This window comes from Rhinatrema bivittatum, chromosome 3, assembly GCF_901001135.1.
Source record: "Rhinatrema bivittatum chromosome 3, aRhiBiv1.1, whole genome shotgun sequence".
Lineage (NCBI taxonomy): Eukaryota > Metazoa > Chordata > Amphibia > Gymnophiona > Rhinatrematidae > Rhinatrema > Rhinatrema bivittatum.
Window position 1 is genome coordinate 198,081,022 of NC_042617.1, and position 1,153,433 is coordinate 199,234,454.

At 44.8% G+C, this 1,153,433-nt stretch overlaps 5 protein-coding genes across 8 annotated transcripts; 2 read left to right on the top strand and 3 right to left on the bottom strand.

Moving 5' to 3' along the window:
• Positions 1 to 7,428: 7,428 nt before the first annotated feature.
• PLG (plasminogen) lies at positions 7,429 to 264,954 on the bottom strand. The gene is made up of 19 exons (XM_029594095.1): positions 264,828 to 264,954; positions 251,246 to 251,381; positions 225,770 to 225,876; positions 155,941 to 156,055; positions 144,180 to 144,319; positions 116,749 to 116,869; positions 114,903 to 115,021; positions 113,555 to 113,717; positions 94,519 to 94,643; positions 92,799 to 92,970; positions 80,056 to 80,243; positions 62,430 to 62,578; positions 52,392 to 52,488; positions 49,518 to 49,638; positions 39,231 to 39,305; positions 35,824 to 35,964; positions 24,644 to 24,750; positions 19,076 to 19,221; positions 7,429 to 7,889 (listed from the first exon to the last, which is right to left on the bottom strand). Exons 1-19 carry the CDS (start codon positions 264,874 to 264,876, stop codon positions 7,725 to 7,727), a joined length of 2,436 nt encoding a protein of 811 aa, XP_029449955.1. The 5' UTR covers positions 264,877 to 264,954; the 3' UTR covers positions 7,429 to 7,724.
• A 56,486-nt stretch (positions 264,955 to 321,440) lies between these two features.
• On the bottom strand, positions 321,441 to 539,551 carry PRKD3 (protein kinase D3). The gene is given in 20 exon segments (XM_029594096.1): positions 321,441 to 322,015; positions 331,584 to 331,669; positions 334,928 to 335,195; positions 347,769 to 347,867; positions 354,408 to 354,569; positions 379,825 to 379,931; positions 387,359 to 387,409; positions 387,412 to 387,430; positions 394,776 to 394,828; positions 400,592 to 400,868; positions 403,152 to 403,229; positions 418,479 to 418,602; positions 434,047 to 434,230; positions 464,127 to 464,204; positions 469,339 to 469,531; positions 487,450 to 487,607; positions 490,579 to 490,710; positions 506,757 to 506,895; positions 536,563 to 537,434; positions 539,319 to 539,551. Coding segments are annotated over 19 exon segments (2,646 nt in total). The 5' UTR covers positions 536,827 to 537,434; positions 539,319 to 539,551; the 3' UTR covers positions 321,441 to 321,841.
• Positions 539,552 to 539,762: 211 nt separating this feature from the next.
• On the top strand, positions 539,763 to 665,682 carry MOCS3 (molybdenum cofactor synthesis 3). 3 transcript variants are annotated; one of them, XM_029594098.1, is made up of 18 exons: positions 539,763 to 539,971; positions 558,404 to 558,577; positions 560,924 to 561,051; positions 570,516 to 570,573; positions 582,976 to 583,064; positions 583,715 to 583,909; positions 602,886 to 603,027; positions 607,926 to 608,018; positions 619,086 to 619,206; positions 621,981 to 622,055; positions 623,810 to 623,927; positions 630,344 to 630,452; positions 631,997 to 632,059; positions 637,801 to 637,967; positions 638,103 to 638,150; positions 654,693 to 654,789; positions 659,598 to 659,705; positions 664,523 to 665,682. In XM_029594098.1, exons 3-18 carry the CDS (start codon positions 560,965 to 560,967, stop codon positions 664,678 to 664,680), a joined length of 1,728 nt encoding a protein of 575 aa, XP_029449958.1. In that variant the 5' UTR covers positions 539,763 to 539,971; positions 558,404 to 558,577; positions 560,924 to 560,964; the 3' UTR covers positions 664,681 to 665,682. The 3 variants fall into 3 exon arrangements, with proteins under 3 accessions (XP_029449958.1, XP_029449957.1, XP_029449959.1); XM_029594097.1 differs by lacking the exon at positions 558,404 to 558,577 and having other exon boundaries at positions 539,764 to 539,971; positions 664,523 to 665,681; XM_029594099.1 differs by lacking the exon at positions 558,404 to 558,577 and having other exon boundaries at positions 539,765 to 539,971; positions 637,804 to 637,967; positions 664,523 to 665,680.
• A 15,195-nt stretch (positions 665,683 to 680,877) lies between these two features.
• QPCT (glutaminyl-peptide cyclotransferase) lies at positions 680,878 to 796,885 on the top strand. The gene is made up of 7 exons (XM_029594100.1): positions 680,878 to 681,066; positions 713,604 to 713,750; positions 730,925 to 731,206; positions 757,898 to 758,071; positions 761,750 to 761,849; positions 779,244 to 779,360; positions 796,602 to 796,885. Exons 1-7 carry the CDS (start codon positions 680,953 to 680,955, stop codon positions 796,745 to 796,747), a joined length of 1,080 nt encoding a protein of 359 aa, XP_029449960.1. The 5' UTR covers positions 680,878 to 680,952; the 3' UTR covers positions 796,748 to 796,885.
• Positions 796,886 to 829,408: 32,523 nt separating this feature from the next.
• NID1 (nidogen 1) lies at positions 829,409 to 1,030,997 on the bottom strand. Of its 2 annotated transcripts, XM_029594102.1 has the most exons (20): positions 1,030,665 to 1,030,997; positions 1,018,362 to 1,018,661; positions 999,052 to 999,290; positions 980,132 to 980,604; positions 976,814 to 976,963; positions 955,781 to 956,032; positions 949,769 to 949,969; positions 947,382 to 947,615; positions 945,264 to 945,407; positions 926,104 to 926,232; positions 914,372 to 914,515; positions 912,127 to 912,249; positions 884,012 to 884,239; positions 882,742 to 882,914; positions 872,983 to 873,109; positions 870,692 to 870,863; positions 863,623 to 863,780; positions 856,246 to 856,369; positions 840,298 to 840,410; positions 829,410 to 831,600 (listed from the first exon to the last, which is right to left on the bottom strand). In XM_029594102.1, exons 1-20 carry the CDS (start codon positions 1,030,884 to 1,030,886, stop codon positions 831,479 to 831,481), a joined length of 3,828 nt encoding a protein of 1,275 aa, XP_029449962.1. In that variant the 5' UTR covers positions 1,030,887 to 1,030,997; the 3' UTR covers positions 829,410 to 831,478. The 2 variants fall into 2 exon arrangements, with proteins under 2 accessions (XP_029449963.1, XP_029449962.1); XM_029594103.1 differs by lacking the exon at positions 912,127 to 912,249 and having other exon boundaries at positions 829,409 to 831,600.
• Between the last annotated feature and the right edge of the window lie 122,436 nt (positions 1,030,998 to 1,153,433).

Below are 1,153,433 nucleotides of genomic sequence, written 5' to 3' on the forward strand. Positions count from 1 at the left end.
TTGTGAGAGACGTAAAACTGGGCAACATTAAGCCTGTAGAGAAGTGTTAAATTTGTGGACAGTTGAACTCCAAGGTGGCGGATAGAGTCTCCAGGCTAGTGTAAGGAAAAGGTATCACCCCAACACTCCTTAAGAGCATATGGGAAGGCCAAAGCTTCAATCCCGATTTAAGCGAAGACCAGAGAAGGCTCTGTACTCCTGAAAAACTAATAGTAAACGTGATAGGGAGCACTGAGGGCCCATCAGGAATACTAAGATATCGCCAGCAAAAGCTGCATATTTTAAAATTGTGTCGCAAAATTTGACCCCTCTTATCGAGTTAGTAGACTGGATCAAAAGCAGGAGAGGCTCCAGAGTTAAAATAAAAAGCAAAGGGGAGAGGGGGCACCCTTGTCTAGTTCCTCTGTAAATTGGGAAAGGGCTTGAGTGTACTCCGTTCACGGCAATAACAGCCATAGGGTGCTTGTATAACCGTTGTATGGCATCATAGAACAGCCCCTTTATACCCATATCTCTCAGGCAATGGAATAGGTATTCCCACTCAACCCTGTCAAAAGCTTTTTCTGCGTCGAAGCTGACCACTAAATAGGGTTCTTCAGCTCTCCCGCATAGTGCCATTGCATTGAGCACCTTACGGATGTTGGTTAACGCATAGCGCTTACGGACAAAGCCAATTTGCCCTGGGGCAATTAGCGAAGGCAAAATGACAGCCAGTCTGTCTGCCAATATTTTTGCCAGCAATTTTTGGTCAAAATTTAGAAGGGAGATAGGACAATAAGAGACAGAGGATAGAGCAGGGGTCGGGAACCTTTTTGGCTGAGAGAGCCATGAACGCCACATATTTTAAAATGTAATTCTGTGAGAGCCATACTAACTACAACCTCCCACCCTCCTGAACCCCCCAAAACCTACCAAATTAATTTACTACAACCCCCTACTCTCCTGACGCCCCCCAAGACCTACCAAATTAATTTACTACAACCCCCCCCCCCCCAAGACCTGCCAAAAGTCCCTGGTGGTCCAGCGGGGGTCCAGGACTCGCAGACAAATCTTTAATAAAATAGTAAAAATCTAAGAAAAACCCCCACCCTACTGATGCCCCCCAAGACCTCCAAAATTAATTTACTACAACCCCCCACCCTCCTGACCCCCCAAGACCTGCCAAAAGTCCCTGGTGGTCCAGCGGGGTCTGGGAGCGATCTCCTGGACTTGGGTTGTCGGCTGCCAGTAGTCAAAATGGCGCCGACGGCACTTTGACCTCATTATGTCACTGGGGTCGACCAATGGCAGCGGTAACCCCTGTGACATAGTAAGGGCAAGGGGCCGTCGACGCCATTTTGAGGTCTTGGGGGGCGTCAGGAGGGTGGGGGTTTTGTTAGATTTTTACTTTTTTATTAAAGATTTGTCTGCGAGCCAGATGAAGCCATCAAAAGAGCCACATCTGGCTCGCGAGCCATAGGTTCCTGACACCTGGGATAGAGGGTCCTTCCCCAGCTTGGGAATAAGCGTTATATGCGCCGAGTTTATATGGGGCAGGTATTCCCCTGTTAAAAGTAGAGTGTTAAATGCTGACTCTAACGACATGCTCAGGGGTTCCCCAATGCTCTTATAAAATTCTGCAGTAAACCTGTCCGGCCCGGGGACTTTGAGATGTTTTGCCTGCTTAATAGCTGCTGTGACCTCTTCCGCGGTGAAAGGCACATTCAGCCATGCGCGTTGGTCTGCACTAAGGTGTGGCTTGGACGCACACTTATCCTGTGCGCACAAATTGGGCAACGTTTGTTTGCGCTTAAATTGAGACACCTAGCCTTGCAGCACCTATCTCTTGGACACCTGAATTTTGTATGCCTAAATTTTGGGTGCATATAGAACTATATATTGACACCTATAGCTAAGAAGCCTAAGCATCTTGCCTTGTGCACCGCCTGTCATATTCAGATTCTGAGCCTAGCATGCCCTCTAATTTGTGCCAGCACTGTTTAGAGGCTCAGGGAGAATTATCTTCCTTTGATTTTACTAAGTCTGGTTCTTCACAGCCTGATGAGGTTATGGGTAAAGATGTGTCAGGAGAACGCCTGATATTGAAACTCCCTTGACTGGTTCCTCAGCAGGGGACAGCAGCTCAGTGGGCACCACACACATGACTCCTGGTTTTGGCATGGATCCTTCTGCTTTTTCTTAAGAAGAATTCTTTCAGGGTTTGCAATCTTTCTTCAGGCACAGTCCTCAGCCCTGTCCAATCCTGTCAGGTCAGTTCCTCAGGTGGTGACTTCTCCCTCTTCTGGTACGTTTAAGTACCAAAGTACTCCTCAAGCTACAGGTGTTCCTGATTGGAATCTGGAGGGCACCGATGATGAGGCAGATCTGGATTCTCTGGAGGATGGGGCAATTCCTCCGAGATTAGAACCATATAGGACTGTGTTTTGGTTCTTTCATAGAGATGAATTGCTGACCCTGATTTCCCAGACAATGAAAATGCTGGGAGTTCCTGGAGCAGATTCCATGTCTGAGCCAAAGAAAAATCCCATTTTGGTTTCTTTGCATAAAGCCTCTTGTTTTTTTCCCAGTTATGGAGGCTATTCAAGAATTGATTGATCTTGAATGGGTCACCCAGGAGCCAAATTTTAAACGGGGTCAGACCTTGGAAGGCCTGTACCCCCTGGATCCAGTGGTGAGAGAGCATCTGCATTTCCCAGAAGTGGATGGGCTTGTATGTGCCATCTCTAAACAGACTACTGTCCCTGTGGCCTTGAAGGATGTGCATGATAGGAGAATTGAGGCCATTGTTAAGCATTTGAAGCAGTGACAATGACTTTGCAGATAGCTTCCTGTTGTTCCATGGTGACTTGCTTTTTTTTGCTTCTCTCTCAGGAGGTTGATGACTTATGGTGATGAGTTAAGGAACCCGCTGTCACCTTCTTGGTAGATGTGGGCTGCGATTTGGTGTGACTTCAATAATAGCGGCCAGATGCCAGTTATGGGAGAGTCTGGTCCCAGGAGAATGGGGATTGTTGGATGAGGCATTCCAGCTGATAGTGGAGTGCTGGGGCCTTCCATTTATAGCCTATTAGCGACTTCTCGCAATGCAAAAGTTCCTTGATTCTTCAGTCGCAGGAGAGATCCAAAGTCCTAGGGTATCGATGCTTTCATGCAGGTCTGATTGGAAGACTAGCTGCTGTATGCCTTTCCCCTGTGGCCAGTGTTGGGCAGAATAGTTTAAAGGATCAAAAGCCACAGGGGGATGGTGCTTCTGGTAGCACCGGATTGGCCCAGAAGACTATGGTATGCAGATCTGTGTAGACTCCTGGTAGAAACTTCCCTTCATCTTCCGCCACACAGGGCGCTATTAGGTTCGGCGGGTTGGACGTGTGTTTTCGGCCCCTTACTGAATAAGGGGTAAGGGAAAAACACGCGTCCAATGGCAGGTTAACAGTGCGCTCCATCGGAACGCACTGTACTGTATCGGCGCGATTGTTAATAGTTTTCGTCTAGACAGGACTGAGGTTATCAGCTATGCATTGACTATCTTATCTCGACAATCAAATGCCGATATGGAATTGGTTTGATTGAGATCATGGATCTTATTTTCTATTGCTTCAGCAAGTACTTCCATCTCTATCTTTTTCCTGAAGGTAAATTAAGCTTATTATCTATCCTATTATGAATTTGGTTGGTGAAGGCTATATCCACTTTTATTAATAGGTGGTCAGACCAGGGCAATATCGTGTGTGAGGAATTGATTAGGCAATTACTTGTATTAGCAAATATTAGGTTTAGAGTGTGGCCCGCTTTATGAGTGGCGACCCTCATGGCACCGGTGTCTTGCTGTATATGCTGGAGGGGGGGGGCAAACCTACCTCCTCATTGTTTTGTGTTCATCACCCATCCAGTGATTGCGGCTGCCGCTCTGCTTATCAGCCTGGCTTGGAGGTGCTCCCTGCGGCGTTGCTGCCACTCACAGGTAGGCCCCGGTGTCGTCAGTGGGCAGGCTGTAGGCGGGGCAGCCCTCACCGCACCAGCATCTCACTGTGTATGCCAGATGGGTGCTCACCTACCACCTTGTTCTTTTGGTGTTCGTTGCCTGTCCGGTGAAGGTGGCTGTCCTTTTGCTTCTCGGTCTGGCTTGGTCGTGCTCCCTTCAACGTTGCCGATGCTCGCAGGTAGACCCCAGTGTTGCTCCCAACACTCAAGAGTGAGTCACATCCAGTACTCAGTGCACATTCTCCCAGTCTTGTTCACCCTAGGGATAAGAGGGAGACTGGAAGGACTCAAAGAAGGAAGATCAGGAGGGAGAAGATAAAGTACTTTGTGAAATGATGGTACTGCACAAAGCTGGGCCCAGCTGTCTGTTCCCTGCATACTACTGATTAATTACCACATTCCGTGGCTCATGCTATAGTTAGATAGAGGAAGCATGCATGTTCTCAGAAAGGAGGTCTTACATATTTAAGAGCCACCAATGATGGTTCTTGTTGCTGTGCGGTGCTGAGAGCACAGCCCAGGTAATGGCCTGGATTTGAGTATCAGGCTGTGGTGACTTTTCTTCACATACCTGATCTGGTATGAAGGCACACCACTGAATCATGTTACATTGGTTGATAAACTGGTATAGAATATTATGTACCCTGAAAAATAATTTTAGGAGTTTTTGTTATGATTGCTGAAGATTCTAGATTTTTGGAAAGAATAAAAATGTTGTTGAAGATACTCATTTGAATGAGGATATCCTTTATTCCAAGACATGGGCTTGAGAGAGGCATCTTCAGAACTGGAGGAAGTTGGGGTCTAGTCAGAGGGGTAACAGAAGTAAAAGTAGTATTCGTGGGGTTTTCCTTGTCCAGTTTAAGAGATACAGGCCTTGTCTCTGTGCCAGGTCTACTGTATCATCTGTTTAACCATTTTTTCTAATTTGAATCCACAGAGACTGGTGCTTAGCTTACATTTTGTGTACCCTAATGGGTGATTACATATGAAGCAAGAATCATCCTTTCCTGTTCTCACAATTCATATGCCTCTGAGTTGTTAAACAGTTAAACCTCTTTTCCTTTCCCAGCTTCCAAATATCAGAGAGAACTCAGTTCTTAGAGTGTTTATTATTCAATGACAGCCCGATTTTAAAAGGGCCACATGCGAGAAAATGGGGAGTTACACGTGTGGCCGGGCCTTGCGCGCGCCACGCATATTTTAGAACAGGCCCGGCCATATGTGTAGCCTCCTTTATGTGCAGAAGTGCTGGGCCCTGCAAAAGGGGCGGGCAGGGAGGGCTGGGTGGAGGTGGGCCAGGACAGCGCCATTAGCACTGTTCTGAGGAAGCGCACACCATCAGCCAGCCAACACGTGGAACTTACTACTGCTCAAAGGAGCAGGTAAGTTCAAAAATAAAAAAAAAATAGGTTAGGGTAGATTTAAGGGTCGGGCAGGAGAGGGGAAGAGGTAGGAAGGGAAGGATTAGGGATAGGAAAGTTCCCTCCCTGTCTGCTTCTTAATTGGAGGTGGCTGGGAGGGAACTGGGGGAGGCCTGATTGTGTCGCCGCACATAGTTTGCTAAAATCCCCTTCCTCCACGTGTGGAACAGGTCACCCGCCAGCACATGCATGTGCGGATATTAAAATCCAGGACGCATGTGCGCGCAGGACCAGTATTTTATAACGTGCACGCGCCAACGCGTGCACGTTATAAAATAGCTGTGCCCATGTGCGCACGCCGGGAACCGTGCACACATGAATGCACGCGCACATTTTTTAAAATCTGCCTTTAAATGTTTTTGTATTAACTCACTGCAAATGGCATGGAGAGACGCACTGATAGCAAACCTGGTACAACTTTGATGAGAATCTCTGAAAACTCAGTCCTAGGGAGACAACCGCAGCTGTGTAGGAAGCTGTATATATTAGAAACATATAGAAATGACGGCAGAAGAAGACCAAATGGCCCATCTAGTCTGCCCAGCAAGCTTCATACATTTTTTTCTCTCATACTTATCATTTTCTCTTAACTCTTGGTTCTATTTCCCTTCCACCCCCACCATTAATGTAGAGAGCAGTGATGGAGCTGCATCCAAGTGAAATACCTAGCTTGATTAGTTAGGGGTAGTAGGGGTAGTAACTGCTGCAATAAGCAAGCTACACCCATGTTTATTCCCTTTACCCAGACTATGTCATACAGCCCCTATTGGTTGTTTTTCTTCTCTCCTGCCGTTGAAGCGGAGAGCCATGCTGGTTATGCATTGAAAGTGAAGTATCAGGCCCTTTTGGTTTAGGGTAGTAACCGCCGTAACAAGCCAGCTACTCCCTGCTTTGTGAGTGCGAATCTTTTTTTTTTTTTTTTTTTTTCTTCTTCTCCCCTGCAGTTGAAGCTATTCTGGATATGCGTGAAGCCTCAGCTTTTCTTATTCCCCTGCTTTTGAAGCAGAGAGCTATGCTGGAAATGCTTGATGTATCAGCCTTTCTCCCATGCCATGAAGCAGAGAGCCATGCTGGATATGCATCGAATGCGAAGTATCAGGCTCATTTGGTTTGGGGTAGTAACCGCCGTAATAAGCCAGCTACTCCCCGCTTTGTGAGTGCGAACCCTCTTTTCTTCTCCCCTGCCGTTGAAGCAGAGAACTATGCTGTATATGCTTGGAAAGTGAAGTATTAGGCTTATTTGGTTTGGGGTAGTAACCGCCGTAACAAGCCAGCTACTCCCCTCTTTGTGATTGCAAATCCTTTTTTCCACATTTCCTCTTGCCGTTGAAGCTTAGAGCGATGTTGGAGTCACAGTAAGCATCTGTATGTTTATTTAATAAGGGTATTGTCTCCGGGCAGTAGCCATCGTTCTGGTGAGCCACCCACTCTACATTGGCGGTCTCTTGACTTTATGGATCCACGGTGTTTATATTAGTGTATAGCAAGGACTAGCAGTGGATGAGAAACAGATAAAGAAAGGAGTGAAAATAGCAATGCCTCTAGGAGCCTATAGAATATAGGAGAGCTGTTAGTTTGCCCTGAATCTTTTTCCAACTGAACTATCTGCAGCAAACAGACTTGTTCAGGCATCCCTAGGGGCAAAGGACCAAAAGGAAGAAGCAAGAGAACAGACCGATGAGAAGGAGCAAACAGGAATAGATCCAATATGGAGCTCAGAATCTTTAAAAAAAATAACCAATGAATAAAAGGAGTTCTACACATGCGAAGACTCTAAACTAAGCAATATTATACGTTGATCCAGGTGACAGTGTAACAAGAAAACATATGCATACCCTGAGGAGGAAGAACACACTCTTATACAACCGTATTCCAGTGATGGTCAACCATTTTCATCAGACTCAATAGATTACTTCTATTAACACCAGTTCTCAGTTATGGTTCTCTTTCAATTAAATCATTATGAAATCAGGAGATAACTGACATGAATCTGATGTAAGGAATGAAAGACAAAACACAAAAATTTCCTGGAAAACGTTTTTCTTTCCTTTATTGTATTTAACTGCACACACTTATCTCTTTCAGGGTTGACTTTAGGTACATTTGTCTAGATTAACATTGACAAAAGCCAAACAATTGATTCTTTTCATTATGGAATATTTCGGAATATGTGAAAGAGAGGTTCAGATAAACAGGCCTGTAGGGATTGTTGTTTCTTCAAAATTTAATAGCTGATTACATTTTAAGAGTCCTCATTAATTTTTGCAGGTAATTTCAAAATTATCATATCCACTTTGAGTTGAAGAGTTGAATGAGCCCTCAGGAATTTTCCTTCATTGTTTCTTGAATCCAAGGAATAAACTTGGAAACTCGAACATAAACACCGGGTTTCATAGGCTGAGCACAGCCAAGACCCCAGGAGGTCACTCCTTGCAAGGTATATATGCCTCCATCAGGACAAACCAGGGGTCCTCCACTGTCACCCTGAGGGAGAAGAAAGAGAAGAGTAAAATAAAGTATGTGTCCCTTATAGCAGGTTCTACCAAATTAATTGTATATCAACTGTACAATCATATTTACTAAATAATTGGTTGGGCTGAGAAAAGATTAGCGATCCATCAAGCCCAGTTGTCTTCTAATTACTTAACAGCATTTGTTGTAATATAGAACATTTAAAAATAAAATCTCTACAGCTGTTTATAATTAAACAATACAGAGACAAGACATTCCTTCAGGATCCCAGATATTGTTAGTAGTAACCCACCCTCCCTCTCCCAGGGGAAGAGGAGAAAGACAGAGCATGCTACCATTGGAATAAAATCCAACAGAAACAGACACTAATATGAGCTGTCAGCCTAGAAAAATCATAACCAAGCTGAAAAGGTGATCAGGTCCCTACTATGAAGGCGACCAAGCTACTATTGTAGAGGTATGAGAGAGAGTTTCAGATTGATAATTTGCATAGAACCATCCTCTAAGCCTTAATTCACAAACAAATAAAGGCAAAGTCCTAAATTGCAGGTATAACCCATGGTTACTAAGAGCATGGTACCTCAGTGGAATCTAGTGTTAAAGATTTAGTAATTTTGGCTTCTATAAAAGGGCATACTCCGTTTTGTGTGAGGGCACTCCTTGAAATCATAAGAGCAGGCAACATCAGCTGTTCCAGCATGCTACTCTAGGAGAACCCAGCTCATTGTAGACCAACTCAGGACTCTGTGGAGGATCATGCCAGCTATTTTTCTAGGACTCCTGCTGCCAAGGCTTAGGTAAATCCTCAGAGAGTAAGCACCAGTGGGTTACTGCAGTTCCACTGTTAGTGAATTCTCTAACATATGAGCAGCATTTTTTGATGTAGGACTGAATAAATTGCATCAGGCAGTAAAAGTCATCTACTGATGTGCTGGCAGTTTGGGGATTCCTTTGAATGTATTTATCTACCTCATGTATGGAACCTGCATTCTCTGTGATTGTGTGCCGAGAAATAAACGAGATGGTTGGAAAAGTGAGTGAATTCTGTAATTTTATTTGAAGTTGCATAAATGCATAGAGGGTGGAATGAATGGACAAAGAATGTACTCCCAAAGCTTACCCCTGTGAAATCCTGATAAGTTTGGAAGGTCAATGTACTGACAGGTACATAGAACTTTCACTAATAGAAGAATTAGTGTTGGAAAATAATTGAAAGACAGTTTTATCAAATGGATCCTCACCCTCAAAAACAATATGTGGTCAAAGACCTTGGGCGCCTGGTTTTCAGTGCTGAGAAGGCCATGCAGAATGACAGACATTGCATTATTTCTTTTCCTATATTTTGCATAGGTCTTGGCTTTATGGCTGAGAAGAGGAGTTCCTTCTAGTTGGGTAAATGTGATTAGCAATCCATGGACTTAACCAAGTTGGAATCACTGAGAGCTATAAATACTTAACAGTGGACAAGCCATGAACCTAGATGAGCTATAAACCTTAGCAACAGAAACCCTTCCTACTGATGAGAGAGGCTAGAGGACATTGGCAGTGCAGCAGCAAAGACTTGGTCTAGGAAGAAGACCCAGCAGCTAATCAAGAGGTGGCGATTGATCCCCTAGGAGAGGGCTGACCACAGTGGTGAATTTGGAGGTGTAGTCCACCAGGAGGGCGAGGACCCAGAAGAAGGTGGAGTTTGGTTCTCCAGGAGGGTACAGACCCCAGTAACAGATCAGTAGGCAGAGTTCAATCCACCAGGAGGGCACAGACACTAGTGCTATAATCAGAAGAAGGAGATTTGTCCCTCAGAAGGATTTAGACCATGACAGATCAGGAGGCAGAGTTTGGTCCCCTAGGGAGGGCATGGATCCTGGTATCAGATTGATTCGGTCCCTCAGGAGGGTACAGACCCAGTGGCTGATTGGGAGCTGAGTTTGGACCCCCAGGAGGGCATGGTCTGACCAGCAGAGCAAAGAAAAAGCAGAGAAGTCATTAGCAGCAATCTGAATGCAATAGATCCCCCTTCTTATGACTAAAAGTACCCACTGGTCCAGTTGCATTTCTTCACATAGGTGAGACTTGAGGTACAGTGGGAAGGGAAAAAAGAAGAGGTTAACTGTACTAGTTCAAAAGGAACACAAGAGGTTCTTTCTTTTCTATATGGTGATACCTTGTGGAAACTAATACCTCCAAGTAGCTAAATATGCTCTGTGATAAAAATGTATACTGTCATGTAATCTAATAAAACCTGTACATACTTATAAATACTGCCAACCCTGTTTACAGTCCCATCTGTTTTTCGAGTTTTCCTTGTATAAAGGAAGGGAAATCCCACTCACTAATACTTTCTTCCCCAGGTAGAGACATTAAGCACTCAAGGATCAGTAGAGCCCAACCAACGGCATGGTAGGATTTAAAATAATGAGACCCATAAGCAGAGGATCTAAATAAGTGATTCAAGCTTTCCCTCCTCCTAGAAAGTAGAGATCAGCAGGGGGGAGTCCAAGCTTTTTGGCATCTTCCAAATTTGACATCTAAGGCACGTGCCTATGCTGCCTATGCCTAAATCTGGCCCTAGCCAAGGGGTGGCTCTTGCCAGGTCTGTCTTGGAGCCAGGAATGCCCTGAAAGGTGACTGGGCATGGGGATATTACAGTAGGTTTAAAGCCAAATTAGAGTTCCAGACAAAAAAAGGGCACAAAACAAATGCAAAAAGCCTGTCTGTCAGTTTGCTTGCACAAATTTGAAACAGCATAACTTTCTGACCAAGGATTTAATGTCCTGCTTTTTCGATAAAGGAAAGAAATGCCACACAAAAAAATTGCAGGAGCAAAAAATTCAGCAAAAAGTGCTGTAAGGACCTTTGCCTGAATGCACTAAATTTAAGACAGCCCTAGTGCAAGTATGAATGAATTGATTCCTGACATTGTAATAGATGGATTCATTGTACTATAACGCCAATAAGATATGGCTGATGTTTTAATATCCATGCAGTACTGCCAGCTTTTCCTTACTGGATGGAATAGAGATTCCCAAATGTGCATGTGAGTGCATGGCTGGCCAGATTTATCCTTGCTCATGCTGGCCTGGTGGCTCAGTGGCAATGCAGTGCATTGTTATATGGAAAGTCACTGGTTTGATCCCAAGTAGGGTCTTAAACCATCCCTCCTCTCCTCTCCCCACACTGGATCATTTACTGTTGGGGATGCTGTGGAGGCAGTATCCTCAGGGCAGGGAGGGAGTTGTAGTCATTGCTTAAAGGCAATGCCTAGGGACAAGATTTAGATTACAGAGATGCAGGGTTCTTGGAAGGAGCCCTGTGCATAGTGCCTGGCCCAGGCTAGGAGAGGGAGGGAATAAAATAGGGGGAAACTCCCCATGTAGTTGTGAGTAAAGGCTCATGGTTCCAGCATCCCAGTCCTGGTTCTGACTGAGCTGGAAGTACAAAGGAACAGGAAAAAATGCCTGGTCAAAAAAAAAAAAAAATATATATATATATATATATATATATACATCCCTGATAGTTGTATGAGTAGTGAACAGGACAAAGAGGAGCCATAGGTCAGCCAGAACCATTTTGAATTTCAGCATTAATGGGGCAGGAGTGATTGGGGATCACTCTGAAGAATTCACTCTCCCTTAGGTTGGAGACAGAGGAGGACTGAGAGGGCTAATATTTTTTTCTAATTCAGTGAAGGGCAGAACTCCCAAATATCTATTTTCAGGAGAGTTTATGGGAGGAAGGAGGAGTTATGTTCGGTTGACGGAGGGCAGCAAAGACCACTTTGTTTTGTCCATAAGGATTTGGTGATGGGGTAATCTTGGGCTATATGCCCCTTTACAAATCTTGAGAGTTGCCAAGAGAGCATCGGCAGGTGTGTTAGCCTGCTGATCCTCTTGAAGAACTGTTAACTACACTGCTTGAAGTGTTTCAATGGAATAACACAGATCACAAAGTTTATTGTGATCTGCATTACTATATTTTAATAGTGAAAAAATCTGCTTTGCATGCATTCCCAATCAACACAGCTCATTAATATTTTACTATTGTTGCTCCTTTTTTTTTTTTTTTGCAATATTAGCAACGCTCACATGAGCATTACCAATATCACACATCAATGGGAATTTAACATGTGTAGCATGTAGTATTGTTGTTCAAGTTAGTTGGGAAGGGAAAAAATGTATCAATGTGTTTGAAACTAATGCTGTGACCACTTGCCGTAGAAACATGTGAACCTTTGAAATCCAATTGGGTGTTCTAAGTTCAATAGTAACATCTAACTGCTGGTAACCTCAGAAAATAAAACTTGCTAGAATAAATCTATGGAGTAAATCCCTACTTTATCTTCTTGTGGGGATTCCTGGGGATCAGAATGGGCTCATAGAGGGGAGATCTATCTGGCAAGGTCCCCTGGCTAGCCAAGGAGAAAGAAAGCCTGGCTTATGGGCCAGGCTCCATTATATCATCTACTTGACCCAAATTGTGATTGAACCCCCATAGACAAACTGGCAATCCACTCAGCTACCACATCCTCTTACTTTTTCTGTGCCCTTCCGAAGTGGGTCACATGTAGAATAACAAAGCCCTCAATTCAGCAAAATTTCTTAGCAGTGTAAATAAATATTTGTAAGGAATCTTTGGTTTCCTTACCAGAAAGAGTGTAATACCTAGCTGGAGAGATGCAGAAAGATCTAATGAAAAGATGTTGGATTTTGTCGTCGTCGTCCCCCCCCCCCATAAAGGAAACTGAGATGGTGTTGCCTTAACCTTTTTAACCACCAGGCACCATCTTAGGGTGTGGGAGTTTTAGTTAGATTTCCTGAAGACAGTAACTCTCTGTCTTCTGTCTGTTAATTTTACTAACTTAATAGAGAGGGCTTTGCTGTTTTGGCCCTTTCAAGTCAGCCTGTTAGAATGACTTAATTCTGCCTGTGTTTACACATTTTGATCCATTTTTTTGAGACTTTTCCCCTGTGAGTTTCAGAGAGGATTGGGGCGTCCCTGTGTAAGGATAGATCAAGGGAAGATTCTGCAGAGTTCTATCACTCCTCCAGGGAATAGACCTGTCAGTGACCCAATGCAGAGGAGTTTCAACCTTGAGCTGTCTGTTTTTAGTGATTATCCCCCCATTTTTGAGACAGAGAAGTTTTTTCCATCCTTCTTGCCTCTTGTTTGTTTTTCCCCTTTTTTGAGTCAATGTCTATTTTTGTTCCACCTGGAACTGAATGATCTTGGTATCAGGGAATCAATTTTCAATCTACTGGGAAACAGGTGTCTTTCACCTAGGAAGAGCTTGAGGAATGAAGGTTTCATCAGAGAAGAACTGGATTCCTGTCGATTGCCAGAGGGAATGGTCTGAAGGTATTGTTTAAGAAATATGTTGCTGCTGACTCAAGTGCACTGCATTTGACAGGAGAGTGTCCACTGGTACTTTTGGAAGGATATAAGAACATAAAAACATGCCATACTGGGTCACACCAAGGGTCCATCAAGCCCAGCATCCTGTTTCCAACAGTGGCCAATCCAGGCTATAAGTACCTGGCAACTACCCAAAAACTAAGTCTATCCCATGCTACTGATGCTAGTAATAGCAGTGGCTATTTTCTAAGTCAACTTGATTAATAGCAAGACTTCTAGAAAGGTATGAGAATTGGAACTTAATATATGTTCTAACAAGAAATTAGGACTAAATTCTAACCATTCTACAGCAGGAAGATCTGTGATAAATTTGAGGAAACTGGAAGACAGCTTCACTTTCTTCAGTCAGAGTAATTAGAAAGGAAAAAAAGAGACCAATTTGTTAAGGAATTAGCTTTCATAAATTCAAAGACTTTACTAGAAGAGTGAGGTCACAAATTTATGAATTTTTCTACTGCCTTACTGTTTGTTAACTTTATTTAAATCCTGATCTAAGTGCTGTAAATATTCTTCAGCCAATATAAACTATCAGTAAAGAAGTTGAAAACCACATTGCTCCCAATGTGATTTTTTTTATGCCAAAGACTATGTAGATCATCAATGTGGTGTACAGTGAGAGAGAGGGCCATGTACTTTGGTGAATGCAAAAGGGCCTTGAAGGTACGCTTCCTTCAACATGGAGCCGTGGGCCTCTGAACTAGAAGCTATCCGTGGAGCATTGGGTGCAGATAGAGTCCATCTTTCTTTCTATGTGCCCCTGGGTCCAATCTAAAGGTTCCATCCCACCCAGGGCTTACATATTTGTTTCACAAGCATTTCTTCTCTTTCTGCAAAAAGGCATTTGGAATAACTTTGGGGGATATTTGACTTTGCTAGAGATTTTCTTCTCTTCATGAATTTTTTACTCTCCATTTTGCAGAACAGAATCCATAGACTGTAGTAAAATGCAGCCAAGTATGACAAATTAACCAGACTCATATCAGATACTGCATATGAGTATGTGAGAAATCTTAAGGGTGAATTTTCAAAAGTTGTGCGCATAAAAAATAGCATTTGCATATGAAAAATAGCATTTACATGAGTATATGCTATTTTAAAAACCTCAACATTCACATGTAAATCAGGGTCCATGAGTAAATTTGCACATGTAAAAAAAAGGGGAGAGCCAGGGGCATTCTGGGGAGGGGCCTACATTTATGCAAGTATGTTATTTTATAAGCAGTTTATATGTGTAAATATGGCACTTACATATATTTACTCCTGCTCAATATCAGGCATAAATGATCATAAACATCTTAAAAGTGAAAAAATAACTGGTTAAGGGGTCTGCATGAAATGGGGGGAACTTCAAGTGGAAGAACCAGGAGGGTCTTCACAAGCTGCAGATGGACTGGGCAAACTGGTAGATTAATTGATAAAACTGGTTATTTCATTTGCTATGCACATGTTAGAAAATCCCCTGATTTACGCATGTAAAAGCTGACTTACATAAATGTGTCTAATCACACTAGTAAAATCTACTCATGTATCCCTTTAAAATCTGAAGTACAAATAGGCAGATATATCATTTGCGCACACTTATCACGCTATATTCCGATTTATCTGGCTAAGAAGCAGCAGCTGCTACATAGCTGGATAAGTCTGATGGACAAGTAGCATATTTCATACGTATTCACAGAGAGGGGAGGCATAATTTTGCTTGAAAAAGTGTTCACACAAATAACAGGTGCAGATCTGTGCGTGTACTTTTTTTCAACCTAGTTTTCAAAGGGAAAGTTTTCACTTTGAAAATTGATGGAAAGTATTCAGGCAAAAAGTACCCGCAGTCTTTAAACATAGTTTAAAATTTGCTCTCTTAGGAGGTCATTTTCTAAAGCTAGCACCTTTTTGCGTGCGATAGCTAGATCGGGGAGGAGTCGGAGAGGAGTAGCCACCGGAAGGGGAGGAGTCGGGGCGGCAACAGGGCGGACACCGCAAAGATAGCATGGACAGCGAAAAGGTAAGAACCCTTTTCGCTGCCTATTTTGCGCCCAATAGCACCACCTTTTATGATGACGCTATTGGGTGCAAACGCCGGCAGGCCCACCCCCTGCTTCACCCCCCCGCCCCCCATTAGCGTGTGATTCAGGGAGCCCTGCGACATAGGAAAGTCTATCCCTTAGTGTCATTTCATAGGGCTTCAGGTACAGACTTTGCACCATTTTAGTAATTCTTCTCTGGACCACTTCTACTCTATCTATATTATTTCAGATATGTTCAAAACAGAACACAATAGTCCAGATGAAGTCTCATTAATGATCTGTATAGAAGCCTTATCATCTCCTTTTTTCTACTGGCTATGACTCTCCTTATGCACTCTAGAATTTCTCTTTCTTTGGACATCCCCTTATTACAAGGTCCATTACCTTGAAATCATCAGATATGATCACCTCACAGTTTCTCTCTTGCTTGGTACATATCAACATCTCTCCCCCATCATGTACTGCTTCCTTGGGTTTCTGCAACCCAGATGCATGACTCTAAACTTATTTGCATTGAATCTTAGCTACCAAGCACTTGACCATTCCTCAATCTTTCTTAGATCACACCTCATTCTGTATACTCTTTCAAAGATGACCACTCTACTGCAGACCTTATTGTCATCTACAGTCCCTTGTAATTATATCATTTACAAAAATAAGTAACAGAATTGGACCCAGGAAAGATTCCCGAGACACTCTACAAACTCTTATTTCCTTAGCATGAACTCTATTTCCCATTACCTTCTGCCACTGTCACTCCTCACAAGTGGAGGGGCATTTTTGTTTTTATTCTTTTTGGTTTTATTGTATTTTATGTTATTTTTATATTTTGTATTACTTTTGTACACTGCACTGATCAGATTTCTGGGTGTGCAGTATATAAGCCTCTAGAAATAAAATAAATACACAAAATAAAAGTAATACAGAAAGGGTAGGCATGGTTAGGACCTGCTAAAGGGAGGGAAACGAGGGGTAGGAGGTGGTGGACAGATTGAGATATTTAGCAGTAGTGTTGTGTTTAGAAAACACAGACTTGGATCTCTTATTATTTATTTAAAACATTTATCAACCACGCTATCCCTTATTCTAGGTTGCTTACAAAATGACATTCATAAATAACAAAAAATAATACACTGGAGTTAATAAAAAGGCCAAGCATCAACATCTGCACTGCTTAATATAAGGTACTCCAAATCTTCCTGATTAAATATTCGTGTAATAAGGAGGGACTCAGAGGATGGTCCAATCTGCTGAATGATGTTAAAAATCAGAAAGGCCAATGTTTTGTAAAATATAATCAAATTACCATGAACTTGCAGATCAAACTAATGATATTTACCCAGCCAACAGCTAGCCCCTTGTCTACCCAGCCAACAGCTAACCGCTTGTCATCCCCAACAACCAATACCAAGCAGAACCTTAACCCCGCACATATCCCACAATGAGAACGCTCAATAGTCAATTCAAATGTTAGCTTTATATTGTTAAGATAACAAATCACTTTATTTTACAATGTTATAATTTAAGCATCACAAAACCTCACTTGCTGTAATTTTACAATGTCTCAATGTAAACCGACGTGATACCCTTGGGTGAATGTCGGTATATAAAAAAAAAAAAAAAAATATATATATATATATATATATATGGGCCAGTGTAACACATGACAAAGATATGGAAATGAACGATTAAAAAAAAAAAAAAGTTCACATACAGTTAAGCTGACTTCAGTTTGAAGTTGAATGCTTCAGTAAAAAAAAAGTTTTCAGCTGCTTCTTAAAAGTTGAAAAGCTTGATTCCTTCTGAAGCTGCTCATGTAGGGAGTTCCCAAGTAGTGGGCCCATCACTTCAAAGGTATTTTCCTGAAATTCTGAGAGCCTAATTGACTGTATTGAAGAAACATTCCATAGGCAACGTTTGAGTGATTTTAGGTTTCTAGTTAGTATGCATATCTTCAGAAGACATCTGATGCATAGTAGGACATCATTGCTTAGTGCTTTATGCATTAAGGTTAGAATTTTAAATTTTATTCGCCTCTGGACTGGAAGCCAGTGGAGCGACTGTAGTACTGAAGTGATATGTCCATAATGAGTTGAGTTGGTCAATATCTGTGTGGCAGAGTTCTGAGCCATTTGTGGTGCTTTCATAGCAGACATAGGAAGGCTGAGATAGATTGAGTTGTTGTAATAAACTATGGATAAAACTAGTGACAGTAAGACAGTTCTGAAATCAGATGCATTCAAATAAGGTTCTAATTAAAATAGCAATCGCTTGTAATTTACATGCTTTACTTGCTTTAATGCAACTGTGAAACTTCTATCAACTGACTCGTACTTTAAGATCATCTTTCCAACATCTCCTCTCTATCTTATCAGCTAAGCAGGTACGACTGGCGGAGTCTAGAGAGCAAATATTCCATGTAGCAGGATCCTGTTTATGGAAAGAGCTGCCAAATGAAATTAAAACAGAGACCTCAATTGTCAGATTCTATAAGGTATTAAAAATCTATCTATTTCAACAAGCTTATGGATAGGAAATCCTTCAGGCAATACCTGCAAGAATCATCTGGCTCCTGCTACAGGGAACGCATGAAGAGTTACTGTTTGTAGTTATTCGGTCATGATATAAACGGGTTTAGGGATGCTGTAGGCTTTTGCTCAATAGGTACTAGAACATATTTGTCACTAAGAAACTTACAAGACAGTATGATATTTGCTGGTTATAAAGCCAAATTGTGGTAACAAGTGCATTGCTGTTTTGTGATTTTATAGTTTGTCATAATATTTTTGGTGTTTTTATTCAATTTACCTCTGTTTTATCTATTTTGCTATTTTTAGATGTATTTTTTGTATTAATTTTATGTTGATAATATATTAGTCCTTAAATTTGTTTTATGTTTTTGAAATTCTGAATGTTTTTATTGTTACCCACCTAGTATCGATCATAGGTGAGTTATAAATATTCTAAATAAATTACGTGAGGTGAGGTGTGTGGAGATCTATGCCATACTCGCAGAATGTTGAACCAGGGATGGGGAATTTGTGGTCACTTCCTCTATATTACAAGTTTGTTACGGTCTAATCATTGTGGAGAAGACTAATAAGTTGTCTTTAAATATCCCAAAAATTGAAATTATATTGTAAAGCCTCCTACCACTGAGCCCCAACCAGTTTTCTATTTGATAATATTGCTATACTGGTTGTGGCACAAGTTAAAAACCTCTGGGAGTCATGCTTGAGTTAAAGTTGTTCCATCCTTTATGACATGCTTAATTTGCGTATGGAGCAACTTTAACTCAATCATGACTCCCATAGATTTTTAACTTGTGCCACAACCAGTATAGCAATATTATCAAACAGAAAACTGGTTTTAAGGCAAACCACCCAGTTGCTCAGCTTTTTCTTGGATTCATAAGGATTCTTAATCCCCTTGTTTGTATATTAATTACCTGTAAATTTATGCATGTACCTAAATCTACTGTAAAATTACCACATCTTCAGCAATAATTCCTGGAAATTTCTAGTATAGCTCTGGCAAACCTTGGAAGATCAATTTGGGGTGCTCAGTATACAGTCGTCCCCCATGGCCTGCCATGTATCTAATTATTGTGGAGAAGACTAATAAGTTGAAGTTATTATATTGTAAAGTCTCCTAAGCAGCATTAACTTAGCAATATAGTGAGCTTTTTTCAGAGGAGTTCTATATAAAGACAGAATAAGAGGAAGCCATCTGGTAATAGTCAAGGTGTTGCATGGTCTCTCTTACCTGACAGCTATCAGTACCACCATGGATATTTCCAGCACAGAGTTCAGTAGACTTGACTTTTCCACTCAGAAATTCAGGTCGATTGCACACTTTATTTTCAATCACTGGGAAACCAGTTTCTTTCAGTATGCCTTCTCCACCAGTACCTTTTACCAGGAGAAACAATGCATGAGATACATCAGCTTTTAAATTACAAGGTCATGGGGGAAAGCTGACAGATGCTCAGGAATGCATGGTTTGGCATGTGATATCTTTATAGGACACTGTTAAAATAGGGAAAGCAGAGTTGCTTACCTGTAACAGGTGTTCTCCCAGGACAGCAGGATGTAGTCCTCACATATGGGAGATGTCAGCAGTCGGAGCCCTATCAAGGAAAACTTTTCTGTCAAAGTTTCTAGAACTTTTGACTGGCACCCTGAGCATGCCCAGCATGCCATAATCCCTGAAGCCTCAGTCTCATTTGTAGCAAAAGGTGCAAGCGAAAAAACAAAATAAAACATTTCGGACCCAACTCTGCGGGGTGACGGGTGGGTTTCATGCGGACTACATCCTGCTGTCCTGGGAGAACTCCTGTTACAATTAAGCAACTCTGCTTTCTCCCAGGACAAGCAGGATGGTTGCATCTGTCCTCCTATTCATTGGTTGGACAGTACAAGGATGCTCCCAGAAATGATGTTGGAGATCCACGAGTACCTCGTGGACAGGGATAGCCATAACTTTCTTTGGAGCATCAACAAATTGGAGAACTTCCAATGTTTATGGCATGTGTCCTCCTCTGTAATCAGGTCAAAGGGGATTGTCTCTGACATTTCTTTTACAAAATTTGCAAAGGAGAGGTCTTCTGGGGGAGATTGTCTCCTTTGTTCCGGAGGAACAAAGGAGACAATCAAAGGAGGAGATGGTTCTGATAAGATGTCCTCCTTAGATGTGTCAGTGTCAACATCTTCCCATGTGTCAGAAAAGGTCTCTAGCTGAGATCCTGAAGGAGGGAGGAAGGTTGGTACTGTAGGATGTGTTGGCATTGATGGATCATTCGATGGAAGATGCAGTGGCACCGATGTGGATTTCGGTGGCACTGAAGGCATCAAGGGGAAACATGGGCATCTCGGTCCCAAGAGCCCCAATGGACCAGGCATCAGTTCCGGTAGCAATGGACAGGAGTCTGTGCCTTCATCTTCTGAGGACCCTGGAATGGGTATCGGGGCTTTCAGAGACTTTGTGGGTTGCTTTGCTATCGGTAGCCTAGGTTGTGTTCGAAGGGCACCGATGAGTGTATCCAGTCGGTCGAGCAGCGGCGTAAACATCGATGGCTCAGATGTCGGTGCCAGTATGGGGGCCGGCATTGATGGCTGTAAGTCTTGGAGAGCATCGAGCATTGCCTGGCGGATGAGACCATCCAGTTCCTCCCTGAAAGCTGGTGTAGATATCGTACCTAAAGGGGAGGCAGGCTAGGTGCTACTGGCACCTCCACAGGAATTTGTGGAAGTGCCATATGTCATACAGGCACCCGTCGCCCGTATGACATAATGAGGGCAAAGGTAGCGCTGGCGCCATTTTGAAGATTGGCAATACGGCCCGCGTGCAGGAGGTCGCTCCCGGACCACCGCTGGACTTTTGGCAAGTCTTGTGGGGGTCAGGAGGCCCCCCCCCCCCAAGCTGGCCAAAAGTCCCTGGGGGTCCAGCGGGGGTCCGGGGGCGATCTCCCGCACGCGTGACGTCGGGAGCCAGGAAACAAAATGGCGCCGGCGCTACCTTTGCCCTATCACATAAGGGTAAAAGGCCACGGCGCCATTTCTCAACGCAGCGGTGGCCAGAGAGCGGGAGGAGATCGCGTCGGGACCCCCCCACTGGACCCCAGGTAATTTAAAACATTTTGGGGGGGGGTTTTAGGGTTTTTTTGCAATGCCGGTTTTCCCGCCCTCCCCTGATTTACGATTTTTAGAAAAAAAAAACAACTCGACGATCAGATTTCCCTCCCCCCCAGCCAAAATCGATCGTTAAGACGATCGATTACACGATTCACACCTCTACAGCACACAGACATCATGCGGGTCAGTAATCAACATGGTACGGGGACACTGGGCATTTTCTAAAACCTGTTGCCATGATACAAAAAAGGGAGGCCCAAAAAAGATCGATGGCCTGTGGACACTGAAAAAAGGGGAGGCAGGAACCGACCAAAGATGGTGGAATTCACTCACCGAGTGACGAATACCAATGTCATGATGGGAGACCTGTGTGAGGGAAGTTTTTGGAGAAGTAAACTTCAAGTATTCCGTGAAGAAAAAATTGTGAGAAAATTCTCTAACTGCGAGGCAAACTGCAGCACGGAAAAAAAGAGACTGAAGGAAGATCCCTGTGGTAACAGGGATTATGGCATGCTGGGCATGCTCAGTGTGCCAGTCAAAAGTTCTAGAAACTTTGACAGAAATGTTTTCCGTGATAGAGCTCTTTCTGCTGACATCACCCACATATGAGGACTACCATCCTGCTTGTCCTGGGAGAAGTTAGTATATTCTTCTTTTATTTTTTTAAATCATTTTATTAGATAAGACAGGGAATGCAAAGAGCAAATATCATAACAATGATAAACAACAAGAGTAAATCAAATATAGTATATCCCTGCCTTATATTATTATGTGAAATAAAACTAAAACAACAAAATTCCTAGCATAAAATAACCCCTCCCCTTACCAGCTCTCACACCGATTCACCCACATTCACACCCTCCCCCATCCCTCCTCCAAATCTGTTACGATTCCTCCCGTAGCTGTGCCATGGGAGGCCTCTCACCTTTTCTCTAGTGGCCGCACCAAAGCCGGGGCCTTGCCTGGACAGTCTATCCTGGTTTTGCTCCATGGCCTGGAAGGCCGCCGTTGCCATCTGGGCCTACCTGAGGCCTGCTCTGCTTCCTCCTTGACTTTCTGGTTTGGGCCCCACCCCTTCTTCCTAAGGGGTCAGACCGCAGCTCTTCTCTTTAGTTATAGGGCCAGCTGGGTGTGGTCCATTTAAACTCCTCCCACGGTGTTGCCTGCTTCCTGCTTTATAAAAGGACTTCTCTTTCAGTTCTGCTTTGCCTTGCATTGAAGTTACTTGCTCCTGGATGTCTCGCCTTCCAGTGCTCCGTCAGGCCTTCGTTCTTCATTGGAGCTCCATGTCTTGTCTTGATGTCAGTAATCCCGTCTGATGTTCCTCGCCTGTTCCTGATGTCCTGTACCCCAGGTTCCTCGACGCCTCCTTTCCTGGCGTGCCATGTCGTGGTCTGTGACCAGCCCATGGGTAGTGGCTGTGTAGGGCGCTCATGGTACAAGGCCATCTTAACCTGCGCAGTACATCTTCACCTGCGCAATACAAACCTCCGGAAGACTTCTGCTTCAGTCCTGAGTTGTCTTTGAATCCTTGCTTGCTTCTATCCTGGTCTTCAGAGTTCCTTTCATTGTGTCCTTCCATGCCAAAGACTCTGACTGAACCTGTGCCATTCCAGTGTGGTCTGCGACCAGTCTAAGATGGGCTATGTAGGGCGTACCTTGGTACAGGCTTCCACTGAATCTTCGCCATGTTCCAGTTTTTATCTATTCCACACCTCGTCTAGAGCCTGCTTCGCTTTCAAGCGTGGTTCGCAACCAGCCCATGGGTAGTGGCTGTGTAGGGCGTGCTGCGTCGCAGTCTCAACCCAGTACTTGATCTTGCTCCTGAATACCTTTGCCTGCAGTACCTTGCTTCTGAACCTTCGTCCAAAGTCCTTGCACAAGTCTTTGTCTGCACCTCCAAGTTCCTCGTCTACGTCTAGAGTCTCTATGTTCCAGAGCCTTCGTCTGCCCTCGTCCGTAGTCCGGCCTGCTGCTTCTTGTCATTCCTTTTGGCAGGTCCGAAAGGGCTGGGAACGATTGGAGGACTGTTCAATAACCAACACCATATGTTGCTCCAGAAGCATGCAGGTCCGGCAGAGGGTCAGACTGTCCATCTCCACCCATGCTGGGACACGTCTTGCCTACCTCGGTGCTGTCTTGGAGTCCTCTGGGGTCATGCTAAGGCCTAAGGGCACACTATCTCCACAAGTTGGGAATGCTCTCCCAGCGCTCCCTAACAGAATGCAAGGCCTCTCAAGGCCTCCCGAAACATAACAGAATGCAAGGCCTTCCGAGGCCTCCCGAAACATAACAAAATCCAATCAAGTCCCATTCCTCTTCACTGTTTTCCATTCCGAAACATAACCCATATCTTTCAGCTTCATTTTTTCATTGACCCATTTAAAGGCTGCCATCCATCAGCCAATGCAGAACTCAAGGGCAGAGCCTCAGACTTATCAAACTTTTTAGTAAGCTCAGCAAAAGATTTAAAAGTAGCAAAAAGACTCATAATGGGCCCCATGGCTTGTATGGCATTGTCTAAAAACAGTAGAATGTAATTTGCAAAAAGACATATCTTATGTTCTTGTCTACCAATTACTATCCCTTTAATACTTGTCATCTGCTGGATCCCAATTGCGAACAGTTCCAAAATTAAGACAAAAAGCAGTAGGGATAGGAGGCACCCCTGCAGCTGCCTCCTATCCCCACTAAAGCAAAGTCTCTAGACAGAACACCATTAGCCAGGATTTGTGCTTTAGGATTTGTATATAAAAATGTAATCCAATTTAAAAAAGGGCCTTCTATACCATATTTAACCAAGACTGAAAACATATATTGCCAGTTCACCTTATCGAAAGCTTTTTCAGCATCTAGGCTCAGGATCATTCCTGTCCCACCAGATTTTCATTTTGTTCCCTAAATCACCAATGCCTTCCAGATATTATTAACTCCATGCCTACTAAGCATGAATCCTGGTCGATCAACATGAGTACAATTGTTCTGAGTCACATTGCTAGGATAGAGACTAACATCTTATTATCTACATTCAAGAGTGATATTGGCTGATTTGAGGCAAGATCACCAAAGTCCCTTCCCTTCTTTTGAAGAACTATTATAGTAGCCTCATTCATGCGTGGGGAGGCAAAACCATGTGGGTAGATTTTAAAAGGGCTGCGTGTGCGCCCAGAAATGCGCGTACCTCACCATGTGAAAAGATACGTACTATTTTATAAAGTATATGTGTAGGTTTTAAAATACTCTTCATGTGTGTATTTCTGCAGCTTTTACATGCATATCTTGTGCTGAGTGAGTGAGAGAGAGAGAGCATGCCTCTTTATAGGGCTCAGCCTGACACTCAATATATGCACCATAGTAAGGGGGGCACTTCATTTGGGGTGAGTTGGAGTTTGGTGGGGTGGTCTTACAGAAACATTCAGAGGTATTCATTGTAAAATTGACATCATTAACAAAACCCCAACCCACCTCCTAAAAATTCATCCCGAATCAAGTGCCCCCATTACAATGGTGCATATATTGAGTGTCAGGCTGAGCCCTGAAAACCTAACTGGTTGAAGGGTCAGAATGACAGAATTGGGAACCACTAGTTACAAGCATGAGAGATTGGGGATAAAAGGAATTGCAGATTTGCATCTGACTTTATAAAAGGTGTACGTTCCTAGAATATTTTCCATACGTTCCTGCATATAGACTCTCTCACCTTGTGTTTCACCCCATCCTGTAACATAACATTGGAATCTATCCGGTACCATGTAATTTTCTGTCGGCAAGCAAGCAGGAAGTACTTCTTCAGTGATCAGTACTGGGCTGAAATAAAGAAAGACAGTTTTCCAAGGTTTAGTTTAATTGCTTGTTACCTTTAGCACACACTGGGACTTATTGAGAAAGGACTTTTATCCATTCTGTGCCTAAGTTAAAAAAATGAATTGAATAAAACCCATTGTCCCTCATAATAATTATAATGATCTGTGTTTAAGGCAGAAGACCTCCAGTTGTGGTTTTAAAAGTGGCAGCACTCTTCAGCCTTTATTTTTTACTCCATTTAGTTTAGAAATAAAAACACTTTCCAGAGACAGCAGGTAGTGCAGTAGATCAATGGTGCCCATGCTGAGGGCTGTGACCTTGGCTATGATATACTAGTGAGTTGCAGTTGATGTCTGAGGGGAAAACAAAACTTCTCCAATATTAGCAAAATGTTTTCTCTCCTCTTTTGCCATCAACATAAGTGTGGATTTCAAATAAAAAGTAGCTCCAGAGGATTCCAGAGGGAAAATTCTCACCCTTAACCGAAGGGAGGAAGGCACCAGTGAATGGTAGATATGAAGCCTGGTAACGTGTGTAAGCGACAGTACCGTGATCCAATACAAGCTTTCACAGAGATGCAGAAGGGGCAATTTTCAAACTCTTCACACTGGGGCAAAGTCAGCAAGTTTGGGGGGGTTTTTTGTACTCATAGGCTTTGCTCCAAGTTTGAAAGTGGGAGTACTCCTGTATTTTCACATTGAAAATTGCCACAGGTACAAATGGATGTTTCCAACTCCTGTTTGTGCAGGTACTTTTTGAATGGGAAAATAACCCACGAAGATTTGGAAATAAAATCTACATGTGTTCTCTTTTTCCTTTTTTCAATCATGATATGTCCTCCCAGTGTAACATTTTGACTGGCTGCAGGACGGACCTGCAACAGGCCACACTTACTGCTGCCGATCCAGCCAGCATGCGACCATACCGCTTCACCCTTAGCTCTTCCTAAGTGCGCGCATGCACAACACTTCACCTCTTGAAAGTCCTGCGATGGGAAGCTCCTTGCCAGTGCCTAGTTATTACATCACGGGGCTGGGTACTTAAGCCCCAGCCACACTACTACAGATGCCTCAGCAACGGGTCTTCTGCCTTGCAATACATGTTGCTATGTGTTCCTGCTTCGTGCCTCATCTTCGCCTTGTCCAGCCTACCTTGTCCACACCTCGTCCAGCCTGCCTCATCCTTGCCTTGTTCTGCTTGCTCTGCTTTGTCCAGCCTCCTCCTACCTTTTCAGTCCACCCTCTTTGCCTTCATCCTGCCTCTGCCTAGGACTGTCTTCTCAGATTTGACTTCTTCTTGGACCTGGACTTCCCTTTTGTCTGCTGCCAGTCACTGACCTTTGCTCGGACCTGGACTACCCTTTTGCCTGCTGCCTGCCTCTGACTATTGCTGTGGAACTGTACTACACTTCGCTTGCCACCTGCCCCAATCCTTGGCCTGTACCTTGTATATCTCTGATTGCTGCCTGCCCAGACCTCAGCTTGGCCCCAGACTCTCTTTTACTCTTTGCCCTGTGGGACCATCGCCTAAGTCCTGCCAGCTCCCAGAACCCAAGGACTCAACCTGCGGGAAAAGGGATAGGTAAAGTTGAAGCTGCTGTTCAGTCCCAACTCAGGACGTGTTCACCAGCTGTCAGTGTGGGCCTAGGAGTTCACTCACTACTAGGCTGCACTTACCACACCACAGCACAAGGGTCCACTTTACTTACACCCAGGAATATCTCCTCTTAATGCAGCTAACAGTAAGCATGTTGTGAGACAAAGAAATTCAAACGTGACCTTAAAATGTGGTTATTTCAAAATACATTTAACCATCTTAACCTTTTCTTAAATCAATACTTGCTTCTACATGGACACATTCATTATGATCCTAACTAAAGAACTCATTACCACTTTCTTTCCAACCCACCCCAAATAAATATTTCTGAAACATCTTCTCTCAACCCCTACCTTTATATCCCTCCGGCACCTTGTGCTAAAAGTGCTACCTCATCCCTGTATATCTCACCAACTCTGACTCATCCCTGTATATCTCACCACCTCTGACCACCCTATTCAATGCATGTGTCTTTCACTAAAATGTATGACATATAAACACATCAAGTGAATGTAATTAGCTACCTATAATATTTTTGTCATGATGTAAACCATTGTGATCTTCACTTGGAACGACAGTATATGAAATTGCTAAATAAATAAATATGCATATTTTTAGCTGAATTGAAAGAGGGCAATTTTCCAATGGATGATTTACATGGGTAACTTTGAAAATTGCCTTCTAAATGTATAGACTTCTTTCCTCTTTACGACGGAGGTGGTAAAATTGAAAACTACCCTGTATGTCCACAAAACTGACAACCATTATATTGAAACTTCCTCTCGCTTTGTACATCACCAGGTCAATAGGAGGTAGAGATAAAGCTGAGATGCCAGGAGTCATCATTTAAGAACATAAGAAGATAAGAAATTGCCATACTGGGTCAGACCAAGGGTCCATCAAGCCCAGCATCCTGTTTCCAACAGTGGCCAATGCAGGCTACAAGTACCTGACAAGTACCCAAAAACTAAGTTTATCCCATGCTACTGATGCTAGTAATAGCAGTGGCTATTTTCTAAGTCAACTTGATTAATAGCAGGAAATGGACTTCTTCTCCAAGAACTTATCCAAACCTTTTTTAAACCCAGCTACACTAACTGCACTAGCCACATCCCCTGGCAATAAATTCCAGTAATTGTGCGTTGAGTGAAAAAGAATTTTCTCCGATTAGTTTTAAATGCACTACATGCTAACTTCATGGAGTACCCCCTAGTCCTTCTATTATCTAAAAGAGTAAATAACCGAATCACATTTACCCATTCTAGACCTCTCATGATTTTAAAGACTTCTATCATATCCCCCCTCAACTGTCTCTTCTTCAAGCTGAACAGTCATAACCTCTTTAACCTTTCCTCATAGGGGAGCTGTTGCCCTTCTCTGTACCTTCTCCATCGCAACTATATCTTTCTTGAGATGTGGCGACCAGAATTGTACACAGTATTCAAGGTGCGGTCTCATCATGGAGCGATATAACTTAATATATATATAACCTGGCTTTTCAAACAAGCATTTTACAAAGAGAACGGAGACATGAAAAAATAAAGCAGCACAGCACATAATTTTGTTATATTTACTATTTCACCATTAATTGTAAATAAAATATACAGTACAAAAATTATACATATAAGGTAAATCTTTCCAAGTATAATTGGACAAGATTCATAACATTCATCTAGATACTTTATTTTTGAAACTATGTAACCGGACTTTTACTGGCACTCTGTTAGAAGTATTACCCAATGCAATTTCTTTCATTGCTATACGTGCCTATATGTAAACCGTTGTGATGGTATATAACTTAACGACGGTATAAAAAAAGATATTAAATAAATAAATAAAATAAATAAATTCCTCTGAGCCCCATGGTGACAATCTTTCTAGCAAAGGGCTTCTAAATGAGGCTCCTTTTTAATCCATAGTTCAGGTTCACTGTGCATGGTCAGTACCAATTACTTGTGTAATGCTGCAGACTCCTTCATTTGCAGATATTACTGTATCAATTTTCTGTTGATAAGCAGATTGAATTAGTTATGACAAGTGGGTGGTGTCTTCCAGCAGCACAGAATGGACTCATCTTCCCTAGCTACTAGAACGTTTAGCTCTACTGAACATGTGTGGTAATTTCTGCTCAGGAGTTGCCTCGTGAGCTTCTTCGGTCATTTTATGTCCAAGCATAGCACAGATGTGTACTCAGTCTCTCTGTATACTTTTTCAAAAAACTTAATTTTTTCATTCAGTTATTCTTCTTGTCCATTGCCTCACTGCTCCATTAGCACTCACAACCACACTTTTCAGTGCTATAAAAAAAAACCTAAAACTTGTCTCTTCAAGATGTCCAGCAAGAAGAAGCCCGCAGTGAGCGGTTTTAAAAACTGCATCTGCAGTAAGATAACATAGTAATGATGGCAGAAAAAGACCATCTGGTCCATCCAGTCTGCACAGCAAGTTTCTTATGGTAGTAACCGCCACTCTGTGCAGGTTACCCCCATGTTTCTGTTAAGAATAGTAACTGCCACTCCATGCAGGTCACCCCATGTTTCTGTTAAGGGTAGTAACTGCCTCTCTGTGCAGGTTACCCTCATGTTTCTGTTAGGGTAGTAAATGCTGCTTTGTGCAGATTACCCACAAGCCTTATGATATCTCTTACAGATGGGCACAAATTCTGTTATCCTTGCCTGAGTCCAGACCACAACCAGGCAAGAAGAAGCCCAGAGTGAGCTAACCCCACCCCAATGTGCCTGTCCTGTTTGGGTGGGGCCATAACAGAATTTATAGTCTCTTTGGGGCAGGGACCCTGGCTAGTGGTAGACATAGTCTCTTTCCTCTCCAAGGTATGGATCTTTTGTTGGATGGGGGAGGGGGGCGGAGTTATCTTCCAAGACCCTAAGTGCTAAGGGTGTGTTTCTGGAATGTTTGTGTGCCCCTGGGAGGGGAGCATCCCGAGATAAAGTTCACACTGTGGGCCCATTTTGCAAAAAAAAAAAAAAAAAAAACCCTTCCAGACTCTGAAGTGGTATCCAGAAATAAAGTTTACTTGCAGATAAGCAGTGGCAAATGGGCTCAATTTATTCAGTCTCAGTCCCATAATTAATCTGTGCACTTTACAGTTCTTTCTCTCAGTCTGTGTAGAAGTATCCCTCACAAAGACCCAAGGTGTCCCCACTTCCAAGGAGTAAATGGAGTGGAGGCCCTGGGTGGAAAAGGTGCCTGCTTTTGGTTGTGTGGCATGGATTCCCATCCAACTCTGCATAAAAATATACAAAATAATCTTGGCACAGAGGGTTGCAAAATTCTCTCCTTCTCACCAGGGCGAAGACTCCTGTGTGGTTCCTCAGTGCTCTCAATTTATTTGTTACTCACAATTCATTGTTCTCTTGGTGCTTGGAACCTTTAAGTGCAAGGTGATGCATATAGGGAAAAATAACCCATGCTATAATTACACAATGTTGGGTTCCATATTAGGTGCTACAACCCAAGAAAGAGATCTAGGCATCATAGTGGATAACACATTGAAATCATCGGTTCAGTGTGCTGCGGCAGTCAAAAAAGCAAACAGAATGTTGGGAATTATTAAAAAGGGAATGGTGAATAAAACGGAAAATGTCATAATGTCTCTGTATCGCTCCATGGTGAGACCGCACCTTGAATACTGTGTACAATTCTGGTCACCGCATCTAAAAAAAGATAGAATTGTGATGGAGAAGGTACAGAGAAGGGCTACCAAAATGATAAGGGGAATGGAACAGCTCCCCTATGAGGAAAGACTAAAGAGGTTAGGACTTTTCAGCTTGGAGAAGAGACGACTGAGGGGGGATATGACAGAGGTGTTTAAAATCATGAGAGGTCTAGAACAGGTGGATGTGAATCGGTTATTTACTCTTTCGGATAGTAACATAGAAACATAGAAGTGACGGCAGAAGAAGACCAACGGCCCATCCAGTCTGCCCAGCAAGCTACGCAGTTAATCCATTTTTTCCCCCCTTTTTCTCCCTCCCACCCGTCTCTATTGGCTTGGATAAGTTGGATAAGTTGGCTTGGATAAGTTCTTGGAGTAGAAAGCCTAGGGGGCACTCCATGAAGTTAGCATGGGGCACATTTAAAACTAATCGGAAAAAGTTCTTTTTTACTCAATGCACAATTAAACTCTGGAATTTGTTGCCAGAGGATGTGGTTAGTGCATTTAGTATAGCTGTGTTTAAAAAAGGATTGGATAAGTTCTTGGAGGAGAAGTCCATTACCTGCTATTAAGTTCACTTAGAGAATAGCCACTGCCATTAGCAACGGTAACATGGAATAGACTTAGTGTTTGGGTACTTGCCAGGTTCTTATGACCTGGATTTGCCACTGTTGGAAACAGGATTCTGGGCTTGATGGACCCTTGGTCTGACCCATTATGGCATTTTCTTATGTTCTTATGAATCCAGATGAAACAGCAGTTTCTGGGGTTCCCTTCGTGTACGAAGGGGCAGTCACACACTTCCTCCTGAGTCTCAAACACAAAATGTATTCCCTTGTAAACCAATTTAACAACAGAGGGTCCTGGTACTGGGTCACCACCTCCTCCATCCTTATCAAGGTGTATAGGGGCAGGTCTTCCCTAACCTGAGCAACCCCAAAAACAGGGTTCCCCAATCCTCGATTCCAGGTGCTGCACAGCGTTTCACCAGGCCTCCTACCAAGAAAATGTAAAAGCCTAAACTATACCCAGAGGGATATCCCAACCAGCTAGTAAGTAGACTGGATGGAAACCCTCTAACCCATGTCAGCTTCCACAGGCTGGATTAGCCTGCTTTTTATGACTGGATCAGAAAATTAAAGGGTAAACTCCTGAACTTCCTCCTAACTTCACAAAACCCATAAAGGACTGCCCACAGACACCTCTCCCCCACCCCCCTCCCCCAGGGAGCTGCTTAAAAAAAAAACTCTCAGGGGATGGCCATTCCAGACCCCTCAAAAGGAGGGGCTGCTTTTGAATGCTATCCTCTCCTTTACAAATCTATAATACTCTAGCTGGAAAATAGGACTTTCCCTGGGCTTACTAGCAACTGAAATTGGCTATTGGTCACAAGCGGTTTTAAGAACTGTATCTGCGGTAAGGTGATATTCTTTACAGATGAGCATAGATTGCGTTATCATTGCCTGAGTCCAGCCCACAACCAGGCAAACTATTATGTCTGTGGACAGATATCCCTATAGATTGAACATCCTAGGTTGTATAAAACAGATGAACTGCATAAGTCTCTTAGAAGTCGCAGTCGGTCCTTTTTCCATTTGCCTTGCCAAAAAAAGAGTTAAGTAGGAGCTCCTCAAAAATTCCCAAAACCTTGGGGGTCAAGTAGTGCTGACCATCCTGCATCGAGGAAAAAGCAGATTCATTCTTCGGGGCTATCAGAGCAACTGGCACTGAAAAAACTTGTCTAAACACAGTGCATCTGTGCCTTTGATACACAGTGTACCAGCCCCCTCAATGCATGGCACAGTGATGGTGTCTAATGATCTGAAGTCAGCGAAACAATGTGACAAGGCGATAGCTAAAGCCAGAAGAATGCTGGGCTGCATAGAGAGAGGAATATCGAGTAAGAGAAAGGAAGTGGTTATCCCCTTGTACAGGTCCTTGGTGAGGCCTCATCTGGAGTACTGTGCTCAGTTCTGGAGACCATATCGTCGAAGGGACAGAGACAGGATGGAGACGGACCAGAGAAGGGCGACCAAAAAGGTGGAGGGTCTTCATCGAATGACTTATGAGGAGAGATTGAAGAATCTAAATATGTACATCCTGGAGGAAAGGAGGAGCAGAGGTGATATGATACAGACTTTCAGATACTTGAAAGGTTTTAATGATCCAAAGATAACGACAAACCTTTTCTGCTGGAAAGAAAATCAGCAGAACCAGGGGTCACGATTTGAAGCTCCAGGGAGGAAGACTCAGAACCAATGTCAGGAAGCATTTCTTTACGGAGAGGGTGGTGGATGCCTGGAATGCCCTTCTGGAAGAAGTGGTGAAGACCAGAACTGTGCAGGACTTCAAAGGGGCGTGGGATAAACACTGTGGATCCATAAAGTCTAGAGGATGGCTCACGGGAATGACGGCTACTACCTGGAAATAATACCCTTATTCAATAAACATACACACGGTTAATGCGACTCCAACATTGCTCTAAGCTTCAACGGCAAGAGGAAATGTGGAAAAAAGGATTTGCATTCACAAAAAAGTGAGGAGTAGCTTGCTTGTTACGGTGGTTACTACCCCAAACCAAATAAGCCTGATACTTCATTTTCAATGCATATCCAGCGTAGCTCTCTGCTTCAATGGCAGGGGGGAATGAAGAAACGTGGATCTATATACAGACAACAACCAACAAGGACTGAATTACATAGTCTGGGTAAACAAATAAGCATGGGTGTAGCTTGCTTGTTACGCGGTTACTACCCTGAATCAATTAAGCCTGATACTTCACTTGAAATACATATGCAGCGCAGTTCACTGCTTCAACGGCAGGGGGAATGAAGAAAAGTGGATTTATATTCAGACAACCAATAAGGACTGAATTGCACAGGATGGGTAAACAAATAAGCGTGGGAATAGCTTGCTTATTGCGGCGGTTACTACTCCTAACTAATTAAGCTAGATATTTCACTTAGATGCAGTTCCAACACTGCTCTCTACATTAATGGCGGGGGTGGAAGGGAAATAGAACCAAAAGGTTATTAAGGGCCATATGTATATAACCCTTTCCTTCCTTACCCTCTCTTTCCTTCCCGTTCCAATTTGCTCCCCATCCCTCCTATACCCCCAGTTTTTCGCCTTGATACTAGATTAAGTTATGCAATCACATTTATTTTACTCTATATTTCTACCTAATATTCCGTTAATTAAGTTGTTCTTGATATTGTATTTTACTGTTTTAATTTTTTGTGGAATTCAGATATTATTATACTGTTATATGTACACGCAACTGCGTATTTTTGTTCTATGTACACCGACGTGATATCTTTGATGAGCGGCGGTATATAAAAACCAATAAATAAATAAATAAGAGTAATAACAAGTAAAAAACAAGGGCCAAGAGTAAAAAACAAGTGCGAAAGCTTGCTGGGCAGACTGGATGGGCTGTTTGGTCTTCTTCTGCCGTCATTTATATGTTTCTATGTTTTTATGAGATCTTTTCAGACCCAAGGTACTTTGTCTCACAAGGAAATTCACTATCAGATAAATGTACTGGAACTGAGAGCAATCAGATCTTCTCTGACGACTTTCATGCATCTTCTCCAAGGAAAAAGCATTTTGATTCAAAGCGACAACCAAGTCGCCATGTTTTATGTTAGCAAACAGCGATGCACAAGGTCATGGACTCTCTGCCAGGATGCGCTAAAGATTTGATAATGGGCAAGCAGGAATCAAGCTGTCTTACAAGCCACTTATTTTCCAAGGATCTTCAACACACTAGCGGATCATCTCAGCAGAGTTTTCTGACCACACAACAATCAATAGCCAACACACTATTTGACTTATGGGTCTACCAATAGTCAACCTATTTGCATTGGAACAAAACAAAAAGCTGGAGATTTTTTGCTCGATTCTACTCAGCAAACTCAGATTAGATCAGGACACTTTCCTGCTCGGTTGGAACACAGGTCTCGTATATGCTTTTCCATCAATAATACTGATCACCAGAACAGTGTACAAAAACAAGCTCGCCTGATCCTCATAACTCCAGTGTGGCCCAGACAGATATGGTTTGCATATCTTGTACAGTTTTCTAGCAGTCCTCCCATCTCTCTGGGGACAGACCTTGCCTTGTGAAAATACGGAAGAACAATGTTCTATCCAAACCTTTGATCCCTTAACCTGGCATCTTGGATGTTGAATGCTCAGTAATAGATGATTTCTCTTTGCCTAGAGAGATTGAAGACATAATAATTTCAGCCAGGATGCCATCAACTTGTAAAGCCTATGGTTTTAAATGAAAAAAATTTTCCCCATGATATCAACTAAATGCTTTGGACCTATTTTCTTACTAGCCTAAACAATTGCTGACCTATTTGCTCTTTCTGTCTGAATCAGGCATTGCTACATCTTCTGAAAGGGTATATCTCAGAACCATAGCAGATTATTTTACAATTGATAATAAACCTCTCTCAACTCACCCATTGGGGTAGAGATTTATGAAAGGCTTATGGCACATTAAACCTCTGGTACAGAAACCTTCAATAACATGGGACCTGAATGTTGTCCTCTCTCAATTGATGAAACCTTTTGAACCATTAGGCTCAGCTTCCTTTAAATTCTTCACATGCAAAGTAGTGTTTCTTGTGACAGTAACATCAGCCAGAAGAGTCAGCGCACTCCAAGCACTGGTATCCAACATATATGCAACTTTTCCACAATAGAGTGGTTTTATGAACTCGCCCAAAGTTTCTCCCAAAAGTCATCTCAGCTTTCTATAGCAATCAATCCATTGTATTGCTTACCTTCTTTCCAAGATCACATGCATATGAACTTAAGAAAACCCTTTAGTACTTTGGATTGCAAAAGAGCCTTAGCCTACTACAAGAAAAGAACTCAACTGTAACATCAAGCCTCAAAACTATTCATATCTTAATGATCCTAATAGGCTGGGCATAGCAGTCACCAAAGATACTTTTTCCTGCTGGATAGTGGACTGCATTCAGCACTGCTACACAATTACAGGCCTACAAATTATAGACTGTCAAAGCTCATCAAGTAAGAGCTATGGTCTCTTCAGTTGCTCACCTCTGAGGTGTGACACTGGAAGACATCTACAAAGCTGCAACGTGGTCATCAGTACACACTTTTATGTCCCACTACTGTTTGTACAATTTCTCGAAAACTGACAGTAAATTTGGACATACAGTTCTCGCGGTAGTCTACACTCCATGGTAGAGACCAGGTTGCTTATTGAGTAAATGCTCCACTGCAACCCTCAGCTTGGGACTCCCAACATGTCATGGCTAATTCAGCCTGCTTATCGACAGAAAAAGCAAGTTTGCTTACCTAAAACAGTGCTTTTTGTAGATAGCAGGATGAAATAGCTATACTAAATACCTGCCGACCTCCCTGGAGAGATTGGCTCCATTATCGACTGAGGAGACTCATGAGGCAACACCCACGTGGGAATTCCTGCATATGCTCAATACAGCTAAAAGTTCTACTAGCTAGGAGAGTCAAGTCTATTCGATGCTACCGGATGACATCATCCACTTGTCTTAGCTAATTCATCCTGCTATCCATGGAAAACAACATTTAAGATAAGCATAATTCTTTAAAGGTTTTCAAGTTTGCATTTAATTTTTTGGGAAATAGTTGTCAGTAAAAGCTCGATAACTCCTATTACTTAAAGGCCCATTTTGCCTCTTCCCAGGTATAACTCATATTAGTACCACATTTAAAAGTAAATCAAGACACAATATGGGTTCCAATACTCAGAAAATTGGTGAGAAAACAAATTATATTATCACCTGCTTAGTTTCAGTAATGCAATATCTGCCCTGTTGGGCCCCTTAAACATTTGCACTACTTGTCTGATTTGCTTGGATGCCTCGTTGCCAGTTTCTCTGTGTATTCCAAGGTACACTTTGTATGAAGAAGGTCTATTTGATCTGTTAAAAAAAAAAAAAGGTTATTACTCGGTGAGATCAAAACAATCACAGTTACCCCCTTTTCTCAGAGTGGGATGTACACACTGCATTGAAAGCCATTGGCAGTGCATGCTACATTCGCAACAGGACTGCCACAGTTCTTAATACTTTATGTGTGTATGTGTGTGTGTGTGTGTGTGTGGGGCATATTAACTGGACTTTGGTATGGTAGATATTCATACCAAGGAGACTATGATGCGATAGTCATAAACTAGGAACAGTGTACCATCAAATAATGACCACAGCAACTGTATAGAACATGGGGGGGGGGGGGGGGGGGGAGAGAAAATTGAAATTTTCAAAAGTCATTTATCCAGGTAACTAAGTTGTCTGACAATTGCCCACTCTACACACAGGTAACAGTATGTATGGGAAATCAACACACATACTTTTACCTGCAGGAAAAAAGAGGTGAGCTCAGAAGTGAGATTAAGCCAGGGGAGGCAATGATACTCCTAATTTTTGTATTTTCAAAACCACCTGTATTGTTTTTCAGAAGAAAGATATCTGCAAAAAAGAAAAGAAGGTGCAAATCTCTATGGTTACTTTTCCCGCTAATCAACCATCAATGGGAGAGTATGATGCATATACTTTCTCCTTGAGAACTGTTGCAAAGTCTGTGGGTAAAGGTACTCATGTGGTTTCTGCAACTATGCATGGGTATTTGAAAATTGCCCTGTATAAGGGTGATTTTGAATAGCCTTTGTTGTTTGCAATGTATGCAGGCATTGTTTAGCCTGTGTGCAATGCAGCAAATTTCAAAGGGAAACTGGCAGTCGCAAACGGCTTGCACTTAAAGTGGCCATGTACTTCACACTTGCTACTTGTGCAGCCAGCTGGAGAGGTGAAGGGGCCAAAATAGTACATGCAGATTTGAAAATCACATGTACATGTGTTGTTTTCCGTGCCCACCTCTGGGAACGTGTCTCTTTTACCCGGCTAAATGTGCACATGCTGTGGAAGCCCGTTCATAAATGTAGTCATTCAGAGGCAGGGCAATCTTAATCCAAGCCACATTTTGCCCATGTAAATAGCTTTGAAAATTGTCCTCTATACAAGCATGATAGCTGATGACAGAAAAAGAACTAGTCCAGTCAGTTTGCTCAGTTATTCTTGTGGACAACGCCAAAGATATATCACAGCTGCCGCTCCCAGAGCTTGATCATCTGTAAGATGTCGATGACAGTTTTTGTAGTCATTCTCCTATCTCCTTTGTACTGCATCCCTCTGGGTAGCTGAGCAGGAAAGATCCCCTCATTAGTTTACACTCACCCCTCTCTGCCCATGTCCAACCACAAGCTCACACAATAATTCAAACAAACACCAACACCAGCTTGACTGCAATCTAAACATCTGGCCTCCTAACCCTTTTCAGACAGCTGTCTGCGTCAGCTCCTCCAGGTCTGCCACTAGCCTCCAGAAATAGGTCTCATTCTCTGAGAGACAGAAGCTCTTTGCATCAGATGCACACATACAATTTCTCACCGGCAGGTAAAAAAAATCATACATGTGACACTCAATGCAAAAGACTGGGAAGCCCCCCTCTTGCTGCTGGACTGCTGCCTTCATCTTAAATTTGTTCAGGTCCTAGTTAAATTTTAGGTTGCTATGGGAGTAGGATTGTGTACAATTAGGGTTCCTTAAAAATATTAGTGTATTGACACTTGCCTATAAATTAAAGGATGAGCTAGGGTTGGGGGGAGAAGGGTGGGAGGGGGTAAATATAAACACACAAACTTCTGTTTGTTGCCTGCCTTTCTGACTACCTATTTAAAATGAAAATACTGAAAATACTAAAAAAAAGATCCATGGACAGATGAAACACCATAGATTTGTATTAAATAAAAAGTATCATCTGATAAGTAATCCAAGCAAACAAAACAATAATAAAGTGCATGTGAGGGATAATCCTCAAAATTTTAATCTACCAGTAACACTTTTACTGATTAACCAGCATTGCCATCATCGCCCCCTCCATCCATGACATGAAAATAAAAAAAAAATTGTTGAGATTTTAAAAATGCTTTATCATGATGATTAAAAACACAGTCTTATAGATAGATATAATAAACGTTTCATTAATGATAACACAAACTTTCATTTAAACAAAGTTATCTGAATCAACATGGTATTTGCTGATCCTTAAAGTACCCAACACAGGCCGTGTTTCAAAATTGAAACCATTTGTTAGCAGTGATATAGCAAGAATAATGTTAATTTCCCCCTGAAGATGAAATTTTCAGTTTTGAAAAGCAGCCCGAGTTGGGTACTTTAAGGGTCAACAAACACCACATGGATTCAGATAAATTTGTTTAAATGAAAGTTCAGGTTATTAATAATGAAATGTTTATTATCTCTATAAGACTGTGGTTTTTACCATCACAAAATAGCATTTAAAAAACTCATCTTTTTTTTTTAATTTTCTTGGCATGGATAGAGGGGTGCGATGATGACATTACTGTCTGATCAATAAAAGTGTTACTAGTAACTTCAAATTTGAGCATTATCCCTCACATACACTTTATTGTTGTTTTGTTCACTTGGATTACATATCAGATGATATTTTTTATTTAAACAGAACAGTGCCATCTGTTGGCCTATCCCCTGGAAGATTTGAGGGAAAGAGAAGATATGAAAGAGACATTTAAATATCTCCAAGGAATAAATGCATAAGGCCTGATATTCAAAGCACATTCCGCGCTATTTAGCAGATAAGCGGGATTATACAGCTAAGTAACAGCTTTTAGACAGGAAAACAAGGAAAGGATGATTTCCTCTTTCTCCCAAACTCCAACTCACTTTTGCAGAACTCTAGAGCTGTCTCTTGAAATGTATCTTCTAAAATACTGGATTAATTCAATAAAGGGAATGCACTAGACAATGCTTTAGTCCACTTCTTATTACTCACCACTCTCAATAGAGAAATCCACATACTGTATCTGGCAAGGATTCTTTAAGTCCTTCCGTATATGACATTTTTTCATTTACATACGCAAACATGCTAATTTTAGCATGATCATGCCAATATCTTTCTAAAGCACTTTAACATGCATGTTAAGGCCTTTTTGCATAGCATACTATTTTTAACATGTATAGGAGGGCCTTACGTGCACATAAAAGTTTATTGTATACGCCCCACAATGTCTATATATAGTTTTCACTCTCGTTCTCAGTTGCAGGGTGCATCAAATCTTTACACATCAATTCAACAGAAATAAAAGACTTACCGTGTTAAGCAATGATCAGCAGTGAGAACCCATTCTGGTGCTATCAAAGTGCCTCCACAGAAGTGCAAGTCAAAACTGGAAAAGAAAAATATCAGGCTCAGAATATTCCAGTATTATATTGCTGGGTACCTTTCCTACCTTTTCACACCCTCCTTAAAGAAAGTGCCCTTTTATTCTTACCAATATGCCAACATGAAATCACTGGGAAGGGGAAGGGTAGTATATTCAAGCATTTTTTGATACATTTGTGTTGATGTTCATTCTTTGAGGAATAATCATAAGATTTAAATAGAGAACACTGATTGACTTTATCACAAAAGACTTTGCAAAACCTTATCAGGGAAGAAAAAGGGAAATAGTCTTTGGCCTGGTCTCAAAATTCATGCATGCATGAATCCACATTCTTACTATTTGACAGTTACTTACACTCTACACAGGTAAAAGAAAAGGCAGAGTTATGAGAAGAGAGATGTTATCAGTGAAGATTTTTTCCATATGCTGTGAACTTTTCATATATCTTCTATATATATAATGCACTTAGGAGGGAATGGTTTCTGCATGCAGTAGAGGACTGGAAGGCTCATCTGCATACTTTTCCCAGCAGCCCTAGCAGAAGACTTCAGAGGATACCACGCACAGTCTAAGCTTTAACTTTCACAGCTCCCACATGGTTTCCTGCAGCAGAGAACTGGAAGGCTCATTTGTATACTTTTCCCAGCAGCTCCATCTGAGGACTCCAGTGGACACTGTGAAATCTCTAGGATTAGCTTTCGCAATGCCCATGCTGTTTCCAGCTGCAGAAAAATAGAAGTCTTATATCTTCCAGCAACCCCAGCAGAGGACACAACACTGCACTGTTTAAGCTTTCACAGACCTCTCATTCTTTTTAGCAGGAAGAGACCAGAAGACTCATCTGCATACTTCTCCCAGCAACCCCAGCAGAAGACTCTAAAGGACACTACAAGCAATCTTGGCTACAGCTCCCACAATCCAGTTTCCAAAACCCTCTTCTTTTCAGCAGCAGAGGATCAGAAGGCATGTGCCAAAACACCACTTCCTATACATTTTCAACAGATTTATATATTTGATATAATTACAGGGAATTAGTTCAAAACAAGCATTAATAATTAGAGATGTGCAGTCGTTTATCACGAATTAGGCAATTACAACGAAATTGCCTAATTCGTAGTGGTTCGGGGGCCCCGAAACCCGAAAAGGATTTTCCCCGAACTTCGGGGAAATTTCGTTTTTCGGGTTTGCATGGGGAGAGGGGCACATTTTTTTTTTTAAATTAAAAACCACCCCAAACCACCCCAAACATTTAGATTTACTATAATACAACCCCCCCCCCATCCTGATCCCTCCCCAAGACTTACGAACATCCCTGGTGGTCCAGCGGGGTCCCGGGTGCCATTTGTTCCTCCGTGCCCATGTGCGCCATTGCCAGCCTTGCTCAAAATGGTGCCGAATAGCCTCTGAACTACTATGTCACAGGGGCTACCGGCGCCATTGGTCAGCCCCTGTCACATGGTAGGAGAACCGACCAATGGCGCCGAAAGCCCCTGTGTCATAGTATGGGCAAAGGCTATCGGCGCCATTTTGATTACTGGCAGCCAACAACGAAATCGTTCCCGGACCCCCGCTGGACCCCCAGGGATTATTGGCAAGCCTTGGGTGGGTCAGGCTCGGACCACCAGGGATGTTCGTAAGTCTTGGAGAGGGATCGGGATGGTGGGGGGAGTTTGTATGTATGTACGAAAATGATTTTAAATGCTTGGGGTGGGGTTTTTTTAAGCTTCGTTTCCCGCTTCGTTTTTTGGCCCAGTTTTGGGTTTCCTCGTTTCGTTTTTCAAAAAAACTAAACGAGAAAACCCGAATTTTACTACGAAGTATCCGAGTCAAAAAACAACCCGGTAGAAAAAAACGAAGCACATCTCTATTAATAATGAGTGTAACTGGGGTGGTTATAAGTAGATTGATTATAGCCTCTGGAAGATCACTGACAAATATAAAATAAACCAATAGATTAAAAGTACTTTAGATTAGTTTACACATCCCTGATCCACTGCTAACAGCTGAACAAAATTAAGATGTAAACAGTATTCCAGTAGTGAGAGGTGGGCTATCTAGTCATCTGCACTGAGTGCCATATATATGATTATCAACCAGCTGGTGAGAGACTGTATGTGTGCACTCGTGCAAATAGTTCCTAGCCCTCAGAGAATGAGTCTGATATCTGGAGGCTAGAGTGGCTGGGGCTTGAGCTGGTGGGAGGGGAGGCAGGCTGTTCTGTGCCTGGGGGAAACAGTTCAGCCTGGGGGAGCAGATTGTGCTGGAACTGGAGGAGAGGAGCTTGACCTAGAGGAACTGGCTCTGCTGGGGCTAGGAGAGTTCAGGATGTGCTGAGGCTGCTGAGGGAGTGGTGAGGGCTGGCTATGCTGAGGCTGCAGAACATAGTTCCCTCTAAGATGAGTGCATGAATGATTACTCTTACATTTTGGAGCATCGCTCACAGGTTTTACATGGTTGCTCACATGCTTATTTTCTTTGTGCTATATACAGAAATAAAATGCTAATACTGATGCTCAAAAACTGTTGGTTTAAAAAACTTGTTGCTCACATGAAAAAAAATGTGCACATACCTAGTCACTCCTTGGAGGGAACATTGCTGCATGGTTGGGGGCAGAGCTGGAGGTGGAGGGCAATAAATTGGAGCTTCCTGGGGATTGAGAGGCTGTGCTGAAGTCGGGACTGGGCTGGAGGGGGGGGGGGGAAGCAGACTGTGCTGCTACTGGGATTGCAGGGATGGGAGGGTAGCCTGTGATGGGCTGACTATGCTTTGCTGGGACTTGGAGCAGGAGGGTAATAATTTATAGGGGCCTCTGAGGAATTTCCACAGGTGTTAGCTAGTTATAAAATAATGGCCTTCTCCAATAGCTGAAAGCGTGTGTAGGGAACTGGCATTCAATTTCTAGACCTGGGTTTTTGTTCCTGAGGTGAAGAAAGCTCCAGGCATCATTAATGGGGCAATACCAACCAGCCAATCCAAAAGCACTCACAGTTCATGCCCCTTGGCAAAAGAGCTGTCATTAACTTGCTTGGCTGAGGAACATAGGAATGCTGTGAATGAATGCCCAGTGTCTCCACTACAGCACTTCTAGCACCACTATCTCCTGGGTGACAGTGAGTGAAGTTCAAACAAGCTCTGATTTGCCTGAATGCCAGGAATCAGAAGAAGTTAACCAATCCAAAAAAACCCCCAAAAACCTCAGTAAAAATAAATAAAATAAAAAATTACAAAATGGGCAAAAGCATTTAGTAAATACTGTATGCCCCTAAGTTTGTAAATATTGAGAGATTGATATTCAAAACCCATTTAGACGGATAACTGAAAAGTTATCCGTCTAAATGGCAAAACCGGCATATTCTAGCCCAGGGGTGGCCAACTCCGGTCCTCGAGAGTCACCAATTGGCCTGGTTTTCAGGATATTCACAACAAAAATGCATAAGATAGATTTGCATACAATTGAGGCAGTGCCAGCAATAATTTAGCCACAAGTCGGGGGTGTTCCAGGAGTGGGCAGGAGGTGTTTTGGGGAGGAGCGGAGTTAGCCGATGAACTTATGCAACTAACTCTGGTCATGCCACTGACCTCTCCGAAAGTTATCTGAGTAAACATATTGAGCTAACTTTAAGATAGCTGGGTATATTCAGTGGCACGACTGCATTGCTGAATACACCCTGCTAGTTAGCTGGATATGCTTATCTGGCTAACTAGCCAAGCCGCTCAGCGGCTGAATATTGCCCTCTGAGTTTTTCAAACTTTGAACTCATATATACTACAAGGCGCAATAGCTGCCTTTATAGTGATCATCTTTAAGATGAGGTCAATATTCAGCCACTGGATCTCCAGGTAAGTTATCCAGCTAAACTTGTCCAGATAACTTAAACTGAATATTTTGCAGTGCAGCCATAATACTGCTCATACCTGAGGTACGACAGGACTTACCCAGATAACTTACCAGGTACGCTGAATATCAGCGTCATCCAGCTAAGTTATCTAGGTAAGTTAGCACTGTCCTGGAATGCTACCAAAATACCTCCAGTTTATCCAGATAAGTTTTATCTGGCTAAAAACGTATCCAGCTGAATCAGCGGCAATTGATTTGCGCATCCAATGGCGGGTTAACAGTGCGCTCTGTTAACCCGCCATTGGATGCGCGTTTTCAACGTGCTAGCATTACCCCTTATTCAGTAAGGGGCCGAAAACGCACGTCCAATCCCCTGAACCTAATAGCGCCCGCAACATGCAAATGCATGTTGATGGCCCTATTAGGTATTCCCTCGCGATTCAGAAAACAAACTGTACAGCCAAGCCGCACATTTTGCTTTCAGAAATTAGCGCCTACCCAAAGGTAGGCGCTAATTTCTTCGGGCACCGGGAAAGTGCACAAAAAAGCAGTAAAAACTGCTTTTCTGTGCACCCTCCGACTTAATATCATGGCGATATTAAGTTGGAGGTCCCGAAGGGTAAAAAAAGTACAAAAAAAATTAAAAAAAATATTTGAAGTCAGCCCGCGGCTGTCGGGTCGAAAACTGAACGCTCAATTTTGCCGGCGTCCGGGTTCCGAGCCCGTGGCTGTCAGCAGGCTCGAGAACAGACGCCGGCAAAATTGAGCATCGGCTGTCAAACCTGCTGACAACTGCTGCTCCGGTCCAAAAGGAGGTGCTAGGGATGCGCTAGTGTCCCTAGCACCTCCTTTTGCCTGTTTTTACCACCAGGTCTCATTTAAATACAGAATTGCGCGCCCAGGAGAGTGGCCTGTGCGCGCGCCGGGAGAGTGGGCGTTCGCCTGCTCTCCCGCGGACTTTACTGTATTGGCCCGTTAGTTTGTCCAGCTAAATGCCAAACTTAATCAATATGGACCCTCACTGTGTCTATGATTCTGCCTGGTATGTTAAGCATTATTCAATAGGGGCAACTGATATGACCAGAGAATGCTGACAGTAGAACCTTCATCTGCTCATAGTAAGATGAATTTGCTGGCAAAGAGCGCTTAAATCTTGAGAAAAAAATTCTTGGAGGGTTAAACTATTACTGGCTGTTTATATTGTGTGTTAGTTTTAAGGCTGGTATTTGTTTGCCAATATTAGAATTGTGTGCGTATGGAAATTGATTTTGATTAATTCTGTGAGCTATTAAAGTTAGTATTTGTTTATCAGTGTTAGTCCAGAGAGAGAGCTGACTGCAAAACCTTCATTTGCTGGTGGTAAGCTGGACTTGCTTGCAAAGTATGCTTAAATTTTGAACATAAATTCTGTATGACAAAAATCTTAACTTCTTCCACTGGATGGTTTTTTCCCAGCCATTTTTACCAAACCCACTGACAAGAATAATTCACTGCATTTTATTTTTATTTTTATTTATTATTTATTTTAAAAGATTTCCATTCCACCCTTCTTACATTCTGTTAGGTTTTGTGTGTGTTTGTGGGCCCTTGGCCCAAGGTAAGAGATGGTACTGCCCACAGGGAGAAGCCGCACTGAACCTCACCGTCGGGAGGCGAGGTCTGGCAGCTGGATACATAGCACAGCAGAGCTGGTGAGAGAGAGAAGAGAGAGGGAGAGAAAGGGCCCGGATGGAGCTGGTATGAAGATCCCGGAAGGTGGAGCCACGGGAGCGTCAGCAGGTAGCTGACATCAGTATTCCAGCACAGGAGGTCTTAGAGTCTCTTTAAGTATAAGTAGGCGCAGCCCGCAGAGCGGGGTGCGCTGGCAAATCACACAGTCACAAAAAAGGTGCCTTCCTCTTGGATCCTTTGGCCTCTTGCGAGCGTTCACGAAGGTGGCAGTTAATGCGGCCAGCGAGGTCTATGAGAGAGTCCAGAACCTCCGGAGGTTCTCATGCCGCTAATTCGTCTTTGATACGCGGGCTTAATCTTTCAAGGAAGATGGCCCGTAGGCAGCCAAGGTCCCAGTGCAGCTCGGACGACAGAGTCCTAAACTCAAAGACGTAGTCGGTCAGGGTTCTGGAACCTTGTTGCAGATGAAGAAGTGTAGACCCAGAGATGGCCTTTCACCCTGGATCGTCAAAGACGGAGTGGAAAAGGACAAGGAAGCAATTTCTTATGTTCTTATGAGTCTCACACCAGTGAAGCAGGAACTGGAGGAGAAGCAATGAGGGAACTCGTTGCCAAGTCGTTAAAGGTCAGGGCCAGCGGGCTTAAGAGGCTGAGATAGATGACATCATCTGAGGGAGACGCCCCCGAGGTTCCCACCATGACGTGCTTAAGGCTGGACCAGGAGCGCGCGCATGCGCCTAAGGGACTCCGAGGGTAAGATGGCAGTCAGCAGCATCCTTGCTGCTCGAGGAGGTCCAAGAACGGAGGCAGGAGGGTCAGAGGTAACTGGCGGATGCCGTAATTCTACCCGAATGAGACAGAACAGTGAAACAGAAGGTGAGCAACAGCGGTCGCATCCATCTGTGACCGACGGGCATAACCTCCGGAAGCGGGCCCTAAGAAGGGGGTTCTTAGGGCCCGCTTCCGGAGGTTTGGGCTTCCTTGAGTGAGAGACTTGGAACTGCTTGATTAGGTCTTTGTCCAGAATATTGGCTGCCAGCTCCCAGCTATTCTCTTCTGGCCCAAGCCCTTCCCATGAGAGAAGGTATTCCCTTCGCTTCCCATGCTTTCTTATCTCCAGGATGTCCTGTAGCTGATAAGTAATGTCCTCCTCTGATGTCAGAGGTTGGGGTTCAGGTGGTTTTTTGGAGAACTCAGACAGAGGGTAGGGAAGACTCCAATGCTCTCAAGTCCTTACAAAGGGGGCTGGACCAGAGGTGACCTGTGGCAGGGGAATTCCAGATCCTTTTGCCATTTTTGTGAAGATTTTTTTCTGAGTTCCCAGGAAGAGGTTGGGGCCATCCTTACTTCCTGAAGAGGGGACATCTGTAGAGAGATCCTGTGCTCCCTGCTACTGGACCTTTCCTAAGAAAATCCCATTGTGACAACTAAAGAGGAGAACTATGAGTAAGACCTACAATTCTACTTTGAGGACACCCATCTGGCATCCACCCTGGGAGAGAGACACTTTAGAAGACTGTGCACTTTTTTGCCATCAGTATTTTTGGAAGGGGTTTTCCATTCAAAATAAGGATACCCTGTCCAACTGGGGACCTTTTTCTTCCCAACCCTGGGGGTTTAGAATTTCCAGCTCAATACTGAGAGACACTTGCACAGACAAAATGAAGAACTGTACATTTGTTGCGAAAATGCCATTTCTACTACTAAAAGAATTCTGACAATAAAGATTTCATTTGGACACTCATTTTGAGCCTCCAGTGCATTTGGTTGGCACTCATGTTCTTTAAAGTTGAAAGAGAACAGTTTCACACCCCCCCCCCCCCTCTCCAGGGCAACAACTACAGAGCCACCCCTGCCATCTTGGGCCTTGGAGGATTTAGTCCTCCCTCAATAGGAAAATGAACTCCGTCCCGGGGCCCCAAACTGTGTCAGAGTGGGAGAAAGCTGAGAATTGAACCTGAGACCTTGGTGTGCCCCTACCCTCTTGGCCCCTAAACCAGAGAGAGGGTTACAAAATGATCACTAGATTTTAAATTTTCCTTGGCCCTGAGGTCAGTGATGTTGTTTTCATTTGTTAATTCCAGCTTCAATCTACCTCCTCAAACGCACTTTTATATTTTTTATATTTTTATACTGGGTGCCAAAGGAATCCCCCTTGTAGAGCATCCAGGACTCCTCTACTCATAGCTCATGTTGTAGCTATTAGGCTCCAGTCCACATCCAGTAGATTGAAGTCCCCTACAGAGGACCTCCTCTGGTAATGCCTCTTACCTTGTCTGAATCCACTCCATTTCCTTATGCAAGAGGTCTGTATTATATTCCCTTGGAAAATTCAGCTTCTCCCTACTCTCCCTTGAGTTCAGTGCCTACTATTATGTATCTAATATAAGTGCTACTTCTCTCCCCATTTTCTCTATTATTTTTGCTGAAGAGAATATTGCTTGGGATGGACACATTTAATTCAGATCCTCATTTCCACAGTGAATACAATTATATCCAAGTCTGCCTCTGCCACAGTGGCCTATGAACCTAAGACTTTGTTAACAAAAAAATGTCAAGCATTTCTGCACATGAATCTCCAAGGCAATACTCTACTTTCCTCTCTGTTTTTCTTTGTTCTCTTATTTTTTTTTTTCCATTAATCACTTTACGAGCTCTTTCAACTTTTTCTTGCTTTTGCATCTACTGTATTGGTTGATTTATTTTTTTATTTTAGCCCTTCGGGACTTACTTTGTGAAAAAAGTTTTACTATTTGATTTATGAAAGATGGATTTGTTTTGGATATACTGTATATATGTGAGGCTCTGCAAAGATTCTTGCTGTTTTATCACCACTGTAAGAGATATAATACTACAAGCTGCAGTTTCTTTGGTTTCATACTAGTTATGGAAGAGTTAATTTATAGAATGCATGGTTACTGGCTCCTTCATGAGGATGAAGGAAAACATGACTATCATCAGCTACCTTTCTGTGTCCATATGTGTCAATTCCTTTACAAATAATATGGTTGCTTTACCCTAGTACTTTCATTATGTCTGTACTGTATATGAGCCATGACAAATATTAATGGGCTTATACAAGAAAGCTTACTTTTTCAAAGTGAAATGAGCCCAAAGTTGGCCATTCTTTCACACTTGCCCCTATGCTCTATGCATTAACCTATCCTTTGTTATTTATTCTGTACTGTTCATTTCACAGCTATCAAGACATAATAACCTAGGGGCATTGAAAGAGAATATGAGGATTCCCAGTTGTCCAAAGACTTGATGTGTTGTTTGTGAAGGGAAGGGTCCATCTTCATGTGTCATGTTGCTTGTATTGGAGTTAACAAGGTAAAATGTACATTATACATGAAGCTGTATTTTTGCAGTATGGGGGTGGGTGGGGAGTGGGTTCCACTTGTATTCATAGGTAACATTTCACAAGCTAATGCTGAACATTCTTTGTAAGTTTAACTTAATTCTTAAAGGAGCTAATATTCAAGCACTGCTTAGCTGGATTAATCAGACTTATCTGGCTAAGTGGCAGCTGCTAAATATCCAGCTATGTTCAGCGGCCACCACTTATCCGGCTAAGTGGATACTGTAGCTGAATATGTTATGGGTGAGCAGTGGACAGATCGGGGTGGCACTACTTATCCAGTTAACTTAGGGGGTCATTCTCCAACGCTATCGCACGTGAAAAGGGACGTTTCGCACGCGAAAAGTCCCTTTTCTCGTGCGATAGCTAGCTTGGGGCGGAGTCGGCTCCGGAATAGGAGGAGTCGGGGCGGCACCAGGGCCGACACTGCGGACACATCGCTGGCAGCGAAAGGTAACATTCCTTATCGCCGCCAGTTTCGCGCCAAATAACTACACCTTTTATGGTGTAGTTATTCAGCGTGAAAGCCGGCAGCGATCGCACTGCGGAGATGCGATTGCTGCCGGCTATCGCAGGACCTTAGAGAATCCAGGCCTTAGCCAGATAAGTACTGATATTCATACTTATCTAGTTACATTAACCGGATAAACTAAACCTGCTCAATAGCAGTTCTAAACTTAGCTGGATAACAGCTGTGCTGCTGAATATCCCATGTAAGTTAGCTGAGTAAGTCTTATCCTGCTAAATTAGGGCCTCATTTACAATGCATGTTTCCCAAAGACACAGAATGGGAGAAAAGCCGTAGTAAATCAGGCCCTTAAATAGCTATTCAGCTTTGAATATTGGCTCCAAAGTATTTTTGCACCATCTATTACAAATGCACATTTTTCTTTTAATGTTCCTTTCTCTTCATTGCTTCCTACAGAATAGGGCCATATTAGTGGTTTTGTACTTATTTAAATGAGGCACTGTGGTCATGGACATGTGTGTAAGAACTTTTAGCTTTCTCCTTAATTTGAGCTGATATCATAGCAGGAGCATGCTCTTCTCCTCATCCCTATTCCAAATACTGAGTACAGTTCCACAGTGGCTGTACATATTGGGAAAGGAACAATAAGGGACACACCTACTGTGATGAAACCCACAATCTACTGTTCTAGTCCATGTGGAATTGATCTAATAAGGTGCATAAAAAGTACCTGTGTATTTTTACTTTGAAAATTAGTGCAAGAAAATGGATAAAAAGTACTCGGGGATTCTGCAATTATGAGGGCAGTATGAAAATTGCCCCCTTAGACAATCTAAAATGTCTACATGTATAAAAAAATGAAAAGAATCTCATACCTTGTCCTGAGGCTGATTTGCCAGGGCCAGGAATGTGGATTTGAAACACATCCACCTACAATCCTTCCAAAGCATTTTTTTGGAGATCTCTTGGGTTTCCCACATTCAATTTCAGTCGGAGCTAAATGGAAGGAATTGTGAAAAGGGATGTTCAAATGAATGAAGCTCTATTTTTTTTTTTTTAAATGATTTCCTGAATTGAAAATACGGCCAGAAGGCCAGGATCCCTAGATAATTTCCCATGCTACATGTCATGGCAATTAACTCAGAGAATTCCTTTGACTTTCCCAAAGGATTGGAGTTTCTTCCGTTGCCAAAAACATCATGAACAACAGAAATGTTGAAAGTTGACATTTATTGGTTGTGCATACTGTCTGGATTCTTCATGTGCAAAGTGAAAATTTAATAAATACAGGGAGAGGGAGTGGAGAGGGCAGATTTTCAGCAAGCCAGCTAGATGCGTAACGTAAATGGGTACTTGGATAGTTTTTCTTTGAAAATGTGCTCATCACACACACACACACAGGTACTTTGTGCTTGCATTAGAATCGACAAAGGAATAGGGGCAAAACTACATATGTACATATGAATATACAATTTTATGCAAGTTGTTTACTCTCCTGACCTAAACACGCCTCAGAAATGCATCTTTTGAATTCAACTAAAAGTACACATGTTGTTAAACTACAGATATATTTTTAGTTGCTACGTGGGATACAATTTTCACCCCAGAGGATCTAGCCAGGTAACTTGGGAATTACCTGGCTAGATCCCTTGAAAAAACTGGCCACATAATAGAAAATAAAATCCTAGCAAAATAACTATAGAATTGAAAATTATTTTCATAAGTACTATTATATTTTTGAAATATCAAACATTATGTAAGATAAATGCATAAAATCTAATAGCACCAAAGCAGAACATTTTATTTTAGCTGAACGTGTACCAGATTTGCAAACTGCAAAAACTGCAGCATGCTCAACCCACAGTGATGCTGAGAGGAACTACACAATGTGCAATGAATGAGCAAATGCAATGTGCACAATAAAAAATAGCCTTTTCTGCATGTGTTTGAAGCTACATAAGATTAAGAACACATCTTCAGTTCTTTATAATATTCCAGAACTGTTCAGATAAAATTCCTTGAATTTTAATGTTTCTTTTACTCTTTTCTATATATATTATTTTGTGGTGATTAATTCTTTGTAGGATGAGCTCTGCTGTACCACTGGCTATAAACAAATAATAACATTCCTCAAAATAATGGGGTAGATTTTTTTAAAAAGCGCGTTCGCGTACTTTTGTTTGCACAGCAGGCGCAAACAAAGGTACGCTGGATTTTATAAGATACGCACGTAGCCGCACGTATCTTCTAAAATCCTGGATCGGCGCGCGCAAGGCTGCCGATTTTGGGCAGCCGGTGCGCGCCGAGCCGCGCAGCCTGTCTCCATTGGAGGGAACTTTCTTTCGCCCTCCCCTCACCTTCCCCTCCCTTCCTCTACCTAACCCACCCCCCCGGCCCTATCTAAACCCCCCCTTACCTTTATCCACGGATTTACGCCTCCCGGAAGGAGATGTAAATCCACATGCGCCAGTGGGCTGCTGGCGCGCCGAGACCCGACCCAGGAGCGGTTCCGGAGGGCGTGGCCACGCCCCCGGAACGCCGCGGGCCGGCGCCACGCCCCCGAAACGGCGCACCCTGCCCCCAAAACGCCGCGTGGTTTGGCCCCGCCCCGACACGCCCCCGACACGCCCCCTTCCAAAAACCCTGGGACCTACGCGCGTCCCGGGGTTCTGCGCGCGCCGGCGGCCTATGGAAAATAGGCGCGCCGGCGCACAAGGCCCTGCTCGCGTAAATCCGGGCGGATTTACGCGAGCAGGGCTTTTAAAATCCGCCCCAATATGATCAATCACAAAGAGAAAAGTCTTCAAAATTTCAAAGATTAGTTTAAGCAAAACTGTAACATATCATGTTATGAGTTATATTTATTACTCAATTAGAACACAGAATTTTCTGTATGGCTAAAACATAAAGGGGTAGATTTTCAAAGGGTTACACGCGTAAGATATGCATGTAACCCCTGAAAAACCAACCCCTGCGCACGCCCCAGGACGCACATATGTCCCGGGGCTTCGAAAAATGGGCAGTCCAGGGGTGGGGCCGTGGTCTCGGCCGCGGTCTGAGGGTGGTCGAGGGCATGGCTGTGTGCCCCAACACAGCGGTCTGTGTTGGGGCCTGGCGCGCTGGCAGGGAGCCGGCGCACGCAAGTCATGCCTGCCAGAGGTAGGCGTAACTCTACAAAACAAGGTAGGGGGGGATTTAGGTAGGACTGGGGGGGTGGGTTAGATAGGGGAAGGGAGGGAAAGATGGGGGGGGGACCAAAAAAAATGTTACCTCCAAGGCCGCTCTGATTTCGGAGAGGCCTTGGAGGGAATGGGGAAAGTCATCGGGCCTCCCTTAGGGCTTGGCACACGCAAGGTGCACAAGTGTGCACCCCCTTGCGCGCGCCGACCCTGGATTTTATAACATGCACATGGCAGCGCGCGCATGTTATAAAATCGGATGTACATTTGTGCGCGCCGGGTAGCACGCATGTTATAAAATCCAGGGTTGGCGCACGCAAGGAGGTGCACACTTGTGCACCTTGCACGCGCCGAGCCCTAGGGGAGGCCCAATAGCTTTCCCCGTTCCCTTCAAGGAGGCTTGCGCATGCGCAGGGGTAGGTTTTCGGGGGTTATGCGCGTATCTTACACGTGTAACCCTTTGAAAATCTACCCCAAATATTGTAAACTTGATTTATGCATTCTGATGACTGTTAAAAAACATCATAGCCAAATGAGGTGAAACTGAAGAAATCTGAAAAGAAAAATTACCACATTGAGGGATGTCACAATATTCCCAGTTTGTAGTACTAGGAATTGCTATGAAGCACCAAGGTCCATTAATATCTCCATCAGGATTTCGGCAATACTGTGACAAAAGGAAAACGACAAAAGAAGAATTATTATATAAATGAAATCATAGATTACTCAGACTTGATATGTACCCTTTTACTCCCACTGAAGCATGTAAAACATAGATCCAGACCTTGCTGACATGTGCAGTCTGATGTGTTCTGTTTGAGTATCCACCATAAAATGAAAAAAAAAAAACAAAAAACCAGACTCCTCTGCACCTTTCTGTCTTCTTCTTACTGTTCTTACAGATTCAAACTATGTGCAAATTTGCAGAAATACAGGTCAACAAGCAAATTATAGTTGATGCCTTATCAGACTAAAAACTCTTTACAATTTTGAATAAAAACACTGAAGGGTAAATTTTCAAAAATTTACATATGAAAAAATGGACATACACACCGAAAATGTGGAGTAAATAGCACACATAAATATAAAACCCAAAATAATGCGTGGCATTACAATATTAACTGTTCAATACATGTATCAATTGCTTTATTTGTTTAAAGGCCAGCAGGCAAGGACACTTGTTTGAACAATATATTCTTATTCTGAAAAGGTACAAACACCCCGACACGGCCGTGTTTCTCACCAAGGCTGCGTCAGGGGGAGCCGTGAATATTCACATCTACAAATGAGAACAGAATTAGGAGAACAGGAGAACAGAATTAGGAGAACAGGAGGCAGGCGTAGACAGTAATATAATGTTTCAAAATCAATGCGGACGGTCATAGAAGACATACCAATAAAGGCGAAGAGTGTTTCCCTGGCCATCACAGCAGCTCAGCACTGTGAGAGCTGTATATGATTTCTTTAATGCAAAAAGGGGAAATTAGAACTGCTTATTTGAGGGTTAAAAAAAAAAAGGCTTCTCGAGTTATTAAGCAAGCTTTTAAGAGAGCTCTTTATATTAACCATGATCTTTTATTTATACCATGCAACAAAGATAGATTCCCATCTCACATGTATACTGCCATTCTCCTTCCACAGTAGTAAGGTTATTTCTATTATTAAGGATCATTGGAAAATACTGTCACCCCACTCTGCTTTTCAGGAACAGCCCATTTTCTCGTGGTAAGAATCTGAGAGATCTGCTAGTGACTTCTGAACTCAGACCAGAACTTTCTCCGCAAGATTCCCTCAATAGAAGCCACTTTCCATGCTCTCAGCGCTCTGTATGTAACCATCCAGCAATTCATACAATTTTGAAGCACCATACCGCTTGCGCCTCCAGTGGTGTATTATACGCAATCTTATGTCCGTGCCCATTGATATATTATATGTGGGCAAAACTACTCGCCAGCTCCGGGACAGAATAATTGAACACCGGTCTTGTCTCAAATTCGGCCCCCTTGAAGCTCTGTTGGTTGGGCACTGGCAATCCCATAGTCATGATTTGATGTCTCTTAAATTCTTTGCGCTTGAACAGCCACACTGGCTCCACACGTAGTGGCAATTTCTCTACAATCCTAGTCCAGAAAGAACAGTGCTGGATCTTTGAATTAAACTGGCTTAAATCGGGAGATTGAATGGTTGTCTTTCTTCTAGCAGTTCCCTCCGTTAACAGCGGTTAATAGGAGCATCTCTTATGCCCAACCATCTTAAAGCTTTCATTGAGGTAGTGTCCCTCTTCTAACTCCCTCTCACTTTTCTCCCCCCCCCCATTTCCCCCTTTTTTTTTCTCCCTCACACCCTCCCCCTCCCCCCGCACCCCCACCACCCCTTCTCCCTCTTTCTTCCTCTTTGCCCTTCCCTTCCTTTTTTCCAAACTTTCCCTCCCTTTTTCCCTCTGCTCCCAACTCCCCTTCATTCAGCCCCTCCTCTTTTAAGTATTAAACGTATGTACCTTTACACATTCTTTCCCTGCATTTGGTTGGCGCCTTCTTCTAGTTCTCATCTAGCCCTACATCATGTACCTCTAAGAAATTGTGCCTCGAGTATCGCTGCAGGAAACGCTGCCGATGCTAATTTCTTAAAAATAAAAGTAAGCTTCTTTCTTGTTGTATGGACTCTTCATTTTATTTGCTAACAGCTTGGTGTTTTACCCTCTCCACAAAAATTGTTTTACTTACAGTACATATTAGCTGGCTTGCGTTTGCTTTCAGATTTCCGATCCACCTTGTGCAAAGGTATTTATAGTGACCTCCGGCGTGCCTTTTATGGTTTCTGTCCTTGGTACTGAAGTTTTGCGTTACAAACCCAAGCCTTTCACTTACTGCTATCATCTCGCTAATGGCTACTTTACATTTTCTCTCCAGCATTTGATCACCTAGCTCGCCTCAGCAGTTTAATTCTTATACAGGTTCACTGCCTCGTAGCCTAAGATATCATAAGCTTCTGCTCACTTTTTACGGTCACTGTTCCATCTCAAATATTGATGCACACCTTTTTGCTAGTGCATGAATACACTGGTCCATCTTAATAAGCAAATCTATTTTTCTTGCCAATTAACAAGCTGCAGTTTCCTGTGGTTGTCATGGCTTTTCCTTGGGTTTCAAGCAGAGATCCTGCCTTTTAAACATAGAAACATAGAAATGACAGCAGAAGAAGACCAAACGGCCCAGCCAGTCTGCCCAGCAAGCTTTCACACTTATTTTTTTCTCATACTTATCTGTTACTCTTGGCCCTTAGTAACTAACTTTTCGGTTCTATTTCACTTCCACCCCTGCCATTGCTGTAGAGAGCAGTGCTGGTGCTGCATCTGAGTGAAGTATCTAGCTTAATTGGTTAGGGGTATTAACTGCCGCAATAAGCAAGCTACTCCCATGCTTATTTGTTTACCCAGCCTGTGCAATTCAGTCCTTGTTGGTTGTCTGAGTATAATTCCACTTTACTTCATTCCCCCCTGCCATTGAAGCAGTGAGCTGCACTGGATATGTATTCCAAGTGAAGTATCATGCTTAATTGATTCGGGGTAGTAACTGCCGTAACAAGCAAGCTACACCCATGCTTATTTGCTTATCCAGACTATGTAATTCAGTCTTTGTTGGTTGTTGTCTGAATATAAATCATCTTTTCTTCATTCCCCCTGACATTGAAGCAGTGAGCTACGCTGCATATGCAGTGAAAATAAAGTATCAGGCATTATTTGGTTTGGAGTAGTAACTGCTGTAACAAGCAAGCTACTCCCCTCTTTTTTGTGAATGCAAATCCTATTTTCCACATTTCCTCTTGCAGTTGAAGCATAGAGCAATGTTGGAGTCGCATTAACCATGTGTATATTTATTGAATAAAGGTATTATCGCCAGGTAGTAGCCTTCATTCCCATAAGCCACCCCATGCCTCTTCTCTTCATTCACGTCGTCTAGACTTTATGGATCCACAGTGTTTATCCCACACCCCTTTGAAATCCTTCATAGTTTTAGTCCACCACTTCCTCTGGAAGGGCATTCCAGGCATCCACCACCCTCTCCATGAAGAAATACTTCCTGACATTGGTTCTGAGTCTTCCTCCCTGGAGTTTTAAATTGTGACCTCTGGTTCTGCTGATTATTTTGCAACGGAAAAGGTTTGTCGTTGACTTTGGATCATTAAAACCTTTCAAGTATCTGAAGGTCTGTATCATATCTCCCTTGCTCCTCCTTTCCTCCAGGGTATACATATTTAGATTCTTCAATCTCTCCTCATAAGGCATTCGATGAAGACCATACACCTTTTTGGTTGCCCTTCTCTGGACTGCCTCCATCCTGTCTCTGTCCCTTTGGAGATACGGTCTCCAGAACTGAAGGCGGAGATGGCATCCGGAGACCACTGCTTGGGGTTCACCCCTTTTTTAGTGAGGGTGGTGAGTGGCACCACAAGCTAAGAGTAATGTGGGATAAAGTGCCTGTAGAAATTCGCAAACCCTGGGAAGCGTTGTAGGGGTTGGAGGCCCGATGGTTGAGGCCACTTCTGGATGCAAGCCATTTTTTATGGGTCCATGAAGAATCCACTACGGGAGATAATGTATCCCAGGAAGGGGAGAGACTCACGCTCGAACATACATTTCTTGAGTTTCGCGTAGAGTCTATTAGCCCTAAGGCGTTAGAGTACCAGTCAGATGTCTCGATGGTGAGACAGAAGATCTTTAGAGAAGACTAAGACATCGTCGAGGTACACCAGCACTAAGGTTTGCAATAGGTCGCGGAAGACCTCATTCATCAAGTGCTGGAATACAGCAGGGGCATTACACAAGCCGAATGGCATGACCAGATATTCGTAGTGGCCATCACGGGTATTGAACGCGGTCTTCCATTCATCACCAGGCTGGATTCTGACCAGATTGTAGGCCCCCTGGAGATCCAGCTTGGTGAAAATCTTCACCCCTTGCAGGCCATCCAGGAGCTCAGGGATCAGGGGCAAAGGATAGCGATCCTTCCTGGTAATGGCATTTAAGCCACGATAGTCTATACAGGGCCGGAGTGACCCATCCTTTTTTGCAATGAATTAAAACCCGGCTCCCGCCCGGGAGGTGGACAGCAAGAAGAAACCCCTTTCCAGGTTTTCTTTGATGTATTGGGACATCACTCTGGTCTCGGAAAGAGACAAGTGGTACACCCGACCCCTGTAAGGCATGGTATCGGGGAGTAAGTTGATGGTGCAATCAAAGACACGATGCTCAGGAAGGGTCTCTGCCATCTTTTTAGAGAAGATATCCTTGATGTTGATGTACTGGGGAGGTAGGCCACAGGAGGTGGTGGCCAAGGACCCCGGAATATGTTGGACCTAGCGGAGGCAGTTGGAAGGACACTGGGCCCCCAAGAGGTCAGCTGGAGGGTGCTCCAATAGATGAGAGTAGAATGGGCTTGCAGCCAGGGTAGTCCCAAGACGATAGGATGAACGGATCTCTCCAGAACAAGAAAGGAAATTTCCTCATGAAGAACTCCGGTGCATAAGCGGACCGGGGTAGTGATCCGTGAAATCCGGCTGGGAAGGGGCTCCCTATGGAATGAAGAATCCGAGGTGAAGTGGGCAAGTCCAGTTGGGCCACCATTTCACTGGAGATGAAGTTTCCTCCGACTCCGGAGTCCACCAGCATGAAAGTAGGGTGGACACACTGGGGGAGAACAACAGAGACTGGCAGAGTGCATTGGGGAGCTGAAGAGGCACAACCTAGGGTCATCTCCCCACTGACACCTAGGTTTGACAGTTTTCCTGCTGTATTGGGCACTGGGCCAAGAGGTGGCCCTGCCCAGCACAGTAAAGGCAGAGACCCAGAGAACGTCTTCGTTGTCATTCTTCCGGAGAGAGAAGGGTGCGGCCCAGCTGCATGGGCTCTTCTGAGCGTTGGAGCCCTGGATTTGGAGAGGGTATTGGGCCCGGAGAGCAAGAGAAGGAGGGAGACAGTTGAACGGGTCAGTGGGGCGGTCGAGCTTCTCAAAGTCGTTGCTGCAGACGATGATCGATTCTTCCTGTAGGTCTATGAGGGCATCCAGGCTGTTAGGGAGATCTCGAGCAGCAAGCTCATCTTTAATCCTGGGGGAGAGACCCTCCAAGAAGATGCTTTGGAGGCTGTCTTTCCGCCAGCCCAACTCTGTCACCAGGGTCCGGAATTCTATAGTGAATTCAGCCAGGGTCCGGGAGCCTTTCTGGAGATGGAGTATGTCCGAGCCGGCCATGGTTAGGCATCCAGGCTCATCGAAGACCTGCTTGAAGTTTAGCATGAAGCGTTGTAGGTCCTGCAGTATGGGGTCCCCTCACTCCCATATTGGAGAGGCCCAAGCCAGGGCTTTCCCATCCAGCAAGGAGAAGATAAAGGTCATCTTGATGGAATCGTTGAAAACCTGAGCGGGTTGAAGAGAAAAATGCATAAAGCATTGATTGAGAAAACCTCGACACTGCCTAGGATCTTTGGAGTACCGAGGGGGAGCCGGAAGATGGATAGACGCTGTGGCCGATGCAGATGGAGTTGATGCCATGGGTGCGGAAGCACTGGAACTGGCTTAGGTGGTGGCATCCAAGCACTCCGCGAGGTGTTCAATGGTGTTGGCCAGCATTTTGAGGCAGTGCTACTGCTGCTGCTGAATCTTTTGGGCCAGACCCGGAATGACCTGTAGACTGGGAAGGTCTGCCAGGTCCTTGGCCTCGGCAAGCTGTTGTTCGGTGAATCCCTGGCCGAGACAAGGTTAACTACCTCCAGGGGAAGGCCCCTGCAGCTCCTCATCGTCGGAAGGTGGCTGTGAAGAGCAGACCCAACAGGAGCTTCACCTTTACCAGCCCTCATTCCCCACAGGTTGAGCCCTTGAGTACCGGGGCTTGCAGGACTTAGGGGTGGGTCAGGCGGGAATAACTCTCCCAGAGGAGAGGTGAAGAAGCAGGGCCAGATGTACCAGAGGTCAGGACAGGCAGCAGTCAAGGAACATCGGAAACAGGCAGATGGTCGAGGCAAATGGCAATCAAGAGGCTTCAGGTCCAGGCAGGTGATCGAGGCAGGTGGCAGACGAGCGGAATCCAAGGGCCAAGCGAGGGTCAGAGCCAGGAGATCAGTCCGAGAGGGCAAAGAGCAAATGGAAGCCAGGAACGGAGAACAGGAACACAGGAACCAGGAGGAGGAATCAGGAATGCAGGAGCAGGAACCAGGAATCAGGAAAGCAGGAGCAAGAACCAGGAATCAGGAACACAGGAGCAGACAACCAACACTCCAGAGAGAGACCTGTTGCCGAGGCGAGGTCCCATGGGCTGGGCAGGTTAAATAGGCCCTAAGCCCTGATGTCATCAGTGGTCCGCTGGAGTTTTCCCGCCTCCGGCCCTTTAAAAGGTGGGGCAGATCGCGCACGCACCTGGGAGGGCCAGAGGGACGCCGGCGTTGAGGCAGACACACCAGCTTGGTCGGGCGGGAGGCCGCGCAGAGGACAACATGGGAGACTGGGCTCCCAGGGCCAGAGGTAGGGCTGCAGTAAGCACAACATGGTGTAGATGTTCAAGGTAAATCAGGGGTACAAGTGTGGAATACTTCGGGATCTGATTAAGCACTATGGGGTAGATTTTAAAAAAGAGCGCGATGGCGTACTTTTGTTCGCGCAGCAGGCGCAAACAAAAGTACGCTGGATTTTATAAGATACGCGCATAGCCGCGCGTATCTTCTAAAATCCTGGATCGGCGCGCGCAAGTCTGCCGATTTTAGGCAGCCTGCGCGCGCCGAGCCGCACAGCCTGCCTCCATTCCCTCCGAGGCCGCTCCGAAATCGGAACGGCCTCGGAGGGAACTTTCTTTCGCCCTCCCCTCACCTTCCCCTCCCTTCCCCTACCTAACCCACCCTCCCCCGGCCCTATCTAAACCCCCCCTTACCTTTGTCCCTCGATTTACGCCTGCCAGAAGCAGACGTAAATTTACGCGCGCCAGCGGACTGCTGGCGCGCCGTCATCCGACCCAGGGGCTGGTCCGGAGGCCTCGACCACACCCCCGGGCCGGCACCACGCCCACGGTCCCACCCCCAAAATGCTGCATCCCGCCCCCAAAACGCTGTGTCCCACCCCCAAAACGCCGCGTCATTCGCCCCCCGCCCCCCGACATGCCCCCTTAAAAAAAACCCCGGGACTTATGCGCGTCCCGGGGCTCTGCGCACGCTGGCGGCCTATGCAAAATAGGTGCGCCGGCGCGCGAGGGCCCTGCTCGCGTAAATCCGCCCGGATTTACGCGAGCAGGGCATTTAAAATCCGCCCGTATGTGCCTAATTGGAGTCTACGCTCAGCACAGAGTAGGCTGTTTATGAAACAACCTTCAGGGAGGTTTGTGCAGTGTTCTGCAGGAAGAGGGCTTTCTCAGTGGTTGGTCTAGAGATGTGGAATTCAGTCTCTTTGGATATTAGGCTAGAGACTAATTATCTGGCATTTAGGAAAAAAGTGAAGGCATGGTTATTTCCCAGCACCTGAGTCCTATATATTCAGGGGTTTTGCAGATGAATTTAGGCATCCTACATCTTTGAGGGTTTTGGGTGTACAGATGTCTTTATGTTTTAATGTTTTGTTTCATGTTGTTTTATTTATTTTAGAATTGCTGGTTTTGTTATGTTTATTGTTATGATTTTGTTGTTGTATTCCACTCTGGTCAGAATTTTCTGGGAGAGTGGTATATATGGAAATAAAATAATAATAAAGAGCCCTTAATTTAGAGTTCTGATCATGACAGCAGACTTAAAGGTGAGTTCAGGATTCTCATCTGTGGAGCAGTCAAAGTGAGAGTTAAAAAGAGAGGCTGGAGCATTCCATCTGCCTCTTTCAAGAGAGAGATAAGGAAACTCCTCATGAGCCTTGCGATTTGGTCAAATGACTGTTGTATCATCTGGCCTGGGGTAGGCAGAGGTACATCCTCTTTCGACACTAAAACAGGTTCTTGCATTGTAACAAGTGCAGTGTCAGTCGATGCATTGATTTTCAGGCTCATGGATGCATTGTGGATCAGTGTACCATGTGTTGGTGCACTGTGTATCAGGTGCATCAATGCACTGTGCACCGTGGAGAAAGACAGAATCTGAATTCAAGAAAGCATGGGATAAATACAGGGGTTCTCTAAGGAAGTGATGAGAATTATAAAGCTAAATTAATTAAACAAATGGGCAGACTAGATGGGCAATATATGTTTTTTCTGCTGTCGTGTTTCTATGTTTCTATGTGCATCAAGTGCATCAATGTATCAGTTTTCTAGTACTTCAATGCACTCGGCTTTGAATGTGTCGATTAGAGATGTGAATCGTGTCCTCGATCGTCTTAACGATCGATTTCGGCTGGGAGGGGGAGGGAATCGTATTGTTATCGTTTCGGTGTTTAAAAAATCGTGAAAATCGTGAAAATCGTGAGCCGGCACACTAAAACCCCCTAAAACCCACCCCCGACCCTTTAAATTAAATCCCCCACCCTCCCGAACCCCTCCCAAATGCCTTAAATTACCTGGGGGTCCAGCGGCGGTCTGGAACGGCAGCGGTCCGGAACAGCCTCCTGCAATAGAATCGTGTTGTCTTCAGCCGGCGCCATTTTTCAAAATGGCGGCGCAAAATGGCGGCGGCCATAGACGAACACGATTCGACTGCAGGAGGTCGTTCCGGATCCCCGCTGGACTTTTGGCAAGTCTTGTGGGGGTCAGGAGGCCCCCCCAAGCTGGCCAAAAGTCCCTGGGGGTCCAGCGGGGGTCCGGAAAACGATCTCCTGCCGCGAATCGTTTTCCGTACGGAAAATGGCGCCGGCAGGAGATCGACTGCAGGAGGTCATTCAGCGGGGGACCGGAACCCCCGCTGAACGACCTCCAGCATCAACCATACGTAAAAGTTAAATCAGTCTGCTGAAAAAAAATTTAAAATAAACAAAATAAAGTCCAGTGATCCAGGATTGCATTCTAATCGTAGCTTCAGCGACCAAGTTTTAGAACTTACAGCATACATCGTGGTTGGTTTTCAGAAGAAGCGTAAACCCAGTGTAGCCTTTCTCAACTTCTTCTCAGCATATGACACGGTATGGATTTAACCAATAATAAAGCATGACCTTCTGGGAATATTTCTTGTGAGGTGCCCAGGACAGCAGGGCTCAATAGAAACAGCGAAACAGAATATGATGGCAAATAATGACCCCCCCCCCCCCCCAAAGTGCCATCTAGTTTGCCCAATTTCATTCCAAGTGGGGCTCCACTGATCTCTGGCTTATCCCTCACATCTTTGCATCCAGGGTAAATATCATAAACAAATAAATAAAAATATTATTTTCAGCACTGAATTGGCAAACCAGTCTTTCCTCTAAGATAGTATCAATCGTAGATCACTCCTCAATGAGAATTTGATTAATGACCTGAAATAATTATACCCTGCTGGAAACAGCAATTTTGTTCTTTTGAATAAACTTAAAAGAATAAGAAAATACCTGTGCATATTTACAAGCATATTCAGTTTTAAAAGGCTATCGCTATCAGCAATGTTAAAGCCATTTTACTGGAGAAAAAGAAAGCCTAGCTGTATCTATTTTAACTGCTATCAACACTAAAGCAGGTGCTTACATTGCCATCCAAGCCTGCTTGTGGATGAGTCACAGGGGTATAGCTGGTGTGCTGGTGAGGTGACTGTGAACCCCAGGCTTGGCACTTGTGGCCATTTACTGTTGTTGATTTTGTACCACGATAATCTTCACCTTTGCCAGTCCTGCAGTCTGCATGGGAACAAAAGAGGGTGATTCGGGGACAGGAATGGCAAAGGTCTGAAATATCTATTTATTTATTTATTTACAAATACTTTTTATCACCATTCCGTCCAGTGCTCTTGGCGATTAACATATAAAACACATCAATCATAATATCATAATCCCTCAAATTGAGTTTATACGTGTACACTTCCTTTTAAATATGCATAGTGAAAGATCATTGCTATTTTGTACTGTTTACATTGACATGCTCAACTCTGGATGTACATATAAAGGGGTACATTTTCTGTAAGAAGCCTAAGGTACACAAGCACTTGAAAGTCTGCACAAAACAAGGCGATTTTCAAGTACACGGTACTCGCTTACACTAAGTGGTCTGGTTGATACAGTCAAACACTTTTTAGGTATGCAGCATATCTCGTTAGTGGACAAGGATTTCAGGAACATGGTAAGACATCTTCAAGATGTTACTTTGGTTTGATATTCAGCTCAACAAATTATGATACAAGTTTAATAAATTGTGCCTGGTTGGAACATTGCTTATATTATTATTATGTTATACATCTCTTAGGAAGATGTTTATCAGTTAGGTGATTATGAAATAGTTTTAAATAAATAAAATAAGTATTACAGACAACTAAAAAGCCACAGATAGTTAAAGAAACTGGCACATAGCATTCTGTCTATCCAAACACTAGCCTCTACTCCATTCCTCCTCCTCCTCCTCCTCCACCCAAAATGAAATTATGAAACTAAAATATTAGCATTTCTTGGACATTATGGGGTCAGGGGGCATTGTTAGGTGTGGTCAGATAGACCTGTGCCTCAAGTATCTCTCTCAGTGCCCTGAGTCCACCAGAGTCATCTTTAAGCTTTTTATTCCCCTCACCTCTCTCCTCCTTGCTGCTTTCAGATGCTTGTAATCACCTTGCTGCTTCCTTTACACAGATGTGGTTCACTGACAAGATATTTGAACTGCAGGGCTCTGTATCTATGGAGACCTGTGCAGTTCAAGCATCTTGTCATTGAACCCTGTAATATGCCATTGACGGCAGGGTTCTGCACTGCAGTCAGCTTCCTGTACCTCATGGTCCCGGGCTTAGCACTGTGGCCTGCGACATGCAGGGGGGTCTCCCCGCATGGCTCCTGGCATCCTGCTCCTTTGCTGCATGCTGCTGCTCTGAGTAAGAGCCCATAGCAGCTCACCAGCTTTATAGGGCCAGCTCCCAGGATTTCCTGTGGCATGGATTGATAATATCAGCACTGCCCTAACAATAAAGGAAGCTCATTCCTCTAGGCAAGTGCCTGAGCAACAGGTCCTGATTCTTTGTTTCCTTGTGTCTGGCTGTTCCTGACTGACTTCCAATTGAGACCTAATCTGGTTCCTGACTAGCTTCCATCTGCTGCCAGTCCAGATCCTTGCTTGTCTCCAGCTTCTGATTGGACTCTGTCTGCCTTGACCTTCTCTGTCTGACCACACCTCTGCCTCACAGTTCTGTACTGTGCCCTGGCCCTGTCTGTCAGCGCTCCCAGGGTCTACTCTTCCAAGCTCATGACAAACCTTACCTGTGCTAAAGAAGCAGCAAGGCAGTTACAAGCATCTAAAAGGGGCAAGGAGGCGGGAGGTGAAAGGGATAAAAGGACTGGGGAAGCCATATTAAAAAGTTTAAAATTAGCTCCAAGAGACTTGAGAGAAAATAGATTTGGAGGATCCCTCAGATTTCCTGAGTGGGAGGGGAAGAGGGGAAGAATGGAGATGATGAGTGTGGGGGATTCCAAGATATAGTAAGTGGGAAGGAGGATAGAGTGAGGACACCGAGACTGTTATGGTAGTGGACCCTTGAGCTGGCTAGGAGATGAAGAGAGGCCGCTTAGGGGTAGGCCGCAGCAGAGTCCGTAGCCGGGAGGCAGATCAAGCCAAGAGACCAGCAGGAAAAGAAGTCTGACGAGAAGTCCAGGTCGAGGCAGGCGGAGGAGAAGCGGAACCAGAGAAAGTCCAGAGGTCGTGGCAGGCAGCAGTGCAGCGTAACGAGCAGACAGACCAGAAGTCAGGGCAGGCAGCAGATCAGCAAGGACTTTAGACAAGCCAAGGATCAAGACGGGCAGCAGACACGGAATACCAGGAGCCAAGCCGAAGTCAGGAACCAAAAAGCCAAGCCGAGTAGGAAGCAGGAACTGGAACAGGAACACGGAGGCAAGAGCGAACAGGAACTGGATCAGGAACACAAAGGCAGGAACAAGCTGGAACTGGAGCAGGAACACAAAGGCAGGAACAAGCAGAAACTGGATCAGGAACTCAGGAACAGCAACTAGTAGCTCTGAAGAGTGAACCCTGTTGCAAGGCAAAGAAGTGAGGGAAGATGCTGGGTTTAAATACCTGCCAGCGTCTGATGTCATCCAAGGGCCAGGCCGAGGTTTCCCACCACGGCCCCTTTAAATCTTGGCCCCTTGCACGCGTGCGTGTGCCTAAGGGGCGGGTCTGCTGGTGGAGCTCAGCGGCATCTGCCTCATGGAGACGCCGCCACGGAGAGGCCCAGCTGCGGCCCAGCGAGGAGCGAGGAAACGCCGCGATCAGCCCAGAGCTGGCAGGGATAAGGTGAGAAACCAGCTGTGGAGTCTCACAGCCGGGATTTGTAACAGTACCTTCCCCTCTTATGCCTCCTCCTCGTAGGTCTGGGTTTGTTCGGCTGGTCCTGATGAAATTGATGAAGGAGGGATTTGTCCAAGATGTTGACAGCAGGTTCCCACGTGTTGTCCTCAGGACCACATCCTTCCCAGGATAATAAATATTCCCACCTACGATGGTGGAAGTGTACATCCAAGACCTCCCGTACCTGATAGATGGTGTCATCTTTGGCAGCTGCTTCGGAAGGATTAGGAGGTTTTTGATGGAATCTTGAGAGAACCAAAGATTTGAGAAGAGATACGTGAAATACATTATAAATCCTTAATGTGCTGGAAAGACGTAGACGGTAGGAGACAGCGCCAATCCTCTCAGAAACCAGAAACGGACCAATACATTTGGGTGCCAGTCACATAGAAGGGATGCGAAGACAGATATTCTTTGTGCTTAACCACACTTTGTCTCCAGGGTGACACAGGAGCTGGACGACGATGTCTATCAGCGTTCTTAGCAATGGCTGCCGTTTGCTGTAGTTTGAGTTGTGTAAACTCCCAGAGGGAATGAAGCTGCTGAGCAGACATTTGGGCAGCAGGGGATGGCACCGACAAAGGAAGTGGTAAGGGTGGTCTGGGCTGTTTACCATAGATGAGCTGAAAAAGAGCCTTCCCTGTGGCTGAATGGATATGGTGGCAGCAGCGCAGCGTAACGAGCAGACAGACAAGATGTCGGGGCAGGCAGCAGATCAGCGAGGACTGTAGACAAGCCAAGGATCAAGACGGGCAGTGGACACGGAATACCAGGAGCCAAGCCAAAGTCAGGAGCCAAGAAGCCAAGCCGAGTAGGAAGCAGGAACGGGAACAGGAATACGGAGGCAGGAGCAAACAGGAACTGGATCAGGAACACGAAGGCAGGAACAAGCTGGAACTGGATCAGGAACTCAGGAACAGCAACTAGTAGCTCCGAAGAGTGAACTCTGTTGCAAGGCAAAGAAGTGAGGGCAGATGCTGGGTTTAAATACCTGCCGGTTTCTGACGTCATCCAAGGGGCCAGGGAAGCAGTCTTTAAAATTTTGGAACAATAGGTGAAAATCAGACCATGCGTCCCATTTCTGCTAAAGGGTTCGTAAAGCGCTGTCTGGGATGGTGTTGTTGAGAATTTTTCGAATAAAGGCTATAGAAGGTTTCAAATCATTCTTTGGGACCACAAGAATAATCTTGTGTAGAATTAAGGAGGATTGAGGTTCTTGAAACGAAATTCCAGTGGAATCAATAAAGTGCCGCACCTACAAATAGCCATAAAAATGATGGGAAGGCAACTGACATACTTTTTCTAATTCTTGGAAACTATAAAGTTGCTGGTATCAGGGGAAAACAATTGGTAGAGGCTTACCAGACCTTTAGCCTTCCTGCTGCTAAACACCATTGCTCCCAGTCCTGGCAGGAACAAGGGATTCTGACCTATATGTTGTAGGGTAGAAGTGGTGCCTGGGTGATCCACTATCTGACATAGAAAAGCCCATGCTTTTCTACAAGAGAGAATCAAGAGGTGGGCTTTTAAGTACTGGGATAGTGCTTTGGGGGGGGGGGGGGGCAATGTATGATGAAGTTCAGGGATGGGATGCGGTACCATCGCTGGAGATGAGAATAGGGAATGGATCTTGAAGATTCAAGGAGGAAGTCCTGGACCCATTGAAGCTAGATTGTATATCCTCAAGTTAGGACATCCCATCCTCCCATGGGCCAGCGGTTTAGTTAAAAGCTGGAGAGAAATACGAGTTTTTTTCCCACTCCAGAGGAAGAGACGGAACAATTTATCTATTCCTTTCTGATCCTGCTTCTAGATCCAAATAGGCGCCATCTGTAGAAGTTGTATTTACCCCATAAGGATAAAGGTAATGACTTCCAATGAGTAAGTGAGTTAGCAGTTGCTTTTACCAAGGGGCGGATGATGGCATCATATAATCATGAAAGGTTGGCCGGAATCCTGACCCCTAAGTATTTCATTTCTCCATTTACCCATTTAAGAGGGAACGTACCAAGCCATCCCGATCGGACATTCCCACAGACAGCTAATGCCTTAGACTTGTCCTGGTTAATTTTAAGCCCTGAGAATTTACCAAAGGCTTCTTGCATTTTCAGTACGGGTAGGAGCGAATTAATGGGGTGAGTTAGAAAAATCAGCACATCAACTGCGAATGCTGCAACTTTGAAATTAAAAACCTATGAAATTCGGGGTCTGAGCTTAAGAAACTAGGAAATTTCCAAAATTGTGTCTGTTCCCCCACTGTAAGGGGAAAGAATTCCAACCAAATCACGGCATGGTCTGATATCACTTGCTGTCCCATGTCTACTTTTTTGATTTGAAATAAAGATGCTTTGGATGCCATGATATAATCTTGCGAGATAAGGTGGCATGGGCTCTAGATATGTGGATTTAATTTCTCTCCTCCGAGTGGAGTACTCTCCACATATGCTGAAATTCAATGCCAAGAAGTGCAAAGTCATGCATTTGGGGAGTGGAAATCCGAATGAACTGTATTCGATGGGGGGGGAAAGGCTGATGTGCACGGAGCAGGAGAGAGACCTTGGGGTGATAGTGTCTAATGATATGAAGTCGGCGAAACAATGCGACAAGGCGATTGCAAAAGCCAGAAGAATGCTGGGATGCATAGAGAGAGGAATATCGAGTAAGAAAAGGGAAGTGATAATCCCCTTGTACAGGTCCTTGGTGAGGCCTCACCTGGAGTACTGTGTTCAGTTCTGGAGACCGTATCTACAAAGAGACAAGGACAAGTTGGAGGCGGTACAGAGAAGGGCGACCAGGAAGGTGGAGGGTCTTCATCGGTTGACATACGAGGAGAGATTGAAGAATCTAAATATGTACACCCTGGAGGAAAGGAGGAGCAGGGGTGATATGATTCAAACTTTCAGATACTTGAAAAACTTTAACGATCCAAAGACAATGACAAACCTTTTCCAACAGAAAAAAATCAGCAGAACCAGAGGTCACGAGCTGAGGCTCCAAGGAGGAAGACTAAGAACCAATGTCAGGAAGAATTTCTTCACGGAGAGAGTGGTGGATGCCTGGAATGCCCTTCCGGAGGAAGTGGTGAAGTCCAAAACTGTGAAGCACTTCAAAGGGGCATGGGATAAATATTGTGGATCCATCAGGTCCAGAGGACGCATATAAAGAGCAGGTAGTAAAATACTGCACGGAGCGGCAGTAGCCACAGAGGCATTCACGGAGCGGGATGCCAGTGGCCAGTGGTAGGTGTCCACCTTCATGGAGCGGAAGGATGTAGGGCTGTCATCTCCCAATTAAATAAAAAACAAAAACAAAAAACAAAACAGGGATGGGATCCATCAGGTCTAGAGGACACATATAAAGAGCAGGTAGTAAAATACTGCACGGAGCGGCAGTAGCCACAGAGGCATTCACGGAGCGGGATGCCAGTGGCCAGTGGTAGGTGTCCATATAAAGAGCAGGTAGTAAAATACTGCACAGAGCGGCAGTAGCCACAGAGGCATTCACGGAGCGGGATGCCAGTGGCCAGTGGTAGGTGTCCACCTTCACGGAGCGGAAGGATGGAGGGCTGTCATCTCCCAATTAAATAAATAATAAAAAAAACCCAGGGATGGGATCCATCAGTTCTAGAGGACGCATATAAAGAGCAGGTAGTAAAACACTGCATGGAGCGGCAGTAGCCACAGAGGCATTAACGGAGCGGGATGCCAGTGGCCGGTGGTAGGTGTCCACCTTCACAGAGTAGAAGGATGAAGGGCATCCATCTCCCAATTAAAAAAAGAAAAGAAAAAAAGAAAAAAAAACAGGGATGGGTTCATGGGCTTATAGGTATTACCAATTATTAGGCTTTTCAATATTTGATGATAGTTAATGTGACTTTCAAGGCATTCTTCACTTTCGGTGCATGTCCGGCATGACTCCTTGCTTCAATGACAGGGGAAAAGAAAAACTGATACTTCACACATTTCCAGCATTGCCCTCTGCTTCATGGCAGAGAGCTATGCTGCCGCTTACCCAACTAATCAAACTTAATATTTCACTTGGAAGCAGCTCCAGCACTGCTCTCTACATTAATGGTGGGGGTGAAAAGGGAATTAGAACATAAGGTTACTAAGAGCCAAGAGAAACAGTTAAGTATGAGAACAAATGTGTGAAGCTTGCTGGGCAGACTGGATGGACCGGTTGATCTTCTTCTGCCGTCATTTCTATGTTTCTATGTTTCTATGTTTCTATATCCAGCAGTCCCAACTTTTGACATAGAAAATTAGGGCATTTTATCTTAAGGAGCATCCCCCTGCGCTCTGCCAGTCATTTATCAATTGATGGATCAATTGCCCAGTTGAAATCCCCCATTACAAATAGGTGGCCCTGCGAATGGAGCACCAGCAGATTAAAGAGTTTAAGAAAAAATGAATGCGAATATTCATTAGGTGCATATACTGTTGCAGTTGGACACTGCTGGCGAGAGAGTGGACCCTTGGGCCGGCCTACCTAGGGTGACAGGGCAGGCCGGGGGGCGGAGCCACAAGCAGAAGGTGTTCACCCGGGAACCAGGAACCCCCCCGGAAGGAGCCCGTAGGGCACCAGGTCCACGGGACTCGGTATTGAGACAGAAAGTCCAGGAACTCAGATAGGTTAGACCGGGACCAGAGCAAGCAGGAAGGATAGGAAGTCCAAGGTACCCGGGAGACAGGAGTCGGCTGTACAGGGCCGAGGGCCGGCTGAAGGCAGGGCAGCGGGCAGCAGCGGAGTCTGTAGCAAACCGAAGGCAGAAGCAGGCTGTAGGCTGAAGCGGAGTCGGTAACAAACCGGAGGCTGAAGCAGGCTGTAGGTTGAAGCGGAGTCGGTAGAAACCGGAGGCTGAAGCAGGCTGTAGGCTGAAGCGGACGTAGGCCGAGGTCAGAGGCTGGCTGCAGACTGAAGCGGAGTCGGAGGCAAACCGGAGTCGGAGGCAGGCAGCAGGCAGAAGCGGAGTCAGAGGCAAACTGGAGTCGGAGGCAGGCAGCAGGCAGAAGCGGAGTCAGAGGCAAACCGAAGTCAGAGGCAGGCAGCAGGCTGAAGTGGAAGTCAGAAGCAAACCGGAGTCAGAGGCAGGCAGCAGGCTGAAGCGAAGTCAAAAGCAAACCGGAGTCAGAAGCAGGCAACGTGGAGATCACCAGGAACGCAACTAAGAACAACTATGGAGTTGTGAACCTCGTTGCAAGGCGATGAGAGAGAGTTTGAGCGCCGGTTATATCAGGACTTGGGCGTGACGTCAGCCGCACGGGCGGGGCCAGGCTTCCGGGGGTTGAGCGCTCAAGACGGGTGTCCTCGCGCACGCGCGAGACCGAAGAGAAGCAGGCACGTAATGGCGGCCACCACATGGAGTGAGAGAAGCCCCCGGGGTCCGGAGCGGGCGGAGCACGGTGATTCCTGAAGCGGAGGTAGGCAGGTTTGGGCCTTAGGCGGAGGGAAGCGGTAGAGACCGCAACAGTACCCCCCCTTTACGACCCCTCTTGAGAGGACCGGGTTTCTCTGGATGGTCACGGTGGAACTGTTGCAACAAGGACTTGTCCAGGATGTTGCGGCTGGGTTCCCAGGTGTTGTCCTCATCACCGCAACCCTCCCATGCGAGTAGATATTCCCACCTGCGGTTGTAGAAGCGAACATCCAGGACCTCTTGTACCTGGTAAGTGGGATCATCGTCGATGGTAGTAGATGAAGGATCCGGAGGTTTTCGGTGATAGCGAGAGAGGACTACGGGCTTTAGCAAGGATACATGGAACACATTGTGGACTCGAAGAGAGGACGGCAACCTTAGCCGATATGACACTGAACCCACTCTCTCGGCGACCTGGAATGGACCACAGAATCTGGGCGCAAATCTTCGTGAGGGGAGACGGAGTCGAATGTTTTTGGTGCTAAGCCAGACCCGGTCTCCTGGCTGATAGGTAATGAATATTCGCATTCATTTTTTCTTAAACTCTTTAATCTGCTGGTGCTCCATTCGCAGGGCCACCTATTTGTAATGGGGGATTTCAACTGGGCAATTGATCCTCCTTGAGTTGATCCTCCTTGAATCTTCAAGATCCACCTGTTTGGCCGAAGCGGCTGAGCGGATCAGTTTGTTCTGGGTCTTCTGCCACAAAGTCTGTAGCTGACGCGCCGTCAGCTGGGCGGCTGGAGATGCGCTGGGAGTAGCAATGGGAAGCGGAGGTCTCAGCGGTTTCCCGTAGACTAGCTGGAACGGTGAGAGCCCAGTGGCGGCATGAGCTTGATTGTTATAGGCAAACTCGGCCCAGGGCAGTAGTTCTGACCAGTTGTCTTGCTTCTCATTGGCGAAGGCTCGAAGGTAAGCTTTCAGAGACCGATTCATCCTTTCGGATTGTCCGTTACTCTGCGGGTGGAAAGCTGTAGAGAAGCTGAGCTTTACCTTGAAACACTTGCAGAGAGCTCTCCAGTAGCGGGCGACAAACTGGGGCCCCTGGTCGGAAACGATGTCTTGTGGGAGGCCGTGTAGCCTGAAAATATGCTGGGCAAAGAGGAGAGCTAATTCAGGGGCAGAGGGTAATTTAGTCAAAGGGACAAGATGTACCATCTTAGAGAAGCGGTCGACGGTAACCCAGATAACCGTTTGACCGCAGGATGGGGGCAAGTCCACCATGAAATCTGTAGCGAGATGGGTCCAGGGCTCTGTGGGGACTGGCAGAGGCTGTAGAAGACCGCACGGGGGTCCAGGACTGGGCTTTTGCCAAGCACAGGTGGGGCAGGAACTAACATACATGCGCACATCCTTTCGCATGTTGGGCCACCAGTAGAAGTGGTTAAGAAGTTCCAAGGTTCTTTCACGTCCTGCATGCCCTCCAGTGAGGGAGTCATGAGTCTTTAAATGGTCTCATCGGGAGACCACGGTTCTATCTTGGGAGAGGACCGTCAGGGCGGACAGGCGAACCTTACTAGAATCGAGAATGTAATGTGGGGGTTCTTGGTCCTCCTTGGATAAGGAGGTCCGAGAGAGAGCATCAGCTCGGAGATTCTTGGATGCCAGCCGGTACTGTAAGACAAAATCAAAGCGACTGAAGAACAGGGCCCAGCGGGCTTGGCGAGGGTTTAGGCGTTGAGCCTGGGACAAAAACTCTAAGTTTTTGTGATCCGTGTATACAGTGTTCGTGTGACGGGCCCCCTCGAGCCACTGCCTCCATTCTTCAAACGCGAGTTTGATCGCCAGCAGCTCTTTGTCACCAATGGAGTAATTAGTCTCGGCGGGGGAGAACTTCCTGGAGAAGTAAGAGCATGGCAAGAGTTGTCCGGACTCGGAGTGTTGACTAAGAACCGCTCCTACGGCAATACTGGAGGCGTCGACCTCGACGATGAAAGGTCTGGTAGGATCGGGATGACGGAGACAGGTGTCCGTGAGGAACGCCCCTTTCAGGTCGGTGAAGGCTGCGACTGCAGCGTCAGGCCAGTTCTTGGCGTCGGCTCCCTTGCGGGTCAGAGCAGTAAGGGGAGCGACCCGATGCGAGTACTGTGGAATAAAATGTCTGTAAAAGTTAGCGAAGCCCAAGAATCTCTGAAGGGCCTTGAGACCATTGGGTTGAGGCCATCTAGTTATGGCAGCTACTTTTTCGGGGTCCATTCGGAATCCTGTAGAGGAAATGATATACCCCAAGAAGGGCAGGGCCTCAGCTTCAAAAACACATTTTTCAAGCTTGGCGTAGAGGTGGTTGTCTCAGAGAGCTTGCAGGACTTGTGCGACATGGTGACGGTGAGTATTCAGGTCTTTGGAGAAGATGAGCACATCATCAAGGTAGACAATCACATGGGAGTGGAGCATGTCGTGTAGGACCTCGTTCATAAGGTTCTGGAAGACGGCTGGGGCATTGCAGAGTCCAAAGGGCATCACTAGGTACTCGTAATGCCCGTCCCTGGTATTAAAGGCCGTCTTCCACTCATCCCCGGGGTGAATACGAACGAGGTTATAGGCCCCTCGGAGGTCCAGCTTGGTGAAGATGTGTGCTCCCTGAAGGTGGTCCAAAAGCTCTGGAATCAGGGGGAGCGGATACCGGTCTCATTTGGTGATGGCATTCAAGCCACGATAGTCTATACATGGACGGAGGGAGCCATCCTTCTTGGCCACGAAGAAGAAGCCAGCTCCGGCAGGCGAACGAGAGGGACGAATGAAGCCCTTGGCAAGGTTCTCAGTCAAATACTGAGACATAGCAGCAGTTTCTGGCAAAGACAAAGGGTACACCCGGCCACGGGGAGGCGTGGTGCCCGGCAGCAAGTCAATTGGGCAATCAAAAGGCCGGTGCTGAGGGAGTAACTCCACCATCTCTTTGGAGAAGACGTCAGCAAAGTCTCTATATGGTTCGGGCAGCAGAAGCTAGAAGCAGAGGTGCAAGGCTTTCAGTGGGCGTGGGAGACGTAAACAATGTTCAGAACAATAGGGACCCCATCGAGTTAGCTGAAAGTTGTCCCACTGAATAACGGGTGAATGCTGTCGTAACCAAGGTAGTCCAAGAACCAGGGGGTGCACAGCTCGCTCCAAGACTAGCAAGGAAATCTCCTCCGAATGAAACAGGCCAGTCTGGAGAGTCAAAGGGGTTGTGGAGCAGGTGATGGTACCAGGGAGCAGCGTGCCCCGGATAGAGGAAATCCGTAGCAGAGGGACCTTCTGTTGTGTGGGGAGAGACAGCTGATTCACCAGATCGGCCACAATGAAATTCCCCTCAGCGCCAGAATCGATGAAAGCCCGGATCTGGAGTTCCCCACCGGGGTATTTCAGAGTCACTGGCAAGGTACATAGAGGAGCTGATCCAGTAGCGCCTAGGTGTAGCTCCTCGGTATAACCTAGGCACGGTCGTTTCCCGGACGTTCCGGGCAATTGGTGAGGAAGTGCCCCTTGCCTCCGCAGTAGAGACAGAGGCCCAGCGAGCAGCGCCTCCTCCTTTCTTTGGGAGTTAGTGGAGATCTACCCAATTGCATGGGTTCTCCACTGCTGACAGATGCCAGAAGGACCTTAGGCGCCGGGATTCTGGAGGCAGAGGATGACTGTGGTGATGCTTTCCGGTAGGAGCGGGTCTCCTTATCCCGCTGCTGCAGGCGACGATCCACCCTGCTGGCGACATCAATTAAGTCATTTAAGTCATCCGGGAGGTCCCATCCTGCTAACTCATCCTTGATGCGACTAGCAAGTCCCTCCAGGAATATTCCCCTAAGGCAATCATCCCGCCAGCCAACTTCCATGGCCAGCGTGTGAAAGTCTATGGTATAATTGGCCACCGAGCGTGCCCCTTGCCTGAGGTGCAAGAGCTCCGAGGCAGTGGTGGTCTGGCGTGCAGGATCATCAAAAGCGAGGCGAAAATTGAGGACAAATTCCTGCAGATTCTGTAGCAAAGGGTCCTGACGCTCCCACATGGGTGAAGCCCAGTCAAGGGCCTTACCATCCAGTAGCGAGAATATGTATGCTACTTTAACTGCATCTGAGGGGAACTGTGCAGGCAGGAGGGCAAAACGCACGTAGCACTGATTTAAAAAACCACAGCATGTCTTGATATCCCCGGCATACCGGGTCGGCGTGGGTAGCTGAGTTACTGAAGCTGAACTGGGTGCTGGAGTCCAAGCCACATGATGACCCATGCAGTTTAATATGAGGCTGTGAGAACTGCACAGAGTAGAAAAAAAACGCCACTGTTTGCTTGCCACATCAAACATCTGACATCACTGTACAATTTGCTGGTACATCCCGTACATAGACTTGATTAGCCATGGCATTGGAGAAGCTTTGTATCGAGCCATGAAGTGAGCATTGTTTGAGAGATGTCTCCTGATATACCTCATTATCCTACATGTGATTTTACATATACTGTACATACAGGCTAAGATGAAGTCATATCAGGATTCTACCAATCCCATGCCTATTGATAGTAGTAACATCCAATCAAGATCAACGTTTGGACCGTAAGCATATGAACATGAATGAAATTCAGAGCAGAGAAATGACTTTGGAATTTACAGACTGTAATCTATTTCCCTATTCCATTGCTGCCATTCATGTGAACTTTGTCCGTTAACTTGGCACATAAGACTCTTTTTCACAAAGCTCTAGCTAAGCTTCTAGACTGGCTTCAAAACTTGGCCCAGCCCTTCTCCGTTAACTGTGGAGTACTTGCCACCAGCCTAAAGCCTACCAAGTTAAGCTATCTTCACTTGTTCCTGCCTGCATAGCTAGCAGAGGCATCTATAAGCATTCTGGGTGCTGCTCTGAGACTATAGTATTAACCTGCCATTTGTTGTTGGAGCATCAACTGGCTGGCTGCCCTTTGCCCTGAGACAGGATCCCTAATTCTCCAGGAGTGTGATCCTACCATTGAGGTGAAAGGTGAGGCAACTGGCTTAATTACTTCTAAAACTGAGGAGTTCATTGGCAATGCAATTTTAACAAGTGCAAGTTAATTTTGAGTTAATGCAGGAATGTTTACATAACTTGTACTATAAGAGTGTTTTGCTCTGTTCAGAAACTTAAAACAAAATTATATCTACCACAAAAATCATTGTATGTGTGACTGGGGCTTTGCAACTCGTACTAAACAATTTCCTTTCTTCACCTGTTTGGAGGGTTTTGCATTTTGGGAATACTCCCCCTAGCTTTTGAATTTCCCATTTTTGGGGTGGACTCAGTGGGTATTTAAGTGTATACTGAGCATGCTCAGCAGGTTCTCCCTTTGGATCCTTAAGTTGCAGAGGAAGGAGTATTGAGGTGATGGTTTTGGTGGGCCTCATGGTCCACCAGTGGAATATAGTGGAGGACAATGAAAATTTTGAAGACTTTTGGGAGGGTTTTCGAAGTATTTTTGCTATTTTGACCAGTCTCTAGCAGGAGAATCAGCTCACCCCTTTTCTGAGAGAGATGGATTTTTCACATCCTGCAATCAGTAATACTAGGGCAGAGACTACTGGAAAGAAGAAATTTGCAACCAGTGATTTTTGACCAGTTGTCAATAGTATGGACCATACCCCATGCTGGAGGGATTGGATATTGTCAGTCACTATGCCCAAGCAAACCAGTAACCTGTGGAGATAGAAGGCGGCTGGGGTTTTTGAGGAGCTGAGTTTATTGTTTGAAAGGAGGATTTTTTTTCCTTTCGTGCAAGTTTTCTCCATCTGCTTTATTATAGTGGAAGAAGAGAAATTTCCTACCTTCTACGGGGAAGGAGTACTGGACACTGATTCAATAGGGAAACTAAAAGCAAGGTTAGTATGCACCATGGATAAAGAGACTGTAACTTCTACAATCATGGTTTTCATTCTACTATTTATGATTTTTGCAATATCAGAATGGACTTTGTTTTTTAAATTAAAGTAAATATTTTTTCCATTGAACATAAATAATGACTCCTTATTGCATTGTTTAGTGCCTTCCCAACAAATTGAACTCTTCCACAGTGATAGTGCCTGAGAAGTGGGTGAGACTGAATGAATGTGTTGTTGATTCCCAGCACCACACTAAGGACCCTGTGTTGCACTGGAGGTGGACCCTTGGCCTGGTGCAGGATTGGTATGGCCCTCTGGTTGGACCCAGAGAGCGCCTGCCACCAGGAGGCGGAGGACACAAGGAAACAGAGTCTAGCTGAAGCTTCACCAATAAAAGTCTGGGGTTTCCGCAGGTTGAGCCCTTGGGTACCCGGACCGCCTGGACTTAGGTGGGCCTCAGAGGGTCTCCCGGAGAGGTAGCAGAGAGGTGTGCCCACCACGAGCAAGGGTGTGCGGCTGATGTATGGAGAGTGGACCAGACCCAAACTGGAGCCTCCAAAGACCTCAAGGAGGTAACAGTTCAGGAAGGTCCTCCAGGCGAGATAGGCAGAGCCTGTAGGTCTGGTCAGACGAAGGCTGCAGTCAGTCCAAGCCAGATGGTCTGGTGGTCGCTAAAGGCAGAAAGAGAGTGTGTCCAAGTGAAGCGCAAAGGTCAAAGCCAGGGTATCCATCCAGAAGTGGTCAGCCAAAGCAAGGGTCAGTTCCAAGGTCAGTCCGAGCATAGTCAAGGCAAGCGAGGGTCAGTTCCAGGCAGCGGTCAATGTAGTCAGGCAGGCAGAGGTCAGTTCCAGGCAGCGATCAAACATGGTCAGAAGGTAGGCAGAAGTTAGATCCAGGCAGCGGTCAAACGTGGTCAGAAGGCAGGCAGATGTCAGGTCCAGGCAGCGGTCAGTAGTAGTCAGGCAAGCAGAGGTCAGTACCGAGAATCAGTCCAAAGGGTACTACCAGGGAACATGGAGCAGGAACAAGACAGATGCTGGAGACACTCAGGACCACGGGAACACAGGAATGCTGGAACAAGGAGATGCTGGAACAAGGAAACGCTGGAAAACAGGATCAGGCAAACTAGAACACCACGGTGTCGACCTGATTGCCAAGGCGAGGTTCTGGGGACAGGGCCTCGCTATTTATAGGGCTACTAAGTGATGTCATTATACTGCGTCCGAATCGGTTTTCCTGCGCTTGGCCCTTTAAAACTCAGGACGTCGGCCGCGCACACACGCCTAAGGGCGAGGCTGAGGTGGCTGAAGACATGGAGCCCCGACGGGAGCTCCGCTGCGAGGCCTGCGGTGTGGAGGAAGCCAGAGAGGGAGCTGGCAGCAGCGGCAAGACCGGAACTAGTAGAGGGCAGCGCAAAGTGAGCAGGCCTGGTCGCGGCACCCACACGGCACATCCTGGAGGTTTATACCTCCTCCCCACCAGTAAACCCAACATCCCAGGAGCTAAGGTATGTTAAAATGGCAGCGCAAATTAGAAGTCCAAGATGTGGATAGCATCCTGGAAATTGCATGGCCCCTGAATTCAGTCCATAAAATGAGCCAGGGATTATATATACTTATGCTGCTATAATAAAACCAATCATCTACTCCAGAAGCTGTAAGTTCTGCTCCCTCAAACCAATGAACTCGTGTTGTATTGTAGGGATCCTGTTATTCCCTTACTAATATTGAATATGGAATATACCATGTAGCATGAGGAGAGATATATTGATGATTTGTTGGGTTGCAGTTCCCCATGTAGTAGCAGTGTTTTCTAGAGAGATCATATTATCCTCATAGATCTTTTTTGCTTTCAAGGAAGCAGCATGTCTTAAGCTGTGCTCTCATTTTTCTAAGTCTTCACTTTAAGCTACATGGAGACTTTTATTTTGGATGAGAGTTTCTTTCCACCCTCTCATACCACCTTTAACATATTTGAGTTTTGGAGTGCTAAATCCTTTTGGACTAAATTAAGTTGTTTTGAGTTTTCTCTTCTAACCAATGGAAGAGGTTTCCTTCTTGCAAGAGGAATCTGAGATCACCAGAATCCAAGGAGAGGACAACTTGTAGCCATCCTGTATGAGAGAAGCAAGGAGAAAGGGGAGAGAAGGAGAGGAGATGACCACATCAGTGGCCCATGAATATCTACTGAAAATTGGGAGAAAGAGGAGAAAAAGGTTATCTCCCTTGACACTACAGGAGAAAGTAGGATACAAAAGACTTAACACTTTAAAAGTACCTTTCTGATACTTCATCTATATTGGGAGGGAAGCATCACAACTTGCCCTATATTCTAACAGGAGAGAAGAAATCAAATAACTAAAGAACTAATTAAATTGGAGAGATCTGAATTTAAGAAAGTCTGTAAGAAGTCAAACTTAGTAAAAGCACTTGTATCAATCTGTAAGTGAAGTACACAGCTTAAATCATCATTGAACTTTATCAGTAAAAGAGATATATTGGAAACCACCAAACAACTCTCATGTGTCTTATTGAGTAGTGATATTGTTATCCTCTATGCTGAGATTATCAGTGATTTATGCAAAGAAACTTAACTATGGGAAATATAGAGAGCAATGTGAGGGCCTTGAAAGGAATCTTTCCCCCTATGCAGTAAACCTTGGAAATAAATCTAATGGCATAGCCACAGTGTCCATCTAAATAGAAGTGTGAGACGTTAGCAAGTAGCACATTTAAAACAAAGTAAAAAATGATTTCTCACTAACATATCATTAAGTTCTGGAATTTGTTGTGAGAGGATGTGGTAAAGAAGTTAGATTATCAAGTTTTAAAAAAGGTTTGGACAAGTTCCTGGAGAAGTCCATAAACTGCTATTTGTCAAGTTGACTTGGGAAATAGCCACTGCTTTTTACTGGCATTAGTAGCATGGAATCTATTTAATGTTTGAGTACTTGCCAGATACTTGTATCCTGGATTGACCACTGTCAGAAACAGGATGCTGGGCTTGATGGACCCCCAGTCTGACCCAGTATGGCATGTTCTTATGTTCTTATATGGCCTCTGGAACTGTTATCCGGGTTCACGGTATGTTATCTTGTTTTTATATCAGGTACTAACTGAAGCCATTCCACTACCCAGGAAAGGTTTGGGGACCCCTGCTTTACTTATGCCCGTATATGCCGAGTTATGCACACTGTTGAAAATTACCCTCCCTATTTGTTCAAGATCTAACTGGAGAATAGTGTTTTGTTTTGTACACAAATTCCCATGTAGCACCCTCTTCTTTAACTTCCTAATATTCTTGGGTTACAAATCATAATTGTGATATTTCTGTATACTTATGTCCCCAGAGGCAACTGATCTCAACCCAGTCCTTGGGGGATTTAGGATATCCACAATATATATTTATGAGATATATTTGTATACAATGGAGATAATGTGTGCATATACCGTACATCTCATAACATATTCATTATGGGTAACCTGATAGTCCCTTAGGACTGGGTCGAGAGGTTAAGGTAATGCACCACATAAAAATGAAGATCATAGGTAATAAAGGTTCATTAAATGAGGATAATAACATCTTTAGAATAAAGAGGGATCATAACCTGGTGTGGTTTCGGGTTTTGCAGGACCATTTGATTCTTCTGGTATCTGAACTGGTATTTGTTCACTAACTGTTTGATCTGGGCATTTCAGCAGATTGCAGTACTCCCATCTCACACTAGGATCCATTGTATAACACCAAGGGCTTTTATCACCATCTGGGTTTCTGCAATAGTTCCTTGTCAAGTCTCTGTGGAATTGCAATATAATACAACATGTATATAATCATATCACTGAAGAAGTAACGGAGATTCTAATACAAAATTCTCTAGGTAATACATGTATGTAACTCAATAATCCTATTCAACAATATGCTTACATTGACTTTTATGGAAGAAATTTTGAATAGCCTGCTTGTTTACATTGTATGCAGGCATTTTAGCCTGCATACATTGCAGAAATGTTTCAAAGAAAATCTCATGAATTGTTTCTTGTTGAAAATTAACAACTGCAAAATGTTCAAGTTACAAGTGGCTGTGTACTTTATACCTGTTATTTCTATAGGCAGTGGGAGAAAAGTGGGGGGAGGGAGGGAGGGTAATAGGACAAGTATGTTTATATGTTTAAACTGTTTATTAAATGAGTCATAAACCACAAATACTTGATATACATTGAGTCCTTATGCACATCAAGCCACCACTAATTAAACAGTCACAAACAGCATGTATTTTTGGAATATACATTTTGCCCCCCCTCCCCATCTACATAAAATGCAATGGGGACTGAGTATCTAAATAAGCAAGAAGACAGTTATAATAACAATTATTATAATGAGGATGAATAGGATTTAAGTATCCTTCATTCTTATATACTCGAATTAAAAGAACCATCTGAAGCTTAAGCAGAAGTCATGGTTAGTTGATACTGTGTGCCCTCGGAAAAAGCCCTTGCCAGTATATATCCCAAACTTCAATAAAGGGTCATTTCTGCAGATAGAGCATTACTTTACCCACAGAGCTCCCTTAGAAAATTAATCTCATAGGGAGTAAGTGTCAGGATTAATGGGGCTTTAATCAGCGACCCTAGAATGAAAAGGCTGGAAAGTTGCAGAAGTGTCACAGGAGATTCAAAGGCAAAGAAAGGCCAGGGCACATTTATCCTCCAATTGTCAGGTAATTGGAAGGTCCTAGTAGTTCAGGGTGTACCCTGATTGGTGGCACAATATAGGGAGAGCAACAGAGGCACAACTGACTCCTGGGCTATGCCCTCTGGAACCTCTGCTCATCTGGCCTTGTGTTTCTACTTTGCATCCAGCTTTGCAGCCTGCGCCAGTGTTCCTACTTTGGTTCCAGGCCCGCTTCAGTATTCCTGTTCCATGTTTTTCTTTCTTAGGTTCCTGATCCTGAGCCTCCTCCAAAGTTACAGCTGTATGCTGAGACACCTCCCAAGCTAGGTCTGGTTTTACTGGCCTTAGCTTAACCTTCATCTGGCTACATAGCCTCTTCAGGTACGCCTCTTCCTCACATCCCATTTGCCAGTAACCAGATGTACCCCAGCCTAAAGGCTACGTTGGGATAAACAGACAGCAAGGACATCTGATGCTTTGAAGGAGTAATAAATACTGTTCACGTAATCCAGACCCAATTCCACAGCCTCCAGTAGGGAGGTCAGTAACCTTCAGGGACCTAATATGGTCCAAGCTGAACTGTTGTACCTATTCGTTCTTTCACTCATGAAGTTTTGAATGTCGCTCCCAGAACAATTTGATGGAACAAGAAAGACATTTCATGGATTCCTCAATGAGAATAAACTTTGATTCCAACTACATACACATGTTTATAACATGGACTTTCTCAAGTTGGGCTTAATTATCAGTCCACCTTCAAAGAAGGCATTCATATGGGTCATCCCACTGCTAGAGAAAGATAGTTTGATCCTTGATCATGTGGACCAATTCATAGCCACCATCTCTCCAGCTTTTGAGGAACCAAAAGAGGTCCAACCAGCAGTCAACAGTCTTATGCACCTACCCCAAGGTCAACAGACAGTGGTAGAGTAAGCTGCAGAGTTTCAATACTGTGCCACTGATCTGGATGGTTGGAACCAGCACTTCTAAAGCACTTTGGAGAGAGTGCTGCAAGCCACAGAAAGAATAAGCTGGTATGGCTGGACCCTCCAGGGAGTCTAGATTCTCTTTCATTCTTTATGCCTGAACTGACAGATGCTTGACAGAACAGAACCAGGAGAAAAAGGAAGAAGAACCTTATCCTGAGAGAGTTACAGCAATATCAAAGCTAACTTATGTATATAATTTTGCTTTGAAAATTATCCAGGCAAATCAATGTGCACACAGTTAGGCTGGCTATATGGCACACATAATTAAGAACATAAGAAATTGCCATGCTGGGTCAGACCAAGAGTCCATCAAGCCCAGCATCCTGTTTCCAACAGAGGCCAAACCAGGCCACAAGAACCTGGCAATTACCCAAACACTAAGAAGATCCCATGCTACTGATGCAATTAATAGCAGTGACTATTCCCTAGGTAAATTTGATTAAAGCCGTTAATGGACTTCTCCTCCAAGAACTTGTCCAAACCTTTTTTGAACCCATCTACACTAACTGCACTAACCACATCCTCTGGCAACAAATTCCAGAGCTTTACTGTGTGTTGAGTGAAAAAGAACTTTCTCCAATTAATCTTAAATGTGCTACTTGCTAACTTCATGGAATGCCCCCTAGTCCTTCTATTATTCGAAAGTGTAAATAATCGATTCACATCTACTCATTCAAGACCTCTCATGATCTTAAAGACCTCTATCAATCCCCCCCTCAGCAGTCTCTTCACCGAGCTGAAAAGGCCTAACCTCTTCAGTCTTTCCTCATAGGGGAGCTGTTCCATCCCCTTTATCATTTTGGTTGCCCTTCTCTGTACCTTCTCCATTGCAACTATATCTTTTTTGAGATGCGGTGACCAGAATTGTACACAGTTTTCCAGGTGCTGTCTCACCATGGAGCGATAGAGAGGCATTATGACATTTTCCATTCTATTTTTATTTTTTTTTTTATATTTAAATTTTTTATTGATTTTCACCGATGTTACACATCATGAAACAGGAAAATAAATGATATCATACAATGAATAATAATAAGAAAATACAACATTTATAACATAAAAAGGTAATAAACTACTATTATTCATTTGTATGTCTCTTCATGACCCATAATAAGGGGGAGAACACCAGAAATATAAAGATTACTCAGATATTAACATTCTGAATATAATATAGGAGGAGGAGTTATCATTATCTTTTTTAGGCTTCAGTCTCTGATCTTGATACTTGATTTTTATCTAAAAGGAAAGTATCTAACTGCAAAGGATCAGTAAAACCAATTTTTTTTCCGTTCTATTAACCATTTCCTCCCTAATAATTCCTAACATTCTGTTTGCTTTTTTGACTGCTGCAGCACATTGAGCCGACGATTTTAAAGTATTATCCACTATGATGCCTAGATCTTTTTCCTGGGTGGTAGCTCCTAACATGGAACCTAATATCGTGTAACTACAGCAAGGGTTATTTTTCCCTATATGCAACACCTTGCACTTGTCCACATTAAATTTCATCTGCCATTTGGATGCCCAATCTTCCAGTCTTGCAAGGTCCTCCTGTAATGTATCACAATCCGCTTGTGATTTACCTACTCTGAATAATTTTGTATCATCCGTAAATTTGATAACCTCACTTGTCGTATTCTTTTCCAGATCAGTTATATATATATATTGAAAAGCACTGGTCCAAGTACAGATCCCTGAGGCACTCCACTGTTTATCCTTTTCCACTGAGAAAATTGACCATTTAATCCTACTCTCTGTTTCCTGTCTTTTAACCAGTTTGTAATCCACGAAAGGACATCACCTCCTATCCCATGACTTTTTAGTTTTCTTAGAAGTCAAACGCCTTCTGAAAATCCAAACGCCTTCTGAAAATCCAAATACACTACATCTATTGGTTCACCTTTATCCACGCCTTCTGAAAATCCAAATACACTACATCTATTGGTTCACCTTTATCCACATGTTTATTAACTCCTTCAAAAAATGAAGTAGATTTGTCAGATTTGTTAGCAGATTTACCCAAGGGAAGGCAGGACTTCCCTTGGGTAAATCCATGTTGATTGTGTTCCATTAAACCATGTCTTTCTATATGTTCTACGCCAATGAGAATCTACAGGCATTCCTTTTAAAATCAAAAATTATCTGAACAAGTCCAACCCTGCCCAGACTGCACCCCCTGAAATGCATCTCCCTTATGCACAGTTTAGATGCACATAATTTTATAAAAGGCCACAGCTACGGGTAAAGCATTATTTTACCTATAGATGTTCCATGGAAAATTACCCCAAGAGACCAGTAATGAAAGTCTCTGAGATGGTTGCAGCCCCACAGGAGTCAGGACTGTAACCTCACCTTCAAATAGCAACTTCTATTGGAGTTTCCCTTTGAAAATTTGTTGGTGCTCACAGGGCTACTCTTAGTTCTCTTTTAAGAGGACATGTCTTCCTTGTGGGCTTCTTCAGGTGTGTTCTCCGGGTTTTTTTTATTTTTAGGCAAATGTCCTCTTTTTCATGGAGGAAGAATCTTTTTATGTGTCCATGACCAACATGGAAAAATTTAACCCGAGTCTACGAATACCACTATCAATGAAAACTGTACAGTTTAAAAACTATACTCAGTATGATGTTTCTTGGATCCTTTGTAGGCTCTTCAGTGTTTTTTCATAGCATTGATAAAATATTGCTGTACAGTGTAGAAAATTACAGGCTTCATTTAATATCAGAAACCAATGAAAAGAAGCTAATTTTACAAATTTGGCTTAATTTTTTAAGAGTCCTTAGTTCTCAAGTTCTTCTGAAAATTTGTATTGAGCAAGAATAACTTGTTGCATAATTTAAATTTTTCCCAGGGAGAACACTGCACTTTTGTTTTTGGTGTACATGGAAGAGGAAGAAAGGTCCTTTACTATTTCAAAAACTAGAATTGGTGTTTCAGATTTAGGATTTCACTAAGATTCCAGAACATTTCAAGGTAAAGAGAAAGAAAATATATGGAGAGAGAAAGAGGGAAAAAAAAATATGGTTAATGCCTACCCTGCTTGCACTGATGTGACATTGATTTGACACACATCTGATAAGACAAGACACTACTATCTTATTCAAGATGAAGTTAGCAGCTCCTACTTATAGAATGTAGTTTGATTATGTATTTTTTCAATTATTGTGAACTACAACAGGTGGTCCTTTGATGGACCAGGAATGTAGTATACAAACTCAAGATTAAATTAGATTACCGATTCTGTCTTGACTTTGGGAGCGGGTCCCAATGGACTTCCTTGTGGAGCAGAATAACTCCACAGTGTTAGTAGTCATTGATTTACTTACTAAGAAGGCCCTTTTCATTCCAGTTACAGGACTCCCTTCTGATAAGTCTTTGTTTTGGCTCTTTATGAAAGAGGTAATAAAAGTACACAAACTTCCAATGGTCAACATTTCATATTGAAGTTCCCAATTTATCTCCAGGTTTTGGCAGAAATTGATGTCATTCCTGTTTGTTGTTTATTTCATTTAACGGAAATAAAGCAAAAACAAATAAACAGCAAAATAAAAACCAAAACAAAGTTCTTGGCACACCTCTCATGTGATGGGGTCTCTATTGCGAATTTCCTTGTTGATACAAGAGTTAAAAAGTAAAGTTTTTGGATATTGTGTACTTGGGGACTATTGCCCTGCAGTTTTCTTGTTTGGAGAAATTTTGCTATCTTTTCATTATTTTTATGCTGGAACCTTATTCCAGTTATCCCACATTACAAGGGGAGAATTTTTTCTCCATGGATAATGGTGCAAGGGAAGTGAGAAGGGACAAACACCTAAGATGGTTGAATTGACCATCATATTAACTGCTATTATATTTTTGATGCTGTTTTTTATTTTGGGCTTTGTAGCCTGGATTATCCTCTTTAAGTTACAGTAAAGTTTATATTATTTGAACACCACTCCTGGACTCCAGTGAATATTTTTCCAGATTTTCCAGCTTTAATTATCTACTGCACTGTATGACTGGACATTGGTGTGAATCCATTTATATACCTTGTTGCTGTTATTGGCTTCATTGCTCCTTCTCAGGACTGTTTGGCACCTATTGGAGTTCATCTACCTCCAGTGTGAGTGTTAACAGTGAAGAGTCGATCGAAATGCCAGGGGCCCCGGAAGATTATTCTTCCTCCCCGTCTGGCCTGAACTCGGACCTGTAGCACACCAAGTTAAGGCTAACGCACTGAGAACAGGGGACCCACTACACTCATATTTACAATACTTTTATATCTTCCACCAGTACAACTTGGTCACTTTGCTACCTACAGTGGAACCTGCATACAATAACATAACTAAAGTCTATATTCAGAAATCCCAAATCTTTGCTAGTTACAGATTTTATCTTTTGTTCTAAGAAGTAAAGATACAGTAATTGGATGTCCCTGCAGCATTAAACTGCATAAAGCATCTTCATTCAGCTAATGCACTGCCTAGAGGAAAAATAGAAATTTCAAAAGAACCAAATATATTGCTTTTGGTGGACTGATCCTCAATTTAAGATGGACACAGGGTCCAGCTACCAGTTTGACATCTGAAGACTGGCAGTTCTTCAGTCAAGCTGAATCTAAAAGTTATGGGTATATTTGAGAATACTAAACAAGCTAACTTAGTGGACCTTAAAATCCCACCTTCCTAATTCATTCCAAGTCTATTCTGTCTTCCATGAAGCAAATCCATTCCCATATCAAGTCACACCTCCATCTCCAGTAATGGTCCAAATTCAGGAGGAACCTAAGGTGAAAGAAATCATCGATCATAGTTAGTTTGAGGCTGCCTTCAGTACCTTGTGGATTGGGAGGGGCATGGCCCAGAGAAGTGCACATGGGAACCAGCCGGAATGTTCACACCCATGATGTGGTCAGATGGTTCCGCTAAACCCATTCTTAGAAGTCAACTTCATGGGCCCTGGAGTTTCCTCTTAAAGAAGAGGGTAACATGAGACCCAGCCAGGGTCAAACCAGCAACCCATGGATTAGCTGGCAGAGAGCCTATACATGTATCCATATAATATTCAGTCCTCTCTGATTATTCTGGTTCCATCCAACTGTCCGTTCATTATGTCAGCCAAGGTTAGCTCTGATTAGTTGCATTATATAAATAGGTAAATTTTCAAAGGAGTTACACACGTAAAATTAGCATATATGCACATAAGTAGCTTATGCCTACATACCCACTATTTTATAAATATAAAAATACATACATATATTCACTTTCACATGCACTTTAACCTGCACAAAAAAGGGATGGTCTAGGAGTGTTCTAGAGTGGGGCTAAGAGGTATGCACACAGAAATAGATTTTAAAAGTGAGCAATGCGGATTTTACAAAGCAGCAAAGTATGTGAGTGTACACCGGTGTGTGTGTCAAAAATAAGAGGGCAGAAACAGGGTGGGGCATGGGTGTTCTGGGGTGTGGCCAAAAGTTATGCGCAAAACTCCATATTTTAAAACCGGACACTGCGGCATGCATTGGCTCGTTATCCGTGCAACCTTACTGCTGCTCCAGATGAAGAGCAAGTCTGTAGATCTCGAGTTTTAGGGTGAGGGGTCTGGATCAACTGGGGGGTGTGCAGGATGAAGAACCAGAGGGATCTGGAAGACCTCGACATTAACTGGGCAAACTGGTGGACTAATTGGAAAAACTGGGTTTCTCTCTCGCAAGCATGTTTTAAAATTCGCCTATATGTACGCATAAAATCTGACAAAGTTCTATGGACGGCACGCATGCTAGCTATGCTCAAGTAACCTCTTAAAATTAGGAGCATATTTATATGCAGTTAGTGTATTTTAAAACATATGCATGCAAGTGTGTGTACAATTTAAAATTACAGCATATCTTTGCTTACATAACAATACGTGGATGGGCGCACATGTGTTCATTTTAAAATTTGCCTGTTTAATTGCTATTTTATAAGAGACTTAAGTGAATACATGTGGTACTGTATTCATGAAATATGACACTTGCTAATTATCTTGCACAATTGATATCAGAGTGGTCTGTTATCAAGTATGCAGTTGGGAGGGAGGTGTGGGTGAATTAGGGGGAGTTCAGGCCGAAGAACTAGACGAGTCTCAAAAACCAGGAGGAAGACAGGATGAACTGGTGGGGGAATCAAAAAATTGGTGATTTCAATTACATGTGCATGTTTTAAAAAATATGTAAACATATTTTTTTTAGCATGTAAAATATACACACATATATTTATAAAACAAGTAGGAAAGGTATGTGCTTCCAGTGCATTGAAATACATGCTTTTGATGCATTGCAGGTATTTTATAATTTGCACGTACCTAATATGCATAGGTTATAAAATAGTGAAGCAGATTTCTGCTCAGCTATATGCATGCACATATATGGCTGTGCGGAGTTCTTTGAAAGTTATCATACCTAGCTTTTGCAGCTCTGGCTTCCTGCTGGTACAACAGACATTCTGAATATGCTTCTTTTAGTTCTTTACTTGGTCTGGTCCTGCAACTTTGAAAATCTGAATCTTCAACTGATCCTCCTTTCCCTGTTTATTTGGAATGCCTGCTTGGTATTTGTGTCTGTGGACCCTTGCGCCGAGGTACAAGTGGGTCTACGTGCAGGGAGGAGCCCTGCAGGTTCTCACCATCGGCAGGCAGACCCAGGCAAAGCAGAGACTAGTCAGGAGCCTCACCTTTACCAGTTCACGTTACCATTAGGTTCAGCCTTTGGGTGCCGGGGCCAGCAGGTCTTAGGCGATGGTCTCTATTGGTGACTGGAGATGTGGTCCAAGGCCAGGCTAGTGTCATAGGCAGGCAGCGGTTAGGCATATCCAGAGTCCAGGCAAGTGTCAAAGGCAGATATCCATCTCAGGAAAGAAAAAGGAGCAGATAGGGCAGGCAAGGCTTGAACAACACACACTATAGAGTAGCTGGACCTGTTGCTGAGGCAGTGAGGGAGAGGCAGAGAGAGCCCTTTATAGGCTAAGCTTGTGATGTCATCAAGTTGCGCTGTGAGGTTTTTCCCGCCGCAGGCACTTTAAGCAGGCTGATATCGGGTGAGCGCGCATATAAGGAGAGGTGCAGCACGTGTAGCTGATGGCGTCCTGCTGCATAGAGCTCGGCGGGGTTTGCCACATCGGGAGGCAGTGGGACTGGCCCAGCCAGGGAGGAAGGATGGCGGTTCGTGGGAGCAGCCCACAGACTGCCAAACACAAGAGTACCCTCCTCTTAAGACCCCCTTGAGGCTTTGGGTTTCCTGGGGTACCGGTGATAAAAGTCCTTCAAGAGGTTGGGGGTCTAATATGTTGGAAGGTGGCTCCCATGAATTTTCCTCCGAGCTGTAGTTCTTGCAAGAGATTAGATACTCTCTTTTGCCACTCTGGTGGGAATCCAGAATTTCCTCGATTTTCTATATTGCGTCGCCATCAGCAGCAAGATCCTGAGGTTCGGGCAGCACTCTGCAGATCCAAGAAAGCAGAGAGATGTGAAATTCTTGTGGATTTTTTGAGTAGGCGGCAGATTTAGCTGGTATGTGACAAGGCCCAGTTGTCGTAATACTGGGCAAGGCTCAATGAATAGCAGAGTCAAACGCATCAAGAGGAATCGCAGGCATAAGTGTCAAGTACTTAGCCAAACCTTCTCACCCATCTGAAAATGGGGGGCTGGCCTCCTTCAGGCATCTGCTGTCCTTTTGTCTCACTTGGAGGCCTTTTTGATCAAGAGATTGGTTTGTTCCCAACAGTCATGTAAATTTTGGGCTGAGAGTTGAGCCACATGTGGAGGAACTGTTACGGGAAGTGGCAGCAGAGGCAGGGGCTCTTTTCCATAAACTAGATGGAAAGAGGAAGAACCAGTATCTACATTAACGTGATTGTTATTGGAGAATTCGGCCCAAGTTATGAGGGCAGCCCAGATGTCCTGGCGCTCATTGACATGAGCGGAGAAATATTTTAAGGGTTCGTTTAGTTCACTCTGATTTCTCGTTGCCTTGCGGGTGATAGGCCATCATATAGTCAAGCGTCATACTAAATTTCATGCAGAGAGAGCACCAGTACCACATGTTGAACTGCACTCCTTTATCTGATAGGATGTGTTTTGGTAGGCCATGTAAGTGGAAGAAATGGAGGGTGAAAAGACATGCAAATTCTGGAACAGAAGGATGACCAGGCAATGGGATGAAATGTGCCATCTTGGGAAATTGATCAATCACCACCCATATCATGTTAGAGATGGGGAGGTACATAAGAGCATAAGAACATGCCTATACTGGGCCAGACCAAGGGTCCATCAAGCCCAGCATCCTGTTTCCAACAGTGGCCAATCCAGGCCATAAGTACCTGGCAAGTACCCAAAAACGAAGTCTATTCCGTGCTACTGTTGCTAGTAATAGCAGTGGCTATTTTCTAAGTCGACTTAATTAATAGCAGGTATTGGACTTCTCCTCCAAGAACTTATCCAATCCTATTTTAAACACAGCTACACTAACTGCACTAACCACATCCTCTGGCAACAAATTCCAGAGTTTAATTGTGCGTTGAGTGAAAAAGAACTTTCTCCGATTAGTTTTAAATGTGCCACATGCTAACTTCATGGAGTGCCCCCTAGTCTTTCTATTATCCGAAAGAGTAAATAACTGATTCACATTAACCCGTTCTAGACCTCTCATGATTTTAAACACCTCTATCATATCCCCCCTCAGCCGTTTCTTCTCCAAGCTGAAAAGTCCTAACCTCTTTAGTCTTTCCTCGTAGTGGAGCTGTTCCATTCCCTTTATCATTTTGGTCGCCCTTCTCTGTACCTTCTCCATTGCAACTATATCTTTTCTGAAATGCAGCGACCAGAATTGTATACAGTATTCAAAGTGCGGTCTCACCATGGAGCGATACAGAAGCATTATGACATTTTCTGTTTTATTCACCATTCCCTTTCTAATAATTCCCAACATACTGTCCTCCCGGACTTTTGTCAGGTTTTGTGTGTGTTGTGAGGGACTGGGAAGTAAATAAATTTGGCATGTGTGTGGGGGGCGTGAGGAGGGTGATGGGTGTATTTATCTGTAAAGGAAATAGTTATCTTCCGGCGAAAAAAGTGCATGAATGTGTTAAAATGGAAGTGAAACGTGGACCTGGACTGGTAAAATTATTAGTGTAGCGTGTGTTAGTGTAAGGTGTAACAGATGGCACTTACGGCCAGCAGATGTCGCTGTTTTCTGGAAAAAATGTTTAAATCTATTTTACCTGTCACAGGTGTGACATATCTGTAATGTAAGTACAGAAGAACCTTCCTGTATGCGAAATGAAGGATGTGTCCAAATTTGAAAGCAATCGGTTCAGTGGTTTCTGAGATTAGCGATTTTGTCCAAACTATTTAACATTTTTATTTATATAGATATTAAAAAAAATAGATTTGTGATGATCGCCAGGAATTAAGTTGCACTTATACAGTATTATTTGACCGATGATTATAAAGAAGGCTGAGCCATATGGGGTTCACTCAAGTTGATGAAGCCTAGTATGATGGTCAATTAACTAGTTTTGCATCTGCTTCAGTATATGTGTGTTATCCGAGGTAAGGAGGATCATTGACAGTTTGGTGTGTTGCCATTCTTTGAGAGCCAACTTGACTGCTAAAAGTTTGTGATCTCCAATGCTGTAGTTGCGCTCAGCCGAAGAGAACTTCTTAGAAAAGAACGAACATGGATGAAGTGGCCCTTAAGAGCTGTGTTGGCTGAGGACAGCCCCTACTCCAAGGGTAGAAGCATCTACCTCCAGAATGAAGGGCCGTCCGGGATCCAGGTGGCATAAGCAAGGTCTGTGAGCAAAGGTGCTCTTTAACTTCTGGAAAGCCTCCGTAGCTTCAGGTAGCTAATCCTTTGGGTGCTGGGGCTGGCAGGGCTTAGGTGATGGTCTCTGTTGGTCAGGGTAGGGTTGTAGGCAGACAGTGGTTAGGTGTATCCAGAGTCCAACAAGAGTCAGAGGCAGGCAGCGATTAGGCATATCCAGAGCCCAGGCAAGAGTCAAGGGCAGGTATCCGTCCAAGTAAAGGAAAAGGGGCCGATGGGCAGGCAAGGCTGGAACAGACTTGGACAAAAACTGGAACGAAGACTAGAACAGGCTTGGGCGAAGACTGGAATAAAGACTGAACGAGCTTGGGCGAAGACTGGAATAAAAGACTGAACGAGCTTGGATGAAGACTGGTAGCAACATGCACTACAGAGTAGCTGGACATGTTGCTGAGGCAGTGAGGGAGAGGCAAAGAGGGTCTTTTATAGAACTAAGGTTGTGATGTCATCAAGGGGTGCCATTGGGTTTTTTCTGCCACAGGCCCTTTAAGTAGGCCAACAACGGATGGGTGCACATGCGCCTTAGGAGATGTGCATTCTGTTGGCGGCATCCTGCTGTGTGGAACTCAGTGGTGAGTCGGCGGCATTGTCGGGAGACAGAGGGGCCAGCCCAGTCAGAGCAATAAGGACAGCGGTTCACAGGAGCAGCCTCAGAAATCTGATTGCAACAGTACTGATCTGTACTTGGACCTGACCCTACTTTCACCTACTGGATTAACCTGTGACTAAGGTAGTGTTACCTACTTGTTAAGTATTTATTTCATCAGTTGCTTATGTCTCTACCACAACTAAAAAAATCCTGGGGGGGGGAACAGAAGAAAATTAAAGTAGAACAACAATAAAAATACATACGCATTTGGATATGCTGATGGTGTTTTGGTATGACTGTGTGGGGTCATGGAACTCCAAGCTTGACACTTCTTTCCTGAGATAGTCATGCTTGCTGGGCCACGATATGTTGTACCGTTGTCTATATAACATTCAGGATCTGTACCTGAAGGGATTTGTTCAGGCATGGATTCAACTGAAAAAAAAAACCCAACAAATCATCATTAGAAGATATTTTCCAAATGAAGAACTAAATTATATCATAACTATGTAACTCCCAGCTAGGTCAATTAAATACATTCCTGGTATCATGGAATTTCTGTGCATTCAAAAAGTGGTCAGACAAGATGCTGGTCTGGATCGGGCTCAGAGGTATAAGGAGTAGGAATCTCTAGCTGGACAGAGAAAGACAAAAAAAAATTTTCCCCTCTGTGAATATGTACTGTAACTGCCCCCTAGTGGAACTCATGTCCTCCTCTTCAGGCACTCCTTTGGTTGCCTTTGCTTCATCAAACCCACAACTCTGGGATCCAACATATGAAGTATGAAAAATTAGATTTATGCTTCCAACTTATTAATCTTTATGTACACTTCTGGGGTACCAGCAGCAATCAACATAACAAAGTTGAGTCACAGGATCCTAACAAAAAAGAAATTAGCAGACAGGAATATGCAGAGCCCAAATCTTGATAATAGCACAGCAATTATAACTCCTTCAGCTCTAAGAAAACAGAAAAAAACCCTCCAGTTTACACCCCCTGATAAAGCAGGAATTACTCATTCATCAGCCCTGAATACTTTCAGGCCAATGCAATATGGACACAATAAACACGGGTGTCCAAACTGGGCACCCATTTTCCTAACACGCGCCCATCCTGGGTGAACTATGCGATATGCAACTGAACAGCCACATTAAAAAGGATGCGCTAGGGGAAATTGTGCATCCTTAAAACATCCTTGGTATCGGACGCACAGGAGACATAGCTGTATACACAGCCACGGTTTAAGAAAACACATACTGGTAAATTGAGCATCTGTTTTGCTAACCTAACCACTGTCGAGACTTTTTTTTCTTGCTTTCTGTGGACACTAGCTGATTAATTAGTAAATTCACCTGTAAATTTAAAGTACTCTAATTCCAACTCCCTTAGTATTCTAAACTTAACTAGGAACTCAATAAAATTATGAAGAAGGCAGCAGTCCAGCAGCAAAAGGGGGGCTTTCCAGTCTTTTGCATTGAGTGTCACATGTATGATTTTTTACCCACCGGTGAGAGATTGTATGTGTGCACTCGGTGCAAAGAGCTCCTGGCTCTCAGGGAACGAGTCCAATCTCTGGAGGTTAGAGTAGTAGACATGGAGTAGCTGAGGCAGACAGAGAGGTACATTGATGTGACCTTCAGGGACATAGTAGCCAAATCGCAAATCCAGTCTGGCAGCCCCAGTGCTGCCTTGGATCAGAAAGGTCTCCCAGTAGGAGAACATCACCCTGGTGTAGCAGGAAGTGATCCTGTAGCAAGGACCTGCTCTGCAAGTGATGTATTGTCCAGATTTGTACAAAAAACTTTACACTAAGGTCTTTTGGGGACATTTTCTTTCTGCAGTTTCACATCTGTGATGGGGATTTTCATTCTACCAGTATGATTATTGAGGAAGATAAAATGAAATGTTGAAAGTTCCATAATTCTAGGTCCAGAAGAAACGTTTATTGCTCTTTCATGATCTGAAGAGTTTATTTTTCTTACCATCAGGAGCTGAGCCATCGCAGCTGGGTATCTGGCAGTATTCCCATCGTGTATCGCTGTCTGTGGTATAACACCATGGCCTTGTCTCCCCATCTGGATTTCTGCAGTAGTTTTTATCTAAATTCCTGCAATGGAAATATTTCAAGGCTGAAACCATGAGCAGTTGCATTCCAAAGGTGCTTACAGTTGGGTCTTTCTTAGGTATACAGGTTATATAGAACACAGCATATTAGTGGTTAGAGCAGTACCACAAAAATGTAATACAAAGTGAAGAGTGTTGCAATAAAGATAGACACAATGTCCAAAATTCAATCCAAAAACAGGAAAGCTTTAATGTTCAAAAACAAATGATTCAACAGAGTGAATCTCTGATATGGGCTGTTTTTCGCTGTAGCTGTGTCGGGAGGTTACACACTGATCTAAAAATAAACATAACATATTTAGAGGGACAACCATGAAAAGGCAAAAACAGCAAATGTGAAATCGCAAAACATACGAAGTTACCAAGAAAGATCGAGTAAATATACTTGGAGCTCTCAGAGTCGACTAATAGCATCAATATGTCAGAAGAAATTCATAGGCATTTAAAACACAAGAAAATGGTGCCAAAAGGTCATGTGATAAGAACATGAGAACATAAGTGTTGTCATGCTGGGTCAGACCAAAGGTCCATCAAGCTCAGTATCCTGTTTCCAACAGTGGCCACTCTGGGTCACAAGTACTTGGCAGGATTCCTAAATTCAATAGATTGATTCCATGCTGCTTATTCCAGGGATAAGCAGTGGATTTTCCTCAAATCCTCCTTAATAATGGTTTATGGACTTTTTTTCTAGGAACTTGTCCACACCTTTTTTAAATCCAGCCACACTAACAGCTTTTAGTACACCCTCCAGCAACAAATTCCAGAGTTTAATAAAGTATTGAGTAAAAAAATATTTTCTCCTATTTGTCTTAAACGTTATCACCTAGCAACTTTATTGCTTATCCCCTAGTCTTTGTACTTTTTGAAAGCATAAACAACCGATTTGCGTTTATCATTTACAATCCACTCATTATTTTATAGACCTCTATCATATCTCCCCCAAGTCGTCTCCAAGCTGAAAAGCCCTATTCTCTTTAGCCATCTTTCACAGAGGAATCGTTCCATCTCCTTTTATTATTTTGGTCACCCTTCTCTGTACCTTTTCTAATTCCGTTATATCGGTGTAACCGGGGGGGGGGGGGGGGGGGGGGGGAAGATCCATTCATTGGCAGTCCCTCCTAAGGTGGGTGCTGTAATAGATATCCCCTGCAGGATGTTTTATAGCAGAAATCCTCAAACGGCTCTGGGGCAGTCTTAGGAAAAACTCCAACCTTCCTCTCAAGCTTTCAACTGAGTTACATTTTGGGCCTACCTGGAGCCTTGGAAGCCCTCCGAGATCCTCCAGTACTGGTCAGGACTGCACTGCTGCTCTCTCCACACGAGGTGCAGAATGGTTGTCCAAAAGCTAATGTGGATTTTTGGACATTTTGCTTGAAAGGAGCCCTGCTGAACACCTGGGCCTGTTTGAGGATGCCCAGGGATAGGGAACACCTGCCCCTGAAGTGGTGGCTGTGACCCGTTGCAAGGGAAATCTGGTATTGTTTACTTTTGGGGAACAGAAGAAATCAAGTTCCAAGACCTGGGAGGAAGGGTTTTTCTGCCCCTCTTCCAAGCCATCAGTAGACCTGTGAGACCTGCAATTCCATGCAGGATTCCTTCCATCAGCAATCCCCATCAAGATCAAGGACATCTAAGCGTAAGAAAGAAAGCATCTGTAATTGGAGGACACCCAGTTGGAGTCTTCAAAATCCCTGGGGAGAGTAATTCATTCTCCTTGCAGAGACAGATTTTTGACATCTGAGAAGGGTTTTCCCATTCACTAAAGGGCAAGGGGACCACTGCTCAGCCTAAGCCAGGAGGGTGGTTCATTTCCCGGCCTTTCTGATGAGACTCTTGCATAGATAGAGGATACAGCATTGTAATTAAAGAGAGATAAAGAAGAGTGAACTGTGGTGCTGGACATTCACATTTATTGTGCCATCAATTCATTATTGTCTTCAGTAAAATTATTATTTGGGCACACAGCACATAGAGTGTAAAACTTCACCTCGCTCAGGGAATTTAAGAGAGAAGGTCAGTCACACTGCACTGGGACTTGAGAGAACCCCTTTCAATCCCTAGTAAAAAGGACCAGCACCTTGGGAGTTAAGGGAAGAAGAAGAGCTAATCAGGGTCCCTGCCCCAAAGAGTCGATAAATAACTTTATGTACCCACCCGTGCTGGACCTGCACACCGGGGTAGTAGTGATCAGAACTGCACATCGTATTCAAGGTGCGGTCACACCATGGAGCAACGCATTATGATATTCTCTGTTTTATTCTCCATTCCTCTCCTAATAATCCCTAGCATTCTATTTGCTTTCTTGGCCACTGCACACTAGACAGAGGATTTCAACATATTATCCATGTTGATGCCTGGATCTTTTTAACTGGGTAGTAACTGTCAATGTGGAACCTTGCATTGTGTAACTATAATTTAGGTTCCCCTTCCCTAAGATGGTAACTTTCAAACCGACATGCAGACATACATTTGCATGCGTACATCAGCCTGCGCCCAGGAACACGGCTATTTTATAGCTTGTGCACGATTATTCACAAAATAAAATAGCCTGGCCACAAGCACATGTACACCAAATTTTAAGTGGGCGCACACATGGGCACGCAAATCCCGCTTCTACCATGTAAGTTGGGGGATTTTAAAAGGGGCACATGCCCATGCCATTCTCAGTTCACCAGTTCATCCACCAGTTCACAGCTAGGTCCTCCAACCCTCCCCCTCCCCTCCATTGTTTGATAGCCTACACTCCCCCAGTTACCCCCAGACACTTTAAACCCCTCAGAAATGACTCGATCCTTTTATTTTCTGACTTAGATGGCATCCATAAAAAAAGTAAAGTTACTTGGCAGGGTGTGTAAGCATTTACGCAAATATCTCTTGGACAGACCATGCCCATGCCTGCCCCTTTTTGGAAATTTCTGAGACGTGCACTCCATGACATTTACACGTGTATTTCAGTGCTTTTTAAAATACAGTTGGTGCACACGAGCCTGACTTATTTGCGCATGCTTCAATTATGTGCGCGCCAGGCTTTTAAAATTCACCTTTATGTGTATCACTGTTGCGGTCTCCACCGCTTCCCCTCTTTTTGCTGAACTTAGAGCTCACCTCCGATGCCGGGAACGCCGCTTCCGCGGCTCTGCTGGGCCCGTGGGGCGTCCGCCATTACTGGGTCATCTCGCTGCTGCCACGCGCATTATGGACGCACGGTCACCGGAAGTCTGGCCCCGCCTGGGCTAACTACGCCACGCCCCAAGCCTGATTTAACCGGCGTTCATCTGCCTTCTCATTGCCTTGCAACGAGGGTCGCTACTGTTAGTAGTTCTTAGTTGCGTTTCTGCTGTTCTGCTTTCCCGGTTGACTTCAGCTCGTTCCTGACTCCGCTTCTGCCTGCCGCCTGCCACTGACCTCAGCTTGTTCCTGACTCCGCTTCTGCCTGCCGCCTGCCACTGACCTCAGCTTGTTCCTGACTCCGCTTCTGCCTGCCGCCTGCCACTGACCTCAGCTGTGCCCGACTCCGCTCCCGCTTGCCGCCAGCCTCCGATCTTGGCCTGCACCTGAGACTGCATCGACTGGCTGTCAGCCTGACTCGGGTTTGTCTTCCTTACTCTCTGCCCGGTCTGGCTCTCTGCACGCTACTGACCCCGGTCCTGCCTTCAGCAGGTCACAGCCTACGTTCCACTACAGACTCTGTTCCTGTTACCTGTCTGCTCCGCTCCGCGGCATACTACGGATCCCGGGCCTGCTCTTTACTGCTTGTTCAGCAGGCTACAGACTCTATCTACTGCCCCGCTCTCGCCGGGCCTTCCTGTTTCCTGCTGCTGGACTCTGTGGATTACTCTTGCCCAGGCCTTCTCTATAGAGACTGCCTGTGGCTCTTAAGTCCCAAGGTTCTAGGACCCTACGGGCTCCTCCTGGGGGGTTCCTGGTTCCCGGGTGAAGACCTGTGCCTGTGGCTCCGCCTCCCGAGCTACTCTAACCAGGGTAGTTCGGTTCAAGGGTTCACACCTGGACTGCAGCTTCCCAGACAGCAACAAACACTTTGCGCTTGCCCACATTAAATGCCATCTGCCAATGCCATTTGGATTCCCAATCTCACAAGTTCCTCTTGCAATTTCTCACAGTCCTCTTGTAATTTAATAACTTTGAATCATTTTGTAACAGCAAATTTGACCATCTCACTCATTATTCTCATTTCTAGGTCATTATAAATACTTTAAACAGCAACTGTCCCAGTACAAATTCCAGGGGCATTCCACTAGATACTTTCTCCAATGAAAAAAAATTAATTTAGTCCTATTGTCTGTTTTCAAGCTTTTAACCGGTTCTCAATCCACAATAGAACATTGTCCCATGACCTTTAATTTTCTCAAGAGATATTTTGCCCAATGCTTTCTGAAAATCCAGCTATATTATATAAACTAGCTCACCTTTATCCATATATTTATTCATGCCTTCAAAAAAAGTAGCAGATTAGTGTGGCAAGACTTCGCTTGGCTAAATCCATGTTGGGCTTATCCTATTAAACTGTGACTATCTATATGTTCTGCAGTTTTGTTCTTTATAATAGTTTCAATCATTTTCTCCTAGCACTGACATCAGGCTCACCTCACCAGTCAGTAGTTTCCTGGATCACCTCTGGAAGCTGTTTAAAAAACTGGCAGTACATTGGCCGCCCTCCAATCTTCAGGTACTGTAGCTGATTTTAATGATAGATTACAGATTAATAATAATAGGTTTGCAATTTCATTTTTAAGATCTTTCAGTTCCCTGGGATGTATACCATCTGGTGATTTACTACTCTTTAGTTTGTCAATTTGCTCTATTACATCTTCCAGGTTCACTGAAATTTATTTTATTTTCTATGAATCATCACCTTTAAATATCACTTCTCACATGGGTATCTGCCTTGCATCTTCCTCAGTAAAAACTGAAAGAAATTGGAGAAATTACTTACCTGATCATTTTGTTTTCCTTAGAGTAGACAGATGGACTCAGGACCAATGGGTATAGTGTACTCCTGAGAGCAGTTGGAGACTGATCAGATTTCAATCTGACGTCAGCCCCTAGTACATATACCCCTGCAGGAAGTGCAGCTCTTCAGTCTTCTCCTCGAAAAGCATTTTATTTATTTATTTATTTATTTATTTAAGATTTTTATCTACCGACATTCGTAGGTACATCATGCCGGTTTACATCGAACATTGTTAACAGAAAACGAAAGTTACATAAAACAAGGGCAGAGGAAACAGGGGATTTAAGGAAATACAGGCATTTCAAGAAATACAGGAAAAAGGCATTGTTTAACGGCAATAATAAGAGGAAAGTTTATATCCAGGGCTTCCTTGCAGCATGAGAAGAGTGGTTGACATATTCTTCTGATCCAAAAATGCATCGTGAAATGTATTCATCAAAACGGAAAGCTTATGTTTTTCTGAGCCTTTTTCTAATGAAAGACAAGTCAGGCCATGAGTAGTTTCCTTGATGAAGAATTGTACACATTGGGTCCACTTTTCCTTTTCTTTTAAACTTTTGGGAGGGAAGAGGTGCAGAGGAGGGCTCTCCCATGTGTGCTCCTCCTTTACCGTGCAATTGCACGGAATGGCATACCTGGTCATGCCGGGCCTGGATCCTCCTCTTTGCCATCGTGGGGATGGGATCCCGAGACGGCCTTGTAGTTCCGGCGCTTCTCTGCCAGTTCCAGTTGGGTGGGCCTGGGTCCAAATTAGGTGGGAAACTGTCCACCCAGGCCCACCCGTGGCTATGCCACTGTGCTGATGACATAGAAACATAGAAACATAGAAATGACGGCAGAAGAAGACCAAATGGCCCATCCAGTCTGCCCACTTGTTTCAGACTTGCTGTTTCAGACTTGCTCCTTGTCTGAAACAGTCCCAGAAGTAACACGATCTGATTGCACTTCTTCCTCCGCTAAGTTGGGTAGGTGTCTGCATCTCTATAGAGGCACTTGTGCCCTTTATTTTACTTCTAATTTACTGTTTGAAAATTTGTTGTGTGCTGATGACATACTTGCTCCATGTCTGAAACAGTCCCAGAAGTAACACGATCTGATTGCACTTCTTCCTCCTAAAGTCCCTGGTGGTCCATCAGGGGGCCTGGAAACAATCTCTCACTCCTGTGCTGTCCACTGCCAGTGATATGTGTGACTGACTAATTTGATCAACTTGAATAACTTCATAACTTGGTTAAACTTTATAACTTGATTAACTTGAACTGGTTGATTGACTATAGCTGGAGACAGCCAGTGTACTCAACCGGAAAGCGTTGACACCCAGTAGGGTGGGTGCCCTAAGTGAATGAAAAGCATGGCTTACCCTTGAATCACTCGAAATTCCATGCGTGACAGTAGCCAAGGGTGGGATGCTGAGTCCATCTGTCTACACTAAGGAAAACGAAATTATCAGGTAAGTAATTTCTCCATTTCCTAGCGTGTAGCAGATGGACTCAGGACCAATGGGATGTATAAAAGCTACTACCGAATCAGGTGGGAGGCTGCCCGTGACTCACTTAGTACTGCCCTTGCAAATGCCGTCTCCTCCCTAGCCTGAACATCCAGGCGGTAGAATCTGGAGAAGGTGTGTATGGAGGACCATGTCGCCACCCTGCAAATCTCGGCGGGTGACAGCATTCTGGTTTCTGCTCAAGATACTGTCTGGGCTCTAGGAGAATGGGCCTTGACCTGTAAAGGCAGTGGCTTGCCTGCTTCTACGTAGGCCACCTTGATGACTTCCTTGATCCAGCGGGCTATGGTTGCCCGCGAGGCCGCTTCCCCTTGTCTCTTCCCGCTGTGGAGGACGAAAAGGTGGTCCGTTTTTCGTACGGGTTCTGACATTTCCAGGTATCTGGATAGGAGTCTGCGATGTTGAGGTGGCGTAGACTACGAGCTTCTTCCGAATTCTTTGACTCATCCGGCGAAGGTAGCAAGATGGTTTGGTTAAGATGGAAGTGTGACACCACTTTGGGAAGGAACGAAGGGACCGTGCATAGCTGGATGGTTCCTGGGGTGAGCCTGAGGAATGGCTCCCAGCAGGACAGTGCTTGTAGTTCTGAAATGCGGCGGGCTGAACAAACTGCCAGCGGAATGCTGTCTTTAAAGTTAACAGGTGGAGGGACAGACCTCGGAGGGGTCCGAAGGAGGTTCCTGCTAGAAAATCCAGGACCAGGTTGAGATTCCAAAGAGGTACCGGCCACTTTAGAGGTGGGCAGATGTGTTTGACACCTTTCAGGAAGCATGACACATCCGGGTGAAAGACTATGCTGTCGCCTTCACTCTTGGAGCCGTAACATGACAATGCGGCCACCTGCATCTTGATGGAGTTGAGGGACAGCTCCTTCTGTAGCCCGTTCTGCAGGAATTCCAGGACCACGGGAACTTTAATTGAGCGTGGTATGATGTTATGGTCTTCACACCAGGCTTCCAATACTCTCCAAATCCTTACGTATGTTAAAGATGTGGAGAACTTGCGTGCTCGGAGTAGGGTGTCGATCACAGCCCCCGAGTATCCGCTCTTTCTCAGGTGAGCCCTCTCAATAACCAGGCAGTAAGAGAGAATTGAGCTGGATCCTCGTGGAGGATCGGTCCTTGTTGAAGCAGGTCTCTGTGTGGAGGCAGTGGCAGGGGGTTCTCTGCCAGAAGTCTTCTCATGTCTGCATACCACAGTCTTCTTGGCCAGTCCGGGGCCACCAGAAGTACTAGTCCCCTGTGTAGCTGTATCTTGTGAATGATTGTGCCCAATAGAGGCCATGGTGGGAAGGCGTTTAATAGGGTCCCCTGTGGCCAGGTCTGTACCAGGGCATCGATCCCCTGGGACTGAGGTTCCTGCCTGCGGCTGAAGTACCTGGATACTTGGGCGTTGGACCGGTTTGCCAGAAGGTCCATGTCCGGTGTCCCCCACCGGTTCACTATCATTTGGAATGCTGCAGACGACAGCTTCCATTCTCCTGGGTCTAGACTTTCTCTGCTGAGGTAGTCCGTCGTGATGTTGTCTTTCCCGGCAATGTGGATGGCTGAGATCTCCTGGAGGTTTACTTCCGCCCACGCCATTAGGGGGTTCTATTTCCAGAGACACCTGCTGGCTTCTGGTTCCCCCCTGCCGGTTGATGTAGGCCACTGTTGTGGCATTGTCTGACATTACTCTGACCGCTTTGTCTCGGAGTCTGTGCTCAAATCGTAGGCAGGCTAGTCTGACCACCCTCGCTTCTAGGCGGTTGATGTTCCATCCCGACTCTTCTGCATTCCATTGCCCTTGGGTGGTTAACTCTTCGCAGTGTGCTCCCCATCCTCGTAGGCTGGCGTCTGTGGTGAGTAAGGTCCAGGTTGGGGAAGATAGTCTTGTTCCCCGGCTCAGGTGGCTGACCTGTAGCCACCACCGGAGCTGGGTCCGGACTCTGCCCGAGAGTGATAGACGTACGGCATAGTTCCGAGACAGTGGATTACATCGTGATAGAAGTGAACGCTGCAGGGGTCTCATGTGAGCTTGCGCCCATGGCACTACTTCCAGTGTGGATGCCATCAGACTGAGGACTTGCAGGTAATCCCATGCTGTGGGACGAGGTTTGCTCAGCAGGATTTGTAACCGGTTCCACAGTTTTGATCTCCTTGTGGGAGTCAGGCTGACTTTGTCTTCTTTGGTGTTGAATCGTACTCCTAGGTATTCTAGAGACTGTGAGTGCTGCAGACAACATTTGTTTGTGTTGACCACCCATCCTAGGCTCTCCAGTAGAGTTTTGACTCTGTTGGTTGTTTGGCGGCTTTCCTCTGGGGATTTCGCCCTGATCAGCCAATCGTCTAGGTAAGGGTGTACGAGGATTCCTTCCTTCCTCAGTGTTGCCGTCTCCACCACTATGATCTTGGTGAACGTCCGGGATGCTGTGGCTAACCCGAAGGGTAGTGCCCGGAACTGGTAGTGACGGTCCAAGATTTTGAAGCGCAGATAGCGCTGGTGTTCCTGATGAATTGGGATGTGTAGGTAGGGCTCCGAAAGATCCAGGGATGTGAGAAACTCTCCTGGTTGTATCGCCCTTATGACGGAGCATAGGGTTTCCATGCGGAAGCGGGGAATCCTCAGGTAGCGGTTGACCGACTTGAGGTCCAGGATGGGCCTGAACTTTCTTGGGGACGATAAAATAAATGGAATAATGCCCAGTATTTATCTCTTGTGGAGGCACTGGGGTTATGGCCTCGAGGGCCAGTAGTCTGGTCAGTGTAGTTTCCACTGCCGCCCTCTTGGAGAGGTTGTGGCAGGGGGACTCCACGAACTTGTCCGGAGGGGTTCGCAGGAAATCCAGGTAGTACCCTTCTCGGATGATGGTTAGGACCCACTTGTCCAAAGTTATCTCGACCCATCTGTGGTAGAATAGGGCTAGTCTGCCCCCTATGGCTTCTTCCCTTGGACAGGTCGGCTGAATCTCATTGTGGGGTGCGGCTGGAGCCTGGACCCGAGCTGGTTCCCCTCTTGTTGTACTTGTTCTGAAAGGATTGGTTCCTGCCCGTAGGACGGGGCGCTTGATAGTTGCTTCTGTATGGATTGAAGCACTGTGAACTTCTGCCTCTGGAGGATCAGGGGAAGGGTCGCTGGCTTCTCTTATTCCTGTCCTCCGGTAGGCGCGGCAATGGGGACTCGCCCCATTTGTTGGCCAGTTTCTCTAGTTCGCTGCTGAACAGGAGGGATCCTTTGAAGGGCATCCTTGTGAGACGTGTCTTGGAAGATGCGTCGGCCGACCAGCTTCAGAGCCAGAGTTGTCTCCTGGCAGCCACCGCTGATGACACTCCTCTGGCCACTGTGCGCACCAGATCGGAAGCAGCTTCCGCAAGGAATGATACTTTTGGTTCCATGGCCTCCCCAGGAGTGTTGCTCCTGGTCTGAGATGGGCAGGCACATGTCACTACGGTGCAGCAGGCCGCTATTTGTAGGGACATAGCAGCAACGTCAAAGGACTGTTTAAGGATGGATTCCAGGCCTCGGGTCATGAGCATCTTTGAGCGCTTCTCCTCCCTCCACTGTGATAGTAGTGCACTTCGAGACCACGCAGACCATGGCAGCCACTTTTGGGCATGTCAGAAGGCCTTTGGCCGCCGGGTCCAGGGGGTACATGACTGCCATAGCTCGTCCCCCTTTGAATGTGGATTCTGGAGCACTCCATTCCAGGTCAATTAGCTGCTGGACGGCTTGTAACAGAGGGAAATGGCGGGAGGTCTGGCAGAGGCCCTCTAGCAGGGGATTCGGTTTAGGCTCCCCCGAGGCACTTGCGCCCGAGATAGCGAGCTCCTTCAGGCTGTGGGTGACCAGGTCAGGGAGCTCGTCCTTGGTGAAGAAGCGTCTCATGGTTCGGTGAGGCTTTGTCCCCGGGGGGAGTTCCCCCTCTTCTAGGGGCTCTGCTTCCTCTTCAGAGTTGTCTGTGTCCCCATAGGTGGGGCTTCTGGGCAGTGGGAACCTCTGTCTAGGCCTCGAGGGGCCTGGGGCATAGAGGTCTTCTGGCGGACGTTGTGGCTGATCAGCCAGAGGTTCCGATTGCATGTGAACAAAGGTGTGTAGCCCTTTGAAGAACTCCACCCATGAGATAGACGCTGGGTGCAAGCTAAGGGGCGTTGAGTCCCTGGGGGTCCCCGTCTGCGGGGGTGTACCGCTGGAATTTGCTAGGTCCGGGATACCCACTGAGGAGCTAGTGCTCGGCCCTGGGTGGGACTGGCCCTGGGCTGGATATCCCAGGGCCTACTCGCACTGAGCGCACAGGGCGTTGGCCTCCTCGCTTTGTGCGGCTCTGATATGGCATGCTGGGCAGAGGCCATGAGCCTTGATCTCCGTTTCCGGTGGTGCCATGGTTATCGGCACGTAAACCCTTATGCGCTCCGGTGCGTCTAAGATGTGCGTGTGGGTTGCGTGCGCAGTTGTGCGCCCAAGTCACGGATATGCGCTCAGCCCGACAGGCACACGACGCACGTATGTCTTATGCGCACGGCCCTTGTGCATGTAACTTTATGCGCACATGAATTCTGTGTGCATAACTTTATACGCACATGTAATTTGTGCGCCTAGTTAGCCTTGCGCGCCCAGGTCGAGACGGCGAACGGAGCGGCAGATAGGGCCAAGATGGTGATGGCGACCACGTGGGCAATATGGCAACCACCTCAGAGGGTCTCCACGTGGGAAGACCCTTGGAACTAACCGGGGCCTGGCCCTGCTAGGGCAGATCAACCTGGCGACACTGGTCCCAGCCGGCGACCTGTGCGACTCCTCGAACCTCGGAGACCAGAGTCTATTCTGAAGATTTCTATCTTACCTTGTCTTCGGCACTTCCCGGTTTCGTTCCGGGCGGTCTCCAGCTGCGGGGGGAGAGGGCAAATACCTTCACCGCTGCACTCGAGGGTGCACCCGCTGCCTCTCAGCCGTGCCCAGGATCAGGGGCTAGGTCCTCACCGCCGGACCGAGGCTTACCTCTGAGGGACCACAGAAATCACCTCGGGAATTCTCAACTGGGGGAGGGACCCGAGGGTATCACCGCAGGAGAGCAGGGCTTGTCTGTAGAGGTAAGTTTTCTTCCGAATTTGGGTTTTCTCCGTTGAATTTGTTCTAATGCTGTGAGAGGGTGCAGATAGCTCCTAACTGCTATGGAGACGGAAAATACTGAAGAGCTGCACTTCCTGCAGGGGAATATGTACTAGGGCTGACGTCAGATTGAAATCTGATCCATCTCCAACTGCTATCAGGAGTACACTATACCCATTGGTCCTGAGTCCATCTGCTACACGCTAGGAAAAAATCATTTAATCTCTCTGTTATTGTCTTGTCCTGCATTAGTACACCTTTTACTCCTCAATCATCTAATGGTCCAACTGACTCCCTCGCAGGCTTTTTGCTTCAAATGTACCTGAAAAAGTTTAAATAATTAATGTTTGCTTCTCAAATTCTGTCATAGCCGTCCTTATCAATGCTTTGCATCTAACTTGCTAGTGCTTATGCTGTTTTCTGTTTGTTTTTTTTATTTGCATCCCTTTTCCATTTTTTGAAAGATGTCCTTTTTGCTATAATAGCCTTGCTCACCTCATCTTTAAAGCATGACAGCAGTCATTTGGCCTTCCTTCCAACTTTTTTAATGCACGGAATACATCTGTTCTTGGCTTCCAAGATGGTTTTCTTAAACAGCATCCATGCCTGATGTAAAGTATTAACTTTTGCAGTTGCTCTTCTCAGTTATTTCCTAACCATTTTTCTCATTTTCTCATAATTTCCCTTGTGAAAATGAAATGCTATTGTGATAGATTTCCTTAATGCCCTTCCTCCAGTTTTCAAGTCAAATTTAATCATGTTATAATTACTATTGTCAGGTGGCCCCAACATTATTACATCTCGCACAAAATCATGTGTTCTACTAAGGATTAGATCTAAAATAGCCCCCTCTCGTGTCGGTTCTTGTATCAGTTGCTCCATAAAGCAGTAATTTATTTTATCTAGAAACTTTGGCTCCTTGGCATGTCTTGATGGTTCATTTACCCAGTCAAAGCTAGGGAAACTAGATTCATCATTTTATGATAAATATATCAAGAATAGTGCACGCAAAAAAAAAGGGGAGCATGGTTAGGGTAATTTTCCTGGCATGGCTATTTTACCGCAACAAGATCATTTCAGTTTTAAATTTAATGATAATGTATTGAGAGAATGTAATGAAAATCTTTCTCCATGTGAAGATCGTGTGCAGAGTTAAATTGCAAAAAAAGCGCAAATCTGATTTTGAATGGTGTGCAGGGGGACCTCACTGCGGACATGATGGACATACCTGTTTTTTTGCATACCTATGTTTGATTGGTTGTTTTCATCACATCAGCATTTGGCACAGTTTTCTAGTGTTTTAAATGCCTGTGAATTTCTTCTGACATATTGATGCTGCTAGTCGACTCTGAGAGCTCCATCTAAATGTGTTATGTTTATTTTTAGATCAGTGTGTCCTTCTATCACAGCGGAAGCCGATCCAGTTGACTGTACAGCAGTAAAAAAAGGGCGTTTCCAACTACCGATTCCCTTTGTTTTTACTTCTATCATAGCTACAGCAAAACATGGCCCCTGTTGGAGGACCATTATTTCACTCTTTTGAAACTGTAGAATTATATACCTTTGAACATTAAAGCATTCCTCTTTTTGGACTGAATTTTGGACACTGTGACTACCTTTATTGCAAAATCCTTCACTTTATATCAGGTTCTATGGAAGACACTATCCAAATCCATTTTCAGAAGTACCTTTCATAAAAAATGATCTTTCAAATGCTTTTTGCAAACACAAGCAAAGCTGGGGCAACAATTCTGTATGTACCGGCTAGTGCATGCCCATGAGAGCTGAGCAAACATAACTCAGGGAATAAACAAAAAAGCAGCCCCACATCTCTTCTGAAGATTTTTAATGGCACTGTTGTGTTGTATTTTCTTTACTTTTATGATTGTTTTAATATTTTAAACTGCCATGATCCTTGGAATGTGCGGTAAACAAATTATTTAAATAAATAAAATAATTAAATACTCAGTATCCTACTGACTTAGGGCCTCATTTACCAATATCGCATTGGTAACGCATTAAGGGGCGTGTCCCATGCAAATGATGCTTTTTCGTGCAGTGGGGAAACATCGCATGCGGCGATGCTTGATAAAACCAGAGAGAGAGAGAGAGAGAGAGAGAGAGAGAGAGAGAGAGAGAGCACCTTGCTGTAGATCTTACTCCCTAGACAGGTATTTGTATCCCCATGGTAGGCCCACCTAGTAACTCGAGGTGGGGATTAGGTATGAGCGTAGGGGGTTGGGGGCCACTTTCACATTCAACATGAGACGTACGAACAGAACAGTGGTCTCTTGTGAAGATTTGATGACCTTCGGAGTGAGGAAACTCACTCCAAGAAGAGATTTTGGCAACGTTCTCTCAACCTAGCTTGTTGTTGCCCAGGTAGAGTGTCCATCAAACTAGGTTGAGAGAACATTGCCCAAATCTCTTTCAGTTCTTTCAGTGTAGCCTTCCAGCTGTGACACTCGCTGTGGGCCTCCGCAGCATACCATCCACTGTCTCAGCCAGCCCAAGGGTCCACAACCGTAACAGGAGGGGTAAAAGAGGGGATAAAATAATAGGAACAAAATGAAATGAGAGAAATTTAAATTGGGATGAAATGCGATAGTTAGAGAGAGTAGCAGTCAACTAATATAAAATGTAATGGAAAATACAATGATAATATAAGTTAAGGTGATGTAACAGTCAAATAATACAAAATGTAATGGAAAATACAATAACAATATAACTTATGGTGGCTTTTAGGGAGCCAAGGGTGTTGCAGGGATGTGAGGTGATGAGAGGATCACTATTCAGGGAATGCCTGTTTAAAGAGCCAGGTCTTTAGGTTTTTTTTTTAATTTTTGGGTGCATTGCTCTAGACGTAGGTCAGGGGGCATGGAGTTCCAGATAATGGGTCCTGCAATCGATAATGCTCGTTCTTTTGTAGAGTTGAGGTATGTGGTCTTAGGAGAGGCAGTATGTAGAGTTCCTTTATATGCTGATCTAGTGGGTTTGTTGGAGGGTTGGTGTCTGAGGGCATCGATTAGCCAGTTCATATTACTGTTGTGTAGGGTTTTGTGAATGATTGAGAGATTGTTGTAGAAAATTCTGAAGGAAATTGGGAGCCAATGAAGGTCTTTAAGGTTGGGGGTGATATGATCCCTTTTGTGGGTGTTCATTAGAATTCTAGTGGAGGTATTTTGCAGCATTTGTAGAGGTTTGATGGTGGTGGCAGGGAGGCCTAGGAGTAGGGAATTACAGTAGTCAATTTTAGAAAAAATGCTGGCCTGCAGGACAGTACGGAAATCATTAAAATGAAGGAGGGGTCTCAGTTTTTTGAGGACATGGAGTTTGAAGTAACACTCTTTTATAGTTGAGTTAATGAATTTTTTCAGGTTTAGTTGGTTGTCAATAGTGACGCCAAGGTCTCGTACATGTTGCGAGAAAGATATAGGAGAGGTAAGGGGGATGCTATCAGTGGGTGGTGTTGTATTGTGGTGGGTAGAAATCATGAAGAGTTCAGTTTTGGAAGTGTTTCGGGCTAGGTGATGGTTTGTTACGAGATGGTTAATTGTGGTAAGGCAGTTTTCCCATGTTTGGAGGGTTTTGGAGAGGGATCCCGTGATGGAGATGAGGATTTGGACATCATCCGCGTAAATAAAGTGCGTAAGGCCTAGAACATGGAGGAGTTGGCAGAGGGGCAGGAGGTAGATGTTGAAGAGGGGAGATGAAAGGGAGGATCCTTGTGGACCTCCTTGCGTTAGTTTGATGGGCTTGGATTCCATGTTTCCAATTCTGACTCTGTAGTGTCTGTTCTCAAGATAAGATTTAAGCCAAAGTAGAGCTGTTCCTGTGATGCCGATTTCAGTGAGGCGGCTGATTAGAATGTTATGGTTTACAGTATAAAAGGCAGAGGAGATATCAAGTAAGGTGAGAATGTAGGACTGGCCATGATCTAGTCCCTTGAAGAGGGTGTCAGTGAGGGAGATTAGAAGGGTCTCTGTACTGAAAAATTTACGGAAGCCAAATTGTGTAGGGAATAAGATATTGTGATTTTCTAAATGGTCTGTGAGTTGTCTGTTAATGACTTTTTCCAAGATTTTTGCTAGGAAGGGCAGGTTTGATATGGGCTGGTAGTTAGCTGGATCAGCGAGGTCAAGGTTGGGGTTTTTTTTATAATGGCTTTGACTATGGCCTGTTTTAAGGAATCCGGGACTATACCATGGGAGAGTGAACAGTTGATTATCTCGGCTAAGGATTTAGCTATTGTGTTCGGGATCATTAAGAGAGCTTTGGTGGGGATGGTATCAGAGGGGTTTGAAGAGGGGTTCATTTTCCTTAGGATGGTTTCTATTTCAGTGGAGGAGGTAGTCTTGAGGGAGTCTAGGATGGCGTTTGGGTTTTTAGGAAGAGAACTTGTGTGGGCAGGGGGGAAGTGGGGAAGCGTAGCATGAGTTTTGAAATGTTGTCTTTAAAGTGGTGTGCGAGTTCTTCACATTTGATTTTAGAGTCCTCATCTGGAATGGGGGGCGGTGAGGTTTTGGTGAGGTCAGTTACATAGGAGAAAAGGGCTTTGGCATTGTGTTGATAGCTATGGATTTTGGTGGCATAATAGTCACGTTTAGTGTTTAGGATGATGGTTCCGTATGAGTGTAGAGAGGTTTTGTATGTGGCTAAGTGGTTAGGAGTGGGGTCTTTGCGCCATTTCCTTTCTTTTATTCTGAGGTCATGTTTCAGTTTTTTAAGCTCTGGCGAATACCAGGATTTTTTGTTGTTGTGTGAGTGGTTTATTTCTTTGGAGGTAAGGGGGCATAGTTTATTAGCGATTTTGTTTGTGAGAAGGTTCCAAGTGGAAAGAGCAGATTCTGCACTTGAAAGGTCAGTTAAGGGAGTTGTTGAGTGCGGTGATTAAATCATCTTTGTGGCAGGGTTTCCTGAATTGTATGGTGTTGATGTGTATTGGACAAGGAGTGGAAGTTTGCTTTATGGCTAGGTTGGCTTTGATGAGGGAGTGGTCTGACCATGGGACGGGTGTGCAGAATGGTTTCTCGGTGGAGTGAATGCATGAGTTAACGAATATTAGATCAAGTGTGTGCCCGGCTTTGTGTGTAGGGGAAGTAATGATTTGATTGAAGCCCAGGGCTTTAAAGGCATTTAACAATGTTTCGCAGGAAGAGGTAAGGGGGGTGGTGTCCACATGGAGGTTAAAGTCTCCTGGGATGTCTATGTCTAGTTTGTGTGTTATAAATTTGATGAGGGGGGAGGGGTTGTATTTGAGTAGACCACGGGGGGTGTAAACTAAGCAGATTTGTAGTTCTTGTGATTTAAAGAGGCCAATTTCGATTTTGGGTGGGGTGTTAATGTTTAGGGATCTTTGTTTAAGGTCTTTTTTGGCCGCGAGTAGGAGACCACTGCCTCTTTTTTTGGGACTTGGAATGGAATAGAAGTCATATGATTGCGAGGGAAGTTGGTTTAAGAGAACGGTGTCTGTGTGTTTCAGCCAGGTTTCGTAATAGCACAAAAGTCAGGTTTGGAATCTAGAAGCAGGTCATGGAGGATGGGAGGTTTTTTCACTAGGGATTGTGAGTTAAAGAGTATAATTGATAGGGCGGTGAGGCCAAGGAACTGAGTGAATGGAGATATCATGATTGGAATCAGGGATTTGTGGTGTGAGAGTGGGTTATGGAAGTGGGGTTTGAGATGTTGTTGAGTGAGATGTTTGAGAATGGGGATGGGGTGTCCTATTATCGCTGGGTGGGGAGGGGTATTGGTGGTGAAGGAGGTGGTTAGGACGGGGGGAGGTTGTGTAGTAAATGGGTGAGAAAGCGAGGAGGTCAGCACAGTATAGCAGTGTGGTATGGTCGCGAATAAGACTGGAGGAGGGAGGGGGTATGGGAGTTAGATGTGGGCAGCAGGTTCTATAATGGGAGGGAGTTGAAATTGTTGTTAAGGTGGGCGATGGTTGTGAGGTGGGTGGAAAGACTTGCTAGGGACTGCGCAAAGGGATGTGCCAAGGGGCAGGTTCCTTGGTCACGCTCCTTAGGCGCGCAACGCCCGGCACGCGGCGCCAGAGGCCTGCAAGCAGTCTTAAGGCCTGCTCTGGAGTCTCTGCCCCTCCACTGATGTTGAGGGCAGGCTTTCGGGTCGCGTCGGGAACGGCAGGGAGAGGCCGCGGCTGAGGCCTAGGGCAGCATGGGGGCTCTTACCCCGGTAGGTTGCATTGACCGTGCAAGCCGTGTCTTAGCGGGCCTTGTTCGATGGATCCGGGAGGGCCTCGATCGCTGGATCCGGGAGGAGTCGAGGTGTTGCAGTGGAGAGCGCTGGTGTAAAGGTCCATATTGGCGGCCTGCAGGCAGTCTTAAGGCCTGCTCTGGAGTCTCCACCCCTCCGCTGACGTTGAGGGCAGGCTGCCAAGTCGCGTTGGGAATGGCAGGGAGAGGCCACGCCTGAGGCCTAGAGCAGCGTGGGGGCTCTTACCCCGCTAGCTTGTGCCATGCGTGCAAGCTGTGTCTTAGCGGGCCTTGTTCAATGGATCCGGGAGGGCCTCGGTCGCTGGATTCGGGAGATTCGAGGGGTCGCGGTGGAGAGCGCCGGTTTAAATGTCCAGAATGGTGGCCTGTGGGTAGTCTTAAGGCCTGCTCTGTCATCTCCGCCCCTCCGCTGTCGTTGAGGGTGGGCTGCCGGGTCGCATCAGGAACAGCAGGGAGAGGCCGCGGCTGAGGCCTAGGGAGCGTGGGGGCTCTTACCCCAGTAGGTTGCACCGACTGCACGAGCTGTGTCTTAGGGGGCCTCTTTCGATGGATCCGGGAGAGCCTCGGTCACTGGATCCGGGAGGAGTCGAGATAGTCATATAAGGCAGAACAGTGAGTAGCTTGTCACAGATCATCATGGCCTCTTTCTATCATTTCAAAACAGCACAAATATGAAGGTAATTTTTTAACAGCTCGTATAACTTAGGTGTTGCCAAAATTCCTAAGTTACACCAATTTTCAGAGTCAACTTAGGTGGATGAGTTTGCATTGAAAATTACACCTAAGAATGAGCACAAACTCACCCCAACTCGCCTGCTCTTTGCAGGGCGTATCTTGCATGGGTTAATTTACTTGAATACTTTTAAGAATCAAAAGTATATGCATAAATCCCAATTCCGCTCCCAGAACACCCATGAAAATATGCGTAAAATTGAGATACACACATAATTTTATGCACACAACTCCAGTGCTATTTATTAATAAGCCATTTACCTGCATAAACCCATGTATTGTTGCGTAAATGGCTTTGAATATTACCCCCAATGTTGTCAGTCTTCCCAAATACTTTCAACGGCAACTGAATGCATGTAGCTTACTTGCAGGGATAGTTCTCCGGAGTCCTGTAATGCTTGTGTGGGGTCTGAGCGGTCCATTCCTGACAAACTTTTCCCGATATTGTCAGAGCTATTTTGCCTATGTAAGACTCTCCATTTCCTGAAAGACACTGAAGTCCTGGGCTAGTAGTTGGTGGATCAGTAGCTGTGTAACAGGTGAGACAAAAAATGAACTTGATCAATAAGGCAATCACAATGCACAACACAATCAGAGTCTACCAGCAGCTCATGGGATTTTTGTTTTAGAAAGTCTAATCCAGCAAAGTAATTTGTTGATTGTGTTTATCAGCATCCAAATAGGTCACACCAACCTTCTTATTTATTTATTGCTTGGATTTAATTCCCGCTTTTTGAATATGAGATTCACTCACAGCGGGTTACAACATATTAGAAATGTAGCTTATAAACAGGTCATTTGCAGTTTCATATTACAAAGTTGTAAACAGTTTTGAGTAACAGCAATATCACAATATAATTTGATAAGGCCTAACTCTAAATAGATCAACATTCCTGACTGAGCTTTAACAGCTTTAACTGTAAGAATAGCAAAATAGTCAATTTAGCAGCGTTGGGCTCTTGGATTACCATCACAGGCTTGATAGAAAAATGAGGCTTTTATTTGCTTCCTAGAAACTTATTGCAATAATCTGCACAGAGCACTGGTTACAACCCTAAACAGCAGTGGTATGGTTACATTAGGCCTCCAAGAAAGCACTGGGGTAACTTTCATGGAGCCTAAACAGCAATGGTACAACAACATCAGGCTTCTCAGAATGCAGGAGCAACCTGCATGGAAGGACTATGGTTAAAATCCAAACTTCAGTGGGTATGTGGAGAGCAAATCCTCCCTAACTTGCTGACTGTGGGGATTATTACAACTTGATAACAAGTCGTAGAAGGCGGCCTGTGTGTTGGGCTTAAGTATTGGTCTTGTAAGAAGCAATGCTAGATGATAAGGCTTGAAATGGCTTACCAGCAGAGATGGATTTTAGACCATTCATGGGATAGATATGGAGAGCAGTGGTGGGCAAAGGGTTGAGAGGTCAGGTAAAAGACATGGGAATGAGGGGAGGTGGTTTTGAGTCACATATGGGAATTTATATGCACATCTAATCAAAGTGGATGAACATCAACCAGGCAGACTGGAGGGGCCATTTTGGTCTTTACCTGCCATCATGTATTATGTTAGTATGCTAGGTGAATCACAAACTATGATTTTCCAAAGCTCACAAAACTAAAGGATTAATTTTTTTCTAAATTGTACCCATCTCTACTGTGCTCTGATGGAGGCTGTAAGTCAGTACTGTTTATTGATGACAGTGGTGCTTACAGCAGCGAGGAATAGTGCAGAACTCCCAGCGTTTGGAGGAGTTAGTCGTGAAACACCATGGTCGTGGCTCCCCGTCAGGATTACGGCAATAATTCATTTTCAGATCCTTTTCTGGAAAGCTATACAAACAAGCAATAAACAAAGAGTTACCGAGAGAGAGAGAACGACAATTTTGCTGTAGCGGTTTGTTTTCTTTTCTTGAAAGTCATTTCCAGCAAGACATTAGACAGGGAAACTGTAACAAATAATGGCTGAAATCTTGTTAAGGAAAGTTGTTGAAAGCCCTCTTGGTCTCATATTATCAAAAATTGTCTTCAAATTATTATTGTACTAAAAATCAAGTTATCCATCCCATAGAAACCTGATGGGATTTTTTTTTAAGGCCTTATAAATTTGAATTTTTAAGAGAGTCAGTGAATGCTTAATACTACAACTAATACTTGGATGTCCTGGCTTCAGAATTATAGGCTTTTCACACATGCAGGGAACATCACATAACTATATATTATGTTGTACAAAACAGTTTTTTAGACCACTATCTCTAATACATCTTATAGTACCTCATAAGCAAATCTCATATGAGCATTATATATTTACATCACTTTATTAAACTCCATCATTATAAAATATAATTTTTTACATATATCTACATCATATCAAATTTTCTCAAACTTTTCACAAAATGGACATGCCAGTGTTACCCAAATACATTTTAATAAAACATACCCCAGTTCTGGTGGAGCGCACTGTTAACCCACATTTGGACATGCGTTTTTGATGCGCTAGCTTTACCCCTTATTCAGTAAGGGGTAATAGCGCGTCGAAAACGCGCGTCCAACCCCCCCCCCCCCCCCCGAAACTAATAGCGCCCGCAACATGCAAATGCATGTTGATGGCCCTATTAGTTATTCCCGCGCGATTCAGAAAGCAAAATGTACAGCCAAGCCACACATTTTACTTTCAGAAATTAACGCCTGCCCAAAGGCTGGCATTAATTTCTGTCGGCGCCAGGGAAGTGTACAGAAAAGCAGAAAAAACTGCTTTTCTGTACACCCTCCGACTTAATATCATAGCGATATTAAGTCGGAGGCCCCAAAAATAAAAAAAAAGTAAAAATTAAAAAAAAAAATTAAAAATCGGCCCGCGGCCCACGGGTCAGAAGACGCATGCTCAATTATGCCGGCGTCCATTTTCCAAACCTGTGGCTGTCAGCGCGTTTGAGAACCGACGCCGGCAAAATTGAGCGTCAGCTGTCAAACCCGCTGACAACCGCCGCTCCTTTTACCGTGGGCCCTAATTTGCATAGGCCACCCTCCTGAATCGCGCGCCCAGGAGAGTGGCCTGTGCACGTGTTGGGAGAGCAGGCGCTCGCCAGTTCTCCCACGCGTTTTTCTGTATCGGCCTGTTAGAGATTAATAATATAACACAGCATGCCAGATAAACTGTCACGGACATTCAGTGGAGCCCTGACAATTTTGTGCTCTGCTGATTATAGCCATGTAAAGTCATTGTTAACCAGATAAATTTATCCAGCTAACTTTAGAACTGTTCTCCAGCATGACAGACTTAGCTGGATTAGTTATCTGGCTAACTGTAACTATCCAAATTTGCTAGATTAAGTTATCCAGCTAACTTAATTCTGTCTCAGAATACATCAGTTATCTGGATAAATAATTGGCCTGGATAAGTCGATGGTGTTTCGAGCAGCTTGTAATTTAAAACTCATAGTTTGCCCAGCTAAGTCTCAAATTTAGCCAGACAAACCAAATTAATATGGACACCCTCTCCTCCCTTTCCCACTATTATTTGCTGAACCTTTCAAAATATATCCTTTCCTTGAACTTACTTTAATGGGATATATCCATGTCCATGAGGTTTCTGCAGTGCCCAGTGTTGGCACTCCAAACCAGACTCTGTTTTTGAAATGTTGCCTCTGTAATTTCGACCACTGCAATGCATGCAATCTTCTGTAATAAGAAGAACCAAATTTGTGATAGTACAGAGGATAAAGTAAGGTGCTACAGCAGTGACTCCTAATTTGTTCCATTCAGAACCCTCCAATTGACCTTAAAAAAAAATAAGCGCACTCGCCACAAAAGGAAATGTTGTTAAAATCTGGATTCTAAATGTTGACACTCACATATTTTACAAAGTGCCATCTTGCCACCCTGCTTGCTATTTTGCTTCTCCTGGTTGAGGATCACATTGATATGAAATGTGGCTGCCAATATTGACTCAATCCTTAAGAAAAAAGGCGCACAAAGCTAAGGCAGTGTCCTTCCTTTTGCTAGAGGCACTGTGTGTTCTCATTATAACGGTGACTTTACAAAGTGAGATACACTTGGAGGAGGATTTTAAAATAGCTCACATAGTTACAAAATATGCAGTTGCTTTTCCCTTGTATGCTTTATGCTAATTTCCAAAGTGGACTCTGTCCTCAAAAGCTCATGCCTCAATAAATTGGTTAGTCTAAAAGGTGCCACCCGCCTCATGTCATTTTTGCAAGCCAGACTAACACAGCTATCCCTCTGAATATCCACCCCACTCATGATTTTATAAATCTCAGTCATATCCCTTCTCAGCCATCTCTTCTTCAAGATAAAGAACCCTAATCTGATTAGCCATGAGGGAGCTTTCCCAACCCTTTTATCCATTTTGTCAACTTTCTCTGTACTTTTTCTACATCCGCTATGACTTTTTTATGATGGGGTGAGACCAGAACTGCACACAATACTCAAGGTGCAGACGCACCATGAATCTATACAAGAGTATTATGATATTCTTAGTTATTATTTTCCAAATAATTCCTAACATTTTATTAGCCTTTTTGAAAGTCACCGCACATTGAGATGAAGATTTCAAGGTATTGCTCACAAGGACTCTTAAGGTCCTTTTCCTGGTGGTGACTTCCTCGTGTAACTATAATTGGGTTAATTTTTGCCTATGTGTATTACTTTGCACTTGTCCACATTAAACTGCATTTGCCATTTGGATATCCACTCTTCTAGTCTCACAAGGTCCTTCTGCAGTTCCTCACTATCCACTGCTATTTTAATTGCAAACCAATTTTGTATCATCTGCAAATTTGGTCAAGTCACTCAATGTTCCATCTTCCAAATCATTTATGAATATGATAAATAGCACAGGTCCCAGTACAAACCACTGGGGTGCTCCACTAGCATCGTTTCTCCATTTTGAAAACTGACCAATTATCCAGTTTCCAATCCACAATAGGGCACTGCCTCCTATTCCAGGACCTCCCAATTTCCTGAAGAGTCTCTCATGAGGGACTCTGTTGTGTCTGTGGACCCTTGGACTGGGGTAAGATTGGCTCCACCTGTGGGGAGGGGCTCCACAGGTTCCCACCGCTAGCAGACAGACCTTGGTTTGAGATGAGGCTTCACCTATACCAGCCCTCATTCTCCTGGTTCCAGTCCAGTACTACCCTCAACACCAGCCACTGTTTAAGTCCTGCCAACTGCCAGAACCCAAGGGCTCAACCTGCGGGGGAGGTGACTGGTGTAAGCCGAAGAGTCCCTAACTCAGTTCTGACTTGCCCTGTACTGTTCCTCAACCACTACAGCAGGGAGCAGAATTGGGGCAAACTTGAGATTTATGCACATACTTTTGGTGTAACCTTTTGCAAGTGCTCTCAGGGATCATTTTCAAAGTGATTTATGTGCGTAAATTATTACACCTGGGGAAACTGGCATAGCTTGTGTGCATAGGCAATGCATAGCTTATGAAAGTGGTTATATAATTGCCTTTCTAGCAATCAAACTCAGTGTGCAGGAGAAGGGAGTTCCAGGGGGAGCCATTGGCCATAGATCATCACTGTACTCTCTGGGCAAGCAGTACAGGATAGAATTAAAAATGGGAAAGAACCCCAAGCAGTTATGAATGAAGGCTTAAGGTTCCATAGCCACAGTACAGACTGGTTCCAATTGAAACAGAAGCCCAAAAAGGAACAGAAGGAAACTGGTGAAGGAAGAATAAAATGTTACTAGAGAATATAATGATATAATACTAAAGGACATGAATCTGCCAAATTCAGGTGTTTGGGTTGGGGGGATACTGTCTAGATATATTCATCAACCTTAGCAAGCTTAAGATTCCTATGTTTTTCCATGCCAGAGTATGATCAAAGTTTTTCACATCTCGATCATATTGCTAGTGGCCAATCTTGATTAGAATCCTGCATGTCCACAAACTCAAGAGATCTAAAATAATCAGTAGAGGAGGATCGGAAGGCTCATCTGCATACTGCACCAGCATCCCCCGGGAGACGCGTCCAGAGGTCACCGCAAGCGATCCAGGGATTGACTTCCACAGCCCCAGCTTCCAGAGGCCCCGCACTCTTTGCAGTAGAGGAGGATCGGGAGGCTCATCTGCATACTGATCCCAGCATTCCCGGGAGAGGCGTCCAGAGGTCACCGCACACGATCCAGGGATTGACTTCCACAGCCCCAGAGGCCCCACACCCTCTGCAGTAGAGGAGGACCGGAAGGCTCATCTGCATACTGCTCCCAGCATCCCCTGGGAGAGGCGTCCAGAGGTCACCGCACGCGATCCAGGGATTGACTTCCACAGCCCCAGCTTCCAGAGGCCCTGCACCCTTTGCAGTAGAGGAGGACCGGAATCTTGAGCCTTTCAATTAACTGAGTGAAGATTAATTTAATGGTGGTTAGAAAGGATTGGTAAGTATAGTTTTCGGAAATCTTTGGACTTATAAAAGTAAGGTGAAATAGAGGGATATATTTTTTACAGTTTGTGTGTGTCTGAGCTAATAAGCAAACCAGAGATAGTTAATTCTAGTGTCTGTCTTTCCCACACACTCAACCCTTGATTTTTAGGCACGAGACACTTTCTCATTAAAAATCAATCAGGGTCTTATCTAAATCATACTATTGTATCAGCCTTTATTAAAAGTTTAATCATCCCCTTGTAGGACACTAGCTGATTAATTAGTAAATTTATCTGTAAATTTAAATTACTCTCATTCCAACTCCCTTAGTATCCTAAACTTAAATAGCAGATTAATTAGAAAATATTCCTGTAAATTTAAAGCACTCTAATTCCAACTCCATTAGTATCCTAAAACTTAACTAGGAGCTCAATAAAACTAAGATGAAGGCAACAGTCCAGCAGCAAGAGGGGGGCTTTCCAGTCTTTTGCATTGAGTAGCACATGTATAATTTTTTACCCGCTGGTGAGAGATTATATGTGTGCACTCAGTGCAAAGAGTTCCTGGCGTTCAGGGAACGAGTCCAATCTCTGGAGGCTAGAGTAGTAGACTTGGAGGAGCTGAGGCAGACAGAGAGGTACATTGATGAGACATTCAGGGACATAGAGGCCAAGCCCCAAATCCAGTCTGGCAGCCCCAGTGCTGCCTTGGATCAGAAAGGTCTCCCAGTAGGAGAACATCACCCTGATGTAGCAGGAAGTGATCCTGTAGCAAGGACCTGCTCTCCAGCATCCCCCGGGAGACACTGTCCTCGCACTGAGGACAAGACTCCCAGGGCTACTGCCCAGGAGGGAAGGATTAGGCCGGCCAACATAGTTGGTGATTCAATTATTAGAAATGTAGATAGCAGGATGGCTGGTGGACGTGAGGACCGCCTGGTAACTTGCCTGCCTAGTGCGAAGGTGGCAGACCTCACGCGTCACCTAGATAGGATTATAGACAGTGCTGGGGAGGAGCCGGCTGTCGTGGTACATGTGGGCACCAACGACATAGAGAAATATGGGAGAGGGGTTCTGGAAGCCAAATTTAGGATTTTAGGTAGAAAGCTGAAATCCAGAACCTCCACGGTGGCATTCTCTGAAATTCTCCAAGTGCAGGTCCCCAAAGGCAGGCAGAGCTCCAGAGTTTCAATGCGTGGATGAGACGATGGTGCAGGGAAGAGGGATTCAGTTTTGTAAGGAACTGGGGAAACATTTGGGGAAGGGGAGACTTTTCCGAAAGGATGGACTCTACCTTAACCAGAGTGGAACCAAGCTGTTGGCACCAACTTTCAAAAAGGAGCTAGAGCAGCTTTTAAACTAGAACAAGGGGGAAAGCCAACAGTCACTCAGCAGTGCATGGTTCAGAGAAATGTATTCTTGAAGGATATTAATGAAACAGGAGATTTAGGGCATGCCAACAGAGAGGTTCTAATAAAAGCAAACGTAGTCCATGTATCTATATGTAAAAAAATCACCAAAGCTAATGATTTCCAAATTATCCCTAACAATTGAAAAGCAGGTTGTTAATACAAACAAAAAAATACTTTGAAATGTCTGTATGCCAATACCAGAAGCCTAAGAAGTAAGATGGGAGAGTTAGAGTGTATAGCAGCAAATGATGAGATTGACATAATTGGCATCACAGAGACTTAGTGGAAGAAGGATAACCAATGAGACAGTGCTATATCAGGGTACAAATTATATCGTAATGATAGGGAAGATCAACTTGGTGGAGATGTGGCACCTTATGACCAGGAGGGTATAGAGTCCAACAGGATAAAGATCATACAAGAGACTAAATGCTCAGTAGAATCTATATGGGTAGAAATCCCATGTGTGTTGGGTAAGAGTATAGTGATAGGAGTATACTACCGTCCACCTGTACAAAATGGTCAGACAGATTATGAAATGCTAAGAAAAATCAGGGAAGCTAACCATTCTGGCAGTGCAATAATAATGGGAGATTTCAATTACCCCAATATTGATTGGGAAAATGTAACATCTGGACTTGCTAGAGACAAAGTTCCTGGATGTAATAAATGACAGCTTCATGGAGCAATAGGTTCAGGAATCAACAAGAGAGGAAGCTATTTTAGATTTAATTCTTAGTGGAACACAGGATTTGGTGGGGCCACTTGGCAATAGTGATCATAACATGATCAAATTTAAACTAATAACTGGAAGGGGGACCATGAGTAAATTTACAGCTGTAACACTAAACTTTCAAAAGGGAAACTTTGATAAAATGAGGAAAATAGTTAGAAAAAAACTGAAAGGTGCAGCTGCAAAGGTTAAAAGTGTTCAACAGGCATGGACATTGTTTAAAAATACAATCCTAGAGGCGCAGGTCATATGTATTCCACGCATTAAGAAATGTGGAAGGATGGCAAAACAATTATCGTCATGGTTAAAAGGTGAGGTAAAAGAGGCTATTTTAGCCAAAAAAAAATCCTTCAAAAATTGGAAGAAGGATCCATCTGAAGAAAATAGGATAAAACATAAGCATTGTCAAGTTAAGTGAAAACATTGATAAGACAGGCAAAGAGAGAATTTGAAATGAAGTTGGCCATAGAGGCAAAAACTCATAATAAAAACTTTTAAAAATATATCTGAAGCAAGAAACCTGTGAGGGAGTCGGTTGGACCATTAGATGACCAAAGGGTTAAAAGGGCTCTTAGGGAAGATAAGGCCATTGTAGAAAGACTAAATGAATTTTTTGCTTCCATGTTTTCTAATGAGGATGTTGGGGAGATACCAGTTCCGGAGATGGTTTTCAGGGGTGATGAGTCAAACGAAATGAACCAAATCACTGTGAACCTGGAAGATGTTGTAGGCCAGATTGACAAACTAAAGAGTAGCAAATCACCTGGACCGGATGGTAAACATGCATCCTACGGTACTGAAGGAACTAAAAAATGAAATTTCTGATCTATTAGTTAAAATTTGTAATCTATCATTAAAATCATCCATTGTACCTGAAGACTGGAGGGTGGCCAATGTAACCCCAATATTTAAAAAGGGCTCCAGGGGCGATCCGGGTAACTATAGACCAGTGAGCCTAACTTCAGTGCCAGGAAAAATAGTGGAAACTATTCTCAAGATCAAAATCGTAGAGCATATAGAAAGACATGGTTTAATGGAACATTGTCAACATGGATTTACCCAAGGGAAGTCTTGCCTAACAAATTTGCTTCATTTTTTTGAAGGGGTTAATAAACATGTGGATAAAGGTGAAACGGTAGATGTAGTGTATTTGGATTTTCAGAAGGCATTTGACAAAGTCCCTCATGAGAGGCTTCTAAGAAAACTAAAAAGTCATGGGATAGGAGGCGATGTCCTTTCGTGGATTACAAACTGGTTAAAAGACAGGAAACAGAAAGTAGGATTAAATGGTCAATTTTCTAAGTGGAAAAGGGTTAATAGTGGAGTGCCTCAGGGATCTATTCTTGGACCGGTGCTTTTCAATATATATATATCAATGATCTGGAAAGGAATACGACAAGTGAGGTTATCAAATTTGCAGATGATACAAAATTATTCAGAGTAGTTAAATCACAAGCGGATTGTGATACATTACAGGAGGACCTTGCAAAACTGGAAGATTGGGCATCCAAATGGCAGATGAAATTTAATGTGGACAAGTTCAAGGTGTTGCATATAGGGAAAAATAACCCTTGCTGTAGTTACATGATGTTAGGTTCCATATAAGGAGCTACCACCCAGGAAAAAGATCTAGGCATCATAGTGGATAATACTTTAAAATCGTTGGCTCAGTGTGCTGCTGCAGTCAAAAAAGCAAACAGAATGTTAGGAATTATTACAAAGGGAATGGTTAATAAAACGGAAAATGTCATAATGCCTCTGTATCGCTCAATGGTGAGACCACACCTTGAATACTGTGTACAATTCTGGTCGCCGCATCTCAAAAAAGATAGTTGTGATGGAGAAGGTACAGAGAAGGGCAACCAAAATGTTAAAGGGGATGGAACAGCTCCCCTATGAGGAAAGACTGAAGAGGTTAGGGCTGTTGAGCTTGGAGAAGGGATGGCTGAGGGGAGATATGATAGAGGTCTTTAAGATCATGAGAGGTCTTGAACGAGTAGATGTGAATTGGTTATTTACACTTTCTAATAATATAAGGACTAGGGAGCATTCCATGAAGTTAGCAAGTAGCACATTTAAGACAAATCGGAGAAAATTCTTTTTTACTCAATGCACAATCAAGCTCTGGAATTTGTTGCCAGAGGATGTGGTTAGTGCAGTTATTGTAGCTGGGTTCAAAAAAGGTCTGGATAAGTTTTTGGAAGAGAAGTCTATTAACTGCTGTTAATCAAGTTTACTTAGGGAATAGCCACTGCTATTAATTGCATGAGTAGCATGGGATCTTCTTAGTGTTTGGGTAATTGCCAGGTTCTTGTGGCCTGGTTTGTCCTCTGTTGGAAACAGGATGCTGGGCTTGATGGACCCTTGATCTGACCCAGCATGGCAATTTCTTATGTTCTTATGTTCAGTAAAACACAAGGAAAACCAGTTAGGAGTTATTACATTCCCTCCGAAGTACTATGTAATTTTTGTTTCTAAGGACATTTCTCCATTGTTAAAGAGTAAAACAAAAAAAGTGCACTAAATCCATGAGAAATCAAGCTGATGAAAAGCAACTTGGATAATGGAAAGCATTCATAATGGGGTAAATATTCAAACAGAAAGGTGCCTTTAATGTGAGTATAAATAGCAGTAATGTACCTAAATAGGTCATAATACAGCACAGTGAATTTTTAGCTGTCAGAAAGTAGGTACATAGTTTCATAGCATGTATATGTGGCAGACCCTCCTGGTCTGGCCACTAGATGCCACTATCCCTGTCCTTAACATTTTTTACACAGGAGCCATCCACACCCCTTAGTCCCCCCCACCAGGAGGTTCTGGATTGGATGCCTCAGGGCTAGTTAGCTCAGCCATGTTAACACTCGGGGGATTCAGTTTGAGGAAGTAATCAGAGACTAAGGATGTATTTTTTTCACACTATGATAGGGCCTCCTGGCCTTGCCCTAAGGAGTTTTCTTTTAGAAGAAACACCTCACCGTGCACTCCTTGCCAGAGGGTTCTTCTTGCCATAAGCAAGATAGATTGTTGAGCCTGATACACTTTAGGAGCAAAAGGGCTCTCAGCAGGGGACTAAATACCTGCGAGCCTACTCTAACCCCTAGGTAGGCAAGTACCAGTGATGGATCCTGCTGCAAGAGATTTTGAAGGCTAGAGGAGTCCTATTTTTGGAAGGAACTGAGTTCAGCCTGCTTCTTTGGGGAAAGTCATCCTTGCTGGCCATACTCAAAGGACAGGAGATGAAGACCAGTGAGCCCATTCACACTTTGATTGTGGCAAGCACCTGTGACAGTATCCAGTTAAGCTTTAAAGTATTTTTGGACTTTGAGTTAAGTGGGGAATGTTTTTGAATCCCCTCTTACCCACTGGGACTGCAGTGCTGAGAATTAGTCTGATCCCACAGATCCCCCTGAAATTATAGCTAAGGATAAAGGAACAACTGAATCACAAGAAGAAAAAACAAAAGAAGGAGATCCCATCCAGGCCTCTGCACATCAAGGCACAAGGACAGGCTGGGTGTCCAAGAGGAAGAAGATGTCTAAAGGTAGGATTTTTGCAATGCAAGGGGGACCCCTCCACTAGGATTCTCACACAGCCACTAGGAGAGTTATGCACATTTAAAATCATCATGGGCTCTACCCAGACGTCTGTAATAAGGACATCTACACACCAAACATGAAAAACCTGTTTCAAGAGTCAGATGTACACTTGTCAATTTGGATAAATGGACTTTATTTAAAGTTATGAATCAGTAAAGTATTGTTTTACTCCCAGTTCTGATCTTGTCTATTTATTACAGCTTTGCACCCCATGGGAAGTACTCAAAGCACAGGACACATTGACAATCTCTTTTCATTGTCTAGGCCATAAACAAGAGCTTTCTCCCATAAAAAGAATCCCTCCCAGAGACTGAGAGTTAAGCTGGTGACAATTCAGCTAGCTGGAGCAGCCCTGAAGAAATAAATTGTATTGAGACTTAACACACCTCAAATAAACGTTACATATTTTTTTGACCATATAGAAGTGTATTTTGAAGGCATGTTGGAAGGTACACATGTATTATTATTATTATTAAAAATTTTATATACTGCCTATAAATTGCATTAACCAAGCAGGGGTATAATAAAAGATAAATGGAGTTAAAATCAAAATATAATAAAACAAAACAAAATGAAATACTGTATAAATAATTAACAAAGAAAATCATAACAAATACAATCCAAAAATACATTTACAAAATTTAAATTTGAATTAAAATTCAGAGGAAGTGACGTCACCACAAGCAATGGTCACTTGAGATATGAGCTCTTCTCTCAGCCGGCTAAGGGAAGCGGCTGAGGGAAGCCTCTCAATTTCTCACCTCTTCCAGAATCATGCTAAATGCCAGGATCACAAATAGGATGACCGCAAAATGTAAGTCAGTTGACTTTAAACAATTTTCATATCGGAGGAGAGAGGCAACTGAGAGCGAGGAGAACTGTTATGGCGCCAGCCCTGAAATCCTCGTGGATGCCGCAAACCCGGATGATGATTTCAATATCCCCTCAGAAGAGCCCATGATTCGTACTGAATTCAGACTGTTTTGCATTCTCAGGAAAGATGTAAAAATTTATAAATCCGAGATTAAAGGGATGCTCGAAGAATTCCATGAGGAATTAGCCACAGTGGGTTATAGAGTGGACAATATTGACACTCGCCTGGATGCCCAAGCTGAATCCTCCAAACAGCTTCAAGAAACCTGCGCCGAACTTAAGGAGGAAAACTCCAAAATAAAAGGCCAAGCTTGCGGATTTGGAAAACAGAACTTGGCAGGGAAACATTCAGTTTAGGGGGTTCCACGAATTGCCTGCTAATGCGGACTGTGTAGCCATAGTAGGCTGCTTTTGTAAATTCCTCCTGGAGGCTAATAACGCAGGTGAGGGAGAACCCACTCCTGATATTGAATTCTACAGGGACATAAAAGCTTTGTACACCTCTAACAATAACAAGGTGTGCGACATAATTGTTTACTTCCATGACTTCTCACTAAAAGAAAAAATGGCTGCTGCGGTGAGAAAACAAGCTATTTGCACCTGGGAAGGCCAAGAAATAGCAGTTTTTGCAGATCTTTCTCAAGCCACATTGCAGAATCGCCAGGAACTACGCGAAGTCACCACCTTTCTATCAGGTCTATCCAGTACCGAGCGGTAGGAAGAGCTGCGTTAGTGCCCACGGCACCCGCGGTTGCCGCAAGCACAGTGCAGCTCACCTACCGCTCGATCCTGAACAATAATTTTATGCAAATGAAAACCGCGTCTAAGAAGGGTCCATGAAGCCTTAGGCCCGCACAACCCATTTTACTGGATAGAGCGCCTATACAGTATCCTGGGTGCGCGGGCCTAACGCTTCACGCCACACTGGTATCTGTCATTTCAAATGTCATTTGAAATGACAGATACCTCTCCCCTCCTCCCGAAGCAAAAAAAAAAAAAAAAGCGAAAAAAACGTAAAAACAAAAAGTAAGTCGCTTCGCTGCTTCACTGTCAATGTCTCTTCTTCCCTCCTCCCGGAGCAAGGCTGCTTTTCGCGCCCTGCTCCGGGAGGAGGGGAGAAGAGACACTGACAGCGGCGAAGCAACTTACTTTTTGCAACCCCGATCGGAGCTCTCCTGCCTCCCGCTGGCGACTAACTTTTTTTGCAGCCGTCCGGCCATCTGGAAGAAGGTATCGTGGCTCCCCTGCCTCCCGGGAAAGATGGATGCCAGCACGGGGGAAAGCGGCCCCTGTGCATGCAATTGGCTGCTCAAGACGTGACATCATGACGTTTGGCGTCACGGCATGTGACGTCACGTCTTGAGCAGCCAATTGCATGCACAGGGGCCGCTTTCCCCCGTGCTGGCATCCATCTTCCCCGGGAGGCAGGGGAGCCACGATACCTTCTTCCAGATGGCCGGACAGCTGCAAAAAAAGTAAGTCGCCAGCGGGAGGCAGGAGAGCTCCGATCGGGGTTGCAAAAAGTAAGTTGCTTCGCCGCTGTGTCTCTTCTCCCCTCCTCCCGGAGCAGGGCGCGAAAAGCAGCCTTGCTCCGGGAGGAGGGAAGAAGAGACTGACAGTGAAGCGGCGAAGCGACTTACTTTTTGCTTTTACGTTTTTTTCGCTTTTTTTTTTTTTTTTTGCTTCGGGAGGAGGGGAGAGGTCTGGGGCTGCCCCGGAGACCGGCACCCATGATCGCGGCCGGGGCAGGTGAGCGGGGCTGGGGGAAAGCTTGCCACCTACCCTTACCCCTGCCTCTACCGCAGGGGTAAGGGTAGGCGGTAAGTTAGCAGGTTAAACGCGCGACAAAACGGCAGGAAAGATAGCGATAGTCGGGGCGCGGGTTACGGGATGCTAGGGAATAGCTAATTCGCTCGTTTGCATGCAATATACATGCCGCGTGCGGAAGGGGGTGGCCGGGGATTTTAGGACGCGGTAGGAGTAGGTTAAAGTGGATTCGGGATCGCAGGAAGGGATAACGCGGCCGGAAAGTGAGTAGAATGCGGCTTAGGAGCAGGGTAAACGCAGCCGCACTTTACAGGATAGACCTGTATGTAAAGAAAATGTGAAATATCGGTGGATGCAATCTTTTGGCCTCTCATTTACATGGGATAGAGTTAATGCCAAGATTTCTACCATCTCTGGAGCATTATCTATCTTAAAGGATCGAAGCTTCACTACTTCTACTACACTTACCAATACTACCAAAGGGCTGGTTGCAAGAAACGCATTTCCAAAATGGCAGAATGGGTGCATGGAATATCTAATTGAAGAGAAGCTCTGGAGCACATGTGGTGGTTAAAGATGCCCCATGAACTTTCCTGATTATGGTTTACTTGAGTTCCTGGTATGCAGAAGTTTTCCTTACTAGACTTTTTCATTTTGACTTGAACTTTCGCTCTATGCTGGTTGGAGAGTTATATGTGGGGGGTTTTCTACTACATATATAGCTCCCTATTATGTCTGCCCATTCTTTGAGGCAGCTCTATCTTATGAGGCTTGAGAGAACCTCCCTGTTGGATGTTTTCTTTTCCTCCTAGACTCAGAGGATGGAAAATGTTAGATTTGCATGGAGATTTCTGCAGATCTGATGAACTTTATGGGGGGATGGAATTGGGTTTCCTTTGGGTGGGGAGATATGCACATCCTTTTTGGCTGGTTTTTCAAAAGTTGCTCCTCTTTGCTTTTCTTGGCATTATATGCAGCTGTGGATGGAAGACAAGGCTCATCCCACGCTATCTGGTTGTTAATACATGCAGCTCCTTTCGCTCGCTATTTGTACCTTCATGGCACTGCCTGGGCTACAGATTTTGTAATAGCCATTACTAATATTCTTTTTTCTATTTGGCCTCTTTTCGTTTAATTTCTCTAAATGTGATAGGGGTTACTTCTCCTTTCAAGAGGCATCTATTTTTTAGAGAGATGGGCCAGTTGAGCGCAAATATCATATATGCCCAAGAAACTCACTTGAGAGGCAGATATGAAGCCTTGTTGAAGTCCAGCAAATACCCCAAGCAATATTTTTCTTCTTGTAGCAAAAATATCAAATACACTGGGGAGTGCATATTATTCTCAATGACTTTTGTGTTTGATTGCCAATTATGTGTTAGGGGCACTTTGGGTAGGTTTTTTTTCTGCTACAAATCATGGTCAAAGGGATAGCTTACACTGTTGTCAATATATTTGCTCCCAACAAGGACCAGGGTACGTTTTTGGAAACCCTGCATCAGTTATTAGTTTCTCATGGAAAATGGAAACTAATTATTGGGGGAGACTTTAATCTTGCTAGATTACCCTCTCTGGATATGTCCAGGGGGAGTGCATATGCAGCCCCCCCCCCCCCCCATTGACTCAAGCTGAGGGAGTTTCTAGCAGAATGGCATTTGATTGATGTATGGAGGGCAAACTATCCCTCATCACGATCCTATACCTATTATTCGCATTCCCATGATTCATACTCTAGAATAGATTATTTCTTGCTAGATAAAACAGCTTTCAACAATGTCGCTCAGTCGGGTCTGTTGTCTAGGCCAACCATGCTGCAGTTTGGATGGACATCACCCTAGATCACTATGACAAAGGGATGAGGTTCTGGAAATTAATGATTCTTTACTGTCTGACATTGACTTTAACACCTCCCTGTCGGCCAGTATTCAAGATTTCCTCACCAGGAATGACACAGGAAACACCCCCCCCCCTTACAATTATTTGGGATAGTTTGAAAGCAATACTGCGAGGCCTCTTAATATCTGGAGCCTCATTCCTTAAAAAACAAAGAGAACAAGAGAGACAGACCTTATGCCAGACAATCCAAATGTTATCTCAGAAACACCAAGCCACTGCTTCACAAAAGACATTATCCCTGTTTTCTAGAGCTAGGGAGGATTTAATGAGGCTAGAATCAGCAAAGATGGTGCATATGATGGAGATTACTAAGCAGGAATATTTCGAGGGGGGATAAGGCAGTGAAATTACTAGCTAATAAATTGAAAAGAACCCTTGCTCAGAATAATATTTTGAAAATCAAAGAAGAAACCGGTGTCATTCTTACTAGTAATTCTGATATCCGTAAACATTTCCTCCAATTCTTTGGGATTCTGTATGGGGCAGAAAAGAATATCTCATTTGAAATGATAGATGCATACCTACAGGACCTCCCTCTTCCTATCCTAACCGAGGATACGTGAGAGGAGCTAAATAAGAAAATCTCGAGTGCAGAGATCCTACTGGCAATAAAGACGTTTATATCTGGAAAAGCGCCTGGACCGGATGGTCTAACAGCTAAATTTTATAAGCAGTTTCGCCCATATATCGTCGCCCACCTACAGAAGGTTTTTAATTATTTAAGAGATGGTGGGTCACTATATTGTAACTCAAATATAGCTAGAATCACTGTCATAGCTAAAGCTGGCTGTGATCCAACATTATGTGGCTCTTACCGCCCCATTTCCTTAATTAATATAGACCTTAACCTACTAGCTAAAATTTTAGCAGGCTGTTTAAATAACTTAATTGTTCAACTTATCCATCTGGATCAAGCAGTCTTTATACCTGGCAGGCTTGCTGGCAACAATGTTCGCAAACTGATCAACCTTATGTGGTGGACCCATTGAGATAACATTGAATCTATCTTTCTTTTATTGACGCCAAAAAGGCTTTCAACATGGTCCATTGGCCTTTTCTCTTTTGAAACCTGTAGAAAATAGGCTTTGAGAATTCTTTTTGTTCTTGGATACTCAAGCTCTATGAACGATTGAAGGCTTGTATTAAAGTTAATGGGGGCTATTCTGATTATTTTTCTGTGGAAAGAGGCACGCGCCAAGGATGCCCTCTATCCCCCTTATTGTTTGCTCTTTTTTTAGAACCCTTGGCTATCTCCATTCGCAACCATCCAGATATTGCTGGTTTTCGATTGAATGTCCATTCTTTCAAACTTTCCCTCTTTTCTGATGACATCATGTTTACACTCAGCAACCCACATAGGTCTTTGCCGGCTGTTGAACACACACTTAATGTATTTAGTCAGGTATCTGGCTTTAAGGTCAATTGGGACAAATTGGAAATCCTAAATATTACATGCCACCCGGATTTGGTTAAGTTTTTGCGGGAGGCACATCCCTTCAGGTGGGCACCTAATAAACTTAAATATTTAGGGATTCAATTGAGTGGACACCTGAGGGATCTGTTTGCCCTAAATTACCACCCATTGCTAAACCAGATTGGACAGGATTTGGAAAAATGGTCTCGCCTCCCCTTATTGTGGTTGGGACGAGTCACCACGTTTAAGATGAACCTTCTCCCATGTTTCCTTTATCTTTTTCAAATAATGCCCATCTCTATAGCCTATAACATCTTGAGAGGATGGCAAAGGGAGGTCTTTAGTTTCATTTGGAAATGTCACCCGCCCTGGATTAGCAGAGCCACCCTGTATCAGTTTAAAGTAGAGGGAGGACTGGGAATACCTAATCTTACATGGTATTATGTGGCCGTGCAATTGAGAGCTCTGATTGTCTGGCATAATGCACAAGACATCAAACACTGGGCGATCATTGAACAATCACAGATGTTGGGCATGCCTTTGATGGCGACCCCTTGGCAGGTGAAAAGCACATGGAGAACCTGTCCCAACATGATGCCCACTACTCGCCATACCTTAAACATTTGGGAGAAGTGGAAGACTAAGCTGGTGGTGTGTAGTTCATATTTTTCTCTCACACACCTATTTCACGATGTTGGTTTCCTCCCATTTCATCTCCTTCAATCCTTTACAGCATGGAAGGATTGTGGTATTACTCATTTTGAACAAATTTGGGAAGGGGACCACATGGTTTCATTAGAATCTCTTCATTCTATTAAGCAATTATCTGTATCTGAATTTCTTGCTTACCAGCAGCTACACCACTTTTGTTGGAGCAATAAAATCCGTAAACACCTGGATTTAGGCAAGTCACACTTTGAAGGATTTTGCTCCTCACTCGCTAACTTCAAAGTCCTCATCTCCAAAATTTATAAATTATTGAATAATAAAATTGAGAGTAACCAGCACACATTCGTGCTTGGGAAAGGGACCTTACTGTGGAAGTCTCAAGGGAAGAGTGGCTGTATATTTATGAGCGTGTAGGGAAGGCATCTATTGCTTCTTCTCTAGTCGAGAATTGCTACAAATTGCTATATAGATGGTACCTCTCCCCTAATAGATTATTGAAGATGTATCCAACTTCCAATGGGTTATGCTGGACAGGCTGTGCTATTTCGGACTCCTTTATCCATATGTGGTGGGAGGGAGGTTGTATATCCCCCTTATGGCAGCATATTGTGACAACTCTCTCTGAGATCCTTTCAGACACTGTACACTTACAAATGGACATGGCACTTTTGAATAATCCTGCACATTGTAAGATACTAAACTCACAACCCCTTATTATACAAGTGTGCATTGCAACCAGAGTGGAGATTGCCAAAGCGTGGAAACAGAAGTCTGCCCCATCTCTAGTGAAAGTACTCTCCAGAATTGATAATGTATGCACCATGAGTAAACTAACTGCAGAAAAACACCATAGGCTTCAAAGATTTAACTCTATTTGGACCCTTATTTAAATTGGTAAAAGTCTCATGATTAACCAGCATGCTAACTCTGTAATCTGTGATCCCTTGCTCGCTAAGTTTATTTTCTCTATTTGGCTATTGTGCTTTTCGATGGTTTTTGTTGCTGGTCTTTTTATTCTTACCTGGGATGAGTCGGATTTTATGCCAAATTTTCTGTCTCTACAGTTTGTAAATGTTATTGTTATGCGCCCCATCCACTCCCAGCTTGCGCACGGGCCTGCTCACCTCGCTAACTCCTCTGCAGGTCAAGGGTCGGCCTCCCCAGCAGCAGCTACGAGCTCCTCCAGGCCTTGGCATCCCGCGGCAGCGGTCGCCGGGCCTTCACAGCGCACCAGGCCTCACGCCAGAGTTCGGCGCCTCCAGTGGTGTTGGCCATGCCCCTACGTGCACGCTCCGCCTGGTCTCTTGTAGGGCCAGGGGCGGGTCCTAGCTCCGCGGCTCGCACTCATCGAATGTTCAATATAAGGAAGTTCCTGCCTGCACGTCCTTGCCTTGGCAATCGGGTCGGCACTGTAAGTGTACTAGTTTGCCTCCGCGTTCACAGTCTTATTCCAGTCTTGTTCTAGGCTTGTTCCAGTCTCGTTCCAGTCTTGTTCCAGTGTCCGTCTGTCTCGTCTCCCCAGTTAGTACTCTTGGACTGTCTCTCTGGTACTGACCTTGGCCTGTTCCTTGACCATGAATGCTGCCTGGATCCCTGACCTCTGCCTGCCTTGTGACCTTGTCTGACCTCCGGAACCTGACCCCTGCCTCATCAACTACTCCTCGGACTGATCCTCGGATTCTGACCTTTGACCACGTCTCCTGATTCTGGCTCTGTCCCTTGCCTTGTCATCGCTTACACTGTTCTGGTCTTCCTTGCTCCATCTGACCTTCAGCCTCGAGTCCGACCACGCTTCCTTGCTGTCCTTAGGCACGCCCATCTACTACCTCTCCAGGAGACCCTATGAGGCCACTTAAGTCCAAGCGGCCCAGGTCCTTACGGGCTCCACCCGGGGGGGACCGCGGGTTTCCAGTGGTGAAGTTCATCCTAGCCTCTGTCTCCCCCTGGGGGCAGGTGCTTCCTGGTCCCTATCAGGGAGCCGTTCCCCACTGCTCCAGGACAAGGGTCCACCCCCGATTGCAACAGGTTGCCAAGGCCATGAACTCGGCGGAGTATCCCACCTACAGGGCCCTACCGAGTTTGGCCACCACAGTCCAAGAACATTGCAGGGCTTTGGAATCGCTAGCCTCTTCGGTGGAAGAGATTTGTTCACAAGTGCAAGATACAGCTCTGGCCAATCCCGTGGGCCTATCGGCTTCTATGCTACCCAAAGCATCATTGGCATTTCCTGCCCTTCCTCGATTCAATGGAGACCCACGCTCCTGTCGTGGCTTCCTCAATCAGTGCTTCATGCAATTTGCACTGCAACCCTCCTTGTTCCTGAAGGAAACCACTAAAGTGACCGTCATCCTTTCCCGCCTGGAAGGCAAGGCTCTTGCATGGGCCTCTCCCTTATGGGAAGGCTCTGATCCCGTACTTTCCAAGTTATCCACGTTTGTTGCTCTCTTCAAGCAGACCTTTGTAGACCCAGGCCGCCAAGCTGTAGCCAGCCATAATCTACTCCACCTCCGTCAAGGGTCACAGACCCTCTCTGAGTATACGGTGGAGTTCAGGACCCTGGCCACTGAGCTCGGGTTGCAAGAAGATTGTCTGCAAGCCATCTTCCTAGATGGATTCTCCAGCGCTCTCAAGGATGAACTCTCCGTCCTTGAGACTCCCACGTCTTTAGAGGACCTGATTTCCCTCACTGGGAAGATCGACCATCAACTCCAGCAAAGGCGCCTAGAAGTAAAGGCTTCCCGCTCTCCTACACCACATCCCATGTGTGTCCAGAGTCCTCCAGCCAAGACTCCAGCACCACCGCCCTCTTCCTTGGTGGAACCTATGGAGGTGAACTGTGGGTGACTGTCTCCGACCGAACATCTCCATCGGAGGGTCTTTGCCTTTACTGTGGCACTTCCAAACATTTTTGGCAGTCCTGTCTGGCTCATTCGTAAAACTGCAATGCCTGAGCCCGGCGGGGGTCCCGAGCTTAGGTGCTACTGTCACCGGCTCCCAACTCCTGCTTCCCGTCTCTCTCTGGGCATCAAGGCCCACTCCTTCGCCACCACTGCTTTTGTCGACACAAGAGCAAATGGAAGCTTCATCATGGATGACATTGTCAAGCTTCTGAACATTCCTCTTCAGCCATTAGATTTGAGTCTCCACATCGCCTCCATTCAAGGAGAACATCTTCCAGGACTCATCACCCATCGAACAGTAGCTGTCCGTCTTACCGTGGGCACTCTCCACGAGGAGGAGATGTCCTTCTGTGTGTTGAAACGTTCTACACATCTAGTTATCCTGGGGCTGCTCTGGCTCCAGGCCCATGAATCCCAATTCGATTGGCATTCCCTGCAGTTGGTGCAGTGGGGCTCCAAATGCCAGAAGACATGTCTACGTCAAATAACTCCAGTAGTCTCTGTTCTGAAGTCTACCACTCTATCTGGTTTGCCTACTCAGTATGCTGACTTCGAATACGTCTTCTTGAAGCAGAAAGCAGATGCCTTGCCTCTGTTACGCAAATTCAATTGCCCCATAGAGCTTCTGCCGGGCACTATGCCTCCCAAGGGCAGAACTTATCCATTGTCTCATCCAGAAACCTTAGCCATGTCTGAGTATATCAAAGAGAACCTAGAAAAAGGGTTCATTCGTCCCTCTGATTCTCCTGCTGGAGTGAGCTTTTTCTTTGTCAAGAAAAAGGACGGCGGTTTACGCCCTTGTATTGACTACAGAGGGCTCAACGCCATAACCCGCAAAGACCGATACCCACTGCCCCTTATCAGCGAGCTGTTTGACCACCTTCAAGGGGCACGGATCTTCACCAAGTTGGATCTGAGGGGTGCATACAATCTGGTACACATCCGACCTGAAGATATCTTGAAAACCACATTCAACATGAGGGATGGTCACTATGAATATACCATGATGCTCTTTGGGCTATGCAATGCCCCAGCAGTCTTTCAACGCCTTATGAACGAAATACTCCGAGACCTCTTGTACTCATTTGTAGTCGTATATCTTGACAACATCCTGATCTTTTCCAAAGACCTTGAATCCTGTTGAGATCATGTTTGGATTATCCTCCAACATCTAAGAGAAAACCATCTTTATGCCAAGTTAGAAAAGTGCCTCTTCGAGCGAAATCGCTTACCCTTCTTAGGGTACATCATATCCGATCGAGGTTTCTCTATGGATCCAGATAAAGTCCAGGGGATCCGAGACTTGCCCCAGCCAGTAGGCCTACAGGCCTTACAACGTTTCCCAGGCTTTACTAATTATTACCGGAGTTTCATTTACAATTATTCTTCCTTGGCTGCTCCGCTCACCGCCATGTCCAAGAAAGGAACTAACACTCGTGTGTGGACTCCCAAAGCAGAATCCGCCTTTCAGACGCTCAAAGAAGCTTTCTGTTCCAGTCCTTGTCTTCAGCATCCAGACCCAAGATGTCCATTCATCGTTGAAGTAAACACCTCTGCAATTGGAGCAGGAGCCGTCTTAAGCCAGTTTTTTCCCAAGGGTAAATTGATACCTTGCTCATTCTACTCACACAAGTTCTCTCCTACAGAGCAGCGCTACACCGTTGGTGACCGAGAACTTCTCATCATCAAGTTGGTATTCCAAGAGTGGTGCCCCTGGTTGGAAGGGGCGCAATATACTTGGATTTCAGCAAAGCTTTTGATACGGTTCCGTACAGGAGACTGGTGAATAAAACGAGAAGCTTGGGAGTGAGTGACAAGGTGGTGACCTGGATTGCAAATTGGTTGACGGACAGAAGACAATGTGTGATGGTAAACGGAACCTTCTCTGAAGAGAGAGCGGTTTTAAGTGGTGTACCGCAAGGATCGGTGTTGGGACCGGTCCTGTTCAATATCCTTGTGAGCGACATTGCGGACGGGATAGAAGGTAAGGTTTGTCTTTTTGCGGATGACACTAAGATCTGCAACAGAGTGGACACGCCGGAAGGAGTGGAGAGAATGAGACGGGATCTAAGGAAACTGGAAGAGTGGTCGAAGATATGGCAGCTGAGATTCAATGCCAAGAAGTGCAAAGTCATGCATATGGGGAGCGGAAATCCGAATGAACTGTATTCGATGGGGGGGGAAAGGCTGACGTGCACGGAGCAGGAGAGGGACCTTGGGGTGATAGTGTCTAATGATATGAAGTCTGCGAAACAATGCGACAAGGCGATAGCAAAAGCCAGAAGAATGCTGGGCTGCATAGAGAGAGGAATATCGAGTAAGAAAAGGGAAGTGATTATTCCCTTGTACAGGTCCTTGGTGAGGCCTCACCTGGAGTACTGTGTTCAGTTCTGGAGACCGTATCTACAAAAAGACAAAGACAAGATGGAAGCAGTACAGAGAAGGGCGACCAGGAAGGTGGAGGATCTTCATCGCATGACGTACGAGGAGAGATTGAAGAATCTAAATATGTACACCCTGGAGGAAAGGAGGAGCAGAGGTGATATGATACAGACTTTCAGATACTTGAAAGGTTTTAATGATCCAAAGGCAACAACAAACCTTTACCATAAGAAAAAAATCAGCAGAACCAGGGGTCACGATTTGAAGCTCCAGGGAGGAAGATTCAGAACCAATGTCAGGAAGTATTTCTTCACGGAGAGGGTGGTGGATACCTGGAATGCCCTTCTGGAGGAAGTGGTGAAGACCAGAACTGTGAAGGACTTCAAAGGGGCGTGGGATAAACACTGTGGATCCATAAAGTCAAGAGGCCGCCAATGAAGAGTGGGTGACTCGCCAGAATGATGGCTACTGCCTGGAGACAATACCCTTATTCAATAAACATACACATGGTTACTGTGACTCCAACATCACTCTAAGCTTCAACAGCAAGAGGAAATGTGGAAAAAAGGATTTGCACTCACAAAGACGGGAGTAGCTGGCTTGTTACGGCGGTTACTACCCCAAACCAAATATCCAAATTACTACCTCCACCTTCCTCTATTCCTGATGCCTTTCAACTAGCTTGATCACTCCATTCTTATACTTCACTTTCAATGCATATCCAGCATAGTTCTCTGCTTCAACAGCAGGGGAAAAGAAAAACTGTTACTTCACACATCCAGCAGAGCTCTCTGCTTAAACAGCAGGGGAGAAGAAAAAAGGGTTCGCACTCACAAAGCGGGGAGTAGCTGGCTTGTTACGGCGGTTACTACCCCAAACCAAATGTACCTGATACTTCACTCTCGACGCATATCCAGCATGGCTCTCTGCTTCAACGGCATGGGAGAAAGACTGATACATCACGAATTTCCAGCATAGCTCTCTGCTTCAACGGCAGGGGAAAAGAAAAAACTGATACTTCACGCATATCCAGCATAACTTCAACGGCAGGGGAGAAGAAAAAAGGATTCACACTCACAAAGCGGGGAGTAGCTGGCTTGTTACGGCGGTTACTACCCCAAACCAAATGTGCCTGATACTTCACTTTCGATGCATATCCAGCATAGCTCTCTGCTTCAACGGCAGGGGAGAAGAAAAAAACTGATACCTCACGCATATCCAGCATAGCTCCCTGCTCCAACGGCAGGGGAGAAGATAAACAACCAATAAGGACTGTATAACATAATCTGGGTAAAAACAAATAAGCATGGGTGTAGCTTGCTTATTGCGGCGGTTACTACCCCTACTACCTCTAACTAATCAAGCTAGATATTTCACTTGGATGCAGCTCCATCACCGCTCTCTACATTAATGGCGGGGGTGGAAGGGAATTAGAACCAAGAGCTAAGAGAAACAGATAAGTATGGGAGAAGAAATGAGGGAAGCTTGCTGGGCAGACTGGATGCCATTTGGTCTTCTGCCGTCATTTCTATGTTTCTATGTTTCTATGTTTCTATAATACAAAATTTACCATTTTCACCAACCATAAGAATCTTGAGCATCTTAAAGAAGCTCAACTCATGAATCCTCGACAAGCCCGATGGGTGCTCTTCTTTCAATGGTTCAACTTCATTCTATGTTATTGCCCAGCTTCCAAGAACTTCTGTCCTGATGCATTATCAAGATCCTTTGAACCTGAGGATGTTCCTGAAGTTCCCAGATACATCATAGATCCTGCCTGCTTATCAATTGCCGTGACCACTACAGTTCCAGCTGGGAAAACCGTCATTCCACGGAGATTACGTGAACGAGTTCTGAAATGGGCTCATGATTCCAAGTTGGCAGGACACCTGGGTCGTGCCAGGACCCTAGAGATGTTGTGGAGATATTACTGGTGGCCCAACATGGTGCAAGACTCTCGTAACTATGTAGATTCATGACCCGTCTGCACCCAACAGAAGCCGCCTACCAGACGGCCTTGGGACCTACTCCAACAGCTTCCAGCACCTACCGAGCCATGCTCCAGCATCTCAATGGACTTTATCACAGAGCTTCCTCCATCCCAGAACAATACCGTAATCTGGGTCATCATCAACCGTTTTTTGAAAATAGTTCACTTCACTCCCTTGCCGGGCCTCCTATTGGCCCCAGAATTAGCCAAGTTGTTCCTGAAACACATTTTACGTCTCCATGGACTCCCAAAGGAAATTATATCTGACAGAGGACCACATTTTGCCTACAGGTACTGGCGCTCCCTATGTAAAAAGTTTAACATCGCCTTGAGTTTCACGTCAGCCTATCAACCTCAGGTCAATGATCAAGCTGAAAGGACCAACCGAACCTTAAAAATGTTCCTCCGTTCCTACGTGAATGATCAGCAGGACAACTGGTCTGATCTATTACCCTGGGCTAAGCTGTCACATAATACCCATGTTGCTGCTGCCACCGATGTATCTCCATTCTCTGTGGTATTCGGACGATAACCTCGACTGCCACTTTCAGTTCCTCTGTTTCTTCTCCAGCTGCACAATCCATGGCCCACACCATTCGTCAGGTGTGGAATCAAGTCAAAGAAAGCCTTACCTAGGCCGCTGAATGTTCCATGCGTACTTCTGATGCCCATAGACGTCCCGCTTCACTCTTCCATCCTGGTCAGAAGGTGTGGTTAAGCACCCGACACATAAGGTTGAGACTTCCTTCTCATCGCCTGGCTCCCAAGTACATCAGCCCATTTCCAGTGCTTCAAAGAGTGGGAGCAGTATCTTATCAGCTCCAGCTACCTATTGCCATGGGTATTCACAACACATTCCGTGTCTCTTTGTTGAAGCCTTGGTCCTCTCCTGGCCCTCTCGTAGAGACCCTTCACCTCCACGGATCTCTACCGAACCAGACTCATCTCTCCAGGTAAGAGAGGTCCTCAACGTCCGTCGGCATCAAGGTAGATGGGAATACCTCTTAGCCTGGGAGGGTTATGGGGCCGAGGAGAACTCATGGGAACCCTCCCACAACATTCTCGATAAAGAGCTCCTCAGAACCTTCCATAGGACTTATCCTGATAAGCTTCAACCGCGTAAAGGGAGGCCTAGAAGGGGGGGTACTGTTTCACGCCCCATCCCAGCCCGGCCCACACCCGGGCCTGCTTACCTTGCTAACTCCTCTGCAGGTCACCGGTCGGCCTCCCCAGCGGTAGCCGCGAGCTCCTCCAGGCCTTGGTGTCCCGCAGCGGTGGTCCCGGGCCTTTTACTGCACGCCAGGCATCACACCGGAGTTTGGCATCTCCAGTGGCGTTGGCTACGCCCCTACGTGCGTGTGATCCACCCAGTCTCTTGTAGGGCCAGGGACAGGTCCTAGCTCCGCAGCGCGCCATGATTGAATGTTCAATATAAGGACGTTCCTGCCTGCACTTCCTTGCCTTGGCAATTGGGTCGGCTTTGTAAGTGTACTAGTTTGCTTCCGCGTTCACAGTCTTTTTCCAGTCTTGTTCCAGCCTTGTTCCAGTGTCCTTCTGTTCCAGGGTCCTTCTGTTCCAGTGTCCATCTGTCTTGTCTCCCCAGGTAGTACCCTCAGACTGTCTCTCTGGTACTGACCTCGGCCTGTTCCTCGACCATTCTGTCTGCTGCCTGGATCCTGACCTCTGCCTGCCTTGTGACCTCATCTGACCTCCGGAACCTGACCCCTGCCTTGTCAACTACTCCTCGAACTGATCCTCTGATTCTGACCTTGGCTGCCATTGACCATGTCTCCTTATTCTGGCTCTGTCCCTTGCCTCGTCATCACCTAGGCTGTTCTGGTCTTCCTTACTCCATCTGACTTTCAGCCTCGAGTCCAACCGCACACCCTTGCTGTCCATGGGCACGCCCATCTACTACCTCTCCAGGAGACCCTGCGAGGCCCACCTAAGTCCAAGCGGCCTGGGTTCCTATGGGCTCCACCTGGGGGGACCGCGGGCTTCCAGTGGTGAAGCTCATCCTAGCCTCTGTCTCCTCCAGTGCTCCGCTTCCCTGGGGGCAGGTGCTTCCTGGTCCTTACCAGGGAGCCGTTCCCCACTGCTCCAGGACAAGGGTCCACCCCCGAGCGCAACAGTTATAGCAGGAGAATATGATGTGCATAGGGAGAAGGGGGTGGGTGGGGATACTTAATGTTAAATTGCTGGTTGTTTCCTCAATGTGGTAGAATTCCTAGTGTATGTACATTTTTCTAACGAAACACCAATAAAATACCAATTAAAAAAATAATAATTTTGAATTAAAATTCAATAATCACAATGATATATATAACCTAAAAAATAACTGTGGCCACCTAGTTGTTACAAGATGCTATCAAATGCCTGAAATAAAAAACAAAGTATATACTGCCCTTCTAAACTTTACATAGTTTGCTTCTGAATGAATATCAAATGGTAGTGCATTCCACAATAGAGGAACCTGGTAGCTAAAGGACCAATCCCTAGTTGAGTCAAGACAAATCACAGACAGTGGAGGAAGAGATAATAGACCCTTCTGAGAAGGACATAGGGAATGTAAGGTAGTATAAGGAATTAAAAGTCTAGCAAAATATGATAGATAACCAGTGTGTAAAGCTCAAAAAGTAAGACATCAAATTTTAAATCTAATACGATAGATAATTGGAAGCCATTGCAATTGTAACAAAATAGAAGTAATGTGATAAAATTTCTTAAGCCTATAAATTAATTTAGCTGATGTATTCTGAAGCAATTGTAATCTTTTTAATTGAAAATTTGGTAAGCCTAACAATACAAATTGCAATAGTCAATTCCTGTTGTTATAAAAGCATGAACTAAAGTTTTCAAATCATGAAACGCCAAAAAAGGTCTTAAACGACGAGTGAGATAAATGAAGGCTTTCTGCACAACAGATGAAACTTGATGGACCATACTAAGTTGAGAATCAAGGATAACTCCCAAGGTTGTTACAGTATTTTTCAAAGGAATAATAGATCCTGCCATAACAGGAGTCAGTAAAGAAAGAGATGATCAAATATTGAACAAAAGTACCTAGGACTTTGCAGGATTAACTTGCAGATGATGATCAAATAACCAAGAAGCAACATGATCCAGACAAGAATTAAAAATATTAAGATCAAAATTTGATTGAGTTTTAGCAAACATGCAGGGTCATTCAACAAATTGCATTAGGGCTCTAACATCCATGATAATGCTATAACACATGCATTATTTATCACAGTGTATGCTGCATATGCAAATGTTATTCAGATGGGTGGGTTGAAAGAGAGAGAGAGAGACAGACAGACAGACACTATCTGTCAGGAACACATAGTAGCCAACTATTTATACCACTATAGAAGGGCCAGCTAGTAACTCGAGGTGAGGTTTTGGTGGTAGTCTAGGGTTGCATCAAGCTAGAGCGAGAGAACATTGTAGAGATCTCATCTTTGTGTACCTTTCCTCATGCCAAATCATGTCAAATCTTCACTGATGTGTAATGTGCTGTTCGTACATCTGCCTGTGCATGTAAAACTGGCTCCAAAACCCAACCACCACCAAAATCTCACCTCATTACTAGATGACCCTCCTATAGTGATATAAATAGTTGACTTATATGAGAGCCAAGTCTCTGTCTCTCTCTCTGTCTCTCTCATGCTCAAAAATAAGGAAATGACTGTCTGGGCAAACATGTGTTGTGATAAAATACCTATGTGAAGCACTAAAATAGTGCACAGTGCAGTAACTAAAAAATTAACCTAGCCTCACCCCTTTTCCTTATCGCGAGTATTATCCATGCAAAATTTATAGCATTTTGATGAATCTAGGGGATGGTGATCTGAATATCATTTGCAGAAAATGAAGGTCAATATCCATGATCCTGGATAAGAGTAACCAATGGTGAAATGAAAATGTTAAATAAAAGTGCAGAAATTATGGATCCTTGAGGAACTCCAGTGGGCAATGACCTAACATCAGATGTCTGATTAGCCCAATCTACTTGAAATGACCGATCTGTAAGATATGATATAAAACAATTTAAAACTCCATATGTAAGATCAATTTCTATCAAAGGATTAATGAGTAATGAATGATCAATGGTATCGAATGCTGCGCTCATGTCAAGAAATAGTGTTTGGAGCATCATCTAATTCTAAATGGTCTAATGACATTTGTTAGAGAGAGTAAAGCGGATTCCATACTATGATTAGTGTGAAATCTGGATTGATTAGGGTGTGAAATTGTTTTCTGAACAAAATCTTTAAGTTGGTTGAAGCCTACTTTCCCAGTGATTTTTTAAATCATCTGTAAATTAGAAATCTGCCTATAAATGGCCATTGTTTGCATCCAAAGATTCTTTTTTTAAGATTGGTTTTACTCTTGCAACTTTCAGTTGATTGGGAAAACAACTGTTAGATAATGAATTATTGACCACAAGAGAAATAAGTTCAAAAAGAGAAAGAGATGGTTCTAACATTCCAATTAAAAAAATATTTATGTGTGTTAGGAATGTCTCTGACATGCATACTTTACTTGATGCTGTTATTTGACATGCATGGACTTTCAGCTGCATGACAAGCCAGTATTCAAACACAATGTACCCCTATACCTTGAGTTTGAAAATCAACTGGATTTGCACAGGCTGCTAAGTACATGCATGTGCTGCCAGTTAGATGCTCTAATGAAAATTTCCTCCCAGCCCACCTCCCGCAGCCCCATCCCATGATTAGATGTTACAATGTTACAATGTAACGATAATATGACCGCTGTCACATTATCACTCAAGTTCTCATGTAAACCGATGTGATACCCATGTTTGAATGCCGGTATATGAAGAAAAACGAATAAATAAAATAAATAAATAAATTAGATATCTGAAAGAAATAATGACGTACAAAAAAAAGATGTCTTATCATAAAAATGAAAAATTACTACACAAAGCCTTACCTTCACATTCTTGTATGTTACAGTAGTCATATCTAACCAGGGGGTCTACAGTGTAGCACCAGGGACCTTTTGGGTCTCCATCAGGATTTCTGCAGTAGTTTGACTCTAACCCTGCAGCTGGAAATTTAGTAGGTGTAACGCTATATCAAAAAACAAACAAAGAAAAAAAGATTCATTGAGTAGTTGAAAAAAAGGTAAAGTTACATTATAGAGGCAATTCCAACCAGTCAAGGCTTTTCATATAATAATCCAGATTTTTTATATCTACTACAGTACTATTCTTTGAATATATGTGTTATTCTATACTACAGAATACCTTGCTATTTTTTTCTAATTCATGGTTGGATTCTGGTTGATTTCTTCCCTGTCCATCGAGTCAGCAAGATAAAAGAATTTATTAGCCTGCAGGAGAAAGTAGAAGTCTACGTGTAAAATGAAAGTAAAGGTTTTCAGATAATAAGAAAATACAAATATTGTGCCTCATCTTTTCTTAGAAACCCCACAGCCCCTCTCACCTTTCTAATGGTTCTGTTGTGAGCACTCAGTAGTGTCTCAGCAATCTCTTGTTCTCATGCATCTCAGCACAGTCCGTCCCTTTCCCCAGTTATTGTCTGACCTTTTGCATGCTATGATTCTCGTTTGAATCTTGCCTGGTTCAAGTCAAATTTGATGGTCCTTGCTGATTAATTAACCCTTGAATAGAACCTTTAGCTTCATATAGCCCATAACTTTAATGCCCGATGTACAACTGACATTATAATTGATAGGTAACTCATGTTATCATCCTGCTTTTAACACATCTTAGTAAATATTTTAGATTTAGTTCACACCCCTTTTCATTGGTAGCTCAGCAAGTTACATTCAGGTACAGCAGTTATTTCCTTTTCCCCAAAGGGCTTACAATTTCAGGAGGGTTATTTACTATACTGTGGTATTTTTCCACTGCAGGATTTACCAACGTAGTACTAAGTCTCGCAGGTATGTGAATACCTCAGTATACCACAGCATGGCAACACTGCATGATGGCAACCCCACATCTGAAGAACACCATCTTCTAAAGGGTCCAAATGGCCCCAGACCACCCTCCCCCCATGCATTGTATACAAATGCCTGGGGGTCTATTGAAACATACACACACACACCCAGAAAAGACCAAAATGTAAAACGTCAAAATAAAAGTTTTAATGTGCTGGCCCAGCCCTGTTCCCCCAGTGTCAAACCCTGCTCCCTTTGTTTCACAAAAGTAACTTTCCACACTTGCTGGCCCCCCCCCCCAGCACTCATTTTATGTGCCTATTAGGTGACGTGGGCAAAGGTGAAACATTACTCCTCTCACTGACAGATACAATACTTCGCAGCTTTGATAACGGGCATCAATATGTACTTATTTTACTAGCTCTATCAGCCGCTTTCAATACGGTAAACCACGACATACTATTACAGAGATTGATTGAGATTGGACTAAAAATACGCTTTCATGGTTTAAATCATTTTTATCCAATAGATTTTAATCAGGGACAGATCGATAATAAATTATCAGAAAAAATTGAATTAACAACTGGAGTGCCACAGGGTTCAGCACTATCAGCCACACTTTTTATTATTTATATTTTACCACACTGTCATCTTTTATAAGGTCTCGGAATTTTATACTTTATATATGCGGACGACATTCAACTAGTGCTGCCAATCGAGGATTCTATAGAAAAAACACTGGAAGTAGCACATCTATATCTAGATATAATTAAGCAACTCTTAACACAGATGAAATTAATAATCAACATCAAGAAAACTGAATTTATACATCTCGAGAGGAAGCAAACAAAAATAATACAAACACCAATTACACTAAAAAAACAACTTAAAAATTGAATTAACAGAGTCTGTACGGAATCTGGGAGTGATAGTGGATAGGGAACTTAATTTTATACAACACATATTAAAAGTAAGAGAGGGCTATGCAAAACTGATGCCTCTAAAAAATCTGAAACCATTACTGTCATTCTCAAATTTCAGAGCAATACTACAAGCACTAATATTTACAAGTACAGATTACTACAACGCTCTGCTGCTCGGACTACCAAAATCAGCTATCAGACCACTACAGATAATTCAGAATACAGCAGCCAGAATTTTAACAGGTACCAAAAGGTCAGACCATATCACCCCAATGCTGGCAGATTTACACTGATTCCCAATTGAACATAGAATCCAGAACAAAATTTTATGCACTATCCACAAAATACTATATGATGATAATATTGAGTGGCTTAACACAACCATACAAATACATGCCCAACAAAGAAATTTGCGATCCGCAAATAAAGCTCTCCTACTAATTCCATTGTTAAAATCTGCGAGGCTTACACAAGTGAGAGATAGAGCGTATCATTAGCAGGCCCGACATTGTGGATTTCGATGCCACAAGAATTAAGAGTCATCACAGATCATAAACATTTTAAAATAGATCTCAAAATGTGGCTGTTTACACAGGCATTTGCGTCAGAGAGTAATGACAATTAGAATCTTTATGTTATTTATTTTTATTTTTATCTTTATTTTATCTTTTTATTTTGTGTAAAGTTATTCTTTTAAGATTGCTAGATATTATGTTATAGACAAAGGATTTTAGAAATTTTAATAGTTAACATTTTAATGTTTTATTTATTGTGATTATTTGGTAAAATTGTATTTTAACTGAGATGTTTGGCACTTGATACATTTTTATTATTTTTATTTTATTTTTATTAGGCATCTTACAGAAAAACTGCTCTAAATGACGGTATACAAAATCTACTAAATAAATAAAGGATGTAACAAATCAGATTGACAGATTAAAGAATAACAAATCACCAGGACTGTATGGTATTCACCCCAAAGTTCTTAAGGAACTCAAACATGAAACCTTTGCAACCTATCATTTAAACCAACCATGGTACCTGAAGACTGGAGGGTGGCCAACGTGACTCCAATTTTTTATAAAGGGCTCTGGGGTGATCCAGGAAACTATAGACCAGTGAGCATGGTGTTGGTGCCAGGGAAAATGGTAGAGACTATTATTAAAAACATAATTACTGTCCACTTAGATAGTCATGGTTTAATGGGGTGGGTGGGGGTTTTAACATGGTATATGCAAAGAAAAGTCTTGCCTTACCAATTTACTAGATTTTCTTGAAGGTGTAAAATGCGCATGTGAATAAAGGTGAGCCAGTTAATGTAGGGTATTTAGATTTTCAGAAAGCATTTGATAAAGTCCCTCAAGAGAGACAGGAATCAGAAGGTAGGATTAAATGGTCAGTTTTCCAAATTGAGAAAGGTTGTAAATGAAGTGCCCAGGGGTCTGTCTGCTTGTCCTATGCGTAACTTAAACAAATAGCTTAACTCGGTCTTTACTCACACAAAGAGGAGGCTGCATCTTCAACTTCAAACTTCGTTAACAGACAAAACAAGTAAACAGTGTAGCCCCTGTTGCAGCAGATGGGCCTGGAAGGCAAAGGTCACAAGGAGTCCAGGACAAACTCCTCTTTTGCTCTTTCACAGCCCCAAGGTCTCGGGGTGTCAGGTTCTTACCGACAGAGGAAGGAATACTCCTCCTGGGCCCAAGCTGTTGGGTGTGACTCTCAAGGCATCTATTCTGGGGAGATCTCTGACCACTTTCAATAGAAAGAATGTGAATGTCAACAAACACTCTGGATGCTTGAGTTGGGTATCCAAACAAAGCAAATAATGGCATTTTACACTCCAGTTCTTGGCGCAAACAGCTTAGTAGCATAGTTTCCAACTTTCTTTATCTTTGCAAGTGTTTCTCAATAAATAACTCCCACAATAACACCCTAACGTGATTTGATGAATGATCCTGTGAAAGGGAGATGTGGTTTGGTGCACATATTTCCCTCCCAGCCCCCACTTCCCAGCATAGTATTTTTTGAAAATTATTATTATTATTTTTAAAGAAAATCACCATGTTAGTGTGATCTTAGCAGGGGTCCAATGACAGTCTACACCTGACTAGTACCAAATTTCATATATGCAGAAACAGGACAGCCCCGCTCATAAAGCAAAAAGCATTGCTACAAACATTTTGCACCATTATTGCAAGGTGCTGGGCATGCATCTCAGTGGCATCTCTAAACAGAAGAAACTTCTAAGTAACAAAAAAAACCCTGGCCAGTTTCAACAATTAAGTAAAACTGCTACTAAAATTATTCGAGTATCAATCAAAAGTTCTTCTGTATAGGTTGGAACAAATCCCAATATAAAACCAGCACCTCATGTTCTATAATACCGTGTTCACAGAAACTCCTCCAACAAAGGGGGCAGAGCAGAACAAGGATATTTTCTCTTACCATTCACCATAAAAAAATATTCAAATTCCGTTGCCACCTCAATAACAGCAACACAAACTCACTCCACTACCAGGAACAATGTATAATACAAAATCCTGCAAATAATGTACTCAGAATTTATAGGAATCCTACCATAGCCTAACAATCAGATTCAAACAGTAACCATCTTACCTATGAAAATACAACTCTGCAAATATTACACCAAGCTCTAAAACACCAGTACTCCTATTAGGAAAACAGAATAAATCAGGCTACTATAGAACCCTAAATGCTAACAGAATACCTCATCTAAGTCACATATGCAGAACACAGACAAACACTCACTAAATACAGAATACAGAGACCAAAGAGTAGATTTTTTTAAAAATACGCACACGCCTCCATATGCGCGCAATTTTATAACATGCGTGCACCGCCGAGCTAAAGTAAGTTGCGCGTGCGAGACTACAGGGCGGGCTCTGTTCAGGCCCGCCCTGCCCAAAACAAGCCCTCCGGCCTGCCCCTTCCAGCCTTTATGTGTGTGGCCAGGCCTCTTGGAAGTTTCGCCCGGAGTGCGTAAGGCCCGGCCACACGCATAAAGGCCGGAATTTACGCGCACCAGGCATTTAAAATCTGCCCTCAAAAGAATAAATATGAATATGCAGACAAAAACTGAACTGAAAACTTCAAGAAGCTCGACTCTGTATGCATTGCAACAATGGAAAAACAGACATCGCTGTTCCTTATAAAACATCAAATAATACAATCCAGAAATATAAAATATCAATAATAGTAAAACCATGCTAATAAAAAGAATACGTCAAAACAACTGCCATATAGAACATTCAGTATTTAAAACTCATATAAATTATTTTTAAATTTACCAAACAAAATATTTCAAAATATTAGACACATCAAATAACAGCTAATAATTAAAACTAATAAGGATTTAAAAATCTCCATTCTGCATACCTCAGAACTTTTTATTTGTAGTCACCCTGAGATTGCCGTGGATTAGTAGGGATGTGGAGGAGGTTTCACAAACTTTCTCCTCTCTCTCATACACACACTCATGCTTTCTCTCTCTCTCTCTCTCACACACACACACACACTCCATCTCTCTTATACTCACACATACACTCCATCTCTCTCTCACACACACATGCTTCCTCTCTCTCATACACATATTCTTAGTCTCTCATATGCACATGATCTTTCTCTCACACACAAACACACACACTCTCATTCACATGCTTCTTCTCTCTCACACCCACACATACACTCCATCTCTCTCATATACATGCTCTCATACACAAAAACACTCCCTCTCTCTCTCACACATGTTCACACACAAACATTCCCTCTTTCTCAAAAACACATGCTCTGTCTCTCTCATTCACACACACAAGCTCTGTTTCTTTCATACACATAAGCTCTCATATATACACAAACACAAGTTCCCTTTCTTTCATTCTCATAGGCTCTCTCATACACACATGCTCATACACCCTCTCTCTTACAGAGTCCTCTCCTTATCTTTTTCCTGGAGTCTGCAGGGTGAGAGAGGGTCCCGCAGCTTCCTCCTTATTAAGGCTGCTGACAGCCCTACAGCTTTCTTCAGTATTCGGTCACTAGTGAGATGGGATGCACCAGAAATCCTGTGGTCTCCGTCATACCTGTCGCCACAGTGAGATGGGGGTATGCCAGTGGCCTGCAGCTTCCTTCACACTTCAGCTGCTGGCGAATTGGGAGTGTGCCAGCAGCCCATGCTTTTTTTCACTCTTTAGCCACCGGCGAGATGGAATGTGCCGGCAGTCTCTCAGGCCTTCTCTTTCACAGCCGCCACAGAATAGAGTCCACCAGAGGCCTGTTGGGCCTCTTCTTTGTGCTGGCTTGTCTTCTCCCACAGCTGGCAGACCCCCTGCTATGGTCTGGTGGACCCCTAGGGGTCTGCGAACCACAGGTTGGGAACCACTGTGTCAGATAAATCAGCACATTGTCCACATTTATTTGATTTATTTGATTTCTATTCTGCTTGTTCCATCATTTAAAGCAGATTCCATTCAAAACATGCATAAAAAAATATCACATCCTATAATACAATACAAAAAATAGGGACTGTTACACTCCAGTTTCCCAAAGCAATATTGTTGAATCCCTTTGGCCTACCTAATACTCAGAGCTAAAAATTCTAATGAATAAAAATTCAAAAGGAGCGGTGATAGTGGTCATCCCTGCCAAGTAACCTTACCCAAGGTAAAGGAAACTGAAAGAATATTAGTAACCAGTACCCTCGCTTGTGGAGCTGAATGTAACATCTGTATCATCCTAATAAAATTGTCTCCACTTCCAAATCATTTTAAAAAATAATATTTAAAAAATGTCATTCTACTAGCATATATTTCAATTGTCAAGCACCTAGATTTATGCCTTTTGATTTAGAATATCTCAAGGATTTTTCCCCTAAGTGATTTATAATACATATCAGATTAAGTGGAGAACAATTAAATGTTCCTAAAAGCTTGAACTCTCTAGTTTGGGAGGGTTACAGTTTCATGGAAGAGAATCTTAAAATGTCCCATATATTTAACTTAGTAAGGAGGTCCCACTGATAAAAGTCACTGTGTAAATAAGTCGATTTTAAAAGGCCCGCTTGCGCAAATATTTATTTTATTTATTTTTAATTTTTATATACCGGAATTCCTGTATACAATACAAATCAATCCGGTTTACATTAAACAATAAGTTGCCCTGGTTGGGACAGTCCAGCCTGGGCTTATTACAAGGAACATTGAGAAGTGACCATAATAAATTAACATTAAACATTAAACAGAACGTGTGTTCAACTTTTTTTACAAAGAACTATAGTAGCGACAACCGGGCTACCAAACATTATACAAGAATACAATTATATATTATATGATTTGTCTATGTTAAGATCAAATTGCGATTAAGAAGGTGTAAAATTAAGAGTCTGTGATGTTAGTGATACGCTGCAATGAAAGGATCTGAAAGTCAGGAGGAAGTGCTTAGTTACACTCTGGTGATTGGAAAGCCTGACTGAAGAGCCAGGTTTTTAATCTTTTTTTGAACTCTGGTAGACTGGGTTCGAGGCGTAGGTCTGGTGGGAGAGCATTCCATTGATGTGGTCCCGCAGATGAGAGTGCTCTTTTTCTTAGTGTTGATTTAACTGGGGCTGCGACTAAGGTGCCTTTGTAGGCATTTCTGATGGGTCTGGAGGATAAATGTGGACGAAGAGGAGTTAGTAGTGATATAGGTGCGACATCATGGATTGCTTTATGAATAATGGTTAAGGTTTTATATAGGATTCTCTGTTTGATGGGAAGCCAGTGGAGACTGCTCAAGATGGGGGTGATATGGTCTCTTCTATTCGTGTTAGTTAGGATTCTGGCAGCGGCATTTTGTACCATCTGTAGGGGTCTGATGCTGTTGGAGGGGAGGCCAAGTAGGATTGAGTTGCAGTAATCGAGTTTAGAAAAAATAATGGATTGTAGGACGAGGCGAAAGTCATTGAAGTGAAGGAGTGGTTTTAGCTTTTTTTAGGACTTGAAGTTTAAAGAAGCAGTCCTTGGTGGTTGTGTTTATGAATTTTTTTAGGTTAAGTTGGTTGTCAAACCATGCTCCTAGATTCCTGACGTCTGCAGAGAGATTCTTGTTTGAAGATGTGGATTGTGAAAGGCTAGGTGTAGATTGTGCCATGCTAGTAGTGAGGGTGTTTGGGTTATGTGAAATAAGAAGCATCTCTGTTTTGCTGGAGTTTAGAATCAGGTTCAGGTTGGAAAGTAGTTGTTTAATTGGTTGAAGACAGTTCTCCCAGAAGGTGAAGGTTTTTTGGATTGATTCTGTGATGGGGATGAGGATCTGGATGTCATCTGCATAGAGGTAATGAGTAAGCTTTAGTTGTGAAAGCAGATGGCAGAGGGGGAGGAGGTAAATGTTGAAGAGGGTGGGAGAGAGGGATGAACCTTGTGGGACGCCTTGGTCTGATAGAATGGGGTCAGATTCCTTGTTGTTAATTCTGACCTTGTAAAACCTGTTTGATAGGAATGACTTGAACCAACTTAGGGCTGTGCCTTTTATTCCTATGTTTGATAGTTGGTCTAGGAGTTGTGAGTGATTTACCGTGTCGAACGCTGAGGATAAGTCTAACAGAACCAGTAAGAATGACTGTTTTTTCTCAAGGTTCAAAAGTATTGTGTCCGTGAGAGAAAGCAAGAGGGACTCTGTGCTTAGTGATTTACGAAAACCGTATTGTGCAGGGGAAAGAATGTTGTGATCCTCGAGATAATCGGAAAGTTGTTTATTTACAGCTTTTTCCATCAATTTGGAGATCAGTGGCAGGTTTGCAATGGGTCTGAAGTTAGATGGGTCCGTGGGTGAAGCAGTTGGTTTTTTCAGTAGTGGTTTGAGGATTGCTAGTTTTAGCTGGTTAGGAACTGTGCCTAGGGCTAAGGAGGTATTAATGATATCCGCAATGGGTTTTGCAACTGTGCTTCGGATGGCAGTGAGCAAATTAGTAGGAAGTGGGTCTGAGGGATGTGCAGATGGTTTAATTTTTTTAAGTAAGTTTTCGATCTCCATGGCGGATGTGGGCTCGAATGACTCTAGTCTAGCATTCTGGGTGAGTTGATATGTGCTTGGAGGTGTTGGTAGAGTGTGATGGGTTGTAAGAGGGCGAGTAAGGTTGGAGATTTTTGTCTTAAAGTAGGTGGCTAATTCGTTGGCCTTGCTGAGTGCTTGTTGGTCTGGAATGGATGGGGGTGTTGGTTTGGTGAGGGATGCGACATAAGAGAATAAAGCTTTGGAGTCAAAGATGAAATTATGAATTCTTTTTGCGTAGAAGTCCTTTTTTGTTTTGTGAATAGCGTTTCTGTAGGTGTTAAGTGTAGCTTTGTAGTCCAGTCTAGAGGTAGGTGAGGGATTGTTTCTCCAGCTTTGTTCTTTGTTACGTAGTTTTTGTTTTAGGGCTTTGAGATCTGGGGTGAACCACGGTTTTCTGTTGTCTCTTGCTGGTTGGATTACTTTTGAGGAGGTTGGGCAGAGTTGATCTGCTATTTTGTTTGTGAGTTTGATCCATGAGGTGGTGGCTGTGTTGGCGTCTGAGAGGTCTAGTTGTTTGAGATCTTTGGAGCATTGTTCGTTGAGTATGTCCAGAGGGCATGGTTTCCTGAAATGAATGGTGGTTTTGGAGATGTTTGGAGGAGTTGAGTTTTTCATTTTGAGGGTTGTATCGATGATCTGGTGATCTGACCAGGGGACTGGTGTGCAGGTGGGATTGGTATGGATGGAAAAGCTATCGTTGATAAATATGAGGTCTAATGTATGACCTGCTTTGTGTGTGGGCCCGCTGATTATTTGTGAGAAACCAAGGTGACTAAGGGAGGTAAGGAAGGTTTCGCAGTTGGAGGATTGAGGGATGGAGTCTACGTGGATGTTGAAGTCTCCCAGTATGATGGTTGGCTTGTCTGAATTACAGTGTTTGGCTATCATTTCTATTAAAGGGGAGGGGTTAGCCTCTAGAGTTCCTGGTGTGGCGTAGATGAGGAATATTTGTAGATGTTGAGATTTGAATATGGAGCATTCAAGTTTTGAGGTGGAGTATGATTGTTGTAGGGTTATGCCCAGTTGTTTTTTTGCAGCAAGTAGAGTTCCTCCTCCTTTTTTTTTTCCCGGTCTAGGTGTTGAGAAGAGGTTGAAGTATTGTGTAGGTAGTTGATTTGTTAATGTTATGTCCGTGGGTTTTAACCAAGTTTCTGTTATTGCACATATGTCTGGGTTGTTGTCAATGAGGTAATCATTGAGTAGGTGCATTTTTTTGGATAGTGACTGTGCATTAAATAAGGTTAAAGTGAATAATGAGAGGCCTAGAAATTGTGTTATGGGAGATGTCATGATGGAGATGAGTCTTTGTTGTCTGGGTATCTGAACAGGGTCTGGTAGATTGTTGTTCCTGGGTTTTCTCTTGATAGTAGGGATATGGAGGCAATGCATTTTTGTATGTTGAATAGCTGGTGTAATGAGGTGGGGTAGGCCTGAAAAAGGGTACGTTTTGGGTGAGAGGTCTTATCCCTGGAGAAGGGAGGTCTCTCTGGCTGCACTCGGGCTGCACGAAGGGGCTCACAAAGGGGCAGGCCCCTTTGTTGCGCTCCTTCGGCGCGCGACGCACGGCGCGCGGCGCCTGGCTGAAGACTTTTTAAATCCCCTCTGGGCTGGCTCCTATTGGAGGGCGGGCGGGGCTTCCGATCGCGGCGTTCTCGGCGCTTTTTTTGAATTTGGGCAGCTGTTTAGAAATCTGCCTTGCTGTTAAAGAAGCCGTGCTGTCGGCGCAGGGACTGCCTGGTGGGGAGTGTGTTTAATTTCTTACCTTCCCCCGGCGGGGCTCGGCGCCATACCAGGGATCACGCGCCTGGCTGGGCCCTGCGCACGCTGAGTACATTATAGAAAAGACCAAGCCACGCACGTAACTCCTGATATGCGCAGAAGTGCCGGGCCTGAAGAAAAAGGGGCAGGGCTGGGGGGGGGGGGTGGCAGATTGGGATAGCACCATTTGATGCTGTCCCGGGAAAGCGTGCGCCAGCACGTGGAGTTTACTTCTGCTCTGGAGGAGCAGTAAGTATAAAAACAAAAAAATTGGGGATAGCTAGGGTAGGTTTAGGGGTCGGGGAGGAGAGAGGAGAGGGAAGAAAGATAGAGTTAGGGTTAAGGAGGTTCCTCCCAGTCCGCTCCTTTATTGGAGTGGACTAGGAGGGAACTGGGCAAACATCTGATCGCATCGCCGGGCGTTTCTTTTAAAATCCCCCCACCCCCCATGCGCGAAGGAGGCCACCCGCCCTCACATGTGCGTGCAGACATTAAAATCCAGTGCGCACAAGCGAGCGGGAATCCCATTTTATAACATGCATGCGCCAATGTGCACATGTTATAAATTAACCACGTCCATGTGCGTGTGCCGGGAACTGCGTGCACATGGACGTGATTGCGGGCCTTTTAAAATCTACCCCTTAGTGAATTTAGGGGATCTGAAATAGTCAAAATCATGGGGGTTATTAGTGTACACTAATTTTGAAGATATAAAATCATCGGCTTCATATTTACAATAGTATTTAAATAATGGCTCACTGGCAGGATATCCCACCAGCAAATGAGATGGTTAATGAAGAGCAGAGAAAGAAATTAATTTTGGTATTTCACTGGTATTAAGTGTGTGAGAGGAACAAGAATCTTTTAAAGCTTGGTGACCACATGACTAAATACTGATTAGGACTAGTAGTAAAATCCATTTTTATATTTACTGTTGGACCTGGGATTTCTGAACACCGAGCGCAGGGTTTATAAAGTTAAATATATATATATAAAAATGTTAGTAACAAGACATGCAAAGAACAGCATGCTATACAAATATAAAAAGATCATACTTGGGAATATGTGGATGAGTGCTTGACCAGCTCTGGCACACTATTCCATTGGCTGTTTTAGACTCCGTCCCTCGGTAATCGGTTCCAGTGCCCCTCTTGCACTCTAAAAAGTAAACTGAACAACGGTATTGGTTTTAATTAAACAGTTTCATGACATGGCATCTGTTATAGAAAACTACTATGCCAGTATAGTATTACAGTTAAATCTTAGTCCAACTCATCCATATACCTGCAAACGTTTATGGATTACTCAACCCTGAGATTAGTAAATGAAGAGGAAGGGGATGGGGGTTCTGAAACATATGAAATCTCCAGATAGGCACCGATGTCCCATACACCTGCAGGAAGGTGATACCAACAAGGTAAGAGGTTTGCTCAAGACTGCGGCAGGCTTGCAGTGATTAAACAATAAGGTAAGCAGAAGGAAACTGCCTTGGGTATTCTACTGAGCGCTAGGGAGATGGCATAACAATTTCTTTTAGAAATAAACCTACCTGAAAAACTAGAAAAGCCTATACCTGCATGGCTATTTTTATTTAACTTTTTATTTAAACAGACACAAGAAAAAAACATATATAACCTGGTGCGTTCTTACTTTTTGACATCCATTTAAAGAAAGCAGATGGTGGAAACTGTTAATAACATCAAATACAAGAGAGTGTCTAAGCAGAAATTAGTCTATAGAGCAGGGGTGGCCAACCCAAGTCCTCAAGAGCCACAAACAGGTCAGATTTTCAGGATATCATTATGAATATTTGCATGCACTGCCTCCATTGTAGGTAAATCTATGTCATGCATATTCATTGTGGATATCCTGCAAACCTGACTTGTTTGTGGCTCTTGAAGATCAGAGTTGGCCACCCCTGCTATAGAGCATAACTGCACCATGTCCAACACAGATCTGTGTTGAGATGGTACTCTGACCACCCTTAAATGTCACCATGGACACTTGAAGCTTCTGTAAAGGGATGCCAGGAGTCTGAGGTTTTGTGAGTCACAGGTTTCTAAAGCTTGGTTTAGTCCCTGTCCATCCTTGTTCCTCTTGTAACAACACTTCTCTTCCTCTAGAGTCTAGACAACTCCAGTTGAGTGGGGCAAGCCAGTCAGGTTTTCAGGATATCCACAATTAATATACATGAGATGCAATAGAAGTAGTGCATACAAATGCATCTCATGAATATTCAATATGGATATCTTGACAACTCAACTGGCTGTTATGCGCGCCAGCCGGAGCAGGGCTGCAGCTCGGCCCCCTCATCTCTTTCAAAGTAATCCAGCATATGGTCCCTCATCTCTGGTGGCTGTGGGCCACAGGCTCCGTCCTCAGGCCGCCCCTGGAGCCTCCGGCTCTGCTGTAGCTCCTGATGCTCTGCATTGGGCCTCTCCGCGTGGCCTGTGGAGAGACGCCATCCTGACCAGCGCTGCGCCCCTCCCTAGGCATGCGTATGCGCACAGCTAGTCTGTAAATTGGGCCTGCGGTGGGAACCTAGCCACGGCCCCGGATGATGACATCAGCAGAGCTCCGGTGTATATAAGCCCAGAGTCCGCTCTCTCAAATTGCCTTTGCAACAGGTCCCCTCGCTAGACGAGTACTCGTTGCCTCTTCAGTTCCTGGTTCCCGATCCTGATTGCCTTTGTTCCTGTATCCTTGTTCCTGTGTTCCTGTTCCTTCGTCTCTCCTTCGGATTGCTGACCTGGTTTGACCTCTGCATTGCCTAACTACTCCGTTGCCTCTCTCCAGCCCCGGACCTCTGCATTGCTTGACTATGCCGTTGCTTCTCTCCAGCCCTGGACTTCTGCTTTGTGTGACCATCCTTTGACTTTCTCCTCGTCCAGACCTCAGCCTTGCTTGCCACTGCTTCCAGACTGCCGCCAGTCCTGAACCCAGCTTGCTTAAAGACGCCTTTTCAGCTTTTGTCCTGACGTGGTTCATTCAGGCTTCAGCCTGCTTTTGCTCGGGCACCCTCTGTCAAACTGTGTTCCTATTGGTACCCGGGTCTCCGGGACTCCGCCTCGTCCAGTACAGACTGATACGTACACTAGTTTCTGCCTCTGGGCTGACCTCGATCCACCCATCCATGACCACCAACTGAGGCCACCTTAGTCCAGCTGGCCCCGGCACCCAAAGGCTCAACCCGTGGGGAACGAGGGCTGGTATTGGTGAAGTGCCAGCCGGCCTCTGTCCATCAGCCCTCTCTGCCTGCTGATGGTGGGGACCTGTAGGATCCTTCCTATGGGTAGCGTCAACCCCACCTCGGCCCAAGGGTCCACCTCCGGCGCAACACTGGCTTGAGGAACTTGAAGAATGGTGTTTGCCTACATCTGCTTTAATCTTAGCTAGCCTATATGTAGGTCACCATTCTGGTTTCCTCTGTTCTCTGCTTGTTCACTCTGAGTCCTCATCATCAATTTCCAGTGTTTTGTAATGTTCTGCTTTATCTAGGTTCCAGGATATAGCCAGTTTGTGTGAAGCTCAGTCCCTTTCTTGCCTGAAACTCTCCCAGGGTCAACCTTTTCTTTGTGTCTAATTTTTTTTTTCTTGCCCAACTTTATTCCTGCCTGTTTGTCTGTCCTGTGTCCTTAGGCTGTTGTGATATCTGGTTCCCCTGGTGTTTATTCTTCTTATTACACCAGATATATTTGTATTTATAGGACCTAAAATCTGAACTTTTCAAGATCTCCTTTAAGGGCACACATGAGACTTTCTGTGCTAGAAATGTCTACCACGTGTTGATGCCCTTCAGTGACATCTCAGCTGGAGGGGTAAGGAACCAGCCCAATCCCAGAGACATGAATGCGTGCTCTGCTGCTCAATGTTCTGGGAGGAATGCTAGCACAGTATTTTCCAACCCTCTCCTGGAGGCATACCTAATTAGTCAGGTTTTCCGGAAACCATGATGAATATACACGAAATTGATTTGTACACATTGTAGAACCAGGATATGCAAATCTACCTCAAGAATATTCATTTTGGCAATTCTGAAAATCTGACTTGTTAGGTGTGCCTCCAAGAGAGAGCTTGGAAACACATTGCTAACACCTTGCCACTAATTTCCCAGCTCCACAGAGCTTTCCAGAAGCCTCCTTCAGCTAATGCAGCAGTTTTCTGGAAACAACCAAAGCACCCCCCTCCCCTCCACTGATGTCATCTCAGCCAGTTGGGTAAAGGACCAGCCCTGCCCCCAGAGGTGTCATGCCAAACTAGCTGATTACTTTGTACACTCCTAAGAAGTCGAGATGTTAGCTGATGCTATTTTAAATGGTAACTGAGTTTTATTGTTTATGTTTTGTTTGTGTAATATATATCATATGATGGGTGCTTTTAATGATGAACATTATTACATAGATGTTATATCCAGATGTATTCCACGCATTAAGAAAGGTAGAAGGAAGGCCAAACGATTGCCAGCATGGTTAAAAAGTGAGGTGAAAGAGGCTATTTTAGCCAAAAGATCTTCACTCAAAAATTGGAAGAAGGATCCATCAGAGGAAAATAGGATAAATCATAAGCATTGGCAAATTAAATGTAAGACATTGATAAGACAGGCTATGAGAGAATTTAAAAAGAAGTTGGCCATAGAGGCAATAACCCATAATAAAAATTGTTTTTCAATATATCTAAAGCCGAAAGCCTGCAAGGGAGTCAGTTGCACCAATATATGATCAAGGAGTTAAAGAGGCACTTAGGGAAGATAAGGCCTTTGCGGAAAGACTAAATTAATTCTTTGCTTCAGTGTTTACTGAAGAGGATGTTGGGGAGATACCCATTCCAGAGATGGTTTACAAGTGTGATGATTCAGATGAACTGAACCAAATTATGGTGAACCTGGAAGATGCAGTAGGCCAGATTGACAAACTGAAGAATAGTAAATAACCTGGACCAATATTTCAGACTTATTAGTAAAAATTTGTAACCTATCACTAAAATTATCCATTGTACCTGAAGACTGGAGGGTGGCCAATGTAAAAAGGGCTCCAGGGGAAATCCAGGAAACTATAAACCGGTGAGCCTGACTTCAGTGATGAGAAAAATCATGGAAACTCCCAGCATAGATTTACCCAAAGGAAATCTTGCCTCACAAATCTACATTTTTATTGAAGGGTGAATAAACATATGGACAAAGGCTTCTAAGAAAACTAAAAAGTTATGGGATAGGAGGTAATATCCTTTTGTGGATTGCAAACTGGTTAAAAGACAGGAAACAGAAAGTAGGATTAAATGGTCTGTTTTCACAGTGGAAAAAGGTAAACAGTGGAGTGCCTCAGGGATCTGTACTAGGATCGGTGATTTTTAATATATTTATAAATTATATGGAAAGAGCTACGATGAGTGTAATGCTTAAATTTGCTGATGACACAAAATTATGCAGAGTAGTTAAATCTTAAGAAGATTATGATAAATTGCAGGAGGACCTTGTGAGACTGGAAGATTGGGTGACCAGATGGCAGATGAAATTTAATGTGGACAAGTGCAAGGTGATATATCTTGGGAAAAACAGCCCTTGCTGTGGTTATGCAATGTTAGGTTCCACATTAGGAGATACCAACCAGGAGAGAGATCTAGGCATCATAGTGGATAATAAATTGAAATCGTCAGCTCAGTGTGCTATGGCAGTCAATAAAGCAAACAGAATGTTAGGAATTATTAGGAAGGGAATGATGAATAAAATAGTGGATGACATAATGCCTCTGTGATAGCACATTGAGTACTGTGTGCAGTTCTGGTCACCACATCTCAGAAAAGATATAGTTGCACTGGAGAAAGTACAGAGAAGGATGACCAAAATAATAAAGGGGATGGATCGGCTCCCCTATGAGAAAAGGCTAAAGAGGTTAGGGCTGTTCATCTTGGAGAAGAGACGGCTGAGGGGGATATGATAGAGGTCTACAAAATAATGAAAAGACTTGAACATGTAAATGTGAATCAGTTATTTACTCTTTTGGATAATACAAGGAGTAGGGGGCACTCCATGAAGTTAGCAAGTAGCTCTTTCAAAACAATTTGGAGAAAATTGTTTTTCACTCAATGCATAATTAAGCTCTGGAGTTTATTGCCAGAGGATGTGGTTATGGCAGTTAGTGTAGTTGGGTTTAAAAAAGGTTTGGATAAGTTCCTATAGCAGACGTCCATAAAATGCTATTAATCAAGCAACAGTAGCTCATGATTTATGTAATGTTTGGGTACTTGCCAGGTATTTGTGACTGTTGGAAACAGGACGCTGGGCTTGATGGACCCTTGGTCTGAACCAGTATGGCATATCTTATGTTCTTATGTTCTATCTGGCCATTGCCTCTACAATAGCCTCAGGAGGTGAATAGTAAACTTTTCATGTTCCTCATGAATATTGTTTAGTTTATCCAATGAGTCGTGCTGTTAAAAACAATGATTAACATGCAGATGAAATTAAGTCAGTTTAAGACTAGTGGTTATATCAATGCTCAATATTTTAGAAACAAGAGTCTTCAAGTTTTTTATTTGATAGTGGATTCTACTTTGGATGCTCTCTGTGTCACCAAGTTAGCACTCAGAGATGGATATTTGCTTCTTAATCAAATGTGTCTCCCTGATATTTCTTATGAGGTTCAATCTTCAGTTTGGAATTGTGGTGGCAAGGTATTTATTATATTTGGAAATACTTTAAAGCCGTCACAGCTTGATTTAAGCTTAGATTCTGGGTAGAAGGTATTTAATTAAAATTTTAAACTTGGTCCTAGAGAGGTCCACATTGAGCCACCATGCAACTCTGCTAGTTAGCCAGTTACACATAACTGGCTAACTAATGCTGTATATTCAGATACCCAGCTATCTTAAAATTAGCCGGTTATATATAACCAGCTAACTTTAGGACAGCCCTTTGAGCCTGACCAAAATTGGCTGGATATATCAGCCTACTAATTCTGAATATCAACTTAGCTGGTTATTTTATCCAGCCAACTTGACTCCTCCACAAATCACTCCTGACTTGTCTGGCAAAATCTTAGCCAGCTAAACCACTTAGGCAGCTAAGTGGCACCCACTGACCATAGCCAAATATTCAGTGGTGCCACTTAATCGGCTGAGTGCCATTTTGAATATCAGGCTTTGAGTTTATTTTATTTTATTTCTCCTCCCCCCCCCCCCCATCTATTAATGTCTTATACTTATTTATTTAATTTTCCCACAAAGTGTACAAGGTGGAGAACAAGAGTTACATACATAATAAAAAAAAAACAGACAAGCTTGCATACAGAGAAATAGCAACAACACTTAAAAAAGGAGGAAACTGTGCTTCATAGGATGAAAAAAACTCAGTTCACAGAAAATCACCTAATGTGGGTAAAATCTGTTGGCAATTCAGTGGCATATATTGTAGCAATTTTCAAAAATCGGGGTGAGATCTTTGCAGCTTTATTATCCCTCAGTCAGGCCGATACAGTACAGTGCGCGTTTTCCCTTACCCCTTATTCAGTAAGGGGAGGAAAACGCGCATCCAATCCGCGGCACCTAATAGCGCCCTCAACATGCAAATGCATGTTGAGGGCCCTGTTAGGTATGCGCGCGGGATACAGAAAGTAAAATGTGCAGCCAAGCCGCACATTTTACTTTCAGAAATTAGCGCCGACCCAAAGGTAGGCGCTAATTTCTTCCAGCACCAGGAAAGTGCACAGAAAAGCAGTAAAAACTGCTTTTCTGTGCGCCCTTCAACTTAATATCATGGCGATATTAAGTCGGAGGTCCGAAGAGTAAAAAAAGTAAAAAAAAAAAAAATTGAATTCGGCCCACGGCTGTCGGGCAGAAAACTGGACGCTCAATTTTGCCGGCGTCCGGTTTCTGAGCCCGTAGCTGTCAGCGGGCTCGAGAACTGACGCCGGCAAAATTGAGCGTTGGCTATCAAACCCACTGACAGCTGCCGCGCCAGGCTAAAAGGAGGCGCTATGGAGGCGCTAGTGTCCCTAGTGCCTCCTTTTGCCCGATTCTACCGCACCACCTCATTTGCATACTGTATCGTGCGCACCGGCGAGTGGCCGGTGCGCGCGCCGGGAGACCGGGCGTTCGTCCGCTCTCCCGCGTTTTTACTGAATCGGCCTGAGTATTTGCTATCACATTTGTGTGGATGACATTCAGTTTTGTTTGCCCTATAACCCAGATGGTAGTCTCCCTTTTTCCTCTCTTGAGAATTGTTTTGAAACTGAATCAATGGATGTCTTCAAACAGTATAATTTTGAACTTTCAAAAGACTGTAGCTTTGTGGCTAAGTAAATTCCTTTACATGAGAATCAAACTCATCTTACTGTAAGAAATTTTAAAGGGACTATTTTAACTGAAGTTCATGAGTTAGGAGTTCAATTAGACTCAAGACTATCTTTGAAGCCTCGAATAAAAGTGGTACCCAAGGAAGCTTTTTTCAATCAGACAATTATAATGCAAACTACTAACACTATTGACTATGGCAATGCTCTATAATTAGGTCTTCCCAAGGTTTTAATAAAGTCTTGCAATTAGTCCAAAATGCATCATCTAGCCTTCATGCATTGGTGATAAGATTACTCCAACATTAAGGGCCCTGCTTTGGTTAAACTCAGTTTAAAATGTTAACAGTCACCCATAAAGCTATTCGTGGAACTGGTCCCTGCTGTTTTATTAAATACTTGCTACCTTATGTCTCTCAATGTCTTTTACATTATTCTGGACAGAACCTGCTCATTGTACCGTCTTTTTGAAAGTATAGACTGCAAGAGACTCATACTAGGGTCATTTTGATTGCTGGTCTTATTTTATGGAGCTCATTCCTTGTGGACTGTGGAGCAAAATGAACTATTTAATTTATTTATTTATTTATTTTTTATAATAGTGACAAGAATAACAAACGTTTCAAACATTACAATTCAAAATGTCACATTTTCTTGTTTGTTTGTTTTTTTACAAATGTTCCAGAAGTACAAAGCATGTAATACATATGCCGTTGTCCAGCCAAACCCATATAAGCCGGAAAAACAGCTTAAAATGAATTCCAGAACTAAACCTACAGCTAAACAGTTCCCCATCCCCCCTCCCGACCCAGGACATCGGTTCCTAGCAAGCAAAGAACACAAAGAAACTAGGGCTGTAACACTAAAAGCGAAAGAAAAAGAAAAACAGACATATGCACATTTTAGCATATAGGCAGATCATTAAGAATTAAACTCCGTACTGAGGGAGACAAAGAAGAGAGGTAAGTCTCCCATCGATTTACAAAGTGTGTACAGGGGCGAAACCATTCCACCTTGGTTATATATTTATCCAGTAGACAGGTCTGGTGAATAAGATTACGCAATTGCGTCAAAGTTGGGGAATCCATGGTCAACCACTTCTGCAAGATACATTTCTTATCTAACAAGACCACTAGTCGGAACCACCACCTTGTAGTCGATTTGGCAAAAAAGATGCCTCTACTATCATCCCAGAGAAAAACATTAACATGGAAGGCAAATTGGATGGCACATTTCTGTTGAAGGTAACTATGTACTTTTCCCCAAAATAATCTAATTATGGGGCAAGACCAAAACTGATGACCCAGGGTACTTCGAGAGGCTCCACATTTTAGGCAACATCCAGTACCACCTCTCCCCAACCTACTCGCCTGTGCTGAGGCCATGTAAAATCTGTGTAAAAATTTAAATTGAAGCTCCAGTAAGGGAGTCGGTACTGATAAAGAGAGGGCTCTAGAGAAGCATTGTCTATAATCTAAGTTACCCTGCAAGGGCAAAAAACGAGTTACAGCACGAGGAAATTGAAAACGCTGACAAGCCCACCGCCAAGCAATGTAGGTAGGCCTGATTAACACACTAGTGCGTAGGTAGGCTGGGAGCTTGCACAATGGCTTATGTAGAACATAGGCGAAACTCAAAGGCTTCACCTGGATTTGCTCAGCCATCAAGGGGGTATAATAAGACGTTGTCATTAGCCAGTCCGCAGCATGTCTTAGTTGACAGGCAACGTTATATACCTTAAGATCCGGTAGTCTCCAGCCTCCCCGTCTCCTAGACAATCAAAGTACTTGTAAAGCTATCCTAGGTTTTTTTACCTTGCCATAAAAATTTGCGTAGCTGAGCATCCTGGGCCTGTAATTCTCGCCTAGTCCAAACAATAGGAAGGAGTTGCATTGCATATAACCATTTGGGGAAAATAAGCATTTTATAAAATGCAATTCTTCCCACTAGCGTGAGAGGAAGGTGAGCCCATCTAGCAAACAAAGTGGCAGTCTTCTGCATTAGTTCCTTGTAATTAATCAGTTGAAGCAAATGTGGGAGCTTAGGTATGAGTATGCCCAAGTACTTTATATGATGAGTCGCCTATGGGATGGGAAAATCCACCGGCAACCATGTTTGGGAACCAGGCATGGTCAGTAAATACAGTGACTTATCTAAATTTAACTTGAGACCGGCTAACGAACCATATCTATCCATTTCCCCCTTTAATGCCTCCCAAGATGATTGTGGGGAACTTAGATGAACTAAGAGATCATCGGCAAAGGCCACTAACTTGTAAGGGGCTGACACACCAGGGCGAGGAGAAATACCCCTAATAGACTCATTACCCCTTATATGATTCAAAAGGGGTTCCAACGTAAGAATGAACAGAAGAGGAGAAAGTGGGCAGCCCTGGTGGGTACCACGATGTATGGAAAATGGTGTCATCAGTGTGCCATTAAGTAATATTGAGGCCAATGGCTCATGATATAATGCATGCACTGCCGATCTAAAATATCCAGTGATACCCAAGGAATCTAGGACTGCGAACATAAAGGGCCATCCCACCCTATTGAACGCTTTTTCAGCGTCAAAACTTATTAGGATGGATGGGATTTCTTGCCAATGACAAGTTTCTAGAGAAGACAGTATCTTTCTAACATTTGAGGATGAACTACGATCCTTCACAAAACCCACCTGATCCTCATGAATTAGACCAGGTAAGAGGGTCGAGAGACGTGTAGCCATAACTTTTGCCAAGAGCTTCATATCAAAATTGAGGAGGGAGATCGGTCTATAAGATGCTGGTAAGGTGGGATCCCTTTTATCCTTGGGTATTACTGTTATATATGCCTGATTACGATACAAAGGGGAAGTCGGATGTTCTATGACATCATTGAGCATTTTTGCCAAAGGTATAACTACTTGTGTTGAGAGAACTTTATAAAACTCAGTGGGGTAACCGTCTGGGCCCGGTGCCTTCAAAGGTTTGGCCCTCTTTATTGCTAATTGAAGTTCCCTCGGTTGAATTGGCCGATTTATAAGTCCAATTGATCATCATTTAAACGAGGTAATCCGGAATGAGCAAGATAGTCCTCAATGGCCTCCGGATTTACCGATTCAGCTTGATATAGCTGACGGTAATAGTCACAGAAAAGGTCACCTTTGGCCTTAATCGTATTAGTTAGAGTACCAGTGGGCGTTTTCAATGCTGCTATGTGTGTCTTTCTGCTCCAAGATTTGGTCATATTCGCCAAGAGCCTGCCGGATTTATTTCCCTGATGATAGTACTTGGCCTTAAAATAAAAGGCAGATTTCCTCGCTCTATCATATAGTAGAGAATTCAAATCATGCATAACAGTATGCAATAATGATTTATGAAGTTGCGTAGGAGACTTTTCATAATCGCGCTTAGCCGTCTGTAGGCGGCTCTCTAATGCCCGAATCTGCATCAATTGGGCCTTGTGAGTGCGAGCGGTATAAGCAATCAAAGCACCTCTAAATACCGCTTTCGCTGCCTCCCAAAAAAGCAAAGGATTCGACTCATGCTGCTCATTATGAGTAACATAATCTGTCCATTGCTGGAGTAGGTAGGTCCGAAAGGGTCCGTCTCCAATTAAACGACGGGGAAATCGCCAGAGTTGTGGGAAAGAGTCCGACGTCTTTACCAAAAAATCTAAAAGGACGGGAGTGTGGTCTGAGATCACTAGGGGTCCCAGCTCCACCCGTAACACACGGGCAAAATCTACGCTCCTATTGAGGATACAATCAATTCAAGATCCCGTTCCATGTGCCCGGGATAAATAGTATATTCCAAATCAGAAGGATGGAGCATCCTCCAAGCATCAAGTACATCTAAAGCCTGGCATACCAATGAAACTCCCTTAGATGGAGCATCCCCCGGCCCAGCTTTTTTAGTGGAGCAATCTTGATTGGGATCTAAAACACAATTAAAGTCACCCCCAAGCAGTAAGTGACCCTTAGTGTGGGTAGCCAGTAAGGTAATCAATTGTGTATAGAAAGCATGTGTATAGGCATTAGGAGCATACAGGTTACAAAGAGTAAAGTCCTGCCCCTGTATTTGACATTGTATTATTAGATATCGCTCCTCATCGTCTGCTATCATACGTTCCAGATGAAAGGAAAGCTGCTTTCCTATCAATATGGCGACACCAGCCCCTCGTGAGGAGCTGTGTGCTGAAAAGACTTGTTGTACCCACATTCTACGAAGTTTCTGGTGTTCAGAGGCATCCAATTTCGTTTCCTGTAGGAAAGCAATTTGGACTTGATGGCGTTGCAATGCTTGCAGAATTTTGTAACGTTTTATAATGGAGCCAATCCCAGACACATTCCAGGACCCAACTCGCATTACTGACTGGGACATAACAAAGCATGTAAAAGGAAAACAAGTAAGCCAGAACAGTAGGTAGTTCCCAGAATTCGGGTCTCCCAGCCCAAACCCGAATTCATTGTTCCAATAGAGCCTCATAGCAGCACATAAATAACAGTCCTAGTGTCAAACAATAACCTAATGTCCTGAGTCCCCAAACCTCCCCCTCCGCAAAAATACCCTTTCTCTAACCATAGAGAATTAGACTTCCTTCCGCATGGATCACTACCCCCCCCCCCCCCATTAAGATAAAGAAGAGATAGCATTATTAGGAAAGATGTTCCCCAGTATATCCAAACCAGAAATAGCTTGGCAGTCGTAGTTGGTCACGTGGCATAGTCATCTGACAATTAGTTGAGCCAGGTCGGAGAAAATCACCCGCCTCTGGAGAAAGATACAGTTTGTAAGTCATTGGACGTGGAGGCTGGCATAAAAACTAAAAGAAAGAGTCCCAATCAGAATAATGCCGAAGTCAATCATTCCACTGCCTGGCAAAAATAGTCCCTAACGTTCAAAAAAGGAAAAAAAAAAAAAAGGGGGGGGGGGGATTAATGGTGCGAGTAGACCAACAAAACCTCTATAGGCCATATTCTACTCTTCGTCTTGTGACAAGGCGTTCAACTAAAGATTCCTCGCATTCAGCCACTAGACAGGTGACGTGTATTCACAAACTGTTGCGCAGAGTCAGCCGACTCAAAAAATTGAGACTCGTTCTGCCAAGTGATTTTTAGTCTAGCAGGGAATTGAAGCATGAAAGGTACTTTGTGGCGGACCAGTTGAGTGCAGACTGGAGAAAACGTTTTTCTTTGAGATGCTACCAGGGCAGAATAATCTTGAAATATCAAAATCGAGGTTCCCTGATAGTCTATCTTTTTCTTCTTCCTGTATGCCAGCAAAACGTCCAATTTATGAGCTGAGTTCAGGAACTTTGCAATGACCGGGCGGGAGCGTTGAGAATTAAATTGTTTTTGCCCTAATCTATGTGCTCGTTCGATTCTCAGGGTGCCATGGGTTTGCGTCAGATCTAGGGCCTGCGGGAGCCAAGATTCCAAGAGGCCCGGTAGTTCACTGTCCTTGAGCGACTCTGGAAAGCCAATAAATCGAAGATTACCTCTGCGGGAACGGTTCTCCAGGTCATCGATTTTCCTTGCCTGTTTTTCAGTCTCCGCTTTCAAGTCTGTAACTTGGCTCTCAAGGGTGTGTAGTTGATCTTCCACCGACGGAATCCGGGTTTCTGCCTCTTGCAACCGCTTAGTAGATTCCGTAAAAAGCTGGCTCATGTCTTCAAATTTTTGATATAATTTGTCGAATTTCTCATCTAAGGCAGCTACCATGGCTTCAACCACCTCTGTGACCTTACCATCCCGACTTTCTGGGGACGAGGGGGAGCCAGCTGCCGGCGCCATCTTTAGTTCAGTTTGGCGGTATTTTTCCGGGCCCCTGCGCTGAGGTTTCGCCGCCATAACACCGGGCTGCAACAGCTTCAGATCACTAGAAACTCAAAATAAAGGCACCAAGGCTGCGAGTGGATAAATATCAGCGTTCAATGGGAAAAAACGCCAAAGAGAGCACAAAAAGAAAAGCTAGGGGGGGGAGGGAGGACGGAGCTCTGCAGAAGCACGTCCTATTCCTCCACCATGCTACTGGAAGTCCGAACTATTTAATTTTAAGATAAAAGATGAAAGCCTTGTTTTTTTATTCCGGGTTTTAGTGAAGATTAGGCTGTAGTTATAATTATTAGGGATGTGCAGCAGGGACAGATTCATCCCATTCGGTATTCGTATTCGTCAGGACCCAAATCCTTTGCATCCATGCTTGGGGGACCCTGATCCATTCATTAGTTACATATGTATTTGTTTCCCAAAAAAAAGCCCATCCCAACCCTTTAAATTGAATTAACTATAACCCCCCACCCTCCTGAACCCCCCCCCCCGAAGGCCAAAAGTCCCTGGTGGTCCAGCGGGGGTCCTGGAGCGATCTCCTGCATTTGGGCTGTTGGCTGCCAGTATTCAAAATGGCGCCGATAGCCTTTGCCCTTACTATGTCACAGGGGCTACCGGTGCCATTGGTCGGCCCCTGTCACATGGGAGGAGCAATGGATTTTGTGCTCCTACCATGTGACAGGGGCCGACCAATAGCACCGGTAGCCCCTGTGACATAGTAAGGGCAAAGGCTATCGGTGCAATTTTGAATACTGGCAGCCGACGGCCCGAGTGCAGGAGATTGCTCCAGGACCCCTGCTGGACCTTCAAGGACTTTTGGCAAGTCTTGGGGGAGTCAGGAGGGTGGGGGTTTATTCGTTAGTGATACGTTGTATTCGTGGGGGTTCGCCATACGTTTTGTGACCCCCACAAATACAACAAATATGGCATTACGTTGCGGATTGCCAATACGTTGCAAACGAATGCACACCCCTAATAATTATCCTGTATTTTGCCATGATTGAATTCATATGTCATTCATAACAGTGCTCTGATGACTACTTGCCTCTGTTTCTAATATTTTATAATATTAGAAACAGATTATACCTCTGTTTCTAATATTTTATAATGTATGTCATGTTCTATGTACTTGTGCATGTGGGCTGGAATCCACATTGAACAATTTTGTTGGATATTGTGGAATGTAAGAATGAATAATAACACCAGAAACAATGTGAGATTCAGATTTCCAAAAGTAGATTATGGGGAGGCTGGTTCACCACATGAAGCAATTGGTCACTTAACTTTCAGAAATGAGAATACATGGTATTCTGATCCCACATTCCCAGTAAACACAACATAGGCATAATAGACTGTTGCGCCTGTCGGTCGCAGACGGCTGCAACCTCTCATGCTCACCTCTGTTCTCCCTGCTCCTTCAATTCTGGGAAGAATGGCAGCCTCTGCCAGCGAAAGCCGACCTCCTCGGCATCCCTGGGACGGCGTGGGCACTGCCGACTGCCATCTTACTTCCGGGATCACCTAGGCGCGTGTGCGTGCACAAGGGCCGCCTCTTGTCTACATCATGGAAAGTGCCATTCCAGCTACGAAGTCGACTTCCAGGATCTGCACCATCTTCACGACAGACATCCACGGCGTACCCCGCTCCGCGGGCCACTACCAGATCTGAACATCTGAGGTATCTCTATTCCATCTACAGAGACTTCCTGGCATACCCCGCTCTGCGGGCCACTACCGGATCTGCACTTCTGAGATAACTCCACTCGTCCAAGGGACTTTCTGGCGCACCCCGCTCCGCGGGTCACTACTGGACCTTTTCATCAGTGACATCTCTCTGGGTATTCCCCATCGCTCAGAACTATTGTGGCAGTCCCCACTCCGTGGGCTCTGCCTTCTTTCTAGCATAATAAAGACTCTATCTAACAAGCTGTGTCCTGCACTGCTGAGGCCATGCCTACTGACAGTGAGGCTCACAGGGCTCCTCCCTATGGGCGGTGACACCTCTCACTTCGGCCCAAGGTTCACATCTATACAAAAACATAACATAGGCATTATACCCAGGTTTCCTAGCTACAGACACACCTATCATTAGTCTGCAGACAGAGTCAGTTTTTGAAGGCTGGAAATGCTTTGCCTCTGAGAACCTGAGGATACTTGTAAATATATTTGCCTTGCTTCCTGTTTAATGCTGACATGAGACTGTATTCGGTATTCTGTGTTCTGTGTTCTGATTTATTTGCTGAGATGAAGCTATATTTCTGCTCCTGCTTATTTTGCTTTTTAAGAAGCTGAGTGTTTTTTGGGCCTACCAACCACAATAACTTATTTGAACTGTTTTCTGGTGAGGCTGCATCTGGCTGTGGCTGTCAGCAATGTAAAGAATATAATTGCTTTAAAGAAGACGCTCTGTGAGTTGCAGTTTATAATAGCTAAAATTTCACCCATTTGAGAGTAGAACAGGGATAAGGTGCAGTTTGCTTGCCAGGGAAGCAAAGGATACTGCACAAAGGAAAACTAATAGGAGAGATGACATAAAGTCACTATAGCCAGAAGGTTGTTGACTAATGTAGCTCTAAAGGAACAGGAGCAATGGAAACTAGTGGGTCCAATTAAGGTATGGTTTCAGCAGAAAGAAAAGGTCCCTTGGAAAAGCTAAAAAAAAAAAAAGGCAACTCATGAGCAGTGGGTCAAGGAGCTGTTAAGGGGAAGGAGTCTGCCAGGGAGGCAAACCAGCCAGAAAAGCAAAGGCCGGTCAGAAAAGGACCATACTATGCTTGATGCTATCATTCCTGGAAGACAGAGTCCTGTAGGGAACCTGGAGACCTGTGGCTTGAGCCCTGGCTTAGACAGTAGCTGTTACAGCTGTAAAGGGCATTTCAGATTGTTGCATGGACTTTTATATCAGCCTGTATATAAATACCTGCTATCATGTAGGGAATATTAATATCTCAAAGAAGAAAATATGTTCTTTTGTGTGAAGTAACAAATCAAGAAAAGGAATAAAGGACACTTTCTGCAAGTTTGCCTTGTCATTCAGTTGTTTGGGAACTTTCTGGCAGCAGTCAAGGACAGTGCATGAGCAGAATCCTTTCACACTAAGCCTTAACTCTCATCTCTTACAACATATGTAAATTTTGTGAGTGGCCTGCCAAATCCCATGCCAATTATCTACTCTCAAGTTAATCTGTAGCTCTGCGTTCTTCTTTTGTATAATCAAAGTTGGCGCATGCATGCTTGATCCACCTCTGACAAGACTATGGTATAATAATGACATCACCTTATGAGTAGAATGCGGGCACCGATGTATCAGTTGTTCAGATGTAGATATACTGTAGATAATCGGTATGACTAGGTATTTGAAATTTGTCATCCTGAAAGGTTCTGATAACTGGACCATGTCTAAATTGTTCAATAATTTAAACCCATGTTCCACCAGATAAACATATCCAAGGAGAGAGTGGCTGGAGACAGGACAGGTAGTGGAGATAAGGGTAAGAATGGGTAAGTGTGTGTGTTTGGGGGGGTGGGGGGTGTTGTGCCTAAGTTAGCCAAAAACAGAAAACATAGAAATGTCGGCAGAAAAAGACCAATCGGCCTATCCAGTCTGCCCAGCAAGCTCCCACACTTATTTTCCCATCCTTATCTGTTTCACCGACCACCAAGTTCAGGGCCCTTGTTGGTAACTGTTTGATTCAAATGTCCTGCCACCCCCTGCCACTGATGCAGAGAGTAATGTTGGAGTTGCATCAAAGGTGAGCAAAAGGCTTAATGGTTAAGGGTAGTAACTGCCGCATCAAGCAAGTTACCCAGATGCTTGTTTACCCAGACTGCCCAGATCAATGCCTTGTTGGATGTTGTCTGAATGTAAATCCTCTTTTCCACATTTCTCCTTGCCGTTGAAGCAGAGAGCAACGCTGTATATGCATTCAAAGTGAAGTATCAAGCTTAATTGGTTTAGGGTAGTAACCACCACAATAAGCAAGTTACCCCCACGCTTATTTGTTTACCCAGATTGTGTAGTTCAGTCCTTGTTGGTTGTTGTCTGAATGCAAATCCTCTTTTCCACATTTCCCCGTGCCATTGAAGCAGAGAGCAATGTTGGAGTTGCAGTAACCTTGTGAAGGCTTATTGAGTAAGGGTAGTAATCACCAGGTTGTAGCCTCTATTCCAGCAAGCCACTCCCATGGCTCTTCTCTTCATTCCCATCCTTTAGGTTTTATGGATCCACAGTGTTTATCTCATGTCCCTTTGAAATCCTTCACAGTTTTAGTCTTCACCACTTCCTCTGGAAGGGCATTCCAGGCATCCACCACCCTCTCCGTGAAGAAATACTTCCTGACATTGGTTCTGAGTCTTCCTCCCTGGAGTTTCAAATCGTGACCCCTAGTTCTACTGATTTTTTTCCAACGGAAAAGGTTTGCTGTTGATCATTAAAACCTTTCGAGTTTCTGAAAGTCTGTATCATATCACCCCTGCTCCTCCTCTCCTCCAGGGTATACATATTTAGGTTCTTCAATCTCTTCTCATAAGTCATTTTATGAAGACCATCCACCTTGTTGGTCTCCTTTCTCTGGACCACCTCCATCCTGTCTCTGTCCCTTTGGAGATACGGTCTCCAGAACTGAACACAGTACTCCAGGTGAACTTTTCTAATAAGAGAAAGGAAGAGATCATCACTTCCTTTCTCTTACTAGAAAAGTTCATTTTCAGTCACAAAGTTCATTTTCAGTCACAAAAAGGTATGCTGATACTCATAAAGTGCACTAAATTGGTCACATAAAAAAGAGGCATTCCTGGGTGACAACTAAGGGCGAGGAGGGAGGAAGATTTGAGAATGTGTATTAGATTTATGGATAGGGAGCCCAATTTAACATAGTAATATAGTAACATAGTATTGACGGGAGAAAAAGACCAAATGGTCCATCTAGTCTGCCTTGCAAGTTTCCTGTGGTAGCAACTGCCACTCCATGCAGGTTACCCCCAGGCTGTCTTACTCAAATTATTAACGGCCTTATTCAAAAAGGTCTTTTCCCTTTCTGTCCCAATGAGAAAAAATATCTTTACTGCATAAAGCTCTAAGGACCTGATTTACTAAGGCTTTTCTCCCATTCTGTACCCTTTTGATACAGTATTTGTGCAACTAAGGTGGTCAGTACCAAAAAGGTAAGGCATGAAAATTCATATCCCTATATTTTCAGTGTCTTGCAACACATTTGTTTGGAAAATAAAATTGCTTATATGAACCTGAACCTGATATTACACATATGATTTTGCTATATTTATATATAAAAAATGACCATGTGGTGCAACGTTTGACAAGAAGCTGTTTGGACCCTGGGGCTAGTTTTGCAACATACTGTCAGCTCACAGAATGGAAGAAGCCAACACCAAAGAGTAGAGCGCTGACTCAAAAAATCGTTTTGTTTGCCTTAACTGCTAACAGTTTATATAACCTTCAGATTTTTGTTCCACATACTTGCAAATAGCCAGGTTTCAAACTTTAATCTCAAATACTCAGTGTTCTTTTGGTTAAAAATTTACAAAGCGATGGCCAAATGCAGTTGATGTTGAGCATACAAACATTTTCTCTTTTACAAAACATTTTTTTTCAAATAACTCTGAAGTACAAACTTACACCTGTGCTTATTAGCTTACAAAACCATTATATATTGTATTGATAGGGTGCTGAGTTTGCCCAATATTTCACACATTATTGTTACATTTTATTCTAAATTTGGTGACAATAAAAAAGTTCCAGATTAGAAGCACTGAAAGCTGAAGTCCTTCCTTTATCCATTGGAGAGCATGGGCACTGGTACATCTCATGTTGTTCTATGTTGGGAAATCTGGCTGTGGACAGCCGTGACCAGGCCCCTCCCTCTTACCCGCAATAGTGGGGGCTCTTGGCCGGTTCCACCATGCCGGTTCAACCCGCGGCAAGGCCTTCCTGCAGTGCTCTCCCCACGAGGGAGACGCCGCCGATCTCTGCTGGGGACTCCATCCCTTAGGCGCATGTGCACGCTGAAGCCCAGGATTTAAAGGGTCCACAGCAGGAAACCTCGGCCTGGCCCCCAACCTGACGTAAGCTACAGAGTCCTATAAACAGACCATTTCAGACCTCCTTGCTTTGCCATAGCAACAGGTCGTACACTTTGAGTAGCTAGTTGCTGTCTCTGCAGTTCCAGCTCCTGTGTTCCTGTCTCCATGTTCCTGATCCACTTCCTGCTCCGCTCCTGCCTCCGTGTTCCAGTTCCTGCTCTGCTCCTGCCTCCATGTTCCAGTTCCTACTCCTACTTCAGCTTGACTCTCTGGTTCCTGACTTCGGCTTGTCTTCTGGTATTCCTTGTCTGCTGCCCATCCTGATTCTTGGCTTGTCTCCTGTCTCTGCTAGTCTGCTGCTTGCCCCAACTTCCGGTCTGCCTACTCGTCTTGCACCACTGTTGCCTGCCATGACCACTGGACTGTCTCCATCTCCTCTGCTCTTCTGCCTGTCTTGATTCGGACCACCCGCCGGATTCCTCTTCACCAGGAGACCTCCGCCTAAGTCCTGCCGACCCTGGCACCCAAGGGCTCAACCTGCGGGGAACGTGGGTTGGTATAGGTGAAGGTCCTGTCAGGTCTCCTGGTCCTGTTCTGCCTCCTGGCTACGAGTCCCACTGTGGACCTTCCTTCAGCGGATCCACTATGCACTCTAGCTGACTCAAGGGTCCACGTTCACAACAGTTTGCTAAGGCCATGGACCCAGTGGACCACTCTGGCCTCCAGTCTATCCCAGGCATGGGCCAACGTCTGCAGCAGCAGTATAATTGCCTGGACCTCTTAGCAGCCACCGTTGAGAGGCTGGCTAACCGCTTGGACACTACACCTCCAGCAACAGCTCCATTTCCGACTCCCGTTCCAGCTCTGGGACCCGCCGCATCTCTACACTTGCCTGTGCCACCACATTACGCAGGGGATCCCAAACAGTGTTGTGGCTTCCTTAACCACTGTTTTATGCGTTTCGCCCTGCAACCTGCGCAGTTCTCGTCGGACCAGGTGAAGACAACCTACATATTGTCTTTGTTGGACGGTCGAGCCCTGGCCTGGGCATCACCACTTTGGGAGTGAGGAGACCCCTTGCTCGGGGAAAGGCAGTGGTTTGTCCATGCCTTCAAGCAGGTATTCGACGAGCCAGGGTGGCAATCTACTGCAGCTACGGAACTCCTGCACCTTTGTCAATGTACTAGGCCTCTGGTCGACTATGCGGTCGAGTTCTGCACCTTGGCGCCGGAACTGGGTTGGCTGGAGGATAGCCTCAGAAGCATTTATCTCGAAGACCTATCTTCCAGAATTAAAGACGAACTCGCACTCCGAGACCTCCCGGATGATCTTGAAGCCTTGATTGATCTCACCGGGTAGATTGACTACCACCTACACAACGGACCAGAGAGTTGAAACCAGCTCGAAGACCTGTCTCATTGGCACCATCCTTTGCTTGCCCTCTGGCACCGCCTCCTGTACCCCAAGCTGCTGGAGGGGAGAAACCCATGCAACTGGGTCGCAGCCCTCTCACCCCGGAGGAGAGGTGTTGGCGGCGCTCTTTGGGCTTGTGTCTCTATTGCGGGGGCAAGGGGCACTTACTAGCCCAATGCAAGGAGCAGCCGGAAAACTCCCGAGCCTAGGTGTCACCAGGGAGCTGACCCTAGGCTGTGTGACACCTGCTCCCCAATGCACGGTTCCAGTATCACTCTCCTACTCGGGGGGTTTGTTCTCCAACATGGCTTTCATTGACTCTGGGGCTGGAGGAAATTTTATTTTGGCAGATGTGGTGGAAAAGCTCCAACTTCCTACCCTGCCGTGTACTCCACCACTGAGGATCTCTTCTACTCATGGCATGCCTCTTCCAGGCCAGGAGTGTACCACCACTGCTCCACGAATACCCCACGAGAAGAAAATCTCCTTCTATATTCTTGAAAAAGCAATCCATCATATTGTCCTGGGTCTACCCTGGCTCCAGAAGCACTCTCCACTCATTGACTGGGACACTCTGCAAATCACTGTTTGGAGCTCTACTTGCTTCTTGGAATGTTTACTCAAGTTGCCGCATCCCAGTGTCCCTCTGGCATCCACCTCCTTGACGCTACCTAAGCACTACATGGAGTTCGCAGACGTCTTTTCTAAAGAACAGGCCGAAACGCTCCCAGAGCACTGGCCCTTTGACTGTGCTATAGAGCTACTACCTGGTATACCTCCTGTCTCTACCAGAGATGCAAGCTATGGTGCAGTATATCCAAGAAAACCTGGACTGAGGATTTATTGACCCTCAAATTCTCCAGCAGGGGCGGGGTTCTTCTTCATTGCCAAAAAGAATAGTACGCTCAGACCCTGCATAGACTATAGAGGCTCAATGCTATTACTCGCCAGGATAGATACCCTCTACCACTCATCCCAGAGCTCCTTGACCGCATGCAGGGGGCTAAGGTCTTCAGCAAGCTAGACCTCCAAGGAGCATATAACTTGGTACGAATCAAGCCAGGTGATGAATGGAAAACCGCCTTCAACACTCGTGATGGGCATTACGAGTACGTAGTAATACCCTTTGAGTTGTGTAATGCCCCGGTGGTTTTTCAAAAACTCATGAACGAAGTATTCAGAGACATGTTCCAGTCCTCCATAATTGTTTACTTGGACGACATGCTCATATATTCCAAGGATCTTTCTACACATCAGCGTAACGTATGTAGGATCCTACAACGTCTTCAGGAGAACCGCATTTTTTGCTAAAGCAGAGAAATGTTTATTAGAAAAGGATTCTTTGCCATTCTTAGGATACATCATATCTACGGCAAAAAAACAGAAGGGACTACCTTACACCGTGGAAAGACTTTTATTAGAATTGCTCAATTCTAATAAAAGTCTTTCCACGGTGTAAGGTAGTCCCTTCTGTTTTTTTGCCTTGGCTACGTGGGACCACCTTCCGGTTTGTTTCATTGGACCTTATTACATCATATCTACTACAGGTTTTCACATGGACCCCGAGAAGGTCTCTGCCATTCGAGACTGGCCACAACTTGTAGGATTTAAAGCTCTTCAGCGCTTCCTTGGCTTTGCAAACTTTTACCGCCATTTTGTACCTCACTACTCCCAAAAGGTAGCTCCGCTTACCACCCTAACCAAGAAAGGAGCCAATGCCAAGGAGTGATCACCAGAAGGTATCCAGGTCTTCAGAGACTTGAAGCAAGCCTTACATAAGAACATAAGAACATGCAATACTGGGTCAGACAAAGGGTCCATCAAGACCAGCATCCTGTTTCCAACAGTGGCCAATCAAGGCCATAAGAACCTGGCAAGTACCCAAAAACTAAGTCTATTTCATGTTACCGTTGCTAGTAATAGCAGTGGCTATTTTCTAAGTCAACATAATTAATAGCAGGTAATGGACTTCTCCTCAAAGAACTTATCCAATCCTTTTTTAAACACAGCTATACTTACTGAACTAACCACGTCCTCTGGCAACAAATTCCAGAGTTTAATTGTATGTTGAGTGAAGAAGAACTTACTCCAATTAGTGTTAAATGTGCCACATGCTAACCTCATGGAGTACCCCCTAGTCTTTCTGTTATCTGAAAGACTAAATAACCGATTCACATCTACCCATTCTAGACCTCTCATGATTTTAAACACCACTATCATATCCCCCCTCAGCCGTCTCTTCTCCAAGCTGAAAAGTCCTAACCTCTTTAGTCTTTCCTCATAGGGGAGCTGTTCCATTCCCCTTATCATTTTGGTTGCCCTTCTCTGTATCTTCTCCATCGCAATTGTATCTTTTTTGAGATGCGGCGACCAGAATTGTACACAGAATTCAAGGTGGGGTCTCATCATGGAGCGATACAGAGGCATTATGACATTTTCCGTTTTATTCACCATTCCCTTCCTAATAATTCCCAACATTCTGTTTGCTTTTTTGACTGCCGCAGCACACTGAACCGACAATTTCAATGTGTTATCCACTATGACGCCTAGATTTCTTTCTTGGGTGGTAGCACCTAATATGGAACCTAACATTGTGTAACTATAGCATGAGTTATTTTTCCCTATATGCATCACCTTGCACTTATCCACATTAAATTTCATCTGCCATTTCGATACCCAATTTTCCAGTCTCACAAGGTCTTCCTGCAATTTATCACAATCTGCTTGTGATTTAACTACTCTGAACAATTTTGTATCATCTGCAAATTTGATTACCTCACTTGGCGTATTACTTTCCAGATCATTTATAAATATATTGAAAAGTAAGGGTCCCAATACAGATCCCTGAGGCACTCCACTGTCCACTCCCTTCCACTGAGAAAATTGTCCATTTAATCCTACTCTCTGTTTCCTGTCTTTTAGCCAGTTTGTAATCCACGAAAGGACATTGCCATCTATACCATGACTTTTTACTTTTCCTAGAAGCCTCTCATGAGGAACTTTGTCAAATGCCTTCTGAAAATCCAAATATAATACATCTACCGGATCGCCTTTATCTACATGTTTATTAACTCCTTCAAGAAAGTGATTTGTGAGGCAAGACTTGCCTTGGGTAAAGCCAAGCTGTCTTTGTTCCATTAAACCATGTATTTCTATATGTTCTGTGATTTTGATATTTAGTATACTTTCCACTATTTTTCCTGGCACCGAAGTCAAGATAACTGGTCTGTAGTTTCCGGGATCATCCCTGGAGCCCTTTTTAAATATTGGGGTTACATTAGCCACCCTCCAGTCTTCAGGTACAATGGATTATTTTAGTGATAAGTTATAAATTTTTACTAATAGGTCTGAAATTTCATTTTTTAGTTCCTTCAGAACCCTGGGGTGTATACCATCCGGTCCAGGTGATTTACTACTCTTCAGTTTGTCAATCAGGCCTATAAAATCTTCCAGGTTCACCATGATTTAGTTCAGTCTATCTGAATCATTACCCACGAAAACCTTCTCTGATACGGATATCTCCCCAACATCCTCTTCTGTAAGCACTGAAGCAAAAAAATCATTTAATCTTTCCGCGATGGCCTTATCTTCTCTAAGTGCCCCTTTAACCCCTTGATCATCTAACGGTCCAACTGACTTCCTTACAGGCTTTCTTCTTTGGATATATTTTAAAAAGTTTTTACTGTGAGTTTTTGCCTCTACAGCCAACTTCTTTTCAAATTCTCTCTTAGCCTGTCTTATCAATGTCTTACATTTAACTTACCAACGCTTATGCATTATCCTGTTTTCTTCTGTTGGATCATTCTTCCAATTTTTGAATGAAGATCTTTTGGCTAAAATAGCTTCTTTCCCCTTCCCTTTTAACCATGCTGGTGATCATTTTGCCTTCTTTCCACCTTTCTTAATGTGTGGAATACATCTGGACTGTGCTTCTAAGATGGTATTGTCTAACAATGACCACGCCTCTTGCACACTTTTTACCTTTGTAGCTGCTCCATTCAGTTTTTTTTTAAACTATTTTTCTCATTTTATCAAAGTTTCCCTTTTGAAAGTTTAGCACGAGAGCCGTGGATTTGCTTACTTTCCCCCTTCATTCATTAATTCAAATTTGATCATATTATGATCACTATTGCCAAGCGGCCCCACCACCTTTACCTCTCTCACCAAATCCTGTGCTCCACTGAGAATTAGATCTAAAATTGCTCCCTCTCTTATCAGTTCCTGAATCAATTGCTCCATAAAACTGTCATTTATTCCACCCAGGAACTTTATCTCTCTAGCATGTCCCAATGATACATTTATCCAGTCAATACCAACCCCGTCCCCGCAGGTTGAGCCCTTGGGTTCGGGGGCCAGCTCGTCTTAGGTGGGTCCCTGTGAAGACAGTAGAACAGCAGCCAGAGGGATAGTCCAAAGTCAGTCCAAGATCAGAAGCCAGAGGATCGCCGATAGCCAGTCCTTGGTAGGAGCCAGGAGAATCACCGAAAGCCCATCCTAGGTCCAAAGACAGAAGAGTCGCCAAGAGCCAGTCCGAGGTCAGAAGCTAGAAGAGTTGCCGAGAGCCAGTCTGAGGTCAGAAGCCAGAAGATCCATCCGGGGCAACCAGAGGAAGGAACCGTGGCAGGAGAAGGAGACGGAAGGCAGGAACAGGACTCGGAAGGCAGGAACAGGATGCGGAAGGCAGGAACAGGAACCATGGCATCAACAAAGCACAGAAGACCTCACCAAAGCGAAGCAGACTCATTGCCAAGTTGAGGAATATGAAGAGGAGGCTGCAATATATAGTTCCAGTCTCTAATTCGTGCTGGCCCTTTAAAAGTGCCCATGGGGCACAGCCGCACGCCTAGGGAGGGCCCAAACTGGAAGGACTGCCGGCGGTGTTGGCCAGTGGCAAAGAGCCGAGAAGATGGGGCCAGGGGGGGTGCCGGCCACGGCCGTCCATGGCCGGTACATCTAACAACAAGAACCTGGCAAGTACCCAAACACTAAGGAGATCCCATGCCACTGATATCAGTAGTAGCAGAGGCCATTCCCTAAGTCACCTTGATTAATAGCAGTTAATATACTTCTCCTCCAAGAAATTATCCAAACCTTTTTTAAAACCAGCTACACCTACTTCACTAACCACATCCTCTGGCAACAAATTCCAGAGCTTAATTGTGCATTGAGTGAAAAAGAATTTTCTCCAATTAGTTTTAAATATGCTACTTGCTAACTTCATGGAGTACCCCCTAGTCCTTCTATTATTCGAAAGTGTAAATAACCAATTTACATCTACCTGTTCTAGACCTCTCATGATTTTAAAGACCTCTATCATATCCCCCCCTCAGCCGTCTCTTCTCCAAGCTGAACAGCCCTAACCTCTTTAGCCTTTCCTCATAGGAGAGTAGTTCCATCCCTTTATTATTTTGGTGGTCCTTCTCTGTGCCTTCTCCAGTGCAACTATATCTTTTTTGAGATGCAGTGACCAGAACCATACACAGTACTCAAGGTGTGGTCTCACATTAGAGCAATACAGAGGCATTATGACATTTTCCGTTTTATGCACCATTCCCTTGCTAATAATTACTAACATTCTGTTTGCCTTTTTGACTGCTGAAGCACACTGAGCTGACAATTTCAATGTATTATCCACTATGATGCTTAGATCCTTTTCCTGGGACACCATTATTTGTGTCCTTTGTCCAGGAAAGAGATAAGGAGTTCATATTTGAGAAATCCCTAAAAAATTGTGAGATATTATTTTGTGGGCAAAAGGTATTTTCTTTTCCAGATGTTTCTAAGGCTACGCAAAGCCGTAGAAAACATTTTCTTATATTGAAAGCTAAAACATTGGAGATTGGGGCAACTTTTTATTTAAAGTTCCCCTGCCGATGTATTGTTAATTACCTCTCACCCCTCACCTGAAACTTGAGACAAGATGGTGATTGATATGTTGATGGCGATAACTTCAATCTTAAAACATAAATTTGAAAAGCACTGTTCCACATTTGAAGAAATTCACTCATTGATGTCTGACGCAGTGAAACAAGTTCAGGAAGTGGAGAAATGAGTTTTGGGAATGGAAGATCGGGTAGCCTGCCAGGAAGCAGAGGTGGTGTCTTTAAAAGCTGCTCGAGATCAACAAGAAGATCTTGAGAATACATGTCGAAGAAGTAATCTTTGTAGAATTCACAGAAACTATACCAGATAGTTTTGGAAAGATGGTTGCCATGTGTTTTGCCACTTAATTCCCAATATGGCGACTTGCATATTGAGTGAGCACGCCATCTGGGGAAAGCAGCTTCATTGCAGCAGACCACGACTAGTGATAGTGCAAGTGCAAGTGCAAGATGGACAAGAGCAAGTTTGGGCAGTGCTCGAAGACAAATCCTGCCGGAAGAGGACTCTGGCCACCAGGAAAGCAGACACCGGATAGGAACGGATTTACTCCCAGGAGACGATCAGCAGGAGATGATGTCTGGGGCGAGCAAACTGAACCCATAACTTAACTGACGGAAACTCAGGATCAGGACAGGACAAAGGACATCAAAAGCGAGACTTGGAACATCAGGGTTGGAAAGTAGGACATCGGATAAGAATGGACACCAGTACATCTATGGCATCTGGACATCTTAGGACTTCTGGAGAGGAGGACCATGGGGATGACTGGAACATGACGGACAAAGACATCAGGAGACTTGAACATCTGGATATCCATCCGAAGACAAGAGGACGTCAGGACATCTGAAGACAAGAAGACATCTGGAGACATGGACATCAGGACAACCGGAGACATGGACATCAGGGCATCTAGAGATGAGAGCACGGGATCTGTCGAGAGACCAGGACATGGAACAAAGATCAGACGAAGGTTCAAGAACAATGGATGAAGACAAAGAGGACCAACAAGGAACAGAATGCCTTGAAGAAGCGATGATGAATCACGGAGGACTTTCGGAGTGAAGAGCAGGAACTGGAGATCCAGGAGCAATCAGACTACATGACTGACTCTGTGATTGGCTCCTTGCGAAGGCAACGCTGAAATGAAGGAAGGCCCTCTTTATAGGGCTGGAGAGGAATGCCTTGATAACATCAACAGGAGGAGCCTAGGAAGACAGTCCACTGATGGCCCTTTAAGAAGAGCAGAGTGGCGTGGCCCCACGCCTAAGGAGGCAGGACCAAGGACAGCAGCCATGCTGTGAAGAAGAAGGAGCAGGTCTGAGTCATTGGGAGTGGCTCCTGCCATGAAGAAGAACTGAAGATAGCTCCAGGCTGCATGAAGGAAGAACTGAAGACTGAGACTCCCCGCGCAGGGGAGGAATAGGCATCGGCGGCCTTTAGGCCATGAAGAGGAGCTCTGGGGCGGCCTCTTGGCTGCAAGAAGAGGAGACTGGAGGCGGTGTTAGGATGGAACTGCCCAGAGGGAGGAGCCCTGCTGAGCCTCACCATTGGGAGGCAGAGTCTTGGCTGTGGGATGGAATACAGCAGAGGTAGAGAAAGAGAAAGAGAGGATGACCCCTGGAGGCGGGCCACAGAGCAACAGCGCAGATGCTGACATCAGACTCAGCTCGGATGACTGGAGTTAGGCATTAGCCACGGCACTACCCGAGGAGTGGGGGTGCCAGGAGATAGTTACAGTCACTGACGTTATACTGGGACCGTAGAGATGATACACAAGAGGATTCCTCGGTGGGGGATCATGGTAATGGTCCGCAGAGTGGGGTACACCGGCGAGGGTCCCTCCAGGGATATCGTGGCACAAGTCTGCAAAGCAAGGTAGACCCGGGGATGGCTCCTCTGATGAGATTATGGCAATAGTCCGCAGAGCGGGGTACACTGAAGAGGATTCCCACGTAGATATCACAACAGGGTTCCACAGCGTGGTACTCACAGCGACTGAAGACAAGTAGTAGTTCCATAGAAAACCTCGAGAAGCGAGGCAGGCAGGAGTCTGGGTGAAAGGCCCTCTGAGGAGGGATAGCCAAGAGACAAATAAGGGCCCCCAAGGAGTGGGTACCTGAAAGTCTCACACCATGGAAGCAGGAACCAAAACAACGCTGAAGTGAGAGTAGTTAGATACAGGAAAGTGAACTCATTGCCAAGTCGCCCACTGTCTGGGCTGGTGAGCTTAAATATTGAAGATGAGTAATGTCATCTGATGGGGATGCCCCCGAGGTGCCCACCATGACGTGGTTAAAGCTGGTCGGGGAGCACGCGCGTGCACCTAGGGAACCCCAAGGGAGAATGTGGGAAGCGTCCATGCTGCTCAGGTAGGCCCCGGAGCGGAGGCCGGTGGTAGCTGGCAGAGGCCGCAAGTTCGCCCAAAGGATCCAAAGCAGTAAAAAAAAAAAAAAAGAGGTGAGTAGCAGCGGTCACAGCTGGCTCCCCCCCTTCTTAGGGCCCCTCCCCGGAGGTTTGGGTTTCCTTGGGTGAGAAGTATGAAACTGCTTGATCAGTTCTTTATTGAGAATGTTGGCTGCAGGCTCCCAGCTGTTTTGTTCAGGCCCAAAGCCCTCCCACGAGATCAGGTATTCCCATCGTCTCCCTTGTTTCCGTATATCGAGGACATCCTGTACTTGATATGTGATGTCCTCCTCCGATGCCAGAGGTTGAGGTTCAGGCGACGTTTTGGAAAACTCAGATAGAATGAGAGGCTTAAGTAATGAGACGTGAAAGGCATTATGAATCGAGTGACGTGGGCAGGCGCAAGCTATACGTGACTGGGCCCAGATGACGAAGTACGGGAAATGGGCCAATGTATCTGGGAGCGAAGCAGACTGAAGGTAGTTTCAGATGAATGAATCGAGTATTAAGCCATACTTTATCCTCAGGGCTGAATTGGGGGGCTGCCCAATGATGGGCGATATAGCATTTCTTGGACTTCTGGGCGGTTTGTTGTAAAAGTCGTTTAGTGTCTTCCCATATTTGATGCAACTCTTGAGCGGTGGCTTGCGCCACAGGAGAGGCCACTGACAGAGCTAGCAGAAATGGAGGCAGGGGCTGACGTCCGTATACCACTTGGAAAGGTGAGGAACCGGTGGATGCAGAGAGATGAGAATTGAGGGCAAACTCAGCCCAAGGTAGTAACTCGGACCAATCATTTTGTAGTGAGTTTACGTATGCCCAGAGAAACTGCTTCAAGGTCCGGTTAGTCCGTTCCATCTGACCATTGGCCTGTGGGTGATAGGCCGATGTGAGGTCCAAGGCAATGTCAAATTTCTTTCATAAGATCCTCCAGAACCTGGCCGTAAATTACACCCCCCAGTCGAAGAGTATATGCCTTGGGAGTCTGAATATGTGGCGGATGAACAGTCTTGCCAGTTCCAGGGCAGAGGGAAGGCCAGGTAGAGCCACAAAGTGAGCCATTTTTGAAAACCGGTCCACTGTGACCCAAATGGTATTATTGCTGTTGGAAGGAGGAAGATCCACTATGAAATCAGTGGCAATGTGTCCACGGTTCACTGGTTGCGGGCAGTGGTTGCAAGAGACCCCAGGGTGAACCCGTTGGTGGCTTCTGATGGGCACAGGTGGACCATGACTTCACATACGCTTGAGCTTCCTTTTTCATGGTTGGCCACCAGTAGAACCTCTGGAGTGACGAAAGGGTTCTGGCTTGACCTGGATGGCCCCTCCAACAGGGATTCTTGTGCCCATTGAAGGATCAATCTATGAAGAGGACGGGGAACCACAGTCTTCCCAGGCGGTACAGTGAATGTGGCAGAAAGAAGAACTTTGTCTGGATCGATGATGTGATGCAGAACATCCAGAACATCCTCAGTGGTGAAGGACCAGGAAAGAGTGTCGGCTCAAGTATTTTTGTTGGCTGCTCAGTACCGTTAACACAAAACTGAACTGAGTAAAAAAGAGAAACCAGCGGGCCTGCCGGTGATTAAGGCATTGAGCATGGTGCAGGTACTCAAGGTTCTTGAGGTCTGTATATACTGTGACCTGGTGTTGAGCCCCCCTCAAGCCAGGGGTGCCACTCTTCAAAGGTGAGCTTAATTGCCAACAATTCTTTGTCCCCAATTCCATAATTGCACTCCGCAGGTGAGAAGTGGTGAGAGAAGAATGAGCAGGGATGTAAAGTGTGATTGACAGAATGTTGGCTCAGAACTGCACCAACTCCAATATCAGATGTGTCAACTTTGACGATGAAAGGTCGTCGGGGATCTGGGTGGCATAAACATGGTTCTCTAAGGAATGCGTCCTTAAATTTCTGAAAGGCCAATATGGCCTCGGATGACCACTGCAAGGGGTTGGCTCCCTTGCGGGTCATTGCAGAATAATGTTGAATGAATGACCGGTAGTAATTCATAAATCCCAGGAACCTACAAAGTGCTCTGAGGCCCATTGGTTGGGGACAGTCCTGGATGCTCTTGGTCTTTGGGGAATCCATCTGGAAGCCCTGGCTCAAGACCATGTAACCGAGAAAAGGAACAGTCTCTTGTTCGAAGGAACATTTCGCCAGCTTGGCATACAAGCAATTGTCCTTCAAGCGCTGAAGAATTTTGCTGACATCTCGGCGATGATTGTGAAGGTCACGGGAGAACACCAGGATGTCGTCCAGATAGACTACGACACACTGGTAGAGCATGTCTCTGAATACCTCATTCATCATATTCTGGAACATCGCTGGGGTATTACAAAGGCCGAAGGGCATTACCAGGCATTCTAAATGGCTGTCATGGGTGTTAAAAGCAGTTTTCCATTCGTCTCCCTGGCGTATCCGGACCAAATTGTAGGCCCCTCTCAGGTCCAATTTGGATAATATTTTGGCCCCTTGGAGCCTGTAGAACAGTTCAGAGATTAGCAGCAATGGGTGTCGGTCCTTCTGGGTAATTTCGTTTAAGCCGCGGTAATTTATATACGGTCGGAGGGAACTGTCTTTTTTCCCCACAAAAAGGAATCCCGCTCCTGTGGGAGACTTAGAAGGTCAAATGAATCCTTTTGCCAAATTCTCTTGTATGTAGTCCGACATAGCCTTAGTTTCAGTTACCAAAAGTGGGTACACCCTTCCACAAGGAGGCTCTGAATTTGGAAGTAAATTTATCACACAATCAAATGAGCAAAAATACATCAGTGTAAGTGGAGTTCTGCAGCGAAAGACCCAGGAGAGACATTGTGGTAGTTAAGCAAGGCAGGGTTGACATGACCTCCAAGCAATCCTTATGACAGGAGTTGCCCCATTGGGAAAGTTGCAAGGTGCCCCAGTCGAATTGCAGAGTATGAAGTTTCAACCATGGTAGCCCAAAAATTACTGGATGGATGGCCTTGTCTGGTACCAGAAAAGAGATTTATTTATTTTATTTATTATTTTATATACCGACATTCATCTCAATTGAGATATCACACCGGTTTACATTCAGGTACTGTAGGCATTTCTCTATCCCCAGAGGGCTTACAATCTAAGTTTTTGTACCTGATCCATGCACACAGAGATGGTCTCTGTGTGCATGGATCAGGTACAAAGTCTGATGGGAACTGTGGAGCTAGTAACTTCGCCAGTTAGTGGCTCACCGTGGATAGAGGAGAGCAATAATGGCATGGGAATGCGGACCTTGGGGATCCGGAGATGCTCCACCAGCTGTCGGAGGATAAAATTACCACCAGCCCCGGAATCCACTAAGGCTAAGGTATGAAATTCCAGGGTACCTGAGTTGATGGAAACAGGTAACGTTAATGGAGGAGAGGGTGATGTCAGGCCTAGGAGAAGTCCTCCAGCAGAATCTAGGCCTGGGAGTTTCCTGTACAGAGTGGGCAGGCAGGTACTGTGTGTCCAGGTTGACCACAGTACATACATAGCCCTGAGCGTAGGCGGCGATGTTTCTCCTTCGAGGATAGGTGGCTGTGACCCATCTGCATAGGTTCCTCTTCATCAGTATCTTGTGGAGCAGCGGTCTTCATGGAACATGTAGGGTGGATGCGGGGAGTGCCATTAGCCACCCTCTTGGGTCCTCTGGTCTCATGCGAGCGTTTACAAAGACGGCGGTCAATGTGACCTATGAGGTCCATGAGAGCATCTAGGGTGTCAGGAAGTTCGAGCTGCTAGCTCATCTTTGATGCGTGGACTCAGCCCTTTGAGAAAGATCACACGCAGGCAGCCTAAATCCCAATGCAACTCAGACACAAGGGTCCTAAACTTGATGACGTAGTCAGTAAGGGGTCTGGAACCTTGATGTAGGTGTAGTAGTGTGGAACTGGTGATAGCCTTACGAGCGGGGTCATCAACGATAGAGTGGAAGAGGGCAAGGAAGCCTGGCAGATCTTGCAGAATCAGGTCTGCTCGTTCCCACAGGGGTGGTGCCCAGGTCAACGCCCGTTCCTTCTAGCAGGGATAGAATGTATGTTGTCTTGGTAGCTACGTCGGGGGAAGAATGCAGGTTGTAAGACAAAGTGCATGTTGCACTGATTCAAGAAGCTCCTACAGGACAAGGGGTCGCCTGAAAAACGAAGAGGTGCCGGCAGGGGCAATGGTGGCCGAAACGGGAGCATCTGTGGAGCTAGGCCCAGCTTGGCAGACATTGAGTCAGTGTCCAGCTGGTTATTTAAAATATTTATGGCGTTAGCCAAATTCTCCAAAACTTTCTGCTGATCAGAAATTTGCTGGGCCAGGCCAGGAATGGACTGGAGGGCCAAGAGCTGTGCTGGGTCCATGGACTTGGCAATCTGTTAGGATTTGTAAGTATGTGGGCCCTTTGGCAGAGGTGAGGGATGGAACCACCCAGGGGGAGGAGCCCCGCTGAGCCTCACCATTGGGAGTGGAGTCTCGGCTGCACAATGGAATACAACAGAGGTAGAGAAAGAGAAAGTGAGCCCTGGAGGTGGGCCACGGAGCAACACAGATGCTGACATCAGACTGATGACTGGAGTCAGGCAATAGCCGCGGCACTACCCGAGAAGCGTGGGTGACAGGAGATAGTTACAATCACTGAAGTTATACTGGATCCATAGAGATGGTACACAAGAGGGTTCCTCAGTGGGGGATCACGGTAATGGTCCACAGAGCGGTGTACACTGGTGAGGGTCCCTCCAGGGATATTGCGGCATGGGTCCGCAAAGCAAGGTAGACCCGGGGATGGCTCCTCTGATGATATCATGGCAATGGTTCACAGAGCGGAATATACCGGAGAGGATTCCCACGTAGATATCACAACAGGGTTCCACAATGTGGTACTCACAGCGACTGAAGACAAGTAGTAGTTCCATAGAAAACCTTGAGAAGCGAGGCAGGCAGGACTCCGGGTGAAAGGCCCTCTGAGGAGCAGATAGCCAAGAGACAAGGAAGGGCTCTCAAGGAGCGGGTACCTGAAAGTCTCACACCACAGAAGCAGGAACCGGAACAACACTGAAGTGAGAGTAGGTAGTTACAGCAAAGTGAATTCGTTGCCAAGTCGCCAGCTGTGTGGGCAGTCAAGCTTAAATACTGAAGATGAGTGATATCATCTGATGGAGATGCCCCAGAGGTTCCCGCCATGATGTGGTTAAAGCCAGTCGGGGAGCGCGCGTGCCTAGGGAACCCCTAGGGTTAGATGGCGGTCAGCAGCATCCATGCTGCTCAGGTAGGCCCTGGAACAGAGGCCGGGAGGCTGGTGGTAGCTGGCAGAGTCCGCGAGTTCGCCCAGCGGAGCAAAAGAGGTAAAAAAAGAGGGTAGCAGCAGTCACAGCTGTCTGCGGCCGCGGAGTGTAACAGGCGGCTCCTGCTCTGGAAGATGGCGCTGATCGGCAGCAGCCTCCAGGCCACGAAAAGGAAGCAGCAGCAGCAGCTCCCGGGCTGAAGAAGAGCGTCGAAAGCAGCAGCTCTCTGCCGCAGGAAGATCTGGTGGCGGCGGCTCTTGTCTGCCGAAGAGGAGACTTCAGTGGCGGCTTCAAGGCCGCAAGAAGAGGCCTGGTTGGCGGCAGCTGGCCCGCTGCAAGGAGGAATATGGGCAGTGGTTCCCTGCTGTGAGGAGCGGCAGAACTGGCGGCGGCCTCCAGGCTGCAAGGGACTTCGACAATGTCGGCAGCGGTGGCCTCCGGGCCCCGCTGCAAAGTAAGAGGCTGCATGAGGCCTAGCCCCAAGCAGCATTGTAACACACAGCGCACACCTGTGCACATAAGTATTTGCATGCACATCTCTTGGCCCTCCCAACATCCCATGCCCCATCTAGACAATGTGCATGCTCCACCCCTTTTCAAAATTTTTGACTTGAGTGTGTAGTGGTAGATAGATACAGGTGTACTTGGGTGGCTTATAATATCCACTCAGCACATGCCGGCCCAACTTGTGTTAATTAATGTCTTCTGGCACTGGTGCACACAGGGCTTTTAAGATTCACTTTAACTTTCTAAGCCACATCCTCTGGCAATGAATTCCAGAGCTTCATTGTGCATTGAGTGAAAAAGAATTTTCGCTAATTTGTTTTAAATGTGCTACTTGCTACCTTCATGGAGTGCCCCCTAGTCCTATATTATCTAAAAGAGTAAATAGCCGTTTCACATTTAGTCATTCTAGTGCTCTCATGATTTTATCGGCCTTTATCATAACCCCCCTCAGCCATCTCTTCTCCAAGCTGAACAGCCCTAACTTCTTTAGCCTTTCCTCACAGGGGAACCGTTCCATCCCCTTTATCATTTTGGTCACCCTTCTCTTAATTTTTCCAGTCCAACTGTATTTTTTGTAGATGTTGCAACCAGAATTACACACAATACTTAAGATGCTGTCTCATCAGAGAGTAGTGAGGGTCTCCGGTGCCAAGGCATATGTTGTCTCCCTGCAGGGCCTCCACTTTCTCCCCCCCCCCCTCCCCCATAATCTGCCAGCACTTCACCACATAGCACCACCATGTGAGGTCTCTTCACTGGGGAGGGATGGGAACCCCATCAGAGTGTCAGCACAGGGTATTGCCATGCAAGGCCAGTGCTAACTCTTCTGCAGCCCTATGCAAACAATTACTGGGCTGGCCCCTCCTCATTCTGTTGTTTTTTTTAACATTTAATTTCTATTCTTTTACTAATCAATGCCAGTGCAAGGGTATTAGGCACCCTATGTGAATCTTACAACTTTGTGCCCAGCCTTCCCCCTTACCACAGCCTTCTCCACACACAATTTCAAATTATAGAAACAGAGAAACATAGAAATGACAGCAGAAAAGGACCAAATGGTACATCCAGTCTACCCAGTAAGCTTATGGGAATATCTGCTATGCCATGTAGGTTACCCTATGCTTACCATAAAAGTCAGGGCCCTCTTTAGTTGCTGTTTGAATCCAATCCCCCTTTATGCCATGCCATTAAAGCAAAGAGCAATGTCTGAGTTGCATTAAAGTATCAGTCTTATTGGTTAAGGGTAGTAACCGCTGCATCAGCAAGTTACCCCATACTTGTTTCCCCAGACCGTAAAAGTCAAGGCCCTCATTGGTTGCTGTACAAATCCAGTTCCCCTTTTCCCCTGTCGTTGCATTTAAAATAAAAGATTTTATATGAAAAACACACTCAAAGTACAGTCTTTTGAAGTAAAAATATCACAACAGCATGTATATAATATTTACATGCACAGCTGCGGTGTCAACCAAAAAATCCTGCATAAAAGCCCTAAAGACCCTTGTAACAGATATGGTATTAGGATTTTTGTAGCATGTTGGATATGAGCTTTGTCCTCAGAAAACCATGAGCAAAGTAAATTGCAATTACAATATAATAAGCCTCCCATTCCAAAACAGCACTAACCGCCAGCACTCAAACAGTTACAACCCTATGAAAAGGTGACCCTTGCAAACATTACACCAGGCCCTAAAACAGCAATATACCTCCTATTAGGAAAACAGAACAAACCAACTATAGATACCTACAAAGAAATGACACATTAGCAGAATACTTAACCTCAATCATACATGCAGACCCTCACCAAATACAGAATAAAGTAATCATAAAGAAGTAATACAAACATGCAGACAAAAACTGAATTGTAAACCTTAACAGGCCACACTATGTATGCAATGCAATAATGGAAAAACAGAAACATTACAATTCCTCATAAAACATCAAACAATAGTGCAGGGGGGAGGAGCCAAGATGGCGGCGTGTGAGTAGTGTCGGATGACCTGCTTGTTTTCAACTTCTCTGAATTTCTTGTTTGAAAGTTACAAGATGCCTCCTAAATGGTAGGGGAGAGTTAGGGTATTTCTGTCTGTGCCCTCTGTCCCTCCGGGGCAGCGAATGATCCTCGAGCTCACTACCAACTACCCGGGAATAGAGGCGGCATGCCCCACCGAAGAGACCGGAAGAGGAGCCTCTGTCTCTTTAGGGGAAACTACTCTCAGCCCTCCGAGCCTAAGAATACCTACGGCACCATACTCCCAGCTGTCCTCGAGTCCAGCGAATGCAGCTACAGAGCCAGTGAGCTCTGGAATGGCAGCAGAGGGAATTGTCATGGGGACAGGGAATGTTCCAATGGTGCCTGTAGAGGGACGTGTGGTGGCAGCGATCTCAGGAGTGTTACCCCAGATGGAGTCTTCTGGTGGAGGTGAGCCTGTTAGAACACTGACTTTGAGTTCTTTAAATGTTATAGAACATAATGGCTCACTCGGAGCAGGGTATCTTGATTGCTACACTTCCCAACCCAACTGAAGTGACATTGGATTCCCTTTGGGAATTAATTGCCAATCTAGGATGTTCCCAGCAAATTTCAATGATTGCATCAAAGTTGGACACAGTAACCCAGGATTATAACTCAGTTTATGGATCATATCAACAGGATTCAGAACCTAGAAGCTCAAGTGAAAAATGCTCAGAACACATAGACAACCATAATACAGGAATGTATGGTACTGAATAGGAAAATTGAATCTAAGGTTTCTAAATTTTCCTAAAGTCAATGGTGAACAGCCAAATGTTACTCTTTACAAGTATTTTATTGAGATTTTACATATCTCTCCTGAAAATATTCCTTCTTTCAACAAAGGATATTTCCTGCCATATGCTCATTCAAGAGAGAATGCTGTTCAACACCAAATTGATTTTGGAAACTTAACGGACTTCCTGGAAACTTCTACAATAGAGATATGTGAAAGAGCAATGCTGTTAGTATTAGGGATGTGAATCGTTTTTTCACGATTTAAAATATCGTCCGATATATTTTAAATCATCAAAAATCGTTAGGGCCACGATACAATAACAATTCCCCCGATTTATCGTCAAAAAATCGTAAATCGGGGGAAGGGGGAAGGGGGAGGGGAAGGGGGAGGGCGGGAAAACCGGCACACTAAAACACCCTAAAACCCACCCCGACCCTTTAAATTAAATCCCCCACCCTCCCGAACCCCCCCAAAATGCCTTAAATTACCTGGGGGTGCAGCGGGGGTCCGGAATGGCCTCCTGCAATCGAATCATGTTGTCTTCAGCCGGTGCCATTTTCGCCGCCATTTTGCAAAATGGCGGCGCAAAATGGCGCTGGCCATAGACCAACACGATTCGACTGCAGGAGGTCGTTCCGGACCCCCGCTGGACTTTTGGCAAGTCTTGTGGGGGTCAGGAGGCCCCCCCAAGCTGGCCAAAAGTCCCTGGGGGTCCGGGAGCGATCTGCTGCCGCGAATCGATTTTTGCGATTCGCGGCAGCAGATCGCTCCCAGACCCCCAGGGACTTTTGGCCAGCTTGGGGGGGCCTCCTGACCCCCACAAGACTTGCCAAAAATCCAGCGGGGGTCCGGAACGACCTCCTGCAGTCGATCTCCTGCCGGCGCCATTTTCTGTACAGAAAAAAGATTTGCGGCAGGAGATCGCTCCCGGACCCCCGCTGGATCCCCAGGGCCTTTTGGCCAGCTTGGGGGGGCCTCCTGACCCCCACAAGACTTGCCAAAAGTCCAGCGGGGGTCCGGAATGACCTCCTGCAGTCGAATCGTGTTGGTCTATGGCCGGCGCCATTTTGCGCCGCCATTTTGCAAAATGGCGGCGCAAAATGACGCCGGCTGAAGACAACACGATTCGATTGCAGGAGGCCGTTCCGGATCCCCGCTGCACCCCCAGGCAATTTAAGGCATTTTGGGGGGGGTTCGGGAGGGTGGGGGATTTAATTTAAAGGGTCGGGGGTGAGTTTTAGGGTGTTTTAGTGTGCCGGTTCACGATTTTAACGATTTTCACGATACTTTAAACACCCAAACGGCAACAATACGATTCCCTCCCCCTCCCAGCCAAAATCGATCGTTAAGACGATCGAGGACACAATTCACATCTCTAGTTAGTATCATTTATTAGGGATGTGAATCGTTTTTCAACGATTAAAATTATCGTCCGATAATGTTTATATCGTCTTAAATCGTTATAGAACACGATACAATAGAAATTCTAACGATTTATCGTTAAAAATCGTTAAATCGTGTTAGTGCGCACTAACTCGAGTTAGTGCGCACTAACTCCCCGTTAGTGCGCACTAACTCGATTTAGTGCGCACTAACTGAAAATGATACAAATAAACACTTTCCAGGTCACTGAAGGTCAGTTAGGAATGAATATGTGTTCCTATTGGCTGGCTGCCCTCTTATCTATTGATGTTACCAAGGTTACCACTGAGGTGATGGTTGGGGGGATGGGAAATGGAACTGGAAACTAACGAACACCAACAGAAAATGAAACAAAGTGTTCACACTTCCCAGGTCAGTAAAGGTCACTTAGGAATGAATATGTATGTATGTATTCCTATTGGCTGGCTGTGCTCTTATCTATTGATGTTACCAATATGGTTGGGGGGATGTGAAATGGAAACAGTTGGAAGCTTGACAAAAAAAGTAATGTAATGATCAGCACTCACCTGACTAGAACTTGTTTGTTTATTATTTTTGTTAGCAGGCACCTGAAATGCTAGTGCATGTTGAATTTGCCAATCACTGTGCATTTTAGAAAGGTGGTCCTGGCTGGAACTGTACACAGTTCAAATATATGTAATTGATTGTTGGTAAGTGTATTTTTTAAGTAGCCACACTGGCACCAGTATGTTTACTTTTCCTCCTACTTAACTCACTAGCTCAGCTTTGTAAGAAGGGCTTCTCTGCTTGTGTGTTGTTTTTGTTTGGTGTGAGGAGAGCAGAAACATCAGATCTTTATTCAATCTACTACAGTCATCTCTTACAGTGCCCTATCCCTATTAATACCAGGAGTGTTGTGATCTTCCTGCACACAGTGCCCTAACCCTGATACCAGTCTGAGACAGCTCCCTCCCTGCATTACTAGTGAGAGGCTGGCTTCACAGACAGGGGGGAGCTGCCTGACCCTCACTCCTGACTTCCCCCATGTCCCAGCTAGTGAATGGTGTGTGGGTGAGGGGGGGGGGGAGGATGGTGAAGTCTGAGACAGCTCCCTCCCTGCATTACTAGTGAGAGGCTGGCTTCACAGACAGGGGGGGAGCTGCCTGACTCTCACTCCTGACTTCCCCCATGTCCCAGCTAGTGAATGGTGTGTGGGTGAGGGGGGGGGGGGGAGGATGGTGAAGTCTGAGACAGCTCCCTCCCTGCATTACTAGTGAGAGGCTGGCTTCACAGACAGGGGGGAGCTGCCTGACCCTCACTCCTGACTTCCCCCATGTCCCAGCTAGTGAATGGTGTGTGGGTGAGGGGGGGGGAGGATGGTGAAGTCTGAGACAGCTCCCTCCCTGCATTACTAGTGAGAGGCTGGCTTCACAGACAGGGGGGAGCTGCCTGACCCTCACTCCTGACTTCCCCCATGTCCCAGCTAGTGAATGGTGTGTGGGTGAGGGGGGGGGGGGGTGGATGGTGAAGTCTGAGACAGCTCCCTCCCTGCATTACTAGTGAGAGGCTGGCTTCACAGACAGGGGGGAGCTGCCTGACCCTCACTCCTGACTTCCCCCATGTCCCAGCTAGTGAATGGTGTGTGGGTGAGGGGGGGGGGGAGGATGGTGAAGTCTGAGACAGCTCCCTCCCTGCATTACTAGTGAGAGGCTGGCTTCACAGACAGGGGGGAGCTGCCTGACCCTCACTCCTGACTTCCCCCATGTCCCAGCTAGTGAATGGTGTGTGGGTGAGGGGGGGGGGAGGATGGTGAAGTCTGAGACAGCTCCCTCCCTGCATTACTAGTGAGAGGCTGGCTTCACAGACAGGGGGGAGCTGCCTGACCCTCACTCCTGACTTCCCCCATGTCCCAGCTAGTGAATGGTGTGTGGGTGAGGGGGGGGGGGGGAGGATGGTGAAGTCTGAGACAGCTCCCTCCCTGCATTACTAGTGAGAGGCTGGCTTCACAGACAGGGGGGAGCTGCCTGACCCTCACTCCTGACTTCCCCCATGTCCCAGCTAGTGAATGGTGTGTGGGTGAGGGGGGGGGGGAGGATGGTGAAGTCTGAGACAGCTCCCTCCCTGCATTACTAGTGAGAGGCTGGCTTCACAGACAGGGGGGAGCTGCCTGACCCTCACTCCTGACTTCCCCCATGTCCCAGCTAGTGAATGGTGTGTGGGTGAGGGGGGGGGGGTGGATGGTGAAGTCTGAGACAGCTCCCTCCCTGCATTACTAGTGAGAGGCTGGCTTCACAGACAGGGGGGAGCTGCCTGACCCTCACTCCTGACTTCCCCCATGTCCCAGCTAGTGAATGGTGTGTGGGGGGGGGGGGGGGGGGGTGGATGGTGAAGTCTGAGACAGCTCCCTCCCTGCATTACTAGTGAGAGGCTGGCTTCACAGACAGGGGGGAGCTGCCTGACCCTCACTCCTGACTTCCCCCATGTCCCAGCTAGTGAATGGTGTGTGGGTGAGGGGGGGGGGGGGAGGATGGTGAAGTCTGAGACAGCTCCCTCCCTGCATTACTAGTGAGAGGCTGGCTTCACAGACAGGGGGGAGCTGCCTGACCCTCACTCCTGACTTCCCCCATGTCCCAGCTAGTGAATGGTGTGTGGGTGAGGGGGGGGGGGGAGGATGGTGAAGTCTGAGACAGCTCCCTCCCTGCATTACTAGTGAGAGGCTGGCTTCACAGACAGGGGGGAGCTGCCTGACCCTCACTCCTGACTTCCCCCATGTCCCAGCTAGTGAATGGTGTGTGGGTGAGGGGGGGGGTGGATGGTGAAGTCTGAGACAGCTCCCTCCCTGCATTACTAGTGAGAGGCTGGCTTCACAGACAGGGGGGAGCTGCCTGACCCTCACTCCTCCGGGGTATTGTGATCTTCCTGCACACAGTGCCCTATCCCTGATACCAGGGGTGTTGTGATCTTCCTGCATGCAGTGCCCTATCCCTATTAATACCAGGAGTGTTGTGATCTTCCTGCATGCAGTGCCCTATCCCTATTAATACCAGGAGTGTTGTGATCTTCCTGCATGCAGTGCCCTATCCCTGATACCGGGATGTGTGCAAGAAGATCACAACACCCCCGGTATCAGGAATAGGGCACTGTGTGCAGGAAGATCACAACACCCCCAGTATCAGGAATAGGGCACTGTGTGCAGGAAGATCACAACACCCCTGGTATTAGGGATAGGGCACTGTGTGCAGGAAGATCACAACACTCCTGGTATTAATAGGGATAGGGCACTGTGTGCAGGAAGATCACAATACCCCTGGTATCAGGGTTAGGGCACAAGTTCTAGTCACATTGACTGATCACATTACTTGTTTTGTCAAGCTACCAACTGTTTCCATTTCCCATCCCCCATATACTGTCAGTAGGAAACTTGGTAACATGAATAAATAAGAGGGCAGCCAATAGGAATACATATTCATTCCTAAACTGACCTTAACTGACCTGAAAAGTGTCAAATTGTATCATTTTCAGTTAGTGCGCACTAACTCCCAGTTAGTGCGCACTAACTCCCGTTAGTGCGCACTAACTCGAGTTAGTGCGCACTAATCGGAAAAAACGATTTTTAACGATTTTTTAACTAAAAAATCGTGCCTAAGACGATTTTCTTGCCCTGCCACACGATTTCTATCGTTAAGACGATATGGAAAACGATTCACATCCCTATCATTTATATATGAGCAAGATCTAGGTCTTGTTATGCGTAATTATTTCCAACATATGGGGGTTAATTTCCTGGGTCAGGTTGTCCAAATTGTTCCAGTCCTAGCTAAGGCCACCCAAGAGAGGAGAAAAGGGGTCCTGGTCATGTGTCAGGAAAACCGAGCATTAGGTGCTACCTTTCAGTTGAGATATCCTTGTAAGTGCATAATAAAATCTGAGAATGATACATATATTTTCTTTGTTCCAGAGTCTCGTAATCGGTTGTTGCCTACTCCCTCTCTTCAAGAAAGTCCTATACTTAGGTAAAAGTGATGGGTAGCAATAACATGCCATGCTGTTTCTTTATTTTAATTATCCTTATTTGCTCCACTAAATTATATCCTCCCTCCTAATAGTAAGATTTGAGGTCTGAGTATTATTTAATTTGTTTCCTCATTAAAAGCTGATTTGGTAGGATATTTCTAAATGTTTCTGTACAAAGAGTCATGCTTTGTAATTTTTGTTAAAATTAATAAAAATCAAATAAAAATCAAACAATAAAATCAGGAAATATAAATCAATAGAAGTAAACCATATTAATAAAAAGAATATTTTAAAACAGCTGACAAAAAGAACATCCAATAATATAAAATTCATATACATTTTCCAAAGACCAATAAAATATTTCACAACAGCAGACACATACACCTCTTAAAAACTTTTAAAAAAAAAGTTTCCTTTAACCTTCATCTTGTCTATTTCCCACAATTAATTTAGCTATCCCTCACAATCAGTACTTAAGAGTGTGTATCTAAATATGCTTGTAGCTGATCTGGGTAATTGAAAATATCCAAATGCTTTATATAGCACCTACAAGGATATCTTAAAGAAATTGTGCACCTCTTTCTTGCAATTCCTTACGTAGTGCAATAAAGTTCCTATGTCTTATCTGTGTTGTACATACAACATCGGGAAATATTCTTATAGGTGCACTGTAGAAGTCCTGCTTTTGTTGTCTGAAATGTAGTTTTAACACTGCATCTCTCTCAGAAAGCGATAAAAATTGAACCAACAAGTGGCCCTTGTGTCAATTTTTAACTGGTAAGATTTTTCAAGGAAATCTGTTAAATTTAAATTTTCCAAACCTTTCTGATTCCCCTCATCTTGGGATTGTTGTAAATAATACATCTTAGATAATTTGGGTATTGAGGTTTCTGAATACTTTAAGATGATTTTTAAATAGCTATTAAATAAATCTATTGGAGTTACCAGATGGATTTTTAGGAAATTCAATAATCTTAAATTCAATTTCCTATTTTGATTTTCTAACATTTCAATTATCCCTTCATACTCTTGTGCTGATTTTAATAAATTCCCTTGAATTGTTTTAATTTCTCCCAATTTCACATCAAATATATTAACATTTTTTTCCAAATTATCTATTTTTTCTTGTATATATACATTCTTTTTCAAGGCTTCTTGAACGGTCATATTGAGATTATTTATTGACTTTTGCATACTGACCATCATCAATCCTAATTCAATTGAGAATTTCTTAGGAATGATAATAGGAATATCCTGTAAACCTGACATTTGTACATCATCTCTTAACTGTTGAAAAGTCCCACTTGTTCCTTCTGCCACTGATGAGAGCCCATCTTTAGCTTCTCCAGGCCTTTGTTCTTCAATGCCCTCTGAGTTTTTTGTCGAGTTCCCGACCTCTCCTTGGGGACTAAGGGAATCTTTTAAGGATAAATTAATTTTCCCAGAGTTTGCAGATGGTGGGGCTGGTTTCTCTGGGGCACCGGGGGTTAAAGATGTTTCACTGGCCAAGTAGACCATCTCCTGTTCCTGAGTTGATCTACTAACGGCCCCTTGCAGTGTTGATGTGGGAAAAGTTTGAAAGCAGTCTGCTATAGTTGGCCGAAACATTTTTACAGGAGTAGAGGTTGAAGAAAGTTCTCTTAATGTTGCTGTCCTCTTGGTATGAGGCATAGCAACAAGTACTATATAATTAACCGGTGGTATAGCTCCAAGTTAACTTAACTTTTAATGTTCTCTAATTTTCTTATTGATTTTCCTATAATTCAGGATAATATGAAACACAATATTGTATTGTTGGAAATTCTTGAAAAATGTATTGTGATCATATAAACCTGACTGTCTTTAAAATTGGGTGTACATTTGTATGTGCCGGGTGGCGCGCATAAATGTACCCCATGCGAGTAACTTTTAAAAATCGGTCCCCAAATATTTAAAAATAAAAAAATACCAATCATAGCCAACCAGAATGTTTTTAAATTATAAGAATACTGTAAAATCAATGTCTTAATTCAAACCGGCTGGAGACATTGTATTCAATTTAAAAATTAATCTTTGCTCTGTTCTTAAAAGCACCTTGTCCAAGTCACTTCCTTTCCATGACAATTTAGGTTTGCACAGTACACAGAATTTGTAATCTTCAAATTTATGGCTAGCGAGCACAGAAGTGATTGCACTTTTATGCTCTACTATTCTTTTGGGTAAGGGACATATGGTTTTCCCTAATGTACCACTTGTCACATGGGCATGTGGCAGCATAGATAATGCCCTCAGTTTTACAATTTGTAAAACTTCTTAATTTGAAAGGAGTGCTTTGACCCTTAATCAAGATACAATCTGTCTTCATATTTACACAGCAAACAGAACAGGAACCATATGGGCAATATCCAGGTGGTCTAATGTCTTTAACAGATGGTCGTGGGAGGGCTGAAGGTACCAATATTTCATTTAAATTACATTCCTGTTTGTTAGCAATGATAAGCCTACTATTCTCAAAGCAATTCAAGTTTTTAAAAATACTCCAGTGCTGTCTTAGAACTTTGGTGATTTGATACGACATATGGTTATAATTCAGGGGACAAAGAATAGTATCTAATTTTGGCTTTTCCTTTGTTTGCAATATTTCTTCCCTGTCCTTTCTAAGAGCCCATAAGTAAACTTCATTGATGCAATTTTCTGCATAGTTCTTTTGTTTAATCATACTTTCATATCTTTCTTTATATGTTTCATGACCTGCAGGAGGCGCCTGCGCCCCACCTGATGTTTGCTGCTCAGCCTGATCCCACCCTGGCTCCCCCCCCCGGACTTCTTTGAAATTCCTGAATTCTTCTGTTCTCTTGTTGTTTCTTTATTGCTCTGTTGTCCTTTGCTCTGCTGTTTCTTGCTCTCCACTGTTTCCTGTGCTCCACTGTTCTGTTCCCTGTGCTCTGTTCTCTTTTGCTCCACTGTGTGCTCTGTTCTCTTTTGCTCCACTGTGTGCTCTGTTCCTCACTTTGTTTCGTGTTCCATTGCCTGTTCTATCTCTGCTGTTTGTCTTCTTGCTGTTGTTTTGTTCTTGTTTCCATGTTTCTTGCTCTGTTCCCTGTCATTTCCTTGTTTCGTTTCCTTGTTCCTTTGTGCGTTCCCTGGTTCTGTGGGCCCTTCCATGTTTTTTCCTATGACCTGCAGGAGGCACCTGCACCTTGCTCCTAGCTCCAGATGTCTTTCCTGGATCTTCGAACTCCCGAAGGAGGGAGGGGCACACTTTGAGGAGGGGGTGCTGTTGCGATGCGGCCAGTGGCTGTAGCCACGAGCCGCCTCTTACCTTCACGGCCTGGAGGCTGCAGCAGCCTGGGACCTCTCCAGCTGGCCTGTCCGACGCCATGCCAGGCTTATCTAACACGGCAGGAGGCCACCGGCGACTCTGTTCTCTTCGCAGCACAGAGCCCGCAGAAGCCAGGGCCTTTCCCGCGGCAGGTGCCTCCCCCCGACCTTCTCTTCACGGATGCCGCCAATGTCGTCAGGGCCTGTTCTGTCTTCCCCTGCTCCTCTCTCGCAGTGTCCCATCGTCAGCACAACAGTTACAGTATTGGACATAGGGTTTAGACCAATGTTATGACTTGCATGTTGCCGATATAATGAGCCACTAAATGTTGGCACACTCCAGTTTTTACAACATTCTGTAATCTTTATTTTTAGTTTTAAGCTGGATACTGTTGCAAACACGTAATATTAAATAGTTGTTTATGTTTCAATCCTGAGTTGGGTACTGTTGCAAACCTGTATCATTAATCTCCTGTGAATGTTGTCTTCTTAAGCGGAATCATTTATATTTTTATGACAGATTTTGTGGTGAGATTTTCTGCTGTGAGCAGTTAGAGTGCTGCAGTTTGTTTTGCACAAATTTTGGATAGAAAGATTTTCCTGATGAAACTGCTTGTTTCTGTTTTGGTCATACATAATCTACAGAAGGTTTGTTCCTCTTTGATTGTTATTACTAAATTGTTCTGCTGAACTGTATGATTTTATAAATCACTAACAGGCCGATACAGTAAGGAGCGGTAGGAAGAGCTGCATTAGTGCCGGGCGCACCCGCGTTTGCCGCACGCACAGTCCAGCTCACCTACCGCTAGATACTGTATTAAAATCGCATGCAAATTCAAGCCGCGTCCAACACACGTCCAACGCGTCCATGAAGTGCAATCCATTTTACTGTATAGGCGCTTATATACAGCACCTATACAGTATCCTGGGTGCGCTGATACCTGTCATTTCAAATGACATTTGAAATGACATTTGCAATGCCCTCGCGACTCGACATGTAAAGTGTAACTTACTTTTCTTGCAGCCCTCCTCCGGAGATGGACCGTGGCTCCCCTGCCTCCTGGGGGCTGCCCCCTGCCGGGCCCTCTGCCACGATCGCTCCCGGGTGAATTCTTTACCAAAGCACGGCCTCTCCTCTGAAGCTTCTTTGCTCTTCAGCCGTGACATCAATTTGGGCGCTCAAGCCAAGCGCACGAACGGGCGTGCGTGACATCACGGGGGCTGGTCCAGAGGCCTCGACCACGCCCTCGGAACACCCCCAGGATGGCACCACACCCCCGACATCGCACCACCCCCGAAAAGCCCCCCCCCACGCCCAGGACTTAAGCGCATCCCAGGGCTTGTGCGCGCTGCTGAGACTATTCAACATAGGCTCAGAGTGCACAGGGGGAGCTTGAGGCAGGTTTTCGGGGGGTACGCATGTATCTTACATGCGTACCCCATTGAAAATCTTCCCCATAGCCAGACATGATTTAATAGGACACAGTCAGCATGGATGTAGTCAAGGGAATTTTGCCTCACAAATTTGATACATTTTTTGAAAGGAGTTAAACATGTGGATAATGGTGAGCCTGGAGATTTAATGTATTTGGATATTCAGAAGGCATTTGACATAAGTCCCCAAGAGAGACTCCTAAGAAAACTAAAAAGTCTTGAGATGAGAGGCAATGGGCCTCATTTTCCAAGCCGCTCACAGCGATCCCAGGATGGGGGTGGAGTCGGCCCCAGAAGAGGAGGAGTCGGGGCGACACCGGGGCCGACTCTGTGCCGACGCCGTGGACAGAGAAACCGTAAGTGGTGGGGCCGCTTGGCAATAGTTGTTGCGATTCCGGGTCGGCCCCGGAATCGCCGCCTACCTCGTCGGGTTTCCGGGTTGGTCCCGCGCTCCTCGGGCCTCCGGGGATGTCTGCCGCCGCAGGCCCGGCGCCTGCCCACCTCGCCCGGGCCTGCAGCTCCCTCTGCCACCGCGTCTTCGCTGCGTCGGAGCAGCCGGCGTCCTTCGGCGGCTGGCCCCGCCCCCTAGACGCGCGCGCGCGCGTCCCAGCCAAAGATTTAAAGGGGCCAGCGCGGGAAATGAGTGAGGACGCCCTCTGATGACATCAGACGCTGCAGGGTATTTAAACCCTGCAGCTTGACTAGGACTTTGCCTTGCAACGAGGTTCCCAGGTTTCCCTGTTTCCAGTTGCTGCGTTCCTGTGCTCTCTTGGTCTTCTTGGTTCCTGATCCCGGATTGGCTTACGGTGTTCCCTGGCTCTTGACTCTGGACTGGCTTACGACGATTCTCTGGCTTCTGACCTCGGTTTGGCTCACGGTGATCCCCTGGCTTCTGACTCTGGACTGGCAAGCGACGACTCTCTGGCACTCGACTCTGGACTGGCAAGCGACGACTCTCTGGCACTTGACTCTGGACTGGCAAGCGACGACTCTCTGGCACTCGACTCTGGACTGGCAAGCGGCGACTCTCTGGCACTTGACTCCGGACTGGTGAGCAACGACCCTCTGGCACTCGACCTTGAATCCCATCTGACTCTGCCCCCGCGGGCTCTCCTAAGTCCCAGCGGCCGGGTCCCTACGGGCTCCTCCTGGGGGGACTCCGGCTTCCAGGGTGAATCTCCTAAGTCCCAGCGGCCGAACTCCTACGAGCTCCTCTCGGGGGAGGCTCGGCTTCCAGGGCGAAGACTTCCTCACCACTGTGTCAGCTCCATCCGTTCCCTTCTTCCTTGCCAAAGCCCTTGGTCGCAAAGGGCTTCTCAGGGTCTTCCTCGGGCCAGCCACATCTCCGTCCTTGCCGCCTCCCGGTCGGGACCACTGCTGCTACCTTGCAGCAGTTCACCTTTCGGTTCTGATCGGCCCAAGGGTCCACGAATCCAACAGATTGCAAGGCCATGGACCCGGCGGACCTTGCCGGCCTCAAGGCTATTCCGGGCATAGCCCAGAAGCTGCAGCAGCAACAGACTTGCCTTGAGACCTTGATGTCGACCGTTCAACGCCTGGCAGATCGGGTTGAAGGAGCCTCTGCAGTTCGCTCCGCAGCATCCTCGTCTCAGGCCAATGCGGGTTTCTCTGCCCCGGTACAGATGCCATCACCACCTCGGTATTCTGGAGATCCGAAGGCGTGCCGAGGATTCCTCAACCAATGCTACATCCGCTTTGACCTCCTGCCAGCGCAATTCTCCACGGACCGGGTCAAGACGACCTACATTATTTCCCTCCTTGACGGGGGACCCTTGGCCTGGGCTTCCTCCCTTTGGGAGCGCCAGGATTCACGATTGAATAACCTTGTGCAGTTCGTCCAGGCCTTCCGGAGGATTTTTGACGAACCGTCCCACGCCTCCACGGCCGCCTCTGAATTACTCCAGTTGAGACAAGGCAGTCGCCCCCTAGAGGAATACGCAATGGAGTTCCAGACCCTTGCCTCTGAACTGGCCTGGGGTGAAGACAGCCTACATGGAATATTCCTGGAGGGTCTTTCCCCACGACTTCAGGATGAACTCGCAGCCCGAGACCTACCGGACAATCTGCAAGAGCTTATAGAGCTAGCCGGGCGAGTGGACCGACGCATCCAGCGCCGCTTCCGGGAGCGAAGGACCGCCCAGGGGGCAGGCCGCTCATCGAATCACGCCGCCTCGGGTCCGAGCCCCACCACCGGCGGCAGCTGCCCTCCCGCCTGAAGAGCCCATGCAATTGGGTCGGGGTCCGCTATCCGCCGAAGAACGGAGGCGCCGCCGCTCGCAGGGGTTATGTCTCTACTGCGGTGGTAAGGGGCACTTTCTGGCTCGCTGCACAGAGCGTCCGGGAAACGGCCGAACCTAGAGTCGAGTGGGGAGTTGATTCTAGGCAGTACTTCTTCGAACTCCCCATGTACCGTCCCAACGAGACTCTGTTTTCCAGGAGGGGGATTCGATACCTTGGTACTGATCGACTCCGGGTCCGGGGGGAATTTCATCCTCCGAGATCTGGTATAACAACTGCAGCTTAAGGTCGTGCCTCAAGAAACACCTTTGCGGGTATCGTCCATCCAGGGGATCCCTCTCCCAGGGACCATTACCACTCGTACACAACTACTCCAGCTTCAGGTCGGACTTCTTCATAAAGAGCAGATCTCTTTTCTCATCCTGGAGAAGTCCATTCACCCACTTGTTTTAGGACTGCCCTGGCTCAGGAAACATTCTCCAGTGATCAACTGGGACTCGCTTCAGATCACGTCTTGGGGGCCAGGCTGCGCCCGTCGCTGTCTTCCTGCTCGTCCGCTTCAGACGCTTCCGCTTCTGGCAGCCTCGCTGACGGTGCCACCACAGTACCAGGCCTTCCGGGATGTCTTCTCTAAGGAGAAGGCTGAATTACTACCTGAGCATCGCCCCTTCGATTGTGCGATTGAGTTGCTGCCGGACACTACGCCTCCTCGCGGTAGAGTTTATCCTCTGTCCCTGCCGGAGACCAAGGCCATGTCTGCCAACATTAAGGAGAATCTAGACTGAGGGTTTATAAGACCATCCAAGTCCCCGGCAGGGGCCGGCTTCTTCTTTGTGGCCAAGAAGGATGGGTCTCTTCGGCCCTGTATCGATTACCGGGGCCTGAACCAGATCACCCGACGAGACCGCTATCCGTTGCCCCTGATTCCGGAACTCCTGGATCGTTTGCAGGAGGCCCGCATCTTTACCAAGCTGGATCTTAGAGGGGCGTATAACCTCGTACGGATCCGGCCGGGAGACGAATGGAAGACTGCCTTTAACACCAGGGACGGTCATTATGAGTACCTCGTCATGCCATTCGGTCTCTGCAACGCCCCAGCCGTGTTCCAAAACCTAATGAACGAGGTGCTTCGCGACCTCCTGTGTACCTCAGTCATTGTCTACCTCGACGATGTGTTAATTTATTCCCGGGACCTTGAGGAACACCGTCAACATGTGCGCCAGGTTTTGCTAAAGTTAAGAGAGAACCGACTATATGCTAAACTGGAGAAATGCCAGTTCGAGGAGGCGTCTTTGCCCTTTCTGGGATACATCGTCTCCTCTACCGGCTTCCGCATGGATCCCGAAAAAGTCGCTGCTATCCGGAAACTGGCCGCAACCTCTGGGAGTAAAGGCGCTCCAGCGTTTTCTAGGCTTCGCCAACTTTTACCGCCACTTTATCCTGCATTACTCCTCCTTGGTGGCACCTTTAACAGCTCTCACCCGCAAGGGTGCCGATGCCCGGAATTGGCCTCCAACTGCTGTACAGGCCTCCCACGATCTTAAAGAGGCCTTCCTCCAGGACACCTGCCTCCGACACCCGGACCCTCTACGCCCGTTCATTGTGGAGTTGGATGCCTCCAATGTAACCGTGGGGGCCGTCCTGTCCCAGACTTCCAAGGACGGTAAAACTCGGCCATGTTCCTACTTCTCCCGCAAGTTTTCACCTGCCGAGAAAAACTACGGCATCGGAGACAAGGAGCTACTGGCCATTAAGTTGGCCTTTGAAGCGTGGCGCCAGTGGCTGGAGGGGGCCCAACATCCGATCGTAGTTTACACGGACCACAAAAACTTAGAGTTCTTGTCCCATGCGCAGAGGCTTAATCCCCGGCAGGCACGCTGGTCCCTCTTTCAGCCGGTTCGATTTCACCCTTCGGTATCGACCGGCGGCCAAGAATACTAGGGCAGACGCCCTCTCACGCACTACTGAGATTGAGGACACCTCCGAACCCCCTCAATACATTTTGGATCTGGCTAAAATCCAACTGGCAGCCACCGAACTTGCACCGGCAAGGAGGATGGTAGTCCCGGTACGTGCAAGAAGGAAGGTCCTAGCATGGGCACACGACTCCCTGACGGCGGGTCACCCCGGGATCGCCCGGACTCTTCAATTACTGACGGAGTTCTATTGGTGGCCACGGGTGAAGGAGGATGTCCGCCTATACGTACAATCCTGTCCCATGTGCGCGCAACAGAAACCCCTGCCTGGTCGTCCCTGGGGGCTCCTCCAGCCACTCCCTGTACCCACAGAGCCGTGGACTCACATCTCCACGGACTTCATCGTTGACTTGCCTCCGTCTCAGGGGAAGACTGTGGTGTGGGTCACGGTTGACCGCTTCTCAAAAATGGCCCATTTTGTGCCACTTGCCAAGTTGCCCACGGCTCCCGAGTTAGCTGAACTCTTCGTCCATCATGTCTTTCGACTGCACGGCTTGCCTCTACATATCGCCTCGGACCGAGGGCCCCAATTCACGGCAAGATACTGGCGGGCGCTCTGCAGGAAGTTCGGGATTCAACTAGAATTGACCACGGCGTTCCACCCCCAGGGTAACGGTCAAGCTGAACGCACTAATCGAACTCTGAAGGCATTTCTCCATGCCTTCGTAGGGGAGCAGCAGGACAACTGGGTCTCTCTTCTTCCGTGGGCCGAGTTCTCTTACAATCTCCATCGACACTCCGCCACGCTACAGTCTCCCTTCCAGCTGGTTTATGGAAAGGTTCCCAAACCTCCACTACCGTTACCGGTGTCTACCTCCTCGCCAGCAGCACAACTGATGGCCAGCCAGATTCATCAGCTTTGGCACACCACACAAGAGAGTATCCACCGCACCGCCGCCCGGTTCAAGGCTTACGCGGATAAGTCTCGGCGACCCGCTCCAGTGTTTTTGCCCGGATCTAAAGTATGGCTCAGTACTAAGAACATCCAGCTCCGGATCCCTTCCATGAGGCTAGCCCCTCGCTACATTGGACCCTTCCGGGTAGCCGAACGTGTTGGCGCGGTTTCCTACCGCTTACGTCTTCCATCTACCCTTCGGATACATGACGTCTTCCATGTTTCCCTCCTCAAGCCGGTGGTCCTCTCTCGCTTCCGACCTCTGCCTCCGGAGCCCTCCAATGTCGCTTCTGATCCTGGGGCCACATACACGGTAAAGGAGGTGTTGGATGTCCGGTTCCGTCATCATCGCTGGGAGTATCTTCTCTCTTGGGAAGGATACGGTCCTGAGGAGAACTCGTGGGAGCCCTCCGCCCACATTCTGGATAAGGATCTCCTTCGCCACTTCCATGTGGCGCATCCGGATAAGCCGCGGCCCCCTGGGAGGGGGCGTAGGAGTGGGGGTACTGTTGCGATTCCGGGTCGGCCCCGGAATCGCCGCCTACCTCGTCGGGTTTCCGGGTTGGTCCCGCGCTCCTCGGGCCTCCGGGGACGTCTGCCGCCGCAGGCCCGGCACCTGCCCACCTCGCCCGGGCCTGCAGCTCCCTCTGCCACCGCGTCTTCGCTGCGTCGGAGCAGCCGGCGTCCTTCGGCAGCTGGCTCCGCCCCCTAGACGCGCGCGCGCGCGTCCCAGCCAAAGATTTAAAGGGGCCAGCGCGGGAAATGAGTGAGGACGCCCTCTGATGACATCAGACGCTGCAGGGTATTTAAACCCTGCAGCTTGACTAGGATTTTGCCTTGCAACGAGGTTCCCAGGTTTCCCTGTTTCCAGTTGCTGCGTTCCTGTGCTCTCTTGGTCTTCTTGGTTCCTGATCCCGGATTGGCTTACGGTGTTCCCTGGCTCTTGACTCTGGACTGGCTTACGACGATTCTCTGGCTTCTGACCTCGGTTTGGCTCACGGTGATCCCCTGGCTTCTGACTCTGGACTGGCAAGCGACGACTCTCTGGCACTCGACTCTGGACTGGCAAGCGACGACTCTCTGGCACTCGACTCTGGACTGGCAAGCAGCGACTCTCTGGCACTTGACTCCGGACTGGTGAGCAACGACCCTCTGGCACTCGACCTTGGATCCCGTCTGACTCTGCCCCCGCGGGCTCTCCTAAGTCCCAGCGGCTGGGTCCCTACGGGCTCCTCCTGGGGGGACTCCGGCTTCCAGGGTGAATCTCCTAAGTCCCAGCGGCCGAACTCCTACGAGCTCCTCTCGGGGGAGGCTCGGCTTCCAGGGCGAAGACTTCCTCACCACTGTGTCAGCTCCATCCGTTCCCTTCTTCCTTGCCAAAGCCCTTGGTCGCAAAGGGCTTCTCAGGGTCTTCCTCGGGCCAGCCACATCTCCGTCCTTGCCGCCTCCCGGTCGGGACCACTGCTGCTACCTTGCAGCAGTTCACCTTTCGGTTCCAATCGGCCCAAGGGTCCACGAATCCAACAATAGTGATCATAATATGATCAAATTTGATTTAATGACTGTAAAAGGAACAGTGTGCAAATCCAAGGCTCTCGTGCTAAACTTTCAAAAGGGAAACTTTGATAAAATGAGAAAAATTGTTAGAAAAAAACTGAAAGTAGCAGCTACAAAAGTAAAAAAATGTCCAAGAGGCGTGGTCATTGTTAAAAAATACCATTCTAGAAGCACAGTCCAGATGTATTCCACACATTAAGAAAGGTAGAAAGAAGGCAAAACGATTACCGGCATGGTTAAAAGGGGAGGTGAAAGAAGCTATTTTAGCCAAAAGATCTTCATTCAAAAATTGGAAGAAGGATCCAACAGAAGAAAATAGGATAAAGCATAAACATTGGCAAGTTAAATGTAAGACATTGATAAGACAGGCTAAGAGAGAATTTGAAAAGAAGTTGGCTGTAGAGGCAAAAACTCACAGTAAAAACATTTTTAAATATATCCGAAGCAGAAAGCCTGTGAGGGAGTCAGTTGGACCATTAGATGATCGAGGGGTTAAAGGGGCACTTAGAAAAGATAAGGCCATCGCGGAAAGATTAAATGATTTCTTTGCTTCGGTGTTTACTGAAGAGGATGTTGGGGAGGTACCCGTAATGGAGAAGGTTTTCATGGGTAATGATTCAGATGGACTGAATCAAATCACGGTGAACCTAGAAGATGTGGTAGGCCTGATTGACAAACTGAAGAGTAGTAAATTACCTGGACCGGATGGTATACACCCCAGAGTTCTGAAGGAACTAAAAAATGAAATTTCAGACCTATTAGTAAAAATTTGTAACTTATCATTAAAATCATCCATTGTACCTGAAGACTGGAGGATAGCAAATGTAACCCCAATATTTAAAAAGGGCTCCAGGGGCGATCCGGGAAACTACTAGGGGTGTGCATTCGGATTGACCGCATTAGTAAAACGCAACTCATATTTTTTTTTTACTTAAAAAATTGATTCGACATAAACGATCGGATTTCCCACATATCGAACATAGATATGTTCGATATGTGGGAAATCGCGATTGTTGAGCCAAAATAAAAATATAAACCCCCTCACCCTCCTTAATCCCCCCCCCCCGACTTACCACAACTCCCTGGTGATGGAGCGAGGAGTGAGGACGCCATTTCTGCAATCCTTGGCGAGAAGCATGTGACGTCGGCGGCACGTCGAGTGAAGCCAGCGTCACGTGATTCCCGGCTCGTTCGCGCCGGACGGCTCGTTCGGCCCAAAAAGAACTTTTGGCCAGCTTGGGGGGGTCAGGAGGCCCCCCCAAGCTGGCCAAAAGTTCTTTTTGGGCCGAACGAGCCGTCCGGCGCGAACTCGCCGGGAATCACGTGACGCCGCGTCACTCGACGTGCCACCGACGTCACATGCTTCTCGCCAAGGATTGCAGAAATGACGTCCTCACTCCTCGCTCGATCACCAGGGAGTTGTGGTAAGTCTGGGGGGGGGATTAAGGAGGGTGAGGGGGTTTAAATTTTTTTTTTGCACATATGTACATATACCCAACTCATTGGATTTTTTTTATGTCCATATTGGCCGCGAGTGGGACCCCCTTTCGGACATAAAAAATATGAACATAAAATTTTGCTCTGCACATCCCTAGAAACTACAGACCGGTTAGCCTGACTTCAGTGCCAGGAAAAATAGTGGAAAGTGTTCTAAACATCAAAATCACAGAACATATAGAAAGACATGGTTTAATGGAACAAAGTCAGCATGGCTTTTCCCAGGGCAAGTCTTGCCTCACAAATCTGCTTCACTTTTTTGAAGGAGTTAATAAACATGTGGATAAAGGTGAACCGGTAGATATAGTATACTTGGATTTTCAGAAGGCGTTTGACAAAGTTCCTCATGAGAGACTTCTAGGAAAAGTAAAAAGTCATGGGATAGGTGGTGATGTCCTTTCGTGGATTGCAAACTGGCTAAAAGACAGGTAACAGAGAGTAGGATTAAATGGGCAATTTTCTCAGTGGAAGGGAGTGGACAGTGGAGTGCCTCAGGGATCTGTATTGGGACCCTTACTGTTCAATATATTTATAAATGATCTGGAAAGAAATATGACGAGTGAGATAATCAAATTTGCAGATGACACAAAATTGTTCAGAGTAGTTAAATCACAAGCAGATTGTGATAAATTGCAGGAAGACCTTGTGAGACTGGAAAATTGGGCATCCAAATGGCAGATGAAATTTTATGTGGATAAGTGCAAGGTGATGCATATAGGGAAAAATAACCCATGCTAAATTACACAATGTTGGGTTCCATATTAGGTGCTACAACCCAAGAAAGAGATCTAGGTGTCATAGTGAATAACACAATGAAATCGTCGGTACAGTGTGCTGCGGCAGTCAAAAAAGCAAACAGAATGTTGGGAATTATTAGAAAGGGAATGGTGAATAAAACGGAAAATGTCATAATGCCTCTGTATCGCTCCATGGTGAGACCGCACCTTGAACACTGTGTACAATTTTGGTCGCCGCATCTCAAAAAAGATATAATTGCGATGAAGAAGGTACAGAGAAGGGCTACCAAAATGATAAGGGGAATGGAACAACTCCCCTATGAGGAAAGACTAAAGAGATTAGGACTTTTCAGCTTGGAGAAGAGACGACTGAGGGGGGATATGATAGACGTGTTTAAAATCATGAGAGGTCTAGAATGGGTAGATGTGAATCGGTTATTTACTCTTTCGGATAGCAGAAAGACTAGGGGGTACTCCATGAAGTTAGCATGGGGCACATTTAAAACTAATCGGAGAAAGTTCTTTTTTACTCAACGCACAATTAAACTCTGGAATTTGTTGCCAGAGAATGTGGTTAGTGCAGTTAGTATAGCTGTGTTTAAAAAAGGATTGGATAAGTTCTTGGAGAAGTCCATTACCTGCTATTAAGTTCACTTAGAGAATAGCCACTGCCATTACAATGGTTACATGGAATAGACTTAGTTTTTGGGTACTTGCCAGGTTCTTATGACCTGGATTGGCCACTGTTGGAAACAGGATGCTGGGCTTGATGGACGCTTGGTCTGATCCAGTATGGCATTTTCTTATGTTCTTATGCCTTTTTGCGGCAGCTTTCGCTCCCAATAGCTGCACCTCCTATGGTGGCGCTATTGGGTGTGAAACCAGCAGTGATCGCACCGCGACAGTGCGATCGCTGCCGGCTAGCGCAGGCCCTCCCCCCGTTTCGGCACCCCGCCCCTCATCTTCTAAAGTATCGCAGGCCTGCGATACTTTAGAAAATGAGGCCCAATGTCTTTTTGTGGATTACAAACTGGCTAAAAGATTGGAAATAGAGAGTAGGATTAAATGGTCAGTTTGCTCAGTGGATAATGGTAAACAGTGGAGTGCCTCAGGAATCTTTACTTGGACTAGTGCTTTTTAATATATTTATAAATGATCTGGAAAGAGGAATGAGTGAGGTGATCAGATGACCACAAAATTATTTATGAGTTGTTAAATCACAAGCTGATTGTGATAAATTGCAGGAGGATTTTGCAAGACTGGATGACTGGGCATCCAAGGCAGATGAAATTTAATGTAGACAAGTTCAAAGTGATGCACATAGGGAAAAATAACATCATGTAACTACAACATGGGTTAAGTTTCATGTTAGGAGTTACCTCCCAGGAAAAAGATCTAGGTGTAATAGTGGACAATTCATTGAAATCAGTGGCTCACTGTGCTGCAGTGGTCAAAAAAGCAAATAGAATTTTAGGAATTATTAGGAAAGGAATAGCAAATAAAGGGCCTCATTTTCTAAAGTATCACAGGCCTGTGATACTTTAGGTAATGAGGGGCGGGGGGCCAAAACGGGGGGTGGTCTTGCGCTAGCTGGCAGCGATCGCACCGCCATGGTGCAATCGCTGCTGGTTTCGCACCCAATAGCGCCACCATAGAAGGTGTAGTTATTGGGCGCAAACTAGGACGTGAAAAGGGCCTTACCTTTGTCGTCCACGGCGTCTTCACAGAGTCGGCCCCGGTGACGCCCCGACTCCTCCTCTTCTGGGGCCGACTCCGCCCCCATCTTAGTATCACATGCGATAAGGAACTTTTCTCGTGCGAAACGTCCCTTATCGCGTGCGATCCGTCTGGAAAATAAGGCCCAAAATGGAGAATGTCATAGTACCTCTGAATTGCTCCATGGTGAAACCCAGTGGTATAGTGAGGGCAGGGCCAGGAGGGCCAAGGTCTCTGGGTGCCAGGCTGTAGGGAGTGCGCAGGGGCAGGGCATCCCATCCTGCCCAATCAAGAAAATGATCTATATCAAAAAATACACCTTTGCCGCGAACTGCTATACTGAACAAAAACAATCAAGAGCGCCGCTCTGTCGCTAAGCTATTCAATAAACTTTTGAATGAATAATGTGTGTGTTAGAATTATTTTAAATAAAGTAAATGCCTACACTACCAATGTGGAGAAAATTTTTTTTATCATGTGTGTAAAATTGAAAATGTTAAATGGAGTCAGAGAAAGGTTTCATACATAGTGTAGGTGCCCCGCACCTCCGTAAGGTGAACTTATAATCATCAACCCTCCTCCTCCTCCTAGGTGAACTTTTAACAATTATTTTTAAAAAATTTTTGTGTGAACTTGTGTTGTCCCTAACAACACGTGAAGGACTCTTCCGTGGCAATAAAATTTTTAAATGCGTGACCGCAGAGATTACTCCATTATACTCAATGAGAATGTCAATAAAGGGTAAAAAACAGACTTCCCCGATTTAGGTTGGTGTGTCCATCTTCTTCTCCGTTATCCCAACATGTTTCAGACAAAAATGCCTTTCCTCAGGGGATTCGTTGATTACAAAAACCAACTGCACGGAGTCTGCGACCCTCTCCTCGACGGTTTCTCCTGAGCTCTCGACGTTGTGCCACAAGGCGATCTGTCTCTGTCGATCGCCTGGAAGAATAACCTTGCAAGTGAACTGACTCCTTATATATGTAACTACTGGGACTGAATGCAACCAATGAGACACTTCAACGTTGCAACAAGATTAATGACGTGGCAATCGGACCTGCTAGAGAACTTTAGGTGTTGGTAATGCGATACGCGGACCTGAAAGAAGCACTCTGAGCTGTCAAAATTGTAAACAACGGTGACCCGCCTCCAAACTTTAAAGATACAGACGTTTTTTTTAAGAGTTAAAGCGAAATGGTTGGCATGATCACTATGCTTTACTGATCCTTTACAAAAGGGTATTGAAATTGAGCTCATCGTTCATGCCTCGGGGTACTGATGTTTTTAATGTAAATATCCAGAAGGCTTCTCGTGTGTTGAGTAGCAATCGTGTGTCCCCACCACGAGGTGGGGGTTTATTTTCTCAATGATCGTCCATTTTAAATCCAAAATGTTATGACCAGAGTCCACTAGGTGTTGGACCATGGGCGCAGTGAGTTTCAATGTGGTGAACCGTGATTTGTGTTCCCCGAGTCTGACTCGAATCGGTCTAGTTGTACGTCCGATATATAACTTGGGACATGTGCAGATAATCGCATACACAACATTATAAGACTGGCAATCAGTGTTACTCTTTCTCCAAATCTTATATCCCAAGGGCGGAGCTTCCCATAGAACACCTGTGATGGTCTGTGTACACCAGGAACAATGGCCACACATTTGATGACCCACTAAGGGGTCCCCACTATCAAGGCCATCTATCTGAGCATGCACTGTCTGGTCTCTGATGTTTTTCCCCCGTGACATGGCGAATGTAGGTGGTTCCGAAAAAATGTCGTGCATAGACAATATATGCCAGTGTCTGTGAATGGCTGCCTTAATTGTGCTTGCTGCCGTAGATTGTTGCAGAACACATGTCAACCGAGTTTCCTCCTTAAGGGGTTTGTACTGTAAAAGTGACGCGCGGGTACTAAATTTTGCTCTTTTATAAGCGCAGTTGACTGCCTTCTGCGGATATCCCCGCTGTTGAAATCTGCCAGCCAAAATCGCTGCCTGTATCTCAAAGTCCTTCTCAGTTGAACAGATTCTCTTGGCTCTAAAATACTGACTCACTGGTAGTCCCATTTTGAGACTCCGGGGATGATGACTCGTGAATCTTAACAAATTGTTACGATCAGTCGGTTTACGGTGAATAGTGGTGTAAAGTTCTCCATTGACTATTGTAATCAAAACATCTAGAAATGTAATTTGTTGTTTTGAAACATGGGAAGTGAATTGCAAATTTTCATCCAAAGTGTTAATCCATTCTAAAAAAACTTGTAGTTGTGTCTCTGAGCCTTTCCAAATCAAGAAAATATCGTCTATAAAACGATACCAGCACAGGAGGTATTGCCACCAATGAGACGTGTACACCCTAGTTCTTTCAAACTGAGCAACATACAGATTTGCCACCGATGGGGCGAGGGGCGATCCCATCGGGATACCATGTATCTGATGGAAACAATTTTGACCGAACCAAAAGAAATTGTTATGTAACACTATTTCTGCTAATTCTAGCAGCATGTGGGTTTTGATCCTTTCTGTATCACTACGATGACCCAATGTGTTTTCCACAATTTCCAATGCTGAATCTTGCGGTATGTTGGTGTACAAAGAATTTATGTCCATGGTCACCATAATGACTGATTGCCACTGAACTTCCAATGCTTCTAGGTTTCGTAAAAAATGGGATGTGTCTTTAATATATGATAATGACTGTACCACATGTTGTTGCAAAAACGTGTCTAAAAAAATCGCAACCGGTTCCAGAACTGACCCATTTTGAGACACTATGGGTCTAATCGGCGGAGCAACTAAGCTCTTGTGTATTTTTGGTATCGAGTAAATCACTGGACGCCTTGGATAAGGGACCACAAGATATGCTTTTTCTTTAGAGGTGAGTCTTAAGTCACTATCAACCACTTCACGAACCATAGATTTCAGGGACTCCGTGGGATCTATTGAAATTGGTTTATAATATTTGGAATCAGTCAAGTGTGCCATGAGATCTTCAATGTACTTGGACCGGTCTTGTATCACCACTGCTCCCCCTTTATCAGCAGGTTTGATGATGATCTGCGATTCTTTTTTTAAACTCATTAGGGCCTCCTTCAATGCTGGAGAAAGATTCTGTGGTATTCTATGAGTCTTAGATTCAAACGTGGCTAGGTCCTTAAGTACCAATGCCTGCAGACATCGGGAGAGCCCATCTTGCCCGACAGCAGAAGAACAGGAGGCCCGCGGCCGCAGGGGGAGCTCATCCCACCCGTGGAAGAAGAGGAGGAGGAGGCCTGCAGTCACCTAGAGTGCTACTGGTCTGGGCATGGTGACAGCATGGTCTCTCCTTCCCACCCATGCAGCCCAGAAGAGGAAGTGATGAATCTGTGTGGGAGGAAGAAGAGACCATGCAGTCGCAGCCAGAGGAAAGAATAGTGTATCCTCTGTGTGCTACTCTGTCCCTCCCCACAGATGCAAAAAAAAACAGTGTGGCATCGGCCACCCGCGGCCTCAAGAAGAGGAGGCAGCCTGCTGGACTTCTGCTTCTGATGGGGAGGGGGACGGACTGAGCATATCTGTGTGTGTGTGTATGTATGTGTGTGAGAGCATGTCTGTTTCTGTTTGTGTGTGTGTGTGAGCATGTGTTTTGAATATGTGAGAGAACATGTCTCTGTGTACATGTGAGAGCATGTTTGTGTGTGTGTATGTATGTGTGTGACAACATGTCTGTGTGTGTACATGTGAGAGCATGTTTGTGTGTTTATGTATGTGTGTGACGTGTGTGTGTACATGTGAAAGCATGTTTGTGTGTGAATGTATGAGTGTAATAGCATGCCTGTATGTATTTGAAAGCATATCAATCTCTGTATGTGTGAGAATGTCTGTGTGAGTATAGGTGTGGGAGAGCATGTTTGTGTGAAAATGTGTGTGAGAGTATATCTGTCTCTGTGTGTTTGAGAAAGCATGTCTGTGTGTGTGTGAGAGCATCTCTTTGTGTTTGTGATAGCATGTGTGTATATATGAGAGAGAGGAGAAAGACTGTGAGCAATAATCCCTCTCCTCTCCCCTGCTAGTCCACAACAATCTCAGGGCATCTGGAAATCAAAAGATCCCAGTATGGACAACAGAGGTTTTATCTTTTTTTTTTTTTCATCCTTCGTGCATAAACGTCGTAATCTAAGAAACTGTGAATAAGGCAAGTTATTCAACATGTTTCGTTTGTGGCAACTGGAATAATCTAGAAATGTATTGGTGTTAGTAGGCTTCCTGTAAATGTCTGTGGTAAACGTGTTCTCTCTTAGGGTTATCAATATGTCTAGAAAAGGAACTTCATTCTTTGAGGATGCTATATTGAATTTCAAATTTACAACTATAGTGTTAATCCATTCAAAAAAGCTGTTCAGTTCTGTTTCATTTCCTCTCCATATCATAAATATATCCTTTATATACCTTCGCCATAGAACAACATTTTCCTCATAATACTTATTTTTCTGTAATTTATCTTTAAGTTTTGCCACGTATAGGTTTGCTATTGATGGGGCCATTTCAGTCCCCTTAGCCACTCCTTTGCATTGGATAAAAAATCATTTTCAAATCTGAAAAAGTGAGGACTATTTCTGCCAGTTCTAGGATGAACCAAATCCGAATGGGTTTATATTGGTACCATGTATGTAAAACTTCTTTGATAATATCAAGTGCTTCTGATTGCTGTATGTTTGTGTATAGTGATTCAATGTCTAAACAAACCATGATAATATCTGCATCCTTAATTTCAAACTTCTCTAGTATCGTAAACATGTCGCTAGAATCTTTTGGGGTAGATTTTTAAAAAATGCGCGTTCGCGTACTTTTGTTGGCACACCAGTCGCAAACAAAAGTACGCTGGATTTTAGTAGATACGCACGTAGCCGCGCGTATCTGCTAAAATCCAGGATCCGCGCGCGCAAGGCTGCCGATTTTGGGCAGCCGGCGCGCGCCGCGCCGCGCAGCCTGCCTCCGTTCCCTCGAGGCCGCTCCGAAATTGGAGCGGCCTCGGAGGGAACTCTTTCGCCCTCCCCTCACCTTCCCCTCCCTTCCTCTACCTAACCCACCCCCCCAGCCCTATCTAAACCCCCCCCTACCTTTGTCCGGGGATTTACGCCTCCCGGAGGGAGAAGTAAATCCCCGCGCGCCAGCAGGCCACTGGTGCGCCGAGACGCAACCCGGGGGCGGTTCCTGAGGGCGCGGCCACGCCCCCGGACCACCCCAGGCCGAAACCACGCCGCAGGGCCCGCCCCCGAAACGCCGCGTCGATCGGCCACGCCCCCGACAAAAACCCCCGGCCTCAGAGGAAACTTTCCTTCCACCCCCCCCTGCACCTTCCCCTCCCTTCCCCTATCTAACCCACCCCCCAGCCCTAACTAAACCCCCCACCCGACCTTTGTTGGAGAAGTTGCGCCTTCCTCCGGGCAGGCATAACTAGTGCACGCTGGCTCTCCAGAGGCCCCTGGGCCGGTGCCCTACCCACTGCCCCGCCCCCAGAACGCCCAATTTTTCAAGCCCCGGGACTTACGCGCAGGGGGAGGCAGAGGGAGGTTTTTGGGGGGTTGCGCGAGTATCTTATGCGCGCAACCCTTTGAAAATCTACCCCTATATTTTTATCGTTTCTTAAATTTTCTATAGCCAATCTTTCTTCTTTTCTGATATTGTATGTAACATGATGATTTTTCTTTTCAATTGTCTCTAATTCTTTCATTACTGAGACTTGGTATGTATGAATAATTGGATTTGTGGGGCCCATTGGAACCCACTTACTTGGTTTTTTCCCAATAGATTGAGTGGAATTCCCAATTTTATTATTCGAGAAGGTGTCAATGATCTTAAGTTTGCGGATAAATTTAAATAAATCTACTCTTGTCTGAAAAGCGTTATATCCGGGTGTGGGAACAAATGATAGCCCTTTTTTTTTTAGAATACCAATTTCCTCCTCTTTCAAATCTCTTTAACAGGTTTATAATCCTACTGTCACATTATACCATGTGATTTGATAGTGTTGGTTGTAAAAAAGTAATGAAAGAATTAGAGACAATTGAAAAGAAAAATCATCATGTTACATACAATATCAGAAAAGAAGAAAGATTGGCTATAGAAAAATTAAGAAACGATAAAAATACAGGGGCAGATTTTCAAAGGGATACGCGCATAGGATACACGCGTAACCCCCAAAAAGCTGCCCCTTCCATCCCCTGCGCACGCCGAGCCTATGTTGCATAGGCTCGGCGGTGTGCACAAGCCCATGTTGCATAGGCTCGGCGGCGTGCACAAGCCCCGGGACGTGTGTAAGTCCCGGGGCTTTCCTGGGGGGGGGGGGGGGCGTGTCGGGGACATGTTGTGTTGGCGCATCATCCGGGGTGGGGCCGTGGGCATGGCTCCTGCCTGGGGGTGTTTCGGGGCATGGCCGAGGCCTCCGAAACTGCTCCCGGGCTGGGGAATCACGCGCCAGCAGCCGCCCAGCGCATGCGAGTTTTGCCTGCCTCGGGCAGGCGTAACTTTTACAATAAAGGTAGGCGGGTTTAGTTAGGGCTGGGGGGTAGGTTAGGGAGGGGTAGGTGGGGAGAGGCGGAGGGAACGGGGTTAGGGAGGGGTAGGTGGGGAGAGGCGGAGGAAACTTGCGCATGCAAGTTGAACAATTGTGCACCCCCTTGCATGCACCGACCCTGGATTTTATAACATGCGCGCGGCTGCTCGCAAATGTTATAAAATCTATGCCCGCGCGCATGTTATAATATCCAGGGCTCGGCGCACGCAAGGTGCACAAATTTTCACCCCCTTGCGTGCACTGACCCCGGATTTTAAAAGATACGCGTGGCCACATCGCCAATGTCCTCCAGAGACTGAGAGAAAACCACCTGTATGCTAAATTAGAGAAATGCTCATTTCATCAGGAGTCCATTCCTTTTTTGGGCTACGTGGTATCTAGCTAGGGGTTCCAGATGAATCCGCAAAAAACCAAGAGTATCCGGGACTGGCCCCAACCAAGTGGTCTCAAGGCTCTGAGGGATTCACCAACTACTACCAATCCTTCATTCATCACTATTCAACCTTAAACGCGCCTCTTACTGCCATGACGCGGAAGGGAGCCAATCCCTCTCAATGGTCTCCAGAAGCCGTAATCACCTTCCATAACCTCAAGGAGGCATTTCTCCAAGAGCCATGTCTACGCCACCCAGATCCCCGATGACCTTTCACTGTCTAGGTGGATGCTTCGGACATTGGAGTTGGTGCTGTCCTTAGTCAACTCAGTGGCATTCACACTCTACATCCCTGCTCCTTTTTCTCTCGGCACTACTCCCCTGCTGAGTGAAACCATGGGATAGGAGACAAGGAGATACTAGCATTCAAATTGGTGTTTGAGGAATGGCGCCCATGGCTCGAGGGTGCACAACATCAGATAATGGTCTATGCTGACCATAAAAACCTTGAATATCTGCATCATGCACAGCGCTTGAACCACAGACAAGCCTGTTGATCCTTATTTTTCAACCATTTCAATTTCCTATTGAAGTATCTCCCAGCGGACAAGAACACCCGTGCAGATGCTCTCTCTTGTTCCTTTCTACCTGAGGATGTCCCTGATACTCCGTGTCATATCATCGACCCTACTAGGGTGCTTCTCTCAGCTACACACATGGTTCCAGCCAGGAAAACTGTGGTTCCTCAGACACTCAGGAAAAAGATCCTCAGATGTGCCCATGACTCCCTACTCACAGGTCATCCTGGGCAATCCAGAACGTTGTTAACCCTGCAGAGATATTATTGGTGGCCATCTATGAAAGAGGATGTACAGGCCTACGTGGAATCGTGTTCTACCTGTGCTAGACAGAAACCACCGGCCGGTCGTCCCTGGGGACTCCTCCAGCCTCTACCCACTCCCAGCGAACTGTGGATACACATAGCCACGGACTTTATCGTCAACTTGCCCTTGTCCAACGGCAACAACACCATCTGGGTCACTGTCAACTGCTTTTCTAAAATGGCTCATTTTGTGACATTACCTGGCTTACCATCCACTCCAGAATTAGTGAAGTTATTCATCCGACACATCTTCCATCTGCATGGCATGCCTAAGCATATCCTCTCCGATTGAGGGGTTCAATTTACTGCGAAGTTCTGGAGATCTCTCTGCAAAACGTTTGATATATCCTTGGATTTGACTTCTGCTTACCATCCGCAAGCCAACGGGCAGACAGAGAGGATGAACTGTACATTAAAACAATTTCTCCGGGCTTATGTCAATTCCAGACAAAGCGAGTGGTCTGAGTTGCTCCCCTGGGCCAAATTTGCTTGAATTCACATCCTTTAGTTTCAACTGGATCATCGCCATTTCAAGTCATCTACAGACGCCAACCTCTACCTCCACTACCGATGCCTTTGTCAGTATCATCTCCTGCAGCCCAGGCTTCAGCGCAAGAACTACATCAGCTTTGGGAACATACGAAAGAACTTCTCCAGAAAGCTGGCCAGCGAGCTAAGTTCTATGATGCCCATCAGAGAGCAGCTCCACAGTTTCAACCTGGAGACAAGGTATGGCTCAGTACCCGCTTCATCTGCTGAAAACTGCCTTCTATTCGATTTGCGCCCAGGTACATTGGGCCTTTTGCCATCCTTTGCCACCTGGGTCCAGTCACATACAGTCTGCAATTACCAGGATCTCTTAGAATCCACAACACCTTCCACATCTCCCTTCTCAAACCGCTCATCTTGTCTGAGTTTTCAAAGAAGACACCTGAACCACAACCTCTCTCTGCCAAAGAGGGTATTACATATCTGGTGGAAGACATACTTGATGTGAGGAAACATGGAAGACGCTGGAAGTACCTCATATCCTAGGAAGAATTTGGACCCGAGGAGAATAGTTGGGAGCCTGCAAGCAACATCCTTGACAAGGATTTGATCAGACAATATCACATCTCAATGGAGTGGAGGGGTAGCCTAGTGGTTAGAGCAATGGGCTAGAAACCAGGAGTCCAGTGTTCAAGTCCTGCTGTTGCTCCTTGTGACCTTGATACAACTTGGGCCTGGATTTGTCAAAATGCGATAAGTATCGCATGCGATAGCAAAAGGAGAGAGGAAACTCACCCAAAAGGAGAGAGGAAACTCACCCAAAGATGAGACTGGTGCAATGTTCTCTCCACCTAGCTTGATGTTACCCAAGTAGAGAGTCCATCAAGCTAGGTGGAGAGAACATTGCACCAATCTCATCTTTGGGTGAGTTTCCTCTCTTGGAAGGTCATCAAATCTTCACAAGAGAGCACTGTTCAGTTTGTATGTCTCACGCTGAATGTCAAAGTGGCCCCTAACCTCCTACGCTAATACCTAAACCTCACCTCAAGTTACTAGGTGGGCCTCCCATAGGGATACAAATACCTATCTAGGGAGAGGGCATCATGGCTAGTCTCTCTCTCTTCCCCCCCAGATAGCTAGGCTGGTGTTCTGGGAGCTTCACACCTACTAAAACAGGCCTTTCAGGAGACATCATGAAATGCACTAACACCTTACGGCCCCGTAACACAAGCTATTGCACTGAAAAAGGTGTAGCAAAAATTGGCATTAAGTCCGTGCAATAGGACTTCACAAACTGGTAAGCCCAGCCCACTCTGCCCCTAACTCCTCCTCTTTTTTGGATTTGCATCTCACCATATGATATGGTGCTATCACATGCGTTAACGGGGCTTTTCACATGCGATAAGCCCTTAATGCATGCAAAAACACCTTAGCACATTTTGATAAATGACCCCCTTAGATTGTAAGCCCTCTGGGGATAGGGACATACCTACAGTACCTGAATGTAATCCACTTTGAAGTGCAGAAAAAAAAAAAAAGCAAAAAAGTGGAATATAAACAACATATCACATCCTAGGAAGCCAAAATCCCTGGGGAGGGGCCCTAAGAAGGGGGTACTGTTGCACCCATTGGTCGCAGATGGCTGCAACCTCTCATGCTCACCTCTTTTCTCCCTGCTCTGTCAATCAAATCAGGCGTACATGTGTGTGAGCCGGGTAGTGCACTCACATGTACGCCGCGCGCACTGTTTTGAAAATCTACCCCTATGGGTTTCCTGAAAACCCGACCATCTGCGAGGTTCCCAGCACAGGTTTGGGAAGTCCTGGGTAAAGGAGTTATAGCAGCCTTTGTCCATTCTTTGTTTGAATGTAGGATATATATATCCGGGGTAAACAATTCCAATTCTTCAGTGCAGCAAGTTGGTCAGATTTCCAGGATATCCACAGTGGTGCATATTCAGGAACATCTTGAAAAATCAACTGGCTTGTGGCACTCAAGGACTAGAATTGCCTATTGCTGATGTATATAAATGAAAGATTGGCAAGGAAAACTACCCCATTTAATCACAAATCAGACTCGATTAAGTTTTGCACTGGGCAGTTATGTTTTTTAGCAGCTCACAAGATGGGGTAATTTGATATCCCAGTTTTAAAGAATTATATATGGATATTTTAAGTTACAGTAGAAAATTAAAATTATCATATAAATAGGGCTTCTGTTCTTAGGTGTTTATTCAGTGTCAATTTAGGTGTTTATTTTCCAGCTAATTAGGTGTTCTTTGAGGGTACAAAAAAATCCATATTTATCTGTGTTTTGCAGCAGAGGGACTATTGCTGAGAACCTTTTCCAGTTGAAGACTAGTCAGCACAGAAAAGGCATAAAAACAGAGTGGAGGATCCAAAGTCAGGCAAAAGGAGGGGTGAGAGTACTAGAGGAAGTTGTGTTTTTCTAGTGTTTATCCAATAAACCTCTATTTTATTTATTGTGTTGGATATGTATTGGTTAAAACCTAAAATCAGAAGCCCTACATATAGATTACATATGGTATAAGGTACATTCTAAGGTATAAAAACAAAGTACAATAGACACAAATGTAAGCATATCAATAAAAAAAAAATAATAATATAAAGTACATTCATCTAAAGAACCATGCCAAAAAATGGAATATAAATCAAATAAATAAATATGGGAGGATCAAATAGAAAAAAAACTGGAGGCAGGTACTGAAGGCAAATAGTAAAAGGAAGATTTTTACTCATGTCCTCTGATAACTCAAGGTGTTTTAAAAAAAATCCAATGGATCTATTATAGTCTAGATCCTAAACTTGAAGAGCCAGCAATCTTTTTTACATTCAAGGAATACTACAATTGGAACTAAAAAAAAATTTCACATTATCAATTATATCATACATCACAAGACATCAGAATTTGCTTTTATAAAATAAGAAGATTGCCTGAATAGTTGAAGATACAAAGTAGCAGTGATCACTACCATCATGTAATATCCTTTATATTACATGCCTGTCAAGTCTCCAAATTTCAATGATAGATGATTGCTCTTTTCTACCTCCCTCATTTTCCCAGTTGTGCTAGGCTCCCACATCTTCATTTGTCAGCCAGACCATGCCAATCCTGTTGCTAACTTTAGATGTCCCTGGTGCTCACACAATAATAAAATACTTAAGTTGTACGCCTTTGTGCTTGTGGTGACTTATAACCTGCCTCATAATAACCCCTAATGCTAAAGTATACAAGGTAAATGATAGGGGATCTAAATTTTGACATAGCAGCATAATGGTAAAGCACATCTCACAGACGAGCAAAGACATATTAAGCAAAACTAAACATTAAAAAAATAGAGCAATAAAAATATTATCTACATGGAACACACTCTGGGAATGCTTGATGCATGACGCGCAATGCAGTGCAAGGTAATCATTTAATATGTATACATACTTCTCTTCTCATACAGAACTGCATTTGTACTTCTGATTAATGATTCAGTCTTGCTGTTCCCGGTCAATGTAGCACACTGCTGATTTTTTGTGCTATATATGAAGGACCTATAAAAATCAGAAACATAAAGTTAGTTTTAATCATTTTGTTAGTCTGCTTTTGCTTGGTTATGCTACATATAATGCCTCATCTTCTGAATGGCATGCATCTCAAACCAATCAATAAGGGCAGCAGGAGGTGTTTAATGAGATATAGTAAAATCCTATCACACAGAGCAATGAAATATATATACCAGTAGCTTCTATGTGTGTATGATATATATTCTCCTTCACTCTGTTTTTTTCAGCCTATGCTTTTGGGTAACGTTTGCAATTACCACCTGGAATATATGAGAAATATGGTATCAGTCTATTTTACATCATTGTTGGTAGCTGACAATTTATTGAGTTTATATTTTTCTCTGTTGCAGGATGTGAAAAAAGAAAACATTTTCCTCTTCAAAACTATTCTATGCCAACTCTGACTTGCAAATGCATCTATAGTCTGGCACCTCAGTAGCTTTCTTTTTTTGTTCAATGCCATGCTGTATCTTGTTCATGGACTCATACTCTTCTTTCTATTCATCATGTGGGAGAACAAATTTCGAAGGGATTTGCTCGGGCAACTAAACAGATTCTCAGGTAAATACCTGTGAGTGCAAGCTACTGTCTCCTCAATGGGTTTAAGAACGTATTTGTAGCCACAGGTGAAATGGGCTGACACGGGGAGAGGATTATAGTTGGGGGTTGACAATTGGTCCCTTTTTTCAGGACAGGCTGATCCAGTCCTGGTCTTACCCCTCTGTATGCATAGGGTTGTTTCTTAGGAAATCAATGGGGACACCAGAACTACAAGTCCCTTCATTCAATAAGGTGAAACCAGACTGGATCAGCCTGTTCTGAAAATCTGGAGTCAGTGGGCAACCCTAATTAGGTCAGGGAGAGGAAAATATGCTCAATGCTGTCATTTTCAAATCCCCATGCATGCTTTCCCATCTGGTAGAGCAGGTGCAAGATCTGTGGGTACTTTTGGACTCGCAGTCTATGCTGGACCAGATTTTCAGGCAGAAACTCTGCCGTAGTAAATCAGACCTGTGATGCTTTCAAGTCAAAACTAAAAACAAGTGTAACCCCCTGGACTAAAGTCCCCATCGAGGAGTCCAAGGGCCTACTAAGAAGTCTTGTTGTCTCTATACTGTGTCTCTTCCCATAGTTATTTAAGAGCTCTAGTTTACTTCTAGGATTTCTTAATAGGGGGAGAATATTCTCCAAGGATCTGGGCATTTGCTCACAGTCCATTTGAGTAAAATAATAATCACACTGGAGTCTAGGAATAGGTTCCAACATAATTTTTACTGAATTGATGGCCTGATTTGGCCTCTGTTGGGAACAGGATGCTGGGCTTGATGGACCCTTGGTCTGACCCAGCATGGCAATTTCTTATGTTCTTATGATGTACTTTAATATGAGCTCCTGTGATAAATCAATTATTTACACAATTTGAAAGATGATAAGTCTGTGACTGTAGCTTATTGTACTTGGTAGTCATCCTAGCCAGATTTTATCCCTCCCAATTGTTGCGTCCATCTGTCGCAGATGGCTGCGACCGCTCTGCCTTACCTCTTTTCTTCCTTTTTCCTCCTCCTTGGGCAAGATGGCTGCCTCTGGTGTCGAGTGCTGAGGGCCTCGGCGTCTCCAGCTCAGCATGGGCGTTCCAGTCCGCCATGCTCATTCCCAGGGCCTGCTAGGGCGCGCGCACGCATGCTGCCTACACTCAAATACACGTCATGGTGGGAACCTCGGGGGCGTCCCCACTGCATGACATCAATACCTCTGGGTATTTAAAGCCTCCTCTTCGCTACCATCGTTGAGTTAGCAAGGACTTCGGTTTAGCTACTCTGACCACTCTAAACTGCACGCTTAGACGCCTCTCTACACGCCGGGCCTCACTCCTTAAAAAGCTCTAGGCACCCGCTCCTTGGGGGTCTCTCGCTTCTAGCTACCCTTCGGGGCCTCTACTAACAAGACAACCACTCCTCGGGGGTCTCTCTCTCTCTTTCTATTTCAGGATCTCTGGACTGTCAGGTACTCGCTCCTCGAGGGCCTATCTATCGGTATATCCTGCACCTTGGACCTTTGGTCCCACCATCTTCATTACCAGGAAGTCGCCTACACTACGCTCCTGTGAGTACCTCTATGATCTTGTGCTCCAACTCCACCCACCAGGCTCAGCGTTACCCGCACTGCAGGCTCCCACCTATCTTGAACATCTGGGTGAGACTTCTACAACTGAGACTGTTGAACATATTGGCATCTCGCAGACTGCAGTGCCTTACCTTCCTGCTTAATACCATCTATATACAGCAGTACAATAAGCCTTCCATCTACTACATGTCTGCTATCTGAGTTTAGCCTATAGTTGTGGTTCCCCACAGGGCCCTTCCCCATGGGGGGAGTCATCTCCACAACGACCAAGAGTCCACACAATGCCACAAACACAACACCAATTTAGGGGAAGTATTGAAACTTCTCTACTGAGTGGCAATATTAGTGGGTAGTTAGTCCAAAATTAAGTTCCCAAATATCAATATCTTAAACTGATGCCTTGAAACACAGCTTTACTCTCCTCTGATGATAGTCCATGTGATTCTGAAGAGATACATTTCTCCTCCTCCTTGAATATCTGGATGAAATATACAAGTTCCTCCCATGAACTAGAAGGGTATCCCTACTTAACATCTAATGGGTCAATGAATCTCTTTGGTTAAGAGAATCAACTTTAACTCCAAACCTTCAACAAAATACAGAAGAAAGTGTAGATGGTAACTTTTTTCAATAAATGTGCTAACTAAAGCCTAAAGAGTGAATTTTCAAAGGAATTACTCATGTAGAAGAAGCATATATCATAGCAATTTTCAAAATCCCATTTACATGCATAAAATTCATTTCACACTTAATCTTTTGAAACTTCTGCACTAAGAAGTGAATTTTCAAAGGAGTTGCATGCGAAAAGTGGCAGTTTTCAAAAGCCCATTTATGTGCATAAAACCCAGTTTTATATGAGTAAATGCTTTTGAAAATTAACTCCTACTTGTCTTCTCTTGCAGCGGGAAAACACAAATAAAAAGTTTTGTAAAATAATTTTACTTCTAAGAAGAAAATTAATAAAGAGGGAAAAAAAGGGAATAAAAATATGATTCCTTCCCCTTCTAAAACTGAACTAAAAATCCACACTCTCTCTCTAGGTGCTTCTCCCTTTTGTAGGAACAGATAACCTGCTCGAAATGGCAGTTACTACCCTTAACAGAATACATGGGGGTAACCTACATGGAGCAGCAGTTACTACCATAAGCAAATTGCTGGGCAGACCAGATGAACCATCTGGTCTTTATCTGCCGTCATTACTATGTTACTATTTAACCAACACAGCAGCTTATATGGGGGAACTGGAAACCACTTGGTATACTTCTCCTTGTCCTCTACCTACACTAATGGTACATTCCTCTGAGTAAAGATTCAGTTGGACTCTACTCAACCTTTCAAAGGCTGCTTGTCCTGTAGAACTAGAGGTCATGATATGACCTTCAAGGGAAAAGACTCAGGAAAGGGTGGTGGATGCATAGAATGCTTTCCCGAGGTGGTGAAGACAAGAACAGTAATGGAATTCAAAAGGGCATGGGGCAAACTCAGAGGATCCTTAGTGGTTACAGGATGAAAATAAAGAAACAGTAACCTGTGGTAACATTTGGTATGAAAGAAACATCAATATAGGAAACCAAATAATAAATAAATATAAAACAAATGCAAAAATAATTAGATACAATATGGGAATAGCTAAATTAGTAGGAAAATAAAAACACATTTTATTTGTACAATATCAAATTAAAATGCATAACCAATGACATATACCACATTGCTTGGATTACAATTACATATTGCTTCAAAAAGTATTTGGTGTTATCTTGAAGGTGGACCCTTGTCCTGGAGCAGTGGAGAACGGCTCCCTGGTAGGGACCAGGAAGCACCTGCCCCCAGGGGGCGGAGCACAGGAGACAGAGGCTAGGGTGAGCTTCACCACTGGAAGCCCACCTTCCCCCCGGGTAGAGCCCGTAGGGACCCGGGCCGCTTGGACTTAGGTGGGCCTCGCAGGGTCTCCCGGAGAGGTAGTAGAGAGCACAGTCAGTCACTAGGCTGTAGGTCTGGAGAAGCAAGGAAGGCCAGTACAGCATAGGCGATGACAAGGCAAGGGACAAAGCCAGAATCAGGAGACGTGGTCAATGGCAGCCGGGGTCAGAATCCGAGGATCAGTCTGAGGAGTAGTCAACGAAGCAGAGGTCAGGTTAAAGAGGTCAGATGAAGTCACAAGGCAAACAGAGGTCAGGATCCAGGCAGCGAACAGAATGGTCAAGGAGCAGGCCGAGGTCAGTACCAGAGAGACAGTCCGAGGGTGCTACCTGGGGAGACAGGACGGACAGAAGCTGGAACAGAAGGACGCTGGAACAGAAGGACACTGGACAAGGCTGGAACAGTAGGATGCTGGAACAGTAGGATGCTGGAACAAGACTGGAACAAGACTGTGAACGCGGAGGCAAACTAGTACACATGCAGTGCCGAGCCGATTGCCAAGGCAAGGAAGTGCAGGCAGGGACTTCCTTATATCGTACATTCAATCAGGGCATGCCACGGAGCTAGGACCTGCCCCTGGCCCTACAAGAGGCCGGTGTTCCGCGCGCGCGTAGGGGCATGGCCACCAAACTCCGGTGTGAGGCCTGGTGTGCAGTGGAAGGCCCTGCAACCGCCGCCGTAGGACACCAAGGCTTGGAGGAGTTCGCGGCTGATGCTGGGGAGGCCGATCCGTGACCTGCAGAGGAGCTAGCAAGGTGAGCAGGCCCATGTGCAGGCTGGGCGCGGATGGTCTCACAACATTTGGTACCTGTTAACAAGATATATAAAACAATTTGTTATTATAGCCTAGGGGCATAGACTGAATTTGCCACATGTGTGTTGCCCCATGAATCTTACATGAATCTCACTGCAGGAATTATTATTTTCTTCTTTTAAGGCAGACAGAACAAATCTGTTTCTGAGATTGTGTTCCCTGGTAATTGCCACAATAAAATTTTTCCCATCAAAGCAATTCAGGTTTTGAATAATGTGCCAGTGTTTCTTTACCATGTTCCTGATATCTGATGCCAAATAGGAGAATCGTAATGAATAAACCTGTGGCATAGCCACAGGATGGCCTGGGTGGCCATGGCCCACCCACTTTGGGCTCAGGCCAACCCAACCAGGGCTGCCTGACACCAGAAGAAATGCTGTCACAGGATCCCATGCCCATGATGTCGAAGAAGAAGGCCAGAGTTGCAATGCCGTCGCAGGATCCCATCACCGCAATGGTGAAGAGAAGGGCTGGAGCTGCAATGCCGTTGTGGGATCCCATTCCCGTGATGATGAAGAAGAAGAACGGTTCTCCATGAACAAGCAACAAAACAGCCCCACATTCTCAGAGTGACATCACCAATGGCACCAAGATGGACCAATCTTGTACTTCCTAGCTCCGATTCTTTTAGAAAAGACTTTTCGGAGCATTGAGGAGGGTTCCCTGGCTGGTGCAATATTCTATTTCCTCAGTCTAGGTTTTCTGCCGGCTAAATCGGACATCTTTCTTTCACTTCCAAAAATTTCCCACGTTTAAAAAGAAAAAAGACATTTTAGGCTATGCTAAGATATTATAAAAAACGAGACCCTAGTCTCACTTGAAGTAAGTATGTATTGTTTAGATCCACTTCAGGACTCAATGCTGTGGCCATATCTGTGATAAATTTTCTTTACATAGATTAAGGAGCGCTAAAATATCTATTAACTCACTCAGCATAAGCATCGCTCTTCCTCAGAGGAAACCATAAGATCTCAATAAGGCATTGTTCTCCCTCAGGGAAGCCTTAAGCCTTTATACATCAGATATCATACCCAAAATCCTCTTTATCGAAAGGCTTACTAAGGGTCAATGATTAAAAGCCTTCATCTTCAGCTAAAAGATCCACCAAGTCATCAGGAATCAAGCTGAGGGATTCATTATCTGAGCCAAGTATTTCAGTGCTGTTTTCAAGTCCATAACTATATATTCGTCGCGGATGAAGCAAACTTCTTTGGTGCACATCAGATGTTGGTGCTAAAGAAATGAGTTATGGTGTCATGTTCTTTGACTATGCCAAAACTTTTACTTTGCATACATGCCCTCTACTGTACTGACTCTACTATTGTCTGCGCTGAAGCGTGATTAGATGGTGCCAATGTTTTGCTCATTGGCGCAGGTGCATACATCAGTGATCCTGAGTAATCTCTCATCAGCGCTGGGTCAGTCAGTCAATGCATTTTGGTGTGGTGCCAAAACAGCCTGAATGGGTGGCTTGGCATCCTTCTTCAGTGGACAGGACCTCTTCCAGTCATGGAAGGTATTGCTGTGGATTTTCTGAGACTCCGTTTTTTCGCGGAGTTCAGATTTTGTGTTGGATCCAATTGTCCTGGGTTCAGACTGGAAGTGCCAGCCTCTGTACAGTCATATATCTCGGGATGGTTCTCTAGTATCTGCCTTCAAGGACAGTGTCTCAAATGTAGGGCTTGTCTTTGGCTTGAGCGCGGTTCATTGGTCTATTTTCTTTGGCAGAATTTGTGTGCCTGTTAGATTGACAGGATCGGGATGTTTCCTCTCCTCTGGGTGTTTGTGACTTCCAAACAGTTGTTCAGAGAGTTGGCCCTTTTTGCCATCTTTGTCTTCTTCTTCAAGTGAAGAGGTACTGATTTTCCTCTGGTGATTCTGGTCTCTCTTCTGCTTCTTCTGGAAACAGTGGTATGCATTTTCTCTGTCTCCAACCAGAGATCTACCTCCATATCGTCTGTCTGCACATTCTCTTAGGGCAAGGTAGATAATCAGTGCCTATTGACTCAAATCCTCCATATCATGATGCACTTGGGAAAGTTCAAATTTCTTCCATACTTCCTTGTTCCTGGACATCAATATACCCTTTGCTGTCAAGACTCAAGAGAGTCAGATTTAGCATTCTGAATAGTGAGTTCCTAAAATCTGGCTTCTCTGGTTCAAGACACTTCAAAATGTATTTACTTTCTTTTATGTCCTACGTTTTGGCCACTTCATAGCGGATTACATTCAGGTACTGTGGTTATTTCCCTGTCATCAGATAGCTCACAATCTAAGGGGGTCATTTACTAAGCGGATCACACGCGATAAGGGACATTTCGCATGCAAAAAGTCCCTTATCGTGTACAATACCAGGATGGGGCGGAGTCAGGCGGCGTCAGCCCCGGAAGACGAGGAGTTGGGGCGGCACTGGGACTGACGCTGTGAAGACTGCGCCAACAGCGAAAAGTAATCACCTTTATCGCTGCCAGTTTCACGCTGAATAACTACACCTTTTATGGTGTAGTTATTCGGTGCGACATCGGCAGCGATCACACCGCGAAGGTGCGATCGCTGCCGGCTAGCGCAGGACTGTCCCCCCATTTTGCCCCCTCCCCCCATTACCGCGGGATTCACTATGCCTTGCAGCATTAGTGAATCCAGCCTTAAGTTTGTACATGAGGAAATACAGGGTGAAGTGTCTTGCCCAAGATTACAAGCAGTGTCAATGGGATTTGATCCCTGTCTTTCCTCATTCATAGCCCACTGCTCTAACCAATAGACTCACACTGGACAATGATGGCATTCCAGGTTTCCTAAATGCATTCACCCTATGTAAACGAAAAGGTCAGCTCCAGTCCACAAAAGAAGACACAGAAGATGTTATGGACTATCTCTTACTTTAAAAGTATAAATTCCAAAGAAGTCCAGATTTTCAGAGGTCTCAATTACCTCATCATATGCTTTTAGTAAAATATGCCTTTGAGGAATCTTACGGATTGGAGGCACATTCTCCAGTACCACTGGACAGGGATTAAACTTATCAAACTCATTGGTTTTAAATATATAAATATATTAATTAATTAACAGTCCTTGTCCTCTGTTGGCACTGAGACCTGGCAGCCCATCAATTTCAAACAATCCAATAATTTTTTAACATCTTATAAATTTAGATCCCTCACATTCTAAAAATGTTATCGGAATTCTAAAGTGTCATATAGATCATCTCTATGAGGCACTAAGCATCTTACAGAATCTGCGTTTAAGATTTTTAATCAATTTCCAGTCATCTAACAGATGAAGTCTGAAGACTTCAAATTTAAGAGAGTATACCATGCCTCGGTGATTTCTTGTTTGGCACTAACGGGTTGAAGCTTGATCTCCATGAACATGAATTATACAGCTCTGTGGTCATTGTCTGCATCCTCCTTTAATCCATTTAATAATGGAGAACAGTTTAGTTCCTACTCAAAAAAATAATATCATCCTTATTGGTGTTTTACACAAAAGAATTATCAACAATTATCCTTTCAGCAAGCTTCATCCCTACCTTTCTCAAAATCAATGGGAGAAAATGTTGCATTGAAAGAGAAACATCAGCAACAATTACTGCACAAACTGTAGCAGTGTTTTTGACCAACAGATATAACCCATTACAGTGAAGGCAAAATAAGGCACTCCTTAAGGCATTGTGTGAAATTACATCAGATTCTTTGCTTCAATAGGATCTAAGAAATTGAATATTTCCTAAAATTTTCAAGCAATCCACAGGACTACACTGTACAACCATTCATCATCTTCCAGAGAAGATCAAACAACTGCAGGAAGAGATACATTCTTTATTCAGCAGGGAGGCCATATAGCCGGTTCTAAACAAACAAACAGCATTGGGCTTTCTATTCCAAAATATTTCTTATTCTAAACAGATCCCTGCAGGAGTATGTCCTACTCTAGATCTCGGAAAGTTAGTCTAAACACTTAAAGGGGATACGATTCTAGAATTCTTTGGTTACAATCTTTCCTGTTGTTTTCAAGAGTTCGTAGCTCATCCAAAATTCAGGTATTATCATCTCTTCCAGTTTTCAAGATTTCCATTATCAGTACAAAATCTTCCCCTTTAGCCTTGCACTGGCACCAAGATTGTTCACAAAATGGCAAATGCACAACAGTAGTAGCAGTTCAGGATTACTTGGTTCCCTTATCTAGATGTTTGCCTTTTAATGAGTTCTTCAAATCCTGTACCATGCCCAGTTTACAGATTATATCTTGCACCCTGCAGATATTGTTTTTTTATATCAAGCTGGTGTAGGTCTCATTTGATTCCATTTGCAACCTAGAATTTATGGCTACAACCCTAATTATAAAGACGCAAAAGTCATTTCTCTCTAAGAAGAGGAGATCTTCCCTGAAAACATCAGTGGGCAGAATTCTAGCATCCAAAGTAACATGGAGAAACATTTAAATAAATTATTAAACAAATAAGTAATCAATTAAATAAAGAAAAAGTTTTGTTTCACAAATTGGAACTTATGTCAAGGCAAGTTAGGGCTTATATCAATGCAGAATGTACAAATACGTATGGGAAATGGCCAGAGGGTCTTAAAATGCAATGCATTTATTTCCTGCAGTCAGTGTTGCACACAGCTGAATTGATAATGATAGAAAGCAAGCTGTCATTGTGAAGATATTTCGCCTACAACTACAAGATACCTCATAAACAATGCTGCCTTAAAAATATACAGGGCACATCTCACAAATATAACATTCAGATCCCTTTGAGCAAGTCAGAAAGACTTCTCCGCGTGAGCATACTGCAATTCATATCTATATGCACAGAGCTTATTCCTTTTCTTCCACAATTGAAGATTAGACAGAGCAAATTCTGGCCCACAATCAAGCTAACATGTACTACTACAGCAAACAAACATGGTGTGTTTGCTAAGTCTGTATGTATAGCAGAACAAAAAACAGCATTGGCAGATGGGGTTTCACTTACAAAAGTGTACTTCCCACTGGGATACAATCTGTTAGTGGACAAACTCAGTCAGTAGATATGTATGACCATACAAGTAGAAAATAGACACCCAAATTCTTCACAGACTATTCTCTCATGGGGGAAGCCATCAATGTTCCTATTCATCCTGACAATGAAAAGAACTGTACTTGTTTTTGGTTCAAGCAAGGCTGCCAACCTCAGAAATGGCATCAACTTATGCATTCACAATACACTGGGGTAGCGAACTTAGGTACAACTATGCACCAATACCACACATTCTGAAAACTCTAAAAAGATCTAACAGAGTAACAATGACCTTTATAGCTCCAGATTGACCCAAACAAATCAAACAAAACACAATGCTAGACTTAGTAGAGGAGGTGAAATTCAAATTGCCACTAATCCCTCATCTTGAAGGTCAGGTTCCCGGGGCAATGCTTCACTCAGGGCTACATTTTACTGTTACTGACACCTATGCTTCTTAAGGGCTAGAAGACATTGTTCCACCTGTGTGGCTTATATATTCATCCATCTAGGAAAACTCTCCCTGGATAAGCATATTTCCTCAAGTGGGAAGGTACAGCTCTTGCTGTATCAACATTGGTCTAGACCCTATCAGTTTGCTTATTCTACTATTTTAACTCATGTACCTCTTGAACTCTAGTTTTAATTCATCTTCAGTTTAAAACCATCTAAGTACTTTTGTTGCATATCATACAAAAGTAAATATTAGATCTTTTATTATCTCTTAGGGATGTGAATCATTTTTTGACGATTTAAAAAAATCATCGATATTTTTTAAATCGTCAAAAATCGTTAGAGTGCGCGATACAATACAAATTCCCCCGATTTATCGTCAAAAATCGTTAAATCGGGCACGGGAATTATTTGGGGGGAGGGCGGGAAAACCGGCACACCAAAACAACCCCTAAACCCACCCCGACCCTTTAAAACCAATCCCATACCCTCCCCCACCTCCTGAACCCCCCCAAAATGTTAAATTACCTGGTGGTCCAGTGGGGGGGGGGGGGTCCCGGCGTGATCTCCCGCTCTCGGGCCATCGGCGCCATTTTGGCTGCCACTAATATAAATGGCGCCGATGGCCCGATAAAAAAAACCCCACCCGACCCTTTAAACCGACCCCCTTAGCCTCTCCCACCCTCCCGACCCCCCCAAAACCTTTTAAAATTACCTGGTGGTCCGGGGGGGGGTGCGGGGAGCGATCTCCCGCTCTTGGGCCATCGGCTGCCACTCATAAAGATGGCGCCGATGGCCCTTTGCCCTTACCATGTGACAGGGTATCCGTGCCATTGGCCGGTCCCTGTCACATGGTAGGAGCACTGGATGGCCGGCGCCAGCGCAGCTGATGGCCTGGGAATGGGAGATCGCTCCCCGCAGCCCCCCTGGACCACCAGGTATGTGTAAAAATGTTTGTGGGGGGGTCGGGAGAGTGGGGGAGGCTAACGGGGTAATTTTAAAGGGTCGGGGTGGGGTTTTTTTTATTGGCGCAGACCTCACTAAAAAAAATTAGTGATGTGAATTGGAATCGGAACCGATCCCAATTCACATCTCTAATGATCAGATTTCCCCCCCCCCCCCCCCAAGCCAAACCCGATCGTTAAAACGATCGGGCACACGATTCACATCCCCATTATCTCTTGATACCAAGAGTCATGAAAGGTCCTTCCAAAATAAATCCAGTCGATAAATCTCCTGTCCCACAGTGGGATTTTGTCTAGTTTCTGAAACTTTATTGAAACTACCTCTCAAACAGTTACAAGATTTCTCCTTCAAAGTATCTCATGATAAGCACTATTTTTAGTAGCGACAGCATCGGCCAGCAGATATAGTGAAATCCAGACTTAGATTCTTTATCCTTTGCATACAAAAATTTTTCCAGATTAAGTTCTATTGAGAACGAACCCTACTTTTCAATCATAATTAGTAACACTTTTTCACCTCATTCATTTTCTAAAATTACTAACTTACTTCTCAAGGCCTCACACATTTTCAAACCATTAAATATTTCTCTATTCAGCCTGCAGAAAAATCTTTTTTCTTTTATGTAAATAGATCTGTTGGATAGATATGATGTGAACCAATTGATGGTGGTGTTACATAGTCCAATTTCTTTTAATCTTTTCAGAAGGATATTGTGGTTTATGGTATCAAAGGCTGCAGATATGTCAAGTATGAGGATGAATATCTGGCCGTTATCTAATCCTCTGAGGATGGTGTCAGAGAGAGATAGTAGAAGGGTTTCAGTGCTAAGAGTGCTCCTAAATCCATGCTGTGCTGGCAAAATAATTTTATGGTTTTCTAAATGATCTGAAAGTTGCTGATTGAGGATTTTTTCTAGTACTTTGGCGATGAAGCGGAGGTTGGAAATAGGTCTGAAGTTGGTGATGTCAGATTGATCAAGATGAGGTATTTTGAGTGTTGGTTTAATCACAGCACATTTTAATTTGTCTGGGAAGATGCCTTCATTTAATGAGAGATTTATTATGCCTGCAATTGGTCTGGCGATGATGTTGGAAACTATTTTAAGTGTTTTTATTGGGATGGCATCAATTGGGTGTGATGCAGGATTCATTTTTTGGATGATATTTTGAACTTCAGTGGAGACTGTGCTTTCAAAAAGTGACCATTTGGAATTAGGTTTGTTTGGAAGGGATACGGTCTCTTCATCAGTGGTTAGGATTTTCATGGTGAGGTTGAGGATTTTGTCTCGGAAGAAGGTGGCAAAATTGTCGCATGTGATCAATTGGTTGCCTGTAGGTGGGGGGTTTTGTCAGGCTGAGTAAGGTCTTTGATATATGTGAAAGGTTCTCTGGGATTAAATTGGTAAGAACATAAGAACATGCCATAATTGGTCAGACCAAAGGTCCATCAAGCCCAGCTTCCCGTCTCCAACAGTGGCCAATCCAGGATACAAGAACCTGGCAAGTACCCAAAAACTAAGTCTATTCCATGTTACCGTTCCTAGTAATAGCAGGGCTATTTTCTAAGTCAACTTAATTAATAGCAGGTAATGGACTTCTCCTCCAAGAACTTATCCAATCCTTTTTTAAAACACAGCTATACTAACTGCACTAACCACATCCTCTGGCAACAAATTCCAGAGTTTAATTGTGCGTTGAGTAAAAAACAACTTTCTCTGATTAGTTTTAAATGTGCCACATGCTAACTTCATGGAGTGCCCCCTAGTCTTTCTATTATCCGAAAGAGTAAATAACCAATTCACATCTACCCGTTCTAGACCTCTCATGATTTTAAACACTTCTATCATATCCCCCCTCAGCCGTCTCTTCTCCAAGCTGAAAAGTCCTAACCTCTTTAGTCTTTCCTCATAGGGGAGCTGTTCCATTCCCCTTATCATTTTGGTAGCCCTTCTCTGTACCTTCTCCATCGCAATTATATCTTTTTTGAGATGCGGCGACCAGAATTGTACACAGTATTCAAGGTGTGGTCTCACCATGGAGCGATACACAGGCATTATGACATTTTCCGTTTTATTCACCATTCCCTTTCTAATAATTCCCAACATTCTGTATGCTTTTTTGACTGCTGCAGCACACTGAACCGACGATTTCAATGTGTTATCCACTATGACGCCTAGATCTCTTTCTTGGGTGAAGCACCTAATATGGAACCTAACATTGCGTAACTATAGCATGGGTTATTTTTCCCTATATGCATCACCTTGCACTTATCCACATTAAATTTCATCTGCCATTTGGATGCCCAATTTTCCAGTCTCACAAGGTCTTCCTGCAATTTTTTTTTAAATTTTTTATTTATGCATTTCAAATAATACATAGAAAATTAAATTTAGATACAGTAATCACACTCATCTAACATAGCAGAAAAAATTTGGCAACATTAACAATATGTATCAACCTTAAAGTAGTTTGGTAATACACTGGAGGTTAATAAAATAAACGAGTTTGTGATTTAACTACTCTGAACAATTTTGTATCATCTGCAAATTTGATTATCTCACTCGTCGTATTTCTTTCCAGATCATTTATAAATATATTGATAAGTAAGGGTCCCAATACAGATCCCTGAGGCACTCCACTGCCCACTCCCTTCCACTGAGAAAATTGTCCATTTAATCCTACTCTCTGTTACCTGTCTTTTAGCCAGTTTGCAATCCACAAAAGGACATCGCCACTTATCCCATGACTTTTTACTTTTCCTAAAAGCCTCTCATGAGGAACTTTGTCAAACGCCTTCTGAAAATCTAAGTATACTACATCTACCAGTTCACCTTTATCCACATGTTTATTAACTCCTTCAAAAAAGTGAAGCAGATTTGTGAGGCAAGACTTGCCTTGGGTAAAGCCATGCTGACTTTGTTCCATTAAACCATGTCTTTCTGTATGTTCTGTGATTTTGATGTTTAGAACACTTTCCACTATTTTTCTTGGCACTGAAGTCAGGCTAACCAGTCTGTACTTTCCCGGATCGCCCCTGGAGCCCTTTTTAAATATTGGGGTTACATTAGCTATCCTCCAGTCTTCAGGTACAATGGATGATTTTAATGATAGGTTACAAATTTTTACTAATAGGTCTGAAATTCCTTCAGAACTCTGGGGTGTATACCATCCGGTCCAGGTGATTTACTACTCTTCAGTTTGTCAATCAGGTCTACCACATCTTCTAGGTTCACCGTGATTTTATTCAGTCCATCTGAATCATTACCCATGAAAACCTTCTCCATTACGGCTACCTCCCCAACATCCTCTTCAGTAAACACTGAAGCAAAGAAATCATTTATTCTTTCTGCGATGGCCTTATCTTCTCTATGTGCCCCTTTAACCCCTCGATCATCTAACGGTCCATCTGACTCCCTCACAGGCTTTCTGCTTTAGATATATTTTTAAAAGTTTTTACTGTGAGTTTTTGCCTCTACGGCCAACTTCTTTTCAAATTCTCTCTTAGCCTGTCTTATCAATGTCTTACATTTAACTTGCCAACGTTTATGCATTATCCTATTTTCTTCTGTTGGATCCTTCTTCCAATTTTTGAATGAAGATCTTTTGGCTAAAATAGCTTCTTTCACCTCCCCTTTTAACCATGCTGGTAATCGTTTTGCCTTCTTTCCACCTTTCTTAATGTGTGGAATACATCTGGACTGTGCTTCTAGAATGGTATTTTTTAACAATGACTAAGCCTCTTGCACACCTTTTTACTTTTGTAGCTGCTCCTTTCAGTTTTTTTCTAACAATTTTTCTCATTTTATCAAAGTTTCCCTTTTGAAAGTTGAGCATGAGAGCCGTGGATTTGTATACTGTTCCTCTTCAAGTCATTAATTCAAATTTGATCATATTATGATCACTATTGCCAAGTGGCCCCACCACCGTTACCTCTCTCACCAAATCCTATGCTCCACTGAGAATTAGATCTGAAATTGTTCCCTCTCTCATCAGTTCCTGAACCAATTGCTCCATAAAGCTATCATTTATTCCATCCAGGAACGTTATCTCTCTAGCATTTCCCGATGATACATTTACCCAGTCAATATTGGGGTAATTGAAGTCTAAAAGTCCACAGAAGCAAACCTTGCACATAAGCAAGTACTCAGAGACACTGGTGCAGGTAAAAGGATAAAGTTCCATTCAACGATTCAAGATATTTTATTGTTGAAAATCACAATTTATTCAATATGGCAACTCCATTCAAGGTGACAGTGAATCATTTAAAGTCCCCCGACACGGTCCCGTGTTTCGCGGTGGCTGCATCGGGAGGGACCAGATAAGATTATAATCTGCAATATAACAACATTCATAAGAAATGGAACAAAAGGGCTGCTAGACAAAATATACTAGAACTGTTCACATACCTTTTAGAAGAACCACAGGAGCGCGAATGCCCTCAAATTTTGACAGCCATTTAAAGAGCAAAAGGCGCGAAAGAGAAACTCTCGCGAGATGCTGTTACTGACAGGACGACACATGTGATACTAATAACATATTAACAGCAAGTGCTAGTAAAATAAGAACCATTCTATATCTTTATTAAGTCCATTGGGGGAAACTGTATTGAGAGTGAAAATCCATCGTTGCTCCCTCCGACCAAGTATACCGGCAAAATCTCCTCCCCGCTGGGGGCGCGAGACCACCTCTAACTCTAAGAAGGAGAGAGCAGCGATGGAATGTCCAGCCTGGAGCCAATGAGTTACTAGAGGTTCATCTATTCTAGAGGATCTGATGTTAGAACAGTGTTCAATAATACGTGTTTTGATCATACATGAGGTCTTGCCCCCATATAATAATGAACAAGGACATTTAACCACGTAAATGTAAATTGGGAAATGTTTCTACCATGTTACTCTCTGCAGTTATTCACATTGTTAATTGTAAACCGGGTTGATGTGATTCATATCATGAAACTCGGTATAATAAAAATAATAAATAAATAAATAAATGACTCCTCTAGTAGTGCAGTCTGACTGAGAGTACAATTTGAACACACGTCCTGTCCCAGGATGTATAAATTCTGTCAGTGACTCCGTGTGACTGCACATCGTGCAGTGGCCACAGGGATTGGGCTGACCACTCAAACGTAATTGATTGTGAGAGGGTAATAAAGTTGTGTGCATGAGTCGGTCTCTTAAATTTGTACCTCTTCTAAATGTGAAACGTAGGGGGCCATGCATTAAATCTGTGAGGGACAGGGCTGACCAATGCCGTTTAATCATATTAACTACAGTCCTCCCTACAGTAGAGAAGGGGAGGATACAGTTATGGGTAACTTCATCAGAGTCTGTGGGTGATGTAAAAAGCCAATCCCGGTGCGTATACAGTGCCCGTTTAAATGCTTTTTTAATAACCCGCAACGGGTAACCTCTTTCAACGAAACGGGTGAACATACCACGGGCTTGAGAAAGAAATTCCATACGTGTAGAACAAAGACGACGAAGTCTCAAAAACTGCCCCATAGGTATGTTATCTCAAAGTGCCCGGGGATGGCAACTGTTATAAGAGAGCAAGGTGTTCCGGTCTAACTTCAATTAGTCATCCAGAGTGACTCACTGCTCTCTTGATTATCAAATGTTGGTACCTAATCAAACCAAATCACACTACCTCAACACCTTTCCAAGCTGAGTAACTGAACTGAACTTTTCAACCTTTTTACTTAAGTATACACTGCTCCTAGCTTATTTCTAGCTTCTGGCTACTTTTTTTTTTTTTTTTTAATACAAACACTCAGTTCTGCTTACTAGCTGCCTTACAGACTTTTAAAAATAAACACACTACCTACTGCTTACTAGCTGCCTTACTGACTGACCATTTAAAAATACAAACAGTCTAACTTGTTTATTTGCTGCCTTACTGACTATTAAAAGAACACACAAACACACTAAATAATATTCCCAAATAGTTAACTTTGCCCCAATACTTTTGAAAAAGACAATGTCCCAAGCAAAAACTTACTGATTCCTTTCAGCCACCAGCAAAGTGATACTCTTCCTCTCAGTGCTCACACTGGAATGTGGGTTACTGAGCTCTTCCCTTTCACAGAAATCTTTTTTAGCTTTATTGATATCCATTTTGTATGTGGAGAATAGTTTTGTATTTATCTTTTAATTGATCTATCGGTTTTTTTTCTCCAATTTGTTTCTGTTGATCTAAGTATGTTTTTGATCTTCTGGAGTTCTTGAGTGTACCATGGGGCTTTGTACTTGGATGTTGGTTTAATTATCTTCTTGATGATTGGGCAATTATTTTTTGCTATTTCTGAAGTGATGTCGAGCCAGGAATTCACAGCAGAGTTGGTGTCAGAGATGTTTAAGGTTTTTAAATTTTTAGGTAGGACTTCAATTAAATCATCACTGGAGCATGGTCTGTTAAATTCGATACACTTGACTTGTGACCTTCAAGATGTAAGGGATTTAGATGAAATGACATGGCATGACATGGAACTTGGACAAATACTCGGAAGACTCAAAGGACTTGGAACTTGAAACTAAGATTTGGAACTGAGACAGAAACTCAAAAGACTTGGAACTGGAGATGAGGACTCAGAAGACTTGGAACTGGAGATGAGGAGTCAGGAATAGGAGGAGTCCAGCCTCCCAGGGCACTGCACCTCAGTGTGCCTTACACAGCCCCCCCCCCCCAAATGGGCTGGTCGCGGACCACGCTGTCCCACTGCATGCCCTACACAACCCACCACAGGTTGGTTGTGGACCTCGCGGGGAGCAGGACAGGCTCAGGACGACTCAGAGGAAGACAGGAGTCAGGATATCACTTGGAACTCGGAACAAGGCTTGGAACAAGAAAAGGTGATGCACAGGCTGGTCAAGTTCCATGAGCCCAGAATTAGGAACAGGAACAAGAACTCGAGACTTATCTTGGAACTTGAAACTCTAGGAACAGGAATGAACTTCGAGAACTTGATCCAGCGAAGACAGACATGGACCAGGCCCTATGTCAGGAAGCGTCCTACACAGCCACCCATGGCTGGTCATGGACCACGACGCTGGCACACCTGGAGAAACAAGGAAGGAGAATCCAGAAGACTGGAACATCAGAAGCTTGATTGAAGAGTCGGATGAGATAAAGATTCAGAAAACTAGATGAGAAACCAACGAGAGATGAGGAACACCAAACAGGCAACATGATGGAGCTCCAAAGGGTCAAGGAAACCAGAAACCATGACTGGAACAGGAACAGGAACAGGAGGATCAGGAACATCCAACGAAGAACATGGAACCATATAAACAGGAGCAAACCATGGGAGACCTTGCCGGATGAGGAGATCATGGGCAACCATGAAGATCTGATGCGAAAGCATCGAGGAGTGGAAACAGAGCCCTTTTATAGGGCTATAGGAGCGATGAGGCGATGACATCAGCAGTTGGGGGTGTGGGGCTTTTCCCATCGCTGGCCCGTTAAATGTTGAGAAGAGGCGCGATGGCGTGCCTATGCAGAGACCCGATACAGGACAGAGGCAGCAGTGTTGGCTGTGGCCCTGCCGTGAGATGAAGGCCACAGCAGCTCCAGTCGCAAGAGCAGGAGGCCCAGTGGCAAGGCTAGCGGTTCAAGGCCATGAAAAGCCAGATCGGCGGTGATCCCTCCTGCTGGAGAGGACCACATCAACGGTGGCTACCCTGCTGAGCAGGAGACCAGAGCCGGCGCACCGCTGGCAAGCAGCAGTGGCAGCAGCAGATGGTGTCGAGCTGTGAAAAGCAGCAGGGGCAGCGTCGGACCCGGATCACAGGCCTGAGAACAGCTGGCCGGGGTCCGAGAAGGTGAGGGAGCTGCTCGCAGGCCTATCCCGCAGCAACGAGCGTAACAAATATTGCTTAGTTATATGTAATAATCTGTTTGTATGTCCTTATTATCTATCTAATTTTTTACCCTTCAGTTTTAATATATGCACTACTCTGTTATCTTCTTAAAATGGTCAAGTAACAGCTCATGTCCTGCAAATTTTATATCATTAGAATATAAATGATACCTAATACCTGCTTCCTTCAAAATTCCACAGCGTGGTTGTATGTAATAGTTGAACAAATAGGGGGTAGTATTGCACTTTGAGGGACTTCATATGAGAGTTCCATGGCTTTGATTCACATTTCCCTACTGCCACCCATTGAGTCCGGTTACTAAGGTATAAATAAAATTAAATTACATTAAATAAAGACATAAACCATTTCAAGACAGCTCCTGCTAATCCAACTGCCCTTAGTTGGTCAGCTATAAAATAATGGATGAAGGGCTACCAAAATGATAAGGGGAATGGAAAGACTATGAGGAAAGACTAAAGAGGTTAGAACTTTTCAGCTTGGAGAAGAGTCGGCTGAGGGGGGATATGATAGAGATGTTTAAAATCATGAGAGGTCTAGAACGGGTAGATGTGAATCGGTTATTTACTCTTTCGGATAATAGAAAGACTAGGGGGCACTCCATGAAGTTAGCATGGGGCACATTTAAAACTAATCTGGGAAAGTTCTTTTTTACTCAATGCACAATTAAACTCCGGAATTTGTTGCCAGAGGATGTGGTTAGTGCAGTTAGTATAGCTGTGTTTAAAAAAGGATTGGATAAGTTCTTGGAGGAGAAGTCCATTACCTGCTATTAAGTTCACTTAGAGAATAGCCACTGCCATTAGCAATGGTAACATAGAATAGACTTAGTTTTTGGGTACTTGCCAGGTTCTTATGGCCTGGATTGGCCATTGTTGGAAACAGGATGCTGGGCTTGATGGACCCTTGGTCTGACCCAGTATGGCATTTTCTTATGTTCTTATCTACTATATCAAAGGCAGCTGATAAGTCAAGCAGGACAACCTCTGCATTATCTCTCCCTCTCAACTATCTATAAAGATTATCCAATAGAGATACTGACACTGATTCCATGCTATGTTAAGCATGAAAAGTAGATTGGAATGTATCCAATAAATTCAAAGTCTCCATAAAATCAATTAACTGAATTGCCACCAATTTCTCAGTTTCTCTATGTAAGGCAAATTGGTGAATGGTCAAAATTTTGCCTTATCTTGAAAATCTAGACCTGGTTTATTTAAAAGCAGGCATATAACCATTTATTTTAACCTTTGCAGGTAAAAAAAAAAACCCTTCTTTTAAAGGGAATTCACCAACATTAATAAATGATCAATATGAGTCTCTTTTGCCCTTCAGATCAAACATGAAGAGCATGTGTCCAATTTGCAACAAGTGGGATTTAACCTAGTTAAGGCTTCTTTTAACAAAATAGGTCCTGTGAGAGTAAAGTGGTCTCATAATTCTCCCTTATCCTCTTGACATTCCCAACTCTCCATAATATCACCAATTGGTTGAGTACATCCTACTGACTACAATTTTCCTAAAGTAACCTGATTTTCTTTTGGTAAAAATCAGCAAACCCATTACATAATTCAAATGATGATTCTGATCTATCTTGGTTCCCTTTTTGTATAGTAAGACAATTCACTAATTCAATTATGTCTCGTGGTCTGTTCAAACTCTTTCTCAATTCTTACACAAAATACCTCTTCTTAGCTGCCATAATGGGTCTTAAATATTCTGTAGCTTTATTTTTTTCTAAACTAACCTATTTACTCTTGTTTTTCTCTCCCTCCATTCAGGTTCTTTCTGTCATCTTTTGTTTCAAATATCTAAGATCACTTGAGAACCAGAATTTTTAATATGTCCTCTGTATCTTGACCTTCAATTGAGATGCAGTCATCTAATATATTCTGCATTTTTGTATTCCATATTTTGACTAACTCCATAACTTATTTTCTCTCATAATCAACTGACATTGAGCCTATAATCTCAGCAAAATCAATCAGGTTAAACTTTTCTTTATATCAATTAATCTTATTGTTCTTTTATATCGCTAATTTGTAACCCCATATCAAAAATGCAATGTATAATAATCCAACCATGGGACGGGTGTATAATTAATACCTACAGCCCCATTAGTCTAAACTATCTGCCTGATGAGTAAGAAGTGTTATAATTTGATTTAGAATTAACAAGTCACTTGACTCACTAAATCTGTTGCAAAAGGGGTGCTTATCCATTTCAAAAGGGAAATTATAATCACCTAAAATAAGATCATTAAAAGTTAAAGAAATCTCAGCCCAACAAATTTAAAAAATTCAACTGCAAAATCATGGATGCTTTTTGAAGCTCAGTAAATCAGAAGGATTCCCAGAAAATTCATTTTCACTCAACACACAATTAAGCTCTGGAATTTGTTGCCAGAGGATGTGGTTAGTGCAGTTAGTATAGCTGTGTTTAAAAAAGGATTGGATAAGTTCTTGGAGGAGAAATCCATTACCTGCTATTAATTAAGCTAACTTAGGGAATAGCCACTGCTATTAATTGCATCAGTAGCACGGGATCTTCTTGGTGTTTGGGTACTTGCCAGGTTCTTGTGCCCTGGTTTGGCCTCTGTTGGAAACAGGATGCTGGGCTTTATGGACCCTTGGTCTGACTCAGCATAGTAATTTCTTATGTGCTTATGACCCTCCTGACATTAACAGATTGGCCCACTAGGATCCAGACTCAGCGCTGCCATTTTCTAAAATGCCACTGGCTGATATCATGACTTTGCCCCATTGTGTAGAAAATGGTTGCGCAAAGTCTGGAGCCTTGGTGGCACTATGGGCCCCCACTAGACTACTATGTCAACTTTGTTAAGGCCCAAAGGGTTAGAAGAGTGGGCTAGGTTGTGAGGGCTGAGTCTTGGGGGAGGTATTTTTTTGAAAAACTGGAGGGGCAGGGTCCGCACCACAACCTCAGAGAGTTATAATTATATTTTGTGACTTTGACCACCTCAATAAACGAAGGGTTGGGTTGGGGTGGGGGGGGGGGGGGGCAGGAGATCTTGAGAGACTCCAGTGGAATTTTCCATCCTTGGGGGGGATTACTTTAGGTGAATGAGCTGGTTTAAAAGATAGCCCTTCACAATTCTCTTTTGCTCTATATGTTTGTCTTGATTATATTGTAAGCTTTATTAAAAAGGGACTGTCTCTTAAGTTTTGTTTGTAGAGCACTGCGAACATTGAATGGCACTATAGAAATGTTAGTTAATTATTAGTTAATAAGGCTGAAAGTGGACAATCAGGCTTAATATTTAAAAGCTACCTCAAAAAGGTGGGTTTATAGAAGGGCTTTAAACAAGGTGAGAGGTGGATAGCAAGGAGTCAGGAATTGGCGGTAGAGGAAAAGGGTATGGACAGGAGTGACTTGTCTGATGAGCAGAATGCACTAGAGAGAGATAAGAGAGAGGTAGTGAGGAGTTGCAGAGTAAAGGCACTTGTAGATGAATAAGAGGAGGCTGAACTGTGTAGGGGAATGGATAGGGAGCCAATCAGATTGGTAGTGCAGTAATAATGGGAGATTTCAATTACTCCAATGTTGACTGGGTAAGCATAAAATTTATTTCATCCAGAAATGTTATCTCTCTAGCATGATCAATTGGTTCAGGAACTGACGAGGAAGCAATTTTAGATCTAATTTTCAGTGGAGCACAGGATTTGGTAAGAGAGGTAATGGTAGTGGAACCACTTGGCAATAGTGATCATAATATGATCAAATTTGAATTAATGACTGGAAGGGGGACAGTAAGTAAATCCATGGCTCTAGCACTAAACTTTCAAAAGGAAAGCTTTGATAAAATGAGAAAAATAGTTTAAAAAAAACTGAAAGGTGAAGCTACAAAGGTTAAGAGTGTGCAACAGGTGTGGACATTGTTAAGAAATTCCATCTTAGAAGTGCAGTCCAGATGTATTCTACACATTAAGAAAGATGGAAGGAAGACCAAACGATTGCCACATGGTTAAAAAGTGAAGTGAGAGAGGCTATTTTAGCCAAAAGATCTTCATTCAAAAATCAGAAAAAGGATCCATCAGAAGAAAATAGGATAAAGCATAAGCATTGGAAAGTTAAATATAAGACACTGATAGCATAGGCTAAGAGAAAATTTGAAAAGAAGTTGGCCATAGAGGCAAAAAATCATAATAAAAACTTTATAAAATATATCCAAAGCAGAAAGCCTGCGAGGGAGTCGGTTGGACCATTAGATGATAGAGGGGTTAAAGGGGCACTTAGAGAAGATAAGGCCATTGTGAAAAGAATAAACGAATTCTTTCCTTTGGTGTTTACTGATGAGGATATTGGGAGGATACCCATTCCCGAGATAGTTTTCAAAGGTGACAATTCAGATGAACTGAACCAAATCATGGTGAAACTAGAAAATGTAGTAGGCCAGACTGACAAAGTGAAGAGTAGTAAATCACCTGGAACAGATGATATACACCCCAGGGATCTGAAAGAACTCAAAAATGATATTTCAGTCCTATTACAATTAATTTGTAACCTAACGTTAAAATCAACCATTGTACCTGAAGATTGGAAGGTGGCCAGTGTAGTCCCGATATTTAAAAAGGGCTCCAGCAGTGATCCGGGAAGCTATAGACCTGTGAGCCTGACTTTAGTGCCGGGAAAAATCATGGAAACTGTATAAAGAATAAAATCACAAACATTTAGATAGACATGGTTTGATGGGACACAGCCAGCATGGATTTATCCAAGGGAAGTCTTGCCTCACAGATTTCCTACATTTGAAGAAGTGAATAAACATGTGGATAAAGGTGAACTGGTAGATGTGGTGTATTTGGATTTTCAGATGGCATTCAAGAAAGTTCCTCATGAGAGGCCTCTAAGAAAACTAAAAAGTCATGGGATAGGAGGAGATGTCCTTTTGTAGATTGCAAACTGGTTAAAAGACAGGAAACAGAGAGTAGGATTAAATGGTCTATTTTCACAGTGGAAAAAGGTAAACAGTGGAGAGCCTTAGGGATCTGTACTTGGAGCTGTACTTTTCAATATATTTATAAATGATGTGGAAAGGGGTACGAGGAGTGAGGTGATCAGATTTGCAGATGACACAAAATTATGCAGACTAGTTAAATCTCAAGCTGATTTTGATAAATTGCAGGAGGACCTTGTGAGACTGGAAGATTGGGCAGATGAAATTTAATGTGGACAAGTGCAAGGTGATGTATATAGGGAAAAATAACCCTTGCTATAGATACCCAGTGTTCGATTCCATCTTAGGTATTACCACCCAGGAAAGAGATCTAGGTGTGATAATAGTGATAACACTGAAATCGTCAGCTCAGTGTGCTGTGGCAGTCAAAAAAGCAAACAGAATGTTAGGAATTATTAGGAAGGGAATGGCAAATAAAATGGTGGATGTCATAATACCTCTGTATCGCTCCATGGTGAGACTGCACCTTGAATACTGTGTGCAATTCCAGTCGCCACATCTCAAAAAAATATAGTTACATTGGATAGTGTGCAGAGAAGTGCAACCAAAATGATAAGGGACATGGAACAGCTGCCCTATAAGGAAAGGCTAAAGAGGTTAGAGCTGTGTTTGCTTAGAGAAGAGACGGCTGAGGGGGGATATGATAGAGGTCTACAAAATCATGAAATGACTTGAACAGGTTAAGGTAAATTGGTTATTTACTATCTCAGGTAATAGAAGGACTAGGGGACATGCCATGAAGTTAGCATAAATTTTCCATAATTTGTTTTAAATGAGCTAGCATGTAGTTCATTTAAAACAAATTATGGAAAATTCGTTTTCACTCAACGCATAGTTAAGCTCTGAAATTTATTGCCAGAGGATGTGGTTACATCAGTTAGTGTAACTGGGTTTAAAAAAGGTTTGGATAAGTTCCTAGAGGAGAAGTCCATAAACTGCTATTAATCAATAAGGAAGAGTAGCTTGGGATCTATGTAATATCTGGGTACTTGCCAGGTACCTGTAATTTAGATTGGTCACTGTTAGACACAGAATACTGGGTTTGATATACCCTTGGTCTGACCCAGTATGGCATATATTATGTTCTTATGTTCAATGAAGTGACTTCAGAACAGGGGTCTTGGAATACTGTTATCTTATATAACTCTGACAGAAAACATATGCTGTTGTATACTTGGATACATTGACTGCATACTCTGTGCATTACTAGAGTAAAGCAGATGTTACCTGCAGAGGAATTTTGTTTCAGTCTCACATTTCAAAGCACATTTCTCTTCATCATCGGTTATATAAAAATTCATGTTGGTATCAAATATCCAGGCCCCTTCTGTTTTCACATACTCATCTAGTGGATGACTTTCCACTGCAGGGAAAAAAAAGAGAGAGAGAGACCATACCAATCAGACACTGCTTTTTGGAAAATCTTTCATCCTTCTCCCTCCCCACTCTTCCCTCATTCTACTCCCTTGTTACCCCTCCCCTCTCCTCCCTTCACTCATCCCACTCTCCTCTCACCCTACTCTCTTCCTTCCCTCTCATGTCTACCTCTCCATTCCCTTCCCTCTCTCACCCCACTCCCCTTCCCTACAGTATTTGAATGTTATGTGCTGTGAAGTGTCTGAAAGATGGAAATTAATTCAATAAATAAATAAAAATCCTGTGAGAAAGTGCCTGAATTGCTGATGTTTTTACCCTCTAGAACTGTACATATCTTAGATTTTTCTGTACCCATCTGCTGTGTGAAAACATTTTCTAATCAATTTTTTAGTAATTTTATCATTGATGGTTTTGGTTGTTCTATGATGCTTACTAATTGTTGTACGAGACTGTTGTACCCCACCTTGAGCAATTTGTAAAGATGGTTTAGAAATGTGATGAAACAAGGAAAGCCAATAAATAATGAAATGTGATTACAGTTGTTTATTTTTTACATAAAAGGGACTAAACACAAACGTTTAATGTCCACCATAGGAAAATACCTGTGTAGGGTGTACTCTGAACAGGTCCCCCATTTAAATTAAGGATTGTCACATGCTAATTAGGCTTTAGTAAGGACATGAAAATAGCATGGTACACTGCCCACCACCCATTTTCTATGCGCCTTCAATTTAACATGTGCCTCGAACCAGGGGTTAATGCAGCTTGCCAGCAGAGCCAACAGAAAAGCTGTTCTGATAATATCATCCTGACACCTACTTTGGCCAGCCTGCTACATTCACTAGTCTTCAAATCTCATGTTTTATGCCTCAGCTAATGTACCCCATCCCAAATTTTGGAGGGGTGGGAAATAAATGGTTTTAAATAAACTAAATAAATATAATCAGTCTTTGTGAGCAAGAGCGGTCACACAGGCATCTTTCATTTAAATCCACATATTGTGAAGGACTGTCAGTGTTGTTGGATTTTCAGTAAAGTCTCATGGTGACAGACATATGAAGGATACCACTAGAAGTGCCTAGCCTCAGACCTGCACGCAGATGGCTTGGGTGTGTTGTCAACAACTTGGGTATGATACTACAACAACTGCAATGTGTTACGCCTGTCGGTCACAGACGGCTGCGACTGCAAGTGCTCACCTCCTACACTGCCTTCTTGCCCTCCCCGGGGCTGCTCATTGCAAGGGCTTGTCTACAATGCTGTGTTCCGCGGGACTCTCCTCGGCGGCATGGACGCTGCTGCTCCCTGTTCTGACACTGGGCCCTCCTAGGCACGCGTGCACTCACGTCACAGGCTCCACCTATGAAGCCTCTTCGGCGGGAACTTCGGGGGCGTCCCGCTGTGATGGCGTCATCGGCCTTCCCTTTTTAAGCGCCGCCATCGCCCCCAGGAAACTGACTTGGCAAAAAGTTCCATCCTTGGATTCAACTGCTGCGGATACGCCAGTCGTCGTCTGCTGCCTTCCTTGGACCCTGTCTGGCACCCGCTCCTCAGGGGTCAGTGTGCGCTACCCGGAGACTTGCTCCCCCGGCCTACCCCGCATCTCAGGCTGGCCCTTCGCCTTTTGAGCTACATCCTGCCTAGCTCCAGCTACTTGAGTCTCTTCTGGATTCGCAGTTCCGTGAGTCCCTCATTGGGCCTCCTCGCTCCTCGGGGCTGTGCCCGCATCCATGTTTATAGACTGGCAGCGCTTGCATGCTCCTTGGGCTATGCTTACTCTACGCTCAACCTAGTCCTGCCCCACTCGTCGGGGTTGGATCCCTGCTTGTACCAGCTTGCCTCCTGTCCCAATCCTTGGGTCAGCTCCAGCTTTCTCTCTGGCTACACCTCCACTCTCCGGGGTTCTACCATCATCAACTGCCTGGTCCAGGACCGGACTACCTCACCCCATGGGTGGCCACGTTCCTAGTCTCTTCCTCCACGCTGCAGCTGCGCCCCCTTGAGGCCGACTTTCCAGAACCTCCTACAGCATACTACCCTGCGGGGGTTAGCTACGGGACCGTGGGACCTCTCCATCACTTGCCAAGAGCTTTCCGCTGTGCCGGTATCCCGCCTCCCGACGGCACGGACCTGTGGGGCTCCTCCCCACAGGCAGTAACAACTTGTGCCTCAGATCAAGGATCCACCAACCCACAGATCATAACAGATTGCCATGGACCTGGCAGAGGTATCGACTCTCCAAGCCATTCCTGGCCTGGCACAACGGATCAGCGAACAACAGAAATTCTTGGAGTCCCTAGCCACGCCATAGACAATGTGAACTCTCGTTTAGATGCCACTGTGGATGCCACTACCACATCTATCAAGCTCAATGCCTCTACCTCTTTACCGGCTACTCGGCTCACTGTGCCATTGCCGGCACCTTCACGCTTCTCAAGAAATCCTCTCATGTGACGAGGCTTCCTGAATCTCTGCAACATGCATTTCTGCTTGCAGCCCACATACTTCCCAGATGTGATCACCAAGACCACATACATTCTGGCCATCCTGTATGGCAAGGCTCTGGAATGGGCTTCACCTCTCTGGGAACAAGCAGATCCTATTCTTCGGGATCTTCCAGAGTTCCTCGTCCTGTTTTGGTCCGTCTTTGAAGACCCCGGCCAGCGTGCCGTCTCTGGGTCAATGCTGCTCCACCTTCAACAGGGCTCCCGCCCTTTAATTGACTATGTCATAGAGTTTCAAACTCTCGCGTCGGAGTTGCATTGGGACTCCGATTGTCTGTGCTCTATCTTCTTGGAAGGGTTAAGCCCTCGCATAAAGGCCAAATTGGCTGCTCGTGAACTGCCCACCTCCTTGGGCTCCCTCATTGACCTTACTGGGTGCATCAACCGTCGATTACAAGAACACTCTCATGAGTCCAGAGCATCCAGGAAACAGGCTCCCGGACCACCTCGAGCTCGTCATTCCTCTTCCCCGAGACCGACCAGTCCACCTATCTCCACAGAGAGGAACCCATGCAAATGGGCAGGAGTAGACTCTCTCTCAAGGAACGTCGTCGTTGACAGCAGTCTGGCCTTTACATATAGTGTGGCCAGTATAGGCATGCCATTGACTCATGTCCCATCTGTCCGGGAAACTGCCAGACCCAGGTTCTGCTGGAGGACTCCTCCTAGGCCTGACTTCACCGGCTCCTATGCTGACTGTTCCCATGTCCATCCGGATGAACAATCAGGAATTCCACACCTTAGCCCTGGTAGACTCTGGGGCTGGAGGGAACTTCATCCTGAAACAACTCACCGAGCATTTGCGGATCCCCACTATCCGCTCTCCGGTTCCTCTATTACTCTAGTCCATCCACGGGGAACCTCTGCCTGGTGGGGTTACCCATACTACTGCACCCATTCAGCTACGCACTGAAACCCTACATGTGGAAACCATCTCATTTCACATCTTGGATAAGGCCATCTGGGGTTACCCTACAGTGTTGCAGGGTTACCCTGGCTTCAGCAGCACACCCCACAGTTTCTGGACTACCCTACAGCTTTCCCAGTGGGGCCCGGCATGTCACCAGAATTGTTTGGAGCCCGTCACACCTTTGCTTTGCATGACAACTGTACCCACTCTGCCTGGTTTACCACTGCAGTACGCATCCTTTGCTGACGTTTTTTCAAAGAAAGCTGCAGATACCTTACCGCCTCATCGCTCCTATGACTGTGCAATTAACCTACTGCCCAATACTGAGCCTCCACGGGGTAGGACTTACCCTCTCTCTCAGACAGAGACCCAAGCCATGTCTGAATACATTCAGGAAAATCTGGCTAAGGGCTTCATCCAGCCCTCCAAGTCTCCAGCTGGGGCAGGGTTCTTCTTCGTAGGAAAGAAAGATGGCTCACTGCGCCCCTGCATAGACTACCAAGGACTAAATGAGATTACTGTCAAGGATCACTACCTTCTGCCACTCATCTCGGAGCTCTCTGATAGGCTTCAAGGTGCCAAGATCTTTTCTAAATTGGACCTCCATGGTGTGTATAATTAGGTCCGGATCTGGGAGAGCAATGAGTGGAAAACTGCCTTTAACATACGTGACGGCCAATTTGAATATTTGGTAATGCCGTTTGGCTTGTGAAACCACCTGTGGTGTTTCAAAACCTGATGAACGAAGTGTTCAGAGACATGTTGTACTGGTGTGTAGTCATATACCTTGACGACATCTTAATCTTCTCTCAAGACGTCCACAGTCATTGTCAAGATGTCTCCCAAGTTCTACAACACCTAAGAGACCATCAACTCTTTGCCAAGCTCGAGAAGTGGTCTTTCGAGCAAGAGTCTGTTCCTTTTTTGGGATACGTGATGTCCAGTCTAGGTTTTAGGATGGATCCCCAGAAACTAAAATGTATCCGTGATTGGCCACAGCCCACAGGGCCCTCCAGAGATTCCTCAACTTCGCCAATTACTACCACTCATTTATCCACCATTATTCCACCCTGACTACCCACTCACAGCTATGACTCACAAGGGTGCCAACCCCTCTCAGTGATCACCGGAAGCCATGACCACTTCCTGGATCTTAAGTTGGCCTTCTTAAAAGAACCATGTCTCCGACACCCGGACCCCACACATCCGTTCGTGGTAGAAGTCGACACCACTGAAGTCAGAGTTGGGGCGGTGCTGAGTCAGTTCTCCACCAACCACAAGCTCCACGCCTGCTCATTCTTTTCTCAACGTTTTATACCTGCTGAGCTAAACTATGGCATCAGGGATAAAGAACTGTTGGCCATCAAACTGGCATTTGAAGAATGGCAACCCTGGTTTGAGGGGACACAACACCAGATTACAGTATATATGGACCATAAGAATCTCCAATACTTGCCCCAGACCCAGCGTCAGAACAGCCGCCAGGCTCGCTGGTCTCTCTTCTTTACGAGGTTCAACTTTGTTCTAAGATACCACCCTGGTGATAAGAATGGTCGTGCTGATGCCCTCTCTTGATCATTTGTAACTGAGGATCTGCCGGACTCCCCGCAACATATTATTGATCCTGCAAGGGTCATTCTGTCTGCGACCTTTCATGTGCCTCCAGGTAAGACAGTGGTTCCTTGCCCGCTGTGGCCGAAGGTTCTACAATGGGCCCACGATTCATTGACCTCAGGGCATCATGGTCAGTCCAGGACTCTCTCCACCTTGCAGCACTACTACTGGTGGCCCACCATGTGAAAAGACACCCAAGCACAAACCTCCGGCAGGGAAACCTTGGGGACTTCTACAGCCACTCCCAGTTCCCAGTGAACCCTGGACCCATATAGCCACTGATTTTATCGTGGATCTGCCCATCTCCAACGGAAATAATACCATTTGGGTCACTGTCGACCTCTTCTCTAAGATGGTGCATTTCGTGGCTCTACCTGACCTTCCTACAGCACCTCAATTGGCCAAATTGGTTTTTAAACACGTGTTTTGGCTCCACAGCCTACCCAGCATATTCTCTCAGACCATGGGGTTCAATTTAATGCTCGCTTTTGGAAATCTCTGTGTAAGAAATTTGACATTTCATTGGATTTTACCTCGGCTTACCACCCTCAAGTCAATGGTCAAACCGAGAGGACTAAAGGAACCCTTAAGCAGTTCTTGCAAGCCTACGTGAGCCTGTAGCAAGACGATTGGGCTAGTCTGTTTCCCTGGGCGGAGTTCACCCTGAATTCTCATGTATCCTCCTCCACAGGATCGTTGCCTTTCCAATTAGTCTATGGACGGCAACCTTTGCCACCATTTCCACTCCTGCTGTCCGTCGCTTCTCCAGCAGTGCAGGCAACTGCCCAGGAACTACATCAACTGTGACAAAGTACTCAACGATTGCTTGAGAAGGCTGCCCAAAGATCAAAGAAGGCTTTCGACACTCATCATCATGCTGCATCCCAGTTTCAACCTGGAGATAAGGTATGGATAAGGAAACACAATCTGATTTCCTTATAGATTCCTCTATCTTAACTTTGTATACATGCATGAAATGTACAAATGCTGCCAGCTCTTATAAGATCTCTAAGCTACTTAATAAATGTTATGTTTTGAAACTGAAAGTCTGTTTCATCACTGACTATCTCTGGGAAGTAAACCAGGCAGGGTAAGTTTCAAGGTTTTTAACATTTTTGTAGCAAAGGATGGTTTGAACTCTCTGAGTGACACAGCCTTCAGGTAATGAACACTCCTCACAAGCAGTAGCAACTTGCGCCTTGGGCCAAGGGTCCTCCAACCCACAGATCATAACACAATGTTTGCATCCTGCCTGGATGCCAGAGCAGCCCTATTTATACTGTTCTCTTCACATAAATAAGGGTAAAGAAAAATATCCCTAAAAATCATACTTGTTGCAGCTGGATATCCAGACATGCAGTCGCCATACTCAGTATCAGTACAGAGACTCTATCTCACAATCTGGAATATATGCACAATCCTGATCACCTTACACAGAGTTACAGAACTGGTGTGCAACAACATTGATGTAGCAGCCTTCAGCGGAACATGGTTATCTGGCCAATCACAGCTTACTGAGGCTGGAGCTGTTAGACATATTACTGTGCTCGATACCCAGAAGGTTCCCCCATGACAAGCAGGAGTCTGTTTTGCCATTAAGATGTCAGTGGTAAACAAATTGGAATCTTCAGCGCTTGATGACACTGCAGCTTAACCTTCCCCATGAAGGTGCGCCATCCTTAACAGTGTGCAAGGGTCTTCCTTAATATAGGCATCAGAGTCTTCACTGATACTGGAATATGATGAAGAGGGTATAGTGGTTTTCAAATATTCCCTGGTCAGCGCTGTCTTACAGAGAGAACTGTTCTATAAAATTGGAGAGTCCATTTTAGCCCTCCCGTTCTTTCAGTTTTCTATCCTAGAAGACTGACGGAGACTCAAGGATGGAGTTCTGAGTCTCCAGGACTTTTGGAGAGTTCTTAGGGTCTAAAAGGATCCTGAGATGAGAGAACCAGAAGGTGATCTTGTGTAGAAGGGGAGTTAACTCCATAATTTTTTCTCCTTTGGGAGATTACCTCAGTTGGTTCAAAAAAGTGAATTCTGCCTGCTTGAAGTCAAAGGAGGGGGAGGGGCTGCTGTAAGTGTGAACATAATGAGGAGTTTCTGTATAAAGAATGTCTACAGGAACTTAGCACCATCTAATACAAAAGAATTTTCTAGTTCCACCTGCTGAATTCTGGAGTTCTGTAGCATATTGATCAAGTTAGCCAATCAACTTTGTTCCAGCCCTCCACAGCCATAAGAACATAAGAACATGCCATACTGGGTCAGACCAAGGGTCCATCAAGCCCAGCATCCTGTTTCCAACAGTGGCCAATCCAGGCCATAAGAACCTGGCAAGTACCCACAAAGTCTATTCCATGTTTCCGTTCCTAGTAATAGCAGGGCTATTTTCTAAGTCAACTTAATTAATAGCAGGTAATGGACTTCTCCTCCAAGAACTTATCCAGTCCTTTTTTAAACACAGCTTTACTAACTGCACTAACCACATCCTCTGGCAACAAATTCCAGAGTTTAATTGTGCGTCGAGTGAAGAAGAACTTTCTCCGATTAGTTTTAAATGTGCGACATGCTAACTTCATGAGTGCCCCCTAGTCTTTCTATTATCTGAAAGACTAAATAAGCGATTCACATCTACCCATTCTAGACCTCTCATGATTTTAAACACCTCTGACATATGTGGCTAAATTTTTACCTGGCTAAGTCAAGGGCAGTCAAATGGGCAGGAAACACAACCTCCCCCCCCCCCCCCCCGTTTATCCACCTAAGTCCAAAGTTAACTGGACAAATACTTTTGAATATTGACCTCATGATCTGCATGCATTATTTCTGATCCTGCTCAGACTGTGATCCTGGAAACACTTCCCCCCAAATGCAGCTGCACTTTGAGGAAACCTACACATACTTTTAGTTGGATTGAGAGAAGGCAGTTTTCTCATGAGCTTGTTCACTTAATGCCCTTATTCATGTAACCCCCTTTCCCTGGGGTCATCATCCCAGCCTTGGGGAATATTAGGGCAGCTCTATCAAGATGGGGTACACTTCATCTCTGAGCATGGACTGGGGATAAGTTTCCCTGTAAGGCTAAAGATGGCTGAGGACCTCTCAAAATAATTCCAATATCCATGTAGCTCTTGTGCTCCAAAAAATAAAACATTTATTTTTAAACACAGTAAAAGAGCAATAGAGAAAATTTCAAAGTGGAATTACAGTCCATTTCCTAGCCAAATATCACAGTCCAAATTCGACATCTTCTCAGTTACTCCCAGAACCTCTGAGGCTCCAGTTCAATTCCCCACAGTCTCTTTTCATACTTTTCTCACGTCTTCCACTTCTTAATCTCTTCACAAAGTCTTTCCTCTTTAGGACCCTTGGAAGACCCAAGATGTATCTCCTTTCCACCACAAAACTCACCCAAAACAGTACTCGCACTTCGGAAGCAGTTTGTAACTTCCAAATTTCAAATGTCTTTTACTTCTCCACTCAGCATCACAATATCTGATAAAACTCCTTTCTCTCCGGAAAGCTGTTGGGAGCTTTAAGAAGATGCTGTAATCCACCACTCGTCTCTCCCATCATCTCTGTTACTCCACACTCTCCAAAGTCACTACCATCAATAAACTGTTCATCTCAATGGGAGATATATATTGCTTTTCCTGTCACTCCTATGGCATGGTTCCTCCAGAACCCCCCCAAACTCCTGAGATTCCTTCCTTAGTTGACCACTCCTTTTTATATCACTAAAACTCACATAGCCATTGGCTACCACCACACAAGCCACTCATACCACTAGTATACACCTACTGGCGCCATCCCTTAAACCACTCTCTGGAACCTTCTCTGTTTTAACCATAAGATAAACTTTTAACCTTTTAGAAAAATCCCACAAGAGAAACTGCCTATAGGAAGGGCTATTTTGTTTCTCCTCCCATTAGCCATCCTCTTTTTGTGGCTTCAGGATGAACTCTTGCAACCAGAACATTCCCCAATGTAAAATATAGCACAACCTTTTAACCTTCATATTACACATAAACGCAGTAAAAGCATAGCCCCAGTAAAACGGAGCTACTATGCCATCTAGAGGCTCCTGGACCACATTCATAAGAGAAAAATGAAACTGTGATTTCAAAAGCTCCTGCTCATCTTTCAATAATCCTAATGTTGAGCCAGTAAAACATAGCGCAACCTGTAAATTATCCAGATCTTTATCTCTCTCACTTTATTTTGGTCTCACAGTACGATACTACACGCAAAAAGGCACACACTACTACACTAGGAGACTTTATTGTAAGCTATCATTGTAAATCTCAGGGCTCCATTATCCTGACACTGAGATGAGCAGCATTTAGTTGTTTGTTTTCAGTTTGTATTTTATTTTCCCTGGGAATTTATCAGTGGTTTTCATGACAAACAGAAACGGGAGAAAAATCAGTGGAAAACAATGACTCATTGTTTTCCACTGATTATTCTCCCATTTTTGTTGTTTTTATAATAAACACTTAAATTTCCAGGGAAAATAAAATACAAACTGAAAATGAAAGTCCCAAGTTATGGGGCAGATTTTCAAAAGGTTTAACCAGCTAACCTCAGGAGTTAGCCAGTTAAAGCGAACAAGTAAAAAATATCATCCCTCTGACAGGCTGTTATGGAGTCTCAATTTAGTGGACCCTTAGGCCGACCTGCAAGAGACTAGGAAAGGTGGTCAATGTCTCTGGTACGCTGCAGGCCGGGAGGCAGATGTACAGGCAGGACGTAGAGGTGCTCTTCACCCTGGAAGCTGGTACTCCCCCGGGAGGAGCCCGTAGGAGCCCAGCCGCTGGGACTTAGGTGGCTTCACCTTTGGAAGCCGAAGCCCCCCCGGGAGGAGCCTGTAGGGGCCCGGCTGCTGGGACTTAGGCGAGTGATGATCAGGACTGGAACCAGACTAGAACAGTCGACAGGAACTGTAGCAGGGCTCAGATACTGGAACCCGACTAGAACAGTTGACAGGAACTGTAGCAAGACTCGGGTACTGGAACCAGACTAGAACAGTTAACAGGAACTGTAGCAAGACTCAGATACTGGAACCAGGCAGGAACTGTAGCAGGACTCGGGTACTGGAACCAGACTAGAACAGTTGACAGGAACTGTAGCAAGACTCGGATACTGGAACCAGGCAGGAACTGTAGCAGGACTCGGGTACTGGAACCAGGCAGGAACTGTAGCAAGCAGGCAGGAACCAAGCAGGTACTGTAGCAGGCAAGCAGGAACGGAGCGAGCACCAAGGCAGCTCACTCCGGGGCACAGAGCAACAGGGATCCAAGGTAAACCCGTTGCAAGGCAAAGACTGAGTGTCCGTGGCCTGCTTATCAAGGCTGTGGCGTCTGACGTCAGGAACTGGGCGGAGTCACCTCTGGCGGGAAACGGCCTAGAAAAGCGCCCAAGTGGCACCCGTGCACACCTAGAAGCAGGGCGTCCATGGGAGGCTTCCCAGCGGCGCGGCCCCAGCGGGGACACCGCCAAACAGGTCGCGGACTAGGCCACCCGAAGTGGGAACAGGTCCAGGAACACAGAGGTAAGGGTCTGGTCGCGGCACTCGCGGCCAGAACCGTAACACAGGCTACCTTTAACTGGCTATATGCATAAGGCATCTCGGTTTAGCCAGTTACACAGAGGTGGGGTCAGGGCATAGTCAGTGCCGGTGGATGAGTGTCCAGCCTCCCTAGGCAGTGATGTCATGTGATCTTTCTCTCTCTCTCTCTCTTTCTCTCATTGCACAAGACAAACGACCTCAGCTCCTCAAAGAAATGCATACCCAAGAGCAGAAAACACTCTTCAGCTCTGAGTTTTACCTGTGCCACTTTTCATCTCGTCCATTATTTCAAAACTGCCACCTTTACTGGCTACTCTGTCACCCTGCCCACTTTCAGCATCCTAGGCCACCTCCTACCCCACCTAATGTTTCCACTGGCCCTGGGCGTAGCTAGCTCAGGGATGGAATTTGTCCAGTTAATGCTTATTTTCACTGCTCGGTGGTTAAGTTACTCATCTGACTCTTGAGCAGAAAAATTTCAGTCTTCAGTCTAGCCAGGTAAATTTTGTTCAGCTAGATTTAGATGAATTTTCAGCCAAAAACCTATCCAGTTTAGGTTTGGCTGAAAATCTGGCTAATTACGCTCAGTGGCATTTTTTTTTTTAATTCATGATTGAGGGAGATGGGTACGGATTCTGGCTCAGATCTTGACATCAGGACCCAATTTATCTGAGGTTAGGGTCATATGTTGGATTCTAGAAGGTCGTGATTTAGAATGGATTACTTCTCTCACCAGCACTACCCTTTCTTAGTTACATGATGAGAAAAAATGAACCAGTAATGAAGTAGCCAATAGATCAGTTAGAAGAAATTAGAAAAAGCATTTCTATGAGATTCAAAGTATTGCAAATACCCGTGCACAGGAATAAATCACAAGAGGAGGAGGAGTAGCCTAGTGGTTAGAGCAGTGGGCTACAAACCAGGAGACCAGCGTTTGTCGCTCCTTGTGACCTTGGCAAGTCACTTTACCCTCCATTGCCTCAGGTACAAAAACTTAGATTGTAAGCCCTCTGGGGATAGAGAAATACCTACAGTACCTGAATGTAAACCAGTGTGATATCTTGATTGAGATCAATATCTATTTGCAGTTCAAAACAAAAATGTCACAGGTTGAAAAGCCCCACATGTCACTCAATTATGAGGCTTTAGGTATTCTGTAGAATGGGGGCAGCGTTCAGACCCTCCACTTTGGTGCAAAGTCTATGGGTACTTTTTACTCATGGACTTTGCACCAAATCTCCAAAGGAGATCTCAAAAACACATTAATATTTTCTCTTTGAAAATTGCTGTGGGAACAAAGCACCCATGGCCTTTGGCACCTGTTTTCTTTTTTTCTGCGGGTAGAATTTTTATGGAAACTAACCAACAATAATTTGTAAATACAATCTATGTGCATTGTTTGCTGATCCCACCAAAGTCCTGCCCGCAGGAATGCCTTCCTGAGAATGCAGCTAGAAGTACGCGTGTACTTTTAAAAAGCAAGACTGAAGGAGGCTGAATTTCAGACAGGGAAATCACTGTTTACCTGAGCAAATGCCTTTCAATATTGTCTTTATTTGCTAAAAATCACTTTATATTTATTTCCTGCCTTATCTTCTTTCCAGCTTGTTACAAGCTTCCAAGTTCTATTTCCCTGTTGATTGTAACTTTGACTTATTCCTTCCTATTGTTTATTTTGTTTAACTGAATTGTTACCACTGTTATACCATTGTTAACTGTAAACCGATCCGATATGGTTATTTACTATGAAGGTCGGTATAAAAAACTGTTAAATAAATAAATAAAAAAAATAAAAATGTCCTTTACAGCACTGGAAAAATATAGCACTTTATGACAGAACTATATTATGTGTTCATATAGAGCTTTCCAAATTATAATCAGTGCACATTATTCATTTCAATAAATCATCTTTAACTATTTGAAACTTATTAAACTGAGGCCAAATTTTGTAAAATCTTTCAAGTTCTGTGAGCTGGGGGGAATTAAACTTTCCAGCTGAGTTTTCATAAATACTCCTGCAAGAGCTGTGGTTTGAGCCCAGTTCAGTTTCCCTTACCCCTCATATACCAGGTAATCAAATCTAAGTCACTTAAACTCCCTGTAGTCAGATTTAGATTATGAGTTCTGGAGCTCTGTGAATTCTCTTTTAAAGTGCTATGTTTGCTGATGGCATTATAAAACCATTAGTGCACATCCTGTAAAAAGGCTTTAGTGTTCAAACAACTGGTACATAGTTCACCTGAAAGAAGGCCATCTTCATCATCTTCTACCTTCAAATTATTTAGGTTTAGGGAATCATTTATGGTTTGCAGCAATCCAGGAAGCAAAAAAAAAAAAACAACCCCAAACACTTGGGGCCTGATTCATTGATATCTTTTTTTCATAGACTGGAAGAAAAAGCCTTTGTGAATCAGGTCCTTAATATTATTTGCCAATTTTGTTCCACTGATAAAAGTAATTCCTCCTGATATCAGTCTGAGAGCAGATCAGTAGATTGGAACCTAGAAATTAGAACTTAGCATGCCTGAATATCCTGTGTCGTCATTAACTTCTAGAAATGTATTTTATACGCTCAGTGATGGGGTAACATTGTCAGCAGTGTACTCTAAATTGTAAAACCCTACATCAAGACCACTTTCCTTTAAAAATTAGGGTGTATCATTACTATTTTAAATGATTTACTGCTCATTTAGCATTTTCTTCATGTCATCACCATGGTCCTAACTATAAGCAGCCCAGTGCTTCAGTAATTTGAGTAACATAGTCATGCATGCTAGCAAATAAAACAGCTCCTGATTAACAATTTGAAAAAGACATTAAAACTGGCCTTACCTGAATAGAGAAATAAAGAAAGCATGCACACTATCGTACTAGCCCTCATTGTAGCACAGGATTGCTTGTGTGCTAAAGCTCCCTGTGTGAATGGGCAAACTTTATGGAGAGACGGGAAGGCTGTACTTCATCAAATAAACAAGATTCACAGATTAAGTCAATCATTGCCCAAGTGACCCACAGGGCTTATGATGCAAATGTTCAAACATTACCTTGAATTGGTATCAAACAAAATCATCTTAGATGACAGGAAATGTACTCCCCCACTTCATGATCACTATTTACCCAAAAACACACAACATCACAAAAACCTTTAACAGATGGAGCCTGACTAGGGATCTCACTACAGTACTAACTGGGGAAAAATGACCCATGCTTTCAGTTTCAACCCAGAATGGCAATGGAAACAAACTATAGAAGGACTCTGTGCACACAAGAGATGCATCATTATTATAGGTAAAAGAAAGGCTCTGTTTTCAATAGTGAACATAGTAAGCTATTGAGCTAATGATCAAGTTGCATATTATCACAGTCTTTTGAGCTCCAGTATTTGTCAAAGTACAGAGACTGTGCAATTATTGACTGGGATTCATGTGCAGCTTAGAACAACTACCCCAGTTTTCGTTTTCTACTCTTTTGAAAATAGATCCCCCATGCAATATGGCCCACAAAGCTTTCTCTAGGAATGCTGGGTAAAGGAGAAAAAGTATTTTTGATGGAGAAAAAAAAGCACCAAGCTTTAATACCAAGCTTTTAATGTGAAGGAAAGTGCAACAGTTTGGAAGATATTAGAAAAAGACAGTAGGAAATGAAAATTAACATGGGAATTAACATACATTTGCACCTGCTGCCTCCATTGTATGCAAATCTATCTCATGCATATTCAGTGTGGATATCCTGAAAGCCTGTGGCTCTTGAGGACTGGAGTTGTCCATCCCTGACTTAGAGCTTTATTACCATAATCTTGCCACTAGGGATCCTCTGTGTTTATCCCATGCTTTTTTAAATCTGTATTGTTCTTGTCTCCACTACCTCCTCCAGGAGGGCAATCCAGGCATTCACCTTGGAGCTTCATGTCATGATCAAATAAGCTTTGCTTCTTGTGCATTAATACCTTTTAGGTATTTAAATGTTTCTATTACATCCCCCAGCATCGGTGCAAAGGTATTAGGTGCCCTAGGCAAACCTTCAGTCTTGGCTCCCCACCCCCTTTTACATAACTGCTTATCAGTGGCAACTGGCACAGCATCCTCTCTCTCATGCCCTGCTCATCATCCATCTCTCATTCTCTTCTCACCCTCTGCCAAGACCTGAATCCTCCTCAATTTGTCCCCTATTCGCAGTGTCTATTATCTGTTCTGTCTATTCTCCTGTCCAACATCTCTACTTACTTATCCTCCCCCCCCCCCCAGCATCATCACCCTAAAAAATGTGTCCCCTTTTTATAGCTCCTGGCATCTTTTTTGTGTCTACCCTCTACCTGCCTGTCCATCTGGCTTTCTTTCTGCCTCCACCCCTCTACATCTACCCTGCATCCATTCCCTTCTCTCTTGTGATGCCATGCCTTGAAAGTGGATAGATATTACCTGGAAGTTTCAAGGGGTTTTGCCACCCCCTCCCAATTTTGTCTTCCTAGGTAGCTGCCTAGTTTAACTAATGGAAGAACCGACCCTATGTGTCAGCTCTCTTCTAGGGCAGCAGTTCTCAACCAGTGTGTCGCGAAGCACTGGCAGGTGTGTCGCACACCCGCTGCTCTTCTATCCCCCCCCCCCCCCATCACTTCAATGAGACAAGCACTGCTGCTGGTCCTGCCCGGGCTATCCCGAGGGGAACGGCAGCAGTGTTTGTGGATGCCGGCATCAGCAACATGACCTTTTCTTCTTCCCACCCCCGTGGCCCAGAAGAGGAAGTGATGTTTACCGGGCATGCAGGAAGAAGAAAAGGCCATGCAGGCATGCATGCTGCTGCTGCAGAAATTGCACCCCAAGGCTCTCCCCAGCTCCGCTACACTCAGCAGTTTGCCTGTGCTGCGATCATCACGGCACAGAGCAGTCAGCTGAGAATGTGGCCACTAGGATTTCCTGCCGCACGGCTGTTGGGGAAACCGTCCATCAGCTGCCAGGACCCGGAGCTGAAGATCGATGCTGGCTGGCCACTTTGCCAGGGGCTGCAGGAGTACGGTGCCACTGCCCCCCTCCCCCCAACCCCTTGGCCTGGCTCTGATCTCCCCTTCTCTCACCAGTGCAACACCAGCAAGAAAACATAAAAATAATAATAATAATCAAATTGCAAAAAAAAAATAAAAGGCTGGGGTGGGAAGAAGAAAAAGCATAGACTTACATTCTAGGCTGACTGCACAAGCAATCAGCTGAGTGCTGCCTTCTTACCACTGCGGGGTGGGGAAGTCATTCCTGCTGCAGTTTCTATCTTGTCAGGACTCTGCTTTTAATAGCAGCATATTGGCTACCTTGTGCTATAGCTGCCATGTGTGCTGTGGGTGGGGGTGGGGGTGAGAGAGTGAGACAGAGAGAGAGTGAGCCAGCATGTGTGTAAGTGTATAAGAGAATGTGTGTGTGTGTGTGTGTAAGAGAGAAAACGTGTGAGAGCAAGATACTACTCAGGAAAGTCACTGGTGTGTGTGTGAGAGAAAGAGATTGATCAGGGTCCAGACTGGTGTCTGTGTGTGTGAGAGAGAAAGAGATTGGTCAGGGAGGTGACCGGTGTGTGTGTGAGAGAAAGAGACATTGGTCAGGGAGGTGACTGGGGTGTGTGTGTGAGAGAAAGACATTAGTCAGGGAGGTGACTGGTGTGTGTGTTTGAGGGAGAGAAAGATATTGGTCAGGGAGATGACTGATATGTGTGTGTGAGAGAAAGAAATGTTGGTCAGGGAGGTGACGTGTGTGTGTGAGAGAAATAGATTGGTCAGGGAGGTGACGTTTGTGTGTGAGACAAAGAGATCGGTCAAGGAGGTGATGTATGTGTGAGAGAAAGAGAGATTGGTCAGGGAGGTGACTGGTGTCTGTGTGAGAAAGAAAGATTGGTCAGGGAGGTGACTGGTATGTGAGAGAGAGAAGGGGTGTGTGTGTGTGTGTGTGTGTGTGTGTGTGTGTGAGAGAGAGAGAAATAGACTAGTCATGGGCCCTAAGGAAGAAGAACGTGAGGACAGACCTTCAGCAGCCCTTGCTGCTTCTGGTATGTGCTATTGGCCTACAAGGGAAAGGAGTAGGAGAGTTACTGGAGAGGGTAAGTAAAGGTGGCTTTTTAAGTTTATCTTTCTTGATTGACTGCCATTTTAATTATTGGGGATTATGTGATGTGTCTGCTGTTAGAAATATTTTATTGGTGTTTGGAGAATTTTTAATAATTTTGAAAATTTTTAAATGATTGGATGTTATTCCATTTATCAGTTGTTTTGAAACATTTATTATGTTCTAGTTTTAAAATTATTTTATATTTCTCGAGGAATGTGTAAATAAAAATGTGGAGACAAAAACTGAACTGGAAATAGCAAGAAGCCAAACTCTGTATGCAGTGCAACAATGCAAAAAACAAAAACATTAGCTTTATGGTCACTTTATTCTGCATTTGGTGAGAGTGTCTGTGTTCTGCATGTGTGACCCAGCTAAGGGTGTTCTGCGAGCTTGTAGTTTCTTGGTATGGATCTATAGCAGCTTGGCTTGTTCTGCCGCAGGAGAGAAGCTTGGCTTATTCTGCCACAGGAGAGAAGCTGGGGGGGCAGCTCCATGCCGCAGATGAAACCACGGCAGTGACTCCAGGCCACAAGAAACACCGGTGGCGACCTCTTGGCTGCAGGGCTGAAGGGCAGCGGCTCTGGCTGCGCAGAGACAGCATCAGCAGACTCCTAGCCACATGGAAGCACGGCGGCAAGGCCCGCCGTGCAGGAGACAAATGTGGCAGCCTCTGGGCCACGGGGAAACACTGGCAGCGGCCTCCATGCCACAAGGCTGAATAACAGTTTTTCTGAGCACCGTGGAGCACTGAAGACGGCGTCGGGGACAGGCAGCAAGGAAGTGAGAGGCTGCTCACTGGCTGACCATGAGCAGAATCGTAACAGGATCAGATTGTAACCCAGCTAACTGACCTCAAAAAAGATCATGCTACTCTATATGATCAGCTGGAACATCAGGAATATAGAGCTAGATGGAATAATTTACAGATGATCGGTTTGCTGGAACAAGTCAATGAGGAAGAACTTATGCAGTTTATACAAGTCTGGCTTCCAGAAACCTTGGGCCTTTCAATGGAAACTGAGCCAGTTGTAGTGGAATGGGTGTGCCAAATTGGCCCTATGAGAGATAATACACAATGTTCTAGGCCGGTCATTGGCCGTATACTTAATTTTGCAGATAAAATTCAAATAATGCAAGAATATAAAAAATGGTAAAGAGTTCTGGAAAATGAAGGTCAGAAACTGATTCTTTTCAATGATTTCTCTCAAAAGATATCAGAGGCTCGCAGGCAAAGACACCTACTTGTTCTGAACTGTATCGACGAGGTATTCTATTTTCCTTTATTTTTCTAGCCACTATTCAAGTCATTAGTGGCAATAAAACAGTTTGCTAAGTCAAAAGATCAGGCAAAGAAATATCTGGCTGCTCTGGGTGACTGAGTCTCGGTCCTGATGAGTTCTTCCGTTTTGTGGAATAAAACGTCCCTTTTTAGTTTTTTGGGGTATTTTTGCTACGTGGAGAACTTTTGCATTGATTGATTTAGAATGTTAATGATAGCCCGGGATGGGCCGAGGCGTGACACATTTTAATATACTGGTCTTCCCAGATGTCTGGAAGCTTGCAGATATTTCTTATTTTCTTTCTGTTTTGTTTTACGTTGACTGTCCATTGAAAAATCTTACCTGCATGGATTGTGGAGTAGACAGTGTCAGTTTTGAGGATGTCATTCCTTTGGGAGACCTATGACTTTGGACACCTCTTACTATCATATTCTACAGGGGGGTGCACGACGGCCAACTCAACCTGAGTGTCCTAGCTGCTGGATGTTTGGCTATATTCTTTCTTTTCTGGAGTTCTGTATACTATGTTGGGAAGCATATGTTCATATTGTTTATCTTTAGTACTGATTTACTAGCTACTATTGTTTGACAAGTTTTTGTAGCCTTTATTGTGTAGCGTTACATGAATGTTGCAGAGGTACATGATACCATCTTACTTGAAATCTGTTTCATAGTTTTCAATATAGATCCAGTACACGAACAGGGGATACTTTGCTTGCCCTCATCGGTTGCACCTTCCTAAAAGAAGACGACCAGGGAAGAAGATGCAGCCCCTTGAAGTAATCCTGGACTGGCTTCTGTTATTGTTTCTTATGTGTTATTTCAGTGTGTTTCGTATGACTGTGTGGTTTGGAAGGTGTGTGTGTATGAGTGTTCTACCTCAGTGGATATTGGTGTTCATTTTGGCACAGTAAGCAGTTATTATTGCAAAGCATTTTTTGTTTTGTTACTATCTGGGCTGAGGGTGTATATGTTTTTTTGGGAGAGTGTTTAGGCAGGGGAACACCTCCTTTCCTTCTCAAATGCAAAGGGTTGTGTTTTTTTGATTACTATTTTTCTCCATCTATTTCTGGATTCTCTAAAAGTTAGCTCACTGAATGTTGATGGGGGCCATTTTCCCATAAAAAAAGGAAAAAGATTCTAAACTTTTTTTAAAAATCTGCTCCTCAAATAGGGGTAGATTTTTAAAGAAGTGCGCGCGGGGTACATTTGTGGTAGCACAAATGTACACCTGATTTTATAACATGCGCACACTGCTGCACGCATGTTATAAAATCCGGGGTCAACGCACACAAGGGGGTGCCTACTTGTGCACCTTGCATGCACCGAGCCCTAGGGGAGTCCCGATGGCTTTCCCTGTTCCCTCCGAGGCCGCTCCGAAATCGGAGCGGCCTTGAAGAGAACTTTTCTTCCTCTCCCCCCACCTTCCCCTCCCTTCCCCTCCCTTCCCCTATCTAACCCACCCCCCAGCCCTACCTAAATCCCCCCTAACTTATTTCATATATGCAGGCGTATCTTGCGTGCACCGGCAAGTTGGCCTGCGCGCCATCCCCCGGCACAGCTGCAGTGCCGGAGGCCTCGGTCCCGCCCCCAGACCACTCCCGGACCTGCGCCACGCCCACACCTCCACCCCCTTCCTGCCCCTTTTTCAAAGCCCCGGGACATACGTGCGTCCCAGGGCGTGCGCAGGAAGGTTTTTAAAGGGTTACGCATGTATATTACGTGCATAACCCTTTGAAAATCTACCCCATAGTGTTTTTGCAGAAAATGCATTTGACATTGAAAGAACATCTTAAGTTCAATTGAGATTGGATGGGACAAATAGTTACTGCGTCTTTCTCAGCGTGCCAAAGAGGAGTTTTGATTTTGATACATAAAAATCTCCCATTTCAGCTGGAGAAAGTGGTTGCAGATGTTAACAATCGATATGTACTTGGGGCAGGTTCATTGTATAATATTAGAAATATTAATTGGGACACTATATATGCTCCCAATTTATATAGTCATGCTTTTTTTTCTGAATTGATAACAATTGCCAATACATTTTTGGATTATGCATTGATAATAGGTGGGGATTTCAATGAATTTTTGGACCCTCACAGGGGTATTCATCATTCCGTGATGATTAGAGCGGAATGATTGGAGGGGGGTGGAGTCAAGATGGCGTCGCAGTAAGCAGCATTGTGAATTTGCTCCGGCGTTTTTTCCTCAATTTTACTTCGTTTCTTGAATTCTAATGGCTTCTAAATGAAAGGGGAAGCAAGAGAACTTACCCCTCGACGATCTCGCTACCCCCGGGGCAAAAAAACCATCTCGCAATGCGTTACCAAACCATTGGAACAGGGTTTGAGTAGTCCGGCTGCAGGCTCTGTGGAAGGAGACTATGAACCTGCCTCGGAGTTACATTCTCTCAGCCTGGATCAGAGATTACCTCCTGCCAAACGCAGAACCTCGACGCCTCGCCCAATCGGCAGTCCCGATGAGGAAGTGCGTCTTGATCGTGCAGAGGGGGCGTCGGCGTCAGAGCAAGGCGCTCGAACACCCGATGGAATCGGAGAAAATGCCGCTGGAGGCCCAGGGCTGGAAATGGAGGGGAATTTAAACAGCCGAAGAGGTGAGAACCTGCCTTCTATTACCCCCATTATACCCAGCGAAGTTATGAACTATGAGAAGCTGGAGGTAATCACTTTAGAGGCTCCTTGGTCTCTGACTTCAAGTCTTGAAGTCAGAGACCAAGTCTTGCAAAGTCTTTGACAGAATGTTCCACAAATATTGGTGTCCTATCTTCTCAAATGTGTTTGCTTAATGATAATTTTGGGAAAACCAAATTGGAAGTAAAAGCAAACTTTCAGAAAATGGAAGAAGATATTAAGTATGTAAAAACGGTTCAGACAACTATGGTACAGAACATTGGGGCCATTAATAGGAAAATTGAAAATCTAGAGAATGCTGCGAGACATTTAAATTTGAGGCTATTAATTTTCCCAGAGTGGTAGGAGAGTTACCTCGAATGACTATAAAAAGATACTTCACTGAAGTTTTGGAAATTTCCACTGAAAGAACTCCCCCTCTGGATAAAGACTTTTTTCTTCCTCTACGCAATACTCAAAGACAAATAATAACCCCAAATGTTCTGGAAAATTTAACAGAATTTCTAGAGTCTTCAGCGTATGAAATTGCTGAGAGATCTACTCTCCTAATTTCCTTTTTTAATGAAAAGGACTTGGGAGATATCATGCGGGCCTATTTTAACAAGGCCAGTAAAAATTTCATGGGAGCTGCGGTAAGAATTTACCCAGATGTCACTAAAATAACACAACAGAGAAGAAAAGCATTTTTGGATTTAAAATCTGAGGTGCTTGCTTTGGGATCGACTTTTTTTTTACGCTTCCCATGCAAATGCATCGTGAAATATAAAGAGGACACATATATCTTTTATCAACAAGAACATTTGAAAAGCTTGTGGAAGGGAAGAAAGCTATACACCAACTAAGCATCAATGTTACTGGTCCTGAGTAAAAATATGGTTATACGATGCAATTGTTGAATATAATAGTATCTCTTTGATTTCTCCTTTTTTTTTTGCTGTACTCACCCCCCCCCCCCCCCCAAATAGCTAGAGGTCTAATGGGTGTTACATTTGGAGAAATTGTTATATGATTTGTAATTTGTCTTGAGAACTTATTTTACCTTATCTGTATGTAATGCCATATTACTATTTCAAAGTGGATACTTTGAGTGTTTTTGTTAAAAAAATCAATAAAGAGGTAATAAAAGAAAAGAGCAGAATGATGACATGTGAAACCAAAAGGGGCGGGGAGGATGATAGTGTGCAGCCGGCTGCATCGTGGCGGTGCACTTTCACCCACCGTGGTTGCGTCCATGCCACACACTTTCACCCCCATAGCACCACAGCAAAAGGTGGTATTATTACCCGCGCTACTGCTAGCAATAATGTCCAAAACATTATCGTCCGCAGTGCTGTTACCACCTCATCTGCTTTAACTCCATCCAAAATCCACCCCGTCCCCTAATTTAAATTCTAGTAATCGCATGTGGTAGGTCATAATCGTGTGCGATAACGCTCTAATGCACACAATAAACCCACATCGCGTTTTGATAAATGACCCCCAAAGGTAGATGCAAAGCCATCTAGGTTACAACGCCTAGTGGGTAAAGGGATGGGGATTCCATTTTTATTAAAGAACTACAGTTAATGGACATTTGGTGGGTTTTGAGCCCAGAAGCCATTAACTTCACATTTTATTCAGCACCTCATAGTTCTTTTTCTAGAATTGACTATTTTCTTTTATCTGAATTTTTATTTTCTAGAGTTAAATCAGCTATGATAGTAACAATAACCATTTCAGATCATGCCCCAGTCACCATGGAATTAACTTTGCTATTTAATGCTGTTCCTCCTAGATAGCATTTTCCCCTCTGATTTATATCAAGATAACAATTTTAAATTTTTCTTAGCGACTAAGTGGCAGCAATATTTACATGAGAATGCATCAGTGGAAGTTTCCCCTCAAATTCTGAGGGAAGCAGTGAAAACTGTTCTACAAGGTGAAATTATTTCATATATGAGTCATCAGAAAAAAAGAAAAAGATGCTTTTATCTTAAAGTTACCCAACAATTGTCTGTAGCTACAAAATGTCATATCTAATCAAGTTTGGAAAAAGATGTTGGATATGTTAAATATTAAAAAACCAATTAAATCATCTATTATTTCAAAGGGTGCAGAGGTTGATTCAATGAAGGCAAAAATGTTTCGTATGCTAACAAAGCCAACACAGTGATGATTAGATTAATAAAAAATGTCAAATCTAAATATTCCATAAGATGATTGAGCAGCAAAACAGCAGAAATGGCAACTGATACTGAGGGAATATTATAGATTTTATTAGATTACTTTCAGGCTTTATATATGGGCAAGCCAGCATAAGAGGATATATATAAAAAAATTTTGAAATCATTTCTTTGCTTTCTATTTCTGATCTTCAAATTGTTAATCTAAATAAACCAGTCAGTCTGGTTGAACTAGATAATTTGATTAAATAGTTAAAATTGGGAAAAGCCCCAGGCCTAGATGGCTGTAGTCCCGAATTTTATAAGATATTATGGCCAATAGTGAAAACTCCTTTATTACAGTTCTTCAGCTATTCATTGGAAGTGTGAACTTTCTCTGATTTAACTAATCAAGCTTTAATTATAGTATTTCCTAAAAAGGGTAAAGACTTAACTAAACAGGAAAGTTGTAGACCCATCTCTCTTATAAATGTAGACCTTAAATTGTTGGCCTCCATTTTAGCTAGCAGACCCAGCATTCTTGTTCTTGAACTGATAGTTCCTGACCAGGTTGGTTTTATAAGATTATTAGTCTAGATTCTAATAAAGCATTCAATAAGGTGCAGTGGCAATACATATTTTGGGTACTAAAATGTTATAGATTTAAAGGTAATTTTTTAAGATTGTTAAATTATTGTATACCAGCCTTAGTTCGCAATTGACTGTTAATGGTCAGATTTTAGAGGGTGGGATATGCCAAGATTGCTCTTTATCGGCCCTTTTATATGTCTTATCTGTTGAATCATTGGCAGTTAAATTACATGCTAGTAGTGATTTTCACAGTATCTTTTTCGGAAAATCTAAACAGAAGATATGTTTTCACGCTGTTTAAGAGGTTGAAAGCTCAGGTGGTATTTTTGCAGGAAACCCACTTAGATAATAAGGAACATGTTAAATTGAGAAGGGATTGGGTGGGACAGTGTTACTATTCCTCATACACATCGCGTAGGAGAGGGGTTGTCATCCTCATACATAAAAATCTACCATTTCAGTTATCGCGCACAAATCAAGATGTGAAGGTAAGATACCTCATAATAGTGGGAACGTTATATCAACAAAAAGTAGTATTTTGTAGTTTGTATGCCCCGGGGCATACAGCGTGAAAAGATTTTGCCGTTTAATAGGAGAGTGAATGTCATCCACATTCAGCGAGACAATCTTAACTTGTGCCATTACCCTTAATGTTTAAAGTAGCTCTAGGAGGAGCCCCAACCTGGAACTCCCAGAAAAGAGAAGAAACATCCGCAAGGCCTCCCAGCCTAGACCCCGGAGAAAAGGGAAGCCATATCCTAATTTGCTTGGTCCTAACGTTTAGTCTAGATCTACAAACAGCCCTCTCATCCTCCCCCCCACCTGATCCCTACCCCACACCTAGTATCCACATCCCCCAACAGCCATACCATTCATACACCATACATCCACAGAAATCATACACACCAGCGCTCCAAGAGGCTCAAGGCATGCCCTATCCCCAGTTAGTACTCTGGATGTTAGGGCTTCCCCCCTCCAGCCCCCTTCTCCTCCCATGCCATGCATTCCGGTGAGCTGACAACCATCAGGATCCTAACTCACCATCGGCCATTGTAATCAAGTAAAAGGTGCATCCCATGGACTCCAGGATAAGTGTGTCCGTTCCCTGCTGCTCCAGTTCCGAAGAGGTAGAGGTCTTCACTGATACCCTAAGACTACAATCCTTGTTATGAGGAGTATGTTTGAGCTGCTATGGTCTGGAACAGAAGAGAAAAGGACAAATCCACTGGGGTGCAGGACACGACAGCTCACAATGCAATTCCTGAGGCCTCATCCCAACCGGCTTTCGACCGGTTATATATCTGTCTTGGCCACTGAAGAAACAGTCTGAAAATAGAGCTGCGGCTCCATAACTCAAAACTTAGTAAAACTGCATAATTGAGAACCAAAAACAGTTCAGATCTACTGCTCATTCCCCGCTGGATGCTGGCAAAGATTTTAAAAAGCCATCTGCTTCTTCCTTAGAGTGGAAAAATAAGACTTAGCATAATAGACTCACAGCTTCGCCGGGTATAGTAAAGTGAAGTTGATGCCACATTTGTGCAGCTCAGTATAAGCCGGGGTGAGGACCTTCCTCTGGGCAGCAGTGCTAGCAGAGAAATCATTGAACAGCAGCAAACGATGACCCTGGTATTCTACCATGGCTGTCTGCCGATAGGCTCTCATCAATTGTGTCTTATGGGCCCAATTCAAGATGCGTGCCATTATAGGCCGTGGCTGGGTATTTCCCTGCCTTTGCGGTCCGATCCGATGTAGTTTGCTTGATCCTTGTTCCAGCATTTCCTTGTTCCAGTGTCTCCTTGTTTCAGCGTCTCCTCATTCCAGTATCTCTTAGTTCCTGTGTCTTTACTCAGGTAGTACCTTCTCGGACTATTCTTTGGTACTGACCTTGGCCTGTCTGACTACTCTCTTCATCTGCTGCCTGGAACTGACCACTGCCTGCCTGCCTACTCTCTTTGTCTGCTGCCTGGAACTAATCACTGCCTGCCTGACCACTCTCTTCGTCTGCTTCCTGGAACTGACCCTTGCTTGCCTTGACTATGCTCGGACTGACCTTGGTATTGACCCCTGCTTTGGCTGACCACTTCTGGATGGATACTCTGGCTTTGACCCTTGCGATTCACTTGGTCACTCTATTCTGGCCTTCCGTTACTACAAGACCTTCCTGCTTGGATTCCATCCACGGCCTTCACCTGACTAGACCTGCAGGCACTACCTGCCTCGCCCGGAGATCCTTCCTGAACTGTTACTTCCCTGAGGTCTCCAGGGCTTCCAGTTCCAGTTCCAGCAAGCCTCTGTCTCCTCATGTGCTCCGCCTCCTGGTGGCAGGCGCTCTCTGGGTCCGACCAGAGGGCTGTACTAATCCTGCACCAGGCCAAGGGTCCACCTCCAGTGCAACAGGTTGCCAAGGCCATGGAGTTGGCGGAGTCCCCTGCCTTGCAGGCCATCCCTGGTATGATCACTCGTGTCCTAGAACAACAACGGATCATGGAAGCTTTGGCCTCCTCCGTGGAAACGATGCATGCTCAATTGGAGGAATCTGCCATGGCCAACCCAGGGGCTCTTGCCCATACCTTGTCCTCAAGGGCACCGCTGGCCCTCCCAGCTCCATCCCGTTTCAATGGGGATCCTCGCAGTTTTACTGCAACCCTCGTTTTTTCCAGATGAAGCAACAAAGATTACTTTCTTCCTCCCGCATCTTGAGGGGAAGGCCCTGGCATGGGCTTCCCCACTCTGGGAGCATTCCGATACAATTCTTCGCTAGCTCCCTCAGTTCATCTCTGTCATCCGACGCACCTTCGAGGACCCAGGTCGACAAGCGGTCACTGGCCACCATCTACACCTCCGTCAAGTTTCACACTTGCTCGCTGAATATATAGTGAAGTTCAGGACTCTAGCTACTGAGTTGGGTTGGAAAGAGGACTGCCTGCGGGCACTCTACCTCGAGGGACTGCCTCCTGCTCTTAAAGATGAGCTAGCCACTCACGAAATCGCCATATCCCTGAAAGACCTGATCTCCCTGGTCAGTAGAATCGACTACCGTCTGCAGCAATGGCATCAGGAGGTAAGAGCTCTTCGGGCTTTGCTATGCCCCTGCAGTCTTCCAGCAGCTAATGAACGAGATTCTTCGGGACCTCTTGAACTCATTCGTTGTAGTGTATCTGGAAGATATATTAATCTTCTCCAAAGATCTGAAGTCCCATCCTTCCCACGTTCAAATAGTCCTCCAGCATCTCAGAGACCACCATTTCTATGCCAAATTGGAGAAGTGCATTTTTGAGCAACCCAGTCTCCCATTCCTGGGCTACATCATCTCCAACCGCGGGTTCTGCATGGACCCCAACAAACTCCAGGGATTCGAGATTGGCCTCAAGCAGTGGGCCTCCGAGCCCTACAAAGATTCCTTAGATTTACAAATTACTATCGAAACTTCATCGCCAACTACTCCACGCTGGCCGCTCCACTCACTGCCATGACAAGGAAGGAATATGATCCTCGAGTATGGCACCCCAAGACTCAATCAGCATTCCATGCCTTGAAAGAGGCCTTTTGTACTGGCCTGTGCTTACGTCACCTGGATCCTAAACGTCCCTTCATAGTCGAGGTCGATGCATCTGCTATTGGAGCAGGAGCGGTCTTGAGTCAATACTCCACCAAGGGAACCCTAGTTCCATGTTCCTTTTATTCATACAAATTCTCATTCTATACCATTATACAAAACTATACCATAGGGGACCGCGAACTCCTAGCAGTGAAACTTGCTCTCCAAGAATGGCATCCCTGGCTTGAAGGGGCACAACACAGATTCACGATATTTACCGACCATAAAAACCTGGAACACCTAAAGGAGGCCCAGCTACTTAACCCAAGACAAGCCCGTGTGGCCCTATTCTTTGAGCTCCGCTATCGCCCAGCGGTGAAAAATCTCCATGCAGATGAGCTCTCTTGCTCCGTCGAGCCAGAAGACACACTCGAGACTCCCAGGCACATTATTGATCCAGCCTGCATATCTATTGCAGTCACCATCACAGTACCAGCCGGGAAGACGGTGGTCCCCCACCGTCTCCATGAACGCGTAATTCGTTGGGCTCACCCCGGCCGAGCCCAAACTCTCGAGATGCTCCAAAGGTACTATTGGTGGCCTAGTATGACAAAGGACTCCTGTCTGGTTTCCGCACAGCAAAAACCCCAGACTGGCAGCCCATGGGGGCTTCTTCAACCACTTCCTGTGCCCACCGAGCCCTAGTCTAGTCTGTCCACAGACTTCATTGTGGATCTGCCTCCTTCAAATAATAGACCGCTTCTCAAAAATGGCCCACTTTGTCCCCTTACCTGGACTCCCATCGGCTCCAGAACTAGCTTAACTATTCTTAACCCACATATTTCAGTTACATGGACTACCACAAGAAATCATCTCTGATCGTGCCCCTTAATTTGCCGCTAAATATTGGAGGTCTCTCTGTAAAAAGTTCAATATCACATTAAACTTAACATCAGCATATCACCCGCAAGCAAATGGCCAGGCCGAGAGGACTAATCAGTCTTTGAAAACCTTCCTGCGATCATATGTCAATGACCAGCAAGATAACTGGGCTGATCTCCTGCCATGGGCAGAACTATCCCATAACACCCACATCACCTCTGCCATGGAAGTTTCCCCCTTTGCTGTAATCTTTGGCCGTCAACCTCACCTAGCCCTATCGGTTCCACTCAGTGTATCTTCACCTGCAGCCCAATCTACAGCACAAACCATACGCTGGCTCTGGAACCAAGTAAAAGAGTGGCTCTGCCAAGCAGCTGACCGGGCCAAATGCATCACAGATGCCCATTGTCGGGTTGCATCTCTGTTCCTGCCTGGACAAAAAGTCTGCTTAGTACTAAGCACAACCAGCTACGCTTGCCTTCCCAATGGCTAGCTCCCAAATTTATTGGTCTATTCCCGTACTTCGACACATAGGAGCAGTCACCTACCAGCTGTAACGTCCAGTTTCCATGAGGATTCACAACACGTTCCATGTGTCATTACTCAAACCCTTGATCCTGTCCTGGCCTTCCCGAAGGCCTCCTCCACCAATGCAACACTCAGCAAAACCTGAAAAAACTTTACAAGTTAGAGAAGTCTTAGACGTCCAACGCCGTCGGGGACACTAGGAAAACTTCCTTTCGTGGGAGGGCTTCAGCCCAGAAGAGAATTCATGGGAGCCCTCTCATCACATTCTCGATAAAAGCCTTCTTCAAGAGTTCCATCAACAACACCCAGAAAAAGCCAGACCGGTAAGGGAAAGGCCTAGAAGGGGAGGGTACTGTGGCTCATTCCGGCAGCATGGGTGCCGCGACTGGGCCTGCTCACCTCGCACTGCCCTCCACTAGCTCCGGTCTTGCCGCTGCTGCCAGCTCCTGACACCCCTGATGCTCACTGCAGTCTTCTCCATTTCCTCCATGCTGAAGGCCTTACAGTGGAGCTCCCGTTGGGGCTCCATGTCTTCGACCACCTCGGCTCTGCTCCTAGGTGCTAGCACAGCCGACGTCCTAAGCTTGAAAGGGCCAAGCGCGGGGAAACCGATTCGGACATCGGGTGATGACATCACTTAGTAGCCCTATAAATAGCAAGGCCCTGTCCCCAGGACCTCGCCTTGGTAATCGGGTCGACACCGTGGTGTACTAGTTTGCCTGATCCTGTGTTCTAGCGTTATCTTGTTCCAGAATCTCCTTGTTCCAACGTCTCCTTATTCCTGCATCTCCGTGTGTTCCTTCCTGTGTCCTTCCTTAGGAAGTACCTTCTCTGACTGTTATCTGGTACTGACCTCTGTCTGCCTGACTACTCTCTTCATCTGCTGCCTGGGACTGACCACTGCCTGCCTGACTACTCTCCTCGTCTGCTGCCTGGAACTGACCCTCGTTTGCCTTGACCACACTCGGACTGACCTTGGTATTGACCCCTGCATTGGCTGACCACTTCTGGACATATACTCTGGCTTTGATCCTTGCGCTTCACTTGGACACTCTCTTCTGGCCTTCCTTTACTACCAGGCCTACCTGCTTGGATTCCATCCACGGCCTTTACCCGACTAGACCTGCAGGCACTGCCTTTCTCACCCTGAGATCCTTCCTGAACTGTTACTTCCCTGAGGTCTCCAGGGCTTCCAGTTCAGGTCTGGTCCATCATCTCTGCATCAGCCGCGCACTCTTGCTCGTGGTGGGCACACCCCTCTGCTACCTCTCTGGGAGACCATCTGAGGCCCACCTAAGTCCAGGCGGTCCAGGTACCCAAGGGCTCAACCTGCGGAAACCCCGGACTGTTATTGGCGAAGCTCCAGCTAGCCTCTGTCTCCTCGTGTTCTCCACCTCCTGGTGACAGGCACTCTCTGGGTCCAACCAGAGGGCCGTACAAATCCTGCACCAGGCCAAGGTTCCACCTACAGTGCAACACATGGAACTCTATTGGTGTCTTTTGCCTTTCCTATGGACAGGGATAATGTATGCTGTTTGTTTGTTTTTTCGTAACCGTTTACTTCAGTTTTACGATCAGAAGCTGTGGATGTACCCTGATTTAACTAGGGTTAAACACAGCTTCACCGGAAAACATTTCTTTCCTTACTTCTGGACGTTATCTCCAAAGGGGGTCAATTTACGCTTCAGTATCCTTGCAAGTGTCTTGTTAAGATTAACATTGTTAACTATTTCTTCTTCAAACCCTCTCAACGGAGGACGCTTCTTGACTCTCCCTTATGAAAATGCCAGCTTAGTTAATATCAGGCTTTGTACTGTTTTTCCTTTTTCATTGTTTCTATTATCCGCTCCTTTTCTTGTTTTCCCCCCGTTTTCCTTTTATATAATGTGAGGTAATATGATTTTTGTTAAAAGAAGTATTGCCTAATATTCTTTGTTTCTTTATGTCTCATGATTCTTTGCAAGATAGTTTTGTATTATATTTTGAAATTGCATAAAAATAAAAAAAATTTACAATAACATTTTACAATAAAATAATTTAAAAGAAACTAAGAAACACTAGAAGTACAATAAGCTAAGCAAAGCAAAAAATATGAGCATATGCATTTTGGCACAAATGGGTCTTTAATGGTCTTTTTAAAAACTTAGGCCTGGATAGAGAATCTGGTGGTAACGGGGGGCGGTCCTGTGATAGCCGGCAGCGATCTCACCTCCATGGTGCGATCGCTGTCGGCTTTCGAGTCGAATAACTACACCATAAAAGGTGTAGTTATTCGGCGCGAAACTGGTGGCGATAAGGAATCTTACCTTTCGCTGCCAGCGATATGTCCGCAGCGTCGGCCTGGTGCCGTCCCGACTCCTCTTCTTCCGGGGACGACTCCGCCCCGAGCTAGCTATCGCACGCGAAAAGGGACTTTTCACGTGCGAAACGACCCTTTTCGCGTGCGAGAGTGTTAGAGAATGACCCCCTTAGGTTCTTTAATGGATCTTATTTCATTTGAAGGGAATTCCAAAAGAGGGGGCCAGCAATAGAGAAGGCTTTCTCCCTTTTCTCCTCCAAGTGGGCCACCTTCAGAGAAGGCACATCCAGGAAGCCCTGACTTGAGGATCTTAATGCTCTTGCTGGGGTGTAAAATTTTAAAACACTAAAAACAATAGAAGAATAAACATGAAAACGTATGGGGTTTTTCCTATCGTTTCATTGAGAAAACAAGCAAGAAACAACATAGAACAAACATAGAACAAATGCACATCTCTAAAAATTGCCCTTCCTATAGGTTGGTAAACCTCTCTGCATGTAAGTTTACCCACAGTGACAAGAGATATTTCTCTCTGGAAAACCACGTGCACAAATTAGCAGAATTAAATGTGTGTGGGTAGTTTTCCTGGAATAGTTTTCAAATTGAAATTATATGCATATTTTCATTTTCAAAACTGGCACAAGGTTTGTGGCTAAAACGTAATCTGCAGACTTTGCAATAATGTGGCCAGGCTTAACATTTCTCCCATAGTTGCAAAGTATGAGGGTACTTTCAGATTTGCATACATATAATGAATTTCAAAGCGAACCTACATCATTCCCCCTTTGAAAATTTGCTACACATTGCACAGGTAATAAGGCCAGCTGCACACTATCGCTCCCCTGCCACCCCTTTTCTAGCTGCAGGCCATCATTCTGCTCTATCATATATTTACAGCAGAATGATGAATTTAGGCTACAGCTTCTAAAACATCCTAGTAAGCAGCATTTTATGCTACTATAGGAGGTCCACCTAGTAACTCGAGGTGAGGTTTAAGTAGTAGTGTAGGGCTCAGGGGCCACTTTTACATGCAGAGTGAGACGAACGAACAGAACAGTGCACTCTTGTGAAGATTTGATGTCCTTCGGAGTGAGGAAACTCACAGAAAGATGAGAATTGTACAATGTTCTCTCAACCTAGTGTGATGTTACTCAGGTAGAGAGTCGATCAAGCTAGGTTGAGAGAACACTGGACAAATGTAATCGTTATGTGATTATCCTCACTCCGAAGGACATCAAATCTTCACAAGAGTGCACTGTTCTGTTCGTATGTCTCACTCTGCATGTAAAAGTGGCCCCTAACCCCTACACTACTACCTATTAAACCTCACCTTGTGTTACTAGGTGGGCCTCCTAGTGTATCATAAATAGCTAACTACTACAAGGGCCTTGTAGACAGTCTGTCTGTCTTTTCTCTCTCTCTCCCCTCCCCCTCCCCCCCAGTGGTGAAATGAGCAGCAAAATACAATTATGTAGGTATTACTAAAAAGTTAATACACTTTCTAGTAATACCTATGCAAAGCACTAAGATAATGCACATCCCAATAAATAGGCTATCACCATAAAACATGCCCCTTTTCCTATCACATGCAGTGTGATAAATCTAGGACTCTGTTGGTCAGCTCAGTGATTCAGACTAACAAAAGTGGAATGATAAATAGACTACTTATCAGTGCTTTGTGACCCTGCTTGTAAAGGCAGGCTCACCAGAAAGAATACAATCAATTCTCTCACATAACCATAACTGTAAATTCATTTTCTTTCACAGCTCTGTGCCATTACTTATTTGCTTTGGCTCAGTAGTTCCTTGTTTCTTCCAGCTCATTTGGGGATAGTGCTGGGATACTGGTGCCATAAACCTTCATTCACAACTACCCTGGATTTTTCCCCCTGTTTTAATAGAACCCTTTCTCCCGCTGCTCCTAGTTTGGTCATTGCAGCGACAGTTCCGAGGCTGGGAGCCATGCACCAGGGCTTCTTCCGGAACCCTGTACTCTGGGCTCTAAATCCAGTCACCAGGTGTTGCCCTTGTTGATGACCACAACTTCCTCCCATTCCCAGGGGCTGAGAATGGTGTCTCTGCAGCATCTCTGGCCCTGGACAACATGGGGTGTAGAAGACCCAATTTGAGAATCGAACTAAGTCCTTCCGCATGGATGTGTAGAGCGCCGAGCCACTGAGCCACCAGGCAGGCAGGTCTCTATCATGTTGCTTCTAAATAAATCTGAACTGCAACCTAGGTTTTACAGGGTTTCTGTCTGGATTGGGCTTCTGCAGAATATAACTACCTACAGCAATGAATCCTTAAAGTTCATCGTTGCATGTTGCTCAAATGTTTGCTATAGTTTGTTTGACATCCTGCAGGTTTTAGCTACTGGAGTCAGAGGTTTATCAAACTTTATAATCAGGTTGTGCTGCACAGTTAGCACAGTGGTTAAAATATAATTAGACAAGTAGCACTTAAAACAAAAAGTTCAGCTCATACTCTAGTAAAAATTGTAGTCGCTTTCAATGAATTTTAATGATGTATAGCCCTCTGTTTCCTGTTATTCTAAATAAATTGCTTAAAGAAGATATGTCTGCTACTTCTTCTATACCATCTATTGTACCCCACACTTTCTCTTTTCCCAGCCCCACACATACCGTAACAGATGATCATGTAATTCATCTGAAGTCCCTTGAATGAAATCTTCTTCCAAAGTGAACTCTTTATTATAAGAATTGCTCATAGAACCTGCAATTACCCCAATGCTCCTTTTATACTGGAGATTTAGACATAGTTCCCTTCAACTGTTTATTTATTTAATGTTAACAAAACGTTTTGGGGGCTGGGAGTCCCACCTCCCCCACACCCTGCTCCTACTTCCCCTTATACTTAAAAAATTAAATTTCATGGGCTCCAGATTCCCCCACACCCACCTCTATTGTAGTTGTCTAGCAATGGCAGAGACATGAGCAGAGGGGCCAGTTCCAGACTGTGGTAGGAGGCTACTGCGATCCTGGAGACCAACTTCAAATAAAGGTATGGCGCAGGGAGAAGGGGGGTATAAGGGAAAGGGTTGGGGTGGACGTGGGGAATCTGGAGCCTGTGAGATTTAATTTTTTTTAAGTAGAAGGGGAAGTAGGAGTGGGGGGTGGGGGTTTACATAAGGGAGCTCAGAGATGAACTGGCAGGTCCACTGAAAGACCTGTTCATTAGATCCTTGGAAATGGGATTGTTGCCGCAAGATTGGAGAAAAGTGGTTGTGGTTCTGCTTCACAAGGGTGGTAGCAGAGAGGAAGCTGGAAACTACAGGCCAGTTTGCCTGTGGAGGGAAATTAATGGAGACTCTGCTGAAGGAAAGGAGAGTTTACTATCTACAATCTGGTGGGTTGCTGAACCTGAGGCAGCATGGTTCACCAAGGAAAGGTCCTGTCAGACAAATCTGACTGACTTTTTTATTTTGGTGACTAGAGAACTTGATCAAGGAAGAGACGTTAATGTAATTTACTTGGATTTCAGGAAAGCTTTTGATTCGGTCCCGCATAGGAGGCTCATGAATAAAATGAGAAGCTTGGGAATGTGTGCCAAGGTGGTGGAGTGGATTACTAACTAGTTGATAGGAGACAACATGTAATAGTAAATGGAATCTATTCTGAAGAGAGAACAGTGTTAAGTGGAGTGCCTCAAAGATAAGTTTTGGGACGGGTTCTGTTCAATATCTTCATAAGCAACATTGTGGTGGGGATAGAAGGGAAAAATGATGTCTATTTGCGGATGATACCAAGATCTGCAACAGAGAGGACACACCTGAAGGAGTAGAGAGAATGAAAGCTTGAAGAGTGGTCAAAGATTTGGCAGCTAAGATTCAATGCCAAGAAGTGCAGAACCATGCATCTGGGGTGGGCTGTATGCGATGGGGGACGAAAGTCTAATATGCACAGTCCAGGAGAAGGATCTTGGGGTGATAGTATCTTGCAATCTGAAGGCTGTGAAGCAATTGACAAGGTGGAAGCTAAAACTAGAAGGATGCTGGGCTACATAAAGTGAGGAATAAGCATCAAGAAAAACAGGTAACAATGCCCTTATACAGGTCTTTGGTAAGGTCTCACTTGAAGTACTGTGTTCAGTTCCGGAGGTTGTATCTCAAAAAGGCTAGAGACAAGATGGAAGTGGTCCAGAAAAGAATGACTACAATGGTATGGGGTCTGTATCAGAAGACCTTTTAGGAGAAGCTGAAGGATCTTAATATGTATACCCTGGAGGAGAGGAGGTGTAGGAGAAATATGACGCAGACCTTCAGATAACTGAAAGGAATTAATTGTGCACAAACATCAAATCTTTTCCATTGGAAAGGAAACTGTACAACTAAGGGTCATGATATGAATCTCCTGGAAGGACAACTCAGAACCAACATCAGGAAATATTTCTTCCTAGAGAGTGTGGTAGATGCCTGACATGCCCTCCCAAAAGAGGTGGTGAGGACAAGAACAGTAAATTAATTCAAAAGGGCATGGGATAAACACCGTGGATCCCTAAAGGCTAGAGGTTGGACATAAAGAAAGGGGGTAATCTATATTAACTTTTAGGTATAACATCTCTGCATGGTGGTAATCTGCTTGAAATGGCAGTTACCGCTCTTAACAGAAGCATGGGGGTAATTTGTATGGAGCGGCATTTACTGCCATAAGTGACTTGGGCAGACTGGATGGACCCTTTATGTGCCATTATTACTGTGTTACATGTTTATTATTTAAAACAATCCATTGTGAAAGTTTTGATTCTGTGTACTCACTCACTAGACAATCACAAAGATGTGTATGAAAAAAAAAATAAAGCACAAAAGCAACACTGCTGATATTTTGCCACGAGTGCCTGCTTTGGAGGTAGTTTGAAACCAGATTCCATTTCATATTTAAACAGCTGAAGACCAAACCAATTATATAGACCTCATGTTTCAATGTTATCTTGTTCAGTAATCTTTAGGCCATTCACTCTTCATATATTCTGTAACCCGAGCTACTAAATCTCTCATTGGAATTCATTGGGCCATTTTTCCTGCTCTTTTTTATTTGCTACCCTTTGTAAATTTGGTCTCCCTGATAATGTCATAACTTGTATTCAGTTTCTGTATACTTGGTGCTGACTTTGAGGGTGGTGTGAATTGGGCAATAGTTTGGGGCCCCCATGCTTTGCGGAGTCCTGCAATAGGATACAACATCAGCGATGCCATAAAAAGAGGCAGTGTCATCAGCTGGCACCATGCTTGACAATCTTCCCCACCCCCATAATCATCACGCCCATGGGTAAAGAAAAAAATGCCATGCATCTCCCCCAACCTGCTTCCCAGAGTCTTCAGGCCCATGTCAGTGCGCTGGATTCATTAGCAATGGAAGGCTCAAGAAGGAGGTGGTGTTATTGGATCTCATAGGCCAAATACATAGGAAGCACTAAGCAATCAAAGAGGGGAGGGAAGAGAGGAAAGAGAGAGTACTTAATGGGATTTTAGGAGAAGTAGAAGAAAGGGGAGAGTATTTGCTGGGATCTGAGGAGGGGGAGACTGCTATTCAATCTCAGGGAGCCAAAACCTTCCCTCATTTTTAAAGCACATGAGAGCCCCACACACCCTTAGGGTCAATCCTCTACTTTGTGTTATGCCAGGACAGGGGCGGTTCTGTCATAGGCAGGATGAGGTGGAGACTTCAGGTGGCAAAATTTTAGAGTGGAAAAAGTGCCTCTCAAAACACTCCTGTGGCAGCTGCCTCACCCTGCATCCACACCCAGGCAAAGAAAAATCACCAGCCACCCCAAAAAATGGTGCTACGGGATCCCAGGTGGCAGGCCCCACAGGCAGAAATCAAACTTAGCACCGGCGGTGCAGAGTTCTGACATGCCCGTGGGGGTTCCTTGATCCTGCGGGCAGAAATCATTAGTGACTGAGCACGGCGCAGGATTATGACATACTTGTGGGTAGGAAAAGATCCCTGAGCTGGCAGTGCAGGATTATAACATACCTGTAGGGGGTTCCTTGACCCTGCAGGCAGAAACCATTAATGACGGCGGCACGGGTGTTGCAACCGTGGCTGCCCGACGTCTCCACTCCGCCCTCCTTACCTCTTTGGCGACTCCCTCCTGGGTTGATAGAAGTTTGGCTGCTGCGGCGTCATCTTGCCAACCTCCTCCGGCGTTCCCGGACTGGCTAGACGCTGCCTTCCGCCATGCCAACTCAAGTACCAGCAGTGGCGCGAACCTCAGGGGCATCCCCCTGAGATGACATCATCATCTTCGGATATTTAAAGGTCTTTCATTTCGCTAACTAATCGAGTTAGCAAAGGGTTTCCTACCTAGCTGCCTCCAGGTATCGCTGCGGATGGGATTCGCTCTCCGCATACCTTGCTACTCTGCCTCCTCGGACTTTACCAGGGGTACCTGCTCCTCGGGGTGCCTCGCTCTCTCTTTTACTTTTCAGGTCTCAGTCTGGAACCAGTACTCGCTCCTCGAGGGCCCATGTTCCCGGACCTGCTACTGAATATAACTTCTGCCAGGAAGTCACCGCTGCCTACAACACCAGTGAGTTACCATCTCTCTCAGAGCTTTCCCTGGAACCAGGTACTCGTTCCTCGAGGGCCTACTTCATTCCAGTTCCTGGGCTATTCTAAGAGACTACAGTGTGAGTGTTACCATCAAGGTTCTGTTCCTGAACTCTGCATACTCTGCCTACTCACTATCTCAGTTTCTCTACAGCTCAGCCTTCCTGGGATTGCTGTTCCAGTGCCCGAGGGACTACAGCCCAGCCGGGCTATTCCAGCTCACTACTGCCACCTCTGGTGGTTCTCAAGAACTGTTTAATAAAAGAACTTGTGTGTGTCTATCTCCCAACTCTGAGCCTGACTGGTGGTCCCTCTCAGGATCTTCCCCCGAGGGCGTGGTCATCTGCCACTGGCCCAAGGATCCACCCACAACTATCACAAATAATAACAACGGGATTATGACGAGAATGAAAAGGAGGGGTGAGTATGTGAGATGGAAGGGATGCAAAAGGGGCTGAGTAAGTGAGAGGAGATGAAAGGAAAAGTGGGGTAAGTGAATGAGAAGAAAGGGAAGAGAAGTTTCTATGAAGGGATCTATAGCAGTCTATCTTGTTCTGTTTTCTTAATAATAGGTGTATTTGTGTTTTAGGGCCTTATGTAATATTTGCAGTGCTGCATTTCATGGGTAGAGTTCTTACTATTTGAGTGCTGGCATTTAGTGCCAATTTGGTATGGGATGTTTACTATATTGTAATTGTAGTTCATTTTATTCATGGCTTTCCACGGGCCAAGCCCAAACCCAATGCACTTTACAATAGGCCTAATACCACATGGGCTCTAAGTGTCTTTTTTGCAGGGTTTCCTTGTTGTCACCACAGCAGTGCATGTAAATATAATATCCATGTTGTTATAAGTGATATTTTTACACCCAAAACTGTACTTTGGATGTCTTTTTTCATATTAAATCTATTATAAATGCATAATTTTCAATTGTGTGCATAGTGAGGACTGGAGGTTGTAAGGTTTGCTGAGCACCTAATACCCTTGCACTATTTCTGAGAGAGTGGCTATGCACAGACCCTCACCGTTCACTCATCTCTCACATCCCCAGGGTGCGAATGCTGGGGAAGGATGGGAAACAGATGGTAGAGTTCCCAAATTCCTAGTAATATTATTACCACTCCCCTGGGAACTCTGACCTCTGCCTGCACACTTGCCCAGTATTTCAAATCACCAAAAAGGCAGACTCCAACTCCCCCCCCCCCCCAACTGGCCATCTTGGTGAATTGACCTGTGCCATACTTTTGGGGAGGGGGGGGGGGAGTGCCATCTCATCTTTCGCCTCAGGCAGCAGATTCTCTTGAGCTGCCCCTATCTCAGGAGTGGAAAGTTGTACTTTTTCCAAATACACTAAAAAAAAAAAAAGATCACTGAATACAGTGGCAAACACTTTCAATCCTTGAGGGCTACAAATGTATTATGTTTTCAGGATATCCCTAATGAATATGCATTAGATAGATTTGTATACAACTCATTTGCAGCCCTCAAGGACTGGAAGTGAATACCACTGACTTAATACATGCTGCTAGACATAAAATTGCATTTTTTTTTAACTCTGTTTATTGGGTTTTTTCAATTTGAACCATAAACATACAACAGCAGAATGATATAAGATAACAGACATTACATATTGAAAAAGAAGAACGTTACATCAAAGGTCCGCAATGTACAACGTCAGGTATGACTGTTCTTTCAGCCCCTAGGGGCCATCAGCAGAAAATATCGGTAACTGTAACCCTGATTCTCATAGTCAACCTGTAGGTACCACTGTTGACTTAACTTTGTCCCACGTCTCTTCCCCCCTCCCATTTCCCCCCCCCCCCCCATCCACTTTTCTTCCATTCCCCCCACCCCTCCCCCCCCCTCGCTTGGGTGCTTTTTCTTAGCGTTACCAGTCCCGCGTGCAGGAAGCTCCTTGGCCAGACGCCTAAATCTACACTGTTGTTTTAGGTTGCAGATAGGTGAGAAAGGGTGCCCAAACTTGCTCAATGTCTAATTGTTGAGAAGTATATTGATGACGATAAGCATACATTTCGTGAGTATAGAGCCTGAGGAACAATTTAAACCAGATATCCCATGTTGGGGCAGAGCTCTCTAGCCACTTAGTAAGTATCGTTTTTTTCCCCAATTAGGGCCGCTTTAGTCAGAAATGCTTTCAATGGTTTTCGACGAGGGCCTGAGAGAACGTCCTTTCTCATAACCCCAAATAACCAGAGTTCAGTGTCAGAGGGAGCTTGCAATGCCAGATGCGCATACAAAAAGAGCTGATCTCCAGCCATAGATTTTGAACAGTCGGACATGACCAAAAGACATGAAAATATGTACCTGGGAGGACTCCACATTTTTTACAAATAGGGGAGTCACAGAGTTTTGATTTAAAAGCCTGGATAGGAGTTATGAACCCCTGCCATAAAAATTTATATTGGGTCTCCCGCATGTCCTCGTTAATGGATATGTCAGGAATTGATGCAAAGCAGCGTAAAAAATCATCATAAGCAATGGTAAACCCACTCCAACCTGACCATTTCTGATAAAGGGATTGTAAGTGTTGTTTCCCTGTCGGTTGAGCTAGTTCCTTATAAAAGACTGAGATCTTGGGGCGTTTATGAGGCCCAGTATTAAGAATTTTTTGTAGTGCTTCGGTGCTAGCTGTATTGTTCCAGTGCGACCTACAGGATTGCATAAAATGGCGAATCTGCAAGAAGGCATAAAAATCTGTACGTGGGATATTGTTGTTGAAGATCTGTAAAACTGTATAATATCCCAGTGAGCGGATCAAACATTTGGAAGAGAAATTTTAAACCCTCGTGATACCAACGCCTGAAGGGAGTGTCCCCAACGCCAGGCAGAAAATACCTGTTGTTATGTATAACCGAGAACGGTGTAATTCCCTGTGCTTGGTGGGTCATTTTACAGAGGGTTGCCCAAACTGATCTACACGTTTTTACTAAAAGATGAGTTTTGAGATGTGGCGAGACATCAGCTGACTTTGCATGAATCAGAAAATTTAAAGATGGCACTTCGTACCACAGCTGTTGAACGGTGTTGGGGAGGTAAAAAGAAGAGCCAAAAATCCAGTCCCGGATATATCGCATGTTACATACTAAATTATAAGTCTTTAAATTAGGACATCCCACTCCGCCCTTCTGTTGTGAAAGGTATAACATTTTTAACGGTATGTGAGCTCGTTTGCCCCCCCATTGAAAGCGAACGAGAGCTCGTTCCAATTGGCTTAAATCTGGTGTGGAGAGGCAAAACGGCAGCATTTGAAGGGTGTAGAGCCATTTTGGCACAATCACCATTTGGTAGAGACATACTCGGCCCCTTAATGATAAAGGTAAACTCTTCCATTTATTTAACATATCAACCGTAGAGTGCAGTTTCGGGTGAATATTTAATTGGTAAATAGAGTCCAGTTTATTGAGTATAATAATCCCTAAATACTTGAGAGCATCAGGCGCCCATTTTAGCGGAAACACTCCTGCCCAACTCAAACGTAGAGTTTGCCCTACATCCAGTGCTTTTGATTTGTCCCTGTTAATTTTGAGACCTGCAAATAAGCCGAACTGTTCTTGGACTTGTAACAGGTGCTGTAAGGAGGTCTGTGGATGGGTCAGGAACACCAGTACGTCGACAGCAAAAGCCGCCACTTTGAAAATCTGACCTTGTTTGTCGAAACCATGAATGTCAGGATGAGACATTATTTTGTGTAATAGGGGGTCAATGGTTAGAATGTACAGGAGAGGGGACAGAGGGCAGCCCTGACTTACTCCCCTTCGGATGTCCACTGGATCCGACAACGAGCCATTAGTCATGATATGAGATTGTGGATGGTGATACAAAAGTTCTAAATAAGACACAAATTCGCCCGACACGCCATAGCGCTCTAGCACAGAAAACATATACTGCCATGCTACCCTATCAAAAGCCTTTTCGCTGTCAAAACCAATGGCTAACGCAGACAAATCATGTTGCTAGCACAACCTCATTGCTGATAGTAATTTGACAATATGCCCGGTGGCAGAGCGATCTTTATCAAAGCCCACTTGTTGTTCCGAAATTAAGTGAGGCATCAACAGAGCAAGTCTGTCAACCAAGACTTTCGCCAGGATCTTTAAGTCGCTGTTCAACAAAGTTATGGGCCGGTACGATTCTGTTTTTTGCGGATCTTTCCCAGGTTTTGGCAAGGCTATAATATGTGCAGTATTAAAGGCCGATGGAAAACTATGTTTGATAAGGCCGTCAACAGAGAAGTTGGTCAGGGGGCCATCAGGTGGACCCTCAACATTTTATAAAAATCGTACTAAAAGCCATATGGCCCTGGTGATTTACCCGAAGCCATGGTATTGACAACTTTAAGTACTTCGTAAGTTTGAATGGGGCGATTAAGGAATTCTCTTTGAGAGGTAGACAAGCATGGGATGTGCAGGTCAGAGAAAAAAGCCTGTTCTTCCACCCCGGAGGGGACCGGGTCCACTGCATAAAGAGTAGTATAAAAGGAATGAAAAACATTCCCAATGGATTTGAGATCCTTGACTTTTTGTCCTTGTATATTTAACATTGCCTGTATCGCAGTTCGGGATTTGGACACTCGCACCAGATTAGCCAAGGGTTTCCCCACTTTGTTACCATAGCGAAAGAAGTTATGTTGGGCCACTTGTAGTGCGTTACTGGCACGGATGTGAAACGCCGTATTGAGTCAATGGAGGAGGTGAAAGTAAGCCTGACGGTGCATTTCCAACGGATTGGTGAGAAGTGTCTTCCTTGCCTGTTTGGTTTGAATGTCTAGTTGGATAATGTCATTATTAAGACATTTATACTGGGCGCTAACAAAGCCGATTATTTCGCCCCGCAAAACAGCCTTACCCGCTTCCCAAAACAACTAGGGGTTGTTAACACGTTGTGCATTATTCTTTGTATAGTCTACCCATTTGTCCATCAAAAACGTTTGAAACTCCTTATCCCCCTTCAAATTGTTTGGGAACCACCACCAGTTGGACCCTCCCGATTTAGGTCCTAGGTTTATGGACATCGAAATAGAGGAATGGTCTGAAATAACTGGGTTTTCAATATCCGTCCAGACTACGTTTCCGAAGGCTTCCTGAGCAAGTAGGATATAATCTATCCGGGAGAAGGTCTGATGGGGATTCGAGTAGAAAGTATATTCCCTATCCGTGGGGTGCATTACTCACCAGATATCTAAGATTCCTGTCATATCACAGAACCCCCCTAGTCCTTCCCCCCATTTCCCAGGTCAGGTCCCTCCTGTTGTAGATCTGTCTAATGTGTTGTCCATCACACAGTTAAGGTCACCCGCAACACACAAGAGGCCTTCTCGGTGGGATATTATAACGTCTGCAAATTTTCGTAGATACTGCTGTGGGTTATCAGTGGGTGTGTATACATTGGGGTAGATTTTAAAAAGCATTTACTCGAGCAAAACTGGTTTTTGCTCGAGTAAATACACTTTACTCAAGTAAGTGGGCTTTTCAAAATTGCTACAATATATGCCATTGAATTGTCCATAGGATTTACTCAAGTAAGTGCACTTTACTCGAGTAAATAGCTTTTGAAAATTGCTACGATAGTATGTCACATTTACATGCGTAACTCCTTTGAAAATGACCCCCATTACCAATAGTGACCAATTGGCCTTTCCACCTCCCTATTACCAGCACACGGTGGCCGTCAGGATCAGTAATAGTACGTTCCACTACAAAGTCTGTAGTCTTGCTAATCAATATGGCCACTCCCGCCTTACGGCGAATGGCCGCCGCATAAAAGCAATCTTGTACCCATTCCCTTTTCAACTTCTGGCTTTCAACGGTGGTGAGGTGGGTTTCCTGTAAGCAAGCAATATCCCCATGTAATCTTTTTAAATGAGATAAATTTTTTTTACATTTAATGGGAGACCCCATATCATGTACATTCCACGAAATCAGTTTCAGCATTAGCCTACAGAGAAAGAAAATAGCATAACCAGTGAGATCCAAAACAAAAACTGAGGTAGAGGGTCCTAGCTGCCCTCCTCCTCATGTATGCCCCGCCCGAACACTCTCCTTAAGAGCCGGCCCCTGGCCTTGTGTACAAGGAATATAGTTACTAGGCACTTCACAGTCGTACCTTCCCCTTCACACATTCCAGCACGCACACATTATATTGTAGCACCCCAGCATAATCCCAGCCCTCCCCTCCCTCCCACTCAGCCCCCATATTCCCTCTTCCCATCCCCCCTCCCCCTTACCCTTTAGAACTCAAAAATATAGTACCAATCGGGCAATCAAAGGTATACCCAATCAGGAGGGTCCGCTTAGGATGTCCGGGTGCCACGGACAATGATGGAACTTAACCAGCCCCTTGATATGGGCAGTGTCCAAACGAAAGTCAAACATTAAGTTCAAGATCACTAGGTGCATAACTTGCCAGGCGGCATCACCCTGCTTCCCAAAGTACTCCAAGTTCTCAGGGGAATAATCTCCCAAAATAATCTGCCAACACGATATAGCTGAAGCCCACTCCGGTTGGACCAGCTGTACCCAAGTTGGGGAGAAGTGCTTCTTCCGATGCCATTAAGCTGTGCCCACTCTGACTCGGCTCGCCACAGTCACAATGTGAATGATACCTGGGTGTGGAACAGTGTCATGGAGTCGATGCGTGTCCTGTGTTCAGGGTGCTCAAAAATTTCTGCGCCTCCTCTGGAGTTTTAAATAGGTGGGTTTTTCCTTCCCACGAGACCTTTAACGTGGCGGGGTAAAGGAGGGCAAATTTTATTCACTTCTCAAAGAGCTGTGAGCAAATCCCCGAAAATTTTTTCCGCTGTTGTGAGACATGAGCTGAGTAGTCCTGCGAGATTCTCACACTGTGGCTTTTGTATTTCGCCTCCGGGTTTCGCCGATAAGCTAGCCAAATTTTTTGTTTAATGGCTGAATTAAGTATCTTCGCAATAGCTATACGAGGGCACTTATCCGAATATCCCCAATCTGTGCGCTCTTTCAACTTTTAGCGTGCCTTGCATTTCAGGGAGGCCCACCGCCGCCGGTAACCAATCCTCTAAAAAGTCAACCAGACCTTGGTCGTTCACGGTCTCTGGCAACCCCAAGAATCTTAAATTGTCCCGCCGTAGCAGATTCTCCAGGTCGTCCATCTTCTGCAAACATTCTTTGAGGGCCGTGTCTTGCGCGCTGGTTTTCTCCACATTGGTGGTGAGCCCCTCCTCCAACTCGACAATCCTCTCCTCTAAGCCTTGAGCCGCGGGTGAAGATCCGCTAGTGAGGATTTTACCTCCTCTAGTTGTTGAGTGATCCCGGCTAACTTTGCATCCAGCGTGGAATCTAACGTGGCTTTCAGTGTTTCTACTGTGAGCGGCCTCGTGCGGCCATCGGTTGTGGTGATTTGCTCATATAATGCACGATCGACATGAGCTGTACCAGAAAAAGCTCGTCGCACACCAGATTGCCGGTTCAGGGGGATGATATCGATGGATTTAAGTCCGTGGCACCCGGAGCTCAGGGAGAACGTGTCCTCCCTAGCAGATCATCCCACGTGACCCCCAAAATTGCATTTTTAATGGAAGTTTGCTCCCCAGAGATTCCAAGTAGCTGACATAACAATAATATAAAATCATACATATTCACTTAAAGGAGATTTGGGGGAATATGATCACATTTGGACCATTTATTGGAAATAGTACAGTAGATCTGGAAACCTTGATACCATTTAGAAATAGTTTGGATGGGCTAATCTTTTCAAACATAAACATTGCAAATGTAATTAAATTGTAACTTGTTATATGTGCTTTGTCATTTAATAAGCTTTTCTTCTTTTATGTACCTGCTATCTGTGCTTTGAACAAATATAAAGATTTTTTCTTAAAAAAAAAAAAAGCATTCAAGAATGGCAGTGTGGAACCCTGAGGCTAATGTCAGAGCAATGAGTAAATACAGATCTGTATTTTGTATTTGTAACTGGGCTGCTTGCTGACCAGGCCCCACAAGGATCTGATTATTTGGGTGGGAACAGGCCCCTCCACGCCTGTGTTGTTACAGGAAGGCCAAAGAGTGCTAGGGGTGAAGGCTAAGATTCGCAATAAAACTGTTAGGTTCCCAACTGGGTTTACCCAGAGGGGAGTGATCAGAGCCTGGGATTAGGATCAAACAGTCTCTTGGTCAAGATTATGCAATGATCCAGAGTTCATAATATCAGTTCACAAAATGAGTAAGCAGGAACTCCTGCAGAACAACTCACTACTAAATCAACTGAAGTCAGGGCTGCTGAGAAAGATGGCTGGAAAAAGGAACAACAGAACATTTGAAATAGGCATTCAGGACTTACTGAGGTCAAGCACACTGAGAGTACCACCAACAGCATCATGAGTGTTCTGGAGACAGCACAACAAGATCAGGTTCTGTAGTGGAGATGACTAGGCAGTCTTACTTCCTTGTTCCCAGCCTGCCTTTATGACTGGGCCAAGGACCAATCTGGTTTTGTGGGTCACGGTTTCTTGCTCTGATATGTTCATTCCTCCCAGATCCCGAGCCTTCTTGCTGCTTTGGTCAAGCTGCACTAGCTGCCAATTATGACACTTCCTGAGCAATGTCCCTTGTAGGGCACAGTCCACTGCATCTGTCAAAGAAATACAGTTTTCTTCAGAATTTATGCTTTGAACTTGAAAGGAAGAAAACAAGCACCTGTACTGCTGATGACATTCAGGTTTTTATATCTCTGCTTCACAGAAATCTGAAAATAGACCACCTCCATCAAATGTAAGCAAAACCCCATCAAAACAGAGATACTAACCTTAGGTGCCCCCTCTGCTTCTCTTGACAACTTACAATTTACTTTCAATATCTTCCCCTTGCAATGAAACCTAAGGTCCACAGCCTGGGCGTACTCCTAAACACCAACCTATACATGGCATCCCAAATCACTACAGTTGCAAGGAATGACTTCTGCCACTACCCAGAGCCATAGCCAGGCAACTTGTCCCCTATCACCACATGGAAAAATGCACCCTCACCCTAGACATGACACCAAAACGTAGGAGACTCGGTTTAATGTTTTTTTAATTTAAAACATAGCACTTATTATTTATAATCTATAAGTAGACACAAATGTGATGTTGGTCCCAAACAAGGGATCCTTAGGTCTGTATGGATGTGATCCATAACCTCTACCCAACTGATAACTAATCTCTACCTTTTTAACTGTAAGCGTTGAAAAAAAGTGTGAAAGCCTAGATCAGAATGGAGTTAGGGGAAATTCATTGGCTCTTTTGGAAACTCTTAGGAAGCTTTGGGAAATGGATACCTATCTGGTTTAATAAGATAATTGTAAACTTCACAGGACTTCTCAAAATTACCATCAACTATTTTGAATAAGTAATTTTTGAATGTGACAAAAATATTTGATATTAAAGGATATTGGTAGAAATATATGAACAATTTAAAAAAGCTAGCCATTTCAAAAGTCAGTTAAAGAAGTAATGATTAAATTGTAAGCCAAGTGCTCCTGATAGCCTTTATCAGTAGGCTTCAGTGAGCATGCAATATTCCCTTCTATTGAATTAGAAGATTTGCTAATATATTAAACTAATTAGGTTCTAGGTCTCATCAATAGCAAAGCAAACTCCCTCCAATACCAGGCACATCATGATGCACAACAAAAAACACATTCAGAACCTATGTAGCAAACCTGCAATACCATAATAGCACTAACACTGTTAAGATTATGGACCTTTGTGTTGGAGTTAGGTTGATGCAACCTACAGGGAAGACCCTGTAGGTCCTCACCGCCAAATGGCAGAGCAGATGGTACAGACACTGGGCTGGAGCTTTGCTTATACCAGATCCTTTCTCCTCGTGTTGAGCCTTTGGGTTCCGGGGATGGCAGGTGGCAGTCTCTGAGGCATGGGCAGAAAAGTAGTTTTGGTGGTTGGATGAGGTCTTGGTGGGTGGTAAGCAAGAAGAGTCATGGCCCAGACAGAGGTCGAGTCAGGCGGCAAGTAAGAGTAAATGAGGAACAGGCTATGGTCATTTCTGAGAGATCAGTCCAAGGACAGGCAGGTTAGGGAAGAGGAAGGTAAGGCTGAAGACACAAAGGCAAGGTTGGAGGGCGAAGATAAGGCTGAAGATGAAGGCAAGGCTGGGCAGGCTAATGAGAGTGAGGCAAGGCTGGGCAGGCTGAAAGCAAAGCTGGAAGGCAGAAGATAAGGCTGGAAGGCTGAAAGCAAGGCTGGAGACATGGAGGAAGCAGCAACTTGCCCTATCTATCAGGCCGATACAGTAAAACTCGCGGGAGAGCAGGCGAGTGCCCACTCTCCAGGTGCACGCACAGGCCACTCTCCTGTGCGCATGATTCAGTAAATAAAATTATTCAAATTAGGGCCCACGGTAAAAAGAGGCGCTAGGGACACTAGCGCGTCCCTAGTGCCTCTTTTTTGACAGGAGCAGCAGCTGTCAGTGAGTTTGACAGCCGACGCTCAATTTTGCCGGCGTCGGTTCTCAAACCCGCCGACAGCCACCGGTTTGGAAACCAGACGCCGGCAAAATTGAGCGTCCGGTATTCAACCTGCGAGCCGCAGGCCAATTTAAAATATTTTTTAAAATTTTTTAATTATTTTTAGCTTTTGGGACCTCCGACTTAATATCGCAATGATATTAATTCGGAGGGTGTACAGAAAAGCAGTTTTTACTGCTTTTCTGTACACTTTCCCGGTGCCAAGAGAAATTAACACCTACCTTTGGGCAGGCGCTAATTTCTGAAAGTAAAATGTGCGGCTTGGCTGGACATTTTACTTACTGAATCGTGCGGGAATAACTAATATGGCCATCAACATGCATTTGCATGTTGCGGGTGCTATTAGTTTCGGGGGGGGGGGGGGGGGGGTTGGACATGCATTTTGGACGCGTTATTACCCCTTACTGAATAAGGGGTAAAGCTATCGCATCAAAAATGCACATCCAAACACTGGTTAACAGTGCGCTTGAGCAAACATACTTCACATATCCTCCTTAGTACTTTACCGGCTTTAACACACGTATGTACAGTGGATTTTAAAACATGCTCAAACTAGGAATATTCCCAGTTTATCCAATCAGTCCACCAGTTTACCCAGTCAATCTCGAGGTCATCTAGACCCTCTGGTTCTTCATCTTGTATGTCGGACCCCTCGTCCTGTCGTGTTAAGTTCTAACGTGATTTCTGCGAGTCTTGCTCCTCAACAAGAGCAGCACTAAATATACTAGGCTAACAAAGCCGCCACTGTTTTTAGATACAGCTGCAGCCTACTGTTTTTAGATACAGATTTACACATTATAGCACCCTGGGACGCCCATGTCCCACCCCTTTTCGTCCCCTTTTATTTAGCTTGTGCACGCGGATATACACAAGTAATTAGCAGCTTTTAAAGTCCACGGTGCTCACACACGGCCGACATACTCACATATATGGGCATTTTAGCAAGTGCAATGCTTTTAGGATTGACCTCTTAAATTTTTTAATCATATTGGCCCCTTCCTCTTTTTTTTTCAGGTTTCCTCTTGTTGATCTTCCTCTAATACCTTTTCCAGGGCACTCCTTCCCATTTTCTCTTTCCTCCTGTCTTCTTCACTTCTTCCCCTATATATGTCCAGGACTGGATTTAAGCAACCTGTGCTCATAAATAATTGAGGAAGGGGGAGGGGAGACCTCCCTCCCAACTGCCCCTGCCCAGTCCTTCACTCTGGGGGCATTATCCTTCACCTTGAAGTTGTGGTGCCGCGTGTCCTGTCTGGTGGTACTGGCCCTGCAGCAGCAGCAACTGAGGACAGAAAATTCAACAGGGGGTGTGGGGGGGAGGGGGGAGGACTTGTGCATCTGTGGCATGCTGACAAGCCCTGCAATGTCCTGCCCCCTCTTTCCACACAGGCTTCATGTTACCATGGAAACCTGTGTAAGGGGAGGGGCACAGCAGGGCCTGGCCGCAGGAAGTTCTGCACTGAAGTTTCTATCCCACTTCCTGCTGCTCTGGAGCTGATGCTATTAGGGAGGACAAGTTGTATCTAGGCTGCAGGCCTGGATACTGGCAGTGGTTCAGTTCTCCAGCACTTATAAAAATTTGGTGCTGGAGGCAGTTGCCCACGTAGCCTATGCCTAAATGTGGGCCTGCATCTGTCTCTAACATTGATCATTCCTTCTGCCCTAAATCTGTCTCTTACCCTCACCCACTGTACCTAGCATCACTCCTTTCTCTCCCCTTACATCGTACACAGCATCACTCCTTTCTCTCCTCTTACCCAGCATCAACCTTTTCTCTCCCCTGCCGCCTTCCCAGCATCTCATCCTCAGCATTACATTACTTTCTTTCTCCATCTTTTCCCCTGGCCCCTATCCAGCAGTCCCCTTCTTTCCATCCCCCCTGCCTAATATCTCCCTATCATTCTACTTCTTCCCCATTCCCCCACCCTGGCCCAGCAACACTCTTTTTCCTCCGCAATATCCAGCCCAGCATAAATCCTCTCTTCTCTTTCCCCTTCCCAGCATCTCTACTCACTCTCTTCTCTGCAATCTCATGGCTCCAACCCAGAATTCTTCTCTATCACCTGGCTTGGCTGATCCAGAACTCTGGGACCGGGTGAGGGGGTCATGATTGGTACCCTGCATAATTCTGCACTGTGTCTGAAGAAAAAGGAAGTGAGCATAAGGCCTGTCTCTGAGCCAATGCAACAGTGGCCAATCCATGCCATAAGAACCTAGCAAGTACCCAAAAAGTAAGTCTATTTCATGTTACTGTTGCTAGTAATAGCAGTGGCTATTTTCTAAGTCAACTTAATTAATAGCAGGTAATGGACTTCTCCCCCAAGAACTTATCCAATCCTTTTTTAAACACAGCTACACTAACTGCACCAACCACATCCTCTGGCAACAAATTCCAGGTAGGGGAATTTGCATGTCACAGCCCCGCTGGACTACTGTTGATAACTTGTAGTGAAATATCACTTTAATCATATAGAAATATGACTGGAAAAGCCCTACATTGGAGAATTCTGAATGGGAAAGGAATTTATAAGAGAAATGTCCTGAAAAAACAGTCCTAGGAGGCAAACAGATTCTCACCCTGACTAACAAGGGGAGTCAAAACTTTGGGTACCCAGTTCTCAGCCAACAGAAAATAAAAGGCCAGATACAATGGAAGGGTATGCACATATTCTCTTTCCATGGTCCTCCTAGGTCTTGGCCTTTTGGCCGAGAGAAGGTGATCCATCTAGACTGGGTAACAGTGAATGACTAGCCATGAGATTAGTGGAACTAAAAATCAATAAAAGCTGAGACTATGGAGGAACATAAGAACATAAGAAATTGCCATGCTGGGTCAGACCAAGGGCCCATCAAGCCCAGCATCCTTTTTCCAACAGAGACCAAAACCAGGCCACAAGAACCTGGCAATTACCCAAACACTAAGAAGATCCCATGCTACTGATGCAATTAATAGCAGTGGCTATTCCCTAAGTAAAATTGATTAATAGCCATTAATGGACTTCTCCTCCAAGAACTTATCCAAACCTTTTTTGAACCCAGCTACACTAACTGCACTAACCACATCCTCTGGCAACAAATTCCAGAGCTTTATTGTGCGTTGAGTGAAAAAGAATTTTCTCCGATTAGTCTTAAATGTGCTACTTGCTAACTTCATGGAATGCCCCCTAGTCCTTCTATTATTCGAAAGTGAAAATAACCGAGTCACATCTACTCGTTCAAGACCTCTCATGATCTTAAAGACCTCTATCATATCCCCCCTCAGCCGTCTCTTCTCCAAGCTGAACAGCCCTAATCTCTTCAGCCTATCCTCATAGGGAAGCTGTTCCATCCCCTTTATTTATTTATTTATTTATTTATTGGTTTTTATATACCGCCGCTCATCAAAGATATCACGTCGGTGTACATAGAACAAAAATACGCAGTTGCGTGTACATATAACAGTATAATAATATCTGAATTCCACAATACATTAAAACAGTAAAATACAAAATCAAGAACAACTTAGTTAACGGAATATTAGATAGAAATATAGAGTAAAATAAATGTGATTGCATAACTTAATCTAGTATCAAGGCGAAAAACTGGGGGTATAGGAGGGGTGGGGAGCAAATTGGAACGGGAAGGGAAGAGAAAGGGTAAGGAAGGAAAGGGTTATATACATATGTACAGAGGGCGAGATCAAAGGTTATAAGAGAGTAACAATAGAGCTAGAATGCCTAGAAGAGGAGGGCATAGTTAAACTAAAGTTGAGAGTAATAGTTTAGTGAAAAGATGGCATTTTGGTTGCCCTTCTCTTGAATCACTGAATGATAAACAAGCCATATGCCTAGTGGAGCTGTAAGCCCAAGCCAGGAAAAACACTCCTACCAAGGGAGAGGAACTGAAGGACAGTGGCAGATCTGGAGATCAAGTGGTCACCCAGGAAGAAGGGGAACCCAGGGGCAGATCGAGTGGTCCCCTAGGAGGTTGTGTACACCAGCAGCAGATCAAATGGTCCCCCCAGGAGGATGTGGACCCCAGTGGCATATTGAACAGTCCACTCAGGAGGGTGTGGACCTCAGTGGCAGATCGGGAGGTGACCCTGATTCCCCCTTGAGCATTGGGGCCCCAGCAGCAGATTGAGGTCCCCTGGATGGTGTGAATCCCAGTGGTAGTTCGGAGGAGTTCCTGGGTCCCCCTTGAGCAAGAGGACCTCATTGGTAAATCGAGTGATCCCCCAGGAGGGCGTGGACCTCAGCAGCATCCCAGGAGGCAGGGTTGGGTCCCCCAGGAGAGTATGGACCCCAGCATTGACATGGACCTTTCAGTGGAGTGGAAGCAGAACCAAGGAGATGGCAGCATTTTAGATACAATGGACCCCCCCAGGCCAACACTCCCCACCAACCCAGTTGCATCTTTTCAAATGAGTGAGACTTGGGAAAATAATAGGGAGAGGATAATGATTAAGTGGGAACTCAAGAGGTCCCTTCAATTCTATATGGTGGTATACTGTGGGGGCCAATAACCCCAAATAGCCAAATATTAAATGTTCTTGCTCTCTTGTAGAAATGTATATAGTTGTGTAGCCTGAGACTACTACCATGAGTAGATAAGTGTGCTGTTTGACATCCTATTAGCAATGTACATAGTTATGTAGAAATGTATATACTTATATAGTCTAATAAAACTGTAAATATTTGTTGTTGTGATGCCACTCGCAGGGCCATCCATGAGCAGCTTCTCATCTCACCGGCTCAGCGCCATCTCTGCCACTCTTCGTGGGATGCAGTGCAGCCGCAACCGAGGTCCTGCTTCCCGCAGCATGGAGGCCACTGTCACCTGTCCCTTTGCGGCTCTTGCCAGAGCCAGAGTTCTTCGCGACTGGGAGCCACAGCTGCTGCTTGTCTCTGTGGCCTGAATGCTGATGATGCTGCTCCTATGCGGTCTGAATGCCGCCCCACCAATGCTGTCACTCTTCATGGCAGGAAGCCACCATCGCTCTTATTCTTGAGGCAGGAAGACGCTGCCGATTTCACCTTCTTCGCGGCTGGGACGCCACCATTGTTGCTACTCCTGCCTGATGCCTGTCTTTCCTCTAGGTGTGCATGCATGCCACTCTACTGGATTTAAAGGGGCCACAGTGGGGAAAGCCCCATGGCCCTTACTGATGATGTCACTTCCTCGTCCTGCCTTCAGCTCTATAAAAGGTCTCTCCATTAGTTCCTCGGGGCTTTGCAAGGAGTGTACATCGGTCCATGGGGTGACTTTCTTCAAGGTCTTCTGTGGTCACCTCTCTCTCTGTCTTGATGGTCTTCATGTTCCTCGTTGGATGTTCCAGATCCTCTTGTTCCTGCTCCAAGTTATGGTTCCATGTTCCTGGTTTACTCATCCCTTGTCGGAGCTCCTTCATGTTGCTTGTTCCATGTTCCTGGTCTTATGTTGGTTCCTCGTCCAGTCTTCTGAATCTTCAATCAAGTTCCTGATGTTCTGGTCTTAGTTCCAAGGTCAGCCTTCTGGATTCTCCCTTGTCCTTCCTTCAAGCGTGCTAACATCGTGGGGGGGGGGGGGGGGGCTGTGTAGGGCACTTTCTGGCACAGGGCCTGTTTCCAAGTCTGTCTTTGCTGGATCAAGTCCTGAGTCCATCCTTGTTTTTAGAGTTCCAAGTTCCAAGTCAGGTCTCCTAGTCATGTTCCAAGTTCTGGGCTCGTGGAGCTTGTCCAGCCAGCGGATCTCATTCCAAGCCATGATCTAAGTGATGTCCTGACGCCTGTCCGATTCTGAGTCTCAGTCCTGAGCCTGTCCCATTCCCCATGTGGTCTGCGACCAACCCTTGGTAGGTTGTATAGGGTGTGCAGTGGGATAACATGGTCCACAACCAGCCCATGGGGGGCTGTGTAGGGTACGCTGAGGTGCAGTGCCTTGGGAAGCTGAATTCTTCCTGTACCTGAGCCTTTGTTCAAGTTCCAAGTCTCCAGAGTCTCCATCTCAAGTTCCAAGAGTCTTCCAAGTCTTCGTCCAAGTTCTATGTCATGCCATGTCCTGTCCTCAGCCTTTGTCTGTCCTGACGCACAAGCCATTTCCAAGTGGCAGATCAGAAAGGGCTATCGAGTGGCCAGAGGGTTACCCCAGAGACCAGCATTGCGCTATTGGGTCTCACCCCGTGCATATAGGCTCAGTGGAGGCCCGAGTGTGCCTTGTTACTGGTTCCAAGCTACATTCCAAGTTCCAGCCTGCCTGAATCACTCTCCTCCCACAGTGCCTTTCTTGGAGCCTTGCCCTGAGTTGGCGCTGTGGTTAAAGGGCTCACTCTTTCTCGAGCAAGCGATCACATTCCCCACACGTGCAATATTTGTATATACTGCCAGCCTTGTTCTCAGTCCCATTTGTTTTTCTAGGGTAAAGGGAGGGAAATCCCACCCACTAACACTTTCTTCCTCAGAAAGAGGCACCAGGTGCCAAGAACGTGAGGCCCAACGGAATCTGCCCTAGGGGGGGCTGCCGCCAGGTTGGTCTTGGACTCAGGAACACCCCACAAGGTAAGAGATCAAGGGGGCATTACATCTGCATGTGATGGGACTGGTGGTACGGTGCCCTTCAGCACTGGCACCTATGGCCAAGGGCATATTGGGCATATGGCTCTGCCACCTCTAGTGATAGAGCAGATAAAACCATATTTGGAGAGAGACAATCTGGTCGCTCTATTTGTGCATTTGGTTTTATCCTGACTAGAGCACTGCAATACTATGTATGTGGATTTCCTATCTACAGTTAATGCAGAATACTGCAGCGTGACTGTTATCTAACTGTGGCTACAGAGATCACATAACCCCAGTCCTTCTGAACTTATTGTCATTATTCTGCCTCCTACACATCCTCCGCACCAGTGGAGATGCAGTGTGCTATAATTTTGCTGGGAAGAGCGTCTCAAGCCCTGTGATTTTAGCCAGAGTTGAACTTTCCTGGTTCCCCTCAAGGAACTAGAGAAGCTCTCTGCCTTTCATTCAGGTACAAAGACCCACAGCCAGCTTTTCACACAGCTCAAGTGACAAGAATCTTCAAAGTGGTGAGACTGTAGTTTAGTTCCTGTTATGTCTGGGCTCTGGTCATTTAGAATTGTTTATAAATAATAAGCAAGTTCCAGCTAAGAGGATGTGTCTATGCTTCTGCTAACTTATTCATACTTATTGAGTTCTTCACCATAAGTATATTCTTTGCTAAAAACTCATCATAAGTTTCTAAGGCCTAGATTTTTCATTCCACGGCCAGAAAAGGGCCAGGGGGGATGATAGTGTGCACTCGGCTGCATGGTGGTGGTGCATTTTCACCCACCGGGCACACTATTGCCCCCATAGTGCCCCTGCAAAAGATGCAGTTATTTCTGGCACTACTGCCGGCAATAATGTGTAAAACATTACCGCCCGCAGCGCAACCGGACCCAAAGTTTTTTAAATCCCACCCAAACACCTCCCCTTTCCCTCATTTAAATTTTATCATCGCAATGCGGTTGTTATTGCATGCGTTAAGGCATTAACGCACACGATAACAGCCCATCGTGTTTTGAAAAATGACCCTGTAAGATTGCTAAAGTTGTTAGTGTTTGTTTTGGTAACCTAATGCCTAATATATGCTGAGACAAATGAGTGTGAGTTCCTAGGCTGATCGGATCACATAAGTAAGGTAAACTAACTATTAATTTCTGTACCTGCTAGTTCCCTTGGGGAGGGTGGAAGAGGGAAAAGTCCAGACTGCAGTTTATGCTTATTAAATTCCCTATAGATCTTTAGTATTCTGTAATAACTGCCTGTTTCAAATGCAGAGAAGCTTGGAAATCTCATTTTCTAGTTCTGAATATGTAGGAGATAGATTTGCATACAATGGAGACCGCACTTGTAGATCTATCCAATGCACATTCATTATGGATATCTTGAAAACCAGACTTGCTGGGGGTAGTCCAGGGCTGGTTTGAGAAACACTGATTTAGCGGGTACTAGAGCTTATTTTATATAATTTAATGACAACAGGGAAAGAGGCTATTTTACTTGTATTTATCTAATCAAGTTATTAGATAGAGTGCTCATTACCCTGAGGCATAAGGCCTGAGTGATTGTGTGTGGAATAAATCTCACAAATATATGTTGTGTCTGTGGACCCTTGGCCTGAGGTGAGATTGGCTCTACCTGTAGGGAGAAACCCTACATGTTCTTACCATCAGCAGGTGAACCCAGGTGAAGCAGAGACGGGTTAGGAGCTTCACCTTTACCATCCCACATTCCCATTGGGTTAAGCATCTATCCTATCTTGCCTCAGCAATCTCTTCCTCAAGCTGAAGAGTCCTAACCTCTTTAGCCTTTCTTCATAGGGGAATTGTTCCATCCCCTTTATCATTTTGGTCGCCCTTCTCTATACTTTTTCTAATTCTGCTACATCTTTTCTGACATGCGGTGACCAGAACTGCACATAATATTCAAGATGAGGTTGCACCCTGGAGCGATACAGAGGCATTATGATATTCTCTGTTTTATTTCCCATTCCTTGCCTAATAATCTTTAGCATTCTTGCTTGGCTGCTGCTGCTGCACACTGAGCTGAAGATTTCAATGTATTTTCAACAATAACGCCTAGATCCTTTGCTTGAGTTGTGACTCCTAATGTGGAACCTTGTATTGCACAGCCATAATTTGGGTTACTCTTCTCTAAGTCAGTCAAGGTGATCCAAAAAATAAAACAGTTCACATTCAGCTTGTTCAACAGAAATTAATTGGCACCAAGTACAGCTGCTCCTTTTCACATCCATAACCACAGCAATAAGTCCAAAATGATCTTTGTCTGGGGTCCCTTACTCTTTTTCCAGGATCCCTTATCTTCTCTTGGATGGAATGTAAGCTGCCTGAGTTGTACTGAAAAGGGGTTTCCTATCCCTTAAGGATCTTCCTTGCACAATGTCTGGGGCCAATGTTGGATCTTCTTTCTCTAAAACTTTCCTCTCCTGTTTGGTTGAAACTCTGGGGTGTGGTTCCAGTATCCTCCTCACAACTCTAGATTCATGTTGTTATCCACTCCTTTTTCTCACAGGTCTCTTAGGTGACACAGGGATGTTTCAGTCTGAAGGATGCAAAATAATAGCAAATAAGGAAAAATCTTTTTTGTTTCTACACTTCTCTTTCTTGGGCAGGAAAGGTCAATAAAAAACTTCCTCCCAATTAAATTCTAAGTACATTCAAAACACATAAAACATTACCGAGACCACGGTCACCAACCATTGCATACAGGCCAGCAAATTCTCTTTTTCTTCCTATACTTTTCAGCAATAAGGTTCAGCCAATACTAAATAAGAATAGGGGAATTATAAAAATCAGACTTTCTTCTTCAGATTCCAAAACAAAATGTTACACTGAATTTAGGGGGTCACCTGCTAATATTATGCAGGCAGGAATCAACCATTGCAACAACCTCCTGTGGGGGTGCTGTGGCAAGATGGTACATTCCTCTCCTCTACACTGCTTGGCCCTAACCACTAGGCCAAATCCTCTAGCAGAGATTCCAGTGGGACTTCATATTACTATTACTACTACCACTTGTTTTTAAACTGCAACTATGTAGTGTATTTTTAAACTCACTGCACTTTATGCGCCATCTCATTTCTATTTGCTTTATTTCTGAACTTTAGGAATTAGCTAGGGAACCAGTACATATAAAAGATTTAAAGAAGAATAGGAGCAAGTTTAAGGCTGCTATTCAAAAGACAATAGTCAACAACTTTAGCTAGATAGCTCACAAGTTATTTGGCTAAATGGCATCTTTTTAAATACTGTGGCACATATCCGATTAGATAAATCATTAACTGGCTAAAATGTAGCTAAATAAAAAAAGAGCGTTCTGGGGTAGATGATTTTTAGTGGTATCCAGCTTACTTGCCACTTAACCTGGATATATTCAAATTACATCTGGTTAAGTGCTGCCATATTGTAAAAATAAAAGTAGTTGGACCTGCATCCCTATTCCTTCCCCCAAATATTTAAAAATAGCCTTGCTGAACTGAAACCACCCAGCCCGCCAAATGCATATTAAAAAGACTTGTGGGCTGTGCATGTCCACCTCCGGCCCCAACTCCTTTTCCTCATTCCTCTGAAATGCCCTTTCTTTCCTTCTCCCCCAGATTTAACCCTCCCACCTACTCAGTACCCTCTATTGGAATCACAGTTCTCTAGTGCATTCCTAGCCATGTTCATTATTGCTATGAAAGAAACACTGGAAGCATAAGCTACAAGCAACCCTGGTAACTTATGGCGGCGAAGGTGGTTTTCTGGTTCATACTAGAGAACTGCAATCCTGGCAGAAGGCCTTTATTTCTAAAGGCCTTCTTTCTAAAGCGTCCTGGGTGGGTGGATGGGGGTGTGTGTGTCCTGGGTGGGGGTGTGAGTGTCCTGGGTGGGTGGATGGGGGTGTGTGTGTCCTGGGTGGGTGGATGGGGGTGTGTGTGTCCTGGGTGGGGGTGGGGGTGTCCTGGGTGGGGGTGTGAGTGTCCTGGGTGGGTGGATGTGGGTGTGAGTGTCCTGGGTGGGGGTGTGAGTGTCCTGGGTGGGTGTGTGTGTGTCCTGGGTGGGTGGGTAATTTTGGGGCATTTTGAGGTATTTTCAAAGGACCTGGAAAGGAGGTGTGGTGGGGGCAGCAGACCTGTGGAGCTCAAACTTTTTAACATGCATTCAGAGAGATTTGGGAAGGTGGGAGATCTTGGCCTGGAAGGGCCATTTATTAAAGATTGGGAGGGGGAGACAATTGGGTTGTATACCCACATTTAACTTTTTTAAAAATGAAAACAGTACCACTTAAACTGGATATCTTTTGAATATATCCAGGTTAAGTGGTGAATTATCCGGTCAAACAAGGCCAGATATCGTTAGTCCTGACTTGGTTATATGTTGCCAAGTAGGTTTATAATTTATCCAGCTAAAGATGGATATTCAGTGGGATGTTTATCCCACTAAATATCTGAGACATGGTATCTGGCTCCCCTAAACTTCTGAATTTAAAAAATTTGCTGGCTCTGAATACCCAAATTTAGGTACTTTAAATCACAGGGCACCTAAATTTAGGAGCTTTGAAAGAGGGTGGAGCTAGGTGGGGTTGGGTAAGAAAGGTAGGAGCCTAGCACTGATTTTCAGCACTTGGCATCTAACTTGAGTAGCCAACGCTAGGCATTATCAGAGCAGGCCTGAATTTGGCTGCCAGGCATCCCACATGCCTCCTGAGATAAAATAAAAAGATCTGTGCTGGGGGCTGATACAGACCACCTTTTTTTAAAATCTGTGTCCAAGGAAAGCAAAGAGGTCCAGTAGAGAGAGAGCTGTCAGCCTTCCCACATCACTGAGCTGGGAGGAGAGGGTCTTACTTCCTGCTGGCTGGGCTGAATACTTAGTGCAGTAGCTTTGACATTCATTTATTTACTCCACTCAGTGAAGCAGTCAATCCCCATACTAGGATCCATATTTTGATAGATAGAAACTGATTTAATAATCGGAGAACATTTAACTGAAAGAGAAAGTTGGGGAAAGAGAAGTTTATCAATGTTCTATGCTGATGTACAGGTGAATATCTTCATGGGGGGCTGGGGAGGGATGTGCTGGGGATATAATTTTTGCTAGTTAGATTTTTGGATATAGGATTGGGTTTGGGAAGTTGGGTTGTCTTTGGAGGAGGATGGGATACAGGATAAGAAAATGAATGTGGATAATATTGTTTGTCTTTATTATAGATGCAAGATTATGGTATAGATAATGTCACAGTTTTGCCTGCTGTACAGCCTCTCTCTATCCTGGTTTTACCTGCTATGATGCCTCCCTACCAGCAGAAGTCTCCAGTGAGTTTCACTCACAGTTCTGCCAATCATATCCTCACTGGTCACATCACACCTCAGCCTTAGTCCTATTTAACTCAGTCTGCTCAATACCTCAGTGCCTTTTTATCGAGTGACTTTGGCTTTCTGACCTGGCCACCCTGTCTTGCCTTGCAGCTTACCCACACTTCCTTGCCTTGCTCTGTGGCCTCCCAGGTCTCCTTGCTTTGTACCCCCCTGGACCTCTTTGCTTTGCCCTGTGGCTTCTGAGCCTGCTAGGTTCTCCTAGCCAACTTTGTTCCCTGTTGGACTTCTTTGTTTACTGTTGCCTCTTCTATCTAATCCAGTCCAGGCCTGCTCAAAGTCCTGTCTTGGTTCCTGTCTTTGCTGTGTATCTTGTATCCAGCCCCAGCCAGTCCCAGTACTCAGTCTGTGTCTGTATCCAGCTTCAGCCCATACTCTGTATCCAGCTTCCAGTTAGTATTTGTGTCCAGCTCACAGCCTGTACCTTGGTGTATAGCTGGAGACAAGACCTACCGACCCCCAGCACCTAAGGGCTCAACCTTTCGGGGAGGGAGTTGGATAGGCAGAAGATAAGCTCCAGTACTGCCCTGCAGGCCTGTACTGCCTCTGTGGGGTGCTCCCGTTCTCCAGCCTGCCAGTCCATGACAGAATGAAGAGGCCACTCAATTCCCACAGGATCCTTAAATACAAATGTGACTCATTCACCCACTGGCTCATACTGGCCACTCACCACACATACTGCACACTCCTCCAGGCCCTACACACAAGCTAGAACCTTCCCTGTTTTAAGAAATAGAATAAACATTTAAACTCTTGTGAAAAACACCACTGTGCACACACCTTATAGGAAGGGCTACTGCTGTCTCCTGCTACTAGCCATCCTCCCTAAGATAAACTTTAGATATCCTCTGTTAACCAGAACATTCTCTTTTTAAGGTATAGCCTGAACTTTTGAACTCCCTGTTAAACGCTGACAGTAAATACATAGCCCTAGAAAAGAGAGCTAAACCATCTGGTGATCCTTTGGGGTTACATCAGCATTGGTTGTAGTCCAAAAAACTGATCACAGCCCCCATGGTAAAGGGGACCCAAGAAGAAGGGGTCCTGAAAGGGGAGGTTACTGTCATAGTTTCACCTGCAGTGCAGCCTCATCATGCCCTTGTTTCACCTATGACACCTCCCCACCAGCAGAGGTTTTGCTCACAGTTCTGCCAGTCACATCCTCACTGGTCACACATCTCAGCCTCAGTCCTGTTAAACCCAGTCTACTCAATACCCTGGTGCCTCTTCAAGTTACTTTGGCTCCCTGACCTGGCCACCCTGTCCTTGCCTTGTGGCAAGGACAGGGTGGCCAGGTCAGGGAGCTCTCTGGTCTCCCAAGCATCCTTAACTTGCTCTGTGGCCCCCTGGGCCTCTCTGCCTTGCCTTACAGCCTCCGGGCCTGCTAGGTTCTCCTAGCCATCTTTGTGCCATTTTGGGCTTCCCTGTTTACCGTTTCCTGTTCTATCAAGTCCAGTTCTGTCCTGGTTCCTGTCTTTGCTGTGTATCCTGTATCCAGTTCCTGCCAGTCCCTGCATTCAGTCTGTATCTGTATCCAGACCCTGCCAGTCCCTGCATTCAGACTGTGTCTGTATCCAGCCCCAGCCCATACTCTGTCTCCAACTTCCAGCTGGTATCTGTATCCAACTCACAGCCTATATACCATGATGTGCAGCCAGAGACAAGTCCTTCTGGCCCCCAAAACCCAAGGGCTCAACCTGTGGGGGAGGGGGTTGGATAGGCAGAAGACAAGCTCCAATCCTGCCCTGCAGCCCTGTACTGCCTCTGAGGGTTTGCTCCCAGGCTCCAGCCTGCCAGTCCATAACAGATGGGACTTGCACTGATTTATTAGACCATTTGGCCTATAAAGGTACTCTATAAATAATTAAATCTCCCATTCTCCCCCTACCCAGTCCTCTCCTTCTTGTACTCCTCCTCCAGTCCCTAGTCCTTCTACCCCATTCCTGTCATTCTCCCTCCACTCTTCCCATCCTCTTCCCCCCTCCCCCTGACTTTCTCCTCTCCTATGAGATCATACTTATGATCTATTCACTTCAGCCAATAAAAAGAAAATAATTTAAATGGGACACAAGGAAAACTATTTTTTCAGAGTGTAATTTTTAAACAGTCTGCCTAACACTGAAGTCTGTGTGCACACTGTACATTCAAGCTTTACCAAGTGTTTCCATAGCACCAAACACGAGTAAGCTTGCTCTGAAAACACTTGGGTAGCTGGCTAGGTCTGCACACATTTTTACTCATGTAAAGTTCCATCTGCTGCCCCAGTTCTGTCCCCGCAATTCCTCTCCTCTGCATGCGTAAACATATAAGCTAAACCGAGTTACACATGTACTTTAACACACACCAAGCCCAGGTTAATTTTAGAGCAGCCATTTACCCACACAAAACCAGAATTTTATGCACGCAAATGCTCTGAGAATTACCACCTAATAATAAAATTAGCCAAAAATGTCCACATTTGTATGCATCATTCCTGCTGCAGAATCTGTGGGACTGCACCTTAGACCCTCCGCTTCCTGCTGTCCAATCTTATTTGGGGGGGGGGGGGGGGTGATGGCAAGGAGCTACAGCATTAATAGTGCCAAGAACAACTAAAACCGAAACTCATCAGTAGGAGTATGCTCTGAAAGTTATTCTGCCAAAGCTACCCTCACACGCTTACACCTGCTGAAACATGCGTAGAAAGTTTTCTTGAAAACCCACATGCACGATTTTTAAAAATCCCAAATTATGAGCATTAAGTCGAAACGCTTCCTTGCCTCCAGCCTCAGGAATGCCTTTGCTCAGTCAGGGTAGATCCGAGTGAGTATGATGTACACATGCACGTTTACCTGCATATCAGGTGGGCAATTTTGTAAAAGGTCATTTGAGTGCAGAAACACTTTTGCCTGCAGAAGTCCCTTTAAAAATTCCCCTCTTTAAAGCCAATGAATTGTGAATTTATGATGTTTATGCATTAACTTCTTTGAAGTTAGAAGGAATGAAAAGTGTACCTGTTGGAATACAAATATTTTCTTTTAATATTCCATGCCAATTGTTTCTAATTTTTAAAGAAACTTTAAGGTAACTGTAATGAGTTATCCAATGTAAAAGTAGATTTTAATTTACCTGTTCAGTCTGCACAGTGTGATTGTTTTCCTTGTTATACTGCCATCTTGTGTTCTGTTGTGATATGGTTTGGCTTAGATTGCAAGGTATTTCTTTTACCCTGACTGATCAGTTAGCTTTTTGAGTTTTTTGAACTTCCTAATTGGACTTGTTCTGTTCTACCTTTCCTTTCTTTGTGTGCTTGCCCCCCCCCCCCCCCCCAATTGGTCTTTTGGTCCAAGGCAGCCTGAGACCATTTTTTAGCCTGGGAGGATTTTTCATTTGGGAAAGGCTCTTGGCAAGCTAGTTGCTACTTCTGAATCCGTTACCCACAAACCTCTTGAGCAAAGCAACGACTCTTACTTGTTTAAACTTCTATCAGCTGCAATTTGGCTTCACGTAAACTCAACTCCTGCATCAGAGAAACTCTTGGCTGCTACAGCTCCTGAAACCTGAACAGTTACTCTTCACTTCCTTTCAGCTCAGCGAGTACTTTGTTTTATTTCTTTCAATAAATATTATGAAGTTAAAGATCTGAATCTATTTGATATCTGAGGCTGGGACAAAAGATTAACTGGCTGTCTAGAAGCATAAGCAAGACATTCTGTTTTGAGGACAGCACATTACCCAAGTCCATTATTTCCATATGATTCGCTCCAACCGTTCTCCCTACCTACCAATTATTTTGTAGGAAGTTCCAAACTGCTTAGTAACATAACTGAAAGGTGGAGAAGTTTTGCAACTATTACTAAGAAAAGGGGAGTGGAACACTTAAGTAAAATAACATCATAAGTAGTCTGTTGGCCACCGAGAAAAGGGAACCTTCAGCTATACCTATCCTGAGTAAACCAACTTTCATCAGCCAAATAAATCAGAAGCATAACGGAATATTGGTATGACCATTACTTAGTTTATAATATCACCAGAATCCCTCAATATTTGTTTTCATACTATGGGGCAGATTTTAAATCTGTTACACATGCGGGGTACATTTATGCGCGTTGCCTGGCGCATGCGCATATTATAAAATCCGGGGTCGGCGCACGCAAGGGGGTGCACACTTGTGCACCTTGCGCGCGCCGAGCCCAAGGGGAGCCCGATGGCTTTCCCCATTCCATCCAAGGCCGCTCCGAAATCGGAGCGGCCTTGGAGGGAACTTTTTTTTTTTCGATCCCCCCCACCTTTCCCTCCCCTCCCCTATCTAACCCACCTCCCAGCCCTAACTAAATCCCCCCCTACCTTTTTTCCGGAGTTACGCCTGCCCGAGCAGGCGTAACTTGCGCGCGCCGGCCAGCTGCCGGCGCACCATGCCCCGGCACAGGCCACTGTGCCGGAACACTTGGGACCACCCCCGGACCGCTGACACCCCCCGGATCGCCCATTTTGGAAAGCCCTAGGACATACGCGCAGTCCCAGGGCTTGCGCATGCCGCCGAGCCTAAGCAAAATAGGCTCGGCGTGCGCAGGGGTAGGTTTTCGGGGGTTACGTGCGTAACCCTTTGAAAATCTACCCCTATATATTTTCCTTTTTGTTTAAATGCTACTGGTGATATAAGGGCTTTTCTTCATCGGGTTCAATTCTCTTCTGCTTTTCTACTCAATGATATATTTACATCACTAGATGAATTAATCCTTTGTATGCATATGAAATCATCTGATTATACCATAGACAGCATCTCTATGCACTGGCTTCCATATTATGTATCGGAAGGATAATCAGGTTAACTTTATGAGGGAAAGTTTCAACTGTTTCAGCTAGAACATAAGCACATAAAAAATGCCATACTGGCTCAGACCAAGAGTCCATCAAGCTCAGTATCCTGTTTCCAAGTGGCCAATCCAAGTCAAAAGTACCTGGCAAATACCCAGACATTAGATAGATCACAAGCTACTATTCATTATTAATTACCGAAATAGCAGTTTATGGATTTAAACTCTAGGAACTTATCCTAACCTTTTTTAAACCGAGCTACACTAACTGCTGTAACCACATCCTCTGGCAATGAATTCAAGAGCTTAACTTTACGATGAGTGAAAAAGAATTTTCTTCGATTTGTTTTAAATGAGATACATGCTAACTTGTACAAGTCCTTTCAAGATTTTGTAGACTTCTTATCATATCCCCCCTCAGTCTTCTCCTCTCCAAATTGAACAGTCCTAACTTCTTTAGCCTTTCCTCTTAGGGCAGCTGTTCCATGCCCCATATCATTTTGGTCGCCCTTCTCTGCACTTTCTCCAGTGCAACTATATCCTTTTTGAGATGTGATGACCAGAATTGCACACACTATTCAAGGTGTGGTCTCACCAAGGAGCGATACAGAGGCATTATGACATCCCTCTTATTTGCCATTCCCTTCATAATAATTCCTTACATTGTTTGCTTTTTTGATCACCACAGTACACTGGGCAGACGATTTCAATGTTTTATTCACTATGATGCCTTGATCTCTTTCCTGGGTGGTAACTCCTAAGATGGAACCTAACATTATGTAACTACAGCAAGGGTTATTTTTCCCTATATACAACTCATTGCACTTTTCCACGTTACATTTCATCTGCCATTTGGAAGCCCATTCTTCCAGTCTTACAAGGTCCTCCTGCAATTCATCACAATCTGCTTGAGATTTAACTACTTTCCATAATTTTGTGTTATCCACAAATTTGATCACCTCACTCGTCGTACCCCTTTCCAGATCATTTATAAATATATTAAAAAACACCTGTCCAGGTACTTTTTCCACTGTGAAAATTGACTATTTAATCCTACTCACTGATTCCTGTCTTTTAACCAACTTGCAATCCATAAAAGGACATCGCCTCCTATCCTATGACTTTTTAGTTTTCTTAGAAACCTCACATGCGGGACTTTGTCAAATGCCTTCTGGAAATCCAAATATACCACATCTACCGGTTCACCTTTGTCCACATGTTTATTCACCCCTTCAAAAAAATTTAGATTTGTGAGGCAAAACTTCCCTTGGCTAAATCCCTGTTGACTGTGTCCCATTAAACCATATGTATCTAAATATTTTGTGATTTTATTTTTTTATAATAGTTTCCATGATTTTTCCCGGTACTGAAGTCAGGCCCACTGGTCTCTAGTTTCCCGGATCGCCCCTGGAGCCTTTTTAAATATAGGGGATAAATTGGCCATCTTCCAATCTTCAGGTACATCAGATGATTTTAATGATAGGTTACAAATTTTTACTAATAGTTCTCAAATTTCATTTTTTTATTTCTTTCAGAATTCATCTGGTCCACATGATTTACTACTCTTCAGTTTGTCAATCAGGCCTACCACATCTTCCAGATTCACTGTGATTTGGTTCAGTTGATCAGAATCATCACCCATGAAAACCTTCTCTGGAATGGCTCTCTCTCCAACATGCTCTTCAGTAAACACTGAAGCAAAGAAATCATTTAATCTTTCCCTGATGGTCTTATCTTCTCTAATTGCCCCTTTACCCTATGATCATCCAACAATCCAACAGACTCCCTTGTAGGCGTTCTGCTTCGATTATATTTAAAAAACAGTTTTTATTGTGAGTTTTTGCCTCTGTGGCCAACTTCTTTTCAAATTTTTTTCTTAGCCTGTCTTATCAATGTCTTACATTTAACTTGCCAATGCTTATGCTTTATCCTATTTTCTTCTGAAGGATCTTTCTTCCAATTTTTGAATGAAGATCTTTTGGCTAAAATAGCCTCTTTCACCTCACCTTTTAACCATGATGGGTTTTTTTTTTTAACAATGTCCATGACTGTTGCACACGTTTTACCTTTGTAGCTGCACCTTTCAGTTTTTTTTCTATTTTTCTCATTTTATCAAATTTTCCCTTTTGAAAGTTTAGCGCTAGAGCTGTGGATTTGCTTACTGCCCCCCTTCAAGTCATTAATTCAAATTTGATCATATTATGATCACTGTTGCCAAGTGGCCTCACCACCATTACCTCTCTCACCAAATCCTGTGCTCCACTGAGAATTAGATCTAAAATTGCTCCCTCTCTTGTCAGTTCCTGAACCAATTGCTCCATAAAACTATCTTTTATTCCATCCAGGAACTTTATCTCTCTAACATGCCCTGATGTTTCACTTACCCAGTCAAGTCAGCACATAAGCTGGTGCATCTAAACAGCTGCAGTGTTTATAAAACGAATGTGTGCGCCAGTACTCATGTACATTTGTAATGCAGGAAAACATTTTCTCTGCCTATTTTATACAATTACATGCATATATTTTACACCTGTAATAACTGTTACATATGTGTGTAATTAATCTGAGTTACAGGTGGAAGCATTATCTTATAATCTGTGTATGCCACTTTTGAAAATATCATCAGTTCGCCCAGTTCCTCCAGCACTTCATCCTGAACCCCATCGTTTAACCCAGACCTTCCACCCAAAAGCTGCAGACACAAAACAAGTGCAGTTTCACTGCCACAACTTAATAAGCAGGTGTAAATGCATACAGCGAAATTTGGTAATATATGCACATATACTGCTTATGAAGAAGCAACTTGTGCATAGACGGGCGGATTTTAAATGCCCTGCTCGCGTAAATCCGGGTGGATTTACATGAGCAGGGCCCTCGCGAGCTGGCACGCCTATTTTCCATAGGCTGCCGGCGCGCAGAGCCCCGGGACGCGCGTAAGTCCCGGGGTTTTTTTTAAGGGGGCGTGTCGGGGGCGGGGCCGAATGACGTGGCGTTTAGGGGGCGGGATGCGACGTTTCGGGGGCGGGACCGGGGGCGTGGCGCCAGCCCGGGGTATGGTCGAGGCCTCCGGACCAGCCCCCGGGTCGGATGACGGCGCGCCAGCAGTCCGCTGGCGCGCGTAGATTTACATCTCCTTCTAGCAGGCGTAAATCGAGGGACAAAGGTAAGAGGGGGTTAGATAGGGCCAGGGGGGTGGGTTAGGTAGGGGAAGGGAGGGGAAGGTGAAGGGAGGGCGAAAGAAAGTTCCCTCCGAGGCCGCTCTGATTTCGGAGCGGCCTCGGAGGGAATGGAGGCAGGCTGCGCGGCTCAGCGCGCGCAGGCTGCCCAAAATCGGCAGCCTTGCGTGCGCCGATCCAGGATTTTATAAGATACGCGTGGCTATGCGCGTATCTTATAAAATCCAGCGTACTTTTGTTTGCGCCTGCTGCGCGAACAAAAGTACGCGCTCGCGCTCTTTTTTAAAATCTACCCCAGAGATTGTATGGAATTATATGTTACCGGTTATCTATTGGCACCTCTGCTTAGTACTAACATTTGTTTTGCCTAATTGTGCCTGCCTGTAAACCGTTATGATGGTAAATAACTTAATGATGATATAGAAAAGATTTTAAATAAATAAATAAATGTACTTCTGAACCTCACCCCAAACATTCATTTTCTTCCCCCAGTACTTGTGATGTTTGCAAAATAGCATATGTGCTTGTACATGCTACTTAAATGCATATATGACAATTTTATGTAAGTAACTCTCTAATTGCCCCCTAGGAGGAAAATTGTGGTTTTGCTTGGAAAATTTGTGGCATGAGAAGGTCTGCTAAACTGTTTTTTTTTAGTCTCTATCAATTCAGAGGTAAAAGGCTCTCCTCGGTTGCATTTTGCTTTTCTGTGGATCCTCTAAAGAAGACCTATGCATTTATGAGGCATTGCTGCTTGCTGCCCATGCACCTTGTGAGAAGGAAGGAATATTTCTTTAAAAGATAAATACTGAAACCCAATAACAGTTTTCCAGTGATTTGTTTTACCCCAATCAGCTGCAACATGAACCTTCCAGAATGCCAATAATAAATATTTTCTCTTTATTACCTCAAAATATGAATAAATATCACTAAAAGGAATAGCCAAGTTATACAAACTGATGTAGATTTTCTTTAGTCTCTTTACAAACAAATGTGCAATATTTGTAACATGAAACATATGAATAGTAAATTGTTTTCTATTATTTCTGTGTGTGGCATATATTTCAGAAACAGAATGTAAAAAACAGATAAATGGATCAAGACAGATGTTATATTTATACATGATTGTAAAAAGGAATCATATCTCAAAATACTGCAATTGTCTCTACAACTTTCCATTATTATTTATGCATTGTCCTTGTATAATATAAATGTAACTACTTAGTTCAACATGAACTAATATTTACGTAGCATCCTGTATAAATTAATGGTGTAATTTTATGTAACCTAAATTATCTAATAATGTCTTAAACCTATGACAAGTCTTCCATTTTTTAATTCACCAGTTTGCATTTAAACAGCTGCTAGCATCTTAAGAGTACAAAATGGATTTTATTTCTTGACAAGATAATTAATTAAGCGTAAACTCACAGAAAAATTCCAGTTACTTTTTGTCTACCACAAGCTGCTTTAAGAGAAAGCCTGGCTTTTTGATTGTTAATCTAGGAAGAGCGTACACTGCAGTGCTACTGCTCCTTACAGGGAACATATTTCATACTGGATTCTTTGCTGCAAAGCCTACAGGTACTTGCACCAAATTTAACAGGGAGCGTATTGTGGTCTTTCCTTTTAAAAACTGTGGAAGGTGCAAAATATCCAAAGACATTTGCACCTGCTTTTTTGCATAGGGAGATTTGAGAGTTTTTTAAAAATAGAAAATATCTTCTATGTGCATTATATTCTGATCCCACCCAAAACATGATGCCTGGTAAAGCCTCTCAGATGTGTCTAAAAGCAGGCGTGCTATGAAACACTGTGCATGCTTTAGGACTGAGGGAAGGCAATTATCAGTAAGTCGCTATTTCCCCATAGAGAAGCATCTATAAAATACCTCTGGACTATTCAAAAAAATGAAAAAAAAACCCAAAAACAATCTTACTAATAAGAGGTACAGATATGCTGACATTGAGGATAACGCTTCTATGGCCAAGTCCAAAAGCAAAGGACATCTAAGCAGCATGGTCAGAATTATCAAGAAGGCTGCTCACCATGTAAAAATGTTGCGGTAATTTTGTGATGGGTTTGACAGTTGCTTGGTCTTGCTTGTAAGTACACTATTCTTAACATAAGGCATGGGGGCGACCTGCACAGCGCGACAGTTACTGCCCTTGGTAGACACTTGGGGGTAACCTGCAAGGAGCAGCAGCTGCTGCTGTAAGCTCACCAGGCAGACTGGAAGGATAATTTGGTCTTTTTCTGCCGACAATAGTATGTTACTATGTTATGTTATGTATGAAAGAGTCAGTGGTGTTTTCTGCTAGGTCTCCAACCTGGACCTTTCTGAACGGTTTCCTTTTCCCCATTGGCAAAAAGTGGAAGGGGAAGGCCACTGCTGGACTCAACCCGATACCTTTTCTTGTTTAGAAAATTACCACTGACAACAGTAAACAGCTATATTTCTTTCCATTATTTTCCATTTCTCGTTTGACAAGACAGCCTTGAGTGAGCCCTGAAACCAGCACTTCTCTTTAGGGTTTTTTTTTTTTTTTTAACTCCTTCTGACTTCATTTAGCAGGTCCTCTTCAGAAATGACCATTTAAAGTTAGAAAGGAGAAAATGAAATACTATAAAACAATAGCATATGGCTTATTGAGAAACAGTAAAATGTGAATAAAACGAGGAACTTATTTTGATTCCTGCATACACTACAAAAGACATCAAAAACGTTTTCAATCTAGGCACATTATTCCTTGACACCTACACATGCATGCATGGCTGGTTACAAACTCATGTTTGCTTTATTATTCAAATCAGCTAGACAGCAAGATCAATGTGTGTGCCATAAAAGGTGGATGTGACGTTTCAGAAATAAAACTCCTTTCCCTAGTGAAGTGGCTGGTTAAGGGTCTTCTTCCATATCATCAGTATTAGGGGCCATAATGAAATGTTTTGGGTATGTTAGGTTGTGTTCATCCGCATATTCTTCCCAGCGGGCATCATCACTCTCATGAGTAATGTAACGTTCTCCAATTCGTGTTTCAAACTCTCGAAGGTCAAGCCAGGTTTGATAATCCTAGAATAAATGAGACATTACAGTATGGAAATGTTAGGTGTAAGTATTCAGTTGGAGTTTTTGCTAAAAGCCAAGCCATAAAGCCAATAAAATTTGTTGTATTATATGGAGGTAATTTTGTAACAGCCCATATAAAGCAGAGTTGCTTACCTGTAACATATGGGTGACAGCATAAAAAACGTACGTCAAAGTTTCTAGAACTTTCACTGAGCCTCTCTGAGAATACATTATACCACGCATCCACATGGGCTCTGCTCAGCCTTGAGGATTAAAATAATAAAATAAAGTAAGAACAAAACCCACGAAGTGGAAACCCAGTTCCGCAGGGTGGCAGGTGGGTTTCGTGAGGACTGATAGCCTTCTGTCCTCAGAGAACAACTGTTACAGGTAAGCAACTCTGCTTTCTCCAAGAACAAGCAGGATGGCAGTCCTCACACATGGGTGAATCCCTAGCTACAGACCGGCCCCTCAACAAAAAAGGAGACAAACAGAACAAGTGCCAATGGGCACAACAAGAACAATGTTTTGTTGGTAACAAGAGGAGGGCTGCCTGAACAGAAATAATGGACACTAGAAGGAAACAGAGTTGGGTTCTAACCCTGAAACAAGTTCTGAAGGACAGACTGGCCAAAACTGCTGTCATGTCAGCCATCCCTATTCCAAAAGTAATGAGATGTGAATGAGTGGATAGAACTCCACATCACAGCTCTGCAGATCTCCTCCATGGGAACTACTCACAAGTGTGCCACCGACTCTGTCATGGCTTGAACTGTGTGAACCTTGACATGGCCCCATGGTGAAATTGCACCTGGGCATTACAGGAGGAGATGCAGTCTGCTAACCAACTGGAAAGCATCTGCTTGGCAATGGTGATCCTCAATGTATTCTGATCAAAAGAAACAAAAAGTTGGGTGGCCTATCTTTGGGCTTTAGTTCTCTCCAGACAGAAGGCTAAGGATCTTTTGCAGTCCAAACTGTGCAGGGCTTGTTCGACTTGGTGTGAATGGGGCCTAGGAAAAAATGTTGGCAGGATGATGGACTAGTTAAGATGGAAGTCAGACACCACCTTAGGCAGGAACTTAGGGTATGTGTGCAATACCACCCTAACATAGAAAAACTTTGAGTAGGTGGATAAGTCTATAAGGCTTGGAGCTCACTGACTCTGCTTGCTGAAGTGACCACAACCAAAAACATGACCTTCCAGCTCAGGTACGTCAGGTCACAGGAGCACGGTGGCTTGAAAGGAGCTTTCATCAGCTGAACTAAAACCACATTGAGGTCCCAAGACACAGTGGGAAGCCTTAGGGGAGCCAGATACATGGTCCTGAGCACCATCCCATTGGAGAGGGCCCATAACCATATCTGGACCACTTCCTGACAAAGGAGGTATGAATCTGTACTTCCCTGCTTGATGACATACCACATTGCTACTTGGTTGTAAGGTCTGTATCTGCTCAATTTTGTTGGATGGTCGATATGAAAACGCCCAGAGTGTACCTGATTGCCCGGTGCTCCAGGAAATTGATTTGACACAGTGGTTTCCGGGTGAACCATAAATTCTGGGTGTGGAGCCCATGGACATGAGCTCCCTAGCCCATGGTGGATGCACAATTTGGACCTAAGGACTTTGAAAGGATACTCCGCTCCCCCCCTCCCCCATTCCAGATTGGAAGTTATCCACCACCAGGACAAGAAGTCCCAGAGAGGTGGGATGACTCATATGCAGTCCTTGCAGATCCTGTGTGGCTTGTCATTACAGAGACCTTATGAGTCCATTGGGCTTTTGGCATGTGCAAACGTTACAAGGGAGTGCCATGTACTGTTGCTGCCATGTGGCTCAACAGTCTCAAGATGTACCATGCTGAAACCTGCTGGTTCGCTTGAATCTCTGCTGCGATGGTCATCAAACTGATGGCCCGCTGCCAGCGCAGGAAGGCCTTTGCCTGAGCCATTTCTAGCAGGGGTTCAATGACATCCAAGTCCAGTGACAGGCTGAGGTAATTGATGATGAACCCTAGTGACTCCAGCACTTGGATGGTTGAGCACATGGTTTCTATGGACAGTGTCCAAGAGCTGCTCTTGACCAGTCAATCATCCAGATAGGGGAAAACGTGGACTCCGAACCTGCAAAGGTGTGCCGACACCATGGCTAAGCATTTTGTGTTGACACATGGGGCTGATGCTAACCCAAATGGCAAAAAGTGGAACTGGAAGTGCTGTTTTCCAGTCTTCTGGAACTACTCCAGACTAAAGAAGTATTGAAAATGTCAGCCAGCAGAGCTTCCAGGACATCTCTAAGTTCCCTTAGTACCCCCAGATGTATCCCATCTGGCCCCATTGCCTACAAGTAAGAATCCCAGCAAAGTTTACATTCCCACAGACAAGAACAAACTACAAAATGTTAACCATCATCCCCCAAAAGTGTATGAGCCCATGGGTCTCAGAATATCAAAACACCCCAACAAATCTACATTTAAAAATTGATTTAGATGTCAACAGGTACCCTAAAAATGTTTACAACATTTTGCTGGATTGTAAAAATTGATGAACTTTGCCTCAAAATGATCTGTATATATCGAAAAATTGGATATATCAATGGCAGATGAGATCCTGTTGAATAGGTTATAAGATCATGGATACGGATTACAAAATTAATTGGCCAGTACTTTCTACTTGCTATCAAAGCAATGGACTAGGAAATTACAGTGGATGATAAACCAGACACGAACATTCCAGTCAAGCAGCTGAGTGATAAAGAAGCTCTCTTGTCACTTCATGGTCGCCAGTAGGCCACAACTGGCGTGTATGAGGTGTACTCTGGCCTCATGTTTGAGGAGATAGATTAAGGAAATAAAATGCAAGAAAAAACAAACTGAACTATTTAAAGAGACAGAAGGCTTTACCATATAAAAGGTATCAGAAAATGCATCATTTTCTTAGGGAAAATTTGAGGATCCATGATTACATTTTAAAAACATATTAAAGGGGAAGTATTTAACTTCAAAGCACCTAATAAAACAGACTGGAGAGTTTTCATCAAGTCCACAGGAAGAAATTATTTTTTATTATTATTATTTTTTTATTTTTTAACGGTGTGGTCAAGTTGTGGAAGTGCTTCTATCACTTGGGTTTCCAACTCTGGTCCACAAGGGCAGACATGTCTGATTTTCAGGCTAATCAAATTATGGAAATTAGTCTTGTTTTTAGAACAGATATTTACAAATATATCTGATTCATTGTCGACACCTCAAAATTCAGATCAGTTTGCGGCCCTTGTTGGGAAAATCTTATTCTAAAGGAAGTTGTCATTTAGCTATAGCTATTGACTTGTTTTTCTTCCTTTGTCTTTGTGAGTTCCCCTCATCTATAGCCACATCACCCCTTCCTCTTTTTGTAACCAAACCATCACAACAATCTTTAACCAGGGCCTGGTAACTGTGTATCCGGAATCTGATCAGTATGCGTTGCTTGTTGTGCAATGACTGGGGAGGGGTAGGGCTTTGAAAATCCGGCCCAATGATTTTGTTTTAGTTTAAATATATGTATACGTTTGATTTTAATTACAAATGTGGTGATTGTTTTGATGTTTAGTAATTGTAATTGTAATATGTCATGGTTGTAAATCAGGCTGAGCAGTTCTGTAGAAGAGACACATAAGTGTAATCACATTTTTAAAAAATTAAATAAATATTAACATACACATTTTGAAGCTAGGTAATGGCATCTGGTGTTTTCATATGAATGTTGGTCATGTTCCTGGAAAATATTGCAGAGGGCAGTCAAAGACATGCCCATTGTTTGACTTTTGCTGCTATAATCATAACTAGTAACATATTAACATAGTAATGACGGCAGAAAAAGACCAAAATGGTCCATCTAGTCTGCCCAGCAAGCTTCCCAAGGTAGTAACTGCCGCTCCATGCAGGCTACCCCCATGTTTCTCTTAAGGGTAGTAACTGCTGCTCTTAAGGGCAGTAACTGCCACTCAGACACTTTTCGTGTCACTAGAGGTACTCGACAAGGCTGCCCGCTCTCCCCTTTTCTCTTTCATCACCGCTACTGTCTATCCAGTTGACTGAGGAGGTGAGGGGAATACAGTTGCACTCTGAGAAGCAATCCAAGTTATTTAAATATGCAGCCTTTGCTGATAATATATTAGTCTTTCTTACGGACTCCAAATGGTCGCTGAATTCTTTGCTGTCACTTTTTAATTCTTTTAGAGTCTTTTCTGGATTGCGGCTGAATCAGGACAAATCAGAGCCATTGGCCTTCCCAGAGGCCCTTAAAGAGTGATGGGGGAAATCTTTCCTTTTGCAGTGGGCTGGGGACTCTATCCAATATCTTGGTGTCCGTCTTTCTACTAATTGCACTGCCATCTATGGTCTCAATATACCAGGTCTGTTAAATCTCACCCAGGACAAGCTGCAAGCATGGCAGGATTTGCCGCTTTCTCTACGGGGCAGAATTAACCTATTTAAAGTGTTCATTCTTCCCAAATGACTTTAGGTCTTGCAGAACTTGCCGCTCCATGTCAAACATCAAGACCTCTTACATCTTGATAGAGTTTTATGCATTTTTATATGGCAATGCTATACCAAAAGAGATCTCCCCCAAGTGTATACTTAATATCACTCTCAAAAACGCCAGGCAAAAAGTCACGTATTCCCCTAGTTTGGTTGAAAACAAGATGGGGGTCAGAAGGTTTGGGAGTCCCTGACCTTGTCAATTACAATTTAGCGGCCAACCTACGTATTGTTCGGGAATGGCTTTTAGGACTTAAGTTTCCATCAATATAAAAGTTAACCACATCTTCCCTGTTTGGTTAATATCCAGTTCAAAGTTACCCATCTCTCATACGGAGGATCTAGTCCAGGTACTGGACGTGAAACTTTATTTGGGACATTACTGTTGTTCTATTGAGATCTCCATTTTTCCTCACTATTAAAACAAGGTATATCATTTGAATCTTTCCCATGCTGGTTTCCTTGATTTTAGTCACAATCTTGGCAAACCTTCCATCCTACAATGTATAAGATGTGACAAGTTTTTAAAGATGTGATTGGCAAAATGGGTGCCTGAGGCATCCTTTCTGATATAAGGGGAAGCAATGTTCACCAGTGCTGGAAGCCAGTCAACAATCCAGTTGACTTCGATGCTCTTGTAATGATAAGCATAACTATGTTTAGTTGCACATCTTGCAACTTGGTGTGGTGACTATCTCTCCTGCAGGACCATACACCAGAGACATACAGACACAGCCTACTGGTTTTCAAGGGGCTAATTTACCTCAGAAAAAGAAATCAATTTATTATATAATTTAGGGGTAATTTTTCTAACAGCGCATATAAATGTATGGATTAATACATGCATAATGTAGAATGGAGTAACATCCTAGTAGCTAGAACAGTGGGTTGTGAACCAAGAAAGCCAGGGTTCAAACCCTGTTTCTCCCACAGATGCTCCTTGTGACCTGGGCAAGATACTTCACCTTTCATTGCCTCAGGTACAACCTTAAAGAACTATTTACTAAGCTGGAGTATTTTCCCTGGAGGGCAAAATATTGCAGGATTCAAGATTTCCCTGGAGGGCAAAATATTGCAGGATTCAGGATTTTTGCTGGAAAAAATACCACACCCAAGTAGCTACAACCCAGTACTACATGATGGCAGCCTCATATTCTGGGCCAATGTGACTCCAGAGTCTCCCCATTCTCCCATCCCATGGGTGAGCGTAAAAATTGGTGGGGTCTATTGAAACCTCTACTCCTATCTTGTAGCCTCCCCACCCCTCCCCAATAGGCTGCTAAATGTTCAGAATTTTAAAAACTACTCGAAAGGTAGCCCTGCCCCCTTGCCTTAAAACCTCTCAATTTTGTAAAACATTAATACAATTATTCCCCTCCCTTCTAGCCCCCATCTCCCTGGCCCTTTGTGATCCTCCCAACTTTCTGGTATCCTGGAGCACTTACATTAATGATCTGGTGGTGATATAGGGTACAGCCTTGGAGCACCCATCATGATCTGGGGCAGACAATATCTAAAATGGCACTGGCCAGCCTCAAGATAGGCAAAGGAGCACGTGAGGCTGACTAGAGCCATTTTGAAAATAGTGTTGACCCCTGAACACAGGGGGGTAGATTTTATAATTTTGTGCGAGCGCGTACTTTTGTTCGTGCACCAGGCGCGAACAAGAGTACGCGGGATTTTAATAGATACGCTCGTAGTCGCGCGTATCCATTAAAATCCGGGATCGGCGCGTGCAGGGCTGCCGATTTTGGGCAGCTTGCGCGTGCCGAGCCGCGTAGCCTGCCTCTGTTCCCTCTGAGGCCACTCCGAAATCGGAGCGGCCTCGGAGGGAACTTTCTTTCACCCTCCCCTCACCTTCCCCTCCCTTCCCCTACCTAACCCCCCCCCCCGGCCCTATCTAAACCCCCCCCTACATTTATCGCCGGATTTACGCCTGCCGGAGGCAGATGTAAATGTGCACGCACCAGCGGGCTGCTGGCGTGCCATCACCCGACCCGGGGGCTGTTCCAGAGGGCGCGGCCACGCCCCCGGGCCGAAACCATGCCCGCGGCGCCTCCCCCGAAACGTCGCGTCACCCGCGTCACGCCCCCGAAACGCCGCGTCACGACTGCCCCGCCCCCGGCACGCCTCTCCATGCAAGTCCCGGAGCTTGTGCGCGCCGCCAAGCCTATGAAAAATAGGCTCGGCGCGCGCAGGGGGGGTTTGGGGTAGGTTTTCAGGGGGTACGCGCGTACCCCTTTGAAAATCTACCCCCAGGGAACGCAGCTTGCTTCTACACTAAGCCATTAAGATATTAATGTAAGTGCTCTGGGGTACCAGGGAGGGCCAGAAGGGGGTCAAAGGGGGTGCAATATTATTTTTTACAAAGGGGGGAGGGAATTTTGGAATGGGGAATAGAGCTATCTTCCAAGCACTTTTTTAAAAAATTTGGAACATTTATACACCTCAGGCAGCAGAGGGGGTGGCGGTGGGAGAGGGGGGATCTCAATAGACCAACACCAATTTTTATACCTTGGGGGGCTAGGGGAGATTCCAGGGCTGCACCAATCCTTTTAAGGCCTGAGCGTGGGAGCACTGAGACATGTGTTACTGTGTAAATTCTCTCTGAAGATTACCCAAGCAAAGTTACCTGCACACAAGTACACCTGCTGATTGGTGCAGATAATTTTGTTATGAAAATTTATAAAATCAAAAAATATATCTGTACATGAAAACAAACTTAGACCCCGCCCCTAGAATATTTCTCTTGAATAAGGGTAAAAATGCACACCTATAGGCCTCATGCGAGGACATTTATACTCATATTGGGCAGGCAGGTAATTTTATAAAAGGATATTTCTATGGGAAAAACACTGCTTTACCTGCAGAAATACCTTTTCAAAATTACCCTCCTTATGATGCCAATTCCTAACTTGCAGTATTTTCTATGGGAAAGCAGCTGATTTGCACACAATTTGGTACAGATGCTAATAAGGTTGGAGCATGTATAGCAACAATGAACATTAAATTTATGGCAATGAGCCAGAATCCATAGTCATGCAGAATTAAAGGGGCCCTGCACCCTGTGAGAGCACCTCCTGCCCCTCCATAGTGCAGCAGAAATTCCCTGGTGGTTGTAGTGGGCCCCCTACTCCCTGCCTCTCCCCCCCCCTCCCCCACTCCGTTATGAACCAAATACGTTTATGGCACTTCTCCATGGTCACAAGACAAGAATACAGTACTTAGATTTTGTAGAAAGTATAATTTTTTATTAAGCAATAAAAGTATTCTTGGGAGATGCTGGATGCCCGTTCTCTGACAAACTGACCATCAGCATCTCGTTGTATATATGAAATGATCCTTCTTTTATAGGTAAAGTATAATACAGTACTAGGTCAGAAATTCTTAAGTTGCATGACCACCTGGAGTATTATTTACATAGGTTGTCATGTTAACAGCATGATAAATTATCCCTAAGTTACCCTGACCAGTTCTGCAAGTGGGGGCCCATTTACCATCACTCTTTAAATAAGATTTTATTCTGTTAAAATCTTGCTGCTCACAGCAATATTCATATCTTAGGCTGTGTTTACAGATGCCCCTGTAATCGCCATTCTAGCCTGCGGTTCTGACCGTTGCCATCTGTTCTTGTGACCCTATAATTAGGCATCACAAATTGTCTCCAGCTTCAACTGCTGTCCAGATTTCCTTAGAATTCCTCCAGGTCAGGCTCAGTAGGGCATTTAAAGTTCACATAACCAGAAAGGCTAAGATAGCAGAGGATACTGGGTCAGTTGCCGTCTCCATGTTGATCTCAAGCTCAAGCACACATATCATTCCCAAGACTGAAAATGTTACATTTAAACCCCTTAGGGAAACTCCACTTCTTCCTGTCCATCCCCTTGTCCCCTAAAATCCATGAAAAGCTCTATTGGGGTCAATTCTCCAATGTGCCTCCAAAGGATTACCCTATCAAAGGGTTGATCTTCTGGGGCAGGAGATACCTAATTATTCCTGCCCTGATGGTGCCCAGGTTTCAGAATGGCACCGGCTGACTGCATGAGCTCCTTTACACGTGTCAGAGTTGCTCCTGAGTTCAACTGGTAGCATTATGAAACAGGGCACTGGTGGGTCAGGAGCAGTGTGACTCGCTCCGGCCCTCAAAAGGCCACCTGTTTGATGGGATAAGTTTTAGGAGGTACAAGGAGGGGTGGGGCATTAAACCCTAATGGTGATTTTGATGGATTCTGGGGGACAAAGGAGGGAGTCAAACTTTCTTAAGGGGTTTAAATTTAATATTCACTATCTTTGAGGGACTTGGGGTGGGCCACGACAACCACCAGGGAATTTTTGCTATACTGTGGGGGAGCAGGAGAGTATTCACACAGGCCACAAGGCCTCTTTAAACTTGAGCAGAGGTTCCTGTGAATCGCTGCTTCCTGAGTCCATTCTAAAAAAAATGTAATTTATTTATTTATTTGTTTTTCTTTAGCAAAAAAGGGCCCACAAAGCCTTTTTCGTGCATCGATTTTCACAAAATTCACCAGAAATGGGCTGCTTTGCATAATTTTGCATCATAGCAGTTCATTAGTTCGGAAGCTGAATAAACTTTCACATGTAGCAGACTATGCGCAAATGTTTACTAACACAAAGCTTTTGCAAACTTTTTTTTTCACAAAAGGGGTTTTTGCAAAAAATGTTAAGCAAAAAGCTGACACTTTAGTGATTTTGTGCTTTTCTGGGTGTTGCGCAATATTTTTCACGCAAAAATGTCTTTTGCAAAAAATGTTTACTTTTGAACATCGGCTTCTATGCACGTAAAAGAAGAATTCAGATCCTTGATAATTTTTCAGAAAATGAAAACAAAAATTCTAAACTATAAATTCCATTTTAACCAGCAGTGCAGCAATCACTGAAATAATTTGAAGATTTATTTGCCCACTGAACTGGTTGAAAGGGGCACTTCAATATGAAATACTGCTTTAATACAAATTAATGTGGCCTGGTATTGCATTTTAGGTTTTAGGCTGTAGCATTTACAGGTTAACCCAAAGTCTACTTACTTGTAGCCAGGGATGACTAAGTGATTTGTCAACACTGAAACGTTTTCTCATCTTCACTTGAAGCAAATTGTTTATTAAATCAGTAGCTGAAAAAAAAAGTCCTTAGAAGTTATTCATTTGTTTAAATGGCAATTAATTACCAATATTTTTTTATTCTATTTGCAATAATAAAAAAAATGCATCTCGTGTGATTTCCTTTGTTGTGTGCATTAAATTATCTTAAGTACTATTTTTAGGTTTTAGGTTTCACTTTTCGGTTTGTCTGCTCTGTCCTTCATATTTGGAACACAGGGTCTCCTTCAAACCGACATCTCATCTATCAAATCCCTCCTGAGAACCTGTATCTTTTCTGGGGCATTTCCTCTCTTTTTCCTTATCCTACTGGCTCATAAAGAGGGAGCAGAGAAGAGCATAAATGATTTCATTTGCATCTGTGTTTAATTGTTGTTGTATTTTATTATTTGTTTTTAATGAATTATGCTTGTTATTTTGCACACCGCCTTGGGTAATTTTTTTAAATCGGGAAGGCAGGTAATAAATATGTCAAACAACTAAATAAATTTTCCTTCACATCTTCCCTTACTATCTCTCTGATCTCCTATTACATGAAACCGTCACTGATGTGTACTGTACGCTTTTTTCCATTAATGTAGCCTACACAGACCTACTACTTTTTGTTTCTGTCTCTGCACTGCCTTTTCAAAGACAGTGCTGTAATTCTTGTTTTTCTGGAGATGTTACGGCATTCGGTGTTAATGCGCACACAAGCTTTAGGACCATTTTTCAAAGCACGTACGTCTGCTCTGAAAATGTGCATGCATGCGCAGAACCAGTACCAACATCCACTTGCACATTTACATCTGCTCCTCAGTCTGAGGTAAATCTTCAAAAAAATACGCGCGCGCGAACAAAAATATACCAGATTTTATAAGATACGTGCGTAGCCGCGCGTATCTTATAAAATCCGGGGTCGGCGCGCGCAAGGCTGCGCAAAATCGGCAGTCTGCGTGCACCGAGCCGCGCAGCCTGCCTCCGTTCCCTCCGAGGCCACTCCGAAATCGGAGCGGCCTCGGAGGGAACTTTCCTTCCGCGTCCCCCCACCTTCCCCTCCCTTATCTACCCCACCCCCCAGCCCTACCTAAATCCCCCCCCTACCTTTGTTAGGCAAGTTACGCCTGCTTGAAGCAGGCGTAACTTGTGCACGCCGCCCCAGCATAGGCCGCAGTGCCGGGGGACTCGGGCCCGCCCTCCCGGCCCGCCCCGGAACCGTCGCCACGCCCCCAGACCCACCCCGGACCGCCCCCTGCCCCCGGACACGCCCCCTCCCGCCCCTTTTAGGAAGCCCCGGGGCTTTGCGCGTGCCGGCGGCCTATGGAAAATAGGCGCGCTGGCGCGCGAGTGCCCTGCGCGCGTAAATCCTCCCGGATTTACGCGCGCAGGGGTTTTAAAATCTACCCCTCAGTGTAGTTGGGTACATGCAGATTTACACGTGTACTTTTGAAAACAGAAAATACGCGTGTAAATGGTTTTCCCAACCCAACTCCAAACCCCTGACCCTCGGGGGATTATCGCATTGTTTATATATTAATTCAATTAAAGCTTCTGTAAAATTCCCTATCCTGGCCTCCTAATATAGTTGAAAAGTTTGCAAAGGGCCAACATTTCCAAAAAGGCCTTGCAAAAGTCAAGTGAACACCCATCTGGCCCAGGACCTTTACTAGGGGCCACAGCCTAAATAGCCTTGGCTACATTTGCCACAGTGATAGGATAACTAAGCTCCTCAGAAACCTCCAGCGGTAGCTTATGCATTCCCACCTCTTTAAAATATGCATAAAAGTACGTGTGAAACTGATTTATGCACGCATACTGGTCCCAAATTGATTTCAAAATGCCACTTACATGTATATAACAGGATTTTATGCATGTTAAGCTGTTTTGAAAATCAAGCCCTGAAAGTCAAGGGAAGGGAAACTTTATTGTAGACTTTTATCTAGTTTAATTCTTACCTACTTTTATTTACATTCCAGTAACATGAGGATGATCTATGAATCAGATGGTTGCAGAAACACTGCAATCAGAATCAAAACTGGTAATTCATTCCATCATGCTTCAAGATGATGGAATGAATTTTGTAATTTTAAATTTTGTAATTTTAATTAAATTTTAATTAAATTTTAATTAAATTTTGTAATTTTAATTAAATTACGAAAATATTTAAGGATTTATTGTTATTGTTCAATGTTCTTTGTATTATGAATGGATTATATGTTATTGTTCAATGTTCTTTGTAAAAAAACCCTGATCTGACTTCCCAGACCAGGGCTATCTTTTCGTTCCATGTAAACCGGACTGATTTGTATTGTATACAGGAATTCCGGTATATAAAAATTATAAATAAATAAATAAATAAGATCATCTGCTATAAACAAACCTGGGCTGTTGATGGAAGATTGATGATTTCTCAAGAACTGTAAACTTAACGCCTATTTTTTTTTTTTACCTGATTTTGAAATGGAAAAGGAGTCTAACAAGATTAACGGGATTAATTAACTGTAATCTTTTATTTTAGAGTGTTATGTATTTCAAAGCAGAGAAAAATATTGCTTAACGTGATTCAAAACAAAAAAGTATCATACACAGTTTCACAACAAATTTATTCACAAAAAAATATCTTTCTTAGAAAAAAGAAGCATCAAACGGTCATTTAAGATTAGCAGTTTTCAAATTTAGATTTGCGCCCTGACCATTATCATCTGTTCTAAGTCTTTTTTTTTTTTTTAGTATAAAATTTCTTTTTATGTGAAACAAATATGTGTCCAAACGTTATCTTGCAGGAAAAACCGTGAGTCAGAATATCTCGGAAGCAAGATTCACTGAGAGGCTTTTTCATAAGCTAAGTGCTTTCTTGAATTTGAGTGTTATGATCCATTTCCTGCACGACTGTTTCAAGTACTGATAAAGTTTGGACACGAATTTGTTTCACATAAAAAAAAAAAAGCAATTTCTATATTAAAAAAAAAAAAGACAGGGCAGATGATGATGGTCAGAGCAGGAAGCTAAGTTTGAAAACTGATGAGCTTAGCTGCCCATTTGACTTTTTTTTTCTAAGAAAGATATTTTCCTGTGAATAAGATCTGTTTGAGACTGTTGTACGATTTTTGTTTTGATTCAGATTAAGCAATATTTATTTTGTCTGCTTTTTTCAGTACCATTTTTAATTTTTACAGACATTGGTTCTCTTTGTGCATTTAAAAGCAACGTAATACTGAATATTAATGTAACATTCCTGCATACTAATGTGCTTTTTCTGTAACAAACAATTATAGAATATTAAGTCCTTTCACCTTCTCCTGAAATTTCTTTCCATGGGCTGGGTGGATACATAAATGCTGCATTTTGAATTTGGTCATTAATGTCTTCATCTTCATTAAATGGAAATGTACCACTAAGGCTCACATAGATGATGACGCCCACTGACCACATATCCAGAGAACGATTATAGCCTTTGCTCCTAAGGACTTCGGGGGCAAGATATGCTGGTGTTCCCACCACAGATCGCCTGAAAGATTTTTCACCTATGATGCGTGCAAAACCAAAGTCACACAGCTTAACCTGAAAGAAAGGAAAATATTCCATGTGAAAAGACAAGCTATTCGGTAAAATGCAAAAATGGAGGATATTTCCTTAAACCAGATTCTGCAAAAAAAAAAAATATATATACACACACACACACACACACATTACATATGGAAAGATAAATGTGGCAGGAGAATGCTGAAGGGCCTGATGATTTGTAACATAAGCCAGTGCATTGACTGAAGTGAAAAACAAAATCTTTGCAGTGGCACAGTAATATCATTGTTTATTTTATTTCTGCATTCATCATAGCGTTCTACAACAGCATGTATTACAACTAATTAAATACAGGTAAAATAAGCCCCTTGTCTAAATAGCTCACAATTTAAGTTGCTATATGAGGCAATGTGAGCTAAAGAAGACTTATCCAATACATTTTAGCATATTACTGTTCTATGCAGGAAGCCTTACTGTACAAAATAAGTGTCCTGAAAAACATTAGCAAGGTCACAGTGACATGTGCATGTCTGTACATGCAACTGAAGAAATGTCATATATACACATGAAGGTTTATTATATGCTTGGTAAATAATGTGGTATGCCCATCCTCCATGCTATTTATCAAGTGCTCAATAACTGAACACTATATAATATCTGCCTTGGTCTGCTGTTAACTTACTAACATGCATGCTATTGAAAGAGATCAGCTAGCTGTAAACAGAGGGCCTGAAAAGTGAAGGCCATGGACAAGAGATAATACTAAACAACTGTACTACCTACAGGCCCCCGAGGATGAATATATTTCTCTTTACCAAAACAAAACATAACTAGCATTCACTCTTATTTCTTTTTCTTTTACAAATTTTACATACATAGGGAGTAGATTTTCAAAGGGTTATGCGCGTATTTTGCATAGGCTCGGCAACGCGCGCAAGCCCCGGGACGCGCATATGTTCCGGGGCGGGGCCGAGGCCTCTGGCACAGCGGCTGTGCTGGGGGTTGGTGCGCCGGCAGTTGGCAAGCGTAACTATTGAAAACAAGGTGAGGGAGATTTAGATAGGGCTGGGGGGGAGTGAAAGGAAAGTTCCCTCCAAGGCCGCTCGAAGGGAACGGGGAAAGCCATCAGGGCTCCCCTAGGGCTCGGCGTGCACAAGTGTGCACTCCCTTGTGCGTGCTAACCCCGGATTTTATTACTTGCGAGCGGTAGCGTGCACAAATGTACCCTGCGCGTGCAGGTTAGAAAATCTGCCCCATTATACCACAAATATATTTTCTCAAAGAAAACAGTGCTACATCAAAAAGACTCTTCAAACATTGCTCCATACCTCACAATGTACAAGGCACAGAGGTTTCACCGTGCTCTGTAAAGGGACAGTCTCTAAACTACTGTCATGATTCTCTGGATCAGTGCGATCACTGCTGTGGATATAATTTGGCCACTAGTATTTAGAAAGAAACTTCATCTTGAACAACAATGTTTGTTGCGGGTTGGGCCCCACCTATTGGCAAGTGACTACCCAGTGAGCACCTGCAGTCCTTCCCCCACATACTGTCCAATGTGAAAAAAAAGTTTTCAGAGAATACCAGCAAGTCAGAGGAGATATGGAAGAGGAGAGAATGCTGGAGAGAAGGAAGTGACATTGAAAGATACACTGACACACATTTGAGCACTTCAAAAATAAATTTGCCTTTCTTTACATAAGGCAAATGTATTTCCAAACAGGTTACAAGAGGACAAAGTTCTCTGCTGCCATTGACATGATTACTGTGGACTAAGATCGCTATAGGCATTCAGAGGCTTGAGGCTGAACTGCAGTTTGAGCTTCAAAAGCCTTTTTAAGCTGATCAATTGTTTTGGTTTGATTGCACAGCTCATTTTTGTGAGTTTTGAGGTAGTAGCAAACTGTATGGTACAGTCATTGTGGTGCCTGCATTGCAAGGTGGTTGTAGAAGGAGGAATGATCAGATGCTGGTGCACTTCTGAGTTAGGATGACTAGATTCTCCCTGGGTCTTCTGCTTTCATGTTTTCTTCTGTCTCCAACCACTTCCTCTCACACTGCAATTTGAAAATCCTTACTGACACAGAAGATGGATGGTTCTAAATATGCACTCATATAAAATTTCTGCTCTCTCTGATCTCTTCTCCTACAGTATAATAGTCTCCCAGTTCTTCACTCTGCACTGACAAAAAAAGCCCCAGAGAAACATATAACACATTGGCAGATAAAGACCATAAAGCCCACCTCCATCTTTTATCCCATTTTTCACAGACTTTAATTAATACTTGGCATTTCAATTCTCTTCATCACCACCACCAGAGATCTCTTGTGCTTATGTCCCACTTTCTTGAAATCAGACACTTTTTTTTGTCTCTACCAACTATAATGGGAGAATGTTGTATGGATCCGTCACCATTTCTGTGAAAAAATAGTTCCTTGAATTGTTTCCAAATTTTACTCATTTCATCCTCATCCAGTTCTTTCCTTCCTCTGCAAAAGGTCTGTTTCATACATATTTATTCCTTAGAGATATTTGAATTTATCTATCATATTTCTCTTCTCTCTCATTTTCTCCATGGTATACATGTTTAGGAACTTAAGTCTCTCACTATATATTTTATGGTGAAATCACTGATCATGTCAGTAACTGCCTTCTGAACAGCATCCATCTTGCCTATATCTTTTTGTAGGTGAGCTCCAGAATTGGACGCAATACTTTAAATGAGGTCTCACCAGAAATTTAAACAGAGGTATTATCACCTCATGTTTTCTACTGGTTATTTCTCTCCTTATTCCAGTAAAAAGGTATCCTTTGTCCAATAAAAAGGTGTAGCAGAGTTGCTTACCTGTAACAGATTTTCTCAGAGGACAGCAGGATGTTAGTCGTCACACATGGGTGACTTCTTCAGATGGAGCCCCAAACACGGAAAACGTATGTCAAAGTTTCTAGAACTTTTAGTTGGCCACACTGAGCATGCCCAGCATGCCCTATACCAGGCATCGAGATGGGGTCATTCTTTATTTATTTATTTATTTAGAAACTTTTATATACCGGTATTAGTGGGGACATCATACCGGTTCACATATTAACAAAAGATTTAGAAGTACATTTCAACAGGGGAGGCGAACTGGGCAGGGGGTTAACCTAGAGCAGTAGGGAAAATAGATTAAACAACAAGAAATCAACAAGAGGTCATAACAAGAAGACAACAATGTACATTGTGATTAGATTCCTTAATATAAGGAAAAGGGCGGTCACCTAGGGGGTATGAGCAATAGAGGGAAGGGAGGGTCTATTCTGTGTAGGCTTGGTTGAACAGGAATGTTTTTAGTTTCTTTTTGAATTTGATGGCGCAGGGTTCAAGGCGCAAGTGGACGGGTAGGGAGTTCCAGAGGGCGGGGCCGGCAATGGATATGGAGCGGTCACGGGTGGATGAGAGATGAGCTGCCTTCAAGGACGGTACATGTAGATTACCTTTGTTGGCAGATCTGGTGGCTCGGGAGGACAGGGGCGCAGTGAAAGGGAGGTCAAGCCAGTTGGAGTTGTGTGTGTGGATAGATTTGTGTACTATGGTCAGGGTCTTGTAATGTATACGGAAAAGGATGGGAAGCCAATGTAGATCCTTGAGGACAGGGGTAATATGTTCGTGTATGCGTGTGTTGGTAATGAGCCTTGCAGTGGCGTTTTGCAAAAGTTGAAGGGGTTTTATTGAAGATAAGGGGAGCCCTAGGAGGAGGGCATTACAATAGTCCAGTTTGGAGGTAAGGGTGGCTTGGATCACTGTGCGGAGATCTTGGGTGTACAGCAGGGGTCGGAGTTTCTTAAGAACGTTGAGTTTGAAGAAGCCTGCTTTGAGGATAGATTTGATTTGTGGTTTCATGCTAAGGTTGGGATCAAGGAGAACTCCGAGGTCCCTAACAGCTGGTTGACCTGAGAGGAGGTTAAGTTTAGGGTCATTAGGTATGAGGTCAGGCGGTTGCGAGGAGATGTGGAGGAGTTCCGTTTTGTTTGCGTTGAGGGCAAGCTGGAGGTTGGTGAGGAGGGAGTTGATGGCTGCAAGGCAATTTTCCCAGTGCTCCAGGGCGTCAGATATAGAGCTATGAATGGGAATGATGATCTGAACATCATCAGCATAGAGATAGAATTTGAGTTTAAGGTCAGTGAGGAGCTGGCAGAGGGGGGTGATATAAATATTGAAGAGGGTTGAGGAAAGAGATGAGCCTTTTAATCTTTTAATCTTATAATCTTTTAATCTTTTAATCTTATAACATGAAATTAGACATAAACCAAAAAATAGGAGAAACCCAACTCCGTGGGGTGGAAGACAGGTTTAGTGAGGACTAACATCCTGTTGTTCTCAGGCAACACCTTTTACAGGCAAGCAATTCTGCTTTCTCTGAGGACAAGCAGAATGGTAGTCCTCACACATGGGTGAATCTCTAGCTATAGGCTATCCTTCAGTGAAAAACAGGGGACCAGCAATCACCCAAATCAGGTGCCAATTGTGCTGTTGGTAACAGAGGGGGAGACAGCCTTAACTCAAACAACGGGCCCTAGGTGGGAGAGAGTTGGGTTCTACACCTCAAACAGATTCAGAAGGACAGATTGGCCAAAACTATCATCATGTTGGCCATCTCTATCTAAGCAATAGTGAGATATGAATGGGTGGAGAGAACTTCACATCGCACCCTTGCAGATTTCCATCAGGACTGCTTGCAAATGGTCCACATAGACCGGACAGAATGAGCCTTGACATGGACCCCAAGATGCAGTCCCACCTGTGCATAACAGAAGGAGATGCAATCTGCTAGCCTATTTGATAGTATCTGTTTGGCAGTGACAATACCCAACCTATTTCTATCAAAAGAAACAAAATGTTGGGTGGACTATCTATGGGCTTCTGTCCACTCCAGATAGAAGGCTAAGGCTCTCTTATAGTCCAAACTGTGCAGTGCTTGGTGCAAGCAAGGCCTAGGAAAGAATGTTGGCTGGACAATGGACTGGTTAAGATGGAACTCGAGGAGATCACATGATGCAGCGAAGGGAGCGGATGTAATCCCCCTTCTCGGATCCCTATTCTTGCATCTGACCTCATCCACGGCAGTGAATTTCACTGTTTTTGCCTCGTTACATTTATTGGACTGTGAGACTTCTTTGCTTCTTGAATGGGTGACCACAATGTCCTCTCGAACGGCTAAAAAAAATAAAGAAAGGGAGAGAGGAAGGCCTAGGCCTCTGGATGCGCCGCTGGAAGATGTCGGTGCTGCCGAGCTGACTCCCACTGAGGCCTTGGCTGACATGAAAACAGCCGTCGTGGAGGCTTTAGCGCCAGAATTAAAATAAATATCTACACTTTCAGCTTCTGGGCTTTGAGTGACGCTTCATCGACCTGCAGCAAAGGGTGTCGGACGTCCAAGATGGCCTCCACTCCTCTCAGTCTGAGATCTCCGTGCTGAAATCCACTCTGGCCAAGCATGCAGAGTGCTTGGAGGACCTCGAAAACCGCTCGCGGCAATCTAATCTTAGGTTTGTGGGCCTTCCCGAATCTCTAGAGGAAAAAGACCTTCCACAATTCTTAATCGTGGCTCATGCGGGAACTTGGCCTGTCACGCGCTCATGGCCCCCTGTGAATTGAACGTGCGCACCGGCTAGGCTCCAAACCAGCTGGAGAGGCCTTGAGTGGTGATCTCCAAAATTTTCAACTTTGCGCATAAAAATGAAATTTTGCAGGTGATATGCACCGGGAAGTCCCTCACCTAGGATAACAGGAAGGTCCTTGTTTTTCAAGATTTTTCAGCAACCCTTGCTGTGCAGCGCCATAATCTCTCTCCTCTCTGTGCTAAATTACATGCACTAGGAGTGCGGGCAGCAATTGTTTACCCTGCCTGGATCAGAGTGATGGCGCCCGGGGGCCTGCGCTGGTTTACAGAGGAGGCTGAGCTCCAGCAATACATTGATACCTTAGCTGTGCCCTCGGTAGCCTCCCCAGGAACTCCCAGGGACAGCAGAAAGTGATTTTTGGCAGAATCAGTGGTTCCTGTACTTAATGGAGTTTGTCCAGTGCCCTATGACCGCTACTGTCATTCAGTTGCTCTGCGACTCCAAGGCATATTTCATCGTTATTGACTGTGCTAGAAAGTCTATATAATTATTTTGTTGGTTGGGGACGTAATGTCCAATTTTCCCCTTTTTTTTATGAGGCCATAGTGCCTTTTCCTGACTATTGTCCCAATATAACTTTTGTCTTGTTAGTGGGAATTTTTGAAGCCATAGGAATGCACATTTGTGTTTGGCAGACCTAGTAATCAGTTTGTTCCTATATCTCCAATTGCATATTAACGCTAGATTTGAACCGCTTGACAGTTTTTCAACCGACATATAAACCTTAATTAACACATAGTCTTTTCTTATTAAAATATGTTACCGTATTATGTTGGCACATGAATAATTTGTAACCTATACCAATTATAGTTTTTCTTATTGTGCCTTTCTGTAAACTGTTGTGATGGTGAATTAACTTAACGACGGTATAGAAGAGTTTTAAAATAAATAAATAATTAAATACATATGTTTCACTCCTTTTCACCCTAAAAGTTCCTATCCGTGGTTGAGGTTGGATCGGAGATGTGGGATCCATTTGTATGGTAGTGATCACACCTTAATGATTTTGATTCAGGGATTTTGGGGATCAGGGGTGGGTGGGTGGGATGGGCAGTGGAGGGGTAAGGCAGTGGGGGGGGGGGGGATAAGGGAATTATGTATTGTGTGTTGCTGGCTGTGTGCGTGCTGTGTATTTAAGTTTCTATTGCACTTGAAGTCATACTGTACTATGCCTTGCAATTCAGTCCAAGGGGGGAGCCTATGCTGGGTGGGCTTCCCCCCTACCACATCTTGGCGAGTTCCTTCATTCTATCTGTTTCAGGTATCTGTAGATGGCTAGCCAAGGAACCCGCATATTTTCCTGGAATATCTGTGGCATTAATTCTCCCATTAAAAGGTCCAAGATCCTCCTTACTTCAAAAATAAAAAAAAAAAAATCATCAGACCTGTGTCAAACCTGTGTCAAAACTGGATGAGACCCTGATCCATAAACCCTGATCCATAAACCCTGATCCATAAACATTTGCCTATTTCCGTTAAGGCCGAAATAAAAGATCCCCAGGGCCGCTATAGCATCCTTGTTGTGGATTTCAATCACTCTACTCTTGTCCTATGTAACCTTTACACCACGAACCTACAGTTCGGCTTTTTTCTGGGAAATTTATTTATTTATTTATTTATTTATCTAAAGTTTTTCTATACTGGCATTCGTGATTAAAAACCACATCATGCCGGTTTACATACAACAAGGGGGTGTGAACAAAAAACGGAACATAAACAAGTGCAAAGAGTTCATAAAGTTACATTACAACAAGGATCATATAACTGGGGAGAGAATTCTTCTCCCTTATCTGGATCAGGATATTGTAATAGGAGGTGATTTTAACGCGGTTTGAGACCCTCAGTTGGATAAATCTCATTCTAATCAGAGGGATGGTGCGTCCAGCAAAAGTATTTCCTTTCTGGAACATACTTGGTGGACGCTTGGAGAACACTATACACAATGGACAAAGATTTTACCCACCTATCCTCCGCTATTACTAGCAACGGTAACATGGAATAGACTTAGTTTTTGGGTACTTGCCAGGTTCTTATGGCCTGGATTGGCCACTGTTGGAAACAGGATGCTGGGCTTGATGGACCCTTGGTCTGATCCAGTATGGCATGTTCTTATGTTCTCATGTTACATATTCCAGGCTAGATTATATCTTGGTAAACAGTCACCTCTTTTTTAAAGTTACAGACGCAGCTGTTACAAGTAAAGGCTGTACAGAGATGGCAGTACCATCTACATCATGGTGGTATGCACCAATTGCACTCAGATGAACCCAAACGGTCTTCAAGTCAGCTTTCAATAGGTGTAGAAGGTAGTCAAGCAGTTTTTGTGGGGGGCAGGAGAAAGGATCTAAAGCCTTCTGCTCACATCACCTGGAAAACCTCCTCCACTTCAGCCCATAAGGTCTTTCTAGGGGAAGGATTTCTAGAAGCCATCAGAACCCGAGAAACATCATCTGAGAGATCAAATGGTTGTAGAATTATCCTCTCAAATCTAGATTGTGAGCGACAGGGCCTGAAAGTTGGTATGCTGCAACCTGCTCACACCACCTGGAAAACCTCCTCCACTTCAGCCCATAAGGTCTTTCTAGGGGAAAGATTTCTAGAAGCCATCAGAACCCGAGAAACATCATCTGAGAGATCGAATGGTTGTAGAATTATCCTCTCAACATCTAGACTGTGAGCAACAGGGCCTGAAAGTTGGTATGCTGTAACCTGCAGAAGATCCCAGAATGATTGATTTCTGGATGGATAATTTCCGCAGGAGTGGAAAACAGATCTGTCTCAGTCAATGAAGGGCTAAGAGGATCATAGTCCCTTTGTCCTCGCAAAGTTTCAAGAGAGTCTTTGCTATCAGTGAATGTATAAAAGTCCCTTGCCCCAATTTTGGCTGAGGGCATCTGAGGCTATTTTGTCGTGTGTCCTGCACAGACAGCAGAACTGAGGAACCTTCTAAGGTGCTGTGAACAGACCTATATCTGGGCTTCAGATGTTGAAGATCAGATTCAGGACCCCTTGGTCCAGAGACCACTTGTGGGGTCTGAAGGTCCGCTAATACATTCTCCATTCAAGCCAGATACATGGCCCCCAGTAGCATCTCATGAGAGAGGGCCCAGGGCCATATCTGAACCACCTCCTGACACAGGAGGTATGAGCCTGTACCTCCCTGCTTGTTGACATACCACATCGTTACTTGGTTATTAGTTTGAATCAGGACAACATTTTTGGTCAGCCAGTCTCTGAAAGCCCATAGCACATATCTGATCGATCGAAACTCCAGTAAGTTGATTTGGCAACAGCGTTCCTGGGCAGACCAGATACCCTGAATGCTACATGAACTCCCCAATCCAGGTCAGACACATCTGAGGTTAGGACAATTTGGATAGGAGGGCTTTGAAAGGAAATTCCCTGTTCCAGATTTGAAATTATCTGCCATCAAGACAATGTGTCCTTGAGGGGCTGAGTGACTCGGATGCATTCCTGGAGGCTCTGCATGGCTTGACACCACTGAGACCTCTGGGCTGTTCTCATGTACAAGCATGCCAAGGGAGTGACATGAACTGTTGCGGCCATGAGACCCAACAACCTCAACATGTACCAAGCTGACACCTGCTGGCTCTGTTGAATCTCTGCCACAATGGCCATCAGGTTGATGGCCCTTTGTCAAGGCAGGAAGGCATTGGCCTTAGCTGTATCTAGCAGGACTCTTATGAAGTCCAATTGTGGTGACGAGCTGAGCTGGGACTTTGTTAGTTGATGACAATCCCTAGTGACTCCAACACCTTGCCTGAGAGGTGCTCTTGACTAGCTAATCATCCAGATAAAGGAAGACATGTACTCCCATCCTGCACACATGCGTCACAACCACAGCCAGGCATTTTGTAAAGATGTGGGGCTGATGCGAGCCCAAACGGCAGCATGTGATACTGGAAGTGCTGTTTTCCCACCATGAATCTGTGCTATTTCTGGTGACTGGGGAAGATCTCGACGTGGGTATACCCATCCTTCAGATCGAGGGAGCTTAGCCATTCCCCTTTTTGCAGTAAGGGGATCAAGGTGCCCAGGAAACTATCTTGAACTAATCTTTGGAGAAATTTGTTCAACGCCCTCAGGATGGAACAGAATCCTGCTTTCTTTTGAATCAGGAAGTACCTGGAGTAAAATCCCAGCCCTCTTTACCCTGGTGAAATGGAATCGGTAACCCTGATGAACAATGGACAGAACCCACTGGTCTGAGGCAACTGGTTCACAAAGACCCATAGCAGATCCCCCAACTGGGGGATCCATCGCCATGGTTACAGGTGATTGGGCTATGCTCCCTACGACCCAGTCAAAACCTTGTCCCGGGAATTGACTGAGACACCAGCTGGGCCTTTGGAGCTTTTTGCTGCCTGGAACGGCCGCGATAGCTTTGATGTTGTGGACTGGAGCAAGAGGGCTGAGGATAGTACTTCCTCTGGTGAAAGAAAAACTTCTTCTACCCTGATCTTGCAGACCTCTTAGATGAGGACGACGAGTTTGGAGTGCTGGTGGAGAGTTGTTGAAGGGTTTCATGGTGGTCCTGGAACTAGGCCACTGCATCCTTCACCTTATTTCTGAAGAGATTCTCTCCAGTGCACAGCAAGTCAGTGAGTCTTTCCTGTATCCAAGGCTTGCAGCTATGCCATTCTGTGGGCGCTGATTCCCGCTGCAGAGACCCTCAATGTCATTTCTAAAACATCAGAGGTCACGTGGACCTTTTGTTATTCACACTCCAGGCCTATGCACCAGTGACATGAGGGTGTCCTGCTACTTTAGAGGCAGCTGCTCGGCCATCTATTGAACCTGCTTACAGATGTCCTATGAGTACTGGCTCATGTAGAGCTGGTATGAAACTATGTGGACAATGAGCACAGCTCCTTGAAAAACCTTCCTCCCAAGAGCGTCCAACGCTCTATGATCCTTTCCTGGGGGTGCCGAGGAATGGGTCCAAGAATGCTTGGCTCTCTTGAGAGCAGATTTGACAACCTCCGATTAGTGGGGCAGCTGACACTTGACGAATCCAGCAGCCTCCTGGATGCGATAAACTGCGTCCACCTTCTTGTTCATGGAAGGCACTGTGAGGGGGTGTTTCCAGATCCTCAACAGCAACTCCTTAAGGATGTTGTGCACTGGGACCACCATAACCTCCTTAGAAGGCTCTACAAACTGGAGGATCTCCACCTTTTGTTCTGGGCATCCTCTTCAGTTAACAACTGAAAGGGGATGGACTCTGCCATCAACTGTACAAAACCTGTGAAGGTAAGGTCCTCAGGCCAGGACCTCCTTTGCTCCTCTTGTAGAGGTGGTCCTGGACCACTGAAGGCACTGTCTGAGACCTCCACTGAGTCAATCTCCCCCCCCCCCCCCCCCCCCCGAGATCATAAGTCTCCTCATCCTCTGTGTCATTGGACCAAGGATGGGGCCCTGGGCACTTGGCGTTCGTCCAGCAGTGCAGGCACCGAAGACCCTGGATGGAGGGTCACAGACCTTGGTGGCTGGGCCAGCCTAGGGGGAGCTTCCTCGGAGGAGGAACTGGCCATGATAGGAGGAGGCTCCAGTGCCCCACTGGGGGTAAGTGTCATCCTGGGAACCAATGCCAGCTGGAGCGTTGATGAGAATGTGTAGAGACTCCAGTAGCGGTTTCAAGACAGATTGTGCCTGTGCTGGCACCATTTGTGCCACGGGGACGATGCTCCACACTGCACACTTGACGGCCAGCTGCAGATGTCTCCCAAGATACTCCTCAAACACTGCTGATACCAAAACCAACTGGGAGGGAGGAGGCATGACCAGATCCTCTTCGGAACCAAGAGGAGGAACGGTGGCTGGTACTGGGATCAATGGAATTCATGGTGCATGCCAGCATTAGTGGAGAACTGGCTATCCTTGCCACGGAGTTGCTTGAGGGGCATCACAGCATGAGCAGGTGCATCACCATGCCTGGCACAGTGAATCGACAGAGACTGGTGCTGATGCTTTGTCAGCTTCCCTTAGTGTTCAGCATGGTCCTTCCTGGTGCCAAAGCCAATGACGAGGAACCAGATATCCTTGGCCTGGAGGAGCTCAACAATCGTCAGTCTCTGGCGCCCCTATTAGCGATGGCACAGACAAAATTGTTGGCTGTGCCAATGTCGATGGCTCCGTGTTCATCGGTGTGGCTCTGTGGTTCCTCGATGCCGATGTCTCAGACTTCTTTGACCCGAAGAAACGCTGCACCTTGTTGAGTCTAAGTCGATATCCCTTGGGGCTCATCCTAGTGCACCTGTGGCAACCCTGGACATCATGTGATGTTCCCAGCCAGAGGACACATTTATCATGGGGGTCTGTGATGGACATAGTCCTCAGGCACCAAGGGCATCACTTAAACCCACATGAGGCCATGATGGGACGAAAGTAAAGGAACAAAAAATCAAACCTAAAGGTGATGGCCATCGATGTCCGATGGGCACCGTCCACACCGCCACCCCAGTGGATCGACATGAAAGGAAACTTACCAGTAAAATGATTAAGACGCTAAAGGGAGAATGAAGAGGGACCCAGTGTCGATCGATGTGACAGCACACCAAGAAAATGCGAAAAAGACCGCAAAGAATGTTTTCCACAAAAGGCCAAAAAGTAGGACAAAACCATGAGGCACACTGCCGGCAATGCTTCAGCTTTGTGGAAAAGAAGAGTCTGAAGAGGGACCTCTATGTGGATGTGTGTCATAGGGCAAGCTGGGCATGCTCAAAGTGGCTAAGTCAAAGTTCTAGAAACTTTGACATAAGTGTTCTGTGTCAGGGCTCCATCTGATGATGTCATCCATGTGTGAGACTACTATCCTGCTTGTCTTTGGAGAACCTATGCAACTTGGTGTTGACCTTTATTTCTATGGAGAAAGTAGAAATTTACTGATATATGTGCAAAACAAAACTGGTTAAAATACTACTTACCTGAGGGAAAGGTTCAGCTGATGCAAGCAGCACATTTTCTGGCTTTAAATCACAGTGCACAATATTCTTAATGTGTAAATGCCTCAATGCAACTAGGACCTAATAAAGAAAAGGAAAGCTATTTTCAAAATAATTATCTACAGATGGTGATGGCCACGTCGAAAGTGATGATCAGTCCCTTCTAAACTAGAGTCACTGGGGCAGCTATTTAAAATGATTACATGTCCCAATTCCAAGAAATCAGAGGTCCATATTCAGCTGCAGGTTCTCCGGGTTAAGTTAATCAGATAAACTTACCTAGTTAATTTAAAATGGATATTCAACGGCAAAGGCATGCCATTGAATATACCTGGTTATATCAATGTTAGCTGGATAAACTTATCTGGCTAACTTAAAACAGCTTCATTACAACTAAAGTTATCTGGATTGGTTGGCCAGACAGCCCTGGAACACCTCTGATTTATCGGGATAAGTTTTAGCTGCTTAAACATTTACCCGGTAATCAGAGGCAGTGAGAATGGTAGGATTTTTAAATCCTGTGGTTTGTCCGGCTAAGTCCCAAACTTAACACATCATTCATCAAAATGGGTTATGGTGTTAACACATGTGATAACGCATTAATGCCATAACGCATGCAAAAAACATTGTAGCGCACGGCACAAATGCAAATGTTTGAGGGGAGCGGGATTAGGGAGAGGTTTTGGGCGGGAATTGTTAAATTAGGAGTGATATCGCACGGTTATAATGCCGGGAATAACTGCACCTTTTTCCCTGGTGTTAAGCTGTGCAATATGCCCGAAATGGCTATAAAACACAATTCACGATAAATTTTGGGAATTGCATTTTGGCCATTTCTGGGCTTGGGGAGAGGGGAGAGGGGGAGTGGAGTGAGAGAGAGCATCTGGGGGGGGGAGGGGGGGCTCACTGTGTGCACCTATTTGTATCTCTATAGGAGGGCCACCTAATAGGTCGAGGTGAGGTATCAGTGGTGTTTTAGGGGCCAGTTTCAAATGTAGAGTGAGACGTACGAACAGCACAGTAAACCTTGGTGAAGAAATTTCATCTTTGTGAGACTTTTCTCACTCCAAATGATGTCAAATCTTCACCAAGGTGTACTGTGCTGTTCGTACGTCTCACTCTATATGCAGAACTGGCCCCTAAACTCGACCTATTAGGTGGCCCTCCTACAGAGATATGAATACTTAACTCTCTCTCTCTCTCCTACCTTTTGAATATGGACCTCATACATACTGAAAATGAATGCTGTTGGATTCACACTGAACCACTGAGGGAAGAGTAGGAAGACCAGGTGCACAAAAGGACAGGACATCTGCTAGGTCAAAAACTGCCTAAGGGCCTGATTCACCAAGGCTTTTCTCCCATTCTATGTACAAGAGTAAAATAACTTGGTGAATCATGTCCAAAGCAAATGTGCAAAACATCAAATAATAAATTAAGTGTAGGTACATTAAACACAGCTAAAAAATACTTGTGGAGCACAGCAAATATTCATTTCAGAAAATTTTAAGTGGGGCAGTAACATTTAAAAGTCAATTTATACATTTTGCAGTAAAAACCTTCCATCTCCTTTTCTCTCCCACCATCCTTGCTCCTTACTTTCTTTCTCCCCCATCCTCGTTGCCACTTCCATTTTTATCATGCCCCCTCCATCTCATTTAGTCCTCTAAAATCCCATTTCTTTTTCAATATTGTCCTCTAAACTCTCTTTCTTCCTGGCCTCATCACTCTCTCTCTCTGTTTTTATGTCTTCCAGTTCCCATCTCAGCCACCCACTGCTTATAGCCTCATGCTAAGGCCATAGGTATGAATCTGTTCAGCTTGGAAAAGAGACAGCTGAGGGGGATATGACCGAGGTCTATAAAATCATGAAAGGACTTGAATGGGTAAACGTGAATCAGTTATTTACTCATTCAGATAATACAAGGACTAGGGGGCATTCCATGAAGTTAGCAAGTAGCACATTGAAAACAAATCAGAGAAAATTATTTTTCACTTAACACACACAATTAAGCTCTGCAATTCATTGCCAGAGGATGTGGTTAAGGCAGTCAGTATAGCTGGGTTTGGAGAAGTTCCTGGGGGAGAAGTCCATAAACTATTAATCATGTTGACAAAGGAAATAGCCACTGCTTATTACTGGCATCAGTAGAATGGGATCTATTTAATATTTGGGTACTTGCCAGGAACTTGTAACCTGGATTGGCCACTGTTGGAAACAGGATGCTGGGCTTGATGGATCCTAGATGGAAACAGGATGCTGGGCTTGTTGGACCGGTCTAATCAGTAAGGCAACTTCTTATGTTCTTATGTAGAAGCATGGGGACAGTGAAAAAGCTATGCCATTGCCCACATAGGTGCTGCTTCTAATCTCCTCCCAGCACATGCTTCTGCTTTTAAAAAGAAAACAACTGAAACAGTTCCAAACATAATGTGGAGGTAGCGGAATATAAGAACTGCTAAATAAAAAATAAAATAAGAAGCTATGGGACAGCAGCACAGTTATTTCATTCTCCCCTATGCAGCTGGTGCAGATGCTCTGGGGACCCAGCAATTCTGATACTTTTGATGCTCCAGTAGTGGTTCACTGCAGGAGAACTGGAATTTGTGGCTGGGGAATCAGCAGCTGAAAGAGAGAGCAGACAGCTCAGGAGTCTCCCAATCTGGGCTGTCTTGTACTTGCATGACTGAGGAAAAGGGGCAACTGTTACATAGTAAAGCTCTGTACAGAGAAAGGATCACCTTCTTTTTAATTTATAGAACAGGTCATTAGTCAGACCTCATCAGGGATATTATGTAAAATTCTGGAGGCCACACTTCTCAAGGGATATAGACAAAGCAGAATTAGACCAGAGAAGGGCTACTAAAATGGTGCAGCGTCTATACCAACAGTCATATGAGATGAGAGACTAGCGACCTGAATACGTATACCTTAGAGAGAAGGAGAGAACAGAAAGAACAAACATGAGAGACACTGAGGGGGTAACTTTCAAAGGCTTAGGTAGAGGTTGTATGCATAAAATCAGCATATACACATGTAAGTAGCCTCGATGCACGAAATGCACATTTTTAGAAAGATGGGAGTATGCCTGTATTTTTGTTGCCACTCAGAAAAGTATGCATGCACGAAGAAGATGTTGTGAGGGCGTTCAAGGACAGGGTTTGAAGTACGCGCATACTTACATATTATATAAACCGTGTCCACGTATACATCATCAAACTCGCGTGCATGATTTTACACCTGCTAATCAAGTCTCGGAAATTAAACTTGACTTCTCTTTTGGCTGCAGTTTTTGGGTGGGAAGTCTGGGGCAAGTGCTGGAAGGTGTGGGTAAACCAGTGCTTAGAAATATGCGCACAACTATTTTCATAAGCAAGATACGTGTATATAAAATATCCACCTCTGCTCATATATTAAAGAATACACGTACAGATTATAATTATTTAACATGTAAAATATGGGCCGGATTTTCATAAGATTTACGCGTGTAGGGGGGGGTTACGTGGGCCGGGCCTATTTTATAAAGGCCCAGCGATGCGAGTAAAGCCCCGGGACACGTCTAAGTCCCGGGGCTTCGATAAAGGGGCAGGGAGGGGGCGGGGCCAGAGGCCTCTGACCCAGCAGCCATTTGCCGCTGTGTCGGAGGATCGCATGCCAGCAGGCTGCCAGCGTGCGCAATTTGCTCCTGCCCAGAGGCAGGCACAAGAGGTACGATAAAGGTCTGGGGGGGGGTGGTTAGAATAGGGCTAGAGGATGGGAAGGATAGAGTAGGGGGAATGGAAGTTCTCACATAGGCCGCTCCTAAATTGGAGTGGCTTGGGAGGGAACGGGTGAAGGTCATGGGCATCGGCGCTCGCAAGATGCACTAGTGTGCACCCCCTTTGTGCGCGCCGACCCCCGATTTTATAACATGCGTGCACCTGCACGTGCATGTTATAAAATCAGGCGTCCATGAGTGCGCGCCGGGTAGCGAGCGCACATGGACGCCCGCGAATATCTTTGAAAATTTACCCCTATATGCCCATATTTTTATAAAATAGGAGATCCATATTTAGTAACTATCCAGATAGCAAAGTTAGCAGTATAAAATTATCTAGCTAACTTTGGTTATATTCAATAGTGCAGCTGGCTATCTTTAAGTTAACTGGCTACATTATCTGGATAACTTTAGGATGGCTCTTTGGTGCAACCAGACTTAGCCAGATAATTTATCCAGCTAACTCTGAATATTGGGATAGCAGGATAAGTGCCCAAATATTCATTTAGCTGTATAATTTCTGAGTTATCTGGCTAAATGCCTCTGATTATGGACTTCTAGGTATATAAGCCATGGATCCCTGCATTAAAAATATTTGCATGTACTGTGCCCTCTGTTATCTCAAAATAATGCACAAAAAACAAACAGAGAGGGCACAGTACATGCATATATATATTTAATGCAGGGATCCATGTAGTTTATACACCTAGAAGTCCATAATCAGAGGCATTTAGCCAGGTAACTCAGAAGTTATACAGCTAAATTATATTTTCAGAGGAACAAGAAGTCACAATTAGAGAAAGTGCGACATGCATGGAACAGCCTCCTAGTGGAGTTGGTGGCAAAAACAATAACAGAATTCAAGAAGCCTGGGATAGGTACGCGGGCTACTTATGTTCATATGTGAGGATGCTATTGATTCAGCTTGCTGTAGGGTGAACATCTTCTCCGTTTGTTCTTTTTAAGTCTCCTCGAGAAAGCCTTTTTCAGCAATTCATGGTCCATGTAGGATGGCTTTAACTTGTGTATGGATTTCATCTTGAGCTCCTGCAGCTGCCACCATCGTCATGGACATTGCTGCCGCAGTGGACACCATTTCATAGACTGTGTTTGCTTTTATCAAGAATCCACCATTTCAAGTTCTTGCATGGAATTCCTTCCTTTAAATACACTACAGCGAAGTATTTTTGCAAATTTCGTAACACTTAAAACTTTGTAACTATAACTTTTTTTTTTTTTTTTGCTTTGTCATGATCAGACAGCTTTCTAGGGATTGGGAGCATATCTAAACAAATAATTTAATTTTTTATTTTTATGCCACCTTTCAAGACTGAACAGCCTTCTCTTATTAATTGCCTGAGTCTCTTCTAGGTACTGAGAATTTTTATTTTGATTCAGGTTTTACCATCGGATCTTTTATTTTTTTATTTTCCATTGTTTGGTTTCTGGTCTTTCTTTGATTGTTCTGCCCTTTGATGAGCCAGCCCAAAGGAAAAAAAAATCCAATGAATAATTTTAAAGTAACTGAAACCAAGGAAAAACAACAAAAGAACTATATAAGACAAATTACAGTACAACAAATTATTTTGATAAACACCAAGATCCCTATTCAGCCACTGTGCGGATAGCAAAGTTAACTTTGGAGGTATATTCAATAGAGCAGCCTCACTATTAAATATAGCCAGCTAACTTTAGGACAGCTCTTTGCCCAGACCAGACTTAGCTGGCTAAGACGGTCATTTTTCAAATCACGTTAGGGCCTTATAGCGGGCGTTAGGGCCCTAATGCCCGCGATAACGTCATAATGCATGCAATAAATAACACATCGTGACATGTGTATGCAAATTAAAAAATGTAGTCAAGTGGGAGGAATTTATGAAAATGAGGGGTGCTTAATGTTGCATGCAATAGCGTAACACACACTATTGTGGGATTTAACACCAGAAATAACTACCCCTTTTTTCCTGGCATTATGCTGTGTGGGGAGAGGAGAGGAGGGTGGGAAAGAGAGAGAGAGAGAGTCAGATAGACAGAGAGAGCCTCTGGGGAGGCACTCATGTTAGGCAACTTTTTATACAGCTGTAGGAGAGGCCGTTCTGAACGCGGGGTGAGGTTTTGGTGGTGGGCTAGGTTTTGGGGGGCAGTTTTACATGCACAGTCAGAGGTACGAACAGCACAATGTACTCTCTACCTTTCTGCTACAAGCTAGGTCAAGAGTACAATGTACAAATCTCATTTTGTGTACCTTTCATCACTCCAGATCACAGAAAATCTTCACTAACGTCTACCGTGCTGTACGTACCTCTGACTGTGCATGTAAAACTGCACCCCATAATCTAATCCACCATCAAAACTTCACCCCAAGTTACTAGTTGCCCCTCTTACAGTGGTATAAATAATTTACTTATAAAGAGTCTCTCTCTCTCTCTCAGCCCAAAATGTGATAAAAGCCTGTCTGGGCACTTCTCAACTTGCTTTATCTTGGATGCTATTTTTCACAATTTTATAGCAAAATGATAAATCTAGGGTTAAATTAGCTGGCTAACTCTGAATATCAGAGTTAGGCAGTTAACACAGCCAGATAACTCAACTCCTCCCAGTTACACCCCCGGAATGCCTCTAATTTATCTGGTTAAATTCTAACTGGTTAACTTATTAGCCAGCTAGAATTTAGTTGGATAAGTGCCCAAATCTTCAATTAATCAGATAACTTCTGATTTATCCAGCCAAATGCATTTGAATATGAACCTTATAATTATACAAGTTAAGTTTATAGTAATGAGAAGTCCAAAACATATAAAAATGATGATTTGACCTCTCTGATTTTAAACCATTAGGCTGAAGTAAGTTGATGATGGAATACCTGCGTGACCATGAACTTTGTGATGCGCTCTGGCAACCTGCTTTTCTCACTGGACAGAATCATCTCCAGCATATCTCCATGCAGCTTTTCCATTATTACAAAGACCCGCTCTTGAGTTTCAAACATACATTCCAAGTTTACAATTCCAGGGTGGTACAAATTCTACAGAAAATCATAAAGCATAAACATGAGGAAAAATATTTATCTATTTATGTCATTTTTATCTGCCTTTCTAAGAATGCTCGAAGCTGGTAAGAACATCATAAAATAATTACACAATGTAAAAACAAAACAAATAAAATGTAAGTAAATATCAATGAATCAGAAAAAATAAAATAAAATGAGATAAAACCATTAACAAACATAAAGGCATAAAATAAACATAAAATTAACAATACATCAAAACAGTAAAGCATAAAATAGCCTTAATGAATGAATAAAAAAGCAGGGCAAAAACTGAGACCTTGTATAGAATTAATTCAGCTATGAAGACCTGTAAAAGTGCAAGGTTTTCACTTGTCACCTAAAGAATAAGTAACCATTCAACAAACAAACCTCTCTTGGAAGCAAGTTCCACAGTTGAAGAGCAACTCCCAAGAAAGCCTGTTAATTTGATCTTGTCAAAGGATAGAATATCTAAGAGGTTCATTTCCTAACTATCTACATTGGTGCAAAGTTTGCACGTAACTTTTAGAAATGGATTTTGCACTCAAGAATACCAGCCATACCATTACACCTGCTAATTTGTATGAGCAGATCTTCAGAGAAATTCAAAGCAGAGGCACAAATACAAACCTCTCCCTAGCTCCACCCCCTGGGATACCTCTTCTCACTTCAGGTAAAATTGCATGTGCAGTGGCAATATATATATGCATATTTCCAACAAACACAGGGATGGTAATTTCCTTATAGCCCATTTCAATGGATAAAACGCTGTTCTATTTGTTGAAATGGCTTTGAAAATTACCTTTCTTAAGAACATTTTGAAAAGACTTTAAGAACTAAGGGGGTCATTTTCAAAAGGAATTACGCCCTTAAATTTAACTACATTTGTAGCAATTTTCAAAAGCCATTTACTCGAGTAAAGTGCCCTTGTGTGAGTAAATCCTATGGACAACTCAATGGCAGATATTGTAGCAATTTTCAAAAGCCCACTTACTAGAGTAAATGCTTTTTAAAATCAGGCCCTAAGGGAGGAATAAAAATATTGGGGCTGATATGCAAAAAAAAGCTGAGCTCCTAAATTAGGTTTAGAAGTTAGATGCTATATTCAGCTGAACTTAGAAGTCTTTTCAGCTGAAAATTGACATACATTTAGGCTCCTAATGTAGGCCTGCTATCATTTGCACAGACTGAGGTGCCTAGTTCTGAAAATCAGTGCCAAGCTCCTAAATTTTGCTTTCTTATCCTCATTCTGCCCTGAGGTCACCCACTTTTTGGAATCCTAAATTTAAGATCCTAATGAACCTAGCAGCCTAAATTTAGGGACTTCTCTAGTAAATTTTCAAAAGGGCCAATTTAGGATTCTATCTCCAAACGTTAGGAGCCTAAACCCTTTGAAAATTAACCCCATAGAGGTGGATATTCAGTGCCATATGACCAGCTAAGTTTGGACAGTCTGATAAATGGCAGGATTTGAAAATTCCCACTAGTTGATCACCTCCGAGTTATCCAGCTAAGCAATTAGCCAGGTAAACTGGAGGCGTTCTGAGTGGAGCTAAGTAAGCTGGATAAGTTATGCGGTTAATTCTGATATTCAGTTAGCCAGAGAAGTTATCCAGCTAACTCTGGTTGTGCCGTAGAGCAGTCCTAAAGTTAGCCAGATAAACTTATCTAGCCAACCAAGGGGGTCATTTTCTATTGGTATTGCATGCGAAAAGTCCCTTTTCACGTGCGATAGCTTGATAGGAGCGGAGTCGGGGCAGAGTCGTGACCGGTAGAGGAGGAGTCGGGGTGTTGTCGGGGCGGACGCGGTGCTAACTTTGCTGGCGGCGATAAGGTAAGACCCGTTATCGCCCCCAGTAGCGCTCCCAATAGCGCCACCTTTTACGGTGGCGCTATTGGGTGCAAAAGCCGGCAGCAATAACACTGTGGTGGTGCGATCGCTGCCGGCTTTCGCAGGCTCGCCCCCCGCTACCGTGAAATTCTGTAAGCTGTGCGCCGATAGAAAATCCAGGCCCAAGATAGTCAGGTATATTCAATGGCGCAGCTATGTAGTTGAATATATTGGCAAAGTTAGCCAGGTAAGATTATTTGCCAGCCACCCAGCTGAGTATGGACCCCATATAACACAGTAACATAGTGAATGATAGGAGATAAAGGCCAAAACAGCCCATCTAGTCTGACCATTTGATTTTCATGCGCTTGAATAGATGCGCATCTGAATTCCAAAAATGCAACTAACACCACTCCCTCTCCCCACATCTTTTACCTGACCTCCTCACTCGTTTCCTGTCAAGCATACCAAAAATCTGTTACAGTGATGGCCTCCCACCATCTCTGCTAGTAGGCCCTTTCTATGTTAAAATCTGACCTCCCTATGTTCATTTAAGTTTTAGTGTATCCATGGTCCCTCCAGGCAGGACTCCCATCCTTCTTGGAGGCACAATTCAAATATGTCACTGCTGTCTAGGATTATAACTGCCACTCTGTACAGGTTACCTGAATGACTTCTAGAAACTAGGTCTCTCTTCCTGATAAATAACTACAACGACATGCGGTATTAACACATGCAAACAAATTGAGCTCTTATGATCTGCAGACTTTGACTTATTTATTAAAATATTTGTTTCACTTCTAGCATAGAAGTACTAAGCAAAGCACAAAAGCATAAAATCAATTATATGTAAGCTAAGACAATCCAATAAAACAAGAAATTACGGTAATTCAAAACAAAAATAATATCAACAATTAAAATTAAATTAAATAAAAGCTCCCTAAAATAGAAGTGTCTTAAGCTGTTTCCTAAATTGTGAAAGCTCAGTGATCTCTCCCATGGCAGTGGGAAAGGCATTCCAGCAAATAGGCCCAAAACATAAAATGCCCTCTGTCTGTAATGGACCAGGTGCGTAGTTTTTGTGGAGGGAATCAGGAATAGATTTTTTTCCCCTAGAGTGACGAGACCATCTTGGAACATAAGGGGTTAACAAAGAGTTAAGATACTCTAGTTCTTTATATTTCAAAATCTCAAAAATTAAAACTTTAAATTTAACCTGCTGTGGTACAAGTAACCAGTGAAGGTCTTTCTGTATTGGAGTAATACGTTCATTCCTCCGTTTGACCGTAATCAGTCAGGTAGCGAAGTTTTGCAAGATCTGAAATGGTTTTAAACTAGATTTTGGCTGCCCATGATAAAGTGAATTATTATAATCAATAAAGGATAAAATGAAGGCTTGTAAGAGGTTACAGAAATCTTTTTTGGATCACGTATACATTTAATGTGTCTCATTAACTGCAATTTATAATATCCCACCTTAAGTTGTTGCAACTGGGGTTTAAAAGATAAGGTGAAAGAAAAAAAAATCCCCAAGTTCCGGACAGCTTTTAAAAATGATATAGAGTCACTATTACGATCGGCAATCCGTGGCCTAGCCACATGGACCGCCACTCTCACCTTTCAATGCGGTCGCACATCACCACCCAATGCGGATGAGATGCTGCTGACGCTTCACACTCAGGTGTGTCCTTCTTAGGCGTGTGCGCACCTTCTGGCTGAATTAAAGGGATCGCAGCGAGAAAGGACCTGCAGCCCCACTTGAAAACCTCATTAGTTTTGGCCACAAAAGGCCCTTGCTCTCTGTAACCTGCGCCTCGGCAATATATCAACTACTGTATAGTAGAACAAGTTGCCTCAGGATTCCTGGTCTTTGTTCCTGTGTTACCGGTCTTCAGTCCTGTGCTCCTGGTCCTTGTTCCTGACTTCCTGGTCTTTATCTTTTTCTGTGGTCAGTCATCTGCTCTTTGTCAGGTCTTCATCTTGTGGTCAGTCTTCAGTTGTCTTCTGTTCCTGCCCGTCTGTGCTGTTCCTTGCCTCCCTGTCTGCCTATCCATCCCACCTTCCTTTGGACAGGTCTCTGGTCCTGACTTCGGCTAACTTAACACTCGACTATGCCTGATCTCCACCTGCCTCTGACCTCCACCTGAACTCTGCCCTCCAATAACAACAGCCTGACTAATGACCATGCCTGAACACAGCCTGCCACAGACCACTGCCTGAATCCTGATCACGTCGGAACAGATCCTGCCCCAGACCCTGGCCTGTGACTCGTCTCCACGGACATCCTGCTCTTCTGTAGAGGCCCCCACCTAAAACCTGCCAGCCCCAGCACTCGAGGGCTCAACCTAAGGGGGAACGAGGACTGGTATAGGTGAAGCTCCAGTTGGGCCTCTGCCTCAGTCAGCTGATGGTGGGGACCTGCAGGGCTCCTCCCTACAGGTTACGCCAACTCCACCTCGGTCCAAGGATCTACGCCCGCAACAGTCATCTAATATAGAAAATGTTGTGAGATTATGATCAGTTAAAAAGGTTTTTGATCTGGAGAAACAAATAACTTGTTTTACTAATATTCAATTCTAATTGGTTATTGCACATCCAAAGATTACTAGTTTGAGAAGAACCTCTTGGGCATAAGCAAGGTAGCTGAAAGATTTCCTTTGATTGGAAAAAATAACTGCATATTATCATCATACATCCAAAATGAACTCCAAGAGAATCTAAAAGAGAACATAATGGACGCATTAAAGACTGCAGCAGCAAATACAGACCCCTGCAGTACTCCTGTAGACATTACATACCAATCTGAGGCTTCGCCATTAATGTGCACCTGCTGAGAGCGAGATGCTAGATAGGAGGAGAATCATGATAGAATATTTCCTTGACTACCCAATTGCTGAAGATGACACAGAAGAATTTTATGAGAAACAGTGTCTAATGCTGAGGTTACGCCCAAGAAAATCGTAAGAACTGACACCCCCAGAGTCAAATTGCTGGAACAGATAATTGGTCACTGAGAGGAGTAGTGTCTCAGAACTATGCAATTTACAAAACATTCCTTAAATGGATGAAATATTTGATTATCTTGTAAAAATTTGCTAGTTGCCAATACACCACCCTCTCCAATAGCTTGCCCAAACTGAATAAATTAGAAATGGGACGAAAGCTAGCAGGATCCTGTGGTGATAAATTACCTCGCTTATAAACTGGGTGAACAACTGTTTTTAATAGTGAAGGGACTCGCCTCAGAGGGGGACAAATTAATAAGAGTAGTGATCACACTCAAAAAGTCAGTGCATAAAATACATACAAGTGAAAAGGAACAAGGAGTTTCTTAAGTGACACATTGGAGAATCTATGGTTGAAGAAGCAATCAAAGTAAACTCAGACCAGGACTCAGGATCCTACTTAGTTAAATCAAAAGATAAGATAAAATCCATATGTCATTATTTTCAGTGGGTTCGGGATTCTTTGGATATCACACATATGGAGATTTCAGTCTCTTAGCCTGAAGGCAAGAAGAACCTGTGCTGTTTAGCAATAATGCCAATTTAATCCAAACCTGCCTCACTTCCACTTATTTTTCCACTGAAAAACATCTTTCAAGATCTATATTTTAGTCCATATTTGGGCTATAGAGATAGTTTATATGCAGTAAGAAATCCAAGACCTCTAGGAACTTAAAAACTCTTCTAAATGGCCAGAAAGGATAACACCCGGTATAACAGACACAGGTTCTCATGTGATGTTGCCTGTTTTATTAATAGCTCCAGATTTGCAGGAACATCCAAAGTTTCAATGTCGGAGAGATCAATGTGTTTGCCAAATATGTTAGATGACTTTCTCTGCAATCCTTGGTTGATCACATAGATGCTGGACACTTGTAGAACTCACAATGACTTCTGTGCACTTCTCGTTGACCAGAAAATCATCTTCACTCATGTCTACTTTCTTACCAAAAATTAAATAATCGTTCTCTTCTGAACAGAACAGCAACAATTCTTATGACTATTCCCTGGAAATCAGTTTTCCAAATAATAAAAATACATAGGCTCTTAAATCTAGATTTTTTAACTAGCAAGTATGTTATACTCCTTGGTCCATGTTTCAAAGACAGATCAGATGGATCACTGAATAATTTCAGGTCCCTGATACGGGCCTCCCTGCCTGGTGTTGCAAAGCAATCAGGATACACTGAGGACAGTTTGCTCCAGTTGACAGTCGTACAGGGAGCGAGGGGCCCTGTCCTGCTACCGTCCATCCTATCCCTTACAAAGGAAAGGGCATTTCAGAGGAGGCTGTGTGGGAGGTCATCTCCCTCAGGCCCAGGAAAATAATAACATTGCTGCTGGGGGGATTATAACATGTGCCATCAGAACAGTGAGCCACCTGCTCCTAGTGGCCTTCCCAACTGACCCGGAGCTGATCATGCCATATCACTGTGGAGGAAATATGCCCTGCAGGGGCTGGAACCATCCAGCAGGCGTTCCCACTAGGGGTTCCACTGTCCTGGTCAGACAAACCATCCGCTGGGTTGAATCCTCCAGGTAGACTGCACAGACCTCACCCATCTACTCTTAACAGTTTCACACCCTCTTGAACTCTCTCTTCAAAGTTCTTTTCAATTTTCCCTTACAGTACTTGTTGTCTATTGGTCTAGTGTGATATTTAGTCTTAGAGGGAGTTTACCACCTGCTTTGGGCTGCATTCCAAACAACTGAACTCCGAGAAGACCTGATCCTGACATGCCAGTGGCTGCTACCAGCCTACCACTATCCAAAGACTGAGCCTCAATCAAAAGTACTTGGGCTCCTGAGCGGTGTTGTGGAGGCAGTCTTCAGTATGCCACATTTTATGCGCCCACCAGATGGGTGGGGATTCATCGCTGGGCTCTTCCCTCTTCACTTGCCATTTTTGAGGGAATCCTGGTTAGTTTCTTTTCAACCGCTTAGTAATGTGCTTAAGTTCATTGGCATGCCACAAATGATCTGAAATCATAGTCAGAGAGGACAGGAGGTGCCTCCACCTGTGTGTCGCCCCCACTGCTGCACCTCACAAAGGGAAAGGTGGGTAATTGGCTGGGGGAGGCCTGAGAGGTGGAGGGGGATGACATCCTGGCAGAAGGATATAGCAGCAGCCACAGAGAAGGAATAGGGCCCTTTTCCCCGCACATGCCTGTCTGACACAGAGGACAAGACTCATATAGCAAGGGCAGCTGTGCATTTTATACCAGGCCCTTAGAACTCCTCATTGGGTACAGGATGCAAATATGATCTCATCCAGTCGTCTAACCAATTCTCCAGCCATCTGTTATATTTTTCCATTTGTGATGTTTTTAAATGTGTTCAAAAAGCACATAAAGTATTTGCATTATGAGAGGACATATTTACAAAGCATTTACAGGCTACAATTGGCTGTCCAGGGGTTTCCAGAAATCAGTGGAAATTCAGATCTGCTGTTGACCAAGTGAGACACACTGTGCTTGTCTCTAAGCTAGCATCTCTCCACTTAGCTTGATACACGCCTCGTAAAACCAACCAATACATGATAGCGAGACCTGTTATTGTGAAATGTCGTGTGTATGATTTACATTCATTCCTCCATCCATTTGCATGGAAATTCATGGAAACCCAAGAATAGGAGGTTTATTTAATAAACAAGCTGTTCTACCAAGTCTGGCACCAGATATGACTGATGGGAACTCATACTCACTAGGCACACTGGAAAATGCTGAGTGATTTTCATGAGGTCTGGCCAGTATGGAGATTTCTGTACCTAATATGCCAAATGCTTGCCAAAGTACTTCCTGAAGGCACTTTTTACAGGGAGGTATTGACAGAAGCTTCTGCGGGGCAACTGCTGAAGATATGGCCTTTGTCAGGAGATCCCATCCTATGGTGGCGATGAGGTGGAGGCAGCTGAAGTAGGTGGCCTCTGACTGGGAGCCTATTTCCTCCTGATCCGCAATTTCTCTAGGACTCTTATGCTCCCATTCCATTACTCTAGTCACTGGCTTCCCTTTCCAGTATAGACCTTCACAATCCAATCTTGTGAGGGGTTTCAGATGATCTTGAGGTTGAAAGTACAAGGTTTCCTGTTAACAAAGATTACCTGTGCAATTTTCTGCCCCTTCTGAAAACTCTGGAGGTCTCGTCCAAGATGTGGACAATAGGGATAATTTCATCAATGTTGGCTAAGGCTGAATTCAGGGCATCCATGGCATCCTTAAAGGGCTTCAGAACATATAACAAATGCCTCTTATGTAACCAATCCTGAGCCGCAAGTGGGTGCTCCAAATCAATATCAGTCTCTAAAGACAACTCCTGATGGTGTGTCTGCTGTTAAACTAATCTCTGAAGTTTGTAGTAAGTAGTATTCCACTTGGTGCACACACCCTGGTACAGCAGTTCTGAGGTGTCTCTATCAATGCCTGCTTCTCCCTTACCTGTTGACCAGCCTTCACATGTTGGTGGAAATCAGTGGCTATTTTCTGGCACTAGTCAGATTACAAAGGAAGGGGCTACCACACTGTTTGCTACCCATATCAAGGACATTGCTCATTATCAGGCTCAGTAAGAGAGCAAAGCATCAAAAGCCTGTATAGTACCCACTGCTGAGAATATGTTCCACTCACAACAAAACCAGTAACAGCAATATCTCTTTGGCCCAGCTGGCCCTCCATCCTCCATCTGATTGCCTCGAAGATGTTGGAAGAGATATGGCTCTGGTCCATCACCTGGGCATGCAACACAGCCCATCTGTATCCTGATGGTGCACCTCCAATAGAGATGCTTTTTGTGCTGGTCTCATCCATCTTCCACTAGTGTGCTGTAATAGACAGGTAGCAACAAACAATGATTTGGCTAAAGAAGGAACTCTATATATGTTCTCTAGCAACCATCATACATGGCCACAGTGAGCTGAGTGGCTTATATGTACAAGCTCGTATGGCTACTGGGCTTGAATAATCATCGGTTGTGGAGAATCTTAAAAAGTGCTGCCACTAGGTGCCAAACAACTACCGTGTGAGCACTTATCTGATTCCACATGTAGAAGATTTATGCATATAACCCTGGAGGGCTGCTCCAACACTGCGGTGTTTCGGAGTGTTAGACTCCTTCCTCAGGGATCCTTCAGGATATGCTTATGGTACTGTGTGGAAACAAAAAACAGTTCTTAAATATGCCTACGGAGCTAAAAGAGACAATGGAACAATATCAGGCTGGTGAGGAAAACTTACTGAGCTTTTTAGTTGCAGTCAATACGCATGCTCGTGGGAGTTCACTAAGGACACAAGATATAAATGCAATAAGTGTCCAAAAACTGGTATTAATGGTGTGCCTAACATTCAACATAGTTTTTATAAAAGACCTCAGTGGAAATGCAAAAGGCATCTGTCAGTTTGTTGTGCTGTCTGCTAACACTGTGCTCGAGGATAGAGCAACTTTCAAAGAAAATTAAACTTGTATGTGCTAAGGACAGCCTCAAAAGATGTGCTGGAAAACAAACCAACTTTAAAACAAAAAATTTTGCTTAAATGCACTAAATAAGCTTCCATAGAAGTACTTACAGGCACTTGAATAGTGAGACCTCGCGGCGGCTGTGCTGCAGGATGACAGGCAGAGCGCTGAGGAAAAAACGCCGGTTTTAAAGGTAAATCCTCCGTGTGGTAATGACAGAGAACGGAAATGACGCTGAAGCGCTGATTGCAGGAAGAAAACTTTGAGCTCCGTATAAGGGAAATGACGTCAGAAAACGGCCATTTTGAGGGGGAATACGTGTGGGGAATACTGTGCTTTGGATGACTCACCTTAAATGGGTAATGACGTCTGACAGGCGGCCATCTTGAAAAAGACTCACAGGGGGAAACTAGTACGTATATGTGGGCTTGCTGAATGTGAATACTAACGTGTAAAGGGGCTTTAATTTTAAAATGAAACTTATCGATGTTCAAAGGAACTATGCATAGTTCAAAGGAACTATGCATAACAGAAACCATCTCTACAATGTATCATTCTAATAATAGGATTGGAGATTCAGTGTATCAACTCTACAATCAATGTATCAACTCTGCAATGTATCATTCTAATAATAGGGTTGGAGTATGAGCTGTATTAGTCAAATCAGGGAAAACCATTCCACCTTTTCATTGAGACCTCGGGGTTCAGTGGAATGTAATTGAAAAATCCAGCGGTTTTCTTTATAATTCAATTGTGAGACTCTGTCCCCTCCTCTCCAATGTGGAGGCACGTGTTCCAAAATAAGCCACTTGAGATCTTCAAAAGTGTGCGTTTGTGATATGCAATGTGAAACGACCGGAGCTTTAACATCTCTGTTGTTGATTCTGCTGCGATGTTCTATTAGGCGTGTCCGGATCTTACGCCTTGTACGTCCAACATATATTTTGTTGCAGGGACACAAAAGTGCATAAATCACAAAATCAGTATTGCAATTTACTGTATGTTTATGTGTGATACGATATCCTGTTTGGGGATCTGTCCAATGAGAACCAACGATGGCTGAAGAGCATACAGAGCATCTGCCACACACTGTAAAATTCACCAGATGTGATCGTGGAATGGGGTTGTAATGCAGCTCTGACAACTCTTTGCTTAATATTAGTGCCTCGTGAATAGGCGAACATAGGGGGTTCATGAAAAACCGAGAGTGGACTCAGAACATGCCAGTTGGAAATAATGGCCTGCTTAATGTGAGATGTGAGCTCTGTATGTCAGAGAACACAAATTAGACTCGGCGTCTCATTCCGTTGCTTATATTGTAATAATTGGGTTCTATCCGAAAATGTAGCTCTCTTGTATGCCTTGCGGATGACAGAAGATGGATATCCTCTTTCTGAAAATCTATTCGAAAGGAGACGTGCTTGCAAATGGAAGTCACTATTATCTGAACAGAGTCTTTGCAGCCGAAAAAATTGGCCAACTGGCAGTCCCTCCTTAAATTTCCTGGGGTGATGACTTTCAAAGCGTAGGTAGTTGTTACGATCCGTAGGTTTTCTAAAGAGAGTCGTGGTGATGCCTGACTGATGTTTGTTGATTTGAATGTCCAGAAATGAAAGTTGATCCTGGTGATATGATATGGTGAATTTAAGGTGTGGATCAATCTGATTGAGCCATTGGTGAAACTGAAGTAATTGTGTTTCTGACTGCGTCCAAATGAAAAAAATGTCATCGATGTAACGAGACCACAGCAGAACAGATTGAAAATGTGGTGAATAATAAACATGCTCTTCTTCGAATCTTGTTACATAAAGGTTTGCGACATCAGGGGCTATAGGAGAGCCCATTGCAACCCCGTGGGTTTGCAAATAGAATTTCTGTTCGTACGAGAAAAAGTTGTTGTGTAATATAATCTCTGAAAGGGCCACTAAAAAATCGGATGGGATCCGGTGTGGTCTCATTCTACATTCGACCACCTCCTTCACTAGTTGAAGTGCATCTGATTGGGGGATATTTGTATATAACGCCTCAATGTCAAGGCTGACCAAAAAATGTGCTCTAGATGTGTCTGTAAGTGTGGAAAGTTTATTAAGCATGTGAGAGGTATCTTGAATGTATGACGCTGCATTTGTAACTGAAGTGCGTAAGAAGAGATCCATGAATTTTGCCAGAGGTTCTAGAATGGAACTGTTGGCTGACACTATGGGGCGACAAGGGGGATGTGTTAAAGTTTTATGGATCTTGGGGACCCCATAAATAACTGGGATCCGCGGGGAGGCCACCTTTAGAAAATTGAACTCTTTGAGGGTGAGAAAGCCTTGTTGGTGTGCAACATTGAGCAATGCATCAATCTTGGTGGTTAGGGTGACAGTCGGGTCATCCTCTAATAACTGATAGTATTTACTATCATTTAATTGACGCAGTATTTCTTGACGATATTCATCGTGGTCCAAGATGACAATGGCGCCACCCTTGTCAGCTGGTTTAATGACAATTTCAGTATTGTCTGCTAGTGTCTTTAATGCTAGATTCTCTGCGGCTGACAGATTAAAATATGTATGATGATGTCTGGATTCGATCTCAGATACTTCCTGAAGGACAAGTGTTTGGAAAGCCTTTATCTGTTCATCTACGATCCCAGGTGGTATCCAACGGGATTTGGTTTTGATGATCGAACAGTCTTGGGTGGTATCAGAATTTTTGGAAAAAAAATGTTTGATCATCAATGTTCGAAAAAATTTATATAGTTCTATGCGGCAAGAGAGGATCCCTGAGGAAGGAGTCTAACACTCCGAAACACCGCAGTGTTGGAGCAGCCCTTCAGGGTTATATGCATAAATCTTCTACATGTGGAATCAGATAAGTGCTCACACGGTAGTTGTTTGGCACCTAGTGGCAGCACTTTTTAAGATTCTCCGCAACCGATGATTATTCAAGCCCAGTAGCCATACGAGCTTGTACATATAAGCCACTCAGCTCACTGTGGCCATGTATGATGGTTGCTAGAGAACATATATAGAGTTCCTTCTTTAGCCAAATCATTGTTTGTTGCTTGCTGTGGACTTTTGGCTTCTACAAGAGTATTCCAATTCTATAGTAATAGACAGGTAAGCATATGCTGCATTTTGGTTTGTCCAGAGGTCAATAGTGAAATGCCTTGGGCAGCTGTGCCTGCATGCCGGCATGGTATTAAGCCTACATGGATTGCACATGCAACTGCTATATGTTCTCCTGCTGGGTACCTTGTAGCTTGGGACTAAAAGAGTGAATAGCTATCTAAAGCTAACATCCTCAACCATCTACAAGGACTGCTCATCAAGCACTATCATTTCCTTGATGTGGCATGTGAGCATTCTGGAGGTTGCCTACCTCCTGCCCAAGGACAATAGAGCATACCTCTCACCATCTTCTTCTAGGAAGCCCTGGTGCTGCCTTTATGACCTAGACTGCCCATCGGTGCCATCAAGGGTTGAAGAGGAAAGGAGATCAGGGTGTGATATGGGGTTCACCTATCCCATGACTGTGCAGTCTTTTTTTGTGTGGTGGATGGTGTCTCCAGACTACCAGCCTCTGCTAGATGTTTTCTTGTTATAGGATAGTTCATGGAAGTGTTGGAGAAATGTCTGACTTTCTTTCCTCGTGTGACATACTTCCCAGTTAGGAACATAAGAACATGCCATACTGAGTCAGACCAAGGGTCCATCAAGCCCAGCATCCTGTTTCCAACAGTGGCCAATCCAGGCCATAAGAACCTGGCAAGTACCCAAAAAATAAGTAAAGTCCATGTTATTGTTGCTAGTAATAGCAGTGGCTATTTTCTAAGTCAACTTAATTAATAGCAGGTAATGGACTTCTCCTCCAAGAACTTATCCAATCCTTTTTTAAACACAGCTATACTAACTGCACTAACCACATCCTCTGGCAACAAATTCCAGAGTTTAATTGTGCATTGAGTGAAAAAGAACTTTCTCCGATTAGTTTTAAATGTGCCACAAGCTTACTTCATGGACTGCCCCCTAGTCTTTCTATTATCTGAAAGAGTAAATAACCGATTCGCATCTACCCGTTCTAGACCTCTCATGATTTTAAACACCACTATCATATCCCCCCTCAGCCGTCTCTTCTCCAAGCTGAAAAGTCCTAACCTCTTTAGTCTTTCCTCATAGGGGAACTGTTCTATTCCCCTTATCATTTTGGTAGCCCTTCTCTGTACCTTCTCCATCGCAATTATATCTTGTTTGAGATGCGGCGACCAGAATTGTACAAGGTATTCAAGGTGTGATCTCACCATGGAGTGATACAAAGGGATTATGACATTTTCTGTTTTATTCACCATTTCCTTTCTAATAATTCCCAACATTCTGTTTGATTTTTTGACTGCCGCAGCACACTGAACCGGCGATTTCAATGTGTTATCCACTATGACGCCTAGATCTCTTTCTTGGGTGCTAGCAGCTAATATGGAACCTAACACTGTGTAACTATAGCATGTGTTATTTTTCCCTATATTCATCACCTTGCACTTATCCACATTAAATTTCATCTGCCATTTCGATACCCAATTTTCCAGTCTCACAAGGTCTTCCTGCAATTTATCACAATCTGCTTGTGATTTAACTACTCTGAACAATTTTGTAACATCTGCAAATTTGATTCCCTCACTCGTCGTATTTCTTTCCAGATCATTTATAAATATATTGAAAAGTAAGGGTCCCAATACAGATCCCTGAGGCACTCCACTGCCCACTCCCTTCCACTAAGAAAATTGTCCATTTAATCCTTCTCTCTGTTTCCTGTCTTTTAGCCAGTTTCTAATCCACGAAAGGACATCGCCACCTATCCCATGTCTTTTACTTTTCCTAGAAGCCTCTCATGAGGAACCTTGTCAAACGCCTTCTGAAAATCCAAGTACACTACATCTACCGGTTCACCTTTATCCACATGTTTATTAACTCCTTCAAAAAAGTGAAGCAGATTTGTGAGGCAAGACTTGTCTTGGGGAAAGCCATGCTGACTTTGTTCCATTAAACCATGTCTTTCTATATGTTCTGTGATTTTGATGTTTAGAACACTTTCCACTATTTTTTCTGGCACTGAAGTCAGGCTAACCAGTCTGCAGTTTCCTGGATCGCCCCTGGAGCCCTTTTTAAATATTGGGTTTACATTAGCTATCCTCCAGTCTTCAGGTACAATGGATGATTTTAATGACAGGTTACAAATTTTTACTAATAGGTCTGAAATTTCATTTTTGAGTTCCTTCAGAACTCTGGGGTGTATACCATCCGGTCCAGGTGATTTACTACTCTTCAGTTTGTCAATCAGGCCTACCACATCTTCTAGGTTTACCGTGATTTGGTTCAGTCCATCTGAATCATTACCCATGAAAACCTTCTCCAGTACAGGTAACTCCCCAACATCCTCTTCAGTAAACACCGAAGCAAAGGAATCATTTAATCTTTCCGCGATGGCCTTATCTTCTCTAAATGCCCCTTTAACCCCTCGATCATTTATTTATTTATTTATTTATTTATTTAGCATTTTTATATACCGACATTCTCGATACAAATATCAAATCAGGTTGGTTTACATAAAACAAAACTATTGCGGTGAGGCGTTACAATAAACGGAGTTTCAGAACATGAGAATAAATATTAAATAGACAACAGTGACTAACGGTCCAACTGACTCCCTCACAGGTTTTCTGCTTCGGATATATTTTAAAAAGTTTTTACTGTGAGTTTTTGCCCCTCGGCCAACTTCTTTTCAAATTCTCTCTTAGACTGTCTTATCAATGTCTTACATTTAACTTGCCAACACTTATGCATTATCCTATTTTCTTCTGTTGGATCCTTCTTCCAATTTTTGAATGAAGATCTTTTGGCTAAAATAGCTTCTTTCACCTTCCCTTTTAACCATGCTGGTAATCATTTTGCCTTCTTTCCACCTTTTTTAATGTGTGGAATACATCTGGACTGTGCTTCTAGGATGGTATTTTTTTTAACAATGACCATGCCTCTTGCACATTTTTTACCTTTGTAGTTGCTCCTTTCAGTTTTTTTCTAACTATTTTTCTCATTTTATCAAAGTTTCCCTTTTGAAAGTTTAGCATGAGAGCCATGGATTTGCGTACTGTCCCCCTTCTAGTCATTAATTCAAATTTGATCATATTATGATCACTATTGCCAAGCGGCCCCACCACAAAATATTGGTTCTCCATTGGTAGAAAGTACCTCCGCACTAACAATCCCTCATGGAATCCACTTTGAGCGGATGGTAGATGACAAGGCAGGGGTATCTCTCCTGCCCACAATACCATGGCAATGCTCCCCCTTGAACATGCTTAGTCACTGAAATATGATTTACCTCTGAATCTATGAGTCCCTGCTTGTTCAGCAATAGCACGGAGCCCATGGGCCCTCTGCATTTTTCTCTGATGCAATAGGCAAAGTCCTCATCCAATGTCAAAATCCCAAAAATGTCTCATCAGAATCATTGGATTCAATGAAATCAATTTTCAAAAAGCACCTAAAATGGATAATTTATCTGACTAAAGTTAGATTATCAGTGATATTTAGAGGGATAAACATCTTGCTGAATATCTTTGAATAAAATTGTTCAGGTCGTAAAACTGGCTACGTTTGCATATCGCTAGTTAGTTTTCAAAGTTTTCCAGGAACTTTAACCTTAACCGGCTGTATTCAAAGAACAGGTAGCAATTCCTAGTGGAAAAAAAAAGAGCAGGTCTGTTGACCCGATCCCTCATCCCTACCTCAGTGAAACAAATGTCGATCCTATCAGTCAATGCCTCTTTCTCCTAAAACCCCAAAAATAGAAATTATTGTGGGACTATAGGCCCAAAAAGCCACATTCCTTGCTCACACCACAAGGTGTAAAAATATACTAGAAACAAAGGTCCCTTGCAGAAACCTACCCTTCTCTCTTCTCCACGCCAACCAACCCAATCAAGACCCTCCCATCCCACTCTAATGGGAAGTGTGTTTTGGGTATGTAAGTCAGACTTCTGAATGGAGATTCAGGGAGAGAGATACTATGAGAAGATGGACCCATCCTGAGTTCTGGGTTATCCCAGGTTTTGTCAGTCCACAGGTCCTTTCAGTTACAACGAATGCTGAGGGGTCAAAGTAATACTCCAAGGAACTAGCCTAGTGTACCTGGGAGGGGGCACAGGCACAACTACTTATGGGAGATCATTGCTCTTCTCTGCAAATTTCCTTCTTTGAAGAACTCAGTTTACCTGTCTGAGTACAGATGAGATTATTTTTTGAGGAATGGTTAATGCATATGGTCTGCTGCAAGAAGAGATACTGATCCTAATGCACAGCTAAAGGAAAAGGAAAAGTGAGCGTTTGTTATGCAGCTGTTATCTCTGCAGTCCATGGTTCGGAGAAATGTATCCTTGAAGGATACTAATGAAACAGGAGAGTTAGGGCATCCCAACAGAGAGGTTCCAATAAAAACACACGTAGTCCATGTGCCTATATGTAAAAAATCACCCAAGCTAATGATTTCCAAATTATCCCTAACAACTGAAAAACCGGTTGTTAATACAAACAAAAAACACACTTTGAAATCTCTGTAAGCCAATGCCAGAAGTCTAAGAAGTAAGATGGGAGAGTTAGAGTGTATAGCAGTAAATGATGAGATTGACATAATTGGCATCACAGAGACTTGGTGGATGGAGGATAACCAATGGGACAGTGCTATATCAGGGTACAAATTATATCGCAATGATAGGGAGGATCAGCTTGGTGGGGATTTAGCACTTTATGTCCGGGAGGGTATAGAGTCCAACAGGGTAAAGATCATACAAGAGACTAAATGCTCAGTAGAATTTATATGGGTAGAAATCCCATGTGTGTTGGGTAAGAGTATAGTGATAGGAGTATACTACCGTCCACCAGGACAACATGGTCAGACAGAGGATGAAATGCTAAAAGAAATCAGGGAAGCTAACCAATAACAATGGGAGATTTCAATTACCTTACTCACACAAAAGAGTCAGTGGTCAACCACAACAACAAATCAAACAACAAAAATGTGGAACCCAAAATATATTTTAAATTATAGCCTAAGAAGGTGTCAGCAAGCCTGACGTTATATGTCTCTTAAAATACACTCTAACCGGTCTTTTCAATCATCCACCTTCATCATATTTTAATACATCAAATTATTTTTTTGAAGTTTTTTCCTTTCTTATTCTTTAAAATAGTCCTCCATCCATAATAGCAAAGATGACTCTAACTCTGACTCTTAACAGCCAAATATTGACATCGCCCTTCCTCAGGGGCATGTAAGAATTGATTTAACAAGAGTCATTTACCCATTCAGACAGGACCAGACGTCTCAACCATCTTGTCAGGAGAACAGGAGGAGGAGATTTCAATTACCCCAATACTGACTGGGTAAATGTAACATCAGGACTTGCTAGAGACATAAAGTTCCTGGATGTAATAAATGACTGCTTCATGGAGCAACTGGTTCAGGAACCAACAAGAGAGGGAGCTATTTTAAATTTAATTCTTAGTGAAACGCAGGATTTGGTGAGAGAGGTAACGGTGGTGGGGCCACTTGGCAATAGTGATCATAACATGATCAAATTTAAACTAATAACTGGAAGGGGGACAATAAGTAAATCTACAGCTCTAACACTAAACCTTCAAAAGGGAAACTTTGATAAAATGAGGAAAATAGTTAGAAAAAACTGAAAGGTGCTGCTGCAAAGGTTAAAAGTGTTCAACAGGCATGGACATTGTTTAAAAATACAATCCTATGGGCACAGTCCAGATGTATTCCACGTATTAAGAAAGGTGGAAGGAAGGCAAAACGATTACCATCATGGTTAAAAGGTGAGGTGAAAGAGGCTATTTTAGCCAAAAAAACATCCTTCAAAAATGGGAAGAAGGATCCATCTGAAGAAATATGATAAAACATAAGCATTGTCAAGTTAAGTGTAAAACATTGATAAAACAGGCGAAGAGAGAATTTGAAATGAAGTTGGCCATAGAAGCAAGAACTCATAATAAAAACTTTTTAAAATATATCCGAAGCAAGTAACCTGTGAGGGAGTCGGCTGGACCATTAGATGACCAAGGGGTTAAAGAGGCTCTTAGGGAAGATAAGGCCATTGCAGAAAGACTAAATGAATTCTTTGCTTCTGTGTTTACTAATGAGGATGTTGGGGAGATACCAGTTCTGGAGATGGTTTTCAAGGGTGATGAGTCAGACGAACTGAACGAAATCACTGTGAACCTGGAAGATGTAGTAGGCCAGATTGACAAACTAAGGAGTAGCAAATCACCTGGACCAGATGCTATGCATCCTAGGGTACTGAAGGAACTCAAAAATGAAATTTCTGATCTATTAGTTAAAATTTGTAACCTATCATTAAAATCATCCATTGTACCTGAAGACTGGAGGGTGGCCAATGTAACTGCAATAATTAAAAAGGGCTCCAAGGGCGATCCGGGTAATTATAGACCAGTGAGCCTGACTTCAGTGCCAGGAAATATAGTGGAAACTATTCTAAAAATCAAAATTGTAGAGCATATAGAAAGAAATTGTTTAATGGAACAAGGTCAACATGCATTTACCCAAGGGAAGTCTTGCCTAACAAATCTGCTTCATTTTTTGAAGGGGTTAATAAACATGTGGATAAAGGTGAATCGGTAGATGTAGTGTATTTGGATTTTCGAAGTCCCTCATGAGAGGCTTCTAAGAAAACTAAAAAGTCATGGGATAGGAGGCGATGTCCTTTCGTGAATTACAAACTGGTTAAAAGACAGGAAACAGAAAGTAGGATTAAATGGTCAATTTTCTCAATGGAAAAGAGTAAATAGTAGAGTGCCTCAGGGATCTATACTTGGACCGGTGTGTTTCAATATATATATAAATGATCTGGAAAGGAATACGACAAGTGAGGTTATCAAATTTGTGGACGATACAAAATTATTCATAGTAGTTAAATCACAAACAGATTGTGATACATTACAGGAGGACCTTGCAAGACTGGAAGATTGGGCATCCAAATGGCAGATGAAATTTAATGTGGACAAGCGCTAGGTGTTGCATGTAGGGAAAAATAACCCTTGCTGTAGTTACACGATGTTAGGTTCCATATTAGGAGCTAGCACCCAGGAAAAAGATCTAGGCATCATAGTGGATAATACTTTAAAATCGTCGTCTCAGTGTGCTGCAGCAGTCAAAAAAGAAAACAATGTTAGGAATTATATGGAAGGGAATGGTTAATAAAATGGAAAATGTCATAATGCCTCTGTATCGCTCCATAGTGAGACCGCACCTTGAATACTGTGTACAATTCTTGTCGCCGCATCTCAAAAAAGATATAGTTGCGATGGAGAAGGTGCAGAGAAGGGCAAGCAAAATGATACAGGGGATGGAACAGCTCCCCTATGAGGAATGGTTGAAGAGGTTAGGGCTGTTCAGCTTGGAGAAGAGACGGCTGAGGGGGATATGATAGAGGTCTTTAAGATTATGAGAGGTCTTGAACGAGTAGATGTGAATCTGTTATTTACACTTTCGGATAACAGAAGGACTAGGGGGCATTCCATGAAGTTAGCAAGTAGCACATTTAAGACTAATCAGAGAAAATTCTTTTTCACTCAACACACAATTAAGCTCTGGAATTTGTTGCCGGAGTGTGTGGTTAGTGCAGTTAGTGTAGCTGGGTTCAAAAAAGGTTTGGATAAGTTCTTGGAGAAGAAGTCCATTAATTGCTATTAATCAAGTTTACTTAGGGAATAGCCACTGCTATTAATTGCATCAGTAGCATGGGATCTTCTTGGTGTTTGAGTAATTGCCAGGTTCTTGTGGCCTAGTTTGGCCTCTGTTGGAAACAGGATGCTGAGCTTGATGGACCCTTGGTCTGACCCAGCATGGCAATTTCTTATGTTCTTCTTATGTTCTTAGGAGCCTGTGGCTCATCATTTTATGTATTTTAATGCTGATACCACAGAAATATTAAAGTTGTTATAAATTTGAATTACAGGCGATTGTGCGAACTCCGATTACTGAATCTCAGGTCTCTGAGTTCAGTGTAATGATATATGTGAGCCTAAGTCTGAAATCAACATAGAGACTTTGGCTCAAACTATGGCTCACTCAAAATCCTCTGCAGCCTAGGCCTGTCTGCAATTCTGGCCATGAGAACCTCAAACTGACCCCAGTTTGGAGAGATTCTGGGAGACATCTGGACTGCATTTGGAGCTGTCCAAAACTTATGATGGAGGGTCATGAGGTCACAAAGGGCAAATGGACGAGGTCAAGTTCTTACAGAATAGTCTCAACTTTAGGGACCCAGCGAAACTAGAGTAGTGGAAAACTCCCTGTGGGTGAAGGCCTGAGAGTGAAAATCTGACAGGAACAAATGACTAACAGAAGATTGACGTGAACATCGGGCAAGTGGGCCTCAAGTTGTGTTGCATTTGTGCCTGCTTTCGCCCTCGCTCCACCCTCTCTACCTGTGTGGCGACTCCCTCCGTGCCTGATGGACGGCTTGATGCCGCAGCGTCTCCATGACGCTTCTCCCCTGCATCCCCTGACTGGCTCAATGCTGCGGATCCGCCTTGTTCCTGATGACATAAGGTGCGCGCGCTCCGAAGTATGTACCAGCAAGGGCGCGAACCTCAGGGCCGTCCCCCTGTATTGACGTCATCCGCTTCCAACATAAAAGGTCTTTTCTTTTGCTAACAACTCGAGTTAGCAAGGACTCCGATTGGACTAGCTTCAGCTGTCCAAAGACTACCTTGCACCACAGGATTGTTTGCGGGATTCCTTCGGACCCACTTCACTCTTGCAGCATTGCCTCTCCGGACCTACCAGGGGTACCCGCTCATCGGGGTCCTCATTCTCTTTCTCTATTTCATATTACAGAAAGGAACCGGTACTTGCTCCTTGAGGGCCCATGTTCCTAAACCCTCTGAAGACTCTCCATTGCCTGGAAGCGATCGCAAGAGATGGACACTGTGAGTTATTATTTCAGACTACAGACAGGAACCGGTACTCGCTCCTCGTGGACCTATGTTCCTGAACACTCTGAAGATTCTCCTTGCCCAGAAGTCATTGCAGGTACAGACATTGTGAGTTATTATTTCAGACTACAGACAGGAACCGGTACTCGCTCCTCGTGGACCTATGTTCCTGAACACTCTGAAGATTCTCCTTGTCCAGAGGCCATTGCATCTACAGACATTGTGAGTTACTATTTCAGATGGTAATTAGGAACCGGCACTCGCTCCTCAAGGGCCTTGGTTCCTGAACACTCCGAACATTCTCTATTTCACTAGAAGCTATTCCAGATACAGATTAGTGTAAGTGACCACCGCTCTCTCAGAACTTCCCTGGAACCATGTACTCGCTCCTCGAGGGCCTAACCCTTTCCAACTACTGAGCCCTATCAAAACCTTGTGTGAGATACCATCTAGTACTGGCTATGTATATCTGCATATCCTGTCTATTCACTATCTACAGTCTCTTTGCAGCTCAGCAACCTGGGAATCGCAGTTTTAGTCTCTGAGGGACTTCAGCCCTGCCAGGCATACCAGCTCACTACTGCCACCTCTGGTGGTTATACTGCTTATCTAATAAAGAACTATCTGTGTCTGTCTCCATACTCCAGCCTAGCCGGTGGTCCCTCTCGGGACTCCCTCCTGAGGGCACTGTCATCTGCCATCGGTCCAAGGATTCACCTATTTACTTTCTGTCCAGCTGAGCACCATCTCCAGTACTCCGCTGGTACAGATTGCCAACTCTGCAGTCTACATTAACATTGCCATTCCTTAGCAGACCCATAGGAGGCAGTTCCCTACAGATTGCTATTCCTCCCTTAGGGGAGGGATTTCCATCGCTATATCGATGACATATTTTTTCTTTGGCATAGCGATGTTCCACATCTCAATGATTTTTTACAGTGGTTAAATACTCTAGATTCTAATCTTGTTTTTTCAATGCAATTTCATCACTCTCATATTTCTTTTTTGGATATTTTCATTACCTTAGACAATGATCATTTTACTACTACTCTGTATAAAAAACCTATGGACAGAAATACACTTCTTCATTTCTCTAGTTTTCATTCATACAGCTTAAAGAAGAGCCTTCCAATTGGCCAATTTCTACGCCTCCGGCGACTCTGTTCTGAGAAAGCTGAGTTTAACATTCAAGCTCAAGGTTTGGCATCCAGACTACTACATCGTGGATATCCCCCGGCTGTGATTAAAAAAGCGCTAAAAAGATCATTTAATGCTCACCGAGAATGGCTACTGTTGGAGCCTGTAGAAGGACGGCTGGATCCTCCTTTGGTATGCACGATTCGATATTCCTCTAGATCTCATGATATTGTTAAGATCATATGTGAGCATTGGTATATTGTACAGACCCATCAAGTTTTCCAAGAGTTTCCGCTTATTGCTTTCAGCAGAGGAAAGAATCTATGGGATCTGTTAACTCAAACCCGGACACATGTTGATGTACCTGCAACTACAGATGAACCTCTTGGTCATTGGGCCTGCAGGAAGTGCACTATGTGCGCACAATCTCTTGATGGTCCGAATTGGATTGACAATGCTGGCATAATGCATGAAGCTTATTTTCATTCTACCTGTCTTACTTCCCATGTTATATATATTATTATATGTCCATGTTTTAAAATTTACGTGGGAAGAACGAAGCGCAACATTAAAACACGATTAATCGAACATCGTAGTTGCTTGAACACAGGCAAAGTTAATGCACCTATAGTCCAGCACTGTCTTGACCATCATCATCAGTTTACAGACCTAAAATGGCGGATTATCGATCGTATATTTCCTACTAAGAGAGGGGGGAGACCTCCAGAAACTCCTTAATACCCGTGAACAACGTTGGATATTTCAGCTCCAGTGTACATACCCAGACGGACTCAATGCGGCCATCGAATGGTATTCATTGTTATGAATTGCCTAGTAACCATTACGTCATGTCTTGGGTGGAGTCTCCTTTTGTTAGGAATTGCCTAGCAACTATTACGTTACGTCTTGGGTGGTGTCTGCTTTCTCATTGGTCATAGACACTTGAAAAATGGCGCGATTGCGTCCTTTCCGGCAGAGGAGAAAACGCTATCATCTGAAGATGCTGTTCTTTTATCTTCCCGTTGGTATCATTGCTGCATAAAGTGTATATATAGTTGTTGAGTTGTTACTATGCTTTACTATGGATGTGTTTAAATTGCAGATATCATTGGCCCTTGAAGAAGGCTTTTGAAGCCGAAAGGGCTTGACGCTGTGCATGTCCTCACGTCCATGTCTCTGCTATGTCCTCGATAACAAAAAAGCTAAGTGCTAATTTTGCAATGCTATACAATTTTTGATGGGCCAATGGGCCATTTTAATGTCTCACTTGTGCATAAGAAAAAACTTTAAAAATTTTTTGATGGACACTATCTGACCTATGATTATAATATCGGTATACTTATGCTACTATGCTAACTAGCATCAAATATGTATACCTTGTATGAGGTCTGCTGATGAATAATATCACGCTGTGTATTTACACTAGTATTGAGCCTTATACGTTGGGATTCTAGCTGTTTTGATTTATTTCCTTCTAGGTTTTCCATGCCAGGCTCCTCCCTTGGAGTTGCTAAGGAAGTTCTATTTGGACTTTCTCAGGGTCTCCAAGGAAGTTATTCCTGATTTTGTAAAAGTATATTATTTGTCTGATAAAAGTTCTTCTCTTGAGGTCAATTTACAGGTTTCCTCTGGTCAAGCTAAGGATATCTCTTCTTTTTTAGAACAAGCCAGTTCTGAAAATTTAGAAAGATCTATTCTCTTGGTAATTTTCATCAAGGAAATGAATAAACAATGGACAATGAAGCTTTTCTTTCGTATTGCTAATACATCTTTTTGGATCAAAACAATTCCCTCTTTCCTGATGTGGTGAGGGAAACTAAGATTAGGACAAAAGTTTTTCTTTTAAAGAAAGCTAGAATTTTTTCTCTGGGCACATTTGTTTTGCATTTTCCCTGTAAATGTATAATCCATTTTCAAGCTGCTAAATATGTTTTTTTAGATCGCATTTATTTTGAAAGATTTTTGCAAGCTAGTTATATTACTACTGGCCAGGGAAATGTAGTCTCATGAAGATTCATGGGGTATAGTTGTGAATTTTTTGAGTATCTTTTCCTATTTTCAACCTCTGCTTGATATAGTGTAATGAATGGCTGGATATATTTGTCTGGTTAATTTATCTTTAATAATATTTTCTTTATTATCCACCATGTGTTTCCTACAGCACGGTTCATATTTATTATTTTTTTGGAAATCAATAAAGAAAGCTTTAAAAATAAAGTAAAAACAATAACACCAAAGCTAAAATCATTCAGAACAGAGGAATACCATGGTACATTAACACAAATTACTTGTTAGAACAGTGCCGCCAGACATCTGAAATGTCACAGTCAACCAAACAGAAGGCCAGCAGCAAACAGAGGACACTAGAAAACCTTTGTATAATCACTCTGTGGCAAAACAGGCCTGAAGTTGTACAGGAACTTTCTCATGACAACAAAGGTTATTAAGTTTACACCTATAACATCCTGCAAGGAGTTGTGGCAAGTGCAACCTGGAAATCTTGCCGCAGGGCTGGACTATTCAGAAATCTTCAATCACTTCTGCATGTCCAGAGTCAACAGTAAAATGGCCTGAAATTGTTGACGGGCAGACTATGCAATGCCTTTTGGTCTGCTCATTGTTCAAGGATGGCTCTGCATGAAGCAAACTCAGAAGCACTGAAATGTGCTCAATAGTGGAAAAAAGATAACTGGTGGATAGATACAAGAAGAAGAATGGTACAGTTACTCAAAATCTAGATAACCCTAATTCAAACACAAGCACATACTATAACAAGCTGAACGGTAGATTTAAAAATATAAAAGTAGAAAATTCTATTTTACCTGCAGAATAGCTACTTCATTACGAAGTTGACTTTCTTGTTTTGTTGGGAATCTCATCTTGTCAATTATTTTAATGGCTACATCTCTTCTAGTCTTTCTGTGCTTTCCTGTGCAAATGCAGTACAGTTTTTATGGTAAATATAAAATTAGGCAATTAATTTTTCTTTAATTGACATTTCTATACTGCCAACATATAGCTATAATTATCAACACATACTGCAGAATGCTGATTTCACATTTCAGAGGTCTTGCTCTTCATAATGTTACATAAGAACATAAGAAATTGCCATACTGGGTCAGACCAAGGGTCCATCAAGCCCAGCATCCTGTTTCAACAGTGGCCAATCCAGGCTATAAGTACTTGGCAAGCACCCAAAAACTAAGTCTATCCTATGCTACTGACGCTAGTAATAGGAGTGGCTATTTTCTAAGTCAGTGGTATACTACGGCTATAAAACCTCTCGTTAACCATAGATATTATTAATTTTTCCAATAAACTTAGATGCACATGGTGAGGTTAATTTTCAAAAGATTTCTGTGCATAAATTAAACATTTACATGTGTAAGTAGAGCGCATAAGCAAATATTGTTGGATTGCTGGGTCAGATGATGACGCACCGTGGGAAGACCCACAGTGGATGTCGAAGCCGGGAGGCAGCACAGGGCAGGAGACCGGAGGGATCTTCACCATTGGAAGCCCGAGGTGCCCCCAGGAGGAGCCCGTGAGGACCCAAGCCACTTGGACTTACATGCGGTCTCCTGTGGGCCGATGTCTGAAGAGGAGTTCCAGAGAATTGAAGAGAGGAGAAGCTGGAGTCAGGAGGCCAACTGGAACTTCACCACTGGAAGCCCGAGGTCCCCCCAGGAGGAGCCCATGAGGACCCGAGCCGCTTGGACTTAGGCGAGGCCTCCTGGATGTAGTGGAACAGGACACCGTGAGCCAGCTGAAGTCATGGACCAGAAACAGAAGCTGAAGTCAGAAGCCAATGGACGAGCCGAAGTCAGAAGCCGAAGTCAGGAACCGGGAACAGCAACTAGCAACCTCTGGGACAGAGAGAACCTTGTTGCAAGGCAAGGAGTAGATCTAGTTGCAGGGTTAAATACCATGAGAGCGTCTGACATCATCCCAGGGCAGTGCTGTAATATCCTGCGCTGGCCCCTTTAAATGTCGAGCCCCTGTGCGCGCCTAGAGGGTGGGGCCAGCTGCGGAGCATCGACGGCATCTTCCTCAAGGAGGGAGCGCCGCAGCAGGGGCCAGGCAGGCCCAAAAAGGTGTTGCAGCGGCCCGGACCATCCCCGAGGTAGGAGAGGGACTGGGGCATGGCCAGGGATCGCAACAGTACCCCCTCTCCTATGCCCCCTTCCTGGGGGCTTGGGCTTCGCAGGGTGGTCCAAGTGGAACTGGCGAAGAAGGGTCTTGTCTAGGATGTTCGAGGCCGGCTCCCACGTATTCTCCTCGGGGCCTACCCCTCCCAGGAGAGGAGGTACTCCAATCTACGATGGTGGAACCGCACATCCAACACGTCCTTCACCTGATAGATGACGTCTTGTTCAGCTGCTGAGTTGGTGGGTTCAGGGGCTTGTCGTGGAAAACAGACAGGATCAAAGGCTTGAGGAGAGATACATGGAAGACGTTGTGGATCCTCAAGACAAAAGGAAGGCGTAGATGGTAGGAAACCGTACCCACTCGCTCCGCTACGGCAAACGGGCCGATATACCTGGAAGCCAGGCGCATAGAGTGAGTCCGCATTCAGATGTTCTTGGTGTCAACCACACCTTATCCCCAGGAAAACAGACAGGAGCAGGGCGCCATAGCCTGTCGGCATATTTCTTTGCCATAGCGGCAGTCTGTCGAAGCTTCTCTTGAGTGGATCCTCAAAGATCACGTAACTGTCGTGCTGAAAGTTGCACAGCAGGGGACAGAATCATCAGAGGCAAAGGCAAGGGAGGTCTAAGGCGTTTCCCGTAGACATGTTGGTAGCAGAATGCTTATGGTGATTGTAGGAGAATTCTGCCCACGGCAATAAAGCCACCCAGTCGTCTTGGAGGTCTCCCACAAAGGCACGGAGGAAGGCCTTTAAGTTCCGATTTGTGCTCTCTGTTCGGCCATTGCCTTGGGGGTGAAAAGCCATCGTAAAGTCTAGTTGGACCCCAAATTTCTTACAGAGAGCTGTCCAATATTTAGCCATGAACTGCGGGCCTCGGTCTGAGGCAATATGGAGCGGGAGCCCGTTTAAGTGGAAGATGTGTTGAGTAAAGAGACTTGCGAGTTCGGGTGCTGTTGGTAACAGAGAGGGGCACGAAGTGAGCCATTTTCGAGAATCTATTGACCGTGACCCATATCACAGTCTTCTGAGGGAGGTAAATCCACAATGAAGTCTGTGGACAGATGGGTCCATGGCTCGGTGGGTATGGGTAATGGTTGTAGAAGCCCCCATGGATGGCCAGTCAAAGGTTTCTGTCGAGCACAGGTAGGGCAGGAACTGACGTATAGACTGACATCCTTCTTGACTTGAGGCTACCAATAGTATTCAGTCAACAAGTCCAAGGTCCGAGCGACTCCCGAATGACCCGTGGTCAATGAGTCGTGAGCCCACGACAAAAATCTTTCTGCGCAGGAGGGCCAGTACTACCGTCTTGCTCGTAGGAACCAAGTCTGAAGCAGCAAGAAGGACCTTGGCTGGATCGAGGATATATTGAGGCAGGTTAGGGTTACCATCCGTCTCCGTAGTGCAAGAGAGGGCATCTGCCCAGATGTTCTTGGAAGCTGGTCTATACTGGAGGAGAAAGTTGAACCGGCTAAAGAATAGGGACCATCGAGCTTGTCGGGGGTTGAGGCGTTGGGCTCGACACAGGAATTCCAGATTTTTGTGGTCGGTATAAACAATCATGGGGTGTCGGGCCCCCTCCAGCCACTGGCGTCATTTCTCAATTGCCAGATTTATGGCCAGAAGCTCCTTGTCCCCTATACCGTAATTCTTTTCAGCAGGCGAAAGCTTCCAGGAGAAGTAAGAACAAGGCAAGGATTTGCCTTTGCTGGATATTTGGCTTAGGTCAGCTCCTACTGCAAGGTCGGACGCATCTACCTCCACAATAAATTGATGCTGGGGATCAGGATGACGGAGACAGACATCTAGAAGAAAGGCTCTCTTCAGTTCCTGGAAGGCCCTTAGCACCGCTGGGGCCCAGTTATTTGCATCAGCTCCCTTCCTGGTAAGGGCAGCAAGTGGGGCCACCATCTGGGAGTAATGGGTATGAACTGGCGGTAAAAGTTGGCAAACCCAAGGAAGCGTTGGAGCGTTGGGTTTGCCAACTTGGAGCGTTGGGTTTGCCAACTTGGAGCGTTGGAGCGCCTTAACCCCCACTGGTTGAGGCCAACCCTTGATGGCCGCTACTTTGGGTACACATGGCAGCCCATGGAGGAGATAATACATCCGAGGAAGGGCAAAGACTCTTGCTCAAACTGGCACTTCTCCATCTTGGCAGAGACGGTTGTCTCGAAGCTTCTGTAGCACTCGAACGTGTATGCGGTGTGTGACCATGTCCTTAGAATAAATCAGTACATCATCAAGATATACTATGACAGAGGTGAGTAGCATATCCCTTAACACCTCATTCATTAGGTTCTGGAAAACCGCAGGGGCGTTGCAGAGGCCGAAGGGCATGACCAGGTATTCATAATGCCTGTCTCTTGTGTTGAATGCGGTCTTCCACTTGTCGCCTGGTCGTATCCTTACCAGGTTGTACGCCCCCTGGAGATCCAGCTTGGTAAAGACCTTGGCTCCTTGTAGTCCATCTAACAGCTCGGGAATCAATGGCAAGGGATATCTGTCGCGTCGTGTAATGGCGTTGAGACCATGGTAGTCTATACAGGGTCGGAGTGACCCGTCCTTCTTCGCAACAAAGAAGAATCCGGCTCCGGCAGGGGAAGTAGAGGGCCGAATGAAGCCCCTGTCTAAATTCTCCTGGATGTAGGACGACATGGTCCAGGTTTCTGGAAGCAACAAAGAGTATACCCGCCCCTTGGGCAGTGTAGTGCCGGGGATCAAGTTTATGGCACAGTCAAAGGGCCGATGTTCGGGGAGAAGTTCAGCCTTTTCCTTCGAGAAGACATCCTGGTAATCCAGATATTGTGGCGGAATTGCCACCGACGTGGTCAGAAGTGGCATGCTGGGCCGAGGAATAGTCGCCAGGCAGGAGTCGAAACAAGACGGATTCCAAAATGCGATCTGGAGCGTATCCCAGTGGATAACTGGGGAATGCTTCTGAAGCCAGGGCAAGCCCAAGATGATAGGGTGAATGGATTTCTCCAGTATGAGGAACGAGATCTCTTCGGTGTGTAGCAGACCGGTACGTAGAATCAAGGGCTTAGTGCAAGTAGAAATGCTCCCCGGAAGAGGAGTACCGTGGATCGAAGATACTCGGAGTGGAGGAAGTCGATGTTGGACCTCAAGCTGCAACTGTCGGACGAGATCCATGAGGATGAAATTCCCTCCTGCTCCAGAGTAGACCAAAGCCAGCATATCAAAAGTACCTCTGGGGTAGACAATGGTAACTGGTACGGTGCATGGGGAGGCAGAATTTGTATTACCTAGGGTCAGCTCCCCGATGGTTCTGGCGTTTCCCAGCTGCTCACCACATTGAGCAAGGAAGTGCCCCTTGTTGCCGCAGTATAGGCACAGGCCCTGGGCGCGGCAACATCTTCTCTCCTCGTGCGAGATCGGGCCTCGTCCTAATTGTATGGGTTCTGCCCTTGGGTGCTGGTAGAAGAAGAGGAGGAAGGCACAGGTGGGGGAAATGTAGACCCCGGGTTACCGGGTCTGCGACCAGACTTCCCTTCACGGAACCGATGTTGGATTCGGTGGTCGACCCTTCCTGGCAGGTCGATCAAACTATCCAGGTCATCCGGGAGGTCTCTTGCCGCAAACTCGTCCTTGAGACGTGAGGACATTCCTTCCAGGAATATACTGTGAAGACTGTCATCCCTCCAGTCTAGTTTGGCGGCCAGTGTGTGGAATTCAACCGCGTACTCGGCAAGGGAACGGGTGCCTTGGTGTAACTGGAGTAACTCGGCAACCTCTGTGGGTCTGCGGGCAGGCTCGTCAAAAATATGTCGAAAGGCAGAAACAAACTGTTCCAGGTTTCCAAGAATGGGATCTTTACGTTCCCATAATTGGGAGGCCCAGGCCAGGGGCTTCCCGTCTAGCAGGGACACGATATAACTGGTCTTTACTAGGTCAGTCAGAAACTGAGAAGGCAGCAGGGTGAAGCGTGTGTAGCACTGGTTGAGGAATCCTCGACACTGCTTTGCTTCCCCAGAGAATCTGGGTGGCACTGGCAGTTGGGTAGAGGTCGTAGGAGCAGGACTGGGCATAGAAGCCAGTGCTGGAGGTGCTGCCGAAGACGTGGTGTCCAAACAGTTAGCCAGCCTCTCTACGGTCTCCGTCAGGATATCTAGGCAGTGTTGCTGCTGCTGCTGCCATTGGGTGATTCCGGGGATGGCCTGAAGGCCAGCCAAGTCCGCCGGGTCCATGGCCTTGCAAACTGTTGGATTTGTGGACCCTTGAGCCAGCTGGGACAGATGACGCACTGTGGGAAGACCAACAGTGGATGTCAAAGCCGAGACGCGGCACAGTGCAGGAGACCGGAGGGATCTTCATCACTGGAAGCCCGAGGTCCCCCCAGGAGGAGCCCATGAGGACCCGAGCTGCTTGGACTTACGTGCGGTCTCCTGTGGGCCAGTGTCTGAAGAGGAGTTCCAGAGAATTGAAGAGAGGAGAAGCTGGAGTCAGGAGGCCAACTGGAACTTCACCACTGGAAGCCTGAGGTCCCCCCAGGAGGAGCCCATGAGGACCCCTAGCCGCTTGGAGTTAGGTGAGGCCTCCTGGACGTAGCGGAACAGGACACCGAGAGCCAGTTGAACTCACGGACCAGAAACAGAAGCTGAAGTCAGAAGCCAGGGATGAAGCTGAAGTCAGAAGCCTGTGGATGAGCCTGAAGTCAGAAGCCAGTGGACGAGCCAAAGTCAGAAACCGAAGTCAGGAACCGGGAACAGCAACTAGCAACCTCTGGGACAGAGAGAACCTCGTTGCAAGGCAAGGAGTAGATCTAGTTGCAGGGTTAAATACCCTGAGAGTGTCTGATGTCATCCCAGGGCAGTGCTGTAATTTCCTGCGCTGGCCCCTTTAAATGTCGAGCCCCTGTGCGTGCATGCGTGCGCCTAGGGGGCATGGCCAGCCGCGGAGCATCGACAGTGTCTCCCTCAAGGAGGAAGCGCCGCGGCAGGGGCCAGGCATGCCCGAAAAGGCGTCACAGCGGCCTGGACCGTCCCCGAGGTAGGTGGGGGGACCGGGGCACAGCTCGGGACTGCAACAAATATGATATTTTGGAAAACATCAGGAATACACTACAGTGATGCGCATAAACAGGGAACAAAGGTGTTCTTTAGGGGTGATCCAGAGTAGGATGCTGAAGCATGCACATAAATTGTTATTTTGTAAGTGGTATTCACCCACTTTTATACCTACTAATTAAGCTGTGGAAGTAAAGCTGCACTTGTCTGCAGGGTTTTGGGTGGGAGGATTGAGTTAAGTGGTGGGGTGTCAGGAATACAACCTGGGTCCTTGAGGGTCACACACAGGTCTGGCTGTATGGGTAAGAAGCTATGCAAATTAACCTGGCTCTCAAATCAAATATATAGTAAATATGTCTGATGTCCGTGGCCTTCAAAGACCAGGCTTATGAAGCTTTGACTTGGAATATATTTTAGCACATAGTATGTGCTGCCATTGGTGGAATATTTGAAAATTCAGAATGAGAGCATTTTCACTCATATGCAGAAGTTACTTCATGAACAACAATGTGAACTGGAAAAAATCTGCATAAAACAGATTAAATTTCAGGCATTTATTGAATCATTTTTTTCCAAACGTGTTTGAATGTTCTTTGTTTTCAGAGCTAAAATCTCTGTGCCTTGCCTCCTCACAGATGGCTCGTCAGTTTCCCCACTTAAGACTATTTCATCTTCATGAAGGACGTGCAGCTTGGAGTTTAACTCACATAGAGAAGGCAACACTGCAAGCCATATCGAGGGTACAAAAAGCATTTTGAAAATCGCCCACCCTTAATGAACATTGTCGGTAATTTTGCCCACATTGTTTGGAGGTGTCACTTGGGGATAGAACAATGCATGAAATGGTTTATAACCAAAACTGCATGTGTTTCCGACGGAAAACGTACCCGCAAAGAAAGTAGGTGCAAATCTGTGCAGTAGTTTGATTATTGGAGCACGCTCTACAGATAAAAAGTTCCCGGTGTGGACAGTTTGATTTTTGCCCTTACACTAGGTAAATAAACATACCAGACCTATTAAGTTCCAATAATTATTTATTCATTTATAAACCCAAGGGCTGTGGGAGGTGACAGTACATACAAAACAGAATTTAAAAAAACAGAGAATTACAACATACCTTCTTAGAGTAACATCATAAACAGCTAATATGTGTATATAGTTTCAGACATAACTTGGGCTTACCTCCATATACGATGCCAAATTGGCCAGACCCCAGCACCTCATCAGCAAAATCTGGTACAGTGAGCTGATATCCTATTGCCAGAGAAAAACAGCACTAAGCATTAATTAGCAATAGACTCCATGATTTAAAAAGTCAAATGGAATGAGAAAATAGCCAGATTTATTAAATATGCCATCTGAACTCAAGGTGTCCTTGGTTTGCTAGAGTCTAGGATTTATTATCTAATTACTCAACAATACATAATTGACAGAACAATTTTCAAAAGGTATTTAGCTGGGCTCTCCATAGTACACATACTTTTAGCCGTATTAAAAAGGTGTTCCTGTGGGTTTGTTTAGGTCAGGGGAGTAAAAGAGCATAGTTTGTCTATAGATGGTTCTCAACTGTATACATGCTATTTTGCCCTCAACTGGCCACGTACATGGTGCCAAGCAGACAGACTCTTTTAGCATTCCTACTCTGCAGCTGCTGGTCTTCAAAGGGAAACAGTGCAGATTGTTTCCCTTTAAAAATCTGGGTAAACTACATGCGTTAAAAGTGCCTGAGTTTAATGATGATACTGATAATTCAAATACACTATACCTAGTTAAGTTATTATTCCATATTAGTAACTCCTGTTCTTGCCAGTCTTCTTTATACTTGTTTTGATAGAGTAGACTTCAGGCTATAAAACTGACCATTGTATTGTAGGCCTGATTTTCAAAGCCATTTAGGCACAAAAAAAACACAGATTTATGCCTGTAAATGGCTTCTTATAAAACTGCATGGAGTTTGTGCACATCAGGGTGTGCACATAACCCGATTCTGCATGCTTTTGTATGTACATAAAAAAAAAAAAGGTGTTCCAGGTAGCAGAATTGAGAATTATATGCTTACTTTTAATTTTATCAAAATTCTTTTATTGAAGGGAACATAACCAATATACATACAACTAAATCAGCAAAATTTAGCAGGCTCAGGAAACAGATCCAGAATAAAGAAAACTGATACGTACATCCTACAAGTCCCATTACCATATCCCCAAACCACCCCCTAACCAACTCCAATACTCAGTCAAAAATGAAAAGAATTAAGCACTAACAACTTTTAAAAAGAAACTAAAGACATGGCTGTTTAGCCAAGCCTTCCCCACTACAAACCCCACTGCCTGATTTAGAATTGTCCACCACCCACATATGTAAATAAATTTTCAATTTTCTCATACATAGTATCTATTAAAGAGGTTGGCTCCTTGCCCCCTCTTCTGTATATAGTATTTATTTTAATTTAATTATTTACTTTCCGTTCACCCCTTCTTTATTTTCTTATTCCAAGTTAAGGCTTCCTTGTTATAATGTAACTGTATGCTCCGTACCTCTTGTTGATTGGTTAATTATATTTTTTGCTTAGTTCATTGTAAACCGAGTTGATTTGATTTGTATCAAGAAAGTCGGTATATAAAAGCCTTTAATAATAATAATAATAATAATAATAATAAACTGCATATTCCAATGGTCAGCGAATCCAAAAAACATTTCCAAATTTGAAAAAACGTCTTCCTTCTTATCAGCGTCAATTTCAACATGGACAATTTCTCCATAGTCATCAAATTATGCATCTGTATCTTCCACATAGAAATGCATGGTGGCTCTTTATGTATCCATTGCATCAGGATGCATCGTTTTATGAGTGGACAAGATTTTCATACAAATAAGAGATTGTCATCATCTAAAACATAATTACCGTATTTTTCGCTCCATAAGACGCACTTTTTTCCCCCCAAAGGTGGGGGGAAAATGTATGTGCGTCTTATGGAGCGAATATAAAAAAAAAAACCAAACAAAAATCTAACAAACACCCCCCCCCCGACTCCCCCAAGACCTGCCGACTTACTTTCCTACAAACCCCCCCCCCCCAAGACCTGACAAATTAATTTCCTGCAACCCCCCACCCTCCTGACCCCCCCAAGACCTGCCAAACGTCCCTGGTGGTCCAGCGGGGGTCCGGGAATGATCTCCTGGGCGTGGGCCGTCGGCTGCCAGTAAACAAAATGGCGCCGACGGCCCTATGCCCTCACTATGTCACTGAGACCGACCGCTGCTATTGGTCGGTCTCAGTGACATAGTGAGGGCATAGGGCCGTCGGCGCCATTTTGTTTACTGGCAGCCGACGGCCCTATGCCCTCACTATGTCACTGAGACCGATCGCTGCTATTGGTCGGTCTCAGTGACATAGTGAGGGCATAGGGCCGTCGGCTGCCAGTAAACAAAATGGCGCCGACGGCCCTATGCCCTCACTATGTCACTGAGACCGACCAATAGCAGCGGTCGGTCTCAGTGACATAGTGAGGGCATAGGGCCGTCGGCGCCATTTTGTTTACTGGCAGCCGACGGCTCACGCCCAGGAGATCGTTCCCGGACCGCTCCTGGACCCCCGCTGGACCACCAGGGACGTTTGGCAGGTCTTGGGGGGGTCAGGAGGGTGGGGGGTTGCAGGAAATTAATTCGGCAGGTCTTGGGGGGGGTCGCAGGAAATTAATTCGGCAGGTCTTGGGGGGTGGAGGTTGTTAATTTAAAGGGTTGGGATGGGGGGGGGGTTTTGGGGGTTCCCACAGAAAGAAAAATTTTCTGATCTGGGGAGTGGACCGAAATGGCCCTCCCCAGACCCGAAAACAAAATGGGGAGAAAAAAAAAACTATGCACTCCCCTAATTTGCTCCATAAGACGCCCAGACGCAGAGCCGGTTTAGCACAATTTTTTTTTTTTTAAATTTTCCCCCTCTGAATCCTAGGTGCGTCTTATGGTCAGGTGCGTCTTATGGAGCGAAAAATACGGTATCTAACATATCCAGCAGACAGACGTCAGAAGATAACACCAAATCAGAATGGGCCTCTTCCCAGAACCTAGGAATATGAGAACACTCCCAGACACAATATAGGTAAGTACCCTTTACAGCTCCATGTTTTAAACAGTTCCCAAACTTAATGATCTAGGCTTTGTGAGCACTAAGGGAAATAAAAAACATTCTATGTACAAACTTGAATTGGAATTCATGCAAATCAGAGCTCTTAGTTAATTTAAAAATCTGCTGTAGACTATTTTTAAAATCATCAACTAAAAATTCTTGACCTAAGTCTGCACTCCAGTTGACCAGCACATCAGAAACCAGGCCCACCTCATTTTCATAAACCAAATTCTTATACAATCTAGAAATCAATTTAGGCCCAGCCTTACCTTTCAGTATCTCAAAATTAAAGAGGCCAACTAAAAAGCCCCCTGGCCTACCACTGAATATAATATTGAAACAGTGACGCAACTGCAGATACTCATAAAAATATTTATTTTTCAAATCATTGGTATCTTTTAACTGCTGAAAGGAACATACCATATTGCAAGTCTCCAACAGAATCTGATCAATGTTCTAAAAACTTTAGCCTCCCAGTTATAGAACACCACATTATTGAAACCTGGTAAAATATCTTTTATCATATCTGTATTTAACAATCGTAGAAAAATAGAAAAATACTGTTAACACCTTATTCATCTCATTGTAGCTTAAATACAAAAATTGCTCCAAAATACTTACAATTACAGAAAGTTTTAGACTGTTAAGCCCTCTTTTCACACATTCCAATACTCATTCCACACTATGTTGCAATAATATCATTCCACTCACTTCCATACATACTACCTATATAACTACCTATATAACAATCCAAATAACAATGAGCCAGTCCTATGCATCTATTCCCTTTAAAAGCAATGATACAGCAAAAACAACTCTGGGTAAAAAAATTGTATGTTTCAGATTATTGGAGAAAAATCCCAGAACACAACATGTCTAAAGTCACTGTCCACAACTCTGTGAAATTCTTCTGATAATCATCTGTAAATACTGAAAAAAGTCACAAAAAAATGACTTATCTTGTGTCACTGTCCATAGCTGTGAAAAAAATCTTATGATGGTCATAATCAAACTTGTGTCCTGTGCAAATATCTGCGCCATACAATTATTCACCGCCAAATGTTCATCGCTAATATCGTTGTAGAAAGAAACTCTAGTCAACTAGCAAAACGTACACAATCTCAGTTGCAAAGGGATCCAGAACGATCTTTTGGCTCTCAGATGTCTCCCAACCTGTATTAGAACTTAATCGTGAAGGAGCGCTATCCATTAACCCTCCCTTTGCAACTGGTGGCTCTTGTGGCAGAGGGAGGATGGGGCTTTCTTGACCTTAAACTTTATAATATGAGTTTTTACTATGGACCTTGGGAGAATGGATCTGTAAGACTAATATATATTCAGATATTCAACTGCAACAATTTTTGGTGAAGCCCTTTGACATCAGATATATTTTGCATGCACCAGCTGAAAAACTTCCCAGTTCAATGAGTAAACATATATTGATACACAGTATGCGACTAATATGGAAATTTTTGCGTAACCATATCTCTTTATCTTGGAAAATATCCTTATGGTTACCAATCTGTGGTATTCTGGATTTTACACTTGGTCAACAGACCAGATGCTTTCAAGTTTTGACCAAGAACAAAATGGATACTAAACAATTCTTTCTAAATCCTCATACGAACAGTATTTATGAGTTCGCCCACTGTCAGGCACATCTTGGTTTCAAACCCTCTGATTTTTTAGCCTATCACCAACTAGCCAGTTATTTTAGATCATTTATCTCTAGGAATGTCGGTCCTTTCACTTCTAAAGCTTTCCAAAACCTATTACTAATTTACCAGCGTGGAACATATAAATTATCTACTGAGCATACGTTTTTACAAACCCACACGAAATTTAAGCTGTTATCTGAAATTATGAATAAGTAGAAACGTGATATACACATGGAGACTGAGGAACGTGATATACACATGGAGACTGAGGAAGCCGACTTTTAGTGAGTGCTTTCTTGCTAGCTATCATAGGAGGTCATTTATCAATGCGTTAAAGGTGCGAAAAGCACCTTTAACGCATGCGAAAACATCTTAACGCATGCTGCGATGCAAATTAGGAAAAGGGGAGGAGTTTGGGGTGGGATTTCTGGCCAAGTGGGTCTCACCATGGAGCGATACAGAGGCATTATGACATTTTCCGTTTTATTCACCATTCCCTTTCTAATAATTCCCAACATTCTGTTTACTTTTTTGACTGCTGCAGCACACTGAACAGATGATTCAATGTGTTATCCACTATGACGCCTAGATCTCTTTCTTGGGTGCTAGCTCCTAATATGGAACCTAACATTGTGTAACTATAACATGGGTTATTTTTCCCTATATGCATCACCTTGCACTTATCCACATTAAATTTCATCTGCCATTTCGATGCCCAATTTTCCAGTCTCACAAGGTCTTCCTGCAATTTATCACAATCTGCTTGTGATTTAACTACTCTGAACAATTTTGTATCATCTGCAAATGTGATTACCTCACTCGTCGTATTTCTTTCCAGATCATTTATAAATATATTGAAAAATATGGGTCCCCTGAGGCACTCCACTGCCCACTCCCACTGAGAAAATTGTCCATTTAATCCTACTCTCTGTTTCCTGTCTTTTAGCCAGTTTGTAATCCACGAAAGGACATCGCCACCTATCCCATGACTTTTTACTTTTCCTAGAAGCCTCCCATGAGGAACTTTGTCAAACGCCTTCTGAAAATCAAAATACACTACATCTACCGGTTCACCTTTATCTACATGTTTATTAACTCCTTTAAAAAAGTGAAGCAGATTTGTGAGGCAAGACTTGCCTTGGGTAAAGCCATGTTGACTTTGTTCCATTAAACCATGTCTTTCTATATGTTCCGTGATTCTGATATTTAGAACACTTTCCACTATTTTTCCTCGCACTGAAGTCAGGCTAACCAGTCTGTAGTTTCCTGGATCGCCCCTGGAGCCCTTTTTAAATATTGGGGTTACATTAGCTACCCTCCAGTCTTCATGTACAATGGATGATTTTAATGATAGGTTACAAATTTTTACTAATAGGTCTTAAATTTCATTTTTTAGTTCCTTCAGAACCCTGGGATGTATACCATCCGGTCCAGGTGATTTACTACTCTTCAGTTTGTCAATCAGGCCTACCACATCTTCTAGGTTTACTGTGATTTGATTCAGTCCCTCTGAATCATTACCCCATGAAAACCTTCTCCGGTACGGGTACCTCCCCAATATCCTCTTCAGTAAACACCGAAGCAAAGAAATCATTTAATCTTTCCGCGATGGCCTTATCTTCTCTAAGTGCCCCTTTACCCCCTCGATCATCTAACGGTGGAACTGACTCCCTCACAGGCTTTCTGCTTCGGATATATTTTTAAAAGTTTTTACTGTGAGTTTTTGCCTCTACGGCCAACTTTTTTTCAAATTCTCTCTTAGCCAGTCTTATCAATGTCTTACATTTAACTTGCCAAAACTTATGCATTATCCTATTGTCTTCTGTTGGATCCTCTTTCCAATTTTTGAATGAAGATCTTTTGGCTAAAATAGTTTCTTTCACATTACCTTTTAACCATGCTGGTAATCATTTTGCCTTCTTTCCACCTTTCTTAATGTGTGGAATACATCTGGACTGTGCTTCTAGGATGATATTTTTTAACAATGACCACGCCTCTTGGACACTTTTTACCTTTGTAGCTGCTCCTTTCAGTTTTTTTCTATTTTTCTCATTTTACCAAAGTTTCCCTTTTGAAAGTTTAGCACGAGAGCCATGGATTTGCTTACTGTCTCCTTTCCAGTCATTAAATCAAATTTGATCATATTATGATCACTATTGCCAAGCGGCCCCACCACCGTTACACCTCTGTCATCAAATCCTGTGCTCCACTGAGAATTAGATCTAAAATTGCTCCCTCTCTTGTCGGTTTCTGAAACAATTGCTCCATAAAACTGTCATTTATTCCATCCAGGAACTTTCTCTCTCTAGAATGTACAGATGATACATTTACCCAGTCAATATTGGGGTAATTGAAATCTCCCGTTATTACCGCACTACCAATTTGGTTAGCTTCCCTAATTTCTATTAGCATTTCACTGTCCGTCTCACCATCTTGACCAGGTGAACGGTAGGTATACTCCTATCACTATAGTCTTCCCCAACACACAAGGGATTTCTATAAAGATTCGATTGTACATTTAGTCTCATGCAGGATGTTTATCCTGTTGGACTCTATGCCATCTCGGACATAAAGCGCTACACCGCCTCCAAGGTGCTCCTCTCTGTCATTGCGATATAATTTGTACCCTGTCCCATTGGTTGTCCTCCTTCCACCATGTCTCTGAGATGCCAATTAAGTCTATGTCATCATTCACTGCTATACCTTCTAATTCTCCCATCTTTTCTTAGACTTCTGGCATTAGCATACAAACATTTCAAAGTTTGTTTTTTGTTTGAGAACAGCATTGATAAATTAATATGAATTATATACTCACCACATTCTCTTGAATCTGCGAATTAGAAACAGAGATGCTGATGGATACTTCTTCTATGATAAGAAACAAATAAAATGGTCTGATACAATAGAAAGGTTAAAAAGTTTCCTATTTAATAAACTACTGAGATGCAATTATATTTGACAAACATTACATTTTCAATTGTAGCAGACAATCCTACTTAGCTGGGGAATGAAGCCAGGTTAGCCTGCTGCCCATGCTAAACAATCTGACATCTTCCTTGATTAAACCTGAGAGCAATCCAAGGTATTACTGCTATTCCATGCTGGTTGACCCTGCCAACTCTCCTTGAGAGATCAACGCTGATGTGTCAGATTGCCCAACATGGGCAGCAAGCGGACTTGGCTACTCTTCCTGACTAAGGGCAGAAAGGATAAAGAAAGATCTCCTGCAAACAGTTAAGCTTCTACACCTGACAGCAAGGAGATCTCTTTAATGCAGTGAGTGATGACAACAGCAACAAATAGTGAAGATCAGAGCTGGAACAGTATATGAGATCCGGACTGCATGACTGATTAGTTCTCCTCAGAAGAGCATCAATAAATCATTCAATACAGTGAGATATGTCAGACTGGCTAACCCCTGTGATGTCACTAACAGCAATCTGAAAATTGCATGTAGCTAAGAAAGCTAAGGTTTTATTTATTTATTTGAGTTTTTTATATACCGATATTTGTTTGCACATCATATCAGTTTACATGGAACGGCTGTAACAAAGTGAGAGAGAATTACATGGAACCGGTAGAACTAAAACAAGAGCAGGTAGAATCACAACAGGTAACAACAATAAAAATAAGTCAACAGAGATGAATTATTTACAAATTATTTACAATTTCACAGTAGGCCAGATGCAAAAAGTGAGGCAGGCGTTGGGGGGTGGTGGTAGGAATTGTAGCAGGGGAGGGAATTGAGAAAATGTGAAAGGTGGACGATGTGCAAGGTGGTGTTATACGAAAGCCTGTACGAAGATCCAGGTTTTTAGGTTTTTCTTTAAATTTCTGTATGCAGTGTTCCTGGCGCAGGTCGGGGGGCATGGAGTTCCAGATTGAGGGCCCTGCAATGGACAATGCACGTTCTTTCGTGGAGATGAGATGAGTAAGGATAGGAGAGGGCGTTATAGGGTTCCTTTGTAGGTGGATCTGGTGGGTCTGTTAGAGGTGTGAAACTGTATGGAGTTATTGAGCCAGTGCATGTCCTGGTTGTGTAGAGTTTTATGTATGATTGTGAGGGTTTTGTAGAGGATTCGGAAGGAGATTGGGAGTCAGTGAAGGTCTCTGAGGATAGGGGTGATATGGTCTTTCTTGCGAGTGTTGGTAAGGATTCTAGCTGCGGAGTTTTGGAGCATTTGAAGGGGTTTAATGGTAGCTTTGGGGAGGCCTAATAGTAGGGCGTTGCAGTAATCAAGTTTAGGGAATATAGTGGCTTGAAGGACCGTGCTGAAGTCATTGTGGTGTAGTAGTGGTCTTAGTTTCTTGAGAGTGTTAAGTTTGTAATAACACTTTTTCATGGTTGAGCTGATACATTTTTTGAGGTTAACGGGACTGTCTATAGTGATTCCTACGTCTCGTACATGTTGCGATGTGGATATTGCAGCGGGGAGATCGTTTATGTGAGAGGTGTTGTGGTGGGGTGAGATGATAAGGAGTTCAGTTTTGGATGTGTTGAGTGCAAGGTTAAAGTTAGAAAGAAGATTGTTGATTGCTGAGAGGGCATATTCCCAGGTTTTGAGGGAGTTGGGTAATGAGTTGGTGATGGGGATGAGTATTTGGATGTCGTCCGTGTAAATGAAGTGAATGAGACCTAGGTCAGAGACGAGTTGGCATAGGGGGAGAAGGTATATATTGAAGAGTGTGGAAGAAAGCGAGGAGCCTTGGAGAACGCCTCTGGATAGATTGATAGCTTTGGACTCTCTATTACCTATTTTGACTTTGTAGTTTCTGTTGTCAAGCTATGATTTGAACCAACTAAGGGGGATTCCTGAGATGCCAATTTCTGTGAGACGGTTTAGTAGGATGTTGTGGCTTATGGTGTCAAATGCAGATGATATATCAAGCAGGACGAGTATGTATTAGTGGCCTTTGTCTAAACCTTTAAGGAGAGTATCTGTGAGAGAGATTAGTAAGGTTTCAGTACTGAAAACTCTGCAGAAGCCAAATTTGGATGGGAAAATGATATTATGCTTTTCCAAGTAGTCAGAGAGTTGTAGGTTTACTACTTTTTCAAGAATTTTTGCTAGGAAGGGTAGGTTTGAGATTGGTCAAAAGTTAGCGGGGTCAGCCGTGTCTAGATTGGGTTTCTTAACAATAGGTTTGACAATAGCTTGTTTAAGGGGGACAGGGACCTTTCCAAGGGAGAGGGAGCAATTGATTATACCAGCTAAGGGTTGTGCTATTATGTTGGAGATGGACAAGAGCAATTTGGTTGGGATAGTATCAGATGGGTGTAGAGCGGATTTCATTTTCTTTAATAGAGATTCTATCTCAGAGGAAGAGATGGATTCGAATGTGTTCATGGAAGCGTGTAGGTTTTTGGGGAGGGGTTTGGCAGGTGGGGTGGTAGGGATTATCACGACTTTTATGCATGATTTCTGATCACTGGGTTCTCCAAATTTCACTTTAACTGAAAGAACTAAAACAATGAAATGTCAGACCTATTACAAGTAATTTGAAACCTATAATTAAAATTATCCAGAGTATCTGAAGACTGGAAGGTGGCCAATCTAACCCCGATATATAAAAAGGGCTCCAGAGGTGATTCGGGAAACTACAAAAAGGTGAGCCTGACTTCAGTGCTGGGAAAAATCATGGAAACTATTATAACGAATAAAATCATAGAACATATAGATAGACACAGCCAGCAAGGATTTACCCAAGGGAAATCTTGCCTCACAAATCTGCTACATTTTTTTGAAAGGGTAAATAAGCATGTGGATAAAGGTGAATCAGTACATGTAGTGGATCTTCAGAAAGCGTTTGACAGTCCCTCATGAGAGGCTTCTATGAAAACTAAGAAGTCATGGGATAGGAGATGTCCTTTGGTGAATTGCAAACTGGTTATAAAACAGGAAACAGAGCGTAGGATAAAATGGTCTATTTTTCACAGTGAAAAAGGTAAATAATGGAGTGCCTCAGGGATCTGTACTTGAATCAGTGCTTTTCAATACATTTATAAATGATCTGGAAAGAGGTACGAAGAATAAGGTAATCAAATTTGCAGATAACACAAAATTATTCAGAATTGTTAAATCACAAGAGGATTGTGATAAATTGCAGGAGGATCTTGCGAGACTGGAACGTGGACAAGTGCAAGGTGATGCACACAGGAAAAAATAACCCATGCTGTAGCTACACAATGTTTAGGTTCCATTTTAGGAGTTACCACCCAGGAAAAAGATCTGGGCGTCATAGTTGATATTACATTGAAATCTTTGGCTCAGTGTGCTGTGGTGATCAAAAAAGCAAACAAAATGTTAGGAATTATTAAGAAGGGAATGGCAAATAAAACGGAGGATGTCATAATGCATCTGTATCGCTCCATGGTTAGACTGTACCTTGAACTCTGGTCACCACATCTCAAAAAAGATTTAGATGCACTGGAGAAAGTACAGAGAAGGGTGACCAAAATGATAAAGAGTATGGACAGCAACCCTATGAGGAAAAGATAAAGAGGTTAGGGCTGGTCATCTTGGAGAAGAGATGGCTGAGGGGGGGATATGGCAGAGGTCTACAACATCATGAAAGGACTTGAATGGGTAAATGTGAAATGGTTATTTATTCTTTCAGATAATACAAGGACTAGGAAGCACTCCATGTAGTTAGCAAGTAGCACATTCAAAACAAATCGTACAAAATTCTTTCACTCAATGCCCAATTAAGCTCTGGAATTTGTTGACTGAAGATGTGGTTTAGGCAGCTAGTGTAGTTGGATTTAAAAAAAGATTTGGATAAGTTCCTGGAGAAGTCCATAAACTGTTATTAATCAATAGGGAATAGCTACTGTTTGTTGTCGGCATTAGTAGCATGGGATCTATTTAATGTTTGGGTACTTGCCAGGTATATGTGACTTGGATTGGCCACTATTAGAGACAGGATACTGGGTTGATGAACCCTTGGTCTAACTCAGTATGGCATATCATGTTCATATGTTCACTGCTGCGACTGGGACATTAAATTGCAGAGCACAGTCAGATACTTTGGGAGCTTTTTCCAAACAACCCACATATTTGGGAATGATGTGTGCGTGTGCTTTATCTGGATTTTCAAAAGGGAAAGATGTGGGTACTTCCCCTTTGAAAATCTGTGTAAAGCGCACACTTTAATATCACCTGTGCATTTTGTACCTGCTGTTTTGTGTGGGAAGCTGGGGGTAGGAGGAATAGCACACATACTTTGGAAAATGTCACATATGCATGCTGTTTTCCTCCCCTCCCTATCCCGACCTGTACATGCATGAGGCACTCCCCCTTTTAATGCGGCTTAAATTACGCACATTGTGAACATAGAATTTTAAAAGCTGGGCGTGCACCAAAATTGGGAGATGCACACGCATGTTGGACATGTGCGCATGTCCCAAATTTTAAAAGCTGCCTACATGTGCATTCATCTCCTGATATGTGAATCCGATTCAAAAAGGGGCGTGGTGTGTGCAAGGCATGGGCATTCCGGGGCGGGGCCAAATGATGTGCACGCAAATAGTTATGTACAGCATAACTTTACTTCTGCTCTGGTGGAGGTTTAAATTAACCCCCCCCCAGGCATTTTTGAGGGGTTTTAAGGGTCTAGCTCTACTCTGAGTGAACTGGTGGATGAACTGGTGAAACTAGTCAAGACGTGGATGTGCACTGGTTAGAAAATTCCCCCACTTATGCGGCTCAGACCTGGATGTGCACGGCTTTGTGCGCCTAATTACAAAACAGGGCGCACACATCCCCACACCTATGCTATTTTATAACATACGCGAGTATTTGCACATATGTCATAAAACAGCCATGTCCCTGGGCAAGCGCCAACACACAAGCATCAATGTTCACCCACGCACCCCTTTGAAAGTTACCAGCCCTGCGTACTTTATAGCTATTCTAAGGGTGTTTTTCAGACAGGCCAATTTAAACCAGTAAATAACTTTAACAATTACCCTCCTAAGGTCTATGCGAGTTTAGCTTTCACACCACCTCCAGGACTCCCTTCTCTCCAAACATTTTTCTTTACCACACTTTCACTGCTCTTTCTGATGGTTAGCTTTTCTCCATTCCTCACTTTGTTGTCTCTAGACTCTCTCTGAGGGAATTTTAAAACAGTCCTCACAGCAGTAGAGTCTGCGTGTACATCATGCATGCAGACTTTACAAAGGATTTTCAAAGCAAAGTTTGAAAATTCTCAAGTAATTGACTGAGTATGGACACACATTCACTCGTAATTTACCCCCCCCCCCCCACACTACATACTGCTCTTCCCCATGCATCTACATACAGATATCCCTCCAAACCCCCCTCACTCACATTATCCTTACCCCCAGGAATAAACAGAATAGATGGTTTTTGTTACTTCTGCTTGTTGCACTTTGCATGAGCTACCTTGAGCTTGGGAATTTTTATCCTTCTTTTGGAAAGAAGGTGGCTTATACATGTGTGTGTCCCTAATTACTTTTGTGCTTAGTCTCCTATCCACACCAAATTTTCTGTACATGAGGCTATGCACATATGTTCTAGAAAGTAGGCTCTATTAGCTCTGTGAAGAGCTTCTTGATATTTTGTTTGCCTTGTTGTTAGCAATGCTTATATAAATATGCCTACTTACTGTGGTCTTTTCCTTGTCCTGCTGAAGTACAGATACTGGTTTGAGGAGTGACAGGCATTAGAGCCTGACGAATGGCCTTTTCCCAGACTTGAGCAATATCAAATCCAACACCTGTGGCAGCCAGCACAGGATTCTGGGAGTAGCTTCCATTGTTCTCACCAACATAGTATACCACAGTATCAGTGATGATCTCAAAGCAGTGTGGGTTGCTTCCTTGTGCCAAATTTGTAAAGTCTGAAGCCAACAGCACTTGTAGAATTTCAGACAATGGAATTTCCTAGGAAAAATATCAATACTCATTGAGAATGGGGGTGAATAGAAAGTACCCTCAGTTTCTGCAACTCTCCATCTTCAAACCATAACCCTTCTGCCCCTTGATCCCACAGTTAGGTTAACCTGGTGCTCAGAGGCTCCCTAACCTGTTATATTGTTTTTCTATCTCTTGCATCTCATTAGTTGTAAAACCTTGTACTATCCCAGTTTGCTGTGGGTTAACCCCATGAAGTCCTTTGGTTTTATTAGTTATCAAAGATCTGGCTTTTACCTTCTCATCCTCCTCACTCCCCTCCGTCCACACCTCCTCACTTGAGGATTCCTAAATATCCCCAACCCAATGCTCTAGATCCCAGGACAGGTTTGGCATGCACTGGAGCCACATTGGGGGGGGGGGAGGGGGTATTTTTCTTAATTTGTTTTCTATATTTAACTGTTTCCAGCCTCACAGCTGCAGTGCACACTTGCTGCTTTGTTGTTTGCTTCTACTGCTGGAGGTACTTCCTGCAACATATCTCCTCTCCCTTTCAAATCCACATTCTCTTCTTCTAGCCAATACTCTACTGCTAGCAGCATCTCTTCCCACAACTTTCTTACTATAGGCAGTAAAACTCAACCTATCTGCCCTAAGGCTACCATACAGCTTTTTGGAAAACCAGCTTTCTCCAGACACCTCACTAATCAATGTTTGTGTCTTTCGCTAAAATGTATGATATATGGACACATCAAGTGAATGTAATTGGCTACCTGTAAACCATTGTGATCTTCACTTGGAATGACGGTATATAAAATGGATAAATAAATAAATGGATAAATAAGGTAAGGCAGATGTTCAGTTGTATAAAATCAGCTTCTCAGCACTGCAAATACGTAGCCTTTACCAGCAACTGAGCAGCCCTTTCACACCTATCAGCAAGAGGCCAGCCCAGAATCTGAGAGTTGTCAGCTTCTGTCTTTTTCTTCTACATTGCCAGTGAATAAATCCTGCTGACTATGCCAGTTGTTGTGGTACAGAGTGATTAAGGCGGGCCAATTAACTAGCAAAGACAGGAAGAAAGAGACAACACCTCAAAAAAGATATAGTTGCGATGGAGAAGGTACAGAGAAAGGCAACCAAAATGATAAAGGGGATGGAACAGCTCCCCTATGAGGAAAGGCTGAAGAGGTTAGGGCTGTTCAGCTTGGAGAAGAGACGGCTGAGGGGGGATATGATAGAGGTCTTTAATATCATGAGAGGTCTTGAACGAGTAGATGTGACTCGGTTATTTACACTTTCTAATAATAGAAGGTCTAGGGGGCATTCCATGAAGTTAGCAAGTAGCACATTTAAGACTAATTGGAGAAAATTATTTTTCACTCAACGCACAATAAAGCTCTGGAATTTGTTGCCAGAGGATGTGGTTAGTGCAATTAGTGTAGCTGGGTTCAAAAAAGGTTTGGATAAGTTCTTGGAGGAGAAGTCCATTAGCTGCTATTAATCACGTTGACTTAGGGAATAGCCACTGCTATTAATTGCATCAGTAGCATGGGTTCTTCTTAGTGTTTGGGCAATTGCCAGGTTCTTGTGGCCTGGTTTGGCCTCTGTGAGAAACAGGATGCTGAGCTTGATGGACCCTTGGTCTGACCCAGCATGGCATGTTCTTATGTAAACTGTGTTATTTTGACCAACATAACGTATGCAGAATTTTGCAGAATTTTAAGTTTTTGTGTACAGGAGTAGTATGCTATTTTATTGTAACTCCTCTAGGTTTTCGATTGTGTGGGCCAAAAATATTTAAAATAAATAAATAAAGGTTCTCTATCACTTCTTGTTCTGTATAGCCCAGTGGTATTTACTTACAGTCTTGAGGGCTGCAAACAGGTCAGGTTTTCAGGATAACTAATGAATATGAATGGGATAGATTTGCATGCATGCTACCTCAGTTGTATGCACATCTGAGAGTCCAGTAAGTAGAGGTCCAGATTTTCCCCATAGTTTCTATACAGTTGTATTTTATGTGCTTGGAAATAGCATTGAGCCTTGAAAAGTCTGACTTACTACCAGGCACTCCAAGTAAGAATCCTATAAAAGTGGAAGTAGGGAGAAGTGTTCAATTTTCAGGCTTCCCAGCCCACTTCCACAGAAAGAAACAGAAAGCAGTACAGAAAGTGATTATTGTAAAGCAACTGTTTTGATTACCATTCAGAAGGAAGAACCATATTGCATGTTGGGCCCTTTCTCCTCTCTAGATCAAAGGATAAAATTGGGTCCAATGAGTTTTTCAATATATATTACACTTGCACTTACTTTATAATACTTTGCCCCAGATTCATTTTGAAATAGTGAAAGGCATTTGCTGTCCAATCTCCAGTAATGTCTCTTTCTCTGAAAAAGAGAATATGTCATCAAAACAAGCTGAGGAACCGCCTACTTGTTGTGTAGCCCAAATTATGCATGTTCGTGCTATATGCACGGCCTTCGTGCACATGGACAGATGGATGGACAGGCATGGCAAAACTAATAGGTGAGTTAGCTTTATTATGAAATATCTAAAAATAACAATGTAGCTATTGGGGTAGATTTTCAAAGGGGTACGGGCGTACGATACGCGCGTACCCCCCGAAAACCTACCCCAAACCCCCCCTGCGCGCGCCGAGCCCAAGCCCCGGGACGTGCGTAAGTCCCGGGGCTTGCATGGAGGGGCGTGTCGGGGGGGCGGGCCGCGAGTGAAGCGGCGTTTCGGGGGCAGGCCCGGGGGCATGGCGCCGGCCCGGGGGCGTGGTCAAGGCCTCCGGACCAGCCCCTGGGTCGGGTGATGGCGCGCCAGCAGCCTGCTGGCGCGCACAGATTTATGCCTGCTTTCCGCAGGCGTAAATCTGCCAACAAAGGTGGGGGGGGGGGGGGTTAGATAGGGCCGGGAGGGTGGGTTAGGTAAGGGAAGGGAGGGGAAGGTGCGGGGGGGGTGGAAAGAAAGTTCCCTCTGAGGCCGCTCCGATTTCGGAACGACCTCGGAGGGAACAGGCAGCGCGCGCCGAGCTCGGCGCACGCAGGTTGCACAAATGTGCCCCCCCTTGCGCTCGCCGACCTCGGAGTTTATAAGATATGTGCGGCTACGTGCATATCTTATAAAATCCAGCGTACTTTTGTTTGCGCCTGGTGCACGAACAAAAGTACGCGCGCGTGAAAATTTATAAGATCTACCCCTGTGTGTATACATATAGACTGTATTACAGAGTGAAGGACATTAGTTTACAAGTATAGGACATGGGTTTGGGTTTTTTTTATATTTTGAGGTCCATATTAAGTGTGTTTCTCCAGCTAAGTTTGGCACTTAGCTGGACAAATGCTGGGATTTAAAAAGTCCTGCCTATATGATTGCCCCCGACATAGCTGGAAAACTTGTTATGCAGCTGCTTATCCAGCTTCATCAGGGGCATTCTGGGGCAAAGTGCCATTCTGGGGCAAAGTGCCATTATCCAGCTGTTAGCCAGATAGCCCAATTTTCAGCATTATAAAGCTGAATAACCAAGGATAACTTTCAAAACTGCTCACATGCACCCATATACATGTGTAAACAGACTGAAAAAAATGTACTACTGTATTTTATAACCTATGCACACTAAGGGGTAGATTTTCAGACGAGCGCGAACAGCCTACTTTTGTTTGCGCTCCAGGCGCAAACAAAAGTACGCTGGATTTTAGTAGATACGCGCGTAGTCGCGCGTATCGGCTAAAATCCTGGATCGGCGCGCGCAAGGCTATCGATTTCGTATAGCCTGCGCGCGCCGAGCCGCGCAGCCTACCCCCGTTCCCTCCTAGGCCGCTCCGAAATCGGAGCGGCCTAGAAGGGAACTTTCCTTTGCCCTCCCCTCACCTTCCCCTCCCTTCCCCTACCTAACCCACCCGCCCGGCCCTGTCTAAACCCCCATCCTACCTTTGTCGGGGGATTTACGCCTCCCGGAGGGAGGCGTAAATCCCCGCGCGCGAGCGGGACTCCTGCGCGCCGGGCCACGACCTGGGGGCGGGTACGGAGGGCGCGGCCACGCCCCCGGGCCGTAGCCACGCCCCCGTACCCGCCCCCAAAACGCTGCCGACACGCCCCCGCAACGCCGCGCGCTCCGGCCCCGCCCCCGACACGCCTCCCGACACGCCCACTCCGAAAACCCCGGGACTTACGCGAGTCCCGGGGTTCTGCGCGCGCCGGTGAGCCTATGTAAAATAGGCTCACCGGCGCGCAGGGCCCTGCTCGCGTAAATCCGCCCGGTTTTGGGCGGATTTACGCGAGCAGGGCTCTGAAAATCTGCCCCTAAATATGCACAGCTTGTAAATTTGAGTATGTATGCATATGAGTGCACATATATAAAACTCACATTGTGTGCAAGTTCGGACTTATCCGGAAAAGTAGTATCACTTAACCAGATAAATTCTGATTTATGTGCCTAAGTAGCAGCACTTAGCCAGATAAGTCTAAAAAGCGCTACTTGTCTATCTAAATAGCTCTTTCTGGTCTTATCCGGGTATGTAAGATAGCTGGATAAGTCTAAAAAAAAAAGTGCTATTTATCTGGATAAGTTCTCATTTGTCCGCCTAAGTAGTGCTAAAGATGCTACATAGCCAGATAAGTTGGAATTTAGCCAGATAAGTGTTCACAAATGATATACATGCATAGTTTTACATAGAATTTTGAAGGGATACGCACGTTATTTACACACATTTACCACCTGTAAGTCGGCTTTTACATGTGTCAGGGGACTTTATAACATGTGCATGGCAATGAATTTACAAATTTTACCAATTAGTCTACCAGTTCATCCAGTCCATCTGGAGGTCATTGAGACCCTTCTGACTCTTCAACCTGAAGTCCCACCATTGCACCCAGACCCTTTGCCCAGTCATTTTTTCACTTCTGAGATGTTTACAATCACTTACACCTGATACTGAACAGGAATAAATATACGCAAATAAAAGACTTAAGCGCGTCATTTTGGCAGGTTTTAAAATAGTGATATATGCACATAAGTTGGCCCCTGCCTTTTCTGTACATGTATTTTTACTGGCGGTTCCTGATTTATGTGCATAATTTGCCATTTTTAAAATAACATATACATGTATGCGTGCCATTTTACACACATGTATCTTTTGAAAATCTATCTCTTTATTTATTTAAGGTTTTTATATACCGGCATTCATGATAAAATCACATCATGCTGGTTTACATTAAAACAGTGGTGCATAGAAAGAAAAAACAAACTGGAACTGTAGTGCGGAAGAAAGCAGTTACAAAAAACAGGGATGCTTAAACTGGGAGAGGAAGGAAAAAGAAAAGGTTAATAGCATTTTAAATCTTTATGGTCATTCATACTTGATATATTGCTTATCTAGAAAAAAAAGCATACATAATTTCATAATAGTCCTATAGAAGATATTTGAGACACACATTTCCAAAACATATTCAAAACTCATGCTGCTAATCCATCTTAATCCTTTATAATCTATATTTGGCTAATAGTCTTACTTAGGGCCTGATTTAAAAAAGCATTAAACACTTAAAATTGGATTTTAGATGTGTAAATGCACTTTTCCCATGTAAGTGGGCTTTTGAAAATTGCTATAATACATACCATTGAATTGTCCACAGGATATTCACGTGTAAGTGCACTTTATGGGCCTAAATAGCTTTTTAAAAGTGCTACAATAGCATTTACATTTATACATGTAACTCCTTTTAAAATTACCTCCTAAATTATTAAAAAGCCAAAAAACAGACCTAAAGTTAGCCAGATAAATATTTAAGAAAGCCGAGTATATTCAGCAGTGAACCTGAGCCACTGAATATTCTGGTTAAGTTAGCTGGATAAATTTCTCTGCCCCACAGCTGATCTCTATTACTGTACCTTGCCTAGAATGCTTGGGCATTAAGGCAAGTAAAAGCATTTAATAAATATATTATTTCAATTTATGCTAGCAAAAATATACAATAAGTAAGGCTAGAATTTAAATTGTAAAATGATACACTATCTTAAGGATCACCAAAATTAACATTTATTGGTTTATTTTTTTTAAATCATAAATTCCAGGAAATTAATATGAGAGGGCAAAAATTCTTATTGTGAGGCAATAGTTAGTAAATAGCTATGAGGAGAGAATAATGATTTGCCTTCCACGGAATTCAGTTTGTAGAGATGGGAAGAGTCCACAAGTTATCTAGAGAAATGTGAAAAGATGGTGTACTGGATATTATTGTGCATCTAGGTATAAATGAACCAACTGAGTTGGTAAAGATTCAAAAGAAGTCCAAGGAGTCAGTGAGGGATCTTGGACAGATAGCCAAACCTGTGACCTGCTTGGAAGTGCTACTTGCATGCAACAGAATATAAGAATGGTTCTCACAAAAATCATCAATTCATGGTTGAAAGTTGGGTACAACGGTGACTAGGGATACACCTGGGAGGATAAGGATATATACAGAAGGAATGGTTCACGAACATCCTAGAAAAAGTACTAAAATCCCTAGTCATTGTTTAAAGTCCTGTCTACACTAGCATTTAAACAAAGCAAGGGGAGTGGGGAGGGCAGAAAATTTTATCCCCCCCAAGCAAAAGCAGTTGCGACAAATAGGGGAAGCACTGAAGAGATTAAAAGGCCAATACCAAACCCTGCAATAAAGTATTTGAGGCAGAGATCAGACATACAGGAGAAAGAGCTTATAAAACAGTTAATGGTAAAATAAAAAGCAAACAAAAGGAAATACAAAAAGAGATAATGGCAGATAAGGGGCAATGGGCCCAGTTGTCTTCCTGTCTGGTTTTGGGTAGAGGCGCATATAAATTCCCATACTTAAACCAACACCAGCTCTCATTAACACCTCAGCTTTTACCCAGCTTTTAACTCTGTTCCAATAATTGCCCCCTCTGTATCTGTGCCAAGAATGCCCAAATTCTGACAGCACCAGCCTCCTCCAACTCTGTCAATAGTCTGTCAGCTTCTTGTTCCCAGCTGAATCCCGGTAACTCTTTACACTTCTTTCTCTCAGACTTATATGCAAAGCAGGGATCTTGGAAGACCTTCTTCAGTCCTGAGTTCAGTGGAAATTAGTAGAATATAAATACAAAGACAACTATTCATACAATAAAGGATTTTATCCAAGAAATGAGCTTGGACAGGTACACAGATTAAGCTAGCACACAGAATACCTTTTTGACTGAGAAGGGAGAAAAGACAACTCCCTCTATTGCTCTCTTCTTCTTCTCTTACAAAAGGAGCTTACAGTTGTTTCGAGTGGGTGAGGGGCTGAAGGAAGGGAGCAGAATGAGTGATGTAGGTGGTCTGGCCAGCAAGGCTGCCAATCCAGGAGGAGGGAGCAAAGCATCAAGGTGCTGGGGATTACAATCCTGTGAGGGAGTATATCCCTCAGACTACATTAAAGAACCAAGCACAGTTGTCTCAGTCCTTCTTAAAATCCAAATCCATAGGGAATCCCTGGTGAAGGGAGGAACCCCTCACAGAGTTTAAGAACTGAGGACCTGGAAGGTTTAAACAGGTCCTGGGTGGCAGGCAGGAACCCAACCTACGCTAAGACCTGCTACATTTAAGGATTGAGAGTTACCTGAAGTTTAAGAGCTGCTATGTTTAAAAAGATTGTTAGATACCTGAAGAAAAGGTGAACTATGTTGTTTGTTTTTGGTTTGTTTACTGTAAATAATCCCACTTCTTCAGAAGGTTGATGTAGTAGATTTGAGTTTTCTTTCGTTTATCTGGCTGGGCTATTTTGTAATCCAGGATGTTTTCTCCAAACATCATAGGATCCTTGCCAACAGGCTAACAACATAACTTTCCAAAGATGGGAGAAGGACAAGTATGCGGTACCCTGGCTGAAATACTCTTTGGACCATGGGGCGATTATAACTTTGGGCTTGGGTAGCCTGAGCCTTCTCTGGACATAGGAGGGCCAACTCCCACAAAAGGGAAACATCCAGTCTGCCTCCTTATTCTTTCCGACTGTTTTCAAGTCGCTATCGCCCAAGTTACCACATATGGTGGCAGCTGTGGGATTTCTTGCCTAAGTGGGAAGCACAGGCAAGAGCCCACAGCCACATTAGAAAAAAAAACATACACATACTCTTGCAGAGCTTTTTTTTCCCCTGTTTTTCCCCTGTTTTTCCCCTGTTTTTCTCCCCTGTTCCACTCACCCTCCCTTTATACAACAGGCCAAGGGAGCTAGCCCTGCCTGTAGTGTCTGTATTCAAGAAGTGAGTCAGGATCAGACAAGCCAGCAGGTTTTTTTTTTTCTTCCCCCCACTCTTCCTTTACCCAGACAGTGACCCAGTTTGGGAGGAGGCTTGGAAAGAAGCAGAGAGAGCAAGTGATCCAGGCCCTTGCTACAGGGCAGCAGAAACTACAGAACACCTTAAAAACCCAAATTAATCAGCAGCAGGCACTGCAAGAACAGGTAGTGCAGCAGAATACGATACTAACCCAGATAACACAAGCTGTACAAACCGCAATAACTATTCCTCCAGATGACACCAGGAGAAGACCCCAATGGTTTCCTAAAATATTCTGATGCACAGCATGACTGGCAGGCTGGCCAGAGAACAGGTGGGCTACTTATCTGGAGAATCTACTCACCAGGAGTAGTCAAGATGCTTTCGAAACTGCTAGTCCGGAAGGGAGGGCAACATAACAGGAAATCAAGGCTGCCATCTTAGAGAGAGCGGGACTCACCCCAGAAGCCTACCAACAGTGATTTCAGGTGGGAATTATTCAGGCTGGTGAAAACCCTAGGAATCTCTTCCACAGATTAAAGGATGTTGTTTGGAAGTTGCTATGCCCAGAAAATAAGATCAGGCTGCTGGAACAGTTCCTAGACAGCCTAGAATGGCCTATACGACAGTGGGTCTGCCAATGCCAGAACTTTATGCTAAAAAAGGCGCTGGAAGTAGAAGGCCCATTACCAGGCCCAGACCATGCCCAAGTCACCACGGTTCCCAGAGAGGCCACTCAACTCAAGTAGAGGACAACAGAGTCCTAAGAGCCAGATGCCCTGACAGCTAGTAGTGCAGACCTAGCTGGACTTTACACCTCAAGTGAAAACCTCACCCAGGTCGCCACCTGCGGAGAAAGGGGCCATTTTGCCAAGTACTGTCTCCGCAGTGAAAATGAACTCATGGACGTTCATGCCATGGTCCCACACTTTTGTAATTTCATGGTTGTCCTCAGCCAGAAGTCTTTACTGTGACTGTGGTTGAGCTAGATGGTGTTTCAACCCAAGCATTGGTGGACTCTGGGAGGGTGAAAACGCTCATTCAAAGAAAGTTACTGAGGTGAATCCAGATTGACAATGACAGAGTAGTAACCCTGGCATGAATCCACAGCAGTATCCAACAAGCCAGGTACAACTAAAGACTCAAGTCATCCAAGACCAAATTGAGGTGGGAGTTCTTTCTTGTCTATCTTACACCGTGGTGATTGAATGGGACTGTACAAACTTCAAGAGCCTATGGAACCAGCTCACAACGGGCTTGTTTTCAATTAAAACAATGAACTGGAGTTTCCTGAACTCTTCCTGTTGGAGGATCCGGATCTGTATTATAAGGTCTCTAAGAGTTTTAAGTCCCAAAAGCAACGCTGATAGGGCAAATACAGTTTAATTTAGAGGCAGCTGAGGAGGCAGGGTCGGAATCCAGAGAAGAACAGCAATTCATCCAGAATGTTTTACCTGAACCCTTTGAGTGGGACAAAGGGGGTGACCTGGGAAGCTTCAGGCGGGCCCAGAGAGAGGATGAGTCCTTTAAGAGGTCCCAGGAGAATATGTAGAGGGTGACAAAAGCTAGTCCTTGAAGCACAGATAACAGACCCCTTATTTTGTGATGAAAGTGGATCTACTTTACTGGGTTAGAAAGGGAAGTGTGGAGGGGGAATTGATAGAACAACCCCTAGTTCCCAAACCATATCATCAGAAGATCATGCAACTAGCACACAGCCAACTTCTAGGCAGTCACCTGGAGAAGGAAAAGACCCGAGAGAAAATATCGACACATTTCTATTGGCCAGACCTACATAAACAGATCCAGTTGTATTCCCGGTCCTGCCCTACATGCCAATTCACAAAGCCTGCCAGTGTACAGGCAACACCTCTCATACCAATGTTCATAATAGAGAGCCCTTTTGAAAGGATGGGCATGGACCTTTGGGGCCACTAGAGAGATCTACTCGAGGAAATAAGTACATCCTTGTTATTCTGGACTATGCCACAAGATATCCGGATGCAGTGCAGCTATGAAATATGAAGACCCCCGATGGTAGCGACCATCCTAAAGAAAGGCTTTTTCACAACTTGGGCTACCCAAGAAGATCCTGATGGATCATGGAACCCCATTCGTCTCCAAAGTAATGAAACAACTCTGCGCCTTGGTTTCCTGGCCCTTGAAGGACTCAAGGGCCAGAAAACCACCTCATCACCCTCGCATTGGACTCTTTATTTCTATTTAGAAATAGGAGCAATTGGTGATCCATTATGAGCGTGAACTGCCATCCCAGCAGGCAGCAGCACAAGGCCTTTAAGGCCCACTTGACTGCCAAGGCCTCTTTCTCAGCTGCTGAGTAACGCCTTTCTCTTGACATCAAATCGGCCTTGTGCTGCTGCCTGCTGGGATGGCAGTTCACGCTCATAATGGATCACCAATCGCTCCTATTTATAAATAGAAATAAAGGGGCGGATTTTAAAAGGAGCGCAAATAGCCTACTTTTGTTTGCGCTCCAGGCACAAACAAAAGTACGCTGGATTTTAGTAGATACGCGCGGAGCCGCACGTATCTGCTAAAAACCTGGATCGGCGCGCGCAAGGCAATGGATTTTGTATAGCCGGCGCGCGCCAAGCCGCGCAGCCTACCCCCGTTCCCTCCAAGGCCGCTCCGAAATCGGAGCGGCCTTGGAGGGAATCCTCTAACGCCCTCCCCTCACCTTCCCCTCCCTTCCTCTACCTAACCCACCCGCCCGGCCCTGTCTACACCTCCCCCTTACCTTTCTCCGGGGAGGGAGGCGTAAATCCCCGCGTGCGAGCGGGCCTCCTGCGCGCCGGGCAGCGACCTGGGGGCGGGTACGGAGGGCGCGGCCACGCCCCCGGACCGCCCCGGGCCGTAGCCACGCCCCCAAAACGCTGCCGACACGCCCCCGAAACGCCGCGACGACCGGGCCCGCCCCCCCGACACGCCCCCCTCGGAGAACCCCGGGACTTACGCGAGTCCCGGTGCTCTGCGCGCGCCGGTAGGCCTATGTAAAATAGGCTTCCCGGCGCGCAGGGCCCTGCTCGCCTAAATCCGCCCGGTTTTGGGCGGATTTAGGCGAGCAGGGCTCTTAAAATCCACCCCAAAGAGTCCAATGTGAGAGTGATGAGGTGGTTTCCTGGTCCTTGAGTCCTTCAACTACTGAATACATCAAAGGACAGGATAGGAAGACGCCAATACAGATTTCCTGTCCAGAGAAGTGTCCCTTGTATAGGCAGGTGCTCATCCTGAAGGCTGAGCTGAGGGGGAGGGTATGTGAGGGAGTATACAGAGAACTCCTTCAATCTACCTTAAAGGACTGGGCACAGTTGTCTTGCTGGGTCCTCCTTAAAATCCAAACCCACAGGGAATCCTGGGTAAAGGAAGAAGCCCCTCACCAGAGTTTAAGAAGTCAGGGCCTGGAAAGTTTAAGCAGATCCTGGAGAGCAGGTAGGGACCCATCCTACGCTAAGACCTGCTATATTTAAGGATTGTGAGTTACCTGAAGTTTAAGAGCTGCTACACTTAAAGATTGTGCTACGCTTAAACACTGTGAGTTACCTGAAATGAAAGTGAGCTACACTGTTTGTTTTGGTTTGTTCACTGTAAATAAATTGCACAAAAGGGAAACAGAGTCTGCCTCCTTATTCTTTCCAGCTTTTTCCAAGCTGCTAATTACCCAAGTTACCACAAACCCCTTGTTGCAACTCTCAGCTGTAAAAATTGCTTTCGGCCCATGTATGACCCATTCTCCTTTCCTGATTATTATAGTTTAGGGATATCTGTAAAAACGGGGATCTTGTCACAGCAGGTGATGGGGGGTGGGGGGTGAGAATCTATCTCCATCCATGGGAGTAGCGGGTATAACAGTATTACCAAATGAAGAAAAAGGTAAAAATGTATGTGGGTCTTAATGACCAATTTTGCTTTTAAATATCGATGTGAAAACATATTAGCAGATCGGTTGACTGCAGTTGTTCAGCGGCTGTTCATCCTGACCAGTCCAGGGTTATTCCTGGGAGACATGTGTCAGACAATATTAGAGGAGTGTTTAATGTCATCTGGGCTGCTCAGGAGGGCAAGGCTGCATCGCTATTATTAGCCTTAGATGCTGAGAAGGCTTTTGATTAGGTTCACTGCACCTTTATGTTTATTTATTTAAAATATCTCTAGGCCGCTCCATCCCATGTTCTGGGTGGCTTACAATGCTTATATTCATAAAATAGCACAAATCAACAAATCAACATAAAACTACACAAATTAAAAAAAAATAACATGCAGAAGGCACAGCCTTAAATAAGTGATGCAATAAACTGTACATGCTGTATGGATAAGCAACTTCCTAAACTTGGTTTCATAGCAAGTGCTTACAACTAATGACTGCCTTTTTTAAAGTGTTAAGCAAGGTAGAATTTGGGCATAATTATTTGACCTGGGTAAAAAAAAAAACTATGCTCCATGAGCATGAGTGAAAGTTAATGGTAGCTTCTCTGAAGCATTTGGACTGGATAGGGGGACCAGACAGGGTTGCGGCCTCTCTCCATTGCTTTTTGCCTTGGGGATAGAGCCTTTCACTCCTCTAAGGAGTTAAAATATTTGAGTGTGAAAATAGTGGTTGATAAACAGTATGTGATAAAAGCTAACTATCTTCGCTTTTGGCTGAAATTTTGTGGGATCTCTGAGCTTAGGAGTCAGCAAATCTTTCATGGGTGGATAGGACTGCTGCCATAAATGTAAATGCCTTGCCAAAATTATGTTATGCATTTCAAATGCTGCCTTTTACATTACCAAATTAATTGCTTAATAAAATACAGAAGAAATGTTTGCACTTCATCCGGAGACAAAAGGTTCCTAGAGTCCATAAGACAGTCTTGTTTTGGTTACAGTGGGATGGGGGATGGGAGTTCCCAAAGTGGAAGCCTATTATAAAGCTGCTCAATTAAGGGTCCTTGAGGATTGGCAGGATAGAGTAAAACTTAAGCAATGGGTGGTAATAGAGCAATTTTTTTTTTTTTAATGATATGGCTTTGGCTGACTGCCCCTGGATCCCAAAGGAAACCAGAATGCCAAAAAAAAAAAACCCAACCCACTTAATCCTTTCATGGAACGCATAATTCAGCTATGGGATTCTGTTAAGGACAGTATTTATTTATTTATTTATTTATTTATTTATTTATTTAACTTCTTTTACTATACCGACACTCAAGACCAGGTCTTATCGTACCGGTTTACATTATGGTGTCATGGTATAAATGTTCTTCCTTACCTCTTATAAGAGGCATTATTGACTTCCTTCTAGGTAAGGAATTTATAGTATTTACAAAATGGGAGAAGGACCTGGTTAACGTTTTTCAATTTTTAGAAAAGCAGGGGTGTACTAACTTTGCCTCTCTTAAAGAAAAGTATGGGCTGCTTAATAGTGAATTTTTTGCATTTCTCCAAGTGAGGCACTCCTTACTGCATCAAACTGAAACTCCGATCATACAGAGAACCCTGTCTCCTTCTGAGAGGCTATGCAGTAAATCGCTGAAATCTAGGGGGACCAATATCTTATTTAAATAAAATTCTATTATCTGGCCAATGGGGAAATTAAAGCATTACTTGGCCTGGGAGAGGGATCTTGGATTTGTCATGGAGGAGGACTGGGAGGAAATTCGGTCTAGATTAGTCAAGGTCTCCACTTCTGCTCATTTGACTGAAAATGTATAGAAAGTTTATTATAGTTGGCATCTTACACCATATCGATTACATAAATCACCTCTGGGAGTAACAAATACATGCTGGAGGTGATGCAGGGGCATACATAAGATGGAACATATTTGGTGGGATTGTCAAGTGATTGCCGTGTTTTGGAAACAAATGCAGAAATTCATTTTTGATGTTACAAATATTCATCTTTACTGGCATGCCGAGTTTTTTCTCTTTAATACATTGATCAAGGAAGCACCCTCAATTATTAATAAGCTGATTAAGCAAAGTGTGAAGTAGCAGAGCCCCCCTGGAGAAGATCCCATCCTCCTAATTTGCAGGCTTTCAATAAATGCATATGGAGTATTTACATTATGGACCGATTGATGGCGATTTGCCATGATGAATTAGAAACTTTTTAAAGAACATGGAAATTATTTGAGGCATGGGACAAGTCCTCACAGACAGTGTGACGTAACTAAAACAGTTGGGGGTGGGAGTAGGGAGGGATGAGGAAAGGGGTGAGAGGCAGTTGTGGGATGTAATATTTGATTGAGATATCTGTTATCAGCTGTTGCTGTTTCAATGCTTGTGTAATAACCTTTGTTTATTAAACATTAAATAAACTACAAACAAATTAAAAAAAGAGGAAACAGAGTGGTGCTAAAGAGTAAGTTTTCTCAGTGAAGGAAGGTAAACGGCAGAGTGCCCCAGGGATGGGACAGGTGCTTTTTAATGTATTTATAATTGATATGGAAAAGGGAATGACAAGCAAGGTGATCAGATTTGCAGACGACTCAAAATTATTCCAAACTGATAAATTGCAAGCGGATTATGAGAAACTGCAAGAGGACCTTGCGAGACTGGGGCATCCAAATGGCACATTAAATTTAATGTGGACAAGTGCAAAGTGATGTACATGGGCAAAAGTAGCCCACACTGTAGTTACACAGTATTAAGTTCCATATTGGGGATTATATCAGCCAAGAAAAGGAAACAAGCATCATCATGGACAGTACGTTTAAATCCTCATCTCATTGTGCAGTGGCAGTCAAAAAAGCAAACAGAATACTAGGGCTTATTAGGAAAGGAATGGAGAATATCATTAATACCTCCGTATCACGCCATGGTGCAATCACACCGAGAGTACTGTGTGCGATTCTGGTTGCTGCATCTCAAAAAAGACATAGCGGATCTGGGCAAGGTACAGAAAAGGGCAACCAAAATGAAAAGCGGCATGGAACAACTCTGTTATGAGGAAAAGCTAAAGAGGTTAGGGCTGTTCAGCTTGGAGGGGAAATATGACAGAGGTCTATAAAATTATGAGTGGGGTGGAATGAGTTGTTTACTCTTTAAAAAATAAAAAAGCAGACTAGAGGACACTCCATGAAGTTATTAAGCAGCATAATTGCAACAAATATGAGAAAATATTTTTTCACTCAATGCACAATTAAGCTCTGGAATCCATTGCCAGAGATGTGGTTAAGGCAGTTAGCATAGCTGAGTTTAAAAAAGGTTTGGATAAGTTCCTGGAGGAAAAGTCCATAAATCATTATTAACCAGATAGACTTGGGGAAAGGTACTGTTTATTCTGGGCATTAGCAGTATGGGATCTATCTACTGTTGGGATCCTGCCAAGTACTTGGGACCTGGACTGACCCACTGTTGGTGTTATGACCATCGGTCGCAGACGGCTGCGACCGCGTCTACTCACATCCTGCTTCCCTCTCCAGGTCTGCTCGCAACGTGGGCTAGTCTCTGCTGCTGCGTTCCCCATGGCTCCTCGTGGCAGTCAAGACGCCGCCGCCTCCCATGCCAACTCTGGGCCTTCCTAGGTGTGCGCGCACGCGCGCCACCGTAGACTCTTTTAAAGCCCCTTCGGCGGGAACCTCAGGGGCGTCCCTGTTTGATGACATCTTTGCATCAGAGTACTTAAGCTCTACCTTCGCCCCCAGCTAGCCGACTTGGCAACGAGTTCCATTACTATTCTACGAGCTCCTGTCTCTATTGTTCTTGTGGTGACGTTACTGGATCTTCTTGGAATCTGGACCCTGCCTGGTACCCGCTCCTCGGGGCCCAGCATGTGCACTCTACGGGGACTTGGTCTCCTGGCCTCCTCCGCTCCTCAGGCTGGCCCTGCACCTTCCAGAAGTCCTTTCCCGCTGGCTCCCCGCTCTTCAGGGCCGCCTCTGCGAACAACTTCACCACTTGGGAGTTCTACCTCCATGCTTCCCACTCCTCGGGGCAGTGCCCACGTGCCATACCAAGACTCTCAGTGCTTCCCCGCTCCTCAGGGTAGCGCTCACATTCTTCATTTGAGACTGCCAGTGCTTTCCCACTCCTCGGGGCAGTACCCTTGATTCTACCACCGGTCATTGCCAGGACCTCCCGCTCCTCGGGCTGTTCTACATCATCATCTGGAGACCTGACTCAGGATTCCCCACTCCACGGATTGGCCTATGTCATCGCATCAGTACCTCCTTTGCTGCGCAGCTCTGCCTCTCGGGGTTGCCTCTTCGGAATACCTCCTGCACGCGCTCCCGCTCTGCAAGCCTGCCTAGCACCACCCCCTTCGGAGGTCTCTGCCCAGGTACTGACCTCCAGCCAGCCTATGAACTGTGGGAATCCCTCCTAGCTGCATTCTACCCCGCTCCTCGGGACCTCTCCAGAGTTTACCACTGTGCCTGACTTCACCTCCCGATGGTGTAGACCTGTGGGGCCCCTCCCCACAGGTGATAACAACTCTTACCTCAGGCAAAGGGTCCACAAACCATTACAGTTGGAAATAGGATATTAGGCTTCATGGATCCTTGATCTGACTCAGTAAGGCAGTTTTTATGCTCTTATGTAATTAAAGTTCATCAAGTAATCCTAACTATAATCCATCTGGTTTAGGTCTTCCTAATTATGCTCTCACTGTTTTAACTCAAAGCCTCTTATTTAATTTTTGGCAGCATGGCTTGACTAGACTGTAATCTCCTAGCAGCAGGGAGTCTCTTTTATTTTGTATAGCATTGTGTACGCCTGGTAGTGCTAAACAAATAACTATTAATAATAATACAGTAAAAGCCCCATTGTCTGACACTCAACTATTTGGCATGCTCAACTAACCAGCATCTTACCCAAGCAGCACCTTGTGGGGAGGAGGGAAATTACAAGAGGGGAGGGGTTGGATTACGGTGCAGAGTAGCACCACTTCCCTCCTGTTTCCTGCAAGGGAGAGGAGGGGAAATGACAGGAAGGAAAGGGCTGGATCTGGAAGCAGAGTAGCTTTTCTCTGCTATGCTCTGCCCACTTCAACATCACCCTCTCACCTTCTGTTCCCTGCAAGAGATGGGAGGAGGAGGGGGAGGAGGGGGGAAACTGCAGGAGTGGAGGGATTGGATTAGGGAACACAGTAGCTTTTCTCTGTCCACTATGGCATCACCCCCTCCCTTTCTCTGCAAGAGAAATGGACAGAAAGCAGAGGACTCTCAGATAATAAGCATATTTTATTAACCGGCACTGGCTATTCCTCATGCTTGCCGGATAATGAGGCTTTCACTGTAACAACAATTCAGATCAGGACAGAGCTAGAAACTCAGCCCTCAAGTAAGTAAAAGCTGAATAGATATAGAGATATATGTAAGTAGTAATTTAAAAATATGTTTATCCACAAAGCTGCATGTGAAAAGTTACTGACCAAGTTGTCTCTGTTGGTGTAGTGAACCATCCACCCTTCTTTCACCATTGTGCTGCTCTTCCTCTTGGTATGCTTGATTGACTGTACGACTCTCATAAGAGGAATGTTATTGCTCGTTGAGGGGCTGGAATTGAAGAACAAAAATTGTTATTCTTATAGACTTGCAATGTAATCGTTTGTAATTCTGGGGGGTTAATGGCATTCACATTAGGATCTGATTTATTACGTTTTTTTTTCTCATAGATATGACGGTCCATATTCAAAAGCCATTTAGATGGATAACTAAAAAAAATTGCCCATTTAAATGGCAAATTTGGCATAGTCAGCCAAATAGTTATCCGGCTATAATTTACCCAGATAAAAAAGGGGCAAATATCAGGTATATCCGGCTTCAGAGGAGGCCTCATGTGGCCAAATAACTAGCTACGTATCCAGATATCTTCAGAAATATCTGGGTAAGTACTACACCTGTTAAAAAGGTTGTGGGCCTCCCAATCCGATGCCCACCCCATACCCCAAGTCACAATCCTCCTCTCCCCGACGGCAAAGAAACACGCCCCCAACTTCAATAAATTAATTTTAAAATATCGCAGATGGACTCAGGCTGCCCTCTACTAACACACACCCCCCCCCCCCCCACCATCCAGGCAGACACCCATTACCTATAGTGGGGCCCCTGTGGTCAATGCTGGGATCGTTGTCCTACGCGATACTGATGCTTCCAGTGTTACTTAGGTAATAACGCTGGAAACGTACATTTACCCTATACAGTACACTTCTAACATTATTACCTAAGAAACAATTAGAGGGTCTTAGGGTCCATATCTGTTGGCATATTCTCTGTTTCTATGTGTCTTGAAGGTGTCAGCTCTCCTCTATCCTATGGTTCCATTAATTCAGTTTCAGGCTTGCGGTGCAAGCAGGTCTTGCAAAAACAGCCTCTTTTCTGCCAAACTGTAGAGCAGAGTACCGTATTTCCACGACAATAACCCGCCCACGTATATAACCCGCCCACACACATAACCCGCAGGTTTTCAAGATTTATGAAAAAAAGTTTTAATATACCCCGCCTCCTCATATAACCCGCAATTCAAAAAAAAATAAATTTTTAAATACCTGTCGGAGGGCCGCGTGGGTCCAGGCGGGCGGCGGGAGCCGGGTGGTCGCGTGTTAAATCTAGGCCGCGGGCGGGTGGGCGCTTGTTCCAGGCGGGGGCGGGTGGACGCGCGTTAGTTCGAGACGGCCGGCGGGTGGTCGCGTGTTAAATCTAGGCCGGGTCGCACAGGCGCGCATTCATTCACTGCCGGTGGGGGCTGCGGCAGCCCCCACCGGCAGTGAATGAATGCGCGCCGAAAGCAGCTTGTTCCAGGCGGCGGTGGCGGGTGGACGCGCGTTAGTTCGAGGCGGGTGGTCGCGTGTTAAATCTAGGCCGGGTCGCTCAAGGCAATCTAGGCCGGGTCGCTCAAGGCAGTCACATGCCGTGACGTCACGGCATGTGACTGCCTTGAGCATCGAATCGCAGGGGTCGCATTCATTCATCCAGGCGGAGGAGCCGGCTGCTTTCGCCGCTACTGCCTTGAGCGCCGAAAGCAGCCGGCAGCGGCAGCTGAAAGCAGCCGGCTCCTCCGCCTGGATGAATGAATTCATTCACTGCCGGTGGGGGCTGCCCCAGCCCCCACCGGCAGTGAATGAATGCGACCCCTGCGATTCGATGCTCAAGGCAGTCACATGCCGTGACGTCACGGCATGTGACTGCCTTGAGCGACCCGGCCTAGATTGCCTTGAGCGACCCGGCCTAGATTTAACACGCGACCACCCGCCTCGAACTAACGCGCGTCCACCCGCCACCGCCGCCTGGAACAAGCTGCTTTCGGCGCGCATTCATTCACTGCCGGTGGGGGCTGCCCCCATCGGCAGTGAATGAATGCGCGCCTGTGCGACCCGGCCTAGATTTAACACGCGACCACCCGCCGGCCGTCTCGAACTAACGCGCGTCCACCCGCCCCCGCCGCCGCCTGGAACAAGCGCCCACCCGCCTGCGGCCTAGATTTAACACGCGACCAATCAGGAAGCGGCCGGGCGCAGGGATAGGACGGACTCCTCTCAGCTGCAGCCTATTCAGAGTCGGGAAACTTTATTGGTTGTAAAATTTTTTCTGGATAACCCGCCCACGTTTATACCCCGCGGGGGGCATGCGGGGTAGGTAAAAACGCACATTACCCGCGGGTTATATGCGTGGAAATACGGTAAGTGCACTGAAGGAATGCCACTCTCCTATTAGAAAGGAGGGAAGAGGAATGGAAGGGCAGGAGCATGGGGAAAATAAATGAAAAAGTGTGATTAATGGGAAGGCAAAAGGATGAGGGGAACCAAATGAGTGAGGAAGGAAAGGGGAAGCAAGAAAGTTGCAGGGGGAGGGAAGAGGGGAAAGGGTGAGCAGGGAAAACAAAAGGGTAAGAATAGGAAAAACAGCAAAAGGGCAAGAGGGAGGGGATGAGAGAAGGGGAAGAGAAGAAGAAGGAGAAGCAGGGGTAATGAATGGGAGACAGGGTGGGTTGGGGAAGTGAAGAAAATCTGAGACACAGACATGGGGCTGGGTTGAGCAGAGTTGCTTGCCTATAACAGGTGTTCTCCGAGGACAGCAGGGTGTTAGCCCTCACACATGGGTGACATCATCAGATGGAGCCCGATGTGGAAAGCTTATGTCAAAGTTTCTAGAAACTGAGCATGCCCAGCTTGCAGTATACCACACGTCCATGAGGAGTCCCTCTTCAGTCTTGTATCATAGAATTATGACAAAATAAAACAATAAAAAAATTAGGAGAACCCCAACTCCACAGGGTGGTGGAAGGGTTTTGAGAGGCTAGCATCCTGCTGTCCTTGGACAACACCTATTACAGGTAAACAACTCTACTTTCTCTGAGGACTAGGATGGTAGTCCTCACACATGGGTGAATCCCTAGCTACAGGCTGTTCCCCAACACAAAAGGGGATCAACAGACACCTAACCTGGTGCCAACGGGCACAACACTACCGGTGGTGTTGGTAACAGCAGGGGAGACAGCCTGAACCCAAACAATGGGCACTAGATTGGGAGAATTGGGTTTTACACCTCAAAATAGGTTCTGGAGGGCAGACTGTCCGAACCTACTGTCGTGTTGGTGATCCCTATCCAGATAGTAATGTGATGTGAATGTGTTGAGAGAACTCTATGTTGCAGCCTTGCAGATCTCCTCCATGGGAACTGCTTGCAAGTGGGCCACAGACACTGCGATGGCTCTGACAGAATGAATCTTGACATGACCTCCAAGATGCAGTCCTGCATGGGCATATCAGAAGGAAATGCAATCTGCTAGCCAATTGGATATTGTCTGTTTGGCAATGGCAATGCCCAACCTATTCCTATCAAAAGAAATAAAAAGATGGGTAGACTGTCTATGGGCTTCTGTCCGCTCCAGGTAGAAGGCTAAGGCTTGCTTTCAGTCCAAACTGTTCGCCTTGGTGCAAATGGGAACTGGGAAAGAAAATTGGCAGGACGATTGACTGGTTAAGTTGGAAATCCATCACCACCTTAGGCAGGAGCTTAAGGTGCATACATAAGCCCACCCTGTCATGATAACATTTAATATAAGGTGGATAAGTAACCTAAGGCCTGGAGCTCACTGACCCTGAGCACTGAACTGACTGCCACCAAAAATATGACCTTCCAGTTCAGGTACTTCAGATTACAGGTGCACAGTGGTTCACAAGGAGCTTTCATCAACTGAGCCAACACCACACAGAGGTCCCAAGACACAGCGGGAGACCTTAGGAGAGGCTTCAATTGAAGCAGGCCCGCATGTTGTAGGCTGTACAGCCTACAACAATAGGCTGTACAGAGAAGGGCGTACCATCTACACCATGGTGGTATGCGCCAATCGCACTAAGATGGTTTTTAAGCCAGCCTCTGAAAGGTGCAGAAGGTAGTCAAGCAGTTTTTATGTGAGGCAGAAGAACGTATCTAGGGTCTTCTGCTCACACCACACGGAAAACCTCTTCCATTTCAATCCATAGGACTTCCTAGTGGAAGGCCAAAGTCCTAATGCAAGCCACCAGGACCCAAACACATCTTCGGAAAGTTCAAGTGGCTTCAGGATTAACCTCTCCACATCCAGGCTGTGAGCGATAGGGCGTAGAGGTTGGGATGCTGTAGCCTGCCCTGATCTTGCGTGATGAGTCCCCAGACTGATCAGTTTCCGGATGGAGAACTCTTGCAGGAGTGGAAACCAGATCTGTCTCGGGCAATGAGTGGCTATGAGGATCATAGGCCCTCTGTCCTCACGAAGCTTCAAGAGAGTCTTTGCCACTAAGGGAATTGGAGCATATGAATACAGAAGACCCTTGCCCCAATAACAGGCAAGGGCGTCAGAGGCTGGTTTGCCGCCTGATCTGAACAGGAAGCAGAACCGAGGCACCTTCTGGTTGCAGGGGGACTTGAACAGATCTTCATTTGGGGTTTCCCAGAGGCGGAAAATCTGATTCACTACCCCCTGGTAAAGGGACCACTCGTATCGTCTGAAGGCTCGATTTAGCCTGTCCACTATTGTGTTCTCCGTTCCAGTCAGATGCATAACTCTGAACACCATCCCATGGGTCAAGGCCCAGGACCAAATCTGGACTGCTTCCTGACACAGGAGGTACGATCCAGTGTCTCTCTACTTGTTCATAGCACATGGCTACTTGGTTTTCGGTCTGGATCAAGACAATTTTGTTGGACAGCCAATCTCTGAAAGCCCATAGCGCAAACCTGATCGCCTGAAGCTCCAGGAAGTCGATTTGATAAGAACATTCCTGAGCAGACCACAATCCCTGGGTGCCGGGCCCATATACATGAGCTCCCCACCCCAGGGTAGATGCATCCATAGTAAGCACAATTTGAGTAAGGTGACTTTGAAAGGAAATCCCCAATTCCAGACTGGAGAGAATAGGCCACTAGAACAAAGAGTCTTGGAGAGATGCGGTGACTCGGATGCAATCCTGAGGCTCTGAGTGGCTCAGGATCCACTGGGCTCTGCACATGTGTAATCGTGCCAAGGGAGTGATATGGACTTTTGCGGCCATGTGACCCAACAGCTTCAACATGTGCCAAGTTTATATTTGCTGGCTCTGTTACACCTTTGACGAAATGGTCGCCAAAGTGACAGCCAAAGTGACAGCCCTCTGGCACGTCAGAAAGGCTCTGGCTTGAGCAGTCTCTAGCAGGGCTCTGATGAAGTCCAATTGAGGTGATGGACTGAAATGGGACTTTGGGTAGTTGAGAATGAACCCTAGTGACTCCAACACCCAAAAATCCGAGATACTTCCTGTGATGGGGAAGATCTTGATATGGGTGTATGCATCCTTTAAGGTCGAGGGAGCATAGCCAGACCCCTATTTGTAAAAGCGGGATCAAAGTGCCCAGGGAAACTATCTTGAACTTTTTTAGAAACTTGTTCAAGTCCTTCAGGTCTAGGATAAGACAGAGTTCACTCTTCCCTCTAAGGTGTGCACATGTGCGTGCACCCACAGGTCACGAACCTTGCGCACATGGCAAACATAGTGCGCACAAGAAATCCCAATATTATTTGCATTATGGTGGTTTGTAGCACACACATTTGAATGCGACATAAAAACTTGCACAAATAACAGCAACTTTTGTGCTCATAGCCTTTCCAAAATTTGAGAGAACATTGACAGAGTCCTCCTATTTTCTTTGGAATCAGGAAGTACTGGAGTAGAGGGAGGACAGCTCCATCCTGTAGTACCTCCTGATGCCCTACCAGTCCCCAAAATGGGCACGGAAGGCAATTTGGCGGGACACCCAATAGGTTAAATTGGTACCCCTGTCAGACGATGGACAAAACCCATCGCTTTGCAAAGAATTGCAGCCTGCCACTGACCAGAAGGTCCATTGACCTGGGTATGGGCAACTGTCTTATGCTCCTTATGGCCCAGTCAAAACCCCATCCCGGAGTTGACTGAGGAGCTGGCTGGGGTTTGGAAGCTCTCTGCTACCTGGAACGGCTGCGGGAGCTCTGATAATGTGTACAAGATCGAGGAGGCGGAGGATAGTACATCCTTTAGCAAAAGAAAGACTTCCTGGGACCGTGCCTCAATGGCCTCGTGGATGAGGAGGACAGGTCCTGAGTGCTAGTGAAGAGTTGTTGGAAGGTTTCATGGTGGTCCCAGAGCTGGGCCACAGCATCCTTCACTCTATCTCCAAAGAGATTCTTTCCAGTGCATGGCACATCAGCGAGTTATTCCTGTACTTAAGGTCTGAGAACCGAAGCCCGCAGCCATGCCTGTCTGCAAGCACCGATTCCCACTGCAAAGACTTGATGTCATATGTCGCATGGACCTTGTGTTTTCCACACTCCAAGCCCTTGAGCACCAGCAACATGAAGATGTCTTGCTGCTTTTGAGGCAGCTGCTCAGCCACCTACTGCACCTGCTTCTAGATGTCTCGCAAGCATTGGCTCATGTAGAGCTGGTAGGCAGCAATGCAGGCAATAAGCATGGTGCCTTGGAACACTTCCCTCCCAAGAGTGTCCAATGCTCTATGGTTCTTCCCTGGGGGTGCCGAGGAATGGGTCTGAGAATGCCTGGCTCTCCTGAGGGCGGATTTGACCACTACCAATTGGTGGGTCAGCTGACACTTATCGAATCTGGCAGCCTTCTGGATGAGGTAAACTCCATCCGCCTTCTTATTCACGGGAGGCACTTTGTTCCTAAATCCTCAGCGGCAACTCAATAAGGATCTCGTGTACTAGGACTGCAACAATCTCCTCCTTAGGAAGCTCCATAAACTGAAGAATCTCAAGCATTTTGTGCCTGGCATCTTCTTCAGTCAAAACCTGGAACAGGATGGCCTCTGCCATCACCCTGATGAACCTTGTGAAGGTCAAGTCCTCGAGGGGGGACCTCCTTCACTCCTCTGGAGAAGAAAGGTCTGACGGAAGACCATCCGAATCCTTGGAGGAGAAATCCATCTGATATTCCCCCCCCCCCCCCAGGGATCATAGGGACCCCTGGTGCAGGCACCAATGGAATTGGACGGAGGACTATCTGCCTTGGTGTCTCCGCCAGCCTTGGAGGAGCGTCCTCAAAGAAGGAACTGGCAACGACCACCGTATCAGTAAGGGGAGGCCTTGGTGCCCCGCCGGGAACCAATGCCAGCTGGGTCGGTAAGGCACCGATGAATATATTGAGCTTCTCCAGAACCATTACGAGCATGGGTGGCACCGGCTCCAGTGTCTTTGGTGCCGCAGGACATAAGCCCTGCTCGTGCCCACTCCACCGCTAGCTGGGTTTGACGCTCCAGCTCCTTCTCGGATGTTGCCAATGCTAACACCAAATGGGAGGAAGGAAGGGTGGCCAGATCTTCCTCGGAACCGCGAGAGGGATCGGTGACTAGCACCAGGACCGGTGGCGACTGTCGCGGACCCTTGGCATCGATGGAGATTTGGTGCTTCTCTCCACAGGGTCACTTTGGGGGCATCATGGCAAAAGCCGGTGTGTCCCCGTGCCTGGCATTGTGCATCAAAAGTGACCGGTGCCAATGCTTCTTGGTCTTTCCACGTTGCTAAGCCTGGTCTTTCCCCGGTGTCAAGGTCGAGGACAATGGACCCAACATCCTCGGCCTGGAGGAGATCGACAATGGTCAGTCTCCTGTGCCCCTATCCATTGGTGACCTTGACTAAACTGATGGTCCCACAGATGTCAATGGCATGGTATCCATCGGTGCAGTTCCGAGGTCCTCCGATGCTACTGATGTCTTGGACTTCCTCAACCCAAAGAGGTTGTTCATCTTGTCGAGTCAAAGCAGATGTCCCTTCGGGGTCATCTGGGTGCACAGAAGGCAACCCAAGATACCATGCGATGACTCCAAGCAGAGGATGCAAACCTCATGAGGATCAGTAATCAAAATGGTCCTCTGGCACTGGGGCATTGGTGGAAGCCAGATGCGACCATGATGGGTGAAATAAACAGGAAAAAGACAGAACTTTGGCAGCAGGCATTGATGGAAGACAGGCACTGAGGTGCCGCCACCATAGGGGGACCGACAATGAAAGAAAACTTACCCGAATGCCAAAAACCCTGATTGGGATCACTATGGGGAGGCATCGAGAGGGACCTGGCGATGGACTTTAGAAGAAAGAAGCGAAAAACTGCAAAAAAGAGATGTTTTCCACGAGGTAAAAAGCCGAAAGTTTTAGAACTCAATCCAATCACAAAGCTGACAGCTCTGTGGTAAAAAAGAGACTGAAGAAGGACCCCGCGAGGTCATGTGGTATAGAGCATGCTCAGAGTGCCTAGTCAAACTTTGATATAAGTTTTCCACATCGGGCTCCATCTGATGTCACTCATGTGTGAGGACTACCATCCTGCTTGTCCTCGGAGAATGGAGTGAAAGGAGGGCAGTGAGAGATTTGGAATACCGAAGGAGAAGGAAAGTATTTGGCTGCAGCAGCTGATTGTATTGCAATGTCTGCAGAGTCCAAGAAAAAGATGGGATCTACACTATACTGGAAGACTTTTGGCACTGACCAGTCATCGAGTCTCTGTATACTGACAAGCCATGGCACTGGTCCTTTACACAAACGTTTTATACCACTGTAAGAGGGGGCATTATGAACTCAGGGTGAGGTTTGGGGGGTGGGATAGGTTTTGGGGAGCAGTTTTACATGCACAGTCATAGGTACAAAGAGCACAGTTGCCATCAGTGAAGATTTACTGTTATCTGGAGAGATGAAAGGTAAAAGAAGAGTAGATCTGTACAATATTCTTTCTACCTAGTTTGATGTACTGTCTACCTAGCTGCAATCAATCTAGGTAGAGCGTGCATCTCTCTCCCCCCCCCCCGCCCCGAATTGCAATAAAAACCTTTTGGGTTGATAATGCGCCTTCGTGAGATGTGAAAATAACATGTATTTATTTATTTATTTGACACTTTTTTATACCGACATTCGAAGGACATCACATCAGTTTACATGGAACAAATTTGGGAAAGAGAAATACAAAGAACTCAGTAACTTTACAGAGATAATAACAGAATAAAAGGAGGAAATACAGAACAAATCTAGATAAAGAGCAAGGGTGTGAGGAATTAGGACGGGTTACCCTGGAAAACTTGATACGAATATACTCTTACTCATATATACAAGTTGGTGCCGGGGAGGAGAGGGCGTGCAAGGTAACTGGGGGGAGGGAATTATGGAAAGGCCTATTTGAAGAGCTAGGTTTTAAGTTTTTTTTAAAATTTTTGTGAGCAAGGCTCCAATGGCAGTTCAGGAGGCATGCAATTCCAGTTAGTGGGTCCTGCGATAGTTAGTGCTCTCTCTTTTGTAGCAATAAGACGGGTAGGTTTTGAGGCGGGTATGTGCAAAGTACCATTGTAGGCAGATATGGTGGGTCTGATGGGTATATGATAATGTAGGGAGTTGTTGAGCCAATGTACATCTCGGTTGTGTATTGTCTTGTGTAGGATAGTGAGGCATTTGGAGCAGATTCTGAAAGGGATTGGGAGCCAGTGGAGGTCTTTTAGGATGGGGTAATATGGTCTGTTCTGCGTGTGTTGGTGAGTATTCTGGCTGCGGCATTTTGTAGCATCTGGAGGAGTTTGATGGTGGATGCGGGGAGGCCTAGAAGGTGGGAGTTACAATAATCTAATTTGGAGAATATTAAGGCTTGAAGGACTGTGCGAAAGTCGTTAAAGTGGAGCAGAGGTTTAAGTTTTTTTAAGACGTGAAGTTTGTGGTAGCATTCCTTCATAGTGGTATTTATGAATTGTTTAAGGTTCAATTGTCTGTCTAGGATGACTCCTAGGTCTCGAACTTGTTGAGCAATAGGAATTGAGGGGGGGAAGGGTGTTAATGTTTGTGGTGGTTGAAGTGTTGGGGTTGTGAGAGATGAGGATTTCGGTTTTAGATGTGTTAAGGGCGAAGTCGAGATTGGATAGGAGGAGGGTGATAGATTTGAGGCAGGTTTTCCAGAACTCAAGGGATTTGGAGATGGATTCTGTAATGGGGATAAGGATTTGGACGTCGTCCACGTAGATGAAGTGGGTAAGTCCTAAACTGGATAGGAGTTGGCATAGGGGTAGCATATATATATTGAAAAGGGTGAGGAGAGGGAGGACACTTGGGGAACGCCCAAGTTAGGTTGATGGGTTTAGATTCATTGGTTCCAAATTTGACTATATAGTGTCTATTGTTGAGGTATGATTCAAGCCATCGGAGGGCATTGCAAGTGATGCCAATTTCAGTGAGGCGGTTTAGGAGGATCTCATGGCTGATAGTGTCAAAGGCGGAGGAGATATCTAGCATGGCAAGAATGCAGGAATGCCCTTTGTCAATACCTTTAAGGATCGTATCGGTGAGGGAGATTAGGAGAGTTTCTGTGTTGAAAAATTTGTGGAAGCCGAATTGAGAAGGGTATAAGATATTGTTTTTCTCTAGGTGATTGGAGAGTTGGATGTTTATTATTTTTTCCATGATTTTAGTTAGGAAGGGTAGGTTAGAGATGGGTCGGTAGTCGGCAAGTTCAGAGGGGTTGAGATTAGGTTATTTGAGGATGGGTTTTACGATGGCTTGTTTTAGGGATGCGGGGACACTACCAAAGGTGATGGAGCAGTTGATTAAATCGGCTATTGGTTTGGAGATTAGGTTAGGAGTCGTTAGGGGATGTTTGGTGGGGATAGTGTTGGTGAGGTGTGATGCAGGTTTAATTTTTTTGAAGATGGTTTCTATTTCGGAGGAGGATGTAGTTTCGAAGGAGTGTAGGATCACATGCAAAATGTTAGGATGTTGATGGGGGAGGTGGTGGGGGGGGGAAGCTTGATGCAAGCTTAGAGATTTTGTCATGGAAAAAGCGGGTGAGGTCATCACACATGGTCTTATTGTTGTCTGCATTGGGTGGGGGGGGTAGTTTTGGTAAGGTCAGATACAAAGGAAAAGAGGGCTTTGGCATTGAATTGAATGTTATGTATTCTTAGGGCGAAGAAGTCACGTTTGCTATTGTCAATAGTGGTTCTGTAGAGGGCACGTGTAGATTTGTATGAGGCCTGATGTGAGGGGGAGGGGTCATGCACCATTTCTTTTCTAATTTTCGTAGGTTGCATTTGAGTGTTTTTAGTTCAGGTGTATACCATGGTTTTTTGGAGTTGTGGGAGGTATGGAGTACTTTAGTTGATAGGGGGCAGATATTGTTGGCGATTTTGTTGGTAGTATTGTTCCAGTTGGAGAGGGCAGATTCAGGGTTGGAAAGATCGAGATCATTGAATGCATCAGTGAGAGAGAGGATTAGGTCGTCTTTGGAGCAGGGTTTTCTGAATTGGAAAGTTGTTGAATGTGAGGTTTGGAGGGTGGAGGATTTAGTTATGGCGAGGTTGGTTTTGATGAGGAAGTGATCGGACCAGGGGATGTGGGTGCATTTCGGTGTTTCAGGGTGGAGGAAGTGGGAGTTAATGAAGATGAGATCTAAAGTGTGGCCTGCTTTGTGTGTAGGTGTGGTTATGGTTTGCATAAAGCCCATGGCAGTCATCGTAGCTAAAAATGCTTCACATGAAGAGGAGGGGCGTTGGCGTCTACGTGGAGGCAAAAAGCCTATCAAGTTTATGCTCACAGCAACCCAATCCTTAAAGGGAACATTGGCTAAGTCCATCCCTTGCTTAAAATAATCACCTAATATCTACTAACAGCAGTGAAAATAAAATGTGTATGAAAAAAATATTTCTGCATGCAAGTGAAATTAATAAAGAGCAAACTTTTGTTAAAATAGAAATGAAGAAGTAATGACCATAATGCCATAAAAGTCAGTGATGAGAAGTACCATCATTTTCACAGCAAGAATTAAAGTTACATAAGACAGACACTCCCCAAAACAAAATAGAAAAGCCACAAAATATAAATAGAAATGTGCCAACAAAAACTGAACTGGAAACCACAAGCCCGATTGTATCATGTAATGCAACAATGGAAAAACGGAATCATCATCATTCTCACAAAACATCAAGTAATAAAATCAACACACAAAACATTCATAATATTAAAATCATAATAATAAAAAGAATAAATGTTAAAACAGCTGACAAACATCCAATAATTTAAAAAGATTTGTTATAAATTTCCCAAAACACTAATAAAATAGTTCAAAACAGCAGAAATACCAAAATTTAAATTAAAAGGATTTTAAAAACTCCTGTTCTCCATACCTGGAATCTTTTGATTTCTAATCACCCTGAGATTGTTGTGGATTGGGGGAGAGGGCTTCACAAACTTTATCTTCTTTCTTACACATACAATAGCACATTCATTCTCTCAAACACTCCCTCTCACATATACAGGCTCTCTCCTCCTCACAGAAACATTATGTGTGTGTGTGTGTGCCTGTGAGAAACTGTATGTGACACATAGGGGCAGATTTTCAAAGGGTTACGCTCATAACATACGCGCGTAACCCCCAAAAAGCTGCCCCAAGCTGCCCCTGCGCGAGCCGAGCCTATCTTGCATAGGCTCGGCGGCGCATGCAAGTCTCGGGATGCGCGTAAGTCCCGGTGCTTCAAAAAAGGGGCGTTCCGGGGGCGGGATCGAGGCCTCCGGCACAACCACTGTGCCGGGGGATGGCACGCCAGTAGCCAGCCGGCGCGTGCAAGTTACGCTTGCCCAGAGGCAGGTGTAACTTTCCTGATAAAGGTAAGTTGGGGGTTTTAGATAGGGCGCGAGTTAGATAGGGGGAGGGAGGGGAAGGTGCGGGGGGGGGGGGGGGCGGAGGGAACGGAGGAAGGTTGCACGGCTCGGTGCGCACACGTTGCACAATTGTGCACCCCCTTGCGCGCGCTGACCCTGGATTTTATAACATGCGCGCTGCAGCGCATGCATGTTATAAAATCGGGCGTAGATTTGTTCGCGCCAGGTTGCGCGAACAAATCTAAGCCCATGCACAGGTTGAAAGATATGCCCCTCAGACTTTCACAGGCATGCACGCTCAATTGGGCACATAAACACAGGCACGCACACAAGCAGGCTCCCAATCTCTCTCTCTCTCTCACAGGCACACAATAAGCAGGCTCCCAACCTCTCTCTCTCACACAGGCACACACACACAAGCAGGCTCCCAATATCTCTCTCTCACACACACAGGCACACACACATACAGGTCTCCCGGCCCTGCCCTGCCCGGCCTCTTTCATCTTTGAGCACGATCAGGATGGGCTCCGCTCACAGCCTTTTCGAGAATTTTTGTTTCACTTCAGCTGCGAGAGGGTGGGCTCCATGCGTGGCCTCTCTGGGCCTTTTTTTTTTCTTTTGCCATGAGCAGAATGAGCTCCACTTGCGGCCCAGCCAGGCCTTTTTATTCTTTGGCCATGAGCTGGATGAGTTCTGCTCTCCGCCCCACAAGGCCTTTTTTTCCTTCTTTGAACCGTGAGTGGGATGAGCAACGCACGTGGCCTCTCCGGGCCTTTTTTTTTCCTTCTTTGGCTGCAAACAGGATGGGCTCCATTTGCAGCCTTTCCGGATCTTTTTCGTCGGCCTTGAGCAGGTGGAGTCCCGCTGGTTTGTGGGGTGGCGGTAGCAGGAGTCGCATTTAGCCAAACATCATCTCCTAATGCTGCCAGGCTGGTCTTATGATAAGAGCTACGAGACTTGCCCACGGCAGCAGATGATGTTTGGTTAAACGTGACTCTTGCTGCAGAGGGAGTGGGGTTACGGTAGGGAGGTGTATCACTATTGATCGGATCGGGCTGACTGTTCACCGAATTCCTTGAAGGCCCTGACCACATGCCACCTCAAGCAAGGTAGCAAAACTACAGTTGGGGAAAGGAGGGAGGAAGGGAGACCACGGAACAGTAGGGCTCTTCTAGTGGCACACGAGTGTGCCATGGCACAGTGGTTAAGAAGCTCTACTATATAATATTGTATGAGGTGGTTTACAAGTTGAATGGGAGGCAACAAAATGTATTGATAAAGGGAATTCACTCTGAGGAAGGGGGCATTATTAGCGGTGGCCACTGGATTGGTCCTTGCACCAGTTTTTTTCAATGTTTTCATGAAAGACATTGCAAAAGCAATGTCGGCAAAGGTTTGGATTTTTGTCGATGATACCAAAATCTGTAATAGGATGTTGACAGCCAGGAAGGTGTGGAAAACATGGAAGGATTTAGTGAAGCTTGAGGAATGGTCTAGGGTCTGGCAGCTAAAATTTTATGCTAAAAATGCAGTTATGCATTTTAGATGCAATGATTCAAAGGATAAGTACAGTATAGGGGATGACATTCTCCTAAGAATGAAAGAACAGTGGGATTTGGGGGTAATCGTATCTTATGGTCAGAGGTAAATAAAGTGACAGCAAAAGCTAGAAAGATGCTTGACTGCATAGAGAGAGAAATGGTCAGCAGTAAAAGGGAGGTGATATTGCCCTTGTATAAGACCTCATTTGGAATACCATGTACAATTCTGGAGTCCGTACCTTCAAAAGGATATAAATAGGATGGAGTCGGTCCAGATGTTGGCTGCTAAAATACTCAGAGATCTTTGTTCTAAAGCATATAAGGACAGACTTAAGGATCTAAACATGTATAACCCTAGAGGAGAGGCATGATAGGGAAGATACGATAGAGACATTTAAATACCTCCAAGGTTTCCATGCACAGGAGGTGAACCTCTTTCAACAGAAAGGAGGCTCCAGAACAAGAGATCATGGGATGAGGGTGAAAGGGGGTAGACTCAAGAGTAATCTAATGACATATTTCTTAACAGAGATGGTTGCAAATGCATGGAACAACCTCCTCATGGAGGTGGTAGAGACAAGAACAGTATCTGAAATCAAGAAAGCATGGGATAAACACAGGGGATGTAAAAAGAGTGGTAGAGATTGTAAAGCTGAATTGGTTGGTATAACTAGACAGAATAGATAGGCTGTACGGTTTTTTTCCCCCATCATGTTTTATGTTTCTAAACTGTTAGCTGGATAAGTGAGGGGCAGGATGTGAACATTCCAAGGTGGAATTTCTTATCCAGCTAATTTAAGAGACTCATTTACTAAGCATTTTTCTCATACACACAGAATGGGAGTAAATCACTCTCTTAGCTAGATAAGTGCAGATATTCGGCCTTATCTGGCTTAGTCAGCAGGATACATCTATTTGGCTGTCCTATAGTTAGCCAAATATGCTTATTGGGCTTACTAAAAGATAGCCGAGCATATTCAGTGGTGTAGTCTTGCTGTTGCATATCTCGACCAAGTTAACTGGAATATTGGCCTCTGTATTTGTTTTTTTAATGCAATGAGAGAGGAGAAATCAAAATCAGCTAAATTTCACAATTATGAAAGATTTTCATAAATCATAATTTCTTAAATTTTCACAAAACATTATTAATGTGTTATTATTAGCCAACACACAGCTCTAGTCAAACCATACTGGATACCCAAAACAAGAAAAAGAAAATGCAGCATTGTATAAACTGCAAAATTAAATGGACAAAAAGATTTTGAGATTATATTCATAGACAAGGTTTCACTGGACTCGCAACTACCCTGAAATTCTGTTTACCTGATAGTTTTAACGGCTTCTTCATCTTTCTCTCCATCAAGATCAGAAGGGTCCATAAAAAAGATTTTGTCCTCTGGAGGAGAGGGCTCTTCTTCATCATCCAGGCCCCGACTGCCATCACTGCTCATGTTACTGCTATCCACTTCCATGGGTACGTCTAAGTCTGGGCCTGGACTTGCAGGCTCTAGCAAAAGAGAAGTCTGAATTGAACGTCAAGCCACTAGCACAGAAGAAACACATGCACAACCAACAATTTAAAAAAAAATTATTTAAAAGTTTCAGTTAAAAAATTATTCAAAACTCTTTTCTGACTGAAAATAAATTAGCACTGCTAGTTGCTACAAGTTTTTTTTTTTCTTGCTCACTGAATTTCTGTGTCTAGTGACTAAATGAAATTACTTTGTGTTCCAGTTTACAACTGACAGGTGGACAATTAAATATTTTATTCCACTCATGCATCTCTGAAAGGGCTCTCTTCTTAATCTTTTTCCATCTGTCTATTATCAGGATGCCATTGTATGTGATCCATTATTATCATTCCATTTTATAGCATGTTTTATAAAATAAAAGCGCTCTTGTTTTCAGTTTGTCTGCCCGTCACGCTGATGTTGTAGATGGAGAGTGGCAGAAGGCAAGCAGACAAAATGCTTTACAGCCACAGTGGGGGAAGACAACAAAATAATATGACAAGGAGAGAGTGAAAAAGAATGGAGATGAAATACAGTAGGGCAGAAAGAAAGAAAGCCTGAATACTAGACTGCACAACAATTTTGATGATGGTAATGCACAAAAAGGGGAGAAAAAAAATGTTTTTACTTGAGAATTGAAAATAGAGAGAATCAGTCACCTGAAAGGAAGAGAGGGAGTCTGTTCTAGAAGCAAAGGAAGAAAAGGCTCTTCCAACAACAGTGGCAAAGTTGAAGAATGGAGTAATAAGGAAGCAGGAGCCAGAGGAGCAGAAGGGGGGAGCAGTGAGTGATGACGTTGGGTAGGTATGCAGGAACAAGTCCATGGAGAAACTGGAAGACCAGTAGGAAAATTCTGTATTGGATCCTGAAAGAGACAGGGAGTCAGTGAAGTTTTCTGGGAATAAAACAACATGTAAGCAGAATGAACAAACTTACCAACTCTATAATAAATACTACTACTATGTATAAATAAAACAGATCCTTTAGGGCTGGATGATTTAGGTCAGATTAGATCCAAGCACCTTCCAAAATCATGGAAGTCTGGTTTATCTGAGGTGATCTGCAATGCTTCTGATCCCAAAAAACATGGTTCTGATTAAATTCAAGCCCCCTTAGCCAGCTTGCAAACACATAGGTCAAATGCAGCCTATCTTGATAGCCAGTCACATTCTAGCTTTCTATCCGGTGCTCAAAATTCTTCAGCAGTTGTAAGAGCACAGACTTATAAACAAGGAGTTCAGCTGTGCTGTCCTTCGGCAGTAGACCAGGCCTACCACAGTTTATTGGCAAGGCCTAGCAAGCATTTATCAACTTAATATCAGAAAAAGCGGTGAATGGGCTCCCAGGAAGCCCAGGTTAAATTGATTTATGAAAAGAGCAAGTTACCCAGGTAACTTAACTCAGGTACTGAGTGGCACTTAGCCAGAGAAGTCTGCTGATGAATTTACCTGTCTAAAGCTACCCAGCTAGTTATCCAGGTACCTTTAGGACAACTCTCAACCAGACTTACCTGGTTAAGTTTATCGTTCTGGTGAATATTGGTGTGAGCTTGATACATTCTAGCCACATCCCCCAGAGCACTCCCAGCTCCACCTCTGTTTATCTGGGTACATTTTAGCCAGATAATTACTTACCCAGATATAATTTTGCCAGTAGAAGGATAGAAATTCAAATCTCAGGGTTTGTCCGGCTAATTTAAAAGGTTAGCCTCATTATGTCCTCACCGAGTGAAGCAGAGTTAAAGCAAGCAACTGGCAGCAATTAGACCAATTTGGTAGTAATTTGGCACCATAAGCCTGCAGAAGAGGGCCAACAACATTGCAAAAGCTGAAGAAACTGCAGCAACTGCTATTTCCATCAATGACGTAGCATATGCCATAAAAATAATGACAAAAGCAACGCACAAAAATTAATTATAGGGTGCAAAATTCATCCTCAACAGTGCTGGTATTGTTTCCTAAATATAAATATAACATGACATAAAACCTATTAAAGCAAATATGATATTATACAATCTACCTCAGGGGAAATTGTATGATTTTTACAGAAAGCAAGTTTGCTTACCTGTAAATAGGGTTCTCCACAGACAGCAGGATGAAATAGCCATGACATATGGGTGATGCCAAAGCTCATCAAAGTTTCTACTGAGCATATATGGTGGCTCCCACATGCATGCCTCTTTACAAGTCCCCCAATCTATTTCAGGGCTTAAGCTTTAGCAAGGTAGTCAACTCTCCAGAGAGGTGGGTGGGAAATAAGCATGGCTTATTCATCTTGCAATCTATGCAGAACTCTATTTACAGGTATGCAAACTTGCTTTCTCTGTGAACATGCAGGGATGAATTAGCCATGACAGGCGGGAAATCCCAAATTGAGATTTACACAGCAGAACAATACTAAACAAGCAACCCGACCTCACTGGTAGAGAGTGGACTACTGAGAGAAAAGGCAGCACAAAACTGCTTGTCCAGAACTACTGTCCAGACAGTAGTGGGATGTGAAGATGTGAACAGACAACTAAGTTGCAGCTTTGAAATAGACCTAAGGTGAGCCACTGAAACAAGCTGCCATGAACTTCAGTTGACGAGCCTTGACAGTGTGTGTAAAATCTGTAAGCCAGTCAGCACATAACAGTGTGTGCAATATAGTCCATTACTCAATTTGATTGTTCTCTTGACCACTGCCTTTCCGAGAATATTAGGATCAAAAGAAATAAACAGTTAAGAAGTCTGCAAATGAAGCTGAGTCCTTCTTAGATAGTAGCAAGGGCTCTCTTAACAGTCGAAAGAGTGAAGACCTTCTCACCTTTATGCGCATGACACCCTGGAAAAAAGATAGGAAGAAAAATGGTTTGATTGATGTGAAGACGATATCACTTTTGGAAGAAACTTAGGGCAAGTATACAGAACCATCCTGTTGTGGAAGAACTGGAATTATGGTGAATAAGAGACCAGTGCTTGTAATTCATTGACTCTCTCAGCAGACATGGCAACTACCAAAATCACCACTTTCCATGTGAGGAACTTCAGAGGTTCAAATGGAAACTTCATAAGCTGAGCTAAGATGACATTATGATCCCAAAGCACAAAAGATTTAGTGACACTTGGTTTCAAATGCCACAGTCCCTTCATTAATTTGGAGATTGGTGCTCCTTCCACCTGGTGATGGGAAGTTGGATTTTTAAGTTCATTAAAAACCAGGTCAAGGTTTTACCTGTGGTTGTTGAGCACCTTCGGTGGATGCTTTTCTCTTTGGCGATCACTGGCAGGAAGGTATTGCAGGACAGTAGTGGTCCGATGACTCTGGTAAGAGAGGAAGGGGCCTCTCTGAAAAAACACTCGTCTATACGAGAAGTATTGATGTCTGGAGAACTGAGGCTGGTCTCTTACTCCAGCCAACATAAATTGAATAGTAGGTTGATGCTCCTTGATCTGAGCTACTCATGTAGTTTTGCTTTCATTATTGCTAAAAACTCAATGAATTAAAATTACCTGTGAGGTTTGCAGGATCCCACAAAGACAGAGTGCCTCCTTAAGTTAGTTTTTTATCTGGTCTTCTAAAAACACCCAGGATGGGCCACAGTAGGACATAAACACATTCCAAATCAATTTAAAACATACACAGGTTACAAACAATCCATAAAATGCAGCCCAGACTGAATACATCCCTCATGAGAACAACTTGTGAGGGAGAATTTGGAAGGATAATTCCTTTGTCAAATTGGAATGGAAAAACCACAACAGGGATTCTCTAACTTACTCCAAACACACATGGAAACCTGACAGCTTGTTTCCACTGAGCCTTCAAGGTCCATTGGGCCTGCTTAAGGTGGATACTACCATAAGAGTTAATTAAGCTTAAGTTGGAGACTACCATTAAAACAGTTATTCTTAACATAGTTGAAGTCAATGTCTGCAGCCACATTGTCATTGGCGTTGTTTAAGAACATAAGATATGCCATACTGGATCAGACCAAGGGTCCATCAAGCCCAGTATCCTGTCTCCAATAGTGGCCAATTCAAGAGTATTTGCCAAGTTTGGTAGCAACGCCGAGTCCCTCCTCAACCTGGCCCCCCCACAGGTGGCGCTGACCCGATTGTTCTGTTTCCCCTCGTGCCTTGATGATATCACACTGCCAACTGCTTCGGCGTCGGGAGGAGCCTGTATAGAGCCAGCAAACCATAGAGCTGGTAGCTGGTCTGCTAGGGGAGCTGAATTCCTGCCTGTTTCTTCTTCTCCTGCCCTTTAACAGCTGGGACTGTTTTCAAAGAGGTAACATTTACTCCTTTGATTAACCCCCTAGCATTTCACTGAACATAATCTGGGAAGCTAGCTAATCTTTCTAACCAGATTTCCCGGTTTGTTTTACAACAGCGTGAGCTGACTAATTAATTTCAAGCCTCTCAGTCTCAATTACTCGAAATTAATTTGTAAGTGGACTCTTGGGAGACCAAAGGGTTGCCTTGCAAAATTCTGTTGAAATTATCTCAGTTGGTCATCTGTTCCTGCAGAAAAAGCTGGAAAATCTAGAAAATGTTGTATGTCATTGAAATATCAGGATTATTAATTTTCCTAAACAAAAAAAGGTTTACTACTCCTGTTGAAATGTTACGCAGATATTTTATGGAAATTTTATCTATCAAGGAAAGTCTGCTTCCACCTATTTCTAAAGCCTATCATCTCCCTGTGAATTTGAAAGTTCCTCAACCGAGTGATATTCCTGCCTGTGCTGGTCTTGTTGATTCTTCTCATCTTTCTTCTTTTCTTGAAAGTTCAATGGATGAAGCTGTTGTGCCTTCCACCTTACTTGTCACCTTTGCCTTGGACTCTGACCGGGAATTTATTTTGAAATTGGTTTTTCATAAGAGAGATATTGCTTTTTTAGGGCTTAAGATTCATATGTTCCCAGATGTTGTTATACCTGTCTGTTGCAGATGGCTGCGACCGTGCGTACTCACTGCTTGCAGCATGCTCCTGCCCTCCCCAGGTCTGCTTGCTATGCGGGCCTGCCTTCACCGCTGCGCTTCTTGGGCCTTCTCACGGCAACATGGACGCCACTACATCCTACATCGATGTCGGGCCTTCCTAGGCACGGGCGCGGCAAAGGCCCTGCCTTTGAAGCCTCTTCGGCGGGAACCTCGGGGCGTCCCTGATTGATGATGTCATCGGACTCCTGTACTTAAGCTCCACCTTCGCCCCCAGCAAGCCGACTTGGCAACAAGTTCCCTACGAGTTCTCTACTCTTGCCTCGTGTTCCTGAGACACCGCTCCTGCCTAGCTTGGGACCCTGTCTGGAACCTGCTCCTCGGGGGTCAGTGTGCACTCCTACGGGGACTTGCTCTCCTGGCCTATCACGCTCCTCGGGCTGGCTTTGCGCCTCTTGGGTCCTATCCAGCTACCTGCTCCTACCTTGGGTCTCCCTTGGAACTATTGCGGCAACTCATGAGTTTCATGGCTAGCCTTCTCTGCTCCTTGGGGTTGTGCCTGTGTTCAGTAAAGACTGTTCCCGTTCTCCCACTCCTTGGGCCGCACTCCCCACTCTGGAGACTACATTGAACTCCCCTGCTCCTCGGGGCCTGCTTCAGGGTATATCACTACTGTCAGCTGTCCCGCTCTTTGGGCCTGCTTCTCTACTGCTCAGCCGGTTCTCCTCCGACCTCCGGGTATCTGTCCATGTAAGCTGCTGAGACCGAGCTTGGGCTTCCCTGCCTTGTGGGATGGCCTGCGCCTTCTAGTCTACGCCCATCACACTGCAGCTTCGCCCCTCGGGTCATCTTCCCGGAGAACCTTCTGCAAGGCTATTCCTGCGCCTACTGCTCTGCAGCCTGCCTGGCGCCCCTCGCTCTCCAGGGTCTTACTCCAAGGACGGCTTACAGCCTACCACCCTACAGGGGTCACCTCCTGGTCTCTGGGGATCTCCCCACTACTGTGCTCAGAGTCTCCTACTATGCTTATACCTCATCTCCTGACGGTGCGGACCCATGGGGCTTCTCCTCGTGGGCTGTAACAACTCGCACCTTGGGCCAAGGGTCCACACACCCACAAATCATAACAGATGTCTCTAAAGTAACCCAGACTAAGAGGAAATGATTTTTGTTGATGTGTCCTGCTGTCTTGAATTTGGGGGCTTTTTTTTTTTTTTTTGCTTTATTTTCCTTGTAAATGTGTTAAGTTCCAGGGGGTTAAATGTCTTTGACCCTTCCCAGCTAAATGTTTTCCTTAATGATAAAAATCAGACAGGATATTATACCCTCAACTTCTAGCCCGTAACTCCTGTGATTTTTCTGGCACTCTTTACATTTGAAGATTCTTGCCCTTAGCAATGCTTGGCTTTTTTCCTTGTAATTTTTTCTTCTCCTCTTATTTGCATTTGGATCTCTCCTTATTTGTGGTCTGACAGTGTACTATTGAGATCTTATATTTCCTATTATTTTATTTCCTTATTTTGTTTAATCTGATCTCTATTGTTCCATTTCTGGTCAAGTTGTATTAACAGATTTAAAAATTAGTTTAAAAAAAAAAAGGTACTTGGCAAGTATCCAAACATTAAATAAATCTTTGTGGGAAACTAGGCCAAGGACTTAGTCTTATTTTGCATCTCTCCAATGAATTCCAATTAAGATGATGGACTTGGATGAGACTTGGGTAGTTGATGACAAATCCTAACAATTGCAACATCAGTATGGTGACTCAGATTGATTCATTTACTCTTGACTGAGATGTGTTCTTGGTCAGTTGGGATACAGTAGTGAAGACAGTCTGAAGCATGGAATGGTAGTTATTAATGAGATCCACCACTTCCTTCATTTGATCTCCAAAGAGAATGTCTTCATTGCACAGCACTTTAGCAAGGTCATTCCTACATGTCTTCATGAAAAAGTCTAAAGCTCACACCCATGACAGTTTGAAGGCATCAATGGCCATTGCAGAGGCTCTAGATGCTATATCGAAAAAAACATGTAGACAGATTTCAAAGGGATCTAGGCACCCAACCATGGAGTTAGGTGTCCAGAATCCTGTGTTTGAAAAGTACCCTAAGCAGAACACTTAAATAAAGCCACATTTTGAAACCATGCAGATATATTTAGCAGCTGTTAAAGCAGATGTTCCCAGGAGCATGTTTGTTTTGGGGGAGAAAAAAGTGAGTTTGCTTACTGTAAATGGTGTTTTCCGTAGATAGCAGGGTGAATTAGCCATGCTGCCTGGGAATGTCCTCCAGGTGGTGGAGCTCCTCGGAACACACAGAGCTCCACTCTGAGTGCCTGGGTGTATCCTCTCCCATGTGGCTCTCAGCTTGCCTCAGTCTGTTATCCAAGCTTATACTGCACAGTTAGGAGACTTTCCGGAGAGGCGGGTGGGTTAGCATGGCTAATTCAACCTGCTATCTACGGAAAACACCATTTACGGTAAGCAAACTTGCTTTTTTCCCCCGCAGATAAGCAGGCTGAATTAGCCATGCTGCCTGGGAGTCCCCAGCTGGAAGGTTGAGCGCCACATGGTCTCTGGAAGTGGTGCGCAATCCATAAGAACATAAGAAAATGCCAGACTGGGTCAGACCAAGGGTCCATCAAGCCCAGCATCCTGTTTCCAACAGTGGCCAATCCAGGCCATAAGAACCTGGCAAGTACCCAAAAACTAAGTCTATTCCATGTTACCATTGCTAATGGCAGTGGCTATTCTCTAAGTGAACTAGCAGGTAATGGAGTTCTCCTCCAAGAACTTATCCAATCCTCCAAGAACTTATCCAATCCTTTTTTAAACACAGCTGTACTAACTGCACTAACCACATCCTCTGGCAACAAATTCCAGAGTTTAATTGTGCGTTGAGTAAAAAAGAACTTTCTCCGATTAGTTTTAAATGTGCCCCATGCTAACTTCATGGAGTGCCCCCTAGTCTTTCTACTATCCGAAAGAGTAAATAACTGATTCACATCTATCCGTTCTAGACCTCTCATGATTTTAAACATCTCTATCATATCCCCCCTCAGCCGTCTCGTCTCCAAGCTGAAAAGTCCTAACCTCTAGTCTTTCCTCATAAGGGAGCTGTTCCATTCCCCTTATCATTTTGGTTGCCCTTCTCTGTACCTTCTCCATCGCAATTATATCTTTTTTGAGATGTGGCGACCAGAATTGTACACAGTATTCAAGGTGCGGTTTCACCATGGAGCGATACAGAGGCATTATGACATTTTCCGTTTTATTCACCATTCCCTTTCTAATAATTCCCAACATTCTGTTTGCTTTTTTGACTGCCGCAGCATACTGAACCGATGATTTCAATGTGTTATCCACTATGACGCCTAGATCTCTTTCTTGGCTTGTAGCACCTAATATGGAACCCAACGTGTAATTATAGCATGGGTTATTTTTCCCTATATGCATCACCTTGCACTAACCCACATTAAATTTCATCTGCCATTTTGATGCCCAATTTTCCAGTCTCACAAGGTCTTCCTGCAATTTATCACAATCTGCTTGTGATTTAACTACTCTGAACAATTTTGTGTCATCTGCAAATTTGATTATCTCACTCATCGTATTTCTTTCCAGATCATTTATAAATATATTGAAAAGTAAGGGTCCCAATACAGATCCCTGAAGCACTCCACTGGCCACTCCCTTCCACTGAGAAAATTGTCCATTTAATCCTACTCTCTGTTTCTTGTCTTTTAGCCAGTTTGCAATCCACGAAAGGACATCACCACCTATCCCATGACATTTTACTTTTCCTAGAAGCCTCTCATGAGGAACTTTGTCAAATGCCTTCTGAAAATCCAAGTATACTACATCTACAGGTTCACCTTTATCCACATGTTTAGTAACTCCTTCAAAAAAGTGAAGCAGATTTGAGAGGCAAGACTTGCCCTGGGTAAAGCCATGCTGACTTTGTTCCATTAAACCATGTCTTTCTATATGTTCTGTGATTTTGATGTTTAGAACACTTTCCACTATTCTTCCTGGCACTGAAGTCAGGCTAACCGGTCTGTAGTTTCCCGGATCACCCCTGGAGCCCTTTTTAAATATTGGGGTTACATTTGCTATCCTCCAGTCTTCAGGTACAATGGATGATTTTAATCATAGGTTCTTGTAGGAGGTGCGCGCAACCTGATACACCGATGCAGATAGTCTCTTCAGTTATTCCTACTGGAAGGATGGTTCGACCCACCACAGCATCTGCAGCTGCCTGCTAGTTGAGGCAGTAGTGTGAGATGAAAGTATGCAGCGACGACCATGTGGTGGCTTTGCATATGTCTTGGATATGCACCTCGCTTAGGTGAAGAGGCCGCCATTGCTCTGATTTGGTGGGCCTTTGGTGAGGTAGACAGGGTTTCTGACCTTTTGTTGTAACAGAACAGGATGCAATGGGAGATCCAAGATGCTAGGGTTCTCTTAGAGACGGGGAGCCCGGGGGCATTCGGGTTGAAGGAGACAAAGAGTTGGGAGGCCCTGGACTCGGAATGTGTGCGCCTCTTGTAGTAAGCTAAGGAGCATTTGCAATTCAATGTGTGAAGCTGTCTTTCTGTTTCAGATTTATGCGGCTTCGGGAAGAAGGTCGGCAAGGTGATTGTCTGATTAAGGTGGAATGCTGATACCACCTTAAGGAGGAAGGAAGGATGAATTCTTAATGTCACCTTATCGTGGTGGAACTCCAGGTATAGTAAATAGTGTCCATTGCTTGCATTTCACTAACCCTCCTTGCTGAGGTGAGGGCAGAAGGAGAGTTCATTGCTGAGGTGAGGGTGACCAGGAAGATACAAATGTAGCTGAAAGAATTCTCATAAACACCAGAAAATTTTATCATATCACACCCATTTTGAAAGAAATTCAATGGCTACCAATTTCTTTTTGAATACAGTTTAAAATACTGACACTAATACATAAAACATTATACATTGAAAAAACTGAATGGCTTAATGCCACATTACATTTCCACACACCACAAAGAAACTTGCGTTCATCAAACAAAGGATTACTATCAATACCGTCTCCGAAATTGGCTCACCTAAACACAGTCAGAGAGCGAAAACTTTCCCAAACAGGGCGAAAACTATGGAATTCCATACCAATTGATTTGAGAGCAGAGGCCAATTCTCAGACTTTTAAAAAGAAACTAAAGACATGGCTATTTCAGCAAGCTTTCCCCGATTGAATAATGCTTCTCTTTTGCCTTGTTTTAGTATTGAGTATCGTTTTATATTTTAATTTATTTATTATGTGGTACTTCCCATTTAACTTTTTTTTTACTGATGTATTTTATTTTACTTGTAAATTGTATTTGTATTTTCTGTAAACCGACATGATAGGTTTTTTATATACCGATATTCGAAAATACAACAAACAAACAAATAAGAGGACTTTTCAGGAGAGATACATCATAGGACTACTGTCCAGAGGTTTGAAGGGTGAAAGCATCAACTGCTCTAGAACTAGGCTGAGATCTCACAGAACTGGTGGCTTCTAAACCGGTGGGCTCAGCCGCATAATGCCCTTCTTGAATCTGGAGATGAGCGGGTGGCATGACACAGGGAAGCCATCATGAGGGAGGTGGTAAGCTGCGATAGAACTGACACGTACTTTGACAGATGCCGTTGCCAGTCCTGTCTTGTATAAAGAGTGGAGGTATTCCAGCAGGCATTCCAGAAGGTAGGAAAATGGTGTTGCGTCCGTCAGTCTCAAGACGGCTTCGACCTTTGTGCCTCACCTTTTTCTCTGCTCTCCCCGCTAGCCTTAGGAAGATGGCTACCGCCGCGTCTGCAAGCTGCGCTCTCCAGCGTCCCCGGAACGTCTATGGCGTTGCCTCCCGCCACGTTTCTCCCAAGGGCCTCCTAGGGTGCACGCGCACGCCTTACCCACGTCTTTATTCCAGCTATGGCGGAAACCTCGGGGGTGTCCCCCTCAAGTGACATCACGCCATCCGGGTATATAGCCTGTACTTGTTTGCTAGCTCTTCGAGTTAGCAAGGACTGGACTCATCTGGTCTAAGCTACTCTGCCGCTTCCATGCTGCCGCTGGAAGCTCTCTCTCTGCCCTTCGGGGTAATCTCTAATCTTGGTACCCGCTCCTCGGGGGCCCTCTGCTTTATTTCAGGTGCCTTACAGGGAACAGGTACTCGCTCCTCGAGGGCCTGCTCTCCCTGCCTCGGTGCCTGTACCACAGAGATGGCTAACCTGTGACACGCCGAGACGTTTTTGCTGACACGCACAGCATTTCAAGGACTATCGGGAATTTTTTTTTTTTTTTTATCGGCTGTGCCGAGCCTTTTCTTTTTCAGCTGCGCCGACCCTTTAAAATTTGTTATTTAGTATCCCCCTACCCTCCGGCCCCCTCCACCCCCGGGCGCAGGGAGGCTCATGCGGCGCAGCGATGAGGCTCAAGACAAAGATCGCATTTAAACGAGCTGATGCTCCTCCTCCTTCCTGCCCGTGCGGCCCCGGAAGTAAATGTTGCTGGAGCCACGTGGGCAGGAAGGAGGTGAAGCATTAGCGCGTGCAGAAGAGGAGCAGCATTTGCGTTTACGGGCCACCGCGAATTCCAAGTCGCAGCGGCCCGAGAAGAGGAAGAGGCCAGGTAGCAGGGCCGCCGTGGCCTGAGAAGATCAGGGCCACTGCAGAGCCCATCCTGCGGCAACCCGCGAAGAGGAGGCCCAGTGGTGAGAGAGAGGCTGAGGGTCTGTAGAGTGTGCATGTGTGCGTGTATGAGATGAATTGAGAAATTGTGTGTGAGAGTGAGGACCTGAATGTTTGCAGAGACAGCATGTGAGAGCTGTGTGTGTGAGAGAAACAGCATGTGCCAGTGACAGCCTGTGTGTTTGAATGATTGTATGAGAGAGAGCATGTGCCAGTGAGAGCCTGTGTGTATGAATGATTGTATGAGAGAGAGCATGTGCCAGTGGGAGCCTGTGTGTATGAATGATTGTGTGAGGGAGAGCATGTGCCAGTGAGAGCCTGTGTGTATGAATGATTGTATGAGGGAGAGCATGTGCCAGTGAGAGCCTGTGTGTATGATTGATTGTATGAGAGAGAGCATGTGCCAGTGAGAGCCTGTGTGTATGAATGACTGTATGAGGGAGAGCATGTGCCAGTGAGAGCCTGTGTGTATGAATGATTGTATGAGAGAGAGCATGTGCCAGTGAGAGCCTGTGTGTATGAATGATTGTATGAGGGAGAGCATGTGCCAGTGAGAGCCTGTGTGTATGAATGATTGTATGAGGGAGAGCATGTGCCAGTGAGAGCCTGTGTGTATGAATGATTGTATGAGAGAGAGCATGTGCCAGTGAGAACCTGTGTGTATGAATGATTGTATGAGGGAGAGCATGTGCCAGTGAGAGCCTGTGTGTATGAATGATTGTATGAGAGAGAGCATGTGCCAGTGAGAGCCTGTGTGTGTGTGAGAAAGAGAACCTGACTGTGTGTTTGAGGGAAGAATATGGAGAGAAAAGAAACAGAAAAAAAGACAACATAAAAGGTATTGGCAAAAAAATAAGAAAGGGAAGGTGGAAAAAAAAAAAAGCCTGTGACCAACCAATTAGAAAACTAAGATCAGACAGCAAAGGCAAAAAAAAAATAAATTACTTTTTAGTGATTGGCACATGCAATCTTTGGGAACGTGCAAGAATAGCACTTTCTCTACGGATCTCACAATGTACGAGATCAGCATGGAGAAAGTGGAAGCCCACGGGGTCTGCACAGAGGAGGCAGCAGAATGGGCTTCAGTGTCAGTAGCAGCAATCGGCACCTCCCCAATAGCCAAGCGGCAGCAGTGACAGTGGCAGCAGAGGAATGAGAGAGGTTCCGAGGTTGCTGGCAAAAGAGAGGGGGGTCTGCCTGGGGGTGTATTTGTGTGAGAATGAATGTGTGCATGCCTGGGGGATGGGGAGGGAGTGGTGTGAAAATGAATGGGAGCCAATAAAAGAAACCAACTGACAGATGAAGTTTGTAACTCTTGCTTGGACTTGAAGTGTACGAAATACCAACCTTCAATTGAAGATTTAGCCAATGAAATTCAGCAACAAAAAACTCATTAAGCAGGTAAGGTAAAGAATTATTTGTTTTTGCTTTATTAATAAATACAGTACATATATTAAAATTATAACTTTTTGTTATTGATTAGAGCTACAAATATCACAAAATCATGGTTTTTTTCTAGAAGTGACACACCACCCGAGTTATGCTTGGTTTTTTTATGAATTTTGACACACTGAGCTCAAAAGGTTGGCCATCACTGTTGTACCATCTACTTTAGCCTGGTGGAATTGTCAACCTACAGCTATCATCTAGTGCAGTGCTTCTCAACCGGTGTGTCGCGACACACCAGTGTGTCGCCAAGCACTGGCAGGTGTGTCGCGTGCTCCCGGTCTCTCCCGCTGCTCTTCCTTTCCTACTGCTGTTGCCACCAGGCTATCAGTACGTTCAAGACCAGTGGGAACGGCAGCGGTGGTAGAAGAAGCAGTGGGACCTGCAGCTGGCCTTTTCTGATTCCCGAGCCCCCCCCCCCCCATGACCCGGAACAGTAAGTGATACGCGGTGCGCGGGAAGGGGAAAGAGGCGTGCCGCGTGGAAAAGTAGCAGCAGCGGTTGCAGCATCGGCCCCCGAGCAATTGAAACAGCCGGTAACCGGGAAAGAAGATAGCAGCATGAGCCTCCCGTGGCCGATGTGATTCTTCTTTCTTGGCCTGCGAGGGCTGGAGGAGGCGGCTGCTGCAGCTACCATTTGTGCTCGGGAGTGGGGGGAGGGGGCGGCGGAGGGAAAGAAGAAATGAGTGAGAGAAAGAGAGAGAAGCAGCCAGCCAGCCTGTGTGTGATTGAGAGCATGTGTGTTATTGAGAGAAACTGGTCAGAGAGCTGATGTGTGTGTATATGTGAGAGACAATGAAAGTGACTGATCAGGGAGATGACTGATGTGTATGTGAGTGTGAGACATTAGTCAGGGAGGTGACTGATGTGTGTGTGTGAGAGAGAGAAAAAAGCATGGAAGTGAGAAATCTGGGTATGTGAGAAAGCATGGGCCTAAGAAGCCTGGTGTTGGGGGGGGGGGGTGTGAAAGAAAGCATGGGAGTGAGAAGCCTGATTATGTGAGTGAGAGCATGGCAGTGGGAAGCCTGTGTGTGTGTGTGCATGCATGAGAGAGAGAGAGACTGGTTGGTAAGGTGATGGTTTGTGTGAGAGAAAGAGACTGGTGTGTGTGAATGTGAGAGAAAGAATGTGATTCAGGGAATGAGAAGCCTGTGCACGTGGAGAGCGAGCATGGAAATGAGAGAGAGACTGGTATGTGTGTAACAGAGAGAAAGTGATTATGGGAATGAGAAGCTTGTGCATGTGAAGAGAGTGAGCATTGGAGTAAGAAACCTGGGTGTGTGTGAGACACAGCATGGGAGTGAGAAGCCTGTATATCTGAAAGAGAACATGGGAGTGGGAAGCCTGGGTGTGTGTATGCATGGGAGAGGTCAGGTGACTGGTGTGTGTCTGTGTGTGTGTGAGACAGAGAAAGTGATTATGAGAGTGAGAAGCCTATATATGTAAGTGGAACACAGGAGTGGGAAGCCTGTGTGTGTGTATGGCATGAGAGAAACTGTTCAGGAAGGTGAATGGTGTGTGTGTGTCAAAGACTGTTTGGAAGATGATTGGTGTGTGAGAGACAGAAACTGGTCATGGAGGCATGACTGGTATGGTGTGTGTGAGAGACATGGGCACTAAGGAAGAGGACCATGAGTATAGAGCTTAGCTTCTACTGCTGCTTCTGGTGTGTGCCATGGCCTGCATTGAAGGGGAGTAGGAGAGCTGCTGGAGGGGGTAAGTAAAAGGTGGCTTACCTTTTTTGTAGGGTGAATTGTATGGGGAATGTCATAATTCTGCTTTACATCCATTATTGTGGGTCAGGGGGGTTCCCGTGGATGCAAACTGTACTTTTACATCTAGCCCCGTGACGATCATGGGTCAGTGTGTCATGCATGTGAGAACCATCTGTCAGGTGTGTCCCGTCAGAAAAAAGGTTGAAAACCACTGATCTAGTGAGTATTCTAACTCTCAGTCTGTCTCACCTACAGCATTACCTTGCTGGGAAACCTACACCGGAATCCCCCTATACCAACGTGGTGAGACGGGTTCCCTCTGCCGAGGGTCCTGAGACTGCTACCTCTGGATCACCTCACTACTGCCACCTCTGGTGGTACACATCAAGCTGTACAATAAAAGATCTAATTCTGTGTTTGTGTGTCCTGAGTCTAGCCCAGTACTGTGGCTCCCCACGGGGCTCCTCACCGTGGGAGTGGGCATCTGCCACAGTACCCAAGAATCCAACCAAACACCGCTAAACCATAACAGATTTCTAACTCCATAGATTCGGCTCAGCTCACCGCATTGCAGGCCATTCCAGGCCTGGCACAGCGAATCTCCGAACAGCAGAATGCGCTGGAGAATTTGACTACTGCATTCAACCAACTGCAAGCACAGATGAACTTACCCACCGCCACAGGTAAAGAAGTTACACTGCCAGAAGTGACGGTCAAGACAATTGTACCTCTATCTGCTCCAACACGCTTCTCGGGGGAAGTTTGGAAATGTAGAGGTTTTATTAACCAATGTTGCATGCACTTTTCCCTGCAACCTAGCCATTTTCCTACAGACTATGCCAAGACCACCTACATCTTGTCTTATCTGGACGGAAGAGCGTTGCCTTGGGCCTCTTCGCTGTGGGAGCGCGATGATCCTATCCTACATGATCTTGCCAGATTCCCTGAACTGTTCAGATCAGTTTTTGATGACCCTGCCCGGCATACCACTGCAGGATCTTCGTTGGTTCACCTGAAGCAAGGTACTAAACCTTTATCAGACTTCGCTATAAAATTCAAGACACTGGCGTCTGAATTACATTGGGACCCAAAATGCCTGAGGACCCTTTTCTTTGAAGGACTGAACTCTCGTTTGAAAGACGAGCTGGCAGCTCATGAGATGCCTGAGATCTTGGCTGAACTGGTGAAGTTGGCAACAAGGATTGATCACCGACTTCGTGACAAGGTTCAAGAGACCAAGACTTCCAGAAGACCCCTTCAGGGCGAAGCTCGAGTGAAGTCCACTCCCAGGGCTGTTCCCTCGGGTCCAGTTGCTGGCGAAGAAAAACCAATGCAATTAGGCTGCAGTCACCTGACGTCAAAAGAGAGAAGAACGCAGAAGAAGCTGGGGCTATGCATGTTTATTTTATTTATTTAACATTTTTTATATACCGGTATTCGTTTGGGACATCATATCGGTTTACAGATAACTCATTAACAATAGAGAAATTACATTGAACGAGGGGCAGGTAACAGTGAGGAGGTGAACAGAGGTTATAAATATTATATAGATCAGTCAAACATAAATACAGTATTATATATAAACATAAATACAGTATTATATACGTGCCTCTTATGTACATTTTTATTTTTTATAACATGCAATTTCACCTCCGGGCTTTTTTTAAACGGCAGACGGATTAGTTTTATTAGTGATGCGTTTATTAGTTCTAAATCACCATACATAACAGGCACAATATTTACAGTATAATACAGTGGCATGTTTATATTCAGTTTAAAAAAATGGCGCGAAAAAGAATGAATAAGTAGGCTGGATGACGCGCTGGAAGCCATTTCCGGTGCAATGCTGACCGACTGTAAGCTGTTATTCTCGGCGTGGTGGTTGACTATTTATTCATGTTTGATCAAACCATCAGCCAACGTGAGACACTGACTCATTTGTGGTGGTAAGGTTTTAAAGGTTTTGCTTCATTTAATAACGGGCATTTTTTATTATTCCATAATATTATATTAGAACATAGCATGACATCACCGTAAGGTGTATGACTGAGTCATCAGTTGGTTTGATATGCTTGGATTGCGTATGGCGTTTATGTTTTAATCTATTCTGATGGGCATAGATTGTTTGATGAATTGTCTGCATAACCGCGGTGTCAAAGTAATTTTACATTCTTCATATTTTTTCTCCTCAACTGGTTGTTACATTGGGTAAACATATTTATAGATATCAGATTAGAGCACAACGTTGCATGCTCTCTTGCTGAATTAACGGTTGATGTGGAACGCTATATAGTTCTGGTTAATTAGTTTGAATACTTAGTCAGACAAGTGTTAAAAAATTTCTTCTATTTGTTTTTTACTGAGAGATAGTAGTGCTGAAAAAGAACACTGCTGATAGTGCAATCTTTCAAGCAAAGAGCAGTCAGAAACAGACTTGATACTGTTTCATTCGGACTATATATTGCCATTAGATTAGAAGACTTGTCACTTTGTTTCCATATAAGTGGAATGTGTCTGATGCTAACTACCTCTGGTCTTTCAGCATATTTACAAAGCTCACCAGACACATGGAGACTAACTATCAGCAATAGAATGAATAGGTAAAATTTTCTGTGTCACATATTTTTGATATCATAGAAAGCACCAATGGGTCAGTTTGATAGCACATTTTTAAGTATGCTCAATATGGGAACATATAATAATTATCGCACATAAAAATTTAAAAATTTTATAATTATGCTTGATTGACGTATGTCTGTCTTAAGTCTTTTTTTAATGGTTCTTATTCATTTTTATTTCATATAATTTATTTATGTATGGTGTATATGTTTTTAAATGTTTTTATTTGTATTTCTATGTATTTACATGTCTTCATAATTGTCTTATCTCTGTTAGCCCCTGAAGCAGCTCAATGAGCGAAACTCGGCCTGAGTCGGGCTTTAAATCCGTTCTGTCTCAATAAAGATTTCCTGGTGTCTATTGATCCTTTTTCTTCTTTGGTTACTGCTGCAATATTGGATCAATTTTCGATCTGTTTCTTTGGGCCTTCTTGAGCAAGCCGTGCCTCCGACATCCGGATCTGACTCAACCCTTCATCGTAGAGGTCAATGCCTCAGATGTCGGCGTAGGGGCCGTGCTAAGCCAGGCCGGTGACTCCAAGACCTTACACCCATGCTCATTTTTCTCCTGTCGCTTCTCGCCTGCAGAGAACTACAGCATAGGAGATAAAGAGCTCCTGGCTATAAAGATGGCATTCGAGGAGTGGCGCCCCTGGCTTGAAGGAACGCAACATCAGATCACAGTCTTTACAGACCATAAAAATCTGGAGAACTTCCGCCATGCACAGCACCTAAACCATAGGCAAGCGAGATGGTCCCTGTTCTTCAACAGATTTGAATTTGTGGTGAAATGCTGCCCTGGAGAAAAGAATGTCAGAGCAGATGCCCTATCTTGCTCATTCCTCTCTGAGGACGTTCCAGATGAGCCTCAGCATATCATCGACCCGAAAAGAGTTATCTTGTCAGCTACTCACCCACTACCTGCAGGTAAGACCATTGTACCCAAGAACCTAAGAAAAAAGCTGTTAGCATGGGCTGACTCTAAACTGGCTGGACACCCTGGACAAAGTAGAACTCTGACAAAACTGCAGACGTATTACTGGTGGCCCACCAAGAAGGAAGATACTTTCTCCTACGTTGCTTCTTGCTCAAATTGTGCCAGACAGAAACCGCCACCCGGTCGTCCTTGGGGCCTACTCCAACCCTTGCCAGACGAGCCATGGACACACATTGCTACAGACTTTGTGGTAGGCTTACCACTCTCAGGAGGAAACAACACGATCTGAGTAACAGTAGATCGTTTCTCAAAAATGGCTCACTTTGTGGCTCTCCATGGCTTACCCACAGCCATGGAGCTTGCGAAGCTTTTCATCATGCACATCTTTTGCCTACAAGGCATGCCTAAGCACATCGTCTCTGATCGAGGAGCCCAATTCACAGCTAAGTTCTGGAAGGCATTGTACATGAAGTTTGATATCTCTCTCGACTTCACCTCAGCATACCATCCACAGTCTAATGGGCAAACGGAGAGAATGAATAGGACACTCAAGCAGTTCATTCGTGCTTATGTGGGCACTCGCCAAAATGACTGGGCTGAACTGTTGTCCTGGGCTGAATTCGCCATCAACTCTCATCCAGCAACATCTACTGGATCAACATCATTCGACGTGGTCTATGGACGACTACCAGCACCACCACTACCACTTCCACTGTCGTCCCCGGCAGCTCAATCTACTGCCAATGATATTCAACAACTATGGACTAAGACCAAAGAGATGCTTCATAAAGCAGGACAACGAGCAAAGAAAGGCTATGATGCTCATCACTGCAAGGCTCCAGAATTTCAGCCTGGTGATAAAGTCTGGCTTTCCACAAGACACCTCAGACTCAAGCTACCATCAGCTCGTTTTGCTCCACACTTTGTCGGACTCTTTCCCATTCTCCAACGGCTAGGTACTCTTACATACAGTCTGAAACTTCCACCAGCATTGAAGATTCATAATGCGTTCCATGTCTCACTATTGAAACCATTAGTCCTTACTGAGTTCTCAACCAAGTCACCTGAACCTACACCTATTGATGCAGAAGAAGACATCCAATACAAGGTAGACGCAATCCTTAATGTGAGAAAGAGAGGCAGAGTATGGGAATACCTCCTGTCATGGGAGGGTTATGGACCTGAAGAAAACTCTTGGGAACCTTTGGCTAATATCATGGATAAAGAGATGCTTCAGCAATACCACAGAATGCATCCCAAGAAACCAAGACCTGGTAGGTGGTCTGGAGGGGGCCCTTTGAAGGGGGGTGCTGTTGCGTCCGTCGGTCTCAGATGGCTTCGACCCTTATGCCTCACCTTTTTCTCTGCTCTCCCCACTAGCCTTAGGAAGATGGCTACTGCCGTGTCTGCAAGCTGCGCTCTCCGGCGTCCCCGGAACAGCTATGGTGTTGCCTCCTGCCATGTTTTTCCCAAGGGCCTCCTAGGGTGCACATGCGCGCGCAACCCACGTCTTTATTCCAGCTATGGCGCAAACCTCAGGGGCGTCCCCCTCAAGTGATGTCACGCCATCCGGGTATATAGCCTGTACTTGTTTGCTAGCTCATCGAGTTAGCAAGGATTGGACTCGCCCAGTCTAAGCTACCCTGTCACTTTCGTGCTGCCGCTGGAAGCTCTCTCTCTGCTCTTCGGGGTAATCTCTAACCTGGGAACCCGCTCCTCGGGGGCCCTCTGCTTTATTTCAGGTGCCTTACTGGGATCAGGTACTCGCTCCTCGAGGGCCTACTCTCCCTGCCTCGGTGCCTGTACCATCTACTTCAGCCTGGTGGAATCGCCAACCTAAAGCTACCATCTAGTGACTAATCAAACTCTCAGTCTGTCTCACCTACAGCATTGCCTTGCTGGGAAATTTACACCATAAGCGGGTTTCCTCTGCCGAGGGTCCCGAGACTGCTACCTCTGGATCACCTCACTACTGCCTCCTCTGGTGGTACACATTAAGTTGTACAATAAAAGATCTAATTCTGTGTTTGTGCGTCCTGAGTCTAGCCCAGTACTGTGGCTCCCCAAGGGGCTCCTCCATGTGGGTGTGGTCATCTGCCACAGTACCCAAGAATCCACCCAAACACTGCTAAACCATAACAAATGGGTCTTCTCTGTGCTCTCAACACCACTTTGAGTATCTGATCCACTTGGCTTGATAGCTTTTTCTAGTGGAGTACTTCCTGGAGGACACCAGTACATCTTGAATTGGTAGTGGTAAGTTTAGGTATGTCAATACTGTCCTTTCAGTCTCCACTGTTATAGATGGAGGGAAGAGCATATGGGATGAAGCAGAGACCCTCCGTCCTGCAATAGCAAGTTCTGAGTGAGCCCAAAGGGCACTGACTGCCTGGTTGTTAGGCGGACTAAGTAGGCGTACCATGGTTGCCAGCTATGACTAGGTAGGTGTACCATGGTTGCGGAGCTATGAGAATGAGATCGGCTCTGTCCATGATGCACCTCTGGATGGTCCTCGATATGAGTGGGATGGGGAAAGGCGTATATAGTCTTCCCATCCATGGGATGAGGCAAGTGTCCTGTGCAGGGCGGTGTTTACTGGGGTAGACAGAGCAGAACGCAGGCACTTTCCTGTTGTTCTCCGTGGCGAAGAGGTCTATGGAGGGGTGGGCCCACACTTGAAAGAGGCAGTCTGCCATATCTTGGTTGAGTTCCCATTCATGGGGATGGAAGATCCTGCTGAGTCTGTCTGCTCTTGAGTTTCCTATACTGGGGAGATAAGTTACTTGGAGTGCAATGAACTCCCCTTCCGTCCATTCCAAGATGCGTATGGCTTCTCAGCAGAGCCTCCATGAACAGGCCCTGACCCCCTTCCTTGTTTATGTAAATCACTACCACCTGGTTGTCTGTGTGGACCATGGCTGTCTTTCCCCATAGGACATCCCTGAACGTGTGCAAGACATACTTGATCGCTCGCAGTTCCAACAGTTTTATTTGTTGCGTTCTCTCCCAGTCTGACCATCAGCTTTGAGTTTGAAACTGATCTATGTAGGCACTCCAGCCTTTGCTCAAGTCATCTGTGGTCAAGATGACCTGATGAGCCAGCTGTTGAAAGGCCATTCCCATTAACAGTGTCATAGGGTGCAGTCACCACTGGAGATCCCTTTTCATGCTCATGGTGACCCTGACCCGTCATGACAGGGGGTGCAGATGCTGTGTCCACTGTGTTTTCAGGCCCCACTGTAGTCTGCGCATATGTAAGCACATTTGTGGCACCACATAGACTGATGCCTCCATGTGCCTGAGGACGGTCAATACTTGTCTGGCTGGGGTGTGTGTGTGACTGCCAGCAGTTGTGTTGCCAGGCTCTGCAGGATTCCAGCAGGGATGCCTTGCCTGCTTTCATGTCGACTACTGCCCCAATAAACTGAAGGGTCTGGGTTGGCTGTAGGCTGGACTTTTCGTAGTTGATAAGCAAGCCCAAGCTTCCATGCATCGGATAGTAATTCAGAGGCTGCGTTGCAGGGAGGACGGTCAATACTTGTACGGCTGGGGTGTGTGCGACTGCCAGCAGTTGTGTTGCCAGGCTCCACAGGATTCCAGCAGGGATGCCTTGCCTGCTTTCATGTCGACTACTGCCCCAATAAACTGAAGGGTCTGGGTTGGCTGTAGGCTGGACTTTTCGTAGTTGATAAGCAAGCCCAATCTTCCATGCATCGGATAGTAATTCAGAGGCTGTGTTGCAGGGAGGGTGGGTCTGGGGCAACCAGCAGCCAGTTGTCGAGGTAAGGAAACAGCTGTATTCCCTGTTTCCTGAGATGGGCCACCACCACTGCTAGGCACTTGATAAAGACTCTCGGGGATGATGACAGTCCATTTGGGAGTAGTTTGTATTGGAAATGGTGCCCCTTGACCTGAAAGCAGAGGTACTGCCAACAGGTACAGTGGATGGGGATGTGGGCATACGCATTTCTTAGGTCTAGAGCACTCATCCAGTCATTGGGCCGTAAAAAGGATAGGATGGACTTGAGGGAAGTCATCTTGAACTTTCCTTAAAGATGAATTTGTTGAGCAAATAAATAAAAAGTTCTGAATGGAGTATGAATTTTTAGTGTTGCTGCAATCCATGGTGAAGGAATATTATGAATGAGGATATGAATAGTAACTGCGAGCTTATATTGTATCCGAAATGAAGTTGGGAGCCAATGAAACATTTGAAAAACTGGGGTAATGTGTTCGTGTATGTGGGTTCCCATTAATGGCCTGGCAGCACAATTTTGGATAATCTGAATAAGCAGGCAAACCAGTGAAAACTGCATTGCAATAATCCAAACCTGAGATACCATTAGTGATCCAGGCTGTGGTCTCTCCCATCTGAACTGTTGTAATACCTTTTATTTAGGTTTTCTATCTTCATTTCTACATAAACCCTACTTTTCGCATCCAGTGGGGGGGGGGGGGGGGGGGGGAGAGAGAGAGATAGAAAAAGAAAGGGAAAGAGAGAGAGAGAGAACACTGTACAAATCTCATCGTTGTGTAAATTTCCTCACTCCAAAGGACATCAAATCTTCACAAGAGTGTACTGTTCTGTTCAAACATCTCATTCTGCATGTAAAAGTGGCCCCTAACCCCTACTACTACGCGTTACAAGGTGGGCCTCCTACAGTAGCAAAAGTAGCTGCTTACTATGGTAATACCCCCAGAGGCTCTCTCTCTACCCTCAGGCCCTTCCCCCACTCTCCTCCCACATCTCAGGCCCTTCCCCAGCCTAAAAATGCCCAAAATAGAATTTGCAAAAAAATCGCCAATTGTATTATAAGCATAACACGATATCGCACAGCTTAACGCTATTGAAAAAAGTGTAGTTATTTTCGGCGTTAAAACTGCGATATTGTGTATTATGGCTTCACACTTTGCAAAGCCAGCTCACTTTTTCAGAAATCCCACCCCCGACTCCTTCCCAATCCCTCCTTTTTAAAAATTTGCATCGCGCCATGCGTTATGGTACTTATCGTATCTGTTAAGGCGTTTTACGCATGCGAAAACACCTTAATGCGTGCGTTAACACCAAAACGCATTTTGAAGAATGATGAGGTATGTTTGTTGTGTTAACATAAGAACATAAGAATTACCATACTGGGTCAGACCAAGGGTCCATCAAGCCCAGTATCCTGTTTCCAACAGTGGCCAATTCAAATCACAAGTACTTGGCAAGTATCCAAACATTAAATACATCTCAAACTACTATTGCTTATTAATTAATAGTAGTTTATGGATTTTTCCTCTAGGAACTTATCTAAAACTTTATTAAACCCAGTTACACTAACTGCTGCAACTGCATCTTCTGGCAATAGATTCCAGACATTAACTATGCAATGAGTGAAAAAGACTTTTCTTCGATTTGTTTTAAATGAGCTACTTGCTAACTTCATGGAGTGCCCCCTAATCCTTCTATTAACTGAGAGAGTAAATAACCGATTTACTTTAGCTTATTCAAGTATTTTCATGATTTTGTAGACTCTTCTCCAAACTGAACAGCTCTAACTTCCTTAGCCTTTCTTCATAGGGCAGCCATTCCATACCCCTTTATATTTTGGTCGCCCATATCTGCACTTTCTCCAGTGCAACTATATCTTTTTTGAGATGCAGTGACCAGAATTGCACACGGTATTCCACATGTGGTCTTACAATGGAGCGATACAGAGTCATTATGACATCCATCATTTTATTTGCCATTCGCTTCTTAAGAATTCCTAACATTTTGTTTGTTTTTTTGATTGCCTCAGCACACTGAGTCAACTATCTCTCTTTCTTGGGTGGTAACTCCTAAGATAGAACCTAACATTGTGTAACTACAGAAAGGGTTATTTTTATATGCATCACTTTGCACTTGTCCACGTTAAATTTTATCTGCCATTTGGAAGCCCAATCTTCCAGTCTCATAAGGTCCTCCTGCAATTTATCACAATCCACTTAAGATTTAACTACTTTGCATAAATTTGTGTCATCTGCAAATTTGATCACCTCACTTATCATACCCCTTTCCAGATCATTTAAATTATATTAAAAAGCACTGGTCCAAGTACAGATCCCTGAAGCACTCCACTGCTTACCTTTTTACCCACTGTGAAAACTGACCATTTAATCCTACTCTCTGTTTCCTGTCTTTTAAACAACCTGCAATCCACAAAAGGATATCGCCTCCTAACCCATGAGATTTTAGTTTTCTTAGAAGTCTCTCATGTGAGACTTTGTCAAACACCTTCTGAAAATCCAAATACACTACATCTACCCGTTCACCTTTGTCCCTTGGGTAAATCCATGCTAGCTGTGTCCCATCAAACCATGTCTATCTAAATGTTTTGTGATTTTATTCTTTATAACAGTTTCCACAATTTTTCCCCGCACTGAAGTCAGGCTCACTGGTCTATAGTTTCCTGGATCACCCCTGGAGCCCTTTACAAATATCGGGGTTATATTGCCCATCTTCCAATCGAAAGGTACAACAGATGATTTTAATGATAGGTTACAAATGAATTGAAATAGGTCTGAAATTTCATTTTTTAGTTCTTTCAGGACCCTGGGGTATATGCCATCAGTCCAGGTGATTTACTGCTCTTCAGTTTATCAATCTGGTCTACCACATTTTCCAGGTTTACCATGATTTGTTTCAGTTTATCTGAATCATCACCCCTGAAAATCGTCTCCGGAATGGGTATCTCCCCAACATCCTCTTCAGTAAAAAACTGAAGCAAAGAAATCATTTAATCTTTCTGCAATAGCCTTATCTTCCCTAAGTGTCCCTTTAACCACTCAATCATCTAACGGTCCAACTGAGTCCTTCGCATGTTTTCTGCTTCGAATATATTTTTAAAAGTTTTTCCCTCTACAGCCAACTTCTGTTCATATTCTCTCTAAGCCTTTCTTATCAATGTCTTACATTTAACTTGCCAATGCTTATGCTTTATCCTGTTTTCTTCTGATGGATCCTTCTTCCAATTTTTGAATGAAGATCTTTTGGCTAAAACAGCCTCTTTCACCTCACTTTTGAGCCATGCTGGCAATCATTTGACCTTTCTTAATGTGAGGAATACATATGGACTGTGCTTCTAGGATGATATTTTTGTATCAATGTCCACGCCTGTTGCACACTTTTTACCTTTGTAGCAGCACCTTTCAATTATCTATCTATCTATCTATCTATCTATTTATTTATTTATTTATTTAAAACTATTTTTCTCATTTTATCAAAATTTCCCTTTTGAAAGTTTAGTGCTACAACTGTGGATTACTTATGTCCCCTATCCAGTCATTAATTCAAATTTGATCATATTACGATCACTACTGCCAAGCAGCCCCCACCACTGTTACCTCTCACCAAATCCTGCGCTCCACTGAGAATTAGTTCTAAAATTGCTCCCTCTCTCATCAGTTCCTGAACCAATTATTCCAAAAAACTGTCATTTATTCCATCCAGGAACTTTATCACTCTCGCATTTACCCAGTCAGTATTGGGGTAATCGAAATCTCCCATTATTACTGCACTACCAACTGGGTAAGCTTCCCTAATTTCTCTTATCATTTCACTGTCCATCTCACCATCTTGGTGGACGATAGTAAACACCTATTACTATAATCTTCCACAACACGCAAGGGATTTCTACCCATAAAGATTCAATTGTGCATTTAGTCTCATGCAGGATCTTAATCCTGTTGTACTCTATGCCACCCCGGACATAAAGTGCCACACCGCCTCCCGGATGCTCCTTTCTGTCATTGCGATATAATTTGTACCCTGGTATAGCACTGTCCTATTGGTTATCCTCTTTCCACCAAGTCTTTGAGATGCCAATTAAGTCTGTCATCATTCGCTGCTATACACTCTAACTCTCCCATCTTACTTCTTAGACTTCTGACATTGGCATACAAACATTTCAAAGTATATTTTTTGTTTGTATTAACATTCTGCTTTTCAGTTGACAGAGATAAACTGGAATCTTTTAGCTCAGTTGAGTTTTTAATTATAGGCACTTGGACTATTTTTTTTTATTATTGGAACCTCTCTGTTGGGAAGCCCTAACTCTAATACTTCATTAATATCCTTTGAAGATACCTCCCTCCGAACCATGCGCTGCTGAGCAACTATCGGCTTTCCCCTTTGATTTAGTTTAAAAGCTGCTCTATCTCCTTTTTAAAGGTTAGTGCCAGCAGCCTGGTTCCACCCTGGTTAAAATGGCATCATCCCTTCAGAAAAGAGTTCCCCTTCCCTAAAAGGTTCCCCAGCTCCTTACAAAACTGAATCTCTCTTCCTTGCACCATCGTCTCATCCATGCATTGAGACTCTGGAGCTCTGCCTGCCTCTGGAACGCTAGCTACCCTGGAGGTTCTGGATTTCAACTTTCTACCTAAGAGCCTAAATTTGGCTTCCAGAACCTCCTTCCCACATTTTCCTATGTTGTTGGTGCTCACATGTACCATGACAGCTGGCTCCTACCCAGAACTGTCTAAACTCCTATCTAGGTGATGCGTGAGGTCCGCTAACTTTGCCTCAGGTAGGCATGTTACCAGGCAATCTTCACGCCCACCAGCCACCCAGCTGTCTACATTCCTAATAATTGAATCACCAACTACGATGGCTGACTAACCCTTCCTTCCTGGGCAGCCTCTGTGTGGAAGAGTCTGTGGCATTAGCAGAATCTCCATTAGAGCTGGGCTCAATTTAAGCCTTGACATCTGCTGTTTTTGGCTCTTGACAAGAGACTTTAGAGTGTTTGCTCACTCGAGTGGGAAGATCAAGACTTTGCTCGTCTCTCTGGCCTGTCCTCAGAATAAAGTGATGAAAAGGTTGAGAATGTCTTAGGTAAGGCCTGCCCACCAGTGTGATCATAGTCTGTTTTTTAGGCAATATGTTGAGCCTTCAAAGCCAGAGTATTAGAGCTGAACATGTTCACCGGCAAGAAAGGGATGGACAAAACTATTTGAGGGGACATCTTAACACAGATCTCACAGCCACCAGAATTATGAACCATCTCAACATATAGCATACTTTGTGATGAATGGTGATGAACATTTTTGTGTGCACCCATAACAAACTTTTAAGTTGCTGACCTGCTTTATTGCCATGGAGAGAAAAATCGACACAATTAAATCAAAGTGGAAGACATGAGAGAAAAAAAAACAAACTTGAAAGCTTGATACTCCAAACCTGCTGAAAAAACAGGGGGTGGGGATTGGTGTTGAGCAGCAAGGCAATGAAAATGCAATAAAAATACAGAAAAACCTGACTAGGAAATGAAAAGGGCAGAAAGCAAAATAGTATTTAACCATATGATAAAAACACAGCACAAAATCACTGAGGCAGCCATAGATCCTAGAGGAGAACATTCCTAAGAAGACTTGTAGGGGGTAATTTTCAAATTGCCTGTGTATTTGCAAAGTACAATGCGGCTTTTAGTGTGCATACTTTATGTTAATTTTCAAAAGCACAACTAATCACGGTATTTTTTATTTTTTTATTTATTTTTTTTAGAGTATGCTAAAAGCACCCATCTACTTTGCATCTGATATTGTGTGTGTGCATAGATAAGGAGAGTAAAGTGTGCATGTACTTTTAAAAATGATATATAATGTGTGATATTTTCCTTCCCTGACCAAACAGGCCTCCAGAAATGCCTCCTCACAATCCATGTCAAACAATGTGTATCTCCACCTGCTCCACTGATTAGAAATTAGCAACAGGCCATAAATGAGATGGGGGGGGGGGGGGGGGGGTGGGCGGCATTTCTGAGCCTGTAATTTTCAGCTTCTTCCTGGCTGCTGCTAAGGTATAGTCCGGCCCTGTGACTCAGGCCTTGGTGTCCTCAGTTCCCAGATGGAGTCACTTCTCATGCTAATGGGTTCCTCTCAGGGTTACAGATCACTCCAAATTGGAAAACGGTTCTGCTAATTTTATGGAATCACTTAGGAAAGTCACTGCTGGTCATTGGAACCTCTCTTGCATTTTCACAGGTAGGGCTCTGGTCACACAAAAAATGTCCTATATCTAGTTGGCTTAGTTTATCTTTACTTAGCTTGTTATCTCTCACTAGCTAGCTATACTTACTATACTTAGCCAGCTATCTTTAGCAGCTAAGCAGCTAAGTTGAGTCAGGTAATTCCAGCTGCACAAATAGCGGTCTTACACCTAGCCAGTCAAAATTTGAATGTATAGGTTTAGGAAAACATTCAGTTGAAAACCTAACTAATTAGGTCAGATGAAAACCCACATAAAGGTAACCATATAAAATTAGCCAGATATCTTACCCATTTAGCTGGTCTTTGGCCCCATAGGGCTAGATTTTAAAAGCCCTACGCACGTAAATCCTCCCGGATTTACACGCGCAGGGCACTCGCACGCCGGCGCGCCTATTTTGCATAGGCCGCCGGCGCGCACAAAGCCCCCGGGACGCGTGTAAGTCCCGGAGCTTCGTAAAAGGGGCGGGAGGGGGCATGGTGACGGTTTGGGGGCGGGCTGGGAGGGCGGTCCCGAGTCCCCCGGCACTGCGGCCTGTGCCGGGGAATGCGAGGCGGCGCGCGCAAGTTACGCCTGCTTCAAGCAGGCGTAACTTGCCCAACAAAGGTGGGGGGGATTTAGATAGGGGAAGGGAGGGGAAGGTGGGGGGGACGCGGAAGGAAAGTTCACTCCGAGGCCGCTCCCATTTCGGAGCGGCCTCGGAGGGAACGGACGCAGGCTGCGCGGCTCGGCGCGCGCAGGCTGCCAATTTTGCGCAGCCTTGCGCTCGCCGATCCCAGATTTTATAAGATACGCGTGGCTACGCGCGTATCTTATAAAATCCGGCGTACTTTTTAAAGATCTACCTCAGCGTGAATAACAGAGGATCAGCACAGTGATACAAACAAATTAGTCATGGCAAAACAATGAAATTGGCAGATATAGGGCCCTGAAAATCCTGGCAAATGATGTACAGTGCCAGTCTGAATCAATAGCTGGAGTAATAGTTGCTATATTAATATAATGAAGTATGCTTCTCAGTAAGAATACAGTACAACAGAGATTACACAGTAAGAAATTATGACAGTAAACTTATCTTAAATTACTTTCTATGCATCACACATGAATCCAGCATCTTTTGATTTAATATGCATTTAAAACTTTTATGGCACGCCTTATCACTATTTGCACTCAGGATATGGTACAACATAATTTATGGGCACATCATGTATTTTCTTTCAAAATACATTTATGTTAGCAAACAACAAAAAACATTCCATCTCACCCATGTTATTTATTAACACGTTCTACACAACATACAGCAAGCAGTTTCCTAATATAATGCGCCCAGATGCACTATTACTTCACAAGCAGAGCACCCCGCCTAGTCTCTTTCTAGTGCAAGTCCCTTGTATCTGTAAAAACCTCATCTCACTTCCCTTGTCAACTTCTAAGTTATTTACACAGGAAAACCTGTCTGACATTCCCCATATTATGTACTTCCATCAAAATGTTTAAAAACCTGAGAATCTTGTTCAGCTTTAAAAATCATTTATCTTACCTCCATTGAAAACTACTTCTCCAAGACAGTCTCTAGGCACTTTGGATGCGCAACGCTTGTGACAATTAAATTTGCAATCTGAAATGAGAAAACTGTAGCTGAGGAAAGTACACAGCTATAATTAAACATTTGTCATTCACAGTAACAGTTTATAAATATACAAATAGAAAATATGTGTTGTTGTTGGTTTTTTTTTTTTAATGTATTACTCGCTCTCTTCAAAGATAATAGCAGTAAATTTTGCCAGGATGTAAATATTATGATAATAGCTGAGTGCAATGTCATAAATTTGAGAATCTGAATGTAAGAAGAACAGTTTACTGCCATTGGCTGAAAGAGCTCAGTCAGATTTTATACAATTTCTCCTACATTTGAGAATCCTGCTTTCAAGTTCACCGAATGAGGATGGGCTTAATGGCATTACAAGCAGGATAAAGCTGGGGGGTGAGCCACCAGGGAGAGATGTCATCACTGCTGTGGTCTGGACAGCTGACAGGCCGCTAGAAAGAAAAGCCTCTCTCCCAGGCAGCCGTCAGGGAGAGCAGCTCACCCGGACAGCTGCCGGGCCACTCAGCAGAAAGATGCTGCTGCAGCCCAGGCAGCTGCCAGGGTCACTGAGGAGTAAGGTTGCTGCCAGGGTCACTGAGGAATAAGGTTGCTGTCGTGGTCTGGGCAGAAGCTGCAGGGATCTGCCAGGAAGCTAGGAGAGAGGCTGCTGCTGTTGCTAGAGGAAAAGGCTGGAAGGGAAGCGGGCAGAAGGGAAGAAGCAGCTTGAGGACGAAGGGCTGGGAAGGAGGAATAATGGGAGAAGATGTTGCTGAAGGGAGGGACAGAGGATGGGAAGAGGCAAGAGGAAGAAGTAGGAAATAGAGGAAAGAGGCGGGAAAGTGGGGAGCAAAGAAAGAAAATACAGAAAATGAGAAATGAGGGTGGTGTACAAAGAAAGGAAGATGCACAGTAGGGCCAGCACTTCATGCTAGTACCGTTTGAGTTATTACTAGCAGGGTATTGGTGGAATTCTTGAGAGAGATATACATATTTATCTCCTATGTAAGCAAGCATCAGTTACTTATATTTGTTTAAACATTTGATTTTCCAGTATCTCTTGAGAAAAGGATGCATCCAGAGTTTTTAAAAGTAATTGCTCTAGTCAGCCTAAAGATGTTTCAGCCTATACCTTAGAACCCTCTTTAACCCTGGAAGCTAGAGTGGATGACCTGGAGAAGCTGAGACAGACATAGAAGTGCATAAAGGAGACCTTCAGGTACATGGTAGAGAAGTCCCACCTTCACTCTGGCAGCCTCTGTGCTGTGTTGGAGAAACAAGATCAACAAGAACTCCGGGAGACAGATGTATATACAGTAAATGAGACTTTCAGGGACATTGTAGAGCTGTCCTATCTCCATTCTGGCCCAGGAAGGAGAACATCACTTTTCAGTGGTAGGAAGTGTTCCTATAGCTGGGGCACTTTCTCCAGGTAATGTATTATCCTCTAGTACCAAGGATATATCTTCATGGCAGTGTTTCCAGGAGGGCAGGGATAGGACTGCCTTTGTTACTGGTGATTTGATCAATTGGAATATAGATAGTTGGGTGGCTGGCAGCCAGAAGGGTTGCTCGGTAACTTGACTGCCTGCTGCAAGTTCTAGCCAGTAATGCCTTTAGCTTTTCTCACGTCACCGGGTGGGGTCCAAAGTGCCTTCCTGCTCACCTGAACTATCCTGTAGACAGGATGGATAGCCTTTGCACATCACCTACACAGGATTTCAGAGGGTGCTGGGGAAAAACTGGCTGTTGTGGTCCATGTGAGCACCAATGGCATAGGAAGTTGCCTTTAGGGTAGTGTTCTCAAAAATGCTACCATGCAGGACCAGAGTCAGGCAGAACTCCAGTCTCAATGTATGGATGAAGCAATGGTACAGGAAGAAGGATTTTATTCATCAGGAACTGGGGAATTATTTAATAAAGGAAAAGCCTATTGCGTTGGGATGCACTCCATCTTAACCAAAATGGAACCCGGCTCCTGGTGCTAACAATTAAAAAGGAAACAGAACAGTTTTAAAACTAAATCTTGAGGGAGATCTGAGAGTCACTCAGGAGAGCATGGTTCAGAATGAGGTATCCACAAAGGATACTTGTAAACAAGAGAAATTAGATTATCATGACTATGAAGATGTGGAAAAAAGAATGATCCCAAATTACTAGGTAACTATTTTTAAGAGGAATGTAAGAATACATTTAGATGTCTGTACGCGAGTGCCAGAAGTCTGAAAAATAAGATGGGAGAGTCAGAGTGTATGGTATTAGATGAAAACACTTACATAATAGGCATTTCAGAGACCTTGTGGAAAAGGACAATCAATGGGACATGGTGATACAAGTGTACAAAATACATCGAAATGACAGATCAGATAGATGTGGTGATGCCATGGCACAGACTCCACAGAATCAAGTAAGATACAGACTTTGCAGGAAACAAACTGCAGTCATTATGGATAGAAATTCCATGCAGGATGGGTAGCAGTATAGCACTGTGGCTTTACTATCGTCCAACCTACCAGGATGGTAAAACAGATTGTGGAATGCTAATAGAGATTAGACAGGCTAATAAGCATTTAAACACAATAATGGAGATTATCTCAATATTGACTGGGTGAATGTCTTTATCTGGGCATGCCAGAAAGGTTACGTTCCTAAGCTCCATGAATGACTGCTTCATGGAACAACTGGTCCTAGAACCAAGTGAGGGGAAAGAGGGGGCTACATTAGATCTCATTCACTGGTGCAAGATCTGGTGTAAGACATAACAGTGGTGGAGCCACTTGGCAACAGTGATCATAATACAATCAAATTTGAGATAGTCACTTGAGATAAATGAAACAACTACAATATCTCTCTCTCTCTCTCTCTCTCTCTATATATATATATATAAACACCAAAGCCCTCACTGACTCACTCATTCATCACTAATTCTCCCACTTTCCGAGTACCTACAAGGCTGAAACTTGGCTCCGTCATTCTCTATCATGTCCTTGGAAAAACTAACCACTTCTCACTTTCCTACATTTGATGGTTCGTTCCAGCCTTCGAACGCAACATCCCGCCAGGGTCACATCGGGGTCACCAAAAAAAATGTTGAGTACTCCTTTTCAGCTCCACTACTTGCTACATGTATACGATAGAGTGGCAAAAGCGAGGTCTTCCCCGCGTCCACAACCTCCTATGGCTGCGAGATCAGATCAAACCGGATCTCAGTGATCAGGTGATCACTGCAGAGATTCCTGACCCTGAAGTTGAGCCGCTACTCCACCAAATCGTTAAGTCAACGATGCTTCATGGACCGTGTGGACTCCAAAATAGAAACTCCCCTTGCATGGTAAGCGGATCCTGCAGTAAGAAGAACCCCCGTACGCTCATCAAAGAAACTCAGACAGATGACTGATACCCCCACTACTGATGGCACGCTCCTTCCGATGGCGGCCACACCATCACCATCAACGGAGTCGAACTAGACAACAGATGGGTGGTCCCTTACAACAGTGTACTCTCCCGAAACTTCTATGCTCATATTAACGTTGAGCTTTGCAATTCTGTAAAATCAATCAAGTACATTTGTAAATACATCAACAAGGGCAGTGACCAGGTCATATTTGCCCTGGAGAAACAACATGACGAGGTATCAAAGTATGAGACAGGGCGTTACATCAGCAGCTCTGAAGCAGCCTGGGGCATATTCTGTTTCCCTATTCATGAATGTTTTCCCCAAGTTGTTCATCTCGCTGTTCATCTGGAGAACCAGAGGATTTACTTCACAGCTGACAACATTATAGAAAAAGTACACAATCCTCCCCAAACAACCTTCTTGGAGTTGTTCGATCTTTGCACACAGGATGATTTTGCCAAACAGCTCCTGTACTCTGAGGTTCCAGCCTACTACATTTGGAAAAATAACCAATTTGTTAGGAGGAAACAGGGACAGCATGTACCAGGCTACCCAAGAGTAAAAAAGGACCAAGCCCTCGGCAGAGTGTACACAGTCCACCTAAACAATTCGGAGTGCTATCATCTCAAACTCTTGCTTCATGAGGTCAGAAGGCCCACGTCCTTTCAATATCTTAAAACTGCCGCTGGTGTGCTACAACCCACATTCCAGTCTGCCTGTCGAGCACTCAGTCTGTTAGAAGACGATACGCACTGGGACAATACTCTCCAGGAAGCTGCACTCTCAGATTCGCCACCTAGGATCCGTCAGCTCTTCGCTATTTTGTTGGTGTTCTGTCAAATGGCAAACCCTTACCACTATGGGAAAAACATAAAGATAGTCTTTCAGAGGATATTCGTAGGCAGCTGCAGAGGGAATCTCCTTCACAACCAAACCTGATGTAGCCAAAAAACTTCATTCCAAGGTCATTAACACAGAAATAAGACTATTTATTCATTTTTTGGTTTTTTATTTGGTTTTTTATAAAAATGTCTGGAGACATTTTTAAGACTGTTAGATGAGAACATTTACACAAGAAGAGTTGTTCTTTGAATAAAGTACTGTGAATTACTAGACTTTTGTAAGGATCTTTACTGTATTCACACTGTGCTGTTTTTTGGATTGACTGACTGAGTGTGGGATTTCACTCCATTTCTTTCTTTTGGAATTTAGGAAAGGAATGCCATATGGACATATAGATTACAAATAGATGCTTTCAAATACCTTTTGGGGGTAATTTTGTGTATGCCTTCACAGATTTAAATTCAATTACCCATGGACTTTACACCAATTTTCAAAGGAAAAAAACCCATGTACTTTCACTTTGAAAATTATGCTACCAAAACTACCCACACACATGTATACCTGCTAATATGTGTACATAGGTTTTTCAGGGGAAAAAAATGCATGCATATTTTTGAAAATGCAAAAAGTATGTGCATAAGTGCAAACCCCTCCCCAACCCTGACCCCGGGAATGCCTCTGCCCACTACGGGTAAAAGTATACACATATCAGGCAGGCAATTCTGTAAAAGCACATTTCTGTGGGTAAAGCACAATTTTCCCTTGGGAAATGATTTTGAAAATCACCCTCTCTATGTTCCCATATATGCATATAAAATTATGAAGTAGCATTTGGATAGCAGAGATATAAAATTCAACATTCTAAAGTAAATAAATAAATTAATAAAATCCTACTTGATCTGCTACCTCAATAGACTAAACACTTACCTTTACATTGCATTCCTTGGCGAAAGAGGCCTTTGAGGAGTCGTTTGCAATACTGACATATTGTGGGACGCGTATAGGAATGAATGGCAAATGTATGTGGAACCTTCACCCTCCCTAGCACCATCTTCTCCATCCAGATAGGACGGCCACTCCATGAAGGAATCCTTCTGCTTGGTTCTTGATGAGAGTACTGCTGCAATAAAGTTTCCAATAAGAATTTGTCAGTTTTAGAAACAATGTATTGCATCAGCTTGCATACTAAGCTGCTTACAAGAGTATAAATTACTACATTTTGGGAATCTATGGAGAAATTTAATCTTACCTGCTAATTTCCTTTCCCCGAGTCCAGCCAGACCAGCCCAGAGGCATAGGTTTATGCTCCCCTACCAGGAGATCAGGCTTGCTGATATCACCCAACACAGAGACCTATTTAAGCCGGCCTTAAGCTTCTTACAATGTATACTGGAAGGCTAGGAAGTGTTAACATTTTCCCAAAGTCCCTCTAACCTAGGGATTCCAGGATATGCAATCGAGATTCACCTCCATAAACAAGGGAGGTCAATTACAGCCAAATGCATCCAATAGTTAATTGAAAATAGGATCATAAGCAACCTTGCAATGATGGTAGAAAAAGACCAAATGGTCCATCCAGTCTGCCCAACAAAGTTTATGTTAGTTACTACTGCTCCTGTGCAAGTCACACCCATGTTTCTATTAAAGATAGTAACTACCGCTCTGTGCAGGTTACCACAAATCTTATGTTAAGGGTAGTGATATTTACAATCAAAACCAAGCAACTGTAAAACCCATAACAAAATTAATGCTAGCAACATTTTTAAAGGGTGAGCAGCTTTCTTAAGAACAAAAGAAGATGCCATACTGGGTCAGACCAAGGGTCCATCAAGCCCAGCATCCTGTTTCTAACAGTGGCCAATCCAGGCCATAAGAACCTGGCAAGTACCCAAAACGTTAAATAGATCCCACGCTAATAATGCCAGTAATAGCAGTGGCTATTCCCTAAGTCAACTTGATTAACAGCAGTTAATTAACTTCTCCTCCAAGAACTTATCCAAACCTTTTTTAAACCCAGCTACACTAACTGCCCTAAACCAAATCCTCTGCAACAAATTCTAGAGCTTAATTGTGCGTTGAGGGAATACTTTGCATAATTTGGAATTTGACTGCAAGGAATTTTTCTTAGTGACATTTGATGTCACGTCACTTTAAACATCAATACCGCAAGACTTACTTTCTATTTTGTAGTTATTGCCTTGATATAGCCAGAGTGCGAAACGTTAGCTAACGTCGGCATTGGGCATGAATGGTTGCTGACAGCGATCTTCATTATTGAGTTACACATGTAACGGCTCATTTTGTGGTGATATGCTGAAGCCTTACAAGCTCTGTGATTTGTAAAATATCAAGAAGACGACATGCGAGTGTTCTACAGTAAAGTATCTATAAGATAAGTTTTTACTTATTAAACTCAATATTGTCAACGGGACATCAATATATGAAACATTCTTTCATTTGGTTAAAATTGGAATGGCTTCAGATAACTAATCACCCACAATAATGTTTTTCAGAAACACACTGAGAAGGATAAAAGATTTTTTTATATACATAATAAAAAAGAAAAATTGAAGAAATAGAAAAAATAGTAACTAAATAGTTAATAAATAATTGTAGTGGGAGGTTTTTAAGACCAATGATTGGTTTATCTGAAACGTGCATTTGTTCTTGAAAGAACTTGCATTGAGGTTCTGAGGTCTTTTCCCTCCTTGCAGTAATATCCTGTGAGCTTTACATTAATGTATGATGGCGTAAAAACATTTTTTGTGTAAAGCAATTTGCTTTTGGATTTGTATCTCAGAACTTTACACTTTCAGCTGACTTGCCAGCATATCTCTAAGCTCCCTTAGTATTCTGGGATGTACTTCATCTGGTTCCATGGCCTTGTCCACTAGGATGGCGCTGCTCTCTGCATTGGTGGAGGGGTGGAAGGGAATTGGGGCCGGAGGGTGCTGGAAGCCAATAGAGACGGGTGAGAGGGAGAAAAAGGGGGAGAAAAAAAAAGGGATAAACTGCGTAGCTTGCTGGGCAGACTGGATGGGCCGTTGGTCTTCTTCTGCCGTCACTTCTATGTTTCTATGTTTCAGTTTTCCTAGTTTTTCCTATACTCTTCTGTAAATGGAGTTTTATCTATCCTACTCCCATCTATGGTCTTGTCATCAGGCAATGTCCTTTCTCCAGGGCTGTCTTTAGTGAATACTGAACTGAAGCATTTGTTTTAATATTTCTACCATTTTTTCGTCTCCTACAAATTGCTCATCTCCTTTCAATTTCACTATACCATTTCAGGCCTTCCTTATTTCTCTGAAAGAAAAATCTGAAAAATGTTTTGCCACCTCACTTTACCTCTGACAAACTTTTCTTCTGCTTGACCTTTTGATTCCTGATCGCTTTCTTCTTCTCCCTCAGTTTCAACAGGTATTCTTACTTATTTATTTGGTACTTTTATATACTGACATTCATGATATAGATCATATCATATCGGTTTACAAGGAACAGGGGGATTTAACATTAACCATAACATTAATCAATCACAACGAAGAGGCAAAAAGTTACAATAAAACAAAGGTAATGGAACTCGGAAGAAGAAGAAGTAATAGTAGATAGGAAATTCAGTAACTATAGTAGATCATTTACAATGTTTGAGATGGGGTGCATTGATCAGTTACAATGTCTGAGATGGTTTGAGTTAAACAGAATGCCTTAGTACATGATTTGAGGTATAGCTAATATGGCATAGTTGATGTATGTCTGGGTTAGGGGAAGGCTTGTTGAAAGAGCCAGGTCTTAAATTTTTTTCTGAATGACAACAAGCAGGGTTCCTGTCTGAGATCGGGGGGGATAGCGTTCCATATGGTAGGTCCCGCCGTTGAAAAGGCCCGTTCTCTAGTGGTTGATAGGTGGGTGGCTTTGGTAGGGTGGGCATGCAGGGATCCTTTGTAGGCTTCCCTGATAAATCTTGAAGAGGTGTGTAGTCTGAGTGGGAGTTGCAAGTCAATGGGTTCCCGGTGGTGAATGGTTTTATGAATGATGATGAGGGATTTGTGAAGAATTTGTGAAGGATTCTGAAGCTTATTGGATGGGCGGAATGTGCTCTCTTCTGTTGGTGATTGTTAGGATTCTGGCAGTTGAGTTTTGGAGCATCTGAAGTGGTTTGATGGAGAAGGCAGGGAGGCCTAGTAGAATGGAATTGCAATAGTCCATCTTGGAGAATATGATGGCCTGGAGAACAGATCTGAAGTCGTGAAGGTGTAGAAGGGGTTTAAGTCTTTTTAGCACCTGTAGTTTATAGAAGCAGTCTTTAGTTGTGTGGTTTATGAAATTCTTTAGGTTTAGATGGTTGTCAACTATTACTCCGAGATCTCTTGCATGTGTGATTAGTGTGTTGGGGTGAGCCAGCAGGGGGGGTATCGCTGTGTTCGGGCGATATGAGAAGGAGTTCCGTTTTGGCGGAGTTAAGTACCAGGTTTAGGCTGTTGAGTAGGAGGTTGCTGGTTTGGAGGCAGTTGTCCCAGAACTTGAGCGTTTTTGTAATGGATTCCGTTATAGGGATCAGGATTTGTACATCGTCGGCGTAAAGAAAGTGTTTTAGTTTTAGGCTTGTAAGCAGCTGGCAGAGGGGGAGGAGGTAGATGTTGAAGAGTGTGGGAGATAGGGAGGAGCCCTGGGGTACTCCTAGAGAAGAATTAAAGCATGGGGACTCTTTGTTATTGATTTTGACTTTATAACCTCTGTTACTGAGAAATAATTTGAACCATTTAAAGGGCGTTCCTTTTATCCCAATGTCGGAGAGGCGATTTAGGAGGATGGAGTGGTTCACCGTGTCGAAAGCCTCCGAGATGTCGAGGAGCACTAGTAAGAAGGAGTGTCCTTTATCCAGTCCCATGATGAGGTGGTCCGTGAGGGCCTGTGTTCCTCGTTTTTGGATCCTTTATACTTCCTGAACGCTGTTCTTTTTGCCTTTATTTTTTCAGCCACCTCCTTTGAGAACCAGATCAGTTTATTTATCCCTTTTACTTTTGTTTACTTTTCTAACATATAGATTTGTTGCCTTTATAATGGCTCCTTTTAATTTGGCCCGCTGCTGTACCACCTCACCTATTTTCTCCTAGTTCTTTCTCCAGGAATATTCTCATTTTCACAAAGTCTTTATTTTTGAAATTCAAAACTTACATCTTTAGGTGGCTTCTCTTTATCCTCTTTGTGATATTAAACATTACAGTCTGATGATCACAGGTGCTCAAGTAGGCACCTACCCAGACATTAGAGACATTATCTCCATTATCGAGTCAAGTATCACACCCTCCCTCGTGGGCTCCAATGCCATGTTTGAGCAGAGCCCCTTGCAGGGCATCCACTATCTTTCTTCTTTCAGAATCCACAAAAGGGTTACTCCAATCCACATCCAGAAGATTAAAATCTCCAAACAACCAAAACTTCACCTTTCCTTCCCACCTTTTGGATGTCTTTGACCAGATCACAATCCAGGTCTTCAGTTTGGTTTAGAGGCCTGTAGACTACATCAGTGTAAATGGAAGAACCATAGTCTTTTTTTAGGTAGTCCATAATCCTTCTTCCCTACCCCATGTCCCTTACATTTTGGTTGTGTTGCTATTCTTTTTACATAAAGTGCTTATTCTCCCCTTTTCTGTCCTCTCTGTCCTTCCTTACGTTATAGCTCATGATGGTCATATCCCAATCATGAGACTCTGTGAACCAAGACTCCATAATTGCAACAATGTCCAAGTCTGACTCCACCATTAGGGACTGCAAATCTGGAATTTTGTTGCCCAGGCTATGAGCATTTGTGTACATACCTTTCCAGTTTTCCTCTCCTGCCCCGGGATTCATCATATTTATAGTGGAATGATGACCCATGAGAAAAATGAAGGGGTTGGGGGTGAAAGCATGCAGTCAGCTGCATTGCAGTGGTGCGTTTTCAGGCCACTCTCTTTCGCCCCTATAGCGCCACGGGAAAAGGTGTTATTTCCTGCAGTACTGCCGGCTATAATGTGGAAAACATTATCGCCCACAGAGCTGCCAGGCCATAACCCTGCCCACATTCCTCCCCTTGCCCTGATTTAAACTGTACCGCCATGATGCGGCTGGTATTGTGTGCTTTACGGCCTTATTGTGATAAGGACATAACGCACGCGATAACGCACATCGCAGTTTAAAGAATTAACCTGTTGGTTTGCTGCTCTTTATAATCATCTTCTCTGCTCTTTTACTTACGTATGGAATGTTGATCTGATTGATTTTGTTATCTCCTCTCACTTCCTGTATTACTTGGGAGTGACATTTCAATTTCAGTGGCCATCCTCTGCCACCCTCATCCTTTAGTTTAAATGCCTCTGTATGACTGGAATTTCTTGCTTAGATTCTTTTTTTCTGCCACTGTTAAATATAGACCATCCTTATTCTATAGTCTTTTACTGCTCCATATACGGCCCCAGCCTCCAAGGTATCCAAATCCATATTCATTACACCATGTTGAGAGCCATATATTGAGTTTTTCTATCTGGCTTATCTTTTCTTTTCCCTTTCCATGAATAAGTAATATTTCAGAAAAGGCGATATTCTTTACCATGGGCTTAATCTTCTTTCCAGGACACTGGAAATCTTTCATACTGCTTGGATATTGTTTCTAGTGAGGTCGTTGATCCCCAGATGTATAACATTGATAGTAGAGTCTACTTTCTTTTATAATTGCATTGACTACCTGGTTTGTGTTTCTACCAGCTGAGGAACCTGAATGTCATTTAATTATTTTGTCTCCTTCAAAATGAGACCCCAAATTAGTTCCTTTAATGACTGAGTCTTCTAGCAGAAGGAGCTTTCTTTTATGAGGTTTGATAATGTTAAATGGTTTTCAGTTGCATTGGGTGTCTTCTTCCTTTTCAGACATCCCTTCATTATCTATTGCAGGAGCAACTTCAGTTTCCATTGCAGAAAAAGCATTATATAAGGGTATCAACGTGGACAGCAGATGTCCCTTCACCACAGGCCTTGTTCTACCAGACCCCACTGTAATCTATTACTGGATATTTGTCTCCTCTGTGGGAATGGGGGCAGATATCCAGGATGTTTCTCAGTTGAGGACACTGGGTGCCTCTGGGTCACTGTAATCCATTTTTTCCTGGGTTTCAGTGGGCTCTGGCAGAACAAGACCTGTGACCCAGAGATCTGTCTTGCTGTTCAGTGACATGCAGGTCTTCCTCTGAGCCAGGGTGTTCCAAATGCCAGCTGGCTAGAGAAGCAGTAGCAGAGTCCAGGCCCAGGACCGAACCTGGGTTTCCTGCCTGGAACTATTCGACACCCAAGAGTTATTCTGAGATGTGCAGGGCAGAATTGGGTTTTTTTTGTTTTGTTTTTTTTTAATGCGGGCTGTTACAAAGTTACCCATTACTTTAATTTATTTCACTGAAGCAAGGAGTCACATTCCTCTGCCTCACTGAAATAAATTAAAGTGAGGGGTAACTTTGTAACAGCCCGCATTAAAAAAAAATTTCTGCAAATCTATTCATAAGTTATTTTCAAAGGGAACTTACGCTATGAAATTTACCCCACCAAAACTACTTGGATACAATTACACCTGTTAATTTGTCTTCAGAAATTTATTGGGACAATGTATGCGCATATTTTTAAAAATGCAAAAGTATGTAAGTCCAATCTCTTTCCCAGATTTGCCCCTGGGAATGCCTCCTCTTAGTCCGGAGAAATGTATATGCATACAGTACACAGGCAACTAAGTTTTTTTTCCATTGGTAGCTCAATGTGAGTTACATTCACATACAGTATATTTCCCTGTCCTCCAGAGGGCTTTTATTCTAAGGGGATGATATTCTAATTTGCGTTATGGCTATACCGCATGGTAAACAGTGTTTACCGTATGGTAAAGGTCTTTACATAGCGATAACTTGTGGATTTCAAATAAATGTTATCCCCCTTCTAAAAACCCAGCACAACATGGATGTTATAATGCTAATAAAATTAAGTAGCTTACATCAAAATTCGCAAGCTGCATTAATTTTACAGAAAATTAGCTACTCCTCTCTAACACTAACACACGTCCCAGTGCTCTCAGAAGTTTCCTTAAAGTGCCTGAGCAGCCTGTATAGTGCAGCCTGTTTAGTGCAGCCTCCTCCCCCCCAATTCAAGGTAAAATCCCTGTGGTCTAATGAAATCTTCTATTCCACCACACCCCCATCCCCAGTGCCCCTTGAGGAGTCTGACTTAATAAAAATAAAGTTTAAAGGGTCTGCGGCTGGCTCCACCTCTCCCTCACAAAGTCCAGAATCTTGTGGCCTAAAGAAATTATCCCCCTAAACATGCCCCTCACCTAAATTATCCCCCCTAAACATGCCCCTCACCTAAATTATCCCCCCTAAACATGCCCCTCACAGACCTCTGTACCTCCTGACACCCCCCCCCCCCACCCCCGTCCATTACCTTGATAGCCCTGGTGGTCCAGTGGAGTCTAGAGCAAGAGTCTACATGCAGCCATTTTGAAAATGGCAGACATGGGTCCGGAGCCCTAAGGGGCACTCAGGCTCCACTAGACCACCAGGGCTTTCAAGATAATGGCAGGGATGGGCTAGAGTTGGGGGTGGAGAAGTCTGGGGGGATGAGGGGGGAATTTTATGGACCTCAAGGAGGCAGAGTCTGGGAGGGCAAGGGAAAGCAGGATCCTTTAAACTTTTTTTTTCTTTTATTGTACTGTGATTTCCCTCAAAAAAAAAATGTGCAGCAATTGTAAAACGGTCCAGAATGTGGCAGCGCAGCTCCTTACTGGATCCAGTCTGTAGGATCATAAGTCCTCAGTGTTAAATTTTGCACTGGCTTCCAGTAAACTGTCACGCTAAGTTTAAGGTTTGTTGCCTAATACTTAAAGCTTTCAGGGGTATCAATCTTGGTTACCGTCAGGATAATATTACTGTATGTATTCAAAATAATTTGCTACACTCTCATTGAGAGGGCTTGTTGATGGTCCCCATGATAATTTGCTTAATGTCAGTTTGTCAAAGGGCTTTTTTTGTGCTGGCTCCGACTATTTGGATCCAATTACCATGAGAGTTAGGACTAACTCAGGTTTGATGGTTCTTTCACAAACAGCTAAAAACATGGTTATTTTCACAAGTATTGATTTTATTTATCTCTGGGAAGGAATATTGGATACTCTATACTTTTTATTTTTAATTGTATTATTGGTTTGTTATTTGCAATGTGGATAGGTACTTGCTTTATCTTTTTTATACTGTAACTCGCTTAGAATTTGTTAAAATCAGAGTGTAAAGCAGAGTTGCTTACCTGTAACAGCTGTTCTCCTAGGACAGCAGGATATTAGTCCTCACACATGGGTGACATCATCAGATGGAGTCTGGCATGGAAAACTTTTGTCAAGTTTCTAGAAACTTTGGCTGGCGCACTGAGCATGCCCAGCATGTCACTATCGACAGACCACGCAAACAGAAACAAACAGAAGAAACCCAACTCCGTGAGGTGGCGGGTGGGTTTCGTGAGGACTAACATCCTGCTGCCCTAGGAGGATGGTAGTCCTCACATATGGGTGAATATGTTGCTACAGGCTTCTCCCGAACTTTACTAAACCCACAGGCACCTAAACCTGGTGCCAACTACACTGCTGTGGAGAACAGATGGAGGCAGCCTGAACCCGAATAATGGGTCCTAGGCTGGAAGAGTTGGGTTTTACAGCTGAAAAGGATTCCAAAGAACAGACTGGCCAAAGCTGCTGTCATGCCGCCCATCTCTGTCCAAACAGCAATGGGCAGCGAACGTGTGAAGAGAACTCCACTTCGCAGCATTGCAGATCTTGGCCACGGGAACCGCTCACAAGTGGGCCACCGAAACTGCCATGGCTCTGATGGAGTAAGGCTTGACGTGGGCTCCAAGCTGAAGGCCCGCGTGCACACAGCAGAAGGAAATACAATCTGCCAGCCATTTTGACAGTGTTTTCTTGGTGACCGCAACTCCCAGTCTATTGTTGTTGAAAGAGATGAAGAGCTGCATGGACTGCCTGTGGCCTGCTGTCCGCTCGAGGTAGAAAGCCAAGGCCCTCTTGCAATCCAAGCTGTGCAAAGCCCCTCTTTCCCTGGTACGAATGAGGCCTGGGAAAAAAGGTGGGCAGGACAATTGACTGGTTAAGATGAAAATCAGTCACCACTTTAGGCAGGAACTTAGAGTGAGTATGGAGAACCACCCTATCATGAAAGAACTTTGTGTAGGGTGGATACGTCACCAACGCCTGAAGCTCACTGACTCTGTGCGCCGAAGTAACCACAACCAAGAAGATAACCTTCCATGTCAGGTACTTCAGATCGCAGAAGCACAGTGGCTTGAAAGGGTCTTGCATGAGTCCAGCCAACACCACGCTGAGGTCCCAGGACACAACACGAGGCCGCAGGGGAGGCTTCAGCTGAAGCAGGCTCCACATGAACCGGCCCACTATGGGCTGCACGAAGACAGGCGAACTGTCAACACCTTGGTGGTAGGCCCCAGTGGCACTCAGGCATACTCTGACCAAGTTGGTCTTCAGACTAGCGACAGAATGGTGCAATAAGAAGTCAAGCAACGTCGGAGTGGGACAAGAGAACGGATCCAAGCTGTGACTCTCACAGACAGAAAACCTCTTCCACTTCAGGTTATAAGACTTCCTATTGGAAGGTTTCCTGGAAGCTACCAGGACCCGAGACACACTGTCAGAGAGGTCAAGGGGCTGCAGGACTAGCCTTTCAACATCCAGGCAATCAGAGATAACACCTTGAGGTTGGGATGGCACAGTCTGCCCTGATCCTGCGAGATCAGGTCAGGGGCGGTCCCCAGACTGATCGGTTCTCTGACAGAGAGATCCTGCAGGAGTGAGAACCAAACATGTCTCAGCCAACAAGGGCAATGAGAATCATGGTCCCCTTGTCCTGCCGGAGCTTCAGGAGGGTCTTCATAACCAGAGGAAGCAGAGGATACACATATAGAAGGCCCTTACCCCAATGGCGGGCAAAGGCATCAGAGGTTGGTGTTCCATCCACCTTGTACAGGGAGCAGAAGTGGCTTACCTTGTTGTTGTGGGGGGGGGGGGAGGGGGTGGCAAAAGAGGATCATGTCCAGGATCCCCAGAGGCGGAAGATGCGATCCACCACTGCTTGATCCAGGGACCACTCGTGGGATTGGAATGCTCGACTCAGGCGGTTCGCCACCACATTCACCATCCCGGCCAGGTATATGGCCCGGAGCAGCATGCCCTGGGACTGAGCCCAAGACCAAATATGGACAGCCTCCTGATACAGGAAGAACGATCCTGTATCTCCCTGCTTGTTGAAGAGCACATTGCCACTTGGTTGGTGGTCTGTACCAAGACCGCCTGGTTGGAAAAGCAATCTTGGAACGCCCAATGCACATACCTGATTGCCTGAAGCTTCAGGAAGTTGATCTGGCATTGGGTTTCCTGAGCAGACCACAGACCTTGTGTGCGGAGGCTGTCCACATGTGCACCTTAACCCAAGGTGGAAGCATTTGTGGTAAGCACAACCTGGGTCAGGGGGGCTGAAAGGTAACCCCCTGCTCCAGATTGGACAGATTCTCCAACCACAACAGGGAGGTCTGGAAAGGTGGCGTGACGCGAATGTGCACATTGAGGTCCTGGGTGGCTTGCATATGCAAGTGAGCCAAAAGACTAATGTGGCCAGATGTGGCCATGTGACCCAGTAAGTGAAGCAGAAGAAATCAGGCCGACAACTGTCGGCTTCAGCAGACTAGACTCGCTAGAGAGGCCAGAGCAAGCACTCAATCATGAGGAAGAAAGGCCCGGGCCTTGGACGTGTCCAGGCAGGCACCAATAAAGTCTAGCTGAGGCGGTGGGGTGAAATGGGACTTCAGGTAGTTGATAACAAAATTGAGGGACTCCAACACTTGAATGGTCAAGCATAGGGTGCAAAGCGCCCCTCGCAAGTGGTGCCCTTGACCAGCCAATCATCCGAGTAAGGGAACATGTGCACCCCCAGGTGGCAGAGGTATGCACCCACTACTGCCAGGCATTTGGTGAAGACTCGTGGGGCCGAAGCCTGGCCGAACAGTAACACCCTGTACTGGAAGTGGCTGTCGCCCACGAGGAACCACAGATACTTCCTGTGACTGGGTAAGATCTCGATGTGGGCATATGCATCTTTGAAGTCAAGGGAGCAAAGCCAGTCCCCTTTTTGCAGGAGGGGAATCAGAGTGCCCAGCGAGACCATTTTGAACTTTTCTCTTCGCAGACATTTGTTGAAGGCCATCAGATTCAAGCTAGGGTGGAGCCCCCCCTGTTCTTTTTGGAATCAGGAAATATCAGAAGTAGAATCCCTGACCCTGATGATGCAGTAGAATGGGTTCTTCTGCTCCAGCCATTACAAGGGCAGAGAGAATTTTCTGATGCGGGGACTGGCCCCATGACGTGCAGGGGGTAGAGTCCACGGGGACACCCAGGAAGTTTAACCGATACCCTCTATGAAAGATGGATAGGACCCATTGGTCCGAGGTGACCTGTGGCTAGTGGTCTTGAAAGCACCATAACTGACCCCCAACCGGAGGGTCCTAATGTCGCGGGTATGGTCACGGGGCTTATGCTCCCTTGCAGCCAGTTAAAACCCCATAGCAGGGCTTTGCTGGGGAATCGGCTGAGGTCTGGGGGTCCCCTGCTGTATAGAGCGGCCCCTAGAACCCACACGTGGCATACGAGCACGTAGGCCAGAGAGTAATATTTTCTCTGACAACAGAAGACCTCCTGCCATGCTAATGTGAGAATTTGCTGGTGGAGGGTCCAATGTTCTGGCTGAAACATAGAAACACAAGAAAATGATGGCAGAAAAGGACCACATGGTCCATCCAGTCTGTCCAGCAAGCATATGGTAGCATCTGCTATGCCATACAAGTCACCCCCTTTTTTTTTTTAATTTAAAGTATTTTATTGAGACATGTACACATACATAATACAAACTGTACAATTGACAATGAGGCAAATACGCAAAGAAACTACAATAAAGAGCAGTACGTATCCTCGACATGTGTCTCGTACAAGTCACCCCCTTACTTAGTTTCCCAAACTGTCAAAGTCAGAGCCCTTATTGGAGATGCTGGAGGGTCTCATGGTGATCCTTCAACTGAGCCACAGCAACTCTTACTTTGTCCCCAAACAGGTTCTTGCCAGTACAGGGCAGGTCAGCAAGCTTTTCTTGGACCTCTGGCCAGAGGTCTGATGCTCAGAACCACGCCATTCTATGGGCACCGATGCCCGCCATGCCACCCTAGCTGCTGTTTCAAATACATCATAGGTGGAATGCACCTCGTGTTTGCCACACTGCAAGCCTTGCTGGGCAACTGCCAAGAAGGCTTCCTGCTGTTGCTGGGGGAGGCACTCCAACAACTCTTGAACCTGCTTCCAGAGGTTGCAAGTGTATTGGGTCATGTAAAGTTGGTAGGAAGCGATCCAGGCAATCAGCAAAGCACCCTCGTACACCTTCCTACCTAAGGCATTCAATGCCTGGAGTTCCCGACCAGGAGGCGCAGAAGTGTGGGTGCTGAACGCTTGGCCTTCTTGAGGGCAGACTCCACTGCCACTGACTGATATGGGAGCTGACGCCTCTCAAATCCCAAGGCCTAATGTACCAAGAATACTGCATCCGCCTTCTGATTCACCGGGGGCACCAAGATGGGATGTTCCCAAATCTGAAGGAGTAATTCCTTAAAAATATCATGGATGGGGACAGCCACGACCTCCTTTGGGGCATCAATGAACTGGAGAACTTCCAGCATCTTGTGACAGGTATCCTCCTCCATAAGGAGCTGGAAAGGAATGGACTCTGCCAAAAAGCCCGCAAAGATGAGGTCCTCCGGTGGGGACAGACGCCTCTCATCTGGAAGAGATGGGTCCAAGGGAAGATCATCTGAAGAAGACTCTGTGGAATCATCCTCCCAGGAATCATATGGGGCATTCTCCTTGCTGAAGCACCCTGGGGATCCTTGTGGAGGACCCCCTGCCCAGGCTCCTCAGCTTTGTCACTAAAGGCACCAATGTAAGGGAGTGCACTGTGGGCATCGGTGGTACCAGGGGCACAGACGGCATCAAGGGCACCTAGGACCCTGAGGATCGGTCTGGGCAAAACTGGGCACAGTACCGACGGTGCCCTTGGTCATAATACATTTTTCTCCTCCAAGGAAGCCACAATGGGGATGACTCCGGAGGGAAGAGGACCCGGCAGCCACTGGGGTATCGAGGGACCCCCGAGTGCCGGTAGCTGCTGCATGGGCAAGATGGCCAGGAAGATGTCAAGGCGCTCCAGCCTCGGTACTAACATTGCAGGGGCAGGCTTCAACACCAGGGGAGGCACCAATGGAGCCGGCGGTTCGATGCCCTGAAGAGTTTGGAGGACTGCCCATTGCACCCTAGAATCCAGCACCTTCTGAAAATCCGTCGAAGATAGAATGGATGGAGGAGAAAGCGGTGTCACCCGAGCTTCTTCGGAGTCCAGTACTGATATCCGTGGGGAACACCTGGGATTCGCACGCTCGATAGAGGTCGATGCCTACTCTCCACGCAATCGCTTCAGGGGTGCAATGGTGGTCACCAGTGCCGACCCGAGCCTGGTATCATGCGATAACAGTGACCAGTGACGATGCTTCCGAGGTTTCCAATGGTGCTCGGCCCAGTCTTTCCTCGGTGCTGAGCATGGAGCTCACCAACGCCGATGACAGTCTATCTCCTGCCCCTTTTTCCCAGGAAGGCCCTGATGGGGCAGTGGACAATGATGAATTCACATCGATCTGTACCCCCTTGGCCCTTGGGTGTTGAAGCGCCTGATGCCAGAGTTGAAGGATCAGACTTTCTAGATCCAAAAGAGCTTCTCCATCTTGTCTAACCAGGCCCAACGTCCCTTGGGGGTCATTTGATCATACAAACGAAACCCCTGGATGTTGTGTGACATCCCCTTGCAGAGGATACAGACCTCATGCGGATTCGTAATGGACATGGTCCGCGGGTAATGGGGGCATCGGCGAAACCCCAGCGACTCAATGAAAAACAGCCGGCGAGCAGTCGATGACCAGCAGCCAATGAAGAGGGACACTGTCGGGAATCGATCACAAAGAAGGGAAAAAAAAAAAAAAAAAAAACTTACCACGCCTCCCTACAGAACACTGACAGGGAAGAAGGGGGACCCCACACAGATACGTTGCGAAAAGAACCAGGAAAACACTCTGAAGAGAGCAGAGCTTCACAACTGCAAGGAGAAAGCTGCGCAGAAAAGAAGAAACTGAAGGGGGACCCTGCATAGATGCGTGGATAGTGGCATGCTCAGTGTGAAACTGTGACAAGTTTTCCATGCCTGGCTCCATCTGATGTTGTCACACCCATGTGTGATGACTACCATCCTGCTTGTCCTAGGAGAATAAATATTTCAAAATAAATAAATACTACTTTGGCCATATTAAGAAGTGATGGGTGGGGGAGGAGAAAACACAGGGTCTCAATAGACCCCCCCCCCCTCCCAGGGGTTTACCTTGACTGGGCTACACTATGCAGGTCACTTCAGTCCTTTAGAAGACTGTGGCCCTGAGCTGTGAGGCCACCACTGCGCACTAGTCACTAGAAGGACTTCGCCATTATATTTATCCTAACAGGATCTGCAAAATTGTAGTATAGATTATCACAGCTTAGTGAATCTTGTGGTATTTTTCCTCCAGTAATGCAAGAAACAGCTTAGAATGCAGACCCTAAAATATGCACCTGAAGCCCCAAAGAGTGAAGTGACCAGCACCTTGTCATAAAGAATGTTGGCGGGATTTGAACCCTGGCTTTTCTTGTTTTTGAACAATTAAATAAACTTTTCAAAAAATAATGTGTGTTTTACAAGTGATTTTAAATAAAGTAATTACCTACACTGTCAGATGGAAAAATTTTTTTGTTTGTTGATGTAATTTATGAAAAATATTAATGGAGTCAGAGAAAGGTTTCATACTAGTGTAGGTGCCCTGCACCTCTGTAAGGTGAACATATAATCATCAACCTTCCTCCTCAATTGATTTTTAATAATAGTTTTTTTTAAAAAGATTTTTTTGTATGTATGCTTGTGTTATCCCTGAAAACACCTACAGGATTCTTCCGTGGCAATATAATTTTTAAATGCAATACTGCAAACTATTTACTAAATGCTACTCAACGAGAATGTTAATAAAGGGTATAAAAACAGACTTCCCCGTTTTTGGTTGGTATGTCCATCTTCTTCTGTGTTATATTAAAGATACATCTCACTTCTTACGAAACTTAGAATCTTTGACAGTTGAGTGGCAATCAGTCATTTTGGTGACCATGGACATAAATTCTTTGTATACCAACATACCGCAAGACTCAGCATTAGAAATTGTGGAACACACACTGGGTCATCGCAGCGACACAGAAAGGATTAAAACCCATACATTGCTAGAGTTGGCTGAATTAGTGCTACATAACAACTTTTTTTGGTTCGGTCAAAATTGCTATCATCAGATACATGGGATTCCGATGGGGTCCCCCCTCGCCCCATCGGTAGCAAATTTGTATGTTGCCCAGTTCGAAAGGACCAGGGTATACACGTCTCATTGGTGGCAATACATCTCATGCTGGTATCGTTTTATAGACGATATTTTCTACATTTGGAAAGGTTCAGAAATACAACTACAATCTTTTTTGGAATGGATTAACACTCTGGATGAAAATTTGCAATTCACTTCCCATGTTTCTAAATGGCAGATCACTTTCTTAGATGTTCTGATCAATATAGTCAATGGAGAATTACACACTACCATCCATCGTAAATCGACTGATCGTAACAATTTGTTAAGATTTTCAAGTCACCATCCTTGGAGCTTCAAAATGGGGCTCCCAGTGAGTCAGTTCTTTAGAGCTAAAAGAATTTGTTCTACAGCGAAGGACTTTGAGATACAGGCAGCGATTCTGACTGGCAGATTCCAACAAAGGGGATATCCACAAAAGGCTGTCAATAGTGCTTATAAAAGAGCAAAATTCAGTGCACGTTCGTCACTTTTACAATATAAACCCCAGAAGGAAGAATCCAGGTTGACGTGTGTTTTGCAACAATCAACAGCAGCAAGCGCAATAAAAGCAGCAATATACAGACACTGGCATATATTATCTATGTATGATATTTTTTCAGAACCACCTACATTTGCCATGTCACGGGGGAAAAACATTAGAGATCAGACAGTACACGCTCAGATAGACAGTTATGACAGAGAGGACCCTTTAGTGGGTCATCGAAAGTGTGGCCATTGCTCTTGGTGTTCACAGACCATTACGGGTGTCCTATGGGAAGTTCCACCTTCAGGTTATAAGATTTGGAGGAAGAGTAATACAGATTGTCAGTCTAATAATGTGGTGTACGCGATTATCTGTACATGTCCAAAATTATACATAGGACGGACCACCAGACCCATCCGAGTGAGACTTGGGGAACATAAATCACGGTTTACCACGTTGAAACTTATGGCACCCATGGTTCAACATCTGGTGGATTTTGGCCACACAATCGTAGATTTGAAATGGACGATTATTGAGCAAATACAGCTCTCACCCCGTGGTGGGGATATACGATCATTGCTCAACACACGAGAAGCCTTCTGGATTTTCACTTTGCAAACTTCTGTACCTCGTGGTATGAATGATTAGCTCAATTTCAATATCCTCTTATGAACGATCAAATGGAGTAATAGCGACAATTCACCGGATATGCCAGTTATCTCGTTACCCGATCGCTCAAAAGACTGAAATATCCGGACTTTTAAAGCCCGTGGGAAGGTTTCCTCTGTTTACAATTTTGACAGCTTGAAAAGCCTCATTTAAGATTCTTGGACCGCAGCATCAGCCCATAGAATGAGTTCTTTTGCAGGTGTGATACCGACGTCATTGATTATGTCTTGACAGTTCAGAGTGCCTCTTTCAGGTCCGAGACTCTTACCATCAGTCCACAGAGCGAGTTCTCTTGCAGGTCCGATAGAGACGTCATCAATCACGTCGTAATGTTGAGATTTCTCATTGGTTGTTTTGAGCCCCAGTAGTAATATATATAAGGAGTCTGTTCTCCTGACAGGTCATTCTTCCGGGCGATCCAGAGAGGAAGATCGCTTTGGGGCACAACACATTGAACTCAGGAGAAACCGTTGAGAAGAGGGTTGCAGACTCCGTGAAGTTGGTTTCGGGAAACATCGAACCCCCTGAGGAAAGGCATTTCTGTCTGAAACATGTTAAGGGATAACACAGAAGAAGATGGACATACCAACCAAAAATGGGGAAGTCTGTTTTTATACCCTTTATTAACATTCTCGTTGAGTAGCATTTAGTAAATAGTTTGCAGTATTGCATTTAAAAATTATATTGCCACGGAAGAATCCTGTAGGTGTTTTCAGGGATAACACAAGCATACATACAAAAAAATCTTTTTAAAAAAAACTATTATTAAAAATCAATTGAGGAGGAGGAGGAAGGTTGATGATTATATGTTCACCTTACAGAGGTGCAGGGCACCTACACTAGTATGAAACCTTTCTCTGACTCCATTAATATTTTTCATAAATTACATCAACAAACAAAAAAATGTTTCCATCTGACAGTGTAGGTAATTACTTTATTTAAAATCACTTGTAAAACACACATTATTTTTTGAAAAGTTTATTTAATTGTTCAGCGACAGAGCTTTCGCTCTTGATTGTTTTTTGATTAACAGCAGTTCGCTGTTTTGGTGTATTTTTGGATATTCATTTTTCTTGTTTTTGGCCAGTTCCTCTATTCACTAGGCTACCTGCAAGGCAGGCAGATGAGAAATTTTATAAAACAGGCAGTTTCCCTGGGAAAGCACCATTTTATTGGCGGAAATGCCTTTGAAGATTACCCTCCCTGTGTTTTAGAGGAAAAACAAAAATTGAATTTTAAAAAAAGTAATAATTATGAACCATCCCTTCCAAAAGTTATCATCATTGCCTCCTCGAGCAGTTACACACCTCCTCATTCACAGAAGCAGTGCACTCAGTTTGTATGGGTCTCGAAACAGAGAATACCGGTCCTGGCAGCGAAACATTGGACAAACGCCTCTTCTTCACTCCACTACAGTTATTGGGAATCTTGAAGGCGCATCTCTTATGGTAGTTTAATCCACAGCCTGCAAAGGTTGTGAAACACATTATAAAAGGAACAAGATTTCACTACTGAGCATAAAAGTGCATTTTATATACATTTGTGTGCATTTTCTGCAACCTTGACAACTATTCCTAATTGAAACAAAATGCTGGTCCACTGATTGATAACCAAATTTGATTTCCCTCTCCTATACAGGATCTCTCAACTTCAGATTACTTTCTCTCTAAGCAATAATGATTTACTAAACATCTAAAAATAAGAGGATTCAGCTGCATACTATAAACATCTGTAAATTATATTAACTCTCCCTCTTCATTTTCTGTCCACCTCTACATTAGGAAACTACCATACCAAACTGCTAGCATTTTTGGCAGAAGTTCATTTGCATGCGTCCATCAACGTATCCTGTGGATCCAGATTTTCCTGAGCACTTTTGATTGCTGCTTTAAGTAAGTCAATAAAGTGAAGTTGCTTACTTGCATTATGTGTTCTCTGGAGACAGCAGCTCCAAGAGTCGCTCCAGAGGATCATACGACCCCCCACGTATCAGTGGCGAGTAGCCTAAAGCTTCCAGAGCGCCCTGGAAAGGCAAAAGCCTTTATCTCTGCTCACACGCGGCAAGCAGGTCCCATGTGGCTCCCCCTCAGCTCTATTTAGACAGCTCTGGCTGGGGGAGGTGAATAACTAGTGGACTGCTGTCTTCAAAGAATACCTGTTACATGTATGCTGGTGAACTTACTTCTCCTGGATCCCAGACATTTAAAATCCCTGCTTACACAGTGTCTCTCAGAAAATAAAAGACTTTTTTTTTTATTCTGGAGCTCAATTCTAATTCAATTCTGTGCAAAAGTGGGGAAGAGTAAACAGAGCGCCTGCTAGAAGCAGTGCACAACAGCACATTTTTCCTTCGGGTTGCCTCTCCCAGTCCCCCCCTCCCCCCTTCTCGAAAGTACACAGGGTCGGAAGAGGTGGGGACCAACGTCGTTGGGGGACATGGACAGCTGCTGTCGCTCCTGCTGTTCCTCCACTGAAACTGCTCCCAGGTCAGAGATGGGGAGCAGTGGTGGTGGTGGTGGCGGCAGCAGCAACAGCAATCACAGAGCTGGCACTAATTCTTAATGCTCAGCCCGCACTACTTCCAGGTCCTCGCTCCCTGACAAATAGTGTGCCGTGTGTGCAGTTGTTTCAGTAAGGCCCTCAGCCGTGCATGCGCAAACTGATGCATATGAATGGATGGACAGACAGATGGACAATGTGTAAAGTATTTTTTTTTCACTCAATGTACAATCAAACTGTGCAATTTGTTGCCAGAGAAAGGGTTTAAAAGAGATTTGCACAAGTTAACTTCAGGTGGATTGTAAAAAACATGAGGATGTGCCTGAAGTTATGAGGCCTGCATATATTTACACCTGACATTTCTGCAGTTCCTTAAGGGGTAAAAACAATGGGGTGGATTTTAAGAGCCCTGCTCGCGTAAATCCGCCTGGATTTACGCGAGCAGGGCCTTGCGCGCCGGTGCGCCTATGTTCCATAGGCCTACGGGCGCGCGCAGAGCCCCGGGACTCGCGTAAGTCCCGGGGTTTTTCGAGGGGGCGTGTCGGGGGCGTGTCGGATCGGCGTGGCGTTTTGGGGGCGGGACGTGGCGTTTCGGGGGCGGGCCCGGGGGCGTGGTTTCAGCCCGGGGCAGTCCGGGGGCGTTGCCGCGCCCTCCGGAACCACCCCCAGGTCGCGTCTCGGCGCGCTAGCGGCCTGCTGGCGCGCGGGGATTTTCTTCTCCCTCCGGGAGGCGTAAATCCCCCAACAAAGGTAGGGGGGGGTCTAGATAGGGCCGGGGGGGGGGGTGGGTTAGATAGAGGAAGGGAGGGAATGGCGGCAGGCTGCGCGGCTCGGCGCGCGCCGGCTACACGAAATCGGCAGCCTTGCGCACGTCGATCCAGGATTTGCGCGGCTACACGCGTATCTACTAAAATCCAGCGTAATTTTGTTTGTGCCTGATGCGCCAACAAAAGTACGCGAAGGCGCGCTTTTTGAAAATCTACCCCTATGTGGGCATATTGGAAAATCCAATATATATGTGTCATTTTCTCCACTGACATCAACCATGCCTTCCAGAATGCCTGTGAAACCAGGCAGTGATATTCAGCCACTCAGCGAGAGAAGATTTTCACCCTGATGGATCTCGCCGGCTAAGGAGTTAGTCAGGAAGATCCTTCTAGAAATCTACCCCCATATATTTTGTCTCCTTTCTACAAATTACAACCTAATCCATTAGACCATTTATTTATTTATTTAGCATTTTTATATACCGACTTTCCAATAACAGAATTACTGATCAATTCGGTTTACATTTTAACAGAACAATAACATTGACAAGTAAATGTCTTACAAAGAACAGGTCGATATAACTTGGATAAGTAAATATGGGGTTAACCAGTAAAGATACATTGCCTAATATAGGTATAAGTAAAAGATACAGTGCCTAATGTAGGTTAAATAAACAGTTGCTAATTATAAGGGGAGGCCTAAGTTAAATAAACAGTTGCTAAACAGTTGCTAATCAGTCTCTATTAGAAACTGGAAGTTTTTGGATGATATTTTATACATTTTGGATTGCATCTTATGTTTGTTGTTGAATAAAAAGAATAAAAAAAACCAAACAAACTGGAAGCCTTATCCAAACATACTCCTGGGGGAATTCTGCGCAAAAATAATATTTAAAATTTTGCACACAAAAACTTAAAATTCTGCAAAATTCTGCAGGGAGAAAGAAAAAAAAGTTGTTTATAACCCACTTGGCAGTTACTTTCCACCATTCGGCAGTTTGATTCATCCTCATAATATTTTTTGAATCTTCATAAAAAAACCCACAGATACAGTTCTGAGAAGAAGACAACTACATCAGATGCTGTTGTTTTTCTTACAAATCTCTGACTGTAAGGCTACTAAGATCATCCGGTTACAAGTTGTCCAGAGGCAAAACTCACAACACTCACCTTCACATTTTAATCCTTGCCGTACCAAGCCCCAAAGCATCTCACCGCAGTAATCACAGAAAGTGGGGGCCTTGTAAGAGTGCACAAAAAGCGCATGTGGACGGATCTGAAAGTCTTCAACTGTGGCCAAAGCTTCAAAGAAAAAAAAATATACATCAAAGCATACATAAAGAAAGCTTGTTTTAAAAGACGTCGTAGAGTGCTATACAAACTGTTTTATGATCGGTTTGACTGAAAGAAGCCAGTCTACTGTGTCTAGTATTCTTCAGACTAACCATGTTTGGGCAATTATTTGCTGAAGGGGATCCAGCAAAATATATGAACAAGAAATCCCAGCCAGAATTAAAAGAAGCCTGCTTTCTGGGACATGTGCATTGCAGTCCACAGATATGCACAAATAAAAAAAAAATCCAAAACTCACCATGTGTCTCCCAAAATCCAGAAAATTTGGTATAGATAAAACATCAAACAAAAAAAAGGTTATTGGGGGCACATGCACAGCAACCTCATAAGCCTTCTTTTCCTTCAGAAAATAGGCTAAAAAAGGCTTGCAGAAAACCAGTCAATTATGTTCTTAAGGTAAATGTGTTCCTGATCGAAGGTAGTGTTTCAGAGATAATCTCCAGATAAACACCCACAATATAAGTGAGAATCTCATATTTGAAATCTCATATTTGAACACCCAGGAATACTATTAGAAGAGAACTGCCATCTATGCAGGCTACAATCATAAGCCTCATTTTCCCACAATTCTATAGCCATTGCCTTTTCTACGGACATGCAGGAAATGGGCCTTCTCCTTCTCCATCCCAAATCCCTAACACCAGCCTCCTCATCCACCCCTTTCTCTCTCTCTGGTTGACATAGCATCCCTGCCCTTTCTCCCTTCCAAGACCAATGGGTTCTCTCATCTCCACTCTTCTGCTCTCTCTCCTCCTCACTGCACCACGCTCTCACTTCTGGCTGTAAGTGCAGCATCAGTTTAAAGTGAGAGAGACTGCTTCCAGGAATGATGGGAAGAGGGGGAGTAGAAAACGCAGTGGTTTTGCAGAGGCTGGTGCCTAGAGGGTAGAAGACAGATATTGATGAATGCATAAGGAGGAGGTAGGGATGGGAGGGAGGAAAGAGGCTGGTACTTGGGTGGGGGAAGGTGGAAGGAGAAGGGGGACTGATATTTGGAGGAGATTTTGAGGCAGGAATGAAGCTATTACCAGATTCTAAGTCTCAACTCATTTTGCTGCAGACTCAAAACCATTTTGGTAACCCTTTGCTGCAATGTCTCTATTCGGTCTATATTCTTGTCAGCCTCCAGAATTGGATACAATACTCCAGATGAGATCTTTAACTAATAACCTATTGTGGGAGTCTCAGTTTAGTGGACCCTTGGGCCGACCTGCAGGAGACTGGGAAAAGATGGGCAATGTCTCTAGTAACTGGCAGGCCGGGAGGCAGATGTTCAGGCTGGACGAGAGGTGCTCTTCACCCTGGAAGCTGGTTCTCCCCGGGAGGAGCCCGTAGGAGCCCAACCGCTGGGACTTAGGTGGCTTCACCCTTGGAAGCCGAAGCCCCCCCGGGAGGAGCCCGTAGGGGCCTGGCCGCTGGGACTTAGGCGGTAGTGGATCAGGACTGGGAACTGGAACCAGACTAAGACAGTAGGTCAGTACTGTAACAGGGTTCGGGTTCTGGAACCAGGCAGGAACTGTAGCAGGACTCTGGTACTGGAACCAGGCAGGTACTGTAGCAGGACTCGGGTACTGGAACCAGGCAGGAACTGTAGCAGGTAAACAGGAACCAAGCAGGTACTGTAGCAGGCAGGCAGGAACCAAGCAGGTACGGGAGCAGGTAAACAGGAACCAGGCAGGTACTGTAGCAGGAACGGAGCGAATAGCAAGACAGGTCACTCTGGGGCACAGCGCAACAGGGATCCGGTAGGTAAGCCCGTTGCAAGGCAAAGACTGGATGACCGCAGCCGGCTTATCAAGGCTGCGGCGTCTGATGACAGGAATTGGGCGGAGTCACCACTGGCGGGAAATGGCCTAGAAAAGCGCCCAAGTGGCGCGTGAGCGCGCCTAGAGACAGAGCGTCCATAGAAGGCTTCCCAGCGGCGCAGCCCTCACAGGGACGCCACTGAACAGACCAGGAACCAGGCCAACAAAAGCGGGAACAGGTCCAGGAACACGGAGGTAAGGGTCTGGTCGCGGCGCTCGTGGCCAGAACCGCAACATAACCCGTACAGAGAGATTATCACTTCCCTTTTTCAAATGGTTATGCCTCTCTCTATGCACTCTAGCATTCTTCTAGCTCTGCACTGTTGTACGGTTTGCTATCTTGAGCTCATCAGATATAATTATCCTGAGGTCTCTCATCTATTTGGTACACGTATTTCACCCCCATGGATTCCTGTTCCTCAAATGCATGACTATGTGCTTTTTTGCACTGAAAATTAGCTGCCAAGCACTTGACCACACCTCAAGTTGTCTGTCTACTGTCTCAAGAATATCCACCTTATTTCAGATCATAATGCCATCTTCAAAAGTTAAATCCTGGACTTCAAGCATACCAGTTTTGTTAAGATGGGAGAGCACCTTTGGGAGGCAATGGCAGTATGGAAAGTTATAGGTTAAGTAAAAGAATAGTGGCCCAAACAGTGGTTGCTGTTCCAGAAAGATAGCTACTTCCTTTCTCGAACAGCTCCTATGCCTTCATAGGATAAAAATTTGTTTTTTGAAAAATGTACTGGAAATTGCCCTTAAAACTATTTTTTTGCTTTCGATTCTAGATTCTATCAGCAAATTTGCGGGACAGTAATGGGGGCCACTTTGGCCAATCGCTACATGGGTTCTTTTAAGACACAGTGGCTCGCTCATCATCCTTTTCAATCTCAAGTTGTTGTGGAAATGTTCTGAGGCGGTCTTTTCTGAATTTCTGATTTGGCTTAATTCATTGAACATCCAGCTCAAGTTTACAGCAGACATACAAAAAGAAACAATACCATTTTTGGACATTTTGTTTTCATAAAACCTCAAGTGGCTTTTTGACTTCATTGCTCCGTAAAATTATTAGTTCTAATACATTATTACATGTCCACAGTGTGCATCCTAAGGCCTTTAAGGAAAGTTTACCAGCAAGCCAATTTTTTCGACCCCAAATATTATGCTCATCAGTAACAGATTTTCAAATTCAGAGAAAATCAATGACATCTTATTTTTTGGCATAAGGCTATTCAAAATTGTGCACATGCAAAGCTTATCTGTGAACCAAATGTTGTCACTGTGAATGGTTATTTCTTCCATCACAATGCGATAGTTCACAATGTGTCACTTGTGTTCTGCCATTCTCTCCCAGAACTCAGGAAGTATGTTCCTCAATTATGCAAAATTGGAGAGTTTTATAAATACATGAGACCTTCAGGGAACCTCCTAGAACTGCATTCACTAGGGGCAATAACTTGCGTAACCATTTGGTATATTTTGATTTTTCCAGGAATCAACAGGTGAAACTGACAAACACAACTTGCTTCCACCACAATGGGGGAATTGTTCTATTTGACATGTATCTATGAACACTAGCTCCATTATTGTCCCTTCCACAGGGTTGACTGTTTTTTTGAAAAGCAATACAACATATCTCTCATCATGGGTCATTTATCTTATTCAATGCCCCTGTGATTTTATGTGGGCAAGACAAAGCGCATGGTGAAAACCAGGATGAGAGAACATCGCTCAAGTCTATCTCTCCAGCATGAAAACGCATCCTTGGTTTTGCACTGTGAAGAGTCATCTCAGTCTTTTGAAGATCTTCATTTTTGTGTCATTTTCAACTGACAAGGGGGCAATTTGGATCTACAGTTGTTACGTTTAGAACAATGCTGGATCTATAAATTTAAAACTTTCATTCCGGGGGGGGGTTGTCAATTCTAAGCTGGATTTTAGTGTGTTTTTAGGTTAACTCCTGAAATTGAGCTGTTTCAGGAGGGTTTCTCACTACTTTGGATTAATGCCATTATGCGGTTGAAACAGCCCCAGTTACAAGAGGTTTCCTTTTTTCACCTCAGATGCCCATAATACTGGAGCTTTCCCACAGTCATGGACTAATGCCATCACACTGTTTTAAAAAGGGCAGTCCCTATCACAGGATGATTCCCTATGGTCATTAACTGTCATCATTAAGCTTGAAACACGTAATCAGCTGTTAACCAAAAAGAGTCTAACTTGGACGTGTTGACGTCTTCATCAGCCTTGTAGGTTTGACACTTAATAAAGAACACTGACTTTGGTACTTCATCTTGAGGGTTCGAAATGCGGTGGTTGTCTCTTTAAAGACTGGTATTTCTGATTACAGATAAGTAGATTTTATTAAAATATTTCATGGTTTCTCATTACCATTTAAAATATATATATATATTGTTCAGCCAATGGTCATACTACTCTTCTTTTTGTGATATGCACAAATTAGCCCCTGAAGCAGCTTACTGTGAAACTCGGCCATGTTGGGCTAGGACTTGACACTGATTTGAGACCGGCTGTTTTCAAATGGACATCAATTTGAGAATATTTGTTTTCAAAATAAGATTTTACTTGCAAAAATATTTTTTTAAAAAGGAACTTTGAAGGGTTTTTTGTTCTTTATAGTTCTATATGTGAGAATAAGTCATTTTGCTTGTATTCTGTGTTTGTTGTTCCCTTTTTTTTTTGTTTTGTAGATACACTTTTGCGGGATACAATGGCTCTTTTAGTAAATTGATTTACAGATGTTAGAAAAACATAATCAAGTGGGAATGCTTTTCCTGAAATTCTGGCAGCTGGCCACAGGAGGGGGCTCTAGAGAAGACATTAGAAACAAGAAAGGAGGTAATATTAACCTCTACGGAAAAAACTTGCTGGGAAATGTAGCTCCAAGGGAATCTATCTGGGAGGCTATGTAGACATAATTAGGAAGCTGAGAGAGAAACAGAAAAAAATAGATAGCTGGCAGAAAAGAGATCAGAGAGACAGAAGCTGGAATGCTGTCAGAAAGGCTAACTGGAGACTGTAGTCAAAATGACTGTGGGTCCACTGGATGGAGCCAGAATAACCTGAGAGCCATTATACTAGTTGGAAACAGCTAGATGAGAAATCAGGTTAATATTGTAACGGGGAAGCGGTTGCTTTCTCATTGCATAGAGTTATACTAGATTGTATTTAGTATCTCAAGTATATATGCCTGGAATGTCTTGATGACAGTCTGTAGATCCAACTGATTCCTGTGAATAATAGGCTTTTGAGTGAATATAAAGAGAAAAGACGAGATGAAGGTATAATCTATCTCTGGGAAGGGAAAATGAGGGTCTTCACCCCCCAAAGCTTACTGAGAACTCAATTTCACAGAAAATAATCAAAAGTATTAGGAAAAGGAGATCAGTATAGTTTTCAAATGAGATGGTCAAAAGGTATCAGAAAAAAAACCCCTTAGGAAAGAATATCTGGAAATACTGAGAGAAGTAGGAAAGGTAGTCAAGACAGCAAAAGCATGCATAGGAAAAAAATTGCTAATACAGAAAAACAAGGTGACAAGTGTTTTTTCAGATGTCTCTGAAAGGAAGAAATAGAGAGATGGGATTGAAAGCCTGAGAGGAGAAACAGAGGAATGTATGGAAGGTGACAAAGAAAATGAATATTTTTGTTCATGGGTCAGCAAAGAGGGAAATCAAGAAAGACCACAGATGGATGGCAGGGGTACATATGGTAAGAACATAAGAACATAAGAAATTGCCATGCTGGGTCAGATCAAGGGTCCATCAAACCCAGCATCCTGTTTCCAACAGAGGTCAAACCAGGCCAAAAGAACCTGGCAAGTACCCAAACACCAAGAAGATCCCATGTTACTGATGCCAGTAATAGCAGAGGCCATTCCTTAAGTCAACTTGATGAATAGCAGTTAATGGACTTATCCTCCAAGAATTTATCCAAACCTTTTTTAAACACAGCTACAATAACCACATCCTCTGGCAACAAATTCCAGAGCTTAATTGTGTGTTGAGACTCAATTGATGCTGCCAAGAAATCCTATTCTTCAAACCATATTAGAACCTCTATGAACAACAGTAAAGATATATTTCATACACGAATGACAAGATTTATAGACTAACCCAGCGATTCTCAATCAGTGTGTCGCCAAGCACCAGCAGATGTGTCGCATGCTACCTACAGGCGGCAGGGCCGAAGACCGAAGCCGCTGGCGGGGCCAAAGACTGAAGCTGTTGGTCGCAGCCAGAGACCATGGGGGTCATTTATCAAAGTGCTAAAATAGTGTTTTCGCATGCAAAAAATGCCATTAACACATGCAAAAGCACCATAACACATGATGCGATGCAAATAACAAAGAGGGGAGGATTTGTGGGCTCACAGTTTTGCAAATTCCTATCGCACAGCTTTACGCAAATGAAAAAGGTGTAGTTAATTAAAATTCGCGTTAAAGCTGTGCGATAGGGCTTTGCAAAACTGTGAGCCCAGCCCACTTGGCCAAAAATCCCTCCCCAATATCCTCCCCTTTTTCTTATTTGAATCACACCATGCGTTATGGTGCTTTTGCATGCGTAATGGTGTTTTTTGCATGCAAAAACGCCATTATAGCACTTTGATAAATGACCCCCCATGCTTGCAGGGCCAAAGACTGGAGCTGATAAGCTGCGGACCGGTGTGTATGTGTGTGTAGTGTGCATGTGAGATGGGGAGGGTGCTTGTGCGTGTATGTGGCGTGCATGTAAGAGAAGAAGGGTGCTTCAGTGTGCGTGTGTGGTGTATATGTGAGAGAGGGAGGGTGCTTCTGTCAGTGTGTGTTTAAGAGAGAGATGGAGCATGTTTCTGGCTGGCTGTGGCTGAGAGAGAGAGGGGGGCATGTGTATGATTGAGAACCTGTGTGTGAGATAGAAAGAACATGTGTGTGATTGAAAACCTGTGTGTAAAGAGAGGGCGCATTGAGTCTTTGAGATTGGTCAGGGAGGTGACGTGTGTATGTGTGAGAAAAACTGATCAGGGAGGTGACTGGTGTGACTGTGAGAGCGAGAGAGGGAGAGAGAGCGAGAGAGACTGGTCAGGGAGAAGATTGGTGTGTGAGAGATAGAAACTGCTCCTGAGGGTGTGACGTGTGTGAGTGTGTGTGTGTGTGAGAGAGAGACTGGTCGGGGAGAAGATTGGTTTGTGAGAGACAGAAACTGGTCCTGAGGGTATGATTGATGTGTGTGTTTGGGAGTGAGAGAGACACACACAGATACTAGTTGTGATCCCTAAGTAAGAGGACTGTGAGGACAGCTTCAGCAGCTACTGCTGCTTCTGGTGTGGCCTGCAAGGGAAAGGAATAGGAGAACTGCTAGAGAAGGCAAGTAAAGATGGCTTTTTAAGTTCATTTTTCATTTGACTGCCATTTTAATTATTGGGTATTATGTGATGTGTCTTTTTTTAAATATTTGATCGGTGTTTGGAAAATCTGTAGTAATTTTTAAGAGCTTTTAATTGATTTTAATTGTTAGATGTTATTCTGTTCATCACTTGTTTAGAAACATTTATTAGTATAGTATTAGGATTATTTCTGTTTAGGGATCTATAGCAGCTTGGCTTTTTCTGTTTTCCTAATAGGAGGTGTATTAGTGTTTAGGACCTGGTTTAATATTTGTAGTGTTGCCTTTTCATAGGCAGGATTGTTCCATTTGAGTGCATGCCATATTGCAGGTGTAACTTTGTGTGGATTAGTTTGTTTGCATTATTGCAGATCTTGGTACTATGTTAGATGCTACATTTCTGTTTCCATTTCTCCAGGTTCGCACTGCATGCAGAGTGGCTTTTTTGGGTTTCCAGTCCAGTTTCTGCCTCCATATTTGTAATCTGTGGTCTTTCTGTACTTGGTGAAGGTCAGTTCTGTGTGTGTGATCGAGGTGAGGTATTTAACTAGCATGTAGACTAGGAAAATACCTCACCTTATTTGTTGTGTTTTCTCAATAGAACATGCAATGGTGGTGAACTGCTGTCTTTTTATAAGTAGGACTATTGCACCTGGTAGTAGAGGGAGTTTGTGTTGCTGTTATTGAGATAACACCAGAATATATTTTTTGTATGGTGAGTTGTACGGGGAATGTTCTAGTTCTGCTTTATACCCATTGCTGAGGGTCAGGGGTGGGGGGTGGGTTTCCTGTGGATGCAAAGTGGACATTTACATTTAGCCTTGTGACTATCATGTGCTCAGTATGTCACACACGTGAGAACTATCAGGTGTGTCCAGACAGAAAAAAGGTTGAGAACCACTGGACTAACCAATTTATTGATGCATGAGCTTTTGAGGACAGAGTTTACCTCGTCAGATGCATGAAGTGTAGTATAGAGGTGGGTAAAATATATGGGGATGGGTGAGGGGGTTACAGAAAAAAGAGAAGGCAGTGAATTAGGCAGGCAGGGTGTGGAAATACTAAAACTATTGTCTGGTGCCCCCTCAAAAGTGACTAATTAGCCTCTGCACACTCTTCTCCTATTACGATTGGCGGCCCCGGGATAGTCCTGTAAGACCTCACCAGACAAGACTTGTGGCTGGAACGTTGCCTCCTGTAAGGAGGCAACGTTCCAGCCACGAGATCATCTTGGATCATCTTGGATAGATCATCAATGGATAGATCATCTTGGATAGATCATCAATGCCTCGCTATCACAGGGCCTAGTCCCGGACCCTCTCAAACTTGCTATCTTAAAACCATTATTTAAAAAACCTAATCTCTCTACAGATAACCCAGCAAATTTCCGTCCCATTGCTAATCTTCCGGTCATTGCCAAAATCCTGGAAAGAATTGTCAACAAACAGCTCTCGGAATTCTTCGACAATAACGATATCCTCTCCCCGGCTCAATTCGGCTTTCGCAAACTCCGTAGTACCGAAACTCTTCTTTTATCTCTGTCAGATAACATTCTCATGAATCTAGAAAACAAACATCCCTGTTTACTCATCCTCCCTGATCTCTCGGCCGCATTTGACACGGTCAACCATGATTTTCTCATCGAAAGATTATCAGAGATCGGCATCAAAAACAAAGCCTTAAACTGGTTCAAATCCTTCCTCCAAAACAGAAACTACAAAGTCAAGATCAATAGCAAAGAGTCTCCACCATTCAGTTCCACATTAGGGGTCCCTCAAGGCTCTTCGCTATCCCCTACGTTATTCAATATCTATCTTCTCCCGCTTTGTCAGCTACTCTCAAATCTAAAGTTAACCCATCACTTATATGCCGATGACGTCCAAATCCTTATACCTATCACCGAATCACTACAAAAGACCTTACTTTTTTGGAACTCCTGCCTCCTCTCCATCAACAAACTACTGTCAAATCTCAACCTGATTCTCAACACCGACAAGACAGAATTCCTCCTGATCACTCAAGACGGCACCCTTCCATTGAACAGCTCTCACCTCACACCACTCCCAGTCTTCTCCACACAAGTCAGAAACCTTGGGGTGGTCATGGATAACCAACTAAGCTTCACTGGTTTCATCAACACTACGATCAAAGAGTGCTACTACAAACTTCAAGTTCTAAAAAGGCTTCGTCCCCTCCTCCATTTCCGTGATTTCAGAGCAGTGTTACAATCCATCATTTTCTCGAAAATAGATTACTGTAACTCACTTCTACACGGTCTCCAAGTCTACTCCCTAAAACCCCTCCAACTGTTACAGAACGCAACAGCAAGATATCTCACCAAATCCAGCAAAAGAGACCATATAACACCAATTCTAAAAAAGCTCCACTGGCTTCCAGTCAAATTTCGAATCCTCTTCAAACTTCTATCAATCACCCACAAAGCCATTTTCAATAACACCCCACTGGACCTCAGAATCCCTCTCCAACTCCACACATCTTCACGACCAATAAGATTAGCACAAAGAGGAACTCTACACGCGCCTCCCATGAAAACATCATTAAGTAAAAGAGCTCTATCTACAGCAGGCCCTAAACAGTGGAATTTTCTTCCTCCGGAACTAAGGTTGATACACTGCCACAGCACATTCAAAAAAAGACTCAAGATGGGGGAGCAAAGAGAAGGGAGGAGGGGTTTGCTTACCCTCTGTGTCTGCCGGTAAAATCGCCGAGAGAAAAAGCTGAAGCAGGAAGAAATTGCCTACTCTTCCTGGGTTCCTGAACCGGCCAATCAGTGGAGGAGCCCTGACCACGTCACCCGGACCCTCAGCTGAGTGACACCAGCTGAGGAACACTGCCGATATAAAATCAGCGGCAGGGCAGCACTAGTCGGGGAGCAAAGAGAAGGGAGGAGGGGTTTGCTTACCCTCTGTGTCTGCCGGTAAAATCGCCGAGAGAAAAAGCTGAAGCAGGAAGAAATTGCCTACTCTTCCTGGGTTCCTGAACCGGCCAATCAGTGGAGGAGCCCTGACCACGTCACCCAGACCCTCAGCTGAGTGACACCAGCTGAGGAACACTGCCGATATAAAATCAGCGGCAGAGCGGCGCCCCGCAGCCGCCGGCGCGTCGCCTAAGCCGCGCGCGCCGAAGGGGCGCGCGGCTTGGACCGGCTTAGACTGGGGGAGACCGGGAGCCGGCTAGAATTCTTGTGTATCATCTTCAATGGGTAAGAAACGGAAGGCAAAGATCATCATTACCTCCTCCCCATTGCAGCAACAACGTATAGGCCCCATGGATCAACACGTCGTGAGGGGCAGTGACGTGTTGGAAACGCCAAAAGAGGACAGTTTGGGAGGTATGTCGTTAATCTCCCTTAGTCCTGGCGCAGGACATTTAACCCCGCCAAAGCCTTTTACATCTCCTGTAACATCCAATGAACTGGTAGGGGCAGCCCAGGGAGGTGCAGAAATTGAAATTCAAATGGCACCTCCTCGGGCCGAGAATGGAAGTACTCTTTATTCTGGTGTGCAATTATTACCTCCAGTTCATTTAGATAGTAATATTTGTTCGATGGTAGTACCCGACAATGTTACTATGGCTGACCTTGGTAGAATGATAATGAGATTAGATAATAATGTTATAAAAATGAATGAATCATTGATGACTGCTATTAATACTAATAGGAAGTTAATTGATGATCAAGTGAAAATTGTAGAAAAACATGAGAAAGATATTCAGAGTTTAACTAATAAGATCCAGTTAACTCAGAATTCTGAAAATGTATTTATACGAGATAGTATTACAATGCATAAGGAAATAGAGTATATAGAAAACTTGTTGCGCTCTAAGAATATGAGAATTATAAATTTTCCAATCACTCGGCTGATGTCCCCTTGGGAAATGTTTAAAAAATTTCTCAAGGAGATATTGTTATATCAAGATGAGGAAATACCCAAAGTTTCAAAAATTTATTACCTAGAGAAAAAGGCTCCCAGAGTCACTGGTGAGCAGACTGGTATTGGGGAAATCCCATCTTCAGTGGGGGTGTCGACCTTCTTAGAGGAGTCAATCGACATCATTAATAAAAGAGCAACTCTCTTTATATCATTTATAGCCGAGCAGGATAAAGAAAATATATTTAAGAAGTTTTTTAGATTAAGGAATATGTTATTTTGTGGGCACAAGTTACAAATATTTCCAGATGTGGCTAGGGCCACACAAGCAAGAAGAAAATACTTTCTTTCATTAAAAATGCGGGTACTTGCAATAGGTGCCACATTCTTTTTGAAATTTCCGTGCCTATGCTTAGTTAACTATCAAGGTAATAAATATGGTTTTGTGGATCCTACACATTTAGAAACATTTTTACTAGATAAAAGTCAACCTGAGGTATAGAGGGAATAATGTCCAGAAAAATAATCAATCTCCCTTCTCTTTAAATTATTTTGTATACATATTAGAACAAATAGGTAGAATACCTTTTGTTATTATATGTAAGATTGCTTAAATATTTGAATGGTATAGATCTCCCCCAATTATGGGATATGTACTCAATGCAAATAATGATTTAATATGGGTTTTTGTAAAGTAGTTGTGTTATGTTGAAGTACACATTTTCTAATTTTCATGATGTATATAATTGTGAAAATTCAATAAAAATTAAATTAAAAAAAAAAAAAAAAAAGACTCAAGACATGGCTATTCGGTCAAGCATTCCCATAACTTACTAAGTACTCCTCAATTCCCACAGACTATCGACACCAATAGCTAATCTCCCTCTCCATGGACTTGTTTCGCATTAATAGTTTGTAATGTTCTTGTTCCCAGTTATGTTATCCAAGTTGTCTCTCCCTGTTCTCTATAACACACTTGTTGTCATTGTTTAATATTTATATCTGTTGCAATGTAAACCAGAGTGATAAGTAACTCTGTTACCTGAACTTCGGTATAGAAAAAGTAATAAATAAATAAATAAATAGGGCTGCTCCAAGCGGCATAAAATGCCGCCCGCCACTGCTCCCCATGCTAGTCGTTAGGCACTCGTGCGCCCGATGAGAGCTCTCTTAAAGGGCCCGCAACTGGAACAGAGCCATGGCAACCTTGGATGGGATGACATCATCAGTCATTGCCCTCTTAAGGGCCCTTCTGCCAGCCTTTCCTTGTCTCAGCACCAAGTCTCCTGGCATCCTTGTGTCCTAGTCCATGTGGCTCTCCTTGGGTCCTTGCCTTGCTTGTGCTTTTGACTTATTGTTCCTTGGCTAGGTCCTGCTCATTTCTTGCCTCCATAGTCCCTAGCCTTGCCCAGTCCCTGTGTCTGTATCGCTGCCTTGTCCCTCTGGTTTAACCTCTGTTCTGGATTAGACCTCCCTTGCTTGCTGCCTGGACCTGACCTCTCGCTTCGGACCTGACCTCGTTTGTATGCTGACTGCCTTGACCTCTGAACTGTCCACCATCTCTGCTGTATGCCACTGACCTCGAGCGATGCTTGCTTGGATACATCTTGGATAGTCCTAGAGACCCATCTAAGCCTTGCCGGCCCCTTGACTCAACCTGCAGGGAACAGGGTTGGTATAGGCAAAGCTCTAGTCCGTCCCTCCTCAGGACCTCCGCTAGTCGGCACAGTGAACCTAGTGGGCTTGCTCGCTAGTGGCATCAATCACCCTTCAGTAACAAGGGTCCAGGCTATACACTTTCTAACCTATGCAACCTATTCACCACTCATTTTGCAGGAAAAATCTCTAACCTCTGTGCTTCCTTTCCTACTAGTGACATCATTCAACCAACGAATAACCCTGCTACATTTAGGGGCAGATTTTCAAAACCTGCCCCAAGCTCCCCCTGCGTGCGCCGAGCCTATGTTGAATAGGCTCGACGGTGCGCGCAAGCACCGGGACGCACGTAAGTCCCGGGGGCGCGTCATCCGGGGGTGGGGATGTGGGCAAGGTTCCGGCCCGGAGGCGTTTCGGGGGCATGGCCGAGGCCTCTGAAACCGCTCCTGGGCTGGGGAATTGTGCGCCGGCCGGCGCAGGCGTAACTTTTCTAACAAAGGTGGGGGGGGGTTTAGATAGGGCTGGGGGGGAGGGAACAGAGGCAGGCTGCGCGGCTCGGCGCGCGCAGGCTGATAATTTTGGGCAGCCTTGCACGCGCCGACCCCGGATTTTAAAGGATACGTGCATATCTATTAAAATCCGGCATACTTTTGTTTGCGCCTGGTGCGCGAACAAAAGTACACACGGGCATAGTTTTTAAAAATCTACCCCTTAATATTAGTATGAATTTGAACATGTACCTCAAACTGAAGTTCTGCAGGCCATAAAAATTCTAAGTTCCGCTACTTGTCCACTTAATCCCTGTGCTACAGTACTTCTCAAAGTAGCATGAAATGAAATTGGGAATCCAACCACAAAAATAGTCATCCTTTCCTTCTCCTCTGGGAACATACTTTAACTCTAAAACAAGCCTCAGTAAGACCCATTTTTAAAGAAACCAAATACATACATGTCAGACTTATCATACTTTTGACCCATATCTCCCTTCCTTTCCTAGCTAAAATCATCAAATCAAAAGTTTTAAAACAATTCACTCTGTTCCTTGACTGCAACTCAGTCCTAGATCAATATCAATTCGGATTTAGGAAACATCACAATACAAACTCTACTTTTTTCCAGTACTGATACTCTACACCATGGTTTCAAGTCAGGTATCTCTTACATTCTCATTTTTCTTGACATTTCCTCTGCCTTCGATTTCCTGATCCACAACATTCTTCTCACCCATCTATCTGACACTGGTCTCTCTGGGGTTGTCCTCAAAAGGTTTAGATCATATCTCTACAATTGCTTCAACAAATAACCATTGACAACTGCATCTCCTCATGGTCCCACATCCCTACCGGTGTCCCTCAAGGCTCAGCCCCTATGCTGGCTACTTTCCACCCTTGGTCTTTTATATAGATTTTATGCCAACCACATTCAGATCTTTTTTCCCTTAAAGTCCTCCTGGTCAGTCACTTCTCACTTCATTACACTGTCTTTCCCACATCAAAAGCTGGCTCTCTCATAATAAACTATCACTAACTATATAGAAAATGACATTATCATTCTTGGCTGTTTCCCCCATGGACCCTATCCCTACAGAAATAATGGTCGAGAATCATGTCCTCCAAATTTCCAGGAAATTATGAAATTTAGGAATAATTTTTGACCCTAACATACCCATGCATCTCTAAGTTCAATAAGTAGTCAAGGCCTCGTTTGCAAAACTCAGGATGTTACGTTGCCTGAAGTCCACCCTCGATCCTCAGACTTCAGAACTGTACTGCAAGCACTAATTCACCCTGCATTGGATTACTGTGAATCCCTTTACACTGGCTTGCCTCATTACATAACACCGCTACAGCTAGTACAGAATGCAGCCGCCTGGTTACTTACTGGAACCAAATACCATGAGTACATCTCTCTGGTCCTTAAACAACTCCATTGGTTTTCTATTCATCAACAAATACTATATAAGTTGGCTACAATAACACATAACCTCATTAATCTCCACTCCCCCTAGATCTTCAACACTTAAAAACACACACCCCTACTAGAACTCTATGGTCCTCATCTCATTTCATGCTGGATATCCCTTCCATGCGGTCAACACAACTAGCCATCAAGAATGAAAGGTTCTTTTCAGTCACTGGGCCATTTTTTGGGAACTCCCTACATTGTCTAATAGAGCAAAAAGAATTTTAAAAAGCACTAAAGACATACCTAATTAGAACTGCTTTTCCCCTAGACATTTTATCTCCTACCTCAGCACCCAGATGCTCTGCATTTCGAGTTCCTTGCCTTACATTATTTTTATGTATATGATTTTGTTTTGTTACATGCTAAATTAATGTCTTCTATTAATTCCAATTGTACTAATGGAACCCCTCTGAACTATAGGTGCAGGATATAAATGCATTTAAATAAATTCATAAATAAATAAATATGAATTGATACCACTCCATTTACAGAAGAGGTTTATTTATTTATTTATTTGTAACTTTTATATACCGAGGTTCAATTAACAAGATTAATTATCACTTCGGTTTACATTACAACTAGCGAAATTAACAGAGCCAGAGTCTTGTTTTACAATGAACAGGGTAGAAATAACTTGGATAACCTGGGTGAAAACAATGAACAGGGAAGGAATAATCTGGAATAACATATTCTGGGATACATAAAGTGGGTGAAGCAAAAATAGAGAATTGGGTCTGCATAACATGGGTGAAAAACAGGGAAAATTGAGTAGGGGAAGGCTATGAGGGCCTAACGTTGGTTAGTGTACTCATGATGTGGATAAGAAAAATGGCTGAGGTGAGTAATTATGGAAAGGCTTGCTTAGCCTGAAAATAGGCAGGGCAAAGGGGCCAAATGAGATACATTCTAAAATAGTATGTAAACTCACAGTAGTTGTGACAGCTCCACTAACATTTCTGTTCAATCATCTCCCTGACAGTTTTGCTTTGAAGACAGGAATGGTTCTAGAGGAGCACAGACGGACAGAGCTGAACTGCTGAACAAAGGATCATTCCCATGGCCATACTCTTTTTAACGTGGCCTAAAAATCTAAAAACGGACCTCAACCAGAGGACTCAGGGAGAGCCATCATTCTGATTTAAGAAGACAGCCACTTGGAAAAAAAAAAGGATTATGAATGCTTTATAATTAGTTTACTGTACACAAGAAAGAAAATCATTTCTTTCTATTTCTAAAACAAGAAGAGCATAATTGCTTCTTCAGTGATTTACTGTTTCACCATGGTTACCTACCAGAGAGAACAACCTCCACCAGGTCTCCTTCATGGATCTCTTCTACTGATGTAATTCGCTGCAGAATATTTTCTGAGTTCAGGTCATGGCGAAAGAGGAGAATTTTGTCATACATGCCGAAGAAACCGCACTCCGGGAACTGAAATAAAAAACAGATTCTAAATTAGTGCATGCCAATTTTTTTATTTTTTTTAATCTTCGAGTATTTATCCTGTTAACACTTTATCATCTGGGAAATCTGGTTATTTTAATTCAATTTAATTTGAGGTATAAAAGTGCAAACGTAGAAATAAAATCATGCAGTCTAATAATGATGATCTGCTATAAAAATCATACAAACACAACACAGAAACGTTTACAATTTTTTTTATATAAACATAATTTCCTTGCACTAAAACTACTAAAAGTATTAAGAACAACACATATTGGATGCTTATAGCTCATTGTGTCAGAAGAGGGACTGCACCAATTTTAACTCCAAAACATTTTCTCCCATTTCACAATTCTATCTGAAATCTATGGAGCACTGGTGCAGGAAATGGAGGTAAGAGGGTTTCCTAAAAATAAATTCCAAAGTCATTTTTAATCAATAAAAATCAAATCACAATCCAATAGTGTGTGCAGCAGTTAAACACAGCATAAGCCGTTCAGAAAAGGAGCACAGTTTAGAGTAATATGTGGCATGCTTGGTCTTGCTTTTAAAATTATCAAAATGATCAAAGTGCAAGCTAAAAGAAACTTGCAGATTCCTCTCTCTGAAATCTTTATCTGTATTTGAGGGAATGTTTCCAATAAAGAAGAAAACATATGGGGTTCTTTTTTTTTTTCAGGCTAGATTCTGCATTGGCAAAAAAATGGGAACTTTCCCTCTTTCAGTCCCTGTTCCATTAATTCTGATAGCAAGGCAATAGCCCACATTATTGCACCACACCAGAAGCTGCATCATAGCACTTCCTGTTCTGTTGCCTCTTCCTCCTGCACTAGAACTTTCTACCCAATCTAAGTCCTTTTCTAGCAAATGCACATTTCAATAGTTTTTTTTTGGGTGTCATATATTAGCCAATATAGTATACAGATCAACATGTCCTTTAAAGGTAAGCAGTGTATCCAAAATGTTCATGGTGGCATCAGTCCTTCAGGAGTTAATAGAAAAGGAACTGGCAATAAAGAAAATCCTCATTCTATTGTACACCCCCAGCAGTCATGACTTGTGGCCTGTAAAACAGCAATCCCTCATAAATGCACACCACGTTGAAGTACCTAGCTCCCAAATATCGCATCAGCTGATGCCTATGCATCCACCTTGTGGTGTTTGGTGAAGGTGTGAATGGAAGTCCAGGTTGCAACCGAGCCTTCTCTGGATACAAAGCAGAGACTGCTCTATTTGACAGTGCTCGAAAGAAACTTAGAGGAGTACTACGGACTGTCCTGTTTCAGTGAAATACAATTTAATTCATCTTGAGGTGAAAGTCTTAAAAGTTGGTAATACTTTAATATGTTCTCGAGATCCAGAGGGTAAAGTCTCATCGTTTTGGGTTCGGGCCATGGGAAGACCAAATTGCGAAGCCATTTACCTAGGTAAATAGTCTGTCTGGAAATAGCATTCCTCAGAGCAGTTAAAAAGGTTCACAACGCAGATACTTCTAGCTTCATTAAACAAGGGCATGTGTTTAGTCTGGGGGAATAAAGTACACACACAGAATGGCATTTTTAAATCTAAGTGCACAGTTTTCCCCTTCTGTCCTCGGCCTGCAGAAAAAAGTACAAAGTCCTGCGTGGGAGTTTTGTGCCCGTGTATCTGCACAAGCAAATTTTCAAAAAGAAAAACTTTGAAGGTAATTTTATAATTGCATGCATAGGTCTAAAGCAAGCAAGTAAAAAGTACTTGCTTATTTTAACCCAAACTTCAAAAGCAGACTTGCGCGCATAAATCTGCTTTGAAAATTCGGGTAATAATGTTGATTTTCAGATGTGCACACGTAAAATGTACAGGCGCGCATTTACATGTCCACGCCTCCAAAGACTCCCCCCCCCCCCAACTGTTTTGTGCACATAAAACATATGACAGTAACTTTTAAATAGGCGCGGGGCGCACGTGTGCACATTCAACGGCCCGCACCCCAGGGTCATTGTATAACATACGCACATATATGTGCGTATGTTATAGAATAGGCTGACTGCGCACACATGTGCACAGGATTTTAAGTGAGCGCACACCTATGCACACAACTGCTGCTTCCACCGCGTAAGTGGAGGGATTTTAATAAACACGCTCGCCGATACCATTACCAGTTTTCTCAGTTTGCCCACATAAGGGATAGGGACTTCCTAACCTCTCCAAGTTAAATAGCCTCCCTTCTCTCATGTTAGCCCCAAACTTTAAAACCCCGCTGATCTGGTTTTTTTTTTGTAGTATGACTTACACGCCATCCATAGAAAAAGTAAATTTATGCAGCAGGAGACACCAGTATGTACTTGTGTGCGTAAGTATTTACACACTGGTTTCACTGTGAAATCCAGAAATGTCCATGCCCTGTCCCAACATATTCGCATATCTTCTGGTTTTGGTGCGTGTTGGGCTTTTAAAATTCACCTTCATGTGCGTGAGTTATGTGCATACTTTTACACATACACGCCCACCCACCCCCCTCCGTGGGCAATTTTCAAAATCATATTTATGCAACTAAATCCTTTTGAAAAATCACACCTTAGGGAGTGAATTTTTAAAAACATTATGCATTTAAAAATTAGCATTTTCGCACATAAATAACATGCACTCATAGGGGCGGATTTTAAGAGCCCTGCTCGCCTAAATCCGCCCAAATCCGGGCGGATTTAGGCGAGCAGGGCCCTGCGCGCCGGTGAGCCTATTTTACATAGGCCTACCGGTGCGCGTAGAGCCCCGGGACTCGCGTAAGTCCCGGGGTTTTCGGAGGGGGCGTGTCGGGGGCGGGACCGAGCGCAGCGCCGTTTTGGGGGCATGTCGGGAGCGTTTCGGGGCGGGTCCGGGGGCGTGGTTACGGCCCGGGGGCGCGGCCGCGCCCTCCGGACCCGCCCCCAGGTTGCGTCCCGGCGCGCTAGCGGCCCGCTGGCGCGCGGGGATTTACGCCTCCCTCTGGGAGGCGTAAATCCCCCGACAAAGGTAAGGATGGGGTTTAGACAGGGCCGGGCGGGTGGGTTAGGTAGGGGAAGGTGAGGGGAGGGCAAAAGAAAGTTCCCTCCGAGGCCGCTCCGATTTTGGAGCGGCCTCAGAGGGAATGGAGGTAGGCTGCGCGGCTTGGCGCGCGCCAGCTATACAGAATCCATAGCTTTGCGCGCGCCGATCCCGGATTTTAGCGGATACGCACGGCTCCGCGCGTATCTACTAAAATCCCGCTTACTTTTGCTTGCGCCTGATGCGCCAGCAAAAGTACACCTATTCACGCGGTCTGAAAATCTACCCCATAATATTCACTATTTTATAAACATCGAAAACACCTGCATAATTTATGGTTCATGTGCACATATACACGTGTAAAAAAAGGGCATTCTAGGGGCAAGGACAACATTTGTGTGCATAAATTCCAATTATAAAAGAGACGCACATAGATTTGCCAACTTGCTCATGTAATTTTACACAGGTTAATTATCTTACATAAGTGATATCAAATGTGTTTACTGTGTACTACTGGTTGGATGGGAGGTTTGGATGAACAGAGGGGAGTTCAGACTGAAGAACCAGGAGGGTCTTGATGACCTGCAGAAAGACTGGGAAAACTGGTTGAATAATTAGTAAAACTGGTAATTTCATTTACACGCGCATGTCTTAAATATACCAACTTATGTGCAAAAATCAAGATTTACGTGTCTTACCTTATTTTCGCATGTATAATATTTATTTATTTATTTACTTTTATATACCGGTGTTCGATTTTACATATCACATCGGTTTACATTTAAACAAAATTTGCAGGAACTTATGCGTTACCTTTGTCAAATACATTAAACATTTAAATATGGGGATTGTTAACAAGGGATATAAAAGAACATGGGGGATGGCTAACACTACGGGATGCACGAAGGGAAGCACAAAGGGGAGTGCCCCTTTGTCGTGCCCCTTCAGCGCGTGACGCCTGGTGTTATGGCGCCGTTTAACGTCAGTCACAGTCCTCAGTGACATCAGAGGGGGGGCGGGTCTCTCAATCGAGGATCACACACCGCCCCTCCCCTCTCAGTTCCAGATGGATTCTTTCACCTTTTTTTCTTTCCTTCTGTCTTTCTCATCACAGTTAGTTCAGGGAGCTCGCTGGTGATGGTGTGTGGCATCCCTGTGCGTAGGCACCGGGTGTTCTGGCGCCGTTTAACGTCCGTCACAGTCCTCAGTGACATCAGAGGGGGCGGGTCTCTCAATCGAGGATCACACACCGCCCCTCTATACATATATATAATATACACGTGTATAGTTTTTAAACAGACAGGAAAAATATGCATGTTCAATGCACTGAAATATTCGCTTTCAATACATTGCATGTGTTTGTGCAGATACATACGCATGTGTCTGAGATAAAAAGCAAGCCAAAGAGAGCTAATTCTAGTGATCCTATAGAAAAGATCTGCTCTCCAGGTGATGCACTGTGCTCTCACACCTAGCACAAGTCTCCCAGGGCTACTGCCCAAAAGAGAAGGATTAAATCAACCGTCATAGATTTGATTATTAGGAATGGAGATAGCTGGGTGTCTGGAGGATGTGAGGACCTCCTGGTAACTTGCCTGCCTGGTACAAAGGTGGCGGACCTCACGTGTCAACTAGATAGGATTTTAGACAGTGCTTGGATGGAGTCGGCTGTTTTGTACATGTGGGCACCAACATCATAGGAAAATGTGGGAAAGAGGTTCTGGAAACCAAATTTAGGATTTTTGGTAGGAATAGGAAGCTGAAATCCAGAACCTCCAGGGTAGCATTCTCTGAAATGCTCCCTGTTCCATGCGCAGGTCACCAGAGGCAGGCAGAGCTCCAGAGTCTCAATGCATGGATGAGACGATGGTGTAGGGAAGAGGGTTTCAATTTTTCAAGGAACTGAGCAACCATTTGGGGAAAGGGGAGACTTTCCAAAAAGGCAGGTTCTACCTTAACCGGAATGGAACCAGGCTGCTGGTGCTAAACTTTAAAAATGAGATAGAACAGCTTTTAAACTAAAACAAGGGGGAAAGTTGATGTCGCTCAAAAAAACGTGGTTTGGAGGAAGGTATCGTCAAAGGATACTAATGAAACAGAAGAGTTAATACATCTCAACAGAGATGCTCCAATCAAAGCAAAAATAATCCATATTAGGGATGTGCAAAGCCTGAACCTTTTGGTTTGAGCTTCATTTTCAGCCCCCCATGGGAAATATCATATATCCTGCATGTTCAGCCATTTGAAATTTGGGGTGACCCGAATTTCGGATTAGTGCGCACTAACAGGATTAGTGCGCGCTAACATTTTAACATTAGCGCGCACTAATGGGAGTTAGCGTGCACTATCGGAAGTTAACGCACACTAATCCGAAAACAAATTTTTCCCCAAACTTTCAGGAAAAATTTGTTCGGGTTTCGGGGTCCTGAACCAGGATGAATGCACACCCCTAATCCATATGCCTATAAATAATCACCTGAGCTAAAGAAGTCCAAATTATCTCTATCAACTGCAAAGCAGGTTGTTAATCCAAACAAAGCACACATTTTGAAATGTCTGTATGCCAATGCCAGAAGTCTAAGATGGGAGAGTTAGAGTGTATAGCAGTGAATGATGACATAGACTTAATTGGCATCTCAGAGACTTGGTGGGACAGTGCTATATCAGGGTATAAATTATATCACAATGATAGGGAGGATCAACTTGGTGGTGGTGGTGGTGGGGGGGTGGCACTCTATGCCCAGCAGGGTATATAGTCCAACAGGATAAAGATCATACAAGAGACTAAAAGCACAGTAAATCTTTATGCGTAGAAATGCCATGCGTGTTGGGTAAGAGTACAGCGATAGGAGTATACTACCGTCCACCTGGAAAAATAAGATGGATGATGAAATGCTAAGAGAAATCAGGGAAGCTAACCAATTTGGCAGTGCAGTAATAATGGGAGATTTCAATTACCCCAATATTGACTGGGTAAATGTAACATCAGGACATGATAGAGAAATAAAGTTCCTGGATGGATGCCTCATGGAGCAATTGGTTCAAGAACCAAAAACGAAAGAAGGAGCTATTTTAGATTTGGTGAGAGAGGTAATGTTAGTGGGGCCACTTGGCAATAGTGATCATACATTGATCAAATTTGAACTAATGATTGGAAGAAGGACAATATGTAAATCTACAGCTCTAGCACTAAACTTTCAAAAGGGAAACTTTGATAAAATGAGGAAAATAGTTAGGAAAAACAGAAAGATGCAGCTGCAGAGGTTAGGAGTGTACAACAGACGTGGACATTATTTAAAAATACCATCTTAGAAGCACATTACAGATGTATTCAATGCATTAAGAAAGGTGGAAGGAAGGCCAAACAATATCCAGCATGGTTAAAAGGCGTGGTGATAAAGGCTATTTTAGCCAAAAAAAATTCTTCAAAAATTAGAAAACGTATATTTCCGAAGAAAAATAGGAAAAAGCATAAACACTGTCAAGTTAAATGTAAAAATTTGATAAGACAGGCTAAGAGAGAATTTGAAATGAAGTTGGCCGAAGAGGCAGCAAATCATAATAAAAACTTTAAAAAATATATCCAAAGCAGGAAGCCTGCGAGGGAGTCGTATGGTTCGTTAAATGATTGAGGGTTAAAGGGACACTTAGGGAAATAAGGCTATTGTGGAACAACTAAATTAATTCTTTGCTTCAGTATTTACTAATGAGAACGTTGGGGAAATATCCATTCCGGAGACGGTTTTCGAGGGTGATGATTTGGATGAACTGAACCAAAATCAGGGTGGACACCTGGAAGATGTAGTAGGTCATACTGACAAACTGAAGAGTAGCAAATCACCTGGTCCAGATGGTATACACACCATCTGGACCAGGTGATTTCAGATCTAGTAGTAATAATTTGCAACCTATCATTAAAATCAACCATTGTACCTGGAGGGTGGCCAATGAAACCCCAATATTTACAAAGGACTCTGTTGCGCTCGGGGGTGGACCCTTGTCCTGAGGCAGTGGAGAACTACCTCCTGGTAGGGACCAGGAAGCAACTGCCTCCAGGGAGCAGAACACTGAAGGAGACAGAGGCTAGGAAGAGCTTCACCACTGGAAGCCCGAGGTCCCCCTGGGAGAAGCCCATAGGGACCAGAGCCGCTTGGACTTAGATGGGCCTCGCAGGGTCTCCTGGGAGAATGGAAGTCCGGCGTGCCCACAGGCAGAAGGGGAGCGCGGTCAGGTTCGATACTGGAGGTCAGATGGAACAAGGAGGACCAGAAGAGCGAAGGTGATGACAAGGCTAGGAACAGAGCCAGAATCTAGAGACGTGGTCAAGCAGGCAGAGGTCAAAGTCCGGGAGTCAGTCCAAGGAGTAGTCAGCAAAGCAGAGGTCAGGTTCTGGAGGTCAGATGAGGTCACAGGCAGGCCAAGGTCAGAAGGCAGGCAGCAGGCAGGCAGGTCGAGGAACAGACTGGAGTCAGAAGGCAGGCAGCAGGAAGGCAGGCAGGCAGGCAGAGGAACAGACTGGAGTCAGAAGGCAGGCAGCAGGCAGGCAGGCAAAGGAGAAAGCCGAGGTCAGTACCACTGAGACAGTCCGGAGGTAGTACCTGGGGAGACGGACAGATGAACAGGAACAGAAGGACGCTGGAGAACTAGGATGCAGGAACAGAACTGGAACAGAAGGATCCTGGAACAAGACTGGAGCAAGTAACAAACGCCGACCCGATTGCCAAGGCAAGGAAGTTCAAGCAGGGACTTCCTTATAACAGGGAATCAATCAGGGCGCGCCACGGAGCTAGAACCCGCACTTGGCCCTACAAGAGGCCGGGCGGTCTGTGTGCACGTAGGGGCATGGCCAACACAGCCGAGGACGCCGAGCTCTGGCATGAGGCCTGGTGCGCAGTGGAAGGCCCGGCGACTGCCGCCACAGGACGCCGAGGCCTGAAAGCACTTGCAGCTGCCGCTAGGGAGGCCGACCTGGGACCTGCTGTGGAACCATGAAGATGAGCAGGCTCGTGCACAGACGGGATGCGTAACAGGCTCCAGTGGTGATCCTGGAAATAATAGACCAGTGAGTCTGACTTCAGTTCTGGGAAAAATTGTATAAACTATTCTAAAGAACAAAATCACAGAACATATAGATAGATATAGTTTAATGGGACACAGCCAGCATGGATTTACCTAAGGGAACTCTTGCCTCACAGATCTGCCACATTTTTTGAAGGGGTTTACGAACATGTAGATAAAGATGAAACAGTAGAAGTAGTGTATTTGGATTTTCAGAAGGCATTTGCTAAAATCCCTCATAAGAAGCTTCTAAGAAAACTAAAAAGTCATGGGATATGAGGCAATGTTCTTTTGTGGATCGGATATTGGTTAAAAGACAAAAAAAACAGACAGTAGGATTAAATGATCAGTTTTCTCAGTGGTCAAAGGTAAACAGTGGAGTGCTTCAAGGATCTGTACGTGGACTGGTGCTTTTTAATATATTTATCAAAAATCTACAAAGGGGTACGAATGAGTGATCAAATTTGCAGATGATACAAAATTGTTCAGAGTAGTTAAATCACAAGCAGATTGTGATAAATTGCAGGAAGACCTTGTGAGACTGGAAAATTGGGCATCTAAATGGCAAATGAAATTTAATGTGGACCAGTGCAAGGTGATGCATATAGGGAAAAATAACCCAGGAAAAAGATATAGGCGTCATAGTAGATAATAAAAATGTGCTTCGGGTAAAATTTCGTGTCTGGCTTAGTTTTTCCCATGGTTCGGGGGCCCCAATTTTCGGGTTAGGGCGCACTGATTACTGATAGTACGCACTAACCTAGCAGAGTTAGTGCACACTATCGAGAGTTAGCGCGCGCTAACTCAAAAATGAATTTCGGAAAAAATTCAATCGTTTTTCGGTTCTCCCGAACCATTCTGAATTAGGCAATTTTGTTGACATTACCTAATTCGGGAAAAAGAATTGCACATCCCTAGTAGATAATACTTTGAAATAGTCGCTCAGTGTGCTCGAAAAAGGAAACAATGTTAGGAATTATTAGGAAGGGAATGGTGAATAAAATGGTGAATGTCATAATGCATCTGTATTGCTCCATGGTGAGATTGTACTTTGAATACAATTCTGGTTGTCACATCTCAAGAAAGATACAGTTGCACTGGAGAAGGTACAGAGAAGGGCGACCAAAAATATTAAGCAAATGGAACGGCTACCTTATGAGGAAAGGCTAAAGAGGTCAGGGCTGTTAAGCTTGAAGAAGAGACTGCTGAGGGAAGATAGGATAGAAGTCAATAAAATCATGAGAGGACTAGAATGGCTAAATGTAAATCGGTTATTTACTCTTTCAGATAATGGAAGGCCTAGAGGGCACTCCATGAAGTTAGCCAGTAACACATTTAAAACAAATTTGAGAAAATTCCTTTTTCACTCAATGCACAATTAAGCTCTGGAATTTATTGCTGGAGGATGTGGTTAAGGCAGTTAGCGTAAAAGGGTTTTAAAAAGGTTTGGATAAGTTCCTGAAGGAGAAGTCCATAAACTGCTATTAATCAAGTTGACTCAGGTAACAGCCACTGCTATTACTGGCATTCATAGCATGGGATCTATGTAATGTTTAGGTACTTGCCAGGTGATTGTAACCTGGATTGGCCACTGTTGGAAACAGGATGCTGGATTTGATGGACCCTCAGTCTGACTCATTATGGCAACTTATGTTCTTATGATAGAGATACAAGTATTTTATAATATTTGTGTATGAGATATGAGTGGGTTGTAAAAATATGATCATAAATCCACATGCAATTATATACTTGTGTATTTGCCACTGAGGACAGTGGCAAATACACTGTCCTCAGTGTATTTGCCACTGTCCTCAGTGTACAGTTTGAAAGATATCCTACCAGTGTGTAGTTTCCTTTGAAAACTGCCTTCAGATCCACAGATTCAGACTACACACAGACTTTGTACCTAGAAAGGCTACTGAAAATTGCCCACAAAACAGGCAAAACAATGTAGTAAATCTAAACAGGAGAATTATAAGCAAGATCAAACCTTGGAACAGTTCTTACCATCACCTTGTCTCGAGAAAAACTGACAAACAATAAGTCTGAGTACCAAGCTTTCAATTTGCTCACTCTCTTGGCTGAACAAATTTAAAAAAAAAGAACAAAGAATGGTGAGAAAATAAAGAGAAGTTGAACTCATTGTAAAAGAATATGAGTACGACTTGTAGCAATACAAGCAGAAGACTAAAAGATGAATTTTCAAAACATTATGCACGTAAAAATTAGCATATATGTGCGTATGTAGCCTCCTACTTGCATACTGCGTATTTTATAAAAGTCCAAAATGTGTGCACACTTTCACTATTGCATGCACATATATGTGTGAAAAAAGGGGTGGTCTAGGGGGTGTTCTGGGGCGGGACCCAACAGTTACAAATGTAAGTTCCTATTTTTAAAAAGACATTTACACACATTTTCCAATTTACCTGCATATATTTTCACCTGATAATTATCTGGCCTAAGTAATATTGAACATTTAATTGGGGGAAAGTTCATGCTGAAGAACCAGGAAGGTCTTGATGACCATGAGAAGGAGTGGGCAAACTGGTAGACTACTTGATAAAGCTGATAATTTCATTGATGCGCGCATGTTATCAAATAGGTGACCAAGTCTACTTTACTTTTATGCATAAACTATATGTACGCATATTTCTAAAATAGGTGAGTAAAGTACATGCACTTAATATATTGATGTATATGGTTTCAGTGCACTACATGAATTCACGCACAAGTCTCTATACACGCGTATTTTATAAAAATGCGCATATATCATACGCACGTGTTTTAAAATACTACAGTAAATCTATGCGTGACCATATACATGTGTATATTCTGCTTCACGTAGCTGTTAAGTTTATCCTCCCTAGCTTCGGCTAATAAAGCTCGGCATAAGATCTGCAATGAACAGAGAAAGATAACAAGAAGAGTCTGGCTGAAATTAAGAACACAAGAGAAAAGAGCATGCCTAGATATGCAGAGACAAAAAGCATGCTAGCTTATGGACTACTGTTATTTATACATATTAACTTTACTTTTGTGTGTCTATTTTATGCATACTCATTGTAATCTGCACTGAAATATAGTTTTAGAAACCATGCACTATAAGAATGCACAAATAAAAATACAAAGAATTCCTGTATGTAAAGAATTTCATTTTTTTCAAAAGTAGCAAGGGGGCTAAAACATAAAGAGAAACTCCAAGAAATAGTTACACTGGAGGAAAACTATTGAACTGATATTTGTTCAAGGACTCTGTGTTTGTCTCAAAATTGCCAGTAGACTCTGGAAATTCCTACCATAGAAGAACATGCAACATGACTGGGAAAAGAAGCAACTCCAATCAGGTAAAAGAAAGTGGACACTACATAACGAACTATATAAACATGAATATATAAAGAAAGTGTGAGAGAGGCCATTTTCAGAAGGTATTGAGTAAAAAGTCCTGACTGAAAATCACCCTCCTCAAAATATGGCTAAATGTATCTGCAGGCTCCATAGCGCATGCACTTTTAGCTGTGTGATAAAGAGGTTTCCTGTGAGCATTTAGGTCTGGGGTGGGAACAGTGTGCATATGTTCCATCTTCAAAATGTAGACGAGTTCATGTGCACCTCCCCCACCTCCTCCCTTAAATAGCAGGTGCAAGATATACGGTCACTTTTCGTGCACATTCTTTGTACCTGCTAATTTTCAAAAAGAAACAATGTTTGTAGTTTATCCTTGAAAATTTGCATGAAGTATGTGCAAGAAAAGCAATTACACAACTTATTTGAAAATTGGCTCCCCACAATAATTGCCTGAATTACACCCCTCCTGCCATTTTCCACTTCCAGGGCCTACACCTGAGGAAAAAGTCTGGACACGGATAAGAGAATTTGGCTGACCATCGGCTCCTTTACAGTTTGGAAATTGTAAGTCTGTTAGTGAAATTTACGAGTGTTTATGCGTATGTTCAATAAAGCCAAATAAGACCGAGCAGAAAGGGGACATTGTGGTCTTTCATACGCACCTCCGTGGTAGACCCTTGGTATCAAGCTATTGATCCAATGGAGGCAATGCCACAGGTTCAAATGAAGGCTCCAAATGAGAATTCAATGTAATATTCATGCTCCCAGAAAGGAGCATCTTTAATCTGGGCATACTGTTGGAAAAACTTTAATTCACTTTTGGAATGAAAGAAGAAACTGTTTTTAATACAAATGTACCTCGTACAACAAGTGTACGCCCACTAACAGTACACATGGGCATAGCATTCTTAGAACATTTCATTTTTATTTGGTTTCATTTTCGTTTAGCAATTTATTTTGTTTACTTTTTTTTTGTGGTTTTCTTGTTTTTCATTTTGGTTTCACTGCGTACTAAAATCACAACTCGACTCTACTCCAGTTGCCATTTTAAATTAAATCCCATGCTGTCCAATTAAAAAAAAAAAAACCTCCCTGGGTTTTATTTTAAACTCGCCCTCCCCCCCCCAACTTACTTGCATTAATAGTATCCCAACAAGCGACAGCAGTAATTTCCTGTTGCTTCTGCCCTGTCAGTGCAGCAAATCAAACTGGTGCCAGATGACCTGAGACGTGCACCATTATGATGTACAGACCTCCAGTCAGCTGGCACCAGTTTGATTTGCTGCACCCGCAGGCGGCGTGGGTGGGCACAAAAACCAAAACAAAAATATGTTATTTTGCTCATCTCTCTTTCATTTTTGTTTCAGAAATGAAACATGGGAAACAACAACAGCACATACTCTGTATTTTTTTTTCTTTTCAATATAGACACAAGCATACCGTTACAGAAAAAAAACTGAGGAAGTTCAGCAGCAAAGATTTAGCAAATAAACACATAGGGGCGGATTTTAAAAGGGCCGCGAGCGCCGGCGCGCCTATTTTGCATAGGCCACCGGCGCGCGCGTAAGTCCCGGGGCTTTCGAAAAGGGGAGGGAGGGGGTGTGTCCGGGGGGTGTCCGGGGGCGTCCCCGAAACAACGTGGCATTTCGGGGGCGGGCCGTGGTGCCGGCCCGGGGGCGTGGTCGAGGCCTCCGGACCACGCCCCTTGGACCGGAGGACGGAGTGGGGCTGCCGGCGATGCGCGCAAAGTTACGCCTGCTTTCAGCAGGCGTAACTTTGCCGACAAAGGTAAGGGGGGGTGGGTTAGGTAGGAGAAGGGAGGGGAAGGTGGGGGGAGGGCGAAGAAAAGTACCTCCGAGGCCGCTCCGAAATCGGAGCGGCCTCGGAGGGAACAGGCAGGCCGCGCTGGGCTCGGCGCGCGCAGGTTGCACAAATGTACACCCCCTTGCGCGCGCCGACCCCGGATTTTATAAGATATGCGCGGCTACGCGCGTATCTTATAAAATCCAGCGTACTTTTTAAAAATCTGCCCCACAATATATTGCTGAAAAACCCCACATTTTGCAGGAAATTAGGGGAGAGACAAGACCAAATTAAGTGAAACAAAAAGGAAAAGGAAATAAGATATAATAGAGAGAAAAGCATACAAATAAAAAGCCTATCAATGAGAAGTTGATTAACCATGACTAGCATGAGAATTGAAATAACTTCTTAAATGGCAAGGTTCAAAGTAAATACATTTCATATCAGACAATTTCATAATACATTTACAAAAGGTAAATGTATTATGAAATTGTGCACCAAGAGCCAAAACTTCCTGACGCATTCCCAGAAATGTTTTTCTACGTAACTGTGTAACTCTGGTACTATCTGGGAATACCCAAATCTTCCGGCCATAGAATAAGCCTTCTCTGTTACAAAAAAAACCTTTTTAACACAGAGTCTCGATTTTGAAGATACACAAATTTGATCAATAAAATTCCAGAACTTAAAACCTGAGATTCTGTAGAAGATTCCAAAAAAAATCTGATCAGGTCTATATCTGTTTCTTGACCCTGGTCATCTGGAATTTCCTTGGAGAGGTAGTATGCCTTAGCAGTAGGCAGAATGGCAGGAGAAGGAAATTTCAAAACTTCAAGCAAATATATTTTTTAAAAGTTCTATAGATGATATTAATTCAAGAATAAGAATATTTAAGACTCTCAGGTTTAACTACTAAAGTGAAATTTCAATAATTTCTATCTTCTCTATGAATAAAATTTACTTGTACATTCTGTAATATATGCACACATTGTTCTGAATCTTCAAATTTTCCTCTTCTGAGATGAAAGCATGGATTTTGTAATTTGTACACGAATATTAATATCTGAAGTAACATCTACTAAAGAGGAAATCGACTTTTCCAAAATAACAAGGGCAGACCAGAATCTAATGACAACTTGTGGTTTCTCAAGCACAGCACAGTGAATAGTTCTTACCACAACTTCTTTACTTGAAGCGAGAGAAGGAGAAACTCTGCCAGTGGCCTCCCTTCCATCAGCTGGGGTTGAGGTCTGAGTCTATAAGCTCACCCCGGAACCTCGACTCACTGAGGGACTGCCAAGTTCTTGTAAGGAGGACACTTCCTTATCAGGGGAACCCAAGAAAAGATTCCCTTCAGTGTGTGTTGGTGTTTGAGGTAGTTGTGGGTGGATCCTTGGGCCGGTGGCAGATGACCACGCTCCCAGGGGAAGATCCCGAGAGGGACCACCGGTCAGGCTCAGAGTATGGAGACAGACACACACTAGTTCTTTTATTAAACAGTATATTGAACCACCAGAGGTGGCAGTAGTGAGCTGGAAGTGCCCGGCAGGGCTGTAAGTCCCTCAGGTACTGGAACAGTGATCCTGGATACTAAGCTGTAGAGAAACTGAATATAGTGAGTAGGCAGGGTAAGCAGATTTCAGGAACAGAGCCTTGATGGTAACACTCACACAATAGTCTCTAGAAGTAGTCCAGGTGTTGGAATAGGTTAGGCCCATGAGGAGCGAGTACCTGGTTCCAGGGAAAGCTCTGAGAGAAGATAACTCACTGGTGTAGTCGGCAGCGATGACTTCCAGGCAGAAAGAGTATTCAGCAACCAGTCCGGGAACATGGGCCCTCGAGGAGTGAGTGCCGATTCCTGACCGTGACCTGAAAAACAAAGAGAGAGCGAGGCCCCTGAGGAGCGGGTACCCCTGGTAAGTCCGAGGAGGCAGAGTAGTTTAGGGAGAGTGAAACTGGTCTGTAACCAACTCCTATTCAACTCCTTGCTAACTCGATTAGTTAGCGATTTCTAAGACCTTATATATCCGGTACTGATGATGTCATCTCAGGGGGACGCCCCTGAGGTTCGCACCACTGCTGGTACATCAGTCGGGGCCGTGCCACGCTGCGCACGCACCCTTAGGCCCTTGTGAATCATGGCAGATCGCAGCATTGAGCCGCTCCGGGGACGCTAGAGGAAGACGGCAGAGAGACGCCGCGGCAGCCAACCTTCCACTTGAGCAAGAGGGAGTTGTCAAAGAGGTGAGGAGGGCGGAGTGGAGACGTCGAGCAGCGACGGTCGCAACAGTATAAAGTTAACTTCCCCAGATGCAGATACCTCAGGACACAGCAGTGGCGAGGTGTCACCCATTGACAATATCCAGCAAGGAGAAAGGTGTTCTCAGCGTTCTGGGGCTCAGCAATGACTTGGTGTCGTGGAGTTTCCACTCACTCATAGACCTCCCGCAATTGATCCGGCCCCAAGAGAAACATCGGAGGCTTGGGTTAATAAGCCCTCAATTTTTGGATCTGACAGATCAACCACGGGAACAGCTGGGGTCCCCTCTCAGATCTGGCCCTTAAGCTTTGTATACGGCATGTAATTACGAGCAAGAGGAAATAATGAGGAGCTCTGAGAACCATGTGCTCTCTCTAAGCCACCATCTTGTTCTGTTCCTACTCTCTGCATTTTATCTGTCTGAAATGAAGTGCTCTGATCCTATTTATTTAGGCAACACATCTCTGATCTGCTCTGCACCTGCTATGTTCCTATGCGCATTGTTCCACTGGCATCTCTCGGCTAGCATGCAGCCTCTCTCTTGGGGCTATGCAGTGCTTTCCATGGTGACATCGTTGTCTTCTTCTCTCCTGTGTGGTTCTAGCGCCTCTTGCTTCCATTTACCGCTAACTCTGCATCTTTCCAGTCCAGCCTCTCTGACATTGGAACAAGACACCCACAGGGCCAATAACCTTCAAAATCAAGATGGGGCACTACTGCATTATATAGCTTCAACCCTCCGAAGTGCAAGGCCATGGCTGTTGTAGTCTTGCATGTGATATTAAGTCATGGACAGACTGACAGATGGACACAATCTCTGCATAAAACATTCCTGCTTTATTCCATACAAGAATGCCTATAAATTGGTTGAAAAGGGGAAGATGACAAGATTAAACTTGCTAACTCTCCTCAGTAAACAAATAGATAAAAGAAAAAAATGTTGAAAATAAATATAAATACAATGTATAGAACATATTCAAATAGTGATACAATTGGGGCTCTTACAACCAAACTGAGATCTCACATTGCTATAGGTAAGAAAACTGAAGGTCTGGCAAATTTTGATGCTCTTCCAAATGACATATCTTCATGGGTTAATAGTTCTCTCTCATCCGTAAGAGCTCTTACTATAGAAAGGGTTCTAAGCTAACAATGACTGTAGATTAGACTGGTGATCCTAAATCAGAGCCACTATCTCCTTTACCTTGTTGCTGAGCAAAGCTATCCCCTGTACAAGGTACATCTGCCAGAAGATCGTGCACATCTTCACAAAGGCCACTTGCAACCATGTGAGAATTGAGCTCCTACAGAAGCACCTGAAGTCCTCGCCCCTGTGTCAAATGCTCCATACGCAGATTGGATCATATGCTTCTCACATTCCTCCATGTCTTCCATGAAGCCCATCTGTCTTGAGTCTGATGATTTTGTCAAAAGATTTCAGCTTTTGCACATATTCATACAATACTGTACCATATACAGCTGATGAGCTGCGAATCAGAACACTAAGCATGGATCTTTGAAAGTTTTTTTTTCTCCAAATGCATCCAGTGCTTTTGGATCCTTCCAAGGAGGCATGTCTGAGTGATTACAAGTGCACTTTGCATGCTTCAAGCCTGACACCACAATCACAAAGTGGTGTGGCACCTGTATTAACACAAAGCTTGGAGAGGCTTGAACCCTATACTTTAGGTGAAGTATTTGGGCCATTGAAAAGCATGATGTTGGTGTCTGCCACATCCTCATCTGCAAGTCCCTGAGGTGTTTGTGCACCAGAATAGTCACAAAATCCTCTTGAAGAAACTGTTGAAGAAACTGAAGTAGCCGCTTGCTCCTTCCTGACACTGATGGACAGTGTCTTAGCCAGCTTATCCAAAAACTGTGAGTAGCAGATATCCTCTGGAGAGGAATTATGCTGAGGCAAGTCCAGTAGGGTATCTAAAGAAATCTCCATGGAATCTTCCTTCTCCCTCGACCATAGGAGTATGCTGAGCCATGACCTGACGATGATGATGAAGAAGGGAATCTCCATTTGGACCAAGAGGAAAATTTCTGGTAGGAACTCAGAGTGAACTGAAGGAAAATTGGTTCTTAACTGCTAATTTTCGTTCCTGTAGTACTACAGATCAGTTCAGACTCCTGTGGTTTTGCCTCCCTTCCAGCAGATGGAGACAGAGAAGTTTTACTGACACTGCCATATAACCTAGTGTGCCACCTGCAGCCCCTCAGAATTGACCTGTACCAAAGCCAAGATAGCAGAAAAACACTAATACCAATCACTAATAATTGACCCCTGAATGAGCAGCGGGACGTGGAAACTTAGAACGGATAAACTTGCCCCATTAAGAAAAAACATGAAGGACCAAACAAAACCTGGGCCATTCTTCACATTAAGTACCATAACAGATTGAGCAGACTCTCTAAATCTACCTCTCCTAAACTGGGCGGGACTCTGGACTGATCTGTGGTACTACAGGAACAAACATTAGCAGGAAAGAACCAATTTTCCTTTCCCTGTATGTACACAGATCATCCAGACTCCTGGGATGTACCAAAGCTTCCCTAAACAAGGTGGGACCACAAAAGTCCCACTCAAAGTACACTCTCACCAAAGCCTCTGGGGCTTGGACAGCCAAACGATAATGGGTGGGCCTGAACCGAATAGACAGAGCCCACCAATAACCGATGCGCCGCCCCTCTCCCACAGGGGACGGTGCTCCCTCGAAGGGGGAAGGAGAGGTGCGCACCGAAGCACCAACTCCGGCGCGCGATCAGGACCATCACCCGCTCCTCCTGCGCGCGAAAAGGAATGGGGCTAGGCCACGCCCACCATGGACGGCGCGCAGGAGAAGACGAAGCTGCGCGGGCCGATGACGTCAACGGCCCTTTAAAGGGCCGCGACGAGGACAGGACCCCCTTTTCGAGCCCCAGCACGCGCCCAGAAAGGTGAGCTTTGGCGTTTCGTCCGGTGGGGACTGCTGGGCTGGCGGTGCCTAGCTGGTAGGAGGGGGAGCTCGGACCGGGGGGCTTGAGCGGTGCGGCCGGGGCGGGGGGCGCCATTGAGTGCCTCGACCTTGTACGCCGGCCTCCGGGCTGGCGGAGGGGGGGGGGCTTTCCTTTCCCGCCTGGGAGGGCCTGCCCGGTGGTGGGGAGCGGGTCGTGCTCCCGGGCCCCAGCACCTGACCCCCAGCACCTGACCCTTTCCGATGCCGGAGGCGAGGGGTGGCCTTTTCCACCGCGGCGTGCACATGGGAGTCCCTGGGAGTCCGCACGCGCCCGAGGCCGGGATCCAGCGCTGGCTCGGGGCTCAGGGGGAGCCACTTGTAGACCGCGGGTCTCACAGTTTGCATTCGGCCTCTGTTCTATTTCAGCAGACTTCGATTTGATTATTACAATAAACTTAAAAAAAAAAAAAAAGAGGGAAGCGGCGGCCGGGTGGAGTGGCGCTGCTGCGGGCAGCGGTGGTTTGCGTCGGAAGGGACTGCTGGACCGATTTGTCGCGGGGGGAGTAGTGTGGTTGCTTCGGGGTCATTTTGATCCACAGATGGGACAACCCGCCCCCGTTCCCTGCGTGGGGGTTCGTCGGGGGGGGGGGGGGAGGGTGGTTCCACCCGCTTTTTTCATGGTCGGCGGGGGCGAGTGGGGCCTGTTGTTTTTCCTGCCCTGCAAAATAAAAATGAAGGCAACAAAGGTTAGGGAAGTGAAAGCATGCCGGCTCTCCCTGAGGGCGAGCCGGCATGCCGGCTCTCCTTGAGGGCACTGCCCCCCCTTTCCATTTGGTCGGCGAATAGCAGAAAGATCAGGGGGCACTCTATGAAGTTAGCATGGGGCACATTTAGAAATAATCGGAGAAAGTTCTTTTACTCAACGCACAATTAGATCCTGGAGTGTGTTGCCAGAGGATGTGGTTAGTGCAGTTAGTATAGCTGTTTTTAAAAAAAAAAAGAATTAGATGAGTTCCTGGAGGAGAAGCCCATTACCTGCTATCGAGTTCACTTAGTGAATAGCCACTGCCATTGGCAACGGTAACATGGAAAGGGGGGAAATGGACTTAGTTTTTGGGTACTTGCCAGGTTCTTATGGCCCGGATCGGTCATTGGTCACCTGGAGCTTTTTTAAGCATGGATGAGCGGTCCAAGGTGATGGATTAAGGTTCCAGTCTCTTTGCCATTGTCCCTCTTTTCTTCACTGGCCATGCGGCTTCCATGCTTCCCGGTGGGATGGATGGGGGCTTTCGTGCTAGCCCAGTTTCCCTTTGCCAAAAAGTTGCAGGCTACTACACACTTTGTGCTGCTGCACAGCTCATGGAATGCAAGACCCGGAATATCCCCGTTTGGGGAAGCAGAGCACGGGAGAAGATGGAGATCAACCCCGCTGACAGGAAAAAGCAGTAGATGTCCTGTTCCTGGGTTGGGAAAGGGTGGCGTGAAGATCGGGGACCATGCAGCCCCATCACGGACCAGAGACTGCACTAGCGCGGTGAGTATGCATGTGGGTATGAGTGGATGAGCCGTGAGGCTAGGAAGGTGCAGCTCCTGGGGGGGGGAAACAGTTCCCCTCTTAGGAATTTAGCTCTGCAAGCGGGCCTTGGAGTTCTACTAACAGGATTACCCCCACCCCCGGTTGGAAAGCAGTTACTGTAGACTGCAGGATTGGGTATCCGCGCGTGGCAGATGGATTTGGCATGCAGGGGCGTGGGGATAATGCATGGGGGAGGGATGGCCCTAGCTGCTACTACATGACATGATATGTGGTTCGTGGTGGGTGATCTGCCACTCAGGAGGGAAGTAGGATTGGTCTCGGCACAGTGTGTGCCGCGGTGATAAAAATAAATAAATAAATAAATAAATAAATAAATAAAATAAAAAACCCCAAATCGGGGAGTATAATGGCGAACAGGGAGTAGATCATCGTTCCTCCATATCGCGCCATGGTGAGACCCGACTAGAATACAGTACGTTCCTGGCCATCGAATCTCTAGGAATGTACAGTTGCAATGGAGAAAATACAGAGAAGAGCAACAAAAAAGGGAGGAGAACAGATACCAAATGAGAAAAGATTATAGGAGGTTAAAGCTGTTCTGCTTGAAGTGGCTTAGTTGTTTGAAGTCACGGGACGGCTAGATCGGGCGGACGTGAGTCTGTTATTTACGGGTGCAGATAATGGCAGACGTTTTTTTGAGGTTGAGGAGTAGCACATTTAAAACCAATTAGACAAGTGCTTGGCACTCAACTGGCATTTGTGCTCCGGAATCTTTTGCCAGAGGCGGTGGCTGGTGCGGTTACGGTAGCTGGGTTCCGCGGGGATTCAGGTGGGTTCTTCGAGGAGAAGTCCATCGAATAGCTATTAATCGGGTTTATTCTGGAATTGCCACCGTGGGTTAGCATTTCAGTGTCATCGACTTTTCCGGTGTTTGAGTGGGTGCTGGGTGCCGGCTACCCGTGTTAGCCGTTGTCGGAAACAGGATGCTGGGTGTCATGGATCCTCGCTCTGACTCTGCATGGCAATGTAGGTTATTAATTATACGAAATAATCCTCGCATGGGGCTGTATTCTCATCTCTGAACTTAACAGATACGTTTTAAAGTTTACTTAGCAATCAACAGTAATCCCCAGATCTTTCAACGAATCCGAAAGTACTAATCTGGTATTGCTCGATAACACAAGGGGTTTGTCAGTACTTGTAATATTACCTCCTAATTGTCTATCACGAAGAATAATTCTGTCTTCTCCATATGTAAGGCTAATATCATAGAGCATAGTCATTGATTAATGGCCCTAAGAAAAACACTTATTAATTTAAATATTTGCTCAGAGTGTGCCTGAAAAGCGTCAGCATTGATATTGAAGTTAAACCTAAGCCTGCTGACACAATGTCTTATATTGCAAGGAGTCTTAGCGATTAGGAACAAGGGCACTCATGGAGCGCTCACCAATCACTATCTACAATAGAACTCACTGGGTCAATGTCCGCGCTCGTCATTAGCCAGGAATGTAGGCCATCGACAAACGAGTACCGGATCACGTCCAGCAAGCTGGAATCAAGAAAATTTGAGAACGGAGCCCCCGAGGAACGATTCTCCATTTAAGCTTAGGGAGGCAGAGGAGATTGGGGAACCGTACCCAAAGAGAGAGGATTCGAGTCCTTGCTAGATGGATTGTAGTAGCAATCAATGAGGAGAAGCAGCAGGAGGACACCACAGCCACAAGCCATCCATCAGGCCAAAAGGGAGTAGCCACAGTGGACAAGAGGGTCGAGTGAGGCAGAGAAACAGGCATGAACGCAATAATTTTGAGTGGGCACGCACAGACAGATGCCCCAGAGAATACGACGAAAGCAATACAAAATTTTCCAGGCTTTCACGGATGGTGCACCTCAGGCAACCGAGGGACTGCGGGAGATGGAGCGGTTACGACGGCAGGGGGCCACGACGCCAGCCAACGAGCGGGGCCACTCCCGAGCCCCACCCCAGCAAGACAGATGTCGATAGACCCGGAAGTGGTCCAGAGCGGGTCAACATGATAATCTAGTAGGGTGACACTGGGAGAGATGATGAAGAGCGGAGGAGAGAGGATGAAGAGCGGAGGTACTCACAGAGTGAGAGGCCGGATGGTGAAGGCACCTTAGTAACTCGAACTGACGGCATTACCCCCACTGTAGAAAGTGACCCGAGTACAGGAACCGGAAGACCCATACCCAAGAAAGTAGGCTCTCGAGGTGCGCATTTAGGAACAGTAGGCACCCCACCCCCCCCCCCCCCCAGGTTGTTAAAGCGAGAAAAACCCCGGAGGGTCGGTAGACACAGAAGGGACCGGGGGAGTGGGTACCCAGGCGTTCTGATATCCGCGAAGTACCAGGTAAGGCTTCAGTAGGTATTCCAAGCAGGGGGAGAGCGAGTTCCAGGGCTCTCCGATACCAGCGAAGTACCACATTCAGGCGGGAGGAGGTCTCCCAAGCGGGCGACCGAGAAGCGGTAAGAGGTAATGAGACCTAATCCAGGCTACCCGGTAGCATGGATAGCGAGCACCGATTTTGAGCGCCGATTTTGGCGACAGTAGCTACCGGGGCCACTAAGAAGTTCCCGCCAGGATTTAACGCACGCACAGCCTTATTACGATGGTCCCAATAGGCGGATGGGGGGTAGACATAGTTTGTTGTTAATCAGTATTGTCAGATACCAGGTTTCGCACTTGACAAAGTTACATAACCAACAAAAGACTAATTATTTCTTCCAGATACTCCAGGCATGAAGGTATAGATTGGTCCAAAAAACGGTTCTTACCATGACTATGGCGCCCCAGAGACTGGGGGTGGCTGCACAGGTAATTGCAATAAGGATATATCTGGGATAAGGACGTGCAACACAGGTAATAATAATAAGTATACTTCGACCCGAAAAAAGCGAGGGACTCACAGCTATGTGAATGAGGGTTCGATAATTGCCAGGGGGAGGCAATATTCATGGATTGGTTAAAGTTTATCAGTGGCAATATCCATGGACTGGTCAAAGTTTACTAATGCGAGACAATAACGAAGGACCGGAACCTCGAGGAGGGAAACATATTTAATCACGCTCTTAGCGATGCCATTGTTGGCAGTGCATGTTACAATGTTCCACGGGATTTCAGGCCGCAGCATTATTTAGGAAGTGGGGGACACGAGGCAAGGGTTCACCCTACCTCGTGTTTTGGCGAGGCAAGGGTTCACACCCTACCTCGTGTTTTGGCGAGGCAAGGGTTCACCCTACCTCGTGTTTTGGCGAGGCAAGGGTTCACCCTACCTCGTGTTTTGGCGAGGCAAGGGTTCACCCTACCTCGTGTTTTGGCGAGGCAAGGGTTCACCCTACCTCGTGTTTTGGCGAGGCAAGGGTTCACCCTACCTCATGTTTTGGCGAGGCAAGGGTTCACCCTACCTCGTGTTTTGGCGAGGCAAGGGTTCACCCTACCTCGTGTTTTGGCGGTTACCCGGGCCGGTAGGGCATTTTGCAAGTGATGCCGGTGACATCACAGGACGGCGTGGTAGCCGGGTCAGCGCCTTGGGAGGCGAAAACGGTTGTGGCGCGGAACGTGCCGATGGTTGGGGCCCCCTGGCTGGTGGACAAGGCAGGGGGCCCAGGGTGCAAGACTGCCTGGCTTGGTACCTACGGCGGGCAGCGGTGGAGACATCACACCGGCTCGGGTACCCAGGGAAAGTTTTAATTGATCTGTGAAATAAAAGCTGCGGCCTTATTATACCAAAGACAGCTCTCCGTGTGGTCAATGAGTATAAAGTGAATGTTTACAGGATTAAGGGAGTAACGTAACAAAGGGGGGGGGGGGGGGACCCGGGGGTAAAGTGGCGGCTGCTAGAGTTAATGTCTGGTGAAAGTGTACACAGACTTCCAAGTCACCGCCCTGCAAATCTCTTGCAGTGACACTTGCTGACTTTCGGCCCACGACACCGCCCTGGAATGAGTAGAATGAGCTCTTAAACCCTCCAGTACTGGATGCCCTTGACAAATATATACAGAGCCAATAGCTTCCTTCAATCACTGCGCAATCGTGGCTTTTGACGCCTTATGCCCTTTCTTCTCACCACGCCACAGTACAAAAAGATGATCCGATAACCAGAAGCTATTGGTAACTTTAAGATACCACAACAATGCGCGCTTGACATCCAAAAGCCGTAACTCTCTCGCATGAGGCGCCGTAACCTCCAAGATTGGGAAAGCCAAGAGCTCCACTGACTGATTTACGTGAAAAGACGAAACCACCGTCGGCAGAAAGGCTGGAACTCAAGGAGACCCCCCGAAACCAAAGTTCTCAAGAATGACAAAGGCACAATCCGAGGAGCGGAAAGGCCAGCCGAGGATTCACTGGTTGCTGCAATAGCCAGGTAGAACCCAAGAGACGCAGGGCCAGCCCGAGGAGCGGGGTAGGCCAGGGGAGCGAGTCCCCAACGGAGCGTACACTGACCCCCGAGGAGCGGGTGCCATTCAGGGTTCAGGCAGGCAGGAGCGGCGTCTCAGGAATCGGAAGCAGGTATAGGACTCGTATGGAACTTTCCCTCGTATGGAACTTTCCCTCTCCCCTTTCCCTCTCCCCTCACCCCTCCCCCCAACGTTGTAAATAAGTTCACATATGTAATATGTAATTTTAAACCCATATCTTTCCAATTAAGTTATCCATGCTTGCTTTCTCTTTTCTCTCGTTCTTCGCTTTTTACCTTGTTCCTTTTATCCAATTATTATCCAATTCTCCCAGTTAAACCCCCCTTGTTCAATGTAATTCCTTTCTCAGTTAATTGTGAACCGACATGATGTGTCCTACGAATGCCGGTATATAAAAATGTTAAATAAATAAAATAAAAATAAATAAATAAGTCAGCTGGCTGGGGGCGCCGATGTGGTTTAAATACAGGAGTCTGATGACATCATCAACTGGGGACACCCCCGAGGTTCCCACCACGGCAGCCTCAAAGGCGGGACTTGTGACGTGTGCGCGCGCGCCTAGGAGGGCCCGACATCGGAGGGAGAGATGATGGCGTGCTTGCCTCCGCGCAGAGGCCTGAGGAACACGATGATGCAGGCAGGCCCGTGCAGCGAGCAGACCCGGGGAGGGCAGAAGTGCAGAGCAAGCAGTGAGTACTCGCAGTCACTGCCGTCTGCAACCAACAGGCAATAGTGATCATAATATATATATAATATACATAATATATAATACTCTTGAGTTCTTATGTATAATGTTCTCGAGTTCTTATGTATAATGTTCTCGAGTTCTACTGTATACTGTTCTTAAGTTCACATGTATAATGTTGTTCAAATGTAAACCGGAGTGAAGGCCAACACTAATACTTCGGTATATAAAAACAAACAAATAAAATAAATAAATAAATAAATAAATAAATAACGATCAAATTTGACTTAATGACTGGAAGGGGGACAATAAGTAAATCTACAGCTCTAACACTAAACTTTCAAAAGGGAGACTGATAAAATGAGTAAAATAAAAAAAAAGTGATAGGTGAGGCAACAAAGGCTGAGTGTAGAACAGGCGTAGACATTGTTTAAAAATACCATCTTAGAAGTGCAGTCCAGGTGTACTCCATATATTAAAAACAGTGGCAAGAAGACCAAATGACTGCAAGCTTGGTTAAAAGGCGAAGTGAAAGAGGCTATTTTAGCCAAAAGAGCTACCTTCAAAAAGTGGAAGAAGGACCCATCTGAAGAAAATAAGATAAGTCATAAACATTGGCAAATTAAATGTAATGAATATAAGAAGTAACCCAGGTAGACAATATATCTCCAATATAAACAGTTGTTCCCACTTATTAATCTCGTTGACTCCTGTTACCCTTCCTCATCTGTTGTTTTATATTTCCCATTTATAAATGTTATGCAATTATCCAGCATATAAAAATGTATTTTGTATTCTTGTAAATTATGTTCCATCTCTCTCCTTTCTCGCCTTTACTAGTTGCAATGTTGATTGGCTTGCTGTTCCTGAGCCTCATAGTTCATACTTAACTGTTGTCCTCCGCCCCCTCCCCTGTTCATTGTACTTTCCTCCTTTTTGTTAAAATGTAAACCGATATGATGTGTATTTTAATGTCGGTATAGAAAAGCTGTTAAATAAATAAATAAATAAATAAATAAATAGTAGCACACCAAAAGTAGTTGGACCAACATAATAAGCACTACTGGTCAACCAACCTTCTTTGCTTTATACATAATCATCAGTCCTTACAATGTTCATTTTTTCTTTTGTCATCCTTTTCACACTTATATGCTGCCATTAACTCTCTCTAGATCCTCCTGACACGTGCCGTGTTTTGAGTGTTTATTTCTACATCAAGGGAAATTCATCATTTTTTAAGCAGTGTTTAATCATCCATTTTGAGACCTCACATCCAAATGGCAGATGAAATTTAATGTGGACAAGTGCAAAGTGATGCACATAGGGAAAAGTAACCCTTGCTGTAGTTACACAATGATAGGTTCTATGTTAGGAGCTACCACCCAGGAAAAAGATCTAGGCATTATAGTGGACAATACATTGAAATCAGCAGCTCAGCTTGCTGCAGCGATCAAAAAAGCAAACAAAATGTTAGGAATTATTAGGGAGGGAATTGTGAGGAAGGGAATTGTGAATAAAACAGAGAATCTCATAATACCTTTGTACCAGTCCATGGTGAGACCACACCTTGAGTAATGTGTGCAATTCTGGTCACCACATCTCAAAAAAAGATATAGTTGCACTGGAAAAGGTTCAGAGAAGGGTGACCACAATGATAAAAGGGATGGAACATCTTCCCCTATGAGGAAAGGCTAAAGAGATTGGGACTGTTCAGCTTGGAGAAGTGACGGCTGAGGGGGGGGATAGGATAGAGATCTATAAAATCATGAGAGGACCAGAATGGGTAAATATGAATCAGTTATTTACTCCTTCAGATAATGCAGGGACTAAGGGGCACTCCATGAAGTTAGAAAGTAGCACATTTAAAACAAATCAGAGAAAATTATTTTTCATTCAATGCACAATTAAGCTCTGGAATTCATTGTCAGAGCATGTGGTTAAGGCAGTTAGCATAGCTGGGTTTAAAAAAGGTTTTGATAAGTTCCTTCCTATCTTAGGGAATAGCCACTGCTTATTACTGAAGTTAGTAATATGGGATTTATTTACTGTTTAGGTACCTGCCAGGTACTTGTAACCTGGATTGGCCACAAGATGCTGGGGTTTGATGAACCCTCAGTCTGACCCAGTATGGCGTTTTCTTATTTTCTTAAGAAAACATGGCCGCCACTGGGCCATCAAAGTGATTTTAAAAAGTAAGGAGAGGGTACATGGGATGGGCTAGGGTGAGGGTCCACTGGATCACCAGGGATCGTTTTGTGTGTGGGGAGGGGGGTTAGGTCCTGGCCTCTGGGGGCTGGATTGTTTTTTTTAAAGGGAAGAGGTTGGGGGCAGGACTTGCACCGATCTTAAAATTTATTTACACAACAGGTTGCCTCCAAAGGTGGTGGTGGGGGGCAGAAAGAATATCTATGCAGACCCCCCAGGGTTTTGCACTACTCTTGGGGGAGGGACCCACAGGTCCCAGGGCTGCCAGTAAGTGCTGTTTGGGGGGCTTTTGCCTACAGTATTTTCCTGCAGGGAAAAATACTGTGGGAGTTACAAATCGGCAAGGTCATTTACCACAGTTTACTGACTCCCGTGATATTTTTCTCCTTGGGGGAAAAATACCGTGGCTTAATGAATGAGCCCCTTGGAGAGTAAGCCTTCTAGGAACAGGGAAATACATACAGTACCTGAATGTAATCCGCTCTGAAGTGTCACAAATAGCAGAACATAAATATTTTAAAAAACCCACTCACCCATCTACAAGTCTGCATGCTGTGAAACCCGTGGGTACTTTTTAGCCAGACAGAGAGGAACAACTTTCAGACAAGTCAATTTACTAGGTTTGAAAGTCGTCCTCTAGATGAACTTGCTGTTGTCTCAGGATGCTGATCGTTGGTACAATCACAGCAGTGGAACTAGATACAGAAGAGACTCCATTTAGAAACAAACGGCACCTGCAGAGATAAAGAAGCGCTAGGAGGATAGCGTTTCCGCTTCAGTCTGACATTAAACCCTGAGACTAATTTGATGTCATTCTCCTGCCTGCTTTCCCTACAAACTGCGGGGTTCTCTGCCCCACAGCGTATTCATATGGAGCACTGGATGACAAAGATGCAGCTGTCAGCAACCATTTGAATACAATGTTACGAGGATGAACTTGTAATTAATAAAACCTGGAGCTCTTCACCGCCCCTTCAGGGAGGGATGCTTAGGCTCTGCCACATTTGGGGTTCATGCTAGCCGGACTTTGGCATGAACTGCGGTTTGTGGCCCCCAGTCAGTCATCCCTGCGCCAGCTGGGCAAAGCCGAGAAAGAGAACTAAAAACAGGGAAAGAAACCCCAGGTAGCTGTGAAGGAAGACTCGTGGTGCTGTTGGCTACTAGAGGCCGATTCTGAATGAGCTGGAAGCACAAAGGAGAAAGAAGAAACCGCCAGGGCAAAACCAGCAGGGAAAGAATAGAGAGGCAGGGCTTTAGGAAGGCTTTTCCACAGAGATTTGCAGAAGGGAGGGGGCACCTGGAAGTTATGGATGTTTCTGAGAGATGGGTATGTGGGGAATATATATGGCTGTGTCTGTGTGAGGTTGTGCACATGTATAAGGTGGCTGTGTGGGTGTAACAGTGTGTGGATTGTGGGTTTGCATGGGGTGAGTGTGGGGGTGTAGAAATGTGTAGTGTGCATGTATGTAAGCAGGGGTGTGTGTGGATGTATATATTTGGGTGGGTGGTAAGTGTTTGGCTGTGTCTATGTAGGCATGTGTGAGGGGTATGGGTGGGATTGTGGCAATGGTGGATGCCATGATGTATGTGTGTGTACGAGAGACATTTTGGAAGCACAGGGGAGGAGACTGTTAAAGCACCTTTTGCTTTCATCCATTGCCAGCTACTTCAGTTATTTTTCCCTGTCTCTGTCTGCCTATGTTGCTCTTGGCCAAAATGCTGAAGGGGTAGCAGGGAGGAGGGTGTAAAGGGGGGAAACCTTTGGCATGGAGATGGGTGGGGCAGGGGTCAACCTTCTGATAGTTCTGATAGAAAGCAATGGGAAATGTTTTGGGGATGTTTGGTTAACCCGATGTTTCCAGTTTTCAGACTGATCTGGGATGTTCATATTTTCTTCCTGCATTCCAAATTTGGTGAATGTCCATCCCTATCTTGGAGAGTAATTGTGCCTAAGGACATTGATCCTTTTTATATAATTCTTTCCAAAATTCTGCATCTTGAAAAGCATTTTTTTTTTAATTATGCAGTTCAAATTTGGTGTGTATTCAGTTTCAAAACAGCCTAAGAATATATGTTTCTCCTATTTAGCTAAATGTATTGTAACTATTTAACCAAGCTCCAGCTAACTGTAATATGAAGGAAGTCATTGAAGTTAACCATAAACTACACCAGTTACAGACATTTTAGAAGAGAGCCTCATTTGTATCAAAACATGTGTCATGCTACAAAACATTATCAAAGGAACTACTGCACTTTTAGATAAACCTATATACTATACACCTTACTTCTATTCTACTAACTTTTATTTTGTTTCCAGAATGTGGGGCAGTAGTGAATTTATAACACACTCGTTAGCACTTACTGTACCTTCTGGTCCACAATGGAACACACCAGATCCTTAACAGCGGAAAGCGAGAGGTCATGCAGTTCGATGGTGACAGTCTCCCGGGTAAGACCAATCTGCAGCAGGAAGGAGAGGCCGGGCAACGATCCTCGGGACTGAGCAGGGCTGGGTGCGCCCAGGCTGTCATTGGATATCCGATCCAGAAGCCCGGCCACAGTACTGGGTGCTGAGGTTGAGGGGAAAAATTGTTGCAGAGAGGGTGGAGAGGAGCTGCTGTGAGTGGACATCAGGCCTCTATCTGGGAAGAGAAGGGGGGGGGGGTTCGTCACTGGGAACAAACCGGCTCCACCTTCCAAAGCCTGAAAGGATACGTCCTGGGAGCAGGAGCTCTAAGGGTCAAGACCTGGTCTCAGGGTTGCAGGACTGTCATATCTCCTGCTTCCCATGTGCAATCACTCCAATTCAGGCGTTGCTGTCAGCGACTGAAGCCTGAGGACAAAGCTAAGCGTCGGTAGCACAGTTGGAATTACACCAGCGCCTAAGATGTTACTTCATAGCACATCATCTACAGGACTTCTAGATCCAGATCCTTGATGTAAAAATCTTACAGGAAAAAAAAAAGCTGCTTTTGAAATTCTCTACCTCTCCTGGCATGCAAATGCAATAGATCTTGAAGAAATGTCCTCTTCTCAATGTTAGGAGATGCTTGTTAGTCACAACTTCAATGTTATTTAAAGTCTAAAAATTTAAATATTAAGTATTGGCGAATGATTTTCAAAGCAGTTCACTTAAGTCACTTTTATGATGTCCTTTGCATCCACTCCACTCAAACTGAATTAATTTTTTCTAAATGGTTTACCTCCGTTTCTTCCAACCTCCACCAAAATCTGTCAATCTGAAAACAGGGACAACAGAATAGATCAAATTCATTTTCAGCAGAGTAAGTTAAATATATGTGCACTTAGAAAACATGCAATTTACTTGCAACATTCACTGCCCATCTGGGCATTCCCCAACTTGTGAAATGAGAAAATGTCACTTTAAATTCATTTCTGGCCTGTAGTCAACATTCACATGTTTACTAAAGATCTTTGTCTGCTTCTCCAGCACTCAAGGACAGGGCCAAAAAAAAAAATGATACAGTAAAACCCTCAGCATCCATGTTTTCATCGTTAATAAATGCTTTTGATCAGGAGACCAAACAGTAAGTTTTGTAAATTACAGTCACATCATAATACAAAAATAATCATAAAGTAACGCACCAGTTCTTGCATTTTTTTTTCAGTTGGCACTCCAAATAAACATTCACTTTATAGTTCTGATTTGCATGTCATTTCAAGGAAGATATAGACTTTTTTTTTTTTTTTACAGTGTCTGAAAGTTCCTCCTACTTTGCTATTCCCACTTTAAGTAAGTCTTATGTGGATTTTTGGCCTTGAAAGTTTAGGTCTACAAAGGAGTCATCAGCCTCTGCATTATGCTTGCTGCTATAGCCCCTGTGAAAGTGTTCTTCTACATTCATCCCTACTAGAACTCCACACAAGCAGCATACTAGAGCTTGTGTATGTTGCACAGTACCATTAAAAATGAAGTGTGGATTTAAAACAATGAGCATCAGAAAAAGGTTGGGCCCATTTTATTGTAAGAGTGCAAAATCCAAAAAAAAAAAAAAAAGGAGACTCAAAAATAAGGCAGATGAAGCAACAGAGCCAAAGAAAATGCTAAATTATGTTTTCACAAATCTATCTATCGGTAGTGCTGCTGTTAAAAAAACAAAACAAAACAAACAAAAAAAACACATTGATGCTGCTGCTGCTGCTGCTGCTAGGGGATCTCTGCTGCCAGGCATAATTCTTTGCTGTACCTGGTTCCCACAGCAATCACTGCCTGTGCAGACAGCTCAGCTCTGCAGCATCAAGAAATGAAATCGCTTTTGTCCTGTCCATTAATAAACTACGCACTAACTGGGCTGCGCTAAAACGTCTCACACATCAAGGGGCCAGCATGACCCATGGCATTATCATGTGCCAGCCGGAAACAGATGGCATTATTGGTGGCCTTGCAGTAATAACTGCCCACTGTAATTCTCGACTCCAGTTAATTCTTTGCTAATATTTATAACTGAACAGAAAACGGCCATCTGAAAATGCTGACATGTTCACAAATACCAATGTTTTATCGCCTAATAGAAGACTTTTTGTTTGTTTTTAGACCGGCAACCAAACAACAGACACTTAAAATGCAGCTACTCTATTTCTGTAACTGAACACTCATGTTTGCCGTTTACAAACAGAGTTCATCCAAATATCATTAAAAAATAACGGGCTTTGGTGGTTACGAAGGGCATTAAGCTACAAAATGCAAAATAATCAACATGCAGTTCACAGGGGAAAATAAAGCAAATATATATATATATATTATATGTATACAGTTTTGTTGCTGTGCCAGGCACAATTTTGAAACAGTTATGTAAACACGTGTTGACCCATGCCGCTTTGAAAATTGTTCTGCCCTATGTTAGATCTGCCCATGTGTATCAAGTAAGAAATCCAGTTGAACTTTTTTCCGTGTGCGGCCAGACTGAAAAATAGGATAATTGTGCCTCCTTAAGGAACAATTTCTTTAAAAATCAGGAATGTCCTGTATTTATAAAGTAGTAGGACATCTGGCCACCCTGAGCCCCACCCTCATGGATATCTAAGGAAGACCTTACTGGTTCCAGGTACTTGACACTTGTTTTCGTGCAAAACATTAAAAAAAAATAGAATAAAATAATGACCTTCTATCTTTCTGCAGAAAAAAAAGAATGCTTGAATTAGCTCAAGTTTGAAACTTGCCAGCAGCAGCATCACTCATCAAAGCGTCATCCATCGCACATCCATCAAGCATCCACTTCTGTGCATCAATACATCGTACAAAGCGAACTGTTTTGCCGGAGGGTGAAACTTCAAACCCTTACTCCTAAGCAGCACTACCATACGTCCAGGTTTTCACAGACACTTCCTCTTTTTTTAACAGCATCCGGGGGTCGCTCGGCGCCGCTGCCTATTGAACCAGAGCAAGGGGGCAGGCAGGACGCGCAACTCCCTCCTCCTGCCGCTCCCGCCGCCAGTTTGCTGTCGCAACCGGAGCTCACCAGTAGGGGGCGCACCTACACAATGCTGCTGGAGGCGTCGGGGACCCACGGCGTCCCTCCCCGATAGCGCCTCTCCTCTTTGGAGCGCCGCGTGCCTGCTCGCTCTGCCTCTTTCTCGTCCCCGCCCCTGCTACTCTCGGAGCTGAAGAAGTTTGAAGCCGCGCGGCTCCGGTAGTTCGGCGCAGGCGCGGTGTTTCGCGTCTCCTCCTGCAGCCTTCGGGAGAAAAGAGGGGGCTTGTGGAATACCGGAGCCGCGCGGCTCAAACTTGCGCCTGTAGTGGTGGGCGCGGGATTCGGTGAGCCGAGGAGATCGGGAAGGGGGTGGGGGAGGTCTGGTGCAAGGCCTGATCACCTTTGCACTCCTTTGTATTTCTCCGAGCAAGGTGCTGATACTTAGTTTTTCCTTTAGCTTCTCTGTGTGCCCCGAGATGCTGGTCCTTTTACGGGGTTATTTTTGGAGTCTCCCATTTTATCATCTTTTTCTCAACCCTGAGTTTTCCTGATCACTACATGAATCGTTAGTGATGAATGATGTAAAACAAATCCAGCAAGAGGAGAATAGCCATAATATCTGTTTAGTCCTCCCTGCAAAAGAGAGGTGAATTTAAGCCCCAAAATGAAGGGTTAATATCTGCACAATAGACAAAATGCACATTTCGTATCACAGTCCTGGTCTCCTTATCTTATGGCTGGGTGTGATATGCTGATCTCGGGAGCCCTGTGTACAGAAAGGTACAATGAGGTAGTATGGCTCATCTACCAGAAACTGTAAACAGTATAACCACTGCTCCCAATTACCTGTGACAGATTCTGTGGCAAGAATTAGACAATTCTGCAGCACGTTTGCATATATTTGAAATTTATACCTAATACGTTGTATTATACAGCGGAAAACTACACAATTTTTATAATCCTACTTCAGAACTTTACTTGGTTTTATAATGTATCTTACTTTTTTGGGAGGTGTTCTTGGGGATGGGCAGAGGAAGAGAGGACCAGGCATGGATGGGGAGAAAACTGGGGACAAATGGCTCCTTGTTCTGCAGGTTGGGATCTATCTGGGATGGAGATATATGTATTTGGTCAGCCACCACAGACTCTTTCAGGATCCTGGCTATTCTAAGGCAAGGATCAGATTTTACAGCCCTTGCTACAGAATCACCTGGGACAGACCTGTACCAGCACATACAAAAAGCTCTATGCCAGAAAATCCAGTAAAGGAGAAAAACACAAGAATGGCATTGCTAATGAACATTTGTGCCAAGTGACTATTCTTTATTAGATAGAGAGGCAAAAGATCATCAAGTACCAAAAGATGCAATTAGAGCTCAGGAAAATGTGGCAGAAAGATATATTAATTGTCCCAATTGTCATAGATGTTGCAACCTAATTTTTCTATGGAGTTCTTCTTTTCTCAGTACTATTACATCTTACAAGTTCCACAAGGAATGCTCAAAATAAGTACTGAGAAAAGCAGTAAATAGACTGAGATTGTACACATATCCTGGCTGATATGTGTGACTCACTCCTGTCACAGTATGTGCAAAACAAACCCATTTGTTTTGGAGACACTAATGCAATAGACTTTCTGTAGAGAAAAGGTAGAAGATACCTTGAAATTTCCTCGCTCGCCTGACCTTAAGCTTTCATGTAGGAGAGCCAGTGGGAGAGCTTTCTGGATTCCCCATCCATCCAAATGGGACAAGCCAGGCCACAGAGGTGGTGCATTCATGCTCAGTGAGAGAAGAAAGATGGCTGCTGCTACGATGATTGGCCCTGCCAAACAACAAGTGGCTCTGAGAGTGCACCACAGAGGAGGTGCCACTTAGCCATCAGGCCAGGAACAGTCCTTGTAGCTGCCCAGAAATACCATCTGGAGAGGGAAGAAGACAAAAAAAAAAATCTTTAGTTCTTCCCAATAGCAACACCGGCCTTATCCGAAACAGTGCATACAAGTTTTCTAAGTTTCATGCTGCTACAAAAGGCATTCAGTTTTTGCTTAGTGTCAAATTTGATTGTTTTACATCAGACAGGCTTTTGCTGGCTAATCTCATCTGAGTGATTATGCTTGTGTAAAGAACTTTAATTATGTTTCAAAGATAGTATCCTAACAATTACATAGCTCATCCACCTCTTGGGAGTTGTCCGTTTTCCCCTTATTGCTGTCAAACAGGAGCTAGGAACCATTGGTTCCAACAGGTTAATAACACCTAGTAGCAGATGAAAGCTGAGAAAGTTTTAAAACTTGACAAATTTCTTTTTGAACCTGCAAATAAATCATGTGGCCCTCTAGTATGATTTGATGATGATGATGTCTTTGGAGAACAGAACTACTGGGAAGTAATTACAGTATTCATGCTCCCCCTGTGTTCATCAAGACGTAGGGCAGCCGTTCTAAAATCTGAAACTTGAGAACCTCCAACAGGTCTGCTTTTAGGATATCTGCAAGGAATATTCATGACATATTTGTATATTTTTGCTCTGATTATCAGGTTCATTTTGCATGTTTTAGTTACCCTGAAAAATAGATCTGTTGCAGTTTCTCAAGGACTAAATTAGCGTATGGGCACATAAGATGCGAGAGTATCTTTAACATTTTTAATAAAGTGATCAAGAATAACAAATATAAATAATAATTGTCAACTAGAGAAGCAAAGAGACAGCAAGGGTTGTGGCTCTCCAGACTCTTGGAGGAGAACGGCAAGTTTGTCTTTCTTTCCTTTGTGAGACTGTGTTGCACTCTCAGGCGGTTGGAGTTGGTTCCAGGAGTGACTTTTCTGCCCACAGTGCCCAGAAAAGCATTTATCTCTGGTATCAGGTGTAAAGTGGTTTGTCTAGAGACTAAAGGCACCAACTTGGTACTTGTTCAGTATATCAAGGGGGAGAAGAGGACTTGTCTAAGTTGTACATAGGGTTGAAGAAGAAACAGCTGAGGGGGATAGAGGTGTTTAAAATCATGAGCGGTCTAGAACGGGTTAATGTGAATCGATTATTTACTCTTTCGGATAATAGAAGGACTAGGAGGCACTCCATGAAGTTAGCATGTAGCACATTTAAAACTAATCGGAGAGAATTCTTTTTCATTCAGTGCACGATTAAACTCTGCAGTTCGTTGCCAGAGGATGTGGTTAGTGCAGTTAGTGTAGCTGGGTTTAAAAAAGGTTTGGATAAGTTCTTGGAGAAGAAGTCCATTACCTGCTATTAATCAAATTGACTTAGAAAATAGCCACTGCCATTACTAGCATCAGAAGCATGGGATATACTTAGTTTTTGGGTACTTGCCAGGTACTTGTAGCCTGGATTGGCCACTGTTGGAACAGGATACTGGGCTGACCCAGTATGGCAATTTCTTATGTTCTTATAGGGGAAAAAGAAACCCACTGGAAGCAAGAGATGGGCCGTTTCCTGTCAGCTTACTGAGAATGTGCATTTTTGTGCTTATGGACTGTTGAAACTTGAGCAAGTATCTCTTCCAGTTTTTATACTGCAATATCTATTTCTTTTGTCTTCAGTAAAAGTTATTTTTCGTTTTAGAACACCAACCTTTAAGTATGGGCTGAGCCTTCCACCCTCCTACCCCACCCCTGGCAAATCCTGATCTGAAAATGCCAGTTTTTCCTTACTATGCAGGGTCTGTGCATAGTAAGGGAGTGTCCTGAAAAAGGGGGATTATAAAAGAATAAGTAAAATCAGTGGTCTTTTACTAGATGTCTGAAGAAGGGGATTGGGTAGTTGTGAGAGCTTACAGACAAGCCGATGCAACAAGACGTGCATTAAAAAAGGCGTTTCCCTGTACTTACCAGGATCAGTCCAGGACACCTGGGTTGTGACTCCGCACCAGTAGGTGGAGACAGAGCAAAATTTGTCGGTGTGAGTCATATATGACCCTGTGCCAGTCACAGCCCCCTCAGTCTTACTCTGTCTCCAGTAGGTGGTGCAGGTGCAGTCACAGCCTCTGCCTGCACTGATTCTGGTAGTTAGTCAGGTTTTTGGGATTTTTCCTTTTAAATTTGGTTTTTTCTTTTAAATTTGTAATTTTTAGTGAGTGATGTCCTGTCCGCCCTGCCTCCCAGGGGGGTTGTGAGGTTCTGAGGGGACCACCCCCCCCTGGTAGAGGCCGCTGCTAGGGTCGAGGACCCGGCTTTCCAGTAGCAGCGCCAGGGGTGACACCGGGGAGCCTGGTTCACTCACCCCTCCTGCAACAGGGCTCCAGGACCGTGGACAGCGACAAGCGGTAGTAAAAAAAAAAAAAAAAAGTTTTGTTTTTGTTTGCTGTGCCGGCTCTCTGTTACCTCGCGCTGCCGCTCCGGTTTCGCGGGGGGGGGGGGGGGGGGGTCGCCGCTTGCAGGGGGGAAGGCGCGGATCTATTTTCTCTTTTTTTCAGTCGCGTTTTTTCCCGGTTTCGCCACCATGCCACGTGGCTCCACTTGTTGGGCCTGCGGCTCGGCTTGGCGCGCGCACGCCTCTCGTGGGACGGCCTCTGCGCGGCTTGTGTCCCGGGAGGAGAAGGGTCGTCGGGGGCGCCTCGGGGGGCCTGGTCTCGAGCCGCACGATTGCCGCCGCGCGTCGGGGTCCCAGCTGAGAGGCCTCAGGACCTTTTCCCGCTCAGCGCGGGAGTGGCGGCCATCTTGGCCACAGGCCGTGAAATCGCGCGGGAGCCGGCAGGGAACTCGGCCCTGCCTCCCGCGCTTTCCCCGCAGCCGGGGCTTGCGGGGGGGGGTCGCTCCGGAGGGGTCTCGGTCCCTGGAGGGTTCCGGAGTCGATTCCTCGGACTCGGGTTCAATTTCGACGGACTTTGCGATTTTGTTGCTCAAAGTCCTTAAATGTAAACGCAGCAGGCGCAGATGCAAAGGAGCCCCTGGGGGGGGCCCTGGCACGCACGCCCCGAAGAAGCGGAAGTCTAAGGAACCTGAGGGGTCCTCACGACGGCCTCCGCGGGAAAGGCGGCCTCCGCGTGGCGTCCCACAGGAGTCGGATTCGGAACTTTCATCCGCTACGGACACGGGGTCCTCCGAAGAGCCCCTGAAGGGGTCCGAGGAGATGGCGGCGGACGGCTCCTCCCAGCCCGGAGCAGGCAAAGGAGCACAGACCGTGGACGGGGATGATCCCAAAGTGGTCCGCCTCTTCCGTAGGGAGGAACTGTCCCCTTTAATTCCGGCCATTCTCCAGGAGCTAGGAATCGAGGCTCCGTCGGTGGTGGTCTGTCAGGAGGCCAACATGGATCCGGTTCTCCTCGGTCTCACAGGACCGGCAGTGGCTTTTCCTTTTCACTTCTCGTCGACGGATATTTTGTTTAGAGAATGGGATACGCCGGTGCTGGGACTGAAGGTCAGCAAGGCCATGGATAAGCTTTATCCGCTACCTGAGGACGCGCTGGAGCTGCTCAGACTTCCGAAAGTGGATTCAGCAGTCTCGGCGGTGACGAAGAGGTCTACCATCCCGGTTACGGGAGCGACGGCTCTCAGGGACATACAGGACAGGAAGCTGGAAGTGCAGCTTAAGAAGATTTTTGAGGTGTCCGCCCTGGGGGTGCGGGCCGCCATCTGCACGAATTTCGCAATGCGGGCTAGCTTGCGCTGGGCTCAGGTCCTTCAGGCGAATGCTGGTCTGTCACCGGAAGAAGCAGCTCAGGCTGACAGGTTAGAGGCGGCGATAGCGTATGGAGCGGATGCTCTCCATGATCTATTGCGGACCTCAGCCAGATCCATGGTGGCGGCTGTCTCGGCGCGTCGCCTCCTGTGGCTGCGGAACTGGGCAGCGGATGGCTCGTCTAAGGCTCACCTCGGGGCGCTGCCGTTCAAAGGGAAACTGTTGTTTGGCAAGGAGTTGGATGACCTGATGGTTTCTCTGGGGGAGAACAGGGCTTTTAAGCTTCCCGAGGATAGGTCCAGGGCACGGTCCTCTTTTTCCGCCAGGTCCCGGTTCCGCAGTTCCAGGAAGTCGCGTCCTCCCCGTTCTTCGGGACCCTCGTATAGGTCTTCTTCCTCCCGGACCCCTCAGTGGCAGCAGTCCTTTCGGGGGAAGCGGTTCGGTAGACAGGGAGGAACCCCGGCCGGGGGGGGTCCCAAGGGTTCGCAATGAAATGCGGTCGGCCCATTCCTCACCGCAGCCTCTGCACGTGATCCCAAATGTCGGGGCGCGGTTAATGTTGTTTTTCGAGGAATGGGCCAACGTTACGTCGGACCAGTGGGTCCTCGACGTGATAAGACACGGCTACGCGTTAGATTTTGTTCGAATCCCAGCGGATAAGTTCCTCGTCTCTCCTTGCAAAGCTCCGGAGAAGAAGGCGGCAGTGCTAGGCACCATCCGGCGCTTGGAAAGCTCAGGAGCTATTGTTCCGGTCCCGATCCATCAGCACGGCGAAGGCCGTTACTCCATTTACTTCATCGTTCCAAAGAAAGACGGCACTTCAAGACCGATCCTGGACCTCAAAGGCGTGAACAGATGCCTGCGCGTTCCTCACTTCAAGATGGAGATGATTCATCCGGTGATTGCTTTGGTGCGGCCGGGCGAATTCTTGGCTTCCCTAGATCTCACGGAAGCGTACCTTCACGTGGGAATTTGGCCGGCGTTCCAGAAATTCCTGAGGTTCTGCATTCTGGGGCGTCACTATCAATTCCGGGCGCTGCCGTTTGGTCTCGCGACAGCTCCCCGCACATTCACGAAAGTGATGGTGGTGGTGGCGGCGCAGCTACGCCGGGAAGGTTTCCTGGTTCATCCTTACCTGGACGATTGGCTGATTCGCGCAAAGTCCGAGGCTCAGTGTCGACGGGCGGTGGCCCGGGTTCTACAGATCTTGCAGTCTCTAGGCTTTGGAGAGTATTCGAAGCCTGGTGCGAGGACCGAGACATCATACCACGCTCAGTCAAAATTCCTGCGATTTTGGAATTCCTGCAGAACGGCCTACAGAAGGGATTGTCTCTCAACTCCATCAAGGTTCAGGTGGCCGCATTGTTATGCTACCGAACCAAGAGCGAGAGCGGCAGCATAGCCTCTCACCCGGATGTCTCCCGCTTTCTGAAAGGAGTCAAGCAGATCTGACCACCCCTGAAGTGGCCTGTGCCTCTTTGGAACCTCAACCTGGTCCTAGATTTCCTAGCAGGAACCTCCTTCAGACCTCTCCATGGCCTGTCTCTCCAACTATTAACACTGAAGATAGCCTTCCTGCTGGCAGTCTGTTCGGCCCGTCGTATATCCGACCTAGAAGCACTGTCCTGCCGAGAGCCGTTCCTCAGACTCACCCCACGAACCATCCAGTTACGCACAGTTCTGTCGTTCCTCCCCAAAGTGGTGTCTCACTTCCATCTCAACCAAACCATCTCGCTACCATCGCCAGATGAGCATAAGGATTCGGAAGAGGCTCGAAGTCTACGCCATCTCAATGTCGGCAGGCTCCTAGTCCGATACCTGGAAAGGTCAGAATCCGTACGAAAGACGGACCATCTATTCATCCTTCACAGCGGGAAGAAGCAAGGGGAAGCGGCCTCGCGAGCGACCATAGCCCGCTGGATCAAAGAAGTCATCAAGTCGGTCTACGTAGAAGCAGCCAAGCCACCGCCTTTACAAGTCAAGGCCCATTCCACTAGAGCCCAGGCAGTGTCCTGGGCAGAAACCAAGATGCTGTCACCCGCCGAGACCTGCAGGGAGGCGACATGGTCCTCCATCCACACCTTTTCCAGGTTTTACCACCTGGATCTTCAGGCTGAGGAGGAAACAGCATTTGAAAGGGCAGTACTAAGTGTGTCACGGGTAGCCTCTCACCCGGTTCGGGAGTAGCTTTTATATATCCCATAGGTCCTGAGTCCATCTGCTACACGCTAGGAGAAATTACTTACCTGATATATGTGGATCAACAGTGGACCAATCTAAAAGGAGCAATCGCCAAGGCAACTGCTCTATATGTTAGAAATGTAAAGAAAAGCAAAAGAAAAATGAAACCTATCTGGTTCTCAAAGGAGGTGGCTGACAAAATTAAAGCTAAAAGAACTGCATACAAGAAATACAAAAGATCCCAAAGGGAGGAGCACAAAGAAGAATATCTGATTCAACTGAGGGAGACTAAGAAATTAATCAAGTTGGCAAAAAGTCAAGCAGAAGAGAGGATTGCCAAGGAGATAAAATATGGTGACAAAACATTTTTCAGATACATCAGCGAAAAGAGAAAAGTCCAAAGTGGTATAGTGAAATTGAAAGGTGGAAATGATCAATGTGTGGAGGGAGATGAAGAAATGGCAGAAATATTAAACGAATACTTCAGCTCTGTGTTCACTAAAGAAGACCCTGGAGAAGGACCATCTTTACACAACAAGAAACTGGAGGGAAGCGGAACAGAGGAAAATCCATTTACAGTAGATAATGTATGGGAAGAGCTAAAGAATCTGAAAGTGGACAAAGCCATGGGGCCTGATGGGATTCATCCAAGGATACTGAGGGAGCTCAGAGATGTGCTGGCGGGACCGCTGTGCGACCTGTTCAATAGATCCCTAGAAACAGGAGTGGTACCGAGTGATTGGAGAAGAGCGGTGGTGGTCCCTCTTCACAAGAGTGGGAACAGAGAGGAGGCTGGTAACTACAGACCAGTTAGCCTCACTTCAGTGGTGGGAAAAGTAATGGAGTCACTGTTGAAAGAGAGAATAGTGAACTATCTACAGTCCGGAGAATTGATGGACCAGAGGCAGCATGGATTCACCAGAGGAAGATCCTGTCAGACAAATCTGATTGACTTTTTTGACTGGGTAACCAAGGAATTGGATAGAGGAAGAGCACTCGATATCATATACTTGGATTTCAGCAAAGCTTTTGATACGGTTCCGCACAGGAGACTGGTGAATAAAACGAGAAGCTTGGGAGTGAGTGCCGAGGTGGTGACCTGGATTGCAAATTGGTTGACGGACAGAAGACAATGTGTGATGGTAAATGGAACCTTCTCTGAAGAGAGAGCGGTTTTAAGTGGTGTACCGCAAGGATCGGTGTTGGGACCGGTCCTGTTCAATATCTTTGTGAGCGACTTTGCGGACGGGATAGAAGGTAAGATTTGTCTTTTTGCGGATGACACTAAGATCTGCAACAGAGTGGACACGCCGGAAGGAGTGGAGAGAATGAGACGGGATCTAAGGAAACTGGAAGAGTGGTCGAAGATATGGCAGCTGAGATTCAATGCCAAGAAGTGCAAAGTCATGCATATGGGGAGTGGAAATCCGAATGAACTGTATTCGATGGGGGGGGAAAAGCTGATGTGCACGGAGCAGGAGAGGGACCTTGGGGTGATGGTGTCTAATGATCTGAAGTCGGCGAAACAATGCGACAAGGCAATAGCTAAAGCCAGAAGAATGCTGGGCTGCATAGAGAGAGGAATATCGAGTAAGAAAAGGGAAGTGATTATTCCTTTTTACAGGTCCTTGGTGAGGCCTCACCTGGAGTACTGTGTTCAGTTCTGGAGACCGTACCTTCAAAAAGACAAAGACAAGATGGAGGCGGTACAGAGAAGGGCGACCAGGAAGGTGGAGGATCTTCATCGGATGACGTACGAGGAGAGATTGAAGAATCTAAATATGTACACCCTGGAGGAAAGGAGGAGCAGAGGTGATATGATACAGACTTTCAGATACTTGAAAGGTGTTAATGATCAAAAGACAACGACAAACCTTTTCCGAAGGAAAAAAATCAGCAGAACCAGGGGTCACGATTTGAAGCTCCAGGGAGGAAGATTCAGAACCAATGTCAGGAAGTATTTCTTCACGGAGAGGGTGGTGGATGCCTGGAATGCCCTTCCGGAGGATGTGGTGAAGACCAGAACTGTGAAGGACTTCAAAGGGGCGTGGGATAAACACTGTGGATCCATAAAGTCAAGAGGCTGCCAATGAAGAGTGGGTGACTCGCCAGAATGATGGCTACTGCCTGGAGTCAATACCCTTATTAAATAAACATACACAGGCTTACTGTGACTCCAACATCGCTCTAAGCTTCAACAGCAAGAGGAAATGTGGAAAAAAGGATTCACACTCACAAAGAGGGGAGTAGCTGGCTTGTTACGGCGGTTACTACCCCAAATCAAATAAGCCTGATACTTCACTTTCAATGCATATACAGCAAAGTTCTCTGATTCAACGGCAGGGGAGAAGAAAAGAGGGTTCGCACTCACAAAGCGGGGAGTAGCTGGCTTGTTACGGCGGTTACTACCCCAAACCAAATGTGCCTGATACTTCACTTTCGATGCACATCCAGCATGGCTCTCTGCTTCAACGGCATGGGAGAAGAAAAACAACCAATAAGGGCTAATAACATAGTCTGGGTAAAACAAATAAGCATGGGTGCAGCTTGCTTATTGCGGCGGCTACTACCCCCTACTACCCCTAACGAATCAAGCTAGATATTTCACTTGGATGCAGCTCCATCACTGCTCTCTACATTAAAGGTGGGGGTGGAAGGGAAATAGAACCAAGAGCTAAGAGAAACAGATAAGTATGAGAGAAAATATGTGTGAAGCTTACTGGGCAGACTAGATGGGCCATTTGGTCTTCTTCTGCTGTCATTTCTATGTTTCTATGTTTCTATATGATAATTTCGTTTTACTTAGTGTAGACATATGGACTCAGCATCCCATCCACGGCTGCCATTACTCATGGAATTCTCGGGGGACATCCCCGGGAGCGAGTGATTCACGGGTAAGCCATGCTTTCCTTCATCTAGGACACCCATCCTACCGGGTGTCGACGTTTCTCGGTTGAGGGCACTGGCGGTCTCCAGCTATAGCCAATTCAGCCGGTTCAAATTAATTAAGTTAACCAAGTTATAAAGTTAATCAAGTTATCTAAGTTATAAAGTTAATCAAGTTATTCAAATTATTCAGTCATGCATATATCCACAATGCTTTTCGAGGAGAATACTGAAGAGCTGCACTTCCTGCAGGGGTATATGTACTAGGGCTGATGTCAGATTTAAATCTGATCCGTCTCCAACTGCTATCAGGAGTACACTATACCCATTGGTCCTGAGTCCATATGTCTACACTAAGGAAAATGAAATTATCACGTAAGTAATTTCTCCAGTGTGCCACCTGCAATCCCTCAGTATTTCTCTGTCTCCAGCAGATGGTATAAAACCTTCAATCTGGAGAGAGAGAGAGAAAAAAACAAGATTAAAAGACAAAATTTCTGGATCCTCCCAGGGGGTGGTAAGGTCCTAGTGGAGCCACCCCCCCTGGTTTGAGGTGGATGAGCAAGGGGTTGGTGACCTTTCTGATAGCTCCGGAGGTCCGTGGGATGGACATCTGATGGTTCAGATCCCTCATCCTCCATGAGGCAGTGATGGAATCTGCTGGCAGTTCTGCACTTCAAGTCCAGTAGAGTAGGGAAGTATCCCTAAAGTTTGACAAAAGGAAACTGTCATATGGCCTGCGCTCCTGGAACCTGAACCTCTGCACCAAATAAAATATTGGTTTATATGTATCTTTATTTGTTATCAGAGAATAAAAAAAAAAAAAAAAAGAACAAGAAACTAGTTAGAGGAATTTGTGCAGCAGTGGGCTTCGGGGGGTGGGGGTGGGGAGATACCTTAGCAGCTCAGGGAGTTTAGCGATGGGGTTTTTCAGCAGATTCTCTGCCTGTGGAGGAGACCAGATGTTGGCTTCGTGGCGCTGAGGGACTGTTCCCCTGCTTGACGTTGAGGTGCTGGTGGTGTTGCGGGTACGGGGAGAAACAGCGTGTGTGCAGAAAAAGCGGCATGGCATTCCAGGGTCTGTGTCAAGCATGACCGCACCAGTAGAACAAGCATTGCGGGTGACAGGGTCTAGCACTGAGGCTTTCCCCATCAGTGCAGAAATGGCAGCCATTTTCGATTCCCTAGCAGCGTTGGCAGGAGAGGCAGGGGAATCCCCTACTCATCTATCAACAGCAGTTCCCTGTCCTGCAGAAGTGCAGAGAGGCACTTGCACTGAGAAGGAGTCTCTGGTTCTGGTTGATGTCTTCTGCCGGTTTTAATTTGTTTATGCGCAAAGTGTGTTTAGCGGGATCCTGGCTCTTGGCCCCAGTCTCCATGAATTCTCGGCCAGTCAAGAGAAGCTCTTCAGGCCGATGATTTTTGGTGCCGGATGTTAAACGGATTCGGGCCTAAATGCGTTGAAGGTGCAAGCAGGCTTTGCTTAGCTGTGTAGTAGGCCACTGTAGTGGTTCTTTTCCCGCGTGCATAAGTGTGTGCGCACATTCTCGCCGTGTGGTGGTTGCATGCGCAGGGACCTGTGCGCATAAGGCTGCGGCCTAGATTTGAGCGCGACATCTGCAACTGAGACTTGAGCGCTTATTTGAGCAGTTACTTGTGCGCATAAGGCCACGACCTAGACTGGAGCACGAATTTGCACAGGTAATTATGTACATAAGACTGCAGCCTAAACTGGAGCGCATATTTGTGCAGGTACTCGTGCACGTATGACCATGGCATATACAAGTGTATATTTGCGCCTGTACTTGTGTGCGTACAATCACGACCTAGTCTTGAGCGCGTATTTGTGTGCATCCTGGAGGGGTGTGAATGTACGCCTGGGTGGCATTGGAATGCACACAGGAGGCCACCTAGAGCCAAAGTTCAGGAGAGCAAGATGCCGGGGATGAATAGGTCCAAGCGCCTTTTTATCTGTGAGGCTTGCCATCTGATAGCATTTCAGTCCTCACTCTCTCTTCGTTTGTGTCAGTGCTGTTTAGATGCTCAAAGCAATTTGACTACTACAGCTTTTGCCCATGTTGGGACATCCTCTTGGCCTATGGTGTCTCTGGAGGGAAGTGGAGTCGGAGGCAAGGCAACAGTCAATTCTTCTCCCTTGTTCCTGAAGGTAGAAGCTTCCCTGAGAGAGAGATTGGAGAAAGCAAGTTTCGGCCTATGGGCTCTAGTATAGATCCATGTTCCTCCTCCTCGGTGGAATGATTCCAGGGCCTGCAGACCTTTCTGCAGGGGCACCCAACGAAGGTGAAGCAACCTACTATATAGGGATTGAATGCTCAGGCCTCCTATTTGTCAGTCACTGTGGGCAGATGCTGTAGGGAGGCTGTCCCTGGTAATGTTCAAGGGAGTGTGGATCATGAGACATTGGAGGATTCCAATGGGGAATTGGCTTTCTCACCCCTAGAAGAGAGTAAAATTGCATATGATTGAAAGCTGCTTCAGACTGTGCTCAGATTTTTTTTTCTTTTTTCACAAAGATATCTTGCTGAGTTTGTTGGCTGAGATTCTGAATATACTCGGCATGGCCCAATTCTGTTGGCTCAGACCCTGAACATGCTTAATGTGACCAGAGATCTATTTTAAGTTAAGCATCCTTTTTCTTTTTTCCCCATATCCAGTTCAAGAGATATTGAAGTTAAAGAAGTTAAATGCAGCTCTCAAGATTCCCTGTTTCCACATGGAAACTGAGGTCCCCTATAGCAGCGGTAAGCAAGGGCGACTTCTTAGCATCTCTCGCTTTGATAGTGTTGTATGTCCCATCCGCTGCCAGGCCTACTCACCCTTGCAGTGCTGCTCCTGGACCATCTTCGCTCGCGGCTGTGGGCAGCCGCCTATGCCCCCGAGCACCTATTGCCTCCTCAGCTGTTCCTGACTCCGCGGACCTCCCCAGCTCCCGGCGGATCTCCCGCATGGGCCGCGGGGAGATGCTGTCGTCCGGCCTCCTGCGGGCCCTGCATTAGGCATGCACGCATCCCCCGTTCCTTTAAAGTGGCTGTGGCGGAAAACTAGCCCGCGGCCCCGGATGATGACATCATCGGGCCCTGGTATATAAGACAGGGCTCCGCCACTAGTTCCTTGTTTTGGCAACAGGTCTCCACATTTGATGGTGTGCTCGATGCCCATCATTCCTGGTTCCTGATCCTGACTTCATTCTTGGTTCTTGATCCTGACTTTGTTCCTGTTCCTGACCCATACCCTTCCTTGTTTCACTGAACTGCTTCCCTGGCTTTGACCCTTGCTACGTTGGACCACGCTCAGGATTGCTTCTCTGGCTTTGACCCTTGCTACGTTGGACCACGCTCAGGATTGCTTCTCTGGCTTTGACCCTTGCTACGTTGGACCATGCTCAGGATTGCTTCCCTGGCTTTGACCCTTGCTACATTGGACCAAGCTCAGGATTGCTTCTCTGGCTTTGACCTTTGCTATGTTGGACCACACTCAGGATTGATTTTCTGGTTTTGACCCTTGCTTCGTTGGACTATGCTCAGGACTGTCTCTTTGGCTTTGACCCTTGCTCTGTTGGACTCTGTACCTTGCCTTGCTCAGCCGCCTGCACTGACCTCAGCTTGCCTTGACTATGTCTTTGGATTCTACTTGGACTTGGCCTCTAGGCTTTGGCCTCTTTTACTTGGGCGCCCTCTGTCTCTGCTTTGTTCCTATTGGTGCCTGGGTCTCTGGTTCCCTGCCTTGTCCGGACCTATGTCGGTCCCCTGATACCTCTGCTGGTTCCCGGCAACCCTTGCACCACTACCACTGGGAGTCGTCACACGGAGGCCCACCTAAGACCAGCCGGCCCCGGCACCCAAGGGCTCAACCTGCGGGGAACGAGAGCTGGTATTGGCGAAGCTCCAGTTGTCCTCTGCCTCCTAGTCAGCTCCGCCTCCTGATGGTGGGGACCCGTAGGGCTTGCCGTATGGGTTGTGCCTCAGGCCAAGGGTCCACCACCAGTGCAACAGATAGAGGCGTATCTGCATATAGCCAGGCTGGAACACCAGAGTTTCTTGGGATTCATGGTCCTAAGGGCACATTTTCAGTTTCAAGCCCTTCGCTTCAGCTGGTGACGGCTCCATGTACCTTCACAAAGATGCAAAAGGAGGATATGTTGGTGTATCTGCATCTGGTTGACTGGCTCATTCGTGCAAAATCAGATGACTTCTGTCAACAATCAGTACAAAAGGTATCAATGTGCTTGAAGTCTTTAGGATGAGGGGTGAACCTAGCAACAAGCCATTTAGTGCTCTTACAATCTGGAGTATCTGGGAGCTCAGTTCAATACACTGGCGGAGAGATTGCTGAAATTGCAGAGTCAAATTAGGTTTCTGCTAGAGCTCTCGGTGCCCAGGGTCTGGGATTATTTACAGGTCCTGGGTTCTGTGGCATCTTAATTGGAATTATTGTGTTGGGCATTTGCACATATGCTGCCTCTGCAGGGGCCTCTTCTCTCCCGCTGGAATCCGTTATTGTTAGAGTTTCATCTTTCTCTTCCATTAGAGGGAGACACCAGGGACAGTCTTTCGTGGTGGCTTACTTGCACCAATCTTGAGCGTGGTATGGAATTGGAGATTCCAAATTGGATAATAGTCACCACCGATGCAAGCCTCTCCAGATGGAGGGCAGTATGGAAAGATCAAGCGACGTAGGGCCAGCGGTCAAAACAGGAAGGCCTCATGGCCTATCACTCAGAGACGACAGTGGTGCATTTTGCATTGCTTGCCTGTCTGCCAAGGTTACGCCGCCATCCAGTACGGATCCTATTAGATAGTGCGATGACAGTGGACTACATCAACTGTCAAGGTGGAACCAAGAATTAGACAGTGGCTCGAGAAGCCCAGGAGTTCATTCTCTGAACAGAGCAGCACTTGGAGTGACTGGCACATCTCATATTGCCAGAGTAAACAACGTTCAGACGGATTTTATGAGTCAGAGAAAGTTAGACCCCAGGGAATAGGAGGCAGTGATATGTCTCATTCATAGAAGATGGGAGTATCACGACCAAAGAGAACACCAAGGCATCTCAGTTTTACAGCTGCTGAATAGAACATGGTACAAAGGAATCAGAACTCTGGTGCTGCCATGGACTTGAGGGATTTTTCTTTGTCTTAGCTCCCGTGGCTTCTGGTGGACAAAGGATTACGGCGGATAGAGAAACATCCGAGCAGCGTAATCCTGGTAGCTTCAGAGTGGCTACCTTGACCATGCTTCCCATATCTGATCAACATGGCCATAAGGGGCCCCTGAAGTTTGGACATCGGTCGACTGTTTTCCACCAGAGCCCAGTATTTTTGGGTCAGGTGGCTCGCTTCTCTCTCACAGCTTCGCTTCTGAGAGGAGATGACTGAGATGGAGGGGATATTCTGAAGTGGTTATTTCCACCTTATTGCAGGCTAGGTGACCTTCTACATCCTTGACGCATGTGCGAATTTGTAGGATCTTCGAGTCCTAGTCTGCTGTTAATGGAGTGCAGTCTCAGTGTGTTCAGGCTATGGGGTCACATATTTTGGCTTTTTTACGGAAAGGTCCTGGTCAAAGGACTGGCCTTTAACTCTCTGAGAATCCAGATAGAGACATTTGGTTGCTCCGGGGTAAGGTTATACAGTTCCTTTGGGGAGCTAAGACTTGCTTCATCAGGTGCGGAACATTTGTCCATCTTGGAATCTGAATCTAATCCTTCGAGGATTGTATGAGGCTCGGTTTGAACCACTAAAGAGGGCTATGGTTAAGAACGTGACTCTTTAAAGTGGTTTTCTTGGTGGCTATTTCTTCAGCCAGGAGAATTTCGAAGCTCCAGTCACTGTTGTGTCGAGATCCCTTCCTTTAGTTGTCTGATTCGGGGGGTATCTTTATGCATGGTACCTTCTTTTCTGCCTAAGGTAGTCTCGGTGTTCCATGTTAGTTAGACAGTAGAGCTTCCAGCTTTTATGGATTTTGATTCTTCTATGTCTCACACAGGGGAGCTTAGGCTCTTGGATTGGAGGCATGCATTATTGAGGTATCTAAAGGTCGCTTATGATTTCCGTAGATTGGACCATCTCTTTGTACTGTGGAGTGGTCCAAAGAAGGGACATAAGTCGTCTAAGGCTACAATTGTGCTGTGGCTGAAGGAAGTGATTGAGGTGACTGACATTTCTAATGAAGGTCCAATAAAACAAATCGGAAGGCGGTCCCACGTAGCCAAGGCAAAAACAAAAATGAGACAACCTTATACCGTGGAAAGATTTATTATTGTTTCACAAAGCCCGACTCCGGCCGAGTTTCGCCAATTTAGGCTGCATCAGGGGCTAAAATTAAAAAACATTTTTTTATTTAGAACATTAATAATAAAAAAAGACATCATATCTATATAATTCTCTTAAAAAATTGTATAAAACACTCACATGATTGCTGATATCAAATAGAACTACAAAAGTAGATCCTTTTATCAAGTTTCAATCTAAAATCAAAAGTTATAAAAATTATAATATAAATCTTACACATTTATATCAAAACTCAATTATACCAAATATCTAATATTCATCAATTGGAACTATAATCACAGAATCATTATAAATTTAAACCAGATGCCATAGCTTCAAAAAATAAAACTTAATCTCAAATTACAGAATTCCCTTCTTTATAAAAATCTATTATACATATATATAATAATATATCTTTGTCAGAAGTCACTTATTTTTCAAGGCAATATTGATAAATAACAAGGGGACACTTCAAAAATTTTTTTACCTTAGTCGTGCATATAATTATCTCCGCTTCTCAGTCTATTAACGTGTCACTCTCAAAATCGTACTGAACAAATCAGACGGTACATTGATGCATCCAAATATTTTGTATCAAAAACATCGGGACAAGTCCTCATTTCGCTAAAAAAATCCGTCTCTGTTCTTAGCTCTGTTTATATACGTTCCTTTTCAAAAAACCGCGGGAAAACGAGTCTGACGTCAGACCTTCGTCAATTCTACACAACTTTATTGTCAATGAATCGGTTCAGACTGAACATAAGGTCTTGAATAATGAGAAAACTTCATAGCATCAATTAATATAAGCCAAGAAACATCCCTCTATTATTCTTAAGGTTCAATGAAACAATATATAAAAATATATAAAAAATTAGTATATTCACTGTTTCTTCTAAACACTACTTTATACCAATATCTCCTAAAATAGATAATAAATACTATAAAAACCACTATAATTTATATGCACGACTAAGGTAAAAAATTTTTTGAAGTGTCCCCTTGTTATTTATCAATATTGCCTTGAAAAATAAGTGACTTCTGACAGAAAGATATATTATTATATATATGTATAATAGATTTTTATAAAGAAGGGAATTCTGTAATTTGAGATTAAGTTTTATTTTTTGAAGCTATGGCATCTGGTTTAAATTTATAATGATTCTGTGATTATAGTTCCAATTGATGAATATTAGATATTTGGTATAATTGAGTTTTGATATAAATGTGTAAGATTTATATTATAATTTTTATAACTTTTGATTTTAGATTGAAACTTGATAAAAGGATCTAGTTTTGTAGTTTTATTTGATATCAGCAATCATGTGAGTGTTTTATACAATTTTTTAAGAGAATTATATAGATATGATGTCTTTTTTTATTATTAATGTTCTAAATAAAAAAATGTTTTTTAATTTTAGCCCCTGATGCAGCCTAAATTGGCGAAACTCGGCCGGAGTCGGGCTTTGTGAAACAATAATAAATCTTTCCACGGTATAAGGTTGTCTCATTTTTGTTTTTGCCTTGACATTTCTAATGGGAACCCACTGCCGATGGGTTTAGGGCGCACTTGACACATTCTCAAATGACTTCCTGGGCTGAGTCACAACAGGTGTCTCTGCATGAAATTTGCTGGGCAGCTACTGGGAAGCTGTTATACACCTTTGCTAAGCATTAGGCTGGGACTATTGTTAAGCTATTTCAGGCTTTTTACAGATCATGAAATCTTCATAATTGAACATTTCTGCAGAGCATCTGTATCCTTACTGAATTTTGTTCCTTCAGTAGGTAGTTGGCTTATTCCTGGAACTGGATCACTTTGCCCTCCTACTCCCCACCCTCAGTTTGGAGCCCCTCTTCCACTTTCCTCTCCCCACAGGTGTGACAGATATTCATCACTGAGGAATCACCGCTCTGCCCCCTATCCTAATCCATATTCTAACAGAAACAATTCTCCCAGTAAGTATTCATCCTATCAAGTGTGGTGTTGGATGTGAATATTCATATTTTTTTGCAGGGCACTATTGGTACTAATGTAGTGTACTTGGGTAAAATGTTCCCTCTAATTTACAGGCTGTGTGCACAAAACGTCTTTTCTGCAACTTTCTAAACTGAGCTCAGATTTGGGCACTCTGACCAAGTATGCCTGAGCAAATCTAATGCGAATATTGGGATTTAAATTTTTCAATAAAATTCTACATTAAATTCAGCTTATTTTGTTAAATAGAAAACATCAAATGTTTGGCATATCTTTACTATATCATTATGCTTATACCATTTTATGTGTGCATAGCTTAGTGGGAACAGTGCTTGAGCACTGTAAGATACACGAGTAAGAGTAAGGATTAACATACATATGCCTGTAGTAAGGCATTCACTTACTAAATCTTGTTAAAATTTCACTGAATGGATTGCTTGTAATAAACTCAGTGGGGCTTATTTACTAATGCTCATTAGAAAATATATCTGAGTTTAGCTGACTTGCAAAGCTAATAGCTTTAAGAGTATTGCCCTAAGATTGTTCTACATATTCATCTCTGGGACACTTCCTTTGTATTTCCTTAATAAGAATGTTGCCACTTTAGAATTTTGTCTCCACGTTGCTGATACTGTTATGCAATCTTCCCCTGTATCGTTCTAAGACTTCAGAGTCCTTATGAAATCACAATTAGCAGAACAAAGTAAAATACCTAAAGTACCTGAATGTAATCTGCTTTGAAGTGCCTGAAAAGCAGAATATAAATCTAAAGTTAAAACTTGCTTTCTTAGCATCCTCAAAGATCCCCTGGCCTTGGTATTCATAAAAGGGCACTGAAATAGTGTTAGAATTTTGAGTGATGCATGGATGAATGTCTAGTGACCTATACTAATTTTTCATTATCGCTTGGATGTGGGGGATCTGGCTTCCATGTGCTTTAGGGAGAGTGTTCTAAGAGCGGAACTCTCCACGTCCCACCCGAGTTAAGGGGAGCTTAGGAGTCTGGACTGATCTGTGGTACCACAGGAATGAAAATTAGCAAGTAAGAGCCAATTTTCCTATAGCCATCTTGCATGGGCGCCCAATGTTATATTTTAATGAGCTGCTGTATTAAAAAGGATGTACTAGGGAAGAATTATGCATCCCCAGCGCTCAAAATGCGTCAGGCACCCAAGAGACTTGGCTGTGCACCCACAATTGCAACCGGCGCTCAATATGAGCATCCATTTTATCCCACTAGGTCGATTTCTGGACGCCAAATATACACATAAGGGACGAAATCAGTCTGGAGTGTGTTTATTAGGCATGCCTATTATGCATCCAAATTTTTTTTTTCATCAAGCCTTTAAATTATACTTTTATTCTTAAACACCACAAGCAGTAGGTGTTTAAGAATGAAGATAGGAACCACACAGGACACTATTTTTTAAATTTCTCCTTGACTCGCGGATTGATTTAACACCAGTTCCAGGGTTGGAGTTAAATTTGCCACATTAAAAAGAGCACTTTGGGTATCCAGCTATTTTCTGCTTCGGGGGTAATAGCTAATAGCTTCATCTACATGGATTTTACATGTGATGAGCGCTATTGGCTATGCAGTTGGTCGCATGTTTTGGACGTGCTTATACCCTTATTGCATCGGGTGCTAATCTACTGAGCGCACTTTATTGTATCAATCCCCACAGAGCAGCATCTTGGCAAAAACCTTGTTTTGGCCTAATGAAAGGAATTGCTAAGAATAGTTTTCACTAGGCTGTTTGCAGTACAGAATGTCCTTTTACTAATCTGAAAAGATTTGTTATTAATGACATAAAATGGTGCTCCATGCTATGTAATCTGTATAGCAACCTGAAACATAATATTTGCAAATGGAAAATGTCATTCGATCTCAGCTAAGTTGTAATTACTTTAAACAGCACACAGGATAAAAGAGTATCAAACAATTTCTCATTTGATAATAATTTACTGCTATGCCTGAAATGTAATATACCATATGTGTGACACTTATTATCTATGAACACAAGGAGCTGCACCAACAGTCTGTGCACGTCCCAAATGCATGTGTGTTTTCAGTTGCTTCCAGTTTTTCCGTGGATTCCTCATCACCAGTGTTTGCCTCTTCTATGCAAAATATCCTTTCCACATTCACACCCAAATAACTGACATACGCATGTACAAAATCTGCTATGGAGAGTAGTATTTGCCAATAAAAGAAAAAGTAATTTGAATATAGAAGCAAAATATAAATAAGTAATTATTTTTTCTTTCTTATTTTCTACTGTTGGTTCTCTTGCTCATGATTCTTACATTTGTTGACTCTTTGACAGTGGATTGGTCCCTGATGGTGTCTGTATATTATTAAAACAAGATGTTTGCAGCAGGAGATATGAAACTTCAGGATCTGTTAATTCAGAACCTGGAAAACAACCTGGAAAACAGCCTTCATAAAATCAAGGTGAGATGCTCGAATGCAATTGCTATCATTTTCTTTCTCAACCTTCTCTTGTTATAGTTTAGCTGTTCTTTAGTTCTCAAGGAAGTTGGTTTAGAGTAGATGCTCCTTGGCAATAGAATCATAAGCAGCCTTTGGTGATTTTAATGCCACGAAGGAGGAAGGGGTGGCCTAATGGTTAGAGGAATGGGTTGCAAACCAGGGAACCCAGACTTCAAATCCCGCTTCTTCCACTGCCATTCCTTGTCATCTTGGGCAAGTGTACTTTCCCTGTACGTACCCGGATCAATCCAGACAGTGGGTTGAGCCTCCTGTCCAGTAGATGGAGACAGAGAAAAACTGAAAGGGTATCCTATATCAGGGCAGTGCTCACCCTGCGACCCTTCAGTATTTCTCTGTCTCCAGCAGATGCAGGCAGTTGAACCTGCGGTTCCCTAGCATTATCTACCTTTCTTTCTCTGTGGTGATTTCTTTGCTCTTCTTCCCTCTTGTTATGGTTAAGCGGTGTTTGGGTGGATTCTTGGGTACAGTGACAGATGACCACACCCACGGGGAGGAGCCCTGTGAGGCACCACAGTACTGGGCTAAACGCAGATGCATAAACACAGAGTTTAGTTCTTTTATTAAACAGCTTTTAGTGGACCACCAGAGGTGGCAGTAGTGAGGTAGTCTAGAAGAACCAGTCTCAGGACCGTCGGCAGAGGGGACCCTTCTCACCCCGTTGGTATAGGGTGATTCCAGTACAGGTTTCCCAGCAAGGTAGAACTGTGGATGAGATAGACTGAGGGTTAGATTACTCACTAGATGGTTGCTGTTGGTATGCGATTCCACCAGGTTGAAGAAGTTTGGTAGCGGCACCGAGGCAGGGAGAGCAGGCCCTCGAGGAGCGAGTACCTGATCCCTGTAAGGTACCTGAAATAAAGCAGAGAGCCCCCGAGGAGCAGGTACCCAGGTTAGCAATACCCCAAAGGGCAGAGAGAGAGCTTCCAGCAGCAGCACGGAAGCGGCAGAGTAGCTTAGAACCGGCCGAAACCAATCCTTTGCTAACTCAACGAGCTAGCAACCAAGTACAGGCTATATACCTAGATGGCGTGACGTCAGTAGGGGGGAACACCCCCGAGGTTCACGCCAATGCTGGAATAAAGATGTGGGTGGCATGCGCGCGCGCACCCTAGTAGGCCCTTGAGAGGATCATAGTGGGAGGCAGCACCATAGCCATTCCGGGGACGCCGGAGAGGTCAGCTTGTAGACACGGCAGCAGCCATTTTCCCAAGGGATGCGGAAGGAGCCGTGAATAAGGTCAGGCAAATGGGGCAATGCCGTCTAGCACTGATGGATGCAACAGTACCCCCCTTCAAAGGGCATCCTCCGGACTTCCTACCTGGTCTTGGTTTCTGAGGATGCATTCTGTGGAATTCTTGTAGCATCTCTTTATCCTGTATATTAGCCAAAGGTGTCCAAGAGTTATCTTCAGGTCCGTAACCTTCCCATGTAGGAGGTATTCCCATACTCTGCCTTTTCTTCTTACGTCAAGGACAGCATCTACCTTGTACTCGATGTCTTCTTCTGCATCTATTGGTGTAGGTTCAGGTGTCTTGTTGGAGAACTCACTAAGGATCAAAGGCTTCAATAGTGAGTCGTGGAACACATTATGAATCTTCAATGTAGGTGGTAGCTTCAGACTATAGGTGAGATTGCCTAGTCAGAGAATAGGAAAAGGTCCAACGAAGCGTGGAGCGATGCAAGCTGAAGGTATTTTAAGTCTTAAGTGCTTAGTGGATAGCCAGACTTTGTCACCAGGCTGGAAATCTGGAGCCTTGCAGTGGTGAGCATCGTATCCTTTCTTAGCTTGAGGTCCTGCTTTGAGAAGCATCTCTTTGGTCTGAGTCCAGAGTTGTAGAATTTCTTTGGCAGTGGATTGAGCTGGCGGGGCAACACGGACAGTGGAGGTGGCAGTGGTGGCAATGGTAGTCATCCGTAAACCACTTTGAATGATGTTGATCCAGTGGATGTTGCTGGATGAGAGTTGATGGCGAATTCAGCCCAGGGCAACAGTTCTGCCCAATCATTCTGGCGAGTGTTTACGTAGGCACGAATGAACTGCTTGAGTGTCCTATTCATCCTCTCTGTTTGACCATTAGATTGAGGATGGTATTTGAGGTGAAGTCGAGAGAAATGTCAAACTTCTTGCACAATGTCTTCCAGAATTTAGCTGTGAATTGGACTCCACGATCAGAGACTATGTGCGTAGGCATACTGTGTAGGCGGAAGATATGCGTGATGAAGAGCTGGGCTAGCGGGTAAACCAGGGAGAGCCACTAAGTGAGCCATCTTTGAGAACCGATCTACAGTTATCCAAATCGTGTTATTTCCTCCAGAGAGTGGTAAGTCCACCACAAAGTCTGTAGCTATGTATGTCCATGGCTCGTCTGGTACTGGTAAGGGTTGGAGTAAACCCCAAGGACGACCGGGTGGCGTCTTCTGTCTGGCACAATTTGTGCAGGAAGCAATGTAGGAGAATGTGTCTTCCTTCATGATGGGCCACCAGTAAAGCTTTTGTAGTTTAGACAGAGTTCTGCGTTGACCAGGGTGTCCAGCCAGTTTAGAGTCGTGAGCCTATGCTAACAGCTACTGAGTGAGTAGCTGCCAGAATAACCACAGTGTTATGGTTCCTCTAGAATATCCTCAGAGAGGAATGAGCGAGATAAGGCATCTGCTCTGATGTTTATATCTCCAGGGCGGTATTTCAGCACAAAGTCGAATCTGTTGAAAAACAGAGACCATCTCGCTTGCCTGTGGTTTAGGCGTTGTGCGTGGCGGAGGTATTCCAAGTTCTTATGGTCTGTAAAGACTGTGACTTGATGTTGCGCTTCTTCGAGCCAAGGGCGCCACTCCTCGAATGCCATTTTTATTGCCAGGAGCTCTTTATCTCCTATTCTGTAGTTTTTCTCTGCTGGAGAGAAGTGATGAGAGAAGAATGAGCATGGGTGTAAGGCCTTAGAATCACTGGCTTGACTTAGCACGGGCTCCTACGCCAACGTCTGAGGCATCGACCTCAACGATGGAGGGCTTCGTGGGATCCGGGTGTCAGAGACCTGGCTTGCTTGAGAAGGCGTCTTTTAGTTTCTGGAATGCAGATATAGCCTCCAATGACCAATTGGCAACATTGGCACCTTTCTTCGTCAATGCTGTAAGTAGAACAGTGAGCGAGGATGAAAGACCTATAATAGTTCCTGAACCCTAAGAAACATCTGAGAGCCTTCAGACCCGTGGGTTGAGCCCAATTCTTTATGCTCTCCAGCTTCTGTGGATCCATTTGGAACCCATGGTTGGAAACAATATAGCCCAGGAAAGGCACTGATTCTTTGTTAAATTCGCACTTAGACAACTTAGCGATGATTCTCACAAAGTCTTTGCAACACTCTTTTGACATCCTCCAGATGAGTGGTCATGTCTTGAGAGAATATCAAGATGTCATCTAAGTAAATGACGACACATTTGTAGAGGAGATCTCTGAAAATGTCGTTCATTAAATTTTGAAAGACAGCCTGGGCATTGCACAGGCCAAAGGGCATCACTAAATATTCAAAGTGACCATTCCGGGTGTTGAAGGCCGTCTTCCATTCATCGCCTGAGCGAATGCGAAGTAGGTTGTAAGTTCCTTTAAGATCAAGCTTGGAGAAGAGCTTGGCTTCTTGTAGTCTGTCAAAGAGCTCTGAGATGAGAGGTAGCGGGTAACGGTCTTTCACAGATATCTCGTTGAGACCTCTGTAATCTATACATGGACGTAAAGTTCCGTCCTTCTTCCCCACAAAGAAGAAGCCTGCGCCAGCAGCAGACTTGGTGGGTCTTATGAAGCCTTTTTGAAGGTTTTCCTGAATATATTCGGACATGGCTTTATTCTCTGCCACAGAGAGAGGGTACACCTGTCCCTTGGGTGGTTCAGTGTTCGGCTTCAGATTAATAGCGCAGTCATAGGATCTGTGAGGTGGTAGTACGTCTGCAGCTTCTTTAGAAAAAACATCTTGGAAAGATGCATATTGAGGCGGCAACTCCGGCATCACTGGGGTAGTTGGCATGCAGGGAATAGGAGTTACCTCCATCAGGCATTTGCCGTGACAGTCTGGGCCCCATTGTGACAGCTCCAAAGTAGCCAAATTGAACTGAGGCATATGCTGCTGCAGCCATGGTAACCCCAGCACTATAGGGTGCATGGCCTTCTCTAAAACAAAGAAGGAGATAGTTTCAGAATGGAGAGCACCAGTCTGCAGACATACTGGTTCGGTGAGCTGGGTTACTTCACCCGGCAAAGGCTCTCCATGAATTGAAGATAGGAATAGCGGAGACTTCACAATGGTAGTGGGAATCCGCAAGTGCTCCACTAATCATTGAAGAATGAAATTACCTCCTGCCCCTAAGTCCACTAGGGCAAAAGTCTGATACTCCAAGGGTCCGCAGATCAAGGATACAGGAAGAGAGAGCGGAGGAGAGGGGGCAGTAAGACCTAAGAAGTGTCCTCCTGCAGGACTTAGGTCTGCCAGTTTCCCGGACATATAGGGCATGTTTGAACAGCATGGCTAGCTTGTCCATAGTACATGCACAGCCCCAGATTCTTCCTAGTTCTTCTCTCTTTAGCTGTCAGATGGCTGCGGCCTAATTGCATTGGTTCTTCTTCGCCAGTAACTGGAACCGGAGGAACAGGCCTGGGTGTGGACTTAGCTCGAGTTTCACCCAGAAAGGGTCTTCTGGGAGCCTTGGTCTCTTGAACCTTGTCACGAAGTCGGCGATCAATCCTTGTTGCCAACTTCACCAGTTCAGCCAAGGTCTCAGGCATTTCACGAGCAGCGAGCTCGTCCTTCAGACGAGAGTTCAGTCCTTCAAAGAAGAGGGTCCTTAGGCATTTAGGGTCCCAATGTAATTCAAACGCCAGTGTCTTGAATTCGATAGCGAAGTCAGCCAAAGGTTTATTACCTTGCTTCAGGTAAACCAACGAATATCCTGCAGTGGTATACCAGGCAGGGTCATCAAAAACAGATTTGAATAGCTCGAGGAATCCTTCAATGTCATGTAGAATAGGATCCTCACGCTCCCACAGCGAAGAGGCCCAAGTCAATGCTCTTCCGTCCAGATAAGACAAGATATAGGTGGTCTTAGCATAAGCTGTGGGGAAATGGCTAGGTTGCAGGGAGAAGTACATACAACACTGATTAATAAAACCTCTGCATCTCCAAACCTCCCCCGAAAAGCGTGTAGGAGCAAATAGAGGTACAATAGTCTTGACCATCACTTCTGTCGGCGTAGCTTCTTTACCTGAGGTGGTGGGTAAATTCATCTGTGTGTGCAGCAAGTTGAATGCAGTAGTCAAACTCTCCAGCGCACTCTGTTGTTCGGAGATTCGCTGGGCCAGGCCTGGAATGGCCTGCAATGCAGTGAGCTGAGCCGAATCCATGTAGTTAGCAATCTGTTATGGTTAAGCGGTGTTTGGCTGGATTCTTGGGTGCTGTGGCAGATGACCATGCCCACGGGGAGGAGCCCCGTGAGGCGCCATAGTACTGGGCTAAACGCAGACGTACAAACACAGAGTTTAGTTCTTTTATTAAACAGCATGTAGTGGGCCACCAGAGGTGGCAGTAGTGAGGTAGTCTGGAAGAAGCAGTCTCAGGACCCTCGCTAAGATCTTTCAGGTAGCCACTGGGCAGGGTCCTAGAGCCCCAGATTTGCTGGGCACAAATAGGGTCAGGACCGTGCCGGGCATACTGGATCCTCCAGACCCTTCTCAACTCTCTCCTCTGCCAGATCCGGATCCAGACACAGATTTGGCCCTTCCAAATCCGCCAGTCGACAGGGACTATCCCCGGGTTCTGCGACTGTTTCAACAAGAGGAGCTTGACCCGCTCATTCCTTTTGTTTTGGACGAACTTGGCATTGAGGTTCCTCCGGAAGAGCTCCCCGCTGCCTCAATTTCATGCACCGTGGACCCTGTCCTGGCGGGACTGAGGGCTCCGCCGCATACTTTTCCATTCCACCCCATGCTTATGCAGCTCCTGCTTCGAGAGTGGGAGTCTCCCGAGTCAGGCCTCCGGGTGGGCAGGGTAATGGATAAGCTTTACCCTCTGCCAGACCAATGTCTTGAGATGCTTAAGGTGCCTAAAGATGATGCTTCTGTGTCTTAGTCACCAAATGCACCGATCTTCAGGATCAGAAGCTGGAGCTTCATCTCAAGAGGATCTTTGAATTTCTGGGTCTAGGAGTTAGGGCGACAGTCTGTAGCAGTCTCATGCAGCGGGCAAGTCTCAGGTGGGTTCAACAATTACTCAGCACCCAGGACCTCCCGTCTGCAGAGGCGGAACAGCTGGAAGCTGCGGTGGCTTATGGGGCTGATGCTCTCTACGATCTCCTCAGGGTGCAAGCCAGAGCCATGGTCTCAGCGGTGTCAGCCAGAAGTCTCCTCTGGCTGAGGAATTGGGCTGCAGACTCCTCTTCTAAGTCGCAGTTGGGCTCTCTCCCCTTCAAGGGTCAGTCGCTTTTTGGCGAGGACCTGGAACAGCTTATCAAATCCTTAGGCGACAACAAGGTTCATAAGCTGCCTGAGGACTGCCCCAAATAGTTCAGGTCATTTTTTCCGTCACACTCTCGCTTCAGGGGGCAGCGCAGGGCAATAAGCCGCAAGGAGCTTTTCAACGAAACACCTCCACTAGACCTGAAGCATGGTCCCAGTCCTTTTGGGGCGACGACCCTTCCGAGACGGTACCCACCAAGGCCCCGCCGTAAAGTCCTTGCAGTGAGATACAGCCGGCCCATTCCTCCTTTCTAGACTTAGGTGGTCGGCTGTCCCTATTTCTCGAGGAATAGGTCAAAATTACTTCGGATCAGTGGGTCCTCGAGGTGATCGAAAGAGGTTACATTTTTTCCGTCATGCTCTCACTTCAGGGGGCAGCGCAGGTACCTCTGCTTGACTCACACTAACCTCCTCGAAAGTTCTCCTCTCTCATTTCTCACCTGTCCAAATCTCTCACCCATCCATGGTCTCCTAATGTTGTAGCATTTTTTAGATAATAATAATTCTTATCCCCTCCGCCTACCGAACTCGGACTCTCCCCTCAGTCCCATAACACCCATACACGAAAAAGCTAGATGCACCCTATGTCCGATGATGAACGCACCTTATATTCGACAATGTACTATAGTTACTACGTAGCCTACATAAAATTATCTTATGGTCCTCTCATATACATGTTCAATTCGTGTGTTGTTAGAAATGTTCGTTTCTAGATTTGTAATAGTCATTCAATTAATAAGTCTCTCGTTCAAATGCACATTTGCTGTAATAAGTTGTTCTAATGTTCATACAATGTATTAAGTTGTTCTCATGTAAACCGGAGTGAAGGCAGATTGCTATACTTCGGTATATAAAAGACTTGAAATAAATAAATAAATTTAGAATTTGCTCTGGATCTCCCAGACCTCTACTTAAACTCTCCCTGTGAAACGCGGAAGTGGTCTGCCAGTCTCTCGACAGGCTTCAGGCACTCAGAGCCATAGTCCCGATCCGGCCAGTATTCCATCTACTTCGTTGTCCCCAAAAAGGACTGCTCTTTTCATCTAATCCTGGATCTCAAGAGAGTCAACAGGGTGTTCAAGGCCTCTCCAAAGGTTTGTCTTTCAACTCTTTGCAGGTACAGGTTTCGGCTCTCGGTTCCCTCTTAGGAAGTATCGATGGTTACGTGGTGGCGGCCCATCTGGATGTCGTTCGATTCCTCAAAGGGGCCAAACATTTGAATCTGCCTGTCCGGGCTACTTGTCCTTCGTGGAGCCTTAATTTGGTTCTTCGAGTTCTTTGCAAGGCACCCTCCGAACCCCTCCGGCGGGCCACGCTTAAGGACCTAACCCTTAAGACTGGGTTTCTAATTTCTATTTGCTCCGCCAGGAGAGTATCCAAGCTCCAAGCGTTGTCTTGTAGGGAGCCTTTTCTTCGCTTTTCTGATTCAGGTGTCTCCCTTAAAACGGTACCATCATTCTTGCCAAAGGTCGTGTCTTCCTTTCACGTCAATCAGTCGGTGGAACTTCCTGCCTTTCCTTAAGAGGACGTTGCAAGCACGCCTGGTGGTGACCTACAGTGCCTTGATGTAAAGCGAGTACTACTGCAATATTTACAGGTTACAAACGAGTTTCGAGTCTCTGATCATCTCTTTGTCTTATGGAGTGGCCCAAACAAGGGAAACAAGGCTTCTAAGGCTACGATTGCACGCTGGCTAAAGGAGGCGATTGTGTTGGCTTATATCTGTCGGGGCTGGATGGTTTCGGAGGGCTTAACGGCCCATTCTTTGCGTTCATAGGCTACTTCTTGGGCAGAGAGCCAATCGGTCTCTCCGCAAGAAATATGCAGAGCAGCTACTTGGAAGTCTCTGCATACTTTTGCTCGTCATTATCGCCTCGATGTACAGGTGCCAGTGTTTGGCTCCTTCGGAAGGCAGGTGCTTCAAGCAGGACTGTCTCGGCCCAACCCTATTTAGGGAAGCTTTGGTACATCCCACTGTCTGGACTGATCTGGGTACGTACAGGGAAAGGAAAATTGGTTCTTACCTGCTAATTTTCATTCCTGTAGTACCACGGATCAGTCAAGACTCCCGCCCTGACTACATCTACTTTGGATACATCCACTCGAAGTTTTCTTTCACAGAATTTTGGATCTGTCTACTTCCTATCTGATATATAAGGCACCAGAGGTATTCACTAGTGTTCTTTATGTAAGAGCAACTTCTTACCTGTTTGAATTTCCTGTTCCATTTGAAAGTTACAGTTTTTTACTTGCTTGATCTTATTCTGGTTCACTTTTTTCAATGCTTTTTGTCTGCTTTGATAACGTTTATACTGAAGGGACGCAGGGTGAGCACTGTCCTGATATAGGATACCCTTTCATTTTTTTCTCTGTCTCCATCTGCTGGACAGGAGGTTCAACCCACTGTCTGGACTGATCCATGGTACTACAGGAACAAAAATTAGCAGGTAAGAACTAATTTTCCTTTATTTCCCATTGTCTCAGGCACCCACTTAGATTGTAAACTCTTGGAGGCAGGGATTTATTGCACCTAAAAAATGTAAACCCCCTTGATCCAAAATTGGAAATAACATCTAGAAATACAAAACTTGTTGTTACTATAAAAATGTTTGTGCAGAGGTAATATAGCCCATCTGCACTACCTCCTATCAGTGAATTAGACTTGAGTGAGTGTTAGCTCAAACCACCAGGAAACATGCAAGGATAAGATGAGCAGACAAAACCTGAAGCTTATCAGTAGAAGCACATTGGGAGATGTTTAACTACACTGATTGTTCAGCAGCTCCCTGCTAATCATTTATGCTTAAAGGAAAACTAGTTGTAAGTATTCTGGGAATGAATGATTCTGGTTTTAAGTTTTCCCAGCATCATTGTTGCATCCTATTTATCTCTGCTTTTCATTTTGCAGCAAAACAAAACCCCACTTGTCAGTGAAAGTTTCCAGAAGTTTTTAAATACCAGAAACGGTAAGATTGTGACTGCTTGTGAAATTCAGTGATGTTACTTATTTTTTTTCCCCAAATTCTTACTGGAGAAAGGTAGGGAGAAAGCGCTAAATTCATCCCTACAAGTTTGGGCTGGGTGAGTAGTATCCAGATATTGTGTTTTCCCATATATCTGCTGTTTAACAGGATAACCAACCACTGTTTAGAGTTTTGAAACACTTCAAATCTTATTTGGAAGGGCCCTAAAAATGTATTTAGAGCATGCACGACACGGAGCCAGATTATATTCTCCATTATAACACTCTGCTGTGGCTTTGCCCTTGCCCCAGGAGGTTTATTCACCCACCTAAATATGTGGCTTGTATTAGGCTCCCTGAGGCCTCCAACTCTAATAGCTTTTCTCTTGTTCAGAGCAAAATTAATTCCAGGTGGTCTCCCTTTTGCCCTGTTACCTCCATTTTTTCCTATAGAAGCAAAAATGGAATTTTCTTTTCTTTTTCTTTCACGAACAATCATTGAAACATATTCTTATGGGAACCAACCCGTGCCATTCTTTTTTCTTTTACTCTGTCCGTTCCATTAGAATGGATTCAATGTTTTTTCTCTGGGAAAATATTGGAAGAAAATCCTATTTCTTTAAAAATGGCATGAAACGGCTCTGAGACAGCTCTGCAATTGCTGCATCACATAAAGGCACTTATCTCTTACTAGACCCTACCTACTGCACAAGCATTCAATACACTATCCACAAGTGCCTCTTCCTCCCTCTCCTCCGCCCCTTACAATTAATACTTTTGTCTCACAATCACTCTGAGACTACCCTGTACACAAGCCCTCGCATGCCTGCACTCAGACCCATCATTCATGTGCGCATATCACCAAGCTTTGGAAAAAACCACTACAGGCACAAAATAAAACCAAGAATTATGCTTCATTGTATTCACAAAAATACATTTTAATTTCTATTAACATTCCTCCCTTCCTGGGAAGGTGGGATTAAGGTTAGGGTGAGAGCAATCTCTGGGGGTGAAGAGGGTGCTGCCTCTTCCTTTTACTGCTCCTGGAGGTGGATTAGCAGCCTGTCAGAGTGATGCTGAAAGGCAGAAAAAGGACAGACAACACAAAACAGATGCAAATCAGGAAAGAAGGAAGTACATACCAGTACACTGGGGGCATCTCTTCATAGCCAGAGTAAATCCCAGAGAATACATATATGCCTGAAGGACATTAACCCTTTGCAGAGGGTGTGAAGAAATTTACAGGCTGATACAGTACAGTGCGCTCCGGTGGAAGAAAATCCGCTCCGGTGGAGCGCACTGTTAGCCCAGGTTTGGACGCATGTTTTCGACGCGCTAGCTGTACCCCTTATACAGTAAGGGGTAATAGCGCATCAAAAACGTGCATCCAACCCCCCCCCCCCCCCAAACTAATAGCACCCGCAACATGCAAATGCATGTTGATGGCCCTATTAGTTATTCCCGCGCGATACAGAAAGTAAAATGTGTAGCCAAGCCGTACATTTTACTTTCAGAAATTAACGTCTGCCCAAAGGCTGGCATTAATTTCTGCTGGCACCAGGGAAGTGTACAGAAAAGCAGAAAAAACGGCTTTTTCTGTACACCCTCCGACTTAATATCATAGCAGTATTAAGTCGGAGGCCCCAAAAGTTAAAAAAAAAAAAAAAAAAAGTAAAAATTAAAAAAAAAAATTAAAAATCGGCCCACGGGTCGGAAGACGGACACAGTTTTGCCGGCGTCCGTTTTCCGAACCCGTGGCTGTCAGCGGGTTTGAGAACTGACGCTGGCAAAATTGAGCGTCGGCTGTCAAACCCGCTGACAGATGCCACTGCTGTCAAAACGGAGGCGCTAGGGATGCGCTAGTGTCCCTAGCACCTACTTTTACCGCGGGCCCTAATTTGCATAGGCCACCCTCCTGAATCGCGCGCCCAGGAGAGTGGCCTGGGCGCTCGCCCGCTCTCCCGCGCATTTTTCTGAATTGGCCTGTTAGACACAACGTGGTAAAAATTGCACATGAGCGTGAGAAAAAAATAAAAAAACAGAGCACACAAAAGAGAGCAGACAGTGTAACCAGAAAAAGTCAAGCGACATGATACACTAGTCATGGAAAACAAACAAATCACGTCTTTCCATTCCATATAACAGAGGATTGTAACTAAAAAGCACAAAAAGGAAACCAGGGCACAGTGCATGCATACACAGGACCAACAGAGAGAGAGAGAAGGCGGGCACTGCACTCTGGGAAAAAGTTGGCCCAAATAATACAAAAACAAGATAGCAGATCTCAGAAGGCACCACACAAGCATGACTCGCGGATACAGACAACCAATGAAAAAGTCTTACAAACACACAGACAAGGCAACATGTTTTGCAGCAATAGACATGTACAGGGAAATAATGGGTTCCAGTACATACCCAGATCAGTCCAGACTCGGGTTTTGCATCCCTGCCAGCAGATGGAGACAGAAAATTTCACTGACACGGTACATAACCCAGTGTGCCACCTGTAGTCCCTTAGTATTTCTCTGTCTCCAGCAAATGGTAGATGGTGCAAAACCTGCAATCTGGAAAAAAAAATTTGAAAATCAGGAGAAGATTCCTTGATCTTCCCAGGGGGTTGTGAAGTCCTGGTGGGGGCCATGCCCCTGATTTTGAGGCGAATGAGCAGGGAGTTGGTGACTCTTCTGATAGCTTGGATCTGAGGTCCGTGAGGTGGACAGCTGGTGGTCCAGATCCCTCAGCCTGCACAAGACAGTGTGGTGACCTGCTGGCAACTCTGCACAATAAGCCCAGAAGGATGTTATGCACCAAACACGCTTATGACGCTTCTCCATGGGCACAAGACAAGAATACTTAGATTTTGTAGAAAGTATAATTTTTTATTGAGCAATATAAGTATTCTTGGGAGATGCTGGATGCCATTTCTCTGACAAACTGACCACCAGCATCTCGTTTTATATATTTATTAAGTTTTTTAAGTTTTTTTTATATACCAACATTCAAGACAGTAGTCCCATCATGCTGGTTCACAAGAAACAGGGGTGCAATAAACTTTACAATTTGAACAATGGTGCAGAAAAGCAGTTACATGTAACAGGGAATCAATAACTAGGAGTAAGAAGGAAAATGAAGATCAAATAATTATATATATATATATATAATAACATTATAAGAGGTGGCTATTAATGCTATTACTAGCGAAGAATGTTGATTGGCTATTAATGCTATTACTAGCGAAGAATGTTGATTGGAGGAGGTTAAGTAATGTTGGAGTTAGGAAAGGCCTGCGTGAACAGCCACGTCTTGAGTCTTTTCTTGAATGTTGAGATGCTGGGTTCCATTCTATATGAAATGTTGAGATGCTGGGTTCCATTCTATATGAAATGATCCTTCTTTTTTAGGTAAAATACAGTATTAGATCAGAAATTCTTAAGTTGCGTGACAACCTGGAGTATCTTTTAAGAACATAAGAACATAAGAAAATGCCATACTGGGTCAGACCAAGGGTCCATCAAGCCCAGCATCCTGTTTCCAACAATGACCAATCCAGGCCATAAGAACCTGTCAAGTACCCAAAAACTAAGTCTATTCCATGTAACCAATGCTAATGGCAGTGGCTATTCTCTAAGTGAACTTAATAGCAGGTAATGGACTTCTCCTCCAAGAACTTATCCAATCCTTTTTTAAATACAGCTATACTAACTGCACTAACTACATTCTCTGGCAACAAATTCCAGAGTTTAATTGTGCGTTGAGTAAAAAAGAACTTTCTCCGATTAGTTTTAAATGTGCCCCATGCTAACTTCATGGAGTGCCCCCTAGTCTTTCTACTATCCGAAAGAGTAAATAACCGATTCACATCTACCCGTTCTAGACCTCTCATGATTTTAAACACCTCTATCATATCCCCCCTCAGTCGTCTCTTCTCCAAGCTGAAAGTCCTAACCTCTTTAGTCTTTCCTCATAGGGGAGTTGTTCCATTCCCCTTATCATTTTGGTAGCCCTTCTCTGTACCTTCTCCATCGCAATTATATCTTTTTTGAGATGCGGCGACCAGAATTGTACACAGTATTCAAGGTGCGGTCTCACCATGGAGCGATACAGAGGCATTATGACATTTTCCGTTTTATTCATCATTCCTTTTCTAATAATTCCCAACATTCTGTTTGCTTTTTTGACTGCCGCAGCACACTGCACCGACGATTTCAATGTGTTATCCACCATGACACCTAGATCTCTTTCTTGGGTTGTAGCACCTAATATGGAACCCAACATTGTGTAATTATAGCATGGGTTATTTTTCCCTATATGCATCACCTTGCACTTATCCGCATTAAATTTCATCTGCCATTTGGATGCCCAATTTTCCAGTCTCACAAGGTCTTCCTGCAATTTATCACAATCTGCTTGTGATTTAACTACTCTGAACAATTTTGTGTCATCTGCAAATTTGATTATCTCACTCGTCGTATTTCTTTCCAGATCATTTATAAATATATTGAAAAGTAAGGGTCCCAATACAGATCCCTGAGGCACTCCACTGTCCACTCCCTTCCACTGAGAAAATTGCCCATTTAATCCTACTCTCTGTTTCCTGACTTTTAGCCAGTTTGCAATCCACGAAAGGACATCGCCACCTATCCCATGACTTTTTACTTTTCCTAGAAGCCTCTCATGAGGAACTTTGTCAAACGCCTTCTGAAAATCCAAGTATACTATATCTACCGGTTCACCTTTATCCACATGTTTATTAACTCCTTCAAAAAAGTGAAGCAGATTTGTGAGGCAAGACTTGCCCTGGGTAAAGCCATTCTGACTTTGTTCCATTAAACCATGTCTTTCTATATGTTCTGTGATTTTGATTTTGATGTTTAGAACACTTTCCACTATTTTTCCTGGCACTGAAGTCAGGCTAACCGGTCCATAGTTTCCTGGATCGCCTCTGGAGCCCTTTTTAAATATTGGGGTTACATTTGCTATCCTCCAGTCTTCAGGTACAATGGATGATTTTAATGATAAGTTACAAATTTTTACTAATAGGTCTGAAATCATTTTTTTAGTTCCTTCAGAACTCTGGAGTGTATACCATCCGGTCCAGGTGATTTACTACTCTTCAGTTTGTCAATCAGGCCTACCACATCTTCTAGGTTCACCGTGATTTGATTCAGTCCATCTGAATCATTACCCATGAAAACCTTCTCCATTACGGGTACCTCCCCAACATCCTCTTCAGTAAACACCGAAGCAAAGAAATCATTTAATCTTTCCGCGATGGCCTTATCTTCTCTAAGTGCCCCTTTAACCCCTCGATCATCTAACGGGCCAACTGACTCCCTCACGGGCTTTCTGCTTCGGATATAGTTTAAAAAGTTTTTACTGTGAGTTTTTGCCTCTACAGCCAACTTCTTTTCAAATTCTCTCTTAGCCTGTCTTATCAATGTCTTACATTTAACTTGCCAATGTTTATGCTTTATCCTATTTTCTTCTGTTGGATCCTTCTTCCAATTTTTGAATGAAGATCTTTTGGCTAAAATAGCTTCTTTCACCTCCCCTTTTAACCATGCCGGTAATCGTTTTGCCTTCTTTCCACCTTTCTTAATGTGTGGAATACATCTGGACTGTGCTTCTAGAATGGTATTTTTTAACAATGACCACGCCTCTTGGACATTTTTTACTTTTGTAGCTGCTCCTTTCAGTTTTTTTCTAACAATTTTTCTCATTTTATCAAAGTTTCCCTTTTGAAAGTTTAGCATGAGAGCCTTGGATTTGCACACTGTTCCTTTTCCAGTCATTAAATCAAATTTGATCATATTATGATCACTATTGCCAAGCGGCCCCACCACCGTTACCTCTCTCACCAAGTCCTGTGCTCCACTGAGAATTAGATCTAAAATTGCTCCCTCTCTCGTCGGTTCCTGAACCAATTGCTCCATAAAGCTATCATTTATTCCATCCAGGAACGTTATCTCTCTAGTGTGACCCGATGATACATTTACCCAGTCTATATTGGGGTATTTGAAGTCTCCCATTATTACTGCACTACCAATTTGGTTAGCTTCCCTAATTTCTCTTAGCATTTCACTGTCCATCTCACCATCTTGACCAGGTGGACGGTAGTATACCCCTATCACTGTAGTCTTCCCTGACACACAAGGGATTTCTACCCATAAAGTTTCAATTTTGTATTTAGTCTCATGCAGGATGTTTATCCTGTTGGACTCTATGCCATCCCGGACATAAAGCGCCACACCTCCTCCCGAGTGCTCCTCTCTGTCATTGCGATATAATTTGTACCCCGGTATAAACTGTCCCATTGGTTATCCTCTTTCCACCATGTCTCTGAGATGCCAATTAAGTCTATGTCATCATTTACTGCTATACATTCTAATTCTCCCATCTTACTTCTTAGACTTCTGGCATTAGCATACAAACATTTCAAAGTTTGTTTTTTGTTTGTATTTTTATTCTGCTTTTTAATTGATAGGGATAAGTTAGAATTTTTTAGCTCAGGTGAGTTTTTAGTTACAGGCACTTGGACTACTTTTCTAATTATTGGAACCTCACTGTCAGGATGCCCTAATTCTAATGCATCATTAGTATCCTTTAAAGATACTTCTCCGAACCATGCGCTGCTGAGCGACTGTCGGCTTTCATAGGTTGTCATGTCTACAGCATGATAAATTATCCCTAAATTACCCTGACCAGTTCTCCAAGTTGGGGCCCATTTACCATCACTCTTTAGATAAACCTTTTTTCTGTTTAAATCTTACTGTTCAGGGCAACCTTTATATTTTAGGTTGTGTGCTATGTTTACAGATGCCCCTGTAATGACATTCTAGCCTGAGGTTCTGACCATTGCCTTCTGCTTTTGTTATCCTATAATTAGGCATCACAAATTGTCGCCAGCTTCAACTGCTGTCCAGGTGTCCTTGGAATTCCTCCAGGTCAGGCTCAGTAGGGCATTTAAAGTTCACCTAGTCAGAAAGGCTAAGATAGCAGAGGATTCTGGGTCAGTTGCTGTCTCTATGTTGATCTCAAGCTCAGGCACACATATCAAGTAGCAGGGAAGCATCCTTTTAAGTTGATTTCCCTGTGCTGCTTGTTAAAAAAAAAAAAAAAAAAAGAGAGAGAAGGGCTCTTTGTTTTCTCTTATATTGCCATGCCTTGTGCAGTCACTCAGGCATGCAGGGCTGGTGACCGGCAGATTGACCGAAGAAGGGAAAGCAGGTCAGGTCTCCGAGAGCACACAGTGGTGTGAGTGAGATCTGCATCTTGATGTGCGGCTTCGGACCACATGGTTAATATAATGGCGCATATCAGTGCATGCCTCGTCTGCAGGAGCTTGCAGTCACACCTAAACAGTGCTTGTGTTCCGGGTGTGCTTCAGATGGGGAAGTCACATCGACAGTGCTTCCCTCTCAGTCTAAGCCTGCTTTTTCGGCACGGACAGCCGGGCCCGCTCCAGGGCATTCTTGCAGCATGGGAATGGTGGCCATGTTGGATTCTACCATGTGACTGTCTGCTTCACTGGGAGAGGCTGGGGGTTCCCCTCCGCTTCTGTCTCTGGCTGCGGCAGGCAAAGGGATGGACCAGGGGAATTCAGATAGGGAGGATTTCCCTCTAAATCATGAAAGCTCTGATGAAGTGATTTTCTCCAGGATCAGGACTCTGAGTCCCAAGCCTTTTCTTCAGAGTTTGTTCTCATGTACAAGGCCTTTTTGGCCAAGAAAGCATCTGGAGTTCGCCTTTCTTCCTGATCTCGGTCCCTGGGTGAGCCCGGACCAAGGGACCGAGCTGGTCCTCCCAAGAGGAAGCGGTCTGATGGAATTCAGCATGTTCTGGGCCTTCCCTTGCAGGCTGGTGGTCCACAGGAGGACACTGATGAGTCTGAGGCTCCAGATGCAGCGCAAGGGGAGTTCCCGTGAACAAAAGAGTTGCAGGAGACTCCTGACTTGGTGGGGGACTCCTCCTTGGAATCATCCCCTATGGCAGAAGGGGATGATTCCAAGGAGGTGTGCCTTTTTCACACGGAGGAGCTCTGGCCATTGATTCTGCAGGTCCTTCTGGAGCTAGGGATCAAGGTGATGCAGGAGGAGTCAGATATGGAAGGTGCAGATCCCATGTCAGATAGTTTGTGTGGTCCAGCGAGGACTTTCCCCTTTCACAAGTCCAGTAAAGAAGCTGGTAGTTTGGGAGTGGGACACTCCAGAGTCCAGCCTGAGAATTGGCCAAGCTATAGCTAAGCTTTATCCTTTAATGGAGGAAATATTGGCGCTTTTAATGCTTCCCAAGATCTATGCTTCAGTGTTGGCGGTCACTAAGAAGACCACTATTCCTGTAGCAGACTCAGCCACTTTAAGAGATGTGCAGGATTGTAAGTAGGAGCTTCATCTTAAAAGGACTTTTCAGGTTTTGGCTCTAGGCATAAGGACTGCAATTTGCAGTAGTCTTATACAGAGGGCATATATGCTTTGCGTCCAGCAATTGCAGGAGTCACAAGCTGCATCGGGGGGCTGCAACACAGAAGGCTGAACATCTGGATGCGGCTGTGGCTCTTGGAGCTGATGCCTTCTATGACCTTACCAGGATGTCTTCCAGAATTATGTCTGCTGTGTTTGGTAGATGGTTGTTGTGGTTGCCCAACTGGTCAGCGGATGTGTGCTCCAAATCTCAGCTAGGTGCTCTTCCTTTTAAGGGAAAGCTTTTGTTTAGAGAGGACCTGGAACAGATAATAAAAAATCCAGGAGAGTCCAAGGTACATAAGTTGCCAGAGGATAAGCTAAAGGGGAGTAAATTTGTTCCTGCGCGGGCTAGATTTCAAGAAACAGATCTTGCCAAACCAAGGGTTCTGCAGAGACAAGCCACGATCAGAACTCAGTCTTGGGGTCAGTCCTTCTGGCGTGGCAAAAGACCGACCCGGGACACTTTTGGTACTGATGTAGGAGGAGCGAAATTCTCGCAATGAGGCGAGTCCAACCCACTCTTCGGTTCCTGCCATTGGAGGCGTCTGGCACTCTTTTTTGAGGAGTGAGTGGAAATTACCACAGACCACTGGGTCCTAGGGGTGCTAAAGATGGCTACGTGTTGGAATTTGCTTGTACCATTCAAGACACTTTCGTCATGCCCCCTTGTGCTCTTATCTCCAAGCAGATAGCTGTGCGAAGAACATTGGAGCACTTGAGGCAACTGGGAGCTATAGTGCCAGTTCTGCGAAAGGAGAAATGAAAAGAGAGGTAAAGAAAGTGGAGTTGTTTCAACTAATTCTGGATGTAAAAAAGGAAAATGCAGCCCTCAAGGTTCTGTGTTTTCACATGAAGATTTTGAGGTCAGTCATCATGGCTGTGTGCAAAGACAAGTATTTGGCGTCTCTAGATCTGACAGAGGCTTATCTGCATATAGCCATCAAGGAGGAGCACCAGCAGTTCCTTAGATACATGGTCCTAGAGGAGCTTTTTCAGTTTCGATCCTTTCTGTTCAAGTTAGCAACGGCTCCCTGTATGTTCACCAAGGTGATGGTGGTGGTGGCATTAACCTTAAGATGGGAGGGGGTGTTGGTGCATCTGTACCTGGATAATTGGCTCATCCGAGCAAAGTCGGAAGACCTCTGTCAGCAGTCAATGCAGGGAGGGCTGCAGTGATTACAGTATCTAGGCTGGGTGATGAATTTGGCGAAGAGTCATCTCGTTCCCTCTCAGACCCTTAGCAGATGTAATTGTGAGCTTGTGGTTTTGGTAGTGTTAATTCACTTTGAAAATGGGTGTAACTTGTGCTTGTATTTGCTGTCTGTCTTATGCGGGCCGTTACAGAATTCCTTCCAGTATGTTTAAGGGAAAGGTACATGGCTAAATTCCCTTGACGGCTGACTTTCTAGAGCCAGGACAATTGTGAGTGAAGGATGGAGAAAAGGGATTTTTTTTATTGTGCTGAGGTTTTTATTTTATACTCTAGAGTGCTGGTGGGTTTCCCGATGGAGTCCAAGGGAGCCAGGGCAAAATAATTGTGTTTCAGAGAGTATGCAGATGAGGTTGTAAGTTAATCGACATGTGGACAGGTGTTTTTGACTTCTTGCCCTTTGTTTGTGCTGACATCGTGGCCTGTGAGCATTCGATATGGGTTTCCCTGCCTTTTTCTATCTGGAGACCAATGCCATCTGAGCAACTCTGCATGTCCAAAAAGAGAGAACTAGAATCCTGCATACAGTAGTGAGGTAGCTAGTGCATTCCATGGCTTGGAGCACATATACCGTCTACAAAATCATAAAAGGACTTGAAGTTAATGTAAATCGGTTATTTACTCTCTCAAATAATAGAAGGACTAGAGGGCACTCCATGACGTTAGCAAGGAGCTCATTTTAAACAAATCGAAGAAAATTCTTTTTCACTCAGTGCATAGTTAAGCTGTGGAATTCATTGCCAGAGGATGTTACAGCAGTGAGAATAACTGGTTTACAGCATTGAGTATAAGTGGGTTTAAAAAAGGTTTGGATAAGTTCCTAGACAAAAAAAAACCCAAAAACTGCTATTAATTAGGCAATAATACCTTGAGATTTATGTAATGTTTGGGTACTTGCCAGGCACTTGTGGTTTGGATTGGCCACTGTTGGAAACAGGATACTAGGCTTGATGGACCCTTGGTCTGACCCAATATGGCATATCTTATGTTCTTATGTTCTAAATTCTCCTTTGTACACTCTATAACTAGTTTGTTATGGCACAGCCTCTGGTCTGGCTTTGAATAGCTTTTAATTATTTTGGGGGGGAGGGGGCAGGGGCACTAGGGGGTTATTTGTTAACCTTTGTAAATAACGATACACCATGACCTTCTTTCCTACCTTAAATGGATGAATCAACCCAATGTAAATACATTTGAACTATGACTTGCTACAGTATCTAAACATATTTTAGAATAATGTAGTTTCAACATTCATTTTGTAAGAAAATATATGATTAAAACCTTTTGCTCATTTTCTGGACTTTAGAAGAAAGGGTTCACAATTGCAAAACACAGAAGTAAAAAGCCTTTTCTTCTTTTTTAGGACTCTTATGGCTTAATATTCAAAGGGCCGGATTTTAAAAGCCCTGTGCGCGTAAATCCGGCCGGATTTACACACGCAGGGCACTCGCGCGCCGGCATGCCTATTTTGCATAGGCCGCCGGTGCGTGCACAGCCCCGGGACGCGTGTAAGTCCCGGGGCTTCGTAAAAGGGGCAGGGAGGGGGCGTGTCTGGGGCGGGACCGGGGGCGTGGCGCCGGCCCGGGGGCGTGGTCGAGGCCTCCGGACCAGCCCCCGGGTTGGGTGATGGCGCGCCAGCGCCTGGTGCGCGAACAAAAGTCCCTGCTCGTGCAAATTTATAAAATCTACCCCAAAGCATGTTCAGTGTTATTTAGCTGGATAAGTGGGACTTATGTGGCTAAGTAGCAGATGCTGAATATGCACCCATGTTCAGCGGCCGCCACTTAGCCGTACAAGTCCCTTATACTGCTAAAATGTACGCACAAAAAAAGTGGGTACTCGTTGGGCGGATTGGGGGCAGAGCAAGTTAGGCGAATAATTTATATATTTATCTACTGATATCTGGAGTTAAGCGTACAAGTATACAACTTAAGTTTAGACGCCGCATAGAGCAGGTCTAAGCTTAGCCGGATAGGCTCATCCAGCGAAGTGTGCACATATATGTGTTTATTCAGCGGCGTAGCCGTGCCACTGAATATACATAGTAACTTCGCTGGATTAGTCATATTCAGCTAAGTTACTTAAAACAGCCAGCTTTGAGTATTGGGCCCTTAGTATTTTGATAATGCTTTGACAAAGAAATAACATTTTAAAGAGTTGTTACATGGAGGCAGGAGGGCATGCATCTGAGATTACAAGAGTCTCAAGTTATTGTCATGCATTGTAGCTGCACAATGCTGGAGGAAGCCTATTTGAATGTTAGGCACAGATAGAGTGTAGTGGAAATACTAATTTAGTATAGTAACTTGTATAGAATAGCTATAAATCTTGGAAATAGATAATTTGGGTATTAGCTGAGAAAAAACAGTCTGCAAATCTGTAACAGATATTTTTATGTCTGAGCAGGCCACATGTGGAAAGCCCCACATAACTGGTCTGTCACTACTTGTAGAATGAGGCACATGGGCCCTAGAAGGCAGGAAAAGAGCCACTGCAGGCAGGATAGGAGTATGGATTAGGAGGAAACTGCTGGGTCAGAAGAGTTTTACAATATTTCTACTTGAAAATTGCCCCCTCATGGAAGCTTCTTCAGCACTTTTTGTTTATCTTTTAAAGAAAAAGATTTCTAATTCAGAGGTGCTTTAAAACATATAAAAGATGAGCAATAAAAATAAATATCTTGTTTTTAAAAAGTTCTTGTTACTTATTATTTCTGACTTGTTTTATTTTTTAGGTTATTTGATATCCAATCTTGTTACGGAGTTCCTCCAGTTCTTCAGTCTTGAATTTACTTTGGCAGTATTTCAGCCTGAGACCGGCACAGTAAGAGGATTTCAATTTTATTTGTAGTCATGGAGGTTGACTGTTCAGTAGTTAAAATCCAAACAAAATCTTTTTCTTCTGTTGCCATAAATATCAGTAGATAACACATAAATGTATTGTATTTTTTAAATCTATCCAGTTACCGTATTGGGTTCCATTTTCATACTTAAAATTTTTTTAGTGAAAACATGTTTCTTGTATTCACTACAACTTTATAGGCATCCACACTGTTTCAAAGTTTGTTTAGCAATTATTTATTTTTGTAAGAATTCAGACAGCAGGAATCTTAATTAAAGTTTTTGTACCTAAAAAGTTTATTTTTATTCGTATTGCATTAATGAGCATTGTCCATGTCCATCCAAGTAAATCAGTACCGTAAGGGGCCTGATTTACTGAGTTTTTCCTCACAAGGAAAGGATGGGAGAAAAAGCTTGGTAAATCAGGTCCTTAGTATGTTGAACAACTAGTTACTGTAGTTTCATGTACTACAACATAAATTATTGTCCCTTTGTCACTGGCAAGTTTAGAGGTGATAAATTAGTATTTCTCATTATTGTATCCAAGTTCCTGGTGTTGCTGAGGGGTTAAACTGCAGTTCCACATGTTTCCATGCATTTCCCATTAATACATATTTTGTGTTTTTTTACTAGCTCCGTGGACCAGATCGTGGGAATTTAGCTCAGGATTTAGGGATTGCAGAAGATGAGAGCACGAAAGCTGGACCGTTATTATTAGAGGTTATGAAGCAATGCCAGAGTCCCAACAGCAGAGAATTAAGTCCTGCATTTGCTGCTCTTAAAAATGATCTAGGAGTTAATCACAATGGGAAATATAATCATTATACGGTAAGGAAAAGGGCTAAATGGTTTAATGAACACTAGCATAGAAATACAGATTATGGGTTCAAATTCATCCCAGACTGCTGTTGACCGAAAATCTGCCATCTGACTGTCACTGAGTTGCCTACATATAAAAAAAAATGCTCATCTCATTCCATTTCCCAGTAGATGAGTTTTTGTGAAAATACTGGATTAATTTTTTTATTTTTGATTCGTTGTTTTCGACATTTCTTTTCTTGTCTACTTATGGGTGTGTATTGCTTTCATACAGATGATATGGAGCTAATCTGCAGTTATCTTACACGCTGCCAAGCCAGAGACTTAGGTTTGATTCCTGAGCCGGACTGGGGATGCTGCAGAGACCCAATGCACATTCCTATGGCAGAGGGAGTCCTAGCAAAACCTAGTTGCCCATCTCAGTGTGCACACTTGCCAGGTTCCAGAGGAAGCTGCAGTCTGTGACCACCTAACCAAGGAGTATTGCTAAGATTAGTGAACTAGATGGGAGGGGAAGTGAGTAAAGCATATGGGGGAAACCCCAGATAATTGCAAATAAAGGATCATGGAGCAGTAACACAACAGAGCTGAAAGCTCAAAGAGGGCAGGAGAAGACTGTGGACCAAAAACACGTAAACAAATAAAACCCCAAATATTAGTTTTCCTCTGGTTTTCCTCTAGTTTTCTGTGCCAGGGTGATAATCCTGGTTCTACCAGTACAGTACTGGTTTTCTTCATTCTCTGAAGGCAAGCAGTTTACCTATCACAGAACTGGGTTCACATTACAATGGTGCCAAATAAAATTTCCTGTTCATACCCGGATCAGTCCAGACTCCTGGGTTTTACTTCCCTTCCAGCAGATGGAGACAGAGAAAGTTTCACTGACACTGGCATATAACCTGGTGTGCCACCTGTAGTCCCTCAATATTTCTCTGTCTCCAGCAAATGGTAGAGTGCAAATCCCTGCAGCGAAAAAAAAGAAAAAAAAAAGAGAAAAGGGACAGGGTATTTTGAATAATTCTTCCCAGGAGCTTGTGAGGCCATGGTGGGACTATCCCTCTTGGTTTTTGAGGTAGACGAGCAGGGGGTCGGGGGCCCTTGCCTGGCTCAGTCTTTTTGCTGCTGGGGGTGCATAGCTGGTGGGGGCCAGTTCCCTCCCCTCCAGGAAAACGTTTGGAGTCCCACAGCTCTCCTGCCGTACAGAAAAGTATTCTTGGCTTTTATTAAAGTTTAAAGGGGCCCAGCAAAAGCCTTCCCCTTTCATATGTTGGTGAAGAAGCTGGTGACCAGGGAGTGGGATACTCTTGAGACAGGCCTGAAAGTAGGCCACGCAATGGCGAAATTGTATCCGTTGCGTGAGGACTCGCTTGAGCTTTTGACACTCCTGAAGGTAGATGCATCGGAGTCAGCAGTCACTAAGAAGACCACCATTCCTGTAGCCAGTTCAGTGGCACTGAAGGATATGCAGAACAGAAAATTGGAGATTCATCTCAAAAAGATTTTTAAAGTTTCTGTGGTCGGCATAGGTGCTGTTGTTTGCAGTAGCTTCATGCAGAGGGCCAGTCAATGCTGGATTCAGCATTTGCAGGCTACGAGAACGCTATTTGTATCTGAGGCTAAGCAGGTGGACTGCCTAGAGGCTGTGACGGCTTATGTCTCGGATGCCTTGTACGACCTCATCAGGACTTCTTCGAGAATTATGATGTCCATAGTCTCGGCCAGAAGTCTCCTTTGGTTAAGGAACTGGTTGGCGGATGTGTGGTTTAAGCCTCAGTTAGGAGCATTCCTGAACATACCCAGATCAGTCTAGACGAGTGGGTTTTTCCTCCCTACTAGCAGATGGCGTCAGAGAAACAAAACTTTGAGACACTCCTACATAATAGACAGTGCTACCTGCAGTCTCCCCAGTATTTCTCTGACTCCACCAGATGGTAGAGGTGCAACCCTGCAGTCTGAGATTAAGAAAGAGAGAGAAATTGAAGTAGGAGAATTTCGTAGGAAGCTCCCTGAGGTGTTAGACTCCTTGGTGGACCATCCCTCAGGTGGAGCCAGGCGTCCGGGGGTTAGGAACCCTGCCTTGTGCTCGTCCGCATTGTGCCGGGGGCCCTGAAAGCCAGGGGACTGGTTCCCTAATGGCCTCCGAGGCCTCTGTCTGTTTTTTGCCTTTGTATCTGTGATTTTAAAGTTGAAAAGAAAGAAAGGAGCTGAAAGGCAAACAGCTGGTTGCTGGGGGACGGAAGGTACAGCCATGAGGCAGCGAGGGCTGCAGGCCTCAGCAGACAGAAGGTAATTACTGTGCCAGTCCACATGTGTCCTAGGGGGAGTGGCATTAGCCGCCAGGCCTGTAGCGGAGGAGGCACGGCAGCGGTTGGTGCGGCCGCGTTTGTTTTCCCGCCCATCTCTGGGAGCCATGCTGAGGCCTGAGAGCAACAGTCTTTTCTACCGGTGCCCAGCTGATTTTTCCGCACCGAGGGAAATGGCGCAGCGTGGTTAAGAAAAAACAAAGGCGTGTGCCAGAGTGGCGATTAAGGCCAGCGGTGTTTGTAGGCTGCAGGGCAGCCATCGGTGCGGGAGCACATGTTATGTCACCCAAACCGCGCAGAGAAGTATGACATGCATGTGATCTGGAGTCTACACGCTTGAATTCTTGCTCCCTCTGTCCTGGTTGCGCATCAGAAGAGTCCCCCTGTGGTTCAGGAGGACTCTGATGAGGGGGGACTCCGATGACAGCCTGAAGCAGGGGACGGATGGTCCTGAGGGCTTTTCACCGAAATGTATCCTCTTGATGCATAAAGTCTTCCTGGCAAGGAAGGAAGCGAAGGGGAAGTGGGCAAGAGTCGGGCCTCTCCTATCATGCCATCAAGCCTAAGAAGGCCGCAGGCAGGTCTGGGGACCTACTGCATCTTCTGGGACTGCGTCGGGATGAGTCTGAGGTGGACCCCAGGGATGGGGGGACTCCATGGATGATCCGCAGGATGTCCCTTTGGACCACCAGGGGGTGGTTCCAGATGCTGACGTGACTATGGCACCAGGTGTGGACCCAGATGTAGCTAAGGATGACTCGGATCTGGATGAAATATTGGAGGGGAATGATACTTGAGTTGTCTGATTATTTAAGAAGGTGGAACTATGCCCGCTTATTCCCCAGGTCTTTTATTTATTTATTTATTTATTGTTTTTGTTATACCGAGTTTCATGATAGGCATCACATCAACCCGGTTTACAAATAACAAGGAGTGTAAAGCATAACGTAACGTAAAAAACAATATTTTCAATAAGAACCTTGAACTTTAAATACAGTGAATCAGAAAAAGGGAGAGGGAAAGTTACAAAAAACAAGGAAAATAAACTTGGGATGGAAGGGGAGAAATTGAACAGCACAATATTTACATTTCAGCCTATTGATACATTAGAATAGCAAGTGAAAAAATAAGACTATGAAACGGTACATAGGTAATCAAATGAATAAATATGACACAGTTGTGAATGGTAATAGTATGATAAATATTCAGCAGGAATTAGTGAGAGAGGGTTTGAGGTTGGTTGATTCGTGTTTACATTCCATTATTGCATACGAGTTAGTGCTAGTGAGAGGAGGTTTTATTCAAGGCTTGGAAATGCTTTTTTGAAAAGCCAAGTTTTTAGTCTTGGAGGAATTGGGGATTAAAGTGACTCAGGAGGAGTTGGATAGCGAGAGGGTGAGTCTGTTCCTGGATAGGCTGAGGGGCCCTCCCCCAAGTGCCTTTCCCTTACCTAAGAGGATCAGGAAGTTGGGAAGCTATATCCCCTATTGGAGAAGACTTTGGAGATACTGCGGGTACCGAAGGTGGATGCTGCAGTGTCGGTGGTCACTTAAAAGATGACCATCCCAGTGGCGGGGGCTGCAGTTTTGAAGAATGTGCAGAACCACAAGTTGGAGATTCACCTAAAGCGGATTTTTGAGTTCCCCGTGCTGAGTCTTTGGGCCGCTGTTTGTGCTAGCTTGATGCAGAAAGGACAGGATCTGGCTTCGACAAGAGATGGTGCCTTGCAGTCAGCTCGTTTAGAGGTTGGGCTGGCTTATGTAGCCAATGCATTCTATGATTTGGTTTGCACGTCAGCCAGGAGTATGGTATCGGCGGTGGTGGCCTGCAGGTTTTGTGGCTGCGCAATTGGTCAGCTTTCATGTGGTCGAAGGTTCAGCTATGTAATCTCCTTTTCAAAGGGAAGCTTCTCTATGGGAAAGATTTGGATCAGCTGATGAGGATGTTGGTGGAATCTAAGGGGAACAGGCTACCTGAGGATAATTGCACTAGTAAGAAGGTGTTCCCACCTTGAACCCGGTTGAGGGATTCGAGGAAATTTCGGTCTGGTAGGACCACCTCCAACGCGTTTGTGAAGCTGACGGGCAACCTCCGGCAGTCCTTTAGTGGAGGCTGTAGAGGCTCCAGGGATGGTGCCGGTCAAGGGGCCGATAGTAGAAAGGAAGCCATGGTGTCCCACTCCTGCATAGAAGCCATAGGGGGCAGCTTGTCCAGCTTTTTCGTGGAGTAGACCAGGATTACCTCGGACCATTGGGTGCTAGAGGTCATAAGAAATAGCTTCGCTCTCAAATTTTTGTGCCCGGTTAGGGAGGCCTTTCTCGAATCTCACGTGGTCTTGCAGCAAGTGGGAGGCTGTGTGGTGGACGCTGCAAAGGTTACTGGATCTACGTGCCATAGTGCCCGTGACACAGAAGGTACAAGGGCAGGGCAGGTACTCCATTTACTTCGTGGTTCCCAAGAAGGAGGGTACCTTCCATCCCATTTTCGACCTGCAGAAGGTGAACAGGGCCCTTCGGGTGCTGTGTTTTCATATGGAGACACTGTGTACGGTTGTAGCGGCAGTCCACAAAGGAGAGTTCCTGGCATCCCTGGACTTGACGGAGGCTTATCTTCATATTCCGATTTGGATGGACCATAAGAAGTTTCTTCGTTTCATAGTGCTGGGTCAGCATTTTCAGTTTTGGGCCTTTTCCTTTTGGACTGGCGACGGCGCCACAAACCTTCACCAAGATGATGGTGGTGGTGGCTGCGGCCCTACACAAGGAAGGAGTTCTGGTTCATTCATACCTGGACGTTTGCCTCACTCAAGCAAAGTCGGAGAAGCAGTGATGAACACCTTGCAATCACTAGGTTGGGTCATAAATATGTCAAAAAGCCTTCTGGTTCTGACCCAATGCTTGGAGTTTCTGGGGGCACTATTCGATACTAGGAAGGGCAGGGTGTTCTTGTTGGAAGATCGAGTGAGGAGGTTGTAGGCACAGGTGACATGCCTGGTTCGTCTTACGTTGCCAATGGCTTGGGATTACTTTCAAGTGCTCAGTTCCATGGTATCCACGTAAGATTTGATTCCATGGGCGTTTGCACCATGGGACGTGTTATCGGGACAATATCATCTACTGTTGCCCTGCTGCGAGAATCCAGGTCTACTCTCTATTGGTGGTTGTCTCAGCGCAATCTGATGAAGGGAATTGACCTGAATCCCTCCTGGTCTGGGTGGTGGTCACCATGGATACAGATTCATGTGTTTTTGGACAATACGACAACAGTGACGTACTACAACCGTCAAGGTGGGATGAATAGTCAGGCGGTAGCTCTGGAGGTACAGTGTATGTTCGTGAGGGCAGAGCGCCATCTCGAGGGCATAGCAGCCTCGCATGTCGCAGGGGTGGAAAACGTACAGGCAGACTTCCCCAGCAGGCAGCAACTGAACCCGGGGGAATGGGAGTTGTCCCACGAGGCTTGGAACCGCATTCATGCCTGTTGGGGTGTTCCCTAGCTGGCCTCATGGAGACATGGTTCATCGCAAAGACAGAGAGGTTTCTCAGTTGCAGAAGAGAGATCGGTTCGGTGGGCTTGGATGCTCTAGTGTCCCCTTGGCCATCGGGGATACTGCTGTAGGTGTTTCCTCCTTGGCCTCTGGTCGATCGAATTCTGAGGGTTATAGAGGCGCGTTTCGGTTCCATGGTATTGGTAGCGCCTGAGTGGTCATGGTGTCCGTAGTTTGCATATCTGGCGCATCTGGTGATGGTTGGATCCCTTCGGATGGCTCATCTACCAAAGTTCCTACACCAGGGGCCCATATTTTTGGATCAAGGGGGTCACTTTTGTCTCCAGGCTTGGCTTTTGAGAGGTGGCGGCTGCACCTGGATGGCTATTTGGAGCAGGTTATCTCAACGTTTCTCCAGGCTCGTCGACCTGCCACTTTGGCGTATATTCAGGTCTGGAGGGCATTTGAGTTTTGGTGACTTCGGAGACAGGTGTATCCCCTGTCAGTGGAGATTCCTCTTATCTTGGAATTTGTGCAACAGGGCTTTTCTAAGGGTCTCGCCTATAGTTCCATTCACGTTCAGGTGTCAGCGTTGGGCTCTCTTAGGGGCAAATGGCAAGGGAGGTTCTTGGCCTCGCATCAGGACGTGGTTCATTTCTTAAAAGAGGTCAAACATTTGCGACTTAAGATCCAGGAGTTATGCCCAGTTTGGAGCCTTAATTTGGTCTTGTGAATTTTGTGTGGGGTTACGTCTGAGCCTTTGAGGAGAGTGACGATGAAGGCTTAGACTCTGAAGGCAGTGTTCCTGGTGGCCTTCTGTTCAGCCAGACAGGTTTCAGAGTTACAGGCTCTGCTTGCAAGAATCCCTTTCTGCGGATTTCCCATGACAGGGGAAATGTTCCAAGCAGATTTTCTCAGTTGCCAGAAGCTGGATCCGGGAAGAGCAAACTGTCGGAGGAGGTGATGACTCTTCTATGTCACAGGTGGGTGTAATCCCCGCCTAGACTTGATAGCGTCGCAGAGGAATGCCCTGGTGCCCCGTTTCTTCAGTTGCAGAAGAGAGCACAGAGCAGAAGGGGTCAATGCCCTGATCCTACCTTGGCCCCGAGGGATTCTTCTTTACATGTTCCTACCGTGGCCTGGTGGTGGATGGTCTGTTGCGGCTTGTCTGTTTGCTGAAGCTTCTTTGTCAGGGTCCAATATTTTTGAATCGGGTGGATTGCTTTTGTCTCGCTACTTGACTTTGGAGAGGAGGTGTTTCAGAGAGAAAGGATATCCGGAGGATGTCATTTCCACTGTGATGCAGGCTAGAAAGACTTCCAATTCCTTGTCCTATGTGAGAATCTGGAAAGTCTTTGAGTCCTGGTGTATGGGTCAGGGAGTAAGATCTACTCAGGCCTCAATAGCTCACATCTTAGCCTTTTTGCCAAAAGGAGTGGTGAAAGGCTTGGCCTTTAACTCTGTTAAGGTTCAGGTTGTGGCCTTGGACTGTCTTCGTGGCAAGGTACATGGAATGTCTTTGGCTGCTCACCCAGATGTGGTTCGCTTCCTTCGAGGGGCAAAACATCTACGCCCTCCAGTGTGGAAAATATGTCCCTCATAGAATTTTAATTTAGTCTTAAGAGGGATGTGTGTGGCACCTTTTGAGCCTTTAAAAAGGGCAACAGTAAAGGATCTCACTTTGAAACTGTTTTTTCTGGTAGCAATTTGTTCAACCCGAAGAATTTCGGAACTACAAGTGTTGTCATGTAGAGAGCCTTTTCTGAAGATCTCGGATTCCAGGATCTTAAGGATGGTGCCCTCTTTCCTCCTGAAGGTTGTGTCAGGGTTCCATCTGAATCAGATGGTAGAACTCCCGGCTTTCCCAGATTTGGACGTGTCAACGCCATATGCTAGAGACCTGCAATTTTTGGATATGAGACGGGCTTTGTGCATTACCTCAAGGGCATCAATAGCTTCAGGATGTCTAACCATCTCTTTGTGCTATGGAGTGGGCCTAAGAAAGGGCAGAAAGCTTCAAAGTCCACAATAGCAAGGTGGTTGAAGGAGGCAATAAGCTTGGCTTATATCTGTAAGTGGTATCCTATCCTGATGGGACTGAGGGCTCACTCAGTTCAGTCACAGGCAGCTTCTTGGGCCGAGTGCCAGCAGGTGTCACCGCAAGAAATTTGTCAGGCAGCTATTTGGAAGTTGATGCACACTTTCGCCAGACATTATCATTTGGATGTCCAGGCCCCTGAGGCCAGGGGTTTTGGTGAGAGTATTCTTCGAGCGGGACTATCATAGTCCCACCCTAATTAGGGAAGCTTGGGTACATCCAGGAGTCTGGATTGATCCGAGTATGAACAGGAAAGGAAAATTGGTTCTTACTTGCTAATGTTCTTTCCCGGAATACCACAGATCAGTCCAGAGTCCCACCCTGCATGAGGAGAAGAGAGCACTTGTATTTCTATCGTATTCCTATTGTGTATAGACTGCAGAGCTGCTCAGGATTTCAGGTTTGTTCTCCTGGTTTGGAGTGGTAAAGAAAAGATTTTTCCAGGGTGGGGTTATGACTTTTCTCCTCCTCGTTGTGGGAGGTTGTTGTCTATTTTGTTAAGATTGTTATAGGCTGAATCTTGGCTTGGGTACAGGTCAATACTGAAGGACTGCAGGTGGCACACCAGGTTATATGCCAGTGTCAGTGAAACTTTCTCTGTCTCCATCTGTTGGAAGGGAGGCAAAACCCAGGAGTCTGGACTGATCCGTGGTATTCCAGGAACGAAAATTATCAAGTAAGAACCAATTTTCTTGTATCTTCCAAACCTTTCTAGTAAAGGCTGAGAGTTTGAGCAACAAGTCACCAACAGCAGATTTATGTCATTTCAAACTGAGTGGACTCGCTGAATGTGCTGAAAACCAGGCTGCTTCAGCACATTAAAACATTATCTAAGCTACTCACTCCAAGATTCACGCGAACAACATAGTTCTAGGAATTTTAACAGCTTTGGTACCAGGAAGATCGGACCAGAGATCAAGCTCATTGACACTCAGCTTTTGAGTTAGTGCCATCCCTAGTTCCTTATTTCTGAGGAATACTAGTGCTCTGAACCTTTCTATATAATCCTTGACGGGATTACTCTCCATATCGCCCTTTGGAACCTTCTCTGTAACAGCAGGAAGTACATTCTACATAAGAACATAAGAAATTGCCATACTGGGTCAGACTAAGGATCCATCAAGCCCAGCATCCTGTTTCCAACAGTGGCCAATCCATGCTACAAGTACCTGGAAAGTACCCAAACACTAAGTAGATCTCATGCTATTGCTGCCAGCAATAGCAGTGGCTATTCCTCAAGTCATCCCGATCAATAGCAGTCAGTGGACTTCTCTTCCAAGAACCTATCCAAACCTTTTTTAAACCCAGCTACACTAACTGCACTAACCACATCCTCTGGCAACAAATTCCAGAGCTTAATTCTGTGTTGAGTGAAAAAGAATTTTCTCTCATTTGTTTTAACTGTGCTACTTGCTAACTTCATGGAGTGCCCCCTAGTCCTCCTGTTATCCCAAAGAGTAAATACCAATTCACATCTAGCCATTCTAGACCTCTTATGATTTTAAAGACCTCTATCATATCCCCTCTCAACCACCTCTTCTCCAAGCTGAACAGCCTTAACTTCTTTAGCCTTTCCTCACAGGAAAATTGTTCCATTCCCTTTATCATTTTGGTCGCCCTTCTCTGTACCTTCTCCAGTGCAACTATATCTTCTTTGAGATGCGGTGACCAGAATTGTACACAGTACTCAAGGTGTGGTCTCACCATGGAGCACTACAGAGGCATTATGGCATTTTCTGTTTTATTCACCATTCTCTTCCTAATAATTCCTAACATTCTCTTTGCTTTTTTGACTGCCACAGTACACTGAGCCGACGATTTCAATGTGTTATCCACTAAATCTTTTTCCCGGTTAGTAACTCCTAATATGGAACCTAACATTGTGTAACTACAGTGTGGGTTATTTTTCCCTATATGCAACACCTTGCACTTGCCACATTAAATTTCATCTGCCCTTTGGATATCCAATCTTCCAGTTGCATCCGTTGGTTGCAGACGGCTGCGACCACTCTGCGTCACCTCTTTTTTGCCCTTCTCCTCCTCCATGGGTAAGATGGCTGCCTCCGGTGCCGAGTGCCGAACCCTCGGCGTCTCCAACTCAGCATGGGCGTCCCCATCCGCCATGCTCCTTCCTGTGGCCTCCTAGGGCGCGCACGCTGCCTACGCTTATCTACACATCATGGCGGGAACCTCGGGGGCGTCCCCACCGCATGACGTCAATACCGCCGGGTATTTAAGTCTCCGCTCCGCTCTTAACAAACAAGTTAGCACGGACTTAGGTTTAGCTACTCTGACTGCTTCTAAGCTGCACGGACTCCTCACTACCCTCCGGGGTATCACACTCCTGAAGAAGCTCTGGGCACCCCTCCTTGGGGGGGCCTCTCGCTTCCAACTACCCTTCGGGGTTTCTACTAATTTAGACAACCGCTCCTTGGGGGTCTCTTCTCTTTTCAGGATTATCTGCACTTCCAGGTACTCGCTCCTCGAGGGTCTAACCAGCTCAGGGTATCCTGCACCACGGACCTCGGGTCCCACCTTCATCATCTACCAGGAGGATTCCTACACTACTCTTCAGTGAGTACATCTATAATCCAGCTCTCCATTTCCACCCACCCGGTTCGGCTTATCCCGCTCTGTGAAGCAATACCAACCTTGTACATTGGGGTGAGACTTCTACATCTGAGACTGTCTAAGTGTATTGGCACCTTGCTGGACTTCAGTGCCATCTCTTCCTGCACAATTACCATCTATCTACAGCAGTACAATAAAGCTTTTCATCTCCAGCGTCTGCTCTTTGAGTCTAGCCTATCGTTGTGGTTCCTCATGGGGCTCTTCCTCGTGGGAGGAGTCATTGCCACTGCAACTAAGAGTCCACACTATGCCTCAAACCCAACACTAGTCTTGCAAGGTCCTGCTACACAATCCGCTTATGATTTAACTACTCTGAATAATTTTGTATCATCTGCAAATTTGATTACCTCACTCGTCGTATTCCTTTCCAGATCATTTATAAATATATTGAAAAGCACCAGTCCAAGTACAGATCCCTGAGGCATGCCACTGTGTTCCACTGAGAAAACTGACCTTTAAATCCTACTCTCTGTTTCCTGTCTTTTAACCAGTTTGTAATTCCCGAAAGGACATCGCCTCCTTTCCCTTGACTGTTTAGATTTCTTAGAAGCCTCTTATGAGGGACTTCGTCAAATGCCTTCTGAAAATCCAAATACACTACAAGTACCGGTTCACCTTTATCCACATGTTTATTAACCTCTTCAAAAAAATGAAGCAGATTTGTTAGGCAAGACTTCCCTTGGGTAAATCCAGCTGACTGTGTTCCATTAAACCATGTCTTTCTATATGCTCTGTGATTTTGATCTTAAGAATAGATTCTACTATTATTCCCGGCACTGAAGTCAGGCTCACTGGTCTACAATTTCCCAGATTTCCCCTGGTGCCCTTTTTAAATATTGGGGTTATGTTAGCCATCCTCCAGTCTTCAGGTACAATGGATGATTTTAATGATAGGTTACAAATTTTAACTAATAGATCTGAAATTTCATTTTTTAGTTCTTTCAGAACCCTGGGATGCATACCCATCCGGTCCAGGTGATTTGCTACACTTTAGTTTGTCAGTCTGGCCTACCTCATTGTCCAGGTTCACAGTGATTTGGTTCAGTTCATCTGACTCATCACCCTTGAAAACCATCTCTGGAACATCCTCATGAATAAACACAGAAGCAAAGAATTAATTTAGTCTTTCTGCAATGGTCTTATCTTCTCTAAGAGCCCCTTTAACATCTCGGTCAACTAGCGGTCCAACCGACTCCCTCACAGGTTTCTTGCTTTGGATATATTTTAAAATGTTTTCATTATGAGTTTTTGCCTCTACGGCCAATTTCATTTCAGATTTTCTCTCACCCTGCCTTATCGATGTTTTACACTTAACTTGACATGCTTATGCTTTTTCCTGTTTTCTTCAGATGAATCCTTCATCACATTTTTGAAGGATTTTTTTTTTTTGGCTAAAATAGCCTCTTTCACCTCACCTTTTAACCATGCTGGTAATCGTTTTGGACTGCGCTTCTAAGCTTGTATTTTTAAAGAATGTCCATGCTTGTTGTGCACTTTTAACCTTTGCAGCTGCACCTTTCAACTTTTTTCTTACTATTTTCCTCATTTTATCAGTTTCCCTTTTGAAAATGTAGTGTTAGAGCTGTAGATTTACATATTGTTCCTCTTCCAGTCATCAGTTCAAATTTGATCATGTTATGATCACTATTGCCAAGTGGCCCCACCTCAGTTACCTCTCTCACCAAATCCCGAGTTCCACTAAGAATTAAATCTAAAATAGCTCCCTCTCTCGTTGGTTCCTGAACCAGTTGCTTCATGAAGCAGTTGTTTATTCCATCCAGGAACTTTTTGTCTCTAGCAAGTCCTGATGTTACATTTTCCCAGTCAATATTGGGGTAATTGAAATTTCCCATTATTACTGCACTGCCAAATTGGTTAGCTTCCCTGATTTCTCTTAGCATTTCATCATCTTCTGACCATTTTAGCCAGGTGGATGATAGTATACTCCTATCATATACTCTTACCCAACACACATGGGATTTCTACCCATATAGATTCTACTGAGCATTTAGTCTCTTGTATGATCTTTATCTTGTTGGACTGTATACCCTCCAGGAAGTAAAGTGCCACACCCCCTCCAAGTTGATCCTCCTGTCATTGCAATATAATTTGTACCCTGATAAGGCACTGTCCCCTGAGTCATGCACTGCTGAGTGACTGTCGACTTTCCCCCTTGTTCTAGTTTAAAAGCTGAAACTGACCCTTGGGTTTAGACGTTGCAGGAGAAACCCAGTCAGCTTTTATTTGATCTCAAATATTTTGACATCCTGAAGGAGTTGGAGACACTGCCTGTCCACATTCTCCTCCAGGATGTTTGTAAGAAGATGTTAGCCCCCTCATAAGTTATACTTCCTGTGGGGAAAGGAGGAGGACACAAAGTATCGTATCTAAGCCCCAGTTGCTGCATTACAATGTGGTTGTCAAATGCACTCTCATAAAGGCCAAAAGCACTAAGACCGTATGCCTTGGTACCTCTGTCACATGAGTCTAAGTCATTAGACCTTGTTGGGATGTGTAATTTAACACTATACTTCAATCATGAATAGTTTCTTATCGCATCTATGTGGTTGAATATTTGTATCTACAAAGAAAGGTGTCTAAAAAATAATAGTAATTTTTTTTAATTCACTACCATCAAATATATCTTCAAATAAGGAAGTGAAAAACGTATGCTCATACACTGAGTCATATACCATGACCACAGACAGATTTTAATAGTCATTACGTACCTGAAAAACACTCCCATACAAGTCTTTTTATCAGAAAACTTATATATTCAATTAGCACTCATACAGGTTTATAAAAGTGAAAAAAAATGTAAATAAACTTCTCATATATAGCAAAGAACAATCCATATAATAATCCATATAACTCATCTAGGCTGTACTTGCAGCATTATGATGACAGAAAAGCTGGCGGTTAATATACAATAATTTCCACTCTGAGATGCAGCATGTTTCATCTTAATGGACTATTTCAAGGAACAAATATTATCAGTCCCAACACAACTGTAAAAAAGTTGTTGCAATTTCAGAGACATGGTTCAGTGAGTTTCATGAATGGGATTCGGCCATACTGGGCTATAATCTGGCCAAAGATATCCAAAAGGTAGGAAGGAAGAGAGAGTTGTTGCTGGTTGGAGATTTAAATCTCCTAGATGTGGCTTGGAGTATCCTGCAGAATTAGTAAGAAGTAGAGAGATCGTGGATGCCTTTAAGGCATTCAGCTCAAACAAACTGTGATGGAGCCCACAAGGGGAGGCACAATACTGAACCTCATATCACAAATGGTAACAGTATTTCTAATGTCCAGCACCATTGATCCGAGGGTATCGTGTGATATAACAGCTAAGACAGAGAGAAGTCACACACAGCACAAAGTCTTGATTTCCAAAATTCTAACTTTGGTAAAATGGGCAAGCTGGGAGAAGATGGGAGAAGATAGATGAAGTGGAACAGTGGGCCAAATTAAAAAGATTTATAACAATGGCAACTGATCTTTATGTAAGAAAAGTAAATAAAAGTAAGCGAAAACGGAAACTGATTATGGTTCTCCAAAGAGGTGGCTGAAAAAAATAAAGGCAAAAAGATCAGCATTCAAAAAATACAAAGGATCTCAAAAAGAGCAAAACAGGGAAGAATACTGGTGAAGCTGAAAGAAACAAGGAAAATAATTAGGAAGGCAAAAGCTTAAATGGAAGAAAAGATGATTAAGGATGTAAAGCAAGATGACAAAATATTTTGTTGGAGGAAGGGCCAGATGTGGAATTGTAAGATTGAAAGATGACAAGCAGTGAGTGGAGACAGAAGACGAAAAAGCTGAAATATTAAAAAATTACTTTTGTTCTGTGTTTGTTAAACAAGAGCTTGGAGGAAAGCTGCTGCTGGTTGGCAAGAGTACAAATGGGTGTGGGATAGATACTACCCCATTTACAAAAAAGAGTGTTTGGGTGGAACTAGAAAAACTGAAAGTAGACAAGGTCATGGGGCCTGATGAGATACCTCCTAGGATCCTAAGGGAGCTGAGATGTGCCAATAGACCCACTGTTGTGTTTGTGGCATTGTGTGGACCATTAGTTGCAGTAGAGATGACTCCTCTCACCGGGAGGGGCCCCATGGGGAACCACAGTGAAAGGCTAACCTCAGAGAGCAGGCACTTGTAGGTGGAAAGTTTTATTGTACTGCTGTAGGTAGATGGTATGAGGCAGGAAGGAAAGGCACAGAAGTCCGCAAGGTGCCAATACGTTCAGACAGTCTCAGATGTAGAAGTCTCACCCAGATGTTCGAGATAGCTAGGAACCCGCAGTGCGGGCAAGGCCAAGCCTGGTGGGTGGAGTTGGAGCACCGGATCGTAGAGGTACTCACAGGAACATAGTGCGGCGTCTTCCTGGTAATGAGGATGGTGGGACCGAAGGTCCGTGGTGCAGGATACACAGACTGGTAGGCCCTCGAGGAGCAAGTACCCGATAGTCCAGAAGATCCTGAAATAAACAGAGAGAGACCCCCAAGGAGCAGTTGTCTAGTTAGTAGAAACCCCGAAGGGTGGTTGGAAGCGAGAGACCCCCGAGGAGCGGGTGCCTAGAGCTTTGTAAGCAGCGAGATCCCCGGAGGGTAGCGAGGCGTCTAAGTGAGCAGCTTAGAGCGGTCAAAGTAGCTTAATCCGAAGTCCTTGCTAACTCAATGATGGTAGCGTAGTGGAGGCTTTAAATATCTGGAGGTATCGACATCATGCAGTGGGGACGCCCCGAGGTTCCCGCCATGATGTGTATTTGAGTGTAGGCAACGTATGCGCATGCGCCCTAGAAGGCCTCGGGAAGGAGCATGGACTGGGACGCCTATGCTAAGTTGGAGACGCCAAGGGTTTCGGCACTTGGCACTGGAGGCAGCTATCTTGCCCAAGGAGGAGGAAAAGGGAAGAAAAGAGGTAAGGCAGAGCGGTCGCAACCATCTGCGACCGGATGCAACAGTACCCCCCTTCAAAGGGCCCCCTCCAAGACTTCTTCCAGGTGATCTGGGTTTTCGCGGGTGTGCCAGGTGGAATTGACGTACCATGTCCTTGTCTGTGATGTTGGCCAGCGGTTCCCATGAGTTCTATTCTGAACCATAGTTCTCCCATGAGATGAGATACTCCCATGTCTTGCCTCTCTTACGGATATCCAAGATGTCATCCACGGCATATTCGATGTCATGCTCAGTGTCCAGACTAGTAGGTTCTGGGGTCTTTTTGGAGAACTCAGAGAGCATATCACGGGTTTTAACAGAGAGACATGGAATGCATTGTGTATCTTCATTGATGGAGGTAGTCTCAGACTGTACATCAGATTCCCTAATCGCCGAAGGATAGCAAAGGGTCCAACATAGCAAGGTGCAAAACGTGCTGAGGGAAGTTTATGGTGAATATCTTTGGTATTTTGTCTCCAGGCTGAAACTGTGGTGCCTTTCGATGAGGAGTATCGTAGGTTCTTTTTTATTTTTTTCCTGCTTTGAGGAGAAGCTCCTTCGTTTGCTTCCAAAGTTGGGATAACTCTGCTGCAGTGGTCTGCGTGGCAGGGGAAGCCACTGATAGTGGAATTGGCAGAGGAGGCAGCGTTTGTCGTCCGTAGATGAGCTAGAAGGGAGAAGATCCCGTAGAAGTAGCAGGATGCGAGTTGATAGCAAATTCTGCCCAAGGCAGTAATTCAGCCCAGTCATTCTGTCTAGAATTGACATAGGATCGCAGGAATTGTTTCAGTATTCTATTCATTCGCTCAGTCTGACCGTTAGACTGAGGATGGTAGACGGAGGTTAAGTCCAAGGTGATGTCAAATTTTTGACATAAAGCTCTCCAAAACTTTGCAGTAAATTGCATTCCTCTGTCAGATAGGCTATGCTTAGGCATCCCATGAAGGCGGAAGATGTGTTTAATAAAGAGTTTTGCTAACTCTGTAGCAGAGGGTAATCCTGGTAACGCTACAAAATGTGCCATTTTGGAGAAGCGGTCAACAGTGACCCAAATAGTGTTTCCGTTAGAAATGGTAGAATTGTGCGCCCACTTCAACAGTTTCTTCCTTAGATTTCTGGCCACCACCGTCTTCCCGGTGGGTACTGCATGAGTGGCTGCGAGGACCACTCTTTCAGGATCAATGATGTGACGAGGTTCATCTGGCACATCCTAAGGGGAGAAGGATCGTGACAAGGCATCAGCCCGAGTGTTCTTCTCTCCCGGACGATACTTCAGAAGGAAGTCAAATCTGTTAAATAACAGAGACCATCTTGCTTGACGGTGATTGAGTCGTTGAGCATGTCTGAGATACTCCAAATTCTTGTGATCGGTGTACACTACTATTTGGTGCTGTGCGCCTTCTAGCCAAGGACACCACTCTTCAAAAGCCAGCTTGATTGCATGTAGCTCTTTGTCTCCAATTCCATAGTTTCTTTCGGCAGGCGAGAACCGCCTTGAGAAGAAGGAGCAAGGATGGAGCACATTAGATTCTCTATACTGACTTAGAACCGCTCCTACACCAACGTCTGATGCATTGACCTCGACGATGAATGGACGATGTGGGTCAGGATGGCGGAGGCACGGCTTCTTTTGAAAATCCTCTTTGAGCGATAGGCTGATATGGCTTCTGGAGACCAATTGGCGGGATTGGCTCCCTTCTTGGTTATAGCAGTTAGAGGTGATGAGTAGTTTTTAATAAAGGATCGATAGTAATTGGTGATGCCCAAGAAGCGGCGCAGAGCCTTCAGGCCTGTAGGTTGAGGCCAGTCCCAGATACGCTCTAATTTCTTGGGGTCTATCTGAAACCCGTTCTTAGAAACAATGTATCGCAGGAAGGGTACAGACTCTGTGGAATTTGCACTTTTCAAGCTTTGTGTATAGGTGGTACTCACGCAGGCATCTTAAGACTTTCTTAATATCCTCCTGGTGAGTTTGCAGATCTTGAGAGAAGTGTAGATATACTACGCATTGATAAAGTAAGTCCCACCTGTATTTTTCTTCCAATCCACCCCCTTCCTTCCCTACCTTTTGCAAAGAATGCCGCAAAAGATCACCTTCAACTATCACAGGTTCGAAAGGGGTTCTCAAGCATCTAAGGCCACTATTGCACGGAGCTCAAGGAGGCCATTGGTTTGGTGTACATAGCTAAGGGTCATCTGGTTTCCGTTGGTTTGAAAGCCCACTCAACGTGCTCTCAGGCGGCCTCATGAGCGGAGGCTCAGCAGGTTTCTCCGCAAGAGATTTTCAGGGCAGCAACTTGGAAATCTCTGCATACTTTCGCAAAGCACTAATGTTTGGTTGTTAGGGATCCAGCATCTAGGTCTTTTGGTGAGAGTGTTTTGCGAGTGGGACTCTCCAGGTCCCACCCTAGTTAGAGAGCTTTGGTACATCCCAGGAGTCTGGGCTGATCTGGGTATATACAGGGAAAGGAAAATTGGTTCTTACTTGCTAATTTTCATTCTATAGTAACACATATCAGTCCAGAACCCGCCCAATCTGTGAAGGTGGAGAGTTGTCCACTCATTCTTTTTCTTGATATGAAATACAGACTTGTTTATTAAAAAAAAATTCAGTATCAAGTTCTTAGGTTTTGATATACAGTTTTTAAGCTTGGGTACAGGTCAATACTGAGGAACTGCAGGTGGCACTCGGGTTATGTAGCAGTGACAGATAAACTTTCTCGGTCTCCATCTGTGGTACTACAGGAACGAAAATTAGGTAAAAACCAATTTTCCTTTCTCCTCCACTGCCAGTTCCTGACTCCATGCGTGGCTGCACCATGTGCTTGGAATAATCTTCCTGAACTGGTGTGTGATGCTACTCCTCTCGCCGTGTTAAAGATCCACCTTTTTGAAGCTGCTTTTAAATCTTAGGCCTGATTGTCTGCTTTTAGCGTCAAAAAATAGCTTTCTTTTATTTTTCACCATTCTCTTGCTTTATGAAATGCCCCAAGTCTCTTGCCTTATATGTTTGGCTTATTAGATTGTAAGCTCTATTGAGCAGTGTCTGTCTTTTTTGTGTGTTTGTACAGCTCTGTCTATGTCATGTGGGACTATAGAAATGTTAAGTAGTAGTAGTAGAACCTATGTTTGTGTATCTAAGCTTAGGACAGTGGTGGCAGCTGATTAAGGAATGACAAAAGTGGACATGTTAAAAGAACTCTTAATAATTCCCCTTAATGATTCCTTTGATGCAGGCATTTTGCCAATTTGGCCCTGTTGTGTGTGTTTGTCTACTTTTTGTTTTGCGAGTCCTTGAATGACTGATTGTTTTAATAAACCTGTTCAATGAATTCTGGCTTTAAGAGTTTCTTAATTGTTCATTGCCACAACTCTCCTTGCTGCTTTCTAATTTGTGGTTGGTCTTTGCCTCTTGCATGCTAGCAATGTATTTGATTGTTTTTTTGAAATGCTACTGACTTTGAAGTTTCAGTTTCCTTTAAGGAAAACAGATCTCATCTGGGTCTCTCTTTCATGTTTTCACTAGGATGGACCCTGTGATTCTACACTGCCAGTGTTACATAATCTAGTGATGGAGTTGCCATTATTGGAGATAAAACCTTTCCTCACTAACAGAGCCATACTAAGGTACAGCAGGCAGCTTGTTCTTCCAGAGCTGGGTGTCAAAGGTAGATATAACAAAAGTGCACTTCTATTTGTTGTACTTTTGCAAGAGATAATAAATGTCGGTGTAAATGTATTTATTTATTTATCTGTTTATTTATTTAGACATTTGCATCCCGCTTGATCATAAATTGGCGGCTAAAATATGGCAAAATTTAGAAAACTTGGGTGCCAGCCAAAGCAATAAAAAGTCCATTTTATCTATTGCTCTTTTTTTTGTTTAAGTTGTCGAGTTGGGGAATTCTTTTTGTTTTGTTTTTTCTTTTGTGTATTTTTCATTTCCTTTTTTTTTTTTTGGCTTGGGTGTTTTGTTTTGTTTTCTATCTTTCCTTCTCCAGCATTTCTCCCTCTTTCACTCCTGCTAGTTTTTCTTTTACTCTTTCCATCCCGTCCTCTCCAGACCTGAGCTACCACAGCACCTCTTGTGCTCAGGCTGGCCGCAGCAGCAGCAACTCCAGGCTGGTCAATTGCAGGTACCAAATTTAGATTTTCCTCTCATGTACTGTAGCTCTTTGGCTCACTGAAATATTAGTATGCCCTAGGATCAACCCTGGGAGAGAAACCCCATGTGGCTTGGTTCAGGCTGTGAGTGATTGGTCTAAGGAAAGAAATAGAATCTTTTCTGAGAAAAAAGGAGCAGCATCTCCTTTCCTAGCGTGTAGCAGATGGACTCAGGACCAATGGGTATAGTGTGCTCCTGATAGCAGTTGGAGACAGAGTCAGATTTCAATTTGACGTCAGCACTACATATACCCCTGCAGGAAGCTCTGCTCTTCAGTATTTCTCTGTCTCCATAGCAGTTTGGGACTCTACACACGCTTGCACAGCGTTAGAAAATCCAAACCCAAAGAAGAAAGAAAATTCCAAAATCTTACCTCTACAAGATGAGCCCCGCTCTCCTGCGGTGATACCTATGGGTCCCTCCACCAGTCGAGAATTCCTGAGGTGATTCCCATGATCCCTCAGAGGTAAGCCTCGGTCCGTCAGCCGGTTCCCAGTGTGGCCTTAGCCCCCAGGAGGGAGCGGCTGAGAGGCAGCAGATGCAAGACCGGGAAGCGCCGAGACAAGGTAAGGTAGAAAACTTTCTTAAGTCTCCAGTCTCCGAGGCTTGGATAGCCGCACAGATCGCCCGATGGCGTCTGTCCCATTGGGTTGAGCAGCCCCTTCCAGGCTAGACCTCAATTCAGCTCAAGGGTCCTCCCACGTGGAGACCCTCCGGGGGCGTCGCAATCTTAATCTTTACTAATAGGTCTGAAATTTAATTTTTTAGTTCCTTCAGGTCTCTGGGGTGTATACCATCTGGTCCATTTGATTTACTACTCTTCAGTTTGTCAATCAGGCCTACCACATCTTCTAGTTTCACCGTGATTTGGTTCAGTCCATCTGAATCATTACCCATGAAACCTTCTCCAGTACGGGTACCTCCCCAACATCCTCTTCAGTAAACACCGAAGCAAAGAAATCATTTAATCTTTCAGCGATGGCCTTATCTTCTCTAAGTGCCCCTTTAACCCCTCGATCATCTAATGGTCCAACTGATTCCCTCACAGGCTTTCTGCTTAGGATATATTTAAAAAAGATTTCACTGTGAGTTTTTGCCTCTACGGCCAACTTCTTTTCAAATTCTCTCTTAGCCTGTCTTATCAATGTCTTACATTTAACTTGCCAACACTTATGCATTATCCTATTTTCTTCTGTTGGATTCTTCTTCCAATTTTTGAATGAAGATCTTTTGGCTAAAATAGCTTCTTTCACCTCCCCTTTTAACCATGCTAGTAATCGTTTTGCCTTCTTTGCATCTTTTTTAATGTGTGGAATACATCTGGACTGTGCTTCTAGGATTTACTTATTTATTTATTTTAACATTTTTCTATACCGTCGTTTGGTGGGAGCCGTCACAACGGTTTACATTAAGGCACATAAAAAGAAGCTAACGTATCTTAAGTTACATAGGTGCCATTTGAGGGTCGGTAACATTTTAACAATGTCAGTTCATTTTAACAATGACCATGCCTCTTGCACACTTCTTACCTTTGTAGCTGCTCCTTTCAGTTTTTTTCTTTGTAGCTGCTCCTTTCAGTTTTTTTCTAACAATTTTTCTCATTTTATCAAAGTTTCCCTTTTGAAAGTTTAGCACGAGAGCCGTGGATTTGCTTACTATCCCCCTTCCAGTCATTAATTCAAATTTGATCATATTATGATCACCATTGCCAAGCGGCCCCACCACCGTTACCTCTCTCCACTGTGCTCCACTGAGAATTCTGTGCTCCACTGAGAATTAGATCTAAAATTTCTCCCTCTCTTGTCGGTTCCTGAACCAATTGCTCCATAAAGCTGTCATTTATTCCATCCAGGAACTTTATCTCTCTAGCATTTTTATTTATTATTTATTTATGTGTTTTTATATACCGCGGCACGTTCAGAACATCACCTTGGTTTACATGTAACAATAATGCAGCAACAGGCTTTGCAAATAACACATAGGCAGAATAATATAGAAACAGGGTTTGTACAGTAAACAAATAATGTAACAGGGAGAGACTAACCGGAGGATTTATGTATATGTTCCAATGTCCCGATGATACATTTACCCAGTCAATATTGGGGTAATTGAAATCTCCCATTATTACCGCACTACCAATTTGGTTAGCTTCCCTAATTTCTCTTAGCATTTCACTGTACGTCTAATGAAACAGGAGAGTTAGGGCATCCCAACAGAGAGGTTCAAATAAAAGCAAAAGTAATCCATGTGCCTATAAATAAAGAATCGCATGAGCTAAAGAATTCCAAATTATCCCCATCAACTGAAAAGCACTTTGTTAATACAAACAAAAATCACAGACACCTCAATCTGGGTACATCTGAGTGCCATCAGCGCCTACTACTGCAGAGTGGGCGACACTCCGATCTCGGTGCAGCCCTTTGTGGGGCAGTTCATGAGAGGCTTACTTCAACTGAAGCTTTCACTATGTCCTCCTGTTGAGGCCTGGGATCTCAACATAGTGCTAGAGTGGCTCATGTGGCCTCCATTTTAGTCCCTGTGCTCCTGCGAGTTGAAGCAGCTTACTTGGAAGGTCATCCTCCTAGTGGCAGTTACTTCCACTTGCAGAGTCAGTGAGCTGCAGACCTTAGTGACCTATCCACCTTATACGAGTTTCTTCCATGACAGGGTGGTGTTGTGTCCTCCCCCTAAGTTCCTGCCTAAGGTGGTGACTGACTTCCATCAGTCCATCGTGATGGACTGATGGAAGTCCATCACGATGGACTTATTCCTGAGGCCACACTCTCACCAGGTGAGCGGGCTCTGCACACCTTGGACTGCAAGCGTGCTCTCGTCTTTTATCTGGAGCGCACCGCATCCCACAGGCAGTCCACCCAACTCGTCATCTCCTTTGACAAAAATAGACTTGGGGTTGCAGTGGGCAAGCAGACCCTGTCCAGCTGGCTGGCGGATTGTATCGCTTCTGTTATGAGCAAGCAGGCCTTCCACTCAGAGGCCGAGTGAAAGTGCACTCAGTGAGGGTCATGGCAGCGTCAGTTGCCCACTTCCGGGCGGTCCCTATTGCCGAAAGCTGCGACGTGAAGTTCCCTCCACACCTTCGCAGCCCGTTACTGTCTGGACAAGGATGGTTGACAGGACAGCGTCTTTGGTCAGTCTGTCCTCTGAAACCTATCCCAGTGTGAGAAACCAACTCTCCCTACCTAGGGCCTAGTATGTGGTTCAGTCTGCCCGTTGTTGCCAACAGCCCCCTGTTGTTGTGCCTGCTGCATGTTATTGGATGTCTGTTGGCCCTATATGTTCCGGGGGCAGCCTGCAACTTGTTATTCTCCCATCTGTGAGGACTACCATCCTGCTTGTCCTGGGAGAAAGCAGAATTGCTTACCTGTAACAGGCGTTCTCCCAGGTCAGCAGATTGTTAGTCCTCAACAAGACCCATCCGTCACTCCGCAGAGTTGGGTTCATCTGCGTTTTATTATTTTATTTTTTCGCTCGTCTTTTTCTGCTTTGATACGAGACTGAAGGGGGACCCCGTGTAGCTGCGGGGTTAGTGGCATGTTGGGCATGCTCAGTGTGCCAGTCAAAGTTTCTAGAAACTTTCACTAAAGTATTCCATGCAGGGCTCCATCTAATGATGTCACCCATCTGTGAGGACTAACATCCTGCTGCCCTGGGAGAACACCTCTTACAGGTAAGCAACTCTGCTTTATGCCATAGGTATTATAGTGGAGGTGGTCAAATTATGTTCTGTGGGCTATATCTGGTCCATGGGAGGCTTCCATCTAGCCCACGGTGGTATGGGTCTTCACTAGGCTGAACAGAAGTCAGGGGAGACACCCTTCTACTCTCGGTTCTCAGCTGGAACTTGAAAGGGGACCCTATATCATCTTGATTCATACATCAGAGAACTAAAATGTCTGTAACATATGTTTCACAGTGTATTGTGGAGGATACATGTGCATACTTTCATTTCGTTTTGCTTCTTTTTAGTATTGCATGCTAAGAATGTCAATAAATGTTGACAAAATAATTGCAGCTCTCATGCTGTGTATGTGATGCCATTATTTCACTGACCACTACCAGTGGCCCTACAAGAATAGTGCCATGTTGGGAACTATGGACAGGAGGGAGATAGAACTACATTGCGAAGACATTTAGAAAAAGAAATAGTGAGGGGAGAGGCCAACAAAGAAAAGAGGGTTCAGAAAATACCCATTAGCTGAAAAATTGCAGTCAGAGTAGCTTTTTTGATTAACTGTATCCTGTTAATTGGAAAAGGAGATATTGTAAGGGAGGCTAAGTAAAAGTTGTTTTTTTTTTCTTTAAACTTCAAATGACCATGGTCTTATATTTCTTATCTATTTTCTGCACGCTGACATTAACAGAGTACTTTTGCAATTTTAGGTCAGCTAAATCTGTCAAAATCATCAGTTCTGATTGTGGGCTGTGGAGGCCTGGGATGTCCTCTGGCACAATACCTGGCTGCTGCTGGCATTGGTAAGCTGGACTTTTGTTTTCTTAACCAAAAAATGTCTCCATCCTAGGCAAATAAAAGCACATGAATGCTGCTCAATTGCTTTAGCCCTTTGTTTGGATGAAGGCATAAGTTGATCAAATTCAGCTGCCTTCACTTTTATCAGGGGCAACCTATTGTTTCTAAGTAGTCGCTGATTCTTATTCCTGTAGCCCTGGATTCCCTTCCGTTTCTAGAGAATCAGCTCAATTGCTTTTTCAAATGTTGACTGGTTTCACGTATCACATCCTGTATGAGCATTCTGCAGCATCTTATATCCATCACATTATTACTGCAACCTCTGCACTGCCTTCCCAAGGCAAAATGGGCTAAGCCTAATGTTACTTGAATGTATAAGTAAAGTGATGGTTAAATTTTCATCAGTATTTGTTTTTAAAATCATAAATAGATTGCGTGGAACATTTCAGAGAGGAAGTTGATATGATAGCAATAATAGGCACTCACAGGATTTGCTATGGAGGCCTTTTAAAAAAAATTGTTTAGATTTCACTGTGGCTGTATCTGAATTGGTCTAAAATGTCAACTTTGAACTCGCCACGGTTTATATTCTTTTGGCGAGTTGGGCTTATAATAAAGAGACCCAACTTTTGACAGAATTAATGTAGACATCTGGCTCAGACACTAAATGGTGAGATCATGTCTCTAATGTTCGTGAGGGTCCCACCGGAGCATCAGTGAACATCAAACGATATGGTTTGATATTGCAAATAGGATACAGAGAAGTCGCATGAAGACCCAAGTTTTGAATTTAAGAAATATAGATTTTGTCAAAATGGGGATGTACCTGGAGGTAGATCTAGAAGACTGGAAGAAAATGAGAGAGGTGGAACATTTATTTATTTGTTTGTTTTTATATACCGACATTCGATTTGGCATATCACATCGATTTACAGATTTACTCTTGGAATAACGTGACAACGATGTCATATTATTTTTACATAGTAACAGAGAAACTTATTTAAAGAATTGGAACTCTCGTTTGATATACAATGTAACTAACTTATTTAACACTTTGGAGCTCTCGTTTGATATATAACATCAGTGGGCCAAACTAAAAGGAGCAATTACAAAGGCAACAAATCTATATATTAGAAAAGTAAACAAAAGTAAGAGAAATAAGAAACCGATCTGGTTCTCAAAGGAGGTGGCTGATAAAATAAAGGCAAAAAGTCAAGCATTCAGGAAATTTAAAGGATCCCAAAAAGTGGAACACAGGAAAGAATTTCTGGTGAAACTGAGAGAGATGAAGAAAGAAATCAAGAAAGCAAAAAGTCAGGCAGAGAAAGGATTGCCAAAGAGGTAAAGCAAGGTGACAAAACATTTTTCAGATATATCAGAGAAAGGTCCAAAGTGGTATAGTAAAATTGAAAGGTGACAAAGATCAATGTGTGGAGAGAGACAAAGAAATGGCTGAAATATTAAATAAATATGTCAGTTCAGTGCTCACTAAAGACCCTGGAGAAGCACCATCACTAGTTGACAAGACTGTGGATGGGGATGGACTAGATGAAACGCCGTTTACAGAAAAGAATGTATGGGAAGAGCTAGGAAAACTGAAAGTGGACAAGGCCTTGGGACCGGATGAGGTACATCCCAGGATACTGAGGGAGCTCAGAGATGTGCTGGTGGGTCCGCTGAAGAAACTTTTCAATAAATCCCTAGAAACCTGAGTGGTGCCGCAATATTGGAGAAGAACTGTGGTGGTCCTGCTTCACTAGAGTGGGAGCAGAGAGGAGGCTGGAAACTACAAGCAAGTTAGCCTCACCTCGGTGGTGGGAAAATTAATGGAGACTCTGCTGAGGGAAAGGATAGTGAACTATATACAATCCGGTAGGTTGCTCAACCCAAGGCAGCATGCATTCACTAGGGGAAGGTCCTGTCAGACAAATCTGATTGATTTTTTTTTTTATTGGGTGACTAGAGAATTGGATTAGGGAAGATTGCTTGATGTGATTTACTTGGATTTTAGTAAAGCTTTTGATACAGTCCCACATAGGAGTCTCGTGAACAAAATGAGAAGCTTGGGAGTGGGTGCCAAGTTAGTGGCGTGGATTGCAAACTGGTTGACTGCAAGGAGACAGCATGTAATGGTAAATGGAACCGACTCTGAAGAAAGAACAGTGTTAAGTGGAGTACCACAGGGATTGGTTTTGGGACGGTTCTGTTCATTATCTTTGAGAGCTACATGGTGGAAGGAATAGAAGGTAAAGTTTGTCTTTTTGCAGATAATAAGATCTGCAACAGAGTGAACATGTCTGAAGGAGTAGAGAGAATGAAAAGTGATTTAAGAAAGCTTGAAGAGTGGTTGAAGATTTGGCAGCTGGAGTTCAATGCCAAGAAGTGCAGAGTCATGCATCTGGGGTTCAGCAATCTAAAAGAGCTGTATGTGATAGGGGGTGAAAGACTAATGCACATAGACTGGGAGAGGGACCTTGGTGTGATACTGTTTGATGATGTGAAGATGGTGAAACAATGTGACAAGGCGATACCTAAAGCCAGAAGAATGCTGGGCTGCATAGAGAGAGGAATAACCAGTAAGAAAAAAGAGGAAACACTTTGTGGAGGAACAAGAAAATCAGTTATGGATTTTGGGATTACAGTTGTTTTTATATTTTCTCAGCACATCCTCCCCAGGAGAACTGCTTGATCTCCTTGCTGGCCAAAAGCGGGAAGGGAAGGCCACTTTTGAACCACCAAGGTCCTCTTGCAGGGACTCTTATTCTCTCCATACATTTCAGATTTTATTATAAGATGTTATATAAATTGAACTTCTGATTTGAAAATACACCTCGTGGCCCATTTAAGAAGAACTCCTAGAAATCTCCTGTGCTTCACATCATTTCTGTGACATTTTGTTATGCTCTGGGCTCTGTGTACATATGCAAAGGTTAAAAGTGTTCAACAGGCATGGACATTGTTTAAAAATACAATCCTAGAGGCGCAGTCCATATGTATTCCACGCATTAAGAAAGGTGGAAGGAAGGCAAAACGATTACCGTCATGGTTAAAAGGTGAGGTGAAAGAGGCTATTTTAGCCAAAACAAATCCTTCAAAAATTGGAAGAAGGATCCATCTGAAGAAAATAAGATAAAACCTAAGCATTGACAAGCTAAGTGTCTTCTTAGATAAGACAGGCGAAGAGAGAATTTGAAATAAAATTGGCCATAGAGGCAAAAACTCATAATAAAAACTTTTTAAAATTTATCCAAAGCAAGAAACCTGTGAGGGAGTCGGTTGGACCATTAGATGACAGAGGGGTTAAAGGGGCTCTTAGGGAAGATAAGGCCATTGCAGAAAGACTAAATGAATTCTTTGCCTCCGTGTTTACTAAAGAGGATGTTGGGGAGATACCAGTTCCGGAGATGGTTTTCAGGGGTGATGAGTCAGACGAACTGAACGAAATCACTGTGAACCTGGAAGATGTAGTAGGCCAGATTGACAAACTAAAGAGTAGCAAATCACCTGGACTGGATGGTATGCATCCTAGGGTTCTGAAGGAACTAAAAAATGAAATTTCTGATCTATTAGTTAAAATTTGTAACCTATCATTAAAATCATCCATTGTACCTGAAGACTGGAGGGTAGCCATTGTAACCCCAATATTTAAAAAAGGCTCCAGGGGCGATCCGGGTAACTATAGACCAGTGAGCCTGTCTTCAGGGCCGGGAAAAATAGTGGAAACTATTCTCAAGATCAAAATCGTAGAGCATATAGAAAGACTTGATTTAATGGAACATAGTCAACATGGATTTACCCAAGGGAAGTCTTGCCTAACAAACCTGCTTCATTTTTTTGAAGGGGTTAATAAACATGTGGATAAAGGTGAACCGGTAGATGTAGTGTATTTGGATTTTCAGAAGGCGTTTGACAAAGTCCCTCATGAGAGGCTTCTACGAAAACTAAAAAGTCATGGGATAGGAGGCGATGTCCTTTCGTGGATTACAAGGTGGTTAAAAGACAGGAAACAGAGAGTAGGATTAAATGGTCAATTTTCTCAGTGGAAAAGGGTAAACAGTGGAGTGCCTCAGGGATCTGTACTTGGACAGGTGCTCTTCACTATATATATAAATGATCTGGAAAGGAATACGACGAGTGAGGTTATCAAATTTGCGGATGATACAAAATTATTCAGAGTAGTTAAATCACAAGCAGATTGGGCATCCAAATGGCAGATGAAATTTAATGTGGACAAGTGCAAGGTGTTGCATATAGGGAAAAATAACCCATGCTGTAGTTACACGATGTTAGGTTCCATATTAGGAGCTACCAACCAGGAAAAGATCTAGGCATCATAGTGGATAATACTTTAAAATCGTCGGCTCAGTGTGCTGCAGCAGTCAAAAAAAGCAAATAGAATGTTAGGAATTATTAAGAAGGAAATGGTTAATAGAACGGAAAATGTCATAATGCCTCTATATCGCTCCATGGTGAGACCACACCTTGAATACTGTGTACAATTCTGGTTGCCGCATCTCAAAAAAGATATAGTTGCGATGGAGAAGGTACAGAGAAGGGCAACCAAAATGATAAAGGGGATGAAACAGCTTCCCTATGAGGAAAGGCTGAAGAGGTTAGGGCTGTTCAGCTTGGAGAAGAGACGGCTGAGGGGGGATATGATAGAAGTCTTTAAGATCATGAGAGGTCTTGAACGAGTAGATGGGACTCGGTTATTTTCATTTTCGAATAATAGAAGGACTAGGGGGCATTCCATGAAGTTAGCAAGTAGCACATTTAAGACTAATTGGAGAAAATTCTTTTTCACTCAACGCACAATAAAGCTCTGGAATTTGTTGCCAGAGGATGTGGTTAGTGCAGTTAGTGTAGCTGGGTTCAAAAAAGGTTTGGATAAGTTCTTGGAGGAGAAGTCCATTAATGGCTATTAATCAATTTTAATTAGGGAATAGCCACTGCTATTAATTGCATCAGTAGCATGGGATCTTCTTAGAGTTTGGATAATTGCCAGGTTCTTGTGTCCTGGTTTTGGCCTCTGTTGGAAACAGGATGCTGGGCTTGATGGACCCTTGGTCTGACCCAGCATGGCAATTTCTTATGTTCTTATGTTCAAGCCATCCTATTGCTAGAATTAAAAACTGCATATTTTCAGCTCATATATTACCTGCAGCGATTGTATAGTGTCAAAGATCCCCATTTACAAAGAAATGTTCCCTGTACTTACTCGGATCAGTCCAGACTCCTGGGTTCCCCCCCCCCCCCCCCCAGCAGATGGAGATAGAGCAGTTACCATAGCAATGCTCCACCTATAAATAAAATAGAGCCACCTACAGTCCGGCAGTATTACTCTGGATCAGGTGCAAAACCTACAGTCTTATCTGTGTGGTGAAGTTTAAGTTAGTTTTTAGTCAGAGTTGGTTTAAAGTTTTTCTTCTAGCTTGTTCAGTGTTAATTAAAAAAAAAAAGTTTCTGAAGGAACAGTGTGGTCTCGCCTCCCAGGGGGTCGTCAGGTTCTGAGAGGACCATCCCCTGCTGGTTTTGAGGCAGCTGCAAGACAGGGTCGACACCCTATTATATCCTTCTGGCACTCTGGGTGTGACACTGGGGAGCCCGGTTCACTCCATCCTGCAGGATCAGCACCTTGGACCACTGCCAGGCAAGTTTAAAAAAAAAAAAAAGAAATCTTTAACTTTCCTGTCAGCTTTCGACACCCACTCTCTCTCTCTCCTTCCTGTTTCGGTGCGTTTTTGGTGCGGGGTGTCAGAATTTGCTATTCTTGTTTTTTTCTGTCTAGTTTCTCTTCTCTCCCTATGCCGCGGTCTCCTTCGTGTCGTGCATGTGGCTCGGCTCGCGCATGTCTATCCCGGGACTGCCTCTGCTCAGCGGGTCTACTGGTGGGGGGGGGGGGAGGGAGCCTCCGGTGCCGTGAAAGTGCAGAAAATCACTAAAACTAAGTCTGCCCGAGTTCCTTCACGATCAGCTGTTTCTAGTCAGACTGGGGCTGATCCATTCCCACTCAGCACGGGAACGGTGGCCATTTTTGCAGACATTTAGATCTGCTCCTCAGGCTGCTATGGGGGAGAGGTTTTTACTGCCTCCTCTTTCTCCTTAGCCAAGGTTTCCAGGAGAAAGAGAACCTTTCCAGCTAATTCTCCTGCGACGGAGGATGGCCCTGAGGGGGCAACTAACTCCTCCTCCCCTTCCTCCTTTTCTTCAGAGTTTGTATTGTTACTCCATAAGCATTTTAAGGTAAGGAAGTCTGGAAAGCTACAAGCTGGAGGAAAATTAGCCTCGCTGGGGTCCAAACTTCATGCTAAAAAGCGGTCTGGGTCTAAGGGTGGTTCGGCACCATACAAACCTAAGCATCCTCTCCGTACTGGGCTGCCTCAGATGGATACTGATACTTCTAGGCAGGATACAGACCCAGTGGACCCAGACATTCAGTCCAAACCCCCGCAGGGTGTGGATGTGGACCCGGATTTATAGCAACAAGGCTCAGCGAGAGGTTCGCATGTTGCAGATGGAGATGACCCTAAGGTGGTCCGCCTCTTTAGGAAAGCGGAGTTGGGGCCTCTTATTCCTTCTATTCTAGCTGAGCTGGACATTGATGGTCCACCAGAAGAATCTAAACTGGGGGCTATGGATTCTGTCTTGTTGGGTCTGAGGGGCCCTGCAACCGCATTTCCTTTTCATTTCTCGGCTACAGACTTACTGTTCCGGGAATGGGATACCCCGGATCTTGGCTTGAAGGTGAGTAAGGCCATGGATAAGCTCTATCCTCTGCTGGAGGATGCTTTGGACCTGCTACAAGTGCCCAAGGTGGACGCGGCAGTGTCCGCAATCACCAAGAAGACCACGATCCCGGTTACTGGGGTGGTAGCACTCAAAGACCTGCAGGACAGGAAGTTGGAGTTGCAGCTTAAGAGGATATTTGAGGTTCAGCACTGGGAGTTAGGGCTGCTATCTGCAGCAACTTTGCATTACGGGCGGGCCTCCGCTGGGTTCAGCAGTTACAAGCAAACGCTGGCATCTTGGATGAGGAAGATGCCCAGGCTGGCCGTTTGGAGGCGTCGATGGCATACTGCGCTGATGCCTTTCACGATCTGCTGCGGACGTCGGCGAGATCCATGGTATCGGCGGTCTCAGCCCGTAGACTTCTGTGGTTAAGAAACTGGTCGGCGGATGTATCTTTCAAGGCACAGCTGGGATCCCTTCCCTTTAAAGGAAAGTTGCTTTTTGGCAAGGACCTGGAGGATATGATCCAATCTCTAGGGGAGAACAAGGTTCATCGGTTACCGGGGTTTCAAAAAAAACAAAAAAGAGAGGAATAAGAAGTTAGTTAGTCTTAGGGACTTTGTCCTTTGCAATTTTATCTTTGTTTTTTACAAAAAAAAAAAAAAAAGATAAAGGTAAGAGCACCAGAGATCCGATGCAGAGTTCTTTAGCCTCCCGGGGGGCCGGGGAGGTGAGGTCCTGAGGGGTCCATACCCTCTGGTATGTGAGGCAGCTGCAACCCAGGGTCGAGGACCCTATTACAACCTCCTAACAGCTCTGGGATGATACCGGGGAGCCCGGCTCACTCCCCCAGTTGGAGCAGGATCTCAGCTCTGGGGTGATACCGGGGAGCCCGGCTCACTCCCCCAGTTGGAGCAGGATCTCTGGACGGCTGATAGGCAAGTTTTGTTTTGAGAGAAAAAAAATGAAAAGTCGGGGCTTTTCGGCAAACGCTGTTTGTTTTTTCCTGTTGTTGTCAAGACTGTGTCTTTTGCCGCCGTTTTTGGGTGGCGCTCTGACTGACTTTGCTTGCCTGCCCAATGCCGAAAAGCTTGGCGGGCCACACATGCGGCTTGGCGTGATCATGTCGCAGGGTCAGCCTCTACTTGTCATGCCTCCCCGGGGGTTGGCCTCTACTTGCCATGCCTCCCCAGGGGGAGAGGGATCCTCCGCTGGTCAGCAGAATGTTCAGCAGGGCTCTTGCAAAGTTCCGACAGGGGCTGGGGCATTGCTGCCTTCCTCTCTCGTTCTGTTCCCGCTGAGTGCGGGAACTGGCTCCATTTTGAGCTCTTTTAGAGCTGCCGCAAGAGACACCCTGGGGGAAGATATTTTCCTACTGCCCTTTTTCTACACAGTAGAGGACCCCCGGGGTCGGCAAGACATTAGCGCATCTCTCGCCTGCAAAGGAGGGAGAGCCCTGATGGGGCTTCTGCTTCCTCCTCTTCTTCATCCTTTGCCTCAGAGTTTAATTTGTTAATGTCCAGGACCTTTAAGGACAAAAGTCTGGAAAACAGCAGGCTGGAGGGAATTCTCCTTTACTGAGTCCAAGGCTGGCTCCGCGAAGCGGGCTAAGGCTCAGGATAGCGCTGGCTCCATGAAGGTTAAGCGCCGGATCAGATCAGAGGTGTCCCTTCCGGATTCGGATTCTTCAGAACAAATCTCTGACTCACAGGACCGGGACATACAGTCCGAGCCCCCACTGGGAGTAGATGTGAGCGCTGATCCGCAGCAGGATCCAGGTCGGAGTTCCCAGATTGTGGACGGGTATGTTCCAAAGCTGGTCCGCCTGTTTCGAAAAGAGGTATTGGGTCTGCTGATCCCTGCTATTCTAGATGAGTTCGGCATTGACGGGCCACCAGAGGTGCCCGGCCTGGGGGCCATAGATCAGGTATTGTTGGGCCTGAGGGGTCCTACTACTCCTTTTTTCCTATTCATTTTTGTGGCCATCACAGACTTGCTGTTCAGAGAGGAGATCATCCTTGATTTGGGATGAAAGGTTATTAATGCTATGAATGAGCTATATCCTCTACTGGAGACTATGAACCTTCTTCGAGTCCCCGAGGTGTCCGCGGCGGTGTCCGCTGTCAAAAGGAAAAAAAAAAAAGGCAACTATCCCGGTTATGGGAGCAACAGCCCCTCCAGTACTACGGGATAGAAAATGTGGACGTCCAACTCAAAAAAAAAAAAGTTTGTTTTGGGGTCTCCGCACTCTGCTGTACGTCTTCCCGCCTTGGCCCTTGATCGGCAAAGTGCTCAGGCGAATAGAGATTCATCCAGCAGAGGTCATCCTGGTAGCCCCAGAGTAGCCGAAGCGTCCATGGTTTGCAGACCTTCTCAATCTAGCGGTGACATGACCGCTGCGGTTTCCAGATCTTCCAGACCTACTGCATCAAGGGCCCGTTTGATTGGAAGCAGTCGATCGCTTGTCTAGCAGCATGGCTTTTGAAAGGCAACGGTTAAATCGCAAAGGCTATTGTCCAGCCGTAGTGGCTACGCTCCTGCGATCGCGTAAGACATCCACCAACCTAGCGTATGTTAGAGTATGGAGGAATTTTTTGAATCTTGGTGTCTGGACTGAGAGGTAGCTCCTAGCCAGGCCTCGGTGTCAGATATTCTGTGTTTTCTTCAAGCAAGTCTGTTCAAGGTCTTGTTGTGCAGTTCCCTCAGAGTTCAGATGGCGGCTCTTGGTTGTTTGCATGGCTCTGTACAAGGCATAGCGTTAGCGGCACATCCGGAGAGCAAAGCCCTTGCGTTCTCCGCTGAAGCATCCTTGTCCGTCTTGGAGTCTGAATTTAGTCCTTACAGCTCTATGCTCGGCACCCTCTGAGCTTTTGAAACAGTCGACTCTGAAAGATCTTACCTTGAAGGTAATCTTTCTGGTGGCCATCACATCGGCTCGTAGAGTGTCGGAATTCCAGGCTCTTTCCTGGAATTTCGGAGTCGGGGATTTCATTACAGACAGTGACTTCTTTTCTGCCGAAAGTGGTTTCTTCTTTTCATGTCAACCAATTGGTGGAGCTGCCAGCTTTCGTGGAGTTAGATTGTTCGGATCACCTTATCTACAGACTTGCGGAAGCTGGACGTTCGCACATCATTGCTCCGTTATCTGGAGGTTACAAATGAGTTTCGGGTGACGGACCATCTTTTTGTGCTGTGGAGTGGCTCCAAGCGTGGTCATATGGCCTCCAAGACTACCATAGCTCGCTGGCTGAAGGAGGCTTTTAGCTTGGCCTAACTGCTTCGTGGTAGATCTCTTCCTGTTGGTCTAAGGGCTTACTCTACTCGTTCACATGCGGTGTCTTGGGTGGAGTGCCAGATGGTTTCTCCACAGGAGATTTGCAAGGTGGCTACCTGGAAATCCTTGCATATGTTTGCGAGGCATTACAGACTGGATGTCCAAGCACCAGGTTCCGGTGGTTTTGGAGAAGGTGTGCTTAGAGCGGACCTCTCCGGATCCCATCCCAGGAGTCTGGATTGATCTGGGTACTACAGGGAAAGGAAAATTAGTTTCTTACCTGATAATTTTCGTTCCTGTAGTACCACGGATCAGTCCAGAGTCCCGCCCGTCAGAGGCATGGAAGTAAGGGAGAGTCCGCTCGGTTATTATGTAATTAATTTTTAGGTCTGAAGAAATTGCGATTGACTGTCCTCAAGTGGTTCAACCGATTTCCAGGCGGGTTAAGTGGACCGATTATTTCTTTTTCTTGTTAAAGGGTTATTGTACATAGTTCAAGAGGTTTTGATGAGATATTCTGCTTTGACATTAATACTTCCAGACTGTAGGTGGCACCATTCTATTTATAGGCAGAGCGTTGTTATAGTAACTGCTCTGTCTTCATCTTCTGGGGGGGGGGGGGGGCAAATCTAGGAGTCTGGACTGATCCGTGGTACTACAGGAACGAAAATTATCAAGTAAGAAACTAATTTTCCTTTAGACTTGAGACAGGACCTGGTTTCTTGCTGACAACGCTTATTATGTGATTTTAAAGTTACATTTACAAAACATTTCATTATGCCATTTTGAAATCCCTGCATCTACTTTTCACAACTTTAACCTGGCGGCACTGCAGCCTGCTGGATTTTCAACGCTTTGAAAATCAGCTTGCAGGCCAGTGAGGACCAAGAACCCGCAGGCCTGTATGCACTGCTATGTCTTTGAAGATTCCCTTACTGTAGATGAAACCAAGTGGAGTTGTAGTTCTAGCATATAATTGTTTGCAGCAGGACAGTGCCATATGCTTTATGTTTGTGTCTTGTTAAAGCTTCTTATGAACAAAATTACATACATTTACTTGTTTAAATAGGCCGTTTAGGATTGCTAGACTACGATGTAGTTGAAGTGAGCAATCTTCACCGTCAGGTATTACATGGAGAGGACAGACAAGGCATGGCTAAATCCCTGTCCGCAGCAACAACATTGAAACAGTAAGTTTTCAAGGGATTGGGGCAATAGATCTTATTCTGTGCAGTGCTGTGATCTTTCTATCAGAAAAAAGGATCAACAAGACTAAAGCAAAAAAGCATCATTAATAACATTACTTACATTTGGTTCTCAAAGGTCATGAATAGGTCTGGTTTTTAGGGTACAAGGTATGCAAGTTAGCCTTGTTCGCAGGCCACATCTATGCAGATACATCTGAAGTTCCAGATTCAAAAGCGTTTATCTGGATAACTCAGAAGTTAGCTGGCTAAATGATGATTTGGGCACTTATCTGGTTAAATTTTAGCTAGATAATTTAGCTGGCTAGAATTTAGCCGGAAATATTAAGGGCATTCCGGGGGCTTAAGTGGGAGGAGTTGAGTTATCTGGATTAAGTTATCCAGCTAACTTAAGATAGCTGAATATATGGACTAAGTTGGCTGGATAAGTTTATCCAGCTAACTTGCCGAGCCACACAGCAGCTGGGCCTCATGGTGAATATATGTTCTGAATATCCTGAAAAACCAAAACTCTTGCTGAGAACCCAAGCCAGAGAGCCAGCGATCTGGCTTCTCTTTTTGTATTTATTTTTCACTTGCAGTCTTGCCAGTCATAAATCTTAGTTGACACCTTGTGTGGCCACCATGTTCCTCCTTGATTTCCAATAAAAGCAATAGCCTTTCTTGATTTCCTACATAATCAGTTTGTCTTTCTCTTGGTCTTTTAGTTCAAATGTAACACTTTATAATACACACAGCAATTTCAAGAGAAAACTGCAACTTTGTTTTTTTATTTCCTTATCATGTTGGGACTCATTTATCACAGGTAAGGTTAGGGTCGCTAGGTGCTAATATCATACAACAATTTGTTTTCAGGGGCTGCCTGTATGCATTTAATCGTATATACCATTCTTTTAATGGTCATATGGAACAATGCCATCTTATGCCTGAAGCAGGAAAAGCAGCATTTGAAAGGGTCCTGCTCAGGATCCTTTAAATCAGGGTCTCAGTAAGGGCCACAAAGAGGTCTGGTTTTCAAGATATCCACTATGATTTTGCATGCATGTGGTCTAAGAACATGGCCAATTTAGATGGCTTGGCCACCCTGAAAACCAGACCTGTTTGTGGCCCTCGAGGACCAAAGCTGAGAACCCGTGCTTTAATCGGTGGAGTATTTTTACATCACCATTGTGGTCCTCAATAAGGCCATGATCACTGCAACTTTCATATTGGTTCTGAATATATACAGTGCCTTGTAAATTATTCACATCCTTGTACATTTTTCATATTCTGCTGTCTATACATACAAATTAAAATGTATTAAAGTAGGAGTTTCTTTCACTATTCTGTACAACATTCTCTACACTTTAATCCTGAAAGAATAAGTACAGAAGAGCTGAAGCTTATGCCAGTCCCAATTCCATGGCAGACTGGAACAAGATTTCCTCCAGGTTTTATCTGCACTTTGCACCATCCATCTTTCCCTCGATCTTCACAAGTTTCCCTGTCCCTGCTGCTGCAAAGCATAGCCACAACATAATGCTGCCACTACCAGGCTTTACAGTTGCTTAGCACTGAGACCAAAAAAATTCCACTTTGATCTTATCATCCCGTAAAACATTCTCCCACATGCATGCAGAGTCCCCCCAAGTGTTTCTTTGTGACACATCACATGACTTTTCTTCAGCCGTGGCTTCCTTCTTGCCACTCTCCCATACAGGCCATGTTTGTGCAGTAATCTTGAAATTGTTGAACTGTCAACATTTTCTCCAGTCTTAGCTAGAGATCTCTGTAGTTCTTTTAAAGTAATCTTGAGCTTCAGAGTGACCTTCTGCAGCAGGTTCCTTAACCCACAGCTACTAACTGGAGGGAGGGCCTGATCGTCACAGTGTCTTGGTGGTGCAAACTGTTTCCACTTTACAGTGATGGACCAGACAGCGTCCCAAGGCATGTTCAAACGCTCTGAAATTGTCTTATAGCCTTCCTCCTATCTGTACGTTTGAATAACATTATCTCAGAGTTTGTTTGGCATGTTTTGACATTTCTTCAAATTCACTTCATACGGCAGAAACAGCTCGATTCTTCATCCAGGAGCATTTGAATCAGCTCGGCTACTGTGATTAGACATAGGTAGGCTCCATTTAACTTGTTGTGGGCCTTGTTAAGGCAATTTTTTGAACTGGCACTAATTTGGGTTTGTTATGACAAAGGATATACACAGTCAAGATTTCTGCTTTTCTTACAGTATTTACCGGTACTTTTGTAATATTTCTATAATTGTTTTTTTCATGATGAAAGCATAGAGTATGATGTGCAGATTAGTAAAACAAACTCCTACTGATGTTAATTTGTATTCTTTAGACAGCACAACATGAAGAAAATGCAAGGGTGTGAAGACATTTGCAATTCACTGAAGCGCAAAATGTCAGTCATCTTTTCAGTCTTTTGATAAACCCAAGAAGCAGTGCTTGGGTTCATGTGCTACTATAAAGCACAGCTGTTTTTATTATCACATTTATTCCATCGCATAAATGAATTTGACAAATTTGTGACTCATGAAGTTGATCTTTTAATGTGTCAGAACCATCTTCTTGTCCAACAAGTGATTGGACAGAGGCCTACTTACATAGTGTAATACAGCTGTTTTGAAAATTGAAGATTTTTTTGAAGACTATTTTGTCTTTAAATCTTATATTTGATGCTAAAATATCAGAAAAGTAGTGGACTTTTTGAATCAAGTTTTAAGTAGTTATAATGGTGTATATTACTGGTGTTTTTAGGTTGAATTCTGAGGTGGAATATATTTGCTACAACATGACTTTGAATCCAGAGGTTGCTTTAGAGCTCATTCGACAATATCCTTTGTAAACATTTTCTTGAATGCATTTAAGTTCAAGTTCTCTATAACGTCTTATGGATATCTTTGAGTAGCACAAGTTATTGAGGTGATAGTATCTACTTTATCCCATTAAGTTAATATTTAGGGACATGCACATTCATTTAATTCATTTGTTTCAGCTTTTATATTGTGCATTTTTTTGGTTTGTTTCCTTTAGTAGCGTAGGCATGTAAATGGCATTTTGCATGCATAAAATCGAAAATGTACACCCTATAAAATCCAGTTTTACATGCATAAAAGATTTACGTCTGTAAAGTACTGAATCAAATGCACATCCTTTGTTCAATTCATTCAGATTCAGAGTTTAGAAACATTTCCAGCAGAAAAAAATATGAGTTGACTTCAGCAAATAAAAATTGTATTGCAAGTTAAAACAACATAACTTCTCCTGGTCACAGACTGGCTCAGAAATCATCTCCATTGAGAACCATGTGTAATAGGTGAACTGTGTTTGCACGACGTGATGTTTTTGTCAGTTTCTGAACTTGTGAACTCTGGTTGCACTCTGCAGCATACCTGTGAGATAACAGCTTCAGGAAGTAACTTGTCATCTTTGACATTTGGAGGCATAAGCAGGTTTTCTGTGTTGCTTATCTTTAGGGAGTCCATTCAGCGCTGCAGTTTTTAGCCTACCTTGGGAAATAGTGGCAGATATTCACTTTATGCCAAATAGCAACTGCTGGCAAAGGTCTAGCTGGAAAATATGTGGGGCAGACAAAAACATATGCACCATGGCATGAAAAAGATATCTGAAGCACAGAGGAGATGGCGACGTAGATATTCCATTAATGCTTTCTACTCCATCCAGTAATTGGTCCAAAAGGGTTTATTCACCCACGGGCTTTCACTGAGTCATCCAGTCTTGGCCATGCAGGGGTAAATCTGGCTGGGTCTCCCTATTGGTGTGCAGATCCCATTTTGATCTAAGAATTCTTTTCTTTTCCTCCCATAGCTATTTTTTTTTTTTAATATGGCTTCCTATCTAGGATACCTTAAAAGAACAACTTGGAGAAAAGGGGATGTGAAATAAAGTATTACTGAGAAAAGTTAGCAAACCAGTTAGAACTGAGCAAGTTAGTCAATCAGAACAGATAAGAACAGACAAATTTTAAGCCAGTTAAAAGACGGATTTATAGCCATGCAATGGAAAGAAAAGTCAGGGCAGAAATCCATTTTGGCAACTTTTCACACTATTTTTAAACATACAGCTCTGCTTTCTTCACTGGAGATCGCAAAACATGTTTTTAAAAGTGCTTTGGTAGACACTACCCTACTGCTTAACCGACCTAGCATTCACAACACATCCCTCCCTTTCATTCATACTTCATCTGCACGTCCTCTCATTTATAATTATGCAACCCTACTCTTGCACTCATACTCGTCAGTCATTCTCAAACCACTAAACCTATCAGAAAAGACATAGGAGAGAAATTTTAAACAAAATGGGCCGGATTTTCAAAAGGTTATGCAGCCAGGCCTATTTTCAAAAGGCCCAGCGACGTGCATAAAGCCCCGGGACGCGTGTAAGTCCCGGGGCTTGCAAAAAGGGGTGGGGAGGGGGCGGGGTGATCCGGGGGGCGGAGCGGGATCAGAGGCTCCCAGCACAGCGGCCATTTGCTGCTGTGCCGGGGATTGCGCGCCGGCAGTCTCTTTCTTGTGCTTACCAAATGCATGTAGCTTTTGTTTTCCTTAACGGAACTGTTTTTGCAGATATGATATAATTGCAGATTGCTCAGATAATGTTCCCACCAGATATCTTGTGAGTGATGCCTGTGTTCTAACTGGAAAACCACTGGTTTCTGCTAGTGCTCTAAGAATGGAAGGGCAGGTAAAAGCAGTGTAAAAAAACTATAAAAAAATACTCTCTCTTTTAATTATGTTTGCATTTATCATAGTTCTGGATTGCAGTTTGCAGGCTTATTTGCATGATGAGATGACAACTCTCATGAGTTTCCTATCCTCCACCCTATATTTATTTATAATATATATAAATATATATATAAATATAAATGTATAAATATATTTATAATATATATAAATAAATATATATAACCATTTTGCGTAACCTTTGCCTCCAGCACCCCACTAGATTATCCCACTAATTTTTGTACCATTTTGTAGGCCATTCACATTACTTAAACTTATTATTTATGGCCAGAATGTACGCTAGTGAAAACCAGCGTCAGATTGACCGTATTAAGTGCATTGCATTTTGTGAGGTGCATGATGCTGGAGAAACCTTTATTACGAAAAAGTGGATTGCCAAAAAATGAGGTTGAAGTGAATGCTGGGTTCAGAGGACATGGGGCAAGACTGCCGAGTGTTTTACAGAATTTGGTGATGGTTGACCGCTAAAATTGCATCAAGAAAGCCAAAAAATTATTCCAGCAACAACTAGAAAAAAAGCTATTACCCCACTCGTTTTAAAGCTGTTTTGCAAGCTAATGGTGGGCACACCAACTATTAATTATATGTTGTTTTAACTTCTGGTTGCTGCTGCAATGGGGGAGGCAAAGGTTATGCAATACCTGGTATATGTATATAGTTGTGTGTGTGTGTGTGTGTGTGATCTCTATCACACTCTGTTAGGCAGAGTGTGACAGAGATCAAACAATAAATAAACTAACCCTGTGATGACTATCTTATGTTTCATGTACGTACCCAGATCAGTTCAGATTCCTGGATTTTGCATCCTTGCTAGTAGATGGAGACTGACAAACTTTCTCTGATGCTGTACTTAATATCATATGCCACCTTGATACCTCTTGGAGCGGACTAAGACAGGAGAAGGTCGGAGAACAGACCAGGCTGGAGTCTGTTCTGCTTTTCAACAGTTTAATTACAAAAGGTTCAGCAAGACAAAATCAAAATGGCTGCTTACTTCTGCAGACTGACAATGCAAGAACAGTTTTCAACAAGAGCACAGCACTCCATTCCAGCTTCCTTCTTCTCCCTGGGGCCTATCTAACTCTCTCAGGGCCTCACCTTTGTATCCCTTACCTCAGGGAAACGCCCCCACCCGAGGATCCCTTTCCTGTCTGTCTTAAGGTGGACCGGGCCAGATAGCTGGAGCCGGTCCATTAAGGCAGTCTGAGGCTCTCTGTCATATACTCTGTCACATTCCCTCTCCCTCAGCTCAATCTTCCTTAGTTGAGTGCCTGCCTGTACAAGGGAGACTTCTCTAGAAAGGAAGTCTGCATTTATATTCGCCTTCCCTGCTCTGTGTCGAACTTTATAGTCAAATGGTTGGAGTACCGGAAACCACCTCATTACTCGTCCATTGGACTCTTTATTCTGAGCAACCCAGACAAGGGGTTGGTGATCTGTTACCAGCGTGAACTGGTGGCCCAGTAGGTAATAACGAAAAGCCTCCAAGACCCAGTTGACAGCTAAGGCCTCTTTCTCTATTGTTGAGTAGCGTCTCTCTCGGGGTAGTAGCTTCCTGCTAATGAAGGCTACTGGGTGTTCTTCGTCTCCTTTCTCTTGTGTGAGGACGGCTCCTAGCCCCACCTGTGATGCATCTGTCTGTACTATAAAGGCTTGGTAAAGTCCGGACTTAGTAGAACAGGTTCTGAGCATATGTCTTTCTTTAAACCCTGGAAGGCTTCTTCCGCCTCTGCAGACCATCTAACCTTCTCTTGGGCTTTCTTTTGTATTAAGCATGTGAGGGGCTCTACTTTTTCTGAAAAGTTTGGTATGAACCGTTGATAGTAACCGATGAGGCCTAAAAAGGCTCTCACCTTACTCTTTGTCTGTGGGACTGGGACTGGGACTTGGGTAATTGCTTCTGTTTTCCGTATCTGTGGGTGGACTTTCCCTCTCCCAAGGGAATATCCCAGATATTGTTCTTCTTGACCCCCTAATTTACATTTCTTAGGGTTGGCTGTCAATCCAGCCTTTCGTAGACTTGTAAGTACAGCCTGTAATTGCCTTAGGTGTGTCTCTCTGTCTCCACTGTAAATGACGATGTCATCAAGATAGGCTGCTGCATAACCCTGATGTGGGCGTAGTAAGGATCCCTTTCCTGTCTGTCTTAAGGTGGACCGGGCTAGATACTGGAGCCGGTCTGTTAAGGCAGTCTGAGGCTCTCTGTCATATACTCTATCACGGCCACCTGCAGTCCCTCAGTATTTTTCTGACTGCAGCAGATGGTAGATGTGCAAATTCCTGCAGTCTTGAGGTTCTAAATAATAATAATAAAAGAAGTTAGAAAATAAGAACTTTTCCTTATTCTCCCAGAGGGTTGTGAGATCCTGGTGGGGACATCCCCATGGTTTTAAGGCAGGCAAGCAGGGAGTTGGTGACCCTTCTGTTAACTTGTCCACTCCATGGCACCACCGGACATCTGGTGGGCCAGATTCCTCATCCCCCACGAGATAGCGGTGGTCCTGTCGGATGACTCTGCATATACCCAGCTGAACAAGGGAAGTATCCTTAATTTTTTGTTTGCTATTAAAGTTTAAAAAAAAAAAAAAGCATTTTTCTGTCTGTGCTGCTCTGGGGCTTACCGAGTAGGTGAGAAATGTCAGCAACAGATTAGGTTTTCATCCGACGAGCTCCCCGATGAGAGTAACTTTTTTACCGCAAAGGTTGTTCTGCTTCAGGCATGACTTCTGAGCCAAGAAGTATGGCGCAAGGCACTTCCTGCCGCTCCTGCGGGTGATCGCACGGCAGACTTAATAGGCAGGGCCTTTGTTCCGATTGTATAAAGGGAGGTGGGTGCTTCTTTCCCTGCTCCTGGATTTGCTGCGGCATCCCGAGGCTCTGGCCTTTCAGTGGGGAAGCGATTTCGGACACGGGAACAGCGGCCATTTTGTCGAGATCAGGTAAGCCAGCAGCAGCAGCATGACCAGCAGGGAGGTCCCCTCCTATACTATCTACTGCAATACCTGCATTTTCAGGAACCATAGTGACTCTGAAGGAGAGGATTTTCCACTCAAGCCTGCAGATTTGGGTGCTGGTGATTTTCCCCTGGGGGGAGGGGATGAAAAGATTTCCCAGTTTTTTCCAACTAATTTTGTCCTGTTAATGCATAAGTCATATTTGGCCAAAAAGGCGGCTGTTGAGCACAAGGCCAGGTCAGGAGGAATATCCAGGTCCCGGTCCATCATGGAAGGGCATTTCCTTCCAAGAAGAGATGTATGGAAGGCGTTCGTAGGTCTTTGGGTCTGTTTTTGGCGCCTGGGAATCTTCAGGGGGACATGGATGATTCAAACAACCCTGATGGTGCTACGGGGAGACCCCTGGAGCGAGTCCTTTTTCTGATGCTTTAGCAGATATAGATGCCGTGGATCCAGATCCTGATGAGGTGCTTCCTTGGGCCCGGGGAATACTACTGTATGTGTTTTCTCCCTGGTTGCTAATGAGCGAGGTGTTTAGGGCACATAGAGTCTCATTGCCCTTGGTTCGCAGATCTGGTAAACAAAGCCATAGACGGGTCTCTGCGGTTCAGTCATCTGTCAAATCTTCTCTACCAAGGTCCAATTTTTTTCGGATCAGGCAGATCGCTTTTGAGAAGGGACAGCTGAGGAAGAAAGGTCATCCCGAGTCGGTCATTACCACATTATCGCAGGACAGGTGGTCTTCCATGTCTTTGGCTTATGTACGCATTTGGATGGAAGGTCTTTGATTCCTGGTGTAGTGCCAATGGAGTGCACACGCTAGACGCTACAGTTTCACATATTTTGACCTTCTTTCAGAGTGGATTGGTCAAGGGTCTGGAATATATCTCTCTGAGGGTACAGGTGGCAGCTTTGAGCTGTTTTCGAGGTAGCTTGAAGGGCAATTCTTTTTCGGCACATCCAAATGTGGAAAATTTCCTGAGGGGTGCTAAGAATTTGTGGCCTCCAGTTAGGAAAGCATGTTCATCCTGGAACCTTAATCTGGTCCTCAAGGCATTGTGTGAGCAATTCAAAAGGGTACCTTTGAAGGACTTGGCGCTGAAGTTGGTCTTTCTGGTTACTATATGCTCGGCCAGGAGGATTTCGGAGATCCCGGCTTTGTCTTGTCAGGATCCTTTTCTTCAGATTTCAAGTCGGGGTGTCCTTGCGTACGGTACCTTCCTTCCTGCCCAAAGTGGTCTTATTGTTTCATGTCAATCAGATGGTAGTACTCCCAGCATTTCTGGATTTGAACTCCTCCTCACCTCATTCAAGAAAGCTTAGACTGTTGAATGTCAGGAGGGCATTGTTACGCTATCTGAAGGTTACAAATGTATTTTGTAGATCAGATCACCTCTTCATTCTCTGCAGTGGGCCAAAGAATCGGTATCAAGCATCTGAAGCTACGATGGAATGTTGGCTTAAAGGGACAAAGGGTCGCCCGGTGCCTGAACGGTTGAGGGCACACTCCACACGTGCTCAGGCAGCCTCCTGGGCCGAGGCACAACAAGTGCCACTGGAAATTTGCAGGGCAGGAACTTGGAAGTCGCTACACACTTTCGCCAGAGACTGTCATTTGAATGTCAGGGCTCTGACCTCAGGGAGTTTTGGTGAGAGTGTTTTGCGAGTAGGATTCTCAGGGTCCTACCGAGTTTTAGGGGTGCTTAGGTACATCCCAGGAGTCTGGACTCATCTGCGTACGTACAAGGAAAGGAAAATTTGGTTCTTACCTATCAGTCCAGAGACCACCTAGTGTTGAGAAAAGGAGAGTCTTCCGCACATTCTGCTGTGTATATGTTGCAAAGTTATTGCAGAGTGCCATGCTAGTTTTTGGTTTTGTTCTTTATCCTCTTTATGGATCAGTTTTCAGTTGGTTACATCACCAGCCTTTTGTTCGTTGGGAGGTAAAATTGATGGTTCCAGTTTTGGATTCTCATCTTGGCTTGGATACAAGATGGGTTCTTACCTGAGGGACTGCGGTTGGCACATGATGTTAAGTACGGCATCGGAGAAACTTTGTCTCCATCTGCTGGCAGGGATGCAAAACCCAGGAGTCTGGACTGATCTGTGGTAGAATGAAAATTAGCAGGTAAGAACCAAATTTTCCTTTTGAGGGGGTAGTAGTGAGATGCCCTTCACTTACAAGTGAGTTATTTTCCTAGAAACTATATATATATGTTTCTCTCACAGCCTTCCTATTTTCTCTGTTCCCCCCTTTCCCCTTTTGCAGTTCTCTGCTACATTTTTGCCTCCCTTTCCCATCTCTTTCTGTAGTGTTTGCTGCTTTCTTCTGTCCTCCCTTGCTTTTCTTTTCTCCTTTGCCTCTTTCCTGCTTCATCTCCCCCTCTTTTTTCATCTTCCTGTGTTCTTCTGCCAGACTGTGTTTCATTTCCCATATCCTTCATTCCATCTGTTGCATTGAATAGGTCACATAACCTCCCTGCGCTCAAACTTAGATCATGCTCTCTCTCTCACGTGTATTATCATAGGCATTGTCTGGAACAGTGCTATATACACTGTTGGCACAAATTAAATAATTAAAAATTGATGCAAAGAGGCAATACAGACAATATATGAATGAAGTCCGTTAGTCCACGTACTCCTCCCTTATACAATCTGTTTTACAGCTTTGCAAATTTGTCTGACACAAATATTTTCAGAATGTGGGACAAAAGAGAAGGCAGTTACTTCAAAATGCCTCTATATTTTATCTTTATTTAAAATGTGTTAATCGCTTAAGCGATATGCCCTGTGATGTACAGTAAAACATCCATAATATTATAGCCCAAAACAATAAATACAAATTAAAAACAGATGTACTGATAATGTCATCTTATGGCCCACTTGTTGAACTGAATCAAGAATAGGCCTGTGTAAACAAGAAAGTCTTCAGTGTTGTTTTAAATGTCTTGACACAATTTGCCAAAAGCAGTACTTCAGATAGGGAATTCGAAAGTATAGGGGCCGTGATGGAAAAGGCGCAATCCATCATCTCACGTCTCGCCCCAGTGTGCCTGTCAGAGGGAGGTTATGTCCAGTATCCCCTTTTGAGAAAATCTTAGGGAAAATGTGGGATAGTGGATGCATAGTAACGCATTGCGCCATGGAGTGTCGCAGGAATTTACAGGTTTGAATGCTGTCATACCAACTTTGTATTGAATATGTTGAGCTATGGGAAGCCAATGTAATTCAGTAAGAACCAATGTAATTCAGTAAGAGCAGGAGTAATGTGTTCTATTTAGGACTCACTGTCCCAGTTTGAAAGTGCATGAGGGGCTTTATATTTTTCCTGATTTGAACCTGAGAATGCACTTGCATTTCTCTTCTTGATTATTGCTGAGTAACTCTATCTTTTTATTTCAAGCTCACTATATTTAATTATCATGGGAGTCCTTGTTATCGATGCCTTTTTCCAGTGCCTCCTCCATTGGAAACAGTAACTAATTGTGCCGACAGTGGTGTGCTAGGCATAGGTGAGATATTTTTGTTTTTATAATCAGACTTTTGAAGCCTAAACTGTTCTAAGCTAGTGCAATTCTGTTTACACTGCCCTTGATTTCACCTTCCAGTTATTTGCACCTCCACTGGAAGACATTGTCTCATAAGAGCACAAATTGCAGAGCTGTACTCTGTGCAGTAGCCGGCCATATGAATATTGTCCGGATTCCTTTCCAAGGGCTGAGGGCTGAAGCCTGTGTTATCTAACTGCTTCTGTTGTACATTACAAACTGATACTTCGACTCCGCATATGTTCATATTTGGTTTGTTTCGTCAGGGGACAGGGAGGAGAGTTGCCCCTTTGGGCTTGCAGCTTGATCAGAACAGGCCTCTACTAGAGCTATGGCTCTGTGAGACTTCATTCACAACAAGCAAGTTCTTTCTCCACCACTGCCACCAGTTCCATCTAGCCCAGCCATCACGCCAGCACTTCTCTGCCCAGGTTCACAGACTGTGACTCTCTCTGGCACTCCTGCTCCATGAGTATGGCCAGTGTGGTTCACTGTTGAGCAGTGGCCGAGACCTCATCATTCCGAGTGGCTCTGCAAATTTGGGAATTGAACACAGATCTTCCAAATGGTGGCTGGCCGCACATCTGCTGAGGCTCTGTGCTAGCCCATATTCATATTTATTTGCAAGGTTGACGAGTGAGCTCTATTTCCATGGTCACCAACAATTTATGTTGTAATTCTTCATTCTCAGTCCTAATCCTGTCCCCATCTTGTATACAGATATGGGCTGTCGCCTGTATAATGGCTGTTTTATTCTCTAATCGACAGATTCACATCCTTTCAGATATCTTACTATCCCACAAAACAGAGTGCTGTGAAGAAAAGCCAGAATGCTTTTGGAATGTATTGAATGCTCATTCATGGACTAGTCATAAAATGTGAGATGTAATAATCTGATGGAATTTAGGTCTCTACTTTACTGTCAACTCACTGTTGGAACAGTGAGCCCAAAGCAATCACATTTCAGCTCAAGTATCTTTAGTTTTCTATATTTAACTAATATGCCATCAGCTCCTCCAAATCTTAGTGTCAGCACCTGATTCCCTACCCCTTACCAACTTCCAAATACAGGGTACAGTAAAACTAAAGATTTTGACCTTGGCTTTTGTAATCTAAAATAGTGGACTAGATTTTCTAGATTAGGCAAACCTTTATGGAAGGAAATGTAGGTGTGGGTAGAGCAGAGGGACTGGGAGTCAAACATCCTAAATTTGTCTCTTGTGTTGCAACGGACTTGTAGAATGCTGACCAGGTCATTTCATCTCCAAATGCCCCAGCTTACTTGTCTAGAATTAGAAATTCTAGAAAAATATTGTTTTCTTTGTTTCTCTTTGGGTATGTATCATGCAAGTGTCCAAGCACTAAAAAAAAGTTGCTATGTATAGTGGCTCCATGTATGTTTCTAAAGTGCAGTGCAGACAAAGTCCAACAAGATCCTGTTTGAATGAAACATATTTTATAAATATTTATATAAAATACATTTTTTAAGAAATACATTCTCTTTATAGTGCCTGGAATTATGGGATGCCTTCAGGCTTTGGAAGTGCTGAAGATAGCATCAGGAATGGGCAGTATCCTTTCGTATAAATATTAAAGGTTTATTAAACTTGAAAATAAAATCTCTTCATAGTTAGTGTCTGCAGAATTTATTTATTTATTTATTTATTTATTTATTTAAAATTTTTATATACCGACATTCATCAATGATATCACATCGGTTCACAGTGTAACGCAAACAGGCGCCAGGGTGGCGCTTTACATCGAACAAAAGTAACATGTTAACAAGAGAGAAATTTAGGGGGGGGAGATATAAGGGGAATATAGCATTAAATGTTATAAACGATATTTGCAAATATATACAATATGTACATTAATAGTAGAGAACATAAAATATAAATTTAGGCAGAATTTGAAGTGGGTAGGGGGGTGAAAGGAAAAATGAGAGGGGAGTGGGAAGGAGGGGGGGGAATGGGGAAGTTAGGTGTATGCTTTAGTGAAAAGCCAGAATGTCCCTGACATGCTGCATGGTTATAATATCTTGCATGTTTTACTGTGAATACAGTTTTGATTTATGTGACTAAAGTAGTGTGGTTACTGTCTTAGTCCACTTGAATGCGTGGAACTGTCAATCAAAATGTCAACCAAAAAAAGCAGTAGATATCTTTTTATTGGTCTAGCTTATTAGATCCCTCCATCAGGAATGAGCAAGTCAAGGCAAAAGATGATGCTAGGTGAATATATATGTGAATCACAATGTAATTATGTCAGTTTGTCTTTGTGATGGTCATAATGTAATATTGTATTTCTGTATATTTTTTATTCTCCTAGGACAAGCAGGATGGTAGGCCTCACACATGGGTGACATCATCGGATGAAGCCCGGCATAGCGGACAGATTAAGTCAGGCCTTCAAACTCCACGAGTGGTTGCTCGACTTGGGTAGCAAACTGGATTTTCTGCCTCTGGGGAAATCCAGATGTGGACTTGTTCTCACTCCCCTGCAACAGAAAGTGACTCAGTTCTGCTCCCTGTACGGGTCAGGCAAACCTGCCTCGGACGCCTTTGCTCAAATTTGGGGCAAGAATCTGCTGTATGCATAGCCTCCGTTTCCTCTAGTAACGAAGACTCTCTGAAGCTCGGAGAGGACCGAGAGACTTTCATCCTCTTAGCTCCTCATTGGCCAAGACAGGACTGATTTCCATTCCTTTAGGAGTTGATCTTCTGGAAACTGGTCAGTCTGGGGACTTCCCCAGATCTCATCATGCAGGATCAGGGCAGGCTGCAGCATCCCAACCTCCAAGCCCTGTTGCTCTCAGCTTGGATGTTGAGAGGCTGATTCTGCAGCCACTGGATCTCTTGAGGATGTATCTCGGGTCATGTTAGCCTCTATAAAGCCTTCCACTAGAAAGTCCTAAGGACTGAAGTGGAGGAGGTTCTCCGTGTGGTGTGAGCAAAAGACCCTGGATCCTTTTTCCTGCCACACACAAAAACTGCTTGACTACCTTCTGCATCTGTTGGTGGCTGGACTAAAATCCAACTCTGTTAGAGTCCATCTGAGTGCAATTGGAGCATACCACCAAGGTGTAGATGATGCACCCATCTCTGTACAGCCCATAGTTGTACACTTCATATGGGGCCTTCTTCAGTTGAAGCCTCCCCTAAAGCCTTCCGCTGTGTCTTGGGACCTCAGCGTGGTGCTCACTCAGCTGATGAAAGCTCCTTTTGAGCCACTGCCCACCTATGACCTGAAGTACCTGACCTGGAAGGTCATAATTTTGGTGGCGGTCACTTCAGCAAGCAGGGTCAGCGAGCTCCAGGCCTTAGTGACTTATCCACCTTATACCAAGTTTTATCATGAAAAGGATGGTCTTTCGCATGCACTCTAAGTTCCAACAGACACTATCCATTTGGCTAGCAGATTGCATCTCCTTCTGTTATGCCCAGGCGAGATTGCATCTTATTTATTTATTTATTTTTTTTGCTTTTATATACCGATCTTCTTGCATTGGATACAAATCAAACCGGTTTACAGTGAAACAAGCAAAACTTGCTTGTGAGCAATTACATAGAACAAAAAACATCTAAAAAACTTTGAGTAACTTGGTATGAGAGTTAAATAATATAGTAAACAATTTGAGTTACATAGCAATGAAGTTAAAATAAGCAATCTATTACCTAAAAAACAGTTTGGGCAGGTTGCAGAAGAGGTGATCGGACGATAGATGAAGTGCAAAGAGCTTGACAGAAAGATGAGACATGAAAAGCAGTACCAGAGGGGATCAGTGGCCCTTATCGAGGGATAACGGGTGAACAGAGACTTTGAGAGCGAATTATAACATGACATACTTGAAAGGGGAATTAGAAGGGAACGTTGAGACTAAGGTGAGAATGTATTGGTTAACATGCGGGTTCTGGAAATGCTAGGCTGAATAACCATGTTTTGAGTTTTTTCTTGAAAGAGATTGGACAGGGGTCTTGTCGGAGAACCGGTGGGAGAGAGTTCCATTGAATAGGACCTGCTGTGGAAAGGGCCCTATTCCTTAGAGAAGTTTTAGCTTGTAGGACAAAAAGGGTGCCTTGGTATGCTCTTCTTATCGGTCTGGTGGAGTTGTTAGTGCGGAACTGGAAGGTGAGATCCAATGGGGCTAGGTTATTTAAGGTTTTGTGCATGATGGTTAGGACTTTGTAGAGAACTCTATATTTAATAGGGAGCTAGTGGAGGTTGTAGAGGATGGGGCGTGATGTGGTCCCTCTTTTTTGAGTTCGTCAAGATCCTGGCGGCTGAGTTCTGTAACATCTATAGTGGCTTAATGGTGACCGCAGGGAGCCCGAGCAGCAATGAGTTACAGTAGTCAACTTTGGTGAGTATGACTGATTGTAGAACTAGGCGAAAAATCATATGAGTGCAGGAGGGGTTTTAGTTTTTTGAGAACTTGTAATTTGAAAAAGCACTCCTTAGTTGTATTGTTTACAAATCTTTTGAAGTTAAGCTGGTTGTCCAGGAGCACACCTAGATCTCTAACAAGACGTGTTTTTGAGGTTGTCCGGAATTGTTGAAGGGGAGTTAGGGATAGAGTGGCTGTCTTCCTGTGGTTGACCCACAGGGAGAGTGGTTGTCTCTCTAGTAAAGAGGGTGTCTTCATGGGAGATGATGAGGAATTCGGTCTTGTCTTTGTTGATGACTAGGTTAAGTTTCGAGAGGAGAGAGCTGATTTCCTGGAAGCAACCGTCCCAGAATTTTAGGGATTTTAGAAGAGACTCCTTAATCGGGATGAGAATTTGAACATCATCTTCGTATATGTAATGTTTGATTTTCAACTTGGACAGGAGGAGACAAAGAGGAAGAAGATATATGTTGAAGAGGATAAGCGAGAGGGAAGAACCTTGAGGGACTCCCAGGTTAGAGCTAATTGGGTGTGATTCTTTGTTATTGATTTTTACCTTGAATGGTATCTTGGGAGTCATGTCAAGGTTCACTCTGTTAGAGCCATGGCAACATCAGTGGCCCACTTGCGAGCAGTTCTCGTGAAGGAGATCAGCAAGATTGTGATGTGGAGTTCTCTCCACACATTCACTTCTCACTACTGTCTGGATAAGGATGGCTGACGTAACAGTAGGTTCGGCCGGTCTGTCCTTCAGAACCTGTTTGAGGTGTAGAACCCAACTCTCCCTACCTAGGGCCCGTTGTTTGGGTCCAGGCTACCTCAGGCCCATTGTTTAGATTCAGGCTGACTCCCTCTGTGGTTGTTCTGCCCATTAGCACCTGGTTGGTGCTTGTTGTTCCCCTGTTGTGTTGGGGAGCAGCCTGTAGCTAGGGATTCACTCATGTGTGAGGACTAACATCCTGCTGTCCTAGGAGAACATTGTTACAGGTAAGCAACTCTGCTTTATTATGTATGTTTATTGTAAACCACCGAGCTCTGTGGATCAACGGCTATACATTTTATAAATAAGATGGGATTGTCTTTGCTGTCCTTTGTGATTGTACAGTTGTTTTATAGTTTTGTTTTTGATGTTTATGTTGTGAGGTTCCCCACTTAGAACAGCAAGTTGTTGTGATAAACAGGTTGTAAGAAATGTTAAATAAATAAAATTATAGTGGAGGTACAAAGAGGGCGAATGGGGTGATGAGTTAGAGTGATGAGAAAATTGTCTGAAACAGCAGAATTATATGTTGTAGAGAATGAGGGTCAAATCTTTTTGTTTCTTTTGAAGTGTTTGATTATTTTAACTTTGAATGTCTTAATGTTCTCAGATAGTCATTTCTTTCTTTAAAACATCAACAAAATCCATCCCTTCTGGACTGAATGCGCTACTAAATCCCTTATCCAATCTATCATCACCTCCTGCTTAGACTATTGCAACTGACTCCTCACCAATCTCCTGCTAAAGCCTCTATCTCCGCTTAATCCGTTCAGAATTAATCTGTATGACGCATCTCCCTCCAGTGTCCTTACAACCATAGAAACATAGAATTGACGGCAGAAGAAGACAAATGGCCCATCCAGTCTGCCCAGCAAGCTTCACACATTTTTTCTCTCATACTTATCTGTTTCTCTTAGCACTTGGTTCTATTTCCCTTCCACCCCCACCTTTAATGTAGAGAGCAGTGATGGAGCTGCATCCAAGTGAAATATCTAGCTTGATTAGTTAGGGGTAGTAGCCGCCGCAATAAGCAAGCTACACCCATGCTTGTTTGTTTTACCCAGACTATGTTATACAGCCCTTATTGGTTGTTTTTCTTCTCCCCTGCCGTTGAAGCAGGGAGCTATGCTGGATATGCGTGAAGTATCAGTCTTCTCCCATGCTGTTGAAGCAGAGAGCCATGCTGGATATGCATCGAAAGTGAAGTATCAGGCACATTTGGTTTGGGGTAGTAACCGCCGTAACAAGCCAGCTACTCCCCGCTTTGTGAGTGCGAACCCTCTTTTCTTCTCCCCTGCCGTTGAAGCAGAGAACTATGTTGTATATGCATTGAAAGTGTAGTATCAGGCTTATTTGATTTGGGGTAGTAACCGCCGTAACAAGCCAGCTACTCCCCTCTTTGTGAGTGTGAATCCTTTTTTCCACATTTCCTCTTCCTGTTGAAGCTTAGAGCGATGATTTGAGAAAGGAGTTTACAACCATGTAAACTCCTTTCTCAAATCATTTCAATAGCTTTCCACCACTTCATCATGCTGTTCAACCTCAATTACAAGTGCCTTCAGTCTATAGCACTTCATTACCTCTCCTTTCTTATCTCCCCCTACACTTTTCTTCATGACCTCCATTTATTGGGCAAGCTTTTATTATCTTTGCTCTTCTCCTCCATCAGTCTGTTTCTTACTCTCCACCTTGCTGGGCTGTATGCCTGAATGAACTTTCCTTAGTTGGTGCATCATGCCCCCTTTCTGGCCATATTCAAATCCTGCCTAAAATCTCCCCTTTTTCAGGATATTTTTTAAATCTTAAACCTTGGCTATTCTTGATCATAACCTTGTTGATTTTTAGCATGTTTGCTAAGCTAAATACATTTCCTAAAGCCTGATATTTGTCTTGTCTCTGTGGGCGTGATGAGATTGTAAGCTTCAAGGACAAAGGGATATTCTCCTGTGTATATCTGTACAGTACTGTGTACATCTGGTAGTGTTAGAAGAATTAGTAGTATTAATAAATGCAACTCATATTCAATTTCAGGAATTAGAGATGCCTAAACGCTATTAAATGGGTTTTCTCCTGTACAGAATATCAAGTCAGCCTCCATTTTCATGAAAAATTAAATAGATGATAAAGAAAATGCTTCCTTAGTAGTGTTCCTTAACAGAAATCTTTGGAAGCATCCTTTAGCCAGTTTATGCTAATGTTTGATGCACTAGAAGGACGATTTCGCAATATCCGGTTACGGCCCAAAAATAACAACTGTGCAGTCTGTGGAACAAACCCAACAGTCAGGGTCCTACAGGATTATGAGGCATTCTGTGGTTCGTCAGCATCCGATAAGGTCAGAACAGTATATTCCTTTACATAAATGATTATATTAGTAAAACTTTATTTTTGTATCCTACATTTATAATAGAAAGCCATCCCACTTATTTTATACTAAATGTGTCTTTCTTTCTGAATTTCGATCCTCCAGTGCAGAACATTGCATTTACTCTCTAAAGAAGAAAGAATCTCAGCACCGGTAAGGTACTTTCTTGGGAACTTCACATAATAGTCCAGACCATAGATTGTGGCTCTTCCCAATGAACAGAAGCAAAAACAGAAAAGAGGCAGAAAGGCTCTTGTAATGAGACCCAGGTACACGAGGCTCCTCTGCCTCTATTTTGTTTCTGTCTCATCGGAGGAAACAGCACTGTAAAAAAAAAACAAAAAAAAAACCTCTGCCTTTTATGGACAATTACAACAAAATAGGTTTAATCTATTAATATTGCACTTTCCCAGACCTTTATGTATTATATTTCGATTTTCTTTATAAATTATGATGGTAATTTCGAAGTGCTTTTCAGAGGGAAGGTTCTGACTCCGTGGCAGCGCTAGATGTGTTCATGCCAGAAAGCCAAGTTTCTCTTCCTGAGCTCTTTCTGTGCTCCTCTGGCTGACTGGGACTAAGGATTTACTGTGGAGGCAGTGTTGAAGACCTCTGGGGGTGGAGGAGGTGGGAAGAAATTCCTAAGCCCACTGCATAATGGTTTCATCTACTGCCCAAACTCAAGGTGTGCACATGCAAGGTTCTGAAGGGAGTCGTCTATGGCATTTCTCACAGAAGATCATGATTGCAGTGGGTGTGCTGGAGAGGTAGGGGATTCGAATTAAATAAAAGAATGGGAGAAGCCTTGCCAACATCGTTTATTTATTTGTGCTTTTCCTGAACAAGGAGTTCAAAACACGTTACAGTAGTTTAATGTTACAACACTATGTTCCTGTTCATACCCCCAGATCAGTCCAGACAAGTGGGTTTTGCATCTCTACCAGCAGACAGAGGCAGAGAATAAAAACTTTTCAGGCACTGCTACTTAATCCAGAGTGCCACCTGCAGTCCCTCAGTATTTCTCTGTCTCCAGCAGATGGCAGAGGTGCAAACCTGCAGTCTGAACATTAGTTAAAAAAAAGAAAGAAAAAGAGAAGAAAAGTGAAGACTGATGCTCCCTGAGGTGTTAGGTTCCTTCGTGAGCCATCCTTCTGGTTGGGGGGGGGGTGTTGGAAAACCCTAGCCAAGCTCAACCCTTGATTTCCAGGGGCAGGGAAAGTCAGGGGTCCTGGTTCCCTCGCTCCCCCTGAGCCTTCTCACCTGCCCTGTCACCTGGACCAGCCGGGAGCACCCAGAAGCAGGAAAGTATATCTTCCTTTCTTTCTCTCTGGGTTGCTCGGTGGCTGTCTCTTTAAAATTAAAAAAAAAAACAACTTTCTGCAGGCCTTCCTTTGGTGGTCGGCTGTGCAGTGTGGTGAGCATCAGGGGTGAGAAGGGATGCACGAGCGGCTCGGCTACAGCACCCGGGGCCGGGACAGCTCCAGCAGCAATGTCGCAGTTGTTTTTCTCCGCTGCAGGGGCTGTTTTTGGTAACGGGACACAATGCAATTAATGGCGCCTCCCATGGAGCACGGGAAAGTTTGCTGGGCCTATGGTTTGAGGCGATCGCACCTCAGTGGGGCCTTATGTGCCAGCTATGCCTCCGGAGGCAAAGGGGCCTCGGCAGAGGACTCAGCAGGTGAATGCTGCACGCCTTCGGCGGGTCCCATTCAGGAGACTCTAGGGGGGGTTGAAGGAGATGGCGGCCATTTTGCCTCCGCGTGGCAGGCCTGCAATGGATAGGGAGTTCAGAGACTCCCCTCCCCCAATTTCTCTAGTACAAGGGTCTGGAGAGGATAGAGAAGAGGCATGGGAGCCAGGAAAGGACCTGGTGGAGAAGGAAGCCAGAGGTTCTGACATGTAAATTAATTTATTTCTGTAAAAATTCTATTATTCATTTCTATTCTTCTCTTCTTCCTTCCCCAGTTTCAACAACCCTGTTATATTGTAACTTTTGCTTCCTCTGCACTTGTTAAAAGAACAAAGTTATTGCACCCCCCTGTTCTTTGTAAACCGGCATGATATGATTGTATCATGAATGCCGGTATAGAAAAGCTTTAAATAAATAAATAAAATAAATAGATTTTCCACAGATTTTTGTGTTGCTGCTGCATGCAGCCTATCTCACTAAGAAAGAAGCAGCCACCCTGAAGTCCCAGAGCTTGGCTAAGAAGCCTCGAGCTGAGGTGCTCCTCAGATTGGAAGGGGGGGGGGGGCATTCTTCACCTCCCGGGCCTGGGACACTCAGAGAGGGTGGAAGATGACTCCTCGGAAGGGTCGGCAGGAGATGTTCCTCAGGATGAACCGCAAGATGATCCGAGTGCTGAACATGTGCTGATCCTGCTGCTGCTCCGATGGGCAGTGATCCTGATGAGGAGGAGGTTGCCCTCACGGAAGGGGACGACCCTAGGATAGTGAGATTGTTCAGTAAGGAGGATTTGTGGTCTCTCATTCCGCAGGTGCTGAAAAAGCTGAGGATAAAGATTACGCAGAAGGATTCGGACAATGAGGGTGTGAATCCGGTATTAAACGGGCTACGTGGACTGCCAAAGGCTTTTCCTTTGCCACAGAAGGTGAAGAGGCTGATTGACCAGGCATGGGATTTTCCCGAGGCAGGTCTGAAGGTGGCCAGGGCTATGGCCAGGTTTGTATCCCTTACCGGAGGACATGGAGGTTTGGAAGCTTCTGAAGGTAGATTCGGCAGTCTCTGATGTGACCAAGAAGACGACCATTTCCATAGCAGGTTTGGCGGTGCTAAATGATGTCCATGATCGGAAGCTAGAGATCTTGTTAAAAAGGCTGTTTGAGATCTCAGCTTTGAGCCTTAGAGCTGTGGTCTGTGCTAGCCTAATGCAGAGAGCTTGTTTGTGCTGGGTGCAGAAGGTGCAAGAATAGGCATCAGGGGACTCTGCTGATTCTATCAGGAGGCTCGGGGATGGCCTATGTGATGGATGCCCGGTATGATATGGTTCGGATGTCAACCAGGAATATGATGTCCATTGTAGCCGCTCAGAGACTCCTTTTGGTTACGTATGTGTAGTCAAAAGTACAACTTTGTAATCTCCCCTTCAAAGGAAAGTTGTTTGGGGAGGATTTGGAGAAGTTGATAAAGCATTTGGCGTATTCAAAAGGGAACAAGTTACCCAAAGATAAAAATGTGGGCAAGAAGACTTGGGCCGCGTGCTCACTTTCAGGAGATGAGAAGGTTTCGCCCCAATAGGAGTTCTTCTGCATCCATGCAGAAGCAGGATTCAGGAAGCCAGCAGTCCTGTTGAAGGACACGTAGACTGACTAGAGATAGCTCCGGGCAGGGTTCTGGAGGTGCTAAGCCTGTCCAATGAAAGCAGGCTGGTCCACTCCTCCATGGAAGCTATCAGAGGAAGGTTATCCCGTTTTTATGAGGAGTGGACCAGAATCACTTCCGATCAGTGGGTTCTGGAAGTAATAAGGTGCAGCTATGCCTTAGAATTTTCACACCCCATTAAGGAAGTCTATGTAGTGTCCCGTTGCACTTTGCCCATCAAGCGGGAAGCAGTGCAGGACACACTACTAAGGCTGCAGCGCCTGGAAGCCATCGTCCCGGTTCCCCTGGGAGAACAAGATTGAGGAAGAAATTCAGTTTACTTCATAGTTCCCAAGAAGGGAGGGTTACTGTCAGCCAATTCTAGATCTGCAATGCGTCCTTGCAGGTGCCGCACGTTTGTATGGAGATGACGCAGATTGTGATTGCAGCGGTGCACAAGGGGAAGTTTCTCGCATCCTTGGATGTAACGGAAGAGTATCTGCACATTCCCTTCTGAGCAGACCATCAAAACTTTCTGCACTTAATGGTGCTAGGAGAGCATTTTCAGTTTTGAATGCTTCCCTTCGTGCTGGCAACCGCACCAAGAACGTTCACAAAGATGATGGTGGTGATTGTGGCGTCGGCGGCCCTCAGAAGGGAAGGGATCCTGGTACATCTGTACCTGGACAATTGGCTCATTCAGATGGAGTGTCGCTGTTCCATCCGACGAGAAACTAAATGCCTAAGGTCCCTGGGTTGGGTGATAAACCTGGTGAAGAGCCACCTGGAGTCGGCCCAATCATTGGAATATCTGGGGTTTCAATTGGATATCCAGTTAGGCAAGATGTTCCTTACCCCGGAGAGGGTGATCAAGTTGCAGGCTCAAGGCTTCGGCTGCTGAATCTGTCAGTTCCCAAAGTCTGGAATTATTTACAAGTTCTAGGTTCCCATGGCATCTATGCTGGAGTTGGTGCCATGGGCCTTTGCTCATGTGCGACCTCTCCAGAAGGCATGCTTGACCCATTGGAATCCGTTGTTGGAGGATTTTCAGCTACCGTTGCCACTCCAAGGGGAATCCAGATCTAGTCTCTCATGATGGCTGTCGTGTCCCAGTTTGGAGAAAGGAGTGGATCTAGAGGTTTCGGACTGGGTGGTTGTGACCACAGATGCCAGCCTCAGTGGTTGAGGAGCAGTTTGTCAGGGATCAGAGGCCCAGGGGCAGTGGTTGCCAGTGGAGGCGTCCTGGTCGATCAATCATCTGCAAATGAGAGCAGTTCACAGGGTGTTACTTGTCTTTCTTCCACAGATTCAGGGGTGTGCGGTGCGCATATGGCCTACATCAGTTGGCAGGGCGGAGGTGATAACAGATTGGATAAGGGATTTAGTAGCGCATTCAGTCCAGAAGGGATGGATTTTGCTGATGTTTTAAAGAAAGAAATGACTATCCGAGAACATTAAGACATTCAAAGTTAAAATAATCAAACACTTCAAAAGAAATGGTGGCCTCATCAATTGGCAGGGCGGAACGAAGAGTCGTTTAGTGGCTCAGGAGGTTCAGGAGCTCTTTGCCTGGGAAGAAAGACATCTAGCAGTACTAGCAGCTTCACATGTGGCAGGAGTGGACAACATGCAGGTGGATTATCTCAGCAGGCAACAGCTGGACTCAGGGGAATGGGAGCTGTCAGTAGAGGCCTTTGCCCTCATTCGGTGCAAGTGGGGCGAGTCCCAGTTCGATCTCATGGCAACTCAGGTAAATGCCAAGACAATCAAGTTTTTCAGCCACAGGAGAGAATTTATCTCTGAAAAAATTGACGCTCGAGTACTGCTGTGGCCAGTGAGACTTCTGCTGTATGTATTTCCTCAATGGCTGCTCGTAGGTCAGATGCTACGTTGCATCGAATAACATCCAGGAAGAGTGATCCTGGTGGTGCTGGAGTGGCCACATAGTCTGTGGTCTGCGGATGTGGTTCATCTGGTAGTGGTCAATTCCATCCAATTAAGTCACCTACGGGATTACTACGCCAAAGGCCCTTCTTGTCGGAACAGGCAGATCGATTCTGTCTAGTGGCCTGGCTTTTGAGAGGCGACGTGTCTGTTTGAATGGGTATTCAGAGCAGGTGATTACTACTCTACTTCATGGTAGAAGCTCATCTACTTATTTTGCATATTTCCCAATCTGGAGAGTGTTTGTTCTGGTGTGGGTTCCATGACATTCATCCTTTGCAGGTGGACGTTGCGCAGATCTTGGCCTATTTGCAAGCTGGCTTGTCAAAGGGTTTAGCCTATAATTCTCTCCGAGTCCAGGTAGCAGCCTTGAGCTGTTTCCAAGGGAGGTTTCAAGAGAGGCTGCTAGCGTCTCATCCAGACATCATTCGTTTTCTTAAAGGAGCATATATATTTAGCATATATATAGCATATATATTTGCATCCTCCGGTTCGTAGGATGTGTCCGTCTTGGAATCCTTACTGGTTCGAAAGGAGGCCCGACAGTACTTGAAGAACTAGATTTTGTTGAAGGACCTCACTTTGAAAACTATGTTTCTGGTGGCGATTTGTTTTGCTAGGCAAATTTCAGAACTACAAGATTTTATCGTACAGAGATCCTTTTTTTTTTTTTTTTACAGATTTCAGATGTAGTCTCATTGCGTATGGTGCCTTCCTTTTTACCCAATGCCATATCTGCCTTTCCTCTTAGCCAGACGGTGGAATTACCGGGCTTTCTGCACCTGATTTCTGATTCGCCCAATGCGAAGGAGTTTCATCCTTTGGAATTGAGTCGAGTTCTATTGCGGTATCTCACGGTTACAAATGACTTTTGGAAGTTGGATCATCTCTTTGTTTTATTCAGTAGAGCAAAGAGAGGTTGCAAAGTGGCTAAGAACATAATTGCAAAAGAAGTGATTATTTCAGCCTTTATCTGTAAGAGTCTGTCGGTCCCGGAGGGGCTGTGGTCCCATTCTACTAGAGATGCATGTAAAATAAATAAATTGTAATTGTGCTTTACTCCTACTTATGTATATTGGGTAATGATTCTGGGAGCACCATCCATTCAGGTGCTACATGTCGCAGATGGATGGAAGTTGGATGGCTCTTTTGGCACCATTGCCTCAGTTCAAAGAAGCAGGAAGAAACTACCAGGAAAAAACAAAAACAAAGGGTGGCATCTCTTGTTAGCAAACTAGTCAGCAGATTTCAGGTTAAGTACATAAGATTGTCAAGGTGTAGAGCTGGCCAAGGCCATGAAGACTTGAATCCACTTTGAAGTCTGCTAGAAGTTCACACAGAAGTGATGCCAATGACAAACCACCAGTTTTAACATGATAGATATTTGTATTGTAAAGCCCTTCTAAGGGAGTTTCATAAATTCTCATCTGGCTTCTGTATACAGGCTCCCCACCTCCCAAACAGAAAAGAAACATTTGTAAAGTGGAATGCCATACTCAATGGGGTCAAATTTCAAAGGGTTTAGGTGCTTAACTGTGGGAGTTGGGCTCCTAAATTGGCCCTTTTGAAAATTGGCTAGGGCTGAGTCCCTAGAAAGTGGATGGCTACAGAGGTGAAGTGAGAGTGGGAAACAAAGATTATTTGCACTCATTTTCAGCACTGGGCACCTAATTTAGGGGCTTAAATCTAGTAAAATCAACAGCAGTCTTAATATTAGATAAATGTTTAGCCCAAAATTTTGGCTCCTAAGTTTGATTGAAAATAGATGACTGACTTAGAAACCTTACTTAAACACAAAAAAAGATCCTCTCAAGGAGATAATCCAATGCAAGCAAGAACTCCCATGTGGGAAGCTAGTAAAGCAAATACTTTGTTTTAAAAGGTGACCATCATATAATGTGAACACAGTCTCTTATGAACTGATTTCATGTGCATTGAATGTTATAATCATCAGTCACAATTAAACCAGTCTTTCAGTGGAATACTTTGATTTTTCAGTGTCTTGATTTTTCTTTTTTAAACGCTTTATTTATAAACAGTTTTTCCCAACAATAGAATGTGTGATATCACAAAAAAAAGTAACTGACATGTCACAGGTAACATTGTGGTCATTACTATATAAGAATAGCCACTGCACTTACAACCAAATATTCTCCTGTACAGCTCAATTACTGCCCTTCCCTCCATTTCCAATATACCTCCCATATAGTTTGATATTTCTCTCCCTAAGTTTGTAAAGAGGGAGTCAGTTTTTCCATAAGTGCAATGTCTAATAACTTAGATTCCCAGAGGGGGATAGTGGGAGACCCCTTCCATTGATGAGCCACTGTTAGGCATGCCGCACGTAACATATGTCCCACCAACTTTCTGCAGCCCCTCATTTCCCATCTTGTGGACCATCTTCCTAGCAAAAGAAGGGAGGGTCCACCCACAATGTTGGACTACAAATCATTGAAATAAGGTCCACCATTCAACTCCAAAACCTTTGCGTTACAGGGCACTCCCACCACATATGATAAAAAAGTACCTGGAAGCCACAGTCCCACCAACAGGTATCAGTAACATTACTAAACTTAGCATAGAAAACAGGGGTGCGATAAATTCTATTCAACAGTTTATATTGCATCTCCTGTGCCTTATAACACAAAGTAATACAACGTGAGGCTCTCCAAATAGACTTCCACTTTTTGCTCTCCAATGTCGTTTAAATCCTCATTCCTTAACTGGATAAGCTTGGGAATAGTGACCTTTTCACAGAGGGTAGCTCGAAAAGTCTTGTAGAAAACAGCTATAAAGTGGATCGAGAGTTTCCTACAACTTAAGAGGCCTTCAATCCCCTCAGCCTCCTCAGCCTCCTGCTTATCTCTTATTATAGCCGAGATATCTTTTCGTATACAGAAATATAAGCATCGGGTCAAAGGAGGAATATCAAAATCCTCCCTCAATTCCATAAAGGATTTGATGCGACCTTCATCTGCCAGTTGACCTAAAAACCTCAACCCCTTCGAGGTCTATGCGTGAATGTCAGGAGAAAACGTATGTAATGAGAGGTGTGGGTTGCATACCAAAGAAGTTAAATATGACCAATTAGCACTGAGGACAGAGATTATGACTCACCACCCTCCAAACCTTGAGCTATAATGGGATGATGCGGAACTGCTCTTCTATAGTGACCGGCTGATGGAGGCATAAGCAACAGGGAGGCCAAACTACACTCATGTACTCCATTTTCCTCTAAAGATAATCAAGCCTTCGCCTCAACTGTTCCCACCCAAGTCCAGAGACAGGCTAGTCGTCAGGCCCAGTAGTACCACATAAAGTTTGGGAGTCCAAGCCTTCTCGCCTCCTGTGGCTTTACCAACAAGTCGTATTTTAAACGAGACGGTCACCCCTGCCAAATAAAACTGGTCAAGTCCCCCCTTAACAGTTGAAAAGCCTTTCTTGGTATATCACACGGGAGATGCATAAAGGGGTAAATCAATCTTGGTAAAATTGCCATCTTAATCAGATTAACTCTGCCCAAAAGAGACAGGGGGAGGGAGGTCCATCGTCTTAAATCCAACCGTATTTTTTAAAAAATGCATACATAATTGTCCCCATATAGACTTGAGTACTCTCTCTCAATATCCAGATACCTAAGTACTGGAACCCCAAATCTACCTGTCTAAAAAGGCGAGCCTCTGGAGGCAACCAACGCGCTGGTCTCAGTAACATCAATTTAGACTTTTGGAAATTGATAAGATATCCTGAAAGATTGCTAAACCTAGTAATCAATCTAATCATTGCTGGAAGGGAGCAGGATAAATTGGTTAAATACACCAATGCATCATCCGCATATAATGAGATTTTATGTGTGATTCCCTGACAAGTGATTCCCTCTATCTCCCACGATGTCCAAATTACCTGAACAAGTGGCTCCACCACAAGATCAAAGAGTAAGGGAGAGAGAGGGTATCCCTGCCTAGTGCCCCACTCAATCTTAAAGCGAGGAGATATTACCCCATTCATCCGAACCCTCACCTCTGGGTAAGTATATAGCATGAAGCCAGAATAGAAAGTCATTAGGTAACCCAAACTGTTCTAATGACAAAAACATATAGGACCAAGAGACCTGGTCGAATACTTTATCCGCATCCATGGAAATAACTGCCTCCGGCACCGATTTACATTTAGCTCGAAGCAACACGTTAATCAGGCACCGTGTATTATGAACCGACACCCTCCCTTTAATAAACCTTGTCTGGTCAGGGTGAATCAAATCAGGGATAATTTCCTCCATGCACAGCTTTTTGCCAAGATCTTAATGTCCACATTCATAAGAGAGGGTGATATAAAGAACAGTCCAGAGGATCCCTTTCCGCCTTATGTATCAACATTATCATTGCCTCTTTGAGAGATCCCACATTGACCTTAAACAGTTCCCCCAATTTAGGCACCAGCAACTCCGCAAAAGCTTTATAAAATTCTAGGGGATACCCATCCGGTCCGGCTCTTTCCTCCCCATTAACACCTTCAGGGCTTTAGTCACTTCTAGAGTAGAAATCTCTGTAGAGAGCCATATCTTATCTTCCTCAGATATCCTGGATAACCCCAGGGGAGATAAAAAAAAAATCCTGTACCTCCTGCTTATCAGGGGCAGGAACAGCCCTATAAAAACTAGAAATTGGGAAGCGAATATCTCATTAACTTGATGAGGTAAGTGATGAATATTCCCGTGGCCATCCCGGATTCCATAAATTAATGAGGTTTAGTTATATGGCCTTATAGCTTTTGCTAATAAGGAGCCAACCTTATTATCATGTTCATAATATTTCTGTCTCGAAAATGTCATAAATATTTCTACCTCATCCACTTGCAAAGCTTTAGGCTTGTCACGAAGCAAAATCAGTTTGCGATATGTAAGCTTAGAACAGTCTTGCTTGTGTTTGTCCTTGAGTACTTTAATTTGTTGCTCTAATTCGTCCTGTTCCACCCTCCTTTCAGGCCGATACAGTACAGTGCGCTAGCTTTACCCCTTATTCAGTAAAGGGTAATAGCGCGTCCTAAATGTGCGTCCAACCCCCCCCGAACCTAATAGTGCCCGCAGCATGCAAATGCATGTTGATGGCCCTATTAGGTATTCCTGCACGATTCAGAAAGCAAAATGTGCAGCCAAGCTGCACATTTTACTTTCAGAAATTAGCGCCTACCCAAAAGGCGTTAATTTCTCCGGGCACCGGGAAAGTGCACAGAAAAGCAGTAAAAACTTAATATCCTCCGACTTAATATCATGGCGATATTAAGTTGGAGGTCCCGAAAGTTTAAAAAAGTAAAAAATTTAAAATGGGCCAGCGACTGGCGGGTCGAAAACTGGCCGCTCAGTTTTGCCGGCGTCCGGTTTCCGAACCCGTGGCTGTCAGCGGGCTCGAGAACCGACGCCAGCAAAATTGAGCGTCGGCTGTCAAACCCACTGACAGCCGCCGCTTCCGTCAAAAAAGAGGTGCTAGGGACGCGCTAGTGTCCCTAGCGAGTTTGTTATCTATATTCTGGATAAGTTGATGTGAGAATTTATCAAACATTTTCTGCAGCGTCACGATTTGTTCCGCCACAACTGGAGGCATTAAGCTATCTTCATCAGAGCCCGTTTCCTCTGACATACAGTCAGTATCAGCTATGGATTGTTTAGTGGTTCACCGGGGCTTAGCCGATTTTTCCACCCACATTGCCGGGATAGACTTTCTGGACATCTTGCCGTGATGTAGTAAAAGAAAATTACTGAGAGAATATATATTATAGCGTAATATACTGAATCAGCTGGGGGTGCTACTCACAAACATGTCTGCCTCTCAGCAGCACATCATGTGACACCCCCCAGTGTCTTAATTTTTTTGTATGATCCTTAGAAGGGAGGGTCCCACAAAACAGACTGGAAGGTGGTCTGTCAAAGCCAGATGGCAAATAGAAAGTAAGACAGACCAGTCACCTTAGGATGAGGATAATTTATTTGCACATATATCTTGATAAAAGAGCCCAACTCTGGCCGAGTTTCACACAAGGCTGCTTCAGGGGCTTTATGAATGGTATGGTTTGGTTCAATTTTTCAGATACGATTGTAGTATATGAAATAATGTGCTGAACTTATGGCAGAAAACTATGGTTGATACTACTGCTGTTCTGCACAATAATTGATCTCTTTTATATAAGTTCATGCATATTCATTGTGGATATCCTGAAAACCCAACTGGCTGTGGGGTTCCCAGGGCAAATTTGGGAAGCCCTGATTTAGGGGCTCAGCTTTTTTTGCATATATTTATATTTACACAATAGGGGCCATTTTCAGTAAGCCACCTAGCCAGAAGGAAGTAAATTGAGCAGTAAAGATAGACTTACATTCTTTTGTAAGTTTCTATAAACACTCTTGAACTGGAGCAAAGTTGAAAGATAGAATTTTTTTAGTAATAATAATCCAGTTCAAGCAGGTTATGGGTTAAATCTGTTTGTAGGGGAAGACATGTTAATCCATTTCCATAACCTTCCTTGTGTAGTTTCAAAAATACAACTTATGGCTGGATGCATTAATGTGCAGATCCTATTTTTGCAGAGAAAAGAGATGGTAGGGCCATGTTATTTTAATGGCTAGCTGAGATCCCCTTCCTATTTCTCTTGTGAAAACATCACATTAACAATGATGATGTGGCTGGCACAAGTTATATTTTCTTAAAACCAACTAAAGGACAAAGAGCACGAATGTCCAGCACAAATTTCTCACACAAAGTATTGTTTTCCATAACCCCTTTCAATTGAAGCCAATGTACTTTGATTTGTATTCACTAATACTTTATTTGAAGCACTTCAGCACATGCTAAAACATGTTTAGAATGCACATTAGAAAAAATAATAATATGCATGGTAAAATGGCATTTAACATGCTATGCACTAAATTTTAGCATGTAGATGCTAAAATAAATTGCTTCTATAAGTGTGTAGCATACACGTTAACCCAAAATAGTACAGCATGCATGCTACCTGCCTCTGGAAATCTCCTGTGCTAAAGTGAAAGGACCATTTAAGGGTATTTCCTCTTCCCTGAATCCTGAGCCCTTCCATTGACAATCTCTCCCCCTTCCCTGTCCCACCCGTCATCACCCTGTCCATCCATTATTTCTCCTCCATCAGCACCATCATTCTTTCCCCCTCCTTTGCACCTCCTGCAGAATACCCTTTGAGCCCTCCTCAACATGAAGCACATCCTCCCCACAAAGCCCAGACCCTTGCCCCACCCCTCTGAATTGAGGGCTTACTATTCTACAGCCACCAAATGATGCTGCTAGGCGGTCTTTAGTAATTTTTGGTCCAGGCAGGAAGGCTCTCATGTCCCTCCTTCCGATGAAGAGCCAGACCTTCTAGAATGGTACACTCTTATTCAGAGGGGGGAAGGTGGAATGCTGTGGGTCTTAATCTTTCTCAGGGGTTGGGGTATGTCTGATGGTGATTTGGAGTGGGCAGGAGTGATGGTGCTGATGGAGAGGGATGTCTAATGACCTTTGGGGCAGGTATGATGCTGCTGCTAACTGGGGGATCAGATGTTGGTTGGGACAATCAGCACAGGATTTCCAGAGGCAGCTAGACAGTTTTAGGACCTAGCATGCATGGTAAGCATGAGCAAGTGCACACTAAATAGTACCTGGAGAGGAGAGTATACTATGCTGTTTTGCATGCACCCGCTAAAGTCTCAATTATATACAGTGATCATTCATTGACATGCTGGTACATGCTAACTTTAGCATATTCCTGCTAATGACTTGAAAGGCTGGTGTAGCTTGCACCCTAGACCAATAGTTGCACACTAGACTATGATATTTTTAGTATAGGCTAAACAGCCTCAGTAAGCATGTTAAGCTTTAGTACCTATACCCCTTTGTGTGAGGAAGGTGGCTCATATATGTCTCACTATGTCATTTTATCTAGTTGCAACTTATGGTAAACTCTTCCCACTGTCAACATCGAGTGCTCCCCTTCGGGCTCTCAGCATCACTAAGTGTATTCACCAAGTGCCTCACTGTTGTGTCTGCGGGATCAAAAGACAGTACAACTGCTACAATCTCTAGGATTCCTAGTGAATTTGGAGAAATCAATTCTGATTCCCTCTCGACAAATCAAATTCATTGAAGTATGGATAGATTCTGTATATTAAAGAGCTTTCCTCCCATCAGAAGGATGAATATACTCAGATCCCCGAAGACTACTAATCTGTCAACAACCAGAGATGTTCTAGTCATTCTGGGCCACATGGCAGCAATCCACTCCCAAAGAGACCAGCTCGCTTCACCCTTGTCAACCACAGTAATAGTTTCACAGCCAATAGCTAGATCCCTACATCCTTCAGGAGGAATAACCACTTCGTCTAATACCTCATCAAATCATATTGGTGATGGATGCCCCCACAAAATGTTGGGGGGCCATACAAGATCTTCCTGAACTCTATATCGCTCCATGGTGAGACCACACCTTGAATACTGTGTACAATTCTGGTCGCCGTATCTCAAAAAAGATATAGTTGCAATGGAGAAGGTACAGAGAAGGGCAACCAAAATGATAAAGGGGATGGAACAGCTCCCCTATGAGGAAAGGCTGAAGAGGTTAGGGCTGTTCAGCTTGGAGAAGAGACGGCTGAGGGGGGATATCATAGAGGTCTTTAAGATCATGAGAGGTCTTGAACGAGTAGATGTGACTCGGTTATTTACACTTTCGAATAATAGAAGGACTAGGGGGCATTCCATGAAGTTAGCAAGTAGCACATTTAAGACTAATCGGAGAAAATTCTTTTTCACTCAACGCACAATAAATCTCTGGAATTTGTTGCCAGAGGATGTGGTTAGTGCAGTTAGTGTAGCTGGGTTCAAAAAAGGTTTGGATAAGTTCTTGGAAGAGAAGTCCATTAACTGCTATTAATCAAGTTTACTTAGGGAATAGTCACTGCTATTAATTGCATCAGTAGCATGGGATCTTCTAGGTGTTTGGGTAATTGCCAGGTTCTTGTGGCCTGGTTTGGCCTCTGTTGGAAACAGGATGCTGGGCTTGATGGACCCTTGGTTTGACCCAGCATGGCAATTTCTTATGTTCTTATGTTCAAGGAACATGGTTATTCATGGGAAGATAGTTTCAAATCAACCTCTTATATTTGAGAGCAATCTAATATGCTCTAACAACATTCATTCGCTTTCTTCAAGAAAAAAGTATTCTCATCCATACCTACAACCAAGTAGACATGTTCTATTTGAAAAAGTAAGGATGTACAGGATCATGGACTCTTTGCCATGAAGCAATAAAGGTAAGGGAATGGGCATGCAGACATCAACCTGTCTTGCAAATGACCTGCCTTCTAGGAATCTCCAGTATGTTTGCAGATCGCCTCAGCAGAGTTTTTGACTATACGATTGGTCTCTACAGCAGTCAATAACTGATAGACTGTTCAATCTATAGAGTCTCCCAGAATTGATCTGTTTGCATCAGTTTTACACCATTCTTCCAAATGAATTCAAATCACCTCAGGATGCTTTTCTGCTCATTTGGAATGCAGATCTCATGTACACTGGTACACCGATTCCACTGAAAGCCAGAATGCTGCAAAAGGTGCTTAAAGACCAGGCCGTCTGATCCTCATAGCTCCAACATGGCCCAAGCAAGTTTGGTTCGCTTATCTAGTACAGCTATCCAGCAGTCCTCCAATTTCTCTTGGGTCAGATCCATCCTTGTTAAAACAAGAAGAGGGAAGTCTCTTTTATCCAACCTTCCCTCACTCAATTTGATGGCTTGGATATTGAGCATTCAGTAATCACCAAATTACCTTTACCAAAGAAAGTTAAGGGTATTCTAGTGTCTACAAGAAAACAACTAAAATATCATATGGGTTTAAATGGAGAAGATTCTCCACATAGTGTCAACACAATATATTAGATTCATTTGCATGTGAGCCCAAAGAGTTATATAACTATTTGCTCATTCTTTCTGGTTCAGTTCTCAGCACTTCAATGAGAGTACATCTCAGTGCCATAGTGGTTTACCAAGCTCACATTGCAGGCAAGCCTTTCTCAACTCATCTGTTAGTATCCAAATTCATGAAAGGCTTATGGCATTCAAAACCTACAGTCGTAAAAGTGCCTGTTCTTGGGATCTAAACATTGTTCTGGCACAACTGATGAAGCCACCATATGAACCACTGAAATCTGCTTCTCTCAAGTTTCTAACCTGGAAAGTAATATATCTGGTAGCAGTAAAGTCAGCCAGAAGAATCAGCAAGCTTAGGACTTTCATTCATTTTCTGTCTTATACACAATTCTTTCACATTAGGGTGGTGCTCCGTACCCACCCAAAGTTTCTACCAAAGGTAGTGTCACCTTTTGATATTAATCAAACTATCTTGTGCCTATGTTCTTTCTTAGGTGAGAACCCTTCATAATACTGAACTGTAAAAGGGGCTTGGCTTCCTACAAAAGAACAACCCAGCCTCATCATCAGACTCTCTACTATTCATCTCTTATGATCCCAACAGATTGGACATAGCAGTGGCCAAATGTGCATTGTCCAGTTGTCTAGAAGACTGCATTGCACACTGCTATTGGCTAGCAGACCTTCAAATCAAGATGTCATCAGTGTTCATCAAGTTAGAGCTATGGCAGTATCAGTGGCTTATCCACATGCTGTACCAATTGAAGACATCTGCAAAGCTGCAACATGATTTCCTTTCCTGTCTGGCAATCTATCAAAGAGTGACAGTAAATTTGGATAAGCAGTTTTGGATAGCCTGTTTACCCAGTAGTCATCGCTCCACAGTGAGGTACGGGTTGCTTATTTCAGTAAACGCTCTGCTGCAACCCTCAGCTTGGTATTCTTCATATGTAATGGCTAATTCAGCCTTGCTTATCAACAGAAAAAGCAAGCTTGCTTACTGTAAATAGTGTTTTTTGTAGATAGCAAGATGAATTAGCCATACCAAATAGCCACCCGCCTCCCTGGAAAGTTAACTACCAAACAAGTCTTAGTTCTAAAATCAACTGATGGGGCTCATGTGGCAACGCCCAAGCGGGAATTCCCACACATGCTTAGTAGATCAAAAGCTCTACTAGCTATTATAGAGAGGTCCATTTAATGCCACCAGATGTCGACACCCATATATGATGGATAATTCATCCTGCTGTCTATAGAAAACACTGTTTATGGTTAATAAACTTGCTTTATCTATAGCAAAAATGACAAGAGATTAGTGACACCTTATAGACTAACCAATTTATTGAGGTGGGTGATGACGTGGACTCTGTCCTCGAAAGCTCATGCTTCAATAAACTGGATGATATTAAGGCCATACAGGTTTTCAGATGTTCTTGTTTAGCTTTTTCACTGTTTCTTGAAGCTGATGAAGTGTCTGGTCATTCAATACTATATTTTTTCAGGAATACAAAAAAATATTGGATGAGCAAGTTCCTCATTTACTGATAGATGTTCGACCACAAGTAGAAGTAGACATCTGTCGCCTACCTCATTCAGTTCGTATCCTTTGCTTTAAGATATTGATGATTTAGATAAGCTTTATCCCATATTTGTCTTGTAAATATTTATCAGCATTGCTTGTTGCTGCTTTAATTTTTTCTTTTACTGTATTAGCATCTTATTTTATAAAAATAATTTTTGCATGTTTGTGTAAGAACCCATTGGACCCTAATCAGGTGTATATGTCTTTCGTAAGGACATATTGAGGACATATTCAAAGGGTTTTGTCTGAGCAGCTTTTGAGTTACCCAGACAAACCCAAATGTTTAAATTTCCGACTCCTCTAACCATCTAAACTGGGTAAGTCATTACCTGGATAAAATAGAGCCAGATCAATTAGGGGTGTTTCAGGGCAGATAATTTACCTGGATAAATCAGATATTTAAATTTATCCGAGTAAGTCACTCAGATAAGTCTGGTTATTCTCAAGAGCAGTCCTAAAGTTGTCCGGGTGTCTACCCAGATATATTCAGAATATAATTGGGTAACTTTAAAAAAAAAAAAACCCAAATCTTATTTATTTATTTATTTATTTATTTAAAGTTTTTCTATACCGGCATTCGCGATGGGTATCGCATCATGTCGGTTTACAATTAACAAGTGAAAAGGTAACAAGAGGTCATAAATAACAATAACATAAATTAAAAAGGTAGTAGTAATAGTAACAATATACAAGTGAAAGTTAAGGGTTGCAGTTACAATAAAACAAGGTAGTAATATAACTTGGAGCAGAGAAAAGAAGCAGGGGTATTTAACTAGATACATATGATACATATATGCCTATCAATGCATTTGAGGTAATAACGAATTGCCCTAATGCTGTGGAGTTAGTGATTAGTCAAAGACTGATTAAGGTTCAGTTTACGTCAGGAAATGCTTTCATAAAAAGCCATGTTTTGAGTCTTTTCCTGAAAGTGGGGAGGCAGGGTTCCTGTCGCAAATCTGGTGGGATGGAGTTCCACAGTGATGGTCCTGCGGTGGAGAAAGCCCTGTCTCTGTAAATCTTGTAGGCCAGCAGGTCTGATCTCCCTCGCCCTCCTCTATAAATACTTTAAAGTATGTCAGGGCATAGTGCCCAATCCCCACCAAACTCCTAAAATAAAAAAAAAAAAGATGTGTGCCATAGTGGCCCAAAGCCCCCCTCCCCTACAATATTTGAATAAAGTTCCCCAGGTCCCATCCTGACCCCCACTCCACCCTTGCCACCTACCCGCAATCCCTATCCCTACGCAGAACCCCTCAACTCCCCAAGGGCAAGCTGGGAACCAAAAGTATTACCACATTCCTGGCCGCTTTCTGACAGAGCAAAACTGGAAGCGTGTGGGTGAACTGTAAGACAATTTGTTTCTGGTTCGGCCTTGGAGGTTTGGGGGTGGAGGTTGTAAGTGAGTGGTAGGGATGGAGGGTCAGGAAGGAACTCGGGGACCTTTATTCAATTATTGTGGGAGGAGGGGATCTTGATCCACTATGGCCTGAGCCTTTTATAATAAATCATTTTGGAGGGGTGAAGCAGAGTTTGGAGTGAAATGGGCACTATGCTCCAACACACTTTAAAGTATAAGGGAAGGGGATCGGGCCTGCTGGCCTGAAAGGGTTTTTTTTTTTCCCTTTCAGTTACCTAGCTAAATTCTGAATATAGCCTTGTGCTCATTTATCTGAATAATCTTACTAGGATACCTTTAAACCTTGCCCAGTTATTTTCAGAATACATCTGGTTGCATTTAAAGTTATCTGGGTAACATTTCCAGAATAACTTTAGCTGAGTATATTCAGCGGGAGACTTGTATATGTTTCTCATTGAAAGCCTGATTTACTAAGGCTTTTTTTCTATTCTATGTCTATGGGAAAAATTTTTAGTAAATTAGGACCTGGGTTTGAAAGGAGTAAATAGAAGACTGAAGCATCTGCTAAGTGTTCTCCCATGGGTTTATTCTAGGGTTTTAATATACTGACCACCAGGATTATTCTAGAGAGTAGTTGAGAATTTAGTGGTGGCAACAAATTGCTGTGTGTTGTGAAGTTGCTGCAGGCCCATGGTAGGTTCTAGTCCTTGTTTTAGAAGTTCGAGAGTTGGGAACTGATGCTGAAGCTTCCAGTTCCAATTTTCCTCATCACCTTTTGCATTTTGGGGCCAGATTTTCAAAAGCATTTGCACGCTTAACATGGAGTTTTAATGTATAAATGCACAAGTGGGCTTTTTAAAATTGCTACAATATATGCCATTGAATCATCCATAGGATTTATTCACATGTGCACTCACCTCGAAAAATTACTACAATAGTATGTTTCATTTGTGCGCGTAACTCCTTTGAAAATTACCTCCTGTTTTTTTGGCCTGCCCCAGAGCAGTGGGTCGCAATCTTAGCAGAGCTAGTTCATGTCTGCCTAGGTTGCACTAATTCTGGGGAACCAGTTCCCAGAATGGTACCTTCTGGTTTTTACCCTTGCCTTTCTAGTAGTTGATGCAGTCATCAAAATTGAACTGTCAGTTTTTTTTTATTTATAGGGCAAAAAATATTTTCACAAATTTCTTAAACTTTAACAGACCTCTGACTTTGGAGAATATCAAATACTTCTTATAAACCTAAATCAATTCATAATTCCTGGAGACATTCTTCACTAGTCTGGTTTTCAGGATAACCTCCAACGAATATGCATGAAATAGATTGTATACGATGGGTCTAATATATGAAAGTCTCTCTCATGCATATTTACCGTGACAATCCTGAAAACCAGACTAGTTAAGTGTGCCTCCAGGACAAGACTGAGAACTACTAGCTCATAAATCTGCATCTTCCATTTTTTGTTTATAGAATAAACTCTGACCTAAATGGCTAAATTCCTTAAACAAGAGCATTCACCTTAATTGTAAGAATTCAAGTTACCACTTTCTGATTACGCATAACTATTCCAAAAGTGACAACAAGCAGGTACAAATAATCCAAACAGATAATCACTAATTCCAATTATTGTTCTTAATAAGTATTATGAGAAATAAGGAACTGAGTCAAGGACTCAAACTGCAGCAATTACAGAAATAGTAATACATCCAAAAGATACAAATCAACAAATAACCCAAGTTCTTTTAGGGATGAATTTTCAAAACCATGGCTTTATGAACGTAAATGGCATGTTATAAAATTGCCTGGGTTTTGTGCATATAACCCAATTTTGCACGTACTTTTCTGCACGAGAAAGACGCATTCTGGGGGGGTTGGAGTGAGGATTTACGTGCATATTTCAGGCCGATGCAATATGGATGTGCGAAAAACGGGCGCTCATGATTAAACACCTAGGGGCAGATTTTATAAATCTGCGCACACGCGTACTTTTGTTCGAGCACCAGGCACGAACAAGAGTACGAGGGCGAAGGAACTTTCCTTCGCCCTCCCCCCACCTTCCCCTCCCTTCCCCTACCTAACCCACCCTCCCGGCCCTATCTAAACCTCCCCCTTACCTCTATCACACGCCGGGCCGGCTGCCGCGCTCCATGTTCCAGTCCGGGGGCTGTTCCAGGGGCCGCTGCCACGCCCCCGGGCCGGAACCACGCCCCGGACACGCCCCCGAAACACCGCGTCACTCCCGACACGCCCCCGAAATGCCGCGTCACTCCCGGCACGCCCCCCGACATGCCCCTCCATGCAAGCCCTGGGACTTACACGCGTCCTGGGGCTTGCGCGCGCCGCCGAGCCTATGCAAAATAGGCTTGGTGCGCGCAGGGGGGGGTTTGGGGTAGGTTTTTGGGGGGTACGCGCGTACCCCTTTGAAAATCTAGCCCCTACTGTCCTAATGCATGACCATCCACCTCTCCTGGGTGCATGATGAAGTATGCTAAAGAGCTGCTGCATTAAAAAGGAGGCACTAGAGGAAATTGTGCGTCCCTAGTGCCTCCTCACCATCGGGCGCCTAGGAGAAGTGGCTGTGCATGGGTTAGGAAAATAGATGTTCAGTTTTACGAGTGTCCATTTTCATAACTCATACATATCCACGGGTTAGGAAAATGGACGCTCATAAACTGAGCGTCCATTTTCCAAACTTGACCATCATCCAGACTTTTTTTGTTTCCATGTTGCTGCTTTCTGTGGTTCCTTCAACTTAATATTGCAGTATTATCTGCTTTTCTGTTAAAAGTTTGAGGCTTCTCAAGACTTAATGCCAGCTCTGGGGCTGGCATTAATTTTTGAGGGTTAAAATGTGTGTGTCGGGAGCACGGTTATTTTTTATATTGGGGTACTAGCTAATAGCCTCACCAACGTGGTATTTATGTGTGATGAGTGCTATTAGCTACGTGTGTTTTGGACGCATTGATCCCCTTATTGCATCAGGGGTTATGGATACACATCCATTTGTGCGCAACCCTGAGTGCACGGTATAGCATTGGCCTGCTTGATTTTAAAAAGTGTGCGCAAAAATCCACACACAAGGTGCATGTTGCAAAGAGTAGGTTTAGCTTTGTGCGGGTGAGTTTGCTCACGTACTTAGGGATCATTTTCAAAGCAAGCTTGTGTGCATAAGTTTCCTTTGAACATCGGTATAACTTATGTACAGAGCTGCCACCTAAGTCACCCCCAACGTTACAAAGCTACCCTCTTAGAGAACTTGAGATTGGGCAGGCTCTGCAGTGTTGCATCAGGAATGGGCTGATTAGAAAAGGCCCTGTGGTCCCCATCTGCTGTCATTTCCTTTTTTTTTCCATTTTAAATAATGTCCTGTTTGTTTTAGTATAATATCAGACAATTGAATTAGTTAAAGGCTTTCCTTTTCACACATACAGCAATTTTTAAATGCTTTCCTATAAACCAAACTAGATATCCCTTTGTGTAAATTAGAGAGAAAAAACCTCGACTGCCTAAACCATTTGGATAAAAAAATTCTTGAAGGGAAGCTGATAACGGCTGAAGAAATGTCTTTCCCAGGTAAGTTTTTGTATTTCTGTAGCTTTTGTTACTTATCAAATTTACAATTTTTTTTTAGCACAGTATGAAAAAAAATTAAGTGGTTATTTTCTGTGGAATCACACAAATGAGTCATTTCTGCTGTCATGTGGTACCAGGAAAAACTCCTTAAACTTACGGGGGGAAAAAGTGTCAGGACACCTGGGGAGTACCAGACCCAGCTGTACTTGGACCTGAAAAAGAGAACGAGACATCTGGGGATGCAGGACGGACCAGCCACAGTATCTCTCTCTCCCACTGGAACCTGAGAGAAAGGGGACACTGACAGAGCTAGGGCCATAGCAACACATACACATCAAAACACACACCCTGCTCTACACACACATATACTGCATACACCTCCCAAACACATACCTTGAAGTGAAAATGTGCCTATAAACTGAACCTCTGTTGTGTGCCCCCACAGCTGCTGAAAACTAGTGCACTCTCACTGACGGGCCGATACAGTAAAATGCGCGGGAGAGCTGGTGCTCTGAGGCGAGCGCCCGCTCTCCTGACGCGCGCCCAGGCCACTCTCCTGGGCATGCAATTTTTGTGGAACCCGCTGACAGCCACGGTTCGGAAAACGGACGCCGGCAAAATTGAGCGTCCATCTTCCAAGCCGCGGGCTGTTTTTTTTTTTACTTTTTATGATTTTTTTACTTTTTTTTATTTTTGGGGCCTCTGACTTAATATCGCTATGATATTAAGTCAGAGGGTGTACAGAAAATCAGTTTTTTCTGCTTTTCTGTACACTTTCCTGGTGCCGGCCGAAATTAACTCCTGCCTTTGAGTGCACATTTTACTTTCTGTATGGCGCGGGAATAACTAATAGACTCATCAACATGCATTTGCATGTTGCGGGTGCTATTAGTTTTTGGGGGGTTGGGCTAGAAGTGCTTATCGGAAGCCACTTTTCTCTCCACCCCCCCAAATCCAGTCCTGGTGGAGTCATTTCAGAGGCTACAAGCAATGTTCCCTCTAACTTTTGACAGGCTATATGCACAAACATTTTCTTTTGTGCAGCTTTTTATAAGCTGAGTTCATATCTGTGCGCTGCGAGCCAAATGTGCCTGAGCAAGCATAATGGAAATAATATCAGATTTTAAAAGTTTTATTTAAGTGTTTCATGATCATTTATGCTATGGAGAATTATTTTCATTAAGCAAGAATAGGATAAACTAATCTAGCTTACCTTACAATTTTTCCCTGCAGTCTTTATCATTTGATTATTTAAAAGTCTGTCCAGATTTAGCAGTCCTCCATCAAGCTGGTAACTCTTAACACACATCAGCATGTCCAAATAATTTTACCTGTAAACGATTCTGTAGTTTATTTTTTAATGAATTCATATAAACCCACGTTCATGGCCTGTACTGGATGCTATGAATGTTGCTCCAATATCCATCAACTTTGCAAGATCATTAAACTGTTCATCTTGAAGAACAAATGCCACTATATCTGGAAAAGATGGGCAGATATGATACAAACATTTAAATACCTGAAAGGTATTAAAGCACAGGAAGGCAAGCCTTTTCAAGGAAGCTGTAGAACTAGGAGTCACAATATGAAGCTCCAAGGGGTAGATTCAGGAACACATTTTGAAGATATTTTTTCACAGAGAAGGATAGTGGATGCCTGGCATTCCTTCCCGAAAGAGGTAGTAATGACAAGGAGAGTGAGAGACTTCAAAAAAGCATGGGATAAACACAGAGGATCCCAAATGGAAAGAGAATGGTAACGAAGCAATAGGCATCCTTCACTGAGCAACAGTTACAGCCCAAGGAAGCAGTGTTATGGCTGCATTATGCTTCCTGGAAGGCATTGGGTAACATGCACAGAGTGGAAGTTGCAATCTTAAAGAGACACAACAGGATTAAGAGTTGAGTTCCATGTAAGAATTTGACCTATTTTGGGTAGATGCACATAAAATTGCTGGGCAGACTAGATAGGCCTTTTTGGTCTTTATCATCATTTATTATGTTGAATAGTGAGGATACTTAGTGTCAGGGATTACAGCCTGCCTTTGGTAGTGTGAAAAAGGACCTTATTTAAAGTTTGGAGCTTCTGCAAAGTCAATTTATGGAGGAGACAGTATTTCCCTTTGAGAGATCCATTCCTTTAGTCTTGTCCTTCCATCAGAGGAGAGTGGGATGAAGGCATAATCCGCAAATCTTGCAAAAGACAGAGTAGCTCTGGCTTGCTGCAAGGGATAAACTCAGAGAAGCTTTCTTGCTACTGTCCCGGATGGGATACTTTCTTCCGGGAAGTCAAGAGCGCAAGTCCTCTGCTGTATGAGGTGTTCTTGACTTGGAAACTGAACTTAGTTTTGAAGGGACCTCCCTTCCTCTCATGCCTTGTAAGGTAGCAACTCCTTGAATCATGTTTTTGAAGTCTGTCTCCTTGGTAGCCTTTGATAATTTTAAAGGAAAGAATATCTCTGTGCCCAATATTCTCCCTCTTCGGAGGGTGGTGTTTCATTTCTATCGAAATCAGGCTTTTCTCATTCATGATAGTAAGAAAGTTGAGCAATGTAGGACAGGGACAGCTATTTTCAGATTTATTGTTCATCTTTAAGATGTTTGTAGGTTACCAGTTTCTTCTCAGATAGGTCTTTGTTTGTTGATGTGTCTGGTTAAAGCACAGTGGTTTCTAAGACATTGATTTCAAGAGAAATCAAGAAGATGAATACTTTGGCCTGCTCCATCAGTTATTTGCAGGTCCCAGATAGCCAGTGGATCTCCTCGAAAAGGGCGCAGGAGCCATAAGAACATAAGTTTCTTAGTGTGTAGCCAGATGGACTCAGGACCATGCTGGCAGGGGTTATGCTCCCCTGCCAGCAGATGGAGACAGAGTAAGACTGTAAAGCTGACATCACAATATATATATCCCTGCCGTGACCTCAGCTCTCCAGTATTCTCTGCCTCCTGCAGATAGTGGATGTACCTCTCCCTATGGGGATTGTTGTACCTTCTGGAAGGAGAAATTCTATATTCTAAATTGGAGAAAATTGAGCCCCGCTCTCCTGCAATAGTACCCAAAGGTCCCTCCCACAGTTGAGAATTCCTGAGGCAATTTCCAAGATCCTTCAGAGGTAACCAGTTCCCGGCATGGACCTTGCTGCTTAGGCAGCTGAAAGTCAGTGGGTGCACGCAGCAATAATAGCCAAAGTCCTCTCCCCCCACAGCCGGAGACCGTCTCTGTACTCAGCCAGTAAGTGCTGAGCTCAAGAAAGTTAAAAAAAAAAACGGAAGAAAATTTAACTTCCGACTCAGAGACAGAGGGATTTTTAGTAGACTCCCCTGCCCCCCTCCCGGTCTCTGTGCTCAGCGCACTGTCCCAATGTCATTCCCACTGCAGTAGGGGTAAGGAGAATTGGGCTTTCAAGTGGGTTGAGCAGCCCCCAGTGGGCTAGGCCCCGTTGCAGGCTTGGTCGGCCCACCACGTGGGAGACCTCAGTGACGCCATCTTGCGCATGTTTCTCTGTGTGCCATATTGCCCTCCATAGGACTTCAGTGCGCGCAGTGCGTTGGCTCTGTGCACGCATTGTGCATGTAATGGGCATGTCCCTACACACACAACTTTGAAACTGCACAATACAGGAAGAGCTGTGCGTGCGCCTCACCACGCCCCGCCTAGACACTCGAGATCTGTGTGCATAAATTTTTAAGCACGAGCCATTTGAACACACAACTACCACTGACAATGGCGCCAGCAACCAAGAAACCTAAGCGCCATACTCTCTGCATTACTTGTCACATTAGGTCTTCACAGCCTGACCTGGATTCCAACTTATGTCAGCACTGTGAGGAAGCCCAAGGAGAGACAGCCTCTTCAGACTTCGCTAAGCCAGGCTCCTCCCATTCAGGTGATGGGTTGGTCACATCCTTAACTGGCAGTACTCTGGATCTGAGTAAACCCTTAACTGGGTCATCTGTGGGAGAGGAAAATTCAGCTGGACCCCCACCCCCCTTACCTCCTGGACTAGGCATGGACCCGGCTGCCTTTTCTTGGGTGGAGTTTTTTCCAGGGGCTGCAAGCCTTTGTACACGCTCAGTTTGCTGCCTCACTTGCCCCTGTCTGGACGGAACTCAACCGGTGACCCCTCCCTCTCCCATTCCTATCAGCAGACCCGAGGCATGCCTCGCCTTACTAAGGGTATCCCTGGAAGGAACCCGTATGGCATGGACAAAGAGGAGGACCCAGATTCCTTGGAAGATGGCAAATCCTCACTGGGTTGGAACCAGTTTGGACCATGTTAAGGTTCTTTCACAGAGACAAATTGCCGGGGCGGATTCTATGACTGAACCCAAGAAGAATCCCAATCTGATTTCCCTGTGGAAAGCTTCTTGCTACTCTGAAGGTAATCCCTACATCATGATCTTGATGTAGGGATTATCTTATTACTAGGTTAATGAACACAGTGTGAAGTATTTTAGCTACATTAAATTTTGATTGTGGTGATGATTTTGAAACTAAAACAAACAATTGCCTTTGGTTATCTTATTTTTGACAGGATACGGACATTCAGCACCAGACCCCCTATAAGGGGTGTGAAGTCAGCTTTGAGCTTTTTTTTTTTTGTCTCCATTTGCTGGCAGGGAGATATAAACCACTCATCTAGATTGGTCTGGCAGGAATTAAGGAAAGGAAATTAACAAGTAAGTTTAAATTTCACCTTATTATGTAATGACCCATGTTTACAATAACATTTTATTTATAATATTCATGCAATTTAATGTGATAATTCATATTTTATATGGTTGTGTGTGTAATATTATACTGTTTTTCTTTTTCAGTTTATGTCATTTGCAAACTCGGAAATGACTCCCAGAAAGCTGTGAAGATTTTACAGGAATTGTCTGGCAAAGAATTAGATCTAATTTTAGCAAAGGACATCACAGGTGGATTAATGGCCTGGTCTAATAAAGTCGATCCAACATTTCCGCAATACTAACACAAAACATCTCAGGCAAAAGAGAATTTAAAGAATATTGCTTCAGAAAGTAGCACTTATCCTGTATAGATGAAAAAAATCAGTCGTAAAGTTATTTTTTAAATTATTTAAATAGTATCACTGGATGGCTTCATGTATTGACAGGCTTACAGAGCCATTCACGTCTAGCTCACCTTTTCAAATCTTACTCAGGGTGGTAGTGACTGAAAGGCATTGCCATTTAAATAATGCTGTTCAGTGGCCTGTGAAATGAGTTTGTTCTTACTCCAAGTGTGTGTATATATGTATATTCTATACACACGCTATGAGTGTAGGCTTAATCATGTCAAAATATTTTAGTTACATATTAAAACATCTTCCAAGAACCTTTTCACTTGCCCATTCCCCTGCCTGCAGGCCACTGTACCTAAACTTAATCATTAAAATGTTTCTCTACACGTACATAAAGGGCCATGTTTATAGACTTAGAATGGGAAAAAAGTCATTTTTGAATAAGACTAATAATTCCTAGAATGTCTTCAGTTTATGCCATTACCAAAAAATATTAATCTATCACAAATAGCACTCTACATGCTGATGTCTGATTGGTGAATCTGGGTTTATACAGGAAAAAAAACCACTGAAAACTGTCTTTTTAGCTTATCATACCCGAAAAATTTGTTTTTTGAGTCAGTAGTTAGGACATCATGCCACCAGGGTCTCTCTTCTCTTCCACACTGACAAGGAGCAGGGAAACTATAGCACTTTCTGGCAGTGAATGCTCTTCCATAATTGCTTCATAATCAAAGACAAAGTGACCAAATGCTGTAAAACTGGTGCTCTTATTACACCAAAACAACATTTTAATTGATAATAAAATGAATCAAAGCATATATGTAAAGTTATATTTGATGAGTTTCTATGTTAATCTCAGGGAGGGTAATTTTCAGACACTTCCACAGGTAAAGTAGTTTTGGAAAACTGTATGATCAATATGCAAGTACACACTTACACACAGAAGGGGAAGAGGCATTCCAGGGGGTGGAGTTTGGGCGGGGATGGAACTCTCACACATATTTTTTTTTAAACTTTTTTATTTATACCAATTTTATTATATCATCACAAGTATCTTATTAACAGAAATATTGAGATTTCAAAAAATTACTTTCTCGTAGGACAAGCAGGATGTCAGTCCTCACACATGGTGATATCAGATGGAGCCTGATGGAAATCTGACACACTGAGCATGCCACTGTCGATATGTCCCTGCGGGGTCCCTCTTCAGTCTCTTCTTTTTCGAGGAGCTATCATCTCACGGTTGTGGAGCTCTGCTCTTTTTTTTAATTTTTCAAGTGTTTTCCCGGTTGGTTCCAATGTTTTACTGTGCCGGAGTCCCTCTTTCCCTACAGGCTTAGTCAGTAGGGCGGTGCGATAAGTTTTCTGCCTTCTTTGCGGTCGGTTTCCAGTGCATCTCTCTCTCGGTGGCCACTGGGTACAGACCGCTTGGGTATTTTTGGCGATGGCATCATCAGGTTTTCACCGGTGCCCCTAGTGTCCGCATGACATCAGGGGGTGTCATTTTTGCAACCAGATGATCCCCAAAGGCCGTCACGCCTGATTGGACAAGATGGAAAAGCTTTTCGGTTCAAAAAAATCCGAACTGTCGACTCTAGCATTGGGGGCGTCAACTCCAAGAGGCCGCGGGGAACTAATGGACACCAAGCCCTCACTGCCCACTCCCCCTCTGGAGAGGGGGGCTGGAGTCTGCCATCACTGGTGTCTTCATGCTCCAGGATGTTGGGATCGTCTCCATCTTCCTCGGCACTGAGGAAAGACCGGGCCGAGCACCAAGGGAAGTCAAGGAAGCATCATCACCGATTGCCATCTTCGCATGGCACCAGGCTCAGATCGGCACCAGCACCTACTGTGATGCCCCCAAAGTGACCCCCTGCCCCCCCGAGAGGAAGCATCGACCTCTATCAAACCTGGGAGTCCCAGGTGTTCCCTACCGATGACTGTGCCGGGTACCGATCTCCCTTGGGGCTCCAAGGGAGATCTGGTGATGCCTCCTCCTCCTCCATCTGGCTGTCCCACAGATTTCCAGGAGGAGTTGGATCGTAGGATACAATTGGCAGTGCTCCGAGCCCTTCAGATCATCGAACTGTCGGCCCCATCAATGCTTCTGCCAGTGCTGGAGCCTGCACCCTCAATCATGGCACTGCTGCTAGAACACCTCGATGTCCTTCTAGGCATCCGCCCCATGCAGCCGCTGCCGGTGCCTGGAGATCTGTTAATGCCCCCGCGGCTATCCTTGCCTCCCCCGTCTGGGGCGATTCCCATTGTGGGTTCCTTCAAGGAAGAGGGCCTGACGCAGCCCATGGCACCGCCAACGCCCTTGGTTCCTTAACCAGAATTCCCCAGTCAGGTTCCGGGTCCTTCAGGTGCCCCAGTGCCCTCTGTGCTGGCAGTGCCCTCTGTGCCCAAACCAAAAGGCCTGGGCAGGAGCACTCCACCAGGGTCTCCGGGTGATCTCAGTGAAAAAGATGCCCCGTATGATTCGTGGGGGGATGATACCTCTGAGTCCTCGTCCAACGACTCCAAGGATCTTCCTTCAGACCCGTCTCCTCCAGAGGAGCAGCACCTCTCCACCTGAGGACTTAACCTTTGCTTGCTTTGTCCAGATCATGGCAGAAACCATTCCGTTACAGCTTCTGACAGACAAGGATGCCAGGCATAAGATTCTGGAGGTTCTCCAGTTCATTGTTGCCCCCTGAGGAAGTGGTAGCTGTTCCCATACATGACATCTTCAAGGAGTTACTCCTTAGAATTTGAGAACACCCCATCTCCATGCCTTCAATAAACAGGAAGGTAGATGCGGTCTACTTAGTGCAGCAGGCCTTGGGGTTTGAGAGGTGTCAGCTCCCACATCATTCGGTTATGGTAGAGTTTGCGCTCAAGAAGGTCAAAAGTTCCCACACTCATGCCTCTGCCCTTCCAGGCCGAGAGCACAGAGCGCTGGATGGGCTGGGCAGGAAGGTGTTCCAGGGCACCATGCTAATTGCCCATATTGCTTCCTACCAATTATATATGATGCAGTATTCTTGGAACCTCTGGAAACAAGTTCTGGAGTTATCCAAGCATCTGCCCCAGCAGCAAAGGATGCCTTTATGGCCATAGTCCAACAAGACAAGAGAATATAGGAAGCATGAGGTGTGCTCCACCTATGATGTATTTGAAACATCTGCTAGCGTGGCGGCAGCAGCAGGCATTGGTGCCCACAGAATGGTCTGGCTCCGAACCTCGGATCTACGGCTGGAAGTCCAGGAGAAACTCAAGGATCTCCCATGCACAGGCGAGAACCTCTTCAGTGACAAAGTCAGGGATACTGTGGCTTAGTTGAGAGATCACCGTGAGGCCCTCCAGAATCTGTCGGCCAATACATTAGACCCCCGTCCTCTGCCTGGAAATCCTCACGACAGGGCTCGCGGAGGTCCTTTTACCGCCAGAGTAAATATTATCCTCTGGCATCCCATGCCCATGCTCAACGAGTGGGATCTAGAGGCCGCTCTAGACAGCAGCGGACTTCCAGGCCTCAGCCGGTGCCCCAGCTGAGCCCAGCTACGGAGTTTTGACTGGCTGTGGGAGAGCACAAACCACTTGACCGTACCCTCGACGCCAAGCCCTCCGACCCGGCTGCGATTCTTTGTGGCCTGGTATCACCTCAGATTGGTGGGTCCTGTCTATCATTCATCAAGGGTATCAACTTTCTCGATGTTCCCATGGACACTCCCCCCTGCCCCTCTTGGGGTCATTCCTCACAACAGGAAATACTCTTGACAGAACTCTCCACCCTCATGGCCAGAGCAGTCAAACCCATCCCATTGTGGCAGCAAGGGAAGAGGTTCTATTCTCGCTATTTCCTGATTCCAAAGACAACAGGGGGACTCCATCCTGTTCAGGACCTGAAAGCTCTGAACCGGTTTCTAAAAAGAGAAAAGTTCAAAATGGTCTCTCTGGGCACCCTGATTACCCTCTTGCAAGGAGGGGACTGGCTTTTTTCCCTCGATCTCAAAGACGCATGCACCCACTTCGAAATCTTCCCCAGTTACAGGAAGTATCTTTGTTTTTTTGTGAGCGAAAGGCATTTCCAGTACAGGGTGTTGCCGTTCGGACTTGCCTCAGCATCTCATGTCTTCACCAAATGCCTGGCAGCAGTGGGAGTGCACCTTCGCCGTCTAGGCATGCAGGTGTTCTCCTACTTGGTCGACTGGCTGGTCAAGAGCAACTCCCAAGAGGGTGCGCTTCAGTCCCTGCACTTTGATCATTCGTGTGTTGGAGTTCCTCGGGTTTGTCATCAACTACCCGAAGTCCCATCTGACTCTGTCACAGCAGTTGAGCTTCATCGGTGCCCAGCAGGACATGACTCAGGCCAGAGCTTATCTGCCCCACGATTGGGTGCTTGCACTGGCATCTCTCCTGGGTCTGGTTCGCCAGAGCCGGCAGGTCTCCACCCACCTCATGCTCAGTCTTCTGGGTCATATGGCAGCCACTGTCCATGTCACACCTTTGGCTTACCTGCATATGTGCAGGGCTCAATGGACCCTGTGGTTCCAGTGGCAGCAAGCCACCCAGGACTTCCATGTGCGCATCCACGTTACTCCTCCGCTCCAGGCTTCCTTGTCTTGGTGGGAAAGCCTGCCCAATTTGGAACAGGGAGTTCCTTTTCAGTCTCCCCCTTCCCAGATTGAACTCACACGGATGCATTGGCCCTAGTATAGTCTGCTCAGGAAGCTCAGTGCTAGATCAACTTCCTGGAACTTTGAGCAATTTGTTACATGCTTTCGGCGTTCCAGGACCGACAACCAGATGGCAATGTGGTACATCAACAAATGGAGGTACGGGATCGTTCCTCCTGTGTCAGGAAGTAGTTCAGATTTCGTCATGGGTTCGGTCTCAAGGTTTGCTGCTCCGAGCCATGTACCTTGTGATGGCGGACCGCCTCAGTCGGACCTTCTGACCCCACGAGAGGTCCCTGAATCCGGCGATGACAGTCCGGATCTTCCGCCTCTGGGGAATCCCAGACTTGGATCTCTTTGCCTCCCCCTGCAACAGCAAAGTGAAACAATTTTGCTCCCTATACAGGGGGGATGGCATACCAGCCCCAGATGCCTTTGCCATCATTGGGGCAGGGGCGTATTGTACACATATCCTCCACTTCCACTGGTGCTGAAGACTCTCCTGAAGCTCCGGCAGGACCAGGGAACCATGATCCTCATAGCCCCTCATTGGCTGAGGCAGATCTGGTTCCCACTTCTGCGGGATCTCTCTATCAGGGACCTGACCAGTTGGGGACCTCCCCGGACCTTGTCATGCAGGAACAATGCAGACTGCATCACCCCAACCTCAGAGCGTTGTCCCTAATGGCCTGGATGTTGAAAGAATAATTTTGAAGGCCCTTGATCTCTCGAGGATGTTTCATGGGTCCTGGTAGCCTCCAGGAAGCCTTCCACCAGGAAGTCTTATGGCCTGATGTGGAGGAGATTTGCCATGTGATGTGAGAGTCACAGCATGGATCCTGTTCTACACCGAAACTGCTTTACTATTTGCTGCACCCGTCAGATGCTGGCTTAAAAACCAACTCCATCAGGTTACATCTGAGTGCCATCGGGGCCCACCATCAGGGGATGGATGGTTTTCCTATCTCTGTGCAACCCTTAGTGGGGCATTTTATGTGAGGTCTGCTTCAATTAAAGCCTCCTTTGGGTCCTGGGACCATAATGTGGTATTGGCTCAACTCATAAAGGATCCTTTCGAGCCGCTGCACACCTGTGACCTGAAGTACCTGACCTGGAAGGTCATGTTCCTGGTCGCGATCACTTCGGCGTGCAGGATTAGTGAGCTTCAGGCGTTGGTGACATATCCACCATACACAAAGTAATTTCATGATAGGATGGTTCTCCGTACACACCCTGAATACCTGCGTAAGATGGTGATGGATTTCCATCTGAACCTTTCTTTCCAGGCCCCATTTGCACCAGAGCGAATGGGCATTGCACAGCTTGGATTGCAAGAGAGCCTTGCAGTGGACCTGGAGTGGACAGCAGACCACAGGCAGTCTACACAACTTTTCGTTTCATTTGATAAGAACAGAATGGGAGTTGCGGTTGTCAAGCAAACCCTAACTGGCTAGCGGATTGCATCTCCTGCTATGCACAAGCGGGACTGCAGCTCCGAGGCCATGTCAAGGCTCATTCTATCAGATCCATGGCAGTTTCGGTGGCCCACCTGAGGGTAGTTCCCATGTCTGAGATCTGCAAGGTGGCGATGTGGATGTTGCACATGCTGGCCATGGCACACCGCGGCCAGTCGCACTTACTCAGTGCTGCCCCGGTTCAGCCCTGACCTCCTTTGCAGCAGCAAGAAGCTGCTGCCAATGTCTAACTCCCTTGCAGCCACAGACTCTCAGCCCCCACCTAGATGCATGTGTGCCTTATCACAGGACTTAAAGGGGCCACGTCCCGCTGATGCCATCAGTCCTTCTGCCTATTTAAGCCTGTTCGTGCCTGTAGTACCTTTCCTCAGCAACAGTTGAGCTCCTTGTGAGTTGCTAGTTGCCTGACTCCATGTCCCCATGTTTCTGTCCTTGTTTCCTTCTGGGTTGCTTCTCTGGCCTTGGCTTGGACTGTTCTGGACTTCGTTGGATTGCCTCCGGCCCTGACTCCTGGTACGCTTTTGGACTTGCTGGACTGCTGCCTGTCCCAACCCTAGGAACTCCAAACCCACTTGTGCCAGCACCTTCGTGGATTTGTTCCTCTCTGGAGACCTGCACCTAAGTCCAACCGGCCCTGGTACCCAAAGGCTCAACCTGCAGGGAACAAGGGCTGGTATTGGTGAAGGTCCTGTTGGATCTCTGCACTGGCCAGCTCTACCAATCAATTGTGAGAATCTGTAAGGCTTCTCCCTGCAGGTAGTATCAACCTTGTCTTGGGCCACCTTTGCTACAGTGGAGTTCCCTCCACACTTTCGCTGCTCACTACTGTTTGGAAAGGGATGACCGACACGATAGCAGCTTTGGCCAGTCTGTCCTCCGGAATCTCTTCCAGCTGTAGAACCTAACTCTTCCTGCCTAGAGCCCTGTTTTAGGGTTCAGGCTGTCTCCTTCTGTTCCCAACAGCACCTCTGTTGACATCTGGTTGGGTGCATGTTGGTCTGGTTTGTATTCGGGAACAGCCTGTAGCTAGAGATTCACCCATGTGTGAGGACTACCATCTTACTTGTGGTAGGAGAAAGCAGAGTCGCTTACCTGTAACATGTGTTCTACAACAGCATGATGTTAGACCTCATGAAACCTGCCCGCAACCCCGCGGAGTTGGGTTTCCTTATGTTGTTTTATTTTTCATAATTCTATGTTATAAGACTGCAGAGGGATCCCACATGGATAGTAGCATGCTGGGCATGCTCAGTGTGCCAGTCAAAGTTTCCCGTGCCGGGCTGCATCATATGATGTCATCCATGTGTAAGGACTAACATCCTGCTGTCCTAGGAGAACACCTGATACAGGTAAGCAACTCTACTAAACAAATATATACATATGCAAATATTTAGGAATATTAATGAACATCTCAACCTGTAGCCCTCAAAGTTCAAAAGAAAATGGGAGGAAAAATTTAAAAAATAAATATCAAGGGAAAAAAATCACCAGGAAAAAAGAAAGGCAATAGTGACTGTTCCAAAAAAACTTTTACAAATTCTCAACCAATACTATTCTCATTACTATTGCCACTCCCTGCAATATTTAAACCAGACAATTTTTTAAACATCCATAAAAGATCTTAGTTGTTCTGCACAAATAAGATAATGAACCTGAGCTTAGATACCCAAACATTTTCAAGGATAATACAAACAAAATTAAGCACCAAGAGCTATAGTCTTTTAGCACATGGTCAATAATAATTTCCTTCTTTCTTGGGTTGATTTTTTTATGTCAGGAATACCCATAAATTCCTCAGAAGCCTTTTGAAAATAAATATGAAAAACTAAATCCAAGTCTTTAGGGCTAGTGCAAGGGTCCCTAGGCAGACCTATGTAACACTGCCACCTCCCCCCAAACCCACCCTGAGTTGCATGTGCCTGCTGACATCCTTTTACAATTCTCTCTCTGTCTCTCAAACCTAGCGAGTGCTCCGTGATCACTGTCGCCCCTTCTTTCACATTTTAAAAATGGTGCCCTCGCATACCCCGGTGGCGCTTCGCCCACTGATGCCACCCTAGGCAACCGCCTAGTCCCGTCTAATGGTCGCACCAGTCCTGCCAGTCTTCTATAACTACAAAGGTTGCCAAAAGTGTGGCTCTGCTGGACTCTTCTCTACTAGTTTTTTTTTTCCAAAGTATCCATTACAATTTGGTTATCACCAGAACCCTGGCTAATATCATACCAAACTTGCTTCTTAACTGGCAAACGATAATTTCTAATTTGGAAGTGGAACAGCCTAGGCAGGAATGGAAAGAACCTCTATGAAATATTTTTTTAAGAATTTCCTCTGGTGCAGTACGAGGCATCCTAGGGAAATTTGTAAAGCAAAGATTCAGCTGCCTAACCTGATTTTCCTGTTGTTCCAAATGCCTGTAAATTAATGTTTTATCTTGAGCCAATGAGTCATTAACAACTTTAAGCTTCTTTATTTCTTCATGCATTTCAATAATTTTCTTATTAAATTCCCTGGATTCCAACTTGTTTTTTTAGCCAATAATTTTACAAACTCTGAAAGAGTAGATATTTCTTTTGAAATAACATTAAGGGAAGAGTCCTGCTTTACCAATACTTCCCATAACAAATTCAAAGTTATGACAGGGAGCTTGACCAGAGGAGGCAGCAGCAGGAAAGAAAGGGATCCAGAGGCAACTTCTGTTGCAACTTTACCATTCCAAGTCTACAATTGGCAGTCTTCCTTAGACCTCCACTGAACCCACCAGCATTCATGCTCCTCCTGTGGCAAACTTTTATCCCTCAGCTCGTCTTTTAGAGGTGTTGTGCTGCAAGGAGCTTCCTCGGGGACTCAGATTTTGTGAGCAGTGGATCAGTGGTAGAGAATCAGGACGAGTAAGAGGCATTTCTTCTCCAGCCTGGTCATGCTTTCCCATGTTGGACATGGCAATGGAAGTTGCTGCCACCTCACAAACCGGAACCTTCTCCAGGAATGCTTCCCTGCACAGCTGAGTCACAGGAATCAAGACCGTAGGTCAAACTCAAATTTGACATTTCCTCTATTTCAGGTAAAAGTAATAGGGAAAGGGGCGGATTTTAAAAGGCGCGCGAATAGCCTACTTTTGTTTGCGCTCCAGGCGCAAACAAAAGTACGCTGGATTTTAGTAGATACGCGAGGAGCCACGCGTATCTGCTAAAAACCTGGATCGGCGCGCGCAAGGCTATGGATTTTGTATAGCCGGCGCGCGCCGAGCCGCGCAGCCTACCCCCGTTCCCTCCAAGGCCGCTCCGAAATCGGAGCGGCCTTGGAGGGAACTTTCCTTTGCCCTCCCCTCACCTTCCCCTACCTAACCCACCCGCCCGGCCCTGTCTAAACCCCCCCTTACCTTTGTCGGGGGATTTACGCCTCCCGGAGGGAGGCGTAAATCCCCGCGCGCCAGCGGGCCTCCTGCGCGCCGGGCCGCGACCTGGGGGCGGGTACGGAGGGCGCGGCCACGCCCCCGGACCGCCCCGGGCCGTAACCACGCCCCCGTACCCGCCCCCAAAACGCTGCCGACACGCCCCCGAAATGCCCCCCTCAGAGAACCCCGGGACTTACGCGAGTCCCGGGGCTCTGCGCGCGCCGGGAGGCCTATGTAAAATAGGCTTCCCGGCGCGCAGGGCCCTGCTCGCGTAAATCCGCCCGGTTTTGGGCGGATTTACGCGAGCAGGGCTCTGAAAATCCGCCCCAAAATGTTTAGGGAAAAAAAAAAAGCAGCCACAAGAAATGCTGCCTGAAGTCATGCAACCTTCTACATTCTTGACTCCTCCCTTTCCTTCCCCCCCCCCCCCCCCCAACACACATTTTGATTTAAAAAAAATTACATGCCTACATTCTTTCAGCAAAACTATACCCACCAAATAGTAGGTGCAATTGTAGAACCATTACCATAATTTCACTTTGAAAACTGATAAAATTTGGGCGTGTAACAGCCCACCTATTTATATGGCCTGTTATAAAATTTACCTTAATCATATGGATAATGATAGGTTCTCATCGTTCTAAGTAATCAACTTATTTCTTCATTTTCTAGTATTGACTTGGGCTCAAGGAAGAGTTTACACAGCGGCATGCTTGATATAACTTGTAGTCTTTGCCAACGTGATGGTTGCAAGGGTTCTGCTCAAAGGATTAAAAGTAATTGATGTAAGCATATGTCCAGTTTTGTACAGGATGAGTTTTACTGTTAACTGTTCATATATCTGTGCAGTGTACATACAAGTATTATATACAATGTGAGTCCCAGATTTCATGAAAACAAAATAAAGACCCTTTGCTTTAACACTGCAGATTGAGTAGAGGAAAATATAGGTCACAAACGAGTTAGAGGACCATGGACAACATAATGAAAATACCAAGAACTTTAGAGATGTTAGTCACTAATGGAAATGTAAAATAAAGTAGAGCTCATTCTATTATTGGAATGAAATCAGTAACTTTTTGAGTAAATCCACCCTTTGGTGAATGTGGTTTATAATCCAAAAATGGGAAAAAAGGCGGCATGATAGTCATATGATTTACAACATTGCAGGTGATATTTTATATCCTTTTCCTGATTTCTAAAGTTCAATTACTTTTACTCGCAGATCCTTTAACAGTTCTTTTGCTTTCCCCATGTTTCAGTAACACCAAAGTCAGTGCAGCCCTAGATGAAATGCACAAGGGTTTCTCAAAGAAATTCATTGACTATACACAGACACTAATTATAGTCAAACAAGGCACAAGTGTGGATACCTACCCTTCATTGCCATCTCAATCTGTGAGTGTCAACTTGAGTGTATATTAGCTCAGACATTCAAGGGTACGAAAACTTTTGAACAGGACCATTTTATTATTTCCTTTATTGCTATGGTTTGTTTAATAATTGTGGTATTCTGTAATGCATATTAATTTAATTTAAAACACATTAAAAATAAAATGTTTTGTCTGATCACTCATGTTTTCTTAAAATGCTACCTGGACCAGATCGTATACACCCCAGGGTTCCGAAAGAACTAAAAAATGAAATTTCAGAACTATTAGTAAAGATTTGTAACCTATCATTAAAATCATCTGATGTATCTGAAAATTGGAAGATGGCCAATGTAACCCTTATATTTAAAAACAGATTCAGGGGTGATCGGGGAAACTATAGACCGGTGAGCCTGACTTCAGTGCTGGGAAAAATCATGAAAACTGTTATAAAGAATAAAATCATAAAACATTTAAATAGACATGGTTTGATGGGACACAGCCAATATGATTTAACCAAGGGAAGTCTTGCCTTACAAATCTACATTTTTTTTGAAAGGGTGAATAAACATGGACAGAAGTGAACCGGTAGATGTGTATTTGGATTTTCAGAAAGCATTTGACAAAATCCCACATGAGAGGCTTCTAAGAACACTAAAAAGTCATGGGTTAGGAGGCAATGTCCTTTTGTGGATTGCAAGTTGGTTAAAAGACAGAAGACAGAGAGTAGGATTAAATGGTCAGTTTTCACAGAGGAAAAAGGTAAACAGTGGAGTGCCTCAGGGATCTGTACTTGGACCGGTGCTTTTTAATATATTTATAAAGATCTGGAAAGGGGTACGACGAGTGAGGTGATCAAATTTGCAGATGACACAAAATTATGCAGAGTAGTTAAATCTCAACTGAATTGTGATGAATTGCAAGAGGACCTTGCGAGACTGGAAGATTGGGCTTCCAAATGGCAGATGAAATTTAACGTGGACAAGTGCAAAGTGATGCATATAGGGAAAAATAATCCTTGTTCCCTGTACGTACCAGAATCAGTCCAGACTGCTGGGTTATGCCCCCCCTCCAGCAGATGGAGTCAGAGACAACTGAAAAAAGGCACCCCTCTTAATTACCTGGTGTGCCACCTGCGTCCTCTTCAGTATCTCTCTGACTCCAGCAGATGCAGAGGCATGACCTGCGGTCCTGATTCTTTCTAAGTGTAACTTTTACTTGTATAACCAGGTTTGGTTTCATTTAAATTTCTTTTCTATTACCTTTGACTAGATCAATTAAAATATTTACACAGACTTAAAAAAAAAAATTTTCTCTCAGGCAGGCTAGGCAGGGCGTTGCCCTAAAGCCTTATACCCGGAGATTTTGGCTGCTAGCCGGGTGTGGAGGAGACTATTTACCGGTGGGCCGGTCACTTTTCTCCTACTTTAGTCCTACCTTGACCCATATTTAAAAAAAAAAAAAAGGGGGAAGTTCCATCAGCCGAACGTCGGACCAGTCGTTACTCCATTTACTTCGTGGTTCCGAAGAAGGAGAATTCCTTTCGTCCGATATTGGACTTGAAGAAGGTCAATCTTCACTTACGAATTCCAAAATTCCAAATGGAGACCTTGAGGTCCGTAATTGCAGCCGTCCACAAGGGAGAGATTTTGGCTTCTTTGGACTTAGCGGAAGCTTATCTTCACATAGGAATTCAAGAACACCATCAAAAGTTTCTACGGTTCATGATACTAGGAGAACATTACCAGTTCTGTGCACTTCCTTTTGGCCTAGCGACGGCTCCACGTGTATTCACCAAAGTGATGGTAGTGGTGGCCGCGAGTCTACGACGGGAAGGAGTACTGATGCATCCCTACCTGGACAACTGGTTGATTCACGCAAAGTCGGAAGAACTTTGCAAGGCAGCGGTACAATCAGTCTTGCTTCGTCTTCGCTCGCTAGGATGGGTGGTCTATGGCATGTCAAGCCTCCAGTACAAAAGCCACCTGCTCCATGGGACCTGAATGTGGTCCTTTCCCAACTAAGGAAACCTCCTTTTGAGCCATTAGAGTCAACTTCTCTAAAGTACTTGACATGGAAGGTGGTGTTCCTCATCAAAGTGACTTCAGATAGGAGAGTCAATGAACTCCAAACTCTCGTCCACAGTCTTCCATACATGCATTTCTTCCACTACAGGATAGATTCTCCAAACTCATGTGAAACTTCTGCTGAAGGTCATCTTGGCTGTCCAATCAATCCTTCTTTCTTTTTCCCCAAGCACATGGACTGTAAAAGGACCTTAGCATATTTCAAGAAACAAACTCAACATAGTAAAACCTCCCAAATATTCATCTCATGACCCCCAACAGACTAGGAGTAGTGGTCATCAGGCATACTTTGGCTGACTGAGTGCATTCAACACTGCAACTAACAGATTCTGTAAAGGTTCATCAATTTGAGAGCTATGGCTGCTAGAGATGTGAATCGTGTCCTCGATCGTCTTAACGATCGATTTCGGCTGGGAGGGGGAGGGAATCGTATTGTTGCCGTTTGGGTGTGTAAAGTATCGTGAAAATCGTTAAAATCGTGAGCCGGCACACTAAAACCCCCTAAAACCCACCCCCAACCCTTTAAATTAAATCCCCCCCCCCCCCGAACCCCCCCCCCCCCCCCAATGCTTTAAATTACCCTGGGGTCCAGTGGCGGTCCATAGCTAAATCAGGGGAAGGGGGAGGGCAGGAAAACCGGCACACTAAAACCCCCTAAAACCCACCCCCGACCCTTTAAATTAAATCCCCCCCCCCCAAATGCCTTAAATTACCCTGGGGTAGAGCGGCGGTCCGAAACGGCCTCCTGCTATTGAATCGCGTCGTCAGGAACCCTCGCTGAATGACCTCCTGCAGTCGATCTCCGGCCGGCACCATTTTCCATACGGAAAATGGCGCCGGCCATACGCGTATGGCCGGCGCCATTATCCGTACGGAAAACGATTCGCGGCAGGAAATCGCTCACGGACCTCTGCTGGACCCCCAGGAACTTTTGGCCAGCTTGGGGGGGCCTCCTGACCCCCACAAGACTTGCCAAAAGTCCAGCGGGGGTCCGGAACGACCTCCAGCAGTCGAATCGTGTTGGTCTATGGCCGCTGCCATTTTGCGGTGGCCATTTTGCAAAATGGCGCCGGCTGAAGACGACGCGATTCAATAGCAGGAGGCCGTTTCGGACCGCCGCTCTACCCCAGGGTAATTTAAGGCATTTGGGGGGGTTCGGGAGGGTGGGGGATTTAATTTAAAGGGTCGGGGGTGGGTTTTAGGGGGTTTTAATGTGCCGGTTTTCCTGCCCTCCCCCCTTCCCTCGATTTACGATTTTTTGATGATAAATCGGGGGAATTGGTATTGTATCGTGGCCCTAACGGTTTTTGACGATTTAAAATATATCGGACGATATTTTAAATAGTCAAAAAACGATTCACATCCCTAAGGCTGCTTCCATTGCTTATTTTCAAGAAATACCCATTGAAGATATCTGCAGAGCTGCAAGTTGGTCTTCCATTCACATCATTACGTCCCACTACTGTCTGGTTAACCTCTCAAAAACTGACAGTAAACTTGGACAAGCAGTTTTGCAAAATCTGATCTCACTGCAGTCCATAATCCATGGTGAGGACCAAGCTGCTTACTAAATAAATTCTCCACTGCAACCTTCACTGTAGGACATCCCACATGTAATGGCCAATTCACCCTGCTTATTGATGGAAAAGCAAGTTTGCTTAACACAAATGTTTTCCGTAGATAGAGGCTGAATTAGCCATGCAATTCAGCTATGGTGCATCAACTACAACTGTGTTTTCCAGCCTTCTCCTGGAGGCATACCTATCCAGTCAGGTTTTTAGGATTACCACAATTAATATGTATAAGACAAATCTGCATACATTGGTGACCCAGTGAATGAAAACCTATTTCATATGTAATCATTACAGATATCCTGAAATCCATACTGGTTAGATGTGCCTCCAGGAGAGGATTGGGAAACACTGGACTACATGACTAGAATAGCTCTGGTATAGACTGAGGAGGCTCACAAAGCAATGCAGGCAGTGGAACCCCTGCACATGCACAGTAGAGCTCAAAGCTCTACTAGCTTGGAGCCATAAATCCATTTGCTGCCACCAGATGATGTCACCCTACATCTAATGGCTAATTCAACCTTCTATCTACAGAAAACACCATTTATGATAAGCAAACTTGTTTTCTCCCAATATATAACAAAGTCACTGTGATTCTTATTCTGCAATGTGTGCTGACCCAGATGGGCTGTCCTTGCTCTGCTGCTTACAGAATGCTGTACATATATATAATTTTTTTTTTTTTTTTTTTTAAATAAGCTGGGTGTGTGGACAGGGCAATCTGTGTACCTTAGAACCAGTTCCTTTGCTTTGTTGTTGCCTTATTGTAAAAAAACCAGGCTTTGGTGCTGTCAGTTTGACAGGTGGGGCGGAGTATTTGGCCACTGCCTTTAAAGGTGCCGTTTTATTTATGTTGAATTGACAGCGAATGCGGAGTTAACACATATGGCCCAGATTCATTAAGGCTTTTCTCCCATTGTGATTCTATGGGAAAAACCCTTAGTGAATCAGGTATCCGATATGTGAGATCAGTTGACAAACACCTTCAGAATGTCAAACACATTGTGCTGGCCCTGTCAAGCCTGACAATGTGTGAGGAGTTAGTGATTCATGTGGCTGTTGAAAGGAATGCCGTAATAGAAGAAACGAATGGGAAGGCTATTAATTCCTTCGGTATAGATAAATTCAAGGAGAGCCTTGTTCAACACAAGGCTTGATAATTACAGTTGTTTATTTATCTGCTTCCCTAAGACATACTGAATCCAGTACCTACAACAGCACTACAGTGCGGCAGCTTATGTATTAGAAATAGTATTCAAAGAACATTTCTAAAAACAGCTCACAACAAACACATTTCAAAAAAAAAAATTAAATTTGTCTACTAATTCGAAAGACAAAGTGGCAATGGACAAACAGCAATAACAAAAAAATGTTTAAAAATGATAGATTCTCAGAAGAAAAACTCATAATCGTATCATCATAGTTATATTTCTTCTTTATTTCAAAATTTGAATGCCGCTAATCTTCACTAATCCCCTTGCCTTAAATCCCATAAAATACGTGCAAGCTGTTTTAGTTCTTTTACTGTTCGCAGTTGAAGCTTCAATAAAGCATTGCGAAAAAAAAAAAAAAGCTGTCAGTGGAAGAGACTGGAGCGCACGGTGTACGTGTTCGATCCTCAAGTGAGAGCCTGCCTGATGTTTAGGCAGAGGAGAGATGGCAGGAGCCAGGAGCAAGGCATCCGTCTTCTGCTCGCAGGCAGTTTATCTGCTGATCTTATTGACTCAGATCAATGGGCACAGCGCAAGTTTGCAGTGGACGGAAGAGAAGGTGAGGCAGATGTGGTTGATTCTCTTTTTCTTGATCAACTATGTTTTTCCCCACACAGTTTTTTGTTTGAAAAGTAGGGAGAAATAGTAAAGTGATCAGTTGATATTTTATTTTAAGTCTCTGAGGCCTGCGTTAAGACATCTTGTGGAAAGGATGAGAAATGCTCTAAAATGATAAATATGAAGTGCCAATGAAAGCTTCTTTCTTGTATGTAATATTGCAATAAGTAGTCTGCTTCATGTGACAGGGTTCCTAGAGGTTGTATTTTGTATGTCAAATTGTGGTTATAGATAACTAATGGGGATAAAAAGCAGATTTATGCTTAAACATTCAAGTAGTAGATTTTGAAGACTGTGTTTACTAACACCAGCATGTTTATTTTGGGACATTTTTAGTCTTCTCATCTCATAATCTTTTTGTGAACACATTCCATAGGGAAATAAGGGTGATAAATGAAAACTTGAGAAAAATTTCTAAGATGGTTTATTTGAAATAAATCTTAGTAGTGACCTTTTTTAAAATATGTATTTTGGGTGAAAGTGCTGTCTGTGTTGGGTTTTTTTTTATCATGGTGCTAGTTGCATACTGTTTTATTGACAAGCATGGGGACGGTGTACACTTCATGTTTCTGCTTTTTCCATTTTTGTTATTTAGTAGATTTCATATGGGTTCTTTTATTTTTAGAGTAATTCTCCAGAAATGTATTATTGGGAAATACACATTTCAGAGGGGAAAAGAATCACTAAACAAAACAGAAATGTCCTGTTTTGACATTGAGGGGCATTTTCAGCAGCCTGCAGACTTTAGCCAGAATTTTTTTAAGCAGACACTTGCATAAAATTCCAGGGTTTTGCTGGTTACGCTTGGACATATGCACAGGAAGTTACACCTGCTGCCAAATAGGTGTAAGATTTATTCACTGTCTTTTGATAATCTAAAGTATAAATCAATGCTTCCCCCACCTGTTCTCCTCCCCCCCCAGAACATGTACTGCAAATGCAGGGAAAAGTACACACAAAATCATGTTTCACTCATATATTCCCCCAAATAATCCCCCTCCCCCCGGGTTGATTTTCAGAAGACAATTTACGTGCACACATTGGGCTTTATGTGCACAAATCCTTTTGAAAATTACTCCCTAAAAATATTTACAGTGGTAGAGTAAAGAAACAAAATAACTGGACTCTACCACTTTTCAGTTTTAAGTTATTTCACAAAACAAAAGCTATCATGTTAGCTAAATATTGTTTGATCGTATTTTACAATTCCCCTTCATTTAGTGGACTGGATTGTGGATTCCTTATAAATATAAATTCTTACCTCTGTAGATTTATTTTTAGCAGTTTTGAATGGTAAATGTGTTTGAGTAATGCAGGTGTAGGATGTGCATTTTCCAGAAAATAAAGAAAAACATTAAGGATATTTTTTTTTTAAGTATTACAAAGAGTATTACAAAGAGTGAGAAATTGATAGATTGTTTTCTCTTTGCCTCCATTTTAATGAAATTGTTTCTAGAATGTTAAGGATTTTAGAATCTGGGATATGATGCTATGCGTATTAGCTAGGTCTCTTGCACATGGTTTTGTTGTAGCCCAGAGCTATAAATATCTAGCCTGAAAAGATGTAAACATTCAGTGGGGGCCCAAGGCAGCTCAGTTTGAAGATTATAGCTTGCTCTGCCAGTAGAAAGCTGTAATTTAATTGAGTCATGTGGTAGGTAGGAAACGCTCAAGAAGTGATTCAGTAAAGGAGCCCAGGAGGCACAACAGAACCCTTCAGAGTATGCAGCTTCTGGCTTCACACTTATTTTGTTTTTCCCTTAAAAAAAAAAGTCTTACATGCACATTAGTTCCTATTAGATCCAGATTGCTCCCCTTCACTCTTCAACACTAGTTTGATTTGATCTGGAAGACCTGAACACTCCTATTTTAGGACTCCATTTATCAAAGTGTGCTTCACTGTGTGCATCCGTGCGGGATTTTAACCTGCATACAAGGGGCACTATTCCTGATTCATTAAAGGTCCTAGAGCATTGGGGCAGTTTTCTTAAGTGCCTCATAGTTGCAGAGTCCACAGGGACTTTTAGCTGAGATTTTTGCACCGTTTCTTAAAATGTACGAGCAGACTTTCCATTTGAAAACTGTCTCAGGAAAAAAAAGTCGCTTCAGAGATTTTGCCCCTGCTTTCTCTGCGGGTACGTTTTCCACATTAAACAACATGCAGAGTTTTGAAAATGCAAAGCCACGCATGTTGTTGCTTCCCCTAATCTAGCTCTCCCCCAGGTACACCTCTGCACTCTGCTAGTAAAAGTACATGCATTGTGGCCTGCTTTTAGCCATGTGTAGAGTGGGCAATTTTCAAAAGAGTTCTCTACCCAAGATTAAGAACTCTTTTGAAAATTGCTTACCCTCCACATGGCTAAAAGCATGTCTGCCCTGGGTAAGGGAAATGTAGTTTTGTTAGTATTTCTTGATTTGTTGCGTGCTTTTGACCTTGTGGATCATGGTATCTGATCTCTCATTGTCAAACTTTAGGATTGGAAGGGACTGTCTTAAAATGGATTTCTACGGGGGGGGTTGGTTTTTTTTACAGAATAGGATGCATATGGTGTCTTTCCAAGGTTCTTGTTCACATTTAGAGAGCGTGAACTGTGGAGTTCCTCACGGAGACTCACTATTTCCCTTGTTGTTCAATGTTTATTTGGCTCCGTTAGGGAATATTATTCGATCTTTCGTTTTTACCTCTTTTATATATGCAGATTATGTTCAAATTGTTGTCCCATTAGGTCAGGACAGTGATGCTACTCTCTTTCATCTTGAAAACTGTATGATTGTAGTCAGTACTTGGTTAAGAGAAAATTATCTGGTTTTGAATTCCAAAAATCCAGAGATCTTACAAATAGCCAAATTGGAGAAAATTAAATTCTTCATCGATAAGTTATGGTTACAACTACTGAACGTCATTAGGAGTTAGGCTAAATGCTAGTTGGACTCTGGAAAATCAAATAAGTGCAGTTTTACGAACAACCTATGGGCAATTAAAACTGTTTCTGACCTTTGCAGCGTTAAAAATCGGAGGTGAATGCTGTAGTAAGCGTAGTTCTGGATTATAACAATGCTATACATTGGGGCCTTCAAGGTGCTTTAATAAAAAAAAAAAGCACCAGGTAGTTCAGAATCTGGCAGCGAGAATTGTTATGGGCCGGTCTAGACTGGAATCTGCTGCCCCCCTTCTCGTAAAACTGCATTGGTTTCCTGTGAGGTTACGATGTATGTTCAAACTATTGGCGCATGCATTTAATATCTTGCATGGCACCTGTCCTCCACGTATGTCTCAAAGGCTGTATTGGAAATCATCAATCAGAGACGTGTGTCCACAATACTGCTATCAGCTTCAGCTTCCACCAATAAGAGCTTTTTGGCATGTTAAGCTGTGAAATAGATCGTTCTCTATGACTATACCCAAACTAAGGAATGAACCTCCTTTGTCCATCAGGGATGGAATAATTTAATGCTGTTTCACTGTAAATTGAAGACCTGGCTGATGATTTCCAAATTATATGTTGTTATTGTTCTAATCTGGAATCAGCAGTAGGACTGTTTTTCTGTAATTGTATTCTATGCATTGTTATTTTATTGTTTTTATTTTGTTTTGTTTTAAACTCTGTTGTATGTTGCTTTGGAAGATTTAATTTTAAAACCTGGAAAGCGATTTATAAATTTTATAAATAAAAAATAAAATAAATGGTTTTTAAAATTGCCCCCCACTAGATATTGCATAGTAAAAGTGCTGATAGCACATGCATTAAAATGTGTTAACTTGTACATTTAATACAAAAACTTAACTACATTTTGCATTAATTGTTATGCTTATGCATTCAAACACATTAATGCAAATGCCTTACAATTTAAATGAGCAGCTTAGCACTATTTTGCATACTAATTGGCACATTTAAGTTTAACTGCAAAAATCAACATTAAGAGAAAAAAATGAGGCACTACTATTAATGTTAACAGTGCTTTAATGTGCATGCAGCACTGTTGTTGGCATTTACTGTGCATTAATGCTATTTAATAAATAGGACCCTAAGAGGTCAGTATTCAAAGTATTTATCCAGCTAATTTTTATAGCTAGTTAGGCAAAACTCAAGATTTGTGTATTTCCCACTGCTCCCTAATGTAAAAACTGTACTTGAATAGAAGAAAGTGGCACGGGGGTACCCTCTGGGTACAGTTTGACTTTGCCTGGGCAGTGTTCAGGAAAGCTAGTGTTCAAATCCTGCCACCACTCCTTGTGACCTTGGGCAAGTCATTTTCCCTTTGTTGCCTCAGGTATAAACTTAGGCCTAGATTCATCAAATTGCTATAAATGTAGCAGAAATAGTGCCCACAATTTAAAAAAAAAAAAAAAAAAGGTTGTGGTTAGGCTAATTTCCTGTGTACCGCATCACATAGGCAATGTTCACAAAGCGCGGTACATTATCGTGTCACCCATTACATCAGCACCTCATTTTACACGTCGTGTGTTGATTTATGCTTGGCGTTGTATTTTTCCAGTTTATATATTACCGGCTTCCTGCAGCTGCCTCTTTGAGGGTGGGTCAGGTATTTGGAGAAAGGAGAGGAGAGTAGGTGAGTGGTCTAATGAGAGTAGCTTTTTTTCTGATTACCTGAGTAAGTTGTCTTCTATTGTCCTCTTGTTTCCCTTTCCCTTAGTCTTTGGTCTTTGTAGGAGTGAAAGTTTTTGTTAGTTTGTTGTGTTTGTCTTTCTGTCTTTGAGTTTGGTGAGGCGGAGTGGAGAGGTTAGCACATGAGAGGTGTGGGAAGAAAAGAGAGAACAGGCATCAGGAGAGGAGGGGAGGACGAGGGCAGAAGTGCTAGGTGGAGGAGTAGGGACAGGAGTAGAGATAGGCATGGATAGGAGATGGCAGAAGGGAGAAGGGATAGGCAGGCGAGTATGGAGGGAGGAGGTCAGCAGGCTAGGGATAGATAGAGCAGAGGGGAAGCGAGGGGAGTGGGAGTGAGAGTGAGGAAAGGGAGGACACCTCTCCAGAAGTGGAAGTGGCAACCCGTTCTGGCAGTCAGGCAACAGGGCATTGAGGGCATTGAAGTTGAGCATTGGGACAATGAAATAATTATCACAGGGGTCCTCAAACATTATGTCATGCTCTTCGGTAACCGCGCGGCCAGGACATCGAGGACATCCAAGGGCCAGATCTGGTGTACCATTGCCAAGGTTATATCCAGGTGCAGCGGTATGAAGCAGAGTGGGGAACAGGTTGCCCACAGATACGTGACATAAGGGCCCAATTGAAAACAAAGGTGTCGAACAGGAACAAATATATACAACAGATCACAGGAGGAGACCTTTCTCCGATAGTGCTGACACCGATGGGGGAGCGCCTCATCCAACGGCTGGGACAGGATCTGTTTAAGGGAATGGCTGAGTGGCTGGACACCACGCAAGCTGGAGCTGGTAAGTTCACCTCACCTGTAAATGGTAAGGCTGCTATAGTTGTCCACATAATTTGGTATAAAATGCTCACATTGATTGAGATGCAAAGTGCACGTCTCATGCCAAACGGTACATATGTACCTCTTGGCTTTATTACTGATGTCTTTTTTGTTTCCACAGCTCCTGCCCAGAACTCTGCTGTTCAGAGTCGTTAAGCCCCAGGGCCCAGCAGCTCAGGAGCACTGTTCATGCCCCCTTGCTGATGGACACACAGACACAGATCAGTGAGGAGAAAGAGGAGGAGTAGCAGCACCAGTCTCCTGAGCACAAGCAGATAGTGGAACCCCTCGGCTCAGCAAGCCCATTGTTAAAAATCCCATTTGTTTACAAGAACAACTCTGAATCTTTTACGTTTCTTGTTTTATTATATATCATTCATATACTATACATACTTACACCATTCATTGTGAGACTAAACATATCAGCCTTCATGGAGGAACCCAGCCTGCAGTGGGAGCCATTTGAGCCACCGCAAACTCTGTCGAGCACACCACGTCACCAGCATGAGGCAGCAGACACTCAGCAGGAGCAGCCCACCAGACCCTTCATGCCACTTTTAGAGGCCAAAACAGTTTGCGCCACAACCAACACAGAACCAGCACTGGCACTGCCACGACACCAGCACCATGTTGCGTTCATGCCTGCTTTCGCCCTCGCTCCACCCTCTCTACCTGTGTGGTGACTCCCTCCGTGCCTGATGGACAGCTTGATGCCACGGTGTCTCCGTGACGCTCTCCCAGGCGTCCCCGGGCCGGCTTGACGCGGATCCGCGATGTTCCTGATTATGTAGGGCGCGCGCGCTCCGAAGAATGTACCAGCAAGGGCGTGAACCTCAGGGACGTCCCCCTGTATTGACATCATCCGCTTCCAACATAAAAGATCTTTACTTTTGCTAACAGATCGAGTTAGCAAGGACTCCGATTGGACTAGTTTCGGCTGTCCAAGACTACTTTGCACCCAAAGGATTGCTTGCGGGATTTCCATCGGACCCACTTCACTCTTGCAACATTGCCTCTGCGGACCTACCAGGGGCCTCTTTCTCTATTTCAGATTACAGAAAGGAACCGGTACTCACTCCTCGAGGCCCATGTTCCTAAACTCTCTGAAGACTCGCCATTGCCTGGAAGAGATCGCAAGAGAAGGACATTGTGAGTTCTTATTTCAGACTACAGATAGGAACCGGTACTCGCTCCTCGAGGGCCTATGTTCCTGAACACTCTGAAGATTCTCCTTGCCCAGAAGCTATCGCAGGTACAGACATTTGTGATTTCTTATTTCAGACTACAGATAGGAACCGGTACTCGCTCCTCGAGGACCTATGTTCCTAAACCCTCTGAAGACACTCTATTGCCTGAAAGCAATCACAACAGATGGACATTGTGAGTTATTATTTCAGACTACCGATAGGAACCGGTACTCGCTCCTCGAGGGCCTATGTTCCTGAATACTCTGAAAATTCTCCTTGTCCAGAAGCTATTGCATGTACAGACATTGTGAGTTACTATTTCAGAAGGTATATAGGAACCGGCACTCGCTCCTCGAGGGCCTATGTTCCTGAACACTCTGAATATTCTCTATTTGACTAGAAGCTATTCCAGATACAGATTATTGTGAATTACCATGGCTCTCTCAGAGCTTTCCCTGGAACCAAGTACTCGCTCCTCCAGGGCCTAACCCTTTCCAGCTACTGAGCCATCTCAAGACCTTATGTGAGTTATCATCTAGTACTGGCTATGTATATCTGCATATCCTGTCTATTCACTATCTACAGTTTCTTTGGAATCACAGTTCCAGTATCTGAGGGATTTCAGCCCTGCCGGGCATACCAGCTCACTTCTGCCACCTCTGGTGGTTATACTACCTAACTAATAAAAGAACTATCTGTGTCTGTCTCCATACTCCAGCCTAGCCGGTGGTCCCTCTCGGGACTCCCTCCTGGGGGCGCTGTCATCTGCCATTGACCCAAGGATTCACCTGTCTACTTTCTGTCCAGCTGAGCACCATCTCTAGTACTCCGCTGGTACAGATTGCCAACTCTGCAGTCTATGTCATAACACATTGCCATTCCTTAGCAGACCCTTAGTGCGCCTGAGGAGTGCTGTCAACAAACAAAGCCAAGCTCTACATGAACAGATGGCAGCACACTCTCAAACTCTGACAATGGTGGAAACATCATTTAACAACATGACCAGCATATGACTCAGATCTTACAACACATGCCCGAACCGCCATCTGTGCCTTCCCCATCATCCTAGGACTCTGTTATGGTTACTGATGTTTGGGTGGATCCTTGGACACTGTGGCAGCTGACCACGCCCACGGGGGGCAGTCCCGTGAGGGACCACGGTATCAGGCTAGACTCTGGACACACAAACACAGATTTGAATCTTTATTTAAACAGTTTTGGAAACCACCAGAGGTGGCAGTAGTGAGTAGTAGAAGTTGAACCCGGCTGGGCGAGTATCCCACAGGACGCTGGAACAGCGAATCCTCTGCTTGGATGTGCTGTAGTGGAAAGAGACTGAGAGTTATGAGAACACTGTGAGAAACATACAGAGTCCCAGGTAGAATAGGAGAAGCTCCGAGACAGGGCGAGCAAGCTCTCGAGGAGTGAGTACTCCTCGAGAGCTTGCTTGTATTGTACTCACACAGCTATTCCACTAGATGAGAGGTCTGGCACTGGAACAGAGGGCAGGCCCTCGAGGAGCAAGTACCTGGTTCCAGGGAAGCAGTACTGTGGAATAGATGGTAGTTGTACTCACAGATGGAAACTGTTAGTGAAGTCTTCCAAGTAGAAAAGATGGTAGATGCAGGCAGCGACTCAGGGAACATGGGCCCTCGAGGAGCGAGTCCCGGTTACCTGAAAGAAGCAGAAGAGGCCCCCGAGGAGTGGGTACCCCATTAGCAATAAGAGTTCCAGATAAAGCTGGAATGGCAGAGTAGCTTCGGTACGGAGAGCGAATCCCATCCTTAGAGTTCCGGGGGGTTGCTAACTCGATTAGCTAGCAAAAGTTGTAGGCTTAAATATCCGGGCAGCGTGACATCATCTCAGGAGGATGCCCCTGAGGTTTGCGCCAACGAGGAAATAAAGATGAGGGCAGCGTGCGCGCGCGCCCCCTATGATGCCTTAGAGGAGCATGGCGGGAAGCAGCACCTAAGCCGGTCCGGGGACGCCGGAGAGGACGGCAGACAGATGCCGCGGCAGCCAGTAGTCCGAGGTGAGCAGGAGGAGCCAGGTAGGCGGGGCGAAGCCGTCGCAGACCGACGGTCGCAACAGACTCCATGCCCCGCAGCAGTCCCTGGCCTAAGAAACAGCCCATGGGTAGGTTCCTAAAGACATACTGCCCCCAGGTGGCAAGCCAAGCCAAGCCATGGCAAAGGGCCATGAAGAAGCAGACCTGCTGACATTCAGTGACAACTAACAAGATTTATCCAAAGAAGCCTGGCTGGGCCTCTGTACAGATTTTGTGTGCCGGCTAGATAGAAGAAGCCTGCTGGGCCTGTCCTAACCATAGAGTTCCTGTGCCAGTTAGATGGAAGAAGTCTGCTAGACTCATCCTAACCACAGAGTTCCTGTGCTGGTTTGCAGAAGGGGATGGTATACTGTCTGCCACTATTGTCTTGCTGTCTAGTTCTAAAGCCCTCCTCAATGCTTTGCCCTTACTCAGCCTCCTTGATGTGTTTTCCAGTCACGGTCCAACTGCTGCCTCTTCTTATCATGTCTCATCTCTTGCTACTGATGCTGGTGTCTGTCTCATCTCATCTCTGCTCATCCTGCTACTGCCTCCATACTGGTGTCTCATCTCATCCCAGCTCATTCTGTTGCTGCCTCCAAGCTGGTATCTCATCTCAGTTCAGCTCAGCTCATCCTGCTGCTGCCTCCATGCTGGTGTCTCATCTCATCTCAGTTAAGCTCAGCTCATCCTGCTGCTGCCTCCAAACTGGTGTCTCATCTCATCTCAGTTCAGCTCAGCTCATCCTGCTGCTGCCTCCATGCTGGTGTCTCATCTCAGCTCATCCTGCTGGTATCTCATCTCATCCTGCTGCTGCCTCCATGCTACTGTGTCTTCTCTGGGGCTCTTGCCTCCATGCTGCAGTGTCTTCTCCTGGGGCTTCTGCTTCCATGCTGCGTGTCTTCTCCTGGGGGTCCTGCTATGTTCTTCTTGAACTCTGCTGCCTTGGCCCTTAGGCTGTCCCCTTGAGTGCACTCTTTCACATGGATTGTCTGTGGGTTTCTTGTTAACATCACATAGCAGCACAACTATCAGCTCTAAAATTAAAGCTGTACTGTAGCTAGTGGGGTGCCACTTTCGCTTTCTATCTTCTTTGCTGTAATCATGATTATGCAAAAGGATAAGATGGAAAGACTGTATATAATGTTGCCATTTGGATTAATATATGTACAGATCTACACTCACTGTGTGCTGTTCATTTCAGTTACAATGTCATGTGCAAGATGGCCGCTCGGGAGACTCACTCGGCGTCGGATCCCTCGGGCGTGTTTACTTTGAATTTTCTTTTCTTGCTGCAATTTACCTGCGATGGGGAGAAAACGCAAACCAAGGACTGAACCCTACCTTGTGGTCCCTCCGACGTTGCCTTTCTCTGGCCCGATGGATGCCCATATGGTGCGCAGCGTCACAAGGTCGGGGCTTCAGCCGCTGGAGAGTGGGGGAGGGGAATTTGAGCTTCCCTTTCTCCCTGGCTCAATATCGCCACTCAGCCCCCTGGGGGAACACCACCAGATGATCCTGCCACGATGAGAGGTGCCCTGGAAGGGAGGTGTATCATCGGGGCAAACTGGCTTGGGAAGAGATGTGTTGCTGGAGGAGCCTGCTGGTGCTGCTGGAGAATCTCCTGTTTTGAGAATATCTACTGTGGTAAGACCTGCAGTTTTCTCCCTTGAGAATATATGGGAAACCATAGTGGAGATGAGAATTTCTATTTTGCAGCAGTTACTTTCAGTAAATGCTAAAATTAAAGAGGTGGAAGATAAAATAAAAGTGTTGTCTAATACAACTATAGAACTGGAACAACAAGTATCTGTTATTAGAGCTCAAGTCAATGGAATACAGCAGGTCCAGTCAGTAATGACTGGTGAAAGAAACAACCTGTTGTTGAAAATGGAAAACTTGGTCAAAAATAGAAATTTGAGATTTATAAATGTTCCTCACATACCGTTAATCTCCCCCAAGGAGTTGTTCAGAAGATATCTTATGGAAACGCTTCAGGTCACTGAGAATTTGATTCCACCAATCTCAAAAATCTTTTTTATGCCAAAGTTTAAAAAAAGGGAAGATCAACGTGAAGGAATAACACCTTTAATACCAGTTTGAGAGCAAAGCCTGAATATTTTAGCAGTCCTGGAGACTTCGGATACTGAAGGGGCAGTTTCTGCAACGTTTATAGTGACTTTAGCCCTTGAACCGGATAAAGACTGGTTAATGAGATTGTGCTTTAGGCATAGAAGTAATTGTTTCTTGGGATGTAAAGTCAGAGTATTCCCAGATGTCTCACGCGAGACTCAAAAAAAGGAGGAAAGCTTTTCTCCTATTGAGGCCGCAGGTCTTACAAATTGGAGAGGCTTTTTTCCTTAAGTTTCCATGTAAAGTGCATGGTAAAGTATAACAATAATATGTATGTATTTTTTGACCCACCACAATTGACATAGTTTTTAATAGGAAAAACTCCTGTGATACCAGTAGTGTCCAGTCCAAATACACTGAGTTCCCCATAGATGGAATAGTCGCTGCTGTTCTATTGTGAAAAGATTTTTTACTTAGGTTGGGGAAATTTCGCCGCGCCCCCCCCCCCCTCCCCTTATATGAGGATTTATATTAGAGAAAGGAATAAGAAATTGATTGGAGAATTACCTGTAACTAAATGTATCCTATTCTCTGTATTTCTGTGTCAAGATGTATCTTGCAATTATTGAAAATACATAAATTTAAAATTTAAAAAAAAAATCATCATGTGCAATTTGATATCTTATCCTTGCAGAATGTGATTACCAAAGATGTTGACTCTCTTTCAATCTGTTGACATTTATTACACAACAAAGTGGTCACTGGTTGGAAAAAACACTTTCCGGTTGTTTGTTTTCATTGTGTGCTTTTTGTCTTAAGGGTTGACTAGGTCAGAGGTTTGGATCTACCTGACCTTGCATGCTAGAGTGCCAGTGGCCATTCCAACTAGGCACTTTTCTGGCAGGCAAGACCATATGGCCTAGAGCCTACAACCAAAAGCTCATTATATGCTCCCAAAGAAGACAGCAAGATCTAAACAGGAAGATCCTTACTGTGGAGATTCATAATTGACTACAGTTGCCTTCTCCAGAGACCACACTCTTAGCTACTTTTGGGTAGATGCGCATGTATGTGAGATGGGCACTAGTTAGCTAGTGTTTACCTCCATACGCAGTCCGGTGAAATAGGTTTAGAAATGCTTGGCTAGAGGTGCAGTAGGTATGTTTTCATTCTGTTGGAGTCTATAGGTTGTATAGTAATGTGAAGGTCATAGTGCAGCTATAACAAACCATTGGCCTCTTCTATTGTGAAGTTGTATCAACTTTGACCAAACTTTGACCCTGCTTGCGGCATCACGTGGCTGCTCTTCGGCGCCCCCTACGGCTCGGCGCCCTAGGCAACTGCCGAACTTCGCTTAATGGACCCGCCGGCCCTGTGTGTGGGGCATGCATATGGGAGTAGGCGTGTGTGTGGGAGAGGGAGAGAAGTGAGAGTGAGCATGTATGTAAGAATGAGCATGTGTGAGTGAGTGTTGAGTGAACATGTGAATGTGTTAGTGTGTGTGTGTGTGAGAGAGGAGAAAGTTTGTATGCATACAAACTGCCACGACCTTCCCCCCACCCACCCCCAATCCACAAAAATCTCTGGGTGACTGGAAATGAAATTCCCAGGTATGAAAATAGAAAGGTGTCAGAGATGCACATTTCCCAAAACTATCAGAGATAATAAAAGACCTCACAAATGGAAATGCCATAGACTCCTGGGAGAAAAATCAGCTATAGCAACAAAATATGTTCTATCCTGCCACCAGGCCAGAAATTTAATCTGACAAGGGACAATATGAATCAGCATCAGGACCTGAGAATTATCCTTGTTGTCATTTCTGGTCTCTATAATCTTATTTTACTATTAGCACTATTATATAGTTTCTTCTCTTTTTTTCTTTTATTTTAACCACTTTATGTACTACTATGGCAATATATGCACAGATTTTCATGCCAATAAAGTCTTCTAAATCTCTCTCAAGTGTCAACCTCCACGCCCCAGTAGTCTATTCATTAGTACCGAGTGCACAGAAGTAGAAAGAGCAGGCCCATCTTATCCCCAGGAAGTAGCCCTAAGGTGATACTGGCTCCCGAGAAGCAGCATAAAAACTAGCACATTAAGAAAAATGGTACCAAAATTGCTATTGGAAGCTAAGGAGTGAAGTGAAAGTTAGTACTGCTCTGAATAAATTGAGTTCTTGCATCATAGTTCAACTGCTCTATACAAAAACTGGGAACTGTGAAAACCACCACTTCCTGTGGAAGATCAACCTGTTCAGTTAATTTCTGTAACTCCTGGGTGACCGAGTTACACAAGAAGAAGAATGGGCTTCTTTTAATGGCAGGAGGAAGAGTTATCGCTTTATGACCCTCTGGTGATTATAAGCACACATCAATCTTCTGGTGTTCCCAATTAAAATGTCTGTACTGAATAAAAGTATATAAGAAAATATTTACAGAACAGTCTCTTTCCACTCCATCACTCTTACTTTGGTAAGGCAATTCACTTAAGCAGGTTTACAAAGTTATAGCATGCAGATTATTCATAGAACTGATGGATGACAAAATCCAAGTGCTAGCACACTTAAAGGTGAATTTTCAAAATGTTGCACACCCCTATTAGGAACTTTCCTCTTCTAGGATGGGCTCACAGCTCCCTATCGCTTCCTTCTTCTAGCAGGGACATATCCACTCCTGAGAAATGAAAACTGCTTCCTGCCTCTGTCAGAATTAGCTCAAAAACTGAACCTTTCCTTCTGAGGTCTGTGCGCTACCACCTAATGGCAGGAACCATTAACTGCACTCACCATACTGGCGTATTCTCTAAACCAGAGAATAAATGTATCCTTTACTAAGCAAATGACAAAGAGGTCCCTACATTTCTTTTGTAAATGAAGTCGGCTCACTTTGGGAACCACACCAGCTGAGTAGATCTGTTTTTATTTTAATTCGAGGACAGAATTGGTATGTTAGCCACATAGAGAGATTATTCCATCTTCAGCCCACTATATCAACCGATAGACCAATTGATTAAATAATCCTACAACCAATCAGGACATTCCTCTTCCTGCCATATCAAATACATTTACTGTATATCAGTCCTAGATGTCTCCCTAATGGGGGAACATGATGGCATCAGAGTAGGATGCTGGAAGTCTGGCTTTCCCCTATTAAGCAAATTAATATTAAACCTGTGATTATGCAAAGCCATAGCTTGTGTGCTTGCTTTTAGAGAAGTATTATGCTTGGTTGGAACAGATTAGTTCTCAATGCTGGTCCCATACTTGCTGGAGCATTGGTATTTTGCAGTAGACTCCGTTTTGTGTGTTTGTGAAGACTTGTTTGGCTGTCTGTTGGGGGTGCCGTGGCATTTGGTGCTGGAACAGAGGAGGAAACTCTCCCTCCTCCTTCCTCAAGGGAGAGGGGTACAAGAGCTACCACGCTCTGTGGGGTGTGGGGAGATGAATGGTGGAAGAAAGATCAGGGCAGCCGCTGAACGTTTTAGAAATAGCACACCAAGGGGGAGGAAGAGCAACTGGTAAGAACATAAGAACATGCCATCCTGAGTCAGACCAAGGGTCCATCAAGCCCAGCATCCTGTTTCCAACAGTGGCCAATCCAGGCCATAAGAACCTGGCAAGTACCCAAAAACTAAGTCTATTCCATGTTACCATTTCTAGTAATAGCGGTAGCTATTTTCTAAGTCAACTTAATTAATAGCAGGTAATGGACTTCTCCAAGAACTTATCCAATCCTTTTTTAAACCCAGCTTTGAAAGGTAGACTTTGAAAAAACACAGTAGCACTTCATGAGGCAGGTGAAGTAAAGAGAGATCAGAGATGCTGGGGGCAGGGTTAGGGAGGATTCTTAAAGAAAGCTGGCCAAGTGCTGATTTTAGTTCTGCTGCACAAAGCTGAGCATCCTATGTTTAGCCAGGTAAGTTTTAAACGGTTATATTTAGGTGGATTTTCTGCTTAAAATCTAGTCAGCTAGGTCTGATAGGAAATGAGCTTAAACTTAGCCTGCCAAAATTTGGACAGCTAGGATTGGTGAACAGGCCTCGTGTTAAAATGTACTTGTTCGTTATTAGTGTTGCATAACAAAGCAGAAACTTCAGTTCTAGGAACATATAAAAAATTGCTTGTGAAATATTGAGAACAATTTAAAAAGTGTTCTTATGCACATTGCCATCAGGTTCTAAAGTAAATGAAAGAAAAGAACAGCTCTTCTAGTATTTCCATGGAAAATACATGTAAGAAATGTATAGAAGGCAGGCTCAGAATACCTTAAGGGACCGGTTTTAGTTATCTGGCCCGGTCCACTTTAAGACATAATCCAGCAGGGAATCCTGGACCCAGGGCATTTCCCTTTGCAGAAGGATAACTAGCCAGGAAACAGAAGCTCAGAATATGCCAAGACTACATACATCTAACCTTTACTAGGAGTTTTCCTTTGCCAGACTGCTGAGATAAGCAGGCCTGTTTTGCTTGTTTTCTTTACGTAAATAATAAAGGTTTTGTGAAGAAACAGCCAGAGTCCAGCCATTCTATCCTCCAACAAATTCCCAAGCCACTAGCCACTCCCAAGCCACCACAGGCACAATAAGAAGTAGAACTGCAAAAGTATTTTTTTAAATATAGCAAAAATAAAAGAAGAATCTTTTACATGCTTATCTGTGCTACTTTTACATATCTGGAAATCTCATGTCACCTTAACAGCATGTTAAGGTGAATGCATTTCTCAATTTCACCTGCTATTATGCATTGACGTTCATTATTTGAACTTACTGATCACTGTTTCAAGTCCCTGAGGTCAGTGGCCAGGAAAATAACATCAGAGTGTTTGTAGCTGCCAGAACTTTGTTTGCAATAGCAGATGTAAATCGATCTTCCACAGTCTTTGCTGTTATCTGTTCTTTTATTTTTAAAGAAAAAAAAAAAGCAAACTAGAATATCCTAGCTGAAGGTTTTTTCAGGCCATCCAGTGCTCCTACCATGTGACAGGGGCTGGCCAATGGCACGGATACCCTGTCACATGGTAAGGGCAAAGGGCTATCGGTGCCATTTTGATTAGTGGCAGCCGACAGCCCGAGAGCGGGAGATGGCTCCTGGGACCCCCACTGGACCACCAGGTAATTTTAAAAAGTTTTGGGGGGGGGGGTCGGGAGGGTGGGGGAAGCTGAAGGATATGTTTTAAAGGGTCGGGGTAGGTTTTTTGTTTATCGGCTCGGGCGCAGCTGATAAAAAAAAAACCTGATCGGACCGCACGAAAAAGATTTCACTATAGTCCCCGAACCAGGAATCGGAACCGATTCCAGTTCCGATTCACATCTCTACTAGGAAGGGAAGATCTTGAGATGTCTGAGGTTTTGTCAGATTTTTGTAAACATAGAAACATGATGTTAGGTTTTGAGCTTTTGCTAATGCAAGCTTCAAAAATGCAGAATTCAAATGTGCCTTTATTCAAAATGGCAATATCTATTTACATATAATTTGCATCATCTGTCTATATAATTTGCATTCTTTTTGTTTCGTCACTATCAGTCACGCTCAAAAGCACATATTTGCACTACTTTTTTAATGCTTGATTCTGGTTCCTTAGGATCTCCTCTTGGTGCCCCACCCAAAGTTATCCCTTAGGAACGGTAATTAGAGGAGAAATTCAATTAACCTTTACTGGCTTCCTGTGGGTGTGAACATAACTGCACTTCGGAACATAGTCTGGCCTCTCTGTGAGCAAAATTGCACACAATAGGCCTGATTTTAAAAAGCATTTACATGATTAAAATTAGGTTTTACATGTGTAAGTGGGTTTTTAAAAAATTGCTGCAATATATGACACTGAATTATCCATAGGATATTTAAGTATAAATGCCCTTTACACGCGTAAAGGCAATTTTTAAAATTGGTACAATAATATGTTACATTTTCACATGTAACTCCTTTTAAAACTATCTCCAATATGCAACAGCGCATGTACTTTTACCGGCTCGGACAAGTACACATATGCTGTATAATAGTGCGTGTAGTTTTTGCCACTGGGTAAAGTATGTGAACCTCAGAGATAGTGCAGTTCCAAAGGCAGAGGGAGGTCAGGGCAGGCATGTACTTGCCTTTTATGTCTGTCATTTTTATCAGGGCCTTCCACTAATAATGTTACGCTCGCCACCCACAACAGCCCCGCGGTGCGGCCCTCTCACCTCTCTATTCAAGCTTCAGGCTCCAGCTCCTTGTCATTGGTGGCGGTGGGCCATGAGTCCCGACCTCGGACTTCCGCCAGCACCTCCGGCCCTGCTCTGCTTCCCGGGACCTCCAGCCAGGATGCCTCCATCCGTCGGGCCTCTCTGCGGGGTTTGCGGAGAGATGCCGCCGGCGGTGCCGTGCCTCTCCCTAGGCGCGCACACCAGTGAAACCTTTAAAGGGCCCACGGATGCTGACGTCAGTTCCCTCAGCGCTTAAATGCTGAAGCCTCGCACTGAAGTGTTGCCATTGCAACAGGTCTCCTTGGTCTCCTGTTCCTGGTTTCCTCGTACTCATTGCTTCTCAGTGAGCCTTGCTTCGTATTCCTGTTTCTCCAAGTTCTTGGTTCCTGTTCCGTGTTCGTCTCGTCTGTGTGCTGATTGACTTCCTGGTTCTGACCATTGGTACGTCTGACCACGCCTGTCTTCTCCGTGCCTTGACCATTGCTACGTCTGACCACGCCTGCCTTCTCCGTGCCTTGATCATTGCTACGTCTGACCACACCTGCCTTCTCCATGCCTTGACTAATGCTACGTCTGACCACACGCCTGCCTTCTCCGTGCCTTGATCATTGCTACATCTGACCACGCCTGCCTTCTCCGTGTCTTGACTATTGCTACATCTGACCACACGCCTGCCTTCTCCGTGCCTTGACCATTGCTATGAACGACTTCGCCTCAGACTTTCTTGAGTCCAGAGTTCCATGTTGCTTGCTACACCTTCCAAGTGCCGCCGCTTCCATTCAAGCTTGACAGTGACACCTCTGTACCTATCCTCTGGATGCGGACTATTAAGGCTTCGGCCTTCCTTTGTTCAGGCACCTTCTGTTCCAAGGGACAGTGAGAAAGCCAACCTCCTTCCCCACCCCCAAATTCAGTCCAGTCAGGAAAGCAGCTAGGCAGTGAATGGAAGCCCCAAAAAGGGTCAAGTGAAAAATGACCCATCTATAATTTTCTTTCACTGACAATCAGTAATATTGGTAAGTTTAGAGTAGATAGGATGAGCTGTTCTTGAGGTATCATACATTTTATTTTATATATATTTATATACTAGCAGAAATATTCTTTGCCTGGGTTAGAGGACACCTCACAAGTCCCAAGAGTTAAAATCACTCCATGTAAAGAATATGAATAAGTAGTAATAATAATAATATTTTTATTACCTTTTCCATGCTTTACCTCCAAGATACTCAAAATGTTTTACAATGAAATACATTAAAACATAGTGAGGTTAATTTTCAAAAGCATTTTCTTTGGTTAAACAGTGGTTTACCCCCAGAAATTTAGATCCTGATTTTAAAAAGCATATACATGCATAGAACTGGGTTTTACTCGAGTAAATGCATTTTATTCAAGTAAATGGGCTTTTGAAAATTGCTACAATATATGCCATTGAATTGTTCATAGGATTTGCTTGCATAAGTGCATTTTACATGCATAAATGGCTTTTGAAAATTGCTACAATAGTAGCTAAATTTATACATGCAAATCCTTTAGAAAGTTTACCTGTTAATTTTTGAAATTGACTTCCTGATATGAGCATAAACTTACGCATTAATCTCCTGTATGTGTGTAAGTTTACCTGGACTGAGCAGGGGTGTAGTTGCACTTACACAGTAGGAGGGTAAATTTAAAAAGCATTTACATGTGTAAAATTGGGCATAACACTTATATGGGTAAATGCACTTTACCCACATAGTAGGTTTTTAAAAATTGCTACAATACATGCCATTGATTTGTCCATAGGATATTTACACATGTAAATGATTTTTAAAATTGGTACAATAGTATGCTCCATCTACAAGTGTAACTCCTTTTAAAATGACCTCCATACTTTTGGAAATTTAACAAGTATGCATATAAATTTTCATGGGAAATTTATATGGACAGATGTAACTTGCAATTTGGTGGGATACTTTTCAAAGTGGTCTTAGGAGCATAAGTCTTCTTTGAAAATTGATGTAAGTTGTGTGCATATTGCTCGCAAACGTTTGTGCAGCATTTCAAAAAGGGCAATTCTTAAACTGCATGAAGAAATGCAAAGACAGCTGGAACTTTTTATCCCAAACTTTGTATCAGTTTTCAAAGAGAAAACTTTCTCTTTGAAAACTGCCTAAGAAAAAGAACCTACACAATTTTGCATCTCCTATTTCTGCGGATATTTTTTCTGGTTAAAGTTCTGTGCATACTTTTGAAACTTAAAACATATTTGCATACTTGCAAGCCCATTGTGGGTAAAATTATGCACATAGTGGAACTATCGTCATAATTTTAACTGCAAATAGCATGGGCAGCTTTCAAAGACTCCATTTCCATGGGTAAAGCTCTGTTATGCCCTCAAAATGCTATAATGCCAAATATAATTTAAAAAACAAAACAATAACACAAACATAAACTAGCAACAAATACCATTTATAAATAAAGTAAAATACTTATAAGCGTACATCCTCCCTATAGAATCAATAATTTCAGCACACACAGCAGGGTTTGCTGACAGTTGATTATAAAACTATTACATCACACCATCAATAATTCAGCATATAAGGTCTGACAATTAAGTTCATGAACTCATCCTAGAAAAAGTGCTACATACCTCATTGCTGAATATCACTACGGTCACCTTTGAAGTACTCCCCTTGGGAAGCTATGCACTGACGCCAACACCTAGTCCACCCTTCAAAGCAATTTTGGAACTCTTTTTCTGGAATTGCCATCAAAGCTATCGTCGTATTACCCTTGATGTCTTGAATGTCATCAAAATGTCTTCCTTTCAATATTTCTTTTATCTTCGGATAAAGAAAAAAGTCATTGGGGGCCAGATCAAGTGAGTAGGGAGGGTGTTTCAATACAGTTATTTGTTTACTAGCTAAAAACTCCCTCACAGACAGTGCCGTGTGAGCTGGTGCATTGTCATGATGCAGGAGCCACACAAAACTCCAATCAACCACATCAGATAGACAGAATAGCAACCAAATTACCCTTTACATACCTATTTATAGAATGCCTCCCAATCAACACCAGCATACAAGCAATAAGGTTGAATCAGAAAATTGAGACAACAGTTTTTTGTGAAAGAAACAGACAGGAACTCTATCCTCAATTTTGAGAGCTTCCACCCCAGGCGGCTTAGAGAGTGTCCCTGTAGGTCAGTTCTTGAGGTATAAGAGAATTTGCTCCTCGGTTACTGACTACAAGGAAAAGGCAGACTTTTATGTCAGAAGTTGTCTATTTGATATGGTTGATTGGCATTTTGTGTGGGTCTGATGAGGGGTTCTTTGCTGGGGGGTGGAGTATGCATGTGAATGTAGTGTTTGTGATGTGTGGACTTATGGATGTTGAGTATTGAAAGTAGATTGTTGTTGGGTAAGTAGAGGTGTATCGTGCATGTTTGGGGTGAGGAAATATTTGTTGTGCTTGAGGTTGATTGGTTAGCTGGATGTGCGTTGAGGTACGGGGGTTGAATGTTTTGAAGACATGATGAGATAGGTTCTGTGTTTAGGTTTCAGTGGTTGGTCGGATGTATGGTATGCGTGGTTTAATGTTTGTGTTGGGTGGTTTAATGTTTGTGTTGGGTGAACGTAATGAGATAGGTGTTATGGTTGTGTCTTATTGGTTGGTCGGATGCGTGGTGTTCGGGGGGCGGAGCTATTGGGTGTGTTTGGTTAACGCCATCTTAAAAAGGGAAGGAAGACGCCATGGGGTTACTGACACCTCCAATTGTAAGCTTCAAGCGGTTGGGCAGAAGGAAAGCTCTTTGTTGACGTTATAATTGGTCGGTTTGATAAAAAATCCCTGCAATGGGGTATGTTTTTGTAAGGTAAGAGCTGAGATATAGATGTTATAGAATTTTGTCAACTTGATGTACTTTGAGTCGGTCGTATGTTGTGTATTGAATTGTGTACCTTTTGTTTGAATAGGTACATGAGAGTCTGGTATTAAAACAGAAGTTTTTGAAGTTGCTACTTGAAGTGATTGTGAGCATTGAGGAGATATTTTAAGGTTAGAGTGCATTTAAATTCTGAGTAGATGTAAATAAGGAATGTAAGGAGTGGTAATGTTAGTAAGATCAATATTCTTAGTTAATAAAATGTCTTTTGATTATAGGTTGAATAGCAGTAAAGGAGATGGATATTAGCAGTCTGTGTGAATACGGGAGGAAGTGAGTTGCGGACTAGGGATATGGAAAAAGTGACATTTTTGAGATTTATTGTGGTCTTATATGTGTTTGAATTTTGTTTTGAATAGAAGTAAAGGAGGTGGACATTTCAGTCTGTGTGAATACGAGAGCAAGTGCTTGGTGAAGAAGGAGATGTCGACTTATATATGATCTGGTCGCAAGTTGTTCCCTGAAGAAGCTTATGCGAAACAAGGATCCGTGTAGAGCACATTGGAAGGATCCTGTATGGGCATATTGGAAGGATCCTGAGTGAGAATATTGACAATGGGGCATATGGGAAGGATCCAACGTGGGATTAAGAAAAATTTGAAAATATAGGGTTAAAAGGATAATCTTGTAGAGTGGCTCTTCTGGGATTGTGATAATGTGGCACTTTAGAGTTTTATAAAGGGTGGGTGATTGTATGTGGTGTGAATGTGATTGAGTGTATGTGGGGTGTTTTATGATACTGTTTTTGAATATTTTTCACATGTCCATATCTTTGATATGTTCTCATCACAAGTGATGTGAAAAACTGATTGAAAAGTGAGTGTATTTATTGGTATAAACCTCACATGTGTGTTTTTGATATTGTAATGATGAATAAAAATGATGTTATGAAATATTATGATGTAATGTTCTAAATTATAGGCCAATAATAATTCTTATATGCATTGTATCTTTGGGTAATTGGATTTTGATGATTCCCTATATTTACATGTGGTTTATTAATGTTTAGGGAATATGTATTCTCTCCATATTTGAGTACCATATCAAAAAAGGTTAGCAGCATTGCTTTGACTCTTGATTTGGACTGACGGAACTTTTTTGGTCATGGAAAATTGGCTGATTTACATTGTGCACTTTGACGCTTTGTTTCAGGGTCGTATTGGTACACCCATGTTTCATCACCAGTGATAACATGGCCCAAAACTTTGTCTTGCCTCTCCAAAAGGTCTTGGCAAATTTCGACTCTCCTTTGCTTTTGTTCATCGGTGAGCTCCTTTGGAACCATTTTTGCACATACCTTTCTCATGCCAATATTTTCACTTAATTGTTTCTCTATCGATGTTTACTTGGTCTGCTATGTTTTCACAGTCAGCCGTTGATTTTGACGAACAATTCAACAAATGTTTGCAATGTTTTTATCAGTTCTGCTTCTTATTGGCCTCCCTGACCTCTCTTCATCAGTGATACATTCTCTCCCCTCAGAAAAATGTTTAATCCATTTGTACACTGCCGTTTTCTTCACGGCATTATCCCTATAAACTTGGACTAACTTGTTCCTGATTTCACTTTCATTCTTGCCAAGTTTAACAAGAAATTTAATGTTTGTTCATTGCACTAATTCAAGCTCCGACATTTTCGCGACGGCACACAAAAACATGCAACAACAATAATGAACGCCACTCAGCAAAACAGAGCCACACATTGACACAAACACAGCTGTGAGACACTGATATATCAAGGTTATGAAACCTTACCGAGCTGTTTATACAGTGCTGTCAACGTAAGAGCACGGTGGCAAGTTCGCAAACTTAATTGTCAGACCTCATATTTACTAGGGATTACAAATACAATTAATTATGAAACTGTTATATCACCCCATATTGTAGCATCTTCCACTCATCTAAAGCAAGGGTTCACGTTACATAATCTTCAAACGCCTGGGAAAATAACCAGCTATTTAAGGCAAGGCAAAACAACAGATAGTAAACATAGTAAAAACCAATAGGCCCATTTAGTCTGCCCAGCAGAGATTTTATATGTGCGACACTAATATTTTTCTTTGTATTTCCATTTACAAGGTGTTTGTTTGGTTTTTTTTCAGTTATGGAGACCTCCCCTTGCCATGTCATCACCCTTTTGTGGGATGTGCAGGGGAATATAAATGTCCCCTGTGGCATGTGAACTGGGTAATTGCCTCTCCCTAAGAGGACTGATTAGAAGGTTATCTTGGCTACTGTTAGAGAGGACTGACCAAGAGAGATGTTTTGGAGAGTAAAAGATTTGTGGTACAGTTTTGTGTACTTTTGGAGTTGAACCAGTTCCTGAAGGAAGGGAGAACCCCAGGTTCTGGAAGGGCTGGGTTCTAAATTTTTGCCTGTGATACTAGTCCACAGTTCGATAGAAGAGTTTGAAGATTTTTTAATATCTTGACTACTATTGAGTCTATTTGGAGTCATTTGTGAGTGGATTATATTTTTTGAACAAGAGGTCTTGTCACCTTCCAACCCTTGTTCATGCTGGAATTGCAAAGAGACTACCCTACCCTCCAAGGGTACTCACAATAAATTAGCTTTAAATTTAGCTAAGACAGAAACTGTAGTAATTCAAAACAGGGAAATAATTGTTGTACTTCCCTCAGTTAAAATTAGAGATGTGGAGGTTCAAATTCTTGCTCATGCCCATTATAATTGACTCTAAATTATTCATATCTTACCAGATCAAGGCTTGCTCAGATCTGGTTTTTACAAGCTGCAACTATTACGTTGTATTAAGTCTTTGTTGCATCATGCTAATTTTCTCATGGTGTGCAGGCCTTGATTTTACCAACAATAGATTATTGTAGTGTAATCTATCTTGGCCTGCCTTTTCCCACTGTTAAAGCCCTCCAGCTTTGGCAGAATGCCACTGCTCATTTGATCTCTGGTTATAACATCAGGTCTCATATCTCACCAATATTATCTGAGCTTCAATGGTTGCCTCTGCAATGGAGGATAAAGTACAAAACTGCTATATTGTTGCGACCATCGCTGCTCGACGTCTCCACTCCGCCCTCCTCACCTCTTTGGCGACTCCCTCTTGCTAAAGTGGAAGGTTGGCCGCCGCGGCGTCTCTCTGCTGTCTTCCTCTGGTGTCCCCGGAGCGGCTCGATGCTGCGGTCCACCATGATTCACAAGGGCCTTAGGGCGCGCGCAGGGCGTGGCCCCAACTGATGTACCAGCAGTGGCGCGAACCTCAGGGGCGTCCTCCTGAGATGACATCATCAGTATATAAGGTCTTAGAAATCGCTAACTAATCGAGTTAGCAAGGGTTACTCTACCTAAGCTACTCTGCCTCCTCGGACTTACCAGGGGTACCCGTTCCTCGGGGGCCTCGCTCTCTCTTTGTTTTTCAGGTCACAATCTGGAACCAGCACTCGCTCCTCGAGGGCCCACGTTCCTGGACTGGTTGCTGAATACTCTTTCTGCCTGGAAGTCATCGCTGCCTACTACACCAGTGAGTTATCTTCTCTCTCTCAGAGCTTTCCCTGGAACCAGGTACTCGCTCCTCGAGGGCCTAACATATTCCAACACCTGGACTACTTCTAGAGACTGTTGTGTGAGTGTTACCATCAAGGTTCTATTCCTGAACTCTGCATACCCTGCCTACTCACTATATTCAGTTTCTCTACAGCTCAGTTATCCAGGATCTCTGTTCCAGTTCCTGACGGACTAAAGCCCCGTCGGGCACTTCCAGCTCACTACTGCCACCTCTGGTGGTTCAATATACTGTTTAATAAAAGAACTAGTGTGTGTCTGTCTCTATACTCTGAGCCTGACCGGAGGTCCCTCTCGGGATCTTCCCCCGGGGGCGTGGTCATCTGCCACCGGCCCAAGGATCCACCCACAACTACCTTAAACACCAACATATATTGACTCATAAGCTTTTAACTTTGGATACATTGTCTTGGTCCAATGCTATACTCCAGATCTACAACCTCAGTAGGGCGTTGTGTTCCTTGCAGAGACGTTTACTTAACATTCCTTCAGTATGTCATGCTAGACTGGTCGACACTAGAGAGCGGACATTTTCTGTTGCTGCCCCAGGTCTCTGGAATATCCAAGAGCTGCAACAAGGACTGTCATAAAACATTTTTAAAATGATCAAATCATTTTTTCTTCACCTGACACTTTTATAGGCCAGTCTCTTGCTTTTAAATTCTGGCAGTAACATCTCTGGTGCTGGCCTTGGCATATCCTGATAATCCTTTTCAGCTTGCATGGAGGATTTGTCATGTATTTGTTTTTTTAATGTTCTGAGATTTGTTATCTGTTTTATATTGTGTGTGCTAACTTGTACACTGCCTGGGGACTTTAGTGAGGTTGACTTATAAATAAAAAATGCATATTCAATGGGAAGGGATCACGGAAGTGGATGCTGAAGTAGGGGTGAGAAGAACATTTAGGAGTATGATGGATAAAGAGACAATGGTTTTTCTGACTGATCTTTTCAATGTTCCTAATTTTTTCTATATGGGTTTGGATTTTGATTTTCAAACTGAAGTAAATCTTTATGTAGAATACCATTACTGGATTCTGTGATTTCGAGTAGAGAGCATGACTTTTTTTTATTCCCCCGCCCCCCCCGAGGATTCCCTTTCCCAGTGACTAGATTAAATGGAGTGATGCTTAATCAAGACAACCACATCTATGACCACACCAAGTAACCAGGAGGTTAAGCCTCCCCACTGCCAGATAGACCCTGGCTTTGTAGCTCCTCAGTTTCAGCTAGCGAGCCAGCTTGGGGGTCCTGCTACATAAGCATCTACCGAAAGTAGATGAACATTCCCACATGAAACCCAAACTACTGCTCTGTGCAGGTTACTCCATGCCTTGAAGAAAGCACAATGCAGCCATATTACTGCTGCCCCGAGCTGCAACTATCACTCAGTGAAGGTTGCCTTTGTGAAGTCTGTCAATATCCTTGTCATCACCACCATCTCTGGGAAGGAATAATTCCTGACAATGTTCCTGAATTTACCCCTTCTACAGCTTCCTTTTCATTGAAAAAACTTTGCTTCCTGTGCAGTAATACCTTTCAGTATTTAAATGTCTGAATCATATCCCCTACTTCGCCTCTCTTCAAAGTTATACATATTAAGCTCCTTCAGTCTGATCTCATAGAGCTTTTGGTACAAACCCTGCACCATTTTGGTTGCCCTTCTTTGGACTATCTTTAGTCTTTACCCTTTCTGAGATACAGCCTCCAAAACAGAACACAGTACTCCAGGTACAGTACTCCACAGTACCTCACCAATGACCTGTGAAGAGGCATTATTACCTCTCTATTGCTTATGCCTCTCCCTATTTAATCTGATAACAAGTGTAGATCCCTTGGTAGCTTGTTCCAAACAGCTGAAACCAAACATAAAAGGCCCTTTATCTGCTCCTATTCAGCTTCGGTTCTTTCAATGGGTAGATTGACAAAAGAGTATCATGTGCTGATCTCAAGACTCATAAGGACACATATATTACTAAATCTTCCTGAAGATAACTAGGGCTCATATTATATAGACATTTGAAGGCTAAGCTTTGAATACAACTCTGAAATGGACTAGTAGCCAATGTAATCACCTTAATACAGGCATGGTATAGTTGTTATGCTCAGGCTTGTGGACCCTTGGCCGACGAGAGGGTGGTATACCTTTCGGAGGGTCCGAGGCTCTCTTGTCAGGTGGCGAGGCAGAACAGGAGGCAGGACCAGCTGACCCTTGGCACTGGAGGCTGAGGCAAACACGGAGGCGATGAAGAGGCGAGATGAGGCACTGTGTCTTCACCACTGGTGGTCTGCGGTCCCCCCGGGAGGAGCCCATAGGAACCCAACCGCTGGGACTTAGGTGGACCTAGGGAGGTCAGGGTAACAGTGCAAGGGCCAACTGGAGCTTCGCCCTGGAAGCCCGCGGTCCCACCAGGAGGAGCCCATAGGGACCCGGGCTGCTGGGACTTAGGCGGGCCCTTGGAGACGGTTGTCTTGGAGGTCCTAGGTCGAGTGCCAGAGGGTCGTCGCTCACCAGTCCGAAGTCGTACGCCAGAGAATCACCATTTGCCAATCCAAAGTCAGGAACCAGAGAATCACCTTAAGCCAATCCGAAGTCAGGAACCAGAGAATCACCGTAAGCCAATCCAAAGTCAGGAACCAGGAAGACAAAGCAGGAACCAGAAGCCAAGCTCGAGGAACTCACCGAAGCAAGCAGACTGGACAAAGCTCACAGGAGATGTTGCCAAGTCACTGGATGAGCAGAGGAAGCTGCCTTTTATACTTCCTCTGCCCTGGCTGGTAGAGAACAGGTGAGGTCATTTAAAGAGATGGGTCCCTTTAATTCTGTGGAGGGGGCATGGCCTAGTGCTCAAGCATGGCGGCGGCCATTTTGGATTTCCCCCGCGGAGGGGAGACGCCGCTGGGGAGAAGCAGGACAGCTTCCCCTGCAACGGGCAGCGCCGGAGGCCGCGTGGGCGCGATGGCCCGAGTCCCTGTACCACATACTTGTAAGAAAGTGGGCAGCTGTATTTTGGATCAGTTGTCTTTCTGTGGTAATCCCAAGTAAACAATGTTGCACTAATCAACCCTAGAAACCACTGAGGCCTGAATTAAAACTGCTAAATTTGTTTGATCCAAAAAGCACAACTCAAAAGGCTTGTAAACAAAATTAAGATATTCTTTGATAGAGCTACAATATGGGAAGACAAGGTTAATCTAGAGACTATAACACCCCTAGACTCTACCTTCACTGGGAGGATGACATTTTCCAGCATCAGTGAGGGATGTAGGATAAGAGGGTAGTTTTTTCCCAGCATATAGTATCTCTATTTTTGATGGGTTCATTATATGTTTGTTTTCCCTCATCATTAGTTTAATGGTCTCTAAGGACTTTTTCACTTCTCTAAATTGCAATTCCTTATTTTCATAATAAACTATCTGTAAAAGTATGAACTTGTATACCTGCAGATCTCATTACATCAATCAATGGCTTTAAATGCATGTTAAAAAGCACTGAGGATAGTATGGATCCTTGAGGACTGTCACACGGTTCTTTAAAAACAATTTAAATCAATGTAGGGACCTCTTCGGTTTCCACTTAACCCTAGATCCTGACCCTTGAGTTGTCATCCCTACATCACACTACCCTGAAGATACCTGAAGTATTAAAATCTCAATCCAGAAGGGAGAGTTAGGAGATAGAGGTATGTGGCAGTGTGGTGTTTGGTTTGAGAGAATAAGGTGTGCCTTCTCGGTTTTAAGTCCAGCCTAGAATAGAGAGAAGAGAGGCACTGCCTTGTCAGCTTCTGGTACAGGACTGGCAGGGGGATTGAAGAAAAGGATTTTGCTGTTTTCTTTAGGTTTTGATATTTTTGACCTGGAATTCATGGAGGTTGTTTCCCCCTACTCAGGAGGACAGACGGGAGCTGCATACCATTTTCCACAAGCAAGAAGAGGTTACAGTGACCATTAATTTGAAGAAAGTTTCCCTGTAGTTTTTCCATCTGAAAGGAAAGGAAGATATTTTTCTGCCACCCTTCATTTTCCCAGGGCTGGAAGGTTTTAAGAACTGTTTCTAGCCAAAGGCATTTCCTCCAGGAAGGTCTGCCTGCAGCTTAGGAGAGAAAGGTCTGAGAGGAGAGAAGAACATCTGGATACCCCCAAAGAAGTTTCCACCCCAGAGACATAGGACACAGCCAGGTTGGAGAGCAGGAGAACATATAGACCTCAGGTACTGTGAGGAACAGGGATTGTTACACCTAGGACAATCTAGCCACTGTAGGACACTAATCTATTCACTCCATAGAGGATAAGAAAGTCTCAAAGCTCTAAACTGAAGGACACCTCCGCAGAGGTAAAGAGACCAAAAAGCTATTCTCTTGGGCATCAGTGAAACTTGGATGCAACTGGTCACAGTGGATTTATTCACCCTAATTATTTTGCAATGAATCATATTAAACTTTTATTTTAATACCCATCCTGTGAGTCAGGCCTGGTTTATTGATGTTCCTACCTCAAAGAGTACACTCACACACACACACATTCACAACCATGGTTCCACCCCTGCCCTTGACCTTGAAGGTTATCCTCCCCACCCCCATCCCCACACAGAATGAACCCACCCTTGGGGGACAAGAAGAGGGGGAATGAAATAATGAATGTAGTGCTGAGATTCAAATATTTTATGGCCCTTTGGGATCCATCACATCCATGAAAAAAGGGTTACACAAAGCGAGAACAAGTCCTTCCATACCCTGCTAGGTGACTCACAAGAATATTGTAGTCAATGGTGTCAAAAGCCGATGTTATGTGAAGAAGAATCTGCACGGACTCTAGGTCTTTTTCTGATCCAAGTAATAGGTCATTCAGCAAAAATGTTAAAATAGTCTTGGTGCTATGGCCGTTCCTGAATCCAGACTGCTACTATGCATTAGTCTCTGATCATCTTGTAGTAGGTCCCCCATTTGATTAGTTAAACAGCATCCATTGGTGCTACGGGTCCAGGTCAAAGTTTGGACTGAGGGAAAGCTATCTTCCTGAGTCCATGGTGTGGTCAGTCACAACTGCAGTCAAAGGCTCACACTCTAGTTCGATGATCACCATCAAGTGCAAGAGAGTCCAGTGCGAGAGAAAGGAAGCCAAAAGTATCAAACTGGGTAAAAAGAAATACTCACACCACACCACTCAACCAGTGCACTGAGATGAGGAAAAACCAAGCAAGAGTCCAAAGTGGTGTTCAAAATAATCCATTTACTGCAACTTAATTAGAAGAATCCTGGCCAAAATCTCAAAAATAAAAAATAACATCAAAAAGATTATTACAATGAAAGCAATGTTTTCCTTGTACATTTTAGGTTTTCTCAACACTCTCCCCTCTCTTGCACCTTCATCCATAGCGAAAAAAAATACCCTCCCATTGCAAGGTAAAATAACTAGAATGCAGCTCCAGCATAGGTTGGAAAAATTATCCCCAAGAACAATTTTAGGAAAATCCCAAACTTGGTCAAAACTATTAAAATGTAATCCAACTGCAAAATTCTTCAAGTCTCTTGAGTTCTTCTCTCAAAAGCCTCAATACTTATCTTCACCCATGCTGTTCACTGAATGCCTGGGCGAAAAGATCTTTTGATACAGCCTTTTGGGATTCTGGTGGGATGCCCTTCCCTCTGGACTGATCAATCTTCTTCAGAAAATCTTCTCAAAAGCAATAATACTCCTTCAAGCCAATGGACTCCCTGAGATGAGGCCAAGACTCTCCAGTGCTCCTTCTCCAATCTCCTTCCACCCACTCTCTATTCAATCACCTTTCCACTGAACACTGAGCATGCTCATGGGAATATTTATATCCCACACAAGCCTTCCCCCCAAAAAAGTGGGGGTTATGGCAAGGAGGCCTAGATATCAAAAAACCCCTTCTACTGCCCATAATTGGAAACCTATTAGTGACTGGGCAAACCCCATCAGAATCTGTATACCTGTAGAACTGTCTAAGCACTGCACATTCAATTAACTTTAAGAGGAAGGGAATAACATGTAGGGCCCCACTGGGATCCCTACAAAGGTATAGCCTTGAAGGATTATGCATTTAGAAGAGGAGAGAGGAATGCACTGAGGATATGCAGCACATACAGTTTTTTTTTCGATTTTATTGTTTTGGATGCTAAGGAAGATCATTTTTTGGTTTGTTTAATATTTTATTTTCAATTTGCTTCATTTCCCAAACTGATGAAAGAAACAACATTAAAAAGTAAAAGAAAAAAAGGGCCTTCCTCAGACCGTCCAAACTCATCCCACCCTCTGCCCCCCTACAAAATCTCAAGGCCAAAGCCTATCCAACTGAGCCTCTCTAGGCCTTGTTGGGGCCCTCTAGCCCCTCCAACCCCTTCCTGCCTCATCAGAAAATTGCTGGGGCCTTTACCACTCTTTCCCCCTGAAATGTTTTCCAGGGCTAGGGACCTCCTTCATGGCACTCACTTACTCCCTTTCGTAGGGTCCGCAGGATAAAAAGGGCAGGATCAATGCCCACTTGCTTCTATCCTGCTGACCAGAGATTTAAAAATGGCATTGTCAGTCTTGACGATGATGGCGAAGTGATATCACTGGTGTTGCCATCATATGGTCATACAACATAATGACACCAGCCACACCTGAGACAGGCGCCAAAGTGATGTCACTTCAGTGATGACATGAGGACTGTCAGTGCCATTTTAAATCTCCAGTCAGCAAGTGGACATTGCACCTGCCCTTTTCATCTCACAGATCCCAGAAAAGGGGATTAGTGAAGTCCAGAAAGGAGGTCCCCAGCCCTGAAAAACATTTCTGGGGAGACAAGAGGGGGCTGGGAGGGTTCTGGCTGGGCCTGGATCAGGGATGGGAGAGGGTCAGAGGGGATTTGGGAGGTACCAGGCAGGCTTGGGGCCGAGGCTTTCTTGGGGGATTGGAAAGGGTGTTGGAGGGTCTCAGAGAAGCCCTTTATTGTTTTTCCAAAATTGAAACAAAAATACCTGAAATTTTTGGGGTATTTTCATGCAAGGCCATTTTCATTTTGGATGTGCTATTCATTTAAAACAAATGTACATTCCTAGATTGCACCATGTCTGCTACAGCACCCCTACATGAGGCTTTTGCTATGGGCAGATCCTCTTGGTATAAAAGCAGGGGCCCTCTTGTAATCTATATGGGTTTTGAGTTTGTTTTGAGAAGGAATGAGTTTTTCTGTCCACAGTTTTACCTAGATACAGAGTCACAAGTTTACAGATGTCAGTACCTGGATGCATATTTTCAGAGAGACTGATGGAAAATGCCATTTTTCATGTTTGAATGATTTCCTCAGTAAAGTTATGTGAAACACAAGTGTCATGTTTAGCATCATCATTGTTATTTATGAAGGAACTAATGCCTAGGGCCCAGGAAGTGATCCTCCCTCCTCTTCCCCAACAAAGGACCCTACACCGAGGAAGAGAGATGAAAGACATTGTGGAACCATAGATGTAGCCCTGGTATTTAAAGTTTATCCTGTGTCTTACTGAAGAGTCCCCTAATATAGGGGCTACGTGTATAGTTTTATGTACCTGTTCATTACTTCCAGGAACATAACATTTTTTATTTAAAAGATTAAAGCTGTCTGCTATACAAAATTAGGGACCATGGAAAGGCCTGCCTCTCTCCCTCTCTGTCTATTCCCAAGGAGCCATGGGGGAAGACCTCGTTACCATAAGAAGCAGGTGACATTTACTTCTGAAAACTTAATCAGACCTTCATTTTAAATTTCTATTTTATTTTCCCCAATAATTCATCAGTGTTTACTATAACCAAAAGAAACAGGAGAAAAGGAGTCATTTTCCACTGATGTTCAGCTATTTTCTTTGTTATAATAAACACTGATACATTTCCAGGGAAAATAAAATATAAACTGAAAACGAAGGCTCCAATCTATACTAAAATTAAGTTATTGTCATATGATCATGAAGACTGATAGCATTAGCCCATTAACTTGTGTAGTTAATATGTCATAGTAGCCTCATAGAGACACCAAATTCAGACACTCGCTTCACAGTGTTATATGAAATAAACATTCGTTTTCTTTATTTCTACAGAATGCCCATCAATCAACTTTTTTAAATCCAGCTGACGTTCGTCAAGTTGTAGCTGGGACAAATGTTTCCCAGATGTGGAAGAATGATCTCCAACCTATGTTAATAGAGAGATATTCAGGATCACCAGGAAACTATGCTGTGCGAAAGGTAAGATTTCAGAGATCCTAACAAAATCAGGCATAGGAATGCCAAACTGATATGGCATGCACATAGGGGCGGATTTTCAGAGCCCTGCTCGCCTAAATCCGCCCAAAACCGGGCGGATTTAGGCGAGCAGGGCCCTGCGCGCCGGTGAGCCTATTTTACATAGGCCTACTGGCGCGCGCAGAGCCCAGGGACTCGCGTAAGTCCCAGGGTTCTCCGAGGGGGGCGTGTCGGGGGCGGGCCTGGTCGTCGCGGCGTTTAGGGGGCGTGTCGGCAGCGTTTTGGGGGTGGGTACGGGGCGTGGCTACGGGCCGGGGCGGTCCGGGGGCGTGGCCGTGCCCTCCGTACCCGCCCCCAGGTCGCGTCCCGGCGCGCAACAGGCCCGCTGGCGCGCGGGGATTTACTTCTCCCTCCGGGAGGCGTAAATCCCCGGGGAAAGGTAAGGGGGGGTGTAGACAGGGCCGGGCGGGCGGGTTAGGTAGAGGAAGGGAGGGGAAGGTGAGGGGAGGGCGTTAGAGGATTCCCTCCAAGGCCGCTCCGATTTCGGAGCGGCCTTGGAGGGAACGGGGGTAGGCTGCGCGGCTCGGCGCGCGCCGGCTATACAAAATCAATAGCCTTGCGCGCGCCGATCCAGGTTTTTAGCAGATACGCGCGGCTCCGCGCGTATCTACTAAAATCCCGCGTACTTTTGTTGGCGCCTGGAGCGCCAACAAAAGTACGCCAACGCGCCTTGTTTGAAAATCTACCCCAATGTGTGAAAAATCCCATGACTCAAAGCCTAACTTTGGTACTGATGCTTTAGCGCTTCCCTATGTCAAAATAAAACAGTGTGTGTTCTTCAGTCACTGGTAATACATGTACACAGTCAGGATAAGACTGGAGGATAGCAAATGTAACCCCCATATTTAAAAAGGGCTCCAGGGGCGATCCGGGAAACTACAGACCGGTTAGCCTTTCAGTGCCAGGAAAAATAGTGAAAAGTGTTCTAAACATCAAAATCAAAGAACATATAGAAAGACATGATTTAATGGAACAAAGTCAGCATGGCTTTACCCAGGGCAAGTCTTGCCTCACAAATCTGCTTCACTTTTTTGAAGGAGTTAATAAACATGTGGATAAAGGTGAACCGGGTAGATATAGTGTACTTGGATTTTCAGAAGGCGTTTGACAAAGTTCCTCATGAGAGGCTTCTAGGAAAAGTAAAAAGTCATGGGATAGGTGGCGATGTCCTTTCGTGGATTGCAAACTGGCTAAAAGACAGGAAACAGAGAGTAGGATTAAATGGACAATTTTCTCAGTGGAAGCGAGTGGGCAGTAGAGTGCCTCAGGGATCTGTATTAGGACCCTTACTTTTCAATATATTTATAAATGATCTGGAAAGAAATACGATGAGTAAGATAATCAAATTTGCAGATGACACAAATTGTTCAGAGTAGTTAAATCACAAGCAGATTGTGATAAATTGCAGGAAGACCTTGTAAGACTGGAAAATTGGGCATCCAAATGGCAGATGAAATTTAATGTGGATAAGTGCAAGGTGATGCATATAGGGAAAAATAACCCATGCTATAATTACACAATGTTGGGTTCCATATTAGGTGCAACAACCCAAGAAAGAGATCTAGGTGTCATAGTGGATAACACATTGAAATCATCGATTCAGTGTGCTGCGGCAGTCAAAAAAGCAAACAGAATGTTGGGAATTATTAGAAAGGGAATGGTGAATAAAACGGAAAATGTCATAATGCCTCTGTATCGCTCCATGGTGAGACCGCACCTTGAATAATGTGTACAATTCTGGTTGCCACATCTCAAAAAAGATATAATTGCGATGGAGAAGGTACAGAGAAGGGCTACCAAAATGATAAGGGGAATGGAACAGCTCCCCTATGAGGAAAGACTAAAGAGGTTAGGACTTTTCAGCTTGGAGAAGAGACGACTGAGGGGGGGATATGATAGAGATGTTTAAAATCATGAGAGGTCTAGAATGGGTAGATGTGAATTGGTTATTTACTCTTTTGGATAGTAGAAAGACTAGGGGCACTCCATGAAGTTAGCATGGGGCACATTTAAAACTAATCGGAGAAAGTTCTTTTTTACTCAACTCACAATTAAACTCTGGAATTTGTTGCCAGAGGATGTGGTTAGTGCAGTTAGTATAGCTGTGTTTAAAAAAGGATTGGATAAGTTTTTGGAGAAGAAGTCCATAACCTGCTATTAAGTTCACTTAGAGAATAGCCACTGCCATTAGCATTGGTTACATGGAATAGACTTAGTTTTTGGGTACTTGCCAGGTTCTTATGGCCTAGATTGGCCACTGTTGGAAACAGGATGCTGGGCTTGATGGACCCTTGGTCTGACCCAGTATGGCATTTTCTTATGTTCTTATATGGAGATACATAGAATGAGATGAAACCAGGACTGAACCATGGAGGGAAAAAATGTCCCTCCATCTAGTTTTACTACATGGCATATTTAGCTGCTGAAAAAGTAAGTGGCCCCTTGATATGTTCCTGGAGGAGGGCTGGCAGGGGGGGAGGGGGAAGGGATTTAGCTGCCTAGTTCTGATTTTTAGGGTTAGGCAACTAGGTTTAGCTGTCAACACATGGCACTCAGAGGTAAGCTCAGATCTAGGCTGGTTTGCAACCGCAGGTTTGTATCGCTGAAAGCAAGCCTTCAGTTGCAATCTAGGAGGTAGATTTTAAAAGCCCAGAGTGTGCATCAATTAGGGGATGCGCACATAAGTCAGGCTTACATACGCCAAACGAATTTTAAAAGCTGCCCAAATGTATGCTTATCTGCTGCTGTGTGCACATCTCACTCGATTTCAAAAAGGGGCATGGTCTGGGCAGGGCATCTGTGTTTTGGAGCATGGCCAAGAGATGGTCCTCTGCCACATAACTTTACTTCTGCTATTAGAGGAAGTGTAACTGTTAAAAAAAAAACAGCCATTCCCTGTACGTACCCGGATCAGTCCAGACAGTGGGTTGAGCCTCCTGTCCAGCAGAGGGAGACAGAGAAAAACTGAAAAGGTATCCTATATCAGGACAGTGCTCACCCTGCGTCCCTTCAGTATTTCTCTGTCTCCCAGTAGAGGCAGGCAGTTGAACCTGCGGTTCCCAAGCTTTCTCTGTTTTCCACACTATGGTGATTTCTTTCTCCTTCTGATTGTTTCCAGGATCAAGCAAGTATTGATTAATTTCTATATAAAAAAAAAAAAATAAAATTTAAAGGAAATCAAACTTCTTGTCTATGTGAGACAGCTCTGTCTCACAGCTCTTTCAGGGTCCCAGGGGGGATTTTCCCCTTGAGTACTCAGCCTGGGACCCTTCTTCCCAGTGACCACTTGCCTAGCTTAAAGGGGTGATACTGGTGGTCCAGTCACCCCCCCTTTTCGCGCCTGCCTCAGGTCTTTTAGCAGAGAGGCTCCCATTCCTCTGCTCGTTTCTTTGAAAAAAAGAAAAAAGACCATCGGAGGCACAGCTTATCCACGTTTTTCATTGCAGGCTCCAGCAAGGTAAGCAGCCAGGGAAGTATTTAATGGTGATCGAGTCCCTCTCTTCACCCGTGTGTGTCTGAGCACTGTGTAAAAAAAATTAAAAAATCATTTTTTCTTTTTTGATCAGCTGCAATCCAGGACCCCTGTCCACCTGAATCGCCACGTTTTTGGCCGATTTCTTCATGTTTTTTGAGCTGTTTTTCCCCCCCCCACCATTCCGCAGCCATCTGGTGTATCATAGCATGTGGGGAATCGGCAGCGCGGCTTTCTAGGACTGGGATTTGCTCAAGATGCCTTCCAGGGCGGAGGGCAGCTCTTTTTCAGGGTCTGCAGCAACAGCCAAGCCTTGCGAGGCTCAAAAACGTCAGGCTCCGCAGGAGCTCAGAGCTGATCCTTTCTCCCTCAGTGCAGTGATGGCAGCCATCTTAAGCACATGTGCTACAGCTCAGGCAAGGGCTGTGGGGGAGGGGGAGCTTCCTCCAGGATTGTATCCAGACCCTGCAACTCCTGATGAGAATGCAGATCAGGATCAGGTTTTTTTTACAGGAGGACCCTGCTTTTCAGGACATCAGGATGTTGATTCTGATTCCTTTTCTTTAGATTTTGTCCTCCTTATGCATAAAGCATTTTGGCTACCAGGTCTCTGCAAGGTGTGCCTTGCCAGTCAGACCTACGCAGGGACTGTCCCCCAAGGTAGCCAAACGTGCTGATGTTCCCGCGTCTCTAAGGGCCGCAAGGTTAAAAGGCGCGGTGGTTTCAAGAGGGTCTGCCGCTCCGGATGTGCCGGGCAGTGCGGCAGCAGGTGCAGGAGCCTCTCCTCCCCCTCCCGTGGGGGGGGGGGGGGGTGGTCATGGATGAGGAGCAAGGGAAACAAGCTTCTTTGGAGGGTGATGACCCTCAGGTGGTACGACTGTTCCAGAGGGAGAAGTTGGAACCCCTCATTCCTGCAGTCCTGGCAGAGCTCGGGGTTCGATCTCCACAGTCTATAGCAGTCTCATGCAGCGGGCAAGCCTCAGGTGGGTTCGACAATTACTCAGCACCCGGGACCTCCCGTCTGCAGAGGCGGACCAGGCAGAAAGGCTGGAAGGCGCGATTGCGTATGGCGCTGATGCTCTCTATGATCTCCTCAGGGTGCAAGCCAGAGCTATGGTCTCAGCGGTGTCAGCCAGGCAATTGGGCTGCAGACTCCTCTTCTAAATCGCAGTTGGGCACTCTACCCTTCAAGGGTAAGTTACTTTTTGGCGAGGACCTGGACCAGCTTATCAAATCCTTGGGTGACAACAAGGTTCATAAGCTACCGGAGGACCGCCCCAAGCAGTCCAGATCTTTTTTTTCCGTCACGCTCTCGTTTCTGGGGGCAGCACAGGTACAACAAGCCGTGTGGAGCTTTTCAATGAAATACCTCCACTAGGTCTCCAGCATGGTCTCACTCCTTTCGGGGCAGACGGCCCTGCCGAGACAGTACCCATCAAGGCACCGCCGCAAAGTCTTCACAATGAGATAAAGCCGGCCTCATTCCTCCGTTCCAGACTTAGGTGGTCGGCTGTCCCTATTTCTTGAGGAATGGGCCAAAATTATTTCGGATCAGTGGGTCCTCGAAGTAATCGAAAGAGGCTACGCATTAGAGTTTGCTTGGGATGTCCCGGACCTCTACTTGATCTCTCCCTGCGAAACCCGGAAGTGCCCAGTGGTGTGCCAGACTCTCGACAGGCTTCAAGCGCTCAGTGCCATACTCCCGGTCCCTCTCCAGGAACAGGGATCCAGCCAGTATTCCATCTACTTCGTCGACCCCCAAAAAGGATGGCTCCTTTTGACCGATCATCAACAAGGTTCTCAAGGTTCCCCATTGTCAGATGGAGACCCTGAGGGCGGTCATAGCGGCGGTTCGTACAAGGGAATTCCTTGCCTCTTTCGACCTGATGGAGACCTACCTTCACATCCCGATCCGCCAGGAACACCAGAGATTTCTTCTTCTCAACATCCTGGGATGACATTTTCAGTTTCGAGCACTCCCATTCAGTCTCGCCACCGTGCCACGCACATTTACCAAGATTATGGTGGTAGTGGTGGCCTTCCTCCGGCGGGAGGGAGTCCTAGTCCACCCATACCTGGACGACTGGATCATTCGGGCAAAGTCGGAGGACCTGTGTGTGATAGCAGTCAACCGGGTCTTGTCAGTTCTCACATCCCTCGGGTGAATAGTCAATTTCTCAAAGAGCAACCTCAAGCCCTCTCAAGTCCTTGAATTCTTAGGAGCACGCTTCGACACTCATGTGGGCAAAGGTTCTGTTACCCGAGGCCCGTGCACTCAAGCTCATGGGTCAAGTCCAACATCTATTATCTCTCACGGTCCCCACGGCCTGGGATTATCTCCAGTTTCTGGGCACTATGGCTTCATCTATAGATTTGGTTCCCTGGGCCTTTGCACATATGCGTCCTTTGCAGAAAGCTTTGCTATCCCGTTGGAAGCCGGTCTCAGAGGACTTTCGGACACCCTTACTACTTTCCAATGTTACCATTGACAGCATGCAGTGGTGGATCCCTCTCGCCCACCTGTTGAAGGGGATGCCCTTGCAGACACCTCAGTAGATTGTTGTGACAACATATGCCAGCCTCTCCGGCTGGGGAGTGCTGTGTCAGAATCAGTCTACCCAAGGACAATGGACCCCAATCCAGTCTCAGTGGCACATTAATCATCTGGAGACCCGAGCGGTCAGTCTGACTCGCAAGACCTTTCTGCCCTTGATCCATCACATAGCTGTGCGAGTCCTCAGACAATTCCACCACAGTAGCTTACATCAATTGCCAGGGGGCACCAGGAGTTGTCCGGTTACCCTGGAAGCTAGCAAGCTGCTAGCCTGGGCGGAGCGCCATCTGGAACGGCTAGCAGCCTCCCACATTGCGGGGAAGGAGAACACTCAAGCCGACTTCCTGAGTCATCAGCATCTAGACCCCGGAGAGTGGGAGTTGTCCGGAGAGGCAATGGATTTGATCGTGCACAAGTAGGGGGTCCCTCACTTAGCCCTGATGGCTACTCTGAGCAATGCAAAGGCCCCCAGATTCTTCAGCCGCAGAAGAAAGCACGGCTCGGAAGGAGTGGATGCACTGGTCCTACCCTGGCCTCACGACGTCCTCCTTTACGTGTTCCCACCTTGGCCTCTGGTGGGAAAGGTACTCAGAAGAATAGAACTCCACAGGTGGCGGTCGTCCTCATGGTGCCGGAGTGGCCTCAGAGACCATGGTTCACAGATCTGGTGTACCTCGCTAAGGACGATCCTCTCTACCTTGGCCATCTGCCAAACCTGCTCCAACATGGTCCAGTATTTTTCGATCAGGCGGATCGCTTTTGTCTAGCGGCCTGGCTTTTGAGCGGTGGCGAATAAGGAAGAAGGGTTATAAGGAGGAGGTTATCACCACTCTGTTGCGGACCCGTAAGACTTCTACCTCTCTGGCTTATATTCGGGTATGGAGAGCGTTTGAGACTATGTGCGCTGAGTAGGGAGTTCTGGCGCATAAGGCTTTGGGGTCCCAGGTTCTCTCCTTCCTGCAGAATGGTCTCTCCAAAGATTTGTCTTTCAATTCCTTGCGGGTACAGGTTGCAGCGCTCAGTTCCCTCCCTGGGCGGGTCATTGGTTATGCATTGGCAACCCATCCGGATGTCATTCGGTTCCTCAGAGGGACTAAGCACTTGAACCCGCCTGTCTGGGCTACTTGACCATCGTGGAGCCTTAACTCGGTTCTCCGCGTTCTTTGCGAGGCGCCCTTTGAACCCCTTCGGCAACCCACACTTAAGGATCTGTCTTTCTGGTCTCTATTTGCGCAGCTAGGAGAGTGTCCGAGTTCCAAGCCCTGTCTTGTAGGGAGCCTTTCCTTCACTTTTCTGATTCAGGTGTTTCTCTCAAAACAGTCCCATCCTTCCTGCCAAAGGTTGTGTCCTCCTTTCATGTAAATCAGTCAGTGGAGCTCCCTATTTTTTCTCCAGAGGACATTGCAAACACGCCTGGCGCAGATCTACGGCGCCTTGATGTGAAGAGGGTCCTACTGCAATATTTGCAGGTGACGAATGAGTTTCGAGTCTCTGATCATCTCTTTGTCTTATGGAGTGGGCCAAGTAAAGGAATAAGGCTTCTAAAGCTACTATCGCTCACTAGCTAAAAGAGGCGATTGCGTTGGCGTATATTTGTCGGGCGGTCTGTTCCAGAGGGCTTAAAAGCTCACTCTTTACGTTCTCAGGCTACCTCTTGGGCGGAGAGTCAGTCAGTCTCGCCGCAAGAAATCTGCAGAGCAGCTTCTTGGGGAAATCTCTACATACCTTTACGCGTCATTATTGCCTCGATGTTCAGGCGCCAGTCTTGGGCTCTTTTGGCAGATAGGTACTTCGAGCGGGACTGTCTCGGACCCACCCTGTTTAGGGAAGCTTTGGTACATCCCACTGTCTGGACTGATCCGGGTACGTACAGGGAAAGGAAAATTGGTTCTTACCTGCTAATTTTCGTTCATGTAGTACCACGGATCCGTCCAGACTCCCGCCCTGACTTCATCTACATTGTTACATCCGCTCTGAGTTTTTCTTTCACAGGTTCTTTTTGGGATTCTCTACTTCCTATTTGAGTTTTAAGACACTGTAAGTTCAGCCAAATTGTAAGGCACCGGAGGTATCTGCTATATATATATATTGATAGCTGTGTAAGAGCATTTTTCATATATGTTTGAATTTCTTGTTTCATTTTGATAGTTACAGTTGTTTACTTGCTTGATCTTATCCTGGTTCTCTATGCTATTTTGGCTGCTTTGATATTGATTATATTGAAGGGATGCAGGGTGAGCACTGTCCTGATATAGGATACCTTTTCAGTTTTTCTCTGTCTCCCTCTGCTGGACAGGAGGCTCTCCCTACTGTCTGGATTGATCCGTGGTACTGCAGGAACGAAAATTAGCAGGTAAGAACCAATTTTCCTTTTTGGAGGGGTTTAAAGGGTCTGGGGTAACTGGGAGGGAATGCAGACTATTAAACCAGGGAGGTTTGGAGGACCTAGCTCAACACTGGGCGAACTGGTGGATGAACTGGTGAAATTAGTCATGGCGTGGATGTGCGCTGGTTTTAAAATACCCTGACGTACGTAGGTGTGCGCACACTTAACATTGTGTGCATATGTGCGTGCAGCCAGTCTATTTTATAACATGCGCATATGTGCATGCAAGTTATAAAATGGCTGCGTATCTTGCCGGCATACATGCGCCAAAGTATGCCCATTAATCGGTTTGCAAGTTACCATCTTAGTTTTTTAGCCAGTGATCTTAAGCGCTGGGGAGCTGACTGAGAATGGGCCCTATTCTGAATACAGCTAGCACTCTGTGAAAACTCCTATCCCACTTCCACCAGGCTATGTTCATCATATCAGTTAAATGCTCATTGCACAGCCAAGTGCACACAACATACTTCTTGAACCTGAAAAACTTGTCTTTTATTTTTATTTAGTTATTTCCAGATTCATCAACTGTCTCGCCCATAGGCTGCAAAGTGGCATACAATAAAAAGATAAATAATTAAAACAAATGAAAATATATATCAACAGTATAACATAACATAAAATAACATAACAGAGCATACTACATCAAAAACGTTTGGAAAGAGCCATGCCTTGCATTGTTTTTGAAAGATGGCAAGATCATTATTATTCTAGGCGAGTAACCTAATAAATGACAGCAGAGTCCATCCAGCCTGCCTAGCAAGTTGTTTAGGGTGTATCTGCCACTCTTTGCAGGTTTACCCCCCATGCAGAAATGTTACAGAGTAAGGCAAAGAGTTTCATAGTCAGGGACCCAAACAATAGAACACCCTTTTTTTGATCGCCACTAGATTGATGTCCCCTGGGACCTTTAGGAAACATATTTGAGAGGAACGATGAGGCCTTGCAGAATAGACAGACACAATCAGAGCTAAACAGGAGTACAGTTATGAAATATGCAAAATAGCAAAAATAGGACTGTGGTATTTCTCTTTCTTCATCTACCACTTTTGGGGTAGATGACGAAATACAGGTTAGGGTTGTCTTGAAAGTGCATTTCTTCTCTTTCCTCAACCCCCCCAGACCTTGCATCATGAAGATGTTGTCTAATAATGCATTGTGCAATTATGTGCTAATTAATGTAAGCATTACAAATGAAACATTTCTTCAGCAAGAAGTCAAGCCTCCCCAAGCCACAAGTCATAATGCATACTAAATTCAGTAGTATTTGCAAAAGAAAATACTTGTAGTACATAACAAATTTGGAGTTCTTTTTACAAACGAGCATTAGTGGTAACAGAATGCAGGAGGTTAATACATGTGCTTGTCCAGTAACGCAGATTTTTACATTACAATTTAACACGTAAATTTTAAAAGAAGCACATGTGCACCCATAAACACAGGTATTGGGCACGCTTGCAAAAATATGCTTAATTTTATATAAAGGGGTAGATTTTCAGAGGCCCGTGCGCAGTTCCCGGTGCGTGCACATGGACACGGTGATTTTAAAACATGCGTGTGGCGACACGCGCGTATTATAAAATACAACTCCCAAGTGCACATTTGTGCCCGATTTCAATATCGACGTGCATGTGCGGGCGGGTGGCGTCTCACATGCACAAGGTAGGATTTTAGTAAAAACCACACTGCGACGTAATCGGGCCTACATATCCTCCTACCTATTCTTCCCCTACCTATCCCCCTACCTATTCTTCCCCTCTCCTCCCTGACCTACTCCTTTGAGCAGTAGTAGGTTCCACGTGCCAGCCAGCTGCCAGTGCTTGCTTCCCTGAGACAGAGCCTAATGGCCGCTGTAGCAGCTTGACCCTGCCCCACCTCCACCTCCCAGCCTGCCCCTTCCAAGGACCCTGGCACTTTGGCATGTATTGGGAGATATGTGCGTGGCCGGGACGTTTTTAAAATGCGCTCGGTGCATGCACAGCCCGGCCAAGCGCATATCACCCGGTTTTTGCCCGCGCCGGGCTTTGAAAATTTGGGCTTATGTGTACATACTTTACGTGCATATGAGAGAGAGAGAGAGCACCTCCTTTAGAGGGGCACGTTCAGCTCAGGGTGAGGTTTTTTTTGAGGGGGGGGACAGTGTTACAAGGTCTACAGACCCTTGTGCCCTAGGCAGACCAATGTAACCGCCCCCCCCCCCCCAAAAGCCATTGTGAGTTAAAAGTGCCCTACTTACAGTGGTGTATATAGAGAGTGTCAGATTGTCTCTTTAACAGAGTCTCTCTCTCTGTCTCTGTGTCTCTCTCCCTCCTCCGCTCCAGTGTTCAGGATTCCTCTGACCCAAAATCTCCAGACTTGTGCCTCATCAGGACCAGTAGTAAATTACACAGGTAACATGGTGCGCTTTGCCATGTTCAGCCTATGCGTGTGTGTCTTGGCCATGCCCCTTTTCTGCCTCCTTATTTTTCATGCCCGCACAGGTATGTACGCGTGTGCATTGCTTGCACGTGGCCCACATATGCGTGTATAAGGTCGTTTTTGCACGAGCAACGCTTTTAAAATTGACCTGTAAATGAGCTCATTAAAATGTGATATGATAATCAGCTGATTTACTTGTTGTGCAGTTGGCGCCAGTGTAAAAATCCTCATTAAGGCTGCCATAATGCAAATATCCAGTAACCTCTAGATGTGTAGTTAAAGTGTTTTTTTTTGCATTAAAAGCGCTAGGCTAAGATAGTGATTTTCTGAATATTCATGTGCTTTCTATAACACCAACAGAAGGAAAACACTTAAACATGACCAACATATATATATTCTCTATTTATCATTATCTTAGTACATGATGAACAGTATGTTGTCCATGACTAAGGCACTTTTCATAAATCCTCTAGAATTTCTTAACAACATCAGTGCATTTTTGCCTTAGAGATGTATTCATTGGGAGGACTGTCTCCCCTGGATTGTTTGCACAGGGTAGTGTCTTCAAACTGGTTAGTTTTGCACATAGTGTGACAGCAATGAACATCACTCATAAGCCAGGACATATTGGAGATTATCTCACTCTCTCAAATTCATGCTAAGTCCCTTCTTAATACTTGCATTGTGTCATTGAGAGCTTCCTTCCTTCTGGAGCTCACAGAGAATAATATATACAGGCAACATATCAAGGTGCACTTGGAAGTTCTTTTTAATTGGTGTTCTGTATGTTCTGCTGTGTTTCACTTAATAGGTTTTGGGTCAGGTGGCCCTTGTGCATGCCATCCTGCACAGCTAACAACAATCTCTAAAAAGGAGATCATTTTTGCACCAGTTGCCTGATCACACAGCACTGGAATAAATGATTAACTCCTTATACACATCTTTCACCATGAGCATATCATTTTTCTGAGAAGCCAATGATATTGATACATAAAACATCTGCCTTATATGCAGTTTATTTATAGCTCAAAATGTTTTTTTATTTCTTCGTGTGATTTTGGCATCCTTCATATTTTAATAAATAAACTGCTAATGCTCTGAATTTGGGCACTGTAGCAGTTTACAAATGTGGGAAGGCCATGTCCTACATCATCATCCCCCCAACCTCGCTCAATTCCAACCCTATGTTGTTCGGACCCCCAATTCCAAGTCTGATCTTTGCTGGACCTCCTGACCTTACAGTTTCGATCTCTTAGTGAGAGAAGCCCATTAAAGGGTTAATTTTAAAAGCATTGCTCGCACTAAAATACCCACATTCATGTGTATGTGGGCTGCACATGAGCAATGTGGATTTTAAAAGCTGCAATTTATGTGCATATATGTGGGTGAGCAAGCAAAAAAATAAGGGGATGGAAAAGAGACGGGATATAGTAATATAGTGTTGTCGGCAGTAAAAGACCAAATGGTCCATCCAGGCTGCCCAGCAAACTTCCCATGGCAGTAACTGCTGCTCCTTACAGATTAATCCCAAGTATCCGCCAAGGGCAGTAACTGCCACTTCATGCAGATTACTCCCTTGCCTTATGTTAATAATAGTATACTTACAAGCAAGACCTAGCAACTGTCAAACCCATAGCAAAATTACTGCAACAAGTTTATGTGCTGAGTAGGCTTCCTGATAATTCCGACTAGTTTAACGGCCTTTGCTTTTGGACTTAGCTGTAGAAACTTTATCCCCAATGTCAGTGAATCAGTACCCCAGATCGTAAAAGTCAGATCTCAGCATTAGCTGTCTTCAGAATACAATAACCTTTTTCCTGGGTGGGACATGTGCATTCTGGGGCGGGACCAACATTTATGCACATAACTCTGTATTTTAAAAGCGGAGGCCGCAACATGCGGAGGCTTGTTAGCTGCATAACTTTACTGCTGCTCCTGATGAGGAACAAGTCTGCAGATTTCGCATTTTGGGCTTAAACGACAAGTTGAGGGATCCGGATTAACTGGGGGTGTACAGGATGAAGAACCAGAGGGGTCTGGGCAAACTGGTGGACTAATTAGAATAACTGGAAATGTCCCTTGTGTGAGCATGTTTTAAAATCTGCATACATATGCGCGTTAAAGCCAACAAAGACCTATGGGAGATATGCGAAGTAGGTTTGCTTGAGTAACCTCTTAAAATTAGGAGGATACTTATGCAAGTGGACGTGTATGATTTAAAATTCCAGCATATCTCCATTTGCATGCCGAAACGCACACATGCTCATTTTGAAATTAGCCCTTAAATGTGTCATCAGAAAAAGGCCTTTTAAAAAGGAAGAAGCAAATCTGGGGCACACCTTAGAAAATTCTTATTAAAACATCCATCACTAAACAGCATACATTTGTTCTATAAGATAGCATGACACTTTAGGATGTACATAAAACCCTTATGCTAATTCAAATTATGAATGCTACTACAAAAGTGAAGATTTGCCATGTTACAACAGACATGCCAAGTCACACAGTTTATGCATGAGATTCACGTATCAAAAAATGATGATAAGGTGATGATATGTTCTAGAAGGCCCCCCCCTGCTGACAGGAGACAAGAATCAAGGTGGCACCAAAGATTGTGCCAGGTGGGTAGAAGTGAAGGTGCGACAGTGACAGGGGGGGAAAGAGGGAATGAGAACTTCTCACTCCACCAACTCCTCTCTTTCTGCTAAGGGGAGCTAAGCTGAGTGAATGGAAGGAAAGGGAGGTGGTTGTGAGTGAGGGGAGATGCGAGTGAGAGGGAAAGAAGGGGGTGAATGGAAGGAAGGAGGTGTGAGTGAAGAGCAGGGAAGCGGGATGAGTGAGAGGAGAGAGAAGGAAATGGAAGGAGGAGGAGTAAGAGGAAAGGGGATGAGAGGGGAGTGAAGGATTGAGATGGAGGAATGAGTGAAAAGGAAGGGAGGAGAAGAGTGAGAGGAAAGGTGGTGAGAGGGAAGGAGGGAAAGGGAAGAGTGACTGAGTGAGAGGGAAAGTGAAGGAGGGTGAGTAAGTGAGAGGGAAGCAGCAGGAGCAGCATAGGCCCATGAGCTGAGAGGAAAGACCTAAATTGGTATCTTTCCTTTACAGTACCTGACTCCACACAAATAGACGATCCCACTCTCTGATTAGCAACGAGAGTCTGGGTGGCTCTGATGGACTACTTGTGCCCACAGATTTCTCTCCTTGACCTTGAGCACATCACCAATTAAGGGATCAGTCTGTTATGCTTGTCGAATGTCCTGCAAAGTCAATCTTGGCATGTTAGTGGAAGCCAGAGACACAACATCACAGTAGGCAGGGGGGATCCCCAAGCTGTCTGCAGCACAATATAAGCTCTCAGTATCAACTTCACTGCCATTCCCTGCCTAGTAACACACTGCTGTCACTCTAGTCTCTGATAAACTGTACCAATCCCCCTGGGTAGTGTCACTCCTGTGGGGCCGCTAGGGCAGTGTTTCCCCTTCCCTGTTTGCACTTCCAGGTTGGTACTGCAAGCTGAATTTGTAAAGGGATAATGCTGCCAACCACTGGTGCCCAGTTGCATCCAATTTTGCAGTTGTTAAAACATAAGTCAATGGATTATTGTCTGTTTTCACCTTAAACGCAACCCCAAATAGGTAATCCCTGAATTTGTCCACAACCACCCACTTAAGGGCTAAGAACTCCAGTTTATGAGCAGGGTAGTTTCTCTCAGTTTTATTCAGACTGCGGCTTGGTTAGGCCACAGATAGTCCTTCTGGATGTGGCTGATATACAACTGCCCCTAAGCCCTCCAGGCAAGCATCTATATGCAGTTCATAGGGTTTGTTTGGGTCAGCAAAAGCAAGTACTGGTGCATTACAGAGTTACTGTATGATCCTTCTATAGGCTACCTCACATTCTTGAGGCCAACTTATGCCGAAGGACTTTGATACCTTGCAATTTTCCCTCATGTCAGTCACCCTATGCTTCTGCTTCTTGTTCAGGGTGGATAAGCATGCATCAGCCTCAACAATGGACTCACAGTCTTTGAATAATCTTTCACAAACTGTCTGTAATAACCACTAAACCCAAGAAAGGAATGTAACTCTCTTAGGTTGACTGGATGGGGTAAGGTGGTTAGGGCAACTATCTTATCAGGGTCTGTGGCCACTCCCTCCTTAGAAACAATATGCCCATATACTTAACCTCAGCTTGACAAAAAAAGTTGCATTTGTCCAGTGATAATTTTAGGCCACACTGTTCCAACCGATCGAGTTCCTTGAGTAGCCTTTCTTCATGCTCCTCAAGAATTTCACGAAGCCTATAAGGACATCCAAGTATACTAGCATTTTTAATAGATTTATATCCCCCACAGTCTTCTCCATTATCCTTTGAAATGTAGCTGGGGCACCTGAGACCCCCTGGGGGAATCAGTTAAATTGGTAAAACCCTAGTGAATATATAAATGCGGTTTTCTCCTTATAAACCTCGCTCATGGGTAATTGATATGAGCATAGGTCCAGGACAGAGAACCATTGACTTCCATTCAGAGAGTCAAGGGCATCCTCAACATGTGGTGTAGTATACTGGTCAGGTGTGGTCCTGGAATTTAAGGTGGGTAATCAACACACAGGGGCAGATTTTCAAAGGGTTACGCGTGTAACCCCCGAAAAGCTGCCCCTTCCACACCCTGCGCATGCCGAGCCTATCTTGCATAGGCTCGACGGTGCGCGCAAGCCCCGGGACTTACGCGCGTCCCGGGGCTTTCCTGGAGGGGGCGTGTTGCGGCCGGCGCTTCATCGGGGGGGGGGGGCATTCCGGGGGTGGGGCCGCGGGCATGGTTCTGGGCAGGCGTAACTTGTAAAATAAATGTAGGGGGGGAATTAGGGCTGGGGGGTGGGTTAGATAGGGGAAGGGAGAGGAAGGTGGGGGAGAGCGGAATGAAAGTTCTCTACAAGGCCGCTCCGATTTCGGAGCGGCCTCAGAGGGAACGGAGGATGGCTGCGCCGCTCGGCACGCACAGGCTGCCGATTTTGCGCAGCCTTGCGCGTGCCAACCCTGTATTTTATAACATGCGCACCAGTGTGTCGCCAAGCACACGCAGGTGTGTCTCCACACTTCCCAGTCCCCTGCTGGCCCAGCTGCTCCTGCTCCAGCGATTCCCTAGCTTTCTCTGTTTTCCAAACAAAAGTATTGGAGTTTTAAGGTCCAGTGTAATATTTTCAGTGTTGCCTTTTCTTAGGTAAGGTGGTTATGGTTTGAGTGCTGAAAGTTGATGCTGTTCTGGTAAGGTAGATTTACTATTATATAATTTAAGTTCAGAGAGAGTACTCTTATTTTTCCTTGTGTCATTCTTAACAATTAAGGTAATATTGTAATGAACAGTGTGTCACGCATGTGAGAACCATCTTCAATTGTGTCAGTTGTATTGAGAACCACTGACTTATTCGATTAAAAACCTAGCCATATAATTTGTGGACAAAGAAGTTATTTGGCTTGTGGGCCATATAAGTTATTCAGCTAAGTACTGATATTCAGTGTTAGCCACATAAGTTATGCAGATAAGTTAGACATGCCATGGAACAGGTCTAAACTTAGCCGGTTATAGCTTATATGGCTAAGCCGTGCTGCTGAATATACCTTGTAACTTAGCTGGATAAGTTATACCCGACTAAGTTACTTAAAGAGCAAGCTTTGAATCTTGACCTCCAGGTGTCTATGAGCTGGGAGGGAGGCCATTGAAATATTCCTCAAGTTGTTGAGCATAGCAGTCTCTGGCTGTGTTTACTTTACCCTGACAGGGAAAATGCTATCTGCCTTCCATGGTACAGGGAGCTGCCAGGAGAGAGTCCAAGAGAGGCCAGACTTACACCCTGAAAAATCTTGCTCTTTGGCCTATAATGTCACTCATTGGGATGGACCATCCTTGGAATTACAATCAATCATCTTCAGTTGGTAACAACAAAACAACATGACATAAGGTGGGGGGATCATTGTGAAAGCTATTGACGTGCATATAACCCGGTTTTATGTGTGCAAACGACCTTTTGAAAATTACACCAGGGATTGCGTGTGTGTAAAATTATTCACAAAAGCAATAATAAAATGTACATAAAAAATAAATTCCCCCTTTTCCAAGGTAAATATACAGATGTGGTATAAGCACTGTTTGTTACTTACTGTTGAGCTCCCTCATCAGGGTATCTGTAGAAAGCTGAATGGTTTCCATGACACAATTTTTCCTTCACCATAGGGTATGCTTGCTCGAATCTACCTTTTTTTCATTATATATATATATATTTTTTCTTATCTAGCACATTGGACAACGTCTGGAAAGCCTCCAAGCTGGCTGGGTAACAGAAGAAGATACTTTTCAGAGCTATACGCCCTATGGATATAAAACATTTTCAAATGTTATCAGCACCCTCGTCCCCTCTGCCAAGCGTCACCTGGTCCTCTCTTGCCACTACGATTCAAAATACTTTAGTCCACAGTGGGATGGCAAAGTATTTGTGGGAGCCACTGACTCGGCCGTGCCTTGTGCTATGTTACTGGAACTAGCCCGTGCTCTAGATAACCGACTTCTTTCACTGAAGGTAACGGATTGGGGGTGTTTTGTGTGTTTATTTTCTTTCATTGTGCTAAGCTGTCCTTCTCAAGCTGGTCATAGAAATTAAAAGATATGCTACAGGCCTAAACTTTTTAGGAAACTAAAATTATCTTGTGAAAAATGCAAGTGGAAAAGCACATTTTTAGACTTTGCAACATAAGGATGGGAAAGAATTGTATAGAAAGGATCAATCTAAGCACAATAGGTTCAATTAAGGAACAGAAATTCAGCAAATTTGACATGCAGAAAGAAAATGTGAATATTTCAGACAAGTTTAAAACCCAGAAACATCAGATTAATATTTTCATGGAACCTAGCCTTAAAAAGAATCCCCATTGTTTTATATAGGAAACTGTTAGAAACTGTTAAAATGTTGACCAACACTCCATTCCAAAACATCCTCTTCACCCTTTAAACACTTTGGTCCAGAGCAACACAGGCAGACAAAGACAGAGAGAAGCAACTGAGGCAACTGGCAAAAGAGGGCACCGAGGTGCTTTCAAAGTCACCTCCTCCACTCGTCCAAAGCCATACACACACACACACACCTCATCCCACTCCGTTACACAGGCCTGAATTTCCCGATAGGCATATTAAGCCTGTGCTAAGATCTGCACAATTTTTAGGGTGGCAAAGTTTCTGCCCCCTTCCATCCTGTGGCCCTCTAATCTTGCATCCCTCTTCTCCCCCGACCTGCTTCCCTCCCGCTGCACCTACGCAGAGCTCAGGCCTGCAGCTGTATCTCAGCTGTTGCCATAATCAGTGAATGTGGGATCAAGGATTTAGTCAGGTCGAACCATGTAGCCACAGGCCTCACCCCTCACATAGAAACACATAGGAAGTGGGGCCTGTCAGCATATGACTCAGCCTGATTCAGTCCCTGGCCCTGCTTCACTGATTCTGGTAAAAGTGGAAGTAGAGAGGCGTCCCTGAGCTCTATGAAGAAGCAACAGAAAGCAGGAATGGATTTGTGCTTTTGCTGCCCCTAAATACATTTGTTGCCTACTGCCCCTGCCCCATTACCTCTGCTGACTTCTGACTCCCGCTCATGGACCTCCAGTTTCCTACTCATGAATCCCCGATTTCCTTGCTGTTCCTTTATATAGTTCTCCGATTCGATTCCCACCCAGACTGAACTTGTGATCCTCATACCTGGGAACTTTTGACTTTTGTTCACTGTGAGATTGGGGGAGGGGTTCAGCTGCACAAAGTTTCTTCTCCCCTCTCCCCTGGTTTCAGACCTTTTTCCCCCTGCTCTTTTTACCTTTCCTCCTGCCTTGTTCCTTCATTCTTTTTAATACAAGTTACATGTCTCTTCCCGCTCCTTTTGCAGACCAGTGTTCCCTGCAGGGCTGGTGCAGAGGTCTGCCACCTGTTTTTCTCTGTGGAGCATGGTGCAACCTCCCTATGGCCTGAACCACAAGGGGCGGGTGGACGGGTCTCTCGGGTGTTCTGCAGGGCCAGCCTGCCCCGTGTGGCCCAAATTGCCTAATAAGGTGATATTAATTATGGAATTTGTTTTCTCATTAGATAGGAAGTTACCGGTAAGTCCTTAAGTCTTTCTTTCAGCAAAAAATGTGAGTCCTTCCATGCTCTGAGAATTTGTATATTTTCTGACATTTTATAGGTCTACATAGGCATGTAGAAAAAAAATCTGCAGATTTGCAACCTGAGCTGCAAAAATTGGGAACTAATTTCCCCCTGTGGCTTCTGTATAAATGTAGGTGAGCTTTAAGAGGATAGATATTTGGGGACCTGGAAAACAATAAGCATGCAGACTGCACAGGTATAATACAGAAAATTTGCAGGGCAATTTTAATGGCAGAAGTCCACTGGGAGGCTGATAAGGCGACAGCAATTGATCAAGCTCGCAGGATCCTTGGGACCTCAGAGAGGTCATTTATTTATTTTTTTATTTCTTTATTTAACCACATTTGGTTATTCATAAGGACCTTTGTTTTCAGTTTTTATTTTATTTTTCCTGGGAGTTTCAATGTTATACAGAAACAAATCAATTATTTTGTTATAAAAAATAGGAGAAAAATTGTGGAAAAGTCATTTTTCCACTGATTTATTTTTTAATAGCATTGAAATTTCCAGGAAAATAAAATCAAAACTGAAAATGAAGCTCCCTAGTTACTTGCCATTTTGGACAACTGTCCTGTGAGATATTGTGGCTTGTGTTCATGGTTTTTCAATAGAGGAAAAAGTGTGATCTGACATGAGAAAACGGAATTATTCAACAAGAAGCAAACAGATCGAAATTATTTCCAGTTTCTTAATCTTTAGTCAGATGAATCCAGAACCAGTGGATTATGCACCTCTACATCAGATAGAGACAGAGCAAAACTGTCATCATAGTATATATACCCCTGCAGTGACAACAGCCTGCCAGTATTCTCTGTCTCCAGCAGATGGTGGACATGCATCTTCCTACTGTGGATTTTTTCAATCTTTAGAAATAAAAGGAATTTTAATTCCCCCACTCTCCTGTGGTGGCCCTCCCCCAGTTGAGAATTCCTGAGGTGATTTCCTTGGTTCCTCAGATGAGTGCCTTGGTTCGGTAGCTGGTTTTCTCAGCCAGCGTGGACTTAGATGTTTAAAGTAGCTGAAAGGCAGCAGATGCAGGAAACCGAGCACAGCGGTAACGATATATGCCCTCTCCCCCCACAGCTGAAGACCATCTCTGTACTCAGCCGGGAAGGGCTGAACTTGGGTACGACTAAAAAAAAAAAAAAAGAGACAGAGACAGAGTAGAAAGGTTGTTTATAAGGCCTCCCCCTTCCTCTGGTCTCCATGCTCGGTACGCCATTCCGACATTCGTTCCTGCCCTGAGAGAGTTTAAGAGATGTGGGCAGACTGGCGGGTTGAGCAGCCCATGTGAGCTAGGCCCCACTGTTAGGCTTTTTCTGTGCGCTATGTGGTAGGCCGCGGCAGCATTTTTGCGTGCTTTTTTCCTGCTCGTTAGACTCTCCTCTTCAGGATCGTTGGTGCATGCAAGTGAGTCTGGCTGTGCATCCAGGATGTGTGCCCAGTTTTTGGGCGCTTAGTCGGACACCTGCTTGGGCATCCGGGTGATAGCAGCTTCATTTATAGGTGCACGCTTCCCTGTGCACACAATTTAGGCACATTGTTGTGCACTTAGGTTTGGGATACCTAGCTTTGTGTCACCTAGCCTTGGGACGCCTAAATTTTGGACACATATATTTTACAGCGTGAATTCAGCTGGACGCATACTGACAGACTGATTGCGCCTGTGGCTAAGAAACCTAAGTGCCTTTCCTTCTTTGCTTATATTCAGGCATTTCAGCCTGGCGTGCCCTCTGACTTGTACCAGAATTATCTTCCTCTAATTTTACTAAGCCTGGTTCTTCCCAGCCTGATGAAGTCATGGGCAAAGACATGTCAGGAGGGGTGCCTGATCTTGGAACTCCCTTAACTGGTTTATCAGCAGGGGAGGTAGCTCAGTGGGCTCAGCACAAGTGCCTTCTGGTTTTGGCATGGATCCATCTGCCTTTTCTTGAGTAGAATTTTTTCAAGGATTGTAATCCTTTCTTCAGGCACAATCCTCAGCCCCATCCAATCCTGCCAGGTCAGAGTTGCAGGTGGTGACCTCTCACTCGCCCAGTACTACTGTTAAGCGCCGAAGTACTAGATTGGCAGCAGGCCCTCCTGGTAGGAATCCAGCTGGCACGGATGATGAGGCCGATCCTGACTCTCTGCATGATGGGGAAATTCCTCCGGGACTGGAATCATATAGGACTATGTAGCAGTTCTTTCATAGAGATGAGCTACCGCCTCTGTTTTCCCAGACATTAAAGATGCTGGGAGTTTTTGGGGCAGATTCCATGTCCGAGCCAAAGAAAAATCCCATTTTGTTTTTTTTTTTTGCATAAAGCCTCTTGTTTTTTCCCTGTTATGGAGGCCATTCAAGAATTGATTGAACTTGAGTGGGGCACCCCCGAGGCTAATTTCAAAGAGAGTCGGGTTTTGGAAAGCCTGTACCCCCTGGATCCAGTGGCGAGAGAGGGTTTGTGTTTTCCAAAAGTGGATGTAATTGTCTGCGCCATCTCCAAGCGGACGACTATCCCCATGGAGGAAGGAGCATCCTTGAAGGATGTGCATGACAGATGGACTGAGGCCATCCTTAAGCAAGCATTTGCAGCAGTGGCGATGACCTTGCAGATAGCTTTTTGTTGTTCCCTGGTGACTCGATCTTGTTTACTTCTCTCTCAGATGGTCAGTGAATCTGGATTGAATTCCAGGGCAGTTATGGAGCCAGCAGCCACCTTTTTAGCAGATGTGGGCTGCCATTTGGTCAGTCCCTCAGATAGAGGGGTGGCTTCGGTAATAGTGGCCAGGCAATAGTTATGACTGAGAAACTGATCAGCCAATGTGACCTCCAAGGCTAACCTTTTGAAATTACCCTTTAAAGACTCACTCTTGTTTGGGAGCAAATTGGAGATACTCGCCAGTAAGTGAGGCGAATCCCAGGATCCTTGAGTGCCAGAGGATAAGAAGCAGTCACTGTGCGCCTTTGGCATGAGGGGTCGTACCAGGGAATCCAAGCTTTTTCGACTCTACAGAGGAGCAACCTTTCAGAGGACTCAATCTTTTGGTGGGTCTCATTCCTTTTGTCCCACACAGCCCAGAGTCTCCCAATGAAGGTTTACTGACCCACCCCCAGGAACAGGAGATTGGGGGGTGCCTCTTTCTCTTTTATCAGAGGTGGGTTGAAATCCCATCAGACCAGTGAGTCCTAGAGGTGATACAAGAGGGATATGCGCTGGAGTTTCGCAGTGTTCCTTGGGACGTGTTCATGGTGTCTCCCTGCCACTTCCCACAGAAGAAGCAGGCACTGGAGTGTACGTTGTCAAGGCTTCTAAATCTGAGGGCTGTGGTTTCAGTGCCTAAGCCTCAAGAAAATATGGGTTGATATTCCATCTATTTCATTGTACCCAATAAGGAGGGCTCCTTTCGCCCTATCCTGGACTTCAAAGGGGTCAACTATCATTTGCTGGTGACTCATTTTCTCATGATGATTTCCCTGTTGCAGAAGCTCAGCTGGGTGGTGAACCTGACCAAGAGCTGTCTTCAGTCTTCCCATTCACTAGAGTATCTTGGTGTTCAGTTCAACACAAAGCAGGGCAGGTTTTCCTGCCGGAAGCTCGTATTCAGAAGTTGATGGTGCAGGTGCATCTGTTAATCTGCTGGTACTCGGTTTGATGGCAGCGACCCTGGAAGTGGTGCCAGGGGCGAGGGCATATATGTGTCCTCTTCAGCACTCCCTGCTGTCTCGTTGGAGCCACAATCTCCAGAGTATTCGATTTGGCTTCACTTGTTGAAGTGGTGGTTACAAGTGGATCATCTAAGAAAGGAAGTTTCCCTAAAATCACCAGACTGGTTAGTACCATGACAGATGTGAGCCTCCAGATCTGGGGAGCTCACTGTCAGGAACTGATGGCTCAAGGGCACTGAAGTGCAGAAGTGTCTCTCTGGAACTTCAATCGGCTGAAAGCCCAGGTGGGCTGGTTGGCGTGCTTGCAGTTCAGCAGCAGGTTGCAGGGTTGAGCGATCCACATAATGTCGGACAATGCAACGACAGTGGCTTACATCAATCAGCAGGGAGGAACCAAGAGCCAGCAAGTGTCACAGGAGACAGACCAATTTAAGGAATGGGTGAAAGTGCATCTTCAGGAGATCTTGGCCTCACAAATTGCAGGAAAAGACAATGTGAGAGCAGACTTTCTCAGCAAGGAGAGTCTGGACCCAGGAAAATGGGTATTGTTAGACGAGACATTTCAGCTGATAGTGGAACGCTGGGGCCTTCTGCTTCTAGGCCTGCTGTTGACTTGGCTCTTCGATTCTTCAGTTGTAGGAGAGATCCAAAGTCCTTGGGCATCGATGCTCCCATGCAGGAAATGGCCAGATGCCAAATTGCAATATGTCTTTCCCCCATGCCCATGTTGGGCAAAATGGTTTAGAGGGTTGAGGTTCACAGAGGGATGGTGCTTCTGGTGGCACTAAATTGGCCCAGGACACTGTGATATGCTGATCTGCGAAGGCTCCTGGTAGACTCCCCCCTCTGGTTTCCGGCCCACAGGAATATGTTGCGGCAAGGACCTGTTCTTCACAAAAATCGGACTCAATTTTGTCTTACGATATGATCCTTGAGAGATATGGCTTGCTGAAGCATGGATATTTATTTATTTTATTTATTTATTTAGATTCTTTTTTATACCGAAGTATAGCGAGAAGCCATCACTCCGGTGTACATTGAACAACTTCATACATGAAAACATTTAATAACAGAGAATATAAACATAAAAACATTAGTGTTATAATTAACATCTCGGCAAAAGCAGAGTGATAAGGAACATTATTAGATATCATAACTATAGCAAGTATCATATAATTGGGTTTTCTTAAGAATAGGTGAATATTAGTTTAAGAATAAAGAGAAGTCAGAATGGAGGTGAAGAGGGATGAAAATAGAGAATTAAAAGTGTAAGGGTTGTGGAATTAAAGAGATAAGGTTCAAGGAGATAAAGGGGAGAAAAAAAGAGAGGGTGGACAGATTGAGAAGAATTAAGTGGAAGGAAGTAGAGATAGTATGAGAGGGAAAGGGTTCTTACAAGGCGAAAAATCAAAGACTGAGGGTGGACATCAATTTTAGGCTGTGAATGCTTGCTTAAATAGCCAGGTTTTAAGTTCTTTTTTGAAGGATTTGGTATCCCTTATTGAGCTTAGATAAGATGGTAAGGAGTTCCATTCTATAGGACCAGCTATAGAGAAAGCTCGATTCCTGGTGCTAGATAATCTTGCATCTGAGAGAGGGGGTATGATTAGCTGCAATTTATTAGAGATTCTTGTTGACCGTGGTGGTTTGTGGAGTTTAATCATGCAATCAAGTGGAAAGTTGTTATCTTTGTATATTTCATTATGAAGAATAGATAATGACTTGTATTTGATTCTTTGGGAGATAGGTAGCCAATTCTACTGCAGTGATTGCCTCCGTGCTATGGGCGAGAAAATAATCCACTTCCTTGGCCTTTGTGCAGGTTTGGCGAGTGTTTGATGTTTGGTGTGAAGATCAAGTTGTTCTTCCTCATTCGATTAAGATCCCACTCATTTTGGAATTTTTGCAGAATGGATTGAATAAAAGATTGGCCCTTAATTCTTTAAGGGTACAAGTAGTGGCTCTTGCCTGTTTCAGGGGTCAAGTGAATGATGGCCCCTTGCCAACTCATCCAGATGTGGCCCTTTTCTTGAAAGTAGTGATGCCCTTGTGCCCTTGTGGAGTTTTAATCTGGTTTTGGATTTCTTAGCAGGCTCTATATTTAAACCAATGCCTAACCTTTCCTTGCAGTTACTGAACTTGAAAACTGTGTTTCTTGTGACAATTTGTTCTGTGCATCGAATTTCCAAACTGCAGGCCTTGTCTTACTGGGAGCCATTCCTCCGAGTGACTCCAGGGGGCAATATAGCTGCATACTGTTCCTTCCTTTTTGACAAAAGTGATCTCAGATATACACTTGAATCAGTCCATTTTCCTGCCATCTCTGGATAGGGAAAGAGATGTGGAGGTATATCGCCTGTGTGATCCTTGGACGTCAAGAGACATATCGTGAAGTATTTGGAGGTTTCTAAACCTTTCCAGAAGACACATCGCCTGTTTGTCCTCCACGGTGATAATAAAAATGGCGTGCTGGCTCAGCAGGCTACAATAGCCCACTGGATTAAAGAGGTGGTCACAGCCACATATGTGGATACTGAACAACCATTGCCTAGTCAGGTCAGGGCTCATTCCACAAGAGCTCAGGCAGTGTCATGGGCAGAGTTTAGATTGTTGTCTCCCGTTGTTATTTGCTGAGCTGCACATGGTCGTTCTTACACACCTTTTCCAGGTATTATCATTTGGATGTGCAGGCCCGAGAGGGCGCAGCCTTTGCATGTGTGGTTTTGTCTGGACCACAGGCAGCCTTTCGCCCTGTTCGGGTGTAGCTTGGGTACAGCCCACTGGTTCTGGATTCATCTGAGTAGACGCTAAGAAATGAGAAATTACTACTTACCTAATAATTTCCTTTTCTTTAGGCTAATCAGATGAATGATTGTGCTATGGTCCTCCTGCATAGCTACGTGTTTGAGGGGTTACTGGTGTTAGTCCAGTCACTAGACTAGTGTTAATACGTTCTTTGTTTGAGCTCAGTGTTTTCTGTTGGCTGAGTACTGAAATGGTTATCTGTTATTAATCAAGTTTTTGCTAGTATGTTCACAGTTGGCTTTTGAAGAGAATGCTGGCAGGCTGTAGGAATAAATATACTGTGATGTCAGCTTTGCTCCGTCTCCATCTGCTGGTAGATGTGCATAACCCACTGGTTCTGGATTCATCTGACTATTCTTAAGAAAAGGAAATTATCAGATAATTGCTAATTTCCCATTATTGTGCAGAAAAGGAGAAACTTTAGGTGGATTACCACTATCTTGAAGAATGAAAACACCTGATGTGGATGGCTCTATCCTTTTGGCTTATTGTTTATCATAAATCTATGTGGGTAAAATCCAGAGATGATGTGAGGAAGGCATTAACAAAATCAGGCTTACTTCAAGTGAAGATTATGATAGTGGAAGCATCAAGGCCTTGCCAAGAAACATCTAGATGGTAACATCTTCCTGCCAGAGAGGAAGATTAAAGCAAACCTCCTTGAGCCCAGCTATGCAGAGAACTTTGGATCAGCAAACAAATTAGCATACCTAATAACCGAGTTAGTGAAGTGGCCCTGAATAGCGAAGGGAGGGAACTTCAGTGAGACTGAAAGTTACAGTTTGGATTTAACATTTGATGGCAGTGCTTCTATTTTTTCCTGAGATTTCAGAAGACTAGTTTTGAGATGAGGGAAAGAGGAGATTGCTGATATAGACTCTATAGTTGTGAAATATAAACACTGAAATCATTCCCATTTAGTCTATTTTGGCTTTATGTTAGGTTTAAGGTGAAATGTATTCTTTGGAAAAAAAAAATGCAGGGGAAATAGACCAGATTAAATTATCAGTAATGTATGTCACCTTCCTATTCCGCTTAACAAATTATTTTTTGAAAGCTTTAATGGATAGGTCTGTGCTCACATTTAATTGATTTAAGCATTTAGAATGCCTTATGGTTATAGGGCTATTTTAGAGTTGGTCTTAATTTTCTAAGTTATTCAGAATTCAATAGAGCCCGGTTTACATGCAGAACAGCGACAAAATATTATCATGCCTTACAAATGTTAGCATTACCTGTCTCCTTCTCAAAACAAGCAGCCCTCAGCCATGTTTTTTGTTTTTTTTTGGTCTTGTATATAGTATTTAATTTGTATATTGTTTAACTGTTACTAATCTATCCTCTCTTTTCCTCCTTCTCCCAGTTCTGCTACCCTTGTTAAATGTAACTACACCTTCGGTCACCACAGTTCCAGTTTGATGTATCTACTGCACTCCTGTTTTATGTAAACCAGCAAGATATGTTTTTCATGATTGCCGGTATATAAAAACCTTAAATAAATAAATAAATAAATAAATAAAAAAAATAAAATCCTGAAGGTGGCGCAATTCCTCCTCTAGGAAATTGAAGCAGAGTAGGTGATCTGCAAACATAAAAGTTGAAGAGGTGTTTTAAATCTCATTTTTTTGTTTGCTATTTCTAGCACATGGGGGTGAAGGGGCTCCATGATTTTCCAGTCTTGAGTAGGATACATTGTGATAGGCGTCTTTTTAAAGTGAGAGGGTGATGCAGGGTGTTAGGCAGGGAGCTAATGTGATTTGCTCTGGGAATATGCTTGGTGGGGATAGTGAAGGTGGCTATGGAGGAGGATAAGGGGATTATAGGGATGTGAATCGGATCCGATATCGGATCCGATTCTGGTTCCGATTCACATCTCTATAGATGTGAATCGGATCCGATATCGGATGTGAATCGGATCCAATATCGGATCCGATTCACATCCCTAATTTTAGATGCATTGTTATTGCATTGGGAAAGGGATTGGTGGCACAGTAGGAAATTGAACTATCTGTCACAGTGGCAGGTATTTAAGTGTAGTTTATTTCTGTTTGTCTGATGCGTAATTGCTTATATGCATTGTAAATTTTTTTATCATTCATACCCTGCTTTGAGTGACCTTTTGTCACTCAAAGCAGGAAAATGGTTTAAAAGAAAAATAACAAAGAAATCTCTGAAGGATTGAGAAGGGTGATATACAAAATCTGGAAAGCCTAATTCTGTATAAGGGCTCGGTTTAGAGGATGAGTATAGAATTTGGTAAAATGTTGGGAGAATATGGCACAACCAATTGGGACTGCTACCCTAAATGCTCTGAGTCTGAACTCAGGTCTTTCTCAGAGAGGCAATTTCATTAGGCGCTTGTTATTTATGATGCTTAGGTCTAGATTCATCAAAATGCTATAAATATAGCAGAAATAGCACCCGTGAAAAAAAAATGGGCATGGTTAGGCTAATTTCCTGTGTATCGCATTGCAGAGGAAATTATCGCATCGCACGTTGCACATCATTTTATGCAGCGCACGTTATTTTTTTTGTTTATATATACTGGCTTCCTGCAGCTGCCTCTTTGAGGATGTGTCAGGCGTTGGAAAGAGAGGAGAAGAGGTGAGTTGTTGGGTAGTGTTGGAGTAGGAGTTTAGCTAGAGATTTCTGAATACAGTGCCTTGTGTTCTGTTGTTATCTGTTTCCCTGTCCCTTGGTCTTTTATCTTCTTTGTTGGAGTGAAAGTTTTTGTCAGTTTGTCTTGATGGTCTGTCTGTGTATGTGTCAGGAGGAGGAATGGTGAGGTGTGGTAGTGAGGCGTGGTGGTGTTGAGTGGAGAGGATGGAGCTTGAGAGGCAGAGGAAGAGAGGAGAGGCTTAGGGGGAGGATGAGGGAGGACGAGGCAGGAGTGTTAGGGGAAGGAGGAGGAATAAGTGTAGGTGTAGGGACAGAGACAGAAGTAGAGATAGGGAGGGGGCTAGGGATAGGAGGCGGCGGCGGGGGAAGGAGCTAGGCAGGCGAGTCCGGTGGGAGGAAGACGACAGACTAGGGATAGACAGGGCAGAGGGGAGGGGAATCAGTAGGTCAGGTGCAGGAGGCGGGGGAAGAAGGGAGGGGAGAGTGGAGCGGGAGCAAGAGTGAGGAAAGGGAGGACACCTCTCCGGAAGTGACAGTGGCATCCCCCTCAGGCAGCAGGGCTCATTTGTCTCAGGGCCTTGAAGTTCAGCCCAGAGGACAATGACATGATAATTGCTGGGTTCCTGGAACATTATCCCATGTTATTTGGGAACCTTGAAGCCAAGACCTCAAGGGCAGTCAAGGGCCAGATCTGACACACCATTATCTGGGCAATCTCCAGGTACAGTGGCATGAGATGTATTGGGGAGCAGTTGGCCCACAGATACCTGGACATAAAGGCACAGTTAAAGACCAAGGTGGCAAACCGCAACATGTACATCCGGCAGACCGGTGGATAAGCCCTGTGTCTAATAGTGCTGATGCCCATGGAGGAGCACCTCATCTAACAGCTGGAACCAGATGTGTTCGAGGGCGTGGCTGAGTGGCTGAACACCATGTGAGCCAGAGCCAGTAAGTTTGCCTCACCTGTAAATGGCAAGGCTGCTACAGTTGTGCACATCATTTGTCATAAGATGCTTACATTTATTGACTTGCAAAGTGCGCAACTCATGCCAAACGATCCATGGGTATACCTCTTGGCTTTGGTACTTATGTGTTCCTCTTTGTTTCCACAGCTCTACACTAGGACTCTACCAGTCCCAGCTGTCCAGCCCCAGGGACTAGCCGTGCAGCAGCCTTTTCTCATGACCCTTTGCTCATGGATGCTGAGGCACAGTACAGCGAGGAGGAGGAGGAGGACCAGCAGCAGCAGCCTCCTCAGCACAGCCACATCCTGTAAAGCCTTGGCTCAACAAGTCTTCTGAATGTGATCCTAAATCTTTCCAGCTTCATGAAGGAATCCAGCATGCAGTGGCATACCATTGAACTAGCATAACCTTACTCCAGCACACCACAGGGCCAGCACACAGGGAGCCACAGCCGCCCACCAGCCCTCTCATGCCACTTCTAGAGCCTCAACCCTCCACTCTGCCTGTGACCAGCACTGCACCAGCATCACTGGCACTGACCGAGGCCACGATGCACAAGCAGTTGGACTGACTGGAAAGAAACCATGTTGTCCACATGCACCAGCTATGGGCAGAGCTATTGTGCCTCAGGAAGGCAGTCAATAGGCAGACCCAGGCCATACATGACCAGATGGCAGCCCACACATAAGCTGTCACTACAGTGGCATCATCATTAAATAACCTCACCAGCATCCTCACACAGACTCTGCAAAGAATGCTGGAGCCTTCACCAGTACCTTCCCCAGCATCCCAAGACTCTACGCCTCATAGCAGTCTCCAGCCTGACAGACAAACAAGGGATAGGCTCTCCAAAGAAATGCCACCCCTAAGTGGCAAGCCACAGTGTGGAAAAGGCCTATGAACGTTCGCCACTGAGAGCCTGTTATGCTGAAAAATAAGACTTGTTGAACAAGTTTACTTAGGGAATAGCACTGCTATTAATTGCATCAGTAGCATGGGATCTTCTTAGTGTTTGGGTAATTGCTAGGTTCTTGTGGCCTGGTTTGGCCTCTGTTAGAAACAGCATGCTAGGCTTGATGGACCCTTGGTCTGACCCAGCATGGCAATTTCTTATGTTCTTAAGCCTGGCCCGGCCTCTCGACAGAGTTCCTGTACTGACTAGATGGAAGAAGATTGCTGGGCCTGTCCTCACCACAAAATTCCTGTGATGGCTAGATGAAAGAAGACTGCTGGGCCTGTCCTCACCTCAGAGTTCCTGTGCTGGCTAGATGAAAGAAGACTGCTGGGCCTATCCCCACCTCAGAGTTCCTGTGCTGGCTAGATGAAAGAAGACTGCTGGGCCTGTCCTCACCTCAGAGTTCCTGTGCTGGCTAGATGGAAGAAGACTGCTGGGTCTGACCACTACAGAGTTCCTGTACCGGCTAGGTGGAAGCAGACTGCTATTCCTGTCCTCACTACAGAGTTCTGCCACTGTGGTGCTGCTGCCTAGCTCTAAAGCCCTCCTCAATGCTCTGCCCACACTCAAGCCTCCTTCATGCCGTCTCTTGTCACGGTCCAGCTGCTGCCTCTTCTCATCATGTCTTATCTCCTGCTCCTGATCATTTTGTCTGTTTTATCTCAGTTCATCTCATCCTGGTACTGCCTCCTCCATGTTGCTGTGTCTCATCTCATCTCTGTTCAGGCTGCTGCTGCCTCCCCCATGTTGCTGTGTCTGATCTCATCTCAACTCAGTCTGCGCTACCTCCTTCATGTTGCTGTGTCTCATCTCATCTCAGCTCAGGCTCCAGCTACCTCCATGCTGCTTTGTCTTCTCCTGGGGCTGCTACCTCCATGCTGCTGTGTCTTCTTCTGGGGCTGCTACTTCCATGCTGCAGTGTCTTCGCCTGATGCTCATGTGTCCATGCTGCGGTATCTTCGCCTGGTGCTCCTTCCTCCATGCTGTGGTGTCTTTGCCTGGTGCTTGGCCTCCATGCTATGCTCTCCAGTCCTGGTCCTGCTACCTGGTACTTGAACTCTGCTGCCTTGACACTTAAGCTATCCCCCCTTTGAGTGCACTCTTTCAACATGGACTGTCTGGGGCCTTCACTTGAACTCTGCTGCTTTGGCCCTTAGGCTGTCGTCGTCCCCCTTTGAGTGTGCTTTTTCAGCATGGACTGTCTGGGGCCCTCTTGGTTTACATCACATAGTTGTGCTGCTATCAGCTCTAACATTACAGTTGTACTGTAACTATTGGGGTGCCACTTCCGCTTCCTATATTATTTGCTGTAATCATCGGCTCAGTGTGCTGCAGCAGTCAAAAAAGCAAACAGAATGTTAGGAATTATTAGGAAGGGAATGGTTAATAAAACGGAAAATGTCATAATGCCTCTATATCGCTCCATGGTGAGACCGCACCTTGAATACTGTGTACAATTCTGGTCGCCCGATGGAGAAGTTGCGATGGAGAAGGTACAGAGAAGGGCAACCAAAATGATAAAGGGGATGGAACAGCTCCCCTATGAGGAAAGGCTGAAGAGGTTAGGGCTGTTCAGCTTGGAGAAGAGACGGCTGAGGGGGGATATGATAGAGATCTTTAAGATCATGAGAGGTCTTGAAAGAGTAGATATGAATCCGTTATTTACACTTTCGAATAATAGAAGGACTAGGGGGCAATCCATGAAGTTAGCAAGTAGCACATTTAAGACTAATCGGAGAAAATTCTTTTTCACTCAACGCACAATAAAGCTCTGGAATTTTTTGCCAGAGGAGGTGGTTAGTGCAGTTAGTGTAGCTGGGTTCAAAAAAGGTTTGGATAAGTTCTTGGAGGAAAAGTCCATTAGTGGCTATCAATCAAGTTTACTTAGGGAATAGCCACTGCTATTAATTGCATCAGTAGCATGGGATAAAATCATAAAATCATAAAAACTAAAATATAAAAGTCGCAAACAGCATCAAAGTCAACTGTTGTTATTAAATGCTTTGTTAAAAAGCCAAGTTTTGACTCCTTTCTTAAAGACTTTGATGTTGGTTTCCATTCTCAATTGTGATAGAGAGTTCCATAGGTTGAGTCCGGCAATGGATAATGCTCTTTCTCTAACAGTATTCATGTGTTCATGTGTGCAGATTTTACTGTCGGGATTGGTAGTAACCCAGTATTAGCTGATCTTATTAATCGTGTTGGTATATGAAAATGCAGTGCTGTATTGAGCCATTCAACCTTCTTGTTGTAACGGGATTTGTGAATTAGGGCAAGTGCCCCGAGGCAGGCGCAAGAGGTACAATAAAAAGTTTGGGGGGGGGGGGCTGGGTTAGGGCTAGGGGGTGAGTAGGTTAGGGAAAGGGGAAGGGAGGTAAGTGTAGGAGTTTGGGAAGTTCCCTCCCAGGCCGCTCCAATCTCAAGTGTGCACCCCCCTGCGCACGCTGATGTTGTGCTCCGTGGCCGTGGCACCCCACGACCGCAGCCCCCTACCTGATTCGCAGCACCGCGGGAGCCCCGGGGAGGGCTCCGACTCGGGCAATCGCGCCCGTGCGGCCTCCAGCGCTGCCCATTGCAGGGGAAGCCGTCCTGCTTCCCCCCAGCGGCATCTCCCCTCCGCGGGGGAAATCCAAAATGGCCGCCGCCATGCCCAAGCACGAGGCCATGCCCCCTCCACAGAATTAAAGGGACCCATCCCTTTAAATGGCCTCACCTGTTCTCTATCAGCCAGGGCAGAGGAAGTATAAAAGGCAGCTTCCTCTGCTCATCCAGAGACTTGGCATGTGGCGAAGTGCCCAAGTTCAAGAACACCTTGATCTGAAGATTGTGTGATCGAGTCCTACTCTTAGCACCTCCAAGAATTGATTCCATGTTCGTGGGTGGTAGCCCACACTCCCTTGGACTTAAGAACACTCAATTCCAAGCTTGGGGGTTTAAGCTTCCCCTTCAAGAATTCCTAGAACATCTGCAGGACAATGACCCAGAACATCTGCAAGCTCAGTGATCCTGAATGCCTTGTTCAGCTGCTCGCCCTCCGGACCTCACTCCTGTCGATCAGCTGTCCTCGACCGTCCATCCAGGACTTCCGTTCCCTGTCAAGTTGGCTGTCCTTGACCGTCTGTCCAGGACTTCAGGTTCCTTCCGATGGCCGAAGACGTGGCCCGGTAGGATGAAGATCGAGCATTGTGTGACTTCGCAACGTCCTCCAGCGCTGTCCAGTCTGCTTGCTTCGGTGAGTCCTTGAGCTTTGGATCCTGTTCCGTCTTGGTGTTTCTGGTTCCTGACTTTGGATTGGCTTCAGTGATTCTCTGGTTCCTGACTTCGGATTGGCAAACAGTGATTCTCTGTTACACGACTTCGGACTGGTGAGCGACGACCCTCTGGCACTCGACCTAGGACTCCGTCTCCAAGGGCCCACCTAAGTCCCAGCGGCCCAGGTCCCTACGGGCTCCTCCTGGGGGGACCACCGGCTTCCAGGGCAAAGCTCCAGTTGGCCTTTGCACCGTTACCCTGACCTCCCTAGGTCCACTTAAGTCCCAGCGGTTGGGTCCCTAGGGGCTCCTCCTGGGGGGACCGCAGACCACCAGTGGTGAAGACACAGCACTTTATCTCCTCTCTTCATCGTCTCCGTGTTCGCCTCAGTCTCCAGTGCCAAGGGTCAGCTGGTCCTGCCTCCTGTTCTGCCTCGCCACCCGATGAGAGAGCCTACGGACCCTCCGAAAGGTATACCATCCTCTCGTCGGCCAAGGGTCCACAAGCCTGAGCATAACAGCTGACCCCTGATTTCATAACATGTGCGCACATGTTATAAAATCAGGCATCCATGTGTGTGCGCATATGGATGCACGCGCGCACATCTGAAAATCTACCCTTATGGGTTTAGGAAGACAGGCCGGGTAAGAACAGGTGTTTTTATTGGCCCAGGATGGCCTGGTAGGTGTGTCTGATAGCATACCTCTTTTTATCGCACGTGATAATCGTCACGATAATAGCCATGATATGTGATCACGGCTGCAGTCGCACAATAAAATATTTTCTCCGTATCGCAAAAAAAAAAAAAAAAAAAGTGTAGTTATTTCTGACGTTAAATCCCATGTTACAATGCATTAATCTACTGCATTCCACGGTAAGAAGAATGTAAGAAATTGCCATAGTGGGTCAGACTAAGGGTCCATCAAGCCCAGCATCCTGTTTCCAACAGTGGCCAGTCCAGGCTACAAGTATCCAAACACTAAGTAGGAGACCTCAATTTGCATTAACTCCGCTCACTTGCATAACTAATTAAAAATTTGCATGCTAACTCGCATTGCGATATCGCGCGCATTAGACCCATTTAACATGCCTTCCGGCCCTAACGCATTTTGATGAATGACTCGGTTAGTTAATCACTACACTTGATCTCTGACTCATATCACCATTCTAATATATTGTAAACTGCTTTGGGGGAATTTCTTATTCAGAAAGGCGAGTCTTAGATCCACATACATTTATTGATTACAAATTCATTACTGTTTTTGTTAAATATTGTAATGTAATATTTGTTTGTTCTCTTTACACTTCACTTTGTGCCTTCATGATTAGGTGGTCAACAAGTCTGATAAATAAACTAGATTTAAGTAAGATAGCTTTATAATAACCCGTGTAAGTTATGTGTTGCAAGTGTGAGTAAGTTACACCAATTTTTAAAGTGAGTTTACACACGCAAGTTTACTTTGAAAAGGATCCCTGTCAATGCGCACGCAGTCGCCCACAGCAAGTTACACTTGCCCTTTGCAGCACATTATTCTTGTTTAGGGCAATATAAGTGCATACTTCATAAAATCAAAAGCAAGCATGTAATCCCAGCTCCACCCCCATCCCCCAGCTTTTTTCACGAAGCCGCTCTAAGTTGTGCGCCATTCTAGTGAATATTTTCACACTTGTGCATATCTCCTGCATAACTACAAGAATTGCATGGGAACTTTTGTGGTCTTAGTGAACTGGCCACTAAATAACCTCCGATGTAGACTGGAAACCTTTTTAGTATATATATAGAAATTTATTATAAAAGACTTATTGCCTGCCTTCTTACAAAAATACTCCAAGCACAGTACAACAAAAGAATATAAATGAACATGCAGCTAAAATATAATATAAACATTATAGGGAGGAGATTTTGAAAGGCATAATCCATGGCTAAAACAGTAATTTATCCATGAAAATGGCCTGTTATAGAAAGTGCCCATCCAATATGTAGGTAACCTTGCTCGTACATTTCCTGTATGCACGCATGTTTACCCGAACTGAGTGGAGGTGTTCCCGGGGGCAGAGTAAGGGATTTACACACCTACTTTTGAATTTTGCAATGCATGCAAGTAAGTTTCTTCAAACTTTTCCTGTGAACATAGTAGCATGTGTAATTGTGCGCAGGTAGTTTTGGTAGAATCACTTTCAAAAACAAACATATGTGCGTAAGTTCCCTTTGAAAATGGATGTAACTTATGCGCACATTTGCCAGTTTTCTTACGCAGGCTGTTACAAAATTAGCCGCTAAATTATTGCATTAACACCGTGCTAAAATATACTAAATTATTACATCAACACAATTCTACTCAATATTGTGTTCCATATCCTGAACTAAAAACATACGGGCTGATACAGTAAAAATGCGGGAGAGCGGGCAAATGCCCGCTCTCCCTGCGCATGCACAGGCCACTCTCCTGTGCGCGCGATACAGTATCTTAATTTATTTAAATTAGGCCTGGCAGTAAAAAGAGGCGCTAGGGACACTAGCGCGTCCCTTGCACCTTTTTTTGACGGAAGCGGCGGCTGTCAGTGGGTTTGACAGCAACCGCTCAATTTTGCCGGCGTCAGTTCTCGAGCCCGCTGACAGCCATGGTCTCGGAAACCGGACGCCGGCAAAATTGAGCGTCCGGTTTTCGACCCGACAGCCGTGGGCCCATTTTAATTTTTTTTTTTACTTTTTTAAACTTTCGGGACCTCCGACTTAATATCGCCATGATATTAAGTCAGAGGGTGCACAGAAAAGCAGTAAAAACTTTCCCGGTGCCCGCAGAAACTAGCACCTACCTTTGGGTATGCGCTAGTTTCTGAAAGCAAAATGTGCGGCTTGGCTGCACATTTTGCTTACTGAATGTTACGATTGGGCACTGGTCAGGTGTAGTGAACACCACCTCCAGGCGTGACTTCAGAATGGAGAGAAACAGGGTTTGCAGAAGAGCCTCTGATAAGGGCTGGGGAGGAATCTGGTGCAGGCAGGAGTGTATAGAGCTGGGTACTGGCTGGAGCTTGTGGAACTGAGTGCTAACTAGAGGATGCCTGTGGTGGTGGAAGCTGGCTGGAGGGAGTCTGATACAGGCTGGAGGAATCTCTGATACTAGGTGCGTGGAGGTAAGGGTGAGCTTGATACACAGGAGCAGCATGGAGGTATGTGTGAAAGTGAGTGCAGGTAAAGGTGATCCGAATACTGGAGCCGGGTGCTGGTAAGGATGGATTCAGGATAGCGTGCAGGTAAGGGTGATACTGACTACAGGTATGAGTGACTGGACTAAGGGAACCCGGGGAAGCAAGACTGACAATGACTAGACAGACTAACCAGACAGTACTAACACTGAACATAAAACACAAAAAGCCCGAAGGCAGCAATCAGGAGGTTAGACACAATGTCCAAAGACAGCAAGGCAGGGAAGGTAACACAGAGGCAGAATGCCCGAAGGCAACACAGCAAGGCAGCAAGGAGGCTAGAGCAGGGAGCTGAAACGAGCTTGATGCCGAAGCACTGACGGATTGGGTAGGCAGGGTTATAAAGGAAGTCCAGAACATAGAGCAGATAACTAGGACGGATTGGGCCAGCAAGGAGAGCATGCTCTTGAGGGACCTCTGGTGGTGAGGCGGCTGCACAGCAGCCATAGTCGTAACACTGAATCACGCGGGAATACCTAATAGGGCCATCAACATGCATTTGCATGTTGCGGGTGCTATTAGGTTCGGGGAGGTTGGAAGCACATTTTGGACGTGCTATTACCCCTTACTGAATAAGGGGTAAAGCTAGCGCATCCAAAACGCACGTCCAAATGCTGTTAGCCAGCATTTGGACCTCAGTTATTTGTGGAGGCAAATAACTGAGGGTTATTTGCCTCCACAAATAACCCTCAGTTTATTTGTGGAGGCAGGTATTGTATAAAGTTGGTCAATTCTTGCGCAGAGCTTGCTTATTTATTATTTATTTATTTTTATATACCGACATTCGATCTGACATATCACATCGGTTTACAGAAAAATAAATGTTGCTGGAAACAGTGTTTTCCTATTGATTGTTACAGTAAAACTTAGCAATAAATTGGCTGAAACTAAACATGTTAACAAGAAATTAAAAGGTATTAACGGGAACGTAACTGAAATTAACATAAGTAGAGGTCGCTTGTTATTATAGGAATTATCAAGGAGTTTCAGTAGGGAGTAATCATAGATATTCTACAGGTAGGCAATATATTCTTACTCAGTGTCTGTGATTGATGGTGGATTTTGATCGGCATCATGTTATTGATGCAAAGGCTTTTGAAAATGCCATGTCTTTAGGCTTTTCTTGAATGTTTGGGTCGTCGGTTCAGTTCTTAGCTCTGTTGGAAGCTTGTTCCATAGGGCAGGACCAGCCAGAGATAGTGCACGTTCTCTTACTGTCATTAGGTGCGCCTCTTTCGGAGAGGGGAGTGGGAAAAGTCCAGTGTTTGTGGAGCGGAGGTTCCTTTGGGGGATGTGAAAGTGAAATGCAGCATTTAGCCAGTCAGTCTTATCATTGTGAAGTGTTCTGTGTATGAGGGTTATGGCTTTATATTGAATTCTATATGGAATGGGCAGCCAGTGTAGTTCTTTAAGGATTGGTGTAATGTGATCCAATCTTTTGCTGTTGGTAAGTGTTCTGACAGCAGCATTCTGTAATAGCTGGATTGGTCTAAGGGTGGCTGCTGGAAGGCCCAATAGTAGGGCGTTGCATAGGGCTTATGAAAATGTTTAGTTGTGCCTGCAATTCCAAGCACCGCCAGGCTCGCCACCAGTTCATCCACACCTTCCACCACCTGATCCAGACCCCCCCTCTCCCCCCACGCAGATGTTTGTCGGATCATTTACACCTGCAGATACAAATGTGCATGCCTGTGCCACAGAAAGTTATACATGATCCTATTCATTTTCAAATCTCGCAGTTATAAGATTGGTCTCATAAAATGTATGCATGAGCATATGCTTTCTGACCCCACCCCAGAATGCCCTTGAGAAGCCTTTTCTCTCTGCGCAGTACTTTTCCATGCATACTCGCTGCCTTCGGAAAATTTGCTTGGCCCGCGCACAGGCTACTTGCATGCGTATATGCCTGTTTTATGCACACAAACCCTAGATAAGTCTTTGAAAATACACCTCTAAATGCTAGGGAGAGGGCCTGCCCAGTGGCTTGGTGATAGTGCTGTCCACTGCCATGCAGGAGACCAGGGTTTGGTTCCCACACTGGGCTTTTGTTCCCCAGGCCAGGCAGGAGTGTGGTTGCTGTAAATGCAACATTCATAGTCCCTGTAGGAAGGGAGTCTCAGCCATCACTCAACAGCAACACCTACAGGCCAGACTTAGGGTCTACGTTAGCTGAATAGCAGAATGAGCTGCAGTATGTGGCCCCTGGCCCTTCTGCTATGATGGCTGGGCTCAGATGGAAAGAGCATTAAAGAAAATAGGGAAAAGCGAATCCCTGTGTAATTGCAAACTAATGCTCATAGTACTGTAACCCAAAGGAGAGAGGAAACTGCAGCTTCAAACAAAGTGCTAGAGAATAGGGACTTGTATTGATCTCTATATTTGAGTTCAGGAAGAAATATTTGCACATTGCACAACAAGCTATAGATGAATTGTGCTTTTCTTTGTTTTACCAGATAGATGGGACAATGTAACAAGCTGCGATAGACTTAGAATAGTGCTTTGCTTCGGCATTAGCACACATTTTCTGTGCGCTAAAATTACTACCGAAGCAGGAAGGATTTTAGTATACAAAAAATGTGCACTACGTGGAAAGTGAAAAATTGAGCTAATTTTAGAGCAGTTTACCTGTGTAGCAGGACCCCCAAATGTCTGGTTGGCTGTACTCAGGGCGCGATGATAAGGGGGGGTTCCTCCAGTCAGGGCCGGTGCTAGGCTTTTTGCTGCCCTGTGCAAACAGTGATTGTGCTGCCTTCCCCCACCACCCTGCCTGGTGCAAACAATGATTGTGCTACCCCCAGCTGGTTCTGTTTACTAAGACTTCTGTATAAGCAATAACCAAACATATAATAGAAAAGCAAGGGGGGCAGTGCAGGATATTTCCCTGTACACCTTACCATGCAAATAAAAAATATTCAAATTCTGGTGTCCTCTAAATAATAGTAGCACAAATTCCCTCAACTACCAGGCACATTGACATTGTGAAATAATACAGACTCCTGCAAAAAGAAGAACAGCACTCAGGACATATGCAGCAAACCTCAAACTTGCCATACCATAGCAATACTGGCTTGCAGGATTCACACAGCAGCAACTCTACCTATGAAAAGGCAGCACTGCAAAGATTACACCAGGCTCTGCAAAAAAAAAATGCACTTCCTGTTGGGAAAACACAATCAGGCCGATACAGTACAGTGCGCTCAGACAGAGCGCACTGTTAACCTGCCATTGGATGCGCGTTTTCCCTTACCCCTTATTCAGTAAGGGGCCGAAAACATGCGTCCAACCCGCCGAACCTAATAGCGCCCTCAACATGCAAATGCATGTTGATGGCCCTATTAGGTATTCCCGCGCGATTCAGTAAGTAAAATGTGCAACCAACTTTTTGGTTCTATTTACCTTCCACCCCGCCATTGATGTAGAGAGCAGTGCTGGAGCTGCATCTAAGTGAAGTATCTAGCTTAATTGGTTAGGAGTAGCAACTGCCACAATAAGCAAGCTACTCCCACTCTTATTTGTTTACCCAGCCTGTGCGATTCAGTCCTTGTTGGTTGTTGTCTGAATATAAATCCTCTTTTCTTCATCCCCCCTGTGGTTGAAGCAGTGACCTATGTTGGATATCCATTGAAAGTGAAGTATCAGGCTTATTTGGTTTGGGGTAGTATCCGCCACAACAAGCAAGCTACTCCCCCGCATTTTTGTCAATGCAGCTACTCCCCCGCTTTTTTGCAGAAGAGAGTTGCCATTTCCACCAGTTGCAGCCAGGGGGCACCACATTAGCTCATTTCTCAGTTTGTTTCAGGTTACCTTTCCAGCTCCAAGCAGGTTGACATTGTCTTCTGACCCTCTCTTCTGCCCGAAGGAAAGCTACTGCTGTGTTGCCTTCCCCCTTTTTGCTACTTACTGCGACCCTCATCCCATGCACGCAGATACAGGACACACAATGCAGCTTCCTTCTAACCAGCCCCTCCCCACCTCAAAGCTCTGTTACTGCTCCTTCTGCCTTGTTTCTGGCTGGCCTCCTGCCCTCACCTGCTGGTGCAGCCCCTGCCTGTTCCAGCCATTGACTACCTCTGAGGTCAGTGTGGTCAGGTGAGCCGGCTGCCAGCACAGCAGCAGGATAGAGCTGAAATTTCAATTTTAAAAAAAGCCGGCTGTCGCTGACAGGTCCCTCGCCTCCATTCCTCTCAGTGCTTTCTCTTATTAAGCTGCGCCACAGATTCATCTTCTGACATGGCTGCCACTCAGATAAGCAGGTTTCGTTTTTTTTTTTAGACACTTGCTATGCTGGTCTGGCACATGTTACGTCCCCTCTCCATCCTGCCAAGGCCCCAAATGGATTTTGCAGTGCTCACTGCCACCTGCCTGCACCGTCCAAGACTGCTTCTGCTCCTGGCTTAATTTATCTGTCGACACTATCCGTATCTGGGCCGCGTCTTTTATTTATTTATGTATTTGCTTTTATATACCGACATTCGATCGAGATATCACATCGGTTTACATATAACTGAGTGAATAGGGCAGGTTCTGCCTTATTTTACATTGTAACATGGTAACTTGTCTAGGAACTAAAGAGATGAGTATATATTTTAACATTTATAAGATATTAAAGTAATAGCAATTCAAAGTAACATTTATGATATATTAATATAAATATAAAGGACTTACATCGTAAGGAGGTATTTTGTAATTTATAATAATTTACATTGCAATGGGGTGACTTGTGTTAGGATTGGAGAGGAAAATTTCTGATAGGATAAGATAATATTGGTTGGGAAAGGTTGCTTGGATGAGGATTAAGGTGGGGGCTTTGGGGGCCTAGCTGGAGGAGGCTTCTAAAGAGGGTGGGGGGGGGGGAGGGGGGGAGAGAGGAATAAAGGGAGGCTGGGAGGCTCTAATAGAACAGTACGATGCACTCTCTAGCCATAAAGTTAATATTGCCCCATAAAGTTAATAATCTCGCCCCAGTTATATGACCCTTGTTGTAATGTAACTTTTGATCTCTTTGCACTTGTTTATGTTCCGTTTTTTATTCACACCCCCTTGTTATATGTAAACCGGCATGATGTGGTTTCTAATCACGAATGCCGGTATAGAAAAACTTTAAATAAATAAATAAATAAATAAATAAATATTGAAAAATCTGAAATCTGTCCCATTGACCCCAGTCCCTGAATGTTTCTCTAGCTTTTGGAAAGTGAGTGAAGGTTTTTCATATGTGAGCATTTACTTTCCTAGCAACCTCCGTAGCCTATATGCCAGAAACTATGGTGAATTGTTAGGAAAGATAAAATAAAACTTACAGACGTGGGGAGAACTTCCCATCACTTAGAGCAGGTAGAATTAGCTTGCTAAAAATGAATATTTTACCCAAGCTACGGTACCGTTTCCAACATGTTCCTTGCTCTAACTCAGCACAAGTTTTCCCTCGTTTGAATAGTTGTATAGGTAAATTTATATGGAACTCTAGGCCTGCCCCTATTAAACTCAGTCAGCTATAGCTTAGCAAACAGCAAGGGGGGATGGCATTGTCTAACCTTCAAGTTTATTACTGGGCTAACAGGTTGGTTTGTTTACAGAATTGGATCTGTGGTGTTAATGTTTCCTGGCTGCCGTTGGGAAAGGAACAGGCTGAAATAATTGATTTGGCAATGCTCCCCTTTTCTGTCTCCTGCCTCACTGCATTGTCATAGGATCTGTAGGAATAGCCCTGTGTTGGCACATACACCGTGTTTGGAGGCAGGTTCTTACATTTTTGGACATTACAAAAGGAGAGCTTTTACCAATTTTTTCACATTTATAATAACCAAGTTTATCGCGTCGTACTTTTTCCCATGGTTTTAAAAACTGGAAGGAGCAAAGTTTGATTACTATAGCGCACTTATGGGGAGATGAAGGAATATAAACTTTTCAGACGCTACTGGATGATTTTCACATCAATCCGGAGAGCCATGCAAATACAGGGTCTGTCAGGTTCTGCCTGACACATCCCTTGTGTCCTCTGAATGGCTATGAAACATTTATTAGTGACACTGATGCTTGGGTGCACAGAGTAGCACTTGTGTATAGAGGTTTTCTTGAAGGTAAATTTGGACAAAATACTCTGCAGGCGCTGATTGTATATAAGAGACCATGAGTGTGATTGAGAGAGAGACTGGTCAGGAAGATGACTAGTGTGTGTATGTGAGAGAGAGACTGGTCAGAAAGATGACTGGTGTGAGAGAGACTGAGACTGGTCATGGGGTCTACATGGGTGTGTGTGTGTGTGTGTGTGAGAGTGTGAGTGAGAGAGAGAGAGAGTGACTGGTTGTGGATGCTAAGGAAGAGGACTGTGAGGACAGAGCTTCAGCAGCCCTTGCTGCTTCTGGTGAATGCTATTGGCCTGGAAGGGAAAGGAGTAGGAGAGTTGCTGGAGAGGGTGAGTAAAGGTGGCTTTTTAAATTTATTGTTCTTGATTGACTGCCATTTTAATTATTGGGTATTATGCGATGTCTGCTGTTTTGAAATATTTTATTGATATTTGGACATGTTTTAATAATTTTTATGAGTTTTTAATTGTTGGATATTATTCTGTTCAGCAGCTGTTTTATAACATTTTTAGTATAGCTTTTCAGTTATTTCTGTGTGGGCCTCTATAGCAGCTTGGCTTATTCTGTTTTCCCAATAGGAAATGTATTAGTGTTTAAGGCCTGGTTTAATAGTTGTATTTCTTAGATAGGTTTGTTACTGTTTGAGTGTGTTCAATAATGCAGGTGTAACTTTGTGCGGGTTAGTTTGTGTGCATTATTGCAAATCCTGAGAGTCTGTTAGGTGCTATATTTCTCTTTCCATTTCTCCAGGTTTGCACTGCATGCAGAGTGGCTTTTTTGGTTTTCCATTCCAGTTTCTGTCTTCATATTTATAATGTGTGGTTTTTCTGTACTTGGTGAAGGGTGTGTGACCGAGTTGAGATATTTTACTAGCATGTAGGCATTTGTATCAATCTTATTTGTTGTGTTTTCTCAATAGGATATGCATTAGTGGTAAATTACTGTCTTTTGATAAGGAAGGCTATTGTGCCTGGTAGTAAAGGGAGTTTGTTTTGCTTTTACTGGGATGTCATCAGAATATCTATTTTGTATGGCGAGTTGTACAGGGTAATGCCCTAGATCTGCTCTGTACTCATTGCTGGGGGTTGAGGTGATTCCTGTGGATGCAGAGTGCATGTTTACATTTAGCCTGGTGATGATCACATGTTCAGTGTGTCACGCATGTGAGAACCATCTGTCAGGTGTGTCCCGGCCAAAAAAAAGGTTGAGAACCACTGCTGTACGCTATGCATCTGATTTGCTTATTACATCAGCAATAAAATAAAAATGTACTGCAGTAGTAAAATAAATAAATAAATAAATAAATCAGTGCTAAAAAATGTACTGCCGATTTTTACCATGATCTTATTACATCAGCCTAAGGGACAGCTATCAACCTATCCAACTAAGCATCTGTGCAATTACCTTCACAACAATATGTCAAACATCACAGTTATGCTATTACTGAGTTCATACCTCTGTGCATTTTCATGTGTGACAAAGGATGGTGGCGTATGTCAATGTAATAAAGCTGCTGTTGTGTTTTTTTTCCTTTTCTCAACAGAACTCCACTTCCAGGCCAGATCTGTCTCTACAGCTTATTTTCTTTGATGGTGAAGAAGCCTTTTTTCAGTGGTCCCCATACGACTCTCTTTATGGGTCTCAGCATTTGGCCCAAAAGATGGCAACCACTGCCCACCCACCTGGCGCGACCAATACAAACCAGCTGCAAGGCATTGTAAGGAGCGATGTGTTAGGGTGGTTTAAAAACATAATGTTAGAGAAGTTTCCTAATGTTCCATTTGAGATTTAAAGTCAGCTCAAGAAAGCTGAGTGTTATAAAGCCTTTGTGCATCGAGACCAGGTACTTCAGTCTACAGATAGTCTTAGCGTCAGTCTGTAAAATGCAGCCCTAGGGGAAGCTCTCAGCCTGGATTCATTGAAGAATAAAGGACAGAAATATGCAGGTTTATAATTTCAGGCTTGAATGAAACTACTTCACTTGCATAGGTAGAGATAAAGGCCAGCAAACAAGTTGTATGCGATAATTTGTACATTGAACTAACAACACATTTGCGATTAGTTTTCAGGAGCTACATTCCCTTTCTAAGGTCAGTGCAGATGGAGCTATGAATGATGTTGCTTGAATATATGTGTAAATCTTAGCTTTGAAAACAAACACCCCCACACCACTGTTGTAATGCAGTCTGTAATTTATTCAGGCAACATCATCCACTGTTTATTCAGCACCAATGAAGGAAGCGTAGATCTTGAAAGCTAGTCACGATTGTATTAATGCAACCGGTGTACTAAGGAGATATCCGGATCCGTCCTGGGGCTCTTTACAGATGGTGTAGAGAACTCACTCACTGTGAAGATAGAAATCCCCTCACTCTTTCACACAGAGCAAATCCTGTCCCTGACTTCCAATAAACGCAAATGTACTCAGCCGGTATAGTTTACAAAATGATCTGAGTTTTATTTATAGAAGAAAAGCAGTGAGTTTAACAGTTCTCAATTTCTGTTTAGACCAGTGTTCTTCATTGTAAGGCCTGGGAGCAATTGGCAGTTCCTGTTGATCCTAAGGGGCCGATGCAATAAAGACGCGTAGAAAGCAGGTGCTGAACAGTCAGCGCCCGATCTCTTAATGTGCGCATGGCACCCCAAAAGGGGGCGCCATGCAATATTTAAATTAGGGGGTCGCGTTAGCAAGTATGTGCTAGGGTACTGCCGTATGCCGGTCACGAAAACCGACACCGATAAACCTGGCGTTGGTTTTAAACCAACGCCAGTCTTAGCCCCCATTGCACCTTTCATGTTAAGCGGCTTTTCCCGCCAGGGTGGCCGCTGCCTGCTTTTGGAGTGCACGGCCGGGCTCTTGGGCACTGCTTACAGCATCCGCTCCCAGGCACCGACCGGAAGCTAAAGCTCTGTCATGGCAGGCAGCTCCGCCCCTCTTCCGCAGTCTCCTACTGTGAGGGTGAGACAGACAAGGTGGAAGCCTATCACAGGAGAGCCCTGCTGCAGGCCCGCCCCTTCCTGCTGCTCGATTGGACGGCATGGGGCGAGGAGGCGGGGCACAGCACAGAAACTGTCAAAAGAAGATGGGAAGGGTAAGTGCTGGAGCGAGGTAGGAGGAAGTGATCGGGCCCATCACAAAAACCGATGCCGAGTTTATCAGCGTCGATTTTCATGGCTGTCCGCTGCTGAGGAAAACCGATGCTGATAAACTCGGCGTTTGTTTTCAGTAGTCATGAAAACCAACGCCGGGTTTATCAGCATCGGTTTTCCTTAGCGGCGGACAGCCATGAAAACCGACGCTGATAAACTCGGCGCTGGTTTTTGTGATGGGCCCGATCAGCAATTTTTTTTTCTTTTATTTCTTTTACTTTTTATTCTTTTTCCAATGCGCACATCTGTTATGCGCCAGGAGCAGGCGTTAATAGATGAGAGTTAAATGTGCGTCAGAGATGCACATTTTTCTTTTTGCATCGGGAGTGAATGCCCAATAGCCTCATTCTCATGCATTTGCATGTGAAGAGCGCTATTGCATTCATTCTGCATTAGACGCTTGTTGAATAGGCGCTAATCCCCTTATTGCATTAGAGGATTGATTAGCGCCTATTTTACCCGCGTCTAACTGCACGCTAAAAGTGCGCTGGGCATATTGCATCGGCCCCTAAGTGTGGCTCCCTGTCTCTCTTTGCCAATGTACACACACACACTTCCCCTAATACAGACTCTCTCCCAACCCTTATCCCAGCCAATCTCAACTCCCATTTTCCTCTCCCAGCAGTGAGCCTCCACTATTCTGTCCCCATCTCTACTAGCTGGCTCCCCCTGGTTTATTAATTCCCTCTTACCTTCACTGGAAGCTTGCTGCAAGTGCTGCCTCCTCAACAGTTGTTCTGTTTTCTGCCTGCACTGAGCCGTTCTCGGTGAGTTGTGAGTCACGCAGCATCTGAGCTCCTATGCCACTCTCTCAAGACTGTGAAAACAGCACAGGAATTCAGGCATCATATAGCACAAACTCACTGGCAGTCATGCGATACCAGAAAAAAAACCGAACAGCTGTTCTGAGGCAGCACTGGAGGCAAGCCTTCAGCCAAGGTGAGAGAGGCTCACTGGTAGGAGAGACCGATGGGAGTTGAGATTGGCTGGGATGGGGTTGGGCGAGAGTCTGTATAGGGGAAAGTGTGTGTGTGGGGGGGGGGGGGGGAGAGAAGAGCTGGGGAGAGAGAAAGTTTTGGGAGGGAGAGTCTGTTAGGGGAGTTGAGCTGGGGGAAAGAGAGAAAGTAGGCTGAAGAATAGCTGAGGGGAAGTATGTGGCGGGTGGAGACGACTTCGGGAGAGAATGTGGGGGAACAAACCATGTAAGTTACACAACTTGCTCTGACTGCCCCAGAGCAGCCGGGCGGGCTGCATCATTGAAGGGAGACTCCCCCATACCCTGCCATTTTGTCCAGCAATGGTCTTGGATCTAACACTGAACTTTTTTTGCCTAAGTGATCCCCACTTGAAAAAGGGCAAAGATTGCTGGTTTAGGCAGCGCAGAGAACTATAACGCAAATTTACTCCCTTCATGTCTGAAGAGATTGCTCTGAAATTTCTTATACTATCTGCAGAAAATGAGACTGGATGCATGCCACTGGCATGAGATTATGCTGGTGGTGCAATGTTGTTTGTGTTTTGTGTTTTTATGCTCTTTTAATTTGTTTTGATGTTTTGTATTGGATTATTTTGTTTTTATGTGTGTATTAGATATATGCTTGATTGTTCTCCACTGAGATTTGTGGATCAGCAGGTTATAAATATTATCAAATAAATAAATAGTAGACAGCAAATGCAAGCGTGAGTTACACCAGTTACACCAGGGAAAGTATATGCCTACTCGTAGACAGGAGCTTTCCCCTTTTGAAATTTATCCCAACAAAACTACCAAACCCAACATGATTTATTTCCATCTTACATAAGGAGGGCAATTTTCAAAAGCCAAGTACCTGGGTAAAAAGGATGCTTGAAAATGCTGTGCTCTTAACCAGGCTAAAAGCACGTGTGAGGTCCCAAAAACACCCACACATTTAGCTGCGTTAGCACCAGGCATTCCCAGGTGCATTGTTTAGGTTGGGGAGAAGGGGAGGAGGAAAACAATGCACCTGGATTGCATTTTCAAATCTATGCACGTTATTTTGCAACTCAAGAGCAAGGGCGAACGCCTGTAGGGGAACTTTGGACTTGTGGCTGCTTTTCCAAACGAAAGCACTCGCATACTTTTGATTTGAACATTTGTACAAGGTCCATGGACTTTGGACTTAGGTGGGCTCTTTTGAAAAATCGCCCCCAAGATGTGGTATCTTAGAACAATAGGAATGGCTATAGGCATGATAACCAAACAAACATGTTTTCTCTTTAATAGGATCTGCTTGTATTGCTGGACTTAATTGGTGCTCAAAATCCAAGATTTCCTAACTACTTTCAAAATACTGCTCGTTGGTTTAACAGACTTCAGACTATCGGTAAGGTGACCTATGCCTAAAAAATGGAATTCCAGTAATCCCGTTTTTTCCTAAACCGCAACTAGGTTGAGCATACTTTGTACAAATTTCATCATTGTGTACCTATCGTCTGTCCAAATCACATCAAATCTTCACTGATTCTACTGTGCTGTTCCTACCTCTGACTGTGCATGTAAAACTGCCCCCCAAAACCTAGGCCTCCACCAGAACCTCACCCCGAGTTACTAGTTGCTTCTCTTACAGTGGTATAAAAAGTTGACTAATATGTGTACCTCTCCCCAGAGGCTCTCTCGCTTTCTTCCCCTCCTCTCCCCTCCCCTCCCTGCCCGAAATGGTATTTGCAAAAAAGGTGTAGTTATTGCCCTCGTTAAATCATGCGATAGCTATTAAACACCTCTCATTTTCATAAACTCTGCTCAGACTCCTCCCTTTTGTCTACATTTTTAGAATTTGCTTATGCATCTCGTGATGTGTTATCATAGGTGATAAGGCCCTCATGCGATTTGATGTATGACCCTGCTAGAGTTTTAGTTAAATATAAAAAAAATCGGTGGAGGTTTCTCCCCAACAGCCTATCCTAAACCCACTCTTGTCCCTACCAAGCTCTCTCTTAATCTCCCCCTCCCCCACCCTCCTACATCCTGTTCTCATGGCCCCAAGTCCGATGCTCCCTGTTGGGAAAAACTGTGCTGCTGAGCAGGCAAGACAAGGAGGTGATCGGAAGGCTGTCAGCGGATAAGAATTTGTGCAGCTGAGGAGATGCCAGTGTGGAAAAGAGTAGTGGATCCAAGGCAGCAAGAGGGGATGGGTACTTGAAGCAGTACTGTGGTTTATCCCATAAATATCTTTTTTTTTTTTGTAGCAAGGGTAGGGAAAGGGAGGGTGTTTATTAATTAAAACCTAAAAACAGAAGCCCTTAATATAAATCATTAGTAAAACGTCCTTGTCATTGGTTAGTACTTCATAGTTGTTTGTGCATTGAGGGATTTAGATGTATGCTCACAGGATATAGAGGGACTAGATGGAAAGGTACGTCTTTTTGCACATAACATTAAGGGGGAACTATTTAGTCAAGTGGATTAAAAACACAAAGTAATACATTTTTTGCACTGATGGGAGGGTTAACACAAACTGTAGATGCTAATGCAATTTGCCTTAACCCATTTTAATGTTAATAAGCAGCCATTAGAAAATCTTCATTCACCTCAGAGGCTGGGCCCCACATGGATAAAATTGCCCCCAAGGGAGTTGTTTCTCCCTCAGAGAGATGTCCTCTACAACTGTGCACTTCAAGATGGTAACTTTGAAACAGCCACATGGGTGCACATGTGCCCGCATTTGCCGACTCGTGCCCAGAGTCGCATCCATTTTATAAAGCGCGTTTATATGCGCACGTGGTGTAAAAAGGACTTAAGTGGGCATGCACATGTGCGCGCAAATGCCGTTTCTACCACGTAAGTGTGTGTGTGTGTGTGGAGGGGGGGGGTGTTTAGTGACACGCGTGCCAATAAAATTACCAGTTTTCCCAGTTCATTGCCAGTTCACCCAGGCAAGGGATAGGACTTCCAAACCTCCCAGGTTTAATAGTCTCCCTTTCCACCTATTAGCCCCGACCCTTAAAACTCCGCTGACTAGCCTAGAATGTTTTTATTTTACTACTTACACATCATCCATAGCAGTAGTAAAGTTATGCGGCAGGGGACCCCGACACGCCTGTGCGCATAAGTGTTTACATGCACATCTCTTGGCCTTCCCAAGATGGCCATGCCCCACCCACACCCCGCCTTTTTTTCAAAACGTTTGACTAGCGGGAGATACGTGCACACTCGGGCGGCTTAAAAAAATCTGCTCGGCGCACGCAGGCCTTTTAGAATTTGCCTGCAAGTGCGCAGGTGCAAGGTTTTATAAAGAACTGCAATGGGGTCACTCAGCCAGTAGTTTCCATACTTTCCAATGCTGCCCAGGTCCTCCTGAAGTGAAGACATAGGGACATCCAGGAGCATGATGTGCCAAACCGCTCTGTTTCAATGGCAGCATTGATGTTAGACCTGAGAAGCTAAATAGAGGATTTGGGCCTAATCCTCTCTCCAATCATTCCTTCTCCTCCTGATTCTCAAATATGCTTATGCCGCTTTCTGTATTATCCGAGAAAGCTCTCTCTCAGCGTAGTTGAGTACGAGGCCTTTTCATGTCATGGTGACATCAGTGGTCTTCTTGATGGCTGCCAAGTGGTCACAAGGTTCTTCAAGTTGGCATCACTCCTAGAGAGTACTCCTTTGGTGGGAAAGTTTCATGGGCCTCCACTTTGACGGAAAATCTCCAGCCAAAAACTCCAAATTCTGACAAAAAACAAAGTCCTCAACAAAATCCCAGTCTCAAGAAATAGCAAAAACTGCACACCCTGGCAGTTGGGGAATCTGGGTCAGGCACACCCTTCCTGTGCATTTCCCCCGGGTATCTACTCATCTGAATGCAGCTCTCTCTTCTCTGTCTCTCTCGCTCTCTATTCCAAGATACCAATCAGCCGACAGCAACTCTTATGACCTTTCCACTATTAGGCAGTCTTCTCTCTGACTCCCACAAAGGACAGTCCTCTTTCCCCAACCTCTAAAGAATCCCTCTCAGAGCAGAAAGAAATATGAGCTTAACTCCCCTCTTCTTAAAGGCCTCTTCCTCTTATCTTCAGAAATTCTCAGGAATCCACTCTTAGAGCACAGGGCAAGACATCTCTAACCCTGAAGGGCTGTGCACCTCGACCTTGGGTCCCTGTCATCTTCCCAGAATAAGAAGCTCTCTCCAGTATCTCTCTTTTGAGAGAGGTACCCCACCAAGCATGACCTCCAACTTGGAGAGAAAGACCTGAAAACCACACTTCTTGGAAGACGTTTGAAGAGCCCTGAACCAAGAGGCATTCTGCTTTGACATCACGCACCTCCCAAACAGTATCTGTGGAGACCACTGATGCTACTCTGGAAAAGGGCAATTTAAGGCCCCCTTTCACCTGCATAGTTGCAAAGTCTGTGGGAACTTTTTACCTGTGGCCTGTGCACCAGTTTTCTAGGAAGAGCGGTTCCAGTGGGGCTTAGAGCTCATTCGACTCGAGCTCAGGCGATGTCGTGGGCTGAGTGTCAGCTGGTGTCTCCACAGGAGATCTGTAGAGCTGCGATGTGGTCATCATTGCACACTTTTACCAAGCATTACTGTTTGGATGTGCTGGCCCCGGAGGTGGCCCCTTTTGGAGAGATTGTTCTTCGAGCGGGTTTTTCAGGTTCCCGCTCAGTATAAGAGGGATTTGGTACATCCCACTTGTCTGGACTGATCTGGGTATGTTCAGGAAAGGAAAATTGGTTCTTACCTGCTAATTTTCGTTCCTGTAATACCACAGATCAGTCCAGCGACCCGCCCTGAGGATCTCTGCCGAAAGACTGCTTGGTCTACTGCTGTAGTTATTTGCAAAACAGATTTGTCATTTTTTGGCTTTGAATTCTTGATTTAATGTTTTCTGCATTGTTATTTAGTTGGTCAGGGGTATCCATGTTGGGAGCCTCATTCGCTCTTTATTTTACTTATCTTGGCTTGAGTATCGATTAATACTGAGGGACTGAAGGTGGCACTCTCATATATCAGAGCCCAAAAATCTGTTCTCTACCTCCATCTGCTGGTAGGGATGAATAAAACCCGCTTGTCTGGACTGATCTGTGGTATTACAGGAACAAAAATTAGCAGGTAAGAACCAATTTTCCTTTTGTCAACATTTTCTAGAAATATTTTTAATGTCTCTACCAAAATAAGTTAAAGAATATGTATAATAGATGATAAATATTAATATATAAAGATTATTATGATAAAAATTATACCTACTGACTTACAAAGACATTTTGAACTAATTTCTAAGGCATTTCGTGTAAAAAAAAGATTTGCCCAAAAAAAATTAGAACATTTTTTCATGTAAGGATTGTAGTAGGGGAACAAACTAGTGTTACAGGATCAAAAAATCCAAATGTTATTATTTATATTTATTTATTTATTTATTTATTTATTTATTTATTTATTTAGAGTTTTTCTATACCGGCATTCATGATAAAATCACATCATGCTGGTTTACAGTTAACAGGGGGTGTAAAATGAAATTGAAACTGTAACAAGTGAAAAGAAACGCTGAAGTTACAATAAAACAAGGAGGTTCAAAACTGGGTGAAGAAAAAAGGCTAGAGGAATTTAACAGAAAGAGCAATTATTTACAATGTTCTGAAAATGTCTGACTATGGTTGTTGTTGAATTGAGATTCAAATGGGGTCTGGAAAGGCTTGTTTAAACAACCAAGTCTTAAGCCTTTTTCTGAAAGTTGGAAGGCAAGGTTCATGTCGAAGATCAGGAGGAATGGCAACATATAGATGGTCCTTCTGTAGAGAAGGCCCGGTCTCTAAATGTTATCTGCTGAGTGGTTTTGGTATGGGGTACATGTAGAGATCCTCTGTAGGCTTCTTTAATGGGTCTGGAGGAAGAATGTTTTCAAAAGAATACTCTTTTATAGGAAAAGAGTGTACACCCCTTGATGAAAATAAGAAGAGCACTCATTCACTAGAGGATTTACGAGTAAAGTGATGGACTGCTAGTAATCAAAATGCAGTCTTGCTGGTAGAGGGCATCCTAGCTTGGAGGCATGGCAGGAGCCCATGGTGTACACTGGAGGCAGTCATGCTGGCAGTGGGTATCCTAGCTTAGATGCTTGATGGGAGCTCAATAGGCTTGTACTTGGCACAGCCACAACCACTTGAGGGCATCCTGCTTGGAGCTTGGCAGGATCTCGAGGGGCATGCAGTAGGTGCAATCACACCAATAGATGTTCCCTATATGTAGCGGATCAGTCCAGACTTCTGGGTTTTGCCTCCGCACCAGCAGATAGAGACAGAGCCAAACTTGTCTGGCTCCGCATATATAACAGGGTGCCACCCACAGCCTGTCAGTATAACTCTGTCTCCAGCAGATGGCCGGGTGCTTAACCCACAGTCTCTACTGATCCAGATTGGGTGTTAGTGTAAGGGGAGTAAAGGGGTTAGATAGGATTTGTCTCTTCCCTTTTCTCCTTAGAGTAAAGCTTTAACAAAAAAAACAGGTAAATCTATTCTTTAGCAGGTTGTCCAGTGGATCGAGCCTGAGCCTCCCAGGGGGTTGCTAGGTCCCAAGGGGGCCATCCCCCCTGGTTGTTAGGCTGCTGTGGCCTGGGGTCGAGGACCCTGGAGGTGAGAACTGGCCCAGCCGGGGTGATACCGGGGAACCCGGCTCACTCACCCCAACCAGGCCATTTCAGCACTCTCCGGGGGACAGCGTCGTTGTAAAAAAAAAAAAGAGGTAAGTTTTGTTTTTGTGTCTCGCAGCGGCGATCCGGCGGTGTTGTTTTTCTTTCCCCGGTCCTTTTCTTCACCATCCGAGGGTTGCCCTTTTCCTTTTTGCAGGCAGGCAGCGCGGTCCGACTCGCGATGCCACGTGGTGTGGCCTGTGCGGCCTGCGGGTTGGCGCGTGCGCGGTTGTCCAGGGCTGGGCTGTGCTCAGCCTGCATCCCTGGCGACGAAGGGACGTCGGGGGTCGTGCGGGGGGTGGTGGACAGACGGAGTGCCATGACGTTCGCGGTTGGAGCTCTCCCCGCGCGTCTCCCTAAACGGCTTAAGGCAGGCGCACCAAAAGCCACCATTTTGGCGCCGGTTCCACCGGCAGCACCGATCACTTTGCCGCCGTCAGGGGAGGGACAGGAGCTCGCCGCCCTCCCTCTCTCCACAACGACCAGTCCCAAGGCCGGCTCCTCTGGGGGCGGAGCAGGGGACGTCACGGACACTGAGTTGGATGTCTCCTGCTCCTCCTCATCGGAGTTTATTTTGGCCATGCATAGGGCTTTTAAGGCCCGTAAGGTCCGCAAACGTCCCTCAGCGTCGCAAGGACCCGAGGGGTCGCACCCCGTGGATACAGGACACCCCCAACAGGGGTCAGGCAGGTCAGCCGCGGGTGAAGAGGTCCCTGAGGGCCCTTCTCTCACAGGACAATTTGGATACATTGGAGGGCACGTTGGACCCTGAGGATTTGGAGAGCCCATCCCCACCTCCAAGGGGGGTAGAGGGAGATGGGACTATGCCGCCAGGGACAAAGTGGCAGAGTCAGACTTCAGAGGGCGATGATCCCAGGGTAATCCGGCTCTTCCATAGGGACGAACTGGGACCCTTCATTCCCGCAATCCTGGAGGAGTTAGGGATCGCCACTCCTCCAGAAGAGTCTAGGCTCAGTTCCATGGATCCGGTGTTGGGCCTGAGCAGCCCTCCCACGACTTTTCCCTTCCATTTCTCAGCTACAGATTTGCTGTTTCGGGAGTGGGACACCCCAGATTTGGGGTTGAAAGTCACGAAGGCTATGGATAAGCTTTACCCATTATCAGAGGACGCCTTGGAGGTTCTGAGGGTCCCTAAGGTGGACGCAGCTGTTTCCGTGGTCACGAAATGAACTACCATTCTGGTCACAGGCACCACGGCTCTGAAGGATCTCCAGGATCGGAAGTTGGAGATTCAACTGAAGAAGATCTTCGAGGTCTCGGCCCTAGGGGCCCGGGCGGCAATCTGTAGTAATTTCACGCTCAGAGCCGAACTACGCTGGGTTCAACAGCTCCTTGCCAATGAAGGCCTGTCGGAAGAGGAAGCTCGACAGGCCAGACGCCTGGAAGTGGTAGTGGCCTACAGTGCGGATGCCCTGTATGACCTGCTGTGAACTTCTGTGCGCTCCATGGTTTCGGCCGTCTCGGCGAGGCGGCTTCTGTGGTTGCGGAACTTGTCTGCGGACGGAGCATCCAAGTCCAGACTAGGCTCCTTACCGTTTAAGGGTAAGCTGTTCGGGAAGGAGTTGGACGATATGATTCAGCTACTGGGGGAGAATAAAGGATATCGCCTTCCGGAGGACAAAGCACGCCCTAGGTCCTCCTTCTCCTCTGGGTCCCGTTTCCGGGGAAATCGGAGGACCTGTACCTCGCGCCCAGGTGCTCCTTCTTCTTCCCCCTCTTTTCGCTGGGGGGGGGGGGGACGTCATCAGACTCAGTCCTTTCAGGGCAGGCGTTTTGGCAGGCCTGGTTCCTCCCAGTCCTCTGCCAGTGTTAAGTCCGCACAATGATGTCTGGCCGGCCCATTCCTCGGTACCCAGGGTAGGGGGCAGATTGTCTCTCTTCTACGAGGAATGGACCAGGATCACATCGGATCAATGGGTACTTTCGGTGATAAAACACGGCTATGCCTTAGATTTTGCACGCCAGCACCGTCCACGATTTTTCCCGTCACCTTGTGGAAATGCAGACAAGCGCTGAGCGGTCCAGCAGACCTTGGAATGGTTGTTCGACCTGGGAGCAATTGTGCCGGCCCCACGTCAGGAGCAACGAAGAGTGCGTCAACAGATGTCTGTGGATTCCGCGCTTTTGCTTGGAGACGTTGCAGTCCGTCATCGCGTCAGTGCGTCCAGGAGAATTCCTGACATTCCTGGATCTCACAGAAGCATACCTTCACATTGGGATCAGGGAGGATCACCAGAGGTATCTCCAGTTCTACGTCTTGGGGAAGCACTATCAGTTCCAAGCCTTGCCATTTAGTCTGGCCACAGCTCCCAGAACCTTCACCAAGATCATGGTGGTCGTGGTGGTGCAGCTTCGGCGGGTAGGATTGCTGGTATACCCGTACTTGGACGATTGGTTGATTCAGGCGAAGTCAGAGTCCCTCTGTCGGTCAGCGATCACTCGAGTACTTCAGCTGTTGCGTTCCCTAGGCTGGGTAGTGAACATCACGAAGAGTCATCTCATTCCCTCTCAGTCACTGGAGTTTTTGGGAGCGTTGTTCAATACTCGCCGAGGGTCGGTCTTCCTCTTGGCGGAGCTGTCGCAACTTGCAGGGGCAGGTCCGGTCCTTGCTCCTGAAACAACCTCTGACGGTTTGGGATTATCCAAAAAACACAAAGGAAGGCGATCTATAAAAGCCGTCAGGATGAACAAAGAGGATAGATGCCAGATGTCTTGTAAATTCCTTTAATGATGTGGAGACACAAAATTTGCCCGACTCAGGCCGAGTTTCGCCGTTTGAAAACGGCTGCCTCAGGGGCTTATATTCTCACTGTTCAAGTGGAGATTTTATCGTGAATACGCTTATGAGATTCAATAATGCTGTTGGTTACATAGTCATCTATGTGACCTTTGACATACAGATAACCTTAATTGTGAATCAGAGAGAATATAAGCCCCTGAGGCAGCCGTTTTCAAACGGCGAAACTCGGCCTGAGTCGGGCAAATTTTGTGTCTCCACATCATTAAAGGAATTTACAAGACATCTGGCATCTATCCTCTTTGTTCATCCTGTCGGTTTGGGATTATCTACAGATGATAGGTTCCATGGTGTCAACGCTGGACCTGGTGCCCTGGTCTTTTGCGCACATGCGGCCCTTACAGTCCGCATTGCTTTCCCGCTGGAGCCTAGTGTCCGAACAATTTTATCTTCCGTTACCCTTGACGAAGCCGGCTCGTCTCAGCCTCGGATGGTGGTTGCGCTCGACCAACCTTCTCCAGGGAGTGCCTCTCATGACACCGGAATGGACGATGGTCACCACGGATGCGAGCCTCCTTGGTTGGAGTGTGGTTTGTCTACGGAAGTCGGTTCAGGGATGCTGGTCTGCGACCGAGTCGCTCTGGTCGATCAATCGGCTGGAGACCAGGGCGGTGCGATTGGCGTTGCAAGCGTTTCTTCCCCTGATTCAGAGAAAGTCGGTCAGGATTCTCTCCGACAATGCGACAACGGTGGCCTACATCAATCATCAAGGGGGAACCAGAAGTCAGCCAGTAGCCTTCGAGGCTCGTCTTCTGATCCAGTGGGCAGAGCGTCACCTGGCCAGCATAGCGGCGTCCCACATAGCAGGGGTCGACAATGTGCATGCGGACTTCTTGAGCTGCCATCAACTCGACCCAGGAGGGTGGGAACTGGCGGACAGTGCCTTTCAACTCATCTGCAACAGATGGGGCACGCCGGCCATGGATCTGATGGTGACTTTCCAGGATGCCAAGGCCCCAAGGTTCTTTGCCTGCCGTAGAGATACAGGGGCAGAGGGAGTAGACGCCTTGGCGTTGCCTTGGCCCACGAGGGATCTTCTGTATATCTTTCCCCCTTGGCCTCTGATCTTCAGAATCCTTCGGCGCATAGAGGCACATCCATTCAAGGTCATTCTGGTAGCTCCCGAATGGCCCAGGCGGCCCTGGTTCACAGATCTCATCAATCTAGCAGTGGAGGGGTTGCTGAGGTTTCCGTACCTACCAGATCTCCTTCATCAGGGACCAATGTGTTTCGATCAGGTAGATCACTTTTGTCTAGCGGCATGGCTTTTGAAAGGTGTTGTCTAAAGAACAAAGGCTATTTGGACACGATGGTTTCTACTTTGTTGAGATCATGTAAGAAGTCGACTTCCTTAGCGTATGTACGAGTGTAGAAGGTCTTCGAATCTTGGTGCGTTGAGCGTTCAATCCCCGCTACCTGGGCTTCCGTTTCAGCCATTTTGGCTTTCCTACAAGATGGAATAGACTTAGTTTTTGGGTACTTGCCAGGTTCTTATGACCTGGATTGGCCACCGTTGGAAACAGGATGCTGGGCTTGATGGACCCTTGGTCTGACCCAGTATGGCATTTTCTTATGTTCTTATGTTCTTATGGTTTAGCTAAAGGCCTATCCTGTGGTTCTCTAAGAGTACAGGTAGCGGCTCTGGGTTGTTTTCGGGGGTTTCTTGAAGGGAGACCCCTGGCGGCGCATCCTGATGTGGCCCGGTTTTTGAAGGGGGCAAATCAGTTGCATCCGCCCCTGAAGGTTCTGTGTCCTTCCTGGAACTTGAACGTGGTCCTCAAGGCCCTATGTGCCCCTCCTTTCGAGCCTCTAAAACGGGCAACCCTCAAGGATCTTACTTTGAAGACAGTATTTTTGGTGGCGATCGCGTCTGCTAGAAGAGTGTCAGAGCTATATGCCTTGTCTTGTAGGGAGCCTTTCCTACGGTTCTCGGAAGCAGGAGTTATGCTGCGCACGGTTCCCTCGTTTCTCCCGAAAGAGGTTTCTTCGTTTCATTTGAATTAGTTGGTGGATCTTCTTTCCTTTGCAGATCTCCCTGGGGCGGATCCAGTTTCGAGGGATTTGAAGAAGTTGGATGTGCGTAGAACTCTACTATGATACTTGGAGGTGACTAATGACTTTCGGTTATCGGATCACCTATTTGTGCTTTGTCAGGGTCCAAAAAGGGGCAATATGTCTTCCAAGGCCACTATTTCTCGCTGGTTGAAGGAGGCCATAGCATCCTCATACCTACTCAGTGGTAGATCTGTACTGCAGGGTCTCAAGGCCCATTCGACGCGTGCCCAGGCGGCTTCCAGGGCGGAGTGTATGCAGATTTCTCCGCAGGAGATCTGCAGGGCTGCAACTTGGAAATCTTTGCATACTTTTGTGCGTCATTATCGTCTGGATGTCCAGGGCTCAGGGGAAGGCAACTTCGGAGCAGGCGTTTTAAGAGCGGACCTCTCCGAATCCCATCCCAAGTAGTATCAGCTCTGGTATGTCCCAGGAGTCTGGACTGATCCAGTACGTACAGGGAAAAGAAAATTAGGTCTTACCTCCGATAATTTTCGTTCCTGTAGTACCAAGGATCAGTCCAGAGTCCCGCCCTCAATACTTTTTCTCAGTCTTGGAGATTCCGCTCTGTTTTCCTTTTCCAAGGATCTTGGGGGGATTTTTTTTATTGCAGCTCAGTTGCTCTATGTTTGGTTCTGTTTCTGGGTCAGGTCTCTCGTTGGGGACAGTGAGCCCAGGGTTCTCCGGTTAATCTTCCAGTATTAGTTAGTTTTCAGTTTCAGGGCTTTCTGCTTTGACATTACGTTATACTGACAGGCTGTGGGTGGCACCCTGGTATATATGCGGAGCCTGACAATTTTGGTTCTGTCTCCATCTGCTGGTGTGGAGGCAAAACCCAGGAGTCTGGACTGATCCTTGGTACTACAGGAATGAAAATTATTGGAGGTAAGACCTAATGTTCTTATACCCTAGCTTGGAAATATGGTAGGAAGCCAAGTGATACTGGAGTCATCCTAACTACTAATATGGCAGGCACGGCAGGATGCATAATAGACTGCCTTGCTGACATGGCGAACAGTTGGGTCAGAAAGAAATTTGTGGCTTGGCTATCCAAGGAGTGAAAGTTTTCTAAAAATAAATCTGTATTTAGTCCAATAAAAAGGTATCAACTATTATATATATATATATACAAGCCGTTAAGCCCGTTAAAACGGGCTATATCCCTCTGTCTCTCACCTCCCCCTCATTCTCTCTCCCCTCACTCTTCACCACCCCCTACCTCCCTCCCTCACTCACACTCACCCACTCCTCCCCACCCTCCCTCTCACTCACTCCCCCCTCTCTCCCTCCCTCTCACTCACACTCAGTCCCACTCCCTCCCTCCCTCCCTCTCTCAGTCCCACTCCCTCCCTCCCTCTCACTCAGTCCCACTCACTCCCTCCCACTCCCTCTCACTCAGTCCCACTCACTCCCTCCCACTCAGTCCCACTCGCTCCCTCCCTCTCTCCCCCCCTCACTCAGTCCCACTCACTCCCTCCCCCCCTCACTCAGTCCCACTCACTCCCTCCCTCCTCTCACTCAGTCCCACTCCCTCCCCCTCTCACTCAGTCCCACTCCCTCCCTCCCTCCTCTCTCAGTCCCACTCCCTCCCTCCTCTCACTCAGTCCCACTCACTCCCTCCCCCTCTCACTCAGTCCCTCCCTCTCTCTCAGTCAGTCCCTCCCTCTCTCTCTCCTCCCTCGCTGCCGCCTCTGCCACCCGACGCCGACGCTGCTGCCACCCGACGCCGCCGCTGCCATCCGACGCCGCTGCCATCCGATGCCGCCACCGGACGCCGCTGCCACTCGACGCCGCCATTTTTTTTCCTGACGCTGGCTCAGACCGACGTGCTCGCCCGCACATGCGTGGTAGAGCTGGTCTCTACTGCGCATTTGCAGCACGTCGGTCAACCTTCAATTATTAGGTTGATAGAGAGAGAGAGAGAGAGATACATAGACATAGATATAAATATAGATAGATAGAATTTTTATTTACTAACCATTGCTGGAGAAAATAACAATGGAGGGAAAGTAAGATGGGTAGTCATTGCTGACTATACTGAAATGTTTTACAATAATAATACAAATATAAAACATGTAAAAAATAAATACAAACATAAATAAACAATAATTCTAATGTAACCCCTGGGCGGATAGTCCCAGATAGGAGCCCATGGGCACACATCTCAAAAGTCAATTATTACTTGCTCACTTCCAATAAAGATGTCAAATCCGTCTGGGTTTCCAGAATTGCCTGAGCGGGGGGGGGGGGGATTAACTTCTAGGCCCTGTGTATTGATTAATTGTTAAATGCCCTTTTCGTCCATGATAACAGCACTAATAATAGCATGAGAATAATCATGCTAGAAGCTGTATGGTTTCCAACTTATTGTTACTGATAATTAAAAATAGATGAAGTGACACCATCTAATTGATTTATACTTTTCCTCAATAAATTTGTGACTTCATCTTCCAGTAATTGTCTTTTGATATTAAAGCCAATTTTCTTTGATAATTTAGCTCCTTGCCAATCAGTAAAGTTATTTATTTTTTCTTTTCTGTCTTCCCTATTATGAAATGGATAGAAATTTAGTCCCTTTACTTAAACAGATGTCAAGGCTCCAATGGAGACTCTCCATATCTCTGTAGTGTTCCCTATTTTTCTTCCACTCTCCTTGTAGTATCTAACTGGCACTGACCTGTTCCTCTCCTCCCATGTGGATCTCGCGTGAGCCAAAAGGGAAATGCCCCTGAGAGGTGCTCCCATAATCCGTCTCCTCTTTACTTACTCATTCTTTATTTGTTTAAAAACAATTTTAGGCCCACCATCCAAAGTTCATAGCGGGTTACAGAAAACATACATAGTAAAATATTTAACAAACATTAACATAACAAATGGAATAGAACATAATTAAATGACAAAATAAAATGTAATAACATAAACTAGAGTAAAATAAAATTAAAATGAGAATCTTATATTGAATTCTGAAATGTATTGGGAACCAGTATAAGGATGACAGTACTGGCTTTATATGCTCTTGTATTCTTGTTCCTGTGAACAACTGTGCTGCTGAATTCTGAATGATTTGCATGGACCTAATCAAATTCGCTGGGAGGCACATGAAAAGGGCATTACAGTAATCCATGCCAGACAGAATTAGTGTTTGAAGAACTGAATGGAAGTCTTGAGGTTCTAATAATGGCTTTAAATTTTATACCATACACAATGTGAAGAATTATTTCTTGACTACATTGTTAATGTGAAGTTTCATAGATGGTGTAATGTCTAGGATGACACCTAGATTATGTGCTTGATGTTTAATTATTATATATTGACCTTTAAAAGAAACAGACAAGGAAAATTTTATTCTTAGGTTTTATTGAGCAGATAGTATTAAGATATCTGTTTTGTCTATATTAAGTTGTAATTTATGTGATAGCCAGGAATGTATTGCTTGTAGAAACAGTATATGTATAGTGAGCTAAGGGTAAATGACCAAGAATGCTGATATGGAATAATAACTTGCATACAGGCCTATCCGGTACCGAGCGGTAGGAAGAGCTGCGTTAGTGCCTACGGCACCCGCGGTTACCGCCCGCACAGTGCAGCTCACCTACCGCTCGATCCTGAGGTAAGGAATATATTGAACAGTGTTGCGGAGAGTGCCGATCCTTGTGAGACTCCTGATACCAGGGAGTACCAGTCAGAATAAGGGTCACCATTTCTGACCTGAAAGGATTTTTTAATATGGTAAGATGGGAATTATTTTAATACTTTATCCTCTATACCCAACAATTGAAGGCGAGTCAAAAATAGTTTGTGACCGAGGTTATCAAAAGCCATGGTAATGTCGAGGAATACCAACATGTAGCTGGTACCCTGGTTAAAATATCAAATTATAGTATCTACAGCAGATGTCAGCAGAGTTTCTGAAATGAAATTTTTACAAAATTCAAATTGATCTATCAGTGAGTTGGTATCCAAAAAATCTGTGAATTGTAAAACGTTAGATTCAATTACTTTAGCAATAAATAGAATTGATGAGATTGGTTGGTAATTTGTTAACATTGTAGGGTCACTGTTTTTCTTTAATACTGTGCGTATTGAGGCTTGTTTAAGGGCTGGGGGCAAGATTCCAGAGGAAAGAGATACATTGATTATTTGTACATTCAAATCTGAAATGTTTTCTCCTGGCAATAGATGTGAATCCATTCTTCCTTGAGGACATAAGATGATCTAAAGGTTATTTCCAGGTGAGGGACACCACTTTCTCCAGATGGCAAAAAAAATCTGAGTCCCTGGTCTGTAGGATACTCAGAAAACATGAAAAAGGAAAATTCTTAAACAAAAGGGGAAACCAAAGAAGAGATAGGATGGACAAAACATCCTCCTCCATATCAAAAGGTTTCCAAAAACATGGCCACAATTAAGGGAAAAGGTGTTCTGTCTCCAGGTCTCAATTCCAAAACTCCCCAGAGCTCTGGGAACACTAAAAGACATGCTGCCCTGAGAGGATCAACTAAAGGAATCCACAGCTTGAGATGGTGGCAGAGACTGATATACTGTAGGGACACACCATCTGAATCTCCCACATGGGGGAGCCAAATCCCAATACTACTGCTCTGTTCACCTCTCAAAGAACTCTCAAAGACCTTCTGGTAGAGAATCCTTTAGATTCTCTACCAGAGATGAGATGAAATATCTTTAAAAACTGTGTATAAATTACTTACTAAGGAGAGGTATATAGGGAACTGGAGGCCAAAATTGGTAAAAAGGAAAAAATCTAACGAAAAAAAGGCTGGGGGTAAGGAAAAATAAATACCACAAAAATACTTTCACTCAAAAATCACTTTTAAACAATGACACCAATCTGGACTGAACGAGTATGTAAGAGTCAGGAGGAAAAGACCTCAGAACTACAGAGATATCTTGTTGCATGAACTGAATATGTCAAAGTTTGTTATAATCATTAGTCAAAAACCTCCATCCTTCCTTTAGTCTCTAAACAACATATGATTAACTTTATTCTTCTCTCTGTCTGCACACTTCAAAGACTCACATCCATTTTCTTCTCCCCTTTTTTTTTTTTTTTAAATCTTAAAAGAGGTTTAGACTTTAATAAGCGAGACCCCCACATTGCCTTTTTTAAGCAATTCAAAAGTCCAGATAGAGATTATGAGGGGAAACTTATCTTTTATATAGCCATCTTCTACAGTTCCCTTCCAACATGTGGAGTTTCCAGACTCAAACCGCCGACATTGGCCAATCATTTTGCCTGCTAGTCTGCCTCAGGGCAGAAGACTATCTTGCCTCTGATCCAGACATATTCACTGAAGCACTGCTCTCATGCAATTCATTCAAAGCAGGCAAAACGATTGGCCAACGTAGGCGGTTTGAGTCTGGAAACTCCACATGTTGGAAGGGAACTGTGGAAGATGGCTATATAAAAGATAAGTTTCCCCTCATAATCTCTATCTGGACTTTTGAATTGCTTAAAAAGGGCAATGTGAGGTCTGGCTTATTAAAGTCTAAACCTCTTTTAAGATAAAAAAAGAGAAGAAGACAAAAAAAAAGGGAAGAAAATGGATGCGAGACTTTGAAGTATGAAGACAGAGAAGAAAAAAGTTAATCATAGAGGGCCAAATTTTAAAAGGTGTGCGCGGGGGTAGATTTGTTCACGCAACGTGGCATGAACAAATCTACGCCCGATTTTATAACATGCACGCGCTGCTGCGCGCATGTTATAAAATCCAGGGTAGGCGCGCGCAAGGGGGTGCACAAATGTGCAACTTGCGTACGCCAGGCCACGCAGCCTTCCTCCGTTCCCTCCAAGGCTGCTCCAAAATCGGATCGGCGTCGGAGGGAACTTTCCTTCCGCCTCCCCCACCTTCCCCTCCCTTCCCCTACCTAACTCACCCCCAGCCCTTCCTAGAACCCCCCCTTACCTTTGTCGGGTAAGTTGCACCTGCCTCCTGGCAGGCGTAGCTTATGTGCACCGGCCGACGACTGGCCCGCGATCCCGGGCACAGTGGTAAATGGCCGCTGTGCCTGGAGGCTCCAGCCACGCCCCCGGACCGCCCACACCCCGCCCCTTTTTGCAAGCCCTGGGGCATACACGCATCCCGGGGCTTGCGCACGTTGCCGAGCCTACGCAAAATAGGCTCGGCGCGCGCAGAAGGGGTTTTAAAGGGTTACGCATGTATATTACACCCCATATTGTTTAGAGAATAAAGGAAGGATGGAGGTTTTTGACGAATGATTATAACAAGCTTTGACATATTCAGTTCATGGAACAAGATACCTCTGTAGTTCTGAGGTCTTTTCTTCCTGACTCTTACATACTCATTGAGTCCAGATTGGTGTCATTGTTTAACAGTGATTTTTGAGTGAAAATATTTTTGTGGTAAAAAGAAAAAAATAACAAAAAGCTAGATCCCAGGATGGAGATGTTATTACATAAGCTTTTGATTGTGCTAGTCAGCCAGTACCATTTTGATATCGGGCACTGGCAGGGCAGAAGGGAGAAAGGATTGCTAATGCCCCCAGAGGACTACCCCTTCAGTGGATAAGCTTTAGAGACATGAGAGGTGGGGAATGGGAGAGGTCAACTCCAAATTGGGATATTCATTGAATTTGGGGGACAAGGCATGGAGCTTCCTTATTGAATCCTTCTTTTACATTTATAGCAGAATTAAGTATACTATCTCTCGTAGAAAATGGGTGGGACTGGCTTTACCAGTACCCCTGATGTTTGAGGACAAAGGATCACTAATACGTGCAGAATTTCCCTCCATTCTATTTTTGGCCAAAGCCAAACAGGCAAAACAAGGTCATAAATCAAAAAAGAGAAAAAAATATAAATTAAAAGGCCATGCACTGGTCTTACAAAAATTGCATGGCCTGCATCAGTCAGTGGTTCCTACTGTATCTCAGTTTCTTGCTACAATAGCGTGCCATTAGAAAGATTTCGACTTGCTGGGTTGACTGAATGGACCATTTGGCTCATCTGCCATCATTTACTATGTTATTGCCATGAGCATAGTCTTGAGCATCAATGAACCTTTATTTTTATTTTCAAACATTCCCAGCTTTACTAAAAAAAAAAAAAAAAAAGTAATGTGATTAAAAATCACAATGTAATATAAAGTCATATCCAGTACTTCAGCTTCTGTTGTCAAAGACTTTGTGAAATGTTCGGTTACTTTGTAATTTAATCTTCATACTTTTGTTTAATTGTGTATTGTAGAACGGAAGCTACATCGTTTGGGTTTGCTAAAGAATCATCCTTTTGAAATACAGTATTTTCAGAGAAACTTGCATGCTGGGCGAGTGGAAGACGACCATGTACCATTTTTAAATAGAGGTAGGCCATTTTTCATGTTTTTAAATAAAAGTTTGCAATATAATGTAATTTTTCTGCTTATGGCATAATTTGCTGTTATGCTGGGTGGTCCTGTGGACCACCGTACTCACCCTACTGGCTGGGCCACCCCAGCTGGTTCCCGATGCAGCCCCAAGCCTCCGGGCCTTCTCAAAGTGGGAGTCCACACTCCAACATAGTAAAGCACCACCAGTACGTCTTGTGGCAGTTGCTGCTGAGCCACGCTCCTCCTTAGGCGTGCTCATGCCCAACCTCCCTACATTTAAAGGGTCAATGGCGCCTGAGGAGGGGCAGAGACTTACTACTGTATTGGGATAAAAACTTGTTGTGGTCGTACATCACTGTATGCAAGCGTATGTATGGCGTTGCCTTGGTTTTGCTGATTTGTCTGCTGTCAACATGGATTCACCTGCTGTTTACTGTGTCTTTTTGGACCACTCAATAAATATATTGAACATAAAGGGTCCATGGCACCTTCTGATGACATCACATGCTCAGGCCTATAAAAGGCCCATGTTGTCTTTCCCTCACTCAACAGGTCCGACTACGTCTCCTAGAGTGTTTGCTTCAGCATTCCAGCCTCGTCTTCAGTCTTCACCCAGCCTGTCTCCAATTCTTGTCCTGCTTTCTTCGGTTTGTCTTCTGACTTCATCCCTGTTTGTTCCATTACCTTGTCTGCCTGCTCTTGCCCTCACCTGCCTGCCTATCTGTCCTTCTTCTCCTCCTTCTTCTCCTCCCTCCTTCTCCTCCCTCCTCCTTCCCTCCTTCTCCTCCCTCCTTCTTCTTATCCCTCGTTTTGACCCCGGCCTGGACCTTGGATACATCTGATTGCTGCCTGCCTCTGACCATTGCCCAGATATGTCTAACTGCCACTTGCCTATGACCCAGGTTTTTTGTTTTTTTTTTATTGCATTTCAAAATACATTCAAGCAAATCTCGAATAGGAAAACCACTGGTTTCAAAAGCACAGCAAAAATAAGCTATATAGGCCAAAAACCATCAAAAAGGAAAAGGTAACATTATTGATGCCAGCAAATATCCAAGTCCTCAAATTAAGGATCCAGGCACTATTCCAAAGAAAATTACTATTATGAGGAGAAACTAGCTTAAGGAGGGGCATTAAATCTATTGAAAAGACACACATTAACTATGACCCAGTTTACGAAAGACCGCTCCTGCCATCAGCAGAGACCCCACCTAAGCCTGGCCTCGGCACCAAAAGGTTCAACCTGAGAGGAACGTGGGCTGATGTAGGTGAAGGTCCTGACGGGTTTCTGCTTCGCCTGGGTCTGCCTGCCAATGGCGGGAACCTGCAGGTAGAGCCAATCCTGCCTCGGCCCAAGGGTCCACAAATACAACATGTGCAACTTCACTAGCTACAAAATTAGCATATGAAATAGTAGCAGTTGCATGTGGTACAGATGATAGCATGGTTCTGACTGGCCAGCAAGGTTTGGCTACCACCTGCTACATGTACTGTGGCCTGGACATTAGTTTTGAAACCCTACAGATGATGCTCCATCTGCCTTTGCTGCCATTCTAACAGGTTCCAAACTGTTTTCTGCTTCGCTTTGAGGACTTGGATATTTGCTGGATATTTGACTTGGATATTTGCTGGCATAAAGTCTAAAGGATGTGAATGAAGAGAAGAGGCATGGGGGTAGTTTGCGGGAACTATGGCTACTACCTGGAGATTAATACCCTTAGGGGTAGATTTTCAAAAAACGCGAATAGGCGTACTTTTGCTGGCGCATCAGGCGCAAGCAAAAGTACGCTGGATTTTAGTAGATACGCGCGGAGCCGCTAAAATCCAGGATTGGCGCGCGCAAGGCTATGAATTCTGTATAGCCGGCATGCGCCGAGCCGCGCAGCCTACCCCCGTTCCCTCCAAGGCCGCTCCAAAATCGGAGCAGCCTCGGAGGGAACTTCCTTTTGCCCTCCCCTTACCTTCCCCTACCTAACCCACCCACCCGGCCCTGTCTAAGCCTCCCCCTTACCTTTGTCGGGGGATTTACGCCTCCCAGAGGGAGGCGTAAATCCCCGCGCACCAGCGGGCCGCTAGCGCGCCGGAACGCGACCTGGGGTCGGGTCCAGAGGGCGCGGCCACGCCCCCGGGCCGCCCTGGGCCGTAACCACGCCCCCGGGCCCGCCCCCGAAACGCTCCCGGCACGCCCCCTAAATGCCGCGATGACCGGGCCCGCCCCCGCAATGCCTCCGACACGCCTCCCTCGGAGAACCCCGGGACTTACGCGAGTCCCGGGGTCTGCGCGCGCCGGTGAGCCTATGTAAAATAGGCTCACCGGCGCGCAGGGCTCTTAAAATCCGCCCCTTATTCAATCACTGTCAATGCAACTCCAGCATTGCTCTATGCTTCAAAGGCAAGAGGAAATGTGGGAAAAAAGGATTTGCATTCACAAAAAAAACAGGGAGTAGCTTGCTTGTTGCGGCGGTTATTACCCCAAACCAAAAAAGTCTGATACTTCACTTCAATGCATATCCAGCATAGCTCTCTGCTTCAACGGCAGGGGGGGGAAAGACTGATACTTCACTTTCAGTGCATATCCAGCATAGCTCTCTGCTTCAACGGCAGGGGGAAAAGAGGATTTATATTCAGGCAACAACCAACAAGGAATGAATTACATAGTCTGGGCAAACAAATAATTATGGGAGTAGCTTGCTTGTTACGGCGGTTACTACCCTGAATCAATTAAGCCTGATACTTCACTGGGAATACATATCCAGCGCAACACACTGCTTCAACGGCAGGAGGAATAAAGAAAAGAGGAATTATATTCAGACAACAACTAACAAGGACTGAATGGCACAAGCTGGGTAAACAAATAAGCGTGGGAGTAACTTGCTTATTGCAGCAGTTGCTAACCCTGACCAATTGAGCTGGATGCTTCGCTTGGATGCAGCTCCAGCGCTGCTCTCTACATCGAAGGCGGGGGTGGAGGGAAACTGGCACCAGGGGGTTGCTGATGGGGGCCAAGAGTAACAGGAAAGTATGAGAAAAAAAAAGTGTGAAAGCTTGCAGGGCAGACTGGATGGGCTGTTTGGTCTTCTTCTGCCGTCATTTCTATGTTTCTGTGTTTTACCTTTTATCCATACCTCAGGATAGTTCATGTAATAGTAAAATTAAACACTTCAGATAATTCAGGCGTCAATATTTTTTAAACTTTTATCGCTTAAATCACAGTCTATTTCAGCTCCTGGATTTCAGAACTCTGCGTAAAGGGGGAGGATAAACTCCTGGGCCTTGAGCATTGTCTTCGAATATTATTCGGTGCCAATAATAAAGCTTGAGCCAGTGATGTTGTTCCAACATAACTTTACTGATTAAATAGTTCAAACATGGAATATGGCATGTAGTTCAAATCTCTCGATAATATCCACAAATAAAGTCAACATAATAATCTGTGATTCTGTAAAGCCTTAATCTGTTCCTTAAGGTCCTTTCTCTACTCTTGCATTGAATATGAAGCCACCACCCTGGGTAAACTTTTAGAAGTTGGGTTCTCTTCTCCAAATTTAGTTCTCTGTGTAAACGCCTGGGAGCCAATTGCTTGACCTTATACTCTCTCACTTTAGTTTTAGTAAGTTCACACTCCAGCTAAGAATACTTTTACAACTGATGGTATGGTCCCTCTGTTACCAAGATCCCTTTATTTCCCTCTTGAAATTTAAGGCCTTCGCCAGCGATCTTTCTCTTGAAAATTAGGAACTATCGATACTCTATATCACGGATACTCCCTCCATAGTAGAGTTCCTTGTAAAAGGTACCTGAGTCTTACTGAGAATCTGGGTGGATCCATCTCTTTACTTCATCTCCTCTGCAGCTCTGTTGTAAGGCTGGGTACCTCCTTTATTCCTCTTCTGTATACTGAATTGGTACTTTTTGTGGTTAAACACTGGGCGGGTACCATTTCTCCTTTCTCTTACACTCCCTCTCGGATGGGCATCCTCTCTTTCTCCTCCAGTATTATTGCCGAATACGCAGTGGAATCCCGTGGCTCAAGATTTCTTAGGACCTCCTGTTCCTCACTCCTCTCTTGATGGTGGACAGGAAGAGTGGATACAATTTCCTCCCACACTAAAAAGTTACTAGATTCTTAAATGCAAAAATCAATACAGACACCAACAACCAGTGGGTGTGGGTTGGAAGTTTCTTTCCCACTTTCTACCAGAAAACTGAAAGGAAAAACTCCTCTCTCAAAGTGCAAACTTAAAATCCACACAGACACCAGGGGTCAACTTGCTTTTTTTTGGCCAGTGCAGCAGTCTCCAGTGGGAGTGCTGTGACTTTGGTGATAAATTCCTGATCTAACAACTAGGCTAGGCCATACTTCTATGGTAGGAATCCCATTGGGGCACTACACTAATATAAGCTGCTTTTTTTTTTTTTATTCTCAACTTTAAACATTCATTCACACCTCATACTTGCACTATATTCACTTTGTATGTGCATGGAAACACTTTCATGTATCTACCTCAAGCTACTCAGCCAGCATATACAGTGTTCGTGCAACTCTATGTCTACACTGCGTAGTTGTTTTTGCAGGGCTGGCTCAGTCACACTAACCACTGAATTTTGTTTCAGTTCATTTTTTTCATTTGGGGGAATTTTTTTTTTTTTTATTGGTTGGTTTGCTTAATGTTTCTTTTGGTTCGGTTCATTTTCCGTGCCAAAATAAGCATTAAAAAAAAAAGCACCCTGAAGCAAAAAATAAATAAATAATGGGCCTGCCTAAGGTCCTCCAACCCACCTAAAGCCTTCCAATGTCACCATGGAGCCCAGGCAAACCTGGCAGGATTGATTGCCTCTGTTCTCCTCTGAAAAGTTTGCCAAGGTCAGGTACTTCCCTGGCCCACATTTACCCCTTCCATGGGCGTTGATGGCAAAGAAAAGGGCTGGAACAATGCCTGTTTGCTTCTATCCTGATCTGCTCTTTTTAAAAATGGCACTGCATGCCCAGAATCAGGCACAAATCTTTATGGTTAATTTTTGAGGAGGCTTTGATTATTGGTGCAAACCCCACAGGTAAAAATTTCCCGTGGGGCTTGCACTGATGCAGTTACTTTGATTATTGCCCGCTATATGTGCCTATTTGAAAATCCAGCATCCTGCCCCCTTTCCCCCCCCAGGAACACATCTTAACTGGAAAACTCCCAAAGTTACTCGGGTAAAGCCCAGCTACCTCTTTCCAAAATTGCCCTCTCTATCTCTTGGAATCAAACTTTTGGATAATTCCCGCTCAGCCTCTTCAGCAGTAGAACATTTCTGAGGTCCACATTCAAAAGACTTGTCCAGCTAACTTTGGGAACAAGCTGGACAAATCTCCCTACTGAATTTTGTTTGGACAAACCACTGCTTGAACAAAATTTACCTGCATAGAAAGAGGCGAAGTTGGAGGCTTTCCCAGGGAATGGTTAAAACTACTACTACTCATCACATCTGTAACCCTTAGTGGGGTGTTTTAAGTCCCAAAGGCACACAATCTTATTTATATCTTCATGGGCTGCTCCAGCTAGCTATTCAGTCCCATGTTGACTCTTAATCCCTGGGGGGATTATGGCCCAGACAATGAAAAGAGGTCACCAGTGTGTTTGCTGTAATTTAGGTGCTTCCCATGAGGTGAGAGGCAATAAGAATTCACACAGGACCAGGACTGGGTGTTAAAATAAAGATTACCGATTCTTAAGTTAAATAAAGTCCACTACCCAAAATGATGTGTACATCTGACTGTAGTTACTGGGTTTTTCTGTATAGTTAGGTGTCCTTACTACAGACCTCTGGGAAGAGCCCATGGTGATTTTAAAGGCGCTTACTCTCCCAGCAGCTGTGCTGAGGGAATCCTAGTGGAGGGGTTCCCTTTGCTTTGCAAAACCCCTACCTTTAGACATCTTCTTTCTCTGAGACAGCCAGCCTACCCTGGTTCCGCAGGGGGAAATTCGGATGGGATCTCCTTCTCTTGCTCTTCCATGGATTCAGTTGTTCATTCTCCTTATCTGTTACTTTAGGTTATTTCTCTGGTGGAAAAACTTGGGGACAGCACCGCGATCCCAAAACCTCCCCACTACTCTTAAGTCCAACCAATACTTTAACTCCTAATCTGGATGGGTTTCTGCCCTCACTGTCTCTCACTTAGTGGTGCTTGCCTATCTAGCGAGTAGAGTAGGATCTTAGGTCTTTGGTCCCTGGACGAGAGCCCCTTGCTTCGTAGGGTATCAAGCTTAAAAAGTCTATCTCACTGTAAATTATAAGAAGGGCCCTCTGGCAGGGAGTGCGTGGTGAGGTATCTCTTCTAAAAGAAAACTCCTTTGAGCAAGGCCGGGAGGCCCTGCCAGAGTGTGGAAAAAATACATGTGGGATCTGCAGCTGCTCTTTCTAACTAACCTCCCCCCAAGTAGTAAAATGGCTGGGTTAAATAGCACTGACTCATCCAATCAGAATCTCCAGGTGAGAGGGACTGAAGGGTATGGAATGCTCCTATCTAAGTATGTTCCAAGTATACAGATACAGGGATAGAGCCAGACCCAGTAGGGGTGCCACACATCTATTACACTACTTGACGTACACAGCGTTGTAGAAGTACACATGAGACTGTAAAGCTTACGATCTAAATCACATAAGAGACTGTAAAGCTTATGATCTAATCCATTGGCTACCCATCAACTGGCGCATACAGGCATATACAGTATAAATTGCTCACCATCATTCATAACCTATGGTAATTCATAACAAAATTGCTGGCTTTCTTCAACTTTACATTTATACACTCTCTCTCGTACCCTAAGATCCCAAAACCAAATGCTACTGCAAGTACCATCTCCTAAATCTATCAGGCTAGTCATTACATGTGAAAGATCCTTCTACATTGCTGGCCCTATTATTTGTAATACTCTTCCCACACACATTCGACATAACTGATACCAAGGAATTTAAAGAGGCACTAAAAACTCATCTCTTCAAATCCGCTTTTTCCAACTAGTGATCCTCTTAATCTCTCCCGTTTCACTCTCAGATTAACTTCTTCTCTACCTTTTTTCCTACTACCTTTCTTTGTATTCCTTCTCATCCTACCTTATGTATTGTTCTTTATTTTAATTTTTAATCTATTTGTTTAAGCTTAATTTTTCTTTTTTTTATGTTAATTTTATATTGTATTTTATTTATTTAAATTTGTATTCATTATGCATGCTCCATTGTAAACCGCCTCGAACTATGAAGGGCGCGGTATATAAGTACTTTTAAATAAATAAATAAGACAAACATAAGACAAAAGAGACTTTGGGAATTTCATTTATTAAGAAAATGATGAAAACCAAGAAGGCTGTGAGCAGGACAATCAGGGGTCAGTGTTTAAAGGTAGCCTTAGAAAGTTGGGATTTTGGACTGGGTTTAACTAGAGGAAGCATGAGGCACTAACTCAGGAAATCGCTTTTAAGCGTGCAATGCAGCCAGGTGGAAAGCACAGAGTCAGGAGTTGGAGGTTAGACAAGAAGGGCATTGATAAGCATGACTTGTCTGATGAGTGGTGTTCACAAGGAGGGATGCAGGAAACGATAATAGAAATTAGGTGATGAGTTCTCCTAAGACTAGCAGGATGGTAGTCCTCACATATGGGTGACATTATCTGATGGAGCCCGGCATGGAAAACTTTTGTCAAAGTTTCTAGAATCTTTGGCCAGCAGACTGAGCATGCCCAGCCTGCTATTATCCACACATCCACGCGAGGTCCTCCTTCAGTCTCTTCTTTTCTGCGGTGTAGTTGCCTCGTGGTCTGTGGAGCTCCATTTTTTTTCCTCAAATTTCTTCGAGTTTTTCTCTAATCCTCGTCAGGTCCCCCTTCGTAGTCAGTGCCCTCCCGATATGGTAGGTTCTTTTCAACTTTTGTTCGATCTTGCGGTTGATTCCCGACTCTCCACCTTCTGGTGCCCATCGACCGCATGCCGGGTCTTTTTCATGGCGTCGACTGGTCTTCGTCGGTGCCCCCAGTGAGGTTGCAGCTTCTGCCTGGGGTCCTCGCACGATATCCGTGGATGTCGTCTGAGAAATCAGATGACACATAAGGGGCGTTGTGCGCGACTTGACAAAATGGAGAAACTTTTCAGGACCCCAAAATTCTCCACTTCTTCTTCGGTTGCTTCGATGCTCAAGGATCGCGGGGAGCCGTCCCCATCTCTGACTCTCGCGGTCCCTTTGATTTCCACCCCAAGGATCGGGGAGAGGGAGATCGATTCTCAGTAGTCTCTCCCCTCCCCCAGACCTCGGGATCATCGACTTCCTCAGCACCAGGGAAAGACCGGGCCAAGCATCTGAAATGATCCTGGAAGCATTGGCACCGGTCACTATCCTGACACAGTTCCGGTTCCGGAGCGGCATCAGTGGCCGCCGAGCTGCCATCAAAGCGACACTAGCTCATCCTCCAGTACCCCCGGTAGCCCGAGGTGCTCCCCACAGATACCAGTGCTGGGCACCGTGCCACCTCAGGGACCCGAGGATGAGCCAGCGACGCATCGTCCCCCTCCATCAGTCCTGACCACTCAGGACTTCCAGGAGGAGTTGTACCGAAGGGTGCAGTCGGCGGTGCTCAAAGTGCTGCAAGGCATTGAGATACCGGCGCCTCCAGCCCCCAAGGCAGGGCCCGAGCCTCCGCCATCAATTGTAGCACCCTTGCTGGAGCATCTGGATGTTCTTCTCGGTGCCCTACCGAAGTAGCCAGTGCCCGAGGGGCCATTGATGCCCTGCCGGCCATCGATGTCCTCCACCAGAGTGATCTCGATTCCCGGATCCTCCGAGGAGGATGAAACATCCAGGACTGGGCGCCCTTGCCCCCTTGCCTTCCCCGAGCCGCTGCTGGGCCCTTCTGGCTTGCCACGGCCAATGACCCCCTTGATGCCAGGGATCCGTCAGTGCCCCTGCGCCCCGGGTCAATGTGCCAGACGGCCTTCACCCTCGGCATCCTGGCCCAAATGAGGAAGAGGGTCCTTATGACCCTTGGGGTGATGACTTCACAGACTCGTCCTCTGAGTACTCCAATGACCTGCTCTTGGAGCCTTTGCTCCCAGAGGAGTGGCATCGGTCACCACCTGAGGACCTGTCATTTGCAGGGTTTGTTAGGGCTAGGGCTGAGGCCATCCCCTTTCAGCTCCTTATGGAGGAGGATGCGCACACAAAATGCTGGATGTGATCCAGTTCATTGATGCTCCTAATTAGATCATGGCAATCCAATCCATGACATTTCTAAGGAACATCTCCTCCACATGTGGGAGCACCCCATTTCCGTCTCCCCAGTAAACAGAAAAGCAGATGCCACCTACTTGGTGCAGCAGGCCCTGAGGTTCGAAAGGAGGCAGCTCTCCCACCAGTCGGTGGTAGTGGCGTCCACCCTAAAAAAGGTCCAGTGCTCCATACCCATGCCTCCGCTCCTCCAGGATGTGAGCATAGGAAACTTGACGCCATAGGGAGAAAGATCTTCCAAGGTGCCATGCTGGTCGCCCACATTGCGGCTTACCAACTCTACATAACTCAGTATAACCGCAATCTCTGGAAGCAAATCCAGGATTTTGCACAGGGCCTTCTTCAGCAGCAGCAGGAAGCGCTTTCCGCAATTGCCTTGCTGGGTCAGGAAGCAGGGAAACACAAGGTGCGTTCTACCTACGATGTTTTTGAAACTGCAGCCCACTTAACCACCATAGGCATCGGTGCCAGACGAATGGCTTGGCTCAGGGCCTCCCTTGTATAGGCGAGAACCTGTTTGGGGACAAGGTTTGGGATGCAATGGCACAGCTGTAGGACCATCATGACACCCTCCAGTAGCTATCTGCTAGTCCCTCATAAGGGCCATCCTCAGCCAGGAAATCCTCCAGACAAGGCTCTCGTAAGTCCTTCTACCGACAGTGGAAGAATTACCCTCTGGCCGCTCGAACTCGCATGCCCCAGACTAGTTTTAGGGGGTCGCCCCTGCCAACAGCAGGCCCCCAGACTCCAATCGGCACCCCAGCAAACCCCGGCCACAGGCTTTTGACTGGCGGCGAGGGAGAAAAAGTCAACTGGCAGTTCCGCTAGCACCCGATCCACCGGATGGTGGCAGGCTCCTCAGCTTCGCCCGACGCTGGGAGGGCATCACGTTGGACCGCTGGGTCCTTTCCATCATTCGCCAGGGGCACCGCCTGCACTTCAGTCGGCTCCCAGAGACCTCTCCCCCATGTCCATCGTGGAGTTCATCCACCCACATGGACGTTCTTCAACAGGAACACTCCACCCTTCTTACAGCGGGCGCAGTAGCACCATTCCCTCGCACACAGCAAGGTTGTGAGTTCTAATCGAGCTATTTCCTCATCCCAAAAAGGAATGGCGGCTTGCACCCCATCCTCGACCCCAGGGCATTGAACAAGTTTCTCGTAAGAGAAAAATTCAAGATGGGCTCCCTGGGCACGCTGATGCCCCTTCTCCGACGAGGAGACTGGCTTTGCTCCCTCTATCTGAAGAAGGCATACACACATATTGCAATAGTCCCCAACCACAGGAAGTACCTCCACTTCATGGTGGGGAACACACATTTTCAGTACAGAGTGCTGCCATTTGGGCTAGCATCAGCCCCCTTCATCTTCACAAAATGCTTGGCAGCAATGGCTGCCTACCTCAGGCGTTGCTTGGTCCATGTGTTCACATACCTGGATGACTGGCTGGTCAGGAGCGACTCCGGCTCCGGAGCCTTGCAAGCTCTGGCCCTGATGGTTCAGACCCTTAGATTGTGGGGTTCGTTATCAACTTTCCCAAGTCGCACCTCTGCCTGTCCTCCCAGATGGACTTCATAGGCACCAGGTTGGACACGGTGCAAGCGAAAGCTTTCTTGCTCAAGGATCGAGCGGTTGTCCTCTCCTCGCTGGCCACCCTCATCTGCAACAGTGAAAGGGTGTCAGCCCGTCTCCTACTCCACCTGCTGAGCCACATGGTGGCCTCCGTCCATGTGACACCCTTAGCCTACCTCCACATGAGGACTCCTCAGTGGGCCTTGTGGTCTCAGTGGCAGCAGGCATCCCAGGCTTTGAGGCTCTGATCACGATCTGGAACACGGACTTCCCTTACAACCTGTGTTGCCCACCACCGATGCTTCTCCTCAGAGGTAGGGAGCCCACACAGACAGCCTGCACACTCAGGACCTCTGGACTGCTGCTGAAGCACTTTGCTAGATAAACCTTCTGGCGCTTCAGGCAATACGGTACACCTTGTGAGCATTTCGGGATCAGTTGTCATCCAAGATAGTTCTGATCAGGACAGACAACCAGGTCGCAATGTGGTACATCAACAAACAGGGAGGCACAGGCTCGTTCATCCTTTGCCAGGAGGCAGTGAAGGTTTGGAAGTGGGCCCTCTCCCAAGGGATGTATATCCAGGCGACCTACCTGCCAGGTCACCTCAACACATTGGTAGACTGCCTCAGCCGGTCCTTTCAGCCACACAAGTGGTCTCTCAACCCTGCAGTAGCAGCCATATTATTCCGCCGCTGGGGTACACTGGATGTGGACTTGTTCCCTTCCCCTCTCAATCACAAGGTGAGCAGGTTCTGCTCCCTAGTAGCAGGGAATGGTCACCCGGCCCGTGATGCCTTCTCCCTTCACTGGGGGCAGGACCTTCTGTATGCGTACTCTCCTCTCCTGCTCCTTTCAAAGAGTCTGTCGAAACTCCAGGAGGACAGGGGGAGCATGATTCTCGTGGCACCCTCCTGGCCTCAAGAGGTCTGGTTTCCACTCCTACAGGACCTGTCGGTCCATGCGCCAGACCCACTGGGGACAGCACCCAACCTCATATCGCAGAACCAGGGCACCCTGCGCCACCCAAACCTCTGGGCACTAGCCTTCACGGCTTGGATGTTGAGCGCATGATCCTCCAACCATTACAGCTTTTGGACTGTGTTTCTCGGGTCCTGATCGAGTCCCGGAAACCTTTGACTAGGGAGTCCTACACCTCGAAGTGAAAATGCTTTTCCATCTGGTGCAGAGGGCATGGGTTGGACTCCTTTTTCATGCCCTCTCCCCTGGCTGCTGGACTACCTGTAACACCTGTCTGAGTCTGGGCTACAAACCAGTTCTGTCAGAGTACATCTCAGAGCTGTCATGAGGGGTCACTGGCACGCCCATTTTGGTCCAGCCCCTAGTTGGCCACTTCATGCGGGGTCTCCTCCAACTGAAGTCCCCTGTTCGGCCACCGGCAGTATCCTTGGAGCACAATGTGGTCTTGGCGAGACTGATGCAGCCTCCCTTTGAGCCCCTGCAGTCCTGTGGTCAGAGGTTCCTCACCCGGAAAGTCAAATTCTTGGTGGTGATCACTTTCACTCGCAGGGTCAGCAAGCTTCAGGCCCTGGTTACATACGCACCCTACACGAAGTTGTTCCATGATGGTGTGGTCCTGCATATGCATCCTAAGTTCCTGCCCAAGGTGGTGACTGATTTTCACAGTTGATCGTTCTATCCACCTTCTTTCCAAGGCCACATTCCCAACCAGGAGAACATGCTCTCCATACCCTGGACTGTAAAGGGTGCTGGCTTTTTACCTAGACCGCACATCGAGCCACAGACAGTCCCACCCAGCTCTTTGTGTCTTTTGACCTCAACAGGCTGGGGGCAGCGGTGGGTAAGCAAACCCTATTGAATTGGCTGGCGGATTACATTGCCTTCTGCTATGCGCAGGCAGGCCTCAAGCTGGCTGGCAGAGTGAAGACTCACTCCGTGCAGACCATATGCATACGGTCCCTGTCGCTGAAATTTTCTGGACTGCGTCCTGGAGTTCCCTCCACATGTTCACAGCTCTCTACTGCCTTGACAAGGATAGCCGTCAGGACAGTGCCTTTACTCAGTCCATCCTGTGCAACCTGTTCCAGACTTGAATCCAACTCTCTTCGCTCGTGCTCCTTCTGGGACCAGACCACCTCCTGTTCTTTCCCACAGCGCTGCAGTTGTGTTGTGCACATTGGCACCTTGTTCGGCCGCTGTTGGTCTCTCTACTCGAAAGGAGTGGTCTGGAGCTCTGTACCCACCCACATGTGAAGACTACCATCCTGCTTGTCCTAGGAGAAAGTGCAGTTACTTACCTGTAACAGGTGTTCTTCTAGGACAGCAGGATGTTAGCCCTCAGGAAGCCCGCCCACCTCCCCACGAGGTTGGGTTCACCTTCGGTTTGTTATTTTATTTTTTGATCGCCAGCTTTGCTATGTTACGAGATTGAAGGGGGACCTCACGTGAACGCACGGATAGTAGCAAGCTGGGTGAGCTCAGTCTGCTGGCCAAAATTTCTAGAAACTTTGACAAAAGTTTTCCATGCCGGGCTCCATTGGATGATGTCACCCACATGTGAGGATTACCACATGTGAGAACTAACATCCTGCTGTCCTAGGAGAACACCTGTTACAGGTAAGCAACTGTGCTTTGTGGAGTGAAGGCTTTTGTAGGTGAATAAGAGGAGGTTGAACTTAAGCAGTAACAGAGAGGGATCCAATGTAGTGACCTGAGAAGAGAGGTTATATGGGTGTAGCGATTTTGGTGAAGGCTAAATTTGTGCAGCTGAATTTTGGATAGATTGTAATAGACAGAGATAGTTGACTGGGAGACTGGTGAGGAGAAGGTTGCAGTAGTCTAAGAAGAAAGTAGTTAGAAAATGAATAAGATTTTTGGTAGTATGTTCACAAAGGAAGGAACACATTATGGTGATGTTATGGAGAAAAAAATGACACAGTTTAGCAGTGAATATAGCCAGATATAGTACACATAAAACATTAAAAAAAAAAAAAAAAAATCTTGCTCTGCAGCCATAGCCCCCAAGTAGATTTCCAAATTGGCTGGCAGGCCTGTATCCCAACCTCCAAGCTCCTATACTTTAATAAAAAGCAGCGTCAGGGCAGCCTCCCTTGGCAATTCAAACATTTTTTTTAACTAGGAAAGGGAGGTCCCCCAGCCAACTCCATGTCTAGCTCTTGGTAGAGCAGCCCAAATAGTAAAGGCCTCTGGAACAAGCCATTGCTCCCAGCATCGTAAGTCATTGCTTTGACAGCAAAGTTGGTAGCATAACTGCTAGTACTGCTGAAGCAATAATATTACTTACAGCAATGCCTGTAGTTTACATTTTTTCTTACATGTATTTTTTACAGTACGGAGACCTTAAGGTCAAGGGAGGCATAAGCCCATTTGCCTAATTTAGAAATCTACTCGTAGGGGAGAGGTGCTACAGCAGCCCGGCAGATTGGTTTCTTTTCTTTAAGTGTATCAGCACATAACCAGCTATATTCTTTTGAATATAACCGGTTAAGTCTAAAGTTATTTGAGAACGTGTTCCCAGATAACATGGGGCCAGCTAGTTAGTTAGAGTTAGCTTTAAAATGTATTTGGTTAAGAATATAAGAGTTAGCTAGGTAACTCATCCCCTTCTTGGAACACCTCCGAAATTGCCCCTTACTTATTTGACTAAATTTAAACTGGATAATGACTAATCCGGCTACAATTTAGCCAGATAAAGTGCCTTGGATTTTCAAAAGTTGGCATTTTCCCGGATAACTTGTGAGTTATACAGCTAAATGCCTTTGAATATTGGCCCCAGTAATTGTTTCTTTCGCAAACTTTAAACGCACACTTCCCCCATAGCAAATTAATGTTCAGCATACAAAGTCCTCGTTCCCTCGCGCCTCAGCCCCCTTGCAATAAACTTGTTTAGAAGTAAATCTAACGCATGGGGCTGTTTCTCAGTCCTGAGTGCAGAATCCAGAAAACAGGAGAAGCTTAGGGGCGGATTTTAAAAGGAGCGCGAATAGCCTACTTTTGTTTGCGCTCCAGGCGCAAACAAAAGTACGCTAAAAACCTGGATCGGCGCGCGCAAGGCTATGGATTTTGTATAGCCGGCGCACGCCGAGCCGCGCAGCCTACCCCCGTTCCCTCCGAGGCCACTCCGAAATCGGAGCGGCCTCGAAGGGAACTTTCCTTTGCCCTCCCCTCACCTTCCCCTCCCTTCCCCTCCCTAACCCACCCGCCCGGCCCTGTCTAAACCCCCCCTTACCTTTGTCGGGGGATTTACGCCTCCCAGAGGGAGGCGTAAATCCCCACGCGTCAGCGGGCCTCCTGCGCGCCGGGACACGACCTGGGGGCGGGTCCGGAGGGCGCGGCCACGCCCCCGGGCCCGCCCCCGGAACACTCCCGACACGCCCCGAAAACGCCGCACGGGTCGGGCCCGCCCCCGACACGCCCCTCCGAAAACCCCGGGACTTACGCGAGTCCCGGGGCTCTGCGCGCGCCGGTAGGCCTATGTAAAATAGGCTTACCGGCGCGCAGGGCCCTGCTCGCCTAAATCCGCCCGGTTTTGGGCGGATTTAGGTGAGCAGGGCTCTGAAAATCCGCCCCTTAAATTTTAACAAATGTAGACCCCCCCCCCCTGCCACATACACACACCCGTGAGTCTTTATTGGGTGGCCCTAGCTTAAGCCCTGTATTAGGAGATAGGGATGGTGCATGCCAGTCCAAACCTCCAGCCTGTATAAAAGCAAGCACAGCGGGAAAACAGTGTGTCAGTTTCAATTTGGATTTTGGAAGAGGAGGAATGCTGTTTTGTTTTTTTTTTTGTTTGCCTATTTCCAGTACCAGGCCTCATGTTTGGATTCCCTGGATAGATAGGAAACTTGCTCCCTTCTATTATACCATCTGTCTGGTTAGGTTGTCTCCAGTCTTGAGTTTTTTTCCCCCCTCTTGTGATTTTTGAGAATGTTGAAGTCACCTGTGAGGTTCCTGGCTCAGGAGAGGACTTCAGGGAAATCTTTTCCTCTGGAAGGGTCTGGAGATAACCCTCTGACACCATCCTACCACCCATGGATAGCAGTTCAGCGGTTGACCCACTGCTAGAGGATCCCTCTATGGTACTTTTCTAAAAATACTTTGTTTTTCCTGGTTTTGGAAAGAGATTTTTGCCCTGCCATCCTTCTTGCCCAGTGGAGGGGAGAATCTGGAGTAAATTATTTGGAATATCTGGAGAATCCAACTAGAATCTCCACCTGGGGCAGAAGACAAGCAAGGAAGTTGCAAGAGGTCTTTACATCCCTGAGCTTTATATCCCTGCACCTAGGACAATCACCCCCTTGCGATACTTACCAGTCCAAGCACTGGAGGGTAAGTATCTCAGGACCAAATCTGAGGGAACAGCATTGAGGACAAGAGGAACAATGTTGGGAAACATTTATGGATATTAATGTCCCAAGAACAAAATGTGTATGGTGCCAGATGATTAGATGATTACATTTGATGACCTGCAGTAAAGTTATTTTTGGAGCACCCAGTCAGCGTGTCCAGTTGTTTTATTCTGCACCTACACCTAAATAACCTTACGTACACCTACAGAGGAGATTTTCACCCCTGTGCCTTGGACCATGGACGTTCAGCCCCCCCCCCCCCCCCCCCCCAGTAGGGGAATCCATCCCTAGTACTGGTACAGACTGTGAGATTGTGTGAGCTTTAGGTCTGAGTGTGAGGTCTGCACCTTTCAGCCAAAACCCCAAAATAGAGGCTACATAGATCTCCAGGAGAGAACAATCCAGATACGAGGGTGTGCTTTTGCCTGTGTTTGGTTAGGATCTTGAAAAAGCAGAATGAGAGGACATGGTCGGTGAGAGAAAGGAGCATAGAGGAATCTGCCCACTCTGATTCAGACAATCTCCAGTATCTCACCATTCCCCTCTTTATGAGTAACATTTAGTGTAGGCCAAGCAATAGCTGGCAAGCACAGCCTGTCAGAGATAGAAAGCTGATAGAAAAGAACTCCACACTCAAAGTGAGACCAATTGATTTTTTGAGGGCCAGACTACAGTTTGACTTCAAGCCTCGGAACGTCTGTTATGGTCTTTGGCTGCACAAACAAGGTCAGGGATAGGAAAGACTTGTCTACTGTTAACCTATTGATGAGAAATACATTTGTGCTGTGTGTGTGAATAAATACATATGTATTTTTGAAGTGCTTTTCATAGGCCTCTCTCTGTCACTCTCTTCTTCTCTTCCATTTCTCTGCTGCCGTATACTCCACATCACCTATAGATGCAGAATGGGAGAAATGTCTTGTGAATCAGGCCCTGGGTGCAGCATAAACAAATAACTAAATTACAGTACGTAGTGGGTGTTTGCCAAGAAAATAAATGCTAAAATGAAACAAAATGATCGTTTTCCACATCTAGTTTCATTTTTCCTGAACAGGTGTTCCAGTTCTGCATCTGATTCCATCTCCTTTCCCTGAGGTGTGGCACACCATGGAGGACAACGAAGAAAACCTGGACTCTTCTTCTGTAGATAATCTCAGTAAAATCATCCAAGTGTTTACGCTAGAATATCTAAATATGTAATTTCCATGTGCCATAGCACCATTCATAACTAAAGGCTTAGTTATGTTTAATATTACTGCCCGAAAACAGTGTACCTTAGCTGTATTGTATTTATTTGTGGCTGCACCCAAATCAAAATGTCCTTTGGCATCATGACAACTCTTGTCTACTGAACTAATTCAAGTATCACTGGCTGCCAGCACTATTAACTGTTCACATGTAAATGGGTTTATTTGCAAGGAGGGTGATTTTCAAAGGGACCTCTGCGGGTAAACCTGTTTTATGCACCGAAATGGCCTTTTACAAAATAGAAATTGCAATAGGGAGCACTACTGCACTCAAATAATCACAGCAACTAACAGGAAATGTGCAGAATAAATTCAATGTCCACACACAAACTTCTTTGTGGTATAATTTCTTTCATTTCAGACGGCAACTCCACAGTGTGTAAATTACAGCATTAAAGATGCAAAGGGGAGGGTCCCCCGACATGGACCCGTGTGTCGCCGCGAGGCTGCGTTGGGAGGGACTCCCAGTGACACCACCGTTCGAATTGCACTAAGAACAACTAAACATTTTCTGCCCGTCTCTCCCGACGCAGCCTTGCGGCGACTCACGGGTCCGTGTCGGGGGACCCTCCCCTTTGCATCTTTAATGCTGTAATTTACACACTGTGGAGTTGCCGTCTGAAATGAAAAAATTATACCACAAAGATGTTTGTGTGGACATTGAATTTATTCTGCACATTTCCTGTTGGTTGCTTTTACAAAATAGCCCATTCGATATATGTGAATAAACTTATGCACATAGATCACGTTTACTTGTAAGCTCACCTGGGCTGAGCGGAGTCATTTATGGGCATGGTGTGGGAGAAGGGTTTGGATTTGCACGCAGACTTCTGGATTTTCAAAAGAATGCGTTTAAACTTTTCCTGAAAAATTTGTGTGGACGTTTTAGCAGGTGTAACTTATTTTTGTTGGGGGAGGGGGAGTAGATTTGGTGGGATAATTTTCCAGGTGAACTTATGTGTCTGCCTTTGAAAAATGGTGTGACGTATGTCACATATTTGGCTACTCCTTTTTTTTTTTTTTCTTTTTTTTTTATGTGTGATGTTACAAAATTACCCCCATTCTGTGCACAGTTTATTCACAGTACATGTTATCTGAGGGTGCATTGTAGAGGTGACTGTTCTAGAGCCTTATTATTCATGCTTCTTTTTACTCATACTGAGCGTAATTTTAAGAGAAAGCACTGCAGGTAAAACACTGCTTTATCTGCAGAAATAACCCTTTGAAAAATTGCCCGCCCTATGTGCAAGTAAAATTCTGAACATACAGCCTATCTTCACATTTTTATATGCACAGTGGAGAGGCATTCTGGGGGATGAAATCTGGATGGAATGTGGATTTACACACACACACTTTTTGATTTTGAAAAGTATGTGTGTAAATTTTCCTGGCAAAAGCTTCCCACCCAAATTAGCAAGTGTAATTTTTGTGGGGAGATTTGCCAGGGTGATTTTCAAAGGAAATTTGCATGCATACGTTTGCGTTGATAATCGTTATAATTTATGCATGTAAGCAGCCTACAGATATGTGCAGGCAGATACAAAATTACTGTTCCTCCCACCCAAACACACTATGCACAGTTCACTGCTTATTTATTCTGTCCTGTGTTTGCTACCTTTCCAGCATTTGGATTCATGCACTTCAAGGTCCATTTCCTAAACAAGATCTAACAAAAAAGTCTCTTCTGCGCGACCCTTTATGACCTCAGAAATGTGCCCCTGCGGTCTTCCTCCCTTCCTGTCCCTGAAACCTGAACTCATCACCTCTTTAATCTCTGAACACTATTGGATAGAGATCTAAACCCACGTGCCCTATATTGTAGAGCACAATGCGCTACTGCTGAGCCTCTTCTCTCATTTTGTAAGTTATCGTCTTCTCAGTTTCACTTTTTTTGGGGGGAAATTTCCAAACTGGCCGCAGTGGGACAAAATCTTGGTCATGAACTGTATACCAGGTTTTAAATCGAAAGGGGACACACCAGGGGCAGCTCAAGGCACAGACCACCACTCTCTCATATACACACACCTCTCACTCACCCACCCATACATACACATACCCTTCCCCACGCACCCTCTCATATATACACACACACCTCTCACCCACCCACACATACACACACCCTTCCCCACACACTCTCTCATATACACACACACACACACCTCTCACCCACCCCATGCACTCTCTCATATACACACACACACACCTCTCACCCACCCATACATACACACCCTTCCCCATGCACTCTCTCATATACACACACACACACCTCTCACCCACCCACCCATACATACACACACCCTTCCCCATGCACTCTCTCATATACACACACACACACCTCTCACCCACCCACCCATACATACACACACCCTTCCCCATGCACTCTCTCATATACACACACACACACCTCTCACCCACCCACCCATACACACACCCTTCCCCACGCACCCTCTCATATACACACACAGGCTGTCACCCCCCTCCAACACACAAGCAAGCAGTCAGGCAGTCACCCACACACACCCATAGGGCCTATGCCCTTTTTCAGCCACCAATAGGATGGGGTCAGCCACCGTGTTCTTCTCCTCTCTTAGGTCGCCAATTGTGGGGAGGGCGTCATCTCCTGCTGCTAGGGCCATTCTTATGGTAAAAGTTGCGAGACTGGGCCTGCAGCAGCAGGAGATAACATTGGGATAAATGCGACTCCTGCTGCCCTGGGTTAGGGACATGTGTTGCCACTGAGTGGATCGGGCAGGGGTTTGGTTTATCCCTGTCCAATCTGATGTTTGTCTCTAGAGGCAGGGTGAGGTGGCAGCTGTGGTAGAGATAATTTTGGAGGGGAACTTTTTGCTGCTTCAAAATTCTGCCTGAGGCTGCTGCCTCACCCTGCCTCATGTTAGAACCGCCCTTGGGACACATGCGCTATCATTCTGACTCATGGCATGGATATGAGGTACCTGCATGCAGGCACTTTGTTGGTGGAAAATAGCATGCGTAGAGTTGAAATTTGCAATCTCTGGGGCCGAGCGCGCTGTTAACCTGCAGTTGGACGTGGGTTGAATAGGCGCTAATGAATCCCCTAATGCAATAAGGGGATTAGCACCTATTCAACACACGTCCCACGTGGAGTGAGTCTAATAGTGCTAATCAAATGCAAATGCATGTGATTGAGGCTATTAGCATTCACTCCAGATGCAAAAGAAAAAAAAATGTGCGTCTAGGACGCACATCTAGCGCTCAGTAATTAACGCCTGCCTGGAGCAGGCATTAATTGCTGAGCACTCCTTAAACTAGTACAGAAAAGCAGAAAAAACTGCTTTTCTGTACTGCCTCCTACTTAATATGGTTGCAATATTAAATAGGAGGAAAAACAAACAAAGTTAAAGAATAGACAAAAAAAAAAAAACCACTGGCAGTCGGGTGCAGGAAACAGACAGTCAAATGACAAGCACCTGTTTCCTGAACCCTCTGGCTGTGTGGAGTTTAGGAAAACCAACGCCAATAAAATCCGCGTCGGTTTTCCTAACCGCCGACGCCGATCGGGTTTGTGTTAGCAAGGAGGCACTAGGGGCACACAAGCAACCCCAGCGCCTCCTTACTAACGCAACCCCCTAATTTAAAAATTGCATGGTGCCCCCCCCCCTTGGGGGCACATTAAGAAAGCGGGCGCTGACAGCCGCTTTCTGCGCAAATTTATTGCATCGGCCCCTCTCTGTGTTATTTTCCTCCCCCTGCTCTAAACACTGCCCCCAGGAACACCTCCTATAAATGCAGCTAAAGGGGGACACAAGCCATGGAAAAACACACACGCTTTTATCTACGCTGAGAGGACAGTTTGCCGACAGCCAGGCTGCATAGGTAAAATTGCTACTTATTTGAAAAATTGTCCTTTGCAGAAATGCAGATCATGGCAGCAGCTAGCCTTAGGCCCATCTAGACTGTCCATTTCTGTTCCTGCCGCAGTGTCATAGATCTCAGCTTAGCAGTGGATTTTTCCCCTCCCTGCTTTATAACTAAGGATCTATTGTGCTAATCCCTGGCCTTCAATTTTTATTTTATTTTTTTATTTTTTACTGTTTTTGTCTCCTCCCGTTTCATAGGGAAGCTATTCCATGAATCTACCACTCTTTCCATGCAGAACTATATGGTCTGATGTTATGCCTGAGTCTTAAACCTTCCCCGGTAGCTTCATAATTGCAACCTTTGGTTCCAGGGCATTCCTTGGAAACCTCTGAAAAAGGTTTGCTTCCTGTGCCTGCCTTATACCTTTGAGGTATTTAAATGTCTTTCTAATATGTCCCCCCAGGCCCACCTCTGTCGCCCCTCTCCTCTAATGTATGTATAGTTAGGTCTTTAAGTCTCAGCTCATGTGGCTTGTGGGGCACCAGCTTGGTAACCTCGCTCTGGCCTGGTTCCAGCCTGTGCATATTCTTTCAGAGCTATGGCTCCAAGAAATGGGCACAATATTCTAGATGTGGTCCCAGATCAAGCTCCTTTATTTCACATGCTATAAACAAATGCTTACATTTCTTTGCAGAGTCCTCTTCAATAATGTTATTGTATCTCCTTTTCTCTTCCTCCAAGATGAATCCTCCTACTCTTTCTAGTCACTCTGGAAATGATAAATAGGTCAGTTCTGTTACAGGCTTCATTGCTTATCTTTGAGCTCTTTCTGTCTAATCAGCAGAGGTTCATATTACTCCTGTGTTTTTTGGGCTCTGGCTGGAGATTGTCTAAAGTTCTATAGATTTTCTCAAACAGGAACCATTTTTAAAGGGGACATTCAGGAGATCTGAATCGGTCAAAACAATTTTCATTAAGATCTGAAAAAAAGATTTTCAGGAAATGCATGCAGACATACCCACAAAAGGTTAATCAACTCTTCACAGACTGTATATGCCTTTATTTACCTTTCAGAGTCCTCCAACTGGAATATATTTAATCTGGCAAGGCTGAAATATACTGAACTGCTACAAGCATACAGCTTCCATTACAGTCCTTGGGATTGCTTATGATGCTTTATGTTTTTCCTGTAATAAAAGATTTGGAAAAAATACCTAGAATGTGCCATGCTGTTTATCACATGTTATCAGAAGCAACCTTTTGCTATTTACAAACACTACCCATGTTTTCCCCTGCCAAAGATGCTTTTAAAGCGACAGTGCCACTTTTCCCACATGGAATCATGGCATCCACCTCTGCACAGTGGTTTTGCCCTAATCATAATGTCATCAGTTCTCTTCACAACATGCTCACCTTCGCTTTTGTCCTCAACTAAGAATACTGACCGTTTCCTTCACTCTTGTGCTGTCTCTGTCACATATACATAACACACTTCCATTTGCAGCTCATCACTCAAATCTTATCTGCCATACATAATCTTAAACTACATACGTCATACATGAAATAACAGAAGAAATAAGGTAAAAGTGAAGACACACATCATTATTAACAAACCTAATCACAAAATTCAGCACTTAAACTTGTTGACTGTTTTACTGCCGAGTTACGAAGCAGCCACTGGCTGGGCCCTTCCATCAGGGGTAGGGGGTTCTCTCGGCCCTATCTAGCAGCTGCAGCAGAAGCATGTTATATGACTGAAAACGAAGTTCCCTGTATGTACCTGGATCAGTCCAGACTCCTGGGTTTTGCCTCCCCTCCAGCAGATGGAGATAGAGAAGTTTTGCCAGACTCTGCCGTATATACCAGGATGCCACCTAAAGTCCGTCAGTATTTCTCTGATTCCAGCAGATGGCGGATGCAAAACCTACAGTCTGTGAGCATACTTAGTGTTGGATTAGGGTTAGGTTATATCCTACCTAATCAGTTTAAAAAAAGAGGTATTCCCTGTATGTACCGGGATCAGCCCAGACTCCTGGGTTTTACCTCCCCTCTAGCAGGCGGAGACAGAGAAGTTTTTGTGGACTCTGTCATATAACCCTGAGGTGCCACCTAGAGTCTGTCTGTATTCTTCTGTCTCCAGCAGGTGGAAGAAGTGCTGTCCTGGAGTCTGGTTTGGTCAGGTTTAGGATTTTGGTTGTGCCTTTAATTGTTATTCTTGTTAGGCAAGGGTCAGGTTCAGTTTCCCCTTTCTAGCCTCCCAGGGGGTTGCCAGGTCCTGGTGGGGTCATCTGCCCTGGTAATAGAGGCTTTGGAGCAGAAGGTTGAGGACCCTGTAACTGCCCACTGCAGGTGATCCCGGGGCTCTCACCTTCAGTTAGACCTTGTACAGGTTTAGAAGAGAAAAAAAAGGGGGGGGGGGTTCTGTTTCTTTAAATTTCTCCTGCTCTACCGGCCTAGCTTTCTCTCCGCAGGTGTAGCATGCGATGAGGTTCAGACCACGGACAGCTCCCATCGGGTATTTCTTTGTTTTTTCGCCGCTCCTGCCGTGCTAAATTTAGGCTGCTGCTCATGCTGCGTGCGGCAGCGCGCTGCGTGCGACTCTCCCGTGCCGGTATTTGCATGGAATGTTTGTGGGGGGGGGAGGGGTCCTCGGGGGTCGCTGCCTCGGCAAAATTGAAGGGCAGTGACCTGCGACCGCGTCAGGGGGGGGCTGGGGTCCCAGTTTTGCTGCGGCAGGCCCCAGATCCATTTCAGCTGAGTGCGGGAACGGAGGCCATTTTAAGGACGTTCAGAGAGCAGGAGAGAGCAGCTATGGGGGAAGGGCCCCCGCCCCCCCCCCCCCATTGTCTCCACGGCCTAGCGCACCTGGGAGGGCCGGCTTAGATGGGGCTTGCGGAGGATTCTGTAGTGGATGCTGAAGGGGTCGACTTGGACGGGTCTTCTTCATCGTTCATCTCTGATTTTGTGACCTTTTTTTTTTATATACCATTTTCAATTATTACATATCAAGCATACATATCTTGAATTATCATACAAGTTATCAAATAAACATAAATAAACTTCCTTTCACTTTGAACAATAGCCCAAATTAAAAAAAAAAAATCAGATAACCTGTCTTTCCAGCCCTCTATTTCAGGGCCCAAAGAAACCTAATCTTTAATTTAATCAGAACATTAACTTTACTAACCTCGGGGATGGAATTATATACTCTCAAGAATAATGTTCACACTTATAGAGCTCTATCCCATAGGAACCAGTGTAGAGCTTAACCTGGGTTTTAATTTATTTTCAAGAAATTTGTCAGTTGCATGGGTTGTGTAAATACATAAGTATTCCCCTCTGACTTTATTATACATTTACAAGGGTGTTTTAAAATAAAAACATTCCCGATTGGGTCACCTGTGTTTTTAATACTAAGAATTGCTTCCTTCGTTTCTGTGTTGAAGGTGCCAGATCTGGGAAAAGCTGAACCCTACAACCCATAAATTATTTGGACCTACTTAAGAAATATTTCTTAAAGATCCAATCTTTATCCGATTCTAATATATGTTTCACTATTAAGGTTGAGGATACAACTAAACTTTCTTCAGATTGCTCTAAAATCTCATATACATTAATAGTATTATCTACTACTGGTCTCCTTTGTTGTAACTCTTAATTGTAAATTCCAAATATTCCTCACATCTGAGGATTTTGTCAGAGGTGGTAAATAATATAATTTAGAAACTATTGGTAAGGTTGGTTCAGCTAAATTCAAAACTTCCATTAAATATTTCTTCCACAGTTATAGTGGTGTTGAAACAGGGGTATTTGGAAAGTTAACACATCGTATATTTCTCATTCTAGCAATGTTTTCTAATTTTTCTATTTTCAATTGCAGTATCTGATTTTCCTTTATAAGTTCTACTTGTTACATCATTAACTTTTCCATATTCATTTTAACTTTAAGTAATTCACTTTTTGTATTACTATTATCAAACTCCAACAATTCAACATTCTTTTTTACATTATTTACCATAGTAACCACTGTTTGACATTTGCCCACAGATATTCTGATTATCAGCTCATTTATTGCCTCCATATATTTCCATGAAAATACCTGAGGTCTCAACAGTGATTTAAACTGTAATATACATAAAGCCCCCATTCACTCCCACCAGGGCCAGGATCGCAGCTCTCATGGGAACATATTCAGTTCCCTTGATATCAATCTGCACTATAGGTTCTACTTGCTGACCACCTTGTCTCATGGGAGACCCTTCAAAACCAACCCCTTTGGTTGGGTTTGGGACTTCAGGAGTCAGTAGGAGCCTTTCAGCAGGGTTTACCGGCGGTGTTTTTTCTCTTGGGGAGAGCGAGGTGACTAATTCCAGAACACCTGAGGGCTCATCATCCCTCCTCTCAGTATTCAATCCCCTTCTCCAACCCTCTACGTACATGTGCATCCATTGGACCTATTAATGAGACAGGCTCGGTTACATCCGAGACCTGACGCTCCCTAGCTCGTCTCTTTCGTGCAGAGTGTGGCATCCTAATACTTAAAAAGATAGAAATGCACTTGTTCTAGGTTAATTATTACTTGGTCCCTGCTTAAACATGGAGACCGGAGTAGAGAAAAATATTTAAAGCAAGGAGACAGTACCTTATTTAATCAAGTTGAAATAAACATAAGAAAAAGTTGGAGCTGTTGAGACTAAGCCGCATGCCCCTAAGGGGTGCGCGGCTTTGGTGACGCGCCGGCGGCAGCACACGCTGCAAAGGGGCCAATTTTGTACGTCCCTTTAGGCGTCGCCCATTGATGATGTCAGTGGGGGTAGAACCCGGAACACCTCTGTCAGGGCCGCAAAAGAGGTTCAAACCCCCAGTAAGTTCTCCGGGCCTTTTCTCCAAGCAGTCTCAGCTCACAGTCTCAACTTTTGGGAAGCAAAGGGGCCGATTTTGTAGGTCCCTTTAGGCATCGCCCACCGATGACGTCAGTGGGGGTGGAACCTGGAACACCTCCATTGGGGCCGCAAAAGAGGTTCAAACCCCCGGTAAGGCATACGGGCCTTTCTCCAAGCATTCTCAACGCACAGTCTCGATTTTGTGCTTTTAATGCACAAGGCTTTTAAGGCTCAGGGGCCCAAGGCGACCCGCAAGGCGCCCACATTAACTGGCCCATGGGATGGGTCTTCTTCAGCCCGAAAGCGGGTTCAGGGGCCAAAGGCCAGCAGAGCGCTGAAGGAGAAGCCTCCGCTTCGGTACATGATCTGCCCATTGGACAGCAATTCTTCGGATCAGTCAGATGAGGGAGAGTCTCCGTCACAAGCTCCAGATCAGGATCCAGAAGGAGATCCAGGTGCTCAACCCCAGCCGACCAAGCACATGGGTTCACCTCCGGTGGAGGGTGACGACCCTAAGGTGGTCCGCTTGTTCCGAAAGGATCAGTTGGGGCCCCTTATCCCGGTCATTCTGAAGGAGCTGGGAATTGAGGTTCCTCAGGACGATACCCAGTTTGGCGCTAATATGGATCCGGTGATGCTGGGACTCCAAGGTCCGGCTCGGTCTTTCCCTTCCACTTATCTGTGACTGACCTTGTGTTTAAGGAGTGGACACTCCTGATCTGGGGTTGAAGGTAAGTCGGGCCATGGATAAATTGTCTCCGCTCCCAGGGATACGCTGGATCTGCTGAGAGTGCCAAAGGTGGATTGCGGTCCGTCTCTCTGCTGTGACGAAGAAGTCAACTATCCCGGTGACGGGAGCCACAGCCTTGAAGGACTTGCAGGGCCATAAGTTGGAGGTCCAGCTGAAGAAGATTTCGAGGTGTCCGATCCTCGGGTCCGGCCGCTATATGCAGCAGTTTTGCACAGTGGGCCTGTCTCTGCTGGGTCCAGGATTTATAGGCAACCGTGGGCACTTTGGACGCCCAGGCTCAGCAGGCTGGGAGGTTGAGGCTGCGGTGGCTTACAGTGCGGACGCGCTTTATGATCTTTGCGGAACCTCTGGGAGGACGATGCAGTCTCTGCAAGACGGCCTCATATGGTTGCAGAATTGGTCAGCGGATGTTATTTATTTATTTATTTATTTAGAGCTTTTTTATACCGACTTTCTTGATACAAATCAACATGGTTTACAGAGAACAAGATCTTAACAATAACAATAACAACAACCAATAAATATTAAACTATAACCCAGAGGAAGTAAAAGTTACAATAAAACAGGGAATGCAACTGGGAATTGAAAATGAAAAGGGGGAGGAAATCGATACTAAATACAGAAATGTAGGTGGGAGGCATTGAATGGCCTATTTCTAAATTATGTCATGCTGGGGCGAAAGTAAGGTTTGTCTAGGTTTGCAAAAGTAGTGCTAGGTAGATTATGCATTATGTTATTATGTTTTCTCCAAAATGCACTTGAGTTCTCTGCTCTTCCAGGGGAGACTGCTGTTCGGGCAGCAGTTGGAAGATATGATAAAGTCGCTGGGGGAGAACAAGGTCCATAAGTTACCGGAGGACAGACCAAGGACGCGAGGCTCTTTTCCACCAAAATACGTGGAACCGGTCCTTTCAGGGCTGGCGGCCCGCCAGGGAAGGAGTTCCCCAAGCCCATGAGGGTCCCAAGTCCTCTCAAAGAAGTGTGGCCGGTTCACTCCTCAGTTCCAAGAATAGGAGGCAGGCTGTCCTTATTCCTGGAGGAGTGGACCACTGTAACATCGGATCAATGGGTCCTAAGTATAATCGAACACAGCTACGCTTTAGATTTTGCACGTCCAGTCCACGACCGCTTCATGGTATCACATGCACGTACTGGTCAAAAGCGTTAAGCAGTACAAGACACCCTTAGCACTTACAGGATCTGGGCGCCATAATTCTAGTTCCGGCCGGAAAGCTCAGGCGCAGGCGTTACTCACTCTATTTTATTGTGCCGAATAAGGAAGGCACGTTTCGCCCCATTCTCAATTTGAAGAAGGTCAATCAGATGCTGAAGGTACCTCGTTTTCGCTTGGAAACTCTGCGCTCAGTGATAGCATCCGTACACAAGGAAGAGTTTCTAGTGTCATGGACCTGACGGAGGCTTATCTGCAACATACCCATCCATCCATCTGGATTTTCAGAAATACCTGCAGTTCGTGATCCTCGGACAACATTTCCAATTTTGCACTCTTCCGTTTGGTCTAGCGACGGCGCCCCGGGTTTTCACCAACGTAATGGTGGTAGTGGCGGTGGCCCTGCGGCGCGAGGGCATATTGGTGCATCCCTATCTGGACGACGGGCTGATTCGCACAAAGTCAGAAGCCCCATGCAGGACTGTGGTCCAGAGGGTGCTACAGAAATTGACCACCCAGCCTCCTTAGGCTGGGTGGTCAATCCCAACAAGAGCTATCTGATTCCTTCCCAGTCCTTTGAGTTTCTGGAGGCCAGGTTCGATATGGTCTTGGGCAAGGATTTTCTTACAGAAGAGAGGATTTCCAAATTGATTACCCAGGTGGAATTCTTCAGGTCCATGCTTCGGCCCAGGGCCTGGGATTACATGCAGGTTCTGGGATCAATGGCGTCCCACACTCCAGCTGGTACCGGGGGGGGACTTTGCTCATATGCAATCTTCTTCAATCAGCATTGCTCACTCGCTGGAGTCCCTGTCCCAGCAGTTTTCAACTTGGTTTACCGCTGACGGACATCGATGCGTTCCAGTCTGCATTGGTGGCTTTGCCTAGCTCATTTGCATCGGGGAGTTGGACTTGGAAATTCCCACATGGATCGTGGTCACTATGGACGCCAGCCTCTCTGGATGGGGAACAGTGTGTCTGGGATCGGCGGTGCAAGGGCAATGGACAAAGACGGAATCTTCTTGGTCGATCAATCATTTGGAGAACAGGGCGGTTTCGTTGGCGTTACAGGCCCTTCTTCCCTAGTGGAGGGACAGTCAATGAGGGATTCTGTCAGACAATGCCACAGCGGTGGCCTACAATCAATCGTCAGGGAAGAACCAGGAGCCGTCCAGTGGTGACAGAAGTACAGCTGTTGATTACCCTGGACGGAAGCAACACCTTTACAAGATAGCAGGCCTCTCACATCGACAGGGTGGACAATGTGCAGGCCGATTTTCTCAGTCGACACCAGTTGGATCTAGGGGAGTGGGAACTCTCAGACGAGGCTTTTCATCTTCTGTGCAATCGTTGGACCATGCCTTCCATTGATCTCATGGCGACATACTGCAATTCTCATCCTCGATTCTTCAGTCGACAAGAACGGGGAGCAGTATGGAAAACCGGAAGAATAGGGAGTAGTATGGAAACCGGGAGAATGGGGAGTAGTACGGAAACCTTACTCCTAACTCTATCAGATACAATTCTAAGAGGTTTTGACAATGGACAATGCTTCATTCTAATCCTACTTGACCTATCCGCAGCCTTCAACACGGTCAAACATAATAGCCTAATCAACCAACTACAAGAAATAGGGCTGACGGACATAAAACTAAAATGGTTCATTTCCTTCCTACATCACAGATTATTCCAGGTAAACATCAACAACATCAACTCAGACCCAATTCCACTTGAAACAGGCGAACCCCAAGGTTCAGCATTTTCGGCAACCCTGTTCAATATATACCTCCTCCCTTTATGCCAACTACTATCGAGTCTCGGAGTCACATACTTCATGTATGCCGACGATATACAAGTAATCATCCCCATATCAGACAACTTAGAAAATACCCTCAAACTTACAGCCTCCTATCTTAAAAACATAAAGATCCTCCTAAACCAAATGAGTTTACGCCTCAACATGAACAAGACGGAATACATTCTGCTTGAAAGAAAAATCTCTGAAGAAAATACCTATAACACCATGGTTCTAGACGATATCATCATTAAACCAAGAGAAAACCTCAACGACCTAGGAATATGGATCGACCCTGAACTTAACTTCAAACATCACATAGCCATGAAAATTAAAGAGGGCTTCTATAAATTACAGATCCTTAAGCGCCTAAAACCACTTCTTAACCCACCTGACTTTAGAACCATACTTCAATCTCTGATCTTCTTAAGCTTCGACTACTGCAATGCCCTACTCATTGGACTTCCCAAAAATACCACACACCCACTCCAAATCCTTCAAAATGCCACTGCAAGAATTCTCACCGGACAAAAAAAATTCGATCACATCACACTAACTCTAAAATACTTCAGTGGCTACCAATTGAAAAACTGATAGAATACAAAACACTATTGATCCTACATAAATCTATGCACAACACTGAATTCACCACTCTAAAGAACATTCTTCATCATCATAAACCACAACGAAACACAAGATCCACAAATAAAGCATTATATGCAATACCCCCAGTCTCATCCGCCAAACTAATCTCCACAAGACAGAGAGCTCTATCAATAGCTGGACCCCTGCTATGGAACACACTACCAGAATACCTAAGGATGCAAGACAATGCAAAAATATTCAAAAAATCACTAAAAACATGGCTATTTCAAAAAGCCTACAAAGATGGCATTGGTTAAACAACACAGACACAAGAATTCCAACAACACGATCACACATATAAAACCATGCACTTCTCATACTTCATGATTTGAAAACACTGCACTTTCCACCCTATTCACTCCTAAATCCTAATGTACTATCTACATACTTTCATCCCCTACACTCTTTGTGATTAATGTTATATTGATGCTCAATTACAATTCATCATATTTTGTTTACTTTGTTATGACGGTTATATTGTTAGCATGGTTATATTGTTAGCACTGTTTTCAACGTTATTTGCTGTAAAGGTTGTTGCAACTGTAAACTGGAGTGAAGGCTTGTTCCAGACTTCGCTATAGAAAAACTCACAAATAAATAAATAAAAATAAATAGTTGCTCTGGTCCTACCATGGCCAAGGAACGTTCTATTGTACATCTTTCTGCCGTGGCCATTGGTCGGAAAAGTGCTGCGCTGCATCGAAGTTCATCTGGGCAAGGTGATTCTAGTGGCTCCGGAGTGGCCACGGCGGTTTGCAGATCTTTTGAATTTAGCAGTCAATGGTCCGCTGAGGTTTCATCTGTCTCCGACTCTTCTGCGCCAGGGTCCCATCTGTTTCGGCGAGGTAGATCGCTTCTGTCTAGCGGCATGGCTTTTGAAAGGCAGAGGTTGAAAACGAGGGGTTATTCCCCTGCGGTTATTGCCACGCTTTTGCACTCCCGTAAGACTTCCACCTCCAGAGCCTACGTCCTAGTTTGGGGAGTGTTTGAATCCTGGTGTTTGGAACGTAACGTTCGTCCGTCCAGGGCCTCAATTCCGGAGGTTCTGGAATTTCTGCAGGCCAAATTATCCAAGGGTTTGGCTTTTAATTCCCTGCGAGTTCAGGTGGCGGCATTAGGTTGTTTTTGTGGTAAGGTACAGGGGGTTACTCTAACCTCTCATCCGGATGTGGTTCGGTATTTGAAGGGGGGTTAAACACTTGCGCCCTCCGGTCCGGAATCCCTGTTTTCGTGGAAACTTAATTTGGTTCTCCACGCCCTTTGTGATGCTCCCTTTGAACCGTTGAAACGGGCGACTCTGAAGGACCTTAAGTTAAAGGTCGTTGTTTCCAATAGCTATTTCATCGGCGAGGCTTATTTCAGAGCTTCAGGCCTTATCTTGCAGAGAGCCTTTCTTATGGATTTCGGAAGCAGGGGCATCATTGTAATGGTTCCCTCCTTTCTCCCAAAGGTGGTTTCTGCTTTTCATTTTAATCAGTCAGTGGAGCTGCCTTCCATACACAGAAACTACATGATAACAGAATACCTCACCTTGCTCACACATGCATAATACAGTCAGACCTTCACCAAATACAGAATACAGAGACTATAAAGTATAATTAGAAATATGCAGACAAAACTGAACTGGAAACTGCAACAAGCCAGGACTCTACATGCAGTGCAACACTGGAAAGTCAAAAACCTCACCATGCCTCATGAAACATCAAACAATAACAAGAAACATAAAACAATCATAACAGAAAAACCTTTCTAATAAAAAAAATACTTCAAAATAGCTAATGAACAGAATTAGAGGAAAAGTGGGATAATAAAATTTTAAAATATTACATACAATAAAACAACCACCAATATTAATAAGGATCAAAAATATCTCCTGCTCTCTATTCCTAGGAACGTTTGATTTCCAGTCACCCAGAGATTGTCATTCATTGGTGAAGGGAGAGGGTAGGGCACAAAATTGCTCATCTCTCTCACATACACACACACATTTTCACAAACTCAGGCACCTGCAACATGCATGCTTACACACACACACACACACGCTTTCACACATACACACAAGCTTTCACAGGCATGCTTTCACACACACACATTCTTTCACATATACATACACACACAAACATACTGAAGCTCTTGCCCCCTTCCCTTCTCCCAGAATGCATAAGCAGCAGTAGTAGGAGCCTCCTTGGGCAGGCCCGCAGTTCCAACGCCTCTTCTTTCTCATCTGTTTGCAGCCGCGCAAGCCCAGCCAAGGCTGCTTCTGCTCAGTATTCCTCTTCCTTCCACTGCTGCACAGACCCAACCAAAGCCGCTCCTGAGACAGCCCAGGTCGCAGATGTTGCTTCTGATCCTTTTCAGCCGCGAAGGTTGTCTGATGCTGCTCTACTCTGGGAAGCCTTTCTTCCGGCCTGTGGGGACCAATGCTCTTCCTGCTCTTTTGTGCCATTGTGATTGAACCTCCTTTTTCCCACCCCCGCAGCCCAAGCAACACAACTTCCTCTTCTGGCCATGGAGGCGGGAAGGAGATGCAGTTACCAAACATCCTGCCCTCAGCCGCCAGTTCTCAGCATATTCTTCTGCTCAAATGTGGTATTGGAGCAGGGCCATTAGAAGTCCTAAGCTGCCGCCCCCAAGCCTGCCATGCTGTTAACTAGCCTGCCTAGTGCTTCCACTGACCCTGCTTTCTGTTTTGACGGTGGGGAGGGGAAAAATGGGAATTTGAATCAACCAACATGGGCCTCAACTTTTACAGTACTGATATGCAGACATAAGAGAAAAAGCACAGGACTGCTTCTACAGCCTTCCAAAAGCCTGACTTTTCAAGAAGGCTCCTCACCCAATAAAAATGTTGCTAGCAGTAATTTTTTATGGGTTTTACAGTTGCATGGTTTTTGATTGTAATTATTACTACCTTATCATAAGGCTTTGGGGGTAACTGCACAGACTACTCTTAAGAGAAACTTGGGGGTAACTTGCACGACACAGCAGATTCTACCATTAGAAGTTTGCTGGGCAGACTGGATGGATCATTTGGTCCTTTTCTGCCATCATTACCATGTTACTATGAATGTACACATATTACCAATAAGTAAACACTTGTAAAAAAGAACAGTCAGCAGTAATAAAACATTCACAGTACTAATACAAAAAAGAATAAATATATTTTCAGTTGACTAATCCTACAAGTCCACGCTTTGTAAAAGGACCCAAGATGTAGTTGAAGGAAAAACTATTCATGGGGTTTGCAGAAGTGCAGCTTGATTATTGCCTCCCTACAGCATAAAATTTGGAATCTTAAAATTCTTATTCGGATTAATCAAACATCTGAAAAAGCAGGAATGAAGGGGAAGGTGCTTTTAGTGGGCAGGGTTCAATTAAGACATGCGTAAACTGTGTCAAGTTTAAGAGACCCCATAGCATTGCAAAAAAATGTAAAACTTGAAATTTATTATTTTTTTGTTTTTAGAAATTGTTCATAATGTGTGGCCCTAAACTGTAGTATAAGTAGATTGTGCCACAATTCAGCACTGTTGGTAGATAACTTTCATCTGCCGGATGTAGGTTGGAGTATCCCATTGGCAGACTCAATTAAAAGTAGTGAGATCCTGGACTCCTTTTAAGAGGTTTTCCTCTGTGAGGAAAGGGGAAATACTGGGTCTGGTATTTACAAATGAGGGAAATATCTCTAATGTCCAAATAGGTGCCCTCCTGAGCACTGGGAATCATCAGATAATATGGGATGATATAACAGCCAAGACAAGGGGGAGACACGTGAAGCTCAAAGTTGGGGACTTAAAATTAAGGACTTTGCAAAATGGGGCTGCACCTTAAAGAGCTGCTGGCAGGGTAGATGAAGTGGAAGAACAATGGGCTAATCTAAAAAGAGCTATAATAAGACAAATAAATCTTTAGCTCAGAAAAGTAAGAAAAAAGTAAGAGGAAAATGAAGCCAGAATGGTTTTTCCCAAGAAGAGGCTGAATAAGGGAAGAAAGGTTAAAACAAAGGATATCAAAAAGAAGAATACAGGAAAGAATATCTGATAAACCTGAAGAGGTGATAGTGGAAGAAAGTAGCTGAAGAGGTAAAACATGATGATAAATCTTCTTCTCGGGTACAGTTATGCGAAAAGTTTAGGCACTGCCTGGTCATATTATAATTTTCAAAGAACAGATGCCTGCACAACCTCAACTTGGTACAAAGTTAAATGTGACATTTTTCTGCAAATTTTAATGCAAAAATGTGTTGATTTTAACAGATTGAAAAATTAAAAAATAGTGAATATGGCATGCGCAAATGTTTGGGCAACCTTCTAGTTGATTCATTACTCCTTTTTCAAAAAGTTGTTAATCAGGTCCAAATAGTTGATTGACTAGTTAAGCCTTCAATTAGTCAGATGAAGACAATTCCATGGTTTAACAAATACTCTGACTCTTCAAATCTCTCAGGTTGTGATTGTTGTTCTGTCTACTTGCAACAACTATGGGCTCTTCAAAGAACTGTGAGCATTTGAAAATAAAGATAAAACACTCTTAAAAAGCAAGGGAAGGCTATAAAATATATCTCCAAACACTTCCAACTAGCAATTTCAACTGTCAGAAACATTGTTAAGAAATGGAAGTTACTATATAAGAAACTGTTGACGTTAAGGCAAGATCTGGAAGACCAAGAAAAATCTCAGATAGAACTGCCTGAAAACCAGTCAAATCTGCAAACCACAACTCACAAATCACTGCAAACAACCTACTGAATTGGCGTAATTGCTCACAGTACATCATTGCTTGCCCACTGATGATCTGCATGGGAAAATTATCAGAACAAAAACTTTTTTATGACCTCATCACAAAAGTCATCATCTAAAGTATAGAAATCAAAACCTTGATAAGCCTGAATCAATTTTGAAACAAAGTGCTTTGAACTGATGAAACTAAAACTGGACCGTTTAGCCACAGCAGATACATCTGGGGGGGAAAAGGATGAAGCACTTGAAGAAAAAAACACCTTGCCAAACTATTAAGCATGGGGGTGGATTTATTGTGCTTTGAGGTTGTGTGGCAGCCAGTGGCACGGGAAATATTGTGTGGATGGAAGGAAGAATGGATTCAACTAAATATCCTATCCCAGTTCCATGTAAACTGATGTGATATGTTTATATGAATGTCGGTATAAAAAAGTTCTTAAATAAATAAATGTAAATGTAACAAAGTCCAACAGAGAGGGTATAAATAGATACTCAAACAAAATTGAACAATCCTCGTACTGCTTAATCCTGATTAATTATATATTGAAGAACCTTCATAGACAGCAGGGTACTTGCTGTACTAACTAAGGTGGTAATGGCTTGGAAGCAGCCAGAGGAAAAAGAAGGCAGACTCCAGCTGATCTTTAAGTGCAGTTTATTTACATTGAAAACAAAGTGCAGTGCAAAACAAACAAATTAGGTTGCTCACCTTGAAATTCAGGTATCTCACAAATACCCAGTATCATACATAGCAGGTCTTAGCATATACTTGGTTCCTACCTGCTTCCTGGAGCCTCTCTAACCCTTCTAGGCCCTGCCCAACTTGTTAGGCTAAAGGGATCCCTTGGTCCCAGAATCCCTTGCAGAGCTAATCCTTAAGGAAGACCCGGCTAGATCTCTGTGGCCGATCCTTTAAGGTAGTTTGAGGAAGTTTCCGGTATATTCCCTCACAGTTACCTTAAATCAGTTATTCGTGACTTAGTATTTATTTGATGCCCCAATTTTAATCATTGGTCAAATTCACAACATATTTTTGCAAATAAAAAGGAAAGATGCAAAAGCAGGAATGCTTTGACTTCTATGTGTTGTCCTCAATGTGCACTTAAACTCAATATGGGGCAGATTTTAAAAGGGTTACACGTGTAACCCCAAAAACCCACTCCTGCATGCGCCAAGCCTATTTTGCATAGGCCTGGGGACGCGCACAAGCCCTGGGATGCGTGTAAGTCCTGGGGCTTGAAAGAATGGGCAGGGTGTGGACGGGGAAGGGCGTGGGCATGGCCAGAGGCCTCTCCACCTCCTCTGGGTCCGGGGATCACGCGCCAGCACTCGGCCAGTGTGCGCAACCTACGCCTGCTCAGAGGCAGGCGTAAATAAAAAAATAAAGGTGTGTGGGGGGGATTTAGGTTTGTGCGCGCCGAGTTGCACGCACAAATCTACGCCCATGTGTAGGTACGAATATCTGGCCATATATGATTAATATAAACTTGACTCAATAATGAAATATTCCCAGACATGCTCCACATTTCAGATGATCGTCCTCTCTCGGGGGAATATGTGCACTGTGAGTCCAGTCAAAATCTAAGTTTTTCCCCTCACTCAGGTTCCGTAGCATATTAATTGTGCAGCTCTCCTGCTGAAAAGAAAAGTATGGTTGCCATATTAGTTGACACTTACCAGCAATCATGATGCCTTACATGTTGCTCTCTCATTTACTCACAAATTCAAAAAGTTTAAACTTGAATAATATATTCAAATAGGCATTCTTATTACTATTTTTTTTGCAAATTGCTTACTACACATTCAAATACTGTTCCTTTGGTTCATACTCCATTGTGTCCTTTCCTTTCTTTCTTTCAAGTTCAACTATCTCCTAGCTAAAATACCATGAGATGTATGGGATAAAACATGGAATAAAATAAATTCAGATCAGCAAGTACCAATCAACTTACAAGTTTAAACCTTCAGGATGCAACGTGTTTAAAGTGTAGATCCTAAATTGTTCATGAGCATTAAGAAGGGATTCCCTGTCTTCTACTCATGTTAATTCTATAACCTGGTCAATGATTACCCAATGAAGTTAGTCAAGAGAGTGTTTCTGCAAAAGCAGTGTTGTAAAATTGGGGCATTCAATTTAGCAGTGTGATGGCAACTTCGATATTCATTTAATCTAATTCGGATACATTTCTTCAATCTACATACAACATGTTGCAAGGACATTTAATGGTGTATATACACCTATTTTGATGAACGATTCTGAATTTTTTAATCTGATATTTGAATTTGGAGGCTGCCATTCTGGACCTTTAGTGCACTGGTCGCAATGTGAACATGATCCACATTTTTTATGACTCCTAAAAGAGATATTTTACTAGATATTATCCAATAAAACTGTTCTTGTAACCATCTCTTTAATATTTTTAACTTGAGTGAACACAAAACACGGGGGGGGGGGGGGGGGGGGGGGGCTTTTGAAAATTCTTATGACCTGCCATTAGATGCCAAATGTTTCTGACGACTGACAATCTTTCCCAATACTTGTGAATGTCTCAAAATACATTTATAATACGTTTATAATGCCCTCAATAACTATCTCAACACGTGCATGAATTTTTGAACACTCTGTTAAACATCGAAACTTTATAAACCATTGTGATGGCGAAACCAAACGATGGTATATAAAACTCGATAAATAAATAAATAAAATACATTAGACACAATCATCCTTTCTAGATGGTTGAGGATTCAAGAGTAAACCCCGATTGGCATATCATGCTCTTTTGTATGAAGCTTTAATTGCTGGTACTGGATAGTCATGCTCTAAAAACCATCAATACATCGCCTTTGGCTGAATCTTAAAATACTCTAAACTCGAACTTAGGCATCTCAGGCACAGAAATTGACCAATTGGAAGGATTATACGCAATTGACTGGGATGAAACTGTCAAATTTAAGTAAATTATTCCTCTCACTTGGTTTGCAGTGAATCGTTTTGTCTAACCTTCCCTGATCTAAATCAATTTTTATATCAAAAAAGCTAAAGTTTTAGGATTATATTGCATTGTAAATTGTAGACAGATCCAAGGTGTTGATCAAGTCTTGGAAAACCAGTAAATCCTGTACTGAGTCATGTCAAATAGAGAAAATGTCATCATTATATCTTTTCCAAATGGAAATCCCTGAAAACTAACTAGAGGGATACAGATGACTCTCTTCTCACTGTAACGTAAAGATTGGCTACACTGGGCGCATTAGAAAACCCCATGGTTATCCCATGGGTTTGGATAAAAAAAGTCTCCTTGGAAAAGAAAGAAATGGTTGTACAGTACAGTTTCTGACAAATGTATGATGAAGTCATTAGGTATTCTCTGTGGACTTCTACTTTGTAAAACAGAACTGATCCGTGATAACATTGCTTGTTGAGGTATATTTGTATAAAGATACTGAATATTCATAGTCCCAAATAGGGCTTCCTCTGGAATTTGATAAATCTCTCATAATATAGTCAACATATGTGTTGATTCCTTAACATATGAAGTTGCCTCTTGTACAAATGGTTGCAAAAACCGATCTTCAAAGGTGGCTATTGGTTCCAGAAGAACTTCTTACAGAAACAATTGGCCTGCCTGGTAGATCCTGAAACGATTTGTGGATCTTGGGTACTGTATACACCACTGGTACTGAAGGATGTGCCACTTAAAAAAAAAAGTCAGTTCTTTTTTGTCAATAATTTATTTTGAGTGACCAATTGTATGCTGAAATTGTCTCCCTTACTACTGCTGAAGGGTTATCAGGAATTTTTTTTCCTAATATGTTTCATTAGCCATTTGTTTCTTTACCAATATATTGTTCACAACTCTGTATAACTAGTCCACCCTCCATAGGTAGGTTTGATGAGTATATTGGAGTTGTTTGACAAACTGCCTGCTGAACTGTGATTATATTCATGTATGAAGAATGCTTTTGCTGTTCTAAAATGGCCACATCTCATAAGATGTGGCCTGAGGGTCTACAGGACAAGTGCAGAAAGTCTTTTGTTGGTCAAAATTATAAATTTATTGTATCAATTTATATACGGCAACTCCACTTGTATATAAATCAGACCTTTTAAAGAGTCCCCCAACTCGGAACCTGTGTTTCACCAGTCCGGCTGCATCGGGAGAGACAAAATTTAATGGCACCAATCTGTAAAACAGAATAAGTATATATCGACCAAACGAACAAAGGGACAGCCATGAGATCATGAACAATAAACAGAGTATTACAGCTTTAAAACATACCAGTATTCCAGACTGTATCAATTCATAGGGAGCGTATATATCTCACTACATGGAGGGGATTTAAATGCTGACGTTTTTTGGCGAGAAACCTGCACCAATCAGGAGGATGGGTCAAACAGTCAATCAGAGCTCAACACGAGCAGACAGATTCAGCCCATACATTAAATAAAATAGCTCCATTCAAGTTCCACATTGAGACCTTTAGGAGCGACAGTGTCCAAAATATAAATCCATCTCTGTTCTTTTTTGATCAACATCTCAGAATAGTTCCCGCCCCTCACAGGAGGCGTAACCACATCCAGTACAAAAAAACTTAAATCAGATACAGTGTGAGAAAGTTGTGTCCAGTGATCTACCAACAGTGCATTCTCCCAGCAGTTTTTGATATTTGACCGGTGTTCTATAATGCGAGTTTTTATCATTCGGGAAGTTTTCCCCACATACAACTTCTGGCAGGGACAGCTGATGACATATATCACCCCTGATGATGTGCAGTCTGACTCCCCACATAGTAAATAAGTTCTCTTTGTGGTAGGGTGGGTAAAGGATGCAAAGTAAATGTATGAACACATACGGTACAGTGACCGCACGGTTAATGTACGCCCTTGTTAGAGGAAACACTCTTAAAAGAATGTCCGCAGTGAACTAACATATCTCAAAGGTTTTTCCCGCAGCGGTAAGTAAATCAGAGTGCAGTGAAGCATTCTCAAGCGAAAGGGCAGCCCAATGTTTCCTTATGATGCTAGTAATTGTACTACTAAGCATAGAGAAAAATAGAATATAGTTAACGACAGTAGACGGAGTAAGATCTTGTGGTAAAAAAAGGAATGGTAGTGCGCTTGACCACCGCGCTAACCAAGGCGTCCACCTGAGGGCACGCCAGCATCTCCTTGATAGCCGGATCCAGGGGGTACATGCCTATCAGGCCCCGCCCCCCTTTGAATGAGGCCGCTGGTGCAGCCCATTCCAGATCTATCAGTTGCTGTGCGGCTTGCAAGAAGGGAAAATGGCGGGCTGTAGGACGAAGGCCTTCCAGCAGAGGGTTCTGTGTAGACGGCACCGTAGTGCTGGGCCCTGAAATATCCAACTCCGCCAGGCACTGAGATATTAGGTCGGAGAGATCTTCCTTGGGAAAGAACCGCCTCATGGTTCGATATGGCTCCATCCCCGAGGGAAGTTCCCCCTCCTCGGAGGGTTCTGATTCGGTCTCCGAGACATCAGGATCCGCCTGAACCGGATTGCCCAGAGGCGGGTGCGCTCGCCCACGATAAGGGCGCGAAGGTCCAGGGGCAGGATCCGCTGGAGCAGCAACAGGAGCAGCAGCAACAGGAGCAGCAGGGCCTGGACGGGAAGCTGATTGCATCTGTACAAAGGCATGGATCCCCTTAAAGAGATCCACCTAGGAAATGGAGGTGGTCTCAAGTCGTCGGGGTACCAGGTCCCCCGGGATTCCAGGTTGTTCGAGACTGCCTGCGAGATCCGGGGTGGCCCCTAGGGAACTGTCAACAAACCTCGGTTGAGACTGGTCCTGGCCCGAGGCTCCCACTGCCTCCCCACATTGGGCACAAAGGGAGTCTGGCTCCTCGCTGTGCGTGGCTCCTCGCTGGCATGCTGAGCAGAGGCCGAGAGCTTTCACGCCGGAATCAGGAGGCGCCGCCGCCGGGGACACCGGGGCATTCGATTGTTCCATTGCGCTAAATAATATGCGGCAGCAATATGCGCTTAATACAACAGGCGCTTACTATAATATGCGCTCAACAATATGCGCACAATAATAAGCAGCAGCTATATACGCTTAATACAATATGCGCTCAATAATATGCGGTCAGCAATATACGCTAAACACAATATGCGCTCAATAATATGCGGTCAGCAATACACGCTAAACACAGTATGCGCTCAATACAGGCGCCTATCATGGGCGCTCAATACCTGAACAGGGCCAACAAAATGGCGACCTCCGCGGCGTGCCGCATACAGGCAACGCCGCCGATCCTCGAACTTCGGAGACCGAAGTAAAAGTTGTGCGCCTTACCTGATCCTCGGCGCTTCCCGGCTGAAACCCGGGCGGTCTCCGGCTGCGGGGGGAGAGGGGAAATACCTTCACCACCGCGCTTGAGGAATGCACCCGCTGCCTCCCAAGTCCACGCCGGGACCGAGGCGCCTCTTAGCTCAACCCAAGCCTTTCCTGCTCGGGGGCTTGGTCCCTGCTGCGATTCGGCCACCGGACCGAGGCCTAAACCTCCGAGGGATCACGGAAATCACCTCGGGAAACTCAACTGGGGGAGGGACCGAATGGTATCACCGCAGGAGTGCGGTGCTCGACGTTCTGTAGAAGTTAAGTAAGTAGAAGTAGAAAATAGAAAGTAGAAAGTAGATTGGAAACACGCTCAGCGAGCGTGCAGGCTCTCCAAACTGCTTTGGAGACAGAAATTACTGAAGAGCTTCACTTCCTGTGGGGGTATATGTACCCGTGCTGACGTCAGATCCGTCTCCAACTGCTAGCACGAGCACACTATACCCACTTGTTCTGAGTCCATCTGGCTACACGACAGGAAATAATTGGTTATTTAACCTGCTGACTGGTTTGCCAGTGATTAATTCCGGAAAATGTCCAGACACCACAGATATTCCTTCATCTGTTTTACTTTTAAGCTTCACATGTGCACTTTCATTGAGAATGTATGACAACTTTAAACTTCAGGATAGCAAAACAGTTCTTCAGTGAACAGTTACAGTCCATGCTCAGATTCTAGCAAAAAAAAAAAAAATACTTGTAACTTTTCAGATTGGTTAGGTTAAAACCACATAGTACCTCTGATTTTTCTAGCATTGCTCCAAATAACTTCCCTGTATTCAGATACAGCTCCTACTTGGGGTCTCCTCTTCTGGGGATTACAGCCTCCAAAACATTTTACCTCTGAAGGGCAAACTTCATCTCTATGGGGTAGATTTTCAAAAACGCGCATGCATCCATATGTGAGCGGTTCCCAGTGCACACACATGGATGCTGTGATTTTATACCATGTGCGCATGTTATAAAATACGATTCCCACGCACACATGCGCAGCTGATTTTAAAATCGGCACACGCATGAATGGGCGGGTGGTGTGTCATGCATGCAACGGGGGGGGGAGGGATTTTAAAAAATACATGCAGCGACAGGAGTAGGCCTTTCCCAGTTCCCTCCCAGACCGCTCCAATTAAGGAGTGGACTGAGAGGGAACGTTCCTAAACCCCTAACTACGCTTCCTATCTTTGCCCTTCTCCTCCCTGACCCCTAACCCTTTACCCCTTCCTATCTATTTATTTATTTAACATTTTTTATATACCGAGGTTCTAGAGACAAAATCACTAAGCACTTCGGTTTACAGAGAACAAATTGGTTTACAGAGGCAAATTGGTTTTGTTAAATTACTTACTGCTTCTTTGAAACAGAAGTAACTGCCGGTGCGCGTTTCCCCGGGACGGGGCCTAATGGCCACTGTCCCGGCCGGCCCCCACTCCCTCCCTGAATCATGCCTACTGGCTGTCTGCCAAGAGTAGGCAGGAGTACCGGGGAAATTTAGTTCCCTGAACAACCATCTTAACTCCACCTCCCCCCCCCCCGGTAAGAAATCCTGTTATGATCTTCTGGTTAAAAATGCTAATTCATGCACAGAGACTAAGGAGCCGATGCAATACTTTGGCGCAGAAAGCGGGCACTGAACAGTCAGCGTCCACTTTCTTAACGCACCCCTCTGGGGGCACCATGAAATATTTAAATTAGGGGGTCGCGTTAGCAAGGAGGCGCTAGGGACGCTTGCGCGCCCCTAGCGCCTTCTTGCTAAGGAGAGCCCGAGTGCATCTGCCTGCCACACAGCCAGGCGGGTTCAGGAAACAGACGCTTCTCAATTGAGCGTCCGTTTCCTGCACCCGACTGCCGGTGTTTTTTTTTTAACTTTTTTTTTGTTTAAAATGTGTTAACTTTTTCCTCTTACTTAATATCGCCCCTAAGACACAGACTAGTGCATCACCCCAAGTAGTTACAGAAAAGAAAGATGAAGGTTTTGGAATGGCCTTCACAGTCCTCAGACTTGCATATTATTGAAAATCTGTGGGGAGTGCATGCAAGGAGACCTAGGAATATTTTGGAGCTAGAAGAGTTCTGCCTACAGGAAATGTTTGGAAGCCATTATTTTTGCCAAAGGAGGTGATATAAAATACTGACCGAAAGCGTGTCCAAACTTTTGCGTACAGCTGTATACCAGTGAAAAAAGGAAGGCCAAAGGTGGAATTGTAAGACTGAGAGGAAAAGTGAAAAACCGTCTAGGGGGATGAGAGAAAAACATAAATGCTAAACAAATGTTTCTGTTTGATGTTCACCGAAGAAGGGAGTAGAGAAGGAACAAAGTTAGTTGGGAAGTTTATGTAAGGGTGTGGGTTAGATCCTGCAGCTGTAGGACCACCACCTAGGAATTAAGAAACGCTCATTGGGGGGACACAGTTCCATCTGATGCTTTTCTTCTTTCCCTTGGATCTGTCGAGACCAGCTTGAGGCTTCTGCTTCTCCATTCCCTAAGCTTTTCTTTCTTTTTATTATGTAGACAATAAGGAGAGGGACTGAAGAGATCTGTTTTAAAATAAAAAGGGGTAGTGATGGGGGTGGGGTCTTAAATATAACCCCCCACCAAAAAAAAAAAAGCTGTCCAGAAAATGAAAACTGCTCCTACGAATAAAGGAAAAATGAATAAACAAAGAACAGTGCACAAGGAAGTGCCTAGGATTTAGGGGGAAAACAGACTTCACCTAAATGTGTGCTTTGACTCCATTCTTGCTCCAGGAAAGTGGGGACGGGGGCTATTCTGAAAACCCAAGTGGCTGTGGGATCACCAGGACAGGTTTGGGAAGCTCTGACTAAAACCTTACCCTAATGCCAAACTAAACCCTGATCTTGGATGAACTGGTGTGTGTGTGTGTAGGGGTTGGGGATGATAGAAAGAAAAAGGCAACTAACTTGCAGGAAAAGAGAGGAAGACAAATGTATCCCCCAAGGAGGGTGAACTACAGCCCGGTTAGCACCAATCAGCTGTCTGCTCGTTTGTTATGGTGGCTGGTGCGGCCGCAGAAGAGAGAGGAGAGATGTGTGCTGCTCGCCCGGAGTGTTGGTTCGAGTTTGAATGTTCCATAGTCGGTTTCTGGCATCTTCTCCTTTCTCAACTCGATGGTCTTGACCTTCCGCCTGGGTTACTCACCGAGAGACAGATCCTCCTCCCCAGCAATCTACAAGGCCCACTTGCCAGGGCTGTCTCATGTTTTTGTCTGCATTGGTAGAGTGCGTCATCACACATGGCCAGAGGTCCCCCCAGAGCTGGACTCAGGACACCCGCCATGATGCTGTTGCCACCAATTATCTACCAGAGCCTCCCACCTTGGCTCACCCCCATCCACTGCTACAGCTCTCCAGTCCAACTGCAGCCTAAAGTTGCCCTGCTGCCACCCTCTCTTCCTCCCAACCACTGCCCCTCGGCTGTCTCAGTCTCAGAACTCCCATCCTTGTCCTCCATGGTTGGCACAATCCTGTTGACCCGCAGACCCACTATAACTCTCTCTCCCTGTGACAGGCAGGTCTAGCCTTGATCTGATCGCTTCCCTCAGGCTGTCAGTTGCCTCATGCTGCCTGTGTTTTCTGATGTCTCTCCTGCTATTACTTGCTGCAGCCAGAGAAGCCAGCAATTAGTTAAAAAAGTGTTTTATGTTTAAAAAATTAAGAGAAGCCAAAATCACCTTAGCAAGTTAGTGGTAGGTACACACAAATAGTATACAAGTGTAGTGACACCCCCCCCCCCTTTTCCCTTGACTATCCTTCCTGCCCATCATGAGGCTCATCCTCCTCCATTTATACCAATTTGTACAGCATGTGTGAGAGAGTGTGTCAGGGACAACATACGTGTGAGAGAACATTTGATAGAGCAGCATATGTATCAATCGAGAGAAGAAATGTGTGTATGAGAGAATAAACATGTGTGGATATGAGAGAGAGAGAGAAAAAAAAAAGTTGTGCATTCCCCTGGCCTCCCCCCACTCCCCAATAATCCATTACAATTTCAGGGGGACAGAAACCCAAAAGTTCCCAGGTATGGAGAGTGGGAGGTTTTTAAATCCTTAATTATTGGGTGTTATTTGATGAGTCTGCTGTTTTTTAATATTTTATTGGTGGTTGGGAAATTTTATGAAAAGGTTTTAAGTTTAAATGAGCTTTTAATTATTAGATGTTCTGTTCATCAGATGTTTTGATTTACTCTACTAGTATGGTTTTACTATTTCAATTAATATTTAATATTTCTTGATTTATTAGTTTGATATTTTATGAGAAATGGTGATGTTTCTGTTTTTCCATTATTGCACTGCATATAGAATTGTGGTTTCCAGTTCAGTTCTGGTCATATGTTTTTATTTATACTCTGATCTTTTTATTCTGTATTTGGCAAGGGTCTGACTGCTCTGCATGTGTGACTGAGGTGAGGCATTCTTCTTGCATGTAACTTCTGTGTAAGACTCTATAGCAGCTTGGTTTGTTCTTTTTCCATAAGAGGTTTATTGATGTTTTAGGGCCTGGTATAATATTTGCAGTGTTGCCTTTTCATGAGTAAGGTTGTTACTGTTTGAGTGCTGTTTTGGTCTGGGAAGTTTACTATATTGTAATGGTAATTCAATTTATTCATAGCTTTCTGAGGGCCAAGCCCACAAACAATGCATGTTACAATAGGCCTGATACCATGAGCACCAAATGGCACAATGTGAAATATATGCAAATTTATGCAAATGAGTGGGAGGAACATACATGCCTCCTTGCGCTTCTTTTCCCCCCCCCCCCATCCACAGTGTCCAGTCCTGGTCTGTGGAAAAGTTGGCAACCCTACCCCCAACAGTTCAATGAAAAGTGTAAGCTAATTAAATACAAAACCAAATTGAGGAGCACAAAAGGAACTGAACTATATCAAATTTGTAAGTCTAAACAAAGCAGAAGTAGTTTTTTAAACCTGATATTAGAGATGTGAATTGGTACCGGACTCGTTTCCGGTATCGGATTCGTAGTAAAACCACGAGAAATCTTCGTTCACGGTTCTGAATGCTTTTTTTTTCCGGCTGTCCGGAGCTGGAAAAAAACAACCCACCCCGACCCTTTAAATCTCATTATTTAGAATCCCCCACCCTCCTGACCCCCCCAAAAACTTTTCTAAAGTACCTGGTGATCCAGCGGGGGGTCCCAGGAGCGATCTCCCGCTCTCAGGCCATCAGCTGCCAGTAAACAAAATGGTGCAGATGGCTCTTTGCCCTTACCATGTGACGGGCTATCGGTGCCATTGGCCAGCCCCTGTCACATGGTAGGAGCAATGGATGGCTGGCACCAGGGGCCGGCCAATGGCACCGATAGCCCCTGTCACATGGTAAGGGCAAAGGGCCATTGGCACCATTTTGATTAGTAGCAGCCGATGGCCCGAGAGCGGGAGATTGCTCCCGGGACCCCTGCTGGACCACCAGGTACTTTAGAAAAGATTTGGAGGGGGGGTCGGGAGGGTGGGGGGATTCTAAATAATGAGATTTAAAGGGTTGGTTGGGTTTGGGGGTTGTTTGTGTGCCCTTTCTTCCTGCCCCTCCGAAAACGATAAAGAGAACCCCTCGAAAATTTCATGGAGTTTTCCTATCGCTTTCGGGGACCCCCCGATTCTTGACGGATGAGAAAATATAGTACAATATTTTCATCCATCAGAAAAACGATTCACATCCCTACCTGATATGCAGGAGCAGATTTGACACAGCTTCTCCCCCTCCTCAAGAAAATAAGGATAAAAGCTCAGGGGTGTGATCAGGTAAAACCTGGATTAGATCAACCTGTCCTGAAAAATGAAGCGCATGATAAAAGTGTGTCCTTGTTGTTGCCAGATATTACATGCACATACTAAGGGGGCCGATGCAATATCAAGCGTGAAATAACGTGCGAACAAACTAGGCACACGTTTTTTTTCAACGTGCACACATCCCCCTTTCCTGAGCGCCTGTTGCAATAGATAAATGAGCTGCCGCATTAAAAAGGACACGCTAGGGATAAATTGTGCATCCATGGCATCGGGCGCCCAGGAGATGTGGCTGTGCAGTGAGGTTGGAAAACGGACGCTCAATTAACGAGCATCCGTTTTCCTATCCTGACCGCTGCCAAGATTTGTTTTTCATGCTGCTTCCTGTGGTTCTTCCTACTTAGTATTGCAATGATATTAAGTAGGAGGAACCACAGAAAAGCAGTATTTTTTGCTTTTCCTTGGAGCTTTGGGGCGCTTCAATACTTAATACCAGCTCTGGGGCTGGTGTTAATTTTTGAGGGTTAAAACGTGCGGAGCTGGGCGCACGGTAATTTTTTGCATTGGGGCAATCTACATGGCATGATGAGTGGTATTAGCCACACACTGGTTTAGATGTGCGGTTTGGATGCACTTATCCCATTAGTTCATCGGGAATTATTTTAGCACATCCAACCGCGAGTAGGGCTGTGCGCTGTGTTGACCGCACTATATTGCATCGGCCTGTACAACATTTGCTTCGCTTCGCAGCTTGGGGGTTTCTTTTTCCTGTTTTGAGGGAACTTTATGCTTCCTGTCAATCCACATTCTTTCACTTTTGGTCAATCTTGGCAATCAGCTTCTTGATACTGGTGGGGTCCGTCACACTAAGGGGCTGATGCAATACAGTACGCTCAGCCAAGCATATTGTTTACCCGTAGTTAGAAGTGGGTTGTGTCAGCGCTATCTAATCCCCTTATTCAGTAAGGGGATCATGCACATTTTTAAGCTAAAAAATTAATCCTCCAGCTCCTGGATCATAGATCCTTCTTGTGATCCCCTTCCTCAATCTCGTTCTTCCATTCCAGAAGCCTGATCCTCTTCCTCATCACCCATCCTCTTTCTCCATCCCCATTCATCTCACCACATTCCTGATCCTCCTCTTTCCAAACCCGTTGTCCCTCCCTACTTCCTCTCCCTGTACTGATATTTGAGATCCCTTTCCTTATCCACTAAAAAGAAAATAAATTATACAGACACAAGGAAGGTTGGAAAACTACTTTATTTTTTAATGTAAAATAGTTCCATCTTATATTTGTCTGTGTGCTTCAGAATTTTTTAATTACTGCTGCAAAATCTTTGAGGTTGTACCTTAGACCTTTTGCTCCCTGTGGCCCAACCTTACTGAGGGAGGCACAACAGCACTGGGGGTGGCAAAACTTAAGGCCTAGAAGCTAGTATCCCACAGCGGCAAGGAAGTGGGCTTCTTCCCACAAAGATCGGGGCAGCAGCAGCCCAAACTTAGACCAAAAGCAACTGCCTCTGGGCAAATTTTGATAGGTGCTGAAGCGTTACTATTTCCTCTTCATCCGGCTGCATGACTGCACCAAGAATTTCACCTACACTCAGTGCACATGCCCTCACAGACCCTGCGGTACAGCACTCCATCCCTTGCACGGGTTTCCCTGGTAGCAGGAAGCCTGTGCTAGAGCAGGATTTGGAGCTGCCACTAGGTCTGTGCTTACACGTGCCACTCGCAGGGCCTGCACGGAGTGTAGGTGAAAGTTCTTGGTGCGGGTGTGTAGCCAGATGAAGAGGAAATCATTGCAGGACCAGAGGTGAGGGGAGATGGACACAGGAAGTCAAGGGGAGGAGAAGATCTGGGCAGAGGGCCCACATCCTCCAATGATTTCTGAGGGGAAAGAGGTTTTCACCTCTGATAATTGCTGAGTGAAAAGTGGGGGACTCCAAGTGCCTGGGAACCAAAATGTTAAATGTGGCTCTGGACAGGAGTACTTAAAATTAGATGCCAAGAGGGGGAATTTTCAAAAGCAGAGGCTCAACCAGCTAAACTCTTTAGAAAATGGACCTCTAGGCTTACAAGTGCTAGTGTACGCTCTATGAAAAACTAGACATTTGCTAGTTCAGCTTGTATGCTACCATTAATTAATGTATAACTGCAGTAGGAAATTTGTTTGTATGGCTAACAAAGACTCACAAACAGCAACGGAGAGATCCACTGCACCAAAGAATCAACACATCAATCGAAAAAGATGCAGATCAAAGTAAAGTCCTTGCACTTCAATATGCCATATAATCCTTTATTCTGTACGGCAACTCCACTGTGATATAACAAAGATAACACTTTGAAATAGGTCCCCCTTCGCCAAAAGGCTGCGTCAGGAGGTACGAAAGACATTGCTTTTCAATCTCAAACGTTGTGAAAAGTATACAGGGAGAAAGATAAAATTCTGTACTATGTTCTCTCACCCTAGCTTGATGGTACCCTGTTATAGAGTCCATCAAGCTAAGATGAGAGAACATAGTACACAATTTCATCTTTGTTAGACTTTCCTCACTCCAAATGACATCAAATCTTCACCAAGGTGTACTGTGCTGTTCATACGTCTAACTCTACATGTGAAACTGGCCCCTAAACCACCACTAACACCTCACCTCGACCTATCAGGTGGCCCTCCTATAGAGATATAAATACTTAACTACTATGAGGGACATGTAGATAGTCTCTCTCAGTCTCTCTCAAAAATAGGGATTATTGCAGGGTATGCTAAGTTTACCACCTGTAGAGGCCAAAATATATTTGGGTGAATAGGGCACAGCTGCTTTTAGCCCACACACATTTCATATTTTCAAAGGAAGTTACTCAGCTAATCTCTTTAAACATGAGCGTGACATGTGAGTGCTGAAACCACCTCTACTTTACGGCTGCTATTTTGTGTGGGTGGCCAAAAGAGATAAAATAGCATGCACAGTTCCGAAGATGTCATGCACATGAAATGTTCCTCCCTGACCTACCCATGCCCTTGGGAACGCCTCTTTGCAATCTGGCTAAAAGTATGCATGCTTTGACAGTACATTACTTTTAAAAATTGTCCCCTAAAACCAGCAAAAGGTGACAACTATGTCTCTTAAACTCAATAAATATTTCTGTAGTGCTGTTTAATATGAACTACAGCAATTTTTTTTTATAAAAAAAAATCTTTATTTGATATGTTAAGAATTTCTGTACAAGAGCATATCACTGTGTATAGTTGCTATTTTTAGGTAAACTGTTCTTCAGTACTTTTATTTCATCACCTTTTGGTATTTACAGTTTTAGGACATATCCATTTAAAGAATAAAATACAATGTAGGAAAAGTTATAAAAGTTATATAAAACATCAAAACAAGACTCTATAATGAGTTAGTTATATTAAGATAAATACAATATTAACAGTTGTAGTGAATAGTTTTAACACGATTTAGATCTGCATTGTGAGAATCTTTGGGGAATTTAAGGCTCAACGAAAATCCTGGCTAACAAGATCAAAATCTCCTTCTTTAAAACCTGAATCTGATGGACAAATGCCTTCAATCTGCTTGACTGTCTGTACACTGGAATTTATTTCTCAATAAGTCAGATATTTAAAAAAATGGCTGTATTACATGATCATTCTACAGGGTGCACAATGTGAGTCTCTCCTCTTTTGTAGGACAGCTGAGTGTTTATCCAGTGACCAAATTGCTCTGGTAAAAGATGTATAGTTTGCATGTGTGTAGAAAATAGGAGAAGACTCTTCTTCCAGAGATACTTAACAATAAACAATACTTTCATGCTCTGTTGCTCTTGCTCTGTAAGCTTTGTGCTCTCTTACCATGACATCATCATGACACATGCTCATGTGTCTCTGACAATAAAATGAGGATGAACCAGCTCAGCTTGAGCTACATAAGCCCTTTTCCCCATGAATGGGTGAACAGATGCACAGAAAGAAGTCACTTTATTTTCACATAATCACTTTTCCTTTTACTAACACCAAGTATCCCCTATGTTCATCAGCATCCGTGAATCACATATAGAAAGGTATATAACAAATATATCAAATATATGGTAACACACAAAAACAGCATAATGGCCACGTCAAACCTTCAACTCTTGCTACTTGTCCATCGGAAAGCAACAGGATCTGAAGCCTTTGTGTGGCATCACTCTACTCTAGCTTCCACTTGGTGCTAAGGGGTCCTAAACCGGTCTTCGGGGCCCTCCCCCCAGCTAGTCAGGTGTTCATAATGAAAATGAATGAGAAACATTTGCATACATTGGAGGCAGTGCATGCAAATAAATCTCATGCATATTCATTGGAGAGATCCTGAAAACCTGACTGGCTGCGGGGACCTCCAAAGTCTGTTTTGAGCGCTCCTGCTCTAGCGGCCATATTGGTCCTAGTAAAATCTTGAAATCTCTGTAGGTTGAGATACTTTTTCTTGGACCAATAACAAACAAATGTTGTAGCACATACGATCGCCTCACCATACAGCTCCCTTCTTCAGACACTCTAGATGTATTGGCTTCCTTTCTCCAGCCTTGAAGTCACATCAAAGGGAGCGACCTGTGAGGGTCTTCCCACAGGTCGCTTCCCACGTCATCATTTTCTGTTGCTCTAATAAAGGGTAACGTAACCTACAAAAATTCCAGAAGTGCTAATTCACACACGTTTTGGTGTGGAAGCACATGTAGGAAATTCTACGTAATCCTTTCCATCCTAATTTCTTTCTGTACAATCAACTCCTATAGTGTTTTCAGGACAGCGACAAGACCGGCCTCCAGGGGTCGCCAAGCATAAGTGACTGCACCCTCCATTATTCACACTACAGTAACTGTGCCCTGTAATAAAAACAAACAACAATTAGCGTTTAAATATACCAGTAAACATTGAGTAGCAGAAAGTCAAAAGAACAGAAATTCTTTATACCAAAGTAACATCCAAAATAAATGAGATTTTGTAAAAAAAAAGAAAAAAAAAGTAGTTCTCAACACACAGTACTTTTTCCTTGCACAAACCAGTGCACTTAAGTGTCAAATACAGAACAGGCAGTGGTGTAAATCATTGTGTATGTTTTTGGTTTTTTTTTAGAAAAGGCATTTTTTTTTTAAATACACTTTATTTAACAGATGGTCACACACACAGAGCCAGTCACAGCACTGGTGAATTTACCGCCCACATCCATGAAATAAGGACACCAAGAGTACAGCGGTTCACCGGCCTCTCCCAACCCATACATAAACCTTCAGAAACCCCTACTCAACAATGGGAACATAATTCAGTATTAAGTAAGTTCTGGAAAAATCCCCAAAACCAGGTCCCCCAGGTATCTACAATTTAGCGCCAGCCAGAGGCATACCAAGGGTCTCTGGTGCCCGGGAGCCAATGCATTTGTTTTGCCTCCCCTGCACCCCTCCATCATCCTCCTTGCAGAAATGCTTGCGGTCACAGAAAGTCACACTAATCCAAAGCCGGGACAAGAAATTAACTGACAGACTATTGTGAACTGCTTATGGAGCAAAAGCTTCCCTGCCTGCAGACAGACTGCCAATAGAGTTCCCTTTGCCTCTTCCCTCTGTGGTACTGCAAGCAAACAAAAACAGCCTTTGATGTAAAATTTCTAAATTTTTCCACTTCTGACCATCAGGAAAAAAAGGAAAAACCATTCCAAATTTCTTCTTTTTTCAGACCTGTACACTTCACTGCAGTCTCATTACGGCACACTGTCGGTCCCCTCACCAAATACAGAACAATTGACTACAGATTAGAAAAGAAACATGGAGACAAAAACTGAACTGGAAAACCCCCGACAAGCCAGAGTGTCTGCAGTAAAATGGCAGAGAAATAAATCAAAATTGCATTTTCCCTGTACTTTAAAAAAAAAAAAAAAAAGAAATATTCAGATGTACATTTCCCAAAAATGACAGAGAAAATCAAATTCTTCGCACTTGCCATCTCAGAGAAACAGAAACAATAGCAGTCTCACTTTCCTGCTTTCCCAGCCCCCAGTGTCTTGCTCTCTCTCCCCTTCCAGTCCCCAGCAAGCTTGCTCCCCAGCCCCTCTCCCCTCCCCCCAGCCAGATTCTCATGCAGTGTAATAATGCAAAAAGAGAAAAATCACCATTCCTCACAAAACAAAATCAAGAAATATAAATCAATCATGAGCAAACTGTTTTGGTTATATTACCCTGTGAGCACTACTTTTCTTTGATGCAAAACGCCTATCAATTTTATTCTTACAGCATCCTAATCCTTAAAGGCAACATTCCTTAAATCCATTACTTAAAATAATCGCCTAACTTACTAACAGCAGTTACGACAATAAAATATGTGAATGAAAAAATATTTTCTGCCAAAACATTCAAAACCATTTTCTGCGTGCAAGTGAAATTAATAGCAAACTTCTGTTTAAAATAGAAATGAGGAAGAGAACACCATAATGCCATCAAAGCCAGTGGTAAGTACATCATTTTCACAGCAAGAATTAGTTACACCAGAACTGGACCGTTAAAACACAAACAGACCCTCACCAAATATAGAATAGAAACATGCAGACAAAAACTGTACTGGAAACCACAAGCTTGACTGTATTATGCATTGCAACAATGGAAAAAACAGAAACATCATCATTCTTTGCAAAACATCAAGCAATAAACTCAAGAGATATAAAACATCATTCATAATATTAAAACCATACAAATAAAAAGAATGTCAAAATAGTCAATGAACATCCAATAATTTAAAGAACTTGCATAATTTGTATTTCTCAAACGCCAATTAAATATGTCAAAACATCTGATGAATAAAACATCCAATAATTTAAAAATGTTCTAATATTTCCCAAAATACAATAAAATATTTCAAAACAGAAACATCAAATTACGCCAAATAATTAAAACTAATAAGGATTAAAAAATCTCTTGCTCTCCATACCTGGGGTCTTTTGATTTCCGGTCACCCTGAGATTGTAGTGGATTGGTAGAGGTAGGGCCGCACAAACTTTTCTTCTCTCTCTCTCACTCACACACACACATTCATTCTCTCTCACATTCCTTCTCTCATAAACATGCCCATGCTTTCACACATACTCCCCTCTCTCTCACATTCACAGGCTCTATCTCCCTCTCATACACATTATCTGAGTATATGCATTTCTGTAAGAGCCTATGTGACACATAACCTGTGTGCCTGTGAGAGCCTTTCACACAGGCTCCCATAATGATATACACACAGACATGCATGCAGAGGTTCTCACACAGACATACACACATGCATAAAGTTTCTCACACATGCACACAAGCTTTCACACATGCATTGCACACAGGATCTCACACATGCATTGCACACAGGATCTCACACAGACACACACTCATAGACTCTTCACACCAGTGGTATACCTAAAGTATTTGTCACCTGGAGCGGATATTTCCTTTGGCAGCTCTACCCCTATAATTAATTTTAAAATTTACTAAATATCGATACAATATTTCAGAACAGCAGACATCGAATAACATGCAATAATTAAAACTAAAAGATTTTAAAATTCCTTCCCTCCCTTTCTGTATCTGTTACCCTGAGGACGTGCTCGTGTGTGCGCGCGCACACACACACATAGTATGCTTCCTCTGACTCTCATATATACACACAGACATATGAAAAAACTGAACAGGAAACCACAACAAGCCAGACTCTGTATGTAGTGCAACAGTGGAAAAGCAGACACATTACCATTCGTCAAAACAATACAATCAAGTGTGGGGGACCCTTAGTCTCCCACTAGTTGGCTCTAGATTCCTTACAGGTGATAGCGAAGGGGGCACCATTTCTTGCAGCACCTTCTCCTGAGGATGCCTGCAAAGGTCCAGTCCTTGTTGAGAAGTGGGGGGTCAGAGCCTTAGTGAGTGTGGTCAGTTTAGTTTGGGTTTTGTTGAGAAAGGAACTGGTTTTTGCTCTTGTGCTGAGTTTGATTGGGAGACTGCCCAATTCCGGTGCACCACTTACTTGGTAGGGTCTATCCTTTCCTGAGAGTAGAAAGGACTTTGGTAAGAAGATTTTTCAGGATTGTGTTTGTGCCTAGGTGAATCCTATTCCTGCTGGTGAAGCAAATCCCGTAACCAAAGAACATAAGAAATTGCCATGCTGGGTCAGACCAAGGTTAGGACTTTTCAGCTTGGAGAAGAGATGGCTGAGGGGGATATGATAGAGGTCTTTAAGATCATGAGAGGTCTTGAACGAGTAGATGTGACTCGGTTATTTACTCTTTCGGATAACAGAAAGACTAGGGGCACTCCATGAAGTTAGCATGTGGCACATTTAAAACTAATCGGAGAAAGTTCTTTTTTACTCAACGCACAATTAAACTCTGGAATTTGTTGCCAGAGGATGTGGTTAAAAAAGGATTAAAAAGCTGTGTTTAAAAAAGGATTGGATAAGTTCTTTGAGGAAAAGTCCATTACCTGCTATTAAGTTCACTTAGGGGCGGATTTTAAAAGGCCCGCGCGTGCCGGCGCGCCTATTTTGCATAGGCCACCGGCGTGCGTAAAGCCCCGGGACGTGTGTAAGTCCCGGGGCTTTCGAAAAGGGGCGGGAGGGGGCGTATCCGGGGGCGTTCCCGAAACGACGTGGCGTTTCGGGGGCGGGCCCAGGGGCGTGGCGCCAGCCCGGGGGCATGGTCGAGGCCTCCGGACCAGCCCCCGGGACCGGAGGACGGAGCGGGGCTGCCGGCGACGTGCGCAAAGCAGGCGTAACTTTGCCGACAAAGGTAGGGGGGGGTTTAGATAGGGCCGGAGGGGTGGGTTAGGTAGGGGAAGGGAGGGGAAGGTGGGGAGAGGGCGAAGGAAAGTTCCCTCCGAGGCTGCTCCGAAATCGGAGCGGCCTCGGAGGGAACAGGCAGCTCGCGCTGGGCTCGGCGCGCGCAGGTTGCACAAATGTGCACCCCCTTGCGCACGCCGACCCCGGATTTTATAAGATACGCGCAGCTACGCGCGTATCTTATAAAATCCAGCGTACTTTTGTTTGCGCCTGGTGCGCGAACAAAAGTACGCGATCGCGCAAGTGTTTAAAATCTACCCCTTAGAGAATAGCCACTGCCATTAGCAATGGTAACATGGAATAGACTTAGTTTTTGGGTACTTGCCAGGTTCTTATGGCCTGGATTGGCCACTGTTGGAAACAGGATGCTGGGCTTGATGGACCCTTGGTCTGACCCAGTATGGCATGTTCTTATGTTAACAAGGGCCCTGAGCTTGGTGGTCGGCGAAACAGATAAATATGGGAAAATAAGTGTGGAATCTTGCTGGGCAGACTGGATGGGCCATTTGGTCTTTTTCTGCCATCATTTCTATGATTCTATATGTATGCTACCTCTCTCTCAGGCATACATGCTTACACACACATACTCATACACATGCTTCCTCTCTCCCAGGCACACATGCTTACACACACAAATATGCGGCTGTGGATTACCAATTCTGCTGGCAAATAAAGGCCCCCGGGCATCCACCTACAGTCTGGTGCCCAGGGGCCTTGGTCTCCCCCCTTGGTATGCCACTGGCGCCAGCACAAGTCAGGCCAGTGGAAAGCGGCTGTGATTAGCCAGACCCAGGCCCAGGAGGACATACATAAATGATTCTGGCCTGGAACTGAGGAGAGATGCTGCGGCTAGCCTGGCCCAGGACCTGGTAAGAGACGCCAAGACCTGGGGATAGCCCCTTGAATCACACAGAAGGATGATAGAAGGGGAAGAAGCTTGGAGAGCAAGGAAAGAAGTGCCTGGAGGGTAGGGTAGGGAAGGAAAGGTGTAAACCAAAAATTAAACAAAGCAAAAGAAGCCCAAAAAAAAAAAAAGCCAGTGGTAGCTCTGTTAAATGGAAAAAATTAAGGTGTTTGCCAACTACAGGGCCAAAGAAATTTTGTAGAATCTGCATATTGTGCAGAACTATGTAGGGCAGATAAATATTTTAAATAAGTTTTTAAAAATAACAATAAAACTATCAAACCACAATGTATTCTTTCTTCATATGCGCTAAATTAAGCTGCAGATTAGCTGGCTAGGTTGCAAATGAAAATAGGATTAAATCTAGCTGTCCAAATTCTGGCTGATTAGATTTAAGGCTGCAATTGGCCAGCCAGTATATGCTGAAAATCCACACTAGCCAACTAACTTTTAATCCCTACCCAAAGTCCAAGCCATAGGCTGCCCATTTTTTGAGTGGATAAATTTAGCCTCTTTGTGAATTTCGGTAACTAAGCATAGCCACTCAGTAGGAAGAAATTTTCAAAAGCAGAGGTTTAGCTGGCTAACTCCAGAATTTTGTTAAATATGTTGAAAATTTCATTAAAGGGGATCATTTTCAGCTGCTGTCCAGCCTGTAAAGTTAACAGAATAAATGTATTCAGCTAACCTTGGTGGGATATTCAGTGGTGCAGCTGCACTACAGAAGCCAGCCAGATAAGTTTATATGGATAACTTTAGGACTATATGGCATGACCAGATTTAGCTAGATAAGTTATAAGAACATAAGAAGATATGCCATACTGGGTCAGACCAAGGGTCCATCAAGCCCAGCATCCTGTGGCCAATCCAAGTTACAAGTACCCAGCAAGTACCCAAACATTAAATAGATCCAAAGCTACTATTCCTTATTGATTAATAGCAGTTTATAGACTTCTCCTCTAGGAACTTATCCATACCTTTTTTAAACCCAGTTACATTAACTGCCTTATCCACATCCTCTGGCAATGAATTCCAGAGCTTAACTGTGCGCGTTGAGTGAAAAATCATTTTCTTCGATTTGTTTTAAATGAGCTACTTGTTAACTTCATGGAGTGCCCCCTAGTTCTTCTATTACCTGAGAGAGTAAATAACTGATTTACATTAACGTGTTCAAGTCTTTTCATGATTTTGTAGACCTCTATCATATGCCCCCCTCAGCCGTCTCACAGCTGAACAGCTCTAACTCCTTTAGTCTTTCCTCATAGGTGAGCCGTTCCATGCCTCTTGTCTTTTTGGTCACCCTTATCTGAATATCGGAGTTAGCGGGATAATTTATCCAGCTAACTTAACTTCTACCTTTAATGCCCCTGTGTTATCCACTAAATTTTAGCCAGATGAGTTATCCGGCTAAAGCTTTGCTGGATAAGTGGCTGAATTAGTCTAAAGCTGCCAGTTAACCAGATAACTTGGGTGTTACTATATCTGGCTAAATGCAGATGAATATGCCCCCACCTCCCCCAAATCTTTTCAGAGGAAAGAAATGTCACCTATCCTGAAAACATATAGAGGATAATTTTTCAGAGTGGTTTACCCAGTAAATAAATATTTACCTGGGTAGACTTATCTGAATGCAGCCTCTTCTCCTCTGAGCAGCTAAAAGCACACAAGGGCTTTCACAGGGCGCATAGTTTTAGCCGCAGTAAAAACATGTTCCTGGGGGGAGGGGTTGTATAGGTCACAGGCGTAAGAGAACGCACTGCTGCCCATCCATACAAGTTGCTTAGCTGTAGTTCTAAAATCACCAATACAAAGCTTGGGAATCTGGCACAGAAACATTTTAAAATGCCAACTGGCTAAACATAAAAAAGTTACTATACGGAAAAGTTCCAAACTTCAAACAGAAACGTTGGAAGCAGAACTTTCCCCTCATTAATCTGATTATTAACGTTAACTGCACAATAGCTCAAGGCACACAATAAAGAATTTGGTGGAATGCAAAAATGGCAGGTACATTATATTAAATCCAGAATTATTTTTTACATTTTAAAATATTTATTTATACCCCATTTAGAGTGTGATTCTATAACAGTGCGCATTTGGATAAAGTCTCCGTGTACTTTCATATGCAAACTTTACCCCAAATTTTCAAAGCACACCTATGTACACAAGTTCGCTTTGAAAAGTCCCCAAGTAAGTGGCCTGGGACTCGCACAAACTCACATGTACATAATCAAGGATATAACGCAGGGGTGGCCAACTCCAGTCCTCGAGAGCCACAAGCAGGTCTGTTTTCAGGATCTCTGCAATGAATGTGCATGAAAGAGATTTACATGCAATGGATATCCTGAAAACCAGGCCTATTTGTGGCTCTCGAGGACTGGAGTTGGCCACTCCTGGCATAACTTATATGGATTACTTTCCATACTTTTTAATATCATAACTCTACCCCAAACTCTGCTTCTTCCCTCCCTCACTGTCCTCAGTTCACATAAAAGTAAAACTGGGTTATGTACATGTACTTTTGCACTCATTGAGCTTTCAGGATTTATGCATTTATGCACAGAAAACCGGATTTTATGCAAGTAAATAGCTTTGAAAATCAGACCTTTAGTGCTGACGGCCCTGAAGCTAAAGGCAATTTTTTTACGTGTCTTATCATTGTTTTATTTTATGACAGGTTTTAATGTGTTGTGTGTTAATGTTCTTTATGGGGTCTGGAGCATTTATTGTTATGTATTTCATCTGAATTTAAAACTGTTTTATGATTTCATGATTATTATGGGTGTTCCTATATAAATCGCCTGGAAATATTGATAGGTGGTATACAAATTTTTATTAAAATAAATAAAGAAATGCTATTCAACGTCTGTACAGAACAGGTGCAGCATAGGCAGCAGCAGTGCAAAATCCCGCTATGCTGACCAGTTTCAAGATAAAGTTATCCAGCTAGCTCAGGGACAGGGACATTCCGGGGCTTTTTCTGTAGCTGGGCCTATACATTGGAATGCTCTACCAAATGCCCTACGCCAAATTTCAAATACTAAGGAATTTAAAAAATCATTAAAAACATACTTCTTTAGAGAAGCATTTAGAATTACTGACTAAAAGTTTAAGTAGATCCATTTTCTTTTATTATGTTGTGTTATTATGTTGTTATTTTAATTTTCCATCTTTATGTTTTGTTAAATTTAAATTTAATTTTATTTTATTTTAATATCTTTTAGGATAAAGATATTTAGTAATATTGATAGTGATAAGTTACTATGTAATTTTTATTCATACTTTTTATTATTTTTATTTTATTTTTACTTTCACTTTATGAAAGAAAAGTATTTATTATTTTGCTCATTATTATAAACCGTTTTTGTTCAAATCTAATTTACTAAAGATGGTGTATAAAAAGTCTTAAATAAAATAAAATAAATAAATTATCTAGCTAACTTAAAAAGCTGATTTTCAGCATTATTTGGCTAACTGACACACCTGAATAATGTAAGTACAGCTGAAGTACAGCACTAAAGTTAGCCTGATAAACTTATTTGACTAACTTAAAGATAGCTGGGGATATTCAGCAGTGAATATTCTGTTTAAGTTAGCTGGATACGTTTATTTGGCTAACTTTCTTAGCTGGCCAGCAGCTGAATATGGACACGCTGTGAGGGTGGAATCATACATAAAATTAAAAGATGTTATCTAATCAATCACAATGGTGTATTTTTTTTCATTCATGTTACTAATTCATGTTATTAATAGGACACCATGTTTCTTAGTACTCATTAGCTTTCTGGTTAGATATAAAAAAATATAAGAATTTCTGCATTACCTGGAGGACACTGGGAATATGCTGTGGTTATTCCGTAAAGCCGAGAGCGTTTGTGAGGTTGGAAGTCATCATTTTCTTTTGAAATTGTGCGATCTACAGCTACAACAGCATCCCTGCAGCGTACAAAAAAAAAAAAGAAAGAAATTCATTTAGACAATTCATGTGTTCTTGACATGGTGTTTCTGTACAAAGCAAGATCAGCATGGGAAAGAATGAATTTACAGTATTTTTAAGTTGTCTGCTACATCATACTGATCTTTTAAAATTCATGTTTCCAAAGATTGCTTTAGGACTTCCAGAATCAGGATAGCAAGGAAGTTGATTGCTAACTTTAAAAGAAATATGCTATATGCTGTGTTGGTCTGTTGCTTTTAACTGAAACAAAAATATCAGGTAAACAATATCAAAACACATTGGGCCTCATTTTCTAAAGTATCGCAGGCCTGCAATACTTTAGGGAATAAGGGGCAGGGGGCCGAAACGGGGGGGCGGGCCTGCGCTAGCCGGCAGTGATCGCACCGTCGCGGTGCGATCGCTGCCGGTTTCGCACCCAATAGCGCCACCATAGAAGGTGTAGCTATTGGGCGCGAACTCGGACGCGAAATGTCGGCCCCGGTGACGCCCCGACTCCTCCTCTTCCAGGGCCGACTCCGCCCCCTCTGGAAAAAGAGGCCCATTGTTTTGAAACTTGAAATACCCAGAAATATCATAGTTCTTAATGTACAGCCAAGTGACAAACACCATTTACAAAGTCAGGCCTGTTAATTTTATTAACTCATAGCTTTATTGTATATTTCAAAATCTCTCTTAATATAGCATTAGGGGGCCCATGTACTAAACTGCAGTAACATTGGTCATTAAAGCAGATATTAACAGATGATTTTAATGAGATGCAAATGAGTCAAGCATTACCACAGTCGGTAAAGTACACACGTTAATGTGGATGGTAACACAAAATCTTGACAACAGATTATTATTAATGCATTATATTTTGATTTCCTCTAAGAAATATACTAAGGTATCTTCGGTTAGTCCAAAATGTCACTGCTTGGACAATTGTGGGTGTTGGCAGAAGGAAGCACATCATGCCACTTCGAATGATGCTCCACTGGCTCCCAATAGCAAATTCGAGCAAAGTTTGCATTATTAATAGTGTTCAAGGCAATGCAGGATGGTGGTCTGGAGTATCTCACTGGGATTTTAGTACTTTATAACCCTTCCCATAATATACATTCAACTAATCAAAATAATTAAGTTATTCCCTCAGTTAGGGACTGTAAATTGCAATGTGTTCACTCTAGGGCTTTCTTAGTTGCTGGACCAGCCCTATCTCAGGGCAGAGATAATTGTATTTCGGAAGGGGTTGAAAACCTTTATTTAATTAAGCATTTTTATTGGCTGCTAACTGATTGATATTTTACTGATATACTGTTTGAAGTATTAGATGAAGTTATAAAATGTGAAATGAATGTACAAAATGTTTTACATTAATGCTTATAATCCACTTTGTACAACACTGTTAAAATAGAATACAGAGTTCTCAAATAAAATAAATATATATCCCTAAGATGTATTACATTTTGAGTGTTTTAATGCATGCACTAATAGATAATGAGTGATTTTGCATCTTATTACTTCATAAGCATAGATTATGCATTAACATCAATACAAGCTAGTTTATGTGTGTTAACTGCTTGTGATAAATAACACAAGTGTTTAACGCACAATTTCTTAGCGTACGGACAGGTGGATCCAAAACCAGTGGGTTATGCACCTCTACCAGCAGATGGAGCCAGAGCAAAGCTGATATCATGGTATATATATATATATCCCTGCACCGACATCAGCCCCCCCCCCCCCCCCCAGTATTCTTCGTCTCCAGCAGATGGTTGATGTGCATCTTCCTACTGGGGGATTGCTTAAAAATTTTCAAAGGAGAAAAGGAGATTTATTCATCCCGCTTTCCTGTGGTGATACCTTATGGTCCCTCCCTCAGTTGAGAATTCCTGAGGTGATACCTTTGGATTCCTCCCTCAGATGAGGGCCTTGGTCTGGTAGCTGGTTTTTCAGCTGGCGTGGACTTCGCTTGAAAAAAAATAAAAGCTGAAAGGCAAGCAGGTGCAGGAAGTTGAGCACAGCAGTGAAGGTCTTTGCCTCCTCCCCCCCCCCACAGCCAGAGACCGACCTTGTGCTCAGCCGGGATAGGCTAAGCTCAAGTAAAGAGTAATTTAAAAAAAAAAAAAAAAGAGAGAGAAGTGGAGTTTTGTAGGGATTCCTCTCCTCTCCAGTCTCTGTGCTCGGCATGCTGATCTGATGTTCGTTCCTGCCTCCAGGGGAGCTTAGTGGACGTGGGCAGCCTGGCAGGTTGAGCAGCCTTTTGGCTAGGCCCCTCTCTCAAGGCTTGTCCTGTTTGCTGCATGGCAGGCCGTGGTGGTGTTTTTCGCGTGTTTTTCCTGCGCATAAGGCTGCCCTCTTCAGTTACATTGGGTAGTGCTTGTCCACCCAGCTGCAGGTCCAGTTGTGCACCCAGTTTGTGCACTTAATTGGGAGCATAGAGGCACCAACCTGGGTGTTCAAGTGCTCACACTTATTTACACATGCTATCTGAGCAGCCTGGTGGGAGCTCAGTTTTCTGTGCTTATCGAAGCATACCGTTGAGCACCTAATTTTTGGACGCCTAAATTTTGGGTGCCTAGTTTTTGCAGCGCAGATGAAGCTGGGCTCACTCTTATTAGATGCCTGTTACAGCGTACTGACAGACTGATGGCGCCTATAGCAAAGAAGCCAAAGCGCCTTACTCTTTGAGCTGCTTGTAATATTTAGACATCCCAACCTGGCATTCCCTCTAACTTGAGATAGTGCTGTTTGGAGGCTCAGGAAGAATTGCCTTTGTCTGATTTTACTAAGCCCGCTTCTTCCTAGCCTGATGCGGGAATGAAAAAAAGAGTTGCCAGAAGTGCTGCCTGATTTTGGAGCTCCCATATCTGGTTCGTCAGTGGGGGAAGGTAGTTCAGTGGGCACAAGACAAGATGCCCCCTGGTCTTGGAATGGATCCCTCTGCCTTTTCTGGGATAGAATTTTTCAAGGGCTTCAGTCATTTTTTCAGGCGCAGTCCTCTGCCCTGGCCAATCTTCAGGTCAGGATCGCAGACGGTAGATTCCCGCATCGGAGTACGCCTAGATCTGCTGCGGGTTTCCCCGATAGGGACCCAGATGGCACAGATGAAGCAGCTGATCCTTACTCCCTGGAGAATGGGGAAATTCCTCTGGGATTGGAGCTGTATAGAACTATGTTACGGTTCTTTCATAGAGATGAGTTACCGGCTCTGATTTCCCAGACACTGAAGATGCTGGGAGTACCTGGGGCTGAATCCATGTCTGAGCCAAAGAAAGATCTCTTTTTGATTTCTTTGCGTAGAGCCTCATGTTTCTTTCCTATTATGGAGGCCATTCAAGAATTGTTTAATCTTGAGTGTGGCGCCCCGGAAGCTAATTTTAAAGTGGGATGAGCCTTGGAAGAACTTACCCCCTGGATCCAACTGCAAGAGAGCAATTGCACTTTCCGAAAGTGGATGCGCTTGTGTGTGCCATTACCAAGCGGATGACTATCCCCGGAGAAGGGGGCGTGGCCTTAAAGAAACATGAGGCTCTACGCAAAGATAGGAGAATTGAGGCCATCCTTAAGCAAGCTTCTGAAGCAATGGCAATGTATTTGCAGATAGCTTCTTTTGTTTCCTGGTGGCTCACTTTTGTTTACTTCTCTCTCAGGAGGTCGATGAATCTGGTGTGAATTCCAAGGCAGTGATGGAACCAGCAGCCACCTTTTTGGCAGATGCGGGCCAGAGGGGTGGTTTTGGTAATAATGGCCAAGTGTCAGTTATGGCTGAAAAAATGATCGGCCGATACAACCTCAAAGTCTAACTTTGTGAAATTGCCCTTTAAAGACTTGCTCTTGTTTGAGAATGAGCTGGAGAAAATGGCAATTGAGGAACCTGGAATGAGTCCCAGGTTCCTCGATTGCCAGAGGATAAGAAACAGATCATACTAGGAGATTCAAACATTTTCGACCCTACAGAGAACACGATCTTTGGGTAAATCTCAGTGCTTTTGTCCCAGGTAGCCCAGATGGAGTGCAGGCGCTGAACCCCACACCTGGGGCTACCCACATTTTAGCCCCCTAAATTTAGGTGCCTTGTGAAACTAGACTTATGAGTGTAGAGCAGGGCTTCCCTAACTTGTCCTGGGAATCCTACAGCCAACTGGGTTTTCAGGATATCCACAATGAATATGCATGAGATAAATTTGCATATTCACAGTCTCCATATTATGCAAATTTATCTCGTGCATGTTCATTTTGTGTATCCTGCAAACCCAACTGGCTAAGCCCTGGTGTAGAGAATCCTCTGGATTCATACTAAGAAGTTTTTCTCAAATTTATAGGGGGAACAGACATAGCAGGATTATGGGTTTTAGCTCCCCATGTGTGAGTTTGAGATGGTAAGCTCCTTGAGTATAATAAAACCTCTGCCACTATTTTAATTTGTGGAATTTTGGGTTGACCCTCCTAGGGGCAGTATGCTCCTTTGCTGCTCCCTTTTGGTTTATTTGTCTAGGGAAGGATCCTTTGGTCTTGAGTATTGAGCCCTGGGTAAAGTGACAAAGACAGAGTGCCCTTCCTTATTTTTGCCATGGTTGCTGGAAGCTTTTCTTTAATGAGGAAGAAGTTTTTCCACCCTGCCTCTTGTTTTCGTTTCCCTTTTTATTCCCTTACACAACTTTCCTTTGTTTTGCTACCTGAGTATGCTAGGGCCCAGGGACTCCGTTTTCTACCATCTGCAGGAAGTGTTGTCCCTCACTGGGAGAGAACCTGCAAACCATTAGTGTCTTCATGAAGAAATGAATCTTCATTTATTCCCAGGAGGAGGAGTAAGTGAAGTGGAAAGACAACCAGTGGTACCATTCAGGTGTATCCATGACCACCTGAAGGCGATCATCAGAGGAAAGAGAGGAACATAAAGGTACCATCCAGGTACAAACCAAAGGGAGGAGGAGAATATGGAGTAAATACAATAAATAGTTTCAAGTCCCAATTTGCAAACAACACATCTAACATAGCAACATGGTAATGATGGCAGAAAAAGAACAAATGATCCATCCAGTCTACACCGCAAGTTTCTTATGGTAGTAATTACCGCTCCATGCAGGTTACCTCCATGTTTCTGTTAAGGGTAGTAACTGCAGCTCTATGCAGGTTACCCCCAAGCCTTATGTGAAGGGTATTAATATTAACAATCAAAACCAAACTGTCAAATCCATAACAAAATTACAGCTAGCAACATTTTTACGGGATGAGCAGTCTTCTTGACAATTGAGACAATGCTGCTTGAACATACTTTGCTTTTGGACTTGACCTTAGAAGCAGTCCTGTGCTTTTATCCCTGTATCAGTACCCTGAACTGAAAAAGTCAGGGCCCAGCATTGGCTGAATTCAATTCCTCTTTTTCCCCCTGCTGTTAAAGTGAAGAGCAATGTTGCAGTTGTGTCAAAAGCATCGAGGTTAATTGGTTAAGGTTAGTAATCCCCATGCTTTCTGTTAAGAGTAATAAAATAGAAACATGACGGCATAGAAAGACCACATGGCCCATCCATCCAATTAATTTAGCTTCATAATTCTCATCACTTCCTTGTAGATCTCTTATATTTATCCCATGCTTTTTGAATTCAGATACTGTTTTTGTCTCCACCACTTCCACTGGGAGGCTGTTCCACACATCCACCACCCTCTCTGTAAAGAAATATTTTCTAAGATTACTCTTGAGGCTACCCCCTTTCAATCTCATCTCATGACCCCCTCATTCTAGAGACTCATTTTTATTGAAAAAGGCTCACCTCTTGTGCATGGAAACCTTTGAGATATTTGAATATCTCTATCACATCTCCCCTATCTTGCCTTTCCTCTAGGGCAGTGGTTTGCAACCTTTTTTCGGCCGGGACACACACCTGACAGATGGTTCTCACATGCGTGACACACTGAACATTTGACCGTCACAGGGCTAAATGTAAAAACACATTCTGCATCCTCAGAAACCCCCAACAATAGGTGCAGAGCAGAACTAGGGCATTACCTGTAAAACTCCCCATACAAAAAAGATGTTCTGATGACATCTCAGTAAAAGCAAAACAAACTCCCTCAACTACCAGGCACAATAGCCTTCCTTATGAAAAGAGAGTAATTTACCACTAATGCATGTCCTATTTAAAAAAACACAACAAATAAGATTGATACAAATGCCTACATGCTAGTAAAATATCTCTCCTCAGACATGCACACAGAACGGACCATCACTAAGTACAGAAAGACCATAAATTATAAATATGTAGACAAACTGGAATGGAAAATCAAAAAATCTACTCTGCATGCAGTGCAAACCTGGAGAAATGGAAAGAGAAATATAGCACCTAACATAGTTCTAGGATCTGTATGATTCTGACTGCTGTATTAGGCCTTACTAAGCCTGTGTCAGCACATGTCAAATACGTGCTGTGCTGTTTGCTGTAAGGAAAGCAGCTAATTACAACTAGAGGATGTGGGCCTAAGTCAGCGAGAGGTGAAGGACATTTCACAGGACATGTGTGTGTGGGCTTTATGAGAACCAATTACAAAGGAGAATACAGAGACTGATAAGAGATGATCTATGTCTTCCTACAAAGTATTGTGGGGAGATGAAAATAGAATAGAAAGTTAGATCCGAAAGAAAGGAAGAAGGAAAACAGATGTTGGGGTGCAGGTGATCTAGGGAAAGGAAGCCAGGCCAGAATGACGTACTTAGAAATGATCAATACTTGGCAAAGGTTACTAGAAAAAATGTATAAAAAGCCTTGTAAGATTGTTACATAGGCAAGGAGGGATCTTATGTATTCCTCCTTCCGAGACACATACTGTGATTGGCAATCATTTATTTCCTATAATAAACATTTTATTAAATTTCTAAAATATCTGAGTCTTGTGTCTGGTATATGGGGGCTAAAACCATACAGATCTGCAATAATGCACACAAACCAATCCGCACAAAGTTACACCTGCATTATGGAACATACTCAAACAGTAACAACTTTATCTATGAAAAGGCAACACTACAAATATTAAACCAGGCCTTAAACACCAACACACTTCCTATTAGGAAAACAGAATAAGCCAAGCTGCTATAGATCTCCACACAGAAATAATTGTAAAACTATACTAATAAATGTTACAAAGCAGCTGATGAACAGAATAACATCCAACAATTAAAAACTCATAAAAATTATTAAAAATTGTCCAAATATCAATAAAATATTTCAAAACAGCAAACACATCACATAATACCCAATAATTAAAATGGCAGTCAATCAAGAAAAATAAACTTAAAAAAAACAATTTTACTTACCCTCTCCAGAAACTTTCCTACTCCTTTCCCTTGCAGGCCAAAAGCACACACCAAAAGCAGCAGTGGCTGCTGAAGCTCTGATCTCACGGTCCTCTTCCTTACGGCCCACAACCAGTCAGTCACACACAGTCCTCTGTCTCACACACACACTAGTAACCTCCCTAACTAGTCTCTCTTCCTCATACACACACACACACCAGTCACCTCCCTGACCAGTTTCTGTCTCTCTCTCTCTCACAAACACACACACACACCAGTCACCTCCCTGACCAGTCTCTCTCACACATACACCAGTCACCTCCCTGACCAGTTTATCTTACACACACACACCACCTCGCTGACCATTCTGTCTCTCATACACAGACACCAGTCACCTCCCTAACTAGACTCTTTCTCTCACACACACACCAGTCACCTCACTGTCCAGTCTCTGTCTCTCATACAGAAATACATCTCCTCTGACCAGTCTCTCTCTCAATCACACACAAATGCTCTTGCTCCCATTCTACCACACACACACAAAAAGCTGCCACTCACACACCCAGGCACCCATTCTACCACACACACAAAGCTGCCACTCACGCACCCAAGCACCCATTCTACCACACACACAAAGCTGCCACTCACGCACCCTGGCACCCTTTCTACCACACACACACATACACACAGAGCTGCCACTCACCCACATACACACACACAAGCAAGTTTCCTCTCTCACGTGGAGCCTCTTCTCATTGTTTGGCTCAATAAGCCTGGCCTCTGCTCTTCAGCCACTGCCAGCCTGGCCTCCAGCAGTGCCAAACAGCATCTCTCTGCTCTTCAGCCGCCACCGGCCTGGTCTCCAGCAGCGGCATGCAGCGTTACTCCGCTACCAACTGCATCGGCCCTCTGGGAGATGATCGATCCTCTGATAGGCCAATCTGCCCCTGGGAAGAAGGGAAGCACAACTGGGGCAGGGGGACACCGGGAGTCGCAACACACTGGTTGAGAATCGCTGCTTTAGGGTATACATGTTTAGATCTTTAAATCTATCCCCATATGCTTTAGAATGAAGACCATTGATCATTTTAATGGCCACCTTCCGGACAAACTCCATCCTGTTTATATCCTTTTGAAGGTGCAGTCTTTAGAATTGTACATAGTATTCCAAGTAAGGTGTTACCAGGGACCTATACAAGGGCAATATCAGCTCCCTTTTTCGGCTGACCATTCCTCTTCCCATGCAGTGAAGCACCTTTCTGGCTTTAACCATCACTTTATCCACCTGTTTAGCAACCTTAAGATCATCAGATACAGTTATCCCCAAATCCCACTCTTCCTTTGAGCTTGGAAGAATTTCATCTCCACTTTTCCCTTGGACTTTTGCATCTGTTATGCTGATGGGAGTAGCAATCTGTTAGGATCTACTCCTCCAGAGGGGAGGAGTTAGCAATCTGTTACGGATCTGCTAGGGAGTTAGCAATCTGTTATGATATAGACTGCTGAGTTGACAATCTGTACCAGCGGAGTGCTAGAGAGGGTGCTCAGCTGGACAGGAATGTAAATAGGTGAAATCCTTGGGCCGATGGCAGATGACAGCGCTCCAGGAGGATATCTTGAGAGGAACCACCGGCTAGGCTTGAGTATGGAGACAGACACAGACAGTTCTTTTATTAGACATGTTAGTAGAATCACCAGCGGTGGCAGTAGTGAGCTGATATGCCCGGCGGGGCTGAAGTCCCTCAGATATTGGAACTGCGATCACAGGGTTGCTGAGCTGTAAAGAGACTGTAGATAGTGAATAGACAGGGTATGCAGTATACATAGCCAGTATTTAGATAATAACTCACATAAGGTCTTGAGAAAGCTCAGTAGCTGGAAAGGGTTAGGCCCTCGAGGAGCGAGTACCTGGTTCCAGGGAAAGCTCAGAGAGCGGTGGTAACTCAAAATTGTCTGTATCTGTAATAGCTTCCAGGCAGTAGAGAATCTTCAGAGTGTTCAGGAACATGGACCCTCGAGGACCGGTTAGGCCCTCGAGGAGCGAGTACCGGTTCCTATCTATAATCTGAAATAGAGAAAAGAGAGCGAGGCCCCCGAGAAGCGGGAACCTCTGGTAAGTCTGAGGAGGCAGAGTAGCTTGGACGAATTTGTATCCTTGTCCGAGTCCTTGCTAACTCAATCTGTTGGCGAAAGTGAAGACCTTTTATGTTGGAAGCAGATGACGTCAATACAGGGGGATGCCCCTGAGGTTCGCACCCTTGCTGGTACATACTTCGGAGCGCGCACATGCGCGCGCCCTACGTCATCAGAAACATGGCAGATCCACAGCGTTGAGCCGGCCCGGGGATGCCGGGGAGAAGCAACATGGATGCGCCGCGGCAGCAAACCGTCCATCAGGCCAGAGGGAGTCGCCACATAGGTAGAGAGGGTGGAGCGAGGGCGTAGAGCAGCCACGAACGCAACAGTACCCCCCTTCAAAGGGCGATCTCCTCTTTGGGTACCAGGCTTAGGTTTCAAAGGATATGCGAGGTGGAACTGAAGAAGCATCTCTGTATCCAAGATATTCGTCAGAGGCTCCCAAGAATTTTCTTCGGGGTCGAAACCTTCCCATTTCAGAAGGTATTCAAAATTCTTGCCTCTTTTACGAACATCCAAACCCTCTTCGACCTTGTATTCTAAATCGTCTTCAGCAATGATGACGGTAGGTTCTTGAGATTTGGGGGAAAATTCGCTGAGTATGAGTGGTTTCAAAAGAGAAACGTGGAAGGCATTATGAATGTTAAGTCCAGGTGGTAACTTCAGACGATAAGTGACATTGCCAATACGTTGAAAGACTGGAAATGGTCCCACATAGCACGGAGCAAACCGAGAAGACGGTAGTTTGAGTCTGAGGTGCTTGGTTGACAACCAAACCTTCTCTCCTGGCTTGAAGACTGCAGCTTGCGCATGGTGTGCATCATAGTATTTCTTAGCATGATCACTCGCTTTGATTAGCATATCCTTAGTCCATAGTTTATGGATATCATCAGCAGTAGATTGGGCTGCTGGGGACGTCACTGAGAGCTTCAGTGGAAGTGGTGGTGTTGGGGAACGTCCAAAATCCACTTCAAAAGGTGACTTTCCAGTAGATGTATCTGGATGAGAGTTGATTGGGAATTCAGCCCATGGAAGCAATTCGGCCCAATTATTCTGTCGAGACATGACATAGGCTCGAATAAACTGCTTCATCGTCCGATTCATCCGTTTCATCTGGCCATTTGACTGTGGATGGTAGGCCGAAGTATAGTCTAGAGCAATGTCAAATAGTTTACACAAGGCCCTCCAGAATCGTGCCGTGAACTGCGATCCACGGTCAGACACGATGTGTAAAGATAGACCATGGAGACGGAATATGAGTTGTATAAAAAGTTTAGCAAGTTCCAATGCCGAGGGTATGCCCGGAAGCGCTACAAAGTGTGCCATCTTCCTGAATCGATCCACTGTCACCCAGATAGTGTTCTTCCCTCCAGATGTGGGTAGATCAACTACGAAGTCCGTAGCGATGTGCGACCAAGACCGATCTGGAACTGGCAGAGGTTGCATCTGACCCCAAGGTTGTCCCGAAGTAATTTTGTTTTTTGCACAATTGGTGCAGGATGCCACATAGGAGTATGTATCCTTCTTGATCTTGAGAAAGGTTCGACGTTGGCCAGGATGGCCGGCCAACTTGGAATTGTGCGCCCAAAAAAGCACTTTCTTCCTAAAATGCTTTGGAACAAGTCTTACCAACGGGTACAGACTGGGTGGGAGCCAAAATGATTTCTTGGAATCAATTATGTCCTGTGGCTCATCAGGCATATCTTCACACATTGTCCTCTCATCAAGATCAGAGGAAGGATCCATTCCTTCTTCAGGTAGAACAGTATTAGTTCCTGAACCCATGGTATTCTCACAGGACCCCTTGTAGAGGAATGACCTCAATCACTTCTTCGAAAGATCCATCTCAAGAGGATGCATCCTGGGGCAACAGCTCTGGCCCCGCTAGGATAGTAGACATGCAGCTAACAGGCAAGACTTCCTTGAAGCATTTCTTATGACAATCTGGACCCCATCGTGAAAGATCCAGGGATGCCCAGTCAAATTGGGGTTGGTGCACTTGTAGCCAGGGTAACCCCAAAATAATAGGGTGCATGGCCTTTTCCAGTACAAAGAAGGAAATTATCTCCGTATAGAGTGCTCCGTTGCGAAGCGTAACTGGTACAGTCTCACAAACCACGTCGCCTGGCAAGGGTTCCCCATGAATGGAAGACAACAATAGTGGATCTTTTAATTTGATGAGAGGAATCCTCAAATATTCCACTAATCGTCTAGTAATGAAGTTGCCTCCTGCCCCTGAGTCCACCAGGGCAGGAGTCTAAATCATAACTGGTCCATAGGTCAGAGAGACTGGAAGAGAAAGCGGAGGAGAGGATGCGATAAGTCCCAAGAACAGTCTTTCCGCCGGACTTGAATTCATCCGTCTCCCGGGTAAAATGGGACATGTTGAGATATCATGGCCGGACTGACCACAGGACCAAAAAAGCAGGAGGGTAGGCTATCTAAAAAAGCCGTTTGGGCAAAAATGGAGGTTAGACGCCAAAGGAATGTCCACGTGCAACTTTATTAAAATGGAGACCAATGATTTTTACATGTGTCCGACTCAGGTCAGAGTTTCGCCCCACACCGGGGCTGCCTCAGGGGCTGTGTATGTTGAAGAGCAATAATTGAAAATCAATAATGTTCTTAAATGGAATAGTCTAGTGGTCAGATGCTTTCAGCGCATATACCAAATTCGTTCGATCTCCACTTGAGTGCTTTTTTGGGCGCACAATTCCAAGTTGGCCGGCCATCCTGGCCAATGTCGAACCTTTCTCAAGATCAAGAAGGATACATACTCCTATGTGGCATCCTGCACCAATTGTGCAAAAAACAAAATTACTTTGGGACAACCTTGGGGTCAGATGCAACCTCTGCCAGTTCCAGATCGGTCTTGAAAACATCCGTTTTGCACTCAAGTGGAGATCGAGCGAATTTGGTATATGCGCTGAAAGCATCTGACCACTAGACTATTCCATTTAAGAACATTATTGATTTTCAATTATTGCTCAACATACACAGCCCCTGAGGCAGCCCCGGTGTGGGGCGAAACTCTGGCCTGAGTCGGGCACATGTAAAAATCATTGGTCTCCATTTTAATAAAGTTGCACTTGGTCATTCCTCGGACTGACCACAGTACATGCACAGGCCGCATTTCTTCCAGAATCTTCTCTCTTTAGAGGTCAAATGACCATGACCAAGTTGCATCGGTTCCTCTTTATCAACAGTAGGAATTGCTGGACCCATCCAAGATGCAGGGGTACTGGCATGTTTCAACCCAGGTAACACCTTAGGCCAGAGTACCTTCATCTTGTCTCGGAGCCAACAATCAATCCGAGTAACTAAGGCTATCAATTCTTCCAGCGAGTCAGGTGTCTGACAAGTGGCCAGCTTGTCTTTCACACAGGTATCCAGGCATCTGCAGAAGAGAGTCTTGAGAATCTGGGATCCCAGCGAAGTTACGCTGCAAGAGTCTTAAATTCTATGGCAAATTCACCCAGGGATCTTTTGCCTTGCTTCAAGTCCACTAAAGCAAACCCAGCAACAGACATACAAGCAGGGTCATCAAAAACGGATTTAAACAAGTCCATAAATCCTTCTATGTCCTGCAAAATAGGGTCCTTGCGTTCCCACAAGGTAGATGGCCATGACAAGGCTCTACCATCCAAGTATGACAGGATGTAGCTGGTCTTAGAAAGGCCCATGGGAAATATTGAAGGTTGTAAGGTGAAATGTAAGCTGCACTGGTTCAAAAAGCCCCGAGTCTTCTGGAGTTCTCCGGAGAATCAAATAGGCGCCGCCAGTGGAACAGCTGTCATTAAAGTTACCTCCTGTAACTGACCTTCTTGTGTAGAAGCTGTGTGTGAAGCTGATGAAATGCTGCAGTAAGTTTCTCCAAGGTTTCTTGCTGTTCTGAGATGCGTTGAGCCATAAGAACATAAGAACATAAGAAAATGCCATACTGGGTCAGACCAAGGGTCCATCAAGCCCAGCATCCTGTTTCCAACAGTGGCCAATCCAGGCCATAAGAACCTGGCAAGTACCCAAAAACTAAGTCTATTCCATGTTACCATTGCTAATGGCAGTGGCTATTCTCTAAGTGAACTTAATAGTAGGTAATGGACTTCTCCTCCAAGAAGACAACAATAGCAAAGCAGAGAGGTGTGCTGGGTCCATGGGTTACTGACATCCAATACCTTAAGCTGGATTCCCAGGAGTACTGCTTCTCCAATTTTAAAACCGGATTCACTGGAGTTAGCAATCTATTATAATCTGCTATGCTGATGGGAGGAGCAAGCAGATGGGAGTGGCAATCTGTTAGGATCTACTCCTCCAGAGGGGAGGAGTTAGCAATCTGTTACGGATCTGCTAGGGAGTTAGCAATCTGTTATGATATAGACTGCTGAGTTGGCAATCTGTACCAGCGGAGTGCTAGAGAGGGTGCTCAGCTGGACAGGAATGTAAATAGGTGAATCCTTGGGCCGACGGCAGATGACAGCGCCCCCAGGAGGATATCTTGAGAGGAACCACCGGCTAGGCTTGAGTATGGAGTCAGACACAGATAGTTCTTTTATTAGACAGGTTAGTAGAACCACCAGAGGTGGCAGTAGTGAGCTGATATGCCCGGCGGGGCTGAAGTCCCAGAAAAAGTAGGTGGAAAAGGGACAGGGCATGGGCGTTCCAGAGGCGAACTCCAAATTTTCGTCAACTGGTACACATATGTTACTCACACCACTTTGCTACAGCTCTTCGTGTGTGTGAGAGAGAGAGAGACTCTTTTATAAGGCTCAGTCTGATACTCTACATATGGACCATTGTAAGGGAGCACTTTTATTTGGGGTGAGTTTTTGGGAGGTGGGATGGGGTTGGCAGGGGGGAGGGGGTGTTACAGACACATTCAGAGGTATCCATTGTAAAATTGACATCAGTAAAGAATTTTTGACAATGTTAGCAGACACTGCAGTATACAAATCAACTCCTCTTGTTAGAATTTTCATCACTTATAGGTCGCAAATTAAGAACATAAGAACATAAGAAAATGCCATACTGGGTCAGACCAAGGGTCCATCAAGCCCAGCATCCTGTTTCCAACAGAGGCCAAACCAGGCCACAAGAACCTGGCAAGCACCCAAAACCCAAGTCCATTCCATGTAACCATTGCTAATGGCAGTGGCTATTCTCTAAGTGAACTTAACTAACTTAACTTAACTAAGTGAATTCTTTACTAATGTCAATTTTGCAATGGATACCTCTGAATGTGTCTGTAACACCGCCCTCCCTAACACCAACCCTCCTTCCGAAAACTCACCCCGAATCAAAGTGCCTCCTTACAATGGTCCATATATAAAGTATCAGACCGAGGCTTATAAAGAGGCATTCTCTCTCTCTGATGTTCACCAGACTCCTGTGCCTAACAAGGAGCTGTAGCAAAGTGGCACGCATAAGATATGGGCAGACATGCACACGTGAAGAGTATTTTATAACCTACGTGCATAGGTTATAAATAGCGCGTATTTTTGTGCACGGTGAGATATGTGCGTTTATGGGTGCACGCGCGGCCCTTTTTAAATCTACCCGTTTGCACTTACCTGGCTGGGTGGTCGAGCAGGGCAGAAACAGTGCACAAACATTTGAAAATCAAAATGTCCACATGCCATTTTCTTTCCCTGAGCTGGACATGAGCACAGCAAATGCCTCTTTTTCCTGTATCCAAACATTTGTGAGCTGTGGAAGCCCGCGTGTACTCTTAATCCAACCTGAGGAAGGCAGTTTCCAGCCAAGTCATTTCACCTGGGTAAACTGCTGTTTATCTGAGAAAACTGCCCTCAGTGCTGCACTCCTTTCATAATTAAAGTCCCCGGAAGCCAATACTTGATAGATCTAGGCCTAAAGTTAGACCCCTAAAAGGTGGGCAGGGCTCAGTCAGGGGAAGTAAGTTAGGCACTCAGTGCTAACTTAGGGCCCTAAGCGTAGATAGCTGAATAGCAGGCCTAAGCTTAAGTGTCTTGGTCATCTCAAAAAATTAAGTTCCCAAGTTCAGCTGAAATCTCATCGAACTTTACATGGCTATAATTAAGTTACCTATGTCAGACGCTCAGCTTTTTTAATTATCAGCTTCTTTTATGATCATTTTAGCATAAACCAATGCTCTGTTTTAAAGACACTTGACATATGAGAAGTAAAAAAAAAATAACTTTACTGGCATATAAACAATAAAGCTACAAGAAATTAGTATATAAAGAATTGCTTCACAACAGCGTGCTTGCAGTCTTATAGATGGTCTGCCCTGCCCTCATCATTGCATGCATTGTTCTCAGGAAAGTTCTTTTTCCTGGCACAGACTCCTGGACAGATGTAAAACTGTCAACCAGTGCAGACAGAAGAATGCATAAAATATAGCTGAACAAGCTCTAAAACAGATAACATACCTCCTCCAGTCTGTGTAATACAAATTCTTCCCATAACTGGTAACACCAAAGGGATACTGGATACCTTCAAGGATCTTTCGTCGAACGGGATGACTAGGGTTCAGACATTCCAGTTTCTTGGTGCCTGCATATAAACGTTTAGTGTTTGTATTTTTATTAAAAATGATCTTTTGTTTAAATATGCAAAACAATCTGTACGTAAAATGATGCAATCAAAGAAGCATGTTAAGTTTCTTAAAAGAAAAAGATATTAACTCCTTTCATTTCATATCCTCCTGCTTTCTAAAGGCCTTCTAAATGTAGCTGCAACCCGTTGAAAATTCCACAGATGATCTACGGCTCTCCAACTCCCTAGCATGTTTTTTTGTTTTTTTTGCAGAGTACACATGCTCTACAACTGAAAGCACCTTCTTGTGGTCAGAGATAGATGGGGGATACCATGAGTTTGACAACTAAGAGAATAACTTTCAAACGCGCATGGAGACGTATATGCATGTATATAGGCACCTATAGTTTTACCTTATATTAATATTAACCTGCACGTATTATAAATTATGTGTATCTTTATTCCACAACATGTGCGCATATGTATGCTTGTGTGTGAATACATGAAATGCACCGAAACCAAGTATATCACTGCATTAAATGTGTGTACTTTTCCTACCTATTTTAAACTTATACGCGTATATTTTACTCATGAAAGTAAAGAGGACTTATGCGTATCTCCCATTTTACGCATGTTAAGTCAGTATATTTTAAAACGTGCACGTCAAGGAAATTACCAGTTTTATCAATTAGTCCACCATTTCACCCAGTCCTTTTCCAGGCCATGGAGATCAGCTTGAACTCCCTGCAGTTCACTCAGATCTCCCACCCAGTCAGTACTACATAATAAACATGTTTACTTTCGCTTGTGCCAGATAATTAGCAGGTATAACAATTCACAAGTATATGTGCATGCAAACGTGAAAATATGCATGTATCTTGACTTTTATATAATATGGAATATGCAAGTAGAAGTTACTTACATGCATATATGCCAAATTTTATGTTCGTAAAGTTTTGAAAATTCACCCCTAGGCGTATTGTATAAGTAGAAGACTATTATTAATTACTCCTATGGGGAAGCAGAACATACAATGAAACTACAGAATTATACACATATACCTGGCAGGGATATATTGTACATGTTAAATGGGAAAAAAAATCTGCAAGTCTAATTTATCAGTCCATTGGGGAAAATAAGAAGACCTGATTCAGATGGTTATACAATTATTCTGGTACCAGCCAATTTGGAACACCTGCTTTATATATGTATCGCAGACTAGCAATACTTAGGAAGTCATTCAGATTTGCATTTTGTTTGATCAGTTCTTAAATAAGGCTACTTGTCTTTCAGAGTGAATCAATATGCTGCAAAAATTTAGAATGAAGCAGACTAGTGTAAGCTAGTGGCTTATTAAATTATTTTCCCTACCTGGCTAGGGTAAATTAAATTACAAAGGAGATAGCCCTTGGCCACTTTTTTTTTTTTTTAACTCAGGGAGTGCCCAATGATTGTTTGAAGTTTGACATCTCTTGTGTCAATTACAGATCAATGCAAATGTAATTCCTTTTGAAAGTCAACAGAAGGGTCATTATCATCTATAGGAGGTAGCAATATCCAATCTATATCAAGGTTGGACCCTTATGGAACTTAATATTCAATCACGTTTGAATCTGAAAAAGGACTGAGTTACCCAGGTGGCAGTTTTCCTTCATGGACTGCCTGAAAGCTTGGTTTGAGAGCTGTGCTGCCAGAACTGATTGTGCAGGTCACTATAACTGTGACTTATAAACTAAGACTGAATTTTACTCAGCACAGTTGCTCGGTAATGTCAATGCTCCTGTTTGCCAATTATTGCCATTGAAGGACTTTTGGACAATAAGTGAATTTTTACCCCTTTTCTGCCATCTTATCTCACAGAGATGTCTGTGAGACTTTTAGGTTTTATCTGTCATCCACTAAAAGGAATTTCCTTAGATAATCCCTTGGTGTTGAGACAACATCCTGTTATAGGAGTTTCCCTGGACTTGTGCAGTACTACAGAGGGTGAGAACACTGTCTTAAATTGCCTTACAGCTGGGCTAATCTATTTTGGCAAATGCATAATTCTTAAGTGCTAAATTGAGCTTAAAGATAACATTTGTTTTCTGATTATCTTACATGATAGTGCTTGGGCTATAAACTAATACAGAAACTGTAACAAAATCAAAGAAAGAATAATCATGCCATATTACTCATTTCACTTTAATGCTGCTAATAAATGAAATGACTACCTCACAAACAATACCTGTAATCTGCTTCCTAAAACTAATTAATTTGTATCATACGGTTATTGGTTAAATTTGATAATCTACTGTAAGGTTATCTACATCAGATATTTCCTACAGACCAGAATTTAGAAGGGAATTTAGAAACTACAGTTTTTCTAATTTGCTATGAGTAAATTGAACTGAAATTTAGGGCAGAGCTAGTGATTGTCTGTTATAATTTACAAACAGAAAATTCTCTTTTTTTCAATGCTATTAAATCCTTTTATTATAATGCCATGTGCTTCTATTTCCTATAGTATATACAAATCCAAATGTGTTATGTAAATGTATATGCTTTGAACTTGTCTGCACTTTTTGCAAACAATAGCAATATATTGTGAGGGTAACTGTCAAATAAATGTATGCAGCGTCATATACACACATAAATGGCTGCCAGCAGATCTACACTAATATTTTATAACCTGGGCATATTGAGATGAATTTTAAAACCTGGACATGTGCCAAAATTGGGAGCTGGGTATGCATCTAGCACTGGCATGTGCCCACCCTATTTTATAAAGTGGACAGATGCATGCACAAGTGCCAATGTGCACACATCTCGCATGGTGTGGGCGGGGCATGGGCATTCCAGGGTGAGGACAAGAGATGTGTGCATAACTTTACTTCTTTTATGGAAGAAGTGTAAGTTTAAAAAAATATACAGGCATCTGTGAGGGGATTGAGGTGTCTGGGGTAACTGAGGGGAATGCAGCGTGTATAACCAGGGGGTTTGGGAGGACCTAGGAGGATACTGGATAAACTGATGTGTGTGAACTGATGAAATTGGTCTTCGGCTGGATAGGCATCAGTTTTAAAATATAGGCAATTGTGCGCCCATAAGCAGACTTGTGCTGCTGGGCATATGCAAGCGTAAAGTTAGATGCATACACACAGGTATCTAGGCTATTTTATAATATGTGTGTATATGTGCATGCATGTAATAAAATGGTCGTATCTCTGGGTATGCACCCATGTATGTGCGTGTCAGCAGGCCCATTTGAAAGTTATCATTATAAATATGTTTTATAAAATACGCAGATCTCTTCCCGGCAACATACACACATATAATAAGCTAATATGAGAATACATGCAATGCACTGAAAGAACATATCAATGATTGAACTGTGTACTTTTCCTACCTATTTTAAAAATATAGGTGTATATATTATGTATGAAAATAAAATGGGAATTACTTGCATAAATTGGTGTATTTTTAAACATAAATGCATCAAGAAAATTACCAGTTTTACCAATTTGTGCACCAGTTCACCCAGTGCTTTTCCAGGTCTTCAAGACCCTCCTGGTTCTTCAGCTGGAATGCCCCCCAGTTCATCCAGACTTCCCACCTAGTCAGTACTACACAATTAACATGTTTAATGTCATTTACACCAGATAATTAGCAGATGTGAAATTATGCATGTCTTTTAAAATAGCAACTTATGCACGTAAAAGTTGACCCTGCCCCAGAAGAGCCCTAGACCGCCCCTTTTACGCATGGATCTGCGCACATGAAAGTGAAAATATGCACAAATTTTAAACATTTATAAAACAAGGAATACATGAGTAGAAGCTACTAATGTGTATCTATACTAACTTCTATGTGCATAATAGTTTGATAATTAATCTCCTGGGTGGTTATTTTATGCTGTTTTTACTTTCTGCTCCAGCCTCTTCTCCCCATCCCTGGGAGAACCTTTAGTTGTGTGGCCATGCTACACACGCCCATTCTAAATCTTGCAGCTGAGAGCTGGATTTATGTGCCCCTCCCCCCTCCCATAGTTAGGGCTTTACAGTGGGTTGAATACAGGCTCCTTGTAACATTGCTGTATCAAGCCCGAGGCTAATGCCTATTTTGCCTGTTGAATGTAACAATTTTGGCCAGCCTCAGGATGTCCCGCAGCCAGCTACACTCACCCCGATCTTCATGGCTCAAAAGCCGCCAAGACGCCATTCCTGCTGCGTGAGCCCGGGGCCTCCTGGGCACGCATATGTGCACTTAAAGGCCATGCAGCAGGAAAACCCTGTCGGCAGGCTCTGATGACGTCATGCAGTGGGGTATTTAACCCCCCCATGCTTTGAACCGATACCTCAGCAACAGATCTTCCTGCTCCTGCAGTGCATGTTGCTATTGCTGTCTTGTGCTTGCTCTGCCTTGGCGCACTGCTTTCTTTGCCGGGCCTTGCTGCCTCCGAGCCCGTTCTTGTGCCTTGCCCTGCTTCATCCGTGTCTTTGTCCTGTCTGTCCTCTCTGCCTGATTCCTGGTTTTGACCCTGGCTTTGGATCCCAACTATGCCCTTGGATTGTTGCCTGCCCTGAGCTCAACCTGGAATACAACACTGCCTGATCTCCGCTGCCCCAGCTTGGACCTCTACGCAGCCTGACCTCCACCTGCCCCATCTTCAGGCCGGACCTCGATGCTATTTGCTTGCCACCCGCCTGGACCTCAATCCTCTATTCAACTTCATCTGACTGCTCCTTTCAGGACCCTCGCCTAAGCCCTGTAGGACCCTGGAACCCAGGGGCTTAACCTGAGGGGAACAGAGCTGGTATAGGTGAAAGCCCTAGACCCAGTCCTTGTAAGAGTAAGTCCACCTGCTGTCGGTGTGGGCCTAGTAGGTTCGCCTGCTAGGATGCATCACCGCACGACAGCCCAAGGGATCACATCCATGACATTAAAATGGGGAGTTACAAGGTCTTAATTTGCATGTGGCAATTTTTAACATCCTTTGCCAGCCCCTCCCATAGAGAAGAGTTCAGAGGGTATATTTGCCTCTTCATCTCCTGTTTTATCAGCACCATTATAACTAGCAATTCTATAACAAGTAATATACACATAAAGGTGAATTTTAAAAAATATTCTCACAAAAAAGGCCATGGGCGTGGAGATCAGGTATTTTATAAAGGGTTCACATGCTCATCCATATTGCATACATGAGCAAACATGTATGTGTAAAAACAGGGGCAGTCCAGGGGCATTCATGGGGGGAGGGTGCAGTATTTATTTATTATTTGTTTTATTTTTAAATGTTGCTATTCCGCTTGATCAAAAAATTTTACTAAGTGGTTTGCAATAGAACATAAAGCATCAAATCTGACAAACGAACATTAATGCATAATATTTACGCGCACAAGTTGCAATTTTAGAATCTGCCAAAGTGACGCGCGTAAGTCTGTTACTTGGGTATATTTACATCTGCAAATTATCAGGCATTAAGTAAGAATAAAAGTGCTTATTGCGAAATTTTGACTGGGTGAGGGTAAACTGGAGGGAGTTCAGGCTGAAGAACCAGGAGGGCCTTGATGACCTAGAGATGGACTGGGCAAAGCTGGTAATTTCTTTCACACTTGCAAGTTCTAAAATTTGCGAACTTGTGTGCATATAAACCCAAGTGTGTGAAATCTCCACGCATAAATGTTTTAAATTCTGTGCTCAAACATGCGAGTACAGCAGAAGTGTGCCACTTATCAGTATATTTATTTTATTTTTATTTATTTAGTGTTTTTTTATACCGGCATTCACGATAGGCATCACATCATGCCGGTTTACATTAAACAAGGGGTGAGTAAAATTAGAAAATACAATAAAACTTTGACAAGTGCAAAACTGGAAATGTTGCAGTTACAACAAAACAGGGATGTACACAACTGGGAGCCGAAGAAGAAAATAGGTGATGCTACGTAGCAGTCTATATCAGATAGCCGGCTATTAGCACTTTTTAAGACATATCCAGCTATCTTTTTAAATGTATTCATTTAGGACCTGATTTTCAAAAGCATTTACATGCTTAAAATTAGGTTTTACATGTATAAATACACTTTACCCATGTAAGTGAACTTTTGAAATTTGCTACAATATATACCATTGAATTGTCCATAGAATTTACCCACATAAGTGCAGTTTATGCAAGTAAATAGCTTTTAAAAATTGCTACAATACTAGTTACATTTACACATGCAAATCCTTTTGAATATTACCCCCTTATTGTTTTAATTTATACTCCGCCTCGGCTTAGCTGGATAACTAGTATTTTAAGATTTATCCATATAAGTAATGCTTTTTTCAGACTTATCCAGCTAAGTAGTGACTTTCCCACACTACTTAGCCGGATAAATTGGAACTTAGCCGGATAAATTGGAACTTATCCAGATAAATATGACCTTCCGTGGTACATGGTTTTCATACATAAGTGCATGTTTGCCTGCATATGTATGTGTATTTTATACCTGTACATATCATATGCGCGCAGATTATAAAATACTTTCACAACTTTGCGCATGTCCATATATATGCCCATATTGGCAAGCACGCAGAGGTGTTTAAAATCATGAGTAGATGTGAATCAGTTATTTAATCTTTCGGATAGTAGAAAGACTAGGGGGCACTCCATGAAGTTAGCATGTGGCACATTTAAAACTAATCGGAGAAAGTTCTTTTCACTCAATACACAATTAAATTCTGGAATTTGTTGCCAGAGGATGTGGTTAGTGCAGTTAGTGTAGCTGGGTTTAGAAAAGGATTGGATAAGTTCTTGGAGGAGAAGTCCATTACCTGCTATTAATTAAGTTGACTTAGAAATAGCCACTGCTATTACCAGCAACGGTAACATGGTATAGACTTAGTTTTTGGGCACTTGCCAGGTTCTTATGGCCTGGATTGGCCACTGTTGGAAACAGGATGCTGGGCTTGATGGACCCTTGGTCTGACCCAGTATGGCATGTTCTTATGTTCTTATGGGAATAAAACTGAATTGCCCAAAGTCACAAACAGCATGAGCCATAATTTGAATTTGTAGTTCAATATTGTAATAAATGTACACATCCATTTGAGACAAGCAACAAAACGGGAAGAGTTTTGCACTAATGCAAAACTAGTTTTACAATTATCTCTGAAAACATGACATCATCATCAATGGTAGGGGGGTGGGGGGGGGGGGAAACAGTGCAAAACTGGAAACAATTTTGAACTGATACAATTTTTTAGATGCCCTTTGAGTAATCTGTCTTTTCATAGGCATCATTTACCTGCATCAGCCCAGCAAAGCATTGAAGAATAAGGATCTATGGTCAATCCATTCGGCAATTCTAACTCATCTTTAACAAGAATCCTTCTGTTTGTTCCATCCAGGTGTGACATTTCAATTTTAGGAGCATTTCTATTCCAATCAGTCCAGTAAAGCTTTCTGGAAAGAAAAGGAGGGAAGGTAGAAATCCTTTAACTTGATCCTGTACATTACAATCTGAAATACAGGTATATATAAAAAGGAGAGCGTGAGTTCATATAGCCCAGCAGAGGCAGGTACTTATGAAGTACAAGTATATGCAAGATTACTGTCCTCACAGTATTTTATCTTTTACTGCAAGAACTATATGCATTGATATACATCTTGGGCCCAATATTCAGCACTGGCTGGTTAACAGACTTAGCCGGCCAAGTTACGATGTATATTCAGCAGCAAGGCAAAGCCACTGAATATATGCGTATATGTGCACACTTAGCCAGATAATTCTACCCGGCTAAGTTTAGACCTGCTCTCTGGGGCATCTGAACAAATGAAAACTTAATGCGGCTAACTCTGAATATAGGTAGTTAGCCATATAAGTTAATTGGCTAACTTGCTCTGCCCCTGATCCGCCCAGTACATGCCTACTTTTTGAGCATGTAACTTCTACCCATATAAGGGACTTACTTGGCTAAGCAGCAGCTGATGATTGGAGGCGCATATTCAGCAGCTGACACTTAGCCACATAAGTCCCACTTATCCAGCTAAATAGTGCTGAATGTGCTTTGAATATTGGGCCCTTTAAATCTTCACTTCACTGCATTAAACACATGTTAAACATCTATTTTGGTATCTAATGAGTGTTAATGGTAAAATATGTATTGGTGTTACCATTAATATGCAAAAGCAAATATTTTCTTGAAAAAAAACAAACATTAAGGCGCTGCCTTGAATGCAAATGCATGCAAAACAGCACATTAATATTAAAATAGATTACTGTAAATTGCGTTAAGTTATGCATCTCAAGAGGTGTAATCAACTTTTTCTGAGAGCATAGTCAAGCTAACACGCCTACCGATGTCTCAGTCCTCAGCCCCCTCCTCTCCTTAAAGGGATATCCATGGCCCACAGTAAACCTTTCCTAGAAGATCACCCTGCTCCTCCCAGCAGAAGCAGATCTCCAAATAGGATCCTTCCCCAGCAGAAGAAAGCACCCATCTTAGACAGAACAAGCCCCTTCATCAGAAGCAGCAGCCATCTTCCCAAGCAGGATCACACTGCCTCTGGCAGAAGCTTGCACAGCCCTCCAATCAGGAACTGCCCTCATCCCTACAGTGAGGTACCCTCCTTCCTGGAATCTCCCTTTCATCCCATCTGGAGTAGTGCAAGGGACCTCAGGGCAGTTGCAATCCTTACTCAGTTCTGCCCCGATTACTCCAAGGCATCAAATGACACTGGCTGACCTAATGCTCTGCATTGCCCCACGTGTGCAGAGGTACTGTACATTAAACACTGTAGGCAAAATGTGCTATCACATAGAAATCATAAAAATAAAGGGGTAAATAATTCAGCAGTTATTTGGCTGAACAAATTAGCCAAATAAACTTACTTGGCTACCTTGGCTGAGATTTATTCAGCTCTCTTATAGTTAGTCGGATAAGTTTATCTAACTATAGGATAGCCAAATAGCAGTCCTAGATTTATCTGTCTAACTAAGCCAGATAAGGCTGAATACCTTATAAAATATATCCAGCAACGTGGCGAGCACTGACTGCAGCCAATTAAACTCTGGAATTTGTTGCCAGAGGATGTGGTTAGTGCAGTTAGTATAGCTGTGTTTAAAAAAGGATTGGATAAGTTCTTGGAGGAGAAGTCCATTACCTGCTATTAAGTTCACTTAGAGAATAGCCACTGCCATTAGCAATGGTTACATGGAATAGACTTAGTTTTTGGGTACTTGCCAGGTTCTTATGGCCTGGATTGGCCACTGTTGGAAACAGGATGCTGGGCTTGATGGACCCTTGGTCTAACCCAGTATGGCATTTTCTTATGTTCTTATGTTCTTATGTGATTTGGTGTGATGAAAGCTACACAAAGATGAGATTTGTACAGTGTACTCTCGACCTAGCTTGATGAACTCTCTACCTAGCTGCTATCAAGCTAGGTCGAGAGTATTGTATCAAGCTAGGTCGAGAGTACACTGTACAAATCTCATCTTTGTGTACCTTTCATCACTCCAAATCATATAAATTCTTCACTGATGTCTACTGTGCTGTTCGTACCTCTGAACGTGCATGTAAAACTGCCCCCCCAAAAACCTAGGCTACCACCAAACCTCACCCCAAGTTACTAGTTACCCCTGTTACAATGGTATAAATAGTTTACTTATATGAGAGCCTTATAGAGTCTCTCTCTCTCTCTCTCAACAGCCCAGGAAAATTACCATAACCACACCCCTTTTTATCATCATTTTTATAATAAAATGATTAATCTAGGTCTAAGCGTTAGGTTCCTCAATGGAATAAGTGAATTTTCAGCCAAAAATTTAGAATGTTGGAAATAGGAGCCTAAATTTAGGAACTCAGCTTTTTTTGAATATCAGCCTCTATACTATCATGTTTTTTTAATATTGTTTGACCTTCCAAGAAGAATTCAGCATTTCCCCTGACATTATTTATATTATATTAAATGGAAAGGAAAACAAAACAAGATAGTGTAAGATCCAACAGCCATTCTGAAGCCAGTTTATACTAAAGGATGCTTATAGTACAATGCCATGTGTTCATTATACCACTATGGAAAAGCTGCACCATGATGGACTGAGAACTTAGCAGAGCTTAGTCAAATAGTAATTTATTTTTACATAATGTTGCCTATAAACTAATAATCTTTTAGCATGCACAATGTTGTGAGTGACATAGGCAAAGCCCTAAGATCTGCACTGACAGCGGGTGAACCAGTCTTTGTCCAAGCCAGGCTATGACAAGTCCAAGAGGCTGTGACTGTGGTCAGATACGAGGAGCCAGACAATGTTATGAACCAGACAAGGTTGAAGGACCAGGCTAAAGCTTAAGACTACAGATGGACATGGAGCAAGGCTGAAACTGAGGACTATAGACGGACGTGGAGCAAGGCTGAGGCTGAAGGCAGATGTGGAACAAGGCTGAGGCTGAAGGCAAGGCAAACTGTTTGCTGAGGCAATCCTGAGTTGCATGGCCTGGGTTTAAATACCCAGCCATGTGATATCATCGGAGGGTGCCGAGAGCATGAGTTCCCACTGGGAGCCTTTATAGCCCGGCCTGCACCATGCGCATTTGCCTAGGAGGGAAGCAGGAGTGGCGGCATTTCCCTGCTGCACAAGGCAGCAGTCTTCAGCTGGTGGCATCGGGGTGAGCAAAACCACTTGCAGGGGTCATCCTGCAAGTGGTAAACATAACAGAGCCCCCTCCTCAAACCTCTTCTCTTTGGCTTCTGAGGAGTCATCACAGGTCCCAAGCTGCTAGTTCATCTTTTATTCTCCCAGATAAACCCTGCCAAAAAATTGCAGTTTGGCTATCTTCACCCCAACCAACTTCAAAAGCTTGTGTACAAAATTATACTGCATGCTTACTGACTGAGCGAGTGCCTTGATGAATACAAATAAGTTCTGTGGCAGTGGACACAACACGCTCATGTTGGTCAAAGATCAGGCAAAATTGTGGTGTAAAGTTATCCAAATCTCTGAGAAGTCAGTCATTTTGTTCCCACATGGGAGAGCCCAGGCAAGAGTAGGACCGTCCAACAGAGAGAGAATATATGTAATCTTGACACGATCATAAAAAAAAAAAAATAAGCTGGCTGCAACTCTAAATGCATCTTGCAAACATTGAGGAAACCTCTGCACCCCTTAGGATCAACACTACACCTCAGAGGTGGAGGGAGCTGTGTCATGGATTCCACGGCCTAGATGGATGCCGGTGCAGGGTTCACCAAGTCTGGGACTGGGACAGAGGTTGGACGTTAGGCTTATATCACATTAAGTGCTGAGAAAAGGTCTGTAGTAACCCATTTACTTGATCAAGTTGCTGCTGGGCCTGTTTCATGAACCTGTTCAGGAGACCATTCCATTCAGCCTTTTGTTTCTGCATCTGGGTGGCCAATACAGTGATGGCCCATCGTGAAGACACGTTCTCCGAGCTCATGGCCTCAGCAACCTGTTACGAGTGACATGAGCATGAGATCATCTTGCCGTGGTGCAATTTGTGCAACCTCGTGGGCAAAGCCCTGTCTGCACCGTCAGCGGGCAAATTAGTCTTTGCACAAGCCGGGTTATGACAAGTCCAAGAGGCTGTGACTACGGTCAGATCCGAGGAGCCAGACAATGCTATGGACCAGACAAGGCTGAAAGACCAGGCTGAAGCTGAAGACTGCAGACGGACGTGAAGCAAGGCTGAGGCTGAAGGTGGAAGACAGACTTGAAACAAGGTTGAGGCTGATGGCGGATGTGGAACAAGGCTAAGGCTGAAGCTGAAGACAGACATGGAATATGGCTGAGGCTGAAGTTGAGGACTGCAGATGGACATAAAGCATGGTTAAGACTGGAGCAGGCTAAAGACTGGAACAAGACTGAAGACAAGGCAGGCTTTGGCTGAAGATAAGCAGGCTTTGGCTGAACGCAAGGCAACTTGTTTGCTAAGGCAATCCTGTGTTGCATGACCGGGTTCTACATACAGCACAAGTTCCCACCGCGGGCCCTTATAGCTCGGTATGCGCGCACCTAGGAAGGAAACAGGAGTGCCAGTGTTTCCCTGCTGCATGAGGAAGCAGTCTTCAGCTGGTGACATCACTCATGAAGCCGTCCCATGAATGGTAAGCATAACATACAAGCTAAAGAAACTTTTAACATGCACACTTAAAATAGTCCCTAATTGCCAATGCACTAATTGTATTTGTGTGTCTGCTAAATGTCAGCCTGTAAAGCAAGCATGCAAAATTAGCAAGTATGTTACCCCCAAAAAGTGCACAGGGATTTCATCTTCCAAGCTTGGATCCACTCTTCCTTTTCAGGATCAAGCTTGAAGCTCCCCTCTTCAGACTGACTCCCCCAACCAACTCCTCCTCTTTCCAAAGGTTCCTGATGAGATGAGAGAGTTCTCCTGCCATATATCACGCTGCCTGTTATAGGGTGAAAGATTGCCAGATGGTATTGTTCAGTAATATGCAAGGAGGCAGGTATCACGGCTCCTACGTTCCTCCTGCCAGTGAAGCCTGGAACTCGCCAAAATGGTGAGAAACATTCTAGGTGAGAGAGGGGGTCAGTGATTGTATACTGGGTGGTGGCGCTAATAAGGGTATGGCTTACAGCAGACAGGAAGAAAAACTTTTAGAGCAAGAGACAGTGAGATGGAGGCAGAGATAGCACAAGACCAGAAGTGCCAAGAAGGCAGAGGGCCAGAAGGCTACCTCAAGGTTGCTAGATGAGCAGAGATTGGTCAGAACAGGACCAGGGAAAACTTGAAGCTACTCTTCCAGGTGGGAAAGAGCCCTGCAAGTAAGCTGGAGAAGCTGCTAGTTTTGGGTTGTTGCATAAAGTCTTAAATCAGTCTATAGTTGAATGTCTGCTGTACATATGGCTTGTTCCTGTCTCAAGGAAGGAACTGTGCCAACTATGAGGCAATATACCTAGAAAGGGATAAGGATACTGTTTCCTGCGCATTTGCCTGATTGCCATGAACAGCAGCCTGTCATATGGAATCTGATCTTGAAGGGAGAGGTAAATGCTGGATTGGGGGTTGGGGCAGGCCTTGAGGATATGGCATCACCGCAGTGTTAAATGTTAGGGTGCCTGCCCTGTGTGCATGCTAACTCTGAACACTCACTTTGAGCAGGTGCTCAACTTTAGACTTTAGTGAATGTGCACAAAATGGTGCATGAAGGAGGCCATCCCACTGTTGCAGTTTGATGCTGCTGGAGAAGATAGTGGACCCTTGGGCCGGCCTACCTAGGGAGACAGGGTAGGCCAGGGGGCGGAGCCATAAGCTGGAAGGGCTCATCCAGGAACCAGGGACCCCCCGGGAGGAGCCCGAAGGGTCCCGGGTCCTCGGGACTGGGAGTTGTCTACAGAATGTCCAGAGGCTGCGATGGGCGTAGGCAGGGACCAGAGCAAGCAGAATGAATAGGAAGTCCAAGGTACCCGGAAGGCAGGGGACCGGCTGCACAGGACCGAGGGCCGGCTGAAGGCAGGGCAGCGGGCGGCTGCAGAGTCTGTAGCAACTGGAGTCAGAGGCAGGCAGTGGGTGAAGCGGGGTCAGAAGCAAACCGGAGTCTGAAGCAGGCTGAAGCGGAGTCAGAAGCAAACCGTAGTCGGAGGCTGGCTGCAGGCTGAAGCGGAGTCAGAGGCAAACCGGAGTCAGAGGCTGGCTGCAGGCTGAAGCGGAGTCGAAAGCAGACTGGAGTCAGGGGCTGGCTGCAGGTTGAAGCGGAGTCAGAAGCAAACCGGAGTCGGAGGCAGGCAGCGTGGAGATCAACAAGTACGCAACTGAGAGCAACTAAGAAGTTGTGAACCTCGTTGCAAGGCGTTGAGAGAGAGTCTGAACGCCGGTTATATCGGGACTTGGGCGTGACGTCAGCAGCGCGGGCGGGGCCGGGCTTCCGGGAGCTGGACGCTCAAGAGGGACATCCTCGCGCGCGTGCGAGACCAAAGGGAAGCAGGCCCGTAATGGCGGCCGCCTCATGGAGTGAGAGAAGCCCCCGGGGTCCGGAGCGGGTGGAATGCGGTGATCACTGAAGCGGAGGTAGGCAGGCCTGAGCCCTAACAGAAGGGAAGCGGTCGGGACCGCAACACCCACACTATTTGCAATTTTAATTGAACTGCTCTCTACTTTATCTGGTGGTCTATTATGCATGATGTATTTTCTCCTTTTTTTTTTTTTTTTATTTCCTCTCTTATCCTCTTGGATTTGATATCAATATTTCATGCATCAATGCCATTTGCCGCAGAAGAATGGTTTTCCTTGGATTAATACTTTAAAGTTTCATAAATATAAAAAAATTAGCAGAAAGAGTTACATTATAATCAGTTCAGCATTTTAAAGATGGAAATGAAAATTTACCCTTTCATGGGGTCTGCTACAATGCCTCGGGGGTTTACCAGTTCTGTATCAAACAACACCAGACGCTGACTACCATCCAACTTGGCCACTTCAATTCTATCTAGCTGGGAGTCAGTCCAGAAAATGTTACGCCCAAGATGATCAACTGCTATTCCTTCAGGGCTTCCCAGTCCTAGAGAAAAAAAAAAGATATTTTTTATACAATTAATGTCATCAGACAAGGACCATTTGGCCCACCCAAGCTATTCAAACTGAGTAATGCAAAATATGTCACGCTAACAAAAGCAGTAGAACAATGCAACATATTAAATGACAGCAGATGAAGACCAACTGCCTCTCCAGTCTATCTAACTGAAATTTTTCCTCTCTGCTTCTCTACCATTTTGGGTAGATGAGTGTAGGTATAAAATCCCCATATTTAAACATCAGTTCCTTCTAATGCCTTTTACCGGACCTTTCAACTCCACTCCTACAACTGTCCCAAGCTTCTTTAAATTTTGTTACAGCACTGCCCTTTACTGCTTCCCCGGTAGCTTATTTCAGGCAAGAATTTCTTGGCATATCCACCACTATTTTCATCTTTTATTTCCCAAAGAGTTATTTCCCTCTCAGAAAAATAGCTACAGGTATTAGGTAAACGTGTTGATGCATCCAGAACTTGAATGGTAAAATATCATGGAGAATTTGCCTTCATGTGAGAACATTTTACTAGGGGAGAGAATGGAGAGCAATGAAAACCTTCAACAGCTATTGGTTTTGAAATCTACTGTGGGGCTGTTTGTGAATTGTTTTAGTGTTTTTGGAGATAAAATGTCAGTCAAGCTAAAAGAGGATATGATGAAAACTGGACAGGCTGGGGTAATTGCCAAGGAAAAGGAAGAAAATTAAAGTTCTAAAACTGAGAAAATGAAACTCCTCTTCAGTATGAGCAATTAGGGGTAGATTTTAAGAAATTGTGAGCAGGCGTCCATGTGCGCGCTACCCGGCACACACACATGGACGCCCAATTTTATAACATGTGTGCGCAGGTGCACACGTTATAAAATCGGGGGTCGGTGAGCGCAAGAGGGTGCACAATTGTACACCCTGCATGCGCCGACGCCCACAGCCTTCACCCGTTCCCTCTCAGGCCACTCTGATTTTGGAGAGGCCTGGAAGGGAACTTCTTAACCCCCTAACCTAACCTCCCTTCCCCTCCCGCCCCCTAGCCCTATCCTAAACACCCCCCCCCGACCTTTATTGTACCTCTTGCACACGCTGGCAGCCTGCCGGCACGCAATCCTCCGACACAGCAGCAAATGGCCGCTGTGCCGGAGCCTCTGGCCCGCCCTGCCCCCCCGGACTTCCCCACCCCTTTTTTGAAGCCCCGGGATATACGCGCGTCCCAGGGCTTTACGCGCATCGCTGGGCCTTTCTAAAATAGGCCTGATTTATGCGCTTAGGCTTTTGAAAATCTTCTCCTTAATATACTGACAGATGTAAAACCAGTTTTTAATGTGACAACAACTTTCAGAACTATTTAGAAGACCATGAATAGCAGACAATCAAAACCTTTCTGCTATCTGTTGCAAAATAAAGCCTCAGCAGGGAGTAATTTTCAAAAGGTTTCAGTCATTTAAGTTAGAACTTACGTGTGTAAGTAACAAATTCAAACAATCAAGTTCATTTAATATGTTGCATTGTTCTACTGCTTTTGATAGCATGACACATTTTGCAAGCGAGCAAGCAGTATTTTGTCAAAGCCGAAAGTGTACGCGGTGTACTGGTAGTGTTGTATGTAAATGTAAATGGAATAAAAGGAGTGGGGGGTATGGGTGTCCCAGGGCGGGGTTCAGTAGATAGTATTTTGTTAGTAGCATACGCACGCACATTAGCAAACTTATGCACATGCTTTTACTCCTGCCAATTTCAATTATGGAACTGAAATCATACTTGTCTTTTGTCTGCAGTTTTTAGATGGGAGGTCTGGGTTAAGAGGTGGGGGTCAGGGCGAGCTGTTTTACAAAATACCTGCCTCCTTGCATAAAACTGTGGTAAATGCATGCACAAGTTACAGTTATTTTGCACCTAAAATGTGCGTGGTGTAGGAAGTATGCAACTTCCTGCATCCAAAAAAATGTGTGCATACTGAAATGGGTGTGTATAGTTTTGGTGTTTTGTAAGCCTTATGGCTCCCACACACAGTTTATAAAATACAGGCGCAACTTTGGGTGTACGTACTTATGTGTGTATGTGCTAATTTATGCACACTGTTGAAAATAATCCTACAAAGAGGAATCCCATTCTTCTACCTGTTTTGATGATTGCAGTTGGTTCCCCTCCTTGAAGATTGGCTCTGCTGACAGAAGGGCCACTGATGTCTGTCCAATAGACCATCTTGTCTACACAATCATATGCAACACCAATAATAACTTTATCCTGCAAGTAATCAAGATATGATATATCTGAGTTCAGAAATACTGGCCTCCCCTCTCTACTGTACAAGAGAATGAATGTCAGCTGGGTGCAAGAGGTGAAGTAGGGTAAGGGAAGACTGGGGTTATGCAGCAGAGGATACTGAATCTTGGAGCATCCAGAGAGATTTTGGTTTGTTTCTCATAGATAAGATGGCAGGAGAAAATCACAGTGGATAGCAGGGAATGAATGAAATTCAGTATCCCTTGAAGGAAGTGGCACTCCTGAGGCAGGTGCATTGGGTGTTGAAACTTAGCTGTGTCAAAAACAGGGCAAGAAAGAGATGGAGCAGTAAACACAAAGTATGAATATGCTGCAGTCCTAATTTAATATGCGAGATGGATGATAGATTCACTGTATCACCTATGAGATAAATAGTTTTATATTCACTTGGTGAAGGGAACCTCTATAATTGCAAGAAAAAGGAAAAGAAAAGGCAATGTATGAAATCTCTATCTTTTATGTTTATACAAGCCGTTGAGCCCGTTAAAACGGGCTAGATGTTTGTCCCCTCTCCGCCTAAGTCTTTGCTCTGCTCTCGCAAGAGCTTGCAAAGTTCCCGCGCCTGTTGTGTCTGGGAGAGTGACGAAAACACTCCGCTCCTCCCCCACCTCCAGCACCGCGAAGGGCCAGAGGCAGCTGTGGTGGTGGCAAGAGCTGAGAAATTTGGAGTCTCCCTCCGGCCCGGCTCGACCCTGCTGAACCTGTGAGATGCAGAGGGCGAGGGGCGCCGCTACGGGGACCTGCCTCTCTCCGTGCTGTTGTCAGTCCGATCTCTCTGCCTTGGGGCATAAAATCAGCATGTCGGTCAGCGCTCTTTCATCGGCGCATGTGTGGCACTTCGGTCACAGCTCAATTATAAGAGAGATTGGTGACAGGAGGCATAAAACACACATATGCACTGATGCTGAAGATAGGAATGCCCCTATTGATGGAGAATAGGAAAATTGGTTCTTACCTGCTAATTTTCATTCCTGTAGTACCATGGATCAGTCCAGACCCTGGGTTATGTCACCAATCCAGCAGAGAGAGGCAGAGAAACATTCTACTAACTCTGACGTATACCCTGGGGTGCCACCTGCAGTCCCATCAGTATTGAACGATATCAAAGCAGAAATGTAACTACTATAAAAACTATCTATCTAAACACTATAACGTACTTCCAACTCACAAATCCTAAATGGAAGCAGAATCCCCCCAAAAAATCTTGGGAACAAACAAGAAACATTAAGAAAAGTAGACAGCATGAAAAGTGGTTTAAAAACCAAAACAGTGAACGAGCGGACTCTCTGAAAAGATAATTGCCATACACAGACATAAAGGGCGGGCGTCTGGACTGATCCATGGTACTACAGGTACGAAAATTAGCAAGTAAGAACCAATTTTCCTTTCCCTGTACGTACCTGGATCAGTCCAGACCCTGGGATGTACCAGAGCTGATTTACTTGGGGTGGGACCCAGAGAGTCCCGCTCAGAGAACACTCTCTCCGAAGGCTGCCGAACTTGGAGCCTGGACATCCAAGCGGTAATGACTAGCAAAAGTGTGCAACGACTTCCAAGTCGCTGCCTTAAAAATCTCCTGTGGAGAAACTAGTTGACATTCCACCCAGGACGTAGCTTGCGACCTAGTGGAATGAGCTCTCAAACCTTCAGGAAGATCTCGACTAGCTAGAAGATAAGCTGAACGAATTGTCTCTTTTAACCAATGAGCAATCGTAGCTTTGGAAACATTGTGACCCTTACGAGGACCACTCCACAACACAAACAAATGATCAGACAGTCTAAAACTGTTGGTAACTTCAAGATAACGTAACAGTACCTGTCGTACATCCAATTTCTTAAGATCCATAGAGGAAGGATCCATACGATCTAAAGACGGAAAAGCAGGAAGCTCTATCGACTGATTTAAATGAAAAGAAGATACAACCTTGGGCAAAGAAGAAGGCACAGTACATAATGAAACTCCCGTATCGGAAATTCTAAGAAAAGGTTCTCTGCAAGACAAGGCCTGCAACTCCGAAATTCTACGAGTGGAGGAGATGGCCACAAGGAAAACCACCTTCAACGTAAGATCTTTCAAAGTCATATGTTTAAGGGGTTCAAAGGGAGCCGCAAACAGAGCTCTAAGAACCAAATTCAAACTCCATGCAGGACGAGTTCTGGAATGGAGGACGTAGATGTTGTGCACCTTTGAGAAAACGTGCTACATCCGGGTGTGAGGCTAAGGATAATCCCCGAACCTTACCCCGAAAACATCCAATAGCTGCAACTTGGACATGTAAGGAACTGCAGGACAAACCTTTCGCTAAGCCATCTTGTAAAAAAGATAAAATGTCCGAAACAGAAGCGTGCACTGGATCTAACTGATGTTCAGAACACCATGACTCAAAAACTTTCCACACCCTCACATAAGCCAAAGATGTAGAAGGCTTACGAGAACGTAATAAAGTAGTTACCACAGTATCTGAGTAACCTTTGTTCTTTAACCGACGCCTTTCAAAAGCCATGCCGCTAGAGAGAAGCGTTCGACCTCTTCCAAACAAACTGGACCCTGAGACAGGTGGCACGGTAGATCCCGAAACCGCAGGGGCCCATCCAGCGCTAGACTGACCAGGTCTGCGAACCACAGACTGCGTGGCCACTCCGGACCCACTAAAACAACGTCGACTCGCTGAACCTCTATCTGCCGCAGGACCTTGCCGATCAGAGGTCAGGGTGTAAACACAGAGAAGAACATTGTTTGGCCAAGGGAGTACCAGAGCGTCTACTCCTTCTGCTCCTCTTTCCCTCATGCGGCTGAAAAACCGAGGGGCCTTGGAATTCTGGAATGTGGCCATGAGATCCATTGCCAGTGTGGACCATCTGTTGCATATTAACTGATAGGTTTCCTCGCACAGTTCCCACTCCCCTGGGTCGAGATGATGCCGACTGAGAAAATCGGCTTGAACTTTGTCTACCTCGGCAATGTGTGAGGCTGCGATGCTGAGCAGATGTTGTTCTGCCCAGGAGATCAGCTGTTGTGCTTCCTGCGCTACCAGGAAGCTTCGAGATCCTCCCTGGCGGTTGATGTACGCTACCGTGGTCGCATTGTCGGAAAGAATCCGTACCGATTTCCCACATAGGAGAGGATGAAGAGCGATTAAGGCTAAGTGTATCGCTCTGGTCTCTAACTGGTTGATCGACCACCGTGCTTCTTCTTCGGACCATTGATCTTGAACAGATGTTTTCTGACATACCGCTCCCCAGCCTGAAAGACTGGCGTTGGTAGTGACCACAGTCCATTCCGGAATCTCTAGAGGTACTCCCCTCTGAAGATTTGCCGGCTGTAATCACCAATCCAGGCTGAATCAAGCCGTCTCCGTAAGGGGAAGGGGAAGGTGGTATAGTTCCAAAACCGGATTCCAGCGTGAAAGCAACGCACACTGAAGTGGCCTCATATGCGCAAAGGCCCAGGGAACCAACTCCAGAGTAGAGGTCATTGAGCCTAAGACTGTCAAGTAATCCCATACACATGGTATAGGAATAGACAGCAAGTCTTTGATTTGCGTTTGGAGCTTGAGAAGGCGATGTTCCGGAAGGAACACCTTCCCTTGACAAGTGTCGAACAGTGCACCCAAAAACTCCAGAGACTGTGAAGGGACTAGGTGACTCTTGTCCTTGTTGCTCACCCAGCCTAGAGACTGTAAGAGGTCGATGACCCTGCTGATCGTTGAGCGACAAAGAGATTCCGACTTCGCTCGAATTAACCAGTCGTCCAGGTACGGGTGTACCAACAAGCCCTCCTTCCTGAGTTGTGCAGCCACCACAATCATTATCTTGGTAAATGTTCTGGGAGCTGTGGCTAACCCAAACAGGAGAGCCTTGAATTGATAATGCTGTCCTAGAATGCAAAACCTGAGAAACTTCTGATGATCGTAACGAATGCCAATGTGAAGATAAGCCTCGGTGAGGTCGAGAGACACTAGAAATTCTCCTCTGTGTACTGAAGCTATGACAAAACGGAGAGTTTCCATTCGAAACTTGGGAATCCGCAGGCAACGTTGACTCTTTTGAGATCAAGAATGGGATGAAAAGTTCCTTCCTTCTTTGGAACGACGAAGAAAATTGAGTAACGACCCCTCCGATGTTCTGATGTTGGAACTGGAACTATAGCTCCGAGGTCGCTTAAACGCTGCAGAGAGTCCTTGATTACGCGACGTTTTTCTAGGTAAGAACATGGAGAAATTAGAAACCGGTGGTGAAGCTGCCGAACAAAATCTAAAGCGTAACCTTGATTTATCACTGAAAGAACCCACTGATCTGATGTCAATCTGGCTCATTCCCCGTAAAACCGGGACAGTCTGCCCCCTATAATCGGAACCGGGGAAAGGACCGGCTGTATCTCATTGGGAAGACTTTGTGCCAGCTGAGGCTTGGGAAGATCCAGGTCTTCCGAAGCAGCGGCCATGAAAGGACTGAGACCAATTCTGTTGCCTACCTGAAGATTGCTTAGCAGGTGGAGCCGAAGGACGAGAAGAACGAAATCTTCTACTAGACCGAAAACGAGAGCGAGATGAGAAAGAGCTTCGAGGTCTAGGACGATCCTCTGGTAATTTGTGGATCTTATTCTCCCCTAGGGACAAAATTAAATCTAATTTCTTACCAAAGAGCAATTTGCCTTTAAAGGGTAAAGCCCCTAGCTGAGCTTTTAAGGATGCATCTGCAGACCAATTCCTCAACCAGAGGAGTCTGCGAGCCGATACTGAAGCAACAATAGAGCGAGCCGAGGTCCTGATGAGATCATATAAAGCATCTGCACTGTAAGCAACTGTAGCCTCCAATCTACCAGCTTGTGCTACCTCCTCATTAAAGAGGGAAGAATTGTTTTGCAATGCCTGGACCCATCACAGGCCAGCTCGCAAAGCCAAGCTACTACACTTGGCCGCCCGTACACCTAGAGCAGAAACCTCAAATTTGCTTGAGCTGAACCTCCAGTTTACGATCCTGTAGATCTTTAAGAGCCGTAGCTCCCATCACTGGAATAGTCGTCCTCTTAGTGACAGCTGACACAGCAGCATCCACTTTGGGAAATTTTAAAATTTCCAAAGCCTCCTCAGGTAATGAATACAACTTCTCTACAGCTCGTATAACCTTAAGACCTAATTCAGGAGTGTCCCACTCCCAGTACAAAAGGTCAGTGAGAGAAATATGAAAAGGAAAAGATGTCGGACCCCTAAGGCCTAGCAATACTGGGTCGATATTACCCATCCGAGAATCCTTTGCTGGAGCTTCCAGACCCAATTCCAGTAAAATTGCCAGAATTAAAGGACTGACCATCCCCTGGTCAGATCACTCATTGATCACTACCGAACTATCTATAAAGAGAAAACAGACTCCCTGCATTCCCAAATCAACAATATGGTTCAGAAAACCATGTTCAATGGATGACCTTAGCTCAAACCTCGCCAAGGACCTACCCAATTTGGATCTCACCAACGCCGACACTGCTTTGACATCATGGCTTAACATCACTCTCTCAGTAGCTAACAAAATCTGCCCTTTGACTTCTAAAGAAATCAACCCAGCTCTTTCAAACAAGAAACCTTGGTTCTCTACAACACTGAAAAATCTCAAACAAGACCTACGACACAAAGAGCAACGTTGGCGCAAAGATCCCTCACCCTCCCTCCTAGCCAATTAGAAAACCGCTATGAGCATCTACAGGACCACCATATTACGCACAAAGAGAGATTTTTATGCCAAAAGAATACATAGCTTCCTGTACGATCCAAAAACACTATTTTCTTATGTATCAGCCCTCACTACACCCGTTCCAACAGCCATCCCAGAAGAAGAAGCCCAAAACAAATCCACAGAACTGGCACTATTCTTCGAGAAGAAAATACACAACCTACTGGCACCACTGACTAATTCAAACACCCAACCCCCACCCATCTACAAACCATCCCCTTCCACACCCAAACCGCTTCTAGAATCATTTGAACCCACATCTGCCCTGGAAATTGAATCTTTAATCAAGAAAATGAAGCCATCGTCACACCCATCCAATCAAATACCCACCAAACTCCTGCTTACAATCCCAAACACCATAACCAAACCACTGGCAGATATCATAAATTGTTCCCTGACACAAGGATACGTTCCAAACTCTCTGAAAACCGCCTCTCTAAAACCTTTATTAAAGAAACCTAATCTGGATCCAACCAACCTTTCAAACTTTCGCCCTATAGCAAATCTTCCAATTATCGCCAAACTAATGGAAAAACTAATCAACAACCAACTCACAGACTACTTAGATTCCTACAACATCCTCTTCCCATCGCAATACGGTTTCCGTAAACACTTAAACACGGAAACGCTCCTACTATCTTTAACTGACAACATCCTAATGGGCCTAGACAAAGGCCAAGCCTACCTTCTGGCCCTTCTCGACATCTCAGCAGCATTTGACACGGTAAACCACGCAATTCTCATCAACCGTCTAATGGAAATCGGCATCGCAGGCCTGGCGCTCAAATGGTTCGAATCCTTCCTCAATAATAGGAAATACAAGGTGAGAATAAATGATAAAGAATCCCAACCCATCCACTCCAACCATGGCGTCTCCCAAGGATCCTCGCTATCCCCCACACTGTTTAATATTTATCTGTTACCTTTATGCCAGCATCTAGAGAGCCTCAACTTAACGAATTTTGTATATGCTGACGATGTACAGATCTTAATCCCCGTCGCGGATGCCACCTCCAGCTCCCTGCACTTCTGGAACAACTGCCTCAGCTCCATCAATAGTCTACTCTCAAGTCTCAATCTAGTTCTTAACACTTCTAAAACAGAACTTCTATTCATCTCTCCTAAGGACAACAACCCCCTCACTTTCCATCTCTCACCATTTGTAAACCATGTGAGAGATCTAGGAGCCACACTTGACACCAGAATGAACCTCAAAAATTCATCAACACCACCACCAAGGAATGCTTCCATAAGCTTCACGTCCTGAAAAACTAAAACCTCTCCTTCACTTTCAAGACTACCGGTCAGTACTACAAGCCATACTGTTTTCAAAGATCGACTAACGCACTCCTCCTTGGCCTTCTGCCCGCCTCCACGAAACCACTACAGATGCTTCAAAATGCCGCAGCAAGGATCCTTACTAACTCTCGGCGCAAGGACCACATCACACCAATCCTAAAAAACCTACACTGGCTACCGATCAACCACAGAATAATGTTTAAGACCTTATCCATCATCCACAAAAACATCTATCACCGATCTACTCTACAACTCAAAATAACACTCGAACTTCACGTTTCCACAAGACCGATCAGATCGGCTTACAAAGGAATGCTCCAAGCCCCCCCTAACAAATCCTCTAGTCACACTTCCATCCAGAAACGAACCTTGTCCACGGCCAGACTGTATCATTGGAATCTTCTTCCCCCGGAACTCCGGCAAGAACAATGCCCATTTTCATTCAGAAAGAAACTAAAAACGTGGCTGTTCACTCAAGCCTTCCCTTGATAGACACGTTTCTAACAGCACAGACCTGCACTTCATTTTCACAGATCCGCCCCCACCTTCGTGCCTGCAGTTTTATAGACCTAAAGATTAAGCTATTGTCAAAGCTTGCCACATTCGTTCCTTATGTTAAACTTTGTTATGTTAAACTTTGTTATGTTACACATATGCTTTTTATCTCAACTCTCCCACTCTGTAAACCCCTGTTCATTGTAACTTTATCTTCCTAGTTAATTGGTTACCCCTTGTTTCAATGTAAACTGGTACGATAAGACACTAGTCTTGAGCATCGGTATATCAAAAGAATTTTAAATAAATAAATAAATAAATAACCTAAGTTCCTCCCTTCTAAAAAGGCGTACTACTTTGGGGTCATCCCCATCCGCTATGTGAGGGTCAGTACTACTGCCCAAAGCAGGATCTCCACCGAGATCCCCATCCAGTAGGGACTTATCTGGGACAGGCAAAGAGTCATATTCAGAATCCTCAGAAGTAGAAAAAATAGACTGATCCGGGCCTGAACGAAGGGGACACTTTGGAGCTTACCCAGCCCCAAAATTGCTAGGTCTCGCCCATTTGGAGAAGCGGGGCTTTAGACCCTTTCCAGATGAGTGATCCCTGTGCTTTTTATGAAACTTCCTGGACTTATAAGCTTTCCGAAGAAAACAAATAAAATCCCCTGAGAGGGGAGAAGAAGAAGAAGAATTTGACATCTCCTCCAGGCTCTCATCAGATAAGCATACCCTGTATCTCGCGGCTTGTCCCCCCCAGGGACCGCCGGCTGTGGCGACAAGGGAGGCGGGTCTGGAGCTCCCTGAATAATTTGCTGTGTCGCCGCCCTCAAAGAAGATAAAACAGCTTCCGTTCCTGCACTGCAATGGAATGGGTCCGGGGTAGGGGAGCAGCCGCGCCGAGGTTTCGGGGCCGCACGAGGCGGCAGAGTCACTTCTTTCGCCGGTAAAATAGACGAACCTTCCCCCCCGGGGAGGCAGGCGGAACAGAGACTCTCTCTGGAGAGACGCACCTCGCGGCATTGTAAAGAAAAAACGGCACGAAATTAAAATGAAAATATAAAATAAACCCCGGCTGAAAATAAATAGGCATGGCACCGCTGAACACCGAAAAGGTAAGTAAATCGCGAAACAGCTGTCGTGAAAATAGGAAATTTTTTTTTTTTTACCTGACCAAAACACTGCGGACCCCGGGAGCTGCTCCAAGTAGGCTGAGTGAGCCGGGCCCCCCCCCCCCCCCGGTATCACCCCTACCAGGAGAGGTTGTTGGGTATAAAACCTCCCCAACTCCAGCGGCCTCAGAACCAGGAGGGATAGTCCCTTCAGGACCTCTCAACCTTCCAAGAGGCAGTGAGATGGCTGTGAAGAAAAAAATACACTTTTTTTTTTTAAAAATAACAAATAAAAAGAACAAACTCTCACAAAGAGAAATAGAGAACCTAAGAAAGATTAACTCCTAAACTACTTGACTAGAAAACAAAAACTACTACAGACTGCAGGGTTAGGCACGTCCACCTCTGCTGGGAGACAGAGAAATACTGATGGACTGCAGGTGGCACCCCAGGGTATACGTCAGAGTCAGTAGAATGTTTCTCTGCCTCCCTCTGCTGGATTGGTGACTGATCCAGGTACGTACAGGGAATGACATTTACAGAGAATCAAAAGATATTGCCAAGGAAAATTCTAAAGCTGTCCTCAAAATCTCAGATTTAATAAGACAAGCAGAATGTCTTATCCAAACACAATGTACAAAATTTAGTCCCCTGACACGGTCCCGTGTTTTTCCAACAGGCTGCATTGGGAAGGACAAAGATATGGAAAAGAAACAGGAAGAAATACAAATCTGCAAGAGCCTACAAAAGGCAGCACAAAACCTGTAAACTCTTGAAAATTCTGTAATTCTTCTTGTCTATTTTTTTTTTTTTTTGTGTATAATCTGTTTTTATTTCTTTGGCCCTCTGTCCCTAGGAATAACCTCTCTAAGCTAAACAATCCCTCTCAGGGGCCGAACCGTTAAGACATAATTGAGCCAGCAAATAACAAATCAGTATTGCGCAGTTCAGTACTTACAGGAACATGAAGTAAAGTTTTCGCAACAGTTTTCTTCATGCTCTCCCTTTCCAGTGGAACATGCTCAAGCTTTCCGCTTTGGGCAAAAATCAAATGTGTTCCAGGGGGCAAAGGAACTAAACTAGGTCGAACGGTGGGTCCAACAGGAGGAGGATGAGTGACAGTGTCCAGACCTGTGATGACAAATGGAAAGCAGTTCATGGCAATAAACTGGAGATACACTGCATACCCCAAAGCATTCTTAAATCTACAGCTTTAATTCAGAAGAAAATAATTTTACACGATAAATAGCTTGCAACACTGAGCAGATACTAAAAGTCTACATTTTTTTTTTGTTACGTGCACATCTATGTACTGAGTTATAAAGAATCAACTAAATGGAAAAATAATTTTTATTTTATGCTTGCTAGTAGAAAAAAACACTCAAAGCACAGTACGAGAAAACAATAAAAACAAACCATCAATATCTTTAAATATAAAAAGAAATTAACAAGCATAAAGCAAGTATATAAAAATACAATACAGACCACTTCCATCTTGTGTTCACAAACCTGGCTTCTGAAACTCCGGTACAGTTTAACTATTAATCACATACAGGCCGATACAGTAAAAGTCGCGGGAGAGCGCGTCCCTAGTGCCTCTTTTTTGAGAGGAGCGTCGGCTGTCAGCGGGTTTGACAGCCGACGCTCAATTTTGCCGGTGTCGGTTCTCGAGCCCGCTGACAGCCACGGGTTCGGAAATTGAACGCCAGCAAAACTGAGCATCTGGTTTTCAACCCGCGAGCTGATTTTAATTATTTTTTTTTAAATTTTTTATGGCGACTTAATATCATGGCGACTTAATATCGCCATGATATTAAGTCGGAGGGTGTAGAGAAAAGCAGTTTTTACTGCTTTTCTGTGCACTTTCCCGGTGCCGGCAGAAATTAATGCCTACCTTTGGGTAGGTGCTAATTTCTGAAAGTGAAATGTGCGGCTTGGCTGCATGTTTACTTACTGAATCGCACGGAAATAGCTAATAGGGCCATCAACATGCATTTGCATGTTGCGGGCGCTATTAGGTTCGGGGGGGGGGGGGGCGGGGTTGAACGCACATTTTCAACGCGCTATTACCCCTTACTGAATAAGGGGTAAAGCTAGTGCGTCCAAAACGCGCGTCCAAACGCGGGTTAACAGTGCGCTCCACCGGAGTGCACCGTACTGTATCGGCCTGATACACAGCACTTTGCTCAGGATGTACAGGACTTATTAGTTTTGTAAGGCAAACTTACATGGGGGTCTAATTCCAGGGCCTTTTCTGGTACCATCGATCTCATTGCCTTCTCTGTTTACACACCAACATTGCCCAGTGCTCGCATGGCACTGCACAGGGGTGTACTCCCCATACTCATCACACGTGGGAACAAACTGACCCACAGGCCGAGGCCCCCTTGGCAATCCAGGGTCCCCAAAGCCTAAAGCAGACTCTCTGTGGCGCTGGCATTTAGTCTTCTCTGGCTCTATGAGAAAAAATGCACAGAAAAAAAAAAAATCACACATTTGTAATTAAACAGTACATTTTGCTAAACATATAAGAGAAAATGCAACAAACTGCAACTATTTTGTATGAACAGTTCCCCAAATCTGTCTTAAAACTGCAACCTCCTCCCACAGAAAATAATTAGCAGGAAACTATCAACCTGAAACAAATCACTCTGCAGTTCTGCTCAGTAGCCCGAGAAGAAGACAAGGCCATAAAGCTTTGTCTCTGAAACTTGACACTAGTGTGTCAGAAGCATTTGGCCACCTCTAATGAGATCAGGAAGACCCTCAGGGAAACACTTTAAATGTTTTCTCAAAGGACCATCATATGGTTTAAAATAAAATGCATCTAATGAGAGAATGTCAATTGAAAAAAAAAACAAAAAGCCAGTTCCTTCATCCTGGAAGAGCATCCCTGAACATCTCTCCGTGTTTTGATATTTCCAAAACATAAACCCTTCATTCTGAAATCAGTCCTGAAAAGAGCTCAACAGGTAATCTCAGTGCAAAAGAAAAAAAAAAAATCTGATGAAAGGAGGCAAACTGGACTATGATCTCAATATACTTTTCGGTGGATTTTTCCAGTAAAATGTAAGCTTTGTTATCTATTTCTTAGATTTATACATTGCTTCAGTACAAAACAGCTTAAAGCAATTTACAATTTTATCAAAAACATATAAAAATAATAAAATACAATATAAAGCATTTATCCTAACAATCTTTTATAAATAATATATCAATATAATAAATCTAAAATTTCTTCCTGCTAATTTTACAACCATCTGACCTTAATCTCCATCTCAAACTTGAGAATATGATTTCCTAAATAACCAAGTTTTGACATCCTCTGAAAAAGAATTCCACAATTTAGGTGCCACCGTAGAAAAAGACCACCCTGCAGTCTTAACTAGATGTACTCCGACGGACCAGGAATCATTCATAGCTTCTTCTGGGATAATATCAATCTTAAGGCTTCATTTAATAAACATTTTTCCCAGAGACACAGAATGGGAGAAAAACTACGTAAATCAGGCCCTTAGCTTTGGAGTATACCAAGACAACTTAAGTACCCAGTGTCCTGCGTCTGACAGCCCTTCATAAGGGTCATTTTATAACAGACTGCATGTAGAAAGTACACGCAGACTTCATCATAAATTTTCAAAGCAGACTTATGCACATAAATGTGCTTTGAAACTTTGGGGTAGATTTTCAAACCTCGGCACACATAAAAGCCCGGGATTTACGCGTGTGGCCCGGCCTTACATGCACTGGGCCATGTGTGTAAGTCCCGGGGCTTGAAAAAGGGGCGATCCGGGGGGGGGCGGGGAGAGGTGGGGCAGGGCTAGAGGCACTCAGCACAGCGTGCAACTTGCTCCTGCTCCGAGGCAGAAGCAAAAGGTAAAATAGGATAGGGGGAGGGGGAGGGGGAGGGCAGGATAGGGGAAAGGGCAGGGATGTTAGGCTAGGGGGTTGGGAAGTTTCCTCCCAGTCCGCTCCTTAATTGGAGCGGACTGGGAGGGAATTGGGGAAGGCCCCGATGAGTTGCCACGCGTATTTGCTAAACTTGACCCCCCCCTTGCGCGCGTTGACCTGGCATTATATAACATGCACGCGCCAGCACGCGCATGTTATAAAATCGCATGTCCATATGTGCGCGCCCGGTAGCGCACGCACATGGACGCGTGCGCGTAAGTTTTGAAAATCTACCCCTTAGTGGGTGGATGTAGAACTCTGCGCAGCTTATGCACACTCATTTACGCATGTCTGGGAAAAGGTATAAACATGCACACACACATTACACATTTACACATTTTTTAAAACTTGAAAGTATGCATATAAATGTTTTTCCTGCCCCCCAGAAATGCCTCTTTCCAGTAAATGTATATGCAAAAATTGCTTCTGTGCGCACTTTTAGACGTACCACCGACCCGGTAATTTTCAAAAGGTGATTTACATGCATAAACCTGGATTTTATGTGCATAAATGCTTCTGAAAATCAGGACCTAAAATTAAGAACCAAAATCTTACTCCTCTCACTTCCATGGGCATCCAATGAAGGCACTTAAATATTGGCAAAATATGGTCCCTTTCCTTTAAGCCTTCTATGATTCGAGTGGCAGTATTTTGGATCAAGTGCATCTTCTTCACAGTCCTCTGGGACAATTCCAGAAGGACTGACTTTCAGTAATCCAATCCTGGGTAGTGACAGGGCTTAAACCTGCAATGATCCTAACAGCTGAGCCATCCTCAAACATCTAAAGGCTGACTTCAACATCACTACAACCTATTGGTGGGAGGGGGTGTATAGCCAATTCTGATATTAAAATCAGTCACAGTGTAAAATTGAGTGAACTGGCAAAGTGATGTCATTTACAACCACCTGGGGATCCACTGCTGGTTCCATCTTTTCCAGCAGAAGAACATTCAACTTGCCCACATTTAGCTTAATCTTATGGTTATGAAACCAATAGGCAATCTGAGTTAAACATTCATTTATAGTTTTCAACTAGCTAGAACTTAAATCCTTAAAAGGGAACAAAAAATCAGGCATCATTCACAAAACAATGGTAATTCTAATGGTTTTGGATAGCTGTGGGATGTCCCGCACCCAGCTGCACTTACCCCTGACTACTATGAATGTAGCCAAGACGCCGCAATGTTCCTGGGTCTCCCTAGGCATACATCAATTCTTGTAGGCCCTGCAGTGGCAAATGGAACTGCTGGCGCTCAGTGATGATGTCACGTGGCTGGGTATTTAAACTCCAGCCTCAGCAACCGGTCCTCCTGTCTTGCAGTGCATGTTGCTTACTGTCTCTGTGCATTTCTTTGCCTTGTCTAGCCTCGTTGTCACCTTGCCTCATTTCTGCTTTGTCGCCTTCCCTTGCCCTATTTGTGTCTTGGTCCCCAGTGCCTTGCCTTTGTCTTGTCTGTCCATCTCTGTCTGACTCCTAGTTCTGATCCTATGGACTTGACTACTCTTCTGGACTGCTGCCTGCCCCAACTTTGGCCTGGACCTGAACACTGCTTTCCTGCTGTCTGCCCCTGACCTTGGCCTGGACCCCATTTGCTCACTGCCTGACCTGACCTCTGTTCGGAACTGAACTTCATTTGACTGCTCTTTACAGTATTCTTTATAAGCTCTGTTGGTCCCTGGAACCCAAGGGCTCATTTTGCGGGGAATTGGTTTATATATAGGTGAAGCCCTAGATCCAGTTCTGGTAAGAACAAATCTACCTGCTGTTGGCGTGGGCCTAATAGGTTCACCTGTTAAGTTGTGTCAACCATGCCACAGCCCAAGGGCTCACATCCGTGGCAGATTGCTGAGGTCATGAGCTCAGTGGACTCGTCCTCGATTCAGGCTATCTCAGAGTTGGCTCTCCAAGTCCAGCAGCAGTAAAATCAGCTCAATAATATGACCAGCATATTCCAAGGCCTGGTGGCCTGAATGGAGTCTATGCAATTCATGTGCCTGCACCCATATTGGCACCTTCTCCAGCCACATCCACCCGGCATCTGGACTCATGCCATATCTACTACTACTGCTCAGGTATGAAGGGGATCCTAAAGCCTGCTGAGACTATTAATCAGTGCAGGATGCACGTCGAGCTGCAAGCCATCAGCTTCCCCTTGGACTGAGCTAAGATGACATTTATGCTTTCTCTCCTGGTGTGCCCTGCTCTAGCCTGGGCATCACCTTTATGGGAACAGAGCAACCCCCTGGTGAGGATTCTGGACAACTTCCTGAAACAATTCAGACAGGTATTCGACGAGCCTGGGTGGGCTTCATCTGCGGCCACTGAATTACTCCACATCAGACAGGGCACCCGCACGGTGGAAGACTGCCATCCAATTCCGGATGCTAGCCTTGGAACTCCATTGGGACAAAGACGGTCTTACCACCATCTTTTGGCAGGGCTTTGCAGAGCGCATCAAGGATGAGCTAGCTGGCTGGAACCTGCCGCTCACACTAGAGAATCTTATCACCCTGACTATTCAAGTAGATCTCCGCTTCCAACAGCGGGCCAGAGAGAGGGAGTGCTTGATGGAACTTCAGGCTGGTGCCCAAGTTTCAATATCCTCTGGTCCCTACCAGAGACATCCCGTATACTCCCTCCTCAGAAGAGCCCATGCAACTTGACAGGGCCCAACTCAATGAGGAAGAAAAGCAGAGATGTTGGCGGCCCAAGAAGACAGGAAACTTCTGAGCCTAATGTTGATTGGAGGCAACCCTAGGCTGGCCCTCATACTCTCCTCAGTTGCTTGTACTAGTTTACCTCACCTTTCATGATACCAAGGTGCATACCCCGCAGCAGTTCTGGACTTGGGTGCAAGAGGCAACTTTATCGACGAAGCCTCGGTTTGCCAGTACAACCTTCCCACAGCAACCCTGGATAAGCCTGTCACTAAATACTCAGTTTATAGTGAACCCCTTCCCTGGCTGGCTGTCCTTTGGTTACTCTACTGTTCACACTTCAAACTGGATTCCTGCATAAGGAAATCATCTCTTTCTATGTACTATCCAAGGAAGTCAATCCGATCATCCTTTGCTGACCTTGGCTGATGCTTCACAATCCCACAATCTTGCAAAGAAAGAATCTGACTGTGTGGTATGGCACAAAGAGAGCTCTAAAGTCTGTCTACTAGAATCCATTATCATATGTGAATTATTACCCTGGCACGCCATATCTAATTTTAAACCGTGTGATTATTCCAACAATTAAAACACTTTGTAAAACAGAGATGAACCCAGTACAAATCAGAAAGACTGCTGATCTGGCTCATGACTTCACATGTCTAAAGAAGACTGCCAGATGTAGACAGGAACGTGAGCAGACATAAGACATGATGGAAATAAACTCTTTACAACAACTTACTACAGAGAGGCGCTGGACTCGCTTCTTTCTGTGACCACTGTGGTAACATAAAAACTCAGCAGACTAGACTAAATAGCATTCCACACCACATCTCACTATGCAAACTCTAAAGTTAATTTGGTAGTGCTGTACGAAATCCAAAATAATGATAAAATGTCATCTGAGTCTCTGTTGTCCAAAGTAAACACTGGGATGGCAGCTTTGTGCAAACTTGTGGTCTGAGACTTTTCAACGACGTTATTCACGGTTGCAACTTTTACTGCAAATGAAACTTCTGTTCTCCAAGAGACACTCCTAGAGCATTTCAAAATAAGGCAAAACCATCACCTTTCTGCTCAAGACTGCACAACTTGATTCTATGGAATAATCATCAGAAGTTATTTCTCAGCACACAGAGAACATGCTTTACAAGAGGAGGGCACAAAAATCTTGTACTCATGCCCTGAAGACAAATGAGATGCTCAGTCCCTTCATTCAGGAAACAGAGACTAGGCTTCATCCTGTGATCTTAGAAAATTTCTACAGATCAGAGAAACGACTCCTGAATTCGCCAGTCCCTTTAATAAGTTTTCATTACCTTTTAATAAGTTTTCATTACCTTTCTCTGCAGAAATATCTGGCAGGCACCACCATGGAGGGCACCAGCATCCATGGTGATTAGGATGCTGGTGTCAGTTCTACTGAGGTTTCTATGAAAATCCTTGATGTCTGATACCCTGCATGAAGCTGCTTGTAGTTGTTACCAGTAGTTTCAAAATGGATTCGGTGAGTCAGGAAAATCTCTGTGTTGATACCAGATAGATGAATTGGTTTGGCTTACTTGGTTTGTGGATTTTGGGCAGGTGGTATACAAATATCATTACACACACACACACACACACACACACTAGCCGAAACTACTTGGCATTAATTGGGTTGTCTGATGCATAATTCATTTAAATGTTAAAATCCAACAAAAGTAGAAAAGATAAATATTGGTTCATTTCATTAACTAATTAATAGAAAGCATATTCAAATTTAGAGAACTTCTCCATAAACTTCATTGACAGGTCTTGTTGTTTGGCAGCAACAATATATTTGATTTCTACCATTGGCCAATTCTAGTGAGTGCTACTTACCCCCTGTCCATGGAAGAAATAGCCACTTTGCTTAGGGGAGAAAAAAGCGGTAGGAAAATAATGGGTCAGATTTTAAAAACTATGCGCGGGTGTAGATTTGTGCCTGCAACCCGGTGCACACAAATCTACGCCCGATTTTATAACATGCGCGCACAGCCGCGCACATGTTATAAAATCCAGGGTCGGCGCACGCAAGGGGGTGCACAATTGTGCAACTTGCACGCGCCGAGCCGCGCAGCCTTCCTCTGTTCCCTCCGAGGCTGCTCCAAAATCGGAGCAGACTCGGAGGGAACTTTCCTTCTACCCCCACCCCCCATCTTCCCCTACCTAACCCGTCCCCCAGCCCTACCTAAGCCCCCCCTTACCTTTAATGTTTAAGTTGCGCCTGCCTCCGGGCAGGCATAGGTTGCGCGCACCGGCGATGGCCGGCCCGCGATTCCGGGCAGAGCGGCAAATGACCTCTGTGCCTGGAGGCTCCGGCCCCGCCCCACCCCAGCCCGCCCACCCCCCACCCATTTTTTCAAGCCCCTGGACATACACACGTCCTGGGGCTTGCGCACGTCGCTGAGCCTATGCAAAATAGGCTCGGCGTGCAGGAGGCTTTTAAAAGGTTTACGCGCGTAACCCTCTTCAAATCCGCCCCAATGTTTCTACTTCCTTAAACCAACACCAGCACTGTCCCCCAATACTATACATCCCCTTTCTTTCCTCCTGTTGAATCTGTCCTCGTCTTTGCTGCCCCTTCATCCCTGCTACCTGTCTCTGACCCACAGCTTTTCTTCCCATCCCATGGGGCATCTTCCTGGTTGCTCCTTGGTCCTGCAGCTTGTTTTCCAATGCTATAGGGATTTGCAGACAGAGCATAATGTCTTTGCACAGTGCACCTTCCACCATTTAGAGTGCCTCCTGGTGGAAGGTCCACTGACAGACATGACAGAATAACCAGCAGAATGCTGCGATCTATTTCCAACATTTGTTGGTAATGAATTGTGGAATAGAAATATATGTAAATAAATAATTAATTAGTTAAAATATATCAGTATAACAATTTCATATTTTAGATGGAAGAGAACAAAGTCAGTCTTGGGATAGGTTGTGAAGCACAAAGAGATTGCCAAGATAACAGAAAATAGAGCCATGCGTACAGCACCGCATTTGTCTATTGGCGCTTTAGAAATGACAAGTAATGAGTAGAAGCATTCTGCAGCAATGTGGTCTGCAGTCTGTATAGGAGTACCACGTTCACAGGTGACAACAGTAAACAGATCCATCTGCAATATGATGGCTAGAAAGTCAGCCTGCCCAGTTTGCGGGAAGTTAAGACTGATCCAGGGGAATCTATCAAGATCAGAGGTGGGTAATCATGTGGAAGGATTTGCAATAAAGTCCTCGAGCCTGGCATTTATTTCCTTAGAGTTCCACTGCTCTTTCCAGAGCTGTACAACTCAATCATCTGGGAGACAGACAGTGACAAAGCACACAGCAGGTAAAATGTTCCATGTAGGTTGCAAGCATCTTAGCAGTGAAAAAATTAAGAATGTTTCTATTAAATGAATGGATGAGCTATTTCCCTGAAAGGGAAACCCTGACTGATATAAACTTCTTCACATACATAAAAAAAATCTTATTAAAAAATTAAGCAATATTATAATTATTATTTTCTTGTTCCTCACCTTCCGGAGGAGGTAGTAAAGAAGAAAACAATCAACAAATTCAAAGGGGCATTGGATAAACTATGGATCCTTAGAGAAGGGATATGAAGGAAAGGGTACATGGGAGTAACCTGCATAGAGCAGTAGTTATTACCCTTAACAAAAGGCATGGGAATTACTACCTTCAAACAATAGTCTTGATGCTTTTGATGCAACTGCAACATCGTTAAGAAAGGTGGAACTGCAACATCGTTAAGAAAGGTGGAAAGAAGGTGGAAAGGTGGAAAGAAGGCAAAACGATTACCGGCATGGTTAAAAGGGGAGGTGAAAGAAGCTATTTTAGCCAAAAGATCTTCATTCAAAAATTGGAAGAAGGATCCAACAGAAGAAAATAGGATAAAGCATAAACATTGGCAAGTTAAATGTAAGACATTGATAAGACAGGCTAAGAGAGAATTTGAAAAGAAGTTGGCTGTAGAGGCAAAAACTCACAGTAAAACTTTTTAAAATATATCCGAAGCAGAAAGCCTGTGAGGGAGTCAGTTGGACCGTTAGATGATCAAGGGGTTAAAGGGGCACTTAGAGAAGATAAGGCCATCGCGGAAAGATTAAATGATTTCTTTGCTTCGGTGTTTACTGAAGAGGATGTTGGGGAGGTACCCGTAATGGAGAAGGTTTTCATGGGTAATGATTCAGATGGACTGAATCAAATCACGGTGAACCTAGAAGATGTGGTAGGCCTGATTGACAAACTGAAGAGTAGTAAATCACCCGGACCGGATGGTATACACCCCAGAGTTCTGAAGGAACTAAAAAATGAAATTTCAGACCTATTAGTAAAAATTTGTAACTTATCATTAAAATCATCCATTGTACCTGAAGACTGGAGGATAGCAAATGTAACCCCAATATTTAAAAAGGGCTCCAGGGGCGATCCGGGAAACTACAGACTGGTTAGCCTGACTTCAGTGCCAGGAAAATAGTGGAAAGTGTTCTAAACATCAAAATCACAGAACATATAGAAAGACATGGTTTAATGGAACAAAGTCAGCATGGCTTTACACAAATCTGCTTCACTTTTTTGAAGGAGTTAATAAACATGTGGATAAAGGTGAACCGGTAGACGTAGTATACTTGGATTTTCAGAAGTCGTTTGGCAAAGTTCCTCATGAGAGGCTTCTAGGAAAAGTAAAAAGTCATGGGATAGGTGGCGATGTCCTTTCGTGGATTGCAAACTGGCTAAAAGACAGGAAACAGAGAGTAGGATTAAATGGGCAATTTTCTCAGTGGAAGGGAGTGGACAGTGGAGTGCCTCAGGGATCTGTATTGGGACCCTTACTGTTCAATATATTTATAAATGATCTGGAAAGAAATACGACGAGTGAGATAATCAAATTTGCAGATGACACAAAATTGTTCAGAGTAGTTAAATCACAAGCAGATTGTGATAAATTGCAGGAAAACCTTGTGAGACTGGAAAATTGGGCATCCAAATGGCAGATGAAATTTAATCTGGATAAGTGCAAGGTGATGCATATAGGGAAAAATAACCCATGCTATAATTACACAATGTTGGGTTCCATATTAGGTGCTACAACCCAAGAAAGAGATCTAGGTGTCATAGTGGATAACACATTGAAATCGTCGGTACAGTGTGCTGCGGCAGTCAAAAAAGCAAACAGAATGTTGGGAATTATTAGAAAAGGAATGGTGAATAAAACGGAAAATGTCACAATGCCTCTGTATCGCTCCATGGTGAGACCGCACCTTGAATACTGTGTACAATTCTGGTCGCTGCATCTCAGAAAAGATATAGTTGCGATGGAGAAGGTACAGAGAAGGGCGACCAAAATGATAAGGGGAATGGAACAACTCCCCCATGAGGAAAGACTAAAGAGGTTAGGACTTTTCAGTTTGGAGAAGAGACGACTGAGTGGGGATATGATAGAGGTGTTTAAAATCATGAGAGGTCTAGAACGGGTAGATGTGAATTGGTTATTTACTCTTTCGGATAGTAGAAAGACTAGGGGGCACTCCATGAAGTTAGCATGGGGCACATTTAAAACTAATCGGAGAAAGTTCTTTATTACTCCACGCAAAATTAAACTCTGGAATTTGTTGCCAGAGAATGTGGTTAGTGCAGTTAGTATAGCTGTGTTTAAAAAAGGATTGGATAAGTTCTTGGAGGAGAAGTCCATTACCTGCTATTAAGTTCACTTAGAGAATAGCCACTGCCATTAGCAATGGTAACATGGAATAGACTTAGTTTTTGGGTACTTGCCAGGTTCTTATGGCCTGGATTGGCCACTGTTGGAAATAGGATGCTGGGCTTGATGGACCCTTGGTCTGATCCAGTATGGCATTTTCTTATGTTTCTTATGTTTCTTATGTTCCTCATTTCGTGGGAGGACAGAGAAAGAGGAATTGGATACAGATGACAAGCAACATGGGCCCTGACTTTTATGGTCTGTGGTACTGACACATAGACATAAGGAGAAAGCACAAGGTGGCTTCTACGGCCAAATCCCAAAGCAAAGAACGTCAAGCAGCATTGTATGAATCATCAAGAAGGCCCCTCACCCAGTAAAAATGTTGCTAGCAGTAATTTTGTTATGGGTTTGACAGTGGCTTGGTTTTTAAAGTAAATATTACTACCCTTATCATAAGGCTTGGGGATAACTTCATGAAGCAGTAGTTAATACCCTTAAGGGAAACATGAGGGTAACCCACACAGCATGGCAGATACTACCAAAAGAAGCTTGCTGTGCAGACTGAATGGGCCAGCTGATTCTTTTCTGCCATCATTACTATGTTACTATATTATCATGATTTGTATAATGGAAACCAGATATATGCAGCACTATGCACACATCATGAGCCGTCCCTACAACCAACAACGAAAAACAAATACGAAGCTTTGAGTTAAGGCTGCACGGCCAGGACTGAGAAGATTTAAAAGTAGGTGGGATTGAAATGAGGATTTTGATGGAGTATCATCACATGTGATATTGGGCTGTAATGTTTAAAAAGAGAAATCTGGTTATATATATTTAAATTTCAGACTTACTAATCATTGACTCCTACCAATGCATATTAACTAGCCCCCTTAAATTTATAGTATTTTAATATTTTTTAATACTGCCTTCCTTGGACAAGGTCTAACCCATAACAGATACTCATTTTAAGCATGAATTCATTGAAAAGTAAATACTTAATTTCACCTTTTTTCGTCCAGGCTACTTCTAAGATTCCAGCCTAGCTGGAACCTGACCGTATTCACTGAGTTTTATCCCCAATAAAAGTCCACTCTTATTTTAATCACAGCTAATAAAGTCTGAATTCCAGACAGGACTGTGCTGGTGCAAACTACATTGACTTTAACTCAGATATAACAAGGGGCACAGAAAACAAGTCTAGAATTGCATAAATTAAAAGAGCCTGCTTGATGACTCTAGGCCCTGCAAATGCATGTCACAGTTATTCCAAGTGTCTGTCTGTGTGTGTGTCTGTGTTTTGCCCCAGGGAGGGGGTAATGGAATTTGAATGGGGGAGGAAGGTTTGAATGTGTAATGAGGTATTACACAAGGTTAGGTTCAATATTATGAGCTGCCACCCAGGAAAAAGATCTGGGCATCATAGTGGACAAATCATTGAAATCAGTTTACTGCAGCTATCAAAAAAGCAAACACAATCAGATCGATACTGTAACGTGCGGTTGAAGATTTCCCGTCCGTAACTCACTGTGGGCGCACAATTCGGACGCGTAAGGTGATCCTGCTATACAGTCTCCAGTTTCACGCGTCCTTAGCGCTTCTTAAAACAGACGCATAACCCTTTCCGCACCCAGCATGTAAATGATATGTAAATGAACAAATTAGCTGTTTAATGAAGGAATTAGCTATTCCCCTCCGATACTGTGACGCACGCTCAGATTATCTCCTTAGTAACCCGCTATTTTGCCGCGGCCTTAACGTGTTAGTTTACCGCCTACCCTCTACTTGGTGTTAGTGTGGTGTTCGAACAGCTACATAGCAGAATGTACCATGGACGACCTCTATATATATATATTTGCAGCGTAAAGTGTAAAAAAACAAAAATATGTATAAATACCTGTCACTTTCCTGTCACTTTCCGAATCCCCCAGGCGTGCGGTCATCCAGGCGGCGGCGGGGTGGGCGCGCGTTGGGTCCAGGCGGCGGCGGGTGGGTGCCCGTTCATCCAGGCGGTGGCGGCGGCGGTGGGAGCCGGCGGGCGGTTGGGCGCGCGTTCGATCCAGGTCGCGGGCGGGTGGGCGCCCGTTCATCCGGGCGGCGGCGGGAGCCGGGGGGCGGGTGGGCACATGTTGGTTTCAGGCAGCCGGCGGGCGGGTGGGCGCCCGTTCATCCGGCGGGCGCGTGTTCGATCCAGGTCGCGGCCGGGGTGGGCGTGCATTCATCCAGGCAGAGGGAGCCGGCGGCGAAAGCGGCCTCCGGAGGCCGTTTTCGCCGCCGGCTCCCTCTGCCTGGATGAATGCACGGCCCCCGCCGGCAGTGAATGAATGCCCGTGCGATTTCGGCGCTCAAGGCGTGACGTCACGACGCTTGACGTCACGGCATGTGACTGCATTGAGTGCCAAAATTGCACGGGCATTCATTCACTGCCGGCGGGGGCCGTGCATTCATCCAGGCAGAGGGATCCCGCGGCGAAAGCAGCCTCCGGAGGCCGCTTTCGCCGCCGGCTCCCTCTGCCTGGATGAATGCACGCCCACCCGCTCGCTCCGGCCGCGGCCTGGATCGAACACGCGCCCACCCGCCCACCGGCTCCCACCGCCGCCTGGATCCAACGCGCACCCACCCGCCGGCTCCCGCCACCGCCGCCTGGATGAACGGGCGCCCATCCGCCCGCCGGCTCCCGCCGCCGCCTCGATGACCGCACGCCTGGGGGATTCGGAAAGTGACAGGAAAGTGACAGGTATTTATACATATATATAAACAACTTACGCTGCAATATTAATATGGAGGTCGTCCATGGTTTTTTACACTTTACTCCCTTTGGTTTTACCCCCATTTTTTACACTTTATTCTCGTTTTAATTTTCGCCCTGCGCCTTGCTTCGGGAAGGGGGGAACCATCCACTTCCTGGTGCCTGTCATTTCAAATTCATTTGAAATGACATTTGAAATGACAGGTACCAGCGCACCCAGGATACTGTATAGGCACTGTATTAGCGCCTATACAGTAAAATGGGTTGCACGGGCCTAACGCTTGCCTAACGCTTCGCAGCCGCTGCATGCATTTGCATGCAATTTGAAGAGAGTATCGAGCGGTAGGTGAAGAGAACTGTGCGTGCGGGGAACGAGGGTGCGCCCAGCACTGCCGCACTGTTTCTACCGCGGCCTTAGAGTATCGATCTGAATGTTAGGAATTATTAGGAAAGGAAAGGTGAATAAAACAGAGAATGTCATAATGCCTCTGTCGCTCCATGGGGAGACCGCACCTTGAGTAGTGTGTGCTATTTTGGTCACTGCATAGCAAAAAAATATATATAGTTGCACTGGAAAAGGTTCATCAAAGGGTAACCAAAATGATAAAAGGGATGCAATGACTCCCCTCAGAGGAAAGGCTAAAGAGGTTAGGGCTATTCAGCTTGGAGAAAAGACAGCTGACGAAGGTTATGATAAGGTTCTATAAAATCAAGAGAGGACTAAAACGGGTAAATGTGAATTGGTTGCTTACTCTTTCAGATAATACAAGAGCTAGGAGGCACTCCATGAAGTTAACAAGTAGCACATTTAAAACAAATAGGAGAAAATTATTTTTCACTCAACGTACAACTAAGCTCTGGAATTCATTGCCAGAGGATATGATTAAGGCAGCGTAGCTAGGTTTAAAAAAGGTTTGATCAAGTTCCTGGTGAAGTACTTAAACTGTTATTAATCAAGTTGACTTAGGGAATAGCCACTGCTTATTACCATCATTAGTAGCAAGTGATTTATTTAATATTTGAGTACTTGCCAGGTACTTGTATCCTGGATTGGTTACTGTTGGAAACAGTATGCTGGGCTTGATGGACCCTCGGTCTGACCCAGTATGGCAAATTCTTATATTGTGTGCGTGAGGGTGGAATGTTTAAAGGGGGTATCGATGTGGGTGGATGGTATGGTAAGGGAGCAAGAGAGTGTTTCTGCCAGTAATGGCTCCTTCTCATCTAGAGATGTGCATTAGTTTTAAATTAATTAGACAATTTCAACGAAATTGTCGAATTCGTCATGGTTCGGGAGCACTCAAAAACGAAAGGAAGTTTTACAAAATTTCATAAAAATTCATATTTTGTTTAGTGCGTGATAACTTTAAAATGTTAGTGCGCACTAACACAAAATTCGGGAACCACGAAATAAAAATCCCGAACCGCGGAAAAAACAAAATTACCCATGGGCGACCAGAACTGAACCACAAAACAATTAAAAAAAAAACCTGATACACATCTTGACTCATCTTCAGCTGGTAGGGCTCTGGGAACTCTGCCAGCCTGGTTTTCTTCCACCGCTGGCTCCTTATCTTTGACTGATGGGGCTTGAGGAATCCTTCCCAGCTCCACTACTTCTATTTTTGGTGGGGTCTGTGGAATCCCACCAATGATAGCTCATCTTTGGCTGGTAGGGCCTGGAGATCCCTGCCAACTCTGCTGCTTCCAATGGTGGGTACCTTGGTGAAAATATGGGATTTATGCAGTTGAACCATGAGTGCAATGATCTTTGTGTTCTTGGCTGGCCTGCCTACACATTACTATTTCCTGCCTGTGAAGTCAGTATCACAGATGGACAGACAAACCAAAAACATAAGTGCTTTTTATTTCATAAAACATACTAAAAAGAAGAAAACAAGAAATAGGCAAGCATGTTGAGGCTAGTGCTGGTTCATTTTCTCGGAAAATGATTCATTTTCCTCGGAAAATGGTTCATTTTCCGAGGAATGCTTCTGCTAAACTTATAGAATTAAAACATATTTTCAACAGTCAAGACCAATTTTTAGTCATGTGCCAAGATATTAAACAAAGAAAAATAAATATACTACAAAAGATAAAAATTGTCACACAACTATGTTCTTTCCATAAGTCAACAAATTCTGAGTCCCAATAACTTTCTGGCAGTTAACAGTAAAACTTGTCAACATATTTAGAAGTTTATAAACTACAAAAAAGCAGAAGAACAGAGCCAATATTAATATTAAGGGGTCAGTTTTCAAAGATTTACATGAGGCTTGTGCATTTAAAATTGGCATTTACAGATATAAGTAGCCTCTGTGCATGGTAAGTACATTTTCAGAAGAGAAGGAGTACTCATGACTATCACTTCCGCATGGAAAATTGTGCACATACAAAGAGCGGGTTCTGAGACTGGGCTTTGGATGAAGCACATTTATGTATTTTATAAAGGGAGTGAGCCAATACATCATCAAACATGCCTGCATGCTTTTACACTTGCTCTTCAAGTTGCAGATATTAAATCTGACTTCTTTTTTGCCTGCAGTTTTTGGGTGTGTGTGGGGGGGAATCTGCAGAAACTGATGGAGGGTACAGGGGAACTGGTGAAGGTCTGGGTGAACTGGTGGTTGGAAGTATGTGCACAAGTAAGTATTTTTCATAAATGAAATACACCCATAGATCAGCCACTTTTATGCAATACCTGCCTCTACAAATAAAGGCCATTTTAAGTGCGTAAATGGGCTTTTGAAAATTGCTTAAGGAGTTGTACACAATTTATTATTTAATTTAAAAAATTTGTATTCCGCATACTCCACAATTCAAAGCGTATTCTATAAAAACACAAATAATAATACAAGGAAACTAAAATAAAATAAAATAAGCAAGTTCAACACAACATGTAAAATCCATAAAATAATCAGCCCAACATATAAAATCCATATGTAGAGCCCCTTTTGGTTCTCTACCATTTCAGGATTAAATCAATTCTTGTTTGGGAAGGAAGCATAATAATAGTATGGTAGTGGGAGAAGGTAAATGGTGAGCTCCTCAGATATATAATCCTCTGACCACCATTTTACCTTGGAGGACTTTTGTTACCCTTCCTAAAGGCAACATTCCATGGCTGTCCCATCTTTTGGTTTATGTTTAAGGGATAAAGCCTCTGTAGGTTCTCAAAAGTGAGACCTGGGAAGAATGTGGAGTCAAGAGAGCCTTCTATTTTTTTAGAACCACCTTAAAGAACATTTTCTTTTGCTGAGCTCACCATCCTAGACGCATATGTTTCCCCCTCTTTCCTGTAAAAGGATTTCTATTTTCTTTTTTTTTTGGATTCCCATCAATTAAGGGCTCTGCCTTAGTTTTGACATTCAAAAGAGATAGGTTTCCTTTACTATGAAGGAACCTGGGATCATCTGTATCCATAGGAGATTTGACTTTCAACCAGCCAGAGGAGAGAGGGGTGAAGAGATTTTCGTGGACCCCACAAAGGTTCCCGAACATCTGCTAAAGATCTTGGGGGATGACAAGTACAAGAAGTATCATTCTGATACTATGAGGAGAAAGGGAGTGGTGAAAGAAAACTACTGGAGAGGTAGAAGATTCATGGATTGATTGGACACTTAAATCATCAATTTCCTGGGAGGGAAGCTCACAACTTGCCATGGGAAAGGCGAAAAGATAAATTTCAAGATTTTGGATAATTGGCTTTTACATCTATTAATAAATTAAAGAACTAAGAAGGTAACAAATTTATTAAGAAACTTGATCGTAATACCCAGACATAAAAGTACAGCTGTAAAGATCATTTTATCATTACATATAATTTCAGTAAGAGTATTGTTAGGTTTCCAAGTACCCAAAGCCCCGTTACAAGTACCTGGCTTTGAGTACTTGCCAGGTACCTGTAACCTGGATTGACCACTATTGGAAACAGGATGCTAGGCTTGATGGACCCTTGGTCTGACCCAGGATGGCAAATTATGTTCTTCCAGTGTATTTCCTAATGCATAGATGAATCATCACATTGATAAGACAGGTGAAGAGAGAATTTGAATTGAAGTTGGCCATAGAGGCAAAAACTCATAATAAAAACTTTTAAAATATATCCGAAGCAAGAAACCTGTGAGGGAGTCGGTTGGGCCATTAGATGACAGAGGGGTTAAAGGGGCTCTTAGGGAAGATAAGGCCATTGCAGAAAGACTAAATTAATTCTTTGCTTCCGTGTTTACTAATGAGGATGTTGGGGAGATACCAGTTCCGGAGATGGTTTTCAGGAGTGATGAGTCAGACGAACTGAACAAAATCACTATGAACTCGAAAGATGTAGTAGGCCAGATTGACAAACTAAAGAGTAGCAAATCACCTGGACCAGATGGTATGCATCCTAGGGTACTGAATGAACTAAAAAATGAAATTTCTGATCTATTAGTTAAAATTTGTAACCTATCATTAAAATCATCCATTGTACCTGAAGACTGGAGGGTGGCCAATGTAACCCCAATATTTAAAAAAGGCTCCAGGGATGATCCGGGTAGCTATAGACCAGTGAGCCTGACTTCAGTGCTGGGAAAAATAGTGGAAACTATTCTCAAGATCAAAATCATAGAGCATATAGAAAGACATGGTTTAATGGAACAAAGTCAACATGGATTTACCCAAGGGAAGTCTTGCTTAACAAATCTGCTTCATTTTTTTGAAGGGGTTAATAAACATGTGGATAAAGGTGAACCGGTAGATGTAGTGTATTTGGATTTTCAGAAGGTGTTTGACAAAGACCCTCATGAGAGGCTTCTAAGAAAACTAAAATGTCATGGGATAAGAGGTGATGTCCTTTCGTGGATTACAAACTGGTTAAAAGACAGGAAACAGAGAGTAGGATTAAATGGTCAATTTTCTCAGTGGAAAAGGGTAAACAGTGGAGTGCCTCAGGGATCTGTACTTGGACCGGTGCTTTTCAATATATATATAAATGATCTGGAAATGAATACGATGAGTGAGGTTATCAAATTTGCGGATGATACAAAATTATTCAGAGTAGTTAAATCACAAGCGGATTGTGATACATTATAGGAAGACCTTGCAAGACTGGAAGACTGGGCATCCAAATGGCAGATGAAATTTAATGTGGACAAGTGCAAGATGTTGCATATAGGGAAAAATAACCCTTGCTGTAGTTACACAATGTTAGGTTCCATATTAGGAGCTACCACCCAGGAAAAAGATCTAGGCATCATAGTGGATAATACTTTAAAATCGTCGGCTCAGTGTGCTGCAACAGTCAAAAAAGCAAACAGAATGTTAGGAATTATTAGAAAGTGAATGGTTAATAAAACGGAAAATGTCATAATGCCTCTATATCGCTCCATGGTGAGACTGCACCTGGAATACTGTGTATAATTCTGGTCGCCGCATCTCAAAAAAGATAGAGTTGCGATGGATAAGGTACAGAGAAGGGCAACCAAAATGATAAAGGCGATGGAACAGCTCCCCTATGAGGAAAGGCTGAAGAGGTTAGGGGGATATGATGGACGTCTTTAAGATCATGAGAGGTCTTGAACGAGTAGATGTGAATCGGTTATTTACACTTTCGAATAATAGAAGGACTAGGGGGCATTCCATGAAGTTAGAAGTAGCATATTTAAGACTAATCGAAGAAAATTCTTTTTCACTCAACGCACAATAAAGCTCTGGAATTTGTTGCCAGAGAATGTGGTTAGTGCTGTTAGTGTAGCTGGGTTCAAAAACGGTTTGGATAAGTTCTTGGAGGAGAAGTCCATTAACGGCTATTAATCAAATTTAAGTAGGCAATAGCCACAGTTATTAATTGCATCAGTGGCATGGGATCTTCTTAGTATTTGGGTAATTGCCAGGTTCTTGTGGCCTGGTTTGGCCTCTGTCGGAAACAGGATGCTGGGCTTGATGGACTCTTGGTCTGACCCAGCATGGCAATTTCTTATGTTCTTATGACTCATTACTGCTATATACCATATTGCCACCTAGTGATACAAATTACTGCAATGCCTAGGGCCTAGAAGAACTATCTTCCTCCCAACTCAAGGAATCCTGGATATTAATGTAATGGTACAAAAATCAGATAGTGTAGCAAAAAATAATTTAAATGGAAAAAAAAAATTCCACGCTAAATGGTTTAAATTCAAAGGGGATATTTCAAATTATTAATGAATGACATAATTCTCATTTATTTTGTCTATTTATTTTATTTCTTAATTAGTATTTTTATAGGAGGAAAGAAGACCTCAGAAAACCAGTGTTACCAGCACTTCTTGCACTATTCCAATCATTGATCTTATAAGCCTTCTCCCTCCCTTTTATGTTTTCATGTGTGATAATTCATGTCTAAAAAATGTTTGTGAAATGGTGATACTAAAATCACCAATGTCCCAAAAATATACAATGCATAGTCCAGTTTCCAAACAAATTACTACTTATCTTTTGGTCTGAGTTGCAAAATGTTGTTCCTAGCTTCAAAATTCAATCACTGTGATGTACAGAGAACCGCCGAAGTTGATGCATTTTGCCATCAGCTGCCTAGGGCTTCCCTTCTCTTTAAAAACTGCTTTAAATTGTATTCAGTGAGCACTGAAAACAGCAAACATAACATTAGAAGAACATGATCTCAAGTTCAAAATATCCCACCTTGTTGAACTTACTAATAATAAAGTTCTTTTTTCAACTTCGGTAGTGAACTTCTTCTACCATGCATCTTAAAAAAAAAAAAAAAGATGCAGAAACGCAGAAAAGCATATCTTCTCATTAGATGGTTTTATAGCCACATGGTATTCCAACAAAAATTCAAAATATCAACTCACTTTCAAATAACCAAAGGAATTTCTTGAAATTCCATTTCCTTTCACTCTTATTTCTAATGAATTTAATGTGAGAACAATTTTTCTTTCAAAGAGCCCATTGATAACATCAAAATTAGCTATAAAGGTACATTTAGCTGTTTTTAGTGCACAGCGAATACAGTTTAAAGCGGTTTAAAGAGAAAGAAAGCCCCGAGGCAGCTAATGACTAAATGCCAGCATATCGACAGTTCTTTGTTGTATATCACAGTGATTTGAATTTTGAAGCTAGGTACAACAATTTGCAGCTCAGAACAAAAGATAAGTACACGTTTGTTTGGAAGTTGGACTTTGCATTGTATATTTTTGGGTCATCGAAGTTTCTAGTGTCAGCATTTCACAAACATTTTTAGACACGAATTATCACACATGAAAACAAAATAGGGAGGGAGGAGGCAGTAAGATCAATGAGTGCAATAGTGCAAATAGTGGTGGTAACACCTGCCAGTTTTCTGAGGTCTTCTTTCCTCCTATAAAAATATTAAATAAAATATTAAATAAGAAATAAAGTAAATAGATCAAAATAAATAAGAGAAATATGCCATTCACAATTTGAAATATTCCTTTTGAATTTAGAAAATTTGGCATAGAAGTTTTGTTTTGTTTTCCATTATTAATATAATGGACCATAAAGGGAAGTGTACCACCAATGACAGTATTTGAAAAATGGGCCTCTGTTACCTCTGTCTGGGACTACAAGCCCAGGGATTACACATAAAACAATAAATACAAATTAAAAGAAACAGATAAAACTAAAACATAATTAAAAAAAAAAAAAAAGCCAAAAGAGCAGTCTGTATTTCAAACTAAAAATCATAACTGGATACTAAGCAACCACTTCTCCAAATGCTGCTTTAAACATAAAACATCTTTAGGGCTTTTTTGAACTGTGTATTATCTGTTAGCATATATAATTGCTCCGGGAGAGTATTCCAGAATATAGAGCCTGGAACCAAAAAGGCTCTCTCTCGTGCCTTGGATAGATGAACAAGTATGTATGATGTTATCTCAAGGAGTAAACTGCTCGCCGAGCATAAGGCACGTTTTGGAGTGTATGCATGGCGTTTAGCACTGATCCACGGGGCTACCTTATTGCTGCTGATTAGTTTGTGGATATAAAAGTCCGCGCAGAAGCAAGTCTGTCTGCACTTTCACGCACATTGAAAAGAGGTATTCCGAGGGGCGGAGGTGGAGCAGGAAGAGCATTAATAAACTCTCACTTTCATTTTTCGAAAGAATGTGTGTAGATCTACTCGCACACATTTACATCTGCTAACCAGCAGCTATAAACGTATGTGCATATGTCACACAAACAAACTCGTTAATTTTCAAAGCAGACTTATGCGTATGTCCGCTTTGAAAATTCAGGCTATAGTCTGTGTGCATTTTGCACACACGACCTTTAGCCCTAAGCGGACCATTGAAAATTACACTCAAACGGAGGGCTATTAGATGCACATATTACAATTATTTAATGTGTAAAATATACATCTGCACTTTTATAAAATATTTGCAAAAACTATATTTTCACCCCATTACAAACTTGTGTGCGCACTGACACATATGCACATACTTTTGGGACGAGATACACGGCTCCCGCTGCACAGTTTATAAGATAGAAGGGTAACTTTAGAAGCATCGACTTATGTCTGTATATGCTGAGCTGTGCACACTATTGAAAAGTGCTCGCCAAATGTTTCTTTTTCTCTCTCTAAAATCACTGAAATGTTCGTTATCATAATAAACTGGGTCTTTATAATAAATCAACCACACCATTAACAAAGCAGATCTTGGAAGCTAGTTATATAATCAAACATGAACTTATATACAGTAAATAATGTCATATTAATGACTTTCATGTTTCTTGTTTTGCAATAAGTATGGATGGCTTTTTAAAATTTAATAAAGAGTTTAATTCTTAGGGTGCCACATCCACAATTAGCTGTTTGTATTTAATGCTGTCCCTCCAGCTGCTTTATCAGTAAAGTACTACAAACAGGAAGCAGCCTTGGGCTCTGGGTATGCATTAGTCATATGAAAAGGATTAACACACATTAATAGTGCTGGGGTGGGCGGCTCTCAGAGACCTCAGCCCCGGCCCACATGCGTGGATTTGCTTCTATTCACCAAAAGGGATTCAGACATCTGTTTCTTTTTGAAATGGAAAAAAAAAAAAAAAGGAAGCATGAAGGAAAGAATGAAGTACAGAGTGCTGGAATGTCCCTGCTCCTTGACTGGTCTCCCATAACTCACAACCATTGCTCAGCAATGCTTCATGCTGTGTGTACAATTTCTAACAGCTTCATACACTAGCTTCCAAAGTCTTGTTTTTGAAAATTTTAAATTAATACTCAAGCTTTTGTTTTCGTAGGCATAATTTAAAACAGTGGAGGCAGTCTGCTGGCCTATATAACAGCATGCCTTACCTAAAACATGCATTTGATGCTCAACTCAGGCTGCATCCACTTACATCATATACGTGGCTAGGAAAGCTGCAGAAGCAGCATATACATCCTCTAGTAAAGGAAACAGATTTACCATTCCTTGAATTAGGATGAGCATGGAAAGGAGCTACACCTTTTATTTATTTTTTAAAAATTCATAATCCACAACTTTCAACAAAACAGTGTTCAGTGTGGAGTACAGATTAACATACTTAAAAACATTATGGGGCAGATTTTCAAAGGATTACGCGCGTAACCCCCGAAAAGCTGCCCCTTCCACCCCCTGCGCGCGCCGAGCCTATCTTGCATAGGCTTGGCGGCACGCACAAGCCCCAGGACGTGCGTAAGTCCCGGGGCTTTCCTGGGGAGGAGGGCGTGTCGCGGCCGGCACGTCATCGGGTCGTTCCGGGGGTGGGGCCGCGGGCATGATTCCGGCCCAGGGGCGGAATTGGAGGCAGGCTGCGTGGCTCGGCGCGCGCAGGCTGCCAATTTTGCGCAGCCTTGCGCGCCAACCCCAGACTTTTGTTTGCACTGGTTGGGTGAACAAAAGTACGAGCGCGCATACTTTTTAAAAATCTGCCCCTATGTGTTGATAACTGTTAAAACATATGAAAGACTGGCATATCATCCACATGCTTCCTTAAAAAGGCCAGCCTTTAGCTGCTTTCTGAATACCTGCACATCTCCCTCGAACCTAAGACCTACTAGCAAGGAGTTCCATAGAACTGGAACAAAATATGAAAAGGCCCTAGACCTTGTCTTCTGAAGTCTATAGTTCTGAACAGCTGGCACCTGCAACTGGCCCTGACCCATCAAATGGGTCAGGATGGATGGATGGAGGGGCTTGTTCCACCCAAGCAGATTTCTAAGAATGTAGGAAAAATGAGTTCATTGAAATTTGTAGGCTACAGCTAATAGCCAGAACTTCACCTGATTGTGGGAGTAAAAAGAACAGAGTATGAAACTTTCCTCTCCAGCTACAAAAAATGTTTTGATAAAAAGTTGTGTTGATTAAGTTTTGCATATTGATTTAAATAGTAGATCTTAAATCAATAGAGAGATTTAATTTAGAGTTTGAAGGATTAATGAGAAAAATACGGTTCCATGAGGTGATTTGTTAGTGGAAATTCTGACATCATATTTAGATCCCTCTGTAAAATACAATATTTCAGTGCGTTGAACCTTGGTATCTCAATAACACTGACACAAACTCTATCCACTATTAGACACTGTGTGAAACAACACAAAACCCTGGGGGAAAAAAAACCACTCAGCATCTATATAGCAAACCTGCCATACCAATCCAGAGCTAAAACTAAAAACAAACTACAGCAGCCCATCATATGAAAAGATGGCAATGCAAATATTGCAACGTGCCCTAGAATACCAAGACACTTCATATTTATTTATTACACTTTTATACCGCACTAACAGCAAGCTGACCAAGGCGGTTTACAACAATAACATACAAGAAAAATACAATACAATCACAACAAGAACTGATATTGGAAAACAGAACAAGCTGGACTGCTACAGATCCCTATACATAAAATACACACTAGCAGAATACCTCACCTCAGTCACAAATGCAAAAAGCAGGCAGACCCTCACCAAATACAGGATAAGTGATTTCAGACTAGAAACAGAAAGATGCAGACAAAAACTAAACTAGAAACCCCAAGATGATAGACTCTATATCATGCATATTCATTGTGGATATCTTGAAAACTCGACTATGGAACGCACCAATAGAAAAATAGAAACAGAAATACATTTCCACTTGTGCTATGCAAAATACAAAACTATCAAAGCTGCACATTTCTCATATCAGACAGAGAACATTCAAGACTTCTCACAAAAGAACAAGCAAAAAAAAAAAAAACCAAAAAAAACCTCTTTATAATCCTAGGGGAAAGAGGAGAAACAGTGGTTATAACACCAGACCAGAAATGAAACCTGGCCAGGGACAATATGGACAAGCACCAAAATCTGAGACATATCCCTGATGCTGAATCTGACATTACCATTTTGCAATTTTTCCTTCTTTGCTTACCCTTTTATTTTAATCATTCTGCATATTACTTTGGCAACGATGTAAAATTGTCATGCCAAGAAAGGGCTTCATTTACTTAGCATTTTTCCCATAGACACAGAATGGGAAAAAAGCTTTCGTAAATCAGGCCCAAAGTTATCAGAATCTGAATCTGATATAGGTAACATAGTAATGACGGCAGAAAAAGACCAAAATGGTCCATCCAGTCTGATCAGCAAGCTTCCCAAGATAGTAACTGCCGCTCCGTGCAGGTTACCCCCATGTTTCTCTTAAGGGTAGTAACTGCCGCTCTGTGCCAGTTAAGCTTTTTTATTTATTCCCATCCTCTAGGGCTGCTACCTGACCCAGCTTTTTTAATTTATTTCCATCCTCTAGGTATGCTACCTGACCCAGTCTGATAGGCTGACCTAGACCTGGCTTTGCCCCAGTGCATCTGTGAACTTGTAGTTACAATTTCTCCTGGAAAAGTAAGACCTTAAATCCAAAGAAGACATAGGGAAAACCAGGACTGGATCAGCCTGTCAGCACTGACCTGGATCAGGTAGCATCCCTTTAAATAGGGAAATGTATTATGGATGACTGTTTAGGTGCATCTCACACATCAAGCCTTTGCCATATTCTCTGCTCCTATGAAACATTTTCCCTGGAGTACCACAACCAGTAGCATATTTGACTGAAAGTTGTAATGTAAGCAAGTGATCAATGGCGCTCACACATCATTATTTCACAAATGTCAAAATTTGAGGCCAACCAATGTCATTGCTTCTGGCCTCTCTGCAGCTACTGCAGGATTGATGGATAATAAACTGGCTAGTGATGGGCTGATGAAAGTGCAAGGGTGTTTGAATGGAGCAGATCCTCAATATAACTGGAAACTACTAAGGAATAGTGCAGGCTTCTGAGGAAAAAGGAACCAAGTTCAAATAATAAAAGCAATATAGTCCAGTGATATTCACTTACAGTCATGGAGGGCAGGCCTGGATTTGTCAACAGGCACAGCAGGCCTGTCCTGTCTCAACAGGTGTTTTTCCTGTTTGTTTCCTGTTGTCCTGCTTTCATAGTACCTTTGTCTGTTTTTTATTACTAACACTGTTGTTCATGCTTCTATGCTGTGTAGTTTGTTTACTGCTCTACTGCCAACTGGTTGCCAGCCTGCAAGTTCAATACTTCTGCTGGATTCAATGTAGCTGGCTCTGAAGGGTTAACCTCTGACTTGAAAACTGGGAGTTTTTGCTCATGTGTCTCCTCAACTCTGCTCGGACTGTATTCTTCAGCAGAAGAATCCACTTTTCACCTGCCTTTGTTTTCTGTGACCCAGACTGCTTTGGTTGCAGTATTTTCCCCAGTCTATTCACAGTAAAACTCTGTTTACTTGTATAAGACCGAATTTTAAAAGCATTGCTTGCTCTAAAAAGCTCTCATACACGGGTCTGCGGGCCGTGTGCAAACGACGTGTATTTTAAAAGCCAGAAGTTTTACGTAAGGCTTGGGCGTTCTGGGATAGGGCCAAATGTGATGTGCGCAACTCCATATTTTAAAACCGGAGGCCACAGTGCGCATTGGCTTGTTAGTCGCGTAATTTTACTGCTGCTCCCGGTGAGGAGCAAGTCTGCAAATCTCATGTTTTAGGGCTTATATAACAGGGTGAGGAGTCCGAGTCAAATGAGGGACGTGCAGGATATAGAACCAGAGGGGTCTGGGTGACCTTGAGATTATCTGGGCAAACTGCTGGACTAATTTTAAAAACTTGGAATGTCCGACACGCAAGCATGTTTTAAAAACTGCTTACATACGTGTGTTAAATCCTGCAAAGTAGGTTTGCTCAAGTAACTTTTTAAAATTAGGAGCATACTTATGTGTGGTAGGCATATTTTAAATCATGTGTGCACAAGTGCGGGCATGATTTAAAATTCAAGTGTATCTCCACTTGTGCGCCAATATGCATAAGTATGGGTGATGCATGGTAGTTTTAAAATTTGCCTGTTACTTTTTAATAAAGTTGGGAATTGAAGAAGTGGCCTTCTCTGTCTACAAAGTAACAGCTGAGTGATGCTGTCTGTATAGTTGCATATAGGGAACTTGCAACAAGGAAAGAATAAGGCCTGTACTTAGAGTGACATATCTGGGGGAGCAGCAGGCAGAGCAAAACATTTCCTACCTCCTAGCAGTAAAAAAAAAAAAAAAAATCCTCTGATGCCCTGCTGATGTTTGTCCGCCATGGCTGAGGACGAACCACTTATGCCCCACCCCCACCAAGAGCTGTGGGGCCAATGGAGATCTGCAGCCACCCACCACTTGCCCCAATGGGGCCTGCAGTAAACTAAGGAGAGCCCTTACCATACTCAGCCTCTGGCCCGATCCTGCAACAGGGTCATACAAAGTCGCCAGTGCCACAGTCACTACCACTGTCCACCTGCTCCATGCTGCTGGATATGGCCTGCAGTGGGGCCAAACAATACCTCCAGCTCAGTCGCCATCCATTCTGTTTGACTACCATCCACTCTGCCACAACAAGGGCCATCATTGGGAGGAGAAGAAGCAGGGTGCCACTACAACAGCCTTACCCCCTTCTTCTGATGCAACCCGGATCCAAATAAAAATTTACCATTGCTGTCCCCTTTATCTCTGAGTCAGCCTGGGTGGAGACAAAGCACCACTGTTGCTGCTGTTCCCTGTGGCCACTGGAGCCACCAATGTGAAAGATAGAAGTCATGTAATGTCTCAGCACCACCCATAACACTCACTCAGTTAACCCATGGCCACTTGGAGGGTCCTACCAAGCACTGCCTGCACCCACGCATCTGCTCCTACACTGAGGGCCTCACACCTGCCAACTGGGTCCCACGTCTCTGAGCAAGTACTCTGCCTGCAGGCTATCCTCTGGTGGTTTCTAGGGACATTGAGACCGCACACAACCTAGAGGATCACACAGAAATGCACCTACAGACCAATTACAGAAAGAATACTGGGATAATTACTCAGCATAGAAAGAGCTAACAAATTATTGAGTTTATTGACAAAAAGTGGAAACAGAGAATGGAAAATATTCAATTTGAAATCAGTAACAGGTAAAATAAAGATTAAACAATAAAAATTTGCTAAACATTTTTCACTACTTAGTGCCTGGAGAGCTTCAGAAAATGTGCCATCTACTAGAGTTGGAGCAGAGTCTCAGCATAGAAATGATCCTAGCCAAGACTAGAGGAGGTCCATATTCAGAAGCATTTATCCGGCTAACTTTAAAATAGCCGGCTATATTCAATAGTGTGATTGCACTACTGAATACACCACCAAAGTTAACCGGATACGTTTATCCGGCTAACTTTGCTATCCAGGCGTTACTGAATATGGACCTCCACGACTCCAAGCTCATAACTAAGTTCCATGGAGAGTCAGAGAGCAATCCTGGTACATAGCAAGCTGCAAAATCTTGGCAAGATGAGATATCCTACCTACAGGATAAGAGGATGCCTCTCCAAAATATAGCCAGGCATGATTTAGGAAACTGTCACATAGAACACCACAAAAAATAGCAAATGGGATGTCAGCCAGGATTAAAACAGGACAGATTATATTATATAAATATATAATATATATATATAATTGTAGCTGCCACCCACTGAATATATAACAGAAATGTTTAGTCCTCATTTAACTTCAGATACGTTTGAAATGTATACCATTTCAAGTTCAAGTGCTTTTACTTAAATAACATTTCAAACTCATTCATGGGGAAGTGTAATAAAGACTAAGCTATAGAACACTGTTATGGGATCTCCCTCTTAACAGTAAAGATGCCGGCGAGTCAGATCTCTTAGCTATAGGTTTACCAGGACAATTCACACTCAGTTAAATATCACAGAAGCTCAAAGAGGTTTAAAATCCCATATTCTTACCTCCTAAAACGCACTGGAAGCCATCACCACGGTAACCTGCCTTACAATGGCATACGAAGGAGCCTGGTGTGTTATAGCAGATGGCATTTGGATGACATTGGGTGGATTGGCATTCATCTACGTCTGTGACAACCAACATTAGTTCAAATACATCGTTAGTCCCATAAAAAGATATCATCTCCAATTTATTGGTTGACCTTCATTTCTACTGATGTTACTATGTAAATTAGTGTGACAAATGTAAGGATTGAGCATGATAAAAAGCCCATTGCAAGCTTTAAAAAGTAATCAGGTAAGGCAACATGGACAATCCAGAGAAAAACTTTACTGATAGTTTCCTGTGTCTTTCAGAAACACTTTACAATTCTTTATAGCATACCACTTCTTCCAACAATGTAACCATGCGTGTAATATCAACCCTTTTACTTCAAAATGCTCTTTTCTTTTAAGAAAACTATAAGACACCTGTAATGTTTGCAAAGATCTCTTTTGCATGGAAATGTCAGCTTGGAGGTACATGGTATATTAGTATATTAAAGTAAACCAGGATCTTACCCAGATGAGTGGCTTTTTCAGTTGCTTCTCAGAGAAAAATCCAAAGTGCAAATGCATTTTCTATGAAAATATCATACTATGGTAACCTCACATTAAAAAAAACCCCATCAAGTCTGGGTTTTTACTGTCATCTTAGGTAAATTTATGTAGCATCTTTCTACTAAAGTACATTGACAACTCGGGAATAAATGGTCGAGCCCTCCCAGTGACTTAATGGCAAGCCCGATGCATTGCCATCTGGAAGATCTGGGTTTTATTCCCAGACCCGGATTCTGCTCCCAGAGCTATAAAGAAAGGAGCTTTCACAGATCCTGGGGGGAGGGAATGTCAGCCATTGCACAATGGCGGCACCTAATGGCTGGACCTAGGGTCAGTGATTGCAGGGTTCCACAGGGAGGCCTGAGGCCTGACTCCTGGCTGAGGATTTTTCCCACTGGGTTAGTTGAGAGGGAATGGGATGTAAAAGAGGGGGGGAAATCCCTTGTAAGTGTGAATGGCAGCTCAAGGCATTTGATTTTCTAGTATATTATGCAGAATATTTATGATAGAAGGAATTCCGTATAACTTTGCCACAAAATGATATACTACTGCATTACAGATAGGATTGCTGGGAATCCTTTTATCAGGATTGCATACTGGGTTTTATTTATGATTTTATTTAATTTATAAGTAAATAATTTGCAATTGTTTTGAATATTCTGTTATTTTGTGATTTACAGTACTAATGGGTGAATTTTAAAAGCATTGCTCGCGTTAAGAGGCCACGTGTGAGCAACATGAATTTTAAAAGTCACAAATTACGCACATATATGCGCGTGTAAAAAGAAAAAGAGACGGAGTTGGGATGTGTCAGGGGTGCTGAGGTGTAAGTTTGCATAAATCTCTGTTTAGGCCTAAAATGACTGGGTGAGGGGTATGGGTCAACTGGGGGGAGTGCAGGCCGAAAAACCAGAGGGGTCTGGATGACCTTGAGACGGACTGGGCAAACTGGTGGACTAACTGGTAAAATTGGGAATGTCCTTCACGCAAGCATGTTTAAAATCCACTTACCTACATGCATTAAAACTGCAACTGCATGCATGATTTAAAATGCCAGTGTATGGGCGTCCACACACTCATTTTAAAGTTACCGTCTGTGTTTGTACGACTTATGCTCTTTCTATCCATAATGATCATTTTGAATGTATGTACCATGCTTTGTTGCCCTCTGTTTTAAGCATGTAATAAATGCTTCCAGAGTCTGCTTCCAATTGAGCTGGCAGCTCAAAGGAGCAGGAGGAAATTTCTGGCTCAAAGCTGAGCCTAAATGCAAATATACAACAAAAACCCACAAGAGGTAAGTGCTAATCCAGAGAGTTTAGCTGAAACTCGTGGTCAAATGGGAGACTTCCGAAGAGGCCAAGAGCTGGAGATTTCTCCGTGCCTCGCATCTGCATGTGGGTGTGGCAGTGGAGCTGGTGCAGAGCAGCTAATGGTATAAATAAGGCATCAGTACAGCAAAGATAGCATAAAGCAAAGAAGGGTGAACAGGGAAGACACAGAAAAGATGGAACAGCGAGAAAAAAAAAAAAAAAAAGACTTCAGAGGGCTTTGCTGTAACCCGAGTAGTGCCTTTGCTGCTCAACCAGAAGAGAAGATGGTGATAGGGGAGGAAAGTTGAAGAGGGGCTCTGTTTACTGTATGTACTCACCCTCACAGGAACGGCCATCTCCTGTGAAGCCGGATAAGCATGCGCAGATGTAAGAGGAGGATCCGGTGTATATACATCGAGCACGCTCTGGAATATCACAGCTGTGAGTCCCAGTCACACAGTGGTTGATGGGCCGTTCAATGCCTGAGGGTTTAAAATCATCATCATCAGGATGCGATTATCATGCTTTTATTTTAGCCTACAAAATGCTGAGCAAACAAATTCAGAAAGAGAGTTTGCTGTCAATAGCTTATAGAGATGACTTCTCGCAATTCTAAACTATCACAGGAAAAAAGAAAGGATCGATTTGTTCTAGGATTCCTAGAACAAATAGCTACGGATATTCAAGATTGAGAAAATATACTATAACTAGAATAAAGATAATTAGGAGTAAAAGCCAACCATTAACACCCTATTATCATCCTCCACTCCTGAACTGGCTCAAATGATTATTTGATACATATTTATGCCTATTTTATTCATCTCTCCAAATACACTTAAGCCTGCCTTAGGCAGGAGTGAGTCTGGGTATATAAATGGCAACATAAAATGATGATAATGATAATAATGAAAGCATTGCAGGAACTGAATATTGAATGGCCTGTGCAAGGGAAAAGGTCTGCTCTGCCAGCTGAGGGGCCAGTGCTGTACCTTAATGAGCAAACCAGTAGCCATTCAATGACAGAGAAAAAAAGATTGAAGAAACATCCAAGACAGCAGTTTTTCACTTGATAAGATAGTGTGGTCTAACAAGGAATTTTCAATATGCATTTTATTGCTGGCTTTTTTCCTATTATATCCTATGGAGCCAGGTTGCACTTCAGGTACTTCAGATGATGTCTTCAGCTTCAGGGTATTTAAACCCCTTCAACCCTGCACTCCTTGCCTCAGCAACATGTCTCCTGCTTCTCAGTACATGTTGCTTTTCCTCCTGCGTTCCTGTCTTCCCGTAATGTTCTTGTGGGCCTGTGCTCCGGTGTTCCTGCTTTCCACATTGTTCTTGTGTTCCTGACTGACTCTGCCTGCCCTTATCTTCTCTAGTCTTGTCGTTGTCTGCTCCCGTCTTGGTCATTGTCTCACCCTGTCTTCTTTGGCTTGAATTCCCAGATTCTGACCTTGGCTTGGACCCTGACCATTCCTTGTTTGCTGACTGGACCTATTTTTCTGACTGGACCTGACCTCAACTTGTCTGCTGCCCAGCCCAACCTCCATCCTACCTTCTAGTATCCTCTGCATGCAGCCTGCCTCAACCCTCACCTGGCATTGGACTCTCATTCTTTGACTTCCCTAGAGACCCACCAAAGACCTGCTGGCCATCAGAACCCAAGAGTTCAACCTGCAGGTGAAGCTCCAGCCGGGCCTGTCACAGGGCACGCCCACCAACTGTCAGTGTGGGCCTAATGGGCTTGCTCATTAGGCTGCACCAACTGCACCACAGCATCAAGGGCCACCAATACCAAAAGCATAACACCTTGTACTCACTACTGAAGAATGGCTCCTTGTCCTACCTCCACCCAATCCCAGATGTTGCTGATATCAGAACATGGCATTATCAAAAAAGATGAATAATGAGCTTTGTGCGTATCTGAATGCGGGTCTAGCATATTCTGTGCTAGGGCCTGCTCTTTGCACATTATCCATTTATTTGTCTCTCTATTCAGGTTTCCAAGAGTTGGACTCAGAATACTGAATAATATATTGCCCCAAACAGTTGGTTACATCAACCTCCTTGCTAGCCTTTAAGAGGGTTATTTTATAACCATGAGGGTAGGGTTAGCGTCTGCAGGTACCTTTTACCCGCAGAATTCATCCCACATTTCCATAGTGAACTTATACCCATAAGTTTGCTTTGCAAATGCTCAGGAATTGGCTTGATACGTACACAGATTAACTTGCAGAGTTATACCTGTTCTTTGTAGGGCACTGTACTTGCATACTTTTGAAAATAAAAGAGTGTACATATAACTTCCAGCTCCACTCCCCACTCCCCGAACTCCTCTGCTCACATCGCATAAAAGTGCACACAAAACTGCATAAACAGCTTTTAAAATCCGGCCCTAAATGACTCCATAACATCTAAAATATTTTCTCTCTCTCTTGAAAGAAGCAGTCGCTCACCCAAAACCTCCTCTCTCCTTAAGGGAAAAGGCAGAGAGGAGGCCAGAAACGGCACATTTTATGTTTATTTTAAATTGCTTTGATGGCTGGGAGGCCTCCATGATGCACAAAACAGGCCATCCTGCAGCATCCTGAAATAATTTCCCATATATCAACATCCCCCTTAGTGATTTGTTTCCAAACCACCAGAGAGACCGGGAGCCAGTGCATCGAGACAAATTCAGGAATATGTTTTGAAGCCCTTTCTAGGGGCTCTCTCATCCTCTCCTTCTCTAAAAGACACAAAGGCTTTAGGAAAGAGAAATTAATTAAATTATAAACAGGACTACAAGAAAAATCTCTACAGAATTGAACTGTTCACACATTAAAGTCGTATACATTTTGTTATATGAAGTCTTGACAATATTTTAATTGCATTTTGTTTCTCTGTTTTTGTAGGTGCAATGTGAAGGGGAAATTACATTGGTGGGTTTTAGAGATTGGAATTATGGCTCTTGTAACATAATATGTCTTATTAACGGATTGTTTATACCAACTTGCAGGTGAATTATAGGATGTATTTTGCTGTATCGGGGTGGGGGTGAAATACTGAAGAGGGCAGTTGGTTATTGTATTTTTTTCCTATAATTTTTTTTAATTTTAACATTGTAATCCAAATAAGAAAACAGTTGTGATTTTTTTTCTACTTGCAACAAAAATTTTGCAGAAAGGAAAATTGGTTCTTACCTGCTAATTTTCGTTCCTGTAGTACCATGGATCAGTCCAGACAGTGGGTTGACCCTGTCCAGCAGAGGGAGACAGAGAAAAATGGAAAGGGTATCCCTATATGAGGACAGTGCTCACCCTGCGTCCCTTTAGTATAAACGATAGCAAAGCAGAAAGAATAGCTGAAAACCATTAACTAGAAAAAAGATTAAGCAAGTAAGAACTGTAACCTTGTAATCAAATGCTAATAATTTGAAATTTAAAACAAGTCCAGAACTGCTCTTATATATATATATATATAAATCTGTTACGCAGATACTTCTGCTGCCTTATAATTTGTAGCAGACATTCTTCCAATCTGTGAATGAGAAGAAGACATTCCTCCAAAAACTGAGAACAAAGAGCAACTTCGAGCGGCATGACAAAAAACAGACCGGGCGGGAGTCTGGACTGATCCGTGGTACTACAGGAATGAAAATTAGCAGGTAAGAACCAATTTTCCTTTCCCTGTACGTACCTGGATCAGTCCAGACAGTGGGATGTACCAAAGCTTCCCTAAGTAGGGTGGGACCGAGAAGGTCCCGCTTGAAGAACCTGTCTGCCAAAAGAACCAAAAACAGGCGCCTATACGTAGAGCCGATAATGACGCGCAAAAGGTATGCAGAGATTTCCAAGTTGCTGCTCTGCAAATCTCCTGCGGAAAAACCAGCTGGCTCGCCGCCCAAGAGGTAGCCTGAGAACACAAAGAATGGACTTTCAACCCTTCGGGAAGTGGCCGGCCCCGGAAGATAAAAGCAGACGCAATTGCCTCCTTTAGCCAGCAAGCAATGGTAGCCTTAGAAGCTTGCTTCCCTCTGTTTGGCCCGATCCACAGAACAAAAGGATGATCAAAGACCCGAAACTCGTTTGTAACCAGTAAATACTGAATCAAGACTCGTTTAACATCAAGACGCCGAAGGTCTCCACCAAATGTGCTGGCAATGTCCTCTGGAGAAAAGGCAGGAAGTTCCACGGATTGATTCACATGAAAGGAAGACACTACCTTCGGTAAGAACGATGGAACCGTCTTTAGAGAGACCCCTGAATCCGAAAAATGAAGAAAAGGCTCTCGGCAAGATAAAGCTTATAACTCGGATACTCTCCTGGCCGAGCAAATAGAGATAAGACATACCATTTTGAGGGTCAGATCCTTAAGCGTGGCCAGCCATAGGAGTTCAAAAGGTGCTTCACAAAGGTCACGAAGTTCTAGGTTCAGACTCCACGAAGGGTAAGTAGGCCAGATTTAAATGTTTAGCCCCCTTGAGGAATCGCATGACATCCGGATGGGCTGCCACCGCGTAGCTATCCACCTGCCCCAATAGGGAACTGAGGGCCGAAACATGTACGCAAACAGAATTGAAAGACAAACCTTTGGAGAGGCCATTCTGTAGGAAGGAGAGAACCTGGGACACCGCCTTGCGTGCCATTACACCTGACTCGGTACACATATTCTCAAATACTCTCCATACCCAAACATAAGCGAGAGAAGTAGAAGTCTTACGGACCCGTAACAGCGTGGAAATAACCTCCTCTTTGTATCTCTTCTTCCTTAGTTGCCGCCGCTCAAAAGCCAGGCCACTAGACAGAAGCGATCTGCCTGATCGAAAAATACGGGACCTTGACGTAGCAGATGTGGAAGATGACCGAGACGGAAAGGACCGGCCCTCGCGAGGTTCACCAGATCCACAAACCAGGGCCTCCAGAGCCACTCTGGCGCCACAAGGACGACCGGCCCCTTGTGAAGTTCTATCCAACGGAGAACCTTTCCCACCAGTGGCCATGGTGGAAATACTTAGAGGAGGATGTCGCGAGGCCAGGGAAGAACTAGGGCATCCACCCCTTCCGAGCCGTGCTCCCATCAGCGACTGAAGAATCTGGGAGCCTTCACATTCCTCATGGTGGCCATCAGGTCTAAGTGGGGGACTCCTCACCTGCGCACGACAAGAGCCATCGCTTCCTCGGACAACTCCCACTCTCCGGGGTCTAGATGTTGATGATTGAGGAAGTCGGCTTGAATATTCTCCTTCCCCGCAATGTGGGAGGCTGCCAGTCAATCCAGATGACGCTCTGCCCAGGAGAATAGCTTGCTGGCTTCCACGGCCAACAACCAGCTCCTGGTGCCCCCCTGGCGATTGATGGAAGCTACTGTGGTGGCATTGTCAGAGAGGACTCTCACCACTTTTCGCCGGAGTAAGGGTAGGAACATTTTGAGTGCCAATCGAACCGCAGGGGCCTCCAGACAATTGATGTGCCAAGGGGACTGGACCACCGACCATTTTCCCTGAGTGGACTGATTCTGGCACACCGCTACCCAGCCGGAGAGGCTGGAATCCGTCATATCCACTGGGATGTCTCCAGAGGCAGCCCCTTCAACAAGTGGGCTAGAGATAGCCATCACTGCATGCTGGCGATGGTAGAATTGGAGAGAGGTAAAGGAGTCTGAAACTGCTCCGAGACCGGCTTCCATCGGGACAGCAAAGCTTTCTGTAACGGACGCATATGCGCAAACACCCAAGGAACCAAATCTATAGTTGAAGTCATAAAACACAGAACCTGGAGGTAGTCCCAGGCTGTGGGCACCGAGAGAGACAAGAGATGTTGCACTTGATCCATGAGCTTGAGCGCCTGGGCCTCAGGCAGGAAAACTTTGGCCACTTGAGTGTTGAACTGTGCTCCTAGGAACTCCAGGACCTGCGATGGCTTGAGGTTGCTCTTGGAGAAATTGTCTATCCACCCGAGGGAGGAGAGGACTGACAGGACCCTGCTGACCGATATTGCACAGAGCTTCTCCGACTTGGCCAGGATGAGCCAGTCGTCCAAGTAGGGATGGACCAGGACTCCCTCCTACCAGAGGAAGGCCGCCACTACCACCATGACCTTGGTGAATGTGCGAGGAGCGGTGGCAAGACTGAACAGAAGCGCCCGAAATTGGTAGTGTCATCCCAGGATGTTGAAGCGCAGATACTTCTGATGGTCCTGGAGAATCGGAATGTAAAGGTAGGCCTCTGTCAAGTCGAGAGAGGCAAGGAATTCGCAGGAGCAAACCGCTGCTATAACCACCCTCAGGGTCTCCATCCGAAAATGAGCTATCTTGAGCGCTTTGACGACTGTCTTGAGGTCCAGGATTGATCGGAAAGAGCCATCCTTCTTGAGAATGACGAAGTAGATGGAATACTGGCTGGACCCCTGCTCCTTCAAGGGGACCAGGTCTATTGCACGGAGCTTCAGAAGCCTGTTGAGAGTCCAGCACACCGCAGAACGCTTTCGGCTCCCGCAAGGAGAGATTAGGTATCAGTCCGGAAGATCTCGAGCAAATTCTAAAGCGTAACCTTTTTCGATCACCTCGAGGACCCACTGATCTGAAGTAATTTTGACCCATTCCTCGAGAAATAGGGACAGATGACCACCTAAGTCTGGAATGGAGGAAAGGGCCGGCCTCATTTCATTGGGGTGGCTTTGTGGCTGCTCCCTGGGAGTGACCATCTCGGAAAGGTCATCGGCCACGAAAGGAATGAGACTAAGACTGGGATCTCATGGGGGCCGACCTTTGGGCAGTCCCCCGAGGCCTGTTGTACTTGCCTGTCCCCTGAAACACAAGCAGGAAGGAAAAAAGGACTTTGACTGTCTAGGGCGGTCCTCAGGCAGCTTATGGATTTTGTTTTCTCCTAAAGATTTAATAAGCTGCTCCAGGTCCTCCCCAAACAGCAACTTACCCTTGAAGGGGAGAGTGCCCAACTGCGATTTGGAGGAGGAATCTGCCACCTAATTCCGCAGCCAGAGGAGTCGTCGGGCTGAAATCGCAGAGACCATGGCTCTGGCCTGCACCCTCAGGAGATCATAGAGGGCATCCGCCCCATACGCAATGGCGCCTTCCAGCCGCTCGGCCTGTTCCGCCTCTGCAGCTGGGAGGTCCTGGGTGCTGAGGAGTTGTTGAACCCACCTGAGACTTGCCCGCTGCATGAGACTGCTACAGACTGTCGCCCGGACCCCGAGCGCCAGCACTTCAAAATTTCTCTTGAGATAGACCTCCACCTTGTGGGCCTGAAGATCTTTCAAGGCAGACGCTCCCACCACAAGAATTGTGGTTCTCTTCATAACCACAGAAACCGAAGCGTCCACCTTAGGGATCTTGAACATATCTAGGCAATGCTCTCGGAGAGGATAGAGTTTATCCATGGCTCTTCCAACCCATAAGCCGGCTTCTGGAGCTTCCCATTCCCGTAGCAGTAATTGCATCAGCATTGGAGGAAAAGGGAAGGTACGGGGAGGTGCCCGCAGACCCGCTAGGACTGGGTCCGGGTTGCTAGAGGTCGAGGTACTTGGGCTAGCCTCCGGGGGAGAATCTATGCCCAGCTCGGCTAAGACAAAAAGGTATGAGCGGATCCAGCTCCTCCCGCTGGAACAGGCATAGCACCCGTGGGTCATCCCCGTCTACCTGAGGATTCTGGGTGAGGGCATTCACAGCTGGACCAGTTGAGTTGGTGTCCGGCAGCTGAGGTGGAATATTAGCCGGATCTGAGGGTGCTGGTACTCCTGGCACCAACCAAACCCGAGTCGCTGCTGGAGAGTCTGGGAGCAGTCCCAGAACCGCAGGGGTCCTAGGGATCTTAGCCGGCGGAGGACCGAAAGGGATCCGAACTGGAGGAGGGTCTAGGGGAGGGTCCTCCTGCTGCATGAGACTGGCAACATATACCTTGTGCATGAGCAGCACAAAATCCGTGGAAAAATGTGCAGGTGCCTTCCCAGGCATCGAGGGAGGAGGTCCAGCGGGCTGGGGGTGCAGAGCCACCCACTGTGAGGTCCATGGGGCTTAAATCTGGTGAGCTCTGAGGAAAATTTGTGTCCCCTCCCCCAGCCGGCAGAGAATCAGAAGAAATGCCTGCAGATTAATATCCGCCATTCCCACGGTTTGCAGGGACAGGGCTGGCCTTGACGCTTGCAGGGCCGGGATTGCACAGCTGATTTTGCCGGAGAAGAAGAATCCTCCCCGCCGAGCAGACATCGAGAACAGAACCCCTCGCGGGAGAGTCTCGATGCAGACTTCCGCACGCAATGCAGAGCGACAATCGAGGCATGAGGCAAGGGGGGAAGCAAAACTGTCACTGAAGAGACAGCAAAGTTTGCTAGTGCCTGGCTGCGAGCGGGGAAAAGAAGCTCCAGCCACCCGCTCCTTCCCCCGAAGCAAAACAGCTGTTTGCTGACTTACTTTTTTTTTTTTTTCAAAACAGAAGAATGACACTTCTCTGTCAACAGACCCGAGGTATGCAACTTCTCTGGGTCTGCGTGGGGGAGGGACTCGACCACCAGTGTCACCCCAAGCCAGGCAGGTCACCGGGAAGGGTCCTAGGCTGATAAAATCAAGGGGCAAAGCCCCCCTAGGCACATATAAGAGCAAATAGCAAGCGAAGTTGCTCCTGAAGAAAAATCCCAAACTTTTTTTTCTTTTTTAAAGTTTAAATATTAGGAATACTTGCTTGATCCCTGCACCAGAGCAGAAAGAGAAAGGTTTCTCAAAGAATAAATGAGTAAAGAAAGGGAACCGCAGGTTCTGCTATCTGCCTCTGCTGGGAGACAGAGAAATACTGAAGGAACGCAGGGTGAGCACTGTCCTCATATAGGATACCCTTTCAGTTTTTCTCTGTCTCCCTCTGCTGGACAGGAGGCTCAACCCATTGTCTGATCCAAGTACATACAGGGAAATGATCCCTGCTATAGTCCATTTTTCACATTTTGATTGCTCTGTCAATTGAGATAAATAACTAAGGTCCATATTCAAAGGGTTTTATCACATAGCTAGATAAATCCCATTTTTTAAATTTTCCACCACTCCTATCGTCTCTGATTTATCCAAATATATGCAGCTAAGGACTTAACTGGATAAAACTTATCTGGATAAGTCAGAGGTTTTCGGGAGATCTTTTGGGGCAGAGTTGTTGGTCAGATAACTCCAGTTTTCAGCGTTATCCAGCTAACAAACAAGGTCTTTTTTCAAAACGTGATGGGTCATTATTGCGTGCATTAGGGCCTTAAATCTCACAAGATAATGGCCGCATCACGATGATAACATTTAAATGAGGGAAAGGGGAGGGGTTTGGGTGGGGTTTAAAATATTTTGGGCCCAGTTGTGCTGCGGGCGATAATGTTTTACACATCTCCGGCAGTAGCACAGGAAATAACTACACTTTTTGTAGGGGTGCTATGGAGGCCACAACCGCTCCGCCATGATGTGGCCATAGAATGAAAAATCTAGGCCTTAGTTAATTTTAGGACTGCCTGAGAGGAGTCCCAAAGTTAGCTGGATGAACTTACTGAGCTAACTGTCATACAGTCTGGTATATTCAGCTGCATACTCACTCTATTAAATCTCCCGATCAAGGTAGTTAGATAAGTTTATCCATTTGCCAGCCTCCAAGTGGCTCAATCTTGACTTCAACCGTATCCACACAGTGTAAGCCAAGACAAAGATGATTTTTTACCATTTGGCAAAACCACTTTAACATGATAATCCACCAGTAGCAAGGAAAGCTCTGTAAAATGTATTATGCATGATGTGGATCAATGAATATACATTAAAATGGCCAGCCAGGATACAGAAATAGCCCCAATGATATTTGGTGTCACTGGATTGATTAAAAAGAACTTTCAAGTGCACCCTAATATGTTGCCTTTGCATATTACACTCCAAGAGCTCCAGGAGGCGGCTTTCTTTGACACAATGCAAGTTTTATAATAAGCACTATAATAAACTTGAGAGATCGCAATCTTCTCCAACATACCCTGCTTACAAGTGAGGTTCATGCCTGTCAAGGTATGTGCAGAATCAACCTATTTGGAGACACTACTTCCCAGGAGAAACCGATGCATGAGGAGAGCAGAGGGCAGACTGTGGGGCCTTTAATCTGTGTTGACTCACAGTTCTATGCTCAGTGACAGAAGACCAATGCTGCAGGTCACTGATAGTAGCCAGGCATACTGGTGCTACTTCAGAAGTGGATAGAGAAGATAGAGATGGAGATGGAGAAGGGTAGATAGGGGAATTGGTAAGCAATGACAGGACTTGAGGGGGAGAGGGCATGCCCAATGAGTAATGGCAGAATGTGGGGATGGTGGAAACTGGACTAGTAAGCATTGGGAAGATTTTTTGGGGGTATAGTGCATATTGTTAACTCAGTACCAGAGGCAGAAAGAGTTAATTATGGAGAGCAGTGGGAGGAAAAGGGTTGAGAGGTCAGCTAAAGACATAAAGGATTATAGAGTTGGTGTTGGGTTGTATATGGATATATGCATATCTACCCATAGTGGACAAATCTCAACTGAGCAGACTGGATGGGCTATTTTGGTTTTTATCTACTGTCATTTACTGTGTTACTGTGTCAGGGGTGCAAAGCTTAGCATAAGAATGTAAGAACACAAGAACATGACATACTGGGTCAGACCAAGGGTACATCAAGCCCAGCATCCTGTCCCCAACAGTGGCCAATCCAGGCCATAAGAACCTGGCAAGTTCCCAAAAACTAAGTCTAACCCATGTTACTGCTGCTAGTAATAGCAGTGGCTATTTTCTAAGTCAACTTAATTAATAGCAGATAATGGACTTCTTCTCCAAGAACTTATCCAATCCTTTTTTAAACACAACTACACTAACTGCATAACCACATCCCCTGGCAACAAATTCCAGAGTTTAATTGTGCATTGAGTGAAAAAGAACTTTGATTAGTTTTAAATGTGCCACATACTAACTTCATGGAGTGCCCCCTAGTCCTTCTATTATCCGAAAGAGTAAATAACCGATTCACATTTACCTGTTCTAGAACTCTCATGATTTTAAACATCTCTATCATATCCCCCCTCAGCCAACTCTTCTCTAAGCTGAAAAGCCCTAACCTCTTTAGTCTTTCCTCATAGGGGAGCTGTTCCACCCCCTTTATCATTTTGGTTGCTCTTTTTTGTACCTTCTCTATCGCAACTATATCTTTTTTGAGATGCGGCGACCAGAATTGTACACAGTATTCAAGGTGCGGTCTCACCATGGAGCAATATAGAGGCGTTATGACATTTTCCGTTTTATTCACTATTCCCTTTCTAATAATTCCTAACATTCTGTTTGCTCTTTTGACTGCCGCAGCACATTGAACCGACGATTTCAATGTATTATCCACTATGACGCCTAGATCTCTTTCTTGGGTGATTATGGATTATCAACCTTGATTACTCTCCTCTTTATGCAATGTTCACACCAGACAACGAAACCTCACTATTGATTGTTTTTACCAAGAAATTGACAGGAATGTTTTATTTGCCCACTTTTAGGTTTGTATGAAATTTATATATAGTAATCAGTCCAACTGTGATTACAAACAACAATAATAGACTCTGACCCAACCCTCATTATGGCATTTAAAAAGATCAGAACCACTCCACAGTACCGGATTTGGAAGAAAAGTACATCTTTGGCAATATCAGAGAACTTAAATAATATAGGGTCACTATTTAGTGGTGTTTAGCTAGATAATTCACAAGTTATCCATCTAAATGTCAACTTTTCAATATTTTGCCCTTATCCAGCTGCAATTTAGTGGATTACATTGGAGTATTCCAGGTAGTCATGCCTTAGATTAGTCCTAAAGAGAGCCGGCTATATTGAATAGTGCAGCTGCACTACTGAATATCCCTCCAAAGTTAACCTGTTTATCTAACTGCCTGATTCACTAAGGCTTTTCTCCCATTGTGTCTATCAAAAAATATCTTGATGAATCAGGCCCTAACTTTTCAATCCAGCCAGTGACTGATATTACCTGCTATAGGTTTACAATAGACTTTTATTAAAATAAACCTCACAAAACATAAAATAAATAAAAATTAAAACATACCAATGCATGTCCTGCCATCCTCTGAAAACTGGTAACCGTCAAAGCACTCACACCGGAATGTTCCAGGCTGATTATTACATGTTGCATGATCTCCACAAATTGCTGGTTGTTCCCTGCATTCATCGACATCTGCAATGTTAGAAGGGAAGTTTATTCATAATCATGACTGTACGCACAACTCAAAGCTTTAAGAGTCAAAAGTTAAAAGGTACAGGTCCGTGACAAATATTGGCTTGCATGTTAAATTTCACCAATGACAAACTAATGTCTTAAGTAGGGATGTGAATCGTTTTTTGACGATTTAAAATATCGTCCGATATATTTTAAATCGTCAAAAATCGTTAGGGCCACGATACAATACCAATTCCCCCGATTTATCGTCAAAAAATCGTAAATCGGGGGAAGGGGGAGGGCAGGAAAACTGGCACACTAAAACCCCCTAAAACCCACCCCCGACCCTTTAAATTAAATCCCCCACCGGACCCCGGCTGAACGACCTCCTGCAGTCGATCTCCTGCCAGCGCCATTTTCCGTACGGAAAACGATTCGCGGCAGGAAATCGCTCCCGGACCCCCGCTGGACCCCCAGGGACTTTTGGCCAGCTTGGGGGGGGCTCCTGACCCCCACAAGACTTGCTAAAAGTCCAGCGGGGGTCCGGAACGACCTCCTGCAGTCAAATCGTGTTGGTCTATGGCCGCCGCCATTTTGCGCCGCCATTTTGCAAAATGGCGGCGCAGAATGGCGCCGGCTGAAGACAACACGATTCAATTGCAGGAGACCATTCCGGACCGCCGCTGGACCCCCAGGTAATTTAAGGCATTTGAGGGTGGGGGATTTAATTTAAAGGGTCGGGGTGGGTTTTAGGGGGTTTTAGTGTGCCGGTTTTCCTGCCCTCCCCCTTCCCCCGATTTAGCTATGGACCGCTGCTGGACCCCCAGGTAATTTAAGGCATTTGGGGGGGGGTTCGGGAGGGTGGGGGATTTAATTTAAAGGGTCGGGGTGGGTTTTAGGGGGTTTTAGTGTGCCGGTTCACGATTTTAACGATTTTCACGATACTCTAAACACCCAAACGGCGACGATACGATTCCCTCCCCCTCCCAGCCGAAATCGATCGTTAAGACGATCAAGGACACGATTCACATCTCTAGTCTTAAGCAATGAACTCCATCAGAAGTTCACAAGTTTTAATGCAAGCACAAAGAAATAAAGGTGAAGAAACAACACACAGACAATTCCTCTCTACTGGACTAACCTAGTACATTTGTGAAACGGCTTCATCAGGCTACCTTCAACAGGCCACTGCATTATGGCCCAAGGACGATAATGTCTGACCTTGCAAGTACATTGCTGGGTAGATCAGAGCAGCAGTGTTTATTTGCAAAACTGTACACAATGTAGAGAAGTGTGGTAGCAGTGGAGGCAGATCTGTTTCACTTATGTAACATCCTTCACCATATTTCCTGCACTGATTAAGAGACAAGACCAACAGCCATTGCTAGTGGCAGATGAGAGAAATACTTCTCACTCCTCTAATTCAAAATTTCTGTCAGCTACCTCATCTAAAGCAAACACTGGGGAGAGGCAAACTTTTAAAGGAAAGAAAAACCCGGCAAGATACTATGCTGCAAGTTGTATCAGCACATAATCCAGGGACCTCTCAGTTACTCACATGGGGAAGACTACTTTATCAACATGAAATAATTATAATCATGCTCCAGTGCAGGAACAGTATCACCTGCAATCAGTTTGGTGACTAGTCTGTGGGACCTATCAGGGCTGGTGCTAGCTGTTTTGCTACCCTGTGCAAACAATTACTGTGCTGCCCCCCCATCCTCCAACACACACACTTCATTCGGTCTCTGCCTCCAGCCTGCCAAAAGAGGGTAAGAGACAGCTACAGACTCAGCCTGAAAGACTAAGACGTGGTGAGTGACAGGCAGATTACAATGGTTAAAAAAAAAACATTTATTTTGACTTTGGAGAATTTTAGGAAATTTTATTTACATTTTTTAAAACATTTTAATTCTCTATTTATATATATCAAACAAAAACATCAAGAAATAAATGAGTTGAAATACAAAGGTGCATATATTCAGAATAAAGGACTGTTTACACCCTTAGCCCATATGCCTACTTATACTGGCTAGATGCCCAGAATTAAGAGAGCCCAGGAATGCAACTCCTACAGTAAGTAATCGAAGAAAGGAAAAAGCAAACATAAAGAGGCACAAAATATTCTTAAAGAGAGTAAAGAGTACAACTTAACTCGAGAGATACAAATAATGAGAGGCTGGGGTAGCTCCAGGCTGTGCAATCTTATCACGCAGAAATATAGCCAACTAGCTAGGCTCAAAGAAGATATAAGATACATTTTGACATTTGATGGAACATTTACAGGGAAATTTAAGTATAAACACAGCTATAATGTTTAGGACTCTCTGCCATGACAACAAAAAGGCCCTGCGTCAGTTTTGTGTAGCTTTGGAAATGTCTGGAAAAACTCTCATTTTCATTCTCAGCAATATTGCTCATGATGCTTAAAGAAAAGCCTCAAAAGCCAATGCCGATCAGGATCCAAAACCAAGGAAACAATTAACATTGCTGGAATAGCCAGTTTTATCATCAGTCTCCAAAAAGGTAGTTAAATGAAGGCTGCCATCTGGTATTGGAGATAGTTCAGCAAGATTCCTATTTACTGTTTTTCTCTTATATGGCGGAAGATAATATGCTTTAGAAACCGGTGCATCCAACTGCAATGGAACTTTTAACAACTTCACAAGATAGCACTTGAATATCTCAATAGCAGAGACAGCAGGAAGCTTTGGAAAACTGATAAGATGCAGATTCTGGTGTCTTATCAGATTCTCTAAATTTTCCACTTTAGAACGCAGACATATGTTACCCTTCACAACGGCCTTTTGAGTCTCCTCCCAACACTGTAGCCCATTTCCCCAACAATTTCTACCTTAGATTTTATGGGCCTGATAGTCAAACGATGGATAGTCCAATAATGGAGAATTTACTTACCTGATAATTTAATTTTCCTTAGTGTAGAAGATGGGACTCAGGACCAATGGGTTATGTGCTCCCCTGCTAGCAGATGGAGACGGAGTCAGGTTTCAAAGCTGACATCACCCTAGATATACCCCTGCAGTGACTTCAGCCATTCAATATTCTCTTCAAAAAGCCATTGTGGACATATTATTGAAGAACTTGATTAGAATTTGGATACAACTTGATTAAAAACTAGATTAAAAAACTGGAGACTGCAACTGTACTCACAAGTGCTGAATCCCACCAATACTATAGATGCCCTGAACTAGGGATAAGGCATCGGCTTACCCTTAACCACATGGAATCGAGATTCACCTCATGGGTGATTCCTTGGCACCTCTCCTGGGCAGCTGTGGGCAGGATGCTGAGTCCATCTATCTACACTAAGGAAAACAAAATTATCAGGTAAGTAATTTCTCCATTTCCTAGCGTGTAGCCAGATGAACTCAGGACCAATGGGATGTGCAAAAGCTACTCCCGAACGGGGTGGGAGGCTGCCTGTGGTCTGGTTAGCACCGCCCTCACAAAGGCTGCGTCCTCTCGGGCCTGGACGTCCAGGTGATAGAACCTGGAGAAGGTGTGCAAGGAAGACCACGTTGCTGCACGACAGATGTCGACAGTAGACAGCTTAGCTTCCTCCCAGGATATGGCCTGGGCCCTAGTGGAATGAGCTTTGACCTGAAGGGGTAAAGGCATCCCTGCTGCCACATAAGCTCCCGTGATCACTTCCTTGATCCAGTGAGCTATGGTAGCTCATGAAGCCGCTTCGCCTTGTTTTCTTTCCACATGAAGGACAAACAAGCGGTCTGTCTTGCGCACCGGTTCTCAGCATTCCAGGTACCATACTAAAAGCCTACTGACGTTTAAGTGGCATTGTAGGCGGTAGTTTTCCATGTCCTTGTGTCCATCCGGGGATGAGGAGTTGGTCTGGTTCAGGTGAAACTCTGAGACTACCTTTGGTAAGAAGGAAGGGAAGGTGCAAAGCTGAAATGTTCCTGGAGTGAACCAGAGGAAAGGTTCCAGACATGACAGCGCCTGTAGTTCGGAGATGTGATGAGCCGAGCATTTCGCCACCAAGAATATAGTCTTTAGAGTTAATAGGCATAGAGACAGACTGTGCAGTGGCCTAAAGGAAGACCCTGCTAAAAAGTCCAATTCTAGGTTGAGGTTCCATAGGGGGACTGGCCACTTTAAGGATGGTCAGAGGTGTTTAATCCCTTTTAGGAAATGGACCAAGTCCGGATTCTTTGACAGACGGGTTCCGTTCACCTCTCCCCTGAAATGGGAGAGAGCCACCACCTGGACCTTCAAGGAGTTGAGGGACAATCCTTTGGTTCAGGCTGTCCTGTAAAAATTCCACAATTATGGGGATCTTGGTCGTTCACAGGGGCACCCCATGGTCCATGCACCAGGCCTCAAATATTCTTCAGATCAGTATGCACGCCAGGGACATTGAGAACTTCCACATGCGGAGCAAGGTGATATTACAGCTGCTGAATATTCCCGCTTTGTCAGGCGAGCTCTCTCAAGGGCCAGACTGTAAGACAGACTCGAGCTGTGTCCTCGTGAAGGACCGGACCCACTGGAGAAGGTCCCTGCAGGGGGAGGTGAAGGAGATTCTCCACAAGAAGCCTCCTTATGTCTGCGTACCATGGGCATCTGGGCCAATCTGGGGCCACCAGAAGGACCAATCCTCTGTGGTGTTCGATCTTGCAGATAATCTTGTCTAGCAGGGGCCACGGGGGGGTGGGGGGGGAAGCCATATAGTAAATCCTCCTCTGGCCATTTCTGGACAAGGGCGTTGATCCCTTGGGAGTGCTGAACTCGTCTGACTGAAGAATTGAGGGACCTTTGCATTGTGAGATATGGCCAGTAGGTCAATGGATGGGAGGCCCCAGCTGAGAATTTCTGCTCTGACATTGTCTTTTCCCTCGATGTGGGCAGCCGAGATCCTGTGTAGATTTAACTCCACCCATTCTATAAGGGGGTCTATTTCCAGAGATACCTGATGGCCGTTGGTAGCTACTGTTGTTGTGCTGTCAGACAACACAGGGAATGCCTATCCCTGGAGCCTGTGGAAGAACTGCAGGCATGCTAATCTTACTGCCTGTGCTTCCAGGCAATTTGTGTTCCAGCGGGCCTCTTCCTCGGTCCATTGCCCTTGGGTTGTCAGTTCCTGACAGTGAGCTCCCCACCCTTGGAGGCTCATGACCGTCGTGAGGGCAATCTTATTTGGTGGGGATAGGCTTACACCCTTGCTTAGGTGAGCTTCCTGTAGCCATTACTGGAGCCGAGAACATACTTCCATCGGTAGGTGGAGGCGGATTGAGTAGTCTTGAGAGAGTGGGTTCCAAATTGACAGTAGGGAGCGCTCATCCACGGTTCTACTTCCAGGGTTGATATGATGAGGCCAAGGACCTGGAGGTAGTCCACACCCTGGGGCACGTTGTGTTTGTCAACTGACACACTTGGCACATCAGCTTCCTTATCCTCGAGGGAAGGGGGAAGATCTTGTCTTGCTTGGTGTCGAGTATATTAATAGAATTATCCTGGGTCTACCACAGGTATTAACACTGACAAGTATTACAAACAATATACCCGTGTATTTCAATGAAATTTATCTTCAATTTTTATTCTTTAACAAACCTTTAAAAACATAACACATATCTGTTTATATCACCCATACACACCACATTCACTCACACAACAATAAACTATTAAAATCTGACAATACAAATGTTGCAATAGTATTGTTAAAGTGTAACAAGTTTGTATTGTCAGATTTTAATAGTTTATTGTTGTGTGAGTGAATGTGGTGTGTATGGGTGATATAAACAGATATGTGTTATGTTTTTAAAGGTTTGTTAAAGAATAAAAATTGAAGATAAATTTCATTGAAATACACGGGTATATTGTTTGTAATACTTGCTTGGTGTCGAACCAGACTCCCAGGTACTCCAAGGACTGGGAGGGGTTGAGGCTGCTCTTGTCCATGTTCACGACCCAACCAAGTTCTTGTAGGAGGGACCTGACCCTGCTAGTCACCTGGAGGTTCTCTTCCAACGACTTTGCCCAGATCAGCCAATCGTCTAAGTAAGGGTGCACCAGGATCTTTTCTTTCCTCAGTGCTGTCGCCATGACCACCATAATTTTGGAGAATGTTCTAGGGGCAGTTGCCAGGCTGAATGGTGGCGGCCCAGTACCAGAAAGCATAAGAAACGCTGGTGGTCTTGACGGATTGGGATATGAAGGTAGGCCTCTGAGAGGTCCAGGGAGGTTAAGAACTCTCCCGGTTGTACGGCCATTATGACAGAGTGAAGAGTTACCTTGCCGTCCACCACCGCACGTACCGACCGATAATGGGGGAAAGTGGCGCCGCAACAAACTGTGCGCAAGATGGCGTCGCCACGGCCTGCCACGTGGAGTGCCCACTGAACCTGAAGTGGGGCCTGGCCCATCGGAGGGGGAGGGCCACTCAACCTGCTCAGAAACCCCTTTCCTTCACCCTATCAGAGTTGGGAACTATGTTGGTACGGCATGCTGAGCAAGGAGACCGGAGGAAAGAGTTACTGAAGCCCTTCCATGTCTCTGGTAAGAGGAGTTCTTCTCTACTTACCTGGGCTCAGCGCTTACCTGCTGAGTACAGACATGGTCTCCGGCTGCGGGGAGAGAGGGCTTAGGCTATCACCACTGCGCTCGGCTTCCTGCACCCGCTGCCTTTCAGCTGCTTCAGTAACAAAGTCCACGCCAGGAACCGGCTAACGGACCAAGGCAAACATCTGAGGGATCTCGGAAATCGCCTCAGGAATTCTCAACTGGGAGAGGGACCTTTAGGTATCACCGCAAGAGAGCGGAGCTCGAACTTCTTCAGTTTAAAAGTAGTAATTTGAAGGTAAATTTTCCTCATCTAAACAGTACGGTGTTCCTGATAGGAGAGACAATCCACATCTGCTAGGAGACAGAGTGATACTGAATGGCTGAGGTCACTGCAGGGGTATATCTAGCGTTATGTCAGCTTTGAAACCTGACTCCGTCTACTAGCTGGGGAGCACATAACCCATTGGTCCTGAGTCCAATAGGAAAGTAGGACTTATCCTGCTATCTAGTGGCTACTGAATATCCGCACACATTCAGTGGCCACTAGATAGCCGGATAAGTTTGGCAAAATGTAGCATTTTTGGGAAGGCCTATTTCTTACTTCCAATATTTCTCTAAATCAGATTTTCTCAAACTGTTTTATGCCTACCCCCCACCCCAGAAAGGAGAGCACAACCCCCCCCCCAAAAAAAACCAAAAAAAACTGTTAAAGAGTTGTGCATGGCCTTGTGGTTCAAGTCACAGTGCGGTAGATTCAGCTTCGGATTCTCTATTCATTGGGACTAATCAGGTCTGGATATACCACAGAGGCTGTTTGCTCAGGTTGAGAGGGGGAGGAAAGATAGCTGCTGTTTCTGGAATGGCTCCTGACAATCAAGTGACACTAAGAGGCTAATTTTAAAATGAGCGTGCTTACGCCCTTACACACGCACATCAGCTTGCGAGTGGAGATACGCTGGAATTTTAAATCATGCACGCACTTGCGCGCATATGATTTAAAATATGCCTACCATGCGTATGTCAGTCCCTAATTTTAAGGTCACTCGAGCAAACTTAGTTTGCGTATCTTCCATACGACTTTGCCAGCTTTCATGTGCATATGTAAGCGGATTTTAAAACAAGTTCGTGAGAGGGACATTCCCAGTTTTTCCAATTAGACCACCAATTTGCCCAGTCAATCTCAAGATAATACAGACCCCCTCTATTTCTTCATCCTGCATGCCTCCAAGTCAGATTCAACCCTGTCGTGTAAGCCCTATAACACAATTTCTGCAGACTTGCTCCTCATCAGGAGCAGCTGTAAATATTTGCAGCTAACAAACTACCGCATGCTGCAGCATCTAGTTTTAAAATATGGGGTTTTGCACATAAAAGAGTTGGCCCCATCCGTGTCCCACCCCTTTTTCTGCCCCCTTATATTTTGCTCGTGCATGCACATATATGCACATAAATCATAACTTTTTAAATCCGCATTACTCATACGCAACCTACATAGTCACATATATGGGCATTTTTGCACGAGCAACACTTTTAATATCAACCCCTAAGAGTACATCTCATAAGAAATGCTATTTCAGCCTGTGAGGGAGTCCTGGGTGAAGGGAGGAACCCCTTGCCCATAATGCTGAACATGGTGTTTCAATACAAGTTGTTTCAGAAGCTTTTAAGGCTACTATACATGGGGAGATAATCAGCTTTGCTATTTGTAAACAGGAACTAACTTGTTTGGAGGCTGACATTCTGCACTTAGTGCATGCCTATATTGCCTCAAATAACTCTCTTCTTACAGGAAAATTGGTTTTTACCTGCTAATTTTCGTTCCTGTAATACCACAGATCTGTCCAGACAAGCGGGTTTTATTCATCCCTACCAGCAGATGGAGGTAGAGGACAAATCTTTGCGCACTGCCACATAAATGAGAGTGCCACCTGCAGTCCCTCAGCATTAATTGATACCCAAGCCAAGATAAGTAAAATTAAAGAGCGAACGAGGCTCCTAACATGGATACCCCTGACCAACTAGATAACAATTCAGAAACGTTAAACCGATAAATTGAAGCCAAAAATGGCAAATTGCTTTGCAAATAAATACAGCAGTGGACCAAGCAGTCTTTCGGTAGAGATCCTCAGGGCGGGCCTCTGGACAGATCTGTGGTATTACAGGAACGAAAATTAGCAGGTAAGAACCAATTTTCCTTTCCTGAACATACCCAGATCAGTCCAGACAAGCGGGATGTACCAAAGCCCTCTTAAACTGGGCGGGAACCCGAAAGACCAGCTCGAAGAACACTCTCCCCAAAAGGGGCCGTCTCCTGTGCCCGCACATCCAAATGGTAATGCTTGATAAAAGTGTGCAATGAGGTCCACACTGCGGCTCTACAGATCTCCTCGGGAGACACCAGCTGACACTCAGCCCAAGAGGTCGCCTGAGCTCGAGTCAAATGTGCTCCAAGCCCTACTGGAACCGCTCTTCCTTTTGATACATAAACTGCAGAGATAGTCTCTTTCAACCTACGAGACAAAGAGCCTTAGATGCCTTTTCACCCTTTTTTGCTCCCCCGAACAGGACAAACAAATGATCAGAATGAAGGAAAGCGTTAGTAACTTTCAAGTAACGTAATACCACTCGTCTCACATCCAAAAGATGAAGCTATCGCCGCATCGAGGGATCCCGAGCCCAGTCCGGAAACCTGGGCAACTCCACTGATTGGTTCACATGAAAAACTGTCACCACTTTAGGAAGAAACAAAGGTACCATTCGCAAGAACACCTTATCCGGCGATATCCGGAGGAATGGATCATGGCACGAGAGCGCCTGCAATTCCGAAATCCTTCTCGCTCAACAGATCGCTACCAAAAGGACCGTCTTCAGAGTAAGGATCTTCAAAGATGTCCGACCCAGAGGCTCGAAAGGCTCCTTGCAAAGGGCCCGTAACACGAGATTGAGGTTACATTCCAGGCAAATACGACGCAGAGGTGGACGGAGATGTTTGACTCCCCGTAGAAAATGCATCACATCCGGATGGGAAGCCAAGGCCTTCCTCTGTATTCTCCCTCTGAGACAGCCCAAAGCGGAAACCTGGACTCGAAGGGAACTATGGGCTAATCCTTTGGATAAACCCACCTGCAAAAAAGAAGATATGGGACACTGAAACCTGAAGAGGGTCCAATCCCTGTTGTCCACACCAGGTCTCAAACACCTTCCATACCCTGGATAGGCTAAAGAGGTAAAGGGCATCACGCTTGAAGAAGCGTGGTAATTACTGGTTCCGAATACCCTTTCACACGCAATCGCCTCCTCTCAAAAGCCAGGCCGCGAGACAGAAGCGATCATCCCGATCGGAAAATATAGGACCCTGACGAAGGAGATCCGGTAGATGGGTCAGGCGTAGCGGTCCGTCCACTGCCAGATGCACCAGATCTGCGAACCATGGGCGGCGAGTCCGCTCTGGAGCCACCATTACCACTGACCCTGCATGGCCCTCTACTCGCCTGAGCACGTTCGCTATCAGCAGCCACGGAGGGAAGACATACAGGAGGACCCCGGTCGGCCACGGACATACCAGGGCATTGAGCCCCACCGTCCCGGACTCCCTCCGGCGGCTGAAGAACCTTTCCGTCTTGGTATTGAGACTCGATGCGATGAGATCGAACTGCGGGGTCCCCCACCACTTGCAGAGGAGCTCCCAGGCCCTCTGAGAGAGTTCCCACTCCTCCGAATCCAACTGTTGCCAGCTGACGTAATCCGCTTGGATGTTGTCAACTCCTGTAACATGGAAGGTGGCGATTCCTTTGAGATGAAGCTCTACCCAGTCAAACAGCAGCTGAGCCTCCTGCGCTACCGTGGGACTCTTGGTTCCCCCTTGGTGGTTGATGAGAGCTACTGTGGTCGAGTTGTCCGAGAAAACTCACACTATCCGAACGCGGACCAAGGGTAGAAACTGCTCCAGAGCTCTGTGCACCGCTCTTGTCTCCAGGCGATTGATGGACCACGTCTAGTCTGACATCAACCAAAGGCCTTGAGCAGACTTGCCCAGACAAACCGCCCCCCAGCCCCGAAGACTTGCATCTGTGGTGACCACCACCCAATCCGGAACCTCGAGAGGCATCCCCATCTCCAGATTGCTCTGCGTCATCCACCAGGCCAGACTTGACCTGGCCGGTTCCATCAGAGACAGGGGCAGAAAATATTGTTGTGACAGAGGATTCCAACAGGACAACAACGCTCTCTGCAGAGGCCTCAAATGGGCAAACGCCCAGGGCACCAGTTCCAATGTGGACACCATCAAGCCCAGGACCAATAAATAATCCCAGACCTTCGGCACCTGTAAACAAAGCAGACGCGCTATCTGACCCTGAATCTTGTTCACCCTGTCATCTGTAAGAAACACTCTGCTCTGCTGGGTGTCGAAACGTGCTCCCAAGTATTCGAGGGAATGGGAGGGGACCAGATGACTCTTCTGCACATTGATGACCCAGCCCAGAGATTCCAGGAGTGACCAAACTCGGTCCATGGACCGCACACACTCCTCCAGTGACTTCGCCCGGATCAGCCATTCGTCCAAGTATGGGTGCACCAGAAATCCCTCCTGTTGCAGAGCTTCCACCACTACCACCATCACCTTCGAAAAGGTCCGTGGGGTGGTGGCCAGCCTGAAAGGAAGCGCTTGAAACTGATAGTGCTGACCTAGAACCATGAATCTGAGAAATGTCTGGTATTCCTGATGGATGGGGATATGAAGATAAGCCTCGGTGAGAACCAGAGATGCCAAAAACTCTCCTCGCCGTACCGCCGCAATTAAGGTGCGCAACGTCTCCATCTGAAAACGTGGTACCTTCAAAACTCTGGTTGACTTTCTTCAGGTCTAAGATAGGTCGGAACGTGCCTTCCTTCTTGGGCACCACGAAATAGATGGAATATCTGCCTTGCCCCTGTTCGGAAACTGGCACCGACACAACCGGCTCCAGACTTAACAACTGCTGAAGCATTTCCTGGACCGCTGCCTGCTTGCTTCAGGAAAGACAACGTGACTCCAGAAAAACCGACCGCAGAGGGCGAGAAAATTCTAAGGCATAGCCGTCTCTCACCATACTCAACCCAACAGTCAGAAGTTATCTTGGTCCACGCCAGCCTGCCCCCGATTACCAGAGACGAGGGGTGGACCTGCCGGATCTCATTGTGAGAACTTATTGCCACCCGCTCCCTGGGTGGATCCGCCTCTAGATGACCTTCCTGACCCACGAAAGGACTGTTGCCTGTGTGAGGACTGTCTTAGTGCCGAGGGCCCCGAGGACCTCGTCTGACAAAAACGCCTTGACTTCCGAAAGCGAGGCCGAGAGGAGAAAGGTTTCTGGCCAGACTTTCAATCCTCTGGCAGCCTATTGCCCTTCTTCTCTCCCAGCGACTTCATCAGACGATCGAGATCCTCAACAAACAGCAGTTTCCCCTGAAAGGGCAGATTACAGAGCTGCGATTTTGATGACAGATCCGCTGACCAGTTACGTAGCCTCAAGTGTCATCTGGTCGCCACCACAGCGCGGGCCGTGGTTCTCACCAGGTCATACAAGGCATCCACGCCATAGAGAAACCCCGCCTTCAGGCGGGCCGCCTGGACTGGGGAAAGAGTCCCGGAGGCTGACTGCTCCTGCGGCTTCTGGACCCAATATAAGCAGGCCAGCTGCATCAGACTTGCACATACCACTGCTCGCAGCTGAGCCCCAGGACCTCAAAAGTTCGCTTGAGATGCACTTCCAATTTCTGATCCTGAACATCCTTCAGAGCGGAAGCTCCAGCAAATGGGACAGTGGTCTTCTTAGTGACTGCCGAAACTGCCGCATCCACCTTCGGGACCTTGAGAACATCCAAATGGTCCTGCAGAAGTGGATAAAGCTTGGACATTGCCCTGCCAACTCGCAGACCCGAGTCAGGGGAATCGCACTCTCGGTTGATCAACTTCAGGATTGTCTTCGGAATTGGGAAAGCGCTGGGGGATCTCCGTAGGCCATCCAGAACCGGATTAACCCTTCAGCATCTGTGGTTGAGTTGTCTGAGAAAACTCGCACCATCCGAACGCAGACCAAGGATAGAAACTGCTCCAGAGCTCTGTGCACCACTCTTGTCTCCAGGCGATTGATGGACCACACCTAGTCTGACGTCAACCAAAGGCCCTGAGCAGACTTGCCCAGACAAACCGCCCCCCAGCCCTGAAGACTTGCATCTGTGGTGACCACCACCCAATCTGGGACCTCGAGAGGCATCCCCGTCTCCAGATTGCTCTGTCATCCACCAGGCCAGACTTGACCTGGCCGGTTCCGTCAGAGACAGGAGCAGAAAATATTGTTGTGACAGAGGATTCCAACGGGACAACAATGCTCTCTGCAGAGGCCTCAAATGGGCAAATGCCCAGGGCACCAGTTCCAACGTGGACGCCATCAAGCTCAGGACCTATAAATAATCCCAGAGTCCCGGAGGCCAAATGCTCCTGCGGCTTCTGGACCCAATACAAACAGGCCTGCTGCATCAGACTTGCACATACCTCCGCTTGCAGGCCGAGCCCCAGGACCTCAAAAGTTCGCTTGAGATGCACTTCCAATTTCTGATCCTGAACATCCTTCAGAGCGGAAGCTCCAGAAAACGGGATAGTAGTCTTCTTAGTGACTGCCGAAACTGCCGCATCCACCTTCGGGACCTTGAGAACATCCAAATGGTCCTGCAGAAGTGGATAAAGCTTGGACATTGCCCTGCCAACTCGCAGACCCGAGTCAGGGGATTCCCACTCTTGGTTGATCAACTTCTGGATTGTCTTCGGAATTGGGAAAGCACTGGGGGATCTCCGTAGGCCATCCAGAACCAGATTAACCTTTCAGCATCTGAATCCTCCAGGGTGAGCTTAATCCCCAACTCCTCTAACACCTGAGGTATAAGCGGGCAAAGCTCCTCTCTCTTGAAGAGACGAATCACCCTCGGATCATCGCCTTCAGCCCCTCCAAGGTCCCCTCTTCCATTTTAGAGCCTCCAGGGTCCAGAGGAGGACCCCCAATCAGGTCCCCATCCCGATCGGCCTCCAAGGAAACCTCCTCCTCCTCCTTAGATTCGTCCGGGTCTTCCGAGTCCGATTCCAAGCTCGCTAGACGTCCTTTAGGAGGCAGGATTCGCGATTTCGCGAAGCCTTTAGGGGGAACCTTCCCCCGCTTCACCGAGTCCACTGGGCTTTCTGTGATACCGCACTTACCTGCCTGCCTAGCCAGGAAGGTCTCGTGCAGCAAAAGTATAAATTCAGGAGAAAACCCCCCCAGGTTCTCCGAAGGGCGCTTGGGGCTGCTAGGGCCCGAGATATCCGGGCCTTTTGCCCTCGGTCGAACCATAGGAGACAGGAGCGGCAAAGACCCCCGGAACCCCGGGGAGAAACCCCCCTATCCGGCTCTGCTTCCGCGGCCATAGCCACTCCCTCCTGTGTCCCAAGCGCCATCACCGCAGTCCGTGGATGCTTCTGTGGCTTTGATTGTCTCTCTGATCCCCCCTCACCCCCTCCAGCACACTCTGTGCAGAGGAGGAGGTCATTCAGGCCGCCCGACGGGCTCCCACAGGCCCTGCAGGTCTCCCTGAGCTGCCTGTCCGTCATGGCAACTCACCAACCAAAAACTAAATGCAAAAGTAAAAACCAACAGGCAATTTCCTTGCCAACCGCGCTGCCACACGGCCCGGATCGCAAGGGGCACACCACGCAGCAGCTGACAAACACTGAAGAGGGTGCATTGCCCCAAGAAATTCCCGCCGGCGTGCAGAACAGGCCGCTGCCTTGGCTGAAAAACTGCGCGGCTCGATCAGCAGGGCAGCCAGCACCCACCGGAGGAAAACTAGCCCGATCGGGGCTACCCTCCTCCACAGAATCCCCCGATCCGCCCACTTACTATCAGGCCTGCACCCGACGATCCCGCGGGGGTGACTGCCTGCCAGACCGCTCAGTCTGCATGCTAGCTTCTGCTGTTGCAAAGCAGTTAGCTGCCGTTTTTTCTTTTTTTTTTTTTTACAAAGCCTTAAAGGTCCAGGCCCACAGAAAAGCAATCCCCCCCCAAAAAAAAAGGTTAAGGGTACTTCCCTGTTCCTGGGCCAGTGGAGAGGCTTCGGTGCCACCGAAGAAACCAGACCACTGGTGTCAGTGGTCCTAGGGTTGCGGGCTGAAGCTGGTCAGGGGCATCCAACCTCCCGTTTGCCCGGCTCAACCCGAGGGATGACCCTTCTTCAGGAGCCTGCCACCTCGGGGAGCAATTTTCCACAAAATATCCAGTCAGTCAGGACTGCAGGGTTAGCACCTCTACCTTCTGCTGGAGGTAGAGAAATACTGAGGGACTGCAGGTGGCACTCTCGTATACGTGGCAGTGCCCAGAGTTTTGTTCTCTACCTCCATCTGCTGGTAGGGATGAATTAAACCCGCTTGTCTGGACTGATCTGGGTATGTTCAGGAATACTATTTATAAACTCAATTATCAGTACAACAAACTATTAAGTGCTAGCTGGGAAGATAATTTTCCTTCAAAAATCTAGATATTATGCTGAGATTATGCTATGATGTGGTTAAGGCAGTTAGTGTACCTGGGTTTAAAAATGGTTTGGATAAGATCCTAGAGGAAAAATCCACAAACTGCTTTGATGGTAATTAATAAGCAACAGTACCTTGTGATTTATCTAATGTTTGGGCACTTGCCAGGTCTTTGGGGCCTGGTTTGGCCTCTGTTGGAAACAGGATGCTGGGCTTGATGGACCCTTGGTCTGACCCAGTATGGCAATTTCCTATGTCCATATCAGAATATAAGAACTCAGGTCCTAGAAGGATTGAGGAGGCCCCGGGGAAGTAGGAAGGAAGCCAGAGTATGCCAGGACCACTTACATTTGATTGGGTTTGTTACCAGCACTGCTAGGTAAGCAGTTTCGTTTTCTGCTTTGCTTTATCTCTGTAAATAAATTGTATATAAGGAAACAGACAGCAGTCTGCTTCCTTTATCTTAGCAATTTCTTTTTTGGCTTTGCCTTATCTCTGTAAATAAATTGTATATGAGGAAACAGCCAGCGTCTGCTTCCTTTATCTTTCTGGCTGTTTCCCCAGTCAGGGCTGGTCCAAGTTACTACACGGCTCCCTTATGCTGGTGAGTCTCCCAGGGCTGCCCATGCATCCCACCTGGAAGGGAGGAATTAAACATGGAAAATGCTAAAAAGAGGGGGGAAAAAATAAAAAACAAACAAACAAGGAGCTGGTGCATGAGAACACCAGCTATCAGAAGAGGAGCATGCAATCCAGCCAGTGGAGTCCACTCACCTGGAACAGAAGAAGGTTGGCAACCAGAAAACAGCAACAGAATATAAATACAGGCAACAGCAGAGGCGGAGGCAGGGGGTGGGAGACAGTATAAATAAATATTTTAGAAATGTACCCAGAGCAAACGATGTGTAAAACATACAAACCACTTACAGAAAATAAACTGTTCCATGTAACACAGATGACACTTTGTAATCTCCTCAGGCATTTTTGCAATACTTTGCACAATCTACATTAATGGACGCCTGGCAAGCAAAAGTAAACACAAGCAGCTATGGGAACTTTTTCTGGGATATACAGTGGGCTTAGGGAAGAGGGCGGGAGGGTAGCAAGGTATGTTAATAAAGAGCACCAATCAGATAAGACTACTGTGCTGCAATTTTCTCTTCAGTCATATAAAATATTTCACACCCAGAAGTAAGATGCCCAACCCTGTTACCCAAGTTCTGTCATATACTTGGACCAAAACATCATTCCAGCAAATTTAATGCAAGGAGCCAGAGATTTTTGTTTTTAATAAGTTAATTTAAACATTGTCCTATCTTCTGTAGCAGCATTACTATTTTACATTGAAATGTTTGAATCAAATTCATAGGATAGCCAAGTTTTAGAATTAAGAATTAAGAGGCAGATTTTAGTTTATAAATGTTCACTATGGGATAGATTTTAAAAGGTTTTAAAACCCAGCGCGCACACATGTACACCTGATTTTTATAACTTGTGCACAATTGTGCATCTTGCATGCGCAGAGCCGCACAGCCTTCCCCAGTTCCCTTCCCCCCCCTTCCCCCCCCCCCCCCCCAGCCCAACTCTAACCGCCCCCAAAATGTTTGTTTTACCTTTTGCGCCTGCCGGCCAACTGCCAGCACGTGATCCCCAGCACAGCAGCAAATATGGTCACTGTGCTGGGAGCCTGACCCTGCCCATGCCCCGCCCCTTTTTGCAAGCCTCGGGACTTATACGCATCCCTGTGATTTATGCGCACCGCCGGGCCTTTTTAAAATAGGCCCGGCGCGCGAAACCTTTTGAAAATCCAGCCCTATATTAGCAGACCAAACTGCTAATTTCAAGCTATTAACCACTCTTCATTGAAACACTCCCATCACTAATCAGAGAGAGAGAGAGACTAACTATCTATAAGGCCCTTGTAGTAGTAAGCTATTTATATCTCTATAGGATGCCCACTCTCTCTCTCTACCTGGTTGAGAGACCATTGTACTACAAATCTCATCTTTGTGTGAGTTTCCTCACACCGAAGGACATCAAATCTTCACAAGAGTGTACTGTTCTGTTCAAACATCTCAATCTGCATATAAAAGTGGCCCCTAACCCCTACACTGCTACCTAAACCTCACCTCGAGTTATTAGGTGGGCCTCCTATAGTAGCATAAATAGCTGCTTACAATGATGCTAGCCCAGAGGCTCTCTCTCCCTCTCTCCTCCTCTGTCCCTCCCCCACTCTCCTCCCACATCTCTGTCCCTCCCCCCACATCTCTGTCTCTCCTCCAGCCTAAAAATGCCCAAAACGGAATTTGCAAAATCACAAATTGCATTATGGGCATAACACACAACATGGCACAGCTTAACGCAATTGAAAAAGATGTTATTTTTGGCGTTAAAACTGTGCCATATTGTGTGTTACGGCTTCACAAAGTGAGAAGCCAGCCCACTTTTCGGAAATCCCACCCCTGGACTCCTCCCCAATCCCTCCCCTTTTACAAATTTGCATCGCACCATGCGTTAAGATGCTTATCATGTGCATTAAGACATTTTCGCACGCATTAAGGCATTTTTCGCATGCGAAAATGCCTTAAACGCATGCAAAAATGCCATAACGCAATTTGAAAAATGACCCTATAAGTTTGTGACTTAGCCAGACAAACAGCAGGATCTGAATTTCTTGCCATGTCAACTGCCACTGATTTATCTGAATAAGTTTTAAAAGGATAATAATATCCTCAGATAAATCAGAGATGTTCTGGGGATGTTCCAATATTCAGCAAAACCCAGGTAAGTCTGGTTATGTTGGAGAGCAGTCCTAAAGTTATCTGGCTAACTTGTACTTTATAGGGGTATATTCAGCAGAACACCTAAGCATCTGCATTCCACTGAATATCTGAGTAAAGTTATCAGATAACTTTATCTGCTTAACTTACCCACTTGCTGGCTCCCTGAATATTGACCTTGGTCTAATTAATTATTTTCAATAAGGTGCATATTCAAAAGCTTTTAGCTGGCTAACTGAGAAGTTATCTGGCAAAATGAAAATTGTGCACTTCTCCCCTACATAAGTTAGGGGCATTTCAGGAGCGTAACTGTGAGGAGTTGAGTTAGCCAGATACATTATCCGGCTAACTCCAAAATTCAGATTTAGATGGATAACTTATCCAGCTAACTCTGGTCAGCCTGAAAAGTTAGCTGGAGAAACTTATCCAGCTAATCTTAGGATAGCCGGTTATATTCAGTGGTGCAGCTGCACTGCTCAATATACAGCACCAGGTAGCCGGCTACGTTTATCCAGCTAACCAGCAGGTCCGCACAGTGGCTGAATATGGACTTCAATGAGTATAGTGAAAGGACTGACTGTGGTAACTAGTGTTGTCACTGGTTAAAATTAGGCCAGAAGTGTGATGATAATCCTGTCGTGTGTCAAATCTATTTCCCTATTAAAGTGTCATCACCCCCCAGGTTTTCTTCCAGGGTTCTCTCTTCTAGCTCTTAGGCCAGCCTGCCTCCTCTGCCCATAAAAAGTAACAAAGAATGCAATCTCAAGATCATAGAATCATTTTTTGCTAGACTGTCCTTTTTGTTATTAGTATGAAAAGGGAATGAGGCATCTAGGAATGCTGTAAAAGTTATTTTTTTCCAGCAGGTTTGGTTTGTTTTCAACTCACTGTCAACAGGGTGATGGGCAGAGCAAAGGATGACATACTAAGACATGAGATAAACTTCCCCTAGAAATAATGGGGAACTGCCCTATGCTACCCCAGGGCATCATCATCTTCTCTGCAAGCCCTGTCTTCTAGGTGAGACTCTGCAAGCCCTGTCTTCTAGGTGAGACTAGGATAAATATAAGGCGCAGGCACTCTGCTACATCCCCTAACTACTTGCCTGGTACAGGCAGCCTACACATACACATTTCCTATACCAGTTCCAGGATGATGGATATGTCGTAAATTTCAAAATAGTAACCTACCGAAACACGTGATTCCATTTCCCCGGAAGCCTGCTGTGCATTCACAGGTGAATTGATTTCCTTGCCCGGGGCGGCAGGCGGCATTGGTGTCACAACCATGAGTGCCAGTGTAGCAAGGATTGCGATTTGTCTCAGCAGAACCATCTGGCAGAGAAGAGAAAGTGCATTATTTTACTTTCTTGCCAAGAAAGAAAACAAGTTCGGGATGAAATATGGAATATTAAAAGCTCCTAAAACTAGAGATACTGCAGCAAAACATTCTTGTGAGGGCTATAAAATTTCTCATTGTGTTCATTAGCATATTCGCCATTTCTTTTTTTTTTATTTCTATTAGTTATCATAGCCCTGACAAAAAACCATAGGCAATTTGCCAAAGGTTTAGGAGGCTAACTCAGATGCCTACATTTAAGCACTCAGCTTTATTTTTGTTTTTGTCAGCCCTTGTGTGTTTCCTAATGCCATATTCTCTCAGGGTTTCCCTTTCCTATCACGCCTCCAGTGCAGGGCCGGAGAGAGCAGGAATTAGGCCCGTACCAGCTAAGAAAAGTAGGCCCCTATGTAAGATTCTGATGTGATACTTAAGGGAAATTGTTTTCTAAATTTCCCAAATAATTTGTATTTATTTAAGAAGGCTTTATGAGCTTTTTTGTTAGCAAATTCTTCAATTACAATTGAACATTTTATTTATACATGTTAGAAATAGATATATTTAGCTTTTTTTTTTTTTAATTTTGCCCAACAAAAGTAGGCCCCTTTAACATTGTAGGCCCTAGCCAAATGGTCCTGCTGGCACCCCCTCTCTCCTGGAGTGCTCCAGTGTGAAGGTCCACCTGTAACATTCTCTTGTTCTAGTTAAGTCAAAGCTACAATCTGAAGCAAGGAGAAAAATCAGACCATGAGGGCAATTGTCAGAGCAATCTAAGGAACAGCCCTGAAGACAAACTGCAACCAACTCAAAGAATGTACCGGCTTTCTCAACATGCCTATGTTTAACTGGATTAAAAAGAAGCCTTCTCATGTTCACATTAGATTTTCAAATGTACAAGAATTGTTTTGCCCCCGTCTGATGCCTGCATAAATAGCAAGTGCAAAGTATATGGGTACCTGGCAAGCAATTTTCAAAAGGAAATTACCCACTTTAAAAACTGCCAACAAGTACACGGATTCAAAAGTACCCATGTACCATATCCATTGGACAACTTACTCAAAATTGTCCCCCTTCCTTTCCCATAAACACACAGGAAAAGGAGAGAGGCAGAAAGAACTCAGCATATGAGGGGGCTCCATAAGATGCTGGTGCCTCCTCCCCTGCCCCTAGCATGGCACAGCTATCCTTTTAGCATGCACTCACCTGGGCACCAAGAGTTTTTTTTAACTCCGGGCGCAAGCATACCAAAATGGAGTCAGCATCATAACGGGAGCAGGAAGTAAAAACACTTTTCTGTGCTCTCACTGCCCCTTCTGTCTCTTACGGCCAGTTGACTCGAAGACATAAATCACAGGTGGCGGGAGAAGTGGTAACACACAGAGAAGCATTTCCTGCCTGTGCCCGCTGTGCTGCCAGTGTGGTGCTAGCACCATTTTAAGTCAATGAGAGAGAGAGAGAGAGAGCACAAAAGACAGGAAGGGTTGTGAATGATGTGACAGAGAGAGGGCAGTGGGAATGGTAAATAGCAACAGCTAGTACTCATATGGCATGGGGGAACTGTGCCTGTGGTTAGAGGAGTAGGGAGGAACCAGAAGGAACCTGCTGGTTCACTCACATGGGAAGACGAGGAACGAGCTATTTTCTAAAAAGCTCTACGTCCTTGCAATATAACATGCGGTTTTAACATACTTTCACCAAAAGGCTTCTGAGAGTCTACTTCTGTATCAACTTCCCCTATCAAGACAGCACAAGGGTCAAATTTCATTAAGTGAATTTTCATTCTAGAAAATAGTACAACTTAAAGTTCCAAAGGCTTATGTAACACCTTAAATGTGGAAAAAATAAAATTACAATGGCTACATTATATACAAATGTTCCCAATGTAGGTAAATATCTCTATATTCAAGAAAATTGGTGGAAGATAATTCTTAGCTTGTTTCTTCAAGATGAATGAAGACTATAATACATACCACTGATTGGGCCAATTGAGTTGGTCATTGCATATCGTAGAATTTGTTCTTCTTTGTTATACAGGACAAAAATGCGATCCACTGAAAGCTGCTGTGTAGCAGGAATCGTATTTTGTGTAGTGTCGTAGATGCATTCCTGAAAAGACATGGTCTGTTTCCACTGATAGGTGTAAGTCTGCGAGTTGCCCTCTGGAAACTCCACTGTGTATTCCCTGGCTGATGAAGACGTGATAACTGGCATGCAATAAATACAATATTAGAAAGGAAAGAAATGGGGCATACTGTTCTACCATTGTTAAACATCTAGTAATTATTCATGGCAATATTACAGGACAGGCAATTCACAGGATCACATTCTATAGCAGGGTACAGCACACTGATCCTAATATTTCATCTATTTTACCGGCGAAAGAAGTGACTCGGCCGCCTCGAGCTTCGGAGACCGGAGACTTTTAAATAGATTTCTACCTTACCTTGTCTCTGCGCTTCCCGGTTTCGTTCCGGGCGGTCTCCGGCTGCGGGGGGAGAGGGAAAATACCTTCACCACCACGCTCGAGGTTGCACCCGCTGCCTCTCAGCCTCACCTGATGTCGGGGGCCAGGTCCCTGCTGAGGGTCAGCCGCCGGACCAAGGCTTACCTCCGAGGGATCGCGGAAATCACCTCGGGAATCTCGACTGAGGGAGGGACCCAATGGGTGTCACCGCAGGAGAGCGGGGCTCGTCTATAGAAGTAAGATTTCTTCTTAATTTGGATTTCTTTGGTAAAATTCACTCTAACGCTGTGCTAGCGTGCATAGAGTCCCTAACTGCTATGGAGACGGAAAATACTGAAGAGCTGCACTTCCTGCAGGGGTATATGTACTAGGGCTGACGTCAGATTGAAATCTGATCCGTCTCCAACTGCTATCAGGAGTACACTATAACCATTGGTTCTGAGTCCATCTGCTACAAGCTAGGTAATCTTTATTTAAATGAGATGTTGCGCTAATAAGAAGGTGCTAGGGACATTAGCGCGTCCCTAGCGCCTCCTTATTAGCGACGAGGTGGCTGTCAGCGGGTCCCAACAACTGACGCTCTATTTTACCGGCATCGGTTTCCAAACCCGCTGGCAGCCACAGGTTAGGAAAACGGACACCGTTAAAATTGAGCGTCCTTTTTTCTAACCCGCTGACCGGCGGGCAGATTTTTATTTATTTTTTAAATTTTTGGTTCCTCAGGCTTACAGGATGTACAGAAAAGCAGTATTTTCTTCTTTTCTGTACACTTTCTGGGTTGCTTAGAATTTAATGCCGACTTGGCTGTGCGCGCTTCTTTTAAAATCTACCCCTTATTGCTCCTAAGTTTCAGTACCTACAATTTTTGATCCTGTCATAACCCTTAAGTGATGGCTTCTCTGGCACATAAATGCATGTGTCATGTCTTTTGTAAAATATCATCCTCAGCAGAGATTTTAGATTGGTGAAAAACAGCTTTGAGGGCACCAGTCTTTAAAGATTAATTTGTGCAGTGAAAAATAAACCAGACAGACATTTAAATCATAGAGAAGACCCAAAAGAATGTTCTTTTGTTCAAATGACACACTGTCACTAAATCCTACTAATAAACATTTACAAATTAAAACCGCTGAGTTATAAATACAGTCTCTTATCTCGTTGATAATGTTCCAGACACTAAGGGGCCGATGCAATATTAAATGCGGAAAGCGGGCGCCCGCTTTCTTAACATGCGCATGGCGTCCGCAAGGGGAGCGCAATGCAATAAACAAATTAGGGGGTCGCGCTAGCAAGGATGCGTTAGGGTCGCTTGCGTGACCTTAGCACCTCCTTGCTAATGCGACCCCGCGGTTACCGGTGGTCTGCCGGTTATGAACACCAACGCCAATAAACGTGACAGAGTATATCGGCATCGGTCTTCAAAGCGGCCAGCAGAGGGTTTTTTTTCTTTTTTTTAAACTTTTAAAGAAGTACAGAAAAGCAGTTTTTTCTGCTTTTCTGTACTTCTTTTCAATGCACTCAGCTATTAATTCCCACTCCAGTCAGGCGTTAATAGCTCAGCGATAAATGTGCGTTTGAGACGCAAATATATTTTTTTGCATTCAAGTGAATTAGTAATAGCCTCCGAGTCGGACACGTGTTAAATAGGAGCTAATCCCCCTATTGCATTAGGGGGTGGATTAGCGCCTATTTAACCCATGTCCGACTGCGGGTTATACAGTGCGCTCAGCTGAACGCACTGTATTGCATCGGCCTATAAAACTGGCCACACAATGTACATAAACATGTCACTATTCCTAGAACAAATTACTAAGGCAAGATGTGCCTTATTTCCTGAGTGCTAGGTTTGTCAAATGATGCTTCAGATCATCTTTACTGAGCGACATAACTTACCAGAGCTTGAGGAATGATAAAGCTCAGTGTATGGTTCAAGTTGGACCGTTGACCCAAAGGGAATTTTGGGCACTCTTCCTTCTAGCTCGGTACTGATGGTGAGATGGCCATGTTCATCGATACCGGTGAACTGCTGCTTAATAACCAACCTCTCATTACCAGGTAGGAAGGTAACTTCAGCTTGCCTTGTAAACTCTCCACCTATAAAGCAAGATGAATTAAAAAAAAATTGTAATGCTCTAGAAGTATGAAGGAACATTTAAGACACTGGGATGATATCTTGTTTCATGGGCAGACTGAATAGATTTGGTCAAGATGACCATTCTCCCAAAACTGTTAAACCTTTTTCAGCATATAGCACGCACCATCCCAGTACAAGTGCTTTGTGACCTACACAGCAAAGAGAGTAAATGTATTTGGAAACATAAACTGGCAAGAATAAAGTGGAGTACTCTTTAGCTTCCCAAAACACAGGAGGGTATGACCTTACCTAACTTTAGGTTTTATTATTGGGCGACGTGTCTGCTGTTTGAAACACTGGCTTGCAATAAAAACCCAGGGTGGCTGGACATAGAAAAGGAACAAGCTTGCGAGGCAGGTTTAGCTGGACTCTTGTTCATGCCTGCTTCTTGCCCTTTGGGCAGCCATATATGTAGGAACAGTCCAGTCCTTGCACATACCTTGCAAATTTGGAGGCAGGCCATTAAATACTTGGGTGGCAATGAAGAGATGCTCCCGCCTACTTCTCCCATTTACAAAAATTCCAACATCTCGGGATGCACTTTTTCCCCTGCTTTTAAACTTTGGAGGGCATAAGGGCTTGAGGTTGGTGGCTTAGCTGTAGGGAAAGCACAGGTTTCTTACAATTCGAGAACTAGTAGAAGATTTTGAGCTGGAAGATGATTCGCAAGTATACTACCTGCAGTTAAGAAGAGCTTTGGGTAACAGATTATTCCATAGAAATCAGAAAAATTGGTTACAAAACTTATTGCATTAATTATAACAACAAAAAAACAAAGCAAAGGCAAAAATAATCTTTGATTCAAATACCCCATAAAAATATTTTTAAACATTTCCAGTATAAATTGAAACAACTTTATTTTCCAAATTTCCAACAAATAATTCATATACATTCCAAATCTCCTATATCAAACATATAACCTGGCCATCCTAACCACTTAGACAAACCAGGGCCCACACAACACCACAAAAAAAAAAAAAGTCTTACACAAACACAAAACAAAGACTCACAAAAAAAATCTTAGAAAAAATTAAAAAGGTTTATCCAACAACCCAGATAAAAAAAAAAACAAACCAAACAAACCCCAAAATGGATTTCAGTGTTCCAGCCAGTGATCCTATCACTCAATCAATCTGAAGAGCTAACAACTGAAAAGCCTGTGTCCAAAGGTGCTGCACCAGCTCCCCACATAAGGGGCTGATACTCCTCTAAGGTGCTTACAGAACTTGTAAAGAAGAGAACAGCTTAAATCTGTAAGTCACTGCACTGTATCCGATAAAAGGCTTCAGTCTGCAGATCTAACATAATGCCCAACGTGCTCTGAGACAAAACCTTTGAAGAAGCTGTGACATTGGTGGAACATGTTGGGTATTATGTAAGATCTGCAGACTGAAGCCTTTTATCGGATATAGTGCAGTGACTTACAGATTTAAGCTGTTCTCTTCTTTACAAGTTCTGCAAGCACCTTAGAGGAATATCAGCCCCTTAAGTGGGAAGCATTGTGAATGTGCAGTGCCTTTGCTTTATAAGCTGCTACTTCTTCAAACTGAGTCTGTTTTGTGTAAGTCTTTTTTTTTTTTTTGTGGGGTTGTCTGGGCCCTGGTTAGATTGGTCAGGTTATATGTTTGACATAGGAGATTTGTGATATATATTAATAATTTGCTGTAAATTTGGAAAATAAAAGTTGTTTCAATTTATATTGGAATTGTTTAGTTCCTTTTGTGAGGGAACAGTCCTCTGTTCAGGAACATATGGGGTAATTCTCATCCTTTAAATTCCTCTAGCACCAGCTTGGGTACCACTGCTATAGATGCATAAATATCACTGTGGGGTGGCAAATGCCACTCCAAAAAAAAAAAAAATGGCTTGCCAAACCAGTCAGAGCCGGCACTTCCATAGCAAGTCTCATGATGAGCGATGGTGGTGCTCCATTAGAATGATGGCTGCCACTGCCTTCTTCTCTTTGCCTGAGCTAAGCAGCATGGAATGAGCCGGCAAGAACAGAAGCAGCAGCAGATGAATTAATGGATCACAGGAGAAGGTGGGGGATACCAGATGGTATGCCCTCAAGATGAAGTTGTAGCAGGACAAACATTTCACTGGTGCACTGCTGACACTGCAAGCCTCTCCTCTTTTTCTGAGTCCAGCAGCAATGATGCCTTACCCTGGACAAAATAATCATGGCAGTATTGCTGCATTGTTTTGTCTTGCAGTAAAACGTCTGTGAGGATGCCAGCACCGCACCCCAAATCCTTATTGCACGAAAGCCCCCACCCCACTTTACAATGCAAATGTAGGCTGGTAGACCCCCCCCCAAGTCAACCCCCTCCTTCCTTTACAACACAAAAGTAAGCCGTTAGGGCCCCCAACTCCAAATGGCAAAAAAATAAATCATTGCTAGCCTAGTGGCCTCATAAGCTGGACCTCCACCCCAGACCCCAACCCCCAATATCTTTAAATTTGTAATTCCATAAATGCTGAGGGCTCTGGGCACCCCCCTAGCCCAATCAGCACCATAATCCAAAATGGCATCGACGAAACCATTCCTCTGTCATGTGACAGGGACAGTTGGATTATGGTGCCAACCAGGCACAGGGCAAGGGGCATCCTGGGCCCTCAATTTTTGCGGAATTACAGATTTGAAGGTTTTGGGGTTGAGGGGTGTGGTGAAAGGGGGGACCACTAGGGCACCAATGGGTTTTTTTTGCCATTTGGGATTGGGAGGTTTTGATGGGGGGGGGGCCCCTACAAGTCCACTTTTGTATTGTAAAGGGGGGTGCCCTACCAGCCTACTTTTCAGGCCGATGCAATAAAGTGCATATAATAAACATGTGTCCACACTGGGTGCCCGTTTTTTTAATGTGTGCACACCCACCTCTCCTGGGCGCCTGATGCAATATGTAAATGAGCTGCTACAAAGGACACGCTAGGGATAAATTGTTCCTCCCATCAGGTGCCCAAGAGATGTGGCTGGGTGTGGGCTTCCAAAATGGACGCTCAATTTATGAGAATCCCGCGGCAGCGAATTTACCAGCACAATATACATGGCCTGGAATGTGTATATTGTGCATGTGTATTGTGCGCCCAGACATTTTTTTTTCCTTCAAGCCTTTTTTTTTTTCCCCAGGATGCTGCTTTCTGTGGTTCCTCCTACTTATATCGCAACAATCCCAGGTAGGAGGAACCACAGAAAAGCAGTATTTTGTTTTTAAGTAGACCCCCTTGACATGCAGCAAGAATTTACACCTGCTCTGGGGCAGGCGTACAATTTGATGGGTTAAAAAAACGCACCTTGGGTGCACAGCGATGTTTTGCATCGCGAGGTAATAGCTAATAGCCTCATCTACGTGCCATTTACATGTGATGAGCACTATTAGCTACCCCTTTGTTGGGACTCGTGTTTTGTAAGCACTGCTCCTCTTATTGCATTGGGTGTTATGGACGCGCGTCCATAATGTGCATCCAATCGCTCATTAACCTGTGCGATAGACAGGGGGCATTTCATTGCATCGACCTCTTTGTATTTTAAGGGGGGGACGGGAGATTCATGTAATAAGGAACTGGGGGGCAGGGGCGTTGTCATTGCATTGCTGCTTTGACTTATTTATGGAATCTTTGATGCCGTGACCACCTTAATTGGCGGCCATGGGATGGGGAGGTATCTAAGATGACCCCCCGGTGAGGTTTGGTATTCTTTTGGGGGGACGAGTTCTTGTGCAGCATGGTTCTTGAAACTTACCACAGGAACACTGGGAAGCGCATTAGGCTCTTGATGCTCCTGCAGTAGATTAGTGTTTTTCAAATAATTATAGAAAAAATAACATGGCTGACAAATTTCTAAGTAAATTGTATTACTTTCTTTACATGAGTATGAACTGCTTTGCATGGATTTGCAAACTTCATGCATGCAAATGCCATGCAAAGCAGCTGATTGTAATAGGGGAAGGAACCAGGCCTAAAATAAGCACAATACCATGATAGGGCTATAATCGTGTGACAAATAGAATTTATTATGTGACACACACTGTTTAATGCATGTTATAGCCCTAACACGGCTTAATAAATCTCCCTCTGAGATGGCATCACGCCTAGTAGGCACGAGGTAGGCACAGAGGGGACTGAAAGAGAATGCTGCTGCTGCTTATGCTTTCAGAGGGGGAGAAGAGTAAGATTGCATGGGTGTGTAATTGAGTGGGAGAGCGAGCATGTGAGTATGAGTTAGTATGTGTGTATGTGAGTGAGGGATAGAGTGCACACATGTATGTGTGTGTGTGTGCAAGTGAGGGACAGAGCGAGCACATATGTGTGTGTGAGGAAGAGCAAATGTATCATTTTCATAAATCCCACCCAAATTCCTCCCTAATCCTTCCCAAAATTTGCATTCATGCCGTGCGCTAGCGTTATCGCATGCGTTATGGCGTTAACACGAGCGTTAAAGCCATAACGCATATTGATGAATAACCCTGTGTATTAGAAAATCTAGCAATTGTTTTAATGCAAGTATCTGGCTCTGTGGCTATTTCCAGCAATCTGGCAATGGTCTACTAAAGGCCACAAGCAGTAAACTGCCACACTTTAAAGTATTCTGCTTTCGAAGGAATCAATAACACAGAATTTCTCAGCCTTGCAATAAAAATAAAGCAATAAGTATTTGTTCAAAAATAGAAAATTAGTAAACCAGTCAAAATGTCAAAGAACAATGTTTTAAAACATCCTTTAAATAGCTGTAAGGCAGCTTGGGTCTTACTATGATGATAAATGGTGTCTATCTCTAACCTTAAGATTTTTCCAGCAAGGGAAAGTTCTGGGAGAGGTGTATCTAGGTGGTGAATGAAAGGGTAGTCCTTCCCACAGTGGGGATGGGTTGTGAAGAAGGTATTTGTGGTGTCTCCACGACCACTAAGGAGGAGTTTTGACGGGAAGGATTTCTGAGGCTTAGGAGTTTGCTGTCTTGGAGCTTTAGACTTTGAAATATTCAGGGCTAGAGAGTTGCTATGAAAATTTGGAAGGAGCAAAGGGAGCTCTTTCAGTATGAGCCAAGGGCCATCTGGAAAGTTAGGGACCCTTCAGTCAACAAGGAAGCCAATCTGCCTGGGGAAGCCCACAGCTGGAACTGTGATTACAGAAGAAAGATTCTTCTCAGTTTCTTCACTGGGGTCTAGAGGAAGTAAGGGGCCTTAGTGGGAGTCCGAGAGGGTGAAATTCATTTGGACTGCGCTCAAGAATTGCAGGAAAAGAACTGTGAGTAACAGCTGTGAAGTTTATTAGTGACTAGAATTGAGAAGCCTTTTCTGGCTTCAAGTACTGAATTTTTCATCTTTTTTTTTTTCTGACTTTCTGGACTTTGAAATTTGGACTCAGAAATAAATAATGTTTTTCTATTTTGGAACAACACTATTGATGTGGACTCCTGTTTTTTGTGTGACTACCTTTGTGCTCCATAGCAATGGCTATTCCCCAGTGGAGGGAGCCCTGTGCCGGGGTTGCAGATAGGTTTTACCATCCCTGCAGTGCCCAAAGGTAACCCCTGAGAAAGGGGAGGGGGATGTTACAGTGACAATAAAATAGATATCTAAAAATTATCCAGCAAGTTGTCTTATTGTTGGGTAAATTTTAGAGGACGTAGAATATAGGGTTACTTTAGATCTAAGAAATATACCAACTAAATTATTTAAATGGTTTCACACCACCTCTATAACAGAAAGATACAAAAAAGGAACCAGCCAGTATCAGGGTAGATCTTAGCTTATAATAAAAATATGTGACGTTACCTGTAATGCTGAATCCATTTTTATACTGTGGCTGCTCCAGTGCAAACATCCACCCAATGACACCTCCAACAGAGGCAAGAGGAAGCAAGGAATAGCCCAGTGACTCTGAGATGGTGCTAATGGCAGTATAAGCACGCCCATCATTTACCACAACGTAGGAATGGAGGTCGATGTTCTCAAACACCACAGGCACGGCGGTATTTCCCACAAAGAGTCTCCCTTTCACTTTTCCATTCACACGCTGAGGTGTTCCTGAAAAGAAATAGAGACATTTCTAATTTGGGCAACCACTTGCATTGTATTATTTCACATTATCACACTACATTATTATGTGTTGTCAAGAGGACAGCGATACCAAACTTGTGACTGTTTAGAACACATTGTATGCCTCTTCCACAACAGATCATCGTTTTAAAAAGAGCCGGCGCATATTCTAAAGCATTATTTTAAGCCGCTAAAGCACCGCTATAGATAAACTTCAATGGTGCATTAAGCTCAATTAAAAAACGCATGTATCACATCATTTGGTCCAACTAAAAAAACCATTACTTACATTATGTGCAAACAGCTAATATCTCCACCATAGTTAATTTTGTCTACCAAAGATGAAGTAGGAACCGGAAGTTATTTAAATATTCCCATGTCAGGACTAATGACTGACAAACAAGCGATTTGACAGCGCAAGTTACCCAACAAGAACTGGCATGGACATATCTTGACATAGCAGAAGTGCATGGGGAACAAAATAAATAATGACTTATAAGGAAAACATTATTGAAAATTGTTATTGATAAAACTTGGACGGTGCGCTATGGTCAATTAAAAAACTCATATTTCGCATCATTTTATCCAAATAAAAGAAAAATATTACATGGGGCCGGATTTTAAAAGCCCTACGCGCACAGAGGGGGTTATGTGCGCTAGGCCTATTTTAAAAAGGCCCGGCAATGCGCGTAAAGCCCCAGGACACGTGTGAGTCACAGGGCTTTACTAACGGGGCGGTCCGGGGGCAGGGCCAGAGGTCTCTGACACAGCAGCCATAGCAGGCGCAAAAGGTAAGACAAAGGTCGGGGTTAGGGAACACAGTACGGCTCGGTGCGCGCAAGGTGCACAATTGTGCACCCCCTTGCGAGCAGCGGCCCCTGATTTTATAACTTGCGTGCGTCGGCGCCCACGCGCTGCTTTGAAAATCTACCCCATTATGTGCAAACTGCTAATATCTCCACCATAGTTAGTTTTGTATAACGAAGATGAAACCGAAACCGGAAGTTATTTAAATATTCCCCTGTCAGGACTAATGATTGACAGCTAAGCGATTTCACAGCACAAATTACCCAACAAATAGAGCCAGCATGGAGAAATATGAAGAAATACCAGAGGTGCATGGGGAACAAACTACGGGGGTCATTTATCAAAGTGCTATATGGCATTTTCTCATGCGTTAGGTTGAGAGAGAGAGAGCGAGAGAGAGAGAGACAGCAGACAGACAGACTAGCTATAAAGCCTTCAGACTAGGTAGGTATTTATACCTCTATATGAGGCCCACCTAGTTACTCGAGGTGAGGTTTAGGTATTAGTGTTTATTTATTTATTTATTTTAATTATATATTAGAATACACATTGTTACCAAATTACTTTTGGCACTTCTATAATGTTTTTTTGATTTATATACTTAATGTTACTATATGTGCTTTCTTGTAAACTGTTGTGATGGTAAATAACTTAACGACAGTATACAAAAGATAATAAATAAATAAATAAATAAATACATACATTTATTTAAAGGTTTTTATATACCGATACGTGCGTAACCCCCGAAAAGCTGCTCCTTCCACCCCCTGTGCGTGCCGAGTGCTCAGCGGCGCGCTCAAGCCCCGGGATGCGCGTAAGTCCCAGGCCTTTCCTGGGGATGTCAGGGGCATGTCGCGGCTGGTGCATCATTGGGGGCGTTCCAGGGGTGGGGCCACAGGCGTGGTTACGGCCCAGGGGAGTTCTGGGGGCGTGGACGCGGCCTCCGGACCAGCCCCTGGACCGGAACATGGCGCGCCGGTGCGCGCATGTTACGCCTGCCTCGGGTAACGCCTGCCTCGGGTAACGGCTTCGGGGGGATATGTAGCAGTATGAATGGGTGAGTGCGAGGGCTAGGCTATGGATTACGTGATTGCTTGTAGGATGGGGGAGACATGGTACAGGAGGGTGGGAGCCTCAGCTGGGAGGGCTCTCACTGAGCTACAGTGGGGCACACGCATTATGTATAATTCTTGTTGTTTAATTTCTGAGTAGTCCCACCCGAGTGATTTCATGGAATGTCTGCGGCTTACATTCGCCTATTAAGCGCTCTAAAGTTTTAGCTTTGCTGAAAAAGAAGCAGGTATCAGTGGCGTTTCTTCAGGAAACACACTTAACCACGCCTGAGCATGAGAAGCTAAAACGGGATTGGGTGGGGGAGGTGAGAGTGACAGGAGTTTCATCTAAGTCAGCAGGGGTAGCCATTTTAATTCACAAGCGATTACCATTGAAGATTCTGCAGGAAATAGCAGATCTCCAGGGGCACTTTATTATTTTAATCACTGAACTTTACTGCCAAACTGTAGTGTTTTGTAATGTTTACGCTCCCAATACTTATTCTCCCAATTTTTTCAGGTATCTCTACTCTCACCTGCTTCCTTTTTTAACTGATACACTGGTTGTTGGTGGCGATTTTAATACAGAGACGGAGAATTAGATGCCTGCCCCTCGTGTCAGCGTGGACAGGGCCTGGGACAGGGCCCCCGAATGTTGGAGGATAAGCTACAACTGTTAGATGTGTGGCGGATTCTTCATCCGCTAGAACAGGATTTCACTCATATCTCTCGCGCACATGCTTCTCATTCACGTTTAGATTTTTTTAAAATCAGTAATCGTGTATTCTCACAGGTCCAGGACGCGGTAATTGACAACATTGTGGTTTCGGACCACGCCCCAATTTGGGTGGATTTTCAGGTCCCAGGAGGGCAACCTGGAAAAAGGTTTTGGCGTTACCCCTATTTCCTGGCCAATGATACACAATTTTGGGAGCACCTAAGGGCCAAATGGGAGGACTACGCAACTCTCAATCATTCCCACGTTTTGCAACCGGCTTTGTTTTGGTGTACGGCAAAGGCGGTTCTTAGGGGTGAAATAATCTCATATGTGTCCCATAGACGAAAGATGCTTAATAAACGGATACTAGCGCTGAGCAAACAATTACACAAAGCCCGGGTGGACCTGAACGTGATAGCAACGTCACAAACTAGAGATAAATATCGTTCTGTCCAGGTGGCTTTAAATTCCCTATTGCATCAATGCGCGAAAAAAAGCTTACTCTACTACAAGTAGAGTAAGACTGTATGAGGTTGGCCGCATGATGGCCAACCTCATACAGTCAGCTCGAGGTTGTTGCCATATCCCAGCGCTTACCAACCCCGCAGGTGAGCTTGTTAGGGATACCCCTTCTATATTAAAACTCTTTCGGCATTTTTAAACAGATTTGTACACTTTGGCAAGGGGTAGCGATGAGATTTATGAGAGGTTCTGCTCTACGTTACCTCTTCCAAGTTTAACGGAAGAGCAGAAACTACGTTTAAATGGCCCTATTACCGAAGACGAAGTCCACCTGGTTATAAGGCGCCTTCGGCCCTTAAAGACCCCGGGCCCGGATGGCTATAAGGCAGAATTTTTTAAACTGCTTCAAGATCAGGTGGCGGGTCCTCTAGCGGCGGGATATATGGAATTAATTACCCAAGGCTCCTTTCCTTTTAATAGATCAGAATTGGCATCTAGCAAAATTAATTCAGACCAAAAATTTTTAACAAAGAAGTACAGCATTTTTACCTCCTCTCCTTTTATATATTATTTTAAAACATCTTTTGAGATATACATATATGTGTGTGTATACAATTTTTATGTGCGTACAAATATTCCTGTTTTTATATATTTTTATATAAGGTAAACTTTTTTCTAAATATTTGTGTTTTTTAATGTATGTATATTTTATTATTTACTTATTTATAATTAATATTATTTATTATTCTCTAAGGGGTAGATTTTATAATTTTGCGCGAGCGCGTACTTATGTTCGCGCACCAGGCACGAACAAAAGTATGCTGGATTTTATAAGATACGAGCATAGCTGCGCGTATCTTATAAAATCCGGGGTCGGCGCACGCAAGGGGGTGTACATTTGTGCAACTTGCGCGCGCCGAGCCCTGCGCTCGCTGCCTGTTCCCTCCAAGGCCGCTCCGAAATCGTAGCGGCCTCGGAGGGAACTTTCTTTCCACCCCCCCCCCCCCGCACCTTCCCCTCCATTCCCCTACCTAACCCACCCCCCCGGCCCTATCTAAATCCCCCCTACCTTTGTTGGCAGATTTACGCCTGCTGGAAGCAGGCGTAAATCTGCACGTGCCAGCGGGCTGCTGGCGCGCCATCACCTGACCCGGGGGCTGGTCCGGAGGCCTCGACCACGCCCCCGGGCCGGCACCACGCCCCCGGTCCCGCCCCTGACCCCGGACACGCTCCAGACACGCCCCCTCCCCACCCCTTTTATGAAGCCCCGGGATTTACGCGCATCCTGGGGCTGTGTGCGCACCGGCGGCCTATGCAAAACAGGCGCGCCGGCGCGCAAGTGCCCTGCGCGCGTAAATCCGGCCAGAACGAATACGTGCAAATAAATATTTCTAAGCTAAGGTGACTGGTCTGTCCTGCTTCTGTTTTGCTACTCCTTTCTACTACACACTGCTCAACCCTGTCACTTTCTATCACAGAGACTAATTGGGCCCTGAAAACATCAAAAATCTTTAGGAGTGAAGAAGACTGAATGCTTTCAGCACATTAGAAATTAAAAATTGTAAATGATGGAATTTTGCTCAGTATATCCACAGCAGAAGTTTAACTCAGTTAAATATACTGGAACATAACAAATCCAATTTTTCTTGGGGCCAGCATCATGTTAAACTGCATTTCCTGATCATCAATCAATCACTAGAGATGAAACTGTGAAGGATCACTGACCCAATTGCAAATTACAATATCATTGTCACTTCAGGCAGCCATATATTTTCTAGTTTTCTGGGACTGACATACAATTTGCTGAAACACAACACACAATACAGTGCCTTGCATCAGCAGTATAATTCAGTAGAGATGATAGATTCTATTGAGAACTGGTAATGTAGTCCTCATGCATGTCTTATAAATGAACAAAAATTATGCAACTTTGTAAAGCAAAAGTTCTGAAAAGCTTTGAAAATCTGAAACTATTCTCCATTTCACAAAAAAAAAAAAAAAAGTTCAATATTCAAAGCCTTCGTGCACCTAACTTTTCAAATTACGCATTACAAAACCCAAGTTTTGAAATTAACCCTTCAGACTGCATAAATTTTATTCGCACAACTTTTTGTGTGTGCAAAAATTATCCACACAAAAAGGGGCATCAATGAAGGATTCCAGGAGCAGGGCTAAACTTTACTTGATGAGTGCACTTACACCCAAATTTTAAAAGCCCCGCTCGCATAAAAATCGGGGGTTACGCGCGTGGCCGGGCCCTGCGTGGACCACGCGCATTTTTCAAAGGGCCTGGACACATATGTAACCCACTATATGTGCACAAGTGCCAGGCCTGACGAAAGGATCGGGGCAGGGTGGCAGGCCGAGGAAGCGCTATTAGACGCTGTCCCAGGGAAATGTGCACTGGCAGCCGGCAGCCGGCTGGCACACATTTATTTCTGCTCTGGAGGAGCAGTACATATTAAAAAAAAAAATTGGCGATCCAAGATGGCGGAGTAGCAGCACCACAGAGGCGTCGCTCTGCAATTGTGGATTTGAAACTAATTTTTCCCCTTGAAAAATGCCGCATTCGGTCCGGAAAAGAAGGGCTAAGGAGAGGGACTCGGTAGAGATCCCCCCAGGAACCCCCAAAACCGGACCGATGGACGCACATGTGGTGCCTGGACTTACCATGCCGGGAGGACGCCCGCAGGAGTTGGTTCATGAGAGCCCTATTCCAACAGAATCGCTCCGGGACCTGGAGACCTCACTGTCCCCGGTGATTAGAACACCGCCAGCAAACCCCGCAGAGGTCAGGGAGGCCCATCGGGAGTCGACTCCGAGGCGACCTGATGAGGTCACTAGCCCCGGAAGCACGGGGGGAGAATTAACAGCAGACACCGCGGTAGAGCCCGAGGCTATCGGAGGAGCTGAGCGGTTTACAGCGCGAGGAGAGGGGATGACTTCAGGAGGAAATAATTCGGAGAAAGAAGTTAAATTACGAAGAAATCTCATTCCATTGGTGAGACCTCCTGATATAACTTTAAGTACAATTTGGGAAACGCTAGTAGTTTTGAATGAAAATATTTTTCTCCAGTTAAACCCTGTAGTAACTAAAGTTGAAGATCTGGGTTTGCAAGTTAAAGCCCTGCAAGAAGAAAAAGTTAAACAACAAGGTGTAATGGACTCGGTGCAAAAAAATATAGGAAATTTAAAAGATTTATACACAAATTTGATTAAAGAAAACCAAATCCTAGATAAAAGGCTTGAGAATATGGAGAATCAAGCACGGGGGAAAACTCTGAGATTGATAAACTTTCCAAAGGTTCCATTGGTCTCAGCAAGAGATATGTGGGTGAAATACGCTCAAGAAATATTGAAATTTTCTGATCAGATAATGCCTCCATTAACAAAAATTCATTATGTGATACCATGGAAGGAAAAACCTGCTGAAGACCAGGAATTTAGAATACTTTCCCCCTTAAATATTTCAGAATTACTGGAGACGTTGGACACTAACTTGGCCCAACCTGCAACATTAATTGTTTCCTTCCTGTTGGATTCAGATAGGGATCTTGTAATGAAAATGTATTTCAGAAATATAAAAGAGTTATTTCTTCAGATGAAGGAATAAATTTTTCCTGACGTAGCGAAGAAAACACAGGAGAGAAGGAAGCAATTTTTGTTGATGAGACCTCAGGTTTTAAATATGGGAGCAAAATTTAAACTGAAATTTCCTTGTAAATGTAATATAAGGTACCTAGAAGTTAATTATACATTTTATGTTCCATCCCAACTTGTAAAATTTATATCAGATAGAGTGATTCCCAATATAGAAATAAATCCTCCTGATGTATCCTCACCTCAGTAAGCTATTGTTCTATTTAATTAAGTAGTAAGTCCAACTACTATTTCTTCTGTAATGTTATATTATGAATGAGCTCTCATGAGAATTGGATCCCCCTATCTTGAGAACTACGATGTTAGCCGGTAATTTGGATGGAACTTTTTGTGTTTGTTATAATATTGAAACATGGAGAAAGGCTAACTTTTTGTTTCCTGTTCAGTCATGTTTATTCTGATTGTTAAGTGTAATAATATCATAAATAAAAAATTAAAAAAAAAAAAAAAATTGGGGATAGATAGGTTTAGTTTAGGGGTCGGGGAGGAGAGGGGAAGAGGGAGGAAGGAGAGGGTTAGGGTCAGGGAACTGGGAAAAAGGCCGATTGCGTCACCGCACATAATTGAAAAATTCCCTCCCCCCGTGTGCGCGAATTAGGAACCCGCCCACACATGTGCGTGCATGTTATAAAATCGGCGCATCCATTTTAAAATCGATCCCATATTGCGTGCTGTCCAGCTAAAGTTACATCCAGGAGTCCAGTTGGAAAAACAGCAGTCTTAACTCTACCCGGATAAAGTTATGTGCATAACTTTATCCGAGTATATTTAAGGAAAGATTTGTGCCCTTTAAGACCTGCTGAATATCAGGGAAAGCTGCTCCCTGGATATTTTTGCCACTCGCCGACTTACTAAATATTGACCTCAAAACTTCTATGAACTGATATGAAATTTAAAAAAATCATGCCAAATTGTATTTTAAATTTCCCTCCAAGAGTTTGATCTAGCATCACAGAGTCCATTACTCTTTTGTTTTTTTAGCCTGAACAGCATGCAAGTTATTTAAAAGGCAAGGCTAGACCTGGAGCCCCATGTCGCTCCAAGATCCCTGAACTCCTAGCCCTGTTGGGGGGAGAAAGGGGTGATAGCGAGTATAAAGTACCTGAATGTAATCCGCTTTGAAGTTCCAAAAAGCAGAATATAAATTAAATAAAAATGTAAAGCGCCATATAAGATATTATCTTGATGGTTACCTTTCTTCTAGAGGTTTCCATTTACATGTTCTGTAATATTTATTTTTTAATTAGCTTGAATAAACTTTGCAATCTAAATTAGAACATAAGAAACACCATGCTGGGTCAGACCAAAGTCCACAGAGACAGCATTCAGTCTCTAACAGTGGCCAATCCAGGACGCAAATACCTGGCAGATCCAATTCCTGTTACTCACTCCCAGAGATTGCAATAGCTTTCTTTAGTGTCCCTGGCTAATAATGTTTTATGGGCTTTTCCTATCAAAAATTGGACCATCACTAGTATAATAATCAATAGCCTCTATTAAAAGAATCTACCTTGTGTATACAATCTAATCTCTAGAAGGCCAATACTGAAATACTTCTTAGCTGGATAAGTAGGACTTATCTGGCTAAGTGGCAGCCGCTGAATATCTGGCTATGTTCAACAGCCGCCACTTAACCGTATAGTCAATGGGCAGGGAATGGGTGGATCAGGGTGGTGCTACTTTACCTGTTAACTGAACTGGATAAGTGCCAATATTTGGTCTTAACCGGTTACATTAATCAGATAAAGATGGTCTAATTTAGCCAGATTTAACTTATCCAGCTAAGTAGAGAGCTATGCCGCTGTATATCCCATTTAAGTTAACCAAAGAAGTCTTATTCGGTTAACAAACATTTTTTTTAATATTGGGCCCTATGAATTTTCACTGGAAAATAACAGAGACCATCATACTTGGAACCCATATATTTGTCTGATTTTGGATCCGTAATATAATCATTGGTCTCTAGTTGTAATTTTTAAAAATTTCTTTTGCACAAAAAATATAGGGGTAGATCTTTAAAAAATACGCGATCGCGTACTTTTGTTCGCGCACCAGGCGCGAACAAAAGTACGCTGGATTTTATAAGATACGCGCGTAGCCGCGCGTATCTTATAAAATCCGGGGTCAGCGCGCACAAGGGGGTGCACATTTGTGCAACCTGCGCGCGCCGAGCCCAGCGCGCGCTGCCTGTTCCCTCCGAGGTTGCTCCGATTTCGGAGCGGCCTCGGAGGGAACTTTCCTTCGCCCTCCCCCTACCTTCCCCTCCCTAACCCACCCCCCCGGCCCTATCTAAACCCCCCCCCCACCTTTGTTGGCAAAGTTACGCCTGCTGAAAGCAGGCGTAACTTTGTGCGCGCCGACCGGTAGCCCCGCTCCGTCCTCCGGTCCCGGGGGCTGGTCCGGAGGCCTCGACCACACCCCCGGGCCGGCGGCCCGCCCCCGGGCCCGCCCCCTCCCGCCCCTTTTCGAAAGCCCCGGGACTTACACGCATCCCGGGGCTTTAGGTGCGCCGGCGCGCGCAGGCCTTTTAAAATCCGCCCCATAGTGTGTTTCCATATTCCCAGACAGTGTTTTGAAAGTATAACATCTCTGCTACTGGGGAAATTTGATTCAGTGACTACTCCGGTTCCTCCAGAAATATTTCCAAACCCCACTAAGTTAGTCACCTTGACCACATCCTCTGATAACAGATTCCCCAGCTTGAGTGAAAAAGTACTTCCTATGATTTGTTTTAAATGTTCTCGTTGTTGGTTTCATGGAGTGTCCTCTTGTTTTAGTATTATTGGAAGGGTAAATAAATGTCCTTTATTTACCTGTTCTACTCTACTCATGATTTTATATACTTTTATCATGTCCTCTCTCAGCCACCTCTTTTTCAAAATGACAATCCCTAGACCGCGTAACCTCTCAGCATAGGGAAGCTATTCCATCCCTTTTTATCATTTTTATTGCTCTCCTCTGCAGCTTTTCTAGCTCTGCGATGTTTTTTTGGGACAACCAGAATTGCATATAATACTCAAGGTGCTGTCGCATCATGGCTCAATATAGAGGCAATATGATATTTTCTATTTTATTCTCCATTCCTTTTCAGATCATTCTTATTTGCTTTTTTGACCACAGTTACATACTGAGTTGAGATTTCTAATGTTTTGTCCACAAAGACTCCAATGCCCTTTTCCTGGGTGGTAACTCCCAGTACAGAATCCAGCATGGTGTACCTGTAGTTGGAATTATTCTTCCCGGGTTCATCATGTTGCACTTTTCCACAGTAAATTTTATCTGTTTCAGATGCCCAGTCTCCTAATTTCACAAAATCCTTCTGTATTCCTCACAATCTGCTCCAACAACTTTGAATACATTTGTACTATTTGCAAAACTGATCAACTCACTTGTTGTTCCCTTTTCCAGATCATTTATGAATATATTAAATAGCACAGGTTCCAGTACAGACCCCTGGGGCACTCCATTAACAACCTTCCTGCATTTGGAAAACTGACCATAATCCTACTCTCTGTTTCCGGCTTTTTATCCAATTCCAAATTCATAATAGAACACTGCCCTCCTATCCCATGACTTTTTAATTTCCTGAGGAGTTTGTCAAACGCCTTCGGAAAATCCAAATATACTATATCAACTGGCTCACCGTTACCTACATGTAAAGAAGCAAACCTTCTGGGTTTAGAATTTAAGTCCATTAAACATATGCAATTATGCAAAATACACTTGCAAAGAGCATCTTGATGTTAAGGCATCTGATCTGAAAACTCCTCGTTTTAACTACACATTTATGGATGTCACAAGAAACCAGATACCATAGTCTAACCAGTACTACTGCACTGGCCTATACTTAATCTCCTCAATCATAATTCCAAATCTCTTTTCAAGACAAAGCTCCTATAACTATGCGCTGCACTTTTAATGCAGCAGGACTGTACAGTTAGGGGTAGATTTTAAGAGGTGCGCGCGTAGATTTTATAACATGCGCACGCCGGAAAGCGGATGTTATAAAATCCGTGGGCCGCGTGCACATGCACGGATTTTAAAATCCACGCGCGCATGTGCGGGCGGCGCGCACAGGGGTGGGGGATTTTAGTAGATTACATGGGGTGACGAAATTTGGCCTTCCCCCATTGCCTCTCAGTCCGCTCCAATTAAGGAGCGGACTGAGAGGGAACTTCCCAACCCCCTCCCTCTTCCCTTCTCCTCCTCACCTCCTTAACCCATCCCAGAAAGATATATTTTTTTGCTTTTACTACCTACTGTTCCCCTGGAGCAGAAGTAGTTTGCGCGCGCTGACAGTTGACTGGCGCGCATTTCCCCGGGACAACGGCTAATAGCTGCTGTCCCGGCCGGCCTCCGTCCCACCCCGCCTAGACCACGCCCCCTGGCCCACCCCCTTTTCACTGCCCATCAATTGTGCGTGTATCGTCACTTACGCATGGGGCCGGGCCCTTTTGAAAATGCGTGCAGGGTGCGCAGGGCCCGGCCCCAAACGTAAGTGAAGATTTTTGCATGCGTGGCTATTTTAAAATTCGGTCATTAGAGAGCAAAGCAACTACCCACTTGAAAGCTTTCAATAAGCTTTCAAGAATGGGAACATACCATTAGTACATCAGTCTTAGCAAGCTTTTGGCAAACCAATCAAAAACGTTTCCATCTCCGCAGTGTAACTCTGTCTGACGTGGGTTAAAAGCACTGCAATCACTTAAGCAGGTTACCAGGACAAGGATGCAGAGTAACAGCTGCTAAATGAGTCGGCTAGAATGGATGCTAATCCCAGAGATGGTATCAAGTACATTTTTTAAATATTTTTGTTTTGCTTTAACTTCCAAAGCTGCAAACATCTGGGGTCTGGAAAGAATAATCCTCTCTCAGCTTTAAAAAGGCTGCTTTCAATAAATGGCAATAGTTTGCTTCAAATCATTATTCAATGAGAATTCTTACTTTAACATTGATATATCATAGATTTCAAGGTGTGCTTTTAAATTTGAGGGATCAAATATTTGACACAGGAAAGAAAGAAAGAAAATCGAGCCATGTATCAGCTCATTAATATTAAAAGGAAGTTAATTCTAATCACATTACGTATCTATGATTTGTGTTAACCCACTGGTAATGCACAACTCTCAGAGGTTTAGTTAATGTAAACCCCATCTTTGAGTAGCTGCTAACCACTGATGGAGCCATAAAAGAATTCAATGTCTCTTTGGGGCTGGAAACACTCAGGATATCTCTCTTATGCACAGTCTCTTTCCCTTCCAGGGTCTGGATTCTTTTTTGCTGGGGGGAAAGATTGTTTCAGAGTGTCAGGGGTGACTTTTTGTGGCTTTCTTTTCCCTTTTCATTGTGTATGCTGTAAGTGCCACTGACTGAGGGTTCAAAAAAATAAAGCTTTTACTGATGGGTAATCAGATGAAATATGGCACAATAAACTCAGTCTTCATCAACACAGCATATTGAATTACAGTCCTTTCCCTCCATCTGAGCATGGGTCTCAGTCACTAGGGCCATAGAAACCTCCACCCTCCAGGGCTTCACTAAGTGGAATTCCCTGGTGGGTAAGGTACCCTTAGGGAGAGATCTTCTCAGGAACAAACAGCTTCAGAAGATCCCTCCTAGTGTAGGAAGAGGCGTAGCCAAAACTTCCTCTCTGATCTTCTCAAATTAATTCTTCTTCCCCAAAAATGAAAACATAACACTAGAAGGTCCTGTTTTCGGGTCACTGCCAGACCTCAGTCCTCACTGATGGTGGAGAAAGGCAGATCTTCCTTAGCCTGGGACTACTAGAGAGACGATCACCTGTACCTTCCCCTCCAAGTTGTACACAGGCTTCTCATCAGGCTTCTTACAAATTAAAGTCTTTGCAGAAAGCCTAACACAACATGGGATATAACCCTTTCCTCCAGGGAGTAGATAAGCAGGGCAGATCCCCAACCAAACTCTCACTCCAGGCAGGGTTTTGCCAGAGCCTACAAGAGAAAGGCCCAAAAATCCAAACTCAGGAAAAGGCTCCCAACTCCTATAAGTTAAAAAAAATCAACTACACTGTCCCCAGAGCTCTCAGGAGAGAGCTACTTATAAATCCTCTCAAAAAGGATGGCGATTCCAGCTCCCTCACTCATTACACCCAATTTTGCTAGTTATGGAGTAACCCAGGGTCTAACTGGTAATGAGCCTGGAAGGGCCATTACATTTAATTTTTGCATTAGCCTCCAGGGGCAGGATCATCATCTCCTGCAAAACCCTAGATTTAAGCCCAGGTTACAATGCGGGGTGTTTAAAACAGGGTTTTGCTAGAAATAACATCTGCATTCAAATCAGCTGCTTTAAACTCTGTTTACTACATTTGCCCCTGTATTTGCCATTCAAAGATTTTTCTCAAACAGAGACATCTGGGGAGTGCTATTTTTTGTCTGTTAAATGTACGTTTGCAAGCATTTGTATGCAATGCAGCAGATTCATATTTTTATCCCATTACTCTGCATTAACTCTGTGTGAACACTTAACATAGATGAATGCACAAGGAAGTTTTTACATTTAAAGAATAGCCACTTCCATCGCCATGAGCCTTAAGTAAATCACAGCGCTGCTGTACGCATCCTCATCACAATCCCATCCAGGCATCATTCTACTCCTTGTGAATGAACACAGTGGACTTGGAAAGAAGATTAATGGACTGTAACCACAATAAATAGTGCACACCATTTATTGCAAAATAAGTTACAGCCATATAGAAGAATGAACAGGGGAAAAAAAAACTTTTGTTTTGCGAGGCCACGAGGACGGCATGACCCGTTGTCCTTTTTGTTAATGTGGGTGCCGGCATTTGCTTCCTGTTCCTTTAGATTTCCAACTCAATTGGAACAAGTTTCTACTGGGGCTACAGCATTAAGAGTCCTCCATTGCAACTGCCATGGTTCCTCTCCCCCCTTTCCCCTTAGGTCATCCTCCACCGCAGCAACATTCCTTTGCCAGGAGCCATAGTTTGCTGCTCTCTCTGGAATCTGGCAAGCACTGTGCTGTAGGCAGGGGAAACTGAACAAACTGGTCCATATCTGCCACATCTACTACGTTACTATTCTCCTCACTGGAGTGAAACCTCTCTTTTTATGCTTTCCAACTTATGGAATGTTGGAATAAATTATGTAAAAGTGATGGATGTCTGTCCATCTGCCTGTCTGTAGGCACAATAACTCTCCAAAAAGGGATGGACATTCACTAAATTTGGCATTCAGGAAGAAAATGTGATTCTCACATGAGTTCAAAAACCAGGAATATCAAATCAGTATTTCCAGAGTACCAAACCTCCCAAAAAATATCCATTGCTTTCTATGAGAAACTGTTAGAAACCATTTGAACTTTTAGAATGCTGACCAGAGCTCCATTCCAAAAGCTTCCATCTTTCCGCCACTCCTCCAAACACCCAACACTTTGTCACAGATCAACACAGACAGAGAAAAACAGAGCCAGGGAGAATAACTGGCAAAAGGATAGCACAAAAAGGCATTTCCAAACCACACACCTACTGACCCCCATACTCACTTCACACACAAAACCACACACACACCCTCACATTCACCCATTACACACGAAAACAAACACTCCCACCTATCTACACCCATACCACCCCTAAAGACAGAAAAAATGTCTTAGCTTCTCAATTCACCCACAGACACATATTTCACAACCACACCCTCCATCTACATATATACAGCCATACTCCCAAAAACCCTACACCTAACTGCCCTTACACACACATTACCCTCCCACAAAATCCTCTCCCCCATACACATCCATCCCCAACACACACACACACTGCACCTGCACACATCCAGTTACATACATACCCATACCCCCTAGACATCCTCATGCACACCCTTAAGCACACATCCAATTTACATACAATCCCCACACAAAGCCACTCATACATCCTCACACTCTGCGTCCACACATCTGCTAGCTATACATAATCATACTCCCTACATCCCCCATACACAAAACTCCTCCAGAAATCCCTTCCATCTACCTACTACAACACATATCTTACACTTCCATCCCTCCAGAAATCTTACAAATTACAATCCTGTATACCTCACATCTCCAAACGCACATCTCCACCACCCACACACAGATATCCCTCACACAGCACCCCACCTATAAAATCCTCATACACCCACACGCTCATTCCCCGCAAACGCCCGTCCCCCTCCCCACAGCCACACACCGAACCCACACACATCCTTTCTACAAATCTATGTTGGAAAGCAGTCCCAAAGCCATGTCCCTATGGGCTTTTGCCTCCCTTTTTTAAATGATTTTATACCAGGGCTTCTCAAACCTGTCTTGGTGATCACCAGAACCAGTTGGATTTTCAGAATATCCACAGGGCCAGATTTTTAAAGGAGCGTGCGCAGGGTATATTTGTGCGCGCTACCCGGCGCGCACAAATGTACGCCCGATTTTATAACATGTGTACGCTACCGCACGCATGTTATAAAATCCGGGGTCGGCGCGCGCAACCTTATTTGACGGAGTTACGCCTGCCTCTGCCCTAGAGGAAAGGCAAGACATCATACATTCAAATATCTTACAGGTTTTCATGCACAGGAGGCTCTAGAACAAGGGGTCATATGATGAGGTTGAAATGGGGTTGACTCAAGAGTAATCTTAGGAAATATTTCTTTACAGAGAGGGTGGTAAATATGCGGAACAGCCTCCCAGTGGAAGTGGTGGAGACAAAAACTGTATCTGAATTCAAGAAAGCATGGGATAAATACAGGGGATGTCTAAGAAGGTGATGGGAATTATAAATTTAAATTAATTGGATGGATGGGCAGACTACATGGGCCATATGGTTTTCTTCTGCCATCTTGTTTCTATGTTTAATACCTGAGTGACCTTTGCTACTAAAGCCCCAAGTTCTTCTACTCTGAACAGCCTCAGAGTGGCGTCGTCCTGAGGCCTTTGGGTTTTCTCTCACTCTCTTCCGATAAATCTTCCTGCAAAGACTCTTTTTCCTCCTCTGAGGAAATCTTCTCTTTGTAAATCTATCCGGGACCCCCTTTTCCTCCTCTGAGGAAGTCTTCTCTTTGTAAATCTTCTGGGCCTCTTCTCCATTGGCCATTCCAGTCACTCCTTACTGGTGTGCTCCTCGGGAGCTGAGCTTCTCTTCATCTGGCAATAGGCGCTTATGCCAGGGCTTCCCAAACCTGTCCTAGGGACCCCCACAGCCAGATGGGTTTTTAGGATATCCAATGAATATGCATGAGATACATTTGCAAATCATGGAGACTCGGGATATGCAAATTTATCTCCTGCATATCCATTGTGGATATCCTGAAAACTCGATTGGCTGTGGTTCTCCAGGACAAGTTTGGGAAGCTAGGATGAACTCTGAGGAAAATTCCTCCTCCCCCTTCTGCACTCCTGCTGCTTCTGATGCTATCAATTGCCTATCTGCCATGTCTCTCTGCTCAAAAACAGCCGGGAATGCGGCGAAGGGAAAATTGTACTGCTCCACGGGGCTGGGATCATCTGCCTCCTCCCCCACATCCCCCTTCTCTGAGCCATCACAATGTTTACAAAATGAGCCCACCACACTGGGGATGTGGCATGCCCCACACTTCACACACTTCCTATCCCCTGCTGCTTCTGGGGCAGCTGGTGCTGCGTGTCTGGGCCGGGTCTCCAGGTAAATGCCTCCTACTAACTTGACTTTCTGCTGCACTGCAGCAGCAAACTTTGTTTCTCTTTTTTTTTTTTTTACTCCTAGCTTCTATGCAACAGAGAATCCAGGAGATCATCTCTCCTGAATGTCCTGGGGAAGGGAAGATTAGTCCTAAGGAAGGCTTTCATTCTAATACTCCCCGAACCGGACCTGGCTTCCCTGGGAGAAATCAATCAGAGCAAAAGTTGCTGCCCCTAGCTACTCCTTCGATTTCCCTGCTGCACCACTCCTACCATCTGCTGGAGGCAGAGACTACTGATTACGGTCCTGCTGCACCAGCCTATGTAGGAAGGTGACGACTGAAAGGAATCTGGCACAGTGCCTCCATTTACTGGTAGGAGGGGAAAATCCCGCTGGCGATGACTGGTCTGGCAGGACGTAGAGGAATTAAGATTTGGCCATAGTTTTGGTTATTTCTACATCTGCTAGTAGACTACTGCAGGCATCCATCACCCTTCAGCAAAGTAGTATTTCCTCACATTTTCTCCAAGTCTTCCACCCTCCAACTTTATATCATTTCCTAAAAAATAAAACTACCTGTTTTGTTAGGACATCTTTCCTTTGTTTTTTTTGCCAAATGTCGGAGCCTAAATAAACAGGAAAAGCTGAACATTGTTGCTGGTTTAATTTATTTTTATTTTATTTATTTAAGGTGTTTTGTACACCGTCATTAGGTTTCGCCATCATAACGGTTTACATAAACATGCCCCAGATTGCAACATCATCATCACCACAGAGACTTAGTTTGTATAAAAGGTTAATTAAATCTACTAGTTCTTAATAGTAAGGTTCATTACAGACATCAAATTATAACATATTGCTAAATGTTAAATCCCTCTTGTATTCATTTTGTGAATCAAATAATTTGAGGTTCCTTTGGCACTGTGAGTTGTTGGTTTTAGAACATAAAATTCCATGCAGAAAAAAGGTTAGATAATACTCCAGATTATGGGGATTGGATACAGACATTAACTTTCAGTGATGAAAGACATATACTCTAAACCAGTGGTCCCCAACCCTGGCCTGGGGGCCCACCAGTCAGTCAGGTTTTCAGGATATCCACAATGAATATGCATGAGAGAAAATTTGCATGCACTGCCTCCATAACATGCAAATTTCCTCTCATGCATATTCAGGGTTGGGGGATCACTGCTGTAAACAACTAAACCTGGGACCTCACTGTTACCAAATTTGGAAAACTTCCCTGTTATATTTGAAAGGACTGGCAGTTTTCAATAAAGTTTTATTTCCTAGATAACATAAAAACAAAGGCACATATCTAGAACCTGGCTATCAACATTGGCCAGCTTAGAAAAGGAAAGGTGGATTTAGTGAGTGGTTACCTACCACTCCTCTCTACTTATTCAAGGAATCTCGGAAGAATGCTTACAAAATTTCAATTATTTCTATTAGTTACTCCCAATTCAGTGAGAGTGGTAAGTGCTCATTCACAGCAAAAAGGAAATCAGGTTTAGGCCTCTGCTCTTAAGCTTGGAAAAGGATGCAAATACTGCTTACAGCAGTATTTTACTTAGTTACTGAAGTTGAAGTGGTGCTTTGTAGCACTAAACGTAACTGTGCACTCTTTCAGGCTGATGCAATATCAGGTCACGTAAAACAGGCGCTAATGATTGAACACCCGTTCTCCTAACATGCGCCCAGCCACCTCTCCTGGGAGCGTGATGCATTATTTAAATGAGGGGTCACGCTAAAAAGGAGGTGCTAGGCAAAACTGTACATCCCTAGTGCCTCCTTGGCTTTGGGTGCACAAGAGAGGTGGCTGTCAGTGCAGGCTGAGAAAACAAACATTCAATACGAGCGTCCATTTTCCCTGGTCACCCGTACAGGATAGATGGCCTGGACCATCTATCTTATGCACCAGATTTGGGCGCCCAGAATTTTTTTTTCAAGACTTTTTTTTTTTTTTTCTTCAATCTGCTTTCAGTGGTTCCACCTACACAGGAAGTGGGAAATTTTCTTTTCCCAGAGAGCCCTTGAGTGCAGCATTACCTTTATGCCAGCCCCAGGCTGGCGCAAAATTTGCCGCAATGCAATGGCCAATCGGGAAATGTTTTTGAATCGTGAAGATTAGCTAATAGCCTCATCTACAGGGAATTTACATGTGATGAGCGCTGCTAGCTATGTGCTCGACTGGACGCGCGTTTTGGACACGCTAATTCCTGAATTGCATCGGAGGTTGTGGACGCGCATCCAAACGCGCATTAAGCCGTGCGCTGGCCACAGCGCACAGTATTGCATTGGCCCCGTTTGTGGGAGAAAAGAGTTTTCTTCTTTTGGAAAATGATTGCGTGCCAGAAACATTGTTCCCTCCTAAGCAGCACCACTTCCCTGCTGGGGCCATGACAGGAGCCAGTTGACTTGGTGCTGATTACTGTTAGCTCCAGCAGAGGATAAAAGACAGCTGGGAATGAGACCTCTAACCTAAACTGCCACAGAAAGTTTGAGGAGAAAAGAAGACGTTCTTATTATAAAAGGATATGTGGCGCCGTACACCCCCACAGAGAGCATTTCAACCTTATCAATTTTTGGATCAGCTGGGAGGTTGTATTATCGTTCTAAGTAGTGATCATAGTAGATGAAAGGAAACTTGACATTGGCATGGTTGGCTATATGGGGGAAACGTTAAAAGATAAACCCAAATTTCCCAGTCTTCTTTTGTTTATAGATATTTAATTGTGCATTGCATTAGTTTCAATTCTTTGGCTGCTTGACTTCTTAAATAAGTTTCATTCTGGGCAGTCATGTGATGTCCTAAGGAAAGGCGTCAGTAGGTCCTAACATAACGGAAGACTTGGCCATATGGCAGCCGGGACAGTGATGGGATATCCTGGGTCCTTGAATGGCTGAGTGTTTAGTGGAGCTGGGTTATCTCATGTTGCATGGTTGTGTAACTGGAGAGAGATTTAGGGATTTGTTGCTCATTGTTCTCTTTCATTGGTATTTTGTGCACAGAAACTACAAAAATAAAATAATTTTTTTTAAAGAATTTAAAGTATTTGGACCACAATGTGCAACTCTACAAAGATTAATTGATTACAACTATGGTGTAGTAGCAAAATTATATAAATTGCAGCAAGTGAGACAGCAGAGGCTCAACAAAAAACATCTCAGTAAGGTGAACCAATCCTATCTGCATTATCTTTACTGCTGCAAAATGATGGCACACAAATGCACGGAATTTTCCAGTCCCCATGTTACCAGCCCTGAGGGTGTGTTTTTATGCCCAGCTTTGGGACCAGCGCAATGACTCAGTGGCAGTGCTGGGGGGATGGGGAGAGGAAAGAGAGAGAGAAAGAGACATGGGTTCAGTTCTCGAGCCTGGTAGGCCAAGGCTGGGAAATGCAGTGGAGGCAGTGTTAACAGGCCAGAAGGGGGGGAGAGTCAGTTGCAACCCAGGCATTACCGAAAAGCAGTGCCTGCAGGACAGGTTCCAAGAGGGAAGTTGGCTAGGAGCTGCAGGCAGGGGATGGGTACTTTAAAACGGAGGGGGGCAGGAGGGGGGAGTCCTAGTATTTCAGATTGAAGTCCTATGGTTTTACAGCTCTGACAGAAGTTGATTCCCATTGAGCTGAAAGTCCAAAAGAAGTAAAAGATTACAGACAGGTCAAAATAAAAAAAAAAAAGTCCAGGACTGCTTTCATTACAAGACTAATCGAGCACAAAGAATGCAGCCCAGAGGGAGCTATGGGGCTTCCTCTCACACACAGGAGTAAGGGTGAGAGAGAATGAGAACTGGAGAAAAAGGAGAAAAGCCTTGAAAGAGAAAATTATTTTATGGACTACCCACAAAACTTTGATTCTTGATCGCTCTTAATATCATCTTACTAACATGTGAGCCAAAAGTATACCAAATGTTGCTTTCATTCTCTGTTGATGTTCTTTTCATTTAAATGTTGTCATAGACAAAGAAAGAGAGAAAAGATTTTTACAAACAGGAAAGACCCCCTGCATGATTACTGAAGGTGGCTGCTGTACGAAGAGATCTGTATCTTGATAAATTAAATTTTACATTTTGGCGCAGCAATCTTGGCCGTCCCAGGAGTATCCTTTCCAAGAATTAACAAGGACTTTACTGTCCGCAATATCCACTCCTATTTCTATGAACAGTCTGAGCAAAGTGACTGATCCAACTCTGTTTCACGCAGGGTTTACGATGGGAACTACAGCGTGCAGGCCTGCAACGCTGGTGACCAGAACAAAGCTGTTTTCACTGCTTGTTAAGGTGATGCACATCTGTTTATCAGGTTACAATAATGAAAACCATGCATATGCTTGAAACAAAAGTTGGTAACTCTCGACTTAACAGGGAAAATGAAGCTTACCTTCTTCCACGCACTGCCGTCCGTTCCCATAATAACCGGGCAGACATCGGCAACAAAATCCGGTTGAGTAGTCTCTGCACACAGCATATACGGAGCACCGATGGCGGTTGGAAGCACAGGTCTGCTGGTTGCCCGTGTTGTAGTGGAATACTGAAAAAGAGGGGCCAAGAAGGACAAATGTAAATATTTCATGCAGCCTGCTTTCTTTGTTTGGTACAGAACTTTGCACATGGTTAGGATAATGTTCGTTATGGAGGTACTTTTCAAAGAGTTACGCGGGGGTTGCGCACATACAATTAGCATACACGTGCGTAAGCAGCACGTACGTGCGTATATGCTACTTCATAAACATTGAGTGTAAGCGCGTATTTGCAGTATCGCTCATAAGTGTTAACAGGGGAAAAAAAAAAAGAGGCAACTTAGGGCCTCTCTGGGATGGGATGGGGGTTTCAAATACACACACAAGTTGCTATTCTGAACGTGGTATATATGCATACGTCATCGAACCTGTCCGTAACTTTTACACTTGCTGACTCACACAACTGAAATCACACTTTTGTCTTTTGTCTGTGGTGTCCGAGTTGGTGGCGTGGTTGAACTGCTAGGGTTCACAGTGAAGTGCTGGCGGGTCTAGTGAACTGGTAAAAGTCTGGGTGAACTGGTGGAGGTATTTGTGAATTGGTGATTCCAAGTCCGCACCCAAGAAAATATTCCAGAAGCACAGTATATGTATACTTTATAAAATACACGCCTCTCCATTTAATCCTGGATTGCTACGCATGCATTGTTATAGTTATTATGCATGTAAAATACATATCTTCGTAATTTTATAAAATAAGTAGAGAAAGCAGGTATGTTCCTGCATTACAAATATACATGATTACTGAAACATATGTGCATACTTTGAGGCCGACGTATATGGTATTTTATAAACTGTGGAGCTTCTGTCACACAGTTTATAAAATACTAGTATAAATCTTTGCAGGCTCACTTACAGGTGTAAATTGCGTACAAAGGTCAGTTTTGAAAGTTGGGCTCAACGTGAACTTCTGTCTAATCATTAAACATTAGGAAACTAAGAGGGAGATTTAGTAAGCTGCGATAGTTTATCACAGGAGGGGCCAAATATCACAGGGGGGATCCCATGATATTTGATCCTCTCACCAACAAATTATCACGGCATTACCGTGGCGAGATTTGTTTTTTTTATCGTGGCAAAAAATGTGAGACAAAAAAAAAAAAAAATAGCACCCTGGGAGAGGTCCTTCTTGCATGAAGCCAACCCACCACAGCCAGGGCTACCATCACTTAAAAGAGCCAGCAACCTGAAAAATGTCCTTCCCCCAGAGAAGAAAAATCACCCCGGAGGTCAATGGTAACCCCTGCCCACTGTCTACCAAGGTAGCACTGGCCCCCCCAAAATGATAATCAAACATGCCACATGTATGTTGATGGCCCTTTCCCTATCTCTCTTCTCCTTCAAAGCCATAAAGCCCCATTGACACAGGATATGTTGATGGCCCTTTCCCTATCTCTCTTCTCCTTCAAAGCCATAAAGCCCCATTGACACAGGATAGCCCCCACCTTCTGGCCCATCTCTACCTCCTTCCAAATATTATAAAATCCCTGGGGGCTAGTGTCCCCATCCCAACCCCAAAATATAGCACCCTGGAGGTCTGGAGTGGGGGCAGGTGGACCCCCGGCCCCTAACCCACATATACTTCAAAGGTTTCTTCGATAGTCAACTAGGACCCCGGGGCACCTCCCAGCTCTAGGCCCAGTCAGCACCATTTTTCAAAATGGTGCAAACTTGACCTTGCCCCTATCACGTGACAGGGGCAAGGTCAGGTCTGAGCTATTTTGAAAAATTGTGCTGGCTGGGCCTGGGGATGCCCTGGGCCCCCACTTGGCTACTGAGACACCCTTTCGAGGTACAGGAGGTGAGGAGGCAGGGGTGAGGTCCACGTGCCTCCCCAGAGCACCAGGATATTATTTTTGGGGGTTGGGGGATGGGGAACACTAGACACTGGGGGGAGCTTTACAAAATGTGGTATATTGAGCCACTTATCCAGCTAAATTATAGCTAGATAACTACTTATCTGGCTATAAATTTAGCCGTATAAAAAAAGAGCGTTTCAGGGGTGTTCCAGGGAGGGGCTGAGATATCTGGATAACTTAGCCGAATATTGGATATAATCTGGCCTTGTGAGGCCAGATATCTTTTAAAGATATCCGTTTAAGTAGCAAGTTATCTGGTTAAGTAGTGCTGAAAGCCAAGTTAAAAAAAAAGTTAATGGGCCTGTAGCTCTATTTCTTCCACATTCCCCAAATTTCACCTATGGCCTGTCGGGCAGTGCACCCCCCTCCTGAAATATTTAAATTGCTGCAGTCAGCAGATCGCTGTCCCCCATTCCCGTTTCAAAGCTGGTATTACTCCAGCTTCATTCCCCCACTCCCTCCCACCTACCCACAGTTCCAATAGGCTTGTCCTAGCACCTCCAACCCTCCAGATCCCCTCATCCCACTCCCCGATAATAAAAAAAACAAACCACCCCCGCCAGTAGCCAGGTCTCAACTGACCCGCTCCCAGCAAACCAGAGCTCTGACTGCCTGAAGCAGAGGTGGAAGCATAAACTACCCGCCATTTAAGCTTCCAGCACTAGAAGAGGAAGCTGCGTGCTGTTTGCCTCGCATTATTACCATATCTCGTCTTACTAATCTAGGCCTAAGCAAGAAGTAATCAGTTGGTAACCACAGGTACTAACCAATGGCAAGGCAGCTTTAAAAATACTTTTTTGTCAGCCAGACAGCTATAAAAATGTTTGATGACACCACAAAGCGCTCAGACCTTCCTAACATTTCAACTGTACTGGCCTTTTTCCCTACGAGAAAGCGATTCTAAGTGCCAGTGCATCAAGGGCACATGAAAAGTGTAAGCCAAAGGTCATTAAAGGGCTAACTGTGGCACAAATTTGAAAACAAAATGTTTGATTAATTGTTCAATATTGTTGGGTGAGGAGGGAAGGCAGAACAGGGAGAAAAGTACACTTGGAAATGGATGGAACTTAGTGACCCATAGGTACAACTTTATAAGGCCAGTTTTCCTATAGGAAATTAGGCTAAAAAAATGATTTGCATCATTTTGCTCTACCCATCAGATCAAGTCTACACTGCTTTACAAGTGAGTCCAAGGGCTCTATATTTAGATAAAAAGTAGATCGGTAGGGAAATGGATTTTTATTGATACCAACATAAAGTAACCAATGATTTGGCAAATCTTTTAGGACCCTTTATGCTCTGCAATTTAATTGATCTTACCAATTCCAGTGTTATCAAATTCTTCATCCACAACTACAACTTGAGGATTCTGCTGGGGGAACTGCGGGACTTGAAATGGGCCAGGCTGGATTCCCAAAGGAGTTAGGTTTTTGTCTTGATCAATGTGGGGATCCTCAGGGGATAAATCTGTTAAAGTTGTGCGATGATGAACATTATATTGCGATTCTCCTGCTGCATCTGGTTGAGGATTATGATGGACAACATACTGTTGGTCTTCCTTGTTGCTGGCAACTTCAAATGCTATTTCTTGCTGGCCTTCATCTATTGCATCAGGGGAAGGAGTTGCCACAATTTGATATTCTTCATTATACACACTGTCAGAATGCGTACTGGGTTGGTCTACACCCTCAGTGTCTTCCTCAAACGTGCTGTCAATCTGGGCAGCCAAAACTTTGTTAGATGAGCTACCAATGTCAAAGACCCAAACTCCTTGCTTACCAGAATTGCTGCTCCTAAAAGGAGAATAAAAATGCTAAATTAATGAATATCTACATCAACAGAAGTTTCTCATTAATTAGGGCAGAGAATCAGTTTTGATATCTTGGCATTATAGTTATTAGAGATACACAACAATTGTTCAGAGAAAAACAGAAATGTAGGTAATTGGGAAAATCTATCACTATCATTTGTGTGTGCGTGTGTGTGTGTGTGTGGGGGGGGTGTTGAATTAATTTAATTAAAATTGTTTTATTACCTAATTTTACATATTGTTTACAAGCAACCCCAGCACTGTTAGATGCCTGCGCTTAGAAGAATTATATGATGGCCCAATTGCCTGTGGATTGGTTTGAAAAAAATGTAAGCCACATAGCTGCAAATACTGATCAGAGTACCATGAGACTAGTCTCAGAGATACCATTTGCATAAGAATAGGAGGAACATCAACAATTACTGTTCATCAGTCCAGATATGTAAAAAGGCTTTGAAGCCTTTAAGTGCTAAGGTGATGGTCTCTCCTTATTTACATCTGTTCTTTTTTATTTGCCAGAGCAACCTCAAGCATCAAAAAGAATGCAAATACATTAGAGTTCAATAAATGTCTTCTACATGTGTTTGGCCCCCTCCTCATCTGGGTAATAGAGATGCAAAACATTTGGATAAAATCCTTTCCAAGAGGCTAAAGGACCTCTTACCTAACCTGATACACCCAGACCAGATGGGTTAAATCTCTGGTGAATATCTGGAAGGAATTCCACCTTAACCACTAGATGGACAATGGGACACCTCTCCTACTATTATCACTTGACATGAAGAAGACCTCTGACAGGATAAAGTGGATGTAACTTGTAGCGTTTGCAAAGATGAACTGTTGTCTGAGTTTCACAAACTGTGTATATATATCTCATATGGGGACCTAAATCCCAAGGTCAAGATTAATGGAATCTGTCAGAGATCTTCTACCTGGGTAGGAGAATAAGGGAAGTTTACCTCCTCCTGTCTGTAATTTCTGTCAAAGCCTCCATTCAGTTAATAAGGGATTATTCCAGTGCAATCTATAACAAAGCTTAATATGGAGATAATGCCTGATATTTGTTACCAGCCCAACTGTCACATTACCAAACTTATCAGAGATATATAGGATGTTCTCTGCATTTAAATTAACAAAAAGTCAAATTGTTTTATTAGGTTTGACCATGGGAGGAATTTCCCATTTCATTTGGCCTTTAATTTCTCCTATACATGGGTGTTACTATGCTCAGGAGGCTTTTAGAGCTGTACAACTTGAACTCCCCTAACATTTCAGCACAAGACAGACATTTATTTATTTATTTAAAATCTTTTATATACCGTCGTTAAGTTATTTACCATCACAACGGTTTACAAGAAGGCACATATAGTAACATTAAGTATATAAATCAAAAAACCATTATGGAAGTGCCAAAAGTAATTTGGTAACAATGTGTATTCTAATATATAATTAAATAATGAGTTTTTGTCTTGTCCTTTTGCTACATGTGTCAAAGTTCAACTTACATGTAGGTCTCTCTTGCAATTCAGATTCTATCTAAGGTTAACAGTGAGTTTTTGGATTAAAAAAACGACTACTATGCACACAGTCATTAAGTGCTGTTGTCCTGCTCATTGGTAGTGCACGACAAGGCAAAGAAAATGAACATTGCTCCACTATTGTGAAGAGGTAAGTAGACTTGGGTCACTGCTATCTTGCTTTACAACCATGCGAACAGGAAGGAATGGACTTGCCTTACATAAAAATCTATTTCTTAGTCGTTTAACTTAGAGCTACTTTCTGGTGGTGCAGCATTGAGCCACATAAAATGCTGGATTGCTATTCAGAATGCCCCAGTTGTCACATATGGAATGGGACACATCTTTGTCTCTCCCTATGGACCTTGGTGCAACACAGACACACACTAGCGAAAGCTGCTCAGCGTTGCTTGAGTTGTCTGGTCCATAACAGCTATAAATTTTAAATCTGAACAAACGTGAGCCAACATACTATATTTAATATGAGGAACTTTACCTCGCCAAATAAGGACATCATAATCCCTTGTAGGTCAGAAAAAATTCATTTTTTGTGCATCACAAGGAAAATGTTAAAACAAGTAAAACAGACATGGAAGTACCATGATCTTTATTAAGTTTACTCTCCCCTACAATGAAATGAGAAGAGTTTCCAATTTCCCAAATTCAGCTTAATTTTCTTTAATAACCAAGGGATAATTAGCCTGATAGAACTGTGCCACCTCTCCAGTTACTGGTATAATTAAATATTTAATTTCTTACACTTAACTGCAAAATCCAGAAGGCACCCAGGGTCCTTACTCTAAGGGAGGTAAGCAGGGGGGGGTGGTGGCAGGGCAGGGACTGAGACGGGGAGGGGGGGGAGGAGTTAGGGAAGAAGATGGAGGGTGATGTATATGTAGTGTATGATGTATATGTAGTGTATGATACCTAGCCCTGCTAGTAGGTGGCAGAGGGGGAGCATGTAAATGTTAAATAGAGTCGCTGATAGTGCTGAGCCCTGGGGGACTCCTGTTTTTAGGTCGATCTTGTCTGATATTTTATTACTCATAATTAAATATTAAATTAAAAACAGTATACACATATATGATTATCCAAACAATCATATAAATGGTAACCCCAACCCACTTATCAATTAGAGTATATTACTGAACTATGTAACCGCAAATATTGGCACACCATGGATAACTTATAAACCAAACCTATTTCGTGCCTAAATGTAAACCGTTGTGATGGTACATTACTAAACAACGGTATAGAAAAGCTTTTAAATTAAATTAAATTAAATTAAATTAAATTAATCTTGTCTCCAGTCCATGCTCTTCCCTGATGATGCCACCAAGACCACCTACATTCTTTCCCTCCTGGATGGCAAGGCCTTGGCCTCTCCCCTGTGGGAGCACACTGACCCTGTCCTGCTGGACCTGCAAGGCTTCTTCACTCCTGAAGATGCCATCGAACCACTGCAGCATATTATAGATCCTGCACGAGTCCTACTCTCCACCACCGTAACCGTTCCACCTGGGAAAACAGTCATGCCATGTGGACTCCGTGACAAGGTGCTGTTTTGGGCTCATGATTCCTGCATCGCGTGCCACCCCGGGCAAGCTCAAACCCTCGCCTCTCTCCAACGATTCTATTGGTGGCCCAGTATGAGAAGGGACGTCCGGATCTACGTCTGCACCCAGCAAAAACCCCCGGTGGGCCGACCTTGGGGGTTATTATAGCCACTACCAGCCCCCAAGGAGCCTTGGATGCACATTTCAACTGACTTAATAGTGGACCTTCTGCCCTCTGACAGCAATACTACCATCTGGATGGTAGTCGACCGCTTCTCCAAAATGTCGCATTTCATCACCCTACCCAGCCTCCCCTCTGCTCCTCAACTGGCACAACACTTTGTCCAACATATCTTCCGCCTCCACGGTCTCCCCAAACATGGGTGCTATCTGACTGTGGAACTCAATTCACAGCCAAGAACTGGAGAGCCCTTTGCAAAAAATTCGACATCACGTTGGACTTCACAACCGCCTACCACCCACAGGCGAACGGGCAAGCGGAGAGGACCAACCACACCTTGAAGCAATTTCTCTGCACCTACACCAACACACATCAGAACGACTGGGCAGCACTACTCCCCTGGGCGGAGTTCACCCTCAACTCTCACCTGTCCTCTGCCACTGGATCCTCGCCCTTCCAGGTTGTCTACGGAAGGCAACTGCTTCCTCCCCTGCTGCTACCACTGACCGTCCCCTCCCCCGCGGCTCAGTTGATAGCACAGGAGTTGCATCTCCTTTGGAACCACATGCAGTAGTTGCTGCGCAAAGCAGGACATAGAGCCAAGAAGGCCGCAGACGCCCACTGAAGACCGGCCCCACAATTCAAACTTAGCGAAAGGGTCTGGCTCAGCACACGCTATCTTCACCTCAAGTTTGTGTACATGTGCTCCATCGGCTGGGTCCTGTGACCTATCAACTCTGTCTGCCACCATCTCTAAGGATCCACAACGCCTTCCATACCTCGCTCCTAAAGCCTCTGGTACTTTCCCGGCCTTTGAGGAAGTTGCCCGAACCGCAACCACTAGCTTCTGAAACCTACACCACCTACCAGATGTGCGACGTACTGGATGTAAGGAAAAGAGGCCAAAGGTGGGAATACCTGCTAGCCTGGGAGGGCTTTAGCCCAGAAGAAAATTCCTGGGAACCCGCCTCCAACATAATAGATAAGTACCTGATTAAGCAGTTCCATACCTCCCATCCTAGGAAGCCTAAACCTCCTGGAGGGGGGCCTAGAAGAGGGAATACAGTTACATTTGCTGGCCGCAGGGCTCCACAGCTGGTCTCACTCACCTCCCAATGACCTCCAACATTGGCAGCGGGCCCCGGCTCTCTGGCGGCTGTGGAAAGCCGCTCCCGACGCAGGCCACCTCTCCCCAACACCGCTGGAGCCTCTCCTGCATCTTCGGCAGTCAGGGCGCCGCTGAATGCCGCCCCAGCACAGGCCTCCCCTATGCACGCGCGGCTCCAGCCAGGATTTAAAGGGCCATGGCAGGAAAATGCTGCCGGCCCCTCAAGATGACATCATCAACCCGTCTATTTAAGGCTGCATCAGGTTCCCAACAGGCGGCTTGGCAAAAGGTCTCTTCACTGTCTTCTTCGGCGTGCTCTTGAGAGTTCCTGATCCAGCATTCCTGATCCTGCCCTCCAGCTCCCGTTCCGGACTCCTCTTCCCTCAAACTGATCTTGGCTCTTGACCCGGCTTGCCTCTTGACCTCATCTTCTGCCACCTGCCTCAGACCTCTGGACCGGACCTGACCACGTCTTCTGCTGCCTGCCTCCAAACGGACCTGACCACGTCCTCTGCAGTCTGCATCTGAGCCCCAGACTGGACCTGACCTCATCTTCCATCTGCTTCGGCCTTTGGCCTCTTGTGACCCTCCATCTCGCCTGGCTGTGCCTTTAGGATCGTCCATGCTGGGGCCCACCTAAGACCAGCCGGCCCCGGTATCCAAGGGCTCAACCTGCGGTGAATGTGGACTGATAGTGGTGAAGCTCCAGCTGGCCCTTGCTTCTCATCCGGCCTCGCCTCCAAACGGTGGGGACCTGTGGGGTCTCCCCCACAGGTAGCCCCAGCACCACATCGGGCCAAGGGTCCACATTTGATACCAGATTCATAACATATAATTGCATCTGACAGACCACTGGAAGGTTCACCAGGCTACCTTAAGTAATTACACAATTCAATAAAATGGGTACAATCACAGCATAAGATTGTCAATAGAAATCTAAAGGAAAACCATCAGGTCTGAACTCTTTAATTGTCTGAGAATTTGAGCCTCTGGGAGCTTTAACCAGTTTGCCCGGGGTCTCCAGTCCACTTCTATGGCTTCTTAAGGCTAGGTCAATTATGCCTTATTGTAAAAATCCCAAATGCATTAAACATAACCAGTTTAAAGCATTGCTGAAAACACATGCTCCAAGCTCCGGTTTCATAGTCACTAAAGGCACATAGCTCCAGCCTCCAGCATTGTTGGAAATGCCTTATCACAGTGCTGGCTTCTAGTATTGTATCATAGTTCAAAACTTCTCTCACTGCTCATTAATTTTTCAGGAACAAGACAAACATTCTCTCAATGACTCTGCCCTTGTGGGGCAGTGCTGCCTCGCCTCCCATGTGACAGCATCATTCAGTTCCAACAAACCCAATCGCTTTAACTGCAGACTCTTTCTCTAGCTACTTTGCAGAGTCCCGCCCCCACACTGCAAAACTACTTGGTAATCTTATCTGGACAGGGTTGAATTATCTTCTCCCAGATTCTCCTTCACAGGCTCACCTCCTTGTAGCCCTGCTTCTGGAAGACTCTCTCACGCTCTGGTTTGCTCTTATGCTTCTCTCATTTTCCCTTCTGTGACCGCTCTAAGGAAGACCTTCCTTTTATTACCCCAAACTGTGTTCGGGTGGGTGGAAACTAGGCCTGCCCATCTCCCTAAGATCCCTCCCTTCACCCTACCAGACACTAGAATGCTAGAAGCTGTAGTTTCCCCTCCTTCTATTGTGTCTTGCTCTGGGGGTTTCTTTCTCTCACAGCTGCTACCTAGTGTTTCTCTCAGCCTCCCTGGTGGTATGTCTCCATCACACCCTCATATTTATTTTTATTTATTTACTGATTTTATATACTGTCATTCGGTGTAGCCATCATAAGCATTTACAACAGTAATAAAATTACAATAAAATAACATAACATATAGTCACTCCAGAAGCTTTCTCCTTAATTGCCCTTGCTAACAGCACCCCTGCCATATTTCCATGTTCATAAAACTTCTGTTTAGTAAACCATAATGATTTCTCTGTTACAGAGGACTGCAAAGTCCTCAGCTCATCCCTCACCACAGTTAATGCATGAAGAGTTTTTTTGCAATCTTTGTGCTGGATCTCCAACCTCTGAATCTGTTCAATCAGCACATTTTGCCTGCATTTCCTAGATCTATTGACATAGCTAGAATAAGCAATAATCCTCCACCTTAACATTGTTTTCATCTAATGGTGGGAATATAGTATTGCTGAAAATCAGTTATAGCTTCCTGCACTGACCTCCCAAATTGTGGATTTCTCATGCTCTTCATTGCCTGGAACTCAGATAAATGACTCATCAGAACCTCACAACCACAAGTTTGGGTCACTTTTTACAGAACTACACAGAAAAATCAATTCTACTATATACTACGCACATCTTTCAAATTTCATAGATGGATCTAATTTTTAAGTGCTTGAGAAAAGGGATCACTCCTCACATTTCCCTGAGACCTGTCAAACATTCCAGTCCCCACCCCTAATCACGCAGTCTACAATCATATTGTACCAGCTAGGTAAAAAAAAAAACGTTTTATGAAAAAAAATCACCCTGATGAACATTAGGGTTATACATATTTCCAACTGTAATATTCTTTCTATACAGCAAACACTCCAAAATAATAAATCTTCCCTCTGGATTTTGGTATGACAGATTGAGCACCAAAAGAAGCAATTTATGAATCGGAACACAAACACCATGGCTTTTAGTTATAGGAGACTGAATAGGTCTTACCCCCCCCCCCCCCCCCCCCCCCAAAAAAAAAAACCTCTAGTTAGTTTAGCATGCCCAGAATGAGTCAGACCAGTCTCCTGCAGCGACACAAGCAGTGTACCTTGCTTTTTTAAGAACTGCAAAATCCTGAGGAGAGGGGGGTTTGATGTAATAATGTATGCTTACCTTAGCGCGGGTTTTAACCTGCATTTTAGCATGCATGTTTCCCATGCAAATGTAACCCTGGTATTTAACAGTTTTCTTGCAGAGAAAACCTCTATGCTAAGAAATCTGATGTAAATGATATTAGGCATTCCCCTTGTAATGCAGGGAGGTGAGAAAGCTCCCACTGCTTTGTGCAAGTTTTTCTTGTGTAGGAACTTTAACTCCTGGGTTTGAGCAGGAGTAAAACTCGGGGGCAAGGTGGTTTCCATCGGAACTGGAACTGTGGTAGTTCTAAAGTCCGAGTGTCTTGGGCATTGTTTGCAGCCCCTAAGGGGAAACAAAAAATGTCTGACTATTGCTACCTAACAGATTTTCCAGACACAGCATCAAGAGCAACACCCGTGAAATGAGTTATTTGCAAATCTTAGGAGGGGCTACAAAGAATTACCCACGTCTCCATCCCATGTCAGGGAAAAAAAAAAGGAGGAGGAATCCTCCTAGCTACAAAAAAGGTCCTCAGATTCACTCAACACTCCTCCAATACCGACTCGAAACTCGAATTTGGCTTCTTCACATCAGACAAACTCCAAATTTTACTTCTCTACGCTCCTCCAGGTTTACTGGAAACAGACGCATCTCCCCTGGTCGAACTAACTACCTCCCTTATCAATCTAGATGCCCCAGCGATAATCTTAGGTGACTTCAACCTGCACATCGACAACGCCAAATTATCACCCAACTGCGAAGCCTTACTCACAGCATACTCCGCTTTAGGTTTCACTCAACTAGTTAACAAACCCACACACAAAGCTGGACACACGTTAGACCTTATCTTCATCAATACAGCAATCAAACTGGTCCAGCACCCAACCTGCACGAAGGTACCATGGTCAGATCACTCCCTCATAACTTCCTCATTCTCAATAAAAGATACCAGTCCAACTCGCATACCCTCACATTGCTTTACTTACAGGAAAACATGCACCACAGAAGATCTTAGCAATCACTTATTATCACATCTCACCCAAGTAGACTTCACCAACCCGAATTCAGCGCTTCGATCTTGGAACATCATCACGGAATCGATAGCCAACAAGCTATGCCCCCTAACAACAAAAAAACCTCACCCCAACTCGTCCAAAAGACAACCATGGTTTACTCTAGAGCTAAGAAAGCTTAAATTATTGCTAAGACAAAATGAGGCTAAATGGCGTAAAAACCCATGCACCATCACTCTATCTACCTATAAATCTACTCTTCATCAATACAAATCCAATACATTAAGATCCAAAAGGAACCACTACGCATCCAAGATCCACCACCTAATCTTCGACGCTAAAGCCCTCTTTAGCTACGTCTCCAACCTCACTCAAATAAACTCATCAGAAATCGCTCTCAACCAAGCCAAATCTAAAGCGGAAGAACTAGCGCTATTTTTCAATAACAAAATCAGCAAACTTCTAACTCAGCTGCCCTCTAACACCGCATCTACTTCTATACCACCTCAGACTACCTTCAAAAATTCCCGCTTAGAAGAACTGGAACTAACTTCTTCCATCGAGATCCAAGGTATTCTACGGAAAATGAAACCATCTTCTCACCCTTCGGACCACATCCCCTCGAAATTGCTTCTATCAATTCCTGACTCCATCTCCAAATCCCTGTCAGACATCATAAATTGCTCAATAACACAAGGTTCTTACCCAGATGACCTAAAATTGGCCTCTCTCAAACCATTACTGAAGAAACCTAATCTAGATCCTAATGACCCAAACAACTACAGACCTATCGCCAACCTCCCCTTCATAGCTAAGATTATGGAGAAACTGGTGAACACCCGACTCTCAAACTACATTGAAGAAAACAACCTCCTATTCCCATCACAATACGGTTTCCGCAAAACACTAAGCACGGAGTCCCTCCTCATTTCCTTAACGGATCACCTCATCCTGGGCCTCGATAAAGGGCAAGCCTTCTTACTGATCCTACTGGACCTTTCTTCAGCCTTTGACACCGTCAATCATGCCTTACTCATTAACCAGTTAGCCTCCATAGGCATCTCAGGCACAGCACTATCTTGGTTCATATCATTTCTCAGCAATAGAGGATACAAGGTCAAGATACAGAACAAAGAATCCTCTCAACATCCGTCATCAGTAGGAGTCCCACAGGGGTCCTCCCTGTCTCCTACTTTATTTAACATTTACCTTATACCATTATGCCAACTTCTCACCAACCTCAACCTCAAACACTACCTTTACGCGGACGATATCCAGGTCCTGATACCCATTAAGGATTCCTTCGCAAAAACTCTGGCTTACTGGGATACATGCCTTCAAAAAATTAAACTCCTCCTCACCAGCTTAAATTTGGTATTAAACTCCGGCAAAACAGAACTCCTGCTCATCGCCTCAGAAAATAACACCATCACCTCTACACAACAAGCCACGCCAAAAATCACACAAGTGAGAGACCTAGGAGTCCTAATTGATAATCGCCTGAATTTCAAAGCCACTATTAACAAAACCACCAAAGACTGTTTCTACAAACTACAAGTGCTGAAAAGAATTAGACCTCTTTTCCATGCCCAAGATTTTAGAACCATTCTACAAGCAATTATTTTTTCAAAATTAGACTATTGTAACACCATCCTACTCGGCCTTCCCGCTTCATACACTAAACCGCTCCAGATGGTGCAAAATGCAGCTGCACGAATTCTGACAAATACCAGGAAAAGGGACCACATAACCCCCATACTAAAGAGCCTCCATTGGCTACCTATACACTTTAGAATAATATACAAGGCCATTCTCACCACATACAAAATCACCCACCAACTGGCTCCCATTGACCTACAGATCCCCCTCCGACTACACAACTCATCAAGACCGACAAGAGATGCATACAAGGGATCGCTACAGGTACCACCGTCCAAATCTACCAGACACTGCACACTAAGAGACCGGGCTTTCTCTACAGCCATCCCCCCGTTATGGAACTCCATCCCCTCAAATCTCAGAACAGAACCTTGCATCTCAACCTTCAAAAAAAGACTAAAGACCTGGATATTCTTACAAGCCTTCCCGGACGCCAACATAGTCTACTAATCTCCAACTACACCTTGGTTATCCATTCTATTGTTTTACATATGTAATTTAATAACCTATCCTTTCTCTTCCTTCTCATCCAAGTTCTTATCACCCTGTTATATGTAACTGCCTTTTCAGCACCTTGTTATAGTTATGTTTTCTATGCACCCCTGTTTTATGTGAACCAGCATGATGTGACTGCTGTCTCGAATGCCGGTATATAAAAATTTGAAATAAATAAAATAAAATATAAATTACAGTACATAAAGCACTGGGAGAAGTCTGCAGACTTCACATTAAAAGTGCAAATATTCCTGGATTAGTGTTACGGAGCACGTCCTCAGGCCCTGTTAGGTGCGCAGAGGCACAGTCCTATCTCTAGGGAGGATGTGAGCCCTTGGATCATGGCACGGCTCAGGGAGGAGCCCCAAGACACACCACGAGAGGTTAGCAGGTACGAGCACAGGTAGAGCAGGAGCAAGGCTGGACTGAAGACAAGGCGAGGAATATCTGGAACTGGAACAAGGCAGGCTCAGCCCTCCACTGGACCTACACGCACCAATGAGACCCAGTAACACAATGCTGGTCTCGAGAGTAGCCCTCCAGCCACTCAACAGCCCTTCCGGACCCGCCGCTTGGGAACGATGAGTGCGTGAGGCCAGACGGAGGCTGAAGGCAGGAACACGAAGACTGAACACGAAGACAGGATTCTCGGAGGATTCAGACGTAGACTTGGATATTCAGATGAAGACTTGGATACTCAGGAGACTCGGAGGACTCAGACAAGGACTCAGGATACTCAGAAGACTCGGACAAGGATTCAGGTTGCTCGGAAGTTTCAGGCAAGGATTCAGGAGTCAGGCGAAAGTACTGGGTGAGAACTGCATCACAATACACCCTACACAGCCACCCATGGCTGGTCGCGGACCATGCTGAATGCAAAGCAGACTCCAGGCGAAGAAGTGGAACTTGAGACTGGAACATGACAAAGATCCAGTAGAGACCTGCACCAGGGTGCGCCCTACACAGCCGCCTGTGGCTGGTCGCGGACCACGCTGAAGCGAAGCAGGTATTGGCAGGCATGGACGGATGCAGGCACAAGGGACTCCGAAGACTGGGACAGGATTCTTGGAAGTAAGGCACAGAAACAGAAGTCTTCCGGAGGCTTGCGCTGCAGATGAGAAGAAGGCCTTGTACCACAAGGCGCCCTACATAGCCCCCATGGGCTGGTCACGGACCACGATGGTGGCATGCCAGGAGAGGTGGATAGACGAGGGATCTGAGAACTGGACAAAGAGCTGAAGATGAGATGGACGAAGTCAAGACAGGAACATGGCACCTCAAGACACGGGACATCAGGACATCTGGACACGGAACATCTGGACATCAGGAGAACTGAACATCTGAAACATCAAGGAGACAGGCGACGAAGGAGCTCTGACGAGGGACAAGCCCAGGAACATCAAGCAGACAAAGTTCAGGAACATGAAGAACAAGAAACAAAGATCCATCATGGCACAGGAAGACCTGGATCTGAAGAAGACCACAGACACTGTGAAGACTGGATCCAAAGGCCCTGAGGAACAGGAGCAGGGCCCTTTTATAGGGCTGAAGCAGGCGAAGATTGATTATGTCATCCATTGGGGCCACAGGGCTTTTCCTGCTGCCCCAAATAGAGGCACACCCCCGCGCCTATACTGAAGCCAGGAAGGAGCAGACATCAGCAGCGTCCTTGCTGCATGGAAGGCCAGTAGGACAGCGGCGTTGGCAGTCCTGCTGCAAAGAGAGAAGAGTAAGCTACAGCAGCGGCTCCATGCCGCAATGAAGAAACTCCTGGCGGCGGCACTAGGACCGCGGGGAAGCCAGGAGCGCCACGGCTCAGCTTGCCACGAGGGACAGCGTCGGCAGCGACCTAGCTGGAGAGAAAGTAAGGGACTGCCCGTGGCTGTCACGGGCAGGATCCTAACAGTACCCCCCTCCCCTCAAAGACCCCTTCCCCAAGCCTCCTATCAACAGCTTGGAAGAGTGAAGGAATCACTCCATACCGTCAGGGAAAAATCAAGGGTCCAAGTACAGAAGCTGGAATTTCTTGGTGAAGAACTGCAGTCTTGTCTACTGTAGCTGAACTGCAGTCATGTCTACTGTAGCTGAAGACATGATGCAGAAGATTGAAGATCCAGGCAAGATGTAGATGAACACTGAAGATATAAAACAGGCAGGGTAGAGGATTTACAGGACAGCAAGGCTTGCATCTCACGTTCTAGTAATCAAGGTGGTGGAAATTGAAGACAAGGAGTCCAGGATGAATGGGAGGTACAGATGAAGATAGCATTATGGAGTAAGAACCGGTTCTTGGTTCAAATTAGTCAAAACAAGAGTGGCAAGTAGACAAGCAACATCTTCACGGTGGTAGCATTTGTGAAGACAGATCAGGCTTCAAGATGGATTCTAGATGCAAGGATAGTACACCAGGAATGAAGTAGATGAATTTACAAGCGCCACTTGCCCTTGGATAGGCAGTGGTACCAGGAGGACTCGGATGGAACTAGGAAATCCAATGAACATTGCTCAGGGAGTGAAAAAGTTGGTCCTGGAGGCAATTTTACCTTTCAAAGATGGTTGGTTCATAGCTGAAGAAGGCAAGTACAAAGAAGCTCAGGATTGCTGCTTCCAAGCTTTGCAAGGCCAGATGAGAGAAGTCTCTACAACTTGGTAAAGGAGAGAGTTGCATCTTGGGAAAATCCATATGTTGGTATAGGCTCTCATATGGTGGTGAAGTTGTCCTAAAGAGGAGCTTGGCAGTCGGTAGATGTCGCTGTGGTACTTTATGCAAGGAACTGATTTGTTGAAGGGTATTACCCAGAAGACAGTGAAGATAAAGTATCTCTCGGGATTGAGTCGAAGAGCCACTTAAGGTAGATAAAGCTTCAGGAGACAAGGCTCGAAGACAGCAGAGGATTCCAATGGGAAAGTAAAGCGAATCCCCACTGATGGATGGTCAAAGTGCAGCTGATGATGAACATCCCTACAGAAGTAACTCACTGATGGAAGATACAGAGAAGCTGGAAAATACTTAGTTATCTTGTACAGCCATTCGGAAAGCTCTCTGAGGTGATGGACTGAAGATAGCTCCCGGTAGTTCAAAGGATGGAAACCTCTGAGGAAGATGACTGAGCGTTTTCACAGACCCCAGAACAGCGAGGTAGAATCGCCATGCGGTTCCCAAGGAAGATAGGGTCCCTCCAGGAGGATCTACAGCACAGCAGTGCAGGCATACAGAACAAGGTGGAATATGGTAACTGCAGTCTTTAGCCTGGCAGCAAGACAGTACAGTAGAGCAGAAGACAGGGAATCAGGATCTCCCAAATCCTGATTCTAGCAGCTCGGAACGCTGCGTAAAAGATGCTGGAGGATTAATGGTGGTGAGTTCTCTAGATGCAAGATGGCTCGCAATGATGATACAGGGTAGAATCCCACTTGCACAGAGCAAGGGCTGGATTGAAGTTGTGGATTCGAGGTGACTCACCGTGTTGAAGTCAAGCACCGAAAGGTGAAGTCTGCAAAGAACTAACGTGGAATCAATGGCTGGAATCACCATTTGCACAAGCAGAGAGAAGGTTCAGCCTGAAGATGGTCCCAGGGCAAGCACCAGGACAGTGCAAGCAGGGGTGAGTTGGAAGCGACAAGTCGAAGCCAGGTCTAGGGTGCAGGCGCCTCCTGCAGGTCGTACAAACCCAAAGATCCGGAGTGTTGATGTGGAGTACACTTTAATGGGACGTACTCCCTGTCGCTCGAGGATTCTTGTCATGGAAGATGAACTTGATGCTGGATGTGGGACCTGGGTGCAGGCGCCTCCTGCAAGTCGTATAGAACCCAGGGAGATGAGTCAACATCGCAGTGGAAAGAACGGAGATGGTCTCTGGAATGACAGGCGCCTCCTGCAGGTCGAGAAGGTTCCAGGACAGATTGGACTCTGAGATGATCTGGATACAGGCAGCTCCTGCAGGTTGTGAGACCCAGACAGCTGAAGAAGAGAGAGACAAGCAGAAAAAGAAAAAGAATTGACTAGAAACAAGGAATTAAATGTCCTGGAAACTGGGAGCAAAAATTCTGGGGTAGGAACAGGTTTTCAGAGTGTCCAGGAACAAAGGCCAAAAAATTCTCTGGGCAAGGAACAAGTTCAAAAGTGTCTGGGAACAGAAGCAAAAATTCCAGGCAAAATCAAGGCTAACAAACTATACAAACAACTTGAGCCCGTAACAGGCACAGCTCACTGAGCTCATGGCCTTTGGATCCTATTACGGAAGCATGCCCTCAGGCCCTGTTAGGAGCGCAGAGGCGCGGTCCCATCTCTAGGGAGGATGTGAGCCCTTGGATCGTGGCACAGTTCAGGGAGGTGAACAGGTACGAGCACGGATAGAGCAGGATCAAGACTGGACTGAAGACAAGGCGAGGAATATCCTGAACTGGAACAAGGTAGGCTCAGCCCTCCAGTGGACCTACATACACCAATGAAACCCAGAAATGCAATGCTGGTCTCGAGAGTAGCCCTCTGGCCACTCGATAGCCCTTCTGGACCCTCCACTTGGGAATGACGAGTATGGGAGGCCAGACGGAGGCTGAGGGCAGGAACATGAACTCTCAGACAAAGACTCAGGATACTCGGAGGATTCAGACATAGACTTGGATACTCTGGAGACACGGACAAGGATTCAGGATACTCAGAAGACTTGGTCAAGGATTCAGGTTGCTCGGAAGTTTCAGGCAAGGATTCAGGAGTCAGGTGAAAGTACTGGGTGAGAACTGCATCACAGTGCACCCTACACAGCCACCCATGGCTGGTTGCGGACCACGCTGAACGCGAAACAGACTCCAGGCGAAGAACTGGAACTTGAGACTGGAACATGACGAAGATTCAGTAGAGACCTGCACGAGGGCTCGCCCTACACAGCTGCCTGTGGCTGGTCGTGGACCACACTGAAGCGGAGCAGGTTCTGGCAGAGTCTTAGGCATGGACAGTTGCAGGCCCAAGGGACTCTGAAGACCGGGACAGGATTCTCGGAAGTAAGGCACAGAAACAGAAGTCTTCCGGAGGCTTGCGCTGCAGACGAGAAGACCTTGTACCATGAGGTGCCCTACACAGCCCCCATGGGCTGGTCACGGATCACGACGGTGGCATGCCAGAAGAGGTGGACAGACAAGGGACCTGGAAACTGGGCAAAGAGCTGAAGATGAGACGGATGAGGTCAAGACAGGAACATCGGACATCAGGAACATGGCACTTCAGAACATGGGACATCTGGACACCAGGAGAACTGGACATCTGGAACATCAGGAACAAGAGACAGGCGATGAAGGAGCTCCGACGAGGGACAAGACCAGAAACATCAAGGAGACAAATTCAGGAACATGAAGAACAAGAAACGAAGATCCATCTAGGCACAGGAAGACCACAGAGGACCTGGATCCGAAGAAGACTACATACGCTGTGAAGACTGGATCCGAAGGCCCTGAGGAACAGAAGCAGGGCCCTTTGATAGGGCTGAAGCAGGCAAAGAATGATGATGTCATCTGTTGGGGCCATGGGGCTTTTCCCGCTACTGGCCCTTTAAATATCAAAGGGAGGTGCGCGCCCACGCCTATAAGCCAGGAAGGAACAAACATCAGTGGCGTCCCTGCCGCATGGAAGGCCAGGAGGACAGCGGCGTTGGCGGCAGCAGCCCTGCCGCAAAGAGAGAAGAGCAAGCTACAGCAGCGGCTACATGCCGCGATGAAGAAACTCCCACCGGTGGCACTAGGACCACGAGGAAGCCAGGAGCGCCGTGGCTCGGCCTGCCGCGAGGGACGGCATCGGCAGCGGCCTAGCTGGAGAGAACGTAGGGGACTGCCCGCGGCTGTCGCGGGCAGGATCCTAACATTTAGGGAAGTACAAATATGTGTAAAGACATAAAACAAGAGGTAAACATTTTCTTAATTAGCAACTATAAAACACACTTATAGATAGTTCCAGAAATTATTTACTTTAGTTTCAAACAACCAAAAATATATTTCATAGATAATAACAAGATGCTAGAAACAGGTTTAATAATCAGCCATAGACCAACCCCAATATGATTAACAAGACTCTCAGGTCAATACAGTAAAGTGCGGCCACGGTTACCCCTCTCTCCTAACCCGCTTTCTACCCACTTTTCGGCCACGTTAGCCCTTCCTGCGATACAGAATCCCCTTTAACCTACTCTTACCACGTCCTTTAATCACCAAGTAACCCCTTCCGCCTGCGGCATGTATATTACATGTAAACGATTGAATTAGCTATTCCCTCCCATACAGTAACGCGCGCCCCGACTATCGCTTTTTTAACCTGCCGTTTTGCCGCGCGTTTAACCTGCTGACTTACCGCCTACCCTTACCCCTGCATTAGAGGCAGGGGTAAGGGTAGGCGGGCAAACTTTCCCCCAGCCCCCGCTCACCTGCCCTGGCCGCGTCCATGGGTGCTGGTCTCCATGGCAGCCCCAGTCCTCTCCCCTCCTCCCGAAGCAACGAAAGCGGAAAAAAGCGAAAAAGCGAAAAAAAAAAGTTGCAAGAGAGAGAGGGGAGAGAGGACGGGCAATCCTATGCTCGGGATTGCCAGTCCTCTCTCCCCTCCTCCCGAAGCAAGGCGCGCGAAAAGCAGCCTTGCTTTTCGGGAGGAGGGGAGAGAGGACTGGAAGTGAAAAGCAACGAAGCGACTTACTTTTTTTGCAGCCCCCCTCCGCAGACGGATGACGGACGCGGCTCCCCTGCCTCCAGCTGCCCACGAAGATAGACGCATCGCACAGGTGAAAGCGGCCCCTGTGCGTGCAATTGGGCCGCTCAAGATGTGACGTCACGACTTTTGGCATCACGGCATGTGACGTCACGTCTTGAGCGGCCAATTGCACGCACAGGGGCCGCTTTCGCCCGTGCGATGCGTCTATCTTCGCGGGCAGCTGGAGGCAGGGGAGGGGAGCCGCGGTCCCTCGTCGCTGATGTCCATCTGCGGAGGGGGGCTGCAAAAAAAGTAAGTCGCTTCATTGCTTTTCACTGCCAGTCCTCTCTCCCCTCCACCCGAAAAGCAAGGCTGTTTTTCGCGCCTTGTTTCGGGAGGAGGGGAGAGAGGACTGGCAATCCCGAGCGTAGGATTGCCCGTCCTCTCTCCCCTCTCTCTCGCTACTTTTTTTTTTTTTTTCGCTTTTTTGCCTTTTTTTTTTCTTCGTTTTTTTCCACTTTCGTTGCTTGCTTCGGGAGGAGAGGACCGGCAATCCCGAGCGTAGGAGAACTGTCCACTTCCTGGTACCTGTCATTTCAAATGACATTTGAAATGACAGATACCAGCGTGTCCGTGAAGCGTTAGGCCAGCGCACCCAGGATACTGTATAGCGCTCTATACAGTAAAATGGGTTGCGCGGGCCTAACGCTTCACGGACGCTTCTTGGACGCGGTTTGCATTTGCAAGCTATTTAAATACAGTTTCCAGCGGTAGGTGAGCTGGACTGTTCGTGATGCGTTAGTGCCGGGTGCACCCGGCACTAACGCAGCTCTCCCTACCGCTCCTTACTGTATCGGCCCATCTGTTAGGTATCCACCTCTGATGCTTGTAACTGAAAACTGCATTATATCAGGGAGCCACATGGCTGCAGATAAATATGCCAATTAAGAAATAAATTAATTTTTTTTAAGTGCATTGTCTTGCTAAGTGAGACAATTAAACAAATGGTTCCTATAAAAAAAAAAGATACATTTTCTTATACTGAGATTAATGTAAAGACTCATTTCTCATAAATGTAAAAGTCAAAATTAGATGAACTGTGTTGAAAATCACATAAAACAAGAGCTGGTCTGTATTCTATTTTGTAGTATTCTTGCCCGATTGCAGCTGCATGAATTGAGGCGGAGGGAGAAAAAGGATTTTCCTTCAGGCATAAAATGCCATTTATACCACAATTTTATTTTTATTGTACAAAGATAAAATGTATACTCTAAACTGTACAAAAACACATCAAACAAGAGCTTATACATAAAAACTGCTGAAAATTCCTGCATTCAGGACTAAAGAGTGCCAATGATAGAATACGTACCTCACCAAGTTTCTTAACGACTGCTCATCGCTTGCAAATACATTGAAGGCTCCTTGCTGGTTCCAGAAAAGGAACTTTTCTGTGCCTTTTCCAAATCCAACTTTAGCGAATATCCTTTCATTGTTGCTGTAGCTCTTCTTAGATTGCATGCCATAGAACTGCAAGCCATCTCCTGGATAAAGAAATATGGCATAGGATGTAGACTCATCAGAGGCTAACACAGCCTGAAACGTGTTTCTCTGTGGAAAGAAATATAAACTCACTTCAGCGGCAAGAACAATTTAAAAGGTTTGAAAAAAAAATAGCAGAGGATTTCAAATGTAACAGAGCACCCTGGAGAGAAACCTGCAGATGGTGTCAGAATAACACGGTTCAAGCTCGACACAACATTTGTCCATTCTGTTCAGCTTTCTTCTGCATTACTGTAAACACCCACTGTTAATTCTGCATTTGAGGCAGCACCCAGTTGGTAAACGAATGCATGGCAATGCACAGAAAAGCAAGGATTAGAGCGAGATGCAATCATTTGTCCTGGCAGGAGAGGAGAAGGGTGGTTTTGGTACACGCAATATTGCAGATGCCAAAAGCTACTTACCCTCACAGATGGTAATAAGAAAGTAAGCTGAAAGGAGCAGCCAACGATGCAGATCTGCAGCTGTTTTGAACCCCTTTGCCTTGTCCATGGACTCTACCTGTAGTAAGGAGTACTGGAGCCTACTTGCCTTTCGGCACCGCTATGCATACTAGAAAATGCTGAGTGGCGTTTCCCTTCCCCTTCTCCCACTATTCTCAGCTGCACAAAACCCAAAACTTGCTGAAAGGCTCAGGAGGGGAACTGCGCTGCTGTTGCTGCTAATGTCAGATGGGCCTAGGAAACTGACGGGGGGGTGGGGGTGGGGCTGGGAAATTTAGTCAGATGCCAAAGGGCTCTTTGAGAGAAAAAAAAAATGAGAACCCTTGATCAGGATGCCAGAAAATATTTACAAACGTAAGGTGTTTCTAGAGCATTCACAGCACCATCCATAATGATAGGATAAGTGAAGCGATTCTTTCTACATGTGACATTTGCCTTCCTGCTCACTGGACCAATTAATTCGGGAGTGGAACCTTGATGGGGGTAAAAGACAATGAAAAGAAGCAAAGACTCTAATGTTGATATTATTATCCATCTGGGAACCAACGACCTTGCTAGAAACAGCATCCAAGCAGTACAGAGAGATTTCCAGTCTCTAGCGAAGCAGACTAGTCACATGGCGACAACCATCGCCTTTTCAGAAGTGTTACCTGTTCATGGAAAGGGGAAGGAGAGGTTAAGCCATATTAATAACTTCAATGTATGGCTCAAATCCCGGTGTAAGGAACAAAGTTTTGGATATATTGGGGGCTGGGGCCATGTATGGAACAGTAAAAAGCTCTTTGTCAAAGATGGCTTACATCTGTGGCAGGAAAAAGGATCCTGAGATAAATTCAAATCCTATGTCACAAGGCATTTAAACTAGAGGATGGGGGTGGCAGAAGGAAATTAGAATGTCAACCCCCAAATACAAATGCAATGGAAAAGGGTGAAGTAGATAACAAAACTCAGCTAAATAAGTCACAAAAGGAGTCCAAGAAAAGCAGTAACCTGAACGAGAAAAGCTGGAAAGCTATGAGCACAAATGCTCGCAGTTTGGGCAATAAAATCCCAGATCTGCAAGCCCTAAAGGTGGGGGCAGACTTGGACATTAATGCAGTCATGGAGACGTGGTTCACAGAATCTCATGATTGGGATACAGCCATACCAGGCTATAACTTCTTAACAAAGGACAGAGAGGACAGAAAAGGGGGAGGAGTGGCTCTTTATGTCAAAAACAATATCCAAGCATCTGAGCTGCAAGGAAGATGGGGCAAAGAAGAAGCACTATGGGCCGACCTAAAAAAAGATGATGGGGCATCCATTTTTATTGGAGTGGTCTACAGGTCTCCAAATCAAATGGAAGAACTTGACAGAGATCTGGTTGAAGACCTCCAAAAGATGGGAAAGAAGGGAGAAGTGGTGATTATTGGAGATTTTAATCTGCCGGACGTAGACTGAAGAATTCCTTCTGCAGAATCTAACAGTAGTAGAGAGATAGTGGATGCCCTGCAAGGGGCTCTGTTCAAACAAATGGTAATAGAACCCACAAGGGAGGGAGCTACACTAACGGAGATAATGTCTTTAATGTCAGGGTGGGTGCCCACTTCAGCACCAGTGATCAAACGGTATGGTTTCATATCACAAATAGGATACGGAGAAGTCACACGAAGACCCGGGTTTTGCAGTTCAAAAACACAGACTTTGTTGAAATGGAGAAGTACCTGGAGGAAGAACTAGAAGGCTGGGAGAACAAGAGAGATGTGAAACAACAGTGGACCTAATTAAAAGGAGCAATTACCAAGGCAACTAATCTATAAGAAAAGTAAAGAAAAGCAAGAGAAAAATGAAACCTATCTGGTTCTCAAAGGAGGTGGCTGATAAAATAAAAGCTAAAAGAACAGCGTTTAAGAAATATAAAGGATCCCAAAAGGAGGATCACAAGGAAGAAAATCTGGTGGAACTGAGGGAGACGAAGAAAGTAGTCAAGACAGCAAAAAGTCAAGCGGAAGAAAGGATTGCCAAAGAGGTAAAGCGAGGTGACAAAACATTTTTCAGATACATCAGAGAAAGGAGAAAAGTCCAAAGTGGTATAGTGAAATTGAAAGGTGAAAAGGATCAATGTGTGGAGAGAGACGAAGAAATGGCAGAAATATTAAACGAATACTTCAGTTCGGTGTTCACTAAAGAGGACCCTGGAGAAGGACTGTCGCTAGTAAACAAAAAACTGGAGGGGAGTGGAGTAGGTAAAACTCCGTTTACAGAAGAGAATGTATGGGAAGAGCTAGGAAAACTGAAAGTGGACAAAGCCATGGGGCCTGATGAGGTTCATCCCAGGATACTGAGGGAGCTCAGAAATGTGCTGGCGGGTCCACTTCATGACCGGTTCAATAGATCCCTAGAAACGGGAGTGGTGCCGAGTGATTGGAGAAGAGCGGTGGTGGTCCCGCTTCACAAGAGTGGGAGCAGAGAGGAGGCTGGAAACTACAGGCCGGGTAGCCTCACCTCCGTGGTGGGAAAAGTAATGGAGTCGCTGCTGAAAGAAAGAATAGTGAACTATCTACAGTCAGAAAGAATTGCTGGACCAGAGGCAGCATGGATTCACCAGGGGAAGGTCCTGTCAGACAAATCTGATTGACTTTTTTGATTGGTGACTAGGGAATTGGGTCGAGAAAAAGCATTCAATGTCATCTACTTGGATTACAGCAAAGCTTTTGATACAGGCCTGCACAGGAGGCTCATAAGTAAAATGAGAAGCTTAGGAGTGAGTGCTGAGGTGGTGGCCTGGATTGCAAACTGGTTGACGGACAGAAGACAATGTGTGATGGTAAATGGAACTTATTCTGAAGAGAGAGCGGTGTTAAGCAGAGTGCTGTAAAGATCTGTTTTGGGACTGGTCTTGTTCAATATCTTTGTGAGCGACATTGCAGACGGGATAGAAGGTAAGGTTTGTCATTTTGCAGATGATACTAAGATCTGCAACAGAGTGGACATGCCGGAAGGAGTGGAGAAAATGAGATGGGATTTAAGGATGCTGGAAGAGTGGTCGAAGATATGGCAGCTGAGATTCAATGCCAAGAAGTTCAGAGTCATGCATATGGGGTGTGGAAATCCGAAAGAACTGTATTTGATAGGGGGTGAAGGGATGATGTGCATGGAGCAGGAGAGAGACCTTGGGGTGATAGTTTCTAATGATCTGAAGTTGGCGAAACAATGTTACAAGGCGATTGCTAAAGCCAGAAGAATGCTGGGCTGCATAGAGAGAGGAATATCTTGTAAGAGAAAGGAATTGATGATCCCCTTGTACAGGGCCATGGTGATGACCTGGAGTACTGTGTCCAGTTCTGGAGACCGTATCTCCAAAGGGACAGAGACAGGATGGAGGTGGTCCAGAGAAGGGTGACCAAAAAGGTGGATGGTCTACATAAAATGATTTATGAGGAGAGATTGAAGAACCTAAATATGTATACCCTGGAGGAGAGGAGGAGCAGGGGTAATGTGATACAGACTTTCGATACTTGAAAGGTTTTAATGATCCATGGTCAACAACAAACCTTTTCCAATGGAAAAATATCAGTAGAACTAGGGGTCACGATTTGAAACTCCAGGGAGGAAGACTCAGAACCATGTCAGGAAGTATTTCTTCACGGAGTAAAGTGGTGAAGATTAAAACTGTGAAGGATTTCAAAGGGGCATGGGATAAACACTGTGGATCCATAAAGGCTAGAAGATGGGAATGAAGAGAAGAGCCATGGGGGTGGCTTGCTGGAATGGAGGCTACTACCTGGTGATTACTACCTTTACTCAATAAGCCTTCACACGATTAATGCAACTCCAACATTGCTCTCTGCTTCAACAGCAAGGGGAAACATGGAAAAGAGGATTTGCATTCATACAACAACCAACAAGTACTAAACTACACAGCCTGGGTAAACAAATAAGCATGGGGGTAGCTTCTTATTGCGGCGGTTACTACCCTAAACCAATTAAGCCTGATACTTCACTTTGAATGCATATACAGCGTTGCTCTCTGCTTCAACAGCAGGGAGAATTGTGGAAAAGAGGATTTCCATTCAGAGAACATCCAACAAGGCATGGATCTGTGCAGTCTGGGTAAACAAGCATCGGGGTAACTTGCTTGATGCGGTGGTTACTACCCGCAACCATTAAGTCTTATGCTCACCTTTGATGCAACTCCAACATTACTCTCTGCATCAATGGCAGGGGATGGCAGGAAATTTGAATCAAACAGTTACCAACAAGGGCCCTGAACCTGGTGATTGGTGAAACAGCTAAGTATGGAAAAATAAGTGTGGGAGCTTGCTGGGCAGATTGGTCTTTTTCTGCCATCATTTCTATGTTTCTATGTTAAAGGAAGGAAAATGTACCTTTAAGATTTCACTTTTCCTTCAGCTAGAGTAAAGTAAACGAGATGTTAAATAAATAAATAAACGTTTTCTCAATCTCTTGTTGCACAACTAGCTAGATAGAAAGAAGCCCAGAGAGCCACTGAATCCAACCTTCCACTGATGGCCTATTAACTCTTTCTACACTGTCTAGAGGGTTATCTTGTGAAGGCTCCTCCTAGCCGCCCAACTTCCACTGTGCAGTTGTACTCAATTCTGCACCAATAAAATCATCCCAAAGAGGGCAATTTGCTTAATATCTCTGGTAAGGCAGGAGTGAGCAAATTGTAGGGGCTTGAACAATCCTGAAGGGGGGCCCACTGGTTGCCCAATCAGGAAACAAATAATTGGCTATGCTGTTGAGTCTTGGTTCATAAGAACATAAGAATTGTCATACGGGGTCAGACCAAGGGTCCATCAAACCCAGTATCCTGTTTCAAACAGTGGCCAATCCAAGTCACAAGTACCCTAACATTAAACAAATCTCAAGCTACTATTGATTATTAATTAACAGCAGTTTATTTATTTATTTAGAATTTTTATATACCGATATTCTCGATACACATATCAAATCAGGTCGGTTTCCATTGAACAAAACAGTCGCGGGTTAAGGCGTTGCATATAAACAGAGTTTCTGAACATAAGAACGTAAATATTAAATAGACATCAATAACACATCAAACAGCGTTCAAAAGACGTAAAAAAACAAAAATATCTACAATAAATAGTAAAATAAATTAAGTGTAGCAGGTAACAGTGTACAATGTTGAAGGGCATGACCTGAGCATAACGAGAGCTAATGAGCTAGTGCATCTACAGTGGTGACAGTTTATTGATTTTTCCTCTAGGATCTTATCCAAACCTTTTTTAAACCCAGTTATACTAACTGCTATAACCACATCCTCTGGCAATGAATTCCAGAACTTAATTATGCGCTGAGTAAAAACGAATTTTCTTCGATTTGTTTTAAATAAGCTACTTGCTAAGTTCATGGATTGCCCCCTAGTTCTTCTATTATCTCAGAGAGTAAATAACCAATTTACATTAACTTTTTCAAGTCCTTTCATGATTTTGTAGACCTCTATCATATCCCCCCTCAGTCATTTCTTCTGCAAACTAAACAGCCCTAACTTCCTTAGCCTTACCTCATATGGCAGCTGTTCCATGCCACTTATTTTGATCACCCTTCTCTGCACTTTCTCCAGTGCAACTATATTTTTTTTGAGATGCAGCAATGAGAATTGCACACAGTATTCAAGATGTGGTCTCATCATGGAATGATACAGAGACATTATGACATCCATCGTTTTATTTTCCATTCCCTTCTTAATAATTGCTAACATTCTGTTTGCTTTTTTGATCGCCACAGCACACTGAGCTGACGATTTCAATGTGTTATCCACTATGATGCTTAGTGGTAACTCCTAAGATACAAACTAATATTGTGTAACTACAGCAAGGGTTATTTTTCCCTATATTCATCACTTTGCACTTGTCCATGTTAAATTTCATCTGCCATTTGGAAGCACAATCTTCCAGTCTCACAAGATATTCCTGCAATTTATCACAATCCAGTTGAGATTTAACTACTCTGCATAATTTTGTATCATCAGCAAATCTGATCACCTCAATTGTCTTACCCCTTTCCAGATCATTTATAAATGTATTAAAAAGCACCGGTCCAAGAACAGATCCCTGAGGCACTCCACTGTTTACCTTTTTCCAGTGTGAAAACAGACCATTTAATCCTACTCTCTGTTTCCTGTCTTTTAACCAGCTTGCAATCCATAAAAGAACATCACTTCCTATCCCATGACTTTTTAGTTTTCTTAGAAGCCTCGGATGCGGGACTTTGTCAAACTCCTTCTGAAAATCCAAATACGCCACATCTACCGGTTCACCTTTGCCCACATATTTATTCACGCCTTCACAAAAATGAGGGGATTTGTGAGACAAGACTTCCCTTGGGTAAATCCCATGCTGGCTGTGTCCCATTAAACCATATCTAAATGTTTTGTGATTATATTCTTTATAACAGTTTCCATGATTTTTCTTGGCACTGAAGTTAGGCTCACCGATCTATAGTTTCCTGGATCACCCCTGGAGCCCTTTTTAAATATCAAGGTTACATTAGCCATCTTCCAATCTTCAGGCACAAAAGATGATTTTAATGATAGGTTACAAATTAATTGAAATAGGTCTGAAATGTCATTTTTTTAATTCTTTCAGAACCCTGGGGTGTATGCCATCTGATCCAGGCGATTTACTACTCTTCAGTTTGTCACTCTGGCCTACCACATCTTCCAGATTCACCATGATTTGTTTCAGTTTATCTGAATCATCACTCTTGAAAACCGTCTCCTGAATGGGTATCTCCCCAACATCCTCTTCAGTAAACACCAAAGCATAGAAATCATTTAATCTTTCTATGATGGCTTATCTTCCCTAAGTAACCCCTTTAACCCCTTGATCATCTAACGGTCCAACTAACTCCCTCACAGGCTGCCTGCTTCAAATATATTTTAAAAAGTTTTTATTGTGAGTTTTTGCCTCTATGGCCAATTTATTTTCAAATTCTCTCTTAGCCAGTCTTATCAATGTCTTACATTTAACATGACAATGTTTATGCTTAATCGTATTTTCTACTGATGAATCCTTCTTCCAGTTTTTCAATGAAGATCTTTTGTTCTAGTGTATACATATTTGTTCTGTTAGCATAGCCACTGTATAAGGTTGTAACATTAAGCCATAATAGGGGGCATCATTCCTCTTAGATTGTGTGATGCTTTTGGTATCATACATTTTCTTGTTTATGGGATGGGAGTTTTTCTTGATTGGCTAGGGGTGGGAAGGGAGAGGGGAAAGGGCTCCATGAGTGGTGCAAGTTCAGGTGATTATCTGTCAAGCAAGATGGGCTGAATCATTATTACAGTCTTTGTCACTAATGGCTGACATTACTGTTGTATCTTTAAATGTAAAAGGGCTCAATGTGCCCCGGAAGCGGCAGCTCCTATTTGAAGTGACAAAAGCCAGGAGAGCTTCTATTTTTTTTTTTTATACAGGACTTGCATTTTCTTATAAAAGATGAGCGATTGCTTAGGAATAATCACTTTCCATATATCTTTTTGGCTTCCAACCTTATATGTTGGAAAAAAGGAGGTATGAGAGCTAAAGATTTAAAAGTTGAAATCTTGGCTTGCAAAAAAGATAGGGCGGGGAGGTACATAGCACTTAGGGTTAAGATTGATTTGGTCCTGGTGACGCTAATAATGTGTATGCACCCAATGTCGCTCAAGGGGGATTTTTGGTAAGCTTGAAACTGATTTTATTCAAGGTCACATGATTGGGGGGGGAGGGGACTTAATCTTCATCAAATCCAATTCTTGATAATAACCCCATGCCTAGAGATCATCTAAAATCTCAGAGAACTAGACTGTAACATTTTAAGAATCTTGGGGACTACAGGATATTTAGAGGGCATTTGAACCCCCTGGGGAAAAATTACACCTTTTATTCCCGAGTACATGGCTCTTACTCTAGAATTGATATGTTGCTCGGAGATAAATTTTGGGTTCAAGGGTACCAGCTAGTTGATATCAGTCCAATTACTTGGATAGATCATGCCCCAGTCTTTGGAACTTTTTGTCTCTTGCAGATTGAGGAGGGACAGAAGTACTGGCAGCTGAACAATTTGCTGTTAGCAGATAAGAGACTTTGTGAGGAAATAAGAGATGATATTAAAGAATACTTTCAACTTAATGACTCAAGTGACATGACAATTCAGACACTTTGGGACTGCTTTAAGGCTGTGCTCCAGGAGAAGTTTCTCTCTAAAGCGGTAGCAACCAAAAAGCACTCTCAAAAGGAACTGATGAATTTACTACAATCTATTAAACAACTGGAACATCATCATAAAAAGTTTGGTGGAATGAAAGCTCTAAGAGAGTAGGATGAAAAAAGGGCTCGATTGCGCTCCATTATATGTGGGGCCATGCAATATAGATTGGAAGGCTTGAATTGGATTTTTTTTTTCTGAAGAAGGCAATAAACCTGGCAAGTTGCTAGCGTGGCAGTTAAAAAGACAGTTGTCCCAAAGCCAATTTTGAAGATTAAGGATGGGCAGGGTGCAGTCATTTATGATACGGGATAGGTTTGTTGAGTTTATAAGTATTGTATACATGTGAGAGTTCCACATTAGATTCTGACATTGACGCATCTTTGGGGGAGGTTCAACTACCAGTTTTGTCACAGGAAATATTTCAGAAGATTGATGGGAGATTTCCCAGGCGGTAATATTTGTTGGCATACCAGCTCTTAAAACAATAAAGCCCTGGCTTGGATGATTATTCTGGCTTTTTTTTTTTATATAAGAGATTTAGAGACTTATTGATTCCACACTTACAGCGTCTCTATAATGAATTGTTGACAAATCCTTCACTGCCTCCCTCTTTGGAGTTGGTGGGAATCACGGTTTTGCCCAAGCCTAGAAAAGATAGTTCCATATGTAGCTCCTATAGGCCTATATCACTTTTGAATCTGGATTTGAAAATTCTGGCAGGGAGGTTGACTACTGTCTTACCTGATTTGGTACATGTGGATCAATCAGGTTTTATACTAGGCAGGCAAACGGTGGACAATATCCGTAAAATTTTGAATTTGATTTGGAATGCCAGACAGGGAAAGATACCAGCAGTTCTTTTGGCCATAGATGCGGAAAAGGCCTTTGACCATTTCCATTGGGCATTTATGCTTAAAGTTTTGCACAAGATTGGATTGACCTGGTTGAGAGCTATGTATTCTTCTCCCAAGGCCTGTATAAAAGTAAATGGTCTTATTCGAATATCTTTGATTTGGGCAGGGATACTCTGCAGGAGTGCCCGCTCTCACCTTTATTTGCCTTGGTTATGGAACCTCTAGCGGGGAAGATTCGACAGAATGGAAACATTCAGGGTATTCCAGTTGGCCACGCTCAGTTTAAAATATATCTATTCACGGATGATATTTTGTTTACTATCGCACAACCCCATCTCACCCTGCCTGTCTTAGTTCAGAATTTAATATTCACTAAAGTTTCTGACTTCAAGGTTAATATGGGTGAGTTGGAATTACTGACTATCTCTCGATAATATTCAAATGGGTCATTTGCAGAATAAGTTTTCTTTTAAGTGGACGATGAATAGTATTCGTTATTTAGGGATACGGGTGGGTGCAGACTGGAAGCAATTTACTATAAATTACTGTTCACTGCGTGAGCGGACTATTAAAAATTTGGATATTTGGTTTCCCTATAATTTTTCATGGCTGGGCTGTATATCTGTGATCAAAATGACGATCTTGCAAGGTGGCTTTATTTTTTTCAAATCCTTCCTATTGAGGTTCCTCATGCTTTTATGCAATCACTTCATATGAAAGTTTTCCATTTTATTTGGAAAAGGCGGCCACCTAGGGTGGCAAAGAGGGTGTTATTTCTTTCTAAAGGGTGGGCTTGCTGTCCCTGATTTTACGAAATATTATGTAGCAGCCCACTCTATATAAGCAGTGGGCTTATATAGAGCAAGTCAATTTACAGCAGGGCTCTTTATATTTTCAAATCTGGGGGCTGCCAGAAAAGGGATGGGGCTCCGCTAGTACCAATCCTTTTCCTATATTTACTTCGAAGATATGGAGGCAATGAAGGAGGCAGCTGATGGGTAATTACCATTTTTCTCAGCTATCAACCTTGGGAATTTATAAGGGGGTGTGCTATTTATCCGATTCTATATCTGTTTTTTCACATTGGGCCCAAAAGTGGATATGGTGTTGAAGACAACTATTTCATGACTCTAAATTGATATCTTTTGCAGATTTGCAATTGCAATTTGGACTTTTGGAATCAGAATATTATCACTACATACAATTAGCACACTGCTTCTCTCAACTGCCTCTTCGGGGTCAAGAGGCTAGATCCCTTTCTGATTTTGAGGACCTTTGTTTCTCACATCATGTTTGCAAGAGGCTGATTTCTAAGTTCTATCTTATGCTTTTTCCTAAACAGTCCCCTCCATTTAAACATGGGCTCGGTTGGGAATTAGATTGGGATAGTCGGTGGTCTCCTGAGCAGTGGGAAAAGTTTTTCTGCTATAGCTAAGAGCTGTCCCTCATCTGCAATGATAGAAACTAATTACAAAATTTTATTTCATTGGTACCTTACTCGCCTTAAGTTACATAAGCTTTTTCCTACTTATTCTGAACAGTGCTGGAGACTTTGTGGGATGATGGGATCTTTTACCATGTCTGGTGGACTTGCCCAAAATTAATTCCTTGCTGGAAATGGATTGCATCCATATTAAGTGAAATGACATCGTTGAACATTATGTTTGAATCTAAACTTTAACTTCTCTCACAATATCCATCTGGGTGGTCCTTTGCAGAAAGAAGTTTAGTAAATTATGTGTTGTGTGTAGATCGACAGGATTTGGAAGCACACTGGAAGGAGATAATGGTGCCTTCTCCTACGATGTTCCTTTGCACTACCTGTCCTATCTTTCTGCAGTTGGGAAAGATAAGGTGTCTACCCATGTCTTGATTTGGGAACCTTTTCTCCAGGGAACCCAGCGGCTCACTTAAATTAGTTTTTTCTCTTTATCTTCGATGATAGTACTAATTTCAGTTATGTATTTTTATATTGTAACATAGAAACATAGAAACATAGAAATGACGGCAGAAGAAGACCAAATGGCCCATCTAGTCTGCCCAGCAAGCTTCACACATATTTTCTCTCATACTTATCTGTTTCTCTTAGCTCTTGGTTCTATTTCCCTTCCACCCCCACCTTTAATGTAGAGAGCAGTGATGGAGCTGCATCCAAGTGAAATATCTAGCTTGATTTGTTAGGGGTAGTAGCCGCCGCAATAAGCAAGCTGCACCCATGCTTATTTGTTTTACCCAGACTATGTTATTAGCCCTTATTGGTTGTTTTTCTTCTCCCCTGCCGTTGAAGCAGGGAGCTATGCTGGATATGCGTGACGTATAAGTCTTCTCCCATGCCGTTTGAAGCAGAGAGCCATGCTGGATGTGCATCGAAGTGAAGTATCAGGCACATTTGGTTTGGGGTAGTAACCGCCGTAACAAGCCAGCTACTCCCCGCTTTGTGAGTGCGAACCCTCTTTTCTTCTCCCCTGCCGTTGAAGCAGAGAGCTCTGCTGGATGTGTGAAGTATCAGTTTTTCTTCTCCCCTGCCGTTGAATCAGAGAACTTTGCTGTATATGCATTGAAAGTGAAGTATCAGGCTTATTTGATTTGGGGTAGTAACCGCCGTAACAAGCCAGCTACTCCCCTCTTTGTGAGTGTGAATCCTTTTTTCCACATTGTAGAACACTTTATTTTTTGTGCTGCTCGCTCCTACCTTGACTGGGGCTCTTGAGTGATTTTTTTTTTTTTTTTTTTATAATTGTGCCAATCTCGCTTGTTACTTTGACATGGCTGTTAATCTTGCTCTCTCTTCAGGGTGGAAGAGTCTGGGGAATTACACTTTATAAAAATATTTCTGATAGCAGTTTTGTATAATTCTGCTCCTTGTTTTTGGTGAGTATAACCATGTGAACTGACTGCAGATGTTTGTCTATCACTGCTGTGGATCTTAATAAAAAAAATAGAAAAAAAAAAAGAAATGACCAAATAAGAAAAATTAAAAAAAGAAATAGGAAAAAGGAATGAGAAAAAAGAAAATAAAGTTGGGCAGAGTTTTTCTCAGTTCCCAAAAAATTTTGGCTGGCATCTTAAGTTTTTTGAAAAATGTTTCCATCCTTACTGATGTGATGTGCAGTGTGTGTCTCTGTGTTTGTCTGGTGTGCTTAAGTCTGTGTATGAGGTCTATGTCTCTGTCTGTGTTATGGTCTGTCTGCTTGTGTGTCTCTGTCTGTGTATGGGTAGGATGTGTAAGTATATATCTGGGCGTGTTTTGTCTATGCCTTTCTCTGCATCTGTGTGTGTCCTCTGTCTTAGGATGGTATGTCTGTGTGTGTGTACCTGTCTAACTTTTAGTTTATGTCTCTCTATGAGGGGTGTCTGTCTTTGTCTGGGTGTGGGGGGTTTGACTATCTGTGCCCATGTATATGCAAGCTTACTCCTTTCAGAAACTTGAAACAGAAACATAGTGTGTGTGTGTCTGTGTCTCTGTGTGTCTCTGTCTGTGTGTCTTTAGACCCATCTTGGGGGCCCTAACAAATTGAATGACTTCAAGAGGGGCCATGGTTCAAACTCTTTGCTTGCCCTTGGTCTATGCATAAAGTCAGCACCACAGATTTTCAGATGGTGTTTGACAAAGTCACGCATGAGAGACTTCTAAGAAAACTAAAACGTCATGGGATAGGAGGTGATGTGCTTTTGTGGATTGCAAGCTGGTTAAAAGACAGGAAACAGAGAGTAGGATTAAATGGTCAATTTTCACAGTGGAAAAAGTGGAGTGCCTCAGAGATCTGGAAAGGGGTACGACGAGTGAGGTGATCTCAAGCGGATTGTGATGAATTGCAGGAGGACCTTTCAAGACTGGAAAATTGGGCTTCCAAATGGCAGATGAAATTTAATGTGGACAAGTGCAAACATGCATATAGGGAAAAATAATCCTTGCTGTAAGGAGTTACCACCCAGGAAAGAGATCGAGGCATCATAGTGGATAATACATTGAATTCATCAGCCCAGTGTGCTGTGGCGATCAAAAAAGCAAACAGGAATTATTAGGAAGGGAATCTTAAATAAAACGGAGGATGTCATAATGTCTCTGTATCATGCCATGGTGAGACCACACCTTGAATACTGTGTGCAATCCTGGGCACTGCATCTCAAAAAGGAAATAGCTGCACTGGAGACAGTGCAGAGAAGGGCGACCAAAATGATAAGTGTCATGGAACAGCTAAAGAAGTTAGGGCTTTTCAGTTTGGAGAACTGACGACTGAGGGGGAATATGATAGAAGACTACAAAATCATGAAAGGACTTGAACAAGTTAATTAAATCAGTTATTTAATCTCTCAGGTAACAGAAGGACCAGGGGGCACTCCACGAAGTTAGCAAGTAGCTCATTTAAAACAAATCAAAGAAAATTCTTTTTCACTCAGCGCATTGTTAAGCTCTGGAATTCATTGCCAGAGGATGTGTTTACAGAAGTTAGTGTAACGGTTTAAAAAGTGTTTGGATAAGTTCCTAGAGGAAAAATCCATAAACTATTCCGGTAATTAATAAGCAATAGTAGCTAGTGATTTATCTAATGTTTGGGTACTTGCCAGGTACTGGTAACTTGGATTGGCCACTGTTGGAAACAGGATACTGAGCTTGGACCATTGGTCTGACCCAGTATGGCATATCTTATGTTCTTATGTTCTGTTCTTATATTCTCATCTCAAACATTTGCATATACTATTTCCAAGAAAAAGTTCATTTGTATGCCTTGTGCATGCTGAAAAGCAGACTTTTGAGGCCCTCGTGACTTGAAATAAGAACATCTGCTTAAACAATGTCCCGGTGCTGAACTAAATTTCACTCTGCAAAATATATCCTAGTGAGACTTTTGTGACCTTCACTTCTGAATTGAGCTCTCCAGTCCACTGCATTTTTTAGTACAATAGGGAGTTGGCCATCTCTCAGTTTGGTGCAGATTAACAAACTGGCTTCCTACAACCAAGTCACACAGGTGTAGCTTTTAGTTCAAATTTAGGGAGCTGTTAGGCAACCAAACAGGAACAATTGGGTCTAGCGGAATGAAAAGAAATGCATAGGAGGGAGGGGATTATGGCCAAGTGCTATACCACCAGACGGGCCCACAGAATAACCTAAAATTGTGATTCCACTTAGAGTAGCTGAGCATAATGAGTTTTCAGCTTTCAAAGTAGAAATGAGTTGCTAATGTGACCCCCCTCTCCGGTTTATAAACTGGTACAGCAGGAGCACATGAGGGGTCCCAGGGCCTTTTATCTCCAATCTTTCTCACTCTAACACAGTCCTTTGGCCCCGGGGCAGAGTTCTTGACCTGACTGGGGAGAAGGAAGGAATCCTTCAAGGCCTAAGGTATCAGGAGCTACCCAGTTTGCTGCCCTGGAGGGATAACACGCCACCTTTAGCAGAAATGGTTATGAGTGCCAGATAAATGAGTCAGGAAGCTCTGCTTGTATATCCAAACAAAAATCTTTTACTGTAAAGTTCTTTAAAAGGCAAATTGGCATTGTTGTTGGCACACTGATGAAATTCACAGTGTTCTCGTCTCTTATCTTTATCTGTGCAAGGTCTCTTTATATTCAAGGCAAGGAAAACTCCTCACCCTCCGGGGCTTGGAAAGTAAGATTTCCAAGTGGCCAAGGGTATCTGTGTTGGGCAGAAAAACCCCCTTCACAATGGATAGAAAAATGTAAAGTTCAGTATCTGCACAATTTCCCCAGAATATATTCCTCTGACAGGGTAAAAGACTCCAGATGGGGGTCCTCAGACTAGAATGTTTGGTCTTACTCACAGTTCTTCTCTTTGGGTAACAAAGCAGGTCTTTCTTTAGGGAAGTCCAGATAGCAAGGAACCCAGCGGCTCTCTCAAATGTTCCTGCTTCAGGCAGGAAAGTATGGCCACAAACTTCCTCCTGGAAACTCAGGCTTCAAAACTCTTCACAATAATAAAACAATGGAACTCCTCTGCAGTGTGGCACCAAATATGGAATCTTCCCTATCTCCTAATCTAACCTGGCACTGGGAATTCACAAATTCCCAGTCCCTAGGGGCACCAGGGCTCTCATTGAGAGGTCTGAAAAACAGGAAGTAAAATCTGAAAAAAAAAAAAGCACAAGGCCAGTCAAATAATAGCTTGCCTCCTTCCTATTAGTGTGGGATTACAGGCCATGAGGCCCAGCATACTAACAGGGGAACAGAACACAACTAGAAAGACCTCCTGCTACTCTGATTCCTAACTCAGAATGCCGCACTAAGCTATGCTGCCGGCTGCTTTTATAAGCTCCAGGGGATGGGTCATTCCAGCAACCTCAGTGGAGGAGCAGTTCAGAAATGGAGCACACGTCCCCTGCTACCTAAACTCCTTACCACAACTCAAAAGGGTTCAAGAACTATTGATAAATCTCAAAGGGTTGTCACAATAACATAAACCTTTTTGCAAGTGAGAATTTGAGCAATCTGTGACATTGCAGTCATGGTACCTTCAAAATGGGTATACTGCAGAAGAATTAATAAGACATGTTTATAACAGATGCACTGTATACATTTGCAAATTCTTCTTTTAGTAGGTGGCAGCCAACATTAAGTACTGTTCTGTTTATGGAAAACAGGAACTGACCTGGAAAGACCTCTAACTTTATATGGATGTGCAGTCATATAAAACAACATGGAAAACACTAACATTTGTTGTGCCGTTTCTCTTCCAAATGTATACAAATAAACAATACAATTTTGCTTTGTTAGCACTTGCTAAATGATTTTAATGTGCACTAAAATGCAAAAAAATGCAAAGAAAATAAAAATGTAACACAAAAATTTTAAAAACAGTTTTTCTCATGTTCACTTCTATTACTTTTAAAGTTTTGTGAGATTAGAGAAGATTTAGCCGCACTGTTTTTCTATATTTTAATTCAGTGATCTAATAGTATGTCTTCAATATTTGTACTATGGTGTAAGCCCTGAGAAAATCTCATTCCAAACAATGAAACTCTATGGGGGTAGTTTTCAGCTACTGGCTGGCTAACTTGATGGGATATTCAGTGGTGCCGTTGCAATACTGAATAAACCCAACTATTTCAAAGTTAAATAGTCCTAACCATAAAGTTATCTGGCTAACTTTAGGACTATTTTACAGCATGACCAGCTTTAGCTGGCTAATTATCAGGCTAATTTAACTCTGTCCAAGGAGGCCCCTATGTAATCCAGCTAAATACAGTCTTCCTTCAAATCAGAAAGCTGTAGTACATGGAGAATGTGTCCCATTTTTTTAGATCAATTGTTATTTCTCACACACACATTATAAGTATTTTATGCAGTCTTGCCATGTATTCCAAACACAAATGCACTTACGATGAAAAATAACAAACTTTCCTTAGCATGTCATCATTAGCACTGGGCACATGGGGCCAGTCCCAGAGTCTCTTCCTTAGTGTCCCGAGTCTCCGCATCTTCAGCCACTGGCAGGGCAGAAGAAACCCTCTGGCATTTCCCACATCCAGCAGCCAAAGAAGAGGCTCCGTGGAACTACCAGCCAAGGAAGGGGCCCCTGATGATCCATCAGCATTTCCATGCAGCCAGTGGCCAAGAAAGAGGCCCTGTGTGGCTGGTGGCATTTTCTTGTAGCCAGGGCTGAGGAAAAGGCTCTGTATGGCCGCTGGCCTTGCCATGTAGCCAGTAGCCAAGGAAGAGGTTCTGTGTGGCCCCCGGCATTTCCAAGCAGCTAGTAGACAAGAAAAAGGGAGATGTCCACGTATGCCTGTGTATATGTGGGAGTAAGAAAAGGCTGCTTGTGAATCAGAGTAAGACAGAACATAAATACCATGCTGGGTCAGACCAAGGTCCATGGAGCCCAGCATCCTGTCTCTGACAGTAGCTAATTTAAGTTGCAAGTCCCTGGAAAATCCCATAAAGTAGATCTATAAGAACATAAGAAATTGCCATGCTGGGTCAGACCAGCATCCTGTTTCCAACAGAGGCCAAACCAGGCCACAAGAACCTGGCAATTACCCAAACACTAAGAAGATCCCATGCCACTGATGCAATTAATAGAGATGGCTATTCCCTAAGTAGACTTGATTAATAGCCATTATTTATTTATTTAGGAAATTTTATATACCGAGGTATAGCAAGCTGCCTTCACTCCGGTTTACATTTTAAACAACTTATTACAGGTGAACAATATAACCGAGAACTTCTTGAGCTTATTAAATTAACGCATTACATTATTCTATATACAGTCAAATTGAAAAGGGATTATATTATAAAACATCTATGGATAGTTATTACAGTGCACAGGCATTGTACAAAACAAGGACTAATCGGGAAATACGGCATACAGACATGGATTAAACAAGTACAGGAGCACGAGTTGCGTATAAACTCGCATGCGTCCTCGAGTCTCTGGTGTGTAGATGGTCAGCTTAGCCGACACCATCTGTGAGTGATTGTCTGAAGAACCAGGTTTTGAGCTCCTTTTTGAATGATTTGATGTCACGGATTGTGCTTAGGTAGTCTGGTAGGGAATTCCATGCTTTCGGTCTCGCAATAGAGAAGGCTCTGTTCCTAGTGTTGGAGAGCTTAGCTGCAGGGAGGGAGGGGTATTGCTAGATGTAGTTTGCTGGTTGTTCTTGTGCGTTGTGGTTTGTGTATCTGGATCATGTTATCAAGAGCGTTGTTCTCTGTTCTGTAGATGGCTTTGTGTAGGATAGTTAAGGTCTTGAACTTGATTCTTTGTTCGACTGGAAGCCAGTACAAATTCTCAGAACAGGGGAGATGTGGTCCGTTTTTTTCTTGCTGGTCAAACCCGCTGACAGCTGCCGCTCCGGGTCAAAAGGAGGCGCTAGGGACGCGCTAGTATCCCTAGCGCCTACTTTTGCCCGTTTCTACCGCACCACCTAATTAGCATACTGAATCGCGCGCGCCGGGAGAGCGGGCGTTCGTCCACTCTCTCCCGCGTCTTTACTGAATCGGCCCGATAGTGAGAGTCCCTCTAGAGGAGAAAACAGTTTTCCTCTTAATTTTTCACCATATCTTATTGCATCCATGTGCACATGGATAAACAGGGAAACCAGAAAGATAAGGGAAACATCTTTATGAATAATTAAAGTATGCACATGATGACATTATTGTCAACCAATGAGAAAAAGGAAGCCCAACATCCAGCTTCATAATACAGGACAACTTTGAATCTTACATCTAAAATTACATACCCTACTTTTTGCATGTCCTTGGCCTTGTTAAACCTTCCAAAAATATACAATCAAATGTATAAAAAATATATATCAATCAATCCCCCTCAATATACATTTCTTAGGTACAGAAATTTCTACTCATCTCTTTAAGTGGGACAAAAATATTGACTGCCATGGTTAGTTTTTGCTCCAGATAGTTCAGTATAAAAATAAAGAAAAATCCCTTCCTGTATGAATTATCTCATAATTCACAAGCAACATCCTTCCTTTTATCATATTATTACCTATCTGTAGCAATCACACTGTGGCATTATACCACAACAGCAAAAAATTAAATTGCTAGAATGCAATCCAGGAACTCTTCAGCTAGATTCTACAGAAACTAGTGCAATAACTTGAGGAAAACTAATGTATCACCTTGTTCTCTGAAATGGAGTCTCCTCTCTGCTCACGATAGGCTGCCACGTTTTCCCAGGTAATGATCACGGCGTTATCGGGATAAAAGTCATCCAGGGGGAAGCCCCTGTTGATGTGCTCTGCAGCAAGCTGCAAGATTTCAGGGGATGAATCTTCTCTATAGAACACCTCGCTGTATCCATCGCTCGTATCCAAGTCAACCATAAAAGGGGCAAGCACGCCAAAGGTGGGTGGGAACGTGGCTAGATAGTCATCCTCTTGTGATGGTTCACTTGTTGCAATGATGCCATTCGTGCCAATCTGTTAAGACATAAACACAAGCAGCACTTCATAGCGCACAGAGATAAACACACAAACACAAAATCCTTGTTCTTCTTCACAAATATTGCATATAGTTTTATATATGAATTTTTTTTTTGTTTATCATTTATGGCAAGATTTTCATAAAAGAAAAGCAAGTTGAACAGAGAGTTTGAATATACCATTTGAAAAATAATGTTATGAAGTGATTCTCTGAGTAATAAAAGTGAACATAAACAGAATTTTTGGGCACCTATGTACAGTAACCTAATAGATGTTGGCAGATCTGAAGATTACCAGTCAGAGTAACAAGGGAGCATGGAAAACTAACAGTATACCTTCATGCATAAGGAGAAGTACAGCAGCATAAAAAAAGGAAGAGAATACAATCCTGGATGCAAAAGTCCATAGCACATTATTAGCCAGGTAGACTAAAGAAAGCTATTGCTATCCCTAGGAGTGAGTGCTTTGTGGGATCTGTCAGGTACTTGTGATCTAGGCTGGCCACTGCAAGATAGAGCATGCAGGACTTGATGGAACTGTTCCGACCCAGCATGACACTTTTTATGTTCTTACATGCCCCTTAAATCTAGTATATAAGAACATAACAAAAGACTTGCCATACTGAGTCAATCAAGCCCAATACCCTGTTTCCAGCAGTGACCAATCCAGTTGACAAGTACCTGGCAGAATCCCAAGGGTTAGATAAATTCCAAGCTGTTTATCCCAAGAATAAGCAGTGGATTTCTGCAACTCCACCTTAATAATGATTTGTGGATTTTTCTTCCAGGAACTTGTCCAAAGCGTTTTTAAGGACAGCTACACTAATAGTTTTCATTACATCCTCTGGCAGTGAATTTCAGAGTTTAATTATGCATTGAATAAAAAAATATTTTCTCTTTTTCAAATGTATTACCTAGTAACATCATCGTGTGTGTCCCTAGCCTTTGTACTTTTTGAAAGAGTAAACCACAGATTAACATTTACTCATTCCATTCCACTCATTTTATAAACCTCTATTATATCTCCCCTCAGTCATCTCTTCTCCAAGCTGAAGAGTCCTAAACTCTTTAGCCTTTGCTCATAGGGGAATCTTTCCATCTCCTTGATCATTTTGGTCACCCTTCTCTATACTTTTTCAAATTCTGCTATATCTTTTTTGAGATATGGTGACAATACTCAAGATGAGGTTGCACCATGGAGTGATATAAAAGCATTATGATATTCTGTTTTATTCTCCATTCCTTTCCTAATGATTTGCTTTCTTGGCTGCTGCTGCTGCCCACTGAGCAGATTTCAGTGTATTATCAACAATAACACTTAGATCCTTTTCTTGAATGATGGCTCCTAATGGGGAACCTTGCATTGTGTAGCTATAATTTGGGTCCACATTATATTTCATTTGCCAGTTGCATGCCCAGTCTCCCAGTTATGAAAAGTCCTCTTGCAATTTGCACAATCCTCTTGCGATTTAACAACTCTGAATAATTTTGTGTAACTGGCAAAGCTGATCACCTCACTTGTTGTTCCCATTTCCAGGTCATTTTTAAATATATTAAAAAGCAGGAGTTCCAGACAAGCTCTCTGGGGCACTCCACTATTCACCTTTCTCCATTGGGAAAATTTACCATTTAGCCTTACTCTCTGTTTTCTGTCTTTTAACCAATTGGCAATCCACAAAAGGACACAGCCCCTCCCCCCCCATTACATTTTAATTTCCTAAGAAGTCTCTCATGAGGGACTTTGTCAAAATGCTATTGGAAATCCAAATACACTATATCAGCGGTTCCCCAACCTGTGGTCCACAGATTCCCTAGGGGTCCACCAGACCTTAACAGGGGATCCAAGAACTGCCTGCGCCATGAACCCCATCCTGCAGCAGCCACAAAAGAGAAGAACCAAAAGGCTACCAGTGCACCAGATCTCGCCAGCAGCTGAAGACTACAAGAGGCAACAAGGGTGTCAACTCACGCTATTCCACCTGCAGCCTGAGTGAGCTGCAGGACCCCTCTGCCCCCAAACCCATGCAGACTCCAGGTAAAAGAGAGGGAGTAGCCTGGGTGAGAGAGAGGATGTGAATATATTTGTGTGCAAATGACAAAGAGGGAACGTAGGTGTGTGTGAATGAGAGAGAGAGAGAGGGTGCATATGTGTGAGTGCATGTGTGGTTTGGAGAGAGAGAGTATGTTTGTGTAAGCGAGAGAGCTTATGTGTATAAGAGAGCGAGCATGTGCAGGCATGAAAGAGAGGGACATCTGTGTGAGAGATCATGTTTGTATAAGAGAGGGGAAACATCACTATGTGAGGGAAAGCATGTGTATATAAAAGAGAGGGAGTGTATGTGTGCATGAGAAAAGGAAAGTATGTGTATGAGAGAGCATGTATGTATGAGAGAGATAGCATATGTGTATGAGAGATATAGCGCGCGTGTGTGTGTGTGAGAGAGAGGGAGTGTATGTGTATATGAGAGAGGGAGCATAGGTATGTGAGAGGGAGGAAGCATGTGTGTGAGAGAAAGCTTGTATGTATGAGAGAGAGGGAGCGTGTTTGTGTGTGTGTTTGAGAGAGGGAGTATGTGTATGTGAGAGCACGTGTAAGAGAGAGGAAGTGTGTGTGTATGTTAGGATTGTGAACCCTTGTGTTGGAGTGAGGATGATGCAACCTACTGGGAAGGCCCAATAAGACCTCACTGCCAACTGGCAGAGCAGACGGTGCAGAGACTGAGCTAAAGCTTCGCCTTTACCAGCCCCTTTCCCCTCAGATTGAGCCTTTGGGTTCCGGGGGCCAGCAGGAGATAGTCTCTGGGGTGAATGCTGAAGAGAGGCTCGGATGTCAGGCTGTGGTCAGGGCTGGCGGCAAGCGAGGATGGTCTGTAGTCACAGGCTATGGTCAGTACTGAGGATCAATCAGAGGGTAGACAGGAAGAAGAGAAGGAAAAGGCTGTATGAGGCTGAAGACACGGAAGGGGAAGACAAGGCTGGAAGACAGAGAGCAGGCTGGGCAGGCTGAAGACAAGGATCCGGAGCAGCAATTCACACTACCAGAGGGTAGTTGACTCATTGCCGAGATGAAGAACGAGTGTCAGCATCTCCTTTATTTAGGACCTAGCATCTAAAGTCATCATCGGGTGTCACGAGTCTTTTCCTGTCATATGCCCTTTAAACAAGTGCAAGTCCCGCATGCGTGTGCCTAAGCACACCGGAAGAAGGAATAGGGAGCAGGAGTGTCTAATTATGATGCACAGGAACGGCATTATTATGCCAGGAATCCATTTGGGGATCCTGGGTGACTGTGCTGGCTCACAGGGCATCCTGCAAGCCAGCCTATGTAACAGTATATGAGCATGCACATATGAAAGAGAGAGAACATGTCTGTAAGTGTGTGTGTGAGAGATAGAGAGGGAGCATGTAAGTGTAAGAATGAATGTGTGCATGTGTGTGTATATGAGAGAGAGGAGAAAGTTTGTGCACCCCCTCCCAACTCCTACTAATCCACGACAATCAAAAGTTCTCAGGTATGGAGAATGGGGAATTTTTTAATTGTTATTAGTTTTAACTGCTGGCTATTATTTGATGTCTGATGTTTTGAAATATTTTATTGTGGTTTGGGAAATTTAAAAATAATTTATATGAGTTTTAAATTCACCATAGAAAAAATACTAATTAAATTCTGTTTTCACCTCTGAGGTAACAGCAGCATAAAACGTGCAGACAAACTGAACTGGAAACCCCAAGAAGCTAGACTCTATATGCATTGCAACAACAGAAAACCAGAAACATCATTGTTTCTCATAAATCAAATAAGAAATATAAAATATCAGTAATAGTAAAAACATACTAATAAAAAGAATATTACAAAACAACTTGCATATACAACATCCAATAATTTAAAACTCAGAAATTATTTTTAAATTAAAACTAAAAACAATTTTTAAATTCCCTACTCTCCATACCGGGGAACTTTTGATTTCCAGTCACCCTGAGATTGTCGTGGATTAGTAGGGTTTGGGAGGGGGTACACAAACTTTCTCCTCTCTCTCATATACACACACATGCACACGTTCATTCTCACTCACACACACATACATGCTCCCTCTTTCTCACATACACACAAACATGGTCGCTCTCTCTCATATGCACATAAACTGTTACGTTTGCCACCTTATGGGATGGCTCCACAAGCCAGTGCACTCATCTAGGACCCCTCGACAGGCCTCCCAGCATAATGATGCCACTCCTCTGCTTTGCGGATAGATGCCACCGCTTCCTCTTTCCGATGCACTTAAGCGCACACATACCAGACTCGTGCTAAAGGGCCTGTGACGGAAAAAGGCTTGTGGTGCCCGATGATGACGACATCAGATGCCAGGACCTAAATTAAGGAGGTGCCAACACTCATTTCTCGCCTCTGCAATGGGTCAACTACCGCCTGGAAGTGTGAGTTGCTGGTTCAGAGCCTTGTCTTCAGCCTGTCCAGCCTTGTCTCTATCTTTCAGCCTTGCCTTCACCTTCTGTGTCTTCAGCCTCATCCATCTTTGTCCTTCTCTTCTGCCTGCTCTCGTATTGATCCTTGGTACCGACCATAGCCTGTGACCTGACCATCCTTGCTTGCCGCCAGCACTGACCACTGCCTGACATCAGAGCCTCTCTTTAGCATTCACCCCAGAGACTATCTCCTAAGACCTGCCGGCCCCAGAACCCATAGGTTCAATCAGAGGGGAAAGGGGCTGGTAAAGGTAAAGCTCCGACTCTGTAGCGTCTGCTCTTCTAGTTAGCAGCGAGGACCTACTGAGCTTTCTCAGCAGGTTGCATCATCCTCATTCCAACACAAGGTCCACAATCCATATATATACATACACACACACACACACACACACACACATTCCTTATCTCTTATACACACATGCTCCTACATACACCCACTCCCTCTCATACACACACATGCTCTCACATGCACACACTCCCTCTCTTTCATACATACCTGTTCTCTTGTCAGACACACACATGCTCTCATACAGAAAAGCTCTCTCACTCACACATGCCCTTTCTCACACACATGCACACATACATACAAGTTCCTCTCTTTAATTCACACATACATATATTCACACCCTCTTTCACACCAGGGCCACTCCCTTTCTTTTACCTGGGCTCTGCATGCATGGGGGGGAGGAGGGGTACCACAGCTCACTCAGGCTGTGGGTGGAATAGGGTGAGCTGACGGCCTCGCGATCCTCTGTAGTCTTCAGCCACCGGCATGACGGGGTGTGCCGACAGCCTGCGGTCTCCTTCATTCTTCAGCTGCCAGCAAGATAGAGTTCGCCTGTTGGTCCTTCTCTTTTGTAGCTGCTGCAGGATGGGGTCCGTTGGGCCTCTTCTTGGCACAGGCAGTTCGCAGACCCTCTGTTAAGGTCTGGCGGACCCCTAGGGGTCCGTGAACCACAGGCTGGGAAACGCTGGTCTAGGCATTCCTTTTAAAAGTATTAAGTTAAATATTTAATTGAGCTAGCAAGCTAATTCCCCAAAGCAATTACTAAAGTAATGTGCAGAAACATATGTGTGCTTTACTCTGCAGACTATCTTGAAAAATATTTATCATCCTCTAGTGAAAACACAGAATGCAAGTTACAGCTGTTAGACAGGAAGGCACTATCTTACCAAAAGGCTGCAACTTTAATGAAATAAGAAAGAGCTGTAATAATACAAGATAAACACAAAAACTGGTGAGATATAAAACACAAACATCAGTGTTTACAGTAGGAGAACTCTAAGGTCCAAATAAAGAACAGCACGACATATAAGACAGACTATAGCAATTGTCAACATGCCAAAGAACGGAGATGCAGGGGGCCAAGAAAACAGGAACAGTAACAAAAGGTTACTAGCATGTATGCCTTGAATGTAGCAGAAAGATGAGAAAGGAGGGGGCAGAGAGGGTAACAAGGAACTTAATAAGGAAGACAGAAGAGCAAAACTATCCGGGGGGGGGGGGGGGGGGGGGGGGGAGCTGTGGTTAACGGGTGGCAAGATGAATCAGTTTCTGTATAAAGTAATAGGTCCATTTTCAGAGGCAACTTATCTGGCTAAATGCCGACTTTTGAATATTTCCCCCTCTTATCCAGCTAAACTTTAACCAGATAATTCAGGGGCATTTCTGGGAGGAGTTAGAATAGCCAGCTAACAGGCCCATTCAGTAAAGTCCGCGGGAGAGCCGGCGCTCCGAGGCGAGCGCTTGCTCTCCCGACGCACTCCCAGGCACCTCTCCTGGGTGCGCGATTCTTTATTTAAATTAGAGCCCGCGCTAATAAGGAGGCTAGGGACACTAGCACCTCCTTATTGATGGAAGCGGCGGCTGTCAGGGGGTCTGACAGTCTATACTTAATTTTACCGGCGTCGGTTGTCAAACCCGCTGACAGCCACGGGTTCAGAAAACGGACGCCGGAAAAGTTGAGTGTCCGTTTTCCAACCCACGGGCAGATTTTTTTTTTTTATATTCTTGGGGCCTCTGACTTAATATCGCTGTGATATTAAGTCGGAGGGTGTACAGAAAAGCAGTTTTTTCTGCTTTTCTGTACCCTTGCTCACTGCTATCTGAAATTAACGCTTTGGCAGGCGTTAATTTCTGAGAGTAAAATGTGTGGCTTGGCTGCACATTTTACTTTCTGTATTGCGGATACTAACTAATAGGCTCATCAACATGCATTTGCATGTGATGAGCACTATTATTTTTGGGGGGTTGGCCACACCTTTTGACACACTATTACCCCTTACGGTATAAGGGGTAATAATAGCGCGTTAAAAACATGCGGCTAAACGGTGCACTCAGCTGAGCACACCGTTCTGTATCGGCCTGATAGTTATCAGACTAACTCTGATATTCAGAGTTCTGGTTGTGACACAGAGCTGTCCTAAAGTTAGCCAGATAAACCTATCCAATTATCTTTAAGACAGTTAGTTGGATTCAATAGTGCAGCTGCACTACAGAATATCCCTCCAAAGTTAGCCTAACATTGGCTGGAGCCAATGTCTGAATATGGACCTCTATGTTTTTGTTCACCGAAACAAGAAAGAACCAGAAACAATACATAGAAACAAGAAAAAGCAAGAAACAATATCCTAAAAATCACATAGGGAAAAACTAAATCCACTGAGTATGCTCATTAACTCCTTGGATTACAGGGAGCCTAATGACCCAGAAATAACATCTCACCTACTATTTGTACAGGACTTGCAATCTTATAGTTCCTGTGATGGTCATTTATCAGAACTAGAATGACAGCAAAAACAGAAGGATGCTTGGGTGCATAAGGAGAGGAATAGCCAGCAGGAAAAAGGAGGCAGTATTGCCCCTGTATAAGTCCCTGGTGAGATCTCATTTGTAATACTGTGTACAGTTCTGAAGACCGCACCTTCAAAAGGATATAAACTAGATGAAGTAGGTCAAGAGGGTGGCTACTAAAATGGATAACAGTCTTCATCATTAAAGATCTAAACATGTACATCCTGGAGGAATTGAGGAAAATGATAGAAACTTTTAAATATCTCCAAGGTATCAATGCATCTACCTGAAGGGGACCTCTTTCAATGTAATTTAGGGTCTGGAAAGGAGGGGTCATGGGATGAAGGTTAAAAGGATTAGATTAAATTGCAATCCAAGGAAATATTTATTTACAAAGATGGTGGTGCATGAATGGAACAGCCTCCCAGTTGAAGTGGTGAAGATAAGAACAGTATAAGAATTCAAGAAAGCACAGGGGGAGAGGAAGGGACTATAAAGCTGAACGGGAGATGTGGATGATCAGACTGGCGGGCCATATGGTATACATCTGCTGTCATGTTCTATGTTAATTTTTTCAGCTTACAGTATAGCCATATCTTTCTTTAATAGCAAAATAGTTTACAATCTATTGTAATCCATTGGGATTACAAATTACTGCAGTTGAACTTTTGTCCTGGTAAGAAAAACAGATGTTCAGTGAGAAAACAACAGATTATGTTACTACACAAGTTAATGTCCTTGACAGCACTTTAAAAAAAAAGGTTCTTGGGGTAAAACATTTTTTGAAACAGAAATTTTAAAAGAAAAATATTTTCATTAAGCCCATTCCTACTATAAGAAACTGGGCTTATTGCACCCACTTCTAACAGCAATCTTTGCTCAAGTTTCTTAGGTGTGAGTGTATGTAAGTTTTGCCACAGGAAATTCCTGCCTCTCCCTCTGAGCTTCCATATCAGGGAATGTAAGGGGGAGCTGAAACCCGTATACTACATGTCCTAGTTTACTGCACTATTTGGATCTAACCCTCGATCATCTTAGATGAGGTTTTCAATACCTCCATTCCATTACTAGCTCTTCCCCAAGGAGTGGAGGAGCAGCCTACTGGTTAGGGGGGGGGGGGGGGGGTTGGTTGTGAGCCAGGGAAGTGAGGGCTCAAATCCCACTTCTACCACTGATGGATATTGAACAAGTCATTTCACCCTCCATTGGCTCAGGTACACACTTAGGGCCATATTTTACTAAGCATTGTTCCCACAGACACAGAATGGGAGAAAAAACCTTACTAAATAATTCCTGTTAAGATTGTAAGCCCTCTGGGGACAGGGTATTACCCAAACGTTACATGCCTTGAGCTACCAATAAAAAGGCATGAGATAAATATTTTTAAAGAGTGAACATAGTATGACACCAAATACAAAAGGTGATGAAAAGGCTCTTTTTTTTCTTATGTGTGGAAGTGGACTCTCTAAGCTTTCACAGAAATAATATTTTGGTTTCTCTCAGATCAAGTACACTACTGGGGGTTTTGCTTTCTTTTTTTTTGCTTTAAGCAGGAATACAGATTCTCATTCTCGGCCAAAAAGGGACAATCCTTAGGTAGGTAAGATCCCACACTTTGATTCCAGCCAAAAAGATGCCAAAGCAAACACCCCAGTTTATTTCATCTATAGAAAAATGAATGTGGTTACCATATTAGCCTGCTTAAATAAAGCTCAACAAAAAAAAACTTCACCACTAAGTAGCTTAATACATTTCTCATTTAGCTTTCAGGAGTTATACTTCTTTCATCAGGCCAAAACAAAACAACCAGGTGAAGCTCTGAAGAGAAACCAGAATGTGAATAAACCAGTGTCATTCTGGGCCTATTTTTGGCTGGAATAGAGAATCTGTCCAGTATGGAGGATTAATGCCCTGCCACTTGGCAGTGCCTGAGAATGCTCTAGGTTCAGAGATCCTACTCTACCTCTCTAATAGCTAGATTTATCAGATTGCTGTAAATATCGCATATGGGAGAAAAAGGGGAATGTTTTATGTTAATTTCCTACTTATCGCAATGTGCGCTTCTAACTTAGGAGGCCCTCCTAACTAGAGGTGAGGTTTAGGTAGTAGTGTAGGGGTTAGGGGTAACTTTTACATGCAGAGTGAGACGTACGAACAAAACAGTGCTCTCTTGTGAAGATTTGATGTCCTTTGAAGTGAGGAAACTCACCCAACGATGAGATTTGTGCAATGTTCTCTCAACCTAGCTTGATGTTACCCAGGTAGAGAGTCCATCAAGCAAGGTTGACAGGACACTGTACAAATCTCATCCTTGGGTGAGTTTCCTCACTCCGAAGGATATCAAATCTTCACAAGAGTGTACTGTTCTGTTCAAACGTCTCACTCTGCATGTAAAAGTGGCCCCTAACCACCTACCCTACTACCTAAACCTCACCTCAAGTTACTAGGTGGGCCTTCTATAGTAGCATAAATAGCTATTTACTATGATGCCACCCCTGAGGTGTGCTCTCTCTCTCCCCCTCCCCCCACATCTGTCCCTCCCCCAGCCTAAAAATGCCCTTGGGCATTTGGCATTAAAACTGTGTGATACTGTTAAAGCCAGCTCAATTTTTCAGAAATCCCGCCCCAGACTCCTCCCCAATCCCTCCCCTTTTACAAATTTGCATCGCACCATGCGTTATGGCGTTTTGATAAATGACCCTATAAGAGAAAACCCAGGATCGCCAAGCACTGTAGCATAGGCATCGTCCCAAGGGGAGGTGGTGGCAAGTTTTCCCCCGCCAAAAAAAAAAAAAATCATATTGTTCTTCTCCTCCCCCCCTTGCCACTCAAGAGTGGCCGCCTCTTTCTTCTGGTATTAACTGTGCATGCATCAGGCAGGCAGCGCATCCGCTGCAGGGGCAGGAGAAGGCATCTTTCGCTTTCCTGCCTCCTCTACTGTTTGGTTATAGTGAGCAGAATAAGTTAATCAGCTGCATGAGGCAAAGAAGCAGCACATATACTCAGAAGCACTTTTTCTCCTGCTCCTGCCACCAGCACAGCAACAGCCAAAGGAAGGGGAGGGGGTCAGGTAAGAGTGAGAAGGAAGGGGAAGAGTGGAGGGGAAGGCAGGAGCTAGAGTGGGAAAAGTAAGAGGAAGGTGCAAGATCTGGGAGAGAGTGAGAAGACCAAAAGGAGAACAAGAACTGAGGGAGCGAGAGGAGAACAAGAGGAGAAAGCCAGAATTGTGGGAAAGAGGGGAGCATAAAAATGAGAATAGGAATGAAGTAGGAGAGAGATGAGAACAAGGAGGAGGGGAGAGCAAAGGTAGGAGATAGAAGGGAGAGGAGTGAGTAAAGGTGGAAAGAACAAGGATTGGGAAAAGCAAGGTGGAGAGGAGAACGAGAAAGGGGAGAGATAGAAAAGTGTAACCAAAGGGGGGGGAGCAAGAGGAAAGAAGGAAAAAGGACACAGGAATAGGAGAGGTCTGGGGAAGTGGAGAACCATGGGGAAAAGGCAGAGAGGACCCAGGAAAGGCAGGGGGAACTAATGACCAAAAATGGCAGGGATGAAGAGGAAGCGCAGAAAGATAACGTAGGAGGAAGGGGATGAGGAATGGAGAAGAGAATGCAGGAGAGAGAGAAGGAACAGGAACAGAAGAGGAGGCAAAAAGAATAGGAGGAGAAAGAAGGAGATGATAGTAGAAAGTAGTAAGAAAAATATCCACTATTGAAGGAAAGAGAAAACTGAAAAAGAAAAAAGGACCACACCAGAGAGACAGAATGTAGAAGTAACAGAGAAAAAAGTAAGAAAAAAAGAGGCTGAGCCAGAAAACCAAGCCAGAGGCAGCAGATTGGAAATATTTTGTTTTCTGAAAGAGAACAAAGTAGTTGCTCAAGGGTGGGGGTGGGAGGCTGAGGCTGGAATTGGGGAAAACAGGGGAAAAGTCTGCACAACCCAACTCCTATCCCCTCCCTTCTCCCCGTGAACGTTAAAGTTCCCAGGGATACACCTGACACCATGAGGACCGCCAGCAAAACAAAATATTACACTTCCTGAAAAAAAAAAAAAAAGTCAAACAAAAAAAACTAGAGGTCTATGGTCAAAGCCTTTGTGCAGGTAACTTTGAGTTAAGGGCACAGACGCCAAATTTGAAATTTTACCATTCTTGACCACATAAATATTTTGCGCACAAAAAAGTATCTGAAAAACTGGAAAGTCAATGGAAGCATTCCAGAGGCAGGGCTACTCTGTGGCCAGTGACCGCACATATCGAATGCTCTCCAGCAAAATGTAGGCGTCGAGGTTTGGTGGGACGAATAGCTGTGCTCACTGCTAGCTATACCCACATTACCTTACACGCGCAGCATTATCCGAATATATCCCCCCCCCCCGCGGCAGATTTTACGCGCATATATTCCGCTATCTGAAAACTTTTTGCAGTTCGCCAGTTTACTTAATATTGATTGACTTGAAAGCCTTCTGCCCATTTTACCACAAAACATGCACTGCATCTAGACGCAGCAGGATAAAAGGGGCAAGGGGAATAAATACCCCTCACAAAAAACGGAACTTCTTTTTAGTAAATGAGGCGGAGCACAAATGCTTTTCACCTATAAAATGGCTAGAAAACTTTTTCCATTGAATCCATCTGTTTTTCTTAAAAAAAATAAAATAAATCTTTCTTCCCTTTGTGAGCAAAGGGCACAGGAGGGTGCCAGCTGGGGAGGGGGGCGCTGTACTCACGTAGAGGGCGGGCACGCTGCCGCCGTAGAAGTGGAGCGGGAGGGCGAGCTGCAGCCGCGGGGAGGCGCTGTCGTCTCCGGGCTCCAGCCGGCGGTCCCCGCGCGGTGCCCCGTAAGGAAGGAGCTGGCGCCGGCTCAGGAGGCTGCGGGCGGGAGCCGCCGTCAGGCAGAGCAGAAGCAGCAGGGGGAGGCGGGAGCGCGGCGGCGGGGGTGCCCGGGCCATGAGGAGAGCGCGGCGACGGCGGCAGGAAAGAGACTCCGAGCTGCCCTGGCGATCCGTCCCGAGGCTCTGCTCTGCCCCACCACCCACGCAGCTCTGCAGCCCGTCAGAAGACGGGGAGGGGAGAGCCGGCAGCCGCTCACCAATCCCGGGGCCCGTCCGGCCGCCGGGGCGAGCCCGAACACTCCCCCAGCCTCGGGGCGGGGGGATTCAGTGTCTCGCCTCGCACCCTGCCCCCATCCCCGGGACCTTCAGAACACCAACTTATCCCTGGCTAGGCAAGGATGCGTCTGCTAACTCTTAGGATCTTATGTCAGCCAGGATCTTCTCTCTTCTGCACCCCCTACCCCCATCTTTTATTTGGTATATTTGTACCTTTTTATGAAGACCATGAAAATCTGTTCACATTTTGGCCGAGGGCACATGATCGTTTTAAAAAAAACCCTCTCCTCCCCAGATTCTGCTCTGCAGTTGTCCCTGCTAGATTTGTACTTTCATTGTAGGTATGATGGTAATTAGCACTGTGACAAGGGCCAGGGTATTAACCCCCTCCGCTTTCAAAAAATGTTCATTCTGGGGTACATTTTAAAAAACCAGCGAGCGCGTACTTTATAAGATACGCGCGTAGCCGCGCGTATCTTACAAAATCCGGGGTCGGCACGCGCAAGGGGGTGCACATTTGTGCAACTTGCGCGCACCGAGCCCTGCGCGCGCTGCCTGTTCCCTCCCTCCACCCCCCCCCCCCCCCACACACACACACACACACACACACACCCACACACCCCTTCCCCTACCTAACCCACCCCTCCTGTCCTATCTAACCCCCCCCCCACACCTTTATCGCACGAGTTATGCCTGCTCGAAGCAGGCGTAACTCGCGCGCGCCGATGGCCCGCTGCCGCGCCATCACCCGACCCGGGGGCTGGTCCGGAGGCCTCGGTCATGCCCCCCGGGCCGGCTCCACGCCCCCCAGAACGCCCCGAACGTCTCGCCGCCCCCGACACACCCCCTAGCAAAGCCCCGGGACTTGTGCGCGCCGCCGAGCCTATGCAAAATAGGCTCGACGCGCGCAGGGGGGGGGGGGGGTTTAAGGGTTACGCACTTAAGTGCGTAACCTTTTTAAAATCCGGCCCAGTGTGCTTGCTGGGTTAATAAATTTGAATGGGCTGAAGTAAAGGTCAATAAACAAATATATATGACAATACAGTTAGTCCAATACTAATTATTGGCCTTTATTTCCCTGCAGAAACGTTCAAGTAACTAATATGTTCCCAAATCTAAAAGATAATTTTGTTGTCTTTTTGGTGTGTCTTCTTCCAATTTGTTGGAGACACATTTGGGCCAATGCAAAACAATGGGCTTAGCCCAGCGCACTGTTTAACCCATGGTTGGACAGTCCCTTATGCTATAAGGGGATTATCACATCCAAAACACGTCTCCAAACACCCCCTCCCCCCCATGAAACTAATAGCACTCATCACATGCAAATGCATGATGTTGAGGTTATTCGTTATTCACCCCAGATCTAAAAAAAAAAAAAATGTGCACCTGACCCCCCGCATTTTTACATTCAGAAATTAATACCTGCCCAGAGCACTTGTTAATTTCAGAGCAGCTCAAAAAAGTGTACAGAAAAGCAGATAATAGTATAATACGGCTTTTCTGTTTATCCTTCGACTTCATATCGTGGCGATATTAAGTTGGAGGAACCAAAAGGTTTAAAAAAATAAAAAAAAATAAAAACTGCCGGCGGTCAGGTTAGGGAAACGGACACTCAATTAACGAGCTTCCATTTTCCTAACCCGTGGCTGTGCTCCGGTTAGGAAAACAGATGCTCGTAAAATTGGGTGTCCATTTTCCTAACTCGCTGACAGCCGACCTCTCTTGGGCGCCCGCTGCCAAGGAGGCGCTAGGGGTGCGCAGTTGTCCCTAGCGCCTCCTTGACAGTGTGACCCCTCAGTTAAATATTGAATCACACACCCAGGAGAGGTGCCTGGGCACACGTTAGGAAAGCGGGTGCTCACACTGAGAACCCATTTTCCGCGCTCATTTATTGCATCGGCCCCATTGAGAAGCTGCATAACCCTGGCATAACCCCACCCCCACCCCGTTCAGACACTCCCTCCCCCACCCCATCACGCCATTTGTTATTCCATTTTAAACTTTTATTAACCAACGTATATTTACTTTACCTGATGCCTTCTTGAATCTGCAGATTTTAAACTATTCTGGAAAAATGTAAAAGCAGCTGTTTATAGCGAAGCTTTTGCTTCAATTTGATTTTATGTTCTTTCTGGGGTAGATTTGCAAAAAATGCGCTCCAAAATCGGAGCGGCCTCGGAGGGAACTCGCTTTCGCCCTCCCCTCACCTTCCCCTCCCTTCCTCTACCTAACCCACCCCCCTGCCCTAGCTAAACCCCCCCTCTACCTTTCTCCACGGATTCACGCCTCCCAGAGGGAGGCGTAAATCCACGCGCGCCAGCAGGCCGCTGGCGCACCGAGAAGTGACCCAGGGGCGGTTTCAGAGGGCATGGCCACGCCCCCGGACCGTCCCTGGCCGAAACCACGCCCCCAGGCCCGCCCCTGAAACGCCGCGTCGATCGGCCCTGCCCCCGACACGCCCCCGTCAAAAAACCCCGGGACTTACGCGGTCCCGGGGCTCTGCGCGCGCCGGCAGGCCTATGGAAAATAGGCGCGCCGGCTTGCAAGGCCCTGCTCGCATAAATCCGGGCGGATTTACGCGAGCAGGGCTTTTAAAATCCGCCCCTCTGTGTTGTTAGCGTAACATTCTTTGATGTTTTATTCTCTAATCCTCTGAGACTTAACAGTGTTGTATAGGCAGAATAGAAGAATTTTAAATAAATAAATAAAACTAACATCTGGTTACACAGCAACAAAACTCGCAAATTCTAGCCTTAACACTAAAACTTCCTAACAATGGAGAAATTAGGTCACAGCTTTGAATATCTTTTATAATGCAGCGCTCACCGCCGAGGAGACTTTTACTGTGTAATCGTATCGTTATTCTCTTTGGGGCGGATTTTCAGAGCCCTGCTCGCCTAAATCCGCCCAAAACCGGGCGGATTTAGGCGAGCAGGGCCCTGCGCGCCGGTAGGAATATTTTACATAGGCCTACCGGCGCGCGCAGAGCCCCGGGACTCGCGTAAGTCCCGGGGTTCTCCGAGGGGGCGTGTCGGGGGCGGGCCCGGTCGTCGCGGCGTTTCGGGGGCGTGTCGGCAGCGTTTTGGGGGCGGGTATGGGGCGTGGCTACGGCCCGGGGCGGTCCGGGGGCGTGGCCGCGCCCCTCCGTACCCGCCCCCAGGTCGCGGCCCGGCGCGCAGGAGGCCCGCTCGCGCGCGGGGATTTACTTCTCCCTCCGGGAGGCGTAAATCCCCAGAGAAAGGTAAGGGGGGGTGTAGACAGGGCCGGGCGGGTGGGTTAGGTAGAGGAAGGGAGGGGAAGGTGAGGGGAGGGCGTTAGAGGATTCCCTCCAAGGCCGCTCCGATTTCGGAGCGGCCTTGGAGGGAACGGGGGTAGGCTGCGCGGCTCAGCGCGCGCCGGCTATACAAAATCGATAGCCTTGCGCACGCCGATCCAGGTTTTTAGCAGATTCGCGCGGCTCCGCGCGTATCTACTAAAATCCAGCGTACTTTTGTTTGCGCCTGGAGCGCAAACAAAAGTAGGCCTATTCGCGGAGTCTGAAAATCCGCCCCTTTATCACCATATCACCATTATTCACCTCAGAACCCCCCAGCATCAAGCCGCGCCAGGCAAGAAGTATGGGACACGGGACAGCTGCGCTGTGGTACCCCCACCATTTATTTACCACATCCCTATGCTGGCCACATTCCTGGTAGGGGTCCTTTTATTATTTATTTTCTCACACCTTCCCCAGCCACCCTTATTTGTGGTCTGGGTATTTGGGGCTAATATAACCAAGCTAAAAATAAAGCTCATTACCAGCTCAGGTGTCCACTATCTAATGGCACCTGAGTGCCCTGACATTTTTCGTCTTCCTTTTTGGCTAGTGAGTTGCTGCCTCTCCTGCTGTGACAAAAATCCTACTCTGGCCCTATTCATCACTTATGCTACTCAGCAAGGGTGTGGAGAGAGGGTGTTCACATCTGCTATCCCCTTCTGCCCTGTCACCCAAGCATTTGATGGTGAACTTTCTCTGCCTGCTCCCTTTTTATCCCATTATCTTTCACATCTGCCCTATACCTGCACTGAACAACTGGCTCCTGCCATGCTTATCTGTCATCCTCCTCCTGTACCTGCTCCCCCTGAATTTTGTCCACCCTCTGTTTTACACCCCAGGGAGCCCAGTTTCTAGAAGTTGGGAACCATCCCAACTAAACTGTAAACTATGGGGGTGGCCGAAAGTAGGGCCTGATTGTACACCTCCGGACACCCAGGGTGGCTGCTGCAGCTTTACATTTTGCTAACTGAACTGGTTAGTGACCCATCTTTTTTATCACCACTTAACTCCCGTTCCAGCACCATGGAGCTTTCATTCCTTGCAGCAATGATGACAGCCAGGATAGGCAAGCCTGCCTCATTGTTCCATGTGCTCCACTGCCTTCTCTCTTCTCTGCTTCCTTCCCCCTTTGGCGCTGTCTCTGCTGCCCCTTCCTCTGCTTATCGTGGGTTGTCAATTGTTAGTGCCAGCAGCCAGGTTTCATTTTGGATAAAGTGAAACCCATCGCATCGGAACAGGCCCCCCCCTTTCCTTAAAAAGACCTATTCCCTGCACCATTTTTTATCCATATATTGAGACTCCAGGTCTCAGCATGCCTGAAAGGTCCTGCATGTAGAACTGGGAACATTTCTGAGAATGCTGCTGTGGAGGTTCTGGATTTCAGTCTCCTGTCTAGACGCTTAACTTTGACCTCCAGAACTTCCCTCTTGCTTCTTCCTATGTCCTATATTGATCATTGCAACCAGCTTCTTCCCCCCCCCCCCACCCCACTCTAAAATCCTAAGTGTCATGTGAGGTCTACCACATTCCCACCAAGCAGGCAGGTTACCAAGCAATCATGGCCGCCAACCACCTAAATTTGTAAGAGAGTTTTCTTAAAAAAGATCATAGGTTGTCATAGTTTTATTGAGTCTACATAATGTCTTGCTTGTAAATAAGCATAGCATTGTTGTCTAGGAAGCTTGTATTCATCCTGTAACTGATCAAAAGAAAAAATAATGTCACAAGCTATGCAATATAAATTGGATACATTTTTAATCCTACTTTTTCTCCAATGCCAGAATACCTTCAATTAAAACCCCCGGAAGAAAATCGGAATTTCCCACTAAAGGAAGATAGCCCGAAATTCGCCTTGAAGAGTCCCACCACACCAAAACAAGCTTCCAAGATTTTTTGACCACTGAAAATAAAGGATATTTTTCCAAAAACTTAGGTGTTTACTTTTCTGACATATGCAGGACTCTCCAGGGAGTTAGAGGATGTATGACAGAGGCCAGCATACCTTGGGTACAATACTGATAAATCTCAGAATTCCACTACCACACAAATCAACATTGGCAAGCTACATTGTAAAATCTAATATCCAGTAATTGTAACCCAGCCAGGGATCTCTCATTCATCAAAGTTCAATAACTGATTCTTCTGGGCTTCTTCCATAAGAATCTGGATATTTCTGATTGTAAGTTAAGTACATCCTTACGAGTTAGCCAGCAAGGCAATAATTGTGATTTTGAAAACTGCACACCTACCAAACAAAGATAATGGAAGCTCCATCCAAGATTGAAGAAGAATTTGCATTTTATCAATTACTGGAGCAATATTCAATTGATATAAATCAGTCATCTGGGCCGAAAACACACCCAGCAGGGCTTAGATTTGTAAAACAAAAATTAAGCAAGTCCCCTGCCTTTTTAGCATTAATAAGCAAATATAGCAAAATCTGAGACATCCCAGTAATCAAGTCCAATAAAAATATGAAATAAAAATGAAGATGTACTAGAATCAATAATAAAAAGTCTTGCTCCTCTCTTAAATTTCAAAGTTACACCAAACTGAAATAAAATAAAAATCAAACAGTTCAGATTACAATACCAGTAATCCCACATTAAATCTGGCAGTTGTCAAAATCATCAGCAAAATAAATCACAATTTGTGAGACCAGAAAAATAGCCAAGAATAAATATATCATATATGTTTATCCTGGAGCGATGTAAATAATAATAATAAAAACAATAGAAATAGTATGGAGCAATGAAAACAAGTGCTAGTCTGGCTCAGTTGATTAATGGAAGAAGAGTCTTACGATCGTGTAAATCTCACGCATAAAATATATCAGGATCCAAATAATGAAAACAGTATCAATAATACACTTTTACACCTAATTTGTTACGCAAAGCATCTTCATGATGCCGTTGAAAAAGAGCAAGACAGCATATGTATATTATTCAAGAGAATCCAGAAAGCTACGCTTGTTCCTTAGGCCTACATTCATCATTCCACTATAAATATAGCGGCATGACGAGCTGTGGCCAGATAAGGGGCAGGGGGGGGCGATAGTGTGCAGCCGGCCTCATCGCAGTGGTGCGTTTTTGCCCGCTGTGGTTGCAGCCATGCAGCACACTATTGCCCCCATAGCGCCACTGAAAAAGGTGGTGCTATTTCCGGCGCTACTGCCGTTGATAATGTCTAAAACATTATCACCCGCAATGGTACCGGCAGAAAATTTTTTTTTACCCCACCCTAACCCCGCTCCTTTCCCTAATTTAAATATTACCATCGCGATGCGGTAGTTATCGTGTGCTCTAACACACGCAATAAGGCCACATCGCGATTTGATGAATGACCCCCTCAGTATGCAAAAACAGAGTCTTCCCATTAGAAAACACTAATTTTGGCCAGAAATTATAATGAAAATTTCACTCCTTTGCGTACCAGTGCAAAGCAAATAGGAGGCATGGATCTGCGAGCTTCAGTAACTTTGGCAGAGAAATAGTCGAATAAAGCATTTTTTGTTCATCATATTCCAATGTCAGTAATTTTCTATAGGTAACCAACAGTTTCACCTTAGCGGCATAATTTAGAAGCTTAGCTATAACTGGTCGCGACCTAGAGGCCTTTTTGTGCCATGGACCTGCACGATGGGCTCATTCAACGATAACAGGCTTGGTTTCTAAAGAAAAACTGAGTGTTTCTGGAAGCCAAATTTTATAAAGTTGAAGCAGCTCCAAATCTTTTACACAATTTGGTAAACCAATAAGATGCAAGCCCAATCTTCCTGATCTTCTAGGCCCTCTTGCAATACTGCATTCTCTTTTATTAGTTCGGCAATCCCTGTTGTATGTTGCTCCATCCTAATCCCTTCAGAAGCTATCACATTATCAATGTCAGAAAGTTATGTCAAATGCTTCAGTATCACGCCTTTCATTTCATCAAATGCTGATTGCAGTTTTGATAATCCATCATAAGGGACGCCAAAACATATTGAGAGATTTCCTTAATTAAACCTTCGTCATGATCTGAAATGGTCATTCAATACCTGCTGCCATTTTCTCAGTCGTCTGTTTACTCATATCTTTTGGAGTTCGCAAAGCACGCAATGATATAGCAAGTCTTCTTCTCCTTAAAGAAAATATATATACCTCAGAAGTCGCAGTATAAATAGGCAGGGAGAATAAATCACAATAAAGAGTAGGCCCCTTTAGAGCTCCTCTATTCTGCAAAGGCGCATAACTGGAAGTCCTGCCCCCTACATTTCTAATCGTTAAATTGCCAATAACAATGGGGCTGATGCAGTGAGCGCGCTGAGCCTACTGCTCTACTTATCCTCCTCCTTCAACTGGAGTTTATGTTTGGTCTGTGCTCCACCAGGCTACTTGGATTCTAACATGTCTCTGTTTATTGACGATTTAGTAGCAAATAAGGCTGATGCAAAAAATACAATAGTTTTAGGAGATTTTAATGTCTGGAGAAATTGTGTCCCTCTTTCACATACCAGCAGAGATTTCTTAGGGGCCAAGCAGGCAATGGGATGGTCTCAGCTGGTCCATGCACCCACACACAGATCAGGCCACTCCTTGGATTTGGTTTTTACTCATCAGAATTGGGTAGAGGCCCGGTGTGAGCCTGGCATTGAAACACCATGGTCTGACCATTTTTTAATTCATAATTTGCTTTTCCACCCAGACCTGGTGGTTCATGGTGCTGTAAACCCTCGTGTACTCTGCAGAAGGCCACTAATCAATGCAGAACAACTTTGGTCCCATTGATTGCCATTGTTTGGTCAGTCCTCCATGCAAGACACTAATAACCTAATGGCTATTTGGCAGTCCTCTCTCCACACATCTCTGTATAGCACCCAAAAAAATAGGGTTGTACAGAGGCAAAGATCAGCCCTTTGGACTCTCCAGCCCTGTAGACATTGAAACAGGACGTCCGTAGCTCTGAGCTCAGGTGGCGCAAGAATAAAATAGACAGTATACTTTCTATCTATCGCGCTAACTTATCCAAGAATAGAGAGGCCGTAGATCAGGCTAAGTGAATGGTTTTCTTTTCAAATTTCAGCCACTGCTTCTCGGCCATGCAAACCTTTTCATATACTTCTCTCGGTAGCTTCAGCTGCCCCCCTCCCCCCTTGTAATTGTATCACAGCTTCGCGCACATCTTGCAAAAAGTTGGATCATTAAATCCAAATTTTTTCCCCTGGTATGTAATAAAGCAAGAACAGGGAAATTTAAAAAAGAATGTCGCTCCCAATGCTACTACTCTAGTTTTTAAAGATAAAAAATATTTCCTTCTCGCCTGAGTAGCACGAGCGACATCGGGGAATATTTTAACTTTATGTCCAAAAAAGGAACATCTCTATTCCTAAAGAATTTATCACAGATGATAAGGTTCTATTCATAATAGATATATTTTTATCAAGCCTTGAAATCATTTGCCATAGATCTAATAAAGTAATATTATCTGAGTTAACCCCAGACTTAATACTACTTTCTATAGGAACCGGAGATATTTGGAACTTGATTTCCTTGAGGAAAAACATTTGCAGACCAAGGGATTTCTGCCTGTATAATTTATTTATTTTTTTTATTTAAATTCTTTTACTATACCGATACTCAAGACGAAGGTCTTATCGTACCGGTTTACAATGGAACAGGGGGGAAACCAAATTAACAATTTAAGAAGAAGGTAAAGTTACATTAAACAGGGAGCGAAAACCTGGAAGATGGAAGACAGGAAAGATTTTAAAAGATAACAACTGGGGAGTGATAAAATAATCAACGAAGAACAGTAGAGTAGCGAGACAATAATCAAGCCTAAGTCCCGTTGGGCTGCTTCTACCGGTTGTTTTGCCATCTCAGTTGATAGGTAACTGCATGGCTGGGGCGGAGACGACGGTCCTTTGCCTGGACTTAGGGAGGCTTGAGAAGTTCCTCCCAAACTTTCCATTAATGGCGTCTCCATCTGCCGAATGACATGATGGTCCATCGGGCCTGTACGGTGTTGTTGTAATGGGGAGGAAGTGAGAATCTTCGCTTTTCTATTCCTCCCCATCAGTAGGTAGAAAAGGAAGATAAAGTTCCGTCCAGACACCAGACTACCCCGGACTAAGCTGGACTAAGCCGCGTGCCCCTTTGGAGCGCGCAGCTTAGGTGACACGCCAGCAGCTGCAGTATGCCGCTGCCCTGCCGAAGTTAAAGGTGATAGCCCCGCCCCCTCGACATCACTTGCCGGCGCCGATGTTACTCTCACTCTCACCTGCAAGAATATTAAAAAACAGGGTTTTCCACAGCTGGGTAGTCTTTGTTCTGAGTGATAACCCTCTCTGCTTCCTTCCCTCACTCCCCAAAGATGCGCCGCTGCCCCGCCGAAGTTAAGGGTGATAGCCCCGCCCCCTCGACGTCACTTGCCGGCGCCGTACTTGCCAGGTTCTTATGGCCTGGATTGGCCACTGTTGGAAACAGGATGCTGGGCTTGGTGGACCCTTGGTCTGACCCAGTATGGCATTTTCTTATGTTCTTACTCTCACTCTCACCTGCAAGAATATTAAAAAAAACAGGGTTTTCCACAGCTGGGTAGTCTTTGTTCTGAGTAGCTCATTTAAAACAAATCAAAGAAATTTCTTTTTCACTCAGTGCATAGTTAACCTCTGGAATTCATTGCCAGAGGATGAGGTTACAGCAGTTAGTGTAACTGGGTTTTAAAAAGGTTTGGATAAGTTCCTAGAGGATAAATCCATAAACTGCTATTATGGTAATTAATAATGCAATAATAGCTTGAGATTTATCTAATGTTTGGGTACTTGCCAGGTACTTGTGACTTGGATTGGCCACTGTTGGAATCAGGATGCTGGGCTTGTTGGACCCTTGGTCTGACCCAGTATGGCATGTTCTTATGTTCTTATATAAAGATTTTAATAAGCAAGTAGAAATGGGATTTAATAGACCTGTTGATGGATTCAATTTAGCTATGATCTGGATGATCTGGGTTGCCCTTCTTGGGCTAGATAGGGAATGCCTCCCTGGATCTTCCCTTTGCAAACTCTACCCCTCTCTTCATCTTGTTGCTGGTAGTCAAGGTATCCCACATATTTATGCCACACTAAGGTAGAATTCATAGTCTAACTTTTTATTTTTTGGGGGTGACCAGCCAGGAATTTTATACAATATTGCAGAAGGCAGAACAGGATTAATGAATAATTCGGAGTTCAACAAGATTCTTAGCCAATATATGGTTACAATATCATTTAAACTATACCACAAGAATTATGATACCATCTCCAACAGAACATTTCCCCTTTCTTCCATCCTTTCCTTTGTCCTCCTCCAAAACCTACTCCGCACAGGAATGTGGTGTTGCGTTGGCCGGCCGCAGAATTCACAACCGGCCTTCCTCTCCTGCTGCCCCTCTGTGGCGGGGGCGGGCCCCGGCACTCCAGTGGAGGGGAAGGGGTGCCTTCGGTGCGACTTGCCTCTTCGCGGCCTGTCGTGCCTCGGGGTGTGGCAGAGACGCCGCCACTCTCTGCTTCTCCTCCCTTGGTTCTCTAGGTGCACGCATGCCTTCCTTGCTAATTTAAAGGGCCCATGGCAGGCAAAGACTGCCAGCCCTTCTGCTGTCATCAGCGGCCTTAGTTGCTACTCCTTCATTCCTGTTCCTGCTCCTGGGCTTTTTCATTCCAGTCCTGCATTCCTGTTTCCAGTTCCTGAGTTCCAGTACCTGTTACCTATTCATGATTACCTTGGACGGATTCCTAGCTTTGACCCTCGCTCGTTCCTGACCACGCTTTGGATGGATTCCTGGCTCTGACTTGTGCTTGTACCTGACCTTGTCTCCAGCCGCATGCCCTGACTTCAGCCTGTACTCGACCTTGTCTCCAGCCGCCTGTCCTGACTTCAACTTGAACTTGACTTTGTCCTCAACCTTACTCCGTTGGACCCTGCTGCTCCGTTGCTTCCTGGCACCTTGCTTTGACATTCTTCTCGAGGATCAACCACGCAGAGGCCTGCCTAAGACCAGCCGGCCCCAGTACCTAAAGGCTCAACCTGCGGAGAACGAGGAACGAGGGCTGGTATTGGTGAAGCTCCAGTCGGCCTCTGCTTTTCATTCAGCTCTGCCTCCCGACGGTAGGGACCCCCTTGGTGGCTTCCCCATGGGTAGCGCCAACTCCACCTCAGGCCAAGGGTCAAGCTCCGCAACATGTGGCATTCACATCCCTAACTTAGTCTCATTTACTCTTTTGAACCTTTCAGTAGGAACATTTTGTTTTGCTATCCACCATGAACAGCTTGTCTGATAAGATGGCAGACTATAAATATTGTAAAATAAGTAAATAAATGGCCTATATTCCTAAAATACAACTCACACCTTCATATGACACATATATGGAACATGGGTCCCACATCCATAAAATTACTCCTCCGGATCACTAACACAATCCAAGGAGCTCCTCTACAGGAAGTAATTTCACTGCAAGGACCATCTGGCACCTCTCCCCACAGGTCCTGTGTTTATCTTGCCAGCAATGCTTAAGATTTCCCTGATACCCTCCACACTCTGGTCCTCCTTGGGGGCATTTCTTGTCTTGGAAACCCCTTTCCTCTTCACTCTCTTCTTGGCCATTTCCTCTAGGGGAATAAACACCATCCACTTCAAGCCTCGGACCTCTTCCTTTGAGAGGAAGAGCCCCTGCAGGGCTCACTCCACATCAAAGGGTCCCTGGAGATCAAAGGTTGGCTCCCTCCAGCGTTCAATGCCATGCTGGAACTTCCGTAGTCTCCAACAGACTCCAGTTCCTGCCAGCTTGACTCAGGTTATATAACCTCCGCGACCTCTAGGATCATCTTCCCAGGTCTCTTAAGAAGAAACTCATACTAGAACTCCTTGTATCAGCAACATTCCTATTAAACAGCATATACCAAATGTCAGCACTGTTTCTTATGCCATCTAGTGGTAGCTCACTGGTACTGTGGCCCAATACCATTTTCCTCTTAGTCTCCCAACAGAAACATTGTAGGACTCCCTCATCGAAAATCTCTCCAAATTCCAACCCTCCAGACATGGCCCCAGTTTGGGGGTCCCTTCACATCCAGATTCTAGTCAGGATTCAAATCCATTCCTTCTGGTGCAACCATAAAACATGGACAATGAAAGGTCAAATTCTGATATTCTTCAAAAATGTATTAGGGTCCGCAGTTCAGGATAGGGAGCAATCCTAGACAAATGTGAACTGGACGTGGTCCAAGAACAGAGTGAGGGAAAATGGAGAGAGATTATAGGAGGTGGAGAACAGGAAGGTATGATTAGAAGGGAAGCCCATAAGGAAAGAAAAAGAAGCAAAAATGCCCAGCCCGACCTCTGTGGTTGGAGAAAACCACTGCCCTAGAACCGCATTAGGAGAGAGAGATACAAGACTGCAGGATACGATGCAAAAAGTAGGAAAAGATATAAAGTGGGGGTGATGACATGGACCATCAAACTGACAACTTGTCCCAGGCTTCAAAATCCTTTGCTGCAACCCTTGTGGCAATAGTGCAGCACAATAAGAGCCTGCACTGCTTGCAGGAGAGGCAGCAGACTGCACTGCGAGGATGGGTAAGGTACCTGGATATATGAAACTTGCCTCCTCCACTCTTATGCTCCCTAATTATTTCTGTCTAGAGATGCTAAGACACACAGCTCACTTCACGTCGCCACCTTGGGTAAATTTCAGTCTTGAAATGAGAATTTAAAAGATTAAGATTATTCAAATTGAATTGACCTGAGGCAAGCAAGTCTTGGTAAGAAATGTATTTGGGCAACTCCCACTCTGAAACATCTGTTTTAATTTTGTGATCTGCCCTATGCAATCTGCTTTGTATGATTAAATACCACTAATTCCTGTTGCTTTAATATTTACTACTGACTCTGTGTATGGTTTATGAGACCACTCTTCCTATCCAGTTGGTGTGGTAATCCCTGTGCAGAACTGAATGGTATGCACACATAATACATACAGAGAGAGACAGACATGCATCACACACTCAGCAGACAAACAATTGCTGCTGGGGTTGTTCCTCTAGTCATTATCCATGAATTTCCCCCGGCTGTCTCCGTGACACCTCTGGCACTAGAGGATGAAGTACAAGTTGCATTGGTGGGTTACCCGCAGCTTCAGCGTGTTTTTTTCAGTAAAATTTCCTTGGGCTTCAGTTACAATTTGGCCCAGCCTTCGTACAGAGATGGGTCTCCCCTCAGGACCCCTGACCTCTCTCCTCCTGCTCTCTTCTTTGCTTTCTCCCCTCTCAGCTGTCTTTTAGCCTGGCATGTCACCCACCTGCCTAAGCGCCTCACCCTGTAAATGCTCTTGATCCCTCTGCTCCTGACTGCCTGTGGACTGCCTCTTCCCTTCCTTCATCTTTTCACCGCACTTTGAACTGCTTCTCCCGCTATCCCTTCCCGTTGGTTCTTTGCCTTGAGCAGGCCACCACCCTCCCAGACTTCAGTTGTCTCTATGTACACGTGCAGAAGAAGGCAGATGATTGATGCATGGACTGCATGACCAACGGGCCAAACTGGGAATATGGCAGGATCCACCCTGCTGTGAAAGAAGAAAGACGCTGGACACACTGGGGTCTCAGCGAACATGACAAAGTCAGCTCATGGCCATTTTATAAGCACCCTCAGGCCCCCTCATGCAGTGCACTGTGTCGCATCTCAGCTGCCAAGTGACCCTGTTTACGTAGGCTGATTTTAGGGCAGTCCAGAACAACGGAGGAGCGAAGGCCGAAGCAGTGAAAAGAAAGATTATTTTCATTTAAATTTGTATTTGTGTTTACATTTTCAACCCCTTGAATAAAAGTGTTCCTTTCTGCTCTGGGTTTTAAATTGAATAATCTTTCTTTTCACCGTTTCTGTTCAGCCTTCGCTCCTCAGCTGTCCGTATTTATGAGTGGCTGGCTTGCCTCTTCTTTTCTTTTGGACTCTACAGTAGCTTGGGATGAGGTCTGTAGCTATAGGAACAAACATCTTTCCAGTTTACTACAGGACTCTCCATTATTTGCAGAGAATTTATGTGCCTCAAAAAAATGGTTAATAAAAATTACATTATGCAAGTTTGTTGGAATATTGTAAAGTCAAAAGATTTCCTCAAGAATTGCATATCACAAAGGAGTCCAAGATATTTTATGAAGATGAAGGTTATATTAACGATTGGAACTCTATATTGAATACATGTTTTTTGGATTTGATGATTTTACTCATAGACATCTCAAAAAGAAATCTGATATTATTAAAATTGCGATTGATAATGCTGTGAAATCAAAGAACATAAGTTATGACATATTAATAGAAGACTTTAATGAAAAAATTGGAGGATTTTAGGGAAAAAATAAAGAAAATGTGGAGTTTTATATAATTGTACTATTTTAATTTGTAAGGTTTTATGTACACATAAAAACTTCTTTCGCCCCTTGAATAGAAGTTTAGTTTTCTGGCTTTAAACTGAATAACCTTTATTTTCACTGGTTCTGTTGGGCCTTCACTCCTTAGTTCTTCTGCATTGTAACATGAGTGCTGTTCTTTCTTTCTCTCACTTTACGCGTAGCAGCTCCCCCACATGTACATCTTGACAATCTACACTAATGTAATAGAACCTTAAGAGTGAAAAGGTATCTAGTATATGCAAATAGATTTCACTCCTTTGGACAGTACTAGCACATTAGTTTCTATTTAATTATATCAACCTGCATCAATTAGTACAAGATGATCATCATATACTGGCACTTGGACTACTGACACGGACTGTCTCTGGCCCTTGCCTCTTTGATCTCTGCCTGCCCCAACCTCTGCCTGGACACTAACCTTGCTTGAACATTGCCTGCCTTGACCACAGCCTGCCATGCACCCTGCCAGATAAGTCCTGCCTGGCCATCAGAATCTGCAGGCTCAACCCAAGGGGGAAGTGACTGGCTAGGCAGAAGACTCTGCCATAGCGTTCTGTACCACTCCTCCTGGGGAATACCCCGTATCCAGCCTGCCTGACCTTTCTATACACTGATTTTGAAAAGTATTCAAGATGATGAAGTAGGCCCTTTCATCTTAAATATGTCTTGAAACAATTTACATTATTCACAATGGAAAAATACAGAAAATGCAAATCAAAATGTTTGTTTTTAAATATCCAGTTAATGATGGTAATACTGGCTAAATTTAATTAAAATAACTTAACACGTATATCATAGAAATCAATGAACATTTCTTTATCAATAAGATCTTTACTGGGTTTAAATGCCAGCCACATCACACAGCCTTGTACAAACTCAATTGGCATGCAGCCATGGAAACTGCTTGCAGATGTTTCCCTCCTAATGTGCCTCATTCTTTCCTTTCTTCATTCATAAGCAAGATCTGTATTCTGTCTGACAGAAAATTGTCAGTCTCTGTACTAAAATAAAACAAGTTGGAAAGTCTATGCCTACTGGGTGACACAATAGCACGTTTCCATTCCCATGCCCTTCCGCATGGATCAGTATGCCCTGAAATCATAATTGTCTGTTAACTTTTAGTGTAGATTCAGCATGCTGATTTGCACTGAATTTGATTCATTAGTGATGGCATTCTTAAATGCATGCTATGGATAGATGGATGCAGACAGGACACTCCGATGCAATATAGGGTGCTCAGACTAGCACACAGCTTGGAGCGCGATTGTATATGCGTTTTGGATGCGCTAGAATAACTCCCAATGCAATAAAGGAATTAGCGCGTCCAAAACACACATCCAAACCAGCATATAGCTAACAGCGCTCATCACATGTAAATGCCATATTGATGAGGCTATTAGCTGCAAGTACCCCCAATGCAAAAAATCACCGTGTGCCTGACGCACATGTTTTAACCTGCAAAATTAACGCCAGCCCCGGATCTGGCATTGTTTTGATATGCCCAAAAGCTCAACAAAAAATCTACAAATACTGTTTTTCTGTGGTTCCTCTGACTTAATAATGTAGCGATACTAAGTAGGAGGAAGCTCAGAAAGCAGTATCATGAAAAAAAAAGTCTTGACGGTGGTCAGGTTAGGAAAGCGCTCAATTTACCAGCATCTGTTTCCCTAACCCACGGCTGTGTGCGAGTTAGCAAACAGATGCTTGTAAATTGAGCGTCCATTTTTCTAACCCACAAAGTCACATCTCCTGGGTGCCTAATGACAAGGATGCACTAGGGACGCACAATTTATCCATAGTGCGCCCTTTTTAGCACGGTACCTCATTAACATATTGCATCGGGCGCCCAGGAGAAGTAGATGGGCGCACATTAGGAAAACGGGCACTCAATGCGAGCACCCATTTTCTACGTACTTTTAGTGAATCGGCCCCAGAGTGTCGACAATAGGCGCTCTTGCATTATTACTGAGAAATGCATCTGATAAGCAACCTAAATAAAGTGAACACACTATTGTTGTGCAACATAGGCACGGGCGTAGTTACTTAAACTGATATAATCTCACACTGGTAAATAACTCACTTCCAATTAAATAATTGTAATAAGATTATGCTCAATTTACTACAACTTACTGTATTAGAACATAATTTACTATTGATTATGAATCAAAATACTGGCTCTTCATCAAAATAGCATTGTATAATTTTCTTTTACTAACCAAGGGAAGCCTGGATACCCAGCTTCTTGCTCTCTGCTATAAATGAAATCAAATAAGTGGCATCATTTCTTCATGGAGTTTCAGACCAGTGTCATTTTCCATGATTATCTAAAAAAACCCAAAACTACAATGCTCCCTGAAGGAGCCCTATTTTTTTTTTTTTTAAATAAAAGTGAAAGTGATTTGCTAGCATTAAATATACTTGTTTCATGATTTTACTAATAAAATACAGTTTTGACTTCCATAACAAAACATTCTATGTGTCTCCAGTCACCCAAATTTATTCAACTTACACAAGCACTCTGTTCACATGCCATATTCCTTTGTTTCTTCGCCTTTCTATTGTTCACTGCAAATTAGGATACAAAACCAATTAAACTTCTTAAAATTCCGTAAAGCAGTTAACCCAGGGAGCCCTCTGGCAATAAAGACAGAAGAGGCGGGACGGATACATTCACTCTTCTCCCACGGCAAACTAAGCAGAGGAGGGAGAGGGGGTGGGGGATGAAAGAGCAGATGTACTTCAGGCATTTCTGCTATCGTGTTTTAGAAGCAGAGGCTGCTCTGCCTATGTTTTAAACACTCCACATAGGGTGAGCTCAGGATATTACGGGGGCCTATGCAGTAAAACGTCTGGTAAAGAAAAAAAAAAAGTTTTGCTGCGCATCTCAGTAAAATGTTTACATGCACGTTAAGACAGGACTTAACTTGCTATGTGAAATATTTTACTGAGGCAAAGGAAACACTTGCCCTCAGTACTGTGGCCTTCATGCTAGCATAGACATTAACAGAAAAAAAAAAAACCCCATATTAACATCCACCCGTTAACTGCAGCCTGAAATCCCCCTTTCATTTTGGGCCAGGTAGCACAAGGAATTTCCATTCTTCTAAACCCCAGCAACTAGGGTTGCCTACTGGCTCCAGATTGCATGCTGGGATTTATTCTGATTTCTCTATTGCATTCCCTAAGAAAAGCAAGACTATAAGTATCTGCATGCAGGTGAATAAAAGCAGGACTAGATCAACCTGTCCTGAAAGTCTAGAGCCAATTGCCAATTCTCTCCCTTACTCAATCCCTTCATCTCAAGCACATCAACACCACCGTCAGCAAGGCAAACCCTCTCTCATGGCCAAAGGCCTTGCTCCTCTAGAAAAATTGCCTTACCTTGGGTTGCAGGAAGTTTGTGGCCATTGGGGAATGCACCCATTAGGGGGGTGCCTGCTTGGGGGTGTCTATGTAAATTGGGGAAGAATGACTTGTCTGCGGGGGAGGGGGCGAGGAGGAGAATACTATTTTATTGGTGTTCCCCCTATGCTAATTATCCCAACGAGAAAGGGCCAGTTAGGAGGAGGGATTTCATGATGCAGAAGGCATGGAAAACATGTAATATCGGGTCCCCAAGGCAAGTGTTACATTTATGCTTTTACTGGACCCATGGCAAACAGCTGGTGGAGGGCTGCATACCACCCTAACTCTCAAGAGAAACAAAGACAAAAAAAATAAGACAAAATACAACAAACACAAAACAAAATCCAAATAAAAAAATAATTAAGCAAGCTTTTAAATCTACTCACACAATATTCAATCAGAATGCTCTCTCAGTCCACATTTTATACAAATAAGAATTCAAATATGTTTTCTCAGTTCATACATTCATTCAGTTTTGCTCCTCGTTCCATACAGAATGGCAGTGTTTTAGATTTGGTATTTGAACCATTCTGAGTACAAGCACAGACAGCCTGAAAACAAAGAAACAGTATGACTGATCCTATGATGTAAGAGAATAATAATACTTAACAGATGTCTAGAAACAGGAATCAAAGCAGTGACCTTTGCTCAAAATGCACCAATTTGAAAATACATTGATTTCTTGTGCAGCTGTCCAAGTCCAATGAGGTATGCTAAGAATTACTCATGAAATGACAAATATATATATATATATATATATATATATAATATACTGTACATACAGGACACGCAGAGTTTATAAAATCTCTTTTATCTTTAGTTTGTGGACCATTTAGCCTGGAGAAATATCTCACCCCAACACATCCCAACCCCTAATCAGCCTGCACATGGACTGGACAAACTCGTGGATATTAAGCGTGCCGTCCATGGCAGACCCGCGGCATGGCCCCATCACCTTCCTACAGTGACTCCAGCTCCTGGTCCCTCCTCGCTGGCGACGGTGGGCTGTCAGTTCTGTCCTCGGGCCTCCCCCAGTGCCTCCAGCCCAGCCGCAGTTCCTGGCATTCCCAGTCCAGCCACTACTTCTCGTCGGGCCTCTCCGCGTGGCCCGCGGAGAGACGCTGCTACTCAGCGCCATGCCCCTCCCTAGGCACGCGCATGCGCATCATTGATGTTTAAGTAGGGACTGCGGCAGAAACCTAGCCGCGGCCCCGGATGATGACATCAACAGAACAACAGTATTTAAGTGCAGGCTCTGCTCCCTAGCATTGCCTTTGCAACAGGTCTCGCTGGTCGAGTACTCATTGCCTCCTAGAGATTTGTCTCTTCTCTGCATTCCTGTTCCTCGTTTGTTCCCAGTTCCTGTCTCCTTGTTCTTGCCTTGCTCCATACCTCGGATTGCCTACACGGACTTTGACTCTGCTTCGCCTGACCACGCCATTGACTCTCTCTCCAAGCCCAGCCCTCTGCTTCACCTGACCACGCCATTGACTCTCTCCAGACCCAGACCTCTGTTTCGCCTGACTACGCTATTGCCTATCTCCAGACACAGACCCTCTGCTATGCCTGACTTCGCTATTGCCTATCTCCAGACCCAGACCCAGACCTCCGCTTCACCTGACTAAGCTATTGCCTATCTCCAGACACAGACCTCCGCTTCGCCTGACTAAGCTATTGCCTATCTCCAGACCCAGACCTTCTGCTACACCTGACTACGCTATTGCCTATCTCCAGACCCAGACCTCCGCATTGTTTGACTATGCCTGACTCTCTCCTTGATCAGACCTCAACCTTGCTTGCCACTGCCTCTGGATTGCGCCAGCCTTGACTCAAGTCTGTTTCTCGATGCATCTCCGGCTTACTCCCTGGATGTGGTCTATTTAGGCTTCGGCCTGCTCTCACTCGGGCGCCCCCTGTCTGCCTCCGTTCTATTGGCCCCCGAGTTTCCAGGACACTACCTTGTCTAGAGTAAGACTGTACCATCTCTCATCTGCAGTCTCTGGGCTGAACTTGATCTCTACTTCAACTACGCACAGAGGCCCACCTAAGTCCAGCCGGCCCCGGCACCCAAAGGCTCAACCCGTGGAGAACGAGGACTGATATTGGTGAAGCTCCAGCGGCCTCTGTCCATCAGGCCACTCGGCCTGCTGATGGTGGGGACCCGTTGGTCCCTACCTATGGGTTGCGTCAACCCCACCTCAGCCCAAGAGTCCACCTCCAGCGCAACAGTGGACTAATTGGTAAACATGGTAATTTCCTTCACTTGCGCATGTTACAAAATTTACAGACTTACACACATAAAAAGTGACTTACGGAGGTAAATGCTATTTAAAATATGTATATAAATCTCCATGCATCTATTTTTAAAATTGAAAGTAAAAATATTCATGCACAGCATTCAGCACCACTTAGCCGAATAAGTTCCAACTTATCCAGCTAAGTGGAGCTTTGCGCCACTCTTACTCTTGCTAGTGTTATGACCGTCGCTACCCGACGGCTTCACTCCGCCTATCTTTCCTTGTCTGTGACTCCTCCTGCTCTTGATGGTCGCCTGGCTGCCGCGGCGTCCGTCTGCCGTCCTCTCCGGTGTCCCCGGACCGGCTTGAGCGCTGCCTCCCGCCATGCTCTCCAGGTACCTTAGGGTGCGTGCGCCATGCGGCCCTCATTCTTGTTTCCTCATTGGCGCGTTCCTCAGGGGCATCCCCCTGTGATGACGTCACGCTGCCCGGATATTTAAGCCTACTGTTTATTGCTAGCCGTTGAATTAGCAAGGGGAATCTTACGGATGGGATTCGCTCTCCGTACTCAGCTACTCTGCCTTTCCAACTTCTATTGGACTCTTTCTGCTAACGAGGTACCCGCTCCTCGGGGGCCTCTTTGCTTCTTTCAGGTCGCTGTCAGGTAACCGGTACTCGCTCCTCGAGGGCCCATGTTCCCTGACCCGCTGCCTACATCCATCTCCTTTCCTACTTGGAGGAATTCGCTACAGACATCATCAGTGAGTACTACTATCATCTACTCCTCAGAGCTGTCTCCCTGGAACCAGGTACTCGCTCCTCGAAGGCCTGCCCCGTTCCAGCGCCAGTGCCATCTCTTACTTGGAACCGCTGTGTGAGTACTTTGCCAACAAGTCTCTCTACCTCCAGAGATCTGGTACTCGCACCTCGAGGGCCAGCTCTCCCTGTCTCGGGGATTCTCCATACTTGGGACTCTGTGAATGTTCTATTGTACTCACTTTCTCAGTTCTCTCCACTACAGCACTGCTACTGGAGAAACCACTGTTCCAGCGCCCTGGGGAATACTAGCCCAGCCGGGCTCCATCTTCTACTCACTACTGCCACCACTGGTGGCTTCTCAAACTGTCTAAATAAAGAACTATCTGTGTTTGTGTGTCCAGAGCTGAGCCTGACCTGTGGCCCCTCACGGGACTTCCCCCGTGGGCATGGTCAGCTGCCACAGTGTCCAAGGGTCCACACAAAACCTCACTAACTATAACAGCTAGCTAGGTTTTTAACTAGGGCCATCTAGTGGATATCCCAAGGGGGTCTTAACATATTCAGTGGTGCTCAGATGACCACGAACATGAATATTAGAAACCCTTACTCCATTCTTAATTACATGGTCCAGTACTGCCCCTTCCTTCCTGGGTTGCATTACCATTTGTCTGAGAAAACCTCTTGAAGGGAGCTAAGGATATCTCTTCTTCAAATACAGTTTGCAGATGGAATATTTCAATCCACATCTGACAGGTTAAAGTCCTCTACTATTTATTTATTCATTTATTTATTTATTTATTTCTTTATTTAAAAACTTTTCTATACCGTCGCTAAGTTATGTACCATCGCAAAGGTTTACAAATAGGCACAAAATAAAGTATATATAGGTAGGTTATCGTACATTCTAACAGATGCCAATTAAGTACGGTTACAAACTCATTAATAAAAACAATGTTTGAGTAGTGATGGTCTAGTCCAGGTGTGTTATTGAGTTACTCTTTATTTGGTTTACTTCATAGCTGTATTATCATGCATTCTCAGCTGAGCTTCTCTGTACTTGCTTTCTCTCTACCTCTCTACCCTCCCGTTTCTTTAGGAAAGGCTTGTTTAAAGAGCCATGTCTTTAAGGTTTTCTTAAAAGATTTGATATCACTCTTTAATCTGATTTCAGTGGGCATTGTGTTCCATAGATTGGGCCCCACCAGTGATAAGGCCCTTTCTCTTACTTGGGTTAGTTTTGCTGATTTTACTGAGGGAACTGTTAGTAGTGCTTTGTTAGCTGATCGAAGGTTTCTTTGTGGGACATGGACTCGTAGGGCTGTGTTTAGCCAGCCTGCTTCTTTATCATATATTAGTTTGTGTATGGTGCATAAGGCCTTGTATTTTATCCTGTATTCGATAGGCAACCAATGTAAGTCTGCTAGAGTTTCGGTTATATGGTCCCTCCTCTTTTTTCCCGTCAGTATTCTGGCTGCAGTATTTTGAAGTATCTGGAGTGGTCTTATTGATGTGCTTGGGAGTCCTAGTAAGAGTGCATTGCAGTAATCAGTGCTGGAAAAAAAAAGTGTTTGTAAAACTGTTCTGAAGTGGGCAGGCGTGAGTAATGGTTTCAGTCTTTTTAGGATCATAAGTTTTGCGTATCCTTCCCTTACTTTTAAAGATATGTGTTGCTTTAGATTGATTTCTGAATCCATTATTACTCCCAGATTTCTTACTTTTTCGGCTAGTTCTATTTTCTGGTTATTTCTTACTAACACTTTCCCATTCATTCTCATCTTTTAGATGTTTTTAACCAAATCTTTGTCCCATTCTTCTCTCTGGATTGGGGGGGGGGGGGTAGATAACACTGATACAGATTGAAGTGCTATCTCTCCTTTCCAAAATAAACTTGGTTCAGCAAGAATCTGACTCATTGATGTCAGTTTTTGTTACGAAGGACGAAATCCGGAAGTGGATCCTTAGGCCGACTGACCCGAGGGGGCAGTCGGGAGGCAGAACTCCCACTGGGCAGATGGAGCTTCACCTGGAAACCCGTGACTCCTCCAGAGGAGCTGTGGGAGCCCGGGTCGCTAGGACTTAGGAGTCTTCGCCCTGGAAGCCCGAGGTCCCCCCGGGAGGAGCCCGTAGGGACCCGGACCGCTGGGACTTAGGCGAGGACGGAGAAGCCCAGGAGTGGAATACGAACCGGAGTCTAGGCAGGCTGCGGACAAGCAGGAATCGGAGTCACGGACCGGGGTCAAGGCAGGCTGAAGACAAGCAGGAATCGGAGTCACGGACCGGAGTCAAGGCAGGCTGAAGACAAGCAGGAATCGGAGTCACGGACCGGAGTCTAGGCAGGCTGAAGACAAGCAGGAATCGGAGTCACGGACCGGAGTCAAGGCAGGCTGAAGACAAGCAGGAATCGGAGTCACGGACCGGAGTCAAGGCAGGCTGAAGACAAGCAGGAATCGGAGTCACGGACCGGAGTCAAGGCAGGCTGAAGACAAGCAGGAATCGGAGTTACAAACCGGAATCAAGGCAGGCTGAAGACAAGCAGGAATCCAGGAACCAGGCAGGAATCAAGCAGGCAGGCAGGCAATCAGCGGGGAACAGGAACGACGGCAACTAGCTCTTCAAAGAAGGAACCTCGTTGCAAGGCACTTGGGTGAGGAAAGAGCCCGGTTTAAATCCCCCGGTCGGCGTCTGACGTCACGGGGGGCGTGTCAGCACATCCGGGTGCTGACAGCACAAAACGCTGCCCTTCGCGCGCGCGCGTTCCCTCGCCGAGGGGAGGAGTCTCCGGCGACGTCTCCCTCGTGGAGACGCCGCTGCCAAGCCGCGTGGAGGGCCCCGAACCCGGCGGTTCGCAGCGCGGGTGAGAGAGGTAAGCTCCCGGTCACTAGTCTAGTGACCGGGATCGTAACAGTACCCCCCCTCTTACACCCCCTCCGAAGAGGACCGGCCTTCCCGGGATTGTCCAAATGAAACTGTGTCAACAATGACTTATCCAAAATATTACGGGCAGGTTCCCAGGAGTCCTCCTCTGGACCGCAACCCTCCCAGGACAGTAGATACTCCCATCGACGGTTAGCGAAGCGCACATCCCGAACTTCATGAACTTGGTACACAGGTTCCCCAGGAGAGGAAGCAGAAACATCATCTGGAGTAGGCCGATGAAAACGTGAGTATACTACTGGTTTCAGGAGGGAGACATGAAACACATTGTGAACTCTCAGACGAGACGGGAGGCGTAACCTGTATGATACCATGCCAATTCGTTCTGCCACGGAGAAAGGACCACAGAACCTGGGTTTTAACTTGTGACTGTGGCCTGGGAAGCGCAGGTTCTTGGTGCTCAGCCAAACCTTAGTACCAGGGACCAATTCTGGCGCAGAACGCCGATGACGATCTGCCACTGTACGAGTTCTCTGAGCTGCCATCGATAGTCGCTGCTGAAGGACTTTCCAGAGTCGTTGGAGCTGGGAAGCTATAGACTGAACCACTGGTGAGGGAACCTCCAAGGGAAGCGGTATTGGAGGCTGAAGATGTCTTCCAAAGACGACTTGGAACGGAGTATGACCCGTAACGGAGTGTTGGTGATTGTTGTACGCAAATTCAGCCCAAGGCAATAGAGAGACCCAATTATCCCTCTTTTCGGTGATGAAGCTGCGAAGAAACAATTTGAGTGACCGGTTCATACGCTCCGTTTGCCCATTACTTTGGGGGTGGAAAGTGGTAGATAGATTTAGCTGCACTCCAAACTTCTTGCAGATAGCACGCCAATAGCGCGCCGTGAACTGTGAACCACGATCCGACACGATACTCTGTGGAAGACCATGTGCTCGGAAGATGTGCAGAATAAAGAGACGTGCCAACTCCGGGGCCGATGGAAGTTTGGGCAGCGGTACCAGATGGACCATCTTGGAGAACCGGTCCACCGTGATCCAGATCACCATATGTCCCTCCGACGGAGGCAGATCCACCACGAAATCCGTGGCGATGTGGGTCCAGGGTTCGGCAGGAATAGGCAGAGGCTGCAGCAGACCCCAAGGACGTCCAACCAGCGGCTTTTGTCTGGCACAAACGGGGCACGAAGCCACATATTCGTGTACGTCCTGTCGTACTCGGGGCCACCAGTAGTACCGATTCAAAAGTGTCAAAGTTCTCCCTTGACCGGCATGACCTCCCGAAAGGGAGTCGTGGGCCCATTCCAGCACCCTCCTCCTATCTCGGCGAGGAACAATTACTTTGTCGGTTGAGGAAATACCGGTGCCTGCAAGGGAAACTTTAGCTGGATCGATGATATACTGTGGAGGATCATCTTCCTCCTCAAGGATGGAGTTCCGAGACAATGCATCAGCACAAACGTTCTTAGTAGCCGGACGGTACTTAAGGATGAAATCAAATCGGCTGAAAAATAGAGACCAACGAGCCTGCCTTGAGTTAAGGCGTTGGGCTTGTGATAAGAATTCCAAATTCTTATGATCGGTATACACCGTGACCTGATGTTGGGCTCCCTCCAGCCATTGCCTCCATTCTTCGAAAGCCAGCTTAATGGCCAGGAGCTCCTTATCGCCGATCCCGTAGTTGTTCTCGGCTGGTGTAAACTTCTTAGAGAAAAAGGAGCAAGGTAGCAATTGACCAGATGCAGAATGCTGAGACAAAACTGCTCCTACCGCCACACTGGAAGCATCTACCTCCACTACGAAAGGGCGTAACGGGTCCGGATGGCGGAGGCAAGTCTCTTGCAGAAACGCATCTTTCAAATCTTGGAAAGCTTTGCAAGCCCCCGGAGTCCAATGTTGTGTGTCTGCTCCTTTTTTAGTCAGAGCGGTCAGAGGTGCCACTAATCGTGAATATCCGGGTATGAAGTGCCTGTAAAAGTTTGCAAAACCTAAAAAACGTTGTAATGCCTTTAGGCCCACAGGTTGAGGCCACTTCTTGATGGCGGAGACTTTTTCGGGGTCCATGCTGAATCCGGTGGCGGATACAATATACCCAAGAAAGGGCAACGAGTCCCGCTCAAAGATACATTTCTCCAATTTGGCGTAGAGCTGATGCTCTTGGAGGATTTGGAGTACTTGTCGGACTTGACTACGATGCGTATCCAAATCTCGTGAAAAGATAAGAACGTCATCCAAGTATACAATAACGCAGGAGTTGAGCAACTCCCTGAGTACCTCATTCATGAGGTGCTGGAATACTGCTGGCGCATTGCATAGACCAAAGGGCATAACCAGATACTCGTAGTGTCCGTCCCGGGTATTGAAAGCGGTTTTCCACTCGTCGCCGGGACGGATGCGCACCAGGTTATAGGCCCCCCTTAAGTCCAGCTTAGTAAACACCCGAGCCCCCTGAAGCTTGTCCAGTAGCTAGGGAATCAGTGGCAACGGATACCGGTCCTTCTTGGTGATAGCATTTAAGCCCCGGTAATCAATGCAAGGGCGTAAGGAACCGTCCTTTTTAGCGACAAAGAAGAATCCGGCCCCGGCAGGTGATTTGGATGCACGGATGAATCCTTTGGCGAGATTCTCCTTAATATAATCGGACATAGCTCTTGTTTCGGGCAGAGAGAGGGGGTACACCCTACCTCGTGGCGGAGTCGTATCAGGGAGCAGCTCAATAGAGCAATCGAAAGGACGATGGTGAGGTAATAATTCCGCCTTGTCCTTGGAAAACACGTCAGAGAAGTCGTTGTACTGGTCAGGAAGTTTCAACCCAGCATGAGCCAAGGGGATAGGCGGAACCACCGTGGCCTTGATGCAATGCTGTAGGCAATGAGAACTCCACTGTGCGATCTGCAGGTCATCCCAGCGAATCACGGGTGAGTGAAGTTGTAACCAGGGCAGACCCAAAACTATGGGATATACAGACTTCTCCAATACCAGGAAAGAGATCTCTTCTTCATGTAACAGACCAGTGCGAAGGAAGATCGGAGTGGTGACAAGAGAGATACTGCCCGGTAAAGGTGTTCCTTGAATAGAGGTAATGCAGAGAGGTGGGTCACGGGGAACTGTGTCCAAGTGAAGCTTTTGTACCAGCTCTCGAGTGATAAAGTTACCCCCAGCCCCGGAGTCAATCAAGGCCTGAGTAGAAAAAGTGTCCTCTGAGAACCTCAGAGTTACAGGCACTGTACATTGAGGAGCAGCGTTGAAACAGCCCAGGAGGTACTCCTCCTTCCTTCCTAGGTGTGGGCATTTCCCGGCCGTTCCTTACACTGGGAAAGGAAATGCCCCTTACCACCGCAGTAAAGACACAACCCCAGTGTCCGCCGGCGGCGTTTCTCTTCTTCAGTTAGGGAAGTGCGTCCTAACTGCATAGGTTCTTCAGCAGAAGCCTCGGCCGAGGCGACCGACGACCTGGGCATCGGAGTGAGCGGTCTCGAGAATGCCGGAGTTAGCGGGGACAGGCGTCTCGGAGGGCGTACTTCCCGAGCTCTCTGTTGCAAACGTAGGTCGATACGTCCAGCTAGCTCTATGAGTGAGTCTAATCCTTCGGGAAGGTCCCGGGCGGCTAGTACGTCCTTGATCCGACCAGCCAATCCTTCAAGGAAAATTCCCCGAAGAGCATCGTCACGCCAACCCACCTCAAGAGCGAGGGTGCGGAACTCCAAGGCATACTCGGCCAGAGTACGGCCCCCTTGCCGGAGTTGCAATAATTCCGATGTGGCAGAGGTCTGACGGGCTGGCTCGTCGAAGGCTGCACGAAACCCAGCCACAAAGAGATCCAAATTGGTGAGAGTAGGATCACTTTTCTCCCACATCGGTGAAGCCCAGTGCAGAGCCTTCCCATCCAGTAGGGAAAAAATATAAGCGACCTTGACAGAATCCGTAGGGAACTGATTCGGAAGCAAGGCAAATCGCACGAAACACTGATTCAAAAACCCGCGACACCCCTTGGCGTCTCCAGCGTAGCGTGAAGGAGCAGGCAGCTGTGTAGGCGTCTGGAGCGTAACTACCGGCGTAGGTGCGACCACAGGAACTGGTGCCGGAGGTTCTGCGTCCATACGGGTAGCCATTCGCTCCACCGTGGCTACCAGGGAATCCAGAACCTGTTGGTGTTGTACCAGGCGCTGAGCCAGGCCCGGAATGGCCTGGAGACCAGCGAGATCCGCCGGATCCATGGCCTTGCAAACTGTTACGAAGGACGAAATCCGGAAGTGGATCCTTAGGCCGACTGACCCGAGGGGGCAGTCGGGAGGCAGAACTCCCACTGGGCAGATGGAGCTTCACCTGGAAACCCGTGACTCCTCCAGAGGAGCTGTGGGAGCCCGGGTCGCTAGGACTTAGGAGTCTTCGCCCTGGAAGCCCGAGGTCCCCCCGGGAGGAGCCCGTAGGGACCCGGACCGCTGGGACTTAGGCGAGGACGGAGAAGCCCAGGAGTGGAATACGAACCAGAGTCTAGGCAGGCTGCGGACAAGCAGGAATCGGAGTCACGGACCGGGGTCAAGGCAGGCTGAAGACAAGCAGGAATCGGAGTCACGGACCGGAGTCAAGGCAGGCTGAAGACAAGCAGGAATCGGAGTCACGGACCGGAGTCTAGGCAGGCTGAAGACAAGCAGGAATCGGAGTCACGGACCGGAGTCAAGGCAGGCTGAAGACAAGCAGGAATCGGAGTCACGGACCGGAGTCAAGGCAGGCTGAAGACAAGCAGGAATCGGAGTCACGGACCGGAGTCAAGGCAGGCTGAAGACAAGCAGGAATCGGAGTCACGGACCGGAGTCAAGGCAGGCTGAAGACAAGCAGGAATCCAGGAACCAGGCAGGAATCAAGCAGGCAGGCAGGCAATCAGCGGGGAACAGGAATGACGGCAACTAGCTGTTCAAAGAAGGAACCTCGTTGCAAGGCACTTGGGTGAGGAAAGAGCCCGGTTTAAATCCCCCGGTCGGCGTCTGACGTCACGGGGGGCGTGTCAGCACATCCGGGTGCTGACAGCACAAAACGCTGCCCTTCGCGCGCGCGCGCGTTCCCTCGCCGAGGGGAGGAGTCTCCGGCGACGTCTCCCTCGTGGAGACGCCGCTGCCAAGCCGCGTGGAGGGCCCCGAACCCGGCGGTTCGCAGCGCGGGTGAGAGAGGTAAGCTCCCGGTCACTAGTCTAGTGACCGGGATCGTAACAGTTTTTCAGATCCCTGATATAGTGGAGGTAGGGAAACTGTTAAAGAAAATTAAAATTACTTCTTGCAAGTTGGATCTATTGTTGTGGTTGTGTTATCACTGTAAAAAATTGTCTTGTGATATATTTAACTTATATTGTGGTTGTTTCTTTATGAGACAGTGTCTTTCTATCTCAGCTCAAGCAGGCTTGTATGAGACCAATGTTGAGAGAGAAAGAGAGAAAGAAAGAGACTGAGACTCCTTACAAAGCCTTTATAGTAGTCAACTATTTATTTCTCTATAGGAGGGCCATCTAATAGCTCGAGGTGAGGTGTTGGTGGTGGTTTAGGGGCCAATTTTACATGTAGAGTGAGACATATGAACAGCACAGTACACCTCGGTGAAGAGTTGACATCATTTGGAGTGAGGAAAGTCTCACAAAGTTGAGATTTCTACTGTGTCCTCTCGCCCTAGCGTGATAGTACCCTGTTATAGAGTCCATCAAGCTAGGGCGAGAGGACACTGTAGAAATATCATCTTTGTGAGACTTTCCTCACTCTAAATGATGTCAACTCTTCATCGAGGTGTACTGTGCTGTTCGTATGTCTCACTCTACATGTAAAATTGGCCCCTAAACCACCACCAACACCTCACCTCGAGCTATTAGATGGCCCTCCTATAGAGAAATAAATAGTTGACTACTATAAAGGCTTTGTAAGGAGTCTCAGTCTCTTTCTTTCTCTCTTTCTCTCTCAACATTGGCCTCATACAAGCCTGCTTGAGCTGAGATAGAAAGACACTGTCTCATAAAAAAACAACCACAATATAAGTTAAATATATCACAAGACAAGGTGTGTGGTGCTGTTCATACGTCTCACTCTGCATGTAACACTGGCCTAAACCCTAAACCACCACCACCACTTCACCTCGAGCTATTAGATGGCCCCCCTATAGAGAAATAAATAGTTGACTACTATAAAGGCTTTGTAAGGAGTCTCATTAGATAAGAACATAAGAAAATGCCATACTGGGTCAGACCAAGGGTCCATCAAGCCCAGCATCCTGTTTCCAACAGTGGCCAATCCAGGCCATAAGAACCTGGCAAGTACCCAAAAACTAAGTCTATTTCATGTAACCATTGCTAATGGCAGTGGCTATTCTCTAAGTGAACTTAATAGCAGGTAATGGACTTCTCCTCCAAGAACTTATCCAATCCTTTTTTAAACACAGCTATACTAACTGCACGAACCACATTCTCTGGCAACAAATTCCAGAGTTTAATTGTGCGTTGAGTAAAAAAGAACTTTCTCCGATTAGTTTTAAATGTGCCCCATGCTAACTTCATGGAGTGTCCCCTAGTCTTTCTACTATCCGAAAGAGTAAATAACCGATTCACATCTACCCGTTCTAGACCTCTCATGATTTTAAACACCTCTATCATATCCCCCCTCAGTCGTCTCTTCTCCAAGCTGAAAAGTCCTAACCTCTTTAGTCTTTCCTCATAGGGGAGTTGTTCCATTCCCCTTATCATTTTGGTAGCCCTTCTCTGTACCTTCTCCATCGCAATTATATCTTTTTTGAGATGCGGCGACCAGAATTGTACACAGTATTCAAGGTGCGGTCTCACCATGGAGCGATACAGAGGCATTATGACATTTTCCGTTTTATTCATCATTCCTTTTCTAATAATTCCCAACATTCTGTTTGCTTTTTTGACTGCCGCAGCACACTGAACCGACGATTTCAATATGTTATCCACTATGACACCTAGATCTCTTTCTTGGGTTGTAGCACCTAATATGGAACCCAACATCGTGTAATTATAGCATGGGTTATTTTTCCCTATATGCATCACCTTGCACTTATCCACATTAAATTTCATCTGCCATTTGGATGCCCAATTTTCCAGTCTCACAAGGTCTTCCTGGAATTTATCACAATCTGCTTGTGATTTAACTACTCTGAACAATTTTGTGTCATCTGCAAATTTGATTATCTCACTCGTCGTATTTCTTTCCAGATCATTTATAAATATATTGAACAGTAAGGGTCCCAATACAGATCTCTGAGGCACTCCACTGTCCACTCCCTTCCACTGAGAAAATTGCCCATTTAATCCTACTCTCTGTTTCCTGTCTTTTAGCCAGTTTGCAATCCACGAAAGGACCTCACCACCAATCCCTTGACTTTTTACTTTTCCTAGAAGCCTCTCATGAGGAACTTTGTCAAACGCCTTCTGAAAATCCAAGTATACTATATCTACCGGTTCACCTTTATCCACATGTTTATTAACTCCTTCAAAAAAGTGAAGCAGATTTGTGAGGCAAGACTTGCCCTGGGTAAAGCCATGCTGACTTTGTTCCATTAAACCATGTCTTTCTATATGTTCTGTGATTTTGATGTTTAGAACACTTTCCACTATTTTTCCTGGCACTGAAGTCAGGCTAACCGGTCTGTAGTTTCCCGGATCGCCCCTGGAGCCCTTTTTAAATATTGGGGTTACATTTGCTATCCTCCAGTCTTCAGGTACAATGGATGATTGTATAGTGATATACATAATTGACTACTGTGAATGACCCTATTTATTAGGTAAGATTATTGAAAAGATTGTCTTTACACAATTGGAGAAGTCTTTAGAAACTGTAAAGGGGTTAGATGAATATCAATCAGGGTGTCAAAAAGGTTTTAGTACTGAGACAGTTCTTTTATCTCTTATTGATGATATTCAGTTGATCCTGGACCAGGGTCAAGCAGCTATTTTAGAGCTGTTGGACTTACTGTGGCTTTTGACACCCTAGACCAGGGGTGGCCAACTCTGGTCCTTGAGAGCCACAAATAGGCCAGGTTTTCAGGATATCCACAAAGAATATGCATGAGATAGATCTGCAAGCACTGCCTCCAATCTATGCAAATCTATCTCATGCTCATGTTAAAAAATCCAATGGCCATGCACACATGTGTTGGATTTTAAAATCCGCACGCGCATGTGCAGGCGGCCTGCAACTTGCACGCACCAGGGGGTAATTTTAAAAGGCCACATGTGGCGATGGGCGTAGGGCTTCCCCAATTCCCTACGCCCTACCTAACATTCCTACCGTTTCCCCTCTCCTCCCCGATCCCTAACCCCTTCCTAGCTACTTAATTTTTTTTTGTCCAATTACTTACAACTCATCAGGAGCAGAAATAATCTCCATGTGATAAGAACATAAGAACATAAGAAATTGCCATGCTGGGACAGACCAAGGGTCCATCAAGCCCAGCATCCTGTTTCCAACAGAGGCCAAAAACCAGGCCACAAGGACCTGGCAATTACCCAAACACTAAGAAGAACCCATGCTACTGATGCAATTAATAGCAGTGGCTATTCCCTAAGTAAACTTGATTAATAGCCATTAATGGACTTCTCCTCCAAGAACTTATCCAAACCTTTTTTGAACCCAGCTACACTAACTGCATTAACTACCTTCTCTGGCAACAAATTCCAGAGCTTTATTGTGCGTTGAGTGAAAAATAATTTTCTCCGATTAGTCTTAAATGTGCTACTTGCTAACTTCATGGAATGCCCCCTAGTCCTTCTATTATTCGAAAGTGTAAATAACCGAGTCACATCTACTCGTTCAAGACCTCTCATGATCTTAAAGACCTCTATCATATCCCCCCTCAGCCGTCTCTTCTCCAAGCTGAACAGCCCTAACCTCTTCAGCCTTTCCTCATAGGGGAGCTGTTCCATCCCCTTTATCATTTTGGTTGCCCTTCTCTGTACCTTCTCCATCGCAACTATATCTTTTTTGAGATGTGGCGACCAGAATTGTACACAGTATTCAAGGTGCGGTCTCACCATGGAGCGATACAGAGGCATTATGACATTTTCCATTTTATTAACCATTCCCTTCGTAATAATCCCTAACATTCTGTTTGCTTTTTTGACTGCCGCAGCACACTGAGCCAATGATTTCAATGTATTACCCACTATGACGCCTAGATCTTTTTCCTGGGTGGTAGCTCCTAATATGGAACCTAACATCGCGATGACCGGCTGCTGGCACATGCTTCCCCGGGACAGTGTCAAATGGTGCTGTCCCGCCCCACCCCTCCTCACCCAGACCACGCCCCCTGGCCTGCCCCTTTGGAGAGACCTGGCACTTTGGTTTACACGTGTGGCTGGGCCCTTCCAAAAATGCACGTGGCATGCGCAAGGCCCGGCCACGCACGTAACCCCCCATTTTTACGCATGTGGCCCTTTTAAATTCGGGTCAAATCTGAATAGCTGTTTATCTGACATCTTGCATCGAATGAGAATGCATAAAAACCATGGGAAAATTGAAGCTTTATTTGGAAAGAATCATTTTCTGTTGCCTGATAGTATGATTTGTATAGATGTGTTTTAGTGAAACTGTCAAAAGTTTGGGAGTTGTTTTAGATTCGCAGCTATCTTTAGAACATCAATGTTATGGGTGCCGCCCGCGGCAGATCCGCAGCATGGCCCTCTCACCTTCTCAGGCCGACTCTAGCTCCTGGTTCCTCTTCGCTGGCAGCGGTGGGTCGCCAGCTCCGACCTCGGGTCGCCTCCAGTGCCTCCGGCTCTGCCATGGTCCCCAGTGTTGCCAGCCAAGATGTCCTTGCTCGTCGGGCCTCTGTGCGTGACCCGCAGAGAGACGCTGCCATTGGTGATGCCTAGGCGCGTGCGCATCACTAGTTCTTTTAAAGGGCCCACGGTGGGAACCTGGCCGCAGCCCCGGATGCTGATGTCAGACTCTTCAGCGTATAAAAGCTCAGGCCTCGCTCCATAGCGTTGCCTTTGCAACAGTTCTCCTCGTACTCATTGCTGATAGAGAATCCTCTCTACTTCGTGTTCCTGATTCCTGTGGTTCCCGGTTCCTGTCTTCCTCGTTCCTGTCTCATCTATGTGTTGGTCTGACTCTTTGGATTTTGACTCTGATTTGTTTGACTACTCTTTGTTGCATCCGGTCTCAGATGGCTTCGCCCTACATGCCTCACCTCTATTTCAGCCTTCTCCACCAGCCTTGGGAGAATGGCATCCTTGGCGTCTCCTTGCCACACCTCCGGCGTCCCCAGAGAGGCTTTGGCGCGGCGTCCCGCCATGTTGACCTGAGGCCTCCTAGGGCATGCGCATGCACGCCTCACGTCTTATAGCAGTGTTGGCGCGATCCTCAGGGGCGTCCCCCTCTAGTGATGTCACTGCTTCCGACTAAAAAAGGTTGCCCATTTGCTGACTCTCGCTGAGTTAGCAATGGATTGGATTCATTCCGGTCTGAAGCTGCTCTGCCACTTTTGCTGCTACTGGAAGCTATCTTCACCCTCCGGGGTTCTACTAACTTGGATTCCCGCTCCTCGGGGGCCCTTTACTTATTTCCAGGTGCCTATCCTGAGTCCAGGTACTCGCTCCTCGAGGGCCTGTGTGTCTATCCTGGTGCCTGCTACCAATCCTTCTACCTGCTGGAACACTACCTATCAGCTACAGAGAGTGAGTATTACTTCTCACAGTCTGTTCATCTGCAGCTCCTCGTTGTCTATCTGCATCAGGCCCTACACCACCATTGTGGAACGGGACTCCACTGCCGAGGATCACAGACTGTTGCTCCCTATCCTCTCTCTACTGCTTATTGGGAACTCTATCTACTCAGCTACAAGGGAGTGTGTAATAACATCTGCCAGTCTGTCTCTCCTACAGCGCCTCACTGGATATCTGCATCGGGGCCTTATACCACCATTGTGGAACGGGACTCCTCCGCCGAGGATCACAGACTGTTGCTATCTAATCCACTCTCTACTGCCACCTCTGGTGAACCATACAAGCTGCATAATAAAGATATATTCTCTGTGTTTGTGCATCTGAGTCTAGCCTGGTGCTACAGTTCCCTACGGGGCTCCTCCCCGTGGGACTCACTATCACTGTTGCCCCTAAGAATCCACCAAACACCTCGATATCATAACACTCTTCAGCTTGTCTCCAGCACCGGACCTCCGCTATGCCTGACTACTCTTCAGCCTTTCTCCATCCCCAGACCTCTGCTATGCCTGACTACTCTTCAGCTTATCTCCAACTCCAGACCTCAGCTACGCTTGACTACGCTTGCCTTCTTCATGCCCTGGCCATTGCCTTGATTGACTATGCCTGCGTTCTTCATGCTCTGACCACTCCTTGATCGACTACACTATAGACCTTTCTGTGTCCAGAGTTCTACACTGCTTGCCACGACTTCCACTTGCCGCAGTCTCTGATCCTAGCCTGTCAGTGACGCCTCTCCTTGCCTATCCTCTGGACGTGGACTTACAAAGCTTATGCCTTCCTTTGCTTGAACTCCTCCAGTTACTCATTTTTCCTTTGGCGCCTGAGTTCCTGTAACGAATCAAGTCCAGGGTAGGACTACACCATCTACCGGCTGCTGTCTCTGGGCTGAACCACTTCTTGCTACTCACTAACCTCAAGACCCACCTAAGTCCTGCCGGCCCCGGCACCCAAAGGCTCAACCCGAGGGGAACAAGGGCTGGTATAGGTGAAGCTCCAGTGGCCTCTGGCTTCAGCCCACTCCACCTGCTGACGGTGGGGACCCATAGGTCCTTACCTACAGGTTGCATCAACTTCTTCTCCGCCCAAGGGTCCACCTCTGATGCAATAATCAAGTGCAAAGTATTGCAAAAATGGCATTTTTCCCGTCTTTCTAGACTTAGATGTCTCTGTCTCTACTTAGAGCAACATTGGCATCTGCATCTATGCATTGGTTCAATCTCATTTGGATTATTGTAATTCACTTTATGTATGATTATGTAAAAGAATTGTATATAACCTTCAGTTGTTTAAAAAATGCAGCAGCATGGTCAAATACTCAGAAATATGAGAGAATTACACCAATTCTTCAATCTTTACACTGATTTCCACATGGGTTTTGCTCTCTTTTTAAAATTTTATTATTGATTTTTTAAATTTGGACCACAGAAATCCCACTTTATTTGAGATTGCCTTATTCAATATAGCCCTGGGTATTGTTTATGCTTGTCAAATGATTCTTTATTCTAGATTCCTGCTCCACATTAGATTAAGTTAGTCTGTCTGCAGAAAAAGAGCCTTTTCTGTTTTTAGCCCTATGTTGTGGAACTGTCTCCTAAAGCAGTGGCCCCAACCCTGTCCTGGGGGCCTACCAGCCAGTTGGGTTTTCAGGATATCCACAATGAATATGCATGAGAGGACATTTGCGCATGCATATTCATTGTGGATATCCTGAAAACCCAACTGGCTGGTGGGCCCCCAGGACAGGGTTGGGGACCACAGTCCTAAAGGATTTTCAATCTATTAAGGATCTATCTATCTATCTAGTTTAGAAAAGCCTTTAAGACATGGCTATGGTCTATCTTGATTACAGTGTAGGGCAGGGATCTAGTGGCAATTTTTTGGAATTGACTAAGATGGTAATAAATGTGGGTTTAAAAATGTGGGTTAAGACATTACATGTTTAAAAATTGTTTTTGTTGATTTAACTTATTTTATTGTAAACTGAATCACTGTTGTCAGTTTGCCCTGAGGATTAATTTGTAATTGTAGAGACAATGTTATATAAAAGTTGATGATGATGATGATGATAACCTTCTCTGTTCCTTTCCCCAGTCCTCCACATTTTAGTCGTTTTGATATTATCTTTTATGTCTCCCTCTTTTCTGCCATCCTTATCCTTCCTGATAGGAAGGCCATATCCCATTTATGGAACTTATTGAACCATGCCTCCATGATTGCAATATCATCTAGGTTTGCTTCTGCCATTAGATCTTGTAGATCCAAAATGTTACTGCCTAGACTGAGCATTTGTGGTCATAGCCTTTCAGCGACTGCTTCTTGCCTTTTCAATAATTTTTACAGCCTTACATCTGTAGCCTTCATTTACCCTGACATACAAGGGTAATCTTGTAGAGATCCTTACCTTTGTGTTGTACTCCACTGTTTTCATTTGTTCATTGGAATCAACTTTCATCCTCCTCTAGTAAATATATGATCTGAATCTCACTGTAGCCCTCTTTCTCAAGGAACTCCCTGAAACAGGCCAGGGGTCACCTTCAGATGCTGCAGGTTGAGAAAAATGTGGCCGCAACTCTGAACCAGCATTCTTCCACAGGATGACAGCAAAGTTGTAAGGGATCATTCACAAAGTCTCTTAATGAAAACTGTCCATATAGTGAATTGTGTTCCAAAACTAAACTAACATTTTACTAAAGTCAATAAACAAGTAAAGCATTATAAGATGGACAGGAAAAAAATACAGGAAACAATAGGAATTGGGGTGGACGGGACTCTTGATACATTTGGCGGCTCACAGGACTGCCCTACAAGCCGCCACACTCAGCCCAGATGCTCTCTGATGCTGCCAGAGGCCTTCTGTCGCAGCAGAATGCTGCCATCGCTGTACACTGCCAACTGCTGCTGACGCTGCCATTCCAGCCAGGCCACCACCTCCCTTAGGCGGACATGAGCACGTGTGCCCATATTATAGGCTCCTCAGTGGGAAACACTGAGGGTCGCCTCCTGATGATATCAGCCCAACCAGGCTATTTTAGCAAAGGCCCCGCAGCATTACCTCGCCTCAGCAACGGGTCTCCTGCCTAATAGCACTGTGTGATGCTCCTGCGTTCCTGATTGTTCCTGTGTTCCTGTGCTCCAGCCTTGCCTTGACCAGCCTACCTTATCCAGCCTTGTCTTGCCTAACCTGCCTCATCCAGTCTTGCCTTGCCTTGCTCAGCTGTCTCATCCAGTGTTTCCTGTGTGTCCTCATTCATCTTTGGCCTGATCTCCTGGAACTCACCTCTTGCATTTGAGCTGATTACATTTGCCTCCCGCCTAGACCTCTTGCATTGTATCCTGTCTATGCTTGTCTGCCACCTGCCCTGACCACTGGCCTGTTCCCAGTCTCTCCAGTCTGCTGCGTGTCCTCATGCTCAACAAATTCAGCACCAAGACACCAGATCCCCCTCCTGTTGATGCAGAAGAGGACATTGAGTTCACTCCACCATCCTAGGGACCCAATTAAGACCTGCTGGCCCCAAGAACCCAAGGGCTCAACCTGCAGAGGAGGCAGCTGTCATAGGTGAAGCTTCAATCTGTCCCGCATCAGGGTGTGTTCACCAGCTGTTGGTGTAGGCCTTGTAGGTTTGCCTATTAGGCTGCATCACCTATGCCACAGTAACAAGGGCTCACTCTAACGCTGCTCATCAGACTCTATCTGGCAAACAGCCTTTGTCATTCTCTATTATTCTAAACGGATGAGTATACAGGTTCCCACACCCAAACCCTACCCCTCCAGCCCCCAGCCCCCTGCAACAGCCCACTTCCAAGTCCTCCAAGCTCATATTTCACCTGCAAGCCCTGCAATAATCCAAGCATCCAATGAGGACACTGTGCAAACAACTGGCTGCCTAGGTCCGCATGACCATGCTAGATAGTACTCAGCCACCACCAGTCTTCCTGATGGAGATTTGTAGTCTGAGGGAACCAGTTTGGCTACCCCATGACCTGTAGTGTTGCTCACCCATGCTTTCTATATTCACCCCTTGTTTTCTCCTTATTACTTTTCTGGACAGTAACTGGCCACAGCCAGTCTACCAGCACTGACCCAATTGGTTTCTGTGGAGTTGCTAATACCAACCTGGCTACCCTATGGCCTGCTGTGCCAACAAGTTGACTTGCCTCTCAACTCTGTTCCTTCCTCTGCCTTCCACATCTGATCCAAGCATTTCCAGATGCCATTACAAATGGAGGCCCTTTCCCACCTTTGCTGGTAGGCTATTCCAGACTTTGTTATCTTCTTTTATTCTTACATTCCCATACTTCATTCAACATTCAGACCCTCTTCCATTTCATACCTACACGTTTTGTAGTTTCCATACAGCCATCAAAACTAATGAAGCCATTGTCCAAAAGCATAGGATCGATACTGGGACCAGTGCTGTTTAATATATTTATAAATGATCTGGAAAAGGAAATGATGAATGAGGTGATCAAATTTGCAGATGACACAAAATTATTCCGAATAGTGAAAGCAAAAGCAGATTGTGATAAATTGCAGGAGGACTGTGCAAGACTTCGAGTCTTGCTGATTTAGGAGTTGGAATTTCTAATATATATTTGTTTTTGCTGAACGTAAATTCTATACAAATGCAATCAGTATCACACATGTTTTGACATGAGACAAATACTAAAAAGAAAAAAGAAATGACACAATATTTATAAATGGAAATCAAAATTACATTGACCAGCAATATATAAGGAAAAACTGTGGGAATACAAAGAAAGTCTAATTAGGTATCTCAGAGGAGAATGAAGAATCGTGTGTGTGTCAGGGGTGCGATGAAGGGTCTTCTTAACCACTTCTGCACTTTGTAACCTAACAAAAATATTCCAACTGTTCAGGTTTATAAAACACTTCTAAAAATCACTTTACATTTGGCAGGGAACTGGAGAGGAAAACTTTATCCTAAATTCTATACCTCAGGGCATAATGCCAGGAATTTCTTCCTGCATAGCTATGTAAGCCTGGAAACATCTGGAAATATACTGATCTTTAAAGATAAATCTTTATTATCTTCTACTGGAAAAATATTATTAGAACCAACGTCTCTGTCTAAGGAAAATACAAATTGAACAATCAGGGTAGCTTTATCTAGGGATAACAGAAAACTCTCTGACAAGCTGGACAAAGCTCTCTCTGGAATACTTTCCACCCACTTGTCTTTTTGAGAAGTTTAATCATCTCCCTTGCCCTGGTTTGACTTTTTTTTTTTTTCAAACAGAAACAAAAAAGGAAGGAAAGTACTTTCAGGAAATGTCAGAGCTTCCACAAAATATCAAAGTTACAAATCCTGTGCAGAAGACAACAAGGAGGGAATGTTTATCAGTCTTAGCAGCCTATTTACTAAGCCACAGTAAAACAGCATGGAAGCATCACTTTATCACAGGGAAAATCTTTACAGCACTTACTAAATTGCGGTACCTGAGTACCATAAAGTTAACTAACTAAATACCGCAGTTTAATACATTGTATGGACTTTTCTTCACATTGCTGCACTCAGGAAATGTATGCATTCCCAACTGTGACAACACGTGATGTGTTCTCCCAACTAGGGGCCACCATCCTTTAAAAGAGCCACAACATCTTGGAAAAGCAACCACCCCCCATCTAAACATTTCCCTGGTAGTCCATGGACAATGTCAAGTGCCCGACCTCAAATTATAGTTCAATAATGCATTTTATCCACTGGTAAACAGTGTTTATCATGCACAAATATGTTATCACAGCTTAGTAAATTAGGACCTAAAGATTTCACTTCTAATTTTGTTCTCTAAATTTGTAACATGGCACCACAAAAATACTTAAATTTCCTCAGATTTACACAGATTCCCAGGTCCTTCAAGAGCCTTTTCAGTTCCAGATATCTTGGCTACCAGAGGTTGAAAAAGAGCCTCCTGAGCTTCCGGATCGATTGTAAACCTTAAGAATTAAATTGGAAAGGTTTCAAACTCTCTACAAGAAGCTTTCCATTCAAGAAATAGCAATCCACAAAGTCTGTAGGGTGATCTCACTTTTTGTGTGTTTGTGTGGGGAGGTTCTGCCTCAAAAAACCAACATCAGCTCTGCTACCTAAAGAAGCTGAGAGTTGTCAGAACAAGAAAAAAAATACTTGCCATTTGTTGGTCTGGCTCATGTTGAACTTTGTCTTCATTGCAGCAAAATCCCTCTTTATGGGCCTCAGAACTCTTATCACTACTTCTGGTCTCAACGATGTTCCCAAGGGCAATCCAATTGCGTTCAGCTTCTCGCTTCAGCCTCACTCCATTTGGGCAACAACTTCCTGGAGATTCCCTTTACTCCAGCAGACAGGGGGGAAGAGATCTCCAACGGGAAAAGCTCACCTTTCACTGCACAGTGAGGCATCTATGCCAGCAGGAAAACAATATTCTATGATGCCTCACTCTCCTTCCCTCCTAAATGTCTCCATGGAAGATGCCGTCAACTGTTCCGCTGGACCCCACAACATAAACTATCCATTGGACCGGGGAAGAAATTGCTGAAGGTGTATAAGGGAGAACCGGATTAGTGGAAGAGTCCAGAAATGAGAACCATGGATTCCTTGGCATCCTCTGAGCAGGAGTCTCTACCCTCTCCAGTAAAACTCTCGGTAGTCATGCTGGATGCCATTTGGCCAGTCCTTGTAAGACTGGATTCTTTCATTAGCACTTCTTCAGATAACATTTCCTCTTTGGTGAAGAATGCTAAAATGCTGTCTATTAAACAGGATTCCGATTCTAAGTGTAACCCCTCCTTAATGAACAAGTCTGGTATGGATAGACACATAAACTTATTTATACTCTTCAGGGCAGGAACCCATGCTAACTGTACTACTTTCCTTTCCTCCCAGGATGTAGGTTCAATAGACTTGGGGATGAAAGGAGTCCTCTCGGTTCCCAGTGCAGGGTGGCTGATTCTCTTTAGGTATCCCTGGGAGAGGGGTACTTTACTACTTGCTGTGCGCTGAGGGCAAAGGAATCACGCTGGAGTCACTGTGTTAGTGTCCAAAAAGTAATTCTTTACTGAAGCCAATAAATGGGAAATGGCACGACTCCTTGATCCACAGCAGCACAATGAAATAGTTTGGTACAAGGTTCTCAAAAATCTGTGCAGGAATATCTCAGACTGGCCAAGGGAATTCCTACCGTCCAGGGCTTGGAAAAATAGGTTCCTCAAGTGGACACTGAATCCTTTGAATGGGCAGATGCACCCCTTCCAACTGGCAAGAATACTCTTATTTCTGTCTCTGCACAGAAAGATAAATCTCTTTCTCTCCCCAGGGTGACTGAAGCACCGGATGGGTGGCTTCACTGATGTTAGGCTTTGTCTTTTACTCACAGTTAGTTGATTGAACTTTGATCTTACTACAGTCCTTAGATCTCGTCTTTGACTCTCTGATGGGCGGGAGCCCTTGGTGCTCCAGTCAGGCAGGAAAAGCAGTGAAAAAACTTCCTCCTGGCTGTTGAACTTAATCTTTACACAACTGAAAATAACACCGGGGAGACTCCTTAGAACAGCAGGCCACTGCCACCCCCATCCTCACTGAGGCTATGTGAGGCAGGTCTTCCCTAACCTGCCCAGGCCCAGGCTCAGGGTTCCCCGATCCCTGGGCCAGGAGCTGAACAGGCTCCAGCGAGGCCCCTATACTCAAAAGGTAAAAGTTCAACAAATGCACTCAGGGGGATCTCCCACCCATATAGGTTGTGTACTGACTGGGCAGAAACCCCTCCCGATTGTGGCCAGGACCACCAATCAGGGTTTGATTGGCTAAACTGGCTGGGCCTGTAAATAACAAAAACTGAACTCCTATCTACCTCTGAACACTGTTACAACTCAAATGACCGCCTCCCAAGCTGTAGCAAGAGCGTGGTTACAAACTGTTGCAACTGAGATGGCCATTCCAGACTCCACAGAAGGAGAGTCTGTATTTGAATAAATCCTCCCATTATCCATCCTACTCTAGCTAGTGGATTAATACTAAACACTCAGGACTTATGGTAACCCAAGAAGATACCTGGGTTACATAAGGAGTTTAAGGAGATGTTTAGGGCATTAAATAAGTAACTGTGTGATATCACAGCTATGAATGCCTCATTAATCCAGGATAAACTGTAAGAATATAAGAACTGCCATAATGGGTCAGCCCAGTATTTTTTCCAACAGTGGTCAGTCCAGGTCACAAGTACCTGGCAGGATCTGACAGTAGATTGATGCCATGTTGCTAATGCTCAGGGATAAGTAGTGGCTTTCTCTAAGTCTATCTAGTTAATAACAGTCAATTTTAAAATGCTGGCGTGTGGAAATCCTGGCAGATACTCGCATGGCTGGGCCGAGTGTGCGCCGAGCGCATTTTCAAATCGGCCCGGCCACGTGCATATCTGCCAACACGCGCAGAAGAGACAGTAGAGCAAAAAGGGGTACGCCGGGGGCAGGGCGCTGTCCTGGGGAAGTGTGCGCTGGCAGCCAGCAGGCGCACGGAACTTACTACTGCTCCAAAGGAGCAGGTAAGTTCTTTAACAAAAAAAATGAGGGAAGATAGGTAGGGTTTAGGGGTCAGCGAGGAGAGGGGAAAAGGGAGGAAGGTTAGGTAGGGGGTTAGGGAAGTTCCCTCCCAGTCCGCTCCTTTATCAGAGTGGACTGGGAAGGAACTTGGGATGACCCGATTGTGTCGCCACGCGTTTTTAAAGAAAATCCTCCCCTTACACGCTATCCGGGCGCACATGCGCGTCCTGAAATAAAATCAGGTGCACATGTGTGTGCGGGAATTGGATTTTATAACATGCATGCATCGGCACACAAATGTTATAAAATCAGCGCATCTTTTAAAATCTTCCCTTAATAGCTTATGGACCTCTCCAAGTACTTGTCCAAACCTTTTTTTTTTTTTTTTTTGAAATTTCAAAATTAAATACAATATTCAATTTCATTTCGAATACACAAATATCTGGAGTACATAGAGTGTACAACCAAATATACTTCACTATTAATAGTGAAGTAAATATACTATGAATCATCATAGCACAAACAAAGATTAAATATCCCCTAGGTCTCCCTGTTACCAAACAATTTGAGGGGAATCTATCATTTGAGCAAAACTACACCATGCATATATTCAAAGATATTATGAGAGGTTACAGAGCAGTATTTTTTCCAACAATTTAAGAAGTTGATGTATTCAATTCATTTCCTTGGTTCCGTCGTCCTTCTAAATATCTCTCCAACTGATCAGGTTCATAATACACATATCTTGTTCCAACCACTTTCATTATGCACTTACAAGGAAATCTAATTGTTAATTGTATACCAAATGTTCTAGCCTGGTTTGCCAACACTAGAAATTTTTTTCGCCTTATTTGTGTCTCCTTAGAGACATCCGGGTAGATCCACAGTTTTTGCCCTAAATATAGTGAAGATCTGTTATGCAAAAATAGTTTCAAAACATTATCTCTATCCATCGACAATTTAAACTTATCAGCAAGGTTCCCCTCTTTTCAATTTGAGCTGTATAAGATGTTTCCAATAACTCTGTAACATTTAATGATGTTCCTTCCACAGGTTGATTTCCAATTAATTGTTCATTTTTCCCTAGCAGGAAATAAGCTTTCAGTATTGATGGAAATGTTTTAGGTGTCATCAACAATACTTCCTGAAAATAGTTTGCGCTTGGGAAAGTTTAATATTCTTAAATTATTGTATCTAAGAGAATTTTCTAAACTTTCTGTTGTGAACGGAGGTGTTTAGTGTGCCCTTGGGCCTCAGCCCGACCCCAGGCGAACCCAGGACCGAGCCGAGGGTTGACGGCATATTCCAGCTTGGCTGGCGGGCTGACCCTCTGCCAGGCCTGCAAGCTCCCAAGGCCAACATCCGAGGATGTTGGAAGTTGAATGGTCCTCCAACCATTCCGAGCCCTTTCGGACCTGCTGCAAACAGCATGGAGCAGCAGGCCTGGCCTGAGGTAGAGGGCAGTCGAGGACCTTGACATGAGGACAGGACAATAGTACTGGAACCAGGCTAGAACAGCAGCAATACTGTAACTGGGTTCAGGTTCTGGAACCAGGCAGGAACTGCAGCAAGACTCAAGTACGAAGACATCAGGAACTGTAGCAAGACTCAGGTACGAAGACATCAGGAACTGTAGCGAGACTCAGGTATGAAGACATCACAGAAGACACTTGGGCGGAAGGACAGTTGCACAGTCTCTCAGGGCGCCTTACTCAGGCCACCCGCGGGACTGAGTCGCGGACCACCCTGTCCCACTGCGCACCCTACACAGCTCGAAGGCTGGTCGTGGACCACGAGGAGAGCGGGACATGCGCAGGGAAGATCCAGGCGAGGAGGAACTCCGATGTTGGGAGCAATGGCATCCGAAGCCCCAACGGCTGGTGGGAACAGAAGCTCCAAGCACAGGGACGAATCCCACCTGTTGGCCACTCCTAGGCCCAACAGGTCAGAAGGCCAGGAGCACAAACGAAGATGCAGGGAAGAACATCCGGGAAGGCAGAAACATCAGGTCGTAGAAGAACATGGCAGGACATCAGGACGAAGATCAGGACAGGTACATCAGGATACCTGGACGGGACATCTGGTTCGGGACATCTGGACAGGACATCTGAATGGGACATCTGGACAGGACATCTGGATGGACATGTAGACAGGAACCTCAGGCACGAAGACAAGACAAAAGAACAGGAACTGCCTGACTTGACCTCTGCCTGGAACACCAACTACTCTCGTCTGCTACCTGGAACTCGACCTCTGGACTTCCTTATCTGAACACCGACTGCGCACCCTTGCTCGTGGTGGGCACTCCCTTGAACTTTCTCTCTAGGAGACCCTGCGAGTCCCACCTAAGACCAGACGGCTTGGGTAACCAAGGGCTCAACCTGAGGGATCCCCAGGTTGCTATTGGTGAAGCTCCAGCTAGCCTCTGTCTCCTCCTGTGCTCCGCCTCCTGGTGGCAGGCGCTCTCCGGGTCCGACCAGAGGGCCGTACCAATCCTGCATCAGGCCAAGGGTCCACTCCCAGCGCAACAGGTTGCTAAGGCCATGGACTTGGCGGAGGCCACCCCGCTACAGGCCATTCCTGGTTTAGCGTCCAAAATACTAGAGCAGCAGCGAGGCCTTGAGGCCCTGGCCTCCTCCGTGGAGCATCTGCAGAGTCAACTGGATTCCTATTCCTGGGCCATCCAGAAGCTCCAGTCAACTCTGGAACAGGTAGTAATGGACATAAACCGCCTTGCTACTCGACAAGACTTCTTCCATCGGCTTAACGTTCCACTACCTATATCGGCAGATCCCGTACTCCTGGCTCCCGCTCCTGTACGGCCGGTCATTCCTTTGCCAGCACCGCCTTGCTATTCGGGAAACCCTAAACAATGTCGGGGTTTTCTTAACCAATGCCAAATGCACTTCACCCTTCAGCTGGCACTTTTTCCTGACGACTACGTCAAGACAACGTTTGTCCTATCCCTATTGGATGGCAAGGCCCTGGCATGGGCCTCCCCCCGTGGGAGCACACCGATCCTCTATTGTCAAACCTTCCACAGTTTGTACTCGCCTTCAAGCAAGTTTTCGAGGAACCAGGAAGACTTCCTACCATGGGTGCTGACCTCCTCCACCTGCGTCAAGCGTCCCGGGCCCTGAACAATTATGCTATAGAGTTTCAAACCCTGGCATCAGAGCTAAACTGGCAGGGGGCCAGTTTGCACGCCACTTTTTTGAAGGGGCTCGTGCCTCGAATAAAGGATGAGCTAGCAGCCCGAGAGCTGCCTACCTCCCTAGAAGGGCTTATCAACTTCACTGGGAAGATTGATCACCGGCTTCAAGAGCGGGCCAGGGAAAGGGGTTCCTCCCAGCGGGGCCATGCCAAGGAACTACACTTCCCGACGGATGAGACCAACTTAGCCATGGAGGAACCGATGCAACTCGACTTCGGCCGCCTCACAGCAGCTGAGAGATCCCGTCGCCTTCAGGGTGGTCTGGGTCTGTCCACACACTTCTTGTCCCAGTGCCCTGAGAGGAAGGAACGAATTTCACCTCAGGAATGCCCACGAAGATAACGCTCAAACTTACTACACCGACAACATCCTTGCTCCAGTTACCCGCCTCCTTGGAACTTCCCGCCACCAGCTTTTCCACTCAAGTGTTAGTGGACTCCGGTGCTGGTGCAAACTTTATCCAGCAGGATCCCATTGATCAGTACGTGATTCCTACATGTCTGCTGATTTCTCCAGTCACACTCTCTTCAGTTCATGGGGACGTTCTTCCAGGTTTGGTGACTCAGATTACGATTCCTCTTACTATGAAGATTGGACCGGATCACACGGAGCATATCTCCTTCCACGTCTTACCTACAGCAGTATGCCCCGTAATTCTGGGCTTTCCTTGGCTGCAGAGACATCAACCATACTTTGACTGGACCATCAGTAGTCCGGTTCTTTGGGGACCACAATGTTCGGAGTCTTGTTTTAAGTTGGTAGTACCACCCCAGACCTTAACCATGGCCACTGTTCTTCTAAATCCTCTCCTTCCTGGAAAAAGGTCGGAGGAGACTCAAACCCGACCCTCCTCCCTTCAGAGGAATGTCTTGGGCACAGTTTTCAACCATTTGAAGGAGCAACTAACACAAAAGACGTCCAAGATCGAGAAGCTCGAAAGGGGACACAAGCAGGCCATAAATGGCTTTGTGTCTCTCCTTGCTTATAAGGAAGAGGAGAACCTGAGTCTGCATACTCGGCTACATTTGGAGGGACAGAAGAGATGCGTCTCAACAGCCCCTTCAGTACTGCCAGGAACTCCAGTCATTCCTCATGACCACCCTGAGAGGGATGTAACCTGGCACTCCAATCAGGATCACTTTCCACATATACAAGAAACCCAACTTGATGTGCATGCTGTTTTCTCGAACCCTCCAGAGAGGGGCCCTTGAGGAGGGGGTACTGTTACGACGGCCGGTCACAGGACTCGCAACCGACCTTTCTTACCTCCCTTCCCGCGCCGTTCCAGAGCTAGCCCTGCTCTGGGGCAGGACAGGGGAGGCGTTTCGGAGAGCCTCCAGGCGCGTCCAGCCGGCCCTCCCACTGCCGGCCTTTGCTTCACGGCAGAGCCGCCACCGCCGATTCTCCCGGGTCAGAACCTTAGGCACGCGTGCATGCTCTTTCCCTCCACATGATGTCAGCCCCAGATAACTAATAAGATGGTTCCTGGCACTCAGGAGTCGCCTTAGCAACTTCTCCCTTCCTCCGTGGGTGGGTTGCCCCTCGGCTCCGTTTTTTGCTGTCTTCAGCTGACCTTCACTTGGAATTGATCTCTGCCTGTCGTGACTTCATTGTTTGCTGTTTGGTACCGACCTCTGCCTGTCTCTTCGACCACGTCTGACTGCCGCCTGCCCTGACCTCTGCCTGGAACACCGACTACTTTCTGATTGCTGCCTGACCTGACCTCTGCCTGGAACACTGGCTACTCTTGTCTGCTACCTGGAACTCAATCTCTGGACTTCCTTATCTGAACACCGACCGCGCACCCTTGCTCGTGGTGGGCACTCCCTTGAACTTTCTCTCTAGGAGACCCTGTGAAGCCCACCTAAGACCAAGCGGCCCGGGTAACCAAGGGCTCAACCTGAGGGATCCCCAGGTTGCTACTGGTGAAGCTCCAGCTAGCCTCTGTCTCCTCCTGTGCTCCACCTCCTGGTGGAAGGCGCTCTCCGGGTCCAACCGGAGGGCTGTACCAATCCTGCACCAGGCCAAGGATCCACTCCCAGCGCAACAGGGGGTTGAAAGGAGTCCTCTCGGGTCCCAGTGCGGGGTGACTGATTTCCTCTCCTGAATTCCCTGGGTGAGGTAAATTCCTAGACACTGTTTGCTGTGCGCATTCATCCAGGCAGAGGGAGCCGGCGGCGAAAGCAGCCTCCGGCAGCCCCCGCCAGCAGTGAATGAATGCGCGCCTGTGCGACCCGTGCGATTTTGGCGCTCAAGGCAGTCACATGCCGTGACGTCGGGCGTCATGACATCACGCCTTGAGCGCCGAAATCGCACGGGTCGCACAGGCGCGCATTCATTCACTGCCGGCGGGGGCTGCCGGAGGCCGCTTTCGCTGCCGGCTCCCTCCGCCTGGATGAACGGGCGCCCACCCGCCCGCCGGCCCACACCGCCACCTTGTTCGAACGCGCGCCCACCCGCCCTCGGCCTGGATCGAACACGCGCCCACCCGCCCGCCGGCCCACACCGCCGCCTTGTTCGAACGCGCGCCCACCCGCCCCCCTGCTCCCGCCGCCGCCTGGATGAACGGGCGCCCACCCGCCCGCCTGGATCCAACGCACACCCACCTGCCCGCCGGCTCACGCCGCCGCCTGGATGACCGCACGCCTGGGGGATTCGGAAAGTGACAGGTATTTATACATATTTTTGTTTTTTTACACTTTACGCTGCAAATATATATATATATAGAGGTCGTCCATGGTACATTCCGCTATGTAGCTGTTCGAACAGCACACTAACACCTAGTAGAGGGTAGGCGGTAAACTAACACGTTAAGGCCGTGGCAAAATAACGGGTTACTAAGGAGATAATCTGAGCGCGCGTCACAGTATCGGAGGGGAATAGCTAATTCCTTCATTAAACAGCTAATTTGTTCATTTACATATCATATACATGCTGGGAGCGGAAAGGGTTATGCGTCTGTTTTAAGAAGCGCTTAGGATGCGTGAAACTGGAGACTGTATCGCAGGGTCGCCTTACGCGTCCGAATTATGCGCCCACAGCGTGTTACAGACGGGAAATCTTCAATCGCACGTTACAGTATCGATCTGTGTGTGTATGCAGGTAAAAAAAAAGGCCTGGGAATCAGCAGCAACTTGCCTATTTGTATTCATGGGAAAATAAGAGAGATCAGAGGTGGGATTAGGTCGAGAGGAGGAAGGCAACAATGCTGTGTAGTTTTGCACTTCCAAAACCATGCGCCTTGCTTTTCAAAGAAAATCTATCTGCAGAGAGAAAGCAGGTGGAAATTTCTGCTGGTGTTTTTCAAAGGGAAAGGGCATTCAGACTTTGCAACTATTATCATAGGTTTGAAAATTGCACCCATAATACATAATTACATAGTACAAATGACACTTCCAAATGGAATATAAAAGCATACACTAATGTCTTTAACCTTTGCACTGGATGGGTGGCTACAAGGGAACAGAGACTAAGACTAGAGCACATGCAGGCTCCTGCCCACCAGCACCACCCATGCAGACACCAGGCTAGCTGTACAGATTCCTCATGAATAATCCCTCACCGGACCCTTTCCATATATAAAGTGCACCCTTCTATGGTCTGTGACTCCAATATTCATGTTAATTCTCTTCTCACCACGTCTGTGATTGCTGCATGACCTAATTTACCTAACATCAGGTGCCCTCAAATATTCCAGTAATTTAGTCTCCGTGCATAAAACACAGCCATTCTTTAACATCTTGTATAGTTTTCATTGCATTTCTTTGGCCAACAGAATCCTTTTCAGAGCATGCAGATTTTTAATTTCCAACTCAGAGATCAAGGATCATGACCACTTCTGGTCATTTTATTTTTACAATGTATATATTGTTTCATCCATCTGCATTCTGTTTCTTGAAAACTTGTAGCCTTCTTTTTAAAATACGTGTCTCCACCATGTGTTTGTGTTCGGGACTGTCTTGGTTCACGTTTGTCTGTCATTAAATTCTCATGGCATCTTCATAATTAAACAAGCAGGCACTGGGCTTCTCCAAATCCATCAGGATGTCCTTTTACATAGTTTTATCTCTTTAAGATTTGTTTCTGCATGAATCACTACCACTGGCTCTGTGCCCATTCCCTTCAGTAGCCCAACAGTTTGTTCCCTGGTGTGACTGATCCTTACCCTTTGTAAGCAAATCATGTATGCTCTTCCTTTGTCTTTCCTGCAAACTGTGGTAAATGATTCTTTTTTTTTTACTATACTGGTGCATTTATTGAGTCAAATGCACCAGCATAGTAAACTATAACAGCAAGATACAACCACAGCACACTTATTGGTACAGATGGTAGCAAAATGACCCAACTTTCCAACATAGAGAAAACCTCAACCAGAGTAACAACCATGTGCACCCACAGTCACACACACTCATAACCCACACAACCACTACATCACATACAAACCCACCAAGATAAACCCATGAGCTGTAAAGCTAGAGTACCCCGGGAGCTTAAGAGGGCCATCCAAAGGAACCCTGGCAGCGGGAACACCTCAAGGAGTAGAAAGCAACTTATCCCATAAAACAAAGTAATCTTGAAGACTGAGAGGGAATTTGGGAGAAAATCAATCAAATCTTATGCCTTAATCACTTTTTCTTATCATAGTGTGAATAAGAAATGTTGTGTATGATGATTGCAGTAACTGAACTGGTAACTGATAAAACTAGGGATGTGCAGAAGGAAAAAATTTGTTTTGTTTCGTTTTTCCTTTCGCCAGGACCCAAATTCATTTCATTAGTTTCATAAAGGGAAAAACCAATTCATTTATTAGTTTCATTCGTTTTTCGTTTTTCGTTTTGCCATTAAAGTCAATGGGGGAAGTATTTGCAGCTTATTTTTGGCTGCAGAATTGGGGTTTTCTTATCAATTCTGATGAAACTTCTGGGGAGCAATCATCAGAACAAGAAAAGAGCTCCAAGGTACTTAGACTGTGGCAAAGTGGCACCAAAGGGGCATGAATAGCCTAAGGCACTGTAAAGTCACTGTAAAGTCAACCCATCTTTCAGCCTGTGCTTCACAACCCTCTCCTTCCTCATGGCTACCCGATTCCTCTGGGCCTGCCATGCCCTTTGTATTCCGCTTACTCATAGCAATATATATTAGACGCCTTACTTTAGGTATCGCTTTTTACCACTGTTTATGCTGCTCTATTATATTTGTCATTTGTGATTTGTTTTTTTGATGACATGTTTTATTTATAATTAACTGTTAGCTATAATGGTTTATTTATAATTTTATTTATTTATTTATTTAATATTTTTCTATACCGGCTTTCACGACTGGTAGTCGCATCAACCCGGTTTACATTTAACATTTAGTGTAATGAACATAAAACTAGATGAATTGAACTGGTGCAGGAATAGCAGTTACAATAAAACAAGGAAAAATACAACTGGGAGAGGAGGAAGCAAGAAGAAAAATATAGCAATAGGTACAAAAAACAAAATTACAAGATAATATTTACAATATGTACAAAATTAAATTGCTTATTTATATAATATGCTTATATTATTATAATTGCTTATTTATAATTATTTATAATTATTTTATTTATATTCACCTGTTATTTAATGTTTTGACGACTTGTTTTATGTAACGCAATAGCTGCGATTGTTCTGTTTCAATGGAAACCGATATGGTTTGATATTTTTATCAAGAATGTCGGTATATAAAAATTCTAAATAAATAAATAAATAAAGGGGCAAAGGGGTACCAGGAGTGGCAAGAGTGCTTTAACAGAGGTGCAAAGCAGCAGCAAGAGTATAAAAAACACACCACAGCTTCAAAAGAGAGCACCGATAACAGTTGCATGAACCCTCGAAGGCAGCATGACAGGCAAAGTGGCAAGACAAGTGGCATCAACATCCTACAGCACAATGAAGGGGGAACATAGCAAGCAGAAAGGGTGTCAGAAAAAAACCACAAGGTGCCGATAAAGGGACAAAGCAGCAGAAAGACTAGCACCAACACACTGAGGAACCATGATAGTGGCAAGAACACCACAAAGAGTAGAATCGTCTGGTGTATGGCCTCAAGGCAGAGTGGCAGAAAGTTGATAGGGGCAAGACAGGCTGGCAGAACTGAGGTAGTCTAGCAAACAACCTTCACAGACAGAACCCAAGAAGAATGTGCACTATGTGCTATGCTTGCTTAAGGTAGAAATGCAGTGGACCCTTGACTTACAAACTCAATTGGTTCCAGAGGGCTGGTTGTAACTCAAGTTGGTTGTAAGTCAAGACTATTTTTTCCATAGGAAATAATGGAAATACCCATAATGTGTTCCAAACCTCCCAAAAGCACTCCTTACCTAACCATCAGCTATATAATTGAGTGGTGACCAATGTGCCACGAATGCACAGTAGAGAGCAGCTCTCACCGACATGCCGCGCTTGCGTGGATGAGACAGCTCTCACTGACGTGCCGCGCTTGCGCTGTGAATGCGCAAAAGGGAGCAGCTCTGACTGCGCTGAAGAAAGCTCTGACCGGCGTGCTGCGAACATCCAGAGCTCTGACCGACGTGCCGCGAACATCTCGCTCGTTTTAACGGGCCCATGAGCAGCTGTGACTGCTCATGGGCTCATGTGCGCGGAATAGACAGCTCTGGCTAGCACACCTGGCCCGTTTTAACGGGCTTAACAGCTTGTTTCTATAATAAAAAATGGTTGTATAATGTCTGTAATTACCAGAAACACCAATAATTTCCTAGTGAACTCACCAAAAAGTTATAAAATGTGCCTAGCCTACCAGAAACAACAATTTCACCTCCTCCACCAGTTTCCTTTACGATATCTGCATATGGACTCTCTACCTGGGTAACATCAAGCTAGGTTGAGAGAACATTACACAAATCTCATCTTTGTGTGAGTTTCCTCACTCTGAAGGTCATCAAATCTTACAATTTTTCTTAATGATGTATTTTAATACTTTTCCTAGACACACTCCCAGGAATCTCCTCTTTTCTTAAGACAGCTCCAAAAGTATTCCTTCAAACCTTGGCAGTAGTTTTCCTCAGATTCCCCAACTCCAAGAAAGAGCTCTTGTCATCACTAAGAAGACCCCTGGAAAGGAGTTTGCAAGGGGAAAACTACTTAACCTCTGCTTGGATGCTACTGATTTGTGGACCACCTCCTCTCTGAGTTTTCCACAACTGATGAGATCTTTGCCACTTCTTCTCCTCTGGAATCCTGGATGAGTCCCTTGGGTTACTTCCCTGTGAGAGGAAACACTTTCCAGCCTCGGGCCTTTCCTCTTGAGGGGGAAAGCCCCTACAGAGCCCTCTCCCCTTGGAGAGGCACCCTGGGCTAACTCACTCTCAAAGTGGGTTCCTTCCAACTCTTCCTGTCAAAACTTGAACCCAGCATTTTAAATTGTGGAACATTCCTTTGACAGAACTTCTCCCCATCCTTCTTAAAGGAAACATTTTTCATTAGAGTCCATTAAACACTATTCCTACATTTCACTCAGTACATATGTATTGTGTAATTTTACCATAGATGATGCCATCTAGTGGCTATTTAGGATACCACACTGTCAGTTTCTGCTCTCCAATGATGAATTCACACCCCCTTATTCCACAAATCAGTAGCATCCAAGTAGAGGTTAAGTAGTTTTCCCCATGCAAAATCCTCTCCAGGGGTCTTCTTAGTGATGACAAGAGCTCTTTCTTGGGAGAATCGACAAATAGCAAGAAGCAAAGAAAACGGATAAGGACATAACATGATTGTTAGAAAAAAATAAGTACTAGCTTTTCCGTGATGTAGTAGGTCAATAATGGCACATGATATACATGAAGAGAAGGGTTTTTTTTTTAATGTACTGAGTGTTTTCACTAAATATACAGTCTCAGGTGCTCCAATGGACCGAGGAGGTGGTCTATTAATCTTTTTGTTTAAAAGACAAAATTAGAATGATATCTTTTTTATTGGACCATAATTATTTGTTTGTTATCATTTATATTCTGCTGTTCCATAACAAGATCTCAGCAGAGTGCAAACACAAAACATAAAATTATATGAACCATAAACACAAGTAGAAATCAAAACATACATAAAACAATAACATAAAATTGAACCAGTATGTCACTCTGGAAAAGTCTGAGAAAAGAAGAAAGCCTTAGCTTGCTTCAATTGTGTGTCCCGGCCGCAACAGGCCCATGACTGGCCCTACTCACCCCCGATGCCCAGGTCCCGGACCTGGTCCTTCCTTTTTGGCAGCAGTAGGCAGCCTCCTATGCGCTTGCACTCCTACCATGTCCTCAGGTTCCTCCGGCTGCCCCGCGGCTTCCTCCGGTCCCAGTCGGGTCTTTCCACGTGTGTGGAGGGGAGACGCCCCCACCACAAAATTCCAGTTACTTGCCTTAGGCGCGCGTGCGTGTGCTTTCCCCAATTTTAAAGGGGCCATGGCGGGAAACCTTCTCGCAGTCCCGGATGATGACATCGCCGGGCCCTGCTATTTAAGGCAGGCCCCACCATCCAGTCTTTGCCTTGGCAACAGGTCTCCACGCTTGTCGTGTGCTTAGTTGCTACTCCTTGTTCCTGTTCCTGTTCCTGTGCTTGTCTGTTCCAGTCCTGCGTTCCTGTTCCAGTTCCTGAGTTCCCGTACCAGTTTCCTTTTCCTAACCTTCGCCTGTTCCCGATTACCTTTTGGATGGATTCCTGGCTTTGACCCTTGCCTGCTCTAGACCACGCTTTGGATGGATTCCTGGCTTTTACCCTCGCTTGTTCCTGTCTACGCTTTGGATGGATTCCTGGCTTTGACCCTTGCTTGCTCTTGACCATGCTTTGGATGGATTCCTGGCTTTGACCCTCGCTTGTTCCTGACTACGCTTTCGATGGATTCCTGGCTCTGACCTGTGCTCATACCTTGATCTTGTCTCCAGTTGCCTGCCCTGACTTCAGCCTGAACTTGATTTTGCCTCCAGCTGTCTGTTTGGATTTGGCCTTTCTTTGGCTTTTGCCTACTTACAAGCCTGGACTTAACCTGTTCCTGTTCTCTAGCCTGCCTCAGCCTGTCCATGCTTCTGGATCTAGGCCCTGTCTTGAACTCAGCTCCTTTGGACCCTATGTCTCTGTTGCTTCCTGGCCCCCTGTTTTGAACATCTTTATCAGGATCAACCATGCAGAGGCCTGCCTAAGACCAGCCTTCCCTGGCACCTAAGGGCTCAACCTGCGGGGAACGAGGGCTGGTATTGGCAAAGCTCCAGTCAGCTTCTGCTTCCCTTTCTGCTCCACCGCCCGACGGTGGGGACCCATGGGGGCATCCCCATGGGTAGCGTCAACTCCACCTCGGGCCAAAGATCCACCTCCGCAACAGCTTCCTAAAAGTTAAGCAACAGCGTGTAGATTTAGCTGTGCAGATAAAGAGTTCCATAATATTGGCACAGCAACAGAGAAAGCATGAATCCTAGTTTCGACTAGTCATAAGACTTTAAAAGACACAAGTGTATGAGAGTCAATAGATCATAATGACTGGCAAGGGACCGAGATAGCAAGAGCAGAGTGTAAATGCATGGGAAGGGTCATTAGTCAAACTTTAAAAATTAATGAAGCAATCTTGAAATGAATTCTTCCAAATTACAGGTAACAGATGATGAAGTCATATAACCTAGGAAAAATATATTCATAGTATGTGATTCCTGTTATTATCCTAGGAGCTGCATTCTGTATCAGTTGTAGATGTGGTTAAACCAGCAGGGAGTCCTAGATATAGTGATTGCAACAATCCAGGTACTAGAGGACTATTGACTGGACATCAGAACAAAAGTCTGCAATGGAGAAAAAAAGGTTTCACACAATGAGCCAGTGAGTTATAAAAAGCAGTTTTTGCCACAACCTTAACCTGAAGTTTCATTAATAGATGGGAGTCAAGAATTATGCCCAAATAACAATAAGATTCTGCATTTCTACAGTCATTCCAATGTTTGCTCTATGTGATTTACAACATTCTTTTCAAGTACAATAAGTGTTGGACTATTTACTGTAGGTCCCTTTGTCAGAATGAATCTTCCTCACTAGCTTGGAGTACTGCCATTATTCTCCACCCCTCTGACTTTTCTCCTTCAGTTATTGACACATGGGTTGCCCTTGCTTCCATGACTGCAACTCTCAGCAGCCTCTTCATCCACCTGGAAGCCAGCCAGCTGATGTCATCATTGAGGGCCTATTTTTTTCAAGCCCTCACTGCTCCAAGGCCATCCTGAGATAGCCTCTGTAGTCTGCAGCCAAAAGAAAGATTAAGGATATTGTCCTATGGTGATTTTTTACTTTCCTAAGTATCTAGGCATCTTGTCACTCTTTGAAAGATGCTCCATTATTTGTTAATTTTCCATCATCTTGCTCTACTCTACTTCCATCAGTCCACCCGTTGTCAGCTGTGAGGTTGCATCAGCAAAGCTTGTGCATCTAAAGCCATTTTTTGCCATTACATTCAGATATGTTTTAGCCTCCTATATTAATGATTTCATCATGGCCATTTGGCTGTCCATGCTTTCGTCTGATACGTGCCACAGAAACGGGGAAGGAAAGACATTGTTAACTGATCTCCCCCCTCCTTCTTGTCAATGAACCAAGAAGCACCGAACAGGTTTTGATTTATCATATTATAAATGGGTTGCTACTAAATTACTTTGAAACAAATTTTGGCAGTGGGTGAATTCTGATAACCCTCTTGTAGCTGATTATTCAAATGATGTCCCATATTCCCAATGATTGCCTACTACTATTACCTGAATGTATCCACTTTGAAGTGCTGCAAAAAGTGTGAAACTGGAATATAATCTAAATAAATAAAATAAATAAGTAATACTAAGTTTGAAGATGTGCTTATAGCACCGAACACTGCATCTACTGCCACTTTCACATGGTTGATGGTAGTGTGAGGTCCTCGCCCTCTGGTTAGTTTGACTCCTTGGAACACAATCTGAATTTCTTACTCCCCCAATATGTTTTTATCAAAAATCATATTATAACTAATCATTTTTAAAATAAAATTATAATAATTAACATATTTACATGGGAGAAGGGGCCAGGATGAAGGGTGGTGTTAGTTAAGGTCCATGGGGGTCAAGGAGGACCGTCACCGATGGGAGATGGTGGCCGGCTTGGTAGAGCCTGGGCCTTGGCCACCAGTGATTGAGCTGCTGCCATAGATTGCAGCAGCTCAGTCATTTCCTGCTGGCTATGTCGCAGGTCTGCCAAGACCGGCCACCATCTGCACCATCAGACCTTCCAGGGCATCACAGACTGCGGATCAAACTGAACCTGGGGAGCCAGCACGGAATCCAGTTGTGCCTGAGGGGAGAGGGTTTCCTGTGGCCTATCCTCGGATGTTGCAACCAGCCTCCAGGAACCAAGCACGACCCACTACTGCTGCCTCTGCACGAGCCCATTGTCATCAATGACCAAAGACCTTCTTGGCACTCCCATGGACAATGGGGTGGGGAGAAATGGGTGGTGGAGGTGAGGTGGGGGAAGGTGGCGATGCTGTGCCATCCCCAGATGTTGATGTGCTGGAGGTGACTGAAATGAGAAATATCAAAGTGTAAATAAAAGATTCATCAGAGGGGAAAGGGTCCTGAAGTGTGAGCTGTAATACGTTATTTGTCAAGATTTATCAATTGTACACAGTTGATATAGGCCAGCACTATTTCAGGCAAATCTTTAATAGCTATGTGTGATTATTATTTATACATTATTCTTATTAAACATATACAGATTGAAAGCTTCCTACAATATAGTTTTCTGTGCACTTTACATGATCATTAAACTGTATTCACTTTTTGTCTTGTGTTTCAGCTGAGATTCAATGCCAAGAAGTGCAGAGTCATGCATATGGGGTGTGGAAATCCAAAAGAATTTGATAGGGGGGGGGGGGGGGGGGAAGCATCGGGGGAAAAGTCTGTAGCCCGATGCCCGTCGGTCCCGCGCATCGGCGAGGCCCTCTGCAGTGGACGCCGGACTGGGAGCTGTCCCTGCTCCTCCCTCGCGGCGTCAGGCAGCCTTTCCTCTGCGGACAAAATCCAGATGCTGCCACCATCTTAGGCCGTGAGGCCGCGCCTCCTTCCTAGATTTAAGGGACCACCCTCGCCCTTGTAATTGACCACACGCTGTTTTCCTATGAGCCAGAGCAGAGGAAGTATATAAGGAGACTTCCTCTCTCATTCCTTGACTTGGCAACTTCCGTGGTTGGTCCAGGTCCTGCTTCGCTTCGGTGAGTCTTCTTGTGCTTCGGATCCTTGCTTCCTGGTTCCTGTCTCATCTCATTGATTCCTTGGTTCCTGACTTCGGATTGGCAAGCGGTGATTCTTGGTGTGTGACTTCGGACTGGCAAGCGGTGATTCCTGGTGTTTGACTTCGGACTGGCAAGCGGCGATCCTTGGTAGCGTGACCTCGGACTGGAAGCGACGACCCTCTGGCACTTGACCTTGGACTTCTTCTGGACCATCGTATCCAAGGGCTCGCCTAAGTCCCAGCAGCCCGGGTTCCTATGGGCTCCTCCCGGGGGACCGCAGGCTTCCAGGGGTGAAGCTCCAGTTGGCCCTTGCACCAACCTCATGACTCCTTGACCTCTCTAAGGTCCACCTAAGTCCCAGCAGCCCGGGTCCCTACGGGCTCCTCCCAGGGGGACTGCGGGCTTCCAGTGGCGAAGACGCAGTTGGTTTCTTCGACGCCATGACTCTTCCTCTGCCTCCATGGTCACCTCAGTCTTCAGTGCCGAGGGTCAGCAAGTCACATCCTCTGTTCTGCCTCGCCACCCGACGGAAGAGCCTAAGGATCCACCACCTAAGGTATACCATCCTCCCATCGGTCCAAGGGTTCACAAGCCTGAGTATAACAGATTGCCAAGTCCATGGTCCCAGCGGAGGCATCTGCCCGCCAGGCCATTCCTGGAATGGCCCCAACGTTGATGGACCAGCAGAAAGACCCTGGATGCCCTTGTCTCTGCAGTGGAGAGCCTGAATCAACGCTTTGAGGCATTAGCCCAATAACCCCAACTCTGCCGTCTCCGCCTGTGGCTTCTGGGGCCGCTCTACTTGTCAGGGCCCCGTGCAGGCCGCCGTGGGCGAACTTGGGGCAGGTAATCCCACACAGCTCCCGGCGCCCTCGTCGGTACATTGGAGATGCGAAGTTGTGTCGGGGATTCCTTAAACCAGTGCCAGGTCCATTTCTCCTTGTTGCCCGCTCAAGTTCCTACCGACCTGGTAAAAACCAGCTACATCATGTCCCTGCTCGACAGGAAGCACTTGATCTGGGCCTCTCACCTATGGGAGAGGGGAGACCCTTTGTTTGGAAACCTGGACCAGTTTCTGTCCGCTTTTCGACAGACATTTGACGAGCCTGTCCGTAAACCTACTGCTGTTTTGGAACTACTCCGGTTACGACAGGGTACTTGGACAGTGGCCAAGTACGCGACAGAATTCTGTACCCTGGCCGCAGAGCTAAAGGAGGGAGGATTGCCTCCATGGAATCTTCTTGGAGGGGTTAACCCCGCGCCTTCAGGATGAACTAGCAGCGAGGGAACTCCCAGACGATCTTAATGGCATGATAGACTTGGCAATCGAGTGGATCGTTGCATGCGGTTTCGTCTTCCAGAAGGGAAGGCAGGAAGTAGGAGGCCTTGCCTTCTCCCAAGGGTGATCCGGGAGCCCCCGAACACCGGCCGAAGAGCCCATGCAATTGGGCCATGGGAGAATTTCCACACAAGAGCTCTTTGATCGTCTGCAAGGTGCGAGGATCTTCACCAAGTTGGATCTCTAAGGTCCACCTAAGTCCCAGCGGCCCGGGTGCCTACGGGCTCCTCCCGGGGGGACCGCGGGCTTCCAGTGGCAAAGACACGGTTGGCTTCTTCAATGTCACGACTCTTCTTCTGCCTCCACGGTCACCTCAGTCTTCAGTGCCGAGGGTCAGCAGGTCACATCCTCTGTTCCGCATCGCCACCTGACGGGAGAGCCTAAGGATCCACCTCCTAAGGTATACCATCCTCCCGTCGGTCCAAGGGTCACAAGCCTGAGCATAACATTGGGTATGATGCCTGGGCATTAAAGCTCACCCTGAACACCAGCCAGGCCTCATCAGCCCAATCCTGTTCCCACTGGCACCCAGGGAGAAAATAAAGATGTCTTTCATCTGCCAATATTAGCTCGGCCAGGAGCCGGACATCAGCATCTCTAAAATTAGGGAGCTTTCCGCACATCATCTTGCATAGTAAGGCACTGCACAAAATGGACAACTGGGCATGGCCGCAGAGGAAGGACGTCCACAATCATGTGCACTAAAGACTTCCTCTGCGTGGACATCCATTAGCTGCATCATAACCCTAAACTGACATCCAATACTCTGATTTGGGCCTTTCAGACAACTAATGCCAAGGCCTTTCCAGTGCATCCATTCTTGTCTAGAGTGTGCAGACCCTTCACAGACGCCAGAAGCATGGATGCCTTGGAAAGGCCTAGGACAATTTCCTCTAGGAATGGACCCTAGTATCATCTTCCCCATCTCCCAACTTACCTCCCTGGGGAAGGAAGCCTGGGCATTAAAGGTCACCTTGAACACCAGCCAGGCCTCATCAGCCCAATCCTGGTCATACAGGTGCCCAGGGAAAAAATAGAGGTGCCTCTCTGCGACGATCAGCTCAGCCTGAAGCCTCACATCTGCATCCTTAAAATTTGGGAGTCTCCCTTGTGGATGGATGTATGGGCGTGGCCGCGGAAGATGGGTTTCCACAATCATGTGCAGAAAAGGCCACTTCTGCATGGACATCCATTAGCTGCCTCCCAACCCTAAATGGACATCCAAAACTCTTATTTGGGCCCCTCGGATGCACCTGGCCATGGCCTTTGCAAAGCATCCATGCCTATCTAGAGAGCTGCAGACCCTTCAGGGATGCCCAAAGTGTGGATGCTATGGAAAGGCCTAGTCCTTAGGCACCCATTATCTAGGCTGAAGGGGTAAGGCGTCCATGCTTTGGGCATCTGTGAAGGGTCCGCACATCCTAGACAACTGGACGCGCAGGGCAGCCGGAAGCATGGACACATTGGAAAGGCCTTGGGCTCCAGTTGTCTAGAGCGTGCAGTCTCTTCAGGGAAGCATGGATGCTTTCAAAAGGCCTCGTCCTTGGGCATCCATTGTCTAGGTTGAACAGGTAAGGCGTCCATGCATTGGGCGCACATGAAGGGTCCACACGTCCTAGACAACTGGTTGCCCATTCTGGATGTCTGAAGGGCACATGATGGACTGCCAAGGCCATGGCCTTTCCAAGGTACACATAGGTACCTTTACAAGGTACCTTTACAAGGTACCTTTACCTTTACCTTTACAAGGTACCTTTACAAGGTACACATAGGTACCTTGTAAAGGTGGGACATCACCCTGTAATGTGTGATGTCCCACCACACATTACAGATTCTCAAGTAATGTGCTAGGAGAGGAATGCCAATGCAGGGGCCTTGTGAGAGGGTAAGTGGAGCAAGCCCATGATGGATGGGAGTTGCTGAGAGCACCAGGTCGACACATGGCAGCAATGGCAGTAGCTGACATAAGGGGAGAGGGATGTAAATGACATATGTATCATAAGCACTTTATTCCAGAGAATGGAATCCGTTAAAGACATTCCAAAAAATTATTGGCATATTTAGAAAAAAAGTTTTATACAATGCATTGGGGTGCCAGGTACATCTGTGTCCATCGATTACAGCTCCTGAAATAAAACACAAAACAGGATTTAGCTTTTGTTACCCAGCAATGGGATTTATTGAGAGGCCAAGGAGGTGGTGTAAAGGTTAGGAGTAGGTGGGAGATTGTGTGATGGATGCCTATGCTTACGAGGCCAAGATGACAGACTCCAATCAAAATATGCAACTAATCTACTGTTATAATAAGGAAAATATAAAAAGATTTTGCATAGACATTTTGTTGAATCAAGATTGCATCAAGATCCTGACAAGGGGTCAAGGGTTATAGGTGTAATTGATAACAACTTACACGAGAAATAATTGGCAATGCTCCTTCTGTGAACATCATAGCCCCTTGCTGTGTTGTCCACCTCTGCAGTCAGTTCCAGAGGTGGATCTGGCGGCAAGTTTTCTGCAACCCCAGCGTGCAAGCCAAAGTGCAAACAAATGTTATGTAGCATGTAGCAGGCTATAATAATGTGCCACCTTTTCTGCACTGTACTGCAGGGATCCACTGGAACAATCCAAACATCTGAATCTGCCTTTCAGTACACCAAAGGTCCACTTTCTCACGTTTCCTGTACTGGCATAATCTTTATTATAGCATATTTCAGCTGCAGTGTATGGGAACTGGAGTGTAGTTAGCAACCAAGGCTTATAGCCATAGCCGCCATCACCTATAAAAGGTGTAACCAAGATTGCATCAAAAAAACTCTAGAGAGACTACACCAAGCACATACACAGATCCATATTACATATAAATATACATGTACTCATTTTATACCTTACCACCCTAACACTACAGTCCTTAAAATACTTTCCAAAATTAACACAATACATTGCATGTCAACATCCCACCTGGCTGCCTAGAACCCTGTCCCATTGCAAATGTTACTTACCAAGCAGCCAGCCATCACCATATCTCACCTGTGAGAAATGGGCTCCAAGTGATGAATGTGCAAGAATGTAGGAATCATTGTAGCTCCCAGGAAACCTTGCCACTACATTAAGGATTTGAAGCTGCGCATCACATACAACTTGCACATTTTTTGAATGGAATTGCTTACGGTTACAGAAGGAACTCTGCTCTTCTGACATTGGGGTCAATGCAATACGGGTGCAGTCCACGGCACCCAACACATTCAACATCCCAGCAATTGCCATGAACCCATGGCGGATCTCCTGAAATTATGCTGGGTCCTCAGGAAACTCAATGAACTTCTTCATCCGCTTTAACATCGCCTTCAAGACCTGTGCGAAATGCTATGAGACCAAGGCTTGAGTCATCCCCGCAATGATACTAACCGGATTTTGAAAACTTCCTGTGGTGAAAAAATGTAAAATGCCCAGAACTTTTGTTAAACCAGGCATGGCAAGGTTGCGATAGGCCATGGGTTCAAGGTCACTGTGCAAGTCTTCATAAAGGGCTAGAATTGCCCTCGAGCTGAGCCAATATCTTCGCACCACATCGCACTCGGGCAACCCAAGGAGAGTTGTCAATGGGCAAAAGATACGTTGTTGGCATGGTCTACAGATGGCTCTGGCCTGTATCAAAAACAAAAGAATATAAGAATATAAGACACCATACTGGGTTCCATCAAGTACAACTTTAGCCTTTCAAGTTGCAAGTAATATGCATTATTATTTTGTATTATTATTAGTAGTTGTTGTAAGTTTGACATGTTTGTGGACCCTTGGTTGCTATATTGATGACTCCTCCCACGAGGAGGGGTCCCGTGGAGAAAATACAGCAATAGGCTGACTCTTTAGTAATGATCACAGAGAGAATATAAGCTTTATTATAGAGCAGTTGGCAAGGCCCAAGGAGCGGGCTGCGTTCTTCAGCCAGTGGATTAGGTCTGTGATGATTAAGTTCAGCCCAGACACTGAGTTGTATCAAGTGCAAAGAAGGTCTCACCAGAAGCTGGAAGGGTCCAGTAGTGGTCCATGGAGCGGGATAGGCCAAGAACCCAGTCACAGATGACGTAGTCAGCGATGGTAGATCCGGTAGTGGTCCGCGGAGAGGGGTACACCGAGAATCTATTCTGTGGTGAGACAAGGCAGAGAGACTGAAGAGAGAAGGTACTCACGAAGACTGGTCGCTGCAGGAGAGATGGCCTCCGTAGATCGGAGGTAGAAATGATGCAAGGCCCGGAACGCCGGAGCCAAGATATCCTCTGTAGATGCAGGTTAACCCAGGAGGAAGGCAGGCAAGTGCAAGGCCCCGGGGAGCGGGTACCTAGGATCCTGATGAGCTGGGAAACCTGGAGAGTAGATAGGAGTGAAGCAAGACCCCCGAGGAGCGGGTGCCTTGAGCGTCCTTGCTGGAACAGTGAAACCCCGGAGGGTAGGTAGGAGCGAATAAGGCCCCCGAGGAGCGGGTACCTAGAACGCCCTAGTGTAGCCACTGTAACCCCAGAGGGTTTGTAGGAGCGAGAACTCAGAGCGGGTGTCTCTGAAGGAAGTTGAAATTAGCTGGAGCGGAATCCTTGCTAACTTGTAGCTGGATCGGAGATCGGAGCTAAGTATCTGGAGGTAGTGACGTCATGTGGTGGGGACGCCCCAAAGGTTCCCGCCATGACGTATTCAAAAGAGAGGGCGGCGATCGATACCGCCCATGCCGTTAAGGGGACGCCGGATAGGTCGGTGGAGAGAGGAGGAGGCAGCCATCTTGCCCAGAGAAGAGGAAAGAGATAGAAAAGAGGTGAGACTGAGAAGGCGCAGCCGTCTGCGACCGACGGGCGCAACAGTAGTATTTTGCAGTATTATTATTATTAGTATTTTGTAGTGTCAGCATGTATGTAGGAATAGCTACTGTCCACTAATCTGTGGAAGGATAAAGGAACAGGCCATAGCCAGCATAAATTGATTGGATGTCCATCTACGGGCCTGTTGCCTCCCTTCATGGACGTCTGGGATTTCAATTTGGCCTTCTGTGTTTATTGTGGGCCCTTAAGACATCCAGAATGGGCATCCTAGATCGCATAGACGCCTCGGAAAGGTTGAGCCCTTAGGCATCCATTTCTGACCACTTAAGATGTTCGGAATGGGTTCATGGATGCATGTATGCCTCCGAAAGTCAGGATGCATGGATGCATGGAAGGCTTTGGGTGTCAGTTGTGAGCCTTTTACAGAAGCCCAGAATGGACTCCTAATTCTTGCTTATATGTTCTTGTACTGGCACTGGGTTTTCTGGTGTTTCATTCATCTGAGCAATTGCTCTCCTTTGCCTGGCATTTCTTATTCTTGCTTTTATTTACAAGAGGAAGGTTAGCAAGACAAAAATGTACAGAAAATCCATTGGATTTAGTAGGAATCTTTCCCGATACATCTGCTACCAATGGCACCACCACACTTACACCAGGGACAGGGTAGGCGCTAAAGTTTACACGTAGAAAAGCTCGTTATGGACGCACTACTTTTGGGTGCACATTACTGGCTCAGGGAGGAGGAATAGCCTAGTGGTTAGAGCAGTGGACTATAAACCAGGAGACCAAGGTTCAAGTCCCACTGTTGCTCCTTGTGACCTTGGGCAAGTCACTTTACCCTACATTGCCTCAGGTACAAAAACTTAATAGATAGTAAGCCCTCTGGGGATAGAGAAATACCTACAGTACCTGAATGTAAACCAATGTGATATCTCAATTGAGATGAATGTTGGTATATAAATAAATAATAATAATAGCTAATGTAGTCATTAACATGCAATTTACATGCTATGGATGTGCTATTGCATGTATTGTATAGGGCATTCTTCTAGCATGTCTAAAATGTGCATCCAAACCACGTAGAATGGCACGCTGGCTGGAGCACTCATATTGTATCACCCTGATTATTATCAAAACATTTATAAAAACCCCAGCAGGCGACAAAGGATTTCTCCCATCCAGAGTCCTTTCTAAATATCTTCTTAGTGACGGAAAGATTCCTTTTGAGAGACCTGTCACACACTCATACGCTCCCCCAAGAAGTTCTCCCACACTGCGCTACTTAAAAAGTTATATTATCCCCTTAAAAAACCTTTTGCCAGAATGACACATTCCTCAACCCTAAAAGTAGAAGCCAAGTGCATTCACCCAGAATTTCTCCAAGGGCCCATCTAGTAATCAGGTCTTGTTTTAGGGTCTCGTCATGTATGGCAACTTAAAAAAGTAGATTTTATGACTTCATGACCTGCATGTATGTGGGATTATGTGTACTTTGCAGACAGCACCTGAGGGAATTTGTCTACAATGCCCTGTGTGTCTATAAGTATCAGCGTCCCCCGAAAAAAAGCCTCAGCAAGCACTTATAACACAGCTTTCTGCAAGCTCAACGTTCTGTCGATCGTAATCACAGAGGCTGCACTGTGGCCTGGATAACGTGGGAGGATTGTAAATAGGAAACAACTCATTGAGAACGTCTTTACCACTAAATGATATCCAAGACCCAGAGCCCAACTCCATATGGACTATTACAACTTCCAAATTATGTGACTCCAAGTTCTGTACAGTCTGAACAGGATAGATTTTCCCAGTCTTATCATTCATTGCTGTATTGAGCCTGTCTGGAAATCATGTCCTTATCACCACTGAGTTTTGGTCTACCAACTCTTTCAATGTGACCTTCTGTTTGGCAAAAATGCCCCTTTAAATCTGTATACAGAACATAGATACTGTCCTCTGCAGCTAAAACACAAGTTTAGAAGCACAGCCACTAAGTGATTTTCTTTTTGTGATGAATAATATCCACATCAGTCACTGTGACCCAGATTTCTTCTGTGTGCTGCAGTGCCGTTTCAGCTGCCAAAGTCTTTTCTTAGGCTGTTGCAAGGGTCAGATTCGCCTCAGCAAGGCAATTGTGCCGCAGTGCTTCATTCTGGACCCTACAGTCATGAAGCATGACATTTAAGAATTTGTGAAATGTGACATGCCCTGTGATCCTGCGCAGCTCAGTCATAGAGGCTGCCATGCTCTCCTCATCATTTTGTTTCTGCTTGTGGAACTGCAACCTTTGCACAATGATGGATGGTGAGAAATGTATTTTGATTTATATTCCACCTTTTCTGACTGGTCAGACACTTAAAGTGGATTACATTCAGGTACTGTAGGTATTTCCCTGTCCCCAGAGGGCTCACAATCTAAAGGACCTATTTACTAGACATTCTCTCCTATTTTGTGTCTATGGGAAAAATGCTTAGTAAATAGAGCAATTTTGAACCTGAGCCAATGAAGGATGACATGACTTGTCTAACATCACACAGAGAGTCAGCAGGATTTGAACTCTGAACTTTTTTACTTCTTAGCCTGCTGCTCTAACCACTAAGCTAGGCTATGCCTGGAGTCTTTAGTAATGCTCTAGTGTCCTATTATATCTAAGTGTTTGGCAAGGCTGGCGAGACCAGCAAACATAAGATAGCACATGGATTTTCCCCACACACAGTCAAGAGAATAGCCTGTTTCTGTTCAGGGATCTCAGACTTATTGGCTTCCAAATAAAATGTCTGCATAAGAGTCCCAGACATTGGCCTGGCCCATATCAAATTCCAGAATGCGAACAACAGAGGCCATAGCTGCGAGTGTTGCTTTGATGTGATGAGTGGCATGAGTGTGAGCCCTTGGTGCTGTGGCCTAGTTGATGCAGCCTCGTAGGCGAGCCTACGAGACCTATGCCAACAGCTGGTGAATGCACCCCGAAGTGGGACAGACTGGAGCTTCACCCATACCAGTTACCTGCCCCACAAGATGAACCTTTGGGTTCTGGTGGCCGGCAGAACTTAGATGGGTCCCTAAGGCGGTAGAGAGAGCAAGAGCCAAGGACATGCTGGGGTCAGGGCAGGCAGCAAACAGGAGGTACCGGAAATACGCCGTCAGGATAGGTGGCAAGCAAGCATAGTAGGGTCCAAGGCAGTGATAAGGTCCAGGCGGTGGGCGAGCATAGTCAGGACCAAAGCAAGAGGTCAGTACCAGGAGATCAGGCCAAAGGATGGACAAGGACAAATGAGGTGACACTGCACGAGACAAGTCTGGATGAGGCAGGCTGGACAAGGCAAGGCAGGAACTCAGGAATAAGGTAGACTGGAATGCAGGAACACTGGAATGCAGGAACACTAGTTCTAGTGTGGGGTAAAAGCGGGAATAGACTGGCCTGTCCTGAAGATCTGGAGCTGGTTGGTAATCCTACTCCAAGGACTGTCTCATCGGTGCTGGACTCTGAAAAAGAAATGCGCACTCCTGCTGCCTCTGCACATTAGCAATAGCAGCAGAATCCCATCCTTGTCACCAGAAAATGGGTGCAAAATATTAGGTGATGCTGCAAGTATTAATTAACTTTTATTATTTACACCAGCACCTGTTTTGGTGGGGAGCTGTATATCAAGCAAAGATAAAAGACAGGAACTGAAACCAAGTGTGTCAAGCACAGAACCTGAAAATTACATACAGTTAGACTGTCCTCCTGCCACATATATAACAGAATGTGAGAGTGGGGTGTGTCGGGCTGGATGTGGGGATATATGTGGGTGGGAGTGTGGTGGTGGTGGTGGTGTGTGGGGGAAGAGGGTGTCAAAGGGGTGGGATACGTGTGTGAACTTTAGAAGCGCCATTTTGCTAGGGATGTGCATTGATTTATTTTCGTGTTTTCATTTCAGGTTGTTATCTGTTCGATTACATTTTTAAAGCAGTTTGGGGGTGATTATTTTGGTTTCCCCCTAATTTCGGAATGAGTGCGCACTAACTGAAAATGTTACCAATCAGTTAACAAGTGTCAATTTGGGAGGAATTCGTTAGCTAGAGGTATAGTTCTGCATTCCATTGGCTGTCTCCTTAGTTAATGGTACTTTTTTTGTGTTGCTATGATTGCAAGGGGGTGTTTGTAGGGTAACAAATGTAAACAAACAAGTGATGTAATTTTATAGCATCAAGTTCTAGCCAGCAAAAGCATGTAATGCAAATGCGTATTTAGAATTCACCAATCCTTTTGTATTTTAGGAAAGGGGCCCTGGCATTTTGGGACATGCATACTTTGAATTCCCCTGGTGTGAGTCTGTGTGTTTGGTGGGGGGGGGGGGGGGGGGCTGACTGGTGAGAGGGGAAGTGACAGGAGAATGTATGGGGTGACAGGTAGGAGAGAGTCTGGTTGGGGTGGTGACTGGAGAGAGGAGAAATGACTGGGGTGACTGTATGGGGTAATATGTGGGAATGAGATGCAGCCTGGTGTGTGTGTGGGGTAACGTGTCACCTCATACAGTTATCCCAGTCACCGCTTCCCCCCCTCACACACACACACACACACCAGGCTGCCTCTCTTTCCCACATCACCCATAAGTCATCCCATTCACTTCTCCTCTCACTAGTCTCACCCCATACACAACAGGCTGTCTCTCAATCACCAGTTACCACCCCAAGAATTCTCTCTCTCACCTGTCACCCCCTTACAGTTACCCCAGTTACTCCCCTTCTCACTAGTCTCCCCCCACATACTAGGCTGCATCCCACTCAACAGTCACCATCTCAACCAGTTTCTCTCCCCCACCCATCACCCCAAACAATCACCCCAGTCACTACCCCTCTCAAAAGTCACCCCCACATACCAGGCTGCCTCTATCTCACTAGTCACCATCCCAACCAGTCTCTCTACTATCTGTCACACCATACAGTCACCCCCCTCTCACCACTCACCAATCAGCCTGTCTCCCACCTATCACCCCATATAGCCACCCCAGTCACTCCCCCTCTCACAAGTAACCCCAACACATACCAGGCTGCCTCTCTCTCACCATTCACCACCCCAACCATTCTCTCTCCTGTCACCCCATACAGACACCCCATTTAGCCCCTCTCACCACTCACCACTCCAGTCTCCCACCTGTCACCCCATATAGCCACCCCAGTCACCCCCCCCGCTCATCAGTAACCCCCACACACACTAGGCTGCTTTCTCTCACCAATCACCACCCCAACCAGACTTTCTTCCACCCGCCACACCATACATTCACTCCAGTCACTTCACCCTCTCACCAGTCACTCCCACACACACCAGGCTGCCTTTCTCTCACCAGACACCACCCCAACCATTCTCTCTCCTGTTACCCTATACAGTCACCCCATTCACCTCCTCTCACCACTCACCACTCCAATCAGTCTCTTTCTCCCACCTATCACTCCATATAGCTACTCCAGTCACTCCCCTCTTACCAGTCAACCCCCCCTACACCAGGCTGTCTCTCTCTCTCACCAGTCACCACCCCAACCAGATTCTCTCCCACCCGCCATCCCATACATTCACTTTAGTCAGTTCCATTGTCACCAGTTACCATCCTCTCCACCCAAACACACAGACAACCAGGGGAATTAAAAGTATGCATATACCAAAATGCCAGGGCACCTTTCCTAAAATACAAAGGGATTGGTAAATTCAAAATATGCATTTGCATTACATGTTTTTGCATTTGCTGACTAGAACTTGATGGTATTAAATACATATTATATCAATTGTTTGTTTATGTTTGTTACTAGGCACTGGCCATCCCCCCATAAATACCACCTTGCAACCTTGGCAACACAAACAAGTAACTAGGGAATGCATAACCATAACTCTAGCTAACAAACTGCTCCCTCAATTGACACTTTTTAACCGATTGCTAACATCCTCAGTTAGTGCGCACTAACATCCGGTTACTGCACACTAAGTCCCGTTAGTGCACACTAATACAAAATACTAATTTTTACAAAATGTCATTTTTTTTCATTTCATGGTGCTCCCAAAAAGAGATGAAATAGACAATTTTGTTGCCATTATCTATTTCGTTTAAAACAAATGCACATCCTGTGCTAATTCCTTCAATTATTTTCCCGGTCCCTGTCTTTCTCTCTAACTTGTTGCTTTGTGGCAAAATGCTGGAAGGATGGGGTAGGGGCAGTTTGATCAGCTTCTAATACTTTCCCATAAAAAGCAATGGGGATTTGTTTTGAATGCTTGCATCTCTGACAAAACTAGTCTAACATTTCTAGTTTTCAAACTCATCCTAAATATTCACACATTTTCTTGTATGCCAAATTTAGTGAATTTACATTCAATTTTGGAGTGTGATTGTGCCTACAACATACAAATGAACATCAATCCCTTTTACAATTAAGCCCCCCCCCCCCCTTCACCAGCAAAGCAGCTTAGGGCACTACAGGGGTGTTAAAACCTGTCTGCAGCCCTGGAACAGAGTTCTTCCACTGAGGAATAGCTATCGCTATGGAGCCCAAGGGGAATCAACATCAGCAGTGTTATTCCAAACTAGAAAAAAGGATTTATTCTAGAGTCCAAATTTCAAAGTACAGAAAATCAAGAAAAAGTGATGAAAAAGTAAATAGCACAGTCCAGTACTTAATATCAATTGTAGCTTCTCAGACAATTCACAGATATTCCTCACAAAGTCTTCTTCCAACGATAGTTGAACACCATCCAAAAGAACTTCTCTCATTTAGGCCCCACAAAGTCCCATTACTTCCACTAGGCTCCAGTGAAGAAACAGGAAAATCATTCCTCCTGTGGTCAAAATTCTAGCTGTGGGCTCCCCAAGGCAAAAACCTGTTGGCTGAGGGATATTTCATCTCTAAGATGGCCCTTGACTCATCCAGAAAGAGCTCTTTTTGTTCTTCCTGCAACTGTCATCTCAAATTTTCTAGCCCTCAACTCCTCACGGGCTAAACTTCCAAGACTGCAAACTCCTCAGTCTCAGAAATCCTTCCCTCAAACTCCTGCCTAGTACTTGTGGAACCACCATTAATGCCTCCTCCATAACTCATTTCCTAAGAAGGAAGGACCTCCCTTTCACTTATCACCTAGATACACCCCTTCCAGAACCTCCCCTTGCTGGAAAATTCTTAACATTTTAATAAGGCCTAAGATGCCTTACACATGTAGAGAACCCTACTGTGTCTCTACCAATATATACCATTGAATTGTCAATAGATTTTACCTGCATTAAGTGCACTTAAAGCAGGTAAATGGCTTTTGAAAATTGCTACAATAGTATGTTACATTTATATGCATAACTCCTTTGAAAATTCACCTGTTAGGTCTCATGTGTCATGGTTGTGAGCCCTTGAGAGAACCTAATAGGCCCACGCTGACAGTTGGTGGGCATGCCCTATTAGGACTGGAGCTGGAGCTTCATCTGTACTAGCCCTGTTCCCAGAGGGTTGAGCCTTTGGGTTCCAGGGCCTGGCAGGGTTTAGGTGAGTGTCCCTTTATGGAGTGGTCAGAGAGAGTCCAGATATCTAGGCTAAGAGTCAGGCAGTCAGCAATTTGAGAATGAGGTCAAAATCCAATTCTGAGGTCAGAATCGGAGAATTAGTTCAAGACAAACAACAAGGGACAAGACAGAGCAATGAAGGCAAATCAAGGGCACATAAAATGCAAGGCAAGACAGAGGGAAAACAAGGCAAGCACAGAAAAGCAAGACAAGGCACAGGGAAAAGCAACATGCACTGCAGAGCAGGAGCACCTGTTGCGGGATTGCTGGATACTTGTAAGGAGCCGCTAGTGACGTCATTCAGCGGCATCACATAGGGTTTCCCCCCATGGACCCTTTCATCCTGGTGAAAGCGCAAGCATGCACACCTATGGGAACGTGCAGGAGCGACAGCATCCATGCCGCAAAGACAGAGCATGTCATTGGGGCAGACTGATGGCGGCTTGGGGTGAATGTGGCTGGTTGTGGGCCTTCCCTGTGACTGGCCAAACATTACATCATGGAAGGGAACCTGGAATGGGAAGAGCTAAAAGGGAGCCTTCTCCTAAATTTTAAGATATCTTTTGGAAACCTTTTGCTTTTTTTTTATTGCAATATAGACTGATTTTAGTTTTACCATCTAGCTGAGGATATCTCCTCACTCCTTTCTTCAATATCCAGTTGAAGAGATACCCTCCAAGTGCCAGTAAGGACATCAGGGTCAGTAAGCAGAAAGGATAAAAAGTCAGAAGTAATTCCAGTACATCAGGATAAAGATATAAGAAATGGTACGCATTTAGGTCATCTAGCCACTAAAATCTGGGAGGGAATTGTACAACTACTTCTAACATTGGAAAGAGTTATAAAATAAGAACAAATTAACTTTAAACTATAAAATCACAGATTTGTTGAAAAGACTAACAATATAATGGACTGTATTAAATTAGAGCTTGTAAATGAATACCACTATCAACTTTCACTCATTTAAGCTGGAAACTATAATCAGTTTCCAGCGTGATTATTACTGCTGTATTCAAAGACAGTGATGTATAAAATGTGGAGTTAACAATGCTCAGGGCACTGGAATTAATCTCCCCACCAACAGGGAATTCTAGACTCAGAGATGTTTAATACTTGTAAGAAACTTTGAACCATCAGAAGCCCCTTAGATTTAAAGATGCCTCTTGGGGTCCTATGATGGGACATCAGCCCAGGGGTTGCACATACATAATGCTTTCCAACATTCCATATGCTGGAAAACATTTTAAAAAAAAGTTTATGCATTTTGAAAAATGATAAAAACAAGTTAATTTGGAGGGTAAAACATGAATTTGTGGAGGGAGGTCACGTGATGAAGTGAGAGCAAGCAGACGTCTCCTGCTTTGCTCCGGGGCCCCACTCCCTGCATCACAGCCCATCGCCCTCCCTCACTCACTAAATGGTGGCCAACCTCACCAACTTTGAGCACCAGCTACTTTTCTTTGTATTGAGTCTTGCAGCCTGCCGTAAAACTTGTCAGATGGCGTCTAAACCACCCCGGAAAGAAGACAGCCATGGGATCCAGTATGACGGCCCCGCCGAACCCTCTGGCGTCTGCTTCTGAGCTGCTTGAAGGAACGGGCTCCCTCGCGGCTACGATCCTAACCGCACTGGATAAAAAACTGGGCAAATTACATACCAGACTTGATGATCTACAATCCCTGCTTTCGGAGCACACTCGGCGGCTGACTGAGGCGGAGACACGAGTTGGGGCCGCAGAGGACCACCTGCAGGCCCTGGAGGCGGAGCTGCAGACGGCGCAAACTGCCTTAGCCAGACATGAGGGTAAGCTTGAGGACCTAGAGAACCATTCCCGCTGGAGCAATCTCGTATAATTGGCTTCCCCGAATCACTTGCAGAAAGGGACTTGCGCTCCTTTTTTGAAACATGGCTGCCGCAGGCCTTCGGCTCCCCGCCCTCCCTCGCAGACGTAAGAGTGAAATGGGCGCACCGGGTGGGCAACTGGCCTGCAGATCCTAATCGCCCGCGGCCCATCCTGGCCAAGATTATGAACTTTCATCATAAAGAAGAAATTCTGCGCCTATTCAGGCAGCAGCGCACTATAGACCATGAGGGCCGGTGGATTCTACTCTTTCCAGATTACTCTCCAGCAGTTTCCATCAAGCGGCGGGCCTTTAGCGTGCTTTGTTCTGCCCTGGTGCGCCATCAGATATGCTTTACCTTGCAATACCCAGCAAGACTTCGGGTGATCTACGACAACCAAACCCATTTCTTCGAATCATCAGCTGAGGCCCAGGCCTACTTCCAACCCAAGCTGCAGGACTCAGATACCCAGACTTCTTCGGTGCTGTGAAAGCCCATAACCCTTCGGGATAGTATGCCCAGGACAGTATGTGAAGTTGGTTCGGCACCAGGCTGGAACTGTTTTTGGAACGGGTGGACCTTTAACCAGCTCTTATTGGTAAGGGGATGAGGGTTTCAGGGAGGGGAGAGGGAGGTGGGGGGGAGAGACGGAGGCAGGGGAGGGGGGAGGATGCAGGGTAGACGTAGGCCTTTGGGAGAATTAGTTATACCACAGGGGCTCAAGTGATGGACACAATGGACACAGCCTTTTCGGTGGGGAGCGAATCAGGGCCTAGGCTGGGGGGCCCTGTTCCAGACACAGCTTGATAATGTTTTATTTCTCTTAACTTCTACCTCCTGGACATAACTTGATGACTACCCCAACACTCTGTATCCCTTTGAATGTGTATGGCTTGGGCTGTGTAACAAAACGCTTTATAGTCCTACAAGCCTTGCAGTGCTGGCAAGCACAGATTGCAGTGATCCAGGAGACACACATGTCCCCAGCTGAACACCAGAAGCTGTGCCATCAATGGGTGAGCAAGGTGTTTGCTGTGCACGCTATGTCAGGGAAAGCGGGGGTGGCAATTCAGGAGACACATGTGCTTGCTGACCCGGAGGGCCACTATGTGCTGGTGGAGGGCACTCTGGGGGGGGGGGGGGGGGGGAAGCCGTTGGTACTCTGAAACATCTTTGCGCCGAACCAGTACTCACATACGTTCTTCACCCAGCTCACAAAACTTCTAGCCCCATACCATCACACTTCTTTAATACTGGGAGGGGACTTCCACAAGCTCGTCCCCAAACACAATTGGTGTTGGGGACGAGAGTCTGGATAGAACATGCCTCCCACCGACACCCCCCCCCCCCTCAGTACTTACACAAGGAGGTGCCCTATGTGTGCACTACCTTAGACTTGATAGACAGCTGGCGGGCTCTCCACCCCCTAGAGTGGGAATATACGCATTTGTCATGAGCCCACACGTCACAGTCTAGCCTAGACTATATGTTAGTAGATAGGGGGACAGTTGCCAAAGTTAGGGATTCCCAAATAGGTCCCCTTCTTATATCTGAGCACGCTCCAATCTGGATGTACTTGGACGGCTTCCAGGAGGCCTCCACCCAGCACATGTGGCGTTTCCCAAGATATCTCTACAAAGATCAGATGTTTTGCTCCTACTTAAAGCAAAAATGGCAGGATTATGCGCTGCTCAATGAGGCACATGCAGACTCCCCTGTCCTCTTCTGGGAAGCCGCAAAAGTGGTGCTCAGGGGGGACATCAGAAATACTCACTCTAGAAAAACAACTATACGTGGCCAAACAGCGGTATGATGCGGACCCCATGCCTATTAAACTAAAAGCCTTCGAAATCCAAGCTATTCTGAAAACTCTGTTACACCAACGGGCAAAGAAAGGCTTGATGTATTATAAGAGATGCTTTTTCCTATATGGCAACAAGGTGGGCAAGATGCTAGCCAATCTAACAAATCAGGCAAAGGGAACCTCTCTACTGACCACCATGCGCTCGATCGGGGAGCAATTGGTTAATTCAGGCCCAGACATTTGCTGGATTTTTCGGGATTTTTACCAGCAGCTATACACCACCGCCCCTAGCTTGGAGACCGAGATACAATCCTACCTGGCTACGGTGGGTCTGCCCACTTTGTCAGTGACCCAGCTGCAACAGCTTAACTGCCCACTTCAATACCGGGAACTCCTGAACGAAATCAAGATGGCCAAACTTTTAAAAGCCTGATGGGCTGCCAGCAGAATTTTACAAGCTTTTGGCCCTGGAGGTCGTAGGCCCTGTTGGCGAAGCATTCCGCTCTCTTATAGACCAGGGGCCCTCTCTGTTATCTCCTAACTCGTCGATGATCATTGTCCTTCCCAAGGGGGGTCAGGACCCCACTATTCCAGGCTCTTACAGGCCCATCTCTCTCCTTAATTTTGATACCAAACTTCTAGCCAAGATCATGGCCACTCGTCTGGGCCAGCTCATGCCCGGCCTGGTGAGGGCTGATCAAATCGGGTTCGCCCCAACATGCAATACGGTCACCAATATTCGTAAATTGCTAATCTCTATGGCTCATTGCCAACAGCAAGGCACGCCCTGACTACTCCTTAGCTTAGATGCGGAAAAGGCATTCGACCGCGTAGAATGGAGCTTCATGTTCCAGGTGCTCGCAGCCTTCGGTATCTCCGATTTTTTCGTACGGGCACTCCAGGCCCTTTACAACAAACCCTGAGCCTTTGTAGAGAAGCCTGCTAGGCCTTCCCCTCCGTCAGGCATGGTGCTATTTGTGTAAGGCCCTCACACTCTACAGTACAATCTCCCATTACCTCCCCATATGTGGCAATCCCGCCTTTGTACCTAGGCTCGCTGGAAGTCCCTTCTCATAGTGGGCCACGCGCAGGCTTAAATGGGTGGGGCAACTTTTTACAGAGGATGGAGAGGTCAAGACCTTCCCTGTATTATGCGAAGAATTTGGTCTTCCCACTACACAAGTCTTTGCTTACTTACAACTTCGCAGCTATGCTCGAACTCTCTGAACCCCCGATTGGAACAGTGTCCAGCGGGACTCTCTGTCTGATGCACTGGACACAGATGACCCAGCCTCTCACTCTATCTCCTATTACTATCAGCTCTTGATGCAATTGTAGTCTTCCTTAAATTTTGAGGGACCTCTCCTACGTTGGCAAGGTGAGCTCCCCTTAGACATGACCACTGGGCAATATGCCCTCAGCTTTAAGCGCATACCTACGATTGTGAGAGGCCAGGACTTGCGTAAAACCCAATATAAATTCCTCATGCGTTACTACTACTCTAAGCCCCGAGCACATCGTATAGGTCTTACCAATTCACCTATTTGCGAGAAATGTGTACTTTCGCCAGGTACCTTGGGTCATAAATTCTGGGGCTTCCCCAAAATTCAGACTTTCTGGTGTGCAGTTAGGGCATACATCTTCCAAGTGACTAACGTGCAGATACCGGCCCAAACACATGTCCTTCTTTTTGATCAGCTACGGGAAGTCGCACTGAGACAGAGACACATCCGGCTGTGGATTCGAAAAGTCCTATTCTTGGCTAAAAAATCCATCCTCCAGACTTGGGTGGGTGCTGACCCGCCTACCTTGACACTTTGGAAAACTTTGTTATGCCTGACTGAGAAGGTGGCGGAACACATACACGTGGTTCATAATTCTAGGCCATTTCTTCCCACCTGGGACATCTATATTCAATCGCTACCCTACAGGGCACACAGTTTAATACTGAATGACATGTCCAAAGACTCTGCTCCTTAGATCCCTTCATACTGATGTTCTATGTATGCTCAGTTCTCAGTTGGGCCTATGGGGTGGGTGTGTGGGAAGATGGGAGACCACCGAGGGGGTACATGGCTCTACAGTGGGGGGCTGAGAAGAACCCATCAGCCTCTCCACGTATCTTGTGTTTCGAACTGAGCATGTTTAAGGCGGGAGGGGGGGGAAATAGGGGTGGGTGTTGGGATCTGTTATGTTCTCAGTGGGCATATGTAGCCAAGATTACTTCTGTATTGTATTCTCATCGTTGCAGTGTTTGCCATGTGACATGATTGGTTATTTGTGAAAATCAATAAAAATATTTAAACATAAAACATGAATTTGCACAACAGAAAGTCGAAGTGTTTCACCATATGTAGATGAAGCTTCTACAGAAGGTATAAATCATCACTGAGGAGTAACTGAGAGGGAGGAGGAGATGCTTTAGCCTGGTCCCAGCATTCTCTTGGAGTTTATTGGTAACCAGGAACTCTATCGACTGTTAGATGGACCAGAAGAACAAGGTTTTAATTTCCCATTCTCCATTCAGTTTCCTACTCGCTACAAAATATTTTGAGGCATCCCTTCTTTCAAATATCCCTCATAAAGTACTTCTTACTTAAGAACATAAGAACATCAGAAAATGCCATACTGGGTCAGACCAAGGGTCCATCAAGCCCAGCATCCTGTTTCCAACAGTGGCCAATCCAGGCCATAAGAACCTGGCAAGTACCCAAAACCTAAGTCTATTCCATGTTACCATTGCTAATGGCAGTGGCTATTCTCTAAGGGGCGGATTTTAAGAGCCCTGCTCGCCTAAATCTGCCCAAATCTGGGCGGATTTAGGCGAGCAGGGCCCTGCGCGCCGGTGAGCCTATTTTACATAGGCCTACCGGCGCACGCAGAGCCCCGGGACTCGCGTAAGTCCCGGGGTTCTCCGAGGGGGGCGTGTCGGGGGCGTGCCCGGTCGTCGCGGCGTTTAGGGGGCGTGTCGGCAGCGTTTTGGGAGCGGGTACAGGGGCGTGGTTACGGCCCGGGGCGGTCCGGGGGCGTGGCGGCGCCCTCCGTACCCACCCCCAGGTTGCGTCCCGGCGCGCTAGCGGCCCGCTGGCGCGCGGAGATTTACGCCTCCCTCTGGGAGGCGTAAATCCCCCGACAAAGGTAAGGATGGGGTTTAGACAGGGCCGGGCGGGTGGGTTAGGTAGGGGAAGGGAGGGGAAGGTGAGGGGAGGGCAAAAGAAAGTTCCCTCCGAGGCCGCTCCGATTTCGGAACGGCCTCGGAGGGAAAGGAGGTAGGCTGCGCGGCTCGGCACGCGCCGGCTATACAGAATCCATAGCCTTGTGCGCGCCGATCCCGGATTTTAGCGGATACGCGCAGCTCCGCGCGTATCTACTAAAATCCAGCGTACTTTTGCTTGCGCCTCATGCTCCAGCAAAAGTAGGCCAAATCACGCGGTTTGAAAATCTACCCCTAAGTGAACTTAATAGCAGGTAATGGACTTCTCCTCCAAGAACTTATCCAATCCTTTTTTAAACACAGCTATACTAACTGCGCTAACCACATCTTCTGGCAACAAATTCCAGAGTTTAATTGTGCGTTGAGTTAAAAAGAACTTTCTCCGATTAGTTTTAAATGTGCCCCATGCTAACTTCATGGAGTGCCCCCTAGTCTATCTACTATCCGAAAAAGTAAATAACCGATTCACATCTACCCGTTCTAGACCTCTCATGATTTTAAACATCTCTATCATATCCCCCCTCAGTCGTCTCTTCTCCAAGCTGAAAAGTCCTACTCTCTTTAGTCTTTCCTTATAGGGGAGTTGTTCCATTCCCCTTATCATTTTGGTAGCCCTTCTCTGTACCTTCTCCATCGCAATTATATCTTTTTTGAGATGCGGCGACCAGAATTGTACACAGTATTCAAGGTGCGGTCTCACCATGGAGCGATACAGAGGCATTATGACATTTTCCGTTTTATTCACCATTCCCTTTCTAATAATTCCCAACATTCTCTTTGCTTTTTTGACTGCCACAGCACACTGAACCGACGATTTCAATGTGTTATCCACTATGACACCTAGATCTCTTTCTTGGGTTGTAGCACCTAATATGGAACCCAACATTGTGTAATTATAGCATGGGTTATTTTTCCCTATATGCATCACCTTGCACTTATCCACATTAAGGGGCGGATTTTCAGAGCCCTGCTCGCCTAAATCCGCCCAAAACCGGGCGGATTTAGGCGAGCAGGGCCCTGCGCGCCGGTATGCCTACATTCAAAGAGGCCTACCGGCGCGCGCAGACCCCGGGACTCGCGTAAGTCCCGGGGTTTTCGGAGGGGGGCGTGTCGGGGGCGAGCCCGGTCGTCGCGGCTTTTCGGGGGCGTGTCGGCAGCGTTTTGGGGGCGGGTCCGGGGGCGTGGCTACGGCCCGGGCGGTCCAGGGGCGTGGCTGCGCCCTCCGTACCCGCCCCCAGGTCGCGGCCCGGCGCGCAGGAGGCCCGCTCGCGCGCGGGGATTTACTTCTCCCTCCGGGAGGCGTAAATCCCCGGAGAAAGGTAAGGGGGGGGGTGTAGACAGGGCCGGGCGGGTGGGTTAGGTAGAGGAAGGGAGGGGAAGGTGAGGGGAGGGCGTTAGAGGATTCCCTCCAAGGCCGCTCCGATTTCGGAGCGGCCTTGGAGGGAACGGGGGTAGGCTGCGCGGCTCGGCGCACGCCGGCTATACAAAATCGATAGCCTTGCGCGCGCTGATCCAGGTTTTTAGCAGATACGCGTGGCTCCGCGTGTATCTACTAAAATCCAGCGTACTTTTGTTTGTTTGTTTGGATGCCCAATTTTCCAGTCTCACAAGGTCTTCCTGCAATTTATCACAATCTGCTTGTGATTTAACTACTCTGAACAATTTTGTATCATCTGCAAATTTGATTACCTCACTCGTCATATTTCTTTCCAGATCATTTATAAAATATATTGAAAAGTAAGGGTCCCAATACAGATCCCTCTGTATTGGGACCACTGTCCACTCCCTTCCACTGAGAAAATTGTCCATTTAATCCTACTCTCTGTTTCCTGTCTTTTAGCCAGTTTGCAATCCACGAAAGGACATCGCCACCTATCCCATGACTTTTTACTTTTCCTAGAAGCCTCTCATCTGGAACACAATGCCTCCAGAGATCAGGCTACAAACTAGTACAAAGTGATCTCAAGACATTCAAGAAAAACCTAAAAACATGGCTTTTTAAACAAGCATTTTACAAAGAGACAGGAGAATAGAGAGAAATATTTTAGGAAAAGACAGAAAGGCGCCGACATACAGTCCTTAGGACTATACAGTAGATTAGTCTATGAACTCCACACCACAATAAACCATAACTATAATACTATGTGTAATAAAACTATCGGTGTAAGTAGTAGTACCTTGGTACAATTGGTCATGAACTACTTTGCTAAATGACTATGTCTAATGATATATTGTAACCGAACCTTTGACGGCACCTGTTAGAATGTACTATTGTACACTTTTACCTATATTAAATATGTGCCTACATGTAAACCGTTGCGACGGTATTTAACTTAGCAACGGTATAGAAAAGTTTTTAAATAAATAAATAAATGAGGAACTTTGTCAAACGCCTTCTGAAAATCCAAGTATACTATATCTACCGGTTCACCTTTATCCACATGTTTATTAACTCCTTCAAAAAAGTGAAGCAGATTTGTGAGGCAAGACTTGCCCTGGGTAAAGCCATGCTGACTTTGTTCCATTAAACCATGTCTTTCTATATGTTCTGTGATTTTGATGTTTAGTAGGGATGTGAATCGTTTTAGGACGATTAAAATTATCGTCCGATAATTTTAATATCGTCTTAAACCGTTATGGAACACAATACAATAAAGATTCTAACGATTTATCGTTATAAATCGTTAGAATCGTGAGCCGGCACACTAAAACCCCCTAAAACCCACCCCCGACCCTTTAAATTAAATCCCCCACCCTCCCGAACCCCCCCCCAAATGACTTAAATAACCTGCGGGTCCAGCGGCGGTCCGGAACGGCAGCGGTCCGGAACGGGCTCCTGCTACTGAATCTTGTTGTCTTCAGCCGGCGCCATTTTCCAAAATGGCGCCGAAAAATGGCGGCGGCCATAGACGAACACGATTGGACGGCAGGAGGTCCTTCCGGACCCCCGCTGGACTTTTGGCAAGTCTTGTGGGGGTCAGGAGGCCCCCCCCAAGCTGGCCAAAAGTTCCTGGAGGTCCAGCGGGGGTCAGGGAGCGATTTCCCGCCGCGAATCGTTTTCGTACGGAAAATGGCGCCGGCAGGAGATCGACTGCAGGAGGTCGTTCAGCGAGGCGCCGGAACCCTCGCTGAACGACCTCCTGCAGTCGATCTCCTGCCGGCGCCATTTTCCGTACGAAAACGATTCGCGGCGGGAAATCGCTCCCTGACCCCCGCTGGACCTCCAGGAACTTTTGGCCAGCTTGGGGGGGGCCTCCTGACCCCCACAAGACTTGCCAAAAGTCCAGCGGGGGTCCGGAAGGACCTCCTGCCGTCCAATCGTGTTCGTCTATGGCCGCCGCCATTTTTCGGCGCCATTTTGGAAAATGGCGCCGGCTGAAGACAACAAGATTCAGTAGCAGGAGCCCGTTCCGGACCGCTGCCGTTCCGGACCGCCGCTGGACCCGCAGTTTATTTAAGTCATTTGGGGGGGGGTTCGGAGGGTGGGGGATTTAATTTAAAGGGTCGGGGGTGGGTTTTAGGGGGTTTTAATGTGCCGGTTTTGCGATTTTACGTTTTTTCGATTTTTCACGATTTTTCACGATATTTTACCCCCCCAAACGGCAACAATATGATTCCCTCCCCCTCCCAGCCGAAATCGATCGTTAAGACGATCGAGGACACGATTCACATCTCTAATGTTTAGAACACTTTCCACTATTTTTCCTGGCACGACATAACCTCCAGTCCTCTCAAGTCAGCCTATGTGAGAGGATAACACTCTTACTGTTGCGCTCGGGGGTGGACCCTTGTCTTGGAGCAGTGGAGAGCAGCTTCCTGGTAGGGACCAGAAAGCACCTACCCCCAGGGCGCAGAGCACTGGAGGAGACAGAGGCTAGGATGAGCTTCACCACTGGAAGCCCGAGGTCCCCCTGGGAGGAGCCTGTAGGGACCCAGGCCGCTTGGACTTAGGTGGGCCTCGCAGGGTCTCCTGGAGAGGTAGTAGACAGGCGTGTCCATGGACAGGAAAGGAGCATGATCGGGCTTGAGATCGTAGGTCTGATGGAACAAGGAAGACCAGAATAACGTAGGTGATGACAAGGCAAGGGACAGAGCCAGAATCAGGAGACATAGTCAATCAGGCAGAGGTCAGAATCCGGGAGTCAGTCCGAGGAGTAGTCAACAAAGCAGAGATCAGGTTCCGGAGGTCAAACGAGGTCACGAGGCAGGCAGAGGTCAGAAGGCAGGCAGCAGGCAGAGTGGTCAAGGAACAGGCTGAGGTCAGTACCAGAGAGACAGTCCGAAGGTACTTCCTGGGGAGACGGACAGACGAACACTGGAACAGGAGGACGCAGGAACGATGGGATGCAGGAACAAGGCTGGAACAGAAGGATCCTGGAACAAGACTGGAACGAGACTGGCTTAGTAGCACAGTGACAATCTAGCACACAATGCTGACCCGATTGCCAAGGCAAGGAAGTGCAAGCAGGGACTTCTTTAAGTAGTTCCTTCAATCAGGGTGCGCCGCGGAGCTAGGACTCGCCCTTGGCCCTACAAGAGGCTGGGTGATCGGTGCGTGCGCGTGTAGGGGCGTGGCCAATGCTATGGGAGATGCCAAACTCCGGCATGAGGCCTGGTGCACAGTGGAAGGCCCAGCGACCGCTGCTGCGGGACGCCGGGGCCTGGAAGAGCTTGCAGCTGCCGCTGGGAAGGCCGACCTGGGACCTGTAGGAGAACCAGAGAGGTGAGCAGGCCCGTGCGCGGGCCGGGTGTGGACGGGGCGCGCGCAACACTTACACTATATGAGGTGCCTCCTGCAAGACATTGATTTGTAGTGGGAAATTATTATTATATACGTATTAGGACTTAAAAATACAAGACTTACAAGTAGTTCTTAAATGCATTAGAATTTTATTACAGGGCAGAGGAAAAGGAATTATGCATCCCTTCTTACATAATTACCGCATAAAGCATTAGTGGTGTACGATTAATAAACACAGGCATTTTTAACTGGATGCAGGCTCTGATGTTTGTGCCAGTCATGTAAAAGAATGTACATTTCATTCTGCTCGCCCTCTTTTGACATCAGTCTCAAAGGCAAAACAGCAAATTGTCTTTGACTAATCTGTATAGACAACCATGTGCTAGATTAATGATTTCCTCTTCTCCCATTCCCTAAAGCTGGTCAGCCTTTATGCACATCTATTTCCTGTTTTCCTGCTCCAAAAGCTGGGTAGATAAGGAAAACTTAGCTAAGTTGCTTAGCTAAGTGGTTCACAACCTTGCATGACTACTTACCCCTCTGAAGAGATCGAAATTACTTATGTACCCCCAGGGTCACAAAAATTCAACATTTACAGCAAATACTATATTTACATTTCAGAGTGATAAGTGGGCCTATTTTTCAAATGACATTTAACTGCCAAATAACAAGCAGATGCACGCACACAAATACACTGATGCAGCTGAATTCACACGGAATCTAACAGGAAGTGACACTGATGCAGCAGAGCTGGTAATGCTGAGGTCAATAGAGGGCACATTTCTTGTGGTGCTTTATTGTCTCTTCCCAACAAAGTGGCACCAGTTTGGAGATCAGGGGAGGAATGGAGGGATCAGTGTTAGGGAGAGGGAGAATCAGACAGTCCAAGTTTACATCTCATTTCAAAAAGACAGGGGAAGAAATATTGCAAGTAGACAGTGCCCTACCCATATAAAAAAAAAAAAATGCCAGAAATTGTACATGGCATATTTTAGCCATACAGAAAATAGAACTAATAAGAGTACAGGGTTCAAATCCCACTGTCATTCCTTGTGATCTTGGGCAAGTCACTTTACCTGTTGCATTTCCTGGCCGCGACAGACCTGCAGCCAGCTCCACTCACCCCCAACACCCGGGTCCCGGACCTGGCCCTTTCTCCTTGGCAGTGGTAGGCAGTCACCTACCTGCTCGCGCTCATGCTACACTCCCAGGTTCCTCCGGCAGCTCCACTGCCTCCTCCGGTCCTGGTCGGGTCTCCCCACATGCTTCGAGGGGAGATGCCGCCATCTCCTAGTTCCAGCTTGCCCACCTTAGGCATGAGTGCGTGTACCTTTTGCTGACTTTAAAGGGGCGGTGGCAGGAAACCTTCCCATGGCCCTGGATGATGACGTCTAAAAGACGGGCTCCGCCATTCAGTCTTCACCTTGGCAACAGGTCTCCATGCTTCCTGTCGTGTGCTTAGTTGCTGCCTTGTTCCTGTTCCAGCGTTCGTGTTCCTGTACCAGTACCTGATCCTGTTTCAGTTCTTGTGTTCCAGTTCCAGCTTCCTGTTCCTGCTACCCTCTGGACGGATTCCCTGCTTGACCCTCGCTTGTACCTGACCACTCTCTGGATGGATTCCTTGGCTCATGATCCTTGCTTAGACCTGACCTTGTCTTCAGCTGCCTGTCCTGACTTCAGCTTGAACTTGACCTTGTCTTCAGCCACTTGCCTCAACTTCAGCTTGAACCTGACCTTGTCTTCAGCCACCTGCCCCAACTTCAGCTTGAACCAGATTCCACCTCCAGCCGATAGTCTTAGGACTTGGCCTTTCTTAGGCACCTACCTACTCACAAGCCCAGACTTAACTTGTTCCTAATCGCTTGCCTGCCTCTGTCTGTCTGGGCTTCTGGACGCCCAGACAGACTGGTTTTGTCTTCGACCTTGCTCCTTTGGACCCTGTGTCTCTGCTGCTTCCTGACACCTTGCCTTGGACACTCTCTCCGGGATCAACCTTGTGGAGGCCCACCTAAGACCATCTGGTCCCGGTACTTAAGGGCTCAACCTGCGGGAAACAAGGGCTGGTATTGGCGAAGATCCAGTCGTCATCCACTTCCTGCTCGGCCCCAGCTTCCCGCTCGGCCCCACCTCCTGACAGTGGGGACCCTTGGGGGTTTCCCCACGGGTAGCACCAACTCCACCTCAGGCCAAGGATCCACCTCCACAACATTACCCTCTGTTGCCTCAGGTACAAAATTAGATTGTAAGCTCTATGGGGAAAGGGAAATACCTATAGTACCTGAATGTAATCTGCTTTGATGTACACTTTGAAAAGCCAAAACGCAGAATATAAAAATCTAAATAAATACTTATGTAACAAAAAAAATTATTATTATTTGCCTGGGCCCCTGAAGAATGTTCCTGGAAGAGAGAGAAAGCAGAGCTGCATTATCCCTGTGGCACCCCCATGGTTTGGCCACTAGATGTCACTAGGTCCCTGTAGAAAACTTTAATATCATGAGCCATCCATCCCCCTCAGTCCCTCCCACCTGGAAGGCTGTAGTTGGATGCCTCAACCCTATTTAGCCCAGCCATTTTAGAACTCTTTGGGATCAATTTGAGGACGCTTTGGAACAGAGAGAATGTTTGTTTACACCCTGGTAAGGCCTCCCAGCTTCACCCAGCAGGAGTTCCAGTTAGAAGTGAAACCTCACCGTGCACTCCCTGCCAGAGGGTCCTTCTTTTACTAATTTACAAATGAGATAGATTTTTAAGCCAAGGCGGGAGGGCTCTCATCCAGGGGACTGAAGAACTGTATGTCCACTCTAAACCTCAGGTGGACAAGCACCAGTGACAGATCCTGCTAAGAGAGACAGTGATGGCTGAAGGTATATCCAGTTTTCCATTAGAAGTATTTTTGAAACTGACCAGTATGGGGAGGTTTTTGGATTCCCCCTCCCCACAGGGATTGCAGTGCTGAGGTAGCCTGATCCCACACTGACTTTTCCCCAAGAGAAGTCCTCAGTAACAACAAGTAAGAATGAAGGAACAAGATCGGGAGACCCCGACTGGATCTCCACTCATAGGACCAGGACAGGCTGGGTATCCAGAGAGAAGATGGATTGAAATAGGAATGTTTTTGCTGTGAAGTTGGGGACCCCTCAAATAACCTCTGAGTGAGCTTTATACAAGTAAAATCACCATGGGAGCTCTACTCAGATGCCTGAAATAAAAGGACTTCAGTACTGGAAGGAAACATCAACGACAGAATCACAAGTCTAGAAAAACCGCTCTTCTTTTATTTATATAGAAAAAATGTCCTTTCTTCTCCTTTTTCTCATTAATTTGTTATATTTTACTAATTTTTGTGTGTGTGTGTAACTACTTGCCAGGTTCTTATGGCCTGGATTGGCCACTGTTGGAAACAGGATGCTGGGCTTGATGGACCCTTGGTCTGACCCAGTATGGCATTTCTTATGTTCTTATGTTCTTAATTATGCGCTGACTTCATGATACAGTCCCGGCCTGCCTATGTCCCGCCCATGCCCTGCTCATACCATACCCAGTCCCCGCCCATTTCATAAAAACATTTTTTATGAGCATAAGGGTAGATATGTGTGTGGCCATGGGCCTTTTAAAATCTGTTTGCTTTTTTGTTTGCCACAGCACAGTGAGCCAATAATTTCAATGTATTATCTACTATGACGCCAAGTTCTCTTTCCTGGGTGGTAACTCCTAAGATAACCTAACATTGTGTAACTACAGAGCATGGGTTATTTTTCACTATATGTATCACTCTGCACTTGTCCACGTTAAATTTCATCTGCAAATTTGGATGCCGAATCTTCCAGTCTCGCAAGGTCCTCTTGCAATTCATCACAATTTGCTTGAGATTTTGTATCATCTGCAAATTTGATTACCTCATCTGTCCTATTCTTTTGTATCATCTGCAAATTTGATTACCTCATCTGTCCTATTCTTTTCCAGATCATTTATAAATATATTGAAAAGCACTGGACCAAGTACAGATCCCTGAGGCACTCCACTGTTTACCCTTTTCCACTGAGAAAATTGACCATTTAATCCTACTCTTTGTTTCCTGTCTTTTAACCAGCTTGCGATCCACAAAAGGACATCACCTCTTATCCCATGACTTTTTAGTTTTCTTAGAAGCCTCTCATGTGGGACTATGTCGAATGCCTTCTGAAAATAAAAAATATACCACATCTACCAGTTCACCTTTGTCCTCTGCAAAATCATTCGAACTTCAGAACCATTCTACAATCCTTGATCTTCACCAGCCTCAACTATTGTAACTCTCTGATGTTAGGTCTACCCAAATCAACTACCCGACCTCTCCAAATCCTACAGAATGCAGCAGCAGGTAGAGTTCTAACCGGTAAAAAAAAAAACAGACCACATCACACCTGTCTTAAAATCACTTCACTGGCTCCCCATAGACAAACGGATAGAATTCAAAACACTATCCATACTCCACAAAACCATACACGGGAATGAAGTCAAATGGATAAACAACTATATACACACTAGGGATGTGAATCGTTTTTTGACAATTTAAAATATCGTCCGATATATTTTAAATCGTCAAAAATCGTTAGAGCCGCGATACAATAACAATTCCCCCGATTTATCGTCAAAAAATCGTAAATCGGAGGAAGGGGGAAGGGGGAGGGGAAGGGGGAAGGCGGGAAAACCGGCACACTAAAACAACCCTAAAACCCACCCCGACCCTTTAAAATAAATCCCCCACCCTCCCGAACCCCCCCAAAATGCCTTAAATTACCTGGGGTCCAGAGGAAGGGTCCCGGTGTGATCTTTTACTCTCGGACCTCCGTGCGTTGTAGAAATGGCGCCGGCGCTACCTTTGACCTGTCATATGACAGGTCAAAGGTATCACCGGCGCCATTTTGTTTTTTTTGTCCCCCGACGTCAGGAGCGTAGGAGATCGCTCCCGGACTCCCGCTGGACCCCCAGGGACTTTTGGCCAGCTTGGGGGGGCCTCCTGACCCCCACAAGACGGAAAAATGATTCGCGGTAGGAGATCATTCCGGACCCCCGCTGGACTTTTGGCAAGTCTTGTGGGGGTCAGGAGGCCCCCCCAAGCTGGCCAAAAGTCCCTGGGGGTCCAGCGGAGGTCCGGGAGCGATCTCCTACGCTCCTGACGTCGGGGGACAAAAAAACAAAATGGCGCCGGCGCTACCTTTGACCTGTCATATGACAGGTCAAAGGTAGCGCCGGCGCCATTTCTACAATGCACGGAGGTCCAAGAGTAAAAGATCACACCGGGACCCTTCCTCTGGACCCCAGGTAATTTAAGGCATTTTGGGGGGGTTCGGGAGGGTGGGGAATTTATTTTAAAGGGTCGGGGTGGGTTTTAGGGTTGTTTTAGTGTGCCGGTTTTCCCACCCTCCCCCTTCCCCTCCCCCTTCCCCTCCCCCCCCACTGGACCCCAGGTAATTTAAGGCATTTTGGGGGGGTTCGGGAGGGTGGGGGATTTATTTTAAAGGGTCGGGGTGGGTTTTAGGGATGTTTTAGTGTGCCGGTTTTCGATTTACACGATTTACACGATATTTAAAAAACCCAAACTGCGACGATCCGATTCCCTTCCCCTCCCAGCCGAAATCGATCGTTAAGACGATCGATCACACGATTCACATCTCTAATACACACACAAATATCACGGCGTAGCACATGATCTGCAAATAAGGCATTATTAGAAATTCCCACAATTGCAGCAGCCAAACTTACTACAGTACGTGAAAGAGCATTCTCAATAGCTAGGCCGACCCTCTGGAATAAGCTCCCTGAAAATCTAAGACTTCAGAGTAACATCAAAGTGTTAAAAAAAACTCCTCAAAACCTGGTTGTTCCAACAAACCTACAAAGACGGCATCGGATAAGCTAAACAAGCAGATACCACACAACACAAACTTAATCACGACCCTGTTAAATAAGTCAATCCACCATTTGTATAGTATACCAATGATAGTTAAATTTCCTGCTAAATGTTTACAGTTCATAATACCTCTCTAAATATTCTATAGTTCACTACTACTTCTTCCAAACTTTGTAATCCCACAATGCCTCAAATTTGTATGCCACTGTTTTTGATCACAAAGTGTATCATATTTACGTTCGTTCTCAAATTGCATCTTTTTACGTTCGTTCAGTGCACCTGTTAGCTGTTCCAATTACTGTTGTTTCTCTTGTAAACCGTTGTGAAGGCCAGTTCCAAAGAACGGTATATAAAAACATTTAAATAAATAAATAAATATTCACCCCCTTCAAAAAAATGTAGGAGATTTGCGAGGCAAGACTTCCCTTGGGTAAATCCATGCTGGCTGTGTCCCATGAAACCATGTCTATCTAAATGTTTTGTCATTTTATTCTTTATAACAGTTTCCATGATTTTTCCCGGCACAGAAGTCACGGTCACCAGTCTATAGTTTCCTGGATCACCTCAGGATCCCTTTTTAATTATTGGGGTTACATTGGCCATCTTCCAATCTTCAGGTACAATGGATGATTTTAATGATAGGTTGCAAATTAATTGAAATAGATCTGAAATTTCATATTTTAGTAGAGATGTGAATAAGGTGCCGGAATTGGTTCCGATTTCAGTATCATGGACCTGTGGGAAATTTCGTTTCCCGTGGTCCGGATGGTTTTTTTTTTCGGCTGTCCTGAGCCAAAAAAAACCCAACCCACCCCGACCCTTTAAATCTATTTATTTACAATCCCCCACTCACCCGACCCCCCCAAAACTTGCCTAAAGTCCCTGGTGGTCCAGCGGGGGTCCCAGGAGCGATCTCCTGCTCTCGGGCCATCGGCTGCCAGTAAACAAAATGGCATCGATGGCCCTTTGCCCTTACCATGTGATAGGGGCTATCGGTGCCATTGGACGGACCCTGTCACATGGTAGTAGTAATGGATGGCCCGTGTACGATATTTTCATCTGTCAAAAAAATGATGCACATTCCTATTTTTTAGTTCTTTCAGAACCCTGGGGTGTATACACTCCAGTCCAGGTGATTTACTACTCTTCAGTTTGTCAATCAGGCCAACCACATCTTTCAGATTCACCTTGATTTGGTTCAGTTCATCTGAATCATCACCCATGAAAACCTTCTCCAGAACGAGTATCTCCCGTCCATCCTCTCCAGTAAATGCCAAAGCAATCGTTTAATCTTTCCACAATGGCCTTATCTTCCCTAGGTGCCCCCTTAAAATCTCGATCATCTAACGGTCCAACTGACTCCCTCACAAGTTTTCTGCTTCAGATATATTTTAAAACGTTTTAATTGTGAGTTTTTGCCTCTATGGCCAACTTCTTTTCAAATTCTCTCTTAGCCTGTCTTATCAATGTCTTACATTTAACTTGCCAATGCTTATGCTTTATCCTATTGTCTTCTGATGGATCCTTCTTCTAATTTTTGAATGAAGATCTTTTGACTAAAATAGCCTCTTTCACCTCACCTTTTAACCCTGCTGGTAATCGTTTTCCCTTCCTTCCACCTTTCTTAATGCGTGGAATTCATCTGGACTGTGCTTCTAGGATGGTATTTTTTAACAACGTCCACGCCTGTTGCACACACTTTTTACCTTTGTAGCTGCACCTTTCAGTTTTTTTTTTAACTATTTTTCTCATTTTATCAAAGTTTCCCTTTTGAAAGTTTAGCACTTGAGCTGTGGATTTACTTACTGTCCTCCTTCCAGTCATTAATTCAGATTTGATCATATTATGATTACTATTGCCAAGCGGCCCTACCACTGTTGTCTCTCTCACCAAATCCTGCGCTCCACTGAGAATTAGATCTAAAATGTCTCCCTCTCTTGTCGGTTCCTGAACCACTTATTCCATCCAGGAACTTTAACTCTCTAGCATGTTCTGATGTGTCACTTACCCAGTCAATATTTGGGTAATTGAAATCTCCCATTATTACTGCACTACCAATTTTGTTAGCTTCCCTAATTTCTCTTAGCATTTCACTGTCCGTCTCCCCAGTTTGGCCAGCTACATGGTAGAATACACCTATCACTATACTTTTCCTCAACACACAAGGAATTTCTACCCATAAAGATTTGATTGTCTAATCAAGGATCTTTATCCTGTTGGACTCTATGCCATCCTGGACATATAGCACCACCCCTCCACTAAGATGCTCTTCTCTGTCATTGCAATATAATTTGTACCCCGGTATAGTACTGTCCCATTGGTTATCCTCTTTCCACCATGTCTCTGAGATGCCAATTAAGTCTATGTCATCATTCATTGCTATACACTCTAATTCTCCCATCTTCCTTCTTAGACTTCTGGCATTAGCATATAAACATTTCAAAGTGTGTTTTTTGTTTGTATTTACATTATGCTTTTCAGTTGTCAGGGATAAATGAAATCTTTTAGCTCAGGAAGATTTTAATTATAGACACTTGGACTACTTTCCTTTTTATTGGGTTTGGGTTTGGGTTGTCCTAATGCTAATGCTTCATTACTATCCTTTGAAGATAATTTTCTCTGAACCATGCGCTGCTGAGCGACTGTCGGCTTTCCCTTTTGTTCTAATTTACAAGCTGCTCTATCTCCTTTTTAAAGGGTAGCACCAGCAGCCTGGTTCCACCCTGGTTAAAGTGGGGCCCATCCCTTTGGAAAAAACTCCCCCCTTCCTCAAAAGGTTCCCCAGTTCCTTAAAAAACTTAATCCCTCTTCCTTGCACCATCGTCTCATCCACACATTCAGGCCGATACAGTAAAGCGCGGCAGCAATTACCCCATTTCTAACCCGCTTTGTACCCGCAATTTGGCTGCGTAAGTCCAATCCGCGATTCACTATCCCTTTTAACCCATCCTTACCGCTTCTTTAAATCAACGGGTAACCCTTTCCACCCGCGGCATGTATATGATATGTAAACGCTCCGATTAGCTATTCCCTCCCATACAGTAACATGCGCCCCGACTATCGCCTTTTTAACCTGCAGTTTAGCCGCGTCTTTAACCTGCTAAATTACCGCCTACCCTTACCCCTGCGTTAGAGGGTAGGCGGTAAAGTTTGCCCGTGAAATTTCACGGGTAAACTTTCCCCCAGCCCCCCTCACTTGCCCTGGCCACGTCCATGGGTGCCGGTCTCCCGTACGGGCCCGCGCTGACAGGGACAGGGACATTGACTCACAAATGTCCCTTCACTTTCTCTTTCAGCATGATGCCTTCTCCCGCTTTGGCTCACAACCCTTCACTCTCTTCTCCAGCATTCCTTCTTCTGCTTTGGCTAATGTTGTCCCTTCATTTTCTCTTTCAGCATTCCTTCTCCCGCTTCAGCAGCCCAGGGCGGATCGGGCGCTCTCCGCGAGGCGGCTTCCAGCAGCCCCCGCCGACGAAGATGCATGAACGCACGCCTGTACTTCCAATTTGGGCGCTCATGGCACCTTCGCTGGCTTGAGCGCCCAAATGGGACGTACAGGCAGTGCGAGCTCATCATGCCAAAAAAATTGCACCGGCAGGCAACTGGAAGATTGCCAGAGCGGCGGAGCCAGGGCGGGGGGGGTGGGTGCGCGGGAGGGGGCGGGGTGGCGGCTCCCCTACCTTTCCTGCATGCGGGGCAGCTCCGGCTCGCCTGCCTCCCTCCATTCCGCCGCTCACTGCCTCCCCAGCGCCATCTTGCAGCTTGTGACGTCACCCCTGACCCTTGAGTGCCCAAACGCCGGCAAAGGTGCATGAACGCACGTCCAATTTGGATGCTCAAGCAGCGAAGGTGCATGAGCGAATGCCGTGACCTCGGAGGTCCATCTGGGCACTCAGGTCACAGTGTGCGCTCATGCGCCTTCGCTGCTTGAGCGCCCAAATTGGACATGCGTTCATGCACCTTCGCCTTTGCGTTTGCGCGCTCAAGGGTCAGGGGTGATGTCACAAGCTGCAAGATGGCGCAGGGGAAGCAGTGAGCGGTGGGACGGAGGCAGGCAGGCAGGCGAGCCGGAGCTGCCCCGCATGCAGGAAAGGTAGGGGAGCCGCCACCCCGCCCCCTCCCGCGCACACCTCCCCCCCCCCCCCGCCCCGGCCCTGGCTCCGCCGCTCTGGCAATCTTCCAGTTGCCTGCCGGTGCAATATTTTTGGCATGATGAGCTCGCACCGCCTGTACATCCCAAGCCAGCGAAGGTGCCTTGAGCGCCCAAATTGGACGTGCGTTCATGCACCTTCGCCGGCGGGTCTGCTGGAAGCCGCTTTCACCGCCGGCTGCCCCCGGGAGGCAGGGGAGCTGCGGCGGGCGCCTCAGGAGGAGGGGAGAGAGGACTGGGGCTGCTGGAAGCATGCAGTAAGTTTACTTTTGTTACAATTTCTATTTTCTTAATAACATGTCGAGTCAATTTTCGCCCTGCGCCTTGCTTCAGGAGGGGGGGAGAGAGGACTGGCAATCCCTGATGCCCGAGCGTAGGAGAACCATCCACTTCCTGGTACCTGTCATTTCAAATGACATTTGAAATGACAGGTACCAACGCACCCAGGATACTGTTTAGGCGCTGTATAGTGCTCTATACAGTAAAATGGATTGCGCTTCATGGACGCTTCTTGGACGCGGCTTGCATTTGCATGCCATTTAAATACTGTATCGAGCGGTATGTGATCTGAACTGTGCGCGCCGCAAACGAGGGTGCGCCCGGCACTACCGCACTCTTTCTACCACGTCCTTACTGTATCGGCCTGATTGAGACTCTGGAGCTCTGCCTGCCTCTGGGGACCTGCGCATGGAACAGGGAGCATTTCAGAGAATGCTACCCTGGAGGTTCTGGATTTCAGCTTTCTACCTAAGAGCCTAAATTTGGTTTCCAGAACTCCCTCCCATATTTTCCTATGTCATTGGTACCCACATGAACTACAACAGCTGGCTCCTCCCCAGCATTGTCTAAAATCCTATCTAAGTGATGCATGAGGTCTGCTACCTTCACACCAGGAAGGCATGTTACCCAGGCAATCCTGATGCCAACCAGCCACCCAGCTGGCTTACCTAACCTTCCTTCCTGGGCAGCAGCCCTGGGAAACATATCCTCTGTGCAAGAGGACAATGTACCACCTGGAGAACAGGTCCTTGCTACAGGATCCTTTCCTGCTGAACAAGGTTGATGCTTTGCGATCATGAGACCTTTCCCCTCCTCCAAGTCAGCACCAGGGCTGCCAGTCTGGAGTTGGGACTTGGCTACTATGTCTCTGAAGGTCTCATCTATATACCTCTCTGCCTGCCTCAGCTCCTCCAGGTCTGCCACTCTAGCCTCCGGGAATTGGACTCGTTCTCTGAGAGACAGGAGCTCTTTGCATCGGATGTGCATGTACAACTTCTCACCGGCGGGTAAAAAATCATACATGTGACACTGAAAGCAAATGATTGGGAGGCCCACCTCTTTCTGCTGGACTACTGCCTTCATCTTAAATGTGTTCAGTTCCTAGTTAAGTTATAGGTTGCTATGGGAGTAGGAATGCATACAATTAGGGGCGGATTTTCAGAGCCCTGCTCGCCTAAATCCGCCCAAATCCGGGCGGATTTAGGCGAGCAGGGCCCTGCGCGCCGGTGAGCCTATTTTACATAGGCCTACCGGCGCGCGCAGAGCCCCGGGACTCGCGTAAGTCCCGGGGTTTTCGGAGGGGGGCGTGTCGGGGGCGGGACCGAGCGCAGCGGCGTTTTTGGGGCATGTCGACAGCGTTTTGGGGGCGGGTACGGGGCGTGGCTACGGCCCGGGGCGGTACGGGGGCGTGGCTGCGCCCTCCGTACCCGCCCCCAGGTCGCGTCCCGGCGCGCAAGAGGCCCGCTGGCGTGCGGGGATTTACGCCTCCCTCTGGGAGGCGTAAATCCCCCAACAAAGGTAAGGGGGGGGCTTAGACAGGGCCGGGTGGGTGGGTTAGGTAGGGGAAGGGAGGGGAAGGTGAGGGGAGGGCAAAAGGAAGTTCCCTCCGAGGCCGCTCCGATTTCGGAGCGGCCTCGGAGGGAACGGGGGTAGGCTGTGCGGCTCGGCGCACGCCGGCTATACAAAATCAATAGCCTTGCGCGCGCCGATCCAGGTTTTTAGCAGATACGCGCGGCTCCGCGCGTATCTACTAAAATCCAGCTTACTTTTGCTTGCGCCTGATGCGCCAGCAAAAGTAGGCCAATTCGCGCTTTTTGAAAATCTACCCCTTAGGGTCCTTAAAATGTATTAGTGTATTCACTATGGGGTAGATTTTCAAATAGCGCGAATTGGGTCCCTTAGGGTCCTTAAAATGTATTAGTGTATTCACTATGGGGTAGATTTTCAAATAGCGCGAATTGGCCTACTTTTGCTGGCGCATCAGGCGCAAGCAAAAGTAAGCTGGATTTTAGTAGATACGCGCGGAGCCGCGCGTATCTGCTAAAAACCTGGATCGGCGCGCGCAAGGCTATTGATTTTGTATAGCCGGCGCGCGCCGAGCCGCGCAGCCTACCCCCGTTCCCTCCGAGGCCGCTCCGAAATCGGAGCGGCCTCGGAGGGAACTTCCTTTTGCCCTCCCCTCACCTTCCCCTCCCTTCCCCTACCTAACCCACCCACCCGGCCCTGTCTAAGCCCCCCCCTTACCTTTGTCGGGGGATTTAAGCCTCCCGGAGGGAGGCGTAAATCCCCGCGCGCCAGCGGGCCTCTTGCGCGCCGGGACGCGACCTGGGGGCGGGTACGGAGGGCGCGGCCACGCCCCCGGACCGCCCCGGGCCGTAGCCATGCCCTCGTACCCGCCCCCAAAACGCTCCCGACACGCCCCGAAAACGCCGCGCGGTTCGGGCCTGCCCCCGACACGCCCCCCCCGACACGCCCCCTCCGAAAACCCCGTGACTTACGCGAGTCCCGGGGCTCTGCGCGCGCCGGTAGGCCTATGTAAAATAGGCTTACCGGCGCGCTGGGCCCTGCTCGCCTAAATCCGCCGGGATTTGGGCGGATTTAGGCGAGCAGGGCTCTTAAAATCCGCCCCTATGTATCTGGTAGTGACCTACAAGGGAATGATCAAACTCTTGATAAGGTGTGGGGAATTTCTGAATTTAAGTTAAAAGGCTGATTTTTTGTTTAATTATTTTTTTGTGTGTGAAAGTGACACCTGCCTATAAATTAAAGGATGAGCTAGGAGTGGGTGGGAGAGGGGTGGGAGGATTGGGAAATACAAACACATAAGCTTCTGTTTATTGCCTGCCTTTTTGACTACCTATTTAAAACAAAAACTCACAAACTTTGTTTGTTGCCTGCCTTTCTGACTACCTATTTAAAACAAAACACACAAACTTCTGTTTATTGCCTGCCTTTCTGACTACCTATTCAATACAGATGCATGAACACAATAAATAATATACCCCAATAGTTTACTTCTCTCCAATACTTTTAAGTTTTAAAAGTTTCCCCAAGCAGTACTTACTGATTCTTTTCAGCCACCAGCAAGGTGATCCTCTCCTCTCAGATGGTTCTCAATAGTGTACCACCAAATCCAAGAGGAGGAGATAGAGAAGAGAAATTATACAGATTAGAGCAAAAATGGACTTTTAGGTTAAAAGCAGAAGCACTGATTGAACTGAACAGCTAGATAGAGTGGCATACTTTGATTTGAAGATAGAATCCATCTGTCCTTCTTTAAGGAAACATCATGTATAGATGAGTGGGTGGAGCCACATATAAATATGCTTGGTATAAGGTCATAATTAAGATCATATAGGATTCATAATAGAGAAGTATCAGAAATGGTAAAGTCTCAAAATCATCTACATATTTTATAACAAAGTGTATTTTTTTTACAATTATTTTTATACATTATAGTTCAGTGAATCAATCAGGTTTAGATGACACAAGATAACTATATGTGGGACTCCAATAGATCTATGTTGTTTTTGAAATATTGGGAAGAAAATAGGGATTGACTTAAAAACTATCAATCTTATGAATAGCCAGTCAGGATGGAATGACAAAGTTGAAGCAGGAATCTGTGATTGGTTGAGACTGAAAATATTTGTAGTTTTGATTGTACAATGCCAGTGGTTTAGTAATGCCCACATAGCCATGAAAAATACATTAAGAGAAGAAAGTTTGTAAAAATCAAGTGTTTGTACCAGAGAACTGAAAACGTAAGGGGTTCTGATAATAATTGTATGAACGTTGTTTTGCAGAACTGATTCCATACCCTGACGCAGCCATACTGCAAAACATTAGCAACACTGGCATTTTTTTTATGAAGTGCTTATATCAGAGGCAATTCATCAGCGAGAGTCTTGAACACATTATTATGATAAGTGCACCATGGTGTTTTAATGAAATGCTTTAAGTAGAGGGAATCTACCAATGAGAGATTTGAGTACATTATCTAATAAGTGTATGATCTAAAAAGATTGTTTTCATCATATTAACAGGCATGCTGCTGTTTTTTTTTAAAGAAAATTAAAAATTAGTAAAATATAACAAATTTATGTGTTGCGCTGGAGGTGGATTCTTGGGCTGAGGTGGGGTTGATGCAACCGGCAAGCAAGGGCCTACGGGTCCCCACCGTCAACAGGCGGAGTGGGCTGAAGCTAGAGGCCACTGGAGCTTCACCTATACCAGTCCACGTTCCCCTCGGGTTGAGCCTTTGGGTGCCGAGGCCAGCAAGACTTAGGCGGGCCTCAAGATAGGAGAGCGAAGATGACTGGTTCAGCCCAGAGACTGCAGCCAGCAGGTGGCGTAAGTCTATCCGAGACGGGTTGCGGAACTGGAACCCAAGCACCGAGGAACAAGGAATGACTGGAGGAGCTTGAGGAAAGGAAGGCCGAAGCCTAGAGAGTCCACATCCAGAGGATAGAGGCAGCGGCATCACTGTCGAGCTCAGATGGAGGTTGGCAGCCAATAGAAGCTGTGGCAAGCAACGTAGAACTCTGGACAAGAAAGAGTCTATATCAAGGTTATCCGTAGCAATGGTCAGGGCGCTGAGAAGACAGGTGAGGTCAGACATAGCTGTGGTCAAAGCACGGAGAAGGCTGGCGTGGTCAGGCATAGCAGTAGTCAAGGCACGGAGAAGGCAGGCAAGGTCAAACGTAGCAATGTTCAAGGCATGGAGAAGGCAGGTGAGGTCAGACATAGCAATGGTCAAGGCACGGAGAAGGAGGAGGTGTGGCACTGGCAGCAGCGTCTCTCCGCAGAGCAAGCGGAAAGACCTGCTGAGAAGAAGAATCCTGGCTGGAGGTTCAGGGCAGCACGGCAGGACCAGGGACACTGGCAGGGGCCTGAGGTTGGAGCTGGTGGCCAACTGCCGCCAGCCACAGAGAAGTGATCGCTGAGGTCTAAGAAGATGAGAGGGCCACGCCGCGGGCCTCCCACAAGCAGCAAGCATAACATTATGAAAAAAGGAGACAAAGAAGAAAAGACATTTTTTTCTATTTAAATGAGAGGTTTTTCTAGACCAGTGACTGTACTAACTGCGTTAGAATTCTGTCATTGACGTGTCCTTCCAGTACTGGTCTTCCTCTCTAAAAAAATATTTTTTATTATGAATCATAGAAAATTCATAGAAATGTTGCATTGAAAATAATTGTAAAATATACAGCAGCAAGATATAGAGTTTCACACACTAGATATTTAATTGTGTTTACTTAAAGTTCACTAGTGTTTCCTTGAATTATGTTTATTGAAATAAAAGGACACTTACCTACAGAGAAATACACTGATGTACCTGCAGTCAGATGTAAATTCAACCTTATGGACAAATGGATTTTAATTATTACCAATCAATAAACTTTAACACCCAGAACCTGGTCCTGTATGATTTGTCCCAGCATCTCACCCCATGGGATCCACCTACAGTTTACACACACTTAAAGCAATACACCATCATCTGAGCCATAAGTGAAAGCTTACCACTATTAAAAGAATCCTCACCCAGGATTAACAGTTGACCATGGGATGTAAATTGCTAGCCGGAGCAGTCCTGAAGAAAATAAATGTTTGTGTGCCCTTGGAATTAAAAACCCTGCTAAAGGTTACAGCTCTAACACAGATCCTGTGATTATTTAAATTAATTGCTTGCTGTGTCCTGTAGAGCCTTCTTAGGAAGGAAATGCAAATAAAAAGAGCACTTGGATAGGGGAGAAAAGTGAACAAGCAGTTGAGCTGAGTAATGCTCCTGTTTACAACTTCTAAACATGGAAAAAGAACAATTTGGAACCAGATTGCAGAGAGATTTGGAGAGGACCAGAAGCATGCCTGTGTAGCTGCAACTAATGAAATAAAAAAGTACTTTTTTGGTCAGATAGCAACAGAAATTGTTTAGCGAAGGAAAGTCCTTTACCCTGACAGATGTGGGTTGCATTCTAACCCAGTGGTATAGCTCTACTCGAAAAAGAGAATCTTTGAAGAGAGGGTAAGCAAATGGAGACATTTACATGAAAGCAAATTTAGTTTAAAGTTAGTTTACCAGCAGAGACATGTGGAAATGGTAATCCGCTGTAGTCTGAGTGAAAAAAATCTTGAACAAAATCTAATTATTAATTTGGACACTAAATCCAAGGATTTATTCAGTCAGAGGCTGGTATTAAAACCAGAAGCTGTAACCACTGCCTGAAGTACAAGTAGCCTAGCAGAGTGAATAGCTGAAAAAGGACAGTGTTTATGTGAGACCTGCACAGAGTTTGATTAGAAGTAAGTCTCCTACCGCTCTATACAGTAAAATGGATTGCAAACGCCTATCGCTTCATAGGTGCGCTTTTGACACTCCTTTGCCGCTGCTTGGATTTGCATCTAATTTGAATACTGAATCGAGCGGCTTGCGAACCAAAATGTGTGCTCGTCAAACGCACGGGTGCCCAGCACTGTCGTACTTTTTTTTTTATGCATCGGTACTGTATCGGCCTGCTAGTTAGTAATTAAGGAGAGAAAATCTAAGGGCGATTTCTCTGCTAACTAAAATGCTTCTCCAGTAAGACTAATATACATATTCAGAGAAAGAAAGTAACATTGAGTAGCTGACAAAAATAAGATAAGGACACAAATTTTATTGTTTATTTATCTATATTGGATAGTTCACAATTCAGTTCAGTGGTTCCAGTGAATGAGGCATATGCATACCTAGATTCTGTCAGAAGATAGTCTCTATGATATGGTAAACCTCAGGATCGTAGTTGGGGGGAGGGGGTCACACGTGGACCAGAAAACTCAAAGATTTTAAAAAGAAGAAACTGCACCAATGCACTCCATCAGCATCAGCAGGGACTACAGAACAGTGAGATATTTGTTGCACACCTGTTTCAAAATCAGTACATTTCTGGCCAGAAACACAGAGAAGCACTGACAGAATATGCATACAGAAATACTCAGGGACACACTGAAAGTGGTGCACAGAGTGAGACACAAGGAGAGGCTGACAGCATGAGGCCTGGGACCTTGGCATCAGGACCCAGCCTCCAGGCTTCTGGCGATGGGATCCAGCCCTGGTGTTGGGCCTGGTCTGAGATCCTAGCAACGTAACTTGGCCCTGGTCTCAGGACTGTGCATAGGCCAAGGGTCGGTCACAACGTCGGGACTGCCACATAGATGGGGTGACGATTGGGGAAGTTCCTGTCCCCAGCAATTTTTAGGGGTGGCCTCTGTGCAGAGGTTGGGACCTGGGCTTAGGCCAAGGCTGAGGCCTCAGTGTCAGGACCCAGCCTCCTGGCCTCTTGGCCAAGCCACGGCATCAGGCCTGGGCCTGAGCTAGGTGGAGTCTTTGGTGCTGGGACCTGGCCAGGCCCCAACATCGGGCCTGGGCCTAGGCTGGGGCCCCAGTGATGGGACCCAATCCAGAGACTGGGTCCATCACTGGTGATTTGACCTAGGCCCAGGCCCAACACCCAAAGGTTTTTTCCTTTTTTTTTTGTTTATAATGAAATAAAAGTAAACCAACACAATCTTAGTGTTTCTAGCATTTCGTTTTGAAAATGTTATAAAATCAAATAGAAAATGTCATTTGCTATTTCACTTCAAACAAATATACAACCCTAGCAATTATTGCTGTGAATTAACACTAATTGTATTTCAGGTTTTTATTACTGTTGTTTTTTTTCTACAACCAAATCTTATGACATTATTTCTCTCCCTTCCCATCAGGGAAACCAATTGTATAGTTAATACTCACAATACAGAGAAGAAGTGTTCTTTTATGTATGACTACTACCATGGAAGGAAAGGTGAGGAAGAGAGGGTTTTAACTTTGGCTCCATATAGTTCTAAAGCTCTCCCTTTCCTATTACGCACCCACTGTGCAACTTCAACACTCTTCCTTAGACCCTCTTCTCTGTCAAACTTGCACCCTGGGATAGATAGTAGTAAAAATCTACAGTAGTCCCAAAAACAAAAGAATGAGTCAAGGGATGCTACTAAGGAACAAATAGACTGCCTTGGGTAAAAATCCCAACTCCCTGTAGCAGCACAGCCATTATAATTAAAAAAAATGCCAGGAATCAAAAAGAAGGAAAACTTAATTTCCAGCTTGAACCTGTGTCAACACCAGGTAGTATTGACTAGTAGGCCTGAGTCTATCATCAGAATAGATCCTTCTTGTGGGTAATTGCTATAGTAGCTGTGTATGTCCATAATCCCTCTAGGGCTTGAGAAAAATCACTAAGCCTTAGTGTTCAGGAGTAATCCCCAGGTCCCTCATCATCCATTCTGAAAAGAGGCCCTGCTGGACTGTCAGAACTAGCAGAACACAGGGTGGGTCCCATCCTTCTGGGCTCCAGAAGCTCTGAATCTCAAATCTCTCCTCCCTATTCATGACCTAGACTTGTATGCAGAGGGCACACTCCCCCTGGCAGTCATCTCTCCATACACTTACTTAAAGGAATAAGCAAACAGCACCATCCCATTCTGCACCACCATTCATCCATGAATAACAATAATAGAAGTTAAGTGAGAATTTGGGGAAAAGTTGAAAGATACAAATACTAGGGGCATATGGAGTGTTGTGCTGGAGGTGGACCCTTGGCCTGGCGCAGGATTGGTACGGCCCTCTGAGGGATCACAGAGGGCGCCTGCCGCCAGGAGGCGGAGCACACGAGGAGACAGAGGCAAGCTGGAGCTTCACCATTAATGGCACGGGGGTTCCGCGGGTTGAGCCCTTGGATTCCCAAGCTGCCTGGGCTTAGGTGGGCCTCTAGGGGTCTCCCGGAGAGATGGTAGAGAGGTGTGCCCACAAAGAGTGGCGGTGCTCGGCTGACGGAGAACAGACGAGCTAGACCGAACAGAAAGTACTGGAGACCATGGGTACGAGGCAGGAACTGAAGGTCTAGCTCGAGGAAGGCAGCATCAAGACAAGTAGGCCAGGTGGTCTCAGGAATAACGAAGAGAGTGTCCGAATGGAGCGCAAGGAACAGTTCCAGGTATCAGTCCGAGCGTGGTCAGAGGCAAGCAGAGGTCAGTTCCGGTTATCAGTCCAAGCGTGGTTTAGAGGCATGCAGAGGTCAGTTCCGGGTATCAGTCCAAACGTAGTCAGGCAGGCCGAGGTCAGTACTGGGAGACATTCCGAGAAGGTACAATCTGGTTGCAGAACGTGGAACAGGACTCAGGAACGAAGGAACACAGGGACAGGCCCTGGAACACAGGAAGGACCATGGGAACACAGGAACAAACGCAGGAACACTGGAACGAGATCAGGAAAACAGGAACACTGGAACAAGCACAGGAACACTGGAACACAGGAACAAGCACAGGAACATGGGAACTCTGGAACAAGCACAGGAACGCAGGAAAGAGAAAGGCAGCTAGCTCACACAAGTGTGATGAACCTTTTGCCAAGGCAAGGAAGCAGAGACTGAGCCCGGCCTTTATATCGGGCTCAGGTGACATCATCGGGAGACGCCTTCGCCGAGGTTCCTGCCCTGGACCCTTTAAAGGATGGAGTGCCGGCTGCGCGTGCGCCTAGGAGCTGGGCCAAGGACACCGAGGATGCGGAGCCCCTGTGGGAGCCCTGCTGGGAGGCCGGAGTAGCAGAGGAGGCCAAAAGCGCTCAGGATATGCACCGGGGCCTGGCAGCTGCGGCAAGGGAGGATGGACCGGGACCCGCTGAGGAGATCCCAAGGTGAGCAGGCCCGGTCGTGGCACCAGTGCAGCCGGGATGCGCAACAGTATCCCCTCTTCTAGGCCTCCCCCTTACCGGTTGAGGCTTCTCTGGATGCTCTTGATGGAAGGCCCATAGAAACTCCTTGTCTAGGATGTTATGGGAGGGTTCCCATGAATTTTGTTCAGGACCAAACCCCTCCCACGACAGGAGATACTCCCAGCGCCTTCTCCTACGGCAGATGTCTAGGACCTCTTTTACTTGGAGGTGGGCCTCTGGTTCCGCGGAGACCAGAGTCTTCGGTGGCGGTCGTCGCGAAGGCCAGGACATGACGAGAGGCTTGAGAAGCGAAACATGGAATGTATTGTGAATGCCTAAGCTGGCAGGTAGGCGAAGCTGTTAAGTGATGGTCCCCACTCGCCGTAAAATTGGGAAAGGCCCCACATATTTTGGGGCCAGCCTGGTAGGCGAAGTCGGATATGTTTCGTGCTGAGTCACACTTTCTGGCCAGGAAGGAATGTGGGAGCAGCACGGCGATGGGCATCAGCAATCCTCCTTGCCCGCTCGGCGGCCTGACCCAGTTTCTGAATGATCTGCTCCCAGAAGTGCTGAATCGACTGGGCTGTTGCTTGAGCCGCCGGGGATGGCACGTTCAAGGGGACTGGAAGTGGCAGACGGGGCTGCCGGCCATAGACAACGTGGAACGGGGAGCTCCCTGTGGCTGCTGCAACGTGGGTGTTATGCGCGAATTCTGCCCATGGTAGGAGATCAGCCCAGTTATCCTGCTGGTCATTTGCGTAGGACCGAAGAAAGGTTTTTAGGGACCGGTTAGTTTGTTCGGCCTGGTCGTTCACCTGAGGATGGTAAGCGGAGGTCAAGTTTAAAGTAATATTGAATTTGCGGCATAAGGATCTCCAATACTTCGCAGCAAATTATGGTCTTCGATCCAACACAATCTCCTTTGGGAATCCATGAAGGCGAAAGATGTGAGTTAGGAAAAGGCGCCCCCAGTTCAGGAGTGGAAGGCAGGTTAGGCAGAGGTATGAAATGGGCCATCTTGGAGAAACGGTCTATGATGACCCAAATCACCGTATTTCCTTTGGAAGGAGGTCATTCCACAATGAAGTCAGTGGCAAGATTTGTCCATGGTTCTGTAGGTGCTGGAAGAGGTTGAAGGAGACTCCATGGGTGTCCAGTGGGAGTCTTCTACTGGGCACAGATGTGACAAGAATCTACGTAATCCCGGGAATCCTTCACCATGCTGGGCCACCAGTAATGTCTGCGGAGCATCTCCAGGGTCCATGCCCGGCCACAAGTCAAGAATCATGGTCCCAGCGTAGTACTCGCTCTCAAAGATGCTGAGGCACCATCTTACCAGGTGGCATGGTGGAAGTGGCAGCGAGGGAGATGCATGTGGGATCTATGATGTAAGTCAGACCTTCGGGGGTATTCTCTGGATCCGAGTGCGAGAATGCATCGGCGTGGAGGTTCTTTGCAGCTGGGAGGTAGCGCAACTCAAAGTTAAACCGCGCAAAGAAGAGGGCCCAGTGGGCCTGCCGTGCGTTCAGTAGCTGGGCCTCTTTCAGGTGTTCTAGGTTTTTGTGGTCCGTGTATTTGGTAAACTTGTGCTGAGCCCCATTAAGCCAGGGGAACCACTACTGGAGGGCCAGATTCACAGCCAGGAGTTCACGGTCCCCAATTGTATAGTTGCGTTCTGCTTGTGAGAACTTGTGGGAGTAAAATGAGCATGGGATCAAGGCTCCCTTCGACGAGTACTGGCTGAGGACCGCTCCTGCACCAATGGTGGATGCGACCACCTCTACGATGAAGGGGCGGTTCGGGTCCGGATGGCGGAGACAGGGGCCTGTACAGAAGGCTTCCTTAAGGGCCTGGAATGCAGACTGGGCTTTGGGACTCCACTCTCGGAGATTACATCCTTTCCTAGTCATGGCGGTGAGTGGAGCGGTTAGTCTGCGATAAAGTGACAATAATAGTTTGTGAATTCCAAGAACCTTTGTAGAGCCTGCAGACCAACAGGCTAGGGCCAGTCACGAATACCTTGGAGGTTTTCTGGATCCATGTTGAATCCTTGACTGAAGATGATGTAGCCCAGAAATGGGAGACTGGACTGTTCAAAAAGGCATTTTTCAAGTTTAGCATAGAGATGGTGGTCCCTAAGCTGCTGGAGAATGGTCTAGACATGAGAGCGATGGGACTCCAAGTCCTTAGAAAAGATCAAGATGTCATCCAAATAGACTACGACAAAGGAGTATAGGAGGTCTTGGAAGATCTCATTCATCATTCTCTGGAAGATGGCAGGAGCATTGCATAGCCCAAAGGGCATCACTACATATTCGTAGTGTCCATCTCATATATTGAATGCTGTTTTCCAAATATCTTCAGGTTGAATGTGGACCAAATTATAGGCCCCCACGCATGTCCAACTTGGTAAAAATCCGGGCCCCCTGGAGCCCATCGAATAGCTCACTGATGAGCGGCAGTGGGTATCGGTCTTTGCGGGTGATGGTGTTCAGGCATGGTAGTCAATACACAGCCTTAAGGTACCGTCCTTCTTCTTTATGAAAAAGAACCCTGCACCTGCAGGGGATGTAGAAGGCCTAATAAATCCTTTCACCAGGTTTTCCTTGATATAGGCGGTCATGGCCTGGGTCTCGGGAAGTGAGAGTGGGTAAGTTCTGCCCTTGGGAGGCGTGGTACTGGGTGACAATTCGATTGGGCAGTTACACTTCTGGAGAGGTGGTAAGATGTCGGCTTGTTGCTTGGAGAAGACATCTTGGTAGTCAGCGTAGGGCGTAGGTAGTCCAGGAAGAGTCGTGGATGTTAGCACAGGTACGGACGGGGATGCTTACCATAAGCAATGTGTCTGGCACCAAGAACCCCACTCGATAAGCTGGAGCGACTCCCAGTCGAAATGTGGGGGAGTGTAATTGAAGCCAGGGTAAACTGAGGACAATGGGGTATACTGACCGTTTCAGGACCAGGAGAGGAATCTCTTCATCGTGGAGAGACCCTACGGTCAGTCAGATGGCCAGGGTGCTATGGGTGATGTGATCAGGTAAGGGTTCTCCATGGATGGAGGCTATTCACAACGGAACCTAAAGAGGTTGAGTAGGAATCCGGAGTAATGTGACTAATTCTTCAAGGATAAAATTCCCACTGGCCCCAGTATCCATGAGGGCAGTGGTGGAAAAGTAATGTGTCTCCCTGAAAAGGGAGATGGGCAGCAGAAGTTTAGGGCCAGTAACTGTAGTGCCCAAGCTCGGGACCCCTGCCGGGCTTAGGCTTTGGAGTTTCCTGGATGCACCGGACAGGTCTGGATAAAGTGGCCAGGGCCCCCACAGTAGAGGCAGAGACCGGACTTCCGCCTTCGGAGGCATTCCTCAGGAGTAAGACGACCATGGTTGATCTGCATCGGTTCTTCCTTTGGTGGAGAAACCGCTGGTGGTGCCCTTGATCTGGAGCTAGCAGACTGAGGTGGTTCCGGGGCCACTCGTCATATGGCCCTTACTTCCCGATGCCGTTCCTGGAGGCAGTGGTCAATCTGCCCAACCAAAGAGATGAGGTCCTCCAACGACGCAGGAATCTCTCGGGCTGCCAATTCGTCTTTTAGAGCAGGTGACAGTCCTTAGAGATAGTGCCCACAGGCAGTCCTCCTGCCATCCTGCCAGGGTTTGGAACTCCACGGTGTATTCTGTGAGGGAATGGGACCCCTGGCGGAGGTGAAAGAGATGATGTCCGGCGACCACCTGTTGGCCCGGATCATCGAAGCTGCGTTGGAACTTAGAAATGAAGTGAGGGAGCTGCTGTAGCAAGGAATCAGAATGCTGCCAGAGGGGGGAGGCCCATGCCAGGGCCTTCCCCTCCAAACGTGATAAGATAAAAGTGATCTTTGTCACTTTATCTGGAAACAAAGAAGTTTGTAGCGCAAACTGCATGTAACACTGGTTAATGAAGCCTCGGCAGAGATGAGGATCCCCATTGAATTGGAAAGGAATTGGGAGGGCCAGCAGTGCCGTGAGGGCGATGAAACAGAGGAAGCGCTGTTAGCAAGAGTTCCAAGGTTGGACATGGTGGTCTCTTCGAGTTGTGACCATAGTCTTTCGACTGAGGTGGCCAATGCCTCGAGGAATTGCTGTGGCTCCCGGACACATGTAGCCAGGCCCGGAATAGCCTGTAAGGCAGAGGACTCTGCCGAGTCCATGGTCTTGGCAACCTGTTGCACTGGAGGTGGACCCTTGGCCTGGTGCAGAATTGGTACGGCCCTCTGAGGGATCCCAGAGGGCACCTGCCGCCAGGAGGCAAAGCACACGAGGAGACAGAGGCAAGCTGGAGCTTCACTAATAACGGCCCGGGGGCTCCTCGGGTTGAGCCCTTGTATTCCCGGGCTGCCTGGGCTTAGGTGGGCCTCTAGGGGTCTCCCGGAGAGATGGTGGAGAGGTGTGCCCACAAAGAGTAGCGGTTCCGGTGGAGAGGTGTGCCCACAAAGAGCACGGCTGACGGAGAACAGACGAGCGGGAACAGAGAGTACCGGAGACCACGGGTACAAGGCAGGAACTGAAGGTACTCTGGGCAGGATAGGCAGTGCCTAGTGGTCTACCTCGAGGAAGGCCACAGACAGCGTCAAGACAGGTGGGCCTGGTGGTCTCAGGAGTAGCGAAGAGAGTGCCCGAATGGAGCGTAAGGGTCAGTTCCGGTTATCAGTCCAAGCGTGGTTAGAGACAAGCAGAGGTCAGTTCCGGGAATCAGTTCAAACGTGGTCAGGCAGGCCGAGGTCAGTACCGGGAGACAGTCCGAGAAGGTACAACCTGGTTGCAGAACGTGGAACAGGACTCAGGAATGAAGGAACACAGGGACAGGTGATGAAACACAGGAAGGAACACAGGAACAAACGCAGGAACACTGGAATGAAATCAGGAACACAGGAACAGATGCAGGAACACTGGAACAAGCACAGAAGCACAGGAACACTGGAACACAGGAACAAGCACAGGAACACTGGAACTCTGGAACAAGCACAGGAACGCAGGAATGAGGACAGCAACTAGCTCACACAAATGTGAAGACCCGTTTGCCAAAGCAAGGAAGCAGAGAATGAGCTCAGTCTTTATACCAGGCTCAGGTAACATCATCGGGAGGCGCCTTCGCCGAGGTTCCCGCCCTGGGCCCTTTAAAGGATGGTGGGCCGGCCACGTGCATGCCTAGGGGCGGGGCCGAGGAACTCAAGGACACGGAGCCCCTGTGAGAGCTCTGCTGGGAGGCCGGAGTAGCAGAGGAGGCCAGAAGTGCTTGGGATATGCGCCGGGGCCTGGCAGCCGTGGCAAGGGAGGACGGACCAGGACCCGCGGAGGAGAGCCCGAGGTGAGCAGGCCCAGTCGTGGCACCAGCGCGGCCGGGACGCGCAACAGTACCCCCCCCCCCCCCCTAGGCCTCCCCCTTACCAGTTGAGGCTTCTCTGGATGCTCTTGATGGAAGGTCCGGACCTGGGCCACACACAATTTTTTAAAAATACAAATAATTTGCACATACAATATAAAATGTAGCATTTCAGAGTCACATTCTAATACCTAAACTGGACATAAAATGTGTTTTCTCTCCACCTTGGTTGTTTATAAAGTATTTTAGTCTCTGCTTTCACTTTGTCTTCTACTTTTGCTTTCTGGCTCTCCTTTCCATTTCTTCTTTTCTTCTGTGCTTGTCTTCTCCTTTCGTAATTCATTGTTCCCAAACCTGTCTCTTAGATCTTTCTTTACTTCTCTGCATCTTTCTTCTCCATTTCTCTCTCTCCCTTCATTACAGATTCTTTACCTTTCTCTCTCTCCTCATCTCACTGTTCATCTATTTCCTACCTTTTCACTTCCCTCCCTCTTCCCAATCAATCCCTCTGAGCTCTCCATCTCTTCTTCACTGGTTCTCAGCCCTCCTTTTTCACATCTCTTGCTGTGCATCTCAACTTCCCCAACTCTTCACCCGCACTTTCCAATCCTCTCTGGTTCTATCCTCTTACATAACTCTTCATCCCTTTTTCTCTAGTTCCCTTCCCTAAATCACACACATTTCATGAGGCTCACCCCCCCTCCCCCATCACCACCACCACCCACACTTCCCACCCAGCCCCGCCTCCTCCCCTGCTCTCCTTCTCTTTTCCCATTAGTTAGTCCCCTATCATGCCTGTTTGTTCTCCCAAATGCCCAGCCTCCATCTCCTTTTGTATTTCTTCCTTCCTCTCATCCTTACATCTCCCCAATTTTATTAGCCCTCCCATGGCAAACGGGGAGCAGCAACAAAGCAGTCACCATATAGGAGTACTGAGACGGTGAAACCACAGATTTCCTGTCCCCACATCTGTCTCCTCTTCCCTCTGTTCCTGTGCAATTTTCATTTCAAAACAGGAAGCCTATATAATAACAAGACAGAGGAAGGAGGTGGAAAAAGAGGCAGCAAAGCTGCAGGGACAGGAAGCGTTCTGCTTTCACTCTCTCCTGCACTGCTTGCAGCTTCTTGTTTTTAGTTCTGCAACTGGCTGCTTCTCCACTCCTCTCGTACTAGTGGTACCAGCTTTGCTTGCTCCCCCCACAGCCACCAGACCAGGAGATGCAGCAGCTGATCCAGGTGGTAGGAGGCAGGACAGCGGATCACCACGAACGGCAAGGTGGACTCTTCCTGTGGCAGTGGCAGGAAGTTGTCTCCTGCAGTTCAGACTTTTCTCTCGTGTGAAGGTAGTGGTGGTCTAATTGTGCATTCTGACAGGCTTCCACATATCTTCATAGGTACATGCACCCTGTTTGAGAGAACCACTAGCCAAGCTGGTTCCAATAACAGGGGTGACCAACTCCAGTCCCCAGAATCATAAACAGGCCAGGTTTTGAGGATATCCACAATGAATGTCATGAGAGAGATTCCCATACAATGGAGGGAGTGCATGCAACTCTCTCTCATGCATAGTGTTATGTTTGGCAGTCCATGGGCTGCTCCAGTGGACTTCTGCACTCACCTCCCTGGCCAGGCCCTCTTTCCTGCCTCCCGACGCTTGGCCCATGCTCCACGCGGTGGACCGCCATTGGCCCCTGTTATTGATCTGATGCCTGATGGGAGGAGCAATCAGATAGTAGTTACCAATCCGTTCGGGATTTGTAGTTTTATATGAGAGTTGAGGGTGGATCCTTGGACCAGTGGCAGATGACCACGCCCCCGGGGAATGATCCCGAGAGGGACCACCGGTCAGGGTCAGAGTTAGGAGACAAACACACACTAGTTCTTTATTAGACAGTATACTGAACCACCAGAGATGGCAGTAGTGAGCTGGAAAGCCCGGCTGGGCTGTAGTCCCTCAGATACTGGAACAGCGATCCCTGGAGGCTGAGCTGAAGAGAGACTGAGATATAGTGAGTAGGCAGGGTATGCAGATGTAACACTCACACAATGTCCCAATGAAGCCCAGGAGCTGGAAAGTATAGGGCCTCGAGGAGCAAGTACCTGGTTCCAGGGAAAGCTCAGAGAGAACGATGGTAACTCACTGATGTAGCTGAGATAGTTGGTAGTGAAGATTTCCAGGCAGAAGAGTATACAAAGTAAGTCTGGGAAGAGGGCCCTAGAAGAGCGAGTACCAGTTCTAGACTGTCACCTGAAAAAACAAGGAGAGAGCGAGGCCCCCGAGGTGTGGGTACCTCTGGTAAGTCCGAGGAGGCAGAGTAGCTTAGACAGACAAAGCGAGTCCGTTGTCAATCCGTGTCCTTATCCTTGCTAACTCGGTGTGTTAGCAAATTCCAAGATCTTAAATATCCGTCGCGGGTGACGTCATCTTCGGGGGATGCCCCCGAGGTTCACGCCAATGCCGGTACTTTAATCGGGACTGTGCCACGCGCGCGCCCCTAGGTCTCCAGGAAACATGGCGATTGCAGCATTGAGCCGGTCTGGGAACGCCCGAGGGTCCTCGGCAAATGGACGCCGCGGCAGCCAATCTTCCCGCAGACGCAGAGGGAGGCGCCAAAGAGGTAAGGAGGGCAGAGAGAGGGCATCGGGCACCGATGGACACAACAGCCCCTTAGGCACGCGCACACCAGACTTCTAATTTAATCCGCACTGAACAGATATTCGGAAGTTGCGGAATAGAAGATTTTAAAATAAATATAGAGCCTAGGATGAGAAAACCCCCATGGCTCTAAGAAATGATGCCATTCACTAAGCCCTATAAAGGGCTCACTAGCTCTTAACCTCATTTTTCCACTACTCCTGCAGTAGAGCATGCTGCTTCAGCATCTTGTCTTTAGTCCAGCCTTGTCTTCAGTTCCAGTCTTTTCAACATCTTGTCTTCAGCATCTTGTCTTCAGTCCACCCTTGTCCTCAGTTCTAGCCTTGTCTTCAGTATTCCTTGCCTTCCTGTGCTTCTCCTCGCCTGACCCTTCCTACTTATCTGTCCCTTCTTACCCCTCAGACGGATAACCAATTTGACCTTACTCTGCCATCAGAAACACTTGACCACAGATTGCCGACCAATGCCTGCCGATCATCGTTTGGACCTTGGATTTGTCCATCTTCCATCAGCTCCAACCCAGTAATCCAAGGACGACTAACTCCACCATCAGCAAAGACCCCCACCTAAGACTTGCCAGCCCAGTACCCAAGGGCTCAACTTGAGGAGAATGAGGGCTGGTATAGGTGAAGCTCCAGCTGGATCTTTGCTTCATCCGGGTCCACCTGCCAACAGTGGGAATCTGCAGGGCTCCTCCTAGCACGCTGCGCCAATCCTGCCTCATCCCAAGGATCCACTAATGTAACACATATTCATTGAGGATATCCTGAAAACCAGACCTGTTTGTGGCTCTTGAGGAACAGAGTTGGCCACCATGCAGTAGCAGAATGATTCAGCAGTTCAGAGTCAGTGAGTCAGAATATCTTCAGTTTAAAATTCACATCTCCATTTCCACTCTTAATTCAGTCTCATAAGAGGGATGTGAAAATGTGTTCATGTCCAAAATGAAACTGGCGGATTTTGCTGGTTCCTCCCAGTCTATCTATAGCCCCTCTTTTGATACTATCTTGGAGGGCAGAATTCTCCAAAGTGTGGGTGGTGAAGGTGGTGGAGTATAGACCTTCAGGGCCTGGATTTGTCAATGGGCACACTAGGCCTGTGCCTGGGTGGCAAAAATATGTGTGGGGGGGGGGGGGGAGGAGGGAGGGCAGCAGGCTGGCAGAAGATTTGCTGCCTTTCAGCTGTGCTGAATTTCACTCAGCAGATAAAAGCCCTCTGCCTAAGGAGAGGGCTTTCATCTGCTGAGTGGAGGAGGAGCCTGCAGCAGAGAGAGCAAAAAGGAGATCATTTTGGGGAGATTAGGAGGGGCAGAGTAGAGATAATTGGAGGGTGGGAAGTAAGGGTTGGGGAATGAGAGGAGGATCGGCTGTTATGTACGTCTCTGTGTGAGAGAAAAGGGAACAAGGGTAGGGGGCAATGTTCATGTGGTGAGATAAGGGATTGGTGCTAAGTGTATGTTTATGTCATATTGGGTGGGATGCTAGAAAGGGGATGCAAGAAGGAACAGAACCAGAGCATGGTAAAGACACCTCCCTCCTCTCTTCCCACTCACTGCAATTCAAATCCTCCCTCTCTTCATCTTGGATTATATCCCCCAAATCCTGGAAGCTCCCTTCCTACCTCTCCCTTCTCCCCAGGTCCTAGAACCCACTCCCCCAACCCTTCCTATTCCCTCCTCTTTGTTCTCAATTCAAGAACCTGCCTTTCTCTCCCTCTTCTTCCCCATTCCAGTTTCCTAATCTTCCCCATCTCCCATCCTCCCCATCCCTAGTCCTCTTTCCTTCTCACACTCCTCCTCCTTTCTCCTCACTCCATTCCCAATCTTTCTTCCTTGCTCTCCCCATCTCTGAGGTCTCTTCCCTGTACTGATACTTTAGATTACTTTTCTTCACCAATAATAATAATATATATTATACTAGTACATATACTGTAAAACTAATGTATTTTAATAATATAAAAGATAGAAATGTTTTTTTTTCAGAATTTTAAAAATTTTCCCATAGTCTACCCCGAGCTGCCACAGGAAACTAGGGGACTGTGTCTTAGAGACCTTCTGCTCCCTTTGGTTCAACCTCGGGAAGGATGGAGGGGCAGAGGGTTGACAGGGGGATACAGCACCAACAGTGCCTCGGGGTGCCAAAATCCTAAATTTGTCTCTTTGCAGGGGTAACTCTTGATGTGGCTGCTGTATCCGAGGCTGCAAGTTGTATAAGTGTAGGTACCAGAATAAACAGACTGGACGCTCTGGATGGGTGTCCCAAAATGAAAACCTTACTGCAGAAATCTTCATGTAACCCTGACTAGGACATTTCTGAAGGGTTCCAGCTTTCCAGGACCCTTGAGGATAGTGTTTAGAGTGTTTAGAGTCACAGTGCATGGTAGGGGGGGGGGGGGGTCAATCAAGTATTCAGTCTGCTTTGATCTTCAAGGAGTCAGCACAACTGCAGCTTCTTGGGGAAAGCTAAGGAAAAAGCTTAACTTAGCTAGCCTATCTGGGGGAGCAGATTCAGTATCCAGTGAACAGCCCTGGCCCATTGTTAACTGTTTAGTTCTCACTAATGGAGATAATGTCTCTAATATCCAAGTGGGTGCCCACCTCAGCACCAGTGATCATCATACAGTATGATTTCATATCACAAATAGGATATGGAGAAGTAGCACGAAGTCCCGAGTTTTGCAGTTCAAAAACACGGACTTTGATGAAACGGGGAAGTACCTGGAGGAAGAACTAGAAGGCTGGGAGAACAAGAGAGATGTGGAACAACAGTGGACCAAACTAAAAGGAGCATTTATCAAGGCAACTAATTGAGAGAGGAGTTGCCATTTTGTGATTTAGCGTATGGTTCTTTCTAAGGGTTCCTTTGGTAGGTTTTTCAAGCATAACCCATTTCATTTTGATGACAAAAGAGTCCATTTGACAGTATGAAGAGTCCTCGTCAAAAAAAGTCGTGCAAAGGATCAGGAAAACCAAAAATGTGTCCATTAAAGCAGGGGGGTTCACAGAGTCCAGCACAGCCACGTCTCTTCAGGCAGCCTCCATAATCAGAAGTCCTGGATTTCATATGTTTTTATGCCCGGAAAATGCAATAAGAACTATTGTAAAACAATTTGAATATTTCCTTTTTTTCAGCCATAGCCATGTATTGTATATAGTACACAGAAAACTTTCTAAATATAAAATAAAATATTTATCACTTTTAACATGGATACTCTTGTTTAATGAAGAGATGCTAAAAATTGTAAAGGATACCCTTATTTAATTGGGGTGCTGCCAAAAATAGTCATTGATGTTCATCTGCCTGGTGTTGCATCCGTCGGTGCTAAACACAGCTTCACCCAGTTTGCCTCCCCTTGTTCACGGCTCCTCCTGCTTCCCTTGGGAAAATGGCTGCTGCCGCATCTACAAGCCGACCTCTCCGGCACCCCCGGAATGGCTATGGTGCTGCCTCCCACCATGATCCTCTCAAGGGCCTACTAGGGTGCGCGCGCGCACACCACCCACGTCTTTATTCCAACATTGACGCGAACCTCGGGGGCATTCCCCTCTACTGATGTCATGCCATCCGGGTATATAGCCTGTACTTTGTTGCTAGCTTATTGAGTTAGCAAAGGATTGGTTTCGGCTGGTCTAAGCTACTCTGCCGTTTCCGTGCTGCCGCTGGAAACTCTCTCCCTGCCCTTCGGGGTATTGCTAACCTGGGTACCCGCTCCTTGGAGGCCTTCTGCTTTATTTCAGGTGCCTTACAGGGATCAGGTACTCGCTCCTCGAGGGCCTGCTCTCCCTGCCTTGGTGCCGCTACCAACTTCTTCTATCCTGGTGGAATCGCATACTAACAGCAACCATCTAATGAGTAATCTAATGCTCAGTCAATCTCATCCACAGCGCTGCCTAGCTGTGAAACCTGCACCGGAATTCCCTTATACCCACAGGGTGAGAAGGGTTCCCTCTGCCGAGGGTCCTGAGACTGCTACATCCAGACTACCTCACTACTGCCACCTCTCGTGGTACACTTCAAGCTGTTTAATAAAAGAACTCTGTGTTTGTGTGTCTATGTTTAGCCCAGTTCTCTGGCACCTCACAGGGCTCCTCCCCGTGGGCGTGGTCATCTGCCTCAGTACCCAAGAATCCACCCAAACACCGCTTAACCACAACACCTGGACATGGCTACAAAACTATTTCTAGGCACTTCAGGTCCCATCCATTGTACTGTGAGGTAATCCACGTTTGAAAAATGCCAACATAATAAAATAGGCAGTCATCCTGTCAAGATCATCTCAAGAGCTACCCAGGAAATCATCCATAAAGTCAACATCTAAAAATCTCCAGGCCTCTCTCACACTAGCTTATCTGAAGGTGTGTGCATAAACTATCATAAAAAAGCTGAAGGGGAATGGACCCAACTTACCTCCCTTGGAAAGGAGGCCTGAGCATTAAATGTTTCCTTGAGTGCCAGCCAGGCCTGATCTGCCCATTCCTGGTCCTCTGCCCAGTGCCCAGGGTGAAAATATAGATGCTACTTATCGGCAACGATGAGCTCGACCAGCAACCTGACATCTCCCTCAGAAAAGTTGGACAGCGTCTCCGTGGCATCTTTATGCAGGCCCCGCACAAAATGGACATCTGGGTGTGGCCATGAAGGACAGAGATCCTAGATCATGGGCAGAAGACCTCGCCCATTTGGACATCCATTTTCTGCATCACGCCCAGGATTTAAGGTTCCATCACAAGGACACCTAAGGCCTGGATATAGCTGCGAGATGGACTCCCAAGGCCCATATCAGTGACATCTGGGTGTGGCCACGGAGGATGGAATTCCTAGATCATGCGCAGACCTTGCCCATTTGGAGGTCAATTTTCATCGTCATGCCCAGGATTTAAGCGTCCATCACAAGGATGCCTAAGGCCTAGACATAGCTGCAAGACAGATGCCCAAGTCCCACATCTTGCCAGCACCCAGGGCTCAGGTGTCCACTATGGACCTACGCCCAAATCTAGGACGTCCTGCAAAGGTGCCTTGACGCGTGCCTTTTTAATTATTTTTTTTATTACTTTATTTCTGTGGTAATTCAACATACATTCAAATATGGATAATACTGAGCACATGGCCATCAAGAAACATTAATCACATAGCCAGCTATCAAAACCAGCTTTGCATAATACAAGCAATTTGAATTAACATTGCATTGTTTATAACCCAAGTTGATTTTTGGGTAATAAATTTGATTAATTTTTAATTTAATTTTGTTATTTGGTATTAAGGCCTGGGTGACATGTTTCATCGAGTATCCCACCACACTTCTGGTTCTCGTGCATGGTGAGAGGCCGCAAGAAGAGGGATGCCAATGCTGGGGGCTTATGAGAAGTTAAAGGAAAATGGACACATTATTTTATCATAGGGATCAGATGTACCACACCCAGATGTCCATTTTGAGCGGGGCCAAGGCAAGGATGAAGTGAGCTCAGAGCCCTTTTGTAGGGCAGGTCCAGGAATGCCCAAGGAGGAGTCCTAGGAGGGCCACACCTGCGCTGTCCCTTTAAGAAGAGGAAGAAGATGTGGCCGCACCCCTAGAAGGTAGGAAGTGGAAGTCTTCAGGACCCTGGACAGCGGCCCTGCAGAAGCAGTGTGAGGAGGAGCCGGAGCAGGCCTCGACCAGGCCCGACGAGGGAGCGGCAGCGTCCAAGCCACGAGGGAGGAGGTCCAGGGCGGCTCCTGCCGTGGAAGAGAATGGGGATGAGGGCCCCTCTCTCCGGAGGGAGCAGGGAACATCGGCAGCCTCCTGCCACAATGGGGAGTCCCGGCACAGCTCCTGCCACGCCGGCAAGATGGCGGCCGGAGTTCGGAAGAAAGCCGGCAAGTAAGAAGCCTCTCATGGCTCTGGCCAAAGGAGGAATCGCAACACAACTGACATGAAAAACTTCCAGTGACAAAAAAACAGTAAAGCGCAGAGACGTTTCACCAACCTTGGCACGGTATGGTTATGATTGGTGACAGGGTCAAGGTCACTGCGCAGGTCCTCATAAAGGGTAAAAATTGCCCAAGAGCTGAGCTGGGGATGGAACAGCATAGGGGATGGAACAGTTCCCCTATGAGGAAAGGCTGAAGAGGTTAGGGCTGTTCAGCTTGGAGAAGAGACGGCTGAGGGGGGATATGATAGAAGTCTTTAAGATCATTAGAGGTCTTGAATGAGTAGATGTGAATCAGTTATTTACCCTTTTGAATAATAGGACTAGGGGACATTCCATGAAGTTAGCAAGTAGCACATTTAAGACTAATCGGAGAAAATTCTTTTTCACTCAACGCACAATAAAGCTCTGGAATTTGTTGCCAGAGGATGTGGTTAGTGTAGCTGGGTTCAAAAAGGTTTGGATAAGTTCTTGGAGGAGAAGTCCATTAACTGCTATTAATCAAGTTTACTTAGGGAATAGCCACTGCTATTAATTGCATCAGTAGCATGGGATCTTCTTAGTGTTTGGGTAATTGCCAGGTTCTTGTGGCCTGGTTTGGCCTCTGTTGGAATCAGGATGCTGGGCTTGATGGACCATTGGTCTAACCCAGCATGGCAATTTCTTATGTTCTTATGATATCTTTGTACCATAAATGTCTCATGCAATCCAAGGAGGGTTGTCCTTGGCTGAATGATAAGATGCCGGCAGGGTCTACGGGTGGTTCCAGACTGTACCTACGAACAAATGAACAAAAAAGGAACATAAGACATGCAATAGTTGATCAGACCAAGGGCCCATCAAGCCCAGCATCCAGTGTTCAACAGTGGCCAATCCAAGTCACCATTACTTCACAATTAAAGACAACCAGTTAGGAATAGCAAATTTCCATTAGTCCATATAAATATAACTTTCCCCAACTGACTTCTACAAACCTCAGTATAGGGAAGCAATGGAAGGATAAAGAAATAGTCACGTGTGAACGATATAAACAGGAAAACCAACATTTAATGGAAGGACGTGCATTATTTGTACATTCATGTGCAAACCGCGGGTGCTGGTGCTCCAGGACTTGGGCATCCATTTGCCAACCGACAGCTATACCAAGTTTACTGGAGTTACTTGTTTACCTGCACCTGTGCTGTCACACGGTCCTGTTGTCTTATGTTCTCCGGATTGTTTGCTCGCTTTCCTTTGCTTCATTCTCGCTTGCATTCACAAGAGAAAAATGATAAGGGCAAGAAAATGAATATAATCCATTGCTGAAATGCTAGAGATTGCATGGAAATCTTTCAGGAAAGTCTGCTACTGACAACACCGCCACAATAACGCCAGGGCTAGGTATGGCGCAAAAATTTACTTGTAAAAAAAAAACTCATTATGGACGCACTTGTTTTGGATGCGCGTTACTACATGGGGAGTAATAGTTTTGGCTCATTTAAATGCAATTTAAATGTGACGGGTGCTATTCACTACGCGCTGGTTTGGACCCACTAATCCCTGTTTAGCACTGGGCGCACATTTAGCGTGTCCGCACGTCCAAGGCGCGTATAGGGGTGCGCTCGTCGTGGCCTTTTATATGGCATCAGCCTACAAAATAGGAAACTCCAGGCTGATGAAGCAATCTGGGCTTTCAAACACTGTGCGCTGGGTTTGCAGTGCTCAGTTTTAATGCTCAGATTAAAATATTTTTAACTCCCGATGCATCAAGCTAATGATATGCTAATTCATTGGGAGTTTAAAAAATTGTCTTGCCTGTAAAATGTGCATTCAGGCACAGGCTGAATGCACATTTTAACTCAAGAAGGGGGAGCGTCCCTGACAGGCAAATTGGCTGGCACTTAAATCCTCTAAAAAAAAGAGGGAAAAAAGTTTCAAAAAAGTTTCAAAATACTGACTTATCTGGGAAAGGGTAACAGTTGCAAAAGACAGTTTCCTGCCTCCAGTAATCAGTGCTCCTGTATCTCAGGGTAGGTGCACATCCCCGGGAAATTGAACCAATTCTCTCCTGTTCCCTGCAGGCTGCCTGGGAGGGGGAGAAATAACAAGAGGGGAGATGCCAGATTAAGGAGCAGAACAGTTCTTCCTTTCTTTGCCTCTGCCCTGTCCACTCCAAATTTCTCCATTGCCCCCCCTGCAGGGAACATGAGGGGCGGGGGAACGACAGGAAGATAGGAGCTGAATTAGGGAGTAGAGCGGTTTCTTCTCTTGTCTGCTCAACCTCACACACTCCCACCTCCCCTCCTGTGCCCAGCACATTGCCTGAGAGGGGAGAGGCTGAGTAGAAAGTGGAGGTCTGTACTCTGACTGACATTCTTGCACCAGCCCTATGTGCCCATGCTTGGCCAATGTCAGGAAGGAGGTGTTATGATTGTGGACCCTTGGGCCGGCTGAGATTGTAGATGGTATAATGTGGGAACCCACAGGAGGCGTCACAGCCTGGAAGCGGCGCTGAAGATACTCCGGAGAAGACTTCACCACTGGGAATCCGAGGTCTCCCCAGAAGGAGCCCGTAGGAACCCGGGCCTCTTGGACTTAGGCGGGACCCTATGCGACCAAGGATCCGGGCAGTGGCCGAAGAGATGGATGATGAGGCAGGCTGAGCTCAGGAGGCTGGAAGGATCTTCACCCTTGGAAGCCCACGGCTCCCCCGGGAGGAGCCCGTGAGAGCCCGAACTGCTGGGACTTAGGAGAATTCTCTGGGCCAGCAAGAACCAGATACCTGAGATGGTGGAAGAGACTGAAGACGGAGTCCAAGAACGAAGCCGGGTCAGAAGCCAGAAGTCAGAGGTCCGAAGCCAGAGCCAGGGGCGGAAGCTGGAGTCAGAGTCGTGGGACAGAGCCGGGTCAGAAGCCAGAAGTCTGAAACCAAAGCCAGGGACGGAAGCTGAAGAGGAGTCAATGGACGAAGCTGGGGCGGAAGCCAGAAAACAGAAGAGACGATCCAGGATCCAAAGCAGCAACTAGAAACTCGGCAAACTGAGAGAAACCGTTGCAAGGCCCTGTCCTAGTGAAGCTGCAGGGTTAAACACCCTGCAGGTCTGACATCATCCAGGGCATCCTCTTTGATTTTCCTGCGCTGGCCCCTTTAAAGCTTCAGCCCCTGTGTGCAAGCGTGCCTAGGGGGCGGGGCCAAGTGTGTCGGGTCGGCAGCGTCTCCCTTGCCCAGGGAGAACTGCGGCAGGCTGCAGATAGGGCCTACATGGCCGAAGAGAAGTCCGTGCGGGCCAGGCCGGCCCTGAGGTAGGAGGAAGGACCGGGGCACGGCCAGGTCCCGTAACAGGAGGGAAGAGGGGAGTATGCTGAGGTAAGGCTTGGGGAGAGAGGGAGAGAATGCTGGGGTCATCCATGAAGGAGGAAGATAGATAATGTGTGTCATTTACAGAGAAGGAGTCTGCTTGTGCATCTGTGTGTGTGTGTGTGTGTGTGAATGTGGAAAGCTGTGGATCCGTGGATGCCTAAGAAACCAGATCTACTGCAAGGGTATAAGGTACCCTAAGCAAATCTTTAACCTTGCTTCCCCTACTCCAACTTTCCTACTGCCATAGGCTGCAGCACAGCCCTCCCTCCTGCTGCTGCTGGATCTGGACCAGGGCTCTCTCCTTTGCAAGTGGTTAGCTCCCACAATGCACCCCACTTTTTTCTCCTTTCACTCTCTTCCCAGCATCCCTGCCATTTCCCATCCTCGTGCATTGTAATTTCCTCCTTTCACTTAAATGTAAACCGGCATGATGTGCCTTACGAATGTCGGTAAAAAAAAAGCCTATCAATAAATAAATAAATAAATAACTAAAAATAAATTTGTCCTCCTGCCTCCTTCTTCCCTTCCCCATTTGTCCTCCTTCTTGCCTCCTTCCCACATTTGATCCTTTTTCAAGCATTTATCCTTTTTCTTCCACCCACTTCCCTAGTATCCATCCTCCCTGTCTCTCCCTCCTACACCCCCCCATCCCCCAAGCATCTGTTCCCAGTGCCTCACCTCCCTCCTTTCCTCCTTCAGATCAACTTAGTGGCGGGAGCATTTTCTGCTGCTCCCTGCCACTGTTCCCCATCGCTCTGTACCAGCACTGTGAGCATGCTCGATCATAGGCCAGCATTTCCCACTGCTGATTTTGTGATGCACAAGATCAGCAGTGGAAAAGGCCAGCCCTCAAAGTTTTAACATTCTCATGGTGCCAGTACAGAGAGGTGGGAACCAGTGACAAAGACTCCTGCTGCTCCAGTTGAGGATCTTCCATCTCTTTGGCTGGCATTGCCTGGGAATTCCCACAACTACACTGCTTGGTCCAGTGCTCCTCCTGCAAATCTTCTGCTGGCAGCCCTTGTGCAGCAATATTGCCACCCCCCA

Bases quoted from the DNA above. Each gene is read 5' to 3' on its own strand.
- QPCT (XM_029594100.1), top strand. From the start codon at position 680,953: ATGGCAGGAGCCAGGAGCAAGGCATCCGTCTTCTGCTCGCAGGCAGTT. The intron at 731,207-757,897 runs GTAACGGATTGG...TTTTCTCAACAG, and splicing joins ACCGACTTCTTTCACTGAAG to AACTCCACTTCCAGGCCAGA. The intron at 758,072-761,749 runs GTAAGGAGCGAT...TCTCTTTAATAG, and splicing joins CAAACCAGCTGCAAGGCATT to GATCTGCTTGTATTGCTGGA.
- MOCS3 (XM_029594098.1), top strand. From the start codon at position 560,965: ATGTTTGCAGCAGGAGATATGAAACTTCAGGATCTGTTAATTCAGAAC. The intron at 623,928-630,343 runs GTAAAAGCAGTG...TTTTATTTCAAG, and splicing joins CTCTAAGAATGGAAGGGCAG to CTCACTATATTTAATTATCA. The intron at 638,151-654,692 runs GTAAGGTACTTT...ATATTTTTTCAG, and splicing joins AAGAAAGAATCTCAGCACCG to GAATACAAAAAAATATTGGA.
- PLG (XM_029594095.1), bottom strand. From the start codon at position 264,876: ATGAGGGCTAGTACGATAGTGTGCATGCTTTCTTTATTTCTCTATTCA. The intron at 113,718-114,902 runs GTAAGCACCACT...CCTGTTACACAG, and splicing joins CTGCACTATTCCTCGCTGCT to CTACTGATCCACCAACTACT. The intron at 80,244-92,798 runs GTATGTATTTTT...GCAATTCCACAG, and splicing joins CCATCAGCATATCCAAATGC to AGACTTGACAAGGAACTATT.
- NID1 (XM_029594102.1), bottom strand. From the start codon at position 1,030,886: ATGGCCCGGGCACCCCCGCCGCCGCGCTCCCGCCTCCCCCTGCTGCTT. The intron at 914,516-926,103 runs GTATGTTTTAAT...TTAAACCCTCAG, and splicing joins GGATGGCAGGACATGCATTG to GCATTGAACGGCCCATCAAC. The intron at 840,411-856,245 runs GTATGTTATCTG...TGTACGCTGCAG, and splicing joins TATTACACAGACTGGAGGAG to GGATGCTGTTGTAGCTGTAG.